At 44.0% G+C, this 890,158-nt stretch overlaps 1 protein-coding gene and 1 long non-coding RNA gene across 4 annotated transcripts; one reads left to right on the plus strand and one right to left on the minus strand.

Annotated features, from left to right (window-relative positions):
• Positions 1 to 29,988: 29,988 nt before the first annotated feature.
• On the minus strand, positions 29,989 to 417,583 carry LOC144763913 (cysteine-rich secretory protein 2-like). The gene is made up of 8 exons (XM_078649947.1): positions 417,544 to 417,583; positions 207,702 to 207,763; positions 205,362 to 205,475; positions 181,106 to 181,196; positions 135,299 to 135,447; positions 96,633 to 96,718; positions 63,251 to 63,339; positions 29,989 to 30,962 (listed from the first exon to the last, which is right to left on the minus strand). Exons 2-8 carry the CDS (start codon positions 207,759 to 207,761, stop codon positions 30,853 to 30,855), a joined length of 699 nt encoding a protein of 232 aa, XP_078506073.1. The 5' UTR covers positions 207,762 to 207,763; positions 417,544 to 417,583; the 3' UTR covers positions 29,989 to 30,852.
• LOC144763914 (uncharacterized) lies at positions 180,125 to 865,573 on the plus strand. Of its 3 annotated transcripts, XR_013596274.1 has the most exons (4): positions 180,125 to 180,224; positions 244,669 to 244,777; positions 828,863 to 829,108; positions 865,358 to 865,573. It is a non-coding gene; the product is annotated as an uncharacterized LOC144763914 (long non-coding RNA). The 3 variants fall into 3 exon arrangements; XR_013596275.1 differs by lacking the exon at positions 828,863 to 829,108; XR_013596273.1 differs by lacking the exons at positions 828,863 to 829,108; positions 865,358 to 865,573 and adding an exon at positions 398,595 to 399,143.
• Positions 865,574 to 890,158: the final 24,585 nt, after the last annotated feature.

Raw genomic sequence — 890,158 nt, forward strand, 5'->3', positions numbered from 1 at the left:
CACTGACTCCATTGCACTTCCGCGGATGCCAAGTTAACAAAATTGTTCTTTTCTACCGGTTTCTGACCTTGGCCACGTCCGACAGAATGATGACAACACATCATCTTTGCTGAGTGAATGCAATTTTGATGGAAAACTTTTCTTTCACAGAGACATCTCGTGCTCCTTGCAGAATTAAATTCATCGTTTAGCAAACTCGAGCAAACTAGGCCCAAAAGCAGGCAACTTATTTTTCTAGTATAAAACAAACACAAGAAAAGTATTAATGTAAGAAATATTGTTTATTCTGTTTCCACCCTTCGTTTACTAATTAATTAACCCACCCAATTAGTCTAATGTTACCTAGCACCAAGCAACAAATAAGCAGCATTTTATATCTACCAGTCTTCATGAATCCATGAAACCTTATGTGCACCTAGAATAGTAGAAATGACATCACATAGACAAGGAAAGCAAAATAAGCACATGCTTCTTTTAAATCTGCTGCAGTTTAGTAATGACAAAACAAAAACGACAAGTTAATTTATTATTTTTGCACGAACAAAAGATGCAACATTTATGCACGTTTATGAGCACACGTGTTACCAACCCCATGTGTAAAGTTTAATCTAGGTTGTGTTAACAAAACACACCACAAATCATTAATATTATTATTTATGTTATGGAAATGTGACTTCACGAGTTTTAACAGATTTCTGTTTTCCATCTCGCTCCATCAACTCTCTCATCTGGTGATTAACAAATCACCACACCACCACCCAAAATTTGGAATTTTAAACTTTCTGGAAAATGATTCAAATTCATCTGTGTCAGTATTTCTAAAAATCTGTTTCTGCAAAATCCTTGCAATTATCATAACGAGCTCTGTGTAATTCCTGCAACTCAATCTCCCTTTCCTCTTCTTTTTTGAGTTTATAAATTCTTCTCTTTTCTTTCATTTGTCTCTTTCTCTTATGCAACAAACAACCAATTTTTGTCAAAATGAAAATGAATATTATCACAATCAAAGGTGCCAAAATCTTGCCAAGAACTGAACTTCCAATGTCATGAAACCAATTTTTGATTGATTGGAATCTCTTTGAAAGTCTTTCTGAAAAATCTTCTTCTTCTAACGGAATTATCTCTGAATGCATCTCTGTGATGTTCTTAATGTACATCTCAAGGTTCTTACTTTCATCAGGGATATATGTGCAACAATGTTGCACATGTAAAATGCCACAGACTCCTCCCTCTTTTGCCAGGAGTATGTCTAAAGCAAGGCGATCTTGAATCACCATGGATCTAATTGCAATGACCTCAACGTTCACTAATTGGAAACCATCAGCTGTGTCTGTTGACAATCTGTCAACAATTGTGGACAATTTTCTGATTCTACCTGAGTTCAGGGTTATACCTACAATAGGTATCACTGCTTGAAAAATATCTCCCAAGACTTCTGTAAAAGTTTCTCTTTTAGCCCTATTTACATAATTGTGAATTTTGAACAAACCTTCCGAATCTCTGTCAACATGGAATATCTTAGGAAACACAATCCCAACATAACAAGTTCCATACCAATGGTCAGGAAGGTTGTAATAAGCTTTGTCACCACACACAAAATAAATCCCAGGGAAAATTGGATCTTTTCCACCTTTGAATCCCCAACCTCCCATGATCTGATATGTATCTTCACAATTACTCGCACCCACAAAGTAGTTATCAAAAAGTGTATTGTCTCTCCTAATGCAAAGCTTACCACTAATTGGTTTGTCTATGTGAATTGCAACATTATCAAGCATTTTGCCATTAAGCTTCTCATCCTCTTTCTGCCAGAACCTGGATTTAGTCTGCTTGACTATCTCATTTCTTTTGTAAATTGCTCTCCTCTCTTCAACCAGGTACAAAAACTTCTTTCCCTCAGCACTTAGTTTGCAGGTTAAATTATTCTTGTAAGCATACTCATAGGTAAGTTCATTAGTGACAAGGAAAAATTCCCTCATCTGTTTCGCTTTTTTATGCTTATTCAAAGCACCCTCAATTTTTAAATTAGCAAAAATCTCGTCAAAATCTGAATAATAGTATTCTAAGCGTCCAGTCTGATAGAACAAGCTAGTTAACACACTGCATGTCACACCATATGTAAGAGGAAGCATATTGTATGTCACTCCCTCAGAAACAGAAGCAGGTGATTTAACACAGACATAGCAGTCTTTTGCATCCATTACCTTGACATATTCACTCAAAAGCTTTGTGAATGTATTGCTTGAAAAATCACTGATAGATTTGTCCTGATGAATGTTAGGTTGATGATCAATAACTTTGCCAGTTGCACTATGTTTGTTTTGACTAACTGAAGTTTTGCTTGTCATATTGGCTTTGTGAAAATCCTTGTTAATTTCAAATGGAATGATAACAGCTAAAACTAACCAGAGCAGAATTAGAATGAGCAGACACACCAGAGTCATCTTACAGCATCTCTTAAATATGGAACATCTTGTTCCATAACGTAAGGCATCTTTAGTTAGTGTTGCCTTAAAAAGAAAAAATTAAAACTATTTTAAAAATTTAATAAAAGATTAAAACTAAAAGAATTATTTACACCCCCCTTTTAAAATATATATTTTTTTAAAACCCTAACAGTATTTCTTCGACCTTACGTCACAAATGAATTTTCTTCAACTAAACAACTTTTCTTCGACCTTGTGTCATCTAACAAGATTTCTTCGGCCTTTTGCCAAAAATTAAAAACCCAAAACCCAATTAAAATTTCTGTACTTCAATCATTGTCACTGATTTCTTCAATTTCTTCTTCCTCTTGACTACTATCGTAAATGTCAATGACAGGTGGAATTACTAGATAAGTCCACTCAGGTGATTTGTATTTTTGATTTGGCCTTATAATCATCTTTCCTTTTCTTGTCACAACTTCAATTTTTCTTCCAACTCCAACTTCCTTTTCAGAATCCTTTTGACTACTGATTTCTTCCACCTGCTCCTTCGGTTTTTTGATCAACCTAACTCTCAATCTTCCACCAGGCCAGAAATCTGTCTTAATCACAAACTTTCTTTTTGGTTCTGAAGCTTTCGTCTCAGACTTCCAAGACCTTTTCTTTGAACTTCTTTTTTCACCATTCACATCACTTTCTCCAGTATCACTGTCTGAAACTTCAATTATTGACTCAGGAACTTCTCTATTCGGCAGTTTCACTCCTTCAGGAACTATACTTTGTCTTCCATCACTGGTACTCGGTAATTCGTCTTCCTCCTCCTCTTCAATTACCTCCAACTTCCCAGATTCTGGACTTCCGTTCCTTACTTCAGAGCTTAACTTCTGCTTTTCGATACTCTCCTGGTCAGAAATTTCTTTTGGCTCAGCCTCTCTGTCTTCAATGGAATTCACTCCATTAATCTTCTTGACTGAATCCTCAGTTGTCTTTCCTTCTGATAGATTCTCTTCTTCTCCGGAATCTATTTCAATTATTTCAGAACTTTTCCTTGTCAATTCTTCATTCACAGGCACAGGTTCCAGATGTCGACCTCCCTGTCGATCTTCAGTCTCTGGATTTGTTTCACCTTCTACTTCTGAATCAGAATCTTCTGTAGTATCACTTTCTTCATCAGAACTCTCAGGAGTAGGCACTGGAATGGTATGACTAGGATGTATCCACCTTTTCAATCCTCTACATTTCACTGCGTTTGTAGTGACCAGAATTATTTGTCTAGGCTTCTGCCACCTAGGAGCCAAACAATTTCTTCTCCGATGTACTTTTGTTCTGACCCAATCACCAGGTCTCAAATCATGTGTCAGAACTTTCTCATTTGATTGTGCTTCAGTTTCCACCTGATTAGACACAGAAGTCACTATATCAGATAACCTTTTACAGTAATCCAAAATAGCACTGTCATTTATGCTCAACAATTTGCCTACAGGTACAAAAGCCTGCCTCATGACTCTTCCCATCAGTATTTCATGAGGACTTAAACCTGTCTTTTTATCAGGTGTACTTCTCAATGACATTAAAACAAGTGGAAGAGCATCGGTCCACTTTACACCTGTTTCCAAACACATTTTTCCAATCCTGTTTTTAATTGTCCCATTAATCTGCTCAACCACCCCAGATGCCTCTGGTCTGTATGTACAGTGTATTTTCTGCTCAATGCTTAATGCCTCACATATCAGCTTCATCAGTTTGTTATCAAAATGGCTTCCTCCATCACTCTCAATAGTGACTGGAAAACCGTACCTTGGGATGATTTCTCTCAGTAGCAATTTTGCCACTGTGATTGAATCACAATGTCGTGTAGGAAATGCCTCCACCCATCTTGAAAATAAACAAACAATCACAAGAACATATTTCAGACAATTGCGTAGGGGCATTTCAATGAAATCCATCTGCAATCTGGTAAAGGGACCACCCTCTCGACCAATTACTCCTATACCCACCACTGATTTTCTGTTTGGGTTCATTTGTTGGCATGACAAACACCTTTGACAAAAAGACTCTGCAATCGTTCTGAATTTAGTATTGAACCAAGTCTCTCGGAAAAGTCTAATCATAGAATCTCTTCCAAGGTGAGCTGGGCCATGATACAATCTGGCCATATCAGCAATCAAACAATTTGGTAAAACTACTCTGCCATCTTTATAGACCCACACTCCATCCTCATCACGTGGTCTACAATCTGCTCGTAACCATAAATCTTTTTCCTCATCATCTGCTTCATTTTGCAAGTCTCTGATCTCATTCCATGTTTCTACCACTGTTGTTAGCATTAATGAATTTGAATCAGTTTCTTTACTTTTTTCCGATTGTATGCACAACATTTTCTTACGCAGTACTTTGCTGTCTCATCTGCATAGGCATTGCCTTTTGAGATATAATCCACTCCTTTTGTATGTGCAGCACACTTCACAATTGTGATTTCTTTCGGCAACTGTATGGCTTCAATTAATCTTTTGATGAAAACTGCATTTTTAATTGGTGACCCTGCTGAGGTCAAATAGCCTCTCTGAGACCAGAGCTGTCCATAATCATGCACAACCCCATACCCATACTGACTATCAGTAATGATGGTAACTCTTATATCTTTTGATATTTCACAAGCACGAATCAAAGCAATCAATTCAGCCACCTGTGCTGAACGAATTCCTTCAAGACATGATGCTTCTTCAACATCTGCAACTGTACAGACTGAGTATGATGCTTTCAAAACACCTCCCTCTGTCCTCAGACAGGAGCCATCCACAAAGTAGACAACATCTGATTCAGGCAAAGGTACATCTTTGATGTCCTGCCTTGGTTTGGTGCAAAATTCCATGACATCCAAACACTCATGTTCCACTTCATTTTCATCAACAATTTCAGAATCAGGCAGTAATGTAGAAGGATTCAGATTCAAACATCTTGAAATGGAAACATTATCTGCTCCCAGTATGATTTTCTCATACTTCGTCAATCTGCTGCTTGTCAAATGTTGAGTTTTACCTCTTGTCAGTAGTATTTCAACTGAATGAGGCACAAAAACTTTCACAGGAAATCCCATTATGATTCCTTCGCTCTGCTCAAGACTGACACTTGTAGCTGCAACTGCTTTCAAACAACCTGGTAACGCTTTTGCAATGGGATCAAGAACTGCAGAGAAATATGCAATGGGTTTCTTTAGATTCCCATGTCTCTGAATTAACACAGACAATGCACATCCTTCTCTCTCACTGCAATACAGTTCAAAATCTTTCTCATAATTTGGCATACCCAAAGCAGGAGCTTGACATAAGCTCTTTTTCAGGTTCTCAAAAGATTCCATCTCAGCTTCGTTGAGAATAATTGGATCTTTCACATCAGACCTTGTCAGTCTCTGTAGTGGTTTCGCAATTACCGAAAATCCACTTATCCATTGTCGACAGTAGCCAACCATTCCCAAAAACATTCGAACCTGTCTCTGTGTTCTGGGTGGTTGCATAGCTTGAATCATTTTTATTCTCTCAACTGTCACCTGTCTTTTTCCCTTTGCAATTCTGTGACCAAGATATTTCACTTCTTGTTTGCAAAACTGTAATTTTGCTGGAGACACTTTATGTCCCTCGTCGGCTAGATGATTCAAAAGTATTATTGTGTCTGTCACACAATTTTCTCTCGTTTTAGCAGCTATCAACAAATCGTCGATATACTGCACCAACGTAGACCTACCAGGTAAGTCTAAATTCTCCAAAGACTTTTTTAACAACTCATTAAAGATTGAAGGACTCTCTGTATACCCTTGAGGGATTCTACACCATGCGAGGGTCCTACTCTGGAATCTGAAAGCGAAAATTTCCTGACTCTCTGGATGTAGAGGAACAGTAAAGAATGCATTGCAAAGATCAATGACAGTGTACCATTCAGCGTCGTGTGGAATCTGATATAAGATTACTGCTGGGTTTGGAACCACAGGGCAACATGGAACAACGATCTGATTAACCTTTCTCAAATCCTGAACTATCCTGTACGTTCCATTCGACTTTTTAATTCCCATGATCGGTGAATTACAAGAGCTACTCTCAATTTCTTTTAAAACACCTTGTTTAATGAATTTTTCAATCACAGGTATGACTCCCTCAATTGTCTCTGCTTTCATTTTGTACTGAGGAATATTAGGAAATTCTATTCCCTGCTTTAGTGTAATTTTGACTGGATCGACATGTTTCATCAGACCCATCTCATTCCCAGTCAAATCCCAAATCTCAGATTTCACTGTTTCCTTGAGCTCTCCTGGCAGATTTTCTTTTTCAAATGCAGGAAACAATTTTGTTTCCTCTGTTTCCATCAACATCATTGTCAACCTGTACAAGCCATCTTCCTCCATTGTTTGTAATTCGACTCCTTCAGGAGAACAATATATTCTGCAATTCATCTTGCACAATATATCTCTGCCCAATAGATTCACCGGACTACTGTTACAAACCACAAATCTGTGTTTGTCTTTGAAATTTCCAATTTCAACTGGTACTGGATCTGTCAAATCAGTCCTGATTTGTTGATTGCTTACTCCTACAACTTGGATGGTATCCCCAGAGAGAGGTAGGTTTTCAATTTCCACTGATCTAACAGTAGAACGGGTAGCACCAGTGTCCACTAGAAAAGTGATGTCTACATCATTAACTTTCCCATTTACAAATGGACCAGACTGGTCAACCTCAAGAGTGGCTCCAACAACACACTCTTCCTCCTCTCTCGGGCACCGTCAGTAATAATCATCAGAATCACTCTCCTGCCCTTCTGCTAACAAAAATTGTTGTGCTGCATTTTGCACCCTTTGTCTTTGCGGTTTTATTACCTGATCATCTCCTTGAAATCCCACACCTGAATTATATTTCTGCGTTCCCCCACAATTTGGAAACGGTGCCTGTGGCAATTGATTCTGACGGTTATTCACTTGATTCACCTGTTGCTGGTTTACCTGTTGCTGCAACTGTCGTTGAAGACTCAATTCGTTTAAACTCTGTTGCAACTGTAGCTGTTGCTGCATGTCAACATCATTCTGCATCTGTGGATTTAACAATGGGCTTTTTAAATTTCTAGGTGGTTTCTTACACTCGTCTTTCCAGTGTCCAATCTCGCCACAATTAAAACAAGGCAATCTTTGTTTCATCTCTTCGATTTTTGGATTAATTTTTCTCACAAAATTATTACTTTTGAACTTTCCTTGCCCTTGGTTCGAATTTGTAGTTTGCACAAAATTTGTGTTTTTATTACCAAGACTGGCAATCTGTTGCTCAGTCACTTTCACCTGAGCCCACATGGCTTTCTCCTTGAGCTTCTTTTGTCTGACTTCTAGCTCATCACTGCAGTACTTTGCCTTTCTCAAAATGTCATCAACAGAAAGTGCTTGCGATCCGACAATACTGTTTCTGATCATGTCTGCAATTTCTGGTTTCAGGCCATAAACAAATCTATAGACGAAATGACTCATATCTTTCTCGTCTAATTTCTCATAGCCACTATATTGTTTAAAAATCAACAGTAATCTTTCATAAAATGAATGAACTGATTCTTTTGTTTCCTGGTTTGTCCTTTCTATTTTAACCCAATCAACCTCTTTTGGTGGGATTTTGTTTTTCAACCAGTAAATCAATTTTTCATAAAAATCCATTACAAGGGGATTTGGAGCACCTGTTTCTTTATTTCGATCCGGTTCTACTTTTGGCCAACTTATGGATATTTTGCATTCTGTCCAAAGATCTGATGGTACAACGATATCAAAAAATCCATCCAGATCAATCCACAGAACTTTTGAGACTTTGATGAATCTGTCCACTTGCCTATACCACTCCACTGGCTTTCCCCTCAGTTTTGGAAAATCATTTGTGAACAGCAATATGTCCTGTCTTGACCATGGGACATGAACATATCCTCCACCTGCAATCTCTCTCATTAGAAATTGTTTTGACAATTTTTCCAATTTCTCATCTTCCTTCTTTTTCGTCCATTTCACTCTCCACTTGCTCAGTTCTCCCAGTTTTTTAATGTAAACAATCAAATCTTTTATGTGCATTATTCTTCCCATTGAGTTCAAACTTTCAATGTCACCTTCTGAAAAGTCTAATCTGTAATGTTTTGCAAAATTCTTTTGCCTGCTCACATCAATTTCAAGTTCAGCTGCCAGTTCTTCCAACTGGTCATATTTGTTTTTCGTTTTCCACTGCATACTCTTGCAAATGAACAGTAGTTCATCATCTCGATAATAATTTAGACTGTCAGGACCAATCGTACCAATTATTAATTCCTCAATATTTGCTTTTAATTTTGCAACATCAAGTTTAGGTTTGGTCACCCTAACTTCAGGACTCCCAGCATCAGATTCTGCACCCATCGGTGTTTTTGGAGATAAATCCTCATTAAAAGTTAAATCTGGCATTCTCGATCTTGAAGAGTTTATTTCAGATATGTCTGAATAAAATTTTTCAGCAACTCTCTGAATTTCTGCATTTAAAGGAACAGTCAACCCTGTCTTATTAGCTTCTCTTTGCTCAAAAACGGGCTGAACAGGACCAATTGTTACTGGAACTGTCACAGCTTCCATGCTTTTTGTTATTTGTCGAATTAATTCTTCCTTTGATCGTAAATACTCAGAAGAATCTCCAGCCTCCACATTTCTGGCTTCTCTCACATCATTTTTTAGAGCTTCTCTTGATCTTGGAATTAATGAAGAATGTCTACCCTCATTACGGACATTTGCATTTATCTCAGATTCCGGTCTTCTTGGAGTTTCAACAATTTCACAATTATTTGGATAAAGTTTAGGAGCTTCATTAATTGGAGGTACACTAGGTGTAGTTTCTGTAGAAACCACCGGAGTAGACCATGATCTAGGAGGTCTCAAAGGCTGAATCCTTTTATCTGAAGTGAAAATTTCCTCTAAAACTGCATCTTCGGATTCACTCTCTAACGGGGCATTATTTCTCTTTTCAGTTCTTTTTCCCTCAGGAGAACCTAAAACCATCTCTCTAATTACATAAAGTCCCTCACTCATGCTTCCCTGTCTCCACATTCTCATCCTGTCTTCATGTGTTTCTCTTCTATAACTTGGATGTTTAGAAGGTCTTTTAATTCCGCTTGCTTCTCTTTGTAATTGGTACATCTCATCCTCCCATTCAACTAAAGCTTCAAATTGAGTTGGCCTCGGCTTAGGTTTAAGAGCATTCATTTTCTCTCTTAAATTTCTCAAAACCTTCACATTAAACGAACCATCATCAGGCCAAGTCAAAACACCGTCATCCTTTGTATATTGTTTCCAAGCATCAAACCACAAAACAGTATGATAACCATATTCACCTTCCATATACGCTGCAGGTGTTTTGTACTTATGAAGTAATTTACCACCTCGCGTTTCAATTTTCTTGTCAGGCGAAATAAGATTCTTAAGTTTCTGAAACAACGTTGGCTTTTTCTCAACGTGTTTAAAATGATAACTCATTTTTAAGAGTTAAATTTAATTAACAAAATTGTTCGTAAAATATTTCCGGGATGTTCCGCAAAAACAACCAATCCGTGCGCGAAACACACCAACAGGCCAATGAGGGTTGAGCTACGTCACTTTTCCACTCAACCAATAAAAATGAAGATTTTCTGAAGAACCAATCGGCTTACAGTTCGTCAGAGACTCAAGAACCAATCAGAGCACAGCTTGTGACGTATGTCACCCAATCCCAGCGCGGCTCTGTGACGTACACGGCAGCTGCGGTTTCTCGCTTCTCACTCTTAGCGCTTACCCCTCCTTCACAAAATCTTTTTACAGCGCCATTTTAAGAACGCTTTCTCGATGTAAATTCACTTTTAACAATGACAATAAGGACTCATCTGTCTGTTTCTCTAAATAGGATAGTTTGCATGCATTCAAGTATTCACAACTCGGAATAGTCGACGCTATTCTCATAGAATAATTTTCATTCGCCAGTAGAGTAATCTTTTTACTCTGCCCTTCAAACAAGTAATTATGAACTCATTTCCCTCCGAACGCACAACTAAGTGACTGTCCAAAAGTTCCACTTGAACATAAATTACAAAACAAACTCGCACTTTCACACGGAAAAATCCCTAACTACAAACACACATGAAATCTGTACAGGACTCGCACCTGTTTATAGAAATCATGCACCGTTAGCAAAATAACGACGTTATCCGTACAGGACTCTCACCTGTTTATAGATATAAAACATGTACCCCTACAGGACTTTCACCTGTTTATAGATAATCATGTACCGACGTTACTCTACCCTTCACTCAAGCTCGAATATAACTAATACTCTTACCACAGTGAGTTTTACAACAGGCGCTTTGTCCCTATTCTCATGCTGCTCAAATTTCTTAGAAAATCCTCACTATACAAGATTCACACCTAGCCCTAAAACTGTGTTGCACGACCACAACACTGTGTTTCACGACCACAACACGTGATACACGGCGATATCACTTGTGATACACGACGATATCACAAACAGATCAGATGTCTTGCGTGACTACCTTCTCATCACACAATCTGTACCGGTACAATTCACATATAGCACGAGAACTAACTCAACATACATCGATCCTATTTCTATACCATAACATACCAATAACACTTTAGTTACCCCTAGCAACACCTTGGTTACCCTTAGCAACCATCAATTTCTGCTACCAGAAGAATTGATCCAGCGGCCTATAGAAAATATGCCATAAGCAATGCTACCCAACTCTACAATCTATTACCTAAAATATTTCTCTAACTCATGGACCCATTAATCAAACATGACATATTTTGACCTACTGAATCAGGTGATCAAATTAAACCTAAATACATCTTATTCACAACTTATGTACACATTATATACAACCACGGTAAATGTTGACATCATTTGAACAAACCTAACTATTTAAATGACCACCATGGCGATGGCATCTAGCTAATAGTAACCTACGCTTCTGAATAACCAAGACCAGCTTGTTTCAAAAGTAAGATTTTATTAACTAATTGTAGATAATTCAAATATAGTTTCATAAATGCAATTTTATTAGAATTATAGTAAGCATGTTTGAAAAGTGACATAAGAAAAATACGATTTAAGCAAGAAATTATAAGTTTAACATTTCTAAAATCCTAAGTCCCTAGCTAAGCTAAATAAATGAAAAGGTAAAGTTCTTTGAGGATTCTTACGTGCTCCACGCAAAGTCCAGCAGCACGACACCCTCATCAGAAAGTCAGAAAGCAGCAGCCAGCCCATCCCCAGGGCATGGACTTTTTATACCTTTCTATGCTAGCTAATCTAAGTAAAGGAAAATTTTCTGCAAACGACGATGTCTCATTGGACGAAGAGTGACAAGTGACATGTCACCTACATTTCAAAACTTCCATTCGGTCATATTCTTTGGGACCATTGTCTTTCTTGTACGTGTTCCAAAGCTTCCTTGGTTTGCAACAATTTTAACAAGAGTTCTCACTGACTCCATTGCACTTCCGCGGATGCCAAGTTAACAAAATTGTTCTTTTCTACCGGTTTCTGACCTTGGCCACGTCCGACAGAATGATGACAACACATCATCTTTGCTGAGTGAATGCAATTTTGATGGAAAACTTTTCTTTCACAGAGACATCTCGTGCTCCTTGCAGAATTAAATTCATCGTTTAGCAAACTCGAGCAAACTAGGCCCAAAAGCAGGCAACTTATTTTTCTAGTATAAAACAAACACAAGAAAAGTATTAATGTAAGAAATATTGTTTATTCTGTTTCCACCCTTCGTTTACTAATTAATTAACCCACCCAATTAGTCTAATGTTACCTAGCACCAAGCAACAAATAAGCAGCATTTTATATCTACCAGTCTTCATGAATCCATGAAACCTTATGTGCACCTAGAATAGTAGAAATGACATCACATAGACAAGGAAAGCAAAATAAGCACATGCTTCTTTTAAATCTGCTGCAGTTTAGTAATGACAAAACAAAAACAACAAGTTAATTTATTATTTTTGCACGAACAAAAGATGCAACATTTATGCACGTTTATGAGCACACGTTTTACCAACCCCATGTGTAAAGTTTAATCTAGGTTGTGTTAACAAAACACACCACAAATCATTAATATTATTATTTATGTTATGGAAATGTGACTTCACGAGTTTTAACAGATTTCTGTTTTCCATCTCGCTCCATCAGTATCCTGTAGAGATGTTAGAACCAGAAAATCTATAACGTAATCCCTTAGGAATATTTCTTACGTCATGTGCATTACATTGGTGCAGCACATGTTTGTTGTACAGAAGCACAACAGTAAACTGACCAGCAGATTATTTTTTTCAACATCTTTTTATTGTATTAACCATGCTCATTATACAGTATGTATGCTGAACGTCGAGTACAAACATCATCGCACATTTTGATAAATTAGTTCTCCCCGGGAGTGCTCTTACATAATATGTAAGGGAATCTGAGTCCTTCGTCATTGGTCATTGCCCCCCAGTTTGTACCAGTTCTGAGATAGCCTTGTGTCTCTGTTGGAGAATGAACTTCATCAGAATCCCTCAGGTGCTTCATGGCCCCAGTATTGTTTCTCTGTAATTCTTCCATGGGGACCATATTTCTTACGATTTTTTGAGACATCCTCTGGCTTTATACATCACTTCCTCTGGCACCAGTCCCTATCTGCCTCACACTGCACTACTATTGGGGGGTGTCGAGCCCCCCATTTCCTTTCTATGTTTCTCTTGGCTACCCCTGATGCCAGTGCTAACAATTTCCTAGTGTGTCGTGGCCATTCTTTAACCCCTTGAATCATCAGTATTAGCCACTTTACGCTCAATGGTGCCCTCGCCAGCCATTTATCCATCACCCACTTCCAGTATCTTTTTATCGCCAGACAGTCCCAGAGGCTATGGTAGAAGGATGCCTCCTGTATGCAACCTCTCTTATACATAGGGGTGACTCTACCCTTCCCAGTTTGTGCAACAGGGTGCGTGGGTAATATGTCTCGGGGGCTCTGCAGGGCATCCACCCACACCTCGTCCTCTATGTCCCCCACATCTTCCACCCAGGTCCGTAGAACCTGTCCCATTGGGTCTGGGGAGTTATTAATTAGTTTCTGATAGCTCACTGATATTCCTTTTTCAGCGATGGGGTCGGACAACAGTCTGTCCACTAAGGGGGAAAAATCGTGGAAATGAGTACCTTCTTGGATATGCTTCCTGAGCTCATGCCCAAGCTGAAAATAGTGAAGTCTCTGCGTGGGGGAGTGGCCAAACTCCTAGCTAAGGGTCTCGAATGAGAGCAGCGAACCATTTCTCCATACATCTCCCAAGTGTTCAATACCTATCCTTTCCCACTGAGAAAACCAGCGCGGTCCAGATACCTCCCTGGACTGTTCACTGTGCCATAGGGGGGTCATAACCATCAATTTGGATTGCCAACCCAGATATCGATTGGCCTCTGTCCAAATTCTCACCGTTTCTTGGTATGTATTAGTAATCCTAATATCTTTTTTTTCCGGCATATACAATGATTTTGTGATGTCCAGCTGGCATAGCTGTGCGATCAACCCTGTAGACCAGCTCATTCTGGTCTGTGTATACACAATCATGGATTACCAGGAGATGTGAGGCCCAGTATTAGTTTCTAATATCTGGGATTGCCAGTACGCCATCATATATGCCTCTTTGTAGCTTGCTCAAAGCTATGTGTGGTGCTACCCCCTGCCACAGCAGTGATCTGTGGAGAAGTGTGGCTCAATGGTTAGAGCGGCAGACCCTGATGCAGAGGTCTAGCCTGGGACCAGGGTTCAATTCCCCGCCTCGGCGGGTCTTGGGCTCAAAAATTCCACAGACCTGATAATTCTCGCCTCGTGCCTATTCCAATCATGGAGTCCCACTCTGCAGCTCTGGGCAATAGCTTGCTTAATCTCCACAACGGCCCCCACAACGCTAAGGATGCCTGGCCTCCACCTTGGGGGTGCCCAGGAGTGGACACCTCACAGGGAAAGCCAGGATGGGTTCCACAGCGGTATTCGTACAAGCGCCTTGAGACCCTTGCGGGTGAGTAGTGCGCTATACAAGTATCAATTTACATTTACAGTTACATCTGCGTTTGTGGGCAATTTGTTTATAGAAGTTTGGTGGGACCCGAAACAGTGCATTTTGTAGAGCATATAATAATCTAGGAAGGAACATCATCTTGTATAGTGCCGCCCTGCACATATGCGAAAGGGGGAGGGTGTGCCAGTGTGCTGCATCTGCCTGGAGGCGAAGTAATTGATGGGTGAGATTTCACTGTAGGAATATTTGCTTGTCTCTGGTGATAAATATCCCTAGTTACTTCAATCCATACGGTGTTATTGGTGGCACGAAGCTGGATGGGAGCCTCGGAGGGGACACCGACAGAGGGACTATTAGTGATTTGACCCAATTTATTTTTTATCCCGCATATCTTCCGAATAGATAAAAAATGTGCAGGATGCGCGCAATGGAGGCATAAGGGAGATCCGTTTTTCCCAACCGCCAGACAAGATAATGTCACATATCAGCAGGTCTCAGTTTATCCACACTGCCAGTGGCTCAAGAGGCAAAGCAAGGAGAAGGGATGACAACGAGCATTCCTGCCTGGTGCCTCTTCCCAACGATATGACCCCGGAGATCGCACTGTTGACCCGCACCGTGACTAGTGGGGCCTGGTATAACAGTTTGACCCAGCCACAGAACCTCAGGCCAAAACCCCATCTGGCTAAAACGGCGAATAAATATGGCCATTCTATACTATCGAATGCCATGGATGCATCTAAGACCATCAGTGCAGTGTGGCTCTTCTTTGGTCTTCTGGGAGGGATCCCGCCTCTGCTCGGAACTTCTATAACATTGGCCCTGCGATTTTACTAGACAGCCCTTTGTATAGCTCTATCAGCAGTCTGTTGGGCCCTGAGGCCTTCCTGGATTGCAATGAACCCAAGGGCCCTGCTATCACTTTCTCTGTCAGTTCAGCCTCCAGGTTGTCCCTGGCCTCTCCCGACAGCATCTTGAATGTGAATTCCCTGAGAAGCTCCTCAGTATACGTGTACAACTTAGTACTGAGCTTATAAAGGTCCCCGTAATATGAGGCGAAGTTGTACTTGTCTGTAGGACGCCCTCCCCGTCTCTGACTCCTGCCACCGAAGACCTGTCCCTATCACTCTTGTCCAGCCAGGCCAACATCTTGAAATGCCTTGTCTCCGACTTCATATAGTCAGCGCTGCGTGGCCAAAGCCCGCTTGGTTTCCCAGATCCTGTTGCCGCAATGCTAGTCTGTGCTAGGCGTCGGCATAACAATCCCTTGACACCTCTCTTACCAGCCTCAGGATGTCCTGCTCTATCATCTTGCATGCCCTTTGTATCTTCCTTTTTCTCCAACTGATCAGGGCCTGGGCCTGAACCCTAATTACTGTCTTAAATGCCTCCCAGAGGAAACTGAACCCTTATTTTCTTTGAAGTATAACTCTGCCCCCGAATTCAATTTACCTTGATGTCTTTGTCTTATAAAAACCATGGCTCTAGTCTGGGGTAGCTAGTGCTGTGAATTGTCTGTCCCTCTACTGACACTCCCACTGGCGTGTGGTCCAATATGCCTTGCGCTAAGTGCTCCTCTCCCAAGAAGCTCCCCACTTGATTGTGTTGTGTTAGAAGATAGTCAATAAGGACCTATGAGGTGCTGAGTAGTATGTGTATTGTTTTAAGAGAGGGTTCTGGATTCTCCACGGGTCTGTCAGACCTAGCGTGGAGGCAAAGTCAAGAAGGCTCCACTCCCCAGCCTGGTATCTAGCTGAACTCAAACAGTCCATTTTGGGTTTCATCCCATCATTCATGTGCCACCCCCTCCCCCACCAGGATATTTCCAGGGGACAATTTTATAAGGAGAGCGCTGAACTGTGGCAGGATAGTGGTGTGCAATTTGGGTGGAAGTTATAAGGAGAAGAGGTTTATGGATCGGCCCTCCCAGGTGTCAAATAAGGCCACATGACGCCGTAATGTATCAGACCATATTTTCTTTGTCATTAGTGGCACTAGTTTCTTCATTAGGATGCCCACCCTGGGGAGTTGGATGTAAAACCTGAGTGGGCTATTAGCTTATATCTGAATCGGTCTAAGGCCTTACACTAATTCCCCTTCAGATGTGTCTCTTGCACCACTATAATATCCGCTAGATGGCATTTAATGTGCTGCAAGATCAAGGTGTGTTTAATTTTGTTCCCCAGTCCATTTACATCCCATAACCATATACGTAGAGTTGCTTGTTTAGAGGTTCTCATTGGTAATTGTTAAATCCATCCCATTCTCCCCACCCTCAGGGGTTAAAGCACTGAATGTTTGCACTATACATTTGCTGATAGATTTATTAGCAGAATTGCTCAACCAAACAATACAAATAATGAAAACCCTAATTGCCCCCCTCCCTGCATCCCTTCTTACTGAAAGTGAATCCCCCCCACCACCCTAACATGCAGAGTGACTGTTGCCCCAAACTGTCCATTAAGCCATTAGAGGGCTGTTCGCTCCTGACTTTGCATTTCCAAATTATGATGAACTCATCTTAATGACCCCTAACCCTTATCCTACCAGGTCAATTACTATCTTATTATATATTTGAAACATCCCGGGACAACTGCTCATAGGGAACATAGTCTTGTTTTTATACCCCATTGGGCCCCACGGGTATGCCCACTGCTTTATGTATTGGTAGGATGCTATATACCACTTATCCGTACGCATCCCTTTCCATCTCTGGTTCCGAATGGCAGGCCGGAGACGCAAAGTTGCTTGCTTTTTGGAGACTGATCCTTAAGTCATTAGGTTTCTTCCGATGTTTCCCCCTGCCGCCAGCCTCCAGCCCTCTAGCACGTCCCATGCTTCCTCTGGTGTTGTAAAGAAAAGATGCCTCCCCTGTCAGAACCTTCAAATATTCATTTCTGCCGCTGAGACTTTGTTAGCCATTTTGCATAGGTCAGCCCGCAATAAGTTCATCTCCTCGGTGACTGTGTCCAACTTTGGAGTGCCCCGCAAATCTCTCATCGCTTTCATAATGTTTTTGAATGAGGGCTCAGATGTGGAGTCCCTCCCTATGGCTCCAGGGGAGTCCTTGGGCTGAATCCTGCCCCCAACTGTCTCATCGCAACTGTGTAGTTGTCGATTTGATTTGATTGGACCAAGTGTGCGCCATTAGTGCGTACCATTGTTGGTACTCACCTCCAGCCATTTCCTGACCCCAGCACGTCGGCCCAGCATCTAGGACAACCCGAGGATCAGCCAAATTAATTTGAACCCATGCCAGTCCAGATCACAACCCCCCTGCACCGAGTTTCACTTCAGAGGCTCCTAGGGCACCTGGTGGGTTGGCCTGCTGGGCCACATCGATCTTCTACTTGAAGGCCCCAGTCGTCCAACTTCTCTCTTAACTGGCCCATCCCTCCCCATCTCTAAGGGGAAACCCTCGCCTCAGTCATCAGTGTTTTAAATGTTTTTTCAACCCCCCTCCACCAGGGCAGTGTTGCCCCGAGGGTCGCCTCTCTCGGCTCCTCTCACTGACCAGGCCGCTGGGCCACAACTCCGCATTTGTTTGTAGCCGCTCGCGTCATCTTGTAGCCGCTCCCTGAGGCTCTGGAAGGGGAAGGGTGCAGCAGTTGTGCTCCACCGTTTTTCCTCCACGGCTCCTCCCAGTCTACACGGGGCTCGGGCTCCTTCAGATAATCAACTTCATGGTGGGGATGGAAGGGCACGACCACCAGCCCTCCTCTTTGCAGACTGCCCCACTGTTATTCCGGGCCTCTCGTTTCACCCAACTCCTACTGGGATCTCTCGGGTCAGGCCACACATTGTCCGCCGCACCTCCATTGGCCCGACTGCTGCTCCTTAGTCCGATATCCACGTGTTCGAGCCATACCCTGTGCGGGGATGCAGAGATCTTCATCTCCCCCAGCCAGAGCCCAGTCTGGTTCCAGGCCGAATACCCCACAGTTCCGCAACTCTTTCCCCGTCACTCTGTTTCCCCAGGGGAACCTGTTTCAGTCTTCACCTTCTTGGGCTGATTGAGTTACTGGCCCTTGGGATTATCATCTCTCCAAGACATTCTTGAGCCCTGGAGGAGACTTTCCCTGCACCCAGAAGACTAATTCTAGTTAGCCAGGTAGACTAGACGATAGCCTGCGGATGATTCAAATATTTGCTGGGAGCTAAGCACCGTCGGCCAGTGGAGTTCGCTCAGAGCGTGGCCATCTGGGTCGGCTGCAAGCCACAGCACCCCAACCTTCAGATTATTAGTTATCAGTTTAACACTGTCAAAGTGACATAAACACAGATCGAATATGGTGCTCTACTTAAATATTATATGACTGTAGTATTTGAATAACTCAAGTATGGTGTCAATCCTACATAGAATAACATACTTTAAATAAACTATTCTCTAAATTCACTAACACCTAAGCACACAAGATTTACAAATTGATATGGTTTCTGGTAGTCTTAATCATTTTTTGTGTGTTTTATTTCTTTATTGTGTTGGACCTGGCCCTTTCTGCAGGGTCATTCCCAGAAGTGTTGCCTTCCCCCTCCCATGTGTTTCCTGAATACTTTTTTGTTTGCCTTAGGACCCAGTGTACTTTATCACTGCTAACCAGTGCTAAACGTGCTTGTGCTCTCTCCATAAAACATGTTAAATTAGCTTATACCCAATTTGCATATTTAATTTACTGTTAGGTCACTTTCAGAGTGGTATACCATATTCTCAGGCCCTGTAAAGTAAATGCTACTAGTGGACATGGCTTGGCAGTTCAGGCTGGACTGTTCCCATGAGCCCATGAGGCACAGGGTCAAGGCTGATTTGCATATGGCCATGTCTGAACTGGGGTGGTGTGGAATGATGGATATAGGCCCAGATCTATGTACTGGAGTGAATGTATGACATTGTTCTGCATTCTGTCCATCAACTCTTGTTTTTGCATTTGGCACCCCGAGTGGGGCGGATCTGCTCAGACGTGAGTCCCATGCTCTCCACACCACTGGAGTCAAGCTATCCTGGCTGAAGACGGCTGATAGCCAGAAACCGGTCCTAGGATGCTTGATTCCCGGTCCAGGAAAGGCATGGCTTGGCAGTCCAGGCTGGACTGTTCCCATGAGGCACAGGGTCAAGGCTGATTTGCATATGGCCATGTCTGCACGCACTGGGGTGGTGTGGAGTGCAAATAAACGATGGATTTAGGCCCAGATCTCTGTACTGGGGTGAATGTATGACATTGTTCTGCATTCTGTCCATCAACTGTTGTTTTTGCATTTGTCACCCCGAGTGGGATGGGTATGGTCAGACGTGAGTCCCATGCTCTCCACACCACTGGAGTCAAGATATCCTGGCTGAAGATGTCTGATAGCCAGAAACCGGTCCTAGGATGCTTGATTCCGGTCCAGGAAAGACATGGCTTGGCAGTTCAGGCTGGACTGTTTCCATGAGTCACAGGGTCAAGGCTGATTTGCATATGGCCATGTCTGAACTGGGGTGGTGTGGAGTGCAAAAAGAGATGGATTTAGGCCCAGATATCTGTACTGGGGTGAATGTATGACAGTGTTCTGCATTCTGTCCATCAACTGTTGTTTTTGCATTTGTCACCCAGAGTGGGATGGGTATGCTCAGACGTGAGTCCCATGCTCTCCACACCACTGGAGTCAAGCTATCCTGGCTGAAGACGGCTGATAGCCAGAAACCGGTCCTAGGATGCTTGATTCCGGTCCAGGAAAGACATGGCTTGGCAGTTCAGGCTAGACTGTTCCCAAGAGGCACAGGGTCAAGGCTGATTTGCATATGGCCATGTCTGAACTGGGGTGGTGTGGAGTGCAAAAAACGATGGATTTAGGCCCGAATCTCTGTACTGGGGTGAATGTATGACATTGTTCTGCATTCTGTCCATCAACTGTTGTTTTTGCATTTGTCACCCCGAGTGGGATGGGTATGCTCAGACGTGAGTCCCATGCTCTCCACACCACTGGAGTCAAGCTATCCTGGCTGAAGGCGGCTGATAGCCAGAAACCGGTCCTAGGATGCTTGATTCCGGTCCAGGAAAGACATGGCTTGGCAGTTCAGGCTGGACTGTTCCCATGAGGCACAGGGTCAAGGCTGATTTGCATATGGCCATGTCTGAACTGTGCTGGTGTGGAGTGCAAAAAAACAATGGATTTAGGCCCAGATCTCTGTACTGGGGTGAATGTATGACATTGTTCTGCATTCTGTCCATCAACTGTTGTTTTTGCATTTGACACCCCGAGTGGGATGGGTATGCTCAGACGTGAGTCCCATGCTCTCCACACCACTGGAGTCAAGCTATCCTGGCTGAAGACGGCTGATAGCCAGAAACCGGTCCTAGTATGCTTGATTCCGGTCCAGGAAAGACATGGCTTGGCAGTTCCGGCTGGACTGTTCCCATGAGGCACAGGGTCAAGGCTGATTTGCATATGGCGATGTCTGAACTGGGGTGGTGTGGAGTGCAAAAAACGATGGATTTAGTCCCGGATCTCTGTACTGGGGTGAATGTATGACATTGTCCTGCATTCTGTCCATCAACTGTTTTTTTTGAATTTGTCACCCCGAGTGGGATGGGTATGCTCAGACGTGAGTCCCATGCTCTCCACACCACTGGAGTCAAGCTATCCTGGCTGAAGATGGCTGATAGCCCGAAACCGGTCCTAGGATGCTTGATTCCGGTCCAGGAAAGACATGGCTTGGCAGTTCAGGTTGGACTGTTCCCATGAGGCACAGGGTCAAGGCTGATTTGCATATGGCCATGTCTGAACTGGGGTGGTGTGGAGTACAAAAAAACAATAGATTTAGGCCCAGATCTCTGTACTGGGGTGAATGTATGACATTGTACTGCATTCTGTCTATCAACTGTTGTTTTTGCACTAGTGGACCTGCAGCACATTTTGTGCCACCCTTTTAAGTCGAACCTTAAAACTTGTCCTGCCACTGCAGCCTGCATGAAGTTTTATGCTACCATGTCGACTTGGCATTTAAACCCCCTTGCCAAACCTAAAACTCACTTTTTAGTACATATAAGTTAGGCCATAGGCAACCCATAGGGGAGGGTGCTGTGTAATTAAATCTTGTACATGTACGTTTAAGTTATTTATGTCCTTGTAGTAGAAAATTCCTAGATTCATTTTCACTACTATTATACCCACCCCTCACTTAGAATAACATTGGGAATTCCTTATTACATTTAAAAAGATAGGACTCCCATTTGCCATCAAGTGGCTATGTCATGTTTGGTGTTTATGAAATTTTAATGCTAAACCCTCGTTAAGGGTAAAGTTGGGTTTTTCATGAAAATTCTGAAAAAGCCATTTTTAGAAAGTTGCAATTTTCCTGCCCTTAGCCCTCTAGTGCCTGTAGCCCGTCTTGAGTCACATTACTGAATATAACTGATGGGTGAGCTTTGTGATTTTCTCCCAGACAGTCACACAGTAGAAGGATTGGGTATGCCAGAATGGCCCAAGGGCCGGAGCTGAGCACAGCCCCACTTATGACTGAATAGCCTGTGCTCCACACAGAGGGCCTAACGACCCCACATTGTTACTGCAGGCATCTAGGAGCAAGGGCATGGTAGGTTGCAGATTCCATACACTATGGAGATAATGTGAAACAGGTCACCAGGTTATAGAAATGGGACCTCATATACCAACTCTTCAGTACACTCTGGACCTGTGGCTACTCTGCCAGGAAGAAGGACTGCTGGACTGCTGCTCTAAAAGAATCTCTGCCCTTCAGGGTTGAACTGCTGCCTGTTGCCCTCTGCCTGGATGAGAAGCACTGAACCTGCATTTCTTGAACACAGAACCCAGAGTTGCTCCATGGGCCAGTTGGCTGGCCTTCTGTTCTGACACCTCAATAACATAACAGGTTTCCAACAATCTTGCACCTGAACCTGGACTCCGCTATTTCTGAGTCTACCCTGCCAAATGGTGGCACTCCAGGCCTGGACCCTTGTAAGTCCTTGGGCTTAAGGTGCTTTGCAAGCCTCTGTGGATTCAGCGTAACTGACACATCTCCTCTGGTGCGCAGCACAAATTCAAGCAAAAACAACACATCTCTGCTGCTGCCTTGATTGGACCCATTGCAAAGACCCGCATTGCTGCTGCAGCACGCATTGCTTCGGAATCGCCGCTGTGTGCTGCATTGTCAGTGCAGGCTCTCAAATCTTTTGTCAATGGCAGCCTCGATGGTGCCGCCGGACTTAGCAACGCACCCACAGATTATCAGAACTATCGCATCACCCCAACAGCGTGATGCATTCTCGACTCTGGACCTCGCGGACAAGAACTTTGACATCGACACAGCAGGCCCATGCACCGCATCCTAAACGCTAGTCCTTGCAACCCTCTGCAAACCAGTATTGAAGGTATTTTGTTCAGCGGTCCTTGTAGCTCTCCTGTACACCATCGCGGTAGGCCTAAACTTCTGACTTTGTCCCAGTCCAGTGCAACTAGATATCCACAGTTGACACTCTACGTCTTTGCCGATATTGTCTCTAAAAAGCTTAAAATTCAATATCTCCAGTTCTACTCATTGAATTACTTATTATAAATTACAAAACATTTTGAATTCTGTTGTGGGCTCCTTTAGTGGTGTTTTTACTGTGTTACTGTTTGAAGTGTTACACAAATACTCTACACTTTGCCTCTGAGTTAAGCCAGATTGCTCTATGGCAAGGTAACAGAGGGTTGAGCACAGGTTAATCTAGGGTTGGCTTGTGAGTTCACCCTGAGAAAAATTGTGGTTACTGCGGAATTAATCAGCACTGCTCATTATCCCACCAGGTTTTGGTACTGGCAGCCTCTCTTCAATGTGTTTGGTTGCGTATAACCTCATGTTGACGCACACAACTAATCATTTTATTTACTCTTGTAAATCTTTCTTCCTACAGTGGCCGAGCAGCCTTGCTGTTACAACTTTTCAGTCGAGGCACAGGCTGTGTAATATTATGGTTTTTTTTGACAGCCCCAAAATGTTCCCAAATTTTTCCCTCCTCATAGGACGTTTCCTCTTGTTGTAGAGTGAGACTTTGTCAGAAGAATGGCGGATATTGCACAGGAAGAATTACTGAAACTCAAGCATGTCTCCCTGGTGTCCAGAAGCTGTACGGAGCTGGGCAATCCTTTTGGGTCAATGACAAGGACCTGGGTAAGGCATAGGTGCCTTGCCAGTATGCCTTGCATTTTTGGGAAAGCGGGGTATGTGGAGGAGGCAGACAAGAAGGAGGGCTCACAGTGAGCTAATCATATGAGGGGCTCAATGTACTGTAAACTGCTGATTAAGGATAGTCTATGGGTTGCTGCATAGCTGTCAGGTGGCCCAGGTGACTTGCAAGTTCTAGTATTTATTGTAATTTCAGCTGTAAAACCAGAACTGTGCAATGTTCACCTTTCAGGCATGACACTAAAGCAGGTAAAAGTTATTCTGTTGTTGGGCTCACTTACTGCACTACACTGAAATATCAGCAGTAGAAGCTTAACCAACGCAAAGTTTCATATTTTACCAGGAGGTGGCGAGGTGAGTGCTTTGCTCCAGCAAGTTGGGGAGGGTGAATTTATTTACACACAGGGCTAGCCTCTTTGATACAGTGTGATAGTCGGTCTCTCCATCTTTATCCTTCTGTGCCCTCTAGCAGGGAGTCCAGGCAGGAGTTAGCTTCAGGAAAGCGGTAGGACATGTAGTTCTTATTTCCATGCGTTTTCACATTTGAAGAGCACATTATGTGACGTATTGCCCCAAGTGTATGGCACTCACTTTTGTAGAAATTGTGCTGCTAAAAAGGCAAAAGTAGTGATGGGCAGAACTCTGTGGAATCTCACAGAGTTTTTATGTAACTCCGAAGAATTCTGCAGAGTAATTCTCAGCCAGTTCTGACACTATATTTTCATACAGTTTAAGCCCTGGCACAAGTTCTAAAACAGTAAGTGGGGAGACTAATTAGCATACACAGTTCATGATGTCTTTACAGGAAGCAGTGCCATAGGAAGTGTGGTGATGTCAAACCTATCATAACCTTAGTTAATAGGTCTATTTCCAAGTCTATAACAGTCTAAATACTACTAGTTTTAAGAGCTTTGACACTACTTACTAACATAGGAATTAGTTTAGAATTTTCAGGGAGATATTTTTCCTATGTCTTTCTGTGTTAGATCATAGCATTGAATCCTTGCACACGTATCCATAAACCTCACTGTGTATGAAGACATCTTCAAAGCAGCCAATAGATGCTAGCACCAGCAGATATGGAGCATCAAGCGAACTCCTCTTGCAGATCGATCAACACTAACAGCAGCAAGTAAATATTTGCCAGCATCAAAGATTTCATCACACTTCCTGCTGCTTCCAACATTGCCCCATCACAAGAAGTTTGATAACACTTTTCAAAATTCTTATGGAACAAATTCACATGCATATACAGCACCTTCAATGCTCAACCACACCCCGTTACAGTTGCAACTCAACTTCCCATCATGGACGATGAATGAACCCTGACTTCGTGGGCACAATCACCACTGGAGAAATCACTGCTCCCCTGAACACTATCCACTTGGGGGCTCCAGCTGACCCTTGCCCCCACCACGCAATCACAAAATGACTCCTACCAATCAGTTAAGCACTAATACCCATCTTTAATGCCTCCATCGACACTGCCACTTTCCTTGACACTTCAAAATATGCCACCGTCATGCCCTTGCTCAGGAAACCATCCTGTGACACAGACATGATTTCCAACTACAGACCCATCTCCCTCTTACCATACCTGGCAAAGGTCTAAGAGAAACTTAATAAACCAGACCCACACTCACCTCCAGAACCCACTCCAGGAATCTTGGAATATTCATTGATAGCAAACTGAATATGACTGCACAAGACAAGGCCATCACTGCGTCCTGCTTCCACATCCTGTAGAGGCTGAGAAAGGTCTGCAAATGGCTCCCAAGGAACACATGAAAAACTGCCACTCAAGCCCTGCTCACCAGTGGACTATGGGGACACCCTGGATGCCATAATCACTAAGGAACTCTCTAAAAGACTGCATACCATCCAGAACTCTGCAGTCAGGCTCATCATCAGCCTCCACACAGAACTCACATTGCACCACACCTCAGAGAACTACAGTGGCTTCTAAAACAGAAATGCAAATTATTCAAACTCCTCACACACTCATTCAAGGCACCCCACAACTCAGGCCACACCTACCTGAACAGTTGCTTCTCCTTCCACCAACCATCCAGTCACCTCTACTCCGCAGGATGAGCATTATCTTACAACGCTCCTAAAGCATGGTACAGCCTACTTCTCCAAATCAGAGCCTCCTCCTCTCATTGAAATCCACAAGAATCTGAAAGCCTGGCTTTTCAATTACGTTAATCAACCTACCATAGGTGGGGCTAGGCACACATACTGGCTCAGTGCTAGGATACCCTCATGGGCAGCAGCGTGCTCTACCAATATACATAACATTGCATGACATAACATGACATGACATACCATAACATAAAGCACTCTGCTGAAGTCTGTGTGTGATTTACAAGTCTCATGTTCAAAGCTCTATATAGGCACCGTAACCTTTATTCCTGCCAATTAAATATGTGCCAAGTTAGATCAGATACTATTGGCAGCATTGTGTCTCATGTTTAGAAAATGGTACCCCTTTCCACTGTCTTGTAACATGCTGTCAAAAGGATATGATTGAAGTTTGTGAGAATGGCAAATGCATCTTATAGTTTGCAAAAAAGGCACAAAGTTCCTCTGTATTAAAAATGCTGGACAGAAAACAGGAGGGATAGTGGGTCAATGGAGACCACTACGTGCATGCCAGTAGGGGGAATTCCTCTTGTCGGAACTAGAGCTCTCACACACCCAGCAAGCTAGGTGTCATGCTTCATCATTTGAGCCTGCCCCTTGTCAGGTCGGCGCTGCAATACATGACGGGCACCCAAACCGGGGCTCTTTATCGGGGATCTTTTGTTCCTGCCGGTAGCTGCACTGGGGATCAGGGGCCTAGTGAGTGTAGATGCACTATAGCTCCTGTTTTCTCTCCAGCATTTTTAAATACAGAGGAACTTCGTACCTTTTTTGCTTACTAGTCTTTGCGGGGTATGTGCGCTGGAGCTCAGTAAACTCGCCCCACGTTCCCTCCCTTTGTTTAAAACAAAAAACAAAACATCTTATAGTCATAGTATATAACTCTTGACTAGTCCTATAAAAACCAAAAAATTTTTTATATTTATTTTTAGACGAGAATGCCAATGCCACATGCCTCTGTTTTAATGTTCTGTTACCATATACATTGGCTGTGGAGTTTTTAGATTTAAACCTATAATAACTGAAAGAGAAATAGCCCTCACCAGTGAAAACATATAAACACTGAAAAAACACCTGCACAACCACAAACTAAATGCCATTGAAAGAAAGGAAAAAGAGAGTGAAAGAGTCATTTTGTTTCTTTCTGAAGGGGCCAATACAATGTACCTTTGCTATACAAGCTAGCTGTAAGAAAGACTGGGCTAATATTATTCTGCTTGAGTTTTGAAGTTTAGGGATGCCACTAAAATATTGTTTCTTCTTCCTTTTTCTTTTTTCAGTTTTGTGATCTTTGATCTAAAGATACAGAGTTCCGAAGCATGTTTTAGATCTTGTTTAATTATTTTATAAACTGTAGAGAATCTGGAAATATCAAAATCATATTTGATATTTTGGCTGTGTTTGATTCTTTCACTGATAGGTAAAATGGCTGGTTTCATAAGAATCTTTCCTAATATGTGTCATCACATTTACCCACAGAGAAGGGGTAAAAACACTTAATACATCAGCCCCCAGTTTCTAGTGGGTCAGTATTGATAGTAGGTGAATTGCCAACGCCTCAGGCTATAAAACATTCAATGCAAGGTATAGTGACATGTATATGTAAAAAGAGAGCTATCACCAAGCATCTAGGATAGTGGTGAAAACATGACACCAGACATTTGGAAAACATGGAATGCAGTGTTGCTTGGAATGCTTTGTGAAAAACGTTATTTCCAAGTTCAACAAAGATTGGAGTGATATTGTTTGTATTTGCAGTGATTCAGCTACATATATGAAAAAGTTGTGTAATGACCTGTCAAAATTGATACCTGAGCTGGAGTGATTCCCTGTAAGAGATCCTTGCCACTTGTTAGATAGTATGCTGAAAGCATATTTACAATCATCAGAGTAATGAGGGATGCTATTGACTTTTTTAGTCCATTCTGTTGCACCTTTTTCTTATGCACAGGAACTAAAATGCAAATATTTTTAATTTCGTGCTTTGTGTGGCATCAAAGAAAGAGTCATCCTAACTGTGTTCCTTAGCTGATAATACTCAGTCCAAGGGGCTATGAATGCTATATTATCCATGTGGCAACCAATTTCAGAATTTTTGCTGAGTGATGATGTCAAAGGCAAGAAATGTGAGGATCTTTGGTTGCATATTGATAGTGAAAAAAGTACACTCTACTGCATTCTTAGATTTTTGCAGGAATACATAACTGCTGTAGTGGACATAATAAAAAACACTAGAGTCTGAAAAAAACCTTGTCTGCCAAGTGTTCAGCATAATTGGTGTAGATGTGAAACATCTCCTTGAGAGTAGGCTGGGCAACACCTTTAGTGGCTTTGGCACTGCAACATGTTCCATGTTAGAGTGTGTGCCACTTGGTTAGCAAAGCAATGTTGAAGGGCAATTCAGGAATGTTTATTTTAAAATGTATGAGAAATGGCTTGCATTGATGCATAGAAGTGTCCATTCACCACGAATGGCATTTGTAGTCAATGAAACCTCACTGTGGACTCTGTACAAGTTCTAGATACCTTCAGTAAAGGGGAATTTCCTCCGTAGTTCCAAAAGTGCAGCTTAATTTTTGACCGCCTCAATAATTCTGAGCGATACAAAAGGGGATGATGGACGGAGCGTTTGAACAAATCAAACACTCACCCGCAGTCAACTGATCTGGGTTTAATCCATCACCATTCTTTAGTTCACTCAGCCAAACCGGTCCCAGGATGCTTGTTTCCGGTCCAGGGAAGACATGGCTTGGCAGTTCGGGCTGTACTGTTCCCATGAGGCACAGGGTCAGACTGATTTGCATATAGCCATGTCTGAACTGGGGTGGCTGAGTGAACTAAAGAATGGTGATGGATTAAACCCAGATCAGTTGACTGGGGGTGAGTGTTTGATTTGTTCAAACGCTCCGTCCATCATCCCCTTTTGTATCGCTCAATAATTCTGAGGGCATAAGCGCCCAGCTCAACTTAAATGTTGCCTTTTTACAGAAGTTTATATGGAAAGAAAGAGGAAGCGCACATGCCCAAAGACTCACTGAAGAAGTATTGTATGGTGTACCACAGTAAGTTTAATTTGCAAAAATCTGTTTGGACCTCATGTACACTAAATGTGCATTGTCTATATACCATGTGCTATCAGTGCAGAAAGCAAGAGCAAAACGTTCCATAATAACCAGAAAAACACTTTTCTGTGGTTTTTAGTGGCGTGAAAATGTCTAACCACTGATAACAACTGTTTTTTAAGGTATTGAAATCACTTGAAAACACTGAAAAAACCCCACCAGAATTTACCAAAAATAGAAACTGAAAACAGGAAAGCCTATATATACACAAAGCCACTTGCCGACTGAATGAGTTGAGAAACACATATTTATTATAAAGAATAATGAAAATATGTTTCAGTTTATGAAATCACAACCGATATGCCAATACATTTTATACATTCTAAATATTCTGTAATTCAGCTCTCACTCTGATGATAGGCCAAGAAAAATGCACAAATGTTTAATGATTGCTCAATATACTATAACATTCAGCTTTCAACAACTCACTTGACAATTCTCAGCCAAAATTCTGATTTGGACATTTGGTCTCAATAGCATGAATCATATTATATAATTACAGTTCTTCACATGACAGATATACATATATATTCACAGAAGCTAAAAGTGAAGTGGCATATTTAGGTTAGGATCTAAGACCTAAACGTTGATTGTATTTAAACAACGAAACAGAGGACATTGTGCAGTGAGGCTTAGTTGGCGTGTTCTGCATGTGTTATGTACCGGGCTGGCATTTGGTCAAGCCCTGACCCCATCCCTCTGCAAACACCCAACACACATTCTAAGCTCTTTTCTCAAACCATTTTACCATGTGATGTAATATGTGATGTTATAAAGAGGCAGAGGACCTTTAACAACCATTACAGCCTAAGACAGAAGGATTCTAATACTGTTAGAACATTTCACCCACTGAGGACAGAATTGTCTAAATGAAAAATGTGAAAACAGGAAGCTTTAGAATGCTGGAGCAGAGGGGCTATCCAACCCATTATTTGGACTGACCCGCCTCATTGTCTACAATGGAGGTCCCAACAGTCCAATGTTCTAATACCCATTATTAAGCCAAGCCACTTTATTGTCTACAATGGAGGTCTCAACAATCTAATGTTCTAATATCCATTATTAGGTCTGACCTGCTTCATTGTCTACAATGGAGGTCTCAACAGTCCAATGTTCAAATATCCACTATAAGACCTGACCCGTATCATTGTCTACAATGGAGGTCTCAACTGTCCAATGATCTAATATTCATTATTAGCACTGAGTCGCTTCATTGTCGACAATGGAGGTCTCAACAGTCCAATTATCTAATATGCATTATTAGGCCTGAGACACCTTATGGTCTACAATGGAGGTCTCAACAGTCCAATGCTCTAAAAGACCTTTAACTTGAGACAGTTGTCGAGAAAATCAAATATACTATTAAATGCAGCCTTCAGTGCAACAACGGGTCCTGGAAACTGAGAGCCAATATAAGGTTGAATGTACAGTACAACATATTTAAATGTTAGAATAATCTTATCAGAAAATGTGAATGTTGATGGCTTTGTAAGTCAATAAAGTAGTAGAGGATGATTAATGTCTGCTGGATCCAGTTTATTCCTACATTTAATGTTTATATTATGTCCCTTCCTGTTCACCTTGAACGTTCTTCCCTTAATGGGTACAACATTGTCATAGTGTTATATCCCTTTTGATTGGCTATATTGATCATTAAATAGCCATTTCTTCAAAACAAATCCTCACCTGCAGATCACTCCAGCAATTGGGAATACGGTAATTAACAACTAGCATAACACTCTGCAGTGCACCACAGAGATGTCAAGCACACCACACAAATCCTGATAGTAGCCTAGTAAGCATTGTAGAAGAATTTAGTACGTGATGCTGAATATGAAAAACAGGGTTGTGACTTATTTTACTCCTGCCCGTACACCTCTTACATGCCTACAGTGTAGAGCATTAGCCGCATTTGCATGTTGCTTGGCATACAGAAGACACGGAGGCTTGCGAGCAATGTGGTTTATAGGTAGGGCAATCAGGATTGCTGTCCAGGTATAAGCAGGGATTGGCTGGAAAAAAAAAAGATCACACAGTTGTCAACAAGAGAAACGTGACAAGAACAATTCTTTCATTGATGATATGAGACAATGCACGTATTTGTGCAGCATAGGTAGAGGTGTAATGCAGATCACTGCCTTATAAGCGCCCCCTCCCCCACACACGTGGTCCCCATTTCAGCCCAAGGCTTATGAATATCTGTGAGATATGGCAGCTCTAGGTGTTCCTCACCATATTCTGCAGGACATGAGGGTGCCATTATTTTACATTATGTTACTGAGCACAAGCAGCTAACAAGTGGGGAAGCCTTGTTCATTTATAGAGGCAGGTCAAGGCTCAGGCAAAATGCAGCCTTTGTTCTCTTTTCTTATTCATTCTCTTGCTGCCTGATTTTTATTCATAATGATTTGATAGAATATTAGCATATTATTGGGATGATATCTATTCTTCATCATTACTGTTTAAATGTTTGTTAAGTTTGAATAACTATTTCAATTGTTTGTTAAATATGTTAAAAGTCTCATCCATTGCTCCTGTAGGATGTTCTAAAAATAAATGAGTATACTTATAAAAACACGAACACAAAACAGAGGGTTTACAAAAGCGTCAAAGTTCAACCTAGAGGAGGCTCTATACAAAAGTCAGTGGGGTCAATGGGTCATTTAGCCACTGGATGGCATTCCTTCAGCCCATCAGCCTGCCAGGCCATTTAAACTCTGTCGGAGGACCACCTACTGTCTTTAGTGACACCCTACATTTTCAGTAAATGTGTCTGCTTATATGATGGGAACACTTTCATCACGTTTGAATAGAGGCAGCCTATTTTTTGCAGACTCAAATTTTATTTTTCATTTTCAGAAACAAATATTAATATTGGGGTTTAATTCTGAAAATCAAACAAATCAAAGACCCCTAGTTGGCCATTGATTATTTTCCCTGCCCAGAACCGCCATGCTTTGTATGAAGAGCCTTGGCAGAAAAAACAGTGATGGTTACCGAGCCCAAATTGAGCAGGACAATTGTCACTGTGACCTGGTGGGCCAGGTTTGGATGTTTCATTATGTCATGCGGTTTCCTCACAGACGCCATTTGTTTTCTCATCTCTAAATTGGTTGGGCAAACCCTTATATCGGCCCCAAGTTGGGCAATCACATTTATTTTCTGGTGGGCTCCTACCATCTGTCAGTGTTTGAATTGCATCAAAACAAAAAGAGGAGTATCCCCTTAGAAGATAAAGAACAGACGTATCTGGAGGGCAGGTTTTTGGCAAGAAGGAGAATATTAATCCTTTTGTTTAAAACCCCTCACTCACCAACCTAGTGGTGACATGCTTCATCATCGGGGTCCACCCTGGCGTCCTAGCGACACCAGGGTGTGCTACGACACCTGTACTACAGTGGAGCGGGTTGTGACTGTGGGTGTGAAAAAAGATGTTAAAAATTGTCCTGGTTGTACTCAAAAATATAACTTTAATTGTAGAGCAACTGAACAATGTTAAAAAATAAGTGGGCGAGATCCTGGTAGGGGAGTTACGGCCAAAAGATCTCTATATGTGTATATGTTGAGTGGTCAACATGTTTCTACCTTTAGGGCGTTTGCCCGGTATTCGTCAGGACCAGAAAAACAGGTGGACAGGAGGTGTGTGCTCCCTAAAAAGCACACCCTTCCCTGATCCCCTGTGTACCTACTGGAAAAATGGCCAGTGGTATATACTGCTCATTAAAATATGCGAGCAGGTGAAGAAGTGAAAAAGAGACCTGTGGGGAGAGAAAAGGGGTAAACATAGTCAGGTTTAACATTTGCTTACTCTCCTGTAACGTCGTGCAGTGTCTCAGTGAATTGAAATAGAGTGCCAATGGGTATTACCCTCCAAATAAATCAATACCGTGGTGATGGGGTGAGATACTAGTCAACATCTATGCTGGTAAATAGTGCGTGCAAATTGCATGCGATGTGATCATAGTACTTGTGAATCATATCTATTAATGTGTCACGTGCCTGTATTGGGAGATGCATACCATCTGCCGCTGAGGATGGCACTGACTGTATTGTAAATATCCCGAGGTGCCTGTGATCCTGGCAGGAAAGTAAATATCTTGGCAGTTGCTCTCCCATGGTGGTAATATTCATGATGGAGTGATCTAAGGCATAGCGGTATCACGGTTGTGCTATATACATTCACAGCATAAGACTCATTCATAGCGTGAATAACGATTATTGGCAATACATAACAAACATACATGTAACACTGAGGAACAGACTGAGGCTGTATGGCATAAATGAGGGGTTACTCAATTGTGAGCTCTATGGGGCTTCAACGGGCAGGGCGTAGGTTCACTGCCGTGGGCGTAACATATTCTGTGAAATTAAAACAGTGTGCGCAGTGAAAACCAGGACGTTTCTCAAGGTGCCCTGTGAACGAAGGAAAGTACCCTTGTTGCTCCCGTTACTCGTTCGTGTACCTGGGAGCTGGCGGAGGCGTTCTACTTACAGTTACGTCGCGGGAGGGACAAGGTCTGACCTACTCCTAACGGCCTCTGCACGGCTAGTGGGTTCCGCCCGCAGCCTTCGTTGTAATGAGGAGTCGGCCGTTTCCGGGAAAGGGCGCGGCCGGGGCTGGCTATGGGGGCGGGGCTGTCAGTGCGCAATGGCGTACTGACGGTTGCTAGGCTGCTGCGTGTCAACACATTGCGGGTTAGGTTGAACCCCGCTGCTATTGGCGGTCTATGTAAACAAACGGCACGTTTGGTAGAGCAACGTGGGTGAACAATGTGGCGAGTTGGCCAATCTATCACTCACAAGGTGCTCTTTGCTGCATAGGATAGGGGTGCCAAGGAAATGATAGACTATATAAGTAGGTTAACATGCCACATCGCTGCAACTCGTAAATCAAAACCGAAGTGCTGATTAACTGATGTGGGATATGTAAAAAGGAGCGTGGAGGGCAGGAATGATATTACATTTGTCCTCGGATGTACAAGGACTGACTCAGGGTAGTGCTTGCTATGCTGCTGTGAGGTGTAAGGGATAGTTCAGCATGCAGGATGTAAGCACCGGACAAAAATAGGTTGGGCAGCGCCCCTGTTAGTGAACAGGATGGGAGCAGCGTTGGGAGTATGCTGTGCTGTAAGGAAGTGATCAGTGAGCCTGGTATTGGTTTTTTTGCATCTGATTGTGCTCCGATGTTCTGCTATTCGTTGTTTGACTTTCCTTGTAGTCATCCCTATGTAGGGCTTGTCGCAACTGCATAGGATCAGGTATATGACGAAGGTGCTGTTGCAATTGGTGTGTGACCTTTGCTGCCAAACTTTACCTTGTTCAAGGTTCAAAGTTTTTGTGTTGTTGGTAAGGTGGCAAACACTGCAGTCACCACACCTGGAGTGCCCTGTGACTGGGGGTAGACCCCACGCATTGGTGATGGTTTGGTTTGTTATTGTTATTTTTGGTCTGGTGTTGACCAAGGTGTCCTTTAAGCTGCGTGCCTTCTTGTAGGAAAAAAGTGGCTTGTCCCACTTGTGGTTTCCCGTGTGCAGTATGGACCAGTGTTTCCTGATGCTTCTGCTCACCTGGTTGGACACCGCATTGTATGTGGTGACACATGTGAGCGGTATCTCCTCCTCTGGTTTGGGTGTGTCCTCTAGCAGAGCTTGTCGCGGTTGATTTCTCGCCCGTTTTTGGCATCTCTTGGTGATGTTTTTAGGGTATCCCCGGTTTGCTAGTTTGTTCGTGAGGTCTTCTGCCTGGGTTTTGTAGTCTTTTAGTTCGCTACAGTTCCTCCTGAGTCTGAGATACTGGCCATAGGGTAAGTTCTCCCTCAGGGGGCGAGGATGGAAACTGTCAAATCTCAGCAGGTTGTTTTTGGCTGTGGGCTTAAAGTGGGTTTTGGTCTTGAGCCTATCATTGTCCCTTTCGATTTCGATGTCGAGAAAGACCATTTTGTCTTTGTCTATGCAGTGTGTAAATCGTAAATTAGGATCACAGGTGTTGAGCCAAGTGATGAATGCCATCAGAGTTTCTTGTGGTCCTTGCCAGATTGTGAAGACGTCATCTGTGTACCGTCTCCAAAATTTGATATGATTGCTGTAGGGGTTGTTGGTGGTTATGATGAATCTTTTTTCAAAATCATATACATAGAGACCCGCCACACTGGGGGCAAAAACACTGCCCATAGATGTCCCACCTATTTGGAGGTATAGTTTGCCATCGTGTTCGAAGAAGTTTCTTTTTAGAGCGAGAGTTGCACACTCTATGATGAATTCTTTTGGCGTTCTATAGTCCCATGTTGAATTTTCCAGAGTTTGCTTTAGTACTTCAATGGTGTCGTCTTGGGGTATGTTAGTATAGAGGCTCTCTATATCTAGACTCACGAGGATATAGTCTGGTTCCATCTTGATGTCTTCCAAGATTGTCAGTAGGCTTTTGGTGTCTTTTAGGTAGGTTGTAGTGTTTTGTACAATTGTTTTAAGGAAGTAGTCACAAAAACGTGACAGTGGTTCTAAAAGAGAGCCTATGCCTGACACGATTGGTCTTCCAGGGGGTGGAATCTTGCCTTTATGCATTTTAGGGACCACATAGAAATATGGGATCTTGCCATCTGTTTTGCAGAGGTAGTCCGCTTCTTGTTTGGAGATGTGGCCAGAGGCCTCTGCCGCTTCCACCATGTTGGTAATTTCAATCCGTAGATCTTCAGTGGGGTCGGTTGTCAGCCTTCTGTAGTTTGTGTTATCCCCCAGCAGACGTTGGCACTCGGTGTCGTAGTCAGTCTTATTCATTATTACCAGTCCCCCACCTTTGTCGGCTGGTTTTATTATGATGGAGTCATCGTTTTTCAGATCAGCTATGGCTTTGTTCTCCGCTTGGCTGTTGTTATGGTACTGTTTGGTGACCTCTAGGGCTTCAATGTCATTGAATACAGCCTGCTCAAAGGTGTTAATTTCCACCGGGATCGAGTGTGGCGGGGGCATGAAGGTAGATCGTAGTCTAAGACCTGTTTCATTCGTGGTTTCGTCAGAGTCAGTGGTGTTGGTTTTTTCAAAGTATGCTTTCAACTTGAGTTTCCGAAAGAAGGAGGCTAGTTCACAGTGTAATTTGAACTTGTCTAAGGCCGCTGTAGGCACAAAGCCTAGGCCCTTGTTAAGTACATTGGATTCTGTGGTTGTCAATGTACGTGATGACAGGTTGGTAACTAGCTCCTCGCTGTGCTGGGGCCTGCTTTGGTTGTTCCCGATTTGCTCCTGGTGACGCTGCCCGTTGTATCTTCCTCCTCCCAGTGGACGTTGTTCCCTCGTCTGTTGCGTCCCCTTCCGCGCCTGCCTCTGTTCTGAAAAGGAGGACGGAACTGGTTTTGTTGGAAGGGGAATTGTTGGAAGGGTGGTTGCCATCCATACATTGGGAACTGCGGAGGGGGTTGGTAAGGGTGCATCAATGGTTGTTGGAATTGGTGTTGAGGCGGGTGGCTATATTGTGGCCATTGGAAATTCCCTCTGTAGGCCCCTTGTTGTCTTTGTCTAGGGGTCCCGCTGTTGGAGCCACCGCTGCTATTTGAACTGTTCGAGGTATTGCTCGATGCGTCTGAATCCTGGTCCGGGACTCCGGTGGTTTTGAAATCAGGGTCTGAGTACGGGTAAACCTTCACAAATGAGAATTTCTTCAGATCTTTTTGAAACTTCTGTACCTTTTGTTGTGTGAGATTTTCTCTGTATTCAGTTATTTCCTTGTTTAAATCATCTAGCTATTTTTTGTACCCGGTGATGCTAGCTTTGATTTGAGACTCTGTGACTTGAATCTCCACTTGGATCTTTTCTGACAGACGTATGGCTGTTCTGAGAATTAGTATTATCCAATCGTGCGTACAATGCCAGGCAATGAGTGCCCAATCTTTCCTGAATTCGGGGTCGTCTAGGAAGATACGAGGAGCATTTGTAACCAAGAGGCCCTTGGGAGCTATCTTATTGGTAACATATTCCTTTAGTATTGTCCCATGTAAGATTGTCCTGATACGGTTACGTTTCATTTCCGTTAGTTTTTCCCATTCGCAGGTTTGGGAAATAGTGTTACTGATGTTGGCATCCGCAAAGACATTGAGGTCATTCATGATGGAGTCTATCTCATCTGTAGAGTATGTGAGTCCTGTATATTCAGCCATGTTAGCTGTGGGTGTGTTCCTCAGAAATTACAGCTAAAAAACAGCGAGAAAAAGCTGTAGTAAAAAACTCTCACAGCTGTGCGCTGCCAGGAATGCTACAATCAAAAGAGAGAGTAAGGGAGTTTGTTCACTCAAATGTGAACCTGAGATCACTCCTATTCCCCTGGGAGGAATTATATCAAAACAAAAAGAGGAGTATCCCCTTAGAAGATAAAGAACAGACGTATCTGGAGGGCAGACCTCAATGTCTTTGCGGATGCCAACATCAGTAACACTATTTCCCAAACCTGCGAATGGGAAAAACTAACGGAAATGAAACGTAACCGTATCAGGACAATCTTACATGGGACAATACTAAAGGAATATGTTACCAATAAGATAGCTCCCAAGGGCCTCTTGGTTACAAATGCTCCTCGTATCTTCCTAGACGACCCCGAATTCAGGAAAGATTGGGCACTCATTGCCTGGCATTGTACGCACGATTGGATAATACTAATTCTCAAAACAGCCATACGTCTGTCAGAAAAGATCCAAGTGGAGATTCAAGTCACAGAGTCTCAAATCAAAGCTAGCATCACCGGGTACAAAAAAAAGCTAGATGATTTAAACAAGGAAATAACTGAATACAGAGAAAATCTCACACAACAAAAGGTACAGAAGTTTCAAAAAGATCTGAAAAAATTCTCATTTGTGAAGGTTTACCCGTACTCAGACCCTGATTTCAAAACCACCGGAGTCCCGGACCAGGATTCAGACGCATCGAGCAATACCTCGAACAGTTCAAATAGCAGCGGTGGCTCCAACAGCGGGACCCCTAGACAAAGACAACAAGGGGCCTACAGAGGGAATTTCCAATGGCCACAATATAGCCACCCGCCTCAACACCAATTCCAACAACCATTGATGCACCCTTACCAACCCCCTCCGCAGTTCCCAATGTATGGATGGCAACCACCCTTCCAACAATTCCCCTTCCAACAATACCAGTTCCGTCCTCCTTTTCAGAACAGAGGCAGGCGCGGAAGGGGACGCAACAGACGAGGGAACAACGTCCACTGGGAGGAGGAAGATACAACGGGCAGCGTCACCAGGAGCAAATCGGGAACAACCAAAGCAGGCCCCAGCACAGCGAGGAGCTAGTTACCAACCTGTCATCACGTACATTGACAACCACAGAATCCAATGTACTTAACAAGGGCCTAGGCTTTGTGCCTACAGCGGCCTTAGACAAGTTCAAATTACACTGTGAACTAGCCTCCTTCTTTCGGAAACTCAAGTTGAAAGCATACTTTGAAAAAACCAACACCACTGACTCTGACGAAACCACGAATGAAACAGGTCTTAGACTACGATCTACCTTCATGCCCCCGCCACACTCGATCCCGGTGGAAATTAACACCTTTGAGCAGGCTGTATTCAATGACATTGAAGCCCTAGAGGTCACCAAACAGTACCATAACAACAGCCAAGCGGAGAACAAAGCCATAGCTGATCTGAAAAACGATGACTCCATCATAATAAAACCAGCCGACAAAGGTGGGGGAATGGTAATAATGAATAAGACTGACTACGACACCGAGTGCCAACGTCTGCTGGGGGATAACACAAACTACAGAAGGCTGACAACCGACCCCACTGAAGATCTACGGATTGAAATTACCAACATGGTGGAAGCGGCAGAGGCCTCTGGCCACATCTCCAAACAAGAAGCGGACTACCTCTGCAAAACAGATGGCAAGATCCCATATTTCTATGTGGTCCCTAAAATGCATAAAGGCAAGATTCCACCCCCTGGAAGACCAATCGTGTCAGGCATAGGCTCTCTTTTAGAACCACTGTCACGTTTTTGTGACTACTTCCTTAAAACAATTGTACAAAACACTACAACCTACCTAAAAGACACCAAAAGCCTACTGACAATCTTGGAAGACATCAAGATGGAACCAGACTATATCCTCGTGAGTCTAGATATAGAGAGCCTCTATACTAACATACCCCAAGACGACACCATTGAAGTACTAAAGCAAACTCTGGAAAATTCAACATGGGACTATAGAACGCCAAAAGAATTCATCATAGAGTGTGCAACTCTCGCTCTAAAAAGAAACTTCTTCGAACACGATGGCAAACTATACCTCCAAATAGGTGGGACATCTATGGGCAGTGTTTTTGCCCCCAGTGTGGCGGGTCTCTATGTATATGATTTTGAAAAAAGATTCATCATAACCACCAACAACCCCTACAGCAATCATATCAAATTTTGGAGACGGTACATAGATGACGTCTTCACAATCTGGCAAGGACCACAAGAAACTCTGATGGCATTCATCACTTGGCTCAACGCCTGTGATCCTAATTTACGATTTACACACTGCATAGACAAAGACAAAATGGTCTTTCTCGACATCGAAATCGAAAGGGACAATGATAGGCTCAAGACCAAAACCCACTTTAAGCCCACAGCCAAAAACAACCTGCTGAGATTTGACAGTTTCCATCCTCGCCCCCTGAGGGAGAACTTACCCTATGGCCAGTATCTCAGACTCAGGAGGAACTGTAGCGAACTAAAAGACTACAAAACCCAGGCAGAAGACCTCACGAACAAACTAGCAAACCGGGGATACCCTAAAAACATCACCAAGAGATGCCAAAAACGGGCGAGAAATCAACCGCGACAAGCTCTGCTAGAGGACACACCCAAACCAGAGGAGGAGATACCGCTCACATGTGTCACCACATACAATGCGGTGTCCAACCAGGTGAGCAGAAGCATCAGGAAACACTGGTCCATACTGCACACGGGAAACCACAAGTGGGACAAGCCACTTTTTTCCTACAAGAAGGCACGCAGCTTAAAAGACACCTTGGTCAACACCAGACCAAAAATAACAATAACAAACCAAACCATAACCAATGCGTGGGGTCTACCCCCAGTCACAGGGCACTCCAGGTGTGGTGACTGCAGTGTTTGCCACCTTACCAACAACACAAAAACTTTGAACCTTGAACAAGGTAAAGTTTGGCAGCAAAGGTCACACACCAATTGCAACAGCACCTTCGTCATATACCTGATCCTATGCAGTTGCGACAAGCCCTACATAGGGATGACTACAAGAAAAGTCAAACAACGAATAGCAGAACATCGGAGCACAATCAGATGCAAAAAAAACAATACCAGGCTCACTGATCACTTCCTTACAGCACAGCATACTCCCAACGATATGAGATGGACTGTGATCGAGCAAATCCAGCCAGGTCCAAATGCACAGGCGCGCCTGTTTGAAAAGGAATAGCGATGGATCTATCGACTTTCCTCTCATAAGATCGGGCTCAACGACAATATTCCATGGAACTCAGTATTGAAATGAGATGCCAGCACCTGTGCTTGTTCAAACGATCACCTTCACGCAAAATGTGCATGTGCCATCCTGGCCAACATGCCATAGCACCCCTGTGTATATGACCCCTCTGGTCATACTGCCACTTAAACCGTATGGAGGAATGCTTTTTCGTGCGTGTTCCCTGAATGTCAGAGCACCTCCCTCTTATGTAACGTTTAGCGCCTTGTGAGCGAGTATTATGAGAACTGGCCCCGCTGCTCCCATCCTGTTCACTAACAGGGGCGCTGCCCAACCTATTTTTGTCCGGTGCTTACATCCTGCATGCTGAACTATCCCTAACACCTCGCAGCAGCATAGCAAGCACTACCCTGAGTCAGTCCTTGTACATCCGAGGACAAATGTAATATCATTCCTGCCCTCCACGCTCCTTTTTACATATCCCACATCAGTTAATCAGCACTTCGGTTTTGATTTACGAGTTGCAGCGATGTGGCATGTTAACCTACTTATATAGTCTATCATTTCCTTGGCACCCCTATCCTATGCAGCAAAGAGCACCCTGTGAGTGATAGATTGGCCAACTCGCCACATTGTTCACCCACGTTGCTCTACCAAACGTGCCGTTTGTTTATATAGACCGCCAATAGCAGCGGGGTTCAACCTAACCCGCAATGTGTTGACACGCAGCAGCCTAGCAACCGTCAGTACGCCATTGCGCACTGACAGCCCCGCCCCCATAGCCAGCCCCGGCCGCGCCCTTTCCCGGAAACGGCCGACTCCTCATTACAACGAAGGCTGCGGGCGGAACCCACTAGCCGTGCAGAGGCCGTTAGGAGTAGGTCAGACCTTGTCCCTCCCGCGACGTAACTGTAAGTAGAACGCCTCCGCCAGCTCCCAGGTACACGAACGAGTACCGGGAGCAACGAGGGTACTTTCCTTCGTTCACAGGGCACCTTGAGAAACGTCCTGGTTTTCACTGCGCACGCTGTTTTAATTTCACAGAATATGTTACGCCCACGGCAGTGAACCTATGCCCTGCCCGTTGAAGCCCCATAGAGCTGACAATTGAGTAAGCCCTCATTTATGCCATACAGCCTCAGTCTGTTCCTCAGTGTTACATGTATGTTTGTTATGTATGTCCAATAATCGTTATTCACGCTATGAATGAGTCTTATGCTGTGAATGTATATAGCACAACCGTGATACCGCTATGCCTTAGATCACTCCATCATGAATATTACCACCATGGGAGAGCAACTGCCAAGATATTTACTTTCCTGCCAGGATCACAGGCACCTCGGGATATTTACAATACAGTCAGTGCCATCCTCAGCGGCAGATGGTATGCATCTCCCAATACAGGCACGTGACACATTAATAGATATGATTCAAAAGTACTATGATCACATCGCATGCAATTTGCACGCACTATTTACCAGCATAGATGTTGACTAGTATCTCACCCCATCACCACGGTATTGATTTATTTGGAGGGTAATACCCATTGGCACTCTATTTCAATTCACTGAGACACTGCACGACGTTACAGGAGAGTAAGCAAATGTTAAACCTGACTATGTTTACCCCTTTTACTCTCCCCACAGGTCTCTTTTTCACTTCTTCACCTGCTCGCATATTTTAATGAGCAGTATATACCACTGGCCATTTTTCCAGTAGGTACACAGGGGATCAGGGAAGGGTGTGCTTTTTAGGGAGCACACACCTCCTGTCCACCTGTTTTTCTGGTCCTGACGAATACGGGCAAACGCCCTAAAGGTAGAAACATGTTGACCACTCAACATATACACATATAGAGATCTTTTGGCCGTAACTCCCCTACCAGGATCTCGCCCACTTATTTTTTAACATTGTTCAGTTGCTCTACAATTAAAGTTATATTTTTGAGTACAACCAGGACAATTTTTAACATCTTTTTTCACACCCACAGTCACAACCCGCTCCACTGTAGTACAGGTGTCGTAGCACACCCTGGTGTCGCTAGGACGCCAGGGTGGACCCCGATGATGAAGCATGTCACCACTAGGTTGGTGAGTGAGGGGTTTTAAACAAAAGGATTAATATTCTCCTTCTTGCCAAAAACCTGCCCTCCAGATACGTCTGTTCTTTATCTTCTAAGGGGATACTCCTCTTTTTGTTTTGATATAATTCCTCCCAGGGGAATAGGAGTGATCTCAGGTTCACATTTGAGTGAACAAACTCCCTTACTCTCTCTTTTGATTGTAGCAGTGTTTGAATTGCCACATCACTCACTATTTGGGCAGCAGTTTAATTTCTGTGCCAAAAGCTCATTCAAAGCGAGAGGGCTTTTAAACAAGACCGGGCTCCAAACGAGTCCGACAATGGGATGATGCGGGGTTAATTTAATCTAAAACTAAATATAATGAAAGAGGAGACCAGAAAAGGAGGTAGGAGGCTGGCTCAGAGACATGTGGCTGTTGCCAGAGTAAAACCCAAGATTAAGAGCTCAAATACATATGTAGATTTATTTTCGAGTATTGATGGTTATTGATTGATGGATTGAATGATTTTAATTGGGAGGAATAAAAGGAAGAAAGAAAGGAAGGAATGGAGAGATGGAGGAAGGGAGGGCGTGAAGCAAGGAGGGAAGGAGGGAGGGTTGAATAGTTTTCTTTCCACATGGTATGTGCTACAATCTGACCTTGAATTCAAATGCAAAAGAAACAATTGATGGACGGAATGCTGGACAATGTACACATTCACCCCCAGTCACAAACATCTGGGTTTAATCCATCAATCTTTTGTTCACCACACCACCCCAGTTTCTACCCAGCCTTATGCAAATCAGCCTTGACCCTGTTCCTTATGAGAACAGTCCAGCCCGAACCGCCAAGCCAAGCCCTGATTAGGGGTGATGCCCCCAAACCGGTCCCAGGATGCTTGTTTCCGGTACAGGGAGGACCTGGATTGGCAGTTTGGGCTGGACTGTCCCCATGAGGAACAGGGTTAAGGCTGATTTGCAAATGGCTGGGTCTAAACTGGGGTGGCATTGTGAGCAAAAGAACAATGGTATTAACCCAGATCTATTGAATGGGGGTGAATGTTTGATTTACTTTGCATTCTGTCCATCATCTGTTTATTTTTTGCTTTCACTCCCTAACTGCGCTGGGTATGCCCATACGTGGGTCCCTGGCTCACTGTGTCACTGGATTCAAGGTAGTTTGGCTGATATTGGGTGATGCCTGAAACCGGTCCCAGGATGCTTGTTTCCACTCCAGGGAGGACCTGGATTGGCATTTTGGGCTGGACTGTCCCCATGAGGCAAAGGGTCAAGGCTGATTTGCAAATGGCTGGGTCTAAACTGGGGTGGCATGGTGAGCAAAAAGAACAATAGACTTAACCTAGATCTATTGACTGGGGGTGAATGTTTGATTTGCTCTGCATTCCGTCCATCATCTTTCTGCCTTTTGGTTTCTCGCCCTAAGTGCGCTGTGGATGCCCAGACATGGGTCTCGGGCTCACTGTGTCACTGGATTCATGCTAGCCTGACCCATGAGGGGTGATGATCCGAAACTGGTCCCAGGTTGCTTGTTTCGGGTCCAGGGAGGAACTGGCTTCGCAGTTCAGGCTGGACTGTTCCCATGAGGCACAGGGTCAAGGCTCATTTGCAAATGAATGGGTCTAAACAGGGGTGGCATTGTGAGCAAAAGAACAATGGTATTAACCCATCTATTGAATGCAGGTGAATGTTTGATTTACTCTGCATTCTGTCCATCATCTGTGTGTCTTTTGCTTTCTCGCCCTAAGTGTGCTGAGTATGCCCAGACGTGGGTCCTGGGCTCACTGTGTCACTGGATTCAAGGTAGGTTGGCTGATATTGGGTGATAAAAAGCTTATCGTGTCCCGTAAGAACAACTCTTGAGACCCTTTACTGTACTGCCCTCATAACTCACAATGCCGACTATGCAGAAACATATACATATAGGTGATATTGGGTGATGCCTGAAAGTGGTCCCAGGATGCTTGTTTTCAGTCCAGGGAGAACCTTGTTTGGCGGTTCGGGCTGGACTGTTCCCATGAGACACAGGGTCAAGACTGATTTGCATATGGTTGGGATGGCATTGTGAACAAAAGAATGATGGACTTAACCCAGATCTATTGACTGGGGGTGAAAGTTTGATTTGCTCTGCACTCCGTCCATCATCTGTGTGTCTTTTGCTTGATATCAAATGAACATAGATGTGCAATGATAACACAAAACATGTTGTCCAAGGGCCTTAATTAGAGTTGAGCAGATATAGGACATCTACCGGTAAGTGGGGGATCTGCATGTATTAAGAGTGCATTGACGTCAGTGGCTTTAAAAGGTGGTGGGCAGGGCTTCTGCCACATTTTGGTGGAAGTTCTTAATCTGCTAAAGTTTGAATGAAGACCCAAGTTAGACAATACAATACCCGAATGGCCTCATAGCATAATTCCTCACTGGCCTGAAAAAGGATTGAGGAAAACAGATTAGGAGCTGAGGGAATCGAAGAGTGCACAGCTGCTAGTGCCTATCTCTGGGGTACGGAATGCTAGCCTCATGGGAGTTACTCTACACATAGATTTGTTACCGGAAATGAGAGAGTGGTTTTAACACATAGGCACTGTGAATAATTCCTTACCGATGAAGTACCCAAGATAGACCAAAGCAGTGGTAAATCCCCAATGTGGGTGTTGTAGCTCCGCTCTCTTTATTTTCTAATCCAAATTATTTTGCTTGCAAGTTCTAACAAAATAAGATGTACACACACATACAGTACTAGAGCTCTCCCATTCGATCCCAGTCATTCTGAAGTACTTGAATGTTTAATCCTTACACTGCACTACTAGTTGCTGAGCTGCTGACCTCACCTACCTTATATCTGCATGGGTACATTACTATTCCTGCAGAGATACAACTTCACCCGATTAACATATATAATTCATGGGGTTCCCTAAAACAACTGTGCTCCAAGGAGTCAACAATGAGCAAGTTAAAAACTGGAACCACCACATCAGGATCTAATGCAAGAGCACCACTCCCAAGGAATGTCTGGCCCCTCCCTACCATCATCCAAGGAATGGAATGTGATTCAGGTTATTTCGTTCCTGACAGCTGGTGAACTAACTTAGGGTACAACCTGGGGCCTTTTACATCCCCATCCAACATATCCTTTAAAAGCTGGCTGGGTTCAGAAGGAATATTAGGATTACACTCATGTTTGTTTCTCTGGACCTTTCACATACTGACAACTGTGCTCGTCACTCTAGTTTTCCTCTTTCAAGCATTAATTCCAGGTATGAATACCCATTCATCAGGGTATGTACTTCTCGTGCCATTATCCAAAGGGAGTTATCTTGCTTCTGCAACCTGAGTACCATTACGCCAATCTAAAGACCTGAACCAATTTACAGGTATGGCTTTCTAGGTGCATGCAAGGAGTCCTACCCTTCTGCTGCATTCTCGGTATGGTTCCAGAATATTGCAAATAAACTATTGTCCTAAATCTCATTTACAATTGCATTTACATTGTAGTTAATAACTGCCAATATACAGCCAATGAGATGATATTCATGTAAGTGACATTTAGGACAAATATTTCCACCAGATTGTATTTTTACTAATGATATTGTGACAAACAAGTGCAGTTTTCTTACCTTTTAAGGGTGCAGTGATTCAATTGTTTGAGATCCATGCAACACTTTCATGTTACTTCTTTAAACATCTGGTAGTTATATTTCAACCAAAATAATCCTGAAATAATTTTGTAAATTTCTTTTTCCAATGCACAGATGTACCCAAGTCTGTTTTTTCAAGAGAGCTGGTGCAAATGAAATTTCTAGCCTTTTATTGCCAGAAGACAATGCCTGGTGATTTCCAGGCACAGGATGACACAAATGGTTTGTAAGTATCCACAAAAGCAAAGTTATGCAGGAGTAAATACACTTTCATGGCCTTGCATCTCAGGAACTGACAATCCCCACCTGCAGGAGATGTACTCGTATTGAAATCTCTGTTGTATATGGCATCTCTGCACAAAATCTAACAAAAACGGTTTAAAGAAGAGTTCCACATGGTTTTGCGGATTCTTTCTGATATGCCTCTTAAATGTAACAGACTAAGGGCTTTAAGAACATTTGAGGGAACAATTCACCTTCCCAGAACAAAAGGTTTAGCAAACTGTCTCAAAAGTTGAAGTGATAAATCCTAAAGTGTTATTAGAATTGCTTAGGAATCATCACCAATGGTGAAGTCGATCTACCCTTTACAGATGTTGCTGCATAGAAAAAGGTTTGGAGATGATACATGGATTCCAAAATCCCTACATGCCTTATAATTCCTATCTGTCTGACAAATGCCTTTAGGGAGAGGTATTCCTGACTCAGTCATGGATTTGTATCTCTTGAATATTCCACTAAAACTCGATCACATTTTCATGTTTTGTTTTTCACCAAAACATTTTGCTTCCCCTGCTGGAAGAACTTGCCCTGGGAAGCCTGTGTAGCATGGCACAATAAGCAGTCAGGATAACCTTAGAGGCAATGTGTAAAGTATTTATGCAGCACTCAGCAGTAATGACGTGAAAACACAACACAAGAAAAATCCAACACCAATTTAGAAAAATGGAGTACAATTTAATGAATTATTTTACAACAAATGACAGAATTTCAATCAGTAGTATTGGACTCAATAATGTTCTCAATTTTAACTAAAAGCAAGTGCATTAACCCCTTGCGTGCGTCAGACTTTGAAGTTGCGAGACATTTCTAGAGGTTTCTCTTCGAAGTTCTTGTAATTTCCTGACTCCTCTTCCCTGGCTCCAAGCTGTCTGCAGAGACAATGTGAAGGTGACAAGCCCGTTGTGTGAAGACAGAGCACAGCCTATTGATTTGCATGTGGGGCTGTGGCCAGCTTAGCTTACCCCATCTTACCAGCAGATGGCCCAATCAGGAATACAAAATCCATCTATTGTGTAACTGTCTGGGAGAAATGCACAAAGTCTAACTGCCAATTACACTCCGTTAAATGACCTAAGTCAGGCTTGTACTATGGGAAGTCAAGTTCAAGTTCAAGTTTTTATTTATTATGTTTTGGCTCTCAATGAGGGCCACATAAAAAGAAAAATAGACATTACATAATACAATAATAACAAATAATATAAATATATGAACTTACATAAACAATAATACAGGACAAATCACAAGAGTTATCAATTTTTAAAGTGAGCCACGGCATCATTACAGCAACCTAATAAATATTTAAGAACCCTTTAAAAAATTTAAAAATCCTACAACAAAACAATTCATTCGGAGGGCAGTAAATTGCATGTATAAACAGTTTAGCATTTAAGATTCCCAATTGTAAACAAATAGGCTTAATCCATTTAAGTCGCAGAGAACGTAAGGCAGAGCAAACGAACAAGACGTGGTTACGATCTTGAACAGTGACATCACAAAAATTACATATCGGGGAGCTTCCGTGCCATTTTGCTAGGAGTGAATTAAGTGGGAGTAGATCATGTCGTAGGAGATACCATAACCTACGCACTCCATGGGGAACGTTCCACGTCAAATATTGTTGGGTCAGTTTGGGGGAGTATGTCTCCAACAAAGGTTCCCTATTATATAATTTGGGTTGGACAAGAGTATCCAACCTATAACATAGCTCCCACGAGGCTCTTTTTAGTGAAATTTTAAGCTCAGAAGGAGAAAGTGAGAATAGGGTATCCTCATCTACCTCCAACAGTGCTACAGCTTTCCTAAAGTTTTTTAGTAAAGAGGAAAAATCATTAAGATTACCCAGTAATTCCTTTTTAACAAGCTCTCTTAGTGTACCTGGTTTTCCTCTAGCCAAGCATGCTACCCATCTTACTAATGCCACCAATGCCTGTGTCCAACAGCTGCGGAGTCCAAGTTCTAATCTGCATGAAGATGTAGAACATGCATTGCTTAGGGACATAATTTTCCGTAGCACCCGTCCTTCCATTTTTTGAAGGAACCCCCAATATTTCATTTCCACTAATTCTATTCCGTACAGGAGAGTAGCTGGCACTTTTGCTTTAAAGACTTCCAAAAAAGGAGAGAAATGTCTCTTCCCCGTAGCATTATATAACGAACATAACCCCCTTCCATGGGCCAAAGCTTTACGAGAGTTATGTTCGATATGAGGTGTCTCACTGAGATTAGATGATATTATTTTACCCAAGAACGGATATGTTTTAACCACGTCTAGCCTTTGCCCCCCTGTAGACCACCTATAATTGCTTGATCTACATTTTCTTTTACCAAAAATGCACATGATTTTACTTTTTGACGAATTAATTTTCATATGGTGCGCTACAGCAAATTCATGCAATGCAAGCAGGCGATTAGATAGACCCTTCGGGGTCAAATCCAAAATAAGAATATCGTCTGCGTACATTAGGATAGATATAGCTGATCCTCCAATTTTCGGAGCAGCACCCTCGCAAGATGAAATAAAAATTGGGAGGTCAGCTATATACAAAGAGAACAATATAGGTGCTAACATGCATCCTTGTTTGAGACCGTTCTGAGAGGGAATAGATGTTGTAATACCCTCTTCACCACCTTGTAGTACCTTACACCATGTATTCATGTGCAAAGAACGGACCAACGCAAGTAAGTATCCTGGCATACCCAATGTCGCCAGTTTTCTCCACAGCGTTGGGCGGTCCACTCTGTCAAACGCCGCGGAGAAATCAATAAATGCGGCATATAAGCCACCATCACGGATACGTACATACTTGTCACTGATCACCTGTAGCATCGTCAAATTATCAAGCGTTCCGTGATATTCACGAAAACCAGTTTGTTCCATTGGTAAAATCTTATTAGTTTCTGCCCATTCCATAATTAACATTAATACGCATTTGGCGAAAATTTTCCCTATGGCATCTAATAACGCTATTAGGCGATAATTAGATGGCAGCTCCCGATCCCCCTTTTTAAATATAGGAATTAATATACTGCCCCTCCAGGAGTCAGGGACAGTTCTAGTTAAAAAGCAGGCCTGAAATAAGGGGAGAAGAATCCGGCTCCAAGTACAAATATCCTGCTTAATAATTGTCATAGGGAGTTCGTCTGGACCCATGGCTCCAGTAGAGCGCATACTCTTTATTGCCGACACAATTATTTTTTCTGTAGGTAAATTGCATTTTTGTAAATCATTTGATTCCATCATACCAGTATCCTCCAATACTTCATTTGGGGCATATAATGCGGTTACAAATACTGTCCATACTTTTTCGCTTATGGATATAGGACGGGGAGTTATTATAGTACCACAACCTTTTCTTATTATAGACCAGAATTCTCTGGTTCGATTAAAGGTTATTGCCTCCCTCAGGCTAATCCAAAGAAGATCCTCTTTTTCTTTTTTCAGTTTCAGTCTCAATCTAACTCTTCTGCGTTTTAATAACGCTAGTAGGGACTCATTTTCTACCGTTCTATTAAGATACTGGCTCCTGATAAGTGCATTTATCTCCCTATTCAGAGAAAATAGTGGACTAGGTGAGAAGTGGGGTTTTTTTGGACCTCCCTTTTTCTTGGCGAATCCAATGACTTTTTTAATAAAAGTTTCAAATTGCAGGAATTCTGTTCCCTCCCACTGATCAAGTTCTAGTAGGGTTTGAGCCAAAAGGCTTTGTACTTCCTTCATGGAAGAGGAACCCCAAAAACATCTACCTGATCTTCGATCGATAGTAAGATCTCTATGCTTTAGGGACCAAGCATTAGTTTCAGAAGGGGTTAATAGAAGAGTCAGATTTATTATTTTGTGATCACTCAGTATAGAATGAGTGACCTCCATATCCTCAATCAAGTGGAATGACTCAAAATCCGTAATGGCATAGTCCAAAATAGACTCTCCCCTATACGAACCATGTGTAAAATGGGCAGGACTATCAGAGGGCATTCTGCCATTAATGATAAGTCCTTCTAGAAGGCTTAGTTCCTCCAACAGGATCTTACCTCTTTTACTAGTTTTTATATTAGGAGGCCAGGACATTTGGGGTATATTATATACTTCTTCCTTCAGTTTATTTCTAAACTTAACTAGAGTAGAGTTGGATATTTTACTGTTTAGATCTCCAACCATTAGTATAAAGGGGGGAAATTCAGCATTCATTAGATTCGCTACATAGGAAAACATTCGCTTCATGATACAATTAAAACATTCCTCAGGGGGAATGTATGCGTTTAAAATAACAAACGAAGACCGCGTTCCAACTTTGCCCAGGTTAGTGATAGTTACAGATTGAAAAAGATTGCTAGAATCTGAATAATGCGTGTAATGCCATTGAAAAGAGGTAGATAACAAACAAGCGATTCCTCCTTTCGCATGGCCTTTTTTTGAAGATTTTGCAGGGGCCTCTAGGACATAAAACTCATTCCCTATATAGGGTAGCTTTTTACACCACGTCTCCTGCAAACATATTACATCAACATTTAATTTAGATAGAAAGTCAAATTTCTCAGGGGAATTGAACATACTATGGGAAGTCATAAACAACCCTTTGACAAGCTGGCATAGATATCTGAACTTTGCATTAGATGTTTTGGAGGCTCATCAGATCTGGTCAAGTGACCTCCCTGTGTCCCCTGTTTCAAAACTGTTGTTCAAGCAGGCAAAACGAGGGAACAGGATGCTCAAGCTCTGAGGAGTCTGGCACATGGAGCCAGGGCTATAACATTGTATGAACCAAGGATCCTGTCGATCTAACTTTCACTGCCTTACAGTAAGAATATGAAAAAACAGCTGATGATCCTTCGATTTGGACTAATTCCTTTAAAAGTCTATTGGTTTGGCTGGAGGAATCTCGATGAGCCTGACAGACAATGTTGTCTATTCGCAAATGGAGCGGGTGGATCACTGATTCACATTATCTATATCTGCAAAAAGCTACTTTATTGGGAAGTTCTGGTTGCGGCCAATTTTTGTGTGCCTTAAACATCAGGACTTGCTAAGGCACCGTTCAAGCCTGTCTGAGATGCGACTCATCGCAGCTTACAGTTCAATTTCTGAAATTCATGAAACTGTACTATCATCTTCCGTCATTGTGGTGAATACCGTATATTCGGACAGGCTGCTAAGACCAAAGACTGAAAAATGTTGTAATTATACAAGCATTATGAGCAGGCTCTGCACACGAGATAAGCAGCATGTCAGGTATTGGGGATATAGATAGGCATGCATGGCATCTTATGCCCTCTGCGATCTTTATATGCATGAGGCTAGAAAATACTATTTCTATTGTATGCCTTATTATCCATCCCACTTAACTCATTGCCAAATAGCTGGCAGCAGAAAAACCTTGCACTTTATTTAGGCCTATAGATAAATTGTACATCGGCACTCTACTACTTTTCGTGGTCACCTATGGTGAATAGTTCTTGTTATGTATTTGTAGTAAGAAGTTTTATTCCTATCAAATATATTTCAATTATACTACAAATGAAGAAGGTTCATACCTAAAGGGACATTATACATGCAAAATTCAAAGTCAAAAGAAAAGAAAATCTAGAATGTAAGTATATTGCCTTTTTTTATATTTAATATTGTTTCACTAGACAGTGTATCATGAAATTATACACAGTATTATTGATTACATTTGTATCAATACTTCAAGGGAGCACACGTTATATACAAAGTTTCAGTGATGATATTCATAACCAATAAGACATTTTTACTGAAACTTTTTTAGGCACTACAAACAAAAAAGACATATGTTGGCGGCCACATTGGGGGTCCTGGTCCTAGGGCCCTCCGAATCGTGATGGTCACTGAGATAGCAGTTGACAGCCGACACGTGTTTCGTTACTATTTGAGTAACTTTCTCAAGGCTCACTCTTGACGTTTCAGTGGTGGTAGATGAATAATCACTATCTTGGCTAAAAGCGGCGAGAGACTGGTATTCGATATATCACTAAGGAAGTGTGCGGGATGCCCTATGGTAAGTTAGCACTTTAGGCAGCGAAAATATTTTTCAACACTGTACTTTACCTGGGTTCCAGTATCGGAATGCTCAGTGGGGGCAAAGCTAGCATGCCAGGCATGGAATGCAAAGGATTTTTAAACTGCTGCTCTTGTCCTTTTAGCATTAATCTGTTATTAGCTAAACATATATTGCATTTAATGTGGAGGGTGTGGATTCTAGTGGAACAATTTTAATTATTTGTACAATAAATAATCTATCTTTTTATCTGTCTATCTATCTATCTAACTATCTATCTATCTATCTATCTATCTATCTATCTATCTATCTATCTATCTATCTATCTATCTATCTATCTATCTATCTATCTATCTATCTATCTATCTATCTATCTATCTATCTATCTATCTATCTATCTATCTATCTATCTATCTATCTATCTATCTATCTATCTATCTATCTATCTATCAATCTATCTATCTATCTATCTATCTATCTATCTATCTATCTATCTATCTATCTATCTATCCATCTATCCATCTATCTATCTGAGGCTGTATGCTCCACATGGCTAAGGGCAGACGAATGCCAACTTTCTACAAATGCTATTTTCAAAATTGAAATTACAAATCAGATTTTTTCATTAAAGCAGGCTTTTCATTACAGTTTCATAGATACCAAACATGAAATGCTCACCTGGTCCCAATCAAACGTAAGTACTTATTAAATGTAATAAGGTAACCCAATGTTATCCTATGAGACAGGTAGGTCTCACAGTAGTGACAAACTAATGTGAGAGTTTATTTACTGTTAGGAAATGTAAAACTTAAAAATACATGTCCAGCCTTTTAATTACAATGCACCCCGCCCCAATGGACTGCTCTCTGTGATACCTATGGCCTAATTTAGAGGTGACTTATATGTAATAAAAATGGAGTTAAGGCTTGGCAAGTCTAATTGGCAATTTAAAATGGCATTCAGGTTTCCATGGCAGGCCTGGGACATGTTTTAAGTGGCTACTCAAGTGGGTGGCACAATAAGCATTGCAGGCCCACTAGTAGCATTTATTTTACAGGCCCTGGGTATATTGCACACCACTCTACAAGGGACTTTAAAGCAAATTAAATATGCCCACCAGGGGTAAGGCAATGTTACCATACTTTAGGGAGAGCACACAGCACTTTAGCACCAGTTAGCAGTGAGTCCCGAAGCCAGCAAAAACGAATTCAGCAGAAAGCAGAGGATAAAGGCAAAACATTTGGGGGTGATCCTGCAGATAGTGCCAGGTCCAACAGGTTGCTTGTGCTCCGATTCAGGGATCAGCTAACCTGGTAGTTCAGGCCGCAATGTTCCTATTGGGTCAGAGATGAGGGTGATTTGTATATGACTGGGTCCAAAATGACGTGCATGGTGAGAAAAAGAACAATGGGTTGCTATGCTACTACAAGCAATTACCGGTGGTTACACTTATTGCAACAATTCTTTCCATCTCCTTGTGTGTGTTTCCATTAGCCTAACCCTATGGAAGCCTACAGTTTGCATTGCCAACGTACATGCATATTTTCATGAATTTTAAACTTCAAGCCTCTAAGTGCTACATCATAGAGCCAACAAATGAGTCAGGCTATGCTCACTTAACTTTCGCAAAGTTGCCACCCATATAAGTACCAATACCTAGCATAAGACAGCCATACAGCATTACCTGGACCCTAGAGTCTTCAAGCACCCTGAGACATGGTGGAATTGCCTCGAAGAGAGGCCCTCATAATGAAACTATTAACTTGGCTGATAGCCAATCCGCTTTGAGCAAGAACCCAATAAGAGTCTTCTGTCTCTCATTTTCATTTCCCATTGATCATTTTGACACCCATGAAGAGGCTGTTGGGCTCTTTGATTTAGAGGTCTGAATTCACACCATTTACTTTGAAGCTGGCACCCTGATCACTTTGAGTTGACGTTGTTTTTAAGGGCGTGAAGCATGGTTCGACCATCTGATTAGCCCAGAGTATTATTTAAGGATGCTGAGTGCTTTTCGACTATTATGGCCCCATACACATCAGCAGTGACTATTTTCTCTTTTGAAATGTTACTAATGTATTCCTAGTGCCTTGCTTACCTTATTTTTTATTGAGATCTTTACTTTGTAACTGAGTTAGTTTGAAACTTGACGTTCTTCATATATTAACTTCATTGGACTGTTCACCAGCAATCCAATACATACAAGGCTATATAACCCTTTACGGGCCATTTTTGGAGAGCAGTGGACACTCAGAATGGGCTGTCTTTGAAGTGCAGACACTAGCCAAAAATGGCTGAGAATAATAAAGCTGACTTTTGAATGCTGACTACATTAAAGTCAAGTTGAAATTGATGAGATAATAATGTCGAGATTTTCATTATTAACTATCATAATTCGAACAATGTTGAATTTTAAAAGTTCATTTATTACATGCATACATTATTTTTTCAAACGTAGCCTAGTAACCCCTTAATACTCCCTAATACTTCCCATCCATGAATCTTTAAAGCCCCACCCACCCCTTAATGCTACTGTACCATGAATGCTAAAAACCCTTACCACCCCTTAACGATGTCCTTCTCTCAAAAGTAAAAACCCTCTCTAGCACCGAACACAACCCTACTCTAATCCTAATGAACCCCCTACTACCCTTGAACGCTATCCTTACCTGAACCCAAGAAAAACCTTAAAGCACTTTTACGCTCTCTAGCGATACGTGAACCGTAAAACCCAAACTTTCTTTCAATACTAAAATGTTTTTTCTCTTATTCTATTTTTTTATTGACTTTTATTGAACATATGCAGCAGTGCAGTACACAATCCCAAGAATATGCTTCATTAAACATACATATAATACAATTTTTACAGAGCCAGGTTAACACTGGGTATAGCATCCATCTTAGTGCATCAATATTAAAAACAAGTTGCATTAGACTGTCATTAAAATGCCTTATCACTTATTGATGGTTGCTATCTCAGAACGTGGGGGGGAGGAATCACCAGCCACTGTGCACTTGGCTCTGTACTCACAGTTAGTTGTGTCGACATCTTTGATGGTGAGCGGGCGGCCAGATCTAACTTCGCAGGTATGTTATTAACGGGTCTCATATCTCTCTAGGGTGTGAGGAAACAGGCAGCAGCTCTGCATATGTGTTAAGTTGATCCCTGCAATATACTAAATCATCGAGCCATTCCTTCAATTTGGGCGCACGTCCCTGTCCCCACCTACATGCCACCTCCCCCTTGGCCAGTAGCATACATAAGGTAAATAATTTTCTGTGTGTTGGTGGCAATTCTTCTGTGTATCCCAGCAATATAATTATTGGTGTGATAGTAATGTGATATTGAGTCATCTGGGAAACTGCACATAGTACCTCCCTCCAGTATTTCTGGATTACATCATGCCAGGTGTAGAAAACCTGCCACTTCCATTCTACATCTCTCGCATCGATCATAGTCTCATATTTGGTAGCTATGTAATCTCCGAGGCGGGTAGTAAGCTCAATTGATATATTTAAAGTGTATGATCGGTAACCGGTAGCTTGCAGTGATAGCCTCTGTCTGTCTACAGCAGTACTCCCACTGTTTTTCTGCAAGTGTGGGGTCTAATTCCAATTCCCATCCTCCTTTAACCTCCTGTTGTGTGTTTGGAAGTTCAAGTGAGTCCGACCGATATAACCTAGACACCACATGTGCTGCCCTATTCATTGGGAGAAGAGTATGTAATGTGTCACATTTGCTTGGTTCTAGTGGAAATGCAGGGGTGTTTGCCTTGATCTCATGTTGCAGTCTGATGTATAGGAACGTTTCTAAGGGAGTGCCAACATCTTCTCCCAGAAGCATCTGACTATCCTTAAACAACCTGTCTTGGTAGAGCTCTCCCATAGTGGTCAGGTTACGCCTTCTGAGTATTCTTCTGCATGGTGCTTCCTGAGTGACTGGGGCAAGGTATAAGTCCGGGAGAGGAACCAACGGAGAGTACAACAGAGACTACCCTGCCTTTTTGGTCAATCTATGGTCAATCTTTTTCAATCTTTTCCATGCTAGGTTAGTGTACGCTACCATCGAGTATGCAGTGCTACATTCCGGAATGACTGCCCCAAGGAAGGTAATGGAATGGAGAGTGGTCATATACCATTGTTCAATGGCTGGATGAGGCATGAAGGGTGGCGTTGGGGGCCAGTGTATGACGTGATGCGCTTGAGCACATAAGAAGTACAATTCAATATTGGGCTCCTCAAAACTGACAGCTTACTCGGGCCGCTTGACCCCCAAGGTAGTCTAATGATTTTGGATTTGATTTCCCTGAAGAAAGGGCGACCTGGTTGGTAGGGTATATTGATGAATAAATAGAGTAGTTTCGGCAGCACTACCATCTTCATCAGGGAGCACCTGCCTGCTAATAAGTGTGGCAGTGATATCCATCGAGTGATCGAGTCAGTGATAGTGTCCAGAGCTGTACCATAGTATTCTCTCAGCGTCTCTTTCCTGTCCCGAAGAATTCTCATCCCCAGATATTTTATCTCTAAGTCGCATCATGTTAGCAGAAAATCAAGTGATATCACAGGAGTGGATGGAGTCAGGGGAAATATCTGGATTTGCTCCAGTTGATATGTATTCCTGAGTTGACTCTGAATCTGATCAATTCTCTGAAGACAGGATTAAGGCAAATGCTCGGCCTGAGAAGGCAGAGAGTAATGTCGTCAGCATAAAGCGAGACTAGAATATGTCTTGTGGTATATGGTATTGCATATTCTCTATGGTGTTGCCGTTGTTTGGCTGCAAAGACCAAAACAAAAGAAATCCACAATACAGTACTAAAAGTATGATCCCTAAAATGTTTGCGATGTAACACTTTTACGCAAAGTACTTTGGATGCGTTGAAAAATGCAAGCAAAAAGGGTCGGAGGGAATGTGATGGGTCTGTTCCTTACACTCACGGAAGGTGATTCATCAATTTCTTGCTCCGGGGGAGGTAATGCGTCGGTTCCTTACTGCTGCGCCGGGGAGATGATGCGTCGGTTCCTTACCGGAGAGGGGGATATGCATCAGTTTCTTACTGCGTGGGTAGGTGATGTGTCAGTTTCTTACTGTGTCCCCCAATGATGCGACAGACTTGACGCTTCGATGCGATGTGTGACAATCCAGGATGATGCAATGTGTGAAGACCCGGGATGAGCTGCAATGATTTCAGCCACGTCCCCTTGATGCATCGTTTCTTCCTCAACAAGGCCGTGTCAGAAGCAGTATGGTGATCTCAGAGATCGAGCACAGGATTTGTTGCACAGCAGACACTTCAGCCGCGAGCAGGCACTGCGTTGATTCTTCGGCGGTGGTGATGCGTCCAAAAATTCTTCTTGCACAGCTGTGCTGCGTCAGAAATAGGCAACGTGTCAATATTCACAGTTCTTGCAGTTTCCAATCCCGACTGGCAGGCACCTCTCAGCAGGTCAGAACTCCTAGCAAATGAGTTCAGGGGGAGTGGGGGTGAAGTCTTTGTGCTGCTGAGACTTCAGAACAGGAGACAAGCTCTATTTCAAGCACTTGAAGTTCTTCCTCAAGCAGGGTACCCAGCACACAGCCAAGTCCTTCTTTCTTTGGCAGAAAGTAACCACTGCAGGCCAACCCCCAGACAGCAAACAGCAAAGGTGCGGTATTCCTCCTCGGTTTTTCTGGCTCTTTATTCACAGAAGTGGTCTAAAAGTTTGGGGTCTGGGTCCCTCTTTTAATAATACAAAATCCATTGTTCTCTGTGGCAGAGAAGCACTGTACCCAGCCAAAACCAGTTCTGTCCTCGCTGGTGCAGCTTCCTGGCAGGAGGTAGAGACAACATTGTCCTTGGCAGAGCAAGCCCATTCATGTGTGAAAGAAATCTCCTCCCCCTAGGCAGGACACACCTAACTCCCCCCGACCCCCGAAAGTGGCTGTTTGAACAGAATGCACATCCCCAGCCCCGCTCACTTCAAAGTCGGACAGACAATACACAACCTAGCAGAGGCACACTGGATGGTCAGGCAAGAAAATACCTACTTTCTAAAATTGGTATTTTCAAACCCAGAATGTAAAATCACCCTCAATAAAAGATTCATCTTAGCATATCGAACTTTATTTTCCCATCTTGTTCCCATGAGCAGTAATGCACATAAGATGTTATGAGCAAACTCCCCATTCTATCCTATGGGACAGATAGCCTTACAATAGTGAAAAATTAAATTGGCAGTATTTCACTATCAGAACATGCCACACACATCAGGACATGTCCTACCTTTCATATACACTGCACCCTGCCCACAGGGGTACCTTAGGCCTACCTTAGGGGTGACTCACATGCAAGAAAAGGAAAGGTTAGGGCCTGGCAAGTGGGTGCACTTGCCAGGTCGAATAGACTGCACACAGGCTCCGCAATGACAGGCATGAGACCTTGTTGCAAGGCTGCTTGTGCAGGTGGCACACTTCGTGCTGCAAGCCTACTAGCAGCATTTTATTTACAGGCTCTGGGCACACACAGTGCACTGTACTAGGGACTGACTAGTAAATCAAATATGCCAATCATGGAATCACCAATCCATAACAACAATTTACGAAGGGAGCACTTACACTTTGGCACTAAACATCAGTGACAAAGTGCCCAAAGCAAAACGAAATCCATCACACATTACAAATACCGGAGGTAAAGGCAAAAATTACAGGTGAAACCCACACCAACGATGCCGGGTCTAACAGTCTAATTAAAGGATCGGTGGAAATCCTCCTAAAAAAATTGTTGCTGCTGAGACTCAGTTTGTCTCTGAGTCTAATGAGGCTTATGCTGATAGTTGGATCTCGATGATTGGATGAATCAGTTGAGAATGCCAGTTGAATCACTCCTGAAGCCATAATTGAGCCCAGTAGGAGGATATTGACTCTAATGTAGAATGGCCTAGAAGAAATAAATGTATTTATAAACAGTTCGATGATTTTATTTACTTTAAATGATATGTTGTTGTGGTTTGTTTTAATGTCTTCCTTCTGTTATTACTGTTACTGTTATTAATATTATTATTATAGTTTATTAAGGGGAGAAGGTGTGTGGTATTCTCTGATTCTATTTTATAACTTTTTATAATTAACCTACCTTGTTTTAGTGTGAGGCTGTTGTATTCCATTCTACTCTTACCTCGTGAGTAGCGTGAGACCTGTTCTATTCCGTTTCTGTTTAGAGTGTTAATTTTTTCAATAGGAGTCATTTTCTGCTTCTTACCTGTACAGCCTGCAAAGTCCTTTCCTCTGTTTCACCATGCCTTCTTCAACTACCCATCCATGGACCTAAAATACCTTACTTCCTCTTATGGCTACAATCTCTTACTACCCCTTAACACTACCCTTCCCTGAACTCGACTAATCTCTTACTACCCAATTCAATTAAATTCAGAATACTTTATTCGGCATAAAACACAATACCATAAAAGTACAGATAAAAAAACATCACAATATAAAAAAATGAGCAATAGTACATGTGCAATCCGTTCACAGGTGGAGCCACTACTCCTATATCATTCATCTTTAGGGTCATAAATAAATAGTCCTGGGTTTAGATAGATCAGCGTAAGTTTCTAGAGGGGTAACATTTATATGTTACCCCTCTTAAAACTTACTCTGATCAGCCACATAAAATGCACGAAAAATTCATCCCTTTATGCTCGAAATTTCCCTCCCACATCCAATTCATTGCTAGGACCTTTAGAAAACAGATGCTGCAACCATGTGTATTCACCCCTCGTCTCTTGTGTTTCTGAGTCTCATGGTAGACCTTAAAAAGTTTACAGTACAGAAAGTGTTAAAACCTCTGTGGACAATTTCAGAAACAATAGGGCCACATTTGCCTGTTTAAAACTAGCACTCTTTAAAGTACTTTTTAAAAATAGATTCCTTGGGCGCGCATAGGAGGGACATATTAAGACAAAGTGAAGGGTGTCCTGCAGAGACCGATGGTCGCAGCCGCACAGGCCCTTCAACTCTCTAGGTGTAGTGTAACCTGCCGGAACCGCTAAAATATGGTATAATAGATTAAGCCTGAAGCGTGTCATTATGAATCTGTCTTGGGCATTGTGAAAAAAAGACAAATAAGGCTCAATGCCCAGACAGGATTTGGTCAGAAGGTGTGCTCTCACAGATGGTTTAGTCAGCTCCCTATCTTCCCTAAGAGTTACAACATGCTTCAGGAATTCAGCTTTAACCTGCGACATGTCCTGGGGTAACAATTTTGTAGGATAATTAAAAAAATCTGCACATCCCATGCCTGTTAGGGTCTCCCTCACATACTTGAGCCATAGAATGTTCCGACCCCGGTCATGGGCGATACAATCTATTATGATCTGCTTGCTCAGTAAGGCCTCAGGGTTTGTCCAAATTGAGATCCAACATGTTAGGGGTTTGAGTTCCAACCTGTCTCTGACATAGCCAACACCCAATTCTTCATTGATAATATGGGAAGGTGTACTCTGAGGCACTTTCAGCAACTGCCGTAAATATTTGTTCTCTTCAATTTGAAGATGTTGTGAATCAATAAAACCCCAGACCTCACTGCCGTAAAGAGTTTTGGCACAGTACATAGAGCTATACAATCTCAAGATTTGCTCCGGGGACCAATGACCCAGCCTTCGCGCAAAATTCATAATTGCCCTGGAGCAACTAGCTAGTGTGCGTTATTTCTCTTATAACTGGGCTTTGAAACTAAGGTGGGTGTCAAATAGTATCCCCAGATATGAGAACGAGTGCACTGTTTCCAAACGGTGAGAGCCAATCCTATAGTCATATTTCCTTTTCAGTGTTTTCCCCACTTCCATAATATATGATTTTGAAAGATTGGGGACAGATCTAAACTCTCCATAAAGCAGACAAAACCGTCTATCAGACACTGTAGCCTTTCAAAGTACGCGCGCAAGTACGCGCGTCGGCCGCATAAAGCAGAACGGGGATCCCTCTTGGTCCTATCCTTGGAGAGTCCACCCTTAGAGCACCAAGCGCCTGATCCAAGCCATTTATATATAAGGTGAATAAGAAAGGGGCCAGGATGCAGCCCTGTCTCACCCCCCTTGAGCATGGAAAAGGATCAGTGGTGCTCCCCTCCTCATTGTATCTAACTTGAGCAAAAGTATTCCGGTGCAACACTCTTAAAATGTTTACCGATCCCGGATCCACACCGAGACTTCCCACAATTTCCTATGGTTCACCCGGTCAAATGCTGCCGTCAAGTCCATAAAAGCCAAGTACAAAGTTTCTTGACTAGCAATAGTGTACTTGGCTACCAATAGATATAAATTAAGGCATTGATCAGTGGTTGACCGTCCTGGCCTAAATCCACACTGAGTGTCAGTGATTATGTGGTGTTCGTCAGCCCAGTCCATTAACCGGTTAAGGATAACCCTACCTAATACTTTCACTGTCACGTCAATAAGGGAGATAGGCGGGTAACATAGTGGTCTGTCCTTATTTCCTTTTTTGAAAATGGGAACAATTGTAGCTGTGGACCAGGATGCTGGAATACCTGATTCCACTGCTGCATTAATAACTCTGATCAGTATGGGCGCCCAAAGTTCTACCTGGCACAAGAAAAGGTCTGGGGGAATCCAATCGGGACCCGGGGCTGTACTCCGTGTCAGACACTCAATGCCCACCTTTATCTCACCCAGGGAGAATATTATCTGGGCAATAATTTTGCCCCCCTCCTCTACTTCTGGCGGGCCATTGGTCCTGCCGTGATTGTAAAGGCTGTGGAAAGTGCTCATACCAAGGCTCTGGTAGAATATGGTTTGCTACCTTTGGTTTATTTGCGTCATGGAAGCAAGGGTCATTTATGACTTTCCAAAAGGCGGCCGAGTTCTTTGACTCCTCAAAGGAGGGAGTGGCAAAGTGTCCTAGCTGGGGTCGACTGGGCGCGGCTTCCGGAGCTCCTAAGCTGGGAACATGACCACTCGGCCAGGGCCAGCTGGGCGAGGTATCCTGGGCTACCCAGGCTGCCTGACTAGAGGCAAGCCTGCTTTGCCAAGTTGGACCGGCCCCAACGCCCAACACCACCGAGCCAAGGGCATGTCCACTCAGCAAGGGTCGACTGGAAGGAGTGTCCGGAGCTCCCAAACTAAGATCTGGGTCACTCGGCTGGGGTCGACTGGGTAGTCCGTCCGGAGCTCCCAAGCCGGGGTCAGATACCACCGGCCGGGGTCGACTGGACGGGCTAACCGGAGCTTCCGCGCCAAGAGCCAAAGGCACTGAGTTTTCTAGGCCTTCCAAGATCTTAGCGGTCTTCTCCTCAAAAGCATCTGCCAGGGAGTCACACAAGGCCTGCGACGCAGGGACCGTGTTAGCCACGCACACAGGGTGGGTTAAATCCCTGACGATTTTAAACAATGTTCCTCCGATATCACTTGCATGAAAAAATCCCAACTTAAAAAGAGAATAATAGAGACAGCCAGAATAAGAAACAAAATTATGCATTATGGAACTAAAATTCATTCAATTAATAGTTTGCTATTATATAAAGCATCTGCATGGGAGTAAGGACAGTGTACATGTGCCTGATAGAAGCCTACACAGACTTAAATGTTATTCCTGTTGAAATACATTTGCATAAAAAGTCAGTGGGCGCAAACATTGCTTGAGTGACAGAAAAAAAGGATTTGTAAAACATCTTGTATTAAAAATACAGTATGCCACACAAGTAAGACGTAGGCATGAGCTAATTTTCCAACCTGTTTGCTGCATTAACCCTGTGCCTGTATTCCTTCTTTAGTGCAGACGTATTTAACATATTTTTTGAATATTAAAATCTGGAATGTTGAAAAAGTAATTTGAATGTACTTACTGCAAAGCTTGTTTTCGCAATTGTTTGGACATTTGCCGCATGGGATACCTTGTTCGTATGGCTTAGTGATAACCTTACCAATGTTTCCCCTGCAACAGTGTAAAAAGAAATACAAATCTATTATTCAGTTTTACGTAGTTTTGTATTGTGCTGCACAGAAATATAAGTATAATTATAGAATACTGTTAGCAAAGTAGAAAGAGAGCGGTATTTCCACCAGGCAAGTAGTGCACTAAGCAACACATCATAGGATGCCAAACATTCCAATTTAACACGGGAAGAAGGAAATAGTAAATTGTTCAATAATATTATTTTAGTGCAGTAGTAAAGCTCCCACAATACATATGTATAGCATAATTCAATCATAATATATGCAAAGAAGCTGTTTCTACACTTTGGGACCATCGTAAGTGGGTATCACAACAGCCGTGGGAGTTGTGAATTCAGAAACACTTGTGCATATATTGTAGAGGTCTCGTCCTTGTGCTTCACATCAGACACATGCAGACCATTTCCAAACATTTTGGGTCCACTTCACAGGGCTTTTTCAGTGTGTATGCATGACGGTCTAAAAATACAGCTGTCACTTTTAAATGTCCAGAAGCATGACACAATCACTGAAGAAAACAGTTTCTTGAAGCAACCATATTCTAATCAAAAAGGAGGAGATTCACACAAGCGATTGTGAGTATAGGGAGTAGTAATACAGGAGTACTCTTTTACACACTGTTACATGCCTTTGTGAGGTGGCTCCAAAACCCCCATGTAAATATAAGTGCAAAGAGGTAAAAGGCTGTTCTATTTGAATGAATGTTATGAGTATCCCAGGAATATTCCCATTTTAATCTAATTGTAGAAGTTTTGAGAACATACCAAGTTCTACAGAGGTTCTACTTTAAATACTTCAAACCACTATTGTGAATAGACTCCCATGTGTCTGAATCTGATGTACAGGACGCATGCCTCATTAAAACAGGTCCACAGAATTGTCTAAGCCCCTCTTACTTGGGGGTTCCAGGAGTAGAGTGTTTGTAGAGAGCTTTTCTTCTGAGCATACACTGCTTGAGATGTATTCAATAAACTCATAAAGTCAAGTGGAGGTGAACAGAACTCTGGGGATAAATTTAGGTGATCAAGAGCTGGCGTGGCTACAGGTTCCCGAGGTTCCCCAGAAAAAGTGAATTCTGTTTAAGAAAGTCCACAAAAATGAGAGTTCCCTCATTAGGTTTTGGAAACAGCGACCACTATTCACCCAAAAAGCTGTAAATCTGTGCCCATAAAAGTAGGCCCATGTACAGGTCCAGATTACCAACATATTGTATTCACAAACATTCCCAGTAGCACGCCTGCAAAACTGGCATGTTGAGGTTTCCAGGCTCATTACCGGAAATGTCAAGTACAATATTCCCCGGGGTCCTATTCCCGCTGTGGTTAATTCTATATAGGATTCAATTACTCAAGGGTGAATGGAGTCCGCTATGCATACACCCATATTACCCTTGTTTTTGATCTCTGATAACATTTCCTCTATGAAAAAGCTCTTCCGTTACATCTTCCTCAGACATGGGGGTCATCAGTTTCCTTTCCCTCCTAGAAAGGGAGGTACTCCAGCCATTGACTATAGTAATTATTTCACCATATCAAAAAAACGTCAGATAGAAATTTCAAAATGCCCATAAATGGATGAAGTTGAAGTAGTTAATAAACTTACAAAGCTAACCATGACCTGTAACACCAACTTCCTTGCGTGAGATTTACTACTGTGGATTTCTTTGCACTTGAACAGAGAAATCTGGAGTAGTAAATCTATACACCTACAGGAATCTCCATGTGTGTTTATTATATGTGTAAATGTAGGCATTTTCATCCATAAGCCCACATTTACTGTCACAATTGCCTTCGCAAATTACCCAAATATAATGTTGACATAGTTTATCCAAAGCTGACCAATGGATGCCCTTCATGAGAAAAAAACAGCCTGCCTTTATTTCATGCAAAAACAGAAGGCCAGATTCACAAAGGCAAACTTACACGTCAACTGTCCTAGCTATTTATGTGCGGAGGCTCCGCAGTTGTAAAGATACTACTTGTTAAATAAATTTGTGAATAGCAAACAATTGTAGTGCTACACGAAAATTGTAAGTTTACCATTGTGAATAGGTCCCAGAATTTCTAGAATCCTTTTCCATAGCAACTTGGCCATGTGTCAAATATGTATGAAAAGGATGACCGGTGCCCCTTCCTTGATAGCCGTTTTGAAAACGTATGCCTCTCCAACATGGAGCCACCCTAATAGTAACACAATTTAAGCAACAATATGGTTTCTTCAGAGAGAACAATATATTTGCATAAAATGTAACAGCCGAGTATGATCCTCATACATTGGCTTGCCAAAATTTAAAACAGTTATTCTTCTTTACATTGAATAGATGAAAATAAAAATTCACAGCAAGAGATCCTTCCTACTAAATCTAAGGCTTGCGTATTCAAGGGCAATGGTGCACAATTTATACCCCTCATAAATAAAGAATTTGGAAAAGGAAGAAAGATGAGGAGGTAATGTTCAAATCTCATTATTCAACAATTGTATTTCTCATATATTAATAATATTCAAAGAGCACAGTTCCCCATAATGAGAATAAGTAAAAGGGCATGAGGCAATGTTCTTGTAATTGTTTATGCTAAAAGATTTAACAATAGTCAGATAATGTTATATAAGTCAGGGACAGAGTGTGAAAGCTAGGAAGATCCCTGGAAACCGAATCAAGACAGGCTATGCAGAATTGATCATCCACATTTTTGGAAGGATAGCAGTAGGTGTATTCAGCCTTTACTAGCTGGGGACTTGTCAGCATTCCTCCGAGCATAGGCAAGAATGGCAGCTATGCTATTATATTGAACAATAAGTTAATTATTTGATGCAGGTATGAGAGTGTGAACCATCTTTGAAACTTGAAGTAGACTTTTGTTTTGCTGCTGACTGTAGCTTTGTGAGCCAAACATATGGTGATGAGATTGATATAAACCAAAACAGTCAATATGTTGGGATATTTTCTGCTGTTCACATTGGTCTTAAACAAGAAAGATACTATTCTGTTTGTTTTAAAATAGTTATTGACTCATTCTGTGTACACTAGGATAGTATTTTCATTTTGAAATAAAAATTGTATATGTGACCATTTTTTTCTAGTGTTCTTTAGTGTGCCACTCTATCAGGAAAAGGGATTTGAGATTCACTAGTCATCCTTGTGATAGCTCAAAAGATTGATTGTTTCCTTAAATGCATCTTACCCAAGTTCTGATCAGTGGGTTAAGAGATGGTTGCAGTCTAACTGGCTTTTTCTCTCAGGTTTGCACATTAACAAAGTCCTTAGTGCCAGGGGATCTAGGGTGGCTATTTTCCAGACTGTGCTCTAGAGAATCTGGAAAATGTCTCATGGGTTTAATCCAAAAATGCGACACAGACTTAAAACCATGATCCTCAACAAATATAAAAGGATAACCATGTAATTTAAGGATGTTTCCTAAATTCTTTTTAGATGCGCTTTAAGCTATGGGTAATGAAGTGTCCCTGCTTGGTGAGATTTCTCACTACCACTAACAGGGTATTACAGCCAAATGAATCAGGAGGTTCTACTATATAATCCAGCTAAATCATGGTTGATGGTTTTTGTGGAGGTGGAAGACAATGTGCTTATTCTGATGGCCTGCTATAGTATCTTTTAGAATGAGTGCAGGAAGGTTCACTCAGAGGTAATATTCTTTCTACACTAAGTCAGTTTTGGTGTCTAAAACCAACCAATGATCTGTAATTGTAGATTATTATCTAGAATGTATAGAACATTCCATTGGAAAAGGAGAGACGCTTCTCTTCGTTGATTTGCTGGACTTTCATTTATCCATGTAGCCTAGTCTGTTCCTTCAATGCCTTAAGGTTTATTGATAAAAACCTCCAGAATCTGTTACATCATAGTGGCAATACTCGGACTGCAAGGAGTTGTGTTCTCACTATCAACTTCAACAGGTTGATATAGGGCATCAGTCTTCCTAAGATGCTTTTCAGGTCTATAGGCAATCATGTGATGGAAGAGGAAGAAGAATAAGGGTCTATGGGCATGGTGTACACTGTGAGAGGTATAACTTTGAAACCTTTGTTTAAAACGGCCTGTTTAAACTGACATTTTCGCTGAACTAGAACATCTCTTTACCATTTGTTTTTTTCAGTTAATTTTAAAGGTTTTTTAATTCAAAATAAGATACTACCAGACTTAAATATAATGTTGCTTTGGCCTTTGTTTTTTCAGTGAATATATAAGTAGGGTTCAGACGAGAAACAATGCATATAGTGACCATCCTTCACAAAGTAAGGTGTCAAATGGTAGGAATACTCAGCATAAAATCAATCAATATATTTACCATTAATACCGTTAGTTAAAAAGCCCTTAGCTGCCACCCACTAAGGAATGGGTGCGGAGGCGTGGCTTGAGCGTGCATGGTGGCAGTCACATAGGAGAGGAGCTCAGGTGCCATGCGAGCAGCAGTCTGTTATCCTTTCCCCCAGAGGTTGATGACTGCTCCCTAGATCGTGATAGGGCCCCCTCTAAAGGCAGCAAGGACAATGTGCCCAGCTGGGAGAACCCAATGTGGTGGCTGTGGTGCAAGGCCAGCGTTGAGGCTGCCACATGGATGTTGCTGCTGCCTCTTGACGGACATGTCCCCCCCACACCCCCCGGAGTGCCACAAGGGAGCGGAGCTGCAGGAATGGGCAGCTGTAAGGAGAGACAGGAGGGGACTGCATGATTTTCCCTTTGAGACCAACAGCACAGTGGTAGATGCCGGAAAGCTACTCATGTTGCAGTGGGGAGCAGCGGGGTGGGCCGGGGCACCCTGTTATTTGGTCTCCAGGTGGGCTCGGTGGAGAAGGGAGAAGCCAGGGCCAGTGTATTGCTGGAAGGGCCGGCAGCGAGCCGGGGGTTAGAAAGTGGCCCAATATGACTCGATAGCGTCCTGATGGGGGTCCAATTGAGGGTAAGGAGCCCAGATGAACAGCAGACCCCTGTCTTCCGGGAGGTACGGTTGGAGTGACTGGAAGTGTTGAGGTGCTCGTGCCATGGGGAGCAGCTGCAAGGAACCTCAAAAACGACTGTGAGGTGGCTGCCCCCATGGGTAGCGGCCCCATAGAGTTATCAGCGCAAGTGCCGGGCCAGAGCGGTGACAGGTAGTTGGATTTGCAATCAGTGGCTTCATGAGGTGCACCCTGGAGATGGTGAGGCCCAATGCGGCATTGCAGCGCCACCCGGAGTAACCGGAACAGAGTGCGGGGGGTATTTGCCATTGCCCATGGCAAATACGATAACGGTGGCACTGCAAGAAACTAAAACAGGCCAGGAGGTCACAATTAACGCCATTGCGCCGGATGTTGGACTCTTGAGGTAGAACCACTCAAAGTTGGCAGATAGTGTGTCGGAGATAGAGTCCACAATCACCCAGTTGACACCCGCAATGTATGCTGAGATAGAGTGTTTTGAAACATTGGAAAAGACAGTGGAGGCCCTGGCTGCTAAACTTCCGGGACAGGGAAAATATCCTGCGTGCCATGGACACATGGGCCATTGCAACTGGAGGGAGGGAGCATGAATATCTTCCTTGACTGCACAACAATGGTGTAGCAGGAATCGTTCTGGGGACAAGAGGCACCTCCGTATCCTGAACATTCAGTACACCCTCTTCTTTCTGGGGGTGGATCCAGATTGTGGACCAGTGAGCCTCCCCGATTTTCATAACGGCAGAAGAGGTGTGGGCCTGGCTGGGCGATGGGGGCCCGGTTGTTGGCCACCGTAAAGCACATGGGCATTTAGCCACATCGAAGGCCCAGGTGGAATCGGAATGGGCTGAGGTATTTGCAGCATTGCAGCAGAACCAGGGCCTGGAAGTGGTCAATCAGTGGGCGTTTCTGGCTGTGGGTTCCGGTAGATCGGAGACTAGCTCATCATCCCAGAGTGACTTGGAGAGTGGGCTGCCACTTCTTGGAGTGACGGCAATGACAGTGGATTAAATTATTTGAGATGGGGTTCTATGTATGCCGGATTTTCTCTGGGCTTACCATTGTGTGGAAGGGGTGCTGGCTTGAGGGGTTTGTGGCCACTGTAGAGCGTGTTAGGTGTTGAATGTTACAATGGTTCAAGGGAACAGACACCTCAGAAGTTGGGGAAGCAGGCAGTTCCTAGCCTGCAACCTGAGTGTGTAGGGAGGAGGGATGGTTGTTGGATGTTGAGGGACGGAACAACACGTAAACCATAGCGAGGGTCACCCCATCCAGGGGCTGGTTATGATGGGCATTTTCCTGGTGACAAGCTATGGCTGAGCCCATGGCCTTATATGTGGAGGGGAGCTCTCCGTGAAAATATTGGCTTGGCTTTGAAAGCAAGTTGAAAAGAGGTGCCGTGCTTCAGTAACTAGTCAGACATGATCCCAATGTGGTGCTGATGCAGGAGACACATTTGGTAGGGAAATATTGCAGCTTCCTGAACAATGGGTGGTACAGGTTCCTGGCCCATGCTGGTGTTTCCAGGAGATAGAGAGGAGTGCTAGGCAGCAGTGCTGGTACCTGGAATTGTATGGGGTTTGCAGCAGCCTACTAGTATTTCCCTGCCAGGCTTTCAGGGGGATGAGCTGGGCAAGCTTGGGGAATGGGTCTATCTTGCTGCTAGTGGGGGACGGCTTTAACTTGACGCTCAGGGGAGACTTGGACCAGCTGACTAGTTTGGAGGTCCCCTGTAGGGAAGACACTCGCCTGGTAGATTTTTTAGCCATGACCGCCTGGTGGACTTGTGTTGAGTTCATAATCCACAAACATCTCAATATTCCTTTGCTTTCTTGCTAGTGTGGGGGGGATTCAAGGCAGCAGCTCTTGGACAGATAATAACTGGCAAATTCTTGGCAAATTCCACAAGGAAAAAACAAGAATCAGCTACAATAACCAGAATTTTAGATCCTCAGACTGGTCAAGAAATAGTTAACAGTAGCGATATTTCACAGACTTTTGTGGACCATTTTCACTAGCTATACTCTACTGAGTATTTAGTGGAAGAGGAGCAAATCCAGGAATATTTAATTAATATGTAAGTCCCCAAACTATCAGATAATCAGATTGGCGAATTGGGAAGAGAAGTAGAAGTTACCGAAATCTTAGCAGCTATTAAATCAACAGACGGGGCAGGACGGCTTTCCTATTGAGTTTTATAAAGTATTTTTGAAAGAACTTGCTACCCCGTTGAAATACTTATTTAACTTTGTTAAAAAGGGTGGTGAAGTAGTCCCAGCTGTTTTTAAAGAAGCAATAATTGTTTCTTTTGTTAAAAAATATAAAAACCCGGAAGATGTGAATTCATATAGGGCCACTAGTCTGTTGAATTCTGACTGTAAAATCTTGATGAAGGTATGGGCAGAACGTTTTTTACTTGCCGCCCAAGAAATAATCCATAGAGATCAAACCAGCTTTATAGCCGGCAGATCAATGGCGGCTAACACGCACCCCAACTATGGAAGGTCATCAACATCTCCTTCGAAACAGCGACGTTCCCGGAAATCTGGAAGCACGCCGAAATCAACGACCTCCACAAGAAGCCCAAGGCAGACCCCAAGGACCTCAAGAACTTCTGGCCCATCTCCCTGCTCCCGTGCCCAGCGAAGGTTATCGAGAAAATCGTCAACATGCAATTGGCCCGCCACCTCGAAGACAACAACGTCTTGGACTCGTCCCAGTCCGGATTCAGACGAAACCACAGCACCGAGACAGCCCTCATCGCCGCCACAGACCACATCAGGCGCCAACTGGACAACGGCGAAACATCAGCCCTCATCCTCCTGGACCTTTCAGCTGCCTTCGACATGGTTTGCCATCGCACTCTAAACACACACCTCCAAGAAGCCGGAATCCAAGACAAGGCCCTTGACTGGACCACGTCATTCATCTCCGGCAGAACCCAGAGCATCCGCCTCCCACCCTTCCGATCCGAAGCCACTGACATCATCTGCGGCATCCCCCAGGGCTCATCCCTCAGCCCGATGCTGATCAACGTCTACATGGCCCCCCTCGCACAAGTGGCCCGCCATCACGACCTCACCATCATCTCCTATGCTGACGACACCAAGCTCATCCTCTCCCTCACCAAGGACCCACATACCGCCAAAACAAACCTCCATAAGGTAATGAAGGCCGTCGCCGACTGGATGAGGAGCAGCCGTCTGAAACTGAACTCGGACAAGACGGAGGTCCTCATCCTCGGGACCCACCCCCTCAGCCTGGGACGACTCCTGGTGGCCGACCACACTGGGAACAGCACTGGCACCCACCGACCATGCACGCAACCTAGGATTCATCCTCGACTCTTCCCTCTCCATGTCTAAGCAGGTCAAAGCCGTCTCCCCCTCCTGCTACAACACCCTCCACATGCTCCGCAGGATCTACAATTGGATCCCGACCGAAACAAGAAGAACGGTGACACAGGTCCTCTTCAGCAGCAGACTGGACTACGGCAACGCACTATACGGAGGAATCCCAGCCAAACACCTACGCCCACTACAACGCATCCAAAACGCCCCTGCCCGACTGATCGTTAACATCCCCCGCCGCAGCCACATAACCCCCCACCTGAGAGACCAACACTGGCTCCCCGTCGACAAGAGGATCACCTTCAAACTCCTTGCACACAAAGCACTCCACAACGCCGGACCAGCCTACCTGAACAGCAGACTTAGCTTCTACACCCCCACCCGCCAGCTCCGCTCCACCAGCCTCGCCCTCGCCGCTGTCCCCCGCATCCAACGAACGACCTCCGGTGGCAGATCCTTCTCCTACCTCGCCGCCAAGACCTGGAACACCCTCCCTACCCACCTACAGCAGACCCAAGACCTACTCACCTTCAGAAGACTCCTCAAGACCTGGCTCTTCGAGCAGTAGCGACACCCCACTCCCCTCAGCGCCTTGAGACCCTCACGGGTAAATAGCGCGCTTTACAAGTACTCTCATTGATTGATTGATTGATTTTAAAACATGCGCTGTATTATTTTAATACAAATTCCATCCCGGCTAGTATTGTAATGGTTGATGCGGAGAAAGCCTTCAATCTTGTGAATTGGAAAACCTTGTTTTTCACCTTGGGTCAGTTCGGGTTTCCTGCACAGGTAGTTAATATGTTACGTAACATCTACCAGGGGGCTACTGCCCAGATCATAATTAACTCAAACTGTGCAGGAACCATAAATATAAACCGCGGAACCAGGCACGGCTGCCCGCTTTCGCCATTACTTTTTACTTTTTTTATAGAACCTCTGGTTTTAAAGATACGAAATAATGCTGCTATCCAACCCGATACCTGGTGTGGCTTAATTAAAACTCTTCGCTGACGACATTATTTTATACCTGATTCCCGATATAGAGAACCTCGAAACAGTTTTGAGGGAATTCTCGGAGTTTGAGCAAATAGGCGGGTACAAAATAAATGCCAATAAAACCGAGGTTCTCGCCCTTAATGCTGATTTGAATTATTTTCCATCTTGTCTAAAGATACAAGCAACAAAAACTGATCCTATAAGATATCTCTGGATATATGTATCTAATCAGTATCATCAGTTATTCAAGTTGAACTATCTAAAAATGAAGGGCAAGATCAAGAAGCTGTTGGAACAATGGACATTACTCGCCCTATCGATAGTCGGTAGAGTTTCATTGATCAAAATGTCCATACTCCTGCTGCCTAGTTTTTTATTTTCTAATGTTCCGATTAAAATAAATCAGTCCTACTTTAATGAAATTGATACTCTACTCAGGGAATTCATTTGGGGTAAGAAAGTTCCAAGGGTTAAATTGAACGTGGTTCAATTACCCATAGTACAAGGGGGTTTAGCGCTGCCTCATCTGAGAACTTATTATGAGGCCGCCTTTTTCAGGAGTCTCAGGTCCATCCATCATGCTCCCTTTGGTCACTCCATACTTCCCTTCTAGAGCTCTCCGCTCCAGTGTGCTACATCTGGCCACCACCACAAAAGTAAAAAAAATTCCGCTGGGGTGGTCGCTCTTTTTCGCACAATGCTGCAAGATTGTGGAACGCTCTTCCGTTGGTCTTGAGAGAAAATAACAACCTGACCACTTTTAGAAAGCTATTAAAAACGCATTTGTTTGCAAGAGCTTAGCGCCCTGCCCTGCCGCCTGAATGGTTCTAGCTAAAGCGCTGCGAGGCCTCAGGGTAGTTACGCGCTATATAAGTTTAATTTTCATTTCATTTCATTTTTAGATTTAGTGTCTGGCTTGATAGGATCCAATTTTAATAGTGACACCTTTTTTATAGATAAAATGACACAAGAAATCGGATCGCTAACCAATCTTCCAAAAAAGACATGTTATAAGACTTTAAAAGATTATTTTTTTAGACTCCAGTCCTTTTTTAAAAAGATGGGCTCATCCGGTCTCCAGTATTTAAAATTAAGAGAATGTACGAGTCTCGGCCTCCAGTTGCAATTAAGGCATATAAGTACTCGGGAAGGCTGGGGACTCTCCGAGTTAAGGCATTTCATAGTTCAAAATAGGCCGATCTCCTGGCAAGAAGTAACGGCAAGGGCGGAAGCCAACCTTTTTTGAATATTTACGTGTTGTTCATTTGCTAACAAATACCAGTGGTATTTTCGACACCCCTACCAATTTGTGGTAGCCCTCTATGGGGACAGTGTTAAAGGGGTGTGAAACTGCTATAGGCTGTTACATAATTGGGACAGGCTTCTGTGATAGAGACTCAGCTGGACAAAATAACTTGGGAGACCGGAGGTAGCCCGGATGGGAAGGAGTGGGAGTCTTTGTGCCATCTAGGAAGTAAATCCCTGCGTGCTGCAAATTTGAAAAGGATGGCCTTCCTATCACGATGGCTTTCTTACTTAACCCTGGGCTGCTTTAAAAAAAAAAGATTTCCAGGCACAGAAAATAGGTGCTTTCGCTGCCAAATAGATGGGGAGGGCGGGTGGCACCATACTTTTTTTGCATGTTCAGGACTTAGGCTTTTTTGGGAGGCAGTTTTCTTGGATATTGGGTGGGCAAGCAATCAGTAAGAGTATTTCACTGGAGGCCGAAGCTGCCTTGTTTGGTATTAGTAAAGATGAAAAGATACTATCCGAACCCGAAAAGCTTTTGTATCTATTTCGTGTATGGTGGCCCGCTCCCTAATTATGCACAATTGGAAATCCAGGGAAGCACCTTCTCATCTGAAATGGTTCAATAAAATGAAAAGAACCCGAAAATTTGAGGAAGCCTATGCTAGGAGGGTAGGAGCTACTAAAAACTTTGAAACAAATTGGAAGTTTTTTAATGAACTGGAAAAATGTAAAGAGAAATCATAGCACTAGGGTTGGTAAATTAATGTAGCAGCTTTTTTACCAATTGCATCAGCACTTTCTCTTGTTGCACTTTTAGCACTTTATAGAATGCATTCTATGTACTCTGGTTAATGATGTAAGGAACCGCTATAGCCACAAATCCTTGTTTCTTTTTAGTAAAATGTTGTATTTATGTTGATTTTAGCCGATAAGATAAGATAAGATAGCACTAGCAATTTATTGGCATTGAACTTTAGATGTGTTAGGAATTTTCCTCATTGCTGCTGTGTTCTAGGATAAATTTGAACTTTGCTTTGTGAATGAGTACATAATTAGCTGCTCAAGCTTTAGTTCTTTGTCATTTTTTATTATGTATTGTGAGGCTGTCGTCTCGATGTTTTGTAGAAACTGGTCTTATGAAAATTATTTTTAGTATACTATGTATTTCTGGAGCCTAATGCTTTGCTCAATAAAATGTCTTTATAAAAAATATATATTCCTTTGCTTCTAATTCTATGCAGTACATGTCTAGACCTTTGAGAACATGGACTACTTGCCCAAGGGGATATCAGACCATGCCCCTTGGGGATGAAGCGCAAAGCAAAATTGCCCAGACCTGTGCGGGGGGGGGGGGGAAGGTTGGAACCCTGGGAGTTGACAGATAACACCATGTGGGCCCTGATTCAACAGCCCACCTCAACTATTTTATAGAGAATTTGGGGTCGGTAAGCTACAGAACGATAGTCTGGGAGGCAGATAAAGGGGTGCCGCTGGGTGATTTATTAGCCCATATCACTGGGAAAAGCAGGAGAGAGAGAGAGAGAATGATGGCAGTTGGATGTGAGGTTAGTGCAGGTGGAGGCAGAGTATGTGTCCCAACCTACCACTGAGCAAGCGCGGGGCCTGGCCATACTTCAGGAGGAATGTTGGAGCCTAGCCCACAAGGAGGCACAGCACATTTTCAGAACTAAACAGGGTAGGCTGTAGGAAATAGGGACGAAGGCTGGGAATCTGTTGGCTTGGCTGGCCCTGAAGGAGGAGATTCAGAGATGGATACACCAGGTGGCAGTCTCGGGGCTGCAGAGTGGAAACTCCAGATGCTTCAGTATAGGCATTTTTGGAGCACTTGAGTGGGTTGACAAGTTCAAAACTGGCAGGAGAACCTGGTCATCTTGAGACAGTTTGTATGTAATCTTCCAGTTCTCACTTTCAGGAAGAGGCAAGTAGGTCCCTAGAGGGGGCACTAACAGTTTAGGAGATCTCTCAGGTTCCTAGCTCTGGAACCAGTGGGCCACTTTCCCATGTGGGATTCCTGCAGAGTTTTTAAAAGGGGTAAATCGCTCTGAGAGACCCCCAAGTAGGTTATGTTTGAGGAAGCGTCACGGAGTGGTATTCTTCCTAGAGATCTGAGTCCAGCTGAAATCATCCTCATCCATATGGAAGGGAGGTCCAGGGATGATTGTGCCTCTTATAGGCCGATCTCCCTACTGAACATGTAAACAAAAATCCTGGCTAAGGTGCTGACTTTCATGTTCATGAGGAACATAGATGCAATAATAGCCCCAGATCAGTCGGGGTTTATGCAGTACCGAGTGACGAGGCACAATCTGCGATGCTTGTTTGGGTGTCTTGGCAATTGGGACCGGATAGGTGAGCCCACGATCCCTCTGTCATTAAATGCCCAAAAGGCATTTGACTTGCAGATGTTGCAAACTTGATGGCAGTCTAGCAGATAATGGGTTTTGGACTTAGGTTCCTGCATTGGATCGGGCTGCTGTATCGGGATCTGTTGGGAAATTGGATTGTTGGTTAACTGGGGTGGGAACCTAAAACAAGAAGCATCCACAACCCTAGTCAAGATAAGTGTCGGGAAAGAGGTAGTGTGTGAAGTATTTATGCAACGCTTCAAACAGTAAAACTGTGAAAAAACACACAAAAAGATACACACCAAGTTGGAAAAATAGTTGAGACTTTAATAAATAAAACAAAACCAAAGCGACAAAAATCCAATAAGTAGAACTTGAGATTTTGATTTTGAAAGGTTTTAAGTGAAAATAGCCCTAAGAAATATAGAAGTATAGAGCCCTAAAATGGGTTTTCTGGTCGTGATGGACCGGGACAAAGTCAAAAGTTCAGGCCAACAACGATCGAGTGTGGGCCGGATACAGGAACCAAGTTAGAATAGCTGAACAAAAGTACTTTAATCCAAGTTTGTGGAGCGTTGTGTGGATTAGGGTCGAAGGTGTGTCGTACAGCAGAGTCGAATCGCCGCATCCGAGATACAGCGAGGCTGTATTGCGGGATTCTGATGCATCAACGTCCAGGATCCTGTAGCCGTGGCTTTTGATGTGAAGACCGGTGTTCAGGATGAGTTGTGGAGTCGAGCAGATGCATCGGCTCTGATAAGTGGGTAAACTGCAATTCAGAGTTTCGTCACCATCGTTGAGGCTGCCATCCACCAGCATGTGAGGATCTTACGCTGGGAAAAGCGTTGTGCAGAAGCAGTTCTGAAGGTGATGTATCAGGTTTGATCCATGGTGCATCAACAATGTGTCAGTTCCAATCCACACAGCATTAGTGATGTGTTGGTTCCGAATCCTGCAAACGCTGGAGCAAAGACCTTAGGCCCACTTCCAAGGGTTCAGGATTGGTGTGGCACCACTTCGCAGGCAGACTCACAGTTAGTTCAGGTGCAGAAGCAGGGTGGTTGGTTGTATTTTAGGTCCCTGAGACTTCAGATCAGTAGGCCAGCCAGTTAGCCCCTGGATCATGTGATGCAGGTCCAGTCCTTCTCAGCCAGGCATGGGAACAGCAGGCAGCAGGGTAGCACAGCAAGGCAGAAGCCTACCGGACTGGCAGTCCTTCAGCAGCACAGCAGTCCTTTTACCTGGCAGAGTAGTTACATGTCCAGAAGTGTACTGAAGTTCGGCTTTAGCAGTTGGACAAACTTCAAAGACAGACCTTTGAAGTGCACAGAGGTACTGGCCATCTTTCCCTACTTCCATACTCACTACAGGGTGGACATCAGCCCTTTGTGTGGGGACTTTACCTATTCAATTCAGGTGTAAATGAGGATGGGCCGAGCTCAGCCCCTCTCATCCTCCAAGGATGGCCCTTCAAGTCACACCTTAGCTCCCATTGTGTGTGGCTGTCTTGGGGGGGGCTACACAAAGGACAGCATTTATCCACCCTAGACAAGTGATCCAAAACAGACAGCAGTCACCAAGTAGCAAAAGTAAGAGAATGCCAACTTTTTAAAAGTGCCATTTTCAGAATTGCAATTTAAAATCCTACTTTACCATAAGTTGTGATTTTAAATTGTGATTCCAGAGACACCAAACTTGAAAAATGTATCTTTCCAGGTTGTTAATTACAATAATACAGTGAAATAAGGTAATCCTAATGTTATCCTAGTTGAGAGATAGGCCTTGCAGTAGTGAAAAATGACTTTAGATGTTTTTCTCTACTAGGACATGTAAAATTGAAATGTACATCTTGCCTTTTAAAAACACTGCACCCTGCTCACTGGGTTGTTCAGAGGCATCTTAGGGGGTCATTTATATGTATAAAAGGGAAAGGCTGGGCCTGGCAAAAGAGTTGTTTTGCGATGTTGGCATGGCAATATGGAGCTGCACATACAAGCTCTGCAAGGGCAGGCTTGAGCCATGGCTAGAGTGCTACTTAAGTGGGTGGCACAGCAAGTGCTGCAGGCCACTAGTAGCATTCAATGTACAGGCCCTGGGTACATGTAATATCACATTACTAGGGACTTATAAGTAAACTAAATATACCAATTGGGTGTGAACCAATTTCACCATGTTTAGGGGAGAGACGGATCACTGAAACAATATCGATGACACAAATATAGAACGACCAAAATATCGAGTAAAAAATATAGAATGCAAAAATGTCGACTTCCTATCTCCAAACAGGTAAGTACAAAAATATTGAATCAAAAATATCGTTGTAAAAAATATAGATAGTCAAAACATCGAATTTTTTAAAAATGCTTTAAAGTAATTAAACATTAATTAAATAATAAATATAATTAACTTAAACATACTTAAAATAATTAAATAACCTTACAATTAATAAATAATTAATGTAAGTTAAAAAAACAAACATACAAATTGATTTAATAATACATATATATATGAACGTAATATTAATAAAAAATATCAAATGTTTTTACCATAGGATAGCGGAAAGGGTAACATTTACTATTACCACTCCAGTGAGTGCAACAGTAGAGAAAGCGTTGGATAGCGTAGGGGTAAAAATTACTATTCCTACTCCAGAGAGTGCAACAGTAGGGAAAGCGTTGGATCGCGTAGGGGTCAAAATTACTATTCCAACTCCAGAGAGTGTAACAGTAGGGAAATTGTTGGATAGCCCAGGGGTAAAAATGACTATTCCCACTCCAGAGAGTGCAACAGTAGGGAATGCGTGGGATAGCGGGAGAGCAAAAATTACTATTCCCACTCCAGTGAATGCAACAGTAGAGAAAACGTTGGATAGTGTAGGGGTAAAAATTACTATTCCCACTCCAGAGAGTGCAACAGTAGGGAAAGCGTTGGATAGCGTAGGGGTAAAAATTACTATTCCCACTCCAGAGAGTGCAACAGTAGGGAAAGCGTTGGATAGCGTAGGGGTAAAAATTACTATTCCCACTCCAGAGAGTGCAACAGTAGGGAAAGCAATGGATAGCGTAGGGGTAAAAATTACTATTCGAACTCCAGAGAGTGCAGCAGTAGGGAAGGCGTTGGATAGTGGGAGGGTAAAAATTACTATTCCCACTCCAGTGAGTGCAACAGTCAGGAAAGCATTTGATAGCGTAGGGGTTAAAATTACTATTCCCACTCCAGAGAGTGCAACAGTAGGGACGGCGTTGGATAGTGGGAGGGTAAAAATTACTATTCCCACTCCAGTAAGTGCAACAGTAGGGAAAGCGTTGGATAGCGTAGGGATCAAAATTACTATTCCCACTCCAGAGAGTGCAACAGTAGGGAAAGCGTTGGATAGCGTAGGTGTAAAAATTACTATTCAAACTCCAGAGAGTGCAACAGTAGGGAAAGCGTTGGATAGCGTAGGGGATAAAATACTATTCCCACTCCAGAGAGTGCAACAGTAGAGAAAGCGTAGGATAGCATAGGGGTAAAAATGACTATTCCCACTCCAGTGAGTGAAACAGTAGGGAAAGTAAATATTTCAATTATTAATACAAAAAAAAATATTAATACCAATTACAAAATAATTAAAAATATTTACAAATTTAATATAATATAATATTTAAAAAAACACAAATACAAATAAAATTTATTTATTAAAAATCATTACCTATTAATACAAATTAATTACCAATTTACAATAGATTAATTAGCAAATGAAAAATAATTAACAATTAATTAAAAATAAATACCAATAAATAAATTTAAAAATGTAATTAATAACAATTAAATTACTTCCCACCCTATTCCCCTATAAACCCAAAACCCGCTACAGTAAATACATTAATAAAATTAACATAATTATCAATTAATCAATTAATCAAAATGAATTATCAATTATAATTTAATTAATTACCAATTAAAAGTTATTAACAATTCAAGATAAATACCAATAAATAAATTCAAACATTTAATCAATTATAATTAAATTACTTCCCACCATATTCGCCTATAAACCCACAACCCGCTACAGAATAAAATTACGCAAAAATTAAATGCCATAAAATTCATTACTTAAAATAAATTATAAAATAAATATACACTTTTCACACATATAATAACATAAAAAACACTCAAAAAAATTGGATATTATCAAAAAATCGATATATTTAACATCTATATTATATACTTTGACTTTCTATATTTATGTAAATCGATATTAACTTACTTACCTCAAATTCAATATTTTTGTTGTCTATATTCTGTCCATTCGATATTTTGTCCATTACATTCGATATTTTTGTTATCTGTATTCTGTCCATTCGATATTCTGTCCATTCTATATTTTTAACTCAATATTAATGTAATTCTATATTTTTTCCTTGATATTTTGACTGTATACCTGGAGGGACATGCACTTTAGCACTGGTTAGCAGATGTAAAAGTGTGCAGAGTCCTAAATCCAGCAAAAATTAGGTCAGAAAAGTGGAGGAGGTAAGCAAAAAGTAGGAGGGAAGACCACCATAAGGCTGTCAGGTCCAACATGGCCAGGTCGAGGGAATTTAGGCTGGGGAGGGGCACCAGACAAGGGTAAGCCCTCTCTCCACTTTTGTTAGCGATCGCCATTGAGACTCGGATGACCTGGCTCCTGGGGAACATGCAGGTCGAGGGCCTGAAGTGAGACCCAGACTGGAAGGACATGGTCTCACTTTCAGCACATGATGTCCTATTGTACTTGGCAGACCAGAAGCACTCGCTACTACATGTTCTGGACATCCTGGAGGTGTTTGGTCCCTATAGCATCCTATCAGTCATATTACTCACAATAACTACAATTATTACACTGCCTAAAAGTAGAGTTCATGTTGCTCAACAATAATTGAACACCCTTAAATCACATTATTCCATATGAACGGAGAAGCATTAACATGATCACTATGTGCATATGTTGTTTCATTCAATAATTAATCCAATTATTTCGAACAATTACTAGCCAATCTTTAGTCACATTGGCTATTTAACTGTTTGAATTAATTAATCAAATGCAAAGCATCCAATATTCAAAAAAGAAAGCTACCAGGCAGGATTCAAACCCATGCATTGTAAAATCCCTCCTCCAGCAATCAAAGTCACAGGAGGAGCTGCTGTTGCCATTTAAAATTGCAGGACCTGAAGCCTTAAAGAAAAGGTCCCCTGTAGGTGCAGCTCATAATCAGGAGGTAAAGAACCCTATTTCTATTGTGCAATCCTATTTGCAGCCAGTAGCTGGGTTTGCATCTGGCCAGATAGAAGAAGACCCTCAAAAGGAACTGAAACGCAAGCGAAATATCTGTGAAGGATACAGTAATGAAATGATCACTCTACATCACGCAGTACAAGGTCAACCGTCATAAAGCAGTCACAGCCCTGAAGCTACACGACCGGTGCAATTTGCTCAAGGTGTATTAATAAACACTAAGGAGGCTCCGCAGGTAACAAATTCTTCTTCCAATTTTACCTCAATAGAGTTTGGAATATCACACAAAAATGATCAATATTATAATGTGAAAAACTGTGATGTACCATATGAACCAGTTTAAAATAAATTGCTACTTCTACCAGAGTACAGATCAAAAGGTTCACAGGACATTCTTTAATCAATATTATATTATAAAGTTGCTGCAAAGCGTAGAAACCCTATATTATCTCACACCTCACCTCAGAAATAATTTCTATTGAATTCCTGGCTCCTTGTGGTAGCCCGATAAAAGAGCAAACGTTGGTTAAGTGGTCCTCTCCCGAAGTAACCAAGTAAGTACTAGTGGAAAAAGGAGTGCTCAAGAACTGGGGAATACAAGTAGTAAAATATCACAATGGTGCATACCCCATGTGCTAATGAAACCCAGAAATAGGCATGCTCATCAAACTAATTCATGTATGTGATCGGCTTTCACCAAATTCAATATTGCGTTCTGCTCTTGTCTGGGGGGAGGGGTCAGCATCGGCAGAAACAAGAAAGACAGTCTGATGCAGAATTCTTCACTGCTTACACCAACACACCCAAAGATATAGTCCAATTAGAGCTGGCTACCAAGTGTGCTAATCCATTGATCAAGAGACTAAATGGAAGCCGAAAAATCTACTGTAGACTGATATAGCGGAAATAGCATTTCTGTTGTAGGGGTGCACTATAATCACATGTGTATGTCGCACCCACATATATTCTTTGTCGTATTAACATGAAGTATAGCATTGTGAACGTGAATAAAATAAAATATGATGTACTTGGGTTATTGGCATAAAATGTGGTGAAGTTTGAAATAAAAGTAAATGAACTGGCAGTAATCATTAACGTGAAGTGTTACACTTATGAAAAGTATTAACATAGTGTTGTGGAGTACTTTAGGCCATTTGCAAATTACACTGAATTTCAATGTAGAGAGTAGAATACTTTAACATGAAGAAGTTGGTTTATGCAACTGACATCTATTCATGCGTTAAACGTGGTTAACATTCACGTATTGTTTTATGTTGTTAAACATTAAGAGGAAATGTTGATATACATGCAAACTCATGGACTTGTGCAATGCTTTTCTTATGTTAGCTAAATATTGTAGGCCTGAAAGACAAGTCCCTGAGACACTTGCTTTAGTATTAACAGTTGAATTATTTTCATGTGCAATATGTATCTGTTATTTCTCACGTGTTGTGTTGCAGGTGAAGCATCGCTCTTGTTAGCTAGAATATTGTCTTTGTTTTGCTGGTTGGGTAAGGAGGGAGGACGTCAAAAAATTAAGGATTGATTTGATAAAGGAAGGTCGTTGTGCTTCATAAGGGAGAAGGTCTGGGAACCAAGAACTAAATGTATCCAAGGAGAACACCATCATCCCATGGAAAATTACCTTCTAGTTGTATTCAGAGCTGGTGGCATGGGACAAAGTGAAATCTGGGAAGGAATTATGAATAATGTCTTGATGGTAATAGGCAAAGTACCCACGACTTCTTCTTTGCCTTCAGAGAGAGAGAGCATCTTAGATCTAGCTTTGTCTCAATAGGTTTATGCTACATGGCCTATTGATGGTGGAGGAGCTTCTTAGGACACTCCACATGCTGACGCCTTTATTCTTCTCTTTGAAAATGCCTAAGTAGAGCTGTTTTCTTAGTAATAGAGTAGAGACTGAATGATGCTTTATGATCACCAATCCTTAGTGCAGGAAAATTTGGACTCATGTTGTCTGATCTTTTGTATTATACTTTTTGAGCTAATTGCGTTACTTATGCTGATTCTTATGAACTGGATCAGAAGACTTGGCTTTATGCTGATTCCAATGCATTTATACACCCTTGTCCTGAGATTCCTCTGTATTCAGTTGTTTTTGGCTCTGTAATAAATTAAATAAAAATACCTCGAGTTGTCCATAAGTTAATGGGAGTTGGTACAGTAACTGGATTTGGCTGTAATTAATATATTTTCTCCACTTTACTCTTCCATGCTGAGAAAAAGATCTATAGGAGTGTGAATCGAGAACAGGTCTAGAACATATGGGCCTAGCCCTTTCAAACCCCACTCCCATATGAGCCATTTCAAATGTTAAAATTGGGCTCCTAGAACCAGGGTGGTTTGTCAACAAAGTTAAAGGACCAGATAATTATGAACTTTTAAAATAGTTATCGGATTGAAATTTAACAAGAACGTGGTCCCTAAAGTCCATCCCCCTGATTGGGTTTTTGGAGTTTATCAACCCAACTATTAAACACAGGTGCCGAGGTTGCCCAAGGGGTGGTGTCTCAATCTACTCAGCTTGATTATGAACATAGTATGCACCTGTAAGTTTGAGAGCCAGACAGAGGAGTGCAACTTCTCATTGATAATTATCAACATTTATATTCATCTGTCACACAAGCAGAAGCGTAACGCCATGTCCAATATGTTTGTTCGTTCAAAGAACTTTATTCGATTCATTAGAATCATAAAAATTTACACAATAAACCATCTAAAAACAATTACAAAATTCGCACGTACTCCCTTCCATAGATCTTAATAAACCAGCAAAATTAATCAATTTTAAAATCATCATAGCTATCCACACCTCAGTTTGTACAATTGACTAAATAGAAAATCTTTAGTAAAATGAATAAAATGAGATTAATTTTCACACTTCATAACGTTTCCTGATTATAAATGCAGTTCTAATAAAACTAAGTACTGCACTAGAAATTACAGCAGTAGATAGTGCCCTTAAATAGGCCTCTTGATAAGAGCAGAACCTAATAACGTTCAATATAGGTTTAATAAAACATGCTCTAGGGCAGGGGTACTCATAGTACGGCCCGCGGGCCAGTGGCCGCCCGGCAAGCCTGCCCTGGCGGCCCGCGGACCTCGCAGACATCATACCCGTGTTTTAAAGAACACATTTTTAAAGAATGTCTGCTAACAGCAGTGACACTCGAAGAGACTCTGCTGCTCTGTGGGGGCCGGGTGATTCATTCCAGTGATAGGCAGAGCAGCAGAGTCTCTCTCACACACACAGCCGCACCCGAGCACTTTGACAGGTCTTTAAAAAAGACCATTTGCATGTTAGTGGAGCTTTGTTGATTTCACCTCTTCTTAGGCCCCTGCAGCTACGCTCTGCCTATCACTGGAATTAATCACCCGGCCCCCACAGAGCGGAGCTGCAGGGGCCTAAGAAGAGGTGAAATCAACAGAGCTCCACTAACATGCAAATGGTCTTTCTAAAGACGTGTGAGTGCTCGGGTGCGTCTTGAAGCGGAAGCGGTCTCAGCCCTGGCAGACACACTCATATTAGCAGTCTACTCAAGGTGACATTTTACCACAGAGATACACTGCTCTAAATGTAATACATCTAGTTCATTCAGTATCGAGTCAAAGGCAGTTTAAATTTGAATATTGGAGTTTGAATTTGAATAAATAAATAAAATAAATAAATAAGTTTCCGATATGGTGGTGGGGGTCATGCTTGGGAGTGCCGAAGAAGAGCATTTATCTATGCTGCTTTTGGAGAAACATGCAATGATTTTAGCATTAGAATATAATGCATCATAGTGTGGCAAGGGTCTCGGAACACCTCAGGGTTCACAAGGTTGGTGGCACTCTGTCTGGAGTGAGGGCACGTAAGAGATGCTACTTCCAGAAAGTAAAGTGAATCAAGATTAGCCACTGCTGAGAATTAGTCCTATTGAATAGGAGTTCATGGGGCAAGAGCATTCTGAAGGTAGTGAAACTCTTTACGTCGAGGGAGGTAGAGGGAGACAGAGGGAGAGGGAGAGTGAGGGAGGGAGAGGGAGGGAAACAGAGGGAGAGGTAGGGAAAAGGAGGGAGGGAGACCAAGAAATGGAGACAGAGAAATGGAGACCGAGGGAGGGAGGCGGAGGAGGGAAGCAGAAGTGAGGGAGTGAGGGGAGTGAGGGAGGGAGGCGGAAGCGAGAGAGTGAGGGGAGGGGAGTGAGGGGAGTAAGGGGAGGGGAGTAAGGGGAGGGGAGTGAGGGGAGGGAGAGAGGGAAGGGGAGTGGGGAAGGAAAGGGGAGTGGGGAAGGGGAGAGAGAGGGAAGGGGAGTGGGAGTGGGGAGGGACAGAGGGAAGGGGAGCAGGGGAGTGAGGGAAGGGGAGTGAGGGAAGGGGAGTGAGGGGAGGGAAAGAGGGAAGGGGAGTGAGGGGAGGGAAAGAGGGAAGGGGAGTGGGGAAGGGGAGGGGAGGGAGAGAGGGAAGGGGAGTGGGGGCGAGAGGGAAAGGGAGTGGGGAGGGACAGAGGGAAGGGGAGTGAGGGAAGGGGAGTGAGGGAAGGGGAGTGAGGGGAGGGAAAGAGGGAAGGGGAGTGAGGGGAGGGAAAGAGGGAAGAGGAGTGGGGGAGAGGGAAGGGGAGTGGGGGAGAGGGAAGGGGAGTGGGGAGGGACAGAGGGAAGGGGAGCGGGGTAGGGGAGGGACAGAGGGAAGGGGAGTGAGGGAGAGAGGGAAGGGGAGTGGGGAGGGACAGAGGGAAGGGGAGCGGGGTAGGGGAGGGAGCGAGGAAAGGGGAGTGGGGGAGAGAGGGAAGGGGAGTGGGGAGGGACAGAGGGAAGGGGAGCGGGGTAGGGGAGTGAGGGAAGGGGAGTGAGGGAAGGGGGAGCGGGAGGGAGAGAGGGAAGGGGAGAGAGGGAGAGGGAAGGGGAGAGAGGGAGAGGGAAGGGGAGAGAGGGAAGGGGAGAGAGGGAAGGGGAGAGAGGGAGAGAGGGAAGGGGAGTGAGGGAGGGAGAGGAGGAAGGGGAGTGAGGGAGAGGGGAGGAGAGAGGGAAGGAGAGAGAGGGAGACAGAGAGAGGGAGTGAGACAGTCAGAGTGAGGGAGAGAGAGTCAGAGTGGGTGAGACAGAGGGAGACAAGGAGAAAGGGAGAGAGAGGGATGGAGGGAGAAAGACAGAGAGAGAGAGAGAGAGAGAGAGAGAGAGAGAGAGAGAGAGGGAGAGATAAAGAGAGATGTGTGTATGCCGGGTCTGGTGGCTCAGTGGACGAAGGCGTCCGCTGCAGGGACCTGTGTTCAACCTCGTGGTCACAGTTTTTTGTTGTTGCTCTAACCCCGCCCCCTCCCCCACTGACCCCGCCCCCACCGGTGCGGCCCTCGGACCCAAACCACAATGTAAATTTGGCCCCCGAGAGAAAGTTTGTGAGTACCCATGCTCTAGGGTATTTGTACAGGGAATAGAACAACATAAAATGCATTGTTCTCTGTTTGTCCAGAATATTATAAGGACAGGGGGCTAGTCTCTCACACCAGCAAGCCTGTTTGGGATAGGCCACTAAAAAATGCAGTGTTACCAGTCAAAATATGGTCAACAGAAAACACGATTGTACATGAGATGTAAAAGACACATAAAAATTGCTGGGGACCTAAGGCCCCAAAATCTAACGTTCCACCGCCCTGCTCAGACATCCTTAATTCAGTGCGGTATGCATTTGTTATTATCATTTTCATATTAGACTCAATAGTATCTGGGTTATTATAACATTCCTCTAGGCCAATCTTATAAAAAGTATCCCTAACATAACGCAGCAATGGGAGTTACATTGCAATACCCAGGTGCATACAATCTTTAAGGATACTCCTAGTGAATGTAAAAGTCTCTGAAGACCAGATTTTCGCACATAGGATAAGGCGTTCAAGGTTTATCCGATCTTTCACGTATTCCAGGCCCACCTCTGAGAGACAAAATGAGGTTGAAGTACTACTTGGAATCATTAAAAGCCTTTTTAAAAATGTGTTCTCTAAAATCTGAATCTGATAACTCTTATAATAACCCCATACTCCGGCCCCAAAAGTAGTTACAGATAAACATTTAGACTTATATTAAATTATCATTTCTGTGACCGGTTTATGTCCAAATTTACAGGCAAAACGAAACAGCCCCTCTGTTATTTACTGGTCTGTTAGGCCCTTGTCAGAATTAGTTTATCCCAACTCAATTTGTTGTTAAAAACATTACCCAAATAGGTAAAATTGGGCACCTTCTCAATGATTTTTCCATTCACAATGAACTTCCTAGTCTTAGTTTTTTCCATGTCCAGTTTAATCTTGACCTAAATGGAGATAAAGCAAGATTGTACTGCATCCCACATAACGGTAATCTGAGATTTGAATATGAATCTATTTGAAATGCCTGATGTCGAGCAACTCCTGGAGCAAGAGTTTATGTGGAATATACTGGAACAGGTGGCCCTAATAAAAAATCCTTGAGATTACCTCAGGTTCTCAGGTTGGTCAAAAATGCCTAATGGAAGACTTTAAGCAGATCAATCTAAAGCTGGGACCCACTTTAAAAACACTTGTAAGTTTTGATTTATGGAGATTCATTCAACACTTCTAGATTACCACTCGATTTGAAAGGGAGCCTCTGTCTATCGAGATGAACATAGGTTTACCATCCCCAGGAGAATAAAATGGAAAGTCCTAAATCTCTATGTAAGGAGTGGCCAATGTTCTGGGATAATCATGCCAACATTGTTTTTCATCAAGCTGGGAAAATTTAATTAAGGAATTTCTGGCTCAGTTTCCAAATAATTACTTTAAGCTACGATATGCGTTCAAACAAGGGCCATCAAATTGTGTAAGAGAAACATGAATCGTGCACAAAGCTACGTCAGGCTGAACCCGGAAAATGGCGTACTACTAACCACTGTAAAATATGCTAGAAAAGTCTCAGAAAAGAACTATGGCTGACTAACAAACAGCAGGAAGAGAACTTTTGGGCTAAGCTCCTTCACACCAGCAGAAATCAAATCAGATAGTTAACCAGGCAGAGAGAGACGGGATGAATGCAAACAATGCAAGAATCCTGGATTCCTTGTGGGTAGTGCTTCTTAGCGCAAAACATTAATTAAATAAAGCTGAGACATATGACACGAGTAGCCCTGGGGACCTTGAGTCAACAAGCAGTCGTTTAGGGAAGTCAGATTGAATACTTACAGCTCAAAAGGTAAGCTTGGAAAAACCAATTGAGCTCTTGGCCCATCAAATCACCATTATTCCTCGTAAAAGTCATAAAGACGGCACCCAAACCCAAAATTACCTCAGCTGTACAAGTTCACACTGGTTAACCCCTTAATTGCTGCCGTCGGCCAACGGTCGTCACGGCCACTACCTCCCCAGCGCTGCGTGCGATCGTTGGACGTCCATTCAGCACTAGTTCCAATGGACAGCGCAGCACTGGGGAGGGATTTACAACGCTCTTAAGGTGTTAATGAGACAATCCTAGACTCATGGAGGATTCCTGCACCCAATTTTTAAATTATCGACAAATCACTCTTTTGCATAACGATGCCAAGCATTTTGCATCTCTCCTATACACATTAAATGACTGGGCAAGATCATCCGAGCTAATTCCTTTGAATCAAACCAGTTTTTTGCTTTGCCAAGGCACAGTAACAAATAAGCTTGCCTTCTTGTTCCTCATTGCTAAAAAACATCTGTCTAATGTCTTGCTGTATTTAAGTTTTGTGGACTTCAATCAGGATTTGAGAGCATGCCCAGAAATTTACTCGAAGGGCAAAGCTGGTAAATTAGGATATTCCAGATGATCTAAATAAAGCTGTCACATTTTATATAGCAATACATGGATTAGAGTGAAGATTAGAGATGGAAAACGCACATCACTTAAAATGACAACATCCATAGGACTAAAGCAGGGATGTGTGTGTGCCCCACACTTATTTAAATTATATTTATCACACCTCTCTATTGTGTTGGAGCACACAAATTCCACCAGGCCAAAGTTGGGCAGCAATTATTATCACACGGACTATATACCGACAATGTGGTTTTAGTCAATAAATCGCAAATTGTTTTTTAAAGACTTCACAGCAAAGTGTATATAACAGTGCAATAAACTGGATGTATACTTAAACAAAACCAAAACAAATGTTGTCGATGAAGAGATAAAAAGAATGGTGCATGGTATCTACATAACAAACTGGTGTAGAAACTCTCGGCGTACAAATATCTGGGCATAACCATAAACTCCTGTGGCTCATCCCATATTCATTTACAGCAGCTATGGGCAAAAGCATGTGCTCTGATTTTGGCTTTTATTTCTTCAAACAAAACTTTAAAGGGCCCTATACTGGATCCAATATTGAAGTTTATAGAGTCCAGGTTGCATCCTACTGTTAGGTATGGGTGTGAAGCCTTCATGGGTAGGATGCACTTACCCTGGATAAAATAGTCACAAAATGTTCTAAATATTTATTTCGTATGGCAAAATCAGCATCTCTGGCACAAGTTTACTTTGAGTTTGGGGTTACAAAGCAAGAAACTGCATGTCAAAGAGCCTTTCTAAAATATGTTTTTAAACTCGGTAAATTATTATGGTATGAACTAGCTAACAGTGGCACAAACATATATGCACATCGTTATATGGAAGATGCCCTGACTAATGTTCAAGCAGAAAACCTATGGAAAGCACAAGTCACTTTCACAATTTTTAAAAAACTTCTTAATAAAAATATGAGGAACGTATCACGTTGTCAGGATTTACAGATACAGAAAAAATGCTGACACGCTTGGATGGTAATTAATAGCTCTGCCAATTTGCATGCTCAAGAACACTTCTCAACCAGATACTGAAGTTCCATAAAACATACATTTTGGTTTTTCTATTTTCTCTGTCTACCCTCCCTTGACCATGCCCCGAGGGAAGAATCATTAAGGGGAGGCAAAATATGCAGACTTTGTAAACAATCAGAAGAAACATTAATTCATGTGGTCTGCATTTGCCTAGTCCTATTATCAGAAAGAAGAAACTTCTTAGAAAACAGTTTAATCAAAGACATATAAGAATGTTACAACAGGTCATAATTATCACTCCAAATTCCAATCTTAAATGCCCATTTTGTAAAATTTCTGATGTTGGTGGAAAGTAAAATAATGGTGAGTGACTAATTTGTTGCTTAGTAAGCTGTATGTAAGACTGATTGTATATGTGTTTTTTTAACTGTTTTATGACTTATCATGTAATGATTTTAAGTAATCAATCATAAATAAACCTTTACTTAATTTCTCCTGGGCACACAACTAGAGGGTCAAGTTGGATTCATGCAGAGAGTGGGTGCACAGCTTACATTGGAAACCAGGACTGTGCCCACAGTCACTGCATGGCTGTAGTCCATGCACAATGGGGTAGATTGTCTGAACAAAGTGTTTCATATACTAAATTTATAAAATGATTACAAAAATCCATGCAAAATCCTTGACCCAAAAACCAAAGGTTAAAGTAGTGTTACACTTAAGTATGATGCATAATCTTGATGTATGCTATAAAAATGAATATCAGAAATTCACAGATACAGACAAAGTGACATTAAAGTTAGGTGATAGAATGATTAATGTTTGAAAGCTCAAAAAAACACCAACATTCGCCATGTATATTTTGTCAACTAATTATAACATGGGGCCCCATCATGCACTGCTTATGAACTCACATACTTCATCACTAATAACATTTCAAATGACATCATTGAATACATCACTGAGGACATTATCCATAACACTGCTGTTCATATTACTCAATAAACTCTAATTTGATTTTGAAAACGAAAGCATATAGTTAAGGTCTTACAGTCCATAGAATTACTCCGAATGCAAGTGTGATTGAAGAGGATGGGAATTGTGCAGGTTGAAGTTATATAATACATGGTTGACCTACAAGTAAAGTTGCAGGTGCAAACAGTAGTGCTTGTTAACACCAGGAAAAGGATGACCGAACCTATTATGGGTGGCATAGACATGTTTCTCAGTAGGTTGTGGCTTAGAGCTAAAGCCTTTTGCAAAAACTTTGGGGCATATTTACAAGCTCCTATCGCCACAGGAACGACACTTTTTTAGGACTTTCCGGTGATGATAAACCCTTTGCCTTATTTACAAGGCAGCGTCAAGCCACTTAATGTGGCTTAACACTGCCTTGTAAATAAGGCCCCTTTCATGCTACATTTAGCGTGAAATGGGCGGGCAATGCGTGTTGAGATGGCTGTTCTGCCGCAACACCAATTAATTTTGACGCTGCCCTCTAGTGACAAGGGGGGTGTAAAAAGGAGACAGCACCAAAATTAAGACCAGGGAAAATCTGGTCTTACCATGGCAAAACGAGGAGAAATGTATAATTTCTCCTTGTTTTTGCTTTTTCAATGTGTGCTGCATAGTGCAGCTCTCAATGAAACATAGGTAGTACAAATTGCAATTTTGGATTGTTTATGTGCTGGAAGGGACACCAATTATTCCTTCAGAAATTGTTTCGCTTGCTGGGACAGAGATGCATTCTGTCATCAGGAAATATGTCTACAGGTATGTTTAGGATAGCGCATTCCAATCCTTTATGAGGAGGGAGAGACACAGTGCTAGAACAGATATAGGCTTCTGAAAGACAATAACATTAGTAGTAAGACAAGTAATGGACAGAGTCTGGGGAATGTATGACGTTACAACGCATGCTTTTACCACGCATGCTGTTACAACGCAATTTTTACAACGCAAACCTTTACAACGCATAGAGCTTTGGGGTGCTGGATTGTGAATATTTTAATTTACTATTCCAACTCCAGTCCCCGTGGACACTAGGGAAGGTGTTGGATAGTAAATTAAATCTATTCCCTATCCTAGGGAGCCCCCCAGCGCAATGTGTTGTAATGGTTTTTGTTGTAAAACCTGCGTTGTAAAAGCACTGTGTTGTAAAAGTTTCATTGTAAAGGATGTTTCCCGAGTCTGGGTGATTGCATATTGAGACTGGCCTTAAGATAGTTTTTGGACCACGTGAGTCCAAAACATTGTTTTCTAGCAACAGTTACCACTTCAGAACCGTGATGACAAAGCTAGGACCATGCCAATTCCCCTAGAATTAACATAGGGGGAGTATCTTGGGACACTTCAAGTCGAGGTACATGATGAAGGCACTGGAATCTCACAGGGCAGTCACAGAAACAGACTGGCAAGGAGGGACTTGGGGATCCAATTAACACTTTTTTTGTGTTCGAGTTAATCCTTCGAGCGAAACTAAAACCTTTAGTGAGAGTGAAATTTCCCGCTCCTTTATGCCTCATAAAAAAGACGGAACATGACAGTTGCCTGTGGCGTGGAGGGCTGATCAGTAAAATTCTGAAGCTGATGCTTAGGACTCTCCAAGTAGAGACACAAATGTCTGTTAAATGTCTGGTACCTTTCAGCATTGTACAAAGGACTTCTAGCGGATCCAATCTACACTGGCTCATCTGGCACCTTGGAAGAAGGAACAACTGGCTTTGCAATTGGCTCAGTTTACATAAAGATTCGGAATGAAGGAGTAGAAGGTAATCTCGAACTTCTCAGATTTTCCATTCTACTCGATTTTCAATCAGGAGAACCTGGTCTAGAAGTTCAGAAAACTACCACCTCACCCTCTAACTCCATCAGTAGCCCTCCGCAGAATAAAGTCATCTAAGTGACTTCCACCCCAGGTGGTCTCAGCAGACGACTAGTGAACCTGAGTTAAATAGGCAAAGGCTTTAGGATCTGGTATCTTAAATATCTTTTTGAACTTTGCCAAAAGAAATTTGGCTAATTATTCAGGAAAGGGTCTTCAGCAACAACTAGAGTAGTTGCCCAAGTCAGAGCTGTATGCAAGGAACCAATCAGATGTCCCACTTTGGAACAGTCAGAGGAAAATTGTCCATGTTGAAAGGCAAAGCAACTGGGTCATCCAAAAACTCTTTCAATCACATTTGATCTTCACAATTCTTTGATGTTGAGGGGCTGGTGGCATGGATACCTTTATGAAGGACAACATTCTCTGTCCTCAACTAGTCCAATTCCAGAGTTTGTTGTTGTCAGTAGTTTTTGGCAGAGCAATCTCTTCAGGGCTGGGCACTTACCCATATTACAGATTGGGATGATCCGCTGTCTTAGGTAAGCTCAATTGTTTCCTGAGGACATATTGTCTCCAAACAGTGAAACATGTAGTCAGAAGTTGCCCTCAAGAAGCTGCCATCTTGGCATGAGGAAAATGGCAAATAAGTAAAACAATATACCTTTACTGGTAAAGTCTTCACAAGTTTAGAGAAAACCATGAGTCAGGCATCTAGGGGAGGAAGTCCTAAGAGCAAATAGTCAGGTTCAGCATTTACAGGGAGTGAAGAACAAGCAAAGTGAAATGGCTTTTTTTGTGACACACCCTCTAACCAGACTGAGTCTTTAAATAGTTAAAGAACAGAAAAAGGAAATGACATCAAACACCACATGCCAAAAAACATAATGGATTGGGAAAGTCATGAAGAAAAAAGTAGGGACGGCCATGATGGAAAGGGAAAAGAGAAAATTACGAATACATGAACTGGATAGTTGCAGGAGTAACCTCAAAACTCAGCAACGAATCCTCAGGCAGGTGATTGTAATTTTGGAGTTGAAGAGAGAAGGAGTAGCAGCAGAGAACCCAGAAGCACAAGCAAAAACACTCAAGTGAGAGACGCTTCCAGCCCACAGCTGTGGTTCTGGGGTTCCCAGGTCATTTATCATGCCACAAGTGATAAGCAGTGCATGGTGAGGGAGCAAATTATAGTTAGCTCAATAAACTATAACTAGTTTTTTGTTTTATTTCAACACCTATGTATAACCCTCACTTTAAACTTTATTTTTTTCAGTGCTGATGTTTTTTTATGCAAGTGCAATCATATTGCCATACCTAACTAATACGCCACTTTAACCTTTGTTTTTTTCAGTGAATTCTTGGGGTCTTTTGTTCATATTCTGCCAACTCTACTGCTGAGCACAGCAGGGAAACTGGACGCATGCATTTTGGACTTAAAGTCTCCAGCCTCACTATATTCTATACTAATTGAGTGTAAATGCACAATGTGGTTTCCAGTGCCTATTTTCGCATCAACAATTTCTTATTATCTATCTGTCTTCAGAATAGTCAAATAGATGTGGAAGTAGACTTCTACCTACATTTAAATCCATTTCAGGAATTCTAGGAGTACTCTTGGGAATCCACAACTGTGACAAATTCTCAGGAGCACCCACGTGTGTCCCCAATAGCACACACAGGAATGCACATTTTTACATGAGGAAATATGAAGCCGCAGAGCTTTTTGACTTGTGTTCCTTTAGTCGTACTGCTCTGCTTATATCACCAACATTTTTAGTGGTGTCCCCTTCCCATGCCTATTTTAAAAACATATTTATGCCTTTTCATGTTTAAAGCTATGATCGGTTCCAAAAAAGAGAACTACCTGCTAATTGTTTGTAAATACTCACAAACGTATTACCAGCTGTTTCAGGTGGACCCACTGTGGAGCATCCACAAATGACACTGGGAACTATTTTGGTCATGTGGAAATTCTTCTGAATTGGAAAAACCCTACTTACATGCCCACAACTCCATGATTCCTGATTCCTTGAATGGGATTTTACACTTATGAAAGCTTGTATTCACTACATAAACCCTAGTACTATAACATTGGGTAGTAGCGCCACATCTATACATAGATAGACATACCTTGCGATGTAGTGGTTAGGCTGTTGAAGTGGACCTGAAACTATTATAATGCAATACAACCTATGCAACATACTAGTGACATGCTGTAAGTTTCACAATGGTAGGACAAATCAAGTCTTGTTTCTTTTGTCATAGTTAGCAAATAGTACAACTTAGATAATGACTTCTATAACTGATGCTGAACATCCTTTCTCGCCTTGACTACGCGAGCGAATTTTTCCTGGGGGCGAACAAGGCTGAAATCCAGAGAATGCAGCGTGTCCAGAACGCCGCTGCCAGAGCTCTGGTGGGTCTTCCGCGCTTTTGCTCTGCTACCAGCACCATCCGGAGGCTGCACTGGCTTCCTATTGGAAGACGTATCCATTTTAAGACACTCTGTCTATCTTTTCAAATCTTGAAACTCTCTAGTCCTGGTCTGCTTGACAGCTTGATTACCCACTATGTTCCCTCGCGCCTTCTTCATTCTGCAGAGCAACATTTGGCGGTTGTGCCCATAATTAGGCTCTCCAGGGCGGGCAGGGGCGCTTTCAGGTACCTCGCGCCCAAGCTCTGGAATTCCCTTCCTGCACACATTCGTGCCATCGACTGTCTATCTGCTTTTAGGAAAGCTATTAAGACGTTCCTGTTGTCTTTACTTTAGTTTGTTTGGGCTTCACTGCTACTTTCCAGTCTGGTATATTTGGTGTGTCCTCACTGTGGTTAGCGCCGGGACGCCCCTTCGCTGGGACAGCTGTGCGCTCTATAAATCATTTAACATAACATAACATAACATTTATTGTATGTTTGTTTACAATGCACAATTTAATACAATATTATATTTTATACTTGTGATAACACAGTGCATATTAATAATTAGTTATTTAAATATACTTATGCAATACCTACCCACAGACTCACCATTAGGTAACCATTACAGTTTTTATCCCTTCATGAATATGATTACAGTTTGGTAACATTTTGTTCTGATAATACAGTTTATTATGAATGATGTTCTTTTATTTCTCCACAACTTCTGGTGGGATATGCATTTAAATCCCAAAAAATCATTCAAAATCACAACTGCAGGAATTGTTAGTCAAAGAAAATTTCCAAGAACTATCAGGTACTCTGTATGTACGTGCCTTCAACAAAGGCATGTAATGCAACATAGAGATGGCCTAATTAGAGCACATGAAAGGCCAACATAAAATGGTGCATCAGCAATATACAAAACCATAAGCTTAAACCTTAGCTTTCATGCTAATAGATAGGAATAATCATAAGATCATAAAATCATAAATTCAGGATAATGTTAAGATGAACTTATCACAATCATCAGGTGGCAACATTAAAAGAATACATTGATTTAAGTTAAAAAAAACAGTACTTACTCAGGAGCGTAATGGCAAACATACAGGACAAAATCAGGACATTGCTGAACAGCGCATCCAATACGGGCGGTTTTACTCCAGACGACCTTCACATTTAAAGATAAATAATTAATATTGAACCAATTATATGCTCAACTACAGTTTCTGATATCTTTACAAAAGTTTTTGAAATAGAAATATGCATTACAGTTACTCCCACTTTGATTATCAGGGGAAGCGTTTTAACAAGTGTATGCAAAGTAAGTTCAGGCTGATATTCCTACGATTCACACTGTGAGTTTTGGTGTTCAAAAATAGACATATGTATAATGGCTCCAATATGTGTTACTGACAATCTAAATGCATTAAATGTACCTAACTAACCAAATTTACCTGCAGATGAAAGATAATCTGAGGTTTAAAATAGATTGTAGCATTCATGGTCCAAGAGGTATCTGTTTTTTTTTATTCCAGCCTCTTGGTCCTTAACTGAATCAATCCCCTTTTTCTTGACTGCATAAAAGATACAAGTGGCACTGAGTCCAGGGGCGCTTCCTCCTAAACGTCCGAAGAGCGTCACCCCGCCTGCTGCGAGCACAGCAGGTAAACACAAATAAACAAAATGGAATGGCAATACCATTTTACTTTTCTGCCAGCTCGAACTGTGTACATCACAAGTGTGAGGGCAGGGTATGGGGCTGATTCCTGTGATTTGAGGGTGACTGCTTTCCCTACCAGTGGGCATGTTGGATTGGCAGGCTATACTGCAACGGCCAGCCCAATATGCGAAACAGCTGGGAGATTGCTGGCATAGGCCCCAAGCCTCAAAATAAGCACTGGGTAAGCCTGCTCCAACCAATCCTGGAGCTGCACCCATGCTGAAAACAACATGGGCAAAAAATCACCACTGGGTCTGGGCCCCCAACAGTAAGGCTGAGCCACGAAATACCAATGAACAACAGAGTGCCAGTACTGTCAAAAATTCTTCTTCTTAAATTGTCAAACCATAGGATTTTTGCACCATGGTGAATTGACACCCAAATGTCTGATTAAATCTTTTGTTTTATTATTAAATTTTTCAAACAAGGATTATTGGTTATTATTTCACCAATTCATCTTACATTAACAAGACCTCATAAAAATGTATGTGTTTACACAATATTCACAAAATATATACAATATCAACAATGTCAGCAATATCAAAGTTATCAAAAATATCAAAACAATCATACCCTTACCCATTCACAACCATTCACATCATCATTCACACCACCTGGAATAAAAATATTCACAGTAAGCCATATACATTCAATTTTTATCAATGGAAGATATTTTGGTAAACTGCTCCTTTGTTTAGATGGCGTATATTGTCTACGCGTTTCGAACTCACACCATTCGAGGAGTTCTCATCAGGACAGAAAAAAGCTGCAGGGAAAAAGGAGAACAACCCTTCCTTTAGGGTCATGACAAAAAATGCTGGAAACCATGCTTACAGTCTCCATTACTCTAGCCACCTTGTCTCATTCAAATTCTTTAACAGGTGCCAGTTGTTTTTTTACCACTTTCTTTAACATATTTGAATTAGGACACCACGTGGATACGAAAACAAGCCTTTCAGTTTCCTTCTTTTCTCTTCTCTCCAGCAGGCATTCGCGGGGAGTCCACCATGGCCACCACACTATACAAGAAGCCAACTGATCGGAACAAAGCTTTACACTATAAAAGCAACCACCCACGCAGCCTTAAGGATAATTTGACGTATGGGCAGTACCTTAGAATCCGCCGGAATTGTCATGACAAAGAGGAGTATAAAAGACATGCTGAAAAACTTACAGCCAATTTAAAACAACGTGGCTATCCTAAGAAATTACTAAAAAGATCTATGAAGAGAGCATGGTGGCCGTTGCAGTAGTCCAGCCTCGATAGGACTAGTGCTGAGACCACTGTTTTTTACAGGTCCAAAGGTATGAAAGGTAAAATTTTCCTCTGGACCTTCAGAGAATAGCAGGGAGCAGAGGTAATCACATTCACATGGTGGGAAAAGGACAGGGTGGTGTTAAAGATGACTCCCAGATTTTTTGCATTGGAGACTGGAATGGGGAGAGGACCTAGCTCCATGGCCCATCAGTCCGAGGACCAGAGGGAAACATCTCTACCACAAAGAAGAACCTCTGTCTTACTTGAGTTCATCTTAAGACAGTTCTCTGACATCCATCTACTCACCTGTCTCATACAGGCATGAACGTTATGGACTGTGGTTTGGGAGTCATCTGAGATGGACATTATAATCTGGGTATCATCAGCATATGACACCATAGCAAATCAATAGGATTTGATAAGCCTGGCCAGGGGGACCACATAGAGATTAAAATGAGTTGAGCTTAAGGACGAGCCCTGTGGAACCCCACACGGAAGATTGAAACTTTGGGAGCTAAGGCCATCCATCTTCACAAATAGTTTGCAGTCCGAGAGGAAGGAATTAAAGAGGGATAGGGCGGCACCAGCAATGCCTATTTCTTGGAGGCAATGTAATAGGAGGCTATGGTCCACAGTATCTTCTTCCTTATATACTAATTTTCACATAGCAGGCTGTCTCTCTTTTCTTAGTTACCTTATATTTTCATTTCATTTTATCACAGACCATTTTGGATGTATGTCGCAACAGCTAAAGCCTTAACACTGAAAGGTTTACAACAAAAGCGAGACAACAAGGATGGCATTACCACGCCAGTTTCTGCGTCGAAAATCAATATCAGGCCGTCACATAGGGAAGCATTTCAAATCTAGCAACAATGCAAACATCTACTTCGATTGCCATTGCAACACTAAATGTAATAAACAGCAAAAAACGTCAAAAGGCAAGTATAAAAAAAATACATTTCACTTACCAGTTTACATGCAGGGAGTTTGGGGATAAACCAATCAACGTAACCGCGTTCGGGAAATGCATACATTTGTTAAAAACACTATTGTGATTTTTCAGCTCAACGCGCAGTATGTAAATGAACCTGTAGTCTTACCTTACTGTTCACTAATATTCTCTAATGTTTTCCAAAGCAAAATAGCTATGTTGGTTTCACCACATTGTGATACCATCCTCCCCAGTACACAGCTGACTGCTGCTAAGGTGCTAACGCACATGTCGGTGTGTGATATTATCTTCTTGTTTCAAGTTGTTATCAACCAAACTAACTGTGATCCTATGACCTGCCTGTTTATTCACTTCCTAGGAAGAGCCTGAAGGGCGCAGTGCTCATAGGGGGATAGGGACACAACTTGAACATACTGCAGTGCCCTCCAGAGCAGTCTTTTTACACCTCAATAGAGTGGCACACAGCTTTGGCAATACTTGCTGCCATAACTGTGAATAATCACAAGTTTGTAAAAAGCAGATTTCCCAACCTTTCATAAGACACTGCGCTCTTTAATGCCCCCGGGGCATGGCCAGTTTTTTTTAACAACTGCCACTTGTCTAGCGCTGAACATTGTTTGAAAAAGGCAGGTGGCTCTAAATCTCAGTATTATAAAATATGCAGCCTTTATATTTAACATATTTGTATGTGTAGCAGTTGTATTTCACAAAATATGTTGTGGTAAAGGCTAGCATCAACTACAACGATAAATGTCATGCGCTGTGATGCCATTCGTACTCGTGAAAGATTCAGAGTAAGGGGGTGTAGTAATGACCCCGTTGTGGTGCCGGTTTCGTAGTTAAGGCTTTTTGTTGTTAAGCCTTCTTTAAAAAAGATGTTTCCCCTCAAAACAGGCATGATGTCTGTCACCATCAGCCTGAGACTTATAAGACCCTTTACATCAGCCTCTGCAATAAATTAGTTCAGTGGAAAAGTAAAGTAGATTAATTCTTTGGATTATTTTATACAGACCCTATAGGACTGCTGAGTCTGTCTGGTATTCCCAGGGTTTTCAGCATTTAATGATTGAAAAGTGGCACAAGTTGCCTACCACATTCCCCTGAATTGTCCTAAAGATGTTTTCAGACTATGAGAGCTATGCATTTTGCATAGCCCACATTGTTTAACAAATATGTGAATTTGCATCCAGCAAAGCCTCCTGTCTAACTATATTTCTAGCGTTTAAAGAATATGGGGCAACCCAGTAACACTGGGAAATACAATGATACAAGGAGACAATGGTCCCTTAGGGGGGAATGTGTAAACCTCAATTTTCTATGTAATGATTCTTAAGCATTCAATGAATGGTTTTGTAAAGGAAGAAACAATTGAATTCAATTACTTATTAGCAAAAACAAAAGCAAAGTAACTTAAGGTTTTTAAAGACAAAATGGCACTCCCAACAACACAACTGCAAAGTGATAGTGAAATAGATGAGTATAAAGTGTGCAAATGTTATACAGTATATATGTCGAGGATCGTTGTTGGAGGAGACACTTAGGGGCCTATTACGATGTCGGGCGGAAGGCCATTTGACAGCTCATCAGTGGTGGTCCGTCCGACATCTGCTGCTGCAGTCCGACTGCCACACTACGATGCGTGCGATCGGAGGCAGAAGGCAGAGGGACACCAACGCTTTCCAATGGGCTCAAGGAGCCGTTCGGCGGACCTTAATCCTAACAATAGGGGCGGTGCTTGCTCAGGAACCACCATAGGGATTACGAAGTCTCTTTCTGTCTGCCTTTCTATGGCAGGCCCAAAGCCATAGAAAGGCAGATGGGAAGGGTCCGTGGGGGTCCCTACCAGGGCCCCCGACCCTCCTGGGTCCACGCTGTGGGCCCTGGGGGGACACATGTGGTGTCCCCAGAAACATCCAAGCATTGTGTGGCAGGCGCTGAATAATCTCTGTCACACAGTGCATGGATGTTTTAAAAGCCTATTTTTCCTATTGCAGCTTGTGCTGCGGCCCACAGAACAAGCGGCAATAAGAAAGATACACTTTCCAACCGCCATGAAGGCAGGTGCATTAAAATTAGGGAAGCGGGACCTCTGACTCCTTGTCGGTGGTCCCGTTTCTGAAAGAATGCCAGGCCGACGCTCGTCCGACCTGCATCATAGGGAGGCCCTTAGTCTCTTGGTAGGACTTTCTTAACAAAAGATCGAACGGAGAGAAAAGCATGCATGAATAAATGCTTTCTCTAAGCTGGAAACAAAGAGGGGGCAGTCACTTCCCTGTGATCTACTCAATGCACCGCATGATACCTGTCCTCAAGATGGTGCTACATAGAACACTGTGCTTAAGGGGAGGATGCCTGGACATACCAAACGTCTCTTTTAGGACTTTAACAGCAGTGTTCCAAAAGAGAGCAGGAAATCATAGCAGACGCTACGTGGTGTGGTACAGCGGTGCCAGTCTTGCAACCCCTTCATTTCACTGAAGTTCACTGCACTCTGCATGTAGTGAATGAGCTTGATATACATCTCCCACCCTATGCACATGGTGCACCTAAACAATTACAGAACACAGTACATACAGTGTGAAAGCACAATAACAAGCAGTCAGTATAGAAAAAATACTAACAAAATGGGACAACTTCTGGTTTTCTGGCCTTTCTAACTTGAGGCAATTTTCCACAGCCAATAATGAAGCCTGGCACCATATGCATGTGCATGACTGGGCATTAATTTTACTTTTTCTGCCTTTGATTTCAGCAGCTGGTCTCCAGGAAGCCCCCAAAGTCCAAATCGCCAAGAAGCCAGATTCAAATTCAAGTTAGCTAGAAATACGTTCTGAGGTTTCCATCATCAATCGTAATGCCTGTGTCCTCCCTAGAAAACTCAGGAATTACTAAAACCCCAAAGCCCACTTGAGTGCAGGGGCTCCATTTCTTCTTTGCAACTGTTTGCTTGAAAAACATAGGTGTACATAGATAACTCCTCTATATTAAACACATCTATTTAAACTCTGTCTATAAATGTAAATCCTTCCTAGTATTACAGAATCCCAAAATTCCTTCTCCCTTTAAATGACAGGTTCCCCCATGTTTGTTCTTCTTGTTCCCCGCCCCTCATTTTGATGTCTTGCTTGGTTTCTTTTTATGTGCAGTTTGTAATTGCTCACTTCACTTACTTCATAATTCATAATTTATGGGAAAGAGCCATCCTGGCTCAACAACCTGCTCCATGCACATCATATATTTCCTTGTGGTAGAGAAGCTCTATATGTTAATGTTAAATAAATCATTAGAAGGGAAAATGTAACTCTTAGGAATTTTGCATATTCTAGGGCTTTGCTGCCATACAGCAAAGGTAGGTGGTAGTTGTAGAGTTTGTGCTGCAATAAGATCGGACCGGCACTGTGGGTGGCAGAATGTGGGTTGCAATTGCCTTGAAGCTGAGAGCCAGCAGCTAACAGTGGTATAAGTGACGCACCGGGTATGACCATATACAGGTCCTGTGGGGTCAAAGAATTATACTGTGGATATCGCCCACGAAGTGACCAGAATCTGGCAAAGTTCGCAAATTTGATATGATAAATTTGGTTGAATTTATGAGTTAAGAAAGAGACAGAACGAATATTCAGTCTTGATAAAGGTGGTGCACATAAGGCTATACACCGAAACGCGTCGACGCATCCTTCAGGAGTTACATTTAAGGAACAATGTGCCAGAAATGATTGATTTGATTCTGGTTTTGTGATCTTTTGATTCCTATGAATTAACATTCCGATGTTTGTATAACACATCACGGAACTAGTGTCTCTTTCTGGGGTTTTTTAGAATTGTATCATGTTTCTTTGTACATAAAGACAGATTTTTATTGTATTATTTTTAATGTTTTTAATTGATATTTGATACTTATAAATTTACACACTGTGATACTTAATTGTTCAGGTTTGTTTATAATTACAATTGTGGGGATAATTTGCTTGAAGACCATTGAGTATTTGTATAGTTTGCAAAATAGGGACTGGATTTATCATGAATGTGTGAGTTCAGTGTGCGTGACTAGGCAGTTTGATTGTTTCACCCAAGGGATATTTTACTCTTTGACTTGGAGGTCAGACACACATGTCCCAAAGTATATCCTGTGGACCTTATCTAAGCATGTGAGAACTATAGTGAAGATTGCTTGAACTCTGAGGGTGGATGAAGGTATGTGAAAATATATGACACACAATCCTTAATCTGAATTGCGAACATCTGGTAACCCAAGTTAGCTGGAGAAGAATGGAGGATCAAAATTGATGGTCACCCCAAGGTTCCTTAATTTGCTGACAGTCATTCGTTTTTAAGATTTGAGTTTAAGGTGATTATCCCACATCCATTGGTTCTCTGCTAGGAGACATAACAATAGATCATAGCAGTCATTTTCCAGTTTGAGGATACTCTCTGTGTCATGAGCATTGTGGCAGTAAGTCTGAGGGATTTGATGATGTCCTGTTGTCTGCAAGCATGTTTTCCTACTTCTTTTATGATGTTACACTTGTGACAGACCATAAAATGGAGTACATGAACTGAATGTCAAATAATGAAATCAATGGCCTGAAACAAATTCTAGTTATGGGCATTCTAGGAATGTAGATATTATAGTGCAAAAGTCTTTTTGTGGAGAGTTCTCTCACTCAAACAATATATGCAGGTCTGCAAGCAGGACACAGCCTGATGTTCAATGATTGGGAAGTATAGTGCCAAGAAGAAATGATTGGTCTGAGCCCCTCTTTAATTGCAGATGCCATGTCCATAATGATTTTTGAACCTAATAAAGGTTAAACACTTTAGTCTATTTCACTTATATTATAAATATGGATCGGCACATTTTAATAATTATTTTCTGAACTGTAAAGGTGCCTAATAGATTGGGGTGATGCCAAGTTTCAGACAAGACTGCATGATGCCTAATAGATTGGGGTGATGCCAAGTTTCAGACAAGACTGCATGATATGCGTGAGCATGCTTTTCCTACATTTGATAAAGTTGCATGTGGACTTGATGCATGAGTTATGTGTTAGGCCATGAATAAAGGTCTCAATAAATGTGAGTCATACGGTTTTATTTTTAAGTGAAAAGAATGTTTATGTGTGCCAGCTAATCACATATTTCAAGTTGCAGGTAATTACCTAACAGGTTAGGCATGTGTGATAAACCACGATTTGGGTGTACTTAATTTCACTCCTTGACATATTTTCACTAGGGAAGTATTACTAATTATGATACTAAGGCTAACACATATGATTTGTAGAAGAATAGCACATCATAATTTCTAAATCATTACAAAATACCAAAATGTGTGTGTGCACCAAATTGGATGCAAAAGATTCTCTAACAAATGTAATGGTTCTTTAAACCCCTACTCTGCATTTAAATAGCTCGGTGCGCGGGATGGTGGAGCTATGGGAATGACCTGACAGTGTTCGTGTCCGCTGCAAATGTCACTGACCTCTTTGAGGGCCTAGGACATCTGTAAGATGTGGCACCTAAGATAGTGATGAAGTTGACAGTTTTGAGGGGGTGTTGAGGTTACTGTTGAAGGGAAAAGATACAATGAAGGAGACTTAAAAACTCCAGAGAAAAGAGATTTTCTGAAACCTCTTGGAGAGATATCATGAACTCCAGGGACGCCACTATCATCCAACGCCAGTCAGTCTCTGTACTGTGTCAGGGTGGTATGGAGATTAGTGAGAGGGTGATGATCCTGATACACATTCCCAGATGGTGATTTGTATGAGGCTTCAGCAAGAACTGGGCCAGGCAGACAAAGGTAGGGGACTGCTCAAGTGCACACCCTTGCCACGGTGCCCAACATGGAGACTTTCACATGCTGCCCAATTACTGATCTCTTCTGCATACGACTGTCCAGTACTGCTTCCTCCTGGCCAAAACCCTTTTCTCTTCCTGTGAGCCCCCTGGAAGTCAGTCATCCCTCAAATCTAGTCTGTTTTCCATACACATGTGCAGTGCTATAAGTGGGTAGGTATTCACAGGCACCGGGTACTTGCACTTCTTTTATTGCAGAGGGTTAGTACCAGCACTTCTCATTTGTTAAAGTATAAAATAAGGCTGAAAACAGCTGCCAAGAGAGCTCTAATTAAATATGCAATATATGGATGTAGTATGGGCTCTGGCTAAATTTGTAATGGTTTTAAATGACTTTGTTCCTGAATCATGTGTTTTATAAAATTTAGGTTGCAGATGAAACTGCATCTTACGACTCAGTGGGGCACCCGAATCCAGTAATGATTTTGTGGGGGTTCATAGTGGTCAAAAGGTTAAGAACAGCTGGCATAGAAGATCTGTGTGTAAAGCATCTGGCTGTTGAAGAAAAGGGTGTTATACTCATTAGAGGCATATGCCAGTCCTGGATGCTAATAGGAGTGACTTATCATGGTCTGACTGCTTGTGCAACTGTCACAAGCTATCACAATGAGGTGATGGGTCTGGGCTAGATGCAGTTGTGTTAAAAGATTTTGCTTGGACCAGGTAAACAATGTGAGTGGGCATCTTCACATGATGAGGACTTGTTTCAAAGTTTAAAAAAGCATTGCCAAACCCAATAGGTTTGGTGTTGTCTGCCAGCCTTTTGGCTTAGTTAATGCTTGTTTTGCTTTTGTAAAAACTTCATTTGTGAGCAACTGCCAGCCCACCATCAATATAAAAACAAACAGGAGCTGAAAGCAAAAATGTTTTTGCCCAATCAAAGCATACTTTTCCATAGTCGTCCCTTGCTCTCAAGAGAACTACTTTGTGTTTGGATATGCTCTTTGGGAAATAACAGAATACCTCAATTTATCGCGACTTTAGCCAGTGGCCAAAGTGGGTGACCCCTGGCTTCATGCTGTATGCCATAGTGGGCACAAAAAAACATTGTGGATGACACACCAGAGCAATCGATATAGAGGACTGCCTTTCAATCCCGTAAAAAAAAAAAAAAATATATATATATATATATATATATATATATATATATATATATATATATATATATATATATATATATATATATATATATATATATACACATATATATATATATATATATACATTTATATATATATATATATATATATATATATATATATATATATATAAAATTCACTGAAAAAAACCATAGGTTTTACAGACGTTATAGTTCGAAATTTGCATTTAAAAAACCTTAGAAATTCATTGAAAAAAACATAGGTTTCAGAGACGTTATAGTTAGTTGGACATTTGACTCATATAGAATCAGAGAAATTCGCCTGTTATAGTTAGTTGAGATAACTATAACTTGTGCGCATGGTGTCATCAGTGATGTCACTGACCATGTCATGAGTGATGTAATATGTGAAGTCATCACCAGTGCATTGCGGGCGTGCGAGTTATAGTTAGCACAAATAACTATAACAGGCAAATTTCTCTGGTTTTATATGAGTCAAATGTCCAACTAACTATAACGTCTCTGAACCCTATGGATTTTTCAGTGAATTTCTAAGGTTTTTTAAATGCTCATTTCTAACTATAACGTCTGTAAAACCTATGGTTTTTTTCAGTGAGTTTCAAAGGTTTATTTAAATATCAAACTACTGTTGTGTATTTGTCATTAGTACTGTTTTTTCTAACTTTTCACCTGCATAAAATAAACTGCAAAAGTGCTATGTAATATAACACTTTTCACAAATTACAATGAGTTTTTAAATAATACAAAATAATTTAACATTCAGATAACAATTTTTCTCCCTTTTTTTGCTGTCATCAGCTACTACTTAACTTCACTATTCACAGTGATGTTAGAGTAGTTTCATCATAAAGAGCAGGGAAAAAAAAACAATCAACTAGATTGTTAAAAAAAACAAATCCCTAATTCACACAAATATAATAAAAAATCAACACAAATAACACACCCAATACTATTTCCAATCTTCAAATCTTACCTTTACTTTGTAGTTTCTCTGCATATTTTCCCAATACGCCAAATAATGTATCAAAATGTTTGCCTTCAAAGCATCCGGTATGAATTCCTTAAAGTATTTTTACACCTTCCCACAAAGCCGAATGGTGTATCTAAAATCTTTGTTTCAGAAATATCAAGTATGAGTTAGGTAATTCATATGGCAATCTCGGTTTCATTTCCAAGTGTGTATCGTTGCAGTGACTCCAACCATTATTACACTTTAAACAAACTGTATAATGTCCACTTGTAGTAGTACTTCCAGCATGGAAAACAATAGCAACTGTTGCAAAAGTTCTTCCAGAAATAGATACTTGACTAGCAACAACCTTTTTAATTTTGGTTTCCACTTTTCTTCCATTTGGTCTACAGCGTAGCAGCATTATAATCAAATGGTTTCCATATCTTTGTCGGCATATTGTAGATAGCATTGTTAATTTACAACAAGAGCACATCATCTCGTGATCAGCTTCTTTTACTAATTTAGAAAAAGGGACAGATTTGCAGTCAGGTATTGTCAAATGTAGAAATCGTTCTCTGTCAACTATAGTGCTTGAGGTTAATGAACGCTGTTTACATTTATGTTCCCATTTGTAACTGAGTCCAAATAAATTCTTAATCTGAATTCCTTCATCTTCTAGTACTCCAAGCATAACCATCAGAAATTCTTGTGCATCTTGTTGTATATTAGCACTAAACGTTAAAGATCCAGTACATGTATCCAACAGTTGGCGAATACCAGAAGCAGAATGAATCTTACTTCTATCAGTTCTCAATTCGTGAAATAAAGTATAAAGTGCAGAACATAATCTTTTCACCTGACTTTCCTTAATTTCACCCAAAACATCTTCAAGATAAAATGTAACGTTTAGAATAACATTGCCATAGCAGTTGACACAAGAAGCATTTTCCAATTGGTATCCGACAACATCATCATTTGTTTGTATTTTCTGCTTCTTTACATTCTTTCTTTTCTCTTCATTTGCTTTCTGCTTTTCAACCATAGTTGATTCTTCAACATATTTGCGTTCTGAATACACAACATGGTTCTCATAAATAGGATATTCACCTAAACTTGGAGCATAAAGCCTTCTCAAACGATTATATTCTCTTACACAATTAACATCAGCACTAACCTTGTTCTCATCATAATCAATTAAATACAAACCAGACAATGTTCTGACACGAGATAATGCAACATATACCATTCCCTCTTTAAACACAGTTCTTCCTACATTTGCCAAAGCATTATCCACACTTAAACCTTGAGATTTATGAATGGTTATTGCATATGCTAAACAGAAGGGAAACTGTTTTCTACGAACATACAAGCCTTTTACAAGCAAAAAATGTGCAGCAGAACGCACTATCTGTCTCACCTCTGTAATCTGATAAAATTTAACTCTCAAGAATTCAATTCTATTTCTATTTTGATACTTCTCAAAATCAACAACTTTCCCTATTGCTCCATTCACTAAACCTTCTACTACATTCAGATTACTCTTCAAAATTACCCGACAGTTTAAACATACATCTACATTTTTTTCAAAGCCAGCAGTTTTTGATACAGACTTTTCCAAAGCATCCAATTTAGTCTGTAGTTTTTCTGAAGGAACAATTGTTATTCCTTGATGCTCGATTTTATCAATAGCTTCAATATGAATTATTTCTTGATTTTCCAATTTCATAAGGTCTCTATTAAATGTATAACACTCTTCCACTGTAGGCATTAAGCAAACTATAGACTTTTCTTCTTTCATTTTTTTGTACATTACTTCTGCTGGTATGTTTACATTTGTAAACAAGTTCTTAGTAGACGACTTTGAAAAGCTTGTTTACCATGTTTGCTTAGAACACCAATTCTTATATCTTTTAGAATATTTGCATAATCTTCATCTCTTGCTTGTCGCATATTCTGAGTGAGTTCTTTATATTCAAAATGTAACTACAGATTCACATTTCCAATACTTCCTAAAGATTTCTTAGTGTCTTCATGTAGAAAAGTTTTAAACACTGATTCTCCTTTCACAGGGGTTAGTTGTAGCGAGTCTCCAAATTCAATTAAATGTTTTCCTCCAAAGAGAACGTCGTAATCTGTTTTTAATACCTGTTGCATTCTTAAGTGTACAAAAGCAAGCATTAAGTTTGAGATCATGCTCACCTTATCAATGATTATCAGCTTCATTTTCTTCATTACTCTTGCACTTCATAAAAAGCTTCTCTGGACAACTTCTGATATTCTAATTTATTACCATGCTCAACTGGTAACATCAATAATCTATGCAAAGTAACTCCTTTAACATTGTGTGCAGCTAATCCAGTGGAGCTGTTACCACACAAAATAAATGTGAACCAACAGTTTTTTGAAGATAACTGGTCAAAACTTTAATTAAAAAATGTTTACTTGTCCCAGCTTGACCACTGATGTACATAAGAAGAGGTTTAATAGATGAACACACACATTCTTTTTTTCATGAAACAAACCATGTTTTATCCGTTCCCTCACTTGCACATATATTTCTTTCTGTTCAACATTTACTTATTCTTCTAAGTTTTCCAATGTAATATTCTCCTCATGTGCTTGTTGCATTGCAATTTCGACTTCATGCATAGCAATTGCTGCTTCATTTTCCAGCATTGGTTGTCCAAGAGGATCTTCACAACATGGACCACTACTTTGACTATCTTGAGAACTTTCATGAGCTATTTCAGCTGTAATAGTCTTTTCCTGTTCAACTTCATAATTCAACATTTTTAAATATGTAGGGAAAATTGTACATCCAATGCTATCTTTACATGCATTAAAAGAATCTTCGTAGCAGTCAAGGTCTCCAAGCAATTCACTTTTGCTACGCCATGGTTTAAACAGTTGCAGAAGTGCTAAATAGTAAAATTCTAGCTTATCTGGAGTTTCACAACTAAGTTTCTTATGGTTATAAGAATACCCTTTGCATGTTTTACTAAACAACCATGACATCCAACTACTGCAAACTTTCCTTCTTTTAAATTCAGTTTAACATTTATTTTGAAGCTGTAATGTTGAAGTACTTCATACAGACGTAGCTGTTCCAGATGTCGACTCCTTTTCGGATAGTATGCGTCCAACATATTCGTTTTAAAAATGTCTGTACTGCCTGCTTCATTTGCTGCTAATTGTTCAATTTCTTCCAATGATTTAAGCACTCTATTTCGTTTGCGGCCAAGACCTTAACTTACCCAAATGACTCCTCGTGACTTTGAATATAAACTTGAAGAGCACAAGCGGTCTGAACATTCATAGGATCCAATTTCTCGGTGGGCAAGCATTTTTGTGCAATTTCTTCCCAAATTTGGTTCATCTCTGTTTTTTTCTGATTTTGTTATGTACGATGTAACATAACGTGCAACAGCAATTGAGTTATCTGCAACATACTGGATGTCCATGTTTGCATTCCACATTTTTTAAATGACTGGATTGTAGTCATTTATATACTTTGACACTTCTGTTCTTTTTAAGTTGTAGGTATTCTTTGGAGATTTCCGAGTTATTGTGTGCCTTACAGAAGAAAAAAAAGAATTTACTCTTCCTTTAGAAATGATTAGACGGGGAAAACCAAACCGACATTTGGTGTAAAATTTTCCTTTAGACTTTTATTTTCTTCTGTAATACTTTCCACAACGATGACTTTGGAAACGTAAAACTTGCAATCCCAAGCTTCTATCTCCTTCTTCTCTTGGAATCTCACATGTCACATACTGTTTGATGAAAGACAATACTATTTCATCAGAATCATTTCCAAATTTAGGTGCATCCTTGATCCATAGTAGTATATATATATGAGGTGCACCTCTTGCTTGATACTCCTTTCTCCAAAAGAAATCGGTAACTTCTCCAAGAGGTGGATTCTTTTTATTGCAGATAAAAGACATCATAGCTTGAAACCTATGATTAAAATATCTGCACACATTTACAGGATTCCATGAACACAGTTCACCAGGAGTCTTTATTTCAACATTTTTTATATTGGAATTCGCTTCTCCTAGAAACTTAAGCAAATCTTCCCATGCATACTATGCACAGCTAAGTGTTACAAACCATGTTGGTGTACCTAAGTTCCGTAACATACACTTGAGGTCTCCATGACGACGATACTCATTTGTGCCACGTTGACATGCCATCAACTTGATTAACTGTGCTTCTAAATTTCTCATCTGTTTCTTGAACTTTCTCCACAAATTCTTTCGCAGAAAGAAGTGATTGATGAACTCCAGTTTTAAGTATGTGGTTCACTGCATACGACAGAGAAGACAGATCACTTTAAAAAAAAAGGTGAAATATGTATGGAATGCACTGTCGAAATCTAGGATCTTCAGAATATATTCTTGTTGACCGATATTCTGAAGCTGGAATCCGACTGGTCGGTCATCATATTGTCCACCTTCTCCAGTAGGAAACAGCTGTGGAAAACAACGAGCTTCCAAGCTTTTCTCCCATACACTCATTGGAGTTCCCTGTTCTTTTTTCATTTGAAACAACTCAATGCTGCTTCCTATTACTTCTTTTGAATTAAAAGTACATAGTGTGTAATGTTCATAAATCTCTTCATTCCTTGACTTGTCCACTTTCTCTATTTGACCACTTGAAATTTCAGATTCATATTCTAAACTTATTACCTGTTCATCCACATTTACATTTTTGTAATAAATATTGTTTCTCTATAAGATATAAGGTAGCCTTTTCAACTTCATTAACATCCACAAATTCTTGCCATATTTACCGACTCTTTGTAGGTATACCATTTACTAAAATAACTAGTGCCTCATTTTTCTTTTTCTCTCCAGCAATAGTTTCAATATTTTTCTTAAAATCCAAAGTTAAGTACACCACTCTTCCTTTCAGCCCTCTTTGCAAGTCTGTTGGTGGCAGTTTACCTGTTTTAGGCTCCAGCTGAATTATAGTTTGAAACGGATGAACAGATTGAATTAGAACCGACTCATATGTATTCAATTTGGCCAGTTTTTCCGGAATAGCTACTAATTCTAAGTTATTATGTACTGCTCTAGCAGGCATTTTGTTCTCTTCTAATTTGTTGTAACAATATTTACATATGCATTGATCACTACCTAACTCAAATTGACCTTCCACAAAAAAGTATGTTGCATATTCTTCCCACACCATTGTTCTCCTTTTCAGTTTTCAAATACAAATCAACATTCCTACTTTGACTTTTATAATGAGTACATCGACAACAAACACAAACTTAGGGGCCGATTAGGATGGCGGACGGACTTGCGTCCGTCCGCCACCCTTGAGGAGGAGGGAACGTCCGCAGGGGCTGCGGCGTTCCCTCCGTGCTGATTAGGATGTGACCGCCAGGGTGGCGGTCACATCCTCTATATTTAACATTGCGGCGGGTGCAGCTTCAAGCTGCACCCGCTGCAATGTTAAAAAAGCATGTTTTACATTTACATGCACAAAGCGGCCGGCACCGCACGGTGCCTGCTGCTTTGTGCACGCAAATGCAGGGGGGTACCATAGGTACCCCCCATGTGCACCCCCCACCCCCCATTCACCCAGGGGGCCCGCAACGGGCCCCCAAAGTGAATGTCCGTATGCTTTTCCATGGCGGAAAAGCCGCCGTGGAAAAGCATGTATTTACGAACATCCTAATATGGCGGACGGTGTCTCATAGACACCGCCTGCCATGTTATAGCTTTTCCGCCACGGTCGGAAGCCGACCGCGGCGGAAAAGCGGCGGACGGAATTCCAGACCCACCAGCCATCCTAATTTGGCGGTGGGTCTTTGGAGGCTCCGCAGCGGTTTTTCCGCATCCTCCAGGCCGGCGGACACTTCCGCCGGCCCGGAGGATGCGGAAAAACCGCCATCCTAATCGGCCCCATAGTTTGGTATTTCAGAGCACACTACATTAAACTTTCTCTTTCTTCTTCAAACTGAGCAGTACTAATCACTTTTCCCATCTCCTCCAACATCTGTAATGGTCAAACTTTCACTTTCTATGGACTGCTCTTCTGAACCAAAATATCGCATTTCAATATCATCACACTTTTTTGAACATCTGATAAAGAACCATATAAAAGGCATGTATTCTGTTCACTTAAACCTAATGCAGGACTTTTTACATAGCACAGTTTCCTTACAAACTTCCGCATTTCTGAATGGTGTACTACTAACATCCTCAAGTGATGAAAAAGACTTTTACAAACTTTTCTTGAAAGACAAACCAGAGAATGCCCATATTTCTAAGTATATTTTCTTACATTACATGGATCTAGTCCTTGTAACAACTTAATCTTCTGTTTAATACTTTTCTGTGTATATTCCCGTAGCACATTTTGCATTATATCAATAGATTCCTGTTGAATACTTGTGGACGTTTCCCTTGCACTTCTGCAGCTATTAACTCTTCTGCACTTTTACCAACCATTTCCTCTATTGGAAGAGGACAACCATCCTGAACTTCGTAGCAACGAACTCCAGTATCAACTGCAAATGGTAAACTATTTTTCTGGAAGTAACTTTCCTCATTAAAAAAAGGCTCACTAGTAGAAGTATGTTTCCAATGTCCACTAAAGATTTTGCAAAAGTTGGTTCTGTTCACAAGTCTCTTTTTTGTACTTTTGTCTTTCAAGACTTTTGACTATTTTATCCAACAGTTTGATTCTCTTTAAAATCAGAATGAATAACTTCTGTTTTACATTGAAAGCAGTATCCACTATACTTTCAATACGCTGCTTTTCTTTGAATTGCAACACTTTCCTTTTATATTTGCAGCTGTTTTCATTAAATTCTGAATCACTCTAGATCGAAAAAGTCTCCGTCGGATTTCTTGAAATTGCTTTTGTGTCCGAGTAACAAATACTGTTTCTTTATCATGTTTCCTTTTCCTGGTATTTGAAATTGAAATCTGCTTCACCTTACTTGAAAAATTCTTCTTTTTGCTTTGGGTGATGTTTTTTTCATTAAATGTCCATAATATTTTTTTTACAAATTGTCTAGTACTTTTACCAGAACAAACTGTTTCTGTACTACTCACATTTTTCTCTAATTGAAGATCTTTCCTTTTGGCCAAATATATATTTTTCTTCTCTTTTCTTTTCTTCCAAATTTTAATCCAAACAAAACAATTTTCTGAAAAACAAAAAATAGATGAAACTATTTTTTACATCTGTTCACTATATTAAAATAATAACATACAATTACAAAACTTTTACTAACGACTTCCAGACCCAGTGCTGCAACGTGATGGAGCACGACAGGGGAGCAAAAGGATGACAAGTACTGCCATAGAACATACAGCAATTATTTATTTAATTATTTACATACACCTTTACAATTTATATGTAACTGCACAACCTCGTACTTTTTACCTCTCCACTGCACCCCACCACCCCACAGCACTCTCTCTGCAACCCTCTGCAGACAACTTTATAGATAGTATTTTTAAAAATTGTTATCTATGTACTTAGGATGATATTATCAACCAAACGGCACACACAAAAATTACCATAATTAGCCTAAATATTTTATCTACAACTTCCCAAACATAACACTGCACCCAGGGCTTTATTTTTGGGGGCCTCGAAACGGGTCTTTATGAAGCTCTATTTTTGGGCCTCGCAAAGGTAGTTCGTTTTTTTTTTTATTGAACTGCAGTGAGAGTGTGACATTGCTCACTACTGAGAAGTGCAGACATAATGCCAGGTGAGTCATATTGTAGGAGAAGGGAAATCCTTTAAAGAGAGCCATTTTCTCCCAGGAGTTCCCTTTTCTTTTTGCAACGCAGGAGCAAAATCATTATGGGGTGATTAGCAGACCAGGCACTCAAAGCCCATTGCCCCGGACTCTCTGAGACAGCTTCCCGGGCGCACACACAGAGCCGTACCCGAGTACTTCACAGGTCTTCAAAAGATCATTTTCTTGTAAATGAGACTCAGTTCTTTTTCATCCCTTTTTACAGCCCCTACATCCCCACTCTACCTATTGCTGAAAGAATTAGGCTCCCCCGAAATTACGCTCTGGTTTTGCCTCTGCAGACGACCACAAACAGGCAACTCCAGCACGACCCTGCTCTGACCTTACACAGTACCTTGTTTTAGTGCTACGAAAACACACGCTTTGCCTGGCTAACTTAGTTCTCACACCCCCTCTTTAATATGAAGATAAAGCTTTGTAGTTCCTTTTATATTCCTATACTGTGCTTCACATGGAAATATAGAACTGCAGGTTCTCACCACCCCAAATTAGCTCTCTGGTATACTCTAAAAAAAAAGAAGTACAGGTATTCAGTATCTGTGAGTCACGACCACTTTAAAGCAGTGTTCCTATATACAACTGGACAAAACGTTATGTTTCTAAATTAACGTCTTACACTGAAAAGCTCCTTTACATTTCTTTAGCTAAATGAACCTTTGTTTAAAACACCACCAGAGAAGGGTCGTGAACTATGCTCCACGAAGAGCAACACAAAGCGTTGTTGTTCTTTATAAAAAACATCTGCCTGTCAATGCTTATCGCCAGCCTTTTCGACTCCTTAAGAGGCTGGGTGGATGAGTATAATACGGCGTATTTATGATCGGTTGCGGAGGGTGCACAGAAATAAGGACGGATAGTTGAATAAAGGGTGAGTGGATGCATGGCCAGATGAATGAATGGATAGGTAGATGGATGGACGTATCAATGTATGGATGGAAGGATAAATGAATGCATGGACCAGTACTTAGGATAGACGGGTGGGCTGATAGATGCTTAGAATTGGTTCAGGGACAGATGTATCATTGGATATATAGGCTTATGGCTGCATGGATGGCACAGTGTTTACCATAGGCGAGTGGGCTGATAGATGCTTAAGATAAGTGCAGGAACAGATGTATGTATGTATATAATTAGGGATGTATGCATCAATTAAAAGATGGTTCGATGGTGCAGTGCTTAGGATGGATGGATGCTAGGCTTTAATTGGGCCGGGTCTGACGGCCGGCAGTTATTTTCAGGGAGCCTCCAAAAGGGTCTCTATCGGGCTCTATTTTCGGCCCTGCAGTGACAGCATGCACATCGATGTATGCATGATGATTTTGCTCACTACTGAGAACTGGAGACATCATGCTAGGTGAGCCAGGTTGTAGAAGGAATCGAAATCCTTTAAAGCATGTTTTTTCTGAATGTAGGAGAAATGGAGGCGATTTTCTAAAGCACACAATGATACTTATCTTGATTTAGACCACGCCCCTACTTGCATAGCCCACACCCCTTTAAGAGATTTCCCCCCCCCTTTTAGAGCACCCCCAGTTTATTTTTTTCCCACTTAAAACCCTGACTACACCATGGTAACAAAGAAATAGTCTAAGCTTCAATTGAAATCTACAATGGCACCAACTTTCATAATTTGCCATCAACGCTGGCAACCTTCTACCACAGTGCAAGAGTGTCTATCAGCACGAAGATTTGTTATCCACAGAAATGTTGTGTGATTTGTGTAGCTGTCTGCTGGAACACTCATCACCAAAAGGTATTAAAACATGGGAATTTGCCAGAAAAACATATACCACACCATAAAGCCATTCATAAATTGGCCCATTGCCACTACACCACCCTCTTCTCATCCTTCCTTAACCTTACAAAATCAAAGAAAGAGCCCCAGCAAACCTAGTAGAGCCACTATAGCATTACAGGAACTTAATTTCAACAACTGTCTGCCGGAACGCTCATCAGCAAAGCGTAATAAAACATCAAAATTTGCGGGTAAAACATATACCATGCCGTAGGGCACTTCATAAGTGCTCCCAGTGGTAATACATCACTTTTAGTACTTCAACATCAGCACGTTACTAAATTCTGTTTTTTAATCAACAACATACCCATAGCCCCCCCACCCACGCCCTTGGTTAATCATACAAAATCAAACAGAAACCCCCACCATTCCTAGTAGCACCACTATACCCATACACAGGGTATATTTTAACAGGTATCTGCTGGAACACTCATCACCAAAAAGTAGTGAAGCATGCAAATCGGCGGGTAAAACATAAACCATCCCATAGCACGCTTTATAAATGGGCCATGTGGCACTACATTACCTTTAATAGCTACACATATCCACATTACAAATGTCCGTGTTATAATCAGGAACATACCCACCTCCCCCACCCCCACCCCTGCCCTTGCTTAACCTTACAAAATCAAACAACGAGCCCCAGCACTCCCGTTACCGCCACTATAGCCATAAATATAGCCATACGCTCATCAGCAAAACATATTGAAACATGCAAATTTGTGGGTTAAACATATACCATGCCATAGGGAGCTTTATAAATGTTCCCAGTGGTACTACATCACCTTCAGTAGCTCGACATCTGCACGTTACTAAATTCTGTGTTTTAATCACCAACATACTGACCTTCCCCACACCCACCCGCGCCCTTGCTTAACCGTATGAAATTAAACAGAAACACCCACCATTCTCAGTAGCGCACCTATACCCATAGACAGGGTTATTTTAAGAGGTGTCCACCGGAACACATATCAGCAAAAAGTATTCAAACAGCCAAATTTGCGGGTAAAACATAAAACATTCCATAGCACGGTTTATAAATGGGCCCAGTGGAACTACACAACCTTTACTAGATAGACATCTATATGTTACTAAAGTTATTTAAACACTCTGTAGAGTGTATAGCAGGGGATGGGGAGAGTAAACAAAGTTGTAATACCCAAACTTTTGATATACCATCCCTTTACTGTATTTATATAAAAAAAATTAAATGGATTGAAAAAATTGACGAGTATCTCAAAAGGGATGGTGAAGCTGAGGACTGGTAAAACCCAGACCTTTTTAACATCTACGTATATCCAATAGTATCACTTATAATCACATGTACTTTACTAATGTCAACAAAGTCATACAGAAAATATACCGCACATTTTCATTTCTTTTTTATCTCACACATTTATAAAACATCTCTTCTGAAGAAGCACTCCCCAACCACTTCTATTTCATAAGAACACACAATCAATAATACGTTTACTACCATATATTTGAGTATATCTACCTTTTTATTATTCACTAGTCAGAAACTACTAAAACTATTAACTATACACAAATGCAAACCAGAAACCATATTCATATTATATCTCAACCTATGATCAAATGATTCAAACTGTGCGTACATATTAAAAGGAACATATCACTTTTACTATCTCCATCTCCTCTCCATGTAATCTCCAAACACTGTAGACGGCCTCAGAGTACAACAACCTACCTCAACTTACATTCAAATCTACTTCTCAGTGTCAAAAATGAGACCACAACCTGCCCACATAACATTTCTGGGTTTTGTTTTATCGCTTTTAGCTTAATAACACATACTTCTCTTAACCCCCACCCCACTATTTCCACAAAAAGTATAATTTTTCAAACGTGGGACATTTTGTTTATCTTGCCCAAATACATTAGCAAACCCAAATTAACGCGTTACCTCATTTTCAAAACCATACAGTCCTTTAAAGATGACAAACTACACTTCTTCTTTGTGAAAAATTCCTAAACTTATATAAAGTACATATTTAACAACAGGTCAAACTTTATGCATATTTTATAACCAATATAAAACACCAAACTTTACTAACACTGTATTATTTTGAAAAAAAATACTTTCAAACTTAAAAACATCACCTCAAATACTTAATCACTACTACAGAACACATAACACACCTTGTTCATTTCTACCTCACCTTTGTAGTTGGTATGCAGATTGCAAATATCTCACACGCATGGAATTATTTCTTTGACACACACAACATGTAAAGCACCGCTTTCATCAAGAATGGAACCAGTAATGGCACATTTTCTCTGTCGCTCCACACTTAAATACATGTAAAGAACAAATCAGAATACTTCTTTCCTTCAACGACATTGCAAAACGTATCTCCATTGGTTAATTTTGAATAGCTACTTAATATTCCACGCCATATACAGTTCAGAAGTTCAACTTATTTTATCACCACACTTTCTGGAACATTCTACAACACCTGCAGGTTAAACGTTCATCGATTGTTTTCTTAACCTAACGATATAGTTTTGCAACATTTTATCGAAAATTTAACGGCACGTGCATGTTAAAAGTTCACAATAGGGGTCAGTAGTTCATCAGCTTTATCCCCAACACCAGCAGTACCTCAGCTTATGCCTCCAGCGCCATCAGAGTCAGTGCATTCCACTTTACGAATACCGAATTCATTTGATACGCATAAATTCACCTTCGCACTCCCTGTATAACACCCCCTAGCACCATACACAAGTTACAATGTTTGAAACAAAAGTTCCTCTGAGTAGGTATAACTACATGCTGACGCTACAGCAGCCAGAGCACATGACTTCACAGCATATGACACACAGTTTGGGCTCACGCTTTCATCCCCGAGTCCGGCAGCAGCTCAGCTTAGCAGCATAAGACTCTAGACAGTACCTCACATATTTTACGTACCCCAGGACTTTCAGACCAGTAGGGGTCAGTAGTTCGTCCTAGTAGGTATAAACACATGCTGACACTACTTCAACAGGTAGTACAGCAGCCACGGCACATGACTTCACAGGTTAAGTTACACAATTTGGGCTCACGCTTTAATTCCCGAGTCCCGCACCAGCTCTCCTTACCAGCATCAGACTCTACGCAATACCTCACTAAACTTCTGTTGCATAGCACTTTCACACCGGTAGGGATGAAAACTTTGCTTTGCACCCCCTCAATAGCAAACCCTAAACACCCCACAGAGGTTACAGTGCTCCTCCCTCCCTCTTTCCTACTTTTTCGCCCTTATTTCCCCTTACTCGCTTGCCAACACTTCCTAGTTGAAAACGCTCACAGCGCTCGTAGCCAATAAGCAGCAAGCTCGTGCTCGTAACGCCTCAGTCAATCAGATGGCAGAATTCCCAAATATTGATATCTGTAAATTTCAATATTTCTCAAAAACTACTGAATGCATTTACACCAACTAAACAAAAGCGTGCTTTCTAGACCAAGACCCTTCTCCCTGCCAAATTTGAGGTAATTCCGTTCTCCCGTTCGACCTGTAGCCTTGTCTAAAGTTTCCTATGGAAATTACCATGGAGACAACACGTTTTGGGTCCCCCCTTTCTTCTCAGCCCCCCTTGACGAATCACCCCCAAAAGTTCAACATAGGAGCTGATATGACCAAAAATTTGTTTTGAAAATGTCATGAAGATTCATCAAACGACACCAAAGTTATAAGCAAAACAAAACATTTTCTTCCCATGGAAACTAGGTCCTAACTATAACTAACTACTGGCGACAGCCAGTAGGTAATATATATATATATATATATATATTTCCACTCGAAAATGATGTACTCCAGCACTCCGCTCGTTAGAGTAAATGAAATTTATTCAGCACTGTTAAAGCCTACGCGTTTCGAACCAGAATGGTTCCTTGTCACGGCAGTTTTACACAGTTGTCCTACTTTCCTTTCTATTATTTATAGTGTACAATGATTCAAAGTGCATTGTGGGATATGCAGTTTTGTGCAGAATAAAGTGGTGTCTTTACCGAACATAGTTGTCATAGTCTCATATCTTGCATGCAGCATTACAAAAGGGCATCTCCGTTTTTCTCATGTCTGCATTGCTATGCAATTATTATTATGTTCTAAGTGGCGGCTGAGTGCCAGAAAAATCAGAAAAACTTACACCTAATCCCACTATATGCAGTAACTGTGGCAACTAAGCAGTGTTGTTATTGCTGCACTTATAAAACAAAAATTATTGTAATTTAATTTAAGGCTATTCAGTTAAGCACTACATCCAATTGTGCTCGCAATTGTCCATATCTAGGGCTAAGTGCCCTTGCCACTGCTTATCTAGAGGTCGTCACAGCCTTCCTGATGGAATCACACAATTATACAAACATTAACAATTTATTCGGTCCATAGTCAATTCTTATCCATCAGTGATGTTCATCTTGGTTGTATGTTGCAGTTTCAATGTGACACATGAAACTGTATTGTAATTGTCATCAAAATGTTTATTAATGCAAATATCTACAGGTGAAAATAAAGTTCTTCATCAGCGTTCAATCCTGTGGGAATTTTTGTTCTGAATCGCATAATTAATTTGGACTCTAATCTTCGTAGTTTGAGTTTCCTGTTTCCGCCCCTTTCATGTTGCTGGATCATTGCCAGACCAAAAAATTGGATGTCTTGCCATGTTTTGTTTATATGATTCGTAAGGTGTTTTGCCATAGCATATGTAAAGTCTCCATTTTGTATAGCACGTATGTGCTTCAAGATTCTTTTCTTTAGGGGGCATGTGGTGCTTCCAATATACCTCTTGCCACAGTAACATTGAAGCATATAAACTACAAAGCTGGTTTCACAGGTTATGTGTTCTCTCACCGTAAATACTTTGCCTCCAGGTTCTTTTATAGTCTTGGTGTTTTTTCCTATTTTGCAAGCCTTGCATATGGTGCATTTTACAAAACCCATTTTCTGTTCCGTTAGCCAATTGTGTGGTTTTTTGTTTTCAAAATGGCTATGTACTAACTGATCAGAGAGGTTTGGTGCTCTCCTATAGGTTATTAGAGGTCGTTCTCCCACATCTTTTTCTATATCCGGATCTTTCTGGATCAGATGCCAGTACTTGCTCAGTATTTTGTGAATTTTGTAACTTTCTTTGCTGTATGTCATGATCATCCTTGGTGGTTCAGTTTTGTTTTTTGTCTCATTTTCATTTGGTTTCTCGGACTTCAATAGTAGAGTTTCAGCTCTTGTTTTATTTCTGGCTTTTGCTTCTCCTGTCTGGATGTCTCGGTATTTATATCCACGTTGAATGAATCTTAGCTTGGTTTCATCAAAATTCTTTTCCATTTCCAATCGTCTGAACAGTTTCTCCTTATTCTTAGGAGTTCTCCATACGGAATACTCTTTTTCAATTTCTACGGGTGGAAACTGCGCCCATGCAGTATACTGTTTGTGGCTGTTTCTTTTCGATGTGTTGTCTGTAATTGATTATTGCTTACATACACTTTGGTGTCCAGGAATTCCACCTCTTTGTTACTGATAGTGTATGTGAATTTTAGACCCACTGTATTGGTATTCAGCTCATCAAAAAAAATTAGAAAATCAGATCTTGATCCTCTCCATAATAAAAAAAGATCATCAATGAAGCGCAGCCATAGTGCTACATTAGCCATATGATGGTCGTTTTCCTCTCTCCAAGCTATGCTCCTCTCCCACCACCCCATCATGAGGTTAGCATAGCTTGGAGAGAAGGAAACTCCCATGGCGGTTCCGCACTTCTGCATGTATACCTTTTTGTCAAAAAGGAACACATTGTTGTAGAGACATAATTTGATCATTTCAATCAGCATCTTTGAATGTTCACGTTCTTTGATTGATCGTTGCTGCAAGAAATGTTGTACCGCTCTTAAACCTGTTTCATGTTCTATCGAGGTGTATAAAGAGATGACATCTATTGTCACTAATAGATATGTCGGTTGCCATTCAGTATTCATTAAAATGCGCAAAAAATCCCCTGTATCTTTGGTATATGACGTCAAGGTTGGCACTATCGGGGATAGAAAATGGTCAACATACAGATATTTTCATACAGGCTGCCACAACTGGAGATAATAGGTCTTCCGGGAGGTTTGTTGTGTGTCTTATGGACCTTTGGAAGGAAGTATATGGTAGGCGTAATTGGATGCTCTACCATAAGGAACTTCCTTTCTTCCTCTGTAATTAGTCCTGCATTTTTCCATTCATTCAGTTTAGTTCCAAGTTCTGACTTGTAAGTTAGTGTTGGGTCTCTCGATAGGCATTCGTAATTTTTAACATTCCCCAATTGACGCATTGCTTCTTCAATGTAATCTGATTTCTCCATGATTACTATATTCCCGCCTTTGTCGGCTGGTTTTATCTCAATTGTCACGTTGTCTCTCAGGGTTTGTATGGCCAGGCGTTCTTGTTTGTTCAAATTTTCTCTGTTATTATTTTCAGTTTGTTTCATTTTATCCAGGTCTCCCAGCACTAGTTCATAAAAAGTATCTATTTTGTTACCTGGGTTCATTATTGGACAGAACTTGGACTTGGCCTTGAACTCAGTGGCTCCCCTTTTACCTGTGATTACATCCATTTCTGTTAACATTTGCGCGTCTGTCAATTGTGTGGTGGTTGTTTCATTGGCTAGCTCATAAGCTGTGCGCAGACATGGCATTTCCTCAATGTTCAATTCACTTATTGGTTCATTTAATTCTAGTTCTTTTTGGTTGGAGATCATTGCTGTCTGTCTCGGGAGCTTCGTGAAGTGTTTTCGAAGTTTCAGTTTCCTTATATATTTGTAGAGGTCAATTTTAGTATCTACGATATTTTGGTGTACTTCGGGGCAAAATGATAAGCCTTTATTTAGGAGTTTTTTCTCACTATCTGTTGGTGTATATCTTGAGAGGTTAATTATCAGATCTGGAGATGTTTTGTCAGCGGATTTCTTGTTGTTTATTTTCGGAATCATTTCCTTTTCCTCAAATTGTATCCGCTTGCTTTTGTTCCTTCCTCTCCTTGTTTTGCGTTTTGGCCTTTTGATTGATAGGCACATCTTGTCAATGGTCTTCTATGATAGCCCCTGTTTCTTGGTTTTCCTCGTGGTGCCTGTTGTTCCTGATACAACAATGTCAGTTCGTCTAAAAAAGAGAACCTAGTTATGTTCTTATTCACTCTTTGTTCTCCATCACTGGCCTCTGATTCCACCTCACTCCCAGACAACGTGGTTGTTAAGTCTACCGAGGATTTCCATTCCTGCTTGAAGACATCGTATTTTTTAGCAAATGTCAAAATGGTGCCAAATTTGTAGTCGTCTTCATCTCTATGAAATTTTCTTTGTTTTCTCAGTTGTACTTCCTCTTCGTGTTTGTCCAAATTTTTCTCCATATCATTGCGCAGTTTTTTTAGAGTTCCACTGTCTTCTTTCAGGGCTAATATCTGATTTTCTATTTCCCTTATTTTGTCGTGGAATTCTTCTACATCTTTTCTTGCGTACTTTATAATGATTAACATCATATTACGCGAGCATGCCATATTGTTTACTCCCCATTCTTCCAACATTTCCGGTTTGGTGTCCGGATGATTTGGAAGTGTGAAAATACGCAAACCTCTTGGGACCATTTTATGCTCAATGTACTTTTCAAGAGTGATGATCTCCCATGATCTGGATATCTCCTTGCGCATCACCTTTTCTAATTGCGCAAATAATTGTTTCACCGTGGTTGGGGTGGGTTGTAGTTCTTTCCTTGGTTCCTCCCTCCGATCTTGTCTAGTGGTTCCCTTTTGGAATAAGCTTTCTGCAGCTGTTGCTCTTTTAGCTGCACGTTCTTCCATACTGAATGCTTTGTAGATATTAATTGTTTCTAAAATTTAGCGAATTGTTAATGCTCAGGAACAAGCGTGATGTATGTTAGTTGAGGATTTTACTAGGATTCCTCGTTCAGGGATTCCGTTTAGAACAGTGCTGGTGAATTTCTAACAAGCGAGGTCACTTTAACAAACAAATGTATTTCGTTCGTTGCTGTGTTCAGTCTCTGCGTGAGTTAATTAATATTTATATATATGATTTTACTAAAATGAAATACTCTTGGCTAATGTCAGACCTTAATAAACCAGCATTGCCAAACACAATGGGCCTGGCATTGGCCATCAGATTTTTGGCATAGTCAAGGCTTGTTTAGTTTTACCATGGTTTTTCCAAACCTTTATTGTTTAGTTGGAAGACCCTCATCTAGCTAAAAAAAACATTGGCTAGAAGTGAAATTATTTTTCCGTTTTAAAAAGCAGATATCACCATAGTGGTCCCTTGGATTTAGAACAAATACTTTGTGTATGGATGTGCTCCTTGTGAAAGGGCATAATGCCATCAATAACTGTTGGATGGTGGATTATTATTATGTTATGTTATGTTAACAATTTCTTGGAGAGCGCATGTACACCCAGAGGTTTCATGGCACTAATACTAGCAGATGCCGAGCCCAGCAGGAGTTACACGTGGGTCTGTGTGAATAGCCAAGTTTTGAGCAATCGCCTAAAAGTTAGGAGATTGTTACAGGAACGGATTTCCAAAGGGAGGGAGTTCCAGAATCTGGAAGCTAAAGTCGCGAACCTGCGTCCACTCTGGCGTTGAAGTTTAAAAGGGGGGGTGGCCAGAAGATGGAGGTTGGCAGACCGGAGGTTGCGAGAAGAAGTGTACCTCGGCAGAAGGTTGTTAATGAACTGGGGGCTGCAACCATGGAGGGACTTACAAATGATACAGGCAGTTTTAAAAGCAACTTGTTGGGGGATAGGAAGCCAGTGAAGTTTTTTTAGCAAAGGTCGGGCTGATTGCCAACGTGGTTTCTAGTGGATCGATCTGGCGGCCTGATTTTGGACCAATTGGAGACGTTTGCTGAGAAAAAGTGGAAGGCCTAAATAGATGGAATTGGCATAGTCCAAGTGCGATAGTGCTAAAGCTATCACCACCTGGATCAAGGCTGAATAAGTTAGCATCCGTCTGATCTTTCTGATCTTACGGAGCGGAAAGAAACATGAGGACACCACTGTGCCTACTTGAGTTTTTAAGGAGAGGTCCTTGTCAATGATTACCCCCAAGCTCTTTACTGAGGGGGATGGGATAGGTGGAGGGCCGAGTCCTGGAGGCCAATAGTGTGGGCCCCAGAACGTTTGACTATTGCCGTTAAGGACTAACTCGGTCTTACCGGGATTCAGCTTCAGATGGTTAAGATCCATCCAATGACGGATATGAAGCTTAGTGCCCTGGAACTCCGGGATGGATTCAGGGGAGTTATCTATTGTGAAGATCAGTTGAAGATCATCGGCATAATTAAACGTAATGGCCTTGAATGCTTTCAGGGACTGAATCAAAGGAACCAAATATAGATTAAACAATAGGGGGGACAGTGAGGAACCCTGAGGGACCCCACAGGAAGTGTGGAGTTTGGGAGCAGTGAAAGGGGCCAAGCGGACCGCTTGAGTGCAGTCACTAAGGAAGGACCTGATCCAGCTGTAAGCTGACTCGCAGATGCCGGCCTGTTTGACACGGTATAATAAGATGGTATGATCGACCATGTCAAACACGGCCGAGAGGTCCAGAAAGACCAGGGCCTGTGGGGTTCCTTTATCTGCATTACCTCGAAGGGCATCCATGACTGCAGTGATGACCGTCTCGGTGGAATGGGCAGGATGAAACCCAGCTTGATGAGGGTCTAGGTAGTTGGACTGCTCTATAAAGTTGGAGAGATGAGTGGTTACGTGCGCTTCAAGGACTTTAGCCAGATAGGGAAGAAGGGAAATAGGCCTGTAGTTAGAGAGAATTAGGGGGTCTGCTCCCGGCTTTTTCAGAAGGGGGACAACCACTGCCTCCTTAAAGGGGAAACATCCTTTACAACGCAACTTTTACCACGCAGTGCCTTTACGACGCAACTTTTACAACGCAAACCATTACAACGCATTGCGCTGGGGATGGCTCTAGGATAGGGAATAGGTTTAATTTACTATCCAACACCTTCCCTACTATCCACGGGGACTGGAGTTGGAATAGTAAATTAAACTATTCACTATCCAGCGCCCCAAAGCACTATGCGTTGTAAAGGCATGCGTTGTAAAAACCGCGTTGTAAAGGCATGCGTGGTAAAAGCATGCGTTGTAATGTCATACATCCCCTTAAAGGCTTTAGGAACCCTGCCCTGGGACAAGGATTCATTAAGAAGAGGGTCAAGATGGGAGATGAGAGGACCGAAAAGATTTCCTTTAAAATGTACGGGGGCAGCAGTCCCTAGGGGAGCCGGATTTTACCCTGGTCAGTAAGGCCTGTAGAGAGTGTGCGTCTAAGGGTGGAAAGTGGTCGAAGGTGCAGGTGCTAGGTATAAGCACCGGGGGATCCGACTTGAAATCGGTAACTGGGATACTGGCTTTAATGGTGGTGATTTTATCTAGGAAATATTTGTTGAGGGGGTTGCACAGATGTTGGGTGACCACGGGTTTAGGGAGGGTTCTCTTGGTGTTACATAGCTTGTTGACGATTGCGAAGATATCTTTGGATTTATTTTTCTATTTTTCCATTATTTCCGAGAAGTAGGTGGCTTTAGCTAAGATGATGGCTTTTTTATAGTCTGCTCGTGCGGCCAAATATAGAAATTTGGCGTCCTGGTCATAGGCCCGTCTCCATTTCCGCTCTTTTTGGTGCATGTCTAAATTTTGCGCCCTCAAATCATGGGAGAACCACTTCTGGGCTTCCAAACGATGGGCGGTTTTAAGTTTTTGGAGGGAGGCATGTGTGTTACTTGCTGCTAGCAGCCAGTCCGAAATATTGGCCTCAGCCAGATCTACATCCAAATTGTCTGCAGGAGTAGAAATATCCAGGCTGTCCAGGAAAGCTTGTTTATCAAGGGTGCTCCATTTTCTGATAACACCCCCTTCAATTACCGGGGACTTGCTACAGGTAGGGATAGAGATGTTAAAATTAATTAGGAAATAATCGGACCATATACAAAGAGATATGATAGGTGAGGAGACGGTAAGGTTAGTGCTCCACACTTGGTCCAGAGTGTGTCCCTTGACATGGGTAGCGGAGACGATATGGTGACTGAAATTAAGTTCAGAGAGGAGTTTCATTAATTCACTGGCATGGGGGCCGCCAGAGTCATCGTTGCACCAATAATTAAGGTCACCAAAGTAGGAGTATTTTTGCATAGTCCGTGACCACAGTTGCCAGCTGATCACACAATGCAAGAGGAAATGAGGACATGTATTGGGGGGTCTGTATATTAAGACACAGATTAATGGGCCAGCCTTAGAGTCAAGTTTAATAATCAGATTATCTGATGCAGGGAGGTTTAAGGGTGATATGGAGGTGAAGACATGGTTTTTGTCAATGATGGCCGCCACTCCCCCTCCCATCTTTCCTGGGGCTTGGTCAACATGCAGAATATAATAAGTGTCTGGGAGGGCTGCCAGGATGTCCGGGGAGGGGTCAGCGTTAAGCCATGTTTCAGTAATAAAAAGGATGTCAGGTTTGTCTGATAAGAGGAAAAGAAAGATGTCTAATTGATGTTTAACTAGGGAGCGAGTATTGAGGTAGGAAATGCATAACCTTGAGTCTCTAACCTGCACCAGGGTGGGCCTCTGACTATAGCGATGGGCGGTAGGCAGGGGTCGTAGATGTGTATTCTGCTTCTGAACAATGCCTAGATGTTTGAGGCGAGCGTAAGTGACGGGGCAAAGCGGAAGGTCTACCTGATGTAGCCTTCTTAGGTCCTCCGAGGAGTAGGTAGCCGTTCGGCAGGGGGACTGGCCCCCGGGCCCAGCCTGGCGCGGACGGGCACAGACAGGCTTGCCTTTGGTGTGCCTTTGGCGGACCAGCGGCGCGTCCGCTGCACGTCCGGGCTGGTAGGATCATTTTATCCATGTGAGGGCAGGTGGTGCCAAGACAACTAGTCCTCCACCCAAAATTCTCCCCCAAGATGGCGGCTCAAGTGATGAGCAGCGTTCCTTCCTGATCTCCCCGACAGCCCCTAATTGGCTGAGGGTATGAGATGCGTGTTAGTGCAAGTGAGTGAAGAGAGTGCGGTAGGTTTAAAAACAGACACAATTAAAAATGAACAGCTTAGCTCCTGTTCCCGGCTTTCCACCTCAGGAATGGCAATCTGCTTGGTATGCGCGTGCGCACGAGCGCTGTTTTTATCCTTGTGAGGGCAGGTGGTGCCAAGACAACTAGTCCTTCACCCCAAATTCTCCCCCAAGATGGCGGCACAAGTGATGAGCAGCGTTCCTTCCTGCTCTCCCCGATAGCGCCTAATCGGCTGAGGGTATGAGATGCGTGTTAGTTCAAGTGAGTGAAGAGAGTGCGGTAGGTTTAAAAACACACACAATTAAAAATGAACAGCTTAGCTCCTATTCCCGGCTTTCCGCCTCAGGAATGGCAATCTGCTTGGGATACGTTTGCACATAACACTAGCAAAATGCCACCAACACAATATAAGGCTCAGTCAAGATCTCAATAAATTATTCTCTTGCTCAGCCCTTGGTAGCTGGCAGCGAGTAGGCAGGCTTAACTTGGAAACCAGTTGTGTAAAGCATTTAAAAACACAAATATAATAAATAACTAAGACACAACATACAATAAATATCCAACACCAATTTATAAAGATAGGATATATTTGTATCTTTACAATAACACCAAAATGACAAATATCCAATGTAGGGAACCGGAGGTATGAATTTCTAAATAATAAGCACTTTCTAGTGTTTAAAAACACAATAGTGCCAGATTGTGGCATCTGGTCACGCTTGACTGGGACAAAGTCAAAGTTTGAGGCAGACCGCAATGGAGCCCTGGTCGAATACACTAAGTGGGAGGCCTCAGTCAAACTTTTACCTTCGCACTTAGAAACTTTTCTGGAGAATTTTCTCTCGATGTCGAGCAGGCCGGATTCACAGCTGCTTCATCAGTTTGGTTCAGTGGGAGCCGCTGGTCAACTCCTGGAAGTCTTGAGCTCCAGAGCTTTCAGCTGAACAAACCTGAAATCCAGGCCGGCTCGCGGTTCAACGTAGTCGTCTTGACTCTCGATGTTGGGTCGTTCACCTTCTGGAGCAGCTCAATTTTAACCTGTTGCTTTCAGGTGTTCCACTCCTCTTTTGGAAGAAATTCAAAGTCCTTAGGGCTGTAGTTCCTTAGTGTCTAGCCGGTGCAGTCATTCAGAGTGCAGTTCTATTGGTGCTTTCTCTAACGTGTAGCATATTATTTTCCCTTAAAGCACTGTACTGTAAAGTTCAAGATCGAAATACTTTCTCCTTGGGGTTAAGATGTGGTTAAGCCAACCCACTGGTGTGGCTCATTTCCCTTAACACTCCCAATCAGGACCTCCAAAAATTCCTTTCCTGGGGCTACCATTGATCTGGAAGTTATAGAAAGAGGGGATAGGCCTGGCATGCATCCTCACTGTCCTGCTCTCTTTGAAGAACAGTTATTTACCCAGCCCCTTCCTGCCCTGCTCTTTGCAGCTGCAGCTCTCCCCCCACCAGATATCCTTTGTCTACATGCAGGCCACGTATCAGCTCATCAGGTAAATTTGGTAAAGCCTGTCATGGGCTGGCCAATCAGGAGAGGCTGCTAGAAGGCTGGATTTTAGCTAACAGAGAAGAAGGGTGTATAACTTTTCTGCACTCGTTATGATAAATTCACAAATGGCAAGTTGAATTTATCATTACTCATCATTTAAGTAGGTGTGGGCAGAGAACTCTGCTCCGCTGGCGGAGCTTGGAGATTTTCACATACTCCGCGTTCCGCTGGGAACGTGAAGTTTATGCAAAACTCTGAAAAATAAAAATTAAGGTAAAAAACACCCTTACCTTTATCGTGGTTTCCCCGGGCTGCCCACCTCCTCCTCGCCGTGGTCTCTCCTGCAGAATTCCCTACGTCAGACAGACGTCATGGAATGACTGCGCATGCATACGCAGTCATACCCACGACATACGGGTTTCAGTTTGCAAAAGAGACCACAGCGAGGCGGAGGAGGGCAGCCCAGAGACGCCACGATAAAGGTAAATGTGTTTAATTGTTACCTTAATTTTTTTTATTTTAAAATATTTATTGAAGGGGGTGGAGGAGCAGAGCGGAGCGGAGTTTATGCCCAACTCCGTGGAACTCCGCGTAGAGAAACTACGCCAGCTCCGCCGGGGCCTACTTTTAAGTCCTTGAAATATTATTTTAGCTCAATCATGTTAATAGTTACACTTTATTACAGTATTCCCACGTTAGCCTATGGAGCTAAAAAGATACAATGGGGAAAATCAAAATTGGTGGTTTTCCCCTCACCAGGGCATATAAAACATCTTTTAAAATGTTGCTGCTTATTTTTACATGTGACCCTACCCTGAGGGCACCTCTGGTAGACCTTAGGGGTGACATAAATGTCAAATAAGGTAGTTTAATACTTAGGAGGTACCGTTAAATCCAAAGTCAAATTTGCATAGAATTTCAATTTAAAAGGAGCTTTCAAAGCTGGCCTGACTTTTAAAATTACTGCAGGCAACACAGCAGTGTACACTTGAGTGTATTAAATCTGCTGGGCCTCTAAATCTACATGCCCTGCCATATACTACGGACTTACAGGTAGGTTGTCAGTACCCATTGTAATTAAACCTAATTAGCATATATCTTTTATCAGAGCACTGACCCTGGGTCTTGTTAGCAGAACCCAGGGCACTGTCAGTATTAATTACCACCGGTATCGGTCAAAATAAATGGGTTAGATCAGTGCCAAAAGGATTACTTTCACACACATAGGGCCTGATTCTGATCCAGTTAGGAAAACATTCCCACCTAGGGCCGATTACGATTTGTTCCTTCCAAATTAGATCGGGAACATGCCTTCCAGACCGAGGGCCAGATTAGTATGCGGTTAGGAACATAGGCTTCCATAGAAGTCAATCAGAGTCCAACCAAAACGTATCTGGAAGCATCGGGATGCATCATACTCGGCCGGTCGTACTCTCCTGATCCGAGTCGGTCGGAAACCATTTCCAAACCGATTAGATCGGGAAGATTTCCTAACTGCATCAGAATCAGGCCCTAAGAATTAAGCTACGCAGTGGCTGGAGTGGGCTGAACCACTGCCTCATACATTATGATGTAGTTAGTGGAAGATGTGGGTGACACAATAACAGACTAATGGATAAAAAGGGATGTAGAAAAATCCCTCTAAGTAAACATATAAATAAAACATTTTTAAAATGTAAATTGCTTTTTTTTTTTTACATAGGTATTGCTAAACTTAATTGTTAAAAAAGCTGCCGGGCCCTTATCAATCTCAGAATAAAAACTGTCTAAAAGTAAAAGTAAGTGTTTTGTCTTTAAGAGCACATACTGCCATAGTAGTCTTAAGATAACTACTTTGTGTGTGTGTGTGTACTCCTTCTGAGAGGCAGAATACCATTGCTCACAGTGAAGCAAGCCAGTGGCTGAAGTGTTCTGAACCACTGCCCCGTACCGTGGCTATAGTGGGCAGAAGAAAAATGTGAATGGCACAATAGCAGATCAATAGATGATGAGGACTAGATGAAAGGCCTTTTAAGTAAGCATATTATACATATCATTTTATTGCAATCAAAAGGTCAGACCTAAAATAAAAGAAGCATTGACAAAACCAATAAGTCAGTCCTTGGATGCCTGCCTTTTGGCTTTAGCAATGCTAATTTTGTTCTGTCATAGTTATTGCAAACCTTCATTGTTGGGGAAGCTGCCAGCCGTCATCAATCTTCTAAAAAAGAAAAAAAAACAGGCTAAAAGTCATTGAGTGAAGCTACTTGGTGTGTCGATTTGCTCCTTGTGAAAGGGCCGAATTGTGTCACTCACAGTGAAGTTATGCAGTGGCTGACTTGGGCTCACCCATTGGCCCTCGCTGTATGCTGTAATAGATGGAAGAAAAATGTGAATGACACAACAACAGACCAATGGGTGGAGAGGTCTGACTGAAAGAGGGCGGAAATTACACTATTAATTAGATTTTATTAAAATCAAAAGGTATTTTCTAATGCCTCACTTAAAAATGTCCTTCCGGGAAAGTAAAAGGAGATGCAGCTTCTGGTGTCATCTTATGGTATTAACCATGGTAACCGGCGTGTCATTAATAAATAGTGCAACTTTGCGTTAAAATCTACATATAAACCTTTAAAGCACAAGTACGGGCCCAAAGCACAGGCCATGGGAATAATGACACAGGGGAAGCTCCTCTGTTGGAGCGGTGGAGCGTCGCCCCACTTAAATGCCTCCAAGCCACGCGATTTTAAAAAAATGGTAATTCATTACCATTTGATTTTTCAGCCTGCTGTCCCAAACAGAGAGTCGGGAAAGGGCTGTGCTTAGTGTGAGCAGCAGCAAAAAGGAGGGTGGGCTGTATGTGCACTTTTCAAAGTGCACTTGTCCCTTAGGCTGGCTGTGATAGACAGCCAGACATGCACACTTTGAAACCTCAAAACCCAGATGTCTTGAGACAGTTGGGTTAGAGCAAGTGCAGGCTGCCAGAGCACTGTGGAGCGCCGAGACAGGCCGAGACAGGCCGGTGAGAGCAGTGCCATGATTGGTCAAGGGAGTTGCTGGGACCTGCACTACAGTTATGACGAGATCTGGAGTGAGGAGGTCCTGTAGAGAGATACATTTATTTTTTAACATATTTGAATTATATTTGTGTGCGCCCATTTATTTTTATACATTTGTAAAAAAAAATGTGCACGTCTGTGCCCTCCCCCACCTCCCTGTAGATGCCAGCCACCACTGTAATGACACCTCTGCCCCCTCCCACTTCAGGATATCAACAATAAACATGTATCAAGTGAATGAACGTTTATTCTCATATTTCATGGCCTTTCTGACATTCAGCTTGGAATTTAACATGCAGTGAGTATACTAGCCTTCGGAACAGCTCCTTGATGCTCTGACTAACACCTGGTTGTAACATGTGGTGGCAGGGTGATCGGTACACATTTGTTTCTAGCTGGTTTATGTTCTAATTAGATGTCAGAGTACAGTCATTATTGTAAAAGAAGACTGCTTCACACAGGTGACTGCAGTGTTGGAAATTTGGTGCTGTATGCCAGTGTTCATTATAAATTAAATGAACTGGCCTCTGATCTGACCATTTGTGTACACTTTTTATTGGACTGTTCACACATGCACATTTTCCATACATTAGCTTGGAGGGGTTTTTGATTAAACATTTTATGAATCAGAAAAGTCCATCCATCAATGGTGTGCTGTTCCACAGTAATATGCACTGACACACCCAAAGTTCTACACGAGTTCTAAAACTTTGGGGGCGTATTCACAATGAAGGGGCGGAGTGTGGTGTTAGCCTTCATGGCTTAACGTCACGCTACGCCACTTCTGAAACACAGGGCTGCACCATATTTACAACAATATGGTTCAGCCTATGTTTCTCCCTAAATTTAGGAGCCTAGCGCCAACGCAGGCACCCTTGCACCATTGTGCATGGGTGTCTGCATTGAGGGGTAGATTGATTATGTGCAGGGAGGTGTCCCTTCCTGCACATAATCAATCTTTAAATGGTGTTTTGACACTTCTATGTGTGCTGCTTAAAGCAGCACACATAGAAGTTACATCATGTCATTTTTTTTCAATGAATGTTTATGTGCAGGAAGGGACAAATTCCTGCACATAAACAATCAATGGGCTTTTGCTGTTTCTATGTGTGCGGCACAACGCAGCACACATAGAAACAGCAAAAACAAGGAGAGATGAAAATGTTTCCTCGTTTTGCCTGTTTAAGACCAGGTTTTCTCTGGTCTTACTTTTGCCGCTGCCTCCTATTTACGCTTTCCTTGTAAATAGGGGGCAGCGTCAAAATCAATGGGTGTTGCAGTGGAACGGCCACCACAACACCCATTGCCCTCCCCTTTCATGCTACATACAGCGTGAAAGGGGGCCTTATTTACAAGGCAGCGTTAAGTCATGTTAAGTGGCTTAGAGCTGCCTTGTAAATAAGGCGGAGCACACATCGCCAAAGGAACATCACAAAAAGTTGTTCCTGTGGTGACAGGGGCTTGTAAATATGCCCCTTTGTTCTTTAAACCCGATCATATCTATTTTTATATTGTATTTTGGTGTGCTTCTAATGAAATACAGAATATAGGGCCATTATTAACTGGTAAAACACATTGCAATACTAAGCACTTGTTCTTAGGGTTTTTATTTTAAGTCAATTTGGCTTACATTTTTTTGACGAAAGAACAGGTCAAAGTTAGTCCATAAGAGAAATAAATAAAGAGCATCCCGTTTGTATACCTGGGTGTAATGGCCAACCGCTGCCCCTTCTCGTGCCGCACCAGTGCCGTACTTGAAATCCTTGGCCTCGTCGAACCACACTTGGATACAACCGCCCCACGACAAAGATATTCCGCCTGCCTTAGCGAGGTTCTCCCCACAGATGGAAGCTGAAAACAAGACAATGTTCATCAAAAGCACGCAAGGTTTACCTCTGCTACCACCAGTGTACATTTCCATTCATAATCTGGAGTGAATTTAATGTATACAATGCATTGTTCAACATAGGTGCCGTAGTTGAAGCCTTAGAGAAACGGGGAGGGGCGGCCATATAGGGCTGAATCATGACTCTTAGGGGTAGGGATTCATACGTCACAGCCTGTGCCTTCTCGCAATCACCTGAAAGCTTGGACTGTGTTTCTACATTTTCCTGACCTCTGTGCATTTCAATTTACTTTCTGTGTGGCTTCTTTTGTTTTTAGCTTTGGTGCAGCCAAGTACCTTTTGTCAAGAACAGAGGAGAGGTTGAGGTCACTTCACTGGATCGCTTTTTGGGTCTGGGTGCATTTTTGTGTCAGTCTGCTGAAGCTCTTAACAGTCTCTTCAGATTCTGACACCTCGATGCTCTTTGCAACTGCTTGTTTTATGAGAAACTTTGTAGTTTCTTGCCTGCTATCTGATGCTTCCCCCCTGCATGTGCTGGGATGGAGTGCTACCAACCCTCTGAGGAAGGCATGTCCCAAACCCTTGCATGGCTCCTGTTGCTGCTCATGTGAGCCGGGATGCAAGACTGGCAGAAGAACGCATGGGAGCAGTGTGGGCAAAATGCCATGGATGGATGGATGGATGGATGGATGGATGGATGGATGGATGGATGGATGGATAGTTAGATAAACTTTATTGTGTCAAGTTATTTAAAACCATAACAATATTTTTTATAAAAAGCCAATACCACTGCTCTAAAATCATAGGACAACATAATCAATCAATACCACAAGCAGCTCTCAACTCCCAAGCGAACCTAGTCCACTAAAGTGCCAAGTGCAGACAAAATTCAGACAAAATAGTCAATAAAATGATTTTGTTGTTAGTAAGGTGCAATGAGGCGATTCGTAAAAAAGGAGCACTATTTATTTTGGTTAAGGACAACTAATCAAATCAAAAGCTGGAGAAACCACAACCGCCCCACCGGTTCTACTTTATGAAATAGCCAGTGCAATGGGATCACAGACAAAGTGCAGGTGATGCTCTAAAAGCAACATACTAGTCAGTAGTTTAGAAATGAACAAATACACATGCAAAAAGTCAAAAAGGCCAAATATGGTCCAGCAAAAAGAAATGGGAAGTCACCAACAGTATGACAGTTAAAAACGGTATCAGACGATAAGTTCAGTAGCTTCAGAGCTTCTCTAAAAGATTTCACACACAGAGCGGATAGGTAGGTTAGACAAATCACTAGTGCAGCTTCTTCCACCACTACAACCAGGGCTGGAATGGGAAACCACGCGGAGGGCTGGGGTGTGTGTGGGGGGTGGGGAGTGAGCAAGTGTACACTGCTGCTTTTGTTTCTGGGGCCAATATTTCAGCACCACTGCAAAACCGCCCCCAGTAACAAAACCCACCGCTACAAAAATGGCCCTCACCTTTCCAGCCTTCCGGTGAAATGCCTGACGCCCATTATGGCAAGTCCGGACCCGACTAACCAGTTTTGGAGTCATATTTCAGCCACTCGGTCAGTCTCTCCACTGCCAGATGGGCCACCTTGAAAGGACCAGTGTGGGCTGTGGCGGGACCAAAAAAAAACAAACACTCAATGTCGGTTGCTCCCTATTTCTCAATGGGGGTGGCAGTGCTGGTCAAATAAATAAAAAATAAACATACTCTTACCTTCTTCTCCAGCACCGATCTCTGCTCCCAGATCTGCAGTTGTTCCCATGAGCACATGCTCCCAGCTCCCCACACAATCCCAACGCTTCTCTCATGCTATTACTCACAGCAAGAGAGAAGTGCTGGGATTGGGCAGTGCGGGACTGTTTCATGCTCCAGCAGGGACTGGGAGACTGTGCTCCAGAGTCCTGCAGATACCTCAAATGAATAGCCTGGAGATATCCAAGTGCGCATGCAGACATGTGCACTTTCAGTGCCCACAGCTCCTGCTCCCCCTGCTGATGACTGAGACCTGGCCCATCCCACCACAGTCTCGCAGACTCTGCAAACTCAGCCAAGTCAATAAAAAATAAAAGGGTTTTATTATCATTTTATTTTTCATCTTCTTCCTATAAGTGGGGCAACGGTCAACCGGCTTAGTGGAGAAGTCGCCCCTGCACACACTGGTCTTTTCTAGATGGCCCATCTGGTACTGCCAGACTTCCCGAAAGACCAGACCAACATTGACTGCGTCTGTTGCACAGTTCAAAGGGATGTGAACAAGCGTACAGTGTGTTGTAGTTGTGGTTACCAATCCTTGCATAGCTAAAAGCCAGTTTATGATTGGCAAGATGTGAATCAAAAGCATGTCTTCCACTTGCAGGATGATGTCTTGTTTTTCTCGTGTATAGCAAAACATGGTCTCTCTGTCTATGGCAGCCCTTTCTATGAATCAGAACACACAAATAAAACAATCAGATCAAATCAAATGGCACTTATAAAGCGCACAGCTGTTCTATAGATTATTCCATTATATATAATGCAGCACACATAGAAACAGGAAAAACGAGGAGAAATAAAGCATTCCTCCTCGTTTCGCCATGTTAAGACCAGGTTTTCCCTGGTCTTAATTTTGGCACTGTCTTTTATTTATGTTATTTTGTAAATAGGGGGCAGTGTCAAAACCAATGGGTGTTGCGGCGCAACGCCCACCGCAAAATTCATTGCCCACCCCTTTCAGGCTAAGTGTAGCGTGAAAGGGGGCATTATTTACAAGGTGACGTTAAGCCATGTTAAGTGGCTTAACGCTGCCTTGTAAGTGAGACGAAGACCCTATCCCCATAGGTACGCCATAAAAAGTGATGTTTCTGTGGCGAAGGGACTTGTAAATATGCCCCTAGGAATCAAAAGCAACACTGACTCAATTTGTCAGATCTGCCAGTGCTTAATTTGTAAGAGAATAAGGAGGGGGCCCATAGTTTTGCTGAGAAGTCTGCGGCTGGCTCTTTAAGTGATGGGGCTATGTAGTTTTGACTCCACTTCATGCCTCTTTTATTAACACCAGACTCTCCCCATCTCTTTATCCCACTTTTAGGGTTCTTTTTCAAACCTGCTTCCTTTCTTTTTCTCTGTTTTCCCTTGCTTCCCTTTATCCTTGTTTCCCCCATTTTTATCATTCTCTCTATTGCTCAGGGTTAAAGTCTGTTGAGCAACAAATAGGTGCTGATCCCCAAGTCTAAGTCCCGGTCGGCTCCACCTGCAACCACCCGCTCAAATTAAGCACTGACACTGCCCTCGTACAGCACACAGCAAACAAGCCTGACCACTGTAAGGGAGTTTGTTCCACCACCAAGACACTTTTTTAATCATAATACAAATAAAAATACGTTTTACAACACATTTTTTCCTTATAGGACCATGCCCAATTTATGATTGGATGGAGAGTGGAGACCTGGCTGCATAGCATAATGAATGAATGAATAGTTGTGTGGATGAGGAGCATGAATTCAGTAAAGAATGAATGACACGGTATAAACATTTTAAGCTTTGTGAGCAGTCTCAATGCACTGACGAACAGTACATTATCTGGTTTTCATTCTAGCTTTTTCATTAAAATACCACCCTCTGGTCACACTACATTCTCCAATATATTTCTAAGATGCAAAATCCAGCTATATTGAACACAGTGCACTGATTTATGGCCTCAAATAATTTAACATAAAGCATTAGGGTTTGATCTAAAAGGAGAACGAAATAACCATGGAACGAATCAATTGCACAAAGTGAAACCAGGAAAAATACCATGCATTGATCCCAGCTTCCACTTGACCTTATTGTGTGGTCCTAGACAATTACTCTTTTAATGAGTAAACAACAAGAACTAGCTAGTAGGGTAGTGTTTGCGTACTATGTGTTTAGTATGGGAAACCATTTAGTTTGTTAGGAAGGCCCTCACCCACCAGCCTAGTTGGTAACATGCTTCATCATCGGGCCCTACCCGAGGCACCGAGTGCGCCTCAGGTGTGCTGCGACTCCAGGCTACTGCGGAGCGGGTTTTTTGAACGTGAGTGTGCTGTGCTGATGCGCCCCGTGAGGTTTAAAATGCTGTCCTTGGAGTCCCAAAGCAGTAAGTTTATTGTTGGGCCCCAGGCAGAAAATAAAAACAAAGGCTAAGGACATGTAGGGGTAGACTTATGGTCTCCCACGTCCAGTGTGGTCGACTAGTTTCAGCCAGGCCTTCTATATAAACTGACTTTCATCAGGACCTTTTATGTGTGGGTGTATTTACAGGGCTATATATGATTCAGTACCCTGAATGTGTGGCACACGCTAATGCTCTACGCGTGAGAGGTGTTTCCTCTCAGTTCATAACTGTAAGGAAAAGGAAGGACAGGGCAAACAGAAAGAACACATATTGTTTAAAACACGCAAATTGTTAAACTACATGTATCATGGCAAGGCGCCTTGTGCCTAAAAGTGAGCGAATAAGGCACTTGTGGCGAAACGTGGTAAATGCCGGTTTCGTGAAATATGCAGTAATAGTGCTAATATCTAAATGCTGCATATTGTGGTGAAATTGCGGCGAGAGAAAGAGGCACCTTTGTTGGTAATGTTGTACTTACTTCTCTCTACAGGGAACAAACTCCCAGGATCTCCTGCCAGTAGGTCGTGACTCTATGCACTCTTAAAAGTTAAAAGTGAAGAAAGAAAGGGTATGAGTAGTTGTGGCTAAGTGCTACGAGGGGTAATGTCCTGCTAGCACAGTCACGGCCAGAGGCAGCGCGACTGGTGGCTGTACCGCGAGCTTGGCAAAGCCTTCCCATTTACTTGCTATGGTCTCCTGATCCGCTAAAACACCTGTCGTCCAGCCGAGGGATCCGTAGGAACTGAGCTCCCGTGGCCGGCATGTTAAATACCCAGTGCTGGATGAAGGTGTTGCTCGTTAGAAGCTGGGTGGGGCTTGTGTGAGTAGCGTTTCCTCAGTTGTGATTGGTGTGCTCCTAGTGGCGTGTCTCAATGTGAGCAGCGTCTGTAAAGGAAACATAGAAGACATACTCTCGAGCCCTACTGCACCAGAACTATGATGGTAAAAGAGTTCAAATCCAGCGTTGTTCCTTCAGTAATAGATTTTTATCATTGTCTGTCGGTTTGGCAGGAATTTGCTCAATTACTGTCCACCGTATGTAATTAGGTGTGTGCCCTGTTTGGAGAAAATGGTCCATGAGTTTGCTGTTAGTTTTTTTACACCGGATAGTGCTTCGGTGTTCCGTGATAAGTGTACGCACTTTCCTTGTGGTCATTCCCACGAATCTCAATTGTGATGGACATACAATTAGATATATAGGGTTTGCCGAATTGCAATCGGTATGTTTCAATTGGTGCCATGTTCTCCCTGGTTCCAGGTCTAGGGTCTTGCTGGGCTGAGTGAGAACACAGACGCTGCAGTCACCGCTTGGGTAGTTACCTGTGACTCTGGGTAGCCCCCATGTGGTGTGTATTGTGGGGGTTGTGGTAGGTTCACTTTTCTTAGGTCGTGTGGCCACTTGTTGATCCCTTATGCTACTGGATTTCTTGTAGGCAAAAAGAAGTTGTTCCCATTTGCGGTTTCTAGTATTGATGATCCTCCAGTTCTTTCTGATTATCTTAGCAACTTGGGTGGAAATGCTGTTATAGGTTGTGACACAAGTAAGTGGGAGGGTATCTTTCGGTCTATCTGGTGTCTCCAAAAGGGCCTCTCGTTTTTGTTTTTTTGCACTTTTTTTGGTGTTTTCTATAATTCTCTTTGGGTAGCCACGTTGTTGTAATTTCTTGGCTAGATCACTGGCCTGTTTGTTGTAATCCTGTCTGGTGCTGCAATTATGCCTGATGCGTAAAAATTGAAAGCTTTCGAATTGGAGTAATGAGTTCCTAGCCGTCGGTTTGTAGTAGGTTGTGGTGGCAAGTTTGCCATCTCTGGGTTCAATCAGTAAGTCAAGGAATGGTAATTCTTTGCGGCTGCTGGTGGCGGTGAAGCTCAGGAACTGGTCTTGCTTGTTCAGCCAGGAGAGGAGAAGGCTCAGTGCTTCCTCACTGTCATTCCAGATTAGTAGGACGCCTTCAATGTCGCGGCGCCAAAAGGCCATTGAGCCTTTGAACGGGTTGGCGGTTTACAGGATGTGTGTTAGTTCCAGGTTGTAGACGTAGAGTCCGGCCACACTGGGGGCAAAGACGCTGCCCATAGAGGTGCCATTGGCTTGAAGGTAGTATGTGCCTTCGAATTCAAAATAGTTCTCCTTGAGAGCTAATCTTGTGCAATCCAGAATGAACTCTCTGGGTGTTGTGTATTCCCATTGGCATCTTGTGAGCATTTCCTCAAGTACTTTGAGTGTGGCATCCTGGGGTAAGCTAGCATACAGGCTCTCGACATCCAGGCTGACTCATAGTTGGGTAGTCGGGTCAAAATCCATTTCCGAGATTAGTGACAGCAGGTGTTTAGTGTCCTTGATGTATGTGGATACAGCCTGTACAAGGGGATTAAGGAAAAAAATCACAGAACCTTGACAGGGGTTCAAGGAGTGAGTTGATGCCTGAAACTATTGGGCGGCCCGGAGGTGGTTGTGTCGGTTTATGGATGTTAGGCACCGTATAAAAGTACGGAACTTTTGGGTTAGTTTTACAGAGGAAAGTTGCCTCTTGCTTTGAAATTTGGTTTAGGTCTGCGGCTGCTGTTCCTTAATCCCCTTGTACAGGCTGCATCCACATACATCAAGGACACTAAACACCTGCTGTCAGTAATCCCGGAAATGGATTTTGACCTGACTACCCAACTACTAGTAAGCCTGGACGTCGAGAGCCTGTACAGTAGCTTACCCAAGTACTTGAGGAAACGCTCACAAGATGTCAATGGGAATACACAACACCCGGAGAGCTCATTCTGGATTGCGCAAGATTAGTTCTCAAGGAGAATTATTTTGAATTTGAAAGCACATACTACCTTCAAACCAACGGCACCTCTATGGGCAGCGTCTTTGCCCCCAGTGTGGCCAGACTCCGCGTCTACAACCTGGAACTAACACACATCCTGTCACCCGCCAACCCGTTCAAAGGCTCAATGGCCTTTTGGAGCCACTACATCGACGAAGTCCTACTAATCTGGAATGACAGTGATTAATCACTGAGCCTCTTCTTCACCTGGCTGAACAAGCAAGACCAGTTTCTGTATTTCACCGCCACCAGCAGCCGCAAAGAATTACCGTCCCTTGACTTACTGATTGAACGCAGAGATGGCAAACTTGCCACCACAACCTACTACAAAACCGACGGCTAGGAACTCATAACTCTAATTCGGAAGCTTCCACCCTCGTCCACTCAGGGAATACCTGCCCTTCGGGCAATTTTTACGCATCAGGTGTAATTGCAGCACCAAACAGTATTACAACAAACAGGCCAGTGATCTAGCCAAAAAATTACAACAACGTGGCTACCCAAAGAGAATTATAGAAAACACCAAAAAACGTGCAAAAAACCAACACCGAGAGGCTCTATTGGAGACACCAGATAGAATGAAAGATACCCCCCCACTCACTTGTGTCACAACCTATAACAGCATTTCCACCCAAGTTGCTAGATAATCAGAAAGAACTGGAGGATCTTGAAAATTAGAAATCGCAAATGGGAACAACCTCTTTTTGCCTACAAGAAATCCAGCAGCATAAGGGATCAACTAGTGGCCACACGACCTAAGTAAAGTAAACCTACCACAACCCTCACAATACACACCACATGGGGGCTACCCAGAGTCACAGGTCACTACCCCTGCGGTGACTGCAGCGTCTGTCATCTCACTCAGCCCAGCAAGACCCTAGACCTGGAACCAGGGAGAACATGGCACCAATTGAAATATACCAATTGCAATTCGGTAAACCTTATATATCTAACTGTATGTCCATGCCAATTGAGATACGTGGGAATGACCACAAGGAAAGTGCATACACGTATCACCGAACACCGAAGCACTATCCGGTGTAAAAAAACTAACAGCAAACTCATGGACCATTTCCTCCAAACATGGCACACACCTAATGACATACGGTGAACAGTAATTGAGCAAATTCATGTCCAACCGACAGACAATGAGAAAAATATATTACTGAAAGAACAACGCTGGATTTACAGATTATCCACTCACCTTGAAGGCCTCAATGACAATATTCAGTGGAATAGCCTAAACAAGTGACAGGATGCCTATCGATAACAAGACTTTGACCCCGTGGGCACCCCTTGGTACCTTAGACACCTGGCCAGTACATGCTGAATCACCAGTACTTGGCCTTATGATAGCCACACATCCCTTGCATGGGACATGACTAGCACCTCAGGTGGCATCACTCCCCCCCTACAAAGCTGTAGCTAATACAATACATCATGAGGCGGCAACCATGGCCGGTACGCGCTTACCAGCGTACACGCACCTGTAATGGCCCAACATTATGGACGCCATACTCAGGCACAGGACATCCACCAGCAAGCCCACGCATCCTTGCCCAGATAGCACCACACGTCTGTTTACCATTTTATATGGTTCTGGCAACCCTTCTTGGTAAAATACCCCCTAAACAGCATGTAGTGACAACCCCGTCTTTTATCACCATGCGCTTACCAACACACACACGCCTTTTATTGGCCCAGCCACATTCATACCATAACATTATGGGCGCCACATTCAGATTCGCTGGCAAGTCCAAGCGTATTGTTGTCTACGCATAATTTTGTCCAGACAGCACCAGGCATCCATTTTACCGCCACTCATATTGTTTTAGTATATCACTGAATATTAGTGAAGACCCCTTGCTGTTTTTAACAAAACCTTTAAAATAGTAGGGAAAATGTCTTGAACTCTTTTACCATCATAGTTCTGGTGCAGTAGGGCTCGAGAGTATGTCTTCTATGTTTCCTTTACAGACGCTGCTCACATTGAGACACGCTCACTAGGAGCGCACCAATCACAACTGAGGAAATGCTACTCACACAAGCCCCACCCAGCTTCTAACGAGCAACACCTGCATCCAGCACTGGGTATCTAACATGCCGGCCACGGGAGCTCAGTTCCTACGGATCCCTCGGCCGGACGACAGGTGTTTCAGCGGGTCAGGAGACCATAGCAAGTAAGTGGGAAGGCTTTGCCAAGCTCACGGTACAGCCGCCAGTCGCGCTGCCTCTGGCCGTGACTGTGCGAGCAGGACATTACTGCTCGTAGCACTTAGCCAAAACTACTCATACCCTTTCTTTTTTGTCTTTTAACTTTTAAGAGTGCATAGAGTCCCGACCTACCGGCAGGAGATCCTGGTAGTTTGTCCCCTGTAGATAGGAGTAAGCACAACATTACCAACAAAAGTGCATCTTTCTCTCGCCGCAATTTCACCACAATATGCCGCATTTAGATATTAGCACTATTACCGCATATTTCACGAAACCGGCATTTACCATGTTTCGCCACGAGCGCCGGGCACCCGTGCCTTATTCGCTCACTTTTAGGCACTAGGCGCCCTGCCACGATACATGTGGTTTAACAATTTGCGTGTTTTAAACAATATGTGTTCTTTCTGTTTGTCCTGTCCTTCCTTTTCCTTACAGGTATGAACTGAGATGAAACACCTCTCACACATAGAGCACCTTAGCGTGTGCTACACATTCAGGGTACTGAATCATATATATCCCTGTAAATACACCCACACATAAAAGGTCCTGATGAAAGCCAGTTTAAATAGAAGGCCTGGCTGAAACTAGTCGACATCACTGGACGTGAGAGACCATAAGTCTACCCATACACGTCCTTAGCCTTTGTTTTTATTTTCTGCCTGGGGCCCACCAATAAACTTACTGCTTTGGGTCTCCAAGGACAGCATTTTAAACCTCACGCAGCACATCAGCACAGCACACTCACGTTCCAAAAACCCGCTCCGCAGTAGCCTGGCGTTGCAGCACACCTGAGGCGCACTCGGTGCCTCGGGTGGGGCCCGATGATGAAGCATGCCACCAACTAGGCTGGTGGGTGAGGGCCTTCCTAACAAACCAAATGGTTTCCCATTCTAAACACATAGGGCGTCATTAGAATGGTGGGCGGACTTTGCCCGCCCGCCATCCTCGTGGTAATAGGGACCGCCCACCATAAGGGTGGGGGTCCCGTGGGGGGTATTAGGATGTGCCCGCCACAGTGGCAGGCACATCCTGTATTTTTAGCATTGTGGCGGGCGGTGCTCTCTGCACCGCCCGCCACAATTCTAAAAATGCATTACAGCATTTGCATTTGTACAGCGGCAGGCACCGCGCAGTGCCTGCTGCTTTGTAAATGCAAATAAATGGGGGTACCACAGGTACCCCCAATGTGCACCCCCCACCTCTCGTTCATTCTGGGGGCCCGCAGGGGGCCCCCAGAGTGAAGACCCCATGCCTTTCCTTGGCGGCATTATCGCCGCGGAAAGGCACCTACGGACGCCCATCATAATATGGCTGGCGGTGTCTGAAAGACACCGCCCACCATATTATTCCTTTTCCGCCCCAGCCGCAAGGGGACCGGGGCGGAAAAGCGGCGGACGGTCTTTCCGTCCTCCGAGGTCCCCCCGCCATACTAATATGGCGAGGGCGAAACCTAGTGTGGATGTCGGGCGGATTGCCTCCGCCAGGCCGGCTGTGGCTGCCGCCAGCCTGGCGGAGGCAATCCGCCCGACATCGTAATGGGCCCCATAGCATGCAAACACTACCCTAATAGCTAGTTCTTGTTGTTTACTTATTTAACCCCAGGGGAAACGAACTAGCTATTCTAGTATCCCCTCTCTCTCTTTTTAATTGCAAAATTACTCTTTTAAAACAATATTTTTATAGATTTTCACAAGAGAAGTCATAATTATTTAGAATTAATTTCAGTATACCGGAAACTGAGAGAGAACATACAACACCATACATCTATCTACATTAGGCAAAAAAACAACATCCGATAGTCAATTCATAATATCAGGTTAACTGATTCCCAAATAGTACATTATCATACTGCTCATATCAAAAATCATCATTGCTAAAGCTATAGGAGCCCAGGGGTTCAACTTGAAAATGTATGCCATTTCTATAAATCACTTCAACAAACAATGCCAGAAATAATTTAAATTGTCCAGAGGAAACGGATGAGAAGAATTGAAAACCCCTTGTAATACTAATTAAGCCATCCTCGTGACCAATCATCTAGAGAGGCTCATATTTTTTTCCCTTTCTGCTCTTTTAGGTATATAGGCTGTCCACTAGATGAAACATTGAGAGCAGTCTAGCCAACCACTGATGAAATGTGGGGGTATCAGACTCAAACCAAGCTGTAGCAATGCAGACACAGGCTACCACCATTGATAAACACAAAGAACTGCCCCTCACTCCAACCGGCATTGTCATGAACTCCCAAAAGCATTAGTTGCGCCATTAATACCACTTCTATGTGTAAGACAATCCACTAAAAGCGGGAAATCTCTTGTTTTAGAGTCTAGGTTCTTACAGTTAAAAAACCTGTGGATTAAGTCTAACTACAAACTCTGACATTGCGGGCAAAAATATCAGCTCACTATTTTGGCATGAGTATAATACAAACTAAAGATAGTTTTAAAATGCTTTGCCTGCAGACCCGCGGATATCAACCTATGCCCAGGTTCTAATGACTCCAAAAGCTAGCATCTGTAGCCCCTAATCTTCTTAGCCAGTTGACTGACTGCTTCTCAAGGACATCAGGCATACTGCCCCACAGATACCCATATATCTGAGATATCTAGCAGCCCACGGAATAGGGCAGTGGCTCAAGTAGTGTTTCCTTGCTGAATCCAATATCTCTGCCACACGTTCTAACCAATAAAATCCTGAATTTTAAGTATTTTAAAAAGTCTTTCTTTTCAAGACCAAACTCCAGTAGTAGCTCCCCAAAATACATTATTGTTATCCAAAAGGTCGTCTAGTTTCTCTATCACTTAAGCTTTCCATCTAGCACAATAAGCATCATGAAAGATCATAGGTAAGAGCGGGGACCACCAAATGAGGGTATACAAATTAAATCTCCCAATGTCGAACTTCTTCCTGACCACTACCCGCCCTCATGTCTTAAAGGACATCTGTCGAGTCTTGTCACTTTTTTGTAGTATCTTGGTGCTACCATTTTTAGGAAAAGGGCCTTAGCCTCATCACCTAGTAGCAGTTCATAAATGGAAAGTGTTGTTTCCATCGCATTTTAGTCAGTTTGCTGGCCCCCAACTAAGATATTCATATATTGTACGGCGGCAACCCACTGACAGAACAAAAAATTTGGAACAGCCTTCCTCCTCTAACCTTGGGAAGCATCCCATACTTTAAAGCCCTTTCTGCCTTACTATAAGACCAGATGAAACTACTCTGCCCAGACTTACAACATAGCATATATCTGGGGCAGCGCCAACACGAATGCCTTCCCAAAGCAAGTGTAACATGGAGAAATGTTTAGATTGTTCTTTGCTTTTTCCTCTTTCCACGTGTGATACATTCTGCAGCACACATAGAATGAGGAAAATGCCTCCTTTGATTGTTTTTGTGCAGTAAGGTGTCCTCTCCTGCATAAAAATAATCATGCCAACAACACAGACCCACCTGCACCATGGCGCAAGGGTGTCTGTGTTGGCACTCGGCTGCAATTTGTGAACCAGTGCTGGCAGAAAAATCAGGAATGTGCTGTGTCTTGTAGGTATGGTGCATTCCTGGCATTTTCCTTTGACGTAGGGCAGCGCAGCTAGAAGGCTTGCGGCGCTGCCCTGTGCTAAAATATTGGAAATATGCCCAAGTCTGTGGAGACCTTTAACAACAGAGAGAAGATATTTCAATCACTAGCGGGAAGTGATCCAACAGAATCCGTGGATATTTTTCAATTTGCATCCCACTGATCAGACTTGCAGAAGGGAAAAAATATTAATCCAATCTGACATGCTTCTTGTGCTAAGCAGAGAAAAATGTGTACCCAGGATCTAGGGCCTTACACTTCTGCCAGATATCTACCAGGCACTGGTTCAATTTCAGATGCTGGAGTGCATGATAAACCCTGGGCTTCCTGCCAGAATAATGGCCAAAGTCTGACCCCTCTTGTCCGATACTCAAGTTTATGTTCAGATCCCCGCAGACAATAATCGGTGTTGGCTACAGCACCAGCTCGGTATTCATGTAATCTAGGACGTAAGAGTCATCCAAATTACATCCATAAATGGAGCAGAGCTTGGCAAACTGACATTTGGCTCTGACCCACCTTCCAAATTTATCGGAGGTGCTACAAAGCAATCCACAAACATTTCCATGTGGCCAAAATTACTAGCGCATGTGTATTTGTGCCCTGTGTAGTGTGTCCCAAGAGAATATATCCCAGAATTTCCAGCAGATTTTTCCCGGCCCCCTCTATATGAGTTTCTTGGAGACAGACTAAACCAGTTTCATACTGTCAGCACCAATTCTTAAGTCATCATAGAGCCAACATATATTGATAGTCGCAATGCCTACATGAGCTACTCAAGCCATCTAGACAAATTAAGATGTTTCAACCCCTACAGACTCGTCTTTAAGCCCCAATCAGACTGCAAACTCACGGCGACCAATTGTCAGCCACAAACCTAAAGTTTGGTAACCCCCTCATCCCTCTTCACTTCTCCTTCATTTACAACCCCGATGTCTTCTTCCCCTTCCCCCTGCCCAAAACACTCAGCGCCCCCAAAAGGCTCCCCTTCCCCCTCCCAACCCTTCTAAACAAGGCAATCAGATTGAAGTCTGAGTGATGGCTCATGTGCTGTCCCTCCCTCCCAAACATACATATCAATGATTACATGCCACTCTCTCAGAAATAAAAACAAAGAAGCTAAGAATACACAAATATTGTTTCCACAGAAAAGATCATGTGCAATATACTCATAGACATTGCTGTCAAGAAGAAGTAGAGAAAACAAAAAGAGAGAGAGAAAAGGAAAAAAGGGTTCCTGAGGAGGTCTTCCCCACAACTAAACCTTGACTTTACCCAAGCCGCCCCTGTCTTGTGGAACCACCCATTAAACTTGGACATTCAGCATTACAGCCTAAGGCCATCTAGAAAGTCTTTAGCATTAATTTCCGAGGTGAGCATACAAGTCTGATTCTTGGAGATAACTTTGAGCCATGCAATGGTCAATAAGTAGGCCATGGCACTCTTATCCTGGAATGGCTTTATGAGGTGCCCCAATCTTCATTGGTGTTCAACTGTGACATTGCAAAAGTCCGGCCTTGTGAAAAAAGAGCACCCTTAAAGCTTTGTCTTGCATCCGGGCTCATCTTCTCAAAGATGGTCAGACTCTGTTGAAAATTTCTGAAGTGCACAATAATTACCCTAGGCCTGGGAGTACCACCCCCCTGTGATTGTGGTTGTTTTGCAAGCATGAGGGGGAACCGATGGATTCTCTGTACCTTCCGTTTCCGGTTCCATGACTCTAGTTCGGGGAAGGCTCCCTTAAATAGCTGGACCACAAAGTACTTGGTATCATTGCCCTCGACCTCCTCTTCAAGGCCCAAAATAAGCAGAATATTTCGACCTTATCTATTCTCAAAATCCTTGAGCTTCCATTTGATGTCCGAAATCATTGATTCTTGGGCCTCTGGTTGGTCCTTGAGACCCTTCAGGTCTGACTCTAGCAATGAGGTGCTGGTTTCCACTGTTTCATTGCTCCCTTAGAGATAATTTGTTGCGATCCTTGCTTTTCATTCATCAGAATGAGTTTCTTCCTGGTGTTGTTTAATGGAGCGATATATAAGCCCCAATAGCAGGTTTTCACGTGGAACCTGCTAGGGTTGCAGACCACAAGGGGCTCTGGATAGCCAGGTTTCCCAATTTCTCACCAGCACCTATCAGCCGGGTTTTCGATCTCCTGTGCTGTTTTACCTGCCTAGGTATTGTAGAACTGCGCAACTCTTCTGAGGACCCACTTGACGCATGGTCAGATGGCAATGCTGAATCCAGCGCTTTCGAGCAAGAGGAATAAGAGCCTTCCGTAAGAGAGAAGAACCTTTGTTTATGTTTATGTTTATGTTTATGTTTATGTTTAAGAAATTTGTATTGCGCACAAATACCCTGGGGTGTCTCGGGGCATAGGACTGTGAGCCAGATAGGAGCACACGAAGGACTCACTGATTAAATAGCCAGGTCTTTAGTTGTTTCCTAAAGATTACAAGGGTGGGGCTACTTTTGATGGAAAAGGGGAGGTAATTCCAGAGTCTGGCAGTGGCAACAAGAAAGCGTCTGTCTCCCCACGGAGCTCCTTGTGTGTCATACACATACCAGCACTCAATTATTGTTGTGGCATTACTGGGCAAATAGGCCCTGCCAACGAGATCGGTATCACTCGTGGCACAGCCCTCAACCGTTTTGCAAATCCTGCCACTTTCAAGTGGCTTACTGATGGGTGCTGTAGCCAGTCCTGTGCCTTGTGCCACTGAAGCTATAAAGGGTTGGTTGATGCCAGAGGAAACAGTCTCCCTGACCAGCTTATTATCCAGTACAATGGGCGGGTAGGGTACCACAGACAGGTGAAACCTTTCTAAAGAGACCTTTTCCTTGGTCTGACCAGGAATCATTACTACTCCACCCCTTTACATGCTGTAAAACTTCACAGCTCTCTGGACCATGGAAAGGCTGCTTGGCTGCTGTATCGGCAAATCCTTAGGCCATATGGTGGATCTGCTGGAGATATCTCAGATAGGCTACTTAGTCTGCATAAGGGAATCCCAGTCCCCCTGAGAACCATTGAGCATACTGTCATTCACTGCCCACCACCCCCGGTGATCACTATTCAAATGCCCCCGCGAGTTAACTTGGTCCTCTTCTTTGTCTTTTTGTGAGACCTATGCACTGGACTCTCTGAGCCCCCCCGCCCTCACTTCACCATAAACGCCCCCTGAAAGTCAGCCCTGCTTCTGGTGACATTTCAGGAACCGTACAAATTGAAAAACAATTTGTTTTGAAGCGAGATTGGCCTGATTAGGCACTCTCTTTTTCGTGCTGCAGCCTGGCATGCAGCAAATACAGCCGGCCCACCCAGCACCTAGCAAGAAACTGCCCAGGCCACAGCTCTGTGCATGATAGAGTCAGCCTGGGTCTGATTGTATTCATTCTTGTTTTTTCTTTTAACTTTGTGTCATCCTTTTCCATGATGTAGACCTCTCTGCAATGTCTTTGTTCCTTTTGTCATCACTTTGTTGTAAGTTTAATTTGTCTGCTTATGCCTCAGCCACTGTTACTCTGGTTTTCTGGTCTCTGGCAGCTGTGATTCAAGGTGCATGGGGCAGCAGGGGTGCAGCAGGAAGCATATTAAAAAGAGCCCAAGCACAAACCTTAGAATAGTTTTTGGCATGTGATACTAAAGGGAGAATGGGGCAGTTCCATGGAGAGTGGGGCTTTGGACCCCATGCTCTGCAAACGGTCACACTTACTTTCCTTACGTCAAGAATGGAATCATCTGGAGAAACCTCCCATGTCCTGGAGAGGTTGGAGTCCAGTTGTGCAGAGCTTTCACATCTGAGCAGGAAACCTATTCTGTGCAGGGTTTCCAGCTCATCGTGTTATAGTGGCTCTTTACAGGGTTGCTGTGTGATGAGTGAAGAATCCATATGTCATTCAACTGCACCATGTCAGTTGTACCATGGAGGTTGGTGCTGTCCCTCACCCTGTGTTATGGGGCACACAATGGAGTGGATGCCACTGGCTGGAGCAGGTATGAGAGAAGGTTGTAAGGGCAGCACCAACAGTGGAGGAAAAAAGAGGCAAGAGATTGCCACATCCCCACACTGGAGGAGAAGGGATGGTAACTAGGGACTGCCCGGCCAGGGAGAGGAGCTTCAGCTCTCCTCACTACTTTCACTGCCATGTATTTGTTCCATAGTGAGGGTGGTGCACAGTCCTATGCATTCTGCTGGAGGTCACTCAACAGGGGCGCATATTCTGTCCAATCCCCAACCGGGTTATAAGGGCACTGCTCTGCCCAATAGGGAGGAGAAAGGTGATCAGTGAGTATCCCTGCCAATGTGAACCATGACACAGGCAGGGAACATGTATAATGACTCTGACATGCATTGAGAACAAACTACCTGTGATTCGGGGATATTTGATTCTCGTGCAATGAAAACAAGCCCCTGATTTGATAGTTTGTTTTCCTGAAACAAAACAACATTCTGAGAGGACTTTGTTGTATCCTACTGGGTCTCTCCCTTCCACCTCTCCCCTCTCTATGCCTCACCCTTAGACTCGTCCAAAGAACCTCCAGTTGGAGTTGCTTTAGAATGTTGTGTGAGCCATGTCAGACTGTGTTCTGAGGGACTGGCAATTGGAGGTGTTCTTCTTTGTATCTTGAATAAAGCATAACTCTTACCTGTTGGCGTCCTCCATTACTTCAGAAGTCTTAAGCTTAACTCCTACTTGGCAAACCTAGGATAGTGTGAAGGGAGATGCTGCTGGAGGGAGGGGGAGGAGCCAGTTCCAGAACCAGCGGAAGAAGACAAATGGGGGTCAAAGTAGATCTGCTGCAATACTACTTGACCTTGAAATGCGGGGAGCATGTGATGGAGGAACACAGTGCTCTTTGTTACACCACTACAGCCCCACTCTTACCGCTCAGAGAGGTCTCTATGCAGAGACTCACTGTGAAGACAACCAACGTTTAGGGTTTGATGGGGTTTATAGGGGGCAACAGACACCTCAGACATTAGGCTAGGAACTATTTTGATGGCCTTTCATTACGCCTGCTGTGGGGAGGCGAAAGGTTTTGCCGCTACCCCAGGTTTACATGGTTTTGTAATTCTGGGGCAGCATCAAAATCCATGGGATTGAATGGGAACACCCACCACAATACATATGGAACGCCTACTTGACAGAGTAGGACAACGCAGTGAGTTGCCCTGCCTTGCATTACTCCATATCTATGAGGCCATGCAAAGCCACACAGCGTGACTTTGCACTGCCTCATAGATATGATTGAGACGCTTGTGCCGCCGGAGGTTCAAAAAAAGTGACGCAAGCCTCTCATAAATCAGCCCCAAAATATTTTGTCCGTGGTTTTAGGTCTTTCACCATCAGGTAGCTCTGTATAAAATAATGGGTAGCTTAAATGAAAATTAAATTTTTAAAAGTTGTTACTCAGTGAGAAATGCACTGTAGTACATTAGGATAACCTCAGTTAGTTAATGCTCTGCAGATACCTGTGTGTAACCAGAGAGCCACAGAATTGAATTTGGTTGGTGCAGTGGAAAATAGTGACTAGTATATTTTTAGTGCTACGAGGTCACAACCTGTGACGGAAAGCACTGAGAATATGTAAGTCATTATTTTACACTTGCATTACACACATTATATGAGAGACTGCTACAAACTGTCTAAATAGTTTTGAATGAAACGGAGCTTCCAAAATGTAGATTTTATTAATAAATACCAGACCATAAGTAATGCAACATATTTTTTTTGTGCATAACTGTCCCTTCAACACCTTGTCAGGGATGCTAAGCAATGTGTAAATGCAGTTACAATTAAAAGCATGCACTTCACAGCCCCGTTGTTAACTCTTCCTACTACCACAAAAAAAATCTTTGCCATCACAATGCTTGGAGTGATTCGAGCAATTAAAGCCAGAACCGCTCCCAAGCACCTTTACATTTGCTGATTATCCCCCAGATTCATCAATCCCAAATTCTGCGATTTTTAAATTGCGAGAAATATCGAATCGCAATTTAGAAATTGCAGAATGGGATTCATGAAAAATTGCGATTAAAAAAAGCGAATCGCAATCGGCCGCAATTGCCAATTGCGATTTTCCAAAAATCGCATAAAAATCGCAGAATCAGCCATTTTCCTTGTTGAAATTGCGATCTCGCAATTACCGAAATCGCAAATTGCGATCTCGCTAATTGCGAGCTCGCAAAAACGGGAAGTCGCATTTTGAGCACAGTGATGACATCACAACCAGGAAGCAGGCAGTTTCCACCCTCATTCTGCATACTGAGCCTGAATTGGAAGCAGCACTGTCCAGAGCCCCACTCCAGACCACCTCCAGCTCAAAATCAGGAGACACCCCACTGCAGAGAATGTCCCAGGAAGCAGCAGGTGGCAGTTCCTCAGGAAGGAGACGCAAAATAAAGTTTTCTGAACAAGAATTGGAATACCTCATTGAGGGAGTGAGCAAAGACCACGACTCAAGGAGGGTGCCTGAGGCGGACAAAAGAAGTATTTGGATGCGCATCCGCGCAAAAGTAAATTCCGTGGGAGTGACCCAGCGCTCCATAGACGATTTAAAGAAGAGGTGGTACGACCTCAGAGGGCGTGCCAAGGAGAGGATCGCATAGAGGCTGGGGGACCGTGTCGCAACAGGAGGAGGAGAGCCCACTGTCCCACCCAACACCCCACTTGAGGACCTTGTGGAGGACACCCTGAATCCCTAGGCATGCGTGGGGGTAACCCAGCTGGACTCCTCCCGACCCACCCAAGATTCCCAAGGTAAGTGCCATGCGACTGCGACCCTGTCCCCTAACAATGGCCATGACCCCAGAACAACCCATTAGAAACCCCAGTCATGCAGCCCATGCACACCAGAAAAGCCCTATTGCATTGTGGGACATGTAGTCTGACCACAATTTCCATCTAGCCCCATACAGGCAGACCTGTCCAGTGAGAGTCAATCCTACAGCCAGTCAGGGAATGGTAGCCTACATGCATGTAGCAACCTTCCATGTGCAAGATACATGTCATTAGTTAACGTCCACTTTACATCACAGGTTGCGAAGAAGAACCCAGCACTGATAGTGAGGCCCTGCAAATAGATGACACGAGGGAGACGTCCATCCAACCCCTCAACCAGGACCATCAGGGCAAGCTGCAGCACCAGCAGTAGTACCACCACCTGCCCCTGTGGACAGTGCCACCAACAACAACAGCAGGCGCACCACAATCGCAGCATGTGACACACATGCCAGTGGCAGTAACAACAAGAGCTGCAGCACGGAAACAAACCCGGCGCACTGCCACTGTGAGAACACAGTCCAGCGGACTGGTGAGAGAGCCGCGCAACACAACACCACGCGCTGGCAGGGGGGTGAATGTGCGGGTACCTGGCATCTCTATTGAGCACCGTATGCTCCGCATACATCAACTGCAGGCCCGTCCTCTCGCAGCCATTCACCTACAGCTGCACAAGACCGCTAGGAATGTGGGACAGCTCTCAGACAGAATGGAGAGGATGACCGCTGCAGTGGGGGAAAACACCCAGGCCATGTTGACCCAGCGGGACGTCAACAGGCGCTGCCACCACCAGCTGCTGACCCGCCTGTCTGCGTACACGCGGTCAAACTACATTATAGGGAATGCCACCACCTAACTCTTACGACGCTCGTTGGCCATGCAAGTACAAATGGTCCAATGCTGCCAGGATGTCGCTAGGGCACTGGAGCAAGTTACCACTGCAGTGCAGGGTCTGCAGGCAACTGGCCATGGCCAGGCAGGTGGGGGGATGACACAAGTGAGGGAAATTCAAGCCACAGCAGCCAATCGGTGCCACTGGTGATAGTACCCCGCCGCAGCACCAGGCCCACTGCTGCCTCACGGGCAAATGCTGAGGAAGAGGTGGAAAGGCGACTGGGAGCCTCCGCCCAGAGGCGCCATTGACTATTTATTTTGTAACATGAAGGCCCATGCTGCTGAAACAAGCATGCCCTCCTCACATACATGGGAACATATGACTCAATATAGCTCTCTTGTAACTGTAAGAAAAAATGCCACTTTATTGTGAAAAAAACAACATGAATATATATTCAGTACCAGTTAATCTGACTCATGTCATTATTTCAATTGTCATGCATGAGTGAAGTGTTGGGTGAGGGGAGTGGGTGCACTAGAAACAGTTAATAGTGATTTGGTTGCGGCGCCTGTGTCCTTCAGCAGGATTCTCCCCGTTTGCATGACGCACATGTGCAGGTGGGCGGTTGTCCCCTTCCGACTCACTGCCAGAGATCTCTACAGGTATCCTGCGCTTGGTAGCAATGTTGTGGAGTATTGCACACACGGCCACGATGCGGCAGCAGACCTCAGGCTCGTATTTGAGGGCCTCACCAGTATTGTGAAGTATGCGGAATCGGCTCTTCAAAAGCCCAAATGTCCTCTGAATGCAATTTCTTGTGCGTATGTGTGCAGCATTGTAACGCCGTTGCTGTGGTGTTGCAGGGTTGAGGTATGGGGTGAGGAGGTACTCACGGAGACCGTAGGCGCTGTCACCTGAATGAAAGGAGCAGAGGGTGAGTGCCTGTTATGCGCTGCTACATGGTCACAGTGTACTATTTGTTGGCATGTGTACTTACCTAGTAGGTGTCATTCGCCAAAGTCTCCACTTGCCAGTCGTGTGTGCATGCCGCTGTGCCGGAATATGAAGGAGTCATGTGTGCTCCCCGGGTATTGTGCAACTATGTCCGTGATGATTGTCTTAGCGTTGCACACCATCTGGATATTCAGGGAGTGGTAGGACTTGCGGTTCCGGTACATGTATTCTGTTTGTGCAGGTGGGCAGATGTGGATGTGGGTACAGTCAATGCATCCTATTACATGTGGGATTTGCGCAATGTTTTAGAAATGAAGCTTGGTTTCATTCAATTCCTGTTGGGTGGTGGGGAAATTGATGTAATGGTGTAGCCGGGTCAGCATTGCCTCCAGGAAACTCCTTAGGCAGCGGGACATGGTACTCTGGGAGATCCCCCCTGCAACAGCGACTATCCCCTGGAAGCTTCCGGCGGCCAGGAGGTGCAGGCTGCACAGGACCTGGACATGGGCGGGCACGGCATTGCTCCTCCTTGTTGGGTGCTGCATCAGGCGGTCTAGGTCCCGGATCAGCTTAATGATCATTGCCCCATTCAGGCGGTACTTGGAGTAGATTTGCTCTGCAGTTTGTCCCAGAAGAGTGATCCGCTGGCAGAATATTCGCTCCTGGATCCTGCGTCTGTTCCTTGCTGCAGCCTGGAGCCTTCGCCGCCTCACCACCATGTAGAGTCCTGGCATTGTGAGAGTCCTCATGCTCCTACTGTGTCTCCTTAAGTGTGTTTGATCAGGCCTGCACCTGTGGCTAGTTTCAAATGTTTCTTTTTTTTTTCTTCATGGTTACCACCTGGTTTGGGTTCTCCTTAAATTGCGGGTCGCAATTAGCGATTTTCAGCTTTTTCGCAATTTGCGAGTTTTCATGAATTGCGTTAGCGATTATTTTGCGAGTTCGCAAAATATTTAGCAGAATCCATGGATTCTCGCAAAATCCGATTCCCTATAGGGGTTCCTCCTAGATTCTGCGAATTATTTTGCGATTTCGCATTTTTTTTTTGCGATTTCGCAAATTTTCAAATTTTCAAATCATGAATTGCATTTCTTCAAATTGCGATCGCAACAGCTAATTCGCAGCTATTGCGATCGCAATTTTGTTTGATGAATCTGTCTGTAAGTCACACATTTACATTTCATTCGGGCAAGCAGGCACCCTGGCATGAAGGATTGTTTTACCTGCCTGCCAGCCTTTTCCTTTCAGAGCAGAAGAGACTCCTTTAACTTTGGCTGAAGCATCGAAGTCTCCCAGGCGGTTGTTTTTTTTTGTTTTCATGTTTTAAATTCCAGACAGAAGTAAAGCCTGGAAATGCACGACCCCCTTCACAGGGCTCCACGGCCCCCCGGGGGTCGCACCCCACAGATTGAAGACCTTTGGCTTAGTCAGTAGTATTCAATATTGCAAGATAGGTAAATAAGGGTGTAAGAGATGTGGGAAGCAATTCCCCAACTAAAGAAATCTCCTGGGCCCATCATCTCCCCCTCACCCCGATATCATTAAACGTGTGGGAAGACCAGTATGGGAGCCACCAAGCAACATATTGTATAAGGCTAGGTCAGAGGGGAGACTGCCCACTGATCTTAAATTGGATACCTTTGTTCTCAATTATTAAGTAGGCAATATGTTGTATTCTACTTATTGCATATTCCTATGTATGCCTTTACCAACTTCATGCCTTCTGCACTGTGATGCACCATGGAATGTTGGGTGCTGGTTGAAGATAAGCTACAGTTATGATGGGGCTGAGCTGCCTGATGGCTGCTCCTGGTGGGGCTTGTTCCAGGGTACTTAACAACATACAATAAATCATCATCAAATACCTCAACGAGTCTGGAGTCGATTACTACATTTTTATGGCGACGAGGATGGGATGTGTATCCTACATTTTTATGGCGACGATTTGATCTAACCCTCTACTTGTTCTACTCAAGAAATCAAGCTTCAAGAAGGCAAGTCTTTCAAAATCTTCATCAATCTTCCAACTTCAAAGAAAGACTCTGGCACCAAGCCCCACCAGTGACCATTTCACCGATCGCCCCCAACTTCTGTGTGCCAGATTCCTCTTCACTAGTCTGTCAATAAATGGACTTTTCAACCACTGCACAAGAACAGTTTGGCTCTATGGATTATGTGTCTTCAAGCGCCTTTAAATATCAAAGCAATCATTGTGCCTCAACCTGCACATGCCAGATCTATTTTTATTCATCAATTCAAGTTTGTTCTCAACATCTTCAAGTTCAAGGGAAATTGTCTACTTTAAACTCAACACTACAACAGCAGCACTTCAACAATGAAGGTATTCAAGATCTACACATATCAATTTCAACCTCATCCAGTGTCAGTATCTAGTGCCTTCCATTTGCTGCTGCCTGCCCTGCTGGTGCTTTTCCTGCTACATTTACACTATCTCAAGATGCAAGGTAAAGGTTTTCTATTCAACGCTTTTCCAACTTATTTACACAATACGCCTTTCAAGCTTGTTTCAACCTATGTGTATGCTGCTTCACTGTGTTTTCATAATATGTCAGCGGGAAATCCTCCGTTACTGGTGAAATTATGTGCTGCACAATATTTTGGGATATGCTGTGTTCTGCCAGCAGAATCATTATCTCAGTACCAGAGTAGCGTGGGCAAGTGTTTGGCTCAGTAGCGGACCAGCGTGGGCAAGATCGTTGGCTCAGTACCTGTGCAGCGTGGGCAAGAGTTTGTTTCAGTACCGGAGCGGTGTTTTCAAGTGTTTCAGTACAACATTATCAAACCTCATCCAGTACAAGGATATAGTTTCATCAACATAGTTTCATTGTACTGCACAATATTTTCATCAACATGCCTACACATTCCTGGTGAAGGAGTGTGTTTTCAATGCAGGCAGCACCGCAGACGTCTCATTATCTAGTTTATGTGCTTCTACAGTGTCCCTTCATGCAAGAAGCATGGATTTTCAAGTCTTTATCTATGCTGAAGTACCAGCTCCTTTTACTGTTCAAGTCTACATGCGTACGCAATTCAGGCTCAACACCCTCATGCTTCTGCAACTCTGGTTGTGCAATGTCTTTTGTCCGCATTTTTGACCTAAGACCTTCTCGTTGGTCAAAGTGTGTATCTTTATTTTCATCTAAATGTACAATTTTCATCTTCAAGACTCGGAGGGCAGTAAAATCGACAGTTGTGCACTGGTTTGAAATTCAAAATAGGCTCGCGGTAAATACCATGAGGAATGCATCGCGTAGTCTTTCTTCAAGCTTCTATGACGTCTGAGTCTTTCATGGTTTTTGATGCTGCGTATGGACGTATGGTAGCAGGAGCGCGCCGTGAACCTCTCGGCGTATGTCTCCTGTTCGTCCCGACATTTTAGATTTGGCGAGATCTCCAGTAACCTGCTTAACATTGCTATAACAATAAAGTTTTTCTTCAGTCCAAATTCGGATCAGCACAGGTGGTAGAACGATTTTGACACGATCGTTGCCACAGATACAAATCCTTCGTTTTGTGGAAATTTTTTAATATTTCATACACTTTCAGCACCGGAATGTTTAAACAGCGCTACTTTGAGTGCATGATCAGTTACCTTATCGGAACAACTGTGAGTTTGGCAACATTCAGTGACTCGTTTTTTAAAGGTGGCATATTTAATTAATTTTCTTGCCTGATGTTAGCGTTTTTATGTTTAAAAATGTACTTTCTTGCTTTCATGAATTTCTGTTTTCAATGCTTTGCTGCCATCTAGTGACAAGTGACTTTTACACCAAGTTTGTCCAGGTTACATGTTCAAAAGGTTCAAGTTCAATTACTCATTTTTTCTTTATTATTCAAACTGTGCATGTCATGTTATCTCTGCTTAGGTTTGCCCAGTTGGCACTTGCACATGTGCAGTATTCTCTTTAGGTATTGCACATATCTATCAACTTATTTCAATTTGAACTTAGTTTCAATTACTCAATTATATCAATGTAAATGCGTACGAGCAGTATTCCTTTGTAGGGATGTGTATCAATTTTTACTATTCCTTTGAAGGGGATGTGTATCAATTTTTCTTATCAATGTGCATGCATACCAGTAGTATTCCCATGTTGGGATTACATTGTGTTGTGCTTGTCACTGTACTCACAGTTTCAAATGGTCACTCTCAATAGTTCAATTTCTCAAGTTTTTCAATGTGTGACCTTCATGAGGTTGTAAAATGTTGTTACTGCCTTTCATCAATTTCAATGTTTTCAATGTTTGACCTTTTAAGTTTTCGATATAGGGGTTTATCTCTCCCAATTTTTCAATGCTTTTTCTGTATAACCTTCACTATTTTATGAGGTTACACTCATCAAGTTTTCAATGTGTGACCTTTTACGAGGTAGTGTCTATAGGAGTTTTGCACTCTCAATTACTCAGTACATTTCTGCTGAATTGTATTGCTCAATTTTCAAAGTGTCTAAATTATATTTTAATTGCTATGCTTACATGGTAGTATGAACGATCTCTTTTTGTTCTTTTCTCTGCTTCTCTGTTTACTATTTTAATTTACTCAATACCTGTCTCCTTTCATACTGTTCCGGTTGGTTAGTGTGTCTGGAGTAGTTCTTGGGTTTAACTGTGTATTCTCTTTTTCTCATTGTTTTATGGAAAAGGGAAGAATAGTATCTACTTTTGTGTTCATACCTTTTCTGTTTTACTCCTCAAGTCTTACTGTTTCTTTATGCACTTTGCATTGCCTTGTTCTGTTTTACTCCTCAAGTCTTACTGTTTCTTTATGCACTTAGCATTGCCTTGTATTTTCAGATAAGGAGTGTGTTTGGTCTTTATCCGTTCATTCATTATCCGTTCATTGCTTTTTTGTATTTTCAATCTCTCATGCTGTACAGTGTCTCCTGTCACATCTGTCTGGCTAGTGGGTGTGTCAGCAGGTAATTATTGGTAGGGGTTTGTTTGCTTTGATGTTCTATGCTCCTATTTTCATTGTTCTGTTGTGGAAGAAGGGGAGGTATGTTGTATTCTACTTATTGCATATTCCTATGTATGCCTTTACCAACTTCATGCCTTCTAGTGGAATGCCTCTGCACTGTGATGCACCATGGAATGTTGGGTGCTGGTTAAAGATAAGCCACAGTTATGATGGGGCTGAGCTGCCTGCTGGCTGCTCCTGGTGGGGCTTGTTCCAGGCTACTTAACAACAGTCAATAAATCATCATCAAATACCTCAACCAGTCTGGAGTCGATTACTACATTTTTCTGCTGAATAATGTGCCTCAAACAGGCCAATCAGTTTGCTAAATACAGAGGTAAAGGTCCAAGTTAAAGCACTGGCCAATTGCCTAATGAAAGTGATTGACAAACTTATGACACCTGATCAGTCAGGCTTCATGCCACTGTGATCCACTCATCATAGCCTTTGACAGTTGTTTGGATGTCTGTCGAGAGGAATAATCCAGCAAGTATTTAGCAGCTCTGCTAGCTTTGGATGCGGAAAAGGCCTTTGAGTCTATGTAATCAAGTTATTTAATGGCACTCTTGGACAAAATGGGGTTTAGACCAGGGTTCTTTTCTTGCATCCGCTTATTATACCCTAACCCAGTGACCCGAATTAGAATATATAGGACAATGTCGAGAGACGAGGCAGAGATGGCCACTCTCCCCTCTGCTGTTTGCACTGGCACTGGAGCCACTCTATGTTGGATACCCGTAGATGCCCAGATACAGGGTTACAGGGATTAAGGTGTGGGTCATGAATGGCAGGATTCCATCTCCCTCTATGCTAATGACATTCTGTTATATCTGGCAGGCCCACTACATTCTATACCAATAAGTCAGGAAATACTCAGAGGTATGGATTAACTGTTAAACCACTACAAACCACCGACAGATTGGCTGGATCCCCTGAAGGGGTCCTTAGAGGGATTCAAATAGCTAGTTATTAACGTGACTCTAGACCATGGGGAATTCTAAGGACAGAACTTGGGACAAGTGCCACAAGAGCGCATTCAAGATGTGGGCAGGACAACCCTGTATAACATTGTTGCTCTGCGCAAATTCCTTTATATGCTCCAAAATACACTACATGAAGTACCCAATGATTTCTTTAGGGATATGGGGATGGTGACTTGTGCGCTATTATGGGAGAAGGGAGCCCACACCTTCTTTTGTAAACACTGACCAGAAGCCCTTATGAGAGCAAAATTGCTATACCTGACCTCCAGTTGTACTACTCGGTGACACCACTACTCGTGGTAAATGAGGGGGCGTTCTCTCCCCTACAAGAATCCTCATTAATGGCAGACAGGCAGGCGATGTGTGGGAAGCTCTTAGGCTGTGTGGTAGGATACAGGGCACCCAACACTCGTCACAGACAGAATTGGTGTTAATCTAGGGAAATAAGGCCATAAAGAAACTGTGATAGAAGGTAAGGATGACACTGGAGATGTCTCCGTAGGAATACGATAATTTGGTGGATCTGAAAGTCCTGGAGGGAAAAAAAACAATGGTGTATGATAGGGATAACAAAGCAAGTGGATATCTGGGGCGCACAGCTACTCCTCTCCTTTGAAGAGTTGCAAAAGCCATATGAAGTAGCGGACAATCAGTTTTTCCACTACACACAAGTCAAACACACCTTCACTGGCTATGGGGGATACTACAGGATGTGGCTGATGAATCTCTACTGGAGTATCGATTATTAGCAGAACCTCTGCACAAATATGCCTTTTTACAAATTTACAGGACATTACTGACTAATAGCCAGCCCCCCTTGGCGTACTGCAGGACGCATGGGAATGTGATCTGGGGAGACTAGCAGATGAAGAGTTGAGGGTGGCATGTCGTCATCTGAGAGCGGTGCTATAAGAGCAGGGCTTACACTGGTGAAAATAAAACTACTGCCCGAGCATACCCAGAACAGGTTTACTCTGCATGGGGATGTCTGTCAATGACAAACGTGCAGGGATTTAGTAAACAAGGGACACAACTACACATCTTATGGGACTGCTGTAGGCTATAGTTGTACTGGACAAAGGTTCACCGATGTATTTCAGATGTCATGGAATAGAAACCTGGTAATAGTCCTAAAATTAGCCATACTGCCTAAATACACATTGGGGGATATTCACAAGAACGTGTAATAATCATTGCAAAATTTGCTTAATGCAACTCTTCACATCGCAGTCTATCGAGGGAAAATAACGCTGTGTCAACGTTGTATTCCCAACACGGCAGTACCATGCGATAATCTCACAATAACACGCCAAAAGTCCGCGATAAAGTCACGGGGACGGGGATAAAAAAGGAAACTCCAACGCGAAAAAAGTTGCGATGGGCCCAACTATGATAAAAAAAAACGTGTTCATCTTCCCCAGGCCTGCAATTCACACACGTCAGGCGGGAAAAATCACTATAAAAGTCAAAAAAATAAAAACAGACAAAAGCCCAAAAAAAACCAGCGAAGCACTATGGAGGTAGCCAGAGCAAGTACAGAGGTCAACCAGAACCCCACAAGCCCCCCGGAGGATCAGCCTGGGACCTCGGGGTCAGGGAAGGGCAAGGACAAGAAGAGTAAGGAGAAGCAGTTCAGTCCGCAGGAAAACAGGATCCTGATAAAGGAGATGGTAGCACACCATCAACAACTGTTTGTCCCCTCCACTGTGTCATTGGCAACAAAAAATGGAATATGGCAGTCCATCGTGGACAAGGTGCTTGCAGTCGGAGGGCTGAAGAGGACAATGGAAGAGGTCAAGAGGCGCTGGATCGATGTCAAGCGCAAAACCAAGTACATACTCGGCAACAACCGGAAGGCAGCAATGTAGACAAGAGGTGGAAGTCCAGTGCCACAGGAGTAGCTGGACGAGATAGAAGAAATGGTGCCCACAGCCATCAGTGGGGAGACGGTGGCAGGAGTTGGGGGACCGGACACTGCTCAACATGACCGGACACAACAGCACCAGGGTGAATAACAACCAGGGACTGGGGGACGGGGCACAATGGCACACATGCACAATTAAGTAGAGCACATCTGCAGACAAACCATGCCCCAGAACCCTAACTCCCATCAAAAGACCATTATACCCAAGTATGCAACATCTCAGCACTGTATAAGCACAGAAGTCAAAGGCACACCGCATGAAAGGGAGAAGGGGCAGCAAAATCAGAGCTGCAGGGGCGACTTCCCCAAAATGCTGCACACATAACAGGCAGAGCACATCAACGTTGACAACAATGTGGTACAAACTGCAACTCACACACAATAGAACAGAGGACACAACAGGTGTCGCTTGTGTGGAGAAACTGGACATTCACATTTAGCATTGCAGGCAAATATGAGATGATGATGTACAAGTACAAACACACATCCGTGATGGTGTCGAAATGTCCACTGTCCCACATAAAATAGGCAGCTCCTCCCAAACAGTCACAATGTACACTGTCATGCAGTCTGAATGTAAACATGTACAATGCGACAACATAAATGTGAACACAATGTTAAAACGCATCTCCCCTTCACATACAGAGGGAAATCCAATGCCTCCAGCAGAGCAGGCTAAACCTATCTTCTCTTATGATGAAGAGGACCACCACACCTTTGACCCCGACACCCTCCTGCAGCTCGTGGACAACCTCTGCAGCCCAACTCCAGGAGAAGGGCAGCCCAGCTGCTATGAGGAGACTCAAACCCCTGCACAGACCACACAGCAGGCAGCATCCACCATCAGGTCAGCCTCCCAGGACCCCCACGGAGACCACATGGCCTTCCAATGCTGTGTGTTGGGGTACCAGGAGCAGCTGACTGAACAGGTGCGGCTGGGGTTCGACCACATGGCAGCCAAAATAAATGCCCTACGTGGGTGTCTAAGTCCCATCCGGGACCACTTTAGGTCCCTAACAGACACCCACAGTCCAATCCATGCCCTCCAACGAACCATGGCTGACATCGCTGGAGTCCTGACTCTGAGACAAGAACAACTGTCCAGTCGGAGTGGCTCCAGTGATGTCACCCGGGAGTTGGACACATGTGGAGGTTAATGGAGACCATGGAGCAGGCTCAGGCGGAAAGAGCAGCTGCCATGGCAGCACACCAGTGAGTGATAACTGGGTTCCTCAATGACCTAAAGACCCTCCTCATGGCACTGCTGCCACAACGCCTGGCGCTGGTGAATGCTGCTGCTACCACTCCACCCACATCTCCACCCCCTGAAGTGTCAGTGCCCCACAATGCGGCAGACATTCCGCCTCCAGCCCCTGTGGTATCACTGCCACAGAGTGCTGGAGACAAAAAACCACCGCCCACACGTGAGGCACATGAAACAGCAGAGGACGAAGATGCGGATGAATCTGACTTCCTGGTAAGAAGGAAACTGTAGCATTCATCTCCGCCATATGGACGGCTACTGCTTGGTTCTGCCCTCTGCATCATCACCTTCCACTGTCTCCCGATACACTCTGCGACACTCACCTTGGACCTCAACATGGACTGCCATATTTTGATTGGTCACCAATGACACACCATTCAGACTGCGGACTGAACTCTTCCTCTTCCGATGAACTTGTTATTCCCTAAATGACTCTGGCTGGCCCTCCACGGGCCGACAATGTAAAGTGAGGTTTGCATGGCCTTGTACTGCTCCAGCTACAATACTCCACTGAATGTGCATTAAAAATTCATATTCACACAGATGTGTCATGTCTATGATCTTTCAAGTGTGGAAGTTTGGATGAATGTAGGGTCAGTGACTCCCCCTTACGTCCATGTTGCTCATGTTGTGGGACTTTGGGTCACAGGGTGACACATTGCAGATTACGGTCCGGGTGGCACCGGCACCACAACAGGGACACACGCATTAGTTACTTCCTTGTCCAGCCAGGGACCGGTCTACGCCCAGAGCCCCGGGGTTATTGTTCACACCCTTACGCAGGACTGGCACATGCCAGGCCAGATCACTCTGCTTACGCTTACAGGGGGGACGGCAATGCTGCATGTCCCAGGTCTTCCTTGTAGTGATCTGCTGGTCACAGGTCTAGTTGTCAGCATGCCACAGCCAATCCCTCACGGCTGGCATATCAATCAATCAATCAATCAATCAGGGAATTTGTATAGCGCGCTACTCACCCGTTAGGGTCGCAAGGCGCTGGGGGGTGGTTGCTACTGCTCGAACAGCCAGGTCTTGAGTTGCTTCCTGAAGGCGAGATGGTCCTGTGTCAGCCGGAGGTGGGTGGGGAGGGAGTTCCATGTCTTGGCTGCCAGGTAGGAGAAGGATCTTCCTCCGGCGGTCGCTTTGCGGACACGTGGGACGGTGGCAAGGGCGAGGCTGGCGGAGCGGAGCTGGCGGGTTGGTGTGTAGAAAGCGAGGCGGCTGTTGAGGTATCTGGGGCCCGCGTCGTGGAGAGCCTTGTGTGCGTGGGTGAGGAGTCGGAATATGATTGTCTTGCTGACGGGGAGCCAGTGCAGATTCTTCAGATGGGCGGAGATGTGGCTGTGGCGGGGGATGTCCAGGATGAGTCTTGCCGAGGCGTTCTGAATGCGCTTGAGTCTTTTCTGGAGTTTGGCTGTGGTTCCAGCGTAGAGGGTGTTCCCGTAGTCCAGACGACTGGTGACGAGGGCCTGGGTGACCGTCTTCCTGGTTTTGGTGGGGATCCATCGGAAAATTTTACGGAGCATGCGCAGGGTGTTGAAGCAGGATGATGAGATGGTGTTGACTTGCTTGGTCATCATGAGGGAGGAGTCCAGGATAAAGCCCAGGTTGCGTGCGTGGTCAGTGGGTTTGGGGGCGGTGCCCAGGACAGGTGGCCACCAGGAATCGTTCCAGGCCAAGGGGGACGGTCCCAGGATGAGGACTTCTGTCTTGTCTGAATTCAGTTTCAGACGGCTGAGCTTTATCCATTCCGCGACGTCCTTCATTCCTTCCTGGAGGCTGGCTCTGGCGGTGTCTGGGTCGTTGGTGAGGGAGAGGATCAGCTGTGTGTCGTCGGCGTAGGAGATGATGTTGAGGTTGTGTTTGCGTGCGATGGCCGCGAGGGGGCTCATGTAGACGTTGAAGAGGGTGGGGCTGAGCTAGAATCCTTGTGGGACGCCGCAGATGACTTCGGTAGCCGCGGACCGGATTGGGGGGAGGCGGACTCTCTGGGTTCTACCGGCGAGGAACGAAATGATCCATTCCAATGCCGCACCTTGGATTCCGGTGTCGCTGAGGCATCGTATCAGGGTGCGGTGGAATACCGTGTCGAAGGCTGCTAAGAGATCCAGGAGGATGAGTGCGGTGGTTTCCCAGTTGTCGAGCATAGACCTGATGTCGTCGGTGGCTGCGATGAGGGTGCTGTGGTTTGCTCTGAATCCAGACCGTGACGGGTCGAGGGATCCGTTAGTCTCGAGGAAGGTGGAGAGTTGTTGGCTGACAATCTTCTCGATGACTTTGACGGGAAATGGGAGGAGCGAGATGGGTCGAAAGTTCTTGAGGTCCGTGGGGTCCGCGGTGGGTTTTTTCAGGAGGGCGCTGAGTTCGGCGTGCTTCCAGCTCTCCGGGAAGGTGGCTGATGCGAAGGAGCTGTTGATGACATCACGGAGTTGGGGTGCGATGATGGAGTCGGCTTTGTTAAAGATGTGGTGTGGGCATGGGTCGGTGGGGGAGCCGGAGTGGATGGTGCTCATTGGCGGGCGGTGTCTTCGGTGCTGACCGGGTTCCAGGTGCAGAGGGTGGCGGTTGGGTGCGCTGGTTCGATGGTCGGGTGGTTGGTCTGTGCGCCGAAGCTGTCGTGTATGTCGACGATCTAGAGGTGAAAGAACAAGGTGAGTGAGTGGCAGAGGTTTTGCGAGGGTGTGATGTCGTTGTTGCAGGCACTGGGGTTGGAGAGCTCTTTAACGATGCTGAAGAGTTCCTTGCTGTTGTGGGCGTTGTTGTCCAGGCGCTGTTTGTACGTAGTTCTCTTGGTGGTGCGGATCAGTTGGTGGTGCTTGCGGGTGGCGTTCTTGAAGGCTGTCATGTTCTCTGTTGTTTGGTCCTGGCGCCAAGGTTTTCTCCAGGGAGCGGCAGGTTTTCTTAGAGTTTATGAGGTCGTCCGTGAACCATGAGGCTTTCTTGCTGTGGGGTCTGCTTGGAGGTTTCTTCAGTGGTGCGAGTTCATCGGCGCAGTTGGTGAGCCATTGTGCGAGGTTGCGGGCTGCTTAGTTGGGGTCCGTCGTGATGGTGGGAGGATTCTGGCTGAGGGAGGTGGTGAGTTGGTCGGCGGTGATTATGCTCCAGCTTTTGCGGGGGGCCTGTTGTGGGTGGTGGTGGGTCGTAGTTTTCTTGAAGGAGAAGTGGACGCTGCTGTGGTCCGTCCAGTGGAGTCCGGTGGAGTGGCTGAAAGAGATGTGCTTGCTGGAGGAGAAGACGGGGTCAAGCGTGTGGCCGGCATAGTGGGTGGGGGTGTTCACCAGTTGCTTGAGTCCGAGGTTGGCAAGGTTGTCCAGCAGGGTGGTGGTGTTGCTGTCATTGTTGTTCTTCAGGTGAAAGTTGAGGTCTCCTAGGAGGATGTAGTCTGGGGAGGTGAGGGCGTGCGGGCTTACGAAGTCTGCGATGGTTTCGCTGAATTGAGTGCGTGGTCCCGGGGGTCTGTAGATTAGGGTGCCTCTGAGGGTGGTCCTGGGGTCGGTGTGTATCTGGAAGTGTAGGTGTTCGGCGGCTGTGAGGGTGTCTTCCGAGTTGGTCGTGATGCGGATGGTGTTTCTGTGGATGATGGCGATGCCCCCTCCTGTTTGGTTGACGCGGTCCCTCCGGGTGATCTTGTATCCGTCCGGGATGGCTATGGTGATGTCGGGGGCTGAGGAGACGTTCATCCAGGTTTCCGTGAGGAAGGCTACGTCCGGTGCTGTTGTGTCTAGGAGGTTCCAGAGTTCGACTGCGTGCCTGTGGACAGAGCGGGTTTTGAGCAGGATGCACTTGAGGTGATTCTTGCTGGTGGTATGCTTGGTGGGTGCTGGCCCGGGGTGGATGCAGGAGAATTTGCAATCTTGGCAGGTGAAGGGTCCGTGGGTGCGACTCGGGTTGGCCAGGTAGCAGGCGGGGTTACGGCCGGTGTTGAGTTGCGCGGATGGTGACGGCGTCGTATGTTTGTCGGGTGCATTGGCATCATCGGGATCCAGGGTTCCTGCCGCTGGGCGCGATCCAGGCGCGGACAGGCGCAGACGGGCTTGCCTTTGGCGCGCCTTCGGCGCACAATCGCCGCGCCCGCTGCACGTGAACGCTGCACGTACGTGCGGGCTCTGCCATAAATGGAGAGTGGGAGGGAGGAGGGAGGGAGGAGCAGCTGGGAGGCGGGAGCGGGGTGGCCGAATGGGAAGGAGGGGGCAGGGCCGCAGGGGAGCAGCGGCAGGGAGCGGGGAGCGGGTGTAACGGCGGGAAAGTGGGAAACGGCAGAAAAACAGAAATCACTCTATCAGGGTCACCACACGGGGGGAAAGAAACAGCAATCAGGGGTACCACACGAGCAGAGAACAACACTGCTGGCACAGAGGAGGAACAGAAAAGAACGGAGCCACACGGGTCACGGCCTCAGGGTGGCGGCGATCGGGCGGTGGGAGCAGGGAGACCGGGTGCAATCAGGAGGAGCCACGCGGCGGGTGGAGCGACCGCCTCTGACGAGGTCAGGTCAGGTCACCGCTCCCCGTCGCGTGGAAGCGCCTTAAGTGTCCAGTGGGAGGGAGGAGCAGCTGGGAGGCGGGAGCGGGCTGGCGAATGGGAAGGGGAGAGGGTCCAGAGGAGAGAGGGGGCGGGGCCGCAGGGAAGCAGCGGCAGGGAGCGGGGTGTAACGGCGGGAAAGCGGGAAACGGCAGAAAAACAGAAATCACTCTATCAGGGTCACCATACGGGGGGAAAGAAACAGCAATCAGGGGTACCACACAAGCGGAGAACAACACTGCTGGCACAGAGAAGGAACAGAAAACACTGAGCCACAGGGGTCACGGCCTCAGGGTGGCGGCGAGCGGGCGGTGGGAGCAGGGAGACCGGGTGCAATCAGGAGGAGCCACGCGGCGGTTGGAGCGACCGTCTCTGACGAGGTCAGCTCAGGTCACCCACACCACACCCATCCAGCACAGGCGTCACAGGACATGTGCCCCTGCCAATAAAAAGACCCTGGCGCACGTGCTGGACGCCATTTCCACTCTATATCTGGGTGTGTCCGTGTGCATATTATTTATGCATGAGGGCTTAGGGTCCTACCACAGCACATTCCACAGGGACGGAGGTTACATGATGGCGCCCACACCATAATACCCAATCATAGAGGGTATTGCGGCCGGCACAGGCACATCACCACAGGATAGTGACATTCGGTGCACTGAGGTAGGGGCACCTTCAGTGCTGAGTGGGTGTGCAGCCTGCGATGATGCCCCGTCCGGGTGGTCCAGACTGCTCAGGATTTGTGTGCCCTGCTGGACCGCAGTGTAGGCCAGAGCCAGCGGACAGCGCGGGCCTACCGCCACGTGGCGTTGCCTCACGTATCACAGAGTTAGTGGCACATAAAGGGCTGAGCGGTTGTGCAGCCTGCGATGATGCCCTGTGCACTAATATGTTCTCAGCCATTGCGATATCAAGACCCAGAATCAAGTGTGTGACCTGGTGGCAAATGGTGCGGGGCTGCATGTGGGGGCTGCCAAAGTCACGGGCCCCGGGCTTGGAGCTTGCACCGGCATGTGGTTGGCCCTCTTGGGGACACGCCAGTGGCGGAAGTTGAGTTGTGAGGCCTGGGTACGCAGGGGCGAGCAGTCACCGCTGGGCAGCGGGAGGGGCTGGGGTGCAGCAGCCAGGGTGCGCAGGGGTGGGCATGCGATGATGGTGTGTGCAATTGTATGTACTCTGTCATTCCTAAATCTGGACTTTGTTTCAGATAAGGGACCTGGTGGACTGCAGTGTGTACCGGCACGTTGTTGGAGACACACCGGTGGCACAGGTGAGCAGTGAGGCCTGGGTGGCACAGGTGAGCAGTGAGGCCTGGGTCCGCAGTGTCGGCACTCTCTCTCTCCCTCTCTTCCTTTCTCTGTCTCTCTCTCTCTTTCTCTCTCCCTCTCTTTCTCTCTCTCTCTCTCTCTCTCTTTCCCTCTCTTGCTTTTTCTCTCTCAGTCTGCCTCTCTCTTGTTCCCTCCCTCTCTCCCTCTCTTTCTCTCTCACTTTACCTCTCTCTCTTTCTCTCTCACTCTCTCTCTTTCTCTCTCTCTTTCTCTCTCATGCACCCTCTCTCTCTTTCTCTCACTCTCTCGCTCTCTCTTTCTCTTTCTCTCTCACTCTCTCTCTTTCTCTCTCTCTTTCTCTCTCACTCTTCCTCCCTCACTCTCTCTCTTTCTCTCTCTTTCTCTCTCTCTGTCCTTTGATGAGCGCATGATTCACCTTCTGATCTTAAATTTTGTCTTGCAGGTTGTGACTTACAGATTGTCCAGAGATGACTCACCATGGCTCTTCCAAATAGTTGTGTTGATTTTCATTTGAAGAAAATATTTTGTTTGGTAATTCAAAGAGTGAGTCTCATTTTTCCGTCCTCCCATGCATGTTGAGTGTTGTACTTGTGCGACATCAGGCATGTTGTTTTGTTCATGGAAGACATGGCTTGGCAATTTGGGCTGGACTGTTTCCATGAGGCACAGGGTCAAGACTGATTTGCATATGGCCATGTCTGAACTGGGGTGGCTTGGTGAGCAAAATAACAATGGATTAAACCTAGATCTCTGACTGGGGGTGAATGTTTTGCCATTGTGCAGCATTCCATCCATCATCTTGTGTGTTTTGCTGTTCACCCTATGTGGGAAGGGTATGCCCAGACGTGGGTCCCTTGCTCACCAAGCCACTGGAGCCAAGCTATCCTGGCTGAAGACGGCTGATAGCCAGAAACCGGTCCTAGGATGCTTTATTCCGGTCCAGGGAAGACATGGCTTGGCAATTTGGGCTGGACTGTTTCCATGAGGCACAGGGTCAAGACTCATTAGCATATGGCCATGTCTGAACTGGGGTGGCTTGGTGAGCAAAATAACGATGGATTAAACCCAGATCTGTGACTGGGGGTGAATGTTTTGCCATTGCGCAACATTCCGTCCATCATCTTGTGTGTTTAACCATTATCCATCACCATCAGCCCCCATTAGTAAGAGACATGTTCTCGCCACGATCTGTAAGCGGCTTATTCTTCCTTTCACCATCAAAGAGTAATTGTGATTGTTTTGGTTTAGACTGCTGAAGCCCCCAAACTTGCTGTGGTCATGATTTTCTAGCTTTCATGGCTCCCCGACCTCAAACCCGGCCATGAAAAGGCAGTTAATTGTGGTGTGCCTGATTAAAACACTTGTTCACAAATGAGTGCTTATTCCTAAGAGGTTTGAATGGCTGAAGCAACTTATTCTCTTCCACATTGTGAGAAAGTGCCTCTTTTTACATGGGTATCCCCCACTTTTTGCCTGGTATTTGAAATGGTTTTGATTGTAGCGCACAGGCTACCTGCCAACCAGGTCCCCTGTGCCAGTGCTTCTTCCCTCAACACTATTCCACAATTGGCCTTTCAGGCCCCCTGTAAATCCATAGTAATTGTTACCTGGACACTTGGGGCGCGAAAAATCCTTTACAACGAAACCTTTTCAACGCAGTGCTTTTACAACACAGGTTTTACTACGAAAACCATTACAATGCATTGAGCTGGGGGCCACTCTAGGATAGGGAATAGATTTAATTTACTATCCAACACCTTCCCTAGTGTCCACGGGGACTGGAGTTGGTATAGTAAATTAAACTATTCACTATCCAGCACCCCAAAGCGCTATGCGTTGTAAAAACTGCGTTGTAACAGCATGCGTGGTAAAAGCATGCGTTGTAACGTCATACATCCCTTGGGGCATTGGACTGAAGAAGGCCCCCTAGAGACCACTCGCCTAGACCAGACATACTGCCACTGCAGCATGCATGGCATGGTGCAGACAAAATGACAAAGTCGATGTGACACATTGCCTGTGTGCCACGCCAACGAGCACTGCCTAAGATATAGATAAATTGCAAAAAACAACAAGTGATGGACTGAATGTGGATCAATGTCACACACTCCCCCAGTCAAAAGATCTGGGCCCAAATCCATCGTTTTTTTGCACTCCACACCACCCTGGGTCAGATAATGGCTTTATGCAAATCAGCTCTGACCCTGTTGCCCCATGGGAACAGTCCAGTCCGAACTACAACAGCCATATCTTTCCCAGACCGGAATCAAGCATCCGAGGACCGGACCGGTTTCGAGGTAACACCTCTCTTCAGCCCGGCTAGCTTGACTCCAAGTGGTGTGGAGTGCCTGGGACCCACGTCTGGGCATCCCCAGCGCACTTAGGGCGGCAATTGCAAAAAACAACAAGTGATGGACTGAATGTGGATCAATGTCACACACTCCCCCAGTCAAAAGATCTGGGCCCAAATCCATCGTTTTTTTGCACTCCACACCACCCTGGGTCAGATAATGGCTTTATGCAAATCAGCTCTGACCCTGTTGCCCCATGGGAACAGTCCAGTCCGAACTACAACAGCCATATCTTTCCCAGACCGGAATCAAGCATCCGAGGACCGGACCGGTTTCGAGGTAACACCTCTCTTCAGCCCGGCTAGCTTGACTCCAAGTGGTGTGGAGTGCCTGGGACCCACGTCTGGGCATCCCCAGCTATAGATAAGTCACCATCTAGCAGGTCTTACCAGTCCTCAGGCAGGTCACACTATATAACAGATGGGGGAATATCTGCATGAGCTAACATGCCCCTACAATATTAGGGTATATTCCTTAATGTTGTAAGGGCCAGGGAAGTCATGGAGAGTGCATAGGCTGGAAACTCAACAACTCGAGTTTCACAGCACTATGACAGCTTCACTGAACACATGAGTGTTGGTACTAAACTACTCCTTGCAAGAAACCCACACAGATGTTTGAGTCAGATTTATTGGACCATGTACCCAGAGGGCACCTCAGAGGTACCCCCTGAAAACCTGCCAACTCTGGTGTGGTCACAGACTGTCTAGGCAGCCTGCCACAACCAGACATGTTTCTAGAGCCATGGGTTGAGAACCTCTGCTCTCTTGGACCAGAAACAATGCACATCCTGGGTGGAGGTGTCACACCTCCATCCCCAGAATGGGCACAGTGATCGAGAGGGAAGCTTTAAAGTCCTGCCACCTTTGTAATGCGAGCCCAGCCTCTGCTGCTAGCAGCAGATGGCAGCCCCAGTTTACACCCCCACTTTGGGTAGTAACATTGTCTGGAAACCTAGGAAGAATAGGAGGTGTGCCCTCCTCTGCCACCTCCACCCCTAAGGTGGGGGAGGTAAGGTAAAGTACATCTTTCAGTCCTCGCCATTGTGAAGATGGAGTGTCCCTTCCAATCAGGGGTAGGTCACTGGAGGGTGGTATAATTGAGGGTGTGGTCGACCCAGGTAAGGTGCCTATTGGCTCTAACTGCTACTCTCCTAAAAGGCCCCTAAATTTTGCATTTAGGTGGCTCCCGCAGACTTGGCAAACTAGTTCCTGTCGACTTAAGAAGAAGGACGAAGAAGACGCCGTGCAGCGAAGCCTGAAGACGACCACTGATTTGATGTACGCCCTACCGGCCTGTTTCCAGCTGCAAAGACCCTCCAAAAGAAGACGACGCCTGCCCTGCAGCCAGCAACTTCCAGAAGCCGAGGAAGACTGCCTGCTCTTCAACAAAGACCAAAGACTCCTGAAGACAGCGGATCTGTCCCTAAGAAGACCTACACAAAGGACTCCGTTGCCTTCCGGAACCGCAAGTCCTCTCCACTTTGCACCCGAAGCCTCTGGCACGTGTCAAGGTGGACCACTGATTCAGAACAGGTTCTCCAGCGATCCCGACCTCAAGTTAAGCATTGGCTGACCATTCCTGGACTACACAACGGCGCCTGCAGCCTGAATTCAGTGGCTCCCCAGACCACGACTGGCTCTGATACGAAGAATCGGACATCTAAGGACATCCCTGCACTTGAAATTCCTGGGCCTTGGTGAGCTAAAACCATTATGCCCCTACGACCCCCTACATTTCTACTTACCCCTGCTGTCGCTGGTCTTTCTCCTGCAGCCTCCGGTGCGACACCTGCAGCCTGTTTGTCCAAAGTAAGTTCTCCATTGAAAAGCATTGGGTAGTCGATGGTGTAATTGCACCCTGCACCCGGCCGACCCTGTGCCGTTGGTGGTGTATGTCTTGTATCCTCACCTGTACTTTCTCTAACCCCAAAAGCTTGGCCCTTTCTACCGATCTACTTACCTGCAAGCAGTGTGGCTTTGAGCACCATAGTCTGTATTGAAACGCATTGTGCTGAACTTACCTGTATAACCGCATTATTGTCTTCCTCCATAGGATACCATTTCCTGCAAAACATACTTACCTTATTGTGAAGATCTTGTTCTCAGATAAAACTCAAACAAAGCTTATTTTAATAAAATTGGTGTGGATCTCTTTTTTGAGTCGTTTGTCCCTTATTGCTCAATGCTGTGCAATACATTTCTTATACCCCTCTGTATTAGGCCTAAGGCTGCTCACCCACACTACCACTAATAGTGCAACTTGGTTTGCATTGAGCGCAGTACACTTCTGGGGGAAACTCTGGTTTTTTCTACAAAGTATAACCACCTAGAGGTATACCATATACAGATCAAGCTTCCTACACACAGCCTTCTTTACCAGCTCAACCAATTGTGCGGAGAAGAGTTTATCTCCTGCAAAGGCAAGTCGTAGAAGTTGAGACTTTCTAGTCTGGTCTAAATTTCACATCTTTAGCCGCAACAGAAGCCAAGCAGCAATTGAAGCTCCTGCTGAAGTAGAAGGCCAAAAGAAACCAAATGAAATGTCCAAAAGAAGTTCAGCCAGCAGTTCCATATTTGCTACAATATCTGTGGCGCCTTTCTGCTCTTGAGAGCAATAAAAGAGTCTGAGAGAAAGAAGTCATATACTGCTGCACGTCTTGCAAAATGTGGTGCTGCATAAGAACGTTTCAAAGAACCCTCAATCTTCTCATCTATTCAGTCGTACAAAGAAGCCTTTTCGTCTGACATACTGGCTAAAATGGTATTTACTTTAGGAACAGGTGGGTACTTTACTTCATGTGCCTCCAGAGGTTGGAGTTTGAAAAGAAAACATGGAAAGTTTGACTGAAGTTAGGCTTAATTTGAACCAGTTGTTTCCGGTGCTAAGCACCAGAACCTAATTATCAACACTGGCACTTATGAGCGTTTGTACTGTTTATCAAAATTAGAGATTAACACGATAGTTGTTTCAAAGAACATTAAACATGGCACATATCTGCTGCCCATACCAATATTGTAACTTGGGGTATGAAATAGTCTGAAATGTCGTAGTTGTAGGCAGTGTTGATTCGTAGTTGTATTGATTCTGTCACTGGCAGCACGTATAGGGGCAATAAGTAATGCATGCAGCAGGGGCCTCTTGACGAGGGCCCCAACACTTATTTTTTTAGGTTTTGCTTGGCAATGCGTACGAAGTACGCATGCGCTAGCAAAATCTTATGTCTTACAGTGGGGAACAGGGACTCGCCCCCTACTCGCCCCCTGCTCCCATTGGCTAGCTCCATAAATGGAGGCTAGCCATTGGGAGCCGGATCTGTCCGTCAAGGCCGGACCAGATTCGGGGGCGTTCCCGCGATTTTTTCCCTCTCCACCCACTTCGGATTGTCATCGCGGCGGAGGGTGTGTGTTATTTTTTTTTTTGAGTCGGCTTGTTTTCGTCTTTTTACAAGTGTCTGTTGTTGGAGTTGGCTGCAAGATTCGAGTTCCCACGAGGCAATCAGGTAAGGAGCATTTTGTTTATAAAAGTGCGTGCGCCGTGATCCTCCCGCCCCCCCTGTCCGTGTCTTGCCCGCCCCCCCTGCCGCTTCCGTGTCTTTCCCGCCCCCCCCTCCCGCTTCCGTGTCTTTCCCGCCTCCCCCTCCCGCTTCCGTGTCTCCCCCCCCCCCCAAGTCACGCGCATGGGTGCCAATCCTAGCATCCATTCTTAACTGCCGGCTCTCCTCGGGCATGTAAGGGCTGTTGTATATAAGTTATGCCCGTCGTTGCCAGTAAGTGCCAGGCGAGCACGGCTGCCGTGACCAGCAGCTGAAGCCATCTTTCAGTTGGCATCGGTGACGAAGCAATGCCTTTATAGCATAAAATCAGCACAGATCCTGTGCGAAGCAGATTGGGTGATTTGACCACGATCACACGAGGTGATAGATGTGAGGGGAGCTGGGATTAGAACTCAGGTGCACTCTATCCGCAGGTGTCAAGTTGACCAAGCGCCCCACGGCGTTGTTGTGGTGTGAGCCTGTGAACCCTATTCACAGAGGCCCCAGTGATGTCACTTCTGCAACATCACAAGCCAAAGTGCAAGGAGAAAGGGTCTATGCACCCCCCCCTCAGACACAAACAGATCATGGCTCTCTTCTTTCACCCCCACAAGCAGGGTTTGCAGCTTCTCTTAAGTACATCCACCCCTTCTGCTTCGAGCATAGCTCAGTCTTCAAGCAGAAGTGTATCTTGGCGCTTTACACCACACCTGTTATTATTGCCTAACCCAGCGGTACTCCTTTTATCCGCACCCAAACTGTATACGTTTAGGGATCGCAGTTTGCGCGCAGATCTCTGCAGTGAGCGCCCAACCCAGAAAGCTATCTAACTGAACAAACTGTGTGGCAGGATCCATTTGCTGGCACATATAGCAATAATAGGTGTCCTGCAGAGCGCCAAAATGCTGCTTCGATGAGCTTCAAGTATCTCTATGCTTTCAGAAAAAAAAAAGTTAATAACCATACATTTGGCACTTTGCGCCTAAACTTCCTCTGTCGTTGTACATCACTTTCTTTCACCTCTCTCCCTTGCCTTATAGCTACAAACTATATATATAACAAATAGTGCCAACCCCAAGCCTGAAGGCGCTTTGCTAATAATATTTCGCTGTACTTCATGTTGTGCTTACACTTGCTTGTATTTCCTGTGGTTGGGATGACACCTCTGTGTAGGACGAAACCTTCACACCAGATTTCAATTCGGTGGGTGGACAAGGGGTTGGCGTCAAATAAACCCTGTTGCTGTTTCCAGTGCCATGCATAGACGAACTGGTGGTCAGGGCCGGATTTATAGCTGGTGGGCCTAGTGCCACAGTCTATTTGCCCTCCCCCACCCCTACGACCTCCTTCTCTGTCGCAAAAGCGGTAACCCAGTTCTTTAATCTGCATTGTGCACGTACTGTTCAGCAGGCACATTAACCCTCTGCGCTACTTGGTGAATCCAAACTGCCCCTAGACATAACTCTGGTTTCACTTCTGCAGGGACATTAATCACCAGTTACTTTTACTTTTTAGTGCTGGTCCCACAAGGAACTCTGCAGCAGCAGGTACTTTTGAATCAGTAAGATAAAAAAAAAAAAAAAGCGGCAGCCATCAAAAACACAGGCGGTGGTATCCAGCTGCCCCATCGACTGCAATAACCGGGATAAATTGAGCTCTGCTACTAGTTTTGATGACCCAGGTTAGTAAAGTGCTCAGTAATTGTAATGATGGGCCGTTAAGAAAGCAAAAAAAAATGCCCCTCAGGTCTTTCAGTTGTTGGTAAGATTGTCCCAGAATAAGGCGCTGTGAAATTTGCTGTTACTGCACCTATTATCTCCTCAAATAGTTACAGTAATATGTGCTTTGTGGGGCTCGCAGTGTGGGGGGGCTCTGTGTGGGTGTGTGGGGGGGCTCGCAGTGTGGGGGGCTCTGTGTGGGTGTGTGGGGGGGCCTCTGTGTGGGTGTGTGGGGGTCCTCTATGTGGATGTGTGTGGGGGGGCTCTGTGTTGGGGGGGGCTCTGTGTGGGTGTGTGGGGGGGCTCTGTGTGGGTGTGTGGGGGGGCTCTGTGTGTGTGTGTGGGGGGGCTCTGCGTGGTTGTGTGTGTGTGGGGGGCTCTGTGTGGGGGGCTCTGTGTGGGTGTGTGTGGGGGGGCTCTGTGTGCGTGTGGGGGGGCTCTCTATGGGTGTGTGTGTGTGGCATTTGCGAGAGATTAAGCTATTGCCATTGAAAATGACAATGCCATTTATTTATCTGTTTTCAAAACCAACACATAAATAAAAAAGTTGTCATTTACAATGCCAATAGCTCTAACTTTTGCAAAGGCAAAACTGTTGCATTGTAAATGCTTGTTTAAATTAGGCACTGGCTAAAGGCAACGACCCGACCCGTGTTCAAATAGGTGGCCCGGTAACTAATTACCATTTCGTGAGAAGGTAAACATGATGCGTGAACGCCTTCCTGATGCGCATGCGCATGCTACCGTGATCGCCAACATGCCCGCGAGCTGAAAAAAATAGTACAGTTTACGACACAAACCGGATGAGGAAGTAGCTTCCACCCCAGCGGCAGCCCCTGAACAGGAAGCCTCTGAATTGTTGGCACGAAAACAGGACGGCTACAGCTGATGCCTTTCTCCCTCTTGTGAGTATCTTTACCTTCGTTCCATTTGATGAAGCGAAGAGTCCGTACTTGGGACCGAAACAGGAACAGAAAGTAGGAGTTATGGGGAGGGATTATATATAGAATTAAAATAGAAAAACCGGCTAAGTAATTTTGTCTTGACACAGGACGGCCTCCCACGTTAGTACTACGATAAGGGGGACTTCTGTGGGGGTAAAGGGATTTATCAGATGTAATAAATTACTGACCCTATATGCCATCCAATGAGTGTCTTAGAAGCATAGTCTTACATTTCCAAGAGAACGACTGTTTACTCAAGGGATCCGTGAGAAATGTGGTCTTACTCCTGGAATTTACTAATTGGAAAAGCTTGTCTTTAAAATCCCCGCCAAATATTACCTAGTTTGGAAGCAATGAAAATGACTGGTTAAGAGAATGAGAGTCTTTGGTCTCGAATTTCAAGCAAGAAAAGACATCAGGCCCAGAAAGTAATCTGGAAAACAACATTTGCAAGAATTTACGGAGCACAAAATACCAGTCTAGCCCCCTTGCTGTCAGAGAACCGTCAACATTGACTCATCTCAACCAATGAGAAACAGGCCTGCGAAGGACATATCTCTACAATCAAGGCCTGGCCCTTCTGGATAGACGCCTTGTAGCCTAGGAAACCTACTGGGCTAGTCAACTTTAGGGAAACATCTTAAAAATATAATATCACTCCATGAGAACGTGTTTAGCCATATGTTTCCTTTTTTTCTACTTCTCTGCAGCCCACTCTAACATATCATGACAGTAATTTAGCAAACTACAAAAAGCAGCTACTCTGGCATGCAGAGGTCTCTTAAAATGTTAATTGCAGTAAAATAGGAATATACTGTATGATGTCATAATTTTGGACTTACTGCTAATTGTTCTTTCTTCTTTAGAACTGTGTTTGAAAACGCATTTCGCAGCAACCTTTTTAGCAGTCGCTGTGGCTTCGTTGCTCCACTCCTGCAGTGAAAGATAAAACAATTTCTTGTCATTTTTCTGTAAAAATAAGTAGAATGTTTTTATAAATAAATAGGATAAAAAGTGGATATTGCCTTGCACTTCACATTTTGTGCAGCCTGAGTACTGAAAACTAAATGACACATATTTCAGAAAAATGAGTAATAAAGGATTACAATGGTTGTTGGACTTGGCCCTTTTTCCCGAAATTTTTCGCCCCCCCCCCATTTTAGGATGTCTCCCCCATGGTAGAGAAATTTATAGGCCAGGTGTGGTGTGAGATTCAGTGACACATGCTGTGCAATGGAGTGCACAGATTTATTTGAGCTGCTGTGGAGAAATGTCACTTTTAAAATGGACTCCATTGCTGTGTGCTTTGTGCTGCCTGCCTGAGGTGGGTTGGCGATCTAGTGTATGAAGTGACAAGGTGCTCTACACTTCCCCCACAGTGACAGGGAGGCTGGTACTGCCAGGGACCTTCTAGACGCTTCAAGCCCTTTCTGGTAGGTGGGAGGAGGGGTATATATGTAGAGCAGTAGAGATACCATGCGCTCAGTCAGAGCGTGGACTTGAGAGTGAGGGGACCTGCTGCCAGGGGGTGCCGCCACATGGACCTGTGTGCTGGCCCCTGAGCCCATCTATACCCCTCCACTGCCCACAGGGCCAGTGAGAGCCCGCTGCTGGAGTTCAGGCTGCTGTACCAGGAGGAGTGCCACGTTACAGGGGATGATGGTTCCAGGGAGCTGCTGTCCTGTACTGATGAGTTCCCACTGACTGCTGACCTGGCCCAGTAGTGCCTGCTGCTCTGCTACCCAGCGCCCGGAAAGGAAGAGCGCTGTGTCTGTGCTGCCTGGGAGAAGAAAGGAGCGCCAGACTGGAATTGCCGGTGTGCCCTGGTCCCCTAGCGCCTCGGGAGTGTTGTAGGTGGAGTGCCAGGAGGTGAGAGGCACTGGTTGACGGCCACTGAAGCTGGTGGGGCTGCCTAGCGCCTGTTAAGCGCTATATTTCAAGACCCGAAGGAGGTGAGGCACGTGGGCCCTGCAGCGTGTGAGTCTGGGGAGAGCTATAACGGGAGCCTACCCCACGGGTGGACGCGATGCTGTCTAAAACTACTGCGCTGTCCTCTAAGCGCTACATGGCCGCATCTGGGCTGTCTTTGGAAGCGGGTGCCCAGCCCGCAAAATGGCAGTGCCCTACGTATTTTAAAATTAGGCGGGAGCCTACCCCGCAGGTGCGCTTCTATAGAGAGAGAGCCTACCCCTCATTGTCCCTGGAAATCACCGCGCGGCCCGAGGCCCGGGGCCCGGAAGAGGAAGAAACCTTACTACCATCACCGCCACGGCCCAGGAGACGGGAGAGTAGCTGCGCAGGCGCCGCTGCGCTAAGGGGAGAAGAGGTGCCCCTGGAGATCGCCGCCGCGGCCCCCGTAGGAAGGGGAGGACCGCAGCGGTATTCAAGAAAGGCGGCACCAGGCCCCGGAGCGTTCTCCGAGGCCAGCGTCATTGGCCGTGTCTGGGGGCAGGCGCGGCCCCATTGGTCCCTGTGGCCGCACCCACCGGAAGCCGCCACCTTATTGGTAATTGGGCCCAGCCCTTTAGAAGCGGCGCAGCCATTGGCGGAGGCTGCCGCGCCCCTGCCGGAGACGCCTGATATCCAGAAACCTGTCCTAGGATGCTTGATTCTGGTCCAGGGAAGACATGGCTTGGGAGTTCAGGCTGGACTGTTCCCATGAGGCACAGGGTCAAGGCTGATTTGCATATGGCCATGTCTGAACTGGGGTGGTGTGGTGAGCAAAAAAACTATGGATTTAGGGCCAGATCTCTGTGCTGGGGTGAATGTATGACATTGTTCTGCATTCTGTCCACCAACTGTTTTTTTTGCATTTATCACCCCGAGTGGGACGGGTATGCTCAGACGTGAGTCCCGTGCTCTCCACGCCACTGGAGTCAAGCTATCCTGGCTGAAGGCGGCTGATAGCCAGAAACCGGTCCTAGGATGCTTGATTCCAGTCCAGGGAAGACATGGCTTGGCAGTTCGGGCTGGACTGTTCCCGTGAGGCACAGGGTCAAGGCTGATTTGCATATGGCCATGTCTGAACTGGGGTGGTGTGGTGAGCAAAAAAACGATGGATTTAGGCCCAGATCTCTGTACTGGGGTGAATGTATGACATTGTCCTGCATTCTGTCCATCAACCTAACATACTGGCATTGCACACATGTATTTCGATAAAGTTTACTTTAATGGTAAATTATGAACTAATAAAAAATCAGTCAACATTACATTTTGTAACTAGCATATCTGGTGCAAATGTGTGCTCTTCCTCGGAGATCGGAGAACACTGACAAATAGAGTAAAAGGTGCCTGTTAATCTTAACATAACTAATGTACATCTTAAATTTAAAATAATCTTCATACCTTCAATTTGGACCCTGCTTTTAGTCACACACAATATAGCAAGTTTGAGTCTGTGACCATCTAATATATTTTACAGCACACATAGGAGCAGATGTTGTTGTTTGTTATGATTATTGACCGACAGAGAAGTAGATATTGATCTTAGAAACAATGCTATTGAGAGTGGAATTAATAATGTCTTGGCTAAAATCAGCACCCTGGCTCCAAACTGAGATAAGCAAGCTTTCAAACGAGAGCAAGAAGTTTAGCATTTCATTAAGTTACTGTCCCTGTATACAAACTCCATTCCATCAATCAATACATCTTTATTCGGCCATTGAAGACTATAGAAGCACATTAAGTAAAACATTTGTACCTAAAATCAAGTTTATCACATTAATATTTAAAAGCAGACCAATAACACATGTACATATCAAATTTTATACCAGCTAAAAGCTTCAGTAAAGGGGTCAGTTAAAACATAACATTAGGACTAAAAAACGAAGATATGGAATCAAAAATATAAAAATAGGGCAAGTAAAGTGTGAATGTGACAGTGCAGGAACGGAAATGATGACGTCAAAAACCGTCTGTAAAACATACCACAATTAATAATGCGTGCATAATACTTCTAGACACAGAGTCAAATAGGAGCTTTCTAATCCTTAAACAGCTTCTTCTTATGTATAAAGGCTCCTGGAAAAAAAGCTTGCTACTCCGAAGCAAATCATGGAGGAAATTACAATTTCTTACCAACAGAAGAAGAAAAAATGTCCGTAAGAAACTATAAAAGTCACAGAAAAGTGTAAAATGTAAGGTGTCCTGCTCTGTAAAATGATATCAAGGACAGGGCTTTAAAACACCTGACTTTGAAAAATCATCTAGGAACAGTTAAAAACCAGTGAATAAAATTAAATCTGAATTTGGCCAGCAGAAAATGGTGGTGAGCATTATTATTAGATGACCCTAATGGACTTGCGCTCAACATTATATAATGTCTCACAGTGGGCTTAGGAAGTTCTGTACCTTCCCTTTCCCCCAATGGCCTGGCCAGGAACATATTTTTGATGCCCCTCAAGTCACGATGGTGAAGTACCATTCATTTGTATACAAAATGACAGATTAAGGTATCATTCTGGCTACCTCCAAATTACTGAAAAGGAAGACTTAGGGGCAGATTTCAAGCCCCATACGCCATTTTTGCACCGCCGTTGCGTTACTTCTGTGACACAACGGTGGCGTAAAGCCAGCGCCATGCTACGGGGTATTTACGTGACACATCTGGGGAGATGCGTCATGTTGTAAAGCCCTGCGCCACATGAAACTTGCATCAGGTTTCATGTGGGCGTTCCAGAGCAGGGGGGCTTTCCGGCGCAGGAACACCTCGCAAAAGTGGCTGAGTGAAATCTACAAGATTTCACTCAGTCACTTATCCGACCCCGCTGTGTCAAAACCTTGCGCCTGCTTGAAGCAGGCGTAAGGCTTGATTGCACCATGTTGGATATAGGCAGGGTTGGAACAGTGCTGGAGTTGACGCGACGCAACTTCAGCACTACGCCAACCTTACGCCGACAGATGAAACACGCATCTGTTTATCCTTGTGCCATGATGCACCGCATTGTAAATGCGGCACATCTGTGGTGGCGCAAGGGTAAACTTGCGTGACGCATCTTTCCTGGCACATCCCTGCTGATTTGCAGGGATGCGTCAGGAAACGTAAATCTGCCCCTATGTGCCTGTTATGAAAATACGAAAAACTGATGCCCTACAAACCTAGTAATCTAGAGAGGAACCACATATCTACCCACAAGTAGAAAATAACGGTATGTAACGTTTACAACGAAATTTTTACAACGCACTACCATTACAACGCAGGCATTACCACGCATACCATTACAACGCATTGCGCTGGGGGGCGCTCTAGGATAGGGAATACGTTTAATTTTCTATCCAACACCTTCCCTAGTGTCCACGGGGACTGGAGTTGGAATAGAAAATTATACTTACCACTATCCAGCACCCCAAAGCGCTATGCGTTGTAACGGTATTCGTTGTAAATACCGCGTTGTAAAGGTATGCGTGGTAAAAGTATGCGTTGTAACGTCATACATCCGAAAATAACAATAGGGATGATAATTTAATCATTTCTGTATTCTCTGGTATGAGTCCATCAATTAAATTTGTGCTGTAAATGTAAGCAATGTACAAAGAACAAATGTATTGTGCAATAGTGTACACTATGTGCAGTGCTTAGTTTGAAAAAGAATAAGTGCTGGGGCCTAAAGTTTTGCTGAAAAGCCCATCCGTGGCACTGTTGAATGTCAGATTGCCAGATATCAAGGTTGCATAGTCTTGATTCCACCTCATGCCTCTTTAGCCCACCATGAAACACTCCACTCCTCTTTATCTAACTCTCAAAGGTTCTTGCTATGACCGTATGTCACATTTGTTGCCATATTTTTCTTCCTTCATCTCACCCCCTTGGATGTTTTTTTGTCTTCTTGCTCCGGGTCAAAGTCTGATGAACGAAAATAAGTACTGGTCCTCACAAATCAGTGCTGGTGTGTGCCACCTGCAACATGCAGCGCAAACTCAGCACTGACTACTTTCTAGTCTATCTGCATTAATTAAATAATGTGTTTATAATACACCTGTGAAGGCATTTAAACCTGGATTGGCATACTTTAAAGAAAAGAAGCAGGAAGTGTTCACTGGTAATTAGCGGTCCTCCCCAAGCATGAGCTCTATCCCATATGGAGAAGATGATTAGGGTTAGAAAAATTGCAGCCTGGACATAGATTCCCAAGATTCTCTGACGGTTTCGGTAGATTTTATACTAGCAAGCGGAATTAAAATTCATACTAAGAACCAACCAGCAAGACATGATAGGAGGACTACTTTAATACACAGATCAAAATATATGAATCAAGATGAAAACAATGATCACTTCTTACAACAGAGACATATTTGAGGTGAACAAAGCAGTGTGTAATTATCCAGGTGGGCTGAGAAGTGTGCTTGTTAGTCTGGTGCAGTGTGCCTGATAAATAGGACCATGGGATATTTTATCCTGGTATCCCTCTAGTGATCTGATCTACAGATGTCCAGATGTCATAGACATACCTAAATCCTATGCCAAAATGGAAAAGTTAGATGGCAACACAAATGGGTTACCATTAGCACCACCAACGCTGTGAGTGTGTGGGAGCCCCTAAACAGTCCCCTACCTTTGCCTGCTTTTGCAGGTGGGGCGAGAGTGGTAATGGTTTGAGAGAGAGAGAGTCGTGGCAATCCATTAATTTTGTCTTGTTCTAATAATTTATATGGCTGGGCAGGTCATTGGCTCAATGATCCATCGTACCGGTAGTGATCTACACAACACTGATCTTTGCGCTTCTACAGCCAGGAGAATACTCTTGTGATACCACTGTTACAAGGAGATGAGTCACCTCGGAGACTCGTGTATTCAAAAGAAGGAAAGAGAAGCATAGCCTGGGTGTCACATACGTAGATGCACTCATGGAAATCTGCTAAAGACCAGTATGGTTGCTTCCCTCTGAGAGTGCATTTATGTATTGGACAATATACAGTATTCTGAAATATCTAAAGGGGTCTAATGTCTTTGATAGGATCTGGAATTGTTTTCTCCTTGTGGGAGTTTAACATACACCAACATGAGGACCCAATCAAATGATCTTGCCAACCGGTAAACTGGAGTCTATTCTTGTTTGGGTGGAAAGATAGAGTTCCTTTACTGTAGATTTCGACGGTAAGGATTTATAATGATCTGTTTATGTTCTTTGTGCACAGGAACACCAGGGAACGTATGGGAAACAGCACACCACTTTCTTGCCACTGAGGTTTCAGAGCCATCTAGTGTTGTTCTCTGCATTCACACTTTAGTGTCATATGTTGTATTGACGGAATCTTTGTGGCTCCTGATGGACACCATAGAACTGTGACATAAGCAGTAGAGCATAGTGAATTCAATACAGGTTTAGAATGTTGAGTTTGCGGTTACACGCAGAAGAATAAAGAGGTGTTATGCTAAGTTCCATGTGTGCCATGGTCATTGGCGAGGGTAGCACACTACAACTGGCGACGAGATAGGGGATTAGTAACTCACAGATTGACAGTCTTCTCCCAGAGAGTTTGCCGAGGTCCAACAAACTGCTTGTGCGTGCCACGTGTTCTGCCGTTGAAGTGCAGAATCGATGTTTGGCATTAGTGAAGTCAAAGCGCAGCCCTAGCTCCGTGTAAAGCATTTGAAGTTAATTAAAGCTTCAATGAGAAGTCTAAACATCGGTGGCTGAGAACCTGCTGGGAAGGCTGCAAAGAAAGGTACTGTGCTACTACACAACGTAAAAGCCATCCATCTTATGGAGTGATAGCACTGCCAACATTAGCGCTGCAAGGCAGAGATCAACCAGCTGTCAGATGGCACAAAGAGATGCTTATAAGCAAGACATTCCAATACTAAAAAAAGTAATCTGCTTACCAGACCTGAGCAAGAGTGCCAGTGTGCCACTGTGCTGGGGGAAGTAACCCCAACGGAAGCAGTCGGAGTTGTGCTTGGGGAGCTGTCCAGAACCGAACTGGCCCAGCACCAAAGCTGCTGGGTGATGTTTAGCGTAACTCCCAAGGTCTCCTGAATGCAAAGGGCTCCCATGGAGACCTAGAGGGATTTCAAGGTTCCATAGGCTGTCCAAATTGACCCATAGTCACGCACAGCACAGGGCATTAGAGATGCTATGGCTGAAACAGGTCCTAGCGGACAGAAGACTGTGTCAGTAAAAACTCCACCTTCAGTGTCAGTCAATCTCATAAATAATTTAAATGCTGCAGTCTTTTTGAAACACCGCTGCCATTCAATACTACCAAAAAGTCGAATATTGGTGACACATGCACTGCCTGGATAGAGACGTTTAATGATTACATTGATGCAATTGAAGAAGCAGACAACAAAAAGATTATCAAGTACCTTAAGAATCCTGCTGATGAAGGTGTAAAAGACGTCATAAAGAAAATGCTGTGAGCTGATGAAATTACATACAGTCAAATCAAAGCAGCCTTGAATCTAAAGATCAATCCAATGCCAAGTGTGGATTACGAAAGGTACACCTTCAGTCAAGTATGTCCGAAGTCGGTGAGAATAGCGACACATTTGTTGAGAGATTGGTCACACTCATCAAACACTGTAATTACAATCAATTTATTGTTGAGAAAGCTATACGCCTCAGAATGATTGATGGATGCTTATCAGATTTGTTCAGATGATGAATGCTGAGAGAAACTCTTAGTCTGAAGTGAGTTCTCATGGCTGCCAGAGCTGAAGAGCGTGCGGAGATTGTATGCCGTGTTAATGCCGTCATTAGTAAGAAATCGTCATAAGGATGCATTTCTTTTGCATGTAAGTCATTACAATGACTTTCCCTAGGGGGGCGATGGATTTTGAATTAGTATAATTTATTAATCCAACTCCAGTCTGGGGATTAGTAGGGAAGGTGTTGGATTTTAAATGCAACACCTCTACACCATTAGCATCCCTAAAGCAAATGGCTAAAATCATTTGCGTGCTAAATATATGCATGTTAATGATACGTTTGTTTAATTGCCGGCGCTGTAAAGGCACAGCGAGATTCTGGCCTCATGCTAAAGACTGAAATGGAGACCAAAGGTGCCCAGAATGAGTCAGTCATAAATGTGACAAATTATCCAACGCACAAGACTGAGAGATACAGAGTGAATTCTCCATAGTAAATGAAGTTGTGTTTCAGGTGTGGGTTTTTGCTTTCACACTAAGGTAAACGTCCCGTCATTAGGCAAATCTGCAAAGGAGAACAATTTGGCGATGGTTTGCAAGGCAAAGGAAAAGGTAAGTGCATTACAGCGTGAAGACAAAATGTCCAACCAAACGTTCCTTAGGCGATGTGTGATGCACGCCCATGAGGGCAAGCAACCACATCAGCTGAGGCAAATTGACACCAAGCAAAGTCAATCGACATCTAAATCTTGGTCAAAGCTTTCTTCTGTATCAATATCTAGTGAAAGTGAAGAAGATGATTGTGCCATGTTGATTTTTATCTCAAAGAAGCATGCACATGTTGGACTGACCGCCTGTGAGGAAAAATACTGGTCCAAGAGAAATCAACAAGACAAAGTACCAAAGGCATTCAAAACTTGTCTAAAGATCACACTAAATGGTTGTTCAATACCTTTCATCATCGATAGCGGTGCGTCAATAAAAATCATGCCTGAGCAGAAATATAATGAACTGTCTATTGCACCAACTTACGCCATTTCAAACTAAAGTGTATACGTGGGCTGTATCGGCATCACTAAAAGGTCAAGATTTATTTGTAGCAATGATGAACAATAAAAAAACAAAGGTACAAGCACCCCTTCATGTCCTTCAAGGTATGACATCAAGCGCCTGTTTACTCAGCTTCAGCACGGCTGCTGATATGGGACTGATTTCATTGAACCAAAGGAACCCCATGTACACAACAGAGGCTGCAGTTCATAACTGACATAGAACCAAAGTAGGGAACAGTGCGCAGCACAACGAGTCTCAGTTTAGGTCTGCAAGTGTCGACAGCACCTGCTTGGCTGCAGCACCCTTAAGATAAATTAGAAATAAATTGTTAAAATTGGAGTGCACCACCTAGAATATAATACAGAACAAAAGCATGTCATAGATCCCACATTTCAGGAAGAGACATGCATGACACATAAGGTAGAAGGAGAGAACAGACTAAGACACAATATAACAGATTGCTGTTATGCCAGAGGTCTAATTGTCTATTTTTATTATTGGGCGCTGTTATGTAGAAAGGAAGCAAACCAGCGCAGGACCACACCCTCAGCATTACTCCTTTTTTGGAGGGAATCCAAGAGAAGCTTGTGTTCAACTGTGTCGAAAGCCACCGATAGGTCTGGGAGAATTAGTAGACAGCATTGGTCCTTATCCAGGGACTTGTGCAAATCATCTATTATGTTGAGGATGGCTGGTTCCGTTCTGCATTGTTTTCTGAAGCCCGATTGGCGAGGGTCAAGGAGATTATTGTTTTCGATGAGATGATTAAGTTGTACAAGAATACATCTCTCCAAAGTTTTGGCTAGAAAGGGGAGATTGGAGACTGGGCTGAAGTTATTGAGGTCGTTGTCCCGTTTTTTTTATTATTGGTGTAACTTGACCGAGTTTGAGACAGTCTGGCATCACTGCAATTTTCAGGGAGCTGTTTATTATCTTGGTCCCGAGGGATGCTAGGGCGTGATTTTTGTTTTTGGGCTAGGGAGGCTGGGAGGGGCTCCTCAAGGTGGAAGGAGGGTTTGGACGTAGCCAGCAGGGAAGTTATGTCTGCCTCTGTGAGTGAATTGAAAACCACCAGCTTCTCTGGTTTATGTGGGACCCAGGGGTTTGCATGTAGTCGATGTTGTCCTGTGGGGTGCTCATTGTTACTGGGGTAATGGAGTGAGAAGGGGGGGTTCCCCATTGGGGTTTCTGGTTGAGATTGAGGGAGAGCTCTAGCTTTGTGATTTTGTCATTGAAGAAGGAGGCACATTTTTCACATTGTTCCCTGGATATCTGAGGGTTTTTTAAGGCTGACTTGGACGTTTGTTGATTGGTTTGGTCTCCCCCGGGTAACCACTGTATTGTATGCTACATACCTGCTTCTTTTTAAGTATTCTTATGTATTGTGTATGATATCTCCAGGTAGGAGCTATACCAATGTGGTTAGTGATTGTGTTGAAATAAATAGAATTATTTTTACTAATAACCGTGTAGTTTCTTTTTCATATTACTTTCACAAAAGATGAAATTAGTAAAACAAGATAAAAACACTCCTTCAAGATAAGCCTGAAGGCTGCTCTCTACAGGAGGCAGTTTGAGAGCTTTCTATGGTTATCAAAGACCACTGAAAGCACCATAAGGGTTGCCTGGATTAGTGCAAGGTGTACCACTTGAATAAGTGTGCACCATATACTAAGGCAGCCTCCTACAGAGACCGAGTCTTGTTTCCACATTTAGAAGAGAACGATTACATGGAATTATAGGCCTATCATCTATGCAACTGCCTGTAATCGAAATCTACTCAACAGCTGTTAAACATGTCAGAGTTGCCACTGCATGCATGGGAAAGAATTACTGTGGATTTCTTCAGTCCCTTGATATTGTCTGATGGTGATCGTTGGTGAATATTCCTGTTTTCTACTGATCAAAGATCTCTCATCTATCACTCAAGAATGTGCCCTTAACAGATTAGATAGCATCTTCACGACTTGAAGTGTTCCTGCGATCTTATAGTCTGACAACGGCCAACCTTTCAACTGTCTATAATTCAGAGACTTCCTCTGTCATCTTAATGAGAAGCATCAGAAGAGCACATCTATTTGGCCACAGGTCAATAGCTTTATCAAACATTTTATTAGTACTCTAAAGGTAGCAGTCCAGCCTGCTCAGCTATAAAAGCTTGACCATGAAGCTGTCTTAACTTCCACTCTTTGAGCTCACTCAACCACAGGTGAAAGTCCTGCAACCTTGATGTTCAGGAGAAGCCAGAGGAGCAAAAAAAGAGGAAGAAACACTCATGAAAGACTTGGAACGTAAGAGGAAAATGAAGGCCTATGCAGACAAACTAAGACATGCAATAGATGTCACGTTCACTAGAGGAGATCGAGTACCTTTAAGCCAGCAGACAAAACAAAAGTTTGATGCTCCTTTTGATGCAGAACCATTTCACATTGTGACCAGCAAATGACACATGGTGACTGCCCAATGCCCTGGGAAGTCCATTATGTGAGACTCGTCCCATTTCTGACATGTGGCTCATTGCTCGTCAGGCAATTTTGTCATTGTAGAGACTGGGTCTTAAAGGGCAAGTGAAGAACCCCTGACTGCTGCTGTTTCTCCATCACCAACGCCAGTCAGACACCTTTCTTCTTTTTTTAAAAGTAATTTTTCGTTTGTAATTGTTTAAATAACCAACATTACAGCATAGAATGTATCATAGGTATCTTGTGCATAACCGCTGGAGTAACTAGGGCACTATCCTAAATTAAAGTAGTGATATACTTGACAATGAGAGACACATTATAGGTGTCATTATGGTTCACTGTAAGCAATGGGGAGGCATTCATTGCACTTGACCCCTTGAGTCCTCCCCTCCCCGGTCTTCAACCACATCTGATCTGTTCCCCCTGTATGCAATGTCATTCTGCTCGCTCATCTCCACCCCTAAGTTGAAGGCCAAGCTACACAGCTCATGCCACTCCAATGAGACCTGCCTGGAAGTTATCATCCTTTTAATTTAATTACATGTGTATTTCTTCCGCTAGGGCCCATTCCCTGACATCCTGTATCCATGTTGCTATATCCAGGCTTCTCTGCCCCATCCAATTTATAGCTAATCTACATCTGGCCAGGACCACCATGATCTGCAACAGTTTGTATGCTATTTTTTGTTTTTTTGAGTTCGCGTACGTGGCTAGCAAACATTGGATTTGTTCTGTTATGGAGAGACCTGTGCTCGTTCGCACCTTTTCTACCACCTGTGCACAGAACTGCTGCCGCTCGGGGGCACCTGACATCATTTTTTTGTGAAATATGTCGTAGTTTCGCCCGTGTGAGGTAGGTACGGTGTAGGAAGTTATAGTGGATCAATTTAAACCTGGCGTTGCAGAGACTGTGTGTGTAAGTTTGCAGATGGACATTTAAGTCCACTCCTCTATTTGCATATTTAGGTCCCTCTCCCATGCTGCCTGTGATAATGGGGGCTACCCGAGATTGCATCTGTCTGGTCAGGTTTTTCTAGACATCATTCTTTCCATATATATAGGAATGCCTGGAGTGTATCGTTGTTTTAAAAGCGTGCCGCAAACCGATTCTCTGAATAGACTGAGGATGGACACTATTTGATCCATTCTGTTCTTCGATCAGTAAAAGTCTTGGGTATAGAGGAGGGTAATGTCTCTTCACCATATTATTGGATAGGGAGGTATGGTTGAATAAAACGTTATAATATGGTGGAAATAGTAGTTATAAGAACCACGTGTCATACAGTGTCAGTCACTAGCCTGTGTGTGGTACATATAGCATGATTGGATTCTCGATACATTTCAGTGTCTCAACATAAGGTATACAACATATTTCTGTCACCATCTGAGATCAAAATGCAGAAGACAATACATTCTATACCAAAACATGGGGAGCCACTTTGATACCAGTCTGTCTCGTAAGATGTTACTAAGGGTATGGTAGTATCAAGTGGCATCATAGTTTATATGTCAACATCAGTACTATAATGCATCATTGTGTGTGTTTGTTAAAATTGACAACAGCTATTGATGAGATCATTCCATTTCCCAGCATGTGAAATAATCAAGAACATTCAACAATGAGAAAAATGAGAAGAAGGGGAGAATTCACTAGATGCCAATGTGCATCACAAGATATTAGTAGTTGTTTCATAGTAACGTACGGAGCAATCATGTTTGTACAGCATATGCTTTCGGTATGCAATTGCACATCTTTGTTAAAAGTATCCGTGTGGTTGTTGTCACTATATTGTCCTGAGTCAGTCTCCTAGAAAGTAATGTAGTTCATGGTCCATGTTAAGACCCCCTTCCACTGCCTGAAGTTTCATGATCAAGAGGGCTTTCCTGCATCTTAGGTGTAGTTCCATATTGCCTCCTCTAGAATAGGTGTAGTTCCATATTGCCTCCTCTAGAATCTGTTTCTATCTTTTCAATGCCACAGAAGGATAAGGTCTTATGTCCTCCCTGTGAAGCACATTCATTGATATGTAAAGACGTGTGGTATCTGGGGTCATGATATCTGATGGCCCTCACATGTTCATTAATCCTCTCTTTGAGAGTCCTTATTGGGCTACCAATGTAGAAACTACTGCATTTGCATTTCATCATGTATACCACATATTTGCTGTTACAGGTTATTTGTCTGATTTCATAGTATCTCCCCTGATTGCTCTCAAAGTGTTTAATATTGTCCATCGCCCAATGGGCATATTTTGCAGCTGCAGCATTTGTAAAAGCCAATGCATCTTTGTGATATCCAATTTGTCTTGGGTTTGTGTTTGGGGTATCTGGGACTGAGAATAGATCTGATATTTTTTCCCCATCTTTATGTGAAGGATGGGCTGTCAGATGTGAATTTGTCTAAGGATTTGTGTGACCTGAGAACTTGCCAATGTCTTTTCATACTCTTTCTGAGGGTCAATGCTACTTCATTGTAGTCTGTTACAAGTCTGACTTTAGGGGACATCTTAAATTTTTGTGGTCCATCTCTAAGAGTGTCAGCTCTATTAGTTTTTGTTATCCTCTATTCTGCTGTAACAATTGTCTGTGTGTTGTAACCTCTGGCTCTAAACCGCTGTTTCATTCCATTCATACATGTGAGGAAGTCTCTGTCATTACTGAAATTTCTTCTATCTCTCACTAGTTCTCCATACGGTATCGATTCTATCTGATGCCTGGGATGTCCACTTTCGGCGTGCAGTACTGCATTACAAGAAGTGGGCTTGCGATCGAGTCTGCTCTGAATCTGGTTATTCTCTATAAATAGGGTCACATCTAATAATTCAATTTGTGTATGCCTGAGATTGTAAGTAAAGTGGATTCCCATATCATTAGAGTTTAGGAATTCACAAAACCAAACCAAGTTGTCAATGGAACCTGACCACATCATAATACAATCATCAATGTATCTGCCACAATAGATAATTGATTCACTCCACTTGGTTCCCTTCCGACCCCAGATCCACTCCTCCTCAAACCAGCCCATGAATAGGTTGGCATACGAAGGAGAGAACCTGGAGAACCATAGCAATTCCCTGTACCTGTTTGTACCAGTGTTTTCAAAAAGAAATACATTGTGTTTTAGAATTAGTTCAATCACGGATATAAGCATCTCTACATGTTCCCATTGGCTAGCCAGTCTCCTGTTTAAAAATATCCGTACTGCTTGGATTCCCAGTTTAGTTCTAATATTAGTGTACAGATCGGTGACGTCTAATGTTGCTAAAAGCATCCCATCTTCCCAAATTACGTCTGCTAGAACACTAAGTATGTGTTTTGTGCCTCTTATATAAGATGCCCAAAAAGGTGAGTTCTCTCTCAGCCTCCTCAGAAAAGTCATTGTGCTTTTGTCTCAAGAGCGCCAGGTTCTCAGGACTGGGGTGTGCTGCCTGGGAAGCATCCAAAGCCCTAATCTCAGTTTCTAACTTACTCAAATTGGTACGAATGGAACGGAGGACACCGGCCTGTTTCGAAATACATTCACCTCTTCTTACTGTTTTAAAGCCTTCCCAAAGAATGGAAGGAGATTCTACTGGGCCCACATTTATGTTAAAATAATTGACGATTGCTGTTTGAATTTCATCGCAGAATACTGTGTCACGGAGCGCATTTGGAGGGAGACGCCATGTGAATGCTCCCTGTGGGGAAGCAGGGAGGCGAAGGCAGATTTGGACCGGTGCGTGATCCGAAAAGATGCGCGCTTTATGTGTCGCAGAAGTCAGCCAAGGGATGACGTCTGGGGAGGCAAGCCATAGATCAATGCGGGACGAGCAACCCGAGCCCCGGTGACGCAAGTGCCCTCACGAGCAGCAGGCCACAAATGACGCCAGGCATCAAAAACGAATTATCGGTGAGTATGGACTGAAGTGATGCGGTGGCGCATGGAATGAAAGAGCCAGGACCAGGGTGGTCCAATGCCGCTGAAAGTGTGACATTAGAAGCTCCCCCCCAGAGAATCGCCGCCGGGCAAAAGGATGAGATAAGATGCCATACGTGATAGAAGAAGCCAGGATCGTCTGAATTAGGACCGTATACCGCAGCAACCGTAACTGGCTGAGATAGCAGGAAGCCATGCAAAATTACATATCTACCGTCGGGATCCATGATTGCCTGAATTGTCCGCCAGGGGAGACCCCTACATATCAGGATTGAGACCCCCCTTGCGTAAGAGGAATAGAACGAGGAGTGCACCTCCCCCCAGTGGCACGACTGTAGTCTGGAGGCAGACCCCGGCAATAGGTGCTTCTCCTGCAAGAGACATATGTCCACCCTGTGTCACTGCAAGTGAGAATGAATGAGCCCTGGCTTTGCGGTGATCGTTAAGACCACGTATATTCCAGGTCCAGCATACGGTATCAGTCATGTTGTTTTATACCTAGGTGGAATGTGGCATAGTGCGACTTGGAAGGACCACTGAAGGCGTGCAGCAGTACTGTATCCACCCAGGAAGAGGAGCCAGAAAACTGCCCCCGCAGATGACATGCAACAGATGGGGGCAGAGCGCATGGGCAGGTCAATCAGCATAGGAGGCTCCACATTCGCAGAGGCCCTGTGTGCAGACAGGACCAGAGGGAGGGGGAAGAAGCCATTCAGTGTGGAAAGGGGACGATGTTATACATGTCATCCCTGCAATGGAGGACAAGGAGAACAGTGCGAAGATGCAGTCCGACCTAAAAGAACTAGCATGAAGCTAACGAAATTTAACAACCCATAACCCCCCCACCCAACATAACCCCCCCCTTGAGCACAGATCAAAAACCAACCCCAGAAGCATGTCGATGTCGCGTCCTCAACCCAACTATCCCATCCCAACAGGACCAACAGTAGCGACAAGATGACACAATACCTGACACCCAACCCCACCCCCAAAACGGACCCCAGAAAACCCTCCACCACCCCACCCACTCAACCCCCCAATTAGTCTGAGAGACCTCCCTTTCCCACCCCAGGAACCCAAAACTTGGAGGAGGGGAAACCAGTAGAAGATTGGTAATTATCCCGGTAGGGCCTGGCAGGGCTCGGCGGACACCCCTGCAATAAAGCAGGGTGGCTAAGCATCCGGAACTTCAGACAACGTTCAGTAAGTCGTGGCCCCAAGCATTACAACCATTCTCACTCAGGCGATCAGGGTCAGCTGGCTGAGAGCTGGATGGTGAGGAGCGGGTCGATTTGTTGAGTTTCTTTGTAAATGCGAGAGCCTCCCTGGGCTCAGGGAATACCAGTGTTTTAGCGCCCTGTCGAACTCTTAGTTTTGCTGGGTACGCCAAAGAGTAGGATACCTCGTGTTTTTGCAGAATTCGCTTTGCGGGGAGGAATTCGCGTCTAGCAGCCTGTACAGTCAGAGTATAGTCTGGAAAGAACGAGAGTGAGTTCCGTTGATGGTTTATTATGCCCATGTCTCTCGCAGCACGAAAAATAGCGTCCTGATCTTGGAAGTTTAAAATGTTTGCAATGATAGGATGTGGATGTAGTCTGGGACCGGGGCGTGGACCAAGGGAGCGGTGTGCTCATTCAACAATGAAGACTGTGGAAAGTACATCGCTGAAGAGTTCCTTGACCAGTTGCTCCACGTAGTCCTCCATGCGAGCTATGTTGGTGGATTCTGGGACACCAATTATGCGGAGGTTACTCACACAGGAGCGCGCCGCCCAGTCCTTATTTTTCTCCTGAATCAAAGCAAGGATTTTGTCCATCTGTAGTAGTTTCTGGTGGTCCCGAGTGGCCGCGTCCTCAGCGTCCAACACCCTGGACTCAACGTGGAGGAGGCGGTTATCATGGGAGTCAACGCATGCCTTCACTCAGTCAAGTCGGGCAGAGAGCTGATCCAATTGGGTAGCTATTCCCGTTACCGTTGACTTAACATCTATCATAATCTCTTTTGGGTCATCGTCGCGAGTTGGAGGCGATTCTATGGCGGCATCGAATAACACCACCGTTCGAGCTGGCGCTGTCCTGGCATGTCGACCTGCGTGGATCGAACGTGATTTTGAGCTGTTTTGGATCGGACCTTCCCATTGCTAAGGAATCAAAAAGCAGGCGCCTCCAAGAGATGGGGGTGCTACAAAGCACCCCAGACAAGCTAGTAAATAGCGAGGGTATGAAATGGCACCCACGCTTCACGGCCTGAGCCGGGCAGCCCAACGCCAACCACCCCAACCCCGCCGCGGAGAGACCAGGTGGCAAGATGCACTCACCAGGAATCTTCAAGCGCCTCCAACGTCCCCGCGGCAGGACTCGGTACCAGTGAGCCCCGCCAGCGGCAGCAACAGGGCGGTCAGTCTCCCACAGGCCCGCAAGGCGTAGGCCCGGTTCTGGCGACAAGCAGCACCCCAACTGTTACTGAAGACGAAAACCAATCCGAGCGGTGCCACAGGTGAGGGGAAGACAGGGGACACCGGTTGTGGTTATTAAGGAAGCCGTTGTCTGCAGGATGATAGTGGATCTTGTGCTTGGCTGGCAGATCCCACTTACAGTGCGGCCATCTTGCAGCCGGCCAAGCCACTCCCCTACGTTCACTAGTAGTTAAGTTGTCTTTTAGTCTACGTTTGTGTCTGTGATTAGAATTCAGTACTTTGTACATGTCTTCCAATACTAGCTTGTGGAAAACGTCAATGTTGTTGCCACTGGGTAATATGGGTGTCCATCTAGATTTGTTTTTTAGCCCAATGGAAATGGTAAGGTCTGTGTCTATATCATGATCTAGCAAAAGTGCTTCAATGGTCATGTGATTGCGATCGTCATCTGTGAGAGACAGTAGTATTTCCACATTCCAAATATCTTGTATACTTGACTATTCAGAAAAAAAATCATTGGGATATGTTTTCACTGCTTTATTGGGTTTCAGATTGTGTTCAAATAATTTTTTCAGTTTAAGATTCCTTGTATATTTGAACAAATCTATAATAGTTACACACATCACCAAATTCTTTTGGACAGAAGCCCATACCTTTCTCCAAAAGGGTGACCATATATAGATTAATCACTTCCACCCCTTTAGTTTGACTGTTGTCTAAATCTGTTTGTTCCATGATCTCATTCTCATGCCTCTCTTGTCTCCCTCTTGTCCTTCCTCTCTTTCCTCTTTTTGATGTATTTGCCTGTCATTTTGACTGGTCCCTGTTCCCTCTTTTGATCCTTTTAACCACGCGTAAAAAACTTATATCTTTATTGCTGCCACTGGTCATTGATTCTGCCTCACTTTCGCTAGTGGGTGTGTGTAATATTCGTTCCCTAGTGGATGCCCAAATGGGTCAAACTGTTGCATGCTGGTACTTGCAGTTCCCTGCCTCTTGCTTTTTATCCCACCAGTGGGTGGTGGCAAACTTTTTTATTCAATTTGCTGTTGCAATTTCATCGTTGTGCCCTAACAGTCCTATTCTTAAGGTTGCTGAGAACCATTACAAAGTTCGCCTTCAGCGGCTGCCTGTTGCCCATTATCGCCTTCACAAGCACACAGAATTGGTTCGACTCTGGCAAACACGGCACTCTTGCTGGTGGTGCGTCGCCTGCGGCAGAACCAAGCTGCTAGACATCAAACAACTCTCCCTCTTAAAAGAGAAATAGCCGCAATCCACAACGATGAGAATCTTTGATTTATTAAAGCACAGCAACTGCGGTCCTAACATGTTTCGGCCACACTTGGCCGTTTTCACAAGTTCGCCTTGACACCGTTGACGCCGAGTAGGAACCTCACAAAAACATTGCATCAATTTATAATATTTTCCCCCTAGAGGTTGCCCAAATGGGTCAAACTGGTGCATGGTGGTACTTGCGGTTCACTGCCCCTTGCTTTTTTATCCCTACAGTGGTAGTGCCAACATTTTTTATTCAATTAGCTGTTGCAATTTTATTGTTGTGCCTTAACAGTCCTATTCTTAAGTCTGCTGAGAACCATACCGAAGTTCGTCTTTGGTGGCTGTCAGTTGCCCATTATCGCCTTCACGAGCACACAGAATTGGTTCCACTTAGGCAAACACAGCGCTCTTGCTGGTGGTGCGTCGCTTGCGGCAGAACCAAACCGCTAGACATCAATCTCCCCCTTAGAAGAGAAATAGCGGCAAAGATGACAATCTTTGATTTATAAAAGCACAGCAACAGCAGTCCTAACATGTTTTAGTCACACTTGACCTTTTTCAAAGGTTCACCTTGATACCGTTGAAGCTGAGTAGGAAGCAAACAAGAACAGTACATTCATTTATAATATTCATCCCCTAGTGGACACCCAAATGGGTCACACTGTTGCATATATATATATATATTCACTGAAAAAACCATAGGTTTCAGCCATGTTATAGTTAGGAATTAGCATTTAAAAAACCTTAGAAATTCACTGAAAACATTATGGGATTCAGCCACGTTATAGTTAGGAATTAGCATTTAATAAACCTTAGAAATTCACTGAAAAAACCATAGGTTTCACACATGTCATAGTTATCTGGACATTTCACTCATACAAAACCATTGAAATTCCCCCGTTATAGTTAGTTCAGCTAACTATAACTCGCGCGCCCGCAATGCACTGCTGATGAAGTCACATATTACATCACTCATGACATGGTCTGTGACATCACTCATGACATCACTGACGACATCACTGATGACATCATCCAGTGAATGTGTGTCCTTCTGAAAAATATATATATTTTTTATATATGTATATCTAAAGGTCGATGGAAGAATAAATGGGTAAATAGGTGTCTAAATGGATGACTTTTTTTTGTAAAAATGATTGTATAACTGACTTATTAAGTGTATTTCAGTGAATACATGTATTCGCGAGTACTGTTTAAATATGTAAATATCTGTATCAGTGTCTCACTTTGTGTATAAGTGGCTGCATGGGTTGGTTAGTATCTACATGAGTGTCTATATGGGTTATTAGTTGGTTTTTTGAGTATCAGAATGAGTGTTTGTATGGTTTGGTTGGGGTTATTACTTAGCGCACAGATGCATGAATGACTGACTCACTGTTTGTATGTGTTTTGAAGACAGCATGTGTGCAACACTGTATGGGTGGATGAGTGTGTGTATGGGTGTGTTAGTGAGTGAATGACTGTATCAATAGTATCTTTATGAGTAACTACATATGTTTGAAACTAGTATATGTGAGTATTGATGTATATAAGTGAGTATATGTGAGAGTGAGAGATTGGAAGAGTTGCTGTATAAACAAGTATGTGTTTCTATAAGTGATTGTGTAAGAGAGTAGGTAGGTGTACGTTTCTGTAGAAGTAAGTGTAGTGGTGTGTGTATAGCTGTATATGCAAGTAAATGGATGTTTGATAGTTTATTTGCAAGTGTGAGTATGTGTGTGAGTAACTCAATGGATGAGTATCGGTGTGAAACAGGATGTATAGGTGTATGAGTACATATGATGAGTGAGTACATGTATGAGTGACCACATAGAAGTGTTGGTGAATGAGTGGATGTGTATGTAGATGTTGAAATTACTGAATAGGTTGTGTTAACCGGTATTGGTATCTCCATTTTTTTGAAAATTTTAGTTTCTATTTTTGAGTGTGTGTATCAAAGGTTATATTAGGGTGAGAGGAGGTCTGCCACTCTTTCACAAGGATGATGTCATCAGTGATGTCATTTGGGATGTCATCAGGGATGTCACTGACCATGTCATGAGTGATGTAATATGTGACATCATCAGCAGTGCATTGCGGGCACGCAAGTTATAGTTAGCAGAACTAACTATAACGGGGGAATTTCAATGGTTTTGTATGAGTGAAATGTCCAGCTAACTATAACGTGTGAAAGCTATGGTTTTTTCAGTGAATTTCGAAGGTTTTTTAAATGCAAATTCCTAACTATAACGTGCCTGAAATCTATGGTTTTTTAGTGAATTTCTAAGGTTTTTGAAATGCTAATTCCTAACTATAACGTGGCTGATACTTATGTTTTTTTCAGTGAATTTCAAAGGTTTTGTAAATGATAATTTTTAAATGTATTAATTGTTATTTTTTTTATATACTGATTTACTACATTGTTTTAAAGTATTTATTTTTAGATATTTTATTTTTTAAATTACATTACATATTTTTAATATAAATTGGAAAAAAAATGTTTTTAAAAATATTGAAATTGTAATATAATTTATTTTATTTTATATATTTTTTTAATTTAATTTATATCTATTTTATATAGCAGGCAATGATATCCTATGGAAGGAAATTCAAGTTACTGTAAGTATGGTTAGAATTACTTTCCAGGATCAGTAGTGGGCTGAAAGATGCAGCACTGAGGTCTCACATGATAACAGGTGAGTAAATCGGAATTCGTAGTTCGGCTGATTTTAAAAGGAATATTTGTACGTTTTCAAAAATAGACACAGAAACTTTTCTGGTGAAAACCACACAATAGATTCCTATGGAAGGAAATACAACTTACTGGCAAGTACGCTTAGATTTACTTTTCAGGGTCCGTCCGTACTGGGCTCAAAGATGCAACACTGACGTTTCTCGTGATAACAGGTGAGTAAATCAGAATTCATAGTTCGGCTGATTTTAGAGGAATATTTTGCTCAATAGTGAAGGAAGGGGGCGAAGCCTCATGTGACGTGTGCAAACACACCCTGTGGCACGTTTTAAGTTGGGGGATTAATTAATCTTCAATCCTGAGGTCCCCTGTGTGCCAACTAGCACACCAGGTACCTCCAGTATGCACCAGGGAGCTGCGTTGCAGAGAGGTGTTCAGAGGCCAGGCCCCTTTTTACAACTTTCTGCAACGCAGCGTCGTGGCGCTTACTGGAGGTACCTGTTGGGCTAGTTGGCCCCTAGGGGACCTCTGGATTGAAGAGGAATTAATTCCCCAACTTAAAATGCGCCACAGGGCATGTTGCACACATATCACTTCAAGCCCCGTCCCCTACCATCACCACTGTGCAAACACGCCCCGTAGTGCGTTCTAAGTTGGGGATTAAGTCCCCTTGCATACTGGGGGTCCTTGGGGGCCAACTACTCCACCATGAACCTCTAGTATGCACCAGGGTGCTGCGTTGCAGAGAGGTGTAAAAAGGGCCTTGCCTTATTACACCTCTCTGCATCGCAGCCCCCTGGCGCGTTTCCAGAGGGGGAACTAATTCCCCTTGAATACTGGGGGTCCCTGGGGGCCAACTAGCCCACCAGGAACCAACAGTATGCGCCAGGGGGCTGCGTTGCAGAGAGGTGTAAAAAGGGGCGTGGCCTCATTACACCTCTGCAATGCAGCACCCTGGCGCATACTGGAGGTTCCTGGTGGGCTACTTGGCCCTGAGGGACCCACAGTACTCAAGGGGAATTACTTCCCCCTCTGCAAATGTGCCAGGGGGCGCGTTTGCAGAGTGGTACAGGGAGGGGGCATGGCCTCCTCCCCATCCAGTTTTACATTTTTTTTAAGAAGGGGGGCTCTGAAGCCCCCCTTAATTTTCTTTTTTTTGGGTCCTGGGGACCCCATCCCCCAGGGCCTGACCCCCAACTATTTTATTAATTATTTTAAATGAGAAGGGGGCTGCGTGGCCCCCTCCCGTGGCTAATTCCAGGCCCCGAGGACCCCATCCCCATGGCCACATTTAAAACATTTTTTTAAGGAGGGGGCTGCATAGCCCTCCTCCTCAGGCCACTTAATGCCCCGGGGACCCAAGCCCCCCACTGTCCTGGCCAGCTCCCCACATCCTGTGAGGCTCCCTCCCTACCATAGCAAACAGCAGTGTCCCGGGGTGGGCACCCCGGGACACTGCAGGAGCCAGCCATGGGGGTGGTGGTCCGCAGGGCCACCACAAGTCTCCAGGAGGAGGGCCGCACGGCCCCTCTCCCAACATTTAAAAGCCCCGGGGGCGGTGGTCCCCGGGGTTGGGGGTCCGTCACGGACCCCCCAATTTAAATATGTAGTGCCCCGGGGAGGTGGCGGTCCCTGGGGGGTGTGGAGGGGCATGAGCCCCCCACACAGGTTTGTTAATTCTTTTTGTTTTTTAAAAATACGCCCAGGGTGGTGGGGGTCCCCGGGGCTCCGGGGGCCTTAGAGGCCCCCCATTATACATTTAAGCCCCAGGGGTGGCGGTCCCTGGGGCTGCGGGGGGGGGATTGGCCCCTACCACACTGTATTTTTAAAAAGCCCCCGGGATTTAGCCCCCCCGGGGGCTAATTAACATGAAAGCACAGGAGCCCGCACTTCGTTTTATTTTGGGATTGGCATCCCGCGATTAAAAAGGGGTCCTTTGGGACCCCTAATCAGGCCTAGGGGGTCAGGGTGTTTCTACTCTGCCCCCTTTTCTTGTTTTTCTCATTTTTTTCTGTTTTCTTGTGCCTGTGTGTGTGTGTGTGTGTGTGTGTCCGTGTCCATGTCCGTGTCCGTGTCCAGAGATGAACTGAGGCCCTTCAATGTGTGTTCCTCAAGGACCACACTGCAAGCATTAGTCAAGTGCGTATTTCAGACCATCAGACACAGTATTTATCAGCAGAGGATCAATTGAAGTGTGACTCATCTACCAATATGATTGAAATCTGGGGAAATCACTTTAGATAGCTAAGAAGGACCTGAATTGGATTTGGTGGTAAGGGAAGATTCTCATCTGGTGGAGAATATGCTAGAAGACAGGTTGGGCATATTTAAGTTATGGTGGTGGATTCACAAGAGGAGAATCTTCAGAGAGAGAATTTGGCACTTCCAACAAAACAAACGTTGTTCCATTACCCACCTCTAAATCAGTCTTTACTGGCTGCTGTATTCCTAGGAACAGGTTTCGTATACTTAGGACAAGAGATGAACAGGCATGCCCAGGTATCTATGTAAATGTATACTGTCCACAATGTAGATATTACTGACTCCTAGAGAGATTTGCATTGGAGACATTTTGAATTCTCATTGATATAAGGTTAGAAATACTAAAGGCAAATACATTTTTCTTTACATTCATGAAATTGACATTTCATCCCTAATTATTTAATTTAAATATCAGTGTAAAATGAATCTCACCACTTTTTGCATGTCGCTGGCAGTTGGGTTGACACTTCGCCTCAATTCATTGTGTTTGTCGCAAATCGCCCTTTGAACGTCAGCATTATCAGTTAGCAGTTTAGGATCTAGGCTCTGAAAAATATAATCAATGTAATTAAATAACCTAATGCTGTCAGAACCGTATGGGTATAGTGTAGTGTGCTAAGGTGAGGTTACATCAACCATATCAAGTGTACAGAAAAAATGCAATTCTCTTTTACCAAGTCCTCCATCTTGGACAATCACCAACAATAAGCATTTCAGAGCATTCCTTTGTTTGATGCTGGCTTGCACTTTGAGAACTATTGTGACATTCCCAACTGGTTTGGACCTTTAACGTACATTAGAACATTGGAATGTTGGGAGCTCCATTGAAAACAATGGAGTAGCTCCGGGCTTATAATGGCTGGTATAAGCCTGGAGCTCCAACATTCCAATGTTTCTTTGTTCGCAGCTCTGACTGTGAACAAAGGCTTCAGGGAGCCTGAGGGGATTCCAATCCCCTCGCGCTCCCATAAGGCTTTGTTTTTTTTGTTGGAACATTCTGCCCTCAAGTGGCAGAATGTTCTAATAGCCTTATAGCCCTTCGCAGCTGGGCTATACCGGCTATTAAAGTCCCTCACCCTTCGGCTCGGGCCTTTAACGCTGGAGAGGGCCTTTAATAGCCGGTATTGGCCTCTACGGCGGGCTATAAGACTATAGTCATAGCTAGTGAAAGACATCAGGCTCAAAATCTGGTCCAATCAAAATAAGATAATGGTAGATTTGGGGGCATCCACTCTGTCAGTGCAATCCCTTATTCATTCAGTGTTTTGGCAAGGCCTAACCTACATAACACAAGGGTGGTTTGCATGATAGTTTATAATGTGGCATACTCCCTCATGTGAAAGATGTCTATTGGATTTATTTATTTGGGTATTTGTACATCGATTTCTGTATCTGTTTATGTTTTGTTGGCCCATTTAAAACTGAAACATGACTAGGCGCATTAAGAAGTACGAGTGCAACTGGCAAGCCCATCTTGACTGTGCAGCCACTAGTAACAGAAGTGTTTTAAGGCAGTCTTGATGTTATCACTTTAGTGTATGGATGCTGTAAGCAGATTCCATGGGTTTAACCTGAGGAAGGAGGGGTGGGCGCCGGTTTCATTGGGTTAGATTGCTCGGCATAGAGAGAGAGAGTATTTATTGGTTCATCAACGTCTATCCAATAGTCTTCACAGCATGGTTGCTTTTCCCAGCAATTTCTTTGGGCAGTCACTCATCCTGTCTGTCCATTCATCTGCCAATAGAATAAGATGTACCTGTTGATTTATTTCAGGTTTGTTTTTTTAAATGGCCACAAGTCCTTGCTTGTTGATTGAGTCTATGAAGAAGAGGTCTCCGTTTTGTCTAATATTAGAAGTAAGATAACCCTGGGAAGCCCAGGTAAAGTATGTCCAGGAAAGCTACTAAATTAGATGACTTTAAAATATTCAGGGAGAGGCAGGTTATATGAAATATGTTTCATATATTATTTATATCTGAAATAGGTTTCCTATAAAGATGGACAGGAGATTAAAGCTGCAGAAATGAAGATAAGTGCTTCTTGCAGGGTACTTCAGGATATGTTTTCAGGTTGCTACCGAAGACTGCACAGGGTTAGGTGTAAGGGTTCAAGGAAGCAAAGAGTTGATACCTTGAGTAAACAGACCCTAAAGGCCAGGATCCTCAAAAAGAAGCTCAGTTATAATATTAAAGATATTACAGTTCATGGATTAGACACTAATTTAATCCTTACGCGTTTAGGCGAAATTGCCTTGGTTACAGGTGAGTGCATTTAGATCCTTGTGGTCACATGGCCTGATACGACTTCCTACAGGCCTCAGGGTGCACCAACATTGATATTTCAAGTTCGTGCTGTGGTGCATTCTTTGATTTAATTTAGTTTAGTAGCATTTAAATCACACCAAAGTCAGCATTTTAATCACACCAAAGTCATAAATGCTGTCATAATTGGTGGTGCACACTGTACAATTTAAAAAAGCAAAGTGCATAATTCTGCTGCCACATAAACTTTCTTTACATGAGAAGAGGAGAGAGAGGAATGCCTCCCTCTTCTCCCTTTCTCACTAGCTAGCTTGCTCGAAAAGTAAAAAACGATAATATGGGGTTGTTTTATCTGACATACTAAGTCTGAAAACGAGAAACTCCAGATATATTCCTATACAACACAGGACTCTGCATAGCTGTAGCTTTGTGATAAGATCAGTGAGTGTATATACGCTGAAGCATTTCCTTTTCTTTGATCACACATTTATATACTATTAATTTTTCTTACCTGTACAGTAGAGCAATGCAGTCCCAAAGCCAGAATCACTGCTAGCAGTGGCAAATCCATTTCTGAAAAGGAGAGCAACATTTTGTTTATTATTTAAAGATCATCACGTTTACATGTTTAATGTTTGTTCTTTTGGGCCATTAATGTGCATGGTTTTCGCCACTTTTAGAACTGTAATAACTAGCAATACAATAGACCTCCACGAGGTGCAAACTCCTGACTGAGCATAAAATACATCCTAGTTGTAGCACACATATACACACTACTTAAGTGAGCATGTGTGCCCATAGCGAATTGTGGTCTCCATGCCCCACTCTGACCGTGTGATGGGTTGTTTCCATGCATTACAGCTTTGTATAGTGCCCTTGAGAACCAATGCAAGGACGAGCTTGATTCCTTGACTGCACTCCGACTGGCGAGGCCCTTCTTGCCCCTTGAGTGACTGGTATATTGCTGATGCAGATCAAGGTGACACGCCTACAGGTATTACAATCTGAATCTGTGGTGGAGGCTCTAGCCCTGCTTATTCAAGGGCCAGTGTTTACAAACTGACAATACGAATTTTACAATCCTTTCTGAATTGCAAATAAGAACTGATGTCAATGAGGCATCTCCCTCTACGAGAGTCACATAGTAGCCCAGATGTCTTATCTATTTGAGAGATTGTTTATTGAAAGCAGACCCTGTTCTTTAAAGAGACACAGGCTGTGCTTCTAATTTTTATTTTTTTTGTGTCCTCATATACCGTGATGGGCATTTTTGACGGGAAACAACATATCCCCTCTCCATCGGCCAACCTGTTCCGACCCTGGTGTTTAAGACCTACGCAGAGAGAAAGATGTAAACCCCTCAGGCCAATACTGTTTTCTTAGTCCTCTCCATTTCACACCACCACAAAGACCCTGTGTGACTTTGGAGGCAAAGAACCAACAGTGCCCGGGCAAAATCATTGGAACACCGTTACCTGTTAAGCCAAGCCACAACGGCCGCCCAGATCTTATCATAACTTGTGCTGTCACATGCCATATTAGATTCACTTGTAAGAATTATATGTTTCAGGCACTCCGAAAAAGTCGGGGCATTTACATCTTTCCAGGCCCTACATATCTCGCGCCTTGCCAGAATAATAACATAAAAGATTTAATCTGTCCTGAGTCCGAAAAAAATAGTCCCCGGGGTGACCTCCACTTGTTGATGGAGCACATCCTCCCAAAATTCCTGTATCTTAATCCAATAATTTATTATCCCCGGGCAATCCACGAACATATGGAAATCGTCCGCGGGCGGGTGCTTACACCTAGGGCAATGATATGCTAGCCCTGTGATCTTAGCTAGTTTTCTTGGTGTTATATATACCCTATGTGTAGTGTATAGGTGGTTTCTTTTGAGGGCAGCAGGTTTAACAACTACTTGCAGCATAGTAAAGGAATCCCCCCAAATGCCCTTAATGTTGTTGGAATTTAAACTGGTGACATTACCCAATAGACCTCTAGCATGGCCCCACAGGTTGTACTTCTAACAATTTTGATGTCTGCTGTCCCTCCTATGACTCCAGCTCTGCATTTGCAGCGAATCACAGACAACACAAAATGCCTTGACTCTTACATTTTAACAAGGCTTAAGGTTATGCAAACTTCTACCAACATACAGTTTAGAGCGCCTGATTATTACATCAGCACCATCACAAAACACAGACAGCGCTGTTTGCAATTTGAACTTTCTGTTTACCTTAAAAGTGTAGGATGCACACACATATTTACATTTGTGTTCATTCCCAAACGTCAGTCAGACTCCTTTCTACCCCGGAAATGGTTAAAGATTTCCTCCAACATGGGGCTGACACAATACCCCTTCCAGGAAGGTAAGGAGTACAGATTAGTCCAACATTTTGTGGAAGTTGAGGGGAAGAGCATTCTCCACGAGGGAGCATTTGTCCTGCAGAGGACCAAATGTGTGATTTTACCCACAGGACTGCATCCTCTTTTCAATGGAGAATTCCACATAAGGGTAGCAGTCACTTGACCTTCCTGGTATACAGCTAGAAATATGCACATAGATCAGTTTTCCAGGATTACTTCTGTGAATATTTATAAATAGGTAAAACATTGAAAAATACACTCTTTTTTTTTTTCCCGAACTCATGACTTTTCATTTTATATGTTAAAAATGTCCTTGCGATCTCCTTACTCCAAAATCCAAGAACATCAGCTCTGGCCTTTGCCACCTTATTCTCAAACTCCCTTAGCTCCTTCCTACCACTAACTACTTCCCTCGTTAATAAGGTCTCTGCCTGTGCTAGCAGATCATATAGCATGGCAATCTCCTTTTTAAATTTCTTTTGCTGCCAGATTGAGAAACTCAAACATTCACCACGGAATCCCTCTTTGAATTTATCCCATACTATGCACACATTAGCTGTCCCCTTGTTATGGCTAAAAAAGGACTGTATCCAACTATCCATATGCACTGTAAATTCCTCATTCAGACCCAGCTTTCGATCATAGGTGAAGTTGGAGCACCTTATATTCTTCACACTCCCCAGTATTTCCAACACAATAGAAGAGTGGTCTGATGTAATCCTGGGATAGATTTTAATCATTGCCCCACCCAGTAAATTCTCCGGTGCAAAAAAATAATCCAATCTGACCAGCTTCTTATGTGGATATGAATAAAATGTAAACCCAATGTCTGCACCCCTAAGCCACCCCCATACATCGACTAAACCTTGAAATTGGGAGAAGGCTTGCGGTCAGATTGCGGATGAAGGAGTCAGCTAGGAATATTCATGCTATGAGGGACAGTCAGGGGGTATCACGCTCGGAGCCACACCAGATTTTAAATATATTTCAGAAGTTCTATTCTGAATTATATACTCTGGAAGGCGGGCATGCTATGGGTACAGACTGGAGTGATAGTTTGGAGGTAGGTCTGAAGGTTCTAGAACCTATGTCTGCTGAACAATTGGATTCCCCTATAACAATGTCTGAGCTAGAATTAGCAGTTAAGAGTTTGGCAATCGGTAAGGCGGCAGGCCCCGACAGAATCCCTGCGGAGGTTTATAGACAGTTTTTTAATAATATCAAGGATGAGTTACTGGCCGTAATACAGATGGAACAGCGGGGCAGCCCTCATAGTACCTGGTCGGAGGCGACTGTTGCTGTATTTTGCAAGAAAGGCAAAGCGCCAGATCTGGTGGGATCTTACCGATCTATATCTTTATTAAATGTAGATAATAAAATTTACTCAAGGATCTTGGCCAATCGCTTATCCGAAGTAATAACATCCTTAGTATCTAGGCAACAGCATGGTTTTATACCTAAAAGAGGCACGGTAGACCACATAAATAAAGTAATCACGCTATTTGATATCGCGGCCGCGAATATTAGAGAATTAGCGCTTTTTTTGCTGGACGCAGAAAAAGCGTTCGATCGGGTGCACTGGGGCTACCTGTGGAGGTTCATGGCTAAAAGGGGATTCAGTCAGAAATTCATTATATCATTGCGATCTCTTTACTGTACACCGAGGGCTAGGATATCGGCCATGGGTTTGCTCTCAGATTCTTTAAACATCACAAGAGGGACTCGTCAAGGTTGCCCCTGCTCCCCGCTATTGTTTGCCCTGTACATCAATCCCTTTATAGAACAGTTAAACCATAATATATTTATCCCCCCGTATAATGTTTTTGAATATGATTTTTCTGTTTTTGCGTGCGCGGATGACATTGCTGTTGTAACAGTTAATCCAGGACCCGCCATTGTAGAGATTGAGAGGCTGGCTAAGGAGTTTGGAGTGGTAACGGGGTATAAACTCAATGAATCAAAGACGCAGATTCTTTGCTCTGAAGCATTAACTTGGGAAGACGAAAGAGTGGTTAAAGAAGTTACTTATTTGGGGATACGGATCAAAGCTAACATGTCGGAACTGGGTGATGCCAATTGGAATGATGTGTATGCTAAAATTAAGCTGTCCCTTGAGAGGTGGGAACGATTGTACTTTACTATTATTGGTCGCACCAACATTATCAAAATGAATGTACTGCCCAAAGTTTTATATTTGTATAGGTCGATACCTTTGGAATTTACCAAACATAGGATACAGGCTTTGCAATTCTTATGTGGAACATTTATCTGGAGTCCTGGAAAGCCAACGCGGGCTATGCACCATATGATGTTACCAACAGAAAGGGGGGGGCTAGCGGTCCCGGATTTTTTTCTTTATTATGTACTTTGTTTTCTACTGAAAATAAGGACAATGATAATAGGGGGAGCAACGGACCATATGGTTAATTACCCATCAATCTTTGAAATTTTGTTAGGACCCTGCGCAAAGCAGAGTCTATTTATTGAAATTGATGGCAGCTATTATAAGCGTACTCGTTTTAAGGTGCTATTGGGTGCCCACAGGACTTGGAGATGGTTAGTTAGAACAATGGCTATTGGGAAATATTCGTATTACACACCTTTTAAAGCTTCAAGGATACTGCCTACGATATTTTCTGATGGAATGTCACAAAATTGGCGGAAAAAAGAGGTGAGGTGGTTGGGTGATATTTGTTCGGAAGATGGTACGTGTAAATCTTTTGAGGAGTTAAGAGAACAGTTTTCCTTCCCAAGAGCTTATTTCTTTAAATTTGTGCAAATACGGGATTTCTTTGTAAGACAGAAGTTAATTTTGCAAAGCAATCCAGTAATAGAAGGAATTAACAAGCAGGGTAAAAAAGGTTATTTGTATCGGATACTATTAGGGGGAAAAACAGACGATCTTGAGAAAGTAAGGGCAAAGTGGGCTAACATTCTAGGTGATTCCGGAATAGTGGTGGAAGATCTTCTTTTGTTGTCCAAAGAGGCATTAATGTCTGCCTGCAAATTTAAAAGCCCAATTTTTTAAAACAGTGTTTGATTTGTATTATACTCCCGAACGCATGGCTAAGTGGGGTGAGCGATTCGATGGTAAATGTTTTCGATGTAAGGCGGACCATGCGGATAGTATCCATATTGTTTTCTCTTGTCCTAAGTTATATGGTTTTATAGGAGGAATTGAATAGTTAATTTCTTTAGTTCTTAATACCTCTGTAACTATTACTCCTGCTATGATGCTCTTGGGGAAAAATTCCTAGGGACAACTCCTTGGAGAGGTTACACTCTCATCGCCACTTTATTTTTTTTTTCTATGACGGTGGCACGATTATGTATAGCTACTGAGTGGCTTCAGGAAAAGCCGCCTGTTTATCAACAATGGCAAGCAAGAATGTATAACTTATATAAACTGGAGTGGGGGCTTTTTTCAATCAGTGGATCAAGGAGAAAAAAGAAAATGGGTATGAAAATTTGGGGTTCTTTTTCAGACTATTATTAAGAATAAGAATGTATATAACAAATGAATTGAATTTGTTGGTAATGGATTTATATTGACCACTAATTGTTATTTGTAGTTGATATATGTATAGCAATGACTACCCGTTCCAGATTAATTTTAGTTTTATTATATATACTGCTTATAGAATAATTTGGTGTCATTCTTATGTTGTATGTAATGTACTGCTGTGAACATACAATAAATAAAAATAAAAATAAAAAATAAAAAAATACACTCAAGCAGAGGCCTGACTCTCTGTCCTTACTTTTGCGTCTTTCCTTGCCTAAAGGGTCCTCCTGTGTGTGCTCTTGGACTAACTATGCACTTGTCTGAAAATGAAATGTATCAATCCTAATTCAAAGATACCTCTCAAATCACCCTAGGGTATCAATCACAATATTTCATAAACAAGTTAGCCTCCTCTCGGAAAATATTTCTCAAAAGTTATTTTCCCACCTTGCTGCATAATTCACATCCATTTTTAGTTTTGATAGTATCACAGGAGCACCTAGAAATGGTCCGAGACTTCGGTGCCTTTCATAGATTGCCTTGGGTTCTGCTGCTAATATAACATGTTGTTTTTCAAAGTTCTCATTATTGTTGTTGGTATTATTATTATTAGCTGTAGAAATAGTAGTAGTGTTACTAGTAGTATTAGGGTTACTATTATTGGTATTCGTTTTATTAGTATTGGTATTACTATCATTATTATTGTTATTATTTATATTTTATTTATGAATTGGTTCTAGGTGGTCTGTAATCACTTTATAGATCCGAACAATGCTGTTACACTTCCAGCCATAAGTAGGACATTTTTTAAAGTTCAAGTGACAATCAACCATTTACCATAGTCTGAGCTGCTAAAATACCACTGTTCCAGGTCTCCAGCTCTTAAAGCAACCAGTTATCCCAAAACTGTGGCAGAAACATTTCTTAAATAATACTGCTGCACTTGTGTCACAAAAATCTTTCACTTTCACTATTTTATGTCCTTTGTGGTAAGATAAGGCACTGCTTTGTGTAAGCACCTTTTACCACTGTATTATTAAAGCAGGTTTCCAGAGTTGGTGTGTATGATAAGAATGTATTTGCATGCTTGTTGTGTGCCATTTCACTGTGGTGGTGATGTGTTATCTAGATGTTTGTCACTTACAACTGTCCAAGTTGATACAGTAGCTCTGTTCCAGCTCTTTAATTATTTAAGACATCAGGCCACCGTCACATTAGGATGTATGACGGACGGTACAACGCGTACCGTTACAACGCGTACCTTTATGACGCAGGTTTAACAACGCAAGTCGTTACAACGACTTGCGTTGTGGGGTGCTGGATAGTGAATAATTTAATTTACTATTCCAACTCCAGTCCCCGTGGATAGTAGGGAAGGTGTTGGATAGTTAATGAAACTATTACCTATCCTAGAGCGCCCTCCAGCGAAAGTCGTTGTAATGACTTTCGTTGTTAAACCTGCGTCGTAACGGTACTTTTTTGTAAAGGTTCCGTTGTAAAGGACAATCCCCGTCACATTATTTGGATAACTGTGTGTTTTATTAGCACTTTGACTTCTCACTTTATGGCATACAGTCCTTGGTTTTGAATAAACTCTTGGTGGTGATCATGTTATATCATACTGCCCTATGGTGTTTAAATTGTTTTATTTCAAGGAGAAAAGGACTTTGTGAAACATGCAAATTTGTAAATGGATGACTCTTGGAACAAGTTCAAGTTCAAGTTCAGGCATTTATAAAGCGCGCTACTCACCCAGAGGGTCTCAAGGCGCTAGAGGGAGGGGTTCATTGTTTATCGAATAGCCAAGTTTTCAGTTCTTTTCTGAAGGAGATGTGATTCTGAGTAAGGCGGAGGTGGGTGGGGAGTGAGTTCCAGGTCTTGGCAGCCAGGAAGGAGAAGGATCTGCCACCCATGGTGGTTTTTCGGATGCGCGGGACTGCGGCGAGGGCTTGGATGGATGATCTTAGTTGGCGGGTGGGATAGTAGAAGGACAGTCGGGAGTTGAGGCATTCTGGTCCTAGATTATAAAGGGCCTTGTGTGCGTGGGTAAGAAGGCGGAAAGTAATTCTTTTGTAGACGGGAAGCCAGTGGAGGTTTTTTAAGTGACCGGTGATGTGCTCTCGGCGCGGGATGTCTAATATGAGTCTCGCTGATGCGTTTTGGATGCGCTGGAGCTTTTTCTGTAATTTTGTTGTAATTCCGGCGTAGAGAGTGTTGCCATAGTCCAGTCGACTCGTGACCAGTGCATGGGTGACAGTCTTTCTTGTTTCGAGGGGGATCCAGCGGAAGATCTTTTTGAGAATGCGAAGGACGTTGAAGCAGGAGGACGATACGGCGTTGACTTGTCTGGACATTGAGAGAGAGGAGTCTAGAATGAAGCCAAGGTTACGTGCATGGTCAGTGGGTGTGGGCGCTGATCCCAGAGCGGAAGGCCACCAAGAGTCGTCCCAAGCTGAGGGGGAGGATCCAAGGATGAGCACCTCAGTTTTGTCTGAGTTGAGTTTTAAGCGGCTCTGTTTCATCCATTCGGCTACTTCTTTCATCCCTTCGTGAAGATTGTCCTTGGCGGTGTTGGGGTCTTTGGTGAGGGAAAGTATCAGCTGGGTGTCGTCGGCGTAGGAGATGATGTTGAGGTTGTGTCGACGTGCGATGGGGGCGAGGGGACTCATGTAGACGTTGAAGAGGGTGGGACTGAGTGAGGAGCCTTGAGGTACGCCGCAGATGACTTCGGTGGGCTCTGAGTAGAAAGGGGGGAGTCGGACTCTCTGTGTTCTCCCGGCTAGGAACGAGATGATCCAGTCCAAGGCTTTTCCTTGTATGCCGATGTTTTTGAGGTGTTGTATGAGGGTGTTGTGACAGACAGTGTCGAAGGCGGCGGAGAGGTCGAGAAGAATGAGGGCCACTGTTTCACCGTTGTCCAGGAGTGCTCGGATGTCGTCGGTCGCCGCAATGAGGGCGGTCTCGGTGCTGTGTTTGGCTCCAAAGCCGTTCTGTGAGGGATCCAGGGAGTTGTTGGATTCAAGGAAGGCTGCGAGTTGGCTGTTGACGGCTTTCTCGATGACTTTGGCCGGGAAAGGGAGGAGGGAGATGGGTCGGTAGTTTTTCAGTTCTGATGGGTCTGCTGTTGGTTTTTTCAGAAGGGCGCTGAGTTCGGCGTGTTTCCATATTTCTGGAAAGGTGGCTGAGCTGAAGGAGCAGTTGATGACATCGCGGAGTTGGGGAGCGATGATGGAGTCAGCTTTGTTGAAGATGTAGTGGGGGCAGGGGTCAGAAGGTGAGCCAGAGTGGATTGAGTTCATGAGGCGAATGGTGTCTTCAATGGTGATTGGGTTCCAGGAATTGAGGTAGTTAGTTGGAGGGGTGGGATCAGAAGGGGGTGGGGTGAGTTGGTCATTGGGAGTGTTCTTGAAGCTGTTGTGGATGTCGGCAATTTTGTTGTAGAAGAAGGAGGATAGCGCATTGCAGAGGTCCTGGGAGTTAGTGATGTCGTTGGATGCTGCGGGAGGGTTGGTGAATTCTTTGACGATATTGAAGAGTTCCTTGCTGTTATGAGAATTGTTGTCGAGACGGTCCTTAAATGCTGATTTCTTGGCGGATCGAATCAGTTGATGGTGTTTGCGGGTGGCTGTCTTGAGGGAGGTCATGTTGTCTGAGGTTGGTTCTTTTCTCCAATTCTTCTCCAGGGTGCGGCATGTCTTCTTGGATTTTTTAAGGTCATCATTGAACCAGGGAGCCGTTTTGCTGAATGATTTCAACTGGTGTTTTTTCAGGGGTGCTAGTTCGTTCGCACTGTGTGTAATCCATTGCCTGAGGTTTGTGGCCGCTTGGTCTGGGTCCGTTGTTAGGGTGGGAGTGTTTTGGCTGAGGGATGCGAGGAGTTGGTCGGTGGTGATTTTGTTCCAATTTCTTCGGGGAATGGGTTGTGGACGGTTGTGGGTCAGGGTTGTTTTGTAGCTGAAGTGAACACAGCTGTGATCCGTCCAGTGGAGAGCTGTAGTGTGATCGAAGGAGATGTGCTTGCTGGAGGTGAAGATAGGGTCGAGCGTGTGTCCGGCTGTGTGAGTGGGGGTGTCAACAAGTTGTTTGAGTCCGAGATTGGACAGGTTGTCCAGGAGGGTGGTGGTGTTGTTGTCGAGAATGTTGTCAAGGTGGTAGTTGAGGTCTCCTAGAAGAATGTAGATCTCGGAGGCGAGGGCGTGTGGGCTGACGAAGTCAGTGATGTCGTCGCTGAATTGAGATCGGGTGCCTGGGGGCCTGTTGATGAGGGTTCCTCTAAGGGTGGTCCTGGGGTCGGTGTGGATCTGAAAATGGAGGTGTTCGGCGGTTGCAAGATTGTCGTCAGAGCTGGTTGTAATTTTGATGGTGTTTCTATGGACGATGGCGATGCCTCCTCCAGTTTTTTTAATGGTGCGGTCTTTTCGAATGATCTTGTAAGTGTCCGGTATGGCTATGGTGATGTCGGGGGCAGAAGATGCGTTCATCCAAGTTTCAGTGAGGAAGGCGATGTCAGGTGACACAGTGTCGATTAGGTCCCAGAGTTCGGTTGAGTGTCTGTGGACCGAGCGGGTGTTCAGTAGGATGCATTTCAAGTCGTTGGGTTCGGAGCTGAGTGTGGAGGAAGTGTGTTTGGTGAGGGTCCTGAGGCAGTTGAACTTAGAGGAGAGGCAGGAGAATGGGCCGTGGGTGCGTCCTGGGGTAGCTACGCAGCATAGTGGGGTGCGTCCTGCGTTGAAGGCGAGGAGAGTAGCGGCATCATACGTTACTCTGGGGGGTTGGGAGCGGCATAGGGCAGGGGGTCTGGCGCTGGTCGCGGTCCAGGCGCGGACGGGCGCAGACGGGCTTACCTTTGGCGCACCTTTGGCGCGGCCGCAGCGCGTGGACGCTGCGCGTTGGGACATCTGTCTAACATGGAAGGTGGGGGGGGCGGAGCGTGGGAGGGGCAGCAGCTGGGAGGCGGTAGCGGGGAGGAGGTGCGTGCCAGGGAACAGCAACACAAACAAAATGGAGGGTCAAAGGGAAAGTGAGGTAGGGGCAGCAAATGGACCGAGCGCTTAGAAAACAGCCAAAGTGCTAGCAAGCACAGGGAGCCGCAGCAAATGTCGCGCTACAAAGCAGAGCGGAGCGAGCGGCGCTAGAGGTAAATGAAGGTCAGCTGAGAGCTCTTTGAAATCGAGCTGCGAGGCCAGGCAATTAATGTACAAACACACAAGATATACAGCGCTGATAACGATACCCAAAGCGAACTGCAGCACTAACAGGATGTCGGATCAATGCAGAGCGGAGCGAGCGGCGCTAAAGGTAAATGAAGGTCAGCTGAAAGCTCTTGAAATCGAGCTGCGAAGCCAGTCAACTAATGTACAGACACACAAGATATACAGCGCTGATAACGATACCCAAAGCGAACTGCAGCATCAACAGGATGTGGGATCAGGGAGTGAGGGAGGGAGCGACCGTTCTTGAGCAAGTCCGGGCGGTCACAGTTGGTCAGAGGAGGTGGGGAGCCCTCTATTCGTGGGTGGGAGGGGCAGCAGCTGGGAGGCGGTAGCGGGGAGGAGGTGCGTGCCAGGGAACAGCAACACAAGCAAAATGGAGGGTCAAAGGGAAAGTGAGGTAGGGGCAGCAAATGGACCGAGCGCCTAGAAAACAGCCAAAGTGCTAGCAAGCACAGGGAGCAGCAGCAAATGTCGCGCTACAAAGCAGAGCGGAGCGAGCGGCGCTAGAGGTAAATGAAGGTCAGCTGAGAGCTCTTTGAAATCGAGCTGCGAGGCCAGGCAATTAATTACAAACACACAAGATATACAGCGCTGATAACGATACCCAAAGTGAACTGCAGCACTAACAGGATGTCGGATCAATGCAGAGCGGAGCGAGCGGCGCTAAAGGTAAATGAAGGTCAGCTGAAAGCTCTTGAAATCGAGCTGCGAAGCCAGTCAACTAATGTACAGACACACAAGATATACAGCGCTGATAACGATACCCAAAGCGAACTGCAGCATCAACAGGATGTGGGATCAGGGAGTGAGGGAGGGAGCGACCGTTCTGGAGCAAGTCCGGGCGCCAAATGCCCCTGCTTTCGGCTCCTGCATATGGCTAGTCTGGTGCATTCAACCTAACTTTGTGGGTATCATGAAAATAAGATACAAGAAATTTCTAGCTTCTCCAAGTGAGAGTTAGTAAAGGGTTACATAAGTTAAGCACTTCATATTTGTATCCCTGGAAACGTAATTGACTCAAGGTTCTTACATTTATACTTCAGGGTTTATTTATGCTTTTTGTGATGCACTGCTGGTGCAACCTCTTGCACCACATTTACAAAGACATGTAAAGCCACCCTGCATGGCCTTGCAAATATGGCCCCTTCTCACGCAACACTTTGCATGAAAGGGGAGTGACATTGGTGTTGCTGCAGGTGTTCCCATGCAACACCCATGTATTCTGCCACATTTCCAGATTGACGAGAATTCGTAAACGTGGAAATTTGTCAGAATGCTACTCCACCCCAGGGGCGGTGTAGCGAGACCCAATGAGGAAAAAAAGTTTACATTTCTCCTCGTTTTTTCCGCTTTCTAGGGGTGCTGCATTCTGCAGCACACATAGGACGAGAAATACACCTCTTTTTATTGTTTTTGTTATTGTTTTAGTGTTTAGTGCAGGAAGGTACCATTTCTTGCACAGAAACAATTACCCACAGCAAGGGTGCCTTCTTGGCGCATGGCAGCAGATTGTGCGCCAGCACAGGGGAACGTACATGGATGCATCCCATTGTTGTATATATGACGCATCCCTGTGCTTTGTGCCAGAGCGTGGCTCAGCCAAAGTACTTGACAGTGCTGTGCTGCAGTACTTTCTTGTAAATGAGGTCCTGAGTGTCCCCTGGAGCAAATATGGTAAATGGAACAAAAAGTAAATGTGCCCAATGGTGCCTTAATTAAGGCAGTTTTAAAAACTGTCTTGCTGAAAGCAAGGCATTAAGGAGGGGAATTTTTTGGGTGTTTTTCATTTTAATAAAAATAAATGTGTTACAGCAACAAAATTTGACATCGACCAAAGCAAAAGAAGAGTTCTTGAAGGTTTGCATTTTGCACACGGTGTATTATGATGTGTTTAATTACCCCAAGGTCCCTCCTGTCCTCGTCCCATTCCTTAACTAAGTGGAGATGACTATCTCCGTGACAGAAAAAAAGAAAAGGAGCATGCTGGGATTCCCAACCCACTCCCTCCCACTGGGTGTACATAAGCGTTACCAGCCCAGCATGCAGCCTGTTCTTTTTTTCAGTCTTCAGACAGATTAGGACGTGTCTGGACTTACCTGATGGATTCTTCACTGGACGTCTCGTCGGGGCTGCTGGGCTGTCCTTGTCGTCCTTGCCAGGAGCCGCGTTGATTGCTGACCAGCCCTTTGCGGCTGGGGCGCCATTCCTCCCGGTCTCTTCCGGGTTGCTGTGCACGTCTCCCTGTGGCTTGGCCGGTGTGGGGGACGCACTGCTGCTGCTGTTTAGTGGGTCCTGGGGCTCTGCTGGGCACTGCTCCTGGGCCCCCTGCCTGGCGTTTGATGTACTGCCGGCCTCCTCTTTTTCCTGCTGCCCCTGCTGCTCGATTGGGTCGATGCAGGGGCGGGCCTTGCTGTGGCCTCGGAGGCCATTTTCGGTGGGCTTCTCCTCCCGGCGCTGATTCCTGGTGCGCGCCTGGGCTGGTTTTTGGGGGGAGTGGGCTTGAGGTGCACCCTTCCTGCCCCCTTGGGGAGTACGGCATAGCGCTCCCTTTATTATCCTTGCTGTTTTGGGGATATGTTGGCCTGCTCTCCTTCTGGGTGCTGCCTGGAGGGGGGGGCAGGGTCTACTGGATATGCCGGAGTTTGTACCCGGGGCCCCATGCATGCAATACAGGCGCTCTTTCACTGGGCTTCTTCCCCACTTCTAACCTCACCCGCCTCTCCTCTGGCCTTGCCTTCCTGATTCTTGTCAGGGGGCATGGTTGTGGCATGAAGCTGGAGCTGGCAACTTTTGAGCCTGTGTCAGCGGCTTTGGGACCGGTTTCCGCTCCACATCCTGTGTTTCCATACTTGTTCCCTTCCTTGTGTGCTGTGTCTCACGGTTTTGTGTTATGGATATGTTATGTGGAGCTCCTATACGTGTCCCTTTGATGTGGCTTCCTTTGCAGTGACACGTGCTGCTGTTTCTGGTTTGGCAGTTTCGGGCATGGGCTGTTTGACGGGGTCAGCAATGCTGCCTTTGTTCCGGTGGCTTTGTTGCACGCACTTGTGGTTTCGCTCCCTGCTGCGACACTCTTTTCTTTTTCGCCTGGGTTTTCCGGCTTCATTTGGCTTCTGCTTCCCATGGGGTTTGCTTGCAGCCCTGGGTGGTGTCTCTTCCCTTGCCCTCTTCAGGTGTTTGGGTTGCTGCCTGCTTGACCTTCTGGTCACTGCTGCATTGTACGCCTGGGCCTATGAGTGGTGCCGAGGTTTGGTCCTGAGGCCTCCTGCTTGCATTTCTTGCACCCTTTATCTTTGTACTGGCCTCCGCTGGTCTCACTGGGTCTTGCTGTCTGGGTTCCTTGCTTTCTTTCAGGTGCTGTGCTGCATCCAGTTAGCTTCAGGTCTCTCCTGGTGCTGGTGGATTCCTGCGTTCTGGCCTTCTGTGCTTTGCTGGTTGCATGTGGCTTGGTCTGCTTGCTGTCTCAGTCCTGGGCCCTTGGTGTCTCCGGCTTGGTTCGCTGCCTCTGCTGCCCACTGCTCCCGGGGTCTTGGCTGTCCTTTGGCTTCTTCTGCTGCCTGCGACGTTGGCTTCCCTGCCTTTGCTGTCCTGTCTTGGGCCTTGGTTTCCCCTGGGTCACTGCCTTTTTCCGGTGGTTCTGGGGGGTCCTTCGGGGCTTCGTCTGTGGGTTGTGAGTTCCCAAGCCTTTTGGCTTTTCGCTTGCTCGGCGCTTGTTGCTGGTTGGCGTATGGGCTGGGTGTTGGTCCCTGTGGGTCTCCCGTTATCCTGTCCCCGTGGTGCCTCCTGCCTGGCGGCTTCTTGCTTGCATGTGCTGGGCTGCGGCCTTGGCTTCTGTTGCGCCTGCTGCCTGCCCTGTAGTTTGGCCGTGTTCCGACCTGGTTCCTCCCTGGGATGGTGTCTGCTTGCTGGGCCATGGCTCACTTTGGACAGTCTCTCCCAAGGTTTTTTGGCTTCTTTTTGTGGCCTCTTTGCTCTATCCTCTGCTGGGTCTCTGACCATCCTGTCCTGCGGGCTTCGGTTGTCTCTGGTCGTCCCTGGTTGGTGCCTGGATTGGGGTACGCCTGGGTTTGCCTGTTGCTGTAGCCTGTTCTGGTCGCCCTGGCTGCTTGTCGGGCGTTTTGCCCTTTTCGTGTCCTGGTGCCTTGCGGTTCTTGGGCTTCCTTTGGCTGCCTGCGGCCCTTCGGTCCGTTGGTTCCTGCTCTTCTGTGGGTTCGGGCCTGGTGCATGCCTGTCTGGGGGCCTGCAACCTGCGGTTTTCGCTGTTGGGCACTTCTTGCATCCTTCCGGGTGCTTTTGGCTTGCTCCATGTTTAGGGTGTCTTCCGCTGGTATGCTGGGTCCTCCCCCTTGTTTTCTGGGGGGGGGGGGGGCTGTGGTGTCCTTCCTCGCTTCTGGGGGTCCCTTGGCCTTGTTAAGCTGTTGGCTCCGGGGCGGTGCTGGTTGGGGCCCTGATGGGTTTTGGCTGGTGTTGGGTGTTGGCTTGTTGGGCTTGCCTTCTCACTTGCGGTTTCTTTTGCCTCCTGTGGTGGCTGGTGGTCATTGGTTTCCCTTGGCCTCTGCCTTGGGTGGCCCCTTGTTCTTCGGGTTCCTGGATCCTGTGCCCTGCCCTGACTGCTGTGCCCTTTCCCTTCTTGTGGGTGTTGGTTGTCTGCCTCCCGATGTGCGTAGGCCGCTTTGTTGTTTCCCGCTCTCGTTCCGCTTTTGGGTTGCGGTTGGCTTTGCCTTGGGTCCGGGGCTCTGGCTTTATTCCCTTTGGGGGGCCTGTCGTTGAGCCTGTGCTTCCACACGGGCTGTTTTCGGCCTGTGGTGTCTGTGGCCCTGGCTCTCTTGTTGGCTCTGGGGTGTTCCTTCTCCCCTTGTTTGAGTCTGTTCCCGCTCCCCTGTTGAGAGGTGCGCCTGTGGCTTCTCCGGGCTCCTCTCCTTTGTTTTCTGGTGCCTGGGTTGTTCCGGTGTGCTCTGGGGGCCTCTACCTCTGTCGGGTTTTCCCTTGTGGGCCCTGTGTTTGGCCTCCTGTTCACTTGTGCATTTGGGTCGCTGGTGCAACTCTAGGTTTGGTTGTGTCAGGCTTTGTGCTGTGGGGCCCTGGTTTGCTTGAGGTCCTCTTTTGGTCCCTGCTTGGGTCCTTTCCTGGCCGCTCGTTCTCTTGGGCTCTGACGCTGTCCTGGGCTGGTCTTCGGTCCTTTCCTGTGCTGCTCCTTTTCGGCTGGCTGTGGTGCTGGGGCTGTTATGGGGGCTGTTGAGCTGCTTCCCTCTGGGTGGCCTGGCTGTGATTGGTGTATGTGCCTTTCCCTGTGTCCCTCCTTGATTGGGGGTTCTTTTTACCTCTCCTTCCGGGTCCAGGTGGTGCTGTGTTGTGTGGATCCTGGCTGGCTGGCTGGCCTGCCGGTTTTCCGGCTGGCTTCTTGGGCGTTTATGGGTCTCCTGCGGGGTTGGGCTGTTGACCTCCTTGTTGGTCTTTCCTGTTTTGCCCTTCTACCTCTTGGGGTTCACATTCCTCCTGGCGGTAGGTCGGCTCTTGGCTGGTGTTCTTTTCTCCTTTCCGCTTCTGGGGTTTTGGTTTCCCTGGTTCTGTGTTGGGCCGCTTTGTTGTCTTTCTTGGTTTTGCCTTGGTTTTTGCCGGGTCTGCTTCGGGTTGAGCTTCTTTGCTCTACCTGGCCTCCATTGGGTGGGTTGCTGGGCTTCTTGTCCCGTGTCTCCTGCTTGGGGGGTGTGCCTCAGGCCTGGTCATTTCTTGTGCCCCGGGTTCTTTTCCCGGTGGGGTGGCCTTTTGTTTCCTGCTGCTCTTCGGTGTCTTCGCTGGGGTTTGCCGTTGGTCGGTCCTGCCCTGTGCCTGGTCCTTCTGCAGTTTCTGGCCTCCAGGTACCCTGTCACGGCTGTTTCCGGCTGGGGGGGCCTTGCTTGGGTTCCCTGCCCCCTTCTCTTCCTGGCTGTTCCTCTGGGTGGGGGCCTATTTGCTAGTCCGATGCTGCCCTCTTTGGTCTTTGTGACTATGCTGGTGGTTTCCCCTGGTGTGTTGGGGCGGTCCTGTGGTTGCTCGAGTCTTGCTTCTGCTGTGTTCGTTCCTGGGCCTTCGGCCCTGCCGCCCTGTGCGGAAGAGTTCTCTTCTGCTCTTGGCCGTTGAGCTGGGTTTGCCTGTTTGGTTCCTGGTCGGGTGGCTGCCTGGTGGTGCCTGGGTCAGTGGGCTTCGCCCTTGGGGGTTTCTTTCTGGTTCAGTTTCTCCGTTGGGGCGCGCCTGCTTCTCTTGGGCTTCCTTTGGTCATTCGGAGGAGCGGGGTGGTTTGGTTTTGGCCCCTCTGGTTGCTGCCTTGGGGCTTGGCTTTGCTTTTGTGTGCCTCCTTCTGGCTTGTCGTGAGGGGTTTCTTGTATTTTTCTCTGGTGGTCCCCTGCTGGTTTTGGGGTTCGGGTTCTCTGCTTTGGTATTCTCTACTTAGTTAAGGAATGGGACGAGGACAGAGGGACCTGGGGGGTAATGTCCTATTACCTACCGGTAATCTTCATTACTTCTGGTCCTGTTGTCCTCGTCCCATTCCTTACGCCCTTCCCTCCTTGGCGGCCGGCCTTCCGGTTGTTGGCTTGTTATTTTCAGGCTGCATGCTGGGCTGGTACCGCTTATGTACTGCCAGTGGGAGGGAGTGGGTTGGGTATCCCAGCATGCTCCTTTTCTTTTTTTTCATTCGCAGAGAAAGTCATCTCTACTTAATAAGGAATGGGACGAGGACAACGGGACCAGGAGTAATGAAGATTACCGGTAAGTAATAGGACATTAAAAATGTATTAAAAATGATACCAATATATTTGTTATCACTTATAAAAGACTGTTTTGAGCAGACACATGCCTGCCTAAGATAAATTTAACATTAAATTGTTAGATTTTAAAAGGGACAGTTGTATCGAAAAGGCCAAACGTTTTTTTTGTGTCAGGTTTGATGCGTCATCACAATTATGAAGGATGTTGTGTTCCTCGTATTACTGTGACATAGCATAAAATACACGTTTGATACTGTGAATGTTTCAAACTTCACATTTGTGAGTTAGTACTGTAAACAAACAATAATAAACATGAGCCACAATGATTAAAACATTAGATTAAATGGCTAAAAGTTTGATTAAAACATATTAAAATTATTTTTTTCATTAAAAAAACAAAGTATGTTAAAAATTAGACCTTTGTATGATGCCTTACTCATTCACAAATGTGCTTGCGAGCCAGTCTGTTTATTGACAAATGAATTCTATGGGCATATATGTTCGAAAAAAACATAGAGGAATGTGAACACATTAGTGATAGAGTAACACATAACAAACACATACATTTTACTTTCTTTGGTATGTCCAGATGATAAATAAATAATGAATAAATATGTAATACTTAAATGGACTTTTGCAGATGGAATGTTTTCCAAGGGCAATATATTAAAATGCAATTGAAATTTGATTGATGCAAACAAATATGTTGGAGTATCCTATCCTCAGAACTCAAAAGGAGGCAAAAAATGACTCATTTTGAAATATTTGAAATGCATCAAAGTTAAAAGAAATGTAATTGTAAATTGCATTTAGATTTACATTAAAAAAAATATATATGAAGCAATGTGTTTAACAACGTTTTGGAATGTTGCACCAATTCTTGACTAAACTGAAAACCTGATTTTTTTTTCAGTATGGTAAAACAAACTACAAATAAATTAAGATATTTTAAAGTATTTATTTTTATATCTGTGATAAAGTGGATTCAAAATGTATCCAGCCCTATGTATTTAATAATGCTGTAGAAGTAATTTAATTACAAAAAGGGGGTGGTGATGGACAGAGTATCTGAGTTAATCAGAACACTCCTACCCAGTCAACAGATCAGGGCTTGATCCATCACCGTTTTTTAGCTCACTGCACCATCCCAGTTCAGAACCTGGCTATATGCAAATTAGTCTGTCCCTGGCCCAGTGCATCATGGGAACAGGGCAGACCAAACTACCAAGCCAATTCTTCACTGGAAAGGAAACAAGCTTCCGGGGACCGGTTTCTGGCATTACAGCCGTCTTCGGCCCGGCTTGCTTGAATCCTGATGGTGCAATGAGCAAGGGCCGACGACGGGCCGACGACGGCTGAAATGCCAGAAACCGGTCCCCGGAAGCTTGTTTCCTTCCCAGTGTAAGAATTGGCTTGGTAGTTTGGTTTGCCCTGTTCCCATCATGCACTGGGATAGGAACAGACTAATTTGCATATAGCCAGGTTCTGAACTGGGATGGTGCAGTGAGCTAAAAAACGGTGTTGGATCTAGCCCTGATCTCTTGACTGGGTGAGAGTATTCTGCTTAATTCAGAAACTCTGTCCATCACCACCCCTTGTTGTTAAATATTTTGTCCACCCTAAGCGTGGATGGGTATACTCAGATGTGAGTCCCTTGCTCATTGCACCATCAGGATTCAAGCAACCCGGGCCGACGACGGCTGAAATGCCAGAAACCGGTCCCCGTAAGCTTGTTTCCTTCCCAGTGTAAGAATTGGCTTGGTAGTTTGGTTTGCCCTCTTCCCATCATGCACTGGGACAGGAACAGACTAATTTGCATATAGCCAGGTTCTGAACTGGGATGGCGCAGTGAGCTAAAAAACGGTGTTGGATCTAGCCCTGATCTCTTGACTGGGTGAGAGTATTCTGCTTAATTCAGAAACTCTGTCCATCACCACCCCTTGTTGTAGAAGTAATTTAAAACAAAAAAATATTTGTAGATTTCTTCAACAGCAAAAGTAAATACATATGGTATTTACTTTTGCTCTTGAAGAAATCTACAAATATTTTTTTGTTTTAAATTACTTCTACAACAAGGGGTGGTGATGGACAGAGTTTCTGAATTAAGCAGATACATAAATAAGCAACTTAAGTACCTAATTAATCAAAAATATTGTAAGATTTAAAAAATACTTAAGTTAATGAAAGTACGTTTTACCATTTTGAAATGCACAAACAAAAAAACAGGCTTTCTGTTTATATACAAATATTGAGACCACATTAAAGCAAATATTAGCAAACATTGATTAATATTTAGATTTGTTTTAAAGACAAAATCTGCTTTTTTTGCCTTGTGCAAACAATGTTCAAAGGGATTTTTGTTTTATATTAAACTTTGTAGCATAAGTTCACTATTCAAAATAACAAAGCAGAACCATTCAGAAGTGTAAGACTATTCCTGGAAAGAACTGAAAATAGGTAAGAGAAAATAAAATAGGAGCAAGAATATGAAATTACAAAACATGTTCCCTACATGCAGGATATACAGATAAAATATTCCAAAGTTTAAAAGCCTTGAAGCGTGTGAAATATAACAATTTTAAAATTGTTTTGAGTAAAAACTTAATGATCAGTTATATTTACACATATACAATGAAAGTATTGTACATGTCTTTGTAGCATCTTCAAGAGCAGGTGAAGGAGACATTGGCTGGGAAGCAGCTGGCCACTGTGTTTCGGAAGGTTAAACATCTGACACCGATGGACACAGTGGCATGGATGGTGAGGGGACAGGAACAGAGGGGATGTATGACGTTACAACGCATACTTTTACAACGCCTACCTTTACATCGCAAGTTTTACAACGCAGGATCCATTACAACGCATTTTTTTACAACGCAAATACCTTTACAACGCATACCATTACAACGTAAGTATAGGTAAGTATATAATATTTTTAAAAATGTAAGTTATTACATTTAATATAATTTAATTTTATTTAATTTTAATTTAATTTAATTTAATTATTTTTAAAAAAATACCCCTTTACCCAAAAACCCATACCTAGCCCTGAACCCTAAAAATACCCCTTTACCCAAAAACCCATACCTAGCCCTGAACCCTAAAAATACCCCTTTACCCAAAAACTCAAACCTAGCCCTGAACCCTAAAAATACCCCTTTACCCAAAAACCCAAACCTAGCCCTGAACCCTAAAAATACCCCTTTACCCAAAAACCCATACCTAGCCCTGAACCCTAAAAATACCCGTTTACCCAAAAACCCAAACCTAGCCCTGAACCCTAAAAATACCCCTTTACCCAAAAACCCAAACCTAGCCCTGAACCCTAAAAATACCCCTTTACCCAAAAACCCATACCTAGCCCTGAACCCTAAAAATACCCCTTTACCCAAAAACCCATACCTAGCCCTGAACCCTAAAAATACCCCTTTACCCAAAAACCCATACCTAGCCCTGAACCCTAAAAATACCCCTTTACCCAAACACCCAAACCTAGCCCTGAACCGTAAAAATACCCCTTTACCCAAAAACCCATACCTAGCCCTGAACCCTAAAAATACCCCTTTACCCAAAAACCCATACCTAGCCCTGAACCCTAAAAATACCCCTTTACCCAAAAACCCAAACCTAGCCCTGAACCCTAAAAATACCCCTTTACCCAAAAACCCAATCCTATAACATTTTTACTATAATTATATACTTACCTACACTTACGTTGTAATGGTATGCGTTGTAAAGGTATTTGCGTTGTAAAAAAATGCGTTGTAATGGTATTCGTTGTAATGGATCCTGCGTTGTAAAAGTTGCGTTGTAAAAGTAGTCCGTTGTAAAAGTTGCGTTGTAACGGTTACATACCGAACAGAGGCCACCACCTCGTCACCTTCACTAGAGGCCTCGACAAGTAACCAGTCCCTAGTGGTGATAGACCCTCCCGGAAATGTAACAACCTCATCCTTGTCCAACACCCTGAGACACACTCCCTCTTTCTCCCCCCCAGTTGGCCAACCAAAAAACCCTAAAAGGGATTCGGGTCTCCTTTGATAAAGGCACCCCACCCCCTGCTTCTGTCACCCCGGCTGCGCTGAGTGAAGAGTCAATTGACCTATTATACCACATTTCTGTAGGCCAAACTGCAATAGTTAATGGCATTCAGGACTAACCTGCCAAATGCAACAAATGGTTGTGTTTCTGGATGCCATTCACAGTTCAATGTTTGGCATACAAGATTGCTTGCCAGAATAGCAGCCTCCTCACTCACATCAGCCTCCCAACCAGTCCACCCCTCTGCCACAACTTAGATCCCTTCCTCAACCCAAGGCAGATGGATTAACCGATGAAAAAATGACGGCGGGACCAGATCCGCCAAGATCTAAATCAGGCCTGAACCAATTGAAAGGGTAGTAATGTACCTGCAATTTTCCATTTCAAGTTGGTGATACCCTTTGTTCAAATCTAGGGGGGAAGAGACTTTGGATCCATTCAGCTGCGCAATCATGTCAGCAATATGCAGACCTGGATGTCGTTCTGTTTCAATCGCCTTGTTAGCCTGGTGCATATCAATGCAAATGTGTATGGCTCCTCCAATATCCTTCTTAGACACTACCACTATGGAAGACACCCACTGCGTCGGACAGGTTACTCATCCAGTGATGTCTTGCTTTAATAGCATCTCGATCCTCTTGTAAATTAGATTGAATTCAACAATGTCATTGAGCAAAAGGGCCGATGTCCTCATTTATGTGAAGTTGCACTTACATTGTCTTAAGCCTTAGGCCATCAAACAAAGATGGAAACTGATTCACTACTTTATGATAGACATTGACGATGTAGTTTACAGAAACCAGACCCATGTCAGCAGCAGTGCTGAAACTGAGTAAATATGTACTTGATGAAGTGCCTGGCAGGACATTAATGGGTGCTGGGACAATCACCTTTGTATGCTTCACAGGTGCTATAAATTAACCTTCACTTTGCAGTAGCACTGAAACAGCCCACGTATACAGTTTGGTTTGTGACTGGGTGGCATAATGTTTATCGAAATACCAGTGTTTTTCATAAAAGGCATGGAGCACACATTCATCTTCTGTGTTCTGATTCGGCCCGGCTTGCTTGAATCCTGATGGTGCAACGAGCAAGGGCCGACGACGGGCCGACGACGGCTGAAATGCCAGAAACCGGTCCCCGGAAGCTTGTTTCCTTCCCAGTGTAAGAATTGGCTTGGTAGTTTGGTTTGCCCTGTTCCCATCATGCACTGGGATAGGAACAGACTAATTTGCATATAGCCAGGTTCTGAACTGGGATGGTGCAGTGAGCTAAAAAACGGTGTTGGATCTAGCCCTGATCTCTTGACTGGGTGAGAGTATTCTGCTTAATTCAGAAACTCTGTCCATCACCACCCCTTGTTGTTAAATATTTTGTCCACCCTAAGCGTGGATGGGTATACTCAGATGTGAGTCCCTTGCTCATTGCACCATCAGGATTCAAGCAACCCGGGCCGACGACGGCTGAAATGCCAGAAACCGGTCCCCGTAAGCTTGTTTCCTTCCCAGTGTAAGAATTGGCTTGGTAGTTTGGTTTGCCCTCTTCCCATCATGCAGTGGGACAGGAACAGACTAATTTGCATATAGCCAGGTTCTGAACTGGGATGGCGCAGTGAGCTAAAAAACGGTGTTGGATCTAGCCCTGATCTCTTGACTGGGTGAGAGTATTCTGCTTAATTCAGAAACTCTGTCCATCACCACCCCTTGTTGTAGAAGTAATTTAAAACAAAAAAATATTTGTAGATTTCTTCAACAGCAAAAGTAAATACATATGGTATTTACTTTTGCTGTTGAAGAAATCTACAAATATTTTTTTGTTTTAAATTACTTCTACAACAAGGGGTGGTGATGGACAGAGTTTCTGAATTAAGCAGATACATAAATAAGCAACTTAAGTACCTAATTAATCAAAAATATTGTAAGATTTAAAAAATACTTAAGTTAATGAAAGTACGTTTTACCATTTTGAAATGCACAAACAAAAAAACAGGCTTTCTGTTTATATACAAATATTGAGACCACATTAAAGCAAATATTAGCAAACATTGATTAATATTTAGATTTGTTTTAAAGACAAAATCTGCTTTTTTTGCCTTGTGCAAACAATGTTCAAAGGGATTTTTGTTTTATATTAAACTTTGTAGCATAAGTTCACTATTCAAAATAACAAAGCAGAACCATTCAGAAGTGTAAGACTATTCCTGGAAAGAACTGAAAATAGGTAAGAGAAAATAAAATAGGAGCAAGAATATGAAATTACAAAACATGTTCCCTACATGCAGGATATACAGATAAAATATTCCAAAGTTTAAAAGCCTTGAAGCGTGTGAAATATAACAATTTTAAAATTGTTTTGAGTAAAAACTTAATGATCAGTTATATTTACACATATACAATGAAAGTATTGTACATGTCTTTGTAGCATCTTCAAGAGCAGGTGAAGGAGACATTGGCTGGGAAGCAGCTGGCCACTGTGTTTCGGAAGGTTAAACATCTGACACCGATGGACACAGTGGCATGGATGGTGAGGGGACAGGAACAGAGGGGATGTATGACGTTACAACGCATACTTTTACAACGCCTACCTTTACATCGCAAGTTTTACAACGCAGGATCCATTACAACGCATTTTTTTACAACGCAAATACCTTTACAACGCATACCATTACAACGTAAGTATAGGTAAGTATATAATATTTTTAAAAATGTAAGTTATTACATTTAATATAATTTAATTTTATTTAATTTTAATTTAATTTAATTTAATTATTTTTAAAAAAATACCCCTTTACCCAAAAACCCATACCTAGCCCTGAACCCTAAAAATACCCCTTTACCCAAAAACCCATACCTAGCCCTGAACCCTAAAAATACCCCTTTACCCAAAAACTCAAACCTAGCCCTGAACCCTAAAAATACCCCTTTACCCAAAAACCCAAACCTAGCCCTGAACCCTAAAAATACCCCTTTACCCAAAAACCCATACCTAGCCCTGAACCCTAAAAATACCCGTTTACCCAAAAACCCAAACCTAGCCCTGAACCCTAAAAATACCCCTTTACCCAAAAACCCAAACCTAGCCCTGAACCCTAAAAATACCCCTTTACCCAAAAACCCATACCTAGCCCTGAACCCTAAAAATACCCCTTTACCCAAAAACCCATACCTAGCCCTGAACCCTAAAAATACCCCTTTACCCAAAAACCCATACCTAGCCCTGAACCCTAAAAATACCCCTTTACCCAAACACCCAAACCTAGCCCTGAACCGTAAAAATACCCCTTTACCCAAAAACCCATAACTAGCCCTGAACCCTAAAAATACCCCTTTACCCAAAAACCCATACCTAGCCCTGAACCCTAAAAATACCCCTTTACCCAAAAACCCAAACCTAGCCCTGAACCCTAAAAATACCCCTTTACCCAAAAACCCAATCCTATAACATTTTTACTATAATTATATACTTACCTACACTTACGTTGTAATGGTATGCGTTGTAAAGGTATTTGCGTTGTAAAAAAATGCGTTGTAATGGTATTCGTTGTAATGGATCCTGCGTTGTAAAAGTTGCGTTGTAAAAGTAGTCCGTTGTAAAAGTTGCGTTGTAACGGTTACATACCGAACAGAGGCCACCACCTCGTCACCTTCACTAGAGGCCTCGACAAGTAACCAGTCCCTAGTGGTGATAGACCCTCCCGGAAATGTAACAACCTCATCCTTGTCCAACACCCTGAGACACACTCCCTCTTTCTCCCCCCCAGTTGGCCAACCAAAAAACCCTAAAAGGGATTCGGGTCTCCTTTGATAAAGGCACCCCACCCCCTGCTTCTGTCACCCCGGCTGCGCTGAGTGAAGAGTCAATTGACCTATTATACCACATCTCTGTAGGCCAAACTGCAATAGTTAATGGCATTCAGGACTAACCTGCCAAATGCAACAAATGGTTGTGTTTCTGGATGCCATTCACAGTTCAATGTTTGGCATACAAGATTGCTTGCCAGAATAGCAGCCTCCTCACTCACATCAGCCTCCCAACCAGTCCACCCCTCTGCCACAACTTAGATCCCTTCCTCAACCCAAGGCAGATGGATTAACCGATGAAAAAATGACGGCGGGACCAGATCCGCCAAGATCTAAATCAGGCCTGAACCAATTGAAAGGGTAGTAATGTACCTGCAATTTTCCATTTCAAGTTGGTGATACCCTTTGTTCAAATCTAGGGGGGAAGAGACTTTGGATCCATTCAGCTGCGCAATCATGTCAGCAATATGCAGACCTGGATGTCGTTCTGTTTCAATCGCCTTGTTAGCCTGGTGCATATCAATGCAAATGTGTATGGCTCCTCCAATATCCTTCTTAGACACTACCACTATGGAAGACACCCACTGCGTCGGACAGGTTACTCATCCAGTGATGTCTTGCTTTAATAGCATCTCGATCCTCTTGTAAATTAGATTGAATTCAACAATGTCATTGAGCAAAAGGGCCGATGTCCTCATTTATGTGAAGTTGCACTTACATTGTCTTAAGCCTTAGGCCATCAAACAAAGATGGAAACTGATTCACTACTTTATGATAGACATTGACGATGTAGTTTACAGAAACCAGACCCATGTCAGCAGCAGTGCTGAAACTGAGTAAATATGTACTTGATGAAGTGCCTGGCAGGACATTAATGGGTGCTGGGACAATCACCTTTGTATGCTTCACAGGTGCTATAAATTAACCTTCACTTTGCAGTAGCACTGAAACAGCCCACGTATACAGTTTGGTTTGTGACTGGGTGGCATAATGTTTATCGAAATACCAGTGTTTTTCATAAAAGGCATGGAGCACACATTCATCTTCTGTGTTCTGATTCGGCCCGGCTTGCTTGAATCCTGATGGTGCAATGAGCAAGGGCCGACGACGGGCCGACGACGGCTGAAATGCCAGAAACCGGTCCCCGGAAGCTTGTTTCCTTCCCAGTGTAAGAATTGGCTTGGTAGTTTGGTTTGCCCTGTTCCCATCATGCACTGGGATAGGAACAGACTAATTTGCATATAGCCAGGTTCTGAACTGGGATGGTGCAGTGAGCTAAAAAACGGTGTTGGATCTAGCCCTGATCTCTTGACTGGGTGAGAGTATTCTGCTTAATTCAGAAACTCTGTCCATCACCACCCCTTGTTGTTAAATATTTTGTCCACCCTAAGCGTGGATGGGTATACTCAGATGTGAGTCCCTTGCTCATTGCACCATCAGGATTCAAGCAACCCGGGCCGACGACGGCTGAAATGCCAGAAACCGGTCCCCGTAAGCTTGTTTCCTTCCCAGTGTAAGAATTGGCTTGGTAGTTTGGTTTGCCCTCTTCCCATCATGCACTGGGACAGGAACAGACTAATTTGCATATAGCCAGGTTCTGAACTGGGATGGCGCAGTGAGCTAAAAAACGGTGTTGGATCTAGCCCTGATCTCTTGACTGGGTGAGAGTATTCTGCTTAATTCAGAAACTCTGTCCATCACCACCCCTTGTTGTAGAAGTAATTTAAAACAAAAAAATATTTGTAGATTTCTTCAACAGCAAAAGTAAATACATATGGTATTTACTTTTGCTGTTGAAGAAATCTACAAATATTTTTTTGTTTTAAATTACTTCTACAACAAGGGGTGGTGATGGACAGAGTTTCTGAATTAAGCAGATACATAAATAAGCAACTTAAGTACCTAATTAATCAAAAATATTGTAAGATTTAAAAAATACTTAAGTTAATGAAAGTACGTTTTACCATTTTGAAATGCACAAACAAAAAAACAGGCTTTCTGTTTATATACAAATATTGAGACCACATTAAAGCAAATATTAGCAAACATTGATTAATATTTAGATTTGTTTTAAAGACAAAATCTGCTTTTTTTGCCTTGTGCAAACAATGTACAAAGGGATTTTTGTTTTATATTAAACTTTGTAGCATAAGTTCACTATTCAAAATAACAAAGCAGAACCATTCAGAAGTGTAAGACTATTCCTGGAAAGAACTGAAAATAGGTAAGAGAAAATAAAATAGGAGCAAGAATATGAAATTACAAAACATGTTCCCTACATGCAGGATATACAGATAAAATATTCCAAAGTTTAAAAGCCTTGAAGCGTGTGAAATATAACAATTTTAAAATTGTTTTGAGTAAAAACTTAATGATCAGTTATATTTACACATATACAATGAAAGTATTGTACATGTCTTTGTAGCATCTTCAAGAGCAGGTGAAGGAGACATTGGCTGGGAAGCAGCTGGCCACTGTGTTTCGGAAGGTTAAACATCTGACACCGATGGACACAGTGGCATGGATGGTGAGGGGACAGGAACAGAGGGGATGTATGACGTTACAACGCATACGTTTACAACGCCTACCTTTACATCGCAAGTTTTACAACGCAGGATCCATTACAACGCATTTTTTTACAACGCAAATACCTTTACAACGCATATCATTACAACGTAAGTATAGGTAAGTATATAATATTTTTAAAAATGTAAGTTATTACATTTAATATAATTTAATTTTATTTAATTTTAATTTAATTTAATTTAATTATTTTTAAAAAATACCCCTTTACCCAAAAACCCATACCTAGCCCTGAACCCTAAAAATACCCCTTTACCCAAAAACCCATACCTAGCCCTGAACCCTAAAAATACCCCTTTACCCAAAAACTCAAACCTAGCCCTGAACCCTAAAAATACCCCTTTACCCAAAAACCCAAACCTAGCCCTGAACCCTAAAAATACCCCTTTACCCAAAAACCCATACCTAGCCCTGAACCCTAAAAATACCCGTTTACCCAAAAACCCAAACCTAGCCCTGAACCCTAAAAATACCCCTTTACCCAAAAACCCAAACCTAGCCCTGAACCCTAAAAATACCCCTTTACCCAAAAACCCATACCTAGCCCTGAACCCTAAAAATACCCCTTTACCCAAAAACCCATACCTAGCCCTGAACCCTAAAAATACCCCTTTACCCAAAAACCCATACCTAGCCCTGAACCCTAAAAATACCCCTTTACCCAAACACCCAAACCTAGCCCTGAACCGTAAAAATACCCCTTTACCCAAAAACCCATACCTAGCCCTGAACCCTAAAAATACCCCTTTACCCAAAAACCCATACCTAGCCCTGAACCCTAAAAATACCCCTTTACCCAAAAACCCAAACCTAGCCCTGAACCCTAAAAATACCCCTTTACCCAAAAACCCAATCCTATAACATTTTTACTATAATTATATACTTACCTACACTTACGTTGTAATGGTATGCGTTGTAAAGGTATTTGCGTTGTAAAAAAATGCGTTGTAATGGTATTCGTTGTAATGGATCCTGCGTTGTAAAAGTTGCGTTGTAAAAGTAGTCCGTTGTAAAAGTTGCGTTGTAACGGTTACATACCGAACAGAGGCCACCACCTCGTCACCTTCACTAGAGGCCTCGACAAGTAACCAGTCCCTAGTGGTGATAGACCCTCCCGGAAATGTAACAACCTCATCCTTGTCCAACACCCTGAGACACACTCCCTCTTTCTCCCCCCCAGTTGGCCAACCAAAAAACCCTAAAAGGGATTCGGGTCTCCTTTGATAAAGGCACCCCACCCCCTGCTTCTGTCACCCCGGCTGCGCTGAGTGAAGAGTCAATTGACCTATTATACCACATCTCTGTAGGCCAAACTGCAATAGTTAATGGCATTCAGGACTAACCTGCCAAATGCAACAAATGGTTGTGTTTCTGGATGCCATTCACAGTTCAATGTTTGGCATACAAGATTGCTTGCCAGAATAGCAGCCTCCTCACTCACATCAGCCTCCCAACCAGTCCACCCCTCTGCCACAACTTAGATCCCTTCCTCAACCCAAGGCAGATGGATTAACCGATGAAAAAATGACGGCGGGACCAGATCCGCCAAGATCTAAATCAGGCCTGAACCAATTGAAAGGGTAGTAATGTACCTGCAATTTTCCATTTCAAGTTGGTGATACCCTTTGTTCAAATCTAGGGGGGAAGAGACTTTGGATCCATTCAGCTGCGCAATCATGTCAGCAATATGCAGACCTGGATGTCGTTCTGTTTCAATCGCCTTGTTAGCCTGGTGCATATCAATGCAAATGTGTATGGCTCCTCCAATATCCTTCTTAGACACTACCACTATGGAAGACACCCACTGCGTCGGACAGGTTACTCATCCAGTGATGTCTTGCTTTAATAGCATCTCGATCCTCTTGTAAATTAGATTGAATTCAACAATGTCATTGAGCAAAAGGGCCGATGTCCTCATTTATGTGAAGTTGCACTTACATTGTCTTAAGCCTTAGGCCATCAAACAAAGATGGAAACTGATTCACTACTTTATGATAGACATTGACGATGTAGTTTACAGAAACCAGACCCATGTCAGCAGCAGTGCTGAAACTGAGTAAATATGTACTTGATGAAGTGCCTGGCAGGACATTAATGGGTGCTGGGACAATCACCTTTGTATGCTTCACAGGTGCTATAAATTAACCTTCACTTTGCAGTAGCACTGAAACAGCCCACGTATACAGTTTGGTTTGTGACTGGGTGGCATAATGTTTATCGAAATACCACTGTTTTTCATAAAAGGCATGGAGCACACATTCATCTTCTGTGTGATTTTGGGACAGTGTCTAAATTAATTTTGCACTTTCACTTGTCCATCCGGCTTCGACCAACATTCTCCCTTGCAAAAATCTAATCCTACATGCGCACGTAGGCCAGTGGTTGACATTGACATCACACACCCATCTTCCTCACTGTTGCTTGACAATGACAGACTTTAAGATGAGGAATTTGATGACAATCAACGTCATTCAGTTTCTACTGATGTTGCCGCTTGGCCTTGCGGGTGTAGGTAGAACGTCTCTTGAACTTTCTGGCAACCATTTGATCCATCTTGAGCTTTCTTTCGCTTTGCTAACCGTTAGAAACTGATTCTCCTTCACACTGCCTTTGCATATATGTCTATGGCAGGACATTTACCTTAATGTGGAAAGAAAAATCCACCTTAAAAACACAACTTTTTTTCTTAGGATGCATTACTTTGGGACCTTCCATCTTGTAAATGTAGCTTACTTTTCAAACTCAACTCTCGTTCATTTTGGGCCAATCGGCATCCATGTCAGGGGCTTTCTTCTACTCCAGCAGCCATGAGTACTCGCTCCAAGCTAAATGTCTCTTGCTGAGTTCCCCTCTGCCATTTTGTTTCAGGCTTAGTATTGTGGCTGGGAGCAGTGCGGGAGCCCAGAAAAGGCAGGAAAATACTAAGCTGAAAGCTGGTACTTCTTGGTTTTCTTAAATATACAAGCCGGCTCCCTTTCAGTGTCCTGTAGCATTTGCAGCAGCTCTACTCAATGTGGAATCACAGGTACCTCACCCAAAGAAGCCCTTCACTGCATCAAACCAAAGCCAGCCTCATTATGTCACTCAACAATGTGCCATTTCCAAATTTTCCACAGAGGCTCCATTCCTAACAATCGAAGGGAAGGAGTAAAAAAAAACCTTCCAAACCTTGCATCCCACCTCAGCTCTTTCAACCAGAATATGCCAGCCAGTGCTTGGGAAAATAAAAAGAAAAGAGAACACAATCCAATCAATGTGTACAAGCATGACATGCTGGCCAATCACAACTACCCACTGCTGGATGTGAGCCAACCACGGCATTACTCATTTTTGTTTCAGCTGCCTTTGGGTGAGAAAGTATGACACCGAGAGGTTCTGCGACTGACCAACGCATCCAGCGAGCCCCAGCCCACTCTGATCAGGGCGGCACTCGCCAGCTGTACCCTACCAGCCAACTTAGACAGAGGCTTGTGCGACACCTCAGCCTGTCAACATTTAGGAATTCTATTCAGCATACTAGGCTTGATTAAGATGCTGCACGCCAACACAACCTCAACATAATCTCCTACGCCGACGACACCCAGCTGATCCTCTCCCTGACCAACGACCCCGCCACCGCCAGAGCCAACCTGCACGAAGGGATGAGAGAGGTAGCCGAATGGATGACGACCAGCCGCCTGAAACTGAACTCGGACAAGACGGAGGTCCTCATCCTGGGCTCCTCGCCCTCCGCCTGGGACGACTCCTGGTGGCCCCCCGCCCTGGGCACCGCACCCAAACCGACGGACCACGCACGCAACCTGGGCTTCATCCTGGACTCCTCCCTCTCCATGACCAGACAAGTAAACGCCGTCTCCTCGTCTTGCTTCAACATCCTGCGCATGCTACGTAAGATCTTCCGGTGGATCCCCACCGAGACGAGGAAGACGGTCACCCAGGCCCTCGTCACCAGCCGACTGGACTACGGCAACGCCCTCTACGCCGGAACCACCGCCAAGCTCCAGAAGAGACTCCAGCGGATCCAGAACGCCTCGGCCAGACTCATCCTCGACATCCCCAGACGCAGCCACATCTCCGGACACCTGAGAGATCTGCATTGGCTCCCGGTCAACAAGAGAATCACCTTCCGTCTCCTCACCCACGCGCACAAAGCCCAACACGACCAAGGCCCGAGCTACCTCAACAACCGGATCAACTTCTACACTCCCAAGCGCCTCCTCAGATCAACCAGCCACGCCCTCGCCGCCGTCCCCCGCATCCGAAGAGCGACAACAGGAGGAAGGTCCTTCTCCTACCTGGCCGCCAAGACCTGGAACTCACTCCCAACCGACCTGCGCCTGACCCAAGACCACCTCTCCTTCAGGAAGAAGCTCAAGACCTGGCTGTTCGAGCAGTAACGGCACCCCCCCCCCCCCAACCCAGCGCCTTGAGACCCTACGGGTGAGTAGTGCGCTCTATAAATGACCTGATTGATTGATTGATTGATTGATTGATTGCTAAACCTCTCACCATAGGTTACCTTTTACATTGCTAGTTCTGCCCAAACTTCCGGACCTTGCCCAATATATATTAAGCCGGGAATCAGTTGTTGTTTGACCCGGAAAGGCTGAAGACACAGAGAAATGATATCCGTCAACAATGGACAGCTGACTTTAGGCTAAATCCACTGGCGGTCTTTTTAAGTAGCAGACGGGAGGTCACTTTATCTTCGTGTACGATTTTAGCATATTTTCGCTCAAAGGGCGACCCCCACCTATAAATGCTCCACAGATGCTGAATCTATTCTAGTAGGCTTGATAGGGGTGGGTGGCAGGGGTATACTCTGGCATGTGGTGGAATCTGAGTTTTGTGCTGAACTCCATGCTATCTGGGAGCATGGAATTGGCAAAACTCCGCGAACTCCACTGGTGGAGCGGAGTTCACTGCCCACCCCTGCTATGTACAAACTCATTCTTTGTTTCGCCAGCTTTCTGCCTTTCCTAACAGAAAATGTATCTTTCATGGTCGTCATTCAGCATTGGATTGTACTTGGTGTTTTTTAACACCTCTTTGATTTTACGGTCTGTCACTTTATCACTGTGTGATATTTTCTTTCTCACTTCTTTTACTCCTTCACCCACCAAATATTTTTGATACTTAATGTTCTTTTTGTCACTTTCTTCTTCCACTTCATCAATGAATCATAGAAGTACTTGATCCAGGCAGTCCATCTGTCACCATTATTCTGCTTTTGGTGGTATCAAAGGGAAGCAGTGGTATGAGGAATGCGACAAAATCATAACCTGTGGAAGTTTCTGATGTCGAAAGGGAACACTGCTGCGGCAGCGTCTGCTGCCCACTTGGTCTGGCACCTTGGTTAAGAACTAGCTGTGTGCTAAAATGTGGGTTGTCGTACCCGCTCTCTGGTTGTGAGGCTCTGTCTTCTTCTTTGGTAGTGAGTAGTGGCTTTGTTTCTTGTGCTGGATCTTCACCACTTTCATCCCCTTGCATGGTACCTGGTTTCTACTTCCTTTAGCGTATCTTTGCATTAGAAATGTTACCTCTTTAATGTTTCCTTCCACTCAGCTATAACAGCCTTAGTGCTTCTCTGTACCTTGTTGCTGCTTCCTTTAGCATTGTCATACTGTATGAATGACAGATCTGTGTTAGGCTGTGGCACAGTATCTCGTGTCTCCACTTTACCAGCAAATTTGTAGGAAATCCTAAACAAACTTCCTATAAGGCCTTCACTTTCTTCACAAGTCTTGCACTGGCTGGATTGGTGCTTTGACTACACTTGGCTGTCGACGGCTATACGAGACCGCCATCTTGGGAGGGAAGAAGGTTACCGGGCTAGTTGTTGCCCCCACTTGCCTGCTTAAGCAGGAAGCTGGCGTGAGCGCGCAACGGTCGCGCCGCTATCGCGCCAAAGGCAAGCCCGTCTGCGCCTGTCCGTGCACGGCTGGCGTACTGCGCCATCCACGCTGCCCATGTAGTTAAAAAAGCCTCAAGCCCATATGTCTATTCTAGCAGCCTTCTCCATAGTTTAAATACTATGAAGTATAACTCCACATGCATTCGCAATATGCCTGGACACAATACTCAAAATGGACTGGAAATCTGCCCTGGCTGCAAGATGACATTGCAGATGTCCGCTAGTCAACAGGAGGGGCAGCTACAACATACAACTAAAGGTAAGAAAGGAGGTGAGGCAGAAAAACATTTTAAATGTGCCTTACTGAATGCGAGATCCTTAGTCAAACATAGTACTGAGGTAGCAGACTTAATCGAGGGGGAAGCAGTTAAGATTGCTTTCATTACCTAGTCGTGGACAGACAATGCATCCGGGCCAGACTTGGTAAAGACAACACCTCCGGGCTACATCTGCCACATTAAATAGTCCGGCTAAGAAGGGCGGGGGATTAGCAGTGATATATCCACAATCGCTGAATGCAACCTTTAACCCCTCCTCTAATTTGGGATGTGAGGCATTAGATTTTAGGTTTTTGTTGTCTCACCACTTTACATTTAAAGGCACCCTGATCTATAGACCGCCTGGACCCAGGAACCGGTTCACAACACAAGCTGGCAGTTGGTTAGAAAAGGGGTTAAGTGCTAATTCATACACCATTTTAGGGAATTTCAACTTCCACTTGGAAGTCGATTATGATGTGGATACATTAAATTTGATAGATTTAATGAGTACCTTAGACTTAAATCAACGGGTCACCGAGGCAGCACATACAGCAGGGTACACACTTGATGGCATCTTCTCCAATAATGGGCCCCTGAGGTTCACAAGCACTCTCCCGGTGATCTGGTTGGATCACAGGATAGTGTTTTTGAGGTGACACCTCCAGATCAAGACATCAAGAAACCAGTGCTGAAACAAACGACTACCAGAGAATGGAGCCGAGTAAAAGCCAAAGAATTGCAGGATCAGCTAGTCTCTACGACTCCTTCTCTACCAGGAGATTTAGATGAGGCCACTTCTGCCTACACTAACTGGTTAAAAGCAGCCACGAATAAGTTAGCCCCCGTGAAAACCATCTCCAATAATAGGGAACGTCCAACGTCACCGTGGTACTCCCAGGACCTTCGAGAAAGTAAACTCCTCTGTAAACACCAGGAAAGAGCATGGAGGAGGGAGTATAATGTGAATGAAAAAAACAAATATAAACTATGTCTGCTACACTACAATAAACTACTTCACAAAACAAAACAAGATTACTTTGCAGATAAAATATGGTCTGCAAATAATTCTACTAAAGAATTATTTAAAACAGTTACGGCCTTAGCTCACACTCCCTCCATTCCCATTTTAGCTAGTCAAGAACTGTGCGATAAGATAGCCAACTTTTTCTTTATTAAAGTTGATGATATCTATGCCACATTTACAGGAGCTATAAATCATACCCCTTTAACAGATAAGGCAAATTGGGAAGGGAAAGGAGGTACTATGCCTCAGTTCTGTAATTTTACACCCATTACAGCCTCAGACGTCCACACTATCCTGGTGAAGGACAAATCAGGATCACCAATGGATCCTTGTCCTCCTTCTATATTGAAGCTTGCACCTGAACCAGTAATATCAATTCTGACGGTCATTAATAACACTATGTTTTAGAAGGCTACTTTCCGAAGGCATGGAAGACAGCATTGATTCTTCCCTTGCTCAAAAAGCCCAATTTGGATCCGATGGACTCGAACAATTTCAGACCCATATCTAGACTGCCGCTCCCTGCTAAAATTACAGAAAATAAAATGAATCCCCAACTCAGTCGATTTCTGGAGGAGGGACACGTGCTGGACCCTACTCAGTATGGTTTTAAGGGGGGTCACAGCACAGAGTCGGCTCTCCTCAAGTTCACTGAAATAAGGGCCATTCTGGATTAGTGAGGGAATGCAGCCTTGATTCTGTTGGATCTCTCTGCGGCATTTGACGTGGTCCATCATGTTTTATTGATGGACCAGCTGCATGAGATTGGTGTCAAAGGAAAGGCCTGGAAACTGATTAATTCATTCTTGTCCAATAGGGTGCAGACAGTTGCTCTTGGAAATGTTGCTGCTAAATCATTCTCCCTCCCTTGTGGAGTCCCGCAGGGGTCATCTATGAGTCCTACTCTTTTTAATGTTTATGTCTCGCAACTGGCTCCTCTCATTGAATCCTGCGGGTTCAAACTGACTTCATACGCAGATGATACGCAGATTGTTGTCACTCTGCTTCCAGATGAAATTCAGGAGCAAGCACCCCGCTTTCACGATTGCATGACAGCGGTGGGTGGCTGGATGGCCCTAAACTGCTTGAAGCTTAATTCCAAGAAAGCAGAGGTGGGAATAACCCTCAGGTTTTGACCCCGGCATGGTGGCCAGATTCTCTTGGCCCCCTTCCAACACCTGTCAGGTAGGTGAAAAACTTAGGGTTCATAATTGATAATAGACTTTCCTATAAAGAACAAGTCAATTCAGTTGTTTCGGCCACTTCATATATTTTGAAATCATGCAAAAAAATACTCTCTTATCTCCCTAAAGAAAGTAAAAAAACTGTCATTACAGCTTTGGCTATGTCCAAATTGGACTATTGCAATAGCCTGTATGTAAATTTTCAGGAAGGTTTCATAAAAAAACTCCAACTCGTACAAAATGCAGCAGCCAGACTGCTTTCAGGTACCCTAAAACATGAATCCATTTCAGCAGAAATTAAAAAGTTACACTGGTTACCTGTTAGGAAGCGTGTTCTGTTCAAGGCCCTATGTGTGGTTCATAAATCACTCCATGGCATTGGACCAAATCATCTGATCCAACACTTCAATTGGTACGTCCCAAGAAGATCTCTGCGCTCATCAGAAGCCAAACTAGTCTGTGCACCCTTGGCAAAAAAGTCAATTGGGGTGGCAAGAGCTTTTTGGTGGGCGTCAATACCTAGACCTTTACATTTGGTGACCATATTGGATGTGAAAATCCGAAACTAGTGAGTGAACAAATAGGTTTAGATAATTCAGAAATTTCAACATTGTGTGGGAGCTCAAACAACTCTACAAGTGGCAATATTTAACAGAATGATGTCAAAGCTTGTAAAATTCAGATAAAAAATTATGGTAAGACCATCGAATATTGTAGTTTTGGAAAGAGGTTGGTCATCTTATAAGTGAATTGTCTTAAAAAGAGTCTGCATGTCAAGTATGGCGGTGGCCATATTGATTGCAATTCATAAATCTTAATTGTGCATTTCTTATTTCAGCAATTAACAACAGAATATGAGAAACATTATACAAGGAGCATGTTCATTTGTGAGTTTTCAATTAATGAGCCTACAGAATACAACAAAAGATCTAAGGTGAAGTTGATTGGTGAGTTCATGACTGCAGTCTATTTTTGAATTAAAAGTCATAATACAATAACAAAACATATATATGTTGTGATATAGAAATTCTTCGGCGCACAATGTCAAATTCATATGAAAGTTGTAAAATTACACAGTCATTAATATGATGAAAAGTACAGTGAAATTGCTTCACAATGAGAGTAACCATACTTTACATTTTTATCTACTGTATTTAGTCTCGAAATACATACAATACATCATCCCTTAAAGTGTAAAGCTGAAAAAATGAATGTGAAATGTAATCTGAAAGCTAAATCATAATGTTAGTGTTGGACATTCCACGACAATGTTTACGTCCCTTATTACACTAATACCCTCCAGATCTAATTGTTTTCATGAATTGCTAGCATGCGTTCTGTGTTGGTAGAGCTAGTGGTTGGCATTATCACATTGATTACCCACCATTTCATATCTCTAGTGGAGCGGTTTAACATGACAAAGTGTTCCACTGAAAGGGAACGTTCCCTTTAACATCTGATATGCAACTGGTAGACCAAAAAACTCAGCTGCACTACACAGAGTTCCGCAAGCAGCGGAGTGCGTTAAGTCATGCCTTTCAAGCTGATTTTTAGCTCTGGGTGTTTGTTCCAACACGATTGGCACCATGTGCAGTGCAAGAGGCTGCTGCTTCTTTCTGCCACTCAAGTAGATTTTCTACTTGAGCGGCAGCTTCCTCAACGCGAACAAATGGTTTCTCAATGCGAGCAGTCACGTTGAGAAATTTCGCTGAGAAGAGGACTAGCATTGGATTTTCCCAGCTCAAGCTCCTCCGCTTAACGTTGGCGAGCGAGGAAAAAACTCCACTGTGGAAGTTTTTCAGAACTCTACGTGCTCTGGGACCAGAAAACTGCACAGAGTGGAGTTCACCGCCAAGGTCGACTTCAGACAACCTGGCAAACCTGCGGCTAGTGGATCAAGCATGGAGGGAAAAAAACACAACCGGTCTTCTGGAATCACCATGAATTTGCATGAGCTCCGAGAGATCGCACCCTTCTCTCTATCTGCAATACAAAATGGACTCTTTAGTGCAATCCAGCATTCATAGAGCTGGGGAGCTATAAAGACTTTCGCTCAGTTAGAGGAAGGCATTCATGGTTTATTCTTTCAAGGTATTAGGCACATCTTTATGTTAGCCTATGTAGAGGCTTTGCCTCTAGGGAAAGATGGGTATCAGTTGACAACAGTAACCCACCATTCCCAGAAACATCCTGACCTCTTGCTGCGTAGTGTGAGGGTTCATTTTCAGAGTGTCAGACATTCTCTCCTGCATCACCTTTCTTACGCCTTTCAAAAATTCTATTTTGAAACCAGAATACGAAGAGAACTCTGATCTCTGTGTGCAGTGGAATGGAAAAGAATGCTTGACACAAATTGAGCACTGTGAACCCTTCAGCTTCAAAGGGTATTGAAACAGTATTACAGCAGGATTCAGCACCATAGGCAATATGGGATAAAAACATTTTTTTTAATGTTTCTTGTATCCTGTACTTTTTGTTAGGTTTTTGCAGGCCCAAAATTGGGGAATTACATGGACTCCCTAAGATCTCTTTCAGCATTCCTTGTTGTATCATGGACCGAATAACTGGGGCAAGTCTAGTCACTGTCTCTGGTGAGAGATTGAACTGGGGTGTGTAGAGATACTCTGCACTTGGTTTAATAGTTATTTGTACTGGCCCTACACCTTTTATAAGGCCAGTATTATTGCCTGAGAAGTCCCAGACTTCAGGTTTTACATAATATTTCAGATCAGAGGGCAAATTGTCTTTAGTCATCATGGGAAACAATCCAATGGCCTGTTTGGCCAATTTAAAATTAGCATTCTGATCATGGTTCTGAAACTCAACACCCTCCTCTGTACAGTAAATTATGCAATTTAACTTGCAGAGTAAGTCCATGCCTAATATATGTGCACACTACAAACTGAAAGCCCTCCACAAAGAACCCTATCTTTACCGGCGCTGTTGCAGACCCAGGGTTCATTATATCTTTATTGGCAACACCTGCAACTTGGACTTTTTTTCTCTTGGGGGAAAGGTTTGAGAGTTCTACCATCCTAACAGTAAAACAGGTAGCTCCAGTGTCAATCAAAAATGATACATAATGACCATTTACCTCACCTTCCGTGAATAGACCACTCTGGTCTGATACTAGGGGGTCCATTATGATGTCGGGCGGATCGCCACCGCCATGGTGGCGGTGGCGATTTGCCCGACATAAATGCCCGCCTGCCACCCTTTTCCCCCCCGCCACATTACAATGGCGGGGGGGGACCGCAACGGAGGCCAACACCGCCCGCCACTTTTCCGTCCCGGTCGCCTTGAAAAATAGGGTTCATATGGTGGCGGTGTCTGTCAGACACCGCCAGCCATATTTGGATGGGCGTCTGCAGTTGCTTTTCCATGGCGGCAATGCCGCCATGGAAAGGCAGGCGGATTTCACTCACCCCGTGCGGGCCCCCAGAGTGATGGAGAGTACGGGGGTGCACACGGGGGGTACCTGTGATACCTACTGCATTAACATAATCAAAGTGGCAGGCACCGCGCGGTGCCTGCTGCTTTGATTATGCAAATGCTGAAATGCTTTTTAGCATTGTGGCGGCCGGTGCAGAGAGCACCGCCCGCCACAATGCTAAAACTACAGGATGTGCCTGCAACTGTGGCGACTGCAAACACAACAATGATGGACAGAATGTGGATCAATGTCACACATTCACCCCAGTCCAAAGATCTGGGCCCAAATCCATCGTTTTTCCACTCCACACCACCCTGGGTTAGACAATGGCGATATGCAAATCAGCGCTGACCCTGTGCCCCATGGGAACAGTCCAGTCCGAACTACAAAAGCCATGTCCTTCCCAGAACGGAAACAAGCATCCGAGGACCGGCCCGGTTTCGAGGTAACACCTCTCTTCAGCCCGGCTAGCTTGATTCCAGTGGTGTGGAGTGCCTGGGACTCACGTCTGAGCATCCCCAGTACACTTAGAGCGGTAACTGCAAACACAACAATGATGGACAGAATGTGGATCAATGTCACACATTCACCCCAGTCCAAAGATCTGGGCCCAAATCCATCGTTTTTCCACTCCACACCACCCTGGGTTAGACAATGGCGATATGCAAATCAGCGCTGACCCTGTGCCCCATGGGAACAGTCCAGTCCGAACTACAAAAGCCATGTCCTTCCCAGAACGGAAACAAGCATCCGAGGACCGGCCCGGTTTCGAGGTAACACCTCTCTTCAGCCCGGCTAGCTTGATTCCAGTGGTGTGGAGTGCCTGGGACTCACGTCTGAGCATCCCCAGTACACTTAGAGCGGTAACTGCAAACACAACAATGATGGACAGAATGTGGATCAATGTCACACATTCACCCCAGTCCAAAGATCTGGGCCCAAATCCATTGTTTTTCCACTCCACACCACCCTGGGTTAGACAATGGCGATATGCAAATCAGCGCTGACCCTGTGCCCCATGGGAACAGTCCAGTCCGAACTACAAAAGCCATGTCCTTCCCAGAACGGAAACAAGCATCCGAGGACCGGCCCGGTTTCGAGGTAAACCCTCTCTTCAGCCGGGCTAGCTTGATTCCAGTGGTGTGGAGTGCCTGGGACTCACGTCTGAGCATCCCCAGTACACTTAGAGCGGTAACTGCAAACACAACAATGATGGACAGAATGTGGATCAATGTCACACATTCACCCCAGTCCAAAGATCTGGGCCCAAATCCATCGTTTTTCCACTCCACACCACCCTGGGTTAGACAATGGCGATATGCAAATCAGCGCTGACCCTGTGCCCCATAGGAACAGTCCAGTCTGAACTACAAAAGCCATGTCCTTCCCAGAACGGAAACAAGCATCCGAGGACCGGCCCGGTTTCGAGGTAACACCTCTCTTCAGCCCGGCTAGCTTGATTCCAGTGTTGTGGAGTGCCTGGGACTCACGTCTGAGCATGCCCAGTACACTTAGAGCGGTAACTGCAAACACAACAATGATGGACAGAATGTGGATCAATGTCACACATTCACCCCAGTCCAAAGATCTGGGCCCAAATCCATCGTTTTTCCACTCCACACCACCCTGGGTTAGACAATGGCGATATGCAAATCAGCGCTGACCCTGTGCCCCATGGGAACAGTCCAGTCCGAACTACAAAAGCCATGCAACTGTGGCGGGCACATCCTAATACTCCCCACAGGACCCCCGCCCTTATAGGGGGCGGTCCCGATTACCACGAGGATGGCGGGCGGGCAAAGTCCGCCCGCCATCCTAATGACCCCCTAAGTCTGTGCCAAGTACACAATCTTCTTCCCCTCTCAGGCTACATCATTGTGATTGATAGAATCCATATTCTCTGGAAATGTCAAAGACTGGTGACTGTTGGAAACTGATATGATTCTTAAATACATTTGGGTTGGCTCCAAGAGATGGGTTTGCATTGTGTCTTGAATTACCCATGCTTTGTGGCGCCATTGGGACTTGAGGCCTCTGCATCTTTATGCCTGGAGACATATGAGGGTTCTGAGGTCTCTGCATCTGCATATTTTGTGCCTGCTTCAAAGTTACATTTAGCATTTGACCATCACCTGACATTCTGTCCGAATTAAGCGGGCACTCACTTTTCCAGTGTCCCAACTTATTACAATAATGTCATGGCTTAGACCCTTTAGGAGGCGCTATATCTACTCTAATTTTGGATCAATCAGTGCATAATGACCTCTACCATGTTTACCACCATTCCCGTTACGCGTCATCGATCCTCCTCCTTGGATCCCGATTTCCTGCATCCCCCCACCAACACCCTTATTGTAACCTGTACTTCTCATGAACTGAGCATTCTGAAATCCTTTCGGCGTTACTCTGTCTGGGCCATCATGAATTTTGCCTTAATCTTTTTTGTTGCATTTCCAATTCATCACCAAAATAACAAAGTATTACATCCAGAGGTTTACCTTACCAATAAATAACATTCTGCTGAATATGCGAACTGATCTTTGGATGCAACCCAAGAACAAACTGGGACACAAAATTGCTCAAATTTCTTCTCTCAGGGATTTCAATACCTCTATGCTGTCGGAATACCTACATGAGGCGTTCAAAATAGGCATGGACTGATCCTTAGCTTTCTGTGTAGTTTGTTTTATCTTAAGCCAATCTATGCCTTTCTGCCGAACCTTACCTTTCAGGAAATGTATTACTTGGTCATACTTCAACCTGACTTCAGGAAATGGAGCATTTTGTATGAATTGCCCTAGGGTGTGCTGCATTTGCCCATTGTTAGACTACTTTACATTTGGAATACAAATCAATAGGAACCATGATGTCAAAAAAGTATCCAAATCCTCCCATAACACCTTTGGAAGTTTCAGGAACTGCTGAACTTGAGTGTACCACAAATCAGGAATTTCTCTTGATTTTGGAAATTGGTTTGTAAATGCAGCAAGATCGCCTTGACTCAGGGCACATGCAAATATCTGCTTCATGCATCTTCATTAGGGGGAAAACTCCAACTTCAGAATTGTTCTGTACACCTCTTTTCAACACTCGCCGCATGTTCCTTTTCTTTCTTGCTCTTACTCCTTTGAATCTACTTGTCCTTGATTTTTTTCATATTACTTAATTTCTGCTTACTAATCACTCTTTTAGATGTGCCATCAACCCAGTGGTCCTCCTGTCAGTAAAAGTACTATTCCAACTCCAAAGGGTGCTACAGTAGGGAAAGCTTTGGATAGCGTAGGGGTAAAAATTACTATTCCAACTCCAGAGGGGCAAGTAGGGAAAACGTTGGATAGCGTAGAGGTAAAAATTACTATTCCAACTCCAGAGGGGACAACAGTAGGGAAACCATTGGATAGCGTAGGGGTAAAAATTACTATTCCAACTCCAGAGGGTGCTACAGTAGGGAAAGCGTTGGATAGCGTAGGGGTAAAATGTATTATTCCAACTCCAGAGGGCGCTACAGTAGGGAAAGCATTGGATAGCGTAGGGGTAAAATTTACTATTCCAACTCCAGAGGGTGCTACAATAGGGAAAACGTTGGATAGCGTAGGGGTAAAAATTAATATTCCAACTCCAGAGGGCGCTACAGTAGGGAAAGCATTGGATCGCGTAGGGGTTAGAATTATAATTCCAACTCCACAGACTGCAACAATAGGAAAAGCGTTGGATAGCGCAGGGGTAAAAATTACTATTCCAACTCCAGAGAGTGAAACAGTAGGGAAAACATTGGATAGCGTAGAATTTAAATATAACATACTTATAAAAAAAAAGTGTATTTAAAATAATAAATAATTAAATTTTTTAATAACTCTACATCATTTACAAATACCCATTAATAATTATTAAAAACATAATTAGAATTGAATATATAATTAACAATAAATTAACAATAAATTAACAATAAATACCAATAAATATGAATTAATAAATTAGTCACCAAATAATAAATATTGAACAATAAAATATTTGTTTTAAAGTTTTTTTTAAATTATTTAAAATTAATTCACAATTAAAAAATATTAAAAAATACAATTATTTTTCATACCAAATAATACTTTTTATGAAACATTGATTACCAATTCATTAAAAATAATTTCCAATTCCGGACTGATTTGCTTATGGCGATGTCTGAACTGGGGTGGCAGAGAGGGCTAAAGAACGGTGATGGATTAAACCCAGATCTATTGACTGGGTGTGAGTGTTTGATTGGTTCAGATGCTCCGTCCATCACCACCCCCTTTTGCTCCGCTTTGTTCGCCGTAAGTTGGCATGGTATGCTCAGACGTGAGTCCCTTGCTCACTTTGCCACTGGATTCAAGCAAGCCTGACTGAAGACGGCTGTAATGCCAGAAACCGGTCCTAGGAAGCTTGAATCCGGTCCAGGGAAGGCATGGCTTGGCAGTTCGAACTGGACTGTTCCCATGAGGCATAGGGTCAGACGGATTTGCATATGGCCATGTCTGAACTGGGGTGGCAGAGTGGTCTAAAGAACGGTGATGGATTAAACCCAGATCTGTTGACTGGGTGTGAGTGTTTGATTGTTTCAGATGCTCCGTCCATCACCACCCCCTTTTGTACCGCATATAGTGTAGATGGCATGTTAAGCCCGAAAAAAGACAGCTCTTCCCTTTCCCTTATCTTTTATGGAAATAATGAATAAAAATTAGATAAAATCCACCATAAAATGGATTATGTGTTTCAACTAAGAAAAAACTCAATTACATCGTGGCCAAACTCTACAATGCATTAATGTCCGTGATCCAAAAGCTAAGAGTTAACGGTTCATGATCATCTCAGTGCTTTGTTGTGAGTTTTTAAAGAAGTCCTGCACTGCTTTGAAAAATGTGCCTATTCTTGCCAATTTGAGGGGGACCATGATGCTAAAAATCCAGTTCATTGCATGTTCCTATACCATGAATTGAGAAGAGTGGCTTTAATAAGGATCGGCGGGAGTCGAGCAAGATCGGACAGCTGCACAGTAGATGTAAAAGAGTTTCTGATTTTTAGCCGCAGAGTCTACACTTAACTACTTTAGAAAGTTAGAAAGCAGTGGCCAGTTAGGATTAAAGTCTTTGATTTGTAATGCCAGCATCCTTACTGCCAAGATTTTGGTCAGGCAAGCTTTCCCTATTGTGTAGTTAAGGTAAGGTTGTGCCCTAAGTCCAACTTGGCTTTCATTGTTGTATGATGCTGCCAGGGCCCTTAATGGTGGTGTAGAATTATTTTTTTTCAAGTATGTGATTTTTCACAGCGCAGGACATGCTGATTATATGACCGATACCAGTGCACCACGCACACCACCAACCGACCAATACTAGTGTGGCAGGTAATGACGTGGCTTGCAGCACCTCGCAGCGGCTAACCCTCCATCACAATTAACATTTGCATGAGCAATAGTTCATGAACACCAAAGTAAAAACAAATCTCTTGTCTGTTCCACTAAATAAATTCAAAGTTATCACTCACTCAATGGTATAAATAGGGAATAATGCTTTACAGATGTTATCGCATACGCACAAGTGAAACCTTGAACATCTGAAAATCACCCTGACTAGTACAGTTTGCCCTCTGTGAAACATTATCAACACTAATCGCTTTTAGTACACTCTCACAACAGTAGTTTGATAGTTCCCTATCTGAATTGTGTGGCCCAAGCACTCATGGGAGTTCCCTTCGCTTTCTTCATTTGGAATAATTCAATAGTATTTCCAATCACTGCCTTTGAATGTAAAGGATGTACACTATAATGTTCATACATTTCTTCACTTTTGGAGATGTCCACTTTTTCAACTTGACCACTTGAAATTTCGCTATCATCAACTCAATCGATTTCTTCTTCTTCCACATACACGTTTTTGTAGTAAACATTGTTTTTTATGAGATATAACGTAGCCTTTTGCACTTTTCTAACATCTACTAATTCTTGCCATATTTTCCGACACGTCGTAGGAACACCATTAACTAGAATAACTACAGGTTCAGTTACCTCTTTCTCTACACCAACAGTTTCAGGATTCTTTTTAAAATCTAAAGGTAAATACACAACTCTTCCTTTTAAGCCTCTTTGTAGATCTGATAAAGCAGCTTTCCTGTTTTAGGCTCCATACGAACAATAGCCTGAGAAACTGGGAACGCCTACTCTGCATATCATTAACTTTAGTTGTCGCTCTCATCTGTGGCAATGGTTTTTGCAGAAGCTATCACTGGAAAACTACCGATATCGGCAGTGTGCATTAGGTTAAGAATGGGACGATAGGAGGAGCTTCGCGCGCATCCGTGATGGCCGCGTGAGCACAGGGCTCCTGAGACCCTTCACCACCTCCCGCATCTATCCTGGATAATATCCTGATTTGACTGAAGATCATTGAGGACACAGCCCGGCTGATGTACTAGCTGCTTTTGGGGACGAAATCGGACTTCGGGTTCCTGAGTTACGCCATCCTGTATTTTGTGGCCTTCTCCGTGGGATCACCTGGGCCTTAAGTTGTGACTCTACCCGGACAGTAATTCAACAACAACAGCTGACGAAGTCCAGCCTGCAGCCCCACTTCACTTTCAGTTTCGTTTCTCCTGCGTATCGTATCCCCTCATCGGGGTGAATGCTGAACGCGGCTGGCGCCTATGTCAGTTCATTGGGCTTGGGACTAGCGACTGTGGCTGTGAACTCATATTGATTCGTCTCTACCTCTGGTGATCTTGTGGGTGACTTCTGAGGAGCCATTTGGACCAGGTCTCAAGCTTCCCTTCAAGGCACCCAACTCGCCATGACGGGCAAGCCCGAGGGTGACAAACGGAAAGTTAAGACCACCCTCCGTGGAGGCTCAGCCCAGACGAATGTCATGGCCCGCTACACACTTCCTAAGGGATCCCCCGGTGGCGCACCTAAGATCCGGGATGAGACTAGTGACGATCCTGCCATGTCGGCGAACTTAACACTACAGGACGTGATGGGCGCCATTGAAGGCATCAAAACTTCTATCGGCCAACAATATGAAGCTCTGGCCCTGAAACTGGATACGGTGGCCATTGATGTCAATCTAATCAGAACAGATCTGGCTAAGACAAACGAAAAGGTGAAGTCTCTTGATCTAAAGACATCCAGCCTCACGACGGATATGTCCGACTTGCAAACAGAAGTTTGCAACCTGAGAACTGCTAATGACTTCTTTGCTCGTCGCTTGGAGGATTTTGAGGGCCGTGCACGACGCAACAACGTGCGTATTATTGGGGTCCCGGAGGACTCTAGCTCACTCTCCACTGATCTTCGAGTAGATGACCTTATCCTCAATCATCTCGCACCCAAGGTCCTGAGCAAATTCTTCGCGATCGAACGTGCACACAGGGTGCCGGGGGGACAGGCAAAGCCCGGCTTTCCCCCCCGTCCAATCATCTCCAGAATCTTTAACTTCAGGGACCGCGACGCCATCTTGCAGGCTGCACGGACAAATGGTCCTACGCAGTTCGAGAACGCTGCAGTGAACTTTTATCCGGACTTCTCCCAGTCGGTCCAGAAGCAACGGATGGGATTTCAAGGGGTGAAACGGCGGCTTAGAGACATGGAGTTGAAATATGCGATGTTGTTCCCGGCCCGGCTGCGTGTGGAATACGACGATCGGACATTCTTTTTTCTCTGGCCAAAGGAAGCGAGTGATTGGTTGGACACGTTGCCTGCTCGTCGTGCTGGCCGAGACCATGCTGGTGGCGCAGAGGTGGGCCTGATGGACCAAGAATGACAATGGTGCCTGCGTCCTGAACACTATCCACCGTGGACAGCTGCGGCTCACTGACCTCTTTGATCGTTCTATGGGTATCCTGGGGGGTGGCGGAGACAGAGGGACCCTTTCCTCCTCTGGGGTTTCTTTGTGTAGATTAGTTGTTGTTTTTGCTAGGGCGACAGGCACACTGCAAATTGGGGTGGCTTTTGAGTCTGTGCAGGGGTGCAGGGTGGGGGGAGTTTTGTCGAGGATCATTGGGGGCAGGGGGGGAAATTGTGTGGGAGTTGTTTTCTTTTTTCCTTTTTCTTCTTTTTCAAGGCTACGAACTGTTACGACTTCGGACATTGGTGTGGTGCTCGTTCTGAGATGAGAGTTCATCGTGGGTCTGGATGGGGGTAGGGGGTTGAAGATGCTGTGCTGGAATGTAAATGGGTTGGGAGATCGGATAAAGAGAGGGGTGGTTATGCAGCTTTTGCGGCGCCTCTCGTCCGATGTTGTCCTGCTACAAGAGACACACTTGATTGGGAATACTTGCCACGCTCTCAATAGGCGGGGTTACCGACTTGTTGCTCATTCTGGCTTTACTTCTAGTTCTAGAGGGGTGGGTATACTGCTTAAGACCTCACTCCCCCTCGTGGTTGATGAAGTGGTTCTTGACGCTAGGGGTCGATATGTTGCACTGGTAAGAAGGTGGGAAGGGAAAACAGTTTCATTGGTATCAGTGTACGTCCCTCCTGGCTTACAATCCACAACATTTGGAGACTGGGGGCGGGTGGTTTTGGGTCTTCCGGAGGGTGTTCTGATACTAGATTTTAACTGAGTCGTCTCTGGCAGGGCGGATCGCTATCCACCCAGGGACCTTACAGCTGCCCACTCCTGGTTGGGTGAATTTTTGGAGACATTGGGGCTTGTGGACTGTTGGCGGTTAATGCACCCAGAGCAGACGCAGTTCACTTTCCACTCGGGCGCACATGGTAGTCTTTCTAGATTAGATTATATCCTAGTGCCGGCGGCCCAGTCCTCCTCGATTGGAGAGATTAGACACCTAGCTAGGGGTATATCAGACCACTCCCCTCTCTGGTTCTATTTTAACTCGAATGCAGGCGATGAAGGGAGGGTGGCTTCGATTAACCCCTGGTATCTTCTTAACCCCAAAACCCGTACTGAGTTGATTAAATCATTAAAATTGTATTTTGCAGAAAACGTGGGGCCCGTGTCCTCGCCTGTTCCATTGTGGGAAGCTTTCAAGACTGTTATTAGGGGACAGGCATTGTCTTCTTTGATAGGGTGTGCCAAGAAATGTAAAAATGAGGCAGTTGTTCGTCTCGAGACAGAAATTACTGAATTAGAGACTGCATTAGAGCGCAACGTTACTCAAGACGCATTGCATATCCTCGATCTTAAGCAATCAGAATACAAAACTTAGTGACTGATGCTGCCAAGATGATGAGTAGGAAACAACAGGGACGATTGTATGATGTGGGCGATAAGGCAGGAAAATTGATTGCCTGGTTGGACAGAAAGGAGAGAGCGAGTCGTGTGATTCCTGCGATTGAGAAAGCAGACGGTGTGCATGTGACAGACCCGGTTGATATTGTTGGATGCTTTGCTGATTATTTCCGGGAGGTTTACACCTCGGTGTCCGACAGACCCGAGGAGGATTCTCAGTTGTTGCTTAGGGATATCACATTACCTTGTTTGTCAGAGTCTGATCGGGACAGTTTGGATGTCACGCCCTCGGTGGATGAGGTAGCTCTGGCGGTGCGCTCTATACGCTCCGGAAAGGCCTTGGGTCCCAATGGCCTCCCTATCGAACTGTATAAACTGCGCCCTGATATGCTAGCGCCATACCTCCGTGATATGTTTTTGGCTGCGCGAGAAACTGGCACCCTCCCTCGGGATCAGCGTCTTGTGACCATTGTGGTGATCCACAAGGAAGGTAAGCCTAGGGATGGTTGCACGTCTTATAGGCCTATTTCGCTCCTGAATGCTGAGCCCAAGATTCTTGCCAAGTTACTTGCTAACCGCCTTATTACAGTGATTAGTGATCTGATTCATCCGGATCAGTCGGGCTTTATCCCACACCGTAACACAGCATTGAATTTAAGGCGTTTGCATGGTGTTCTCGCGAGGGCAGCGACTTTGAGTGAACCGGCCATCTTGGCGTCCTTGGATGCCACGATGGCCTTTGACACAATTGAATGGCCATATCTTTGGGCCACACTCGCCAAGTTCGGCTTTGGCGCTGGTTTTATTAGTTGGATTAAACTCCTGTACAGTACGCCACTGGCGCAGGTAGTGGTTAATGGTCGGGTCTCCATGCCCTTTGCCCTTGGAAGGGGCACGCGGCAGGGTTGTCCGTTATCCCCGCTTCTATTTGCTCTTGCGTCGGAGCCACTCGCTGCTTGGCTTCGGTGGGAACCCTCTATGAGGGGTATATATTGGAATCCGAACTTTGAAGATCGTATTTCATTGTATGCGGATGATATTTTATTGTACCTCACGTCTCCCCAAAAATCGCTTAATGTGTTGTTTGACGTACTTCACTCCTTCCGGAAGAACTCTGGTCTTGTTATCAACTGGTCAAAATCCTATATTTATGTTCTCGCGGGGGTGTCCCCCTTCTGCCGCGGGGTTGCCCCATCCAGGTGTCGCAGTCTGGTTTTAAATACTTGGGTGTGTTCATCTCGCTGGACCCTGCGGTGCGCTATGATCGTAATCTACTCCCCCCACTCCAACGTTTGCGCTCGGATGTAAAGAGCTGGCGTAAATTACCATTGTCTCCGCTGGGGCGTGCAGCCCTTTTTAAAATGATGTCCTTACCGTGGTTTCTCTATGCACTCCAGAACAGTTTTGACGTGATTCCGTCGAAATATTTCCGGGAGGTAGAATCCTTGCAGAGGCAATTGATATGGGATGGACGTTCGCGCATTGCTCTTCCAAAGTTAACGCTTCCCTGGTATGATGGCGGCATAGCACTTCCGGATATTCGAAGGTATTATTGGGCTTCCCACCTTGCCGCCATCAACCATGGAATGTATGGTCCGGCGTTGAACCCAGCATTTGAAATGGATAGGTGGCTGCTACCGGGTGGTGACTATAACAGGGCGCTTTATTCGGGATCCGCCCGTTTAGGTCTCTCAGGACCTACCGCTATAGCCGTGCTTATATGGCATAGCGCGAATGCGGCTATGGGCTGGAGAGATAGAATAACCCGTGCAACTCCACTTTACGCCTCCGCAAAATTGGGTTCTCTGTGGAAGACTAAGGGGTTTGACAAATGGGACACGATCGGTATTAGTAAAGTACGTGATCTCTGGGTTAAGGGAGGGGTAAAGACCTTTTCGGACTTGCAAGTGGAATATCAGCTGAGTGATAGGGAATTCTTTCGTTATGTTCAAATGCGTCACGCCTTGAATTCAGTTTTTCCGGTGGGAAGTGACGTTCCGGAATCTTCCCCCCTCGAAGATCGTGTATTGGATGGTCATGTGCCGGATAGCACCATTTCATTGTTTCATAAAAAGATGATTAATGACCGGTCATGTTTGCTTGACCGCCTTAGGGACACCTGGATTGCTGATGGTATTGAATTAGACGACGAGGACTGGCAGTCCGCAATCTCCTCTCCCAGGGAGGTTGCGATTCCGGCCCGCCTCCGCCTGGTCCAGATCAAGATCCTCCATCGCATCTATGTCACCGACCCCCGCCTGATTCATATGGGCTACTCCGCGGATGGCTTATGTAAGCGTGGTTGTGGTCTCCTCGGCACCTTTCTTCATATAATTTGGGAATGCCCTGAGGTGGTGCGTTTTTGGAACCGTATACATCGTGTGTTGAGTGAGGTAACGGGTATTGTGATGATGCCAGAAGCCCGGCAATGTCTATTGAATGTATGGGGACCGAATGATTATGATGTGCCACAGCTTCGATGGGTGACTCTTGCCAATATGGTTGCCAAACGAGATATTGCGCAATTATGGGGGTCCCAGAGGCCCCCTACAGTGACTGCCTGGAAAGAGAGTATGGATTGGTGCATGTTCAGAGAGAAAACTGTGTATGTGGCGAGAGGTAGACCCAGGAAATGGGGGAAAATTTGGAACCAGTGGAACTCGTACCGGGGAGATATATGTACGCCCCCGCTCACAGAGATCTCTAGTCCTCCCCAATCGCCCTGACCCGGCATTCCTGCTATGATGTGATGTATTTTATTGTTCATATGCGATTCTTTCCCCAGGCCCCCCCCCCCGCCTGTAATCGACGACTTTTGTTTTTTGTTATCGTGTATCTCCCGTCCTCCTTGAGCACACGCCTAATGATTGCACTATTGTTATATTGCCTTGTTTGTTTGTTGATGTTTTATTATAATAAAAAGTTATAACAAAAAAAAAAAAGAATGGGACGATAAATCTTTCGCCACTTTTGCTGCGCTAAAGTGCCGATAACTCGGCGATATGTCCTTGAGAATATGCCCCTTCATTTTTTTTTTTCGTCCAGATTCGCACACCCATCCACTTGAAAAAGAAAAAAGTTTTTTTTTGGTCCTGGGCGTGCTTGTGGGATCCCCTGAGCAGGCCTAGGGGTCAGGGTCATGAGAATCTTGTGATTCGCATGTAGCTACAACAAACATCTAATAAACACAAGGGCTCGTTTTAGAGCCACCCTATAACCCAAAAGTGAGGACTTATCGCAGAGTTATCGGCACTTTAGCGCAGCAAAAGTGGCAAAAGAATTATCACCCCATTCTCAAGTTGGTGCACACTGACACACTGCCCACAGGCTGAAGGTACAAACACAGCGGACAACTAACATCCCCCGCAGACAAAGCTGCTGGCTGATCTGCACCTGGTGGCCTCTGGTACTTTCCAACCAACAACTGCCAGAGTCGGAGGAGTCTCACAGCCAGCCCTATTAAACTTCCTCACACATGTCTTGGATGCATGTTCACAAAATCAACAGCGGGCCCCTGTATCTGCAGCACACGCTTGTCCCAATTCGTAGTATTCCTGCACAACCAACCCCAACCCCAGCAGTTGCCTTGTGCCTCTGTTCTCCCGGTCCAAGAATGTGGTTTCTAAAATGGGTGTGTGCCAGTTCATGAAGTCCAGTAGTCAACAGTAGTGGAAAAACAGTACTTTATTACAAAAACATAAATTAACAACAGGAAAACATCAAACAACGAGTAAGATTCTCAACGGGGACCATCATCACGGCAACTTGTGGATCCAAATAACTGCAGATCGTCCTGGAAATCCCAATACAAGTCTGAAGGTCCGTATTCAGAAACCTTTTGGATAAATGGTGACAATGGTCAAGCGTTAATATGGTCACAACCGTAATCTGGTACAATGTATTGCACTTGGACAAACTGGAATGCTTACAGGTATGATCAATCCTGCACAAAAAGAGCATAACATAAGTTTGTGTGGTCGTAACCTTCGTAGGAAAGAAAAGGAAGGTTACGATCACATGATTTTCTGTTCCAGTCTCATTATGCAGGATTTATCATACCTGTAAGCATCACGGTGCGTTTCAGCTTCATACACCTGCAGCTTCACTTCACCCACACTGCGCAGGAATAGCTGGAGACTAAGTAAGGTAACCACGCCATAGTAGGCTTCCCGCACGTGCTGGGGGCAATTGATTGCACACATGTACTACTTGTGCCCCCTGCTGACACTGCACACAATCACTGTAACAGAAACCACACGCATTCAAAAAATGTGTAGGCAAAACTGGACCACCGGGGCCTGTACACTACTTCCCAGGCAGTGTGCATGATTCCTCATCTGTCCAAGCAGCACAGCCCAGTCCCCATAACGATCCACCCCCCAGCAATGACTGCCCGACCCTGGTCATCCAGACCTCCATGCTCACCTGCCACCACTGGCGTGTCTCCAAGAGGGCCCACCACGTGCTGGAGCAACCTCCTCAGCCGCCGCTGAATTCTGTGCAATAGGCCCCCAGCGCATCCTGCTGCTTCGCGCGGAGGAGTCTTGTTTGTACAGGCTGCTGCCTTTGGTGTTCAATTCAAATAGGGTCTTGATTGTCAAGATAGCGTATGGAGGCCTACACATCATCGCAGGTTGGACACCCGCACAGCTCTGGTGGCACTACTCAGTGCAGCTCAAGTCAACGCCACATGACGGGAAGCCCGTGTTGGCCAAAATGCCTCGGCTGCCACTAACTTTGTGCACTTCAAGTCATCGCCACGTGGCGGGGGCCAGGGTCAGCCAAAGTGTCTCGACTGCCACCAACTCTGTGTATCTCAAGTCATCGCCACGTCGCGGGAGGCCCGTGGTGGCCAAAGTTTCTCGGGTGCCACCAACTGTGTGCACCTCAACTCATGGGCCCTTTTTGATTAAATATCGGGGTGCGGACGCTATCATGTCACCTCCAGCAGTGGGGAATGTGATGTGGTAGGTCCCTATGCCCTCATGCATAAATAATAACCACACGGCCACACCCAAATAGAGAGTGGAAATGGCGTCGAGCACGTGCGCCTGGTCCTTTTTATTGGCAGGGTCACTTGTCCTGTGACGCCGTGTTGGATGGGTGTGGTGTGGGTGTAAACCAGCCCTGAGGGAGTGGCTTTGGCATGCTGCAACTAGACCTGTGACCTGTGATCGGGAGATCACTGCAGGGAGACCTGGGACATGTAGCATTGCAGTTCCCTCTCGGTTAGCATAAGCGGAGTGGGCAGGCTTGGCGTATGCCAGTCCAGCATAGGGGTGTGAACAATGACCCCGGGGCTCTGGGCGTGGTTCTGTCCTGGGCTGGACAAGGAAGTAACTAATGGATGTGTCTCTGTTGTGGTTTCTGTGCCACCCGGAGTACAACTGCTAATGTTGCACCCTGTGACTCAAGTCAAAGAACATGAGATATATGGACGTAAGGGGGAATCACTGACCCTACATTCATTCCATACTTCTACACTTGAATGATCATAGACATCTGCGTGAATTTGAATGTTTAATGCACATTCAGTGGAGTGTTGTCTAAGGTATTTTCTTCTCTTGTTTTTGGTATAGCCAGTACTATGTACTCTTCCAATCACTCCGCCAATTCCCAAGCACTTATAAATTCACCATGCACTCTACTTGCAGTACTCAAATCATTCAGTCAGTACCCATGTACTCATGCAATGACCCAGGCACTAACACATGCACTGCTACAATCCTCTGTACACTACCCATGCAGTCTTCTAACCAACTACACACTACTCATTCCCTTCTGAAATTTCCCAGGTAGTATCCATGCAGTCCAGCAATCACCCTGTTACTCCCCATGCACTGCTCCAATCACCCAGCCAGTATTAGGTACTTATCGAATCATTTCGTCAATTCCCAAGTACTTATAAATTCACGATGCAGTCTCCTTACAGTACTCAGATCATTCAGTCAGTACTAACGTACTCATGCTATAAAAGATGATCATATAAGGTGTTAATAATTACGTTTCTTTTATTAGTTTGTACAAAGGTAAAGTTAAATGATGCCACATAGTTTAAGATTGAATGGTGAAATAAGGTGCTATAAATTAGGTTTCTTTTTGTAGTCTGAACAAAGGTATAGTTGAATGATGCCAAATAATTTTAAATACAAAGGTGAAGATGTAGAATAAAAGTGTGGTTTTAAAAATGCTCATAAAAGGTGTTGATAATTACCCTTCTTTCTTCAGTCTGTTGAGAGCTATACTTTAATGATGTCACATATTTGTAGATATAATGGTTAAGATGTAGCTCAAAAGTAAACAGCCACATATTAGCCTTGCAGGCATGTTGTTCTTATCCACTTAACTAGATAATATGTAATGACTGATCTATGTGTTCAGATTGTATTTATACAGTTATATGTATGCTTACTGAACTATTGAAAGGTGCTTGAACGATTAGAGGATGCAAAGGTAGTGAGTAGGTGAATTTCAAGCTACTTGAGTAATGATTGACTGATTCCATATTGTGCAATCACCTAGTTAGTATCCAAGCAGTCATGAAATTACTCCACCACTACCTAAACAGTTATGAAATCACCCAGGCACTACCAATACACTCTCCCAATCAGCCAAGCACAACCCAGGTAGCCATGCAGTAAACCAAGCACTTATAAATTCATCATGCACTCTCCTTCCAGTAATCTAATCATTCAGTCAGTACCCATGTACTCATGTAATGACCCAGACACTAAGACATGCACTGCTACAATCCCCTGTGCACTACCCATGTAGTTCTCTAATCACATACACACTACTAATTCTGTCCTTCAATTTCCCAGGTAGTACCCATGCAGTCTAGCAATCACCCTGTCACTACCCATGCACTCCTACAATCACTCAGCCAGTACTAGGCACTTATCCAATCACTCCGCTAATAACCAAGCACTTATAAATTCACCCTGCACTCTTCTTGCAGTACTCTAATCATTGAGTCAGTATCCATGTAGTAATACAATGACCCAGGCACTAACCATGCAGTGCTACAAACACCTGTGCACTACCCAATCACTTAGACACTACTCATTCACTCCTTCAATTACCCAGGTACTACCCTTGTGACCACCTGGGCTTGCCCCGAAGCGGTCGCTCCACCACGCTCCATTTCTTGCTGCCTGATCGTGTGCCTCATTGCTGCCTGCTTCCCTGCTGCCTGGACCCGTGACCGCGCGCATTGACATAGCGCTTGGTATCGTAGCCTGCACAGAGATAATAGTGCCCATTTGCGCAGCATTGCCGATTCAAAACTAACATAGCCTGCTCATTATAAAATTGAAATTGCATCTGCTGATTAATTATTGTGCACGTTAGCGCTTCATTGTTGAGAATTAAATTGGCGTAGCCTGCTATTTGTTCATTGCCGGTCCTCGGCTGTGCCCCGTTTCGATTTTCAGCTGAAGTAGCCATTTTGTTGTTGTCGTGTCCACCCCTGACCCGTGTCTCCTCCCCTCTCCCGCCTCCCAGCTGACCCTCCCTCCCACAGACAGAGTAAGCTCGTCTCTTCCTTCCTAACGCTGTGACCACCTGGGCTTGCCCCGAAGCGGTCGCTCCCCCACGCTCCATTTCTTGCTGCCTGATCGTGTGCCTCATTGCTGCCTGCTTCCTTGCTGCCTGGACCCGTGACCGCGCGCATTGACATAGCGCTTGGTATCGTAGCCTGCACAGAGATAATAGTGCCCATTTGCGCAGCATTGCCGATTCAAAACTAACATAGCCTGCTCATTATAAAATTGAAATTGCATCTGCTGATTAATTATTGTGCACGTTAGCGCTTCATTGTTGAGAATTAAATTGGCGTAGCCTGCTATTTGTTCATTGCCGGTCCTCGGCTGTGCCCCATTTCGATTTTCAGCTTAAGTAGCCATTTTGTTGTTGTTGTGTCCACCCCTGACCCGTGTCTCCTCCCCGCTCCCGCCTCCCAGCTGACCCTCCCTCGCCCCCTCCACCATCCATATATGACAGATGCTCCCGCGCTCAGCGTTCACGCGCAGCGGACGCGCCCCATGCGCGCCGAAGGTGCGCCAAAGGTAAGCCCGTCTACGCCCGTCCGCGCCCGGACCGCGCCCAGCGCCAGACCCCCTGACCCCCGCAAACCGCTCTCCTCCCGCATAACGTATGCCGCCGTCACCCTCCTAGCCCTCAACCCCGGACGCACACCACAATGCTGCGCAGCTTCCCCAGGACACACCCACGGACCCTTCGCCTGCCACTCCTGCAAGTTCGCCTGCATCAGGACCATCGCCAAATCCACTAACTCCAAACAGAGCTCCGACAACAACCACCTAAAGTGCATCCTGCTCAACACCCGCTCGGTCCATAGACACGCCACTGAACTCTGGGGCCTACTCGACACTGCTTCACCGGACATCACCTTCCTTACAGAAACCTGGATGAACGCCCCATCAGCGCCAGACATCGCCATAGCCATCCCGGACGCTTACAAGATCATCCGAAAAGACCGCACCAACCAAACAGGAGGAGGCATCGCCATCGTCCATAAGAACACCATCAGAATCACAACCAGCGTGGACAATAACCTTACTACCGCTGAACACCTCCACTTCCAGATCCACACCGACCCCAGAACCACACTTAGAGGCACCCTCATCTACAGGCCACCACGAAACCGTAAACAATTCAGCGAAGACATCACTGACTTCATCAGCCCACATGCCCTCGCCTCCGAGAACTACATTCTACTGGGAGACCTCAACTTCCACCTGGAAAAGAAAAACGACAGCAACACCACCACCCTTCTGGACAACCTGGCCAATTTTGGTCTCAAACAACTTGTTGACACCCCCACCCATATAGCCGGACATACGCTCGACCCAATTTTCACCTCCAGTAAGCACATCTCCTTCAATCACACCACAGCTCTCCACTGGACGGACCACAGTTGTGTTCACTTCAACTACAAAACCACCTCGACCCACAACCCCCCACAAACTATTCCACGAAGAAACTGGAACAAAATCACCACCGACCAACTCCTCACATCGATCAATCAAAACCCTCCCGCCCTCTCATCGGACCCAAACCAAGCGGCCACCAAACTCAAACAATGGATCACTCACAGCGCTGACGAACTAGCGACAACAACGCCCAAAACAGCAAGGAACTATTCAACATCGTCAAAGAATTTACCAACCCCACCACAGCCTCAAACGACATTACTCCCTCCCAAGAACTCTGCGACTCTCTATCCTCTTTCTTCTATAACAAAATCGCCGACATACATAACAGCTTTAAGAACATCTCCAAAGAACAGTCCACTCCTTCCTCCTCCGAACCTAAACCGCCCTCGAACATCCTTAACACCTGGAACCCAATCACCACTGAAGACACCACCCGCCTAATGAACTCCATCCATTCAGGCTCGCCAACCGACCCCTGTCCCCACCACATCTTCAACAAAGCAAATTCCATCATCGCACCCTATCTCCGTAATGTCATCAACTGCTCCTTCAACTCCGCTACCTTCCCAGAAAGCTGGAAACACGCCGAACTCAACGCCCTCCTGAAGAAACCCACAGCGGACCCCTCTGAACTCAAGAACTACCGCCTCATCTCCCTCCTCCCATTCCCTGCCAAAGTCATTGAGAAAGCCGTCAATAGACAGCTCGCCGCCTTCCTCAAATCCAACAACTCCCTCGACTCCTCACAGTCCGGATTTCGAGCCAAACACAGCACTGGAACCGCCCTTATTGCAGCGACAGACGACATCCGAACACTACTTGACAACGGAGAAACAGTTGCCCTCATCCTACTCGACCTCTCCGCCGCCTTCGACACGGTCTATCATAGCACCCTCATACAACGCCTCAGCAACATCAGCATACAAGGAAAAGCCTTAGACTGGATCATCTCGTTCCTCGCTGGGAGAACCCAGAGAGTCCAACTTCCCCCATTCAAATCAGAGGCCACCGAAGTTATCTGCGGAGTACCACAAGGATCATCACTCAGTCCCACCCTCTTCAACGTCTACATGAGTCCCCTCGCATCCATCGCGCGACAACACAACCTCAACATCATCTCTTACGCTGACGACACCCAGCTGATCCTTTCCCTTACCAAAGACCCTAACACCGCCAAAACCAATCTTCATGAAGGCATGAAAGAAGTAGCCGAATGGATGAAAAACAGCCGCCTAAAACTTAACTCAGACAAAACGGAAGTCCTCATGCTAGGATCATCCCCCTCTGCCTGGGACGACTCATGGTGGCCATCGGCCCTGGGCATGGCACCCATACCCACAGACCACGCACGTAACCTAGGCTTCATCCTAGACTCCTCCCTCTCGATGACCAGACAAGTCAACGCTGTCGCATCCTCTTGCTTTAACATACTTCGTATGCTCAAAAAAATCTTTCGTTGGATCCCCACTGAAACAAGAAAGACTGTCACCCATGCTCTGGTCACTAGCCGTCTGGACTATGGAAACACCCTCTACGCCGGAACCACTTCCAAATTACAGAAAAAACTCCAACGCATCCAAAACGCATCAGCCAGACTCATATTGGACATCCCGCGCCAAGCTCACATTACCGGTCACCTGAAAGACCTCCACTGGCTTCCAGTCAACAAGAGAATAACGTTCCGTCTCCTCACCCACGGACACAAGGCCCTCTACAAACTAGGAACCGAATGCCTCAACACACGACTGTGACTTAGAACTTAGAACTTAGATCCTCCAATCAAGCCCTCGCTGCAGTTCCACGCATCCAAAGATCAACCATGGGAGGAAAATCCTTCTCCTACTTGCCGGCCAAAACCTGGAATTCTCTCCCCACTCACCTTACCCAGAACCACGTTTCCTTCAGGAAGGAACTTAAAACCTGGCTATTCGATAATTAATGCACCCCCTTCCCCCAAGCGCCTTGAGACCCTCTGGGTGAGTAGTGCGCTATACAAATTCCTGAACTTGAACTTGTTGGAGGAACCTGCTGTGAAAAGGAAGAAGGGGCGTTTGGGTCTTGTGCCACCTCATTAAGTTATTTCCTCCTCTCCTCTCTAACTAGGTGAACCGGGTACAGGGTTTCCAGGTGCTTTTTCATGCTGCTGGTTCCGCATGAGTATTTTTTTTCTGACCCTCTGGATAAAATGCATTGGCAGATGTGCAAGTGACCTTACGGGCGTTCACTTTTTTCTTGCCCTCCGATACTGAGAAGAAGGCTCATACAATACTTTCTGTCCTCTTCTTTACTGGTTCAATAATTTCTTCTTCCTCCACATCGAAGGGGTTGATATCTTGCTGACTAGAAGCCATAGTGTTGAAAAAAAAATTCGAAACACACACAATTTGAAAAAAAGATGAGAGTTACAAGAAGCAGGTCTTGTCACTAACAAAGCCAAATAATAAGAGGAATATCACAAGGATGGATCCTCCCTCTTACAGAATGAAAAAGATTTAAATCAATCAGATTCTTTTCCTGCTGACATGAAGTCACGTAGGGTGCGAGCACCCATCGCTTACGCATTGCGCACCCATAAAATATAGCATACATAATTATAGAATGTAAATAAATGTTTATACAATATTTTAAAAGGGATATTGGTAAAACTCTTTATTTCAATTTGGTATTCTAACTTTCAATAGCAATATTTCAAACTTTGAAAATACGCTGAAGTCGCAGCAGCGGCGAGATCACGGCGCGACCCCTGAAATACGTGCGAGGAGAGGATGCGCACCGTACGCGCATACGTTGCTTTGTCATGAAATTTCGTATCGTCAATATTACACTGAAAAAAATTGTTTGTAAAGTAAATTAGTCAAACACTATAGCAAAAACATGTATAGATAATTTCTAGAATGATATTTCATATTTTTCAAATTACGCTGAAGTAGCACCCCAGCGCAACTTCTTAAATGTGCAGTAGCGAGATGCGCGCAGCCATCATGTATGGTGCATGTAGGGTGCGCGACTTCTGTGAAATATAAAAAAAAGATTGAATATACTTTTCCAAACTATAAATTATTCCCAACTTTGGTTTAATATATATATATATATATATATATATATATATATATATATATACATATATATATATATATATATATATATATATATATATATATATATATATATATATATATATATATATATATATATATATATATATATATATATATATATATATATATATGTTTTAGTGGTGTTATAGTTAGCTGGACATTTTACTCATACAAAACCATTGAAATTGCTCCTATATAGTAAGTTGTACTAACTATATTTCGCGCACCCGCAATCCACTGCTGATGATGTCACATATTAGATCATTCATGACATGGTCAGTGACATCACTGATGACATCTCAAATGACATCACTGATGACATCACTGATGACATCATCCAGTGAATGTGGTTTGCTTCGATATTTAAATATGCATTATATATAGCAATTTACATTGAAGGATGAGTGTATATATATATATATATAAATATTTGGATGGAGGATTTAGTAGCAATGTAATTGACTGTTTACTTGACCAATTTATAATGTCTCACTAAATATAGTGGATAGTGACTAAACTGTGTGAATATCTGTATCACTTTGCCAGTTGTTGTGTAAACTGATTCTACAGTTGGTTACTAGCTATGTGAAAGTCTATATTAGTTATTGATTAGTTAACTGAGTATTTGTATGGGAGTGTGAAAGTGTGTGTGGTTCGGTGGGGGTGTGTGACTGTCCAAAGATGTGTGAATAGTTGATTCAGTAGATATATGAAGTTAAAACTACATGTTCTAACAGTTTGGGTGAGGGAATCTCTTTATGGGTGTGGTGATGAGCAAATCTATTTCTCAAAGGTACAGGTCCAACAAACTAGAAAAATAAAAGGCAGTGTATGTGTCAGTTGTTGTATATAAATAAGTATACATAAGACACAATGATTGTGTGAGTGACTGTATGGATAACTGTATATTTGTAATAATGATTTTATAATTCACTAAGGATGACTTACTATCTAAATGAATAGAAGAAGTGGTGTTTGTATAAGTGTTTTGCTAAGTAAATATGTAAGTATGATCCATTGTTTGCATAAGTGAGTAGGATGACTTCATACGTGAATAGGATGCGTGCTGTTGTTTAATGTCGATATAGATGTAAGTATTTTTGATAGTGTTCTATTATTCATTGACAGAATGTAAGAGTGAATCCATAGGTAAGTGATTAGATGTGTGTATACATCTATGAATCACTGAGTGGATTTTTAGATACTTGTATTGCTGTGACAATGGATTTAAATATGATACTCTGAATTTTACAAAGAGTGATGAAAATTGTAATAGTGTATGAAAAGGTGTATGTGATTGTCACGTGGATGTTGTCATCAGTGATGTCATTTGAGATGTCATCAGTGATGTCACTGACCATGTCATGAATGATCTAATATGTGACATCATCAGCAGTGGATTGCGGGTGCGCGAAATATAGTTAGTACAACTAACTATATAGGAGCAATTGTAATGGTTTTGTATGAGTAAAATGTCCAGCTAACTATAACACCACTAAAACTTATAGTTTTTTGAGTGAATTTCAAAGGTTTTTTAAAAGCTAATTCCTAACTATATAAGGCCTGAAACCTATGGTTTTTTCAGTGAATTTGAAAGGTTTTTTAAATGCTAATTCCTAACTATATAAGGCCTGAAACCTATGGTTTTTTCAGTGAATTCGCAAGGTTTTTTAAATGCTAATTTCTAACTATATAAGGGCTGAAACCTATGGTTTTTTCAGTCAATTTCAAAGGTTTTTTAAATGCTAATTCCTAACTATATAAGGCCTGAAACCTATGGTTTTTTCAGTGAATTTCAAAGGTTTTTTAAATGCTAATTCTATTAGCGGATAACGTTTAAATATATTAATATCCTAGTGGGACCACCTGAGCAGCCCTAAGGTGTCAGGGTGTTTCTACCCTGCCCCCTTTTTGTGTTCTACACGTTTGTTTTTCTGCTTTCTTGTGCCTCAGTCTACTAAGACCCAAGATGGATGCCAACACTTCCTGATTAGAAGTGTTGACAGGCAATGAGCATGCAGCTTTCTTGGGAAGGCATGCTGATTGGCTGTCACTGTCTGTCAACACTAGCACAAGATGGATGCCAACACCTCCTGGTTAGAAGTGTTGACAGCCAGTGACCATGCAGCTTTCTCGGGAAGGCATGCTGATTGGCTGCCACTGTCTGGCAACCCTCAAAACCAGGAAGTGTTGGCAGCCATCTTGTGCCTTGTTAGAACCAAGGCACAAGAAAGCAGTGAAACAAAGGTGTGAAACTCGCAAAGGAGTAGAAGTACCCTGACCCCCTAGGCCTGCTCAGGGGGTCCCACAAGGACCCCCAAGGCAAAAAAAAAAGTATTTTTTTTTTAAAAAAGTCGCGGGGTACAAAAAAACAACAAAAAAATATAAAACAACAATAAGAATATAAAAAACAGTTCTTTTCAGAACTACATCCAATTTATATAAAAAGGCTACATTTAAAAAAAAACTCTGTATTTCTTTTTTTCTCCAGGGTACGCGTACTGGTACGTGTACCGATACGTGTACCGGGGCGCGCACCCACTCAAAAAAAATAATGAGTGTGTGTGTGGGGAGGAGGGGGGGTGGGTGTGGGGGGGGGGTGGGGGGTATGTGTGTGGGGTGCGTGTGTGTAGGATGTGTGGGTGTGTGTGTGGGGTGTATGTGTGGGTGTGTGTGTGTGTGTGAGGAGTGTGTGTGTGGGTGTGTGTGGGTGTGTGTGTGTGTGGTGTGTGTGTGGTGTGTGTGTGTAGGTGTGTGTGTGTGGGGTGTGTGACAGAGTTGTGTGTGTGTGTGGGGGGTTGAGGTGTGTGTGGGGTGTGTCTGTGAGGTGTGTGTGTCTGTGGGGGGGAGTGAAGTGTGTGTGGGTGGGGGTGTGTGGGTGTAGGTGGGGGTGTGGGTGTGGGTGTGTGGGGTGTTTGGTTGTGGGTGGAGGTGTGGTGTGTGAGGTATGTGTGGGGGGGGTGTGGGGGGGTGAGTGTGGGGTGTGTGTGTGGGGGGGTATGTGTGTGGGGTGTGTGTGTATGAGTAAAATGTTCAGCTAACTATAACTGGTGTCAAACCTATCGTTTTTTCAGAGAATTTCATAGGTTTTTTAAATGCTAATTCCTAACTATAACTGGTGTGAAACCTGTGGTTTTTTCAGTGAATTTCAAAGGTTTTTTAAATGCTAATTCCTAACTATATAAGGCCTGAAACCTTTGGTTTTTTCAGTGAACTCGCAAGGTTTTTTAAGGTTTTTTAAATGCTAATTCTATTCTATTAGCGGATAACGTTTATATATGTTAATATCCGTATGGGACCACCTGAACAACCCTAGGGGGGTCAGGGTGTTTCTACAAGGCCCCCAAATCTTTATTTTTTTTCTTTAAAAAAAATGAGGTACGTGCACCGTACGGGTACGCGTACCACGCGACTTTCCGATGTTTTCTTTTTTTTGGGCCTTGGGGGTCCGTGTGGGACCCCCTGAGCAGGCCTAGGTGGTCAGGATGCTTCTACCCTGCCCCCTTTTTGAGTTCTACACATTTGTTTTTCTGCTTTTCAGTGCCTCAGTCTACCGACAGTTTCTGTTTTGGAGTGTTGACAGACATTGGCAGCCAATCAGAATGCAGCTCGCGCACTAGAGGTACGCGTACGTGCGCGTACGGTAAGCGTACGGTAAGCGTACGGGTGAGCTCACGGGTAAGCTGCTATAGATAGATAGATATATTTTTTTGAACCTAAATTACTCAAAATCCACTGGAGCACATATCTTGAGACATAGCAAAGGCACATCGGGCTACCAGTCCCTACAATTCTGCCAAGTTTGGTGGAAAACCATTCAGCCGCTCGGGCTAAAAGTGAGTCCAACCGCCCTATGGAAATTACCATGGGGAAAACACGTTTTGGGACCCCCCTTTTATCTCAACCCCCGCTTGACGAATCCCCCCCAAACTTTTCAGGGAAGGAAGGAAGATTCCTCAACCGGCGCCAAAGTTATTCCCAATAGAATGTTGCGATTTCCCTATGGAAAACAATCGCAACTATATATACCTACTGGCTATCGCCAGTAGGTAATATATATATATATATATTCACTGAAAAAAACATAGGTTTCACACCAGTTATAGTTACTAGGAAGTTTTACTCGCATAAAACCATTGAAATTCCCACGTTATAGTTAGTTGGACTCACTATAACTTGCGCGTGCAATGCACTGCTGATGACATCACATATTACATCACTCATGACATGGTCAGTGACATCACTCATGACATCACTGAGGACACCATCCTTGTGACAGACTGACAGACCTCCATTCACTGTAATGTAACCCATGAAACAAATATTCAGTAATAGAAACTAAAATATTCAAAAATATTGAGATACCCATACCAGTTACAACAACCAATTCAATATTTCCACCATCTATATACACATCCACTCATTCACCAACAGTTCTATATAGTCACTCATACATATAGTCACTCATCATATGTAGTGAAACACCTAAACATCCTCTTACACACCAACAGTCATCCAAAAGATACTCTCACACATACTCACACATGTAAATAAACTATTGAACATCCATTTATTTCCATATACAGCTATACACATACTACCACTTTACTTCTAAGGAAACTTACACATACTTACTCTCTTAAACAATCACTTATAGAAACACATACTAATTTAAACAGGAACTCTTACAATCCCTCACTCTCACATATTCTCACTTATATACATCAAAATTCACATGTACTAGATTAAAACATATGTAGTTACTGATAAAGATACTAGTGAGACAGTCATTCACTCACTAACACACACATATACACACTTATCCACCCATACAGTCCTGCACATATGCTGTCTTCAAAACTCATGCAAACAGAGAGTCAGTCATTCATGCATCTATGTGCTAAGTAATACCCCCACCAAACCATACAGATACTTATACTGATACTAAAAAAAACATCTAATAACCCATTTACTTACACATGTAGCTACTCACAAACCCATGCAGCCACTTATACACAAAGTGAAACACTAATACATATATTTAAATATTTAAACATTACTCACTAATATTAATTTTTCACAAACACACACATTCACTGGATGGTGTCATCAGTGATGTCATGAGTGATGTCACTGACCATGTCATGAGTGATGTAATATGTGATGTCATCAGCAGTGCATTTCACGCGCAAGTTATAGTGAGTCCAACTAACTATAACGTGGGAATTTCAATGGTTTTATGCGAGTAAAACTTCCTAGTAACTATAACTGGTGTGAAACCTATGGTATTTTCAGTGAATTTAATAGGTTTTTTAATGCTAATTCCTAACTATAACTGGTGTGAAACCTATGGTTTTTTCAGTGAATTTCAATCGTTTTTTAATAGCGTCTCTTTATAGGTATAAAAAGTGAAAAATTTTAAAACAAATTGTATATTGTATAAATATGTTACATTTTTTTTCTTCTTTTTTTTTTACTTTGGGGCGCTCCCGGGGAGCGTACCGGGGAACGCACGGGTAAGCGCAATATTACGTCGCGTCCCAGGGCGCGTACCGAGGAGCGTCCCGGGAGCGCTATTCCCGCGAACGAAAACAACATCGTGACGTATCGCGTAGACACGTGATGCGTCATATGACGCACAACGTAATCGCAACCGAAAGCACGCGATTGCATACGATCGCGGAACGTCCGGACGCACTTACGCTACGCACCCATGGGCGCGACTACAGGCGTGGCTCACGGCGCGTAGCGTAAGGGCTTCGGGTCATGTGACCTAAAAATAACACTTTCTATTGGTGCAGAACAGTTTTGGTTTCCAAATGAGTATAGCCTTGGTCTTGTGACCAGCCTGGGTCTTGTTACCTGTAAATAACAATTCTGATTGGTTCAAGACACTTTTTATTTCCAAATGATAATAAACCCCACCTTTCTTCCTTATTCTGACTTTGTCCTTTGACTGAGGAAGACCTGTTTCATCTACAGAGACACTACCTCTGTTCTTTGAAATGGCTACTTTAGCAGCAACAGCTGGAGCATCTGCACCACCACCACCACCACCACCACCACCAAGAGGACTACCACAACAATACATTGGTGGTGAAGAAGAGGAAGAGGAAGAGGACGAGGGGAGAGGATGGCTGCCTGAACAAAATACCCCATGCAACCGAAAAGAACATATTGTATGGGAGTTTTTTTCTCTTCCAGAGGGCAAGAAAAAAGTTAATGCGGCCAAGGTAACTTGTCGAATCTGTGGTGCAGAACTCTCAAGGGGCAATCCAGATAAAAAATATTCATTTGGTAATAATACCATAATTCGGCATATGATCCGGAAGCATCCTAATAACTATTCTCGTGCAGAGATCAGGGAACTGGCCAGTCACCTCCCCCAGTGTTCAAGGACCAGCTCCAAAAGAAAGCAACCCACTGAATCGGGACCAGAATCAATGGAGACGATGCTTTGCATTCAGCCACGATTTGCTGATTTTAGAATAACATGCAATGAATGTGACAATCTCATCGCCTATGGTGAAAAGAGCGTAAAGCTCGTCGTCCTTGCTGGTGACAATCACATTTGCCCCAAAAAAAAGTAATCCCCCTCCCCCTGCTCGGCAGCACACACAACTGCCCGGTAGCCAGTCCGGCCCTGAATGAGGAGTAGAAGATAACTGAGAGTAAGTGAAGAACAGTCATTGAGAGAAAGGATGAAAGGAGAGAGGATAACATACAACGATTGAGGGAAATGAACTGAGAAAGTTAGTACGTAGACACACTAAGAGAAAAACTGAGTGAGGTGGAGTACAATGAGTGAGAAAAAGAAATGAGTAAGGGAGCAAAAAGAATGAAAGAGAGGAGTAGACGACTAAAACAGTGGTACAGAGAGAAAATAATTTGGTAATGAAAGTAAAGAGAAGGACATTGAAAGAAAGGAAATGAGGGATAGTAATGGAACCAGAGTAAAAGAAATGAGATGAAGAACGATGAGAAAGGAGCAGTGAAGTTGTTGTAAAAGAAGTGATTGAAGGTAGATAAACAGAAGTGAACATAACACAAGTAGAGTGAGGCACTGAGGACATAGAAGTAGTGAACGAAAAATAGAGAGAAGAGGTCAAAATTAAGAAGCAAACAAAGATAGGCGAGGGAGGGTGGGTGATATAAAAGATGAAAAATAAGTTGGCCCTTTGTTGAATGAAAATATTAAATTGAACCGTAGTTTATATTAATTTCTGTTTGTAACCTGCTTGCAAATAAAATAAGCCCACTAGTCATGATGAAGTGTTACTTCATGGTGCACAGCTGGTGCACAGAGAGTTAAATTAAGTTGTCTGAAATTCAGCTAAAGCCAGAAAAGAATAGTTGGTGAACGTGTGCGTGCTCATTCTGCTGTAGCTCCAAGTTGTTTAATGAATCACTAGCTTTTCACCCATGTACAGAGTCAGTTCAGCGAGACCTTTCTAAGAATCGCTCGCTGACCCAGGACGTGCCAAGTTTGTTCTGCCCCTCGCCCGGTTAAGTGAAAGGGCAGTGTTTGCTCAGCATAGATAGCATAGATAGCAAGTGCGTCATCTGTATGGAAAAGCAGAAAACACGGGCCTCTGCTGATAGTAGATCAACATTGCATATTGACATTTCAAGATAACCGGCCAAGGCAAGGCTGAAAGTCAGGAGGCGGTAGTTTAAAGATTAACCTATAGCTGCATGGTCAGATGTGTTGCAAATAATGTAAATTGTGAACGTAGACATATTTTTGAAATGCACCTTGATACTGTAATGTACACGTGAACCTAATTCTAGCATGGTCACACCATGATGTCATTGTTAACCATTAATGTATCCAGGTTCTGAAAACTGTATATAAGAACTGGCTTGCTTACTGAAAAACCAGATCACTTTGCACTCCTGCAAATTGTCTCAAGCTGCAGCTTTATTGGCAATAAAGCCACTTTCTTTTGAAACCTTGTATGTGCCCTTCTTCTTGTCCCTATTAATGAATTTGTTTGCTTTAACAGAATGGTGCCGTGACCCAACGGGAACTGATGGTCTCTGCAGGGGATAAAGAACTGCTGTCTTTGGAGTCTTCAGGGGCCTTTCCAGTCTCGGTGTAATCTGCGCAGCTACTGATGAGAGGACTTGTTTCCTGACACGCCCAGAAGGCAAGGCTCCCGCTGATCATCCTTTGACAAAAGACACCACCAGCTTCCTTTGAGCCATCAGGTTTTTGCTGCCACAACAAAGAAGGACGCATACAACGGCATCATACTGTCTGGTCTGATGATCAGGTAGGCAGTGCTTAAATGCACTGAACTCAACTTTATTAAATGAATAGTGTTTTTCTAAAAATACATTAGACGGTACATACTGAGATTCATTAGGGGTCTCTAGGGGAGGTCTGAGGGTGCCTTTAAGAAAGATACCTGAGGAAGACTGTCCAACCTGTGAAAGATCTTAAGGATCTCAAGGACAGGAGAAGGACCATGGGTGGTCGCTTTTAGAAGAGGGACCATGGGTGGTCGCCTTTAGACAGAGCATCCTTCTGAAAGACGTCTAGAAAAATATGCATATTGCTGAAATAGGTTGTACAACAGTGTGTTGAAAAAGTGTTAAAATAAAGTGTAGAACAGTGTATATCTAGAAAATAAATTGATAAATACATACATAAATAACTAAAAAATGCTTAGTAAATTATTTCTGAGCACAGCTAAAGGCCGCAGGGCAGCATTAGATGTCACTCAACCGACAGCACCTCGCGGTATCCCAGCATGGTACGTGTCAAGGAAAAAGGGATACTCTGCAATTGTCCATCTAGATCAATGGACTCATTACACCAGGAAAAATACTGAAGTGCAATGGCCAGAATATGGCACGTTTGATAAAGCTAAAATGCTTTATTTAGAAGATTGTTTAAGAGAACGTGAAAAGAAAGGGAAGAAGGTACGTTTGTTTTAGTGGGATGCTTTCCATGCCTGGAGATCATATGTAGCTTCAAGATTCTCATGCGAACCTAAAAAGTATGAAAGGAAAAGCTATGGTACATGATAGGCAGAAATGGGAAGAAAGACATGTAAGTAATTGTAGGGAAAAGGAAATGGAAGTAGACAAATGCTTCACAGTTCACGAGCCAATACCAGATATTTACCCAACTCTACCTAATGCTCCCTTAGAACAGGAACATACTGAAGATCCTGTAATAGAGGCATTATTAACAACTCCACCACCATACAGCCCACAAACAATGCAAACTCCATCAGCATCACAGACACACACACCACGAGATACATCACCACCTAGTAAGACAGTACCTATATCACTACATGACACGCCTCTCTCTCACTCTGGTAGACAAGGGTTACGACAAAAAATATCAGAAAAAGAACAGAAAATGATACACGAGTAATTACTAATTACTAATAGATACAGGGGCCACCAATTCCTCCTTAACAAAGAAAAAGTTTCCAGATGTTCCTCTCTCGGGAAAAATAAATAAGTCAGTGGGATTCACCAACATACCTGTAACTAGCCCAATTTCGGCTCCCTTGAAATACAGTATAGGCCCACTACAGGACACCCATTCATTTCTAATATCAGAAAAATGTGCATTTAATTTGTTGGGATTAGACTTGCTTAAGAAAATGAATGCAACCATTAAGTGTAGGGCAGATGGAATATTCTTGGAAGTAGATGGGCCAATGACAGAGGAAATAGACAACTGTTTACTGTCGATAGGAATAAAAAATATACCAGCACACATAATGGATCAAATAGATTCAAGAATTTGGGCGAAACATAAAAATGACACAGGAAGAATGAACATGACACCTGTAACAATTACAATTAAACAGAATGTGAAATTACCAAGGATACCTCAGTACAGAATAGCTCCAGAAGGCCTAAAGGGGTTGCAGGATATAGTAACTGACTTGCTCAAAGAAGGGATTGTGAAAGAAATAACAGGCAGTCCTTGCAACAGCCCTATTTTACCGGTCCTTAAAAAGGGAGATGGAAATACTACTGAAAAGAATTATAGATTCATTCTTGATCTCAGGGAAATTAATAAGATTGTGGTGCCTCAGTTCCCGGTCGTCCCCAATGTAGTCTCAATACTGTCAACATTGTCACCAGAAATGGCATATTTTTCAGTGGTCGATTTGAAGAATGCCTTCTTCTCAATTCCATTAGATGAGGGTAGCATGTATCTGTTTTCATTCTCAGTCTCCGGGAGGACCTTTTGTTTCAGAAAGGTTCCCCAGGGGTTCACAGAAAGCCCAAGCATTTACAATCAGGCCTTGAAAAGAGAACTAGATACTTTCAATTTATCACCAGATTCTGTGCTAATACAGTATATAGATGACCTGCTGATTGGCAGCAACTCTGAGCCACAATGTATAACTGACACCATCAATTTGTTGAATTTCCTAGCTGAACGTGGTCACAAAGTTTCCCCAGAGAAACTACAATTTGTTCAACAGGAAGTGTCCTATTTAGGACACATCCTGTCGAAAGGGCAGAGAAGATTGGATGACAAGCGCATTAAATTGATTCTACAGACACCAGTGCCACGCACCCAAAAACAGGTGCGAGCCTTTTTAGGTATGGCCAGCTATTGTCGACATTGGATTGCTAACTTCTCCTTGATTTCAAAACCCTTATTGGCCCTGACCCACAAGGACACTCCCGAACCCCTTCAGTGGTTGCCAGAACATGAACAAAGCTTCCTTGCCATTCGGCAAGCTCTCTGCTCTGCTCCTGCTTTAGGCCTACCAGACTATTCTAAGTCTTTCCTACTCTATGTCCATGAGTCTGACGGGAGTGCTCTTGGGGTTCTATGCCAGCAGTTTGGTGACCACAAAAGACCATGCACATATTTCTCTGCCACCTTGGATACTGTAGCCAAGGCTTTACCTTCCTGTATACGTTCTGTTGCAGCAACTGCCTTAGCACTACAACGTGCAGATAGCATTATAATGGGACATGAAGTTGATGTCTATGTTCCACATGCCGTAGAGCTGATACTGAATAAGACACGCACGCAGCACCTCACAAATGCCAGGCTCACGCAGTATGAGATCTGTTTATTCGCAGCACATGTGACACTTCACAAATGCAATGTGCTTAACCCTGCCACTCTGTTACCTGTCCCCACTGATGATTTAGTGGATTCAGACCATGATTGTATTCTGTTAACTGAAGAACAAACGAAGGGTAGAATTGACATGACTGATACACCCTATGCAGATGCTGAAGGAGAACTGTGGGTGGATGGGTCCTGCCTTAGAACAGAGGATGGAAATACATCAGCAGCCTATGCAGTTGTAACAAATAGAACTGTAGTTGAGTCCTGTAAGATACCTGAGTTGTCTGCACAAGCAGCAGAAATTGTGGCACTCACACGAGCTTGTGAATTATCTGAAGGAAGGTGTGTTAACATATATACAGACAGCCAATATGCCTTTAATGTGGCACATTCCTTTGGAAGACTCTGGAAGGAAAGAGGTTTTATTACCTCACAAGGCACAAAGATACAGCATGGAGTGCTGATCACTAAATTACTTAATTCCTTGGCACTTCCAAAGAAATTGGCCATAGTTAAATGCAGTGCTCATAAGAAAGTTACAGACAAGGTAGGCCAGGGAAATGCATTTGCTGACATTACAGCAAAACAGACAGCAAGAAATAATTCAGCACTAGTACTAACGGTCCAAGAATTACCTGATGAAGTGAAGTCATTAGATCTAACAAGTGAAGGTATAAGACTAATGCAACAAGGAGCAACAGCAGAAGAACAGATGGGTTGGTCAAAGAACGGGTCATTTGTTCAAGGATGTTGGATGAATGATGCCAAAGATAAATATATGTTACCAGACAGGATGGTCTACTCTATGTGTTTGGCCATGCATGGCCCGGTACATATATGCAGGGATGCGATTGTAAATTGCATGGATAAATTCTGGGTGAACAAGAACATAAGAAAGATAGCACAGGAGATATGTCAAACATGTACGGTATGTGCACAGTACAATGTGGGTAAGACTGCTCCAGTACCCAAGGGACACTTTCAGAAGCCAACAATGCCATTTGAAGCCCTGCAAATAGACTATGTGGAGATGCCCCCTACAAATAAGTATAGGTATATCCTGGTGGTGGTGTGCATGTACTCAAAATGGATAGAGGCATACCCGGTAAAATGCAATGATGCCATCTCAACAGCCAAGTGCCTGATAAAGGAGCTGATCCCACGTTTTGGGGTCCCAAAAACAATATTTTCAGACAATGGCAGTCACTTCTGTAATGAACTAATAAAACTGACATGCAAAGACTTGGGAATACAGCAGAAGCTACACTGTGCCTACCATCCAGAGGCCGCTGGCGCAGTGGAAAGAAAAAATGGCGTGCTCAAGGCCAAAATAGCCACGATATGTGCTGACACAAAATTGACCTGGATGGATGCCTTACCTATTGCCCTGATGAGCATGAGGAGCACACCAGATGCCAAGACCAAACTCAGTGCACATGAGATTGTCACTGGGTTGCCGATGGTAGCTTGGGGAGTTCCAGACAAAAATGCTCTGCCTATGATGACGAATGAACTGTTGAATGATTACTGCATGTCACTTACACGTACTCTTCTTCTATCAACCAGCACGTGAAGGGAGCACTTCCAGAGCCGCTGCAGGTCGAGGGGCACAAGTTCAAGCCTGGAGACTGGGTGCTCATCAAAGCATTCCAGAGGTCCAACTGCCTCCAAGCTCGCTGGAAGGGACCGCAGCAGGTGCTGCTCGCTACAAAGACAGCAGTGAAGTGCACCAACTACAAATCCTGGATTCACGCCAGTCATATAAAGAGGGCACCCACTGAGACGGCATCCAGTCAAGACACAGGTCAGCAACACACGCCAACACCAGAACCAGTCAAAGAGGAAAAAAGGTATAACTTGAGATCAACAAAGAAGAAGGAGATGAAATGTCAGTGATTCCAGTACCTGATCTTCTACAGGAAATAGATGAAATACTACTATTAGATATTATCCTAACAGATATTTTGACGACAATTTTTGACTTTGAGAATAGCAGTGAGGAAGACAACGAAAACGCACTCATTTACCTTGAGGAAGTATTTGATCAGCTAGAATACCAACTAATGCGAGATTTAAATAGCATAGCATTACAAGAAGCCTTGAGTAGAGTACTTTCAGACTAAGAAAATACAACTAGGGTATATTGCACACTACCACCAGGAGTAATAGCTCAGTTGCAGAACAAGAAAAGTTTAGCACACTTCATCAGGGAAGTTCTTAGAAAGAATAAATTTGGGCCAGTACAACGTTGAGTAGATGAACTGACCCAGGAGGTATTTGCGAGTCCTCCTGTAACTGCATAGTGCCCGTGCCACTGCAGTAATTAGTAGATGAACTGATCCAGGAGGTATTTGCGAGTCCTCCTGTAACTGCATAGTGCCCGTGCCACTGCAGCCAATAGTAGATGAACTGATCCGGGAGGTATTTGCGAGTCCTCCTGTCACTGCGAGCACCCGTGCTGCTGCAGCAACCAGCAAAGAACTTTTTTTCAGGTCGTCGAGACAGCTAGCTTTAGAAAATTACCTGTGGGGTGAGGTATAGTGGACACACCTGTGAAAGTAAGTGTGGCTGCACCACCAACTGATATATATGATCAAAGGGTCGTGCATTACAAAAATTACATGCATATCTTTGGGAGACGAGAAGTACCAAGAAATTCTCAGAGACCATCTGAAATATTAACGAATAGTTGTTCGCAATATATTCTGTATTACAGCCTCACCTTATATGTGTTCATGCTTTTTGTGTGTTTAGCTTATATTATATTAAAAATTCACAGTAATAATTCACAACATAGTGTCATCAATAGCTCTACATCCAATTAACAAAAGTATAAGAATAGATAGGTATGGATAGGGAAAATACAGCTCTAAAAATGAAGAAAAAATGGTACAAGTCTAAAATGTGTATACCTGGGGTAATATTCTGTCTGTTATTGCTAGCATTAATTACTGTATATCTATCCTATGGAAAAATTGATCCCAGCACCAACAACACCTGCTACAATACCTGCATACACTTTGTCACCTGAAGAAATAGCCCACAGAGAAGATATGCACCACAATACCTTCGTGACTTTGTTGCATCATACCAATAAAATATTACCAAGGGGAGATTGCTGGATATGTTTGCAATTCCCAGCTTCGGTAGACCAAAGTTTGCCCCTGGTTCAAGTCCCACTGCCTTTCGCAGCATCCTGTTATGCTATTTACATAACAATAGTAAAGATAGAGATAATAGCTGTTTTACAGAATTTAAAGAAAAGCACCTCTGGTGGTGCAGGGGCAACTACGGCTCCGCCTGCAGGAACATTATATAACAAATATATGGCAGAGATTCTGACACTGGGAAATTGCACGGAGGTAGTAGAGCAGAATGCAACATTTCCCCTGTCTGACATCTTTACCCCGATCTTTCCAACTCAGAATACAAGCATTGGGATAGCAGGCCCATCAAAAGAGGCAAATAAGAATATACCATTTTTGAAGTTAAAATTAAGAAAACACAACGCAATAGAGAGTATTTGTATTAAGAGTAACGGGACCTATCAGGTGGGCAATAGTACAAATTGCAATATGACATTTGAAATGACGGCCGGAAATATTAGCATTCCACTTTACGTAGGTGACTCAATTTATTTCATTTGTGGAGATAAGGCTTATACCTGGCTTCCAACAAGTTGGAGTGGTTGTTGTCACCTAGGTTTTGTATTACCTGCTATAGCGATAAAAGACACAAAGGAAGTACGAAGGGACATGCAAAGACATGCACCACGGCGAGGCAGAAGGAGTGTGGATCAAAGAGATACAGCAGCAGAAATAGCAGGTGATATATTTAAAGGAATAATACAATGGATTGGTCCATCTATCAACTCAGGGGATATACGTAGATTAGCCAGACTACTCGAAGCAACAATAAACGAAACTACAAGTGCACTTGAAAATATTACAGTAGAGCTTCAAGCTGTGAGATTAGTTTCATTACAAAATAGAATGATTCTTGACATGATGCTTGCAGAAAGGGGAGGAGTCTGTGCAGTTATAGGGGCGTCCTGCTGTACCTATGTCCCTGACACCTCTGTTACTGTCAGGGAAGCAATAAAAAGATTACATCATATAGGTGTAGAAGCACATCAGGAGTCTGGTACATGGGATATAGGAGGTTCACTTTGGAGTTGGTTGAGCGCATGGGGTTGGAAGATAGGAATGGTGTTCATAACAATTTTCCTACTAATAATAGGCTGTGGTCTATTAATTAATTGCCTGCCAATGTGCTGTCAACTATTGGGACAGCTGACAAAATGCCAAGTGAGGAAATTAAAGGAAAAAGAAAGAATGCTGATGCAAACAGCCACTACTGAGTTAATGAACATAGACATTTCTGACATTGATAAGAATGAACAATATAATTATTAGACTGTGATATGCTGCGTGACGAAATTATTTTAAACTGAGGTTCAAAGGGTCGATTTGTAAAAGATGAAAAATAAGTTGGCCCTTTGTTGAATGAAAATATTAAATTGAACCGTAGTTTATATTAATTTCTGTTTGTAACCTGCTTGCAAATAAAATAAGCCCACTAGTCATGATGAAGTGTTACTTCATGGTGCACAGCTGGTGCACAGAGAGTTAAATTAAGTTGTCTGAAATTCAGCTAAAGCCAGAAAAGAATAGTTGGTGAACGTGTGCGTGCTCATTCTGCTGTAGCTCCAAGTTGTTTAATGAATCACTAGCTTTTCACCCATGTACAGAGTCAGTTCAGCGAGACCTTTCTAAGAATCGCTCGCTGACCCAGGACGTGCCAAGTTTGTTCTGCCCCTCGCCCGGTTAAGTGAAAGGGCAGTGTTTGCTCAGCATAGATAGCATAGATAGCAAGTGCGTCATCTGTATGGAAAAGCAGAAAACACGGGCCTCTGCTGATAGTAGATCAACATTGCATATTGACATTTCAAGATAACCGGCCAAGGCAAGGCTGAAAGTCAGGAGGCGGTAGTTTAAAGATCAACCTATAGCTGCATGGTCAGATGTGTTGCAAATAATGTAAATTGTGAACGTAGACATATTTTTGAAATGCACCTTGATACTGTAATGTACACGTGAACCTAATTCTAGCATGGTCACACCATGATGTCATTGTTAATCATTAATGTATCCAGGTTCTGAAAACTGTATATAAGAACTGGCTTGCTTACTGAAAAACCAGATCACTTTGCACTCCTGCAAATTGTCTCAAGCTGCAGCTTTATTGGCAATAAAGCCACTTTCTTTTGAAACCTTGTATGTGCCCTTCTTCTTGTCCCTATTAATGAATTTGTTTGCTTTAACAGTGATTTATAGTGATAGAGTGCAATAATACTGCTGAGTGAGTAAACAGGAATTACTAAAAGAGAAAAGTAGGAAAATACGGAAAAGGGAAATAAAGCACAGAGACTGAAAGCTGAAAAGTTATGCAAGGGAGAGAGGAGATGCACACAGTTGAAATACGAATGAGAGGTGTCAAAGAACTGGAGTAAAGGAACGGGGGTTACAGAGAGTGAGAGAAAGACATTATAAGTGAGTAAAAAGAGCTGAAACAGGATGGAAAAAGGAAAGTAAGTGTCAGAGAATGGGAATACAATTTAATTTACACAATCCAAAGTATAAAATAACTTCTACAACATGTTACATAGTTTTTTTTTGCTGTTCTCAGAATATATTGAATTTCACTTAAAACAGTGAGTTCAAATTACTCATCATATGACAGCGGGAAAAAAAAACACAATCTAAAAGATTGTGTTTTAAAAAAAAACTTAAATACTGACAAATGACAAATGTACGCTAATCTTAGATTGGCTTACTTTTCCTTGAGGCCAAATACTGTATCATGGAGGTCCTTTTCTCATTGCAAAGTACTTGGCTGTTCACTTAAAAATCCATTTCATCGACTTTCTATAAGAAAAGCTCCAAGAACATCTGAAATATTTCGAATATTTTCATATACTCCTTTTTTTCAGTCATGACTCTTTACTCATTCCTGCACCTTTCCATTCGGCCAAATAGTGTCAGATGTATGAGTTTATTTTTAAATTAATTCTAAGGCACTCTGAAATGACCTTTTTCCCGATATTCTGAAAGAAAGGCTCTACAACATTTTCACAATATTTAAGTATTTTTAAAATCATCTCTTGACTCACTCATGTTCATCATTTTGTATAAAACTAACATTAATTACTATGAGATCCACTTACAGTAGCTATATGACAAGTCCATTTTTTATATTGCCTAGATGACTTTTACTCACAACATATTTTTAAACAGCAAAATAACCTTTATTAACTGCTCCCCTCTTAATAGGCCAATTACTTTTACCTAAATTTTGGCTGTAAAAACACTAGGTATGAATGTATAAAGCCAAAAGGCAAACGTTGATTGAAAGTCAAATGAGTGTCGTTACATTGGGTCCAACCTTTAGAAGTTTTTAAATAGCATGTGTAATGCCCTGATGTTGTAGAAGGACCATCATGAAAAATAATAGCTACAGTTGCAAAGGTTCTTCCTGATATCGATAACTGAGATGCCACGAAATTTTTAATAGAAGTTGTCAATTTAGTTCCATCAGGTCTACATCGTTGGAACATTAAAATGACACAGTGACCATAATTTTGTAGAAATAATGTGGACAGCATTGTAGACTTACATTGGGTACACACCATATTGTGATCCGCTCCTTTAACTAGATTATTAAAAGGCACTGATTTGCAGTCTGGTAAAGTCAAATATATAAATCTTTCAGAGTCTATTCTAGTAGTACTTGATGAAGCACAGTTATCACAGTCATGTTGCCATTGATAAGAAAGGTGAAAAAGATTTTTTATATCTACTCCTTCATCTTCCAATACATCAAACATATACATTAAAAATTCCTGACAATCCTGCTGAATTATCTGTGAAAATTGATTTTGACCTGAACATATGTCTACAAGATTTCTAATTTCTGAAACACTTTCTATTTTTGCTCTATCACTACTACATTTCTCTAACACAGAATTCAGTAAACAGCACAATGTTTGTTCCTGATTTTCGACAATCTGTTTTTGTAAATTTTGAAGAAAAAAAACAACATTAACTACTACATTAGCATAGCAGTTGACACCAGAACTGTTTTCAAACTGAAATCTAACAATATCTTCCACAGAATCCTTTTTCTTTCTCTTTACAATTACACTTTTATCTACTTTTTGCCTTTTAGCGGATACCTCACTGCAATTAATCTCATTTCTTCTTTTTCGGCCTACCACACGTTTTTCAATCAGAGGATATTGAGGCAAATGTGGAGCATACTCTCTTCTTAACCTATTGTATTCTTTAACACAATCTACATCAGCACAAATATTTGTTTCATCACACTCAATCAAGTACAATCCTGCTAAAGTTCTGACTTGTGATAATGCCACATATGCCATACCCTCTTTAAACACAGAACTTCCAATGTTCACCAAAGCACTATCTACACTTAAACCTTGAGATTTATGAATTGTCACAGCATATGCCAAACAAATAGGAAACTGTTTTCGGCGAACATATAAGTCTTTCACAAGCAAAAATCTAGCTGAACAACGACAAATTTGTTCTATTTCATCAATGCCAACAAATTTAATTTTTAAAATTTCAATTTCATCTCTATTCTTGTAATTCACAAAACCAACAACATGACCCATTGCTCCATTTACCAAACCTCTTTCAACATTTAAATTCCTTCTCAAAATGATACGATAATTCAAACACACATTCAGTCTTTTCAAAACCAGCAGTTTTAGATATAGTCTTCTCTAATGAATCCAATTTTGACTTCAAATTTTCAGACAAAACAATTGTTGCTCCCATATGCTCTATTTTATCTGTAGCTTCCAGTTTGACTATCTCTTCATTTTCTAAATTTAACATTTTGTTGTTGAACATGAAACATTCTTTCAGAGTTGGCATCAAACATATGGCAGATTTCTTCTCGTTAATTTTCTTAAAAATATTCTCTGGAAGAATGTTTTCATTTGGGTACAAATTTGAAATTAACCGTCCATGTAAAGCTTCTTTCCCTTGCTCACTTATTTTTCCAACTCTTACATCTTGTAAAATATTTTTATAATCTTCATCCTTTGCCTGCCGCATATTTTGAAGCAGTTCTGCATATTTGAAGTTTAACCATATATTAACGTTTCCAATGCTTCCTAGGCACTTCCTGGTATCTTCATGCGTGAGCTTTTTGAACACAGGTTGTCCTTTCACTGGAGTCAACTGCAGAAGATCTCCAAAAACAATAATATGTTTTCCTCCAAATAAAACATCATAGTCTGTTCTAAGAATTTCTTGCATTCTCAAATGCACAAAAGCAAGCATTATATTTGACACCATGCTTACTTCATCAATGATAAGAAGTTTCATTTTCTTCAGGACTCTCGAAATTTCGGAACACGCATCTCCAGATAGCTTGTGATGATGCAATTTGTTATCATGCTCCACTGGCAGCATCAGTAAACGATGTAAAGTAATCCCTTTAATATTATGTGCTGCCAGCCCAGTTGGAGCGGTAACAACACAAGACAGCGGTGATTCAGTCCTTTTCTGCAGATAAGATGCAATTGCTTTAATCAGAAAACTTTTTCCAGTTCCCGCTTCTCCACTCACAGTCGGACAGGCTCAAATGATGTACATGAGCACTCTTTCTTCTCATGACTCAATCCATGTTCAACCTGTTCTGTGACTTCGTCATATATCTGTTTCTGCTCAAGGTTTAATTGTTTCACCAAATCTTCTAAATTAATTACATCCTCCTGACCTTGCTCCATAGCTCTTTCCACCTCATCCATGGCAGTGGCAGCTTCATTTTGGATAATTGGTCCTCCTAGTGGATCCTGACTCAATGAAGCAGAACTCTGACTGCCTTGAGAACTGTCTCTCGCAATCTCTGCAGCAATTGTTGATTCTTGCTCTATTTCTTCATTCAACATTTGCAGATAATTTGGAAAAACAGGACATTCTATGGTATCCTTCGTTGCATTAAAGGAGTCTTCATAACAGAGAAAATCTCCAAGTAGTTCCTCTTCTTCACGCCATGGTTTAAAGAGTTGCAAAAGAGCCAAATAATAAAATTCTCTTTTATCTGGATTATCACAACTCAATTTTCGATGATTAATCAAATGACCTTTTTTCTGTTTCACTAGACATCCTTCACATCCAATGACAGCATATATTCCATTATTGATATCTTCTCTGATGTTCCTCTTATAAATATATCTTTGCAGAACTTCATAGAGACAAGCGTTCTCAAGGTGAGGACTTCTATTTGGATAGTATGTATCCAACATGTTTGTCTTCAAAATATCTGTACTTTCTGGTTCTTTCTCCGCCAAATACTCTATCTCTTGTACAGATTTCAAAACTCGATTTCGTGTTGCAGCAAGACCTAGACTCACCCAAATGATGGTTCTAGATTTGGCATAGAGACTTGCTTACGACAATCGATCAGAACATTCATACGCTCCAATTTCTCGATGCGACAACATCTTCAGACTGTAACTGTATAATTTCTTGCTTAGGCTCTTTTCATGTGAAATGTCCTCCCACATTTCCTTCAGTTCTGTCTTTTCTTTTTTTGTGATGTAAGACGTCACATATCGAGCCACACCAATAGAGTTGTCATCAACGAATTGAATATCCATGTTAGCATTCCACATGGACAAAATCACTGGGTTGTAGTCGTTGATGTACTTGGACTCTTCGTCTCTTTTTAAATTGTATGTATTTTTTGGTGATTTCCTCGTCATAGTATGTCGCAGAGAAGACATCAAATTATTTACTTAGAAATCGCTGGTCGTGGAAAGCCGAAATGACATTTTGTGTAGAACTTCTCCTTGTTTCTGAATTTTCGACGACAGTACTTTCCACAACGATGGGATTGAAAGCGTGAAACTTGTTGCCTTAAACTGTTTTCTTCCGTAGTTTTCGGAACAGCACATGTTGAATACTCTTCAATGAAGCTCATCACTGTCTCATCCAAATCTGTTCCAAATTTGGGTGCATCTTTAATCCATAACAACATATGTATGTGACGAGCACCTCTCACTTGATACTCCTTTCTCCAAAAGAAATCCAAAACCTCTCCAAGGGCAGGATTTTTTGTTGGTAATAAAAGACATCATAGCTTCAAATCTATGATTGCAATATCTGCATACATTCACTGGATCCAAAGAACACAGTTCTCCAGGTGTTTTGAATTCTATATTTTATATATTTACATTTGCCTCTCGTAGAAATTGAAGTAAGTCGTCCCATGCATACTCGGCACAGCTAAGAGTGAGGAACCATGTAGGAGTTCCTAAGTTTCTTAGCATACATTTCAATTCCCCATGACGACGGTACCAATACTCGTTTGTACCACGCTGACATGCCATGAGATTCTAAAATATTATCTTGCAGATTCACTTTCTCCATAAAGTCCCTCGCTGAAACATTTTGCAGATGTGCTCCACTTTTCAGATATGGTTTACTGCATAAGAAAGACCAGACAAGTCACTTTCATACAGTAGATGAAACAAATAGGGAATGCATTGACGAAATCTTGGCTCTTCAGCATATAATCTTACAGTTTGATATTCTGATGCTGGAATTTGAAGTGGTCGATCGTCATATCGTCCACCTCGACCTGTTGGAAATAGCTGTGGAAAACAACGAGCTTCCAAACTTTCTTCCCATACACTAATGGGACTTCCTTTTGCTGCTTTCATTTGAAACAATTCAATTGCATTCCCCATTACTTCTTTGGAAAGCAAAGGATGAACAGTATAATGTTCATATATTTCTTCACTTCTACACACATCAACTTTTTCAATTAAGCCGCCTGAACAATCACTGTCTTCATCTGCAGCTGTTTCCTCTGCTGCAATACATACATCTTTGTAATAGTCATTGTTTTTGACTAAATACAACGTTGCCTTTTTGACTTTCCTAACATCCACTAAATCTTGCCAGATTTTTTTACTCTTTGTCGGAACCCCATTAACTAAAATAACCAGAGGTTCCTCTTCTACTTTTTCTATACCAATTGTATCATTTTTTTTTTTAAATCTAGAGGTAAATAAACAACTCTTCCCTTTAATCCTCTCTGCAAATCTGTAGGAGGCAATTTCCCTATCTTAGGCTCCATGCGAACAATTGCCTGAAAAGGATGGACACATTGAATCAAAATAGACTCATATGTATTTAAATCCATCAATTCACGGGGAATGTCTACCAACTCCAGATTATTATGAACAGCTCTAGCAGGCATTCTGTTTTGATTTAATTTATCATAATAATATTTACAAATACGCTGATCAGAACTCAAATCAAAACAATTCTCCACCCACAAATAAGTAGCAAAATTCTTCCACTCATAATTATTCATCTTTTCACTTTTTACGTATAAATCAACTAATCTAGTTTGATGCTTATAATGACTTCGTCGACAACACACACAAGTAAAATTCAGCCTTTCACTTTATTTCACCTTAAACCTGGTAATTTCCTGCTCAAACTTTTCTATATTTGAAATCTGTAGATTGTCTTCCACATTACCTCCAATTGCTGTGTCAATTTCTACACTGTCCTCTTTGTGCAGAGTGAGAGAAAACACAGGTTTGCAAGGGCATTCACTGGCTTGTCTTTCTAGAAAAGTATGTCAGAGTGTTTTTCATCATTTTAGGATGTTAGCAGTGCATCATACCAAAATGAGGAAATTAGTGAGAATGTTGCATTATGCAAAAAGTCCAGCACTTAAACTTAAACAATTAAACAGTGCTCTTTTGCATGGAACTGAATTAGATGTGAAGCAGATTTGTGAAGAAATTGAGATTTGTTAAAGTGCTGGACTTTTTGCATAATGCAACATTCTCACTAATTTCCTCATTTTGGTATGATGCACTGCTAACATCCTAAAATGATGAAAAACACTCTGACATACTTTTCTAGAAAGACAAGCCAGTGAATGCCCTTGCAAACCTGTGTTTTCTCTCACTCTGCAAGGATCTAAGTCTTGCAACAACTTCACTTTCTGCTTTAGACTTTTCTTACTATATGTACGTAAGAAATTACAAAACAAATCAATTGATTCCTGTCGCACACTACAAATACGACTACATTCCAAGTGTACACTGGACCCTTAGTACGTCTCCCTAAAACTTCATCAGTTAACACGTCTTCTTGTTCTCTAGGCACAAGTTTCTCTTTTTCAATCGGACAACCGTCTTTCACTTCATACGCTCGACCACTGGTGTCAACTGCATGCACTAAATCATTATCCTGGAAGTAACTCTCCTCATTAAAAAATGGCTCACAACTTGAAATATGCATCCATTCTCCCGAAAAAACTTTACAAAAATTAGTCCGATTAATTACTCTTTTCCATCTACTGTTTGATTTGAAAACATCAATTGTCTTGTTAAGTGTCCTAATTCTATTAATTATTAAAATAAATAATTTTTTCTTAACTTCAAAAGCCTGATCAACAATCTTCTCTACACTTTTCTTTTTCTTATAAAAAGCAGCTCTCTGTTTACCTTTCCTGATGTTTTTTACCAAATTTAAAACCACCCTATTGCGAAACATTCGTTTACGAATGTCTCTAAACTGATTCTGCCTTCTATTTCTATACATATTATTCTCTCCTGCTCCAGTTGTAGAATTCTTTGAGGTTCTCTCCTTCCTTTTCAAATTCACTCTCTCATTCTCTTTTTCTACATGCTGTCCATCATTTTTTTCCGACGTACCTATGTTACGTATGAAACACTTAGTTCTCTTACCAGGAGCTTTGTTCCTGTTTTTTTAAGTATTTGTTGTGGAAGAGTGCTGTAATTCCGTTGCTCTTTTTTATTTTTGACGGTTGTTTTGTTTTCTTCGCCTTTCCCTTGAAGGCATTTTGTCTTACTCCTCAAATCTTGATTTCAATCTGTGTTAAAGAAAAAAATAGCACATTATAGATCACTATTACCAAACAACAAAGCAATGACAAAAAGCAAACGGTCTATTCAGGGTTACAAATCAAGTCAAGATTCTCCAGGGGTGCAGAAGAGGTGAGGCCTGTATTGAAGAGTGTAGTGGAAGACAGCTCTGTCCAGAGGTACAAAGTACATGAGACCTGTGTCTAAGAGTCCAGTAGGGGATAGACTTCATGAACTCTACTCCACTGCACTCTTATACAAAGGCTTCACAACCTATGCTTCCCAGGAAAGACCTCTCTCCCACTACAGTCTTGAACAAAGACCTATAAAATATAGCATAAAACATATACCTTTTTGCGCCATATTTAAAAAATCACGCATGTACGTAGATGCGTCACTTTTTAAACCTCTGCGCCACAATATACCTCTGTCAGGAGTAATGTACGCAGAGAAAGTGCATTCCCCCGCAAAAAGCCTCGTAATAGTGACGCAGTGATATCTATGAGATTTCACTGCATCACTTTTAGGACACTATTACATCAAAATATTGCACCTGCCACACAGCAGGCATAAGACTGAAGCAAACGCTTTCACATGGGGCTTTCCCCATGTGATAGGATTCTAACACCTAAGCAGCAGTGCAGATGAGATGAACCCTGTCCAGGGGAGCACAAAAGATGAGGCTTGTGTCCAAGGGACAGATTTATGTTGGGAATGCGCCACGTTTGCATCACGCAACTGCGGCGCAGGGCCGGACTGGCTACCGGGCAGTTGTGTGTGCTGCCGAGGCTAGCAGGGGTGTCATTTCGTTGATGGGGACCTGTGTGTGTAAAACGAAATTCGTTTTGCTTTTTTTATTACAAAGCGCACGCAGGTCCCCATCAACGAAATGAGCTCACACCACGGAGGAATCCTCCCCCTGCTCGGCAGCACACACAACTGCCCGGTAGCCAGTCCGGCCCTGGCGTAAACGTGGCGCATCCCTACAACTCATTTACAACGTGACGCATCTAGGCAGATGCCTCACGTTGTAAAGCCCTGCGCCATGAGGAGGCGTTCCTGCGCAGGGGGGGCGTTCCTGCGCAGGAACGCCTCCTAAAAGTGGCTGAGTGAAATCTATAATATTTCACTCAGTCACTTTCAGGACTATGCTGCGTCAAAACCATGCGCCTGCTTGAAGCAGGCGTAGGTCTTGACGCAGCATTGTGAAGATGGGGCATCCCCGAGCCTTGCTGGAGCTGCGTCGCGCTTGCGACGCAACTCCAGCAAAGCGCCACCTTTACGGCACAGATGCGTCACGCATCTGTGCCGTTTTTGCCCCATGGTGCGCCGCATAATAATTGCGGCGCACAATGGGTGACGGAGCAGCGGCGCAAGATAACTGCTGGCGCATCCCTGGGGATGCGCCAGTCATCATAAATCTGCCCCAAGAGTGCAGTAGACATAACTAAACTAACCTTGTACCGCCATATTTAAAAAGTGAACCATGTAAGTAGATGCGTCACTTTATAAACCTCTGCGCCACATTATACCTTTATCAGGTGTAATGCACACAGAAGGGTCATTTCTCCGCAGATAGCCTCGTAATAGTGACGCAGTAAAAGCAATGAGATTTCATTGTGTCACTATTAGAACAGTGTTACGTCAAAATATTGCGCCTCCCTCAGAGCAGACATAAGACTGAGGCAAATGCTTTCACATAAAGCTTTCACCATTATGAAAGGATGCATTGCTGGAGTTCAAGCATTTCATTTCAGTATTGAAAACTCACATTTTTTCCAAATACATTTCCTATCTCTTGCAAACATTCCTACCTAACATTTCCCATAAAAATAAAACAAGCCAACAGCAAAGAAACTCAGTCTGCTTCCCAATCTGAGGTAAAACAGATAACATGTTTGTAAAAGATTCAAATATATATATGTAATTAAGCACACTCTATTTTTTCCTTTTTAAAAATGTTAAAGCCATGGATTTGCACTAAAATCGTTTTTCAATTACCATTTTAGGAACACAACACAGGTCCTATCTACAACCATTCATTTTCACTACTGAAACCCATTCAGGGCCGGACTGGCTACCGGGCAGTTGTGTGTGCTGCCGAGCAGAGGGAGGATTTCTCCGTGGTGTGAGCTCATTTCGTTGATGGAGACCTGCGTGCGCTTTGTAATAAAAAAAGCAAAACGAATTTCGTTTTGCACACACAGGTCCCCATCAACGAAATGGCACCCCTGCTCGGCAGCACACACAACTGCCCGGTAGACAGTCCGGCCCTGAACCCATTCATTTGCACTAAAATCGTTTTTCAATTACCATGTTAGGAACAGAACACAGGTCCTATGTACAACGATTCATTTTTACTACTGAAACCCATTGATTTGCATTAAATTCGTTTTTCAATTACCATTTTAGGAACAGAACACAGGTCCTAAGTACAACCATTCAACTACACTACTGAAACATCACTATTACTCAAAATACAAATCCTCTATTTTACAAATATAGAAACCATGCATTTTCAAAAAACATCAAAGAAACCAACAGCCAAGAAAATCAATGTGCTTCTTAATCTAAACTCTCTATCCAAATAAATCATAACTCACCTTTACAAATGCTTTAAGAGATTCAGAACAGTGTCAGATACACACACCAATATTTCTTTAGCAGAGCAAAAGGTATGTTCTCCAGGCACTGCAAACCTTAAAGGCACAGAAAACATCTAATTCTACACACATATTGCTCATGGTAACCAATCAAAACTCTTCCCTCTGTATTTTCAAACCAACACCCTTCCCCCCCTCAGCCCTTTCTACCTGTTACCATAGCAACTCCCTCCTCACTGAGCTCTCCGGTTTAAAAATGTATTCTACAATGTTGCAAATCACCTCAACAAGGATGTTTGACCTGCGAATACACCAGCTTATCTGAGGCAAGCTTTCTTTAAATGACTTTTTTAACCATTCAAATTACTTCTTACACAGAACACAACCATGTACCCTAACTTTCACTTTTCAACTATCTCAATCTACCAATCTTTGCTTGAAAGTCTACATTTTTTTTTCATACTCCTATTGTTCCAACTGCCATTTCTTTCCCTCACTTCATCTGACTGCTCCAGAATCTCCTCTCACCATGTATTCTGTCTGGATTATTGGACATAGCTATATCCACTGGGCTCAAAGGTATGCAGCTACCAGAAATGTTCACAACCTTGACTTATCAAATGTGAACATCAAATGGATTGGCCAGAGAGGATTAAAATGTCACCAATTCATTCCATTGGTGAAAACCTTTTTGCATTTGCCACACCCTAACCTCTTAATTGTGCACTGTGGAGGAAATGACTTGGGCACTTTGACTGGGGTAGATCTGGAAATGCTTTTAAAGGACACCTTTGAGCAATTGATGGCACTTTTTCCTCAAACTGCCTTGGTATATATATATTCCAATATATGCCAAAGACAGAAATGTCCACAATTTGAGAAAGCACGGAAACATGTGAATAAATCTGTTTCTGCTTACATGAGAGACTATGGAATGGGTTCAATATACAACAACAACTTGCGTTACAACATGCAAGATATCTACAGAGGTGATGGTGTGCACTTCTCAGATGAAGGGAATAGAATATTCCTCCTGAATTTAAGACTGTGCATTGGTACCTACTTGTAGGTACCTAAATCAGCCACAGAACCCAAAAGCTCTTTTCAGAGCTACCCTACCTCTGATCACTCCAAATGATTATCTTTTTGTAACTTTTTTCACTATTTTTCACCAAAGTACGCTCCCCGGTGCGCGTACCGGGCGCTCCCCCCGCGAAAAATATATATATATATTTTTTCGCCAATATGGGCCTTCTAAGCCCCCCTCAGAAAACCTAGGGGTCAGGCAGTGCCTACCGTGCCCCCTTATACCCATTCCCAACGTTATTTGTCCGCCATTTTCTGTCTCAAATCTATCGAAACACAAAATGGAGGACTCCCGTTGCGCTTACCTGCTACCCTACCCTTAATCACTTTAAATTATTATTTTCCTGTTTCACTGTGTTTTCCCCGTAGTACGCTCCCCGGTACGCTCCCCGGGGCGCGTACCGGACGCTCCCCCCGCGAAAATCAAAAAAAAATATTTATTTTTTCGCCCCGCGGGCCCCTTTTATGGCCCCCACATCAAACCTAGGGGGTCAGGGGGGTCTACCCTGCCCCATTTTGGTCATTTCCCCCTTTGTTTTTTGCCACCTCTTGTGTCTCGATCCTACCGACACACAAGATGGCGGCCGCTCCGGACTGTTTCGAATGTTTACAGACACCCGAGAGCCAATCAGCTTTCCTTACACAAGTCGCGTGGCGCGCCCGGAGCGCTCCCCGGTGCGCGTACTGGGGCGCGGCTATAGATATATAAATTTTTTGGAACCTAAATTACTCAAAATCCTCTGGAGCACATATCTTGAGACATAGCAAAGGCACATCGGGCTACCAGTCCCTACAATTTTGCCAATTTGGTGAAAATCCATTCAGCCGTTCGAGCTAAAAGTGAAACAGACCGCCCTATGGGGAAAACACGTTTCGGGACCCCCCTTTTATCTCGGCCCCCGCTTGACGAATCCCCCCCAAACTTTCAGGGAAGGACCGGAGCGCCGCGCAGCAAAGTTGCTGAAAAATTCAGGCAGATTCCTCAACCGGCGCCAAAGTTATTCCCAATAGAATGTTGCGATTTCCCTATGGAAATCAATCCTAACTATAACTACCTACTGGCGACCGCCAGTAGGTGATATATATATATATATATATATATCACCTACTGGCGGTCGCCAGTAGGTAGTTATAGTTAGGACCTAGTTACCATAGGAAATCCCCAACATTCTGTTGGGAATAACTTTGGCGCCGATTGAGGAATCTGCGTGTAATTTTCCATAAAATTGCTTCGCTCTGCTCCTTCCCTGAAAGTTTCGGGGGGATTCGTCAAGCGGGGGCCGAGAAAAAAGGGGGGTCCCAAAACGTGTTTTCCCATGTTAATTTCCATAGGGACCTTTAGACACGGCTACAGCCTGGTATGCAGATGTGCCTTTGCTATGTTTTGTGAAAATCCCTCCAGTAGTTCTTGAGAAAATTGAATTTGAAATTTTTCAAATGGCATTTTCTATGGGACCTTTAGACATGGCTACAGCCCGAACGGCTGAACCGAATTACACCAAACTTGGCAAAATGGTAGGGACAGGTATGCAGTAGTGCCTTTTCTATATTCCGTGAAAATCCCTCCAGTAGTTGTTGAGAATTTGAATTTGAGCAAACTATATATCTATATGCGCTCAACATTCTATTGGGAATAACTTTGGCGCCGATTGAGGAATCTGTGTGTAATTTTCCAGAATTTTGGCCAGCTCCTCTCCGCTCCTTCCCTGAAAGTTTTGGGGGGATTCGTCAAGCGGGGACCAAAAGGGGGGTCCCAAAACGTGTTTTCCCCATGTTAATTTCCATAGGGACCTTTAGACACGGCTACAGCCCGAACGGCTGAATGGAATTACACCAAACTTGGCACAATGGTAGGGCCTGGTATGCAGATGTGCCTTTGCTATGTTTGGTGAACATCCCTCCAGTAGTTCTTGAGAAAATTGAATTTGAAATTTTTCAAATGGCATTTTCTATGGGACCTTTAGACACGGCTACAGCCCGAACGGCTGAACGGAATTACACCAAACTTGGCAAAATGGTAGGGACAGGTATGCAGTAGTGCCTTTTCTATATTTGGTGAAAATCCCTCCAGTAGTTCTTGAGAAAATTGAATTTGAGCAAATTATATATCTATATGGGCTCACCGTACGCGCACTGTAGGCGTACCCTACGTGTACCGTACGCGTACGTGCGCGTATCCTTACGTGCGCGAGCGAGTTTCTGATTGGCTGGCAGTCGACTGTCAACATTCCAAACTGTCCAAACCAGGAAGTGTTGCCCACCATCTTGTTTTTCAGGAGAACTGATGCACAAGAGAGCCCAAAACAAGAGTGGAAAACACGAAAAGGGGGCAGGGTAGAGACCCCCCCCAACCCTCTAGCCCTTCTCAGGGGGTCCCAAAAGGACCCCCAAGGCAAAGGAAAATTAAAAAAAAATCGAAAAAATCACGGGGTGTGCGCGTACCCCGCGATTTAAAAAGAAATAAAACATTTTTTGCACTTGGTGGTCCTTCTGGGACCCCTTGAGAAGGGCTAGGTGGTCAGGGGGTCTCAACCCTGCCCCCTTTTCGCGTTTTCCACTCTTGTTTTGTGCTCTCTTGTACCTCACTTCTCCTGAGAAACAAGATGGCTGCTCAGGTGGTCCCAGAAGGATAATAACATATATAAACGTTATCCGCTAATAGAATTAGCATTTACAAAACCTTTGAAATTTATTGAAAAAAAATATAGGTTTCACGCCTGATATAGTTAGGAATTAGCATTTAAAAAACCTTGCAAATTCACTGAAAAAACAATAGGTTTCAAGCCTTATATAGTTAGGAATTAGCATTTAAAAAACCTTGCAAATTCATTCAAAAAACCATAGGTTCAGGCCTTATATAGTTAGGAATTAGCATTTAAAAAACCTTGCAAATTCACTTAAAAAACCATAGGTTTCAGGCCTTATATAGTTAGGAATTAGCATTTTAAAAACCTTGCAAATTCACTTAAAAATCCATAGGTTTCAGGCCTTATATAGTTAGGAATTAGCATTTAAAAAACCATTGAAATTGCTCCTATATAGTTAGTTGTACTAACTATATTTCGCGCACCCGCAATCCACTGCTGATGATGTCACATATTACATCATTCATGACATGGTCAGTGACATCACTGATGACATCACTGATGACATCTCATTTGACATCACTGATCACATCACTGATGATATCATTCATGTGATAATACGATGCACCTCCTCACACTCTAATATAACCTTTGATACACCCAGTGTTAAATACAGACTACCATTCTTGAAACCATTGACACAGCAATACCAGTTACTACATACGCACTCACTGATTCCTAGGTCTACACACACATTCACTCATTCACCCATAGAATCACTCATACATACAGTCACTCATCAATGCAACACTATCATATGCACTCATACACCTATACAGACACTCACACACTGACACTCATCCACTGAGTTACTCACACACCTAGTCAGTCATGCAAAGAATCAATCACACTTCCATTTCCTCAAATATACAGTTATACACACAACATCTTACTTATTCAAACATATACTAACACATACTTACTCTCTTATACAATCACTGATACAAGTACACAATGATCCATACAGCCACTCGCACATTCACTGGCTCTCATGTATAGTCATTTATATATGCCAACTCTCACATGCACTGTGTTTTACATATGTGTTTTACATGTAGCACTGAGATATCCATTCACTCACCAACACACCCATGCACACAGTCAACCGCCCATATAGCTGTTTCCACATGCACTCTTGAACTCATACACCTAGTGAATCAACTGCTCACACATCTATGCACAGAGTCACACACCTCCCAGCCACCCACACACACACTCAGTCTCCCATTCAAATACTTGGGCAACCAATCAATAACCCATATAGCCACTCATATAGCTACTGATCAACACATGCAGCAGCTTACACAACAACAGACATACTGATGCACACATTCAGACAGTTTAGTCACTAACCCATGCATTTAGTAAGACACATTTAATCACTCACACATACAGTCAGTCACGCACCTACTAAATCCTTCATCCAGACACTTATACATCCACTCATTCTTCAATATGTAAAACATATTTAAACTTTACAGAAACACAGTCACTGGATGATGTCATCAGTGATGTCATCAGTGATGTCAAATGAGTTGTCATCAGTGATGTCATTTGAGATGTCATCAGTGATGTCATCAGTGATGTCACTGACCATGTCATGAATGATGTAATATGTGACATCATCAGCAGTGGATTGCGGGTGCGTGAAATAAAGTTAGTACAACTAACTATTTAGGAGCAATTTCAATGTTTTTTTAAATGTTAATTCCTAACTATATAAGGCCTGAAACCTATGGTTTTTTTAAGTGAATTTGCAAGGTTTTTAAAATGCTAATTCCTAACTATATAAGGCCTGAAACCTATGGTTTCTTAAGTGAATATATATATATATATATATTACCTACTGGCGGTCGCCAGTAGATAGTTATAGTTAGGACCTACTCTCCATAGGAAATCCACAACATTTTATTTGGAATAACTTTGGCGCCGGTGGACGAATCTTCGTGAATCTTCGTGAATTTGTCCAAGAAAATGGCCTGCTCGGTTCCGCTCCTTCCCTGGGGGTGATTCGTGAAGTGGGGGCCTAGAAAAAAGGAGGGTCCCAAAACGTGTTTTCCCCATGCAATTTCCCATAGGGACCTTTAGCCAGGTCTACAGCCCGAACAGCTGAACGGAATTGCACCAAATTTGGCAGAGAGGCAGAGTTCGGTTCTCAGATTGTGCTTTTTGTTAAATGGTGTAAATCCGTTCAGTAGTTTGAGAAAATTACAAGTAAAATCATAGCGATATCTAGAGACCGAGTTCTACACGCGGACGGAGATCTGTTCAATTACGAGCGCGAGCTGCATGCTGATTGGCTGTGAACGGTCTGTCAACACTCGAAACCAGGAAGTGTTGGCGGCCATCTTGTGCCTCGGTAGAACCGAGTCACAAGAAAACAGTAAAACAAAGTTGAGAAATAAGGGAAGGGGGCAGGCTAGAAACATGGTGACCCTGTAGGCTTGCTCAGGGGGTCGTACATGGATGTTTAGGCTCTATTTTTATTTATTTTTTATAAGAAAAAATCGCAGCGTACGCGTCCGGAAATCCGTACAATTACGAGCATGAGCTGCATGCTGATTGGCTGTCAACACTCCAAACCAGGAAGTGTTGGCAGCCATCTTGTTTGTCGTGAGAACCTAGCCACAAGAAAACAGTGAAACAAAGTTGAGAAATAAGGAAAGGGGGCAGGGTAGAAACATTCCGACCCTATAGTCTTGCTCGGGGGTGATACATGGATCTTTAGGTTACATTTTTATTTTTATTTTAAATAAAAAATCGCGGGGTACTCGTGCAGTACTGGTACACGGTGGAAAAGGTGAAAAAAAACCTAGAAGTCCGTTTTATTCATTAGGTCCCGGGGGGATTTTTTTGGCATAATTGGGGCTTGTAAGGTGCCCCGAGCACTGAGGAACGCCACTCCTCTGGTTTTATTTTGAAGTATGCGGGGGGGAGGGGGTTACGGTCCTACTCCCCGCAGTCTCGGGGAGCGGCACCCCTAGGGGCTTTTTAGACAAATATATGTTTTGAGCTCTCCCTCCCTCTCTCCCCGTACACGTCGCAGGGAACGCCACCTACCTTTCTGGGCAGTAATATGTAAAATGACCTTCCAGCTCCGGGTACCTGCACTGTCTGGGTTTTTTTATTAATGTTGGGAGGGTGGGCTTGATAATACGTCCTTGTTAATTCCCACAGAAGCGCATGTTCTGGTGTTAACCTAAGCTTCTATGGGAAATAACAAGGCCATATTATCAAGCTCATTATCGCTGTTTTATCGGCAGTTTCCTGCCGATAAAACTGCAATAATTTTCACACCGGTCCTTGATAATATGCACCTACGTTTACTGGTCAAAAAAAAGAGCTATATTTCTATGATAATATGTAAAACTTTCCGTTTTTTTTGTGTGCAGCAGTTGTACTCTCTACGCATGCGCAGCCTCGTTTCGAAGCCCACGTTTTTTTCTTTTTCTTCAAGTTCAACAAGCAAACCTTTCTTTTTTTTCAGGTATTAAATGTGCCGCTTTCTTTTCCCGGGTCGTGTGTGTCATCCGCTGCTCTACTTTTCTAATATAATAATAATGCCCTTTATATGATACACCGAGAAAGAAGTGGATAAAACCATTGTGCATTAGTCTAAACTTAAGACAGTGTAGAGAGACAGAACGTGTATTGAGAACAAACACTACGCAATTGATAGTTTTCAGTGTATCACGATTCCTCTCTTCTGTGATGTACATTAGAACAAAAAAAGGATGGAGATTATATAAATAATAACTTGTGTAGATTTTTGTATTGTTCCAGAGTTTAAGAGCCCTAAGGGTTAGTACCTGCTGAAATTTCATGATTCCCTTAGTCTTGTGATTGTTTGATTGTTTTCTACATTTTGTATGTGACTGATGGACAATATAAGTAATATTGTTTTAAAAGGTTTTATATAGAGATTTTAAATAATTTAGGTTATTTATTGTATTAATGGAAAACTATTTTCCTTTTATGATTAATTTTACTTATGCCGGGCTGCTAGACTGTATGTGCATGAAATCGATTTTTTTTTGGGACCATCGTTATTGTAGTATGAAATCCAGAACTGATGATATGATGTTTTTATTATGTACTTTTATGATCTAAAAGATCAAAATAACGTATTTGATAATGATATTAATAATCACATTTTATCTATATTTATTTGAAACGTAGTGCCCAGGCGCCAAACGTTGATTACGTACTCTGTCCACTGCCATTTTAGTAGTTTTTCACCGTTATTTTTATTATATCTGTTACTTTTAATTTACCCACCGCTTATCTTCTTTGTGATCGATGAGATTTCCTGCCACAGACACCACGGTGTTTGTCCTTGGCCTCTGATGTAATCAGAGTTGGTCATACGTATACCTAAAAACTAATTTGAAGGACGTAAGACACAGCCATTACACCGCGTGTTCGTCAACACAAAGACATTATTAAGGTTATGCATTTATCATGCGAGGTAAATGCATACTAGTTGTAAAAGCATGCATAGTAAAGGCATGCGTGGTAAAGCTATATGTGTGTTAATGGCTCCGTGGTGACGATCACGAGGGGTTATGACCGCGTTGTAATGGCTGTTTCCCCCCAATGGACAGTGCCAGTTGCGGCCCGTGGAGGGAGTTGCGGTAGGGAGGCAGGCGGGGTGGGGGAGGGTCAGGGTGGGAGTGATGAACAACGGAATCTGGATGATTGCAGGTAAGTAAACAATTAAATGAATAAAAGGAATTTTGTTCCGCGCCCTGCATCGCATCTTAACATCTTACTATTGTATTTCAACTATATTTTTATTGTGGATCGTCATACTCCCCCCACAAAATAAAAGAAGTTTGTAGTTTTTTTTATTAACTTTTATTAAAACAATAACTGTAAACAAAACGTAATTATAACTATATTAGAAGCAACTAGAAAAATAAATTTAACAATAAACAATATTATAAACAAATTGTTAAATGGACTCCAGAAGATGTCCGATTGGTAATCTGCAAAAAAAAAAAAAAGAAAATTAGAGTTTAGAATTATGTAGATGTGAGTAAATGAGTTGAAGCATTACAAGTCAAGGTAACTCTACAGCTTTACGTGTGCAGTGTGTCTGGTACATTTCTCTTGTTATAGTGCCGCGTTCAAGTGGAGTCTATATGGAAGTGCCTACTGCGTTACTGACTCAAAAGTGGCATAACGGGATTGTAAATATGCCAACTTATTTCTAATGCATTGCTATGAAGGCTTTGTAGATCTAGGCCTCCGTGCTTACTGTTGTATAAACACTGCGGCCAAACACTTCAGCCAGTGGAATTCACAACTTCAGTTGGGCTGTTCTTCTACATGTGCAAGCAGACAGCAGTGTCTATAAGTTTAAGAGAGAAAGAGAAATGATGTCACAGAGAGTGAGAGAGAGAAAGAGAGTGAAAACAACATTAATACTGTCTCGCAGAGTCTGGAGTTGAGATTTTTCCTTGAAAAGTCAGACGTAGATTTACAAGCTCCTTGCGTCACTTTACCCATGTGAAAAGTGACTCAAAGGTGGCATAGTAAGCTTGTAGATCTGTTTGTCAGACTTTTGTAACCTATCTGTTGTCACTGCTCGGAGGTAATTAAGAAAAGGAATTTCGTTCCGCGCCCAGCATCGCATTTTGCGATGCAGGGCGCGTTACGAAATTTGTTTGATTAATTTAATTGTTTACTTACCTGCAATCATCCAGATTCCGCTCTTTATCACCCCCAGCCTAACTTTCACTTTTCAACTATCTCAATCTACCAATCTTTGCTTGTGATTCAACAGCACTGAAAGTCTACATTTTTTTTTCATACTCCTATTGTTCCAACTGCCATTTCTTTCCCTCACTTCATCTGACTGCTCCAGAATCTCCTCTCACCATGTATTCTGTCTGGATTATTGGACATAGCTATATCCACTGGGCTCAAAGGTATGCAGCTACCAGAAATGTTCACAACCTTGACTTATCAAATGTGAACATCAAATGGATTGGCCAGAGAGTATTAAAATGTCACCAATTGATTCCATTGGTGAAAACCTTTTTGCATTTGCCACACCCTAACCTCTTAATTGTGCACTGTGGAGGAAATGACTTGGGCACTTTGACTGGGGTAGATCTGGAAATGCTTTTAAAGGACACCTTTGAGCAATTGATGGCACTTTTTCCTCAAACTGCCTGGGTATATATATATTCCAATATATGCCAAAGACAGAAATGTCCACAATTTGAGAAAGCACGGAAACATGTGAATAAATCTGTTTCTGCTTACATGAGAGACTATGGAATGGGTTCAATATACAACAACAACTTGCGTTACAACATGCAAGATATCTACAGAGGTGATGGTGTGCACTTCTCAGATGAAGGGAATAGAATATTCCTCCTGAATTTAAGACTGTGCATTGGTACCTACTTATAGGTACCTAAATCAGCCACAGAACCCAAAAGCTCTTTTCAGAGCTACCCTACCTCTGAACACTCCAAATGATTATCTTTTTGTAACTTTTTTCACTATTTTTCACCAAAGTACGCTCCCCGGTGCGCGTACCGGGCGCTCCCCCCGCGAAAAATATATATATATATTTTTTCGCCTATATGGGCCTTCTAAGCCCCCCTCAGAAAACCTAGGGGTCAGGCAGTGCCTACCGTGCCTCCTTATACCCATTCCCAACGTTATTTGTCCGCCATTTTCTGTCTCAAATCTATCGAAACACAAAATGGAGGACTCCCGTTGCGCTTACCTGCTACCCTACCCTTAATCACTTTAAATTATTATTTTCCTGTTTCACTGTGTTTTCCCGTAGTACGCTCCCCGGTACGCTCCCCGGGGCGCGTACCGGACGCTCCCCCCGCGAAAATAAAAAAAAAATATTTATTTTTTCGCCCCGCGAGCCCCTTTTATGGCCCCCACATCAAACCTAGGGGATCAGGGGGGGTCTACCCTGCCCCATTTTGGTCATTTCCCCCTTTGTTTTTTGCCACCTCTTGTGTCTCGATCCTACCGACACACAAGATGGCAGCCGCTCCGGACTGTTTCGAATGTTTACAGACACCCGAGAGCCAATCAGCTTTCCGTACACAAGTCGCGTGGCGCGCCCGGAGCGCGGCTATAGATATATAAATTTTTTGGAACCTAAATTACTCAAAATCCTCTGGAGCACATATCTTGAGACATAGCAAAGGCACATCGGGCTACCAGTCCCTACAATTTTGCCAATTTGGTGAAAATCCATTCAGCCGTTCGAGCTAAAAGTGAAACAGACCGCCCTATGGGGAAAACACGTTTCGGGACCCCCCTTTTATCTCGGCCCCCGCTTGACGAATCCCCCCCAAACTTTCAGGGAAGGACCGGAGCACCGCGCGGCAAAGTTGCTGAAAAATTCAGGCAGATTCCTCAACCGGCGCCAAAGTTATTCCCAATAGAATGTTGCGATTTCCCTATGGAAATCAATCCTAACTATAAATACCTACTGGCGACCGCCAGTAGGTGATATATATATATATATATATATATATATCACCTACTGGCGGTCGCCAGTAGGTATTTATAGTTAGGACCTAGTTACCATAGGAAATCCCCAACATTCTGTTGGGAATAACTTTGGCGCCGATTGAGGAATCTGCGTGTAATTTTCCATAAAATTGCTTCGCTCTGCTCCTTCCCTGAAAGTTTCGGGGGGATTCGTCAAGCGGGGGCCGAGAAAAAAGGGGGGTCCCAAAACGTGTTTTCCCATGTTAATTTCCATAGGGACCTTTAGACACGGCTACAGCCTGGTATGCAGATGTGCCTTTGCTATGTTTTGTGAAAATCCCTCCAGTAGTTCTTGAGAAAATTGAATTTGAAATTTTTCAAATGGCATTTTCTATGGGACCTTTAGACATGGCTACAGCCCGAACGGCTGAACGGAATTACACCAAACTTGGCAAAATGGTAGGGACAGGTATGCAGTAGTGCCTTTTCTATATTCCGTGAAAATCCCTCCAGTAGTTGTTGAGAATTTGAATTTGAGCAAACTATATATCTATATGCGCTCAACATTCTATTGGGAATAACTTTGGCGCCGATTGAGGAATCTGTGTGTAATTTTCCAGAATTTTGGCCAGCTCCGCTCCGCTCCTTCCCTGAAAGTTTTGGGGGGATTCGTCAAGCGGGGACCAAAAGGGGGGTCCCAAAAAGTGTTTTCCCCATGTTAATTTCCATAGGGACCTTTAGACACGGCTACAGCCCGAACGGCTGAATGGAATTACACCAAACTTGGCACAATGGTAGGGCCTGGTATGCAGATGTGCCTTTGCTATGTTTGGTGAACATCCCTCCAGTAGTTCTTGAGAAAATTGAATTTGAAATTTTTCAAATGGCATTTTCTATGGGACCTTTAAACACGGCTACAGCCCGAACGGCTGAACGGAATTACACCAAACTTGGCAAAATGGTAGGGACAGGTATGCAGTAGTGCCTTTTCTATATTTGGTGAAAATCCCTCCAGTAGTTCTTGAGAAAATTGAATTTGAGCAAATTATATATCTATATGGGCTCACCGTACGCGCACCGTAGGCGTACCCTACGTGTACCGTACGCGTACGTGCGCGTATCCTTACGTGCGCGAGCGAGTTTCTGATTGGCTGGCAGTCGACTGTCAACATTCCAAACTGTCCAAACCAGGAAGTGTTGCCCACCATCTTGTTTTTCAGGAGAACTGATGCACAAGAGAGCCCAAAACAAGAGTGGAAAACACGAAAAGGGGGCAGGGTAGAGACCCCCCCAACCCTCTAGCCCTTCTCAGGGGGTCCCAAAAGGACCCCCAAGGCAAAGGAAAATTTAAAAAAAATCGAAAAAATCACGGGGTGTGCGCGTACCCCGCGATTTAAAAAAAAAATAAAACATTTTTTGCACTTGGTGGTCCTTCTGGGACCCCTTGAGAAGGGCTAGGTGGTCAGGGGGTCTCAACCCTGCCCCCTTTTCGCGTTTTCCACTCTTGTTTTGTGCTCTCTTGTACCTCACTTCTCCTGAGAAACAAGATGGCTGCTCAGGTGGTCCCAGAAGGATAATAACATATATAAACGTTATCCGCTAATAGAATTAGCATTTACAAAACCTTTGAAATTTATTGAAAAAAAATATAGGTTTCACGCCTTATATAGTTAGGAATTAGCATTTAAAAAACCTTGCAAATTCACTGAAAAAACAATAGGTTTCAAGCCTTATATAGTTAGGAATTAGCATTTAAAAAACCTTGCAAATTCACTCAAAAAACCATAGGTTCAGGCCTTATATAGTTAGGAATTAGCATTTAAAAAACCTTGCAAATTCACTTAAAAAACCATAGGTTTCAGGCCTTATATAGTTAGGAATTAGCATTTTAAAAACCTTGCAAATTCACTTAAAAAACCATAGGTTTCAGGCCTTATATAGTTAGGAATTAGCATTTAAAAAACCATTGAAATTGCTCCTATATAGTTAGTTGTACTAACTATATTTCGCGCACCCGCAATCCACTGCTGATGATGTCACATATTACATCATTCATGACATGGTCAGTGACATCACTGATGACATCACTGATGACATCTCATTTGACATCACTGATGATATCATTCATGTGATAATACGATGCACCTCCTCACACTCTAATATAACCTTTGATACACCCAGTGTTAAATACAGACTACCATTCTTGAAACCATTGACACACCAATACCAGTTACTACATACGCACTCACTGATTCCTAGGTCTACACACACATTCACTCATTCACCCATAGAATCACTCATACATACAGTCACTCATCAATGCAACACTATCATATGCACTCATACACCTATACAGACACTCACACACTGACACTCATCCACTGAGTTACTCACACACCTAGTCAGTCATGCAAAGAATCAATCACACTTCCATTTCCTCAACTATACAGTTATACACACAACATCTTACTTATTCAAACATATACTAACACATACTTACTCTCTTATACAATCACTGATACAAGTACACAATGATCCATACAGCCACTCGCACATTCACTGGCTCTCATGTATAGTCATTTATATATGCCAACTCTCACATGCACTGTGTTTTACATATGTGTTTTACATGTAGCACTGAGATATCCATTCACTCACCAACACACCCATGCACACAGTCAACCGCCCATATAGCTGTTTCCACATGCACTCTTGAACTCATACACCTAGTGAATCAACTGCTCACACATCTATGCACAGAGTCACACACCTCCCAGCCACCCACACACACACTCAGTCTCCCATTCAAATACTTGGGCAACCAATCAATAACCCATATAGCCACTCATATAGCTACTGATCAACACATGCAGCAGCTTACACAACAACAGACATACTGATGCACACATTCAGACAGTTTAGTCACTAACCCATGCATTTAGTAAGACACATCTAATCACTCACACATACAGTCAGTCACGCACCTACTAAATCCTTCATCCAGACACTTATACATCCACTCATTCTTCAATATGTAAAACATATTTAAACTTTACAGAAACACAGTCACTGGATGATGTCATCAGGGATGTCATCAGTGATGTCAAATGAGTTGTCATCAGTGATGTCATCAGTGATGTCATCAGTGATGTCATCAGTGATGTCACTGACCATGTCATGAATGATGTAATATGTGACATCATCAGCAGTGGATTGCGGGTGCGTGAAATAAAGTTAGTACAACTAACTATTTAGGAGCAATTTCAATGTTTTTTTAAATGTTAATTCCTAACTATATAAGGCCTGAAACCTATGGTTTTTTTAAGTGAATTTGCAAGGTTTTTAAAATGCTAATTCCTAACTATATAAGGCCTGAAACCTATGGTTTTTTAAGTGAATATATATATATATATATTACCTACTGGCGGTCGCCAGTAGATAGTTATAGTTAGGACCTACTCTCCATAGGAAATCCACAACATTTTATTTGGAATAACTTTGGCGCCAGTGGACGAATCTTCGTGAATTTGTCCAAGAAAATGGCCTGCTCGGTTCCGCTCCTTCCCTGGGGGTGATTCGTGAAGTGGGGGCCTAGAAAAAAGGAGGGTCCCAAAACGTGTTTTCCCCATGCAATTTCCCATAGGGACCTTTAGCCAGGTCTACAGCCCGTACAGCTGAACGGAATTGCACCAAATTTGGCAGAGAGGCAGAGTTCGGTTCTCAGATTGTGCTTTTTGTTAAATGGTGTAAATCCGTTCAGTAGTTTGAGAAAATTACAAGTAAAATCATAGCGATATCTAGAGACAGAGTTCTACACGCGGACGGAGATCTGTTCAATTACGAGCGTGAGCTGCATGCTGATTGGCTGTGAACGGTCTGTCAACACTCGAAACCAGGAAGTGTTGGCGGCCATCTTGTGCCTCGGTAGAACCGAGTCACAAGAAAACAGTAAAACAAAGTTGAGAACTAAGGGAAGGGGGCAGGCTAGAAACATGGTGACCCTGTAGGCTTGCTCAAGGGGTCGTACATGGATGTTTAGGCTCTATTTTTATTTATTTTTTATAAGAAAAATCGCGGCGTACAGAGCCGGAAATCCGTACAATTACGAGCATGAGCTGCATGCTGATTGGCTGTCAACACTCCAAACCAGGAAGTGTTGGCAGCCATCTTGTTTGTCGTGAGAACCTAGCCACAAGAAAACAGTGAAACAAAGTTGAGAAATAAGGAAAGGGGGCAGGGTAGAAACATTCCGACCCTATAGTCTTGCTCGGGGGTGATACATGGATCTTTAGGTTACATTTTTATTTTTATTTTAAATAAAAAATCGCGGGGTACTCGTGCAGTACTGGTACACGGTGGAAAAGGTGAAAAAAAACCTAGAAGTCCGTTTTATTCATTAGGTCCCGGGGGGATTTTTTTGGCATAATTGGGGCTTGTAAGGTGCCCCGAGCACTGAGGAACGCCACTCCTCTGGTTTTATTTTGAAGTATGCGGGGGGGAGGGGGTTACGGTCCTACTCCCCGCAGTCTCGGGGAGCGGCACACCTAGGGGCTTTTTAGACAAATATATGTTTTGAGCTCTCCCTCCCTCTCTCCCCGTACACGTCGCAGGGAACGCCACCTACCTTTCTGGGCAGTAATATGTAAAATGACCTTCCAGCTCCGGGTACCTGCACTGTCTGGGTTTTTTTATTAATGTTGGGAGGGTGGGCTTGATAATACGTCCTTGTTAATTCCCACAGAAGCGCATGTTCTGGTGTTAACCTAAGCTTCTATGGGAAATAACAAGGCCATATTATCAAGCTCATTATCGCTGTTTTATCGGCAGTTTCCTGCCGATAAAACTGCAATAATTTTCACACCGGTCCTTGATAATATGCACCTAAGTTTACTGGTCAAAAAAAAGAGCTATATTTCTATGATAATATGTAAAACTTTCCGTTTTTTTTGTGTGCAGCAGTTGTACTCTCTACGCATGCGCAGCCTCGTTTCGAAGCCCACGTTTTTTTCTTTTTCTTCAAGTTCAACAAGCAAACCTTTCTTTTTTTCAGGTATTAAATGTGCCGCTTTCTTTTCCCGGGTCGTGTGTGTCATCCGCTGCTCTACTTTTCTAATATAATAATAATGCCCTTTATATGATACACCGAGAAAGAAGTGGATAAAACCATTGTGCATTAGTCTAAACTTAAGACAGTGTAGAGAGACAGAACGTGTATTGAGAACAAACACTACGCAATTGATAGTTTTCAGTGTATCACGATTCCTCTCTTCTGTGATGTACATTAGAACAAAAAAAGGATGGAGATTATATAAATAATAACTTGTGTAGATTTTTGTATTGTTCCAGAGTTTAAGAGCCCTAAGGGTTAGTACCTGCTGAAATTTCATGATTCCCTTAGTCTTGTGATTGTTTTCTACATTTTGTATGTGACTGATGGACAATATAAGTAATATTGTTTTAAAAGGTTGTATATAGAGATTTTAAATAATTTAGGTTATTTATTGTATTAATGGAATACTATTTTCCTTTTATGATTAATTTTACTTATGCCGGGCTGCTAGACTGTATGTGCATGAAATCGATTTTTTTTTGGGACCATCGTTATTGTAGTATGAAATCCAGAACTGATGATATGATGTTTTTATTATGTACTTTTATGATCTAAAAGATCGAAATAACGTATTTGATAATGATATTAATAATCACATTTTATCTATATTTATTTGAAACGTAGTGCCCAGGCGCCAAACGTTGATTACGTACTCTGTCCACTGCCATTTTAGTAGTTTTTCACCGTTATTTTTATTATATCTGTTACTTTTAATTTACCCACCGCTTATCTTCTTTGTGATCGATGAGATTTCCTGCCACAGACACCACGGTGTTTGTCCTTGGCCTCTGATGTTATCAGAGTTGGTCATACGTATACCTAAAAACTAATTTGAAGGACGTAAGACACAGCCATTACACCGCGTGTTCGTCAACACAAAGACATTATTAAGGTTATGCATTTATCATGCGAGGTAAATGCATACTAGTTGTAAAAGCATGCATAGTAAAGGCATGCGTGGTAAAGCTATATGTGTGTTAATGGCTCCGTGGTGACGATCACGAGGGGTTATGACCGCGTTGTAATGGCTGTTTCCCCCCAATGGACACTGCCAGTTGCGGCCCGTGGAGGGAGTTGCGGTAGGGAGGCAGGCGGGGTGGGGGAGGGTCAGGGTGGGAGTGATGAACAACGGAATCTGGATGATTGCAGGTAAGTAAACAATTAAATGAATAAAAGGAATTTTGTTCCGCGCCCTGCATCGCATCTTAACATCTTACTATTGTATTTCAACTATATTTTTATTGTGGATCGTCATACTCCCCCCACAAAATAAAAGAAGTTTGTAGTTTTTTTAATTAACTTTTATTAAAACAATAACTGTAAACAAAACGTAATTATAACTATATTAGAAGCAACTAGAAAAATAAATTTAACAATAAACAATATTATAAACAAATTGTTAAATGGACTCCAGAAGATGTCCGATTGGTAATCTGCAAAAAAAAAAAAGAAAATTAGAGTTTAGAATTATGTAGATGTGAGTAAATGAGTTGAAGCATTACAAGTCAAGGTAACTCTACAGCTTTACGTGTGCAGTGTGTCTGGTACATTTCTCTTGTTATAGTGCCGCGTTCAAGTGGAGTCTATATGGAAGTGCCTACTGCGTTACTGACTCAAAAGTGGCATAACGGGATTGTAAATATGCCAACTTATTTCTAATGCATTGCTATGAAGGCTTTGTAGATCTAGGCCTCCGTGCTTACTGTTGTATAAACACTGCGGCCAAACACTTCAGCCAGTGGAATTCACAACTTCAGTTGGGCTGTTCTTCTACATGTGCAAGCAGACAGCAGTGTCTATAAGTTTAAGAGAGAAAGAGAAATGATGTCACAGAGAGTGAGAGAGAGAAAGAGAGTGAAAACAACATTAATACTGTCTCGCAGAGTCTGGAGTTGAGATTTTTCCTTGAAAAGTCAGACGTAGATTTACAAGCTCCTTGCGTCACTTTACCCATGTGAAAAGTGACTCAAAGGTGGCATAGTAAGCTTGTAGATCTGTTTGTCAGACTTTTGTAACCTATCTGTTGTCACTGCTCGGAGGTAATTAAGAAAAGGAATATCGTTCCGCGCCCAGCATCGCATTTTGCGATGCAGGGCGCGTTACGAAATTTGTTTGATTAATTTAATTGTTTACTTACCTGCAATCATCCAGATTCCGCTCTTTATCACCCCCAGCCTGCCCCTCGCCCGCCCCACTGCCTGCCCCACCGCAACTCCCTCCACGCGCCGTAGCTGATTTTAACACCGGTCCTTGATAATATGTCCCTGTTTGTATTGTCAATATATTCCGGACATTTCAGCGATTTTAAAAACGTTACTGCTGTTGGGAAAAAAATTTAAACATGTAAATTAATACATTTTATAGGAGTGCGTTCGTCTAAAATATGAAGTCGTATTTTTGTATGAACTCAGCTACAAACCTTTGACTCCTTCTGATGCGGACTCAAGTGTCACTGCTCACCTTTTGTGGAAACGACAGTTTCTTCATGATGTAGTCACGATCTCCAACAAAGAAGTCTCATAAATGGTGCAGAGTCTTGATATCTCTATGGCTAACAACATACTTGTGCTCCCATCATCATCATCGCAGGTTCTTCACCCGCTCAGTGCTTCGGGCACCACTAACTCAGTGACCAAAGAGGCGACGCATGTAGTAGTGGGCCCCTTGTTCGGTGCTTTGGGAACAACTCTAAAATGGCGTACAACACGTGCGCTCCATCTTTTTTATAGATAGGGTCACGTGTGTAGTGATTGATGCGCTGAATGGGTGTGGTGTGTGTGTGTATACCAGCCATGAGGGAGTGTGTGTGTCGATCTGACAACTAGACCTGCAACTAAGAAATCACTACAATGGAAGTTTGAGCCTTGTACTTTTGTTGTGTTTTCCTGGTAGCGTAAGAGTGGTCTTCTTTTTTCTATGTGACGGTATAGAGTCACCATGTATGTAGCCTATTTTGTGACACATTTTATTATAGAATGCGTTTCAAAAACTAGTTGCGGTAGGGTGCTTTTAAATTAAACTGTGTACTCTGCTTACGAGTTTGTTGAGTGTAGAAGTATATATATTATTTTTATTTTGTATTCTATCATAATTGTGCTGACTTTTCTGCTTTAGAAGGCAGTACTATATTATTTTATTAAATGTATAACAAACTGTTGAAATCACGTTTGAAATTAGAATGTAGGCATGTAAGCTGCTCTCTGTGAGGAATAGCAATGCCGGCTCCCGCAGGAAGTGGGGAGCCGGCTGGGATCGTGGAGGCCTTTGGGGCTGTTCCCACGGTCCACAACGTTAGATTTCAGCTCCGGGGGATGGGGCCCTTGGGACTGATAGAAAATTAGTGATAAAAGCTATTTTTTTCATGGTAGATTTATCGTACGCGCACCAAGCACGTATGTACGAAGTACAGCTGGAATATGGGAAGTCGTCCTGTAAGCGTACCTAAGCAAGAAAAATAAAAATTATTTTAGATATTTATGAAGTGTATTTGTTTGTGTTGTGTGGCTCTAAAAAGAGCCTTTATGTTTATTGGGAGATTTTAGTACCTACAAGTAGGTACCGATGCAAAGTCTTATGTTTATGAGGACGACTCTGTTCCCCTCATCTCTAAACTGTACACCATCTCTCCTATAGATGCCATGCATATTGAAATGCAGATTGTTGTTGTAAATGGACCCCATTCGATAGTCTCGGAGAAAGGCAGAAACAGATTTATTCACATGATTCCTAGCTTTTTCAATCTGTTGACAATAGTGGTTCGACCTGTTCCATTTCTGCCTTTGGCACATATTAGAATAGACAAAGGCAGTTTGGGAAAAAAGTGCCATCAATTCCCTAAAGGTGTCCTTCATAAGCATTTGCAGACCTACCCCAGTCAAAGTGCCTAGGTCATTGCCACCACAGTGCACAATTATGAGGTATGGGTGTTGGAGATGTAAAAAGGATTTCACCAATGGCATCAATTGGTGCCACTTTAATCCTCTCTGTCCAATCCATTTAATGTCTACATTTGGTAATCCTAGGTCCTTGTGAATTCTTTTCTGTTGTGCGTACCTTTGGCTCCAGAAAATATAGCTGTGTCCCACAATCCACACTGTAAACATTTTGAAGAGAGGTCTGGATGCACTCTGATGGTCTATGTAAATGAAATGGCAGTTTGAAAAGTAAGATTTTTCTAAAATGGTGGACAACATGCACTTTTGAAAAAAGAAAAGAAGTGATTGGTTGTTTGACAACATTTTATAGAAAACTAGGATGCAAGTTTCTGTTTTTTAAAAACCTTATTTTTATTCGTTAAGAAAAACTGATAGAAAAGAACATTACATAAGATAAGCTGGTATATTCTCAAGTCAAGCATACTTGCTGTTTTAATTTGCAACAATGTATGAAGAACTTTTCACCTGTGTGCCGAGTTAGGTGTTCCCTGAAGTGTTTCTATGGTAACTGGCAGATTGTGGAATGGGGAAGGGTTGAAAGTAATGTCAGTTGGAAATGTTTGGAATGTTAAACCAATTGAAATGTGGGTTTTCTTTGGAATTAATGTGTACAGGATTTTAATTGGTTAATTATATGTATGTATGTGTAAAATGAGAGGGAAAATGTTCCATTTCACGGTTCTGCTAGAAACACTGAACTAGAGAGATTCTGGATAAGAATATCCACTGTGTGAGTAGTATTCTTCTTAATCTACGAATCAATTTGAAAGGTGAGTTGATGAGTTGTATGGGAATGTGTGCGGTGCATCTTTGTACATTAAGGAATTATGGGGTATATCAAGACATGCGATAATATTATCACCGCTTTATGGGTAGAAAACTGCAGATAAAGCGGTGATAATGTTATCGCCTGTCTTGATAATATGCCCCTATATTCGTCCGTTGTTAAACGTTTTATAGTAGTAAATGTATTTTGCTATAATGCACAGTTATGTTTTTTTGTTTAAAATCTGTCTGTGCGTCTGTGATCATTAAGGGATTGTGGGCCATATTATCAATAAAGGGCGATACATTATCGCCGCTATTATCGACAGGAAACGTCCGGTTCTTTGCAGGTTTTCCCTATTGTTTTCTCATACTTTTCTTTTTCTTCTAATACTCTTGTGTCTGTTCCCACATTTCTTCTGTCTTTTCTTATGCTTTGCACTCTCTACTAATATTGTCGTCTTTTCTTATTGTGACATTTCTCTCCTCATTTTACCCCCTGTTGTTATACTGCTCCCTGTTTTCATATTCTCCTCTCTCTTCTCTTACTTCTTAATGTGTTCTCTTACTACTGAGTTTTCCTTATATTAACTTTTGTCCTATATTCCTTCTCTCTGTGTTCATATTTTCCACTGTTTCTTCATATTTCTTTTCTATTTTCATTTTCTGTCCTCTCTGTTTATACTTCTTAAATCTGTTCACATTGTTTGCTCACATCTGTTACTGCTCCTTGATTCACTGTATACACTCTGCAGCACTTTCCTCATATTCTCTGTCTTTTCATACTGACCTCTCTCTTTATATTTGTTTGCCTTGTCATTCTTCTGCCTCTTTCACCATACACTTTTCACTCTTTATAATCCTCCATCTGTTTATACTCCTTCTTTTCACCTTAGCCTGTATCCTCCGTTCACCCCTTTTTTCCTTTTGCTCCACTTTTCCTGACATTGTGCTTTCTTCTGGTACTGTTCTCCATGTCCTTATACATACTGTCCTTTGCTAGTATTCCTTTTTTGTTCTTATAGTTGCGTATCTTTTCACATATTCCTTCTTTTTTCTTTCGAGTCTTTCCCTCTCTTCTTATAGTGCCCCCTCTGTCCTCTTACTCTCTTTTTTCTTATACTCTTTCTTCTCATATTTCCATCTTTCTCCTCATACTCTCCCTCACCTATTAATACTTTCCAGTTTATTCATACTTCCTTTATTCCGTTATATTGCAGTGTCTGTTTATACTCCCCTTTTTAGGTTTTGCCTAGGCAATGCGTACGAAGTACGCATGCGCTAGCAAAATCTTATGTTTTGCTCTATGGGGTCGGGTATCCGCCCCCTCCTCGCCCCCTCCTCCCATTGGCTAGCTCCATAAATGGAGGCTAGCCATTGGGAGACGGCTCTGTCCGTCAATCCCGGACCAGATTCGGGGGCGTTCCCGAGATTTTTTCCCTCTCCGCCTCTGCGATGTCGTCATCGCGGCGGTGGGCGGAGTTACGTTTTTTAATTTTTTTTTGTTTTTCCCATTACGAGGCCGACCGCCGCTGGAGGAAGTCGAGGTGAGTGCTGCCGTTCCCTCCCCCCTCCCGCTGTCCGTGAGCCCCCCCGCCCACCTTCCGCGTCTCATGTCGTCTGTGCCGTTCCGCCCCCTCCCCGTGTGTCCGTTCCGCCCCCCTCCCCGTGTGAAAGTGATTAGTTTCTGGAGCTCGGCTCGGGTCCATTCCCGCCCCCTCCCGCATGGAAGTGCATTTGCAGTTGCCGACTGTCAACCCGGACCTGCAGAGGAGACCCGGCTACTGCCACGCTGCCTATGCCCTGAAGCAGATCTCCAAGGTAAAAGGGTGCAGGGGGTACCCTCTGAGAGGTGGAGGGTGCCAGTGTGGCGAGAGTGACCCGCGTCTTCAAGGTGCTGGAAGTTGTCTTTCAAGGGATCCGGAGCTCTGCATCCTCGAAGGGAAGCGAGGGGGAGAGAGTGTCCCGTCTCCTTGCATTAAAAGAGGCGCTCCTTTAAATAAAAGAGTCGAGGACGTGAGGGGCGCGGGGTCATCCGTGGGTGACAGCCCGGGGCTTGGTCCTGCGATAGAAGATGGTGTGAGTGAATGGGAGGTGCAGGGCTGGCCTCTGCGGGAGTAAAATGGATGTTAGGGATTTAAAGAGCCAATAAGGACGCCGGGAGCGGAGCCGGGTGTGGGGACCACTGGCGGTGTGGAGAAGGCTCGCCAGGCGGCGTCGCATCACAGTGGGCAGCAGGGGCAGGGGGCCTCTTGTGTGGCAGCAAAAAGGGGTGCCCGGCTTGAGCTTGCACTTTGTGGGAGGGGGCGCTGCATGGGTCCGGGGCCAAAACGGAAGTGGGTGCACAGAGACGGCCGGGGCAGACCCCCCTCTGTGCACACACGGAGTTGGCTGAGATGAGCGAGTTTGCCGAGGTTGATGTCACTGTTAGGGTGGGGAATGCAAATGTAAGAATACAACACACCTCATTTGACCTCACACCCGAGCCTCGGAGGATAGGTGGTAAAGTCAGCCCCGGGGGGCCGTCGCTGCCACCCCCACCGTCTGCTCCGAGTGTAGAGAGAAAGAAGGCCAGCCGGGCCACGGGAAGGAAACACAAACACGGCGCGGATGAAGGGAAGTCAAACCGAGGACAGGGCCCCTTGGGATAATCCCTCGGCCCCCCGGCGGTGGGATCCAGCGGCCTCTGTCTGCAGTGGAGGAGAGTGTTGTGTGTCTCGCAGGAGACGTGCCAGGGATCCCAGCGGCCTCTGTCTGCAGTGGAAGTTGTGTCTCTCACAGGAGACGTGCCAGGGATCCCAGCGGGAGTGTTGTGTGTCTCACAGGAGACGTGCCAGGGATCCCAGCGGGAGTGTTGTGTGTCTCACAGGAGACGTGCCAGGGATCCCAGGGGCCTCTGTCTACAGAGGAAGAGAGTGTTGTGTGTCTCACAGGAGACGTGCCAGGGATCCCAGCGACGTCTGTCTGCAGTGGACGTTGTGTGTCTCACAGGAGACGTGACTGCTAACTCCTCACCTCCGAGAGCAGCCCCCAAAGCCTGCCTGCGGGTGGGTGACAGGAGGAGAGCCATGCTTGCAGCAGAAACCCTCCAGCGCCTCGGATCCCAGCTGGTGGTCGCAGGGGACACCGGCCCCCGTTCGTGGTGCTCTCCCTTGAGCACTGTCTGTAGCTGGGGGCTGCGGGGGTCTTCCTTCGCTCTCTCTTGCATGTTTTGTTTAGAGGGCGAGGTGAGCTTTATTTTCTCCGGGCTTGAAAGTGCTTGGTTCGTGTTTTTTCCTTCGTGACTCAGGCCAGTCAGTGAAATGTGGCTGGCTAAGGTGGAGGGTGAGGAGGAAAGTGGTAAGGAACAAGAGAGTGTACACTTGGGCAACATAGGCAGGCACCCAGGGCAATGGTAACTTAGTGTAGCATTCCTGCTTCGAGCCACTGTAAATGACAGTTGTTAATCTACCTGAGCCCAGCTCAGTGTAGTCATGTTATGGACCAAAGAATGGAATAAAACAACTGATGTTGACAGTATTTTAGCATGCATAAATGTGACTGCTGTAGCTCGTTTCCAAGTGCACCCCGTTTTACCAGGACAACTGGTGTGCAGAGCCGTAAATCTGTTTGGTCCAAATCACACAACTTGCTCAACTGGGGAAGCCGAGACTACGCTCTCCAGGGCCTCAAAAAGTGCAAGTCCTCTTCGTAAATAATGTACATTTTACATGGTTGAGGGAGAGAAAGTGATACGCTTTGTTTTTCCTCATAAGAAGGAGCGCGTGGCTTCTGCGAGTGTACATGGAAGATTCCAGAGGTGAGGGGGTGTAAACTAGAACATAAAGTTCTCCAGACAAAAGTGAGGGAGGTTTGAGGGTTTCAAATCCTGCCCAGTGATGAGCAGTGCTCAGGTGTGAAAAGAGTAATGGTGCACTCGTGTGAGGGCCATCCCTAGTGATTAGCACTGCTCTCAAGCGTGAGAAGCACGCCCAATGAGTGACTCATGTGAGTGTCACGCCTAGTAACTGATTGCTTCTAGGAGTTGATGACATGAGGGGTCTAGGTGGAGATGGGGTAGAGATGGACATCTTCTCAGCCTTTCTTCGTGTCATTGCCCGGTAGTCACTAGTGTCTGGTAGGCCTGCTCGGCTCTGGTCGATGGTGGTTTTCCCTTGAGCGTAGCACATGCCAGGGGTGTCCCAAAGGTGTCCCTTGGCTGTCAAGCAGATACCTGCTTCATGTATGTGACTGTGGCTCACAGGTTCTGTGAGAACAAGCCGAGCTGCAGAGGTGATGGTGCAGGTCTCTGGGTCTACGCGAGAGTTCTTGTGTGTGCTTAAAACCCCCTGATTTGAATCAGTAGCTGGTAGTTGCCAGTGGGAGCCCAATGGGTGAAAGAGGAAGGCGGATGCAGGTATCACTGAGTTGGAACACCTTAAATACAAGCAGAAGTTCTGCAGCTGCAAACGAGAGGCCCTTGGGGTTAGCAAGTCTTCTGAGTGTGGAGAAGGTGTCACTTGGTGAGGAGTGGAGGACCCATGGTGGGGTGGGGTGTACATGGCCATTAAGTTCTACTGACCTACAGAATACACTTTAATTGGGCATGACGTGTAGTGGCACTTCTATCATTCATGCTGAACATATATTCTATACATACTCCCTATGGCTTTGGTTCAGCCTCCTTCTGCTTGTGGCTTCTTTGGTTCAAGAACCTTCAGACATTGGCTTGAAATATTGTCAGTCACATCTTGGATCAGCCACAGGAGTATTTTTGTTTCATCTTCTGTATGAGGGACTATTAGATTAAGCTATTGACATTGTAAATGACAATGCCATTTATTTATCTGTTTTCAAAACCAACACATAAATAAACAATTTGTCATTTACAATGCTAATAGCTCTAACTTTAGCAAAGGCAAAACCGTTGCATTGTAAATGCTTGTTGGTTATATTTTCCCTTGTTTCATACTCCTTCCTCTTTTGTTGTAAGTCCTTTTATTTTTATAGTCCCACGTTTGTCCTCATAATCCTCCCTCTGTTCTTGTAAGTAATATAATAGAATTATTTGATATATTTATTTTTGTAATGTTATATATATTTTTTTATTATAGATGCTGTTTATCGATACTGTAAAAACTGTATGATGACTACTAAGTTTCAAAAGCGGAAACAACGAAAGAAAGGTGTGTATTTGAAGAGAAGTCATCAACAAGATTTACATGAAGAGCAATATGTTAACAAAGAGAAAGAAAGTCCTGGTAAGACAAGGAACACTTTTTTGAGGAAAATATTAAAGACTAAGAGTAGTGTGCACAAAGAGAAAAATGTTATTAGTGTATCTGCAACGAAAAAGAAAAATACAAATAAAAAGAACAATTACTGGAAAATCAAGTGCAGGGAAAACTGTGTATAGTAAAAGGAGGAAAAAACAATTTATGGAAATTAGGAAAAAAATGTTTTATAATAGATTTGTTTCAAATTTAATTAAAGAAATTAAGGTATGTAAGAAAACCAAAGTATTTTATAAGAAGAAAGGTATAGAAAATGTAGTTGAGAAAGCTTTTGAATGAAAAAGAAAATTGTTCATTTTAGTAATCAATAGAATTAGATCACTAGATAAGCCAATCCATTTAATGAAGGCCAAAAGTAAATGCAGAAGAGTAATTAACAGAAGTCATTTTTGTGATTTTGGGGGTGAATGGAAACATAGTTCAAGTTCTGAGCCTTTTTTTAATGAAGAAACTTATCTTCAGAGTAATGATTTGTTGCATGCAGTTGACACTAGTGGTCGTCCTTATGAGGTTAAAAATGGATGTCCTATTGAGAAAGAGTAAATTGTTCCTAGAAATGCAGAAGAGGTGTTAGCTGGTGAAGTTTTAGGGAGATGTCCTAAAGCTCCAGTGTACACTTGGAATTGTAGTAGTATTTGCAGTGTGCGGCAAGAATCTATTGATTTTTACGTAATTTCTTACGTAACTATACTAAGAAAAGTGTTAAACAAAAGATTAAGATGTTGCAAGGACTAGACCCTTGCAGAGTGAGAGAAAAGGCTGGGTTGTAAGGTCATTCTCTGGCTTGTCTTTCTAAAAAAGTATGTCGAAGTGTTTTTCACCATTTCAGGATATTAGCAGTACATCATTCTGAAATGAGGAAATTATTGAGAACATTGTATTATGCAAAAAGTCCAGCACTAAAGTTAAAAAAGTTGAACAGTGCTCTTTTGCGTGGATCTGTATCAGATGTAACAAATGTTTGTGATGAAATTCAGGTTAGTTACTTTGGTCCTCAGGAAGACAGTGCAGAAACTGAGACATTAATGAAGAAAATGTGGAAGAGAATGTAGAACATTGCAGTGTAGAAAGTTTTGAGCAAGAAATTATAAAGTGGGGGGTGACAATCCACAATAAAAATAATATTTACAATGTTGAAGTACTATAGTAAGATGTTCAAGACTAGGATTGAAAAGTACTAAGTTATATTTTTCTCTGGATACACTACAACACGGTAAAGAAATCAAACTAATATGAAACAATGTGTACCACATTTACAAACCTCTTGCGACATTTCCCCATGCAATGCCTACCCCACTACAAAATTAAGTGTGTGCGCCTCAATGACGCCCCTCAAACCATGGAAACAATAACCCCACAAAGACTTCTCTATTGTATGAGAGGGGCTGCGTGGCCCTCCGCCTGGTGCCCTGGAGTCCACCACGCCCAGACCCGGTTTCTGCAGTGTCCTGGGGGAAACAGCCATTACAAAGCCTGATCGTCACCACGAAGCCATTAGCATGCATATGGCATTACCACACATGCTTTTACAACTAGTTTGCATTTACCACGAATGATAAACGCATAATCTTAATAATGTTTTTGTGTTGACGAACACGCATTGTAATGGTTGTGGCTTAGGTATAATAAAAATAACGGAGGAAAACTACTAAAATGGCGGTGGACAGAGTTTGTAATCAACGTTTAGCGCCTCAACAATACATTTCAAATAAATATAAATACAATATGTTTATTAATATATTACAAAAGTATAGCAGCGAATGACACACACGATTCGGGAAAAGAAAGCGGTAAATTTAATACCTGAAATGAGGAGAGGTTGTGATAAAAGCTCTAAAGCAGGTTAAGTTGTAAGAGCAGGTGTATTAGTACAACCATCAACAGCAAGCCACAGCAACTGACTCAGTATTCAGAATGTAAACACTCCATCAATGATGTAGAACACACAGTGTTCCATTAAAGAGACAGTAACCATAACACATCCCCTTACCAATATAAAAGAAAAGATAAATAAGATTTAGAAACAAAAACAGCATAAAGGAATCTGTATCTGTACAAAATAACTTAATACAGATAAATAATACAGCATAAAAGAAACCGTACCAAATAACTTAATACAGAACGTAATCATTAAATTTCCTGGGAACTTGTCGTGTCCTAGGAACTGGTCTTGAACTATCAAGAACACCATCTTGACTTTGGCTAGAAGAAGTACAGGTATGACTGGAATTATCAAAAGGCACAGAACCACTATTAGTATGACTATTAAACTCGGTACACTTTGCTAATCTAGACATGTTCCAAGTGCAGCCATTGTCTAAAGTCACAACATTTTTTCTAATAGCAGTAATGATGAAAGGACCACTGAAATTGGAAGTACCCTTGTGTCCATATTTTGCCTTCTTCACAAGAACACTATCCCCTATAGTCCATTTCCTAAATTTGACAGCCATCCTATCATCATAACGTTGTTTATACTTCCATTGATATTCAGCCAACGCATCTCTTCTTCTCAATTCACTTTCAACACTATCATCACAAACCCTCTCCGGAAGCCAAGCTGGGTTGAGTTTGGAATTAGCTAATCTCCCCCCTCAATGCTTCAAAGGGAGACTTTTGCATGATAGCATTGGGAACAGTGCGATGCGCCCACCAGGTTTCCCTCAACACACTACTGAAAGAAACGTTAGACTGCAAAGCCCTCTGCGCGCAACTTTTAACAACCCTATTCATTTGCTCAGTAAGTCAGTTCGCCTGAGGCGAATAAAGAGCGGTCTTCTGGTGAACAATCCCAAGATCCTTAAGAAAACAGTCCATTTCATTGGAGGTAAATTGTACCCCATTGTCAGTAAGCACATACTTAGGCACACCTTCTGACACAAATACATCCTTAAGAAACTCAATGATAGCTCTAGAATTCACCATTCCCATGCATTTTGAAATCACCCACTTTGAAGTGTAATCCACCAGCAGTACCACAAACCTCTCATGTGAAGGCATGAGCTCAAAAGGACCCGCTATGTCCAACCCCACCTTTGTCCAAACCGTGGCAGGAACTTCTACTGGAGAAAGAGGAGAATGACTAGTGGTGTGTGATTTGTCATTGGCAGCACACAAATGGCAATCTTTCACAACAGCTTCCACCATCTGATCCATACTAGGCCACCAGTATCTCTCTCTGATGCGAGCCTTGGTAAGATTCCTCCCCAGATGGCCCTCATGAGCCAGATTGACAACTTTCTCACGCAAATTATTTGGAGGTACTAGTCTGTCACCTCTTAACAAGTTACCTTGACAAAATGTCAAGTCATTTCTGACCGTCCAAAAAGGCTTTAATTCACAATCCAGTTGATCATACCTAGGCCACCCTTTTCTGATGATATCTCTCAAGGATTGAAAAACAACGTCATTATCAACACAACTTGACCATTCATCCTTAGACAAAGAAGATTCCAGTACCCAATTTATGCACTCCAGATTACCTGAAAAACAATTTCCTTCAATTGGCAACCTTGATAAACAGTCTGCGGGCTTGTTGTTCTGACCAGCAATATACTGTACACTAAAGTTACATTCCTGTAGACCTTCACTCCATCTCTTCAATCTGGGCGTCATATGATCACTTTGGTGACAAGAGAATATCTGAACAAGAGGGCGATGATCCGATCTCACAAGAAACGGAATGCCCCATAAAAAGAACTTAAAATGATATATAGACCAAAATACAGCCAATGCCTCTCTTTCAATGCATGAATAATTCAATTCAGCATCTTTCAAAGCTCTTGAAGCAAAAGCTACCACAACCTCCTCCCCATTCACAATTTGAGAAAGTACCGCGCCAAGACCTTTAAGGCTGGCATCAGTAGTGACAATGGTTTTCAGTTTTGAATTAAAGTGACCCAAAGTGGGCATTTTGCCAATTTCATTCTTCACAATCACTAGACCAAGTGAATCGTACACCTTTTTTTAAAAAGAGATCCTATAGGCTCTACAATGCTAGCGAAACCTTTAACAAATTTGGACTAAAATTCCGCCATGCCCAAGAAAGACTTGACCTGATCTTTATCTTCTGGAGCTGGTGCTTTAACAATACTCTCAGCCAATTCTAACATCGGTTGTATCCCTTTCCCAGAGATTACATGCCCAAGATAAGTAACTAAATCCAACCCAATCTTGCATTTCTCTTTCTTAACTGTGAGTCCCTTGTCAGATAGTCTATTTAACACCGATCTTAAGACAGCATCATGTTCCCTGGCATTCACTCCATACATCAAAATGTCATCCTGGAAGAACATAACATTATGTAGATCTCCAAGAACCATTTTCATCACCCTTTGAAAGCAAGCAGCAGCCGAGACTAACCCAAAGGGCATTCTCAAGAACTGATAAGCACCAAGGGGTGTAACAAAAGATGTTAAATGTCTAGATTCTTGATGTAAAACAATTTGGTGATACGCAGAAGAGAGATCAAGAACACTAAACATGTTCGCTCCCTTCAAAATACTAATAGACTCAGAAATATTCGGCAGAGGTTGTCGATCAACCCAAATACATTCATTCAGCCCACGCAAATCCACACACATTCTTACCGCTTTTCCACCATCCTTGGGTGCCAAAACTATTGGACTTAACCACTCTGAAGACTCAATTTCTTCAATCAACCCTAATTTCAAAAGCTTTTCAATCTCCAATCTCAAAGGTTCAACCATCATATTAGGGACCTTCCGAACTTTATGCACACACGGTTTAGCAGATTTTTTAAGAGCAATCTTGTGTTCAAATCCCTTTACACAACCCAATGTATCTGAGAACACTTTAGGAAATTCAGAAAAGATATTGTTGAAATCAGATACAGTGCTAACTCCTTGAGGAAGAGAAGAGGAAATTAAATCTTCCATAAAAAAACACTTGATCATGAGGATTTGTAGCACAGGGATTAAGGATTATACCAAAATCATGTTGGTGTTTCCAGCCAAGGAGATTGTCTCCTCTCACAGCTACATAAACTTTGCCGGTGATTTCTTTACCTCTGAAAGAAATCTTAGCCACTGTATATCCCAAGATGTCTATTTTTGAACGACCATAACTTAAAGGAGCAATATCTGGAGGTAATAGTTGAACATTTTCTAGGCCAACAACTTCATCCCAAATTTTGTTACCTATCAACGTAAAAGGAGATCCTGAATCTGCCATAAGCTTGAACATATACTTGTCAATACCTATATTACAAAAAGGCATAACAATCTTTTCAGAATAAACACTCTCCCCAATATCTTTTACATTTGAAACAACTACAGTGCGTATAATATCAGATACATTTTCATTAGATTCTTTCTTTTTGTTGGATTTACAAACACGAGCATAATGACCCTTACCCCCACAATTGTTACAAATACTATCTCTTGCAAAACAGTTTGGATAATTAGAAGTGTGAGAAAAACTGCCACACCTGAAACAACGCAATCTTTGATTAGAAAATGAGCGTTGTTGTCGAAAATCACGTTCTTTGGATAAGGAAGTCTCTCTATTAAACAAAGGACGACTCTCTTGAGAACTCTTTTGAGATGACAAATTCTTTTGGGGCAGTTTGTTTCTTACATTAGCTGAAACTTTAGCAATAGAATCAGGTGAATCTTCTAGCAATTCATCTTCTTCTAATCTGTGCACAACATCTTGATTTTTCTTTTTAACCTCAACAGCAGTGTGAGTTGCTTCCTCTTTATTTTTTCTAATCTCTTTAACCCACGTAGAGGTATTCTCCATGCCTTCTACAATGTCCATAGCCTCTTTTAAAGATGGGTTCTTAGATAACAACTTTTCTTGGACTCTTGCGCTGTTCGTACACCTCACAAGCTGATCTCTCACCAGTGATTCCGCTAAATCCCCAAAATCACACGTGCGTGCAAGAGTCTTTAAAACAGCTATAAATGTACCAACACGTTCAACAGGGCCTTGTGCACGAGTGAAAAATCTGTGGCGTTCTAAGGTAACATTAATTCTAGGACCAAAGTAATTTTCTAGCATGGACATAGACATCTCAAAAATGTCAGAAAGTTCACCATCAGCACCACCCACTGGTATAGTGTCCATGCTATCATAGGTGTGCCTACCCTCAACTCCTAAATTATGCAATAAAATTGCCTGTTTTCTGGCAGCTGAGAACTTTTCCCCACCTATTGCCACCAAATAAGAATCAAAAAGATGTTGCCATCTTTTCCAAGGAAGAATGGGTTCTCCCTCCTCAGAAAGAAATGGTGGGGGTTGTGACATGCTGGAAGAAGTAGCCATGTTGTAACAATAAAAGAATAAATATCTGATATAAAGGAAAAAACAATAAAGTTAAATACAAGGTAGAAGTGTCTTGTTTGTTAAAAATGAAATTTAGTTACTCACATCCAAACAAAATGAAATAATATTAATGTGTTGTCGTGCACATCGACGTGATAATCCAAAGACACACTGCCGAGTGTATCGGCATTGTTATGGTAGCCAAAATGCGTTGCACATCGTTGTGATAATCGAAAGATACACTGCCGTGTGTATGGGCGTTGATAAGGTAATCAAAATGTGTTGCACATCAATGTGATAATCCCAAAGATACACTGCCGTGTGTATCGGCGTTGCTATGGTAACCAAAATGCGCTGCCGTGCGCATCGGCGTTACTATGGTAATACAAAATGCATTGCAATCAGTGGAGAAGTGTGGCTCACCGGTTAGAGGAGGCAGTCCCTGATGCAGAGTTCAGACCCGGGACCAGGGTTCAATCCCGGACGCGGCAGGGTCTTGAGCTCAAAATGTCCACGGACTTGATAATTCTCGCCTCGGTGCCTACTCGAAGCGTGGGTTCACACTCTGCAACTCTGGGCAATAGCTTCCTTAATCTCCACTATGGCCCCACCGCGATGGGATGCCTGGTCTTCTCCTTGGGGATGCCCAGTAGGGGTAATCTCGCAGGGAAAGGCCAGGACGGGTTCCCAAAGCAAGCGCCTTGAGACCTTACGGTGAAAAGGCGCTATATAAGAACGTATGATTTACGATTTATTTATGATTGCCGTGCGCATCGGCGAGAAGAGTTCAGAAACCAATTCAAAATGGCCGCTGTGATGACGTTGCTTGCGTCGGAACGTGATGACTCTACACGTAGCGTGCGTGAAGGTTCTCCAGCATCGCGTCGCGTCGCGTAGAAACAAACCGAAGGAGAATGTCTCAGCTCTCAGGATGTCTCTCAGCTGGAGAACGCGCAAGTCACACGCGATGCCACACGCGGCCCTGACCACACGCGATGCCCAACACGAGACAGTTCAAAGGACAACAAAGCGCAACGGTCACAGCTGAACAGGTGAATCAATTACCTGTTTTCCGAAATTTGTTGTTTGCTTGGGAATATTAGCGCAAAGACAGCAGTAGATCAGAGTATTCCCATGTAAACCAAGGATGCTGTATTATCCATAGACAAAAGATAAACAGTCAGTAGAATCTTATATGTCTATTTTAAACAATCCAAGGAGGTGAAGTTAGCAATCCAAAATAACACAGCAATAAATCCAAATAAAAGTGTCTGTAAGGTATCCAAAACGTCCAAGTATCCAGTGTCAGTGTCCAATGTGCAATCCAGTGCCCAGTATTCAGTAACCAAAATCCAAGTTTGTCCAAATCCAAGTCCAAATCTAAATTCCAATAGTAGGGGAGTTGATGGTTGTAGGTGCTTGTCCCCAATCAAGCCTTGACCCTTGTCACCAGTGATAAAAGCTCTTAAGCAGGTTAAGTTGGAAGAGCAGGTTTATTAGTACAACCATCAACAGCAAGCCACAGCAACTGACTCAGTATTCAGAATGTAAACACTCCATCAATGATGTAGAACACACAGTGTTCCATTAAAGAGACAGTAACCATAACAGGTTTGCTTGGCGAACTTGAAGAAAAAGAAAAAAACGTGCATTTGGAAACAAGGCTGCGCATGCGTAGAGAGCACGTCCTTCAAATTAGTTTCTAGGTATACGTGTAACCAAGTCTGATAAGATCGGAGGCCAAGGACAAACACTGTGGTGTCTGTGGCAGGAAATCTCATCAATCACAGAGAAAATATGCGGAGGGTAAAATGAAAGTAACAGGTATAATAAAAATAACGGAGGAAAACTACTAAAATGGCGCTGGACGGAGTATGTATGTATATATCAACCGCAAGAAACATCATATAAATCAAAATCAAATTGAATTTAATAAACTCATGGCCAGGATAGCCAAAAACCCCGAAGTTATCGTGAAAAAATCAGATAAAGGAGGTAATATTGTCCTGTGGCCAAAAGTCCAATATGAAACTGAGGCTAAAAGACAATTGGAAAATAGGGAATGTTATGAAATAACTACCCTAAAAAACTATGCTAAGGCCAAAGACAATATATAAAAAAAATTAAAAAAAATATCAAAATGGCGCAATGAAGGACTAATCACCAAAGAGGAATTTAACTTTTTATTCATTGCCCATCCAAAAATTCCCTTCTTATATCTTCTACCCAAGCTGCATAAGGGGGTTAATCCAGTGCCCGGGCGTCCAATAATTTCTGCGATTGACAGTATGGCGGAACATGTGGGGCAGTATATTGACTTCTTTCTTCAGGACCTGGTGAAAACTATGCCGTCTTATTTGAAAGACACAGGAGACTTCCTAAATCATATCAACAACATGCCATGGAATCCCGATTTATTGTTATTAACTCTTGACATTGAATCGCTTTATACAAGCATACAACACGATTGTGGAATGTTGGGGGTGGAACATTTTTTGAACACTCGTCCAATAGAATATGCTTTACACAATAAGATGCTTGTATCTTTAATTAGATGGTGCCTCGATAACAACTATTTTTCTTTTGGAAAGAACGTATTCAGACAGAAGCAGGGTGTGGCCATGGGGGCCTGTTTTTCCCCGATCTATGCGTGCCTGCACGTAGGGTTCTGGGAAAGACAGGTCCTCAGGGGAGAGCACAGTACACTTTACAATCAAAGAGTCGTTTCCTGGCTTAGATTTATTGATGATGTTTTCGTCATATGGAGGGGTGACATAGAAAGTGCCAATGCATTTGTGGAAAAATTGAATAACAATGTGTTTAATCTGCACTTCACCTCACACTGTAGCACTACCACTATTCAATTTTTGGATGTACAGGTACAGGTAAAAGGTAACAAACTAGTCACCACCGCGTATAGAAAACCTACAGCAGGAAACGCGATACTACATGCCTCCAGTGTGCACCCACGACATTTAATTGCAAGTATCCCCTATGGAGAAATTTTGCGTCTCAAGGGCATATGCAGCACTGATAACGAATTTGAAAGATGTAAAAATGAATGCATAGAGCGCATGAGACGTAGAGGGTATACAGAAAACATCTTGTCCAAAGCAACCGAAAAAGCTAATGCGAGACCTAGAAGCACTTTATTACCGATTAATACTGAATCTGAAAGTGCGATCACTGAAAAAAGAGAGGCACCGAGATTAATTGTAACGTACAGCAGACAAGAACATAAATTTCGTTCAATTTTAAATAGGAATTGGCCCATTGTCTTGACTGATAGTGTATTGAAATGTGAATTACAGGCCTAATGTTACATTTAGAAAAGCGAAAAATATGGCCGCACTCCTCACGAATAATACGGTGACTGGGGCTCCAGTCGGAAGTGCTTGGCTTCCAGTTAAAAATGGATTTTTCAAATGTACCACATGCAGGGCCTGCAAGTTTGGCATTAACACTGCCAAATATAACACTCCTTTTAAAATTGAAGATCAGGTAATTAAAGGCAAATACGATTGCCGCACAGAATATGCAGTATATGTCCTCACATGCACCTGTGGACTTCGGTACGTGGGAAGTACCAAGAACCAGGTGCATGTGAGAATATTGCAACACATTAGAGCCATCATAAATAGCGACCCAGCCTACCCAGTTGCAAGACATTTCAAGAACACACACAATAAGGATATAAATTGTCTCTCCTACTTTGTCATTGACACAGTACCAGAACAAAAAAGAGGAGGAGACGGAGACAAACTTCTGAGACAAATGGAAACCAAATATAGCCTCAATTTAAACAGTAAATCTCCACATGGTCTTAATGACAGAGAGGACATGCACACGTTCCTGTAATGACTCCTTTATTATAGAACCTGATCCACTGTCGACTTGCTCAATATTAGTTAAACCTTTCAAAATGAGATTGAAAAAGACTGAATAGGAGTTTCCTATTCTTAATAATGACATTATCATTCATTTAAACCAGTTATTTTAATCACTACACATCTTTCCTAGTTTTTTATCACTTGATTTCACTAGCACTTTACACAGGGACCGGATTGTTTATGGTATTACTATACTAGTGGGTCACTATTCGGGACCGAGTGTTGCCCAAATAATGCAGTACTAGTATTTTCTTATTGTTGTAATCGATATGTCAGAAAGGCATAAATTCATTCATGAAGTTTTCCTCAGCTAAGTGTTATACTAGAAGTGCTTTTTTCAGCATTAATGCTTAAAATTGGTTCATTCTGATTTGCACTGAATATCTTGCAATTGGTTGCACACTTACGCATATATTTGCACATGCTATTTAATAGAATATATATTTTTGTATTATATTTATATATTTGATAGTAACAGGTTTTAAAATTACAATGAAATTTTTAACATATTTTGGTTATTGAATTGTAATATGTATATGTTGATGATGCATATGTACTGCCAGAATTTGCACTTCGTCATGATTTTATGCATTTATGCTTCAAATCTAAAGCAAATACTTATTGAATTGAGGAGAACATCAAATTTCTATCTAGGACGTTAATTACGTATGATATAAGAAGACACACGAAATATGTTTTGGTCCCTGTGTTCCTTGCACATTGCACTTTTAAGTATGTTTTCACTTTTCATTACATCACGTGCTAATAATCACCAATGAAACTAGTATTTATTGTGAGGTGTAAAACTTTGTCGACATGTGATCAAGGGCATCCTGTGCCCGAAACGCGTCATGCCGAAATAAGACCTTTGGAGGAAAATAAACCTACCTTCTGAATACTATCTACTGCGTGGTGGTCCGTGTATCTGTGGTGGTGGCGATATACCGGTGAAACAGAAACTGGAAATATATATATATATATATATATATCTATATATATAACCTACTGGCGGTCACCAGTAGGTAGTTATAGTTAGGACCTAGTTTCCATAGGAAATTCACAACATTCTACTTGGAATAACTTTGGCGCGGTGCACTAATCTTCGTGAATCTTTCCAAGAAAATGACCTGCTCGGTTCCGCTCCTTCCCTGAAAGTTTGGGATTGATTTGTCAAGTGGGGGCTGAGAAAAAAGGGGGGTCCCAAAACGTGTTTTCCCCATGCAATTTTCCATAGGGACCTTTAGCCAGGGCTACAGCCCGAACGGCTAGACGAAATGACACCAAATTTGGCAGAGAGGTAGAGTTCGGTTCGCAGATTGTGCTTCTATTTAAATGGTTTTAATCCGTTCAGTAGTTTCTGAGAAAATTACAAGTAAAATCAAAGCAATATCTAGAGATAGAGTTCTACATGCGGACGGAGCTCCGTTCAATTACGAGCACGAGCTGCATGCTGATTGACTGTGAACTGTCTGTCAACACTCGAAACCAGGAAGTGTTGGCAGCCATCTTGTTCATCGCTAGAATCGAGTCACAAGAAAACACTAAAACAAAGTTGAGAAATAAGGGAAGGGGCAGGCTAGAAACATTCTGACCCTCCAGGCTTGCTCAGGGGGTCGTACATGGATGTTTAGGCTCTATTTAAAAAAAATATATATTTAAAAAGAAAAATCGTGGCGTACGCGTACGGAAATCCGTACTAATAGGAGGACGAGCTGTATGCTGATTGGCTGTCAACACTCCAAACCAGGAAGTGTTTGCAGCCATCTTGTTCGTTGCTAGAACCGAGTCACAAGAAAACAGTAAAACAAAGTTGAGAAATATGGAAAGGGGGCAGGGTAGAAACATTTTGGCCCTATAGGCTTGCTCAGGGGGTCATGCATGGATGTTTAGGCGCTTTAAAAAAAAATTGCGGCGTACGGAAATCCATAGTTACGAGCCGGAGCTGCATGCTGATTGGCTGTCAACAGTCTGTCAGCACTCTAAACTAGGAAGTGTTGGCAGACATCGTTTATTTTGAAGTATGCGGGGGGCTCATGGTCTCCTACATTCTTCGGGGACCGCCACCTTCCTGGGGAAGTAACATTAAAAATAGGGAAGTCCGTGATGGCACGGATTTCCCAGCTCCGGGGACTTCCACTTTTCGGGAGTTTTTAATGTTTGGGAGGGGGTCACGCTGCCCCTTTACTGGGACCTTTGATGGCCCTGGGGACCATCATTTGCCAGGGTCGGCTTTTGCAGTGTCTCGGGGTGCCTATCTCCGGGACACTGCTGTTTGCTATGGTAGGGCAAGAGCAACGCGGCTCTCACTTTAGCACAGCAAACCGGTTTACTATTTGAAAGAGAGAGCAAGTTAATCTCCTGTCTCTTTCAAGTAGGAAAGCAGATTGCTTTTCGTTACAGAGAGCAGCATGTAAGCTGCTCTCTCTGAGAAAGCAATGCCGGCTCTCGAAGGATGCGGGGAGCCTACTGGGACCGTGGGGGCTTTGACGTTCTACCCATGGTCTCCAATGTTATTTTTTGAGTCCCGGGGATTCAGTCCCTTTGCAGCTCCTTAAACATTCGTACATATAAGTTCTGTAAAAAAAATGTTTGTGTTGGGGAACAGAGTATTACTCCAGTGACTTTGTCATCCATGTATCTTTTTTACTTTTTCTTTATTTGAATTCCGCTTTATTTACAGTATGTTTCTACCTTTCTCCACAATAAGTTCCACAGTGTAGTGTCCATTTCAGTGTTCTTAGCCTTTTTGTTCTTTTGGTGACTTACCAGTTTGTGTTCAAGATTCGGTGTCCTATTTGTGTTGCTTTCCTTTGTGTATCTTTAATGCAGCCTTTTTTGTGTATGTTCTTTTGTATCTAACTTTATTTATTCAGTGCTTCATCCAGTGTTCTGAGTATAGCAGTACATCTGTAGACATGTACGTAAATTCTTTTCTTTGCCTCCCTCCACCCTAATTGACAACGTAATGGGGTGAGTCAAATTAAGGCAGTGCTGTCGTCATTGTTTTAAGTTTGCTAAACAGTAGGTAGTATAAATAAATAAATAAAGCACTTGAGACAGTGCAGAGTGACACTGTATTTATTGTATTTAATTTTAGAATATTTTGAAAATAATATAGTCATGTAGAAAATATTGTTGCTTTAATTGTAAGAGAAATGTTTAATATATTTCATATGAATCACCACATATGCTGATATTACAGTGAAGATAAAATTAAGTGTTTATGTTTTTGTACAAGGACCTACAACATAAGAAATTCAGTATGGAAAATCAACAAAACAATTTGAAAGACGGTTTCGACATTAGTAATAGTGTTATAGAAGAGCTAAACATAATCTTTAAAAGTAGGGAGAATGAAGAGGAAGATACAAATGTTGTAGATATCAGCTGTGATTTTGTAGACTAAACTTTAGATGCTGATTTTGTGGAAGCATAAAATGACATGGAGTATGATCATATGACTTTTGAAATTGATAATCAGGAATATGAAATACATGATGAAATTATTTTAGAAGCTCTATTCAGTTATGAGATGTTATATTCTTCAGTCTTTAAACCACTTTATTTAATTAAGAAAATTCATAAAAGTACAAATACAAAACACAAGACAATTCAATACATGTAGGCGATATAAAACTGTAGATCATTAGTACACAGATATATATATATATATGACGTATCAGTTACCTCCCAAAAGAAGAACTCAGAGGCCAGAGGGAGTTCAGGGCAGACAGCTCATTTATTTCTTAGGTTCCCGGTGGCGGCGTATGCATTTCGGCGTTATTGGCCTCCTCAGCGCCCAAACACCGTGACATGTCCTCCCAAATGGCTCCTTCCTGCCAAAATACTCTGCAGCGCCTGATACTCCTCCCCCTTATGTGGTCGACACACCCACTGCAGTTCGTGCAGAATGTAGAACCACAGATCCCAGAATGCACTGTGGCGGGCATTTCGGGCGGGTGGCGTGGAGGAGTGAGTCTAACTGTGGGTTCGCGCTGGCAAGCAGGTAGGTGTGGAAGGCACGCAGTCATGGAGCCGCTGAAAGTTCACGGCCGTTGCCCTTGGTCCCTCATTCCGCTACAGCCAGAGGTAACACACAAACGGTCCGCTGGGCAGAGGCAGTCAATGCGGACTGGAATCCCAATTAGGTGAAATACCTAAACTCCCCAATGGCGCTGTGCGTCTTCTGGCGGTCACTGGAGCTCTCGATCCCTCGAAAGTCAATAAGCTGCAAGCAGCGTGGTGTTCAACTTTGCTCCAGGACAACTTCATGTAGCCAGGGCCATCTGTTTGGCGTCGTTGGCTGGCGCAGTATACACGACGTATCAGTTACCTCCCAAAAGAAAAACTCAGAGGCCAGAGGGAGTTCAGGGCAGACAGCTCATTTATTTCTTAGGTTCCCGGTGGCGGCGTATGCATTTCGGCGTTATTGGCCTCCTCCGCGCCCAAACACCGTGACATGTCCTCCCAAATGGCTCCTTCCTGCCAAAATACTCTGCAGCGCCTGATACTCCTCCCCCTTATGTGATCGACACACCCACTGCAGTTCGTGCAGAATGTAGAACCACAGATCCCAGAATGCACTGTGGCGGGCATTTCGGGCGGGTGGCGTGGAGGAGTGAGTCTAACTGTGGGTTCGCGCTGGCAAGCAGGTAGGTGTGGAAGGCACGCAGTCATGGAGCCGCTGAAAGTTCACGGCCGTTGCCCTTGGTCCCTCATTCCGCTACAGCCAGAGGTAACACACAAATATATAAATGATTTAAAACTAGAAAGATATATCAATTAAAAGAAATTCATGGTTTTAAAAAATTCAGGAGGAATACACAGTTCAATCATCAGTGGGAATCTTTGTTTCCTCAGGGGAACAGCAGCAACAAGAAAACTAGCAATGTTAAATATGTTTGAGGTATTGTCTAACAATTGAAGGTACATTAGTCCTTGTCTAATCTGAAGAAAGCCCTTGCCCCTCAAAAGCGGAATTAAAGTCTTCTTCCTAATTTCAGTATAAAAACCACAGAACATTATAAAGTGCATAGTGTTTTGATTTGAGAAACTATCACAGTTACACGGGGCAGAGTCTTCTGGTTTACAGCATCCTGAAAATTTTTCCAACGATAAATGAATCAGGTTAAAGCAAAACTTGGTCAAAAGCCAATGATGGAGGGGCTTTGTCATGATTCTTAGATAGGGTTCTAGTGATGGTGATAAGATTAATAAGTAGTGAGTCCTAACCAGTTGTTTTTTTATTTCCTCAACCTCCTGTTCCAGCCCCAGTAAACTCAAATACTGTGATTTAATTTTTTAGGTTAGTTTTCTTAATTCCTTCTGGAACTTGGTAAATATCTGGGTGCCCGAGTGTAAAAAAACATAGTCTTGACATATGACAGCCACTTAATTTTGCTAAAGTTTGTCTAGGGCAAAGCAATCCCTTAATATCTGGTGGTTCAATGTGAGTTTAGGGTTAAGCCACGTTTTTATCCAGCAAAGGAGCCAAACTCACTGGGTCTGTCACATATCCCATCCCTACTTCCTGGTGGATAGCAAATGTTAGAGTGGATTGGGGGATGGACAGAAGGGAGCAAAAAAATGTGTTTTCTGCCATCTGGACATCTACCGCTTGTTTGTATCCCCAAATAGGTGTGCCATAAGTGACAATAGACAGGGATTTTGAGCAATAGATGGCGAGAATAGTCTCACAGGACTTGGCTCTCAATTGTTGTGCAAAGCTTAGTAATGCTGATAACGATCTCAGCACAGCATATTTTTTGGCTTTAAGCTAGGGGGCCCAAGAGGATCTGTCTTCAAACAGGATGCCCAATTATGTGAAAACCTTTACTGTAGTGAGCTCTGCCCCGTTACAGTAAAAGGTTTTAGTTGTATTCTTATGTTGTCACATGGTCAAGGTATGGGATTTTGAGATATTTACCAACAAATCCAGGGAATTTATAAAGGTCCCAAATGTTTCCAAGAGTCCCTGGAGACCTAAAGGTGTTTGAGGTAGTAACACAGTGTCATCTGCGTATAGGAGGACAGGAATGGTTCTGTTTCCTACACGCGTTATAAGAATACATATATCACAAAAACTAATTTAACTTGACTGAGAACATGTTCCTTTTCTATTAACAGATCTTATATGTTACAGGTGGAAAATGTCACTTGCACAGTAAGTATTTCTTTTTGGCATGTAGTGCTGTAGATTTAGATGTTTTTATAGTGGTGCTATGTTGTGTTGTGTTTGGCTGAGGTAGTATCTATAATAAAAAGGCTCTATAAAGGGCATTGACTTTGAATTAAAATATGAAATTCAGGAATAATTGATAACTCCAGTCAAAAAAGGCAGCAAGTAGGTGTGTATATTTGTGGATGATGTGTTGATTGGGTGGAAGATGAAAAAGGTGAAAATTAAGAAAGGCAGCAGACGTTGAAACTATGCACTGCCTTGTAAAAGAAGTGGGTGTTTTGTTTTTCAGGCCATCATAGACTGTGAGTCGGATTCCGTAGTGGGAGCCTGAGAAACTGTCAGTACATCCAAGGAGGGAAGCAATTGTATAAATTACATACACTGTGGGGTTGAAAAGGCGCAATAAAGGACGTAAGTGTGAAAATTATGCACTGCTATTCACGGGAAGTAGTTATCAAGAAGGGTCAATAAAGGGCCTGCACTTTGAATTTGCATTACAAGAAGAAGAATTGATAACCCTAGGCAAGAAAGGGAGCAAGTGTGCAATTTCCCACTGTATTTGGCCGGGGTAGTAGCTACAACAGAAAGGCGCAATAAAGGGCCTTGACTTTGAATCAGAATATAAAATTGAACAATAATTGATAACCGCAGCCAAGAAAGGCAGCAAGTGTGCAAATTTCCTACTGCGTTTAGCTGGGGAAGTAGTTACAACGAAAATGCTTGATAAAGGGTCTTGACTTTGAATTAGAATGTGAAATTGAACAATAATTTATAACCCCAGCGAAGAAAGGCAGCAAGTGCGCAAATTTCTCAGTGCCTTCGGCTGGGGTAGTTGTTACAACAAAAAAGCTAGATAAATGTGCATTGATTAATGTTCAGGATAGGGATGGTCCTGCTTCTTGTTTTTTATGAGGTTGATAGACTATTTCACATAACATAAAAGTTCATAAGTACCATTTTACAGGTTACTAATGGAGCATTAAGCTTTTTTTGTACTTCAGGGAAAGTAAATAACTTCAAAATTAGAGCTTCTGTCTACTTCTTTGCAGGCTCGTCAGGAACGAAATCTCCTTCTGAAGAATAGTTGGAAGATGAGTGCATTGCTGTTACTATGGTGACCTTTCTTCTATTTGGCAGGATTCTCAGAAGAGATGGTTCTTATTAGAAAGTCAAAGTAGAATGAATAAAGTGGGAGGGATCTTTTAACAGTTAGTGTAGGATGTATTATGAAGGAATACACTACAATAGATATACTTTCTGGCTGTTTTTCAGCTAAATAGTCAATTTCTTGTACAGATGTAAGTACTCAATTTCGTGTTGCAGCAAGAGCTAGAGTCACCCAAATTATTCTTCTCAATTTCGAGTAAAGATTTGCAGATGATAAGCCATCTGGATATTGATATGCTCAAAAGTGTACCTATATAATTTGTTACTTAGACTCTTTTTGTGGGAAATCTCTTCCCACATCTTCAATTCTGTATTTTCTGATTTTGTTATGTAGTATGTTACATATCGAGCAAGAGGAATGGAAATTGTTTGCAACATATTGAATGTCCATGTTAGCATTGCACATGGATAAAATGACTGGGTTGTAGTCATTTATGTATTTTGACTCTTCATTTCTTCTTAAGTTGTAGGTATTTTTTGGAGACTTTCTTGTGATAGTATGTTGCAAAGATGACATAAAACTGTTCACTCTTTCTTTCGATATTACAGGACGTTGAAATCTAAAACGACATTTGGTGTAGAATTTGTCCTTAGATTTGTACTTTTGACGACAGTATTTCCCACAACGATGGCTTTGGAACTGTAAGACTTGTTGTCTTAAGTCCTTATCTTGTGTACTTTTGGGTATATCACATGTAGCATATTCTTCAATAAAAGACAACACAGTATCATCGAAGTCTGTACCAAATTTGTGAGCATCTTTGAACCATATTAGCATATGTATGTGAGAAGCACCTCTTGCATGATATTCCTTTCTCCAAAAGAATTCCAGAACCTGTCCAAGAGGAGGATTTTTTTTTATTGGCGATAAAAAGACATCATAGCTTCGAATGCGTGATTGAAATACCTGCATACATTAACTGGATCCAAAGAGCACAATTCTCCAGGTGTCTTGTTTTAAAAAATTAGTATATTTGAATTTGTGTAATCAAGAAATTGAAGTAAATCATTCCAGGCATAGTCAGCAGTAACTATGTAGGAGTTTCTAAATTCCTTAGCATACATTTTAGTTTTCAATGACAACGGTACCAGTACTCATTACTACCATGCTGACATGCCATGAGATTAATGAGGTGAGATTTCAAAATATCTTTCTGCTTTACTTTATGCATACATTCCTTTGCCGAAATATTTTGCAGATGTATACCTGTTTTCAATATATGGTTTTCTGCATAAGAACGTGTAGACAAATCACTCTCAAACAAAAGATGGAACAAATGTGGAATATATTGTTAAAATCTTGGATTTTCTGCATACAATCTTCATGTCCGGTATTCAGATGCAGGAATCTGCACAGGTCGGTGATCATATTGTCCTCCTTTTCCTGTGGGAAGGAACTGAGGGAAACTACGATCTTCCAAGCTTTTTTCCCATACACTAATGGGACTTCCGTTTGCTTCTTTCATTTGGAATAACTCTATAGTATTCCCCATCACTTCTTTAGAATGAAGTGGATGAACACTGTAATGTTCGTAGATTTCTTCAGTTCTGGAAACATCCAGTTTTTCAATTTGTCCAGATGGCAAGTTACTATCTTCTTCTACAGTTATTTCTTCTTTTCCCACATACACATTTTTGTAATATTATTTTTTTTTAGCAGATACAACTTTGCCTTTTTCAGTTTCCTAATATCCACTAATTCTTGCCAGATTTTCTTACTCTTAGTAGGAACGCCATTGACAAGAATAACTAAATGTTCATCCTATACATTTTCTACACCGATAATCTGTGTTTTAAGTAAATCAAGATTGTATTGAATGTTTTCTGTAGTGCTAGCGCTCTTGGTATGTAGTTGTGAACTGTACTGAGCGGAGAATTCATTGAAAGCACTTCTCAGGACACATAGTGAAGAGAAATTTACATCGAAAGCTGAATTATTTAAATATATGAAATATTGACGAATGCTATTTTGTACAGTTAACAGAATCTGAGGACAGAGTACAATTGTCTCTGTGTTAAGGAAAGCAAGGCTGAATAAAATGCTGTCCTTAATGTAGAAGGAAAGCTGAATTGAAGTTGTGAATCCGGCTGTCCGCAGTGTACATTTAATGGTGGACTCCATCATCTGTAATCACGATTGAAATTAAAGATAGAACATGTATGGAATTTATTGTCAAAATATGTATGTTTCAGGGACATAATAGTTCAAATTGTGACCTGTGTTGTCTGTAGTGTAGACTGCCATTCAGTGTTCCTTTGGACTTGCAAGACAAATGTTGTTATTGTACTAAACCTATAACAGATATACAACAAGTTCATGAAATTCAAGAATAATTGATAACCCTAGCCAAGTAAGGCAGCAAGTGTGCAAATTTTGAACTGCGTTCGGCCGGGGTAGTAGCTACATTCAAAAGGCTTGATAAAGGGCCTTGAGTTTGAATCAGAATATGAAATTGAAGAATAGTTGATAACCACAGCGAAGAAAGGCAGCAAGTAAGTGTGTGTATGTGTGGATGATGTGTTGATTGAGTGGAAAATGAATAAGGTGAAAAATAAGAAAGGCTGAAGACGTGCAAGCTACCAATTTTCTTGTAAGGGAGGTGGGTGTTTGGTTTTCCAGTCCATTACACAGACAGGGTATCGGATTCCGCAGTGGGAGCCTGAGAAATGGCTACCACATATAAGGAGGCAAGCTAGTGCACAAAGTACATACACTGTGCGGTAGAAAGGACGCAAGAAAGGATGCAAGTGTGCAAAGTACCCACTGCCATTCATAGGTAGTAGTTACCAAGAAGTGTTAATGAAGGGTCTGCACTTTGAATTTCATTTTCAAGAAGAATGATTGATAACCCTAGCGAAGAAAGGCAGCAAGTGTGGAAACTTCTACAACAAAAAGGCTTAATAAAGGGCCTTGACTTTGAATCAGAATATGAAATTAAAGAATAATTGATAACCCTGTCCAAGAAAGGCAGCAAGTGTGCAAATTTCCTACTGCCTTTGGATGGGGTAGTTCTCCCAACAAAAAATCTTGATAAATGTGTAGTGACTAATGTTAAGGAGAATGATGCTCCTTTTTTTTTTTTTTTTGATGAGGTTGATAGAGTATTTGACGTAACAGAAAAGTTCATCGCAATAAATGCATAGAAATTTAAGTTTACCAAAATCAAGATCAATATGTGAGTATGGACTGCTTGCCGAAGATGCTGTTGCAGCAGTTTATGTGCTTGGTGCAGCAGCAAGTGGATTGTCCTGCAATCTCTGTGTTGCAGCTCAAGCAAAGTTGTTGGGGTGCTAGTTTTTACATGTCGCACCATAGTTGGTGTGCCAAATGAATATTTTTTTGAATGGATCATCCCTTGAAAGAGTTGTTGGCTAAATTTTACAGATTAGTTTTGGAGTATTAACCTTCTTCTGGGGTAGTAGAAATGAGAAAAAGGTTTGATTAAGGGTCTTGACGTTCAATCAGAATTTGAAATTGAGGAATAATTCATAATCCCAGCCAAGAAAGGAAGCAAGTGTGCATCTAAAGCAACAAAGTTCTGTGCAGTGTGTGATGTGTGTGGTCCAAGCAGCACGGATTAGTAGCAAAATCTTTAAAATCAAGTTTTCTAATAAATATTGGTTGTCCATTCACAAAAGTAAGTTGAAGTATATTTTCAAAAAGTATAATGTATTTTTTTCTAAATAAGTCATCTCATTCAGTACGGTCACATGGTGATGATTTCTGCTGCACTGAGTTAGTAATACATTTAGCGCTGAGCTTGAACGTACCCTGTGATGATGTGTGGTCGGGGTGAGGTACAGTAATTGAAGTAATGTCTTTTGTTGATTGAACTCTGCATCAATTCCATTTAAAAGGGACAGTATGTCTCACTGTGACATAAGTGTTCACTCTTGTTTGTGAAGATTTATGGTGCGCTGAGTAAGTAGTATCTTTGGCGGTGAGCTTGTATGTTCCCTGTGCAGTGTAGATTGAAGGCAGTTGTTAACAGACATAGACAAATGGTTTTGTCACTTATTTAAAAAAAAAAAGTGAAACACATAGAGTAGAATTTTGTCTGCATTAAATTAATGAAGGCTGAATTTCCTAGAGTTCAAAGTTTAAGAAAATCTGAGGATATTGTGCAATTGTCTGTTTTAAGTAAATCAAGATTGTATTGAATGTTTTCTGTAGTGCTGACGCTCTTGGTATCTAGTTGTGAACTTTACTGAGTGCAGAATTGATTGAAGGCACTTCTCAGCACACATAGTGAGGAGAAATTTACATGGAAAACTGAATTGAAGTTGTAAACCGTGCTGTCTGTAATGTAGATCGAAGGTACTCATTGACACAAACATTGATGTATGCTATTTTGTACAGTTAACAGAATCTGAGGACAGAGTACAATTGTCTCTGCCTTAAGGAAAGCAAAGCTGAAAACAATGCTGTCCTTAATGTAGAAGGAAAACTGAATTCAAGTTGTGAACCCAGCTGTCCGCAGTGTAGATTGAAGGCAGTTGTTGACACAAGGATCGATGAATGTTATTTTGTCACAGTTAACAGAAACTGAGGACACAGTGTAATTGTCTCTGCCTGAAGGAAAGCAAGGCTGAATGCAATGCTGTCCTTAATGTAGAAGGAAAGCTGAATTCAAGTTGTGAACCCAGCTGTCTGCAGTGTAGATTGAAGGCAGTTGTTCACACAAAGATCGATGAAAGCTATTTTGTCACTGTTTGCATAGCCTGAGGACACAGTATAATTGTCTTTGGCTTCAGGAAAGCAAGGCTGAATACAATGATGTCCTTAATGTAGAAGGAAAGCTGAATTCAAGTTGTGAACCCAGCTGTCTGCAGTGTAGATTGAAGGCAGTTGTTGACACAAAGATCAATTAACGCTATTTTGTAACTGTTTGCATAACCTGAGGACACAGTATAATTGTCTCTGCCTTAAGGAAAGCAAGGCTGAATACAATGCTGTCCTTAATGTAGAAGGAAAGCTGAATTCAAGTTGTGAACCCAGCTGTCCGCAGTGTAGAATGAAGGCAGTTGTTGACACAAAGAGCGATGAATGCTATTTTGTCACAGCTAACAGAATCTGAGGACAGAGTACACTTATCTCTGCCTTAAGTAAAGCAAGGATGGATTCAATGCTGTCCTTAATGTAGAAGGAAAGCTGAATTCAAGTTGTGAACCCAGCTGTCCGCAGTGTTGATTGAAGTCAGTGGTTAAGACAAAGGTCGATGAAAGCTATTTTGTCACGGTTTGGATAACTTGAGTACACAGTATAATTGTCTCTGCCTTAAGGAAAGCAAGGCTGAATACAATGCTGTCCTTAATGTAGAACGAAAGCTGAATTCAAGTTGTGAACCCAGCTGTCCCTAGTGTAGATTGAAGGCAGTTGTTCACACAAAAATTGAAGAATGCTATTTAGTCACAGAAAACAGAAACTGAGGAGACAGTATAATTGTCGCTGTCTTAAGGAAAAAAGGCTGAATACAATGCAGTTCTTAATGTAGAAGGAAAGCTGAATTCAAGTTGTGAACCCAGCTGTCCGTAGTGTAGATTGAAGGTAGTTGTTGACACAAAGATCGATGAATGCTATTTTGTCACAGTTAACCAAAGAGCACAATTCTCCAGGTGTCTTGTTTTGAAAATTTTGTATATTTGAATTTGTGTAATCAAGAAATTGAAGTAAATCATTCTAAGCATAGTCAGCAGTAACTATGTAGGAGTTTCTAAATTCCTTAGCATACATTTTAGTTCTCCATGACAACGGTACAAGTACTCATTACTACCACGCTGACATGCCATGAGATTAATGAGGTGAGATTCTAAAATATCTTTCTGCTGTACTTTATGCATACATTTCTTTGCTGAAATATTTTGCAGATGTATACCTGTTTTCAATATATGGTTTTCTGTATAAGAACGTGTAGACAAATCACTCTCAAACAAAAGATGGAACAAACATGGAATATATTGTTGAAATCTTGGCTTTTCTGCATACAATCTTGATGTCCGGTATTCAGATGCAGGAATCTGCACATGTCGGTGATCATATTGTCCTCCTTTTCCTGTGGGAAGGAACTGAGGGAAACAACGATCTTCCAAGCTTTTTTCCCACACACTAATGGGACTTCCGTTTGCTTCTTTCATTTGGAATAACTCTATAGTATTCCCCATCACTTCTTTAGAATGAAGTGGATGAACACTATAATGTTCGTAGATTTCTTCAGTTCTGGAAACATCCAGTTTCTCAATTTGTCCAGATGGCAAGTTACTATCTTCTTCTACAGTTATTTCTTCTTTTCCCACATACACACTTTTGTAATATATATTTTTTTTTTTAGCAGATACAACGTTGCATTTTTCAGTTTCCTAATATCCACTAATTCTTGCTAGATTTTCTTACTCTTAGTAGGAACGCCATTGACAAGAATAACTAAATGTTCATCCTATACATTTTCTACACAGATTGTCTGTGTTTTAAGTAAATCAAGATTGTATTGAATGTTTTCTGTAGTGCTAGCGCTCTTGGTATGTAGTTGTGAACTGTACTGAGCGGAGAATTGATTGGAAGCACTTCTCAGGAGACATAGTGAAGAGAAATTTACATCAAAAGCTGAATTATTGAAATATATGAAATAATGATGAATTATATTTTGTACAGTTAACAGAATCTGAGGACAGAGTACAATTGTCTCTGCGTTAAGGAAAGCAAGGCTGAATACAATGCTGTCCTTAATGTAGAAGGAAAGCTGAATTGAAGTTGTGAATCGGGCTGTCCGCAGTGTACATTTAATGGTGGACTGTATCATCTGTAATCACGATTGAAGTTAAAGATAGAACATGTATGGAATGCATTGTCAAAATATGTATGTTTCAGGGACATAATAGTTCAAATTGTGACCTGGTGTTGTCTGTAGTGTAGACTGCCATTCAGTGTTCCCTTGGACTTGCAAGACAAATGTTGTTATTGTACTAAACCTATAACAGATATACAACAAGTTCATGAAATTCAAGAATAATTGATAACCCTAGCCAAGTAAGGCAGCAAGTGTGCAAATGTTTAACTGCGTTCGGCTGGGGTAGTAGCTACCTTCAAAAGGCTTGATGAAGGGCCTTGAGTTTGAATCAGAATTTGAAATTCAAGAATAGTTGATAACCACAGCGAAGAAAGGCAGCAAGTAAGTTTGTGTATGTGTGGATGACGTGTTGATTGAGTGGAAAATGAATAAGGTGAAAAATAAGAAAGGCTGAAGAGACGTGCAAGCTACCAATTTCCTTGTAAGGGAAGTGGGTGTTTGGTTTTCCAGTCCATTACACAGACAGGGCGTCGGATTCCGCAGTGGGAGCCTGAGAAACGGCTACCACATATAAGGAGGCAAGCTAGTGCACAAAGTACACACACTGTGCGGTAGAAAGGACACAAGAAAGGACGCAAGTGTGCAAATTACCCACTGCCATTCATGAGTAGTAGTTACCAAGAAGTGTTAATGAAGGGCCTGGACTTTGAATTTCATTTTCAAGAAGAATAATTGATAACCCTAGCGAAGAAAGGCAGCAAGTGTGGAAACTTCCACAACAAAAAGGCTTAATAAAGGGCCTTGACTTTGAATCAGAATATGAAATTAAAGAATAATTGATAACCCTGTCCAAGAAAGGCAGCAAGTGTGCACATTTCCTACTGCCTTTGGATGGGGTAGTTCTCCCAACAAAAAAGCTTGATAAATGTGTAGTGACTAAGGTTGAGGAGAGTGATGCTCTTTTTTTTATTTTTGATGAGGTTGATAGAGTATTTGACGTAACAGAAAAGTTCATCGCAATAAATGCATAGAAATGTAAGTTTACCAAAATCAAGATCAATATGTGAGTATAGACTGCTTGCCGAAGATGCTGTTGCAGCAGTTGATGTGCTTGGTGCAGCAGCAAGTGGATTGTCCTCCAATCTCTGTGTTGCAGCTCAAGCAAAGTTGTTGGGGTGCTAGTTTTTACATGTCGCACAATAGTTGGTGTTCCAAAGGAGTATTTTTTTTAATGGATCATCACTTGAAAGAGTTGTTTGCTAAATTTTACAGATTAGTTTTGGAGTATTAACCTTCTTCTGGGGTAGTAGAAATGAGAAAAAGGTTTGATAAAGGGTCCTGACGTCCAATCAGAATTTGAAATTGAGGAATAATTGATAATCCCAGCCTAGAAAGGAAGCAAGTGTGCATCTAAAGCAACAAAGTTCTGTGCAGTGTGTGATGATGTGTGGTCCAAGCAGCACGGATTAGTAGCGAAATCTTTTAAAATTAAGTTTTCTAATAAATATTGGTTGTCCATTCACAGAAGTAAGTTGAAGTATATTTTCAAAAAGTATGATGTATATTTTTCGAAATAAGTCATCTCATTCAGTACGGTCACATGGTGATGATTTATGCTGCACTGAGTTAGTAATACCTTTGGTGCTGAGCTTGAACGTACCCTGTGATGATATGTGGTTGGGGTGAGGTACAGTAATTGAAGTAATGTCTTTTGTTGATTGAATTCTGCATCAATTCCATTTAAAAGGGACAATATGTCTCACTGTGACATAAAAGTGTTCACTCTTGTTTGTGATGATTTATGGTGCGCTGAGTAAGTAGTATCTGTGGCAGTGAGCTTGTATAATCCCTGTGCAGTGTAGATTGAAGGCAGTTGTTAACAGACATAGACAAATGGTTTTTGTCACTTATTTAAACAAAATGTGAAACACATATAGTAGAATTTTGTCTGCATTAAATAAATGAAGGCTGAATTTCCTAGTGTTCAAAGTTTAAGAAAATCTGAGGATATTTTGCAATTGTCTGTGTTTTAAGTAAATCAAGATTGTATTGAATGTTTTCTGTAGAGCTGGCGCTCTTGGTATCTAGTTGTGAACTTTACTGAGCGCAGAATTGATTGAAGGCACTTCTCAGCACACATAGTGAGGAGAAATTTACATGGAAAACTGAATTGAAGTTGTGAACCGTGCTATCTGTAATGTAGATCGAAGGTACTAATCGACACAAACATTGATGTATGCTATTTTGTACAGTTTACAGAATCTGAGGACAGAGTACAATTGTCTCTGCCTTAAGGAAAGCAAAGCTGAAAACAATGCAGTCCTTAATGTAGAAGGAAAACTGAATTGAAGTTGTGAACCCAGCTGTCCGCAGTGTAGATTGAAGGCAGTTGTTGACACAAGGATCGATGAATGCTATTTTGTCACAGTTAACAGAATCTGAGGACACAGTATAATTGTCTCTTCCTTAAGGAAAGCAAGGCTGAATGCAATGCTGTCCTTAATGTAGAAGGAAAGCTGAATTCAAGTTGTGAACCCAGCTGTCTGCAGTGTAGATTGAAGGCAGTTGTTCACACAAAGATCGATGGAAGCTATTTTGTCACTGTTTGCATAACCTGAGGACACAGTATAATTGTCTCTGCCTTAAGGAAAGCAAGGCTGAATACAATGCTGTCCTTAATGTAGAAGGAAAGCTGAATTCAAGTTGTGAACCCAGCTGTCCGCAGTGTAGATTTTTTTTTTGAAAACAGATTTTATTAGTTGCATGACAGAAATACATCGCGGAATTCTCTGAGCACCAGAGACAATCACTAGAGCAAATGATCAATAGTACAGCATGCAAACATTTTCATAGGCGGTGAATCAGGAGAAGAGTGTAATCAAAGAAATGTCCAATAGTACCAGAAACCCCTCCGCCCTCGCCCACCCACCCTCAACTCCTACCCCCCACCCCCCACGTGTGCCGCTGCCTGCTCCGTCCGTTTCGTGCCATGCGCTGCGGATTTGTTCGCCAGTACAAAGGCCGTAAGGCCGTCAGACATACTGTGTGGCCTCCTCCTCCAAATTTTATAGTGCTTGAGGGGGCACCCCCGTGCGACATAGACAGGCTGCTCCAGACCCATACAAAAATCCATCCCATTCTGCCAAGCTGTAAAGGTGGAAGCATGAGGTGCCTTCTAGGATCTCGCTATGTCCCTCTTTGCCAAGGTCAGACCCAGAAGTAGTAAGTGACGCTTGTATCTGTTGCCCCCTACACCAGCCAGCACATGAAGGAGCGCCAGTTTGGGGTCCCTCTGCAGCTCCCAGGCCAGTACCTCACTCAAACACCGGAACACTCTGTCCCAAAACCTCTGAAGAGCCCCACAGCTCCACACCTTATGCAGCAGCGTACCCACCTCTGAGTCGCACCTAAGACATGTCGGGGATGCAATCAAACCCGCCCTCCACAAGCGCTGCCTAGTGTAATATGTATGGTGTAGGTACCGGAATCGTATCAGTCGCAAGCGCGTGGAGACGGCCGCTCCCCTAGGCCCTTCTAGAGCTTCCACCCAATCGTCCTCGTCAAGCTCCCCAACATCCTGCTCTCATTGGGTCCTAAGGCGGGCAAGGTCTGAGGTCGTCTGGCGCACCAGAGTTTGGTATATTCGGGAGATCTTTTTGTCCGGCAACTCCCCCATATAGACCTTGGCCTCAATGGGGTTAAAGTCCGGCATATCTTCCACGTCTCGGATATATGGGGTAAGGGCATGCCGGAACTGGAGGTACTTGTAGAATTGGGCATGTGGCATATCAAACTCCTCCCGCAGCATAGCAAAGGATTTGAGCGCCCCCCCACCGACATGACGTCTCCCAGAGTAGATATTCCTATCATGTCCCATTGCCAAAAGCCCACCAGGGCCGCCAGTTGAGGCAGTCTACCATTCTGCCACAATGGGGTTTCCAGGGTCAGGACATTCCACCAGCCCATCCTGCGTAGGGCCTGCCGCCAGATCTGGAAAACCACCTGCGTGATGGACGGCAGCGATCTCCGGAGGGGCGCCGAGTACAACAGCGTATGTAGGGAGGCAGAGCCCATAAGGTAGCGCTCCACCGCATATGCAGGATCCCCCCTGTCCGCGTACCACCAGTCATTTAGTACCAGGAGGTGTGATGCTTGATAGTATGACAGTACGTCGGACGTGGCAAGACCCCCGGTATAGGTGGAGCGGAAACAAGTCCGCAGCGCAACCCGTACCGCACCTCCTTCCCACAAGAATCCGCTCAAGGTCGCGTTCAGGCGCCGAAACTAAGTGCGCGGGACCAACGCCGGATGGTTCTGTAGTTGATACAATAAACGTGGGAGCGCGACCATCTTAAAGAGGGCAGATCTACCCTGAATGGAGAGCGGCATCCTGGCCCACACCTTGACATCATCCCGCGTACGGTCCCAAACCGGGGCGATATTGCGCTCCAGGGCCACCGAGGTGTCCTCCGTGAGGTATACTCCAAGATATTTCACACGTTCAGCCGTCACCTGCAGCCCATCGGCCCACTCACCCAGTGGCTGCGGACCCCCTAGAGTCCAGAGTGTGGACTTCCCAGGATTCATATAGAGCCCCGACGTTTCACCAAAAATTTGTAGGATCCGCAGAATGCGAGGCCCAGAGCGATCCAAGTCAGAAAGAAAAAATAGCACATCATCGGCGTACAGGGCTTTTCTATCCGCCACTCCCGGTGACCACTGGAAGCCCCTCATTTGGGCATCCACGCCGCAAGGGGCTCCATAACAAGCGCAAAAAGGTATGGGGAGAGGGGGCACCCCTGTCTGGTTCCCCGCCGAATGCCGAATGAGCGAGAGACGCCACCTCCTACGCGAACCGCCGCCGTCAGGTCTGTATAGAGGAGGCGTACATAGGCCAGGAAGCGGGGGCCCAGGTTCAGTCGACCCAAGAGAGCGAACAGGTAGGTCCAGCTCAGGGAGTCGAACGCCCTATCCATGTCTGCCAACAGCAACGCTGCTCTCTCTCCCAAGCCCCACCAGGCCGAGATCGCAACCTGGGCTCGCCTAATGTTATGCCTAGTGGCCCGCTGGGGCATGAAGCTGGCCTGGTCCGGATGGACCAAGTCCGTAATGTGGGGCTTAAGCCTGTTGGCGAGGGCCTTCGCCAGTATCTTGGCCTCCGTATTGAGCAGAGAGATAGGTCTATAGGACTCATGCCTCTCCGGGGGGCGTCCTGGTTTCAAGAAGACCACTACCTCTGCGTGCCTCCAATCCGGGGGCAGCAGACCCCTTTCCCGCGCCTCCTCAATAACCGGCCGGAAGTGGGGCGTCAGCTGGGTCGCGAAGTGCCTAAAGAACTCGCACGGAAACCCATTTGGGCCCGGTGCCTTACCTGAATTCAGCTCGCCCAGGGCGGTGGCTAGCTCGTCATCCGTTAGTGGCCGGTCCAGCAGGTCACGAACCTCATCCGACACGGCCCGTGGCGGTAGGTCCTCTATGAATCGCTGCACCATGGCGGCCTCTAGACATTCCCGGGGCGCGTATAGGGACTCGTAATAGGATGCAAAGCTGCCAGCAATTTCTCCAGGCTCCAACAGCGGCACCCCATCAAGGGAGACAATCTGAGGCAGTGGCTGTGCGTGCCTAATGCCCTGACACAGGCGATGAAGCATTTTGCACGACTTATCGCCCCATTGATATATGCGGCTCTGAGTGGCCAGCCAGGCCTGGCGGGCCTCATCTAATAAAATCGAGGTATACTGCTGTTGTGCCAGTACTAGCTTACGCCTGAGCTGCGTGCCACCTTCCCCCCGACTCCCGCGCTCCAGGTCCTCCAATTCCGCCTGGCGCCGCACCAGCTCCTTACGCTTTTCCCTCCGCGCCGCTGAGCACCACGAGATATCCACCCCCCTCAAGGCGGGCTTCATGGCCTCCCACAGGATTGCAGGGGATTCCACAGAGCCGACATTGGCGGACAGGTACTGCGCTAGTTCATTAGTAATATGGGCGCGATAGGAGGGCTGAGTTAACTGCCAGGGCGACAGGCGCCATCTGAAAGGCTGCCTGGTACGCCCAGTGTCAACCACCACAGAGATCGGAGAGTGGTCGGAGAGGGCCCGCGGCAAGATATCCGCCGACATGAGCCTGCCTGCCATCGCTCGCGGGAGAAAAATGTAGTCTAGGCGCGAGAATGAGTCACGCACGGAGGAGAAGTAAGTAAAGTCCCTACGCGCCCTACGCTTGTATCTCCAGGAGTCAATCCAGTCCATCCCCGTGACCATTGCCCGCAGTCGCGATGCTTGCCCCTCCCTTCCCACCACCCCGCCCGCAGCGCCCTTCCATCTGTCCCAGGAGACGTCCATAACATCATTCCAGTCCCCCCCAACTATCGACAGCGCTACCGGCATATCAACCCAGAGGGACATCAGCTTCTCCACTAGGGCCCATTGCAGCGGGGGCGGACAATCATCTCACCACCAATTTCTCCCTGCACAAAGACATACCTGCCCTGCGCATCCTGCCATGTGCGCCGATGTGTAAAGGGAACTCTCCGATGTATCAGAATGGCCACACCCCGCGACCCCCTCGTAAAACCGGCATGACATGTCTGTGTAAAGCCATTGCGCTGAAGGCAAAGCGCCTTCGTACCCAACAGGTGGGTTTCCTGCAGGAGCAAGATATCTGTTCCCCTGCCCTTGGCCCAGGTGAACACAGCCCCTCTCTTCACCTTATCTAGCATTCCTCTCACATTCCAGCTCAGTATTCTCGTCCCAACCGGACCTAACTGAGAGCCCCCAGCGTCAGATGACATTTATGTAAAGGCATACAAATCTCACAAGCCGAGCCACAGGCACCAACAGCAGCACTCACAGCGGATCGGACACAGCACATCCCGCACAGACCCCACCCCTGAACGAAAACCGTCCCAAGCCACAACAAACCCCTCCCCCCCCCCACCCCGCACCTCCCAAACATGGAAGCACCTGTCGTGGTCAGAGAGTGGCCCCGGCCCCAACGGGGAGCCAGGGAGCACCCCTTCCAATGGATCCCCTCAGCACAACCCATGTCGAACTAGGCTGTGGCCCCTCCCCAACTCTGAGTAAGCGTGGCTCCCAGCCAAGCTAGTGCGCCCTGGTCAAAATGAGCAAGCAAACAGAAGAGCAATAGTCCATTTCTCCCACAGTCAGGGCACATCCACTGAAGCATTCTGCAAGGCCTCTTCGTTGCGCGTGCTGGACCGTGATTTTGAGCTGCTGTGTGACGGGGACCTGCCCCGGCGCCTCCGCGGATTGTCAGGGCCCCCGCGGGAGGCCCCCCCAGTTGAGGAGTCCGACTCGTTCCCTCTTGCGGCATTGACACGCACCTTGACAGTCTCGTCTGTCCATTGAAAGACGGCCTCCGGGGTATCGAAGAAGAAAGTACGGGATTGGAATACCACCCGCAACCGAGCCGGGTACAGAAGGGCATAGGGCAGCTTCAGGCCCCGAAGGCGGGCCTTGGCTGCGGCGAAGGACTGTCTCTGCTGTTGTACCAATTTCGTGTAGTCCGGGAAGATAAGAATAGGAGAGTTCTCAAACAAGAGCTGACCCTTCACCCTCGCCTGTTTCAGAATAGCGTCTCTGTCGGCATTATTCAGCAATTTGGCGATCATGGGACAAGGGCGTTCCCCCACCGGGGGCTTTTGCGTCAAAACTAGATTAGCCCGTTCCACCACTTAACAACGTGAGAGGGAATCAGCCGGCATCCACCCTTCCAGCCATTGTGTCAGAAAGCGCTCGGCATTGCCCTTCTCGCAGTCCTCTGGAAAACCTAGGAAGCGAAGATTACTGCGCCTGGCACGTCCCTCTGCCTCCTCCGCCCTCGCCACTAGGCCCTTCTGCGTCCGCTCAAGGGCCACGACTCTCTTCTTTAAGATGGTCATGTCGTCCTCCACGGCCGAGATACGCGTCTCCGTACCTGTTATGCGTTTCGCAGGTCCTGCCGTAGGAGCATAACGTCAGAGCCCACCGCCCCAATCTTGGCGTCCAGGGTGTCTCTGGACTGCGTGATTGCGGCCAGGAGGGCCGCATTGTCCGGTACCGACGGCTGCGGCCCCTTAGCACCGGCCGCCTCTGTGAACTTATCGATGGGGCCCTGCTTGCCCTAACTTCCACCCCGTGTCATGGTGGGACGATGGGTGGAGCCCCCCACGGGCCGTCTGCTGCTCTCACCCCTCCGCCGCAGATCAGGATTGCCACCCTACAGGCTGCCAATTGCGGCCGAGCCCCCCAGCTGGTGTCCAAGTATGGCCAGGAGAACGTAAAGGGTCACAGGACACTTGCCGGGGGGGAGGGTGATGGGCCCCCCCACACCGATCACTTCACCAAAGTCCTACTGTCTGGCCTCCCAAGGCCCTCCGCAACTGCAGGCAGGCGCCGGCCCCGTCCGCCCCGCAACTGGGCCTGAGGCTCTCTGGCGACGCGGGAACTCGCCGTGCAGGGAGACAGGCAGATGTGGGCCCCCGGGGCCCGACACGACCCCCGATGCACTGAGCGGCGCCACTCCCTCTCCACCTGTCCGCCCCCCGGGTCCGCCTCTGACCTTGAGTTGCAGTGTTGTCTCCGCTGGTCCCGGGTAGGTGCCCACAGGGAAGCGCCGCTCTTCAGTGCCGGCAACACCGTCCTTCACGGGCAGGATGGCGGCCGCACCACTCGGTCCTCCAGCCTCCGGGGCCCGCCAGGCCAGCCCCGCAGCCACCACACACAGCGTCCTCCTCGCGGGGGCTGCCCCTCTCGAGTCCGGGGTCCGCCGTCGCTTCGCCGCACCGAGGCTCCGGAGACACCCGGAGCCGGCGCCCAGGACCGCCTCTCAATGCTCCGCTCGCTCGGCGGAATGCCCCAGCAATCGAGGCCCCGGCTTCAAAGGCCGCACCACGCCGCCCAGCTCGCCACCACTCTCCGGGGCGCTCCGCTGCACAATATCTCAGCGCGGGCGGCTCCAGCCGCGGAAATCAGGGGACCCGGTGTCGGGGGCCAGACCCAGCTGCAGGGAGAGTGAAAGTTCGACCAGGGTCAGGATATTTTCGGTAGGATGGTGATCGGCTGGTCGGAGCACCGGCTCTACACGACCGCCATGTTCGCTGGCCAAGCCACGCCCCCCGCAGTGTAGATTGAAGGCAGTTGTTGACACAAAGATCGATGAATGCTATTTTGTCACTGTTTGCATAACCTGAGGACACAGTATAATTTGATAACCATAGACCATACTGGCTCTTTTTTAATATTGGTAGAATTTTTTTGAGCTTTTTATTATACATGAACGGCAGGAAGTGTGCAAATTACCCACTGCCATTGATGAGTAATAGTTACGAAGAAGGCTCAATAAAGGGCCTGCACTTTGAATTTGAATTTCAAGAAAAATAATTGATAAGCCCAGCTAAGAAAGGCAGCAACTTCGCAAATTTCCCACTGCTTCTGGCAGTGCAGTGTCTACATGAAAAAGGCTTGATAAATGGACTTGAGTTTGAATCAGAATATGAAATTCAAGAGTATTTGATAATCCCAGCCTAGAAAGGCAGGAAGTGTGCAAATTTCGCACTGCCATCGGCTGGGTTAGTAGCTACAACAAAAAGGTTCGACAAAGGGCCTGCATTTTGAATACGGATATGAAATAGAAGAATAGTTGATAACCATAGCCAAGAAAGGCAGCAAGTAAGTGTGTGTACGTGTAGATGATGTGTTGGTTGAGTGGAAGGGCCTAGACTTTGAATCAGAATATGAAATTGAAGAATGATTGATAACCCCAGCCAAGAAACGCAGCAAGTTTGCACATTTCTTACTGCTTTCGGCTGGGGTAGTTGTTACTATAAGAAGGCTTGATAAAGGGTCTGCGTTTTGAATAGGAACATGAAATAGAAGAACGTTGATAACCATAGCCAAGAAAGGCAGCAAGTAGGTGTGTGTAAGTGTAGATGATGTGTTGATTGAGTGGAAGATGAATAATGTGAAAAAATAAGAAAGGCTGCAAGCGTGTAAATTATCCACTGTCATTCAAGAGTAGTAGTTAGCAAGAAGGCTCAATAAAGGGTCTGTACTTTGAATTAGGATAAGAAACAGAGATTTGATAAACATAGACCATAGTGGCTCTTTTTTAATATTGGTAGACTTTTGTTAAGCTTTTTATTATACATGAACGGTAGGAAGTGCGCAAATTACCTACTGTCATTGACGAGTAATAGTTACCAAAAAGGCTCAATAAAGGGCCTGGACTTTGAATTTGAATTTTAAGAGGAATAATTGAAAAGCCCAGCTAAGAAAGGTAGCAAGTGCACAAATTTCCCACTGCCTTCTGGCCGTGCAGTATCTACATGTAAAAGGCTTGATAAAGAGACATGAGTTTGAATTAGAATATGAAATTCAAGAGTATTTGATAACCCCAACCAAGAAAGGCAGCAAGTGTGCAAATTTCCCACTGGTTTCGGCTGGGGTAGTAGCTACAACAAAAAGACTCGAAAAAGGGCCTTGACTTTGAATCAGAACATGAAATTGAAGAATAATTGATAATCCCAGCCAAGAAAGGCCGTAAGTGTGCACATTTTCCACTGCCTTTGGATGGGGTCGTTTTTACAACAAAAAAGTTTGATAAATGTCTAATAACATATGTTAAGGACAGTGACGCTTCTGTTTGTTGTTTTTGATGAGGTTGATAGACTGTTTTGCGTAACACACAAGTTATTCGCAAAATAAATGCATAGAAATTTAAGTTTACCAAATTGAAGATCAATATGTGAGTATGGCCTGTTTGCTTAAGATGCAGGTTGCAGTAGTTGATGTGCTTGATGCCGCAGCTAGTGGGTTGTTCTGCAATCTCTGTGTTGCAGTGAAGCAAAGTTGTTGGGGTGCAAGTTGTTTAAGTGTTGCACTATAATTGCAGTACCAAAGGAGGATTTTTTGATTGATCACACCTTGAAAGAGTTGTTTGGTAAATTTAACAGGTTACTAATGGTTGGTGTGTTTCAGTTAGTATGTGTCTGGACTTTGCTGGAATCTTTCAGGGACACAGAGCTTTCATAATACAGAAACACTTTGTACTTAGTGATGTCCAATTCTATTTTGTGAAGAACGGTTGAATTTTACATCCGCCTTTAGAATTAGTGGGAGGGTAGCATTTTAAAGTGTTTGACAGGTTACACTACATGTGTGCATGCAGCTAAAGAAAACATAGCATTGTTATGCATGGGCATCCTTTCACAGAAAACGTAGCATTTAGGATTGTAAAAGCTTGACATAGGAGTGACTGATGAGCTTATATATGTCAGTGACAAAAGAAAAACAAGTACGATTGTTTTACATTACAGATATACAGACCTGAAAGACTATGCATGTAAGTCCATGAAATCGTTTTTGAAGATATGGAGGAAAGCAGTGAAAGGGTGTTTAGAAGCAACACTGTCCAGCATAAAAAGTGCATTAGTATGTTTGCTCCATTTTTCACTTTGTGCACACTACTCTTACAGCCAGATTCATCAATGTCCCGATTTGCGAGTCCTTAATAGCGATTATTAAGGAATCGCTATTAATGACTCGCAAAACGGGATTCATGTAGAAATCGCAATATTATTTGCGATTTCTACAGCTTCCTTATTTGCGATTAGCAAATTGCTAATCGCAAATAAGGAATGACTCCCCATTCATTCCTATGGGCCTAAAGGGGCCTGCACTTTGAATTTGAATTTCAGGAAAAATAATTGATAAGCCCAGCTAAGAAAGGCAGCAACTTCGCAAATTTCCCACTGCTTCTGCAGTGCAGTATCTACATGAAAAAGGCTTGATAAATGGACTTGAGTTTGAATCAGAATATGAAAGGAATAAGGAATGACTCCCCATTCAGTCCTATGGGCCTAAAGGCCCATAGGACTGAATGGGGAGTCATTCCTTATTTGCGATTAGCAATTTGCTAATCGCAAATAAGGATGCGATTTCAAGGGTGCCAGGGGTGTCCAAAGGACACCCTGTAGCACCCCTGAAATGTAAATGTAGACTGATGTTGCGCACACACATGTCCAAAGGACATGTGTGTGTGTAAAATACAACTTAAAAAATGCACTAAAGTGCATTTTTCTAAGTTTTCGCTATTTACCACGAAGTCAGACTTCGTGGTAAATAGCGGCCAAAAATAGAAATTTCGCAATTCAAAAATGGTTCATGAATTGCATTTAAGGAATCTCAAATAGAGATTCCTTAAATGCAATTCCTCACAATTTAGCGATTTCGCAATTTGCAATTTTTGCATTTGGGGTGATGAATCCCAAATGCAAAAATTGCGCTCGCAAAGGGCCAGATTCTCAGAATCTGGCCCTTTGCGAGCTGATTTTACAATGATGAATCTGGCTGTTAGTCTTTAATATGTTCCTCAGAAAAGTGTTCTTTCTCTTACCAGGAGTTTTTTTCTTTTTTTAACGCATGGTTCTTCATGTAAATCTTGTGGATGAATTCTCTTCAAATAAACACTTTTCTTTCGTTGTTTCCTCCTTTGACATTTCGTAGGCATGATACAGTTTTTTCAGTATAGATAAACAGAATCTATTATGAAAAAAGAAGATATAACATTACAAAAATAAATATATGAAATATTCTATAATATTACTTATAGGAACAGAGGGAGGATTATGAGCACAAATGTGGAACTATGAAAATAAAAGTACTTACAACAAGAGAGGAAAGAGTATGAAACAAGGGAAAATATAACGAAAAAGGGGAGTGTAAACAGACACTGCAATATAACGGGAGAAAGGAACTATGAATAAAGTTGAAACTATGAATAGGTAAGGGAGAATATGAACAGAAAGATGAAAATATGAGGAGAGAAGAAAGAGTATAAGAAGAAAAAAAGACAGTAAGAGGACAGAGGGGGCCTATAAAAAGAGAGAGAAAGACTCTAAAGAAAAAAGAAGGAATATGTGAAAAGACGCGCAACTTTAAGAACAAAAAAGGAATACTAGCAAAGGACAGTGGGCCATATTATCAAGAACAGGCGATAAAATTATTGCCGCTTTATCGGCAGGAAGCTGCCGCTAAAGCGGCGATAATGGGCTTGATAATATGTCCTTGTGAATTCCCATAGCAGCCCAGGTTCTGGTGTTAACCTGTGCTTCTATGGAAATTCATAAAGGCATATTATCAAGCCTATTATCGCCGCTTTAGTGGCAGTTTCCTGCCGATAAAGCTGCGATAATTTTATCGCCTGTTCTTGATAATATGACCCAGTGTGTATAAGGACAGAGAGAACAGTACCAGAACAGAGCACGGACAATGTGAGGGAAAGTGGACCACAAGGAAAAAAGGGGTGTACAAGAACAGAGGATACAGTCTCAGGAGAAAAAAAGGACTATAAACAGAAGGAGGATTACGAAGAGTGAAAAGTGTATTACGAAAGAGGCAGAAGTATGACATGTGAAACAAATATAAACACAGAGTTCAGTATGAAAAAACGTAGAATATGAGGAAAGTGTTGCAAAGTGTATGCAGGGAGTCAAAGAGAAGTAAGAGAAGAGAGCAAACAATATGAACACATTTAAGAAGTATAAACAGAGAGTACAGAAAATGAAAATAGAAAAAAAATATGAAGAAAGAGGAAAATATGAGCACAAAGAGAAGGAGTATAGGACAAAACAAAATATAAGAAAAACTCAGTAGTATGAGGAGGCATGAACACGTAAGAGAACAGAGAGGAGTATAAGAACAGGAGGGAAAATGAGGAGAGGAATATGACAATAAGAAAAGACGGCAATATTAGTAGAGAGTGCAAAGTATAGGAAAAGAGAGGAGAAATGTGAGTACAGAGAGAAGAGTATTAGAAGAAAAAGAAAAGTATAAGAAAAAATTAGGGAGTACCTGCAAAGAACAGCAACAATAAGAAGAAACAGAGAATATAAGAACAGAAGAGTACATATGAAGAAAGAGGAAGGAATGTAAAAAGACACAGAGACAAAAATGTGGAGAAAAGACAAATATAAACGAAGACTGACCGTATAAAGAGAGAGGGAGCACTATGAGAAGACAGTAAAAACTATGACAAGAGTGGTGAATACAAAGACAAAAGAGAATATAAAGAGGAGGACAAATACGCAAAAAGAGGAACATGTATAAAAAAAAGTATAAAAAGAGAGCAGAGTATAAGAAAAAGAACATAGCGGCATATTATCAAGAACCGGTGTTAAAATGATCGCTGTTTTATCGGCATGGAAACTGCCGATAAAACGGCGATAATGGGCTTCATAATACGCCATTGTTAATTCCCATAGAAGCTCATGTTAACATCAGATCATGGGCTTCTATGGGAATTAACAAGGGCCTATTATCAAGCCCATTATTGCCGTTTTATCAGCAGTTTCCTGCCTATAAAACGGCGATAATTTTAACACCGGTCCTTGATAATATTCTCCATAGTATAATGAGAGAGGAAGGAGTAAGACGAGAGATTAGGGAGTATGACAAGGGAATGTAGAAAATATGCAAAAAGGGGTGAATTCAGGGGCATATTATCAAGGATCGGTGTTAAAATTATCGCCGTGTTATCGGCAGGAAACTGCTGTTAAAACTGCGATAATGGGCTTCATAATACGCCCTTGTTAATTCCCATAGAAGCCCATGTTAACATCAGAACATGAGCTTCTATGGGAATTAACAAGGGCGTATTATCAAGGCCATTATCGCCGTTTTATATCAGCAGTTTCCTGCCGAGAAAAATGCGATCATTTTAACACCAATCCTTGATAATATGCCCCATAAATCCTTAATGTACACAGGTGCACAATGTGATATTAAACAAAAAAATGTAACAGCATGCATTATAGCAAAACAAATGTACTACTATAGAACTTTAACAAGGGACGAATATAGGGGCATATAATCAAGAGAGCCGATAAAAATGATCGCCGCTTTATCGGCAGAAAACTGCTGATAAAGTGGCGTTAATGGACTTGATAATATGCTCTATGGAATTCCAATCAAAACCCATGTTAGATGTCCTTCACATCTAACATGGGCTTCGATTGGAATTCCAAACAGCATATTATCAAGCCCATTATCGCTGCTTTTTCAGCAGTTTTCTGCCGATAAAGTGGCAATAATTTTATCGCCTGTTTTGATAATATGCCCCATAATTCCTTAATGTACAAAGATTCACCACATACATTCCCATACAACTTATAAACTCACCTTTCAAATTGATTTCTGGATTAAGAAGAATGCCACTCACACAGTAGATATTCTTATACAGAATATCCCTAGTTCAGTGTTTCCAGCAAAACAACGAAATGGAAAATTTTCCCTCTCTTTTTACACATACATACATATAAACAACCAATTAAAATCCTTCATACATTAATTGAAAACGAAACACACATTTCTATTGCTTTAACATTTCAAACCTTTCCAACTGACATAACTTTCCACCCTACCCCCAACACATCATGCAAAATTCAACTGTCAAGAGGTCAAAAGTTCAGCCCTGTATAAAACACTGCTCCTCAATAAATTTAGATTATGCATAAGCGCATTCTTATAAGTACCAATAAAGAGAAAAGGTCTCATTACAAGCAACCAACATATAAACACATAAACCTAATATTAATCTGTAAAATATATATTTCTAATTGATTTTTTCTTGCTTACATACGTTTATAAAACGACTTTGAGAATTTGCAGGGAACGCGTACACTAAATACACCGTAAAAAAAAAAATAGCATCAATCACAAATTTTTTACAATCCCCGTGGACCCCATCCCACGGGGCTCAAATATAACGTTCAGGACCGTAAATGTCGTATATTTGTAAAGCGCACAGCTGCCCCAGCAAAGGGGCGTCCCGGCGCTGTATACCACTGGGGAACCCATCCTGGCTTTCCCTGTGAGATGATCCCTCCTGGGCATCTCCAAGGTGAAGACAAGCATCCCCGGCGCTGATTGGGCCGTTAGTAGAGATTAAGCAAACTATTGCCCAGAGTTGCTGAGTGGGACCCATGGTTGGAGTAGGCACCCAGGCGAGAATTATCGAGTCCGCTGACCAATGCCTAAGACCCTGCCGCGTCGGGAATCGAACCCTGGTCCCGGGCCGACCTTTGCCTCCGGGTCTGCCGCCTCTAACCAGTGAGCCACACCACTCCACCCGGGGAAGCCCCAAAACCCCCACTGTCCCAGCCAGCTCCCTGTGTCCTTCGAGAGCCGGTATTGCTTTTTTTCAGAGAGACCAGCTTACATGCTGATCTCTCAGACCAAAACCAATCTGCTTTCCTACTTCAAAGAGAACTCTCGCCCTACCATAGCAAACAGCAATGTCCCAAGGATAGCCACCCCGTAACACTACAGGAGCCGGCCCTAGGAGGTGGTGATCCCCAGGGCCATCAAAGGCTCAACAAAGGCCATCAAAGATTTTGACCTTGGAGATCATTGTAAACCCCCCCTAAGCAGTCCTAGGGGGACAGAAGGTCATATAGCAAATAGCAAACTGTTCCTGTCAATCTACACACTCAATCTACACACATATACAAATAAATAACAAATCACATTTTTTCCCACATTAAATCAAAACGAAACACACTTTTATATTGCTTGAACTTTTGCACCCTTTCCAACTGACAAAACTTTCAACCCTTCCCCCATTCCACAATCAGCCAGTTACCATAGAAACACTTCAGGGAACACCTAACTCTGCACACAGGTGAAAAGTTCATCATACATTGTTGCAAATTCAAACAGCAATGTGCTTGACTTGAGAATATACCAGCTTATTCTATGTAACGTTCTTTTCTATCAGTTTTTCCTAACTAATAAAAATCAGGCTTTTTAAAAAACAGAAACATGCATCCATCCTAGCTTAGTGTAGAATGTTGTCGAACAACTAATCATTTCTTTTCTTTTTTTAAAACTGCATATTATCCATCATTTTAGAAAAATCTTACTTTTCAAACTGCCATTTCATTTACAGACACCTTCAGAGTGCATCCAGACCTCTCTTCAACATGCTAAGAGTGTGGATTGTGGGACACAGCTATATTTTCTGGAGCCAAAGGTACGCACAACAGAAAAAAATTCACAAAGACCTACGTTTACCAAATGTAGACATTAAATGGATTGGACAGAGAGGATTAAAGTGGCACCAATTGATGCCATTGCTGAAATTCTTTTTACATCTCCCAACACCCTGACCTCATAATTGCGCACTGTGGTGGCAATGACCTAGGCACTTTGAAAGGGGTAGGTCTGGAAATGCTTATGAAGGACACCTTTGCACAATTGATGACCCTTTTCCCCAAAACTGCCTTTGTCTATTCTAATATATGCCAAAGGCAGAAATGGAACTGGTCCAACCACTATTGTCAACAGATTTAGAAAGCTAGGAAACATGTGAATAAATCTGTTTCTGCCTTTCTCCGAGACTATAAAATAGGGTCCATCTACCACAACAATCTGCGTTTCAATATGTATGACATCTATAGGAGACACGGTGTACATTTTACAGATGAGAGAAACAGAGTCTTCATATTGAACTTTAGACTCTGCATTGGTACTTACTTGTAGGTACTAAAATCTCCCAATAAACACAAGGGCTCTTTTTAGAGCCACCCAACATCTAAACACATACACTTCATAAATATCTGAAAAATATTCTTCTTTTTCTTCCTTCAGTACGCTTATGGGACGACTTTCTTCAACGTACGTTGTGGACGTGGGAAGAGCCCCAAGGCCTCCACGGTCCCAGCCAGCTCCCCAATTCCTGCGGGAGCCGGCATTGCTTTTCGTCACAGAGAACAGCTTACATGCTTCCATTCTACTTTCAAAGATGAGTTCAACACTTATACATTTTATAAAATAATGTAGTACTGTACGGTATAGGAGAAAAGTCAGCACAGTTATGATAGAATATAAAATACTACAAAAAAAAAATGCTCAACAAAGTCGTAAACAGAGTACACAGTTTAATTTAAAAACACCCTAAAAACACCCTACCACAACTAGTTTTTGAAACGCATTATACAATAAAATGCGTCACAAAATAGGCTACATACATGCTGACTGTATCGTAACAGCACATAGAAAAAAGAAAGACACTCTTACGCTGCCAGTAAAACACAACAACAGTACAAGACCTAAATTTCCATTCTAGTGATTTCTTAGTTGCAGATCTAGTTGTCAGATAGACACACACACTCCCTCATGGCTGGTATACACCCACACCACACCCATTCAGCGCATCCGCCAATACACACATGACCCTATGTATGAAAAACACAGAGCGCACGTGTTGTACGCCATTTTAGAGTTGTTCCCAAAGCACCAAACCAGTAGGCCACTATCACGTGCGTGGCCTCTTTGGTCACTGAGTTAGTGGTGCCCGAACCACTGACCGGGTGAAGAACCTGCGATGATGATAATGGGAGCAGGAGTATGTCGTGAGCCGCAGAGGTATCAAGACTCGTCACCACGTATGAGACTTCTTTGTTGGAGATCGGGACTACATCATGCAGAAGGTGTCTTATCCACAAAACGGTGAGCAGTGAGGCCTGTGTACGCATCGGGAGGGAGTGAAAGGGTTGTAGCAGACTAGATACAAAAACGCGACTTAGTATTTTAGAGGAACGCACTCCTATATAGTGTATTATTTACATGCATAAATTTTTTTCCCAATAGCAGTAACGTTTTCATAATGCTGCAATGAGCGGAATATTACCAATACAAACAGTATGTAGAAATGTGAGAATGAACGTGTATAAAAATGCGCGATGTTATCTAACTCCAAATTGATATGGTAACAATTACCAATCATAGCATCTTTCTTTTAATATCTTTCAGATTTAGAGCTTCGCCATGGATTATGTAAGAAGTACGATGGCAATGGCACAAGGTGAGCAAAGAAGCTTGTTTCCGAAATAACAAAAAGTTATCTGTGAAAGGAGAGAATGTGTAGTATGCAGCAGGCGCGCAAAACACACATTGGGCTAACGGGGCTTCAGCTAGGATCAGATAGATCCTAGGCCCACACACAGTCGCACCAGAGTACTTCACAGGTCTTTTAAAGACATTTTGCTTGTTAATGAGACTTTGATGTCCCCCCTTACACCTCCTGCAGCTCCACTCTTCTGTTTCCTTGACGTTAAGCCCCCCCAAAAGGAGCTTGTAAATCTGCGTTTGAATTTAAAAGAAAAAGTCTCAACTCCAGACTCTGCGTTTTAATGTTGTTTTCTCTCTCTCTCACTCACTCTCTGTGACATCATTTCTCTTTCTCTTTTGAAGTTATAGACACTGCTGTCTACTTTGACATGTAGAAGGAAAGGTGTCTTCAAGTTGTGAACTACGGTGAACGCAGTGTTTGACCGCACTAAATATACAAGGTAAGCACAGCGGCCTAGATATACAATGCCTCCATTGCAATGCATTAGAAATAAGTTGGCGTATTTACAATCCCGTTGTGCAACTTTTGCATCACTAACGCAGTAGGCACTTCCATATAGACACCACTTGAACGCGAGTCTAGAACAGAAGTGAAATGTACTACGCACACTACACACGTAAAACCGTAGTCTTACCTTTATTTGTGAAAGGAGAGAGTGGGTAGTGTGCAGCAGCTTCACTGTGTTGAAATGTATAATTATCTCCGAGCAGTGACAACACATAGGATACAACAGTCTGACAAACAGATCTACAAGCTTATTACACCACTTTTACGTCACTTTTAACATGAAAAAAGTGACGCAAGGAGCTTGTAAATCTATGTCTGACTTTTCAAGAAAAAATCTCAACTCCAGACCCTGCTAGACAGTTTTATGTTGTTTTCTCTCTCTTTCTCTCTCTCACTCTCTGTTACATCATTTCCCTTTGTCTTTTAAACTTATAGACACTGCTATCGTGTAGAACAACAGCTGAAGTGAAGTTGTGAATTCCACTGGCCGCAGTGTTTGGCCGCAGTGTTTATACAACGGTAAGCACCGAGGCCTAGATATCCAATACCTTCATTGCAATGCAGTAAAAAGAAGTCAGCATATTTACAATCCCGTTCTGCCATTTTTGTATCAGTAACGCTGTAGGCACTTTCATATAGACACCACTTGAAAGTGGCACTATACCAGAAGTGAAATGTACCAGGCACACTCCACACGTAAAATCGTAGTGTTGCCTTGACTTGTAATGTTTCAGCTCATTTACTCACATCTACATAATTCTAAACTCGATTTTTTGTTTTTGTTTTGCAGATTACCAATCGTACGTCTTTTGGAGTCCACCTCACAATTTGTTTATAATATTGTTCTTTTAAAGTTATTTTTCTAGTAGTTTATAATGTAGTTATCATTAAGTTTAGTTTACAGTTATTGTTTTAATAAAACTTAATAAAAAAACGAAATACAATTTTTTTTTGTGGGGGGGTGTGACGATCCACAATAAAAATAATATTTATAATGTTGAAGTACTATAGTAAAATGTTCAAGAGTAGGATTGAAAAGTACTGAGTTATATTTTCTCTGGATAGACTACAACATGGTAAAGAAATCAAAGTAATACAAAATAATGTGTACCACATTTACAAACCTCTTGCAACATTTTCCCATGCAAACTTACCCCCCTACAAAATTAGGTGTGTGGGCCTCAATGACGCCCCTCAAACCACGGAAACAATCACCCCACAAAGATTTCTATATTGTATGAGAGAGGCTGCGTGCCCACCGCCTGGTGCCCTGGAGTCCGCCACGCCCAAACCCGGTTGCTGCACTGTCCTGGGGGAAACAGCCATTAAAACGGGGTCATAACCACGCGTGATCGTCACCACGAAGCCATTACCACGCATATGCCTTTACCACACATGCTTTTACAAGTAGTAAACATTTACCAAGCATGATAAACGTATAATCATAATAATGTCTTTGTGGTGACGAACACGCGTTGTAATGGCTGTGGCTTACGTGCTTCAAATTAGTTTTTAGGTATACGTGTGACTAAGTCTAATAACATCAGACGCCAAGGACAAACACCGTGGTGTCTGTGGCAGGAAATCTCAACGATCACAGAGAAGATAGGTGGAGGGTAAAATGAAAGCAGCAGGTATAATAAAACCAAGGGTGGACAACTACTAAAATGGCGGTGGACGGAGTATGTAATCAGTGTTTAGCGCCTCGACAATACGTTTCAAATAAATATAGATAGAATATGATTATTAATATACTACAAAAGTATAGCAGCGGATGACACACACGGCCCGGGAAAAGAAAGCAGCAAATGTAAAACCTGAAATGAGGACAGCTTTGCTTGGCGAACTTGAAGAAAATAAAGGAAACGTGGGTTTCAACTGTTGCACAAAAAAGCCCGGAAAGTTTTACATACTATCATAGAAATATAGCTCTTTTTTTGAACGGTTAAAGTTAGTTCTCAAAAAGAACTGTCTTTTTTAGCCGCAATGCCCTCACAATACCAGACGGCTCCGCGCGTTCATACCCCAAAATAAAATCACAGAGGGGTGCCGTTCCCAGGTGCACCTCACAAGCCCCACATTATAGAAAAAATTGCCCTCGGAATTTGCCTCCCCGGGGCCTAATGAATCAAACAGACTTCTAGTTTTTTTCCCTTTTCCACCGTGTACGAATACGATACGCGCTCCCCGAGATTTCTTATTTAAAAAAAATAAAATTGAGCCTAAAAATCGATGTACGACCCCCTGAGCAAACCTAGAGGGTCAGGATGTTCCTACCCTGCCCCCTTTCCTTATTTCTCAACTTTGTTTTACTGTTTTCTTGTGAGTCGCTTCTAGCAACGAACAAGATGGCTGTGAACACTTCCTGGTTTGGAGTGTTGACAGACAGTTGACAGCCAGGCAGCATGCAGCTCGTGCTCGTAATTGTACGGATTTCCATAAGCGTGCTGTACTTCGTCTCTAGATATCGCTATGATTTTACTTTTAATTTTCTCAGAAACTACTGAACGGATATACACCATTTAACAAAAAGCACAATCTGCAAACCGAACTCTACCTCTCTGCCGAATTTGGTGTAATTCCAGCCAGTAATGCCAGTAGGTAATATATAACTACCTACTGGTGACCGCCAGTAGGTTTTATATATATAAATATATATATATATTACCTACTGGCGGTCGCCAGTAGGTAGATATAGTTAGGACCTACTTTCCATGGGAAATCCACAACATTCTATTTGGATTAACTTTGGTGTCGGTGGACGAATCTTGGTGAATTTCTCTAAGAAAATGGCCAGCTTGGTTCCACTCCTTCCCTGAAACGTTGGGGGTGATTTGTCAAGTAGGGGCCGAGAAAAAATGGGGGTCCCAAAACGTGTTTTCCCCATGCAATTTTCCATAGGGACCTTTAGCCAGGGTTACAACCCGAACGGCTGAACGGAATTACACCAAATTTGGCAGAGAGGTAGAGTTCGCTTCGCAGATTGTGCTTTTTGTTAAATGGTGTAAATCCGTTCAGTAGTTTGCGGCTTTCTTTTCCCGGGCCGTGTGCGTCATCCGCTGCTATACTGTCGTAATATATTAATAAACACATTGTATCTATATTTATTTGAAATGTAGTGTTGAGGCGCCAAACGTTGATTACGTACTCCGTCCACCGCCATTTTAGTAGATTTCCTCCGTTATTTTTATTATACCTGTTACTTTAGTTTTACCCTCCGCATATTTTCTCTGTGATCGATGAGTTTTCCTGACACAGACAGCACCGTGTTTGTCCTTGGCCCCCGATCTTGTCAGACTTGGTCACTCGTATACCTAGAAACTAATTTGAAGAGGTAAGGCACAGCCATTACAACGCGTGTTCGTCAACACAAAGACATTATTATGATTATGCGTTTATCATGCAGGGTAAATGCATACTAGTTGTAAAAGCATGTGTGGTAAAGCCATATGCGTGCTAATGGCTTCGGGGTGACGATCAGGCTTTGTAATGGCTGTTTCCCCCAGGACACTGCAGAAACCGGGTCTGGGCGTGGTGGACTCCAGGGCACCAGGCGGAGGGCCACGCAGCCCCTCTCATACAATAGAGAAGTCTTTGTGGGGTTATTGTTTCCATGGTTTGAGGGGCGTCATTGAGGCGCACACACTTATTTTTGTAGTGGGGTAGGCATTGCATGGGGAAATGTCGCAAGAGGTTTGTAAATGTGGTACACATTGTTTTGTATTAGTTTGATTTCTTTACCATGTTGTAGTGTATCCAGAGAAAATATAAGTCAGTACTTTTAAATCCTAGTCTTGAACATCTTACTATAGTACTTCAACATTATAAATATTATTTTTATTGTGGGTCGTCACCCCCCCCCCCACAAATAAAAAAGTAGTATGTAGTTTTTTTGATTAAGTTTTATTAGAACAATAACTGTAAACGGAACTTAATAACTAAATTATAAACAACTAGGAAAATAACTTTAAAAAAACAATACTATAAACAAATTGTGAAGTTCACTCCAAAAGATGTACGATTGGTAATCTGCAAAACAAAAAAGAAAATTAGAGTTTAGAAATATGTAGATGTGACTAAATGAGCTGAAGCATTACAAGTCAAGGTAACACTGCGATTTTACGTGTGAAGTGTGCCTGGTACATTTCAGTTGCATTATAGTGCCGCGTTCAAGTGGTGTGTATATGCCTACTGCGCTAGTGACACAAAAGTGTCACAATGGGATTGTAAATATGGCAACTTATTTCTAATGCATTTTAATGAAGGCATTGTATATCTAGGCCTCTGTGCTTACCGTTGTATAAACACTGCGGCCAGTGGAATTCACAACTTCAGTTTAGGTGTGCTTCTACAATTCAAAGGAGACAGCAGTGTCTATAAGTTTAAAAGACAAAGAGAAATGATGTCACAGAGAGTGAGAGAGAGAGAGAGAGAGGGAGAAAATAACATTAAAACTGTCTCGCAGAATGTGGAGTTGAGATTTTTCTTGAAAAGTCAGACGTAGATTTAGAAGCTGCTTGTGTCACTTTTCCCAGGTTAAAAGTGATAAAAAAAGTGGCGTAATAAGCTTGTAGATCTGTTTGTCAGGCTGTTGTAACCTGTCTGTTGTCACTGCTCGGAGGTATTATACATTTTACACAGTGAAGCTGCTGCACACTGCCGACTGTCTCCTTTCACAAATGAAGGTAACACTACAGTTTTACGTGTGCAGTGTGCCTTGTACATTTCAGTTCCGTTAAAGTGCCGCGTTCAAGTGGTGTCTATATGGAAGTGCCTATTGCTTAGTGACAAAAAAGTGGCAGAACGTGATTGTAAATAGGCCGACTTATTTCTAATGCATTGTAATGAAAGCATTGTATATTTAGGCCTCAGTGCTTACCGTTGTATGAACACTGCGGGCAAACACTGCGGCCAGCGGAATTCACAACTTAAAGACAGCTTTGCTTCTATACGTCAAAGCAGAAAGCATTTTCTATACGTTTAAAAGAGAAAGAGAAATGTTGTCACAGAGAGTGAGAGAGAGAAAGAGAGAGAAAACAACATTAAAACTGTCTCGCAGAGTTTGAAGTTGAAATTTTTTCTTGAAAAGTCAGACGTAGATGTACAAGCTCCTTGCGTCACTTTTCCCATGTTAAAAGTGACAGAAAAGTGGCGTAATTAGCTTGTAGATCTGTTTGTCAGACTGTTGTAACCTATCTGTTTTCACTGCTTGGAGGTAATTATACATTTTACACAGTGAAGCTGCTGCACACTACCAAATGTCTCCTTTCACAAATGAAGGTAACACTACAGTTTTACGCGTGCAGTGTGCCTAATACATTTCAGTTCCGTTATTTTGCCGCGTTCAAGTGGTGTCTATATGGAAGTGCCTATTGCGTTAGTGACACAAAAGTGGCAGAACGGGATTGTAAATAGGCCGACTTATTTCTAATGCATTGTATTGAAGGCATTGTATATTTAGGCCTTCGTGATTACCGTTGTATAAACACTGCGGCCAGTGGAATTCACAACTTGAAGACACCTTTGCTTCTACACGTCAAAGCTGACAGCATTTTCTATAAGTTTAAAAGAGAAAGAGAAATGATGTCACAGAGAGTGATTGAAAGATGGTGGTCTACGTGTGGAAGAAGCCTTCACTGTTATCAAGAGAGTTAATCATTTCAATTTAGATAACGCTGTATGGAGCAGAGTGGAGGTAGCAAACTCCAAAACTTTAAAAAAGAAAGAGAAACGACGTGAGAGAGTGAAAAAGCGAAAGGGAAAAAAGGACATTAAAACGTGGGAGAAACACACACGACAGGGGAGGGGTACGTGAAGCCAGAGGCGCAACCACAGTCAAAAATATCAGGGGTGTGGGGGCTAGAAAAAATTTGGGGTGGGGGCTTAAGTTCAAGCAAGAGTGGAGCTACAGGGGCTGTAAGCAGGGGGGATATCAAAGTCTCATTAACAAGCAAAATGTGTTTGAAAGACCTGTGACGTACTTGGGTGCGAGTGTGTGTGGGCCCAGGAAGCTATCTGATCCCACCTGAAGACCCGTTAGCCCAATGTTTTTTTTGCGCTTAGTGCATACTACAGATTCTCTCCTTTGACAGATAAGTTGTCCTTGTTTCAGAAACAAGCTTCTTTGCTCACCTTGTGCTATTGCCGTCGTCCGTGTTACATAATCCATTGTGAAGGTGGGCATCTAAAAGATATTAAAAGTAAGATGTTACGATTGGGAATTGTTACAATATTAATTTGGAGTAGATAATATCTCGCTTTTATAGACGCGTTGATTGTCACATTTCTACAAACTGTTTGTATTGTGAATATATTCCAGACATTTCAGCGATTAGAAAAACGTTATTGCTATTGGGAAAAAAAATGTAAACATGTAAATTAATAGATTATGAAGGAGTACGTTTGTCTAAAAAACTAAGTCGCATTTTTGTATGTTGTCAGCTACAACCCTTTGACTCCTTCCGATGCATATTCAAGGCTCACTGCTCACCTTTTCGTGGAAAAGACACCTTCTTCATGATGTAGTCCCAATCTCCAACAAAGAAGTCTCATATATGGTGCAGAGTGTTGATATCTGTATGGCTAATGACATACACGTGCTCCCATCATCATCATCATCGTAGGTTCTTCACCCGCTCAGTGCTTCGGGCAACACTAACTCAGTGACCAAAGAGGCCACGCATGTTGTAGTGGGCCCCTTGCTCGGTGCTTTGGGAACAACTCTAAAATGGTGTACAACACGTGCGCTCCGTCTTTTTTATACATAGGGTCACGTGTGTAGTGACGGATGCGCTGAATGGGTGTGGTGTGGGTGTATAGCAGCCATGAGGGAGTGTGTGTGTCGATCTGACAACTAGACCTGCAACTAAGAAAAAACTACAATGGAAATTTGGCCCTTGTACTGTTGTTGTGTTTTCCTGGTAGCGTAAGAGTGGCTTCCTTTTTTCTATGTGACGTTACGATACAGTTACTATGTATGTAGCCTATTTTGTGACGCATTTTATTGTATATTGCGTTTCAAAAACTAGTTCTGGTAGGGTGCTTTTAAATTAAACTGTGAAGTGTGCTTACAAGTTTGTTGAGTGTAGAAGTATTATTTTTTCTATTACAATTATGCTGACTTTTCTCCTTTAGCGTGCAGTACTATATTATTTTATGAAATGTATAACTGTTGAAATCATCTTTGAAAGTAGAATGTAAGCATGTAAGCTGCTGTCTGTGACGAAAAGCATTGTGGGCTCCCGCAGGAAGTGGAGAGCCAGGTGGGAGCGTGGAGGCCTTGGAGCTCTTCCCACGGTCCGTAACATTACATTTGTGCCCCGGGGGATGGGGTTCTTCGGGGATTATGAAAAATTAGTGATAAAGGCTATTTATTTTATGTTGAATTTATTGTACGCGTAACAAGCACGTATGGACGACGTACGGTTCGAAGATTGGAAGTCGTCCCGTAAGTGTTTAGATGTTGTGTGGCTATAAAAAGAGCCCTTGTGTTTTTTGGTAGATTTTAGTACCTACAAGTAAGTACCAATGCAGAGTCTAGAGTTCAAGAGGAAGACTCTGTTTCCCGAATCTTGAAAATGTACACCGTCTCTCCTATAGATGTCATGCATATTGAAACGCAGATTGTTGTGGTAGATGGCCCCATTCTATAGTCTCGGAGAAAGGCAGAAACCGATTTATTCACATGTTTCCTAGCTTTTTTAATCTGTGGACAATAGTGGTTGGACCGATTCCATTTCTGCCTCTGGCATATATTAGAATATAGAAAGACAGTTTTGGGGAACAGTGTCATCAATTGTGCAAAGGTGTCCTTCATAAGCCTTTCTAGACCTACTCCTGTCAAAGTGCGTAGGTCATTGCCACCACAGTGCACAATTATGAGGTCAGGGTGTTGGAGATGCAAAAAGGATTTTACCAATGGTATCAATTGGTGCCACTTTAATCCTCTCTGTTCAATCCATTTAATGTCTACATTTGGTAAACGTAGGTCTTTGTGAATTTTTTTCCGTTCTGCGTACCTTTGACTCCAGAAAATATAGCTGTGTCCCACAATCCACACTGTAAGCATCTTGAAGAGAGGTCTGGATGCACTCTGAAGGTCTCTGTAAATGAAATGGCAGTTTAAAAAGGAAGATTTTTTCAAAAATGGTGGACAACATGCAGTTTTGAAAAAAGAAAAGGAATGTTTAGTTGTTCGAGAACATTCTACACCAAGCTAGGATGAATGTTTCTGTGTTTTAAAAGCCTGATTTTTATTGGTTAAGAAAAACTGATAGAAAAGAACGTTACATACGATAAGGTGGTATATTCTCAAGTCAAGCACACTTGCTGTTTTAATTTGCAACAATGTATGATGAACTTTTCACCTGTGTGCTCAGTTCGGTGTTCCCTGAAGTGTTTCTATGGTAACTGGCAGATTGTGGAATGGGGGAAAGGTTGAAAGTTTTGTCAGTTGGAAAGGGTGCATAAGTTGAAGCAATATGAAAGTGTGTTTTGTTTTGTTGTAATGTGGGAATAAATGTGATTTTTTATTTGTTTATGTGTGTAGATTGAGTGTCTAGTTTGACAGGAAAAGTTTGCTATTTGCTATTGGACTTTCTGTCCCCCTAGGACTGATTAGGGGTCAAAATGTTTGATGGCCTTTGTTGAGCCTTTGATGGCTCTGGGGACCACCACCTTCCAGAGCGGCTCCTGTAGTGTTACGGGGTGCCTATCCCTGGGATACTGCTGTTTGCTATGGTAGGGCTAGAGTTCGCTTTCAAGTAGGAAAGCAGATTGCTTTTCGTCTGAGAGAGCACCATGTAAGCTGGTCTCTCTGACAAAAAGCAATGCCGGCTCCCGAAGGACGCAGGGAGCCGGCTGGGACCGTGGGGGTTTTGGGGCTTCCCCCACGATGTTGAACGTTATATTTGAGCTCCGAGGGATGGGGTCCGCGGGGATTAAAAAAACGTAGTGATAGATGCTATTGTTTTTTTTTAACGGTATATTTAGTGTACGCGTACTGTGCGAAGCAAGAAAAGACGAATTAAAAAATATATATTTTACAGATATGTATCAAGTTTATGTGTTTATATGTTGGTTCTTTGTAATGAGATGTTTTCTTTTTATTGATACCTATAAGTAAGTTAATATAGATAGTCAAAAATTGTTGAGGAGCAGTGGTTTATATAAGCCTGGGCGTAGTAGGCGTAGTGGGGCTACGCGAAGCTACGTGAAGTGGGCATGATGCTACGCCCGCTCACCTGCTTCGCGTAGCCCCACTACACGCCTCCCACCTCCCTCCCGCCCTCCTTTACAGACATAAATTTAAGTATTAGGTGAAGTAAAAGTAAATAAAAGCACTTACCTGGTCCGCGGCGTCCCGGGGCTCCCTCTTCTATTTTGTGCCGACTTCTACCATCGAAATGCGCATGAGTGGCCGCCCGTGAGTGGACAAGCTTGAACAGGCAAAAGTTTTTTAATTAAAGTAATCGCAACTTTTCTACAGAAAACAACTGAGTCACATTTGTCTTGTGTTGTCACTGCTCCAACTGGATGAGCAGCCCACAATATTAAAGGAATTACTTTACATGCATGAAAATAAATTGGAATACCACAAGCTAAATGGAGAAGCTTCTTGTGAAGTTTCAAGAGTCTTGAGGAAAATGAAACTTCTCATTATTGATGAGGTAAGCATGGTATCAAACTTAATGCTTGCTTTTATGCATTTAAGAATGCAGGGAATTCTTAAAACAGAGTATGACGTATTATTCGGAGGAAAACATGTCATAATTTTTGGAGATCTTCTACAAATGACTCCTGTAAAAAGACAGCCAGTGTTGAAAACACTGTTGCATGAACATACCAGAAAGTCTTTGGGGAGCATTGGAAATGTAAACATTTGGTCATATTTTGAGTATAAGGAACTTATTACAAATATGCGACAGGCAAATGATGCTGATTATGGAACTATTCTTCAAGATATAGGAATTGGAAAAATGTCTGAACATGGCAAACAAGCTTTACAGAGACGATTACTTTCCAATTTGTTTCCAAATGAAAATATTGTCCCAGAAAAAATATACATGAGAAGTGCAGAAAACAAATCTGTAATCTGCTTAATGCCAACACTACGTGAATGTTCTATATTCAATGAAGAAATGTTAAAGTTGGGAAATGAAGAAATTATAAAATTGGAAGCTATTGATAAAATAGAACATGAAGGAATCACTATTATTTTGACTGAAAAGTTGAAGAGGAAATTGGATTCTTTAGAGAAATCGATAAGTAAAACTGCTGGTTTAGAAAAGAATTTGTATGCATGTGTAAACTATAGGGTAATTTTACGACGTAATTTGAATGTGGAAAAAGGTTTAGTAAATGGAGCAATAGGTAAAATTGTTGATTTTGTTAATTATGTAAATAGAGGTGGAATTGAATTTTTGAAAATCAAATTTGATGAAATTGCTTGTAAAAGATTTGTATGTATGCAGAAAACAGTTTCCTGTTAGTTTGGCATATGCGGTGACCATTCATAAATCTCAAGGTTTAAGTGTAGATAGTGCTTTAGTGATTATTGGAAGTACCGTGTTTAAAGAGGGTATGGCATATGTTGCTTTGTCTCGAGTCAGAACTTTATCTGGATTGTACTTGATTGATTTTGATGAGACTAAGGTTAGTGCAGATGCAAATTGTGTGAAAGAGTATAATAGGTTAAGAAGAGAATATGCACCCAATTTAGGTCAATATCCAGTGTTTGAAAAGCGTGTGGTAGGTAGAAAAAGAAGATTTGAGAATATCTATAGTGAAACTGTAGACTAAGAAAAAAAACAAGATGAAGTTGCACCTGCAAGCAAAAAGAAAAAGGACAGTGTTGAAGAGAATGTTGGTTATCGGTTTGAAAATAGTTGTGTTGTCAACTGCTATGCTAATGTAGTTGTTATTGTTGTTTGCAACTGTAAATTGTTGAAAATCGGGACAAAAGATTCTGTTCATTCTTATATTTTGTTTATGAGCAATGTAGTAGTGATAAAAGTAAAATTCAAAGTGTTTCTGATATTCGAAATGTTTTGGACATATGTTCTGGTTCTAGTCAATTTATGCAGAATATTCAGTGAGAATGTCAGGAATTTTTAATGTTTATGCTTGGTATTAAAAACCTTTTTGGCCTTTCTTATAAATGGCAACATGACTGTCAAAATTGTTTGTTATTATGTAGCACTAACATGTACACTGAAAGATTCATATACTTGACTTTACCTGACTGTGAATCAGTGTCTTTTAACATTCTAATTAGAGGAGCAAGTCAAAAAATGGAGTGTAGCCAATGTAAATCAGAAATGTCATCAACATTATTTTTAACTTTTGTAGCTGTTGCAATTATTTTTCATGATGGACCTTCTACAACATCTGGACATTACACTGTGTATTTAAAATGTCTGAAAGGTTGGATACATTGCAATGACAGCCAATTAGTTGTTCAGCAACGTTTGCCTAAAGAGTTACCAGATTCTTACCTAATATTTTTAAAGCCAAAATTTTAAGATGAAAATTTGGCCTTTCATGATTACTGCTGTTAAGGTAGTTTAGTCTGGTGTTGTAGAGTATTTTGTAAGTGAGGGTGAGGAGCTTGAAGGTGATCCTCTTGTTGATATTGAGGCAGTGTAGGTGTATCAGGTGGTGAGTGATGTGACTGCAGCAGGGAACATTCATAATCTCTCAGGTGGAGGTCTTTTGGATTTGTTGTAGTTGTTGTAGGTGTTTGGCTGGAATTCATGTGTAGAGTGATTTGCCACAGTGTAGTCTGCTGCTGATGAGGGACTGTGTCACTGTTCTTCTTCTTTTGGTAAGGATCCACTTGTAAATGTTGCAGAGCATGTGCAGGGTGTTATGGTAGTATGAGGAGACGGTGTAGACTTGCTTACGCATGGAGAGGGAGGAGTTTAGGATGAATCCTAGGTTGTGGACATGGTTGGTAGGTGTTGGTACTGTCCACAGTGTAGTGAGCTAGCAGGAGTCGCCCGAGGCTTAGGGGGTGGGTCTGAGGATGAGTACCTTCATTTTGTACGAGTTCATGTTTAGAGAGCTGCTCTTTATGTAGTTGGTGAAGTCCTTCATTGTGTCGTGGAGGTTGCTTTTGGTGTAATGTGGCTTCTTGGTGAGGAAGAGGATGAGCTTGGTGTAGTCGATGTAGGATATGATGTTGAGATTGTGTTGGTGGGCTACTTGTGTGAAGGTGCCCATGTAGATGTTGAATAGCGTCGGGTTGAGGGATGAGCACTGGGGGACGGAGCAAATGATGTTGGTGGTTTTGGATCAGAAGGCTGGGAGGCAGACACTGAGGATTACTATTGAACAATTTCCAAACTAAGAATTTGATGCATACTATTTGGCCGTGTGGAAAAGTACGTGAAACCATAAAGGACTTATTGTTGTATATTTTGTCAGCAAATATTTGTAAGAAACATTATTTACACTGTATGAAAATTAATTATAATGTTTTGTTATGTTATGATTGTTTGAGATGTGTCATATTTACGTAAGAAATTGCTCCTAGAAAAAAACATTTGAGATATGTTTTATTTCTATTTTTTAGATTGTTATTGAGAATGTTGAATGGGTTTTTTTAAGATAATCTTATTGATTGTCTTTTTTTTGCCCACTGTTATGTGATGAGTAGTATTGAACTCACTGTTTCTAGTGAAATGTAATATATTCTGAGAACAGCAAAAAAGGCAAATGTAATACTTTACAAATTATTTTGTGTTGTAAAAGATATATTGTAACTGTATTTTTTTGTTTCTTCCACAGATGGCAATTGTATTATATATAATGTTTTTATTGTTTAATATGGTTAAGGTAAGTACAAGTTACTGTTAAAAATGGTCGATGGAATGTGCTTCAACCAAGCTGAAGTTACAAAATATGGATGGAGAAGATACGTGTGTAAAGATGGTTTGTATCTTTTAAAGATAGTTCAAAAAATTATATACTGAGTGTACCTGTCAGAACCCCTAATCCATCAGTGGATACTATAATGACTTATCTTAACCCTAGCTGCCGCAGGAGAGATGAGGAATTCGCAAGGAAATATACTTGGAGTTCTTTAGTTCAATAGAGGAATTCTAAGATGGCCGCCTCGAGGAAAGACACGGTGGCGGTCTAGTCATTTACCACACACCTGTGGGGAATCCTTGATGAGGCGCACTCCCTAACGAGTGCGCTCTTCACCTAAGACGTTCCCTAGTTCAGACCCGTTTTCAATTGCTCCATAGATATTCCTGAAGAGAAAGCACAAATATTTGTGAGAGAGTTAAAGAAGGTTCCTGGTTAAACTTACCTTAGTTATCATGCCCGCATCTAGAATTCAGCTTCCGAGTTGGAAGAAGCCCGCACATTGCACATGATGTATTTTCTCTAACCTAAAACAAGAAATGATAAAATACGTGATAAGCAAGGTCTTAAGGGAAAAGAACACATTGAGTAAGGAATACCAGAAAGACTGTTGAATTAAGAAGGAACATTAGTGAAAAACACAAGATATTCAAGGATTGACAGAATAGATAACAAGCAACTGCATAAAGAAAGGTTGGTAGAAGAACACAAGAAAATTAATAATATAAAAATTAGATAATAAACTGAGAGGCCTAGGTTAATGAATGTTACGTAATTATAGGTTATAAGTGTGAGAAAAATAAAGAACCGCAAGCTACAAGGTTGCAGAAAATCCCTATGGAGTATACATGCAGTCTTGTATGCACCTGCAAACTTGTGTTTTATACCTTCAATTCCCCAGTCTGTATCCTTAGACTTCCACCAAACACTCTGACACTGATGTTTTAGTATTGTAGTGAGCAGTATGTTCTTTTCCATTGTACCGTGGTAAAACTGAAGCTGTAATAAATTTAGTGAGGGACTTCTTTGATCCACTCACTATCTAGATACTCGTGGATTAAAGCAGGCCTTGAGATGACATCAGTGATGTCATGAATGATGTCACTGACCATGTCATGAGTGATGTAATATGTGACGTCATCAGCAGTGCATTGCGGGCGCACAAGTTATAGTTAGCTGAACTAACTATAACGGGGGAATTTCAATGGTTTTGTATGAGTGAAATGTCGAGCTAACTATAACATGTGTGAAACTTATGGATTTTTTCAGTGAATTTTTAAGGTTTTTTTAAATGCTAATTCCTAACTATAACGTGCCTGAAACCTATGGTTTTTTCCACCAGTCTTTCTCCAAAGGACACAGCTCCGGGGAATCAAAAAGGCAGCCTTAATGATGTGAACAGCGCTGGTAATCCAAGGATCCCTGAATCGCAGGGCAGACACGTTTCAGCTTAAATCAGCTTTCCTCAGTGCCCATTTAGGTGTCCTTGTTGTTCCCGGGGGTTTGTGACTTTGTTGTTTAAATCATGATCACATCATCACTGGCACCTCCTCTGCCTTGCTCCTGTAAGGCACTTCACGCTTGTCCTGCTCCTGCACTGCATTTTGGCCGATAGTGCCCAATTCAGTGACTGGATCGCTATTGCCCCATGTGATACTACCAAACAATGTTGCCAGGCACTCCCTCTTCGCCGCAGCACTGGAGAAGGTACAGTCCGCCTCTCTGTCACCCTTCTACATGCAAACCCGATTTTGCCTCCTCTCTCACCAGTGCATGAATTTCACCATGTGGGGCACCGGGGGGGGGGGGGCTACGCATGGCATTTTGGTCTGAAAACCAAAGGTGCAGGCAAAACGCGTTGCTCCAAACCAAGAGGGCGGTCACGAGCCAGCCTCGGCTAGCTGGCAACAACATCCAACCAGTCCTTCTCCAAAGGAAAAAGCATGACACAGCTCCAGGGGATCAACAAGGCAGCTTTAATGTTGTGAACAGCGCTGGTAATCCAAGGGTCCCTGAAACGCAAAGCAGACGCGTTTCAGCTTAAATCAGTTTTCCTCAGTGCCCATTTCAGTGCCCTTGTTGTTCCCGGGGGTTACTGACTTTGCTGTTTAAATCGTGATCACATCATCACATGATCACTGGCCCCTCCTCTGCCTTGCTCCTGTAAGGCACCTCGTGCTTGTCCTGCTCCTGCACTGTATTCTGGGCGTTGGAGTCCCGATAGCGCCCAATTCAGTGACTGGATCGCTATTGCATCATGTGATACCACCAAATATTGTTGGCCAGCACTCTCTTGTTGCCTCTTCCTTGGAGAAGGTAAAGTCTGCCTCTCTGTCCCCCTTCTACAGGCAAACCCAATTTTGCCTCCTCTCTCCCGGGTGCATGAATTTCACCATGTGTGGCACCGGGGGTGCTACGCCTGAATTTATTGTGCAAAAACCAAAGGGGTAGGCAAAACGCGTTGATCCAAACCGAGGGGGCTGTCACTAGCCAGCCTCTGCTAGCTGGCAACAACCTCCAACCAGTCTTTCTCCAAAGGAAAAAGCATGACACAGCTCTGGGGGATCCAAAAGGCAGCTTTAATATATATATATATATATATATATATATATATATATATATATATGGCCTGGTTTGGCGTTATTGATTCCCGAAAAACGTCCCAAATACAGTACGCTCTCAATAACGCCAAACCAGGCAAGGAATGATTTCAAGGGTTTTTAATCCTCTGACAACATGTTTCGGCACTGAAGCCTTGTTCATGTCAACAGGAATGTGTGTGTAACAAACTAAAAAAGCATTCAAGCACTCAGTAATCATTGTCATAAACATAGAACTAAATTCAACAAAATAGAACCAGATAGCGGCCGCCATCTTGTAATGTGTTTTAGCATGGGTCAAATCAATATTCTCAACCACCTAACTCGGCGGAATATATTTCATGTATAAATGCATCTCTCAACTTCCAACATATCGCGTCATAAACATGTTTAGAAATATACATGTAAATCAACATTGCAAATAATCAAAATGACGTTGTTGTTCATCCCGTTTCACATTAACTAAATTACATATATGTTATTCCATAATTATAGAACCTGTATGCACCATATATATCCTCTACAGTTCATAAGTCACATGTATTGATAAATCGGTCAATATTGTGTTTTACTGACTTATCCTAGCGCATTGCGCCCAATGTATGTGGGTTACCATGTTTTCTGGGTCTTGTAGTACTGCCACAGGTTACAATCCTTCACTTTTAGACCTGCATGTGCCATAATCTAGCTAAATACTCCATCTGGTATATGTATAGGCATAAACCCAAATTAGGGCAAATGCCAGGACAATAGCCCCCTCAATATGTGGGTCAAATGAGTAACATGCCATTATAATACACTACACATGTTGACACCTCTTTTATATCCATGCCATGTGTGCTATACGTTAGAGCATGATGCTCGTAAATTAGCACCGGGGAAAAATAGTAGTGTGTGCTACGTCATGTTTAGCCTGTCCTCTACTAACCAGGCAAAAAACACAGTTATGTAAAATACGAAATTGCATCAAATTCATAATTGGTTGTATCCACTCCGTACTCGATTCCATTCACCCAATCACACAATTATAGTCATATATAGTGCTTATTGTGCATACATAACAGTAGAATGCTGTAGATGTTCATCAATACTATCGTGCTCGGTGACTCAAAGGTGAGAAGGATGAGGGGTGCCTGTGAAGGTGGATACGGGGAATGGACCCTTTCCCTGTCGTCTGTTAAAGAAAATATATACAGTAAAATTAGTGAAGTGCAGTTTAAAAATTGTTAAAAGCATGATACATAAATCTTTCATATTACAAAAAAATTGCACTGACATATGGAGAAAAGCGAGGATGAGGATTATAGTGGGGACAGAAGATCAATGCAGAAATCTACCAGATGATCTAAAACACGCATAGACAAAAAAGATGAAAAAGATACAATGAACCAGCCACAATCATTGTAAGCTAAATCATAGCTCTATGTCCTAAGATGTACTACTAGTTCTTCACCCTGATTTAGACCCCCTGGGTCTTTGGTCTGGAACTCTATAATATATTTGGACTCTTTTTGTCTCAATCTGAGTTCCCTGTTGCCTCCCCTGGGGTTTCTCAGAATCTGTTCCAGAACAAAGAATCTCATGTCTGAAGGGTTGGCGAAATGGTAGTCTCTGAAATGCCTCGCCACAGGGTATTTCTCATCTTTGTGTATGATTGCACGATAATGCTCTAACACCCGTTTCTTAGCTAGTAGTGTGGTGCTGCCAATGTACCATTTGTCGCATGGACATACAATCACATAAATGGCAAAAATGGTACTGCATGTTAAGAACTGTTTACTCTCCCTGCGTATGCCATTGTAATTAGCCTCTTTGGTAAAATGACTATTCTTACAGGCCTTACAATGGCCACAAGAAAAGAATCCCTCGAGGCTATGTTCATGTCCTGTGGCATAGGTGGTGATGTCATTATGGACTAGCATGTCTCTTATACTCCTGCTTTTTCTGTAAGTCACACACGGTCTCCTCGGAATTTCTTCCCCGATGACATTATCTCATTTCAAGATGTCCCAATTATTTGATAGTATCTTCTGTATGTTTTTCGACTCAGAATTATATGTCAATATCAAACGGGTATTGCTCTCACTGTCTTCTTCAGAGAGTGTCTCCTTGTCTGTAAGAGTCGGAGACCTAGGAATCTTATCTGCTCTCTTTTTTGCTTTACGCAGCACCCAATTAGGATAACCGTGAATTCTAAAGCGGGTCAACATTTCTTCACAGATCGGTGTTACAGTTGCTCCTCGCCCTCAGCAGCTCACCATACGGAATGCTCAATTTAAGGGGTTGCAAGTGACTGCTGAGAGCACGCAGGATACTGTTGCCCGCAGTGGCCTTCCTGAATGAAGAGGTGGAGAGTTTGCTATTCACGCCATCAATTCTAACATCCAGGCACTGCTGATGACGTCACATATTACATCACTCATGACATGGTCAGTGACGTCACTCATGACATCTCAAATGACATCACTGATAACATCACTGATGACATCATCCTTGTGAAAGAGTGGCAGACCTCCTCTCAGCCTAATGAACCTTTGATACACACTTTCAAAAATAGAAACAAAAATTTTCAAAAAAATTGAGATACCAATACCAGTTACAACAACCTATAAGCTGAACTAACTATAACAGGGGAATTTCAATGGTTTTATATGAGTGAAATGTCCACTAACTATAACAAGTGTGAAACCTATGGTTTTTTAAGTGAATTTCTAAGGTTTTTTAAATGCTAATTCCTAACTATAACGTGGCTGAAACCTATGGTGTTTTCTGTGAAATTCAAAGGTTTTGTAAATGATAATTTTTAAATGTATTAATTGTTATACTTTTTTAATACTGATTTACTACATTGTTTTAAAGTATTTATTGTTAGATATTTTATTTTTTAAATTACATTACATATTTTTAATATAAATTGAAAAAAAAATGTTTTAAAAAATATTGAAATTGTAATATATTTTTTTAAATTTTATATTTTTATTTATTTATATATATATATTATATAGCGGGCAAAGATATCCTATGGAAGGAAATTCAAGTTACTGGTAAGTACTATTTAAATTACTTTTCAGGCTCAGTACTGGGCTGAAAGATGCAGCACTGAGTTCTCTCCTGATAACAGGTGAGTAAATCGGAATTCGTAGTTCGGCTGATTTTAGAGGAATTTTTGAAAGTTCCAAAACTCCACACTTAAAAGAATTTCCTAGTGAAACTAGACAATGTTAGCCTATGGAAGGAAATTCAAGTTACTGTAAATATGGTTAGAATTACTTTTCAGGATCAGTAGTGTGCTGAAAGATGCAGCACTGAGGTCTCTCCTGATAACAGGTGAATAAATCGGAATTCGTAGTTCGGCTGATTTTAGAGGAATATTTGTATATTTCAAAAATAGACATTTTGAAACGTTTCTGGTGAAAACCACACAATAAATTCCTATGGAAGGAAATACAAGTTACTGGTAAGTACACTTAGATTTACTTTTCAGGGTCCGTACTGGGCTCAAAGATGCAGCACTGATGTCTCTCGTGATAACAGGTGAGTAAATCGGAATTCGTAGTTTGGCTGATTTTAGAGGAATATTTTGCTCAATAGTAAAGGAAGGGGGCGGGGCCTGAAGTGACATGTGTGAGAACACGCCCTGTGGCGTGTTTTATGTTGGGGAATTAATTCCTCTTCAATCCTGAGGTCTCCTGTGGGCCAACTAGCCCACCAGGTACATCCAGTATGCGCCAGCGAGCTGCATTGCAGAGAGGTGTTCAGAGGCCACACCCCCTTTTTACAACACTCTGCAACACAGCTCCGTGGCACTTACTAGAGGTACCTGTTGGGCACCCCGTAGCGCGTTCTAAGTTGGGGGATTAAGTCCCCTTGCATACTGGGGGTCTCTGGGGGCCAACTATCCCACCAGGAACCTCCAGTATGCACCAGGGGGCTACATTGCAGAGAGGTGTAAAAAAGGGGCGTGGCCTCATTACACCTATCTGTAACGCAGCCCCCTGGCACGTTTCCAGAGGGGGAAAAAAATCCCCTTGTATACTGGGGGTCCCTGGTGGCCAACTAGCCCACCAGGAACCTCCAGCATGTGCCAGGGGGCTGCGTTGCAGAGAGGTGTAATGAGGCCACGCCCCTTTTTACACCTCTCTGCAGCGCAGCCCCCTGTTGCATACTGGAGGTTCCTGGTGGGCAACTTGTTTTCATCTCCCATGGCTAATCAAGGCCCCGGGGACCCCATCCCCCGGGGCATGCCACTTTTTATTTTTAATTTTTAAGGAGGGGGGGCAACATAGCCCCCCTCTTCGGGCCACTTAAGGCCTCGGGGACTCCATCCCCCGGCGCCAGCCTACATCTTATTTATTTTTATAACCATTTAGGGAAGGGGGCCGTATGGCCCCCCTCCCGGGCCACTTTTGGCCCCAGGCACCCCATCCCCCTGGGCCTGGCACTCCTCGTTAGGGGCCGGCATTGCTTTTCTGCTTGGGGAGCAGCTAACATGTTGCTCCCCCAGCAGAAAAGCAATCTGCTTTGATTTTTGAAAGAGAGAGCAGGTTTCCTGCTCTCTCTTTCAAAAATCAAAGCAGTTTGCTATGGTAGGGTGGGAGCCGCGAGGCTCCCACCCTACCATAGCAAATAGTAGTATCCTGGGGGTAGGCACCCCAGGACACTTGGGGGTGGCAGTCCCCAGGGCCATCAAGGGCTCCAGGAGGGGGGGCCGCGGTCCCCCTCCCAACAGTTAAAAGCCCCGGGGGATAATGGCCCCCTATTTTGAATATTAGTGCCCCGGGGGGTGGTGGTCCCCGGGGTTGGGGGGGCCTCAGAGCCCCCCATCCTATTAAAATAAGCCACTGGGAGTGGCGGCTGGGGGGGAGGAGGGAGGCTGGGGGGCCTCAGAGCCCCCCGCCCATAATTTAGTAAAGCCCCGGGGGGTGGCGGTCCCCGGGGCTGGCCCCCTTTACAAAGAGTCTATTGCCCTTGGGCTTTGGCCCCCCGGGGGCTAAAAAAATAAAAAATATGAAAACAAAATTTTAATCGGCAGGGTACGCGTACCATACGCGCATCCCGCAATTTAAAAAAAATAAAATAACATTTCGGCCTTGGGGGTCCTTGTGGGACTCTCTAAGCAGGCCTAGGGGTCAGGGTGTTCCTACCCTGCCCCCTTTTTGCATTTTTTGCGTTTCTTTTTCTGTTTTCTTGTGCTCTACCGAGGCACAACATGACTGCCAACACTTCCTGGTTTGGAGTGTTGACATCCAATTAGCATAAAGCTCGTGCTCGGAAAGGTACGCGTACTGTACGCGTACCTTCCTTCGTCTATAGATATATCTATGATTTTACTTTTGATTTTCTCAGGAACTACTGAATGGATTTACACCATTTAACAAAAAGCGTTATCTGCGACCCAAACTCTCCTTTTTTTGTCAAATTTGGTGTAATTCCGTTCAGTAGTTCGGACTGTAGCCGTGTCTAAAGGTCCCTATAGAAAATTGCATGTTGAAAACATGTTTTAGGACCCCCCTTTTTTCTCAGCCCCCGCTTGACGAATCACCCCCAAACTTTCAGGGAAGGAGCAGAGCGGAGCACCCCATCTTCTTCGAGAATTTCACGAAGATTTGTCAACCAGTGGCAAAGTTATTCTAAATAGAAAATCCGTTCCGCTCGCGAAATTTGTGAATTCTTGGCAATTTCGTGATCCGCGAATCTTGCGAAATTGCCGAAAATTCACAAATTTGCTTGCGGGTGGATTTTTTTGCACCATGCCCGAGTTGAAGCTCAAATAATCAGCCCAAATAACTAGTGAGCTCGGTCTAGGCTAGGCAGGTGTGCTTCCTCCCCATATCTACCGCCTACAATTGGATGTAATCCTTGATGGAGGTCTTTGCATCCACAAGTTTCTCTAGCGCAATCCCCGTGTACTTTCTATGACCAGGAGGCTGCTTTCTTCTCATCTGCTGCTCCGACCCTTTATAAACAAAAGGCATGTGAACTCGCATGGAAGCCCCACCCGTTTGGCCCCGCCACACACACACTAGGGTATGCAACGTTTTCCCGCCCTTTCCTCACTATGATGGACAGCTCACTCGAGGGACCTCGGCGCCCAAACAACTAGTGAGCACGGTCGAGGCTAGACAGGTGTGCTAAGCTTCCTCCCCATATCTACCACCTACAATTGGATGTAATCCTTGATGGAGGTCTTTGCATCCAGAAGTTTCTCGAGCGCAATCCCCGTGTACTTCCTGTGACCAGGAGGCTGCTTTCTTCTCATCTGCTGCTCTGACCCTTTATAAACATGAGGCATGTGAACTCGCATGGAAGCCCCACCCGTTTGGCCCCGCCACACACACACTAGGGTATGCAACATTGTCCTGCCTTTCCTCACTATGATGGACAGCTCACTCGAGGGACCTCGGCTCCCAAATAACTAGTGAGCACGGTCAAGGCTAGGCAGGTGTGCTAAGCTTCCTCCCCATATCTACCGCCTACAATTGGATGTAATCCTTGATGAGGTCTTTGCATCCACGAGTATCTCGAGCGCAATCCCCGTGTACTTGCTGTGACCAGAAGGCTGCTTTCTTCTCATCTTCTGCTCCAACCCTTTATAAACAAGAGGCATGTGAACTTGCATGGAAGCACCGCCCGTTTGGCCCCACCACACACACACTAGGGTATGCAACGTCTTCCCGCCCTTTCCTCACGATGATGGACAGCTCACTCGAGGGATCTCGGCGCCTTTCGGAGCGGTGGCAAAGTTACAGACACACGTGCCACAAAAGGCAAAAAAATCAGCGAGTTCGCGGGAAAATCCGCAAACTCGTGGATTTTATTGCCATTTCGCTTGAATTCGCGGACCGCGAATACACAAAATTCGCCCATACTTAGTCCTAACTGTAAATACCTACTGGCGACCATCAGTAGGTAATATATTTATATATATAGGAGGGGCGTGACACTGTGTCAGATACATTTGCCGCTCCCTGTTTGACTCTAAGCACCTGCAGCGCTGATGAAGGCTAATGTAGAAGCCGAAATGCATTCGCTATGATAGCAGGTGTCCAATGTTTTCTTACCTGATGTGGAGGAATAAAGCTGTTTCTACCTGTTCTCCTGTGTTGGCCTCTTCACGTTTTCGGCGGCTGCTGAGGGTGATGGAGCTTATGTTTCAGCGCGGAGTCCAGTACCGCGCTAAGGGGCCCCCGTCTCGTCAAGTTGACTCCGACTTTGCTGGTTGCTGCTTCGGTGGCGTTTTGGAGTTGCCCGGGGTACCGGGATTTGCCGGGGTCCACCTTCCTGTCTGGGACAAATATGGCGGTGTAGGGGTCATTCGGCCCTGCTTTGGACTGGGCGTGCATGTCCACCTGGTCCCCGCCCAGTGTCACCAGGAGCAGGCAGGTTGGGACGGTAGGAAACGGGAGATGACAGCACGTTCTTCTGCTACGGAGTGATGAAACAATTGCTTTTGAAATCGCTTTGCCATCCCCACGCAACGTTTCTTCAGTGACTAAGCTTGATGCACTCTGGGAAAGCGAGTCATTACACAAGACTCGTCAATAGACATTTGCGTGTACCAGTGGGTTGAAGGGGTGGAGCAAAGCAGGTCGAAACAGGAGGGGCGTGACACTGTGTCAGATACATTTGCCGCTCCCTGTTTGACTCTAAGCACCTGCAGCGCTGATGAAGGCTAAAGTAGAAGCCGAAATGCATTCGCAATGATAGCAGGTGTCCAATGTTTTCTTACCTGATGTGGAGGAATAAAGCTGTTTCTACCTGTTCTCCTGTGTTGGCCTCTTCACGTTTTCGGCGGCTGCTGAGGGTGATGGAGCTTATGTTTCAGCGCGGAGTCCAGTACCGCGCTAAGGGGCCCCCGTCTCGTCAAGTTGACTCCGACTTTGCTGGTTGCTGCTTCGGTGGCGTTTTGGAGTTGCCCGGGGTACCGGGATTTGCCGGGGTCCACCTTCCTGTCTGGGACAAATATGGCGGTGTAGGGGTCATTCGGCCCTGCTTTGGACTGGGCGTGCATGTCCACCTGGTCCCCGCCCAGTGTCACCAGGAGCAGGCAGGTTGGGACGGTAGGAAACGGGAGATGACAGCACGTTCTTCTGCTACGGAGTGATGAAACAATTGCTTTTGAAATCGCTTTGCCATCCCCACGCAACGTTTCTTCAGTGACTAAGCTTGATGCACTCTGGGAAAGCGAGTCATTACACAAGACTCGTCAATAGACATTTGCGTGTACCAGTGGGTTGAAGGGGTGGAGCAAAGCAGGTCGAAACAGGAGGGGCGTGACACTGTGTCAGATACATTTGCCGCTCCCTGTTTGACTCTAAGCACCTGCAGCGCTGATGAAGGCTAAAGTAGAAGCCGAAATGCATTCGCAATGATAGCAGGTGTCCAATGTTTTCTTACCTGATGTGGAGGAATAAAGCTGTTTCTACCTGTTCTCCTGTGTTGGCCTCTTCACGTTTTCGGCGGCTGCTGAGGGTGATGGAGCTTATATATATATATATATATATATACATTTTCTTGAACTCCGCCTGATGAGACCGCCGTCCCATCCTGTCCGTTTCCCTCCAGACAGCTCACAAGGAGAAAACGAACAAGACAGACCCAAAATTCCTTAGTGCAAATTAGTGTTTTATTTTAAATAAAACCCAGCAAGTCCGCATGACGCGTTTCGCCTCCGACATGAGGCTTGATCACATGTAAACTTTGCAGAAATAAACGAGGGTACTTATACATTTCAAATAAAGGGTTAGGAGGAGCCAAAATGAATCTGCCTCGCGTTTTTAACCCCTAAGAGTTCATTACTATGTATAATGCATTTGTAATCACTTAAGGCTTGGTTTCTGGGATGGTGCCATGTAGCTATTGTATCAAAATCATGGTGACCTGTACATTACATATGCAGTGCAAATTACGATTTCTTAAATGTATACTTGTCATATAAAATTTGATAATATACACAAATAAATATATCCATATATATACACAATAATGTTAGCAAAAATAATAAATATATATAGCAAAAATAAAGCAGAATATCTATCTGTACATTTCAATTCATTTTCCACTATATACATACTATATACAATGCGAGACCAGTGTCTATGCATGTAGATGAAAAAATAATCCTATTAAAAAACTTAGTGATTTAACACTATGATTTATCCTTTTAGGACCTGCATATGTAATACATTGACCAGATGTAACATGTGGTTCTATGTAAAAACCCATACCCAGTCATATCCATTACAGAACAATAACTACACATTAGGCCTTCTAATAGGCTTAATTTTCTTTTGCCGATACATAGTTATCTTTTGAATTGAAATTTATCATAGATCTAATTCATGTAGATCTATTGTCTTTTGTTATTTACCCTCGTAAAAAAAACTTGAACCTTTGTGTATACAAACAAATACTATAGTGCAAAAATAGTGTTAGAATTCCTTTTCTTTTAAAACAAAATGATTATTTAAAAAAACGACAAATATTCTATTGGTAAGTCGGAAGAAGGTCTAGATCTTATTAAACCTTATTTTACCACTGCTAAACTAATGAGTACCCAAGAACACACAATGGGAAATCTTATCACAGCTGATAATGCCAACAGAGAACCAGAGAACTATACAACTCTACAAAATTGCTACATCATGTATTAGATAATCTACAGACTATCCTTGTATACTATCAATATACAGAACTAGAGGCAAGTGTATAGATCTTCGCTCGCATTCATTCCATGTGGAGTCTTGCTGTCTAATTCTAATATATATCTGGTTTCCAACACCCGAAGCTTGGCATTTCTGTCTCCCCCTCTCTTGAGAGGAAGGACACAATCAATGGCATAGTATTCTAGGGAGGCAGGATCACTGTTGTGCACGCTCTCAAAATGGCGGGCTACCGGGTATGCCTGGTCTTTACCCACGATAGCCCTGATGTGCTGCAGTATCCGCTTGTGCACCGGTAGGCGAGTACTCCCCACATACTGGAGATCACAAGGGCACTGCAGCACATACACTGCAAAGTCTGTTTTGCAAGACATTCTTTTTCTTATTTTCACTGGTTCGTTTTTGAAGGGTACAACATACTGTGTCTTGTTGCAACCATGCCTGCACGCCTTGCAAACTGCACATTTTTTAAATCCGCCTCCCAAGGCACCCTAAGTATCCAAGACTTGTTTCTCAAGGAAATTGTGTACCAACTTATCTGCCATGGAACCAGATTTTCTGAAAGTAATATTCGGTTTGTCATGGATGTATTTGCCGATAACAGGATCACCTGTTACCAGATTCCAATTCTTGTAGAAAATCTTGCGAATTTCTCTGTGTTGTCTACTGTACCTAATGATGACCCGTGGCTTGATCACTGTCTCTTCTTGTTCCTGTACAATGGGCTTGATTTTAACTTACAATCTGCATCTAGACTGCAAATTCGCCTTATACGCAGCATCTCCCCAAAGGGAATGCTGCTGATTAGGTGTTGTGGATGTTGGCTGGATGCGTGCAGAACCGTGTTGCCTGCCGTGGGTTTCCTATGCATTCTTGTGGCTATACCTGTTTCAATTACAAAGACCTCTGTATCTAAGAATGCAACTGACTTAGCATCTATGTGTGAAGTAAACTTCAAATTGAGGCCATTGTTGTTTATTACTTCCACAAAATCAGTTGATTCACCCAATGTACCTTGCCATATCAAGAATAGGTCATCTATGTACCTCAGATATAATAAAACATGCTTCCGCATTGTTTCATTCAGAGCCCCCCTCAGGACCTGCTCCTCCCAGAACCCCATGTGTAAACATGCCAGGCTCGGGGAGAAGCAGGCCCCCATTGCGACCCCTCTGACCTGCTGATATAGCTGGTTATTGAAGAGAAAAAATTTCTGTTCAAGGCATAGCTCAATCATAGACAACAACATTTTGTTATGTGCAGAAAAATTCATAGGTCTCTGGTTTAAGAAGAATTCTACCGCTTTGAGTCCGTCCGAATGCTTAATCGATGTATATAATGACGACACATCTAATGTCATTAGCAAACAGTCATCATGCCAAACCACATTGTTCAACTTTCTAATAAAATCAGAAGTATCTTGAACATACAAATTTAAACCTTTTACCCAGTCCTGAAAGAAAAAGTCTATGTAGCGCGAAATGTTCTTAGTTGCGCTATTTATAGCCAATATAATCGGACGTCCTGGTGGTCTGTTAATGTCTTTATGCACTTTTGGTATTAGGTAAAATGATGGTATCACTGATGATCATTTTTCATGAACTTGTACTCATCATTAGACAACAATTTGGCACTTCTCCAAGCCATCAATTTCATATTTTGCTCCTGCCATGCTGCCTTTAACACAGTAATGTTACTTTTCTTGTAGCAAGCGATGTCCAACAGTTGGCTCTCAGCTTCAGCGACATACATTTGTCTCGGCCATAGGACAATGTTCCCGCCCTTATCGGCCTGGCGGACAATCACATCATTTTTCTTTTCAAGTTTTTTGATTAGATTCTGGTAACATTGATTCTTTTTGTTTACAACCATACGTTTGTTGTTTGTGGCGATGTAAAGTTGTTTTAACTCTTTGGTGACAAGTTCATGATATACCTCCAAATTATCGTGCACAGAAACCGGTGAAAAAGTTGATTTAGGTTTAAATGGGGTTTGACTCAAAGCACAGTCCTCGCTTGATGTGGTTAAAGGCAAGTCATTGGATATCCTGCCCTCTTGTTGCAAGTCCCAAGTCGCATCAAATGTATCACGTTCCCCTGCTTCCAACAATGACGGACTACTCAGTGTTTCCGTTGGTTTCTTTCTTTTTGGTTGTTGGAGAAAAAACTTTTTAAGCTTTAGTTTTCTTATAAAGCGATAAGAGTCCATTCTAGCATCTGCATAATTGAAATCCATTGGCGGACAATAAGTTAATCCCAGTCCTAGGATCATTTCTTCATTTGGCGTTAAAGTGATATCTGTTAAATTGATGATTGATTTTTTACTTTCTGCTTCTAATTCACCTTTTTCTTTGATTTGTTCCAGCGGCTCCTCCCGGTCTGTTTCGCGTTGTGCTGTGTTGAATCTGCAGCACTTTCTCCTTGCATGCTGCTTTTGGTTGGCACGATTTTGTTTGCCTATGTCTTGCCTTTCACTCTTGGTCTTAAAGTGTCGCGCCGATCTTGACACAAGCAGCTCACCTCCTGTGCTAGAGACAGCTTGACTGACCCCACCGTGGAGGGCCCCGCGGCCTCGTTTTCCGTTTCACTGCCTGATGTTAAACTTGCATCTGTGGATGAAACCAGTACATTAACATCTTCCCCTGTAGTTTGTCTGGTTTTCCTCGCTCGAGCTTTCACATTCTCGTACTTCTTGGCATACGTGAAAATGTGTCCATTGAGGTAGTCAAGACAGTCGCGTTCAAATTTAAAGACTTTACGTTTCTTTATTATATCTTCATCTTTTTTAACTCTGTGTCATATCATTTCTCATTTTATCCGCTTGTTCACTTGGACCAAACCCCGCTATTTCTCTTTCTATCTTTTCAATTTCCGCTTGTAATTTCAGGCGATCACTCTCAGCATATCGAACTAGCGCCCCCATCAATTTAGCGGAACATTCAAGATTTATTTCTGCCCATTCAGTGAGCATTGCGGGATCTGGTGTTTCATAGCTAGGTGCTAGGCTTATTCGAAGGCCTCTTGGGACTCGACCAACTGTCAGGTATCTGGATAAAGACTTGTTTTCCCACCACTTAGCTTGTTCCTTCTTGGTGAGTTTCTCTAGCTGATTGAATAAGTCTCTCAATGTGGGGTTTGCGCTCGAATTAGCACTCAATTGTAACTGGCCTTGCGGATTCGATCCCCCAGCCGGGGCTTTATCGAACATATTTTCCGCCGCCTCCTCCCTATTTCGCAACGTATCCGCGGACATTCTTGCCTGAAGCAAAGTAGCTTCCGTTGTAGGGGTAATTTGTTTATTGTACCACACTAAAATCGGCTCAACTAAGGGACCTCGGATCCCCGAGCTGGTCCGAATGTTTTTTGCCGTGTGCACTGACTCCCCACTAGAAATTCTGGGTAGCGTCCTACCTTTCGTGAGCTGCCTTCGCCGCCGTCGGATACCTTCACACACGGCGGACTCGACTCCCGTATACCAGGTAGGAAGTTCAACCAGCATCCAGGGGCTCTTCGCGGTATGCTTCTCGCCGAAGCCGTGTTACTGTTTGTTTCCAGGTTAGGGCTCCAAACTGCTTCCTGCCGCCGAGCCAATCCACAGGGGAGGGGTCTGTCCTACACCTTAGAAGCAACTACGGTGTTGAAAATGTTCTTGAACTCCGCCTGATGAGACCGCCGTCCCATCCTGTCCGTTTCCCTCCAGACAGCTCACAAGGAGAAAACGAACAAGACAGACCCAAAATTCCTTAGTGCAAATTAGTGTTTTATTTTAAATAAAACCCAGCAAGTCCGCATGACGCGTTTCGCCTCCGACACGAGGCTTGATCACATGTAAACGTTGCAGAAATAAACGAGGGTACTTATACATTTCAAATAAAGGGTTAGGAGGAGCCAAAATGAATCTGCCTTGCGTTTTTAACCCCTAAGAGTTCATTACTATGTATAATGCATTTGCAATCACTTAAGGCTTGGTATATATATATATATACATAGATATATATTTACATTTTATCTTAGATTTTGGTGGGATTGGTGGTGTATTGGCTGGTCCTTGGTATAAATGTGTGATAGGTGAATTGTGAAGTTGCCCAAAGAGGGTATTACTTTTTTTACTCATTGTCTTGTTGTTGCCCTACCCTTTTAGATAGCTGGGAGGATGTCTATGTTCTTTCACACTAACCCTTAAGTTCTATTTTAAATTCCTTTCTACAATCTTTTCTACAACAACTTCGTTGTCTGTGTGTAATAATAGTTACTTGGATCCCCACTACTTTGTCCTAAAATCGTTTTGGTTTGCTACGTTTTATAGTTCCTGTTGGTTTCTAATTTGTTCTTTAATAGCTCTTCATTTATCTCTTTGATGAGTGGTTTACGATAATGTTCTCTGGAAAGTTTAAGGAATTCGTAGCTCAGTCAAAAAACAAAGAGTATTGTCTCATTTATTAAGGTTGAAATGTCATGTAGCTTTTATTTTAAGAAACACATCTTAAAGAAGAAGACTTAAACTCCTTGCATAAACAATGGGTTGGGAAGGTTTTTTGTTCCTCTGCTGTTAATAATAAGAAAGGTATAATATTATTTCATAAATCGTTATGTATTAATTTGCTAAATGAGGCCAAAGATGACAGAGGTAGATGGCTTCTATTAGACATTAAGATAAATAATGCTCAGTTATCTATCTGTAATGTTTATGATCCTAATGGTGTTGATTTACTATTTTGGAATCCATTCTCCACTCTTTTTTCCTCCTATGCATCTGAAAATCTCAGTGTAGGTGCTGACTGTAACCAACTTATGGATCCCTTTTTAGATCGGAAATCCCAAACTAAGGCCCCCATTAGGATGGCGGGCGGACTTTGCCCGCCCGCCATCCTCGCTGATACCGGGACCAGCCTCGAGCTGAGCGGCGGTCCCGCCATGCATGTTATGATGCTCGCGCCACAGTGGCGGGCGCATCATGCATTTATAACATTGCGGCGGGCGATGTTTACACCAGCACCCGCCGCAATGCTATAAATGCATGGCATCTATTTGTATACACAAAGCGGCAGTCACCGCGCGGTGCCTGCCGCATTGTGTATGCAAATGCAGGGGGGTACCACAGGTACCCTCCATGTGCACCCCCCACCTTGCCTTCACCATGGGGACCCACAGGGGGCCCCCAAAGTAAAGACCGCCTGCCTCTCCGTGGCATTGCCGCCACGGAAAGGCATCTCCCAGAGCCCATGCTAATATGGCTGGCGGTGTTTGAGAATAGACACCGCCACCATATAAACACTTTTCTGCCCCGGCCGCAAGGCGACCGGGGCGGAAAAGCGGCGGACCGTGTTTCTGTCCGCCGCGGTCCCCCCCCGCCATAGTAATATGGTGGGGGGAACGGGTGGCGGGCGGACAAGGATGTTGGGCGGATTGCCTCCGTCCGCATGGCGGTGGCGATTCGCCCGACATCCTCATGCGCCCCTTAGTTTATTCCCAATAAAACGCATAAGACCTTTTATAAAGCTATCACCTCTAGAGGGCTTACAGATGTTTGGAGAACTTCTCACCCATATGGTCTGGAGTTCTATTATTTCTCTCCTGTGCATAGATTCCACTCTAGAATAGACTATATTTTTTTCACACAACCTACTCTGCAATTTCTAACGCATGCCGAAATGGGTTCAATACTTATTTCAGATCAGACCCCTGTTATAGTAGACATCAACTACCCCACTCATACGCCTACTTCACGTTGATGGAGATTTAATTATATTCTTTTGCTGGACAATCAATTCACAGAGCAGTTTATATCATTTGCACAGGATTTGTTTTATAATAACCTCCCCCAAGACTCATAGATGAATTTTATCTGGGATGCATTTAAAGCAACGGTAAGGAATTCATTATAGAATAGGTTGCTAAAAAAAGAGGAAAAGACGGAAGGAGTCATCACTACTTATAGAACAAATGAAATCCTTAGAGCACAAATACTTTTCTTTAAATCACACTGACACTGTATAAACTTGTTATGGAAAAAATGCACTACAACAAGCAGTCTTGGGATGACGCCTGTGAATGGTTGCTTAAGTTTAATGCTAAGATGTATGGAGGTCGGAATAAGGCTGGAAAATCTCTAGCTAATTACCTTAACATTAAAAAGCAATGACTAAAAGTGTTGCTATAACAGGCAATGGCTGGGGTTAGGCATGTTAGTGACTCTAAAATACTTGAATGCTTCACAGATTTCTACAAAATGTATACATCCCTGAGGCCTCCCCTTCACAGTACCAGATAGATGCATTCTTTCAGCCTATTCCTAAGTCACCTGAAAATAATATTGACTTATCCTTTTTGATTCATCTTCCAAAGGACAAAATTCCTGGGCCTGATGGATTCTCTCTGCGCTAATTTTTTCATTTCAAACACTTGCTGATTCCTGATGTGTTGCTTCTTATTACCAATTGTTTAACCATGGGAAGGAAACAAGGCTCTTTCACTCAAGCCATGCTTTGTTTAATCCCTAAGAAAGGCAAAGATCCCTCTCAATGCAGCAACTACAGATCTATTTCATTGATTAACACAGACTGTAAGATTGTTGCTAAGCTTTTAGCACTCTGTATTAACCAAGTTGTCCCTGACTTGGTTGATATACATCAATCGGGGTTTGTCAAGGGGCGCTCTATCACAGACAACTCTAGAACTTTCGTTAACATAAGTCATCTGGCATCCAAGTTGAATTCCCCTGTGGCAGCTAATATACTAGATGCAGAAAATACATTTTTGGAGCATTGAAATGGAACGGCTTTAGTACCCATATTCTTCAATATATTAAAGTTATTATATTCAGATCCTTCCACTACTATTTGGATTAATGGTCCACAATCCAGTTGCTTCTCTCTCCACGGGGGGACTAGACAAGGTTTTCCTTTATCCCCATTATTGTTTTTTTATCTCTAGAACCCTTTCTGGAAAAGAATTGTCATTCCTCACAATTGCTTATGAGGATGATATTTTATTATCCTTACTAACCCAAGCACATCTGTTCCGGAATGTCTCTCTCTATTACAGGAGTACTCTACAGTTTCTGGGTATGAACGTAATATAGACAAATCAGAGGTCCTACCTCTTAATAAATATTGCCTCCCAGACATGTTCAAAGACACAGGGTTTAAATGGAATTCAAAAAGTATAAAATGCTTAGGTATTTTGTATACAAATAATATTAAACATACTATTACAATTAATCTAAATGAAATCATTACTAAAGTCTTAGCTTTGATACAGAGCTGGTCCCCTTTATTTTTGTCCTGGTGGGGTAGACTGGCCACAATTAAGATGATGTTGCTACATATATTTAATTTTTATTTATCTATGTTGACAGTTTCCCTCCCATTTTCTTTCTACAAAACTAGTAATCGCTCTCTCATCAAATTCTTATAGAAGAATTGTAAGCCCAAAATCTCATTAGTTTGTCTGTAAAAATAAAAAGAAAGTGGAAGGGTCAATGTTCCCAATCTTAGACAATATCATTTAGCCTTTGGACCTCCTTTGGGCTAACCCCTCAAGAAGAATTGACTAGTTGGGGCCAACTGGTCAATGTACACCATTTTCATTAAACAAGGCTGTTCTTCTCTCTCAACCCCCCAAGACTTTTTTCTCTCCAATACTTAACCACTCTATAGCTGTTGCTAAACCTCTAATTGTCTCTTCTAACTCCTGTATGGATGTTTTCTTGAAAACTCCCATTTGGTACAATAAACGCTTGAAATTAAATAACAAAGCTCTCTCTTGGAAAGAATGGATTAACAGAGGTATTATTACCATTGGCCATATACTTAATGACAGCTCTCTTAAGGATTTTAATGTGATTCAGGAAAAGTATGACATCGCTTTGTTTCATTCTACACATTACCTTAGACTTAGGACTCTTCTTCTTCCTCTCCTCACTCAGGCTTCTCTCCTTGTACCAGTTGTCCAATACCCATCCCTTAATTTAGATGTTCTCATATGAAAACTTCTGGTGTTTACAGGATTTCGTCTTGCCCCTCTGATTTGAGGTTTAAAACCAAGGTGGAGCTCGCATGGGAAACTAATCTTAATCAGGAGCTCTCTCTCCAGACATGGGAATCCATTTGGGTTAAAATCTATACCTCATCTTGCTCATCAAGCACAACACAAACACTATATTATTTTTACAATAGGCTTTTTTTCACCCCTGCGGATCTTCACAAATTTAAGTTGGCAGATAATGCTAAATGTTGATCTTTTTCGAAAGTCCAGAGTGATCTCTTACAAATATTTTTCTTTTCCATCCCTCCAGATTATCTCTGCAAATTGGAAAGATTCCACGAAAATGTATTTTACTGGTTGGTGGAATTTGTTATGACATCATCATAGACTGGATCGGGCATATGCCACCTCTAATCCTTTATTAATTAAAAAGGATCTACTATGGTCACCACGTACTTCTTTCATATCCAGACAGTCTGCTCAATCCACATCCATTTTTACCAATTATGAACCACCATAAATGTTATAAACTTTAGCAGGTTACTACTGTTCTTTATGTTATTTTATTTTTTTAAGAATTGTTGCTGAGGCTTAACACATGTTTTCTCTCTTTTCCCCTCGCTTCTCCTTCTTCATCTTTCTCACTCTTATCTTCTTATGAAAATTTAAAATGCATTAACATTGGTAAAAGTCTTATGTTTTTCATGTTAGGCTATTTACATATATTTATTTTAATCCATTAGTTCATGCATGGTTATCCCTTGTTGGCTGTATATTCAGATTTTACTTTTGCCCACTTCTGATTAATGGAGACATTGATTGTTCTGTTTTCATTTACCCAGTAATTTTGTCTGAATTGAAGTGTGTGTACAATTTGTCTAATTGTTGTACTTATATAATTTCAATAAAGCATTCTAAAGTAAACAAGTTGATACACCCTGATCAATCTGGCTTTATGCCAGGTAGAATACTGCGCACAACCTACGGCACCTCCACAGAGTGCTAGGCAGGACCCGGAACATTGAAAAGGAAGCAGTAATAATATCACTAGATGCCCAAAAGGCATTTGATATGATTGAATGGCCTTTCTTATTCGCAGTCTTGGAGAGACTTGGATTTGGTTAGAAATATGTGTCACGGGTAAGGCTTCTTTGCAATGGGCCCCTAGCACAGGTTACAGTAAATGGACGAAGATCTATGATCTTCAAGCTCCAAAGGGGACGCAGCAGGGATATCCACTCTCGCCATTATTATTTGCACTGGTGCTAGAACCGTTGGCGACATGGATCTAGGGGATCCGCTTCTTAGAGGACTCAAATGGATGGATGAGTGGGAAGATCGAACCTCCTTATACGCAGATGACATATTACTTCACCTGGCCAACCCACATTCCTCCATGCACAGAGTTCTGCATATATTTTCCCTCTTCCAAAAATATTTAGGTTATACTATCAATTGGGACAAGTCGCTCATATACGTCCTAAGCGGGCAGGCTATCAAACTCCCTAGACTCTGTGCGCCACAAAAAGTAACAGATGGGTTTCGATATCTAGGGATTTATGTTACAACAGAGCCAACAGTCTTTTATGAGCATAATTGTGCCCCCCCATTGCGTTGGCTACAAGAAGATGTGCGGTACTGTAGGACACTACCTCTCACATTGCTTGGATAACACGCAATATATAAAATGATGGACCTCCCCAGAATTGTTTTACAGAATGCTCCCTATTTGGTCCCACAAAAGTATTTCCAGGCAATCAATGCTGAGATTAGCAAGCTCCTTTGGGACAGTGGTGCCCCTCGCATAGCTCTGACTAAACTCACTAAAATTTGGTACGATGGGGTACAGCCCTCCCAGCAACACAGTATTATTATTGGGTGGCTAAACTCGCAGTCACAAACCACTGGGTGCACTGGTCACGAACAGACCCAACATATAGCATGTAGAGATACAATATGCCAGCCAAAAGCTACCTACAATCACTATACGGTGGGCAAGGCAATGCGCCGCAACACAAGCCAACATCAGCAACAATCGCGCTATGGCAAACTGCAACAACCTCACTGGGGTGGAAAAATAGGATAACATTGACTACTCCACTATTGGGAGTCGGTGCAATTGGGACTGCTGGCTAAACACCCTGTGTTTGATAAATAGGATCTCATTGGACTCTCCAGGGTCAGGGACCTACGGGCAAAAGGGGAGACAATTCCCTTTGGAAATCTCCAGAGGGAATATGAACTCGGAGTAGAGGAAACCGTTCGATACTTGCAGGTGCGTAGCGCACTTCAAAAAGCAATTTCTAGGGTACCGACCTCTCGGCCTCCTCCCCCCTGGAGGATAGACTCTTAGATGATTACTCACCAAAAAAAGTAATATCACTCACTTATAGGAAGATATTAGATAATAATCAGATCACCTGGGGAAAATACGGGCTAGTTGCATGGAGGATGTCGGAGACATGAGCGATAAAGAGTGGCAAGAAGCACTGGTATCCCCATGGGAGCTAGCAATACCTTCTCTATTCCATTTAATACAACTAAAGGTCTTGCATACTACACAAGTACGACACTAGCCACAATGGGTATCTATGATTCCTCGCTCTGTCCTAGAAATTGTGGTCATATGGGAACCTTTTTTACATCAGTAGGTGGATTGCCCAATTATTCAAAAATACTGGGACACAATAACTGGAAGAATGCTAACACTGTCAATTAATCAATCAATCAGGGAATTGTAAGCGTTTTACTCACCTGTGAGGGTCTCAAGATGCTGAGGGGAGGTCCGCCGATCTGTTTAGACGAAGAGCCAGGTCTTGAGGGTCTTCCTGAAGGTGTTCAGGGAGCGCGTCTGATGTTTGCCGGTAGCTTGTTCCAGGTCTTGGCTGCAATGTGAGAGAAGGATCATCTGCCTGCTCTGGCTCTGTGGATGTTCGGGGTTTCGGCCAGTGTGAGGTTGGAAGATCGGAGGTTTCTTTTGGGTACGTGGAAGTTGATTCTGTCATTGAGGTATTTTTTTACTCATTGTCTTGTTGGTGCCCTACCCTTTTAGATAGCTGGGAGGATGTCTATGTTCTTTCACACTAACCCTTAAGTTCTATTTTAAATTCCTTTCTACAGTCTTTTCTACAACAACTTCGTTGTCTGTGTGTAATAATAGTTACTTGGATCCCCACTACTTTGTCCTAAAATCGTTTTGGTTTGCTACGTTTTATAGTTCCTGTTGGTTTCTAATTTGTTCTTTAATAGCTCTTCATTTATCTCTTTGATGAGTGGTTTACGATAATGTTCTCTGGAAAGTTTAAGGAATTCGTAGCTCAGTCAAAAAACAAAGAGTATTGTCTCATTTATTAAGGTTGAAATGTCATGTAGCTTTTATTTTAAGAAACACATCTTAAAGAAGAAGACTTAAACTCCTTGCATAAACAATGGGTTGGGAAGGTTTTTTGTTCCTCTGCTGTTAATAATAAGAAAGGTATAATATTATTTCATAAATCGTTATGTATTAATTTGCTAAATGAGGCCAAAGATGACAGAGGTAGATGGCTTCTATTAGACATTAAGATAAATAATGCTCAGTTATCTATCTGTAATGTTTATGATCCTAATGGTGTTGATTTACTATTTTGGAATCCATTCTCCACTCTTTTTTCCTCCTATGCATCTGAAAATCTCAGTGTAGGTGCTGACTGTAACCAACTTATGGATCCCTTTTTAGATCGGAAATCCCAAACTAAGGCCCCCATTAGGATGGCGGGCGGACTTTGCCCGCCCGCCATCCTCGCTGATACCGGGACCAGCCTCGAGCTGAGCGGCGGTCCCGCCATGCATGTTATGATGCTCGCGCCACAGTGGCGGGTGCATCATGCATTTATAACATTGCGGCGGGCGATGTTTACACCAGCACCCGCCGCAATGCTATAAATGCATGGCATCTATTTGTATACACAAAGCGGCAGTCACCGCGCGGTGCCTGCCGCATTGTGTATGCAAATGCAGGGGGGTACCACAGGTACCCCCCATGTGCACCCCCCACCTTGCCTTCACCATGGGGACCCACAGGGGGCCCCCAAAGTAAAGACCGCCTGCCTCTCCGTGGCATTGCCGCCACGGAAAGGCATCTCCCAGAGCCCATGCTAATATGGCTGGCGGTGTTTGATAATAGACACCGCCACCATATAAACACTTTTCTGCCCCGGCCGCAAGGCGACCGGGGCGGAAAAGCGGCGGACCGTGTTTCTGTCCGCCGCGGTCCCCCCCCGCCATAGTAATATGGTGGGGGGAACGGGTGGCGGGCGGACAAGGATGTTGGGCGGATTGCCTCCGTCCGCATGGCGGTGGCGATTCGCCCGACATCCTCATGCGCCCCTTAGTTTATTCCCAATAAAACGCATAAGACCTTTTATAAAGCTATCACCTCTAGAGGGCTTACAGATGTTTGGAGAACTTCTCACCCATATGGTCTGGAGTTCTATTATTTCTCTCCTGTGCATAGATTCCACTCTAGAATAGACTATATTTTTTTCACACAACCTACTCTGCAATTTCTAACGCATGCCGAAATGGGTTCAATACTTATTTCAGATCAGACCCCTGTTATAGTAGACATCAACTACCCCACTCATACGCCTACTTCACGTTGATGGAGATTTAATTATATTCTTTTGCTGGACAATCAATTCACAGAGCAGTTTATATCATTTGCACAGGATTTGTTTTATAATAACCTCCCCCAAGACTCATAGATGAATTTTATCTGGGATGCATTTAAAGCAACGGTAAGGAATTCATTATAGAATAGGTTGCTAAAAAAAGAGGAAAAGACGGAAGGAGTCATCACTACTTATAGAACAAATGAAATCCTTAGAGCACAAATACTTTTCTTTAAATCACACTGACACTGTATAAACTTGTTATGGAAAAAATGCACTACAACAAGCAGTCTTGGGATGACGCCTGTGAATGGTTGCTTAAGTTTAATGCTAAGATGTATGGAGGTCGGAATAAGGCTGGAAAATCTCTAGCTAATTACCTTAACATTAAAAAGCAATGACTAAAATTGTTGCTATAACAGGCAATGGCTGGGGTTAGGCATGTTAGTGACTCTAAAATACTTGAATGCTTCACAGATTTCTACAAAATGTATACATCCCTGAGGCCTCCCCTTCACAGTACCAGATAGATGCATTCTTTCAGCCTATTCCTAAGTCACCTGAAAATAATATTGACTTATCCTTTTTGATTCATCTTCCAAAGGACAAAATTCCTGGGCCTGATGGATTCTCTCTGCGCTAATTTTTTTCATTTCAAACACTTGCTGATTCCTGATGTGTTGCTTCTTATTACCAATTGTTTAACCATGGGAAGGAAACAAGGCTCTTTCACTCAAGCCATGCTTTGTTTAATCCCTAAGAAAGGCAAAGATCCCTCTCAATGCAGCAACTACAGATCTATTTCATTGATTAACACAGACTGTAAGATTGTTGCTAAGCTTTTAGCACTCTGTATTAACCAAGTTGTCCCTGACTTGGTTGATATACATCAATCGGGGTTTGTCAAGGGGCGCTCTATCACAGACAACTCTAGAACTTTCGTTAACATAAGTCATCTGGCATCCAAGTTGAATTCCCCTGTGGCAGCTAATATACTAGATGCAGAAAATACATTTTTGGAGCATTGAAATGGAACGGCTTTAGTACCCATATTCTTCAATATATTAAAGTTATTATATTCAGATCCTTCCACTACTATTTGGATTAATGGTCCACAATCCAGTTGCTTCTCTCTCCACGGGGGGACTAGACAAGGTTTTCCTTTATCCCCATTATTGTTTTTTTATCTCTAGAACCCTTTCTGGAAAAGAATTGTCATTCCTCACAATTGCTTATGAGGATGATATTTTATTATCCTTACTAACCCAAGCACATCTGTTCCGGAATGTCTCTCTCTATTACAGGAGTACTCTACAGTTTCTGGGTATGAACGTAATATAGACAAATCAGAGGTCCTACCTCTTAATAAATATTGCCTCCCAGACATGTTCAAAGACACAGGGTTTAAATGGAATTCAAAAAGTATAAAATGCTTAGGTATTTTGTATACAAATAATATTAAACATACTATTACAATTAATCTAAATGAAATCATTACTAAAGTCTTAGCTTTGATACAGAGCTGGTCCCCTTTATTTTTGTCCTGGTGGGGTAGACTGGCCACAATTAAGATGATGTTGCTACATATATTTAATTTTTATTTATCTATGTTGACAGTTTCCCTCCCATTTTCTTTCTACAAAACTAGTAATCGCTCTCTCATCAAATTCTTATAGAAGAATTGTAAGCCCAAAATCTCATTAGTTTGTCTGTAAAAATAAAAAGAAAGTGGAAGGGTCAATGTTCCCAATCTTAGACAATATCATTTAGCCTTTGGACCTCCTTTGGGCTAACCCCTCAAGAAGAATTGACTAGTTGGGGCCAACTGGTCAATGTACACCATTTTCATTAAACAAGGCTGTTCTTCTCTCTCAACCCCCCAAGACTTTTTTCTCTCCAATACTTAACCACTCTATAGCTGTTGCTAAACCTCTAATTGTCTCTTCTAACTCCTGTATGGATGTTTTCTTGAAAACTCCCATTTGGTACAATAAACGCTTGAAATTAAATAACAAAGCTCTCTCTTGGAAAGAATGGATTAACAGAGGTATTATTACCATTGGCCATATACTTAATGACAGCTCTCTTAAGGATTTTAATGTGATTCAGGAAAAGTATGACATCGCTTTGTTTCATTCTACACATTACCTTAGACTTAGGACTCTTCTTCTTCCTCTCCTCACTCAGGCTTCTCTCCTTGTACCAGTTGTCCAATACCCATCCCTTAATTTAGATGTTCTCATATGAAAACTTCTGGTGTTTACAGGATTTCGTCTTGCCCCTCTGATTTGAGGTTTAAAACCAAGGTGGAGCTCGCATGGGAAACTAATCTTAATCAGGAGCTCTCTCTCCAGACATGGGAATCCATTTGGGTTAAAATCTATACCTCATCTTGCTCATCAAGCACAACACAAACACTATATTATTTTTACAATAGGCTTTTTTTCACCCCTGCGGATCTTCACAAATTTAAGTTGGCAGATAATGCTAAATGTGGATCTTTTTCGAAAGTCCAGAGTGATCTCTTACAAATATTTTTCTTTTCCATCCCTCCAGATTATCTCTGCAAATTGGAAAGATTCCACGAAAATGTATTTTACTGGTTGGTGGAATTTGTTATGACATCATCATAGACTGGATCGGGCATATGCCACCTCTAATCCTTTATTAATTAAAAAGGATCTACTATGGTCACCACGTACTTCTTTCATATCCAGACAGTCTGCTCAATCCACATCCATTTTTACCAATTATGAACCACCATAAATGTTATAAACTTTAGCAGGTTACTACTGTTCTTTATGTTATTTTATTTTTTTAAGAATTGTTGCTGAGGCTTAACACATGTTTTCTCTCTTTTCCCCTCTCTTCTCCTTCTTCATCTTTCTCACTCTTATCTTCTTATGAAAATTTAAAATGCATTAACATTGGTAAAAGTCTTATGTTTTTCATGTTAGGCTATTTACATATATTTATTTTAATCCATTAGTTCATGCATGGTTATCCCTTGTTGGCTGTATATTCAGATTTTACTTTTGCCCACTTCTGATTAATGGAGACATTGATTGTTCTGTTTTCATTTACCCAGTAATTTTGTCTGAATTGAAGTGTGTGTACAATTTGTCTAATTGTTGTACTTATATAATTTCAATAAAGCATTCTAAAGTAAACAAGTTGATACACCCTGATCAATCTGGCTTTATGCCAGGTAGAATACTGCGCACAACCTACGGCACCTCCACAGAGTGCTAGGCAGGACCCGGAACATTGAAAAGGAAGCAGTAATAATATCACTAGATGCCCAAAAGGCATTTGATATGATTGAATGGCCTTTCTTATTCGCAGTCTTGGAGAGACTTGGATTTGGTTAGAAATATGTGTCACGGGTAAGGCTTCTTTGCAATGGGCCCCTAGCACAGGTTACAGTAAATGGACGAAGATCTATGATCTTCAAGCTCCAAAGGGGACGCAGCAGGGATATCCACTCTCGCCATTATTATTTGCACTGGTGCTAGAACCGTTGGCGACATGGATCTAGGGGATCCGCTTCTTAGAGGACTCAAATGGATGGATGAGTGGGAAGATCGAACCTCCTTATACGCAGATGACATATTACTTCACCTGGCCAACCCACATTCCTCCATGCACAGAGTTCTGCATATATTTTCCCTCTTCCAAAAATATTTAGGTTATACTATCAATTGGGACAAGTCGCTCATATACGTCCTAAGCGGGCAGGCTATCAAACTCCCTAGACTCTGTGCGCCACAAAAAGTAACAGATGGGTTTCGATATCTAGGGATTTATGTTACAACAGAGCCAACAGTCTTTTATGAGCATAATTGTGCCGCCCCATTGCGTTGGCTACAAGAAGATGTGCGGTACTGTAGGACACTACCTCTCACATTGCTTGGATAACACGCAATATATAAAATGATGGACCTCCCCAGAATTGTTTTACAGAATGCTCCCTATTTGGTCCCACAAAAGTATTTCCAGGCAATCAATGCTGAGATTAGCAAGCTCCTTTGGGACAGTGGTGCCCCTCGCATAGCTCTGACTAAACTCACTAAAATTTGGTACGATGGGGTACAGCCCTCCCAGCAACTCAGTATTATTATTGGGTGGCTCAACTCGCAGTCACAAACCACTGGGTGCACTGGTCACGAACAGACCCAACATATAGCATGTAGAGATACAATATGCCAGCCAAAAGCTACCTACAATCACTATACGGTGGGCAAGGCAATGCGCCGCAACACAAGCCAACATCAGCAACAATCGCGCTATGGCAAACTGCAACAACCTCACTGGGGTGGAAAAATAGGATAACATTGACTACTCCACTATTGGGAGTCGGTGCAATTGGGACTGCTGGCTAAACACCCTGTGTTTGATAAATAGGATCTCATTGGACTCTCCAGGGTCAGGGACCTACGGGCAAAAGGGGAGACAATTCCCTTTGGAAATCTCCAGAGGGAATATGAACTCGGAGTAGAGGAAACCGTTCGATACTTGCAGGTGCGTAGCGCACTTCAAAAAGCAATTTCTAGGGTACCGACCTCTCGGCCTCCTCCCCCCTGGAGGATAGACTCTTAGATGATTACTCACCAAAAAAAGTAATATCACTCACTTATAGGAAGATATTAGATAATAATCAGATCACCTGGGGAAAATACGGGCTAGTTGCATGGAGGATGTCGGAGACATGAGCGATAAAGAGTGGCAAGAAGCACTGGTATCCCCATGGGAGCTAGCAATACCTTCTCTATTCCATTTAATACAACTAAAGGTCTTGCATACTACACAAGTACGACACTAGCCACAATGGGTATCTATGATTCCTCGCTCTGTCCTAGAAATTGTGGTCATATGGGAACCTTTTTTACATCAGTAGGTGGATTGCCCAATTATTCAAAAATACTGGGACACAATAACTGGAAGAATGTTAACACTGTCAATTAATCAATCAATCAGGGAATTGTAAGCGTTTTACTCACCTGTGAGGGTCTCAAGATGCTGAGGGGAGGTCCGCCGATCTGTTTAGACGAAGAGCCAGGTCTTGAGGGTCTTCCTGAAGGTGTTCAGGGAGCGCGTCTGATGTTTGCCGGTAGCTTGTTCCAGGTCTTGGCTGCAATGTGAGAGAAGGATCATCTGCCTGCTCTGGCTCTGTGGATGTTCGGGGTTTCGGCCAGTGTGAGGTTGGAAGATCGGAGGTTTCTTTTGGGTACGTGGAAGTTGATTCTGTCATTGAGGTATTTGGGTCCGTTGTTGTGTAGGCATTTGTAGGAGTGAGTGACGATTTTGAACGTGACTTTTTTCTCAATGGGGAGCCAGTGGAGACTTTGTAGGTGTTGGCTGATGTGTTTGTGTCGGGGGATGCCGAAGACGAGTCTGGCGGTGGTGTTTTGTATTGTCTGGAGTTTGAGGAGTAGGGACTTGTTGATGCCGGCGTAGAGTGCGTCTCCATAGTCAAGTTTGCTGGTGATGAGTGCGTGGGTGACTGTTTTCCATGACTCAGGGGAGGATCCACTTGAAGGTCTTGCCGAGGATGCTGAGGGTGTTGAAGCAGCTGGAGGTGACGGCATTGACCTGTCAGTTCATTGTGAATGATGAGTCGAGTACGATGCCGAGATTCTTGACGTGGTCTGAGGGGGTAGGTGGGCTTCTGGGGGCGGTCGGCCACCAGGCGCTGTCCCATGAAGAAGGGTTGGTACCAAGGATGAGGACTTCTGTCTTCTCGGCGTTGAGCTTCAGGCAGCTGCTGGTCATCCAGACTGTGACGTCTTGCATTCCTTTCTGAAAGCAGAGTTTGGCAGTGGTGGGGTTTTTGGTGAGGGAGAGGATGAGCTAGGTTTTTTCAGCTTAGAGTACAATATTGAGGCTGTGTTCTCGGACGATGGCTGCAAGGGGAGCCATGTAGATGTTGAAGAGGGTGGGGCTCGGTGATGAACCCTGCGGGACTCTGCAGGTGATTTTCGTGTGGTCGGAGAGTAAGGTTGGGAGTCTGATCCTTTGGCTTCTTCCGGTGAGGAATCATCGGATCCAGTCCAGGGCTGTTCCTTGTATCTCTGCGTCGTGTAGTCTGGCGACTAGTGTGCGGTGGGAGACGGTGTTGAAGGCCGCTGATAGGTCAATGTGGGCTGCGGAGTGGCCTTGGTCCAGGAGGGTGCGGATGTCATCTGTGGCACCGAGTAGGGCAGTCTTTGTGTTGTGGTTGCTTTGGAATCCGGATTGGGACGTGTCGAGGACTACGTTCTCTTCAATGAATTGTATCAGGTTCCTATTGACTGTTTTCTCTGCAACTTTGGCTGTGAAGGGGAGGAGCAAGATGGGCCAATAATTCTTGAGGTCATTGGGTTCAGCTGTGGGCTTCTTGAGCAGGGTTCCGACTTCTGCCCGCATCCCGTCATCTGGGAAGGTGCCTGTTTTGAAGGTGGTGTTGATGGTGCATTGTAGTTCAACTGCAATGGCGGGCGCAGCTCTTTGGTAGATGTGAGGGGGGCAGGGGACAGTGGGGGCCCCCAAGTGGATGTGTTTCAGGGTCCAGGTGGTGTCTTCGGCTGTGATCGGTGACCAGTTGGAGATGGTGGGCTGGCTGGTGTATCTGTAGGGTGGGGAGCCATCTGTTGCGCCTGGTGGATGGTCGATGAAGTTGTCGTAGAGGTTTTTGATCTTGTGGTGGAAATAAGTTCCAAGCTTGTCACAGAGGTCTTGGGATGGGGTGATGTCTGTAGCTTTGCTGCGTGGGTTGGTGAATTCTTGAATGACACAGAAAAGTTCATTGGAGTTTGTGGAGTTGGCCAGGATTTTGTTGTGGATGAAGTTCCTCTTGGTGGCTCTGGCTGTGGTAGTCCGTCATGGCTTCCTTGTAGGGGGTGTGGTTTTCGGTTGTCTTGGTGTTTCTCCAGTTCTTCTCCAGGCATCTGCAGGTGCGTCTGGCTTCATGGAGAGCGGTGGTGAACCAGGCAGCTTTCCTGGGGTGTTGTCTGTCGGGGTTGCGTAGTGGGGTGAGCTTGCCTATGCATTTGGTATCCAGGTGTGGAGTTCTGTTGCTGCGTCATTTGCATCAGGTGCCCAAGTGTGGTTTTCTCAGGTGAGGGTGGAGTTAAGTTGCTCGCCGGTAACCTTGTTCCAGTTCCTTCGTGGTGAGTGTGGGGCTGGTCTGGGTGCCTTGGGTGTTTGTTGATGGCGAAGTGTATGCAGTGGTGGTCAGTCCTTGGCAGCTGCGTTGTGTGGCTGAATTGGATGCTGTTTCCTGCCGCGAAGATGGGGTCGAGGGTGTGTCCTGCTCTGTGGGTTGGTGTGCTGACGAGTTGTTTAAGTCCGATGCTGGCAAGGTTGTCACGAAGGATAGTGGAGTTGGGGTGGCTGGGATTGTCGAGGTAGAAGTTCAGGTCTCCAATGACTATGTCGTTTTTTGAGGCGATGGGGTGGGGTGCGATGAAGTCGGTGATGGTGGTGGAGAAGGGTGTTCGGGGGCCATGGGGTCTGTAGACGAGGGTTCCTCAGAGTGTGGCTTTGGGGTGGTCTGGATCTGAAAGTGCAGGTGTTTGGCGGAGGGGAATGTTTTGCTGGAGGTGGTGAGGCTGAGGGTGTTCTTGTGGGCGATGGCGAGGCCCCCTCCCCGGTGGTTGGGGCAGTCTTTCCTCTGGATCTTGTATCCGTCTGGGATGGCGCTGCTGATGTCGGGGCGGAGGATGCGTTGGTCCAGGTCTCTGTGAAGAAGGCGATGTTGGGTGAGAGAGAGTTGAGTAGGTTACAGAGCGTACGCTGAGGAGAATGCATTTTAGGGTGTGCTGGCCTTGGGTCATGATCGGCGAGGCCTGTTGGCATTCTCTAAGTCTGCGAGGAGGGTGGTGGTGTCGTACCGATGGGTAGTGGGAGGTCCATGGTTCCTAGCGCTGGCAGCGGGCGGGTCACGGGTGCGCACAGACAGGCTAGCCTTTGGTGTGCGGCTGCGCGACCGTGGTGCGTGGCCACCATCAAGTAGGGGAGGTGGGAGGGAGGAGAGGGTGGGAGGCGGGAGGGGGGAGGGGGGAATTCCGTGTGAGAGGCCCGCTGGGGCAGCAGCACCGAAAAGGCAAAAGGAAAAGGCAAGCACGAGAAAATAAAAATAGTGGTGGAATAAGAGCAAGACACAGAGGGGCATAATAACAGTGGCACAATAACAGTGGCACAACAGGAAAAAGTTAAGAAACAAAACGGCTGAGAAAGGTTACAGTGGTTGCAGGCAGTCTGGTCCCAGTTGGAGCTGGCAGCAGGCGCAGAACCTGCAGCAATCTCAAACCTGTAAAAGGAAGGATCCCCTTGAACCCACATGCACATTAATTACAAATTCCCAACAGTGAATTTCTGCCCAGTATTCACATACACATTAATTACAAATTCCCAATATTGAACTACTGCTCAATATCTTATTACAGTTTTTTTTAATAAAAAGTATACAAATAAAATTTTTATGTTTACAATCAATACAATACAATATATTGTCACATACGAATTAACACATAATACACATTAAAATCATTCCTTGCTCCATTAAAATAAACATACATGGAAATGAATTGTCAAAAAAACAATTCATTAACAGTTGTTCAATTATGACCAGCATAAAAGAGAGACAGATAATTGTATGACCTAACCCTTGTCAGTTACAGTTGCACAATCAATTAGACTCAATGACACAACGTTTCTAAATTGATCCAATCAACATTATGCCTGTTTGTGCCAGTACTTGAGTAGTGCTTCTATCAACAGCCTTGACGCGTTTCGATGGCTCTCATCATTTCATACCATCTTTATCAAGACAACGTATTCTGTCTCTATATATTCTTTGCTCCTAGTTAAACAAATATTTAAAATCAATGATCTGATATTGAAACATGTTCTTGCTCATAGCAGTTCAACAATCTCAGACTAGCTCAGTGTCCCCACTCTCATTAAACAACTTAAAAACTCCCCATACTTTTCTAGGGCATCATATTCCATTAAAAAAGCCAGTGGGGGATGTATATTTGCATCTCTCCTTCACCCCTGCATTGGCATTGTTATGTTATGTTATGTTATGTTATGTTATTTCTTCTTTTATATAGCGCACGGCTACTCAAAAAGAGTGTCCCGGCGCTTTTATTGGAGAAGGAAGGCTGCCACATAATAACATAACACTGAATAAAAGAAAAAAACAGAAATACAGAACAAGTGCAAACAGAAAACCGGCTACTGAGTGAACAACCAGGTTTTCAAACCTTTTCTAAAAGCAAAGAGACTAGAAGCTCCCCGGAGGGCGAGCGGCAAAGAATTCCACAACTGTGGTGCCAGCAGACCAAAGGAGCGACCTCCCAGGCGCGCTCTCTGCACACGCGGGACGACCGCCAAAAACAGAGATTCTGACCTCAAGGACCTAGTCGGTTGATAAAAGACCAGTCTTTTTTGAAGGTATTTAGCTCCCACCAAGTGGAGAGCTTTGTAGGCCAGAGTCAAAGCCTTGAAGGCAATCCGTTTCCGGATGGGAAGCCAGTGCAGAGTTATCAACAGGCCAGATGCACTGGCCCGCCTGTTTAATCCAAAGATTGCTCTCGCGGCGGCGTTTTGCACCACTTGAAGCCGCTGCAGCAAGTACTCTGGAAGGCCCAGGTAAAGAATGTTGGAGTAATCCAACCTGGACCCAATCAGAGCCTGCACTGTCACTTTCCTGTGCTCCTCGGACAACAGGGGAAGGAACCTCCGCAGCATCCTGAGGATGCCGAAGCAAGTGCCCGCAACCCCAAGGATCTGGGATTTCAGTGTTAATCCTTTGTCCATCTTGACCCCCAGATTTTTCGCGACCAGGGAAGAGCAGGATGGAGGAAACATGTTAATCGGCCACCAGGCCTGCCAGTCTGGCTCTGTGTCACACCCGAAGAAGAGTACCTCGGACTTATCGGAATTGCACTTGAGGCTGTTCAGATGGAACCAATGAAAAACAGCCCCAAGGCAATCCCGGATACTCTCCTCCTCAAAGTCTCCTCCCCTCTGACAAGAGAAGAGGAGCTGGGTGTCATCAGCGTAAGACACGATCCGGGCGCCATACGACTCCGCCAACGCCGCCAATGGGGTCATGAAGATGTTGAAAAGAGTTGGGCTCAAAATAGAGCCCTGTGGAACCCCGACTCCCAGAGGCGGCATCACGGCGGAGTCTGGCGGCACCCAGACCGTTTGCCGGCGGCCGGCTAGGAAGGAAGAAAACCAATCGAACACCGTCCCCCGTAGACCTATCTCAAAAAGTCTAGCGAGAAGGCCGTCATGGGGGACGGTGTCGAATGCCGCCGACAAGTCCAGCATCACCAGCATGACTTTGCCCCCTGAGTCCAGGACACCTTTAATGGTTTCCGAAACCTCAAGGAGCGCAGTCTCTGTGCTTAGATGGGGACGAAAACCAGACTGCGTGGCATGCAAGATCCCATTGGTTTCAAGAAAATTGGAAAGCACAGCCTGGACGTGCTTTTCCACAATCTTCGAGAAAGCCGGCAGCAGAGAAATAGGCCTGTAATTGACCGGGGCCTTCGGATCCAGGCCAGATTTTTTCAACAATGGAATCACCATCGCCTGTTTCCAGGCTTGCGGGACCACTCCCCTGCTCAATGAGATATTTAACAGCGGGTTTGCCAAAGGGTTGATCACCTCCGCAACTTTCGCCAAGAATTTAGCGGGGCAAGGGTCGAGGGGCGACCCCGATTTAAGATTGCCCATTATCGCTAAAGAGTCCGGGGCAGACATCGGTGGAAACACATTCAACGTCACAGCTGGCAAAGCCAGCGGTGATAAGGTGATCTCAGGATTAGTCTGGACCGTAGGTCCAGGCGATGGAAAAGAATCCTGTATGCGTTGAATCTTGCTCGTAAAGAAATCAGCAAGGTCCGAAGCCCAGGTGCCAGACGGTTTCTCATCCGAGGTGTTAGACCATGGGGAGATAAATTCTCTCACAATGGAGAAAATCATTTTCCTTTTCTTTGTGCTAACCCCTCTGCGCTCTTTTATCTTCCTAGTGTTGGACTCATTCTCCCCATAGTTGTACATTGTCTGATTATTCCAGTTTGGCAGAATGCTCTATGACCTATCTCTTCATACTATTTTTCTTGTCCTACTCATTATACCTCTTTCTTTTCCCAGAACCAAGAGCGAGCCCAGAGGCTTTCTCCCCGCCCGGTTGCTAGTTGATCATCTCACCTTGTATTGGAACGGTTCCCACGTTGTCTAATAGACAGGGAATCCTTAGGATTTGTAATTCTTCCGTATATCCCAATGAGTTAAGGTTAATATAAAACTCAAACCTCCCAAGGAGGAGGTCGGGACTGGAGGCAAGAGACGGTACAGCGGAGCTGCGTGGAGAGAGTGGACCTAGACCAATGTGTGGTAAACAAGTAACGGTTTCTCCCTGATGATGTCTCCTTAATATATGGGACAGCAATGACTTTACATCCAAAGAAAGAACCTGGATCGCACTGGGGTGTATTGTGTCAAAACTTAACATTGCAAAGAAGTCAAGAGGGGATGTCGGGCCTGGACTCTGAGAGTGGGAAGATGCCATGGATTGGCACATGCAGGCTGAAAGAGTGATTTATGAGGGAAGAGGCTGTCCCCAAAAGTGGACCAAGATCTGGGGGACTTGGAATAAAAGCAGAGGAATGGTATGCTTGCCGTTTGACGATTCGTCTTTGCATGGGGAACAATGAGGGGTGGACATTACAACACATGCTATTAATAATTCTGTGTTTATTGTATTTGAAGCATACCCTGCAATGTGAAGATGATGTAATTATTGACATGTACTGCAACATTGTATCGTTAATAATAGTGGCTTACTTCTATGTTTTCAATAAAAAGAAATATAAAAAAATAACAAAAGGCATGCAGTTAAAACATGTTGAGTTGTATATGAACACATGACCAATTTTAGCTACTAGTGTAAAGTTTCCAAGGAATGATCAGCCAATGCAGCAATTGAGCTCTAAGTAGATCCTACCCTAATGAAATGAAATTAATTCATACTTGTATCGCGTACTTATACCCTGAGGTGTCTTGGCGCTGTACACATACCGCTGTGGAACCCTTCCTGGCTTTTTCCTGCGAAAGGCCCACTCCTGGGCACTCCCAAGGTGAAGCCAGGCATCCCAGCGCTGTTGGGGCCGATGTGGAGATTAAGCAAGCTATTGCCCACAGTTGCAGAGTGGGACCCATGATTAGAATAGGCACCGAGGCGGGAATTATCAGGTCCGAGGAAATTCAGCCCAAGACCCGCCGAGGTAGGAATTGAACCCTAGTCCTGGGCCAGACCTCTGCATCAGGGTCTGCCACTCTAACCATTGACTTATTACAGTGAAGGAGTTAGGTCCTTAAAGAATGGGGAAGGCTGGACCTTGATTAAAGTATTTATAAGAACAGAGTGCCCCCCCACTTATTTTTCAGAAAAGCTCTTAATTATGAGCAACACATCCACTAGAATTAGATATGTTCGGTATATTTATTTGTACCTTAAATCCAGCAATTATTTAGAAAATTCTGTACATTTCATGTCAGACAAAGAACACCACAAATATAACATAAATTTAAACATAAAGAAACGAAAAAATCAAAAATACATGTACTGTACACAACAAAGCATTACATCAGTATTAGGAAAATCACAAAAAGTCAATAATGATAAATTGTTTACACAGTAATAATCAAAGTCACATATGAAAGGAGATATCACGACACATAAATTGTGCCAGTCGTTACACAACACTAGTCTTTTGGTCGTGTTAATTATTTATTATGATTGCTTGTTATTTCTATCCCCTTTCTTGCCGACGCGTTTCGAACTCCATACATCAGTTACGAGTTCTCTTCAGGGCCTTGTTATTACTATATGCCTGGGTAATGGCCGTGTTTATCGTGTGTCTTGTTCTGGTTAATCGGATGTCGACATTGAGTCATTTGGGAAGTGTATCGCTGTGCGAGAGCGTGTGAGACCAGAGAGTAATTGCGAGCGACTACGTGGCATGATTGATCAGCCACGGTAAACCGATTGACGGTGAGGCGCAAAGTGAACCGCTCCCGAAGCCTGCGGGGTACCTCACGAGGTTACTGAAGCTTCCCCGTGCCATAGGGAGACGCCCCCAAGCACCGTACAAACTAAAACAAAGACTGACATTCCGTAACGACTGGCACAATTTATGTGTCGTGATATCTCCTTTCATATGTGACTTTGATTATTACTGTGTAAACAATTTATCATTATTGACTTTTTGTGATTTTCCTAATACTGATGTAATGCTTTGTTGTGTACAGTACATGTATTTTTGATTTTTTCGTTTCTTTATGTTTAAATGTATGTTATATTTGTGGTGTTCTTTGTCTGACATGAAATGTACAGAATTTTCTAAATAATTGCTGGATTTAAGGTACAAATAAATATACCGAACATATCTAATTCTAGTGGATGTGTTGCTCATAATTAAGAGCTTTTCTGAAAAATAAGTGGGGGGGCACTCTGTTCTTATAAATACTCTAACCATTGAGCCACACTTCTCCACTAATCTTAAATCTTATGTCATGATGTGTTTGTTTGTCATTCGTAAAGGTTTAAACTAATACATGTTCAACCATATTTGTTACTGTAAAGTTTTTACACATGTTTAGGTCGGTTACACTTTTAGCCGTGGCGTATTTACCAGTAATGATTTATAAAAGTTAATGGTATTATGTTCCAGTTTTTAACATCAAGCTCACAGCAGTCAATCATGCTTGCTATTGTAAAGTTTGTATGAATGCTTAGTTTTATGTAACTTTTAGGTGCTGCATTTGAATAGTAATGCTTTCTACAGTTGATCAGTATCATATTCTAATCTTTAATCACCAACCTCACAGTGAGGCTTAGACTGGTATTTAGCCTCTGTAAAACAACTTTTCAAAGTATGTAAAGCTTTATCGGCATTCCAGCAGTGATGGTTAATCTTCTAATGATTTTTTATAATTGTACAATATACTGTAAATCTAAATCCACATGCAATCTAAGAATGTCAGATGTATCTGAATGCAAGAGTAATTATACCAATAATCATTGACCTAGCACTTGCAATAATTATATATTAATACCCAAAGGAATCTTTTGTGTAACCTTCACATAATGAATAATTAAGAAAAAGAACAGGAAGTTCGTAGACATTAACCTGTAGTATGCCGGCCACTTCTGAGTTCCAGTTCATAATTCATATTACAAAGAAAAGGGATTTGTGTCCTGAGGTAGCACCAAGGAATTCACAACGAAAACAGTAACCCACTGACCAGTTTACAGATAACACAACTCTGTTTCATTCATGCTACATACTTTGCAGCAGGTGCATAAAAACTACTGTAAAGCAACATTACAGAAATCCCCCTATCCTGCTCCCATATTCTGTTGATATTTATAGCCCTAGGCTTACTAGGGGGCCTCTGAAGGGTGCATCTGTAGAGCTGGAGTCTGTACTATGCCCCTGCATATTTAACCCACTATATCATTTAATAACCAGACACACCTGTGACTTACACCCACAGATCTCTCATGCAAATGCAATTTCTAGCACTGAAAAGAAGGCACTATACCCAAAGGAGGCGTGGGTAGGTTTCAGAGATATTCAGATCGGTGACACGAAAAGCTGGGCAAGTGCCTGGCCGCTTCAGGGTGCCTTCTGCTACATAGGCCAGAGTGCAGTCAAGTCGAATTCCGCAGCATGACGAAAAATAAAACAACTCTTACAAAGCACAGAGAGTATTTATGAGGCGGCTCTCCTCCAACAAGGTGTGACTGGCAGCTCACCGCCCACCTGAATGTCATTTGCTTGAAGAAGGAATGGGAGGTGGGGTGAATGAAAGTAATGGAATGCAAACAACTCTTTATAGGAACAGCTAACAATACTAGTACATCTGCATATAAATCACGGAGCGTCAATACGAGTTTCGAAATGAAGGATTTGGCTACAGGTGTCCTGAGTGCTACCATGCGCAGTCAGTCCCGTTCAATGACAGCCTCACGAAACCCAGCCAGCATTTCCTGAAGCTGCACTGGCGAAAGATGGCTCACAACACGTGACGGGCTGCTGGCAGAACAGGGTTGACATGTGGGGACCGTACGGAGGACGAGATGGTGGCACTTGTGCATTCATAAACAAAACACATTACGTAAATAAAAAACACCTTGTATAAATACATCAATGTTTAACGACAACAGAGGTACGACAGTAGGTAATTAGTCACGGGTAAATGGAAAACCGAAACACCCTTTGCAAAATATTTGCAAGCTTTCAATAATGCAATGTCAGTGTTGCCAGATTTTGAGACCTGTACCAAGCCCAAAAGCCCTCAAGTTTGCGCCCAAATTTAGCCCAACGCCGACATGTGTCCAAAAACCGAGCCCAAAAACTATCCCAAAGTCTTAACCTTCACATTTTGCTAAAGTAGTCTTCAGGAAACATTTTAAGGATGAATCTAATTTCTATTTAATATACAGGTAGTGGGAGGTGGTTAACTGGGCACCTGTGTTAAGAACTACTTATTTTCAAGACCAATTTCCACTTTGACTTTTCATCTTGTCGATTTGTCACCACAAAATAAAAACCCGAACCTGGCATTCATGGATTAACTCTACAAAAGCAGATTATAAACCACTTTATATCAATGAATATATGAAATTTCAATGCTATCTCAACAATGTAGCTCCAAAAAAAGAATACTGAAAAGCGTATGCAGAATTAACACCACACAATAATCCACATATTAAGAAACACCCCCTTGGATTAAAGTCATTGCAACACAATTGTTTGGCACGGCTTACATTCTATGTACTTGTCTGAAGATATTCAACAAAAATAACTCCTTTACAATGACAGAATGGGACAACAGCAAAAATAAAAATTGCAGCAAACACATCTGACATGCAGCAATCGTGCAAAACAAGTGCACGTAAATGTGAAGCAACAGTGTGAAAACTGAGGGTTGCTGCAGTGAAACAAGAGTTCCACACGTTTACAGTTGAAATATAATGAGGGGCCAGAAAAGAGACAGTCGTGTACTCTGACTGATTCCCTGCCCTACGTTCCAAAGTCCATCACCATGACCACTTACTCTGGCACTAAAAAAGATGGAGGACATTTTTGTTTCTATTGTATTGCATCAAGCGCTCTACTAAAGTTCCTAGTCTTGGCAAGCAGCAGATGGGTTTGTTTGGCGTACAGATGAATTCAAGGTGCAGAATGGAAAATTACCTATTTTCTCAGAACATTTGGCAACACCCTCAACGCTGACACAACGTCAACTCTACTGATACCGTTGTCACTGTTCGTGTTCCATCCCACTCCATTCCCCTTCATCCTTAGCACTGTCCCACTCTCTTGCCACCATTGGCCTGGGACCTCTCATGAGGCTCCTTTCCTCCTATCACCCAGCCAGGGCTTTAATTATCCATGATCTCAACTTTAAATTCTCAGCAATTACTGTAAACACCCTGTAAAGCAGTTCATGTTTACATGTCATGTGTTTTACTTCATGCAGGGTTCCCTAAGAGGATTTGTTTCTCTAGTTTCATTTTTACAAAACATACTTTTATAGAACAAATTGTGAAATGAGTCGCCTTCAGGTCTGGGTGAGTTCAGATTGCAAGTAGACAATTATGATGGGCATGGTTGAGAGTACTGAGGAGGAATACATTCCTGCTTTCTCACAGTGCCTGCCACTGGGTCATTAAGGTGTTCAGACTAAAAGCACATCCAATCCTTGGCCTGTTAGGAGAGCCCATAAAGCGTTGGCTATATAAATGCCAATTGTAAATTAAAGCATTACTATGCATGTGTACAATGAGGGATACAATGTGTGGGAGGCATATCATGCACCCTGGTAGGCATTATATATTAGGATCACATGGTCTGCAGAAACACACAGTTAGGATTAAAATGCTATGCAGTTGTTGAGTGTGATAATAAATCTGTATTATCCAAAGTAAACCTTTTTAACAACCTTGGAATTATAAATGGTTCAGAATAAAAACAAGTTTCTAAAGAAAGGCCTTTCACTTTGCATGTGGTTCCGTGATGTCAGGTCATACCTCACTGTGCTATATTAGGAATGTGACATATTAGCAGCACATATCAAAAGGATCTCTGTGTTAAAAGCAGTGGCAGCCTGTAATTTTACCAGGAAGGGGGTGGTGGCCACAAATGCACACATACACATCACTTACACCAGTGAATTCATACACGCAAACACACCCATTCACAACACTAACAAATGTATCAATCTATTTATTTGAGAGTTTTATATAGCGCAAGCTTGATACACCTACATTCATACAGACATGCACGAAACATGAAAAATGCATAAAACGTACCTCAACTGCAGATCTCTATGAGAGGGAAGCCTCACAGGTCCCAGGAGGGTTGGGACTGCTTCCCTCCCTCATTGGCTGATGAGAAGGCAGCAGTCCCATTCTTGTCACAGAGTGGGATGGGGTCAGTGAGGCTGCTGACCCCACCTCACTCAGTTACTGGGTGGCACTGATTGACACTCTGCCCTGGGTACTTCAGGGCTTAAAACTGAAGCGCCCAAGTCTGAGGCAATCGGTGGCTCTCCCTTTCATCACAAAGGAGAGGGCCTCAAGGCACGTTTGCCAGACTGAGGAGTTCCATTGAGCATTTAGCGCATGTTCGGCTTTTGCCTGCCTGACCTGAACAAGAAGAGTGTCTGTGAGGCTGGCCTTTGTTCAACCTGACAGACACTCTTCTTGCCTGGAAGAAGGTGTGGGGCGTGGCCCCTTAGCCCATTCGGACAGGCCTCTGCTAGTGAAAAGCATTAACTTACTGAAAAATATGCATAAAATACAGTAGAGGTGGGCAACCCTAGCCAGAACCAAGCCATGAAAGTACATCATGCAACAAAAATCATGTTGGAATAAGACATGGTGTTTTGATAATTCAAAAAAGTGTCTTTTTAACATGTGAAAGCATTTTATTTTAGCACATCAAATCATACCACTGCATTAGGATGTATTTATTAAACGTAAATGTTTTTAAACCTGACTGGGAAACATTCCTGCCCACTCCTTGATGAAAAATGCTGATAATGAACTAAGAGACAATTCAAGCTTCATGTGGAACCGATATGTATCGTAAATCCTTACTATAGATAGCACAGCATTATAGGCAATTACATTAAATAGTAAGTCTTTGAACAGCGTACATTCTGCACTTGTGTATGTGACAATGAACTAAAAGACATGAGGCTCAGCGAAATACAGTACTTGCCCAGGATCCTACAATTTAATCAAGCAGGAATAGGATCACTAGATGGGTATCTATTTTCAACATCAAACCTTAACAATTTGCCTTAACTCTCGGAGGAGGAGATTAGAGAGCTCGGATAACCAGTAGCATCTAATCAAATATTGTGAGTCAATATTTTATCTTGGCAGTTTTACAAAGTGTGTAGTTTGTTCCAGGACATAAGAACAAGAACTTCACAGTAGCCAGAGACTGCATTTCTTGTTTTTTGACAAAAGAAAGAAATATCTTTCTGGCAAGATGACTAATCTCATCATACCCGGTGGTCGATCAAACGGATCAAAAGTTACTAAAACGTGTGGCTTTTGTTGCTCCGAAGTGGGGGGCCATTTGCAAAGATTGACTAGTCACCTTTGTCACTGCTGCATTTGTATGTCACTCTGGCACTGATGAGTAAACATCTTTGCAAAGACTGTTAACATGTGTAAAAATATCCAAATAATAAAGTATTAGGAATTGTCCAGCAATATGCTGCCGTCTTTTTTTGCCGCATTATTTAGTCAACACTGTGACATAATTCTGTCCTCCATTGCTGCATAATTCCAGTGGCCCCAAAGCAGGCAGTACATGCTAAGCATGCTTTTTAGGAAGCTCAGCAACAACTGTAGCAGACATGTCATTGGAAACTTGACCAGCAATAGTGTCTCTGTTAATTTTTGGCAAGGTTACCAATGTATTCTCAGTTAGGGCACTCATTCATGCACCTACTTCTGCAAGTGCAGTGAATCAATGTGACTGTTTACTCGTAAACTCTCCTGCTGTAATTATTTCAGTTACCATGGTGTTCTGTACCTGTCTCTGTATCCCGTTAGTGTATGGAGGAGGCCTGGAATTCAAAGAATCTTTTGAAAACGTATCCTTCTCATCCGAATCCTGTTCTTGGCTCTGCTTCTCTCCACCTCTCTTATCAACTTTTTTGTCTGCTGGTTCTTATACCATCACACGGAAAACTCTCACTCCTTCTATTATGTCTCTCTAGAGCAACTCTTGTTATTGTTGCAATTGTTTTTCAAACATTGTCTGTAAGATCCCTTCCCCTGTTTTTTAATAATAACCCATTCATTCAATGCCTCAAACTATTTAAGCCTAGGTAATAGCTTTCTCTCATTCATTGTCTAACTCAAGGAATCTACCTTCCTAATGTTAATGATACTCTCTAAAGGAAATTGCAAGTCCTTGTCACCAGAGATGTATTCATGCCAATCATTATTAAATGTACACATATAGGCCCTAACATTTGTCAATATCTCGTATGCAGGTGTATGCACTTCAGGTACTTTCTATCTCTCCACAGCAGATATGCTAGGGGCTTTAGGGTTTTTCAACACAGCACCCATTATTCTGACTCAAAATAATCCAAGAACTGCACAAAACAACAAATCCCAGCGTTGCCATCCCGAAAACCAAGCAATCACAGTGCGAGTTTGACAGCAACCAACCAATGACAGCACAACTCTCTGGTGATGTCTCACTAATCCCAGCACAACTCCTCAGCTGAGGAACCAATCACAACGCGGCTTCTCCACGAACAGGGAAAATAATTGCACAATTTTTCTCAAAGGACACCCACTAATAAACAAAATAATCTTGTTTACTTAACAAAAATAGGAGAAAATCCGGATGTTGGAATGAAATAATTCTCGCAAACAATAGAAACAAGACTAGCGCCTCAGCAGCACTAGTCAATGCAATTCACAGTGAAGCAGACTTCGGCCAGTGCCAGTCTACCTCCTGCTATTGTGTTTACCCCCATGCACTTACAAGCAAATAACACCAACCAAATTAGACACACATCCCTAGAAAGGAAACTCATTAATTCAGAAAAATCCATATCTTCATTAATGTGGCACCTTGCAAAAGACACTACCTTTCTTGCAGACAAGTTCAACAGTATCTCGAGATCTTGGAATTCAACGTCTCCCATTACCAAATCAACCAATAATAAAATGAAAGGTTATTTAAAGCAAATCACAAGTAAGACAAGTACATCAATACCACAGTGATCAAACCACCAATCAAATCAAGAATCAGCATAGCACAACCAAAAACCTCTAATGCAGCATAACAATCCATCACACAAAACTATCTCAATACCTCAATAAGACACCAGAGCACTCTTAACCACAAGAATCATTCTGCCCTATTTACGCTTACAATCTTCTTTGCTCAGAAAAGAGCAAATCAAGTCAGGAACTTGGCAAGTATTCCAACAGGAAAATCCAAAGTTGAAAAGCCACTAAAACTAGGTGCAAAGCAAACAGAGATCCCTAAAGCAGAAAGGAGGTACCCTTATCGCCCAACCATCCTCTGATTCCGATCATTTTGTGTGCTTGGGGAAGCCCTAAGATTTTATACTCCAAAATATTACCTTAACAGCAGGCCTAGGAGTGGATGAACTGGAGTAAGTATCAAACCTCAAATTCAGGACGCAGTGTATCATAGAGATAAGGCACCCATACAACACATCGCAAACTCTTCCTTACAGTCAAACCTGGATTTTGCGGATAGTCAGACGGATTGTCAGACGAGTTTGAGCGAGAGCACCAGGAGGACTTCGCACCGCCGCACCGCTACTCTCTGCTTCACTCAGCTTGCCCAGCAAACAGTAAAGAACAAAGTGCTGCCGGCAGCCGCTCTAACTTGAGAGCCTTGCTATTTTTGCTTTTACCACTGACGGCGTGGAGCACAGCAGAGTGAGTGAGGCAAGCGAAGCGGCTATGTGAGCCGACGAACGGGCTGAGCAGCTGCAGCACGAGCGAGCAGAGGACAGGACCGGTGAGATCAGCAACGGACACCGGGGGCTGGAGGTGCAGGGGCCGGATCAGCATCAACTGCAGCAGTGGATTGAGTCGGATTGAGTTGGGTTGGACTAGCAGCTGGCAGCCGAGCTAATTCCCCCTCTGCTCCTAAGCACCCGCTTCCTGCCGCAGAGTGACAAAGGGATCTTACCTGCGGGACCCCCAGGACCCCTAGGACACTGTGGTCGCTGTGATTTGTTTGGGAGCAGTAGCAGAAGCAAACGGTAAGCGCAAAGAGCCATACCCACCACTGGCAGGGGTTTTGCCAGGTCTTACATAGCGGCTTCTAGTGTGTCCAGTACCTTGTCTTCCGTTGCGAACTGCGGTATGCTTGGGGAGGGCCGTGCTTGAGTGGGCATTTGTTGCACATCGAGGTTGTCTTCTGTCTGCCGGACCTTCGAATCTTGCCGACCCCAGCCACTCGCCTGGACTCTTCTGATGGGCGGGGAGCCGAGGAGGGTCTTGGAGGGAAGCATCATCAGCAAACATTGGCAACATTGGCATTGGGGAGTTTGGGGAAAAGTGTGAGCTATCAGCAGTGATAGGCGCAGGGGTAGGTGTCCTGAATCACTGAGTCTCCTACAGATCCCCCCTGCAGAGGGAGCAAGGAGCTACAAGGGCTGCGAGCGGAGTTACATGGACCGTGGTGAGGGCTTTGGTTCTGGGGTTGTGAATCTCTGCCCAGCTGTGAGAGCTCAGCTCAGTCGAGCCCAGCCGCGAGGATCTTTCGAGTTGGCTAAACCACTGCAGGCCCTTGCACGTTTCAAGGGTTCTCTTCCCCTTCTTAAGTAACTGCCACTGATGACTAGGCCTGCCTAGTGCTGCATGAGGTCAGGACGCGTCCTCGGAGGTCCGATGAGTAAAGGAGGCATATAAAAATGGAAACAAACCTCCAAGACGCTTGATGGGACCGGGCACGAACCACCATCTAAAACCAGGCCAGCAATACAGAGCGATTGCTCCTTAATTGACATAACAACAGACAAATCAGATATAAACAGCTCAAGAAGCGAGCAAACATTAAAAATAGAAAAGGACAACAAAACAAAACACTACCAAACCTTGTTCCAGCCAAAAATGTACACAAAGTTCTGCTTCTTAAAAAACGCGGGGGACACTTTACTTTCAAATACCAAAGAAGTGCCGGGCCTTCAGCCACCTCTCAAACCATTCCAGCGGTTACAGTTTATTGGCGTACAGAGTAACAACAACATCAAGGAAAGCCCTAGTCCGACAGTTAGAAGCTTACCGCAAATAACATCAACCCCTCAGCATAACAAAAGTTGGATGGCCCAGGACACTAGAACCACTAGAACCATTGGAAAAAAAGTTGTAAGAGAAACCAACCTATTGGTTCATATATACTTCGCTTTTTACGATCACCATATCGACTTGCTACTTTTTGTACACGAACATATATACAAAGAACTAGGTCCGATTTTTCCAAAGCTACCACACGGTGGGGACCTGTTCATCATACTATCGAGTATATACATCTATTTCCTTGAACGGTGGGCGACTATCATATTGACCCATTTATTTCTGGACTACAAAAATTGGATATTTGAAAGCCCTGACGAAGTTCGTTGTGAACGAAACGCGTTGGCTGAAGAGGTTTTATGAAAATTAAATAAAGGAATTTTGGAATACAAGTTGGAGCTTCCAAGAACCCCTTTCTTTCTGTGCACCGTCCATGTAAATATGAACTTTTTGATCTGCTTGACAGAAGAGTATTGGTGCGGCATACTCTGGACGTATTGTGCACAACATTTGGACTTAGAATTCATACTCAGAAATACTTGTGCATAACCTTGGTCAGCGGCTTTTTTCTTTTCCCATTTTTTTAAATTTTTTTTAGAGAAACCAACCTAATTCAAGTACACAGGTCCAACGATGCAAAAGAGATGTCTGTAAACAAATTAGAAGAGAGTCAAACAAACATCTGTGTTACTGCTGGGATCAGCAGACCACTTTGTGAGGAAAACACAATCAGCATGTGCATCGCAACTCATACACTAATGATCTGTGAACAAAGAAGTCAAGAGGCAATAAAGCACTCCAGTGATACCAAGAATAAGGATGTGAGCGCAAAGGAGCACCAGAAAGGAAAAGAACTCTCTTTGGCAGCTCTAGTTACACCACCTAACGCACAAGGTACTGACTACAACACAACGTCGAGGTCAGGAAGAAAGATAGACAAAGCAGACAGGCCAACAACTCCTTCTTCAGAGGTGATAGAAATATCCTCATACCTGGCAAAGGAAGAGTGGGAAGATCTCAAAGCTGCATACTCCCAATATAAGAGCAGAAGCGGGCTGACTGCAAACACACTGAACAAGACAACTGAAGGCATCCGCGAACAACAGGCGGAGGGGGTGGGTGCGCCTAAGGGAGATCCGAGGCCACCGAAGTCATCTGCGGCGTTCCGCAAGGATCATCACTCAGCCCCACCCTCTTCAACGTCTATATGAGACCTCTTGCAACCATCGGACGCCAACACGACCTCAACATCATTACCTACGCCGACGACACCCAGCTGATCCTCTCCCTCACCAGAGACCCCAACACCGCCAGAACCAGCCTACACGAAGGGATGAAAGACGTCGCCGAGTGGATGAAGAACAGCCGCCTGAAACTGAACTCGGACAAGACGGAAGTCCTCATCCTGGGACCATCACCCTCCGCCTGGGACGACTCCTGGTGGCCCCCCGCCCTGGGCAGCGCACCCAAACCTACGGACCACGCACGCAACCTGGGCTTCATCCTGGACTCCTCCCTCTCGATGACCAGACAAGTCAACGCCGTCTCCTCATCATGCTTCCACACCCTTCGCATGCTCCGCAAGATCTTCCGATGGATCCCGACCGAAACCAGGAAGACGGTCACCCAGGCTCTCGTCACCAGTCGACTGGACTACGGAAACACCCTCTACGCCGGAACCACAGCCAAGCTACAGAAAAGACTCCAACGCATCCAGAACGCCTCCGCCTCATCCTGGACATCCCCCGACGCAGCCACATCTCCGGCCACCTGAGGGACCTGCACTGGCTCCTCGTCAACAAGAGGATCACGTTCAGGCTCCTCACCCACGCACACAAGTCTCTCCACAACCTGGGCCCCAAGTACCTCAACGACCGCCGGACATTCTACACGCCCACCCACCAGCTACGATCCACCAGCCTCGCCCTCGCCGCCGTACCACGCATCCGAAGAGCTTCCGCCGGAGGCCGATCCTTCTCCTACCTGGCGGCCAAGACCTGGAACTCCCTTCCCACCCATCTTCGGCTGACCCAGGACCATCTCGCCTTCAGGAGACAACTCAACAACTCAAGACCTGGCTGTTCGAGCAGTAACCCCCCCCCCAAGCGCCTTGAGACCCTTCCGGGTGAGTAGTGCGTTATACAAGTGTTATGATTGATTGATTGAAAACATTACAACAACTCCAGGAAGCCAAGAGGAAACACCAAAATATACAAAGTACGAAAGTGCCTGGCCTAGCTGTTTTTGAGGTTGCCATCGATGGGAAGCTTGGCACATTAAATACACTTCTTCAAGATAAGCTTGATCAATCGCAAGACGTAAGTAGGAGTGACAGAGGGGGATGTGGATGAGGCCCAATTATTGATAAACTGTCTTCACTTCTAGCAATACTGAGCGATCTGTTCATACAACTTAAAAGGCCTCCACAGTGTCTACAAATCCAACCTTCTGATGGCCTTTTGGGAAAAGAAACAAATGTCTCAAGGAACACAGAAATACTGGAAATTAACAAACAAGGACACTTAAAAACAAAATACATCCTATCCCACATGACTAAAAGAACAGAGGCCAGTGAAACTGGAACATTAGGTGCTCTACTCCCCGAAGCTTCGGCAGAAGTCAACACAGACAAACAAATGAACGCTAAACAAAGACGAGCAAAAAAATGTAAAGGCAGAAAACAAAAAACAAATTCAAACCGTGAAGGATTTATGCATCTCATTGGGAGGACCCCTGTTGCAGAACAAAGCACACTCCAACCCGAGGGAGACACTAGCATAGCAGGGACTCCGGCAGAGGTAATAGCAATAAACCAAACCACCAACAGAAAGGGGCAAACAATCGAGAAAATTAATATACTTGGAAATACCATGCACGAAGATCTAGAAGCCCCACTCCGAGATAGGCCAATTATATGCCTCCAAGCATCCGGGGAGGGTAAAGCATCTCCTGAACCCGATCAGAATCGACTACCAAAGTGTAACACGAAGACTTGTTCTAATTCCACTCAAACAATAAAACAAAAAGACATCCCGGAAAAAAGGTCTGGGAACAACTTGGAGTCTAAAATGTTAGGAATATGCAAAGTGACAACGGACAGTCAACTGGCCACCACTACTCCAGTGACCTCATCCGTACACACACAGGCTAAACAGAGGGAAGAAATACTAGCACCCGCAAAAAACGCAGAATCCATGTAAAAAAATCAGTAACACGAGGAATTGAGTCTATATCCTTGAGCAAAATTAATAAAGGGGCCAGGAGCACAGACGAACAAAGGAACGCAACAAGTGCCACCTGGTTCAATCCAGATTACATCTTGAAAGGAAGACACAACACACTAAATAGAGGTAAAATCCTATGGCTGCTATCTCATATCCCCTCTCTGGAAGAAGTGAGAACTTCTGATCTGGCCTCAATCGGATTTATAGATGATGACGGAACGGGCAGAGAAAAAACGAAAGCAACTTGGGCAACTACAGCAATCTCACAGAAAATACAAGCTGAGGCTGAAATATTAAAAAATTGGTGGATAATAATAATCCCATACACAAAGCCAAGATACCCGGAAATATTAATTCTGGTGTAACGGTGGAGGATCAGGATACTGCTAAAAGTCCCAGAATTTCGGTTCTCAGAGGAGCGGTGGGGATATGTGGAACAAGTAGTGACCAACATTCCAGCATTACTCGATGGATTGGAGATAAGTCATCACCAAATGGATTAGCAGATCTAAGATGGTTTGCTAGAACAATAAACAACAACAATTGACAAACCGGCCCAAACTTAAGAGAGAGCAAGCATAATCTACTACGCATATGTTCGTGGAATATTAACCCCTTGCGCGCTGCGGGTTTTCCCGCTGTGCGCTGACTTTTTTAAAAAGCCGCGGTTCATGACGACCTCAGCTCGTCATGAGCGTACGACAGGCATAATTCATGACGAGCTGAGCTCGTCATGAGCGTGGAACGGCTTAACGGTCTAGCCACTAAAATATCTGACTCAGATTTTGTAGACTATATAAGATCTTTTGATATTGTGGCACTACAAGAGACATGGCTAGTAGACCCCCCACACGTTCAGGGATACTTGCGTTTCTTCACTGGTGCAAAAAGGACGGCCAAAAAAGGGGAACCTCCAAGGCAGCCTAGTAACCTACGTTTCAGCAACAAGTGCCCTCACGACAAAGAAGCTTCTTTAGCTTCAATGGCAGTAAACTTTCTTTTATCTCAATTAAAACCAGGAAATGTTGAAACTGACTTTACCTTGATCAACGCCTATGTCCATCCAAAAATGAAAACAAAGGCAGCTAAAGAATTACGTAACTTCCTGGAAGAGTGCATAAGGGAAAGACCAACAACAAACTTCGTGCTCAGCGGGACTTTAACCTCAACCTCATGGGAATCTCATCAGATGATGAGATTCTAACTCAAAATTCAACTTGGCATATTCCATCACAAGGGAAGCCACAAGCATCCAAACAAACCAAACTAGGAAAACAGATATTAGAAGATCTGGAACATTTCAACATCAGAGCACTGAATGGAAGGTTTGCTGGTGACAGCCCTCCAGCCACAACATTTCATTTGACAAGAATCAGTACTATACTGGATAACACTTTTATTTCATTACCTTTTTTTCAATGTACGACCCCATTCCAGATAGGTGAAAAAGCAGACAGTGGCCATTGTCCCCAAGAAATTGCCCTGTAAATTGTGAAGCCTAAATTTGAGTTACCCGCAGCACCAAAAGAGTCGGTCTATACCATTAACCTTAAAAAAATCGAATACTCAGCAGCAACCGATGAAACCATAATAGAAAGGGCAAAACAGCACTTCTGGGCTCGTACTGGATCTAGTGAAATTGAGAAATGGGAACAATTCACAAAAACTATGTCCATCTACGCTACAAGACCTAAGACATATGTCAAACTGGGCCGCGGCAGCATGGAACAGTTTACGCGAGAGTATAAAGAGAAAATTAGGGGCACAAAAAATCAATTTATCACATGATTAGAGAACTTCGGCAGAACCCCATGGATATAGGGTAGCACGATCACTTACGGAAACTAAAAGCAACGCTGAACAAATTAAAATGGGAAGCCAATAGATCTGTGGAGGATAACATGTGGGCAAGACTACACTCTGACACCAAACGGAGCGATAGGGCAAAATTTTGGAAAACCATAATAAACTCGACCGTTGCATGACTGAGTCTCTTCCAACATCACAGAAGAAGCATGGGCAAGCTATCTTGGGAATCATTTTAATCAGGTCATGGATAACAACTTGGGGTTAAAACCTGATAGTGTGATGAATAATTTCACCGAATACAAAGCACAGCCACCCCAAAAGTGCACCAGCATCCCAGATGGTCAGAATCCAATTTTAAATGACAAACTGACAAGTTTACAAAGCATCATCAAGTGCCAAATCAAGAAAGGAAGAATAGAGGGAGCCCCAGGACCGAATGGAATTCCTCCCATTCTTTACAAACAAGATGTGAATGGTTGGGCAGCAGCGCTCAAACCCCTTTTTTTGGAAATCAGATATTTTAACAGCCTGCCAGGCTCTTGGAAGACCTCTATCATTTCTCCAATTTTTAAGGCAGGGGACACGTCTCTCCCACAAAATTAACGATTAGTGGCCCTAATTCACAACAAGGTAAAGTATTTTGCAGGCATACTCTTGGAGGAATTGCAGGCATGGGCCACAGAGAAATCCTTAATTCCGGTCAACCAGACAGGCTTCGCCAAATCAGTTGGGACAACAACCAATATCCTAACTATGGGTATGCTAATAGACAAGGCTGAATCAAACAAAATGCCTATCCACTTCTGTTTTATAGACTTCAAGGCTGCCTTTGACCATATAAATTGGAACATTTTATGGTCCAAACTGAATGGTTGAGGGATACCGAGGCCTCTGCTAGACTTGCTGATTAACCTTTATACTGAGACCTGGGTTCAGATAAAGGTGGTTGATGGATCTCTCCTGTCAAGGCACATACCAACCAACAAAGGTCTCAAACAGGGTTGCGTCTTGGCTCTCACACTATTTAATCTGTTTTTGGGAGATCTTATACCAATCCTAAACAGCTGCAACTCTCATGCCCCCAAGTTGGGAGGGCTCAAATTACTGTGTCTTCTCTACACAGACGATATAGTCCTTATAAGCCACACAAAGGTAGGGCTATAACACCTTGTGAATACAACACATGGCTATTCTGAAGCAAACAAACTGACTATAAACTTGGAGAAAACACAGACAATGACTATTAGTAAGAACAAGAAAAAATCGACGTCCTGGTACTGGAACAATGCACGAATTGATGATGCATCAGTGTACAAATACCTAGGAGTAAAGATTGACAACAGCGGACAGTTCACTGTACAGAAAACGAGTATCAGAGGTAAAGGTCTTGCTCTGTCAAACTCTTTAAAAACACTAAACAGCAAACTTTCTGGACCCTCCCTTCTACCTTCGAGCTAAACTCCTGCCAACAATTACCTATGGGAGTGAAGTACAGAGAGGCAGAGACGCAAAGACCCTCGATAATACAATTATAGCTGCATACAGAATTATTTTTAGCCTGCCCAAACGAACCTCCCCAGCACAAATTAGGCTAGAGTTATGTGTCCAACAACAGCTCCTGGCAAGACAGGGGGCCTACTTAACTATATGGGATAAAGTAAGGAAATCCAAACAAGGAACTCTAAATGAGTACCTATGGACGGAGCTAGAGCAACACCCTTCCTCACCAGCTGCCAATTATCTTAAAAGTAGCCTGGCAACTACAGTCTTAAAGCAGCTTTGGGATTCCCCAACAAACCATACAACGCTCAAAAACCTGGTCAAGAAAACAAACAAACATCTTTCGTGGGTTGAAGATAAGGTAGCCCTCTCGAAAAGATCACATGGCTGGATGACCCTGAATTCTTATTCAACACAAGCAGGACAGAGTTACTTTGGGTTGTAATATGCTAAAACCGCTAAAATTAGGTTTTTTTAGGTATAGGTTGGGCCTGCTACCCTGCATCCGACACTTCCCACACTAGCTAAAAGAAAAAGCAGGCTCCCTTTGCCGGTTATGTGGCTTAGTGCCAGAGGATATGCTGCACTTGTTATGCTCCTGTGACAAATTCAAGTTCAAGTTCAGGTATTTATAAAGCGCACTACTCACCCAGAGGGTCTCAAGGCGCTAGGGGGAGGGGATCACTGTTTATCGAATAGCCAAGTTTTCAGTTCTTTTCTGAAGGAGATGTGATTCTGAGTAAGGCGGAGGTGGGTGGGGAGTGAGTTCCAGGTCTTGGCAGCCAGGAAGGAGAAGGATCTGCCACCCATGGTGGTTTTTCGGATGCGCGGGACTGCGGCGAGGGCTTGATTGAATGATCTTAGTTGGCGGGTGGGATAGTAGAAGGACAGTCGGGTGTTGAGGCATTCGGGTCCTAGATTATAAAGGGCCTTGTGTGCGTGGGTAAGAAGGCGGAAAGTGATTCTTTTGTTGACGGGAAGCCAGTGGAGGTTTTTTAAGTGACCGGTGATGTGTTCTTGGCGAGGGATGTCTAATATGAGTCTCGCTGATGCGTTTTGAATGCGCTGGAGCTTTTTCTGCAATTTTGTTGTAATTTCGGCGTAGAGTGTGTTGCCATAGTCCAGTCGACTTGTGACCAGTGCATGGGTGACAGTCTTTCTTGTTTCGAGGGGGATCCAGCGGAAGATCTTTTTGAGAATGCGAAGGACGTTGAAGCAGGAGGACGATACAGCGTTGACTTGTCTGGACATTGAGAGAGAGGAGTCTAGAATGAAGCCAAGGTTACGTGCATGGTCTGTGGGTGTGGGCGCTGATCCCAAAGCGGAAGGCCACCAGGAGTCGTCCCAAGCTGAGGGGGAGGATCCAAGAATGAGCACCTCCGTTTTGTCTGAGTTGAGTTTTAAGCGGCTCTGTTTCATCCATTCGGCTACTTCTTTCATACCTTCGTGAAGGTTGTTTTTGGCGGTGTTGGGGTCTTTGGTGAGGGAAAGGATTAGCTGGGTGTCGTCGGCGTAGGAGATGATGTTGAGGTTATGTTGACGTGCGATGGAGGCGAGGGGACTCATGTAGACGTTGAAGAGGGTGGGACTGAGTGAGGAGCCTTGGGGTACGCCGCAGATGACTTCGGTGGACTCGGAGTAGAAAGGGGGGAGTCGGACTCTCTGGGTTCTTCCGGCTAGGAACGAGATGATCCAGTCCAAGGCTTTTCCTTGTATGCCGATGTTGTAGAGGCGTTGTATGAGGGTGTTGTGACAGACAGTGTCGAAAGCGGCGGAGAGGTCGAGTAGAATGAGGGCCACTGTTTCACCGTTGTCCAGGAGTGCTCGAATGTCGTCTGTCGCCGCAATGAGGGCGGTTTCGGTGCTGTGTTTGGCTCGGAAGCCGTTTTGTGAGGGATCCAGGGAGTTGTTGGATTCGAGGAAGGCTGCGAGTTGGCTGTTGACGGCTTTCTCGATGACTTTGGCCGGGAAAGGGAGGAGGGAAATGGGTCGGTAGTTTTTCAGTTCTGAGGGGTCTGCTGTTGGTTTTTTCAGAAGGGCGCTGAGTTCGGCGTGTTTCCATATTTCTGGAAAGGAGGCGGAGTTGAAGGAGCAGTTGATGACATCGCGGAGTTGGGGGGCGATGATGGAGTCAGCTTTGTTGAAGATGTAGTGGGGACAGGGATCCGAGGGTGAGCCAGAGTGGATTGAGTTCATGAGGCGAATGGTATTTTCAATGGTGATTGGGTTCCAGGACCTGAGGTAGTTAGTTGGAGGGGTGGGAACAGAAGGGGGTGGGGTGAGTTGGTCATTGGGAGTATTCATGAAGCTGTTGTGGATGGCGGCGATTTTGTTGTAGAAGAAGGAGGATAGCGCATCGCAGAGGTCTTGGGAGTTAGTGATGTCGTTGGATGCTGAGGGAGGGTTGGTGAATTCTTTGACGATATTGAAGAGTTCCCTGCTGTTATGAGAGTTGTTGTCGAGACGGTCCTTAAATGCTGATTTCTTGGCGGATCGAATCAGTTGGTGGTGTTTGCGGGTGGCTGTCTTGAGGGAGGCCATGTTGTCTGAGGTTGGTTCTTTTCTCCAGTTCTTCTCCAGGGTGCGGCATGTCTTCTTGGATTTTTTAAGGTCGTCATTGAACCAGGGAGCCCTTTTGCTGAATGATTTCAACTGGTGTTTTTTCAGGGGTGCTAGTTCGTCCGCACTGTTGGTGATCCATTGCCTGAGGTTTGTGGCCGCTTGGTCTGGGTCCGTTGTTAGGGTGGGAGTGTTTTGGCTGAGTGATGTGAGGAGTTGGTCGGTGGTGATTTTGTTCCATTTTCTTCGGGGAATGGGTTGTGGACGGTTGTGGGTCAGGGTTGTTTTGTAGCTGAAGTGAACACAGCTGTGATCCGTCCAGTGGAGAGCTGTAGTGTGATCGAAGGAGATGTGCTTGCTGGAGGTGAAGATAGGGTCGAGCGTGTGTCCGGCTGTGTGAGTGGGGGTGTTAACAAGTTGTTTGAGTCCGAGATTGGACAGGTTGTCCAGAAGGGTGGTGGTGTTGTTGTCGAGAATGTTGTCAAGGTGGTAGTTGATGTCTCCTAGGAGAATGTAGTTCTCGGAAGCGAGGGCGTGCGGGCTGACGAAGTCAGTGATGTCGTCACTGAATTGAGATCGGGTGCCTGGGGGCCTGTAAATGAGGGTTCCTCTGAGTGTGGTCCTGGGGTCGGTGTGGATCTGGAAGTGGAGGTGTTCGGCGGTTGCAAGATTGTCGTCAGAGCTGGTTGTAATTTTGATGGTGTTTCTATGGACGATGGCTATGCCTCCTCCAGTTTTGTTAATGGTGCGGTCTTTTCGAATGATCTTGTATGTGTCCGGTATGGCTATGGCGATGTCGGGGGCAGAAGATGTATTCATCCATGTTTCAGTGAGGAAGGCGATGTCAGGAGATGTAGAGTCTATTAGGTCCCAGAGTTCGGTTGCGTGTCTGTGGACCGAGCGGGTGTTCAGTAGGATGCATTTCAAGTCGTTGGGTTCGGAGCTGTGTGTGGAGGAAGTGTGTTTGGTGAGGGTCCTGACACAGTTGAACTTACAGGAGAGGCAGGAGAATGGGCCGTGGGTACGTCCTGGGGTAGCTTGGCAGCAGAGTGGGGTGCGTCCGGCGTTGAGGGCGAGGAGAGTAGCGGCATCATAAGTTACTCTGGGGGGGTGGGAGCGGCCGAGGGCAGGGGGACGGGCGCTGGGCGCGGTCCAGGCGCGGACGGGCGTAGACGGGCTTACCTTTGGCGCACCTTCGGCGCGGCCGCAGCGCGTGGACGCTGCGCGTGTGGACATCTGGCATTTAATGGATAGTGGAGGGGGCGGAGCGTGGGAGGGTCAGCAGCTGGGAGGCGGTAGCGGGGAGGAGGGGCGTGCCTGGGAACAACAACACTAAACAAAATGGAGTTCAAAGGGAAGGCGAGGCAGGGGCAGCAAATCGCCTGAGGCACCGAGAGTGCAATCGAAATACTTGCAGTTGCTGGTGGAGGTAAACATACATATGCACTGTTCACAAAGCAGGGCGGGCGGCGCTACAATTCCATGCGCTATGAGAGCAGGTCAATTACAAAGCGGAGCCTAAGTTATGTTTAGCAGCTTCTAAAATCACTACGCTAATATTACTAATCGCAGGCGATACCGTGGTGTCCAGTTAGGGGTGCGATGTTCACCAAGGGCAGGCAGCCAGCAGCAATGGGAGAGGAGCGAGGAGGGAGCAACCGGTCAGGAACGAGTCCGGGCGGTCAAATTGTTGGATGAATGGAAACATCTGCTGAAACATCACTTTAATCAACGAGGGATACGCTCATGAAGGAAAGCAGTTCTCGCCTGCTTTGCATCTCAGGACCCACAGTTGAACTGCAGTTTTGTGAAATTCATGAAGGCAGTGGATGCGAAAATGCCAAAACTTGAACCCTAAATGTTTTTAGACAATACTATAAAACAAAACTGTATCTATTTCAAAGGCCAATTTAATAGGATTCATCTTTGCGATTGTAAAACGAATTGAGAAATTGTGATCATGATACGCTGGTTTTATCAAGTATGCAGATTTATTTTTATATTTTGATTTTGTACTGCAATGGTTTCAATTAACCATGCAAATAAAATATTCATTCATTCATTCATTCATACAACACATCAAAAATACAGCCAATCAAGGGGTCCATTATGATGGCTGACGGGGATGTATGACATTACAACGCATGCTTTTACCACGCATGCCTTTACATTGCAGTTTTTACAACGCATGCTGTTACAACGCATAGCGCTTAGGAATGCTGGACAGTGAAAAGTTTAATTTAGTATTCCAACTCCAGTCCCCGTGGATAGTAGGGAAGGTGTTGGATAGTAAATTAAAACTATTCCCTATCCTAGAGCGCCCCCCAGTGCAATGCGTTGTAATGGTTTTCGATGTTAAACCTGCGTTGCAAAAGCACTGCGTGGTAAAAGTTGCGTGGTAAAGGATGTTTCCCGGCTGACGGACCGACGGTCAGAGGTGCAGCAGTCCCTCCATGGCAATTAGGATGCCACCGCCACGGTGGCATTCAGCATATATTGCATTTTGGCGGGCGATGCTGTAAACAGCACCCACCACAATGCAATATATGCATGTTGTGCATTGGCATGCACAATGTGACAGGCACCGCACGGTGCCTGACACCTTGTGTATGTGAATGTTGGAGGGTACCATGGGTACCCCCAAAGTGCATCCCTCTACCTCCCAACCCCCGGGGGCCCGCAACGGACCCCCAACGTAAATACTGCAAGCCTTTCCATGGCAGAGTCTCCGCCATGGAAAGGCATTAAACCGCCAACATCATAATATCGATGGCGGTGCCTGCAGGTCTTTTCCGCCTGGTAGGCAATTGTGACGATTGCCTACTGGCGGTACCCCATACTAATGTGGTTGGGGTAAAAGGCAGCATGCCATGCTAATGAGCCCTCAAGTAAGGACAGACTCAATACCTGAGTTCTAGGTCAGAAATACAGTTTAAAGATTTATTACAAAAAATCAAAAGGTATGGAACAGAAACCACAAATGTAAATGCATAAATTCATTGCAACAAAAGCTCTAATTGGGTGTGACATTCAGAATAATGTGTAAAATCTGAATAATTTCAGATCCCAAGTGAGCAACAAAGGCAATAAGAAAGTAGACAGCATACCTAGCATTATCGGAAAGTCATGTTTTTTTGTGGATGACAAAGGCTTGCAGGCAGAACGATCACATCCGGACACGGCTCCTTTTCTCAGATCCAGCATTTATGACCAAAAGGTCCTTTATGCCATCAAAGAACACTCTCCAACATGGGAGTTTGCGCACTATAACACAGACCGTCTATTCACTACGATTCAGATGGCCAAACCTTGATGAATTACGTGCGTCATCAACAATCTTTTGCCCTGAAGAAGCCCATCTTTTGGGCAAAACGCGTTGGCTGATTCTGTTCTGTGCATACCAAAACACGACTGAAAATAAAAGAAGAATACCAACACAAGACTCATTTTGTCAATCTGACTGTACAGTTTTAACTTGATCACAATTTATGTTGCCTCTCATCCACAAAAAAAGTGCTATGTTTTCCATGATCTACTAGCAGCAGGTCATTTGAGGTGGGAAATATATGATAACAATCCTGTGATTAGCCCTGGTGGTGCTGTCCGCTAGAACCCAGCTGCTTGTTCCTATAAAACATATTATCGGAAAGATTTCGGAAAAGTTCTAGACTAAAATTGGGGACTTATATACAGTTTTTTGCATAGGAAATCATCTGTTTCTGTTAAATCATCGTTATAAGCAAACAATTTTGATCCCAGCAAATCATAGCATAGCTCTATGAAACTTCATATTGCCTTTGCATCTAAGCACTATGCTACTACATGAATATTGATTCTGCACACTCCCTACTAATGTCATCCGGAGATGACCAGACAAACTAGTAACTAGAACACCAGTTAAGTATTGTGAATGAATGAAGTAGAGTGAGCTAGTGGAAGGATCTTAGAAAATGCAATACAACTGTGACAGGGTTGGACATTTTCTTCAAGAACAGCAAGAACAAAGTCTGCTGCAGAAAAGATGAACAGTGAACATGCAAGGAAACTACATCCATTTTGAACAAGATAGTGTCAGGCCCTAAATTGAGGTCTAGTTAACATTAAGCAAAGAAACACACTTTTATAAGTCATAACAAATTTGTTTCTTATGCGAAAGCACCATGTCAGTCTGTACATGTGAATTAGGTGGCAAATCTACATTATGTACGTTGCAAATACTGCACATAAATATAAAATGCACAAAAAAACTATAAGATCAGCAATAGTTAGATATGACCTTTCTGTAGTTGCGTACAGTTTGTTTGGCACTGTTCTTTGAACTCTTTTTAGCACTCTTTTTCTACCTTTAACAGTCTCAGACCACATGTCTACTTAATCCGCACTGCTATCTTTGGATCCCCCTATAACTACCACTGCAAATTCGTCTTCACTTGAACCTGGTTCTCATTATTGGCTGAAACAGCTTGATTCACTGCAAAGTGATTGCATTCAGGGGTGTTTGAAAATTGAATTTTCAGTTACACCCTTTCATCTTGAACTCAAATTTCCTGTTCTTGAACAATCCCTTCTGGATCCATGCTGTAAACTCATGTTTGACACTACGAGTTGGCGGTTGCGGTTACTACTTCTTCCTCTTCAGTCTACACTCTCCTCAGTTAAGATGCATGGATACACTGTGGCAGGCCTGCACTTTTCACAGCAGTATTCATCATTAGGATGTCTTGACATGGAGCTTTCTATCATGGCTGCAGACACAACTTGTGAATATACTTCTGTACCAGCTCCCAATCACCAGGCAGCAGAGTGTAATACAATTCTTCTTTTGTTGATCATGTTACCAAGTTCACCTGATGAGAGATGGAGCATATGACATCCGCCAGTCCTTCACAGTAGTCCAACACAATGCTATCTCTTAAAGACACAAGTGCAGCTGAAGGCAGATAAGGAATCCTCCTTGCACTCCCCATATCACTTCATGAGGATAAAGTCCTGCTTTTTTATTTTAAGTATTTCTGAGGCTCATCAGTAAAGGCGGAAGTGCATCTGGCCATTTATTTTGAGGAACCAAAGGGGATGATGGACGGAGCGTTGACAATACAAACACTCACCCCCAGTCAACTGATCTGGGTTTAATCCATCACCGTTCTTTAGCTCACTCCGCCACCCCAGTTCAGACATGGCCATATGCAAATCAGTCTGACCCTGTGCCTCATGGGACCAGTCCAGCCCGAACTGCCAAGCCATGTCTTCCCTGGACCAGAATCAAGCTTCGGGCTTGCTTGAATCCAGTGGCAAAGTGAGCAAGGGACTCACGTCTGAGCATACCCTGCCAACCTCAACTGATCTGGGTTTAATCCATCACCGTTCTTTATCTCACTCCGCCACCCCAGTTCAGAGGCACATACGTTTGCTAATTTTTATTTCAATGTTCCATTGTTTTTCCCCACTACTTCTGATGTGTCTGGTCTGTAACTATAATGAACTTCTGCTCAATTTGTAAAGCGCTGCACAGTACATTTATCAACTTACTCTTAAAGTGGTTACATTTATCTGATTGTAAGGAAGTTTGCATGCTGAATATGGGAATCAACTCCCTTAATAATGGTTTGGCTACAGTTATGCTATCACATTGCCTTGGTGGGTAGGCCTCAACCCACTTTGAGAATAAACATAGAGTGGCTAAAATGTTTCTCAGATTACTGCAAACACGCATTTGAATGACATTTAATAGCATTCTGGTGAATGGGCCCTGAGACTTTCCTAAGTGGCTCATTGTTACCCAGCAATAATTTGTGGAAAATTAATACATAGTTAACACAGACTTTCAGCTAAAGTACTAAAGTTTGGATTGAACTAGCACTTATTAAACAGCCTGACCATAGCACCACAACCAATATTTGTAGAACCATGTACCAATGTAGACAGTGGTGACAAAATTGAATTTTTACCCAAACATCATTGTGATCTTTTCTAAAAATTATGTTATGTTAGGGACACTTATAGAACGCATGGCTGCCCCAGCAACAGGGGGTCCTAGCGCTAAATCTGGCAGGATGATAGGGCGAGGAGGCTAGTGGTTGGAGAAGAGTCACGTCGTGATCATTTTTCTGAAGGCTCGATGGTCTTGCATGCAGCGAGCGGCAAGAGGGATTGAGTTCCAAAGGGTTGGGGCAAGTGTCCGAAAAAAGCGACTCCCTACTCTTGACCTGTGTACCCGTGGAACACGGGCCAGATTCAGATCAGCAGAGTGCAAGGCTCGTGTCGGGACATACATGGAGCACAGCTCGCTCAGAATTTGTGGGCTCAGGTCATACAAGATCTTGTGTGTCGTACACAGTGTCTTAAAATTGACTCTCTGCTTGATGGGTAGCCAATGGAGTTGGCGTAAAAGGTCAGGTGCATGGCAGTGCTTAGGTAGGTCAAAAAGCATGTGTGCAGCTGCATTTAGTGCCCACTGCAGTCTTTTACTCACTCAGTTGACGCCATAACGCAAGCCATTGCAGTAGTCTAGTCGTGCCAACACGGTGGATTAGACGATCATCTGCCAAATAGGTGCGTCAGAGTCCCAAGATTGACTTCAGGCCATGTAGTAGACAAGAACAGGTGCCACATATGAGCAGCACACTTGATTACTGAAATGTCATTGGGTAACCTGTTCTTTCCCAAGTTTTACTCTCGCCTTCAGGTGCACCATTCTGGAGTTCTCTGAGTGCACTCAATATTTGAAAAAATTATACAAGATACAAATGACAATGTCAATATTATTTAAAATGTTAAATTGCTCTATTGAATGTATTGTGACTCAAACAAGTACTTTGCAATGCCCATCTGCGAACCAATTTCCTAAAGTGATCATGTCACTTAAACCATTATGAGCAGCACACTTGACTACTGAAATGTTATTGGGTAACCGCAATACTTCCATCAATTCTAAAATGTGTGTGCTATTCTTTTTTGGGGTACCTGAAGATGTCATAAAACTCCTTGGTGAACACAATTGTACAAAATCATGGACCGCAATAAAGTCATATTGGCTGTCAGTATAAATCGTAACACTCAATCCTTTAGCTAAGCAGCACTTCATTTGATTTCATTAATTTCATTTTGTGGGTCTTGTAAAGTACATGGCTACCCAAACACGGACTTCCTATCCCTAACAGGTAACCTGAGAGATGAACAAGCTAAATAAATTTAGGAGAACAGAAAATGTTTCAGTTGCTTCCGAAAGCTGAGAAATTATTTTTAGAGCTTAAGCCTATTATAAGTGAGTTCCAGAGCCTGGTAAGAGATAGGCAAAGGAGCGTCCATGCTTCTGGCTCTTTTCATTCTTGGTATAGCCAGCAGAGATTGATTCTTTGATCATAAGTCCTGTAGATTCTGGTAAGGAACAATGAAATGCTTCCCAATGTGTTGTCTATGAGCATGCTTTACTTTATGGACTATACAGAGATACTTAAACTCAATTCTCTGCCTTACGGGCAGCCAATGAAGGCTTGCCAGCGCCAGATGTGCCAAGTGATATTTAGGACTCTGGCTGCAGCATTTTATATGACCTTTAGCTTTCTCGTGAATTACCGTAGTATAGGCGTGACATGATAAGTCCTTCAATGATTATTCAACGGATGTTGATGCAAAGCCATTTAATATTCTTCCTGAGGGCTCTTAAGAGACCAAATCATGATCCTGCCAATTTCTTGACTTGTGCTGCCATGGTGAGGTTGTGGTCAACTAATACTCCCAGGCTTTTAACCTCATCTTTTGGAGTTTGACAATTGCGCAGGCATATAGGCCTTGAGAAATTATTCCAGAGAAAGGGGTTATTTCTCACCAACATAACCTCTGTTTTATCACCATTCAATTTAAGGTGGCTGCTGTACATTCACATGCATTCCATCATCTTGGCAACAGTTTGTCTGATATTTGTAGCAAGGAAGACGATAATCTGAGTGTTGTTGGCATATGAGACCACCGCAACTCCTGCTAGACAGATGATGTCAACTAAGGGGCGCATATATACATCAGAGGGATGAGCCCTAGGGAACTCCACATTTAGGCTGATGGCTGATGTACTTCTCACAATCAGTGTCCCTCCCTGACCTGGAAGCTTCTGTTTTACAGAACGGAGGCCAGTCAGCTCAGTGCTATGTCCTTGAATCCTAACATCTCCAACCTGCTTTGCAGAATCGAATGGGAAGCAGTGGCAAAGGCTGCACTCAGATCTAAAAGAATGAGCACAGCCGAGCTCCCTGGTCCAGAGTACTCATGAGATCTTCGGTAGCTGCTAGAAGAGCTATCTTTGTCCTGTATCCAGATCTAAATCCAGTTTGTGTTAGATGTAGCAGATCATGAGATTGCAAAAATTTGGGCAGCTGGCTATTGACTGTCTTTTCTGGAATTTTGCTTACACACAGAAGCAGAGAAACAGGTCTATAGTTTTCTGTCTTGTCTGGATATAAGGAGGGCTTCTTCAGCAGTAGACTAACGATTGCGTGTTTTTGCCGGTCAGGCACCTGAGCATGCTCTTGTTAAATAAATCAGTCCTGCTATTTGTGCTGCAGTTACATTACATAAGTTTGATGCTTTCTAAATGTTTCATGAGGTGCAGACTGCATGCTTTGCCCTTATTATTCCTTGATGGTCTCTCAGACCAGAATCATTCACAAAAAAAATCAGATTAGCCAGTTCTAGTGGTACCTCATGTATGTCTGGTCTTGGTTTGGTGCACAATTAAGTCACATACATGCAGTCATGGTCGCAGTCTAATCCTCATCATTATCTTTGTTTGCAATTGACAAAAGTGTTACAGGATTCAGGGTATCGCATCTTGTGATTGAAATGTTCTCAGATGCTATTATCAGTTGTTGGTATTTTGTTAAGCAGGATTTGTCAGGTGCTGAGTTTGAGTATGAGTCAGAAGAATCCCAACTGAATGATGGACCAACACAATAAGCTCATAACTCATAACAATCCTTTCACTCCACTAAGTTGCAAGATTTGAAACAGCCAGGAAGAGCTGCAGCTACATTATCCAGTTTAGCAGAGGAGTAGGTCAGAAACCATTTATTTCACCATGTACACCAGAACAAATAAAATATTTTTCATAATTTGACATTAATGGAGTGAGTCCGAAACAGAGTTTTCTCACTGTGCTCCAGGAAGGCAATCATACTTTCATCATCCCAGGGCACCAGATCACTTAAATCCCTGTGAGTAAGTATCAGTAAAGGCTTTGAAATAAGTGAAATGTTTGGAACACACTGTATACCGTAGCCAACCGTTCCCAGAAACGTTATCACTTCTCATTGGTTGTTTGGTGGATACATTTTCAGGAGTGCAGAAAAGCATTATTTAGATGCTGTTCTTGCCCTCTACAACATGAAGTCCTTCACAGATAATCTATTTCATACAATAGTGACATTTTGTAGATGATACCTTATGCCCATTATTGGCAAGATGGTTCAAGACCTCAATTGTATCCATCTTACAATCTTCTTTTATTTTAGAGGATATCATCACATCATCTATATGCTCAACAATCACTGAGTTATCAGGCAACTGCACATCTTTGTGTATTTCTTTAGGATCTGACTAATGATCGAGGGGCTTTCGGTATACCCCGGTGGTATACATTACCATACAAGAACTTTATTTAAAAACCTGAATGCAAAAAGGTGCCATGAAGAGGAATGGAAAAGAATACTTGGCACAAGTCATTGACTGTGTACAATTCTGCATCAGCCAGAATATGAAACAAAATCACAGCAGGATTTGGTACCACTGGGCAACATTTGACTACAAGATTATTAATTTTATGCAGGTTTTAGGTCGCCTTCCTTTTTCAACCAGGTTTCTTTATGCCAATGATCTCTTAAAGTGACACGTTAAATCATCTTTTCAAAAACAGGCTTCAGTCCACCCTTTGCTTCTTATGTAAGGTTGTACTGAGGAGTTCAAAGGTAAACTGCATTTGGTCCCACTTTCATTCCCACTGACTCTGCACTTTTAATGAATCCAGTTTCTTTGCCGATAAAATTCCATGCCTCTTCTTTCACTGTGTATCTTAAATCAGGTGGTAAAGTCTTATTTTGTAAGAATGCTGCTCTACCCGCATTCTCCACCAAAAACATTAATGCTATCTCATTAGATAATCTAAGATAAATCACCTATGCAGGACTGTGGGCAGTGATATCCTCAAGAGTATATAAGGACTGTGCTTCTGAAAGATAGAAATGTCAGTGTAATTAATTGCATAGACAAAGAAATAAGCCTGCTCAAGTCAAAAGCTAATTTAAAACCAAGGAGGTTTGTTAAAAGTCCCCAATTATTGCAGAAGGCAAAAATGTAGTTAGTCATCAGGTATAGCTCAGTAAATTGGTAAGATGCAGCATGAGAAGATTTTCAGCCTTTTCATCAATAACATTCAAGAATATGGATCTGCTCCCCAAAAATAAAATAAAAACTCAGGATCATCTCCAGAGTGAGCCCTCTAATATATTAAAATACACACAGTAATCATGAGTTGAGCAAAATTGTGCATAGTCTCAGAAAATAGCAATACAGAATAAAACACAAACTCAAGGAGATGATGGATGGAGCACTGAAACTTTTCAGACACACACCCCCAGTCACAGATCATGGGTTGAATCCATCATCGTTCTTTACCTCAATTCGCCAACCCAGTTCAGACCCACCATACGCAAATCAGTTTTGACCCTGTTCCTTAAGGGATCAATCCAGTCCGAACTGCCAAGCCAGGTATTCCCTGGACCGGAAACAAGCATCCTCAAACCGATTTTGGGGTAACACCCCTCATGAGCCAGGCTTGCTTGAATACAATGGCAAACGTTAGCAAAGGATCCACTACTGAGCAAGGGACTCACGTCTGAACTGGGGTGGCAGAGTGGGCTAAAGAACGGTGATGGATTAAACCCAGATCTTTTGACTGGGTGTGAGTGTTTGATTGATTCAGATGCTCCGTCCATCACCACCCCCATTTGTACCACTTTTGGCCGCCATAAGTGTGGCAGGGCATGCTCAGACGTGAGTCCCTTGCTCACTTTGCCACTGGATTCAAGCAAGCCGGGCTGAAGACGGCTGGAATGCCAGAAACCGGTCCTCGGAAGCTTGTTTCCGGTCCAGGGAAGACATGGCTTGGCAGTTTGGGCTGGACTGTTCCCATGAGGCACAGGGTCAGACTGATTTGCATATAGCCATGTCTGAACTAGAGTGGCAGAGTGGGCTAAAGAACGGTGATGGATTAAACCCAGATCTTTTGACTGGGTGTGAGTGTTTGATTGATTCAGATGCTCGTCCATCACCACCCCCTTTTGTACCGACCTGTAGACCTGGCCACAGAGGATTGGTTGGACACAGAGGCGAGGAGGTGAGGAGTGCAGCGGCGGGGCCGGGACCCGGGGCTCGTCAGGAGAGGCCCCATCCCCATCGGGGGCGCGCCTTGAGGGGACTGGTGTGCGATCCCACCGATTGGCGTTCGGAGCCCGGGACCCCTACAGTGGACCCAGAAGTGGCCCTTTTTGCTGGAGTGGGCCCTGGAGAACACCTGTGTTGGCCTAGACATTCAACGCGGCCTGGGGCCCCGCGCAATCTGCATTCTTCTAATTTGATCCCTCCCTGGAGAGCCTGCTGGTGGTACGGGGGTGCCGGCCTCTGACTTTGGCCTCAACCTTGACTTGCAAGGGGTAGCAGCTTGTTGGTGGTGGAGACAGGGGGGGCAGATGCTCTAAATAGGCCATGTGGTGACGTGCGACCCCGGGGACCTCCTGAATCGGGCCGCGTCTCCCACTGCGGCGGCGCCGCCCTGCGGACCTGGCTGGGCGTGGGGTGACTCTCACGCTGGTCATCTATGGAGGACCATCTGCGCTTCGAGGAAGGTACTGAAGGGGGTGAGCACTCTGTCCTGAGTCTGAGCATCTGTGGTGTACTCGAGGTGATTGTGTGACGTGGGACAGTGCGGCCTTACCCGGAATGGGGCTGGGATTGGATCTTGGTGACTGCTCTCGCACGGTGAGGTGGGCGCTGGTACTCCCCTGCTACTTACGCCATTCTGAGGCCCCCACGACTATGTCCTTGGCCAGGACAAGGAAACAGAAGTCATTAAAAGAACTCTTTGAGAAAGCCTCTCCTGCCGCTAACCTCCCAGCCGCTTCATCCCAGACGGCGACTTCCCTGGCCCGGCCAGAGACCGGAGATGAACTCTTTACTAAAGCGTTTCTAGTGTCGCTCTTTAACACCCTCCGGTCTGACATGCAATCTGTAAAAACAGAGCTGACCGCTGAGATGCGGGAAATATGCACGGACTTGGACAGTGTGGGGAAGCGAGTAGCGACCCTGGAGGGCAGAAGCGATAAAGTTTCGGTAGAGGTGACCATGCTCCAACAAGAGATTCTCCGACTACAAGATCAGCACCTCGATATGCAAACACATCTGGAGGATTTGGAAAACAGGTCACGGCGGCACAACATCAGGATACGGGGGGTGAAGCCATCGGACGACACCAAGGACCTCTTTGCTTTCACGGAGGGCCTCTTCCATCATATTCTGAGAGCCCCGGCAGACACCCCTATTGTCCTGGATAGGGCACACAGAGTCGGCCCACTTCGAGCACCCAACGCCCCGCCTGCTGACATCCTTGTCTGTCTGCAGGACTTCAAGACCAAAGAAACTATATTTACTAAAGCAAGATCCCTTCACCCCATCTCCTATCAAGGCCATTCTCCAGTGCTATACCAGGACTTGGCTCTGCTCACGTTACAGCGCCGAAGGCAGTTCCGCCCTGTGACAACAACGGAACATCACCTAATGGCAGACTACACCAGATGCGCTACCTCGTGGACACTTGCCAGCTGCTGGGCCTGGCGGCGCCTCATGAGGAGGATGACCGACAGGCCAACGAATCAGAACCAGAGACGTCACTCTTGGGGTGGCAGCGACGCTGACGATGGCAAAGATTTCGCAAGCCGAACAAACAGGACATAGCGAAGGGACAGCAGGAGGCTCTCACCTCTGCTGCTGATGCCCTGGCCGGGCCGAGCACCGAAGTGTAGTGAGCACGTGTCACCTGTCCTTCCATGATGGTGGCACTCTGATCTTTGGTAGGCGCAGGGGGGATCCGGACCGCCACCCTTGCCCACACTATGAACCCCACTATGACGACTTCCCAGCTATTTCGGGAGGGCGTACACTTTTTCTGGAACTCTGTTTCTTACATGGACTGGATTGTCTGTTCTTAGTTGCACTTTTCGATTTGTTCATCGGTTTTTAGGGAGTTGTTTTTGGGTTTGAGTTCCCTCGTCCACCTCCCCCAGCAATTCCTCTGCTATGCCTTCCCTCCCAACCTGGTAGAGGACCACCTTATCCCCCACTGCACATTGAAACCTGCTGCACGAACAGCCTTATAGTCCCTTTGTGCCTCTCTGATGCTACATGACTCCCTCAAGGTTCTTACTCTTAATATGAGGTGTTTAAATAACCCAATTAAGCGCAGAGCAGTTTTAAACTACTTAGAACAGTCCAAGGCGGACATCTCCCTTCTCCAGGAAACTCACCTTCTTTCTAAAGACCATCATAGGCCACAGTCCAAATATTTCCCCATGCAGCTGCTTTCCTCTAGCACCTCCAAATCTGCAGGAGTAGCCATATTAGTCTCCCGCTCCTTCACCGGTAAGGTGGGGCATAAAGAAGCAGAGATAAAGGGCCGCCTACTCACATACCAGTTCTCAGTTGGAGGGATGACACTTGTTGTTGGGTCAATAAATGCGCCCAATGAGGGACAGGTCAAGTTTCTTCTTGCTGCTCTGCGTAAGTCAGCCACAGCTTCAGACCTATACTTGTTGCTGGGAGGAGAGCTTAACATTGTATTTAATAATGTTTTAGACTGCTCTTGCCAACGGAGGACGCAGGTAGTTGTGCGTACACAATCCGGACAGAGATACCTTGGTGAATTGGGGCTCTCGGATCTATGGGGGCATTTCCATCCACACACTTGTAGCTATACCTTCTACTCAGGGGCTCACAAGACATATGCGCGCTTAGATTACTTCCTTAGCTCCACTTCACTCCGGGCTTATGCAACCAACACAGAAATTTTAACAGCTTCGTTATCAGACCATTCCCCAGTCCTGGCCACCTTTCAACTACCGGCTCCTCCCGACCTTTGAGGCAGTGGTGGCTGCGCGACACCCTCTTGCACCAACCCAAAGTGACTGAACAAATTCAAGGGGCTATCACTAACTTTCTCACCCTTAAAGCTAACTCTGACCGGCACTAAAGGCAGTCCTATGGAGGGAATTCATAGCTATTTCATCCGCTCAGAACTGGGAGAGGAATTGTAAAAGGGAAGAACACAGAGGGTTTTGGAGCTCGAGCAATTACACCAGAGAACACGGGCCTCCCGCGCTTGGCAGCAACTTTGTGTTGAGAGGAAACAATTAGCGGCCTTAGACCAAGACAGAGTTGAATATGCAGCTCTCCCGCTCCGTCATTCTACTACACTGGGGGGGATAGGTGTGGCCGCCTCCTCGCTAACAAATTGCGGGAGATGCGCCAGCGCCAAGGAGTGCAAAATACCTGCACGTCTGGGGGAGAAACAATTTCGGAGGGTGCAGCCATAGCCGATGTGTTCCGAGATTTTTACGCGGACCTTTATACTGAGGACCCCCTAGATGCTCAACAAAGTGCTCAGTATATCGCCACAGCTCACATGCCCTCCCTGTCCCAGTCACAGGCTGCCTATCTGGACAGAGCCACACAGACAGAGGAGGTTATTTCGGCAATTTCCCGTCTCAAGTTAGGTAAATCACCCGGCCCAGACGGCTATACGGCCGCCTTTTATAAATCATTCTGCTCTCAGCTGGCACCCATCTTGACGAGTCTCTTCAACACCTTCAAGCACACCAGCACCATTCCAGGTGAGATGCTGGAGGCAACAAAAGTTGTAATCCCGAAGCAAGGGAAGGACAAGATGACCTGCAACGCATACAGGCCCATATCGCTCTTAAACGTAGATATTATACTATACACTAGTATCCTGGCAGCTCGCCTGGCACCTTAAATGGCCCAACTTGTTGAGCCTGACCAAGCTGATTTTATCCCCCAGGGGCAGACTAGTGACAAAACCAAACGTATTCTGCATCTGATAGAGAAAGCATCCCGTACCCAAGGCGAGTATATGCTTCTGGCCATTGACGCAGAGAAGGCCTTCGATAGGGTGCACTAGCCCTATTTGGAAATGGTTCTGCTGGCTGCTGGTTTCGGGGAGAAGTTTAAACTCAAATCTTAAATTGTTATCGCTCCCCTATGGCGACAGTCCACGTCAATGGTTACACATCTTCCTGTTTCCCCATCAGCAGGGGCACGCGGCAGGGGTGCCCCCTGTCACCTCTCCTCTTTGCGCTCTACATGGAGCCTCTTGTGCTTCGAATTAGAAAGCATCCCCTCATCACTGGGATTAAATTTAGGGGAGACATCCATATCGTTACTCTTTATGCGGACGATATCCTGCTCTCCCTATCAGACCCGGTCACAGCACTGCACGCCCTCTTTATTGAGCTAGATGCATGTGCGAGAGGCTCAGGGTTTAACATTAATATGGATCAATCCATTGCTCTTGATCTTTCATTATCCTCACACACCCTCGCCTTTCTGCAGGAGGAACACTCGGTGCAATGGGCATCTGCGGCAATACCCTACCTAGGTATTCAATTAGCACCCACGCTTCAGACAACTGCCGAAGACAACTATTCTTCTCTACGCACCCACATACGCACAGAACTAATGAAGTGGAAACATTGTACAATGTCCTGGTTAGGCAGGATCACAGCCACTTAGATGATGATCCTCCCCCAAATCCGGTATTTTTTCCAGACCCTTCCCCTCAAACCTCCGTTAGGTTGGATTCAGCAGACCCAGGCGGAGCTATCGCGCTTCATCTGGCACGGCCGCAAACCCCGTTTCCGACATCAGGTTGCAGTTCTTCCACCCGAGAAGTGGCAAGTAGGGGTGCCAGATCTTCAAACATACTTCCACACTGCCCAGCTCCGATACCTGGTGGAATGGCAACAGTTGGAGTCAGAGAAACATTGGCTTTTCCAGGACCAGGCTGTAGCAGACAGACCTCTACAGGGGGTTCCCTTTCTCCGCAAACTGCACCGGCCCCCTAATCTGTATGCTTCTTATATCACAGGCACCATCATGGAAGCCTGGGACCGCACCAACGTTTCCACGCAGCTGACCCCTTTTCCGTCGCCCCTAACACCACTGTGCGACAACCCGGACTTCCAACTGGGCACAGACACTCGAGCATTTCAGGCCTGGCGCTCCTCCCCCTGCAGATCCCTGGGTCACCTCTTCGATCTGGATGGCATCATCCCTTTCCCGCAGCTCAAAGAACATTATGACATCCCTGAAACGGAACATCTGGAATACCTCCAGCTTCGTCACTGGGCACTGCATCCACAAATCAAACCACATGCACAGCGTTTATTGACTCCTTACGAGAAGTGGCTTGTGACCCGCACCTCGGATAAGAAGATCATTTCTGATCTTTATAGAATGTTGTTAGCCAACACTACATGTATGCACAACGCGGGTTGTGTACGCTGGGAAAGAGACCTCGGGAGATCACTGACTCACAAGGAATGGGAGGGCATATATCACAGGGCAGACACTCAGCCTACCATACAGGCCTCACAGAAACGCTGTCCAAAACTGTTACTTATTGGTATTATATGCTAGAATGCCTACACCACTTTGACCTAGGCCAGAGCGACCTTTGCTGGAGGGACTGTGGGGAGGTGGGCACATTAGAACACGTCCTCTGGGGCTGCACTTACCTACAACCATACTGGTCTCAAGTACTTGATGAAGTTGATTTACACTTTGAAACACAGCTCCCACGATTGCCTTCTTATATCCTTTTGGGTTTACCTAACCCACTGACATATCCACTCAAGTCCCGGAAGGGTCAGTTGATTGCGATCGCCTAGGGGCGGCCATACAAAATATTTTGATCCATTGTCGCTCCGCCCAGTCCCTACACATTCTGGATGGCTCCAGAGACTTTGGCTGGTACTGGGTATGGAGAAACTGACACTCTCGCTAGCTGACACGGGGTCGGATTTCCCTGAACTATGGCGGACCTTTTTGACATTATTAGTGTCCGAATTTAGGGAGTTGACATGCCTTTGATACTTGCGACTACTTTGTCTCCCAGACACTCAGATCCCGAGTAGCACATCCAAGACAACCCGTAAGGTCCGTCACTAAACATCAGACTGTTCCCCTTCACGTTTCCCTTCCTTCTTCTTAGTTTCAGGTGGACGAGGGGTGGGTGGGTTGGAATGGGGTGGGAGTGGGTTAGGAAGGCGGGGGGTTCTATTTTTCCACTAGCCCTTCCCTTGTTTAATTGGCGGACCCGCTCCGTGCATATTACCAAAGGTAACACTGTAATGCGACTTTGTTGTCTTTTTTGCGATGTCTCTGAGGAGCTGAGGGTCTTGGTATTTTGTTTGTTTTTAAATCAATAAAAAGATTTAAACCATAAAATTCCTAGCAACCTCTTTAGAGTTAACAAATGTGTTTCCTTAGTTTTTGTGAATACCTGAATATTATCTAGAAAACGTTGCACTCCTCACTCCCCTGTAAACAATTACAGAATCTACTATAAAATGGAAGGTGCTGACACATTTTGAAAAAGCATCCTGAGAAACCTGAATGCAACAAAAGGTGTGATACAGGTTATCAACAATAGTCCGTCTGCGCTAAGTTCTACTTATTAGTACGCTGCTGTGAGGTCTATGGTTGAGAAAAACATGGCTACTTCCAATTTTTCTATTATCTTCCGGATCTTAGTTCACATAAAGACGACTACAGAGATGTTTTTGCTGAGAAACCTAAGGTTCACACTCATTCCTATCTCATCACATTTGCTTTACACAATGATGACAGGGACTACCGACTAAGAGGAATCTAAGGTTTCAGTTACTCCCACAGCATAAAGACTTTGCGGATGTTCTTGTAATTGATTTCAATACCGAGATGCATCTTCTATTCCTTGTGAACAACAGGAACCTCATTAGGCCCTTGTTCAACGCCCTTAACTGGATACACCATTTTTTTAAAATATTGATTTGTGTGACATCAGAACCGCATCCAATGAATGTTTTTGTGGTTTGACGAAGTCTACCAGTGATATGGAATAAACTGTACCTAGCTCACTGTGTCAAAAGACTCTTGATCTCTCCATCTTAAAATGCTGTATCCCTTACTTGCCACATACATTTTTTGTAAATATGTTCCCTTCTTTGTAACCTATTTTTCCCAGGCTAATGTTAAGTGGTGATAATATTTTGTGTGACCATTCCTCATTATAACGTTTTTCCAGTCCAATATTGATAAGAAAACCAGAGTCAATCTTAACACTACATCCCTTATCACTATGTTACACACTTTATTATATTCATGGTTGCTTGAACCTACATTCCCATTATGGTGGGAAAAAACACATTTCACCTACTCATCTCTTCCTCAGTATTATCTTCTGTAGTCTGCTTTACTGTTTGTTGACCAGTATTACTTTTTGTGCATATCGACACACATACGGGAAAAAATCCCAATTTTTCTACTCTTTGTACATAGCTTTTCCCATCACAGGGCAAACGATTGGTATTCCATTGTCATTGCACGAGCCACACTCATAAGAAAGTCCACTCCTGTAGCCTATGTTCATGTTGTGCCTTCGTGCTTCATTTTGAGTGTGAAATGAGACTTGAAAAGATCCCTTTAATCTTCTTATACTTCTGTGTAATTGTCCCATGTCCCAAATACTTCTGTCGGTGGTAATATTTTTGACATGTGGTTGAATATTCGAACTTGGTACCATCATGAGGTAATTATCAAACACTCTAGTAAGAGTAGTATTTCTAAATGTACATTCTGCATGGTGATAATGCAAAACATTGCGTTTCATTGCATTCTGTCTGCAAGTTTTTCACCTACCTCTTAATCCTGTTTAGAGATAAGTGTCTCACTCTATGTTCCTGTTAATTGCAGCCCCTCAAATGTGCTCTATATTAGCAAGTAGTACATTGAAACACATGTTGACTTCCTTTCCCACATGTGTGTTCCAATCTAGCTGCACTAAAGCTGCAGGCTCTGCCTTTCTGCCTTCCTATTCTCTTATGAAGTGGCCAATCACCTGTTTTTCTCCTCTTTGAAACACTGGATGCTCAGCTACCCAAGTAGGAGAAAGATCTGTGGCCTTGGTTCCTCGCCTGTGCAGTGCCTTACCACACCTTTGATCCCCGTATACCTGACTCAATAATGGCACTGTTCAGTGATGCATATCATGATGTCACTGTCTACCTGGGTCTTTTTTGGACATACTTGTGCTCTCCTGGCTGTTGTAACTACCGGATAATCCTCCATCGCTAATTTGCAAAAGTGTATTCTGATGGAAGGCAAAATGCAATTGGGGTATCAGCTCTCCCCTTTGCACTCATCATCCTTGCGACAAAGGCTCCTAGTTAGTTCATAAAAAAACGTTCATTTAGTTCATGTCAGGAAAATCAGGACACAACAACCATCAATGTCCATTCCTGCAGAAAGCATTCATAGAAAACATTAGCATGTTGAACTACGAAATGGCTATTTGAGGGCACATTGAATATGTAAGGATGAATTTACAAATTTACCTGGAATAAGACATATAATAACCTTGCTTTCAGGATCCTGTAAAGGAGCAGTTAGAAAGGGTGATATCAGATTCCTTTCACACTATAAATCATTTATTGGTGGTGTCAAGCTAATTTGAGTAATTGTGGTGAGCTCCAAGGTAATTTCACCCTTTGAAAAATGCTCTTTAGGGACATATTTTAGCTTCTAAGGAGAGGACAGAATTGGGGGTTTACCCCTTTTCTGTTGGCATATATGTAAAAAATCCTAATGTCTTCTTACCTGCCTTTGTGAATGTCTTCACTATTCAGGCTCTGGGTTTTCTGGTACCGTGGAACCCTACCATCTGTGGACATTTCTGAAACCTAAAGAGCCAAAGGAAATCTGTTTGTGACTTGCATGGATACTAGCACATTTATTTTCCCATAATACCCTAGAAGCATCAAAGTACTGGTCAAAAACTGCTATTTTTTCCAAATCTCAGGACTCCCATTCAATGTCTTACCACCCTACATACCCACACTCTCTTCTGATGCTTCTTATCATGTATGGTTATACCAAATGTAAGTCAGTGAAGTGAACCAAAACTGTGATCATGTGAAGCCCTCATTGAAAGCACTTTAACTTAAGGTTTCCGAGGGTTGAATGAATATTGTAATGGGGAAATAGCCCTGTCACACAAGTGAAGTACAATTTTCATTGAAATCGTGGGTATGCTGGGAGGTATGACTTTTGCGCATTCCCATGGATTTCAGATCTTTCTCGGAAATGTGAGGAAAATCAGTGATTTTACCCACAGTTTGTAGGGTATTCTGGTCAACAAGATGCTGCAGCATCCCCACAAGTCACAATACCCTGTTTTCCAGTGGTTGTTTAGTTTTCATAAATCTCTGGATTTTTTTGTTTTTCCTGAGTGCCAGCTGAGCATGGGCCCAAATATCACAACTGTCTGTATTGTCAAAATGGGTCAATTAGCAGGGCAAAATCTTGAAGGTTACTTGTTGTAATTTGTGTCTTTTCCTTTTGTGGGTCCAAATTCCTTTGTAACCCAAGTTGCCAGAACGGATAAATTAGGAGGGCTATAGGTTCAAGGAACATGGCCTCCTTGACTCCTAATAGTTAGAGTTTGGCTGTGAATAAGGTGTTGAGTGCGCTCCTTCTTCCTAAAAAAATCTAGATGCAAGTTATTCGACTCAATCCTCTCCTAGCATAGTGCATAGTAGTAGGTTTTAGGGAGTTAGGTGTTTAGATTACATCTTAACCATGGTAGAAATGTTCATTGCGTTCTAGTTGTTCACCATGTGCATATGTACTGATTTAATCATATTCTGTATGGCTATTTTAGATGGTTTCAGCAACAAGGTACACCTTTTGAAATAAACATGCATTTTAGTTAAAGTGTATTTTTCTCAGTGCATTTTGTGTGTGTTTGATTGTAGAGAACAGAAAAGGTTTGTTTCAGATCACCATGGTGTCTCTGGATCCCTGTGTAGGGACCATTAGTCACCCAAAAACATTGACACTGCTTCAACTAGGTTTTGAGTTTGGTTCTGCAGAGTTACATTAACTGGTCTATCACATTCAAGCATTGTTGCATTGAACTAATTTCACTTGTGTCGCCCATGAGTGTGAAAGCACCTTGTTGAGCTGTGCCAAAGATTAAGGTTACACAACATCAGAATGGAGAACAAACTGCCTCCCAGGCGAGCATGACTAAATTATAGGACTAAAACCCTACCAAGAGATAATGAGTGAAGAGTGTGGCTCAGGAGGTAACATAAGAATAGTGCCTAAATCAGAGAGGCCCCCGTGTCATGCAATACCTAGTTGCCAGGCACAACAATTTAAACGAAATTCCTTGTCATACTAGCAACGAATGTAGTTTAAATCGGGCTTCCATGACATGATCAAATTTACCCAGTCTATGGCCAATGTTGCAAACTAATGAGCAGCTTGGAGAGGAGACTGAAATGGCAAAAACTGGTGCAATTCAGAATGAATAGTGGCACTCACCAATGATGATCTTAATTTTGAGGGGGATGACTGGCTCACCCATCGCAGCCTTGTGTCATACTCTGACCCCTCACTGCCATGTACGAGACTGTGCCCCTCACTGCCCTGCTACACACTCACCCCTTACAACTCAACTCCAAACTCACAACCTCACTACTGCCCCTCTTGAGTCTAAGCCCTCCTTGCTCCCCTGGTCCATGCTCTGCCTCTCACTGACCTGCCCCATACTCAGCCCAGTCACTGCCCTGTGCCATTTTCAGCCCGCCCACTTTCCTGCTCTTCAGTCTGAGACTTCCTTACTCCTGGTCCAGCCTCAGAGCCCTCACTGCCGTCTCACTGTCCACTTCCATACTCAGCCCCTCACAGATCAGCTGAGCTCCACACTTAACTCTTCACTGTCCCTCCTCACGCTACGCCAAAACGCTCAAGTTTACCAGATTCTTGTGAAAAAATCTAATTTTATGCCAACATTTTTTGTGCACTCTCACCTGGAGTCCCGAATTTATAATGAATTAAAAAAACTAAAGATACCATAACTCAATGTATAAATGTGGCCTGAATGTGGTACCCACACATGGGAAGCTTGAGCTTCCATGCAGAAGTTCCTGAGCAGTAAATGAAAATGGGACAACCTTTATCATCTTTCATCATCAGGAGTTCTATGCCAGCATTACAGCACAGGTGTAAGCACTGCCTTCCATTAAGGTGAAGCAACCATCTCTCCTACAGCCTGTTGCCGAATGCCATCCCTTCGGGCCCCGTACCAAATGTTCATCCAAGAACCAGCAGTACTCCATCCCTCCAGACTTTTGCAGCACTGACTGCTTCTCTCCTATTTCATGCAGAAATCTGTCTTGTTCTAACAGGCCCCTACATTTGTGGATATGTGTTTGGATGTATGAGAGGTTATATGGGGTGCGATTGGGTATGTGAGGGGTTCTATGGATGATATCAACAGTGATGTAATTTGAGATGTCATCAGAGATGTCACTGACCATGTCAAGAGTGATGTAATATGTAGGGTCATAACCAGTGCATTGCAGAGGTGTAAATCTGAGCCTAAATATAAAGTCCGTGCAACCTTTGGTTTTTCAGTGAATTTGTATGTTTTAAAACAAATCTATTTCTGTTTCCTAACTAGAACGTCCCTGTAACCTTTGTGTTTTACAGTGAATATATACATAGATATATATCTTAACGGTGGGGGGTGACTCCTGCTATGTTGGTGGAGTTTAAAGAGTTTTTGTTGCTCCACACTCCGCTTTGAGCATGGACTTCAGCAAAAACTATGAATGTAGCAGAGTTTAATACCGGGCACCCACTTCATGAGTTTCACAGGCTGTGGAACCAACAATTCTCTTGCACGTTCATTGGTTCTATTATCATGGTGCAACATGACCAGCAGGTGGCACCATGACTCTATGAATACTCATTCACTTTACTGAGGAAACTTAACATTGACAAAACAAAACTGCAGTTTTGAAGAAAATTAAGGAAAGAATGTCTCTTGGGTAGCTTATATTGCAGTTGTGGTAGTGCCCAAAACTGATACAGTGAATTCAGAACCTAACCCCCTGTCTCTTCCAAACAAGCTACAGTCCATATATATATTACGTTATGCATTTGTGCAGCACACTCACACTATTTGTGTTGTTCTAAAAGGCCTCTGGAGTCTGACTGCTGTTTCTGGTTTCGGGGATTGCTGTTGACAGTGTAGTCTATTATATTGTGTATTGTGTAGAAATGGAGTGACCCAGGACCGTGGTTGCAGCACAGAGGATTGTATTGTTTAATGCTGACCACATTGGTGATAGCCATTCTGCATAAGCATATTCACCCACTAGGACTAGGCCCTTTTGTTTTTACTGTGATTTCCATACCGCTAAGTACAGTGGTTCTAATCCTAAGGAGATAGGCCTCTAATACGTGGTACAGGCTAGGCCTTCTTCAAAATACAACATACAATTTGCCTGGACCACAGTTATTCGAAGGAAAAACCTTTTTGGGGAATCAGACGAAATTTATTAAGTCCAAAACCCAGCAATCTTTATTTATTGCCGATTATTTCATTATTTTTAAACATTATTTCAAATCTTGATAGCAGAAAAAACACTGTACATATCTTACACATTTATACATAGAAAAAAACACAAAAATGTCAATGAATCAACATCAAACATCATACAGAGAATTCAACAAAAAATCAATTGATACATAGAACTAGAAACATAAGTGCATGAATAATTAATAACTGAGGGCAATTAAATCTATGGGGAATATTATCAACTAAATGATAGTGGTTCAACTCTATCTAAGCTAATGAGTCTTGGTTATTTTTATCGTAGAATTGTTATTCCACCAAAAAAGCTGCCACCAAAAAAGCTGCCGACGCGTTTCAAGACCAGAACAGTCGTGCCTGGTCTCTCATCAGGGCTCAAAGTTCTTTGTATCGGGCTTTTCTTGAGGCGGAGGAGGAATGATGTGGAAGGCAACGAGGGACTTTAAGAGTTTTATCCGAAAAAATCTTCGTTATGCCGTCTGGCGGTGTAAGCGCACTAGGGCGTTACCATCAATATTTTCCCTGTCATGTCGTTTTGTTCGTAAATGAATCTGGGATTCCTTCCACATGTGCTGCCTTTCAGTTACGGACGCTATCTCCTGCACACACACCTCAGGATCTCAGTCAAGATGGTGGAATAACAATTCTACGATAAAAATAACCAAGACTCATTAGCTTAGATAGAGTTGAACCACTATCATTTAGTTGATATTATTCCCCATAGATTTAATTGCCCTCAGTTATTAATTATTCATGCATTTATGTTTCTAGTTCTATGTATCAATTGATTTTTTGTTGAATTCTCTGTATGATGTTTGATGTTGATTCATTGACATTTTTGTGTTCTTTCTATGTATAAATTTGTAAGATATGTACAGTGTTTTTTCTGCTATCAAGATTTGAAATTTTGATAAAAAATAATGAAATAATCGGTAATAAATAAAGATTGCTGGGTTTAGGACCTAATACATTTTGTCTGATTCCCCAAAAAGGTTTTTCCTTCGAATAACTGTGGTCCAGGCAAATTGTATGCTGTATATGCTAAGTACAGTAGGGCAGATTTACAAAGAACTGACGCATCTGCATAGATGCATCAGTTTCCTTACGCCAGTGCCAAATGTCCTTGTGCCACCATGTATGTGCTGTATTTACAATACAGTGCTCCATGGCGCAAGGATCAATAGATGCGTCAGAAATACTGAGGCATCTGTTGGCACAAAAGTGATGCATTGCTGGAGTTGCTCATAAAGGTGACGCAACTCCAGCAATGTGCCACAACAGATAGGTGAGTCACATACAAAAAGCCCTGCTCATTCCTTACGCCTGGTCTGAGCAGGCTTAGGGATTTCGACACAGTGAAGGTGTAGAGTGACGCAGTGAAATGTTGTAAATTTCACTGAGTCACTTCTACATGGCTTTTTGCGTGGGAATGCTACGCCTGCATACATTATACATGGCGCAGGTATAATGTAATGCAAGGCTTTACAAAATGACGCATCTCCCTAGACATGCCATGTTGTAAATTGGCTGCATTGTTTGGGCCTCCATTCCATCAAAGAAAGTGACGCAATTCCTGCTTTGTAAAGTAAATATATCGCTCCGTAGTGCATTGCAGGCCACACGGTGAGAAAAAGAAGCAGTTTCTTTGAGCCTCAGTCACCATATTTTTCTGTATTAAAGGTGCTCAGAAACATACAAAAGTACACTATTTAAGGTCAAGGCTGGGGTTCTGATAAGCCTGTATCGGGCCTAATCTGTAAAAATATGACATTCATGGATTTTACTCAGAAATGAATTAAAACTTGATTGGTTTTAGCACAGTTGCTGGAAGAGCACGACACACTGAGCCATCTATTGCTGACTTACTCAGGAGCTCCCTTGTCCTAGAGTAATAATTAAAAGTAACATCGAGAGGGGGTCCTAGCTGCTCATGGGCAGTCTGTGGTCATTGGATTACCAGAGGGTTATCTTTCAATGCCTTGCTGCTGTGACCTTATAACCCCCCACCTCCTTCCAACCATGTTCGGCACCTCCCACACCGCCTTGGTCTGGCCTTTGTCAACATCAAAGCCTCTGCGCACTCCCATTCTCTGATCCCTATGGGAGACTTCTTGTACAGTCATCGGTGCAATTAGCAGCATCTAATGCAGTAATCACTAGGAGTATAGCGAAGCATGGTCTGGTTTGGAGGCTTTTTTTCCATTCGTGGTGGCATGCTGCTCACGTGTTCTGCTTGCTGCACCCACGCTCCACAACAGTTGGTGAATTACACCCCAAAGCCCATAAAGCGATAAGTACAATATTCATAAGCTAAACCCAAAAAACCCTGACATGAGAATTTGACTCCTACAAGGGACAAAGGTATACAGCACAGCATCTCTGTGTTCTTGCAACACTGACTGGATCCAAAATGTGCACATTGGATCCATAGTACACGCTTAGTCAGTGATCCTAGGTGTTACTGTGTTTACTCTGCCTGCTCAAGGAACTTCGCAGAATCTCGCTGAGTTTTACGCTGACTTCGCGAGCTCCACCCAGCCTTAATATGTATATGTCGGTCGCCAGTAGGTAGTTAGAGGGTTCAATTTTTTGACTTGCCTATAACTTTGCCATTGTTTGACCAATCTTCCTCTAATTGTCCAAAACAAATGTCAAGGTAGGTTTTGGTTGTCATGGAGAGTTTGGAGGTGATCGTGCAGTGGCGACCGAGAATTTGGCCGCTAAATAAGGGAGCATTTGTAATATTAATTCCCTTAGGAAACGTCCGCTACAGTTACAGCCCAGACTGCTGAACAGACTTACATCAAATTTGGCAGGGAGGTAGACGTTGGTTCAAGGAAGTGCCTTTTAACTATTTGGTGTAAATCCGTTCAGTATTTTTTGCTAAATTTAAGCCAAAATTTATAATGATATCTCTGGTTGTGGATATTTTGCAATGGTTTCGAGAGTAATCACGAATGCACGCACCAATGGGAATGACCTGCTTGGGTGGACGGACCCTGAACAGAAAGTTGCTGCCACCATTTTATTGATAGGGAACAGTTCCCAGGGTTGAACATTTCTGAAAAAGCTAACATAAGAGGTCAGAGTAGAGGTACTCTGACCGGATGTTTGAGAATAGGGTGTGTCAGTGAAAGAAGTTTTTTGTCTAAAATTGATTTTTTTAATCATGTGCGATATTTACAGCAACGCCGCAACTGCCATCTCAATCCCCCACCTACCATCACAAATATCACAGTGACACCGCGAATATTGGTAGGAATATAAAAACATATATTAGAGAATCATTAATACACATTGTTGTAGACATATTGAGATTCTGATAAATGTTTTTATAGAGGTTTTGAATGTGGTGTTGGCTATTGAATTCCTGCTTTTGCGTCGTATCCACGGGGATCACAATTACCAACGTCATCGCGATCTCTGGCCTCACTGCCAAAATGGAAAATAGGTTTTAGAGATGGTTGTTCTAGAAATACTCAATAATCAATGATGAGGGAAAAGAAATTATAGTTCATCCTGCTTCCTAAGGCTAGAGCAAAAAATCAGGGGGGGGGGAATGAACCATGTATTTCCGGGGTCTATGATAAAGTGGAAGGAGCCACCTTTGTAAATAACCCTCAGATGCAAGCACAGGCGTCAGGCGGTATATCTTGGTTCTCCGCCATTCAGTTTCGCAACAGCAATATCATTGGGTCTTTTCCTTTGTTATGCTGACCTCCACATGGAGGAAGACCAACTGGTGTAACAGTAGTGGTCAGAAATAGGAATAAAAAGAGGGTATGTTGTGCTATGGTGAGTGAAGATGTTAAAATTCATTATACCATGACTCTCGTATTTTTATTCTTCAAATCATAGGTGTAGGAAGTTAAAAACAGTGACAGTGACGTGCGGTTGTAGGCCTAGTTACTAGCCTTATGCACTGGTGAGTGTGATCAACATGTTTCACCCTTCTGGTACCTCTAGAGGCTTTCGTCAGGATCAATAATATAAGAGCCAATTGTCTCTCCTAATCTTGTAAAAGTGGGTTACTCACCACTTTTGTAGGTAGTGAAGATACATTATATCTGCACCTAAAAGGAAAAGACATGTATGCTGTAATTGCTGACATGCAGTGATATCAACATGTGTCATTAAAGCTGTTGCTCTTTCATTGGTACTGATATTAATATCTTATTGTTCATTCTATGTATTTATAAGCTATTATGCTATGAGGAAAGACAAATTCTTTTAATGCCTCTTCACTCTGCCCTGAATAGCTATACCCAGACATTCTTTCTCTCCTCACAGCATAATCACTGCATGTCAGCAATTACTGCATACATGTCTTTTCCTTTTAGGTGGCGATGTGGGCCACCAAGAGTCGTCCCAGGCTGATGGGGTGGGTCAGAGAATGAGGACCTCCGTCTTGTCTGAGTTCAGCTTCAGTCTGCTGTCCTTCATCCATTCGGCGACGGCCTTCATACCTCTGTGAAGGTTGGCTTTGGCGGTGTGGGGGTCTTCGGTGAGGGATATGATCAGCTGGGTGTCATCGGCGTAGGAGATGATGTTGAGGTTATGTTGTCATGCGACGTGGGTGAGCGGTGGCTTGTAGATATTGAAGAGCGTCGGCTGAGGGAGGATCCCTGTGGGACGCCGCAGATGATCTTGGTGGGTTTCGAGCGGAAGGGTGGGAGGCGGACGCTCTGGGTTCTGCCGGATAGGAAGGATGTGGTCCAGGCCAGGGCCTTCTCTTGAATTCCGGCATCATGGAGGCATGCTGATAGGGCGCGGTGGCAGACTGTGTCAAAGGCTGCTGATAAGTCCAGGAGAATGAGGGTGGCTGTTTCTCCTTTGTCCATCAGGATCCTGATGTCGTCGGTGGCGGCAATGAGGGCGGTCTCAGTGCTGTGGTTGCTGCGAAAGCCAGATTGGGAGGGGTCCAGGATGTTGTTGTCTTCGAGGTGGCGGGTTAGCTGTTTGTTGACAATCTTCTCTGTTACTTTTGCCGGGAACGGGAGCAGGGAGATGAGCCGGAAGTTCTTGAGGTCCTTGGGGTCCGCCTTGGGCTTCTTCAGAAGGGCGTTGATCTCGGCATGCTTCCAAGTTTCCGGGAAAGTTGCTGTCTCGAAGGAACTGTTGATTGTTTTTCAGAGGTGGGGGTTGTGCTGGCTTTGTTGAAGATGTGGTGAGGGCAGGGGTCAGATGGGTATCCGGAGTGGATGGAGTTCATGATTTTGATTGTGTCTTCATTGCTGACGTTGGACCAGGCGGTGAGGCGGCTGGTGTGGGTGGTGGTCGCAGAGGTGGTGGACTTGGTGGTGGGTGCGGGGGTGTCGGAGTTGAAGCTGTCGTGGATGTCGGCGATCTTGCAGTGGAAGAAGGTGGCCAGGGAGTCACACAGGTCTTGTGATGGTGGGATGTCGTTGGTGATGGAGCTGGAGTTGGAGAGTTCTTTCACGATTTTGAATAGCTCTTTGGTGTTGTGTGCGTTGTTGTCTAAGCGGTCCTTGAAGGCGGTCCTCTTGGCAGTCCTGATGAGTTGGTGGTGTCTGCGGGTGGCGCTCTTGTGGGCTGTGTGGTTGTCTCGTGTTCGGTCTTGGAGCCATTTCTTCTCCAGCTTCCGGCAGGTGCACTTGGAGATCCGGAGGTCTTCGGTGAACCAGGCGGCTATCTTGTTGGTGTGGTTGGTTGTGGAGGTCTTGAGGGTGTCGGCGCAGTCGTTGATCCACTGTTTGAGGTTGGTCGCAGCGGTGTCTGGGTCAGTGGGCTCGGCGGGTGGTCTCAAAGCGAGGGTGGTGGTCTGTTGGTCCTTGGTGATTTTGCCCCAGCAGTGGCAGCTGATGGTGTCTTTGTGGATGATGGAGATTCCCCCTGCTACTCCGTTGGTGCGGTCTCTGCGGGAGATCTTGTACCCCTTTGGGATGGCTATGGCGATGTCTTGTCTGAGGTGGCGGTCAGCCAGGTCTCCGCTAGGAAGGCGACGTCGGAGGCGATAGAGTCTAGGAGGTCCCAGAGTTCGATGGCGTGTGTGCAAGCGGAGCGGGTGTTGAGGAGGATGCAGCGAAGGTGGTTGGGTTCTCCGGTTGGTGGTTTGGCGGGCTGGATGCTGGTGAATCTGCAGCTCTGGCAGGTGAAGGTCCCTTGGGTGCACTTCGGGGTGGCCCGGTAGCAGGGGTGGTCTCGTCTGATGTTGAGTGCATGGAGGGTGCTGGAGTCGTAGTGCAGTCTGGCGTTGCGGGGTCCAGGGGTTCTGGCACTGGGCACGGTCCAGGCGCGGACGGGCGCAGACGGGCTTGCCTTTGGCATGACTTCGGCGCGCCAGCCGCGCGCCCGCTACGCGGCCTCCATAGGAGGCAAAGTGGGAGGGAAGGGCAGCTGGGAGGCAGGAGCGGGACGGCCAATGGGCAGGCGGGCAGGGAAACAGAAGGAAAAGGGGGGCGGAGTCGCGGGGGACCAGTGGCAGGAAGCGGGGAGCGGGGGGCACAGAGGGCAGGGGCGCATAAGGAGCGCCTAATAGCACACAGTAAAAATAGCACTTATACATACAGGAGCAAACAACAGTATTACAGTGAGGAAAAAAGGAAATCAGAACCCGGGGCACACTAGCGGCGAACCCTTGGCAGCACTCGGGTCCCGGAGGAGTCGAGCGGCGTGGGGAGTGACCTGGGGTCAGGTCACGCTCTCCTGCGCCGCGCGACCTCCATAAGAGGCCAAGTGGGAGGGAGGGGCAGCTGGAAGGCGGGAGCGGGGCGGGCAGGGGAACAGCAAGAAAAAGGGTGCGGGCCGCGGGGGACCAGCGGCGGGAAGCGGGGAGCGGGGGGGCACAGAGGGCAGGGGCGCACAAGGAGCGCCTTAGAGCACACAGTAAAAATAGCACTTATAAATACAGGAGCAAACAAACAACAGTATTACAGTGAGGAAAAAAGGAAATCAGAACCCGGAGCACACTAGCGGCAAACCCTTGGCAGCACTCGGGTACCGGAGGAGTCGAGCGGCGTGGGGAGTGACCTGGGGTCAGTGGGCTAAGCCTGAGTGTATTGGGTGTGAATATGTTTTTATCGTATGTCAGTACTGATTATTGTTTCAGAAATGTTGTCCTTTTATTTGCCTGATGTGTGTATACTGCAGTGACGCTGATCCATGCTTCTAATTTCTTTGCTGGTCCTTTGTTTATTCTTTGTTTCTTGTTTGAAATGCCAATAGTTAAATAAAAAAATTAAAAAGTAAGCCGTATGCAAACCATAGGGCAGGGCACTGTGTAATTAAAAGCTTGGACATGTACGTTTAAGTTAAGCCTGTCCTTATAGTGAAAAACTGCTAAATTCGTTTTTCATTACTATTATGCCTACCCCTCCCTAAGGATAACATTGGGAATTCCATATTACCTTTAATAAGCTGAAATTTCCAATTGGGAACAGGTCTCTATGAAATTTTAATGACAAACCCTCTTTAAGGCTGCCTGAGAGGTGTAAGTGTTAATACACACTAGTTAAACACTATAAGATCCAGCATCCACTGCAGGCTAGCCATCCAAACCAGGGATAAAAAACAGAAAGTACAACACAGCGCAAACTAACAAAGCTGAGCTGACAGATGTAGAGAGCCACCCGGCCTCTCACCTACAATGTTACCACATACATACACGCATGCATTCACCCTCGGGACGGGCACGCCCCGAGGTATATATTAAAAGGGCGGAAGACCGCTCGGGGTCTTTCCGGCGCACCAGACTAGTATGTGTGTGTGTCCTCTTACTCTATCAGCACTACGCGCGAGGCCCTGACCTCGCCCCACCACACTGGCGACGAGGCCGGTTCTACGCCCACGTGTGCCTGGCCGCCCTGCCGGAGCCGTCCGCTCCTCACCTGTCTATGCTGCTGGCCGCCCCTGCTCAGCTGTTCTCCAGGGCCGCGAAGCTCGTCCGCCGGCCTGCTGTGCATGCTTGAAGTCGGCTCCCCGCCCACGCGCCTCCCTGTTCGGAGCGCGTTCAGCTGGCGGGAGCCGCCCGGTGAGTGCCTCGCCCCGCGGCCTCTGCCCGGCCCCCGCGCTGCCCATGCTGCCGTCTGCGGGTTTGTCCCGCTCCGCATCCAGCGCGAGTGCGCTTCATTAGCGTGCTGCCCCGGAGGGGGAGGGGTGAACAGGGGAGACGCTGCACGTCAGCCCCGAGGCAGGAACACGTGGTGCCTCCAACGCATCTGGCCCTCTGCTGCTTGCTGCCGTGTCCTGCGCGCCTGGGCCCTCACGAAGAGCCGGTGGGGGATATTACAGTCTACTTCCACGCAAAGGAAGGAAAGAGTTCAAGAACTATAAGGGTGTAAGGCAAACACAATTCCTTCACGGTGGACCAGTGCACGTTACTACACAGGAGTCAGCAGTGCCATCAAGCATTGGCAAATGCAACTGTCCCTTCATTTTGCACATATACACACAGTGCTCAACTGTGCCATCAAGCATTGGCAAGTGCAACTGTTCTTTCGTTGCTCACCATTCTAACTCCGTCCCACGCCACGTGGCCCGCGCAGGTGGGGTGTGATCCGAGGGAAGGATCGACATTATGACCGACGCCGCAACAGGGGGTGCGCCCACGTGGACGGCCGCACATACCGCCACGCCACGCCCACCTCCACGGCGCGGAGTAGAAACTCGCATAGTCAGCCATGCCCACACTGGAGTGGCCCCGCTTCCGCCGTTCAGCGAGATCGCGGACCCAGCTACTGCGGCGCTGAGATGGAAAGCGTGGCTGGGGCGTTTGAACCTCTACTTTAGAGGCACCAGGGAGATGGATAATACAGTGAAAAGATCACTTCTGATCCTGTATGGGGGCCCAGAAATCTATGACCTATTCGAGTCCCTCCCAAACACCGGCGAGGACGACGACTACGACGCGGCGGTGGCCGCGCTGAACACCCACTTTGATCCCCAGGTCAACACAAACTATGAAAAGTTCAAGTTTAAGCGGGCATGGCAAACTGAGGCCGAATCAGTGGACATGTATTATGCGAGGCTGCGCCGGCTGGCCAGCAGCTGCCCGTTTACAGACGCACGTGAGGAAATCAGGGACCAGATCATTGTAGGGTGCAGATCAAAACTGCTACGGAAGCTCATCCTCAGACAACCGGGCATCACATTGGATGCCATCCTCGTCCTTGCCCGCTCCCATGAACTGTCGGATTCCAGAGCGGACGAGATGGAGCTGGCGCTCCGCTCCCCCATAGCCCCGCAAGCCGCGCCCAAGATGGCGCCCATCAAGGAGGAAACCGTCGACGTGATACAGAGGAGGCCGACGGGAGGTAGAGCTCGACAGTGGCAGACACGGGACACGCAGTGTGCCTACTGTGGGGGAGACCATGCAGCGTCCGCTGTGTGCAACGCGAAGGGAAAGACGTGCTCAAAGTGCGGCAGACTCAATCATTTTGCCGCGGTGTGCCAAGGAGGACGATACAGGCCCACTGCTCAAAGGGCGCGAGGCGGACATGGGCCTCGGTCGGTGACCTCCAGGGTGAGACAACTGTCGCTGGAAACAGAACACCCGCCGCCTGACACGACAGCCCAAGAACGGAAGCCATACTACGAGGACGAGGAAGACGACGAAGTGTATGTAGTGTCTTACGTCAGCAGGATATCCACCCGGAAGAGACCACCACCCATGTGCACGATCTCGGTGGAAGGATCGGAAGTTAGAGCGCTGATTGACACCGGAGCCTCTGTGAATGTCATGGACTCTGCCCAGTACTATCAGATGTCGCCAAAACCTGCGCTGGCTCCGACGAACGCTCGGATATACACATATGGAGGCACCGAGCCCATGCCGCTACGCGGCGTCATCAACGCCACCATTCGCAATGGAGAGTACACGACGGAAGCCCGGTTCCACGTAACCGAGGGGAAGAAAGGAACACTACTCAGTTGCAACACAGCGGAAGACGTCGGGTTGGTCTTCTTCGCTAACCAAGTCCACCAAGCACACGCTGACGCCATACTGGGAGACTTTCCTGCGCTTTTCAGTGGCCTCGGAAAGCTCAAAGGCAAAAAGATCAAACTGCACATAGACACTTCCATCCGTCCCGTCGCCTTGCGTCACAGAAGAGTGCCTTTCAACCTCCGTGCTCAGGTCGAAGAGGAGCTGAAGAAGCTCGAAGACCTCGATGTCATTGAGAAGGTGTCGGGACCAACTCCGTGGGTGTCTCCACTGGTGGTCACCCCGAAGCCCAAACAGCCTGGGGCCATCAGGCTGTGCGTCGACATGAGGCTGCCAAACACTGCTGTGAAAAGGGAGCGCCACATCACGCCCACCATGGACGACATTGTCGCAGACCTCAATGGGGCGAAGTGGTTCTCCAAACTGGATCTTAACGCGGGTTACCACCAGCTAGAACTTGATCAGAGCAGCCGATACATCACGACATTCTCCACCCATGTCGGGCTCCGGAGGTACAAGAGGTTAAGCTTTGGAGTGTCATCGGCGGCCGAAGTATTTCAAGACGCCATAAGGGAAGTTCTGTCCGGGCTGTGTGGGGTCATCAACTTGAGCGATGACATTCTGATATACTCGAACTCACTAGTGGAGCACCACGCACATTTGAGGGCCACCCTCCAGAGGCTACAGGAACATGGACTGACCCTCCACAAGGAGAAGTGTTCGTTCTACCAAGAAGCGGTGGATTTCTTCGGTTACCGATTCACGCGCGAAGGACTCCGCGTTGACCCAAAGAAGGCGGAAGCTATTCAGAATGCCAGCACACCCAGAAGCCCCACCGAGGTGAGAAGCTTCCTCGGGATGGCCACGTACTGTGGCCGCTTCATACCCAACTTAGCCGACCTGGCCGAGCCACTCCGCGCTCTCACGAGACAAGACCATGAATGGGAATGGACAGGCGCAGCAAACGAGGCCTTTCAGGAAATCAAGGCGAGCCTTCTGGATAAAGCCACGATGGCCTACTTCCAGCCACGCAGGAAAACCGAATTGGTAGTGGATGCCAGCCCCGTAGGCCTCGGCGCGGTTCTACTGCAGGAATATGGCCAGAACGACTGGAAACCTGTCGCATATGCGAGCAAGGCTCTCACGGACACTGAAACGAGATATGCTCAAATTGAGCGAGAGGCGCTAGCCATCAAGTGGGCCTGCCAACACTTCCACTTGTACCTCTGTGGTCAACCCTTCACCATCGTGACCGATCACAAGCCACTCCTGCCCCTATTCACCGGGTCCTCCAGGCTTGCACCACCGCGGATTGAACGATGGGCCGTCCAGCTCCAAGGCTACAACTTCACCCTAATCTTCCGTCCCGGCGCCAATAATCCCGCTGATTATCTGTCCAGGCATCCGGACGTCACCAGAAAAGCAGTCTCCCTGGCTGATAGTCCACTAGTGGAGGAATTCGTACACATGGTGTCGGTGGCTGCATGCCCGGAAACCCTCACCTTGCCAGAAATTGGAAGAGCCACCGCCGAAGATGAGACTCTGATCCGTGTCAAGAATGCCCTGGACACTGGAAGTTGGACCCGATTTCTGGAAGGGGCTCAGGGACTCCGTCCGGAGGTTAGCAACGCCAGACAACAACTGTGGCAGATCCGACATGAACTGAGCATCGGCGATGAAGGCGTCATACTGAGAGGGCATCTCATCGTAGTGCCTGCAAGCCTCCAACAACAGACCCTCGCGATCGCTCACACGGGTCACCAGGGAACAGCCAAGACGAAGGCCAGGCTTCGCAACAAAGTATGGTTCCCGGCCATGGATCGCATGGTCGATGAGATGGTGCGCTCCTGCCATGCCTGCACCATCACGGGGTCAGATCCGGCCCCAGCCCCAGTCATCACTGAAGAAGCGGCGACAACACCCTGGACCAAGCTAAGCATCGACTTCGGGAGCTTCCCAGATGGTCGTCACACGCTGGTCGTTGTGGACTCCTTTTCAAAGTTCCCTGTCGTAGAACTACTCTCCTCCACCGCCTTTGGACCAGTCAAGAAAGCGCTAGACCACATCTTTGCCACTATGGGGCTCCCGGAGGAGGTGAAGTCGGACAATGGACCCCCTTTTCAAGGGCGAGAGTTCCAAGCATACCTGGAGGGCCTAGGGATAAAGCACCGCAAGATCACACCGTTGTGGCCGCAAGCCAATGGTGAAGTGGAGAGGCTCATGCGGACTCTCAACAGGGCACTCCGCATCGCCGTCAACGATGGAAAAGACCCTGAAGCTGCACTGGACCAATTCCTGAGTGCCTACCGGCAGACCCCGCACAGCACCACCCACTGCGCACCGGCGCATGTCATGTTCAAAAGTGCACCGCGAGGCAACATCCCAGCATCCTCCACATGAACCCCGGAAGAGAGAGATGGTGGTGCCATCCAAGCACGGAGAATTGTCACCAACCAGAAGGCAAGCGAGAAACGACACGCTCGACACCCAGGTCTGCAAGAAGGAGACGTTGTTGTGGTGCAAGATCGGCACCCTGGGTGGAAATTTAGAACCCCGTTCGAACCAGAACGGTGGGTCGTGGAGAGGGTTCAAGGAACAATGGTGACGGCCCGCCTCGGCCAACAGACTGTCACACGGAATGTATCTTGTTTCAAACGAGTTAGAGTGCCGGATGGCACTCCCCAGGAAGCCGATGAAACCATCGATATCGGCGCACATGGTCCGGATGATGGAAGAACAGGGGCCCAAAACTCCGTGCCCCTCCCGAGCTGTGACCAGTCAGGAGAAGACAGGCGTCACCTTGGTGTGCCCCGAAGTGAAGTAACTAGGGACACTTTTTCTTCCCGAGATGAAACGACAACCCCGGCCGGGGCTATTGAGTCTCCTGCCCGGACCAACCACAGATACCACCTGCGGCCCCATCCAGGGCCAAGCCAAAGACTTCGAGATTTTATATGTACTTCCCCATAGCTATTATGTGGGGATGGTTTATATGTGAACTAAATTGAAGGAGGGATGTAGAGAGCCACCCGGCCTCTCACCTACAATGTTACCACATACATACACGCATGCATTCACCCTTGGGACGGGCACGCCCCGAGGTATATATTAAAAGGGCGGAAGACCGCTCGGGGTCTTTCCCGCGCACCAGACTAGTATGTGTGTGTGTCCTCTTACTCTATCAGCACTACGCGCAAAGCCCTGACCTCGCCCCACCACAACATCATCCCGTATGGCAGACGGAAGCCGGAAAGGTTAATTGATGGCCTTTTGAGAGCTGACCGTGAGTCACCATGCTTGTTGCAATGTATCTTGGCAAAAGGTTTTTTCGACTGAACGAGACTTGCAGCTAAATATGACCCACTTTGTGTTTGTTCTTTCAGACAAATAACTTGTACACCCTCGCCGTGATTGCAAATCACTGACCAGGGCCGCAGCCCCGAGTAAGCTCATACTGCTGCTGGTAGAAGGATTAAAAGGGGCAAATTTACAAGCCCCTTGCGGCACTTTTGAGGCACTTTTAACTTCGGAAAACTGGCGCAAGGGACTTGTAAATCTGCCTCACAGTGTTTGCGCCCTTAGTTGTAAGCAGAAACTAGGTTCCACGTTTTATGCAAAAAGAATGAACCCGCAACACGAAGTTAGATCTCTACTAACTCGAGCTTTTCTTTCAGAACAAAATTAATGTTCATGCGTCTGCCGACAATGGGAAACACTCAACAGTGCAGCACTTGTTAAAGCACGCATCAACTTCATGTTGCTATTAAAGCGGATGTAATAGCATTTACGGACCCCTCCTCTATGTAAGTGTAATGTTTTGTAAACAAGTCAAGCCCCAAATTAGCATATTAGAGGGTATTGATTTACAGTTAGATTCATCAAGCTTAAATCCGCTCGCAAAGGGGCAGATTCTCAGAATCTGCCCCTTTGCGACCGGTATTTTTGCATTTGGGATGCATCATCCTAAATGCAAAAATCGCTAATTAAGAATTCGCTAAATTGCGATTCTTTGCATTTAAGGAATCTCAAATTGGGATTCCTTAAATGCAATGCATGAAAGTGAAAAAAATAGCGAATTCGCTATTAGGGCACGCAAATTACCATGAAGTACAACTTCATGGTAATTTGCAAATACTTTGAAAAATGCACTAAAGTGCATTTTTCAAAGTTTCATGTTGGGCACACACATGCCCTAAGGGCATGTGTGTGCGCAACATATGTGCACACATCAATTTCAGGGGTGCGACAGGGTGTCCTTTGGACACCCCTGCACCCTTGAAATCGCAATCTCAATTTGCGAATCGGTAATTGCGATTAGCAAATTAAGATTGTCTTCCCATTCATTTCTAAGGGCCTCTAGCCCATAGGAATGAATGGGGAGATATTCCTTAATTGCGACTCGCAATTTGCGAGTCGCACTTAAGGAATAATTAGAAATCGCTATTTTTTTAGTGATTTCTTGATGCATAGCATTTTGCTATTCCTTAATAGCGAATCGGTATTTTTCGCTATTAAGGAATAGCAAAATGTGTTCTTGATGAATCTGGGGGTTAGTGTCTTTGTCATTTCAGGCAATAAAATCTGCCATGTTCAAAAATGTCTAGCATTGTCTACTTCAACAGAAGCTACAAGTAAATCAGAAGCAAGTACTTAAAAAGTTATAATAATTCTCTCTAAATTATTTTACATAACATTTTGTTCTGCCCGTCCATGTTTCAGGCCTCCTGGTCAGCTACGTGAGTAAACCGGGCTTCCCACAACTTTGAAGAGATTCCTATATATTCCCCTGCTTTTGCATAAGGGTATATAATATAAAGAGATAAGGAGGGCAAACCTTGTTAAATATTTCCTTTTCATAGCCCTGAAGAGAAACCCTTGAAATAAATTGGGTTTCGAAATGCGTTGGCATATATCACCATCAGGGGATGAGTTTTTAGATAAATATGTATAGCGACTGAGGGAAATAATGTTTTCAAAATGTATATCCTCTGTTGCATGAAATGTTATAACCCCATTGGTTGGTAACCCGAGTCAGCATCATTTAAACAGTTTTTGATGGAAATGTGGGTTGACTGATTGTTGTTCTTTCCTGACTGGCAATATTTCCAATGGATTGTGACGTAATTTGCTTTGATGTTTTCATGTTTTTAGTTTTTGTCTTGATATGATGTAATGGTTAAGTGCAGTCCATATCTGTCTTGTGAACCGATAAAATGCATAATAACTTTAAAAAAAAATGAATAATTATATGAGGTAGACCATCTTATTTGTGATTTTGGTCTCAGTCTGCTTAAATAACTTGTAGCCCAACAAGTTGTCAGCTAGATATCTTGTTTATTTGCAACTTATCGGCACAATATAGCTGTGTGATATACGGCCCACCCCTTTTTATAACACATTTTTTTTAATTTGGCATTTTCCTGCCCTTAGCCCTATTGTATCTGTAGTCTGTCTTGGGTCACATGACTGTGCATATCTGACAGTTGGGCTTTATGAATTCCTCCCAGACAGTCACACAATAGATGAATTAGGTGTGCCTGAATGGTCCATCTACTGGCAGGAGGAAAGGGCGGATCTGAGCACAGACCTACTTGCAACTGAAAAGCTCTGTCTCCACAAAAAGGGCTGAACGAACCCACATTGTTACTGCAGCCAGTTAGGAGGCAGGGCAGGGTTGGTAGGAGATTTCATACACTTTGTATACAATGTGAACCAGTGCACCAGGGTATAGAAACGGGACCTCAGACACCAACTCTTTAGTACACTCCTGGACCTGTGGATACTCTGCCAGGAAGGAATGCTGTGCTGGTACAAGGACCACCACTCTGCTGGGCTGCTGCTCTGAAAGGACCGCTGCCCTGTATTGCTGACCCGCTGCCCTCTGCAAGGGTGAGAAGGACTAAACAAGCATTTCTTGAACCCAGAGTGACTCCAAGGGCCAGTTGGCTGGCCTTCTGATCTGACGCCTCAAGGACATAATGGGTTTCCAGCAACCTTGCACCTGTCGTCCGCTATTTGTGAGTCTACCCTGCCAAATGGGGGCACTCCAGTCCTGGACTCTTGGAAGTCCTTGGGCTTAAGGTGCTTTGCCAGCCTATGTGTATCCAGTAGAACTAACACATCTCCTCAGGTGTGTGGCAGAAACCAAAGCAGAGCCGATACATCTCCACTGCTGCCTGGATTGATCCCATTGCAAAGACCCGCATTGCGCTGCAGCTCACAGCGCATTTGGAACTGCCGCTGTGCGATGCATCCTCAGTCCAGGCCCACAAATCTTTCATCAATGGCAGCATCAACCATGCTGACTGACTCAGCATCACAGCCCTGTAGTTTCTCGGAACCGTCGTATTGCCCTGACTAGGTGATGCATTCTCGACTCTGGATCTCGTATCGCAATCCCTCGCCAACAAGATGTTTGAAATCATCTCAAACGGCACTTGCACTTCAGCTTTGCCGCATCAAAGAACCTACGCATCACTTTGGCTGTTCAACGCATCCTCAACGCTGAACCTTGTACCCCTCCGCAAACCAGGATTGAATGTATTTTGTTCAGCAGGCCTAACATGGTCCTCGTGGCTGCACCGAGTGCTCCATCACAGTCGACCTAAAGGTGTGACTTTGACCTAGTCCGGTGCAACCAGATATCTACAGTTGGCACTCTACACCTTTTGCCACTATTTTCATTAAAAACTTTTTTTTTGAAAAATATTTTTATTTGCATTTTCAACCAACATAAGCACAGCTGGCAAGTCATAGATAGTTAACCCCACACCCAGGCGCCCCCCCCCATCTCCCCACCCACCATCCGCAAGAACAACATCATGAGCATCAATTCCACGAGATCTAGCCACATCTTACAGTACACAGTTCTGCAATACTCTGTTACCCCCTAACAATTCTCCACAAGTTTCGGTCCCACTGCCCGCTTTTCGACAACTCGAAACATAGCCTCAGCCTTTAGGACTTTTAGTGTGTTAATCTGGCCCCAGACACCCATCGAGACTAAGTATGGGCAAATTTTGCTGATCTGCGGTCCACGAATTCACGCGAAATTGCAAAATAATCCGCGAATTCACGGATTTTCCCGCAAACTCGCGGATTTATTTGCGATTTGCACTCAACTCAACTGGAGTACTTTCTACTGGCTAATCAGTAAGTGCTACCTCGTTCGGTAAATGTTTAGTGCTTTTCCTACACTGCAGCTGCGTAAAGGGCCAGAAGATTTGTCTCCACTGACCATATGTGCCTGTAACTTGCCACCGCGCCAAAAGGCGCCAAGATCCTTTGAGTGAGCTGTTCATCTTAGTTGGGATTAGGAAGACGTTTGATACCGCTAGTGTGTGGTGCGGGGCCAAACGGACGGGGCTTCTATGCGTGTTCACATGCCTCTTGTGTATAAGGTCAGAGAGCGAGCAGGGCAGCAGGTGAGGAGAAAGCAGCCTCCAGGTCACAGGTACTACACGGGGGGTTGCGCTCAAGTCCTCCCTCGATTATTACAGCTAATTTTCGACTGCAGATGTGGGGTTAAAGCACACTTGCCCGTGCTCACTAATGTTTTGGCCTGATTAAAACGTTACTGAATTTGAGCTTCAACTCGGGCACCTGCTTTATTTATATCTGAAAGTGCTTCCTGTTGAGGTTTAATTTTTGTGACAGGAGCCTCGTGCCAGAATGAACCCTGCCCTGCATAGTTATCCACAAATATGCCACCGTTTTGTGCAATACCTCTACTCAACTGGACTACTTTCTACTGGCTAATCCAGTAAGTGCTACATCGTTGGGTAAATGATAGTGCTTTTCCTACACTGCAGCTGCGTAAAGGGCCAGAAGATTTGTCTCCACTGACCATGTGGGCCTGTAACTTTGCCACCGCGCCAAAAGGTGCCGAGGTCCCTTGAGTGAGCTGTCCATCATAGTTGGAAAAGGGCGGGAAGACATTTGATACCACTAGTGTGTGGTCAGGTGCGGGGTCAAACGGGCAGGGCTTCTATGCGTGTCAACATGACTCTTGTGTTTAAAGGGTCAGAGAGCAAGCAGGGCAGCAGGTGAGGAGAAAGCAGCCTCTTGGTCACAGGAACTACACATGGGTTGCACTCGAAACTCAGGGATTCAAAGACCTCCCTCGAGTATCAAAGCAGATATGGGGTTAAAGCATACTTGCCCAGCCTCGACCGTGCTCACTAATGTTTCGGGCTGATTAAAACGTTACTGAATTTGAGCTTCAACTCGGGCACCTGCTTTATTTATATCTGTATGTGCTTCCTGTTGAGGTTTAATTTTTGGCCCGCAGGAAGCACTTACAGAGTTAAGGCAGGTGCCCGAGTTGAAGCTAACTTTGTAACCATTTTAGAATGGCACTGGCAAGCTGCCAGAATTGAAGTTGCAAGTTACAATAAGCAACTTCAACTCTGGCAGCTTGCCGGCGCCATTCTAAAATGGCTACAAAGTTAGCTTCAACTCGAGCACCTGCCTTAACTGTGCTTCCTGTGGGCCAAAAAAAAAAAATCGGCCCGCAAGCGGATTTGCGGATTTTTTTGCAATTTCGTGAGATTCGCGGATCACGAAATTGCCGAAAATCCGCAAATTCCGCCAGCGGAACGGATTTTTGACCCACACTTAATCGAGACCAGGGTACCTTCTCCATTTACCCCACACACTATGGAATTTTTGGGGACATCCTCTAGCTTTGTATATGACCCTTTCGTTGCAATGTACATATCCATCCCCCTCCTCCATTCCCCAACCTGGGGAGGCGCCGGGGCTCCGCACGCTCATGCCACATCTTGTTTCGCCACCACTAGGGCCAACATTGCAAAGATCAAATGTGGACAGCTCAAATCTACATCAGTAGTTATCCCAAGTAAAACAAATTTTGGGTCCATTGAGATCGGTGCCTCTAGCACCTCACTCAGTTCCCCCAATATGTGTGTCCAATAGGTGTGGCTAAAAGGGCAGTCCCAGATAATATGGTGGAAGGCCCCCTGCGGGTGTCCACATCTGAGACAGCAGGAGTCACTAGCTCGACCCATGTGGTGCAGTCTGGCCCTTTTGTAATATACCCTAAGTAGTATTTTATATTGTATGAGTCGTAGTCTTGATTTAATCGCGACTTCTCTGTGATGCATCAAGGCTGCCTTCCAGTCTATTGTGTCCGTCTCACCCTAGTCCTGTTCCCATGTTGCTCTCAGTTTCCCTAATCTGTCCGGCGTGTTAATATTCAGGCTCTTTTGCGTCAGTGACACTAGTTTACTGGGTACCTGTTCTTGCAACAGATGACCCTCCAGTGGGGCATATTCTGGCAATGTAGAGGTGAGCGACGTCTCAGCCCTCCATGCATGGCGCAGTTGTGCGTACTTGAGGAACTAATTAGGGTGCAGTCCATATTCCATCACCAGGGTCCCAAAAGGTTTAAATTTCCCCTTCGCAACCAGGTCCCCCAACGTGGATATCACGATATCGTCCCATCCCCTAAAACCTGTGAGTTTGTGGAGCTCCTTTAGCCATGTACAGGTCCATATCAGTGTCTGTTTGGTAGGTTTATGTGACCACCCCATCATCTTTGTCTCCCTGTCCCAGACCGCTATGGTTATCTGCGTAGCCAGGTGCAATAGCCTCTTTCCCGCCCCCCATACAGATAGTGGAGACTTGTGCAGCGTGTCATGGTGTATCTTTCTAGCCTATACGTTGGGTGATCCACAGGTGCTTGGAGCCATTCATTGATCGGTGCCAAGTGTTCAGCCCAGTAATATGCTTCCACACCTGGCAAGGAAATCCCCCCATTGTACTGATGTCTCTGTAATGTATCTAGGGCTATTCTCGGTTGTTTCCCTAACCACAGCAGTTAGCGTAGTTCCGCATTTATCAGTTGAACGTCTGTCTGGGGAGGGGGAAATGCTCATTCTGTAGGGCATACAGGAAGCGGGGCAATGTGATCATCTTAAACATTGCAGCCCGGCCTAAGATCGTGTGAGGGAGGGCCTTCCATCTAAGGGCATCTTCTGCAAAATTCCTAATCATCGTTGCATGTTTGTTTGATAGGAGACGTGTCGGTCTGTAGTAAGATAGATCCCCAAGTATGTGAACCCCGTCTGGGTAACATGGAGGGTGGCAGGCAGAGGGGGCCACTCCTCCTCTCCGCGTGGGCTGTACAGGACCTATTTATGCCAGTTTATCGTGTACGCTGAGAAGGAGCTATACCTACCCAGGAGCTTAAACAGTGCAGGGACTGTCGTGGCTGGTTGGGCCACATACAAAAGAATATCATCCGCGTATAGTGAAATTTTTTCTTCCTGCATGTCGGCCTGTGATATATATGAAATCCCTGTATCTCGTCTGTCTGTCAGACCTCGCAGGCCTCTACTTCAATGATGAGGAAGAATAGTAGTGGGGACAGAGGGCATCTCTGTCGGGTCCCCCTCCTGATAGGGAAATCTTCAGATAGGATCCCGTTCACCTTCACCCGGGCTTTAGGGTCTGCATATAGCAGTCCCACCCACTTCCTAAAGTTGGGGCCAATTCCGAATTTGACCAGCGCCGCCTCCAGAAAGGGTTAGTGTACAACGTCAAACGCTTTTTCAGCGTCAAGAGAGAGGAACATATGTGGTTCCTCCAACCTCTTCACCTCCATAGTTATGTGTTCATCTCAAATTTTGTCTAGTTGCCCTGTCTGGCCCGTCTGGTCCCGGTGGACCAGGCTTGAAATCACCTGACGTATGCGAAGGGCCAGGACCGTCGCCAAGAGCTTAGCCTCCACGTTCAGGAGAGAGAGTGGTTTATAAGACACACAGGGGCAGATGTATCAAGCTGTTTTTATGTCGCAAATGCTGCGAATCGCAATTTCGCAGCGTTTGCGACAAAATAAAGTGTAACTGGCATGTATGAAACAAATCGCATCGCAATTTAAGAAATCGCAATATTTGCGATTTCTTAGTTTGCGAGAAGTGTTTTTCTTAGAATTTTGTTGCGATTCCTTATTTTGCATGTTCTTAGTTTTGCGAACTTCGCAAACAAGAAATCGCAGCTTAAGAAATCGCAACAGGATGTATGTATAAATCGCAATTTGCAAATTTCAAAAATTCCCAAATTTAGAAATCGCAATTAACACCAAATAGAAGCAGGTGGTAAAAGAAAAAAAAAGTATAAAAAGGCAACTCGAATGCACTATTTTAAATTCCAAAATGGCTGGACTGTACCTGATTGCAAGACAGGAGAGAATCTTCAGAATACGCATTACGCTGTTCCAGCAGACTCAGGAGGAGATATATGACAAATACAGACTTCATCCCAACACCATTTTGGACCTCATTAATGAATTGGAACCTTTTTTGGAACATTCTACAGCCAGGACACAATCAATCCCAACACATGTCCAGGTATTGTGCTCACTGCACCTTTTGGCTTCAGGGTCTTTTCAAAGTGTCATTGCAGAGGTTGGTGGAGTTTCACAAAATGCCCTATCATGCTTCTTTCATGTGTTCCTGGATGCAATGCTGAGGAGACTCAAACATCATATATATTTCTCAAATACACAACAAGCCTTACAGGAAACAAAGTTGGATTTCTATCAAATCGCTCGCTTTCCACATGTGATTGGATGCATTGATGGAACCCATAAAGCTACCACTCTCTCAACATCCAGATCATATGCAATGCCAAAAACATTATCAGTGACATTGTTGCAAAGTATCCAGGGAGCACACATGACTCCTTTATCTTCAGACATAGCGCAATTCATAGACGTCTGAGTGCTGGTCAGTTTGGAGACGGATACCTGCTAGGTGAGTAACACTCATGCAAACATCCATCCATCCATCCATCTATCCATCATTTGCAAATGGAACACACAGTTACTATTTTCTTTCTCACATGCAGGTGATAGTGCCTATGCAGTGCGTGATTTCATCCTAACACCATACTTGAATCCTACAAATGCAAGTGAAAGACGGTACAACAGGGCACACCGGTCCACACGTGGGGTAATTGAACGTACGTTTGGAATATTAAAAAGCCGTTTCAGATGCATACACAAAAGTGGAGGAGCTTTGCAATACAATCCCGAAACCTGTTGTAAAATTGTTACAACATGTGCAATGCTGCACAACATGGCCATGCGCAAAGGCACAGACATTGAAGTGAGTGAGTCTGACTCATCTGATGATGATGACATACCTCCACCTAGAATGGCTGTAGCAGGAGTTGGAGCAATGGCTGGCCGACAAAGAAGGACAGAGATTACACAAAATTATTTTTAGGTAAGAAAAGCCAAACTACAGACTCATGTTTGCAATTGTTGTTTCAATCCACAACAGACAAACCATAGTGCATTGTGCAAAAATCAGAAATTTGAAATGAGGGAAATGAAAATAGCAATATGTGGAACATAAAGACAGGTTGCACAATGCAGTTATGCAGAATAATTTGCTATTCAAAATGTTACTTCTTGCGATGGCGGCTGGAAGCAGGTTGCTCCTGTGATTGCATGGCTTCTTGTTCTGGTCCTGTACTAGCACGCCTTCCACTTCTGCGTTGGGTCAATTGGGTTGTTGGAGTGGGGTTTCTACTGCTCCTACTGGAGGTGTCCTCACTATCAGCTGAGCCAAGGAGAGCGCTTGCGCCAGAGTTGGATGTTTGCATGATTTCTAACACAGAGGTCATTTTGTCCAAACTTTTAGCCATTTCACATGTGCAGTCGCTCATTTCACGCTGCATGTTAATGCTGCGCCTGGTGAAATTGCTAGTGACAGCACAAAGCCTGTTAATTGCGTTTGTGTAACCAAGCATCCTCACATGTGCTGTCTGTGCAGACCTGTTGCGAGTACTTTCTGTATGAGCAAGGGTCAGGCAGAGTTTTTCTATTGAAGCAGCCATGCCTTCTTGATTTTTATTTGATTTCAGAAGCTGCCTATTGATTGACCTGAGGGCCTTGTGTTGCAGGCGCTGTACTTGAAGCATATCCTGCTCAAGGCCAGCAAAAACAGTGCCTCCTTCAATTTGCCCACTGCTGCTCCTACATGTCTCCAACCGGAATGACCGTGGCCTCCTTGGTATTTGTGGTTGGTCTTGTGAGTCTTGAGGGAACACTGTGTCAGTCTCACTGGGTACTGTACCTCCATCTACATTCTCATCATCTTCCATTGCTGGAAGAGGAGCAACATGTCTGCGCTTTCTGTGTATATTTGGATTGAGGGCAGTGGCATCAGTGCCTCCTTCTTCTGTATCAGTGGTAACATGTGGAGGTGAATTATCCAAATCACTTTCTTCCCTGGATTCCCTTGATTGTTCAGTGGATGTAGAGTGTGAATAATGAGTTTGTGTTTCTAACAAATAAATTGTTTTCATTGATGACAATAACTTGTACTGCACTGTTATTCTAAACTTCATTATTAATTGCAATTAACTCATGTGTTTCTATGATGATTAGTGTGACAATCCTTTTTGCACTACAACTCCCATGATGCATTGCTTGCTACAGGTTTTACAGTCTCACTAGACTACTACCTTTCTCAAACTGAGTATCAGCACAGGACACACACACATTCATTACAGACATTCTATGGACTTGTTTGCATGCATCTTACCTTGTGTAGTTGCTGTAAGGTCAGAGCTATCAATGTTAGCCACTCCACTCACACTCTCTGGAAGCAGGGCTCATTCAATTAATTCCTCATGAGGTGTCGGTACCACCACCTGTTTTATTCGCCTCTTTAATCCTTTCTGCAAGCCTCTCTTTGGATCTTAGGCGCATGTCATACCATCTCTTCTTTATTTCATCTATGGAGCGAGTGGTAACTCCAACAGAATTAACTTTTTCGTGGATCTCCAACCAGATTTTTCTTTTCCTTGAATCAGGAACTTTTAGTGCTTTCTTGCCAAAAAGAACCTCATGGTTACAAACCATTTCTTCAATGAGGATTTCTTTCTCCTTTTCAGGGAATTTTTGTTTCCTTTTCCTCTTTTCAGCAGACATTTCCTCCTGTGCCTTTTGGGACTCCATTGCTCTCCAAACAGATCTGCTCTGCCTCACAACAGTCTTCCAACTGCCACTGGGTGTGGCTCAGGCAAGCAGGTGCAAGCAATCACTGAAACTTCCTGGTTGTGATGTCATCAGGCTGTTCCTGCATTGCAGATTCCCGTTTTTGCGATTTCTTAATTTGCGAAATTCGCTAATTAAGAAATCGCAGAAAAATCGCGAAATAATTCTGCGATTTTTTAGAAATCGCTAATTTATCGCAAAAATGTACATACAACCCATTTTACGATTCCAAAATTGCGATTCGCAAAAAATCGCAATTAAGAACTCGCAAAACAGATTGTTGATACATCTGCCCCACAGTCCTCAGGAGGCCTGCCCTGTTTATATATAGGTACGATCATGGCCATCCGCAGGTCCGATGGGAGGAGACCCTCCTGGGCTGCATCTTTAAAGAGCGCCAGGAGGTGGGGCGTCAGCAGATCCACACCTTTTTTTAAGAATTCCATCGGGAGTCCATTTGGACCGGGTGACTTCCCTGGTCGGAGTCTGGCTACTCCCTCTCTAATCTCAGAGGTCGTTATGTCAGTTTCAAGGGTCTCCTTGTCCTCGTCCGTTAAGACCAAGGATTGGACAGGAGACAGGTAGTCCATGATTTCTTCTGACCCACTCAATTGCCTGGCGTTATAAAAGTCCCAAAAGTAGGAAGCAAACGTCTGGACGATCTGGGCATCTCCTCTCCGTAGCTTTTACCACGCATGCCTTTACAACGCAGGTTTTATAACGCAAGTCGTTACAACGACTTGCGTTGGGAGGCGCTGGATAGTGAATAGTTTAATTTACTATTCCAACTCCAGTCCCCGTGGATAGTAGGGAAGGTGTTGGATAGTAAATTAAACTATTCCCTATCCTAGCGCGCCCCCCAGCGCAATGTGTTGTAATAACTTGCATTGTAAAAGTTGCGTCGTAATGGTAGTGCATGGTACAAGTTGCGTTGTAAAGGATGTTCCCCGTTCAATCCACCTGGCATCCCTTTTCTTACGGCTTAGCCAAGCCAACAGTTTCCCGGATTTGTCCCTAACATCATATAACCTGTGTGGGGTCGCTAGCGCCGATGCTTTGGCTTCATCCGTCGCTAAGGCCTTATACTGCTGTTGGGTATCCGTCAGGCGCCGAAGCACCTGAGGGTCTCCTCCAGACAAATACTGCCATTCTAAGTCTAGTATTTGGGTTTCCAGGGTGTTAAGCTCCTCCTGGCCTTTCCGTTTTCCCCAGGATATTCGATTTTACACCCTATTGCGGAGTACAGTCTTGTAACCCTCCCATACGGTCACTCCGATCTGCACCGAGCCCACGTTTTCTGCAAAGTACACTTTTGTGTCCGCCCTAAGGCCCTGTACTATCTCACTAGTCTGTAGATCCCATGGCGTCAGTCTCCAACCTCCACCAGTGGCTCAAGGCCTCCCACCCAGCTGAACCAAAAGAGGCGAATGGTCCGAAAGACCCCTTGGCAGATACTCTGCTTCGTCGTCAGCTCCCAGTGCATGTCTAGCGAGGAAGACATAGTCCTGTCTGGAATGTACCATATGTGCCCCCGAGTAATATGAGTAGCTTCTGGTAGTCGGGTGCAGCCATCTCCACATGTCTGTCAGGCCTAGTGTGGTCATAACCGTGGCAATGGGCGTACTCTGAGAGCAGTCCTCGCGGGTCCCCGAGCAGTCCATGGGGTGGACATAATGTCATTAATGTCCCTACCTATGGTGTGTAACGCGCCCGGTGTGTCCAGCAGGATATCGGCCAATCCGGAGAGAGTCCTGGCTTGGAGTTTTGGGGGAGCGTGGATCGAGGCTATCATGACCATCTGCTGCCCCCATGGTCCTAACACCCCTACGTAAGTCCCCTGGGGGTCCGTCCAGCTCCGTATCACCGTAAAAGGCGGGGATTTTTTAATCAAAATAGCTACCACCCGGGAGCCCGCCGTGTAACCCGCATGTGCCAGTACCTTATAAGCTCCCCTCGCCAGAAATCCGCACTTCGTTCCTTTAAGGTGGATCTCCTGGAGGAGGACTATATCAGGGTGTAACCATTTAATATGTGCCGTCAGCAGTCCTCCCTTAAATTTGTCCCCTAGACCATTCACATTCCACATAAGAACCCTGTAGGGGCCGGTCACTAATCCACACTCTAGGGTTCTATGCACCGTCACGGAGGCCTTGGAGTGGTGTGTGTCCAGTTCCTCCCTGGTGGGGGTGGACGGTATGTGCACCAACCAGTGAGATCCTGCGGTCAATGTGCCAAACAAACATGAAACAAAACATAACCCAAAACATTCCCAACCAGAAAACAAGCATAGCCCCCTCCCTCTCCCCCCAACCCACCTCTCCCTCCCCAATGACCCATCCCCGGCAATATGTTGGGAAGTGGGCTTTAGGGCAGGCAGAGGTATGAGGCCCTCCCGTGCCCAACTTACGCCACAAGCTCAAACTCCTGCGGCTGTCCCAGAACCATCAAGGCAAAGTCCAGAAAATCTAAGGTAAAAGATGTCAGTGCAAGAAAGGAAAGAAATAAAGGTGGAAAGAGAGTCAAAATCAGCAGAGAAAGATTAGAAAGAAGAGGGTGTGTGCGTCCAGCTTGCCCGCTCCAGCATATTTGTCTGAAACACGGTCATCCCTGCAGGCCCCTGTTCAAGAGTTGGAACCCGGGGGTTCATTCTGGGATGCCCCTCCTCAGTCAACATTGCCTGCTCCATCGCCAATATTTCAGCCGCCAAGGGGTGCATCGAGGGGCCCACCACCTCATCCTCTCTGGAGGAAGAGTGTCCGCTTTCATATCCAACATCCTTCTCAGTGTCATTGCCCATCTGAAGCTGTCCAGAGGGACGGAGCACAGAAGCGCTCACCGGGAGTCAAGAGATCCAGCCGTGAGTCTTCTTCGTCTGCCTCTGCCCTTTGGGGCATACGGGGTAGCTTCCAGGGTGCGGCCCTTTCGTAGCTGCCGGGGCCGAAGCATGCACTGTGAGTACAGGGGCCGGATGCCAGCTCCACCGGGGATGCCCCACTGCTTGTCTGTGTTTCCCGGCACCTCAAAGGGGGGGCACTCCTCAAGCCATTGCCAAGCCTCCTCCGGCGTCTGGAAGAAGTGGGATTTGCCCAGGAACAGGACCTTCAATTTCGGAGGGAAGAGCAACACGTATTGTATCTTGCGTTCTCTCAATTTAGCTTTCAAGGAGTCAAAAGTGCTCCTGTGCTTTTGTACCTCCCTACTGTAGTCCGGGAAGATCATTATGCGGGTATTCTCATGTCGTATTTCCCCTTGCTTCCTAGCCTCTAAGTATCATGTCCCTGTCCAGGAAATTCAGGAAGCAAGCTATTACAGGGCGAGGCTGCGCCCCAGCAGGTGGTTGGGCCAACAGCGCCCGGCGGGCTCTTTTTATGACAAAATGTCCGCCGGGACGTGTTCCGTAGCAAGGTGTAGAGAATTTCCGGCACATTTGTCCCTTCAATTCCTTCTCTAAAGCCCACACAACGGAGGTTGCTCCGTCGGGCTCTGTTTTCCGCATCGTCCACCCTCCACTGCAGGTCCTTTTGAGAGGATTGGAGTTCCTGCTTACCCTTGAATAGGTCGTGTACCCAATATTCCGTCTCGCCCAGCCGCATCTCTGCCTCCGTGACCCTTCCAGCCAGGTTCCGATGGTCCTGGCGCAAGAACGCCACTTCTGACCCCACTGCATCCAATCTGGTCCTCTAGTGCCGCCCTGGATGCCTGGATTGCCTGGAGGAGGGTATCCGTATCCGAGCGGGTGCCGGGGCACTCCCCCTGGGGAGGGGGGATGACCTTCGCATACTGGTCCATCTTGACCTGGCGCGACGGTTTCGGGTCCCTGTCCTTTCCCATGGTGAGCTCGGGCAGGCACAAGTGGCAGGCAGCCTCCGCTTCCTCGTGTCCTGTAGTCCAGGCACCCTCAGCCTGCAGTGTGTACGATGCTCGCCTGCCACGCCCGCAAGCTGGCACCTTCACCAGTATGTAGTGTCGCAGGGGGGGCAGCCAAGTTCTAGCAAATTTTTAGGTACGTGGGGTGGGAGGGAGGGGAGAAGATTGCCTGCCCAGCACTCCAATCAACCACCAAGCCTCACCTTAATAGCTCAAAGGCCCAATCCTCCGGTGGCCTCCCCTACCTCTCTCAGCTGGAGCGGCCCTGCCCCGTCTCACCGACCACCTCCAGGTATCATGTTCAGAAGTGTCCCCTCCTGATGGCAAGCTCCCTGTAACCCTCTCATTCCGGCAACGAGGCTAGCCTTAGTGCACACAGATTGTTCCCCTCGCCAGGGGTCCCTGCTCTGCTTGCACACCCAGGCCTGCCTCAGTGGTCGGCAGTAGCGGTGCCAGTTTGAATCTGGTGCCAATGGCCCGGCGGGAAGATGCCCCAGCTGTCGCGGCCTCCCCAGCATTGTGTCCGTCTCCCTCGCACAGGAGCTGCTTGTGATGCCCCAGGGAGTGGAGGAGGGGGGGAACGTTCACTCCCCCTCAGCCACAGTCTAGGTACTCGCCTCCTCCTTCCCGCACCACACCTCCGTCCCGGCGCCATCCCGCAGCTCCTTCACCACTCTCAGGGTCAATTCATGGACACCGGGGGGGGGGGGGAGGGTCCATCCGTTGCAGCACTCCACCACCCAGCTGCACAGCGCAAAACCAATGGCCCAGGATTGACTCACCGTCGCTGCTCAGATCCTCCTTGTGTGGTCCCGCACTCTGGGGGGCCACTCGTCCGCCTGCGGCTTCCCTGCCGCGGCTCCAACCTGTGCCTCACAGCCCCGCTAGGGAGCGGACCTGCACCCACCAACACGCGGGTCCTGGCAGCGATCGCAGGTACCCACGTCGCCTTGCTCACAAGCCCGTCTCTGTGGCTCCGACACCACCACTCCAGCAGCTCTCAGACCCGGTAGGGGAGGGGCTCCTCCTACAGGTCCGCCGTGATCCACCAGCTTTGGCCGCACCTTCAGGAGTATAGAGCCTTCCTAGGCACTCCGGTCGTTGTTCCAATGGGGCACCACATCTCGAATCAGCCCCAGGTCTCAGCGGCCCATTTCAATTGATATGTCTGGTTCTACTTTTTAGATTTTTGTTATTTTGTTCTTGTTTTACTTAATATAAATTACTCCATATTTCTAATTCTGTTGTGGGCTCCTTTAGTGGTGTGTTTTCACTGTGTTACTGTTTGAAGTTTTGCACAAATACTTTACACTGTGCCTCTGAGTTAGGCCTGACTGTTCTGCGGCAAGCTACCTGAGGGTTGAGCGCATGTTAATTTAGGGTTGGCCTGAGGAAAACTGTGGTTACTGCTATGGGTAGGTGGAATTTAAAATTCCACCTGCAGAATTGTCAGAAATGTAGTCATACTACAATACTCTAGTACACAGAATTACTAAAACATTCCGCCACTCGGCCAGCGGAATTATTGAGCACTGGTCATTATCCCACCATGTTTTAGTAATGGCAGTCTCTCTTCAATGCCTTTGGTTGCATATTACCTCACCTTTAATTTATTATTGTAAATCTTTCTTTCTTCGGTGGCCGAGTAGCCTTGCTGTTGCAACTGTTCGATGGAGGCACAGGCTGTGATATGTTACGTGTCTTTTTGAAAGCCCTAAAATGCTTCCACATTTCTCCCTACTCATAGGATGTTTCCTCTCGTTTTAGAGTCAAACTTTGTCAGAAGAATGGTGAATATTGCACAGGAGGAATTATTGAAACTCAAGCATCTCTCTCTATTGTCCAAGGTCTGTACGGATTAATGAAAAGGACCTTGGTAAGGAATGGTTTGACTTGGCAATGTGCCTTTAGTTGTTGGGATATCGGGGTATGTGAGGGGAGGCGGAGAAGAAGGATGGCTCACAGTGAGCTAATTCTATGTCAGGCCCAATGTACTGTAAACAGCTGGTTAAGGAGAGTCAATGGTCTGTTGCATAGCTGTCAGGTGGCCACAGCTGACTTGAGAGTTCTAGTGTTTATTGTCCTTTTGGCTGTAAAACCAGAACTGTGTGATGTTCACCATTGAGGACGATACTTAATCAGGAAAATGTTATTCTGTTGTTTGGCTCACTCACTGCACTGTACTGAAATATCAGCAGTAGAAGGTTTCATATTTTAACAGGAGGTGGCAGGCGAGAGCTTTGTTCCAGTGACCACAGCAGTGCTGAGGTGATTTGTTTTTAGGTCTACGAGGCATTCCGTAATCTGTTTACTTGGGTAAAACTCCACCTCTTGCCAGTAGTTTCTCCTGCCGCTTGCCATTCGTTAACTGTGTGGAATTTATTTTTTTAGCGGGCTTATGGTTGGCTTGCGGTCCAATGCGGCACTTCCGTTTTGCTTCCCTTTGGTCGGAATCAGCACCGACCAACTATTTGTGTAGGGACTACCTCCTTGTTTGACCCATGATGCAGTCTCTGCTGGGAATCCTGTCGCACCCAGATCCCGGATTGCCACCTGGGGAGCAGCACTGATGCTGACGCTGCTCCCACTACACCAGAGAAGACCTACTGTGGCTGTTCCGCAGCTCCTGGGTGGCGCAAGACCAGCAGCTATCCCCTGCTCTGCCTGTGCGGCAAGATACTCCTCCATAATAATAATAAGGAAGCTTATAAAGCACCTGGTTATGCCCAACGGCGTGTCCCCGCACTATGGTAAGAGGGAGAACATAGAGCCCCATGCCAAGACTAGTGATGCACAGGCCTATTAATGAAGGAACAAGTAAGTTTTTGAGCTCTCTTCTAAACCTGGTCTCAGAGGGTTCCAGCCGAAGCTCGAGAGGGAGTTTGTTCCAGCTCCTGGCCGCCAAGAGCCGGAAAGATTTGCCACCCATCCTGGCCTTCTTAACTTTAAGGACAAGCAACAGGCTATGCCTCCTGGATCGGACTTGGAGTTGGCGACTCCGTGAAGCACATACGGTACAGGTAGGTGGGGGGACTGGGGGTCACTAAATGTCTGGGTGGCGGTGTACTTAAGAGGGACCTAGTTCTAGGTAGGAGGCATGCTCAAGCAGCTTTTTTTAATGTTTACTGACAACTACGCTTCTTCTTGCGCAAATTATGCTGGTGAGGGAGAACAGTGTTTACAACGCAACTTTTACCACGCACTACCTTTACCACGCAACTTTTACAATGCAAGTCGTTACAACGACTTGCGCTGGGGGTCGCTCTAGGATAGGGAATAGTTTAATTTACTAGCCAAAACCTTCCCAACTTTCCACGGGGACTGGAGTTGGAATAGTAAATTAAACTATTCACTATCCAGCGCCCCCCAACGCAAGTCGTTGTAACGACTTGCGTTGTAAAAGTTGCGTGGTAAAGGCATGCGTTGTAAAAGCATGTGTAGTAACGACATACATCCGCCGGTGAGGGTACGGGTCGGGAATGCTACTGAGAGGAAGCCTTATTGGCTGGTAGGCCTGCGCTTTGCTTGTCTCCCCACCTCATCTCATTAAATAGGCTAGGGAGTTGCATGGCCCAGAAGCATGCGAGCCTCGCAAATGTGGTGCCATAAATATATAAACGCGGTTGTACTGCATAATTTTAAAGTCAACAACATGCGAGCCTCACTAATATTGTGCTATAAATAATAAGAGCATGAAGTTTGTAGTAGCTGTGACAGCTGCTTTCATTGTCAGTAGGACATACATGTTCTTTAAACATCTACTTTAATTGGAATGGCAGCGCGCACAAATGGCTTCTAGACGTGAACTCTGCCATCCCTACAGTCAGTGGTATATTAAGTGGAGTTCTGCCTGTGTCATGTCCAGACAGGTCAGAGGAAGCTGTAGGCAGTTGACGCACCAGCACAATCTCACATATCACAACACCGGGTGAGAGACCGCGGGTTAGAGACCGACTTTGTGGCGGCCCTTTTATCAGAAAAATAAACATGCTGGCGTTTCTGGTAGTACCAGGAAATGATACATAAAAAATAGTTTGTGAGATTATTCAGTATTCCTTTTTAACTTGGAAATTCAACCGCTTCCATAACCTCCAATTATTTATAATGTATATGGCTCTACAATTCTTTTCGCTGGTTTCCATTTTGTATGTGTCACTATTATCTTATATTTCAAAGGGGGGGAATGCCAATATTGATGATCTTAACTTTTTTTTAAATTTTATGTTTCCTTTCTTGTTATAAAAATGTCCAACAGACCGGTAACTACTAGTCATGTGTCAACCCTAATGATTGCACTAGTTCACGTGCCTTCTCACTGATTAGAGCTCACACCCTACTCCCTTAAACTGACAAGGTGCACACATGGCGCATCATACCATGGGAGGCATCTTCAAACACTTCGAGCTTTTGAGCTCACAGAGGTCGCCAGCTGTCATGTAGAGAATTTTACATGTGGTAGGGGCAAAACAACAAGCCTCACAATACAGAATATATTTCCAGGCTCGCAACAGGTGTTGCTTATATATTTTATTTATTTATTTATTTATTTTTAAAGTTTTGTATAGCGCTAGCTAGACCCGTAGGTATCAGAGCGCTTCACATACATATTGTGCAAAGCCGAAGGGCCTGCCATTACCTAGAAGGCTGACAGTAAGTAAGCAAACCACGGATAAAGAATACAGTATGAACAATAAGTAACTGTGCAGCGGAAGGGGAGGGGAAGAAAAAAAGAAAAACAAGGAGATTAGCATAGTCCGTTCACCAACAATCCTTGAATGATATGTTGACCCACACTTGTCAGACAGCTATAAAATGCCATTCCCTTCTTGATTACTCTCTGCTCTGATCCAGCAAGCATAGGTGTCCACCATTTCCCAAAATATATCGAATTTCAGGCTTAGATTTACTCCAGCCTAATTCAGATTAGTTTTCAATGACTTTTTGTCATACTCCCATGATAAATAAGTAGCTGAATCCAGCACCCACGTGGGCATAAGGAAAAGTAACACAGCAAAACATTTATTTGTATAGTGCATGTTCACCCTGAAGGGTATTGTAGTCATGACAAATGATTACTTGGAGTTTGCCCACCTTTTAAGGTTTATAAAGTGTTCTTTAATTTGAAGTTGGTAAAGCTGTCATGGCCCATGGGTCAGAAGGTCACTCATCTATTAAGCGAAATGACTCATAGTAGGTCGTTTCATCAAGCCAGGGTCACTTACTCAACCCAGGATTGTCTAGATTGATTGTGCAGGGCCTCGACTCCCTCTGGTGAGTGATTGTTGGTGAATAGCGTTTTTATAACTCATTGCCTATGCTCTATGGAGCGCAGACAATCAATATGTGCAATGGCAAGGGTTGATGGGTCCCTGTTAGAGGGCCCCGCTAGCATTGCTTGGTCTTCAGTCCATCTTCAGCTCTAGTCAGTCAATGAAGAATACCATTAGGAAGCAAAAACATGCCAACCAAGATCCTTCCTGAAAGGGAACTAGGATGTGATGCCTGTGTCTAAACCCATCCTCTTCACTAATGTATAGAGGACATATCATGGGTGTGCAGCGGTGTTCACCAAAGCAATAAAAACGGAATAAAATATCCCAAGATAGACAAACTAATATCCCTATGGAATTTGATATAAAATGCCCGCCTCCACAAAATTCAATATGCAATTGCCGACAATCATCATGAGCTATGCCAACAAGACCATGGGCCCTTTATTGTGCCAGAGATGTTTTTCCAGCACTTCACACTGTAATTCGACTCCCTAGTACATTGTGCACCTTCCATGGCCATGAAATCCTCTATCACAGATTTGGCACAGGTAGCAGAACAATATTTTCCATTAATTCCATAAAATGTTGTCGAACAATTTGGTGCGGCAATCAAATCCACAGCGTCTTCACCAGCCACAAAGTATATCTGTGCCTACCATAACCCTTGGCCATGAATGCCACTTGATATTGAGATAGTGCCACAATATTATTATAACTGATAGTATTCTTCAGAACGTACAAGATACTCCCATGTCTGTCATGTTCATTAATGCTAAGGTTGTTTCCATGCCAACGTGCATTGTGTGTTCATAACAATAGTATCTTGTGTGCGGTTGTCTCTTGTATACAAAGGATGTGTGTATGTCAAAATGATTACCACGCTAATTCCATGCCACACAATTTTATTATACAATTCCAGGGATATTGCTATGCTATGCAGAGCATGGATACAGATTATTCAAAAACTTGTGCAATAGACTTGTGTTACTGCATATAATGGATATTCAGATGCGAGTTGTGCCATATATCTACAGAATGCGGCTGTGTCACTGAATGTGTTTGGAATCCTGCCAAAACACACACTATCGTAAACACACAGGATATTTTCTTTGTCACACATTTTCAAAGAAGCGCAAAATATTGCCTAAACACATAGACTTGTTATAAAGTCTGCATAACAGACATTTATTTACAGTATGTATTTATAGTAATGTATGTGATTGTGCCATGTCTTACATTTTTCCATCAGTGCCGATAGATTTCCACCCTTCAGGGCTAGTATGGGCATTCAGGCATTTTCTACTGAGCTACAAGCTAGGCAGCTGATTGTAGGGCTAATGGCCATGATCTAGCCCTCAAAGCACAATCGCCCACTCTGTGGTTAAAAAGCCCAGGAGACAGCTTGCTCTTCATTTTCTCATTCAGGCAGCCCCAGTATGCTATTTTTACGTCTAGCCTAGGCAGCGCTTGCACGGTCTCTTCTACATATGCTGGATATAGGCATAAAGCCCCACCCACTTTACATCCACCTTTTTAATTCACTCCAGTCAAAGTCCTTTGTAAAAGGCAGCTGTTCATTAGTCAATAGGCTTAGTAGTCCTTCCTTAGTACCGCATTTTCTCCCATGAGGACAGCCTCTGTTACATGTGTGGAGAAGTGTGGCTCACTGGTTAGAGCAGGCAGACCCTGAAGCAGAGGTCAGACCCGGGACCAGGGTTCAATTCCCGACGCGGCAGGGTCTCGAGCTCAAATGTCCACGGACTCGATAATTCTCGCTTCGGTGCCTGACCTAATCATGGGTTCACACTCTGCAACTCTGGGCATTAAGCTTGCTTAATCTCCACAACGGCCCCCTGCGGCGGGATGCCTGGCTTTCACCTTGGGGATGCCCTGTAGGGGCTATCTCACAGGGAAAAGCCAGGACGGGTTCCCAAGGCAAAGCGCTTAGAGACCCCTGGGTTATAAGCGCTATATAAATCCAAACATACATACATACATACATACATACATACATGTGTTGTCACTTGATATGTTTTAACCCCTTCCACGCTCATGACGAGCTGGGCTCGTCATGAAGCAGGGCGCTCACACGCTCATGACGAGCCCAGCTCGTCATGAATGCACTGAATCCCCCATACCCCCAGCACAGCAGGGGAATGTGCTGAGCGGCGAAGGTGTTAATTACATCCTTAAGCACTATTTTCTTAAATGTCTACACTGGTTTTTTACTTTTGCCACAATCGCGGCACCCACCATTCAGCTTTAAATATCTTAAGCTAAAGCACGGGTGCACAATTACTTCAAAAGTATAAGACAGGAAAATAAAATGTTTTAACTTTTGCTTTAGTTTTGAACCTCTGGCATTACTGAAAGTTTGAGCTATTGGCGTTGCATTAATATTAGCAACGCCAATAGCTCAAACGTTCACTAATGCGAGACCTATTGCATTGCAAATGCTTGTTGTTATTATACACCGAAGTCTATAACCAATTGCAGAGGGTGAATTTATTGACACGCAGGGCTAGCTCTGTGATACTGTGCATTAGTCAGTCTCCCTATCTTTATCCTTCAGTGTCCTCTAGCAGGAAGTCCAGGCTGGCCTTAGCTTCACAAAAGCAGCAGGACATTATCCCCCAGATTCATCAAGAACACATTTTGCTATTCCTTAATAGCGAAAAATACCGATTCGCTATTAAGGAATAGCAAAATGCTATGCATCAAGAAATCATTAAAAAAATAGCGATTTCCAATAACTCCTTAATTGCGACTCGCAATTAAGGAATATCTCCCCATTCATTCCTATGGGCCTAGAGGCCCAAAAGAATGAATGGGAAGACAATCTCAATTTGCTAATCGCAATTAGCGATTCGCAAATTGAGATTGCGATTTCAAGGGTGCAGGGGTGTCCAAAGGACACCCTGTTGCACCCCTGAAATTGATGTGTCCACATATGTTGCACACACACATGCCCTTAGGGCATGTGTGTGCGCAACATGAAACTTTGAAAAATGCACTTTAGTGCATTTTTCAAAGTTTTTGCAAATTACCACTGTTGGAATTAGGTAGCCTGGCCTAGGGCAAGACTAACATCTAGAGGCACAGTGTAAAGGTTACAGACCACCCAAAAGTAACTTCACGCAATAGCACTCAAAAAGAAAACACTACACCAAAATTATATGAAAATACGTGTTGCTTTATATAAAAATAATATGCTCTCTGTTGTCAAATTTAAGTATCTCACATGTAATTAGCTCAGAAACAGTTTAAATCACTTTCAGGGTCAACAATTATGCTTTTCAAATTATTGGCAGATTATCCCTTAATACATTCAGGTTGGTTGGATTATAGCAGGAATACTTATTCAAGTCTAAAACAGAAGAGCGACCAACATTTGTAAAACAGATAAATCATCTGGACATTTGGCAAATAAATCTTACTCTTTTATAATTCAATCAAGTAATGTCTGTACCCAGCTTACTTTATATTATTTCCAAACACAGCTTTACTTCAAGTTTTGGCACAAACAACTTCTAAATCCAAGCAGAGCAACACTCCCATCTACATTAGAGACATTTAGATAATCTTATTACTCAAATGAAGGCCATTGGGTTAGCCCACTTAAACCAGCATTTAATTATGCCCTTGTAGGGGGAATGGAATTCTATGGAGTACACTAGACTTGCTTTACACAGTACCAGTAATTGTCTCCTTTTAGCTCACAGTCAAAGAGGGTTTTCTCAGGTTACCCACCACGTTATGAATTGCAGTAACTGCGAGGAGCAACAACCATTACTGGGTTACCAGGTGATCACAGGCTCTAGCGCCACCTTCCCCCTCCAGATAACCTCCTTACTGTCAGTTACGGGCTCCTTCGAGGTCCCTCCTGCCGAGCCAGCTGCCTTTTTAGTGCTGGGGCGGGGGAATAGTGAAGCGCCCTCGCTTCCTGGATACTAGGGCAGAGAGTTGGTGAAGCGCCCTCAGGAAGGCCCCCTTTCCGCTCGCGCTGGCTCCTTTCTGAAGCGCCTGAGCGAAGGGGGGGAAAAAAATGAAGCCTCACTCTTTCTGGCCGGGAACGCGCTGATCGCGGGGACATGCGCAATGCGCTCCTCGCTCCTCACACCCGGATCTGTCCCTCGGCGCGCAGCTCACACACGAGCACTCGCCGAAGCCGCCTCCTCACAGCGCTCCTCACCCGAAAGTGACGTCGTCGATTTCCACTGCCCCGGCCTCCACTGCGCATGCGCGGGGGAAAAGCGTCTCCGCTCCGGGCCTGTTCAATCCTCGGCCCCTTCTCTCACCACAGTTCGACAATTTCACGGGGGAATTAGCGCGCTGGCGCCGGGATGGAGCACTGCGCTCCCACTTATCTCCGGATCCACACAAAGCGCGACAGGTGCCCCCGGGGTCCCGTTTTCGGTGCTGGCCTCACAAGGTTGCCCAGGCTCGAGGGAATCTTCCACCAGGCTCCAACCACTGATTCATCAACACAGGGTCGGCTCCTTGCCAGTTCTGACCCAGGTAAGAGGTGCCCAGTGCCACCCAGGACAACAGTTATCTTCTTGTTTCTAACAGGAAAAGGGGGGAATCAAAGGGGTTCCACAGAATGAAGCTTCAGGGTGCTTTCTCCTCACTAGGACCCCAGCCCTCTTCCCTAGACAGTTACTAGGAACCCTCCCAGTTCAGTTTCCAATGCTGGGCAGAGGACTGCGCTCCACTGCGCTGCAGTCTCCTTACCCTACCTACACCCTACGATTTGGAAGTTAGGGGTCAGTCAGGCGCCCAGGGTCTCCCTCAACTTTCCCAGCGGGGACAGGACAAGGAACCCACAGGAGGAATAGAGAAGTGGAATTAATAGGCTGCTTCCCAGTCTAGAAGTTCAACCCTTACACTAGTCTCCTCCCACCTGCCAGGATAGCCTGTCCTCCAGCTGACTCTCACAGGTAGACAAAATGGCTGCCCCGCATTCCGCCTTATATAGGCTGCCCTTCAGTGGTCCAGAATGGACCAGAAGGTTCTGGAATGCCCTATGTTGGTCTATAGCCAGGTTCTGTTGGTGACAGTTGGGGCAGTTGGTGGCCACCATTTTAGGTGGTGCCAACTTTCCTGTCAGAACAGGCCTCTGGACCTGAGGTAAAAAACCATGAGGGGGAGAGGGAACACCTATCCCCCTGGCCAACACCTATAAAAATCCAGTAGACACAAAAATTAATAAGGGTATGAGGGGCAAAAAGGGGACAAAATAAATAAAAATTAGGAGGGACTTCGCCAAAAAGTCAGACAGGTCTAACACGCGTCCCCCCCAGCTGAAAGTGGGGAGAACTACCCAACCCCTTGGGAGTCCTCATCACTAAGGCGGAAATACCTGGAGAGACCGTCTGCATTGGCGTGGTCCACTCCAGGCCGATGTTCCACCCGGAAGTCCATTCCCTGTAGGGAGATAGACCACCTCAACAGCTTGGGATTTTCCCCCTTCATTTGCATCAGCCAACGAAGGGGGCGGTGGTCAGTCTGAACCAGGAAGTGCGAGCCAAAGAGGTATGGCCGCAGCTTCTTCAGAGCCCACACCACCGCAAAAGCTTCCCTCTCAATTGCACTCCACTTCTGTTCCCGGGGAAGCAGTCTCCTGGATAGGAAGACTACAGGCTGATCCAGGCCCTCTTCATTTAGTTGCGATAACACTGCCCCAATGCCATGTTCGGATGCATCTGTTTGAACAATGAACTCCTTGGAGAAATCGGGAGCCTTCAGGACCGGTGCTTCGCACATTGCCTGCTTCAACTTTTCAAAGGCTTGCTGACAAGCCTTTGTCCATACTACCCGTCGAGGTTGTTTCCTAGAGGTGAGCTCTGTGAGGGGCGCTACAATAGTGCCATACCCCTTCACAAAGCGACGGTAGTAACCTGTGAGGCCCAGAAAAGCCCGGACCTCAGTTTGTGTCTTGGGGGGTTCCCAGGCCATGATTGCCTCAATTTTTGCCTGCAGGGGCTGCACTGACCCCCTACCCACCAAGTGTCCAAGGTACACAACCGACCCCTGCCCAATCTGGCATTTGCTGGCTTTGATGGTCAATCCAGCTTGTTTCAGCGCCTGGAGAACTGCTTGCAAATGTTGCAAGTGGTCCTCCCAACTGCTACTGAAGACAGCAATGTCATCCAGGTAAGCAGCCGAGAATCCCTCCATTCCAGAGAGGACCTGGTTCACCAGTCGCTGAAATGTGGCAGGAGCGTTCTTGAGACCAAAGGGCATCACGCAGAACTGGAAGTGTCCCTCGGGCGTGGAAAAGGCTGACCTTTCCCTTGCTCCATCTGTCAAGGAGATCTGCCAGTACCCTGAAGTGAGGTCAAAGGTACTGAGGTATTGGGCAGCTCCTAGCCGGTCAATTAACTCATCCGCCCTGGGGATTGGATGAGCATCAGTTTTGGTAACTGAGTTCAGTCCTCGGTAATCCACACAGAACCTCAGTTCTGGTGTGGTGCCCGGTGGGGCGGCTTTTGGGACTAGCACCACCGGACTGGACCAAGGGCTGCTGGACGGTTCTATCACTCCTAGCTCCAACATCTTGGCAACTTCGCCATGGATGCTAGCCTTCACCTTGTCCGACAGCCTATAGGTCTTGGATTTCACTGGGGGGCTGTCTCCTGTGTCCACATCATGGGTACACAGGTGGGTTCTTCCTGGGACAAGGGAAAACAGTGAAGAGTACTGCCCCAATACCTGTCGGCAGTCCTCTCGTTGCTCAGGAGTGAGAGACGGGGAGAGAATCACTCCCTCCACCGACCCATCCTTCTCTTGACATGAAAAGAGGTCTGGGAGAGGCTCGCTTTCTGCTTCCTCAGCACCATCAGTCACCAACATCAGGATGACCTCTGGCCTCTCATGGTGGGGTTTGAGGCGATTGGCATGCAGCACCCGTAGGGGCTGCCTCGGGGTCTTAAGATCCACCAAGTAAGTGGCCTTACCCTTTTTCTCCAACACCTCAAAGGGGCCTGTCCAACGATCCTGAAGGGCACTTAGCTCTCCAGGTTCCATCACCCAGACTTTCTGGCCAGGCTCCAACTCCACCGGGTGAGCATTCTGATCGTACCATTCCTTCATGACTGCCTGACTGGCCTCCAAGTTGTCAGCAGCCTGCTTCCACAACTTAGCCATCTGGCTTCTGAAGGCCAACATGTAGCTCACCACATCCTGGGGAGGTTTTCTGGGAGACTTCTCCCATCCTTCCTTCACCAGGCTGAGAGGCCCACGCACTGGGTGCCCATACAACAATTCAAATGGGCTGAAGCCCACTCCTTTCTGTGGCACCTCTCTGTAGGAGAACAGTAAGCAAGGTAGGAGGATGTCCCACTTCCTCCGTAAACTCTCTGGCAGACTTCTTATCATGCCCTTCAGGGTCTTATTGAACCTCTCAACCAGTCCATTGGACTGGGGGTGATAAGGAGTGGTGAACCGGTAGGTCACCCCACACTCCTTCCACATAGTCCGCATGTAAGCAGACAGGAAGTTAGTCCCCCTGTCAGACACAACCTCCTTTGGGAATCCTACCCTAGTAAAGATTCCCATCAGGGCCCTAGCCACCACAGGTGCAGTAACAGTCCTCAGAGGGATGGCCTCTGGGTACCGTGTGGCATGATCCACCAGAACCAGGATGAACCTGTGACCAGCTGTTGTTGGTGGATCCAATGGCCCTACAATGTCGATGCCCACCCTTTCAAAGGGGGTGCTAACGACAGGAAGTGGTTCCAGGGGAGCCTTTAGCTTCACCCCTGTCTTCCCACTGGCCTGGCAGGATACACATGTCCTACAGTATGTGTTGGACGCCGCTTTCATCTGAGGCCAGTAAAAGTGGAGAACAAGCCGTGCAAAGGTCTTGTCCTGGCCTAAGTGTCCTGCCAGTGGTATCGCATGAGCCAATTCCAGCAGAAAGGCTCGGTATTGCTGCGGGACCACCAAGGCCCTTGATGAGCCAGGTAGAGGAACCTTAGGTTCACTGTAGAGGAGGCCATCCTCCCAGTAAATATGGTGGTGTCCCGTAGCATCACCTGCTGCCTGGGCTTCAGCCTGACGCCTCAGTCCCTCAAGGGTAGGGCACTCCCTCTGCCCCCTACAGAATTCCTCTCTGGTAGGGCCTCCCTCCACATGCCATTCAGCAGGGATGGGCAAATCCTCCAGAGAGTCTACTTCCCCCTCCACGGACTCCTGGCCTACCACTGCAGGTGGCCGATCTGTCACATGGGGCGTGGAAGCAGGAGCAGGCTGTCCCTGTCTCCGTTTCTGACCCTTTTTAGCAGCGGGTTGGGCCATTGTTCCAGGCTCCAACCCAGGCGAACTCCCTCTCCGGGCAGTCGCAGACCTTGTGCTGACACAGGCCCAGTTAGGTGTACCCAGCATCGCAGAATGCGTCCGGTATTCCACCTCTCTCCAAGTGTTGTGTTCCATGTCATTCCCCAACAGACAATCGACTGGCACGGCAGGGCTTACGGCAACTCGAAGTGAACCTGCAACCCCCTCCCACTCAAAGGGAACCTCAGCCACTGGATAGTGGCCCATTCTGCCGTCAGCCATCGCGGCGGGGTGGAGTACATTAGGAACAACCTGCTCTGGGGACACCAGCTGACTTCTCACCATAGTCATGCTGGCTCCTGTATCCCTCAGAGCCTCCCCTCTCTGGCCATTGATGGTAACCCATTGCCCATACTTTGTAGTATTTGGGGGCACCTGGATCTTTGGCACCATCTCCCGCTCTCCCAGGGACACTAAGGTGACACCCGCCCACTCACCCCCCTTATCTAAGGGCAACTCCTCCCCGAGCGCTACACTAGCTACTCCCGGTGACTTTCCTCCGGTGGGAGGGGGTGGTCTCTTTGGGCATCTGACATCTCCCTTATAATGTCCAACGCCACCGCATTCAAAACAGTGGGGAACCCTGGGCTGCTGGCTTTGGCCAGGATAAGGGTTCCGGGGCGGGTTTGCCCTAGGGGTGAAACCTGCTCCCTTCCCTTGGAAGTTATTTTGGGGACCTTTAGAGAACTCTTTCTTTTTCTTCCCCCCTTCCTTCTTCTGGGGGGCGCCCTGTCCGGCTTTTTGAGATTCCCCTCCAGTCCCCTTGGAGGACACCCGAGTACTTGTCCAGATGTCCGCCTCCTCTGCAAGCTTCCGGGGATTGGTCAGCTTGCTGTCTACCAGGTGTTGGCGCAGCTCAGGAAAACATTTCTCGAGGAGGTGTTCTTTCAAAAATAGATTGTACAGCCCCTCATAATCCTTTACCTCACTGCCCTTGACCCAACCCTCTAAGGCCTTTCTGGCATAATCAAGGAAGTCCACCCAGTTCTGAGTGCCCATCTTGTGACTCCCCCTAAACTTCTGTCGGTACCTCTCTGGGGTGAGCCCGAACTTCCTCAATAACGCCAACTTCATGGTGGGGTAGTTTGTCTGTTCCTCTGGATCCAGGGCCAGCAAGGTGTCCCGACCAGCAGGAGGCATGTACTTGTACAAACTACCCCCCCAGTGCTTCTCCTGCACTCCATGAACCTTCAAAGAAACCTCATAAGCGGCCAGCCACTTAGCTACATCATCCCCCTGACTGAAACTCGCTATCAGGTCCTTTGGGATATAGGGTTTGGTCTCCCTGGCTGACTCTTTTGGTTCGCTGCCACCATTCCTAACAGGAGAGGACCCCCGTCGCAGACTTTGGAGCTCCAGTTCCTTCAGTCTAAACTCGTGGACCATCCTCCTCTCCTCTTTCTCCTGCTCCAACTTAGCCAACTCCCACTTTAGCTGTCTTTTCTCTCTCCTATCGGTGAGCTCGGCTTCTGTTAGGCTTCTCTCAGAGATGCTACTGCCCTTACTGGAATAGGACATTGGTTTGGTGAGTAAGTTTTCCCCCTTATCGCGGAATAACTCTTCTACCTCCCCCAGCATGTCCTGGTCAACCTCTTCATCCTCCTCCTTTGTCTCTTGGTGTGCCTCCACCCAGGCCCTAAGGCTAGTCTGGAGCTCCCCCTTCCTGGCACCCTGTTTGAAAAAGACCCCCATTTGTTGGCAGAACATTCTCAATTGGGGCACGGAATAGACTTCCAGGTTTTCCACTGCAAACTCCATTGTGAGTCTGGCAAACCTGGATACACACCAGAAATTTCAGAGGGGTAAGGGTAACCTAAAACCAACTCCACCCACCACCAGGAATAAATTTAGAAAAAACAAAAGGACTAATTGGGAGGGCCGCAAGGAGAAAACTCCTGGTGTAGGTTAGGTGTATTACGTCAAATTACTAGTAAGTAGCTGCAACCAAGTCCGCAATCCCACCGCTAGGCACCAATATGTTGGAATTAGGTAGCCTGGCCTAGGGCAAGACTAACATCTAGAGGCACAGTGTAAAGGTTACAGACCACCCAAAAGTAACTTCACGCAATAGCACTCAAAAAGAAAACACTACACCAAAATTATATGAAAATACGTGTTGCTTTATATAAAAATAATATGCTCTCTGTTGTCAAATTTAAGTATCTCACATGTAATTAGCTCAGAAACAGTTTAAATCACTTTCAGGGTCAACAATTATGCTTTTCAAATTATTGGCAGATTATCCCTTAATACATTCAGGTTGGTTGGATTATAGCAGGAATACTTATTCAAGTCTAAAACAGAAGAGCGACCAACATTTGTAAAACAGATAAATCATCTGGACATTTGGCAAATAAATCTTACTCTTTTATAATTCAATCAAGTAATGTCTGTACCCAGCTTACTTTATATTATTTCCAAACACAGCTTTACTTCAAGTTTTGGCACAAACAACTTCTAAATCCAAGCAGAGCAACACTCCCATCTACATTAGAGACATTTAGATAATCTTATTACTCAAATGAAGGCCATTGGGTTAGCCCACTTAAACCAGCATTTAATTATGCCCTTGTAGGGGGAATGGAATTCTATGGAGTACACTAGACTTGCTTTACACAGTACCAGTAATTGTCTCCTTTTAGCTCACAGTCAAAGAGGGTTTTCTCAGGTTACCCACCACGTTATGAATTGCAGTAACTGCGAGGAGCAACAACCATTACTGGGTTACCAGGTGATCACAGGCTCTAGCGCCACCTTCCCCCTCCAGATAACCTCCTTACTGTCAGTTACGGGCTCCTTCGAGGTCCCTCCTGCCGAGCCAGCTGCCTTTTTAGTGCTGGGGCGGGGGAATAGTGAAGCGCCCTCGCTTCCTGGATACTAGGGCAGAGAGTTGGTGAAGCGCCCTCAGGAAGGCCCCCTTTCCGCTCGCGCTGGCTCCTTTCTGAAGCGCCTGAGCGAAGGGGGGGAAAAAAATGAAGCCTCACTCTTTCTGGCCGGGAACGCGCTGATCGCGGGGACATGCGCAATGCGCTCCTCGCTCCTCACACCCGGATCTGTCCCTCGGCGCGCAGCTCACACACGAGCACTCGCCGAAGCCGCCTCCTCACAGCGCTCCTCACCCGAAAGTGACGTCGTCGATTTCCACTGCCCCGGCCTCCACTGCGCATGCGCGGGGGAAAAGCGTCTCCGCTCCGGGCCTGTTCAATCCTCGGCCCCTTCTCTCACCACAGTTCGACAATTTCACGGGGGAATTAGCGCGCTGGCGCCGGGATGGAGCACTGCGCTCCCACTTATCTCCGGATCCACACAAAGCGCGACAGGTGCCCCCGGGGTCCCGTTTTCGGTGCTGGCCTCACAAGGTTGCCCAGGCTCGAGGGAATCTTCCACCAGGCTCCAACCACTGATTCATCAACACAGGGTCGGCTCCTTGCCAGTTCTGACCCAGGTAAGAGGTGCCCAGTGCCACCCAGGACAACAGTTATCTTCTTGTTTCTAACAGGAAAAGGGGGGAATCAAAGGGGTTCCACAGAATGAAGCTTCAGGGTGCTTTCTCCTCACTAGGACCCCAGCCCTCTTCCCTAGACAGTTACTAGGAACCCTCCCAGTTCAGTTTCCAATGCTGGGCAGAGGACTGCGCTCCACTGCGCTGCAGTCTCCTTACCCTACCTACACCCTACGATTTGGAAGTTAGGGGTCAGTCAGGCGCCCAGGGTCTCCCTCAACTTTCCCAGCGGGGACAGGACAAGGAACCCACAGGAGGAATAGAGAAGTGGAATTAATAGGCTGCTTCCCAGTCTAGAAGTTCAACCCTTACACTAGTCTCCTCCCACCTGCCAGGATAGCCTGTCCTCCAGCTGACTCTCACAGGTAGACAAAATGGCTGCCCCGCATTCCGCCTTATATAGGCTGCCCTTCAGTGGTCCAGAATGGACCAGAAGGTTCTGGAATGCCCTATGTTGGTCTATAGCCAGGTTCTGTTGGTGACAGTTGGGGCAGTTGGTGGCCACCATTTTAGGTGGTGCCAACTTTCCTGTCAGAACAGGCCTCTGGACCTGAGGTAAAAAACCATGAGGGGGAGAGGGAACACCTATCCCCCTGGCCAACACCTATAAAAATCCAGTAGACACAAAAATTAATAAGGGTATGAGGGGCAAAAAGGGGACAAAATAAATAAAAATTAGGAGGGACTTCGCCAAAAAGTCAGACAGGTCTAACAACCACGAAGATGTACTTCATGGTAATTTGCGTGCCCTAATAGCGAATTCGCTATTTTTTACACTTTCATGCATTGCATTTAAGGAATATCAATTTGAGATTCCTTAAATGCAAAGAATCGCAATTTAGCGAATTCCTAATTAGCGATTTTGCATTTGGGATGATGCATCCCAAATGCAAAAATACAGCTCGCAAAGGGCCAGATTCTCAGAATCTGGCCCTTTGCGAGCGGATTTGAGCTTGATGAATCTGGCCCTATGTGCTTATTGTCACGTGTGCTCACCTTCGAAGAGCACATTAGATGACATATCACCCCCCAAGTAAATGGCACTCATTTTTGCAGAAATTGCACTGCTAAATGGGCAAAACTAGGCGGTAGGCAAGACTCCTTGAATCTCACTGAGTTTTTATGTAACTCTGTGGAATCCCACCCAGTAAAACTCAGCCAGTTACGCCCACCCTGAGTTACTGCTTGAAAGGATTTTACCCCCCTCAACACATACAAGACAAACATAGTGATCTTCGGCATGAGACTGTAACCGGTGTCCAACCAAACTCGGAGCCACACCCACCCACAGAACCCACTCCAGGAATCTCGGAATATTCAGTGACTGCAGACTGGATATGACTGCACAAGTCAACGGCATCACACCCTGAAGACGCTGAGAAAGATCTACAAATGGCTCCCAAGCAACACATGAAAAACTGTCACCCAAGCCCCGGTGACCAGTGGACTATGAAAACACCCACTACACCAGGATCACTAAGCAACTCACTAGAACACTACATACCATACAAACCTCTGCAGCCAGACTCATCATCAGCCTCCCACACAGAACTCACATTACACCACATCTCAGGGAACGACAGTGGATTCCAATACACAAATGCACTTAAATCAAACTCCTCATGCACTCATTCAAGGCACTCCACAACCCAGGCCACATCTATCTGAACAGTTGTCTATCTGAAAGCGCCTTGATGCCCATTGGGCTGAGTTCTGCGCGTTATAAATTTGCTTTCATTTCATTTCATTTCAGTTGCATCTCCTTCCACCAACCATCCAGATACCTCCACTCCGCAGGAGTCCTACTCACCAAAATATTGCACATTTACAGAACCAGATCAGGAGGACGAGCATTCTCTTACATAGCTCCTAAAGCATGGAACAACCTACTTCTCCACATCAGAGCCTCCTCTCTCTCTGAAATCCACAAGAAGCTCAAGATCTGTCTTTTCAATTAACCAACCTACCATAGGTGTGGCTAGATACACACACCTGCTCAGTGCTAGGATACCCTCATGGGCAGCAGCACGCTTTACCAACATACATGATGTAGCATAAAGCACTCTTCTGAAGTCTGTTTGTGATATACAAACCTCATGTTCAAAGCTCTGTATAAGCAACTTGACCTTTATTTCTTGGAAAACAATGAAATACATGCCAAATTAGAACGGGTACTAATGGAACCATGGTATCATCTTTACAAAATGGTAGAGGCTCATAACCTTTACCCACTGCCTTGTAACATGCAGTCAAAAGGATATGATGGACGTTTATGAGAATGGCAAATACATTTACTAGTCAAAGCATATAATTCCTGACTAGTCCAATAAAATCAATAAAGTGTTTATTTTTTATTTTTGGACGAGAATAACAATGCCACAAGCCTCTGTTTTAATGTTCTGTTACCATGTACACAAAACCACTTGCCAACTGAATCAGTTGAGAAACACATATTTATTAAAAAGAATAATGAAAATATGTTTCTGTTATGAAATCACAACCGATATGGCAATACATTTTATAAATTCGAAATATTCTGGAATTCAGCTCCCTCTGATGATAGGCCAAGAAAAATGTAAGAATGTTTAATGCATTGTTCAATAAACTATAACATTCAGCTTTCAACAACTCACTTGACAGTTCTCAGCCAAAACACTGATTTGGACATTTGGTCTCGGTAGCGAGAATCCTTTTGTAGAATTACAGCTTTTCACATGACAAATATACATATATATGTATTCACAGAAGGAAAAAGTGAGTTGACAGTAGCGTTGTGTTAGGATCTAAGACCTAAACTTATGTTTAAAAAAAAAAAAACAGAAGTTCACTGTCAAAACAAAGGTTAAAGTAATGTTATAATTATGTTTTGTAATGAGGCATAAGCTAACTTTAAAAAACCCCAAACCACTGAAATACACCACTTACAGTTTAGTCAAATAACTATGTTTGCACCCTATCATGCACTGCTTATGATTCCACATATTACACCACACATGTTAAATGCCATGATTATTAACATCACTGATTATATTTAAACAACTACACTAATGACATTGTGCTGTGACTTAGTTGACATGTTCCGCATGTGTTATGCACCTGGCTGGCATTTGGTCAGGCTTGAACCCATTCCTCTGCAAACAGCCAACACACATTCTAAGCCCTTTTTCCACAACATTTTGCCATGTGTTGTAATATGTGATGTTATAGTGAGGGAGAGGACCTTTTAAAATTACAGATGTTAAATAAAAAATGTGGGAACAGGAAGACATGCTTTCGAATGTTGGAACAGAAGGGCTATACAACCCATTATTAAGCTTGAGCCGCTTCATTGTCTACAATGGAGGTCTCTGCAGTTCAATGATCTAATATCCATTATTAGGCCTGAGCCGCTTCATTGTCTACAACGGAGGTCTCAGCAGTCCAATGATCTAATATCCATTATTAGGCCTGAGCCGCTTCATTGTCTACAATGGAGGTCTCTGCAGTTCAATGATCTAATATCCATTTTTAGGCCTGAGCCGCTTCATTGTCTACAATGGAGGTCTCTGCAGTTCAATGATCTAATATCCATTTTTAGGCCTGAGCCGCTTCATTGTCTACAAAGGAGGTCTCACCAGTCCAAAGTTCTAAAAACCCTTGCACTTGAGACAGCTGCCAAGAAAATCAAAGATACTATTAAATGCAGCCTGCAGTGCAACACGGGGTGCTGGAAACTGAGAGCCAATATAAGGTTGGATGTAAAGTACAACGTATCTCAGTGTTAGAAAATTTGAATATCGGTGGCTTTGGTAGTTAATAAAGTAGTAGAGGATGATTAACTTCTGTCTGGATGAATGTTAGTCCAACATTTAATGTATATTATTATGTTCATTCCTGTTCAACTCAGAACCGTCTTCCCTCAATGCGTACACAATTGTCAGTGTTATATGCATTTTGATTGGCTATATTGGTCCTTAAATAGCCATTTCTTCATCACCAGTCCTCACCTGCAGGTCACTCCAGGAATTGGGAATACAGTCTTTAAGAACCAGCATAACACTCAGCAGTGCACCACAGAGATGCAAACTACACCATAAAAATCCTGATAGTAGCCTAGTGAGCATGTTTGTAGGAGAATTTAGTTCATGATGCTAAATATGAAAAAATGTGTTGTGACTTATTTTACTCTTCCCCGTACACCTCTTACATTCCTACAGCGTAGAGCAATTGCGACATATGCATGTGGCTTTGCATACGGAAGATACAGACTCTTGGTCGCAAAAATGTTCATATTTACAGCAATCGGGATTGAGGTCCGGGTATAAGCAGGAATTGGCTGAAAAAAGTAGAACACACAGTTGTCAACAAGAGAAACGTGAAAATAACAATTTCATTCATAAATGATACAAGATAATGCATGTACGTATTTTTGCAGCATAGGCAGAGGTGGAATGCAGATGGATTAGTTACTTACCTGTAATCCTAGTTCTCTTCCAGGGGTATCCTCATCAAAGTCATAAGCATTAGAATATTCCCGCCCATGCGCGGGACCCCGGAAACAATATATTATATGTGCCCCACATATATTATAGACATATATATAAATATATATATATATATATATATATATAAATAAGCAATTGCAGCCAAATAAACAATAGAGCTGTAATATGCAGTGAAGAATTTCCACAATACAGTGAATTCTGTATTAGAAACATGAGAAACAACACCAATGCTTGTTTAGAAACTGTTTTAATGCTCAGAAAACAGTAGAAATTCTCATAACACACTGTAAGCATATACAGCTCCCAGGCTGCATTGCAAAATCCCAGTCTAAAAAGACTGAAAAGCTAACCTGTAGCTGAATGCACTAAAACTGACGCTGTGCCTTTAAGGCACCTCTGCCCCTAGCTTCCCATCATGCCTCAGGGGTTACAGTTAGGTCAGTTGTTCTTTTCGGAGACTGAAAACCAAACCATGGTAATAACAGGTTAAAAAACATCTCCTATTTAATAAACAAAGTCCTTTGCCCGGGGAGGCGGGAGGGTTGCTTATGACTTTGATGAGGATACCCCTGGAAGAGAACTAGGATTACAGGTAAGTAACCAATCCTTCTCTTCCAGGGGATCCTCATCAATAGTCATAAGCATTAGAATAGAGTAGCGAGCCTCACCTCATCCCTGCGGGCAAAGGAATCAACAGATAACATTTATATCCGTAGGCCCAAAAATAGGCCTTATTCTACCCAAATAGGTTTCTCAAGGAGGCTTGCCCTACTTGAGAATCCGCTCTGGAATCAGACTCTAGGCAATAATGCCTTGTAAAGGTATGGACTGATTTCCATGTCGCAGCCTTGCATATTTCTGACATAGGAATGTCATGCAAAAAAGCTATTGTGGCTGCTTTCCCTCTAGTGGAATGAGCTTTGGGTGATTGCAACAAAGGTTTGCCAGCCAGCTGGTATGCTAGTTTGATACAAGAGACAATCCATCTGGAGATGGATCTTTTGGCTGCTGCAAACCCGGACCTCATTGCACCATAATTGACAAAGAGTTGGTCTGTCTTTCTGGTGTCCTTCGTTCTTTCTAGGTAAAACTTTAGCACCCGTTTAAGATCTAACGAGTGCAACGACCTCTCAGCTGGGGTCGATGGGTTAGGAAAGAACGAAGGAAGGGTAATCGTTTGATTTATATGAAAATCCGATACCACTTTTGGAAGAAAAGAAGGGTGAGCCCTCATTACTACTCTGTTGTGGTGAAACACAGTGTAAGGTTCCTTGGTGCAGAGTGCTTGAATCTCGCTAACCCTGCGCGCAGAGGTTATTGCCACCAAGAAGGCCGCCTTCCAAGTGAGATGTTGCAAGGAGGCCTTGTGTATAGGCTCAAACGGTGTAGACATCAGTCTGGAGAGAACCAGGTTCAACTCCCAGGGAGGAGAAGGATTTCTCACAGGGGGATAGACCTTCTTTAATCCCTGAAGGAAATCCTTCACCACCGGGACCTGAAAAAACGATGTTTGTGTAGGTGATTTTCTGTACGCTACTATGGCAGATAGATGAACCCTAATAGAAGCGTATTTCAACCCTGATGTCGCTAAGTATAGGAGGTATGGTAGGACTACCTCTTCTTGTCCTTTGGTGGGATCAAAGCCATGGTCCTTACACCAAATGAAAAATCTTTTCCACTTGAACGCATAAGACGTCCTTGTGGAAGGTCTCTTTGCCTCTCTTAAAATATTCATACATTCCGGAGGCAGATTTAAGTGTCCATATTGCAAGACCTCAGGAGCCATGCAGTCAGGTTCAGCGACTGGAGGTTGGGATGCAGGATCCTCCCGTCCATTTTGCTCAGCAGGTCTGGCCTGCACGGCAGCCGTCTGTGTGGACACAGCGACAGATGTAACAGGTCTGGATACCACCATTGTCGCGGCCAATTCGGAGCAATTAGGATCATGTCCATGCTCGATCTGATGAGCTTGGCCACCACTTTCGGAATCAGTGCCAGAGGGGGAAAAGCATAAGCGAACATCCCTGTCCACTCCAGCAGGAGAGCGTTCCCTTGCGTCCCTGGCCGGTGGAACCTGGACGCGAAGGCGTGGCATTTGGCGTTTTCGTCGTCCGCAAATAAGTCTATGTCTGGACGACCCCAGCAACGGAAGAGTTCTTCGACCACTTCGTCGTTTAGCACCCAGTCTGGCTGATCTTCGAAGTGCCTGCTGAGTGCGTCTGCTTTTGTGTTTAGCTCGCCTGGAAGGTGCACTGCCACCACCGACAGTCCCCGAGCCAGAAGCCAGTGCCAGATTGCCTGGGCTTCCAGAGACAGAGGGCGAGATCGAGTTCCTCCCTGCTTGTTCAGATAGAACATAGTTGTAGTGTTGTCCGTCTGAACCAGGACTTTGTCCGTTGTTATTGCTGGAAAGAACGCTTTGAGCGCCAGATGAACTGCTCGAAGCTCCAGCATGTTGATGTGGTATGTCTGAAGGTTGGTCGACCAGCGACCCTGAATCTGAAGATGACCCATGTGAGCACCCCAGCCTTCTAGAGATGCGTCCGTCACCACAGACAGCGAAGGAAGAGGTTGCTGAAAAGGGACTCCCTGCAGGACATTCCGAGGGCGAGTCCACCACTGTATTGAGGTCAGCGCTGCTTGAGACAGGATGATTCGATCCTCCCAATCTCCAGTCGCTTGGTCCCACTGATCCTCCACCGACTCTTGTAGAGGCCGCATCCTCAACCTGGCGTTCGGTATTAGGAAGATGCAGGACGCCATGGAGCCCAACAGAGACGCTACGTCTCGCACCTTTGGACGAGGAATCTGAAGTAACTTTTTGCATTTTCGTCCCATGGAAGAAAGTCTCTCTTGCGAAGGAAACGCTCTTCCTAACTTTGTGTCTAGAACTGCTCCCAGATAGTGGATAGTTTGTGTGGGCTGCAGGATCGACTTTTCTGAGTTTACATGGAGGCCGAGCCGGTGTAGCTGTTGGAGACACAGGTGACAGTCTTTGGTGGCTTGTCGAGGAGATGGACTCTTCAGGAGCCAGTCGTCCAGATATGGATACACAAAGAGACCTTTTTTGTGTAGACACGCCGCTACCACTGCCATGCACTTGGTGAAGACCCTTGGTGCGGATTTGAGTCCGAATGGAAGCACTTTGAACTGGTAATGCTTGGACCCTACCAGGAACCTCAAGTACTTTCGATGACCTGGTGTAATAGGAATGTGGAAGTACGCGTCTTGTAAATCCACCGAACACATCCAATCTCCGATCTGTAGATGAGGACATATTTGGTGGAGTGCCAACATGCGAAACTTCTCTTTGACCACCACTTTGTTGAGGAGTCGAAGATCCAAAATTGGTCTGAATTTGTCTTCTTGGTCTTTTTTGGGAACAAGGAAATATCTTGAGTACACTCCTTTCCCCCTTTGGGATAGGGGTACCACTTCGATTGCGTTTTTCTTTAAGAGGACGCTCACTTCCTTTTTGAGGAGCTCTAGTTGGTACGAGCGAGACTTTGTTGGAGGAGCCGGTTGTGGTTTCTTCCTGAAACGTAGCGCATATCCATTTTGCAGTATATTCAGCACCCACCGATCTTTCGTGATGCTGACCCACTCTGCCAGATGATGTGCAGCACTTCCTCCCACTGGAGTGGGTAACGGTGACAGAGGAAGCCACTGCTCAGGCCTTGCCTCCTCTAGGTGTGGTAGAGGACTGATTATGTCCGCCTCTACCTCTGCTTGACCTTCCTCCTCTGTATTGCGGCTTTCCTTGCGGCTTGTTTTGAGACCATTGAGGGGTTTGAACCCTCTGTTGGCCTCCCCGGTTCTTGTTGGTCTTGAAGCGTCGTTTGAACGGTGCTTTCTGTTTCTCCAGACCTACTGCCTTTACTGTGTCTAACTCGGTCTTCATCCGGGCCATTTCCTGATCGGCATGCTCCCCGAAGAGTGAAGATCCGGAAAAAGGCAGATTGAGGATGCGCTGTTGGGCATCTGGCTTGAGCCCAGTTAAACGTAGCCAAGAGGATCTCCTCGCACATATCCCATGTGAGTAGTTATGTCCAGCTAGAAGGGCGTTATCTGCTGATGAACTAATCATTTGGTTTGCCACCAAACAGCCCTCCGTCACGGTCTCCTCAAAGTCCTTCTGGTCCTCCTTGGGCAATTTCTCTTTGAATCGTTCCATGGAGTCCCATAGGGCTCTATCGTACCTTCCCAGAAGGGCTGATGCACTAGAGACTTTTAGGGATGAAGCTGCTGTGCTGCATACCTTGCGTCCCCAAGAATCTTGCGTCTTGCTGTCTTTGTCAGGAGGAACTGACGAAGAGGGAGCGACCGTGTGATTCTTCCTAGCTGAGGCTACAATAACTGAGTCCGCTGCAGGCTCACCTTTAACAAAGATAGGATCTGAGTCAGCCGGCCTATATTTTTTTGGGATACGTGCCGGTACTGCTCTGATCGTTGCTGGCGTGAGGAAAACCTCTTTTATTGGGTCCATTATTCCTGGGACTAATGGGAGCAACGGCCTTGCATATGATTTGTGATGAAGAGTCTCAAAAATCACAGTAGTAGACACCTCTGGAGTGGTCATTTCTATATTCAGCTTGTGAGCACCCCTTTGCAAAACGTCCAGATACGTGTTGACGTCGTCCAGAGGGGAAGCTCTTGAGCGAGGACTGTCTGCCAGCGTCGGAGAGTAGTCCCCCTTCGAAGATCTAGGCGAAGATGGAGGGGAGGATGAAGGAGTTCTTCTACTCCTGTGGTGAAAACGCTCCTTCCTCCCCGGTGATCTCCTAGGTCGTTCCTCCCTTCGAGGAGAACGTGATACCCTCTGATGTACTGGAGATCTCGATCTCTCAGTTCGTACCTCCTTTCTCGGTGTTCGAGATTTGGGTTGCTCCCTCCTTGGCGATCGGGAGACCCTAGGGGCATGCGACCTGTCCGCTCTTCTCTCTCGTGAGCGTGATCGCTCTGCCTCTTCTGGTTGCTGAAGAGGAGACCCGTGGATTGGACTCAGGTACCTTTGAAGTCTCTCTGGTGCCTTAGAATCCTTCCAATTACTCAACGGAGCATACCATCTTGGAGAGAGTCTTATATGTGAAGTGTAACCCCGCTGGGGATTCTTCTGAACCGGACTCCTACTCCTAGAAGATGACCCCGTTGACCCCGAGGCACTTGAGGAGGAATGGAGTGAAGCAGATTGTGTCACTAGGATTGTCGAAGGCACTGAAGGCGATCTCCGTCTCACCGGTGTTGGAGGACGTCTCAAAAGCCTTTCCCTCGACGTCGAACGCCTCTGCGGCGTCGACGGGGCGATAACTTTCGGCGTTGAATGCTTCGACGATGATCTGTGGTCCCTCGACGCCGATCGGTGATGATGCGCCGACGGCGGAGTCATATCCCTCGACGTCGACCGGCGTTGTCCTGCCGTCGACGGAGGTCTCGACGTCGAACGGCGTTGTCCTGCGGTCGACGGAGGTCTCGACGTCGAACGGCGTTGTCCTGCCGTCGACGGAGGTCTCGACGTCGAACGGTCTAGTCCTGCCGTCGACGGAGCTCTCGACGTCGGCCGACGTTGATCTGTCGGCGACGGAGATGTCATCGACCTGGCATGTGGCGACGGCGGAGGATCGGACATCCTCGACGACGAGCGCCGACGTGCCTTAGATGATCCCTTCCTCGACGTCGATCGTCCGAGGGGGCTCTTGCTCCTCGACGCCGAGCGCCTCCGTGGAGACGTCGACGGAGGTGTTACACTCTTCGAAGCCTGTCGACGTCGAGACGACGGCGAGTGTGATCTGTCTCTCGACGCCGACCGTCGCCTGGTTGACGGCGGCGGAGTTGACTTATGTCTTGACGCCGAACCTCTCGTCGACGGCGATCTCGTGGCTTCTCTCGACGCCGATCGTCGCCTAGTTGACGACGGCGGAGCTTTCTTCGACGACGGCGAACCTCTTTTCGACGACGATTTCCTCATCGACGCCGATCTCGACGTCGACGGAGTTTTTTTCTCGAACCGTCCATCAGATGTCGTTTTTTCAGCGCCGAGCCCGGTGCTGAGGTTGATGGACGCTCTGACTTGCCTTTGGAGGGAGTTCTGGGTCTCTTTGAACTCTTCCTCTCTGCAGATCTTCCTCTCATGGATCTCTGGGCCAGACCATAGAGCCTGTTCCTCTCTCTGTCTTTAAGTGTTCTGTCAGACAGCTTTTTACAATGAGAACAGCCTTTAGGATCATGATCCTCTGGCAAGCATAAAATACAGACCTCATGAGAGTCCGTTTTTGCCTTCTTGTGGCCACAAGAAGGGCAATCATCAAACAATGAGGGCATCCTGAAAGGAAAACCTCACAAAAAATTGACTGTTAAGCAGTTATTTACTTGACTATGATGTGAAAAGTCAAAGTAAATCAAAAAATTGTTCTTTTGAAGATTTTCTGACTGGAAAAGGCAGAAAAGTGTGGAGCTGAGTATCCAGGGTCCTTCTTGAAGGAGCCGGAAAGTACAACTGACCTAACTGTAACCCCTGAGGCATGATGGGAAGCTAGGGGCAGAGGTGCCTTAGAGGCACAGCGTCAGTTTTAGTGCATTCAGCTACAGGTTAGCTTTTCAGTCTTTTTAGACTGGGATTTTGCAATGCAGCCTGGGAGCTTACAGTGTGTTATGAGAATTTCTACTGTTTTCTGAGCATTAAAACAGTTTCTAAACAAGCATTGGTGTTGTTTCTCATGTTTCTAATACAGAATTCACTGTATTGTGGAAATTCTTCACTGCATATTACAGCTCTATTGTTTATTTGGCTGCAATTGCTTATTTTTATATATATATATATATTTATATATATGTCTATAATATATGTGGGGCACATATAATATATTGTTTCCGGGGTCCCGCGCATGGGCCGGAATATTCTAATGCTTATGACTATTGATGAGGATCCCCTGGAAGAGAACACTGCATTATAAGCGCCCCCGCCCGTACATATGCTTCCCATTTCAGCCTATTGCTCATGAATATCTGTGAGATATGGCAGCTCTAGGTGCTCCTCAGCACATTCTGCAGGACATGGGGGTGCCATCATTTTGCATTATGTCACTGAGCTCAAGAAGCTAACAAGGTGGGGAAGCCTTGTTCATTTATAAAGGCAGATCAAGGCTCAGGCAAAATGCAGTCTTTGTTCTCATTTCATATTAATTCTCTAACTACCTCCTTTTTATTCATAATGATGTGATAAAGTAGTATATTATTGGGATAATATCTGTTCATTATTGTTCAACAAGCTTGTTAGGTTTGAATTACTGTTTTTCAATTGTTTGTTAAATATGTGAAAAGTCTCTAAAATCAAATACTTGATTATACTTATAAAACACAAAATGGGGAGTTTGCAAGAGTGTCAAAGCCAAGTAGAGGCTCTGTACAAGAGTCAGTGGGGTCAATGGGTCATTTGGCCTCTGGTGGGCATTCCTTGAGCAGATCAGCTTGCCGGGCCATTTATACTCCATTTATAGTCTTTAGTGACCCTCATCTACCTTTTGATTAAATGTGTCTGCTGATATGGTGGGTACTTTCATCACTTTTGAATGGATACAGACTATTTTTTTGATAGCTTTGTTTTATTTTTCATTTTCAGACACAAATCTTAAAATTGGGGTTTATTTCTAGAAAACAAAAAAATCAAAAACCTCATCTGGAAACTAATTATTGTCCCTGCCCAGATCTGCCATGCTTTGCATGAAGTGCCTTGGCAAAAAAAACAGTGATGGTTACCAAGCCCCACGTAGAACCGGACAATTGTCACTGTGGCCTGGTGGGCCAGTTTTGGATGTGTCATTATGTCAAGCGGTTTCCTCACTGGAGCCAGTGGAAACCTGGTAGTTTCTCACCTCTAAATTTGGTGGGTGAACCCTAATATTATCACCAAATTGGACAATCGCCTAATTTTCAGTGGGGCGCCCACCATCTGCCAGTCTCTACATTTGCCTATCACTCACTGTTTTGGCAGCAGTTTAATTAATGTGCCAAGAGCTCATTCAAAGCGAGAGGGCTATTAAAAAATCTGTGATCCAGACGAGTCACACGTTGGGAATATACGGGGAACGTCCTTTACAATGGAACTTTTACAACGAAGTACCGTTACTACGCAGGTTTAACAATGAAAGTCATTACAACGACTTTCGCTGGAGGGCGCTCTAGGATAGGTAATAGTTTAATTTACTATCCAACACCTTCCTTACTATCCACGGGGACTGGAGTTGGAATAGTAAATTAAACTAATCACTATCCAGCGCCCCCCAACGCAAGTCGTTGTAACGACTTGCGTTGAAAAATCTGCATCGTAACGGTACGCGTTGTAAAAGCACGCGTTGTACCGTCATACATCCGAACATACAGGGTTAATTTAATCTAAAGCTAAATAAATATAGAATGAAAGAGGAGACCAGAAAAGGAGGTAGAAACCCAAGAGTAGGATCTCAAATACTTATATAGATTTCGAGTATTGACGGTTATTGATTGCTGGATTTAATGATTTAAATTGGGAGGAATTCAAGGAAGAAAGGAAGGGAGGAATGGAGGGATGTTATGTTATGTTATGTTATGTTATGTTAAAAAAAGCTTATATAGCGCTCAGCTGCACCAGCAAAGGGGCGTCCCGGCACTGTGTAGCAGAAAGATAACTGTCTCCGATGGAATTCAAGAGGGCATACTTCCAGAAGAGCTTAGTTTAAGGGGAAGAGATGAGTTTTGATTGCCTTCCTGAAGCCCAACAGGTCTTCCTGTTCTCGTATGTGGGCTGGTAAAGTGTTCCACAATTTTGCTGCTAAGTAGCGGAAGGAGCGTCCTCCCGCTCGGCAGCGCTTAATCCAGGGTACTCTGACCAGATGTTGACCTGCAGAGCGTTGTGCGCGAGCTGAAACATACGGGGTCAAAAGGTTACAGAGCATTTTGGGGTTAGCAAGCTTTAAGATTTTGAAAGAAAGGCATAAAGTCTTAAACTGAATTCGCTGGGCCACAGGGAGCCAATGAAGCCTCCAGATGGTATCAGAGATGGAGCAGAATCAAGGAAGGCCTACTAAGGCTCTAGCAGCCGCATTTTGGATGCGCTGCATCCGAGAGATCTCCGCTCAGTTGGCTACCAGCAGCAGGGAACAGGCATAGTCCAATCGGGAGAGAACCATAGACTGGACTATCAGCTGCCTTGTGGCTGAGTCGAAGATTTTTAAAATAGGTCTTAGACCCCGTAGAATGCCAAAGCATATAGCAGAGACTTTTTTTGTCTGCGAGCAGAAACTAAGGGAGGAGTCCAGCCAAACCCCCAGGTTTTTGACTTCTGCTTTGGGTCGTGGGGTTTTACCCAGAGCATTGGGCCACCAGTGGTCACCCCATAGGTTTACATTTTTTCCAACCAGTAGCACCTCTGTCTTATTTGCATTCAGCTGCAGACAGTTAGATGTCATCCAGTCTACCATGGCGGTCAGGCCGTTTTTGAACCTGGAGACATTTGGGACTGATCCTTCCGTTAGAGCAACCACTAGCTGCGTGTCCTCAGCATATGAGACGATGGTGAGGTCCCATTGTTTGGCGACAGCAGCTAGCGGCTGGACATAGAGATTAAACAGTGTGGGGCTCAATGCCGAGCCTTGGGGGACACCCTGCTCAATGGAATGTGCCTGAGATAGGAAAGGAGGGGTGGAAACACGAAATGACCTCTCGGTTAGAAAAGATCTGAACAAAGCAAGGGCCATGTCAGTGATCCCTGCCTCCTCAAGCCGGTGGAGCAAAATATTGTGGGAGACAGTGTCAAAGGCGGCACTGCGATCCAACAGGATCAGTGCCGCCGTTTGACCATGATCCAGGATAGATCGCAGATGTTCTGTCATGGCCAAGAGAGCAGTCTCGGTACTATGACCGGCGCGGAAACCATGTTGTGTTTCATCCAGAATGTTGTTGGAGCTCAGAACGTTGGTAAGTATAATGTTAACATGTGATTCTGCTACCTTCGCTATCCAGGGAAGAAGAGAGATAGGCCTGACATTTTCCGGCTTCAAGGGGTCTAAATTAGTTTTTTTAAGGATGAGAGAGAGCCACGTCTGTTTCCATTTCACCGGAACAATGGCGGATGAGAAAGAGGCATTAATCAGCTAGTGTAGCGGGGCCATACAGGGCAACGAGGACTCTCTGAACTGGGCAGGTTTGAGTGGATCAGCCGGAGAGCCGGACTTAATTTTCACATTCAGTTTACTAAATTCTTCCCAGAAAATCTCATGAATAGCCATCAGATTGGAGGCTAAGGCTGGTTTAATAAAAGGAGCTGGGCCGGGCATAGTCATGGGAGGGAAGGGTTGATAAATAGCCCGTATTTTCTCCACGAAGAAGGAGGCCAATTCTTCACATTGGGATTCTGACGTGAGAATAGGCGCTGGAGATTTTTGGGCACTGAGATCTTTGAGAATTTTGAAGATGACTTTAGCGGGGTTGGAGCTCAAATTAATCTCAGATGCATGGTACTCCACTCGGGTCCTGCATACAGCTCTATGATATGCTTTAAGTTCGGCTAGAAGTAGGCTTTTTTTTCGGGAGCATAGTCTTTCCTCCACTCACGCTCATACCTTTTACATGTCTTCTTCAGGGAAGCCAAAGTGTCATTATACCAGGGATTAGAATCCCGTGTGCGACCCTTAGTCCAGGTAGCCGGTATAAGAGTGTCAAGTGCCCGGGTAATCCAGGCATAGAATGAGATATATCCTGCCTCGACATTACTAAATGGAACTCAAGGGTCTGCTCCTAAGAGTGGGTGGTAATCTTCCAGTCGAAACTTGCGCCATGGTCTTTTAAATACCGAACGTTGAGTATTATTATGTGCAGATGTAGATGTGAGAATGGTCATTTCAACTAGAAGATGATCGGACCAGGCCATAGGAGTAGGGGTAATCACAGTGGCCATCTCAATGTGTGTAAAGATGGGGTCTAACAGATGACCTCCTTTGTGCGTGGGGCTTTTAACTATTTGATGAAGCTGAAATGCGGCTAAATCAGAAAGCATTGTGCGAATAGTCTGGTCCTGCTCCAGATCAAAGTGGTGTTAAGATCGCCAAAAATGCTAAAGTTAGCCGATTCCACGGCAAATGCTCCAACTGACTCTAAGAGGATCTTGTTAAAACCGGAAACAGGTCCGGGAGGTCTATATAGTAATAGCCCAGAAAGGGTAAAATGAGTGCTCACAGAGATACTAAAGTGAGCACATTCACCTCCCTCCATACTGACTTTATCAAAAAGACAGGAGCATAGTTCCCTCTAAACCGCGCGCCTGAGCGGGCGCCCACACTTTGATTTCTCTCCGCGCAGAGACCTACTAATGCCGCGCACAACAAAGGATTCCTCTGCATTTGGGAAGTGTTAAATCAGAGTCTTTGAAATGCGTACATGGTGATTAAGCTGCGCTGTTAAATGCATTTTTAAAGACGTGTTTTTGTCTTTACAAATGCTAATCGAGGAAGATTAAACGCCTGCAGTGAAGGGCAGTCTACATCAGCAGGAGAGCAGCCAGAAACCTTCACTGCAGCCCGAGTCGAAGCTGAGGCATACCTTGGGAATTATGGCCATTGTGCAGGGTTAAGTTGTGGGGCAGCCGGGGGGGGGGGGGGGGGGGACAATTATACATTTTTTTTTAACCAAAATAACGTCCAAATTGTTTAGTACAGATGTACTAGGCGGTGCAATAAAATTACGGTGGTTTTTGGTGTACCTGCCTTCCTATGATCGGGCTGAAAGTTTGTTGATCACTCCTGTGCAGCACAACACTAGTTTGCTGATGAGGTTAATTTTTGAAGGTGACAAACATGACAACAAAGTTTGTGAACCCTGGCCTTTCACCCCTTGTACACACTGGAGCTCTGTCTGAGGTTCAAAGTTGCTATTTACTATGGATATAGCTTTTTCTTAGTATATTTTTTTGGGGCTCAGAGAAATGTTTTGCATTTCAGCGCTGCCCCTCTGCCTCTGACTCCTTGCATTTCATACAAACGATCTCACCGCAGGCTCTGCACTTCCTACAGATCCCCCAGGGTCGCCCCTTCCAGTCCTTGCCCGGGAGGTTGTGTGGAGTTATGTCAGGAGGCACAATGGTGACGTGTCTAGTGACGGTCTTAAGCTTCCCAGGTCCAAATCCATCATGGTCGGTTTCTGCTTTGCATTCTGGTACCAAGAGTGCTATATATCCTATTATTAATTGAAGACGGCAAGCTCCATAATTCAAAATAAAAACATAGATGGGCTGAGCTGCTCCTGCAGCATCCTGCGGTGATTGGGAGCTCAGACGGTGGAAGGAAAAAGGCTGCAAGAGCACATTACTGAATAAGTATGTAGAGCATTAGGGGTGGCACACTTCTTCCAATTTAGTGATGTCTAAGACACCACTGGTGGCACCAGAATCACAAACCGACTCTCACTGGTTATAAGCGTTTACGGACTAGACCGGTTATGGTATGAAGCCAAGGAAAATGACTATATATAAATTTTTTGAGAATTTTATGTCCGTCTGCGTAAAAAATATATTCTTCCGCTTTTGAGCCCATGCCAATTTGTCTAAGTAAGGCCAGCATTATTATACTTGCAGATGCTTTCGTCGACCATGGGGTATTTTGGAGTTGTTAGCTATATTTTGAGTGCTATAGGAATTAGAAAAATGTTGGCTCCGGTCTAAATTAATTTGCACTCTCCTTGATTAAATGTATGTGACCCTTTTTTATTGATGAATTTTATATGTTGAATGTTTATACTCTGTGAGTTATATACTTATTTTTATTCTCTATTTTTATATGTTTTTAGGGAAAATTATATGTATAACCTGTATTTGCTGTGTATTTATAATGTTCCATTTTCTTGTCTCAATAATTGCTGCTGGTGTATTTATTTATTTATTCTGTGCTTTTATGGCTTTTATTAGCTGAATAACGACTGACTGCCTGACTATAGACCTGCTTGATGTTATGTCTGAACTGTTTATTATAAAAAACGATGACAAAGGCAGTAGCACTGGCTTGATTATTATGAAAGCATCTGTAAAACCAATAGTCCTATATTGTGGATTTTTACAATACTTACATGGAATTTCACAGATTACTGTAGTAGGCAAGGCTTTAGGTATGGGCACCTGACTCACATAAACTATGGACATAGACGATTTGCACTAGGTTAATCCTTGTTAGGTCTTCTTAGAGAATTATTTGTATTTTTTAAGACAACTGTAATTCTGTATATGTTTACAATTTTACTGATGGTTGCCCTGTAGTAAAGTTTATGCTCAGTACAGTTGGCCTGCCTCTATTACAGGGATGATCCAATCACAAAAGCTATAGATTTGATTAGTTTATTGGGAAATGTAATTTCATATACCATAGGTCTGATCTATCCCTTATGAAAAATTCTAACCCTGGTAGTAGACTTGATTTATTTATTATGAAATACAGCTGTTAAAGCGAATAGGCCATTACGGATGGGTTGTTATTGCATCCTGTTAAAGCCTCCTTTGTTACGTGAAATCTCACAAATTAGTTTTTGGCAAGACTGTTGATCAGATTAACCAATTTCTCATGCAATGCAGTGCAGCAGCCGCAAATGCTGTGATGTGTGAGAAGGCGAGAGCTGGAGAGCACCAGATTTATGGAAATATGGCACTCTCCTCCCCTCTCCCTAGCGCCAGCGCTGAAATTAGCTCCTGTGCACCATGGAGACAACTGTGCGCCACAGTGCAAGGGTGTCTCATGAGTCAAGCATAGGATTTGTACTGGAAGGATATCCTTCCATTACAAAATAGTATGCTTAGACTACATATAAACATTTTCCAACTTTGTATGTGTGCTAGACAGTGCAGCACACACGTAGATTCAGAAAATAAATAGGAAAAACAGCATTCTCCTTCATAGCGCCTTGTTGAAGGGTGCACTATTTTCTGACGGTAAACCCTGTCTACTTTATTTAGTAAATTGGGTTTAGTGCCAGAAACTTAAGGAGGTTCCATGGGAATGTCCATGCACCACCCATGGTATGACCCCTTTGCGCTAAAAAATGGAAAGCAGTGCTGTGCACTGCTTTACATTACTTTCACATTATTTCCAGCATTAAACAAGTTTAACGCTGTGAAGAATATCGGACAAAAAGATTTTGCACCCATTTACATCAATTTTGTGACACAATCAGCGTAAAATCTTAGTAACTCTACCCCATTGTGCTTATTGCTATTTGGATAAACCTGAGGAGTACACAATTTGAACTGTAATAATGTTTTCTAGAATCTCTTCAGAAGGTCTGACAAGCATACACTGGTATATATATACTGGTATATTTATATATATATACACCACTTCAGTCATTGACTATCTTGCCTTGTAAATTACATTTATCTGACCATGTGCACAGCCACCTGAAAATGAGTGCATTTCAGTGCCAGGGATGCTGGGTCAGTCATTTTGTTTTTCATGTTATAGCTACAGGTCTCTTTTCATTTTGTTCCTTCTTCTCCTTTTATTTTCGTGATTAAAGCCTGCCACAACTCCAAAGACAGTTCTAGCTCACTGCTTCCTTGTCGCTCACTCCATCTGCAGTGTACCCCAACATGTACATCCACTGCATCTAAAGCACCTGACCACCATGGAATAATATTGTTATACGGTTTCATTGTTTTTAACATTGAAAAATGGCAAACATGTTGGTTTTAAACGTGGCAGTTAGATGTAACTATAAAAAAATACACTATGTACAGCACCATTGCAAGACGGCCACCTGCCATTTTTAGGATATAGCTTGTTTTCTTTTTGTTCTTTAATTTCTTGCCTATGTTGCTGAGTTTGTGTATGCATTTTATTGTGGTTGTGTGAATGGGTGAACGCAAGAGTGACTCAGTGATGAACAGATGCATGAATGCAAGGATGAATAACATAATACATGTATGGTGACTTATTCTGTACCTAAACCCATTAATATCTAAAGAGGCAATTTCATATATAAGCCACACCTATTGACATTGCCAATGCTTGTTATCAACCTTCAAGTGGTAGCTAGTCGATTTTCCTGGTTGCACATCTCAGCACTCGGTTGCGCACACAAGCTAGAAACATGTGCAGGCAAACATTCTGTTGCCGCACACAAGGACGAATAATTAGAGGGAACATTGGACAGGAGTAGCTGAACCTTGTGATCACAGCGATACCACCTCCCCTAGTCGCTCTATTCACCAAAGAAATCGAGTAATCAGGGGGTAGTGCCAGATTCGATACGGCCGTCATATCATCACTCAGCCAGGTCTCAGTCAGAAAAAACATATCAGGGGTTTCATCAACGATAAGGTCATGTATTTCCACATGGTGTTTAGCTAGTGACCTTACATTTAACTGTAGTATTTTTAGCTGATGTTGAGGGAGTATGTCAGGAGAAACAGATAGAGGCATAGGTTTGGAAAGGGCAAATGTGCCAGACGGACAGCATAGCGGGCCACTCAAGGGATGAAGTGGGGGCATGCTACAATGGTGAGGTGGAGGACGCAGATTGACTAAATCCTCTCTCGAGTAGTGACCGCTGCCTGGCAGACTTTGGCCAGCATATCTGGCGCGAGGCGACGTACTGGCGCGGACGGGCGCAGACGGGCTTGCCTTTGGCGCGCCGCCGGCGCGTCCGCTGCGCTCCCGCGCCATGTTGGATTAAATAGTTGTCAGGGGGCGTGCAGCAACTAGAGCACCAACCAAAATGGCGTGCTCCCGGAAGTTAGTATATTCCGGTCTTATCTCTTGCCTATGCCCTCCACATCAATCAGCCACAGGGCTGCAGTGGACCGGGGCGCAAGAGTGTCGAGTAATTCAGGTAGGTGTTCAGGGTTATTCATGCAATTTAAAAACAGTGGCAAAATAAAACAGAACTTCCCTCCACCCACTGAACCCAAAGCAAGATGCCAAAATTAGCCTTAGCGAAGCTTCCCCGTGTCGGCAGGATCGAAGATCTGCAATAAACAGTATGCCCGAGGAAACTCTGGTGGAGGTCCGTAGCGGTCCTGACGTGCAAATCAGTCGTCCAACCTGGGTATAGGGGCGAAAGACTAATCGAACCATCTAGTAGTTGGTTCCCTCCGAAGTTTCCCTCAGTATGGATGGAGGAAGGAAGAAGCAAAGGGGGAGGGAGGGAGGGTTGAATAATTTTCTTTCTGCATAGTATGTTCTACAATCTGACCTTGATATGGAATGAACATAAAATGTGCAATGATAACACCAAACAGTCCAAGGGCTTAGTTAGAGTTGGGCAGATGTGGGACATTTACCATTAAGTGGAGGATGTCCCATCTGCCTGTATTAAGAATGCATTGATGTCAGTGGCACTTTAAAGGTGGTTGGCAGGGCATCCACCACATTTTATTGGAATTGTTTTCATCTGCTCAACTTTAAATGAGGAGCTTAGTTAGACAATGCACTACCCAAATGGCCTCATAGCATAATTCCTGACTGGCCCGAAAACGGATTGTGGAAAACAGATGAGCCGAGGGAATTGAAGAGTGCACAGCTGCTAGTACCCATCCCTGGGGTACTGAAGGCTAGCATCATAGGAGTAAACCTCTACAAATTGATTTGTTACCAGAAATTGAAGAGTGGTTTTAAGGCATTGGCACTGTGGATAATTCCTTCCCGACGAAAGATTCAAGATAGACCAAAGCAGTGGTAACTCCCCAATGTGAGTGTTATAGTTACGCCGTCTTTTTATTTTTTTAAACAAAAATGATTTTGCTGGCAACTTCTTAAAACATACGATGGGGGACTAAAAAATGAGTATGTACACACACATACAGTACTAGAGCACTCGCCCTCAACACCAATTGTTCTGAATTACTTGATTGTTTAGTGCTTACACTGCACAGCTAGTTGCTGGGCTGCTGACCTCACCAACCCCAGCTCTGAATGAGATATACCTTCCCCCAATTAACATATATAATTCATGAGGGTTCCCTAGAGCACATATGATCAAAGGAGTCATCAATAAGCAAGTTAAAAACTGGAACCACCACAACAGGATCTAATGGAAGAGGGCCACTCCTATGGACTGGGGTTCAGGTGATTATGGGGCAGATGTATCAAAATACCTATTTGCGATTCTCAAATAGAGATTTTTTGAGAATCACTATTTGAGAATTGCAAAATGGTATGTATCCACAAAATCACAATTTTTTAGCGATTTCCTAAAATTCCTTATTTGCGAATAGCAAATTGCGAATTCGCAAATAAGGAATAATTTCCTATTCATTTCTATGGGCCAAGAGGCCCATAGGAATGAATGTGAAGTTATTCTCAATTTGCGATTCGCAATTTGCTAATCGCAAATTGAGAATAATTTTAAGGGTACAAGAGTGTCTTAAGGACACCCTGCTACACCCTTGAAATTTACATGTGTGCGCATATGGCGCACATACATGCCCTAAGGGCATGTATGAGCGCCACATGGCACCTTTACAAATGTCAAAAAGTGCATTCGTAAAAGAAATCGCAAATTACCACCAACTACAAGTTGGTGGTAATTTTGGTGGTGGTTTTGCGATGCGATGGGACGCTAGGTAGCGCACGACCAAGATGGCCACGCGCTTGTGAGGCTCCAGCCCAGCCGAGCCAGATAACCCGCATCAACCCCATCCTACATCACCAATCAAAGCCAAAAACCGGATAATGGCATCCGACTTCCTCTGCTGATTCCATCGATACTAAACTTGCACCTCTACATGCCGCATCTGCAATGCTGGAACGAGTTACCCTGCGGCGCGGAGGCTGACCTGCTTCCCTCAGCTCCAGTTAGCAGCCCGCGAGAGCAGGAAACACAGAGGCTGCACAGGCCCTACGGCCGAACCTACGGCGGAGGCGGGAGCTGCGGAGCCGAGTCACCGGAGCCCCAAAACACTGCACCGGACCTCCCCGGACACTGGTGATCGGTCAGGGAGGTCGCCAGCCGGTGTCGGAGACGCACCCGAAGCCGTGACGGCGCCGAGGAATGGAGGTGACAATTGCAGGTGAGGCGCGAGTCGGCGGACGGCCGGACCCCCCAATCCGTGAACTGCATTGCAAATCAGCACGTTTTTCACTAACGCCTACCCTGCTGCCGCCGCTGCCCGCACACTGCAGCGCACAGATACCTTGGACGCGCTCTTCCACAGCGCTACTCACAGATGCGAGAAACCGAAGAGGGGACCGTCCGCCATTTTACATTACGGCGCCAGGCGGCCGAATTTCGGAGAGACAGCCCTGGCTTCTGTGAACGTGGCGGGTGACAAACGGCTGCAGCTTGCAGCGCGGTGGTTGAGAGGCTGCCCCTGGAGTCGGGCAGCAACACACGAGAGCGGTAATACCGAGGCTTGAACCACGGAAGAGGCTGACACTGGCAAGAGGTTACATTGGACGCTGCATAGTACCTCCCAGGCGCTGGTGGAGGGTTGGGGGGACTGCCGGCTACTGCAGGCGATACACCTGAGGCCATGTCGACTTTGAGTGCACAAGGAGATGTGTTTAAAGAGAGGCGGTGGGGAGCCCCGAAAGACGCTTTAAGGAGCACATCAACCTAAAATGACGCCTCCAATATCACCTCCACTGTGCATATATCTGCAGCGCGGAGTGACCTTGAACGCGCCACTGCCTGCCGTGACAGAAAGCCCGACAAGTGACTGCCCGCCATTTTGCGTGCCGGCGTGAAGCGGACAATTGTATGATAGACAGCTCTGGCGCAGGTGAAAGGTGCACAGGCAGTGGAGCCACGATCGAGAAACCGTTCACGGCCGGCCGGCCCCGCACCCACATTGGCGCCATTGATGATCTGGTGGTGGGGGCTGCATCTCCCATGGGACGGAAGGTCACTAAGCCCAGGACGCATCTTGGGTTCCTATCGTAGAAGTACAAACGGCACACGCTGAGCCCGCTTGAGCCACTGGGCCAGAACTCGGACCACACCTGAAGAGCTAAGGCGCGAAGCACTGCCACTCCCGAATTGGGCTACCTAGAGTACTCCTGCGTCCTGGACATACAATCCTGCACGGCCAGCTACCAACCACCAAAATGGGGCGCTCGGAGGCCAAACAAACCAAAATACCGTTTGAAACACGAAAAACACCCAAATCGCGCACGGAGGAGCAAAAGGATACAGACAGTACTGACGAGCCGGCGGATGATTGGAAGGACATTCTGATTGGCATGCAGCAGAGCCTATCTTCCATTGACGCCAAGATGGACACGATGAATGCCCGCATGGACTCAGTAGTAACTAAGCTGGGGCAACACGAGCAACGCCTTAAGGATGCCGAGACCAGAGTATCGGACCTGGAAGATGGCGCCTCTGAGAGTAAAAAGCAGATCACGCAAATGAATAAACTGCTCAATCATTGCTGATAAAAATGAGGACCTGGAAGCGCGTTCTCGACGTAACAACGTGCAAGTCCTTGGTCTGGCGGAGACAACAGCCACGGGGGGCATGGAGGACTTCATAGAGAAACTAGTAATAGACCTCTTCGGCAGAGAATCATTTTCGACCTATCTGATAGTGGAACGAGGGCACAGGTCCTTGGCTGCTCGTCCGCCCCCGGGAGCTGTGCCACGTCCAGTAATAGCCAGGTTTTTAAACTACCATGACAGAGAAGCAGTGCTACGACTCGCTCGCGAGAAAGGCCAGGTGCACTATGAAAACACGACTCTGTCTTTTTATCCAGACTTTACACAGTCGGTGCAGGATGCCCAAAGGAAATTTGCGGTAGTAAAGAAAAATTTACAGACGCAGCAGATCCCATACGCCATGCTGTACCCAGCAAAGCTCAAGATCACGCATCACGGATCGCAACACTTCTTTTCCAACCTTCAGCAGGTCGAAGACTATCTACGACGCCACCGCCGCTCAGACACTAATGACGCCGGCGCCAGGGACCGCAGGTCCTCATCACGAGACACGGATCCCAGCTAATGCAGAACTCATGCTGGATCAACTATTGGTCCTTTCTTATTTCATTAACAGCGGGAGAGGCACACACCGATGGTGATGTATTGATAATTTTTTTTTTCGTTACGAGAGACATGACTGGCTTGGTGACTTACCTCCATCCCACCACAGCTGGCTGCCCAAGGGTAGCGCTCCAAGTGGGTGAGAGTATCGAGGGAAGAGGGCAGGTCGTGAGCCCCTAGTGTAAACCCCAGAGGGCGAACCCCTTTAGATGACTGTTGGGAGCTGTTACATGGGGAGGGAGGATTGCATACCCGACAGGTTGGGGTTGTCGGTGTGGGTGGGGACGGGGAGGGCAAGGGAGGATTGGGCCAGGGGGGGATTGGACTTCACCAGCCACGATGGACAAGTACATATCCTGATGAGCAGGAAGTTACAGGACTAGGAGCGCATGATACCGGTGGGTTGGGCGGGATGGCACAGGAGGGAACCTGCAAGTTGGGGGTGCTGGTTGGGGGGGAGGGGCTCTTTGTTTTGAATATTGACTTGCTAAGTACTAAGGAAGGTCTGGAAGCTTCTTCGGATATAATACCCTACACACGCCACCATGGGGACAATAGGTGACACACAGGCACTCCGGCACATCACAGTAGCTTCATGGAATGTAAGGGGCCTCAATAACCCTAGAAAACGCAGACAGGTACTGACCTATTTAGACCGCCATGGGGTGACAGTGGCCCTGCTGCAGGAAACACACCTCCCACCGGGGGGCACTCCACAGTTCACGACACGATGGGCTTCATGCCGCGGATTTGCTTCTTACTCCACGTACTCCAGGGGGGTGACCATCTTAATCAAAAGGGGAGTGGAATTTACACCAACACTGATAACCCTGATGCCCTACTTCTCTTATGGAGCAAGATACAGACGTTAGGCATTGCATACGTAGATTTAGGGGGAGATTTCAACACGGCAATGTATCCTCAGGCGGACAGATCGCATCCGCTCCTGGCGCACTACACAGTTTCATAAAGAATGCTGAGCGACATAGTGATGGATCACTGCCTGATAGATGCTTGAAGACACAAACATCCCATTCTTAAACAAGGTACTCATTATTCAGCGGTCCACTCCACTTGGGCGCGTCTAGACTATGTTTTCCTGGCAGCAGGGATGACACATTGGCTGGCACAGGTGACGCACTTGGCCCGCACTTTCTCGGACCACTCCACAGTGATTGTAAACTTGCAGATCCCAGTAGACTGTGCTCCATACTTGAGCTGGCGGCTCAACCCCTCCCACCTCACTGACACTGACTTTAAGTCCGAATTAGAGCAGGATATACGAGATTTTTTTGACCGTAATCTGAAGTCGGTATCTAGTGTAACAACAGTATGGGAGGCCTTCAAGGTCACTGTGCGTGGTTGGTGCCTGGCCAAAGGCGGTGGGATACCTAAATCCCTACGGGGGACCTCCGGAAGCTCGAAACGGAGCTCTGCGACCTTGAACAAGCACCAGAACGAAATCCAAGTGACCACTCGAGTAAAGCCCGCCTGAGGGACAAAAGGACTGAGTACGAGACAGTGGCAGATAGAGAATGCCAATTTCTCGGTAAACAACACACTGCGCACATTTATGGGGAGAGAGATCGCCCAGGCATGGCTCTAGCAAATACCATCTGGCCCCCCAGGTTCGCTAACTACGTGACCGAGCTGCAGGACGCCCAGGGCACCGTGCATAGAAACCTCATGGAACAACTCCGGATCCTCTGAGACTACTATGCCATACTGTACACTTCACAGGGCGCCATGTCGACGGACTTAGACGAATACCTGGGAGACACTGCAATAGCCTGGCTAGGTACCACGCAGCAAAAATTCCTCCATCTAGAGTTGGAGCTAGATGAAATAACAGAAGCCATAATGAAGACAAAGTCAGGCCGGGCCCCTGGTCCGGACGGCCTCCCGATCGAAGTCTATAAAGCCTTCTCCCACATACTAGCTCCTATCCTCAAAGACGTTTATTACGCTGCCCTGGAAGAAGGTAGCCTACCTAGCACCATGTGCGAGACTCTGATTACCTCCCTGTTAAAACATGGCAAACGTCGTACCACCCTCTGTCTCTGTTAAATTGTGATACTAAAATCCTGGCAAAAGTTCGCGCTACGCGCCTTAACCTCCTGATGGATGATCTAGTTCTACCAGATCAGATGGGGTTTCTTCCAAACCGCGCAACGTCGCACATTCTGCGCACACTGCACGCAGTCCTGCAAGATATAGACCCTAACTGTGAGGCGGCTGCCGTCTTCCTTGACGCCACAAAGGCATTCGATTCGCTCGAATGGATTACTTATTGGGAGTCCTGGAACGCATGGGAATGCCCTTTAGTTTTTTGGACTGGGTGCGGCTACTGTACTGCCAGCCAACGGCGGTGGTGTTACTGAATGGGTCCAGATCTGCCCCTTTCCGAATTAATAGAGGCACCTGCCAGGGATGCCCATTATCCCCTGTCCTATTTGCACTGGCCATCGAGCCATTAGCAGCAAAACTCCGGCAGAACCACAATCATCGCTCGCTGATTTATCCCACCCGACAGCTCCTCATCTCGCTCTACACTGACGATATGACACTCTTTGTTAGGAAGCCCCAAGAGAATCTCAATCCCTTTCTGCGCGAAATCACGAAGTTTGGAGGTATTGCCGGAATACAAATTAACTGGAATAAGTCTGCGGTATTCCCCCTGACCGACAAAACTCAGCCATACCAACTAGACTATCCCCTGGTCTTGGAAGCGGAGGAGTTAAAATACCTAGGCATCCGAATAACTCGGCAGAAGGACACTCAGATTAGGGCCAATTATGGGATGGCCCTAGACAAAATTACAGATACCGTCACCAAATGGATACGCCTTCCACTCTCAACGGCCGGCCGCATTTCTCTCATCAAGATGGTGTTGCTGCCCTAACTACTGTATCTATTCACCAATATTCCTTATAGCCTGGGACGTCATTTTTTTCGCGCACCCAAAACCCAATTGACGCGGTTGATATGGGGGGGGAAGCAGGCTGGGATCAGCCTCGCTACTCTAATGCTACTGTATCATCTTGGAGGCTTCGAGGTCCCCAATTTCGAGAGATACTACGATTGTGCGCAAAGCCACTTCGCCGTCTACTGGTTCCACCCACCACCCTATATGGCACACCTGGCGGTAGAGGACGGACACATGCGGCCTGTGAGCGCCACTGGCTATGTATTTACAGACGTACGGGAGAAAGTACGTGACCCGTCCACGGTTGACTGCACGGCTGCGGCATGGAAACGCCTGCCCAAATCCATGGGGAGCTCCTTTATGTATTCACCGCGACTGACTCTTATGAATGACCCCAGATTGCACGTAACATGCAAGGAAATCTGCCGCAAGATGCTGTCCAAACTTGCATATAACACTTGGGGGGACCTGTATGTTCAAGGACAGTTCCGAACTATAGATCAATTCTTTGGGGAATCTCCAGACTGGGATGGAGACCATGATGAGCCACTGACGGATGAACAATGGGGGATTAGCTGCACACAAACTAATGCAGTCATGGGTAACTCCAGGCTAAGGCTGGTCCTTTTCAAATTCCTACACCGCCTCTATTATACTCCTGCTAAATTGTACAGGTTCCACCTCAGGGAGAATGATTGCTGTAACCGCTGTGGAGGAGAGGGGGCGGACTTCTTCCACCTGGCATGGACCTGTCCCAGGGTTGCCCAATACTGGACGGAGGTCTTTGCGGGACCATCAGACATGCTGGGGGTGGAGTTAGCACCGAGCCCGCAGACAGCGCTACTGGGCCTCACACACACCGTTTCGACTGTACACAAAAAGTTTATGGCTCTGAGCCTATTCCTTGCCAAATGTCAGGTGGCATGCAGATGGGGGACGGGAAGGGCCCCCATATTTAAGGCATGGATTTCGACCATGGCGATGTGGCAGGACCAACTTCACACATATGCAGAATTGCTCCCCCTGAAATCGCGCCCGAAAGACATATGGGGACCAGTCACGGCCTATCTTCTCAAATGGCACGAGGAAGTGACAGAGGGTGCAGGGGAGCCCAGGGACACACCAGGCGGGGACACTGAGGCTGCTAACTAATCAGTACAGCACTGCCTTCATACACATCTCCACAAACAGAGACTGGCCCACACGTAGTGCCTACACTGGAGGCATAACTATGCAGCGGAAGGAATGGAGTCCAGACAGGGGGAAAGACGGGGCTGGGAGGAGGTTCGAGGGTGGCGGGCTGGTGTGCACCGGATAAGACAGTGTAACATGACTCTGCAATCCATGCAATGACATCTGTTGTGTCTTTATTAATTGCATTGATATCCATTATTGATAGAGACCTTAGCATGATGCTTGTACTATTGGGGGTGAAGGAGAGTTGTAAGTTAGAACTGGCTTTGTTTTTTTCACAAAAACTCGTCAGCATATGCGGGAAGGTGCCTTGTCGCTTAAGAGACTGACTGTCATTGTATTGGTAGTACTTATAGCACTGATGTACCGTACCAATGTTTCATGAGCATAATAAAGGTTTTGAAAATCAAAAACAAAAAAAAAAAAAGTTTGCGATGCGATTTCAATGATACCTCGCATTTTCAAATTTTTTTGTCGCAAACGCTGCTATTTTGCTAATCGCAGCGTTAGCGTAAAAAAAACGTTTGATACATCTGCCCCTATGTTCCTACTACATGGACTAGTCTAAAAGTCGGAGAGTGACAGCCGATGAACGAACTGTCTGAGACTTAGAGTACCAACTGGGTCATTATCATCCCCATCAAACATATACTTTCAAAGCTAGCTGGGTTCAGAAGGTGTATTAGGATTGCACTAATGTTTGTTTCTATTTTTTCACATACTGGCAAATGTGGTCACCACTTTAGCATTTTCATTACAGGTAATATACCCAGGTAGGAATACCCATTCACCAGGGTTTGTACTTCATCTGTTTTTATAGAAAAGGGAGGTATCTGACTTCTGAAAGCTCAGATCCATTTCCCCAATCTACGACCAGAACCAACTTACACTTATAGCATTCTAGGTCCATGCAAGGAATTCAAAGTCCCTGCCTGCTTTATAATTTCCATCTGGCTTTTGAGAAAGGCATCCTTAACTCTGTCTTGAATTTCTATCTCGAAAATATGTCACTACAACTGGATCATTGTTTCCTGTCTTATTGTTTACCAAAACATTTTGAGCCCTCTTCCGGAAGAACTTGCCCTGGGAGGTCTGAGTACTGTGTAAATGAGAGGGAGCTACACTCGGGACTAATACAGGAGAATAGGTTCGGTTAGAGAAGGTACGCAAAAAGTGATGGGTAGAATCGCTGTAATGTATCCAACCAGACGTGGTTATTTTGCTCAGTGTGCTACTGGAACCAAGTGACACCCAACTGATGAGCCCTAATCAGCGCGAAAACAGTCTTGAGTTCTGTGAAAACTGGGTTGTTGGTTGACCTTGTTGATTGGGTTGTTGGTGTTAGCCCTGGTCAAGCAACAGCCACAATACCAGGCAGAGTGAACTACAAAACGGTCACTAAATTACCTATGCAAAAACCCTGTGTAGCGTGGCACAATAAGCAGACAGAATTAAATTAGAGGCAATGTGTATAGTATTTATGCAGTATGCAAGCAGTAATGATGTGAAAAAACAACACAAGAAAAATCCAGCACCAATTTAGAAAAATAGAATACATTTTGATACATTATTTTACACCAAATTACAGAATTTCAATCCGTGGAACTGGAGTCATTAATTTTTCCAATTGTAACTACAAACTTGTGCCTTAAAGGTCAAACTGCCAACGGTGACCTGGTCTAGTCACGTGAGACCGGGCCTAAGCCAAAACATATGTTTGCCTGTGATGGAGCACAGGTCAGTTACAAGAAGTGTATTGGGGCCAGTTGCTTACCTTCAGATATAGAAGTATTTTAAAGAAATATGTTCTGAGAAGGTCAAGTTTAGCATGACAAAGCTGCAGGTTGTGTCCGAGGAAGGAACATCGCTGTTTGGGAGCCACTGGACGAAGTCGCAGTGAAGATTTCTATGTTTTTATTTAGTCACTTTTATGTAAGCTAAAAATCTCTAGTGGCACAGGGCAGGAGGCTGTAGCTGAAGATATTTTCAGGACGTTGGATGCCCTTTTAGCGAAGGACTGCTGAACAAGATTTGCTGCGGTGGAGAAAAACTTAGCGGGAGCAGCTGTGAAGTCAGGCCAACCGGTGGGATACACCTTTGGCGGATCAACGAGCAGGTTGGTACCGGTCTTACCTCAGTTCTTAGAGCCGATTTTTGCCAGAAATGATCTAAGTTCCAAGTTTAGAATTTTAGTGATCTGGACACATTTAGCACCACACCCTAAGGTCCAGGATTGGTGGGACACTACTTGGGGGTTCAGGACTCACTCTGGCTGGATCCAGATGCAGGTTCAAGCTGATTGCAATGTTTTAAGTATCTCTGTGACTCTGAACAGTAGGCCAGCAAGCTAGCCCTTGGAGTGAATCTGGTAATCCTGGATTCAGATGAAGATGCAGGGCCCTAAGAGCTGGCTGGCCTCTGAGGGTTCAAGGTACTATACCGGCAGCAAAGCAGCCCTTTCAGGTGCAGCAGAGCTGTCTTGTGGAGTTTACAGCAGGCTTAGCAGCAAGCATTCCTCTGAAAGAGCTTCTGCAGGTCCAGAAAGTGAAATAAAGAGTAGGTCTAAGGGCCCTAATTGTATACCTGGTGCCTTCTTTGAAGTTGGGAGACGTTTCTAGAGGTTTCTCTTTGAAGTTCTTGAAATTTCCTGACTCCCCTTCCCTGGTTCCAAGCTCACCGCATAGACAATGTAAAGGTGACAAGCCCTTTGTGTGAAGGCAGAGCACAGCCTATTGAGTTGCAAGAGGGGTTGTGCCCAGCTCTGTCACCCCATCCTGCCAGCAGATGGCACAATTAGGCCCACCTAATTCCTCCATTGTGTGACTGTCTGGGAGTAATTCACAAAGTCTAACTGCCAATTACACTCCGACCTAAGGCAAGCTTGTTAAATTGGGAAGTCATAAACAACCCTTTGACAAGTTGGCATAGAAATCTAAACATTACATCAAATGTTTTGGGGGCCCATGAAATCTGGTCAAGTGACCTCCCTGTGTCCACAGTTTCAAAACTGTTGTTCAAGAAGGCAAAGCCAATGTTGAGGGAACAGGATGCTCAAGCCCTGAAGAGTGCGGCACATGAGGCCTGGGCTATACCATTGTATGAACCAGGGGTGCTGCCGATCTACCTTTCACTGCCCTTTGGTACAGTTATGAGAAAACAGCTGATGAGCGTTCGATTTGGACTAATTCCTTTAAAAGCGTATTCGTTTGGCCAGATGAATCTCGATGACCCCAACAGACAATGTTGTCTATTAAAAAATGAAGTGGATAGATCACTGGTTCACATTCTCTATATCTGCAAAAAGCTACTTCCACTGAGAAAGTTCTTGCTATGGCCAATATGGTGTGACCTAAACATCACGACTTGCAAAGAACCATGCAAGGCTGCCTGAAAGAAGACTCTTTGCAGCTTGTGGTCTGATTTCTGCAATTCATGAAAACTGAACTAGCATCTCCCATCATCGTGGGGGATACCGAATTTCGGACAGGCTGCTAAGACTAAAGACTAAAGACTAAAAAATGTTGTACTTTATACAAGGGTTATGAGATGACTCTGCACACGGGATAAGCAGTACGTCAGCTATTGGGGAAAAAGGTGAACATGGCCTCTCATACCCTCTGCGATCTTTATTAGCATAAGGCTAGAAAATGCTATTTCCATTGTAGGCTTTTTAATTCATCACACTTAAAGGTCCCCAACTTAATGGCAATTAGTAGCCTGCAGAAAAACCTTGCAGTTTATTTAGGCCATAGCCTCAAAGAAAACAGATCATCCTGGCCCATGGAGGGTATATTTCACTAATACTAATGTAGGCCTCCCCATTGCACAGTCTCTATTAGCACCCATACACTTTAAACGTATTGCTTCTTTTCCACCTCCAAGTTAGGCCCCTGAATTAACTATGCAGTTAAAACACTGCATTTCATATATCGCAGGGTTGGGTGGCTTAGTGAACTAATGAGTCTACTGTAGGGGTCTGTTTTCGACCTTATGTTCACAGGTTCAAATACCGATTTACAAATACATGCTATGTTATAATTAGGGCTCACAGTTTTCAATATTTACTGATTTTTACCGATAAATACAGACATAATTCAATGTGTTTCCTGTCTGTATTCATTTTTAAAAATGGAAAAATACAGACAATCGCGCTTCTTCGTAGTGCCTTCCCATATTGTCGTTCATTAATTCCAGGCCAACTGCTGAGCAGATAGATGCCAGGGGGAGTTAAAAAAATAGGATGAAGTTTCATTAAATAACAACATATGTCAACGTCCATTTGCATTAAAATGCTCATTTTCACCTCTGGGTGTATGGTTATCTCCTATTTGGCGGCTTAATTCACTAAAGCGTGGCAGGTGTCAAAGTATGAGTGCACATTTAGTTGTTTATTGAGACACAACAGTGGACGGATGCGGAGTGGCGCCGCCATACTTAAGGATTTAAGACCCTAGCAAATGAAGGGCATATAGGAGCCCTTTGATATATCATTCAGGCCTAAGTAGGCAACATTATACCAACATTGGAGGTTATCCTCTATTGGTGCTGGAGATTCCACAATGAAAGAAGGACAGTGAGGCTAGCTGTTGTTCAAATCTGCATTTCGTATTGATTCTTATACAAGCTGTGTTTTTCAAAACATTATCTGGTGTTGGAAGAAGCATTGTATATTCCCGACAAGGAGTTTCAGGATAGAAGTGACTGCTGCACTTTGGTCAATCTACTTTTTAAGACATCATCAGAGAGTAATATCTTTAGTCTTGATAAAGATGGTTTTAAATCAAGATAATACCATCGAAACGCATCAACGCCATAGAACCATAATCCGCACAGTGGGCTTCCACACTAGATATTGATAGTCTTTTGTACATCAGGGTTCAGGCCCAACGTTACCTCATACGGATATGGTCACTGTATGATACTGATATTAGTAAAGAATTACAACTAATGCTGCATTTCGCTGCACTGCGCATACTGCCCTATCAAAATTGTAAATTTTCTTCACGCTTATCTCACTACTCCCCGTACTGCCCTTCGCTGACACTTCCTTACCGGTCCACCGCAGCTATTGCTGTTTGGTTGGAAGGAGGAACTACACCATAATTGCCTCACTTCCACAAGTCCAACCGGCGGAAGCCATCTTGAGAGGGAGACTGTCTGGTCTCCCCCCAGAACCACCAGCAAACAGTATTACACTGCCAGATGTCGCTGACGTGCAGCAGATGAGCTGATAGCGGCTGCCTTAGGTGCCAGATAGGTTTTACCTCGCTTGGGAAATTGTTTTTTTAACCCTGCCTTAAGTTTTAAATTCGTTTTACAAATTTGCTGCCTGAAAATAGTTTTATTAAAACAGCGCGCTTAAACTCAAAGGGTTTTAAGTGCCAATATTAATGAAGAATTACAACTAACGCCGCATTTCACTGAACTGCGCATACTGCCCTATCAAAATAAAAACAATTCTTCACGCTTACCTCACTTCCTCCCTGGTCCACCGCAGCTGTTGCTGTTTGAGTGGAGGGAGGAACGACACCCAACTTGCCTCACTTCCGCAAGTCCAACGGGCGTAAGCCATCCTGGGAGGGAGATAGTCTAGTTTCCCCCCAGAACCACCAGCCAACAGTATTTAACTGCCAGATGGTGCAGACGCACAGCGGACGTGCACAGCAGGCACGCCGGCGGCACGCCGAAGGTGCACCGAAGGCAAGCCCATCTGCGCCCGTCCGCGACTTGATCATGTCCAGCGCCAGCAACGCTGCCCTTTTTTCCGCAGACAAACGACTCACAAGGCATTCCATCCTAGCCTCAATTAGTAACCACTTATGTAAAAATTTGTTGGATTTGGCTAACTGGAAGGGGCCCATTTGCTGTAAGAACTCTACACAAACTCTCTTGCCTACACAGGAGACTGCACTTGAAAACACTAGCAAACAGACCTACAGACGTAGCAGCCTTATAAATGCTCGATCACTGTGCAAATATGCCCAACGTATATCTGGCCTGAAGGCCTGGTGCAATCCCGATATAGTCAGTGCCCTTCCCCCCGGCCACCTTATTCACAGATTAGTTAGACCAGAACAACGTGGGGAGGCCTGGCAATCATCTACCACAGCTCATTGTTCAATATCTGCTTCCAATTAGAGGACTCCTTTGCTTTTTCAGGAGCTCTACTTTACCGCCCACCTGGCCCTTACAAAACCTTTCTGTACAGTATTGGAGACATTGTGAGCTTACTTAACCTCAGATTCTCCAATTTCACCCTATTAGGAGATATTAATATTCATCCTGACACAATAAATGACCCTGGGGCAATATATTTCAAGGAAATCATGAATACACCCACTCTGGAGCAGCAAATTTTCTCTGCCACCCACAATGCCGGCCAAACTTTGGACAGTATTTGCTCTAATCTCAACTCCCTCACAGTCAAGACCCCAGTCAACCTAACCTGGATTGATCACAAACTGATTCCCTTAGAAATCAAATTCCAGAGTAAGCCAAATACCAAGAGACGCTCCTTGCCCCCGAAACAAGCTAAGCTTAGGTGGAAGGAGAAGTCAACTTACCCTGACTTACACCAAGTGGCGCTAGCTAGCAGACCCAACCTGTCAGGAGATCCAACAGATGATAACCAACTTTTCACGCAGTGGATTTATACCCTAAGGGACAGTTTTGCATCTCCAGGTCCACAAAAACAGCCACCCAAAGAAACCTTCTACCCCATGATACACCAAGACTCTGAAAGAGTTACAAACTCATTGCAGGCTCCTAGAACGCAGATGGCGAAGGAACTATGAGTAGACCGAACAAACCAAATTCAAAAGGGCTCTCAAAAATTACCACACCCGGAAAAAAATAGCCAAAAAAGCTTACTATGCGGAAGCGCTTAAAATGGCAAACTCTAATCAAAAAACTATCTTTAGAATAGTCAACGCATTTACCAACCCAGAGTCACTGCAACAAGAGATTCCTCCCTCACAGTCTCCCTGCAATAACATAACAGACTATTTTGAACAGAAGGTCCAAATATTACAGCAAGCCTTTACCTTACCTCTCTGTACCTCTGCCAACAACAATTTCGTCTTAGGCAAAGACAGACCCATTTTACAAACCTTCAAGCAGATTAGTTAGGACCAATCTTGCCAAGCAATCCTTGCTATTAAATCAGGTTCCCCCTTTGACCCCTGTGCCCCCTCGAGCCTGAATGCCATAATCGATATTGCAAATCCAATAATAAACTAAATAATCAACACCTCTCTGTCAACAGCAATAATTCCTACAGAATGGAAGCTAGCAGCAGTCAAGCCGCTACAAAAGAAACAACTTGCAGATCCTACTACCCTTACTAACCTCTGACCTATTTCCTTATTACCATGCCTTAGTAAGATCACTGAAAAGCTTGTGAATGCCCCACTCGTAAACTATCTCAAAGAAGCAAAGATCCTACAACCTAATAAATCTGGGTTCAGATCCCAGCACTCACCAGAATCAGTCCTACTGTATACGGCTGAATCCCCTAAAGCTGCCCTGGATCAAGGAAAAAAGGTGGTCTTGGTCCTATTAGACCTATCGGCTGCTTTCGACACGGTCTCACATGTCATTCTCCTAGACCGTCTCAAATCTTATGGCATTTCCCACACAGCCTCGGCTTGGATTACAGAGTTTTTGCAGAACCACAGACAAATTATCAGCCTTGGCCAACACAAGTCAAAAGAAAAACCCCTGCTTTCCAGTGTCCCTCAGGGCTCCATCCTTATCCCAATGGCCTTCAATGCCTGTATGGCCCCACTGACTAGCTTGTTACCGTCATTCAACATAGAGATTATCCCATAAGCGGACGATACGGAGTTAATTCTGGTCCCAAACAAAAACACCACACAGGCGGAAAAAAATGTCCGCTCATGTCTTATGGCCACTTTTAAGTGGATGGAAATCAGCCATCTAAAGTGAAACTCTGAAAAGACAGAAATACTTCCTCTAGGACAAAGGGTACACCTTCTACCCCAAGTTTTGGTGGCCAGCTAACACTCTCCCACCTCCAAACACAGTAAAAGTGGTCAGAAATCTGGGTATCGAATTTGATGCTACATTATCCTTCAAACAGCATCACTGGCAGTCGGTGGAACCTGTTTCCATATCATAAAATCTCTCAAAAAGTTTGTGGATCTACTTCTCATCTCAGCCAGACAGGCAGTTGCTGTGGCCCTAATCACGTCTAGATTGGACTACTGCAGCAGCCTGTATCCAGGGGCCAATAAGTCAGTTTTATACAAACTACAAATGGTCCAACACGCTGCAGCACATCTAGTGCTCAAATGGCCCAGGAGGTGATCTGCCTCGGCGGCCTTGGAAGCACTACACTGGCTCCCCATCCATAAAAGAGTTCTGTTTAAAATCCTAATCATCACTTTCAGAATATTTCACTTCACAGGCCACACTACCTTCGACCTAGATTCACGCATTACATACCCTCCCGGAGTCTCAGATCATCTAACGCTAACCTGTGAAAACCACCACTGTTTAGATATGTCTCGAAAGGAGGCAAATCACTCTCAGTGATAGGGACCAAAGCATGAAACCAACTCCCCAACCAACTCCGTCAGATCCATTCTGAAACTCTCTTCAGGAAGGCCCCAAAAACCTGGATATTTTCATCCTCCAATGCACTCTGTAGAACTCTTATCTAACTCCTTGCTCCCTATCAGCTACCTTTTTTCTATTCAGGAATCCGCATAGTGCCATGATGCTCCTCGGAGTGATAGAATGCGTTCTACAAATGTCTGTTTACATTTACATTTAAAAACATGTGGCAATATATCATATTACAACTTAATTTATTCACAGAGCACAAAACAAATATGGATAAATACTGATAAAATGAAAAAAACAAATATGGATAAATACAGACGGAAGTGGTAAATAAATAAATACCATAAAACCGAGAGCCCTAATTATAATCCATCCACTTAGGCCCCAGCCGTGGAACCTATACTGGAGGTACAGTTAGCACTTTAGGGACTGAAATATTCTTAAACTCTGCACTTTACCTAGGTTTCAGCATCGGAACTCCCAGTGGGGGCAAAGCTAACCCGTCAGGCATAGAATGCAGAGGATTTTATACTGCTGTTCTTAATGCATTTTGTAAGCATGTCCTTTTAGCATTCATCTGTTATTAGCTAACCATATATTGTATTTAAATGGATGTTGGCATTTCTATTGTATTAATTTTAATTCATTGTACAATAAAGAATCTATCTATCTATCTATCTATCTATCTATCTATCTATCTATCTATCTATCGCACGCTGTACTCGCCACATGGCTGAGGGCAGGAAAATGCTAACTTTCTACAAATGTTATTTTCAAAATTGTAATTACAAATCTGACTTTATCTTTAAAGTGGACTTTTCATTACAGTTTCATAGATATCAAACATGAAATGCTCACCTGGTCCCATTCAAAAGTTAGCACTTATTAAATGTAATAAGGAAACCCAATGTTATTCTTTGGGTCACAAAGGTCTCACAGTAGTGAAAAACGAATGTAGGAGTTTTTCATTGCCAGGACATGTAAAACGTACATGTTCAGCCTTTTAGTTACAATGCATCCTGCCCTATGGGCTGCTCCATGGGCTGCCTATGGCCTACGCTAGGGGTGACTTATATGTAATAAAAGCGGAGTTTAAGGCTTGGCAAGAGGGCTATATTGGCAAGTCAAATTGGCAATTTAAAACTGCATTCAGGTTGCAATGTCAGGCCTGGGACATGTTTAAGAGGCTGCTCAAGTGGGTAGGTCAATATGTGCTGCAGGCCCACTGTTAGCATTTAATGTAAAGGCCATGGGTATATTGCACACCACTTTACAAGAGACGTATAGGTAAATGAAATATCCCAACCAGGTGTAATCCAATTTTACCATGCTTTAGTGAGAGAGCACAAGCACTTTAGCACTGGTTAGCAGTGAGTCCTGAAGCCAACAAAAACGAATTCAGCAGAAAGCGGAGGATAAAGGCAATAAGTTTGGGGGTGACCCCGCACAGAGGCTTAGGTCCAACAGGTTGCTTGTGTTCTGGTTCAGGGTTGACCTAACCTGGTAGTTCAGGGTGGTATGTTCCTATTGGGGCAGGGTCAAGGCTGATTTGTATATGACTGGGTCCAAACTGAGGTGCATGGTGAGAAAAAGAGCAATGGGTTGGCTTGCTACTCCAAGCAATTACCAGCAGTTAGACTTCTTGCAACCATTCCTTCCATCGCCTTTTGTGTGCTTCCATAACACTAACCATGTAGAAGCCTACAGTTTACATTGCCAATTTACATGCATATTTCCAGCCTCTAAGTGCCTCAGCATTTTGCCACCAAATGAGTCAGGCTATGCTCACTGAACTTTCGCAAAGCTGCCACTGCAAGAAGGACCAATACCTAGCAAAAACAGCCATACAGCATCATCTGGACCCCGAAGTCTTCACGCACTCTGAGTCAGGGTGGACTTGTCTTGACCAGAAGCCCTCATAATGCAACTATTCACTTTGCTGATAGCCATCTGCTTCAAGCAAGGATCCAACAAGAGTTTTGTGTCTTCTTCATTTCCCACTGAGAATTTTGACACCCATGAAGAGGTTTTTGGGCTCTTTGATTCAGTGGTCTGAAACCGCAACCTTTACTTTGAAGCTGGCAACCAGCTCACTTTGAGTTGATGTTGCTTCTAAGAGTGTGAAGCGATACAAAAGGGGATGATGGACGGAGCGTTTGTACAAATCAAACACTCACCCCCAGTCAACTGATCTGGGTTTAATCCATCACCATTCTTTAGTTCACTCAGCCACCCCAGTTCAGACATGGCTATATGCAAAACAGTCTGACCCTGTGCCTTCTGGGAACAGTCCAGCCCGAACTGCCAAGCCATGTCTTCCCTGGACCGGAAACAAGCATCCTGGGACCGGTTTCGGATTCATAATCCTCATCAGCCAGGCTATCTTGAATCCAGTGGCCAAGTGAACAAGGGACTCACGTCTGAGCATACCCTGCCACACTTAGGGCGAACAAAGCGATACAAAAGGGGATGATGGACGGAGCGTTTGTACAAATCAAACACTCACCCCCAGTCAACTGATCTGGGTTTAATCCATCACCATTCTTTAGTTCACTCAGCCACCCCAGTTCAGACATGGCTATATGCAAAACAGTCTGACCCTGTGCCTTCTGGGAACAGTCCAGCCCGAACTGCCAAGCCATGTCTTCCCTGGACCGGAAACAAGCATCCTGGGACCGGTTTCGGATTCATAATCCTCATCAGCCAGGCTATCTTGAATCCAGTGGCCAAGTGAACAAGGGACTCACGTCTGAGCATACCCTGCCACACTGATTTGCATATGGCCATGTCTGAACTGGGGTGGCTGAGTGGGCTAAAGAATGGTGATGGATTAAACCCAGATCAGTTGACTGGGGGTGAGTGTTTGATTTGCTCAAACGCTCCGTCCATCATCCCCTTTTGTATCGCTTTGTTCGCCCTAAGTGTGGCAGGGTATGCTCAGACGTGAGTCCCTTGCTCACTTGGCCACTGGATTCAAGATAGCCTGGCTGATGAGGAATAGGAATCCGAAACCGGTCCCAGGATGCTTGTTTCCGGTCCATGGAAGACATGGCTTGGCAGTTCGGGCTGCACTGTTCCCATGAGGCACAGGGTCAGACTGATTTGCATAAGGTCATGTCTGAAATGGGGTGGCTGAGTGGGCTAAAGAATGGTGATGGATTAAACCCAGATCAGTTGACTGGGGGTGAGTGTTTGATTTGCTCAAACGCTCCGTCCATCATCCCCTTTTGTATCTCTAAGAGTGTGAAAGCATGGTTTGACTGACTGAGTATTATTTAAGGATGCTGAGTGCTTTTCGAATATTATGGCCCCATTTACAGATTTTCTTCTCTTTTGAAAATTTTACCAAGGTATTCATAGTGCCTTGAGTACCTTATTTTTAATGAGATTTTTACTTTGTAACTGCGTTAAATTAAAACTCAAAGTTATATAATCCTCTACAATCCATTTTTGGAAAGCAATGGAAACTCAGAGTGGTCTGTCTTTGAAGTGCAGACACTAGCCAAAAATGGCTGCACATAATAGAGTTGAAATTTAAGTGCTAACTACATTAAAGTCAAGTTGAAAATGATGATGTAATGGTGTTGAGACTGTCATTATTAACTATCACAATTCGAACAATGTTGAATTTCAAAAAGTCCCCTTTATTACATGCATTCTTTACTTTTTTTAAACTGTAGTCCAGTAACCCCTTATTGCTCTGTAGTATGTGCTTTTTAATTGTATTATGTGATTATGTATTGTGTGTTTCCCTTTAAGCATGATGTATCTATTTGAATCGCTTGGTTCCACGTTCTATGTGACTCATGGTATGTACTGTGGATCAGTTTCTGTAGACAACCGATACATAGTCACGTGCTCATTTATTCGGAATAAACTATCAACTTGAACGAACTGAATTTCATATTTATTGAACTCACTACTACTACAAAAACTGGCGACGATCGGGATTGTTGAAAAACAAAGAGAAGAACCAAGAACTATCTACTGGATTTATAATTTTTTTTTTCTTCTTCTTCCTCGTCATTTCTGATATCAAAGTTGGATACTTAAGATATACTAACAACATCATTTATTCTATTTTATACATGTTTTATACGTACCTACCTTGTGTTAGAGCAAGGCTGTTGTATTCTAGTCTACTCTTACCTCGTGAGTAGCCAGTCGCGTTCCGTGCAGGTAACAGTGGTGGGGCTGTGGGCCGGGTAGGGGGGGATTTCGAGGGATGATGCAGAGGGAAAATTATTTATTTTATTTTCCCTCTGCCTCGTCCATCAAAATACCTCCTCACCCCGCCCCACCGCTGTTACCTGCACGGACCGCGGCTGTGAGTAGCGCAAGGCAGTTCAGTTCCAATTCTGTTTAGAGTGTTGAATTTTGAAAAGGAGTCAGTTTCTGCTTCTTTCCTATACTGGCCTCCACGTCCTCTGCTCCTAGGGACTTTTTATGAAAATAAAGTTATTGAGAGTTTCCTCTTTTCCACCTTGTCTTCTTCAATTTGGCAATAAGGAGAACTGGTCCCCAGACGTCGAAATACTTACTGCAGAGGAATACTTTGTCGCTTTGCTTTCTCTGATGGCTCTGTATCATCACCGTAAGCTTTGAGTTTGTGTAGATTATGCATCTCGCTTTTCTGCTACTTTAAACTTTTGTCAACCTTTGTTCGAGCATCTGCACAACCCCGCTGTAATTTCTGTAGTGACTCGTTCATCACCTTCAAACGTTTTGCTGCCTCCCTGCGTCAGTGCTTGCATGCTGCCATGAGCCATTTGGCTCCAATGTTCCAGCGTGCTGCCATCTTGAGTTAACCCGGACTTCGCGCTCCAACCCTTCTGACACTGTGAGTCAATCAGCTCCTATACAAACCCTATCTGCTATTGATAACACATTTCATTTTATAGCTTCTGCAGTGTTTGCCTTAAGCTATCAGCCATCCTTAAGGTTTCACTTTGCTGCCACACTTCCTTGGCATCATTTGATTCATCCAGTTATTTTTTCCATCTCTGCAGGTGCTGAGGTTAATATAGATTTTTGTTTATATGGTCTTTCAACCTATTCATATTTGTCAAGATGCAGCAGTGTTATATTCCTCTACCTCCACTACTTTAGAATCTTGGTGATCAACCCATGAACTGGAGTTAAGTGGTTGGGGGTATACAACAATTGTATTGTAGCTATTGATGGGAATTCCTTTCCTCCTGACTAAAAGTAAGGCTTGTTGTTAAATTCAATGGGTGCTGAGGCACATGAACCTTTAGATCATCTCCTGGTTTGACCTTCATCTCAAAGGGTATAGGAGAAGGATCAGTTTAACGAGGCTATAATTAGACTTAGATTGCATTTTTACAGTTGAACCACATGTGGCCATGGAATGATTTAACTTTTATCAAAATAGTTTGAGAGATCTCCCACACAACCTGTATTCCTTCTCTGTAGGCTTGCTAGAGCTCTATGGGCTGACCATCACTACATTTGTTAACAATCCCTGAACCCTATTATCTCCTTAGCACTAACTTTCCCTAATTCCAATAAACCCCTAAACCCCACCTATTCCCTACTCAAGAAGGAGATGGTAGGATCTGGACTAAGGGAAGAAAGCAACCAGACCTGAAGTAGGCTAGTGGGCTTTCCTAATGACCTTCTGCACCCTGCTCCTGACCACAACCACCTGCACAAGTTACAGAAGAGTGAACATATCTTTGGGCGATGCTACAGGCTTAGCATGACCTTTTGTGTGGTGTGGGGCCACAGGCAAGCTTTCTCCTTTTGCCAGCAATTTAAAAAAGCTCTTCCTGCCCCTGGGGATGGAGGGCACGGAAGAGACCCAACCCTGTTTACGCTGAACATGGGGATAAAACCTTCGAGAGGCAACCAGATGCTATTCTGACCATGCAGACTCCTTGCCACAAGGTCTGGATTCTACGCAAACGTGCCTGAAAGTGGCCCAATCTCAATAATTTTTATCACAGCTGACATTCCTAAAGTGTTCCACTAGCGACAAAAAGATGGCCACTAACCTTCCAGCTGAAATAGAAACACACAATATAGGTATACACCTTCTAACAAAGACTGACTTTACATACCCATCAACATCAGTGATACTTATCTCAGCGAGTCCTCACTGTGGGGACCTCCAGCTGAGGTCACTATTGAACAAAGAATCTGAAGACCAAACATATGGGGCCAGGTAGCAAACGACAGTCAGCTAGGAATGGCATCTTAAAGCAAGAAGGGCCACAACACTAAGAGGTCTATTCGGATGGTGGGCGAATCGCCACCGCCCGTATGGCGGTGGTGATCCGGCCGTCATTTCCATCCGCCCGCCTAACATTTTCTCCCGCCATATTACAGTGGCGGTCGGGACCCAGGCGGACTGAAAGACCGTCCGCCAGTTTTCTGCCGGTAGGCAATCCGCCCGATTGCCTACTGGATGGAAAAGACCTACAATATGGTGGCGGTGCCTGATGACGGCGGTCTCATGCCTTTCCATGGCAGAGACTCCACCATGGAAAGGCATGCAGAGACTGCCTTTTGGGGCCTGTTGTGGGCCCCCAGGGGGTTGGTGGGTGGGTGGCTGCACCTGGGGGGTACCCATGGTACCCCCGACATTTGCATACACAAGGTGGCAGCCACCACGCGGTACCTGTCACGTTGTGCATGCATAACATGCCCTTTTAATATTGTGGCGGGTGCTGAATACAGCACCACCCGCCACAATGTTAACTATATACAGGATGCGACCGCCATGGTGGCGGTGCCATCCTAATTGGTAGTGCGGGTCTGCCACACCACTGGCGGCCGGTACCAGCACTGCTAGGGTGGCGGGCGGACTGGAGTACGCCCGGCATCCTAATAGAACCCTAGGTGTGTATTAACCAGGTCCTGTTCCCCAGAACAGTGGTAAATGAAAAATCCCCAGCATTTTGATGGTTTGGCATGGCGATGTAAAGGCACCACTTCCTGAAGCTTCTATCACCAGGCAAAATTTGGTACATGTATTTCCAGTAAGTAACAGGACTGAATGATGACCAAAGGAAAGAAATTTGCAAAATAAAGAATGGCATCAAGGACCTGGTGGAGTGGATCTTTTCCCTAGAGGAGCACAGAGACACTGGAGATGAAGAACATGAGTTTATCAAAGAAAATGTCATCATTCTGCAAGAACAAAACATTGTTTTTCAAGGTAAATTGTAAGATCTGGCGGTCAGGCGCAGAGAAAACAAAATATGCATTGGAGGTTGGAACGAGGGGTCTTACAAGGCAAGACCGAAAACCTTCTTGAGCATTTCATGGGAATACCTTCTTGAGAATACTTTCTTGAGAATACCTGCTGTATTCTCAATCCTCACATGCCGATAGAACACACAGAGTACTATCCCCTTGTCAACTGAATAATGTACAGTATTCCCACTATATAAGTTCCTGACAAAAATTCCAATTTATAAAGAGAATAATAGAGACAGCCAGAATAATGAAGAAAATTATGCATTAGGGGAATAAAATTTGAATTTTCAAGATCTTTCACATTTGCTTTTACAGAAATAAAGAGACTTCAATCCAATATTGGTCGTACTAGGAGCCCTGACTGTCTCCATTTGCTGCACACATCCTTTCAGACTAATATTCTAATGGGAAGAGAGAGAGGCGCACACTTGCTCTTTAACAAAAGCAAAAGATTTAGTGGGATCAGACACTCACTAGACGGAGAGGCTAACAATCTGTCAGCACAGCCCAGATCTGTCGCAAAAAATCAAAAAGGTAGCTTGAAAAAAGTCTCATGGGATCCCAAAGAGAATGGCAACTGCTTATTGCAAATATCTGACAACAAGGGTATTAACACCGTACAGGCCACTAAAGAGGAGCATCTGCAGAACATTGCGGAAGAATCATAAGATAATGGTTCCCCATCATATTCCTTAAGTAATCATAGGGCATGCTGTGGGATAGAGGGTCAACCTAAAAGGATTGGTTTACATAGATAGCTTGAGGGTCAACCAAAAATGATCAGATTGCATGGATAGCTGGACAATCTCAGAGTAGTAAGCTTGTTCACATTTTTGGCATGTTACTTACCGAGTACATTTTTTCATGTTGTGTTAAATGTTTTCGCCACAACAGACATCCACACTAGAACATGTTAAATTATCCTAGCCTCCCATTCAAAACAAACAAACACTGTACCACCAGAAGTGATGAATGTAGTTACCTCAAATTTTAAAGGCCCAAACTCACTGTCAAATCAACGAGCCACCCGTTACCTTTTAAAGGAAATGGGAGGAGACATCATACTTTTACAAGAAATATATCTCCCCCACCAGGACTGCCACAGACTCCAATCTTGGTGGTTCCCAAGACAAATCTTTGCCATTGGACAGGTCAAGAAAGGGGAAGTGGCTCTGTTCCTCTTTAGACACGGCGATGTAGAACTAAAAAGACTTCACGTTGACGCAAATGAAGGTGGCTGCACCGATGTCTTCAAATAAATGACCGCACAATAAGACTTTTAAAGGTCTATGCCCCTAACACTAGCTAATAAAAAAACTATCTTGGATGCCCCATAACAAAGACAAGAGAAAAGTGGAGGTTGAGATTGACACCTGTAGGTTTGGAAATAATATTTTATATAAGTAGTAGTATTGTAGAACAAATGTAAGTACTACAACATACAGTTTGTGAATCAGACCTTATGTGTGGAGACCTTTGCTCTGAGATGTCCATTAATTGGAAATTAATGGAAACAGTGATGTGACACTTTTGGATGCACCATATTTACTGTGCGGCACGCCATGTCGCAAGGATATACATATATGTCTATATTCCCGATGCATCGGTAGGTGCAAAAGTGGTGCTTTACTGGGGTGTGTCTGAAGACAGACGCAACTCCAGCAATGTGTCTTTTCACATGGGGCAGGCCGCATGTCAAAGGGCCTGCGTCAGTCTTGCGACCGGTGTGAGGCAGGTGTAAGATTTTGACGCATTGACGTCCTAGAAGTGTTGGATTGGAATCTCATAGATTTCACTGCGCCACTTCTACAACCCTTACTTGCGGTGGAACGCCCACCCTGCATACATTATATGTGACGCAGGTATAATGTAGAGCAGGGCTTTACAAAGTGGCGCATCTGCTTAGATGTGTTCCTTTGCAAATATGGCGGAACATGGCGCATTTTTTCACCACCAGAGCATCACAAAAAGTGACGCAACTGCGCCGCAAAGGGCTCATAACTAAGCCAACATGTTTCCTATGGGCTGTTTATATACAAAGTTGTATCCATTGGGGGTAACATTGCATATCATTGCTAAAAAAAGAATTCAGATCCAATTTCAATTAAGCATAATTTTGAAATCAAAGTTAGATTTTATTTAAAACCCTTGCATGGCAGTAAGGACAGTGTACAAGTGCCTGATAGAAGCCTACACAGACTTAAATGATATTCTTGTTGAAATACATTTGCATATAAAGTCAGTGGGCACAAATATTGCTTAAGTGACAGAAACTAAAGAATTTCAGCAGACATTGGATTGTTTATCAAAATTGGAATTGAACCACTCGTGTATTAAAAATACAGTAGGTGACAGAAGTAAAATGTAGATATGAGCTAATAGTCCACCCTGTTTGCTGCATTAATCCTTTGCCTATATTCCTTCATTAGTGCAGACATATTTGACATCTTTTTTAAATATTAATTTCTGGAATGTTGAAAAAGGTATTTGAATGTACTTACTACAAAGTTTGTTTTCACAATTCTTTGGACATGTGCTGCATGGGGTACCTTCCTTGTATGGTTTAGTGATATTAGTACCAATGTTTCCCCTGCAACAGTGTAAAAAGAAATATACAATTACTATTCAGTTTTACACAGTTTTGTATTGTGTTGCACAGAAATATAAGTATATTTAGAGATTACAGATAGCAAAGCAGAAAAAGAGCAGTGTTTCCACCAGGCAAGTAGAGCACTGAGCACCACTTCATGGGATGCTAAACATTCAAATTCAAGAACAGGGGAAGAAGGAAATAATAAATTGTTCAACAATATTTTTGTTGAGCAGTAAACCTCCCACAATATATATTAATAGCACAAGTCAATCATGATATACAAAAAAGCTGTTGCTGCACTGTGGGACCATTGTAAGTGGGTGTCAAGATAGCCCTGGGAGTCGTGAATTCAGAAACACTTGTGCTCATATTGTAGAAGTATCCTCCTTGTGCTTCACACCAGCCACATGCAGACCATTTCATACACATTTTGGGCCCACACAGGGCTTATTTCAGTGTGTATGTGTGAACGACTGAAAATGCAGTTGACATTTCCTAATGTCCAGAAGAATATCACACTTACTGAAGAAAAACAGTTTCTTGAAGCAACCATATTCTAATCAAAATGTGGCAAATTTGCACAATCGATTGTGAGTATAAGGAGTAGTAATACAGGTTTACTCTTTTATGCACTGTTACGTGCCTTTGTGAGTTCTCTCCAAAAACCCCAAGTAAATATAAGTGCAAGAGGGCCAAGGCTGTTCTGTTTGCACTGATTGTGTATGAGTACCCCTGGTACATAGAAAGTACTGCAGAAGTACTACTTTATATACTACTGTGTGTCTGAATCTGACGCCTCATTAAACCAGGTCCACAGAATTGACTAAGACCCTATTACTTGGAGGTTCCAGGAGTAGGCTATTTGTAGAGAGCTTTTCTCCTGAGCATGCATCGCTTGAGATGCAATCAACAAACTCATAAAGTCAGAGAAGGTGGTGAGAACTCCAGAGGTTAAATTTACATGATCAAGAGCTGGGGTTGGCTACTGGTTCCTTAGGTTCCCAAGAATAAGTGACTTCTGTTTAAGAAAGTCCCTAGCATGAGAGTTCTCTCGTTTGTTTTGGAAACAGTGGGGGCAATGCAACCAAAAAGCGATAAATCTGTACCCATAAAAGTATGCCTAGGTACAGGTCCAGATTAACAACATTTACAAACACTCCCAGTAGAACGCCTGGAAAACTGCCATATTGAAGTTTCCAGGAGTATTTACTGGGAATTTCAAGTACAATATTCCCCGAGGTCCTATTCCTGGTGTGTTTAAGTCTGCATAGTATTAATTACTCTAAGGATGAATGGAGCCCGCTGTGCATACACCCATTTTTACCTTCTTTTTGATCTCTGATGATAACATTTTCCCCATGAAAAAAGCTCTTCACTTACATCTTTCCTAAATCTGGGGTTCATCAGTTCCCTTTCCCTTCTGGAAAGAAAGGGACTCTATCCCTAGACTGGAGTCTATTTGACCATTTCAATGATGGGAAACAGTTGGATAGAAATTTCAAGATGTCCACAAATGGATTAAGCTGAAGGAGTTTCCAAACTTGCTAAGCTAACCATGACGTGTAACACCCACTTGCTTGCGTGCGATTTACTACTGAAGGTTTCTACACACAGCCATAACAAATGGAGATGCCATATGTTCTCTCTGACTTTCTCCTAAGCCCAGGGAGTGGTTATCCAGGTGGCTCAGCAGGTACCGTTCAGAATCCTTGTCAGTGGGGCTGAAGTAGAGGAGAGGTATATCCTGGTACAGGCAGAGATAGATCATAAGGAAATCTGCCGACTGACTATTCATGCCCCAAATATCGAAAATTGCGATTTGTACCTAGACTCAGAGGCTCTTCTACTGGCATATATGGGGATCCCAGTGGTGTGGGCTGGAAATTAAATTTGCGTTTTAGACAGCACCTTGGAAAGGCATCCCCAGAGGGTCCTTCTAAACAGAACATAACAGTCACACTTCGGATGGGTAATTGAGACACTGTGATATACAAACGCATGGCGCAGGATGCACCCGGAGGAGGGGGGACACACATGCTGCACCCCCGCTCATACAGTTTATAGTAGATTGGACCACTTCCTGCTCTCAGGGGAGGTTGCTGTGATGGCATTGCATACGCAGGTTTTAGGGCAATACCTCTTGGACCACGCACCAGTGCTTTTGGGGTGGGGACTGCGGTGTGATCTCCCACTCATGGGGTGAGTCAAGCCGTAAGAGTGGCGCTGTGAAATCTCAAAGATTTCACTGCACCACTTCTACTAGGCTTTATGAACATTGTATGCACCCGCATACCGCTTAAGGAAACTTGGCTCCTAGCAGTTAAGGTTGAGAGCCAGACAGAGGAGTGAAACTTCTGCTTGATAATCGTCAACATTCATATTCCGCCATCACACAAGGAGAAGTGTAAGGCCATGTCCAGTTTAATTTTGATCTTAATGGAGATCAAGCAAGATCATACTACAACAAACATAATATTAATATGAGATTTGAATATAAATCTGTTTGACACGTATGATGACGATCAATTCCTAGAGCAAGAGTTTATGTGGAATGTACTAGAACAGGTGGATCCAATTAAAGATAGTGGTGTTTGGAAGCTGGAAAAGTCTTATCCTTGAGATTACTTCAGGTTGGTTCAAGAACACCTATTGAAAGACTTAAAGCAGATAAATCTCAATCTGAGACACAATTGAAAAATAAAATGCTTCAAAATCAATCATCCATTTTATAATTAGAACTTCAATCTATGGAGATTTATTCAACACTTTCAGATTGTGACTTGATCCAAAAGTGATCCTCTGTCTATTGAGAAAAACAAAGGTCTACCATCCCTTGAGGTGACAAATTGCCCAGCTGCATTCTCGTATACAGAAACCAATAGGAGATTAAATTGGAAAGTCCAAAACATCTATGCAGGGAGTGGCTAAAGTTCTGGGATAATCATGGCTGTCATTTTTTATCAAGTGGTGAAACCTTAACGAAGGAGTTTCTGGTTCAGTTTCGAAATGATCAGTCTCATATAGGTAAGCAACTTGGCTCTTAGATAAATATGAGATGCTTTTAAACAAGGGGCACCACAATGTTTGAGAAACATTAATCATGCACTAAAAAACATCAGGTTGAACACGAAAAATGGCATACTACTAACCACTGTAGGAGAAGCTAGAAAAAGTCTTAGAAAAAAACCTATGGCTGACTAACAAACATTAAGAAGAGAACTTTTGGGCTAAGCTCCTTTACACTAACAGAAATAAAATCAGATAGTTAACCAGGCAGAGAGAGACGGGATGACCGCAAACAATGCACTTTTTCTGGTGTACTTGTGGGTAGTGCAAAACACTCATTAAATGAAACAGACATTTGACCCGAGTGGCCCTGGGCACCTTAAGCCAACAAGCTGTCACTCAAGAAAGCATTGCACACTTTCAGCTTAATAGGTTAGCTCGGAAAAACCAACTGATCTCTTGGTCCATCAAATCACCATTATTCCTCGGAAAAATCGTAAAGACGGCACCCCATGCCAAACGGCTTTCCGAAGCTTCATTTAAGAAGAATATAGAGTTCTCATCTGAAAAACATGGTTAATGAGTGTCGTGACCCGACAGATAGGGCGACAGGACAGGAGGACACTAGGACCCTGTGGGTCATGAGGGAGGTGACCAGGTCACCGGACACCACATCCGGTTAGGGACAGGAAGGACAGCAGATTGACCAGGACGGGTACTGGGACGGACGTACATGTAACCAGCTCCAAGAGAAAGTAATAAAAGAAGCATTGCATGACCAACCTGTGTCCTGAGTCTGATATATTGCCTGGCGCCCGACAATAGCGACACGACAACTGGCGACGGGGGGAAACGAGCCAACGCGTAGATCGACGCGTATTGATTCACGGCGCCATCAGGAACAACCAGGTGCCCACCCTGGATTTGCGAGAAGGAAAGGAGAAACGAGCGACATCGGAGCCCACCCGACCGCTTCTGAAGAGATTGCCAACAAAGTGCGGTAAGTGCGAAAGGAAGCGTGTTATCGAAATTGAGGCGAGAGTCTCGGCGGCCATCTTAAGGCCAGGCGGCTGGGCCAATCAGAAGCGGGATCTGGGAAGCGCCCATTTTTAAGTCAGGCGAGCGAGATTTCGATTGGGAAGTCTCGCGAGAAGAACAGCGGCCATTTTGGGAAAAGGACAATACAAAGAAAGACCATAGGAACCAACAGGGCGGCCATTTTAAGGCCAGGCAAGAAAGAAAAGAAGCCTAAGAAAGCCCAGAAGAGGCTAAATAAAGTAAAATAAAGGAATACAAAGAAGAAAAAGGGACAAAAGATCACAAAAGAGAAAAGAAGATAAAAGACAAAATGAGAAAAGAAAGGATCAAATTAACAGAAAAAAGAGACAATCAAAGAAGAGAAAGAGCAACAAAGACAAAGAGAAGTGAAAAGAAAGAAAGGGTCGAAATAACAGAAAAAGAGAAAATCAAAGAAGAGGAAGAGCAACAAAGGCAAAAAGCAGTGAAAAGAAACAAAAGAGACAGTAAAAAGAATAAAGAAGAAAAAGACAAAGAAACCCAAACAACAAGGAAAGGAGGGACAAAGACCCTACAAAGGCAAAAGTGAAGAAAAAAAAGAACATAAAAGAAAAGAAAACAACAGGAAACATAGAACAACACACAAAGAAGCGACAGAACAAAAAGAGAAAAGAGCATATAAAGGCAAGAAGGCAAGGATGGCAGACCCAAAGCCCAGCCCACAATACAGGAGGCCACTGCCGTTTAACTTATCGGAGCCACAAACAGGAATAAGGTGGGAGAAATGGAACAGACGGTTTGAAAGATATATGGAAGCAACAGATGTAACAGACGGAAAGAGACTAGGGTTACTGCTGAACTTAGCAGGGGATGACGTCGAAGAACTTCTGGTGACACTGCCAACCGAAGAAACAAAGACATATGAGAAACTAAAGAAATGCCTAACGGCCAAATTTGACCCACAACAGAATGTTGACTTCGAACGATATACATTTACGATTGCGTGTCAACAAGTGGACGAGACGCTGGATGACTTCGCGACAAGGCTGATAAAATTGGTGACACATTGTGAGTTCGGCAAATTCGACAACGAGCAAGCAATAAAGCTACGGATCATTGATGGCTGTTGTTACACAGGATTCAGGGCAAGGATCCTAAAAGAACCGACCTCATTGGAGAGCATCCTGTCACTGGCAATAGCAGAGGCGAGAGCAACGGCACATACATAAGGGAGGGGACCCCTCTAATGTTGCTTTCAGGTCAGGGAAAAGAGGGGAGAATATAACAAGTGCTAGAGAAATTCCCTCAAGACCTATATACTTTTCATCAATAACCTAATTGACATATAATTATTTTAGTCATGCACAACAATAACATCAAAACTAATGAATTTCGTTTCTTTGATATTTTATTTCATCATTTTTAGTTTGTTAATTCATCATTTTTTATTTATTCTTTGTTCATTTCTTAAAAAATCTTTTTATCATTTTTTGAAAAAGTCAACACTTTTTTATACAAAATACATGTTTAACAAATATCACAAAATTATTACAAAAAGAGAAAACCTGGACTGTAAATGCAATAAATACAATACCACTCATACAAACACAATCATTCCAACCTATTACCATCCATACATTCCATACAAATGTAGTATCTGAACAAATCTTGATTAGATAAGGCAGAAGAGAGAATTATTCTGCCCAAATTTGTCACCATCAGATGTAAAAAGTGGGTTCCACGCAAGGTCGACGCGCGTTTCGGTGGGTTTTGTACCACCTTCCTCAGGACCTATGCAGATACAAACATTTCATAACACACAAGAGCCAGGAATTTGAAATCAGAAAACATGAAAATTGTAGTGCATATACATAAAGCATGATGATTAAAAAAACATCATTAAAAAAACCCATTATTAAACACATATCTTTGTTTGAGCTGACAAACTGACTACACAGCCACCAAGTGGTCTTCAAAGAAAGGGGGCCAAAGACCAGATTAATTGTTTTAGTCATCACAGTGATTCCAGATAGATTAATGTTCAGAAACAAGGCAGAAGCCATCACCAAAATAGAATAGGTTCAAAAACCGTGAATTAGTAGAAACATAGGTCCTAATGGCGCCAACAAAGTGCAACCAGTTGTCCATAACCCTCTTCTCAACCACACTCTAGAAAGAAGGATTCTAATACTGAAGAAAGGGGGAATGATGCTATCAGCCAAAGTTACATGCCTCGATATTACAATAACAGGCATACAAACTTACTATTTTTTCACAAGACGTATGCCAGTAGTCTTCTTTTTTAAGGGATGGCAACTTAAAATGTCTTAACAGTCTCAGTTCACATCCAAAAAGAGAGATTGGTAGGAGAGGTATGAGAACAAAAAGTCATACAGACTCTATTTTTACAAACTGATGCACACTTATACGATTTTTGGGCAGCCTACCTTGTATTGTTCAAATGGATGTCTCACATAGGTATTCTTTATATTAGTGTCCTATCATTATAAGGGAGTGCGTCTCAGCGTAACCAAAGTAGTGAGATATTATCTCAGTATCGTGGTACCTGTAATGGTGATACATAAAACAGGACCAGCCATGAATTTATTACTAACTCTCACCCAAGGTATTTTTGTGCAGTTTGAAGTTCAAATTATGCCTTTTTATTCCAAATTGTTCCGAACTAACCTTAATCGGTCCAACACAAACGAATAGATAATTTTATCTGGTAGGAAACCAAGATCCCTCGTTTTATGCACAGGAAGCCATCTTCGTCATAATCACTTTCACAGCCTATAAGGGAGACAGGAACCACATCGTCTCTATAACCATTCTTCTATGGACCTCACACAGTCTAGAAATGAGAGTGTAACATAAGCATAACTACAGTACATAGTGTATGTATCTATATGTAGAATCTACAACTACTCAACATTGTGCCGCCCAACCAATATATCTATTTTTTTGTTTTTTAAGGGGATATCGTGCCGTTTTTGTCCCATTGGTCATGGCCCTTCATTTAACAAAAAGGGGGAAAGTCAGTAGAGAATCACCCCACTGGATCCACGCTCTATCCTACTGATTCCTCGACAGCCATGGGTCTGAGTTGCAAAAAGCGGTTCTCGGGAGGGTTCAAGTAAAGCCCTACTGTATATTCGCCACCACATATGAAGTAACTCTCACAATCATGGATAGTATTGCTTAGTCCAAATATAATACTATAGGTCCGGCAAGCTACATCCTGCTATGCAGTGTTACCTAACAACGTTGGTATCTGGGTACACGGATACTAAGCACACGAATATTTTCTGCAGATAAGTCACAGAACAAAAAACACACATAGGAGCCTGACCATATCCCGTACCTCACCTCCTAGCCTGGCGTCTACTTTCTGCATGTGGGTTCCGCACTCGAATTCCTACGTGGCAAGAGAAAGGAATGAGCGGAAACCGGCGTTTTTAAAGTGCACGTAAATCCTCACACCACTTATTGTTTGCAGCTGGGGCATAAACGTCACTTCCTTCTTGAGCTTATCAACGATAGAGGTAGGACTAAGTGTTTCTAGGTATATGCCCGCGCCATCTTACACTGGTGAAATCGTAGTCCTAAGTACACAATTGTGCATACTGTCCAGAAATTCCAAATATTTAGTGACATTCGGAAAGAGTGCGATAAATCTTACAACTAATTAATCATACCACCGAAAAATACAACCAAATTCAAGTACAATGCGCAAAGACCGCAATTTGTACAAAACGTAAATAGAGACCCAATTTAAACACGAGACCTCATTTTTAAAAAAACCCGAACAGGATTCCTACCATCTTTTTACACACTGTGAACTCGATTGGCGAGATTCAATGGGAAGAATATGTCAACAACACGGAGTGAGATGTACTTGTGGTTAACAGGTACATATTCCATACTCTAATGACATTGAGATAAGAAACTGTCACAAATATCAACGATAACACTAAAGAGATAGACTCTCTCCAGTTTTAGTAATTAGCACAAAGATTATGATCAACTACAATTGAACATGAGCAAAGTCGCATAAAGAAATGCAGTGCGCTCAGGTAATATAGTCCCCTGGATTAGAAAGGTAGGTTGTTACAACCGGATATTTAATAAGGGGAACAAATAGTTACCTATTCAAAAATCAAATTCGCGAATCATAAGATCAATCTATGCGACTCTGTCATTATAATCGAAAATACGAAGTCAACTCAAAGGAGTCTGCATAAGACAATTAGCAATAAGGATCATGATGATCATGCTGAACATCAAACACAAATATCTTTTAGGTACAGGGGGAGTAGCATCACAATACCTTCCCCTTTCAGGGTTTTGACATTCATCCTATAGTACCTGATATCTACTTGGTTACATACCAAGATATATCCTCATTTAATCCTCGTTTTATGCTATCCAAATGGGAAATCCAAAATGTCTCATGCTTTTTGCGAGTTGTCTCATTCAATTGACCCATCTTGGTTTGTACCTTTTCTAAGATACACCATTTGAGTTCATTTTCGTGGTGTTGTTTCTCTAAAAAATGTTTGACTAGGGGTGCAGAGATTTTTCTTGTTCTTATTGCAGATTTATGTTCGCTAAATTGATATCGAAATTCACCACTTGTTTCCCCTATATACGCTAATCCACAAGGACAAAACAGTATATAGATGATGTTACTACTCCTGCAATTAGTTAGAGACCTCAGTGTGAGAGCAACGGCACATGCCAAGGAAATTGAAAGAGGGAAGAACGTCGAAATCGAAAACGCACACCACGTGACAAACAAATATCGCACAGGCCGGTGGAGGAATGACTGGAGGGAACAAACAGAGAGGAGACAACCTGAAGGAACATGCTACAGGTGCGGAATGGAATTTCCACACAGAGGCCCGTGCCCAGCGTTTGGCCAGACGTGCAAAAGATGTAATGGAAGAAATCACTACGCAAGTGTGTGCCAAGGCGTACAATTCAGAGATGACAGAGGAAGAACAGGAAGACCACAAGAGTCGACAACAAGACACGTCAGATATGTCGACAAAGAAAGGAGAAGTTCATCACGAGGGTCAGGCGAAGAAGAGGAAGAAGAGAAAGTGGAAAGGCTATATTACATGTCGGAAGCACACACAGAACTGAGTGGGGGAGACGAAAAAGGAGAAACAACACACCCAACAGACAGAAGCACACGGGAAAATACGGACTCGGCAACGATAGGAGTAGGAGCACATGAAGCGGAATTTGTACTGGACAGTGGTGCAACATGCAATGTCATATGTGCATCAGAGTACGAGAAGATGGAAGCCAAGCCGACACTGAGAGCGTCCAGGGTTGAGGTTTTCACCTGGGGGTCAAAGAAACAGGTAACAAACCTGGGAAAGTTCACAGAGGAACTGAGGTATAAAGACAAAAAGAACAAAGAGGACATCCATGTGCTGAAAGGCGATGTCCCAGGACCTTGCCTGCTGAGCAACAGCACCGCCCAAGCCATGGGTCTCATAACCATGACATATGACACGGAAAAAACGAAAGACACACTGAGCGCAAGCGAAGAGAAGATGCAGGGAGCAGAGAAAGAGGAAGAGAACGAAAAAGAATCACGGAGGGAACAAACACCATGAAGGGTGGCAGTAGAAAGAGAGGAACTTACGGAGATGGCGCCAGCCGGCCCGCACCACTGGGCACATGGCAAGGAGCTATAAGCAGACGAAGAGAGGCTGGCAAGAGGAGAGCAGAAGGAGAACAACCGACAAACAGAAGCAAAAGCTGATGGCAGAGAACAGCGACCAAGAGAAGAATGCAAGGGGACAAAGAGACTAAGTGATGAAACGTAGGAGTCAGAGACTGAGGAGACGGGTCGACCAGACCTATGTAATCTCTCTCTCTCTCTCTCTCTCTATCTCTCTCTCACCATAACCATTAGTAGAACTGTACCATGAACATTTGTTTGCAACAAAGGGGGAGATGTCGTGACCCGACAGACAGGGCGACAGGACAGGAGGACACTAGGACCCTGTGGGCCATGAGGGAGGTGACCAGGTCACCGGACACCACATCCGGTTAGGGACAGCAAGGACAGCAGATTGACCAGGACGGGTACTGGGACAGACGTACATGTAACCAGCTCCAAGAGAAAGTAAAAAAAGAAGCATTGCATGACCAACCTGTGTCCTGAGTCTGATATATTGCCTGGCGCCCGACAATAGCGACACAACAATGAGATGATCCAAGACTCGTGGAGGAGGGGTTTCCTGCATCCAATTTCTTAATTATCGACAAATCACTGTTTTGCATAACCATGCCAAGCATTTTGCATCTTTCCCATTAAACAAATTAAATGATTGGTCAAGATCATCTCACCTAAATCCTTTTAATCAACCCAGTTTTTGCCAAGGCACAGTAACATCTGCTTTCCTTCTTGTTCCTCATTGGTAAAAAACTTCTGTCAAATGTCTTTCTGCATTTAAGTTTCTGGACTTCAATCAGAATTTGAGAGCATGCTCAGAACTTTACAAGGGAAAAGGATTCGTAAATTTGGATATTCCAGATGATCTACTTAGAGCCATACATATCTTATAGAGCAATACATGGATTAGAGTGAAGATTAAAAATGGAAAACGAATTTCATGTAAAGTTACAACATCCATAGTGCTAAAGCAGGGCTGTGTGTGCTCCCCACTATTATTTAAATTATATTTATCAGATCTCTCTATTGTTTTGGAGCAGACAGATTCCCATCTACCAAAGTTAGGCAGCAATTATTATAACACCTACTAAACAGTGACAATGTTTTTTGGCAATAAAATGCAAATTGGTCCTCAAAGACTTCTCAAACATATCAGTTTATTAAACTGAAGATAAACTTAAAGAAAACCAAAAGAATTGTTGTTGATGAAGAGATAAAAAAGGAATGGTGCATGGTATGTACAAAACAAACTGGTGTAGAAAGTCTCGGCATACAAATATTTGGGCATAACCATAGACTCGCGTGGATCATTCCTTACTCATTTAGAGCAGCTACGGGCAGAGGCTTGTGCCCTAATTTTGGCTTTTATTTCTCCCCACAAAACTTTAAAGAGCCCTATACTGGATACAATATTAAAGGTTGTAGATGGAAATCTGCTTCCTACTGTTGGTTGTGGGTAGGAAGCCCGTCAGTGGCAGGATGCACTTACCCTGCATAAAATAGTCACAAAATGTTATAAAACCTTTTTTTGTATGCCAAAATCAGCATCTCCGGCACAAGTTCACTTGGAGTTGGAGATTATAAAGCAAAAAACTTTGCACCAAAGAGCCTTCCTAAAATGTGTTTTTTTAAACTCAGATCAGTACAAGATCACTGCCTAAGTAAATTATTATGGGATGAACTAGGTAGCAGTGGCACCTCTTTCCTGCACATCATTATATTGAAGCAGCCCTGACTAATCGTCAAGCAAAAAACCTATGGAAAGCAACAATCACAATTAAAAAAAAACCTTCTTAATAAAAATATGAAGAATGTATCACGTTATCAGGATTTACAGATACAGAAAACATGCTCACAGGACTGGATGGTAATTAATAGCTATACCTCTTTGCACGCTCAAGCATACTTCTCGAATAGATACTCGAGTTTTATAAAACATACTTTTTTTGTTTTGGGGCTGTCTACCCTCCCTTGACCTTGCCCGAAGATGGAATCACAAGGAGAGGCAAGATATACAAACTTTGTAAACAATCAGAAGAATCATGCATTCATGTGGTCTGCATTTGCCCGTTACTACTGTCAGATGGAGAAAACCTTTTAGAAAACTGTTTAATCAAAGACAGATAAGAACATTACAGCAGCCGTTTTGTAAAATGTCCGAAGTTGGTGGAAAGGAAAATAATGGTGTGAGTGGCTAAACTGTTGCTTAATAAGATGTATTTAACCCCTTAAGTGCTGCCGTCGGCCATTGGACATCGCGAGCACTACCTTCGTAGTGCTGCGCAGGTCCAACGGCCGACGCGGACCCACCCGTTTTGCGGAAGTGCCGCACTGCTGCGAAATCGCGGCCGCGGCAAACGGGTTAAGACTGATTTTATATGTGTTTTTGTTAATGTTTTATGGCTCATCATGTAGTAACTTTAAAAAATCTATCATAAATAAACCTTTACCTAATGTCTCCTGGGCACACAACTAGAGGGTCAGGTTGGATTATTTCAGAGACTGGGTGCACGGCTTTCGTTGGAAACCAGGACTGTGCCCAACAGTCACTGCATGGCTGTAGTCCATGCACATTGGGGTCGCTTGTCTGAACAAAGTGTTATATATGCTAAATTTAGAAAATGATAAAAATAATCCCAGAAAATCCTTGAACCAAAAATTAAAGGTTAAAGTAGTGTTATACTTAGGTATAATGCAAAATCTTGATATATGTAAAAGAAAAATCCCAGAAATTCACTGAAAAAAAAGGGACATTGAAGTTAGGTGACAGAATTCCACAATAATGTTTAAAAACAAAAAAACACCAAAGGTCGCCATGTATAATTTAATCAACTAACTAGAGCATGGGTCCCCATCAACCACTGCTTATGGACTCACATATTTAATCACTAATGGCATTTTAAATGACATTCTTGAAGACATCACTGATGACATTATCCATGACACTACTATTCACATTACTCAATAAACTCTCATATGAACTTGAAAAAGAAAGTTGTAGTTAAGGGTTAACAGTCTTATATTCAAGAGAATTACTGTTTATGCAAGTATGATTGTATAGAATGGAAATCGTGTAGGTTGAGGTTATATGATACATGGTTTACCTATAAGTACATTTTCAGGTTTAAACAGTAGTGCGTGTACCAGGGAATGGCTGACCGAACGTATTATGGGTTGGATCGGCATTTTCCTCAGTAGGATGTGGCTTAGAGCTAAACACTTTTGCAAAAACTTTATCAGAAAAGCCAATGCTTCTGTTGATTTCCCCTCTCTGATGCAACATGTTAAAAGTTGTCTCTCAATTGTTCTGGGCATGGGCAAAATGGTAATCCTGGGTTTTTGGGAGACTTCAAGGTCCCCCATTATCCAGGCTTGGCTGGAAATATGTACAATATGGCACAATATGAGGGATTTATTTATAAGCTGAACGACAAGTTGCAGACTTTTGATGAGGCCTGGGGCTCCTTTCTCAGGAAGTAAGTGTGCCCCTTCTGCATGCTATAAGCACATCCCCCACATTCCACATTGGCTACCTAGAGCACCAGGTATGTGTTATGGGCCTCTCTAGAATCCATCCTTCTTCATGGTATGCACTATAATTTGCCCCGATGGGCACCGTGGTTCTTCTTTGAGGTTTCTCCTTACCTTGTCTTAAGCTGATTGATTTACAGGATGTCTGGGGGTCACTTGAGATACCACCAATCTGACCTTTGCAGTTGTTTGAGTGAGCTTTGCAATGGATGGATTGAGCAGTTTAGAGGATGGGATCACTTTATTTCTTGATATTGGGGGTACTTTTTCTCTTTTCCTCCCCCCATAATTAATCGCTCTTCTCCCTTTCTTTTCACAGATTATAGTTGATGTGTTTTGTTCTGTTCATGACTAGGTTTGCATTTTCTTTGTCTCATAACGCAATGTTCATCACTGGCCACCCGCCTTGGAGCGCTGTGGCAGGCTACGCAAATTTAACTAATATTGGAGTATTAGTTGTTGTTGATGTTCTGTTTCACACTGTGGCTGGTACTTATTCCTTTCGTTATACATCTGGAACACTTGTTGTAAAATGTATAAAGAATTGCAGTACCAAATAGATTATCGACCAGTGGATGTCTTGGAATGTAAGTAGTTATTATACAGTGTTATAGAGAAATTCTATACAAAGTTGACATCTAGATGTGGAGGTTTATTTCCAGAAATCCACTGAAGGCGTTAAAGCATCGCACATTGTTGAATAATATAAAACATAAGGGTGATTCAAGGTTTTACTCACAGTACTTTTCTAAGCATAGCTGTGAGATTGCATGCCAATTTGTCCAGTTCAGATACTCCTAATGCATGTGTGTGAAAAGTATTTTACAAAATTACCAAGAGTTAGCCAAAGAACTTAGCTGATGAGTTCTTAAATATGGGCGAGTTGGTAATCATTCAACAAATTGTACCCTTTCCAAAATGTTATGTCCTTTATCACTTAATACGTAATGGAACATTGGGCACTGATGTGGCTTGCTGAATTACTTCAGTCCACACACCCTATAGGATGCTGTCACAATGACTACATACAGTAATCAGTAATGTCATCAATGATGTAATTTGAGATGTCATGAGTGATGTTATCAGTAACGATATTTGAGATGTCATGACTGATGTAAGATTCGCAGACATAAGCAGTGCATGATGAAGTGCACATTATAGCTAGATCCCTAAACTAAGAGTGCTGGGTCATGTGATTTTTATTTTTGAGATGTCAGTTTATATATATTTTCAGCATCCAACAATGGCCTATTTCAGATCTGGGTTGTTTCAGTGAACATCTTAGCTCAAACGTACATGGTACTCCCAGGATCATGTGCTCATATGATGATAATTCGCCTGTCAAATAATCATCATCTGAGCTCCTGATCCAAGGAGTGTCTTGCACTTATAAACATTCATATGAGTTCCTGATGATGGGAATGTCTCATACTTTTTAACAAATTTATGACTGGCAGGATTCCTGTTGCTGCACATTGAGAGCACTGGCGCTGAAGGGATGGGAGGGCTGCTGCACAGGACTTTTGCATATGCATCTATAGATACCAGGTGACCATGTAATATTGTCCAATATTGCCATTGAGGGGTTGTGGTGACATGACTGGTTTGCAAATGACACCTCACATGAACCCCTAGATGGCAATATAGAACTAAATTACTCATGTTACCTGATTATTTTGGGGTAGTGACCTAGAAATGACTAGTTTTTAAAAAAAATGCAGCTAACAATGTACACTGATTTGAATTTGATTGCTTAGACTTACTTTCATGAATACATTGTTGATCAAATAATCAAGCTGGCTAGATGACGCATGTGATTCTGACACTGCAGCATTTATCACATAAATATAGGTTTACTGAACTTGCCACATATTTTTTCACATAATTTGCAAAAATAAGCAGAGTTTCACCTAAACAATTGGGCCTGATTCACAAAGGTAAATGTACAGCATTTGGCTGAGACTCCGCAGTTGGGGTGGACAATTCTAAACAAAAAATGATAGGTTTGTCCTTTCTGTGCTGGGACAAAAACGTCATATTGTGAAAAAAAGTAGGCCTAGCAAGCTTGTCTGCTATTTTTTGCTGCATTCTCCAAAGAACGGGAGATTCTGATGGCCTGAATGAACCTCAAAGGGTTCAACTGCTCCCATTAATAGATGCTGCTACCCCATGCTGGCATGGTTAATTGCTAAAAGTTTGCATTCCAAAATAGAATACCTTTGTTCACAGATACTCAAGACAGTGGAGAGTTAAACAATGGTTTTCTCCAGATGTCCTCCTCATTTTGCTGAAGCCGATTTGCTCCCCCAGCAAAATTAGAGACATTGGTTACCATGATAAACTTTTTAGATGGAACCGAGTGTTGGAGAATAAGCGTTTGGGGAAAAGTCTTCCTGGGATTAATAAGGGCTCCATGAGCCTTTGAAATCAGATAAAAACATTTATCTAGGTTCTCCTTCTTCAAAGGGGCTCGAAAAGCGTCAGGTCATCAGCAAAGTGTTTTATGTCTATAAAAGTTAAGCAGACCTAAAAACTCTGAGTCTCCTGGATAGACTTGGGGGTTGGCCAGTCCAAAAAGAAGAGCTCTTAGGAAAGTCCATAGGCAAACTACACTTCTGGCCTCTTGAATTCACAACTCACCTTACAGGATAGATTGGTTTCCATGAGATGAAGAAGGACTGAACCTGTACTCAGTGCTTCAGAAGGGAAGCAAAGAATATTAGAATATCATCCGGGTATACCACAAGAAACTGGTTCAGGATGTTAAAGAACAGGCTGATGTCATAAATATTGTCATTTATCATACCATGAGTGATAGAAAATGTGATTTCATAAGCAGTGCATGGCACAGGTACAAATTATAGTTAGCTCAGTGAACTGTAACTGGTGAATTTCAGTGTTTTTTGTTTTTAAACCTTAGTTTTTTAGTTATTTATACATAACATGTCACTTTAACGGATGTATGACGTTACAACGCATACTATTACAACGCATGGTTTTACAACGCATTTTTTCAACGCAAATACTTTTACAACGCATGTTTTTACAACGTATACTGTTACAACGCGATATAGAATTATTAATAGTAAAGTGCTATTACAACGAAATCATTTACAACGCATACCTTTACAACGCGAAAATATCATAATTATTATTTATTTTTTTTGTAAAATAAAACCTGGCATGAGATGCAGGGAAATTAGGGGTTTTTGGGTGGGGAAGTGTCTTAAAATGTAGAGAAAAACTGAACGTAAATATGAAGAAATGCAACGAATTTATTAAAATTAATACTTGAGTATTAAAATTAATACCCGAGTATTAAAAATTAATACTCATGTATTCGTAACTATTACATTTTTTTACATAGTCAACGAATTTAAATATATAAGAAACTTATGATATAACACTATGAAAGAATATAATTATTCGTAAATATAAACATTATACAAAAGCTGACCCTCTGACCTCTTCATCAAGATAACAACGGAAATCGATTTAAGGAGCAATTTTTTTCGTAATACAAGTGAGTTACTAAAACTAATGATAGAAATGTTTTCTAGAATCATTTAAAACGCTGTCCCTAGTAAGTTTGGTTTTCCAATTGAAAGGAAATAATATATCACCATGATATTACTTGAAATATGGATACATATATCAATAAATAGAAAGCCCTACATATTTAAAGCAGAATGAAATGTAACTAAAATTATTTATTAATTAAAAACTATTTTTAATGCAATAAACATATATAATTTTACAAACATTACCAAATGTTACATTTTTTTCTAGAGTCAAACTACTATAAAGTGTGACGAAAAAGCCAAGTTAAAGTAAATTTGATTTTGCTACAGAATCAACACTTCTCTTCAAGAATAATTTAAAGGTATTTTTCTAAATTATTGCAATCACAATTCTCAATTAATAAAACGTAAAAACATTTGCTAATGCATATATTTTTAATCTGATTTTCTCAGAGACATTCAAAAACAAAATAAAAAAATATTTCTTTAAAATTGAAACTTCGAATTTTAAAGAAGGTAAATATATTATATTTAACAAAACTGCATTTTTAAACTGGATTCATTAAGAAAGAAAAGATTGTAAAATAATAAGAAAGTGTAGAGATAAAATTAATTTAGAGAACTCCATGAAGTTGCAGCAGTAGGAAAAATGTGTGAAACTGTGGAGGTATCAATTACTATTCAAACTCCAGGAAGTGGTAGTATTAGTAGGGAAAGTGTGGGATAGCATAGGGGTAAGATTTACTATTCTAACTCCAGGAAGGTGCAGCAGTAGGGAAATTGTGGGATAGAGTAGGGGTAAGAATTACTATTCTAACTCCAGGAAGGTGCAGCAGTACCGAAAGTGTGGGATAGAGTAGGGGTAAGATTTCCTATTCTAACTCCAGGAAGGTGCAGCAGTAGAGAAAGTGTGGGATAGCGTAGGGGTAAGATTTACTATTCTAACTCCAGAAAGGTGCAGCAGTAGGGAAAGTGTGGGATAGCATAGGGGTAAGATTTACTATTCTAACTCCAGGAAGGTGCAGCAGTAGGGAAAGTGTGGGATAGAGTAGGGGTAAGAATTACTATTCTAATTCCAGAAAGGTGCAGCAGTAGGGAAAGTGTGGGAAAGCATAGGGGTAAGATTTACTATTCTAACTCCAGGAAGGTGCAGCAGTAGGGAAAGTGTGGGATAGAGTAGGGGTAATAATTACTATTCTAACTCCAGGAAGGTGCAGCAGGAGGGAAGGTGTGGGATAGCATAGGGGTAATATTCACTAATCTAACTCCAAGAAGGTGCAGCAGTAGGGAAAGTGTATTAAAGTTACATGGTAATGTGAATGTAATATAACATATGCAGATAAGTATTAACATATTTGACTGTATCACAGACATAAAAATTAAAAATTACATTTCATTTTTGTTTCTCAATTTCTTCAGATACTCAGAAAAATCTTCTTACAGTACATATACAAGCGAATCCCAAAAGACCAGACAACCAAAAATACCAGAAAAGAACGAGAAACCTGAACAAAAAGTAGACCAAGAAGAAAACATCTACATCAAAAGTTATTTAAAAAGCACATTCCAAAGCACATTAATATTCAAACTCCAGGAAGGTGCAGCTTTATAAAAAGTGTGGGGTAGAGCAAAGGTAATAATTACTATTCTAACTCCAGAAAGGTGCAGCAGTAGGGAAAGTGTGGGATAGCATAGGGGTAAGATTTACTATTCTAAGTCCAGGAAGGTGCAGCAGTAGGGAAAGTGTGGGATAGAGTAGGGGTAAGAATTACTATTCTAACTCCAGGAAGGTGCAGCAGTAGGGAAAGTGTGGGAAAGCATAGGGGTAAGATTTACTATTCTAACTCCAGGAAGGTGCTGAAGTAGGGAAAGTGTGGGATAGAGTAGGGGTAATAATTACTATTCTAACTCCAGAAAGGTGCAGCTGTAGAGAAAGTGTGGGATAGCATAGGGGTAAGATTTACTATTCTAACTCCAGGAAGGTGCAGCAGTAGGGAAAGTGCGGGATAGAGTAGGGGTAAGAATTACTATTCTAACTCCAGGAAGGTGCAGCAGTAGGGAAAGTGTGGGAAAGCATAGGGGTAAGATTTACTATTCTAACTCCAGGAAGGTGCAGCAGTAGGGAAAGTGTGGGATAGAGTAGGGGTAATAATTACTATTCTAACTCCAGGAAGGTGCAGCAGGAGGGAAAGTGTAGTAAAGTTACATGGTAATGTGAATGTAATATAACATATGCAGAAAAGTATTAACATATTTGACTGTATCACAGCCATAAAAATAAAAAAATACATTTCATTTTTGTTTCTCAATTTCTTCAGATACTCAAAAAAATCTTCTTACAGTACATCTACAAGCGAATCCCAAAAGACCAGACAACCAAAAAGACCAGAAAAGAACGAGAAACCTGAACAAAAAGTAGACCGAGAAGAAAACATCTACATCAAAAGGTATTTAAAAAGCACATTCCAAAGCACATTACTATTCAAACTCCAGGAAGGTGCATCATTAGAAAAAGTGTGGGGTAGACCAAAGGTAATAATTACTATTCTAACTCCACAAAGGTGCAGCAGAAGGGAAAGTGTGGGATAGCATAGGGGTAAGATTTACTATTCTAACTCCAGGAAGGTGCAGCTGTAGGGAAAGTGTGGGATAGAGTAGGGGTAAGAATTACTATTCTAACTCCAGGAAGGTGCGGCAGTAGGGAAAGTGTGGGATAGCATAGGGGTAAGAATTACTATTCTAACTCCAGGAAGGTGCAGCAGGAGGGAAAGTGTGGGATAGCATAGGGGTAAGATTCACTAATCTAACTCCAGAAAGGTACAGCTGTAGGGAAAGTGTGGGGTAGCATAGGGGTAAGAATTACTATTCTAACTTCAGGAAGGTGCAGCAGGTGGGAAAGTGTGGGATAGCATAGGGGTAAGAATTACTATTCTAACTCCAGGAAGGTGCAGCAGGAGGAAAAGTGTGGGATAGCATAGGGGTAAGATTCACTAATCTAACTCCAGGAAGGTGAAACAGTAGGGAAAGTGTAGTAAATTTACATGGTAATGTGAATGTAATATAACATATGCAGAAAAGTATTAACATATTTGACTGTATCACAGACATAAAAATAAAATAATACATTTCATTTTTGTTTCTCAATTTCTTCAGATACTCAAAAAAATCTTCTTACAGTACATCTACAAGCGAATCTCAAAAGATCAGACAACCAAAAAGACCAGAAAAGAACGAGAAACCTGAACAAAAAGCAGACCGAGAAGAAAACATCTACATCAAAAGGTATTTAAAAAGCACATTCCAAAGCACATTACTATTCAAACTCCAGGAAGGTGCAGCATTAGAAAAAGTGTGGGGTAGAGCAAAGGTAATAATTACTATTCTAAGTCCAGAAAAGTGCAACTGTAGGGAAAGTGTGGGATAGCATAGGGGTAAGATTTACTATTCTAACTCCAGGAAGGTGCAACAGTAGGGAAAGTGTGGGATAGAGTTGGGGTAAGAATTACTATTCTAACTCCAGTAAGGTGCAGCAGTAGGGAAATTGTGGGATAGCATAAGGGTAAGATTTAAATCTAACTCCAGGAAGGTGCTGGAGTACGGAAAGTGTGGGATAGTGTAGGGGCAGGATTTACTACTGTAACTCCAGGAAGATGCTACGGTAGGGAAAATGAGAGATAGTGTAGATTTTTAATTATTATGTGAAAAAAACATATTAATATTTATCTATTTCCCCCCCACAGAAAATGTCAACTCAGGCAACAGCATCATATATGAAATCTAGGAAAGGAAACCGTCTATTAACACATGCAGGATATATATATATTGTAAAGAAAGGATACGTTTTCCACGGAATCTTTGGAGGTGTGTGCAATACTATTCATCCCGTTGCAGCGGCAGAGCGGTTACCCTTGATAATATCATCATAAAAACAACTGATCATAACCACTCTGCCTCTGCAATGGAGATTGAAGAAAGGGAAACCTTAAACGAAATGAAAGAAATTGCATCCACCTCCAATGATTCTACAGGAACAATTTTAAGAGAGGTTGCACAGCATGTTCCCAGTCATGTTGCTAGTAATATGCCTATTATTCCTAATTTGAGAAGAATTATACAAAGACAAAGGCAGGCAAGTAACATAAATACTACAACTCCTCAAACCTTTTCTGATATTGTAATTCCTGAGGAACTGACTATTTCTTTTGCTAATGAACCATTCCTTTTGCATGATAACAAAAACCCTCAAAAACGTATTATTATTTTTAGTACACCCCGTAACCTTGTTAAGTTAGAAAATTGTGAAATTTGGATGATGGATGGGACGTTTAAAAGTACACCCCATCCATTCACCCAAATTTATACAATACATGGAAAAATTAACAATAATGTGATCCCCTTAGATTATAGCTTGCTACCAGATAAGCAATCTGCAACCTATACTGAATTATTATCAGTTATTAAAAACATTACCAAAAAAGTCCTAGGAAAATTATTGTTGATTATGAATTGACTATGATCAATGTGATCACTAAAACGTACACGGATACCCAAATTCAGGGATGTTTTTTCCATTTTTCCCAGGCATTTTGGCGTAAACTACAAAAAACATCCCTGGTTACCGATTACTCATCTGATAGCAAACTACAGTTTGAATTAAAAAAATGAACTGCTCTTTGTTTTGTTCCTCCCGAAAGTGTAGACGAGTACTACACTGCTATTACTGAATCAGAATATTTTAATCAAAATGAAGACAAATTGGCACCCATTCTAAATTATTTTGAAGACACCTGGATTAGACACCTAAGCAGATCAGGTCGCAGGAGGAAGCCACGTTACCATGTGGAGTGGTGGAACTGTTACACGAGCTGTTTAGAGGGAGAAGCAAAAACAAATAATGCCATTGAGAGATGGCATAACTCCTTCAACCATAAAATTGGCAAACCACACCCTAACTTCTACTCATTTCTTGAAACTTTGAAGAAGGAGCAAAGTTTTCAAGAATTGAGAATTTCTCAAACATTAACTGGTAGCCTAAACCCACGAATTTCTACCAAATCAAGGGAAATGTCTGAGAGACTATTGGGTGTACTACAACAGTTTTTGTTGTGTGTGGCTCTAGACTACCTAGAAAATGTTGCTAACATTCTCCATTTCTAAAATATAACTTACTTTCCTGCTTTGACCTAAATTTATCCTAATAGAAAATTCAATTGGCATTTTACGTCGGGTCACCCCACCTCTAATTACCTTGTTTTTTTTATCTGTTCATCTTTTTTTGTCCATATTAAAACCATTTGATCCAGTGTTAATAAACACAAAAATCCCCAAATTTACTCCTGTTCATAAATCAAACCATTAAAATTAATGACTTATATTTTAAAATGCATTTATTAATATAAAAAGGAATATTTTTTTTTTCTTTCAAAATACATTATCTTTTTGAAAAAGCTTCTTTACAAGTCATTTTTTTTATAATTTTCATTTGAAAAACATATTCTAAAAAAAATTTTTTTGTTTAAATAACAAAAACAAAAAAATTAACATTTGGAACTTTTTTGAAAGTAAAAATGTGGGAACAGAAATATTTGACAAACACCATTTGTAATAAACTGTAAAGTTCTAAAACTTAGATGAACCAAAAAATCAATTTTCCACTTTGTCAAAATATCTTGCATTTTATATTACAGGAATGTGCAAAGTTTTTCAAAAAAGAATGCCCTCCTGAATATTTTGAATGTTCTTTTTTTTTAATTTGTCTAATTCCTTCTTAATTTTTTAAAATATTTCTGGAAATCCAATTTCAAACTTTCAATTTTGTTATGAAACAAACAGTCCATTAAATCTAAATGATCAAAATTCCTTCTGGATATTGAAAATTATCCATGGTAAAGCACTTCTCAAAAGCAATGTTATTTGCTCAAAAAATCTTTCACCTTATCCATGTTCTTTGAAAACCCAAAAACACAAAAGTAAAAATCTGTAAATATGTTTTTATATTTTTTCCACAAAATCCATCTTTTTATTTTTTCGAAAAAAAGGTACAGAAATAGGCAAATACCTATAAATACTCCCTAAAATACCTCCTATCAAATCATTTTCTCACTATGGGCCCCATTAGGATGACGGGCGGACATTGTCCGCCCGCCACCCTATCGGAGAACGGGACCGCCCGCCATAGGGGCGGGGGTCCCGTGGGGGGAATTAGGATGTGCCCGCCACTGTGGATAAGGTGTAGTTTTAGCATTGTGGCGTGCGGTGCACTCTGCACCGCCCGCCACAATGCTAAAAATGCTTGTACGCATTTGCATATGCAAAGTAGCAGGCACCGCGCGGTGCCTGCCGCTTTGTACATGCAAATGAAGGGGGGTACCATAGGTACCCCCCCTGTGCACCCCCACCTCGGCCTTCACCAGGGGGGCCCGCAGGGGCCCCCAAAGCAAAGACCGCATGCCATTCCGTGGCGGCATCGCCGCCACGGAAAGGCACCTATTCACAAGCATCCAAATATGGCTGGCGGTGTCTGATAGACACCGCCACCATATGAACCCTTTTCCGCCCCGGCCGTATTTTTTTGTAATATAATCCCTACATTTATAATGTTATTAATAAATACCCGAGTATTAATTACCTGAGTATTAATTTATTTACAATATATTCCCAATTTATATATACATTAATACCTAAGTATAATTTTTTCATATAATCCCTAAATTTAAATATTTTTATTAACACCTCAGTATTAATTTTTTAAAACATATTCCATTTACATTCATATTAATCCATTTATAAAATAATGTAATAATGTAATCATTCTATTTTAATTTTTAATAATTAATCTATTTATTAATCTATTTATTTTACTAATAGGAAAAAAATAAAAATATATCACTTAATACTTTCCAAAGGCATTTGCGTTGTAAAGGCATTTGCGTTGTAATGGCATTTGAGTTGTAAAAGCATGCGTTGTAAAAACATGCGTTGTAAAAGTACTTGCGTTATAAAAGTTGCGTTGTAAAGGTAGTGCGTTTTAAAAGTTGCGTTGTAAAGGATGTTTCCCCACTTTAACCTTTGTTTTTTTTTGTGAATTTCTGTGGTCTTTTGTTCATATTCAGCCAGCCCTCCCACTGAGCACAGCTTTTGCCCGTGCAAAGCAGGGGATTGGACGCATGTATTTTGGAAATAAGATCTCCAGTCTCATTATATTATATATTAATTTAGTATAAATGGACAACGTGGCTTCCAGTGCCTCTTTTTCAAGAATCTCTTATTAATCTGTCTTAAGAATAGTCAAATAGTCACTGAAGTAGACTCCAACCTACCTTTAAGTTCATTTCTAACTTTCAGGAATTTATCAAGAATTCTAGGGGTACTCTTGGAAATCCACACAGTGACACATTCTTAGGTGGACTCCTGTCTGTCCCTAATTACACACACAGAAATTTACATTTCCGTATGGGCAAATACGAAGAGAATGAGCATCTCGAGTTTCTTTCATGTAGTTGTACTGCTCTGCTTATACCACCAACATTTTTAGCGGCCTTCCCCTCTCATGGCCTTCTAAAAAAAGTATTTGTCTACCCTTATCAGAATTGAAGCTATGACCATTTCTCCCCCCAAAAACGTTCTGCTAATTGTTTGTGAATACTCAGAATTTTATCAGCAGCCTTTGCAGGTGGTCCCACTGTGGAACAGCCACACAAGACACTGTGAGCTAATTTGGTCATGGAGAAATTCTTCCGCAATGGTAAACCCCTATGTAAAAGGCCAAAACTCGACAGTTCCTGATTCCTTGAATGGGATTTTACACTCATAACAGCTTGTATTTGCACCGCAAGATATATTAGGATGCCAATACATCCAGAACAGTAATATCCATCTACAATAATATTGCATTCACTACATCAACATTAGTACTATGTCAAAAGGAAGTAAATCACATATACATAGCTAGGCATACCTTGCAATGTGGTTATGTTTTTGTAGTGGACATGACACTATTTTCATGCAAAACAACACATGTAACATAATGGTGACATGCTGTAAAGTTTCACAACAGTAGTATATCTTGATGAATCAAGCATTATTTCATTAGTAATAGTAAACAGCACAACTTGTAACACTAGGCGGTAACATTATATAAAAACATTGATTTAAGTTAAAAAAACACAGTACTTACGGAGGACCGTAATGGCAAACATAGAGGTTAAAATCCGGACATTTCTGACAGGCGCATCCAACAAGGGCCGTTGAACCCCAGATGCACTACATAAAGATTAATAATTATTAGTGGAGCAATTATATGTCTCAAATACAGATCGTGATATCTTTTACAAACGTTTTTAAAATAGATATATGCATTACATTTACTACCACTTTGATTATTTTAGCAGCATTTTCACAAATGTATGCAAAAGAAATTCGGGCTTGCATTCCTAAAGGATATACAAACCTCAGTTAATTTTCCTTCTAATCATTCCACTAAGTTTTTTTTATATATCCCCAAAAAATTTGCATTGAGCTATTTCATGTTTTTTAAAGAGTTATGTCCACTTTAAGTTAAATTCTCATTTGTCAGATCATAGCACTATAGTCTTTGGATTTTTTGTAGGTGGCACTATGTTGTGGTTGCCGTATTCTTCAAAGTCTATATCAGGACCGGAGCCAAAGATTATGGTGTACTTTCTCCACTTTTTATTACAGCAGCCATGCTAACAGATAATAAAAAACTTAATTTCCCCTAAACCCTGGAAAAAGTCATCAGTAAAACAATGTCTAAGGAACACAGTCAGGGACAGCTTGAAAGTCCCTCATCCCTGTTGCTACCTCCTCTTTCTTTGCTGCTCCAGCAGCCAAGACAAGTGCCTCTAGGCCACTTCTCTATTATTTATGGTATTGCTAATCATTGTATTTTGGCGATTTCTTGTATTGCGCTGTGTTTTTATTGCAGGTGCAGCAGCAGGAACGCTTGTCGCTCCTCGGCGGCCTTTTTTCTCCTAGAGTGCTTGGGACCTCGCGGTATGGTCCTCCAATTATTAGAGGGCACCATGTGGTGAACAAGCTCAGTGTGTTTTTTCTCCTGAGCTGGCATGCAAATTTGCCTGAGGCAATCTGGCAATTTCAGCCTGGTCAGCTGGGAGCTCCATATAATTGGACCTTTGCCTGACATGACTGAAGCATTACGCCCCTACTCGAGGTCTGTGTTAATCCTTAGCGCGTAGCGCGATTGAAGGATTAGTGTAATAAAACATGGAACATCGGCCCAGGAGTAACCGTAAACCCTGGCAGCACGTGGAAGAGAGTGGTGTCCTTCAGGGTTTTGCCCTGTTAGTGGCCCCCTGGGCTACTAATATTTGGTTGGGAAATCCCCACCTTTGTAATAATGCCTTCTAACTTGCATGGTGACTCAGAGCCCTCCAAACCTACATTGGGTAATCCCTATCAGTCACAGTCGGTACGAGTGATATTGAAGAGTCCGATATGGAGAACAGTATGACCTATCGCCCAATTGACGATCATTTTTGAGAAATTATGGATGCTTCTATTTTAAAAGCAGTTCAACAAGCGGTAGTGCCCTTGGAGCAGAAATTATTGCAGAGAACTGGTTTAAACCCCTCATTGGGATGGAATATATCCTCTGGCTCATGCTCTCGCTACCTCCCGGAGTACCTGATCAGCCTGGGCCGCCCTCCACATGCAAAAGGGATCCCAACGGTGGCATCAATTTGAACGCTTTCGATAGGTTGAGGCAGGACTTCTTAGACCAGCCTCAGCCCTTGGCACCAGACCTTCTTGTGACTAGGCCTTTGGGCTGCAATCCACTGATGTAGCCCCCTTTTCTCAACCACCTAGCCCCCCTCCAGGGACTGACTCTCCCTCTGGTTCTAATGCAGAGTACAATTTGGGGTCCCATCCATGGCGCCCCTCACCCAGTCAACCTAGTGGTGACACGCCCACAGGTGAACCCCTCAGAAGACTTCTGACATGCTGGACCCTGAAAAACTTTTCACCCCTGCTCAGCGGAATAGGTCCCAGCGGATAAAGTTACAAGCTAAGTTGTGGGGAGGCTGCGGTGGCCACTTGATAAAGAGGTCAGCAACGGCCTTCAGGCGGAGTGTCCTCACCCGTCTCTAGGCAACAAAGTGGCACTGACACCTGACATAGATGAGCGCATGGCCACCTTTCTGCAAAAATGCATATGCTACTACAAAAAGAGCATAGATAAATCCTAATGGGATTATCAGGAGAAGCCATCAGATATCTCTGGCCCATTGTCCTATATTCTAGACAAAGCTGAAGACGCAAAAGCGTCTGGGACTCTGATCTCTCCAGAGGCGTTGTCCGGGTGGGCCCATAGGGCCATCATCAGTTTGGGCTATCTCAAAAGAGAGACACTGTTCATTCATTAATACTGACCCCCAACTGGGTTACCTGGCCACCTCGGAAGCTGGTCCCCCTGAGGGATCTCCTGCAACTGAACTACAAACCCAACAGCCCACACATAAACATAACTTAATAAAATAACTACACAATTTACATAAGTATTATTAATTAATTCATATGTATTAAACAATAATCAATTATAACTTAACTTCCTACTCTATACCTCCATAAAGCCAACAACCTGCACCTAAAACATAACCTTAAAAAAACACAATTTACATAAGTAATGATCAATTAAATGATTATATTACTTACAAATTAAATATTAAGTAATTATACTTCATAAACTGCCCACTCTATGCCCCTATTAACGTCACAACACGGTATGACGCTATAAATCACTATTACCAATTAAATACAAATTATACATCACTTAAAATTACAAACTATATTTAAAAACATTCACAATTATTATCCAAACAATATATAACATATACAATTACAATCTTACTTAAAACACATAAGGATAATTGAAAAGCGATATGTTTTACAATAATATTTTTCTAAACAAATATAGCAACAATGATATTCATAAAAACTATATTACTTACCTTAAAAACTAGTTGTGACGCTCTGAGGAAGGATCTCTGTGCCAGTACATTTAATGAAGAACAGGTAATATTAACTATTCAGGAACACAAATTACATCGAGTGCAAACCACTCCTGCTCCCTCTGGGGCGAGCCAGCCCCTCCCACCCGACCATGCTGGAGCAAAGAAAAATAAAAGGATCACAACCTCTTGTTATTATAATTTTCTTTTTCTTTTGCACTGTTCAATGAGCAGCAGGGCAACACACCTCCTCCTAAGCAGCAGAGCCAGACAGCTGGGTTACAGCAAGTGCAGGCCTCCAGAGGGCTGTGAAGTGCTGAGACAGGCCAATCCCGCTAATGTGGCACTAATCCTATGCTGCTGAGAGCAGCGCCAGGATTTGTCAAGGGAGCTGCTGGGGCCTAAAATACAGTCGCGACGGGTTCCGGAGTGAGGACGTCCTGAAGCGAGGTGTTATTTATATTTTGTAATTTTATTTGTGCACGTGCACCTCTTCATTTTTTGCATGCACACGACCAACCCCCCTCCAACAGATTCCAGCCATCACTGTAATGACATCACTGCCTCCTCCAATATGTATCAAATGAATGAATATTTATACACATATTAAATGGCCTTTCTGACATTCAGCTTGGAATTTAATATGCAGTGAGTAGACTGGCATTTTGAATAGCTCCTTTAAGCTTTGACCAACACCTGGTTGTAACATGTGGTGGCAGGGTGATAGGAGCACATTTGTTCCTGGCTGATCAGTGGTTTATGTTCTTATTAGATGTCAGAGTACAGTCATTATTTTCAAAGCAGACTGCTTCACACAGGTGAATGCAGTGTTAGCAATCTGGTGCGTTCATTACAAATTAAATTAACCAACCTGTGATCTGACATGTGAGCATCTGTTCAAAATTAATTTTAGCCCTGTCACAGCAAATCTTTTATATACTTTTTATGGGACTGTTTACACACACATTTTCCATTTATTAGCTTGGAATGGATCCCAATTAAGCTTTTAACGAATCAGAAACGTCCATCCATCAATGGTGTGCTCTTCCAGAATACTATGCACTGACACATCCAAAGTTCTACAATAGTTCTGAAACGTTGTTCCTTAAACCCTATCATATCTATTTTTATATTAAAACACATTGCAATACTAAGCACATATTGTTAGGGGTTTCATTGTAAGTCAATTTGGCTTATGGTTTTTTGACAAAAGAACAGGTTAGTCCATAAGAGAAATAAATGAAGAGCACTAGGTTAGAATACCTGAGTCAAATGGCCAATTACCGCCCCTGCTCGTGTTGCACCAACGCCGTACTGGAAGTCCTTGGCCTCGTCGAACCACAGTTGCATAACACCATCCCACGATAAAGGCATTCCGCTTGCCTGAGCGAGGTTCTCCCCACAGACGGATGCTGAAAACAAGACAATGTTCATTAAATACATGCAAGGTTGTGTTATATTCCCAGTTTAGGCCCATGTAGTGAAGCAGCGTATTTCTTACATTGTCCTCACGAATAACATTCCCCAAAATTTGACCTTTGGCATACAATTGCACGCACAACAATGTTGGAGTAGTTTCTGTGAAACTAAACTTCTTTTATATCTAGCAATATTATTACAATGCCCTGAACATCATGAACATGGTCTTGTGCTATCTTTATCCACGGGGCGACAAGACTTTATATATATATCCACAACATCACTGATCTAAGCGTACATCGCAAGGCTGCTTTCTATTATAAAAGATGAGCAACCTGATAGATTAGTAGAGGAGGTACTTTCGTTGAGACCGAGGTCCCGTGCATGCTGAGAGATCACCACGCAGTGGCCTGACATCTCGAGAAGAGTGTCCAGCTCGTGAGCAAGACGGGGTCCTTCTCTCCTTCCCAGGTAATGGGGTTGAATTGTTCCTTTGTGGGATTCTTGGCTCTACACCTACATACACTCTAGGTACACTTTGAGTAGGGTTTGCATCCTAGGTGTAAGCCTGATTTACGCCTTGTTTATATGCCAGCACATGAGCATTGTTTTAGCACCATGGTAGAACGATACCTACCCCTCTCTAAGAGTTGCCCATCTGTCTGCTTGGTTATGCACCTAGTAGCTGCACCAATCTTCGAACTATTATGGGGCTGGGTAGTGTTTGTGTTGGTGCTATGTTTGTTACCTCCCCTTGCCCCTGTGTCTGTTCCTCTCTATTTCCTGGGTTTGCTGTCATCTCTCTCCTGCGCTCCCTTGGGCTACCTACATCGGATGGCCGGGTGGGTGCCGCAAAACTTCCCACAGCAGTGTATAAATCTGCAGGCCGGACCCCATTTGCATTCGTCCTTGTCAACATGTGGCTGTTCAGCCTTTCTCGGCTTTCCCACACTGTGAGCCACTCTCGAATTTCCCTTTGTAACCGGAGGTAGAGAAATGGCTTTCACGAGCTACAAACCCTTTTCTGCCCGCTACCATGTGGCTTGTGAAACCCTCCACATCCTGGTGGTCCCATTCAATCACTGGCCACTTTTGCATTTTTCCTCGAAAGCCCTCGTCGTAGTGTAACCAAGCTTTGCCCTGGTACTTCCGCTGTGCCTCATGTACCTTCTGTTCATGCAAAAACAGCGCTGCTGCACTCTTCTGGAATTTTTCTACAAATAAGCATGCCAGGTTTGTAAATGCCAATTGCCAGTTCTCTATGGTCCTCTATACCCGGGGCTTGCTTCTCTCCCTCCTATCTTCCTCCTTTTTGTCCTGTGCGTTGAGGTCTAGCCCTGCCTGGTGTACCTCAAGTAAGAAAAAGATGCCTATGTATTTTTTCCTCCATATTCTCTCTTTTACTGCCAGTGGTATCAGGTTGGCCAGGCAGGTGAACGTTGTTGTGATATGAGGGTCCCCCGGGAAGGTCGGATGTATTCGCTCGTGGACTTTGACCCGTCTCCCAGGGTTCCTCTGTTCACCCCGCCCGGGGTTCAAATTTCCCCTGGTTGGCACTGCTGGGGCAACTGAACAAGGCTTGTGATGTCGCCCTGGCCATGGCCACCATGGCATGAAGAGGGGGACTGGTTGCCCATGCTCTGTAATGCCACGAGGCTCCATGTCTCACACTGGACTCCCCCCCTGTAGGGCTGGCACTTTTAACAGCCTGCCAATGGTAGGGGGGGACCCCCGGGCCCTGCGCTGTGGTGTTAGTCACCCCCAGTTGTGTCCCATAATTGGCAATAATGCCAGATCCCCCCTGGGCTTACTGCCCTACTCCTCTTTGCTGTGCATTATGCTCACCAGAGGTGTTTTCTTGTGCGATGCTCCTGCCTCTCCTGGGGTCTGCTGGTGTGGCTGCAGGTTTCCCAATGGAGTCACTGCTGCTGATGTCTTCCGTAGACTTGATATCCACTGCAGCTTGCCAGCTTGGTCTTGGCGCCGCACCCTTTGTCACCCGCTTCCCCTTGTCCTCCTTCCTTCTCTGGTGTTGAGTGTTCTCTTGTTGTCCTGAGGTCCTTTTACCGGGGGGAGCAGGCCGTTCTGGCTGCATGCCCCCTCCCTTGTGGCTCAGCCCCCTTTCTATTGTCCAGCTTGGGTCTCTTTGCTAGGCCTCCTCCAGCCCCTTTGCCCATTTGCCGGATGTTGTATCCTTAGTAAAAGAATACCAGGAGCCAGGATGTAATCAAGACTAGTTTATTCAGTCTTCAGTCAGGGTAACAACATCTCTGTACTCCAGCCAGCCTGGTGTGGTACCAGCCCCACCAGGAGCAGCCTCCCTAGCTGCTCAGCCCATCTTCAACTGCCACATTCACCCCACTCAGTCACCCAGGCATTCCACGCATCACAGGCACACCAACATTCTAAAAGCAAGACACACTCTGGCTGAGCAGCTAGTGGCAGCAAGGCAGGAATACATGGTAAATAATTATGTAGGATATAACATTACCTCTTTTTCTTTAAACAAAAGAAAACAAATACCATGCAATACAATAACATTACTATTCTCAAAGAAGATGGACTCATAAAAGTAGGAGAAAATTAATAATAGCACAAAATCAATAATAGAACAAATTTCTAATCTCTAAGATGCGGTGATGACAAATATACATCAGAAGAGAAAAACATTCTGTAAGAAAGGATGGTTACGAAAATACAAATTAATTGCAAAATCCCCCAACCCCTCTCAAAAGAGAATTATTAATTCATAGAACATTGCATTTTTTACTCATATACTCTGTACCGTAAAGCACTATGACCAAAATGCATAACAAAGAATAGTGCTAAATGTAAAATTACCTAGAACAAAGTCCCAAAAGTAGGGAAAACCAAACAAATGGGTTGTCAACCATATTTCCAACCATAAAGATATTGTGCACAACTATGTAACAGGGATCCCACAACCAACCCCACGTAGGAGTACACCTAAGTACAAACTTGTGAAACAAACACATGAAGCAACCCAACCCCCCTTGTGGAAGTTACATACCCCCATATAATAGGAGTAACACACTGTCCCAATGGCATCCATAATAGGAATTGACTAAGAATCCAACATGGGAACTAACTGAACCATGTACCAATCCCTTTGAAGAGATTACACTAAGTAGGAGTAACTAATCCTACTGCCATCCCTGGTGCGCGGGAACTGTTAATCTAGAGCATTTGTACACCTTAGAATAGACACACAGAAACACGCCGGTGAGCGATTTCTCACCCGAGTTGAGACTAAACACTTTGCCTGCAGAAGAATAAAAGAAAACAGCACAAACCCCTAGCTAGAAGAATTACTACCACACATGTGTGCCTGGACTAATCTCTATGACTAGTTCTAAGTTTCAAGTTTCCCTGTTATACTGCCACAAACCAGCAGATGGCACCCCTGACTAAAATGCAGCATTTTGCAATCGTCTTTGCATGAACATTTATGCACGAAACTATTCGAGAATCAAAATACATGTTACAAAAGGTATAATCGAACTCACAAACCACTTCTTATCAACAAATTTGAGCAAACTTCATGACTGCTGCAAAATAGTTCTAAAAGCCACATTTGGATGCAGAAATTCTTCGTACCGGGCAGCTGAGATGAACTGTTGAGTTCCTGAAGCTTGTTATACCATTGAGATTGACGAAAAGGTGAAGACCTCCACGATGCGCGATGACACTCCAACACGAGAAGGAGGCACGTCTGCTGCGTCACTGCAGAGTGGCTCACGGTGCAAACATGCACCTCCGATTCCGTTCTGACCATTGGCAGCGCCTGATACGAGTCTGCCTAGCACGTCAGAATGAAGATGACGCAGATAACTTCGCAGGAGAAACCGCACGCGACCCATCAGCAGATAGCAGGTAGGCACGCGAGTTTCAAAGTTAGTGCCAGAAAGCAGTTAAACTGTCAATTGAACGAAATGCCACATTATCAAAGTAATAAATTTGACAGTAATGAACTTGGCAGGTTTTCACTTTAAAATAAATACTCCGTGGCATCATCATTTCCATAACTAGCAGCGCGAAGATTGTTTACTTTTGCTCATGGAGAGAAGCACTAACACATTTGAAATTTGAATTGGCAGTTTGAAATGGTAGCACAAACGAAGTTACAAAAAGCATTGCAGATCCTTTCACATAGTTAGAAATGAGAACTGTCAAAAACAAAACATTTTCTTCACGCTTTCTCTCCTCTTTCCTCGAGCGATAAAAGTACTACTCAGCCACTCATCTGTTTGACATATTCCTTTGATAAAAACTTTTCCTCTTCAAGGGCCAGATGTAGGTAGCCAAATACCGGTCGGTAACGGCCGAATTCGGCCGTTACCGACCGGTATTTGGCTTTTGAGATGTAGGGGGCAGGAAACAGGCCATTTCGGTAATTTTACCGATTCGGTAAATATACCGGTCGGTAAATTTACCGACCGGTATTTTTACAGAATCGGTAAAATTGAGATGTAGGTGGGACTCTTCTGAGTCCCACAAGCCCTACAAATTCGGTATTTTACCATCAAATTCAATTTGATGGTAAAATACCAATTCAGGTGTGCATGCACATGTGTGCATGCACACCTGTGCAATATGACAGGCAGACCTGCCCTTAGGGCAGGTATGCCTGCCACATGGCCCCTGAACCTTTTTTGGGGGTGCTAGAGGGTGTCAAAGTGACACCCCCTGCACCCTTGTCAAAATCGGTATTTACCGATTCGGTAAATACCGACCGGTAATGCCCCATTCATTCCTATGGGCTTCAAAGCCCATAGGAATGAATGGGGCATTACCGGTCGGTATTTACCGAATCGGTAAATACCGACTTTTAAAGATTCGGTAAATCCACATCTGGATTTACCTACATCTCGGTACTTCTATTTTACCGATTCATAAATACCGAATCGGTAAAATTCGGTATTTATGAGTCGGTAAAATAGAATTACCTACATCTGGCCCCTAGTGCGCACAAGTGGAGAATGTTGCTTAGTAAAATAACTTCCAGGCAAATTATTCAAAGACCAAACTTGTACTATCTTTGTGCCATAAAACGCCAAACTGTGTTGAACCATACCGTTCCTGAAAGGCACATGTGAAATCCATCACAACATTTTTAACATAACTGACGGTACTTAAGGCAGAGTTGGCAAATCCACACCACTATGGTTTTAAAATCAAACTTTCTCTGTGCAACCAACACTATGTGTTGTCACTACAAGCTGTTAGGTGACAAGTTCTTGTTCTTTGTAACTACACATCCCAAATTAGTCTCTTGACTGTAAATACACCATAAGCTCTGTAGAGCGCTGTGAGCCCATCTGGTCTTTTTTTATACTGGACATCAATAATTGTGCCTCAAGCTATTTACAGTCACCCATCCAACTCACAGTCATTCTTGTACTTTACCAAGTGGCTGGAACTCCAGGTGAGGTTGTAGTTTAACTACTCCACCAACTCACTGTAGACCTCTGTGGCTGGAACACCCAAAATCAGTTGTAGCTGTGCTACTTCTCCAACTCACAGTCGCTGTAGTATTCCTAGGCTGTAGTGTCAGTTGGTGGTGACACTGCTTGATGGGGCTGTCCATAGAAAGGACACTGGTGGGGCTGGCGCTGGCTTGCCTGGAAATATCTTCTTTTTTTCTTTGAAAATGCTTGTAGGATCTCTTGGTTGCTCTGTTACTTGCTTAGTTTCTTTGTTTCTTTGTTGGTTAGCTGTACCAAGAGTCACTGGGGTTCAAGACTGTCCTCGTCGCCAAAATAATGTTGTATCTTTAGTAAAAGAATACCAGGAGCCAGGATGTAATCAAGACTAGTTTATTCAGTCTTCAGTCAGGGTAACAACATCTCTGTACTCCAGCCAGCCTGGTGTGGTACCAGCCCCACCAGGAGCAGCCTCCCTAGCTGCTCAGCCCATCTTCAACTGCCACATTCACCCCACTCAGTCACCCAGGCATTCCACGCATCACAGGCACACCAACATTCTAAAAGCAAGACACACTCTGGCTGAGCAGCTAGTGGCAGCAAGGTTATGTTATGTTATGTTATGTTACGTTGTTTTTGTATAGCGTACGGCTACTCGAAAGGAGTGTCCCGACGCTTTTCCACCAGTGGCTCATAAAAGGTAACACAACACAGCTAAAACCGAAAAAAATAAAAATAAAAAGAAACAGTTTAATAAAAAAAAAAACCTAAGCATTAAAAAGCCAAGTCTTCAGGCTCCTCCTAAACTGAAGCAAATTGGCAGTGCTGCGCAACGCAAGTGGAAGCAAATTCCACATCTGGGGAGCTCGACAGCTAAAGGATCGCCCTCCAGCGCGGGCCTTCTTCACCCGTGGAACCACAGCTTTAAAGAGGGATTCCGAGTGAAGAGAGCGGACTGGATGATAAAAGTGCAGTCTCCGCTGTAGATATCCCGCCCCTGATCCATGCAAAGCTTTGTGCATCAGGGTCAGGGATTTAAACAGGATCCGCTTCCTAATAGGGAGCCAATGAAGCTTCTGAAGCAACCCCGAGGCATGGGCGCGTCTACCAAGGCCGAAAATTGCCCGGGCGGCAGAATTCTGCACCACCTGGAGTCGCTGAACCAGGTAATCGGGAAGGCCAAGAAAGAGGGCGTTTACATAATCCAGCCTTGAGCCGATAAGAGCCTGAACGGTAATCCTCCTGTGCTCCTCCGACAACAAAGGCAAAAATTTGCGGAGCATCTTCAGGATTCCGTAACAGGTACCGGCCAGGCCGAGAATATGGGTTCGCAGCGCCAGCTGGTTATCTAACTTAACGCCCAAATTTTTGGCAACCCGGGAGGACTGAGCGGGAGGATTCATGTCGGACGGCCACCAATGCTGCCAATCCGGCTCGACGACACATCCAAAAAATAAAATCTCAGACTTGCCCGAGTTGGCCCTCAGACTGTTCCGTTGGAACCAGTCAAAGACCAGCGCAAGGCAGTCCCGGATTCTCTCTCCATCAAGCTCTTGATCTTTCCCGCATGTGAAGAGGAGTTGCGTGTCGTCGGCGTAGGAGACGATCTGGGCCCCGTAAGCCTCCACCAAGGCCGCCAAAGGGGACATAAAGATGTTAAATAACGTGGGGCTCAACACAGAACCCTGTGGAACCCCAACTCCCAGTGGCGGCATCTCGGCGGAGCTCTGGGAAACCCAGACCGTCTGGCGGCGATCTTCAAGGAAAGAGGTGAACCACCTGAGCACCGTCCCCCTGAGGCCGATGTCATAAAGCCTCGCTAAAAGCGCCTTGTGGGGGACGGTGTCGAAGGCCGCCGACAGATCTAACATGACCAGCATGGCCCTACCGCCGACATCCAGAGTCTCCCTAATGATCTCAGTGACCTCCAACAGAGCCTTTTCCGTACTAAAATTAGGACGGAAACCCGATTGAGATGAGTGGAGCAGATTGTTAGCTTCCAAAAAGCTCGACAGGACACTGTGGGCATGTTTTTCCGTGATCTTTGCCAGTGCAGGTAAAAGCGAGATTGGCCTATAGTTAGCCAGAACCTCGGTGTCAAGACCCGGTTTTTTTAGGAGGGGGATCACCATCGCTCTTTTCCAAGAGCTGGGGACCCTTCCCTCCCTCAAGGAGGTATTGAGGACAGAGTTGACCAGAGGATTCACCACCGCCGCCATCCCGGCCAAGAATTTGGCAGGGCAGGGGTCAAGTGGCGAGCCAGATTTAAGATTGGCCAGTAGCGCCTGAGAGACATCACAGGCAACAGCAGGGAAATCGGACAGCGTCACCGCAGATATCTGCGGAAGACTACAGTCCGCCCTAACATCATTGACTCCTTCCGGTCCCTCCACAAAGGTGGCCTGGATGGCCTTGATCTTACTTGTGAAGAAGCCAGCAAGATCACGTGCCCAAACATCCGCCGAAGCTGGCGGGGGCGGATGGGAGCTGGGGGTAGTAAACTCCTTCACAATATTAAAGATCTCCTTACAGGAGTTCGCCGATGCCTCTATCCTCCTCGCCAGATAGTCCCTCTTGGCACCAAGGATGTCCCGATGGTAGGCTTTAACCGCCGCTTTATAGGCAAGTTTGGCCTCCCCATCGTACATACGGCGCCACGCCCTCTCGGCCACCCTGCACTGACTACGGGCCACACGAAGCGCCTCCGTAAACCACGGGGCCGATTGCCGAGCCACCGTGTACCGGGGGGCAGCCTTAGGAGCTAAATCATCCAGCCTGTCAGTAAGCCAGCGCTGTAAACACTCCACATCGCTGTCCAAATCACCTGAAAGATGACAGGGGTGATCCAGCAGCGCCTGCTCAAGTAAGTCAGGTGTCACTTTATACAGTGCTCGCGAAGCTGGTCTGAGCAAAGCGGGCGCTCTATAGTCCGGGCGTGCAGATTCCATCACCGAGAAGCTGATCAGCCGGTGGTCAGTCCAAAGCATCTGCCGGGTAGCAACCTCCGTAGGTGGAACAGATGAGAACACTTGGTCCAGGGTATGCCCCTTCTCATGTGTTGGCCCCGACACGCAAGGCACAAGGCCAAGCTGAGATGTAACATCCAACAGTTTGGCTGCATCGGAGTCATCTGCCACGTCCAGGTGGAAGTTAAAATCACCGGCCACAATGCAGTGCTGTGTGGTCAGTGCCAGCTCAGAGGCGGCCGTCTGCAGATCCTCAAAAAAAGAACCCACAGGACCTGGTGGCCTATATATCAGCAAGCCCTTCAGGGCCTGACCCGGTGACAGTCGAATCGTAAAAGCCAATGACTCGGCATTCCCAATAGAAATCAAGGGAAGCACTGAGCAGGAAACGCTCTTTTTAACCACAACCGCCACTCCCCCTCCCCTGCCCCTAGGTCTGTCCACCCGAAAGATGTTATACAGCGGGGGAATGGCTGAGAAGACGTCCGGATTGGAAGCCTCTCCCAGCCAAGTTTCCGTAAGAAGCAGACACAGGGGATTTTCCCTGACCAAAAGGTCATGGATGTGCAGGGCATGGCGACCTACCGACCTCGCATTCAACAGCAGGCAAAGATGCTTCGCACCGACAGTTGCCGGGCGGGGAACGATAGCGCACGTCCAGGCAGGCGTCCAGCCACAGGCCGGGCAGCGACATTTGCCCCTAAACCGCCCCGGGAAGACGGAGCGACAGGAGCGGGAGAAGCCCTGCAGATCCCGTAGTGACGCAGAAGAGTAACAAATCATTGCGGCCCGAGTAGGGCCAGACCAGAGTCCCCCGCCGCCCAGCCGCCTCCTGGCGCGGACGGGCGCAGACGGGCAGGACTCTGGCACGACTCAGGCGCAGTGAAGGCGCGCCCGCTGCGCGTCACCGCTGCGCGCTGAAGGGGAGTGTTAAGTGGGGCGGGCGGAGGAGGCCCAGAGAGCTAGAGCGCTCGGTCCGGCGCCTCTACAGCGTCGCACCCACACCCAAGATGGCGGCGTAAATGCGGCAGCAGGCTGAGAGCCCCCAGATCCCGGACCCGCTAAGCAGCGGTGGTTCCACTATTATAGTGCAAGGTAGGGGCCAGTGCCCTGTTAAAAACAGGGACGCGCTAAATTAAATTTAAGCAAAATCAAAATAAATGAGCGTTTTTTTAAAAAGCGCAAAGCGCTGTCAGGCAGAGCAGCGTGCAGCGTGCAGGTCGCCAGCAAAGTGGAATAAAGATGGTAGGTCGGGCTGACCCGCTCAAGGCCAGCCTTAAGTGGGGCGGGCGGAGGAGGCCCAGAGAGCTAGAGCGCTCGGTCCGGCGACTCTACAGCGTCGCACCCACACCCAAGATGGCGGCATAAATGCGGCAGCAGGCTGAGAGCCCCCAGATCCCGGACCCGCTAAGCAGCGGTGGTTCCACTATTATAGTGCAAGGTAGGGGCCAGTGCCCTGTTAAAAACAGGGACGCGCTAAATTAAATTTAAGCAAAATCAAAATAAACGAGCGTTTTTTTAAAAAGCGCAAAGCGCTGTCTGGCAGAGCAGCGTGCAGGTCGCCAGCAAAGTGGAATGAAGATGGTAGCAAGGCAGGAATACATGATAAATAATTATGTAGGATATAACATTAGTCCACCCATTCCTTCCCTTTCCATTCGATCCGGGCTCAGGCTGTCTGCAGTATGGCCTCCAGGTCGTCATCCAACGCTGGTCCGGCGTCCCTCGCCGTGTCTCTGAACAGCCTCAGCTACTCCTCTGCATCTTGGAAGCGTGCCGGCCGTCGTCGTTTTCTTCCCGCCATATGGTCGGTTTCCTGCTTTTTTCCCCACACCAGACCCGGGTGTATTCTGCAGCACTTCGCTGATGCTGTCTTTAAACAAAAAGGTGCTGAGCAAATGTTGCCTTATCTTTACAAACCCCATGGCTCCGCAGCGTTCACTTTTGTACGTGCCCACCTTCAACTGCAGGCCCTTGCTTTAAGAACAGGACTGGAAGCCCTCAATGCAGCAGGTGCTTGCCGGAGGCCCTCCCTCACTGGCCTAGGCCCTGGGAGTTGCACTGCTCGCTCGCCACCACTGAATCCGATCCTCCGTTCCTCCGCAGCACTGCTCCACATTGGAGGGAACTGGCTAGTATCGCTCGGCTGTCCACTGCAGTGCTCTGTCTGCTGCAGCTAACTGCTTGTAACTCCCACTCCTCTCAGGCCGTTGATCCGTCCAGGAGAGATTCGCTGATCCGCTGGGCGACGAAGTCCGCTGCTTCTTACAGTGGCAATGACGAGGCAATGCTTTTCTGATGTGGAGCTCCCACATACCTGAAGCATGCAGATGGGCAACTCTTAGCCATGGGTTTCACAGAAGGTTTCAAAATAGCATACAGAGGCAAGGTTGGCCCAAGATGTATCCAGAATGTGAAATCTGTGAGGGAAAACCCGGAAGTGGCTCGGCAAAAAGTTGGGAAAGAGGTTGGACTAGGAAGAGTAGTGGGCCCCTTTCAAGAGCCCCCAATGGAAAACTTGATGGTATCCCACTAGTGGTGGTGCCAAAAAAGGAGGTGGGGAAGTACCACCTCATCCATCACCTATCCTACCCAGAGGGCAAGTCAGTGAACGACGGTCGAGATCTAGGGAGCTGTTTAGTGTCCTACGTGTCACTAGACGAAGAAGTGGATCAGAATAGACAGATGGGGCAGAGAACTCACTTGCCTGTGCACCCCCACAGCTTCCACCTGTTGGGTTTCCAGCAGGATGGATCATACTACTATGACGAATGCCTACCAATGGGTTGTGGGATATCTTGTGCCTATTTTGAAACGTTCAGTAGTTCCTTGGAATGCGAAGTGGGAAGACGCCACCCGGTGTGTGGACATCTGCATTATTTGGATGACTTCCTGTTTATAGGGTAGCCAGGGACCAACGAATGTGCAAGCCTACTGTAACAGTTCAAAGAGTTGGCGAAGGAGCTGGGGGTGCCACTGGCACCAGAAAAGACAGAAGGCCCAAAGACAAGGCTATCCTTTCTGGGGATAGAGCTGGACACCATGAAAGGGATGCAAAGGAACAGAGCTGCAGCAGTTGATAAGGCAGCTCCAAAGCAAGAGGAAGGCCACCTTGACAGAATTGCAACAACTGATCTGGAAACTGAGGGGCATTTCATCAAGAAACAGCGTTAACATTATCGCCGCTTTAGCGGCAGAAAACTGCTGTTAAATCGGCGATAATGGGCTTGATAATACACCCTTGGGAATTCCCATAGAAGCCCATTTCTGGTGTGAACATGGGCTTCCCGCTAAAGCGCTGTTAATGTTAACGCTCTGCTTGATAATATGCCCCTGGATTTTGCTGGCAGAGTGATCCCGGCCGGACGGCCTTTTGCCGGGTGATTAGCATTGTTTATCAAACGGACTGTCAAAGAAGCACCACAGGGTTCGCATCACACAGGGGGTAAAGAAGGACCTGAGCCAATGGCATGCCTTCACAGATGGGTTCAATGGGTCGCTCATGTAGAGAGCAATGTGGGTGACATCAGAGCTGCTGGAACTGTTCACAGATGCCGCTGGTGGGCAAAGTTTTGGGGCAATCATGGGCACCGCATGGACGCCGGCACGCTGGCCTGAGACATGGAATTGGGCCGGGATTACAACAAATATCACATTACTGGAATTTTTCACCATCATAGTGGCTTTTACCATCCAGAAAGAGAGGCTAGCAAACAGGCAGATTGCAATGTGGTCAGACAACCATGGAGTTGTACAGGCGATCAACATTGGATCTGCAAAGTGCCCGGCAGTAGTGCGGCTACTGCGTAGAATGGTAAACCTCCATCTAGGGGCGAACATTGCAGTTAGGGCGCAACACATTGCAGGAATGGACTACTCAATAGCGGATGCCATCTCTCGTTTTCAGTAGGACAGATTCAGGGAATTGGCGCCGCAAGCAGGACATGACTCCACTGCCTCGGCGAATATGGGAGTTCATGAAGGGACCCTGAAAACACTGGTGGCCCCGAAAACTGCAGGCAAATACAGTAGGCGCTAGAAAACTTTCCAGAGGGCAACCAGGGTGGAGTCACCCAGCAGGGTTACGCAAAAAGAAGTGGAACGTTTCTTGGCGGATGCCTTCCAGGAAGGTAAATCCCAGACATGGGCACTGGTACACCAAAACACAGTAGTGTATTTTGCCAAACTGGCAACAAGAAGCGACCCAACGGGATCCTTTTATATTAGAGCAGCAATGAATGGATAGGGGAAGCTACAGCCCAGACAGAACTAGATCTATTGACTCATAACATATTAAAATTAGTCCTGCAGGAGCTGGAGGGATTATGCCCGGAGGGGCATATAAAAAAGACAGTTATTTAGAGCATCTTTCACCCTGGCCATGTTTTACCGAGTAAGCAAACTAGTAGCGCCAGCCAAGAAACAGCCTGGGGGGCACACATGCATACAGATGGGGGACCTTTACATAGGGTACGGCTTCATGATAGTTCACCCGAGAAGGTCAAAGACTGATCAAAAAAGCAAAGGGAGGGACACAGGCATTAACTGCATTGCGGAGACGGCATGCTGCCCCGTGTGTAACATGAAGTGCTATGCGAATCAAGGGTTGCCAGCGACCGGCCCCATATTTAGACAGCTCAACGGAACTTATCCAGTTCACAGCAGTGCCCTGGGAAAGCACCAGGAAAGGCAGGCTTACCGGAGTTCGGGTCATGTTCCTTTTGGATAGGGGCTGTCTCCACAGCGGCAAAGGTGGGGCTCGGAGCCTAGGGTATCAAATCACTGGAAAGATGGCTGTCGGGTGCATACAAAAGATATATATGGATCACAGATCCCTAAACTCCCCTACTCTCAACAGGTCCGATAGGGGGGTCGGCGCTTGGTATGGATCGTGGGGCACTCATACCTCACACTTGCGCAACGCTGTGCGCCGGCGCACAAGGACTTCCATGGGATATGGCTGGGACACACGGAGGTGAAATGGATGGGACAACCAGGCATGAGGTGGGAGCAGCTGCTCCCGACAATGCAAAGAGAACTACGGACTAGAGGGGGGCTGAATGCGATCATCATTCACTTGGGAAGGAATGACCTGGCAAAAGTAGGGAGGAGGGAATTGCTGAGCACCATGACATCAGGCGGCTCTGTCAAAAATGCTCTGCCCGGCAGAACTGATCCAATCAGAAATTATAGCACCACGAGCATGCCGGGGGCCATCAACCCAGGGACAGTGGACAGGTCAAGAAAGAAGCTCAACAAGAGAATGGCAAAGATTTGCAGGGCTAACTGCTGGGGATTTGTGAGACATGGGCTCATCAACATTAGGTCACCAGGTTACCACGCCGAGGATGGGGTGCATCTGACCGGGGTGGGCATCGACATGTTCATCCTAACCATGTTCTGAATTCTGGAGCAGCTCGGGTTTTCAGGAGGGCTTGGGTTGCATGGGGGAGCTGCCACCGGTCGGGTAACCATTGGCAGCGTGGCAGGAGCAGGACAGAAAGGTACCCACAAAACAGAATAAATTAGGTAGAAGAAATGCTCAACAGGTGCCCTTGGGATGCCTCGCGGCAAGGGCACAGGTGAGCATGCAACAGTACACAGGGTCAGCCAGGATCGAAGGGCTGCCCGGATAGAGCCCCTGGGATGCCACACGGCAGGGGCACTGAGGAGCAGGCGACAGGTCAGCAAAGGTACAGGCCAAGCGGAACAGCACTTTCAGCCTGGACCAGGCTTAAACGGCAACCCACGAGGTTGGTAGCAAGAGAAGACAGGAATCCGTAAACCCTGTCACACTGGCAAGACTAACCACTGCTCAGGTTTAGCGCCGTCAGAGAGAAAGAAACAAGACAAGTGGTACATGATCATCAAGCAATGTAATTTATGACAAAAGACAAGGGTCGCGAATGACCAACCCTAAACATTGTGAACTGTTGATCCATGGTTTATGTATTGTGCAATAAAAACTGCGGTCTTTTACACCATAATCTGTGTACCTTGCAATATATGATAGGAACGGTGTAATGAATGGGGGCCACAAAGTAGAAGGGGGAGTGAACTCGCAGTCCTGGAAGGGGTTCTGTTTCACCTTTGGTGCTTGCAATCACTTTTATCTGCTTCTGTCTCCAAATCATTGCAACAAACCTATTTTATGCAAGAATAACGTTGGTTCAATAATTAGTATTAAAAATTTTCTACTGTGTACTTTCTGTATATTTCTATGAGAATGAGTGAGCACAAGTGACTGAGCGAAAGGTTCTGTACTGTTTCCTCGATCCTGAGGGATCAGGCTTGTCATGTTCAGTTGTTGCCAGAAACCATTCGCTCCCTGGTAAGGTTAGAGGGGCTTACAGTGAGCTAGCTGGTCTATAGGCGAACATATCCTGCGGGATGTCTGGAACCAGTCTTGACACCAATGCCTTAGTTTCTGTTGGTCGAAAAATGCGCAGGTCCTACGGATTGGTAGGAACTACACAACGGCTCACCCATACTACTACCAGTGTACATTTCCATTGATAATCTGATGTGAATTTAATGTTAACAATGCATTGCTCAACGTAGATGCAGTAATTGAAATCTCAGATAAATGGGGGGACGGCCATATATGGTTGAAACAGGAATCTTCTGTTGGGGTTTATACGTCACAGCCTGTGCTTTCTCGCAATCACCTCAAAGCTTGGACTGTATTGTTAAAATTTTCTGTTCTCTGTACATTTCAAGTTACTTTATGTAAGGCTTCTTGTGTTTTTAGGTCTGGTTCACTCAAGTACCTTCAGTCATGAACAGACGAGAGCTTTGGGTCAGACCGATTCAGTGAGTGGTCTGTTTTGAGTCCGAGTTCTTTGTCCATTGCACATTTGTGTCAGTCCGCTGAAGTTCTTAGCAGTTTTTTCAGAGGAAATAGCCTTTACAACGTGGGCTCAGCCACGTGTACCATTTCCCCGCAAGCGGAACCACAATTGTCATAACCACACATATGCTTTAACCACACGTGAATAAGGCAGTGTGTGGTCTAGATGCTGGGATGGGCAGGTACAGGAAGAGGAAGGATTGGGAAGTGGGGCTGAAGCCATGTTTTGGGGGTCTTTTTCAAATGTTTGGGGTCGTTTTTAGGGCTCAGGTTGAGGGTAGTTTTTAGATCTCTGGGTTGTTTTCAGGGCTGCGGGGATTAGGGTTATTTTCAGGGCTGAGTGGGGTCAAGTTGGTTTTAGGGCTCAAGGGGGGATTGGAGTAGTTTTTAAGGCTCGGGGGTTGGCTGGGTGATTTTTAGGGCTTGGGCTGGGGTAGGTTTTAGGGCTTGGGCGGTAAGGTAGTGTTTAGGGCTCGGGTTAGGGTATTTTTAAGAGCTAAGGGGGTTGGGGCAGTGTTAAGGGTTTAGGGGATTCTGGGTAGGTTTTAGGGCTGGGAATATTTTTTAGGGCCCTCTCTCTGGTCCTTTCAAGCTGGCCCACCTGGTAGTGCCAAACTGGCCAAAAGGCCAGGCCAGCACTGACTACATCTGTCTCACAGCTAAGAGGGATGTGAACACGCGTAAGGCTTGTTGTAGTTATGGTGGCCGATGCCTGCATAGTTAAAAGACATTTTATGAAAATGAGCATCATAAGCATGCCTTCCACTTGCAGGATGGTGTCGTATTTCTGCAACACATGGTCTCTTCACCGTCCCTGGCAGCCCTTTTTATAACATCAGAACACAAAAATGAAAACAATCAAATCAACTGGCACTTGTAAAGCGTTCAGCTACTCTAACGAGTGCTCCAGAGCTCACAAATACAACAATGCAAGTTATGGCCTCCGAATACAGATGTTTCTGAAACCAGTTGTTTGTTTCTTACAACAACACTGAAACCTGTGCTTTGGAAAATGTTCCCTCAGTGTGTATGATATTTCTCTGACCATCTTAGTAATGGCCACAGTGAGAACAACCCTGACTCAATTTCTCAGATTTGCCAGTGCTTAATTTGTAAAAGAATAAGTGGCGGTGCCCACAGCTTTGCTGAGAAGTCTGCTGCTTTCTCTATCAAGTGAGGGGGCTGCATAGTTTTGATTCCACTTCATGCCTCTTTTCTTAACACGAGACTCTCCGTATTCCTTTCCCCCCTTTTACAGGTTCTTTTCAAACCCGCGTTCTTTCTTTTTCTCAGTTTTACCTTGTTTCTCTTCATCCTTCTTTCCCCCTTTTGTATTTTTCTCTCTGTTTATTTATATTCTTATAACGCGCCTGAATCAGCCCCGAAGGGGTATCTCCGCGCGTAGCTTCTGTAAGGGTTGAAAAACATATTAGGGGATGACAGTGTAGGGAAGCAGGAGGAAATTAATCTAGGGTAAATAGGTATGTTTTTATTTTTTTCCTAAAGGAGAGGAGATTAGGGATTTGTCTCAGCAGTGGAGGCAGGGAGTTCCATAACAAGGGGCCTTTGAGTGAGGGGGCCCGGCCTCCCTGTCTTGCTCTGGTCACTCTGGGCACTTGCATCAACATGGTGTTACTGGAGCGCAGGGCACGTCCAGGAGAGTAAGGGACAAAGATGTCTCTTAGGTATTTGGGACCGGACCCATGTATACACTTATGCATTATGCAACATAGTTTGAAGTTGACGCGTTGTCTCACCGGGAGCCAGTGAAGGTAAGAGAGGAGTGGGCGTGATGGGGTTCGCGGAGGGGCATTCAAGATGAGTCTTGCTGCAGTGTTCTGCACCACTTGCAATCTGCACAATTGTTCTTGAATTGGCAGAGATGAGTAGACCATTACAATAGTCTACCCGTCCGATGACCAGTGCTTGTACCAGCGTTTTCCTGTGGGTGTCAGGCAGGAAGGGGAAGATGCGTCGTAGGAGTCCAATTACTCGGAAACAAATTCCCGTGACTTGGTTGACATGGTCTTTTAGTGTCAATGTTTGGTCTAGGCGTACTCCCAAATTTTTGATGGTCTGTTTTGGCACGGGGACAGGTCCTAGCTCAAGTGGCCACCAGTCCGGGGACCAAAGCAGGGTGGCCCCTCCAAACAACATGACTTCGGTTTTAGTCACATTGCATTGGAGGAAGTTCTGGGCCATCCAACCTGCCACAGCTCTCATTCCATTTTGAAAGGATTGCAGGACTGCAGGTGTGATGGTTTGGAAGGGAAACAACAGCTGGGTGTCATCAGCGTAGGAGATTGGGGAGAACCCGTAAGATCTTAAGATGTCCGCCAAGGGGGCCACATATACGTTAAATAACGTGGGGCTCAGGCATGAGCCCTGTGGCACTCCCTTGGTGAGCTTCCTACAGATGGATTTGTGGGAGCCTAATTTGACACCTTGTTGCCTGTCCGCAAGAAAGCTTTCAAGCCACGCAAGGGCGGTCCCTTTTACTCCCACCTCCCTCAAGCGGCCGAGAAGAATATTGTGCGACACCGTGTCGAAGGCAGCGGACAAGTCCAATAGCACCAGAATCACTGAGCTCCCCCCGTCAAGTGACATCCTGATGTTATCAGTCACTGACAGGAGGGCTGATTCTGTGCTATGGTTTTGCCTAAAACCAGATTGAGAGTGGTCTAGGCCGCCCGCTGCCTCGATGTAATTGGACAGGTGTGCGTTGACATGTTTCTCGGCCAGCTTGCTTAGATATGGTAGGAGGGAGATGGGCCGGAGGTTGGAGAGCTCCGTCCAGGGGAGGGCAGCATTCTTACGGATGGGGTTCACCACCGCTCTTTTCCATTCAGTTGGTACGTAACCCTTCTTCAAAGACTGGTTGATTACATCTTGAATATGGGGGCCTAACAGAATACTCAGGGAGGCTAAGGTTTTAGCAGGAATAAGGTCATCCGGAGACCCGGATTTTACATGGGTCATTAATGTTAGAAGCTCTCTATTATTGATAGGAGGGAAAGTGGTCAGCCTGAAGTTAGTGTTTTCAGTGGGGAGGGGGACAATCAGAGTGCCATTACCTGTTTGAGATGCTAGAATTTTATCATAAATGGATTCTATTTTATTTTCAAAATATAGGGAGACTTCCTCACATAGATTTTGTGAGAAGTCATCCGGACTTACACATGCCATAGGCTTGACAAATGTCTCAAGAATCCTATAGAGTTCTTTCGGAGAATTGCCAGCTTCTGTGAGTTGTTGGGCTATGTTGTTTTTACGGGCAGCTTTGACGTGTTTATAGTAATTTGTTTGGGCTGTTGCTCAGAGTCAGACTCTGTTGAGCAAAAAATAAGTGCTGGTACCCAAAACTAAGTGCCAGTGGGATCCACTTACAACCACCAGCTCAAATTAAGTACTGAGAATAGCCTTCATACAGCACGCAGCAAACAAGCCTGACCTGTAAGGGAGTTTGGAGAGGCGGGTGTTCCACCACCAAGACATTTTTTTAATCAAATTACAAATATAATTTCATAGCACATTTTTCATTTTAGAACCATGCCCAATTATTGATTGGATAAAGATTGGCGAACTGTCTGCATGGCACAATGAATGAATGACTATTAGGAGTGGGTGGATAAATTAATGAAAGAATGATTGACAATGAATAAAGACTTTTAGCTTTGTGAGCAGTCTCAATGCACTGAGCAACAGTAGATAGACTGGTTTTCATTCTAGCTTATTCATTAAAATACCATCACCAGTCTTTTTCAAACATACAAAATCCAGATACATTTATCACAGTGCATTGATTTATCTCCTCAAAGAACTTAAGACAAAGCATGGGGTTTGATCAAAATTTGTAAAGAGAAAAAAATATCTATGTACCCACTGAATTGCGTAAAGTGTTAACCCGGAAAAAGCCTTGCTTCAATCCCAGCTTGCACATGATCATATTGGGAGATACTAGACAATTACGTAAAAAATATATATATTTGTATTTATTTTTGCAAGAGAAGTCATAAGTATTTATGTATTCATTTCAGCATACTGTAAATTGAGAGAGTGCACAAAACAACATATTTCGTAGAGTAACAGAGGCCCCTGCAGCCCCTGGGGTGTGAGGGGCCCCTTCAGTAGAGTAGCCTGGCCTTACAGCTCCTGATCGAGTCGGGAGGGGGACCCCTACATGTACCTTGCAGGGGTGGAGTTAGTTAACCCCTTCGCTGCGGGGGTTATTCCCCCGCTGTGCTGGGGGGGAGGGGGCGCGCACAGCGCCCCCATGCTCATGACAAGCTCAGCTCGTCATGAGCTACGGCGCTCCGGTGCTCATGACGAGCTGAGCTCGTCACAGGTGTATTGACTCCCGTGGAACGCTGAGCACAGGAGGGGAATTCTCCCCGCACCTGAGCCTTCCACGGGCCATGACGAGCTGTGCTCGTCATGAGCACCGGAGCGCCGTGGCTCATGACGAGCTCAGCTCGTCATGAGCGTCGAAGGTGTTAAGTCACCCTGCTTGCACAGATTTTTAGCAGGAGTTTGTCCCATGCTGTAAAATCAGCACATATGGCAATACGTGTCGCGCCACAGGGTGCTGCTGCTTTCTGGCCGTCGATTAGACATTCTACGCGAGCTGCAACTTCGCCGATGGAAATGGCAGATTTCTCAATGTGAGTGGTCGCGACCTGCCTCGAACCCATGCGATGAGAAATCTCGCCAGGAGGCGGTCTACTGATTGATTATTTCATGCAAGCGCTTGCCAAATTACTGTTGGTGAGCCGCGTGAGAGAAAAAAACTCCTACTAAAAAGCACTTGTAAGTACATAGCTATAAACAATAAATTGTGTGATGTTTCTGGTATAAAATACTTAAGATATGTCAGATTTGAAAATATTGAAGCCCCATCTGTTTACATTCTCCAGCTTTCCAATTTGTGTGTATGTAAGTCAAGACAAATGTTGCTTAATGAAATATCAATACATAGATTTCGGACCAGATCCCCCTTCCCACATATGGTAGTTATGTTTAGATAGTGAATACTGTGATGATAACACAATTTATATCAATGTTTACAGTCTAGATGCAGTTTTAAATATATAAAATAAGTCCATGGAAAGAAAGAAACATGCGTTGAAGGTCTGCTATAGGTCTAGAACTTATAACAGCAGGAACAAAACAATTACCCTCTACATATTTAGTCAGGTGCACAGGAAAGTCAAGGATTTTAAAGTCATCTTGTCCCATAGCATGTCTCCGTTTGCTGGAGCATTCTGGGTCTAATTTACAAAAAAATGTACTGTAGGTGTGGGTTTCTCCAGTCTTATGCCCTCAGTATAAGTTGAGGCTCAATACCGCCCCCCTTTAATTTAGCATCTGACATGGAAAACTGATCAAAATAAATCAGGCACGTAAAAAAGGCAAAACATGCAGAACTCAATGTGTTAAATACCTGTTCTGTATGTTATGCATATTTTTCAAGAGGACACTAGGAATAGCAGGTATTTACTATACTTGCTAAAAACCTTGATGTAAGTTTCTAAGGGGCATATGTTGGAAGCCGTTTGCGATTCACAAATGACGGAATTCGCAGAATTTCAGCCTTTGCGAATCGCAAACGGCGTTTTGGTATGTATGGGCCACATAGCAAAATAAGGAATCACAAAAATTGCTATTCCTTATTTTGCTCAAGCCTTTAAGGAATCGCAATTTTGCGATTCCTTAAATGCTATGTAGGGGTGCCTTGCAAATTGCGATTTTGGCTTAAGGAATCGCAAAATACCATCTACTCCAAGTAGATGGTATTTTGCAATTTCCTGTCAAAATGCATTTTTTTTTTAATTCAAAGTGCCATGTGGCGCACAGACATGCCCTTAGGGCATGTCTGTGCGCCACATGTACTTACAGGCACATTCCAGGGGTGCAACAGGTGTCCTTTGGACACCCTGGCAGCCTTGGAATTGGGATTCTCAAATTGCGATTTTCTCATAGGAAATCGCAATTTGAGAATGCATCCCCATTCATTCCGATGGGCCTCTTGGCCCATAGGAATGAATGGGACACTCATTCATTAATTGCGATTCGCAATTTGCTAATGGCAATTAAGGAATTTTAGAGATTCGCTAACAAATTGTGATTTATTACCTACATTCCATTTTGCAATTCTCAAATAGCGATTCCTTAAAAATCGCTATTTGAGAATCGCAAAATGGAAATTACATATGTCCCTAATTCATTCCTCCTACAGAAGTCCTCCTCTTCATAGTACTAACATAGGAGGATGTACCCGAGTGCAAGAAAAGATCAGGTCAGGGGCAAATATATGCTTCTGAATGAGAAATATATTTTTGAACAATTACTTCATTGGTGTTTTTAATACTGATTTACCAAAATTGTCTGTCTCTCGTGAGAACAAATCCAACTTGTAGTGTGAAAGAACTGGCCCATGCAGCGGCTCAGCAGATCTCCTGCCGGGGGCCCAAGAAGCAGCCACTGCTCTGGTAGACCTTACAATGACACTGTCTGGCAAATCCAACTCCATAGAAAAATAGGCATGAGCAATCGCCTGCCAGACCCATCTACTGATAGTAGTGCTCAATGTCTTTTGACCTCTACAGGCTGCCCCGTGAGAAACAAATTGAGACTGAGAGGCCAGAATGGTTTTGCCTGCTCCAGGTACACCAAAAGAGCTCTACGGACATCCCGGGAGGATGCAATGTTAGGTGGAGTCAGAAAATTGGGAAAATAATCTCCTGAGAGAAGTGAAAAGTGGAAGGAACTTTAGGGTGAAACTCTAGCCTCATGACGACCCTATGCTGGAAAGACTTTTAGTAAGGATAGGTGAGAATCAAAGATGACAATTCCCCTATAGCGACCAGAAATATCACTTTAGAGGAAATCCAAGCTAAACTCACTTGATCCAAAGTTTTAAAAAGCCATTTCTGCAGGCGTCCCAGAACCACTGATAAGTTGTTCGAAGCGGCTGTCTCTAGTTGGCAGAGGTATACACTTCTGACAAATAGGGACACACCTTTTCTAGTCAGGGCAAGGGGATTAAACACTTAGATAACCCCTGCTCACCCCCTTGGTAGCTTGGCAAAGCAGACAGGCTTATCTCAGAGGCTGTGTGTTAAGCATTTATGACCACATACAGTAATAAAGTGAATACACTACAAATGGACACGACACAGTAGTATTATAAAAATAAGGATGTTTATATAAGGCTTAGCACAAGACCAAATAACGACAAAAATATACCACAATCTTAATAAATACTCTTGGAAGGAAAAATAATAGTTCAAGTGTAGTTTCTTCTTAGCACAAAGTCTTTAGTAACAAAAGCAACTCTTCTTCTTTAAATCACAGTTCTTGGCAACAATGTAACCCCCACAGGAGTCACACGACGTCGAGGCAAAGTTAATCCAAAGGTTCGGCGTCGACCGCGAGGAGCGCTACGTCGAGCCCGGAGTCGCAGCAGACCCCCACAACACAGTACCTTGGAAAAGTGAAGCACACGATGATCAGCGGCGTCGAGATGTCCGGCATCGCGTCTTCGGCGTCGATCGTGCCTCGGAGTCATAGCGATCTGCAGCGGCGTCGACAAATGTCAGGCAGGAGCAGCGCTCATGAGGTGAAGCAGGATACGGCGTCGATGTCGATGGTGATGTTGCAAGAGTGAGCAGCGCTCACGGCGTCGAGAGGGCTCGTGTCGAAGCGTCGGTAGCGGCGTCGCTACTAGCGTCGATCAGGCCCGGCGTCCGGCGTCGAAGGTGCGGGACACAGGAGCTGCACTCACGATGTCGAGCTGGATTCGGCGGCGTCCGTCGGCGTCGAGATTGCTGGATTCTTCAGAGGTGCTGGATTTTCAGGTTCCACCAACAGCACTTTCAGCAAATGATGAAGTCCTTTAACCCTGTGACTTCAACAGGAGGCTGGCACTCTTCCAGCCCTTGGAGATTTCCTTGGCAAAGCTTGAGAGTACACACTCAGTTCCTCTCTCCTGGTTCCTTGGCAAAAATAAAGAAGTAACTGCAGGATTCCCCCAACAAACAGCGCACTGGCAGAAGGGGTAGGCAAGTCCTTGGATCAGCAGGCTTCTTGTCCTTGGTTCAGGTTTCCTTGTCAGAAGTGATCTAAATTCTTTGGTTCAGGGGTCCTTCTCGTATACCCCTTTTCTGCTTTGATCCCTTTGTCCATGCAGGGGAATTTCCCCCCATCCTGGGTTTGTTGTAGGTGTTGCCAGGCCGAGACACCTGGCCTATTCACTGTGCAGGGCAGGGTCTTCAGCCGCCCAGCAGGAAGTGGAGCCAGCATTGTCACTGGCAGGGGCAGGGCCATCAGTCGCCCGGTAGGAGGTGGGGCCAGGATCGTCCCTGGCAGGCACATAGCCATCAGTCGCCTGGCAGGAGGTGGAGCCAGCATTGTGTCAGGCAGGGCAGGCTATCAGGAGCTACTCTTCCCCTACTCTCAATGCAAATGCCCCACTCACCCCACACTGACTCATTCAGACCTCTGGAGACACCCAGCTCCTGTCACACGCACACCAAACCAGCAGAGACCAGTAGACAGCCAGACAAGAAAATAGCCACTTTCTAAAAGTGCTATTTTCAAACACAGAGTCCAAAAACCATCCACCCAAACGGATGCGGTATTAAACTCCGAGTTCAGGGATACCAAACTCGACATTGCACCATGCTCCCCGAGCCCGCTAGGATTATACCATTAATAATCCTGGCAGCCCATTCTAACTTATGGAGAGCAGGTTACCTTACAATAGTGAAAAACGAATATGGCTGTAATTCACTATTAGGACATGCCAACCTCATCAGGCTTGTCCTACCTTATGCTTACAATGCACCCTGCCCTTGGGCCTACCATAGGGGTGACTAACATGAAGTTATGGGAAGGTTTAGGGACTGGCAAGTAGGTGTACTTGCGCAGCCCGCGTGACAGTCAGACTGTCAGACTGCACGTAGGTCTAGCAATGGCAGACCTTTAGACATATTTTACTAGGCTGCTTCTGTGGGTGGCACAACACGTGCTGCAAGCCCACTAGCAGCATTTGTATTTACAAGCCCTGGCACTCCTGGTGCACTCTACTAAGGACTGACAGTAAACCAAATAAGCCAAACATGGAATGCAATCAATATCAATTTCACATAGGGAGCACTTGCACTGTGGCACTGATTAGCAGTGGCACAGTGCCCAAAGCAATATTCCAGCAAAAACATCGTAAACAGAGGAGGCAAACAGGAAGAAAATGGAGGAGAGACTCATGCCAATGATGCCTGGTCTAACATAAGTCCTAAGAAGGAATCAGACAAGACTCTTCAGTAGCTTTTTTTGCTTGAGGAAGAATAATAGAGAGTTCCCCCCAGGCTGCCTATGTGATCTAATGGTGGCCCACTGGGAACCTAAAGAAGCGTGTGCTAACCCTTTAGAGAAGCCATCCTTCAAAAAAATAAAAAATGTGAAATAGCTGACCTTAGACTGGATCACAGGAAATCTTGCAATACAATACACAAGCATTTCTCCAATGCTTAATTAGTTTTAGTTGTGGAATCCTTCATTACCGATTGAATATCACTGGCCACGCCCTGTGGTGAACATCCAAAATGTTGCTACCCACCCCTCTCAATTTCCAAGCCATCAATCACAACTGGGTGATCTGTTTGAGAGAGAGATCTGGGAACCAAAGTGGGCTTGGAGAGAAGGCTAATTGAAAGTGAGGTTGCGCTGCTGGAAGAGTCAACAACTGAAACTATGGTATCCTTGGCCAAAACTGTGCCACCAGAATCACTGTTATCGTCTCGCTCCGAATCCGCTGTAGCACCTTCAGCAGGAGGGAAACTGGAGAAAAGGCATACAGTAGGCCCTCAGACCATGGAACTGCAAAGGCATTCACCCTCCATGGCCTTGGGAACTCCTTCACTGTGCAAAACCACAGCAGGAGGGCATTCAACTGGGATGCACAAAGATCTAGAGAGGGAACTCAAAAAAGCTTCATTGCCATCTGAAATGCCTGCAAACTGAGATGGGAATCCAAGGACATGTTCCTGCTCAGGCTGTCTGCGTGCATATTGAAAATGACTAGAATATTCATTGTTCTAAATGTTATCAAGTGGACTTCTGCTCGGGGAGAAAATCTAGTCAGTTAATCAGGCTAGGGAGTGGGATCCCATGTTCCCTTGCCGGTTTCTGTAAGACTTTGCCACCTGATTGTCCATCCTTACAAGAACAGCATGACCCATCACCCTGGGAGCAAAGTTGAGAAGAACACTCCCAATAGCTGCTGGCTCTTGGTAATTGGAAGACTTGTGAGCCTCTGACAGAGACCTCTTGCCCTGAGCCTCTTATCCGTCACTAGAATCAACTTGAAAAATGTAACTGGAGACCAAGGAACTAGAGAGCATGTTGTACCAGCGGCCTTAAATGGAGACGGCCCATGGCACTTTTGTACAAGCCAGCATCAGGCCCATAGCCTTTAAACATTGATGATCTGGAGCCGACTGAAACTAAAGACGCTCTTGGAGATGAAAGTTCAAAATCAACATCCAGTCCTCGGGCCAGAAAACTGTCCCCTACACTGCATCGAAGAGAGTTCTAATTCATTTTTTCTGATGGGTTGGAAGCAGTTATGACTTGTCTTCTTTCAGGAGAAATCCAAGAGATTTGAGACCGTCGCACACTCGGGGCACATCTTCCCCTGCCTTGGAAAGAGAGGATGCAACAATTAGCTAACCATCCAAGTAGGGAAAGAATTGTAAGACTTGTACCCCAAGCAAATGCCAATGCACAACGCACAACCACTGGTGCGAGTACCCTTGTGAATATTTGTGCAGAAGGGGAGATGCCGAAAGTGAAAACCTTGAACTATAAATTATTCGACCATACCACAAAGTGAAGGAACCTCTGGGAGTGAACCTGAACTGTTGTAAATCAAAAATAGACTAGCTTAATTATTCAAGAAAAAACAAAAAAATTGATTTAATTTATCAAGGACTCAAGTATGTTTCGTCACCGGTTAGTGGCACCTGGTAGGTGTGCTCATAAAGCCCTCACCCACCAACCTAGTTGGTGGCATGCTTCATCATCGGGCCCACCCAGTGACACCTAGCGTGTCCCGGGTGTGCTTCGACGCCTGATTACAGCGGAGCAGGTATGTCGCTGTGTGTGCGGTGAAGACTGTTATGAAAAGTGGGTTTAAAACGGCTTGGCGGGGATCCCAGTGCCCGAGGGCAAATTACACTTTAATAGCTGGGTCACCGTCAGCGGTTAAAAATAAGGCTGTTGGATGTTAGAGGCGAGTTACGACCTCCCACATCCTGGGATGTGTCAACATGTTTCAGCCAGTGCCTTATGACTAAGCTGGCTTTCTTCAGGACGGATAAAAGGGTGTGTGCAGTTAAAACTAGTGGGTGTATATTCAGACTATGTGTATACACGCCCTAAAGTGTTTTTCTATGTGTGAGTGGGGGATTCCCATCTCAAAAAACACCTGTACATATAACATATAGGACAAGGACAAAACATACATGGAAAAAGTTAGAGTCACTTGACTGTATGGTTTGTATACAGTTGGTTGCCGGCTTTATAGCGGTGTAGGTGCTGGCTATAAGCGGCTATGGTGTAATGGTATTGGTGGTACCATTAGAGTGGGGTTCGCACTGAAATTCGGAGGTGGGGTGGCTAAAACACGAATTATACAAAAGTAGTGCACAGTGGTACATGAGGAAACATAAGAGTTCATTCTTACGCTAGTTTTTCAAAAAAGCTACTTCATGGTTTGAGAAGTGGCATGGGTTGACCCTGTGGAATAAAGACATTGGTTTTGCCACAAAGTTTAGAGAGAGAGAGAGAGACCTGTGGGAGAGAAAACGCTTACCAGAGATGTAGATCGGTCAGTGTACTCACAGAATTCTTGGTCAGGGCCTGCCGTAGACCTGTACTGCCTCCTTCGCTGCACCGGTAAGGAATGGCCCTGAAGGTGAGCTTTTTATACTTTTAGTTGATTGCTAGATTGTTTGCACCTGTGTTGGAGAAAGGGTGGAAAGACTCGAGCTATCGAGTCAGCGCGCTCGCGGGCGCTCGTCATCATAGTGGTGTGGTTCTGCGCATGCACGTTGTAGTGCACTTTTACCGCGCATGCGCATTGGGTGCTGATTCCGCGCATGCACGCCTGTGGTAGTTTCAGCGCTACTCGCTCGCGCATGCGCGGGCATGGCTATGCGAGGTAGTGCAATTAAAGGCCATCTGGAAAGCCATCTGGTATAGATGGTATAGCGACAGTTAGAGGATACATAGAGACAATGAGTTGGAATTGTTGGGATTAATGGGGGTGATTGGACATGCCTCATTAGAACCAGACGCTGGTCTGTGGATGGGTGGTACAGTTGGAGAGTCACGTGCTTATTATGTGTAAGATAAAGAATTCCACGGAATGGCATCGTTGAGCCCATTGGTGGATGTCGAAAGACGATATATCCATCTTTGTTCTTTGCCTAAGAGTCTTTTGTCATTTTCAACAGCACTTTCAGGGATTTGTTCAATTATTGTCCAACTGAAGTCATTGGGTGTATGACAGTGGGTGATGAAATGGTTTGTCAATTTGCTTACGTTTTTCTTGCATCGTATGGTGCTTCGATGCTCAGTGATTCTGGTCTTGATCTTTCGGGTGGTCATCCCCACATATCGGAGGCCACATGTGCACGTCAGAAGGTATACAACATTGCGTGAGTTGCAGTTGGTGTGATTTTGCTGCGTCCATACTTTGTTAGGCTCCAGATTCAGTGTTCTGGTGTGTGTGGTCAGATGGCACACACTACAATCGTTGCAGGGGTAGTGTCCCATGACTTTTGGCAGTCCCCAGGCATTCAGGATGGTGTTAGCTGGTTGTTTTGGTGGTGGTCTGGGTCTGGTACTCACCAGCTGGTCCTTGAGGTTTTTGTTCCTTTTGTAAGCGAATCTTGGGGTTTCCCAATTCCTTTGTCCAGAATTAATGATCCTCCAATGTTTTCTTATGATTTTGGTCACTTCATTTGATGCCGTGTTGTAGGTAGTGACGCAAGTGATTGGTTGTTCCTGGTCCTCCTTCACGTGGGTCTCCAAGAGGGCATCCCGGTTCTGGTTTCTCGCCCTTTTCTGGGTTTTGCGGACGATGGTTTTTGGATATCCACGGTTTTCTAGTTTGGTTGCTAATTCGGCAGATTGTGCTTTGTAGTCATTCACATTGGTACAGTTCCTCCGGATGCGCAGGGACTGTCCGAATGGTAGGTTTTCTTTCAGGGGACGAGGGTGGAAGCTATTGAAGTGCAGTAGGGAATTCCTAGCCGTGGGTTTATAGTAAGTAGTTGTGGTTAGAGTTCCATCTTTTGCCCTGATGTCAAGGTCCAGGAAGGGCAATGCTTCGTTACTAGCAGTGCTAGTGAACTTCAAGTATTGGTCCCTGGTGTTGAGCCAAGTCATGAAGTTGTCCAGTTCAATCTGTGAGCCTTGCCAGATGACCAGGATATCGTCAATGTACCTGTGCCATTTCAGGATGTGGTGGTTGAAAGGGTTACTGGTCGTGGCAATGTGGGAGCACTCAAAATGGTGTACATATAATCCTGCCACACTGGGGGCAAAGACGCTGCCCATGGACGTGCCATTCGTTTGCAGGTAAAAGGGTCCCCGACACCCAACTCCTGGTGGGGCTAGACGTGGAGAGCCTATACACCAGCCTGCCTCAGGACGCCACCTTGAAAGTCCTCCATGATGTCTTAATGGCATCTCCCTGGCCCTACCACACCCCCAGGGACTTCATACTGGCATGCGCCACCTTGGCCCTCAAGCAAAACTTTTTCGAGTATGAAGGCGCCTTTTACCTGCAAACGAATGGCACGTCCATGGGCAGCGTCTTTGCCCCCAGTGTGGCAGGATTATATGTACACCATTTTGAGTGCTCCCACATTGCCACGACCAGTAACCCGTTCAACCACCACATCCTGAAATGGCACATGTACATTGACGATATCCTGGTCATCTGGCAAGGCTCACAGATTGAACTGGACAACTTCATGACTTGGCTCAACACCAGGGACCAATACTTGAAGTTCACTAGCACTGCTAGTAACGAAGCATTGCCCTTCCTGGACCTTGACATCAGGGCAAAAGATGGAACTCTAACCACAACTACTTACTATAAACCCACGGCTAGGAATTCCCTACTGCACTTCAATAGCTTCCACCCTCGTCCCCTGAAAGAAAACCTACCATTCGGACAGTTCCTGCGCATCCGGAGGAACTGTACCAATGTGAATGACTACAAAGCACAATCTGCCGAATTAGCAACCAAACTAGAAAACCGTGGATATCCAAAAACCATCGTCCGCAAAACCCAGAAAAGGGCGAGAAACCAGAACCGGGATGCCCTCTTGGAGACCCACGTGGAGGAGGACCAGGAACAACCAATCACTTGCGTCACTACCTACAACACGGCATCAAATGAAGTGACCAAAATCATAAGAAAACATTGGAGGATCATTAATTCTGGACAAAGGAATTGGGTAACCCCAAGATTCGCTTACAAAAGGAACAAAAACCTCAAGGACCAGCTGGTGAGTACCAGACCCAGACCACCACCAAAACAACCAGCTAACACCATCCTGAATGCCTGGGGACTGCCAAAAGTCATGGGACACTACCCCTGCAACGATTGTAGTGTGTGCCATCTGACCACACACACCAGAACACTGAATCTGGAGCCTAACAAAGTATGGACGCAGCAAAATCACACCAACTGCAACTCACGCAATGTTGTATACCTTCTGACGTGCACATGTGGCCTCCGATATGTGGGAATAACCACCCGAAAGATCAAGACCAGAATCACTGAGCATCGAAGCACCATACGATGCAAGAAAAACGTAAGCAAATTGACAAACCATTTCATCACCCACTGTCATACACCCAATGACTTCAGTTGGACAATAATTGAACAAATCCATGAAAGTGCTGTTGAAAATGACAAAAGACTCTTAGGCAAAGAACAAAGATGGATATATCGTCTTTCGACATCCACCAATGGGCTCAACGATGCCATTCCGTGGAATTCTTTATCTTACACATAATAAGCACGTGACTCTCCAACTGTACCACCCATCCACAGACCAGCGTCTGGTTATAATGAGGCATGTCCAATCACCCCCATTAATCCCAACAATTCCAACTCATTGTCTCTATGTATCCTCTAACTGTCGCTATACCATCTATACCAGATGGCTTTCCAGATGGCCTTTAATTGCACTACCTCGCATAGCCATGCCCGCGCATGCGCGAGCGAGTAGCGCTGAAACTACCACAGGCGCGCATGCGCGGAATCAGCACCCAATGCGCATGCGCGGTAAAAGCGCACTACAACGCGCATGCGCAGAACCACACCACTATGATGACGAGCGCCCGCGAGCGCGCTGACTCGATAGCTCGAGTCTTTCCACCCTTTCTCCAACACAGGTGCAAACAATCTAGCAATCAACTAAAAGTATAAAAAGCTCACCTTCAGGGCCATTCCTTACCGGTGCAGCGAAGGAGGCAGTACAGGTCTACGGCAGGCTCTGACCAAGAATTCTGTGAGTACACTGACCGATCTACATCTCTGGTAAGCGTTTTCTCTCCCACAGGTCTCTCTCTCTCTCTCTAAACTTTGTGGCAAAACCAATGTCTTTATTCCACAGGGTCAACCCATGCCACTTCTCAAACCATGAAGTAGCTTTTTTGAAAAACTAGCGTAAGAATGAACTCTTATGTTTCCTCATGTACCACTGTGCACTACTTTTGTATAATTCGTGTTTTAGCCACCCCACCTCCGAATTTCAGTGCGAACCCCACTCTAATGGTACCACCAATACCATTACACCATAGCCGCTTATAGCCAGCACCTACACCGCTATAAAGCCGGCAACCAACTGTATACAAACCATACAGTCAAGTGACTCTAACTTTTTCCATGTATGTTTTGTCCTTGTCCTATATGTTATATGTACAGGTGTTTTTTGAGATGGGAATCCCCCACTCACACATAGAAAAACACTTTAGGGCGTGTATACACATAGTCTGAATATACACCCACTAGTTTTAACTGCACACACCCTTTTATCCGTCCCGAAGAAAGCCAGCTTAGTCATAAGGCACTGGCTGAAACATGTTGACACATCCCAGGATGTGGGAGGTCGTAACTCGCCTCTAACATCCAACAGCCTTATTTTTAACCGCTGACGGTGACCCAGCTATTAAAGTGTAATTTGCCCTCGGGCACTGGGATCCCCGCCAAGCCGTTTTAAACCCACTTTTCATAACAGTCTTCACCGCACACACAGCGACATACCTGCTCCGCTGTAATCAGGCGTCGAAGCACACCCGGGACACGCTAGGTGTCACTGGGTGGGCCCGATGATGAAGCATGCCACCATCTAGGTTGGTGGGTGAGGGCTTTATGAGCACACCTACCAGGTGCCACTAACCGGTGACGAAACATACTTGAGTCCTTGATAAATTAAATCAATTTTTTTGTTTTTTCTTGAATAATTAAGCTAGTCTATTTTTGATTTACAACATATAAACCGGGGGATATGGACTAGCTTTCTGGTCCTCTCTCTCCTTCTTGATACACGCAGTGAACCTGAACTAACACATCCTGTAAGTCCAATGTCATGAGGAAGTTCCCTGGAAAAACTAGAGGAATGATCCTCCATAAAGTCACCATTTTGAACATCATCTATTTTACATATTTGTTGAGGAATTTCAAATCTGGTCCCAGACGGAAGCTTCCATCCGTCTTTGATTTTCCTTTCTGAACTAGTAACTGCCACCATTGCTCCCTTCTGCTAGAGAGTTCTTAAAACTCTCCTTGTCTTTTTACTTCAGCATCAGCATTTGAACAGAGAAGTGATCGGTTGGAAGAGTCTGGAGTTTTAACTGGTAACCGTGATCCACCACCGTCAGCCCCCATTTGTCTGACACAAGTTCTCACCAACCACCTCAAAGAGGCCTTTTCTCCCTCCCCCATTGGAGAGTACTTGTCATTCTTTTGGTTGAGACTGCTGAAGTTCTCGCGGTTGCTATGGTCATGATTCTCCAGCTTTCATGGTTCCCCGACCTCAAGCTCGGCCTGAAAGGGCTGTTAATTGTGGAGTGCCCGATTAAAACGATTGTTCACAAATCAGCGCTTATTTATAAAAGGTTTGAATGGTTGAAGCAACTTTTTCTCCTCCACAACCTTCTGTACCACCTCACCCACTTCTGCACAAAAGAGTATGTCTCCTGTAGAGGGAAGTTGTAGAAGTAGCTACTTTGGAGCCTGTTCCAACTTCAACATATTTAACCACAACAGATGCTGAGCAGCAATGCAAGCTGAAATGGAAGACCAGAGGAAACCAATCAAAAGTGCAAAAGAAACTGAGCCAGCAGTTCCATATTTGCTAAAATCTCGTCTTAAAGACAATGAAAGGGGAGCTAAAGGTCTTTCAAGAAAGTCTCTTGAGGAATAAGTCTTCCTGCCAGAATTAAGAAATGTGCTGCTGCATGTCAATGTTTCAAAGAACCCTCAATCTTCCCATCCATTCTGTCAGACAGGGAAGCCTCTTCCAATGCCGCAGACGTAGCAGGCATGATACTACTTAAAATGGTATTTCCTTAAGGAGAATGTGGGTACTTTTCTTCATGTCTCCATAGGTTAGCGTTTGAAAAGGAAACATGGAAAGTTCGACCTATCTATTTCCCTTTTTTGAAGAACTTCTGCTCAATCACTTCAGGTATGAACTGAACATCAGTAGGAGGAGTTGTACACTGAGAGAATAATTACTTGCGTGGCACCTTTTGAGGCTGGAATCCCAACATCTTCCTAATGTGCTTCCACAACTCCTGAAAATGCACTCCTTGAATATATTTGCCCTTAGAGTCAATCACTGGGTCCTACTCATCATCAGCCATAGATTTCTGTTTTTTGACAGAAGACTGAGATAACACAGCAGCCACCGCATCATCAATCATTGATTGAAAGTCTGACATTGAGACCACCATAACCTTCTCCAGATGCTAAAGGGCTCGGGTCAGGTTCCATTATTCAAATGAAGCCCTACTAAAGGCAGCAGCACTTGTTTAAATAGGTTATTCAGCAACTAATTACCATCTCGCGAGATGGTAAACATGAGTGGTAACCAACATGCACGCCTTTCTGGGGTGTACACACATGCTACCAGTGAGTTGCAACCATTTGTACGGTGTAGCACGGTTACAACGAATTTTTTACAACGCACTACCATTACATCGCAACTTTTACCACGCAAACCATTACAACGCAATGCGCTGGGGGGCGCTCTAGGATAGGGAATGTATTTAATATACTATCCAACACCTTCCCTGCTATCCACGGGGACTGGAGTTGGAATAGTAAATTAAATAATTCACTATGCAGCGCCTAAAAGCATTATGCGTTGTAATGGACTGCGTGGTAAAAACCGCGTTGTAAAGGCATGCGTGGTAAAAGCATGCGTTGTAGTGACACCAATCCGCTGAATTGCTGGCAATTATATTGGACCGCTGCAGCTGGCCCTTTGGGCGGGATGGCGTATCCAAGAACGACTGACTTCGTGATAGTGTGGAATAGGCCGCTTTAATGAAACAGGTTCACAAGCTTTGTACCAATTTTGGCTTTACGCCTTAATTACTAAGCTCAATCTGGCCTCACTATACATTTCTATCTATCTCTCCAAATTCTCCTCCCTCTTCCCCTAAGCAACCCTTCCCAAACAAGCAAAATCCAATCACAACACTTCTCACTCACACCACTGCATCCGAACCTTGTGCATACATACATCACTGTTGTCATCCCATTCCATTCATAAACTCCACCTCTCTACCTTCCCCCGATTGAGTCACCCCAGCCCTTAAGAAACAACGCCTGCAAAGGAAATATCTCCACAATCAAGGCCCGGTCCTTGAGAATAGACCCCTAGTAGCCTAGGAAACCTACTAGGCTGCTCAACTTTAGAGAAACAACTTTAAAATGTAACATCACTCCATGGGAACGTGTTCAGCAATATGTTTTCCTTCTTTTCCCCTTCTCTGCAGCCCCGCTCTAAAACATTATGACAATACATTTGCAAAGCACTTAGAAGCAGCTACTCTGGCATGCAGAGATCAGTTAAAATGGTGTATGCATTAAAATAGGTATATACTGTATGATGTCATCATTTTGGACTTACTGCTAATTGTCCTTTCTTCTGGAGAACTGTGATCGAAAATGCATTTTGCAGCAACCTTTTTTGCAGTCGCTGCGGCTTCTTTGCTCCACACCTGCAGTGAAAGTTAAAACATATTATGTTACTTGTCTGTAAAAGTGGCTTTTTCTTTCCGCATCACATTTTTTGCAGTCGGAGTATTGAAACTAAATTCCACATATGTTATATACCAGTAGTGGGTAAAGGATTACTTGGAAATCTCAAATCCAGATTACAGTGGTACTGATGGATTTTGAAAGCTGGTTCTATGTAACCAAAAAAGAACGGAGAAGAAAGAACGCCCGAATACAGGGGGATCTTGCGGCCACATGCAACATTGTTACATTTTGCGATTTCTTAATTGCGAAAATTAAGGAATCGCAATTAAGTAATCGCAAAATGCTATGCATTAAGAAATCGCAATTTTTTTTGCGATTTCTTAATTTTCCTTAATTGCGACTCACAATTTGCGAATCGCAATTAAGGAATCCCTTCCTATTCATTCCTATGGGCCTAGAGGCCCATAGGAATGAATGGGAAGCCATTCTCATTTTGCGATTCGCAATTAAGGAATCGCAAAATGAGAATGCTATTTCAAGGGTGCCCTGAAATTAAACTTTAAGAACATTTTCTCAAGGGCATGTGTGCGTGTAAAATGAAACTTTCAAAAACGCACTTTTGTGCATTTTTGAAAGTTTTCGCAAATTACCATGCAGTTCAACTTCATGGTAATTTACCTCTTCCAATTTGCGAATTTACAAAAAAAAATATTCATGCATTGCATTTAAGAAATCACAAATTGAGATTTCTTAAATGCAGTCGCAATTTAAGAAATCGCAACATAATTGCGATTCCTTAAATTGTGAAAAAATTTAAAAACATGATGCATCCCAAAAAAGGAAATTGCATTCGCAAACGGCCGAATTTTGCGATTCGCAACGTTTGCGAATGCAATTCCCTTTGATGCATGTGGGCATTGATTCTGGTACAATTTTATTTCATAACAGTGAACATTTTTAATCTGACCTCATGTCTACCATCATAACACATCACACAACTAAAGTGACGAGATTCCTAAAGCGAGATCTGGGACAGGTCACAGATAGAGAGAAGGGACTACAACGAAACTGCCAAAGTAAAATCGTCATGAAAGAAGAGATACAATTTACTTCAATGGTAAATTATGAACTGTCTATTGAAAAATTAGTCAACATTGCATTTTGTAACTAGCATATCTTGGGCACATGTGTGTAGAGATCAGATAACACTGATTAATAGTGTAAAAGGTGCCGTCAATCGTAACATCACCAATGTACATCTTAAACTTAAAATGGCCCTCATAACTTCAATTTGGACCCTACTTTTAGTCACTCACAAAATAACAAGTTTGATTCTGTGACAATCTAAAATATTTTGCAGCACATATACGAGTAGATGTTGTTTGTTTTGAATATTTATTGACCAGCATAGGAGTAAGGTGATTTTAGAAACAATGGTATTAAAGGTGTTTCTGCTAAAATCTGAACTCTGGCCCAAATTGAGATAAGCAAGTGTGCAAAAGAGAGGTAGAAGAATGGCACAGCATTAATTTACAGTCCCTATATACTAATACCATTCTTTTTTATACACAATGACACATTAAGGTATTATTCTGGCTACCTCCCAATTACCGTAAAGGAAGACTATGTGCCTGTTATGAAAATACTAAAAACGGATGCTGTAGAAATCTAGTAATCTAGAGAGGTACCACATATCTACACACACGTAGATAAGAGCACTAGGGATGCTAATTCAACAACTTGTGTATTCTCGGTTTCGAGTCCATCATTTAAATGTGTGCTGTAAATATAAGCAATGTACGAAGAACAAATGCATTGTGCAATAATGTACACTACCTCGCAGTGCTTAATTTGTAATAGAATAAGTGCCAGGTTATTGCTGATAAACCCACGGCTGGCACTACTGAATGTCAGTGTGCCAGATATCAAGGTTGCGTAGTCTTGATTCCACTTCATGCCTCTTTAGTCCACCACGAAACACTCCACACCTCCTTATCTAACACTTGAAGGTTGGTCCCCATAAATGAGTGTTGGCGGGTGCCACCTACAACCACATGCTCAAATTAAGCACTGACTACTAATATATCTGCATTCATTAAATAATGTGTCTATAATACACCTGTAAAGGCATTTAGACCTGGATTTGCATAATTTATAGAAAATAAGCAGGAATTGCTCACTGGTAATTAGCAGTACTCACTACAAATTAGCTCTGTCCCATAAGGAGATAATGATAAGGGTTAGAAGAAATTGTAGCCTGGCCATAGATTTCCATGATTCTCTGATGGTTTAGGTAGTAGGTTTCATACCAGCGAGAACAATTAAAATATGTAAACTCAAACTAAGAAGCAAGACATGGTAGGTGGACCACTTTAATACACAGATTAAAACATATGATCCAAGATGAAGAAACTGATCATTTTCTCACTTCTTACAACAGAGACAAACAAAACAGTGCTAGTTAGTCTGGGGATCCCTCCGGGGCTGGGGTGAACCTAGTAAAACAAGGTCAATCATGAGCTGCTGCAAGATGGCCATCTGGAGTAGGCTGATCTACACATGTCCGGATGGCAGAGACACACCTAGATCCTATGCCAGAATGAAAACGTAAGATGGCAACACATGGGTTACCATTAGAACCCCTAGACAGTCCCCTACCATTGCCAGAATTTAGTGATGCACCATATGTATTGTTATGTTATGGCTACTTTTATAGCGCAGCGACTCACCCGGGGGTATCTCGGCGCTTACCTAGAGAGAAAGAGGTGGGTCAGACCGGAGCCATAAATATTCAAAACAGAAAAGTTTTAATTTGTTTTCCAAACTTAGTATAAGAGAGACATTCACGCAGTTCCAGTACCTTGGTGCGAGGCACGAGAAGGCCTTACCTCCCGTGCGATTGAGACGTATTCGAGGGACTTTTAAGAGTGCTAAGGAATTAGATTTGAGATTACGATCAGATACCTGTTTAATGAATTTCTTTTGAAGGTAGAGGGTACCGTTGCCATTTAATGGGTTAAATGTGAGGCAGCAGATTTTAAAGTTGGACCGCTTCTTCACAGGTAAACAGTGTAATTCTCTCAACAGGGGGCCTGATGGAGAGCCTGGAGGGTGGTTTAAGATCATTCTTGCAGCGGTATTTTGAATCATCTGCAATTTAGCCAGTAAAGTCTCACCAACTTCGGCTAACAATGCATTCCCATAATCCAGGCGGCTGATCACAATCGCCTGGACCAGGGTTCTGCGATGTTTAATGGGCAGATAAGGCAATATCCAACGTAGTAGACGTAAACTGTAGTAGCAGGAGCTGGTGGTGGCAGAGATATGATCGTTCATAGACAGTTTCTGGTCCAGTTTTAAACCAAGGTTTTTCACCAATTGAGCGGGAGTGGGGGCAGTACCCGTTGGCGCCGCCACCAATCCTCAGTCCAGATGGTGGGGGCTTTCCCCAATAGCATAACCTCAGTTTTGCTGGGGTTCAGTTGAAGGCAGTTCTCAGTCTTCCAACTTGAGATGGTGAGCATACCCGCTGAGAATTGAGTTTGCTCAACTTCTATATTGGGGCCAATTGGGAATATCAACTGAGTATCATCAACTTAGGAGATTATTTCGAACTCTAGTGGTTCTACAATTTTTGCTAAAGGGGCCATGTATACATTAAATAATGTTGGACTTAAACGGGAGCCATGAGCAACGCCCTTGTCGAGCCGGGATTTCTGAGAATGTGACCCCTCTTACAGGTGGGGCCAAAGTGGTAATGGTCTCAGAGAGGGAGTCATACAAGTCCATTAAATGTGTTGTACTCTAATAAGTTATAAGGATGGACAGGGCATTCCCACAATGACCCATCCGTCCTGTAGTGTCTGTATTGATCTACACAACACTGATCATTATGCTTCTACAGCCAGGAGAATACCCTTGTGATGCCACTGTTGCAAGGAGATCAGTCACCTCGGGGACTCGTGTGATCAGAAGAAGGAAAGAGAAGCACAGCCTGGGTGTCGCCTTTGTAGATGCATTCAGGGAAGGATGCTAAAGACCAGTATGGTTACTTCCCTCTGAGAGTGCATTTATGTAGTAGACAATATCGCCACAGAGTTTACAGAGCCATCCAGTCCTCACTTCTGGAGAAGCACGTCTTAAGGAGTTAATCGGGAGAATCACTTTGGGTGACAGAATGTTGGGAGGCAGCAGTTACATTGCCTTTGAGTCACAAGAAGTCACAGAGTATCAATCAGAAAGTAAAGTAAGGCCAAACCATCCATCCTCTAGACACCCATTTAAGGGGAGGAAAGTCAGTCAGTCAAAATAATAATTTATTCGACAGCCAAGCGTCATAAAAGCACAATTCATTGAAGGACAGTCATTGGATGCTGGGGCAGAGCTACCAACCACCCCTTCCATGTCTATCTTAACACTTTCAACCAACATCTGATGCGAGCATTCAGCCCAGTCATCTAATGTAAGCCATAGAGCTAGTAGTCTGTGCACTATATAATCGGCAATAAAATTAGGGGAAAGTGAAATTAGAATCACCAGAACTCCAAGTGGTTTTTCATAGAAACCTGTGAATTGTTGATGGTGTCACATATCAAAATATGAAACTTGACTTGGTAGCTAATTAGCATAGAACTTTCTTCTTTCTCCAGTGATAAGGATGACTTAAGGCCAGCCCAAGCCTTCTTAAAGCACATGCATCAGGGCAGCAGCTGGAAAAGGTCCCTGAACCCCTGCCTTCGGGTAAGCCCTTGATGGGGAACCATCTACTGCACATCTGCCTCTGGGATGCCCCTGGTCGATAGCAAGTGCCACAGAAATGCTAGAGTGGAGGTCCCTGTGCATCTGCCTCGTGGTTATAGTTGGAACCTGCATGAGAGGCACTGCCTTCAAATCTGACTGTTACAAACTGACCCCACCCCACCCCACCTGTAAGCTGGTTTCTGGTCATCTGCCTTTTGAAGGGTCGCCCCGGTGTGAAGGCAGAGTCCCACACATCGGCCTCCCGTAAACTAGCCCCTACATTGGAGTAGGCCCCTGCACATCTACCTCCTACAGGGTGACCCCTAAATGAAAGTAGGTCCCTGGACATCTAACTCCCATGTGCTGGCCCCAGCAGCAGAGCAGGACCCTACACATCTGCCTCCTGTAAACTAGCCCCTGAATTAGAGCAGGCCCCTGCACATCTTCCTACTGCAGGCTATCTCCTGAATGGGAGCTGACCCTGCACATCTGCACCAGGCCGGTTCCTGATTGGAAGCACATCTCATTCTTGCAGCTCCTGCTTCTAGCTGGAGCCGGTCCTGCTTGCTCAGAAAAGAGGAGAACTGAATTTACAGTGATGGTGTTACACGGATCCTCCAGTTTCCCACGCGATCTATAGATATTCAATTTCAGCAGTTCAGGCTCTTTTTTTACATTCTTGTGTTTGTACAGAGTTTATCTGAAACTAAACTAAGGATAAACAACCAGAATGCTAAAAAACAGCCTGGACTGGAATACACACTCACAAATGCCATTAGGAAAATTGTAAGGTATAAATTCACACCATGCAACATCCTGGGGCTGATAGGATAGTTGTGTACTCTGTGCTTTAAGTCAGCTGTATCAGAAATACATTACCATTTCATCAGTGCCATGTATTCTCTTTTTGACAGCATGGATATACAAGTCATTGTATGCAGCTGTGACAGTCTATGACACTCATAAGAGAGTGGTAAGAGGGTGTCTCCCTGTAGCCAACACATACTTTACTGTGTTTTTGAGCAGTGGCTCAAAATGTTTGGCAATGGGATACTGCGTCACAAATGTGACGGGTATCCTGTCTGCAGTATTACAAGTCGCATTGGATATATTATTTTATTGGGAAATGAGGATGCCGCCAACAAGGAACAGATAATGCAACAAGAAACAGATAATGCATTTTCACCTGCTTTGTTGCATAGCCACTGGCATAGATAGTGGTCCCCACATAGTAAGCAGGGAGCTCTGATAACTTAGCAGCATGGACACGGGGCAGACAGGTGGTACTGGAGGTGTATCGATTTGTGCTCTTCTCAAATTACTAAAGCAGGTTGACGACTCTGTCCAGTAACACCTACACAAGCATCAATGACAGGAACGTAGACTCCTTGCGGGGTTAAGGTTGTACGCATCCTAGAACCAGACCACAACAGTCAGAACAATTTTAGCTAGCCTGGGGGCTCTGGGTGTAGGGGTGCTTTGGCTGTCCTTGATGCTGAAAGGGAGCAGCAGAAGGCACTGAGTTTACCACTTACGCTGTGCTGCAAGAAACAAGGTCCAAAAGCACACAGGGGACACAGTTAACAACTTGTCTAGCCAGCAGAAGATGCTGGAAAGCACAGGCTTTCCAGCCAAATCATAGGATAGCCAGGGCAACCAGGTGGGCACCATCTAAGGTCTCAACCTTGGTGCATGCCACATCGCCCTCAAATATGAGAATCATGGCAGAGGTAAAAAGGAATGTTGCTTGTTATCAAATATGACATATTTCAGTGGTACCATAATGGAACTGAGTTATGGTCTGCCTGCCAAATGTAAAAGCAAGCAGAACTTAGATTTAATCACAGCATAGACTACTCTGTCTCCAATCTGATTAAACCCCTTCTCCTGCCTTGTGGATTAAGGATTACCAGAGGCAGAGTACTAATAGAGAAGGGGTTGAAAAGCTATGTGTTGTGGAGAAAGGACCTTCAGTTTTAGGATGGCTTGATAAACATATTTCATGTATCATATTAGACCCCAATAGGCCTGAGCAAGTTTTGATCACTAGCAAAATGTGGACCATGAAAGAAACATTCCAAAGAAATGTCCTTATATATTTTCGGGTGAAAGGTGATGTTTGGATGGAGCTTCCTATAGAAATTTATTCAAAGAAAGTGCGGTTCCAGTGGCTCACAAACAAGGACAATTCCACTGGGTATTAGACATTGAGCAGATGTTGAACTGGACATGTTATAGAAAAGAAACAAGGTATTAAAGCAGTGGAGCCTGCAGAACGGATTTCCCATTTGGTCATGACTTGATGGGCTAGTGATCAGGTAGTGTGTGGATCCAAAAGACCTTAACAGAAATATTCGATGGATACATTTTTCTTGCCTAACATTAGATAACTTTTAACCAAGACCACTGGGTTGAAATGGTTCTCCATGATCGGCTTAGCCTCTGCCTACCACCAGGAACGTTTGCTTTCCTAATCCTTTTGGGTGTTTCTAGTTTGCCTGTGTGACTTTTTGGGTTGACCACTGTGGCAGCAGTCTTCCAAAACTGCACTTCACCAGCCCAAGGAATAATCCATTATAATCCTACCTGATTGAAACCTGAAATGCCCGTCAACTAATGAGCAGCGGTCCTACTGTCTAGAGACATGCAGAAATGATGTTGAGGGGGCAGGGGACTCTGGACGGTGCTTCGGCCTCCCTGAAGGTGCAGCCAGGTCTGGAGCTGACATCAGAGCAGGGAGAGCTGAAGGTGGCAGGGGTTGCTGCTTCTCAGGGCTGTGTGGATGCTCAGGCAGTGACAGCATTGGCCTGCATTGAGAGACAGAGTTGGCCATCCCACTGTGCTGTGGTTTGGAGTGACTGGCACTAGTTAGGGCCTATGCCTTGGTGGTGAGAAGATCGGAATGGCCTGCCCCCCATCCTGGGAGATAAAAAGGCTGAGGTGAGGTGATTGGGGGCTCAGGAGAGAACGGGGTCCCACGTGTGACAAACCTACGTGGTGGAGGAGAGGTGGGACTAGAGCCTGCAACAGAGGAGAAACAGAAGGGCTGAGAGACGAAGGGAGCCAGCAACAGGTAGGCAGCACAGCAAGAGCTTAGGGGCCAGATGTAGGAAAAACGTATTTACCGATTCATAAATACCGAATTTTACCGATTCGGTATTTATGAATCGGTAAATATGAAGGAGGGAGATGTAGGAAGAAGAGGTAATTGAATTACCGATTCTTTAAAATTCGGTATTTACCGATTCGGTAAATACCGAATCGGTATTTCCTATTGATTCCTATGGGCTGTGAAGTCCATAGGAATCAATGGGAAATACCGATTCGGTAATTACCGAATCGGTAAATACCGATTCCTGCTAGGGTGCAGGGGGTGTCACTTTGACACCCTCTAGCACCCCGAATACAGGCATGTGTGCCATGTGGCACACAGACATGCCCTAAGGGCATGTCTGTCTGTCACATGGCATAGGTGTGCATGCACACATGTGCATGCACACCTGGATTCGGTATTTTACCACCCAATTGAATTGGGTGGTAAAATACCGAATCTGTATTGCCTTTGGGACTCAGAAGAGTCCCACCTACATTTGGATTTACCAAATCAGTAAAATTACCGATTCGTTATTTTACAGAATCAGTAAATTTACCGATTCGGTAAATTTACCGATTCTGTAAAATAAATGCCCCTACATGCCAATTCTTAAATACTGGTCGGTAACGGCCGAAATCGGCCGTTACCGACCGGTATTTAGGCTCCTACATCTGGCCCTTAATGTGCTAGCTGGAGACTGTGGCATGGGGTGGGGAGCAGTGAGGTGCTTGTCCTGACCTTTGGCCGAGCCTAGAAGAGGTGGTTTGAAGACACTCTCAAATGGGAAGCCCTGGTACATGAGAGATAGAAGGGACACACCGACAGCTGAGGAGCAGCATTACTTGAGAAGAAGGTGTATGAGGCGGATTCTGTAGGGTGTGCAAAAAAAGAATTCTCCCTTGAGGTTGTGTGGCTAGCATAGATGAGGGGGTTGCTCGAATAGTGGTTGGCACATGGTGGGATGCTGCAACACCTGAAGCGATAGACCAACCCCCCCATCTTTTTGCACATAGACTGCTAGACTGTGAGCCCCGTGAGGTGGGGTAGCACACACAACAAGGGTAAAGATGAGAACCCTAAGACCAATTAGGGCAACACCATTATGCAATATGTGACCCCCACAGAGCTCTACCTTGTGAAGTAACAGACAAATGGGGCCTTAGCAGATTGATCTGGGTGGACATATGGGAAGCCATTCATGGATAGTGCACAACCTTGAAGGGCAAATAGATGCAGTCACTATAGAGGTTGGCCTCCTGCGCACAGACATACATAAGGTTGCCAATAGGGTAACGACTGCGGAACGATCACACATTCAAATGGGTTCCAAGGTGGTGACACTCAAGGAGCAAGTAACGCGGCTGATGGTGGAAATCAAAAGTGCTGGAAATTTGAGCTGACGATGCTGAGGGTCGATCACATAGGTATAATCTGTGGCTGCTGGGCCTCCCTGAGAGAATGGAGTGTGACTCGGCTGAACACTTCTTAGAGGAATGGATCATACGTACTTTGAAACTGAAAGGGTTATCAGACATGTTTGCTAATGAAAGGGCCCACAGAACACTGACAGTGAGGATGCTGCCAGGGGCCCCCAAGGGGTATGATAAAGCTCCCATTTGTCCGTTTTTAATGATTTTTACAGATTATACAGACAGAAAAACATCTATTTTCCAGTCTATGTTTATTTCTAAATATAGATAAATACAGAAAATAGGTTTTCTTTTGGACAATACTCTCCTCTGTCAGTCATGAGGGCGAGGTCAATAACAATGCAAATTGACAGGCAGGGAAGCTAATAAAAAATGTAAAATGTTTTGTAATGAAGCTGAAACAACTGAGTTATGGTCTGTCTGCCAAATGTAAAAGCAAGCAGAACTTAGATTTAATCACAGCAGAGACTACTCTGTCTCCAATCTGATTAAACCCCTTCTCCTGCCTTGTGGATTAAGGATTGCCAGAGGCAGAGTACTAATAGAGAAGGGGTTGAAAAGCTATGTGTTGTGGAGAAAGGACCTTCAGTTTTAGGATGGCTTGATAAACATATTTCATGTATCATATTTGACCCCAATAGGCCTGAGCAAGTTTTGATCACTAGCAAAATGTGGACCATGAAAGAAACATTCCAAAGAAATGTCCTTATATATTTCCGGGTGAAAGGTGATGTTTGGATGGAGCTTCCTATAGAAATTTATTCAAAGAAAGTGCGGTTCCAGTGGCTCACAAACAAGGACAATTCCAATGGGTATTAGAAATTGAGAAGATGTTGCAGACTGGGGTAAGCATAGCTTTCTAGATGGAAAACATTTGGTGGATGAGGAGGTAAACCAGCTAAAAAAGAAATGGGGAGGGCAGTTATATTTATCAACATATTCCTCATATGGCCGCGTGGGTGTCCATCTGATTGATTCTGGGAGTCCCCTTTAAACTGCAATACTCAGAAGCAGACCCTTATGGCAGATATGTCCTATTACAAGGGATGCTAGGTGATACAGAGGTTTGCATCCTGAATGTGTATGCCCCCAATAATGATGATAAAGATATCTATTTGAAGATACTGGCCTTACAGACTGACTGCATGGCCAATAAAATACCGTAGGTCAGGAACTTCAATTGGATACCCAATAGAGATGTGGATAGTTTGCCCCAAGGCAATCCACAATGATGGGTATGACTGGGGCAGCGCGACAAGCAATGCAAGATGTGGCTGTGTATACATCTGGAGAGCAATGTACCCATACTCAAAGGAATACTAATGCCACTCCCTTACCATTAATGGTAATCGGGGTTGTGGGGAGCACTCCAATATCTCCAATTATTTTAAATTTATCAAATGGTGCTATGATTAATCAGGGAAGTCACTCCTGAAGATTATAATCACTAATTATGGTGAGTTGTGACTCACCTAATCATGCACTGTTCACTTAGTGCTCCGCACTTCAATAACTTCAAATCTATCACCACTTTGTACTATGTTAACACATTTGTGTTTGCATTTATTAAACACTTTTCAATGATAATCTTTAACTTTTTGACGTTTGTTATTTACATTCTCCATAACAATTTCCATACATATATACAAATGAATCAATCTTGCATTGAAATTATGAATATAACATGCTTCTTTTCATTTTTTCAAGCGTTTGTCGGTTGGCCCAATGCATTTCGGCACGCGAATGGTGCCTTCATCAGGGGCAACTCTAAAAGAAATGAAAAAGTACTCTGTGTAAGTGACTGATGTATTGTTGATCATGGGGGTATTTTTATATAAATCAATGGCGTACCTGAAGTCAACTGTGGTTCTCTGTTGATATTCGGGTGTGATCGCTTGGGTAACTAGTGTATTCTTTGAACAGAAGAATACTTAATTGGTAGCTGTTTATTTACTCAAAACTTGTATATCAAGATACTTGAGCACTAAGTGAACAGTGCATGATTAGGTGAGTCACAACTCACCATAACTAGTGACTCCCTTACCATTGGCACATACAGCAGCCTGGATCATGCCCTGGGGGAGGCTGCGTTGAATGTTGGGGTACAGTCGCCCACATATCTGGGGCAATATTTATCAGACCACTCTACTCTGATACTCAAACTTAATAGGTTGGGGCTTCCTGATGGTCCCCCAAGATGGAGACTATTGTACGAGGCTCTCTTTGACACAGACTGTAGGCATATGCTTGGCAGCCTAGTTGGCAGATAATTGGGGAGCACCGGCCAGCAGAGGCATGGAGTGGGAGGCACTGAAAGATTGTCCTGTGAGGAAAATGTATGAGTGAAATCTATGGTCTTAGAAGGCAGCTTCAGAGGGAGCTGGGGGCAGTACAAGGCAGACTAGCAGATACACAAAGACTGGAAGCACATTCTTGTGATGCATGGATGGAAATGGTGACTATGAGATGGATGTTGGCAGAAACTTGGCATAGACTGGACAGGCTCACAAGGAGAGAGCATTACCTGATATTGCACTGAGAGGGCACAAACCTAGCAAGCTTTCAGCTTGGATACACACATGAGACACTGCCAGGCCCCTTATTATGGCACTAAAAGAGAGGACGGTAAAATTGTAACAACACAGGTAGAAATTAATATTATACTCCGGTACCATCTGATGGGACTGTATGGCAAGGAGTGAAAGAACTGACCTTGAGTCTATCAATATGTACCTGGCTTGGGTAGAACTCCCAGTAGTACAGCCGATAATCCGAGAGGAATTTAAAGCGGCAATCGCCCCAGAATAGCTGAGGGAAGCAATGGGAAATTTTCCCCTCGAAGCAAGACATCAAGGGGAGATGACTTTCCAGTGGAATTTTATAAGGCCTTCTCCACACAGTTGGCAGAACTGTTGCTAAAGGTATACTGGGAAGGTTGGAGGAAGGGCATATCCCACCCACCCTTAGGTCTGAAGTGATCTGTACGGTGCCCAAACCAGGGGGATTAAACAGTGGACTTTTCCTCTTATAGACCCCTCACCATTCTGTGTGCTAATACAAAAGTGCTACGCAAGATGTTGGCTGAGCGGCATGAAGACCAGTGTGGATTCATACCGGGCTGTAGCACAGCATTGAATCTGAGGAGACTGACACATGTCCTGTATGCTGCAGAAAATAGTCAGAAGGAACTTGTACTTGAGTCAATAGATATCACAGAGGCGTTTGATATGCTTAACTGGAAAAATCTGATGCCGGTCTTGCGACAAATGGGCTTTGGACTAACATTTTGCAGCTTGGTGCGACTTCTGTATAGCGCCACAGTCAGAAGAGGCAGATAGTCTCCAAGGACAGGGTGGTAGACCGTAGTATGAAAAAGGGCTGTCCCCTATCCACGCTATTGTTTGCCCTGGCAATTGAGCCCTTGACTATGAAACTTAGGAAAGACATGGAGGGCTTTGGTATCAAAATAAGTGACTCTATGCACCTGATATCTCTGTACACAGATAATGTCCTTTTTCACTTGAGTAGGCCTGGGGATGTTGTGTCGCAAATATTTGCCCATCTGGATGACTTTGGTACTGTGCCTGCTCTCAGGATCAACATGCTTAAGAAAATGCTGTTCCATTTGGGCGTGCTGTCCCGGCGTATGCAGCCCCCCGCTGGATTTGAGATGGGACACAGACACATTTAGATAGTTGGGGGTCATGGTCACGTGCACAGCAGAGGAACAGTGCCACTCTTAGCAATAGGGGATTTGTTTGGCAGATTATGCACTCTGTCCATGAAGTAACTGCAATCCTAGTCAGGGTAAGTCAGATGCACACTTTAAATTGACCTGTGCTGATTCTCTGGTAGTTTGGCACTGAGCAGGCAGGCTTAACTTGAAAGGCACTGTTTTACGTATTTGTGCAATACAGCAACAGTAAAATAGTGAAAACCCCACAATAAGGCTATGCACCAGTTTAGAAAAATAAAGTATGATTTTATAAATTAAACAAATCCAAAACAACCCAAATCTAATAAGTATAAGTAAAGAAATGAATTTGCAAAGATTAAATTTGTAAATAGCGCTTACAAGTAAATAGCAACAAAAGAGTTCATTAGTCATGCTGGATAGGGACAAAGTCAAGATTTCAGGCCACCCCAATGGAGCACAGGCATTCCCTGGCAGTTGTGGTGGTGCAATGACGGTCAAACCACCAAAGTTGAAATTGGGCAGTCTGTACGCCAGTGCGGCGGTGGCTGTACCGCTACCACCATGCCCCAGTGAGTATGGCAGACCTCAGTCCACCAGATTTGTAATTAGACCCTATGTCTTTTGTGTCCCTGAGATTTAGGGGACATGAGGCAAGAAAGCAAGCCCTTGGAGTCACTCTGTGTTCAATTCATGCAGGTTCAGTCCTTATTGCCCAGGCAGAGAGAGAACAGCAGCAGGGCAACAGAGAAAAACAAGAGTACAGCAAACAGTAGTTCCATCAGAGTGACAGCCCTTTAGCAGCACAGCAGGTCCTCTTCTTCCTTACAGAGTGGTCATAGGTTCAGAAGTGGACTGAAGTTGTGGTGTCAGGAATTCAGTACTTATACACAGTTGTACCTTTGAAGTGGGGGAGACCTCAAAGAAATCTTTGGAGTGCACAGAGGTCTACGCTTCCTGCCCTGGCTCCAGACTCACTACAGGGGGGTATATAGCCCTTTGTTTTGGGGCAGGACGCAGCCCTTTCAGGTGTAAAGTGTCAGCACCTCCCTCCCATCCTGCTCAGGATGACCAATCAACATGCAGATGTCTACTCAGTTATACCTACATTTCCTTTGTGTGTGGCTGTCTAGAGGGAATACATGAAGCCAGCTGTCATCCACCCCAGGCGTGTATTTCAGAGATAGGCAGAAGGTGCCTAATGGCTAAAGAAAGTAAATATCAACTTTATAAAGGGCATTTAGTAAGCTGTTATTTACTATTCAACTTCATCATGAGTTGTGAGTCATTTGACACCAAACTTGAAAAGTCTATCTCTTCAGAAATGGAAATTACACTTAAAAGGTCTAATAAGGTAATCATAATGTTATGCTATGGGAGGGAGAGATAGGCTTTCCAGTAGCGAAAAACAAATTGGGTGCTTTCTTACTACCAAGACATGTAAAACTTAAAATTACATGTTCTGCCATTTAAATACACTTCCAAGTGGGTTATACAGGGCCTACCTAAGGGGTGACTTATATGTAGAAAAAGGGAAGGTATAGATCTGGCAAGTAGGTTAACTTGCCAGGTTGACATGGCAGTTAAAAACCTCACACACAGGATCTTAAGTGGCAGGCCTGAGACCTGGTTAAGGGGCTACAAGCAGGCTGCAGGCCCACTAATAGCATTTCATTCACAGGCCCTGGGCACATGTAGTGCACTTTACTACAGACTTATAACTAAATTAAATATGCCAGTTGGGTATGAGCCAATATTACCATGTGTAGAGGAGAGAGCACATGCACTTTAGCATTAGTTAGCAGCAGTAAAGTGCTCAGAGTCCTAAAGCCAACAAAAACAAGGTCAGAAAAAAAGGAAGAGGAAGGCAAAAAGTCTGGAGTGTTCCTTAAGAGAGGGCCATTTTCCAACTACCGCCATAACATCACGAAGATGCTAGGGGGCCTGATGCGGTCCACAAATCTTTGGAACATGCTGCCTCTCTCGGTGGCGGGCGGGTAGTAGTGGCAAAAAGGATCTTCCTGCCTTTACAAAATCCAGAATACTCTGCATACGCTTACATGTGACATTGTCAAATTATTGGATACCCTACTGATATCCTTAGTGTGGGCAAGAAAGAGAAGCAGAGTAGCGATGCCTTTACTCAATCTGGGCTTAGAGGAGGGTGGCATGGGGTTACCTGGCATAGAGTTGTACCACTATGTTACTAAGCTGCAAAACATGGTGCATTGGGTGGCGAAAGCGGACAACTGGGAAAAGTGACTGTTGAGAGGAACTTGTGGAAACACCCCTCCTAAAAGAGTTACTTATGAGATGGTCAAGAGTAGCTATAAATGACCTGTATATAGTAAAACCAACAGCGGATATCTAGTAAAGGTTGGTTAGCAGGCTGCTGAGAGAACCCAGCTTTGTGCAAGATTTAGATTTTTGGCCATTGTTGTCATTCTGATGTATTAGTGAAGATATGTAAGGAAGGTGGCTGTAAATCACTACGAGACCTATATGCTGGAGATCTTCTGCTTTTGCAGAAGCCTTTGGATGTATTCTCAGTGGGAACTGGCTACTTCCTACAGTATGCTAAAATTGCAGGGACAGCACAGGAAATATGGACAGGGTTTCCGTAGACTCCCCCACAGTCGGAGACATTGCTGATGATGCTGACTGTGGGTTCTGCCCGACACCTGGTTTCTATCTTTCAAAAAAGCACTTTGAAGGGGCAGGGTTGAGGTAAGCCCTAGATTCTGACAAATCTGGGTGGAAGAGCTGGGGGAGCAGAAGACAGACAAAGAGTGGCAGACAATGTGCGTATTGATTAAAATGGTTTCGTGCAATGCCAGGTTCAGACAGATACATTTTAATTAAGTCTACCCCACATACCTGACACCCATCAAACTATGTTGAACCTACAGGGACAGGGGTGTAAGTTTCCCTGAGAAGTGAATAGTTGGAGCCTCCTGTTTCCATTTAGCCTGGCAATGTCCAAGAGTACAAGCATAAAAGATGACTGCTGTGACACAGTGGAGAGCTATGACAGGCATTCTGTTGGAGGACACCCCGATGAAGTGCCATTTGGGTATTATAAAGCAGCACCATCAAAAGAAAATGCAGTGGAAATCCTTACAACTTGCACTTGCTAAACGATGCGTAGGCATGGGATAGCTGGGTGGCACAGGCCACTCGAATGTTATGGCACGGGGACACTGTTGAATGGGCACTAGCAGAAGAGACGCGTATATGACGCAGTAGAAGCGACAAATTAATGCAAGAGGAGTTGGAGATGTGGGCGGATATGCTGGAAGCATTTCTGGACATGCAAGGGAACATACCTCATTTGGGTGCAGACACAAGGTTCCAACAACGGTACACAATACTGATGCATGGGCGGAAGTAGACAGGTGGAGGGTGGATAATATGACCTATGACAAGGTTAAGACACACTAGGGACACTGGACGATTGAGCAGTTTCTGGTATTCCCACGGTAAATGGCAATGGATGCAATATATGTAAATCCCTGTAACAGAGGGAGTACTGCTCCACACCGGCAAAGAATATTAGACTATAATGTAAGTGAACACTGTCATGTTGTTGGTTATGGTTTATTGCTTCTTGTTTACAGCTCTATGTAAAAGTGAAACTGATTTAAAAAAACATTTTAGGATATGTGAAGACATCCTATATTTTTAATCTGATATCTTGATCTAGGGAGGGTTGAGAGGGGAATACGATGAGAGAATAAGTAAAGTTTTGAATGTGTTGAAAAGCACGAGTTTGACTGTAGAATTCAAAAGGATGTAAAGTTGTGGTACAATCTATTTCATATTAAGGACATGAAGTGAGTGGCTCAGGAATAGTATTAGTAATACACCTTTACCTACATGCGAGCATGATATAAAATCCTTTTCTGATTTAATTGAATTTCACTCCAAGTTCAAAAGAGACTTTTTCAATAACACCTTTGAGTTAAGACAACTGTTATAGATAAGAATCAAATGTAATGAAGTAAATTTGTACAAGAAATCTTTGTCTTTCAAACCAAATATTTCACAAGCAACAGCTTGGTTTTACAGTGTGGTCGACATGTTTCATGCCCCTAATCGCCCTGAAGTGTTATAGAAGGTTCATCAGGACCAGAAGCAATCCTAATATAATTAGCTGGGTTTTGTCTTAAAACAGAAAATTAGTAGTATCTCAAAAAAAGGGCTCAATATACTTCAAGTGACACAAAACAATATGTATCAATAAATGTGTATTTCTTTATTTCAAGAAAGCTACATTTTACTACTGTGATTCACCCATTGCATGTGACACTCATGATTAAAGCACACGGTGGAGAGGTCAAAAGAGAAATCGGGGTGTCCACACAAACATGCGCAAGTAATGCACATATTAAAATAAATCTACACATACCAATTTGGTCTGTAATAAAGGGCCCCTCAGGATACATTTGGAGTTGTGGACCCTCAACCAACTGTATTGAAGAACAGACCCACTAAACAAAAGATGCTGAAAGAACAAAAGTGGATTGGCCTTGCAAGGCACACTGGTCTAACAACAACTTAGGGGCCGAATATGATCGCGGTTTTCCCGCATCCTCCGGGTTGGCGGAAGCCACCCCCCGCCCGGAGGATGCGGGAAAAACGCTGAGGAGCCTCCAAAGACCCACCGCCAAATTAGGATGGCTGGTGGGTCTTGAATTCCGTCCGCAGCTTTTCCGCCGCGGTCGCCTTCCGACCGCGGCGGAAAAGCACTAACATGGCTGGCAGTGTCTATCAGACACCGCCAGCCATATTAGGATGGAGGGAATCACATGCTTTTCCGCAGCGGCTTTTCCACTGTGGAAAAGCATACGGACATTCACTTTGGGGGCCCATTGCAGGCCCCCTGGGTGAATGGGGGGTGGGGGGTGCACATGGGGGGTACCTATGGAACCCCCCTGCCTTTGCGTGCACGAAGCGGCAGGCACTGCGAGGTGCCTGCGGCTTTGTGCATGCAAATGCACTGCTTTAATTTTTTACATTGCGGCGGGTGCTGCTTCAAGCAGCACCCGCCGCAATGTAAAAAATACAGGATGTGACCGCCAGGGTGGCGGTCACATCCTAATTGCCATGGAGGGACCGCCGCTGCCCATGCGGATGGTCCCTCTTACTCAGGGGTGGCGGACGGACGCAAGTCCGTCCGCCATCATAATAGGGCCCTTAGTTGTGTGAGGAGAGAGTATCGCAGACGCCAACCTTGCCTTCTAGGTCTCTGAATGGTAACTTTCAACTTTTGGGGAGCCATTTTGAAATGCCTTTTGTATGTGTGGGCCATAGTCTATGCATAATGTCAGAGCATTGCATGGGGCTGTGACTCCATTACTTGAAGAACCACCATTGTTCTTGAAGTGTCAGTAGTCCCACCAGGGCTTTGCATCAATCTTCAGTGTTCAACACCCTCCGCATGCTTTGCAATATCGACAGATGGATCCCTACCGGAACCAGAAGGATGGTCACGATGGCCCTCGTCAGCAGCAGACTGGACTACGGCAACGCCCTCTACGCAGGAACCACGGCCAAACTCCTAAAAAGACTATAACGCATACAGAACGCTTCCGCACGCCTCATCCTCGACATCCCCCGCCACTCCCACATCACAGCCCACCTGGAAGACCTGCACTGGCTCTCAGTCAACAAGAGGATCACCTTCAAGCTCCTCACCCACGCCCACAGAGCACTCCACAATGCCAGACCAGCATACCTCAACAAACGACTCACCTTCTACACCCCCGTACCGCCAGCTTCGCTCCGCTGACCTCGCCCTCACCACCGTGCTACGCATCCACAGGACGGCCACCGGTGGCAGATCTTTTTCCTACCTCGCCACCAAGACATGGAACACCCTCCCCACCCATCTGCGACAGACCCAGGACCTGCTGACCTCAGGAGATACCTCAAGACCTGGCTGTTCGAGCAGTAGCTACGCCCCCCCAGCACCTTGAGACCCTCACGGGTGATTAGTGCGCTTTACAAATGCTTGATTGAATGATTGAGTGTCTTGCCGAGATTCAAGAGATATGGAGCGGTACCATGCAATGCTTGAGGCTAGAAAGAGGTAAAGGCGAAGAGGCTAGAGGTAGGAGGCATTGCAAAAGCCAGGAGTAAGGATGTAAGCTAAAGAAGGATGTGTCCACCACACAGCTAGGTAGGGTAGGGCACTTTATATTGAGTCCAGGTAGTAGGGAGTGAGTACTGCAGGAGCCTAGGGCCAGATGTAGGTAGCCCATACCAGTCGGAAACGGCCGAAAATTGGTATTTTCGGCCGTTTCTGACTGGTATTGTGCTTTTGGGATGTAGGGGACTGAAAATCGTCCGAATCGGTAAATTTACCGAATCCATAAAGTTACCAATCGGTAAACACTCCGAATCGGTAAATTTACTGAATCGGTAATTTTACCGAATCGCAACAGTTTGTGAATCGGTAAATTTACAGAATCGGTATATTTACCGATTCGGTAAATTTACCGAATCGGTAAATATACCGAATCGGTAAATAAGAAGTGGTAAAATTGAACATTGAGATGTAGGTAAGCTCTTAAATACCGAATTTGCTTGAAATTCGGTATTTAAGAGTCTGTATTTACCATGGATTGAAATCAGGTGGTAACCAGTTGCAGCCTATAAAAAAGGACCCAAAATGCAATACTTTTTTCACAATGGCGGCATTCTATGTCATTGCGAGGTGGCTACGGCTACAGGAGGAAGGAGAGAGGGAATGGCAGAGACAGGAGCAGGTCTAGAGACAGAGGATCACCTTGTTCATGCTCACAGAGCCAGAGATTCTCCAGAGGTACAGGTTGGACCCAGACACCATGTGGACCTCATCAGGGACCTCCACCCACTGTTGGAGCACACTACCCCAAGGGCGCACGCCATTCCACCCCACGTGCAGGTGCTGTGCAGCCTACACCTGCTTGCGTCTGGGAGTTACCAGAGTGTGGTTGCTGGGGTAGGTGGGGTGACCCAGAGTAGCCTGTCACGCTTCTTCCACAAATTCCTTGACGCCATGGTACAGAGGATGGACCAGTATATAACTTTCCCTGAAACCCATGCTGAACTGCTCCAAACAAAAACTGACTTTTATCTGATGGCGCGTTTCCCCAATATTAATGGCTGCATTGATGGCACCCACATTCCCATTTGTCCCCCTGCTGCCACCGAATACATATATAGGAATAGAAAGTCCACCCACACCATCAATGTGCAGGTGATCTGCAATGCCAAGTGCGCCATCACTGACCTTGTGGCAACATTTCCTGGGAGTACCCACGACTCCTTCATATTTCAAAACAGCGGTATCTATGCACGGCTGACAGCAGGGGAATTTGGTGAAGGATACCTTCTAGGTAAGACACAGTGTGCGACCCCATTAACACCTATTGCAGTAAGAAGTACATGTATGCATGTGAGTAATGTATTCCCATTTCCTTTTAGGAGACAGTGCATATGCCCTCCGCTCCTTCATCCTCACCCCCTACCTCAACCCCTCAACACCCAGCCAAAGGAGATATAACAGGGCCCACAAGAGCACAAGAAATATTGTGGAGCGTACCTTTGGGATATGGAAGAGCAGGTTCAGGTGCCTGCATAAGAGTGGAGGTGCCCGGCAGTATACCCCCATCACCTGCAGTAAAATCATTGCTGCCTGTGCCATGTTGCACAACCTTGCTGTGAAGAAGGGCACTGAGGTGGAGTTGTCAGACTTTGAGGATCATGACAACGAGGTTGCTGTGCCTGAACCACAACCTGCTGGAGTGTCAACACCAAGTGATGGCAGATACAGACGTGAGCAGATTACACGCAACTATTTCTGAGTAAGTAATGAGACACAGACAGGTTGTGTATGGGACCAACGTATTTTAATGGTGCCACAACGTTCAAGCACGTAAGTGCAATAAAAAAACAATATACACGTGGGGACTGTATGTCCCGGGTTACTTCACCCATGAACGGTAATGTCACTTGCGCCCGCGCTTCCCTGAGCCACTTGGATGTTGTTCGCTTTGTTCAGCGTGCCCTGCAGCCTCAGCTTGGCGCCTGGTACTCCTAGGTGTCTCCACATTAGTGCTTGCTATGCTGCTCCGGCTACTTGTGTCTTCACCCTCTGCCACGTCCAGGGCAGGATTCTGTGCTGTGTGGGATATCAACATTGCCTCTAGAGCACTTGTCATTCTGGCCATGCCCCTGGTGACCTCAGTTGTATTCTGCGTCAATGCCTCCTGCATATTTATGCCTCTCCTGCATAGCAGGGATGTGGCAGTGGCCAAGTGATTGATGGCCGTATTGTGGGCACGGGCATCCCTGCGCCTTGTGTGTGACACACTGTCAAGTTTGGAGCATAGTTGCGTTACTGAGTTGCTCATCTGCTGCATCCCTGCTGCAATGTCCCTATTTGTTTTGGCAACTTCTTTATTCGCCTCCACTATATCTCTCATGCCCTTCCCTGTGTCTCCTATGTGCACATTCAGGGCTCTGAATTGGCGTTGGCAGGCTTGGATTGATTTGCCCTGCATCCATTGAATGCGCACCATGCTCCCCTCCAGCCCACGGAACACAGTGCCCTCACCACGTCCACCTGCACTGCTGGGTCTACGTTGTCTTCTGCAAGAAGTGCCCGTCTCATTTTTGGACTGCAGTGCTGCTGAACTCTCATCCACGGTGACTTCAGCCTCCCCCTCACCCTCTGCTGCCTCCATTGATGGTAGTGGGGCCACGACACGCCTCCTGGCTGGTGGGGTTACAAGAGTGGACTGGAGCAGTGATGGTGAAATTTCTGGTGAGAATTGCAAGTGAGGGGATTGGGAAAGCTGTGGGGAGTGCAACAACTCTGGGGTCAGTACAGTGTCATCTTCCACGGACATGCCAGTTGTGTAGCCTTCGTCCTGCGAGACTTGCACTCGGCTTGGACCTGCTTCCTCACTCTCCTCCCTCTCTGGTGCAGTCCCTTCTCTGTCAGTGGGTCGACTGCCTGATTTGGCCCCTAGGTATAAATAAGCGTATATCAACTGAGTGCTACTGTGTCACAGTCACTACAATAAATGCTTTACACATTTCACTTTCATTTATCTGCAAGCATTTCACTAACTTGCTGATGTCTGCGCTGTTACACATGGTCTTACATTTGCTGACTACATTTCCCATAATGCATTGCTCCTGTATAGTGCTAGCAGTACTGGACTGGGGTTTTCTTGTCCACAAAGGGTAAAGGGAAGCAGGTTGGTATGGGGTGTCATGCTGCGCATGCGTCTTACCTTTTTTTTGTTGCAGCTCTGGCTGAGCTGTCCACATCTCCTAGTCCGCAGACGCTGTCTGCCTCAATGGTTGAGGCCACCAACTCCTCCAGGTCAGTCAGGGGGGCTGGGGGGGCAGTGTTCCTGCCTCCACCGGTTAGGCCTGCCTGCTTGTGGATTTCAGCCATTTTCTTCTTGGTGAGGCTCCTGAGGTCATGGAATCTTTTTTTAAGGTCCTCAGTGTTCCTGGTTGTGACTTCCACAGCATTCACTTTCTCAACAATTGCCAGCCAGATTTTTCTTTTGGCAGATTCGGGAACAGTGAGGGCGTGCCTGCCAAAAAGTTTGTTGTGCACCCTCACTACCTCCTCCACACGTACCTGCAGCTCCATGCTGCTGAACTTGATTTTCCTCTTCCTGTCTGCCTTTTGGCTTTCACTGCTGCTTGCCATTTTTCAGTTTGTAAAGTTTCAAAAAACTCTCCCTGCTGCTCTGTGCCTCTGCTCAGCTCCGACTACCTCTCCAGAACCTTCTAATTAGTTGCAGCTGCCTGGGAAGCCACTTCCTGGTAGGGAGGGGGAGTGTGTTCGCACCTGATTGGCTGCCTTCATATGTTTTTTTCTTTTTCCGATTCGGTATTTACCGAATCGGTATTTACCGATTCGGTATTTACCGATTCGGTATTTCCCATGCAATCCTATGGCCAATAAGGCCCATAGGAATGAATGGGGAATACCGATTCGGTAAATTCCATTTCGCTCAATACCGAGTCGGTAAATACCGAGTCTCCGATACCGAATTTTACAGAATCTGTAAAAATTACCGATTTTTTCCTACATTTCATTTACCGATTCTGAAATACCGAATCGGTAAAATTCGGTATTTTAGAATCGGTAAAATGGATTTACCTACATCTGGCCCCTAGAGTCTGCAATGGATGTAACAGCAACACAGTGATGCTGCAGGGGCCATTCGTGGTAAAGCAATACTAGAGTTAGGATCAAGAGTGAGGGAGTGCTCTGGAGCATACTAGGACTGCTGCTACAGCCATCAGGAAGAAAAGAAAATTGGAGGGGCCTAGTGGGTGTGACAGATGCACTTGAATCAAGGAAGGCAGAGTTTAATAGATACCTAGGATGGTTGCCGATGGAAGGAAAATGTTGAAGCCTGGAGCAAGGGAACACTGCATCCACCTGGAGAACAGAGCTTACAGCTGTTGTGTTGGCAAAGAGATGATGTACTGTGTCCGATTATTACTGGGATCACTTAAGACATCACACATAAAGCATAGAAATGTCAAACCTAGCCACAATGTTATCATGGAAGTACCACACATCAGCACACTGAAACATGGCAGCTGTGTGCATGAGTGTGATGATGTGAGTCCACGAGTGGGATCAAGTGTGAATTCTTCTTGCAAAAAGCATCTTTGAGAGGTTTGTGATCGGATCTAACCACAGAATCAGCACCCGAGATAATGTTCAATCTCTTAATAGCCCGATATATACACAGTGTTTTCTTTCAATAATTGAGTATCTATTTTTGGGGCCAGTCAATGATCTGGACATGACCATGATTGTCTCCTCATCGTTGTCCTTTACTTGTTTGAGTACTGCACCTAACCCTTTGGAGCTTGAATCAGAGACTAGAATGCACTGTCTTGTGGTGTGAAAACTCTGCAAGGAAGGAGCACCCCTCGAAGCACCCTTTATAGCTTGCAACTCTGGGTCACAATGAGGAGATACCAAGAACTGGACTCCTTTCTTTAGAAGGGCTCTCAATCCATGAACCCGACTGCAAACTGTGGTACAAATTTATTTTAGTACTCAACCATCCTTAAGAAAGTGACCAAACCATCCATGCACCCTGGAACAGAAAGACTCTCAATGGTTCTCACCAACTGCTCTTTGGGCCTGCCACCATCCTTAGTTAGCCAAGGTCCCATGGTACTCAATCTAGATCGAAACAATATTTTGTTTCTCTTAACGTGATGTTCCTCTTTCTAAACCTTTCCAAGACTGACATCAAACTGCAGTTTTATTCTTACTGCGAAGAGTCATACATAAAGACATCATCTGGTAAATTTTAACACCAGGTATACCTCCCAGAACATTTTCCATTGCTCTATGGAAAAAGGAGGTGGCTAAATTCAATCGAAATGGCAACATTGTGAACTTAAACAATCCAAAAGGAGTGCCTAAAGATGTTAAGTCTGTAGATTCACTGTCTAGTTTATTTGGTTGTACGCAGCATTGAGGTCCAAAGTGGAGAACACAATTGAACCATTGAGTTGGGCAAGCAGCTCTGCTATGTTGGGTAGGCGATACCTGACTGCGACCACAGCCCTGTTCAGAGCTCTTAGGTCCACGTAAAATGTTACTTCCCCTGAAGCCTTAAAAGCAAGAACCACTGGTGCAAGCAATTTTGTTCCTTCTGCCTCCACAATGATACCTTCCTCTTTCAACTTATTGAGTTCAGAGAGCACCGCCTGTCTTAAAGCCAACAGTTCTCCACACAGTTTACATACCACCGGAGAAGGCTTCTCTTTGAGTACTATCTTGTGTAAATAATTCTACAGACATTCTAAGCTTTCACTAAAGACTACTTTAAACTCACGGCATAACCCGCAAGTCAAACCACTCTCAACCTCATTGTTTAAGGCATTAACCTTCACCTCCCACTTTTCCTCCCATGGGCGATGTATCTTTCAAGACAATACAAGTTTCTTTGTTAGGATCTGAAATAACATTGAGGTATTTTGGGTGAAATCAGCTAATGATGCTGTCACCCTTACATGAGATGTAGATCTTCCCTGCTGTCAAAGTTCCCATGTACTCAAGATGACCTATGAAGTCCCGAGTAGTTTTATTGACTGACCACCATAATCTAAAGGTTTAATATCAGGGTTGAACACCTCAACCTTTCTTTCAACCTTTTAAAATAGAAATCTTTAACAATGAAATAAATCTTTGCCCCAGATTTAAACAGCATATCTATCTCTTGACCATTCATTTCGACACCATACACCATATAGAGGGCAGTTACCCATATTTTGCCCAACCTGAAGCACCACCTCTCCACAAAGTATATTGTCATGCTGAAGCTCACATTTATCATCAAACATGACTTCATTCACTGTCTTAGTTTTTTGTTTTGATTTACAGTACTTGGCAAAGTACCCCAATTTTTTATATATACAACACTTGGACAGCATTGAAGGACAAGACTTGTCATTCACTAAGTTTCCCAATGTGTCACAGCTAAAACATTTACCTTTAAAAGGTTTCCTAGGGTTGGAACTGGGACCGCTGGATGTAAGACTATCCATGTGCTTTGTTGGCACTTTGCTAACACTATGTACTTTTTCTATTGGTGCCAGGCCATTTTCTTTTTTTCACCTCCACACAAGCAAGAGAATGTTTGATCTTTTTTGCAATGAACAACACTTGGTCTAACATTCGGTCATACTTTTGCCACAATTAATCTATGATCTTTTCAGTGTTGCAGCCCAACATAATATGGTCTTGTATTTATTCCTCAAAAGTACCTTCGAACTACATGCAGCACCCAATTTGCACAGGTCAGTGATATAATTCTCAAGTGAATATGGTGGTTTCTGGATTATTCTCCCACAGTTGTACCACTCTTATATTATACTCACTTTTGGAAGATAGTGTCTGTCTAGTTTATTTATGCATAATTTGGACACATGCTGTCCTGTTGGGCATATGCAGTGAAGGGGCAGAGAGGCTTTCCTCTCTGCACTCAGAGATGTTCTGCAGAGACAGGCATAGTGCAAGAACACTTCCTTCCTCTTGGACTGCCTGATGTTAGTTTTCCCGAGGAGGACAAAAAAACTGTGGTGGGGTGATATTTTGCATCCTAACAGTAAATCTGCACAGAGTCTATTACTCACATCCATGGTCAGACAGAACTAAGATTCACTGAATGATAAAATTATAAAATAAAGGAAAAAATGTAACAAGAGTGCGTTAAATATATCCTGGATAATATAAAGTAAGTATGGGCGAAATTTGCCGCAAAATCCGCGAATTTGTGTGAACTTGCGAGTTTTTTTATTTTGGCGTGTTCGCGGGGTTTTTTTTCAGCGCGGCTACCGCGAACTTACTCATGCGGTCGTTTTTTGGCGCGACCATCTTGTTCACGGGAGGAAAACAACTAGGCAAACTCAGAATCAAGGTAAGTCAATGCAGCGCGCGCAAGATTGTATTTTTGAAGCACGAACAAGCAACAAAAATTCTCGAACTTGCGAATTGCGGATTGTTTGGCAATTTCACGCGATTCGCGTAGCGCGAAATTGCCAAAAATCCGCAAATTTCGCGAGCAGAACGAATTTTCAGCCCATGCTTAATATAAAGTCCACCTTTCGATAACAGGTTTTTCTGTAGTTCACAACTATATAAGTATATGAGAAGTCAAGGACACCGGTGCTCTTTCACGCACCCGAGACTCTGCTGTAATTGTAAGAAAATAAGAAATGGAGAAAAATTAAATAAAGAACACTAAAATTGATGTCCTTACTAACAAAGGAATGAAAGCTTCTGCCTACAAGTTTATGAAAGCGGCATACCGATGGTCCAGAGTAAAATGATTCTCTGCCTGAAACAGTTTCCTCAGTGTGGCCGAAGCAATCTGAGCAAGTGACTGGCAGAGACTTGTAGTGTGCGTTCCAACGTTGGATGTCCTTAATGGTGAAGTCACAGACTGGTGAGTTGCATAGAGACATTCAGTATGTCGGCGGCAGTTCGGAACGAAGTGAGGCTCAACAGCTTGAGGCAGACACAGAGCGAAAATTGAATAGCATAATTTGCCAAGGACGGGCTATCCGAGTACCTGTGGAGACGTTCCAGGTGATTGTTCAATGGCTTTACTGTTCAGGTTGGTCAAATGCAGTTGGGGAACAAGCACAGACTTTATATACAACAGTTAAATGATAGCACAGGATGCTCACATGCTGTCAGGGCTACACGTTTTAAATATAATCCAACTGCATCTACTTTATTTAAAGTGAGAAATTGGTGAAGCTAGTGGACAGCCCCAAAACCTTGGGGCACTTAAGCTCAATATCAGTACATTATGTAACTCCCTTTTTGAAGTTATAAACATTTTGAGACATTTCGTCTCTGACTCCTAGTTCGTTCTGGTTATGGAAATCCTCTTCACAAATGGATGGGTTCTCAAACAAAGCCTCTCCAGGTCGTCGCCAATGTGATGAAGTTGGACACCACTGTATAATGAATGTAGCCTGAATAAATGTATTGAGGTTCACTAGTACACAGGGAACATCCCATCTAGCACATCAGCCAGTACCTAACTGACTTGCAATAGACATTCCACAGAACGTAAACATTCTCTAGAGTACTTCATTCTAAGATCTTATTTAGTTGACTCTACATATTATTTAGACTGCAACCCTTCACATCACCAGTACCACGATATCACACAATACTTGTTTTTTTATTCACAACATTTTGAGAAGATCCTGATTTTCACAATTCATGGGGGTTGCAAGAGTTCCTGTTTTAAGCTTATCTTATTCTGTGCCACTGTTTTCTGTATAATACGATCAAGATTGAAAATGTTTCCCTATTATTTCCCTCTCAGTTTAAGTTTAGCAAAGTTTTCCTATGCACAATGGCACATGTATGCAACATTGGTTTCTCCCAGGTCATATCGGTTGTCGAAAAAATATAATTTTCAGTCAATCATTGTAACTTCATGAATGTCAAAGTTTTTGTTTGAGCGTGCAAGAAAAATACTCTGATTCTCCAGAGACTGCTATTTTATTGCTCATGATTCCAGAGTTGGCCTATCATAAAGGAGTATACTCAATAAGCTGTATGATACAGGGTGGAGCTCTATTTTCCGCCTATGTTTTCCTTAGAGTTCTTGTCTTGCTGAGAGCACCAGTTTTCTCACACTTACTTTTTCATGTCACTGCACTCTGTAGAGCAGTTTAAAACTACCATTTTAACCAGGGAAAATAAACCTTTCCCCAAGCCTAAACCTTCCATTTTAATACTTATAAGTCACCTATAATTTAGGCCCTAAAAGCTCATAGGAGATAGTGCATGGTATTTAAAAAGTAAGACTTGTGACTTTATGTTTTGCCTGTCCTGGCAGTGAAAATCTACTAAAGTTATTTTTCACTGTTGTAACCTCTATTCCTCCCAAGGACTAACACTGGGTTGCGTTATTACATTGAGTAAGTACTAACTTTATATTGGGAGCAGGTAGAGATGTAGTTCTGGATTTCTTCTTAACTGTAGTTTAAAATTCTTGTTAATGATAAAGTTGGATTTAAAGTTATAGCGATAAAAATGCCACTTTTAGAAAATTGACATTGTCCAAATCCACTATGCCTTTCTGCCAGTAGCCTGGGTCACATGACCCTGCTGTTGTGGATTGGTGTATTGCTCTTAGACAGTGAGACAAAAGAAACATAGGTGTGGGAAGGATGGGCCATCCTGACAGGATGGCTGGAGCAGAGTTGTACCCAGCCCCACTTAACATTAACGGGCTTTGCCTACAGCAGAACCTGATGCCGGAACTGCCCTGCCTTTCGTCAACACACACTTTGTAGCCAGGATAAACCAGGGAAGGTACAAACTGACCAGAACCAGTTTTGAGGGCAGGTTAGGGATTTCTCCTAACAAAGGCTGATACTGGGGATCAAAGGTGGCCCTCTTAGACCTCAGAAGGACTGACATGCTGCTTAAAGGACAGCCTCACTGTCTAAAGAAGGAAGATTGGCCCATATTTGCCATACCCTGCCAACCCACAGTGATTGCAATGGTCAGCTGGCTGACCAACTGTGAGAGCTACAGGGACACAGCAAGCTTCCAGAGACCTCTCTGTAACTGCCCAGCTGACCAGCTGCAACTGGACACGCCTGAGCCCAGATGCTGGCCTCTGCTGTAGTGAGTACTGGTACCCAAAATGTGCCCCCACCCAAGTCCTGCACCATTGGCTGGCATCAGTGGGAGCTCCTCCTGAAAGAAAAAGTTGAAAACCTGGAGTTCGGGCTCTTCGTGACTGCAAACAGGATTGTTCGTGCCAAGGCTCAGCCACCCGCGATAACCGCCAACACAAAATTACTGCTTTTTGCGTTGAAGAGTGACGACCAGCAATGAGGGACTTGAACTTCGCACTAACAGAGACCGTCTGCGATGAGCCATTAATGCGAAGATCCAACGATGATCAGGTCTTCATGCTAAAGCGACGACCGTCTGCTCTTCTTGCCAAAAGCGTCCTTCCAGTGCCCTCCTCTAATGCAATTGGAACTCTTTGCACCAGACTTTAGAAGGTAATTCAGGGGAACTAACTTGGGCTCTGTACCTGACCCAGGAGCCCACTTCTGCTGGCCTTAATTTGTGACTTACCTGGGTCTTTTGCGACCAGATAAGCCAGAGTGGCATTTTCTGCTTCTGGGTGCCATTTTCACAAACAATTTTAAAATTCAACATTATGGTTCTACTGATGGGATTTGTGTCTGTCTGGTATAATTATATATTTATGAAAATGTACTCTATTTTTTATTGGTTTGGGTTTTTTACTTTTGTTTTAAATGTATTACTGTTAGTGTGCTTCATAAATACTTTACACATTGCCAAATGACAAAGGCCAAATGACTACAGGCATTGGGCTTATCACCAGAGGGGCAATTAATCTGTGACACATCTACCAAAATTAGTGAAATCTGGGGAAATCACTTTAGTTAGATAAGAAAGTCCTGAGTTGGAAGGTTCTCATGTGGTCGAGAATATGGGAGAGGAAATGTTTAGCTTATTTAATTTATTGTGGTGGATTTTCAATAGAGGGGAATCTTCAGAGAGAGAATTTGGCACTTCCACCAATTTAAACGATTTGCCATTACTCACCTCTAATACCTAGGAACAGGTTTTGTATACTTTGAACAAGAGAAGAATAAGTATTCATGTAAATGTTTACTACACACACTATAGATATAACTGACTCCTAGAGAGATGTGCATTGTAGATAATTTTAATTCTCTTTGATATAAGGTTAACAATACTAAAGGCAAATATATTTCCTTTACATCCATGAAATTAACATTTCATCCCAAATTTTTTTATTTAAATATCAATGTAAAATGTGTCTCACGATTTTTTGCATGTCGCTGGCGGGTGGGTTGACGCCTCGCCTTATTTCATTGTGTTTGCGGCAAATCGAATCTTGAATGGAGACATCATCAGTGTCCAGTGTAGGATCTTGGCTCTGAAAAATATAATCAATGTAAATGGTTGACCTAATGCAGTCAGAACAGTATGCATAGGGAGCCCAATTCGCAAAGGTAAACTTACACTTTTGTGTAAGTTTACTACTTTTCGGTATTCACAAAGGTAAATTTAGACCAAAAGTCTAACTTTACTATTTTTCAATATTCACAAAGGTAAACTTAGACCAAAACTCTAAATTTACTACTGTTCAGTATTCACAAAGGTAAATTTAGACCAAATGTCGAACTTTACTAGTACTAACTTACCTTTGTGAATACAAAATAAAAAGAAGTAAAGTTAAACTTTTGGTTTCAGTTATTCACTTGGTCTAACTTTATCTTTGTGAGTCGGGCCCATACTGTAATGTGCTAAGGTGAGGTTACATCAACCATATAAAGGGTACAGACAAAATGCAGTTCTCTTTACCCAGTCTTGCATCTCTGACAATCACCACCAATAGGCATTCCAGAGCGTTCCTTTGTTTTATGATGCCGGCTTTAGCTTTGAGATCTATTGTGACATCCCCCACTGGTTGGGTCCTTTAACAAATGTTCTAAGCTAGTTAAAGACATCGGGTTCAAAATATGATCCAATCAAAACAAGACAATGGTGGATTTGGGGGCATCCACTCTGTCAGTGCAATCCCTTATAATATTCAGTGTTTTTTGCAAGACATAAGCTTTTACATAACACAATTGTGGTGTGCACGCTAGTTTATAATGTGACATACTCCCTCATGTGAAAGATGTCTATTAATTAATTGTTGGGGGTATTTGTACATTTATTTCTGTATCTGGCAATGCTTTGTAGGCCCATATTGATTGTGAAGTCACTGGTAACAGGAGGGTTGTAAGGCAGTCTAGGTAAGTGAGTAAAAGTAAAAACTTTGTGTTATCACTATAGTATATGAATGCTGTATAAAGATGCCAGTGGTTTAGTTGGGTTAGATCGCTAAGCGCAGAGAGTATTACATAGTTTACCGAAGTCTGCCCAATTGTCTTCACAGCACGGGTTCCTTTCCCATCTATTTATTTTGGTGAAATTTATCCTGTCTGCCTATTCATCTGCCTTTAGAATAGGATGTTTCTGATGATTTAGTTACGTTTTTTTTTTTTTTTAAATGGACACAAGTTGCTGAGTGTGTCTATGAAGAAGAGTTCTCTGGTTTGCCTATATTCAATTGCCGTGCCAGAAATTTCAGACACCACATCAACGCTGAAAATGAAATTACAAAATGGCAGAGGTAAGATGACTGTGGGCAGCCCAGGTGAGGTAGCTGTTGTAAATGATGATAATGGTCCAGGTAGATGAATATATAATATTTATTAAGTACTACAGAGAATAACTGGTGCTCCCATCAGAAAGCAGGGAGCTAACTGACAAGACAGAATACAGAGACCATGTGACATCAGAAACATAGAATGTGGGTCTTAAAGCAATACAACAGAATAGAGGTGATGAGAATACAACATATCCTCTCTCCTTCGCATAGATAAATGAGAATAATAAAACAGAATTAAAAAAAACAGAACTCATGCCCCTCGATACGAAACCCACATCAATATGAAACAAAATCTTGTAAGTAACTAGGAGGCCTCCTTTCCCTCTGACTTCTACCAGCGGAACCCCTATTGACTGGTTCTGACACACGGTTAGACTGAGGCAACTTAACCTCCTTTCCAGCTTTCTTATACAATGCTACCCGCCTCAAGTTCCAACTCTCACCATTAAATAAAGTTACAAACCTTTTATGAACGGACTTAACTTTAAACGGACCCCTAAACTTCGTCAACCCAACGCCAACTCTTCCTGGTTTCACTTTCACCCAATCATTCACCGATAGATTGCATTGACTCTCTGCCACCTTCCGGCCATCCAGCTTGTCCAACACCTCTCCACCTTCGTGCTTCTCAAACACTCCAATACTCAAACACTCCTTCATCCATGCAGCAACTAGTTTGGTACCAGCAGAACGTCCTCTCATCATGCAAAAGGGAATCTTCCCTGTCACGCCATTCTCAGTAGTCCTATAGGCCCAAACCAGGTCATTAACCAATTCTCTCACATTGGCTCTAGATGAGAGGGCCATTTGAATCGCACCTTTGACCATACGGTTCGCCCTCTCAACTATGCCATTACCCTGTGGGTTGTAAAGTGAAGTTCGTGAATGTGCAATGCCACATTCTTCTAAAAAACTAGCCATTTGTGCGGAAGTCAATTGCGTTCCATTATCTGTGATAATCCTCATGGGAAAACCCTCTTCTCTGAAAATATCCTTCAACGCAATGATAGTGCTGCTGGTGGTGATTTCCTTCATGAATTTAACTACCAACCACTTTGATGAAACATCTACAATCACCAAACCAAACCTCATATCTTGACTCAACTGATAAAAGGGCCCAATGAAATCAAGACATATGGTGTGCCATGGACACCCTGGGTCTTCTATTGTACCACAACCATTCTGACTACCCACCTTAAGCCTCTTCTCACTCTCCATGCAATCTGAACACCTTTCCACCCAGTCAGAAATCTCGAGGTCCATGCCTGGCCACCAAAAGTGCTCCCTCACTCTTCTTTTAGTGAGAGACTGCCCCAGGTGACCCTCATGAGCCAACCTGAATAAGGTAAACCTCACCTCCTGTGGCGGGATGAACTTATCTTCTTTCAGGATGACCAAACCCTCGTTGTCCAAAATAGACAAATCTTCCAACACCTTTAAATATGGACGAAGAGCAGGAGATACACAACTCTCTCTCCTTGAACCTTTTACAATAAGGTCTTTCACCCCTTTCAACACCTCATCCTTCACCATAGAGGCATTCCACCAACTCCTACTAACCGCCTCAGCACACATCTCTACTAGCTCATCCACAGCTGCCACAGACCCTTCTGAATTGAGTGAATCCACTCCTAGTTTATCTACCATCTCCCAAGGTAGAGGAAGTCTGGAAAGACCATCAGCTTGGCAGTTCTTCCAACCAGGAATATATTCCACAGTGTACAAGTACTCTTGAATTCTTGCAGCTAGTCTGGCCAACCTCGCTGATCCCTTCCCAGCCCCACCAGGTGATAAGATCTTAACTAGAGGTTTGTGGTCCGTTAACAGTGTAAATTTGAACCCCCACAAATACATTCTATAATACTCGCAACCCCATGCCGCAGCAAGGGCCTCTCGTTCGATAATAGAATAATTTCTTTCTGTGGTTGTGAGAGTTCTTGACGCAAAGGCAACAGTCTTCAAGCCGGAATCATGCATCTGAGCTAGCACTGCACCGACACCCACAGCACTTGCATCTACTGTTAAAACAGACTTACGACTGGTGTCAAACGGTGTCAAGATACCAGCCTCACATATTTCCCTCTTGATTTCCTGAAAACAATTATCCTGTTCCAGATCCCACACAAACTTGCACTCTTTTCTCAAAAGAACCTTAATCTTGTCAGTTTTCCCTGCAAAATCTTTTACAAATTTCGCATAATACTCGATGAGGCCAAGAAAAGACCTCAACTGATCTTTGTCACATGGAACTGGTGCATTTCTGATGGATTCTAACAAATCCCTTTTTGGTCTAACCCCATTAACAGATAATGTATAGCCAAGGTATTCCACTTCTTCTACTGCAAATTTACACTTCTCTTTCTTCAATGTCAACCCTGCCTGTTCCATTCTTTCCAAAACAGTCTTCAATATCAGATTATGTTCCTCTACAGTCTCTCCAAAGATTAAAACGTCATCTTGGAAGTAAACAACCTTGCTTACTCCCTTTAACACAGCACCCATCATTCGTTGAAAGACTCCCGCCGCAGATGCGAGTCCAAAAGGCATGCGAGTGAACTGATAAATCCCTTCAGTGGTTATGAAAGCAGTCAGTGCCTTAGAGTCTTGGTGCAATTTAATTTGGTGGTAAGCACTGCGGAGGTCCAACTTAGAAAAATACTTTCCACCCTTTAGCGACAGGACCAACTCATTGATATTTGGCAATGGAAAATTATCTACAACGATGTTCTGATTCAATGTGCAAAGGTCCACACAAAATCTGAAACTTCCGTCAGGTTTGGTCGTGATAACGACTGGAGAAATCCAGGGCGATGTTTCAATTTGTTCTATCACTCCCTGATCTAGCATCTCCTTAAGCATCTTCTTGACCTCTTCACGTGCAATGAATGGAACCTTCCTGACCCTGTGTTGTACCGGTATGGCACCATCACGCAGTACAATTTTGTGCACATAACCTTTCAATTCTCCGATGTGTTCTTCAAACAAACTTGACATTCCATTAACTATCGACTCAGTTGTTATACTGTCTACCACCATCACTTGTGGTACAGCCCTGGGATTGATAACTATACTGAGATCGTACTGTTGTTCCCAACCTAAAATTGCAGGACCTGACTCAGCTACGTAAACTTTCCCTTTCGTGAAACGATCTTTGAAAGAAATTTCACACACCATGTATCCTATTAACACTATACTTTCCCCTTGATATCCACAAGGACTAATATCACTAGTCAACAACTGTACGCTTTTCCAATTCTCTAAGTACATATCTTTTGGAATGATAGTCCAGAACGACCCTGGGTCAACCATTAACTGGACTTCTTTTTTATCAATAAGGAATTGAGCTTTGGGTCTTTGCCTCCTGCCAGGTTCTCCTTTACCCATGTTTTGTCCACCCAAGCACAATAGTTTACTAGTGCCCTCAACCCCAATGTCATCTCTCATCACTTCTCTCTTTTCCACAACCGCTACTTTTTCACCAATCATCCCTTTACACATTTTAAAGAAATGGCCTTTTCTCCCACACTTCCTACATACTTTGTCTAGGGCAAAACATCTCTTGTAATCCGAGGTATGAAATGTGCTACCACACCTACTGCACATTTTTGCTTGGAATCTATTCCTCTCTGTACTTGGAAATCCACTACCATATCTCTTGGTGCCCTTCTCTCCAGTGTCTACGCTTTTCCTATTCACAGCCGCAACTTCCTCCTGTTCCACACAAGAAACACCATTCCCATGACAATTCTCCTTCACACCATCCTTTTTTTCCATCTCTTTCATACACGCATTCGATTCTTCAACTACTTTGGCTATGTCAATAGCCGTCTGTAGAGTGGGGTTCTTTGCTGCCCATAACTTTTCCTGCATTTTCTTGTTCCTACACTGTACTATCAGCTGATCTCTTATCATTTCGTCTCTTATTTCTCCAAAATTACATTTAATGGACAGTTCACGCAATCTGGTTACAAATTGATCCACAGATTCCTCTGCTCTCTGTGGTTGGGTGTAGAACTTGTGTCTCGCCATGACAATATTTACTTCTTTTGAATATTGTTTCTTCATCCGCGCTTTTGCCTCAGTATACACATTGGACAATGTCCTACCATCTTGGTTCAGACCTACTGGCAAGTACTTAAAAGAGTGCTGTCCCTCTTTCCCTAATGCGCTTAGTAAAAGAGCTTTCTTCCTAGTAGCGCTGAAATCCTTCCCATCAAGTGCCTCTATGTAGTTTTCAAAAATATCGATCCATTCATCCCATTCGATGGGTGGATCTCCAGCTGACTGTAGGAACATTGGCGGTGTAATGACATTAAGGTTCTCCATGGTAGCAGTTCCTTCGTGAATATTACACCCTCGTAGTTTCTTTATATTGTACACTGTTTCAATGAAGTATGATAAAAACAAACAAATGCAGGTTGCTTACTTGTAGAGAGAACGCTATTTTGTCTTTAATTTGACACGATTTGCTGCTTCTACCGCTTCGTGCTGAAATGCGTCGCTTCGATAGAAATTGGTTGCTTGGTAACCTGGAGTATACACAAAATGGCCACTGCGTAACGTCGTTCCGTCGCTTACGGTGATGACGTTGGTTCTTGCACGTTCAGCTGCGTGCCTCGAGCTAGCGAGCGAGAAGAACAACTCCGTTCCGAGGAAGACGCGGAGAAGAAGAGTTCTAACTGTGAGTACTCACGTGCAGCAGCGATCATGTATACTTTCAAAAAATGCTGTGTTTGGTTGAAGCGGCTCTGTCATTCCACTCGGGCTGCATGTGAACCTCAGAAAACGCCATAGCCATCAGCGTGGTTCACCATGTTTGCATTAACATCCGCACTATTTCTAAGTCAATGTACGTGTTGCCACGATTTTGCCACAATTTTAACCCCAGCAAAGCGGAAAACAGCAAAGTCTATTAAACTCACCAGTTGTCTGGGGGCACACTTGACGCGGTTTTCTCATTTCATAGCGACAATCTTTTCGTCTTGGCAAGCATAAGTCTATTTGTCTTGGCAAAGATACGTGGGATGTCAAGTAGTAATAAACGCTGCGCTTCACTCACAGTTCCTTCAGTTGGAAATTTCCCTTCGGTTGAAGTATAGTTCTCGTGTCTCACTTTTTAGAGTACCATTTCTTCTTTTTTTTTTTTTCAGATTTGCATTTCCTCTTCTTGGTAACAGCAACTGGTTCCCAATCTCCCTACTGGTTGGAAATTTAACCAAGAGAGCTTGCGTGGTTCTTTTCTCACCAGTGGAGTCTTCCTCTCCCTCTGTAGTTGTTTAGCTCCTTCTGCTCATCGTCGCCATGTGTTGTAAATGATGACCATGTGACATCAGAAACATAGAATGTGGGTCTTAAAGCAATACAACAGAATAGAGGTGATGAGAATACAACAGTAGCCTAACAAATGAGATGGCTGCACAGTATAAGAGACAGGTTATATGAAACCTGTTATAGATATAGCTTATATTGGAAACAAGTTCCATATAGCGATGGACAGGAGATTAAAGCTGCAGAAATGAAGATAAGCACTTCTTGCAGGATACTCCAGGATATGTCTTCGGGATGCTACCGAGGCTGCTGATGGCTAGTGGTTAGGGTTCAAGGAATTAAAGTGTTGATACCTGGAGTCAACAAACTCTAATGGCCTGGACTCTTAAAAAGAAGCCAAGTTATAGTAATAAAACTAATAAAGACTCTAGGAAATCCATTAAGGCCAGGGTGTGATGCTGTTTTTTCAAAGTTTCCAGGATCAGTTAGAATACACTTTATATGGGAAACAGCCTTTTCCCGCAGTATCAACAACGACCAGCCTTTACAGTGCTGCTACTACCCGACTGCGACGTTACCACACATTACTTTTACCAGTAATTCGTTACAACAACTTGCTGAAGGGTGCGCATTGTTGGGATGGTGTTGGATTTTTAAGTCCAACACCTTCCCTACTGATCTGTAGACTGGAGTTAGAATAGTAATGTTGACTATTCCAAAGTCTAGTGCCCCCCAAAGCAAGTCATTGTGATGACATGCATGGTAAAGTAACACATGGTAACATTGCAGTCGGGGTAGTGAATGCGTTGTTAAGTCATGCAGGTTAAATGCATGCAGGGTTCTGTCACACAACCTCTTTATATATAAGTTCCCGGTGACCAGTCATTGATGTCTAAATGTGCAGAACACAGGAAGGCACTGACACAAGCATGCCTCAGTATCTGTGCACGCGACTCCCAGGTAGAGCACATTTTAAAGGAGTTCTGAAGAAGGCCAAGGAAAACAGAAAACAAAAAGGCAGAATCAAAGAGGCCAAAAACATCATTGCATTCAAAAATTATTCAGTGGGTGCACACAGAGTCCACTTACAGGTACAATGAAACTCTGCATTTTTGAGGCAAGATGAGACTCACAACCACTCGCCCTTTGGAAAGTGACCACATAAACTTGAGAAAAGCTCATCTAACTTCGCAGCACAAAATGGTCACAAGAAAATATTCAGGGTCATCTAAACACAATATACCCAGTGCCACACTTAAGCCTAATCTAAGTATCTGATGCCAAATGATTTTCATTTAGTTATGGTATTTGAGGTTGCTTGTGGCATGGACAAAATGTGCTATGATCCTGCACTCAATGATTATTGTGACGCCTGGGTGGAACTTTACAATCTCCCGCAGCTGAACCACACACACACATCCTGTTTGGATTTACTGCATCGTTGTTTATTCATGTGTATGTCTGATTTGGACCAGAAGCCACTTTACAGTGCAAAAAATAATAAATGATCATTTGACCTAGGCCATCTTTTTCCAGGTAGTAGGTATATGACAGACCTTCTGGAGAAGTGGGATGTCAGACATTTACTTTGGGCTCCTAAAATAATGGGAGATAACGGCACCTAGGCCAGGATGAAGAAGCGAATTTATGATAGTTGTAGTGTTTTGAGTGTCTGCAGATGATCCTTGAGTAAGAATTTAAAACATGATTCAGATGTAAGATACAGAGCTTTTAGTTTTTCTACTAAGAGGAATACATTGATGGCTGGTGGAATTACTGATCCATTGAGATGGCTCTGATTTGTTGAAAATATTACTCTGAAGTTTGTAGATCTTGTCTTCTAAGACCGTGTGTATGATACTTCTGTATTGACCAGTGAAGTCTGTGGTGCTTTTGTGAACGTGTTGAATATCTAAAGAATTTAAAGATCTCTGTTGATTGGCTAGGAATATTGCTCATTTCCACTTCCCCCCGAAGTTTAAAAAATGAATGATCACAGCCAGGAAGTCCACAGGGGAATTTACCTTGTACAGTCCTTTTGGAATTATCCTGCCCCTGTTACATCAAGGAAATCCACCTCATTGAAAGATAGGGTTGAGTACATGATGAAAGTGGTTAAACATTCTCCTCTGAGAAAGGAAGACACTGATTTATTGTTTAACAAGGTCATTTATTGGATTAGGAACTCCAGTCACTGATATTCGTAGATTTGTTTTGACATTGTAATGGCTAGGTGTTACTTGCCTGTTTCAGATGATTTTGCTTGCATAAAATTGCACTTCTGGCCTTAGATCTCCACACGTTGCCCAAACTTAGTGCTTCCATATAATTTATGCATAACTCTTCGTTTCTAATAACACAAAAACCTGACAAGACTAACAGTGATTCTCCTAAGGAAAATTCTGTCAGTGACTCTGATAGGGGTACAAATCAACTTTATTGACAAGAGGTTCCCAAACCCACACAGATTCAGGATGATAAATTGGCATTCCTTGCATAATGGCTAAACCTGGGCGTAGTTTGCATAGTAACGCTATGCAAAGTGCAGTTCGCACTACGCAAGCTACGCGTAGCTATGTGAACTGCATAGTGCACTGTGCAAAATGTTGTTCGCACTGATTGCAGAGTGCCGGATGCCTGTCTGCACTATGCAATCAGTGCAAACTGCATCTTGCACAGTGCAAGCGGTCGTTTTCTGCCGCTCGAGTAGATTTGTAATCGAGCAGCAGCTTTCTCAACGCGGACTGGTAGTTTCTCATCGACAGCGGTCGCGAGCATACGCGTCCACTCGCAATGAGAAACCTGACCTCCCCGCGTTGGGAATCTCGCTGGGAGGTTTAGCTTCCAAGCTTGCGATCGGCAACTTGAAGTTGCTGATCGCGAATGCGGAAAAAGTCTCGCCGGTATGTCATTTTGCTCGCTCGCGGTCACTAACTTGACATTGAGGACTGCGAGCAATCAAAAAATGACCGCTACGCTACGCGTTTTTGCACTGTGCTACGTGCAATTCACATAGCGCGTAATTGCACAAACTATGCAAGCGGAGCGGAGCGTAGTCCTACGCCCAGGGTTAATAATTGCAAATTCTTGTTGTAACAGGATACCTATCATTAGTAATAGAGAAGGTAACTTGGCACTATCGTCTGGGGGTATTTTGGGCAGAATGCTATGATACTGTTCAATGAAGGCTCCACTCACTCCTAACGTAGAGTTTGATGTTTGGCCCAGTGTGAACATCCTATCTTGGAATGTCACTGGTATGAACACCAAACTTCCTTATCCAGACTGGGATTTTTTTGTCGACCAATTTGACATGTCTGTTTCAAGAGACGTGGTTGACCTTACTCGCTCATAGATCAGGTCCTGTGGGTAGGCCCTCTTGCTTTTTGCAGATTTGGGTCAGTATTTCATTGGACTACAAAATGAGGCAGCTGCAAACTAACTAAATAGATTTTCTAGGCCTAACACTTATTGCCCCTTGTTGGACCTTTCCATTTGTGCAGGGTCATCCCCAAACCTTTTACTTTCCTCCTGTATTTTTCGCCCTCCTTTTTGTTGGCTTTAGAAAGTTTCCACTGCTAACCAGTGCAAAAGTGCATATGCTCTGTCCCTAAAATGTAATGGTAATTGCACTGCAAACACTTTCAATTGAAATTTGCCATGGGAATCCGCTGAAAAGAAAGATGTGAGTTTAGGCCCCATTAATTGCAAAGGCGCTTACTGACTCTGGATGAATTAAATATAGAAACCGGTTTGCACTTTGAGTATCTGGAGCTGTCTAGTAACATGTCATGGGCTGCATAAATTATCATGAGCCAGCCTTTTATCTGGCATAATGCATCAGCAGTGTTAACAATTTATAAATCTCTGAAGTTCTAGATCAGTTTCCCCGGCTTTAGAGGTGTATCAAGCAAAAGCCATGGGTGCAGCACAATATGGTTTTGAATTATGGAGTTGTAACAATTTGTCAGTCCTGTCTAGTGCGGAAAATAAATTCCTAAGACTCTGGACCCATATTACCACTACACCTAGGTATGAAAGGTATAGCTGATGTAACTAAATTCAGGCTCCTGTTATATTGGTACGGAATTTGGTGCACCGAGGAATTGGAACCTTATGTAATATGCTCACTAGATCTATTAATTGTGGATTGTGCATGTGTTAACCAGAGATCCATGACAAGGGATGTAGGGAAATATCTCAAAGAAACATATTGGTCTTAAGTGAAGATGTCCTCATCCAAGTCAGGAGGTACTGTTGACCACTTCCTTGATTTTAAAAACAAACCAAAGCCTTTTTTACACAACGTTATCACTTTTGATGCCAAAAACTGTACACAAAATGTAGCAATGGAAACCTGCTGTTAAAGGGTTTACTACTAAATGAGCAACTTCCAGCTGTCCATCTTCTACTGACTTATGCCCAGAGTGGCGTAGCATTAGGCTGCTGAAGAGGTGGCTCTGTATTTGAATACCTAGGGCCTGATTAGGATGGCGGGCGGACTTTTGTCTGCCCGCCATGCTAGCGGTGCTGGGACCGGCCGCCAGTGGGGCGGCGGTCCCGCACCTACAATTAGGATGCCATTGTGGCGGTGGCATCCTCTATTCCCGCATCCATGCTAATATGGATGGTGGTGTCTAGCAGACACCGCCACCATATCACACTCTTTTTCTGCCCGGTCGACTGGTCTTTCCGTCTGCCGGGGTCCCCTCGCCATACTAATATGGCGGGGGGGAAATGGGTGGCCGGTGGGAGTGAATATAGGGTGGATCGCCACCGCCATGCGGCGGTGGCGATCTGCCCTACATTAGAATCGACCCCCTAGTATTTATTTTTGTGATCTGTTTTTATCGCAAACTGTTATTTACTATTGTGTATATTTTTTATTGTTTTATGGGGTTATCTCCAAAATTAACAGTATTTACATATTCCTAAATACCACGTGAATCTGCATGGTTGTATCTTTGTGATTTGATCAATGAAAGCTGTGTTGTGGAGTGCTTCCTTTTCTTTGATTTACCTTTAAAATTATTTAATTTTCTTACCCTCACAGTAGAATAATGCAATCCCAAGGCCAGAATCATGGCTAGCAGCAGCGTATCCATTTCTGAAAGGGAAAGTGACAGTTTCTTTATTATTTGTATATCATCAAGTTGAATTTGTTAATGTTTGTTCTGGTGGGTAATTAATGTGAATGGTTCCACCATTACTGGAAATGGAGTAATTAACAATGCCAAAGACCTGCACCAAGTGCAATGTCCTGACCATACAGCTTATGACATAGGGCCTGATTACAAGTTTGGCGGACAGGGTTACTCCAGTCTATAGAAATTGTAATTTGCCGTACGTTTGTAGCGTAGTATCACATCTGCCAAACTCGTAATTAGGCCCATAGAGTCATCCTAGTTGTGGCACACAAATACCCACTGTTGAATTGTGCAGGTGTGCTCCTGAGAATGCCAACAGGGAACAGTGGCCTCCCATGACACACTCTGACATTGGGATGGAGAGTTTCCAGTGCTCTCTGGCTTTGGAGCCATGGAAGACTAAGTTCAGTCCTTGACGTCACTGAAGCCAGTCAGGACATGTTTGCCCCTTGAAGGACTGGAATGTTGCCAGTGCAGTTACCATATCTACAGGTACAACAGTCAGTATCTGTGATGGAGGCATTCAGCCTGACTTATTCAAGGGCAAGGTGCAAAAAAGTTATTTTATGGTTGCAAAACCTCTGATATATAATGTCACAGGACTTGAAACTGCAAAATACCTTTTTGCAACTTATATTTTGTAAGTCAGAAAAGTCTTTCCAACTCAAACGACTTCTGCAATCTTTTCAGAATTGCAAATCAGAGCTGACAGCAAAGAGGCATTTCCCTCTCATTTATGAGTAGCAACAATACGAAATCGCAGCCATTGCAAACACAAGGAGATGATGGATAGAGCGCTGAAACTTTTCAGCCACTCACCCCCAGTCATAGATCTGTGTTGAATCCATCATCGTTATTTAGCTCACTTCGCCACCCAAGTCCAGACCCAGCCATATGCAAATCAGTGTTGACCCTGTTCCTCTTGGGAACAATCCAGCCTGAACTGCCAAGCCAGGTCTTCACTGGACCAGGAACAAGCATCCTGGGACCGGTTTCGGGATAACACCCCTCATCAGCCAGGCTAGCTTGAATCCAGTGGCAAAGTGAGCAAGGGACCCCTGCCAATGTAGGGGGAGCAATGCAAACACAATAGGATGATGGAGAGAGCGCCACAACTTTTTAGACACTCACCCCCAGTCACTATTAGATATGGGTTACATCTATCCTCATTATTTTGCTCACTTTGCCACCCTAGTTCAGACCCAGCCATATGCAAATCAATCTTGACCCTCTTCCTCATGGGAACAGTCCAGACCACACTGCCAAGCCAGGTCTTCCCTGGCCTGAAACAAGCATCCAGTTGAACAAGCCATTCATCAGTTGCCAGTTTCTAAGTTAGGGTGGTAACTGATTTACAATGTAAAGTGTTCCTACAGGGAGAGCTGGCCCTGTGGGACAACTTCCCATTTAGAAATTGTGTTTGGACTCAAGTGGCTGGAACTTTTGTGACTCCTGTCAATATCGCTTTTTCAGTGCTACTGATTACTACCCTAGTAGAATCCCCAAACAAAGTATTGTTTGCAAACAACTTGGGGGCATATTACCAAGGGCATTATCGCCGCATTAGCGGGACTTTTTCCCGCTAATGCGGCGATAATTTTATCGCCCTATTACCAAGCTGTCGCTAACACCAGTTAGCGACAGCTTGTAGGCGATAGCGGGCATTTAGGGGCCCACTTTGCATGTCAGCGATAATTATCGCTAATGACATGCAAAGTGGGCGTGCCAAGATGTTAGCGACTGAAAACAGTCGCTAACATCTCTAACTCCTATTAACAACTTTAGGAAATATTCGCGCTAAGCGCGAATATCTCCAAAAGCTAACGCCTGCTAAAAGCAGTTCTTAGCCATGTTATCCAATGGAAGGTGGATAACATGGCTAAGAGCATTGTCACGATAATGCATGAATATCGCTGATTTTTCAGCGATATTCATGCATTTCGCAGGATTTTTACCGCTTTTGAGATAAACCTTGATAATATCAAGGTATCTCAGCGGTAAAAATCCTCGGTGCTCGGCGATATTTTTTTCCCGCTAACCAAGCAATAGCGATAATTATCTCTATTGCTTGGTAATATGCCCCTTGGTGAGCAATTTCTACCTTCTGGTTTGAGAACAGAGCGTCAGGCATCCGAGCCACTGTATCCTCGGGGCACAGTGTGGGGAGGAGCAGTCCTTAATTTCACCCCAAAGTCAGCAGTAGGCAGACAAATTCTACACAATCCAAACTATTTTCTCTTTATTTGGCAAATGGTGTGGTTTTGGCCTGAAGAAGTGCAAGTCTTTTCATTAGCATGAGGATTGCCATCATATAAAGGAGCAAATTGCCTTCAGTGAGTGAACCAGCACAGGATCTCAGTGGTACGGGAACTGCAAAGCTGCTTCTGTAACACCAAAGTGTGAAGTAGCCATAACAGTACTGCACTATATTCACTTTGATTCCACATTCTGGGCTCTGCAGTTTAATCTGTAGTGGTTTTTAAACATAGAGGAACTGCTCCTTCTTCCGACCCTGTTTAGAAACCAACCACTGCCGATATTCCACCAGAGAATCGGTGGAATGTATCAGTAATTCCGCATTACAATCATTGTTCTCTGTAAAGTGCGCACGCGCGCGAGCACCCATGCTGCTCGAAACACGCAGTCTCTTATTTGAATCGCTCACACACGATACAGCATGGAGAGACCATCAAAAAGCAAATGATAATTTTGTCACATCGCTCATATTTTAAAGGCAGGAGGGCAAAAAAAGAGTCATTTTCTTGTTGTCAGAAGGTCACAAGTTGTAATGCCATTTGCTGCTTACGTTTCAGGAATAAGAGTGCGGCTGCAAGGCAACATAGGTAGCAGCACCGTCTGGAGGCAGGGCATGTGCTTTCCTGCATTTTTAGAGGCCATAAAATAATCTGCATTGTTTGGCATTCAAGAAAATAATGCACAACTTGCAGAAAATTACTTTTTATTTAATCTGTAAAGGGGCGTGTTATTTATGAGCAGACACCCGCTGCTCCTGCAGCGAGGGCTTCTAATGTTCCACTCAGCTGTGGCCCATGCAGGTAAGAGCGGTGGCGCCTCCCACCGGCCTCAACGTTCTTACCTGCAGGGGCCGCGGCTGGTTCCACCTCTGGCAGTGATGTCAAGAGATAAAGGGCCATATGTATCAACAAACTCTTTTGCGATTCCTAAATAGCGATTTTTAAGGAATCACTATTTAGGAATCGCAAAATGGTATGTATGAAGAAAATCGCTATTTTTTAGCGATTCCTTAGTCTTCCTTATTTGCGAATACGCATTTTGCTAATTTGCAAATAAGGAATAATTTCCAGTGCATTCCTATGGGCCATGAGGCCCATAGGAATGATTGCGAAACAATTCTCAAATTTCGAATTCGCAATTTGCTAATCGCAATTTGAGAATTATTTCAAGGGTGCAGGGGTGTCTCAAAGACACCCTGCTGCACCCCTGAAATGTACATGTGTGTTCATATGGTGCACATACATGCCCTATAGGCATGTGTGTGCATCACATGCCATTTTCAAAAATGCCACATTGTGCATTTTTCAAAGAAATCGCAAGTTACCATCAACTACAAGTTGGTGGTAATTTGCGAATTCTTAACCTAAATTCACTAGCCAAAAATGCTACATACATAGCATTTAAAGAATCGCAAAATTGCGATTCCCTAAATGCTATGGCAAAATAAGGAATCACACAACTTTGCTATTCGTTATTTTGGGAATATTTCATACATCCCAAAACATGCAAAAAGGCCCTTTGCGATTCCCAAAAGGCTTGATACATATGGCCCAAAGATCTGCCTGCTCCCTCTTCCTTCTTCAGTGCACAGGCCCCACATGATTAGACTGGCTCGCAATTTCTGTACAGATCATGATTCCCTTTTCAAAGGAAACATACCCGGCATTTGCTCATGTTTAAAACACTTCAAAGGTCACAAAAGCTGATTGAATGGAACTTAATTTAAAATCACCGGTGTTCCTTTGTAACATGAATTTTGTACTTTTGTTAAACGTTTTAGTCTGGGATCATTACAGAAGCACTAGTACATGTTTTTAAGTGTTTTCAGCATATATTTACTGTCTGAAGTGTGTACTGATAAGGGATAAAATACCAGCCTTCTGTGACTTTGTCTATTTAGGTCGAGCATTCAAGACCTCTTGTATATACTTTAGTATATACTTATATACTTTAGTTTATACTTATATGTGCAGTACTTTGTGGGCTCTGGAGATCAGCCTTAGGGCTTGTCTGCTTCCGCTTAGGGACTTTTTTTCTGTTCAACTTCCTCTATTTAACTATCTTGATAGAAAGCGACCAGGAGAGGTCAGAAAACTACCAGAATTGCTTTCTGCTGAGGGACTTTCTTTTTAAAAAGTTTCTGGCAACTGCCTCTTTTTCACTTTCTTGATAGAAAACGACCAGCAGAGGTCAGTAAAATACCAGAATGACTCCAGCATTCTCTAGTTTCCAGTCCATATAAATTGTCTTCCACGAGCACCCGTAGACAATAATATTATTTTTCAAATCTTGTATTTTTGGTGATATGAGCACCAAAGGCCCTGATTTTATATTAAAAACAGAGCTTTGGCCTAAAGCAGTTCCTGCTGAAAGGCAATTTTTATCTCCATGTGTTCCCATACCTGGCGTGTCACGCAGTTTTGTGCTTACTTTCCTTCCATGTTAAAGAATAGTAGATGTTTCAGCTCTCAGGCTAATGTGCTGCATAGCTAAATACATATAAGGTCCCAAAGGCGAGACTGAATGCATTGCAAATGCTTGTTTTTTGTACCAGCCAGGACACTGAAATACTCTCATGCCAACGTACAAAACTGGCCAGGTGGCCACGGGCCTGGTTCTAGAGGGAGGGCCAGGTGGGCCAGGCCCTCCTGAGGTAGCCCGGTGGCCCGCCCAAGGCTGGTTTGCAAGTAAAAAAAACATTGCATGTTCTTTTTCTAAATGATTTATTTGGGCCAGCAGCCTTGCTTTCCCAGTCTAATTGTTTAATATTCATGAAAAACACAATGCCTTGGGCTAACTGAAGGGCCTGGGGACAGGTGTGAAGTCCGTGGGGATAGCTGTTTTCATGCACATGTGAAAAGGAGGGAAACCTGTGATTCTCCTTCCATGTCAAAGAGACACGAAAGCTCTCAACATACAATACTTACTAGATGGCATAGAGCCAAAAGAATCTGATAGTATTTTGGCATCCCTTGGTAAATAATTGAAAATGTACAATTAGTATTTATGTCTTAGTGTTTTTTTTAAACTTTTATCTTGCTTTAAACTTAACTTGCAGCACTATAAAGCACAAGAGCCACATCTTTTGACTTTTCTGAAGTGAAGACGTTTGAAACGTTTCACTAACACAACTCATCACAGACACAGCATCAGCAGGGCAGTAAAGTTCCCATTTTAAGAAAAACAACACTGGCGGCTCTTCTGTGGCAGCACTGCCAACGCTTAATTTCCAGAGGTACTTGTGAGTCTAACATAATTAGAAGGAACATAAGGCACAAACACAGCACTTTGTGGCCGACGGTGACTGTGTATTAACTTTGTCCCAACAAATTCTCTTTGTTTACCATATGCGTAGATAGAAATGGAATATAGAGCTGACAGATTCTAAATAGATAAGATAATCCAGTGGGTTAATGCGCCTGCTGCCAATATGTTCCTATAATCTGTGACTTGGTATATTCAAATCTTGTCAGCTTTTCATTTCTGACAACTTGTATGTCCTGCCATCAATATAAAAATTCTGAACTGCTCGTAGTCTCAGATCTGGATAAACAACACCGTGTTTTGAACTTGAAATAAATGTACTCTTTCTGGGGCATTTTGAAAGGTAGAACACATACCTCACGAATGTTATTAACTACCGATTAACTAGTAGCTGGGGTGGCAGCCTTTCATCAGTAGTCCAGAAAACACAGGGGCCATTTTACAAGAGGTGCCCCGGGGGCGCAATCATCATTTGTGGCTGCTGTGCGTGCCCCTTGTGCACTTTGGTGTTAAAGAAGGGGAGCAGATGCTTGTGTGTCCCCTCTATAATGCTGATAGCGCTGGCCTACTGAATGCGGCAGCATTACCTTCAGAGAGTATGCCCTCATTTGCAAAGGGGCGTGCCCTATGCAAATGAGGAAATTCCTTTGACTCTGCGCCCGAGCTATATTGCAGACATGGGTGCAAAATCAAAGAAGGAGGCGCACTGGTTCCGTGGACCCCCCCAGACATCCCCTTGCAGGCGGGTGCAGTCAGCGACTGCACCCGCCTGCAGAGGGATCTCTAATCCCCTTGGAAAGTGCAGGCGGGTGCCGCCTGCACAGTGAAAACACAGAGCAGCTGCTCTGAATGCGCTGCCCCCAGGGCATTGTGAGTTTGCGGTAGCCCTGGGGGCAGCACATTCACCATAATAGGGGGCATTATCATTGTTTGCGCCCAGTGCACCCTTTGCAAGGTGCGGCGGGCGCAAAGAATGATAATGTGTAATACGGTCCCGGGTGAACAGCTTTCATACCTGTGGCTCTATAGGTCAGCGAACAGGATCAATAATTGTAGATCCTTGATGAGGAAATGTTGATGAGGTGCAGGGATGAGAAATGGGGGAGGGTGAGAGTGTGAGGATAGAAAAGATGAAGGTAACAAAAAAGAAAAAGGTGGATAAGACAAAAGATTGATAAAGGAAGAGGTGGGTGAATCAAGAGCACGAGAGTGAGTCGAAGGCAAGAGAAGAAACATAACACGTTGATTAGAAAGAAGCATTAGGGCGAGGAATGGTAAACTAAAGAAGGCGACGAGGATGGTGTTAGAGGTGGCTCTATGATTAAACATGTTAAAGTGGTATTAGCCATTGAATACCACTGATCACATGATCAACTTCCAAGCACACATATTCTTGGCTGCAGTGCACAGAGACCTTACACTGCCGCACACAGATGAAACAAAAATAGGGGGAACTTTGGTTACAATAGTAAGGCGGAATTACCAAATTCCTCCTAGTCTGCCCGGGCTAGTGTTAAATTAATGCTGGGCTGTGCTCATGGTATCCCATATGTCCCTGTGGTGTTTACACTACTTTCTGTAGCTGTGAAAGAGGCTTTCTGACGCTTGCAAATATATTTGCAAACACATATTCCTTAGAACAAATGCTCCTTCCCTTGGCAAATTAGGTGCATCCGACCTAACGATGTGTGTGTTGCGAAAAGAAGATAATTCACAGGTAGATCTTTCAGAATATGGGAGTGGAGTAGGAGTTTCATTAAAAAAGTATTTTGACTCTAATTTAAGGGACATTTCTAGAAAGAGGTTGGATGATAGCATCAATTAAACATCACATCCACGTATCGAAGCAAACTGAAATGCCTTTATGTTCTTGCATTCACGCTTAAGGGCTGGTTTATGTTTTTGAATCATAGAGAGTGTGTCTATCTAGATTAATTAATCATGACATTGTTAAGTAAAGATTCAAATAAAAAATATTTCAATGCAGTGAATATCTTCGGTCGCAAAAGTGGGGAATGAAGCAAGGAAATGAGTCCCCGGAATTACCTTAATTAAATGTAGTTTTATAAATAATTAAAGGAACATGATACTGCCTCATTGTGCATTTGAACGTTATTTGGGCCCATCCATTTTCTCAAATATGTTAAGTGCTGTGAAGCATGAAGCATACATTCTGTCACATATTAAATACGTGTAATCCTCAACGACGCACTCATCAGCATTTCCCTCACAACGTTTCACAAAGGTTACTGCTCACCTGTTGATGGGCGGTGTTGTGGAGAGATGCCTTGTACCTGCAGAACGATTCTGTTCTTGTGGTTTGGTGCTGTTTGGTCACGGATGGTTATATAGCTCACATATTTCCTGTTTGATAATTTCCCGATTATGTAAGGGAACTAAATTGCCCTAGAGATGGAGCACAAATCACAATGGAATGATGTCATCAAATCCAATTCTAAAAAAGGGTGTTGTTTATTGTAATAATTACGGCGACAGACTGGAGGGCTCCCAAAACAATGCTTTCGAACCGGTCTGACAGTACCTGTCTATCCCTGGAGGGCTTGGCAGCCGAAGCCTTAATTCGGGATTTTCACCCTTCCAGTCAAATAGAAATGTCCCAGCTAAGGCATTCATTCATGTTTAAAACGTTTTTTCCGTCCAATAGCGAACATTTCCTATATCTACCAAGTGGTGTCGTACGTTTATTTGATGTCTTACTTGTAAAGGTAATGTGTGTTATCAACTATATGTGAGTGCATGAATATGGTATTTTTACTTAAGGTTGTGGGGGTCTGGAAAGAGTCAAAGTCAGAGAGCAATTTCAGTGAAGGTTTGAGCTCTCTGCATTTTAAACTATAGGGAACATGGAAAAAGCTTACTAATCTCAAAATAGATATTTAAAATATTTTTATTTGAGTAATTAACTACATTAAAACAAGCTACAGAACTTTTAAATTAATTTAAATTATATTTGTAATTAATGTAAATATAATGAATCAAATTATAATATTTTTTTCTGAAGGCGAAACTAAGAAAAATAATTGTCACCTAAAATAAATTAGTTTACTTTTGATCACGCATTGATAGATTTGAAAAATTAAGTAAAGAATGTGTTAAAAGAACCTTAACTGTATTTTAATAACAACTTCTGTTATATAAAACTTTAAATACAAAAACAGTTATTACATTATTTCAGAATTACATAAAAAATGTGTATCACTTTTATAATTCATTTTTAACATTAAATTACATTCATTGATATTTTAAACTATTTTAGTTAATTATATTTACTGTAACCTTATTTTCTGGTTTTATTGTCAATCAATCAATCAATCAATCAGGGGTATTTGTAAAGCGCGCTACTCACCCGTTAGGGTCTCAAGGCGCTGGGGCGGGGGGACAGGGGGGGAGGGGGGGAGAACCGCTACTGCTCTAAGAGCCAGGTCTTGAGCTGTTTCCTGAAGGAGAGATGGTCCTGGGTCAGTCGTAGGTGGGTGGGGATGGAGTTCCATGTCTTGGCGGCCAGGTGGGAGAAGGATCTTCCTCCGGCGGTGGTTCTGCGAATGCCTGGGACGGTGGCGAGGGCGAAGCTGGCGGAGCGGAGCTGGCGGGTGGGTATGTAGAATGTGAGGCAGTTGTTGAGGTATTTGGGTCCCATGTCGTGGAGAGCCTTGTTTGCGTGGGTGAGGAGTCTGAACGTGATCCTCTTGCTGACGGGGAGCCAGTGCAGGTGTCTCAGCTGGGGCGAGATGTGGCTGTGGCGGGGGGTGTCCAGTATGAGTCGTGCAGAGGCGTTCTGTATGCGCTGGGGTCTCTTCTGTAGTTTGGCTGTGGTTCCAGCGTAGAGGATGTTTCCGTAGTCCAGTCGGCTGGTGACGAGGGCCTGGGTGACCGCCTTCCTGGTGTCGGCGGGGATCCACCGGAAGATCTTTCGGGGCATGCGCAGGGTGTTGAAACAGGATGACGAAACGGCTTTGACTTGCTTGGTCATCGTGAGGGAGGAGTCCAGGATGAAGCCCAGGTTGCGTGCATGGTCTGTTGGCTTGGGGGCGGTGCCCAGGGCAGGGTGCCACCAGGAGTCGTCCCAGGCGGAGGGGGAGTTCCCAGGATGAGGACTTCCGTCTTGTCTGAGTTCAGTTTCAGCCGGCTGAGCTTCATCCATTCCTCGATGTCTGTCATTCCTTCCTGGAGGCTGGCTCTGGCGGTGGCGGGGTCGTTGGTGAGGGAGAGGATCAGCTGGGTGTCGTCTGCGTAGGAGATGATGTTAAGGTTGTGTTGGCTTGCGATGGCTCCGAGGGGACTCATGTAGACGTTGAAGAGGGTGGGGCTGAGCGAGGATCCATTCGGGACGCCGCAGATGATCTCGGTGGCCGCAGACCGGAACGGGGGGAGGCGGACTCTCTGGGTTCTACCGGCGAGGAACGAGATGATCCACTCCAAGGCCTTTCCTTGGATTCCGTTGTTGCTGAGCCGCTGTATCAGTGTGCTGTGGCTTACGGTGTCGAAGGCTGCTGAGAGGTCCAGGAGGATGAGGGCAGCTGTTTCCCCGTTGTCGAGCAGGGACCTGATGTCGTCGATAGCTACGAAGAAGGCAGTCTCGGTGCTGTGGTTTGCTCAGAAACCGGACTGCGAGGGGTCGAGGGATCCGTTTGTCTCGAGGAAGGCAGAAAGTTGCTTGTTGATGGTCTTCTCAATGACTTTGGCCGGAAAAGGGAGGAGCGAGATGGAGTGGAAGTTCTTGAGGTCCGTGGGGTCCGCGGTGGGTTTCTTCAGGAGGGCGGTGAGCTCGGCGTGTTTCCAGCTCTCTGGGAAGGTGGCGGAAGCGAAGGAGCTGTTGATGATGTCCCGGAGTTGGGGTGCGATGATGGAGTCGGCTTTGTTGAAGATGTGGTGTGGGCAGGGGTCGGTTGGGGAGCCGGAGTGGATGGTGTTCATCGAGCGGGTGCTGTCTTCGGTGCTGACCGAGGTCCAGGTGCAGAGGGTGGTGGTGGTGGGGGGGGGCTGGATCGGTGGTTGGGTGGGTGGTCTGTGTGCTGAAGCTGTTGTGTATGTCGGCGATCTTGCGGTGAAAGAACGAGGCGAGTGAGTCGCAGAGGTCTTGCGAGGGTATGATGTTGTTGTTGCAGGCGCTGGAGAGCTCTTTAACGATCCTGAAGAGTTCCTTGCTGTTGTGGGAGTTGTTGTCCAGTCGTTCTTTGAATGTGGTCCTTTTGGTGGTGCGGATCAGCTGGTGGTGTTTGCGGGTGGCGTTCTTGAGGGCTGTCATGTCATATTATAAGTTTTTACCTCCATTATTTTCTCTGAGCGGGAGTTACACTGCCAGAGGTTGGCCAAATGTGGTGCTAGACGTACTCCTGTATTTTTTAGAAGTAACTGTCACTTGCATGTTAGACTCCACCCCTGCTTTCAGGGGTTGGAGACATGTAAGTTACACATTTTGAGTAACTTTACACTTGGATTTTGTAAAGTGTAAAACAAAATTACACATGTAATTTGAATCAAGTGTAAGTTACCTCAACTGTGAAGTCTCCTGTGTTAAAGTATACTAAGAAGTAAACAAAGTTTATTGAACTAATAAAAAACGAAATAAAAATATTTAAATAAAATTTGAATGTAACTTAATCCCTTAGCTGTGGCGGCTATTCTGCCGCAGCGCTAAGGGGGAGGTGGGGCCGCGCGGCGCTCCCGTACTCATGACGGAACCGATCCATCACGGCCCTCGGGTGAGCTGTGCTTGTGACGGAACGGTTCCGTCACGGCCCCGCCCGCTCTTTAGAACGTCAGCGCAGGCGCGGAATTCGCGCCGCGCAGGCGCGGTGAGCGGGCCGTACCGGAACCGTTCGGTCACCAGCACAGCCCACCCTAGGCGCGTAACGGTTCCGTCACAAGCACGCAAAGGGTTCATTGTATATATTTTTTAATGAAGACCAACACCATTAACCAACATTTGAAATAAGTCTTTAAAGGTATTAAATTAAATAAAAAGTATTTTTCCTAAGTTTAAATTAAATTCACACCTAATGTAAAAACACATTTTTGTTATGCATTAATACTTATTACAAGTGATATATAAAATTCATTAAATTTAATTGAATTATATTTTGATAAAGAATAATGTTTTTCATTAACTTATACATTCAAAACAAATTGATAAAATACATAATACAGATGTTTTATTTGTATAAGTTTTTTTAACAATAAATTATTTATATATATTTGAAGTATTTAAATAATTTAATAAAATTTGGCATTATTCAACTATTATTTTCACTAGCAGGGTGCTGCTGTATTAGTGGTTGTCCAATTGTAGCTCTGGACTTATTCCAGCTCTGAGCTGGATTATTTTGCCACTGTTGTGGGCCCCTTTGTGGCTGTAGTAAATTTGGAAGTGCAGTTTGTAAATAGCAATGGCTTGGGGTCTGATTATGAGTTTCGCAGTGTGGGAGCGGGGCGGTACGCCACCGTCCCGCTCCCACACCACCAAACCTGAACACCACCAACCCGCCAGATTACAAATGAAAACGTGGTCTGATGGGCAGGCAGCGTGGCGGTCCTGTGGCGGTGCAGTAAAAAGGCTCAAGTGTGAGTCTTAATGCTGAATCCACATTCGGGTACAACATGTGCCCAATGCTTGCACCAACATGTTTCCTGACTGTCAGCAGTTACATGGAGTAAGAGCCCTCCTGATACCACTGGCAGTCAGAACATCGTAATATGCATGGCAGTGTTGCAGCAGCACACCCAGAATATTGTGAGACCCTGACTGCCTCGCCAATGCCAGGAAACACTGTTCTGGCAGTTGCAGCAATCTAATGGCAGTCTGACCGTCAAAGTTGAAATACGGCTGTAGGACTGCCAGCACAGCGGTGGCCGGACCGCCACTGCCATGCTACCATTAGTTTGGCTGTCCATGGACTGCCAAACTCATAATCAGGCCCTTACTTTTTTGTGGATAGGTGCAAATACCTCCCCAAACCTCTCTGTACCCTTTCTAAACCCCTTCTTAGTTCTCCCTAAACCCCTCCCATATAGTAGTAGGTATGGCCTCTTTTCCAGCCCAGTTCACTCCCACATTTACTTCTAACTAAGTATTAAACGTACATGTGTGAGGTTCTGCTCATAGAAAATATAGGAGAGATTGACGTAGAGATTAACATTTGTAGGTTTGTGAATAGCATTTTGTAGCACTTAAGTAATACTATTGTTGTACTGCTTAACGTACTACAAAATGCAGTTTTTTTTGTGTGTTGGATCTGGGGGTCTCTAGTTGGCAGGGGTAGGTACCACTGTCCAAATAGGGACCCTTGCTTCTAGTCAGGGTAAGGAGGAAACCCTCTGAGATAACCCCTGCTCACCCTCTAGGTAGCTTGGCACGAGCAGTCTAGGCTAACCAGAGGCAATGAGTAAAGTTTTTGTACCAACACTCACATTAACGCAGTGAAAACACCACAAACTGACTCCACAACAGTTTAGAAAAATAAAGGTATTTAATCTAAACTACACAAGACCAAACCAACAAAAATCCAACATACACAGTTCAAGAATATGGTTTCAAAAAGAGTTCTTAAGGTTGCGATAAAAGTTCTTTAGGTTGCGATAAAATGATCCACAGTTACGTGAAAAGTTCACAGTTGCGTCACGTTTAGCTCACAGTACCTTTAGTTGCGACAAAGTTCCAAAAGCAGAAGCTAAAGCGGTGGAAAACAAGCGATGCGTTGCTCCTGAGTCCCTGGGGAGGCGTTTGCGACAGCCCCGCTTCAGCAGCGGGCGTGTTGCGGCGAATCCGGTCTGTATGGGGAGCAAGGCCACTTGCATGGATTCCGGTGCGTAGGTTCCGTAGGAAGTTTGTTCTCGCAAAGGCACGATGCGACGATCTTTGGAGGTGCGACGATCTCCGGGCGACGATCTCCGGGCGACGATGCGCGGACCAGCGGTGATCTTCTCTCTCGCAGCTCCTCGATGGAATGGCTTCGGCGATGGCTCTCGCAGCGACGTGATGCAGTCCGCAAGCAGGCGGGGCGGCGATCTCACTCAGCGACGACAGGCTCTGCGACGACACTCGCAGCTATGTTAGATTTCCCGCACCGATCGGGTGCGTCCCGCAAGCGAAGGATGTGACGGCTCTGACAGCGGCAACAGGTGCTGCGATTATCTCGACCTTCGTAGCGGGGGAATTTCCTCACACTGTCGGGGATGCACTCCACAGCGAGCGATGCGATAACGTTTCTGTAGCAAAGTCTCTCAAGCTTAGTTTCCAGCTTCCCAACAGAGGTACAACTTCTAGAGTAACCACACAGGGGCCAAACACTCCAGGAAGGACAGAACTCTCTCAGTAGAGCTCAGGGGAAGCTGGGGGTGAAGTCCTTTTGTTACTGGGACTTCAGAACAGGGAGCCAGCTCTTCTCAGGCCCTTGGAGATTCCTTGAAGCAAGGGGACACAGCACAAAGCAGAGTCCTTCCCCTTTCCTTGGCAGCAAAACAACAGCAGGGCAATCCAGCAGAGCAACAGCTGGACAATCTTCCTTCTTCAGTTTCAGCTTTCTCCTTGGCAGAGGTTCCTTCTTGATTCCAGGATTATCTAATTTTCTGATGTCAGGGGTCCTGTACTTATACCCCTAAAAATCTTTTTTATCTTTGTGCAAGTGGGCCCTGAGCCCGGTCTGAACTAGTTTTGGGTGTTTCTTGAGCACTTTGTTTTCCTGGCTTCTCCTTTCCTTTCAGAGTGAGGGGCAGGGTCGTCAGCCGCCAAGCAGGAGGTGGAGCCAGCATTGCGGAAGGCAGGCACAGCCCTATTCAGGCCCAGGTGCTATCTCCTCCCTCCACTCAAGTTGAAAATGCAGTCATTTAGCCTAGGGCTGACTCAGCCAGCCTCCTGGAGAATCCCCAGCCCCTGTCACTCTCAAACCAGACAGTCAATACACAAACAGGCCAAGGCACACAGGAAGGTCAGACAAGAGAACAGCACCTTTCTAAAAGTAATGTTCTCAAACACAGGATTCAAAAATAACCTTTCCTAAAATATGTGTTATTAAATTCTGAGTTCAGTGATACTAGACTCTTATGTCCTATCTTGTTCCTATGGGAAGAAATGCTGGTAGCCACTGTAGCCAGCATCCCCCATGTTAATCTATGGAGCAAGATAGCCTTACAATAGTGAAAAACGAAAATGGCTGTAATTCACTACCAGAGCATGTCACCTGCACCAGTACATGCTCTACCTTTCACATACACTGCACCCTGCCCAGTGGGGTACCTTGGGCCTTCCATAGGGGTGACCAATGTACACAAAAAGGGAAGGGTTAGGCCTGGTCAGTGGGGACACTGACCAGGAGGACATGGCAGTTCACAGACTGCACACAGGCACTTCGGTGGCAGGCCTGAGACACCGTTTTAGGGCTACTCATGTGGGTGGCACAATCAGTGCTGCAGGCCCACTAGTAGCATTTGTCATCACCAGCCCTGGCACATCCAGTGCGCTTTACTAGGGAATTCATGGTGATACAAATATGCCAATCATGTATATCCAATCACAATAACAATTTACATAGGGAGAACTTATACTCTGGCACTGATCAGCAATGGCAGAGTGTCCAAAGCATCTAAACCAGCAAAAACGAATCCAGCACAGCATCAAAAATACAGGAGATAGAGGACAAAAAGACAGGGAAAACCACGCCAAAAGATGCCAGGTCTAACACGTGTCCCCTCCAGCTGAAAGTGGGGCGAACTGCCCACCCTCTTGGGAGTTCTCTACACTAAGGCGGAAAAATCTGGACAGACCATCAGCTTTGGCGTGTTCTGTGCCGGGGGTTGTTCCACCGTAAAGTCCATTCCCTGTAGGGAGATGGACCACCTCAACAGTTTTGGGTTCTCCCCCCCTCATCTGCATCAACCACCTGAGGGGCCTGTGGTCGGTCTGAACACGGAAGTGGGTCCCACACAGGTAGGGCTTCAGCTTCTTCAGGGCCCAGACCACAGCAAAAGCTTCCCTTTCAATCGCACTCCACCTCTGATCCCTGGGGAGTAGCTACTGGCTGGTCTCCACCATCCTCAGTGACCTGTGAGAGTACTGTTCCCACACCATGCTCTGAAGCATCTGTCTGCACTATGAACTCACTGGAAAAGTCAGGTGCCTTGAGCACCGGTGCTGTGCCCATTGCCGCCTTCAGGGCATCAAAAGCAGTTTGGCAAGCTTCGGTCCAGTTCACTCTTTTGGGCAACTTCTTAGAATTGAGTTCTGTCAAGGGGGCAACGATGGTGCCATACCCCTTGACAAACTGTCTGTAATACCCGGTGAGACCTAAAAAGACTCTCACCTCTGTCTGGGTCTTGGGGGGCTCCCAAGCCAGAATGGTATCAATCTCTGCTTGTAGGGGCGTTACCTGGCCGCTCCCCACCTGGTGTCCCAAATACACCACGGATCCCTGCCCTATCTGGAACTTGCTGGCCTTGATAGTGAGGCCTGCCCTTTGCAGAGCCTTCAACACTTCACAGAGGTGTTGCAGGTGTTCCTCCCACGTGGAGCTGAACACCGCAATGTCGTGCGGCGCTGAATTCCTCCAGCCCAGCCAATACCTGGTTAACCAGTCTCTGGAAGGTGGCAGGGGCATTCTTCAACCCAAAGGGCATGACTCGGAACTGGAAGTGCCCCTCTGGAATTGAGAATGTAGACCTCTCTTTGGCCCCATCAGTTAAGGCAATCTGCCAGTACCCAGAACTCAAATCAAATGTACAGAGGTACTAGGCAGCTCCCAACCGATCTTTGAGCTCATCAGCTCTGGGGATGCGGTGTGCCTCAGTCTTCGTGACCGCATTGAGCCCACGGTAGTCCACGTAAAACCGGAGTTCTGTAGTGGCACCGGGCACAGCAGCTTTTGGCACTAAGACCACTGGGCTAGCCCAGGGGCTGCTGGAGGGCTCAATCACCCCTAGCGCCAACATCTTGGAAACCTCTTCCTTGATGCTGGCCCTGACCACACCATCCACTGACCCGTCTTGCTCCTTAGCTGCCAGGAGGTCAGGGAGAGGATCACTATTCTCTTCCCCTCCAGCATCTGTAGCCATGAGCATTGTCACTTCAGACCTCTCAAAGTGTGGCTTGAGGCGGTTCATGTGCAGGACCCTCAGGGGCTGCCTGGGGGTCCTCAGGTTAACCAGGTAGGTTACTTCACTTTTCCTTTCCACCTCCTCATATGGCCCAGTCCACTTGTCTTGGAGCGCACAAGGCTCCACTGAGGCCATCACCCACACTTTCTGCCCAGGTTGAAATTCGACCAGAGTGGTATTCTGGTCGTACCATCTTTCCATTTCTTCCTGGCTAGCTTCCAGGTTCTCTTGAGTGAGCTTCCTGAAGCATTGTGTCTGTTTGTGGATAGCCAACAAATAGCTGAACACATCCTGGGGTTTTTTCCCACAGGCTTTCTCCCACCCCTCCTTCACCAGCGCGAGAGGTCCTCTAACAGGGTGGCCATACAGGAGTTCAAAGGGACTGAACCCTAAGGACTTCTGAGGCACCTCCCTGTAGGCAAACAACAGGCATGGTAACAAGACATCCCACTTTCGCCTCATGGGCTCTCCAAGGCCCATAATCATACCCTTCAGGGTGCGGTTGAACCTTTCAACGAACCCATTTCCTTGAGGGTGGTAAGGAGTGGTGAACTTATAAGTTACCCCACACTCCTCCCACAGAGACGTCATGTACCTAGAGATGAAGTTGGTACCCCGGTCGGAGACCGCCTCTCTGGGAAACCCCACACGGGAAAAGATCCCCATCAATGCACGGCCCACCACAGGGGTGGTGATTGTCCTGAGAGGGACTGCTTCCGGGTACCGGATGGCATGGTCCCCCAAGACCAGGATGAACCTGTTGCCTAGGGCTGTTTTGGGGTCCAGGGGCCCCAAGATGTTGATGCCCACCTGCTCGAAAGGGGTGCTCACCACAGGGAAGGGTTGGAGGGGCGCCTTGCACTTTACTCCAGTCTTGCCACTGGCCTGACATGTTTGGCAAGACCTACAAAAGGAACCAACGTGCTTCCTCATCTGGGGCCAGTGGAAGTGGATGACAAGCCTGTTTAGGGTCTTGTCTTGCCCCAGATGTCCTGCGAGATGCACGTCATGAGCCAGACCCAGTAGGAAGTTCCTGAAGCGTTCGGGTACCATCAGCACACGGGCGCCTACCGGGCTCAGCAAACTTAGGCTCGCTATATAATAAGTCATCTTCCCAGTAGATGAAGTGATCTCTGGCCGCTCCACCTGCTGCCTGGTCTGCAGCCTGTTGCCGCAGACCCACGAGAGACGGGCACTCTTTCTGCTTCTGGCAGAATTCCTCCCTGGAGGGCCCACCTTCCTACTGCCAATGGGTCAGCTCAGGTAGATCGCCCAGTTTTGCTACTTGCTCCCCTGTAGGCTCCAGGGCATCCCCCTCAGGGTCTGCTTCTTCCTGGACCGTGGGAATAGCTGGGGCTGGTTTCCCGCGCCCTCTGCCCTTTCCTCTCCTGGCAGGTCTCTGGGTCACTGTTTCAGGCTCCAGTTCTGCTGAATCACCCCTACTGGCTGCCATAGCACGCGTGGTCACACAGATCCACGCAGGCAACCCCAACATCTCCAAATGAGTTCGGTGTTCTACATCCTTCCATGGAGAACTCTCCAGGTCAGTACCTAGCAGACAGTCTACAGGCAAGGCATCACTGACAACAACTTCCAAAAGACCAGAGACTCCCCCCATTTAAAGGGAACACGTGCCACTTTGCAGAGGCACGCTGAACTGCCAGCTGCTATTACTGGGCGGAGTACATTGGGGAGACACTGCTCTTCAGACACCCATTGACACCTCACGGATGTCACGCTGGCCCCTGTGTCTCTCAGAGCCCCTATCTCCCTCCCATTGATGGTCACCTTCTGCCCATAGTTCTTAGTGTTCATGGGCAGTAAGGTTTCCTGGACCATCTCTTGGTCTCCTAAAGAGACAAGGGACATAACTGCTAGCCCCACCTCCCCACTAGAAACCAAATCCCCTCCCAAAGCTACACTTGCTAACCCTGGGGGTCGCTTGGGGCACCGGCTAATAACATGTCCCACCTCATTGCAGTGAAAGGAGATAGGGGGACCTCTGTTGTCCCTGGGGTCTCTGTAGTCCCGCCTGCCCCTAGGGGGCCATGGGTGTTTAGGTCTGGGGGGTTGGGATCCCTTCTCCTGGGAACTATTTTGGGGCCCCGGTGTTGCTTTTTTTCTGTGGTACCCACAATTCCTCTGTGGACACTGGTACTGGTCCAGCGGTCCGCCTCCTTAGCAAGTTCAATGGGGTCTGTCAGATTGCTATCTAAAAGATGCTGGAGCAGCTCTGGAACACAAAGACTACTCAAGTGCTCCCAACTGATTAAATGCAACAACCCCTTAAAATCAGTTACTTTGCTGCCCTTTATCCAACCTTTCAGTGCACGCGAGTACAAATTCACACACTCCATCCAAGTCTCAGATTCTTTCTTCTTAGAATTTCTAAACTGCAGTCTGTACTGCTCTGGAGTAAGTCCATACCTGAGACATAAGGCCTCCTTCATGTTGGGGTAGGTCATGGCAACTGCTAATTCTAAGGGCTCTAGAGCACTCCTCCCAGAAGCCTCAAAATATTTCCACAAGCCTGCCCGCAATGTTGTTCAGGCACACCATTCATCCTCATTGCAATCTCATAGGAAGTAAACCAGGCATAAATATACTCACTCCTATTGTAATTCTGTACAAGATCCTTGGGAATATATACTTTACCCCCCTGCACTGGCTGCGCGCTGCCACCATTTGAACTGGCATCCACCTCCTTGGCTTTAAGATCCAGTTCTCTCATGCTCAACTCATGAGCCAAAAGCAATTTCTTCTCCAAGGCACGGGCATTTTTACTCTCCTCCGCCGCCTTTCCTACTTCCAATTGTTTCATTTTCATTTTCATGACTTCCAAGTCATATTCCCTTACTCTCTGATTGTTGGAATTGGGGGTCTCTGGTTGGCGCAGTGCAGCACTGGCGACAAGCAGGGACCCTCTCTTCCAAGTCAGGGCAAAGGATTACCTTCAAGAACAACCCCTGCTTACCCTCTAGGTAGTGTGGCACAAGCAGTCTAGGCTAATCTCTGGGGCACATATGGTTAAACATTTGCAGTATCACACCCTTCACCACCAACCCACCACACAATGACACCAAACTGTATTGTAGTAAAATATATTCTCTTTATATATTCTTAGCAGCAGGCTTGTAAATACAGTTCAGTTACTTCAAAAATGCAAGGTTCCAGTTACTCTCAGCAAAGTCACAGTGTCTAATCAGCTTGTTCTTCTTATTCCCCAAATATGATATTGTATGGGGGTTTTCCTGTTCAATATTATCAAAAACAAAGGCGGGGTTGCCTGCTGGGGGCCTTGGCGCACCTCCGATGATTGAATGGGCCCGACCGGCCCGGGCTCACGCTTCTGGCGGGAGCGGCGGCAGGTTGGGCCGAGTCCGCCTCTCTGTGCGAGCCGCACGGCTGTGCGCGGCTGCTGGGGAGAGAGCGGGGGCCCGGGGAGCGTTCAACACGCGGCTCCGAGGGCAGTGCGGATCAGAGGGCGGTGCGAGCGGGCAGGCCAGATGCTCGCACCGCGGGGCAGTAACAGTACCTTGTTTAACTTTGAACAGGGTCGAGGCAGTCAGGTCGCAGGTCGGCTCGGGGATCCTCGTCGCGGTGTCTTCCTCCCGGGGTTGGAGCGAGCGGCGGCTCGGCCCGAGCTCGGAGGTTGGCATTGCGGCACAGGCCGGGCCACAGGGACAGCGCGCCTCGGGGTCTCACAGAGGGGGCGCACGCAGTGAGCGGCGATCCGTAGAGCACGCCACAGGCAATCCAGGCGGCGTTCTTGCACCACACACCACAGCTGTTTCTCGGACAGCGGCAGGCGAGTTCAGGGGCACAAGACACGAAGGGGTGCAAGCAGGCACCGGGCACGACCTCTCTTCACGTTGCGAGCTGCGGCTCGGGGCCAGTCACGGGGCTCGGGCCAGCTGGGGCTGGTCTTGGCGATGCTTCTGGGCCTGGCAGGCGGCAGTCACGGTGTTTAGAGGGATGGCAACACCCAGAGCTTGATGAAGAGCGCGATGGTCACAGCGCGCTCTGCTTTTCCTGGATAGGCGTGCTGGGGGAAAGCAGCGTTTCACAGCGGTTCCTCTGTCAGGGGGTAGCGCCCACTGTTCCTGGGGCGCTGGTCAGGGGGCAAGTTCCACAGCAAGCCCTTGAAGATCTTTAGCAGAGTTTGGCACACAGTTAAATAAAAGCAAAAGTCTCTTGTAGACTTTTCTCTCCTCTCCTTCTGCAGCAAGGCACCAGACACAGGCCAGAGACAGCACTCCTCCTTGTAGTCTTCTTCCAGGTCCTTCTCTTCGGGCAGAGTTTCGTCTGTAGCACAAACAGGATCTAATTTACAAGGAGCAGGGCTCTTACTTTTATACACTGTTTCTTTTGTTCTTACAGGCCAGGGGGGCCTTTGCATAACTGCTCACAGCCTCTGAGCACTTGTTGGGGTACTTCTGGCTTCTGCATTCAGTGTGAGGGCAGGCACATCAGATCATCCCCAGGGGGGCGGAGCCAGCATTGTGTGGACAGGGGCAGCCAGGAGTACTTTGTTGACAGGTTTCGTCCTTCCTGGTCCAGGTGCAGGCGGTGTCATCAGTCGCTCTCCAGGGGGGCGGAGCCAGCATTGTGGTGGCAGAGCACAGCCTGATGCATAGTCCAGGGAAACTCCCACCTCCCATTAAGGTGTAATCCTCCCATTCACCACCTGTCATTCCCCAGCCCTGTCACTCACACAATCCAGACAGTCAGATACACATCCAAGCAGAGGCGGGCTGAAATGGTTAGGCAAGCAAATGCTAGCTTTCTAAAAGTAGCATTTGCAAACACAGGATATTAAAATAAACTTTACTAAAAGAAGTATTTTATTATTCTGAGTTCAGGCATACTAAACATTATTTTCTACCATGTTCCTTGAGCCTGCTGGGATTATAGAGTGTAATAATTCCAGCAGCCCATCTGGCCTAAAGGGAACAGGTAGCCTTACAATAGTGAAAAACGAATTTGGCAGTAATTCACTATTAGGACATGCCACCCACATCAGAGCATGTCCGACCTTACACTACAATGCACCCTGCCCTCAGGCCTACCATAGGGGTGACTAATATGAGGTTAAGGGAAGGTTTAGGGGCTGGCAAGTGTGTGCACTTGCCCAGCCAGCATGACATTACCAGACTGCACACAGGTTCTGCAATGGCAGACCCTAGACACATTTTAAGGCTGCTTCTGTGGGTGGCGCAACCAGCGCTGCAGGCCCACTAGCAGTATTGGCATTTACAAGCCCTGGCACTCCTGGTGCACTTACTGGGGACTGACAGTAAATCCAATGAACCAATCAGGAACATCAATCAATGTAACAATTTACAACAGGGAGAGCATATGCACTTTAGCACTGGACAGCAGTGGTAAAGTGCCCAGAGTCATTAAACCAACAAAAACAGGTCAGAGAGAGTATTGGAGGAAGGCAAAAAGTTTAGGGATGACCCTGCCAAGAGGGCCAAGTCCAACACTGATTTTCTTGTAACTCTTCTGGGGTGAGGCCCCTACCGGAATGGTTGATGCCAGCCCCTGAGCCTACTCTGCCCATGGGCAGATCTGTGGGTTGAACACCATTCCCTGTATCCACATCACCATTTCCCTCTTGTGCCTCCCAATGGGCCTTCAAGATGTCTCGCAGCTCATCTTTCCTGTAGGTACTCTTTACAGGGCACCCAAACTCTTGGCAGAATCTCCTAAGATCCTTTGCTCTGTAGGAATACAAGTCTCCAAAGACAAACTCTAACTCTACTTCTGCCCCTTCACTGAGTGCCTTTCCTTTCGCAGACATGCTGCTTTGAAGAGTTACTCAAAAATAGAATAAAAAATCAAAAACAGTAGTATGCGGTGGCGTAGTGGTCTGCACTCACTAGTGATGTACACCAATCACTGTGGGTCTAGTACAAATACAAGTTCAAATCCCCACCGCTGACAAACAATGTTAGATCTGGGGATCTCGAGTTGGCAGGGGTAGGTACCACTGTCCAAATAGGGACCCTTGCTTCTAGTCAGGGTAAGGAGGAAACCCTCTGAGATAACCCCTGCTCACCCTCTAGGTAGCTTGGCACGAACAGTCTAGGCTAACCAGAGGCAATGTGTAAAGTATTTGTACCAACACTCACAGTAACACAGTGAAAACACCACAAACTGACTCCACAACAGTTTAGAAAAATAAAGGTATTTAATCTAAACTACACAAGACCAAAACGACAACAATCCAACATACACAGTTCAAGAATATGGTTTCAAAAAGAGTTCTTAAGGTTGCGATAAAAGTTCTTTAGGTTGCGATAAAATAATCCAGTTACGTGAAAAGTTCACAGTTGTGTCACGTTTAGCTCACAGTACCTTTAGTTGCGACAAAGTTCCAAAAGCAGAAGCTGGTGCGGTGGAAAACAAGCGATGCGTTGCTCCTGAGACCCTGGGGAGGCGTTTGCGACAGCCCCGCTGCAGCTGCAGGCGTGTTGCGGTGAATCTGGTCTGTATGGAGAGGAAGGCCACTTGTATGGATTCCGGTGCGTACGTTCCATAGGAAGTTTGTTCTCGCAAAGGCACGATGCGACGATCTTTGGAGGTGCGACGATCTCTGGGGCGACGATGCGCGGACCAGCAGTGATCTTCTCTCTCGCAGCTCCTCGATGCATTGGCTTCGGTGATGACTCTCGCAGCGACGTGATGCAGTCCTCAAAGCAGGCGGTGCGGCGATCTCACTCAGCGACGACAGGCTCTCCGACGACACTCGCAGCGATGTTAGATTTCCCGCACCGATCGGGTGCGTCCCGCAAGCGAAGGATGCAACGGCTCTGACAGCGGCAACAGGCGCTGCGATTATCTCGACCTTCGTAGCGGCGGGAATTTCCTCGCACTGTCGGGGTTGCGCTCCGCAGCGAGCAATGCGATAACTTTTCTGTAGCAAAGTCTCTCAAGCTTAGTTTCCAGCTTCCCAACACAGGTACAACTTCCAGAGGCACCACACAGGGGCCAAGCACTCCAGGAAGGACATAACTCTCTCAGTAGAGCTCAGGGGAAGCTGGGGGTGAAGTTTTTTTGTTCCTGGGACTTCAGAACAGGGAGCCAGCTCTTCTCAGGCCCTTGGAGATTCCATCAAGCAAGGGGACACAGCACAAAGCAAAGCCCTTCCCCTCTCCTTGGCAGCAAAGCAACAGCAGGGCAATCCAGCAGAGCAACAGCTAGACAATCTTCCTTCTTAAGTTTCAGCTTTCTCCTTGGCAGAGGTTCCTTCTTGATTCCAGGATGATCTAATTTTCTGTTGTCAGGGGTCCTGTACTTATACCCCTAAAAGTCTTTGTTCTCTTTGTGCAAGTGGGTCCTGAGCCCGGTCTGAACCAGTTCTGGGTGTTTCTTGAGCACTTTCTTTTCCTGGCTTCTCCTTTCCTTTCAGAGTGAGGGGCAGGGTCGTCAGCCGCCCAGTAGGAGGTGGAGCCAGCATTGTGGAAGGCAGGCACAGCCCTATTCAGGCCCAGGTGCTATCTCCTCCCACCACTCAAGTTGCAAATGCAGTCATTCAGCCTAGGGCTGACTCAGCCAGCCTGCTGGGGAATCCCCAGCCCCTGTCACTCTCAAACCAGACAGTCAATACACAAACAGGCCAAGGCACACAGGAAGGTCAGACAAGAGAACAGCAACTTTCGAAAAGTGCAGTTCTCAAACACAGGATTCAAAAACAACCTTTCCTAAAAGATGTTATTATATTCTGAGATCAGGGATACTAGACTCTTATGTCCCATCTTGTTCCTATGGGAAGTAATGCTGGTAGCCACTGTAGCCAGCATCCCCCATGTTAACCTATGGAGCAAGATAGCCTTACAATAGTGAAAAATGAAAATGGCTGTAATTCACTACCAGAGCATGTCAACTGCACCAGTACATGCTCTACCTTTCACATACACTGCACCCTGCCCAGGGGGGTACCTTGGGCCTTCCATAGACGTGACCAATGTGCACAAAAAGGGAAGGGTTAGGCCTGGTCTGTGGGGACACTGACCAGGAGGACATGGCAGTTCACAGACTGCACACAGGCACTGCGGTGGCAGGCCTGAGACACCATATTAGGCCTACTCATGTAAGTGGCACAATTAGTGCTTCAGGCCCACTAGTAGCATTTGTCATCACCAGCCCTGGCACATCCAGTGTGCTTTACTAGGGACTTCATGGTGATACAAATATGCCAATCATGTATATCCAATCACAATAACAATTTACATGGGGAGCACTTATACTCTGGCACTGATCAACAGTGGCAGAGTGTTCAAAGCATCTAAAACAGCACAAACGAAATCCAACACAGCATAAGAAATACAGGAGATAGAGGACAAAAAGACAGAGGAAACCACGCCAAAAGATACCAGGTCTACCAGTGTTTTTTGTTTGTTTTTGAATAAGAGGTTTCTATTCTTAGAAGTTCTATTGAGGATACTGTCAAACAAACACTCCCCACCCCTAAAACAATACAAGTAAGACTTCAAAGAGAAACAAATAAGCATGGTATATTATCTACCTATATGGCTATAGTTATCAGAGGGAAGTTAGAGTTTCGATCCCACTGCTTTACAGCAACCAGATAACTTCAAAGGACCAGGTCTTTGAAAGATCTTAGAAGAGCCATCTTGAAATCAAATGAATTACGGAACCACGCATTCTGTTGTAATGCATGCCATCACAACACAGCTGTTACAACGCGAATGCCAGTACCACGCATTACCCAGCATGCTGTATGAAGAAATCAAATACGCAGTTGAACCCAGAAGGGTTTTTTCAACCAAACAGCATGCATTATAAAGAGCGCTCCAATGCGTACAAGAGAAATGCCTCTGATGAAGTGGTATGTTGGCCACAGAAACGCGTCAGGCATTACAATGAACTTGGATGGCTGGGGCGGGCTGAACCATGATGCCGAATGGCAGACGCACTGTCGAGTGCATCTTGAGAAGCTTCGGCGTTTTGTTGGATAAAATTATGACACTGGTGCAGTCCCGTGCAAGATGCACCATCTCGAAGGAATGAGAGGCTGATGGATAGGAATCTTCCTGCTCCAGTTTCCAGCACCTTGTGTCTTGATGAAAAGTGCCTGCTCCCATCACATCTAGATACTACCCAGGATTCTAAATGTCTCTCTGAAATCTGTACACATTGGAACCTACTATAGGTGTTCAATGAAAGCTCAATGTGACTACACATCCCAGCATGCTGTATGAATAAATTTCAAAAGCAGTTGAACCCATGAGGGGTTTTTCAACCAATCAGCATGCAGTATAAAGAGTGCTCCAATGCCTACAGGAGAAATGCCTCTGATGAAGTAGTGCGTTGGCCACAGAAACGCGTCAGGCAGTGCAACACACTTGGATGGCTAGGGCAGGCAGACGCACTGTTGAGTGCATTTTGAGAAGCATTGGCGTTTGTTGGATAAAAAAAAGAATATATATAAATATATATATCTATACACAGAGTTAATAACAATGTCCAGCCTAACGCGTTTCATGCAATGAGCATTTCCTCAGAGGCTTCGGACTTCTGAACCTGCACAAACATGACTTATTAACTCTGTGTTGCAGTTCCGGTTCCTCCGTGCTTCCTCAAATAAAATTGATGGCAAAAGAAATTTCGAGTTGTGGGCGCCTCTTTCTGCAGGCAACTTGTTGATGGATTTGCGGCGGCCTGTCTGAGCCGCGGAGGTTAGCCCCTGTGCTGTTTTCAGCCTGCCTGTGACAGCGTCAAATACGCTGCCGCGTTGGAAACTTGGAGCCGATTATGAGAGGATTATAATAAGCAGCGGGGATTCCGAGTCCTACAAACACTCTCCACTTGGGTTTTATTCTTTGAAAATACTGGAGTTTCAGCGCAACAACTCACCTGAGTAATACTGTGCACTTCAAGTTCCATAAGGCCAAGGGTGTGGCCACGCCCATATGGGCGCGACATATCGGTTAAAAGTGCTGTTCAAAATCACGTTTGTGCTGGTTCAGAAGTCCGAAGCCTCTGAGGAAATGCTCATTGCATGAAACGCGTCAGGCTGGACATTGTTATTAACTCTGTGTTGCAGTTCCGGTTCCTCCGTGCTTCCTCGAATAAAATTGATGGCAAAAGAAATTTCGAGTTGTGGGGACCTCTTTCTGCAAGCAACTTGTTGATGGATTTGTGGTGGCCTGCCTGAGCCGTGGAGGTGTTTTCAGCCTGTCTGTGACAGCGTCAAATACGCTGCCGCGTTTGAAACTTGGAGCCGATTATGAGAGGATTATAATAAGCAGCGGGGATTCCGAGTCCTACAAACACTGCCCACTTGGGTTTTATTCTTTGAAAATACTGGAGTTTCAGCGCAACAACTCACCTGAGTAATACTGTGCACTTCAAGTTCCATAAGGCCAGGGGTGTGGCCAGGCGCATATGGGCGCGACATATCAGTTAAAAGTGCTTTTCACAATCATGTTTGTGCTGGTTCAGAAGTCCGAAGCCTCTGAGGAAATGCTCATTGCATGAAACGCGTCAGGCTGGACATTGTTATTAACTCTGTGTTGCAGTTCAGGTTCCTCCATGCTTCCTCGAATAAAATTGATGGCAAAAGAAATTTCGAGTTGTGGGCACCTCTTTCTGCAGGCAACTTGTTGATGGATTTGTGGCGGCCTGCCTGAGCCGCGGAGGTTAGCCCCTGGGCTGTTTTCAGCCTGCCTGTGACAGCGTCAAATACGCTGCCGCGTTGGAAACTTGGAGCCGATTATGAGAGGATTATAATAAGCAGCCGGGATTCCGAGTCCTACAAACACTGCCCACTTGGGTTTTATTCTTTGAAAATACTGGAGTTTCAGCGCAACAACTCACCTGAGTAATACTGTGCACTTCAAGTTCCATAAGGACCAAGGGTGTGGCCAGGCGCATATGGGCGCGACATATCAGTTAAAAGTGCTGTTCACAATCATGTTTGTGCTGGTTCAGAAGTCCGAAGCCTCTGAGGAAATGCTCATTGCATGAAACGCGTCATGCTGGACATTGTTATTAACTCTGTGTTGCAGTTCCGGTTCCTCCGTGCTTCCTCGAATAAAATTGATGGCAAAAGAAATTTCGAGTTGTGGGCACCTCTTTCTGCAGGCAACTTGTTGATGGATTTGTGGCAGCCTACCTGAGCCGCGGAGGTTTTTTCAGCCTGCCTGTGACAGCGTCAAATACGCTGCCGCGATGGAAACTTGGAGCCGATTATGAGAGGATTATAATAAGCAGCGGGGATTCCGAGTCCTACAAACACTCCCCACTTGGGTTTTATTCTTTGAAAATACTGGAGTTTCAGCGCAACAACTCACCTGAGTAATACTGTGCACTTCAAGTTCCATGAGGCCAAGGGTGTAGCCACGCCCATATGGGCGACATATCAGTTAAAAGTGCTGTTCAAAATCATGTTTGTGCTGGTTCAGAAGTCCGAAGCCTCTGAGGAAATGCTCATTGCATGAAACCCGTCAGGCTTTACATTGTTATTAACTCTGTGTTGCAGTTCCGGTTCCTCCGTGCTTCCTCGAATAAAATTGATGGCAAAATAAATTTCGAGTTGTGGGCACCTCTTCCTGCAGGCAACTTGTTGATGGATTTGTGGCGGCCTGCCTGAGCCGCGTAGGTTAGCCCCTGGGCTGTTTTCAGCCTGCCTGTGACAGCGTCAAATACGATGCCGCATTGGAAACTTGGAGCCGATTATGAGAGGATTTTAATAAACAGTGGGGATTCCGAGTCCTACAAACACTCCCCACTTGGGTTTTATTCTTTGAAAATACTGGAGTTTCAGCGCCACAACTCACCTGAGTAATACTGTGCACTTCAAGTTCCATAAGGCCAAGGGTGTGGCCACGCCCATATGGGCGCGACATATCAGTTAATAGTGCTGTTCAAAATCATGTTTGTGCTGGTTCAGAAGTCCGAAGCCTCTGAGGAAATGCTCATTGCATGAAACGCGTCATGCTGGACTTTGTTATTAACTCTGTATTGCAGTTCTGGTTCCTCCGTGCTTCCTCGAATAAAATTGATGGCAAAAGAAATTTCGAGTTGTGGGGACCTCTTTCTGCAAGCAACTTGTTGATGGATTTGTGGTGGCCTGCCTGAGCCGTCGAGGTGTTTTCAGCCTGTCTGTGACAGCGTCAAATACGCTGCCGCGTTTGAAACTTGGAGCCGACTATGAGAGGATTATAATAAGCAGCGGGGATTCCGAGTCCTACAAACACTGCCCACTTGGGTTTTATTCTTTGAAAATACTGGAGTTTCAGCGTAACAACTCGCCTGAGTAATACTGTGCACTTCAAGTTCTATAAGGCCAAGGGTGTGGCCACACCCATATGGGCGCGACATATCAGTTAAAAGTGCTGTTCAAAACTATGTTTGTGCTGGTTCAGAAGTACAAAGCCTCTGAGGAAATGCTCATTGCATGAAACGCGTCAGGCTGGACATTGTTATTAACTCTGTGTTGCAGTTCCGGTTCCTCCGTGCTTCCCCGAATAAAATTGATGGCAAAAGAAATTTCGAGTTGTGGGCACCTCTTTCTGCAGGCAACTTGTTGATGGATTTGTGGCGGCCTGCCTGAGCCGCTGAGGTTAGCCCCCTGGCTGTTTTCAACCTGCCTGTGACAGCGTCAAATACGCTGCCGCATTGGAAACTTGGAGCCGATTATGAGAGGATTTTAATAAGCAGTGGGGATTCCGAGTCCTACAAACACTCCCCACTTGGGTTTTATTCTTTGAAAATACTGGAGTTTCAGCGCAACAACTCACCTGAGTAATACTGTGCACTTCAAGTTCCATAAGGCCAAGGGTGTGGACACGCCCATATGGGCGCGACATATCAGTTAATAGTGCTGTTCAAAATCATGTTTGTGCTGGTTCAGAAGTCCGAAGCCTCTGAGGAAATGCTCATTGCATGAAACGCGTCATGCTGGACATTGTTATTAACTCTGTGTTGCAGTTCCAGTTCCTCCGTGCTTCCTCGAATAAAATTGATGGCAAAAGAAATTTCGAGTTGTGGGCACCTCTTTCTGCAGGCAACTTGTTGATTGATTTGTGGCGGCCTGCCTGAGCCGCTGAGGGTTTTTCAGCCTGCCTGTGACAGCGTCAAATACGCTGCCGCGTTGGAAACTTGGAGCCGATTATGAGAGAATTATAGTAAGCAGCGGGGATTCCGAGTCCTACAAACACTCTCCACTTGGGTTTTATTCTTTGAAAATACTGGAGTTTCAGCGCAACAACTCACCTGAGTAATACTGTGCACTTCAAGTTCTATAAGGCCAAGGGTGTGGCCACGCCCATATGGGCGCGACATATCAGTTAAAAGTGCTGTTCAAAATCATATTTGTGCTGGTTCAGAAGTTCGAAGCCTCTGAGGAAATGCTCATTGCATGAAACGCGTCAGGCTGGACATTGTTATTAACTCTGTGTTGCAGTTCCGTTTCCTCTGTGCTTCTTTGAATAAAATTGATGGCAAAAGAAATTTCGAGTTGTGGGCACCACTTTCTGCAGGCAACTTGTTGATGGATATATATATATATATATGTATATGATCAAGGCACTTGCAGTGCCGAAACACGTCATGCTGCCAGCACTGATGGTGGACTCAAGCAAATAAAGAAAAATCTGCAGCTTATTCGTGGTCTGTGCTCTGTGTTTTCCAATGGAGTGGCAAGGAGTTAATTGGATATATATATATATATATATATATATATATATATATATATATATATATATATATATATATATATATATATATATATATATATATACCCTTGCCATCCAAAAACCCATATCCACCCTAAACCCTAAAATTACCCTTGCGACTCAAAAACCCATAGCCACCCTAACCCTAAAAAATCCCCTTGCCACCCAGAAACCTATACCCACCCTAAATCCTAAAAATTCCCTTGCCACCCAGAAACCCTTGCCCACCCTTAAATTTCCCTTGCCACCCAAAAACCCATATCCACCCTAAACCCGAAAAATTACCACCCTAAACCCCTCCAAAAAAGTGTGCACATATATATATATATATATATATAATACATCCATACCTAAAACTTACATTTAAAACGCAACCCATGCCCATCCTAAACCCTTTGAAAACAAACTTTCCCTAATATATATACACGCTAAATACTCACCTAAAGTTTGCATTTGAAACGTATAGGCCTTTACCATTCATGTCTTTACAACAAAATGTGCTGTAAAGGCATGGGCGGTAAAGGCATATGCGTTGTAAAATCCTGCGTGATTATGGTTATGTATGGTAACGGTACCTGCGTTAGAATGTCTGTGGTATAGTGGTGTTGCATGGTAATGGCCGCGTTGTAATGGCTGTTTCCCCCTGAAAGCAGGAACCAGCTTTTCTTCTTGGCTTTTCTACTGTATGCTTTCAGTCTTTTCTACATTTCGCTGGAACCTCCTGCACTCCAGCTCCTCCTTTCTGTCTATAACCACGCTTCGACTCCGGACTCTCACTGAGACTGACTACCTTACTTGACAGTTGCAAAACTATATTTGTTGTCTCCCTGGTGACCTGGAAGAGGAATCTGCTCTACCAATGTGACAGTATTGGTTTTACTGATCATTCCACACAATGCCCCTCATTTACTTGTAGACTAACTTGCAGCAATAAGGAATGTCTGCCCTTAAGGCTTATGCATCGTCATTCCATGTTCTTTGGCCCAAGTTATTGTTTTACATCGTCTAAGAAACCCCAGTCTTGCTAGCATAAAATCCTTGATAAACACAGCTCGGACCTGATTACAAGTTCAGCAATGAAGGCGGGACCCCCACACCAGCGGCCTGTTCACGCAAGACCAAACCTGTGTGCGCACCGCCCACCAGATTACGAGTTTCCTTGTTACTGGCTGGCTTTTTTTGGGGGGGCCCACAGTGGTGCCTCTGAATATGGGCACTGCAATGGAACACCAAAAATAGTGTCTGCACGGCATGTACTCAAAATTCCATGCCGTGCAGGAACTGGAGTGCATGCACACAGGGGGGTACATGTTGTGCCCCACCCTGTATGCATCCCCATGTATACAGGTAACAGAGGCTCCTGTCAGGCCCACCTTGTTTTAGGACCACCAGCCTTTACATGCAGTAAAGACCTCCAAGACACCACTGGCGGTCCTGAAACTCGTATTATATGCATAGCGGAGCCACTGTGGCACCACCAGCAAAATGCTGAGCTTCTGACTGCCGCGCCACCGCCAGGGAACTGTGGTTCGCTGGTGGTTGCAGCAGTGCACTGGTGGTCTGACCTCCCTAATTGTACTGAGCAGCCGGACTGTTGGTGCTGCGGTGACTGGACTGCCCCCGTTGCGCCCCAACAAGTCTGGCAGTCCTCCAGAGTCATAATTAGGTCCATAATGTTCATAGCCACCTTTATATATACCTACTTTAATGATTTTTATGACAGTTCCAGCGTATTTTGTAGGATTCCCAAGCTGGGAATTAAATGTTGTAGTCAACTTTCACAATGTAACCCACTGTATACGATAAGCAAGGGTTCAAAAGCTCAGCTAAAATTTTACATGCAGGAAATTTACTGAACATGCAGATGTGTAGAAAATAGGCCTATAGGTTATGCTGACCCTGTTCACTTTTATTAGACACATTTGTCTTGGAAGATGCAATTTTTGTATTAGTTTAGATAATTTTTTTGCCAGATTAATTAATATATTTGCAAAACAAGGTTGAGTGATCGAACAACATACAAGTGTTAATACCAAATCTTACTATCGCACTACGGTCACTGACTTATGTTATATTAAAACACAGTGAAAGCCCTCAATTTCATAGCAAGCAACAAACTGCATTCAATTTATTTAAATGCATGACATGCTACTGTCTTGTTAAATTACAGAGTTAAGGGTCTGGAGGCCAGACATTTATCCACCATGGCCATAAACATCATAAACCTCAACGTGGTGATGGGAAGATGGCCTTGCAGGCAAAATGTTATTGCGTGTCAGCATGCTCTGACTCCAAACTGATGGAAATGCAGTGGCGTCAGCGCCAATTATTGAGGCGGAAGGATGTGCGCATAGAATGTTTGCTAGCGATTCTTCCTGGTTGTTACAAAGATGGCACAGCTTTGTCAAAGGTTTCTGTAACCACTTTGGCTGATGATCGAGTGTCAGGGCTTTGCCAAAGAGTTGCAGCAGCCGGATCTTAAAATTGTGTGTGACTGTCTGTAATTCTCTGTCAAATATGCCTGCAGTGCCAAATACTTGCAGAAGTGAATGGACATCCAAGCGTGGCGTCTGCGTCTAAAGGACTCCTAATCAGTAATGAGCCAGATGTTTCCAGCTTGTTTATTTAGACAATATTTAAACAGTTTTTGTGTTAAAAGTTGGTCCTATAGTGATTCTGATTTGAGCTTGAAAGTTCTCCTTGTAGCGCAATTGTTCAGGCATTCTTGGATGAATCTGTATGCATTTCTTCCCAAATCAGAGGAATTTGAGAGTCTTGGTATAAATCAATCAATCAATCAATACACTTGTAAAGCACGCTACTCACCCGTGAGGGTCTCAAGGCGCTGAAGGGAGGAGGGGGGTGCCTGCTATTGTTCGAATAACCAGGTCTTGAGGTGTTTCCTGAAGGTGAGATGGTCTGGGGTCAGTCGTAGGTGTGTGGGGAGGGAGTTCCATGTCTTGGCTGCTAGGTAGGAGAACGATCTTCCTCCGGTGGTGGTTCTGCGAATCCGTGGGACGCTGGCAAAGGCGAGGCTGGTGGAGCGGAGCTCGCGGGTGGGAGTGTAGAGGCGGCTGTTGAGGTATTCGGGGCCCATGTTGTGGAGCGCTTTGTGTGCGTGGGTGAGCAGCCTGAACGTGATCCTCTTGCTGACGGGGAGCCAGTGCAAGTTCCTCAGGTGGGAGGATATGTGGCTGTGGCGGGGGGTGTCGAGGACGAGTCATGCGGAGGTGTTCTGTATGCGTTGAAGGTGTTCTGAAGTTTGGCTGTGGTTCCTGCGTACAGGGCGTTTCCGTAGTCCAGTCAGCTGGTGACGAGGGCCTGGGTGACCGTCTTTCTGGTTTTGGTGGGGATCCACTGGTAGATCTTTCGGAGCATGCGCAGGGTGTTGAAGCATGAGGATGAGGCTGCGGTGACATGCTTGGTCATCGTGAGGGAGGAGTCCAGGATGAATCCCAGGTTTCGTGCGTGGTCTGTCGGCGGTGAGAGGGTCTTTGGTGAGGGTGAGTATCAGTCAGGTGTCATCGGCGTAGGAGATGATGTTGATGTTGTGTTTATGTGCGATGGTGGCGAGGGGACTCATGTAGATATTGAAGAGAGTTGTGCTGAGTGAGGAGCCCTGGGGTACGCCGCAGATGATTTTGGTGGTCTCGGAGAGGAAGGGAGGGAGGCGGACTCTCAGGGTTCTGTCGGAGAGGAACGATGTGATCCAGTCCAGGGCCTTTCCTTGGATCCTGGTGTTGTAGAGGCGGGTTATTAGGGCGCGGTGGCAGACGGTGTCAAAGGCTGCCGAGAGGTCCAGGAGGATGAGAGCGGCTGTCTCTCCGTTGTCCATCAAGGTCCTGATGTTATCGGTGGCTGCGATGAGGGCGGTCTCGGTGCTGTGGTTGGCTCGAAATCCGGACTGGGATGGGTCAAGCAAGTTGTTTTCTTCAAGGAATGCAGTTAGCTGTTTGTTGACGATCTTCTCGATGACTTTAGCCAGGAAGGGGAGAAGAGAGATGGCGCGGAAGTTCCTGAGGTCTTTGGGGTCCGCTGTTGGTTTCTTCAGAAGGGTGTTGATTTCTGCGTGTTTCCAGCTTCCCAGGAAGGTGGCTGACATGAAGGAGCTGTTAATGACGTTCCGGAGGTGGGGTGCGATAATGGTGTTGGCTTTGTTGAAGATATGATGAGGGCATGGGTCGGAAGGGGAGCCGGAGTGGATGGTGTTCATGACGCGGGAGGTGTCTTCAGTGCTGATGGGGGTCCATGTGCTGAGACTGGTGGTGGGGGTCATTGGTTTGGTGGCTAGAGGCGGAGTCTGGGGTCCGAAGCTGTCGTGTATATCTGCGATCTTGCGGTGGAAGAATGTGGCGAGGGAGTTGCAGAGGTCTTGCGACGGTGTGATGTCGTTGTTGCTGGCGTTGGAGAGCTCTTTGACGATGCTGAAGAGTTCCTTGCTGTTGTGGGTGTTGTTGTCCAGACGCTCTTTGAATGATGTCCTTTTGGTGGTGCGGATCATCTGGTGGTATTCACGGGTCCCAATAGGGTTAAGAACCTCCGGCTGGAGGTCCTTGGTAAGATTTAACTTTGAAAAGTCTGTAGGAGATTCAAATTTCACAGTACACTGGTGGTTTCATAATGGTGTTGGTGCTTGTTTTCTTTAGACACAGGGTTTATTTTCCCTTGGGGTGAATAGATGATACCCATGATGCAAGGTGCATGAGACTGAATTTTGTATGTATTTATTTGTATATAGATTTGAGCAACAAGTCCTGATGATGGTCCTGTGGATTTGTTAACCTGACGTGGGACCGAAACGTCGACGCTTAACACCGCACAATTGTTATTTGTATCATTAATTTGTGCAGTTTTCAATGTATGAAATGTATTGAGACTAAAATTCCTCCTTACATGGTATTTTGTTTATCCATGTGATAAATACATAAGGTGTTTCATACTACCACAAATGACATTAGTTTTGAGAGTAGTATTGCTGTTGCCTTTTTATGTTTTGATATTGAGACTCATCCTCAAAGAATAAATAACAGAAAATACTGTATCCTTGCATTTATTGTTTCAGTTTCAGTTTCAAAACTTTATTCGGTTAAAATACAAATAACCATAAAAGTGGCAAACAAATACAACAGGCTACAATGATTACAACTCTAAAAATAAGTGTTCAGTGCGGGAGATCAATAGATAAAAATTTAAACCATTACTCTATCCATTTGTTTCCGTAAATGAAACACAGTTTTTAAAAATTTTAAAACCACAGTTACAGTAAAAACCATATCCATTCTCTGGAGCTCAAAAAAAGCTGAGCGGCAATTGGTAAGATTCATTTCTTTTAGAAAAGGGACAATGATTTCAATACGAGAGGCTCTGTAAAATCTACAAAAGAAAAGGATATGAGTATCCGATTGTTGTGAGAAGCCATCACATGGGCAAGTGGGCAAAGTGCGGGTCCATAGGTTCATACTAGGAAAGGACACCAGTCTAAAATATATACAAAATCTAAATCGAGTTAAAAGAAAACGATCGTAGTTTGAAATGGGCAGGGAAAGATATGGCTGTACAGTCTTAGTCTCACATAGAGTAGGGTGGTGGGATTGTACAGAGTGTTTCAAAGTTTCAACTCTCCTCCTCTTGTCCTCAAGATGGTCCAGGCAGAGGGCTTTCAATGTGCTCCTTGAGATGCTGTCCATTGTAGATGGATCCGAAAAATAAGAGAAGCACCCCAAATCAGTTAGGAAGCACTTAACATATCCCAACCACTGTGATCTCTCCACGTGCTCCAGGCGTAGGGTGTCCTGTAACAGAGCCCGGTTCATGATACACTCATTTGTGGTCCAAACCCTGTGCCACAGTAAGATGGGTTGAATTTTGATAATATCTGATATATGAGATAAACCCAATTCGGCGTGACAATTGAATGTGGCAACAGACTGTGGGACAACAAGGACTTCCCTCAAAAACTTATTTTCCACAACCTGGATAGGTTCAACATTTGCGTACCCCCACAAACCTGAGCCGTACATAGCCACAGATAAGCATGTTGCTCTATATATAATTAATAGTTCTTTTATTGGTTTCCTGCCCAATTTTCTAACAAAGTTCTTTAAAGCCATGATCGTTTTCATAAATAAAAGAGTTCTGGCCTTAATTGCACATGTCCACGAACCTGACTCGTGAAATAAAATGCCCAAATAAGAAAAGGTTGGGGTATTATCTAGTGGAAGATTATTTAAAAACATTCTTTTCATTGGTTTACTTGATTTGGGGCCACAGTTCATTGTAAATGTTTTGCTACAATTAACTTGCAAATCTAGATTCAGCATAAACTTCTCAAAGCTTGCTACTAGCTTTTGCAGAGCCTGTGGTGTGCGTGCCATGAGCACGGCATCATCCGCATACATGAGCGCAGGGATTGCCCTCCTCCCGACCCTGGGCATATCCCCGCACTCATGCAGCAGGTGATGCTCAAGCCCGTTAATGTAGAGGAGGAAAAGAAAAGGTGCCAGCACACAACCTTGACGTACTCCACGACCCACACTGAATTTTCTGGAGCATTCCCCCCCTCTACCGTAGCGAACAGACGCTGTGGCTCCATTATACAGTTCCCTCAAAAAGCAAATGATGGTATTATCCACTCCCATACCTTTCATTACTGCCCATAATTTGGCATGCGACACACAGTCGAACGCAGATGAAAGATCCACAAAAATAAAATACAAGCGTTCCGACTTAATCCTTATATACTTATGCTGTAGCAACATTAAATTTAGGCCTTGCTCAATTGTGCCAATCCCTTTTTGAAAACCAAATTGCAAGTCGCTCATAACATCATTTTCTTCCGCCCAGCTTTGGAGTCTTACCAACACTATTCGACCCAAGATTTTTATTGAGGAATCAAGAAGGGAGATAGGCCTATAACAGGCACAGCTGTTTCTATCCCCCTTCTTGTAAATGGGGACGATAACAGAGGTGAACCAGGAATCTTTTAAGCCACTTGACAATGCTGCATTAAAAAGTTGTACCAATATAGGGGCCCAGATTTCAGAATTGGCTTTGAAAAGGTCAGCCGGGATCCCATCGGGCCCAGCTGCCTTTCCTCCCTTGGTTGCTTTTAAGGCAAGCAAAACCTCATCAAGTGTAACAATCAAATTTGGCCCAGTTTGTAAATCCAAACTAGTCTGGGGACCATCTCCTTGATTGTCATCCTGAGCCATATAAAGATTTGAGAAATGATCCACCCAATTGTCCTCATTTATTGCAATCTCAATTCGCGCAGTGTGGGTTTCATAAGGAAAAGGTGTATTAATTGCTTTCCAAAAAGCAGCAGAATTTTTGGATTGTGAGGCCTCACAGAGTGAATCTAGTGCCTCCTTATTTAGCACAGTTTTCCTTTCTTTAAGAGCCTGGTTATATAGTGACCTACATGTTCTTATTTCGCCTAAGTCTCTGGGGCTTCTGTGAACTGCATGCTTTAAATTTTTCAGCGCCCTAGTGCATTCGTTATTAAACCAGCTCTTACACCCCTTACCACTACGCTTTGACTCCACCCTTAAACTGCTTTTTATATTTGCGGCAATGATACCAAAATGTTCAATAATTTGATCACTACTCGCATCATTTCCCAAACAAATCAAAAAGCTAGTAGAGCACGCCTCCCAGAGTTTCTTAAAGAACATTGCGGGGACTATTTTGCTCCACTTAAGTGAATACCCATTTTGTCTCCCAAGAACCACATCAACCGCTGCCTCAGCAAGGGGCGCGGCCGTAGATGGGTCTGGGAACAAATCAACTACCTTAAGGCATTGCGGGAAATGGTCACTTATGGGCAATGGAATGTTTGTAGCCTCCACCGCTCTATGATTAAGATTGCTGGAGGTGATAATAAAATCAATAGTTGACGTCAAGCCTCTACCAACAAAAGTGGGAATAAAGGGCGCGGGTTTTAGTGCTATTTCGTTAGCAAACCCTAAGTCGAACGTAAATAATATTTCGTTCAGCAAATCCCCCATTAGATTATGATCAAAGTGGGTCAGATTCGTGTCTCTATCTGTCATTAGACCACATAGTCCCTGACTACCTTTGGGACAGAGTGGACAGTTAAAATCTCCCCCCCATAAAATTACAAATTCTCTATTATTTTTATCTACCTCTACCTGAACTTCCTCCTTGAGTTGCTTCATTGCAGCCACGATTTCTTCCCTCGGAATATTGTTATAAAAATTAATAACAATAATCTTTGCTCCTTTTAGGTCTCTTAAAACTATGATCTGGAAGTAATTGGAAAGTGAATAATGATGGACCTGTTTAATTTTGAGGTTGTTTGAAATAAACGTAATCAAACCTCCTTTAGCCCTTCCAAAATGTCCTCCAATTGCTGGGGTGAAAAAAGTCCTGTAGCCGTTTACATGGATTGGGTCCTGAGTCCATGTTTCTTGGAGGGCCACTATATCCTGACCACTTATTATGGAATCCCATGCTGGGTTGCAGATTTTTTGTCTCAGCCCGGCTACGTTCCAGAAAAGCAGTTGGCACAGATCACTCTTCACCTGTAACGGACCATTCCCTATCTGCTCTATGGGCCCATTAGTATCTTCTCCAGGAAGCTGCACCTGTTCCGGGAGAAGATTGTCACAAGTTGTTAGCCCGTCTGAGATGCTGGTCTTATTTAATATAGGAGATTCATGGAATGAATTAATGGGAACCTCAGTAGTGCTAGAAAATACCCTGCCCCTAGTAGAGACTTGAAGAACTGGGCGTGAAAGCCGTTCCTCAGCCACAGATTCCGTAAAAGTCTGAGCTCGCTGTCAATCTACACCATCCAAACCCGACAAGATATGATAACGGTTTTGGATCGGTAGATTATACATAGGTGGCAGCGGTCCTCCATTATTCCATGGTCTCCCTTGGGTAACATTAGGTCCGAAATAGGGTGGATAGTGATTAATAATAGGTGGGTTCTGATAAACCTGATAATCATTCCTACAATAAAAGTCCTCCGGTCTCTCAGTGTGAAAAGAAGGGCCTTGACCACTTACGTAGCCAGGAGTAGCCTGCATGGGCAGTTTGCCCCCAGGCCTATCCCATGATCTTGCATTTTCAAACCCCCAGTGTTGACGGGCTGGCATCTTAAGAAGCTGCCTGTCCCTCCCCCAATTAGTAAGACTTTTTGGGGGTGCATAGGGATAGAAATAGGAAAGAAGATGCGTGGAGATAGAGCCGCTGCTACTAGCATCGAACCAATCCCCAATATGCCTCACAGCCCTATGATCCTTAAAATTGATGATTATAACATCACCATTTTTGTCCTTGGGCCTAACCCCGACCCAATTGGCACGCCTTAGGCTTAAAATTTCACCATTTATTGAAGCAGGCAGCGGTCTATTATCACGGAGCCAGAAAACAACCTTATTCCGTAAGGCTCCGTGATCTTCCCGCTTACCTTCAAGGAGTTCTGGGACCCCTGCCATAACAATGACAAAAGGGGCAGATTCAGGGGTTAAGTCCACGACACGATTAATTTTAGTTTTAGTAGGGGCGATTGTCGGAGGATTACCTTTACTTAACTTGGTCATTGGCAGATCCTTACTACCATCTCGATTTTGGGTGTCCCTATGTTTAATTGGTTGTTCATTAATTACCGGCGCCACCTGTTGGGGTATAGCCATCTTTGGGGCTGAAGCGATTAACATAGTTGCAGGGCTACCTGCTCTTACACCCTTTTGTACGGAGCTCTGTTTTTGCAGCAATACTGGCGTTTTTACTGTTGGTGTTATGGGTGCTAGTGACAAAGGGGGCCCTGTTAGAATGGATTTTGCAGGAGGGTTGGCCTTGGAATTTACAGATGGATTTAATTTAGGTTTTCCTGGCCCCTTTGCCAGGTCAAGTAGGAGAAGGGAATTGTATTCAACCTTCTTCTGTGTTTGATCTAATTGAGCACACAATGTAGTTATCTTATCTAAGAGTGGTTGCATCGCTCCCTTAATAAGTTCTGCAATTTTGGCCATCATAGCCACCTCCCCTTCTGAAGTTTGACCACCTTGTGTCAAGGGCACACAGACAGCCCCTTTTCTAATTTTATTTGCACGGTTTCCCAGTGGCTCACCTCCCCTTTTTAAACTATTAGTTATAGTAGGGGAGGTTGTTGGGGACATTAGAGATGGGTCAATAGGGAGTCTAGGGGAGCCCGATAGCCTAACAGTATCATTCCCAGTAAGTAGGTCCAATACAGGAGAACTGGTAGGTGTGCTGGACAAAGGGAGCTTGTTAATCATAGTTTGGTCATGGGAACACCTTACAATATTATCAACAACCCCTGAAGATGACAAATCAATAAGTAGCAAAGAATCACTAGGGCGTTCAGGTGCAATAACATCCCCTTTTTCTCCTGTTTTACCTAATCTAGGTTCAAAGCACGCTGATATAGAACCAAACATTGCCCCCCCTCCTTGTTTAGCTGTGTTGTAACTTTTCCTTTGTTTTCCCCGGCGCCTCACTCGGGCTTTCCTAAATATTCGTGGAGGAACCTTTGTTGCAGACTCCTGTATTTCGCAGGAGCCTTTAACTACCCCTTGGGTGTTAGAAACCTCATCATTCGCACCCGCATGAATTAAAGCAACTACCGTCGTAGCTTTGCGTATAGGGGCAGGGGGCTCCTCCAAAGGAGTATCTGCAACGGTGACTGGAAGCTCAAGAGAGTTTATCGGAGGGAGCTCCAGCCCCAGGGACGCCCTTCTGTTGCTGTTAATTTGTGCAACCTTTTTGATTAAGAAGTTGTCCATAGTAACAGGTTTGGGAGGCATAATCAATTCCTATAATGTTAGTTACTAATATAGCATAAAGCAGAAGATTCGCACTCACATATATAAATGACTTAGAGCAGAGATGGACTAAGAGTGTGGCCCCGGCCCGGCTCCGTCGGTCCCCGGAGGGCCACAGAGGGCCCGCTCTTTGCCCGGTCTTCGCCCCGGTCGCTCCCGCGCGCGCTCCCGCGTGCGCGTTGACCGCACAAGTTATAAAGGAGAGACAAGAGGAGGGGGCGGGAAGAGGACCAGCTGCGGCCGATCCACGCCGCTAGGAACGCTGGTCCTCGCAGTCCCGCCTCTGCCCTTGTGGACCAGATGACAGCTTGCACGGGGGCGCGTTGGTGCTCAGTGCACTTGAAGGGAGGCAGGAAGGTTATTCCCCAAAGTGAGTCTCAGCCTGCGAGCGGCTCCCGCGGAGCGGGGGCCGCGAGGCGTGGCAGAATGGGCAGCTAACAGCTACACAGGAACAGCGCTTCTTGGCAGAAAGGGTCCCAAGGCTCACTCGCTCCACACAGATTTTGAAGGGGAGGAGGAGGGGGCGGGAAGAGGACCAGCTGCGGCCGATCCACGCCGCTAGGAACGCTGGTCCTCGCAGTCCCGCCTCTGCCCTTGTGGACCAGATGACAGCTTGCACGGGGGCGCGTTGGTGCTCAGTGCACTTGAAGGGAGGCAGGAAGGTTATTCCCCAAAGTGAGTCTCAGCCTGCGAGCGGCACCCGCGGAGCGGGGGCCGCGAGGCGTGGCAGAATGGGCAGCTAACAGCTACACAGGAACAGCGCTTCTTGGCAGAAAGGGTCCCCTTTATTGAATAGTGGTTCACTGCTGTGACCAATAATTATTTAAAGAAAAAGATTTAAATGATTCCTATGAGGATAAATTGTGAACTTGGGTATTCACGGGTGGCACTCTTGAGGGCTGTCATGTTTTCTGATGTCCGTTTGTGGCGCCAGGCTTTTTCGAAGGTTCGGCATGATTTCTTTGCGATTTTGAGGGCGTCTGTGAACCATGCGGTTTTTCTGTTGCTAGTCTTGCCTGGGGGTTTCTTCAGAGGGGCGAGGTCATCGGCTCAGTCGGTGATCTATTGTGCGAGATTGTGTGCTGCGTGGTTGGTGTCAGGGGTGTCGACAGGTGGGTTCTGGCTCAGTGATGTGGTCAGTTGGTCTGCGGTGACTTTGTTCCAGCATCCGAGGGGGATCTGTAGCGTCTGGTGGTGGGAGGTGGTCTTCTTGAAGGTGAAGTGGATGCAGCTGTGGTCGGTCCAGCGTAGTCCGGTGGAGTGGCTGAAGGAGACGTGGTTGCTGGCGGAGAAGATGGGGTCGAGCGTGTGGCCGGCGAGGTGGGTGGGTGTGTCCACCAGTTGCTTGAGTCCGAGGTTGGCGAGGTTGTCGAGCAGGGTGGTGGTGTTGTTGTCGTTTTTCTCCAGGTGGAAGTTCAGGTCCCCTAGGAGGTTGTACTCTGGTGAGGCTAGGGCATGTGGGCTGATAAAGTCGGTGATGGTTTCGCTGAATTGTGTCCGTGGGCCCGGGGGTCTGTAGATGAGTGTTCCTCTGAGGGTGGTCTGGGGGTCGGTGTGGATCTGGAAGTGTAGGTGTTTGGCGGCGGTGAGTGTGTCTTCGGCGTTGGTCGGGACGCTGATGGACGCTGATGGAGTATCTGCTCCACACAGCGCAAAAGGGTATTTCGATTACCACAGATCCAAGCCTTATTTGGGACTGCAATGGCCGAAAAGGATGCAGAATACTTTGCAATGTGCAACATGTAGAAACATTGTCAGATTATTCTGAAAAGCTTCGGCACACTAGGCCAAGGTTCAAATTAGTTGGGTTTTTACAACACGAAGTAATGTACTTTGCTGTATGGGCTGATAATTTCACTGAAGGCGAAAATGAGTAAGGCAAGTCTAAGCTTCAGGGCTTTCAACTGCTGTAGGTGAAATGCATGATCCTGGCGCCAAACACACATATAAGTGTACAAGCTTGTTCTCTTAACAATGGCACTGCCCACCTGCCATGAGCCTTTTTTGATGAGTTATTTCCCAAAAACTTGTCTTTTCCAAATTGACTCTCAGTGGACCCCAGAGCGACGAAGTCCTACTTCTGAAGAACGTCTCAACCTGGATGAAAGACAACTGCCTAAAGCTCAACACAGAGAAAACTGAAGTGGTGATTTCGGCAGCCACACATCCCTCTGCAACGACTCTTAGTGGCCATTAGAACTCAGACTTACCCCAGAACGACAAAGTCCAACTTCTGAAGAACGTCTCAATCTGGATGAAAGACAACTGCCCAAAGCTCAACACAGGGAAAACTGAAGTGGTGATTTTGGCAGCCACACATCCCTCTGCAACGACTCTTAGTGGCCATCAGAACTCGGACTTTCCGCCACTCCGAAAGACCACACCCGCAATCTCTGCATCATCCTGGACATCAAACTCTCCATGAAACAACAGGTCAACACCATTTCATCAGCCTGCTTCCACACTCTCCACATGCTCAGCAGAATCTTCAAATGGCTCCCCATCAGCATCAGGAAAACAGTGACACAGGCCCTCATCATCAGCCATCCGGACTACGGCAATGCTCTCTATTTTGTACTGCTTGTCTCTAAATTACTAAAACAGCACCACCATGGGGCAGCTGTCATAAGAGACGGTGATGACAAGTAAGTGCCAGTACCGAGCACCGGAAACCACTTGCTCAAATGAGGCACTGATCCACATCCTCCAACACTTGAGAGACCTCCACTGGCTCCCCACCCTGGAAAGTAAATATACTGACACATGCCTACAAAGCGCACATGAATGACCGCCTGAACTTCCACCAACCATCCTGAAACCTCAGCTCTTCTCACCTCGCCCTTGCACAGACACTGCACATCTGCCGCTGCCGCACTGTAGGACGCTCCTTCTCCCACCCCGCCGCCAAGTCCTGGAACATCCTACCACTACATCTCCTAAAATTCACCATCACTGACAGACTTCAAGAAGGGGCCCGCAGCCTAGAGCCTGGATACCCTCATGGCTGATAAGCTACGCTGTACAACTCCTGCATGATTGATTGAAAACATTTTATTTTCCTTGCAATAAGTATCCAGGACATTGAGTAGCCTCTAAAGACCGATACTGGTTTGGCTCAGTAGCACTATATAGTCTGCTAAATGCAGGGCTGTGATTGTTTGTTGAGCTAGTTTTGGGGGATGTGAATCTGCCTGGATTAGTCAAGTTGTGAGATCTGAAAAAACAATAGAGGAGTAACCCCTCGTGGGTAGAGAGAAATAACTCTCTAACAATGAGCACAAATGCTCTGGTCAGCACATTTTGCCCCAACCTGTTGCTGGATAATACATATCCTTATAGAAGACCCCTCACTCACCAACCTGGTTGGTGACATGCTTCATCATCGGGGTCCCACCCCATAGGCCGAGTGCCTACAGGGTGTGCTGCGACACCTGATTACAGTGGAGCTGGTTTTGTTTTTATGTGTTCAAGACTATCAAAATTGTGTTTAAAAAGGGCCAACACTGCTCACTTCAAGTATTTTATTCTTGAGTGCTTGAACCCTTGGTAAAATTAAAGTGTGGCACCTTTGCCTAATTAGGAAGGCTTTGGTGTCAAAAGTCGTATTTAAAATATATAAAAATAGCGAAAGTGTGCTATGTGAATGTGAATATACAAAACTATTGTTTAAAAAGGTCTACATGTTTCAACCCATACATGGATTCAAGGGTTTTCGTCAGGACCGTAGTGATTTGGACTGGGTGGTCCGCCCACGCTAAGGAGCGTCCTGCCCTAGTTCAAGTTAGAGACCATAAATAGTGATCTCGTGAAAAAAAGTGCGTTTTTCTTTTTTGAAAAAAACCTGTGAAAAGACAGGGAAACAAAGAACAGGAAGGGGTCACACACTGGGGTAGACAAATTGGATTATACCACATATAACACATACGTTCATGGTCAGTAGCACAATCGTAACTTCCACGTGTGGAGTCATGCCAGCATATCAATATCGTGAGTAGAACATATCTATTGCGTGGATGGCAACAGAACTACAGTGATAAGTTGCCGGGTAGTGCCTTTCAATCGAAGGGCAGGCACCAAAATGAGGGGTGTCGAGATGGTTTTGGCGTCTGGAATATGTGAAAATCAGGGGTCGGTAAATGGGAGGGTGACCTATTAGCGTGCTGCGATGTGAACGGCTGCCAAACATTTGTGAGCAGTCGTGCAAAAAAAAGTCTCAATTGCATGGAGGCGGCTAGTGTTTTGCTTACGCTTAGAAGCGGAACTATCGCTTCATGGGCACCAGCGTTACCAGGATTCCGTCTCCTGTAGGTAGAAAAACATGTATCTAGTGTCAGCTATATAGTCACTGAGTGCTGACAATCGAATGTTGCCTCAAGAGAAAATGCGGTCAATCATTACCGCATTACGATCCATCAAGTGTACTTACTTGTCGCTTCTGTTCATCAGACCGAAAAACCTACTTGGTTCTTGCTCGGCGTGCCCCGTAGAGTGTCTCCGGTACCTGAATGCTGCCGGTAATGTGAGCACTTCCTAGTTGGGCGTGGCCGGGTCACGTGTGTTAAGCACGTGGTATAGTGATAGCCACTCACGATGTTTTGGTTAACATAGTAAAAGGACTACACTTGCACAGATGGGTCATTGTGTACATCGCTATGGTAACGATGTGTTTTGATCTCGGGCGAGCAGCGTTTTTTGAGCGCACAGACAATTAGAACTGAGGCATAATTCTAGGGTTTTTTTAGCGTTTGTGAGGGCACAAGCACCAACTCAGATTGGGACATAATTACAGGGTATTATTTTACAGAGAATATTTCAGGACAGAAAAAGCGGGCAGGATTACCGCTTTTTTTGAATATGAATTAAATAAAACAGAAACGGGCACATAGTGATTCAGTGCGGTGGAGTCTGGATTCTGATGAACCCTCTTATGTCAATACATTATTCCACGGTATATTGTCGTTTAAACCGGTTTTATGCGTGGAAAGTCTGTAGACCCACCTCTGTTCCTTTTCAAATAAACTTTTGTTCAAGTTTGTGCCTGGTTGGACTTGTTCAATAATTGTCCATTTAATGTCATCGGCAGTGTGACCTATGGACAAAAAATGTTCAGTGAGCTTTGTATTTGTCTTCCTGCACCTGATGGTGCTCCTGTGCTCTCCGATGCGTAGTTTTATCTTCCTACTGGTCATTCCTACATAATGTAGGTCGCAGGGGCATGTCAATCTGTAGATGACGTTCTCGCTATTGCAATTGGTCTGCCCTCTGATTGTCCACACTTTGTTTGGTTCCAGAAGTAATGTTTTTGTATTTGTGGTAAAGGGGCAAACACTGCAACTTCCGCATTTGTAGTGGCCAGTTACCTTCGGTAGACCCCATAGGTTTGTTTGTGTATCTTTCCCTGGGTATACCGCTAGGGGTCTTGTATTGACCACTGCATCCTTTATGCTTCGTGCCCTTTTAAAAGAAAATAAGGGTTTGTTCCATCTGAGGTTGCCTGTGTTCAGAATGTTCCAGTGCTTTTTTATTATCCTTGACACATCATTGGATATTGTGTTATATGTTGTAACACACGTTAAGGGAATCTCTTCCGGGACCCTTTCTTTCGGTTCCAATAAAGCTGCGCGAGGTTGATTACGCGCACGCTTCTGGCTTTTCTGGAGGATTCTGTTTGGGTAACCTCGGTTTTGAAGTTTTTGGGAGAGATCATTGGCTTGTCTCTTGTAGTCTTCTAGTTCACTACAGTTCCTACGGATTCTAAGGTATTGCCCGTATGGTAAATTTTCGCGTAGGGGTCTGGGGTGGAAGCTTTCAAAACGGAGGAGGTTGTTTTTCGCAGTTGGTTTGTAATGGGTAATAGTAGTCAGTTTCCCATCTTTTTTTGTAATTTTTACGTCTAGGAAGACCAGAGTGTCACTGTTTTTTTTCATATGTGAACTTCAAATGATTGTCTCGGGTGTTTATCCAGTTGAAGAAAGAGGTTAGCGATTCCTCTGAACCTTTCCAAATGGTTAGCACATCGTCGATGTACCTACGCCATATTAGGAGATTGGAGCTATAGGGGTTTGTATCACTGAGAATGTATTTCTCTTCAAAATCAAATACATACAAACCCGCTATGCTTGGAGCAAAAGAACTGCCCATGGATGTCCCACCCGTCTGTAGGAATATTTGGCCTTCAAACTCAAAATAATTCCTTTTGAGTGCTAGCCTCGCACACTCGAGGACAACATTTTTCGGTGTTCTTGATGTCCACGTTTCTTTCTCTAGAGCTCTTTCTAGTACTTCCAGTGTTGCATCCTGGGGGATGCTGGTGTACAAGCTCTCAATGTCAAAACTCACCAGGATGGTGTCACTATCCACGGTGAGTTGATCTAGAATTTGTAAAAGGCTCTTTGTGTCCTGTAGGTATGTGCTAGTTCTTTGCACCATGGCTTTGAAAAACACGTCGCAAAATTGCGACAGCGGTTCGAGGACTGATCCCAGACCAGAGACAATTGGCCTGCCTGGCGGTGGTGTCCTGTTTTTATGTATTTTGGGGAGGGTATAGAAATAGGGGATTTTCCCTTCACTGTTGCAAAGGAAATTTGCCTCCTGTTTAGATATGAAACCCTCGGTTTCCCCGTATTCCACTAGCGATGTTATCTCACTTTTCAGATCTTCTGTTGGATCCACCGGTAATCTGCGATAGCTGTTGTCATCTGCTAGAAGTCGAAGGCATTCGATTTGATACGCTGTGCGATCTTGCACAACAATTCCTCCACCTTTATTCGCAGGTTTGATCACGATGGTTTCACAATTCCGCAGAGTTTTGAGGGCGACCCTTTCCTGATTGGTCAGGTTCATGAATTGTTTCTTTGGTTTTGTGTTCTCGATTTCATTGAATACCGCCTGCTCGAATTTGGAAATTTCCACAGGAATCAAGTGTGGCGGAGGAGTGAAAGTGGCTTTGTTCCTCAGACCTGTTTCGTTAGGGTCTGGGTTCTCTTCTGTGATTGGTCTTTTTTCGAAGAAAGCTTTTAACCTGAGTTTTCTAAAGAAAGCCGAGAGTTCGCAGTGAAGTCTGAATTTATCCAGATTCGCTGTGGGTACAAATCCTAAGCCTTTATTCAGGACTGATTCTTCATCTGTGCTCAGTGGTCTAGTTGCGAGGTTGGTTATCAGGTTCTCCGGTTGCTCGGTCCTGCTTGTTGTGGTCTGGGCTTGTTCTGGTTCGCACTCGGATCTTCCGGTGCCCAGTGTACATGAGCTCCCTGATTTTGATTTCTTCTTTTTCCCCTTCCCCTTCCGCCCCGGTATAAAAAAGGCGGTGTGTAGGGGTTTGGTTGGAAAAATGGCTGCTGAAATGGTGGTTGCCAGCCATACATTGGCATATTTTGTGGGTGGTAGTATGGATCAGGTGGTCCTTGCATTGGTACTGGTGCGTAGTGTGACCAATTTCCTTGACCTCTACCTCGTCCTCTCCCTCTTGGTTTGGAGTTGCTGCCACCTGAATTCACACTTGAATTAGAGGTATTGCTTGAGGCATTACTGGAGGCATCTGAGTTGTCTTCTCCTTTAGGTTGGGGGGTAAACTCTGAATCAGAGTATGGGTATGCCTTGGTATACGAAAATTTCTTTAGATCTTTCTGGAACTTTTGTACTTTCTGCTGGGTCAAATTGTCTTTGTAGTCTGTCATTTCCTTGTTTAATTCATCAAGCTTTTTCTTAAAGCCTGTAATCGTAGTTTTCATATGACTTTCTGTCACTTGGATCTCTACTTGGATTTTTTCTGACAGTCTTAAGGCTGTCTTTAATATCAGTACTATCCAATCGTGCGTGCAGTGCCATGCTATGGCTGCCCAGTCTTTTCGAAAAGCTTCGTCTTCAAGGAAAATGCGGGGTGCATTTGACACCAATAGCCCTTTTGGTGCCATACTGTTGCTCAAATATTCTTTTAGAATTGTCCCATGCAGGATAGTCCTGATTCTGTTTCTCTTCATCTCTGTAAGATTTTCCCAATCTTTTGTTGTTGAAATACTTTGTGCTATATTCGCATCTGCGAACGCAGATAGGTCACTCATGATCTCATCAACCTCTGCAGAGGTATATGATAGACCCTGGTTTTCGGCCATGTTGCCAAAGGGTTTGACCAATGTTGTGTGGTGTCTTATGTGTTTTATACAACTCTCGCAGCTGTGCGCTGCCTAAATCTTCGCAACAATGGAGAGAGAGAGGGATAGTAATAATGACAGGCACTATGTGAGGTGGGAACTCCTGGTCCCCCAATTAATATGAAAAAACCCCAGTGTGTGACCCCTTCCTGTTCTTTGTTTCCCTGTCTTTTCACAGGTTTTTTTCAAAAAAGAAAAACGCACTTTTTTTCACGAGATCACTATTTATGGTCTCTAACTTGAACTAGGGCAGGACGCTCCTTAGCGTGGGCGGACCACCCAGTTCAAATCACTACGGTCCTGACGAAAACCCTTGAATCCATGTATGGGTTGAAACATGTAGACCTTTTTAAACAATAGTTTTGTATATTCACATTCACATAGCACACTTTCGCTATTTTTATATATTTTAAATATGACTTTTGACACCAAAGCCTTCCTAATTAGGCAAAGGTGCCACACTTTAATTTTACCAAGGGTTCAAGCACTCAAGAATAAAATACTTGAAGTGAGCAGTGTTGGCCCTTTTTAAACACAATTTTGATAGTCTTGAACACTTAAAAACAAAACCAGCTCCACTGTAATCAGGTGTCGCAGCACACCCTGTAGGCACTCGGCCTATGGGGTGGGACCCCGATGATGAAGCATGTCACCAACCAGGTTGGTGAGTGAGGGGTCTTCTATAAGGATATGTATTATCCAGCAACAGGTTGGGGCAAAATGTGCTGACCAGAGCATTTGTGCTCATTATTAGAGAGTTATTTCTCTCTACCCACGAGGGGTTACTCCTCTATTGTTTTTTCATATTAATTGGGGGACCAGGAGTTCCCACCTCACATAGTGCCTGTCATTATTACTATCCCTCTCTCTCTCCATTGTTGCGAAGATTTAGGCAGCGCACAGCTGCGAGAGTTGTATAAAACACATAAGACACCACACAACATTGGTCAAACCCTTTGGCAACATGGCCGAAAACCAGGGTCTATCATATACCTCTGCAGAGGTTGATGAGATCATGAGTGACCTATCTGCGTTCGCAGATGCGAATATAGCACAAAGTATTTCAACAACAAAAGATTGGGAAAATCTTACAGAGATGAAGAGAAACAGAATCAGGACTATCCTGCATGGGACAATTCTAAAAGAATATTTGAGCAACAGTATGGCACCAAAAGGGCTATTGGTGTCAAATGCACCCCACATTTTCCTTGAAGACGAAGCTTTTCGAAAAGACTGGGCAGCCATAGCATGGCACTGCACGCACGATTGGATAGTACTGATATTAAAGACAGCCTTAAGACTGTCAGAAAAAATCCAAGTAGAGATCCAAGTGACAGAAAGTCATATGAAAACTACGATTACAGGCTTTAAGAAAAAGCTTGATGAATTAAACAAGGAAATGACAGACTACAAAGACAATTTGACCGAGCAGAAAGTACAAAAGTTCCAGAAAGATCTAAAGAAATTTTCGTATACCAAGGCATACCCATACTCTGATTCAGAGTTTACCCCCCAACCTAAAGGAGGAGACAACTCCGAGTGCGAACCAGAACAAGCCCAGACCACAACAAGCAGGACCGAGCAACCGGAGAACCTGATAACCAACCTCGCAACTAGACCACTGAGCACAGACGAAGAATCAGTCCTGAATAAAGGCTTAGGATTTGTACCCACAGCGAATCTGGATAAATTCAGACTTCACTGCGAACTCTCGGCTTTCTTTAGAAAACTCAGGTTAAAAGCTTTCTTCGAAAAAAGACCAATCACAGAAGAGAACCCAGACCCTAACGAAACAGGTCTGAGGAACAAAGCCACTTTCACTCCTCCGCCACACTTGATTCCTGTGGAAATTTCCACATTCGAGCAGGCGGTATTCAATGAAATCGAGAACACAAAACCAAAGAAACAATTCATGAACCTGACCAATCAGAAAAGGGTCGCCCTCGAAACTCTGCGGAATTGTGAAACCATCGTGATCAAACCTGCGGATAAAGGTGGAGGAATTGTTGTGCAAGATCGCACAGCGTATCAAATCGAATGCCTTCGACTTCTAGCAGATGACAACAGCTATCGCAGATTACCGGTGGATCCAACAGAAGATCTGAAAAGTGAGATAACATCGCTAGTGGAATACGGGGAAACCGAGGGTTTCATATCTAAACAGGAGGCAAATTTCCTTTGCAACAGTGAAGGGAAAATCCCCTATTTCTATACCCTCCCCAAAATACATAAAAACAGGACACCACCGCCAGGCAGGCCAATTGTCTCTGGTCTGGGATCAGTCCTCGAACCGCTGTCGCAATTTTGCGACGTGTTTTTCAAAGCCATGGTGCAAAGAACTAGCACATACCTACAGGACACAAAGAGCCTTTTACAAATTCTAGATCAACTCACCGTGGATAGTGACACCATCCTGGTGAGTTTTGACATTGAGAGCTTGTACACCAGCATCCCCCAGGATGCAACACTGGAAGTACTAGAAAGAGCTCTAGAGAAAGAAACGTGGACATCAAGAACACCGAAAAATTTTGTCCTCGAGTGTGCGAGGCTAGCACTCAAAAGGAATTATTTTGAGTTTGAAGGCCAAATATTCCTACAGACGGGTGGGACATCCATGGGCAGTTCTTTTGCTCCAAGCATAGCGGGTTTGTATGTATTTGATTTTGAAGAGAAATACATTCTCAGTGATACAAACCCCTATAGCTCCAATCTCCTAATATGGCGTAGGTACATCGACGATGTGCTAACCATTTGGAAAGGTTCAGAGGAATCGCTAACCTCTTTCTTCAACTGGATAAACACCCGAGACAATCATTTGAAGTTCACGTATGAAAAAAACAGTGACACTCTGGTCTTCCTAGACGTAAAAATTACAAAAAAAGATGGGAAACTGACTACTATTACCCATTACAAACCAACTGCGAAAAACAACCTCCTCCGTTTTGAAAGCTTCCACCCCAGACCCCTAGGCGAAAATTTACCATACGGGCAATACCTTAGAATCCGTAGGAACTGTAGTGAACTAGAAGACTACAAGAGACAAGCCAATGATCTCTCCCAAAAACTTCAAAACCGAGGTTACCCAAACAGAATCCTCCAGAAAAGCCAGAAGCGTGCGCGTAATCAACCTCGCGCAGCTTTATTGGAACCGAAAGAAAGGGTCCCGGAAGAGATTCCCTTAACGTGTGTTACAACATATAACACAATATCCAATGATGTGTCAAGGATAATAAAAAAGCACTGGAACATTCTGAACACAGGCAACCTCAGATGGAACAAACCCTTATTTTCTTTTAAAAGGGCACGAAGCATAAAGGATGCAGTGGTCAATACAAGACCCCTAGCGGTATACCCAGGGAAAGATACACAAACAAACCTATGGGGTCTACCGAGGGTAACTGGCCACTACAAATGCGGAAGTTGCAGTGTTTGCCCCTTTACCACAAATACAAAAACATTACTTCTGGAACCAAACAAAGTGTGGACAATCAGAGGGCAGACCAATTGCAATAGCGAGAACGTCATCTACAGATTGACATGCCCCTGCGACCTACATTATGTAGGAATGACCAGTAGGAAGATAAAACTACGCATCGGAGAGCACAGGAGCACCATCAGGTGCAGGAAGACAAATACAAAGCTCACTGAACATTTTTTGTCCATAGGTCACACTGCCGATGACATTAAATGGACAATTATTGAACAAGTCCAACCAGGCACAAACTTGAACAAACGTTTATTTGAAAAGGAACAGAGGTGGGTCTACAGACTTTCCACGCATAAAACCGGTTTAAACGACAATATACCGTGGAATAATGTATTGACATAAGAGGGTTCATCAGAATCCAGACTCCACCGCACTGAATCACTATGTGCCCGTTTCTGTTTTATTTAAATCATATTCAAAAAAAGCGGTAATCCTGCCCGCTTTTTCTGTCCTGAAATATTCTCTGTAAAATAATACCCTGTAATTATGTCCCAATCTGAGTTGGTGCTTGTGCCCTCACAAACGCTAAAAAAAACCTAGAATTATGCCTCAGTTCTAATTGTCTATGCGCTCAAAAAACGCTGCTCGCCCGAGATCAAAACACATCGTTACCATAGCGATGTACACAATGACCCATCTGTGCAAGTGTAGTCCTTTTACTATGTTAACCAAAACATCGTGAGTGGCTATCACTATACCACGTGCTTAACACACGTGACCCGGCCACGCCCAACTAGGAAGTGCTCACATTACCGGCAGCATTCAGGTACCGGAGACACTCTACGGGGCACGCCGAGCAAGAACCAAGTAGGTTTTTCGGTCTGATGAACAGAAGCGACAAGTAAGTACACTTGATGGATCGTAATGCGGTAATGATTGACCGCATTTTCTCTTGAGGCAACATTCGATTGTCAGCACTCAGTGACTATATAGCTGACACTAGATACATGTTTTTCTACCTACAGGAGACGGAATCCTGGTAACGCTGGTGCCCATGAAGCGATAGTTCCGCTTCTAAGCGTAAGCAAAACACTAGCCGCCTCCATGCAATTGAGACGTTTTTTTTGCACGACTGCTCACAAATGTTTGGCAGCCGTTCACATCGCAGCACGCTAATAGGTCACCCTCCCATTTACCGACCCCTGATTTTCACATATTCCAGACGCCAAAACCATCTCGACACCCCTCATTTTGGCGCCTGCCCTTCGATTGAAAGGCACTACCCGGCAACTTATCACTGTAGTTCTGTTGCCATCCACGCAATAGATATGTTCTACTCACGATATTGATATGCTGGCATGACTCCACACGTGGAAGTTACGATTGTGCTCCTGACCATGAACGTATGTGTTATATGTGGTATAATCCAATTTGTCTACCCCAGTGTGTGACCCCTTCCTGTTCTTTGTTTCCCTGTCTTTTCACAGGTTTTTTTCAAAAAAGAAAAACGCACTTTTTTTCACGAGATCACTATTTATGGTCTCTAACTTGAACTAGGGCAGGACGCTCCTTAGCGTGGGCGGACCACCCAGTTCAAATCACTACGGTCCTGACGAAAACCCTTGACTCCATGTATGGGTTGAAACATGTAGACCTTTTTAAACAATAGTTTTGTATATTCACATTCACATAGCACACTTTCGCTATTTTTATATATTTTAAATACGACTTTTGACACCAAAGCCTTCCTAATTAGGCAAAGGTGCCACACTTTAATTTTACCAAGGGTTCAAGCACTCAAGAATAAAATACTTGAAGTGAGCAGTGTTGGCCCTTTTTAAACACAATTTTGATAGTCTTGAACACATAAAAACAAAACCAGCTCGACTGTAATCAGGTGTCGCAGCACACCCTGTAGGCACTCGGCCTATGGGGTGGGACCCCGATGATGAAGCATGTCACCAACCAGGTTGGTGAGTGAGGGGTCTTCTATAAGGATATGTATTATCCAGCAACAGGTTGGGGCAAAATGTGCTGACCAGAGCATTTGTGCTCATTGTTAGAGAGTTATTTCTCTCTACCCACGAGGGGTTACTCCTCTATTGTTTTTTCATATTAATTGGGGGACCAGGAGTTCCCACCTCACATAGTGCCTGTCATTATTACTATCCCTCTCTCTCTCCATTGTTGCGAAGTTGTGAGATCTGCCAAGGATAATTTATAAATAATGAGGGCTAGGACACTGTTTGAATTTTGGAAGAAAGCAGATGAATTTTGCCCAGCTTGACTTGGACCCATATGTTTCTGTACAGGAGCTGAATTGCACAAAGGAGATTCGATGGAATATTCATTCCTTGGAGATGTTTCTAAAGTTAGTCTCTATTGGCATGGTTGAAAACCTTTGTGAAGTCAATAAAGCAAGCACAGAGCAACTGGCTTTTGCTGATTGATCTTCACACTTTCATTTGAAGTGCTACCAGATTGTCTAAAGTGCCCGAGTCGGGCCTCACACTGGTCTGGGTCAAAGACATTAGCTTCTCAGACACTGCCTAGAATTCTAAATCTTCCAGGAGGTGCCTAACAAACGAATTATCTTCTACGTCCAACAAGGCAATTACTTGGTTGTGATGGAGCGAGATTCAGAAATGAATTACATTTCAGCTCGTGAAGTTACACTTCCATAATTAATTAATAATATTAATGATCTGTGCTGTATGTATATTAATTCAACCTAGTTTTAAGTTACATACACGAGAAAATACATAAAGGGCTACTAACATGTGTGCTCATAAATGTGCATTATGTTGCATTTCCTTGTTTGTGAAAATAATAAATTAATCGTGTCTATTTGTCATGTCAAAAATTAACTGCAGCTGTTTAGAATAAATGGCATGTGCTTATTTTGCTTCCCTGTCTATGTGGTGTCACTCTATTCTCTATAGGTGCATAAAGAACCCTGCTGGATTAAATGAAGAATGGTAGATATAAAATGCTGCTTTATTTGTGCATTACAGCTAGGTAATTTAGACTAATGGGCTAATTATTAGCAATGGAGGGTGACAACAGAACAAACTGTATTTCTTTCATTAATTTCTCTTTTATGTTTGTTTATATAATAGTTATACTAATGAAGCTTAGAGATGGCTGCAGAAAAATAGTGCACTTTTAAAAAAGTGACGCAAGCAAAGGTGGCGCAGAAAAATGACGCTTTTTGAAAAGAGGCCTGTTGATGAAAAGCCACAAGAGAAAATAATTCTGAAAAGGATGAAAAGCCTATGAGCTTTTATTTTGAAAGGTTTTGGAAAGAACTGCTAAAAGATGACTCTGTGGAGAAATTTGCTAACGTGCCACGGAGCTCAGAACGGACAGGCTCAAGGTTGGAAGGAAGAGACGTGATAGATTTGCATTGCTTGAACTCCTTTCGCTACAAATTGTAGCAGCCTGAGGAAATGCTGCCAAGACTTCTGCATGAACAATGAACTAGTGGATTTGCCCGGACATGTGAGAAGGAGATGTCACAATTTACTGTGGCACGAGGTGGCTCAGCCAATGGAGAGCTAGAATTCGTCTGCTGGAATGTGAAATATAGTTAGCTCAGCATAGTTTTAGGGTATAAGAATCAGCTCAGAGAGCAGACATTTGGCTTGCGCTCGAGATTCCTGAGGGACGTGATATGCTGATGGACTACAATCATAAGGAAAGGAGTCTTTATTATACGCTTTATTTCTAGGTGATGAGGGTAGAGACAGTGAGATACTTAGGATTTGGAAATGCTTAATTTTACTTATTTCTGCTAATGAATAATAATTCTTGAATTTTGCTCTCTTTATTAATTCTGAATAAACCTCTCTTTATGACTTTTTATAATGCTTGATAATAACATTACAAAACCTGAGTTTTTCTAGATATGTTTAAATAAACTTTCTAAATGACAAGCTGGTCTTGTTTATTGTGGGTAGTTTAAAACAACATATATAGATCTTATCGCCTCATGATTCAGTTGCTCTGTTGTTGATATGGGCCTAGTGTTGTATGGTAAATTTAGTGGTAGTAGGTAGAATCATTTATGCATAATATTGGTGGGAGCGCTGGATCAATTTTTCTGGTAGCAGAGGACGGTTATATGGTTTTTTTGACATACATGTTACATGCATGACACATATATGTTGGTATATTCATAGCATAAATGTTTAACATATGTTGAGTTAGTGATTTTGTCAGATTGTTTAATGTAGTTGAAAAAGTGTTTTTCCGACGTGGAAAATCCTAGTTGTACCGGTACAGAGTAGTGTGGCCAGAGTGTAAAGTCAGCAGTCCCACAGTGCATTTGATCTGTTTCAGAGTTGTGATATCGTCGTGTATCACAAGTGTTGTCGTCGAGCAGCACGTGTTAGGGATATAGGTGTGTCAGATAGAATGCATGCATAGTGAGGATTGTCTATGAAATCGAAACATTGAGTATAAGGACAATGTGTCCGTTGTAAACCTCTCTGTGGGGAAAGTAGTAGAATTTATTCAACTTGAGTGAAGGGTAGGATAACGTCGCTTATTTTACTGACGATTGATGTTATCAGTGGGGGGTTAGAGTCCCGCCAGGATTTCATGTATGTATGTATTAGGGTTTTCCTGTTTGAAAGTGCGTGAATGTTCTGTAATGTCAATGGGGTTAAAGTTGAATTGCTAAAAGTACCTGCATTCAACTGAAACACTTTTGATTATTACCTGTTAGAAGGGTAGGGTAAGAATTGCTCTATTGGCAAATGTATATTCTGTGAGAATAGCGTCGTCTATTCCACGCAAAGAATTTCTTGCATAACTGTAAAACTGTCCTATTTAGAGAAGCAGACAAATGGTTTTGTTGTATGTAGTCACTAAATTGTACCAAAAGTAAATTTAAAACGTTTTGGAACTTCTGAAGAAAAATACGCGCTATTTTAAAACATTCTGCGCTATTTTAAACAATTGTAAAGTGTTCTGCACTATTTAAATACATTTTAAAGGGTTGTACGCTATTTAAATATACTTAAAAACGTTGCGCGCTATTTAAATACATTAAAAGTATTGCGCGTTAATAAGAAACGATTAAAAAGGTGTGCTGATCGAAATTGTAAGGGAGGGGCTGTTTTTAGAGAGCGAGAGCGTGTGGGGAGAGCCTGAAAACGCAGCAGCTGTCTGCATCAAAACCGCCGCGCTCGAATTGGCTAGAGCGTCTGGTTCGTCATAGAAAAGCTGCCCCCTGATTGGCTGAGGCGTCGTTATGCAGTAACTAGCTAAGCCTCCACTTTTGTTCCCTTCGTTTCAATTATACTGCTAAATTAAAAACTGATGCGTGTGACAAGCGCGCTGCATAAAGAATAAAAAAAACTGTCAAGCACTCAACGCGTCACAATAAAGTCGCACTCCGATTAATTAAAGCGTCTGGAGTGTCTCGGCAAAGGCTCGCTCTGATTGGATGAGATGTTATGAAGAGTGCGTTGTGATTAGTTAACAACAGTTCTGTGTTTAGAGTGGTTGCGCGTGATTGGCTGCACCACTACTTGCCGAGAATTTTAGTCTTAGCAAGCGTCCTCGAAATAAATGCCCGTTTAGTTTTAATTTCCTTCTTCGCCACGTTATTGTTTAAAAAGGAAAGCGTAGCGCACTGTGTTGAAGTAACATTTTGTGAAGGAGGGGCTGTTTGGAGCGTAAGAGGAGAGCTGCCAGCTGCAGCGGCTGTCTACGTCACAGCCGCCGCGCTCCCATTGGGCAGGGGGTCGCAGTATCATAGCAGGGCCGCGACCTGATTGGCTGAAGTATCGTAGCGTCAGAGCAAGAGCTACGTTCTGATTTGTTAGCGGCGTTTCTGTATTTAGAGCGGTTGCACTCGAGTTAGCTGGTGCGCATCATTAATGACTACAGAGAATTTTGAATTTAGTGTGTACAGAACTCACAATTAAATAAAAAGATAGGTCTTCGCTTTAGTTTCCATTGTTGAAGTCATACAGTTATTTTCGAGGAAGAGGCGTGTAGTGGCTGATGTGGACGTGCGAGTGCACACTAAATAAAATTGGATAAATAAAATAAAATAAAAGGCAGGCGATTATGCTGTATTAAAATTCCACTTCCTAACAAGGGGCTGTGTGCAAGTGACTGCAACAACAGGACACATCACTAGTAAAAGCTGCGCTGAGAGTGGCTGAGTATCGCTAAAGCAGCGCTCCGATTGGCTGAGGTGTTCATGACGTCACAGCAGAGTCGCGCTGTGATTGGTTGAAGCGCTACTGAATTGTTTATAAACTTAAATATCCCCGATCCGATTTCTTTTCTGATTGCACTATTGATTTGGGATAAGGATTTTGTAAATGATGCGCATAACGAATGATTACTTGCTGTGTTGAAATTACAGTTTCTAAAGGAGGAGCTGAGCGCAAAGAAATAGAAACTGTACTGGCTATGAGCGTCAGAGCCGCCGCGCTCTGATTTGCTGAGACATCTGGAGTGTAACAGCGAAGTAGCGCTCTCATTGGCTGAAATACGATTAATACTTAGAAATAATTCATTGCATTAACGCGTGTCCCCATTTTAATTCCTGTCCTTGTCACAGATTGCACTATTAGCTGATTTGTATATATACCAGCCAGCGAGCGTTGCATTCAAAGTGTTGTGAGCTCGTCTCCGTTTTGCGAACAGGGAGCGTCATAGGGGGAACCAAGTTATGATTGGCTGAGTGTCACTGAAGCGACACGGTGATTGGTTGGGCGTTGTGGGGCAGTGTAATACTGTAATTGATGAGTTGTCTAAAGGACACGTGTCTCAGCTGATGATACGTGTTATTAATGCTACGCGCTGTGTTTTGGGCATATTTTACAAAGGAAGGGCTGTCTGAGGAGTAGAAATGCTAGGAGGCGAATTGAAAATAACAGTGACTGTGAAGTCAGAGCCGCCGCGTACTGATTGGCTAAAAGTGTCGGAGCATTTTGACCAAGTAGCGTTCTGATTGGCCTAGGCATTTGTTGTGCTGTAATTGACTAATGCACATTGTTTACTTCTGCCGGATGTTTGTAATTTTGATTTCCTTAGCGCTAGTATACAGAGTTTCTTTTTAAACTGTTTAAGGCTTTAATTTTACTAGCGCTAGTATTGTGGAGCTTTGTTTTAAAACTGATCACGACATTAGGGAAGTGGGACCAATAGTTAAGTAACAGTCACCAAAGCAGACATACTGCAATATTAGCTATTAGTAGTGCAGAATTAGTAAACTAACATGCTGCAACTGCAAATACACCACAGCAGTAAAAATAGTGGCAATAACAAATACTACTATTAGAATAGGGACTACAGTATTAGGTTGATGTGTGTTATAGTAGCAAACAAACATGTTTCATAAATAAAAATTGGTGATTTGTGATTTCTATATAAAAATTAAATTATTGGTTTAAAGAAATTAACAGAAGGAGTCTAAAGGTTTTTGCAGCCAAAAAAATGTATTTAAATTAAAGACAAACAGATCAGGTTTTCTTTTTCCACAGCGGTTGATGCAGAAAGGTGTGTAAGTGCAAATAAATACATTTTAAAAATAGCAAATCACATTTAAGTGTTTTGTTGTTGCAAATAAAATACTTTATATTGCTGCTTTTGCAAATTCAGGTTTTTCTTTCCAGGTTTATAAAAATTAGTGATGCAGGTAAATTAGGAAATATATTAAATTGATCAAGTTATAAAGTTTTTTTTTTTTTTTTACACCTGATAGTGTTAAATTAATTAATTAATTGATCAGCAAACGCTGTAAGGCAAATTAAGAGAGTGTATTTACCAAATTATCTAAAGAAAAAGAAAATGACTTCCTGGTATAAGAAAATGAAAAAGGTTGTTGCTAAATGTGAGAGCAAATGAATGATTCCCAAATTAGCGAAATTAAATAATAAAGGTATCAGAGTAGAAAATAGTAATCAATGTAAATTTGATGTTGTAATTACAGATCAGGACAATAATTTAAGTAGATTGCCAGAACAGATTAAAGTAACGCCGAGATTCCCAGTTCAAATTAATGAAGTCCCAGACCAGACCTATTCTCAACGTGACGGAATAGAAAAGTATGATGAGATGCCTAATACTTCTGGAATTAATATTCCTGATCTTGTGAATTCATCAAAAGATTTAAAACAGTCCATGAATAATATGGAAGCAATGACAGTACCTGTGCTTGATAAAGATGAAATTAATTCCGCAGTTTTAAAGGTCCCATTAAATTCTGAAATTAAAAATTTTACTGCAAAACTTAATTCTATTGTACTTAAAATTGAACTGGTAATGATTACAAATCAGCAAGAAAGAGTGATGACTCCAGTTCTAGCTAGTGAGAAGTCTGACATTGAGCTGATTGAATTGACACAGCCTGATGAGTCAAATTTATGGTCAAAAGAAAAAGAGATTGAAATAAATGAGCTAAATAAACAGCTACAAATACAGCGACAGGTGATGATTCAACAGAATGAGATAGGTTCAGTGCCATTGCAAAATTATGTTAATAAGAAGACAGACAATACAGATACAGGATTAAATAAAGAACAGGAAAAAAGTCCACAAGGAATAAATGTACTTCCAATATCTTGGAATGAATGTGATGGTCTTTTAAGTGAAGACATCCAAGTAACAGATGAAATTGATCCACAGATTGAAACAAACTTGACAAATAATGATGAATGTCAGGATGTATTAGAATTTAACAAAAAGCCCAGACAGGACATTAAAAATGTTCCTCTGCCAGAGTCAGGTTATGTCTACTTCACTGATGGCTCTAGTCTAAGAACAGAGGAAGGCTTTATGAGAGCAGCATATTTTGTCTGCACAGTTGCAGATGTTGATGAGAGCGAATACGATTATGGAGTGGAACATGATTATGAACAGCTCTGGTCCCAAAGAGGTTATTTGACCTCTGCAAGTTCACCTATCAGAAATGCAAAATTAATTAAAGGATTGATTGATGACATTCAATTGGCAGAAAGGATTGCTGTCATAAAATGTGCAGCATACAAAAAGAATGATGAACATGCTTTGAGTTCACTAATACTAACTTCTGTAGTTGAAACATGGCAGGGAGTCAAAGATTTACAAGATGAAGGAACTCATGAGGAGAAAAACACATGGTTGAGAGCAGAATGTAGACAGCGAGATGAGGATGAAATTTGGACACACAAAGATGGCAGAGTAGTTTTACAAAACAGCATGATTGCTGACATAGACAGAATGTACCATAGTTTGGAACATATTGGAAAAGATTTAATGGTCAAACTGACTTGCCAGCAAGTGAACACAATTAAGAGAACAGTTGTGGGAATGAGAACAGAAAGACAGGAGAGTGGTTCATTTACCAAATTACAAATGGATTTCATTGAGATGGCACTGCATAATAAACTGTGCTACGTTTTTGTGATTTTCTGTTTTATTTCAAGATGGGTTGAAGCATTTCTTACGCTACATAATGATACAATTACTGTTATAAAGTTACCAGATGGTAAAAGAATTGAACAAGAGCTCCAATGTAGACATAGACCAGAAATTTCAGGTGTTGCGGAGCAAGAGAATGGTACAATAGACAGAGATGGAAAATTGTGCCTAGCTACAGGTATAAAATGGACAGATGCCACACCTAATAAAAAGACAGATTTAAGACCACGTGATAATATGATGGGCAAGGTCATGAGTCAGGCATTCATGCCATTGGAAAGAATGATGTCTATTAATGATAGCATCAATTTGGAGTACTGCAGGAATTTATCAGATGTAGTGACTTCTGTGTCTAATGAAGATGGAACGGAAGTGCAAAGAAGAGAAAAAGAGAAATCACATGATCTGTTACCAGATAAAAAGGTCAGGAAAAAGGTTCGTCTAAAAAGAAATTGTCTAGTGCCAAGGTGGCAGAAAGAGAAGCGAGTTAGTCTTGTCACAACAAATGCAATGAAGTGCAAAAGACTGAAGAGGTGGATTGACACTGGCCATACTTTTCGTGTACCTACACCTGAAAATTCTGATGAAGAAAGTGTCATCACTACTGATTCAGATTCTAAAGAAGGGTCTGAAAGAAATCCAGATCTTGAAGATCGACAGGTTGGTCGACATCTGGAGAATTTGAATGGAAAACAAGCCTTGAATGAAGAAGACTTGGAAGTTGTGACTGTAGATTCAGCAAATGATGTAGAGCTGCTAGAAAAAGAAGCAGAAGAAGAATGTGATCAGATTGTGATTCAAGACCAGGAAAGTATTGAAAAGCAGAAAAGTAGCTCTGAAAGCAGGAACAGGAATTCTGAAACTGGGAAGTTGAAGGTAATTGAAGAAAAAGAAGAAGATGAATTGCCAAGTACCAGCTACAAAGATGACGTTCCTAACGGAGTGAAACTGCCGAGTAAAGAAGTACCTGAGTCTAAAGTTGAAATTTCTGACATTGAAACTGATGAAAATGATGAAGATTCTCAAGTAAGAAAATTGAGAAAAAGAGCTTGGAGAACAGAAAATAATGTGATCAGGTCAAAGAAGAAATTACCAAGAAAAGGTGATAATTGGCCAGAAGAAAATGAAGGCCTAAAATTCAAATTGGTACACAGATCAAAAGAAAAGATTGATGAAATATCAAGTCAAAAAGAATTTGAAAAGAAAAGTGAAGCAGGAAAGAAAATGGAAGTGATACCTGTAGTGGAAGTAAATAGTAGCAGTCAGGAAAAGATTGAATAGAATAGTGACAATGATTAAAGTACTTACCTGTTAAAATTTTAGGTTTCCTGTTTTTGGCATAAGGCTGAAGAAAAAGTGTTAAGTGACACAAGGTCGAAGAAATTGTGTTAGCTGGAAAATAACTTGTGACGCAAGGTCAAAGAAAAAGTGTTAGAAGGTTTAAGGGTATATATATAAAAAAAAAAAAAAAATTGGAAAAAGGGGGGTGTTAGAAATTTTTAGAAAATTTAGACAACATTTTTAAAAAATTTTGTTTTATTTTTGTCTTGCAAGCTTAGTGAAAATACTTTCATGTTTTTGTAAATAACAGTTCAAGATGCTCAATCTTTAAGGGATGTTGTAAGATGTCTCTGATATGTGTGCTCCTAATAATTCTGCTTTAGTTAGTTTTAGTTGTCATTTCCTTTTTTGGAATTTACAAGGAGAAGTTTAAGGTCATTATGACAAGCAAAGCTTCAGCTAGTCAAAACAATTATAGTGTAATACGGACACCTTTATTAGTTATAGTTTTTGCGACACTTTTGTTGAAGATCAGTTGCATGTTACACAAGAGGATGAAATACTTGAGGAAAAGAAGGGAATTTATAAAATCAGAAAGGTACAAGAGAGAGAGATAGAACTGGAAGGGTTTTGTTAAACTGAATGTGAGAGTTATAGGCAAACTGATGAGACAAGTCTTTAGAAATACTAACATAGGTGAAATCGAATCATGTTCATCTTAGATAAAATTTTTGCAAACATTTTTGGGTGGTTTGTGGTGATTGGTTAATCACCAGATGAGGGAGTTGATGGAGCGAGATTCAGAAATGAATTACATTTCAGCTCGTGAAGTTACACTTCCATAATTAATTAATAATATTAATGATCTGTGCTGTATGTATATTAATTCAACCTAGTTTTAAGTTACATACACGAGAAAATACATAAAGGGCTACTAACATGTGCGCTCATAAATGTGCATTATGTTGCATTTCCTTGTTTGTGAAAATAATAAATTAATCGTGTCTAGGGATTGACCGGGGAAGTTCTAGTGGGACTTTACATCTTACCACCCTGCTCTCCTTTCCCCCCCTCTCCTTGGAAGGATTTGACAAACTCGCTTTGCGAGTTAAATCTGGCTCTCCATCTGATTAGTTAGACCGGCTCTGTTTAGAGATCAGGCCTTTATGGGGCGCTCTGTGGTGTGCTCCCTGGTCAACCTATCCTTGGAGTCGGGGGTGGTTCCAACTAAGTGGAAGCAGGCGGTGGTGTCCCCTATCATCAAGAAGCCTTCCTTCGACCCGTCGAAGTCCGAAAACTACCGCCCCATCTCGCTGCTGCCCTGGCCGGCGAAGATAACAGAGGCTCATGTCAACTTGGCCCTGTCTGACTATCTCGCCCGAACCAATGTCCTCGACCCCACGCAAAACGGCTTCCGTGCTGGGCACAGCACGGAGACCGCTCTTCTTGTGATGGTGGGACATCTCCGTGCGGTGTTGGATGCTGGTCAGACGGCGGCGCTGGTATTGTTAGACCTCAGCGCCGCCTTCGACACGGTCTCTCACAGCATCCTCCTGCATCGGCTCGAGGAGATAGGTGTCGGCGGACAGGCCTTGCAGTGGTTCCGCTCCTACCTTGGCAATCGTTCCTTCTGTGTTTCCATCCCTCCCTTCAAGTCCAACTTACAGCCACTGGCCATGGGGGTTCCGCAGGGATCCTCGCTGAGTCCCACGTTGTTTAATCTGTACGTGAGACCGCTGGCTGATGTCGCTAGGCAGTGGGGCCTCACCTTGGTCTCATATGCCGACGACACACAGCTGGCGGTTACTCTCAGCGGGGATGCGGAAGTAGATGCCCCCAGGTTTCAGGAAGGACTGAAGGCGGTGGCTAGCTGGTTGACAGGGAACTGTCTCCAGCTGAATACCACTAAGACAGAGGTGATGATTGTCGGACGGGGAGCGGAACTCTGGGGTGACCAATGGTGGCCATCAGAGTTGGGACCATCTCCGACCCCGGTGGTGGAGCTGAAAAACCTGGGAGTCTGGTTAGACTCGGGCCTTACCTTCATAGGACACACTAAAAGAACAGCTGCCTGTTGCTTTGGTCTGTTGAGAGGCTTAAGACCTGTCCTCAAGTATTTTGACGCCCCAACCAGACAGTTAGTAATCCAGGCCACTATCATCTCTCGCCTGGATTACGCAAGCTCTCTTCTCGCTGGGGCGAATCAGGCTGAGCTTACCCGATTGCAACGGGTACAAAATGCTGCAGCTAGGGCGATTGTCGGCCTGCCTAGATTTTGCTCGGTGGCGAATGGTCTTCGCTCCCTACACTGGCTTCCAGTGAGGAAGCGTATTCTTTTCAAGGTTCTTTGCCTGGCCTTCAAGATCCTGAGAGGCATAGGCCCTGAAATTCTGGCTTGCTCTTTGTCTTTCTATGTCCCTACTCACACTCTTCGCTCCCAGGGCCAGGCCTTGGCTGTAGTACCCAGATACAGGCTTTGCCGTATGGGGGGACGTTCCTTCGGTGTTAAAGCGGCATCAGCTTGGAACTCTCTCCCGGTAGAAATCCGCCAGTTGGAGGATCTCATGGCTTTTCGGAAAGCCTTGAAAACATTCTTGTTTTAGTTCTCTTCCTTAGCCCCAGTCTGTGTGATGTACTTTTAATTTAGAGTGGTCTTTCCTGGTTTCCCTTCCTGCTGTGTTATGTTTTTATATGCACTTTCTTGTCAAATGCGCCAGGACGCTCCTTAGCTGGAGTAGCTGTGCGCACAATAAAAAGCAATAACATAACATAACATAACATATTTGTCATGTCAAAAATTAACTGCAGCTGTTTAGAATAAATGGCATGTGCCTATTTTGCTTCCCTGTCTATGTGGTGTCACTCTATTCTCTATAGGTGCATAAAGAACCCTGCTGGATTAAATGAAGAATGGTAGATATAAAATGCTGCTTTATTTGTGCATTACAGCTAGGTAATTTAGACTAATGGGCTAATTATTAGCAATGGAGGGTGACAACAGAACAAACTGTATTTCTTTCATTAATTTCTCTTTTATGTTTGTTTATATAATAGTTATACTAATGAAGCTTAGAGATGGCTGCAGAAAAATAGTGCACTTTTAAAAAAGTGACGCAAGCAAAGGTGGCGCAGAAAAATGACGCTTTTTGAAAAGCGGCCTGTTGATGAAAAGCCACAAGAGAAAATAATTCTGAAAAGGATGAAAAGCCAATGAGCTTTTATTTTGAAAGGTTTTGGAAAGAACTGCTAAAAGATGACTCTTTGGAGAAATTTGCTAACGTGCCACGGAGCTCAGAACGGACAGGCTCAAGGTTGGAAGGAAGAGACGTGATAGATTTGCATTGCTTGAACTCCTTTCGCTACAAATTGTAGCAGCCTGAGGAAATGCTGCCAAGACTTCTGCATGAACAATGAACTAGTGGATTTGCCCGGACATGTGAGAAGGAGATGTCACAATTTACTGTGGCACGAGGTGGCTCAGCCAATGGAGAGCTAGAATTCGTCTGCTGGAATGTGAAAAATAGTTAGCTCAGCATAGTTTTAGGGTATAAGAATCAGCTCAGAGAGCAGACATTTGGCTTGCGCTCGAGATTCCTGAGGGACGTGATATGCTGATGGACTACAATCGTAAGGAAAGGAGTCTTTATTATATGCTTTATTTCTAGGTGATGAGGGTAGAGACAGTGAGATAGTTAGGATTTGGAAATGCTTAATTTTACTTATTTCTGCTAATGAATAATAATTCTTGAATTTTGCTCTCTTTATTAATTCTGAATAAACCTCTCTTTATGACTTTTTCTAATGCTTGATAATAAAATTCCAAAACCTGAGTTTTTCTAGATATGTTTAAATAAACTTTCTAAATGACAAGCTGGTCTTGTTTATTGTGGGTAGTTTAAAACAACATATATAGATCTTATCACCTCATGATTCAGTCGCTCTGTTGTTGATATGGGCCTAGTGTTGTATGGTAAATTTAGTGGTAGTAGGTAGAATCATTTATGCATAATTTTGGTGAGAGCGCTGGATCAGTTGCTCTTCAGGTTTGCAGAAGGACCCTTTTTTATAAATGTGGTGCAGCACACAGCCACGCCGAGAAGTGGACACTAAATTTGTTGCTTAGCGATGATTAAACAATTGAAAAAATGCTATTGTCCAATACGTTGTGTCTTTTTTAAAAATAGATGCTGGCAGGCCATTTGGGCCAGGGGCACCGTCACCCCTGCTTTTTCAGATGCAATTGTCCATGGCTTTTTCCTGGTACTTCAAGGGTGAACGGACTGCATAATAAAGAGTTAACGGAGAGTCAGGTGTGTCCCTGATGTGCAAGGATTGTATGTGTGATATGCAGGACCAAAGCTCAACAACTTTCTCTTCAATTCTTAGAGGTGTATTTTGATATTGCTTGATCACACGTCTTCTTCTTGATGGTTTTTACTAGTATATGCCTTGTGGAGTTGTATCCAGAACTCATTTTCTTTACTTTGTTTCACTGCCCAGTGTGATTTCTTGTAGGTTTTCCTTAGTTTTTTGACTTTATCTTTTACACTTATTGTGTCGCTTGAGGAAGTAATGGCCTTGACTTGCTTATCCATATTTTTCTGTCCATTTCTAAGTGTCTTTGTGTACCAATTCTTAATTTAAGGCTTTCTTTGGAAGAGTTGAGAGGCTACATGAACTCTAAGGTATTGGTTGATCTCTTTTTGGAGTGTGTTTCCCTCCACCCAAAGCGTGGTGTCTGTGGGCGTGTGCCATTCCTTATATGGACTCTGCGATGAGTAGTTCCAGAGCATACGCTTTGTTAAGTTTGTATCGGCTTGAGAGCCAAAGTGTCGAATCCGGTTGTAAGAGCTGTTCCAGTTTGAAGTACTATTTTTTGTGGGTGATGGTCACTTACGCATCTGAGGATTATTTTAAAGGAGCTGAGCTTGCCAAACAAGGGCAGGGATGCAAAAGTAAAAATTGAGCGTTGAACTGCTTTTGCTCGCCTTATGAGTGTAGGTTATTGGTGAATCGGGAATTATGTGGCCATTAGGAGCACAAAAGCCAAAGCCCTCTTGAAAACTAAGGAATACATGGTTTGGTTTTCATAGGTCTGTAAAGGGCAAGACTTGCTGCGGAATTCTCCAATCTGCATCTACTTTGTTCAAGAGTCCATCCCTTGTACTCTGATTAGCCAAGTTTAAGTTAAAATCTCTGGTTACCATCCATGGGATGGGGCCATGAGCTGATAGTAACTGTTCTAGCAAGCCCTCTATTTGCGTTATCATGTGATGCTTTACTGGAAGTCTTGGATTTATATAGATGTTCAGTGGTAGAAGTGCCCATTTGGCTGCTTTAAACTTCCAAATGCTGATTTTAATACGTACCATGCACAAAGTATTTAGGTTCAGATCTCATATCTTTTGGGCCTTATTAATTGTTATGTAAATTATGAGGCCTCTCTTCAATTGGCCCCCTTTTACCCCTGTTCGGCTGGCGCATGAAATCCTGTATATCCCTTCAGCGAAAAGTCCTTATTCAACCAGGTTTCTTGTAGGCATATTATATGATATTATATCATTAGATGATCGTAAATCTTCCAAATCTGGGTCAAATAGGATCTTTTTATCCCTGATACATTCCAGGAAATCATTGAGTGGGCATTTGAGGAGTTAGTTCTTTGAGTTTTTCTATGGCCATTAATTCATGCCGAGTCCTTGTGGTTCAGGAAAAGTGGAATCGAGCTCCAATCATCCTGCAGCGTGTTAGAGTCAATTTCGTCCCTCGGTTTGCAACCAAGTGATCCCTAAAGTTGCTGCAGATTGGAGGATCCTGAGTGACATTGGTCCTATTGCATATATTAACATTGATGGTGTTTTCTGCATTGTAGAATATGATCTTAGAGGCTCCTTCACTAAAGGTTACAGGGCAATTAGAAAGTCTTTCTATAGAAGAAAAACAACTGGATATTTGGGGGGAGAAGCTGCGCTCAATTTGATTTCCCACTCTTCAAACAGTTGACAATTTTCCAGGATTTGACTGGCAGGGAGGGCATAAGACCATTTTACAATGGTGGTTTTAGTGGCGTGATTATCTAAGGGAGGTTTGAGCTCTATTCTTTCAGTGTTTGAGGATCTCAGATGTGCTATATTTTTATGCACTCTTAATAATCTTAATATATTGCCTCTATTCAAGATATTCCAGGGGCCTTGTGATTTGCATTCAGGATAAAAAGCGGTAGTATTGTTTGTCAAATGGCTATGCTTAAGGTTACAAGGTGTGACAGGATGGGTGACCATGAGATGTGGCTCAGAGCTTTCATAAGTTTCGCGCTTTCTGTCTCTCTGATTCCCGTGCCAGAGCTTTCTGTGAAAGTTGTGTTGTTGGTAGTCTTGGTGTGTGGGGAGACAGGGGTTATCATGAATGGTGTAAGGATTGCTGCCACAGCTAAACTCTCTTGACTATCACAAGATACTTCATAAACAACAACAGAGGAGTGACTACGTGAAAAGCTACTTAAACAAAATGTGCTCAAAAGAATTAATATTGTGATGTCTATTTTTGTGTCTCTATACTGTGCGTATAAATGTGTGCACAAAATGTCATACACACACCCACATGCACAAGCATGAAGTACTTTATCTCTATCTCCCCTAAAGGAACCAAAACTCCCCCCTTTTTTTTGAGGAGGACACCTCCCAAGGGAACTAATATCCTAAGTATTTCGCAGGAGGGAAAAAAATATCTTTCTTTTTTGTGAAGGACCCTTCCGGGAGACAGCAGCCGAGAGAGCAGGTATACCGCGGGGAGTCGCGAGTGCCAAAAGATGCACCGCGTGAAGTGAACCCGCGCTGTCCTCACCGAAGGGGCGAGTCTATTTCACTTGTTAAGTTTTTTGTATATTCCTGCAAATTGCAGTGAATAACCACGGATACTGACCGTGAAATCCACCAAGTAAGATATTTTTTCACACGTAGAGCCTCACGGGAGGGTGCGCCTTAGTGCACGTACACCACCGGAGGACTTTTCGGATAGGTCCTGACGAATGCTGAGCAAATTGCATTTAAACCAGCAGAAACATGTTGACCTTTTTTATTTCTAAAGGACTTAGGTTCCCTAGCACAGAACCTTGGCAGTCCGTCCAATTTGTTTTTAATCCAATGCAGGTTGGCCATTATTAAAGATTTTTTTAAAGGCTACAATCTCGCATTTTTTAAATTCTGCACACATAGTTATAATCACATTCTAATTTGGGCACTGTTGCATTCACCACATCCCGCTCCGCTGGAATCAGGCGTTGTAGCACGCTGGGGGGGTATTCGGCCACCCCAGCAGGGACCCAATGATGAAGCATGTCACCAACTAGTGGTGAGTGAGGGTCCTTCACAAAAAAGAAAGATATTTTCTTCCCTCCTGCGAAAGACAGCCTTTTTTTTTTTTTTGGTCCTCATCTCACCTTTCAAGCCTCTGCGGGTCTTATGAAGCCGCCTTCTCATTCTGTCGCCCCCACGGCTTACCGCACTCGCTTGGGTCATCCGACCTGCCTCTTCTTTTTGTAAGAGGCAATGGTGTAATCATCAGACCAAAGATGTTTACAGTACTCTTAGCGACTTACCCCAGCACACGAGGGGATGCCATATGTTTGTTGCCTTGTCCTTCACACCCTCGTACTCTAACCGTGACATGCTGAATGCAGCTTTGAGCCAGTCTTCCCTTTGGGGAGGGAGGGGGTCCTTCCACCTCTTGCACACCTCCCTTCTAGCCAGCAATATCAGATACAGTAATAAACCCGTATCCTTCTGAGAAAGGGTCTGGCTGAGGCTTCCATCATCTCCAAAAAACACCAAAGACATGTTGATTTCTATACTGGTTTTAAAAATGTCTCGTATGTTGTCTCCCACCTCAGCCCAAAATTTTGCAAGTGCTGGACATTCATGGAAAATATGCATATCGTCCGCAGGGAGTGTTGCACACCTAGGGCATTTAGGGGCGGGTTGTGGGGCGAACTTTGCAATTTTTGCGGGGGTGTAATAGAGTCTATTTATTACAAAAAAATGGTTTTTTTTTTAGGCAAGCGGGCTTGACGTATCTGTACATAATCTTTAAAGACGGTTCATATAAGGAGTCTATTTGCGGCCCAAGTGGGGTATCTGTCCAAACTGCACAAAAGGGGGGTACCGCTTGGTCTTCAACCTCCAGCAAGCTGTTATACCATATAGATACTTCTTTATTTAGTGGTCGGTTAACGCTCAACAGATCTTCAATATCTCTGTTTCCTCCGGTCTCCCCCTTTTCTGCCTCGTACCATGATGTTAACTGCATATATTTAAATCTTGAGAGTCCTGGCCCGATCTTTACTCTTAGGTACTCCCATGGGTGGATCCCCCCGGCATCCAGCAATTCAGACCAGCTTTTGATACCTGCCCTTCTTATTGGCAACGCCAAGCTGTCCTTCAAACAGTCCGGTGTACCTGGTGCATCCCATACAGGGGCATTCTCAGAATGGTACCCAATGCCCCAGGTGCACCTGAGCCTATACCATAACTCCAGGGCTGCCCTCAGAACCTTCAGCCGCACCCTCTTGAAGAACCTCGGTGACCCAAACTTGTACAAAAACGCCACACCTTCTCCACCTCCTTCCACCCGCACCATTTCCCCCAATAACCTCCCCCAGGCTGATTCCCCCGGCTTCACCAGCAGCATCCGTATGCTTTTAAAGTGGAAAGCTGCCGCATACAGCCTTACATCCGGAAGGGCTAACCCGCCCTTTTTTAGTCTGCGCCTTAGTTTTTTCCATGCCAAACGGACCCCTTTGTTCCCCCAGATAAAACTCCTGATTTTGCTCTGTATTTTCATTAAGCTATTGCTCGCAAATGTTAATGGAATTGAAGAAAAAAGATAAGACAACTTAGGTAGTATTGTCATCTTTACCAGATTTGTTCTTCCATAAATAGTCAGGGGAAGATTGCTCCACCTGTTATAAAGGCTATCTATTTCTCTCACCACCCTCTTAAGATTTAGCTCAGGTATCTTATCGAGATCTTTTACGATATGGATCCCCAAGTATCTCATCTCCGCACTCACTCTTCCTGACCACTCCGTATTCCAGCACATCACCTCCGTTTTTGTTTTGTTGACAAGAAACCCAGAGAGCAATCCGAACTCACTCATACACTCTTCCGCCCTCGGGATAGCTATCTCAGGGTCCCCCGTGTACAGTATCAGATCATCGGCGTATAGGGCAATTTTTGAGCTGTATTGTTCTGACCTAAATGGGATTATTGAGTCATCCAATCTGAGCATCTGGGCTAATGGTTCGACATATAGGTTAAACAGGAGGGGTGATATCGGGCATCCCTGCCTAGTTCCCCTCTGAATATTAAAACTCTCCGTCAGGGCCCCATTGAGAAGTATTCGAGCAGTGGCACCTTGGTAGCAATTTTGGAGAGTTTGTATAAAGACTGGGCCAAACCCCATGACTCTCAGAACCTCCCATAAATATGTCCAGCAGACTCTATCAAAAGCCTTGGCCGCGTCAACAGCGACCACGGCCAAGGGCTCTGTCCTCTGAATGGCCAGGTCTATGTTGCCAATCAGGAGCTGTGTTTGTTCCTGGATGTATCTCCCTACAACGAACCCTTTCTGATCCGGGTGTATCAGATTTGGTGTTAATTTAGCCAATCTCCCTGCTAAAATACCCATGAAGATCTTATAATCTGCATTCAGCAGGGAGATTGGACGATAGGAATCAGCCTTTTTTGGATCCTTGCCAGGTTTTAAAATCAGGACTATTATAGCCTCCTTCCATGTATTAGGGACCTTCCCTGTTATACTATAAATTGAATTAAAAGTGTCCCCCACTGCCTCTAACAACTCGTTCTTAAGATGTTTATAAATTTCACTCGGGAGTGCATCTGAACCCGCAGCTTTTTTGTTCTTTGATTTCATAATCTGAGCTGCTACCTCCTCCAACGTAAAAGGGGCATCTAAGGTGTTTTTACTTTCTTCTGAGAGTACCAGCAGTTGTTTACTTCCGAGGAATGTCTGTATCACACTTAACTGAGGGACCAAATCCTCTTTATACAGCTCTGAGAACATGGACAGAAGGCAGGTCTGTATGTCCTCAATTTTTTTTAGAGACTATCCCGCTATCATTGATATTAAGTTCCTTAATATCATTTCTGACTCGGTCAGACCTAGCTTTCCATGCCAGTAGAGCACCCGCCTTCTCCCCATATTCAAAGTTCTGCATCCCTCTCGCGGTCCACTGTGCCCTGCACTTGGCCTCTAATTTCCCTCTATATTCTGCTCTTGCCTCTTCAAGCTTGCCCGAGATCCGAATGAGTTGCTCTTGGTCTCCAATACTAACTTCATCCCTTTCTCTCTCCAAACCACTTATCTTCCCCTCGATGTTCTTTAATGCCTGCGCATCAGACTTGTTCTTATAACAAATAATTCCATGGAGTTTACCCCTAAGCCAGGGTTTATAGGCATCCCATATTACATCTGGTGTTGTGGAACCTGAATTCAAAGCAAAGAACTCCAAGGAAGGAGCCTGCACCGCGGCGATCACATCGGGGTCTGATAGCTTCGCCCTATTAAGTGTCCACCTAGATGCTTGCCGATGTGCCTCTTTTATCTGATACACCACTTGTAGAGGCGCATGATCAGACAAGTGACTCGGGAGGACTAGGATCACCCCTAGGTTGCCTATAGATCCTCTATCTATAAAAATATAGTCGATCCTGGAGGAATGAGAGTACTTCTTGCTATAAAACGTGAAGCCCTTCTGGTCTCCCTTTATCTCTCTCCACACATCAACTAAATCCATATCATGCATCATATTGACTAATGCCCGACGCACCTTCACAGCTCCCTTATAATGGCTTATATTGGATCTGTCCTTGAGAGGATCCATCAACACATTAAAATCTCCTCCTATCACATATGGTGGTGGTTCCAGCATCAACACGGACTGTAGTTTGTTAATATGTGACGGATCGTCCGTGTTTGGGCCATAAAAGGAAGCACAGACCATCTCACAGTTTTCAAATGTCAAACAAACAGTCAACCACCTACCGGTGGCGTCTGATTGATCCTTTCCTATAATGCAGGGAGTTCCTTGTTTAATCAATATTGCAACCCCTCTATTTTGTACTGTCTGTCTTGATACACTGAAAAACTTTACCCATTTAACCTTGGAAAAGACTGCGGTGCTCTCTTCCCAGCTCAGATGCGTCTCCTGCAACAAACATACTTGTGCAGTTGACAGTTCTAGATGCTTAAGAACTAACCTCTGCCTTCGGGGGCACCTCAACCCGTTTACATTCCAAGAAACAAATATAATCCCTTTATTCCTTAATGTCATACCAGCCATACCAGCCCTAATCCTCTGTTCCTACTAATTGACATTATCTGTGTTTGACGCAAAAAATTACTAAGGCTATATAAAGGTTTAGATGAGGATGAATTTTTTCCTTTTTTTCCCACTGCTCCCACACCGCGTGCCCCCAAACCACCCTCCCCCCCACTACCCTGTGCCCCTCTTCCCCCGAGGAACCCTCCCAGCTAATAGGCGAAAGCCTATTCAGCCTTCCCCCACCCCCCCATGGAGTAGCAATCTCAAATTCTACCGTACACTTTTTTCTGCTGATCCCACATCATATTTTGGTGGAAAACCCATTTTCTTTATTTTATTTCTCCTGACCCCCTTTGCTGACCCTTATCTTGGCAATAAGAACATCTGCTTCTTCCCCAGACCTGATCAAGTGCATTTTATTATCCCACATCACTCTCAACTGTGCTGGAAATTTCAGCTGTGCCTTGGCTCCTAAGTTATTCAGCACCTCCAGCCTTTTACCCAACTCCCACTGTTTTGAAGCAGTGATATGCGCTATGTCCGATCTTATATGGAAGGTAAAGGGATTAGAGCTGTTAAAATGTATGGAGCCCTCTTTTAATGCGGCAGAGAGAATCTGCTCTTTTATGGAATAGGTCAAGAAATTCACCAGGATCTTCCTAGGCTTTTGTTTTGCAAGGTTTCTCCTGAAAGGGTCCCGGTGCACCCTTTGTATGTCATGCATCAAGTCCATCTCCGGTGAGTCCTTTAGTACTGTCCCCTTCAGTAGGGATATTACGAACCCCTTTATATCGCCCCCCTCCATAGCTTCCGGTACATTCAATATTCTTAAGTTGTTTCGGCGTGAATAGTTTTCCAACCGCTCGATGTCCTCTTTTAGCTCCATATTCTGAGCTGACAGCTTAGTGACTTTGGCTTCAGTGGTACTTAACGCTTCCTTGATCTTGGGGAGTTCTAACTCCACCGCCTCTGTTCTGAGAGTGACCGCATCCACCCTCTTGGTCAGCTCCTCACATGAAGCTTTTATTGCAGCTTGGTTAGCCTCGGAAACTAAAAATCTATTAGCCAGCTCAGCTTGGTTAGTTTCCGAAACTGTAAATCTACTGGTTATTTCGTCCTTCATGGCCAATAATATATCGGCCAGTGTGCCCGTTGTTGCCTCGGGTTTAGCAGTATTATCCATAGCCAGCCCTTTGCCTGTTTGGCCTAGGGAGGTTGTAGGGGCAGATAGCGGCGTATTACTGTCCATTGCACTTAAGACCATATTACTTAACCCATCCGTCTCTAGCGCAGAAAATCGATTGGTCAAACCGATATCCGGATGCACTGTCACCACAGCCTCTTGATCCATAAGGTTATCTGCTCTGCCCCCCACCACTCCTCCCTGTATTGGTGCGAGCGTGCCGCTTGATTCCTGGGTAACTAGGACGGGATGCGAGATCTGCAGGGGTGAAGGCAGGGACTGGGTGTCCTTAGTACACTGGGCAGGCTGAGCAAGCTGTAAATGCTGCGAGTCCTGAGCGGGCTGAGTGCTCGGAGTAATAACACTAACTAACTTGTAATAGGATTTAAGTGAGGGGGTGACTTTAATACCGGCCTCTGCTGGTTTCACTACCTTATTTTTCCCCCGACTTTTAATATTTTTCGCGCTTAAATACTCTTCAGAGGTTTTCTGTTTTGCTTTCCCCCTCTTTGAATGTTCCCTTACTTCCAAAATAGGGGGTGAAACACGTGGGGGGTAAACAGGTTTTTCCTTATCTCCAATAAACACTGTCCTGGCTCTCAGCGTATATCTGTTTATTTTTATAGTGTTTTGATTCTCCTCTTGGCCAGTGCTTTCCCTTCCTCCTTTACCGCCCATACCCTTGTCTCCTCTCCCCTCAACTTCCATGCAGCTTACCGGGGTGTCGTTGAAGCTGTTAGTGCTATGCTGTGAGCAGCCCGGGAAAGAATCGCCACACGCACTTACATGCGCAAGACCCCCTCAGGCTTTCTACCAGCCTCCTCGCATCCCTCCTTCCGTGGAGCTGCACACCGGCGAAACCAGCGCTTTGAACTACTTGCGGTTTCTGCCGATGCCAATGCTGATGCCTCCCACGTCGCCTCTGCGTCGAAGATGCTGCCGTTGGCTCTGCCTCCACTGACCCGGAACGCCAACAGGGCGAAGTCGCGCCTCTTCCTCTGCTTGGCCGCCTCCTCCCACAGCCAGCTCCGGTTCGTCCAGACGGCACGCCGCAGGAAACTCGGGAAACACGCCGGGATCTGGGGGCATATCTCCGACCTCGCCACTTCCTCGCTGCTGCTGCTCGGTACGTTCCGAAAATTTAGATTTAGATTTAGAGCTTAAAGATCACTCGCAAAAAGCAATGGGTCTACCAATCTATATATATTTTTTTAAACATTACAGCAGAAACGCTCACTTCCCCATGGAGGAGAGGCGGCTATGGCCGTTCACCTAGCGGCCGCCATGATCCTCCCCCTCTCAACCAACATCCCGCACTCAAGCAGCGCGAAAGACAGCCTTATTAAATGAATCATATACACCTGTTCCTTGCCATAAGCAATTAGAACGCAACCTGTGTTAACGTTCTAAAACACCTTGTAGAAGACAGTCTCATCAATTAATTATCTGCACCTGTTCCTTGTTACAACCAATTAGAATGTGACCTTCATGAACATTCTATACCAGTGAATGCACTCCTATCCTTTGCTTAGCCTCTTCGCTTGCCACTTACCTGGTTTCCGGCTTCCAGGACACTGTCTTGCCAGCTTCCTTTTTCCTTCCACTTCAACCTCATGGCAAAAGATGTCCTGCATCAGCCACGCACCCAAATTAGCTTGTGGGTTTGATGCTGGAATCATACTTCCTACAGTTTCAAAACTTACAAGAAAACTAAAGGTAGGTTGAGATAAAAAAAGCTTTCCTGAGGTGAAACCTTAAAAGATGAGTAATACTAGGCTAAATCCTTATTATTTGTTTGTTTATACATAACATATCTGCAGATACCATTCACCAGACTGGTATGAATGCCTGCTGCAGTGTTGCGTTAAATAGACGAGTCACAGCATCTTTTGACTCCACACGCTCTCTACATCTCAACCTCTCTCCCTCTGGGATTTGCCACTGGAGCAGTGTCTCCTTCTGTATACCGAGGGCAAGACTCAAGGGGATTAGGGAACTAGCATTGCCACCCCATTGGAATCACCTGGGATCCAGGTAGGTGGCTTATGACAGGCGGATTGGTAATATTTCTGTGGAGACCTTCTTCCTGATGATTGTGTATTCGTGACTTAACCTTCTTGGGTGGCACCGAGGACTTCCCACATTTGCTGGAAGAGGTTGAAGATTGATTTGGAAAGTTTCAACTTCTAGCAGCCAGTTTAATGTTTGAGTTAAGTGCTCTTAAGTTGATGCTTTTTCTCCAGTTTTTTACTTTCTAGTCCCTATAGAGATGTCAATCAATCAGGGAATTGTGAAGCGTGCTACTCAGCCATGAAGGTCTAAGGTGGAGTGGTGCAGCTATGAGTCAGCCGAATATCCTGGTCTTGAGGCTCTTTCTGAAGGTGTGCAGGGTGGGGGAGCATCTGATGTTAATCGGGAGCTCGTTCCAGGTCTTTGCCGTGATGTAGGAGAAGGCTATTCCACCCGCTCTTGTTCTGCGAATGCGTGGGGTTTCGGCGAGGGTGAGGTTTTCTAATGGCTACGTTGAAGGAGACTTTGTTGTTGAGGTATTTGGGACTGGTGTCGTGGAGGGATTTGTAGGCATGGGTGAGCAGCTTGAAAGTTACTCTCTTCTCGACGGGGAACCAGTTGAGGTCTAGCAGGTGTTGGGTGATGTGTTGTCCCAAGCTGAGGGGGTGGGGTAGAGGACGAGGACCTCTGTCATCCAGGATGCAACGTCTTTCATTCCTTCCTGGAACCTGAGTCTGGTGGTGTTGGGTTCCTTCGTGAGGGACAGGATGAGCTAGGTGACGTTGGTGTAGGTTACTATGCTGAGTCCATGCTGTTTGACGATAGGGTGGTGATGTGAGCAAAAGAATGATGGATTAAACCCAGATACTTGTGACTGGTGGTGAATGGTTGCATTGTCCAGTATTCCATCCATCAAATGTTTCTTTTTTATACGTCGCCCTAAGTGGGAAGGGTATGCCAGACATGGGTCCCATGCTCACTACATCACTGGATTCAAGCTAGCCTGGCTGATGAAGGGGGATGCCCTGAAACTGGTTCCAGGAGGCTTGTTTCACGTCCTGGGAGGACCTGGCTTGGCAGTTCGGGCTGGACTGTTTCCATAAGCAACAGGGTCAAGACTGATTTGCATATGGCTGGGTCCAAACTTGGGTGGTGTGGTGAGCAAAATAATGATGGATTAAACCCAGATCCTTGTGCCTGGGGGTGAATGTTTGCTTTGACGTGCATTCCGTTCATCTATTGTTTTTTTTGCGTATGTCAACCTAAGTGGGAAGGGTATGCCCAGACATGGGTTCCGTGCTCACTACATCACTGGATTCAAGCTAGCCTGGCTGATGAAGAGTGATGCCCTGAAACCGGTCCCAGGATGCTTGTTTCCGGTCCAGGGAGGACCTGGTTTGGCAGTTCGGGCTGGACTGTTCCCATTAGGAACAGAGTCGAGACTGATTTGCATATGGCTTTGTCCAAACTGGGGTGGTGGGGTGAACTAAAGATTGATGGATTAAACCCAGATCCATGTGACTGGGAGTGAATGTTTACATTGTCCAGCATTCCATCCATCAGTTGTTTCTTTTATGTCTGACAATGGCGGCAAGGGGAACCATGTAGATGTTGAAGAGCCTGGGACTGAGGGATGATCCTTGTGGTACTTCGTAGTTGATCTCTGTGGGTTCGCAGAGGAAGAGCGGGAGTCTGATTTTTTGGGTTCTGCCGGTGAGGAAGGAGCTGAGCCAATTAAGGGCAGTTCCCTGTATACTAGCATCATGGAGACTGGCGGTGAGGGTTCGGTGGGAGACAGTATCGAAGGCTGCTGAGAGGTCTAGACAGATGAGGGCCGCAGTGCTGCAGAGACCATGTGTGGAGCTGAAAATAGTAAAATATATGTTGGTGGACTGTTTTAGTCATAGGGCTTTTGCTAATTGTTCCTTTTTCTAACTCTTTTCCTCCTTCTCTTTCTCTTGTCCTTAGTCCAGGGTCATATTGTTGGCTCTGCCAGTTCTGATGGAAGGACCAAAGGCTCAAGATTGCACTGAAAATGTTCTTCTGTATTATTATTTGAAAACTTTTGTGGGTTATTTTCCCAACTAGGGCTCTCAATTGTCAGCTGTTAATTGAGCACTTTGACTTTTTGCTGTTTCTCCAAGGTAATGAGATCTGGCAGGGCAGATTGTTATTTTCTGGCCAAAAGAAATGGTAAAGATGTTAGTTTTTCCAAGATTGGAATCGCAGGGACACCCGAGAAGTATGTGTGAGGATGATTTTCCTTTAGGAAATTTAGTTAGTTTCTCATTGTTAGTTTCTCCACAATGGAAACAGAAAAGTTACCAGATCCTCTTCATTCATTGAGCATGGCAATAAAGAAATATCAACTTCAACTCTTGATAAATGTATTGCCCAAGCTGTGGGTGCAATTTAGTAGGACAAAGATGACATTGAACAGTGTATTATTCATGTTGCATATACAGCCTCAGGGAGGGCTTCTTGTGTGCACTCTCCTAATTGAGCAAGCAGGTCTCTACTGGTGACAGGGGATATCCATTCTTCCACCATGGGTGATGGTGGGCCCTTTATTATCAGGAAATAATAAGACAATCACACTCCCAGTTGTATTTAGTATTTGAATCCAACAAACTTGTTATTAGGTGCTGATGGATATTGTCTCTTGGGCTCAAGACGTTTGTTAGTATTTAGATTTGATGCGTTTCCCCAATCTAGACTCACTTAATTGTGTTTAGAGAGATACAACGTTAATACAAAGGTAATCTGAATTTCAATGTATTTGCTTTGCTTTTCTTTTTACTTAGTTTTATTCTTCAATCATTGGTAATGGTACTCTCACATTACAATATCATAATATTATGTCTTAAGGCATTCCTTTAATGACAAGCCCAAGGGTGGGTCCTTGACACCTTTGGGCCAGGAGGTACCAAAGGAGGATGGCATTGAGTCCCCCTCCCGCCGTCTCAAAGCAGCATGTTATATAACTGTAACCAGAGCTTCTTCTTAGCCCTGCCTAATGATTTGAAAAGCACGTTATTTGCCAGTTCCCATCACATTGAGAAGTGGTTAGCCTCAACTGAAAGGATTTTTGCTCTTCCTATTTTTCTAGTCTGAATGTGGCGACTGTGATGATGACGCTGTCTAATGTGGGGATTACTCAAGGCCTTCATGATCAGCAGCATTTGTATAAAATAGGCCTGGACAAAGGGAACATTAAGGATTCTGAATCAAGTCTTCCTGATGATATTGATTTCACTTCAAAGCCCTTAAGCAATAATGCAGTCATTGGCTCCCAAAGTCACTGCAAAAGCTCCTTTATGCCCCATCTTGGTGCATTCTTCTTCACAGTCTTTTCCCACAATACAGCTTCCCTGACAATCTGTTGCACAAGTTATGGCTCTAAAAATATAATATTGAATACTCCGTCTGAAAGCTTTGCACAGCTCAAGAATTAGACTGTGCATTATCTTTGTTCTCACTTCAGATTCTTTTGCATTCCATGTGGACATGTATTTAAGGTGAGAATTAGTTGGATTGGAAATCCAGTTAAATACTCTGCAGGGGATCTCATAATTGTGAACTTCAGAAGCAAGAGGATCTTTTTTCCCCACTCTGATCACTGAGTTTGCTCCAGTTTCTGAGATGTGTACAGTTCCCTTAGGATACTTTTGCAGACCTCGGTTGCCATTGGTTTTGGTGTCTCCCTGCCTGAGACTAATTAGTTGTTCTAAAAGGTTTGAAGGTTTTGAAGAAACCACAAATAACAGATCTGAAAATCTGTCCTTAGATTTTAATGATTGACTTGTGGGACCAGGTTTTCCTACTTTTAATACAGTGTTTCCTTGCACCTGTGATTTATCGTTTGGTGCTTTGGCAGGCCAAAACAGAGGCCCAAATTTATGTTGTAATCCTTGGGCTAGTATGAAAATACATCAACAGAATCAGATAGCTTACAGATTGTTTCATGGAACATAGCTGAGATTGTGTAAACATGCGCGGTAGGGAGGACGGTGGCAGTGTCTCCCCGACCCGCTGACGCCTCAGGTGAAGAATCTACCACTGTGCTCGCATGACCTGAATTTTAAATTGTTTTAAAACTGAAACGCTGATTTAATAGCGCCGAGTGAATTTTAATACAGAAACGCTGAATTAATAGCGCCGATTGTGTTGTGCAGGCGAAATTAACTTAACTCACCACCTAAGGTAACCTGTGCTCGATATACCGTCCTGCCCGCCCCGGTCCGACTCGGCAACCAGTGCCGTTGAGCGGAGGGCGGGTCAGGCAGAGCCAGGTCACTTCCGCCTGCAGCGAGCGGTTAGCGCTCTAGTTGCTGTATGCTGAGGGGTATATAGGCAGCGAGGAGCAGGCGGCGCAGCGCGGTAGGGAGGACGGTGGCAGTGTCTCCCCGACCCGCTGACGCCTCAGGTGAAGAATCTACCACTGTGCTCGCATGACCTGAATTTTAAATTGTTTTAAAACTGAAACGCTGATTTAATAGCGCCGAGTGAATTTTAATACAGAAACGCTGAATTAATAGCGCCGATTGTGTTGTGCAGGCGAAATTAACTTAACTCACCACCTAAGGTAACCTGTGCTCGATATACCGTCCTGCCCGCCCCGGTCCGACTCGGCAACCAGTGCCGTTGAGCGGAGGGCGGGTCAGGCAGAGCCAGGTCACTTCCGCCTGCAGCGAGCGGTTAGCGCTCTAGTTGCTGTATGCTGAGGGGTATATAGCCCCCTCGTCACAGTGAACGCGCAGCGGTCGCGCGCAGCGAAGCGCCTGAGACCTACCAGAGAGAAGCCCGTCTGCACCCGTCCGCGACAGGACGGGACCAGGGACCTCTCACTCTACCCCGTTAACCATGACAACTATAGTCTCTGCAAAGGATGCACGCATCAGGTACACCCCACAATCCCTACTAGCTCTCCAACCTCAGGGACAAATGAGGTGTGCTTGCGATAACTGGCCATTTCCTGAGGGCCCGTTTTCTTGTTCCCTATGCAGATTCCAAGCTACCCCTGACTCCATTGTTACTGGTCTCGTTAGGGCTAGTGATACCATCGTTAAAACAAAAGGCTGGAAAAGCTTTCTTTTAAATGTTCGATCCTTTCCCAGACATTATGTCGAGATTTGGGATACTATCCAAAGTCACAAGCCTGAAATATGTTTCCTTACGGAAACTTGGCTGAAGCCTCACACTGTTCCATCTATAACTTTGGGTATCCCTCAAGGATATAAAATTTTAAGGCAGGACCGCCCTATAAAAACTGGGGGAGGAATTGCCATCATTTTTAAAGAAAATCTCCATATTACGGTACTGGAACAAACTACTTTGCCTACTATGGAAATAATGATTTTTAAAATTAATATCAGAACTAAGGACCACTGGAAAGGTGCCTTAGTATATCGACCTCCGGGCTCTAATGCTGGCTTTTCACTTGCCTTAACCGAAATATTAGCCCCACACTTAAGAGCAAAAGAAAATTTCCTCTTACTTGGTGATTTTAATTTTCATGCAGACGTAGCAGAAGACCCTGACACTAAACTCCTCCTAGCCGACCTCGCTCTCTTAGGTCTTCACTTAAGAAATTGTGGCCCCACCCACAGAAAAGGCCACACATTGGATTTAATATTTACCAACCATCCTTCAATACACTGCCATCCACCTAAAGCCATCAACTGGTCTGATAATAGCATGCTGGAATTTTCCTTTTTACAGCTTGCTAAACCTCTTGACCCCCCTACTACTCTGAGAATTACTAAAAGATCATGGCATAAAATTACCCAGGACTCCTTTGAACAAGTCTGGAAAGAGCCAACCATCTCTGATTCTGACAATGTTGAAGTGGCTCTATCCAAACTTAATAACACCCTCCTGGATACCATAAACTCCTTAGCCCCACAAAAGACTGTCAAAAAACCTTTGACCACCAAAAAAGAAATATGGTATTCCGAATCACTAAAAATAGAGAAACAAAAATGTAGGAAATTGGAAAAACAATGGAGGAAAAGCCACTCTCTTGCCAGCAAGGAACTTTATCAGCAGGCTATATCTACCTACTATAAAAATATTAAAAAGGCAAGGAAAACTTCCCTGCTGTCCCAGCTTGATGGAGCTGCCAACTCAACAAGAGAACTATACAAAATCCTCAAAACCTTTGTCAACCCCTTGGTCTGCGAAAGCCCTGACACTTTCTCTCAAGAGTTGTGCAATAATATTTCCCAATTTTTTGAGGATAAAATCGATACTATTTACAATAAAATTTTAGCTAAACACCCAAATAATTTGGAAGACCCTAGCACTTTATGCAAAGAAACTCCTATAGAGATCCTCGAAGTTTTTCCAGAAGTCACAGAGAGCGAAATACTTACACTACTGAGTAATATGAAATCTGGCTCCCCTCGTGATCTTCTCCCTGCTAGACTAATCAATCACCTGGGCAGATCATTATGCCCAATCATTACCAAAATCCTTAATCTTTCTTTCAAAGAAAGTAAACTCCCGCAACAGTGGAAAGAGGCAGTTGTGAATCCGATACGTAAAAACACCACCTCCCCCTGGACGGAACTCTCCAACCTTCGCCCCATCTCTCTTATGCCCCTCCTGACCAAGTTAGCTGAGAAATTTGTTACACCCAGATCTCCAGTTTCATTGAAGCGACAGGGGGCCTGGACCAATCTCAATCTGGGTTCAGACCCAACTACAGCACCGAATCTGCTCTCCTCTCCGTGACCGACAACATCAAGATGTCACAGGATAGAGGAGGCTCGATGATTCTGGTGCTGTTAGACCTGTCAGCTGCTTTTGATACTGTATCACACAAAATTCTGTTGAACCGACTACAAGGAGTGGGCATTAGAGGTCAGGCGCTTGCATGGGTGGAGAGTTTCCTCTCTGGGCGCGCACAATCTGTCAGCCTGGGCCCCTATCACTCCATCTCCAGGGCGCTCACTAAAGGGGTGCCACAGGGCTCATGCCTAAGCCCCACACTATTCAATGTGTATGTGGCCCCCCTTGCTGAGATTGTGAGGAAGTACGGATTCACACCAGTGTCGTACGCCGACGACACCCAACTCCTCTACCCTTTCCATGCCCCTAACTCTAATGTTAGGGAAAATTTTGCGGAAGGTATGAGGGCCATCTCCAACTGGATGGCCTCCAATTACCTCCAGTGTAATGTCGGGAAGACAGAAGTGATGCTCTTTGGAAAAGCTAGCATGCTTTGGTCTCCCGACTGGTGGCCCCAAGATTTGGGACCAGTACCTTCCCCAAAATCCATTATAAAAAACATGGGGGTGAAACTGGACCAAAATCTTACCCTAAAAGACCACGCAAATATGATTGCGGGAGCCTGTTTTCACACCATTGGCCTACTCAGACGAATTTTTCCTCTTCTACTGGACACCTACCGAAAGACCCTGGTACAGGCCCTTGTAATAAGCCGCATTGACTATTGCAATGGGCTCCTGATACTAGCCAATGAAGATGCCATCAATCGACTGCAGGTGGTCCAGAACACGGCGGCCAGATTGATTCTGAATGCCCCCCCTAGAACACCTTCTGGACCCCTGCTGAGAGAACTTCATTGGCTTCCAGTACGCCAACGGATTAAATTTAAGATCTGCTGTACTGTCCACAAATGTCTCTTTGGAAACGGCCCTAACTACTTAGCCCAATTACTTCAGCCTTACAAACCGGAACGAGATCTACGGTCAAGTAACCAACTCCTGCTTAAATCACCTTTTATTAAAAAGACCAGACAAGGTGGCCGTGCCCTCTCTTCAATAGGGCCGATTTTGTGGAACAACTTGCCCCTTAGCCTCAGACAGACCTCCAACCACCTTACATTTAGGAAAATGTTAAAAACCATCTTGTTTACTGAACTATAAGTAATGTTCCACTATGCTTTTCTCAGGTCATCTGTAAAGTAGTTTTCGTCACCTGTGCTTGCGGTCAAAGCGCGGAGATAACCCATGTGGGCTCGATTCTTGCGCTATAGAAGCAAATAAATAAATAAATAAATAAACAAGAGTGAATACAATGTAAATTACTACAATATTAAGTTTCTCAGGAATACTTGACTGTGGATAACATGTTTTTTAAGGGTTCTTATCTTACACTGTACCAGCAAAATCTTATTTATCAGTAAAGTGAGGGCAAGGGGTTCTCATTTGTGTTTCTTTCTCTTCAATATACAATTCAGGAGTATGCCACTGGCTGGGGTAATATTCAACTTCTCCTTTTGACTTCTGAGGTGTTTGATATAGTTTTGCCTGTTACTTTTTATTACGATAATTTGACAAGTACATATTGCATAATTATAGCCAATCTGGAACATGTATTTATTTATTTATATTTGATTACTGGCCAAGAGGCAAAGAGTTTTTTTCATTGTTGCAAGGAATTTTAATTTAAACATTGAAACGTATAATCTGCTGTCTGACTAGCAGATTGACAACAGGCAGTCTGGCACAATATGCATGGTTACATCTAAGAAAGGAAGTATGGATCATATCCACATTGCTCCACAAGTTTTCTCCTGTTCCGGTGGTCCCAAAGCACCATAGACTCCCTTCAGCTGTCAAGCAGAAGTGCATCAGCTACCAGAATATAACCACATGGTATTTCAGCTACAAATTTCTTCTAATCTGAAGGATGCTGTGGTCCATACCCATTCCTTAAATGCAGTACACCAAGGGTGACCTATTAAATTGCCTGTAGTAGATCCAGACCATTTTACATCTGTATTTGTTAATGGCAATCTCTCCAGTATTATGTATTGGTTAGAGAAATAAGCTAATGATAAATATATTAAGGATGCATTCTGTGCTATTACTAACCCTGGTAAATAGCTCTTGACATCCAGAAAAACCTCCTCAGTCATCAGCCGCCCCAAGAGATTGTTTGATATCTCATGCTCTAGGGCAGCGTCTGATCTACATCAGGAACTCAAATGAACACCTAAGAATGTTGTGCGGGTCAGAGACGTAGATCTGTTTATAAAAAAAACTGTTCATCGAAGAAAGGAGGACATTTGATCCAAGGCATGGGGGCATCTTCAAGATGCTAGCAAGTCTAATAATCATAGCCACTGGTTAATTGTAAAAAAGACTTTGGCTTGAGGACAGCCCTTTTTTCTCTCACTAGATGAACATATCCTCGCCTGTTCCTTGGTAACACTTTAAAATAATTCTACAGCTATCCAGATAGACACTCATGGATGGTAGAAAAAGCTTGGTGTTTCTGCCTCACAATGTGGTCAAAGGGATTGCAGCATGTCCACTAGGTAAGGCCTCATGGCCAGATGAGAGTTCCTCTTGACTTATACAAACCAGGTGTGGAATTGTGGACCCCTATCACCACTAATGTACTAAGTGCAGCTTATAACCTAGGCTGCCTAAATCTTGGACTCAATCAGTGGTGTAGCAAAGGGAGTGGCTCTTACGTGTGGCCGTGGTGGAGTTGCAAGCATCACCCCCTTCTCTTACATATGGCCACCGCGGCCAGCAAAGGCTGGAAGGTCTAGCTAGGCCATTGGACTCAATTTAATATCATCCCCTTATTCAAGAAGGGAGATTGCAGCAACGTGCACTGTTACAGACCAATCTCATTAATAGATTACTCAATGAAAGTGGCTGGCACAATTATATGGTTTAAAGTCTTATCTCATGTACATTTGAATAATGTCTTGTCTGTAATACAGGACAGTTTCAGGGTTATGGGAATTTACTAACATGACCTTATTGCAGGGATTAGACAACCATTTAGTAAGCAACTACTAGGCCTTCTGTCTTGCTAATATAACTATGTCACAAGGAGCTTGGTATGTACTACAAATAAGAGACAATCACAGTGGCCCCAATAGGCTCCTAGTTTTGGTCAATCCAGACACTTTTTTCAATTACAATGTTTTTCAGCTTGTTTGAGGTCAGATAATTCCCATAAAATACCCTGGCTTACATATTTTAAAAAAAAACTAAGTGCTGCCGAGTAGGACAGACCTTTTCCTGAGTCCCTTGAATATGAATAGCAAGAAGACATTCTGGGTGAAGAATGAAGGTGTACGTCTCCTTAGACTGAAAAGAGAACAAGATGAAGTCAAGAAGACTCATGTCAGAAAGGTGATACTGCTTAGGACATCACTAGGTGTGAAGTTCTATTATAACTTTATAGCCTACCATAGCGGGATACCAGCAGTTAAAGGACCTCTCCAGCGTTGAAGGTCCGAGCTAAAGGCGAGGGCCTTTAACGCTGGAGTGGGCCTTTAATTGCCAGCATAGCCCAGCTACAGTGGGCTCTAAGGATATTAGAATATTTCATCCCATTAGGGCAGAATGTTCTATGTAGCAAAACAAAGGCCTCACTGAGCCCGAGGGGACTGAAAGCCTCTCAGGCTCTGTGAGGCCTTTGTTCACAGCTGTTCCAAAATCATTTTTCATGGTGATAAGGCTGACTCACCCATGCAAAAACATTTGGTTACATTATGACGCCTTATAAAGCTTAACTTCAGTTTGGGAATAGCTAGAAAAATGATTCAGGGAGTCATTTTAATAGTAATTAAAATCCAATGTAATTGGCAAGTCAGAATTTAGATTACTATTTTGAAAATGACATAAATAAAAAGTTGCCTTATTCCTGTCTGTGTCAAATGTGCCTTTCTGCCAGTGTTCAGTGTTACCTGACTGTTGATGGCTCCCCTGTTGTGAAATGTGTATTTCTTCCAGACAGTGGACAAAGGGAGTGGGTGCGGGGAAATGTTTATCTCCCTGACAGGATGGCCATCGGGGCAGTGCCCAGGAATTTAAATAACTTCAATGGGTGCTTACCCTGCCACGGGCAGATGTAGCTCACACTTGAGCCTGCCCCATTAATTTATTTACAGAGTTTTATATAGCGCAAACTTGACCCAGTTTTGGGTATCAGAGCACTTTACAAAGCACCCGTTGCATTACATGAGGACACATTCCTTTTTGTTAGGCACGGGGGGATTAAGTTATTTGCCCAGAATCACAGGATGTTCAGCGTCCACTTGGGAGAAGGGCTGCCTCAAAAACTGATTTTGAGTGACCGCCAGTTTTGAGTGTTCTTATTGGAGGGTTTGCTCATTATCATAGCCACACATTTGGGTGGGCACAGGCAACACTGCACAGGTTAGAAAATGTTCTGTCATATTGTTTTCCTGATTTGGGATTTTCTTTTTCTAAAGAATAAAAAATGGCTCTGTGCTATAGACCTGGCTTGCAATGTCTGAGCGCAGTTATCTAATTTCCTAAGTAGAAAATCTTCAGGTAATCTTTGATATTTGTCTGAACAATAGAGCGGCAGGAATCTGTTAAATGCTCAGCCTTAACCTTCTAGTTGCTGCAATCAAATCTTAATGACATATCTTCGTCCATGCACATCCTGGACATGGGGTCGGACTACACTGGGGAAAAGAGAAGTTTAAGAGCTGGGAATTGAGAAGGGCATATATGTGAGATAAATAATAGAAAGTTACTTGTAAGAGCAAATTATGGGAATAAGCAGAGAGAAAGGAATTAGGACAATAAAAGAAGGAAGAATTGACAATAGGAAGAAGTAAATAAAATATAGGCTCACCCTGCTGTGGTACCACCACCACCTGCTTCCACATGCTCAAAATTTCAAAGCACCAACTACCCCCATTACCCCCCATAGTCCCAGTCCATCCTAAGCAAAAGCCATGGTCACACTGCCCTGTTAATTGTCTCCAAGAACAGAGTAAAGACTCAACTAATAAATGTGGTTTACTGTCTGATCTGGACTTGTTTCTGCTCTACATGGTCCTAGAGGAGACATCTGCTAAGGAGTGAATGATTGAATATGCATACTGTCAGTTGTAAGGTCTTTGATGACAGCAAACTTTACTGATGTATGTTGAAACAACCGTGGTAAGAAAGAAAGTTCCTATCCTATAGGATGCCTTGAGACACATGATTGTGCTTTTCACGTAATTAATGACATTTATTTTAGATTGTTGGGTTGTGCCTGTGGGAATTTGGGTTTATTTGAAGACAAGTGTGAGGGCAGCCAAGCTTTGATTTGTATTAAGCTTGCAAGGCCCTTGTTTACTTGAAAGCAGTGCGTGCAGTACACTTCTGTTGCTCCTACGTGTGTTGCTCTACAATGCAGAGAACACGGAGGTAAAGTTACCTTTGGGTACTCTGCAAAATTCATTGTTATACTGCATTTTTTGTCTTGGGATAAAGAACAATCATAGCTCAATTCGTTTCCATGCAATACGGTCCCGGTGGCTTATACAAGTAATTTCAGTCTTAGTCTCAGCACTGTAAGTTTCAAGCTTCATTTTGATATGTTGACAATAGGAACGAAAGTTGAACTTGAAGGTTCTGGATCCGTGTCTTGATAATGTTCTACTGCAGGCTCATAATGGGTACATGCACCAGCGTTTGCTCAAATGTTGCTGTCTGCAGCACATTGTAGGATCCACAGCGGAGGTTGCTTTGTCATGTTTCTGCACTCCACTGTCTGCATCTTATACAGTAACAGATACATTTTCTAAGATAATGTATGCAATAGAAGCAGCACAATTCAGCATTACCAGTGTATGGACCTTTTCTGGAATTATGCTTAGTTGCTGATGATGTTCATGGTCTAGTTCTTACACTTCAGAATGAGACGATGTGGTTCCCTGAGAGCATGTTTCCAGATCATCACAGTGTAAAACTAAGAACTGGAGTGTTGGATACTAGGCTTCATGGGAGGACATTGACTCAGGATGCATCTTACCTGAGTTTTCAGAAAGGAAAGCTCTATCCAGATTGCAGTTACGCAGGATGACATCGTTATGGTGCTGCGTACTCTCGACTGAGATCCTAATGTAAACCTGCTCACCACTAGACAGCAGTGTGAACTGAACTCTGGGCTGAAGAGGATGGGCAGTAGGTTGAGGGGGTCCAGGAACCCTTTTGGAAAGTCAAAAGGCATGTGATTAGTCAAAAGGGTATATTAAGTGGCCTTCAATGGCCCAAGAGGGTCCCAGCTAAAGTATCTTTATTGTGTTATGTTATGTTGTATTATGCTATGCTGTGTTATGTTATTGTATGTTAAGTTATGCAGATCTTCAACCTCTGGCCAGGACCTGAGTTCCATCAATGATGTGCCAAACTTGGCGGTAGAGTGGGGACACCGCCCTGTAGTCACACTTTCATCAAGGTGTGGTATCACCGTCGGACGGAGTAGAGCGGCAGATTTGGAGATGCCGCACCTTGATGAAAGTGTGACTACAGCTTGTAGCATCATTGATGGAACTCGGGTACACTGATGATGTGTGACTACTAAGAGCAAGTATTGCCACTGAGTGGTTCCCTACCATATTGTGATTATACTAGTAGGAAAGTACTAATAAGACATTATATGGGATCTATAATCTGATGAATGCCATCAACCCTAGCAGGTGGTAATTAAGGGCTGAAACATCTTGGCACAGCAGATAGGGTAATATAGATGTTGTCTCTCATATACCCTTCAAATCTTTTAATCCTGCCAAATGGGAACCAGAATAACATTTTGAAGAGTATCTACATAGAGAGTTTTATTATTATTCTTTTCTGCAACAGGGATCCCTTTATCTGGATATTTCTTCTATTTTTTCCATGTAAATAAGTTTTTCTTTTGTGCTCCACCTTGTACGTTGGTCTGCACCAGGGTGTGTTAGCGGCCCTATGATGAAGCATGCCACTATTTAGTGGGTGAGGGCAGTTTTTACAACCTTTTGGGTTTCCCCAATAAGATTTATTTTCGAAATGTCCCCCTTGCTTCCTCTTTTTCTTTCCTTTAGCCTCTTGGGGAAATCCGACCCAAACATGTGGGACCTGTTTTTCTTTCCCCATGTTTGGAGTCCTTCATGTGTGGTGAGTTGACAGATACTGGTTATACAGAAGACTAGCAAAGACAAAATGACTACATATAAGATGTTCATGACTTTTCATCAAACAGTGGATGAAGGCATGGAGAACGAAGGCAAAATAGCCACCTATCAGACACACTCTGATTTCATGAAATAGTAGAAGAGTACATGGCAAGCAAAGAAAAAACATGAAAGATAAAAGGGAAAATTGCCTGCCTGCATGGCTGCCCATCCCGGAACTGCTCTTCCCCAATATCAACAAATGTATACACCTTGCTTGAGCAAGGATGTCACAGATATTTAACCAACATGTAACAAGGCTTATCCACAAGCCCATAAACCACTAGTAAAGCAGTAGCAAGAATGTAAATAATCAACTATAATAAAAAATGATAACCACATAGCAGGATAAACATCCACAAAACTCAACTATAATGTAAAAATGTCACAAACAGCCCAAGACAACAATTACCCAGCCAAAGATATTTAAAATGTACACAAAATACACATTAATCATGGTAGAAAACACACGGGGATAAAGTGGACTGAGATCAAACGACAATGGCTGACTGGCAGGGCCTGGTATCCTAGAGTCTCAGAGCCACCAATAGGCATATGTAGACACAAATAGGCTACATTTGGTATAAATATTCAAGGCTATCAATAGGCCTCTAAAATATCTATAGCACAGCAGCAGTGATAAAGTGCGAAATCTAAGAAAATAACTGATAACAATATCATTGGAAACACCACCAGCTGATCCGCGCCGCCAAGAAAACAGCTTTCAAGGACCGGCTGGACAACAACGCACACAACTGCAAGGAACTCTTCAACATCGTGAAAGAGCTCTCCAACCCCAGCGCAGGAAACAACGACATCACCCCATCGCAAGACCTCTGCAACTCCCTCGCCTCATACTTCCACAACAAGATCACGGACATACACAACAGCTTCAACAACCAACCAACGCACACCATGACCGAACAACCACCCCCCACCACCGCCCTCCACGCCTGGACCCCGATCAGCACCGAAGACACCATCCGCTCGATGAACTCCATCCACTCCGGATCACCAACCGACCCCTGCCCTCACCACGTCTTCAACCAGGCCGACGCAGTCATCGCACCCCACCTGCGAGACATCATCAACACATCCTTCGACACCGCCACCTTCCCGGAGAGCTGGAAACACGCCGAACTCAGCGCTCTACTCAAGAAACCAACAGCGGACCCCACCGACCTCAAGAACTACCGCCCCATCTCGCTCCTCCCGTTTCCAGCCAAAGTCATTGAGAAGAACGTCAACAAGCAGATGGCCGCCTTCCTCGAGACGAACGGATCCCTCGACCCCTCACAGTCTGGCTTCCGAGCCAATCACAGCACCGAGACCGCCCTCATCGCCGCCACCGATGACATCCGAGCCCTGATGGACAATGGAGAAACAGCGGCCCTCATCCTCCTTGACCTCTCCGCGGCCTTCGACACGGTCTGCCACCGCACCCTAGTGCAGCGCCTCGACAACGCCGGAGTCCAGGGGAAGGCACTGGAATGGATCATCTCCTTCCTCGACGGAAGAACACAGAGAGTCCGCCTACCACCGTACAAGTCAGAGGCCACCGAAGTCATCTGCGGCGTCCCCCAAGGATCCTCTCTGAGCCCAACCCTCTTCAACGTCTACATGAGCCCCCTCGCGGCCATCGTACGCAAACACAACCTCAGCATTATCTCCTACGCCGACGACACCCAGCTGATCCTCTCCCTGACCAACAACCCCGCCGCCGCCAGAGCCAACCTGCACGAAGGGATGAAAGAGGTAGCCGAGTGGATGACGACCAGCCGCCTGAAACTAAACTCGGACAAGACGGAGGTCCTCATCCTGGGCTCCTCGCCCTCCGCCTGGGACGACTCCTGGTGGCCCCCCGCCCTGGGTACCGCACCCAAACCGACGGACCACGCACGCAACCTGGGCTTCATCCTGGACTCCTCCCTCTCCATGACCAGGCAAGTCAACAACGTCTCCTCGGCGTGCTTCAACATCCTGCGCATGCTACGGAAGATCTTCTGGTGGATCCCCACCGAGACCAGGAAGACCGTCACCCAGGCCCTCGTCACCAGCCGGCTGGACTACGGCAACGCCCTCTACGCCGGGACCACCGCCAAACTCCAGAAGAGACTCCAGCGGATCCAGAACGCCTCAGCCAGACTCATCCTCGACATCCCACGAACCAGCCACATCTCCGGACATCTGAGAGACCTGCACTGGCTCCCCGTCAACAAAAGAATCACGTTCCGCCTCCTCACCCACACACACAAAGCCCTACACAACCAAGGCCCGAGCTACCTCAACAGCCGAATCAACTTCCACGCTCCCAAACGCCACCTCCGATCAGCCAGCCTCGCCCTCGCCGCTGTCCCCCGCATCCGAAGAGCGACATCAGGAGGAAGGTCCTTCTCCTACCTGGCCGCCAAGACCTGGAACTCCCTCCCGACCGACCTGCGCCTGACCCAAGACCACCTCTCCTTCAGGAAGAAGCTGAAGACCTGGCTATTCGAGCAGTAGCGGCACCCCCCCCCCCCCAGCGCCTTGAGACCCTTCGGGTAGGTAGCGCGCTCTATAAGTGTCATTGATTGATTGATTGATTGTTCCACAAGTGAATAGGCCCAAACAGTAACACATATCAAATAGTCACTGATCTGGAAAAAACAAAGAAAAGCAGAAACATATTCCAAGAATATACTGAATGAATGAATGAATATTACACTTATAAAGCGCTAACTTAGCCCAAGGGCGTCAAGGTGCTATAGCGGGACGAATGTACAGACATAAATGACATGAAATGACATGCTCAGACTGAGGTCTGTGTGAAAAGCCAGGTCTTCAAGGCCTACTCCCAGTTGCCCATTACACTCTTACCACTTAATCCCCAAAATGACCTGCCCAGCATCCCCAAGCCAAATCTGTAGACCATCTAGCAACAAAAAAACAAGATGAGAAAAATCCAAAAAGAGGAGAAGATTAGAGCTGTCCTCCCTCATACATCAGCCCACCATAAACAACTGGAGCATACTGAACTGGTGTTAAATTTGCCAAAACTACAAAAGAAACTAGGGTGGATGATTCAGCAGAGACTGCAAAGGAAAGATGACTGATAAATTTCCTTTACGAATCCAAAATAACCAATGTGTCAACAAGGAATGTGGAGGACTGTGAAGTACAATGACAGAAAGTTGCTACTGTATATATTGTAAACCAAGCTTCTCGAACTGGCAGCTCGTGAGCTACTGATAGCTCTCCAGTTACCTGTAAGTTGCTCTCCTGTGTGCAGCCCAACCTAATACATTAGAAACGTTTGCTTGGTTGATATAATATACGTATACCATAATTGAAAAGCATGTATTCGACATGGAAATGTGTGTATTTTCTGAACTCATGAGCGGGCATTTGGAGAAAAATGGGTCAATTTCCAAAATAAACTTAAATCTGATTTTAGAGTGATACATCATTTGTCATTGGGGAGACGTATTACTCATAATATTACCTTGGTAATAAGGGCTACTGCTGTTATGTGTTATCCACGTAGAGGCATTCTCAATTGAAAAATATTTTTTAAATTATTGTGTCATGTCCTGCCAAATGCGCCTGCCTAAACTACAGGGACCAGAAGGCCGAGCGTGTGGGAGGAGCCCGCAAAGCCATTTAGGGAGGAAATGCCTGCACACTCGCTGTACGTGATTCTTGATTTTGAACCAGTGCCTGGATTACCTGTTTTCTCGATTCTGCTGTTCTTGGATTCCTTACTCGAACAAGTGCTTCTGAAGAGGCGTTCGGCTGCTGCTGTTCGCAAGTAACTGCTGACTTTGTTCTTCGTGTTCAGCGGATTCGATTAGTTCTTCCGCTCGCGTTCTCGGCTGAGACGCGGGGCAGGATATCTGAGAACGGGCGCATTGAAAAGGCATTTGCGTTTGGTCTCCCATTACCGGATCACATTAGTCAGCGGCTGCTACAGAGAAATGAATGCCAATGGGCGTGAGTACTAAAAGTATCTTGAAGTAGTATTGCTGGCTATGCTTCGTGTAATTTGAACTGTTAGGGGACCTTGCTTGCAGGACTAGTTACTTTTGCTTGTGGGGGTTTGAACAAGCAGGAAATGGAGTGAGTTCGAACTATTCTTTGGAAAACTTTAATTTGGATTTGTTACCTTTGGAACTACTTTTGGATTTGGTTGAACTTCCGTTTATTCTTTGGAATCCTGTTCCTATGAGACTTACCTTCTACAAGCACTTTTTGTCCTCTTTCTAAAGCCTAATTTGGAAGGAGATTCTTGATTGAGAAGTGTGGCTCACTGGTTAGAGGAGGCAGACCTGGAAGCAGAGGTCAGCCCGGGACCAGGGTTCAATTCCCGGCTCGGCGGGGTCTTGAATCCTAAAATGTCCATGGACTCGACAATTCTCGCTCCGGTGCCTACTCGATTCACGGGTTCACACTCTGCGACTCTGGGCAATAGCTTGCTTAATCTCCACAACGGCCCCTCGCGGTGGGATGCCTGGCTTTCACCTTGCGGATACCCTGCCGGGGTTATCTCACAGGGGAATACCAGGACGGGTTCCCTAAGCAAGCGCTTAGAGACCGCTTGGTGATTTGCGCTATATAAATTCCTGTACATTTACATTTACATTTACATTATTGAAATGTCTATGGGTAGGCTGGAAGGTATGAGTGAGTGTTGTTTCTATTGAGATTCGATTTGGGATGGTTGTTTGACGGAGTAATAACACGTTCTTTTGTGTTGTAGGACAACCAGGTGTTTCTACAGAGAAAAGACTCTACTATTCTTTTGAGGGAAAGAGAACTGATTAAGTAAGCTTCCGGGTGGTCGTTCCTGTAGTGAGATTCAATGAGAGTAGTTAGTATGTAATGTACTTACCTTTGTGTTTTTCTTTCTTCTTGTTTCAGCTTCCCTTTCCCATTCCAGACCCTTCCCTACCTTTTCCCTCGCCTGATCCCCTCTATGCTCTGTGTATATTATATCATTCAGAGTGTAGGGAGATCTGGAGGTGGACCCCTTTTAGCAGCGACGCTGATCCTGAGGAGGCGCAGCCCGTGACAGAATCACGTACCCAAGTATATACCTCCTCCCGGTCAGCGTCGTTCGAGGGATGGCCTCTCTGGATGATGTGCTGCAAGCCTTGGTTCTGGTGCAGCAAGAGCTAGAGACTTCTCGAGCTGAAACAGCGGCCCTAAAGGAGAGGCTAGACGGGCAGGTTAGAAATCCTTTTGATGCTTCTGCGGGTGTTCCTCAGATTCAGGTGACAGTGCCTCCTCCCATACCTTTGGCTAGTCCCAAAAGGTATGCGGGTGACCCACTTAAGATCCAGACCTTCGTTACGCAAATAACGTTACATTTTTTTGTAGGCCTGCTTCTTTTCCTACTAACTTATCGAGAGTGGCATTCGCTATTTTCAGTGGTGAACTCTATGTCTAATCCTCCAGCTGGATATATAATTGAGAACTCGCAGGAATTCTGTACCGCACTAGCCACATTTTTTACCACTAAGGTAATGGATATTTATTCCACTTTCTCCAAAGAGCTGGCAGGAAGAATCGCTGATTTAACCATTCAACCAGCACTGAAGTATCCTTCTCTTACTCAGTTTCAGTCAGCTACCGAAGATCAGGTCAACTTACTTGTTGGCAAGATTAAATCAGGCTCTCCATTGGACCCATGCCCTCCGACCATAATGAACCAACTATACAATGTTGTTACCCAGCCGCTGACCAACATATGCAATTCCATCTTCGAAACTGGTGTCTATCCACAGACCTGGAAGAAGGCTATTGTTAAACCTTTGATTAAGAAGCCTTCCTTAGACCCTACCATCACCTCCAACTACAGGCCTATTGCCTGCCTCCCCTTCCCTGCCAAAAGAGTAGAGGCAATAATGAACAAACAGCTCTCCGAGTTTATTGAACAACATAAGCTCTTAGATGATACTCAGTTCGGGTTCCGGAAGGAACACGGAACTGAGACAGCACTGGTAAAAGCCTCGGATGAAACTCGAGAGATCATGGATTCGGGAGGCGCGGCAGTGCTTATCTTGTTGGACCTGTCTGCTGCCTTTGACACGGTCGACCACGGCATCTTGGTCGACCGTGTCGCAGCCCTTGGAATTAGTCATCTGGCTAAAGATCTTATAGCCTCGTTCCTAGTCAATCGCAAACAGGCAGTCAAATTGGGCAACTACTATTCGCCCACTTCTGAACTGCTCTGTGGGGTCCCTCAAGGATCCTCGCTAAGTCCCACGCTCTTTAATATCTACGTTGCGGACCTGGTGAGGGTCATTAAATCTCATGGGATGCGATTGACTACCTATGCGGATGACACCCAACTTGTGTTGGCAGTACATAAGAACGGTCCAGTGGTAGCAGCTAAGTTTCAGGAGGGGCTACTGGATGTACAATCATGGATGCACAGTAACTGCCTGAAACTTAATGCAGAGAAAACCGAAGTTATGACCTTCGGTAAGATCTCCCCCGAATGGTCCTCAACATGGTGGCCCAGTCAGATGGGCTCCCCCCTGGTTCCTGCTGTTAAGGTTAGGAATTTGGGAGTTATCTTTGATAACAAGTTATCATTTGGTTACCATGTAAATAAGGTGGTCTCTGCTGCATTCTTAGTGCTGAAGAAAATAAAAAAACTCATGCCATACCTGCCTGCCTCGGCAGGGAAAACACTTATCACCACCTTAGTGTTTTCGAAGCTGGATTATGGAAACGCCCTCTTCCTTGGTACAAACAAATATATTCTGAATAAACTACAGTCTGTGCAAAATATGGCAGCACGGATCCTACTTAATATCCCCTGGCGACACTCCACTTCAGTAGCCATACGCCATCTACACTGGCTAAGGGTGGAGAGCAGAATCAAATTTAAGGCTCTCTGCATCGCCTATAAGGCCATCCATCTGACTGGACCGAAGTTCCTAAGGGAAGCTTTTCAGGTGTACATACCTGGAAAGGATTTAAGATCAGCGGCAAGCTGTCTATTGCATGTCCCCCGCACAAGAACGACCACATGGGGAGACAGACGTTTCCTGGTAGCAACCCTCAGATTGTGGAACACACTCCCCTTGCACATTAAAACAGCACCAACAATCATTGCCTTTCGTAAGGCCTTGAAGACATGGCTATTCAACCAATAAGTTCACGCCCTGAATTTTGTGCATCCCAGAGTATCTCATTGTGCCTAGACACCCTAGGGTATTAGTTGTGCATTAAAAATTCCATAAATAAATAAATAAATAAAATATCTCACTGGTGATGCAGTGAATTGGGCAGTCCCACTAGTCCGTAACGATGACCCTCTGTTGGCGGATTGGGACGATTTCCGAAAGGAATTTGAAAGGGTATTCGATCGGTGAGCAACAACTTTAAGTGCTGAGCGTGAACTCTTAGGTTTGCGTCAGGGTGGGAAGGAATTAGTGTCTTACATGACCAATTTCAATAGATTGGTAGTGGAGACATCTTGGCAGAAGAAAAACGAATGGCTCTGTACTACCGAGGGTTGAACGATAACATAAAAGATGTGTTAGCACAGATCGATCCTCAGCCTAAGACCTGTACTGATCTAATCAACCTTACGTTAAGACTGGATCATTGCATGACAGAGAGGGAAGGAAATCACAAGAGAGGCGAGCGTTCAGGAGGAGTCGTGGAATCGACAGGTTCGATTCGGACTAAAGAAACTGGACAAGAGCCTATGGAAATAGGAGCAGTTAGACCTCCTTTGACTAAGAGTGAGAGGGAGAGCAGACGTGCACAGGGACTGTGCATGTACTGTGGAAAAAAGGGACATTATGTTAGGGAATGTACATTGAAGCCTAAGAAGAGGACTCCTTATTTTCCCAGTAAGCAGGTAGCAGTGTCACAAGTAGTCTCTGTTCCTGAACCTTCTCTTGAACTCCGGAACACCACCCCAGCCCAGCGTCCTGCTCCGGAGTGGAAGATTCCTTCTTTGGAGGTGTCCACTATGACGAGCACAGAAACGCACATTGTTCTATCTATGTATCTTAGAGTTGACAGTCGCAAGTTCCAGGGGGCCACTATGATAGATTCAGGTGCGACCGGAAACTTTATTGATCATGGGTTGGTAGACCGCTTAGGTTTAACGAAGGTACCTACCTTGCAGCCTGAATCGGTGTTGGCTGTTGACGGTACACCGTTGAAGTCAGGACCCATTACGGAACACTCCAAAGTCCTTGATCTCATCATGCCGGGAGAAGTTATGGATCATTGTGAGGACGTGGTGTTGAACATCATTGCAGCCCCGCAATATGAAATTATTTTGGGCATGCCATGGTTATGTCGTCACAATCCCTCCATAGATTGGAAAGAGAAAACCTTATGTTTTGAGTCAGAAGTCTGTGTAACACAGTGTTTGAAGTTGCAGGAGTCTCATGTGGTTTCTTTAACTCACGCTTTCAGAGTAGCCACCGCTGCAGAGAAGGATGTGGTGTTGCCTGCTGAGTACTTGGATTATATCGAGGTCTTTAGCAAAATTAAGGCTGAATCACTCCCGCCCCATCGGACTTATGACTGCCGGATTGACTTGGTGGAGGTGGCTGTGGTGCCATCTTGCAGAGTTTACGCCCTATCAGAGTCAGAAACCAGACATCTGAAGGAGTACCTGGAACACTTTTGTTCCATAGGTTTCATCCGACCTTCGAGGTCTCCGGCAGCATCTCCTCTTTTTTTTATTTCTAAAGCTAATGGGGAGTTGCGAACTTGCATCGATTTCAGACAGCTTAATAAGATCACGATAAGGAATAGGTATCCGCTTCCACTTATCCCAGTCCTGCTGGATCAGGTGCGAGAGGCCAAAATCTATACACGATTGGATTTGTGTGGGGCCTACTACTTGGTGCGCATTCAGGCTGGTGATGAGTGGAAGACCGCATTCATGACCCGTTTTGGCCTGTATGAGTATTTGGTAATGCCGTTCGGGTGGTGTAACGCCCCGGCGGCATTCCAATACTTCCTGAATGACAATATGAAAGATTACTTAGATCAGTTTGTTGTCATTTACATCGACGACATATTGATCTACTCGGACACTCAGGCACAACACATAGGACATGTTCTCCTGATTCTACCGAGATTGCAGGAGAATAGGTTATTTTGTAAACTCAGTAAATGTGAGTTCAATGTGCGTGAAGTAGAGTTTTTGGGAGTGATTCTCAATCCAAGTGGTTTCAGAATGGCGGAGCGAAAGGTGGAAGCAGTGCGAATGTGGCCGGTCCCAAAGACTGTAAGGGAGGTGCAATGCTTCTTGGGTTTTTCGAACTATTATCGGAGATTTATAGCCCGTTTCTCTCAGTTAGCTTCTCCAATTACCTGCTTACTGAGAAAAGGTGTACCTTTCAAGTGGACTCCGGAAGCCACGAGTTCCTTTGTGGCACTTAAAGATGCTTTTAGCACGGCCCCTATCTTAACGCACCCTCAGATGGATGTCCCTTTCGTAGTGGAAGCTGATGTCCGGATGTGGCGATTGGGGCTGTCTTGTCCCAGAGAAACAAACAAACAGGACAGCTGCACCCAGTGGCCTTTTTGTCCAAAAAGCTCAGCCCTACGAAAACAAATTACACAATAGCAGAAAAAAGCATTCTAAGAGTGGAGACACTATTTATGGGGCGGACAGCACCCCATAAGAGTATATTCGGACCATCGAAATCTCCAATACATGAAGACAGCACGGCATTTGTCACAAAGACAGATGCGATGGATGCTGTTCTTCGCAAAATTCGAATTCACCATAACATACCGACCTGGAGCTGAAAACAGAAAGGCTGATTCCTTGTCCAGACAGACGGAGGCGGATGGCCCCCTAAAGAACAAACCAAAGTCCATACTTTCACCGGAAGCGGTGCTGTGCACAATCTCTGTTGAACTTTTCCTGGAAGCAGTGTCAAGACATCATACGCCCGCACAATGGAAGGAGTGGGCTGAGAGACACGTGTCTCTAAAGCATGGTTTGCCTATGTACCAAAATCGGTTGTTTCTTCCTGTTCATGCACTGAGACTAATGGCGTTCAATTGGTGTCATAATGCAATGATGGCAGGACATCCGGGACATCAGAAGACCACCCATGCCATGCAGAGACATTTCTGGTGGGAAGGTATGTCGAAAGACGTAAGGGTATGGATTGAACAATGTGAGACTTGTGCGAGAGCGAAGAGCGAACAAGCCAAAGCTAAAGGTCTGCTCATGCCTCTCCCTACACCTTCTAGGCCATGGCAGGTGATCAGTGTAGATTTTGTGCTGGGACTTCCACTGGATAAAGGATGTAATGCTATCCTGGTGGTTGTGGATAGTTTCACGAAAATGAGACATTTTATTCCCTGTTAGAACCTCCCAACAGCCTCCCGGACTGCACAACTGTTGCTCACACATGTGATTCGTCTCCATGGTTTGCCCAAGGCTATAATATCGGATCGAGAACCGCCGTTCGTCGCCAGGTTTTGGCACATGTGGTGCAAGGCGCTCAACATCTCAGACGCTTTATCAACCAGTTTCCATCCTCAGACTGACGGGCAAACGAAAGGTTGAACCAGACACTTAAGAAATATTTGCGCTGCTATGCTGATGAAGCGGCGGAATCATGGGTGTCCTTGTTGTGGTTGGCTGAACTGTCATATAATAATGCTTGGCACTGTTCCACTGGTGAGACGCCTTTTAGGGCCAACTCGGGGTTTCACGCGGTAACTTTGCCTTTGACAATCCCGAGTGATGTGGTGAACCACCCCCCGGTGCCCGGTCAGGTGAAGGCTCTTTTGAAGATACACCAACAGGTCTAATGTCATCTGGATAGAGCCAAGTTGACCTACAAGAAATGGGAGGACAGACGCCGCCAGGAGGGCCTAGTGTATCAAGTTGGTGACATGGTGTGGCTCTCGACTAGGAACATTCGTTTTCGTTTCCACAGCGTGTTTCATCCTCGATTCATTGGGCTTTATGCGGTTGTCCGGCGCATTAACCCTGTGGCTTACAGGTTGAAACTCCCGGCTTCGTTGAGGATCCATCCCGTCTTTCATTGCAGCTTGTTAAAACCTGCTGGAGCTGCTCGGCGCCGGGTGGTGCCGCCTGAGTTGAAGGACGGGCAGTTGGAGTATGATGTGCACAGTATTCTGGATGCCAGGTATCGTCAGGGCAAGCTTTGGTACTTGGTGTCTTGGAAGGGTTACTCGGCTGAGGACGATTCCTGGGAGCCCTGTTCTGGTGTCCACGCGCCCGGTGCGGTGTGGCGGTTCTATGTTCGCCATCCGGAGAAGCCTGGTGCTAGGAGGCGCTTGGGGGGTGGGCATACTGTCATGTCCTGCCAAATGCGCCTGCCTAAACTACAGGGACCAGAAGGCCGAGCGTGTGGGAGGAGCCCGCAAAGCCATTTAGTGAGGAAATGCCTGCACACTCGCTGTACGTGATTCTTGATTTTGAACCAGTGCCTGGATTACCTGTTTTCTCGATTCTGCTGTTCTTGGATTCCTTACTCGAACAAGTGCTTTTGAAGAGGCATTCGGCTGCTGCTGTTCGCAAGTAACTGCTGACTTTGTTCATCGTGTTCAGCGGATTCGATTAGTTCTTCAGCTGGCATTCTCGGCTGAGACGCTGAGCGTGTGGTGTTTTCCTCGAACTTTTGCGTGAACGCCATAGCGGCTGCTGGCGTTCAGGAAGGGTATTGTTGCTGTTGCACCGGAGCTCAGGAGGTGACGGACATTCTTTCCTGCTCGCGTTCTCGGCTGAGACGCGAGGCAGGATATCTGAGAACGGGCGCATTGAAAAGGCATTTGCGTTTGGTCTCCCATTACCGGATCACATTAGTCAGCGGCTGCTACAGAGAAATGAATGCCAATGGGCATGAGTACTAAAAGTATCTTGAAGTAGTACTGCTGGCTATGCTTTGTGTAATTTGAACTGTTAGGGGACCTTGCTTGCAGGACTAGTTACTTTTGCTTGTGGGGGTTTGAACAAGCAGGAAATGGAGTGAGTTCGAACTATTCTTTGGAAAACTTTAATTTGGATTTGTTACCTTTGGAACTACTTTTGGATTTGGTTGAACTTCCGTTTATTCTTTGGAATCCTGTTCCTATGAGACTTACCTTCTACAAGCACTTTTTGTCCTCTTTCTAAAGCCTAATTTGGAAGGAGATTCTTGATTATTGAAATGTCTATGGGGAGGCTGGAAGGTATGAGTGAGTGTTGTTGCTATTGAGATTCGATTCGGGATGGTTGTTTGACGGAGTAATAACACGTTCTTTTGTGTTGTAGGACAACCAGGTGTTTCTACAGAGAAAAGACTCTACTATTCTTTTGAGGGAAAGAGAACTGATTAAGTAAGCTTCCGGGTGGTCGTTCCTGTAGTGAGATTCAATGAGAGTAGTTAGTATGTAATGTACTTACCTTTGTGTTTTTCTTTCTTCTCGTTACAGCTTCCCTTTCCCGTTCCAGACCCTTCCCTACCTTTTCCCTCGCCTGATCCCCTCTATGCTCTGTGTATATTATATCATTCAGAGTGTAGGGAGATCTGGAGGTGGACCCCTTAGCAACGACGCTGATCCTGAGGAGGCGCAGCCCGTGACATATTGTTTGCGACCTTGCTTGCTGCACTGTGGTGGTCACTGCTGACAATTTTGCTTGGGGTAGCATTAATGTAACCTGGCCTGATGTGTAACACAAATAATATCAGTTGCTCGGGATGAATTTCATTCAAGATAAGTAGCTCATATTACAGAACAGGTTGGAGACTCCTGTTGTAGACTCACTCTTCTCTGCACATCCCATGTAAAAGAGAAGAATGGAGTATGCACTTAAAAATGTTGCCCCAACAGTGTTCTCGGTAAAAAATCGACTCATAATTAATTTTGCTCACTATTCATAATCCTGTGACAAACATCTGCATGTACAACAGGTGCTTGCTTTCGGGAAAGCTTTCTAATGTTTTTGCCATGTTCTCAAAATACATTTTTACCTGAATGTGATGTGGCGTAATGGCAAAAATAGGGGAATTATACATAACAAATGTAATGTAAAATACCCAAAATTACGGCAACCTAATACAACTTTCATTCGGCTTTAATTCCTTCCTGTAACATTATATGAAACAATATGTCTCATGGGAAAACAAAGTTGAATTTATACAAAAAATTCACAGCACCCCATCCTCACATTCTGCCTCTCACTGTTCTTTTGCATTGATCACACCGGATTCTATAGAAAGAAAACATAACAGAGCAGGTATGAAATAAAGCACATGATGTCCCACACTTCCCTTTTTATAGCAAACACAATTGATATGACAGACCTAGATAAGTTTAAACAAGGTGATAGAATTCCATAAAGATCAGATACAAACCTCCCAACAATAATGGCCTTCACATTTGACTGTACCTTGCAGACCATTTGTGATGCTCTGTTTGGTGCCATTTCGTCTGCTCTGCAGCTGAAGATATACTTCATCTGAACTGATGATGGGACTGCATTCTGGAGTAGTTCCACTTTAGGTCCTGATTACTCCACCCTAACTCCATGAACTTTGGATATCTTCACCTCACCTTGACACAACTCCACATACAGCACTTTCGAGTTGGTTGTTTTTCTGACAGCAACATTTGTTTTACTCTGTGATTGTTTCAATACCTCTCTCATCCTCTATTTATCCTCACGTACTGGACTATGATGCTCTGAGGTCACTCCAACTCTATTTTCATCCATCCAACCATGGCACACAATGTTGTAGGATTTAGTACCTCTAAATGCTTCAAATACAATTCTTACTATGGTTGCATGTGGTGCTAAGCAATATGCGTAAACCTTCTCTCTCAGATCTTCCCTCCAACCCCTCCATGCAGCCTGCACTGAATTGCAGCCTAAAGGGTTCTGTTGGATCTCTCCATTATGCTGGTTGATTAAGCGATCCATCCTTCCTTCACTCTCTTGCATACATCTTTTAATTAACTATCTAAATTCACCTTTATCATCCAAACTCCTTATGAAACTATGCCTTTGGTGATATAATATACAATAATTTCTTCTTCAACAAACTCTTGATCATCACTACTGGTCGCTGTCCCATACAATAACCCTGTAAAAGCATTATGCAGATTTGTTGTCTGACCTCAAGATATACTTTGCCACTTTACACAAAATCAAAGTCTTGTAGCCCAGAGACCCACCTACCAAAACAAGATGATATAATGTCTAGGACCTTTTTCGGAAAGAAATTCATTGAGTGGGTTCTGATTAGTGGTAACTTTAAAAGACACTCACCACCACACAAAATGTTTCAATTTTTAGATGACTCAAAACATTGCTAAGGCGTGTTTCTCCATACTGGAGCTATATGCCACTTTTCTTGGGACGCATGATGTAAAAGCAATAGTATGTTCACATAGTTTTAAGATCCTTTGTCAACCTTAAAAATCATTTCTACAATTCTTTGTCCATTTAAATTCAGGGTTTTACTGTAGTAAATGCCTCAAACCTACTGTTTTGCTCTGAAACCTTTTCACAATCATACTATGAAACTCCATCATGCCCAAGAAATTACTTACTTTCTCCTTTCTTGATCCAGGAATCCACGGAATGGACAATATCTGCTCTTTCTTACGCCTCACACCACTTCTTGAAATAGAATGCCCCAGATTGTCTATATTTCCATTATTAAAAAAGCTTCTCTTGAGGGTCAGCATTTTTCTCAATCTTTCCTCAGGTTCAGTCCATTTTTTGAAACATCAACACATCCTCTTGAAGGCATTATACCTATCCATCTTAACAAATTATTAATTACATTCTGAAACACTGATGCCGTAGAATCAACCGCATAAGGCATGCATACAAATCTATACACTCCAAAGGGCATCACAAATGCTGTCTCATTTTTAGATTCTTCATGTCGACAAATCTGGTGGTGTGCTGATTTCATGTCAAGCATAGTAAAAACTGTAGCATCTGTCAACATAGAAATGATCTTAGTTAAATTAGGCAACAGATACTTGTCTACAATCACACATTTATTTATTTATTTCTGTTAAATCGAGATAGATGACTTCTTCGCCAGCGTGTTTGCAAGCTACTGCCACTGAGGCTAACCAAACATTGGCTTCCACCAGTTCAATGATGCCTTTTTCCAGTCTGTGCTATTTGTTCTGGCACTGCATCTCTGACAATAACTATCACCTTGATAATTATTGGCTTAGAAACAATTCTCAATCTTATTTTTAAAACATATCCTTCTCAAGCTAATTTTGTGAACATATTCTTCCAATCTGCAAAGTTCTTCTCAGGAAACCTCAAGAAAGTATTGTCAAATGTGTTTGATTCCAAGCTCAAACTGTTCACTTGTGCATGCGGTTCGGCATTGGGATGCAGCAGCGTTGCTGTGCCCTTCTGATGGAACTAATTAAGGCCACTATTTCCTACAATTGGAATATACAACTTAACCACTCTCTGTTTCAAAATATCCTTTGAATTGAATAGGCTTGTCACCATAAGCATAAGGTTTCCCATCTATGTCCTTAGAGTTGTCTTACCCTTGAACATGAGCCCAAAATTCCCATGTGAATTTAAAGTCAATGGAGAACCAGAACACATCATCATCCTCACCTTATTCCATTCAAACACACATCATCAACAGGAAAATTAGATGAACATTGCCCCTTACTAGAAAGCTTCAAGATATATTCTCAATCCTGTATTCAACATCCTTGATTTTATGGATCTTGATAGTGTGTTGACCCATCCACAATTCCTTGCTTGGCAAATGTTTTACATGCATGACACGATGCAGAACACTCCCTAGCAAACCACATCTAAAATGCACTCCTTTCATTTGTAACCCTTTACTGCTCCTCTCTTTACTGTACACACAATGCACACCTATTTTTACGGAACCATTGTTTTAAGTTCATTCTTACTTGCCTGGGGATGTTCTATACCCTTAACTAATGCCATAACCTCATTTAAATAAAAATCGTCCTTCAGCTAGAGTCCTCCATGGATATTGTCAGAGTTGCAATAAAGCATGAACTGATCTCTAAATATTTCTTCCACATTCACACTAAATTTAAATGAGACAGATGATTTCCTGAGAACAGTTACAAAATCCTCCAGAGTTTCTAATTTATGTTGGTCCCTCTTGCCAAATGATACCTCTCGAGTACCGCAGGAAGCGTGGGTAAATAATGGTGTTTCCTGCTTAGAAATGCACATTTTATATTCATTCAGACTTTCTTTACCATCTTCATCTAATTCAAATAAGTTAATAGAAACTTTAAGTCCCTGCAGTCGTAAACAATGTATAAAAAGAGACATTTTCTTCCCAACATTAAGGTCAGTGCCTGAAGCTTCGATTTAAATAATAAACAATGTTTTCATCTTTGCCCAATTAATTGGAGGTTCGCCAGAAGGCATTGAAAAAATGGTGTCAGTGTTATGCTTTGCATTTTGTTAGCTAGGAAGAGCCAACCACACAAACAAAACAAAACAAGTTAATTAAAAGACCAAGACAAACACACAGTCAAAACAGCTGTTTCCATACGCAAAAGAAATGCCTCCAGCAACCAGTACCCAATAGTCACCTGAGTCAACAGAGATGAATCACACCGTTCTACCCTGTAACTAATGGTACAAAGGCTCATAGAGCTCTATTAAATAGCAAAACAGCATTTCAAACTGTGTGGCAGTTCACAAAATAAAGGCTGAATATGACAATGTCTCTTGATGTGCGTTGCAAAATATCAAATTATCAGCTTTAAAAAGTGTGGTACTGTTGGGATGGAAAAGTCCCTCTGGTGGTGAAGGGCGTTCACCCCTGCCCTTAGTGCCCAAGCTGCAATGGTATCTGGATCCCTAGTGCTGGTTTTTAGTCATAGGCAAACACAAATCATAAGGTAGAGAACAGCACACTGGCATTGTGGGCTCCAAACGACACACTGGTATGTAATTAATACAAATTATGTTTCCTCCAACGCTTTACCTTTGTGACCCCATTGCCAAGAGGCAACCCCAACACAAGGTCAAGAAATAACAAATGAAAAGGAGCATTCAATTCTATACAAGATTCTCTGTTCCAAAATCAACAGATGGGTAAAATGTTTTCTAGCAATAAATCAAGTGGTCATGATGTGATGAATAAAAGTTATTCAGAAGTCTTGCAAGATGCTTTGAATCCACTTTTATTTCAAAAATGCCAATTTGACAGAAGCAATCCATTCGGCCCAGCCAGCGCGTTTCGTCCCAGTGGGACTTCATCAGGGCTTGATCAATATCCCAATGTTGTCATTAACCCAGTGTTAGCTCCTGTTGTTATCTCATAAATCCTTATAGATACAATTTTGTACCACTAGATGGCGTGTTGCGCTCCCATTTTATCTTTCTCCTTTCTGTTTCCTGGTTCGAATATCTGAGTTCACTCCTGGTGAAGGACCTGCCCCCCTGCCCTTAGTGTCCGAGCTGTAATGGTATCTGGATCCCTAGTGCTGATTTTTATTCATAGGCAAACACAAATTATAAGGTTGTGTCATGACCTAGGCCTGTCTCATGGATTGTGGTCTTGTTAAGATCGGAAGGGGTGCGCAAAGTGGTGTCCTCGCAGCATGCGTGAAGAGATGCTGCCCTTACTCATGGTGGTCACTTTGTCAGAAATCTTTTGCTGATCCAGCAGTATGGTGTGTGCGGGTCAGTGGGCCATACCTACCCTCGAGCAACACCAAACCCCTTGGTTTTTTAGATTATGACAGAGGGATCTCCCTTGATAAACTGATTTACTCCAGATACCCTTTAGTCTTTTTTAAACCTTCACTTTTCACAGAACCAGCCCTACGAGGAGCACCGCCTCGTGATGAAGCATGACATCCTTCAGGCTGTGTGAGGGCATCATGTAAGAGTCTCTCTGACTCCCTCCTACTTTTCTAAAATGACCTCTCTTATTCTGCTCTCAGGAACAGTGACCCTCCTTAGCGATTTATCTACTATTTGGGAGCAGGAGACACTGGACCTATATCCAGCTCCTTGTCCGCCCACTCTGTTTTCCTTTAGAATTACATTGTCTTTTTCACTGTATGGGGGTGCAGGTATCTACAATATACTGTGTTGAATGAAGTATTTTAAACAAGCATTGTTAATGCCAATAGTTCTTGTTTAACCCCTTCCATGCTCATGACGAAATGGTTCCGTCATGAGACAAATTCTAGTGTGCTTATGATAGAACCATGCTGTCATGAGCACATGCTCATGAAATCCCTCTGCTGCAGACAGCAGAGGGATTTCCCTTTTCTTTGCCTGGGGAGGTGGGGAAGAGCTCCATAGGCCTAATTTTGTATTTCATTGTAATGACAATCGCGTGCCTGGCGCGCGATCGCCATTACAACAAAATCCAAACTGAAACTTAGTTGCAGTTTTTCAGTTTCAGTGCTTGTGGGGCTATCTCAGCATCCCGAGCACCGAAAAAGATGGGAGAGGTATCGTTGAAAAGGGGAGAATCTCCCCTTTCCAATGGTACCCTTCTCTAGTGGATACCTGCTTGGAGATCACCTCAGGAGGGCGATCCCCAACCAGGAATTCTCCCACTAGCACCAGGGAGGGGGGAGCGGCCCCTTGGGCAAGGGCCTTTGCTCCCCAATTTTCTTTTGGGCACAACAGTCTTTATGCCCCCCCCCGGAGGGGCAGAAATCTAGACATCAGGGAATTTTTTTATTGATGTTGGGGTGGGGGCTGCCCAAAAAGGGCTTGGCAATGCCCCCACCCAATACATATCAGTCTTTCTGCCCCCCCTGGGGGCAGATGGGGGCATTATCCTTCAATCTGCCCCCCCGGGGGGCAGAAAGTCCACTAAAAATCAGGGATTTCTATTTTCTATTGACCACCACAGAGAAATGTCAATCTTTCTGCCCCCCCCAGAGGGCAGATGGGGCCGTAGCACCCAATCTGCCCGAGGGGCAGAAAGCCCACTAGAAACCAGAGCTTGTTTTTATTGATGTTGGGGTGGGGGCTATCCAAAAAGGGCATGACAATGCCCCCACCCTCCTCCAGATAAATGTCAGTCTTTATGCCCCCCAGGGGGCAAACAGGGGCAGCAGCCCCCGAACTGCCCCCCAGAAGGGGGCAGAAAGCCCACTAGAAACCAGGGATTTTTTTGTATTAATAATGTAGGGGTGGGGGAAGCGCAGAATGGGCAAGATAATGCCCCCACCCCAAAAACAATTACCACAGTCTTTCTTCTTCTCCACAGAGGCATATTGGGGAAATAGCCCCTTATCTGCCCCCCGGGGGGGGGCAAAAGCCTACTAGTCCTGAAGATTTTTTTTTTTCATTCAGGGATGAGGTCAGCCCATAATGGGCATGCCAATGCCCACATCTCCCTCAAAAAATGCCACAGTCTTTCTGCCCCACGGGGGGCAGATGGGGGCAGTGGCCCCTGATCTGCCTGGGGGGGTGGGCAGAAAGCCCAATAGGCATCAGCGATTACGCTGGCTTTTATTATGCTTCAAAAAAATTGCCACAGTTGTTCTGCCCCCTTTGGGGGAATGTCAGGGCAACCCCCCTCCTCCCGATTTCCCCCCAGGGTGGCAGAAAGCCCACTAGGCGCAGACGAGTTTTTAGCAGTGTGCCTACCTGTGGATTTAGGGCCCTAGCGCAGCCGGCACATAGGGAAATCTAGCAAACCTGCCAATTTTTCAAACTAGACACCAAGGGAAATCCAGGATAGGCTGACTTGTGTGCCTCTCACCAGGTTCTGTAACCCTGAATACCTTACAAACCTCAAACTTAGTTAAAAAACACTTTTTCCTCACATTTCTGTGATGGAAAGTTCTTGGATCCACAAAATTCCACCCACCCCGCATCGCCAAAGTCTCACTTGTATGGGTAGGCCTTGTGCCCGTGACAGGAAATGGCCCAAAACGCAACGTGGACACAACACATTTTCACAATGAAAACAGACCCTTTTTTTGCAATTGCCTAGCTGTTGATTTTGAACCCTAGCTCTGCCAGCACCTAGGGAACCCTAGAAAACCTATACATTTTTTAAAACTAGACACTCAGGGGATTCCAGGATGAGGTGACTTGTCTGGCTCACACCAGGTTCTGTTACTCACAATCCATTGCAAACCTCAATCTTTGGGGAAAAAACACATTTTCCTCACATTTCTGTGGTGGAAAGTTCTGGAATCTGTGTGGATCCACATAACTCCACCCACCCAGCATTACCCAAAGTCTCCCCCCAAAAAATGGTACCTCACTTATGTGGGTAGGCCTATGGCCCGCAACAGGAAAAGGCCCAAAACGTAACGTGGACACAACATATTTTCACAGTGAATACTGACCCTTTTTTTGCAAGTGCCTAGCTGTAGATTTTGAACCCTAGCTCTGGCGGCACCTAGGGAAACCCCGACCGTGTGGTTACGGTTGGCACCGACAGAGAGGGCAGGGTCTCATATACCTGAGAGAGTATCGGGTGAGGTGAGGCCAACACCACATATGATTACTCATTAATAATTGGACTTTATATTGGATGCACGGATCCAGTAGCTGAATAAGGTCCTGAAGAAAGTCGGGGTCAGTGACCCGTGAGGCTGCAACTAGTCGACCGACTTTTTCATGACTTCGAAGCACCAGTGGAATAAAAGTATTTCCATATTCATTCTTAAATAAATGTCAATAAATAAACAAATATTGCATTTCTATCGGCCTGTTGGGAGTGGATTTGGAACGTGGCACAGTCTTAGTCAAGAGTTGTTATAATGCCACAGCATGCAACTCACAGTCTGTCCGACGGAGAGGGCGGGGTGTCATATACCTGAGGTTGTACCGGGTGAGGTGAGGCCAACACCACATATAGGGCAGGTGTGGAGGTTATATGATTACTCATGAATAATTGCACTTAAAATTGGATGCACGGATGCAGTAGCTGAATAAGGTCCTGAAGAAAGCCAGGGTCAGTGACCCGTGAGGCTGAAACTAGTCGACCGATTTTTCATCTAAAAGCAGCGGCTTATTTGTTTGATATCGCCACTGCAACTACTTTTTTATTAGGCCTGGGAGAGATATTTAGAATAAAGAATCTTTTCTTTCTCGCCCATATCCTTTCTAATCACATTAGCACACTCTTTTTTCTCCATCATACAGTTATTAGACTTGGTGTATCAGATTTTGAATACGAAGGGTACCGGTTTGAGTGCCACTTATACATTCTTTAATGCACCAGCTATAGAGTTCCATGCGGACATTGCACCCTATCACCCCCTTTTGTGTCAAGCGGGTTGAGTGTTAGGGGGCAAAAAAGATATTCATATGATGACACTGGCCACATGGGGCAGTTGATGGAGATCTGGCTAGTCCGTATGGTTCTCTAGTTTGGCTCTCTTTCCTTTTTTTCTGTTCTTTGTCAGTAAGGACCACCAGATTTGTTTGTGTTTTATATTTATTGAGCGCACATATCATCCAAAGGTCTCATGGTGCTGATGGACAACTTTATCGGCTAGAGAAAAGATCTTGCTGATTTAATGATCAAACAGCCACGTTTTTAACTCCCTACAGAAGCAGTTGTGATCAGTAGCAGTGCGTAGGTGGGAGGGCAGTTCGTTCCAGAGGGTAGGTGCAAAGAAGGAGAATGATTTTCTGCCATTTTTAGCAGTACGGACTCTGAGAGGGGGAAGAAGAGATTTGTTACTGGACGTTAATGGCCTGCAAGGCTGGTACCAGCTGAGTCTCTTTGCCAAGTAGCTGGGGCACCTGTCGTACATAATCTTGTGTGCTAGGCAGAGAGTTTCAAACCTGGTTCTCTTCCTTACTGGAAGCCAATGAAGGAGTTTTAAGCTAGGCGCTGAGGGTGATCTAGACGGTAGATTCAGCACCAGCCTGGCCACGATATTTTGCAGAACCTGTAGTCTGGACAGCAGTTCTTCATTTATTGGTGTCAGCAAAGCATTCCCAAAGTTCATCCAGCTGATGATCAATCCCTGTACTAGAGGTTTTCTTGCTTCTATCGGGATCCATTTAAAGATTTTGCCCAAACTGCCCATGATGCCTAAGCAAGTGCCTATTGTTTGGTTAACCTGGTTCTTCATTGATAGTTGGTAATCAATTAGAATGCCAAGATTACGCACTACCTGCCTGAGGAAAATTGAATTTTGCCTTGTCATGTGTCCCTACGTGTTCCCCATTATATGTTATATGTGCATGATCGATATGCATATTTACCCCCTTGACCGAATAAAGACGCAATTATAGTTGTGTCCAACGTTAGTATGCCAGTTATCCAGTCCTCGTGAAAGCAACGAGTATTAGGCCTATGTTGCCAACGTCTTTCCATTTGTGCACGTTAATTTATCGAGTTGTCCCCGTTTCTAGGCCCGGACACCAAATTCGAGTCTAAAGTCTCCTGAAACCACTCCGAGGAGCGATGCAGCCCCTCCCGCATCCCTGACCCTTCACTTACACTCTGCCAAGCAGCGCGGTGCCCGGCCTGGCCTGCCTGCCTGTCTGCCAAGAATATGTTATGCCTCTAGTTATCAGTTCAGCTCCCCGGCTTCACATTCCTCAGCTAACGAACCGCATAAACATCTTCAGCTATAGTCTAGTCTTCCTGTCTCCATGCAAGAGAATTACTGAATTAGTATTCATAGAAGATTCATGGCACACGCAATACATGTAGAATATATGCATGCACCAGCCTTAGTGTCAAGTAGCCTTTGCCCTGATGACATTTAGATTCTATCAACATGTACTCCAAACACCAGATACCAGATATACTATAGGTACATGTCGTCCTGACATCCCAGACTTTAGTATCCTCTTCTAGTGCCAGAAGTCAGAGCCCCAGCTCTCCCCAGTTACACGTCATGGCCCGTTTGCGCGCACCAGTAGGTTAAAGGTTCCAGCTGCCCAGGTAGCCCCCTCCATGTATCCACCCATTTATGACACTTCTGTGACGTTTACATCACATGTCTCCGTGCACGTCCTGTGCACGCCTTCTTTGTACGCCCATATGTTCCTATCTTTTGTTTGTCACTTGTTACGCCTACTGTATGCAATGCAATTATACTGTTTTACTATATATACTGTATAATGTTAATGAAATGCTAGCTGTCCCTTTTTATGCTTGTGTCTGTTCCTTCCTGAGCCTTTGCAGGTGATGGAACCCGATGGTCCATTGGCTCGAGCCATCTGATTAAAGCCCATTCTGACTCAGATATCACGGATCCTGCCTCTTATTTATTGAGCTATCCTTTTCAGTTAATGCATAGAAAAATAGTACCGGTAATTAATTATTTATTTACCACATAATGGCGCCCGAATAGGGACGAGCCCCTTCCCCACACGCCGGCGATGTAACGCAGGCCCCCTGACCCTTCTACAGCCGTGACGGAACCCTACGTGCACGTGCAGATATTTCTGCTTCAAGTCTCCCTCAGGCCCATGGAGGAGACGGAGACTGCGGTCCGGCATCCAGACGAGGCGGTGAGGAAGGCGGGTCGTCCCGACCAGAGCCCAAGCCGAGAGAGCAAGGTCCGAGGTATCTGGAGGCCCACCTGTAACCGAAGCCCGAAGCCCGAGGCGCATGCGTAGTACGTAGCAGTAACCAGACGTCGTAGCAGTCCAGTCCGAGGCCTTCAGTTTGTTTCCCGGTGAGTACCGTTGCTGGGGGTATCTAGACGGGTGTTCATTAATTTGTGCCCGGTCCGACGGGTTTGCGTACACAGATCCGGTCCGACGTGTTCACCTAGGTGGATACGGTATGACGTGTCTCTTTAGGAGACCGGTATGTTCTGTACTGTTTTAGCAGTGCATCCAGTAATTCTAGTAAGTCTGTTCTCGAGAAATTCAAGTGTTGTGTTTTCAGTGTATCAGGTAGTATTCTGTTCGAACTGTTATTAATGTGTTCTTGATGTCGTGGTATGAATGATTGTTTTGCTATTCATTACTGTGTTCATTGTGTATTGTGTTCAAGTTCAAGTACGGTTCAAATATGCCGCTGTTTTCGAAATTACGTCAGATAAAAACGAGAAAAGGGTTACTCGAAGAATCAGTTCCTGTCCCTCCCAAGGACAGTCCTGGACATTTCATGTATCATAAGCATGGCTTAGATGCCATACTGTATCTAGATTTATGGGTTGATTACACCAAACATCTCGAAGAGAAATATAGATGGCCTGTATCAGGAAAATGGGATGCCGAGTGCATCATGAGAGTAGAAGAAGCATTATGGAAAAAGAAAGCCAGACAATCCCAGAAAGATGCCATAGAATTATGGCGTAAAGAATCCCATAAAAGATCAGAGAAAGAATTCAGAAAAGCAGAATTAAGTAGGGAATCCTCAGAAAAAGCCCAAGAAAGGGAATTACTCGAAGAAGGTGAACGAGTTAGAGCAGAACAGTCAGACAGACAAAGAAATGCCCTTATTAAAGGTATGTATCCTCTTCTCGCCGAGGGTTTGCCGAAGGCGACCTCGGAAATATCCTGTAATTTACCGCCACCCTTGGTTCCGACTAAGCTACGTCATAAACCGACTGCAGCTGAAATTTTTCTTTCTTCCTATTTAGACGACACTGTCCCCGAATATGCTAATACAGATCCTACCCCGCCAGTCCAAGTTCAAGTCCAGCCCCCTGTTAATAATGTAATTACTGTGCCTCCAGTCGTTGGTCCTGTCCATGCGCCAGTTCCCCAGGATCAACCCACATTACGTACTCCTACTTTGCCAGTCACGTTACCAGGAGCCGCACATTCAGTATTAGTTGACGATTCCAGTTCAGGAGGAGCAGGGGGAGGTATTCCTATCACCCCGCCTCAAACAAGGCGACGGACGCTGAGAGATGTAGCGTTACAGCGTACGCCAAAACTGACTACGTATGAAGCCCTCAGAAAGTATCTTACTGAGTGTGGACCTGATTGTAGATATGACCCAGTGCCAGGTGAAGATGGCATGTTAATATATTCCATACGTTTACGTCGAGTTGCAAGCTTCTTGGTTACCATATCGAATATGGAACAACATCTAGACAGAATATATCACTTTATCCAAACAGGGGAGAATCCAGAAAGTATTCACGAAGCTATGGCACACAGGAAAGTCGAGATTCAAGGCATGATATTGCAATTTTTAATAAATTGTTTAATAAGAGAACAGGATTATCCTGACAAAAACAAAGAAGATATGAAAGTCCTGACAAGATGGAGTGACAATATAGCAGAAGGAAAACACAGAACACAAAATTGTATAGAAACCATGTACAAAAAGATTCGAAAAGAAATTATAAGTATGCACCAAAAAAATGGAAGAAAAGAGAGTAGCCGAGAAAGAGAATGACTCTTCAGGCGAAGAGGTAGACAACGAGAATCCCACCAGAATAGCGTATGTAGGCAGAACGAGACCTTCAGATAGACATTCACGCCTAGATTACAAGAAAGCTTTTCCTCCTCCCGTACCAGAACAGTGTTCTCTTGAACAAGTATTCCAGGCTACCGATAAAATTCTGAAACTACGAATAGGTTACAGTGAGCTTAGTACCATGCATGAACAAGAACTAGCCCGATCAGCAGTCCGATTATCCAGAATATCAGCAGTATTCATGAAACAGCCTAGAGAGGGAGGTTGGCTTGCCTCTCATCGAGGTTCCTGTAGATCAAGAGGGTCCCTATGTACACAGTTAAGTATTAGGGAAAGACAGAAAGTTTCTGATTGATACAGGGGCAAGTAGGACTACCAATAGTCATGACGAGGTTCCAGGGGCTCCACTCTCAGGCTCAAGAAAAGTTTCCCTGGGATTTTCAGGAAAGCCTATTGTTAATGAAATATCGAAACCAGTTTCCCTAGAAGTTGGTCCATTGTCCCGAACTACAGACTTGTTACTCACGAAATCCTGTCCTGAAAATTTACTAGGTATTAAAACATTGAAAGAATTAGGAGCGGTAATATGCTGCTCTCCGGAAGGAGTGAGATTGTTTTTACGTGATTTTAAAGGTCATTATGTGTTACGAGATTTTGATCCAAGATTACTGAATGTACCACAGCATTTATGGGCGCAAGGTCCAACTGATGTAGGTTGTATGCACATTACACCATATCGTGTCACTCTGAAACAAGGTGTTGTATTACCACGAATCCGACAGTACAAATTGCCACCTGAGGCTGTAGCAGCCTTATCGAAAATTATTGACGAGCTCATTGCTCAAGGAGTGGTTGTAGAAACTGACTCCAATGTATGTAATTCTCCTATCATTCCGATTCTTAAACCTACGGATCCAAATGCACCTCCAGTATATCGATTAGTGATTGATCTCCGAGAACTTAATAAATGTATCATACCCCAGTACCCTGTGGTTCCAGATATCTCTTCCCTATTGACTGCTATTGATTCTGAAGCTACGTTCTTTACTGTTATTGATCTCAAGAACGCATTCTTTAGTGTCCCCATTCATCCAGACAGCCAGTTTCTTTTCGGATTCTGTTTAAATGGAAGAAGCTATAAATTCACACGTGCTCCTCAAGGTTTTACAGAAAGTCCTAGTATTTACAGTCAAGCACTTAAAAGACAACTAGACAGTATTCACATGCCAACTGACACTGCCCTGCTCCAGTATGTCGATGATCTATTGATCACAGCCCGTACAGAACGTGACTGCGAACGTGCGTCACTGACAGTCTTGTATTTTCTGGCAGAGATGGGGCACAAGGTATCCCCTTCGAAACTGCAATTCTGTGTCCAGCAAGTGGTATACCTAGGACACTTGCTGTCCAAGAGGGGTAGACAGTTGACACCTGACCGTATCCAGTTAATAGCGCATCTTCCACAGCCCAAGACACAGAAGGAGGTACGAGCTTTTATCGGCCTCACTTCTTATTGCAGACAATGGATTCCTCAGTACGCATATCTAGCCAAACCACTGATACAGTTAACGACACAGGAGGCAGCCACATCGACTGTCCTCCCTTGGACCCAGGAACATACACTTGTTTTTAACGAGTTAAAGAAAGCTTTATGTAATGCACCTGTATTAGCGACACCAAACTACAGCAAGCCTTTTACACTTTTTGTCACTGAACGTGATGGTACAGCATTATCTGTTCTCACGCAAGATCAAGCAGGACAACACAAGCCTTGTGCTTATTTTTCTAGCACATTAGATCCAGTAGCCCAGGCTCTGCCTGCGTGCCTCAAGTCAGTTGCAGCCACAGCTTTAGCTATCAGACAAAGTGATTCCATAGTGTTAGGACACTCCCTGACAGTACAAGTTCCACACTCCGTGGAAGTTCTTTTAAACCGAACACAGACTCAGCACCTGACAATTGCACGTTTAACAGGATATGAACTGACACTGTTTCAGCCACACATAGAAATCAGACGCTGCAACGTTTTAAATCCTGCTACACTGTTACCCTCGATTACCTCAAATCCTGCCACACATGACTGTGTGGAAGTTATTAACACCATGACAAAGCCAAGACAAGACTTGACGGACATTGCATTACCTGATCCCGACCTGACACTTTATGTGGATGGTTCATGTATGAGAACAAGTACAGGAGAACTAGTAGCCGCATATGCAGTGACTACTGAAACTGAAATTATAGAAACACATCGTATTGACACCCTGTCTGCTCAAGCAGCAGAGCTCATTGCTCTGACCCAAGCCTGCATACGAGCCAAGAACCTGAAAGTAAACATATATACAGATTCACGTTATGCATTCGGAGTCGTTCACGACTTTGGAGTCCTCTGGCAAGAAAGAGGTTTCCTGACCTCTCATGGAGCCAAGATTCAGCATGGCCCCCTCATTCAAGCTCTGTTTGAAGCAATACATTTGCCGAAAGCCATTGCCATTATGAAGTGCAAAGCACATACGAAAGCCACTGACACCATTTCCCAAGGTAACGATCTAGCAGATCGAACAGCCAAGCTTACAGCCCAGACTCCAGACGTTCCAGTTAACACGATCAAGATAGATATTCCAGATCAGACTACTTGTATGACAGTTAAGGACCCTACACAAGATGTACTAGACATACAGACACATGCTACTCCTGACGAAATCAAGAAATGGTCTGAACAAGGAGGGGTCCAGACAGATCAGGGATGGTTGACGAAGGGAAAAGCCACATGGTTTCTCCCCGACTCTATGGTTCAAGTCATTATTAACACCGCACATAGTCCAGCACATTTAGGAGAAAAAGCCATGTTAGACAGTATCCAGAACCTTTGGTTTAACAAGCATTTACAAGCAGCAGCAAAGCAGAAAGTACGTACCTGCATGATCTGTTGTCACTTCAATCCAGGTAAAGGTGTTCCGGTGGAACAAGGTGGATTCCATCCTCCTGACCACCCTTTTGAAGTCCTCCAGATGGATTATATTCAGATGGATCGATGTCGAGGTTTCAAGTATGTCCTCGTAGTTGTATGCGCTTTGTCTAGATGGACAGAAGCATATCCAGTCCCAGATTACACTGCTGCGACCACTGCCAGGCAGTTGGTTCGTGAGTTTTTCCCCCGCTATGGTTTACCCAGGGTCGTGTATTCAGACAACGGCCAGCCATTCTCATCCAAACTCATGAAACAAGTATCTCTTCTGTTAGGGTACCAGTGGAAGTTCCACTGTGTGCGACATCCCGAGGCAGCTGGCCTCGTCGAGAGACATAATCAGACTCTGAAGATCCGCATTGCAAAGGTTTGTGCAGAAAAAGGCGTAGATTGGATGGTAGCCCTGCCAGTCGCCCTTTTTTACATGAGAATGGTCGCTCACTCCCGTTCAGGTCTGTCACCTTTCGAGGTTGTTTTCGGTCGTCCCCCGAACATGTGGGGTACACCGATGCCACGTAAAATTACCGATGTTGACAGTAATATGCTGACAGATTACCTAGCTTCCTTGATGTCTGCACTACTCTCTTGTCGTTCACAGGTCGCGGCTGCCTTTCCAGACAACACCCAAGTGAAACCGCACAAGGTCATACCAGGCGACCTCGTACTAGTGAGGAACTTTGATCGTTCAAGTCCGCTGGAGCCCCGCTGGAAAGAGCCGAAACTAGTTCTGATGACCACAAGGATCGCCGTAAAGCTAGAAGGAAGAAAAGGCTGGCTACACTCCAGCCACATCAAGCGTTTTCATGGACTCCGTCCAAAGACTTTTTTCAAGGACTGCCCCGATACTGACTCTAAACTTCCCCTGTTAGAGAAAACTCCGCAGGAGGAGTATAAAAACAAACTACGGTCTAGCAAGTCAGACAGTTTAATTGTTTAAGTCCCTCTCGGGTGAAGCGGTTAGACAGGTTCCTGACATATATGAGATAGACCCCCATAGTGAGAGAGTTAGACGAAACTCCAAGAAATTACGTTATTGTAAGAATCTGCGCAGCAGATGTATTATCACTTTATTGTTTATGTTATTTCTGAGTCTTACGATTACATGCATAAGTTATGTTTTACATGTATATTTTCCTCCTATTGATTCACATGTACATCTTTCCTCTAATGATACAGTAGAGCACACTTTTAGTGAACTACCTCCACACGAGTTATCCTATCGACTTGCTATGCGCAACAATACTTTTATCCGAATGTTACACTATTCACACCAGACTAGCAATGCCACAAATTGTTGGGTGTGTGGTCGACTCCCCCCTTTCCAGACACCGAAGGGAGTTCTGCCACTCTTTCCCTATCCGTTTTCACACAATGGGTCGGGTGGAGCATGGTTTACGTTAACATCATCCTCAGACGATAAGTCCCTTCTGAATAGAACATGTTTCCCAGACAACGAAGGTCTTTCCCATAGAACAGGGTTAGATCTAGAAAATGAAGTATATGATCTAGGTAATTATTCCTCGAATTTCATGGTTTTGAATGTTCAGTCCGAGACTACTCCAGACTTGCCTGCTATTACAGTCCTACCAGTGAAAGGCGAATTATGTGTCAGAAAGAATGGTTCAGTACATCTAGGACACAGTGATTGTACTACTGTGGTCGAGTATAGTGACAGTGGGAAGTCTACTTTCAAAGCCTCACGTCATTCATATTTTGTATGTGGTCAGACCGCATATGTACGTCTGCCCCTAGATTGGGATGGAACATGTTACATTGCCTTCCTACTGCCACCAGTTTTCCTAGCCCCATCCGATTATCACAGAAATACACATCTAGTACACGTCAGACATAGAAGGGAGATCGAGTCCCCAATTGTCGATCAAACTGAAACTGCCTTAGAACAGTATACAGACTTCAATAAAGGTTTCTTTTTCTTCATAGGACCTGTCCAGAATAGTAAGCTAATACGTAGGTTAACCAGAACCCTTGAAGCAGTAGTGAATGAGACTACTTCCGCTCTAGGTAATTTAACAGAAGAACAATCTGCTATGAGATTTGTCGTTCTTCAAAACCGCCTTGTTCTTGACGTCATACTGGCCGATAGGGGCGGAGCTTGTAGAGTCATCGGATCTAGTTGTTGCATTTTCATTCCTAATAACGCACCGTCTGTTTATTCAGCTATAACCAGACTTCACAAGATAGCCCATCAGTTGCACCAGAGTCCCGGCACCTGGACATGGGCTGGTTGGCTCTGGAGTGTAATATCTGCCTGGGGATGGAAAGTATTGTCATTCCTAGGAATAGTAGTGATGATCATATTCAGTTGTTGCCTCTGTTTACAATGTGGCCCTGCGATTTGCGGCATGTGCGCTACCTCTTGTATTCCAAGTCCCAAGTCCCATTCCAAGAAGATAAGAGACGAGCAAATGATGCTATATGAACAGATAGATGGTATCATGAATATTGATGTTTCCTGAGGGAAACGTAGGGAACAAGGAGGGAATGAGGAAAATTGAATTTTGCCTTGTCATGTGTCCCTACGTGTTCCCCATTATATGTTATATGTGCATGATCGATATGCATATTTACCCCCTTGACCGAATAAAGACGCAATTATAGTTGTGTCCAACGTTAGTATGCCAGTTATCCAGTCCTCGTGAAAGCAACGAGTATTAGGCCTATGTTGCCAACGTCTTTCCATTTGTGCACGTTAATTTATCGAGTTGTCCCCGTTTCTAGGCCTCATAGGGCCCGGACACCAGATTCGAGTCTCAAGTCTCCTGAAACCACTCCGAGGAGCGATGCAGCCCCTCCCGCATCCCTGACCCTTCACTTACACTCTGCCAAGCAGTGCGGTGCCCGGCCTGGCCTGCCTGCCTGTCTGCCAAGAATATGTTATGCCTCTAGTTATCAGTTCAGCTCCCCGGCTTCACATTCCTCAGCTAACGAACCGCATAAACATCTTCAGCTATAGTCTAGTCTTCCTGTCTCCATGCAAGAGAATTACTGAATTAGTATTCATAGAAGATTCATGGCACACGCAATACATGTAGAATATATGCATGCACCAGCCTTAGTGTCAAGTAGCCTTTGCCCTGATGACATTTAGATTCTATCAACATGTACTCCAAACACCAGATACCAGATATACTATAGGTACATGTCGTCCTGACATCCCAGACTTTAGTCTCCTCTTCTAGTGCCAGAAGTCAGAGCCCCAGCTCTCCCCAGTTACACGTCATGGCCCGTTTGCGCGCACCAGTAGGTTAAAGGTTCCAGCTGCCCAGGTAGCCCCCTCCATGTATCCACCCATTTATGACACTTCTGTGACGTTTACATCACATGTCTCCGTGCACGTCCTATGCATGCCTTCTTTGTACGCCCATATGTTCTTATCTTTCGTTTGTCACTTGTTACGCCTACTGTATGCAATGCAATTATACTGTTTTACTATATATACTGTATAATGTTAATGAAATGCTAGCTGTCCCTTTTTATGCTTGTGTCTGTCCCTTCCTGAGCCTTTGCAGGTGATGGAACCCGATGGTCCATTGGCTCGAGCCATCTGATTAAAGCCCATTCTGACTCAGATATCACGGATCCTGCCTCTTATTTATTGAGCTATCCTTTTCAGTTAAGGCATAGAAAAATAGTACCGGTAATTAATTATTTATTTACCACCCATTGGACAGGGGCCCAGTTTGTGAGGCCACCAGTCATTTGACCAGTACTCTTGTGCCGTCCCAAAGAGTATCACCTCGGTCTTGTTACTGTTAAGTTTCAGATGATTAGTGCTCATCCATCTTTCAATGTGCAGCATGCAATTAGTAAAGAGTGTTTTTGTATCCATGGGGTCTGGACCAAAGGTGATCAGAATCTGAGTGTCATCGGCGTATGACACTACATCAAAACCATATGATCTGATCACCCTGGCCAGTGGGTTTACATAGAGATTGAAAAGTGTTGGGCTCAAAATAGGGCCCTGAGGCACTCCCATCCTTACTGGTCGACTGCCTGGGACCACATTACCGATCTGGACTGCGGTGGCTTGATCGATTAAATAGCTCAAGAGCCACTTCAAAGCCCTCACTCTGACAACAACCTCCCAGAGCTGTTGTTCCAAAATGCTTTGGGAGATGGTGTCAAAAGCAGCAGACAGATCTAGTAGTACAAGGATAGATGATTGTCCTTTATCCAGTGCCAGTATGATATTGTCGACGGCTTCCATCAATGCTATTTCAGTGCTAGGCGCAGCCCTGAAACCCCACTGTGATGGATCCACTAGGCCATTACTTTAAAGGTGGATTACAAGTTGTCTGTTGATTTAAGACTGAAGCACTTTCCCAAAAGTAGCGAGATTGGCCGATAGTTGGTTGAAATTTTACGGTCTGCAGAAGGTTTTTTAGGATTGGCCTAACTCTAGCTGCCTTCCATATCACAGGGACCATTGATTGTAATAGTGATCTATTAAATAGGTCAGTAAGGTTATCAAGAAGCAAGGGGGCAATGGTGGACAGAAAGCGAGGCGGCATCGGGTCCACTGGTGAGACAGATTTTCCACATGGCCATTTCCACATCCTCCGAATTAAACTGGGAAACATGTATCAGTCGCGGCAGAGGGCTAGTAGAGTCAATAACGTCCTCTCCAAGAGTGTTTAACTGTTCGGAAGGTGGAAATGAGCTATGGATTGCAGAGATCGTGTCCTCAAAAAAGTCAGAAAGGGAGTCTGGACAAACCTGTGAAACAGGGGCACAAGTCTGGACAGGGGTGGTCGAAAATTCTTTGCCCACCCCTATGTGAGCATATGTGTCAGGCAGTGTCCTCCCTTTGAATAACTCCTTCTTGGAGTCACTGGCTAACAAGCCCTTGACGATACACCTGCATTCTCAGAGTGGTACTGAACCTGAAAGGAATTTGAGGTGCATTTCCAAGCACCCCCAAACCGAGGTGGTATGCTCCATTGATGAAGGAGAGTAATCCAAAGACATATGTGTTCTGAAATAATGCCTGTGTCAACAATGGCATCTTCAATACGGTAAAACTCCTTCATTCCGCAAATTTTACTCCGCATACCTTCACTCCTCATACCATTATAACGCAAGTACCTTTACTCCGCAAAATATTACAACGCATGCCGTTACATCTTATATGCTTTTACCACGCATGCTTTTACAACGAAATTCGTTGTAAAAGCATGAATGGTAAACATATTTGTTTTTAATATTAATGTGTGAGGTAAGTATATGGTTTATGTTTGGTGGTGTTGGGGTATATGTTTTAGGGGTTATGGGGTATTTTAAGGTTGGTTTTGGTTCATGGGGTACAGGGGTATTTTTAGGGTTCATGGGTAGGTTTGGGTTTTGGGGTACAGGGGTAATTTTTTAGGGTTCAGGGCTAGGATTGGGTTTTGGGGTACAGGGGTATTTTTAGGGTTCAGGGGTAGGTTTGGGTTTTGGGGTACAGGGGTATTTTTAGGGTTCAGGGGTAGGTTTGGGTTTTGGGGTGCAGGGGTAATTTTAGGGTTCAGGGCTAGGTTTGGGTTTTGGGGTACAGGGGTATTTTTAGGGTTCAGGTCTAGGTTTGGGTTTTGGGGTACAGGGGTATTTTTAGGGTTCAGGTCTAGGTTTGGGTTTTGGGGTACAGGGGTAATTTTAGGGTTCAGGGCTATGTTTGGGTTTTGGGGTTCAGAGGTATTTTTAGGGTTCAGGGCTAGGTTTGGGTTTTGGGGTACATGGGTATTTTTAGGGTTGAGGGCTAGGTTTGGGTTTTGGGGTACGGGGTATTTTTAGGGTTCAAGGGTAGGTTTGGGTTTTGGGGTACAGGGGTAATTTTAGGGTTCAGGGCTAGTTTTGGGTTTTGGGGTACAGAGGTATTTTTAGGGTTCAGGGGTAGGTTTGGGTTTTGGGGTACAGGGGTAATTTTAGGGTTCAGGACTAGTTTTGGGTTTTGGGGTACAGAGGTAATTTTAGGGTTCAGGGCTAGGTTTGGGTTTTGGGGTACAGGGGTATTTTTAGGGTTCAGGGGTAGGTTTGGGTTTTGGGGTACAGGGGTATTTTTAGGGTTCAGGGCTTGGTTTGTTTTTTGCGGTACAGGGGTATTTTTAGGGTTCAGGGCTAGGTTTAGGTATTGGGGTACAGGGGTATTAATAGGGAACATGGCTAGGTTTGGGTTTTGGGGTATAGGGGTATTTTTAGGGTCAGGATGGGTTCTTGTTTAAGGGTGCTGGGGTATTAAAAGGGACTAGGGTGGGATTCGTTTTTACGGTGTAAGGGGTAATTATTAATTTAAATGTTTTTAATACATATGAAAATATATATGTATTTATATGTAATATTAATATAGATATACATATAATACAATCTAAAAGAAATAATGTTTCATTTTAATAAAAAATATATATATGTGTATATATATATATTCACTGAAAAAACCATAGGTTTCACACCAGTTATAGTTAGCTGGAAGTTTTACTCGCATAAAACCATTGAAATTCCCACGTTATAGTTAGTTGGACTCACTATAACTTGCGCGTGCAATGCACTGCTGATGACGTCACATATTACATCACTCATGACATCACTGATGACACCATCCAGTGAATGTGTGTCTTTTTAAAAAATAAATATGTTTTAGATATGTATATGTAAAAGTTGATGGAAGAATAAATGTTTAAATAAGTGTCTAAATGGATTTTTTTAAATTGATTGGTTAACTGGCTTATTAAGTGTATCTTAGTGAATACATATATTAGTGAGTAATGTTTAAATATTTAAATATATGTATTAGTGTTTCACTTTGTGTATAAGTGGCTTCATGGGTTGGTGAGTAGCTACATGTGTATGTATATCGGTTATTAGATTTTTTTTTAGTATAAGTATGAGTGTCTGTATGGTTTGGTGGGGGTATTACTTAGCACATAGATGCATGAATGACTGACTCTCTGTTTGTATGTGTTTTGAAGACAGCATATGTGCAGTACTGCATGGGTGGATGAGTGTGCATATCTGTGTGTTAGTGAGTGAATGACTGTCTCACTAGTGTGTTTATCAGTAACTACATATGTTTTAATCTAGTATATGTGAATATTGATATATATAAGTGAGTATACGTGAGAGTAAGAGATTGCAAGAGTTCCTGTTTAAATAAGTATGTGTTTCTATAAGTGATTGTTTAAGAGAGTAAGTATGTGTAAGTTTCCTTAGAAGTAAGGTGGTAGTGCGTGTATAGCTGTATATGCAAATAAATGGATGTTCAATAGTTTATTTGCATGTGTGAGTATGTGTGTGAGTAACTTTTAGATGACTGTCGGTGTGTAACAGGATGTATAGGTGTATCACTACATATGATGAGTGAGTATATGTATGAGTGACTACATAGAACTGTTGGCGAATGAGTGAATGTGTATATAGATGGTGGAATTACTGAATTGGTTGTTGTAACTGGTATGGGTATCTCCATTTTTTTGAACATTTTAGTTTCTATTTTTGAATATGTGTTTCAAGGGTTACATTACAGTGAAAGGAGGTCTGTCACTCTGTCACAAGGATGGTGTCATCAGTGATGTCATGAGTTATGTCACTGACCATGTCATGAGTGATGTAATATGTGACATCATCAGCAGTGCATTGCACGCGCAAGTTGTAGTGAGTCCAACTAACTATAATGTGGGAATTTCAATGGTTTTATGTGAGTAAAACTTCCAGCTAACTATAACTGGTGTGAAACCTATGTTTTTTTCAGTGAATTTAATAGTTTTTTTTAATGCTAATTCCTAACTATAACTGGTGTGAAACCTATGGTTTTTTCAGTGAATTTCAATGTTTTTTTAATAGCACATCTTTATAGGTATAAAAAATAATACATTTTAAAACAAATTTTATATTGTATAATTATGTAATTTTTTTTTTCTTTTTAACCCTGGGGCGCTCCCGGGGCGTGTACCGGTTGATCGCACGGGTAAGCGCAATATTACGGCGCGCCCCAGGGCGCGTACCGGTGAACTTCCCGGAAGCGCTATTCCCGCGAACGAAAACAACATCGTGACGTATCGCGTAGACGCGTGATGCGTCATATGACGCACAGCGTAAGCGCACCCGGAAGCACGCGAGCGCATACGATCGCGCAACGTCTTGACGCACTTACGCTACGCGCCCGCGGGCGCGCCCCGGAGCGCGACGATGGCCGGGCGCGTAGCGTAAGCGCGTCGGGTCATGTGACCTGAAAATAACACTTTCTTTTGGTGCAGAACAGTTTTGGTTTCCAAATGAGTAAAGCCCGGGTCATGTGACCTGAAAATAACACTTCTCATTGGTTCAGGACAGTTTGTTTTTTCCAAATGATGAAAGACCCCACCTTTTTTCCTTATTCTGACTTTGTCCTTTGACTGAGGAAGACCTGTTTCAGCAATAGAGAGAATTATTTTGTACTTTCAAATGGCTACTGTAGCTGCAACAGCTGGAGCATCTGCACCACCACCACCACCACCAAGAGGACCACCACAACAGTACATTGGTGGTCAGGAAGAGGAGGAGGAGGAAGAGGAAGAGGAGGAGGGGAGAACATGGCTGCCTGAAGAAAATACCCCATACAAGCCAAGGCCACACATTGTATGGGAGTTTTTTTCACTCCCAGAGGGCAAGAAAAAAGTTAATGCGGCCAAGGTAATTTGTCGAATCTGTGGCATGGAACTCTCAAGGGGCAATCCAAACAAAAAATATTCCTTTGGTAATAATACCATGATTCGACATATGACCCGCAAGCATCCTAACAACTACTCTGCTGCAGAGATCAGGGAACTGGCCAGTAACCTCCCCCAGTCTTCAAGGAGCACCTCCAAAAGAAAGCAACCCACTCCATCGGGACCAGAAACAACGGAGATGATGCCTTGTATTCAACCACGATTTGCAGATTTTAGAATCACATGTATTAATTTTTGTGGCAAGCTCATCGCCTATTGTGAAAAGAGCGTAAAGCTCGTCGTCCTTTCTGGTGACAATCACAATTGCCCCAAAAAACAGTAATTTGTTCAGTTTTTAGTTTTTTGCTCCAGTTGAGCCATTTTCAATTCCCTTTTTTTTGTTTCTCCCCATAAAAAATACAAAAATAATATAAAACTGTTTTGAAAAGCCAAAAAAAGTACAAAATGTTAAAAAAAACATTAAAAAATATAAAACAACAAAACGAAGAAAAAAAACAGTTCTTTTTAGAACTACCTTTCATTTATAAAAATAAACCTATATTTTTAATGAATCTCTGTCAAATTTTTTTTCTTAGGGTACGCGTACCGGGGCGAGCCCCCCAAAAAAATTGAAAAAATAATAATTTAATTAAGGAGTTAGCATGAGGGTAGAACACAAAGAGATTAATGTTAAGAGAAAGAGAGCTACAGGATGCACACAGAGGGATTGTTTATTACATAGTAAAAAACAGAGAAGGTGTAATAGGGTGAAAGTGAGAAAAGTAAAATGACTAAAGGAGCGAAAGAAGGGAAGAGAGAGGAAGAAGACTAAAGTAGAGATAGTGGGAGAATGTGAGTGGGTGTTGAAAGAAAAAGAAAGGACAGTAAAAAATTGAGAATGTAGGGTAGTGGCGGAACCGGGATAAATGAAGAACGGTGAGGGAGGGTAAGAAAAGAACAGTTAGTATAAGTAAAGAGGGGTGAAAGAGGGTGAAAAATTGAATTAGGATAAGACATGGGGAGTGACAAATAGAAAGGACAAAGAGAGTAAAGGAAACAGTACCTGAATGGGTTTGAGTGAAACAGCAAAGAAAGATAAGTAATGCAGTGTGTGTGACTTATAGGGAGTCAGTGGGTGTAGGTCGGGGTGTGGGTGTGTAAAGTGTGTCTGTGGGTGTGGCTGTGTGGGGTGTTTTGGTGTGGGTGGAGGTGAGGGTGTGTGAAGTATGTGTGAGGAGTGTATGGGTGTGGGGTGTATATGTGTGCGATGTATGTGTGTGGATGGAATGTGTGTGTGTATGTGAAGAGTGTGTGTGGGGGGATTTTTTGTGTGTATGAGGTGTGTGTGTGTGTGTGGGGTGTATGTTAGAGGTGTGTGTATGTGTTGAGAGGGGGATGAGGTGTGTGTGTAGGAGTAAGGTAAATAATTAAGAAAAACAGAATGAGTGAAGAAGCAAAGGAAGGGAACAGAGGGTAAGTGAAGTAAAGAATAGGGATTGAAAGAAGTTGAATATGAGAGTGGATATAGGGACATTGGAGTAAACATGGAGAATAAGAATAAGTGAGGGAAGCAGAATAAAGACACAGGAGTGAGGTTGGTTGAGAAAATATTAGTGAGCTTAAAGCAAAGGGTGATGACAAAATACATTTTTATAGTCATATTTACCATATAATAAATGTAACTTTAATTACATTTGTTTACTACACTTTGTATCTGTGAAAGAGAGAAGAAAAAATAAGTTATAATTAGTAAAATGTGTATTTTAAATTAAAAGATACAAATGAAGAGGTTAAAAATCATAACAGTGTATTTAGAAATACAGTAAGAGTGAAGGACACAGAAAGGGAAATAAAGTAAGGTAGAAGGATAAAAAGAGAAAAAAAGAAATAGAATGAGAGGAAATTACTAAGAGTAAGGCATATAGATTCACTGACGCAGAGGAAGAGAAGAACAGAGAAATGAACTGAAGGTAAGAAAGATACTAAAACAATGTGAGTTAGCAAAACTAAGTCAGGAAACAGTAGTAAGTAAAAAGATAATAACAGAGACGGAAAAGAGTCTAATTAAGGATGCATTTAGAAGATTGAGAAATAGAAGATAACTGAGAGTAAGTGAAGAACAGTCAAAGTGAAGGGATGAAGGGAGAGAGGATAATATACAATGATTGAGGGAAATGGAGAGAGGAAGTTAGTAGACAGACACACTAAGACAAAAACTGAGTGAGGTGGAGTACAATAAGTGAGCAAAGGAAACGAGAAGGAAAGAGAGGAGAAGACGACTAAAACAGTGGTACTGAGACAAAATAATTTGGTGATGAAAGTAAAGAGAAAGACATTGAAAGAAAGGAAATGAGGGATAGTAATGGAACCAAAGTTAAAGAAATGGGATGAAGAACGATGACAGATGAGCAGTGAAGTTGTTGTAAAAGAAATGATAGAAGGTAGATAAACACAAGTGAACATAACACAAGGAGAGTGAGGCACTGAGGACATAGAGGTAGTGAACGAAAAATAGAGAGAAGAGGTCAAAAGAAAGGAGCAAACAAAGATAAGCGAGGGAGAGTGGGTGATTTATAGAGTGCGACAATACTGCTGAGTGAGTAAAGAGGAATTACTAAAAGAGCAAAAGAGGAAAATACGGAAAAGGGAAGTAAAGCAGAGAGACTGAAAGCTGAAAAGTTATGCAAGGGAGAGAGGGGATGCAGACAGTTGAAATGAGAATGAGGGGTTGCGAAAGAAGTGGAGTAAAGGAACGGGGTTGAAAGAGAGTGAAAGAAAGACATTATAAGTGAGTAAAAAAAGCTGGAAGAGGGTGGAAAAAGAAAAGTGAGTGTGAGACAATGGGAAAATAATTTAAATTACAGAATACAAACTATAGATTAACTTGTACAACATGTTACATAGTTTATTTTTGCTGTTCTCAGAATATATTGAATTTCACTTAAAAAAGTGAGTTCAAACTACTCATCATATTACAGCGGGGAAAAAAAAACCACAATCAAAAAGATTGTGTTTTAAAAAAAAACATCCAAAGTTAAAAATAACAAATATACACTAATCTTTGATTCACTTACTTTTCCTTTAGGCCAAATAGTATATCATGAAGGTCTGTTTCTCGTTGGAAAGTACTCTGCTGTTCACTAAAAATTCCATTTCATCGACTTTCTAGAAGAAAAGCTCCAAGAACATCTGAAATGTTTTCATTATTTTCATATACTCCTTTTTTTCACTCATGACTCTTTGCTCATTCCTTAACTTTTCCTTTAGGCCAAATAGTGTTAGATGTATGAGCATACTTTCAAATTATTTAAAAGAAACTCTGAAATTACCGTTTTTAAATAGCAAACTAACCTTTATTAACTGCTCCCGTCTTCATAGGCCAATTACCTTTACTTAAATATCGGTTCTAAAAACACTAGATATGAATTTTTTAGGTCAAAAGGCAAACGTTGTTTAAAAGTCAAATGAGTATCGTTACAAAGGGTCCAACCTTTACAACTTTTTAAATAACATGTGTAATGCCCTGATGTTGTTGAAGGTCCGTCATGATAAATAATAGCTACAGTTCCAAACGTTCTTCCTGAAATTGATAACTGAGAAGCCACAACATTTTTAATAGAAGTTGTCAATTTCGTTCCATCAGGTCTACATCGTTGGAACATTAAAATGACATAGTGACCATAACTTTGTAGAAATAATGTGGACAGCATTGCAGACTTACATTGGGTGCACACCATATTGTGATCAGCTGCTTTAACTAGATTATTGAAAGACACTGATTTGCAGTCTGGTAAAGTCAAATATATAAATCTTTCAGTGTCTATTCTAGTAGTACTTGATAAAGTACAGTTATCACAGTCATGTTGCCATTGATAAGAAAGGTTAAAAAGATTTTTTATATCTACTCCTTCATCTTCCAATACATCAAACATATACATTAAAAATTCCTGACAATCCTGCTGAATTATCTGTGAAAATTGATTTTGACCAGAACATATGTCTAGAAGATTTCTAATTTCTGAAACACTTTCTATTTTTGCTCTATCACTGCTACATTTCTCTAACACAGAATTCAATAAACAGCACAATGTTTGATCCCGATTTTCAACAATCTGTTTTTGTAAATTTTAAAGAAAAAAACAACATTAACTACTACATTAGCATAGCAGTTGACACCAGAAACTGTTTTCAAACTGAAATCCAACAACATCTTCAACAGAATCCTTTTTCTTTCTGCTTACAATTACAGTTTTATCTACTTTTTGCCTTTTTGCTAGTACCTCACTGCAATTAATCTAATTTCTTCTTTTTCGGCCTACCACACGCTTTTCAAACAGAGGCTATTGAGGCAAATGTGGACCATACTCTCTTCTTAACCTATTGTATTCTTTAACACAATCTAGATCAGCACAAATCTTTGTTTCATCACACTCAATCAAGTACAATCCTGATAAAGTTCTGACTCGTGATAGTGCCACATATGCCATACCCTCTTTAAACACACAACTTCCAATGTTCACCAAAGCACTATCTACACTTAAACCTTGAGATTTATGAATTGTCACTGAATATGCCAAACAAACAGGAAACTGTTTTCGACGAACATATAAGTCTTTCACAAGCAAAAATCTAGCTGAACAACGACAAATTTGTTCTATTTCGTCAATGCCATCAAATTTAATTTTTAAAATTTCAATTCCATCTCTATTTTTGTTATTCACAAAACCAACAACATGACCCATTGCTCCATTTACCAGACCTCTTTCAACATTTAAATTCCTTCTCAAAATGATACGACAATTTAAACACACATTCAGAGTCTTTTCAAAACCAGCAGTTTTAGATATAGTCTTCTCTAATGAATCCAATTTTGATTTCAAATTTTCTGACAAAATATTTGTTGCTCCCATATGCTCTATTTTATCTATAGCTTCCAGTTTCACTATCTCTTCATTTTTTAAATTTAACATTTTGTTGTTGAACATGGAACATTCTTTCAGAGTAGGCATCAAACATATGCCAGATTTCGTCTTGTTAATTTTCTTAAAAATATTCTCTGGAAAAATGTTTTCATTTGGGTACAAATTAGAAATTAATCGTCCATGTAAAGCTTCTTTCCTATGCTGACTTATTTTTCCGATTCTTACATCTTGTAGAATATTTTTATAATCTTCATCCTTTGCCTGCCGCATATTTTAGAGTAGTTCTGCATATTTGAAATGTAACCATATATTAACGTTTCCAATGCTTCCTAGGCACTTCCTGGTATCTTCATGCGTGACAATTTTAAACACTGGTTGACCTTTCACTGGAGTCAACTGCAGCAGATCTCCAAAAACGATAATGTGTTTTCCTCCAAATAATTCAGAAAAGGGGGTGGTGATGAACAGAGTGTCTGAATTAAGCAGACCACTCTTACCCAGTCCAAAGATCAGGGCTTGATCCATCACCGTTATTTAGCTCACTGCCCCATCCCAGCTCAGAACCTGGCTATATGCAAATTAGTCTGTCCCTGGCCCAGTGCATCATGGGAACAGGGCAGACCAAACTACCAAGCCAATTCTTCACCAGAAAGGAGTCAAGCTTCCGGGGACCGGTTTCTGCCATTCCAGGCGTCATCGGCCCGGCTTGCTTGAATCCTGATGGAGCAGTGAGCAAGGGACTCATGTCTGAGTATACCCTTCCACGCTTATGGTGGACAAAATGATTCAGAAAAGGGGGTGGTGATGAACAGAGTGTCTGAATTAAGCAGACCACTCTTACCCAGTCCAAAGATCAGGGCTTGATCCATCACCATTATTTAGCTCACTGCCCCATCCCAGCTCAGAACCTGGCTATATGCAATTTAGTCTGTCCCTGGCCCAGTGCATCATGGGAACAGGGCAGACCAAACTACCAAGCCAATTCTTCACCAGAAAGGAGTCAAGCTTCCGGGGACCGGTTTCTGCCATTCCAGGCGTCGTCGGCCTGGCTTGCTTGAATCCTGATGGAGCAGTGAGCAAAGGACTCATGTCTGAGTATACCCTTCCACGCTTATGGTGGACAAAATGATTCAGAAAAGGGGGTGGTGATGAACAGAGTGTCTGAATTAAGCAGACCACTCTTACCCAGTCCAAAGATCAGGGCTTGATCCATCACCGTTATTTAGCTCACTGCCCCATCCCAGCTCAGAACCTGGCTATATGCAAATTAGTCTGTCCCTGGCCCAGTGCATCATGGGAACAGGGCAGATCAAACTACCAAGCCAATTCTTCACCAGAAAGGAGTCAAGCTTCCGGGGACCGGTTTCTGCCATTCCAGGCGTCGTCGGCCCGGCTTGCTTGAATCCTGATGGAGCAGTGAGCAAGGGACGCATGTCTGAGTATACCCTTCCACGCTTATGGTGGACAAAATGATTCAGAAAAGGGGGTGGTGATGAACAGAGTGTCTGAATTAAGCAGACCACTCTTACCCAGTCCAAAGATCAGGGCTTGATCCATCACCGTTATTTAGCTCACTGCCCCATCCCAGCTCAGAACCTGGCTATATGCAAATTAGTCTGTCCCTGGCCCAGTGCATCATGGGAACAGGGCAGACCAAACTACCAAGCCAATTCTTCACCAGAAAGGAGTCAAGCTTCCGGGGACCAGTTTCTGCCATTCCAGGCGTCGTCGGCCCGGCTTGCTTGAATCCTGATGGAGCAGTGAGCAAGGGACTCATGTCTGAGTATACCCTTCCACGCTTATGGTGGACAAAATGATTCAGAAAAGGGGGTGGTGATGAACAGAGTGTCTGAATTAAGCAGACCACTCTTACCCAGTCCAAAGATCAGGGCTTGATCCATCACCGTTATTTAGCTCACTGCCCCATCCCAGCTCAGAACCTGGCTATATGCAAATTAGTCTGTCCCTGGCCCAGTGCATCATGGGAACAGGGCAGACCAAACTACCAAGCCAATTCTTCACCAGAAAGGAGTCAAGCTTCCGGGGACCGGTTTCTGCCATTCCAGGCGTCGTCGGCCCGGCTTGCTTGAATCCTGATGGAGCAGTGAGCAAGGGACTCATGTCTGAGTATACCCTTCCACGCTTATGGTGGACAAAATGATTCAGAAAAGGGGGTGGTGATGAACAGAGTGTCTGAATTAAGCAGACCACTCTTACCCAGTCCAAAGATCAGGGCTTGATCAATCACCGTTATTTAGCTCACTGCCCCATCCCAGCTCAGAACCTGGCTATATGCAAATTAGTCTGTCCCTGGCCCAGTGCATCATGGGAACAGGGCAGACCAAACTACCAAGCCAATTCTTCACCAGAAAGGAGTCAAGCTTCCGGGGACCGGTTTCTGCCATTCCAGGCGTCGTCGGCCCGGCTTGCTTGAATCCTGATGGAGCAGTGAGCAAGGGACTCATGTCTGAGTATAACCTTCCACGCTTATGGTGGACAAAAGCCAGTTCGGCTGTAATGCCAGAAACCGGTCCCCGGAAGCTTGTTTCCTTCCCAGTGTAAGAATTGGCTTTTGTAGTCTGGTCTGCCCTGTTCCCATGATGCACTGGGCCAGGGACAGACTAATTTGCATACAGCCAGGTTCTGAAACTGGGATGGTGCAATGAGCTAAAAAACGGTGTTGGATCTAGCCCTGATCTCTTGACTGGGTGAGAGTACTCTGCTTAATTCAGAGACTCTGTCCATCACCACCCCTTGTTGTAAATAATTTTGTCCACCCTAAGCGTGGAAGGGTATACTCAGATGTGAGTCCCTTGCTCATTGCACCATCAGGATTCAAGCAAGCCGGGCCGAAGACGGCTGTAATGCCAGAAACCAGTCCCCGGAAGCTTGTTTCCTTCCCAGTGTAAGAATTGGCTTTTGTAGTCTGGTCTGCCCTGTTCCCATGATGCACTGGGCCAGGGACAGACTAATTTGCATACAGCCAGGTTCTGAAACTGGGATGGTGCAATGAGCTAAAAAACGGTGTTGGATCTAGCCCTGATCTCTTGACTGGGTGAGAGTACTCTGCTTAATTCAGAGACTCTGTCCATCACCACCCCTTGTTGTAAATAATTTTGTCCACCCTAAGCGTGGAAGGGTATACTCAGATGTGAGTCCCTTGCTCATTGCACCATCAGGATTCAAGCAAGCCGGGCCGAAGACGGCTGTAATGCCAGAAACCGGTCCCCGGAAGCTTGTTTCCTTCCCAGTGTAAGAATTGGCTTTTGTATTCTGATCTGCCCTGTTCCCATGATGCACTGGGCCAGGGACAGACTAATTTACATACAGCCAGGTTCTGAAACTGGGATGGTGCAATGAGCTAAAAAACGGTGTTGGATCTAGCCCTGATCTCTGACTGGGTGAGAGTACTCTGCTTAATTCAGAGACTCTGTCCATCACCACCCCTTGTTGTAAATAATTCCTCCAAATAAGACATCATAGTCTGTTCTAAGAATTTCTTGCATTCTTAAATGCACAAAAGCAAGCATTACATTTGAGACCATGCTAACTTCATCAATGATAAGAAGTTTCATTTTCTTCAGGATTCTCGAAACTTCAGAACACGCATCTCCAGATAGCTTGTGGTATTGCAATTTGTTATCATGCTCCACTGGCAGCATCAGTAAACGATGTAAAGTAATCCCTTTAATATTATGTGCTGCCAGCCCAGTTGGAGCGGTAACAACACAAGACAGCGGTGATTCAGTCCTTTTCTGCAGATAAGTTGCAATTGCTTTAATCAGAAAACTTTTTCCAGTTCCCGCTTCTCCACTCACGTACAGTCGGACAGGCTTAAATGATGTACATGAGCACTCTTTCGTCTCATGACTGAATCCATGTTCAACCTCTTCTGTGACTTCGTCATATATCTGTTTCTGCTCAAGGTTTAATTGTTTCACCAAATCTTCTAAATTAATTACATCCTCTTGAACTTGCTCCATAGCTCTTTCCACCTCATCCATGGCAGTGGCAGCTTCATTTTGGATAATTGGTCCTCCTAGTGGATCCTGACTCAATGAAGCAGAACTCTGACTGTCTTGAGAACTGTCTCTCGCAATCTCTGCAGTAATTGTTGCTTCTTGCTCTATTTCTTCATTCAACATTTGCAGGTAATTTGGAAAAACAGGACATCCTATGGTATCCTTGGTTGCATTAAAAGAGTCTTCATAACAGAGAAAATCTCCAAGTAGTTCCTCTTCTTTACGCCATGGTTTAAAGAGTTGCAAAAGAGCCAAATAGTAAAATTCTCTTTTATCTGGATTTTCACAACTCAATTTTCGATGATTAATCAAATGACCTTTTCTCTGTTTCACTAAACATCCTTCACATCCAATGACAGCATATATTCCATTATTGATATCTTCTCTAATTTTCCTCTTATAAATATATCTTTGCAGAACTTCATAGAGACAAGGGTTCTCAAGGTGAGGACTTCTATTTGGATAGTATGTATCCAACATGTTTGTCTTCAAAATATCTGTGCTTTCTGGTTCTTTCTCTGCCAAATACTCTATCTCTTGTACAGATTTCAAAACTCGGTTTCGTGTTGCAGCAAGACCTAGACTTATCCAAATGATGGTTCTAGATTTGGCATAGAGACTTGCTGATGACAATCGATCAGAACATTCATATGCTCCAATTTCTCGATGCGACAACATCTTCAGACTGTAACTATATAATTTCTTGCTTAGACTCTTTTCATGTGAAATGTCCTCCCACATTTCCTTCAGTTCTGTCTTTTCTTTTTTTGTGATGTAAGACGTCACGGATCTATGATGTTACAACGCACACTTTTACAACGCATACCGTTACAACGCATTTTTTACAACGCAAAAACTTTTACAACGCATACCATTACAACGCATGTTTTTACAACGCAAGTACTTTTACAACGCATGCCATTACAACGTAAGTATTGGTAAATATATAATATATTTTTTTTAAATTAATTGTAATTAATATAATTTAATTTAATTTAATTTATTTAATTTAATTTTTTTACCCTGTACCCCTGTACCCCCAAAACCCAAATTAACCCAGAAACCTAAAAATACCCCTGTACCTCAAAAACCCAAAACTGTCCCTGAACCCAAAAAAAACCCTGTATCTCATAAACCCAAAACTGTCCCTGAACCCTAAAAATACCCCTGTACCCAAAAACTGAAAACTAACCCTGAACCCTAAAAATACCCCTGTACCCAAAAACTGAAAACTGACCATGAACCCTAAAAATACCCCTTTACCCAAAAACTGAAAACTGACCCTGAACCCTAAAAATACCCCTTTACCCAAAAACTGAAAACTGACCCTGAACCCTAAAAATACCCCTTTACCCAAAAACTGAAAACTGACCCTGAACCCTAAAAATACCCTTTTACCCAAAAACTGAAAACTGACCCTGAACCCTAAAAATACCCTTTTACCCAAAAACTGAAAACTGACCCTGAACCCTAAAAATACCCCTTTACCCAAAAACTGAAAACTGACCCTGAACCCTAAAAATACCCCTTTACCCAAAAACTGAAAACTGACCCTGAACCCTAAAAATACCCCTTTACCCAAAAACTGAAAACTGACCCTGAACCCTAAAAATACCCCTTTACCCAAAAACTGAAAACTGACCCTGAACCCTAAAAATACCCCTTTACCCAAAAGATGAAAACGTAAAAAAAAACCAAACATATAAAATATTAAATATAATTATATACTTACCAATACTTACATTGTAATGGCATGCGTTGTAAAAGTACTTGCGTTGTAAAAACATGCGTTGTAATGGTATGCGTTGTAAAAGTTTTTGCGTTGTAAAAAATGCGTTGTAATGGTAGTGCGTTGTAAAAGTTGCGTTGTAAATGTTGTTTCCCAGACGTCACATATCGAGCCACAGCAATAGAGTTGTCAGCAATGAATTGAATATCCATGTTAGCATTCCACATGGACAAAATCACTGGGTTGTAGTCGTTGATGTACTTGGACTCTTCGTTTCTTTTTAAATTGTATGTATTTTTTGGTGATTTCCTCGTCACAGTATGTCGCAATTCAAATTATTTACTCTTCCTTTAGAAATCACTGGTCGTGGAAAGCCGAAACGACATTTTGTATAGGACTTGTCCTTGTTTCTGAATTTTCAACAACAGTACTTTCCACAACGATGGGATTAAAAGCGTAAAACTTGTTGCCTTAAACTCTTTTCTTTGGTAGTTTTCGGAAGAGCACATGTTGAATACTCTTCAATGAAGCTCATCACTGTCTCATCCGAATCTGTTCCAAATTTGGGTGCATCTTTAATCCACAACAACATATGTATATGAGGAGCACCTCTCGCTTGATACTCCTTTCTCCAAAAGAAATCCAAAACCTCTCCAAGGGGAGGATTTTTTTTGTTGGTAATAAAAGACATCATAGCTTCAAATCTATGATTGAAATATCTGCATACATTCACTGGATCCAAAGAACACAGTTCTCCAGCAGTTTTGAATTCTATATTTTGAATATTTGCATTTGCCTCTCGTAGAAATTGAAGTAAGTCGTCCCATGCATACTCGGCACAGCTCAGAGTGAGGAACCATGTAGGAGTTCCTAAGTTTCTTAGCATACATTTCAATTCCCCATGACGACGGAACCAATACTCGTTTGTACCACGCTGACAAGCCATGAGATTGATTAAATGAGATTCCAAAATATTATCTTGCAGATTCACTTTCTCCATAAAGTCTCTCGCCGAAACATTTTTGAAATGTGCTCCACTTTTCAGTATATGGTTTACTGCATAAGAAAGCCCAGACAAGTCACTTTCATACAGTAGATGAAACAAATAGGGAATGCATTGATGAAACCTTGGATCTTCAGCATATAATTTTACAGTTCGGTATTCAGATGCAGGAATTTGAAGTGGTCGATCGTCATATCGTCCACCTCGACCTGTTGGAAATAAATGTGGAAAACAACGAGATTCCAAACTTTCTTCCCATACACTAATGGGACTTCCTTTTGCTGCTTTCATTTGAAACAAGTCAATTGCATTCCCCATCACTTCTTTGGAATGCAAAGGATGAACAGTATAATGTTCATATATTTCTTCACTTCTTGATACATCAACTTTTTCAATTTGGCCAGCTGAACAATCACTGTCTTCATCTGCAGCTGTTTCCTCTGCTTCAACACATACTTGTTTATAGTACTCATTGTTTTTGACTAAATACATTGTTGCCTTTTTGACTTTCCTAACATCCACTAAATCTTGCCAGATTTTCTTACTCTTTGTCGGAACCCCATTAACTAGAATAACCAGAGGTTCCTCTTCCACTTTCTGTACACCAATGGTATCAATATTTTTCTTGAAATCTAGAGGCAAATAAACAACTCTTCCCTTTAATCCTCTCTGTAAATCTGAATGAGGCAATTGCCCTATCTTAGGCTCCATGCGAACAATAGCCTGAAAAGGATGGACACATTGAATCAAAATAGACTCATATGTATTTAAATCCATCAATTCAGAAGGAATGTCTACCAACTCCATATTATTATGAACAGCTCTAGCAGGCATTCTGTTTTGATTTAATTTATCATAACAATATTTACAAATACGCTGATCAGAACTCAAATCAAAACAATTCTCCACCCACAAATAAGTAGCAAAATCCTTCCACTCATAATTATTTTTCTTTTCACTTTTTACGTATAAATCAACTAATCTAGTTTGATGCTTATAATGAGTTCGTCGACAACACACACAAGTAAAATTCGGCCTTTCACTTGATTTCACCTTAAACCTGGTAATTTCCTGGTCAAACTTTTTGTACTTGAAATCTGTACATTGTCTTCCACAATATCTTGAATTTCTGTGTCAATTTCTACACTGTCCTCTTTTTCACCAAAATAAGAAATCTCAATTTCTTCACAAATCTTCTTCACATCTAATTCAGTTCCATGCAAAAGAGCACTGTTTAATTGTTTAAGCTTAAGTGCTGGACTTTTTGCATAATACAACATTCTCACTAATTTCCTCATTTTGGTATGATGCACTGCTAACATCCTAAAATGATGAAAAACACTTTGACAGACTTTTCTAGAAAGACAAGTCAGTGAATGGCCTTGCAAACCTGTCTTTTCTCTCACTCTGCAAGGATCTAAATCTTGCAACAACTTCATTTTCTGCTTCAGACTTTTCTTACTATATGTACGTAAGAAATTACAAAACAAATCAATTGATTCCTGTCGCACACTACAAATACGACTACACTTCCAAGTGTACACTGGACCCTTAGTACGTCTCCCTAAAACTTCATCAGTTAACACCTCTTCTGGTTCTCTAGGCACAAGTTTCTCTTTTTCAATCGGACAACCGTCTTTCACCTCATATGCTCGACCACTGGTGTCAACTGCATGCACTAAATCATTCTCCTGAAAGTAACTCTCCTCATTAAAAAATGTCTCACAACTTGAACTGTGCATCCATTCTCCTGAAAAAACTTTACAAAAATTAGTCAGATTAATTACTCTTTTCCATCTACTGTTTTATTTAAAAACATCAATTGTGTTGTTAAGTGTCCTAATACTATTGATTATTAAAATAAATCATTTTTTCTTAACTTCAAAAGCCTGATCAACAATCTTCTCTACATTTTTATTTTTCTTATAAAAAGCAGCTCTCTGTTTTCCTTTCCTAATGTTTTTTACCAAATTTAAAACCACCCTATTGCGAAGCATTCATTTACGAATGTCTCTAAACTGATTCTGCCTTCTATTCCGATACATATTATTCTCTCCTGCTCCAGTAGTAAGATTTTTTGAGGGCCTCTCCTTCCTTTTCAAACTTACTCTCTCCTTCTCTTTTTCTACATGCTGTCCAACATTTTTTTTTGTTCTACATATGTTCCATAAGAAAGACTTAGTTATCTTACCAGGAGCTTCTTTCCAGTTTTTTGAAGTCTTTGTTGTGGAGGACTGCTGTAATTCCGATGCTGTTTTTGTTTGTAACCGTATTTCATTTTTCCTTCTTCTTTGCCTTGAGGGCATCTTTCCTTACTCTTGAAATCTTGATTTCAATCTGTGTTAAAGAAAAAAATAGCACATTATAGACCACTATTATCAAACAACAAAGCAATGACAAAAAGCAAACTGTCTATTCAGGGTTACAGATCAAGTGAGGATTCTCCAGGGGTGCAGAAGAGGTGAGACCTGTATTGAAGAGTGTAGTGGAAGAGAGGTATGTCCACAGGTACAAAGAAAGTGAGACCTGTGTCTAAGAGTGCAGTAGGAGATAAGCTTCATGAAGTCTAGTCCACTGCACTCTTACACACAGGCTTCACCACCTATGTTCTCCAGGAAAGGCCTCTCTCCCACTACAGTCTTGAACACAGGCCTCACCTCGTCTGTCCCTCTGGACATGCCTCACCTCATCTACACAATCTACTTCCTAATCTAAGGTAACACAGGTGACATTATTGTGAAAAGATTAAATATATGTATTTAATCATGCAGACACTATTTATTCCTTCTCAAAAAACTAAAACTCATTGTTTTTCACCAAAATCGTTTTCTAAATAACATTTTAGACACACAGTGCAGGTCCTATGTACAAGCATTCAGTGTCCATGACTACAGTGGAGAGGACTAACCTCCTCTCACCCTTGGACAAGCCTTACCTCATCTCTGTCCTCTGAACAGGCCTCAATGTATTCAGTATAATTGATAGTAAGTAGGTGCAGATGAGGTGACGCATGTCCAAGGGTGTAAATAAACTGAGGCCTTTCTAAGCATGCCAATTAGTTAAAGTATATTCAGGGTTGCAGATGAGGTAAGGATAGTCTAGGGGTGCACATGAGGTATGGTCTCTATTGAAGAGTGTAGTAGAAGAGAGGTCTGTCCACGGGTGCAAAGAACTTGAGACCTTTGTCTAAGAGTGCAGTGGGGGATAGGCTTCATGAAGCCTAGTCCACTGCACTCTTAGACACAGGTCTCACCACCTACGCTCTCCAAGAAAAGCCTCTCCCCCACTACAGTCTTGAACACAGGCCTCACATCCTCTGTCCCTCTGGACATGCCTCACCTCATCTGCACAATCTACTTCCTAATCTGAGGTAACACAGGTGACATGATTGTGAAAAGGTCAAATTTTTGTATGTAATCATGCACACACTATTTATTCTTTCTCAAAAATGTAAAACTCATTAATTTGCCCCAAAAATATTTTAGTAGTGTAATGAAAAGCTTATACATATGACTTTTTCTCTGTTTTTCAAATGTTATTCTAAAAAAAGATTATGAGGCCTAAGCAGGAGTGCTGATGTGATGAAGCCTGTCCAGGGGAGCACAAAAGGTGAGGCTTGTGTCCAAGAGTGCAGTGGACAGGACTAAACTGGAGTAGTGTGCAAAAAAAAGATGAGCCTCATTTATAAAGCCCTGCGTCAGTTTTGCGCTACTGATGCGTCACTTTTAGTGACGCATTGGCGGCACAAAACATGTGCCTTGTTGCGCCATATTTAAAAAGTGACGCATGTAGGTAGATGCGTCATTTTTTAAACCTCTGCGCCACATTATACCTCTGTCAGGTGTAATGTACACAGAGGGGTCCTTTCTCCGCAGAAAGCCTCGTAATAGTGACACAGTGAAATCTATGAGATTTCACTGCGTCACTTTTAGGACACTGTTACGTCAAAATCTTGCACCTGCCTCACAGCAGGCGTAAGACTGAGGCAAACGCTTTCACATGGGGCTTTCCCCATGTGAAAGGATGCATTGCTGGTGTTGCGTCATTTTTGTGACACACTCCAACAATTCGTCACTTTTGCGCTTACAGATACATCAGAAATACTGACTTATCTGTAAGTCCTACAAACATGATGCGTCACACATTAAATATAATGCATCATTGGTGTCACAAGGAGTGCACAGTTAAAAGTGACGCATCGCTGTTTTCATAAATAAGGCTCTCAGTGTGCTTCCTAATCTGAGGTAACACAGGTGACATGATTGTGAAATCTTCAAATTATTTTATTTAATCATGCACACACTTTTTATTCTTTCTCAAAAATGTAAAAGCTATTAATTTGCCCCAAAATCAATTTTTCAATAACATTTTAGAAACACAGTGCAGGTCCTATGTACAATCATTCCATTTCAGTACTGAAAAGTCACTATTTTACAAAATACATTTCCTATCTCTTGCAAACATTCCTATCAAGCATTATCCAAAAAATGAAACAAACCAACAGCAAAGAAACTCAGTCTGCTTCCCAATCTGAGGTAAAACAGATGACATGTTTGTAAAAGATTCAAATATTTTTATATAATTATGCACACACTATTTATTCCTTCTTAAAAATGTTAAAGCCATGGATTTGCATTAAAATCGTTTTTCAATTACCATTTTAGGAACAGAACACAGGTCCTATGTACAAGCATTCATTTTCACTACTGAAAGCCATTAATTTGCCCTAAAATCGTTTTTTATTTAATATTTTATGAACAGTGCACAGATCCTATTTACAAGCATTCATTTTCACTACCAAAACCCATTGTTTTGCACTAAAATCGTTTTTCAATTACCATTTTAGGAACAGAAGACAGGTCTTATGTACAAGCATTCATTTTCACTACTGAAAGCCATTAATTTGCCCTAAAATCGTTTTTTATTTAATATTTTATGAACACAGCACAGATCCTATATACAAACATTCATTTTCACTACTGAAACCCATTGATTTGCACTAAAATCGTTTTTCAACTACCATTTTAGGAACAGAACACAGGTCCTATGTACAAGCATTAATTTTCACTACTGAAACCCATTGATTTACCCTAAAATTGATTTTTAAAATAACATTTTAGATACAGAGTGCAAGTCCTATGTACAACCATTCAACTTCACTACTGAAACATCACTATTTCACAAAATACAAATCCTCTATTTTACAAATATAGAAACCATGCATTTTCAAAAAGCATCACACAAACTAACAGCAAAGAAAATCAATGTGCTTCTTAATCTGAACTCTCTATCTAAATGAATCATAACTCACCTTTACAAATGCTTTAGGAGATTCCGAACAGTGTCAGATACACACACCAATATTTCTTTAGCAGAGCAAAAGGTATGTTCTCCAGGCACTGCAAACATTAATGGCACAGAAAACCTCTAATTCTACACACATATTCCTCATGGTAACCAATCAAAACTCTTCCCTCTCTATTTTCAAACCAACACCCTTCCCCCCCTCAGCCCTTTCTACCTGTTACCATAGGAACTCCCTCCTCACTGAGCTCCCAGGGTTAAAAGTTTATTCTGCAATGTTGCAAATGAAATCAGCAAGCATGTTTGACCTCTCAATACACCAGCTTATCCACTGCAATCTTTCTTTAAATGACTTTTTCTTAACCATTCAAATTACTTCTTTCACATAACAGAACCATGCACCCTAACTTTCAATTTTCAACTATCTGAATCCACCAATCATTGCTTGTGATTCAAGAGCACTGAAACTCCACAGTTTTTTTTGCAAACTCCTACTGTTCCAACTGCCATTTCATTCCTACACTTCATCTGACTGCACCAGAACCTCCTCTCACCATGTACTCTGTCTGGATTATAGGACATAGCTACATTCACCGGGCTCAAAGGTATGCAGCTACCAGAAATTTTCACAACCTTGATTTACCAAATGTGCACACAAAATGGATTGGCCAAAGAGGATTGAGATGTCATCAATTGATACCATTGGTGAAAACCTTTTACCATCTGCCACACCCTGACCTCATAATTTTGCACTGTGGTGGAAATGACCTAGGCACTTTGACTGGGGTAGGTCTGGAGATGCTTTTAAAGACACCTTTGGGCAATTGATGACAATTTTTCCACAAACTGCCATGGTATATTCCAATATATGCCAAAGACAGAAATGGAACTGGTCCAACAAATTTTGTCCACAATTTGAGAAAGCACGGAAACATGTGAATAAATCTGTTTCTGCTTACATGAGAGACTATGGAATGGGTTCAATATACAACAACAACTTGCGTTACAACATGCAAGATATCTACAGAGCAGATGGTGTGCACTTCTCAGATGAGGGGAATAGAATATTACTCCTGAATTTAAGACCGTGCCTTGGTACCTACTTGTAGGTACCTAAATCAGCCACAGAACCCAAAAGCTCTTTTCAGGGCTACCTTCTAACTTTTTTCACTATTTTTCACCAAAGTACGCTCCCCGGTGCGCGTACCGGGCGCTCCGCACGTGAAATATAAACATTTTTTTTCCGCCTATATGGGCCTCCTAAGACCCCCTCAGAAAACCTAGAGGGTCAGGGAGTGCCTACCATGCCCCCTTATACCCATTCCCAACGTTGTTTCTCTTCCATTTTCTGTCTCAAATCTACCGAAACACAAAATGGAGGACTCCCGTAGCGCTGCCGGTACGCGTACCGGGGCGCGCACCGGGAAGCGCTCCCACAATTTTTAAAAGTTAATTTACATAAAAACCATTGGAGACACTTTCACCAAATATAGAATAGGCCGTACTACATACCAGTCCCTACCATTTTCCCAAATTTGGTGTAATTCCATTGAGCCATTTGGCCTGTAGCCCTCTCTAAATATCCTGAGGTGAATTACTTGACAAAAACACATCTGAAGTGTTAGAATTTACAACCAATTAAAATGTTACTTTCATTTTCTACTATTATTTCATGACATTTGATTGGTTATGTACATGAATATATATAAAGAAAGAGAGGGAAACACAGCCATTTTGACTACTACTTCCTAAAGTACATTTCAAAAGGATTTTCACTGAGAACTTAAACTTCTTTTTCAAAGGTAAGATGTTATTTTGAAAACTGAAGTATGTTGTGCACTTTAAGTTAATTTGGAAAACATTTTCTGATAGTTATATACTATCCCTCTGTAATAGTTATAGATTGAGATAGGCTTCTCTGTTATAGTTATGGATGGAGTTAGGCTTGTCTTGTATAATTATGAATTTACTTAGGCTTTATGATATACACTATTTTATATTTCTACTTCCAGCCTGATACTATACACTGCCCAAAGATAACTTCACTGTTAAAAAATCAAAACTACCTGTCTGAACTTAAACCCAACAGTGCCCTATCTCTACTGATATATTTATTTTTTATGCAAATTACAGCAAGAAAATGGAAGGAGGGCAGAATATTTCCTTCAAAATTGTTCTGGAGAACAACGCTGAAAAAGTTATTGAAGACAATGATGACTTAGATTTCATGGATGAATCACGGGACTATGAATTAGTTCAATGTGTAGAAGCAGTAGATTCGCTGATTGAAAATGAGGACATTTCCGACAATGTGTTGTTAGAAGTTCTGTTAAATTTGGAAAAAGAATCAGAAAAATAAATGTATATTTAATAATCAAAAATAGTTCGAGACATTATTCATTTTTATATGTAATTCATAAACTAGTACCAAATTCAGAGTTATAGTATACTGTGCAACTTTTTTATGTTACATAGTAATTTTGCTCATAGTTACTTCCTTTCTCCCACTATATTATCTCCAATGTGTATTTGAAATCTCTTTTTCATTTCCTGCCTCCATGTTCTTTCTGCTTTCCTGACAGACTATGATATGGATTCCATATACCACAATGACTTCTGTAACAACATGCAAGATATCTACAGAGGAAATGGTGTACATTAAATTTAAGACTCAGCATTGGTACCTACATGTTGGTACTTAAAAAACCCAAACAACACAACAACTCTATGCAGAGCTACCCTACCTCTAATCACTTTAAATTATTATTTTCCTATTTCACTGGGTTTTCCCCGTGGTACACTCCCCGGTACGCTCCTCGGTGCGCGTACCGGGCGCTCCCCCCGCGAAAATTTAAAAAAATTTGTCCCGCGGGACCCTTTTATGGCCCCCACATCAAACCTAGGGGGTCAGGGAGGGTGTACACTGCCCCCTTTTGGTCATTTCCCCCTTTGTTTTTTGCCACCTCTTGTGTCTCGATCCTACAGAGACACAAGATGGCGGCCGCTGCGGACTGTTTCAAATGTTTACAGACACCCGAGAGCCAATCAGCTTTCCGTGCGCAAGTCGCGTAGTGCGCCCGGTGCGCTCCCCGGAGCGCGTACCGGGGCGCGGCTATAGATATATATAGTTTTTTTAACCCAAATTACTCAAAATCCTCTGGAGCACATATCTTGAGACATAGCAAAGGCACATCAGGCTACCACTTCCTACAATTTTGCCAAGTTTGGTGAAAATCCATTCAGCCGTTCGAGCTAAAAGTGAGTTTGACCGCCCTATGGAAATTAACATGGGGAAAACACTTTTTGGGACCCCCTTTTATCTCAGCCCCCGATTGACGAATCCCCCCAAACTTTCAGGGAAGGAGCGGAGAGCCGCGAGGCAAATTTGAGGAGCATTTCAGGCAGATTCCTCAACCGGCGCCAAAGTTATTCCCAATAGAATGTTGCGATTTCCCTATGGAAAACAATCCTAACTATAACTACCTACTGGCGACCTCCAGTAGGTAATATATATATATATATATATATATACATATATTTATATATATATATATATATTTTAATAAAGTACTTTTACAAAGTATATGACTTCACCACACATGCATTTGCGTTGTAATGGCATGCGTAATAAAGTCATATGCGTTGTAAAAGTTTGAGAAATTATGTCTTGCGGAGTAATGGTACTTTCGGAGTAAAAAAAGCGGAGTGATGGTATGCGGGATGAAAGAATGCGGGATATCATCATATATTCCTTCAATACTTGTCAGTATTGTTTTCATGCTCTGCATTTACCATAAAGCATCATGAAGAAATTGTGTGCTGGTTTACCAGGGAGAGTGCTCATCTCCTACCTTTGAAGGTTACCAGATGATCCAATTGCACAGAGGGAAATCATTGATTAGCCTCACTTTTTAATAACCCATGGCACTCTGGGAGCTGTATTCATGATTCATTTCAACTGGAATAACACTCCTAAACACTTTGTAAAAGGAAAGCTCCAGGACTGGGCCAGGCCCAGTCCATGGTGTCCTTGGTGACGTGAACAATGGAGTTACTAAGGTGAGGAGGGCCTTTGAGGATTGATGGGGCACATCAATTCTGTCCCACATGAAAACAAAGGAAGGGTCAGAGGAGGCAGCCCACACCCCAGTTAGGGCTTCTAAAACACCATGGATTAGAAGGCGCAGACTTCACAGTTAGATATGGAGAGAAATTAGAAAGGACATTGGTTATCTTCCAGATCAGTGGTAAGCAGTCTATAAATAGAACTATGATGTTTGTTGAATTTTAAATAGGAATAATGTAAATAGCAGTGAATATAGCCTTACAGCCCAGCATAGCGGGCTATACCGGGAAAGAAAGTTCCACCCCAACGTTATAGGTTTGAGCAAGCTGTGTGTAGCTATAGCAAGGGAACAGGCTTTATCTTTTAGGTGTAGCCCCCTACGGCAACCTATCAGGTTATTACGGCAGGCTATTCGAACATTCCGCCCCATGAATGCAGAATATTTTTTTTTTCAATTTCGCATCCTGATTCAACACATAATCAATACATAGAGCAACCAAGCAAAAAAAAAACCACCATTATCAAATTAAAAATCAGCAAAATAATCCCATACCCTCGAAAATGTCTTAGTTGCCCCCACCCGCTTAGCATAAGCTTCTTCAAAACATTTTATACGTTTCATTATACTCAACCATTTCACAAACAAAGGTATTTCCAATGATCTCCAGTTTTGTAAAATCAATGAACGAGCACCCAACATAGCGATAGCAAGAAAACATCCCTGACATTCGGAGAGTATAACCTCCTTAATACCTATGCCAAACAAAGCAGCTTCTACTGAAGGTTTATAAGTTTTCGAATGCAGAATAAGCGAATTGAAAAAAACATCTCCCAGGAGTCAAAGGGGGTTACAAAACCCCTGTGTCTCTGAACCCTCTAAGCCTTTGACAACTCCTGCTTTGTATGTCTAACAGTGTGCGCTACCAGCGAGGGCTGGTGGAAGGATCACTGTGTGCCTTTCCCACAGCCTCTGCCTCTCACGCTCCCCTGTTGGGAATTTCCTTAGCAAATCCACAAAGTCAACTTCGAACCAGCACTGGTTGAAAAGAGGCTGAGGGAGCATCCAATGAGAATTTAGCAGTATTTTCAGCAATTCAGAGAGAACACTGCTCGTGCTAGTACAACACTCCCAGCCTGCCCACAGCACACATTAGGGTTGTTGTAAATTGCTAGGCACAGAATGTGCCTTTTGTGGACCTGTAATTATAGCCAGCTATAGCATGATACTGTGGTTTAATAGGCATTAACAGCACTCAGTATCTCAATGTATATCTTATCTGCTCCCTGTAGGTCTTGCAATGGTAGTAGGCAGCTAGCCTCGTTGGGGGCGCATACGCCTAGAGGTCCTGTTAGGGTCTCCTCCTGGATTGGGGTGAGCAGGGGTCCTTCCTATTCGATGTAGTGATGTACTCTACGGTGCAGGTCAATGACAGCAGTTGGGTCACTTCAAGATGGCGCAGCAGCAGATGGGTTCCACATGCTCCTCTTTGGATACCTTCCCCTTTGTGAAACAAACAAAAACTTTGTTGGAAATTAGGCAAGTCCTTTTTTGAAAAGTGAACCTCATGGGTTGCTGACACCAGCAGGTCGCCATCCCTGTGATGGTCACCAACCAGAGTGAAGCGCAATTTGCTACCTACCTCTTTACTGTTCATGAGATAGGTCAGCCTATGACCCACTCAAAATCGGAATTTGATGAACTAACTAACCCATAAGTACATTTGTTGGTTTGTTTAAAATTCTATACTGCCCATAGTTTTCTTAGACCAGTACTTAGTACATCAGGCCTAGATTTACTTTCTCAGACGGGTAATAATCTCTTGTTTACAGTGATGTTGATGCAGTAGACTGAGGTTTCATTGCTTCCACTTGACATTTGAAGCAAATAATTTCTTTCTTTGCATTCCTTTTTTCTATTTCTCTTTCCTTCTGTCCATTCTCCCTCAATCTCTTCTTTCTTTTTTCCAGATTTTGGCCCTTGACATTCTTATGCTATTTGTTGTTTCGTTCTTCCCATTCTTTTTCCTTTCCTTCTTCTCATAATGTTTTCTTCCTTTTCTCCTTCTTGCCATTATTCTTCTCTTCTTCATTCTTCTATTTATTTTTCTTCGAGCTGTTTCTTCCTTTGATCTTCCTTGATTCATGCTTTCTTTCAATAGGAGTTTTCATCTGCAAGTTATGCCATTCTTATTTCTTCTTCCTTTACACTTTTAATGTCTTTGTTTTTTTCTCCATGTCTTTTTTTAACCCTTCATTTTAGCCATTTTATTTCTATGCTCCTTTAATTTCTCCTTTCTTTCTATTTCTTTAACATGTTAAAATTGGTATACAACCGATCGGCACATTTAAGTTACTGGTAAGTCCGTAGTATATGGTACTACATCTTCCCAGGGCCTGTAAGTTAAATGCTAGTAGTGGGTTGCAGCACTCATTATGCCACCCACTGAAGTAGCATTGTATAAACCTGTCTTCCAACCTGCCCCAGCAGCCTGGGTGTGAAGTTTTGAACTATTATTTCGACCTCTCAAACTAACCGTTTTGACAGTCTTAAAACTTCATTTTCAATACTCATATGTCACTCCTAATGTAGGCCTTAAATACCCAAAGGGCAGGGGGCATGATATTTAAAAAGCAGGGGATGGGTTTTTTAATGTTAGGTGAACACTGATTTACAATATTACATTTAATACGTGCTGAATTCACAGTTCTGAGACTACTTGCGACTCAATATTGCAACCTAATAGTACATAGAATGCATTGCAAAATGAAAGACCAGTTTCAAAACGTTTGTGCACATTACACTCACTATTTGCGTCCTACTTTTTAATATATATCGTGCCCATAGTTATGTAACAATCACAATTTTTGGGATTTCATCCAGAAGTGTTGTAATATTGTTTTCATGTGGAGGTTTTTCTCCCCAATATTTTGCCTAGTCTATTTGAAAGACACCGCAGATTTCAGCAGGCAGTATGTTTCCTGCTCCTAACAAATGCCAATGTTTTTTAATTATTTCTTTTAATGAATTTCAAATTCAATTATAGAAAGTCTGCAAGTAACCTGTTGCCAACTACTCATTAATTTCTCTGGCAGACATGGACGACATTTAGGAGTTGCCAGGCGTTGTAGTTTACCGCTTGTGGCACCTGCCACTGTTTTTGTAATCCTTGCCTCAGAAATGGCAAGATCAGTGCCAAGAACACAGGGACAACTCACCATTATTGACACTCCAACTTCACCCTCCATGGATTCTGCTCATAATAATAATAAAGAATAGTCTATTATTCACCATAATAGTAATATAACATGATACACTAAGAGCTGGAGTGGGACATTCACTTGCAGCTGAGGTTAGTAAAAGAAAAAAGATTTTAAATGCATATTACATACATGCATGATCGTGTCATAGGAGAGGGCGTACTGAGTAGTGACGTATCCCAGCTTTCACGCAGCGATGCGCCACTTCTCATAAATGAGGCCCTATGTGTCTGTTCCATGTGGGAGCATGTATGTGTGTGACTGAAAGTGAGTGGGAGACAGAGTGTCAGATAGAGAGCGAGAATAAGCGAGAAGGGGTGAATCTCAGTGTCAGTAAGTGAGTTTGAGTTAGAGTAAGTGAGAATAAGTGAGTAAGAGCAACAGTGACTGCACATGAGTGAGAGTTTGTAAATGAGAAAAAATGAGTAAGAATGCGTGCGAGGGAGTGTTAGATAGTTTAAGAAGTGTAAGTGAGAATGACTGAGTGAGAGTAATTGTTCATGAGCTGGTTTTTATTGTGAGTAAGGATGAGTAAGTCTGTGAATGAATCATTTAGATTGAGTAAGAATATGTAACAGAATGAGTAAGAGTCAGTGCATGTGAGTGAGTGAGAAAGTATGAGATTAGGAAGGAGAGTGCGTAAGTGAGTGTACAAAGGTTAGTGACAGTGAGTGAGTGAGAACGACTGAGCAAGGCTGAGTGTGAGTGAGGGAGAATGAGTGTGAGTGACTGTATGTGAGCAGGAGTGAGTATGTAGTTTTATGCTTGTGAGTCTGTTGTAGGTTCGGGCATACTGAAGATAAATTATTGGGTTACATAGACGCCGATGGTAAGAATACCGGCATATTGGTGGAAAATCTTAGCATGACAGCCACCCATCACGAAACACTTGCACTTACATACTAGAGGTTATATTAAGCAGTGGCATGGTAGAGGTAATATTTGGCATGGGCATGCAAGAGTTACCAGCGTTAGTTATTGTCATAGTGCACCTGTGGGAAGAATGTTGGTACTTCTTTACTGGAGGACATTCTTGGCACAGGGGTACCAGTGGTGTAATTCTGACACTGGCACATTAGAGATTGGTTACTGCTTTTTCACTTGGGGCATTCTGTAGCCTTCCTGGTCCCATTTTTAAGACGTTGCTGGGCCATTTGAACTGCTGCTGCATTTCCAACATCAGCGGCCGCCGAGAGGAGGACTACGCCTCCCAAGGTGCACAGCGGCAGAAGCCGCCCTTGTCATCTCCCGCGCCCGGAGGCGCTTTAAATAGCGCGTACTCCCGGTGGAGCGAGTGTTACTGCTTTTTCACTTGGGGCATTCTGTAGCCTACCTGGTCCCATTTTTAAGACGCTGCTGGGCCATTTGAACTGCTGTTGCTTTCAGTCCTCCCGCCGCCGCACTTCCAACATCAGCGGCCGCCGATAGGAGGAATACGCCTCCCAGGGTGCACAGCGGCAGAAGCCGCCCTTGTCATCTCCCACGCCCGGAGGCGCTTTAAATAGCGCGTACTCCCGGTGGAGCGGGTGTTACTGCTTTTTCACTTGGGGCATTCTGTAGCCTACCTGGTCCCATTTTTAAGACGCTGCTGGGCCATTTGAACTGCTGCTGCTTTCAGTCCTCCCGCCGCCGCATTTCCAACATCAGCGGCCACCGAGAGAAGGACTATGCCTCCCAGGGTGCACAGCGGCAGAAGCCGCCCTTGTCATCTCCCACGCCCGGAGGCGCTTTAAATAGCACGTACTCCACGCGTCGCGGGAACGCGCGCGGGACAAGCCCGGCTAAGCCCGGGCAATAGGGCGGGCCGTCTACGGCCGTCCAAGGACAAACAAGGCCAGGCTGGCCCCCCCCCACTAACGTTTGTATAGTGAGGTTAATCTACTTGCTTTCCTCGCTAACGTACAGAGTCACTTCTACCTATCTCATGTTTATAGCCTGTACACATTGATTGTTTGCACACTGTTTAGCATTTTGAGTGTATTGTTATCCATGGCGCTTCGCTCCGGCAAGGGTAGAAAGGTGACGCTCTCGACTGCGGTGGGGACCGTACGGGCACTCTTGACCATTTCATCAAAAGGGCCACAGTAGTTTTGGAAAAAGAGATCGCCTTAAAAGAAAAGAGACTGTCTCTAGATCTCCTATCTGGGAAACGCTCATCATTGGGCGTAATAGGGTCTGCGGTCAGTCCGGTACAATCACGGCTAACTGGAGACCATGTAGATCTGAGCCGGGGGTCTAGCTTAATGAGGGTAGGATTAGATGGTACCATGGTACGCTCCTCAATTGACATCATTAACAGTAGTTCTTCGATTGTTTCTCCCATTAGAGGTACTATCAGACTAGTGCTAAATTCGCCCTCTTCTCTGAACCTACCCAGTTCAGGTTCAATCGCTGAACCCCTAGTTAATAAAGATATTCAGGAGAATCCTTTAACCGCCAAAGGAAAAAGAACAGGATATCCCCTAAAAGGAAGATCGGCTAAAATATCTAAAATCTCCAAAAATACTAGATTCAACCCCTCTCTCTCCTCTATTGAACATCTCCCCACACCATCACCCCATACTATACAAACGAACCAGCTGACTAATAAATGCGTTGTAACATGTCCCAATGAGGGGTTTTTGGGACAAATAGAAAAAGTGGTGAAATCCCTGATGTTACCTCTCCTTGGGAGAATTAAATTAATAAATGTAAAATTGGAGAAATTGGAGAACTTAGTGATAGCCAACTCTGGGAAGTTGGATAATGTAGCGTCAAGTATTAAGGGACTTATTCACCTAGGGCCAAATTATGGGATCCCTGGGTGTAGTGAAACTAATAACAAATCCCAGCAAGCTGTAAACAGTATTATTAATCCTCAGAATGCTCTGTCCCGCGTTGAATCAACCGCCACACAGAGTATAACTACAACTAGTGAGAGGGCACTATCAGTAAGAAAAGACAAAAGCCCTTTAAAAATTACCAAATAAAGGGGATTGAGGCTCAAAAAACGATAATAGCATTGGCACTGATGGTAATCGAACAGGGGGCAAAGCGCCGTCTCTCCCAACAATTGACCTACCCCCTGAATCAGTCCCTTACGTAGTGGTATTGACAGGAGTTCCAGGGTTAGGCAAAGACAGCCACGAGTCCTTCATGGAATTAAAAAATAAAACCATGCATTGGCTTAACGCTCACAGGCCATTACCGCATTACATTCGAAATAAAATACTGTTCGCACGCAGAGTTAATTGGAATGGGAAATTAAGAAAGAACATCAAGGGAGACTGCGTGATTGTAAACTTCCAAGATAAACGAGCGGTACGTCACATATGTGCTGATTGGCCTGTTTCTCCCGATACCGAGATATACCCTGAAAGATCAATGTATTTCTACCCCCCGGAAAATTCCAAGATAGGACCTGTAAAAGACAGAAACTATTGGGCAGAGAATGTTCAGCCAATGGGAGTAGGAGGAGAGTTTGGCAGTGGGCTTTTTGGTCTGGAATATGGTTTTGCAACTAATAATCGCTTTAGCGTCCTTGATATGGTCAATTGACATACTCCAATTACCGTGAAAGTGAGGCCATTGGACATAGAGCGTAGAGAGTTAAAAGCGGGACAGCAACCAGCCGATAGATCGACATATGTGAGTAGTGTTAGGGATAACATAAATACCCCTTGTAATTCGCCACTACCATTAAGGGAAGTTAATAAGGATAAAAATGGCACTGGTAACCATCATTGACCTTTGCGAGCTTCCTGCTCATCTCGAATCCGTTGAAGTAGGCAAGATTGTTAATGTCACAAGTAAAACCACGAACAAGCGTGATATTATCACGTTTTTATCATGGAATGTCGCGGGCCTAACTAATAAGTTTAAGGACCTCGGTTTCTTAACATTCATAGAAACCTTTGATATTATTTGCCTGAAGGAATGTTGGGAACGAGAGGGGATACATATAAATAGCTTTCGCACATTCCACACCCCTGCAGTAGTGTCCTCAAGGGGCAAAAACAAAGGGGTCCTTTGTATTTATATTTCTAATAAACTAATAGTGACTGATGTTAAAATTAGAGCCATCTCTGTTTATTACCAGCACTTGGAAGTGAAAGTGGGGAAACATCAAAACCAATCCATTAATCTGATTAACTTTTATAATAATATTCCAAAGACAGAGCTGGTGAAAGTCTCCAAAGAAATGTTGCAAGGCCTAATGAATATGGATGATAACAGGCCTGTGGCGAGATGTACGCTATGGATGGGTGACTTTAATTGTTTTTTGTGCCCTAAAAGTAATACTGATGCCTGTGGTATGGCGAACTGTACTCATTTTTTGCACACACCCACTGGGAATTCTATGGCAGGACGGGAGGCTTCAGATTATGCCTTTCTTCCTTTGCTTTATTGCACAAACAGCAGCAAGAAAAACTACAAACAACTACATTTCCCATGAGCAGCAGGGAAAGAAAAAAGTCACAATGCTAGTCCTTCGTCGCTCTCCACACTCCGGCAGCTCCCATCATGCCTTGCAGCTGCTTCCCCTTCCTCTTTCTTCGCTGCTCAGCAGCAAGTTAAGTGGTTTTTGGTTTTTCTCTGTCGTGTTTGGGACTGTGTGAGTAGCGTTTCGTGTTTTAGGCAAGCGTTGACCTGTTTTCATTCCTACAGAGTCCCCTGTGGTTCGCGGAACGCTTTTCAACGCTCCTCACGCGACCTGGTCCCAGTGTTGAGTGCGGTGTGCGCTTTCCACCGCTACGGGGCGAGTCTTTTCTGTGACTAGCGCGCCTGAGGGACGCTTTTAAAAGCGGTTCTCGGTGCGTTTGGCCTACAGGCTGTTGCGGTGCCCCTGCCTCCCGGCTTGACACCCTGCGGGTCGTAATTGTAGGGTTGCCCTGTGTTGGACGACCAGTTGGGTTGTAGTCTGTTTTCTTGAACAGCCTGCGGGGTCGTAATTAGCGCCGGCTTGCTGGTGCTGGGGACGCTTTGCCGGGTGGCGCCCTGTGAACTAGAGGGCTGCAGCTTTCCCTGGGCTCTGCCCGTGAATTGTGTGCCTTAGTGCCCCCCTAATTGTCTGGGCTCCCTCCCAGCTTACATTTGGTGCCTGTTAAGGCCCGTATTTACTGGCTGTGCAGCAGATCCATTCTTGCCAGAGGCTAATTTCACTCATGATGCAAGGGGATCAGGAGCAGTATTCAGAGGGAGACCCTCTCAGCTATGCAGCTTGGGATGACGATTTCTACCAAGCCCTGGATGATTCCATTTATAGGGCGGTTGACCAAGCCATGGTTCCCCTGGAGCAACGCCTCACGGCACGGTTGGACGAGGCTTACTCCAGGTTGGCAGCTCTGATTCCTGCGCCGGCCCCAGCCCCGGACCCTACCTACTCGCCCACTCCCCCTCCACCCAAAAAGCCCTGTGCAGAGGGGGTTGACACGGAGGCTTTCGCTCGTGTCAAGAGCGCCTTCATGGCGCTCGAGGGGTCCCAACCCGCCCCCGTGGAGGTTCCCCCCGACCCCGCGTACTATGTCCCCAGACCCCCAGGACGATGGGGATTCCCCCGACTCAGACGAGGAGGCCTGTTCCTCGAGGTCGTGGCTCCCGTCCCAGGCCACTTCCTCTGAGGGTCCTTCGGACATGTTGGATCCGGACGACATCGTCCACCCCCGGTCCTCGGACTGGGTCCCAGTCGACAAGGTGGCCCGATACGTGGCCCGTCGCTTGCGCAAGCCCGTAGAGAAGGACGCTCGTAACCGCCTTCGGGCGGAGTGCCCTCGGCCTACCTTGGAGGGCAAGGTAGCTATGATGCCTGACATCGACCCTAAAATGGCGACGGTCCTGGCAAAATTTGTCAGAGATCCCCGGAAGGGGATTGACAGGTCCTGGCGCACTTGCCAGGACAAGTTGTTGGACGCGGTGGGCCCTCTAACAAAAATCCTGGAAATGGCCGAGGAGGCCAAGGTCACGGGAGATCAGATTTCCCCAGAGGTCCTGTCCAACTGGGCCCAGCGGGACATTATTTTCCTCGCAAATGCGAATTGTGCCCTCTCTACTGAGAGGAGGAGGTCACTGTTGATAAAAATTGACCCTAAGCTGGGTGACCTCGCTTCTTCGGAAGCCGGGGCCGTGGCTCAGAGGGGCCTGTTCGGAGACCCCTTCATTAAGGAGCTTGGAAAGTTCGTAGCCACCTTTACCTCCTTGGACAGGGCGCAGTCCAAAATCAAAAATAGTTTTTGCCCCTCGGGTTTTTGAGGGGGCTGGCCGCTCATTCGGCCATGGCAACCCCTCTGATCGGGGACAAGGCTCCGGCCGTGGGCGGGCGCAGGACGGTGCCCGCTTCAACAACTTCTACCCCACCCGGGGTCAGCAATTCCGGGGCCGTGGCGGCCAGAGAAGACAACCACAAGGTGTTGGAAGAGGTGAGTGTGCTGCCTTCAGCGAGTTTGCGGGTTCGGGGGCACTTGGCGCAGTTCTCCCAGCATGGGCTTCCCTGACCAACAATGCTTGGGTGCTGCAGACGGTCCGGGGCTTCCAGCTGGAGTTTCATGGCCGTCCATGTCAGCCTCAGCGTCCCCGTCCTATTACCTTATGACGTAGATTTAGTGCACGACGAGGTGTCGCCCTCCTCCACAAAGTGGCGATTTGTTGCACGCAGGAACACCCCGGGGGTTTCCTCAGCAATCTGTTTTTGGTCGACAAGGTCGATGGGGGCCGTCGTCCAGTCATCAACCTGAAGGAATTCAAGGAAATGGCTGGTTTACCGCCATTTTAAGATGGAGGAAATCCATCTCCTGAGGGATGTTTTGCCCCCGTCAGATTGGATGGTCAGGCTCGACTTGAAAGACGCCTACTTGGCGGTACCCATTTTTCCCCCTCACCGTCGTTTCCTTCAGTTCAAATGGAACGGTCTGGTCTACGAGTTCACCATGCTACCTTTCGGGCTATCCTCGGCGCCGGGGTGTTTCACAAAGGTGTTGCACCAAGTCGTGGAGGCATTGCGGGCTCCAGGTATCCGGATGATCGTTTACCTGGACGACATGCTCTTTATGGACCAGTGTCCAAAGCGTCTTTCGTCCCAGCTTCAGATGGCAGTCCAGGATCTGGGTTTTGTTATCAACGAGAAGAAGTCTCTTCTGGTCCCCACTCAGAGTGCCGCCTTTTTAGGGTTCACCGTCGACTCGGTGTCGGCCACGATGAGCCTTCCTGCTCAAAAAATGGTGAAGATCCGGCACGAGTTGCGTCAGATGCTGGCGAAGTCTCACACGTCGTTGCGCCATTTGGCGCGGTTAGTGGGTCTCCTGTCCTCTTCGATTCAGGCCATCTTCCCCGGTCCCCTTCATTATCGGGCCATGCTGCGCCTGAAGGTGTACCACCTCCGGAAGGGTCTGACTTACTCTCAGTTGATCCCACTCTCGGAGGAGGTGAGCGACGAGATGCGGTGGTGGCTAACGCACATGGAGGCCTGGAATGGCCGTGCGATTTTTGGTTCCGAGCCGGACGTCATTATAGAGTCCGACGCCAGTCGCTCTGGTTGGGGGGCCAGGTGCGGAGATTTTTTCACAGGGGGCGCCTGGTCAGCCCTCGAGCAGTCCTTGCATTTCATCTGTTTGGAATTGCTAGCAGGCTCCTTTGCGGTCCAGTGCTGGACCAAGGACAGGGTTCAATCCTGTGTCCTCCTCCGGATGGACAACGTGTTGGCGGTCCGTTATATCAACCACCTGGGGGGAATCAGGTCCAAAATGCTAGCAGACCTTGCCAAGGATTTTTGGCACTTTTGCCTGGACCGGCAGGTGTCGGTCACGGCAGAGTATCTGCCGGGTCGCCAGAACGAAGTGGCCGATTGGCACTTCCGGCACCTGCTGGACGCCAGTGTTTGGAAGTTGGACCCTCTGGTGTTCTCCTGGTTGGCGGACAGATGGAGCCCCTTCTCGGTGGACCTATTCGCGTCTCGCCTGGATTATCAGCTTCCGAGATTTTTCAGTTGGTGTCCGGATCCTCTGGCATAGGCTACGGATGCATTCCTCCAGGACTGGTCGAGCAAGCAGGGGTATGCGTTTCCCCCGTTTTCAATGATAACGCGAGTATCGCGTTGCTTCGCCGTCAGTTGGCGGAGGTGGTTCTGATCACCCCATGGTGGAGGTCTCAAGTGTGGTTTCCAGTTCTTCTGGAACTTTCCTGGGATTCTCCAATCTTACTCTCCTCACATTCTGCTCAGTCAGGAGGGGATTCCCCACCAGTTAGTCCAGGAGGGGTCCCTACGTCTGATGGCTTGGCGGATCTCCGGCGTCGCTGGACATTCCCAGGCATTTTGGGACAGGCAGAAGACCTACTCTCCAAGGCATGGGCCGATAGCACGACCAAGAGATACCGATCAGCCTGGCATAGATGGTGTCGCTGGTGTGTGCGACGGGGTTTTGATCCCGTGGGGGCAGACGTAGTTCAGGTTCTGAACTTCTTGGCTGGGTTAGCGGAAGACGGCCTTGCTTACCGGTCAATTAACACTTTCCGTTCGGCTATCTCGGCTGGGCACGACCTTGTTCAGGGTTCCCCGGTTGGAGAGCACCCTTTGGTGTGTCGGCTCTTGAGAGGGATTCGCCTCTCATTGCCGCCTGAGCCACGTTATTCCGTCCTTTGGGACGTGAACAGGGTTCTGCTCTTGTTTTTGTCCTGGCAGCCAAATCGGTTTTTGTCTTGCAAAGAACTCACAGCTAAGTTGGCTATGCTGTTGTGCCTGATACCTTGCAGGCGGGTTTCGGATGTGAAAGCATTGGACATTACTGCTAGAGTTTTCTCCCCTGACGGGGTGTCTTTTACGGTGAGTAGGCGGACTAAGTCCCTTTCTAGAGTCATCTCGTACCTGGCCTTCCAGGATTCCCCTAAGCTGTGTGTTGTGCAGTGCCTCCGTGCCTATGAAAGTTTGACTGAAGACACTCGTCCTCCGGGCGAGAGACAATTACTTATTGCCCTACGTAAACAGTACATGGCAGTTTCTTCCCCAACTACAGCCAGGTGGGTGTGTTGGGTGATGCAGGAGGCGGGGATTGATACCAAGCAGTTTGGTGCTCATTCAGCGAGAGGGGCGATGGCCTCTAAAGCTTTTGCCCTTGGGGCTAGGTTGGAAGATCTGATGAGGGCGGCCGATTGGTCCTCAGACTCCACGTTCAAGAGGTTCTATTTTAAGCCCGTGTTGGAGGTTGCTCGGCTAGTGGTCGACAAGCTTTGAACTGGCATAATCCGAAGCCTCCGGTCCTGCCATAGAATGAGAATTTGCCTAGCCTTGGTGCTGGTAAGTTCCAATTCTATTAAGGACTCGGAGGCGAGGAATTTCCCCCCAATGACTTCAAGGAAGTGGACCCTCCCCGTAAGGACTGTATGTAATGCATTTATGGAGTTTTTACTGCTGGCTATGCTTGATAACGCTTGTGATGTTCTTTTGACATGCGTTTTACACTTATTGGTGGCTGATCAGCGTCTGACACTGCGTATTTTGCAGGGAATGACGGTAATAAACAGGAAGCTTAAGGCGACTGGAGCGTGGGCTTCGCGCAAAGAAAGAGGAAGGGGAAGCAGCTGCAAGGCATGATGGGAGATGCCAGAGTGCGGACAGCGACGAAGGACTAGCATTGTGACTTTTTTCTTTCCCTGCTGCTCATGGGAAATTTAGTTGTTTGTAGTTTTTCTTGCTGCTGTGCAATAAAGCGAAGGAAGAAAGGCATAATCCTCGCCTCCGAGTCCTTAATAGAATTGGAACTTACCAGCACCAAGGCTAGGCAAATTCTCATTCTTTTAATAATTTGCTATGTTATTTAGATTTGGGTTTTGCAAACAAACTTTGTTCACCACAGATTCCATTCGCTCCAACCTTCAACGGGAGAGGTTGTAACTCCGTGAAATACTTTGCACTAGTTTCTAATAGTCACTCTCGCCATATACTGAATTTTACTATAAGTGATATGTCAATGAGCGATCATTTTCCCATCAGTTTTTCATTTATCATTACAGGAGGCAAAGGGACGGATTCTGAATTATTTGATAATTTGTACAGTTACAGAATAAGTTTGGCCAAGAAAAATGGTTATTCCATCAAATGGAATAAAGTAGAGCCAGCCAAGTTTTTTGAAGTCTTGTTAAAATCCATACACAAAGAATTTAATACATGCCTCACAGATAATAAGGAGTCCATGGAGGTAACAACATCCTTCTTAAGCATTACGGAGGAAATTTGTAATACCCTTACAGGGAAGAGGAAGAATAACTCATCTAGGGAACATAGTTGGTTTAATGCGGAGTGTAGCGAAACACACTCGCATCTTAAGAAAACACTTAAGTGCAAACCAAAAAGAGCTCAAGAAGTCAGGGACGCAAGATCTAAGTATTATAGAGCGATCAAAAATCGCAAGAGAGAATTAAAACAGGAGGTATGGGAGATCTTACATCAATCCTGTCAGTTGAAAGACAATATTGGATTTTGGAAGGCAGTCAACGCCCCCTTTTTCATAGATAGAAAAACTGACAATATAAAAATGGCAATAGATGAGGGAACCTGGGTTACTTACTTTACAGAATTATATAAAAAAGATCCCCTACCAGCGAGCTTGAACAATGAAACCCAGGGGTCGGTAGAGAATAGCTCCCAAGGTTTGTTTCCAATTGCAATTGTCTTCGCACTCCAAGAAGTCGAACTCGCAATAGCAGAGAGTGCGGCTGGGTAAACGGCGGGTCCGGATGGGGTCCCAGTGGACATATATAAGCATAATGCTAACATCTGGGCGCCCCTTCTCACAAATGTTCTAAATGCCTATAATGAAATCGGGTTTCCCAATACATGGCAAGAGGCCACTGTGGTCCCGATATTTAAGAAGGGTGACCGCAATGACCCAAAATGCTACAGGCCGATTTCACTGCTGGACTCCTTGATGAAGGTGGCAGGCAGGATTGTTTTAAATAGACTGCATACATGGGCAGATGAGGGAGGTCTACTCTCAAAATGTCAATGTGGTTTTAAAAAGGGACTGGGCACGGTCGAACAAGGACTTAATTTAGCGATACTCACAGGTAAATATGTCAGAGCAAAAAAGGATAATGTTTACCTGACATTCGTTGATTTAAGTTCGGCGTTCGACTGCCTGGACCATGGAATTTTATGGCTTACACTATTAAAACTTGGTCTGGACTTAACCCTGGTAAATTTTGTTAAAGAATTATATCAGGGGGCTGGTGCTAAGGTAAGGTATGGGAATAATGGTGTACTTACTACCAAATTCCCCATTAGCAAAGGAGTACGGCAGGGGTGCATACTAGCCCCATTTTTATTTAATTTATATATTAATAGCGTGGCATTCCAGCTTATTGCCGATAGACAGGACCACCCCCAGATTGGAGACCACCCAGCGCCTATTCTATTATACGCAGATGATGCAGTGATTATGTCTAGGACGCAGGTGGGTCTGCAGAGAACACTTACTATTTTTAATAATTATATGGTTGCTAGAGGATTAAAAATTAATACCAGTAAAACCTTTAGCATGTGTTGCATGACCAAGAAAAAATCCCAGTGTAACATGTTCCTATCAAATATAAAAATAGAGACAACGAGCAGGTTTTCTTATCTGGGTATTGTTTTTAACAAAAAGGGGAAATGGTGTTCGGCAGTACAGTCACGGAAGTTAGCTTTTTCCCGTGCTATTGGAGCAGTAAAAAGCTTTGGGAATAGGCTGGGGGGTCGCCCTGTCCGGGGCCTTCTGGAAATCTATAAATCAAAATGTTTGTCAACAGCGACATATGGCGCGGGAATTTGGGGGGTTGCGGATTGCCGCGACATTTAACTATGCAAGAACGCATATCTCAGGTACCTCCTAGCGGTCCCGAAGTCCACCCCTACATGCGTGTGCCATAAGTAACTGGGTTTGGGTTACATCTCTGACCTTATTAAGGTCAGCCCTGTTCTATTGTGGCACAAAGTATGGGTGTCTGAGGAAACTGGACTTAATAGGGAAATAATTTTAGACTGCCAAAAATACAGGGGGCACTAGGAATATCCTGGCTAAAATACGGTAAGGACTTTTTGACAGAGATCAGCCACCGGGAATTCTTTAACTGCCCAATAAGTATAGCATCAATGTCAAGGAAGAATTTGAAAGAATTCTGTCTCCGTATTTTAGAAAATACACATTGGAAGCAGGAAGGTAAAAAAACATCAGTCCTGGAGATTCAACTAATCCTGCAAGGACAGGGCCTGCAAAAATATCTTGTTTTAACACACAGCAGTTATGCACGCATGTTATTAACACGCTTCAGGGGGGGAAGCTTTTTCAGACTGCTAACCTTTCCAGAGATTAATTTATGGTGAACAAACCTGATTGTGTGTCCTTGCGATGACATTTCTGCACAATCTACTCTCCATTTTACGTTGTTTTGTAAATTTTATAGTCTCCCTAGGGAAAAATATTTATTGCTCCTTTTGAGAAAATGGGGTCTGAAACAGTGTAGACCTGCCCTCTTAAAATTGAAAATGATGGAAGATGAAATGACCATGCATTTGATGTACATGTTTTTAAAAAATACCATTAGACACAGACTGTCAATGAATTGATGTCACCTTGTTGCTGCTTATGCTTTCCTGCCCTTTGCACATTGTACTTTTTTTTTTTTAATGCGCCATAAGTGGACGTATATTTAAAAAAAAAAAAATTATTTATATATTTTTGTGCTTTTGTGATTTTCTCTGTATAAAATCGAATAAAGCTACTTTTGAATTTGAATTTGACTAGTTATTCTTGTCATAAGTGAGAACAACCATGGCGTATAGGAGAAGCCCAACCATGGAAAAATGCCTGACCTGACAAACGAGAGGAAATTTGCAACATAAGGGTCGCCCATTGTATATGGACAGCACAATTCGCTAAATTCTAGCACCTGCAAAATGTATGTAATTTTTGTCCTAAGTGGCATCCATGGCATTGGGTTGGCAGCCATAACAAAATGTTGACCCCGGCTAAATAAGGATATTTTTTGGTACAATGAGCTACCTGTCTCACATTTAAAAAATAAATGTGCACCTCATTGGGAGCATCAGATTTCATTGGTGTGGCATCCCATGAAAGAACCTGAATATTTAATGAGCTCATTTTCACTTGCTTATGAGCAAATTTATGCAAAATTATCCTTTAAGACACATTATTTGACCTCATATGAAAAAAATCTCGATGGGAGAATTCCCCTGAAACTTTCATAGAAACGTGTATACAAATCAGCAACGATGAGGGAATAACTCAGTATGCACTGGTGAGATATTTAATGGTGATTCGATTAAATCTTTCTTAGTTGCGTCGCTCCAGTTCCTATGATCCACCTTTAAGACCAATGACGTAACAACAAGAAAAATGAAAAAGGAAGGAGCGTCTGTATTCGCAGCAGATTTATCAGGACCCGCTGACGAAGATGGCTGGAATTTGAGCCAGTAGATAGATTGAGATTTCAAGATGAATATGGAGCTTTGGTGCTCAGGATTATAATACATGGAATTTGGGCAGAGAAACATTTCGTTTTGGAACCACAGGATTTTGTAATTACCAATACTTGGATTGTACTCATAATTTTAAGTTTAGAGAGCTTGGAAGGAGAACTTCTTCTGTTTGGAAAAATTTCCTGTCTAAAGGACGGAAATCTGTTGTTGGTGACTAACAAGCAATGAGTATTGATATGTAGGATACAACACCAACATTCTAAAGTTATAACATAATGAGCCCTGATGATGTTATAAGGAGGACGAAACGCGTTCGCTGGGTATAACCAAAGTTGTTGTTTGTGGAATAAATTATCTGAATGGAATAACTGTTACATTGATTGGATTCAAACATCAAAGAACTTTTTTGTTGGAAATTGAACTTTGACTTCCTGAAACTCTTTTGTTTTGGATGGATACAAATTAAAATTGAAGAATAAAGAAGAAAGAAACCTATATGGACTTTAACAACTGATTTATTAAATTTGAATATAGACGCTCCTTCCATTTTCATTTTTCTATCCTAGAAAAGGTTGGGCTTACTAATTCTGCTTGATAGCTACTAGTCTGGAGATGTATGCCCCACCACTTTCAAAGACCAACTACAAGAATAGAAGTTAAAAAGTGTATTGATGAGCACCGGTTACTTTCTGCAGGTTCCACTGGGATTTGGTTTACATTTCCTAAAGTAAATTCACAAGTGCAATGCACCTTCTGATAAAATAACTAAAAACCAAACACATTTAAAAAACAGGATTAGCTAATTTTTATTATCATGAATACATCACAAAATGAAGATGTTCTATATAACATTCACCTTTCTGCTGCGAATGAATGATAGGGCTTTGCAAATCAAGATACATAAACATTTATTGACAAAAAGGAATCATTTAAACCAATAACATAGTTAATATTCAACATAGGGTATATATCAATTACTGCATGGCTTCCTAATGTAGAGGAAAACTAAAATAGACACTTGTCTATTTTGTTTTATATTATTCATGCAGTTATTCTGGAACTTCAGTGATCTCAATCTTTGTGATATCACTAGGGTTAAGGGTATATGACATCACTTCCAGGGAAGATTCAGGGTCAAAGATCATATGATTTCAAGACCTGTGAAGTCATTAAGCTTCCTTCCTCTATCCTAGCATTGTGGTGAAGCGACAGCCATGCTTTCAACCACGTCCCCTCACTGAGGTAATATACAATGTCTATATTCTTTGCACACTGTTAAGGATCTGTGTGTAAAGCATCAAGATGAGTGCAGGCTCGACTGGCTACCAGGCGTTTTGGCATACTGCCGAGCTGGGGGCTGATTTAGTTGATGGGACCTGCGTGTGCTGAACAAAATTTGTTTTGCTTTCTTTATTTTGAAGCACACGCAGGTCTCCATCAACGAAATTAGCCCCCACCGCAGTGACATCAGCCCCCAGCTCGGCAGGATGCCAAAACGCCCGGTAGCCAGTCGGGGCCTAGATGAGTGGAACCTCCCTCACCACAACTGAAGTGCATTTTGTTTTTGTTTCCGGGAATTACTGATGAAGGCTGTCCAGTGACAATCAGAGGAACAGCACTTTGAATTCTATAAAGTTCCTCTCAACCTGACCTTGTGATCAGACCCATTAGATGTTCGATAAATATTCAATTTTCAGTTAATTCCATATAATGGTATTTCAGGCACCTGGCCATTATCCAGCGTCCTAACACCAATTTTTCATAAAAGCATAAAAACATAACAGTTATATTCTATTGACGGAAGCCATCATTAGGAAATGATAACCGACAGCCTCTGAAGCTTCATAGAAAAACGCGTGTGTGCATATCCAGATGCAACCAAATGAAAACGCTAAAAAGTGTGAAACACTCATGGAAATAACTGGTTTCAATCTGAAACAACCGGTGGTAAATAATCCTAACAAAGCCGTGCTCCCTAATACACATATCTTTTTTTTCACTAGAGATCATAAACTGGCTTTACCATTCCTACTTTGGAGAGTCTTTCTAAGGAGATACTCTAGTAACTGAGGTTGTGTCCTATGCAGAACTATCATTCATAAGCATCAGTTTATTCATCCTTGAATTTGTTGGCAGGGCAGGATCTTGAGGAGATACCAAAAGTAAATAAATGTCACAATTGTCTAACGTGGTCAAAAGTAGATGGTCAGTGAAAGCCTTATAATAAGTACTTATGAGGTCGTTTCCCTGAGATGCATACAATTTGTCCTCACATCGTTGTGCTCACATGCTCTGCGCCCTGAAACCAAACATGTCCCCCCGGGTCAGCAGAAAGATCATGGATAGCAGCCAATCACAGGAGCTGTGAGAACATGGTTTGATTTAGTGTTCTTTCAGCAATGCATGAAAGGATTCCCTTTAAGGGTTGTTGAGGAATTCCTAAGACATTCTATGTTTTTATATATTAAAATCATTTTTTTATTCATTTTATTCACCTTTTACCGAATTTTAAACTTGTAGGCCCAAATATGGAACTTTGAAGTGGTCAGGGCTTCGAATCATTATACCTTTATAAACACTGTGTTTATGTTCAAATCAAGAATACCACTGTTTACCTAGGGGACCAACCAATTTCTCATTGTATGATGATCTCCCCAAGTTAGTGTAGAGGGAAATCTTATCATCAGATAATCTTAGCATTTTACAGTTCTGATCAGAATTACAGAATTTGCAGTTAATATCGTCCTTTTAATCCCAAACATCATTTTGGATTGCAACAACTGAACTAACCTTGTAAGTGCATATAATATGCCTTTGTCTCCTCCTGTTTTAAAAAAATACTTTAATTTCTAAAAACAAGTATCAGGCCAAGAAAAGAGCTTTGTAATAGCCTTGGAATCGTTCCCATGTCGATTTCATTATCTGCAAACAGTAAAATGGATACACTTTGCCCCTCAACATTAGGGCTACCAGACGATGCCCATCTAAAGTATGTTCCCCGTCTAGCTATACAGGCTGCAAAGAGGAGCAGAAAAGGACACAGCCCTGCTTCATCCACCTTTCCACCCAATACTTATTTTTCCTGTGCTTAATTTAGTAGGAACCAGATATGTGCTGGTCCCAAAGTACTCATTAGGAGACCTTCATCAGCACTGCTGAAGGCCAGGATGGCTGAATCCCCAGGCTGCCTAGTCTTGATTCCTGATGCCTCCAGACTTGACTACACTACATATCCAATTTTAATTATCTGACTCTTGCAGTTTCACTTTCAGCCATCCTTATTCCTATTATCGACATTTTCCTATCTTTCTCCTACTTTTCTTTCTCTCGATTTTGTCTTTCTCTCTGTCTCTTGCTCTTGATTAAAGTCTAATGATGAAAGTCTGGGGGCCTCATATGTGAAACTTTACTGAGTCACATATCAATTGCAAACTATTTTGCATCCATTAGATATGACTTCTTCAATGTCTCATGTATCAAGTTTCACTGAAATTGGATGACAAAGCAAATGCTGAGCACTTTTTTTTAGACTATTCCAGAAATTTCTAGATTTCTAGAAGACTCCTAAAACCTGAAGCAACCCCCCCTACTGCAGACACAGCCCAGCCTAGAGACATGCTAACACAACTTCCTAGTGCCACGTGAACAAGTCCATTCATGCATTGGGAAGCTGGCAAAAATGTTAGCAATTGTCCGTCTCCTTTTTTATTTTGTGGAAGGAGAAGGGTTTCTTAAATTATTGGAGACTCTTTGTCCAAAATGTACGGTTCCAAGACAGACCTATGTTTCCACTGCTGCTGTGCCAGCGCTGCACCATGAAGAGATTGGATGGCTTGGCTATGAATGTGAGTGCTGTTCAGTCAATCTACCTCATGACGGATATGTGGACCACTAGTTAAGAAACCAATTACATGTGCATCAGAGCTATTTGGATCTTGTTCAAAAGAGTGAAGTAAAGACTAACTACTGATCTCACCTTAATGATGTTTTTTGGGACATTTGGCTGCATGCAATAGTTGTGATGTTCCCCATGGAAAAACAGCGCACAGCTGCCTAAATCTTAGCCAAATTTGATACTAAAGTGTGCAAATGCTTCAACACAGAGATGCTCGCACTGGATTCATTGTCACTGACAATTGCATATTGCCAAATCCGAGGCTAACAGAGGATATTTCAGGGTTCTGTGTGTAGTACGTTGCATGAACCTAACTGTGCTGGACTTTCTCAAAGTAAAAGACATTCAGCAACATACTGGTCACCTACTGAAAACTTTGCAATCATTTTGGTCATTCAAATAAAGCACTGAAGCATTTGAGGATTATTCAGCATGCACAAAACATGTCTGTGAAAGCCCTACTACAAAAGACACCAACACTTTGGAACTGAATCTACTACATACTGCAACACCTGCATAAGCAGATCAAGCCTATCAATGAGTATGTAATTCAAAATAGAGGTCATGCAACTGCTAAGACCATGAACGTAAAAAGTGAAAACATAGGGGCTAGTGGATTGCCTGTTATAAATGCTAATTTGTTTCGAGATTATGAAATGGGAACTCAGTAAGGGGAAGCCAAGCTGTCCGATTGATGCATCCGCTGCAGGATCATTTGCAAAAATGTGGAACAAGCATTTACTCATGTCAATGGACAAGCAGCTTCTTTGGTTAGAAGCTTAATCCTTCACTTGAACACTAATCAAAGTCTGCAAAAAGGGATTTTGTCCTGCGGAGAGTACATCAGTGGGATGATAGAGGATCTACGGTCCAAAATAGTGCTGAGCACATTCATACTTTAACAGAGGTGGATATCTTTGTTTAAAAGACTCAAATTGTTGGTAAATTGAGAGATTGGCATAACCTACTATTCACAGATCCTGTCACACATATCGTTCTGCGAATGTAGACGCAGGGATTGGTTGTATATATAAAAAAATAGGCTTGCAGTTGTTGCTCAAACCTGAGCTCCTGCATGCTTGTTTGTCCAAAGTGTGTTCTGTGTTCATAGCTGTATTTGCTGTTGTGCCTGATATCACCAATGTAATCACTTTCTATTTATTATTTTTCATTTTGTCCTGTGCCACTCACTCATTTCCCATGTGACAGAATGCCTGTAATAAGGAATGGCTGAGCATCTGCTCTGTGATGCACTTTCCCACTATAAAATCAGGCACTGTGAGGGATGCATGATTGAAATGCAGGATCAGGTCTCCTGCCAAAGAGCACCGTGCTGAGCACACGCTGAGGCCTCCTTGAACGAGTGTGGTCAGCTGTTCTCTTAAACCGTGCCTGACACTGAGGGTCTTTCATTGCCTCAAAAATTCCTCTGTGTTGACACCAGTTTTCAGTCTTCAGCAATAAAGACGTTTGTGTGCCTGCCCGCTTCATTGGGATCATTGCGCTTGCAAGCAAGAGAACTCTCAAGTATTACAATGCGCAGCAGCATCGCGCAGCACCTAGAATAAAAAAGGGTAATAAAAAACACGTAGCTAAGGAAGATCTGTTTTCCGGGCCCCAATGTCGCACCATCTGTTTCCTGACTGCATCACAGGTACATGCAACAAATCAGAGAACATTAACAGAGACAAAAGGTACAGCATAACTTTATTTTTTAACACAAAAGAAAGAACCAACTTGATCCTGTTGTTTAGAGTGCACTGTTGTGCATTTACAAACTCGTACATTGTTTAAACTTCATAAGAAGAACAAAGACAATATTGCAGGGTCACTTAAAATAAAGGAAACAAGGCAAGACTCCTCTTAGCAAGGCAATCACAGCTTTTCACTGCAGCGGCAGGGGGAGTAGCTATCTCCTCACAGGTAAGCAACTTATCTCAATATGCTACTTCACAGGCAGCCACTTATATACTTAGTCAGACAATGCGTTTTACAAAAAGTCAAACAATAAGTTACTTAGAAATTACATGTTGGTTACAGAAACATGACTTCACCTGTGTCCCTAACCTCTTAAACTACTTCCGATACATTCTATATTGCAATTTCAACAATGCTTTACAACCCATTCATTTGCTACATTTAAATGCATGTGTGCTTTATAATTCTGCTCCCCGGACTTCTTATGAGATTCTGTGTACTCTTGGCTACTTCAATCTCCTGCTTCCATTCTTCAATCATGTTTTCCTTTTTACTAAGACATCAGAATACATACCTGTGCTGACACCATAAATTCCTTCAAGCTTACAAACACAGATTTTCCTTTACTTTCAGGTCATGGGCTCAGTTTTCAAGTGAACTCTTCACCTCTCTCACATCAGCATGAGATTAGGGCCAGTATTGCTCTTCCACCCTGTATATCGTTTTCTACTGGTGTCTGCTGCAGCATAATTTCTTCACATTTAATTTAATCTATAACAGCAACAAAGTTTGACACAGGAGTGTTACAAAGACTGGAAGATACTTCATGTGTTGAAATATTGAGCTCTTATTATGCAACAACTTCCAAAGACTTATAAGGTATAAAACAGCGGTTATATAGGTAGCAATTATTGCATGTATATGACATGAAACTGTATGTGCAATACCTTCTTATTTTGTATTTGAATGGAAACTTTTGTACTGATGATCAATGCTGATACGAGTTCTCTCATCATCCACTCATCTCCTAGATGCATATCTTTATACATCTTCCGGTAACGTGACAACTCTTCACAGTCCACAACTACTCAAGTTGCTTCACAGGTATTTAGAAAATACTGGGGTTGGGTTGAAGGGTGGTAGGCAATAGGAGCAGCTGTCAGTATAGAACATATTTCTCAAAGCATTCTCTTACTTTTATATCACTTCAGGTCGACAACTTGCTAGTGGTCCAACGCACCAAAATTCAAAGGTACATCTCCCCTCTTTTGATCCAGCCTCTAATTAAGCAACTACATATAACTGTAGCTACAGTTAGGTGGGAGGATTTGTTTCCATACCATCTGTGCAAGGCTAACACTCCTCTTAAGGTAAGAGACTGCCACAATGGCTGCTGGTTGCTTGGGTTTGGGAGCCACGACCAGAGGGGATAACCACGGGGTGGGGCCAGCGACCTTCCTGATCACGTCAAGATCTTTGAGCTTTTTCAGTTCTTCCTCCACGTGCGGGCGAAGATTAAACAGCACCCTCCGGTGCCTTAAGGCAACTGACCTTACAGTGGGGTCAATGTGGAGTTTGAACTTCTTCCCTTTAAGTTTCCCTAGTCCCGTGAATGGTGCTGGAAACTCCTTCAGAATGGTTTCAGCGTGAGAGTCATGGATCTGGTTGGCAAAGAGGATGAGCCCTAGGTCTTCAGCTGTATGGCAGCTGAGTAGTGTCCCCTTCCTTCCTTCTGTGATGTGGAACCTGGTGTCCGTGGTGTAGTTGCCACTGGTGACTTTGGCATAGATGACTCCTCAGAGAGGAAGTGGGTCTGTCTCTCTGTAAGTATAAATCCGGGCTCTGGAGGGCGCAGAAGGGGGTTGTGGCGACAGGTGGTCGTATTGGCTGAGTCCATGATGTTGACAGAGGCAGCAGTGTCAATGAGGGCCTGAACCTCTGTTCCTTCCTCTGAGATGGAGCACATCGGTGGTGGCCTTCGGCGAAGGTCAGTCCTGTTGACATATGACACGACAAACACCTCGTCATCATCTTCTTCAAGAGCAAGGCACCATTCCTGCTGCTAGGCTTCCTTTGTCGATGGCGAGTCAGCGACCTGGTGAAGGCGTTGCAACATGCCTCGCTGTTTCGACTGAGTTTGTCTGAATTGTCCGCTCCGGCACACTTTGGCGTAGTGGTTGAGCTTGCCGCAGGGGGAGCATGTCTTCCCCTTCACTCCACAGACGGCCGTCGCTGAGTGATCCTCTCCACAGTATCCATACTGTGTTGGGGCGTCGTTGGATTGCCTTGACTTTCTCTTCTTTGATCGGCGGGTGCCGGGACGCATGTGATGCGGCAACTGGTGGGTGTAGGGCAGCCTCCATCTCCTCAGCTCGGACATCCGACAGCTCGTGGGATCGGGCCAAGACAAGGATCTCATCCAGCGAGTTCCCAGGTTGACAAAGGATCAGCTTCCGCAGGAGTTTAGAGCGGCACCCCAGGATGATTTGGTCTCGTATCTCCTCCCTATGATCCGTGAAGGTGCACGTGCTGGCCAGCCGGTGCAGCCGCGCATAGAACATGTCGATGGACTCTGTGTCCGACTGCGACGCCCTTCAGAATTTGAACTTCTTGAAGTTGGGGTTAAGTTGGGGGCTAAAGTGTCTGTTAAGTGTGGTGACCGCTGCATCGTAGTCGTCGTTTCCTGTGTTGTGGAGCGTTTCAAAGAGGTCATAGATTTCTGAGCCTCCGTAGTAGATGAGAAGCAACAGTTTCATGATGCTGTTGGTCTCCCTGGTATCTTTGAAGTAGTGGTTGAGCCGTACAACCCACGCTTTCCATCAGGGCATAGCCGTGGCAGGGTCTGAGGCTTCACTTAAAAGCAGTAGAGGTGCAACAGCCATGTGGCTGTTCCCTTGGGGTGGTGCATTGGCACCCCTGTCTGGATTGCTTCCCCCAGCCTGTTGGCTGGCAGCGCCAATTATAGGTGGGTTGCTCAATGCAGCCGTGCATATGGGCGCAAATGTGACGGCGTGGCTTCGGCGCTGAGAATCCGTGGGTGGGCGTGCTCACTAGTGCATGGCCACGCGCGACGGACTGTTCTGTGGCCTTGATGGCGCCATAGTTGCAACCCTGCTCCCTGGCACTAACTGGAATGATTGGCATCTCCTTGGTACGCTTGCAGGGGGAACAGACCAGGAACCAAACCCTTGTCTGTGCTGATGAGCGTTGTTGGGATCCTGGTGTGTCTTCTCTACCCTCGCTTTCCTTTTCCTTGTTTTTTAAATTTTTTTGCAGTGAGTCCTTCCCTTCCCCCTGTCTCCTCCTTATTGTCTTGGTCGGCACAGGCAGCAGACAGGGCAGCAGTTAGTTTGGGGTCTCACAGCCGGTTGGGCCTACGTGATGGTTGGGGCCTAGCAACAGGCCCAGATGCTGATAGACGGCGGGCGGGGGGCTGAAGGCCATAGCGAGACGCCTGTTGCTGGCGCAGCTATCACAGCAAACACGAAGGGAGTCGCCTGCACTCCCTCGAGGCACACAGTGGGAAAATCCTTGAGTGGCAGGCACTCACACAATCGGACTCCGGCCTCAGCGAGCACCGCCAGCTGAACACCCTCCCGATTGTCAGGGAGACGCCTGGGCGGGCGCAGGGCACAGCGACGGAGGACTTATCGCCAATCCTCTCAGACGCAGGACAGTGGTTCACGGAGACACCGGGCAGCTCCCTTGACAGCAGGCGGGAGTGGAGTGACACAGATAGGCTCCGCAAGGTCTCAGCTGGTCGGCGGCGGTGATACACACGTGAAGCGCGACCGGCCTCGTCGCCAATGTAGCGCGGCGGGGCCTCGTGGAGCCTAGGCCGCAGCAGCACTCAAAAGAGGTATGACACACTGGTTTTACTTTTGTGGCTGGAAGACTCTGAGCAGTCTCCAGACATTTATTTATCCCCTCGGGTCGAGCCCGCCCCAAGGGGTGTATGCAAGCATGTATATCGATACATTGTAGAAGAGATCCTGGGTGGCTCTCTACATCTCGATCTGAAAATGAAACAAAAAAGTGTAACATAGCATCTCGGCTGTGTTGCTGCACGCCTAGAGAAGATATATATCAAAGCACTCCCTTGTGGCTTTTAACAGTCGTGTCTTCCTTTCCTCGGGAGCAACAGAGGTTGCCTTGCGTGGTGCTGAATGCCGAGAAAGACAATCTAGATTTCTGTGGACTGCCACTGAATCATTAATGGAATCTTACCGTTCCACCGTGTGTACACCTTTAACCTAACGTAAGTAGTCAATTTGAAATACTTGATTCTTGTTTAAAAATATTGGCGCTAACTTCCTCCCCCCCCTCTTCAACGTCACCCCGCGGTAAAAGGGGATCTTAAACTTTTCAGGGGCGCACTGGCACCCAAACTCAACACCCACCCCCAAATACAGAAGCGGCGAACAGTAACAAGGATGCCAATGCAGGCAATGAAACTACAGTAATGATCAGGATACAATGAGCCCCTGAAGGCCCTGTGCCCCGATGTCACTGCCCCCGCTGAACCAATTGTAGCTATGCCCATAGTAGCTGGCCTCATTCCTTCGTGAATGTGTCAGGATTTATTTCTGGTTTCTTCAGGTTAGACTCTCCCCTCGTTCGTGTCCCTCCTTGAAGTGTTCCTTGTTCACCCACCCCTAGTAACTCTGCACCTATGTAGGACATAGAGGCGAAGAGAACCCGCATTTAGCAATCACAAGGGCTGGCTACATTGCATATGAACGTCGTAGCATTTCCGGCTTAAATGTACTACTGTATTAGGAGAGAGATTTGTTTCAGTAGGAATTCACTACTTGCACAACATTTGTTGGCATATGATCGTAACTTACAAGAATCAGTAAATACAGTTTGTTGTCATATATGTTTTCACTTGCATTTGAAAATGTTTGAACGCAGTTTACAATCACCCTTCCGTAGGGTCAAACCTTCTCGGGCCAATGGGTTGAATCCAGGTGTGGTATGCCCTGTGAAAGGGCATTCCGGTTCAAAGGGAGTTGGTCTGAAGCACACCTGATTCAATTATGAGATTGCTTGCTGCTTGTGATGTGGCATTTATTAATTGTGAAATTATTAGTTCAGTGGCCAAGTCCCAAATTTCACATGTATTTCTAGATGTAGATATATAGTTAAATATAGATATATAGTTCTATATGGATTTAGGGAGATATAGAGATAGATGTACATATAGCTAGACAGGTAGATTTAGATATAGAAAGATGGATTTAGAGATAGATATAATATAGATTTATTTTTTAAGGCATGGAATGTTCGGGTATAATATGAACGCTGATGTCTTAAGGAGTTGTACATCTGAAGTGAATTAAACTGCACAGACCAGTCAAACCCTCTTGATGTATATTTACTGTCAGGAGTTAGCCAACACCTTATGATATCAGTAAAATTATATATGTAATAGACATACAAGTGCCTTCGGGCAGTCCTCTTCAGCCATTGGTCTACTGTCATTCACATTTTTCTTCCTTCCACTAGAGCATGGGGCAAGGGGTCAGCCCACTTTAGACATTGACATCGGAAGCTCTATCTGCAAACCAGACCCTTAAGATCGAACAAGCTGAAACTGTTCCAAGTCCCTCATATTTACAAAGCAAGAAGAGGTGGGAGGTATTTCTCATATCTGGCTCTCAGACTTTGGAATGCCCTGCCTCTTAGTTTGTAGTGCAGCCCTTCTAAACCCTGCTTTCAACAGTATTTAGACCCAGCTTTTTGACTCCTACTAGTAGGCTAATTAGTCCTGATCTCTTTTTTGTCTGTCTCTGCCGGATGTATGTCGTTACTACGCATGCCTTTACAAAGCATGCCTTTACCACGCAGGTTTTACAACGCAAGTCATTACAACGACTTGCGTTGGGGGGCGCTGGATAGTGAATAGTTTAATTTACTATTCCAACTCCAGTCCCCGTGGATAGTAGGGAAGGTTTTGGATAGTCCAGTAAATTAAACTATTCCCTATCCTACAGCGCCCCCCAGCTCAAGTCGTTACAACGACTTGCGTTGTAAAAGTTGCGTGGCAAAGGTACTTTGTGGTAAAAGTTGCGTTGTAAACGCTGTTCCCTGTTTCTGCCTTGATTTGTACTCTAGTATGCTTCTACTTGTGTTTTTGTGTACAGACTACACTGCTTAGGAATGTGATCAAAAACAGGGGCTCATTGCCTGGTTTCACAATCCCCTGCTAACTGCCCACCCCCTGCCCCCAATCTCTCGCCTGCCTTCACAGCCAGGAGCCTCTTAACTGGGTGCCCGGAAGCTGCCTGCCCTGCGTGGGTCAGGAGAGGCGTCTGCATACTTTAACCTCCTCCCTGTCTCCTATTCTTTCTCTCTCTCTTACTTTCATTGCTTGCTATCGTTCTCCTTTTCTCTCTCCATTCCTCTCACTTTCTGTCCCTCTCCTCTTCTCATCTTTCTATTACTCTCACCTCTTTCTTTCCTTCCCCCATCATGCTGTCTCCCACTATCCTTCCTCAACTCTTTCTCTCTTCTCACGTTTTTTCTTCATTTCTTGCTAGTCCTCTTCTTTCTAACTCCTTCTGTCAGTCTCTCCTTTTTCTTGTGGGTGTTCTTTTCACCCTCTATGCCCCACTCTTCTATGACACTTTCTTTGTCATTTTTCCTCTCCATCCAATTCCCTCTTTTTTGTCTCCATTGCATATCGCGCTACGGGAAACATCCATTACAACGCAACTTTTACCACGCAGTGCCTTTACGATGCAACTTTTACAACGCAAACCATTACAACGCATTGCGCTGGGGGGCGCTCTAGGATAGGGGATAGATTTAATTTGCTATCCAACACCTTCCCTACTATCCACGGGGACTGGAGTTGGAATAGTAAATTAAACTATTCACTATCCAGCACCCCCAAGCGTTATGCGCTGTAAAGGCATGCGTTGTAAATACCGCGTTGTAAAGGCATGCGTGGTAAAAGCATGCGTTGTAATGTCATACATCCCGCGCTACTTCTTTCCCAGTCTCTCAGACTCTTTTTCAGCTCCCCCCCACCCTGAAATTTCGCTCTAGTTGCCTGCCTGTCTTGAAAGCTTTCTAATCAAACGATAGGGTGAGAAGAACCATGAATACGCACAACAAACAAAATCCGGGGACGAAAGACAAAGACCCCCCTATGTTTAGAGTAATCCAGCGGGTTCTTATGCAGACTCTAGAACTACTATGCAAAAAAGCAAAGGCTATATAGGGAATAAATATGCCAATATCAGTACTCTATAGTAAAGTGAAACAAGCATTAAAAATGCAATAGATCTCGCCTTTGATTAAGTTAAAGCCTTTTGCTTTGCTATACAATACCATTAGAAAAGCAAATGGCTTCAACTTAATCAAAGGTGAGACCTTATGCATTTTCAATGCTTGTTCAGTGGGTAGTGTGTTTCAGTGTATCTTTACATCAACAAGAGCATTCACTTTGCCTCCTGATATTTGTGTCTGACGTTTGTGCCAGGTTTCTAGAGTCACTTACCTCTGCAGTTTCGTAAACTGTGGGTGCTACTATTGGGATTGAATTTCTGCTACCATTTGATGACTCTTCATGACTGACTAAGTGCAAGGTAGCTTCCCGGCTCATTTCTTCAGGAGCCTTTTTGTTTTACACTTCTTCTCATGACCTAGTAACTTTAGGCTCCTGGAGGCATTTTCTGACCTGCTCACCGCTTCTTCCTTTTTGGTGTTCTTGTGTCACTGGAGTGAATTTCATATGATTCACCTTGGGGAACACTCTACTAATTTATTCTTTGCTGTTACCATAACAGAATTATCATTTTTCTGTTGCTTTCTCTTCTTTGATGTCTTTCCTAACACATAAGGCAGACCCTTTTTTCTTCACTTGGATCTTCTCCTTTATCTTACATGTAAATGACTTGTTAATCTGCACCTATGGTGCACATATGGTGTGGGCTGGTCCCGTATTTATTTTTTGTGACTCAGATTGTTCTTGCACACTGTAGTCTACCAACGAGAAAGCATATTCTGTTTGGTTCTACTTGATCATGTTTTTGTGAGACCGGATTCTCAATGTTTATGAGTCAAATTTTCATGTACAGCCCTGAAAAAGTCATTGAATACGACTAAACATGTGCCGGCTGTCATTAACTGGTAATTTGTAATACAAATTAATGAAACCAACCATCTGTCTATGTGTACCTTTTGCTGATTGCTGCTGAACCTACCTGAACGGACCTGCTAGAGTGACGGAGCTTCGTAATGTCTTCTTTGGTGGTGCTCTGGACATTTTTTGTATAGACGGCCCTCCCCCCCTGTACATGACACTATAGGGATGACGTAGTGTCTCTGTCTTCATTGAGCACACTTACTCTACATGTGATAATTTAACTCTCCTGAAATTGTGTATGTGCTGGTGTCTTTCGTTTACCATTGTCATCCTGTCTGTTTGTACCAAGACTTCTTTCAACCCTGCAACAGCACCTGGACTCCATGTGTGAGTCTTGCCTGCCAGGTGGTGGCAATCAAGTTCTGGGCCCTTGCAAGAGAGCTTATGCTGTGTAGACCCATCAAAATTGACTCAGTGATGACTTTGCTTTAATCTTCTTTAATCAGAATGAACGCATTTCCCGTTGACGCTGATGCAGGAGCTGATCGATGACATTGATTCAACTGACTGCGCAGCTCAACCATAAAGGACAGAGTGTTCCATTGACGACGCATCACCTGCATCGTATAGGGATTTGTCAAAGTAGCCTACATTGCCTGTGAAGATTGGAACTGACGCATTGAGTCTTTGACATCAACAATTCCTCCATCCCAAGTACTTTTTCACCGGGACCTGCATAAGTCCTGTAGATGGCCCTAACCTCCATCGTGGTCAGCCTGAACTTCAGCCAGGTCCAACACATCCTCAGGTCACCCCTACGCGCTATTTTCTTCTGAGTACAACATTTTGATTTATTCTCTAAAATATCATAAATTCTGTTCTACTTATTTGACTTTAACCCTGTGTGGAGGTGTTTGTTGTGTTTTAATTGTGTTGCTGTGTGTGTGTGTGTGTGGTTTACACAAATATTTTACACATTACCTCTTTATATAAGCCTTACAGCTCTGTGCCAAGCTACCAGAGGGTAAGCACATGTTATCTATTAGTTTATATCTAACTTACCCTGACAGGGGTGTGGGTTCCTCCTTGTACAGGCTGCATACTCTGACAACTAGAAACTCAGGTTTAAACATTGGTGATCAGCGGCGAGGATAGGACTACTGTTTATACAATACAATACAGTAACTTATTGTTCACTACAACTCTATACTAAGACTAATTCTCCCTGATTGGCCTTTTTCTTTTTTTTCCTAAATTATGTCTCACTCTGGGGAAGCAGCACCTGCACCTGTAGGAATTGATTTTGAGATGGCCAGGTTAGACGTCTGGACTGTGCCTCAGCTGAGAGATTTCTGCAAGGATTTTCAATTTTCTACAAGAGGCTTCACCGGGAAGGTGGAGCTGCGGAAATTCTTGAGGGACTGGGCAGAGGCAGTGTTTGTAGGGGATGACAATCTAGAGGAGGATGAGCAGATTCTGGAGTCTGATGTCGCTCCGGAACTGTCTGTGGAGGGGGACAAAAATGTGCTGGGAGCAGTATCTCCTGCAAGAATGTGTCCCCAGAGGAGCTGGCAGACAAGAGGGAAGAAAAGAAATTAAAGCTGGAGCTTACCAAATTGAAGTTAGAGCAGAAAGAGAAACTTGCCCAACTGGAATTTGAGAAGGAATGGGCTCTGGAGAAAAAAGGTTGGCTCTGGAGGAGAAGACACTAACCCAACAGCTAAACCTCAGAAAGCTGGATAGCAGAGAACTACGATTGGAGTCCAGCAACAGCAATGATGACAGTATACCTAGAGTGTCCACTGGTGAGTCGAGAGTCCAGATACCCACGGTTTTGGTTACCAGTTAGGTGACGGGGAATGACATAGACCAGTGATAGGCAGTGAAAATATGGCCCGGGGTCCGCTTGCAGCTCTCTTGACCTTTATGTGCGACCCCTCCCTGTGAACAGCAGCATGAGCAGCTGAACACTAATATTCAGATTTTCTTTTAAAACAAACAGGCAAGCATTTATTAACATGCAAATAAATGAAATGCTTTGTCGTTTATTTAACTCTTCTTAGACCTCCTTACACAATATCTGGCACACCCAGACCACCCTACCGCTACCCTGCTGGCATCCATGTGGCACTCCGTCACATCATGGACCTTACTTTGTGGCCCCAGGGCAAATGTTTGCAAATACCCATGACATAGACAAATAGTTTGCAGCCAATGAATTGGCTCTAGGAGGGCACAAGATACCAGAGGCATTATGGGGTGGTAGATTATGGAGCTAAATGCCCACAGTGGAAAGGGACACACTCCTTATACTAAAGATAGAGGGCCAGAAATTCTACACTGCTACGAAGGTTGTCCTAGTCAGTAAGCTTGTACTGACCTCTGAGAGGTATAGGCTCAGGTTATGGGTCAGTCAGAAGATTTTATCACAAACACGGGAGGATTTTTTGGATTTTGATAGCAGGCACTGAAGAGCTGGGTGGGGGGTATCAAGGTTGGTGATTATTCTGCAATGTACAACTTAATTTTAAAGGAGCACATGCTTAATATTTGTTTTTCAGAGCTGTTCCAACACCTGGTTGATAGTAAGCTTTCTGAACCCAGAAATCTTGCTGATGAGGTAGACATCTGGATAGATACCCAAGTGTCCAAAAAGGTACCTGAAAGTGACCCCAAGAAGGGTAGTTCAGGTTATCCCCAGCCACCTGAGGGGGAGGTCCAGAGAGACCCAGATAGGTCCCATGTTGAGGGTGAATGAAAGGGTTCCCATGTCACCTCTGAGAAGAAGGAGAGAGGTTCTGGTGGGCGGTGGCTCATTGCACCCAATTCCATCCCCACTTCTTTGAGTGTTCCCAGATAGGACACAAGCAGGGGGACTCGGTCTGTCCACGAAACCACCCACTGGTAGAAACTCTACAAAGGTGCACAAGGTAGCCTTATGGGAAAGTATTTCCCAGGGGCCGGTTATAGAACATGCCATGATCTCCCTTGGCTGGGAGAAAGACTCAGAGGGTGATCTTTTGATCCCTGAGGGTGGGAGTCACCACTTCCACTGACTGTGAATGAATGGGGTCCCAATCACTGCTCAGAGGGATACTAGGGCTAACAAGACCATGGTTATGGAAGAGCTAGTCGCCCCAGAGCAGTACACCGACAAGGTAAGAAGAGTGACTGCCGCACCATGGGCAGCCCATTTTCCACCCCATGTTTCTGGTATCCCTAGAGGAGGGTGGGGAGGTGACCCAGAGAAGAGTCATAGTGAGCCCCCAGATTCTCATTGACTCCATTCTGGGGAATGAGTTACCTCCAATGTCAGGAGAACTGGGAGGAGTGGCAGTCACAGGAACTCTGACAGTTCAGTTTTCTGGGGATACCACTCCTAATAGCAAGATAAAGAACCCCAGATGGGGGGCAGGGAGGAAGCATTTACCCCAGACTCCAATCCAACCCAAGGTTGCAGACACTAGGGCGAAGGAACAGTTGCAGGACACCACCTCTGAACTGATGGGAGGTGGTGTGGACAAAGGATGCAAGACACCTGGGGCTACTGCCCCCACTCTGAGAAACCAGAGTTGACAGAGTTCCCTGGATGGCCTGCAGCCTGACTCTTGACAGTGACTACCGTCAGTGGCCTCTGTTGGTTACTGTCCTTGTGGACAGAGTTTTGCTTGGGTTGGGGACAGAAGTGAGACTCAGGGGGTGGAATAGGATATATGTGTTTGTTGGCTATGGTGGTACTGCCTACTGACTTGGTGCACGTTAAGGTTAGGTGCTGCACAAATGGAGTCCACAGGAAAAGGAGAACGATTCCAAATGGCTTAGCTTAGTGATCTCTGAGAGCTCAGACAGAGGGATTCCACTGGGTTAAAAAAAACATAGAACTGGCAAGTGCCCCTGCAGTAGTGGACCATTGTCCATTTTCTACTGTCATAAGCAGGGAAGTCCATCAAGCAATCGATTAATCTACCCTGGCTTTTGGCAAAAGTGGGGTTTTGTTGGAAAATGGCAGTCTCTGAAGGGTCACTCCAAACTTTCTGCCTTCCTGCTCTTCTTTTTCTGACCTTTCTGTTGGCTTTAGGACTCTGAGCACATCACTTAGCTTTAGGACTGCTGACCAGCGCTAAATTGCATATGCTCTTGCCCTAAACATGGTAACATTAGTGTATACACAATTGCTATTTGTAGTTTACCTGGAAGTCCCCTGTAAAGTGGTATATGATATACCCAGGGCCTGTAACCGAAATTATACTAGTGGTCTTGCAGCAATGATTGTGCCACCTACAAAAGTAGCCTTTCAAACCTGTCTCAGGCCTGCCATTGCAGGGCCAGTGTGCAGTTGATTGCCACTTTGACTTGGTATTTAAAATTACTTGTAAACACAAGATAGCCTCGGGTCTGAGTGAAAAACTATTGACAGAAAAATAGACACAAAAAATGATCTCAGGATACTTCTGAAGGGGTCCTTTAATAAGGACGTAATCCCATCACCCATCGAAGTGGCATGCTTCATCATCTGGGATTCTCCTCTTTACGGGGCCCCCTAACCCTGTAAAGGGCTACAACCCCCTCACTGTGAGGGAGGAGTTCAGGAATGTTTTAATCCTACACTGAAGACCCTAAAACTTGTTGGGTGACGTGTGCAGTGCAAAACAAAAATCAGTTATAATGTGAGGGAAGTGATACTAAAACTAGCTACCCGGAGAGACAAAAACTTTATTGATTCGTTCCTTTTGCCAGGATTAAAAACAGAGCAAGATGCAGTCTGAAATGATAACTGCATATGGTGATCGCAAAAATGTCAACATGTTTCAGCCTACAGGAACCTACAAGGTGTCATAGCTTTCCTCCGGACCATCAGATAATCATGCTGCTGTGTAGAAATGTGCATTGTGATAAATAAAGAATTTAAATACAAAACCAGTAATCCCACAGTTGTTGTGTTCGATTTACTGGTAGTACCCGTGGAAGAAAGAAGCCAAAACAGAGATGAAAAAATACATATGTCTCTTACAACATACTGACGAAGCAAGGGTTCACACGTACATAAATTTGCTTGTATTCAACACTCTTGAAATAACCTTTAATTAATTAATCAACATGTTTTGTTCATTAATATTTGCATTACACAACATATTTAGTAAGCTGGGGAAGCTTTCCTATGTGCTTTTACTAACAGTAACCCGAGTGTCTTAATATTGCCGCTGTAAACGCAGGAACTTTACTTCGCATGCGTCCGCCACATCTACGTGGTGTGAGGTACCTTTGCTTTTGGTGGGAGCTTCTTGCTTCTGCGCACTAGTGCCAAAGATGGCTGCTTCAAATCTCACATGCTAATGCTTATGCTGCTGCTTGTACTAAGCTTGTTTGCTCTGCTTAACTAGTAATGCAAAAGTTACAATAAAGTAATGGGGTTAGAATAGAGATAAGTGGTATACAGTGCAATCATATATTTTTGTATCCTACTATGTTTCTCTTTGGCTTTGTTAATCGCTCGTATTTGTGCCTGAGGGTAACCTGAAACACCATTTTGAATATACACCGCGCATGTGCAAGGAGAACTGAAAGACCTCGAGCGTTGGCATTGAAAGAGTGCCAAGGATTGTCTTACCCGTGATGCACCTGGGAACCTCACCCATGACCTGAGAAGAGATTACAACTCGCTAATTTGTACAACATTGTATGCTAAAATGAAATAATATTGATGGGCAGACTAAAGTCATGGGAAAATAAATTGTGGGTGGAGACTTGATTTATATAAGTCAATTGAAATGACCTCATCTTAGTATGGTGTGATGACCTCTCCTTGTCTTTCTTACCAATCACTGAAGGGGAATACATACATTTGCAGCATTTAGGGGTGGTACTTTGCCCCTGAAATGGTATAACTAAGGTAGGTTTATTTAAGGAAATTGTCCGACTTGTCCAAATTGCTGACCTGTCACGGACCCAGCGCACTCTATAGGAGATCGAGAGCAGAGGTGCTGGTGGAGCACTCTGTTACAAAATTCGAGGTGTTTGGGGAAATTATTGATTACCCAGTTGGGGTACTAATTGGCCTAGAGAGAGGGGGGTGACGCTGGCGTTGCACTTAGCTAAGGTCACCTGTCCTGATCTGCACCTGTCTTATCCCGTGGGCACCTGATTAGTCGGGAGCCTTGCCTTTTGCCCCAGCCCGTGGCCAGGATTGGTCCTTGCACCATTCTAGGTAAATATAATCCATGTGGTATGTCCTTGTGCTATTTCCCTTTCTCACCCTTCCCAGGTACCAATATATAAAGGCTGTGATTTCTTGCAAACTTTATGTCCTATTGATTATATTCTTGCTTGTAAAATGTATGGGCACCGTATTGACTCATTTTGACTCACTTAATCTTGCATAGATATAGCATTTAAAACTTTTCTCGAGTCTATGGTTATTACAGGAAAGATAAAATTGTTTAAATACTGCCTGTTTATGCTAACTCCCTTTTCGATCCCTAGGACTTATAGTAAAGGTGACAAGGATTGGTAAGTCATGGTTTACAGGTATAAGTCCTAAAACGACCCAAAGTACTGATAGGCGATAAATAGTAGTAAAAAGCAGGACCGCTAGTTCAAAGTGTGAATGTTTATGGGCCCAGGTGAGTATGTTGAAATTGAGCTAGTGGTCCCGCACGCTATCAGTATACATTCTCTGGTAGCAGGAGTATGGTTAGGGTTTAGTTAAGTTAAGTTTAGTGGAGTAGTGTGGCTCACTGGTTAGAGGCGGCAGGCCTGAGAGCAGAAGTCAGCCCGGGACCAGGGTTCAATTCCCGACGCGGCAGGGTCGTGGACCTTGGTCAGCGGACTCGATAATTCTCACTTCGGTGCTTACTCTAATCAGGGGTTCCACTCAGCAACTCTGGGCATTAGCTTGCCTAATCTCCACAACGGCCCCACCAATTCCGGGGATGCCTGGCTCCACCTTGGGGACTCCCAGCAAGGGACCATCCCACAGGGAAAGCCAGGACGGGTTCCCCAGAGTTATACAGCGCCGGGACGCCCCGTTGCTGGGGCAGCTGTGCGCTTTACAAGTATACTACATTTACATTTACATTTTAAAAATAGGAAGTTAGTTGTGTATTGATTATTGATTATTGATTTTATTGAATTGTATGTACTAACAAAAATCTGCTTGTGTTGTTAAATGTTGTTTTGGAATATCCCGGGATAAGGAAAGCAGTTGGTAAATAGAAGTCATACTGCAGTGAGGTTACTTGCCTTATTGGAAAAGGTGCGTAAAGTTAGGTAAAACTTGAAGCACTAGTTAAGGACTATTTTTCTAGTATAAAAGTGAGAGTGATTGGTAGCAAAGGAGTTCGCTGGTGAAACTTTGGTCTTATATCACCTAGAAAGAGTCATTCTGAAGGAGTAACAGGTACTTTTTGCTTAAGTGAAGAGTAAATGGAAGGTTGTTTTACTCGCAGTGCATGAAGGGTAGATGGAAAAAGGTTTACTCGTTGTAAAAGAAATCTTTTCTTTGGATTTAGTCAATCAGGCACTGTAGCAAATGTTTTCATGTTGTTAATTAATTAAATGTATAATTACATTTTGAAAGAAATAGAATTGTTGTATTACCTTGCAACGAAGGGGGTCAGTCGTGGGTGTTGCGCTGACATCACAGAGAACCGTGCTTGGTATGTTAGAAACAGCAGGTGTGTAACCTTGAGAAGATTGTAAAGGAGGGGTGAGTGCAGAGAGTGAGATTCACATCACAGAAAAAGCAGCGCAATCATTGGTTAATATTGCTTGTATGTCCTACCCTCATTGGTCATTAATATTAAGAAACGCACTGGTATTCAATAAATATTTCGGCAAAGGTAAACAAACTGAATTGATTGAAATTTACCAAAATTCTGTAGAGAATTAAATAGCGGTATATGTGGCATCTAGATCCAGCATTTATAGGAAATCGTCTTGATAGGAAATGTTTAGGATTTGCTAAAGAACAACAGATTAGAGGAAGACCTTATATCATGTACGGGGAGAAGAGAACAATTTTGTTTTTTAAGAAAATAAAGAATTATTTCAAAAAGGACAAAGCTATTAAAACAAGAGAAGGGATTATTATTCCACCACCCAATACACCAGCATCATACATGATGGTAGAAAGGGGCTACCACTCATGTGTGTGGTTAGAGAATTGGATAGAATATACCAAAAAGGATGGCACGTCAGCTTTTCCAGAACATGGTACCTTTAATGGTAGAATATTTCACAATTTGCGAACTCGCATGAATAGGCTAGATCCCAGACCAAGACTGGCCCAATATGAAGCCCTAGAGGAGTGGAAGACAGAAGCTTTTGAGCGAGATAGATCTCGAGGCGATAGAAGTTTTAGTAGATTTTATCCCAGATTTCCAAAGGATACTCGAGATAAGCAAATGAAAAGATGGAGACAGTCCATGTTACAGGAAGGAATGTATCCTATAATGACCCTGGAAAGAACCATCAGTAAGTAAAAGTACAGAGAAAACGAAAAACTGGATGACTAGTGGTGATTCGGATGATGATTATTTGAATGATTTGTTAATGAAAAATCCGCCACCTTACCAAGAAGAAACTCATAGTGTTACTCCCAGTGCTCCATTTCTACAACCACCTTTAGCTCCGCAGGTCATACATAAAACCTCATTGGAAAAAGTACTCCAAGAAAGAGAGAAAGAAACATTAAACAAACAACGTAGAGTTCATTCAGAAAATTTCTCAATTAAATACGAGTCCTGAAGCCCTGACAATACCAGTGACAATAGGGCCGGTGGTTCCTTTATATAGAGTCAAGCAAACTAGTCCTAAAACTCCTTTTCTAGCAACACCCATAATACAGCCTAGGAAGGAAAATCTAATAGTCGATGACCAAGCAAGTGAGTGTGAGTCAGTAATTTCCTTGATGGATTTACCTATACTGAGGAAAATTGAATTTTGCCTTGTCATATGTGCCTACGTGTTCCCCATCCTATGTTATATGTGCATGATCGATATGCATATATAACCCCCCATGATCGATTAAAGACGCAATTATAGTTGTGTCCAACTCTAGTATGCTAGTTTCCAGTTCTCGTGAAAGCAACGAGTATTAGGCCTATGTTGCCACGTTTTACAGTGTGCACGTTATATTTCCCGCATTGTCCCCGTTTCTAGGCCTCAAAAGGGCCCGGACACCAGATTCAAGCTCCAGCTCCTGAACCCACTCCGAGGAGCGATGCAGCCCCTCCCGCATCCCTGACCCTTCACTTATTTCCTGCCGCGCAGCGCGGTGCCCGGCCTGGCTCTGCCTGCCTGTCTGCCAAGAATATGTTATGCCTCTAGTTATCAGTTCAGCTCTCCGTCTTCACATTCCTAAGCTAGCGAACCGCATAAACAGCTTCAGCTATAGTCTAGTCTTTCTGTCTCCATGCAAGAGAATTACTGTATTAATATTAATGGAAGATTCATAGCACACGCAATACATGTAGAATATATGCATGCACCAGCCTTAGTGTCAAGTAGCCTTTGCCCTGATAACTTTTAGATTCTATCAACATGTACTCCAAACACCAGATACCAGATATGCTATAGGTACATGTCGTCCTGACACCGCAGACTTTAGTCTCCTCTTCTAGTGCAGAAGTCATAGCCCCCAGTTCTCTCCGGTAACACGTCATTGTCCGTTTGCGCGCACCACTAGGTTAAAGGTCCCAGCTGCTCAGGTAGCCCCCTCCATGTTTCCACCCACTTTATGACACTTCTGTGATGTTCTCATCACATGTCTACGTGCACGCCCTGTGCACGCCTTCTTTTCACGCCCATGTGTTCTTATCTTACGCTTGTCACTAGTTACGCCTACTGTATGTAATGTAATTGTGATGTTTTACTATATATACCTTGTACTGTTAATGAGAAGTTGCAGCTGCCACTCGTGTCATTTATTTCAGGCTGTTCTGATCCTGTCCCTTCCCTTGTGCCTGAATAAAGCCCGTTCGACTCAGATACATCGGATCCTGCCTCTTATTTATTGAGCTATCTGTTATTATTAATGTATTCAAAAATAGTACCGGTAATTAATTATTTATTTACCACATAAATGGCGCCCGAATAGCGACGAGCTCTTTCCCCACGCGCCGGCGATGTAACGCAGGCCCCCTGACCCTTCTACAGCCGTGACGGAACTCTACCGTGCACGTGCAGATATTTCTGCTTCAAGTCTCCCTCAGGCCCACGGAGGAGACGGAACCTGCGGTCCGGCATCCAGACGAGGCGGTGTGGAATGCGGTTCGTCCCGACCAGAGCCCAAGCCGAGAGAGCAAGGTCCGAGGTATCCGGAGGCCCACCTGTTTCTGAAGACCGAAGTTCGTAGTCCGACGTCGTAGCAGTCCAGTCCAGTCCGAGGCCTTCAGTTTCTGCTTCCCGGGGAGTACCGTTGCGGGGGAAGTATCTAGACAGGTTCATTAGTTTGTTCCTGGTCCGATGGGTTTGGGTACACAGATCCAGTCCGAAGTATTCACCTAGGTGGATACGGTATGACGTGTCTCTTTACGAGACCGGTATGTTCTGTACTGTTTTAGCAGTGCATCCAGTAATTCTAGTAAGTCCGTTCTCGAGAAATTCACGTGTTATGTTTTCAGTGTATCAGGTAGTATTCTGTTCGAACTGTTATTAATGTATTTCTATGTCGTGGTATGAGTGATTTGTTTGCCATTTTATTACTGTGATTATTGTGTATTGTGTTCGCAAGTAAAATTCCGAAATGCCTCTGTTTTCGAAATTACGTCAGATAAAAACCAGAAAAGGGTTACTCGAAGAAGCAGTTCCTGTCCCCCCTAGGGACAGTCCTGGACATTTCATGTATCACAAGCATGGCTTAGATGCCATATTATATCTAGACTTATGGGCGGATTATACGAAAGATCTTGAAGAGAAATATAGATGGCCTGTATCAGGTACATGGGATGCCGAGTGCATCATGCGAGTAGAAGAAGTATTATGGAAAAAGAAAGCCAGACAGTCCCAGAAAGATGCCATCGAGTTATGGCGCAAAGAATCTCATAAAAGAACCGAAAAAGAATTCAGAAAAACAGAATTAAGTAGGGAATCCTCAGAAAAAGCCCAAGAAAGGGAATTGATCGAAGAAGGTGAACGAGTTAGAGCAGAACAGTCAGACAGACAGAGAAATGCCCTTATTAAAGGTATGTATCCTCTTCTTGCCGAGGGCTTGCCGAAGGCAACCCCGGAAGCACCCTGTAATTTACCGCCACCGTTGGTCCCGATTAAGCTACGTCATAAACCGACCGCAGCTGAAATTTTTCTTTCGTCCTACTTGGACGACACAGTCCCAGAATATGCAAATCCTATTCCGCCCACTCACCCTCAGCATCCTGTAAATAATGTAATTCCTGTTCCTCCAGCCACTGGTCCCGGGAACCAAGTTAATGTGCCAGTACCCCCGGACCAGCCCACCTTAACTGTACCCGCTTTGCCAGTCACTTTACCAGCACGTACAGTATTAACTGACGATTCTAGTTCAGGAGCAGTGGGGGGAAGTGCTCCTATCACCCCGCCTCAAGTAAGACGACTGACGCCGCACGACGCAGCGTTACAGCGTACGCCGAAAGTGGCTACATACGCAGATCTCAAGCGACTTCTTACGGAATGTATATATGATCCAGTTCCAGGCGAAGAGCACATGGTATTATATTCGGTACGTTTAAGACGGGTTGCCAACTTTCTGGCCACCCTGCCCGACATGAAGGAACATCTAGACAGAATATATCGTTTTATCCGTACAGGAGAGAATCCAGGAAGTATTCACGAAGCTATGGCACACAGAAAAGTCGAGACTCAACATATGATTTTACAGTTCTTGATTAACTGTTTAATAAGAGAGCAAGATTATCCTGATAAAGATAAAGACGAGATGAAAGGTCTGACTAAGTGGAGTGACAATATAGCCGAGGGAAAACACAAGACACAAGGTAGTGTAGAAAGTATGTACAAGAAAATTCGTAAGGAAATTATAAGTGTACACCAGAAAGAGAAAGCAAAGAGAGGAACCGAGAAAGAGAATGACTCTTCTAGTGAAGAGGTAGACAGAGAGAATCCCTCCAGAATAGCGTATGTAGGTAGAACTAGACTTTCCGACAGACATTCACGCCTAGATTACAAGAAAGTTTTTCCTCCTCCAGTACCAGAACAGTGTTCTCTTGAACAAGTATTCCAGGCTACCGATCAAATTCTGAAATCACGAATAGGTTATAGCGAGCTTAGTACAATGCATGAACAAGAACTAGCCCGATCAGCAGTCCGATGGACTAGTGATTCTACCACGTTTCCAGACGAAATAGTGGCCCAAACGTTTCTGAAACTGCCCCCAGCCGAGCAGCGTCTGGTGGGTACGTATATGATCCAGCACCTCATTACACTGTATGAGGATCAGCATTCTGATCCAGGTCCTTTACATGATGTACTGAACGAGTTACTCCTAAACAGATGGAAAGGTCTAGGTACCGATTTAATTAGTGTCATATTAGAACAGCGCCACAAGTACAGAACGTTCCTGAATCCACATTTTGTACCTGTTCCACCCCCAGAAAGAAAATCATTCTACATAGACAGACAGAATCCGTTACGAGAAGTACATCCAGTTAAGGTAGAAGGGGGTGGCCTAGAACAAGTATTTGTTTACACCCCTATCACAAAAATAGAACTTCTGGAAATGAAAAAGTTAATTCCCTGTCACGATAAAGATCCAGCAGGGTTCCACCGTGAATTAAAGGACATGCTCCGTATGGGAGAATACACGTATCCTGATATCATTAAAATGTTAAAGGTCCTGTTGCCTGCGGGCATATATGAAAAACTCAAAGAAAAAGAATGGGAGGTGGGAGAGAAAAAGATAGATTGGACCGCATTAGAAACTGAAGATAACACACGAGTTCCAGGTACCGGTCTTGGGGATAAAGCCAAAGCTTTGCCCGAATTGTTAATACAAGTTTTGCCAAGATTACTAGCCACGAAAAACGAAGATTGGGATGCCATCTCAGCCTGTAAACAGAAACAAGACGAAGACACTAGTGATTTTTATTCTAGATTCGAGAAATGTTTCATTATTAATAGTGGTCTGAAAACAAGTAGTGAATCATATCCACATCTTTTTGTTACCAAACTAGTTGAGAATTCAAGTACACAAGTTAAAAATCGAGTACTGAAAGTCGAAAGTACCTGGCAAGCTAATACTCCGTCACAGATGCTCCAGATGCTACAGTACCACCAGAACAGAATTAGGGAAGAGCAGGAACACGAAAGGAGACGTATGAAAGACACGAAAATAAAAGTACTAGTCGCACAATCTGTTCCGCAAGACAGTCAGAAGAGGGGTCCGAATCAAGCCAGTCATCCTGCAGCTCCCGTTAAAGGGACATGCAATTACTGTAAACAGCCAGGTCATTATATAAACGAATGTGCAGTTCTGAAACACAACATAGCTACTGGTAAAACGAAAGAGAGACCACGCCCGCCTAGACAAGAGCAAGTTTCACAGACTTCCCAGCCGCAGAATGCACAACAGACAGTTACAGTACCGCAGCCTATAGCTGCAACACAACACGTTACACAGCAGATGTACCAGTACGCACAGTCAGAGTATCCAGATTATCAGCCATATTCATGAAACAGCCTAGAGAGGGAGGTTGGCTTGCCTCTCATCGAGATTCCTGTAGATCAAGAGGGTCCCTATGTACACAGTCAAGTATTAGGGAAAGACAGAAAGTTTCTGATTGATACAGGGGCATGTAGGACTACCATCAGTCATGACGAGGTTCCAGGGGCTCCACTCTCAGGCTCTAGAAATGTTTCCCTTGGATTTTCAGGAAAGCCTATTGTTAATGAAATATCGAAACCAGTTACTCTAGAAGTTGGTCCATTGTCCCGAACTACAGACTTGTTACTAACGAAATCATGTCCAGAAAATTTACTAGGCATTAGGACTCTAAAAGAATTAGGAGCAGTAATATGCTGTTCCCCAGAAGGGGTACGACTGTTTTTAAGAGATTTTAAAGGTCATTATGTATTACGTGATTTTGATCCAAGATTATTGAATGTACCACAGCATTTATGGGCGCAAGGCCCAACTGATGTAGGTTGTATGCACATCACCCCCCATCGTGTCACTCTGAAGAAAGGTGTTGTATTACCACGAATCCGACAGTACAAATTGCCACCTGAGGCTGTAGCAGCCTTATCCAAAATTATCGACAAGCTCATTGCTCAAGGAGGGTTGTAGAAACTGACTCCAATGTATGTAATTCTCCTATCATTCCGATTCTGAAACGTACTGATCCAAATGCACCTCCAGTTTATCGATTAGTGATTGACCTTCGAGAACTTAATAAATGTATCATACCCCAGTACCCAGTGGTTCCAGATATTTCTTCCCTATTGACTGCCATTGATTCTGAAGCTACGTTCTTTACTGTTATCGATCTCAAGAACGCTTTCTTTAGTGTCCCCATTCATCCAGACAGCCAGTTTCTTTTCGGATTCTGTTTAAATGGAAGAAGCTATAAATTCACACGAGCACCTCAAGGTTTCACAGAAAGTCCTAGTATTTACAGTCAAGCACTTAAAAGACAACTAGACAATATTCACATGCCAACTGACACTGCTCTGCTCCAGTATGTCGATGATCTATTGATCACAGGATCACAGCCCGTTCTGAACGTGACTGCGAACGTGCGTCACTTACAGTCTTGTATTTCCTGGCCGAGATGGGGCACAAGGTGTCCCCTTCTAAATTGCAATTCTGTGTCCAGCAAGTGGTCTACCTTGGACACTTACTGTCCAAGAGGGGTAGGCAGTTGACACCCGACCGTATCCAGTTAATAGCACATCTTCCCCAGCCCAAGACACAGAAGGAGGTACGAGCTTTTATCGGCCTCACTTCTTACTGCAGACAATGGATTCCTCAGTACGCATATCTAGCCAAGCCACTGATACAGTTAACGACACAGGAGGCAGCCGTATCGACTGTCCTCCCTTGGACCCAGGAACATACACTTGTTTTCAATGAGTTAAAGAAAGCTTTATGCCAAGCACCTGTTCTAGCAACACCGAACTACAGTAAGCCTTTTACACTTTTTGTCACTGAACGTGATGGTACTGCATTATCTGTTCTGACACAAGATAAAGCAGGACAATACAAGCCCTGTGCTTATTTTTCTAGCACATTAGATCCAGTGGCCCAGGCTCTGCCTGCGTGCCTCAAGTCAGTTGCAGCCACAGCTCTAGCTATCAGACAAAGTGATTCCATAGTGTTAGGACACTCCTTGACAGTACAAGTTCCACACTCCGTGGAAGTTCTTTTAAACCGAACACAGACTCAGCACTTGACAATTGCACGTTTAACAGGTTATGAACTGACACTGTTTCAGCCACACATAGAAATCAGACGCTGCAACATTTTAAATCCAGCTACACTGTTACCCTCAGTTACCTCGAATCCTGCCACACATGACTGTGTGGAAGTAGTTAACACCATGACAAAGCCAAGACAAGACTTGACAGACATTGCATTACCTGATCCCGACCTGACACTTTATGTGGATGGTTCATGTATGAGAACCAGTACAGGAAAACTAGTAGCCGCGTATGCAGTGACTACTGAAACCGAAGTTATAGAAACACATCGTATTGACACCCTGTCTGCTCAAGCAGCAGAGCTTGTCGCTCTGACTCAAGCCTGCATACGAGCTAAGAACCTGAAAGTAAACATATACACAGATTCACGTTATGCATTCGGAGTCGTACACGACTTTGGAGTGCTCTGGCAAGAAAGAGGTTTTATGACTTCTCATGGAACCAAGATTCAGCATGGCCCCCTCATTCAAGCTCTGTTAGATGCAATACATTTACCGACAGCTATCGCTATCATGAAGTGCAAGGCACATACGAAAGTCACTGACATTATTTCCCAGGGTAACGATTTAGCAGATCGAACGGCCAAGCTTACAGCTCAGACTCCAGACATTCCAGTTAACACGACACAGACAGACATTCCAGATCAGACGACTTGTATGACAGTTAAGGACCCTATACAAGACGTACTAGATATACAGTCACATGCTACCCCCGATGAAATCAAGAAATGGTCCGAACAAGGAGGGGTCCAGACAGATCAAGGATGGTTGACGAAGGGAAAAGCCACATGGTTTCTCCCCGACTCTATGGTTCAAGTCATTATTAACACCGCACATAGTCCAGCACACTTAGGAGAAAAAGCCATGCTAGACAGTATTCAGAACCTTTGGTTTAACAAGCATTTACGAGCAGCAGCCAAGCAGAAAGTGCGTACCAGCATGATCTGTTGTCAGTTCAATCCAGGTAAAGGTGTCCTGGTGGAACAAGGTGGATTTCATCCTCCTGACCACCCTTTTGAAGTCCTCCAGATGGATTATATTCAGATGGAGCGATGTCGAGGTTTCAAGTATGTTCTTATAGTTGTATGCGCTTTGTCCAGGTGGACAGAAGCATATCCAGTCCCAGATTACACTGCTGCGACCACTGCCAGGCAGTTGGTTCGTGAGTATATCCCCCGCTATGGATTGCCTAGGGTCGTGTATTCAGATAACGGCCAGCCATTCTCATCCGAGCTCATGAAACAAGTATCCCTTCTGTTAGGGTACCAGTGGAAGCTCCACTGTGTACGACATCCTGAAGCAGCCGGTCTCGTAGAGAGACATAATCAGACACTGAAAATCCGCATTGCCAAAGTATGCGCAGAGAAAGGCGTAGATTGGATAGTAGCACTGCCAGTCGCCCTTTTTTATATGAGAATGGTCGCTCACTCCCGTTCAGGTCTGTCCCCTTATGAGGTAGTGTTCGGTCGTCCCCCAAACATGTGGGGTACACCTAGACCACGTACAATTACAGATGTTGACAGTAATATGCTGACAGATTACTTGGCTTCCTTGATGTCTGCACTACTATCTTGTCGTTCACAGGTTGCCGCCGCTTTTCCAGACAACACCGAAGTGAAACCGCATGAGGTCATACCAGGCGACCTGGTCCTCGTGAGGAATTTTGATCGTTCAAGTCCGCTGGAGCCCCGCTGGAAGGAGCCAAGACTTGTATTGCTAACAACGAGGACCGCCATAAAAGTTGAAGGCAGGAAGGGGTGGTTACACTCCAGTCATGTGAAGAGATTTCATGGACTTCGGCCAAAGACTTTTTTCAAGGACTGCCCCGTTCTCAAGGACTGCCCAGACACTGAATCTAAGCTTCCCCTGTTAGAGAAAACTCCACAGCAGGAGTATAAAGAAAAGTTAAGGTCTAGTAAGTCAGCCAGTTTAATTGTCTAAGTCCCTCTCGGGTGAAACGGTTAGACAGGTTCCTGACATGTATGAGATAGACCCACACAGTGAGAGAGTTAGTCAAAACTCTAAGAGAATACGTTATCAAAAGAATCTTCAAAGTAGATGTATTGTTACTTTACTTTTCATGATATTTCTGAGTCTTATGGTTACCTGCATAAGTTATGCCTTACATTTATGTTTTCCTATTAATTCACATGTACATATGTTTTCTAATGTTACAGTAGAGCACACTTTTAGTGACCTGCCTCCTCACGAGTTATCCTATCGTCTTGCCATGCGCAATAACACGTTTATACGAATGTTACACTATTCACACCAGACCAGCAATGCCACTAATTGTTGGGTGTGTGGTCGACTCCCCCCTTTCCAGACACCGAAGGGAGTTCTGCCACTTTTTCCTTATCCGTTTTCACATAATGGTTCGTGTGGAGCATGGTCCACGTTAACGTCATCCTCAAATGATATGTCCCATCTGAATAGAACATGTTTCCCAGACAAGGAAGGTTTTTCCCATAGAACAGGGTTAGATCTAGAAAATGAAGTATATGATCTAGGTAATTATTCCTCGAATTTCATGGTTTTGAATGTTCAGTCCGAGACTACTCCAGATTTGCCTGCTATTTCAGTTCTACCCGTCAAAGGCGAATTATGTGTCAGAAAGAATGGTTCCGCACATGTGGGACATAGTGATTGTACTACTGTGGTCGAGTATAGTGACAGTGGGAAATCTATTTTCAAAGCTTCACGTCATTCTTATTTTGTGTGTGATCAGACCGCATATGTTCGTCTGCCCCTCGATTGGGATGGAACATGTTACATTGCCTTCCTACTGCCACCAGTTTTTCTAGCCCCATCCGATTATCACAGAAACACACATCTAGTACACGTTAGACATAGAAGGGAGACCGAGTCCCCAATTGTCGATCAAACTGAAACTGCCTTAGAACAATATCAAGATTTCAATAAAGGTTTCTTTTTCTTCATAGGTCCTGTCCAGAATAGTAAACTAATACGTAGGCTAACCAGAACCCTTGAAGCAGTAGTGAATGAGACTACTTCCGCTCTAGGTAACTTAACCGAAGAGCAATCTGCTATGAGGTTTGTCGTGCTCCAAAATCGTCTCGTCCTTGACGTCATACTGGCCGATAGGGGAGGAGCTTGTAGAGTCATCGGATCTAGTTGCTGCATTTTCATTCCTAATAACGCACCGTCTGTTTATTCAGCTATAACCAGACTTCATAAAATTGCCCATCAGATACACCAGAATCCAGGCACCTGGACATGGTCCGGTTGGCTCTGGAGTATCATATCTGCCTGGGGATGGAAAGTATTGTCATTCCTAGGTATAACAGTAATGATCATATTCAGTTGCTGTCTCTGTTTACAATGTGGCCCTGCGATTTGCGGCTTGTGCGCTACATCCTGTATTCCAAGTCCTAAGTCCCGTTCCAAGAAGATTCGAGACGAGCAAATGATGCTATATGAACAGATAGATGGTATCATGAATATTGATGTTTCCTGATGGAAACGTAGGGCACAAGGAGGGAATGAGGAAAATTGAATTTTGCCTTGTCATATGTGCCTACGTGTTCCCCATCCTATGTTATATGTGCATGATCGATATGCATATATAACCCCCCATGATCGATTAAAGACGCAATTATAGTTGTGTCCAACTCTAGTATGCTAGTTTCCAGTTCTCGTGAAAGCAACGAGTATTAGGCCTATGTTGCCACGTTTTACAGTGTGCACGTTATATTCCCCGCATTGTCCCCGTTTCTAGGCCTCAAAAGGGCCCGGACACCAGATTCAAGCTCCAGTCTCCTGAACCCACTCCGAGGAGCGATGCAGCCCCTCCCGCATCCCTGACCCTTCACTTATTTCCTGCCGCGCAGCGCGGTGCCCGGCCTGGCTCTGCCTGCCTGTCTGCCAAGAATATGTTATGCCTCTAGTTATCAGTTCAGCTCTCCGTCTTCACATTCCTAAGCTAGCGAACAGCATAAACAGCTTCAGCTATAGTCTAGTCTTTCTGTCTCCATGCAAGAGAATTACTGTATTAATATTAATGGAAGATTCATAGCACACGCAATACATGTAGAATATATGCATGCACCAGCCTTAGTGTCAAGTAGCCTTTGCCCTGATAACTTTTAGATTCTATCAACATGTACTCCAAACACCAGATACCAGATATGCTATAGGTACATGTCGTCCTGACACCGCAGACTTTAGTCTCCTCTTCTAGTGCAGAAGTCATAGTCCCCAGTTCTCTCCGGTAACACGTCATTGTCCGTTTGCGCGCACCACTAGGTTAAAGGTCCCAGCTGCTCAGGTAGCCCCCTCCATGTTTCCACCCACTTTATGACACTTCTGTGACGTTCTCATCACATGTCTACGTGCATGCCCTGTGCACGCCTTCTTTTCACGCCCATGTGTTCTTATCTTACGCTTGTCACTAGTTACGCCTACTGTATCTAATGTAATTGTGATGTTTTACTATATATACCTTGTACTGTTAATGAGAAGTTGCAGCTGCCACTCATGTCATTTATTTCAGGCTGTTCTGATCTTGTCCCTTCCCTTGTGCCTGAATAAAGCCCGTTCGACTCAGATACATCGGATCCTGCCTCTTATTTATTGAGCTATCTGTTATTATTAATGTATTCAAAAATAGTACCGGTAATTAATTATTTATTTACCACAATACGAGAATCAGTGAGTGACTCGATCAGGAAAATTACTCCCCAATGTTCGAAGGAAGTTCAGATTGAGACAGCCTCAGGAACAAGAAATGCAACTGTAGTAAGCCCAAAGAGAATTAGATCGATGGACCCGAGACATAGATAAGCCAAAATCACAGCCTAAAATATTGGACATATTCAAATTAAGGGTAGAACTGGAAAAAATGGTAGCTGGCAATGTGGGATTGGAAAGGTTAAATTCTGTTGATAAAAATGAATTGTTGTTTATATGCAGAAGTATTACCTGAAATACTAAAATATACCATGAAAAGTTAATAAATGGGGCTTCTGAAATGGGAATTGACATTGGGAAATCAAAGGTATTTCAGAAACCATATAGAGCTGAATTTTCTGATAAGGATTTGGAAAATATTAACGTGTCAACACGTAACTTGCAGATAAAAGAATTGTTGTTGTTGTAAAAATGGGGAGATCTAGACAAATAGAAAGCTAGATGGACAAAGAAAAAGGAAGAGGCACAGGCAAATAAAACCTCATCTGAGTATTTACTAAAAGAAGCAGAAAAGGTCAAAAGATTGTGTCCGATGAGAGAAGTGTCAGGAGGAGGCTATGTACATGTCCCATGATCCTGACAGGATGTTCTATTATTTACAAATGACTTCCCAAAACTCGGAGAAAAACCGGTAGAATGGTACCGGCAAGTTGAAAGGTTCGTGAAAGTATCGAAAGTACTGTTAAAGGATTTAGATTGTTTGACATTGTTGTTGCAGCTGACTTGTGGACCGAGTGTAAAATTACAGTAGATTGGCTAAATGATGAATACCCTAGAGATCCTAAAACAGGAGCCCCATCAGAAGATGTGATGAAGAAGTATAATCAGGTGATAACTTACTTAAAGGGAAAGATTCCTCCGAAAGAAACAGATTAGACTAGAATAGACAGAACTACTCAAAATAAAGATGAATCGGTACATGCATGTTATGAACACCTATTGCAGGTATTTAAACAGAACAGTGGTTTAGAAAATATTTACAATAAGGACATCACACATTTTATTCACCGTTTTGTGTCCGGACTGAAACCAGAAATCTCCCAAACAATTAGAGAACATAAATTGTGTTGGCAAGCGAAGCCTGTCGATGAAATTCTCAAGTATGCAAAATACTGTGAGGATGAAATTGATAATAAACTAAAGAAATTAGAAGAAAAGGTAATGTGGGCTCAAGTGAAAATGGCAGAACAACAGGAACTTCAGTTAAGTCAGCAAGCAAATAATCAGAAAAGAGGTGAAGGCCAAGGTGAAAGTAGCGGGGGAAAACGTAGAGGGAAAATGAGTAAAGAAGAGGCAAAGACAAAGTTTCCCTGTCATGGGTGCTGAAAATTGGGGCATTGGAGAAACGAGTGTAAATTAATACAGAATATTAATGTCCCAAATCAAAATTTAAATCCACAAACGCAGAATGAGGTGGCAACAGGTAATACATAATCAGTTGCCTCAAGCCCCTATGCCAGATTTTGAGAGTCAACCCAAATACAGTGTGGACATGGGATTTCGGAAGGGAAGTGGTAAGAAAAATACGGTAACACCACAGTTTCTTTTACAGGACACATTTTTAGAGGACGAGTCCTATTGACGGTGCCTGAAAGGGGGGAAAGAGGATTGCGTACTTGGCGCATCCTTACCGGTAGATCAGTCAGGTCCTTACATTGAGGGGAAAGTGGAGGGAAATGATGTAACATTTTTGTTGGACACTGGTGCTACCCGTTCTACTGTGAGAACAGCAGACATACCAAAAATACTCCTCTCGGGAGAAGCGATCTAAGTAGTGGGCATTTCTAATAAACAAATTAGGACCCCTGTCACAGAACCGATGGAAGTTTGCATCTGAAATATTTAAGAAATGCATAAATTCGTAGTGTGCGATTCTAGCCCTGTAAACTTGTTAGGAAGGGATCTATTGTGCAAAATGAACTGCACAATCTTTTGCACACCCCATGGTGTTGAAATTCAGACTCCAGATGAGGATGGAGTGTATAAAATTATACTAGCTAGACAAGAAACTGAAATTAAAAAGATTTCCTTAGAAGATTTACCATGAGAATTAAAAACCTTTGTGAATCCTGATGTGTGGGATTTTTCAGGAAAAGAAGTAGGTCTAATGGCAGATGTCGATCCCATAAAAGTGACAGTGAAGGAAGGTGCTGTTTACCCAAATATTCAACAGTACAAAATGAGTCCCGAAATAAAGGCAGGTGTTGCAAAGGAAATAGAGAGTTTGGTTGAACAAGGCATTCTAGAAGAAATAATGATCAGTCCTTGCAATTCATCCATAATTGGCATAAATAAACCAAACGGAAAATACAGGTTGGTCCAAGACCTCCGAAAGATTAATAAAATTATCGTCCCATGTTGCCCGGTAGTACCAAATCCAGCAGTGATTTTGTATCAAATACCATGGGGGGCAGGATGGTTCGCTGTAATTGATTTATGCCATGCCTTCTTTTCCATCCCACTGCATCCAGACAGCAAGTTTTTATTTTCGTTCAAATTTGACGAGCAGGTTTGGAATTGTGTTCCTCAGGGGTACACGGAAAGCCCATCTATTTTTAATCAAATTCTGAAAAAAGTGCCTTGAATCACTGGTGCTGCCCGGACAATCTGTCCTGGTGCACTATATCGATGACCTATTATTGGCATCGAGAACAAGAAATGACTGTGTGATTGATTCCATTGCATTGTTGAACCATTTAGCAAAGGGTGGACATAAAGTTTCCCCAGAGAAATTGCAATACTGTAAACTTCAGTTAAGTATCTGGGACACCAGATAGAAAGAGGGATCAGAGAGTGACATCTGAAAGAATCAAAATAATTCAAAATATGAAGTTACTACAAACTCAGAAAGAGATCAGAATGTTTCTTGGGGTTGTAGGTTACTGCAGGCAGTGGATTGTGGGATTTGCAGGGCTTGCAAAGCCATTGATTCAAATGACAAAGAAATGAGCAAAAGATCCAGTTGAATGGGACGATGAAAGAATGACTGCTTTCCTAAAACTACGTAACAGTCTGTGTGAAGCACCAGCATTAGGGATGCCAGATTATTCAAAAGAATTTGCACTATTTTGTGACACAAGAGACAATTGTGCTCTCTTAGTCCTAACACAGACCCATGGATTAATGTGACGACCTCTGGCATCTTTTTCTGCCACATTGGACCCAGTGGCATCAGCACTGCCAGGTTGTCTGAAAGCGGTAGCTGCAACTTGTATGAGTCTTGAGCAAAGTGAATCCATTATCATGGGACACCCTGTAACAGTGTATGTCCCACATTCAGTCGTGATTCTGTTAACCAGAACACCTTCTCAGCATTTAACTCCTAGTCGGATTACTAAATATGAAAGAATTATCATTAGTTCAGAGAACATGACAATAGTGAGGTGCACTATTCTAAATCCAGCAACCTTATTGCCAGATTCTCACTTTGAGGAAGTAAGAGAGGAAGTCGAACATGATTGTATCGACTTAACTGAATACAGTACTAAACAACACGCAGACATACAGGAAGAACCTTTAAAAGATCCAGAACACGAGCTGTTTGTAGCTGGCTCGTAAATGCGTCATGAGGAAGGAGGACTAAGCGCTGCTTATGCTGTGTGCCCATTATCTGGTATAGTCGAAGCATTCTATTTACCAGGAGTCAAGTCTGCACATGTAGCCAAATTGATTGCTTTAATTAAAGCATGCAAAAATTGGAAAATTGGAGAGTAACCATTTACACTGATAGCCAGTATGGGTACGGGGTTGTGCATGACTTTGGCCAACTCTGGATGCAAAGGGAGTTCATGACTTCTTCAGGAACCCCTATTAAAAATGGACAATATGTAAAATAATTACTTGAAGCAATTCAATTGCCTAAAGAATTGGCAGTGGTCAAGTGTTCTGCTCACCAATCTGGAAATGACAAAGTGACAGCTGGTAACCGATATGCTGACCAGGTGGTTCAACATTGTCCTAAATAAAAAATGGCAATAAATAAGAAAATCAAAACATGTGGAAACAGCTGGCAACTTATGTTATTGAGAGGTGAGAATACATGGGAAGAAGTGAAAGATTTACAAGGTGAAGCAGAGCCCAAAGAAAGGGAAGACTGGCAGAAAATAGGATGTCAGGCAAGATCTGAAGATGGTGTGATAGTTTACCTAGATGGGAGACCAGTGTTACTTGACTGTATGCTTGCACCAATGGCTAGGATGTACCATAGGGACACACACATAGGGAGAGATGCTATGGTCCGATTGTTCAGACAGGATTGGTCCAATGCAAGGTTCAGGAACATAGCAGGGAGTCTTTGCCTAAGATGCTTAACATGTCAGCGAATGAATCCTGGTAAGAAAACTGTGGTTTGTCCCGGGAAAATTGGGAAGGCAGAAGGCCCGTTTATTAGACTACAAATTGAATTCATTCAGTTACCTGCTTGTCGAGGATTAAAGTATGTCTTGGTCATTGCCTGTCTATTTTCAAAATGAGTAGAAGCATGAATGACAGCTTAACTGTAGCCAAACTCTTTTTGAGAGACCTCATTCCTCAGTTTGGTTTTCCAGTAACGATTGAATCAGATCGAGGGAAACATTTTAATAATGAAATTATTGGTCTAATCTGTGAAGCATTCACCATTGAACAAAACTGCACTGTGCATACCACCCAGAGGCTTCTGGAGTGGTAGAACAATTGAATGGCACAATTAAAGCAAGATTGGGAAAGATGTGTGAATCTACCCAATTAGAATGGCCTGATGCTTTTTCTCTTGTCCTGATGGGACTCAGAAGCCTTCCAGACAAGAAAACAGGTATGAGTTCCCATGAAATACTCATGGGAAGGGCAATGAGGCAAGCATGTGTACCAGGACATCAGCTGTTAACTATATCTGATGATTTAGTATTGGAGTACTGCAAAAAGTTGGCTGACCAAGTGCGTTGGGGAAGACGCTGAAGCCAGACATTCAACTCCAGTACATGATTTGAACCCTGGAGATTGGGTAGTGATAAAAAATCACACCCGGGATCTTGCCTAGCACCAAGGTGGGGAGAGGCACATCAAGTGATACTGGTCATCACCACATCTGTAAAGTGCAAGGGAATCCCCAATTGGATCCACGCAAGTCACATCAAAAGGGTAACAGTACCTGCCAAAGTTGATGCTGAAGGTTCTCAAGATGTTGATCCTGAAGTACTTGATGAAGAACAACCGAGCACCAGTCAGGATAAATGGATCTCAGTGGTTGACATACCTGAAATAAGAATAAGAACAAGAAGCCAAACGTATTTAGATAGTGAGACTGATAGTGAGGATGAGAGAGGAATAGAAGAACGTACTCAGATTACAGAAATTCAAGCTAATGGTAATCATGAGGAGGACCAGATAAGGAAAGAGCAATATACTCACACCAACGAAACCTCCATCAGAACAACTTTGTCTGAGGAGGGACAGATAGGTACTAGACAAAGCGCACAGGCAGAAAACAATCAAGAAACTGCAAGACCTGTGCAGGACCAGACAGGATTAGCCAAACGGGTTCAGGACGAAGATAAAATTCCAGGCCCAACAAAGTCATATCCTGAATCAGGTAAGATTAGTGTAGAAGAACCCATCCAGGCAGAAACGTCAACAGCAATAAGCCCTGGACAAGGTCAGATAGAGAGGATACCTGAAGTTGACGAAAATCAAGTTGGCCACAACTTAAAGAAAACAAAAGAACATCCGAAGAATTAGAAAGCACAGTGCCTGCTAAAAGACTCGGAAAAAACCAAGGCGATAAATGGCCTGGTTTTGTTAAAAGACTGAAATATCGCCTAGTTACAATAGATGAAGAGCCTGAACAAGTAGACGAAGTGACAAGTCTAACTGAACCATCCCCAAGTAATCTAGGAGAAGTCCACGCCTAAAAAAACTGAACCATAAATTCAAAGGCCCTGAATGGACGAATGTCATCCTTGATGATTTCGAAAATCTGGAAATCAGTGATGATAGTGACGAAGAATTGATCACTCATCAATGTATTGAAGAAGTGAGGCGAACTTGAGATAAATCACAGGCGTATTCTGTGCAAAATTCTCAAAGAGAGGTTAAGCCTCCTTAGTCAACATGGCTGATAAAAGAGTTACTGGAAACTTGAAAAGAAGTTGTATAAAAACATGCTGTAGAATATGCATATGTAGTGTGTTAATAGTACTGGTAGCTTGGCTAGGACTGACAATAGCAATACTGTACTGTGGCTGCTAAGCAAAATGACACTAGAATACACGGAAAGATAGCACACCACAAACAAGATAGAGTAGACTTAGAAGCACCAGATGAGATAGAATTACATCACTTTAGAAATAGAAACTAAACTGATATGAATGTATTTGCTAATCTATTAGTACTAACCCTGGGCAAAGCACTATGCTATGCTCGCATAGTATGCGAAATATGCACTACTTCGCACTACGCGAATTGCACGTAGCACAGTGCAAACATGCGTGGCGTAGCGTTGCGTTGTGCCGTGGTCATTTGTTGCTTGCTCGCTGTCCTCAACGTCAAGTTGACGACCGCTTGCAAGCAAAATGACATCCCGGCGAGACTTTTTCCTTGTTTGCGATCAGCAACATCAAGTTGCCGATTGCGAGCGTGGAAAATAAACCTCCCGGTGAGTTTCTCAACACGGGGAAGTCAGTTTCTCATTGCAAGTGGTCGCGTATGCTCGTGACCGCTCGCGATGAGAAACTACCAGTCCGCGTTGAGAAAACTGCCGCTCGAGTAAAAATCTACTCGAGCGGCAGTAAAAGACATCTTGCACTGTGAAAGATGCTGTTTTCAATTATTGCAGAGTGCGGACAAGCATCCGGCACTGTACAATCATCGCAAACAGTGTACTATGCAGTTCGCGTAGTGCTACGCGTAGTTAGCGTAGCTCGTGTAGTGCGAAGTGCACTTTGCGTAGCGCTACTTCGCGAACTATGCCCAGGTTTAATTAGTACACTATGTAGAAACAATGCAAATTAGTGACTGTTATGTCTGTATGAAATTAACAACATCAGTAGCTGAAGGTGTTAGTTACCACCATTTACCCCTGCCCTATGGCATTTCCTGTAGTATACTAACTAGTTTGTTTTATGGAACAGGAAGGTTACAGTATTTCTATTCTAAAATAGATGTCACTTTTTCTGAAATTCCTATATGAAGAAGAATGAATCCCATCCTTAGTAGTAAAGATTCACAATTCATGGGTGAATATTTTCTAACAATGAAAAAAATAGATATAGCTGATGCACACAAAGATAATTTACCATGTATACTACACGAAGAAGAAAAGATATTTCTGAATTTAGTAGAGAAAAGGAGACAGGATTACCATAGAAAGCCACTAAAACGAAACCCCAGATACCCAAATGGGCTGAAAGGGAGGAATTTATGGCAACTGGCATGACTCATGCTGCTATGTCTCTGGACTTTGAAAAGAAGGGTAAAATGTGTCTCCATAGAAAGAAAACTGAGTATAACAATGTATTAATCGTTTCCAGTGAATGTGAACACAATTTCCTCATGATTTGTGGGTTGGGGACCAACAGAGGGAACTGATCCAGTATTTCTTGAAGTCTATTATATTTGTGGGAATAAGGCTTACTTTAAACTGCCTGATCATTGGTATGGGAGTTGGTATTTTGGAATAGTTTTCCCAAAGGTATACCATGTAAAAGCAATGAACACGAAAAAGAACTAACAATATAAAAGAGCTAGTTTTGCAGAAATTGTAGGTGATATATTTAGTGCATTGATACCTTCAGTGGGAGTAGTTCTGAATGCTCAAAGAATCAAAGAATCGGTAATTGTCTACAGTGGCGGATCGCTTATCGACTGACACTGCTGGAGGATTTTTATTGATCAATACCGAATTGGTTGCGATCAGATCAATGGTTTTACAAAATCTACTTGCTAATGACATATTATTAGCAACAGAGGGCTGAGTCTTTAGAGTGTTGAAGGTGCAACATTGTTGAACTTACATACCTGATAAGTATTGAAATCGGAACGTATGTAAGAAATATTACTCATTTGGAAGAAGAATTGAAACCACTGGAGGTTGATAGTGCATGGAAGAGACTAACTGATGGTCTCTCCTCTGTTGATAATTAGATTTCTAATGTAGGTAGAAGTATTGTAGGTAAAGTAATGATGCCAATAACTGGAATATCACTAATAATATTGGTGATAATGATTTTGGTGCAAATGCTGCAGAAACAGAAAATGATATACAGTGAATGGGTAAAGGAAGAAACGAAAATTAGATGAAATTCAGATGGAAGAGTTAAAGGAGGATATATATAAGAGAATGAAAGCTTTCCAGAATGAAAGTGGAAAAAGAACTCCCAAAGTAATTGAAGAAATTGAACTGAGAGAATGTTAAAGTTGGCATCTGGTTCCTTAATTTGTGATGATATAAAATATCATCAAAGAGGGGATTGATGAAGCAAGCTTTCACACGTACAGAGACTTGCTTATATTCAACACTCTCGAAATAACCTTTAATTAATTAATCAACACGTTTTGTTCATTAATATTTGTATTACACAACATATTTAGTAAGCTGGGCAAGCTTGCCTATGTGCTTTTACTAATAGTAACCCGAGTATCATAATATGGCCGCCGTAAACGCGGGAACTTTACTGCGCTTCCGTCCGCCACAACTACGTGGTGTGACGTACCTTTGCTTTTGGTGGAACTTCTTGCTTCTGCGCACTAGTGCCAAAGATGGCTGCTTCAAATCTCACATGCTACTGCTTATGCTGCTGCTTGTACTAAGCTTGTTTGTTCTGCTTAACTATTAATGCAAAAGCTAAAATAAAGTAATGGGGTTAGAATAGAGATAATTGGTATACAGTGCAAACATTTATTTTTGTATCCTAATATGTTTCTCTTTGGCTTTGTTAATAGCTCGTATTTGGGCCTGAGGGTAACCTGAAACACCATTTTGAATATACACCGCGCATGTGTAAGGAGAACTGAAGGACCTCGAGCGTTGGCATTGAAACAGTGCCAAGGATTCTCTTACCCACGATGCACCTGGGAACCTCACTCCATGACCTGAGAAGAGGATGACAACTCGCTAATTTGTAGAACATTGTATGCTAAAATGAAATAATATTGGTGTCCGGAATAAAGTCATGGGAAAATAAATTGTGAGTGGAGACTTGATCGATATAAGTCAATTGAAATGACCTCATCTTAGTATGGTGTGATGACCTTTCCTCGTCTTTCTGACCAATCACTGAAGGGCAACACATACATTCGCAACATTTAGGGGTGGTACATTGCCTTGGAAATGGTATAACTAAGGTAGGCTTAGTTAGAGAACTTGTCCAACTTGTCTGAATAGCTGACCTGTCACTGACCCAAAGCACGCTATAGGAGATCGAGAGGAGAGGTGCTGGCAGAGGTCACCTGTCCTGATCTGCACCTCTCTTATCCCGTGGGCACCTGATTAGTCAGGAGCCTTGTCTTTTGCCCCAGCCCATGGCCAGGATTGGTCCATGCACCATTCTAGGTAAATATAATCCATGTGGTATGTCCTTGTACTATTTCCCTTCCTCACCCTTCCCAGGTACCAATGTCTAAAGGTGTTACTGGGATTTCTAGCAAACTTTATGTCCTATTGATTATATTCTTGCTTGTAAAATTTATGGTCACCGTATTGTGGCCTTTGACTCACTTAATCTTGCATAGATAAAGCATTTAAAACTTTCCCCAAGTCTGTGGTTATTACAGGAAAGGTAAAACTGTTTAAACACTGCCTGTTTATGATAACTCCCTATTCGATCCCTAGGACTTATAATAAAGGTGACAAGGATTGGTAAGTCATGGTTTAGAGGTATAAGTCCTAAAATGACTCAAAGTACTGATAGGCGATAAATAGTAGTAAAATGCGGGACCGCTAGTTCAAAGTGTGAATGTTTATGGACCCAGGTGAGTATGTTGAAATTGTGCTAGTGGTCCGGAAGACAGAAGCCAAAACAGAGATAAAATATTACATACGTCTCTAAAAACATACTATAGGGAAAATTCATATGGCCACGTGAGACGTTGTCCTCATCCTTGGTCCCTATCGTGTGACAAACAAGAAAACAGAGTAAATTTGGCTTACCCAAAATTTACGGATAGGGGACCTCACCTCAACCTGGCCACAACTCAGGGGAGAGGCACCACTCTGAAAGAAGGAAGTTTGATATGTCAGAAGAATCGCTGTCTATGGTAGACATTTTGACACATTCCCAACGCTAAAGGTTAAAAAATTCTTCACAGAGTCAAACAGCATGAAGTGTAAGTCAAATAGTCAACTAGTGGCAATCGTTACAGATAGTGAGAAGACTCGCTGAAAAGATATGTTCAACCTATATGCTTTATCAAATCAACCTTTGTTGGACTTTGGGATTTCTAGTTCACGAAGTAGCGCTTAAAGAGTTGTAATATGTAGTTGTAATAAAGGTGCTCAATTGGAAATGCATTATTAAGTAGCGTGCATTACAAAGCACATGGTGATAAAAGAGAAGTCTCTATCGTAAGTTGTGTTGGTATCCTATCAAGATGGTGCACATTTGTTGCTTAAATTTCCCTAGGACCCCCCTTTTACCTTTTTGTGTTTATTGTTCTTGAGCAGCCTCGGGTCCATTACTTTTGTTCTTGAATCCAAGGTTGCAATTATCCTAGCTCTGACAGAATTGTTCACACGAGTATTAAGTATGGGCCAAAGTATGGGCCAAAAATCCATTCCACTTGCGAAATTTGCGGATTTTCTGCAATTTTGCGATCAGCGAATCTCGCTAAATTGCTGCAAAATTCGCAAATTCACTCACGGCCAGCTCACTCAAGGGACCAAAGTTACAGGCACACACGGTCACTGGAGGCAAATCTTCTTGCCCTTTACGCAGCTGCAGTGTAGGAAAAGTACTATACATTTACCCAACGAAGTAGCACTTACTAATTGATTAGCCAGTAGAAAGGACTCCAGTAGAGTAGAGGTATTGCACAAAACTGTGGCATCTTCGTGGATAACTATGCAGGGCAGGATTCATTCTGGCACAAGGCTCCTGTAACAAAAATGAAACCTCAACAGGAAGCACTTACAGATATAAATAAAGTAGGTGCCCGAGTTGAAGCTCAAATTCAGTAACGTTTTTTTAATCAGCCCAAAACATTAGTAAGCACGGTGCGAGGCTGGGCAAGTGTGCTTTAACCCCATATCTGCAGTCGAAAATTAGCTGTAATACTCGAGGGAGGTCTATGAATCCTTGAGTTTCTCGAGCGCAACCCCTGTGTAGTTCCTGTGACGAGGAGGCTACTTTCTCCTCACCTGCTGCCCTGCTCGCTCTCTGACCCTTTATACCAAAGAGGTATTTTGACACGCATAGAAGCCCCGCTCGTTTTGCCCTGCACCACACACTAGCGGTATCAAATGTTTTCCCGCCCTTTCCCAACTATGATGGGCAGCTCACTCAAGGGACCTCGGTGCCTTTTGGCGCGGTGGCAAAGTTACAGGCACACATGGTCAGTGGAGACAAATCTTCTGGCCCTTTACGCAGCTGCAGTGTAGGAAAAGCACTATACATTTATCCAACGAGGTAGCACTTACTGATTAGCCAGTAGAAAGTACTACAGTTGAGTAGAGGTATTGCACAAAACGGTGGCATCTTCTTGGATAACTATGCAGGGCAGGATTCATTCTGGCACCAGGCTCCTGTCACAAAAATTAAACCTCAACAGGGAGCACTTACATATATAAATAAAGCAGGTGCCCGAGTTGAAGCTCAAATTCAGTAATGTTTTAATCAGTCCAAAACATAAGTGAGCACGGTCAAGGCTGAGCAAGTGTGCTTTAACCCCATATCTGCCGTCGAAAATTAGCTGTAATACTCGAGGGAGGTCTTTCAATCCATGATGGTCTCGAGCGCAATCCCAGTGTAGTTCCTGTGACCAGGAGGCTGCTTTCTCCTCACCTGCTGCCCTGCTTGCTCTCTGACCCTTTATACACAAGAGGCATGTTGACACGCATAAAAGCCTCGCTCGTTTGGCCCCGCACCACACACTAGTGGTATCAAACGTCTTCCCGCCCTTTCCCAACTATGATAGACAGCTCACTCAAGGGACCTTGGCGCCTTTTGGCGCAGTGGCGAAGTTACAGGCACACATGGTCAGTGGAGACAAATCTTCTGGCCCTTTGCGCAGCTGCAGTGTAGGAAAAGCACTATACATTTACCCAATGAGGTAGCACTTACTGGATTAGCCAGTAGAAAGTACTATAGTGCAAATCACAAAGAAATCAGCGAGTTCGCGGGAAAATCCGCGAATGTGTTTTTTTTTTGCGATTTCATACGAATTCGTGGACCGCAGATCCACAAAATTCACCAATACTTAACGAGTATCAGCACTAGGTTAGTATTTATTCACTGTGGCCAAATGACTGAGTTAACAGGTTTAGCCTTTGCCAACGCCACTGTTCAGGCCATCCTGACAACACCGAGCATTACTGACACAATTTAAGGTGGAGCCTCCGCTCAAGGGGATGATTGGGGGAAACTGCTCATTTTCAAAAGATCACACCCACGCACTCGGATACATGGCGCGATCATGACTGACTATTTGAGTGGGAATTGCGCCCCGACAGGGTTGTTAGTGACAAAAACACCTAGACTTTTTCTCGATGAGAAAACTTTTATGAAAGACTGGTCCATCATTGCCTGGCGATGTACGAGAGACTGGCTGGTTTTAATAATCAGCATGGCCAAACCTATCGCCAACAACATCTTGGTTGAGATCCAGACGCACACATAAAATCGATAATTTCAGTGACCCTATATAAAAAAATAGTCTGACGAAACTCAAATCAAACAGCCGAAATGACCAACTTTAAAAAGGATTTAGCAAATTTTTCCTTTTAGGAAGTTTATCCGTAAAATAGTGATAATTACTCTTTACAGGAATTTGACGATAAAGGGAAGAGATACGGATCAAACTATTCAACCTCAGGGAGTGATGACTGGTCAAGTGATTCCGATTCACCTACTAATGCTGATTCTCAAAGTAGAGCGAGAGGGCGCAACAACAGGTCAAACTGCAGAAATGGTCCAGCAGGCCCCCATCAAGCACAGTCGTGGCCACCAACGCCTTGGGGCTACCCTAATCTGCCTTTCCAGCCCCCCATTGTTACCATACCAGCCTCAGTTCTTTGCCAACCAGCCTTTTTTTTAGGGTCTGGCCAGGGTCGCACCAGAGGCAGAAGAAGAGATCCCCAAGCCCAGGTACATTGGATCCCTCCGCCGTCCCGTAGGTCGACACGGAGCATGAAGAAACTGACATCACAACTGGGGAGCAGCAAGGAGACAATCTAGAGGTAAACTTGAATAACCTAAAGATTCCCTCAGAAGAACTAGCAGCACTCAACAGAGGACTGGGATATGTCCCTACTTTCAATGGTGACTCCTTTGAAATCCAACAAGAATTGGTGCAGTTCTTCCGTAAAATCTGCTTGCACTTTTTCTTCAAAGACAAATCCAGCAACACACAAGAAGAAGGACCAGTGAACAAGGGCCTAAGAGATCGCTTGACCTTCAACCCACCAGCTCAACTGGTTCCAGCGCAGGTACTTACCTTTAAGAAAGCGGTCCTGACAGAAGTAACCACACTGTGTAACACCAACAAGAAACATTTTCAAAATCTTTCTAATAGGGAACAGTTGGCCTTGCAAAATCTGGCAAATGACGAGACGATTACGATCAAGCTGGCAGACAAGGGTGGAGCGTCTGCACCAACTGGAAAACACACGGTTCTACCAACCCTTCAAAATCGACCCAACAAAAAGGCTGGCTATGAAAATAACCAAATTGGTCGATGAGGCTAAAGACAATGGGTGGATCACACCTAGAGAGGCAGCGTTCCTTAACACTTCTCACCCAGTCACTCCCTACTTTTATGTATTACCTAAGATACATAAGGCACAGAATTGGTTCTCTCTTAGAGCCCCTCTCTACCTTCGTGGACTACTTCCTCCGTCCCATTGTGAGAGAGATATCAACTTATCTCCAAGACACCAAAGACATCTTAAGATTGCTAACGGACACTCCGTTTGCTGCCACACAGGACTACCTTGTCTCGTTTGATGTGGAGTCACTTTACACCTGTATACCCCAAGAAGAGACTTTGGCAGTAGTAAGATCACTACTGGACAACAGGAACCTAGAGTCCATCTCCCCGGTAAATTTCATCATGGAGTGCGCCAGAATTGCCATAAAGGAGAACTTATTTCGCTGCGAGGACACCAGGTACTTACAGACATCAGGCACATCCATGGGCATCGTTTTCACTCCCAGCCTAGCGAACTTATATGTCCATCTTTTTTAACAGAAACACATCTTGGCAGAGAGTAATCCATACAGGAGTCACTTTCTACTATGGAAGCGTTACATCGATGACGTGTTTGTCATCTGGGGAGGAGAACCAGACACCATCTGTGACTGTCACAACTGGCTTAACACCAGGAAAAAATTCCTTAAATTCCCTTTTGAATTTAGTAATACCAGTCCGCCCTTTCTGGAAATACACATCTTTCCCACAGGTGAAGGACTCGGGAAGGAGCTGTACAGGAAACAGATGGCTCGCAATTCCCACTTGTCCTACAACAGTTACTATCCAAAATCATTACAGGACAATCTGCCGTGCAAACAGTTTCTTCGCTTTCGAAGAAAATGCTCATCTAAAGAGAAATTCAATGAGCACACAAAAAACTTGTCCACCCAACTCAAGGAAAGAAAATACCCAGCCAAACTGGTACGGCACTCTCTAAAGAGAGCATGAAACAACAACAGAGAAGCTCTAATTGAGATAGGTCCAGCGAAAGAGGATTCCACCAGAATTACCTGTGTGCATACCTTCTGCACTCTCTCCAATCACATCCCGGAGAGCATCAAGAAGATTTACAGTATTGGCACCAGGACCACCACAGACCTCTTTCAACACTGGAACAGCACCTGCACTCTGCCATCTGTGAGTCCTGCCCTGCCAAGTGGTGCCAGTCCAGTCCTGGGCCCTCAAAGAGAGATTCAGCTGTGCAAAACCATCAAAATCAATGCAATGATGAACTTGGGCCAACCGGAACTGATGCATTGCCCTTCGACGCCGAAGCTGATTGACCACATTGCCACAGAGATCAGAACTGATGCATCAAGTATTGGAAGTCAATGCTTCCTCCATCCTAAGTACTTTTACAGCGGGATCTGCATGAGTCCTGCAGAAGGCCTGCCCTCCATTGCAGTTGGCCTGAACTTTTGATCTACACTATTCCAGTGCGACTTCAAGTAAACCCTGAGCATTATTTGCTTCTAAGCACTACATTTTAATTCTTTCTTTAAAAATTCATAACTCCGGTTCTACTTATTGGATTTTTGTCATTTTGGTCTTATAATACTCAAAAAAGGGTAATCTATTTGTCTATCCCTGGAGTTCTTTGTGGTGTTTTCATCATGTTACTGTGTGTGTGTGTGTGTTGCACAAATACTTTACACATAGCCTCTTTAGATAATCCTGCCCATTCTGTGCAAGCTACCAGGGGGTGAGCACATGTTATGTTTTAGTGTGTATCTAGCTTACTCCAACTAGGGTGCGGGTTCTTGCTTGTACAGGGTGTATACTCTGACAACCAGAAATCTCAGTTCTAACATGAACCATCTAAACTTCCAGACAGTAGCCATACCTCAGTGGTCTTCCTAGATTTTGAAGTAACGATCATAACCAGAGAGTATGTGCAAAGATGTATAGGACAAGCATGCGTGGAAACAGCCTATTACATGCAGACAGAAATTGCAGTAATGAGGCACTGTGTGCTGCAGCTAGGGAAGAGGCATTGCAGAGGACCGTGGCTAGAAAGAAACAACCCTGTATAGGGCTGCTGACAGGGTTAAAAATCCTGAAAATAGAGGATTTACTCTTCAAGACAGACAATGAGAGGAAGGAAAAAATCACATCTGGAAGTGATATGAATAAACACAGGTTTATAACCACATAAAGTGAGGAAAACAATCATGTAAACAAATACTGTCCGATTTTGAAGAGCAATCCTGTAAAAGGGGAAATAATTATGAATAAATCGGCAGTGATTTTTCGCAAACCACTCTCTATGTGAGATATATTCGTCCACTGTGACATCTGAGGGAGGAAACAGGTGGTTGGTTGAAGGAAGGGAAGGGCTTCTTTAAATGTATTAGATGCCAAGTGGATAAACATTGAGTAAATAGAGAGGCATTTAATAATCCTTTGATTGACAGCAAGAAATACCGTAGAAATCGTTATAGTTGTCAAGGTGATTTAGTGGTCCTTGCTGGTACATAAAAGAATATTACAGCATTGGAGAGCCACTGAAAACCAAGACAGTGCATATCATGTCACAAGGCAATTCTAGCAGGCACACCAGGGAAACAGAGAATTTCTCTGATATAGTGTCATAAATAGTATATCCAAGCCATGCAGGGAGGAGATAAGAAGAGAGAAATGAGTAGGTTGGAAAGTAGGTACATCATTGAATTCAGAACACAGGAACCTAAGGGTCTGAATATGGATGCAGAAATGCATGTCCAGTTATGATTATGAAATGTTACATAAATTACATTTCACCACTTTTCCTTGATTTGTCTTTTGAATCTGGAGTCGTACCATACTATGTGCTAAGTTTCTGTTTTTAGCTGCACATACAGCTGGAAGGACTATAAATTATGAATGAACTCTACAGGTGACATTACAATCTTAACCAGTGGATTTTGATCAAGCGCAGATCACTTTTTGATCATGGACATTTGATCTTTAAAGTTTTTTACAGTAATGGTTGTTGTGCGTCTGCATAAAATAGATTCATATGTAATTTTAACTGATAATTATTAACTGACATTGCCTACTTGGGTGCAATTTGGATTATGAGGCAATGGTATATGATTTTAGTATGCTCTAAGCACTTTATATTCAGGACTACTATTGTTATTAATGAACTATTACCTGTATAAAATGTTAACTATAGTACATTTACAATATTGAGTTTCACCGCAGTGATTATCAATGCTTCATATGGATTGGAAGCTCAACATCCATATGTAGGTTAAATATTTTTTTTTTTGTTGTTTGTATTAACATGTCGTGCTCTAGAAGTAATCGAAAGACGGCACTCACTATAGTGACCACAGCAACATAGTAGCTGAAACATGATGAGCTTTCTAATGGTGTCTGGTGAATACACTTTGCACAAAACAGGAGAGCGCTAGCACCTCTTATCAGGAACACAGGAAAGGCTGGGGGAGAATATATATATATATATGTATATATATAAATAAATTACCTAGTGGCAGTCTCCATTTGGTAGTTACCATGAGGTCTGCTTTTCCATAAACAGAGCAGCTTTTGACTTACTAATATCTTTGTCCCAGTTTAACGAATCTTCACAAAACATAAAAAAAAAATTCCATTCACTTCAGCTCATTCGTGGACATCTTTGGGGTGATCCATCAAGTGAGGACTGGGAACAAAAGCGGAGGTCCTAAAACACAAAATCTCATGAATTTTCCATAGACTTTTCTGAAACAGGTTTTAGCAAAAACTGCTGAACGTAATTATATAAAACTCCTCAGGAAGCTAGATCTTGATCCGCAGATTGTGCTTTTTGTGATTTGTCATGAATCCGTTCAGTAGTTTTTGATAAATGACATTTTGAGAGGAGGTGCCTGAGGGTAACTACTATGAAGATAAAAAATGTGTACTGTTTTCAACTATTTTTTACTATTTTACAGGACTCTCATTGGACTATGAATAGTAAAAATGAGTAGATGAGTTCCTAATACAATCTATTAGTAGGAATAGATAATGTGGTCTTTGGTTTTAAGAGAAAGATAACTTGCTACTTTGAGAAGGAATCTTACTGTAGATGGTGTTTATCAGAGTTTACTCTGGTTGCCATCTTCCTTATGCCTCTGTCACAAAGTTTTGTATCGGTTTTGTGTCCTTCTTGGATAGAAATTCGAATATGTTGGCCAGAGATGTAGAAATAGTAAATACATTTATATAGCTTTAATAGCAAGCATTCTGATTATACTGGCCAAAGCATGCCACACCAATGGTTTTTAAATAATTAATAGATCTCTTATGAATTAGCTAGTCAAATTTCAAATGAGGCAAATTGAACACCTTTCATACTCCAGGAAATGGTAACACACAATCACAGCAGCAAAAAATGTCGGTTTGTCAAATAATGAATTAATTTAATGTTGTATTTGAGGTCACTGAGACAAATAGCAATGCCTGATTTTAAGGACTTTTAGTTACCGGATAGCAGTAATCCTAGGCAATCAAACATCATGTACTCAACAACTTCCCAACGTTTCTTGCCGATCGGATGAATGGTGTAGTAATGCATAAAGGACAAACAGACAGACAGACATACATTCATTTTTATATATATAGATGTCCTATTCCTCCCACCACCCCAACATTCCCCTTGTCCCCATTAGGGCCCGATTTCGATATCTGATAGGCCTGAGTCCATCAGACATCAACGCAGTACTGGAACCGACCGACCTCCTGTTGGCGGTCCCACCCAGCATTTAGAATGCGAACAAACACTGTTCAGTTGCACTCCTATTCTTTACATTAGGAGTATGCATTTTGACCGCAATGCATGTTCTCATTGTAAATAGAAGAGGTGCTGTTTGTCCCTGCACTTCATGGCAGGCACCTCAAGGAGCCTGCCACGAGTTGCAGGAATCAACAAGGGGGGCACTCTAAATGGATAGGTCAGAAATTAATTCGAAATGCAAATTACGATGCTGTAGGAACGGCTCGGACCGAGGGTCTGAGTAATTTACTACGGCATCGTAATCAGCCCCTAGTTTGTACTTTCAAACATTCCATCAACCGTTGATTGTGTCAGTTGACTTTGTTCTGAGGTAATGTCATCAACAGCTGATGTGGCTGAGAGGCTATCATTGATTTTGTCAATAAACACTCTTTTCAATCCTTCATTGGAGTGTATCCAAATGCAGTGTGTTTATCAATCTCTACAATCTTACTTTGGTTAAACTGCACAGGATCATGTCATTTGCATATAGTAAATGGTTCAGTGCTACTGTGCTGAGAAGCAGACCATGGCTGTTGGTTTTTATCAAGTACCCGTGGGAGGTCAGCAATAAAGAGCTTGAAAAGGCATGGGCCCAGCACACACCCCAGCTGTTGGCCTTGTTGAGTATAACTTTTTTGTGACGGTAGGGAGCCATTTCCAATTTTGATCTGCACCTATGTTTGAGTGTAAAGTGACTAGATAGCTCTAAGCATGTGTGAAGGGATGTTCCATGCCCTAAGCTTCCTCCAAAGGTTTGCTTGATGTAACCAGGTCAAAAGCCAACCTATAATCAACAAAGCAGAGTTAGGTCATGCAATTCTGCTTCCACATTTGGTCCAGTCAAATGGACAAGGCCACAATGTTAGTGATTGTGCCGAAGGCCCTCCTGAAGACGGATTGTGTTGTTGGGCCAGGCCGTCAGATCATCTAGGACAAGAGATGCAAAGCATTTTGCTTTGTTTTCTAAGAGAGTGATGAGGCAGTAGTTTTCTGGTGAGGTTTTGTCTCCTACTTTGTGAAGGAGGGTGATAACTGCACCTCACCATGAATCCAATATGATGCCCATATGTTCTATGTTGGAAAAGAGGGAAGTTAACTTTCAGGTCCAGTACTGTGGATCTTGTTTTTAAATGGTGTGAGGTATTCCATTTAGCCCAAGGGGCACCCTCCCTCCTGCCTTTGATAATAACTTCAACTGTTTCTTAGTGCGGGGGCAAGATGGCCGCCGAGACGCCGTAGGGGAAGGTCGCACCCTACTCTGCTCCTGATTAATGACAGATCTATGGAAACGGAGTGTTCACCTTAATGCCTAAAAACAGATATTCTTGTGAAACTCACCTGCTAGCTGAGCCCGGCGTGTATTGAGAGGCGCGGCACCTAGTAACTAAAGGGCGCTATTGCAATATATCCTCCATTTCTCTACTCCTTGTGAATGTGATGTTTGGAACCTTAACGGGCTGGTCTATGCTGGAAAAGGACTTCCCCCAAGCTAAGGATCAAAATAAGGTTCGCAGTAAGGGAAGAACTTTGCAGGAAATCCTCATTTCCTTGATTGAGAGGTCTTTTCAGGCGGCACGTATATATGTCTTAGGGGCAATGGCATCTAGACATCATCGCTCGACCAGGCAACGCCATGATCAAATCCCCTCCGAGGAAGAGGATATATCTGTGGATGGCTCCGGAGCCCTAGCCAGTAATGTGAAAAATAAATCAACCAAGTCAAGGACAAAAGCACAGCTCAGACGCGAGGCGGCAAAAGAAGCAAGAGCACAGAAGCTGCGTGAAAAAGATGCGGGTAGAGCGGACGGAAGAACTGAGTTAAAGTCTGCTCCCACCGAAACAGTGGGAAAGGAAGCAACCTATCGTCAGACCACTATTGTGGAATCCTTTTTACCTGTGGCGGGGGCTGGAGCGAGCGTACAGCTAGAAGGGCGGCAGGCTTTCGAAGTCCCTGCTCTGGCGGCACTCTGTGGTGAGAGGTTGGACTGCGATCGACTGGGGAGCGCTGGGGCAGCTGAAGTCGTTGCTGAGTTTCCTGATGAAGCCACCGGAGTCTCTGAGGGTACAGTCGACGCTGGATGTGCAGGTACCGCGGTGGAGCCTACGTCTGCCCAGAATGACGTTACAGACGTTACAGATCCCGCGGGAGCGGATGCCCTTTCAGCGGTAGAAGCGGGGGGCGGGGCCTTAGGTTTAAAGGGCCAAGTCCTCCGCGGGGATTTAATGGCTTCAATAGAGGGCGAGAGCAATATGAAAGAGTCATCTATGGCTAGGGGGAGTGACCCTGTCGCTGATGTTGCTGATGGTGAAAACAACGACCCCCCTGGTAATACTGGAAAGATTAATGAGATTACAGTTGGTTATGCAATACAGGGGATGGAGACGGTGACTGCCTCAGTACAGCAGGCGCAGGGTCAAGAGGCATTGGAGGTAATCAACTGCATGATGGAAGACACAAGTGTCTCTAATGTAAAAATTATTCGAAGTATACCTGAATCTGCTTTGGTATCACCTGGTGAGGAGATCTTCTTCACAGGGAACGATGAGGCAGATGATGACGAAGAAGATGAGCTTGATGGAAGCGGGTTTAGTAGTTCTGATTCTTTGGATATGGATTCGGAACTGGGCACTTCAGATTCTGTGGGTAGCTCTGGATCTGAAACTAATCTATCTGAAACTGATAATGTTTTAAATACCTCTGACAGCGATACAGAACCAGTTGAGCATGAGACCGCTCAGAAGGTAATAGGAACAAAAGTTAGGAAAACCTTAAAAGAGGTGTTAAAGCCTGCAAAAGACAGTAATCCTATCTATAAGGGTAAGGGAAAGAGCAAGGCTAAAAATGGAAATGGAAATCTAAGGTACAAGAGTCAATCCAGAGAGCCTCGCAGAAGGCATGCGAAAACAGTTGTAAAAAAGCTAGTATGGGACAATACAGCAGAGAGTGGTGTGACTCAGACTGTGGCACCTGTAACTGCCGAAATAAGTACCCAGGGAGCCGTGGGGGGTGCTGAAGGAGGTGCCTCAAACTTTGATGTCTTATTCTCAACCCTAAAACAAATCCAAAGCGAGGCTCGTGCAGAGAGCCAGAGAGCAAGCAGGAGGGCCAGACACGCTAACAAAAAAATACAATCCTCCCTCCATAAGGTGAACAAACTGTATGAGGACATGGTCGGGAGAGTGTCTGAGATAGAGGCCAGAACGGGTAAATTGGAAGATGACTTAATCAAGATGAAAGATGTCTGTGAAGATAAGGATAAGACAACTGCGGACATGCTCTGGAAGTTGGAGGATTTCGAAAATAGACAAAGGCGGAACAATGTCAGACTAATCGGAATTCAAGAGGGAAAAGAGGGGGGGGATGTACGAGCTTTTGTTATTGAGCTGTTGAGAGGTGCATTCCCTGAGCTGGCTTCATGGGATTGGGAGCATGAGGTACAAAGAGCGCACCGCTTCCCGCTGACTTGAAAGGGAGTACAGGGCAAGCCCCGCGCAATATTGTTGTATGTTGGGAATTTTCTTCTGCGGGAAGAGATAATTAACAAGGCAAAACCACAGTCTAAACGCTCTTATAAGGAAGTTGAGTTTTTTGCTCGCCCTGATTTTTGCCACGCCACCGTGGAGAGAAGGTGGCGGATGAGGCAACTTATCACCCCCTTCCAAAGTTTAGGGTATGAGGCTTTCCTTATGTTTCCTGCGCGTTTAAAAGTTGGGCTAGATGGCAACTACAGAGTTTTTTATTCTAAAATTATGGCGCAGGAATATCTTAGCTCTCTGAGAAAGGATAAAGGCCACCAAAGGACCCAACACAAAGCCCTTGAGGTTCAAGATTTACAAACTGGGTCTGGTAGAAGCACACCCCATCAAAAGTAAAAAAGGGGAAAGAGAGGACAGGGGGGGGGGAAATGTTGTGGGAAGGTAGGGTACTGGTAGGAGCTAAACTTCTTTTTTCAGAAAAGCTTAATTGAAGCCTCTCTCCATATATGTGCATGCTAATTTTGTTTCTTCATTGTATTCATGTATTCATGTTTAGAATAGGCAGTATTGGAGAATATTTTGTTAGATGATAGATGATAAACAGAGGTTCGATTAGCTCCTTTCTCTATGTGGGTGAGCACTCTTGAATGATGTATATAATCAAGGAAGTCGGGGGGGGGGTGGGTGAGACATCCCGGTGGCACGCGTCGGTCAGATATAGGTCTTATGGACCTATTTGCCTGTAGGGGGGGGAGGGTCTCTGAGGGAGGGGCTTCTGGGGTGGGGGTGGGAGAATACAAGGGCAGGGCACAATGGTATCGAAATATTTTGGGACTACGTAGAGCACACTATGAAACAAGTTTATGAACAGCATAGCTGTAAGGAAGGGAGTTTGGTAACTAAATATTACGTTTTATTTGTGGTTGTTGAAATGGAAGAAAAGTTTGTTAAAATAAGAAATACAAGTGAACAGGTAGTTAATGGTCCGGGAAAATTTAGATATGACACTTAGATGTGTAACATGGAATGTGTGCGGCTTAAATGATGTCCAAAAGAGACACAAGATAGGTATGCGATTACGCCAGATGAATGTAGATTTTATTTTTTTGCAAGAGACACACATTATGAGTACGCAGGAGTATTGCCTCAATCAGCTAGGTTACCATCTTATAGCCAGTTCTAAACAAGGTGCAAAAAATAGAGGGGTCGCTATCCTGTCAAGGAGTAAAAACTTGATAATTGGGAAAAAATTGGAGGATAAATGGGGCAGATGGGCTATGGTGGAGATTGAGATAGAAGGTGTATGGACAACGATGGTGGCGGTTTATGGATCTACGCAGGATGATCCGGAGGTGCTACAGTTTCTAGATTCTGAATTAGCTGTCTGGGCCCCGCAGGTTATTCTAGGTGGAGATTTGAACATTAATGGGGCAGAAGGGCTAGGAACAGGACAAAACAGGTGCTATAAAGGGCGCAAGAAGAGAGTCTATAAGGCTCTTGTGGATCTACTGATTAATAATAATCTGAGGGATGTCTGGGGCACAATTAGGGCAGAACAAAAAGGATATACCTATTTTTCCGCACCACACCAAGTCTGTGTTAGACTGGATTACTTTATGATTTCTAATAATTTAATGTCAAGGGTCAAGATTGATAGGCTCCCAAGAATTCTCAGTGACCATAACCCATTAATTTTGGTAATGAAACTAGAAGGAGGAACAAGACCTAGTCGGGTATGGACATTTGAAAGAAGGCTTCTCCTAGAGGAAGATTATATATTACATATGTCAAAATGGATCACTGAGTTTTTTGATCACAATAAAGGAAGCACATCGGTAGGAGTCATTTGGGATGCTTTTAAGGCGGGTGTCCGCGGTGAAACATGTAGTTATAGCATTTATAAACGCAAAATGGAAGGGCTCCGGCAAAGAGAGTTAGAGAGGTCTGCCTCGGAGGCAGAAGAACTACTTAATGATTGCATTATTAGAGGGGAACCAGCTGAACATTATATATTAGATCTAATAAAAGTTAAAAGCGAAGCTGAAGATGAATTAGCAAAAAAAGCGGCGGCATATTACACAATCCGAAGGGAGAAGTGCTATGAGTACAATGAAAAAGTTGGGCATGTACTCGCGATGCGCACCAGGCAGATAGCGGCTGCAGGGACTGTAAGGGAAATTAGAGATGGAAATGGTAATTTGCAAACAGATCCTGAAGAGATTAGGGAAGTATTCAGGAAATACTATCAGTCCCTATATGACCATCAATATTCCTGTAGTAATGAAGAGATCAGGGAGTATTTGGAGAACATCCCAACGGAGAGGGTTTTGGATGTAGATGCAGATGGATTAGAAAGGGAGCTAGAGGTGGAAGAGATCAAGGAAGCTATGAGTAGACTCCCTTCAGGAAAGGCTGCTGGCCCGGACCAGATACCTTTAGAATTTTATAAAACCTTCTGGGGTATGTTGGCTAAAGATTTAACTAAAGTGTTTCAAGCTGCGCAACTTGGTGAGTCCATCCCAAAATCGTGGGGGGTGCAGATATTGTCCTAATTCTAAAAAAAGGTAAGCCACACACGGAGCCTGGGTCATACCGCCCTATCACATTAATGAATAATGACACCAAAATATACTCAAAAGCTCTGGCAATGAGATTCGCCGAGGTGATAAGTGCACTAGTCAGCTCAATTCAACATGGTTTTATTCCTGGAAGAGGAACAACTCACCACATTAGGAAAGTTATAACATTATTCGATGCTGCCGGGGTCACAGGAGAACCGATGGCAGTAATGCTGCTGGATGCTGAAAAAGCGTTTGATCGGGTCTCCTGGGACTATTTGTGGTATTGCTTAGCAAGATCTGGATTCAGGGGCGGTTTTATAAAAGCTTTGCAAACTTTATATAAAGAACCAGTTGCGGCTTTACGAATCAATGGGGGCGTTACGGGTCAATTTATGATCAAAAGAGGTACACGGCAGGGGTGCCCATGTTCCCCCCTACTCTTTGCCATGTATATGGACCCACTGATTCGTAAGCTAGATTTATGCCCAGAGATAACTCCGTTTCCAACACTTTTGGGACCCTGTAAGATATTGGCGTACGCCGACGACGTGGCGGTGGTGACCCCAAACCCCACGGAGGCAACTGCTTTTATCGAAGAAGAGGCCCGTAGATTTGGACAGATATCGGGGTACGCCCTAAATGCTTCCAAGACCCAGATTATTATAAATTCAGCGACAGTCTGTGACGACAATCGGGTGGTCCAGGCAGGGACCTATCTTGGAATAAATATCTCAGCCGATATAAACAATTTGGTGGGAAATAACATCGCTCCTATTATAAGTAAAACAAAGAAAGATTTGGATCGCTATTAAAATTTACATCTATCATTAGTAGGTCGGGTCAACATAATTAAAATGATGATACTGCCAAAATTTTTGTATATATTTAGGGCGATTCCACTCTTCTTTGATAATAAATGGTTTAAAATATGTGAAGAAATGATCAATCGGTTTATATGGGCTAGAGGAAAGACACGCAGGGCATTGAGATATATGTCTCTACCGCGGGAGCGTGGGGGCTGGTCTCTACCAGATTTAAGAGTGTACTATTGGGCTGCCGCATTGCAAAATATGTTGGGATTGGTTGGGGGGGCTGATATGGATGGATGGGACAATATCGGTTCACTTGTTATCTATGGTTTGGTTTTGGGTAAAAATGTTGAAAATATTTTTTTGAGATTTACTGAGGAAAGTTACTATAAAAAAACACGGTTTAAGACTATATTGGCTGCTTATTACGTTTGGAAGGGAATATCAAAAAAGATAGGAATTGGGAAATATAATTTCTACACTAGGTTTAAAAATAATCCTTCCCTCCCTAGTATGGTTTTTTCAGGTGCTGTATTTCAAGATTGGGAGAGACGAGGGATAAGAAAGATCGGAGATATTCAGGGCACCCAAGGTATATTACAGTTTGTTGAACTGCAGGATAGATACACTTTAGATACAAAACATTTTTTTAAATATCTCCAAATAAGGAGCTGTTTAATAAATCGGAAAGGAGGGCCTTTGGGGTTTGATAGAAATGTATTGCTGGACCTTATAGAAGTAGGCTCCGATTGTACTATAAAGAGATTTTACTCAGAGATGACAACATTAAAAAAAGATGATATGGAGAAATGGATCAATAGGTGGTCTGAAGATTTGGGAATAGCCAATAAGATTTTCTCAGAGTCATTAGAGATGGGAATAAAATTGTTGTGTTCATCATCTCTGCAGGCCCAACATTATAAGATCCTATATCATTTGTATTATACGCCTGGAAAAATTGCTCAATGGGGGGGTCTCTCGGGAACCACTTGTTTCAGGTGTGGTAGTGCAGAGGCGGATTTAATACATATTTTTTCACTCTGCCCACATTTAGACAGTATAAAACAGGACATTGAGAAATTTTTGCAAAATGCATTATCAATCACAATAGAATTGAATTCAGCAGTAATGCTATTAGGAGTTAACCCCGAGGGTCATGTGAACAATGGGAAAAATTTTGTATTCGTTGCATTGGCTATTCTTAGACTGTGAGGGCCCGATGTAGGTAAATCCCATTTACCGATTTTGAAATACCGAATCTTACCGATTCGGTATTTTAAAATCGGTAAATGGGATGTAGGTCCCAACATCTGGATTCGTTACCGAATCCTTAACAATTCATTAATTACCGATTGGGTAAATACCGAATCGGTAATGCCCATTCTTTCCTATGGGCTTTGAAGCCCATAGGAATGATTAGGCATTACCGATTCGGTATTTACCCAATCGGTATTTAAGGAATTCACAAGGGTGCAGGGGGTGTCACTTTGACACCCTCTAGCACCCCCAAAACGGCCATGTGTGCAATGTGGCACACAGACATGCCCTAAGGGCACGTCTGTCTGTCACATGGCACATGTGTACATGCACAGATGTGCATGTACACAGGAATCGGTTTTTTACCATGGATTTGTATTCCATGGTAAAATACCGATTCTGTAAGCCATGTGCAGCCGGAACATAGGCTACCTACATTGCATTTTCGGTAATTTTACCGAATCGTTATCATTACCGATTCGGTAAATATTACCGACTCGGTAAATTTACCGATTCGGTAATGATAACGAATCGGTAAAATTACCGAAAATGTGCCCCTACATCTCCATAGCCCTTTACCGATCGGAAACGGACGAAAATCGGTATTTTCGGCCGATTCCGATCGGTAAAGGGCTACCTACATCGGGCCCTGAGTGGCTTCGGCATGGTTGGATCCTAATCCTCCCACATATCATCAATGGCTGGGTAAGGTATTATTTATACAAAAGTTAGAATCTGCAGTGTATGCTAGGAGGGGGAAAAAGGGTAAAAAACTTGGTTTGCAAATATGGGAGCCCCTCACGCGATGGAAACAAGGTCCCGATCATTGAATTGTGGATTGTCGGGGGGGGGGGAATCTGAGTGTGTATTGTATAGAAACTTTATGTATCTAGTGTATATATGCTTTACTTTTGGACAAACTGGGCATCAATTGGTTTCGCATTGTTTTTGTTGCTTTTTTTTTTTGTATATGCTTCTATGAATTTGTGCTGTTTCGTATGGATTCCTACTGTGTCCTGCCCATGATTTAAGGGAAAAAAAGGGGGGGAAACTCTTTAATAAAAATATTTCAAAAAAAAAAACTTCAACTGTTTCTTGTTCAGATATTTGTCCCCCTTCTGAATAGAGGAGAAAATGCGGATGTGTGTCTGGGAGCAGTTGTACTTGGGGGCGGTGGGCCCCATGCCAAGTTTACCCGAGGTGTGTGCCTCCGTTACCATGATGATCTACTACCAAGGTGCCCACTTGAGAGGAATTTAGTGCTGATAAGAGGTCATTGCAGGAAGGGGCTGTGTTGTCTAACTGTTGTTGAGAGGGAAATACTTCTAAGTGGGGTGTGGGTGAGGAGTCACTTGCTGCCAAGAAGTGTTTTTTGAGGAAAGCAACCCAACACTCTTCCCTGATAGGAGTGTTCCCTAGGAGCTGCTGCTGTCGGTTTAGGTTAATCACAGATGACCAGAAGTTTCTTGAGATAGATGACTTACTGTCATAGAACAGTTTGGCCCAAAAGTCATCAGTGTCTTTTCTGATGTCAACCCAGACCAACTTGGAGTCGGTCTGGGTTTCGATGCGGCTGTTAGACTATCCATATTGATTGTTTTATTACAACCCATTTGAGCCAGCCTCAATGCCTGGTTTAGTTTTCTCATGGCCAGGCGTCAGGCTCCTGATCTCTTTTAAAGTTTTTGGAAGGGACCTTGCAGTGCTAGACAGTGCACATCCTGAGTGGGTCATTCCTATTGCAGTTGCTTTTTGCAAGTAAGTCTGTTATGAATTTTTGCTGTGTTGCTAGTTGGGATAGGTTTTGTCTTTCAATTTCCTCTAAGACTGTCTTGTCGCTGTTGGTAATCTTCACTGTTGTTGAGTCTGACGATTTGAGTTTCTTCTATTTGGTGTTAAATATAGCGCCACGTGCAACAGACCCGCCATCACCAACCTTTCTTCTGAGCCCTAAGGCAACTTTTTGTCAGAGGTGGTCGCTCTCACAGTGCTCAACATATACCCATTGCATACATTTAACAGGCACACACTGTACAGCAGTATATCTTTCAGGTACTGTACCACATAAAAAGGCACACATACACCCAGCACATGCATTCAACATGCATGCATCTCACAGTTCTGCATTATCCATACACCCAGTGAAGATACACCACTCATGAGCTGTCAGCACTACTCACCAAACCAATGTGGACCAAGGGGCGAGTTAAGCACATAACAGCTTAACTTTAAAGTGAGTGAGACTGTAGACCTCAATCCAGTGACACAGGCTAGTAAGCACCTGATCATTCCTACTGATCACTATATGGTATGCTGCCACCACCACACTGGTGCTGCCTAACTTCAGTAATGGTTCTATGAAAAGGAGAGATGACATTCCTAGTTGCATTCTCCCAAATAATCTCTATCTCACATAAGGGTAATTGGGAGGAGGAAAGGAGGAAGGGGTGAGGTCCAATAAATACGCAAAATAGGCTTTTCACTGGGGTTTCCAAAGATATTGGAGTAGACACCTCACTCACTTAATCATGACATGCTTCATCATCGGTGAATATCCACACCCTGGGGGGATGGCACCACCAGGGCGGACCCAATCAAAAGATTGGGAGTTCTTAGATAATATAATATTTGAAAATGAAGGGATCCAGATGAAAAAGGAAGAACGTTTAAAAATACCTCACAGTATACCCAAAATGTTTCTTTATCTGAAGGCTATTGGGGGTACGAGTAAAATATGTTACAAGGTTTAGATTGAGGTTTAATTACTCAGTTAACCGTGGTTTTACAGTAACAATCAGTGTTGGCCCACTACAAGTGCCCTTCTGGGGTCTACACTAGGTCTTTGTGTGTATCCCTGCTTAAGTCCACATGCATTCCATGTGCATTCTTGAGCTCTAATGCTCTCAGCTGGGCCAATGCTCCATCAGTAGAAGATACCCTATGTCTGGGTTGTTCAAAGGTCATGCATGTCTGGCACCTTGTGCCATCCTATAGTCAAACTTCGACAGGGTACTAACACTGCCTGTCCACCTACAGGTTGCTACTGCTCAAACTGCTGCCGAACCGAGGTACCCAGATTCTTTCTCGTGCTTACAAAAAAGCACCAGCTTAAGACAGCTGGTCGCACTTGTACGGCACAAAGTCAAAGTTTGAGGCCGACCATGATGGAGCGCAAGTTGGATACACTGAACAGTAGTCCTCAGTCAAGTTGCACCTTTCCACTAAGTCATTTTTCTGAAGCTTTTTCTCTCATCATCGAGCAAGGCACTTTGACAGGCTGGATTTGCATCAACATCGTGGGGTAAACCTGGATATCAGGCCGAATCACAGTTTGACATTGGTGGCTTGACTTGTTGACTGGTCGATCACCTTATGGAGCTTTGTCCAAGAAGTTCTCCAACTTCTCCAAGCTTCTGGGACTTCTTCTAGAAGGTTCCTTTGTAGGTTCAAAGTATCCAAAAGACTACTCCAAGGGTCTAGAAGCTCTGAGATGTTCCTTGGATGTTGGGACTACGTCCAGCTAGGTCCTTCCTGGTGGAGATGATGCAGGTGGATTCTTTTGAACTGTTTATTTCAGAGAGTCCACTCCTTCAGTTCTTGAAGCCAGGCAAAGTCCTTAGGGCTGTAGCTCCAGGTGTGCAGCAGGTGCAGTCATTTAGAGTGCAATCCTTTTGGGGTGTAGGCCAGGGTTCCAGCAGGGCAGTCCTTCTTCTCCTTGTAGTATCAGATGGGGATCTGAGTTGCTAGGCAGCTCTTCCATTTTTATCCAGTGTTACCGGGCAACACACAGGGGGGTACCCCTGACCAATGGGGTGCAGGGTGCCATCTGCAGGTATGACCACGTCCTCCAAAGTGTGGCATTTTCGTATCCCAGAGGTCAGATCCTTCTCAGGGTAAGATTCCTCCTGCACCTATGGAGTTCTCTGGGCTGGCTTACCAGACCCAGTGTCCTTTCTCTTGTCATTGGATGCCTAGCCCATTGATCCAGGGTTAGGGTGTCCAGCTATTCCCTTCTGGGCAGCATGTGACATAGTCACAGTGCATACCCACTCAGGGAGAGCCAGCATTTTTGCATGGGCAATTCTTTCCACCCCTGACCACTCATATGCTTCAAGATCATTTCCCAGTAAACACGTTGAGGGAACTGAGTTGATAGGCCACCTTCAGGTATGACCACTTCTTCCAGAGTGTGGCATATTTATGCCCCAGAAGGCACTTATCTTTCAAAATCCGAAATGGAGAAACTTTCTCCTTGAGGTTAAGATCTGGCTAAGCCATCCCACTGGTGTGGCTAAGTTTCCCTAACACTCCAGCCCCTATTCTAATCTAATTACTGGGGCTCCTGGCTGGCTCGGGTGGCAGGATGTGGGCATGAGCCTCTGGCCAGTCCCAACTGTCATTCCCCATTTGAAGACCAGTTTGGCTACCCAGCCCCCTTCCTGTCTTTTGCTCTGCAGCTTACAAATATCTTCCCACCAGAAGCGTCCTTTGTCTCAGGTCAGGCCACTTCAAACCTCATTAAGAGAGCTTGGCTCAGCCTGGCAGAGGCTAGTCAATCAGAGCAAGTTCTATAACTTCATTTCTGAGATAATAAGTTTGATGGTGGCAAGTTGTTGCGTTTATTCTATCAGTTTGATACTTTGAAGTATAATTTCAGCTTCTTTCTTTCAATAGTTATTATAGTTAAAGTATTCCGATGGTAGCATTTGTAGCCATTTTACTACAATGGTAACATTAAATTGACATGTTTTCCCTCGCCATGGCATATAAAACATCTTTCTTATTGTCTCTGCTTATAGTTATAAGGTGCCCTACTCCAGAGGCACCTAGGGGAGACCTTAGAGGTGATTTATTTGTAAATAAATAAGGGAGGTTGATACTTGGGAAGTACCTTTAATTCCAAAGTTGAATTTGCATATAATTTAAATTTAAACGCAGTCTGCAAGTCAAGGCTGGCTTTTAAAATGACAGCAGGCACCACAGTAGTGCACACTCAAATGCATTAATGCTCCTGGGCCTCTAGACCTACATGCCCTACCATATACTAGGGGCTTACGAGTAGGTTGCCATGCCAATTGTAATCACACTTAATGACCATATACCTTTTAAACAGAGTACTAGCCCTGGGTCTGTTTAGCAAAGCCAAGGGCACAATCAGAGTCAGAAGACATCAGCATCAGTCAAACAACTGGGGTGATCAGAGCAAATAGGATGGCTTCCTAATAATACATATATGAAAGGAAGGCTTGTCAGGGTGGCATAATGTCTTGTGTAGTAATAAACAGGAGAAGGCAGTGGCCTTCGGAGGTACTCAATAGACACCAGTAATAATTTCCAAATGCAGTTTGACAAAAATCCAGTTTCCAGCTCATTATTTTTAAGAATAACACCTATGCAACCAATTGACTTCCACCAAGTGTAAATGTTCATCTAGATTTTCAAACAGGATTGCTAGAGAAACTAGACGCAGTTTGAATTTTTTCATAACACAGACCAATTTTGTTAATTAGAATTTCTTTAGTCAAGGCGATACACATTTTCTAAAATAGAAAACTATGAACTTCCAGGAACATTAAGAAGCTATGCATCTGCTAAATTAAAAATTCAGCAGTAGTATGTAACTTGCATACATAGTAGACCATTTGTATTGCTTCCAATACCTTCCTGGATGAGAAGACCCTTCAGAGTGTTAGTGGAAGAGTCAACCACCAACTAGGTTTTGAAGAGCTTGATGGCAAATAAATTCCAGGAGCTAGAGTTAAACTGCTATCATGTCTATGCACTCGTCAAAGCAATTGGATGTCATTGGCAGCTGGAACAAGGGGAAGCTATGAATCACTGAGGGGCATATTTACAATATGATTTATAGAGAGGGGGACACTAGGAGCTGATTATTAGGTCCAGTGACCCTTGCTCCCGAAAAGTAACTAGTACACAAAGGGAGCCACTGTTCCTTGTACAGGATGAAAGAAGAAGAAACTATTTTTTCATGTGCTACTCTATCTATGGGGGACAGTGTGTCCGCATCATAATGCCCTCACACACCCTTCATCATTTGGGCTTTTCTCGTCGTCGGGCTGGCGCTGCAATGCCCTACGGATCCCCCGAAGGGTCTCTTTATCGGAGATCTTTTGATGAGAAGCTGATTGGGGGTGTGGGTGTAAGTTGCAATGAAGTCTAAAGTGGTGTGTTAAAAAAGACTAGAGGGACAGTGGGTACTATTTATTAAGGTAATCCTCTGACATTGCTAAGTGTGTAGTGCTGCTCTAGGGGATATTATGTCCCTCTGTAGCTGGGTATATGTCCCTAATGGACATATATAACAGTCAACATGTTTCACGCTGTATGTGGCCTCAGAAGGAGATCTAAAGCACTTCTTCAGGATCAAAGGAAGGTCAATTTTAGTATCAGTGGCGGTCTACACTAACCAGTGCCACCAGGTTTGTAGAAGGGAGTAGCATTTCTGAAAAGAGAGAAAGTGTAGGACAAAAGTATAGTATGGTTATGCTCTTTTGATGTAAGGGTCCCTTTTTTGCGCTAGGCAGGTAAATTTAGTGCCATTGAAGGGGGAAAGGCTGCACCATAGTCTATTAAATAGGGTGCAGGCCTGCATTTCTAAAGTGATGAAGCGTGTAGTCAGCCTTCTTGGCTTAACGACAGACTTCACCACTTTATTGTAAATATGCCCTTGACTTTCAATCACATGGAGACATCTTACAGCTCTGGACCTGCATAATTCCCTGGAGCCGCGATTCTGACATTGCTTAAGTGTGAATTTCAAGTGTTTATGTTAATTAGTTTAAACTGGTAGCCATTAACTGTTGATCTTTCTTGCCACACTGATATTGTTTCATTGTCCAGTCAGTGCTTTTTCTTCAGAAAAGAAAAGTTAATTTATTAGACACCCTACTAAATACTACACATTCATTTACAAATGTGTACATATGGCAGATAGAAAAACCTTAGATTACATTATGAAATTAAATGTCAA

This window comes from Lissotriton helveticus, chromosome 6 (genome assembly GCF_964261635.1).
Source record: "Lissotriton helveticus chromosome 6, aLisHel1.1, whole genome shotgun sequence".
Taxonomy (NCBI): Eukaryota; Metazoa; Chordata; class Amphibia; order Caudata; family Salamandridae; genus Lissotriton; species Lissotriton helveticus.

Bases quoted from the DNA above. Each gene is read 5' to 3' on its own strand.
- LOC144763913 (XM_078649947.1), bottom strand. From the start codon at position 207,761: ATGGATTTGCCACTGCTAGCAGTGATTCTGGCTTTGGGACTGCATTGC. The intron at 135,448-181,105 runs GTAAGTCCAAAA...TCTTGTTTTCAG, and splicing joins AGAAGAAAGAACAATTAGCA to CTTCCATCTGTGGGGAGAAC. The intron at 63,340-96,632 runs GTAAGTACTGTT...ACACTGTTGCAG, and splicing joins GTTTGCCATTACGCTCCTGA to GGGAAACATTGGTAAGGTTA.